General features: G+C 40.5%; 2 protein-coding genes, 9 long non-coding RNA genes, 1 other non-coding gene and 3 pseudogenes across 44 annotated transcripts, besides 35 other annotated features; 8 read left to right on the top strand and 7 right to left on the bottom strand.

Annotated features, from left to right (window-relative positions):
- Positions 1–7,168: 7,168 nt before the first annotated feature.
- HNRNPA1P65 (heterogeneous nuclear ribonucleoprotein A1 pseudogene 65) lies at positions 7,169–8,382 on the bottom strand (annotated as a pseudogene).
- On the top strand, positions 11,998–17,914 carry LOC124900683 (uncharacterized). Its single transcript, XR_007058079.1, has 3 exons — positions 11,998–12,108; positions 13,845–16,067; positions 16,787–17,914. It is a non-coding gene; the product is annotated as an uncharacterized LOC124900683 (long non-coding RNA).
- Positions 31,696–32,241: an enhancer, noted in NCBI's record as "NANOG hESC enhancer chr4:24749171-24749716 (GRCh37/hg19 assembly coordinates)". NCBI's record gives its function as "activates a minimal SCP1, AML or CMV promoter by ChIP-STARR-seq in naive H9 embryonic stem cells {active_cell/tissue: H9 hESC(naive)}" and the evidence as "EXISTENCE:reporter gene assay evidence [ECO:0000049][PMID:30033119]".
- Positions 35,433–35,965: an enhancer, noted in NCBI's record as "OCT4-NANOG hESC enhancer chr4:24745447-24745979 (GRCh37/hg19 assembly coordinates)". NCBI's record gives its function as "activates a minimal SCP1, AML or CMV promoter by ChIP-STARR-seq in naive H9 embryonic stem cells {active_cell/tissue: H9 hESC(naive)}" and the evidence as "EXISTENCE:reporter gene assay evidence [ECO:0000049][PMID:30033119]".
- Positions 48,992–49,492: an enhancer, noted in NCBI's record as "H3K4me1 hESC enhancer chr4:24731920-24732420 (GRCh37/hg19 assembly coordinates)". NCBI's record gives its function as "activates a minimal SCP1, AML or CMV promoter by ChIP-STARR-seq in naive and primed H9 embryonic stem cells {active_cell/tissue: H9 hESC(naive and primed)}" and the evidence as "EXISTENCE:reporter gene assay evidence [ECO:0000049][PMID:30033119]".
- Positions 51,725–52,463: an enhancer, noted in NCBI's record as "NANOG hESC enhancer chr4:24728949-24729687 (GRCh37/hg19 assembly coordinates)". NCBI's record gives its function as "activates a minimal SCP1, AML or CMV promoter by ChIP-STARR-seq in naive H9 embryonic stem cells {active_cell/tissue: H9 hESC(naive)}" and the evidence as "EXISTENCE:reporter gene assay evidence [ECO:0000049][PMID:30033119]".
- Positions 108,221–119,889, bottom strand: LINC02473 (long intergenic non-protein coding RNA 2473). 2 transcript variants are annotated; one of them, NR_183976.1, is made up of 2 exons: positions 119,746–119,889; positions 108,221–110,227 (listed from the first exon to the last, which is right to left on the bottom strand). It is a non-coding gene; the product is annotated as a long intergenic non-protein coding RNA 2473 (long non-coding RNA). The 2 variants fall into 2 exon arrangements; NR_183977.1 differs by lacking the exon at positions 119,746–119,889 and adding an exon at positions 114,369–114,449.
- Positions 121,234–121,875: an enhancer, noted in NCBI's record as "OCT4-NANOG-H3K27ac-H3K4me1 hESC enhancer chr4:24659537-24660178 (GRCh37/hg19 assembly coordinates)". NCBI's record gives its function as "activates a minimal SCP1, AML or CMV promoter by ChIP-STARR-seq in naive H9 embryonic stem cells {active_cell/tissue: H9 hESC(naive)}" and the evidence as "EXISTENCE:reporter gene assay evidence [ECO:0000049][PMID:30033119]".
- ATP5MGP3 (ATP synthase membrane subunit g pseudogene 3) lies at positions 121,368–122,127 on the top strand (annotated as a pseudogene).
- Positions 180,952–182,151: an enhancer, noted in NCBI's record as "CDK7 strongly-dependent group 2 enhancer chr4:24599261-24600460 (GRCh37/hg19 assembly coordinates)". NCBI's record gives its function as "activates an origin of replication core promoter dependent on BRD2, BRD4, P300/CBP, MED14 and CDK7 cofactors, with strong dependence on CDK7, by STARR-seq in HCT116 cells {active_cell/tissue: HCT116}" and the evidence as "EXISTENCE:reporter gene assay evidence [ECO:0000049][PMID:35650434]".
- LOC124900682 (uncharacterized) lies at positions 186,275–191,202 on the top strand. The gene is made up of 2 exons (XR_007058078.1): positions 186,275–186,795; positions 190,384–191,202. It is a non-coding gene; the product is annotated as an uncharacterized LOC124900682 (long non-coding RNA).
- Positions 194,797–195,336: an enhancer, noted in NCBI's record as "active region_21369". NCBI's record gives its function as "activates an Ori minimal core promoter by ATAC-STARR-seq in GM12878 lymphoblastoid cells {active_cell/tissue: GM12878}" and the evidence as "EXISTENCE:reporter gene assay evidence [ECO:0000049][PMID:35858748]".
- Positions 195,235–252,314, top strand: DHX15 (DEAH-box helicase 15). 3 transcript variants are annotated; one of them, NM_001358.3, is made up of 14 exons: positions 195,235–195,466; positions 203,111–203,546; positions 208,942–209,135; positions 223,379–223,538; positions 224,846–225,064; positions 230,767–230,934; positions 236,763–236,849; positions 237,767–237,916; positions 238,841–238,949; positions 239,490–239,681; positions 242,616–242,738; positions 246,735–246,925; positions 250,019–250,188; positions 251,748–252,314. In NM_001358.3, the coding sequence occupies exons 1-14, from the start codon at positions 195,396–195,398 to the stop codon at positions 251,863–251,865; spliced, it is 2,388 nt and encodes a 795-aa protein (NP_001349.2). In that variant the 5' UTR covers positions 195,235–195,395; the 3' UTR covers positions 251,866–252,314. The 3 variants fall into 3 exon arrangements, with proteins under 3 accessions (NP_001349.2, XP_047305654.1, XP_047305655.1); XM_047449698.1 differs by lacking the exons at positions 246,735–246,925; positions 250,019–250,188; positions 251,748–252,314 and having other exon boundaries at positions 242,624–242,738; XM_047449699.1 differs by lacking the exons at positions 246,735–246,925; positions 250,019–250,188; positions 251,748–252,314 and having other exon boundaries at positions 242,437–242,738.
- Positions 195,517–195,636: a silencer, noted in NCBI's record as "silent region_15318". NCBI's record gives its function as "represses an Ori minimal core promoter by ATAC-STARR-seq in GM12878 lymphoblastoid cells {active_cell/tissue: GM12878}" and the evidence as "EXISTENCE:reporter gene assay evidence [ECO:0000049][PMID:35858748]".
- Positions 195,647–195,726: a silencer, noted in NCBI's record as "silent region_15317". NCBI's record gives its function as "represses an Ori minimal core promoter by ATAC-STARR-seq in GM12878 lymphoblastoid cells {active_cell/tissue: GM12878}" and the evidence as "EXISTENCE:reporter gene assay evidence [ECO:0000049][PMID:35858748]".
- Positions 195,927–195,976: a silencer, noted in NCBI's record as "silent region_15316". NCBI's record gives its function as "represses an Ori minimal core promoter by ATAC-STARR-seq in GM12878 lymphoblastoid cells {active_cell/tissue: GM12878}" and the evidence as "EXISTENCE:reporter gene assay evidence [ECO:0000049][PMID:35858748]".
- RN7SL16P (RNA, 7SL, cytoplasmic 16, pseudogene) lies at positions 216,328–216,596 on the top strand (annotated as a pseudogene).
- Positions 226,031–226,599: an enhancer, noted in NCBI's record as "H3K4me1 hESC enhancer chr4:24554813-24555381 (GRCh37/hg19 assembly coordinates)". NCBI's record gives its function as "activates a minimal SCP1, AML or CMV promoter by ChIP-STARR-seq in naive H9 embryonic stem cells {active_cell/tissue: H9 hESC(naive)}" and the evidence as "EXISTENCE:reporter gene assay evidence [ECO:0000049][PMID:30033119]".
- Positions 252,315–259,498: 7,184 nt separating the features above from the next.
- Positions 259,499–259,597, top strand: MIR573 (microRNA 573). Its single transcript, NR_030299.1, has one exon. It is a non-coding gene; the product is annotated as a microRNA 573 (primary transcript).
- Positions 272,784–273,521: an enhancer, noted in NCBI's record as "OCT4-NANOG-H3K27ac-H3K4me1 hESC enhancer chr4:24507891-24508628 (GRCh37/hg19 assembly coordinates)". NCBI's record gives its function as "activates a minimal SCP1, AML or CMV promoter by ChIP-STARR-seq in naive H9 embryonic stem cells {active_cell/tissue: H9 hESC(naive)}" and the evidence as "EXISTENCE:reporter gene assay evidence [ECO:0000049][PMID:30033119]".
- Positions 278,320–278,919: an enhancer, noted in NCBI's record as "OCT4-NANOG-H3K27ac-H3K4me1 hESC enhancer chr4:24502493-24503092 (GRCh37/hg19 assembly coordinates)". NCBI's record gives its function as "activates a minimal SCP1, AML or CMV promoter by ChIP-STARR-seq in naive and primed H9 embryonic stem cells {active_cell/tissue: H9 hESC(naive and primed)}" and the evidence as "EXISTENCE:reporter gene assay evidence [ECO:0000049][PMID:30033119]".
- Positions 278,920–279,521: an enhancer, noted in NCBI's record as "NANOG-H3K27ac-H3K4me1 hESC enhancer chr4:24501891-24502492 (GRCh37/hg19 assembly coordinates)". NCBI's record gives its function as "activates a minimal SCP1, AML or CMV promoter by ChIP-STARR-seq in primed H9 embryonic stem cells {active_cell/tissue: H9 hESC(primed)}" and the evidence as "EXISTENCE:reporter gene assay evidence [ECO:0000049][PMID:30033119]".
- Positions 290,807–290,856: an enhancer, noted in NCBI's record as "active region_21368". NCBI's record gives its function as "activates an Ori minimal core promoter by ATAC-STARR-seq in GM12878 lymphoblastoid cells {active_cell/tissue: GM12878}" and the evidence as "EXISTENCE:reporter gene assay evidence [ECO:0000049][PMID:35858748]".
- LOC124900681 (uncharacterized) lies at positions 301,454–306,525 on the bottom strand. The gene is made up of 2 exons (XR_007058077.1): positions 304,491–306,525; positions 301,454–301,789 (listed from the first exon to the last, which is right to left on the bottom strand). It is a non-coding gene; the product is annotated as an uncharacterized LOC124900681 (long non-coding RNA).
- Positions 306,532–306,671: a silencer, noted in NCBI's record as "silent region_15315". NCBI's record gives its function as "represses an Ori minimal core promoter by ATAC-STARR-seq in GM12878 lymphoblastoid cells {active_cell/tissue: GM12878}" and the evidence as "EXISTENCE:reporter gene assay evidence [ECO:0000049][PMID:35858748]".
- On the top strand, positions 306,884–987,768 carry PPARGC1A (PPARG coactivator 1 alpha). Of its 29 annotated transcripts, NR_148983.2 has the most exons (16): positions 306,884–307,414; positions 521,522–521,586; positions 894,858–895,037; positions 895,375–895,478; positions 901,924–902,075; positions 948,038–948,232; positions 950,204–950,326; positions 951,185–951,389; positions 955,281–955,326; positions 955,405–955,509; positions 965,184–966,099; positions 966,664–966,768; positions 966,922–967,042; positions 977,444–977,565; positions 977,908–978,059; positions 983,864–987,768. NR_148983.2 is itself a non-coding variant. In NM_001354826.2 (15 exons), exons 5-15 carry the CDS (start codon positions 948,185–948,187, stop codon positions 983,965–983,967), a joined length of 2,016 nt encoding a protein of 671 aa, NP_001341755.1. In that variant the 5' UTR covers positions 306,884–307,414; positions 521,522–521,586; positions 894,858–895,037; positions 895,375–895,478; positions 948,038–948,184; the 3' UTR covers positions 983,968–987,768. The 29 variants fall into 29 exon arrangements, 22 of the variants coding, with proteins under 22 accessions (NP_001341755.1, NP_001317680.1, NP_001341756.1 ...); NR_148986.2 differs by lacking the exons at positions 895,375–895,478; positions 901,924–902,075 and adding an exon at positions 959,151–959,354 and having other exon boundaries at positions 955,436–955,509; NR_148987.2 differs by lacking the exons at positions 895,375–895,478; positions 901,924–902,075 and adding an exon at positions 959,151–959,354 and having other exon boundaries at positions 948,038–948,314; positions 955,436–955,509.
- Positions 308,053–308,554: an enhancer, noted in NCBI's record as "H3K27ac-H3K4me1 hESC enhancer chr4:24472858-24473359 (GRCh37/hg19 assembly coordinates)". NCBI's record gives its function as "activates a minimal SCP1, AML or CMV promoter by ChIP-STARR-seq in naive H9 embryonic stem cells {active_cell/tissue: H9 hESC(naive)}" and the evidence as "EXISTENCE:reporter gene assay evidence [ECO:0000049][PMID:30033119]".
- LOC124900678 (uncharacterized) lies at positions 310,463–340,566 on the bottom strand. The gene is made up of 4 exons (XR_007058074.1): positions 340,507–340,566; positions 319,337–319,479; positions 312,464–312,553; positions 310,463–310,538 (listed from the first exon to the last, which is right to left on the bottom strand). It is a non-coding gene; the product is annotated as an uncharacterized LOC124900678 (long non-coding RNA).
- Positions 365,932–366,633: an enhancer, noted in NCBI's record as "NANOG hESC enhancer chr4:24414779-24415480 (GRCh37/hg19 assembly coordinates)". NCBI's record gives its function as "activates a minimal SCP1, AML or CMV promoter by ChIP-STARR-seq in primed H9 embryonic stem cells {active_cell/tissue: H9 hESC(primed)}" and the evidence as "EXISTENCE:reporter gene assay evidence [ECO:0000049][PMID:30033119]".
- Positions 430,238–430,969: an enhancer, noted in NCBI's record as "H3K27ac-H3K4me1 hESC enhancer chr4:24350443-24351174 (GRCh37/hg19 assembly coordinates)". NCBI's record gives its function as "activates a minimal SCP1, AML or CMV promoter by ChIP-STARR-seq in primed H9 embryonic stem cells {active_cell/tissue: H9 hESC(primed)}" and the evidence as "EXISTENCE:reporter gene assay evidence [ECO:0000049][PMID:30033119]".
- Positions 448,652–449,220: an enhancer, noted in NCBI's record as "H3K27ac-H3K4me1 hESC enhancer chr4:24332192-24332760 (GRCh37/hg19 assembly coordinates)". NCBI's record gives its function as "activates a minimal SCP1, AML or CMV promoter by ChIP-STARR-seq in naive and primed H9 embryonic stem cells {active_cell/tissue: H9 hESC(naive and primed)}" and the evidence as "EXISTENCE:reporter gene assay evidence [ECO:0000049][PMID:30033119]".
- Positions 457,517–458,316: an enhancer, noted in NCBI's record as "OCT4-NANOG-H3K27ac hESC enhancer chr4:24323096-24323895 (GRCh37/hg19 assembly coordinates)". NCBI's record gives its function as "activates a minimal SCP1, AML or CMV promoter by ChIP-STARR-seq in primed H9 embryonic stem cells {active_cell/tissue: H9 hESC(primed)}" and the evidence as "EXISTENCE:reporter gene assay evidence [ECO:0000049][PMID:30033119]".
- Positions 512,419–512,920: an enhancer, noted in NCBI's record as "NANOG hESC enhancer chr4:24268492-24268993 (GRCh37/hg19 assembly coordinates)". NCBI's record gives its function as "activates a minimal SCP1, AML or CMV promoter by ChIP-STARR-seq in naive H9 embryonic stem cells {active_cell/tissue: H9 hESC(naive)}" and the evidence as "EXISTENCE:reporter gene assay evidence [ECO:0000049][PMID:30033119]".
- Positions 570,512–571,818, bottom strand: LOC124900679 (uncharacterized). The gene is made up of 2 exons (XR_007058075.1): positions 571,742–571,818; positions 570,512–570,726 (listed from the first exon to the last, which is right to left on the bottom strand). It is a non-coding gene; the product is annotated as an uncharacterized LOC124900679 (long non-coding RNA).
- Positions 641,589–641,883: an enhancer, noted in NCBI's record as "tiled region #10171; HepG2 Activating DNase matched - State 5:Enh". NCBI's record gives its function as "activates a minimal TATA promoter and a strong SV40 promoter by Sharpr-MPRA in HepG2 cells {active_cell/tissue: HepG2}" and the evidence as "EXISTENCE:reporter gene assay evidence [ECO:0000049][PMID:27701403]".
- Positions 641,889–642,183: a silencer, noted in NCBI's record as "tiled region #2780; K562 Repressive non-DNase unmatched - State 24:Quies". NCBI's record gives its function as "represses a minimal TATA promoter and a strong SV40 promoter by Sharpr-MPRA in K562 cells {active_cell/tissue: K562}" and the evidence as "EXISTENCE:reporter gene assay evidence [ECO:0000049][PMID:27701403]".
- Positions 749,309–749,810: an enhancer, noted in NCBI's record as "NANOG hESC enhancer chr4:24031602-24032103 (GRCh37/hg19 assembly coordinates)". NCBI's record gives its function as "activates a minimal SCP1, AML or CMV promoter by ChIP-STARR-seq in naive H9 embryonic stem cells {active_cell/tissue: H9 hESC(naive)}" and the evidence as "EXISTENCE:reporter gene assay evidence [ECO:0000049][PMID:30033119]".
- Positions 779,368–780,567: an enhancer, noted in NCBI's record as "CDK7 strongly-dependent group 2 enhancer chr4:24000845-24002044 (GRCh37/hg19 assembly coordinates)". NCBI's record gives its function as "activates an origin of replication core promoter dependent on BRD2, BRD4, P300/CBP, MED14 and CDK7 cofactors, with strong dependence on CDK7, by STARR-seq in HCT116 cells {active_cell/tissue: HCT116}" and the evidence as "EXISTENCE:reporter gene assay evidence [ECO:0000049][PMID:35650434]".
- Positions 799,705–800,407: an enhancer, noted in NCBI's record as "OCT4-NANOG hESC enhancer chr4:23981005-23981707 (GRCh37/hg19 assembly coordinates)". NCBI's record gives its function as "activates a minimal SCP1, AML or CMV promoter by ChIP-STARR-seq in naive H9 embryonic stem cells {active_cell/tissue: H9 hESC(naive)}" and the evidence as "EXISTENCE:reporter gene assay evidence [ECO:0000049][PMID:30033119]".
- Positions 799,949–800,243: a silencer, noted in NCBI's record as "tiled region #9076; K562 Repressive non-DNase unmatched - State 24:Quies". NCBI's record gives its function as "represses a minimal TATA promoter and a strong SV40 promoter by Sharpr-MPRA in K562 cells {active_cell/tissue: K562}" and the evidence as "EXISTENCE:reporter gene assay evidence [ECO:0000049][PMID:27701403]".
- Positions 806,520–807,062: an enhancer, noted in NCBI's record as "NANOG hESC enhancer chr4:23974350-23974892 (GRCh37/hg19 assembly coordinates)". NCBI's record gives its function as "activates a minimal SCP1, AML or CMV promoter by ChIP-STARR-seq in naive H9 embryonic stem cells {active_cell/tissue: H9 hESC(naive)}" and the evidence as "EXISTENCE:reporter gene assay evidence [ECO:0000049][PMID:30033119]".
- Positions 846,795–847,635: an enhancer, noted in NCBI's record as "OCT4-NANOG hESC enhancer chr4:23933777-23934617 (GRCh37/hg19 assembly coordinates)". NCBI's record gives its function as "activates a minimal SCP1, AML or CMV promoter by ChIP-STARR-seq in naive H9 embryonic stem cells {active_cell/tissue: H9 hESC(naive)}" and the evidence as "EXISTENCE:reporter gene assay evidence [ECO:0000049][PMID:30033119]".
- Positions 847,720–849,351: an enhancer, noted in NCBI's record as "VISTA enhancer hs2346". NCBI's record gives its function as "enhancer in: eye[8/11] | facial mesenchyme[5/11]" and the evidence as "EXISTENCE:transgenic organism evidence [ECO:0001131][PMID:17130149]".
- Positions 893,067–893,643: an enhancer, noted in NCBI's record as "OCT4-NANOG-H3K27ac-H3K4me1 hESC enhancer chr4:23887769-23888345 (GRCh37/hg19 assembly coordinates)". NCBI's record gives its function as "activates a minimal SCP1, AML or CMV promoter by ChIP-STARR-seq in naive H9 embryonic stem cells {active_cell/tissue: H9 hESC(naive)}" and the evidence as "EXISTENCE:reporter gene assay evidence [ECO:0000049][PMID:30033119]".
- Positions 927,153–927,322: an enhancer, noted in NCBI's record as "experimental_77881 CRE fragment used in MPRA reporter constructs". NCBI's record gives its function as "activates a minimal promoter by MPRAs in K562 erythroleukemia cells, with activity observed for the non-introgressed 4:23854175 variant allele {active_cell/tissue: K562}" and the evidence as "EXISTENCE:reporter gene assay evidence [ECO:0000049][PMID:34662402]".
- Positions 990,450–991,649: an enhancer, noted in NCBI's record as "MED14-independent group 3 enhancer chr4:23789763-23790962 (GRCh37/hg19 assembly coordinates)". NCBI's record gives its function as "activates an origin of replication core promoter dependent on BRD2, BRD4, P300/CBP and CDK7 cofactors, and independent of MED14, by STARR-seq in HCT116 cells {active_cell/tissue: HCT116}" and the evidence as "EXISTENCE:reporter gene assay evidence [ECO:0000049][PMID:35650434]".
- PPARGC1A-AS1 (PPARGC1A antisense RNA 1) lies at positions 996,752–1,010,695 on the bottom strand. The gene is made up of 3 exons (XR_925475.3): positions 1,010,653–1,010,695; positions 1,000,108–1,000,370; positions 996,752–997,686 (listed from the first exon to the last, which is right to left on the bottom strand). It is a non-coding gene; the product is annotated as a PPARGC1A antisense RNA 1 (long non-coding RNA).
- A 46-nt stretch (positions 1,010,696–1,010,741) lies between these two features.
- Positions 1,010,742–1,061,115, bottom strand: LOC105374528 (uncharacterized). 2 transcript variants are annotated; one of them, XR_925476.3, is made up of 4 exons: positions 1,060,947–1,061,115; positions 1,038,261–1,038,341; positions 1,021,329–1,021,427; positions 1,010,742–1,011,470 (listed from the first exon to the last, which is right to left on the bottom strand). It is a non-coding gene; the product is annotated as an uncharacterized LOC105374528 (long non-coding RNA). The 2 variants fall into 2 exon arrangements; XR_925477.3 differs by lacking the exon at positions 1,038,261–1,038,341.
- Positions 1,021,150–1,022,460, top strand: LOC124900680 (uncharacterized). Its single transcript, XR_007058076.1, has 2 exons — positions 1,021,150–1,021,287; positions 1,022,203–1,022,460. It is a non-coding gene; the product is annotated as an uncharacterized LOC124900680 (long non-coding RNA).
- Positions 1,056,204–1,056,828: an enhancer, noted in NCBI's record as "OCT4-NANOG-H3K27ac hESC enhancer chr4:23724584-23725208 (GRCh37/hg19 assembly coordinates)". NCBI's record gives its function as "activates a minimal SCP1, AML or CMV promoter by ChIP-STARR-seq in naive and primed H9 embryonic stem cells {active_cell/tissue: H9 hESC(naive and primed)}" and the evidence as "EXISTENCE:reporter gene assay evidence [ECO:0000049][PMID:30033119]".
- Positions 1,061,116–1,063,051: the final 1,936 nt, after the last annotated feature.

Below are 1,063,051 nucleotides of genomic sequence, written 5' to 3'. Positions count from 1 at the left end.
AAGAAACAGAGGGAGACTTTCTTCCATGAACACACGTGAACACACATGGATGATTTTTCCTAAAGGTGCAAGGAGATATCTTGGAAATGCACAGACAGATGGTTTCTTAGTCAGCTCGGGCTGCTGTAACAAAATGCCACAGGGTGATGTAGACCATAGACATTTGATTCTCGCAATTCTGGAGGCTAGGAAATCCAAGATCAAGGTGTCCACAGATTTGGTTCCTGGCAAGGTCTCTCTTCCTGGCTTGCAAACAGCCACCTTCTTGCTATGTTCACATATGGTGAAGAGAGCGAGCTCTGGTTTCTCTTCCTCTTCTTGCAAGGACATTTGTCCCATCATGGTGGCCCCCACCCTCATGACCTCATCTAAACCTAATTACCTTCCAAAGGCCCCACCCCAAAATACCATCCATTGGGGTTTGGAGCTTCAACATACGAATTTTGGGGAGACACAATCCTTCAGTCCATAACCAATGGTCAAGGGTGGGTGAAAAGGGCATCCTAACAGGGATAATGCAAAGAGGCATTTTGGTTATTTATTGTTTTGCAATATGCATCCCAAATTTAGTGGCTTAAAACAACAACCATTTTATCATATCTCATGATTCTGTGGGTTACCTAGGGATGGGCAGGCAGTTCCTCTACTGGCCTTGCTTAAGTTCTTTCTTGCAGTTGTAGCCAGTTGGCAGCTGAGGCTGCCACTGGGCTGAATGTCTAGGCCTCAGGTGCTTAGAGGCCATATGGCCTATCTCCAGGTGATGGCTCAACCTCCAAGGCCTCTCCCTGTGGTCTGGCTCTACAGCAGGGGAAATTGGACTTCCTCTGTAGTGGCTCAAGGCATGGCCAAAGATTTCAGGTCTTTGCAATGCCCGGGCTCAGAAATCCAGAAACATCACTTTCTCCAAATTCTATTGGTCAAAATAGTCATAGGTCAAACCCAGATTAGGTGGCAGTGAATGTATAAACATGTAAGAGGAGTTTTAATGCTTACAGTGTGAAAAAAGAGAAGAAAAGGCACCAGACCAAACTTGGCTATTTCGCAGCTTGATGTGTAGCCAGCACCAATGCCCCACAGCACATCATTTATGAGACAATCCTGATGTTGGGGATCTGGGTTGTGAAATGGAGTTGTGTAAGATTTTGGAGTCAGGCTCAGAGCCAGAGAGACTCTAACTAATACACTCATTTCCTCTCCGCAACTCCACATATGTTTTTAATAATCCTTTCCTTGGAATGAAGATAAGGCCTACTTTAAAGCATCTGAAAAAAATGTGGAAAAATGGCCTCATTCTGCTATGAAGTAAGCCTTTATTACCACCTGTAACAGCGCCTTATTTAAACAAAATGTGTTGATTATTTTTAGCATAATTTAAGCCCCGGGAGACTAATGAGGTGGTAACAGTGTGTGTTAATTATGTGGTTTTTGTTGTCTTCATTAAAGTTAAGATTCTCAATCCTATTTGCCACCTGAAGTCCCAGTGGAGCCACATTTTACTCTTCTGACCCTGGCATCTTTTAGTTTCCTGCAGTTCACACAATCACGTAAACATATTCTGCTTCCCCCGCAGAGAACCAGATGAGCGCAGCTCACACACTCAGAGGACCTTGGATTCCCCTTTTTAATTCTTATCCATTTTTAATCTCCATTATTAGTTGTTAGTTCTTACAGTAAGTTCATGGTGTGGGAAGCTAGTGACACGAGCTCATATTTCATCATTTAGACCTGACTGTCCTTCACTCAACAGAAAACTGCCGAAGAAGCTGAAAACCAGGAAGAAGGAGAAGCACAAAAATCAGCTTTCACTGCTTTTTGCAAGCATTTTAATTAACCAGGGAATTGTGTTGCATACACACGACTCTGATTATTTTAAACTTCTGCAGTATATGCTATACCTCTGTCCCGAGTGACAATACATCCCATCCAGCATAACCTTTCCTTAGAAATAGATAATCACCTATCCCAGACTCATTTGAAGTTGTAATCAACATCCCTCTCGTGACTTTGTCTGCAACGCTGATGTTCTGGAGTAACTTTATTTGGCAATGGTGTTAGGGGCCTTATTGCAAGTCCAGGAGGTAATGGAGTTCAGGATTTCAGCCAAGGATGTCTTAATAATGGCCTCATCAGGGTGTATGAAGTTGTAATGAAAATAGCAGGTGAATCTGTCTGGCAAATAGCACATTATGAGTCTTTCTAGTAATTAGAGTTGTCTAAAAATGGAATGGGCTGTCACATGAGGTGATGAGCTTTCCATCAAAGAGTCAGGATGTTGAAGTAGGGGTTTCTTATGAGGTGAGGGTTAGACTCAATAATTTTCTGGGCCCCTTCCACTTTTCATCTAGATTCTACAATTGTTTTAGGTCCACACAGTCCAGTAGTCTTGACTTTGGCAATTTGCAAGCCGGGTTCCATGATGGAATATGATCGAGTAGAAAGCCAGGCAGTCCTGGGTTCAAATCCCTGCTCTAGCACAATGTAATGGTGAGCAGGTTACTTAAGCTCTCTCTTCCCTATAAATGAGGATTGAAATATATTGCTTCTGGGGCTGTTGTAAGTGTTAGAAATAATGCATTTAAAATATGAGGCCCAAGGTAAGCACTCAATAAATCACAGCTCTAGTTACCCTTAAGAATCTAATTCTCTTACTTTTCTATTGACTCTCCACTTCAATGATACAGTCTTGGTTTATAAAACAGAAGAAAAGAAGGGCTCATAAAGACACAGGAACAAGGTTATGCTAGTGCTGGGCCAGTTGAACAAAGCAGGCTGAGGAAATCTTCAGGAGTCACCAGGGAGAGTCTCCTGAGCAGGCAGAATCCCTCAGCATCATCCCCTTCCCAGGAAACGATATCAGCGTTGCTCAGTGCCTACAGTGTGTTGGGCACACGCATGTGTTATCTTAATTCTCCATACCATTGTCATACCAGTTCCGAGAGGTGGACCTGATCATCTCCGTTTTACAGAAGAGAAAACTCATGTTTAGACAGGTTACGTGCCTAACCCAAGGCCATATGGCTGTTCCCAGATCCACCTCACCCACTCTACGACCAAGTATCCCCAGCATCACGCTGCATCCTCCATTCGCAGGGCAGAGTAAATACAGGTGTCCAAGTGCTGCCTGGTAGAGATACTCCTACCTGATGGGATATGGTGATGGAAGACCAACCAATGAGAGTCTCTGGAAAGAGAGTGCTTTCAGTTTGTAGATTCTAAATTAATTGTGATTTGCCATTAATTCGTTATTTATCCATTTACCTTGGGTTTTACAGAGGGGATGTATGTGTCTCTTAGACCTTCCTATCCCCTCTTGTCCATATGGTTCAAACAATAAGGCATACAATGAAGTTACTCCCACACCCAGTCTCCCAGACAACCAGTTCTCCTCTTTAGAGACAGCTTACCAGTTTCTCTGTGCAGCCTGCCAGAGATTTATGTTTTTGTTTTCTTTCTTTTTTCTTTCTTTTTCTTTCTTTTTTTTTTTTGAGATGGTGTCTCACTCTGTCACCCAGGCTAGAGTGTGGTGGTGCAATCTCAGCTCACTGCGACCTCCACCTTCCAGGCTTAAGTGATCCTCCCACCTTAGCATCCTGAGTAGCTGGGACCGCAGGTGCACGCCACCACGCCTGGCTAATTTTTTGTATTTTTGGTAGAGACGGGGTTTCACCATGTTGCCCAGGCTGGTCTCGAACTCCCATGCTCAAGCATCTGCCCTCCTGGCCTTCCAGAGTGTTAGGATTACAGGTGTGAGCCTGTACGATTCAGTGGCATTTAATGTGTGCATAATGTTGTGCAACCACTACCACTCTTTAGTTTCAAAACTTTTTCATCACTCCAGAAACACACACACAAAAATTACCCATTAAATAATCATTCCTCATTCCCTTTCCTCCATTCCCTGGTAACCACTAATCTGTTTTCTGTCTCTATAGATTTGACTATTCTGCCTGTATCATATAAAAGGAATCATATAATATGTGACCTTTTGTGTCTGGCTGCTTTCACTTAGCATAATGTTTTTGAGGTTCATCCAAGTTGTGGCATTCATCAATACTTCATTCCTTTTCATGGCTGAATATTATTCTAGTGTATGCCCACACCGCCATTAATTTATTCATTCATCCGCTGATGGACAGTTAGGTTGTTTTTACCTGTTGGTTCCTATAAATAATGCTGCTACAAACATTTGTTTTCATGTTTCTGTGTGGACATATGTTTCCACTTCTCTTGGGAATACATATGGTAATTCTATGTTTAAGTTTTAAAGAATCTAGAGGTTTTTTAATGCACAATAATTTCCCCTGTTTTTACACAGTTGCTTGCATACTGTGCAGATTGTGCAACACCTTGCTTTATTCACTTTAAAGTGGGTCTTAGAGATCTTTTCAGTGGCGTGCTAGTAAATATTCAGCAACTGCCTCTTATGGAGTGAGCTATGCTCTGATTCATACCATTTATAGATTTTCATAATGTAACTCCCACCATGGCAAATTTCAAGTTGTTGCTGACTGCAAAATTAAGAAGAGACGCTAACAATCTGCCCTCCTGAACTGGTCCAAACTGGCTGTAGCACTGTACTGGATCATTCTATATCAGAGCATGAAGGGCTGCCTCATTCTCCTTTATGTGTGCATACTGTGCCATCTTTAGAAGTGCTATAATTTTTTAACCTGTCCCTGATGGCAGACACTTAGGATGTTTCCAGTCTTTTACTTCCACAAACCAGGCTTTAATGGATAACCTTGTGTGCATGTCACTTTGCTCATGTGCAAATATAGAAGTAGGCATGGTTCCATGACTTCATAAGAATCACTATGGGAGGAAAATCTTAAAAGGCAATTTATTACTTCATTGGACAGTTGTGACTGATAGGAAGAATTCCATGCAAAGAAATAATCATTTTTGCCCCAGCTTCCTTGCAAATAAAATGGATGCAAATTAACTAGCCACTTGCCAACGTCAAAGTGTTGTCATAAGACTTTGAAATGAAATTGAAAAGCATGCTTTTCTTTTAAAGATAGGAATTTCTGTAAATACAAAGTAGCATGGTTCACATTTAGTAACCTGAAGAACTTTCATAAGTAGGTTGGTGAGGAAAACGTACCTGTTCCTAGGACCTTGTGATTCTACTCTAGAGTCTCATAAAGGTAAGATTCACAGCAAAGGAATTCAACAGCTGATTATGAAATAGTATACTTGAAGAGCTTTAGCCCAGTTCTTATTTAGATTTTTTTTTAACCAAGGAACTCTAAGACAATGTTTCTCAACTGTGCTTGTACAGATGCTCCTCAACTTATGAGGGGTTATGCCCCAGGAAACACAACATAAATTGAAAATATAGTAGGTCAAAATGCATCAGATTACATTCTTATAAACCCATGGTAAAGTCAAAATACTGTAAGTTGAACCATTGTAACTAAGATGGTCCGCAATGTACAATGGAATGATATCTCTATAAACCCATCGTAAAATCAAAAAACTATAAGTCAAAACAACATAAGTTTGAGATCGTCTGTACTTTAGAATCATCTGGGAAGCTTTTAAAATCTTAGTACCTAGGCCACAGCCCAGATTAATCAAACTGGACTGTCTGAAGATGGGGACCCAGGCATTTGTTTTTTGTTTGTTTGTTGGTTTGTTTGTTTTTCTGAGATGGAGTTTTGCTCTCGTTGCCCAGGCTGGAGGGCAATGGCACAATCTCAGCTCACTGCAAACTCCACCTCCCAGGTTCAAGCAATTCCCCTGCCTCAGCCTCGCGAATAGCTGGGATTACAGGCATGTGCCACTATGCCCAGATAATTTTGTATTTTTAGTAGAGATGGGGTTTCTCCATGTTGGTCAGCCTGGTCTTGAACTCCCGACCTCAGGTGATCTGCCCACCTCGGCCTCCCAAAGTGCTGGGATTACAGGTGTGAGCCACTGTGCCCAGCTGTATCTGTATTTTTTAAAGCTACCCTGGTGATTCCACTGTTCAGCCAAGGTTGGGAAGAGAATATAAGAAAGGAATCAAATTAGGGAAGCAGGGAAACACATTTGTCAGGATTCTCTGGAGAAATGGAACCAGTAGAATGTGTGTGTGTGTTTATGTGTGTGTATATATGTACACACGCAATACAATTTACATATATGTATATATACATACATATGTGCATGTATACATATATGCATGTATGCACATATGCATGTATACATGTATACATATATGTATATGTATGTACATATATACGTGTATACATATATGTATATGTATGTACATATATACATGTATACATATATGTATATGTATGTACATATATACATGTATACATATATGTATGTGTATGTACATATATGCATGTATACATATATGTATGTGTATGTACATGTATACATGTATGTAAATTGTATATGGCTTACATATAAATGTAATTGGCTTACATGATTATGGAGGCTGGAAAGTCCAAAATCTGTAGGGTGGGCCAGGAGGCAGGAGACCTGGAGGCAGGAAAAATTAATACTACAGTTCAAGTCCTGAGGCCATCAGGTGGGGACCCAGGGAGGAGCTGATGCTGCACTTCAATCTTAAAGAGTGTCTGCTGCTGAATTCTCTCTTGTTCAGGGAGGTCAGTTCTATTCGGGCCTTCAACTGATTAGATAAAGCCCACCCATTTTATGGAAGGAAAACTGCTTTACTCAGAGTCTCCTGATTTCAGTGTTAATCTCATAGAAAAACATTCTCACAGAAATATCCAGAATAATGTTTTGTTTCTTTGTGTGTTTGTTTTAAAAAGACATATTTGGCCGAGGCGGGTGGATCACGAGGTCAGGATATCGAGACCATCCTGGCTAACACGGTGAAACCCCGTCTCTACTAAAAATACAGAAAATTAGCCGGGCCTGGTGGCGGGCGCCTGTAGTCCCAGCTACTCGGGAGGCTGAGGCAGGAGAATGGTGTGAACCTGGGAGGCGGAGCTTGCAGTGAGCTGAGATTGCGCCACTGCACTCCAGCCTGGGCGACAGACAGACCGAGACTCAGTCTCAAAAAAAAAAAAAAAAAGACATATTTATTCAGCATCATGATCAGACTATTACATTTAGGAATTAACAGCATGGGTGCAACAAAAAAGTCTACATTTAATGCTTTTTGTTGGAATGCTTTATACTTACCACAGAACAGAAACAAAAATAACCTATTATGCAATTAATTACAAATACAGTCCTTGAGTTTTTTGCCCATACACATGAGTATTGTCTAACACATGTCTTCTTTGTGGCAGCTAGGCCCTGCCACCACAGTGCTTGGCTGAGTTCACACATCTGTTGTAACCTGTAGCTTCCCTGTCACTTCTCTGGCTCGCTCTCCTGCCGAGCTTTGTTTCCTGGCAGTAATTAAAATCTTCCCCCACTGCCATAGCTACTGCTGCTACTGAAACCTTGGTTTCATGGTTTGGCAAAGTATTGGCCTCCACCACCACAGGGGCCAGAGCTTTCTGCCTCCAAAGTTTCCTCCCTTCATGGATTCAAAATTTGAAGGCTAATCGTTTTAATTGCCAAAATCATTGTAGCTTCCACCACCTCCAAAATTGCTTTCATCATTACCAAATTCCTTATAGCCATCCCCGCTGCCACCACATCCACCACCATCATGGGTGCCACCAAAGCCAGCACAACCACTGAAGTTTCCTCTATGACTAAAGTTGTCATTCCCATCAAAACCACCTCTACGACCACCACCAAAGTTTCCAGAACCATTTTGACCTCTTTGGCTGGATGAAGCACTAGCCATCTCTTGTGTGACAAGGCTTTCCTAACTTCACAGTTGTAGCCATTCACGGGATGGCGTTTCCAAATGACAGTCTTATCCTTGGAGTCATGGTCTTCAAAGCTTACAAAAGCAAAGCCCCTTTTCTTGCTACTGCCTCATTCAGTTATGATTTCAATCACTTCGGTTTTCCCAAATTGTCTGAAATCATCTCTTTGGTGATGTTCTTCAGTGTCTTCTTTAATGCCACCAACAAATACCTTTTTCACAGTTAAGTGGACACCTGCTCTTTGAGAATCTTCTCTTGAGACAGCTCTCTTTGGTTTCACAACTCTTCCATTCACCTTGTGTGGCCTTGCATTCATGGCTGCCTCCACCTCCTCCACAGTGGCATTGGTGACAAACCCAAAGCCCCTGGAGCTGTTGGTGTTTGGATCTCTCAGACCACACAGTCTGTGAGAGTGAGCCTTCCCCATTGCTCAAAATGGCCCATCAGACTCTCATCAGTTGTTTCAAAGCTCAAGCCCCTGATGTAGAGCTTCCGCACCTGTTCAGGATCTTTAGGAGACTGGCTTAGACATGACGCCCATGGGAAGAGAGACTTTAATGATGCTTTCTTGGCAGCATCCCCAGGCAGAAAGCCAGAATAATGTTTGACCGCATATCTGAGCACCACGGCCCCACCAAGTTGACACATAAAATTAACTATCACAATTTAAGTTGTTTGGAAATACTCAAAAACCTCATGTTTAGGGAGTGAAGACAGAAGTTTGGTGGTTATTTGAAGTTGTGCTTCTCTGGTTTGGTTACAAACAGATTCTCTCTGAAATTCCCCTGTGGCTCCCCCAAGATGAAACTTCTACTTGTCATTTGTAAGCCCTGTTGCCAGAGCCCATAGATTTTATTAAAATTGAGGATTATGAGAAGATACAGTTTTTTTTTAGTTTTCATTATCTCTGAATTGGATGTTTTTATTAGAAGAATATCAACTTTTTTGTCAGTGGTAGCGAGTGTTGTAAAATGTGCAAAGAGATTCATTTTAAGTCATTAATATATCCTCTTAAGAAAATCTGATTCTTTCTGTCCTCTTGAAAGAACCCCAGTGTCCAAACCCAGAACTCACAAAGATTGGTGGCAAGAGTTCTGTTGATCTCAGTAGGAAGGAATCCATGATTTATTGGGAAAATCCTGGACAACCAAATTATCCCTTCTCTCCTTTATAAAAGAGCTTTGGAGACTTTCCATGTCACCAGCAATAGGATTTGCTTTCTTCTATAAATGATTGGAAAGTGTATTTAGAATCGCTTTTTATAAGCAGCTGGTCATCAGGTTGCCTGGATTTCCTGAGGTGTTTCATCTCGGGTAACGGGTGAGAACTTGGGGGCCTTTGGCTAAGCAGCAATCTCAGCTCTGCACGTCCAGCTGGCCTTGTATCCTCTACCCTTCTTCAGGCTCCAGGTTCAGAGTGCACACTTGAAACATTCAGTCCAGTGAGAAGGCCCAGGCCATGTGGAAACAGCAGGGGGTCTGAGGACTCATGCTAAGCCTCTTACAGTGGCCACATGCAACACTCTGGTTCCCAGGGATCTTGGGTTCTGCCTGGAGCCACTTTTAACCTGGGGAACCAGCTGACTGGTAAAGCTGGGACTGCTGTGAGTCAGCAGGAAATTGAGTCAGCCTCATTGATTTGGAATAGGAGGGTGTGGGCTGAGTTTGTGGGGACCCTGAATGGGTTTTTGTGGTCATGGAAATAGCTTCATTTTGCCAGTTATGAATTGACTAGCATTCATGCAGGCCCAGAAGCAGAAGAGTTCGTTAAAGATAAGTCAACCTTTTGGCAGATTGCAGCTCTAAAACAGGAACTATGACATATAGATCTGCCTTGTTTCAGAGACTCAAGGGGAAGGGACAATAGCATAGGGTCTCTCCCACATGGCTTCTCTGCTTACACAAGAGGGTACGTGGGAAGAGCTATCCAAGTATGAGAGACAGCCTGAAAGCGCAGTGTTGTGCTCCTATCCTATTCCCCGCTAAAGTTCAGCAGAGCCTCAGTTTTCTGTGTAAAACCTCTCAGGAATGACACGAGTGTGAGAAGACTTCTGCTGTGTGTGGTCCTGGTTGTGTAGGCAGGACTGGGGTGCACCAGTCCCAGATGCTCCGGTTGTTAAAACATTGGAATATTTTCATACAGCCTGGTAAATAGACATTGACTCAAGCTCTCTGTTTGCTTCCCCACTGTCAGCTACCCAGCCCCTCTTCTGGAACCTCAGGAACTTCCCCAGGATCCAGAAACTAAAGGGTTAATTCCTGGCACAGTGGGACATCCAGAAAATCTGATTCACTCTTTTGAAAGAAAAAAAAACCCAGTAACAAAACCCAGAATTCAGAAAGATTGGTGGCAAAAGTTCTACCAATCTCAATAGATAGAAATTACAGTTTGCTGGGGAAATGATGGAAAACCCAAATACCCCTTCTCTCCTTTATAAAGGGGCTTTGGAGATCTTCCATGTCACCAGCAATAGGATTTGCTTTCTTCCATAAATGATTGTAAGCTTCAGCACCAGGATCAGTTACATCCTTTTGGAATGGTCTTTGACAACACAGCAGTGGTTAAATACAGCGACCATCCCCACTGACTGTAGACACGTGTGTGTTCTGTTAAATGAAGGTGTTGGGCTAGTAACCCAAGGGACTACATCTATGGCCCTGCCCACATAGTTAGCAGGAAATATCCCATGATTCCATCCAGTGAATTCCAGCTATTTCAGTGTTTTGGGCATCTCTCTCATGTACTCGGGCACAGACTCGTGTGTTCTGCCACTTGAATCTCTTCACCATACCACCATATGGTGCCTCTGCCACCAATGATCCTCTTCTGGTGGCCTCAATGCTACCTCCAGCCTGACCTCAGGGAGGGATTGCTACCTCCTTGTGTCCACTTCATCTCACACATGGGCAGGCCCATCTGCTTGTTTACCACAGCAAATCAGAGGCCAGGGTGTCATTCTTATTAAAAACTAGCCTAGGTGTGGGAATAATGGCAGGAAAGTAAAAGCCAGATAAAAACTCACAGATTTGATGGACCCAGGTCTATCCCTGCATTTTTACAGGTCAGTTTCCTAGATTGCAAACTGATGGCCACTTTGGGGCTGGGCTGGGCTTCCCTGAGCAACTGTCAGAAGCACCCCAGATGTCCCCACACCTTACAGCCCAGACCAAGCTCCAAAAAGAGGAAGTGCTTTTCTCACCTACATCTAGGCCCAAGACCAAGAGCTTGGTCAAAATGAAATAACACCAAACTCACCAGTCTCTCTTCAGTGGTTCAAACATTTTGCAAAGGAGTCAGACCTGGAGTCAACCAGGTATAGAATAGTCTTCAATTCCCATTTACCATAAGGATGTTTTATTATTATTTCCATTTTGTGGAAGAGAAACTGAAGCCCAGAAATGTTTAATAACTCAACTAAACTCACACAGCTTGTAAAGCTTCTCAGGCCTTGTACCTGGATGATCACTCCAAAATCCACGCTTTTAACCACTACACAAAGCACTTTTCTCGTGGGGATGAGGAAAGTTCTTTAAAGTCTTTAATCATCAACAAGTTGCAAAAGTGTGAAAGGCATATGGAGCTTTTGAGTTAGGCATGAAGGCAAGCTTGAAGAGCTTTACTGGGTTTCATATGAAACAGAAGCCAATAACGAAAAGCTTAGAAGAGGATACATCAGTGGAACGATTTTGAAATTTCCCAGTTAACTTTTTCACCATCTTACCTGTGATGCCAGGACAGGTGGCTTCAATCACAGCACTAGCGTTCTCAAGTTCCTCAATTGCCCTGTTCCTGCTAACATTATCCACACGCAGCTGTTTAAGATCAGCAAACACAGGTGCAGTGACTTCAACCAGCTCAGTGTTTTCACAACACCTTGATCTGCCATGTTCTGTTGTTTCTTTTGTATCAGGCATCATTCCATTGTGATAAAGCTGCATTTGGGATGAGTATGATCGTCCCAGCTGATCTTTTCCAATCAAATTTGTCATTGCTATATTTCTTCCTTCTATCCTTAAAATCTACACATCAGTTGAATCAGTACATCAGTTGAATCAGTACATCAGCCTTCTGATTTACTTGCTAGCACCACAAAAATGCCCTTATTCTAGGTAATCTCTTTGGTTTCCCATGTAGGTGAGAAACTATCCCCAGATTGAATCCTTTGAGGACAGGGACCATGTCTTAAGCATCTTTGTCTTTTTCTTAGCCCCTGGCACTGCACCTGATGTAGACACATTGGAATTTCCTTACCACCCACTTCAAGTCCATCCCATGGCAACTCTAAACCATTTCTGTGTATCTCTGCTGTGCAGAGAAGGTAAGAAGCAAACCATTCTCATCCCCCAAACAGCCTTTTATTTTCTTAAATTTCAATTAACCTTCTTTTCAACATTTCTCTCATTAGGCAAAGTGACAAATGTGATTTTCCAAAAATTTTTTCTTGCTACTCATGGAAGCCGATTTTACATGGTGGCATATGCACTGGGCCAAACACCTTTAAGGCAACTTATTCACAGGTGTAGAGGATTCCTATGTGGACCTTTTTGGGAGGCCATTGTGCGGCCTACCACAGGCAGAAAAGGTACTAAATGACACAGAACATCCTATTGTGCTAGAAAGTAAAGAAATGCTCAATAAATGATCAGGGCATGCCAAAAGGATACCAGGAATCAGCTTGAAGGACTTTTTATTAGTTTTCTAGGGCTGCCATAACAAAGTACCACAGTCTCGGTGACTTAAACAACAGAAACTTGTTTGAGCACCGTTGAGAAAGCTGGAAGTCCAAGATCAAGGTGTCAGCAGGATTGACCACTCCTGCAGCCTCTCTCTGCAGCTTGCAGATGGCTGCCTTCTCTCTGTATCTTCACATGGCCTGCCTATGTGCGTGCATTTAGAGAAAGAGGAGAGCTATTTGGTGTCTGTCTTCTTATAAGGACACCAATCCTGTTAGATTAGGGCCTCACCCTTATGGCCGTATTTAACCATAATTACCTCTTTAAAGGCCCTATCTTCAAATGCAGTTACATTGGGACTTCAGGTTTCAAGATACACATTTTGGGGGAACACAATTCAGTCCATAACAGGACTCTGGATCTGTACTGGGATCCAGGTCCTGCTGTGTGAGCAAAACTAGGTTAAGAAAGTTCTCTGGACATCAGCAGGTAGAGGGAAGTCTGGGTGTGTAGTGTAGAGCATCTAATAATAACACATAGCTTTTAATTCCACATTGCTTGAGTGATTGAATGCAAGAACATTCTGTTTGGACAGATCTGTACCACTTTTCAGTTTCAACATTTGACCTATGTCTCCTTACTTGTTTCATGGGGCAAACAGAATTTAATGGCCATGAAATGTGTGAACCTACTTGGGTGTCTTGATCCTGCACATAAGAGATAACACTTTTGGGCTTCCTCCTGGCCCTAATTAGTCCTTGAAGTGTCACATAATAGCCCTGTGCATTACTGCTCAATCCGACTTCACCACAGCCAAGGCTACCTTCATATCCAACTGGTCATGTTGTCAATGCTCCCTCTCATCCTCAAACCCAACTTAAAGTGATTCTCATGGCTATCCCAAAGATAAACTGTAAGATAAAAGGAGCAGAGGTTATAAAGAAAAAGTATTGAATCTCTTAGAAATATGTTTTCTTTTCTTTCATTCATTCTTTCTTTCCTACTATAAAATAAATGGAAAAAAATCATCTACAATAATGAAAAAATACAATATTTTTTGCATTTCTTTCCAGTGTTTTTCATATGTCCATTCCTGGATACTGCTTTCAATCCCAGGTCATATGCAATTATATATTCTGCTTTTTTATCCCTAACCTTAGAGAATTTAATATGTTGTGTGGCAGTTTTAAAACATATCTGCAAATTGTTTGTCACTCATCTCATGGAGGGGTGGTACCTATGTCCCCTACCCATGAATCTGGGATGACTTAGTGAGCACCTTATAACCAATAGAATGCAGCAGATGTGATGTTGTTTTTAACTTTCAAAACTGGGTCAGAAAAGACCATACAACTTCTGCCTGGTTCTTTTGGGATGTTAGCTCCAGGGAAAACCAGCACCATGAAGAAGGCCAAGTATCCTGAGAGTGCTGTGCTAGAAAGCCCACATGTAGACACCGAAGACAGCCCAGCTGAGCTCAGAGCTGACAGCAGAGCCAGCTCTTAACCGCACACGTGAGCCATCTTGGACATCCAGGCTGGTCAAGTCATCAGATGTTTGCAGCCCCAGCTGACATCTTACTGCAACTGCGTGAGTAACCTCAAATGAGAACTGCTCAGCTGAGCCCTCTTCAAATTTCTGATGCACAAAATTATGAGCAAAATGAAATGGTTGTTGTAGGCCACTACATTTAAAGACAAATTTTCACACAGCAATAGTAAACAGAAAGAATTGTGGTATGTGGAAATGAGGGTCTGCAATAATAGAAATCTAAACCACATGCCATTGGTTTTGAGACTAGGCAGCAGGCAAGGGCTGGAATGTAAACTGAAACCTGATGGGCCTTGAGAAGTGCAATATGTCAGGGAGGGCTTAAAGGAAGGTGAGGGAGATTTACAAGAAGCTGAAGGAGAGGAGACCATGGTTATGTAGTGGTGGAAAGTTTTGCAAAACTATCACCTGCAGTAATGTGGAAAATAGAAAATGTACTAAAGGAATGCGATGATCTAGCTAAGAAAATTCCCAAGCAGAGTGTTTAAGATGCCATCTGGCTTCTTCTAATTGCCTATGATAAAATGAAAGTAAAGAGAATAAACAAATAAACTTTAAAAAACCAACTATTTTATTTTCAAGGGAAATTTGAAAGAAATACAAAGGGCTCAAGAGAATATTTTCAGTCAGCAAAGGATTCTTAAAGTAAGAAAGGACCTTAGGGAAAAGATCAAACTCAGGGCTCTTTCGGGAAAATGCCACCAAAGGGTAAAAATAAAGCCAGAGGGGCAACTTTACAACACTTTTTTTATGATTTCAGAAAGATTTAAAATGGTATCTCCTAGACATGGTCTGCTAGATAAAATGTATCTAAAGATCTTAAGATCATGCTTTGTAGTAGATCACCCCTCTTAAATCATAGAGCTTCTAGGCTCTGAAAGATGTTGCAGCCTTATAGAGAATCAAAGATAGAGAAGAGGCTATCCCAAAGACCCTTTGTGGTATTTGTCCAATGAAGGGACTCTAGTAAGATTCATAAAAGCTAACAAATATTTCAAGGGAATTATATTGGCAGAAGCAATATCATCTTGGTCTGAAAGAGACAGAAGCAGCACAAAATGAAAGTGGTTCTGATCCACAACCTTCTGTGGGAAGGAAGCCAAATGAGAGAGCCACCCCGCCGCACTCACAGGCTGCTTATTATTAAAAGGGAAGGACGACTCAGAGGGAAAAACCAGGAGCCCAGATGGAGGAGCTGAGAACCTAGAGGAGGAATTCCCTAGCACAATCAGTACAAATCAGTACTGATGAACAATCCCCTAGTACAATTAGTACAAATCAGTATTAGTACAATCCACAGTACTGGATGACATGAACAAAGAACTGGTGACAGGTACCCAGTTGAATTTCAAGTTTCTCTGGACTAGTGACTGCTCTGTGCTTGCCATCCCTTCCTTTTGGAATAGGAGTGTCTATTTTATTTATTCTAACCCTTGATCTCTTTAGTCCTGAGGTCTTCAGAAACTTGAGCAGATGAATTTACACCTGGACCTGACTGAGATGATGTGATCCTGAACGTCCAGCCTGAGTCTGATGCTGTAATAGTTGAGCCTTTGGGAGATCTTGATAAGGGAGAGAGTATGTTGCATGTGGGAGGTATGCAAATAAGACTGTAGCAATTTTAAAACATGTCTGTAATTCCTCTGACATTCCTCCCATTGATGGGTGGAGTGTGTATCCCCTCCCCTTGAGTTTGGGCCAGCATTAATGTCTCACTTTTAACCAGAAGAATACAGGAGACATGACACAGCATAACTTTCAAGATCAGATTAGAAAAAGCTACGAAGCTTACACCTGGTGTTCTTGGGATTTTACCTCTGGGAGAAACAAAAACCCTGTAAAGAAATCTGATTATCCTGAGGCTGCTATGCTGGAGAGGCTGCTATGCTGGAGAGGCTGCGTGTAGGTGCTCTGGCTGACAGCCCAGCTAAGCTTTCAGCTGAAACCAACTGCCTGTCATGTGAGTGATCCATCTCGGATGACAAGCCTAGTCATGCCATTGGAGGACTACAGCCCCAACAGAGATCTGAATGCAGTCCACGACAGACTCCAAGTAAGAACTTCCCAACCTTTTTGAATTTCTGACTCATAAAACTGTGAGCAAATGGACCATCCTGGCTAACACAGTGAAACCCCATCTCCACTAAAAATACTAAAAATTAGCCGGGCATGGTGGCGGGCACCTGTAGTCCCAGCTACTCGGGAGGCTGAGTCAGGAGAATGGCATGAACCCGGGAGGCAGAGCTTGAGCACTCCAGCCTGGGCGACAGAGTGAGACTCCGTCTCCAAAGAAAAAAAAATGTGAGCAAATGAACATGACTGGTTTAAACTGCTATTTTTTATTGTTTTTGTTTTGAGACAGCATCTCATTAGGGTCTCATTCTGTTAGCCAGGCTGGAGTGTAGGGGTGCAATCACGGCTCACTGCAGCCTCGTCCTCCCCAAGCTCAGGTGGTCCTCCCACCTCTACCTCCCAAGTAGCTGGGACTGCAGTCACATGCCACCATGCCTGGCTAATTGTTGTATTTTTTTTTGTAAAGAGGGGGTTTTGCCATGTTGCCTACAGTGGTCTCAAACTCCTAGGCCTGAGTGATCTTCCCATCTTGGCTGCCCAAAGTGCTGGGATTACAGGCATGACCCACATTGCCCGGCCTAAACCGCTACGTTTTCAAGTAATTTTGATATGCCCCAATTATAACTAGATTATATTGTTACATAAATATCCTTTGAATTACATAGCTGCTTTCTGTTTTTTTCTTCTTCTTCAATATAGGTAATGAAAACAATCATCTTCCTTGTTTTCCTTCGTTTGGATTATTTCCTTAGAATAACTTTCCAAAGAAGAACAATCAAGTGACAGAGGATGAATATTTTCATAATTTCTAATTCATACTGCCAAATTACTTTCCTAAAAGATAGTACCAATTTGCCACCAGCAACTTATGATATAGAAGTTTTATTGTAACTTCACCAGATTGGGTGTTGTCATCTTAAAGCATATTTAAAAGCATCATAAATTCAAAAGCTGTTCTGGTGGACCTGGTGTGAAATTTCAGTACTCTGATCTTAGGAGGGAATTTACACTCGTTGTAGCCATAGAATCCTCTCCTGCTCAGTCTAACTCAGCCCTTTACTATCTAGTTAGTGCTTTTTTTTTTTTTTTCTCAATAAAATTCTTCTACTGTGTTCTCAGCCTCCTTCTGGAAAGTTGGCCCAGGAGAACATTTGTAGCCTGAGCTAGATCTACTCCTCTGCATTGCTTACATGTATGTCAAAAATAGCCCTGAACTATGCTGACATTCTGGTCTATGTCCAGCTTGATACCAAGTTATCATTGATTGAGAGTTAAGCATGAGTCATGCATATATTCATTTCATTCATTCTCTCAACCAACTTGCAAGATAGACTTTATCCCCCCTTTTAAGATGAAGATACTAGACATCAAAGACATTCAATAACTTGCCAAGGTCACACAATTTGTAACCGATGGAGACAGGATTTGAACCCATGCTTTTGGCCACTACATTTCACTGCCTCACCTAGTCTGCTGATCTATTGGGTGTTTCCTTCCCACTTTCCCAGACTTCCTGGGAGGAACCTAGAAGGCAGTGGAAAATCACCCTTGGCTCCCTTAAAATACTGTCTATTCCCTCTAAACACTGTCTTGATCCATATTTTTGAACCACCCCAATTTAAAAGTCAATATTCATGTCATGCCTCTGTCTATATCCCCATATGGCAAGAACATTATAATGTGTCTTGATGTATATTTTGTTAGAAATTATTTGGAGGAAGTATAAATGAATATGCCTGTATAAATATATGAACATCTTTTCTGAAAAATTTATTTATGAGTCTAAGAAATGTTCAGACTTCTTAAATAAAATGGAAGAAAAAAGTATTTTGAGTTATTCTACTTTTCTCTAGTCCTTTATCTTTCTCCTTCTTCAGGATAAGCTGTGATATGAAAAATTGAAGCCAAAAAAAGAATCCTCTGAGAGATTGAAGAGTGCGCTATAAACATGATTTTGCTTCTCAGGAATGGGAATTCCATGAAAGCAAGGACTTTGTTTCATTCCCTGCAGTGTCCCAGCATTTTAACAGCACCTGGCACACAGTAGGTGCTCTGCTCATATCTGCGGAGTCAATGAGTGTGCTACCTGGGTCCCTGCCCAACAATGTCTAGTCTCTACAGTTGCAGTAATCTGTCATGCAACTTCAAGCCGTGCATCTGCCACTGAACCAACCCTAGGCCCTTGATGCTCAAAGCCTGGTCCCTGGGCCAGTATCTGGAAGCTTGCTCAGCAATGCAGAATCTCAGGCCCCACCCCAGACTCACTGAATCAGAATCTGCATTTTAACAAGATCTCCAGCTGATTTGTGCCTACATTAAAGTTTGCAAATTGACTGTCTAAGCCAATCTCAAGATGTGGTCTCTGGCCTAGCAGCATCAATATCACCTGGGAACCTGTTAGAACACCTATGAAATCAGAGACTCTGGGACCAGGGCCCAGCTCTATGTACTTGTAAGCTTTAGGAGATTCTGATGCATGCTGCTGTTTGCAAACCACATTCCCAAGCTCAGCTTCACCAACTTTGCTCCTAATTCCACCTGGACCTTAAATCTCAGTTGCAGTAACTGGGCTATTTTCTTACATCCTATAACCAAAACTTTGCTTAAACTCTTTTAATTATGGGGAATAACTTCCTCCTAATAAGCTTTGCATTTCAAATCTGGATAGTTTTGAAAGTTCTTCTTTGCCATTTGTATGGAGTTTGATATACTCCATTCCATTCCAAACAAAATGAATAATCTCATCCCTCTGACCCAACCCTTAGAGTCTAGATAGAAAATTCCAAAAATGAGTTTCAGAAAATATGAATAGATGATGTGGAGACTATTCATAGCCATGGGTACAGCTATTCCCTGCATGAAGGTGCTCAGCAGACGGCCATGTACGAAAGCTGAAATCCAGCCTATACTTTATTCCCTAAGCAATTCACCTACAGGGCTACATCCGCCCAGTGTGTGCCTTTTTCTAATTGACCCAAAGTTATTGGACAAGCTAGCTGTGGTCCTGAGTCTTATGCCTGTGGCTTGGGGACCATGATTTAAATGGCTGTATACAGTATAGTACCACTGTCCAAGAGTGATGTAGTGCACACCATTCTAACAGCATTTTCTATGCTATGCCCATCCACCTTGATTACAGTGATCGATTATTCTCCTCTACTCCTTCTAACAGTCATAGACTGTTTGCTCTTCTTCTAATTCCCACTCTTTCCTCCAGGTTCACTGTTAGTCTCTCACTTGTCAACTATTTGATCTCTCTTCTAAGGCTTTATTCGTGTATCTTGCTTCATTTGTCAGAGCTCCTACACATGGTTCTGCAAATTTTTACAAAACTCCTAAAATAAATAAATGCTAAAAATATACATAGCCGTTTTATAAATAGGGTTTGTATTATATCAATTTCAAAATAGAAAATGCATATTTATTACTACAGGTTACAACTTGTGAAAGAATCACTACATTTAATTTTTAAAAGAGTAGGTGAACAAAACCTTAACCAAACACAAAATTCTTACAGCTTTCACCTGCCTGTCACTCGTCAGTGTCAGTATTTATAAACGAACAGTGTTAGTCCTCACAATTATACATACTTTGACTAAAATTACAAAATGAAAGCCCACTTCTAGGTGACATTATAGAAAACGAATTTAAGTATTTTATATAGAGTCATATGGAATTAAAATATATCTGCTTGTAGCTTCTGCCTGTTGATCCTTGATCTGTCACTGGAGATAGAGAGAACAAATGCTATCCTTCTTCCACATCTCGTTTCTGTAGATTTTGAAAATAGCTATGTTACTTCCCATTCTCTATTATTTCTACCCCCTTATTTTGTCCTCTGCAAATTAAATGCTCCTTCCAGTGTTCATTACATGGCAGCTGAAGTCAATTCACCATCTTTATTGTTCTCCTCTAAATGTGTTCTTGATAGTCTCTAGCACAAAAAATGTGTGATGTCTAAAATGAAGATATAACTTTGAGTGCTCTAAGAAGGGTGAAACAGAGGAGAACTATCAACTTGCCTGTTTAATATAATATACCTCTATTACTGCTATTTAATAATACAGATTGCTTGTTTATCAGCCACATTCTGCTGCTGGCCCACATCAAACAAAACCCAAAATTGTTTTTACATCTGATGTTGATAAGCAAGCCATTGCTACCCAATACTCCCTTGAATAGTTCTTTCAACGATGGCCTTCTAGAGACATTCCCCCCAACTTCCTGTCCCTCCAGAAAAGACTATCAGTAGCCAGTTCTCACCATGCCATGTTCTCAGGACCAGTCCAAATCCCGTGTCATACAGGCCAGGTCAGCCTTCGTAACCACTGCTGACTATTTACCAGCAGACTTGAAAACTTGATGTTTAACAAGAGTGACAACAACAAAAAAAGTGTGCCGTCTATGTGGAAATCTGGTGACAATGATTTGTTATTATTACTGCTATTCCCAGCCCAGATGGTTCTCCAGATGAAATGGATAAAAATTGGATCCTCTTTGTGACTGGTGACAGGTGCAGACTTGGCCCCTCCAGTGGGATTTCATCAGGCACACAACATACCGCCGGCATAGGAGCGTCCCACAGGTGCACGTGTGTTGCAGCAATCCCAAAAACTGTCAAGTGAATAATTGGCCTCTTATCTGGAGTCTTTAGAAGATTCCCTTCTGCACATCCTTTGAAAAGCTGTATCAGTCAGATTCTTTGTTTGCCAGCAACAGAAACAGGCTCTGGCTAACTTGAGAAGGAAAGGTATTTATTGGACAGACATGGGGGTCCTTCTAGAATTGATGAAAGGCCACAGAACCAGGCTTTGTACATGATGAGAACCAGAGGAGCCCTAGAAGCAGAGGTAGCTGAGATAATTTAGAATCCAGTCAGGGTACTGCTAAAATGAATGAAGTATAACACTTTATTTTCAGTTTTTGTATCACTCCTATCAAGATTTAAAATTTGGGACAAGAGTGTTTGATGGCTCAGCTATGTCTTAGGTGTATTTCCTGGCAAAAAGAAAAAGGGTGGGGTCTCTGGTTGGCAGTCCTAGCAAAGCAGCACACAAAAGAGCAATAACAACAAAATTATATTGAAGAGATGAAACTTTGACAAAGGTAGAGAAAGGAACTCAGCAAATTCTTCACTGAAGAAACAACTGAACAAAATTGTCAAAAAACAACTTTGAGACACTGAAAATTGACCAAAGGCATGCAAAAAATTTAGAATAGTTTATTCAAATAAACCTACTGACACTGGGCCAATGACACTGGGACTCTGATGTTTTAACCTGGGGCTGCACCCCTCATCCCCTCAATTCCATCAGTGTAGTAGATCTACCAGGTCAGGGTATACTGTGAAAACCAATAGCTTTTCTGCCAGAGAAGACTGACTTGATTTGAAATGAATATGGAAAATATCCCATGCCCTCAGACATCATGGAAAAGAGTAGTTGATTCACAATAGTGATTTCATTAGCAAACAAATGGGGAAGGCCAATGTTGCAGTTAGTCTGTGGTTATAATATTGGTTAGGATAAGCAACAGATCAGAAGCATAGCCAGAAATTTGACAGGGAGCTCTAAGTAACTAGACAGCCACAGTGAGACTTGTTAAGCTCCAAAATATCCCTAAAGGTCTGAAAGGCTGTGGTTATGTGCAAGGCTGACTGCATGTGCAGAAAAGACTGAAGAGGACACTAGCTATGTACACATGGCTGGCTGAATGTGAGATCTTGTGTACATGCAAAGAAAGCACAAAGTCTCCATAGAAGGTAAGAGCAGGGACAGAACTGTAAACTGCCTGAAATTTAAATGTGTTCTGCAATCCATATAGTGATCCATCAGCAAAGAGTAGAAGCTTTACTGACTTGATGTGTTTGAGCACAACCTCTGATCAGTTAGTAAGCTATGCTGAATCAAGGGTTAACAATAGTAATTAAAATTTAGGAAAAAAGTAAGAACAAAAAAGAAACTTTAGCAGAGATATCACAGCCACATATTATAGTAGAGAGACTTTATAGAGTAAGTCCAGGAAAGTCAATACACAATCAAAATCAGCAGTAACAACTCCTAGAGAGAGGGTGAGAATTTACAGTTGCTAAAATATACTATTTAAAATTTCTGATTTCCAAAAAGAATGTTGTAAGACATCAAAAGAAACAGGAAAGTAGAAAAAGCTCAGGGGAAAAGTCAATAGAAATTGTCTCTTAGAAGTCTTCTAAGATGTCAGACTTCACAGAAAAAAATTTCAAAGCAGCTAGTAAAATTATGTTCAAAAGCTAAAGAAAATTATATTTTATAAGTTAAGGGAAATTATAATGACAATGACTCATCAAATAGAGAATATCAACACACAGGGTTTATATTTTAAGAAGAACCAAATGGAAAACTAGAGTTGAAAAATAAAGTAAGTAAAATGGAAAGTACACTAAAGGGGCTCAACACCAGATCTGAGATGCCATAATAAAAAATCAGTGAACTTGAAGATAAATCAATAAAAATTATCCAATCTGAAAAAAGAAAAAAATGAAGAAAATTGAACAGATTCTCAAACAGCTGTGGAACTCCATCAAGCATAACAACATTCATGTAATGGGAATCCTGGAACAAGAGAAGTGGGGAAAAGGGCATAAAAATATTTGAAAAAATAATTGCCAAAAACTTTCCAAATTTGATAAGAGACATTAATCTACACATTTAAGAAGCTCCATTAACTCCAAGTATGATAAGAACAAATAGATCTACATTTAGATACACAATATATAAACTGTTGAAAGCTAAAGACAAGCTTGAAAACAGCAAGAGAAAAATAACTCGTCATGTACAGCGGGACAATACAATTAACAGCTGACTCCTTATCAGAAACAGAGGAGGCCAGAAGACAGTGGGAGGACATACTGAAGGTGCTGGGGGAGAAACATCTGACCACAAGAAATTAAATTAGATGTCCTCAACAGAGAAAATTGGGAAATTCACAAATATTTGAAAATTAACAATCCACTTCAAAATAACCAATGAGTCAAAGAAAAAATCACAAAGGAAGTTGAAAAATGTGTTTAAGTAAATGAAAATGAAAACACAACATATCAAAAATTTATTAAGTACAGCTAAAGCAGTACCAACAGGAAAATTTATAGCTTTAAATGCCTATGTTAGTAGAAAAAGAAAGATCTCAGATCAATACTTAAGCTTTCATCTTAAGAAACAAGAATGAAGGATGAAAGTAAACCCAAAGCATGCAAAGAAAGGAAATAATAAAAATTACAGTAAAAATCAGTGAAATAGAAACAAAATAATCCTGAAAAATCAATGAAACGAAAAATTTGCTCCATGGAAAAAATCAGTAGAATTGGCAAATTGTTAACTAGACTGACTAGGGGAAAAAAGAGACAGACACAAATGACAAAAATCAGGACTGAAAGAGGGGAATATCACTACCTATCCTACAGAAATTAAAATAATTAGAAGGGATTAGTGTCAACAATGTTATGGAAACAAATTAGGTAACTTAAATGTAACTTAAATGAAACTAAAGGATGCACATTATCAAATGGACTCAAGAAGAAATAAAAACATATGAATAGACCTATAACAAGAAAAGAAATTGAATTTAAAATCTCTTCACAAAGAAAACCCCAGAGACAGATAGCTTTATTGGTGAATTCTATCAAATATTTAAATAATAAAAATACAAATCCTTCCAGAAAATGTAGAATGGAAACACTTTCCAAAGAATTCTATGAAGCAAGCATTACCCTGATGCTAGTCAAACATATTACAGGGAAATAAAACTACAGACTAATAGTCACATGAATATAGATAAAAAACTCCTCAACAAAATATTAGTAAAATGAATCCAGAAACATATAAAAAGAATTATATACCATGACTGAGTGGGGTTTATCTCAGTATTGCAAGACTGGTTTAATATCTGAACATTAATTAGTGTAATGCACTATATTAATAGAATAAAGGACAAAAGCTACACAATTATCTCAACACATACATAAAAAGCATTTAACAAAATCCGGCACTCATTCAAGTAAAACATTTTCAACAAACTAGGAATAGAAAGGAACTTTTCAACCTGATAAAGGGCATCTATAAAAATCTTACAGCTAATATCATATTTAATAGTGAAAGATCTAGTGCTCTCCCCTCAAGATCAGGAACAAAGCAAGATGTCTCTCACCACTTTCTACTTAACATTGTGGCTAGAGGTTCTAGCTAGTAAAGTAAGAAAAATATTTTTCATTGAAATGGTTCCGATTAGAAAGGAAGAATAAAATGGTCTTTATTTAAAAATTACATGATCGTATGGGGAGAAAATCCTAAGGAATCCACTCCAATTATTTTTAAACTACTAGAATGAATATATGAGTACAGCAAGTTGCAGGACAGAAGATCAATATATAAAAATCAATTGTATTTCTACATAATAATACACATAACAATCTACAAAATGAAAATAAAATTTCCTTCACAATAGCATCAAAAAGACTAGAGTATTTTGAAATAAGCTTACCAATAAAGTGCAAGACTTGCACACTGAAAATTACAAAGCATTGCTGAGAGAAAATAAGAAAGATTTTAATACATGAAGAGACATTCTATGTTCTTGGATCAGAAGACCCAATATTGTTAAGGAGTCACACATCTCCATGCAAATCTACAGATTCAACACAATCCCTATAAAAATGCCAGAGTACTTTTCAGAAATTGACACGCTTATCTTAAAATGTATATGAAAAAGCAAAGGTCCCAGAATGGCCAGAACAATTTCAAAAAAGAACAATGTGGGAGAACTTTCACTTCAAAACTTATTACAAGCCTCTCTCTGTTGCTGCTTCTCTTCAGGAATTCCCTTGCTCTACTTCCTTCCTAGATGATGACCTCAGAGCCATAAACTTCGGGTTTCATCCTGTAAGGGACTCCCTTCTTAGGCCACCCTGTCTAGACACCACCCAATAAAGCTTGTTATGTATTACTGCATCTCGTGGTCATATCTTTTTCCTTGATCAGCCTCCAAAACCTTTGAAACTCTTATGATAACACAAATGACCCTTTAAAACATCATCAGAAGCAGGAAGCCAGACACAAAAGATTATGTATCGCATGATTTCATTTGTATGAAATGTTCAGAAAAGATATATATGTACAGACAGAAAACAGATTAACACTTGCATGATGTTGGGTGTGTGAGTGGGGATTGACTTCAGATAAACATGAGGAACATTTCTGGGGTGCTGGAAATGCTGAATTTTGGTGACGGTCCCACAACTCTAACATTTACAAAAATCATTGAATCGTACCTTTAAAACAGGTGAAGTTTCTGGCATATAAATTTTATCTCATGAAGTGGTTTAAACATTATAGTTGAGTGATGATTCCAAAAGAAAGAGGCCAGGCATGGCGGCTCACACCTGTAATCCCAGCACTTTGGGAGGCCAAGGCAGGCAGATTATTTGAGGTCAGGAGTTCGAGACCAGCCTGGACAACATGATGAAACCCTGTCTCTACTAAAAAACACAAAAATTAGCCATGTGTGGTGGTGCATATCTATAATCCCAGCTACTAGGGAGGCTGAGGCAGGAGACTCGCTTGAACCCAGGAGGCAGATGTTGCAGTCATCCGAGATCGTGCCACTGCACTCCAGCCTGGGTGACAGAGCGAGACTCTGTCCCAAAAAAAAAAAAAAAGAAAGAAAGAAAGAAAGAAAAAGAAAGAGAAAAAGAAGAATTAATAATGGGTATCAAAACACAGTAAATGCCCAAAGCACTTTGTGCCTCAAGCTGTTGTTGATTCCTGCTGTCATTGTTGGAAGTTAAGTGTATATAGAGTCATGCATGACTTCTATAGAGCTACGGTGCTATCTTTCTCATTGCTCATCAATGTAAGTTTCAGTTCTCTGCCTTCTGGGCATAGTGTGATTGTACTTGCTGGGTCCCAGTGGTTGATGCAACCATGTGACTGCTTCTGACTAATCAGTTGTGGGTCACTTCTGGGATCAGACTTGCCAGTGGAAGGAGCTCCAGGGTATTCCTTTTGACTGTCATGGTGACTGGCAATGTTCCATATGACTGAGACTCTGACAACCCCTAGTCAACCTTGATGGACAAGTAATGCAGGTAAAATAAATATTTGCTGTGTTATGCCCCTGAGACTTGGAGGATATTTGTCATCAGAGAATAATTTAGTCTCCTGACTGATACAAGGCAGCCTTATTGGAACCCAGTATTTTTTGGTCTGAATCTTAGTCATATCAATTGTCACTAATGGTTGTAGCACCATTTACAGAGCAACTGCTATGTCTCATATGCTCTGCAAGGTACCTGACTTATCCCTAATTCTCATAGCACCACTTCTGAGTAGAAATTACTTTTTCATTTTACAGATGAAAAAACTGAGCCTCAGGAAGTCTCAGTAATCTGAGTAAGAAGATATAAGCCTGTCAGTTGCTAATATGAAATGCGCTTATTTATTCAACAAATATTTGCTGTTACTTATTACCTACTGATCGTATATGCTGGGCACCAGGACTATGATGGTGAGCAAGACAATCACAGTTCCTCCTTTGCAGGGTTCAGATGCCACAGCCCTCCCCTAGAGATTCATTCAGTTATTTGAGGAGTGGACTCTGGAATCAATGCTTTCCAAAAGCTCCCGGGTAATTACACTGAGCATCAAGGGTATAAGTCACTGGTTTGGAGTCCAGCAGGCCCAGTTCTTTTGACTCCAAACCCAAAATGTCCAGTCTCATCGCAAAACCTCTCACTTTTATAGATCCTGTGCCAGGTTTGACTGGGCCGAAGCCATCAGCTCATGTCCTCTCCTCATGTCCTCTCATAGACTTCGTCATAATCATCTTTGTACCCTCAGCTGTCTCCCTCTCTTTCTCTGCTGGAGGTGTCTGTGTTACAACAGAATGTTTGAGCTGGGCAAGATCCTAGTTATAAAGATCAGTGGTTTTCTAATGTTTTCAAGCTATTAATGCCTCTTTTTTCCAAAACAAATTCTTATAAAAGCACAATATATGATGCAGATATTGAAAAAGACCTGAATAGAATTAGGAGTGGGATCCAAAGGTTGTTTTTGCTCTTTTTCCTTCTCACCTGCGCAGCTTTCTCCAGAATTCCTAGAGCTCTGAAGGACATAGTTTGAAAACTACCAACATAGCCCTATGATCCCATGGAAGCCACTGGCATAGCCCTACTCCCCCATGAAAACCTCTAGTGTAGCCCTGCTATCCCATGAGAACCACTGGCGTAGCCCTACTCCCCCATGAAAACCACTGGTGTAGCCCTACTCCCCCATGAAAACCACTGACATAGCCCTACTCCCCCATGAGAACCACTGGCGTAGCCCTACTCCCTCATGAAAACCACTGACATAGCCCTACTTCCCCATGAGAACCACTGGCATAGCCCTACTCCCTCATGAAAACCACTGACATAGCCCTACTCCCCCATGAAAATCACTGGTGTAGCCCTACTCCCCCGTGAGAATGACTGGCATAGCTCTACTCCCTCATGAGAATGACTGGCATAGCCCTACTCCCCCATGGACACCATTGGCATAGCCCTACTACCCCATGAAAATCACTGGTGTAGCCCTACTGTCTCATGAGAATGACTAGCATAGCCCTACTCCCTCATGAGAATGACTGGCATAGCCCTACTCCCTCATCCTGTGGGCAGAGCAACTGAGCCCAAGAGAAAGAAGGACTTCCCCAGGACTCCACTACTTCATCAGTGTCAGACACTGGGGCATCTTCTCACTCCCTATCTAGTGCTTATGCCACTACAACACAGAGCCTCCCACACCATGTTCCTCGTAGCACCAATGTTCTTCTAGAATCTGAAAATATCCAACCAAGCAATAGCAGGACCAATCAGAAAAGGCCCTTTGGAGGAAGGAGTGGCTGAGCTGAGGCCTGGAGAATGAGTTGGTGTTAGGCAGGCCAAGGGAGGCAGCTTGTATTCTAGCTCAAGGAAGCTGTCTGTGCAAAGGCCCTGAGGTGAGACAGACAGTGGTAACTTTAGCAGCTGACAAGTCTAACCAAGTCTTAAGAGATGAAGCTGAAATTACTACCAGGGGCCAGATCATGAATGACATGCTACGGAGTTTGAACTTGGCCTTTGTCCTAAAAGCAATGAGAATAACCTGGAGAAATTATATATTACAGAGTCTCACTCTGGGTCTGGTGAGGAGGGTAGTTTAAGTTAACAAAGAGTTGACACAGACAGCACAGTTCAGCTGCTGTGATAACACATAAGGGGAAGCTTAGTACCAGGGCAGTGAAGGCATGGGCAGACTGAATAGGGAGGCAATATTGGCGGGGCCTGATGAATGATCAAGTCGGGAGGATGACAGAAAGGAAAACACCAAGGATGGAGGCTGGGTTTATCTCGTGGGCATTTGGGTTGATCATGATGCCTTTCACTGTGACAAGGAACAGAGGAGCAGGAGCCTGGAGTGAAGAAGGTATGAGAGCCATCCATCAATCAGACGCACTTGTCTCTAAAAATCAGGAAACTCAATCCCAAATGGCTGAGACGATAAGGGTTTGCACTATCTCATATTACAAGAAGTTTAGAGGAAGGGGAGTTTCCAAGCTGGTTAATTCAGGAGCTCAACAAATGTATCAAACACCCAGGTTCTCCTGACTCTGTGCTGTCACCCTCAGTGTATCTGTGGGCACACCTCATGGTAGCAGGATGGCACAGCAGCCCAAGGAGTGACACTGTCACACATTGAATCAATTTCCTAGGGCTGCCCTAACAAAGTGCCACAAACTGGGAGCTTAAGACAATAGAAATGCATAGTCTCACAGTTCTGGAAGCCAGAAATCCAAAATCAAGGTGTTGGCAGGGTTGGTTTCTTCTAAAGGTTCTGAGGGAGGATCTGTTCCATGCCTTTCCCTTAGCGTCCAGTGTAGTGTAACACTTGGTGTTCGTTCCTTGTCTTACAGCTGCAGAATTCCAATCTCTTCTTCCATCATCAAATGACACTCTCTCCATGTCCGTATCTTATAAGGGCACCAGTCATATTCGATTAAGGGCCCACTCTACGCCAGTACGACCTCATCTTAACTAATTACATCTACAATGAAGTCATTCCCAAACAAGGGCACATTCTGAGGCACCAGGGTTAGAATCACAGTATATCTTTTTGGGGGGACATGATTCAATCCACAAGCCACACCAAGTTAGAATGGGGATATGATGGTTCATTTTCTGTGTCAACTTGACTGGGCCACAGGGTGATATTTGGTCAAAGGTTATTCTGGGTGTTTCTGTGTGGGTATTTTTGGATGAGATTAACATGTGATTCAGTAGACTGAGTAAAGCATATTGCCCTTCTTAATGTGGGTGGGCCTCGGCCAATCAGTTGAAGGCCAGAATAGAGCAAAAAGGCTGCCCTTCCCATCGAGTAAGAGAGCATTCTTCCTGCCTGACTGCCTTCCAACTGGGACATTGGCTTTTGTCCTGCCTTCAGGAAACACGAGTTCTTCCTGGGTCTACAGCCTATCAACCTTTCAACTGGAATTTACACTGTCAGTTTTCCTCACTCTCAGATCTTTGTGTTTGGGCAGGAATTAAATCATTGGCTCTCCTGGGTCTCCAGCTTGTAGATCTTTCGACCTGCCAGCCTGCTTAATACATAATAGCATGAGCCAATTCCTTATGATAACTTTCTCTCTGGCTCTCTCTCTCTCTCTCTCTCTCTCCACACACAGACACACACACACACACAGAGTGATGGTTAATACTGAATGTGAACTTGATTGGATTGAAAGATGCAGAGTATTAATCCTCAGTGTGTCCATGAGGGTGTTGCCAAAGGAGATTAACATTTGAGTCAGTGGGCTGGGAAAGGCAGACCCACCCTTAATCTGGATGGGCACCACCTAATCAGCTGCCAGCAAATAATAAAGCAGCCAGAAAAGCATGAAAAAGTTAGACTGACCTAGCCTCCCAGACTACATCTTTCTCCTGTGCTGGATGCTTCCTGCCCTTGAACATCAGACTCCAGGTTCTTCAGTTTTGGAACTCTCTCTGACTCTTCTTGTTCCTCAGACTACAGATGGTGTATTTGTGGGACCTTGTGATCGTGTGAGTTATTATTTAATAAACTCTCCTTTATATATATCTATATATCTATTCCATTAATTCTGTTCCTCTAGAGAACCCTAATACACACACACACACACACACACACACACACACACACACACCCCTCTTATTGGTTTTATTTCTCTGGAGAACCCTGACTGATACAGGGGTACTAGCTCTTCTTATTATCACTTTTACCCTTTTTTTTTTAGAGCTAAGAAGCCTTACTCAGAAGCTCTATTCTCATTGGCCAAATTTGGTGAATGAGGCTAAAATGATTGCCTTAGACCAACCTGAATTAATCCAAGCGACTCAGGGGAGACGTGGCTACTGGAACAAAATTAAGAATCCAGCATGGAAGAATGAGGAAAGGCCTGCCAGTGTCAGCTGCAGCAGAGGGCAGAGGAGTTCACGGCCAAGCACGCCTAGGTCAGGACCCAAGCATACAGGCACAGCAGATAGGAGTTGGCCAGAGACCAACAAACTCAAGTCGAGGATCCAGTCCAGCGAAACATTTCCTGGTGTATCTTTCTCAAGGCCAGGACTCATCCCAGCAAATGAGTCTGCTGGAATCTCTAAGTGTGTGGAAATGGGAAGGTGCTGAAGGCAGACCCTGTCATCCAATCTTAACAGGAAGAAATATTTCCCCGGCTACGGAAATGTAGAGATGTTGGAGATTTTGCCCACTTGTGTCCCATGACTCATTCTTACCCTTCAGATGAATCTGAAGATGCTGCTGCCCTTCAGCGAGTCCTCAGTGGCAGACACATCATCCGTCCCTGAGAGGCAGGCTGTGAACATCCATTATCACAGAAAGTAAGTCCATCTCCACACACTGGGTGTGGCAAAGAACTGCAAACATGGGGTCCCTTCTCTTCCGGCACTTATACTCTACTCCAAATCCCAAAACATAAGCCTATAATTAACATCGCTCCTCTCTATAAGGAATACCTTCTAAATGCAGGATGACCTGACACGTCCGTTGCCATTTCTTTCTCACAACAACATAGCGGGTTATCTTTATAGTTATTCCCATTTTGCAGGTGAGGAAATGGAAGCTCAAAAATATTCCCTCCGTGTTCAATTTACATGAGTGGCAGAGTTGGGACTCACACTCAGCTGTGATACCAAAGCCTGTATTCTCACCCACAGTATCTGTGGGGACAAATAATGTCTATTGGAGTTTCAGAAAGAGAGAAATGTTTGCAGATGGGATAGGGGTAAAGAGCACAGATTTCCTGAAAGGACAGTAGTTTAATGAAGCTCACCTTGAACGATGAATTGAATTTATTCTACACTTGCTTTCCTTTCTCAGTGTGAGACAGTGAGACACAGTAGGAGCAATGAATCTCCCAAGGTCATGCCACAAGTCACTGGCCAAGCCTGGCCTGTCACTCAAAGCTCTGAATTCCCAGCTCACTGAACTCAGCGGTTGAAGCCACCATGGTGGGGCTGCGTCAAAATAAGTCTGGAATAAAACACCCACCTACAATGTTTCCCCTTCTTCGACTTTTCCCCACTGTGTCCCCTGTCTTCTCCACAAACAACCTTCTTATGACCCTTCCCACTGATCCATAAACTGTCCCAGGAAATGCCAGGATCTGAACATCATATTGGCCATGAGGGACTCGGTCAACTTCTTTGCCTTCTGGCTGTTTTAAATAAACAAAGGGCAGTTCACAAGTTATTAGTAAATACCAAGGCTTAGTTTATTGTATAAAACTTCAATCCAACAAATAAATGAGCCATCAAGTTTGAATTTATGTAGCATTCAAAACACATTAAAGCCATTTGACCATGACAAAGGCCTTTCCTGCTTTGAATGATGAAGCCAGTACTGCAAATACCCTTTGGATGAGACATTAAGTGAGGTCCTTTCAGTTGGTCTCTGGGGACTGTCAAGGTGGAAAGTAAAGATTCTGAAACTCTGCTAAAGAATTATTTGGGGAAAATCCCATCCTGGCTGATATCGCCTTTCTCAAAAAACAAACCTACAAACAAAAACAAATTTAAAAAAGGGTTTGTAAACCTATAACAGTCAGAAGAATTAGTCACTCATCTAGCTGACCACTCTTATGCCCTTATTTCCCTTAAGATATCCCGGAGAGACACCAGGGAACACATGGGTTCTCACGAAGGGATGCTGGTAGCTTATTCTATGAGGCTCCAGCTTCTATTGTGGCCTGTCTGTGAGCAGTTTCTCCATCTGCAAATTGGCTGTAATACCTCAAAGGGCATGATGAGCAATGAAGAGATAATACAGGAAAAAGCATTTTTTTAATTCCAAAGTGCTGTTCAAATAAAAACTGTCATTATTAATAATATGTAAAGATAAGGCTGGGCCTGGTGGCTCAAGTCTGTAATCCCAGCACTTTGGGAGGCTGAGGCAGGCAGATCACCAGGTCACAAGTTCGAGACCACCCTGGCCAACATGGCGAAATCCCATCTCTACTAAAAATTCAAACAGTAGCCGGGCGTGGTGGTGGGTGCCTGTAATCCCAGCTACTTGGGAGGCTGAGGCAGGAGAATCACTTGAACCTGGGAGGCAGAGGTTGCAGTGAACTGAGATTGTGCCATTGCACTCCAGCCTAGGCAACAAGAGCAAGATTCCGTCTCAAAAAAGAAAAAAAAAGTAAGGATAATAGTCAGTCTCACCTTCTCCATTTTAGTTTGCTTTCTTTTGCTATAGGCAATAGAAAGTTTCTCATTTCTGTGGCTGTTTCTACTTTTGCAAGGAGCCCTTGGGGCTTGCAGCTGCTATTAATGATTATGGGAGTCTTGGGATTTGACACATTGGAGTTAAGCTCCCTCTGCAAGGCCTGAGCCTCTGCATAAGCAGGCAAGTTTTAGGCAGGCATCCCCTGGAGATGTAGAGTGCCTAGAAGGAATTCTATTTGTGTGGCCTCCTTCCCAATGCACCCCCCAAGCCCAACCCAAATGAAGATCAAAGACAACATTGAAAGTATCCCCTCCACAAAACACCAAAAAAGTAGAAATCCAATTAGTCTTAGTAGGAGGGGTTGAGAAGGGAATATGTATTCAACAAACAGTAGCTGTAATCCCAGCTAGTAGGGAGGATGAGGCAGGAGAATTGCTTGAACCCAGGAGGTGGAGGTTGCAGTGAGACAAGATCCTGCCACTGCACTCCAGCCTGGGTGACAGAGTGAGACTTCATCTCAAAAAAAAAGGTTGCTTTGAAGGTTAAAGTTCAAGTGAGATGATGAGGGTAAAGCCTCCAGTATAACATCTGGAAACTACTAAGTATTTGCTACAGACTGAATATTTGTGTCCCATCCAAAATTCATATACCAAAACTTAACCCCCAATGTGATGGTATTAGGATGTAGGGCCTCTGGGAATGATAAGGTCATAAGGTGACTAAGCCCCTGAATGGGATTAGTACCTGTATTAGTCCATTTTCACACTGCTGATAAAGACATAACCAAGACTGGGCAATTTACAAAAGAAAGAGGTTTAATGGACTCACAGTTTCACATGACTAGGAGGCCTCACAATCATGGCAGAAGGTGAAAGACACATCTCACATAGCGGCAGACAAGAGAAGAGTACTTGTGCAGGGAAACTCCCCTTTACAAAGCTATCAGATCCCATGAGACTTATTCACTATCACAAGAATAGCATGGGAAAGACCCAGCCCCCCATGATTCAGTTATCTCCCACTCTGTCCCTCCCACAACATGTGGGAATTGTGGGAGCTACAATTCAAGATGAGATTTGGATGGGGACACAGCCGAACCATATTAGTACCCTTATAAAAGGGACCCCAGAGAGCTCCCTCACTTTTCTCACCATGGGAGGACACAGGGACAAGACAGCCACCTATGAACCTCCTTCAAAAGGAAGCCAGCCCTCATCAGACACTGAATCTGCTGGCATCTTGATCTTGGACTTTGCAGCCTCCAGAAATGTGAGAACAATTTCTGGTGTTTATAAGCCACCTAGTCAATGGTATTCTGTTGTAGCAACCCCAAGAGACTGAGACAGAATTGAATATATGATAGCTATTTCTCCTACTACTATTATTATACCATGGTGGGATCTCAGAGAACAGAATCCTGCTCTGGCAGAAGGCACTGAGGAAAGCCATGCAGATTATCAGTATATTCAGGGAAGGTCCCACGTCCTAATGGAAAGACACAGCTGAGCAAGTTCCTGAGGCTGCCTATGAAAAGACAGGCAGATCTTTCGGCTAAACCACAAGATTCCTGGGTGTGTGTGTCCATCCAACCAACAACATATTTTTAAACACATCACGTGTACCTGGCACTGAGTATAAAGTGGTGAACAGATGTAGCTCTGCTCCTGTGAAGCTATAGGTGAGGAGGATGGAAAAAGTTAACACAAACACATAAGCAAATAAATATGTAATCACAAATTGAGAAAAGCTGAATGAGCGTAATGTATAGAGTGCTGTGCTACAGAATAATCTAGGAGGTAACCTATTTAGAATAGATGATCAAGGAAGACCTGTCTGAGGAGGTGACATTTAAAACAGACTTGAAGGATAAGAAGCCAGTCAGCAGAAAAGATTGGGGCAAAGTGACTTGAGACTTGCCCAGGAGGCTTCTTAATAGCAAATCTTGTTGGCAAAATGGCTCACCTGCAATGTTTCAACCAATGTTGCAGCAAAAGCTGGTGAGTGACCCCTCTTCATCATTAGTGCAGAGATGAGATCATCTGGCTTTAAAGGTGACCCTAGAGAGATCCCACCACAGGGAGCTGGGATATACTAAACAAAGACACCCGTAGGGGCTGATGAGTTGTCGTTCAAATTCTCTCCCAATTCTTCATAAGATGCATTGAATGAAGGGGTTGGAAGTGAATTGGAGGAAGCAGTGGAGACTGGCCTCCCAGTGACCTCGGGTCAGTTTTCCCAAGCCCCGAAAGGAGCACTATTGCTATTTATATTTCAATGTAAATCAAGCCTACTTCAACTAGCAAGGCTGTGTAAACTTGTGTTTAATGTCAGGTTTATATTAATATTTGCATTAACAACATTGATCGTTTACATAACAATGCATACGTAAAGTCTGGGCTAGGTTTGGGTTTACACACATTTGCATAATGTTTACAGATTGATTGATTAGACAGACTGTGCATAAATCCAAGTAAACTGCTAGTTGTTTATTTTTTCTATTGGGGCTTGGTAGCTTATATCTTAATAAATGGCTAAACTGAACCTAAGTCCTCTATTATAACCTTCACAGAAGATTTAATAGTTCTGAAAAGTAATTTTCACTGAAAAAGAGTGAGATGAAATCACTGGGCCTATTTTTTCCCTTAATCTCCAGCACTGAGTGGTTAAAAAGGAGGACACTGGCTTAAACTGTGCTCTAATAGAGATAAAACCAGGCCGGAGGGGGAGTATCTGGACTCAAGACTCCTGCGTGAGCCATTGCTAAGAGTTTCTTAGAGAGGCTCAGGTTTGGCAGGGACCTTTGTGGGCCCTGGGAATCTTCACTACCAGCTGGTCAGAGAAGCGAGGTGGAGCGTGGCTTCCTTTCATTCCCTGAATGCCTCTGCCTGGGGAGTAATGATCTGGATACTTAATCCCCAAGCAGAGGGAAGCTTGAAAAAGGACAGGAAGAGTAGAAGAGATTTCGGAAGAGAAAAATACCATTCAAAAAGCAATAAAAACAGCAAATTTTTTTTTTTTTTTTTTGAGATGGAGTTTTGCTCTTGTTGCCCAGGCTGGAGTGCGGTGGTGCAATCTCAAGTGCAACCCCACCTCCCAGGTTCAAGCGATTCTCCTGCCTCAGCTTCCCAAGTAGCTGGGATTACAGACATGCACCACCACACCCGGCTAATTTTTTTTTGTATTTAGTAGAGACGGGGTTTCACCATATTGGTCAGGCTGGTCTCGAACTCCTAACTTTGGGTGAGCCACCCGCCTCGGCCTCCCAGAGTGCTGGGATTACAAGCATGAGCCATCATGCCCAGCCCAAAAACGAACTAATTTTAAAAATGCTTTTTTGTATTTTGTGTGGACCTCCAAGAGTTTGGTAAATCACTTCCTCAGCTCACGGCACATGGTCTGTAGGTCCATGCAAGGCCCTGAGCTCCATTCTCCAATCCAGTTCATTCCCACCCCTCAAAAGGCAGCACTCGTGTGCCCTGCAGGTCTCTTTGGAGACTGTAGGAATAAACAAAGACCTACCAAATGAGAACAGGCAAGGGCTCTTTATTCAGAGCTTGTTGTATAGCAACAGACAGCCATCGCCACTTGCATTTGGCAGAGACTCAAAGGCAGGCAGAGGAGTGAGGAAGATTTATGGGGGAAAGCGAAAGCTTTGGGTGTGCCCTGATGGGAGGCTGTTGGCCTGAAGAAGCTGGAGGAGACTAACTAAAAGTGGGGCATCTTATGCGATTGGTTAGGGGTGCATATTTGACTTTCTCTAATTGGCCTCGAGTTGGAAGTGGGAACAAAAATTATGGAAGTTGCGAGTTGTTAATCAAGTCCTGGCTATTTGAGATCAATTGTTACAAAAGTTACTGTTTAGCTTCTTGAATTGTTACTAGAGATAGCATCTGACTTTCTAGATGTCTGACTTGCAACAGGCTGGCTTCCCGGGCTGGCTATTGCAGATAAAGATTTGGTTTCCTGGGCAGGTTGCTGCAGGTCGTGAGTCCCAGTTCTATTTTCAAATATGGTCCTACCACTGTTCACGTGTACATTCAGTTTCTCAAGATACAGATATCTTACAAAATATGTAGTGTTGTTTTCTGTGGGTATGTTATTAAATGGCATTGTGCTAAAGATCTCTTGATGTTCTTAACCTTTTTTCTTACTCAATAGTATGAGTTAAAGATATATCTGGGTTGCTGTCAATACACACATAGCTCCTTGGACCTTATGGTTGCAGCTGCTACATACTGTGCACCCACCAGGACACACCTTCCACATTTTATAACAAGTTGCCTCCGGTATCCACCATCACTAACAACACTGAGATGAATATTTTCATATTTGTTCAATTAAAGGATGGTTTGCCAGAGTTCCCTGTTTATATACTCAGGATAGGAGGGTTGAGTCATAATATATGTGTTTCTTTAGTGTCAGTATATAGCACCAGATTGTTCTCAGAATGGTTATAAAAGTTGATATCCTATCAACAGTGCATGAGAGTTCTCATTTTCCCACATCGTTGCCAATGCTTTGTAGTAACAGGCTTTCTTTCTTTCTTTTTTGAGACAGGGTCTCCCTTTGTTATCCAGGCTGGAGTGCAATGGCACAATCTTAGCTCACTGCAGTCTCGACTTCCCAGGCTCAAGCGATACTTCCACCTCAGTTTTCTAAGTAGCTGGGACTACAGGCACACGCCACCATGCCCAGCTAATTTTTTGTATTTTTCTTAGAAACGGGGTTTTGCCATGTTATGCAGGCTAGTCTCAAACTTCCTGAGCTCAGACAATCTGCCTGCCTCGGCCTTCCAAAGTGCTGGAATTACAGCCACCACGCCCAACCACTGGTGACAGGCTTTCTATTTATGGAAAATAGGATGGTATTCAGTATCTACTTCATTGATGTTTTAATTTTCCACTCATTTATTACAAGTGAGTGAACATCTCATCACATAGTTATTACACATACAAGATTTTCACTTCTGTGAAGTGTCTATTCATACATTTTTACTTGGTTTTCTTGTTCTTCCCTTGTTGATTTGCAGAAACTCCTCATTTATTCTAGATGTGAATCCTTTGTTGGTTTTGAAGGTTGCAAATGTTTTCTCCTAGTCTGTCATCTTATTAAACAAAATTTCTGAATTTTAAAAGAAACAAATCCATCAATTCTTTGTGCATTTTGGGGCCACTATCTTAGAAGTTCTTCCCTAGCGTTAAGGAATCAAAAATAATCTCTTCTACTTCTATCAGCTTTATTGAAGGAGTTTTTAACTAGATTGGCGTTAACCTGGAATTCAAGATGTCAGTGAACTTGGATGGGAAAAAATACATTTTTATTTTCAGTAACCTCTAATAGACATTTAATATTTCTTCTGATTATGAATGTGGGCAACAAGCCACAGTGGTAGTAGTAGGCTTTCAATTTTGTCTCCAAAAAAAGTATATTTTTAGCTTACATTACCATTGTTGCATATATTTCAAAATTGTTTTTTAGTGCCACATTTCAAAATTGCTCTAGCTGTTAGATTTGCTGCCAGATCTGAGTAATGCTTGTATTAGTCCATTTTCTCAGATATTAGTCCGTTTTCATGCTTCCCAACACTGGGAAGAAAAAGAGGTTTAATTGGACTTACAGTTCCATGACTGAGCGTCCTCAGAATCATAGCGGGAGGCAAAAGGCACTTCCTACATGGCAGTGGCGAGAGAAAAATGAGAAGGATGCAAAGCAGAAACCCCTAATAAAACCACCAGATCTCGTGAGACTTATTCACTACCATGAGAACAATATGGGAGAAACCACCCCCATGATTCAAATTCTCTCCCATCGGGTCCCTCCCACAACATGTGGGAATTAAGGGAGTACAATTCAAGATGAGATTTGGGTGGGGACACAGAGCCAAACCATATCAATGCTTTAATACAGAAGCATGTATTTTACTTCACAAGTTTTAAAATTTCTACATAATTGTTTCTTTTGATAATCCTATTTTATTTTATGCATTTAAAAATATTATGCTGAGGAGTCTATAGGCTTCCTCAGATTACCAAAAAGATATATATTAACAACACTGTTTTATAGCTGTACCTTTCACAATTAGGAGTTAATCTGAAGTTCATCTTTGTATATGGTTTGAGTCAAATTCCTGATTCACACCATATGCCAATACCATATGCAGAGTAATCCTTTCCTTCCCCATGGACTGATTTCTGGTGCCATCTTTATTATGACAAACTTCCCATTCATACCCAAGTCTTCCCCTGAGTTGCTGTTCTATTCTATCAATCATTGCCTGGTCCAGGCTAAAATTTTAAGATGTAGAGCAGGAGGGATGGAGAGTGGAACTGGGCACACCCATGATGTCTGCATTTGGAGGTTTATTTTATTTTAGTTTTTTATTAAATGTTAATTTTTTCTGTATTTGTTTTTAATATAAAAATTAAAGACAGACTTTTAAAAATATTAGTAAAAATGTATGATTTAGGATTCTTGGATTTTGGATAAGATTACTGAGTTCTCTCACAGTCTGTATCAGGAAATCACAAACTGTTTTTTGTAAAGGGCCGGACCATAAGTATCTTAGGGTTTACAAACCCAGGCTGCTTAATTCTGCCCTTGCAGCATGAAAGCAGTCACAGACAATGTGGGAGCAAATGAACTTAGCTGTTTCAGTAAAACTTTATTTACAAAAACCTGCTGGCTGGATTTGGCTTACAGGCTATAGTTTTCCAACCCCTGTCCTGTATCACTTGAAGTATTTTCTTCCCCATATAAGGTATCAATGTTCTTTACTGTGAAAGTCATCAAAGAAATTATTATCTTTGATTAAAGACCCATGTCTGTGGAGCTGGGCGTTAGATGTCCACATATGCTATCCCAGCACTATTCATAATAGATAACATAATAGAAAATTGTATCATAAAAGATAACCCAAATAGCCAGAAGTAAGAAAACTATTAAGACAATTCTGATAAATCCAAATAATAGACTATTATGTAGCCATTTAAAATGTTTATGGAATTTTTAAATAAGATGCACATGTTTATAATATGTCAACTTTTACATGAGAATAAAAATAATACATATAAAATATAAACTATGTTTTAAAATTCATAGAGAAAAGCCTAAAAGGAAAAACATTAGTGACAGATCTGGGTGAAATTATGAATGATTTTTATTATCTTCTGAATATGTGTCTGTATTTTCTACAATTTCTACAGCAGACCTGTATTAATTTTAAAACAAATGCTGTATTGTTTTAGTGTAAAGAAAGTTTAAAAGATGGCATCCACAAAACAATCTGCATAAATCCACTTAACATCAAGGAACACTGAGCAGATGGACAATGGAAATGCTCGTTTAGTAACAGCACAATAATTCAGAATATCAAGTCAAACCAAAGCCATTTGTAACTTTAATTGGGGTATTGAAAAAACAAGTAATTAATAGTAAACAATATTTTAGAAAATATTTATTAACACTGGGGACTCTTATCAGAGTCACACGTAGTATGCTAGAGTTTTTCAGGGATTGTCTCAATTAATCTTTCCAAAAGCCCTCTAAGATAGGTACTGCTAATATAATCATCATCATCATCATCCCCATTTTATAGAGGAGAAAACTGAGGCTTATACTCTTAAGAACTTGGTTCAAGCTCTGTGTACCTAGAAAGTAATGGAGATTGGGTGCAAATCCAGGGAGATATGATGCCCAACTGAAGAAATTGAACTCTTATAGAACTTTAAAAATAACTATTAGAGGCATGGCATTTCAGGCCAGGCACAGTGGCTCACACCTGTAATCCCAGCACTTTGGGAGGCTGAGGCAGGTGGATCACCTGAGGTCAGGAATTCGAGACCAGCCCAACCAACATGGAGAAACCCTGTCTCTATTAAAAATACAAAATTAGCCAGGCATGGTGGCACATGCCTTTGATCCCATCTACTTGGGAGGCTGAAGCAGGAGAACCACTTGAACCCAGGAGGCGGAGGTTGCAGTGAGCTGAGATTGCGCCACTTCACTCCAGCCTGGGCAACAAGAGCAAAACTCCATCTCAAAAAAAAAAAAGAAGAAGAAGAAGCATGGTATTTCCATCAGGTGAGGTAGTAGTTTCAAGTGGGATTATTAATTAGTCACAGCAACAGTTCCCAACAGGATCTCTGTTTGCCAAAATTTGATCTAGCTGTCTTTATGTTCTAATCTCTGGAAAAGCAGCATTTCTTTAAAAATGCTCTCCAGTCAGACCTTTCACTGGTTTAGACACTGGTTCAGCCAAGAAATCATCATGCCTTCCTTCCAGCTCACCCCTTTGCATCCCTTCTGCTTCAGAATTACAGAGCTTGTATTTTCCAGCAATGCACTGCAGTAGTTGCAGTGGGAGGGCTTTGACTTTGGATGGCTTCCTCAGGAAGGCACACACTGGGCCCTATGAGCCATACTCCTTGTATTAGTCCATACTCACACTACTATAAATAATAACCCGAGACTAGATAATTTATGAAGAAAAGAGATTTAATTGACTCACAGTCCCACAGGCTGTACAGGAAGCATGGCTGGGAGGCCTCAGGAAACTTACAATCATGGCAGAAGGGTGAATGGGAAGCAAGGACATCCTCACATGGCAGCAGGAGAGAGAGAGCAAAGGGGGAAGCGCTACACACTTTTAAACAATGAGATCTCATGAGAACTCACTTACTATTGTGAGAATAGAAAGGGGGAAATCCACCCCCATGATCCAATCACCTTCCACTAGGTCCCTCCCTCAACACTGGGGATTACAATTCACCATGTGATTTGGGTAGGGGCACAGAGTCAAACCGTATCATTCCAGTCATTCCACCCCAGCCTCTCCCAAATCTCATGTCCTTCTGACATTTCAAAATGTGGCCGTCTTTTCACAGCATCACTAGGCAATACCCTAGTGAGGACTCTGGGCAGGGGCTCCAACCCCACATTTCCCCTATGCCTGCCTGAGTAGAGATTCTCCATGAGGGCTCTATCTCTACAGCAGACTTCTGCCTGGACATCCAGGCATTTCCATATATCCTCCGAAATCTAGGTGGAGGCTCTCAAATCTCAACTCTTGCCTTCTGTGCACCTGCAGGTCCAACACCACATGGAAGCCACCAAGCCTTGGGGCTTGTGCCCTCTGAAACAACAGCCCAAGCTGTACCTTGGCCCCTTCCAGCCATGACTGGAGCTGGAGCAGGTGGGATGCAGAGCACCATGTCCTGAGAGTATACAGAGCCATGAGTCCCTGGCCCTGGCCCACTAAACCACTTTTTACTCCTAGGTCTCCAGGCCTGTGAAAGGAGGGGCTGCCACAAAGGTCTCTGAAATGCCCTGGAGGCATTTTCCCCATTTTCTTGGCTATTAACATTCAGCTCTTTTTTACTTATGCAAATTTCTACAGCCTTAAATTCCTCCCTAGAAAGTGGGTTTTTCTTTTCTACCACATGGTTGGGCTGCGAATTTTCCAAACTTTTACGTTCTGCTTCCTTTTTAAATACAAGTTCTGGTTTCAGGTCATTTCTTTGTTTATGCAAATGAGCATAGGCTTTTAGAAGCAGCCAGACCACATCTTGAATGCTTTGCTGCTTAGTAATTTTTTCTGCGAGATACCCTAAATCATCTCCCTCAACTTCAAAGTTCCACAGACCTCTAGAGCAGGGTCACAATGCCGCCAGTCTCTTTGCTAATGCATAGCAAGAGTGAACTTTACTCCACTTCTCGATAAGTTTCTTGTCTCCACCTGAGACCACCTCAGCCTGGACTTCCCTGTCCTTATCACCATCAGCATTTTGGTCACAACCATTCAACAAGTCTAGGAAGTTCAAAACATTCCCTCATCTTCCTATCTTCTTTTGAGCCTTCCAAACTATTCCAACCTCTGCCCATTACCCAGTTCCAACATCACTTCCACATTTTCACATATCTTTATAGCAATACCCCACTTCTGTGGTACCAATTTTCTGTATTAGTCCATTCTTGCACTGCTATAAAGAAGTACCTGAAACTGGGTAACGTATAGATAAAAGAGGTTTAATTGACTCACAGTTCCACAGGCCATACAGAAGGCATGGCTACGGAGGCCTCAGGAAACTTACAATCATGGAAGATGGTGAAGGGGAAGCCAGCATGTCCTACATGGCTGGAGCAGGAGGAAGAGAAAGTGAAGAGGGAAGTGCCACACACTTTTTTTTTTTTTGAGATGCAGTCTCACTCTGTCACCCAGGTTGGAGTGCAGTGGTGCTATCTCTGCGCACTGCAACCTCTGCCTCCTAGGTTCACACCATTCTTCTGCCTCAGCAGCCTCCTGAGCAGCTGGGACTACAGGCGTCTGCCACCATGTCTGGCTAATTTTTTTGTATTTTTAGTGGAGACGGGGTTTCACCATGTTAGCCAGGGTGGTCTCGATCTCCTGACCTCGTGATCTGCCCATTTGGGCCTCCCAAAGTGCTGGGATTACAGGCGCCACACACTTTTAAACAACCAGATCTCATGAGAACTCACTATCTCAAGAACAGCAAGAGGGTAATCTGCCCCATGATCCAATCACCTCCCACAAGGTCCCTCCCCCAACACTGGGGATTACAATTCAACATTAGATTTGGGTTTGACACAGAGCCAAACCATATCACTCTTCACGTGTACTTGTCACGCTGACTTCTCTCGCCTTGCTCCAACAGGCCCTGCTGCCTCCTACTGGAGGCATTTGCATTTGCTGTTCCTTCAGCCTACAATAGCTGTTTCCAAAATCTTCTAATGGCTGACTCTTCATCATTCAGGTCTCAGCTCTAACGTTACCATCCAGAGAGCCCTCCATGCTATCCGTATCTAAAATTGCCCCCCATCCTCCACCCAGCATGAGCAATTCCATTCTTGTTATTTGATGCATTTTTTTCTTCATAGCACTGCACCTGTTTGTAACCCTCTCGTTAATTTTTAAATGTGTGTTGTTTATGCCCTCCATTAGAATATTAGTTCTTTGTGGACAAAAACCCAGCATGCAGTTTTTGCTACAGTCCCTGTTCCTGGCACCTAGGAAGGCCTCAGTAAAGATTTACTGAGTAAGGCCAGGCTTGGTGGCTCATGCCTGTAATCCTAGAACTTTGGGAGGCTGAGGTGGGCAGATCACTTGAGGTAAGGAGTTCGAAACCAGCCTAGCCAACATAGTGAAACCCCATCTCTACTAAAAATACAAAAATTAGCTGGGTATGGTGGTGTGTGCCTGTAATCCCAGCTACTCAGGAGGCTGAGGCAGGAGAATCTCTTGAACCCAGGAGGCGGAGGTTGCAATGAACTGAGATCACACCACTGTACTCCAGCCTGGGCAACAAGAGCAAAACTCCATCTCAAACAAACAAACAAAAAAAGATTAACTGAGTAAATGATCCCATTTAATTTTCCCAAAAAACTCATAAAGCAAATGCTGCTCTACAGTTGAGGGAACTCAAGCTGAGAGAAGTTAAACAATTTCCCAGGTCACACAGCTAAAACCTGGGAAGGACAGGGGTTTGAAGCCAGGGTTTGTCTACCTCCCATTATTTTAACCACCTTCTATTTAGCCCATTGATGACAAGGAGATTCTCTCCCTAGGGCTATAGGAATAGCTGAACATGAGACGCCTAACACTGGACAGCTGAGATCAGCAGCAGTTTACTAGTGACATATACTCACACCCAAAGAGAAGAATTGCTGCACCATGCAGGGCCACACGGGGGGGTGCAATTGAGAGCAGAGTGAACCATAAGAGGTTGTGGAAGGCAGGTTGTGTAGTATCAAGAGGGTGGGGTCCTCCTTGGTTCCCACGAGAGGATAGATTGGCTTGTTTAGATAATTCTGCAGACTAGCAGAGAACTGAAACTGGCTACTCAGGGATAAGCAAGAGCTACACCTGGCTCATTTAACAAGAAGGGTCCTTTGGCCACGGGACTCTGTGGGACTCTAGAGTGGGAATGGGAACTTGTGATTAGGCATTTGAGACCCTCCCAATATTACCGGATGTCAAGGTACAGATAATATTAGACCTTAATTTTAAGTTTTACACCACCCCATATTAGAAACCACATGAATACTAAAAGAGAAAACAGGAGGACTTGTAGTAAGGAGATGAAGTAGAAGTGGCCTTTCAATAAGGCAGCCTAAAAATAGACTCAGCCAGCATCCCTCAAGAAAATGCATGGTTCTTTCCAAATGCCTTGCAATCTTCCAGAAATTCTTTCTTATTTCAACAATACTGCAAAATTGGCAAGGCTGGTCTCTCTGGGAAGAACCTCAAGGGCAATATTTTAGGGCATTTGAGCTCACGAGGATGATAGAAGATGGCTGACTTGCATCCTGCAACTGGTTCAACACCTACCCATAATACCAATGGGTTTTGCTAGTATGGTTTTAAACACCCATAAAAATCAAGCTTTATTGATGGGGAAAACATAATATCTTCCTGGAAGTGGGCCCTGCTTTGTGCAAAGAGAGTACACACAATGTTCCAAATATAGATAACTGACCCAGGAGTCCTCTGGGGCTACTGTGGCCTCAGACATAAACACAATGGAAGAACTCGTTAAAAGCAGCGTGATTGGCATCTAAGTCATGTCACTCTTGCCTGCATTTTAGATACTTAGTTGTGTCAAATATCGAATTACTTTCATCTGTGTGGGATGAAGAGCTGTTTGAAGCTCTTGCTCATTTTGCTTTGGGCATGCGTGTGTTGTTGTTATTGTGATGTTCTCTTCATCTCTTTGAGATTGAATTCTTTCTGCACTTTTACACATCCATGCAAAAGAGAGGAAGTGAGCATTGAGGCCGACAGTCCTCTGACTGGCTGGGGAGATGTGCAACCTTTTTAAATGCATTGCTTGGAGATGTATCTCCTATGTGCCTTTCCTCCCCACCTAAGTGTGCACATGTGCACACACCACACATACACACACACGCACACAGCTGTGCACTAATGCCACAGACAGTCTGGGTCGAACCTACCTTTGCCACTTGCCACCTCCCTCTTTCACCCCTGCCGTAGAGAATATTTGCAGACATTTCAGTGTCTTCACCTCCTGACAGTCTTCTGTTTGGAATGCTTTTCCCCGCCACTCTCCTCTCTCCTTCACCTGCCATCTCACCCTCTTTCACTGGTTGACTCACACTCACCCTTCAGAGCTCACTTCCACACAGAGGTACACATTTTAGTTAGAACCCTGCATTTCCCCTTTGTCATCCTCTGTGTTTGGAGGCTGCCCTGGGCCTGCACACAGCAGCCCCTTCAGCTACAATATGGAACGTTGTCAGACGACAGGGGCAAGACCACTGCACCAGCCAGGAGGGTTGCACCTGTTCATTTCTTTCTTTTTTTTTTTTTTTTTTTGAAGCAGAGTCCAGCTCTGTTGCCCAGGCTGGAGTGCAGTGGCACAATCTCGGCTCACTGCAACCTCTACCTCCTGGCTTCAAGCAATTCTCTGCCTCAGCCTCCAGAGTAGCTGGGATTACAGGTGCCCACGACCACGCCCGGCTAATTTTTTGTATTTTTAGTAGAGACGGGATTTCACCATCTTGGCCAGGCTCGTCTTGAACTCCTGACCTCGTGATCCACCCACCTCGGCCTCCCAAAGTGCTGGGACCACAGGCATGAGTCACTGCGCCCGGCTGCACCTGTCCATTTCTTTCCCTGAATTGTTCTCAAATTGGTCTTCTTCCTTTCAACGCTGTTTCCTGCCCATTTCAGATCACCATTGATATCCCATAAAATACGTTAGCCGCCTTTTAACTGGCCCTGCCTCAAGGGATCTGATGAGGCAAGCGGCACAATCTTTTGCCTTGGGCTTCATTCCTGGATTCTGTACTATAGAGGGCCCAGCTCTGGCTCTCAGAGCTCTTGGGTCTCAGCTGCACCCCTCCCTATGGAACAAGGAGTCTGCAGGCTAAAGGAACGTTCCCAACAAAGCCCTATCTGGTCCTCCACCTGCAGACGGTTCCAGATTAGAATGCAGACACCCAGGACCCTGCATTACTGATATTCCAGCCCTGAGCCAATTCTGGGCCTGCACAGGACTCCTCCCCTGAAGGTGGAGCCACTGCTAGTGTCCACACTACCAGGCCTTGAAGTGTGGTCAAGGGGTAGCAGTTTCCCTGGGAGTGGGATGTGGAGGGAGACTGGACATAGGATGGTGGAAACACACACCTGCCCAAGTCGGGAGAATCTGGGGAGGGAAGAGACAAGAAGCAGGCAGCAGGCTGTAGGCCCTGCAGATGTGAGGACAGGCTGAGGTTGCTCCCTGTCTTGAATCCTCAAGGACTCCCTAGTCCTTTCAGGAAATAATGCAAACCCCTTAGCATTGATATAAGGCCCCGAGGGAGCTTTCCCCTTCTGTACTTCTCCAACTTCAACCATGTCTCACAGTTTTCTTTCAAATTCTCATTCCAGACCCACTGAACAATTTGCATGCCCTTAGCAAATAATTGATCCTATTTTATCGTGACTCCTTTACTTTCTGGGCCCACTTTTCCCCACTAGACTGTGTGCTTCTTATCATGTCTTGTCCTCCGCAGATGTCTCCCCAGCATCCAGGATTGGGCTTGGCACGCAGTAGACTTCTGGGAAATACGGTATATTGGGGGAGGGGAGAAAGCAGGAAAGGGCCAAAAGAGCTGTGTTTCTGCCTGTAGGATTTGTACCTCTGAACCTCTGAGAGCAACCCCAGGCCACTTGGCAACACTTTGGGATGCTTCTAAGAGCCCTTAGACTTAGTTGAGTTCAGGAAGAGGGGAAAATGTGAGCGAGAAGAACATAGAATAAGTAACAAGAAATATTTGTATGGAGATAATGATGAGAAACAAGCCTTCATGAGAAATTATTCCAGAATCAGAAGCTGCAGTTCCCACCCTGGCTCTGCCAGGAGCTTGATGTGTGGACTCTAGTTCAGGGCATTGCCTGGGGGCCCAAGTTCTGAACTACCTTAAGCTCTGGATGTGGGACACTGCTGTGCACACTATATTAAGAGATGCAGAAATATATTTTAGGTAGATTAAAAACATACAAAAACAATTTCAGAATTATTTTGCTGTCTGCTGCCACCATTGCTTTTTTCATTTAGAGAAGGCATGTTCCTGATATAACCCTAGATTGAGGCATCCATAGACAGGTGCATTATTTCACTCCTGGTTCCACCACTTATCATCTATGTCAGAGGTCAGCAAACATTTTCTGTAAAGAGTCAGATAGGAAATACGTTAAGTTTTGCAAGCCTATGCTTCTCAACTCTGCCTTTGCAGTGCAAAGGTGGCCACAGACAATGCAGAACTGAATGGACATGGTTGTGTTTCAATAAAACTTTATTTACACAAACAGACAGTGGGTCGGATTTGGTCCACTGGCCATAGTATGCAAACCCCTGATCTCTATGATCTCCAGCATCTCAAACCTTATCTGAAAAATAAAATGGGATATGATATCTGCCTCTGCAGAAGATAAAGAAATGTTATATGAAATTATTTTGAAAACTAGAATGAACTAAAGCACTAGCAAAGTATACATTATTAGTAATAGCAGTAATGTTACTATGCTATAGTTAGTCTCATTAATAAATCACATTTGTTAAGTACCCACTATATACTAGCTGCATTGTATTGATGATATTACTCAATCTTCACAAAGATCTTGCAAAAGAAAATGGTTACAAACATACAGATGAGGAAACTGAGGCTCAGAGGCTGTGACTCAAGGGTTACATAGGAAGTCAGAGGTAGGACTGAATTCTAATAACAGTTCCTGGATCCAAAATAGTGACCTCAAAAAAAATATATAATGTGTTAAGGATGTAAATAACAGATATATATAGATGAGTACATGGCTGCCAACAGATGGGCCGCTGTTGCATTTAGTCAGTGGGATAAGATCAGGTAACTTTCTTGTTGCTATCAAGTGACAGACACCCCATGCTTGCCATGGTATTTGGGTGCTGGACACTCTTCCCTGGTGGAAAAAGGCCTTTCCTGGCAGGGTCCCAGATTGAAATCCTAAACGAAGCAAGCTACCCGTGATGGGCTGTGTCAGTGTTGGAGGGCTGGCCATCTCTGCAAGGGATTGTCTGAGTCACAAGGCAGCCCTCCAGAACTTTCTGGGCCTGCCCAAAGCCAGGCCTGCCTCGGCCCCACAGGGAGGCGTGAGCAGCCGGCGCCACTTGAACGCCGAGTCTCCTGCTTCGAGGAGGCCAGATTTAGCAATCTGTCACACACAGCCCGCCTCATTGTGGCACTGGGCTCCAAGAGGCTGGCAGCGCGGGCAAGCAGAAAAGCATCTGTCGGCATGCCACACAGACAGGGATTAGAGAGGATGGGGGAGGATAATTATGGCATTTGCTTTCCTGTAAAGTGTATGTCAGGAGGAAAGGATTAAGCTAATTGAAGAAATCTCCAGCACTTACGTCAAAGGTGGTTGAAAAGCGATTGCTTTATCTTGCATCTCACCTGCTTCTGAGAGCCTGGCTCAAGGAGGCCTACCCACATCTCCACTTTGTCCCCAGCAACTCTTTGCAGAAATAGTTTGAGTTGGCGTTAGCCATTCTGCAAAGGAGAGAGGAGCTAAAAATAAGAGCATGTGAAGGATGCTCCCCACCTTTTTTTTTTTTAATTTCCAAAGCTCACACCAAGTTTCTCAGAGAAAGATGGAAAGCTGATTTTCCTGAGGTTTACATATTTGTGTACGTGTGACAGGTGAAATAAATGGCACCTGTATTGCACGTACTACACGGGGACAGGTGGCAGCCGCCCTCAAACTCTATCTCTTTTTCATCTCTCTGGAACATTAGCTTATGCTCCTGAGGGCCAGGCTGCATGCAAAGAGAAAGCTCGGGCTTCAGGATCATTTATCATCACTCTCCCCCGTGCAAAACCCAAACATCTCCAAACCCAAAACCAACGGAAAAAGGCAGGAATAGTCTTTTGTCTTCTGTCATCCAGATGGAACTTGGTTTTTGAGTTCCAGGTGACAGGTATTGGAGTTGCTGTGGTAATGAATTTGGAAAGGAAGTAAATAGATTTCCTCTTTCTTTTAATTCCAAATATTATACTACATTTACACAAATATGACTTGCCCAGTGGACTATCGTTTTTCAAAGAATAAGATACCACATCTGGAAAACATAGTTGGCTGCCTAATTTTTGCCATAATGCATCTTTAGACTGCTTAGAAAACGGATTGCCAGAGAAATCTTAGAAATATTTGTTCTAGTGATTAGGACCAGAAAGCTGGCTCCATTCTCTGTCGCTTTCTAGCTCTCTGACTTTGGGTGAGTTATTTCAACTCACTTTGATTTCTTCATTTGTGATAGCTCAAGAAAAGCATCTGGCATATAGTAGGGACTAAAAAATGGGCACCGTCATTGTCATTATCATCATCTTATTCATCTACCAGAAAGGCATAAGGTATTATATTAGTCAGAGGTCTCCAGAGAAACCGAACAAATAGAGTGTGTGCATATATCCTATTATACACGATAGAGATACAGACTTAAACATAGAAAGAGATTTATTTTTAAGGAATTGGCTCACACGATTATGAGGGCTGGCAAGTCTGAGATATGTAAGGCTGGCCAGCAGGCTGGAAATTCTGCCAGGAATTGATGTTGCAGTCTTCAGTGCAAAGGCAGTGTGGAGGCAGAATTCCTTCTTCTTTGGAGGATCTCAGTCTTTTTTCTTAAGGCCTTCAACTGATTGGATGAGGCCCACCCCCGCTATGAAGCATCATCTGCTTTACTCAGAGTCTACTGATTTAAATGTTAATCACAGCTAAAAAAAAATATCTTCCCAGCCACATCTAGACTGGTGTTTGATGAAGCAGCTGGGCACCATAGCCTAGCCAAGTTGACACATAAAATTCACCATCACAGGTATGTCATCTTATTTCAGGTTTTCATCTTATACAGGTTTTCAGGGAAAACCTAACCCAACTATGCAGTAAACATTGAATAAGCCAGGCGTGGTGGCTCATGCCTGTAATCCCAGCACTTTGGGAGGCCGAGGTGAGTGGATCACTTGAGGTCAGGAGTTCGAGACCAGCCTGACCAAAATGGTGAAACACCGACTCTATTAAAAATACAAAAATTAGCCAGGCATGGTGGCAGGCACCTGTAATCCCAGCTACTTGGGAGGGCGAGGCAGGACAATTGGTTGAACCTGGGAGGTGGAGGCTGCAGTGAGCCAAGATCACACCACTGCACTCCAGACTGGGCGACAGAGCAAGACTCTGTCTCAAAAAACAAAATGAAACAAAACGAATAAATCTTAGATTTACAACATGCTATCTTAAAAGGAACAGCAACAACAACACAAAAGGTACAACAATCACCTGCTTAGCCCCCTTGGAACCTACCAGAAATCACAGCTGGCGTCCCAGGTTCCAGACCCCTCTGCCTTTGGGTTAGTGTGTGGTTTTAGGTAGGTTCCTGAGAATCTCTAAACTTCCGCAGCTGCAACTCATACTGAACATATCCGCCCTGCCTTCACAGGGGAAAGGTAAGAATAAAATTAAGCAACTCTTGGGAAGGGCTTTGTAAATAAACTTTTAAATGTCTTAACATAAGACATTTTCCTACGCGAAATGTAGTGCTCTGGACAGACTGAGTCCGATTATTTGTACTAAAGCCAATAAAAGGCAACTCTAAAATGTCATAAGTTTGACCTAACTCTAATATGTTAGCTAACAAAATCATTAATGTTTTCAGTTAGAATTAATTTCCTCGCCTTCTCGTTAATCACATCTAATTCACATCCAAACGCCGTTCTTGGGATTTAGAATGGCTTTTGGATGTGAATTAGATGACCAAGTTGTCTGAACACTAGCCTTTTTCCTCTCCTCTCAATAAATTTTCACATAGAAAACATTTCATTGCCTTTGAGCAGGGCTCAAAGCAGCAGGTCCAGCAAATGTTTGTTGTAGGATAATTCATTCATTACAGAGATATTTATGGAGCCCTCGCCTTGCAACAGGCAGCTTGCCGGGGTCTGGATGAAGAGGGTGGCGACTTTAAGTGCTGAGAGCCCAGTCATGGGATAGCATAAGAATTTGATAGATGTCACTATTTATCATTGGTTCATATATTATTATGTGACCATTTTTATAAAAGTAAGACAGGATTAATGATTTTAAATAAAGGCATGGCTGAGCCCAACATTCTTTCCAACCTCGGCAGCTTTTTCAAAGTTCCCAGGCTTGCGCTCAGCATCAGTATAATATCACAGCAAAGCCAAGGCACCAACAGATCAGAAGAGTGAGGCAATTGTTCTTTGGAAAACTTCACCATCAAAGGAAATTGTCTTGTGTCGTCTCTCAGACCACTTCACACTTCTTTGGGAAGCAATAAAAACAATTACCAGGTCATTAGTAAAGGTTATTGTTTTTTTAAGATTCAAACACCCGCTCTCAGAATGACCTTAGCATGCATTTCAGTGGCAGGCAGTTGCTGTAGTGGAAAGAGTGAAAGCTTGGGAGCAGAAACCAAACGGCCCTGCAGCAGGTGTTTAACCTTTCCCGGGCCTCAGTTTCCTCAGCCCTACACTGAAGCTAGGAGTCCCTGCCTATCTCTTTGACTGTAAAGAGGTTGAAATAAAATGACTTGGAACTGGATGCAGAGGTACAAGTCAAGCCTGGGCAACATAGCGAGACCCTGTCTCTTAAAAAGAAAAAAATGGCCCGAGAATGACTGCCACCACTAGCCTGGCACTTGGAAAGTGTTCTGTAAATGCAATTCCTTCCATTCCCAGGCTCCAAGTTACCTGTGTTTGGGGCTAAAGATATGAATCAATAAAGCAGAAAAGATGGAAGTGAGCTCTGGATTCATCGGAATAGGCTAGGTTGTGCTACAATAACAATCTGAAAACCTCAGCAGCTGAAAACAACCAAGTTCATTTCTCACCACACCTCACGACCATCCATCATGGGTTGACAAGCGAGCTATACCCACCTTAGCCACTCAGAAACCCAGGCTGGCAAAAGCTCCATCTGGACTCATGACTCCAAGATCAGAGGAAGAGAAAAGGAGTATAGCAAACAATACACTAGCTCTCAAAGTTTCTGCCTGGACGTGATACACGTTACTTGCACTCACATTTCATAGACTGAAGCAAGTCATATTGCTGCACTGAGTAAATGGCATGGGGGTGTATTGTCTTACCACAGTCATAAAGACTGGAGGTGTAGGAAGGGACCATGGTACAGGAACTTGGCTCAAGCCAATTTCCATATATAATTAAAAAGTATGTGGAATTCTAGCAAAAGTTTAGGCTTTGAATCGTGTCACATCAATAAAAATTATTTTCTATAGGGGCTGGGTGTGGTGGCTCACGCTTGTAATCTCAGCACTTTGGGAGGCCGAGGCAGGAGGAACATTTGAGGCCAGGAGTTCAAGACCAGCTTGGGCAACATGGGAAGACCTGATCTCTACAAAAGATTTTAAAAATTAGCCAGGTGTGGTGGTGTGCACCTGTGGTCCCAGCTACTCAGGAGGCTGAGGTGGGAGGATCACTAGAGCCCAGGAGGTCGAGGCTGCAATGAGCCATGATCATGTTACTGCATTCCAGCCTGAGCAACAGAGCAAGACCTCATCTCAAAAAAAAAAAAAAAAAAAGAATTTCCTATAACCCATAGTTTGCTTTAAACATTTGGACCTGTATTTATTCAATAATCTGGTTACATATCTTCAATGCTCCAAGCACTGTTCTAGGCTCAGTGAACATGATCTAGTCCCTGCCATTATGAAACTTACCTTCTAGAAGGAAGGCAGACGACAAACAAGTAGAACATATATACTTACATTTCAAGGCTTACGTGCTAAAAAATAAATAAATAAAGTGGGTAAGGGTACAAAGGATGGCTAAACTGAAGTGAGGGACTCAAGAGGATGTTGAATGAGTTGAATGTTATTCCCTTCAAATTTTCGTTTATTGCCTCCCCCAGTTCTCTAAAGCTTTCTGGAAGGCAATGTGACTGCCTCAAAATAACAACAACAATAACAATTTTCACAAACACAAGCACTAACACCTTTCTCCCACCACCACCACCTTGATCCAACTCCTTCCTTCCAATGTGAACCTCAGATACTGGGCAGTGCCCCCAGGCTCCTGCTGCACCATCGCCCCATGGGACACAGAGTGGGGCAGGTCAGCCCAAGGCAGGACAAGAATGGCCTCCACCAGGGCCTGGGGTTACGCTATAACCACTGTCGAGGCCTCAACTTCCCTGTGCATCTGTACTGATGGGACTATTCCATGTATTCACCCACACCTGTGCATGGATATTCAGGTCACCTGTTAAGAGCAAAGACAGAACTGAGATGGGGGGAGGTGGACGGAAGGAGGGAGGGATAGCTCATTTCCTGAACACCCCACTGGGCCAGGTGCTGTCCACACACACCTTTTCTTATCTAACCTTCTCAATATCCTCATGAGGTGAACATTATTATCTCTAGTTTGAAGATAAGGACATTGAGGCTCAGAGAAAGGAGGTCATTTGTTCTAGGTCACAGGGGAGTAAGTGCCAAAGGTGTGCTCTGTTCATCTGTGCTAACTCGCACCTCTTGACCCTCACCTATGCTTTCTTCCTATCTTTTGCCTTAGGTGCCTCCATTGGCATCAATAGTTTAGCCCTGCAGGTGATTCTCAAGGTGATTGGTTATGACCTTGAGATGCTAATGACTATGCTAATGCACTATACACGATAAAATCATTTTCTATTCAGTGAATTACTATACATCACATTAAACCTATGAGATGAATCCCTATGCTCCCATCTTTTACATTAGAAAACAGAGGCTCTCAGAGGCGATGTCCAACTCTAGAAGCTACACTCGCACCTATGGTGCCATGTTGCCTCCATTAACCCAAATTTCTTTTCCAATAAAGCTACAAGCTACTGTAACTGTCTCACACAACAGCCCTTCAGGTAGACTTTCCAGAAGAGAACTTTTTCTTTCTGTCCCAAGCTTTTTTGAGGATCCGATGAAGGGTATAAAACCCTTCTCCAGAAAAATGCTCATTAAAAACATAAGAGGGAAAATTTACTACACTAGAAATGGACTTACTTTGTAAATATTCAACCTTATTCTTTAATATATCATGTCTCTCACTTTTATTCAATGATGTAACAATTAATGGTTCATTCCAGAAAGAAAAAAATGCACAATAAAAGTTTTTCCTAGGCCGGGTGCGGTGGCTCATTCCTGTAATCCCAGCACTTTGGGAGGCCAAGGCGGACAGATCACCTGAGGTCAGGAGTTCGAGACCAGCCTGGCCAACATGGTGAAACCCCCTCTCTACTAAAAGTACAAAAATTAGCCAGGCGTGATGGCTGATGCCTGTAATCCCAGCTACTCGGGAGGCTGAAGTAGGATAATCACTTGAACCCGGGAGGTGGAGGTTGCAGTGAGCCAAGTTCATGCCATTGTACTCTAGCCTGGCTGACAAGAGTGAAACTCCGTCTCAAAAAGAAAAAAAAAAAAAGAAAAAGAAAAGAAAAGAAAAAAAGTCCATCTTAAATCTGCTAAAAAAATCAATTTTAAAGACACGATGGTGCTTGCTTTGAAATAGAAGTTGAAATGGTAGTAGGCAGCTTGACATGGTCCATGCATATCATCTTTGATATCCTTTCAGTCTGCCTTTTCCTTTTGAAGATATTAAATGCTGACTCACAAAAGAATCAGTGTTCCCAAAGTCTCTGCTGAGAGACTTGTGCCAAGGAGCACCAGCATTCACCAAAAGAGGATGAAAAATCAAGGATCCTATCCACATTTGTTAAGCTGTGATGGAGAATAAGCAATAAAATATATGTAAATTGATTTAAATTTAAATTGATTTAAACCCTAAGAATGTGTTTTTCCCCAGGTAATAAGTCTGAAAATAAGTCTGAAAATTGCACTATTAACTCAGCAGCTCAACAACATCAAAGTTCTGAGCAAGCTTCTCTGTAATTCTCTTCATGTCCCCTTCACGGTCACAAGAAGCTGCAGCAACCCCAAGCAACACATCTTCATAGGCCATCACGTTAAAAGAAATAGTGATAATTCCAGACGGCCGGTTCCATCTGACAGAACTGTTGCTTCCATTTTCTTTATCTACCTCAATTCCCAAATAAGCTACGTCAGCTCCATAGAACAAGGATTTCCCCAAATCTCTTCAACTGTATATGGCTGATTTTATTTGAAGGGTAAAGAAATAACTGTGTAAGATGTTTCAATCAAAGGATTTTGTATTGAGACAAATACAAGTTTAAATACAGGTCCAGGCTTTTAAAATTAAGCTTTCTCATGAAAAAATGTCTGCATTGTTCAATGTCAGGATGGACAAACATTAACTTTGCCACACAAGAAGCACTGGGGTTTGGGAAGGTGGGGAATCCTTATCATGTTCAGTCATATAAATGGAAACAATGGATACAGGTAAATTTGGACCTCATCTCTTTTCACTGATATTTTTCCACTCAAGCTAGACCTGATATGAGCAAAGGCAGGTGTGCCCATTCACAATGATAGGGTGTGATGTCATGCATTCCTATCAATAGGAATCTCCTCTCATCAATGGGATGTCAGGGTAATTACTACTATATCTGTTACTAACCACGTACAGAAACATCTTTTCCATCCTACATTTATTTGCGGTGAAACTACACAGCAACAATATTTTTACATTTAAAAAGCTCATTTCACAAAGATAATTTAGTATACAAAAAAAATTAAAGAAAATACCTATCTTCCCACCAGGAGGCTATTTATGGACTGCAGGCTAAGAAACTGTTTGCAAACAATTCTCCTCTTCTCCTGGTGTGACAGAATGGTAGATGATACTTTTCGTGTGATCTCAGAGTTCTGTCTCTAAGAACATCACCCACTCAGGACATGCTAAAAGGACGGGATGCAACTGGCTGGCAACCTTTCACTCATCACTTGCTCAGGGGTTGATACAACAGGTGCGGGAGAAAGGTGAGAGAGTCAGGGTGTCTCTTTGGAGGCACCTGGTAGAGAGGGGGAAGTATGGCCTGCGAGTGAGACGGACATGGGTTTAAATGCTGGCTTTCCCACTTCTTGGACCTTTGTTAAGTCAATTACTGTCTCTCAATTTTCATTTTCTTACCTGAACAAATGAAGCTAATCATTACCTCCAATGAGAGTGAACTTTTTTTTTTGAGGTGGAGTCTCGCTCTGTTGCCCAGGCTGGAGTGCAGTGGCATGATCTCAGCTCCCTGCAACCTCCACCTCCCAAGTTCAAGCGATTCTCCTGCCTGCCGAGTAGCTGGGACTACAGGCACCTGCCACCTCGCCCGGCTAGCTTTTGTATTATTAGTAGAGTGGGATTTTGCTATGTTGGCCAGGGTGGCCTTGAACACCTGACCTCAGGTGATCTGCCTCAGCCTCTCAAAGTGCTGGGATTACAGACATGAGCCACTGCGGCCAGCCAGGAGTGAACATTTTTAAATTACCCAAGTTGATCTGTGTCTGTGATTAAAGGTGACCAAAGAAAGTTTCATTGTCCAAGAGTCACCAGTGAGCTAATGGGACCAGCCTGGGTTTCTACTAGGAAGGTGAGAGAAAGACAAGGTTGGTTGCGTAATTCTACGCCCATCACATAAATATAAATACACATGAGAGGTCACTTGAGGCCACCCTGCCATCCATCCTGCATGCTCTACCCCTCTTTGGAGGCAGCAGGGTAAGGGAGAGTAGTCTAGGCTTACATGTGTAGGCCATTCACACCAGGCCTCCAAACCCACCAGGATGAGACGTTCTGCCACCCTGTGGTCCAGGGACACTTCAACAGGTAGGATGGGCAAGACAATGTGGGAGGCACCAACTTTTGATTTCTTTACCTTGGTCTTGATCAGGCTAGAAGGAGAAACAGTAGCCATGTAAATCCAGGCTCATACCTATATGTCTTGGGTTAGTCACTCAACCACTTGTTCTCTCTCATCCTTTCCATTTACTTTATTTGGATGTGTTTTTGCTCACGATAAAGTCATTAGCATGACATACTATTAGGGGAGCTAAGAGGGCTGAGACCACTAGCCTACAAGATCACAGTCTTCATCTGTGTTCTTAACTCACTTCATTCTGTGGGCTGCCAGATTGTAAAGTCTTACATTTTTACTACATCATTCATATATCTTACTAACCAAACATATTCATCTAAATCCACATATTGTATATATTCATTTCCACATTCATAAGCACATGATTCTTTGCATGTAGAAATGAATGTTTTATGTGTGCCATCTTATGCATACAAAACACACTTTATAAATGCATTATTTAACCTAATAAATTGTCCTTCTTACTGAAAAAAAGATTAAATTCTTGACCACTCACCATCAATCTCTCTGTTGTACTAAGGGTCCTGACAAATGTGTATCTTCATATAAAAGAAATCCATTTCTGCCCTTTTCTATATTCTGAGCAAGACTGCACATCTCTCAAAATGTTAAAGAAATTGGATCACATTTCCTACATTTCCAAGAACTGATGGAAGTCAAAAGGTGCGGAGGATTCTGTGAATTCCTATGTGACTACAGGTTCTTGAGGTCACCTGCAGAGTCCATGTTTTCTCATGCTGCCTCAGATCTGCTGCTTGGTGTGAAACTCAGGTCCATCCTCCGATTCTCCCTCTACAGTAACTCACATCCAATATAACCAGAAAATGTTATCCAAAAATGCCAATTCACAGCTCTTCTACCGCCCCCTCATCCTGAGTTAAAGGGAAAATTTGGATGTGGTATACTCTGCATTTTTCTTTCTTATTCCTCTCTCACCCCACTGTGGGCTCTTATTATGCAAATGTGGGTACTATAGAGCTGGAGAATCAAAGTTTGGGGACTGCATTGGAAAATGCAGAGATTCCAAAGAGATAGTAAAAGAAAGGAGTAGAAAACTGATTAGAGAGAGAGAGAGGAAAACTAGAAATGGTCTTTTAGGTCAAGTGTTAGAGAAAATATATCTTAAGATGTATTATTTATTTAGCAACCATTTATGTAGCTCTTCCTATGTGCCTAGTACTATCTTGAGGGTACAACAATTATTAATGCAATTACCTCTCATCACTACCCTATGAAGTAGGTACTATTATTATCCTCATTTTACAGATGAGAAAACCAAAGCATTGAGAGGTTAAGCGACTTGTCCAAGATTCCACAGCTTGTAAGTGAGAGAGCCAAAACTCAAACTTAGGCTGCCTGGCCCAGATTCCATACTTGGGAATCCTTGCTCTATCCTCCTTCCCATGTGATTTGTGATCTGCATTTCCTTTTATGATATTACAGATATTCAAGTAAACTTTGGAATGAGCAATGCACTGGATGACATTATTTTGCCCATTACATCAACTTGAGACTAACCCATGGGGCCCCAAAATGTATTTGGCTTTTGTAAGAGCATCTGAGTTGATAGGTTTTGCTGAAAATGCAGGATGTAGCTCACAGAGAGGAATCATAACATAACATTACAGATTTCTGCCTCCCTGGCATCCTCCTCCTTCCTTTTCTCCTCCCTAGTCTTCTTATCTCTTTCCTCTGGGATTGCCTTGGGAACTCCAAATTCTTCTCCCTTTATTATATAGCTTTTATCTAGCTGCTTCTTTCAAATATGCATGCCCCAATCCATCACTGGACCACTCTCCTTTAGACAGTGTTAAAAGTTTGCCTTTGGTTGAATTCCTTTGTTTCTCTAGTTTCTGAGAAGATGAATTAAAACTCAATATTACTAGGGTGTTATCCGTAGGGTGCTGATAAAGTGCGAATACCCAGAATTATAAAGAAGAGGCATTTAGAGTCACCCTCAAGAGTCTCCATGGAAAAATACTGTCATCTGTAGCACACTTGGCTTTCCTACATTATCCGGTTTACCTTCACTTCACTCTTATGATGAGCAGAATCTAGAGGTTGGTGCTTCTTAGATATAATTGCTTATTGCCAAAAACTTGAAAAGCCAAGGAAGAGATACTTTTCAAAAATCTGGCCACTTTGATATCCACAGTGACTTGAGCCCAGTAGAGAATGTTACTTCCTATTGCCAAATTGCAAAAACGTCCTCTTGAGTTTTCAAAAATACCTCTTTGCTGAAGAGTTCTTTGCCACAAAGAAGGGTGACAGGTTGCAACAGTCACTGAGTAGAAGGCAGCAGGCATTAGTCACACAGGGGAAAAGTTGCAGATAAATTTTAAGAGCTGCCACAAACACGGGACCATATGGTGTCCAGGGGCATTTTTGTTTTAGCAGATATATCTTGGGATCTTTGAAGGAACGGTTGCACTGCCAGCTCATCAATTAATCAAGCCTCCCAAGGTCACCTGGGACGTTCTGGATTGGGTTCGGGCAACAGGGGCCTGGAGGAACTGGCTTTAATTAAAGGATTTGTGCAGTAATGGAATCCTCAAATCCTTTGAGCAATGTTGCATGACCTGGGCCTTTCAATCCCTGTGTGCATTTTCCATGGCTGCAAAAAAGTGACAAATATCCTGACCAAGCACTTCTTCGGGAGGGTGTTATTGTTAAACCATTTAGGAACCCCACTGAAGGACACATGGTTGGGAAACAAGCCCAAGCAAATGAAAAAGAAAAAAGAAAACTGCACTCTGCAGCATTGAGGATATTTATCCTCTAAACTCTTGTGACAAAGTCCTGACATGGTCATTACTACTTAAAGGAATAATTGCTTTGAGGGACCTTAAGTATTTTGACATTACATGAAGTCCAAATTCTCAGCAGCCATCTTCGTTTTAATTATTACTTAGGATTTGGATGGGATAATTAATATCTGAGAGTTAATAGTCTTGCAGTTTGTGTGACCCATTGACTGGGGATCCTCTTGCAGAATTCTGCCCTTAGATGGCTTTTGATATGCACAATATTCTTGGAGGACATCTTTTAGCTTCTGAAAGATCAGCTACTCCATTTTGACCAGGTGTACACTCTCTGGGCCACTCCATACATGGCCTCACTTGTCTGGCTCTAGAACATTTTTTGAGTTTGTGACTGATATGATTTGGATCTGTGTCCCCACCCAAATCTCATGTTTAATTGTAATCCCCATTGTTGGAGGTGGGGCCTGGTGGGAAGTGATTGGATCATGTAGGTGGATCCATTGATAGTTTAACACTATCTTTTTGGTGCTGTTCTCATGATAGAGTTCTCACGAGATCTGGTTGTTTAAAAGTGTGTAGCACCTGCACCCCTCTTGCTTCTGCTTCAACTGCGTAAGACGTGCCTGCTTCCCCTTCCCCTTCTACCATATTTGTAAGTTTCCTGAGGCCTCCCTAGAAGCTGAGCAGATGCCAGCATCATGCTTCCTGTACACCCTGTGGAATGATGAGCCAATTAAACCTCTTTTCTTTATATATCACCCATCTCAGGTATTTCTTTTTTCTTTTTTTTTTTTTTTTTTTTTTTGAGATGGAGTCTCACTCTATTCCCCAGGCTGTAGGGCAATGGCATGATCTTGGCTCACTGCAACCTCCGCCTCCCGGGTTCAAGTAATTCTCCTGCCTCAGCCTTCCAAGTAGCTGGTACTACAGGCACGCACCACCATGCCCAGCTAATTTTTGGATTTTTAGTAGAGTTTCACCATGTTGGCCAGGCTGGTCTCAAACTCCTGACCTCGTGATCCACCTGCCTCAGCCTCCCAAAGTGCTGGGATTACAGGCATGAGACACTGTGCCTGGCCCCTCAGGTATTTCTTTATAGCAATGTGAGAATGGACTAATACAGAGACCCTGATCAGACATTTCTCCAAAGCCACGTTTATCCCCTTTCTGTCATTTGGCACTTGTGAAATTCACACATATGCCATCCTCGTACTCTCATGCCTGTCCCATATTATGGGTTATAGGACAGAAAATATGGGCTAAGAATAATGCCAATTCCCAGTAACTAACAGGAAGTCTACCTCACTGCTGATTGCTACACATCTTTTATCAAGTCCCATCACCAAAAAGCTTGGAGCCTGTGTGACACTACTCAGTTCTCTAAATCTTTTCAAAGAACTATGACTTAACTTTTAGGCACCCGCTTTTTATCAGGAACTGTTATAAGGTCATCTTTATGTGTTTTGAGAAACTGCTATCAAATTCTAATATATTGTTCAATGTCTCTTATCAAAGCAACCTGCAGGTTGGGTTACTTGCAGAGCTCAGAACTGGATAACAGTTTGCTTTCTTGATAACTGGAGATATACAGTACACATGTCATCATCTACTCAGGCTGCCATAATGAAATACCATAGAGTGGTGGCTGAAAAATCACATTTATTTTTCATAGTTCTGAAGACTGGAAGTCTAAGATTAGGATGCCAGCGTGGTCAGTTACTAGCAAGGGCTAACTGCCTGGCTTGCCAATGGCCTCCTTCTCTCTGTGTCCTCACATGGTGGACAGGGAAGGAGAGTGCTTTCTGGTGTCTCTTCTTATAAGGATACTAATCCTGTAGGATCAAGGCCTTACCCTTGTGACTTGAATTAACCTTAATTACTTCTAAAAAGTCTCTATCTCTAAAGTCAGTCACATTAGGGACTAATGTTTCAACATGTAAATTTTGAGGGGACACAATTTAGTTTATAGCAATATAAGTTTCTGTCTGGTTTCTTTCTCCCTGGGAATATCATAGCAAATTTTGGGCTCAATTCCATTTGCTTTTTAAATATAGGTCTTCACTTATAATATTTCCATATCCCCTTACCAGGCCCATCCCAGCACCAGGCCCCTACTGCCCCAGCAATAGACCAGTGCCCATGGCCCCAGGGTCAGGACTGGCACCTACAGACCCAGGCTCCTTGTTGGACCCCCACAGCCCTAGGCTCCCAACTCATTCCTAAAGACCCATGCTCCAGGCCCACTCCAGTACTATCTTCCACCACCCTAGGCCAGCACTCATGGCCTCAGACTCCAGGCTGGCCCCTGTAGACTGGGTACCGAGCTTTCCCAAGTACCAGGCTGGACCCATGGCCATGGGCTCCAGGCTCAACCCATGGAGCCAAGCTCCAGGCCCACCCCAGTGCCAGGTCAACCCTTGAACCCCCAGTCCTTGCAGACCTGGGCCCTAGGCCCACCCTTGCAGGCTCAGTCTCAAGGCCCACCCCAGAATTATGTTAATCTCCATGGACCCAAACTCCAGGGCAGCCTCTGGATCCAGGCTCTAGGCCCAACCTGTGGACCCAGGTTCCATTCCTGGCTATGTGGATCCAAGCTCCAAGTTGACTCTTGTGAACCCAGACATCAGGCCCATCCACTCAAGTGGGTCCAGGCACCAGACCAACCAGCCCAAGCACTCTAACAGCAAATTGGCCCATCCAGAATCTCTGGATGGGCTGACTGGTAAAGGGCTTTCCCTGCTGAAGCCAATCTGTAAAAGCTAAAATAATTCCCTACTTCTTCAAATACACAGATACCTATGCAAAGCCACAAATATCATGAATAATAATAATAGTAATAAAATGACACCACAAAAGAAACAAAATAAAGCACCAGTAATCAACCCTAAAGAAATGGAAATTTACAAACTGCCTTGCAAAGAATTCAAAATAACTGTCTTCAAATACAGTGAAAAACAAAAGAAAATAAATAGACAACTAAACAAAATCAGGAAAACAATACATGAACAAAATGAGAAGTTTAACAAAAAGATAGAAAACATAAAAATGAACCAAGGATGCTGGGCGTGGTGGGTCAAGCCTGTAATTCCAGCACTTTGGGAGGCTGAGACAGGTGGATCACCTGAGGTCAGGAGTTTGAGACCAGCCTGGCCAACCTGGTGAAATCCTGTCTCTACTGAAAGCACAAAAAAATTAGCTGGACATGGTGGCAGGCACCTGTAATCCCAGCTGATTCCAGGAGGCGGAGGCAGAAGAATTGTTTGAACCCAGGAGGTGGAGGTTACAGTGAGCCGAGATTGTGCCATTGTACTCCAGCCTGGACAACAAGAGTGAAACTCCTTCTCAAACAAAAAATAAAATAATAAAATAAATAAATAAAAATTAAAATTAAAAAAATGAATCAAGGAAATTCTAGAGGTAAAGAACACAATTACTGAACTGAAAAATTCCATAGAGATCTTCAATAGCAGGCCTGATCAAGCAGGAGAAAAATCAGCAAGCTAAAAGATAGGCATTTGAAATTACCCAAAGAAGCACAAAGGAAAAAAAATTAAAAAGAGTAAAAAAAGGCATATAGAACTTACAGGACACTATCAAGTGAACCAATATATACATTATGGCAATTCCAGAGGAGCAGAAAAAGAGAAAGGGGAAGAAAACTTATTTAAAGAAATAATGACAGAAAACTTTCCAAATCTGTAGAGGAAAAAGAACATCTAGTTTCATAAATCCTAAAGAACCTCAAATAGATTAAACATGAAGAGATCTTCACCACAACACATTATAATTAAGTTCCCAAGAGTCAAAACAAGAGAATTTTGAAAATAGTAAGAGAAAACAATTGTCATTTAAAAGGAACCATCATAAGATATCAGCAGATTTCTCAACAGAAAACTTGCAGGCCAGGAGAAATTCGGGTGATATATTCAAAGCGCTAAAAGAAGAAGAAAAACAATCTTTCAACTGAGAATACTATAGCCAGAAAAGCTGTCCTTTGGAAATGAAAGAAATATAAAGATGTCCCCAAACAAATAAAAGCTGAAAGAGTTCATCACCACTAGGCCCACTTTATAAGAAATGGTAAAGGGAGTTCTCCAGGTTAAAGTAAAAGAATGCTAACAATATGGAAACATGTGAAATGATAAAACTCACTGAAAAGGTAAGAATACAGTCAAATGCAGAATACTATAATACTATATTGGCTGTGTGTAAATCTCATCTAATTCTAGTATAAAAGTTCAGAGACAAAATATTAAAAACAACTATAGCTATAATATTGTTAATAAATATACAACATAAAAATGTAAACTGTGACATTCATAATATAAAGTGTGGGGGGAGGGAAAGTTAAGAGTGTAGAGTTTTTGTATATGGTAAAAGTTAAGTTGTTATCAGCTTAGAATAAACAGTCATAACCTTAAGATGTTTTATATCAGCTTCATGGTAACCACAGAGCAAAAACCTGTAATAGATATACAAAGATAAAAAGAAAGGAATCAAAGAATGCCAATATTTTAAAAAATTATTCATATCAGAAAGACAGCAAGAGAGGAAGAAAGGAAGAATGGAACTACAGAACAGTCAGAAACAATGAACAAAATGGCAATGCTAAGTTCTTACCTATCAATAATTAGTTTAAATGTAAATGGATTAAATTCCTCATTCAAAATGCATAGATTATCTGAATGGAATATTTTTAACAAATAGGATCTAATTGTATACTGCCTACAAGAAACTCATTTCAGTTTTAAGGACACACATAGGCTAAAAGTGAAGAAATGGGGAAAATATTCTAAGCAAATGGTAATCAAAAAAGAGGAGGAGTAGCTATACTCACAATAAACAAAATGGACTTTAAGCCAAAAACTGTCACAAGAGACCAAGAAGGTCATTAGATAATGACAAGGAACCAATTCATCAAGAGGATATAACAATTGTAAACATATATGTAACCAACATTGGAGCATCTAAATACATAAGGCAAATATTAACAAAGCTGAAGGGAGAAATAGATAACAATGCAATGCTATGAGGGGACCTCAGTACCCCACTTTTAATGATGAATAGATTATTAAGACAGAAATTAATTAAGATTATAATTAAGATTATTAAGACAGAAAATTGATAAGTAAACGGAGGACTTGAACATTATTGACCAAATGGACCTAACAGACATCTATAGAACATTCTAACCAACAGCATCAGAACACACATCCTTCTCAATTGACCACAGAACATTCTCCAGGATATTAGGATATTCTCCAGGATATTAGGTCACAAAACAAATCTTAGTAAATTTAAGAAGATTGAGATTATATCAAGTATCCTAAACCCTAAAGACTCCACCAGAAAAAAAACTCTTAGAACTAATAAACTAATACAGGGACATTGCAATAATAATAGAACTTATACTATAAGTTCCATCACATAAATGCGGAATATCATTTAGCTTTTTTCAAAAAAGCAAATCCCATCATTTGCAACAATGTGGATAAACCAGGAGGACATTATACTAAGTGAAGTAAGCCAGACACAGAAAGACAAATATTGCACGATATCACTTGTGTATGAAGTCTAAGTCAAACTCATAGAAGCAGAGAGTAGAACAGTGGTTTCCAGGGTCTGGAGATTGGGGAAAATGAGAAAATATTGGTCAAAGGGTACAAAGTTTCAGTTATTTGGGATAAATAAGTTCTGGAGATCTAATGTACATCACAGTAACTATAGTTAATCATACTGTATTGTATATTTTAAATTTGCTAAGAAAGTATATCTTAAATGTTCTCAACACACACACAAAAACACACCCACACACACAAAGGTAACTATGTGAGGTAATAAATGTGTTAATTAGCTTGATTGTGGTAATCATTTCACAATGTATATCTGTATAAAAACACCACTTTGTACACCTTAAATATATACAATTTTTACTTGTCAATTTTGCCTCAGTAAAGCTGGAAAAAATATCAAGAAATTCTAGGGCTTGCCTGCTATCCTCTAATAAGTTGTGCTCTACTAAAACTACTGCGAGTGGTTTTCCGTTACTAAAAACTCTATGTCAGACAGGAGCTTAGTTGTAAACAACAGAAGCTGACTTTGATTGATTAAGCTGAAAATAGTTGAGTTAAAGGATGATGAATTGCCTCCACTTTCAGTAAGATAGACATACTTTCCCCTATTCCTCCCATCAAGTATGACTAAAAACCCTGAACATTATATGAATAAACATAAGAAGTCTCCAAAAGGTGAAAAAAAAGAAGGTAGACTGTCTAGGAAACCTGAGATCCAAGGAATGACATGGTGATAAGGGTTTTATTTTGACATGGGCTTTATTTTGCCTCATATACCCTAGATTGGATACTGGAGAAATTGGAAACACAGAAATGTCAATGAGTATAGACAAAACATCCCCAAGGAAACCTGCTATCTCTTGCCAAATGACCAGAACAGGGAAAGCCAAACATACCAGAAAATGTTAGACAATAACTGCCCTAGTTAAACACCACACACACACACACACACACACACACACACGAAAAGCCCTGCAGCCCCACTCATACCCTTCCAGCAAAAGCCTATAGCCTAGACTCGCACTCTTGCCAGACAGTAGTGAGGTACCCCAATTTCCCTCCTGGGGTAGTATCAGAGAAAGCCAAGTACAGAGCCAAGATGTGTATCTCCCTCAGCATCAGGCAGTAATGACTCCTCTCCTGCAGTATTAGTGGAGGCCATTCAGGAGGCTGAATATTCACTCCCACCAGCCATAATGAGGTACCCTTCCCCATCCTTTCACCATCACCCAGTAGAAACAAGGTCACTCTCCCACAGTGTCAGTGAAAGTCACAATGTGCCCCTCCCCCTCCCAGGTATCAAGGGCCTAGTGAGGAGCCCCAAAACCCCTTCCACCCAACAGTACCATGGAGCCCCTCAAAGAAAAACCCAGACTCCCACCCCCAGCTGGTAATAATGAGGTCTGCTCCCCCTTCACTCGGCAGAGTAGTGTCAGAGGAGGCCTGCCAAGTTCCAATATTTATTATAAATAGATCCAGAGTTGTATAATATAAAAATAAAAATATTGAGACTTCAATATTAAATCACTCTTCATACTGAAGACCAGGAAGACTGCAGAGTAAATTTAAAAAGGCAATCAATAGACATCAACACCAAGGTGGCATGTGTTAGAATTATTAGATAAGGAATTTAAAGCAAAAATGTTTCAATGAGCAATTGTGAGTCTTTAAAAAATAATTTTTTAAGACTTGGCAAAAAAAAAAGTCTCAGAAATAGAAGACATGCAGAACCGAATAAAAATTTTATAACTAAAAAATGCAATGACTAAAATTTTAAAACTCAGTTTGTGGGCTCAACAACAGAATGGAGAGGACTGAGAAAAGAATCAGTGAACTTGAAGAAAGAACAATAGAAATTACCCAATCTGATAAATAGAGAAGAAAATCACTAAATAACGAATGAGGAAAGCCTTGCTTTTCTGTGGGACTATAACAAAAGATCTAATATTTTGGTCATCAGAGTTTCAGGAGGAGAAGAAAAAGATTGTGGGGCTGAAAAAATATTCAAAAAAATAATGGCTTAAGATTTCCTAAATTTGGCAAAAGACATAAACCTACATTTAAAAGGGCAAGTGAACCACAACCAAAATTTAAAAACTCACTGTAAGATATGCTATAGTAAAGTTCTGAAAACTAAAGACAAAAAGCAATTTTGAAGGCAGCCAGAGAGAAATGACATTACCTACAGTAGAAAAACAATTCAAATGTCATTGGATTTCTCATCAGAAACCATGCAGGCCAGAAGGAAGTGGCAAATTTTCCTTTTTAAAAAATTTATCATTTTTTACTTTAAAGAGACAGGACCAGCTCAGGCTGATCTCAAACTCATGCGCTCAAGCAATCCCCTTCCTTGCCTTGACTTCCCAAATTGCTGGGATTACAGGCATGAGCCACTGCACCTGCCCCACATCTTTCAAGTGTTGTTGAAAGAAAATAACTGTCAACCCAGAATTCTACATCCAGTGAAAATATCTTTCAGGAATAATGGGGAACTTAATACACTCCCAGATGAAATAAAACTGAGAATTGGTCACTAGCCGATCTACCCTTAAAAAGATGGCTAAAGGAAGTTCTGTAAACAGAAAGGAAATGACAAAAGAAGGACTTTAGAACATAAGAAAGAAGAAAGAACATAGTAAGAGCACAAATATGTGTGAATACAATAGACTTTCCTTAAGTTGTCTAAATTATGTTTGAAGTTTAATGCAAAAATTGTAACAGACTAGTGTGGTTCTCAATGTATGTAGAGGAAATATTTAAGAATTATTAGTAATGGAGGAAAGTAAAGAGACATAAAGGTAAGTAAGGATTTTATACTTCATGCAACTGGTAAAACGTCAACACCAGTACATTTTGATAAGTTATGTTTATATAATGTAGTCCCTAGAGCAACTTTTATAAAGCTACTCAAAAGATATACTCAAAATATTATAGATAAATCAAAATAAAATTCTAAAATGTTTAAGTAATCCAAAAGAAGGCAAGAAAAATAAAATAGACAAACAAGAAAAAAAAACAGAGAAAACAAACAGAAAACAAAAATCAAATGGCAGACTTAAGCCTTAAAATGTCAATAATTACATTAAATGTAAGTGTTCTAAATATACCAGTTAAAAGACAGAGAATGAAAGAGTGGATAATAAAGTAACAGAACTGTCCAGGCACAGTGGCTCATGCCTGTAATCCCAGCACTGTGGGAGGCTGAGGCAGGCGGATCACGAGAGCAAGAGATCGAGACCACCCTGTCTAACATGGTGAAGCCTCATATCTATTAAAAATACAAAAATTAGCTGGGCGTGGTGTCACATGCCTGTAATCCCAGCTACTTGAGAGGCTGGGGCAGAAGAATTGCTTGAACCAGGGAGTCGGAGGTTGCAGTGAGCCAAGATCGCACCACTGCACTCCAGCCTGGTGACAGAGTGAGACTCCTCAAAAAAAAAAAAAAAAAAAAAAAGTAACAGAGATATATGGATACATTACATATACACACAAGAATCCCACTTCAACTATACTGATATAAATAAATTGGCAGTACAACATGGAAAAAGTGTTCCATGTGAGTATTAATCCAAAGAATGCAGGAGTGGCTATCAGATAAAGTATACTTTAGGGCAAATAAATTTTCCAAGGACAGAGAAGGGCATTACATAGTAATAAAAGTGTCAGTCTACCAGAAATACATAGCAATCCTAAATGTGTATGTACCAAACAATATAGCTGCAAAGTATGTGATACTGATATATTGAACTGGTAGCACTGAAAAGAGAAATGGACACATCCACAACTATAATTGAGAACTTCAACACATTTCTCTCAAAAATTAATAAGAATAAAACACAAAATCAGCAAGTTTGTAACAGAACTCAATAACACCATCGAGCCATCAAGTCTAATTAATATTTATAGAATATTCAACTCAAAATAGCAGAATATGTGTTATTTTCAAGTTTTCACAGAAAGTATCTCAAGGTAGACCATAACCTGAGCCATAAAAAAAAAAACCCTCAACACTTTTAAAATAATTGACACCATTATGTTCTCCGTCTGCAATGAAATAAAACTAGAAATCAATAACAGAAAGATATAAAGGAAATCTTTTTTTTTTTTTTTGATAGGTTCTTGCTCTGTCTCCCAGGCTGGAGTGCAATGGTGCAATCTCAGCTCACTGCAACCTCTGCCTCCCAGGTTCCAGCAATTCTCCTGCCTTAACCTCCATAGTAGCTGAGATTACAGGTGCATGCCACCATGCCCAGCTAATTTTTGTATTTTTAGTAGAGATGGGGTTTCACCGTGTTGGCCAGGCCGGGTGTGATGGCTCATGCCCGTAATCCCAGCACTTTGGGAGGCCGAGGCAGGCCGATCACGAGGAAAAAGGAAATCTTAAAGCATGGTTATATTAGTTTGCTAGGGCTGTCACAACAAAGTGCCAGAAACTGGATGGCTTAAATAACAGAAATTTATTTTCTAACCATTCTGGAAGCTAGAAGTCTGAAATCAAGGTGTTGGCATGGTTGATTTCTTTTGCAGCCGTCTCTTTGGCTTATAGATAGCCACCATCTCCCTGTGCTTCTCATGGTCCTCCCTCTGTATTTATGTGTCTTCTGATATTTTCTTCTTATAAGTGCCTCAGTATTGGTTTGGGGCCCACATTAATAAGTTCCTTGTAACTTTATTTTCTCTTTAAAGACCATATGTCCAAATATAGTCGTAGTCTGAGGTACTGAGAATTAGGACTTTAACGTATGAATTTTGTTCATATGTTGAACAAATAGTCTGTGGGACATAGCTGAAGCAGTGCTGAGAAGGAAATTTATAACACTGGATGCTTAGTGTTATACAAAGAAAAAGCCTCAAATCAATAACCCGAGCTCCCACTTCAAGAAACTAGAACAATGAAAGAACAAAATAAACCAAAAGCAAACAGAAAGAAAGAAATAGTGAACAGAAATCAATGAAATTGAAAACAGAAAAACAATACAGAAAATCAATGAAACAAAAAGCTGATTGTTTGGAAAGATCAATAACACTAACAAATCTCAAGCAAGACTGCCAAAGAAAAAGAGAAGACACAAGTTAATAAGTCAGAAATGAGGCCTGGTATATTACAACAGATCCTGCAGTCATCAAAACGACAATAATGGAATACTATGAACAATTCTACACATGTAAATATGATTTTTGACAAAGATGCAAAAGCAATTTAATTGAGGCAGCATATAGTCTTTTTAACAAATGGTAGTAGGGCAATCAGATATTCATAGGTTAAAAAAAAAATTGCACTTTGGGAGGCCAAGGTGGGAGGATCACGAGGTCAAGAGATCAAGACCATCCCAGCCAACATGGTGAAACCCCGTCTCTACTAAAAATACAAAAATTAGCTGGGCGTGGTGGTGCACACCTGTAGTCCCAGCTACTCAGGAGGCTGAGGCAGGAGAATCGCTTGAACCTGGGAGGCGAAGGTTTCAGTGAGCCAAGATCGTGCCACTGCACTTCAGCCTGGCAACAGAGCGAGACTCCATCTCAAGAAAAAAAAAAAAAAAAAAGAACTTTGACTTAAACCTCACACCTTATACAAAGTTAACTCAGTGAATCATACATTTACTTAAGTGTAAAATGTGAAACTATACAACTTTTAGAAAATATTATAGGAAAAAACGTTTGATATCTAGGACTTTGTGGAGAGTTCTTAGCTATTATACCAAAAGAACAACCCATAAAATAAAAAATCGATAAATTGAACTTCATCAAAATTTAGAGATTTTGCCCTACAAATGACCTTATTAAGAAGTAAAAGACAAGCTACTGACTGGGAGAAAATATTTGTACACCACATATCTGACAGAGATCTCATTTCTACAATATATAAAGAACTATCAATACTCATCATTAAAAGAAAGACAATTCAATTAGACAATGGGCAAAAGCCATGAAGAGAATATATGGATGGCAAATAAGCACATGAGAAGATGTTCAACCTCACTAGCTGTTAGAAAAATGCAAATGAAGACCACAATGAGCTATCACTCTGCACCTATTTAGAAGAGATAAAATAAAAGACACTGACAATACCAAATGCAGGGAAAGATGCAGAGAAACTGGATTTCTAATGCATTGCAGATGGGTATGTAAAATTCCACATCCACTCTAGAAAATAGTTCAGCAGTTTCTAAAAACAAAAAAATAGGAAAAATGAAACCTATACTTACCATATGACCAGTAATTGCACACTTGGACATTTACCCTAGAGTTATGAAAACCTATATCTATACAAAAGCCTGAACATGATTGTTCATAGCAGCACTATTTGCAATAGCCAAAAACTGGAGACAACAAAAGTGTCCCTCCAGAGCAGAGGGGAATGGTTAAAGAAACTGTGGTACATCTATACAATAGAATACTACTGAGTAATGAAAGGAATAAAGTATTGTTATAGACAACACTTAGGATGGATCTTAAGAGCATTACTCAAAGTAAAAAGTAAAGTCAGTCTCCAAAGAACACATACTGTATGATGGCAACTGAAAAAACATCCTCAAAATGATAAAATAGTAGAAATGGAAAACAGATTAGTGGTTGTCATGAGCTGGGAATGGAGGGTTGGGACCGGAAGAATGACTATTTAGGAGTAAGAAGAGCTCAGAAGAGTTAGGTGTCTTAATTGTGGTGGTGAATACATGGATGTACACATGTAATAATATGACATAAAACTATGCACGCATATTTACCAATGTCAATTTTCTAGTTTTTACTATAGTCATTTGAAATGTAGCCATTGGGGGAAACTGGGTGAGGGGTACATTGAACCTCCCTGTATTATCTTTATGACTTCCTATAAATGTATACAGAATTAAATTAAAAGTCTAAAACCAAGATTATTGAGGAGGCGCAGTAGCTCAGGCCTGTTGTCCTGGCACATAAGGAGGTGAGGCTAGGCGCTCGAGACCAGCCTGGGCAAAATAGCAAGCCCTCATCTTTAGAAATAAATAAATAAATAAGATTATTGACTATTTCACAGTTGACACTGGAGTGCTGGAGAATGAGCTTGAGGATAAGATTTGGTAAAGGATGACCAACTCCAAGGTGAAGGCCTGATCAGAAACAGAAGAAACAGCAGCCACCACCATGTGCATGGATACTACAGTCTGCACTGCTGCATTTTCAGGGTCTGCAGCCTCCACTGCATGAAAGAGAGAGAGAGAAAGGGAAACACAGGGAGGAAGAGGGAGCTGGAGTGCAAGGGAAGGAGGGAAAGAGAAAGAGGAAGAGGGAGAAAGAGAGAGAAGAAGAAGGAGAAGGGGGAGGAGGAGGAAGTGGAGGGGAAGAGGTAGGGTAAGAGAAAGAAGAAGGGCAAAAGGAGGAGAAGAAGAAGGAAGAGGAGGAGGAAGAGGAAAGAGAAGAAGAGGAGAAGAGAGAGAGGAATAAAAACATCACATGGGACCTTCTGATTGGCCAAGCTAAGATTACATGGCTGTGTCCCAGCTATGAGGGAGGCTGGGAAAGTGAATGTCTATCTTTTCAGCTTCTAGTAGGGGAGGCCGTCTTTGTCTCACATCATTACTCATAAAGTGAGAAATCTCCCCAAATAAACAAAAAGTGCATCCAGATGCCAGGTGGCCCAAACAAATAGCAGATGCTCATCTCAAACCCTGATGGAGAAGGGCCTCTTCCTGGGTCTCCCTGCGTCCAGCCGCCCTTCGTCCTCCACATGCAATCTTCACCAGATTATTTCATTTTCCTCCACAGACTCTTAACCTTCAGGGCCAATGGAAAACACCTCAGCTGAGCACACAGACATTTTATGATGTGGCCCCTGCTAACCTTCCTGCAGCTTCACTCCACTATCACCTGCTTCCTCTGCTTATTACACAGGCATCCTAGACTCCAGCTCAACAGCCACGCTAAGTTCTTAGAGTTGCCACACAGGGTCCTGTTGCCTTGACTCTTCCCGTAGGCTGCCACCCAGGCCTAGATGGCTCCCCATCAGCACCAGGTTACTCCTATTCCTACTCAAAATGCAGTTGGTCATATCACTTCCAGAGGGAGAAGGGGAGAAGCCACTCATTTCCCAGTCCACTCCCTGTGAGCTCTAGCCATGCTTTCTACCCACGGATTCTAGCAAATCTCCTCCCTCCCCTTTTTAACAAACCTCCTTTTCAGTTTAAGCCTGTTTGAATAGGTCTCTGATTCTCACATCCAACTGTACGCTGACTCAGACAAAATTCAAGACACCTGGTACATGCCCCAAGCACATACTTCAGGCACTCCCATGCCTCCAACTCCACTTTCCTTTCTCCAGGTAAATGCCACTTCCTCTGAGAGGGCTTCTCTATCCTGACGGTACAAATTGTGCCCCTCGTATCCCCGTCTGGCACCTCTTTGGAGTCCTAAGCCTGGTGTGTAATTGCACATTCACTTATGACTGTCTTCACATTAGCTGCAGTTCTCTGGGAAGAGACACCATGTTTTTGTTCAACTTCACGTACCCAGCAAGACAAAAAACACAAGAAGCCTAGCAGGCGCTCAATAAATAGCACTTGAAGGAATGAGCTCTGCAACATCAATCATTCCCCGCATGCCTAACAGGCTTCTCAGGTGATGAGCGTAATGATGTGCAATGCGGAGGGTCAGGCTATTATAATAATGTGTCTCCTACCTTTCTCTCTCTTGCTGCTGCCAACCCTGCTCTCCTCAGTGGGCAAACTCCCAAAAAGGAGAGAGCTGATTGAGACCTCCTGTCTCCACTTATTCCATCTTCCAGCTGTGAAGAGAGGAGACAGGAGAGGAAGAGAAAAGGCAAGGAGGAGGCAACACCTACAAACCGGTCCTCCCCAGAGGAGGCACGTGGTTCACATTTGTGCTCAGTGATGTTTTGGCAGCTCCTTCAATCATGCCCATGCCAGAATGCCAGACAATGAACTCTTGATGACCCGCAGTCATAAACTTCACGCCATTGTCAAAACAACCCTTTCTGTCCTCCAGAACTCAAAATATCTGAGGTTTTTGTTGTTGATTCCCATCATTTTAAATTGGTCACATAAGGAGTACGCTGTGGTGGCTGTTGCTTTTAAGTAGGTGGAAGGTGCTTTTGAGCTAAGACCTCTCCTTGGCCCGTTGCTGCCTGGAACAAATGTTACAATCAAATAATCATTCCCTGGAAATAGCAGCCTAAGTGGGAAATGCTGACAACTTCTAACCTGAGCGGTGCAAATGGCGTTGATGGACTATCTAAAATAAATGAATACAGCAAAAAGAAGAAAAAAAAACTCCTGAGGTATGGATTTCCTTAACACAGCAGAACCATGTGGCTCCGAGCCTTCTGTGAACAGGCAAGGGAAAGGAAAGGCAAGAAAATACCCAGCATGCGTTGGGAACGCCTCTGCTGACCTTTGCATAGTATTGTGTTCTGCCGGCATTGTTCTAAGGAGCACAGCTGGCTCTGTAATGAGGCCTGGTCATCAGAGAGGTGTCAGAAACCACCCCTACCCCGCCCCCTGGCTCTCCTGCATGATGGAGAATACCAGCCTCAAAGCACCGGACTGTGCCTCTCAGATCTGGAGGAGCAATTCTTATGTTCATGAGGTCTTGGATTTACACAGCTTTCTCTTTTTCACAGTTCTTTTTAAAAGAGACAAGACAGGTATTTAACACTCCACTTTATAGGTAAGGACACTAGCAACAAGTACGTGGCTCACCAGGTCTAGAGATCAACTGTTCATACACATATATATGGAAGAGAAGAGACAAGGTCTTGCTCTGTTGCCCAGGCTGGAGTACAGTGATGTGATCTCAGCTCACTGCAGCCTTGACCTCCCAGGCTAAAGCAATTCTCCCACCTCAGCCTCCCAAGTAGCTGGAACTACAGGCAGAAACCACCACACCTGGCTAATTTTTTCATATTATTTGTAGGGGTATGGTTCCACCGTGTTGCCCAGGGCTGGTCTCAAACTCCTGAGCTCAAGTGATCCACCGGCCTTGGCCTCCCAAAGTGCTGGGATTACAGGTGTGAGGCACCAAGCCTGGCCAAGCTCAACCTTTTGGATTTCTAATTCAGTGCTCATTCCACCAAAATCATGCTTGGAAGTACATGGAAGTTTAAACAATAATAATGATGATTATAATAGCAATGATGGCTGACTTTCATTAAGCGTTCATAATGTGACAGCTCTGCAGTATTCAGTGCACATTATCCCATTCCATTGAGTAAGCACCGCCATTATCCATATGGTGTAGGTGAAGAAACTAAAGCTCAGAGAGGTTAAGTAACTTGTCCAAAGTCACACAGCTAGCAAGTAGCAGAACTGAGATTTAAGTCAAGTCAGACTCCAGAGACAGAACTCTCAACTCCCAGATAGGAGGCCTTGCCAAGGGTTCAATGTTAGGGGAAAGAGTAACATTATTTAATTTACATATTTTACTTTATTTATTCATTTCCTTGTTCTAAAAGTGATTTAGTTACACAGTTTAGAAATTAAGGTATGTTCACTTAATGGACTCTCCCAGCAAAATGTGGAAGATATAGAAAGGTGTGACTGATAAACATTTACATATAAAAGCAGGATACAAAATTGTGAATACACTATAATTACAACTATGTAAGTAAGTATAGGGGTAAAAATCTATAAAGAAACACATCAAGATAATCAGTAGTTGTGTGGTGGAATTATGTGAGATTATCTGTGTGTTTCTTCAATGTTCTCTATTTCTAAATTTTCTGGGTTTTGTTTTTTAAAAATCTTAAGAAAACATGAAAAACTTTCCAAAAATATGGCTTGACTTGTTGCTTTGAATCTTTGGCATTTGGGATCTGTGGTGAAAAAAAAAAAATGTTACATAAAGCTAAAAAGGTAGAAACAGCTCATGTTTTAAATTTTCATTGTACCAAAACTTCAAGGAATTTGTCTCAATTACACCAGGAAAAAATTGGCCCCACTGCCCTCCCCCATCATTCCACCAAAAGAAAGAAAGAAGGAGGTAAGTTTTGTTGCACAGCAAAACCGTTAAATTTCATTGCTTTGTTTGGGAACTACTTAACAAGTCCACAAACACCAATCTTGCTGGGTAATTAAAACAGTGTAAATGTCACTATTCCAATCTTTGACATTTGGTTTGGGTCCTGACAGGGAGCAATGAATTATAGAGAAGGAATCGTGCTGTTGCAAGCACATGTGTTAGTAATCCTGGCACAAGGTTTTACTATTCCTCTGGATGTTTGAAATGATCTGTATAGCTAGATATATATGTTTCTTCTGCACTTCATCACACACTGCCTTGTGGCATCTCTTCTATGGCTTCTTTGTATTGCTGTGTGTTTGTCTTGAATCATTTGAACTTCCATGAGTGTGGGTCTGGACTTGCCAGAGACATGGCATTTTCCCTGAGAGAATTCATTGTGTTCTATTTCTTAGTAACACAATATCACATACACCAGAGAAGGTCAACCACATTTGGATAGTAACAATATTAATAATAACAGCTACCATTAATTAATCACCTACTATGCACTGGGCGCTGTTCTTCATTGACACCTGCTCGTTTCATAAGAAGCAGTGTGTACAGCGAGCATGGAGCCAGTCAGCCTGAATTCCAAGTCCCAATTTACTAGCTCTGTCACCTCTGATGATTTTTTTAGCCTCTCTGCTTCTTAGTTCCATCTTCAGTACAATGAGGAAATAACAGTACCTTACTTCTTAGGGCCATCACAAAATTAAATGAGTTGGTATATGCAGCATGCTTGGTCATGGTAGGCACAGAGTAAATATTAATAAACATCAGTGCATCCCTGTTATTGTTCATTCTTACATTCATTGTTCATTATGATGTGTTCATTCTTATAATTCTTGCCTCTCCCTGACCCTGTCTCTCCCGTAGACATCCCCATCTCAATAGATGGCACCACCTCCCTCCTAATCGTCCATGTCAGACTTCGAGGTATCGTTCTTTCTTCAAATTGACAAATGATGATTGCACATATTTATGGAATACATAGTGATGTTTCCATACATATAATGTGATCAGATCAGGATAATTAGCATGTCCATCATCTCAAACGTTTACCATTTCTTCCTGTTGGGAAGATTCAATATCAAGGTATCATTCTCGATGTCTTTCTTTGCCCTTCTCCAAATCCAATTACTTAGCAAGAACTGGCCTCTCCAGAATACCCTGAATTATCCCACTGGATTCCATCCAGTGAAGAAGCACACTGTGGGGGCCCTGCCTGGATTAGGAGTCTTTCTGTACCACTTACTAAATATGTGGTACTGGGCAAGGTACTTGAACTCTCATCTGGTACAATAATGGAACATACATCATAGGGTCATTGTGAGGATAAAATCATATAATCTATGTAATGCACTTTAAACAATGCCTGAACATAGAAACCACTTAGGCAATGGTAGTTACTGTTGTTTTTGTCATTATAGTACATCCACCGATTCCAATGCCAGTCCAAGCCGCCTTCCGTTCTCACTTGGACTCGGGCCATCATCTCTGAATTACCCTCTCTACTTCAGTTCTTACCCTTCAATCCCTTCACCACGCAATAGCCAAAGAGATCTTGTAAATGGAACCATATCTCTTCACTGCTAAGAATCTTTCAGTGGCTTCCCATCACACTTAAATAAAAATCCAAAGCCTTGATCTGGCCTACAACTCCCCATATGAGGCGAACCTGTCTGCTCTGACCTCAGCTTGGGATGTTATTCTTCCCTCTCTGTAATCCAGGGGCACCAGCTATTTTCTAATTCCTCTAATGGGCACAGCTGCAGGCTTCCCTGGGCCATTGCATTCACTGTTACCTCTGTCCCCAGAACATTCAATCTGGCCCTTCTTTTTATATTTTCAAGTCGATGCAGCTCAAATGTTTTCTCTTCTGCCAGGATTTCTATGGGGAAAATCTTCTAGCAGGAGTTGCCTCTCCTTCCCTCTCCTCAGTCGCATCACCCTATTTTTAGTTCTTTGTGGTCATGTTTGACAATATCTTGTTGTTTACTGGCTTAGCATCTTTCTGCCCAACTAGCATACAGCTTTTTTCAGTTATAAGGGTGCCATAACAAATTACCCCAAAACTTGTGGCATAAAACCACTGCTTATTATGCTCATACATTGTATAGCATGAAGTTCAGATGGGACACAGTAGGGATGCATTATCTCTCAGGGCCTTCACCAAAGATCAAAGGCTGGGGCCTGGAACAGCTGGGATGCTATGGGTATCTTTCTCTGTCTCTGTGTGGTCTCTCCTTATGACCTTTCCATCTTAGCAGCTACAGGGTAGCTAAATTTCTTATATAACAACGTAGGGATTTCAAGGCATGTGTACCAAGAGAGAAGGCCAGGAGAATTCTGCCTCACCTTTTATGATGAGCTTGAATAGTTATGCAGTATCACTTCCCTGATAGCCACAGGCCTGCTCTGATCCAAGGGGAGGGAACACAGACCACACCTCTCTGTGGAGGTGTGTCAATGTCACCCTGTAAGGAGAGAGTGTGGGATGGAATACACTGGTGCAGCCATCTTTGAAAATATGGTCTTGCAGAGAGCTCTGTGAGAGCAGCAACTTTGTTTAGTTGCCATTGCCCCTATATTCTAGAGCAATGTCTGGCACATAGTAGGTGCTCAATAAATACTTGTTGCATCAAGGAATGAAATGCTGTATGATTTAAGTATCTCATCTTCAATTTGCAGATGAAAAATAATTGGGCCGGGTGTAGTGGCTCACGTCTATAATCCCAACACTTTGGGAGACCAAGGCAGGCAGATCACTTGAGGTCAGGAGTTCGAGACCATCCTGACTAACATGGCGAAACCTTGTTCCTACTAAAAATACAAAAATTAGCCGGGCATGGTGGCACAGGCCTGTAATCCCAGCTACTCAGGAGGCTGAGGCAGGAGAATTGCTTGAACCCAGGATACAGAGGTTGTAGTGAGTCGAGATCACCCACTGTACTCCAGCCTGGGTGACAGTGCAAGACTCCCTCTCAAAAAGGAAGAAAGAAAGAGAGAAAGAGAGACAGAGAGAGAGAGAGAGGAAGGAAGGACGTAAGGAAGGAAGGAAAGAAGGAAGGAAGGAAGGAAAGAAGGAAGGAAGGAAGCAAGGAAGGAAAAAAAAAATTGGAGTTCAGTGAGTGGCTCAGGTAGAAATCCAGGTGTGACTCCAACACCCATTTCTGAATAAATTATATACTGCATTCATTTCCTCCTCCATGTTGAATACCAACTAAATGAATAAAATAAAGGACTGAATGATTCTATTTCCTACCCTAGTGAAATTACTCTGATATCAGTAATGAACGTTCAGATTCTATCAAATCTTCCAATTTCATTCTTATATTTTTCTTTCCCAAACTTTTTAGTACTGATTCTTAACACTCATATGTACCAAGCATCTTTTTGTTCAATCAGGTCATATAACATGTGGTGTTAGGATACCTAAAACTACTGTTTCCAGGTAAAAGGCCCTAGGAATGGCTACACATGGTTCTCAGTGGACTCCAGCCAAGGGCTGTCTAAGGAGCCTTCATAACTGAAAGCACCTGAAGGCTCCTTTCCTGTCCCTTTCAGAAGGCAGGCTCTTCCTGTAGACCAATTCCCAGTTTTAACCCCGGGTAGGGCAGGGTGACTGGATCGTGGTTCAGGGGCAGAGCGCCACCTTTGTATGACCGACTCCACCTCCATCACCCTACAGCTGGGCTTGGACCATCCTGCTCAGGACCCAAAGGATGTGCAGAGGTCTTCTGAGCAGAACAGTGGAATCTTAGTCTTGACCTGCAACCCAAGTATTTGAAGTAATGCTAAGACAAATGGAATTATAGTACATTCAATGTAGTGCAGGCCAGTGTGGTTCTGTGAGGCAGGGAGGTAACTCAAATAGGAAAAGACTCTTTCTAAAATACCACATGCATTTTTCTGGCAAGTCTCTGCGCTAAATTTTGCTTTATTAAGGAGAATAATCCCATAGCATATTTAATAGCATTCTAGCCAGACATTAACTGGGTTATTATTTCCAGAACGGTGCTTTCATTTCTATTTTCACATGTTTCTGAGAAATTCCAGTTTATAACATAAGGCGGGAAAGACCAATCTCAAATGGGTCTTGTTTTAACTAGAAGGCTCATTGCTACAAGTAACAGAAAGCCCATCACAACCTGAATTAGCCATAAGAAACCATAAGCTCCTGTTAGAGAAAGTTTGGAGTTGGGATGGGGTTTAGGGTTAGTTAATCTAATGTTCAAAGATGCCATCAAGTATCAAGGTTACTCTGCAGCAAGAAAAAGAAAAAGTACTGATAGATGCAATGGCATTGTGCTGAGCAAGAAGAGAGGTACATGAAGTATTTCATACCATATGAATCCATTTACATGAAGTTTTAGAACAGGCAAAACTAATATGTAGTCACAGAAATTAGCTCCATTATTGCCTGGGGCAAAGGATGGTAAGAAATGAATTGCAAAAGGGCACTAAGGAAGTTTCTGTGGTGATGAAGATGTTTTGTATTTTGATGGAATTTGAGTTACTCGGGTACCCAAATTAGTCAAAACCCATTGAGTGGTACAGTTGAGATGTATATTTTACTTATATAAATTGTATCAGAAAAAGAAAAAATGTAGTTAATGACATGTATGCTGAAGTGTTTAACAATGAAGTTTATTGATGTCTGCAACTTAGTTTGAAATGCATTTAAAAATAAGATGGATTGAGAGATGGATTGATAAAATATCAAGCAAATAGGGCAAAATGATAACCATTGTAGGATTATGACGTTATGCATTTGAGTGTACACAGTATGATTCTTTCAACTTTTCTGAATGTTTGAAAATATTCATAATAAGAAAAAAGGAAATTAAAAAAAAAAGAAGCCTAATGAAAATGATACATGTACCCACCATCAGGTTGAAATGACATAAGAAAATATCAAGTTTGGTCTGCTTTGGAATGGAATTATCTCAACTTACTAAATTATCTCATCTTAGTAAGAAGGGCAGATTAGGGAGTTACCGATGGCATCAATTAATTTAAATAGGAAATTTTAAAAATTTGAGGTGCCCCTGAGCTTCCTGGCACATCCCTGTGGTAAAGATGAGCCTTAAATTAAGTTAATTAAGCCAAGTTAAAGAGATTGCTTTCCCAACTCTGTGTACCTTTCTGCAACCTCTTGACTAGTAAGAATGTTTTAATGAATGCCTGGGAGCCTGCCCTTCCCCAAGTCCATCACCTTCCTAAATTTCTACTTTTTTTCAATGAGAATCCTCCCTCCTCAGCTTCCTGCCTCTGGAAAAAAAAGGCTGCACAAAAAATTCTCATTTAAAAGAGCCAACAACACTATTTGAGCCAACAAGTGAGTTAAGTGAAGATGAAGCAGAAGTATATGAATTAAATTTCCCCTCAAGTCCCATAGAAATCCAATAAATAAGTTAAGTGCATGTAGATTTAAAAATTAAAGGCCGAGAAGGCTTGAGGCAAAGTGCATTTGACATTTGAAATAATAGAAATGAGAGGAGGCATGTAGCAGGATGTGCACTTACCTGATGTAATAGGGGCCCGTGGTCACTGCGTCTGCCTGACTCTGTGTTTACGGAGCATAATAGCATTGCAAGGAAATTCAATAAAACTCTCTGCGAGCCAGGTGTGACTTGAGTGCCATCATTTAGAGGTCAATGTCAATGAGCCCCAGTTCAGTCCTCAGCCCAGGAGGGCCATGATTGCTGCAGTCCATAGTTCCTGCAGTTACCATTCCCATTTGGAAGAGTTTGCCTAAAGCTCCAAAGCAGGCCTGCAAAAGGGTCTGGTTCTCTCTGGCAATATGTTGCAAGAAGATAAAAGACGTTCTCTCATTTTGACCCAGTTCCACTTTTAAGAATTTAACGTAAGCAGGGAATTCTGGGATGTGGCCAAAACTGTGTGTGCAAGGATAATCATCACAGTGGTATTTAAGATGGCAAAAATTTTCAAGCAGTCTTATGTCCAGCAATAGTGGATTGGGTAAATAATTGTTTCAGGGGTGATTCTACTGTGTTTAACTTAAGAGTAGCTAAAACAATAGATGTGTGTTTGAGACCTGGCTTAGCCACGTGCTAACTTTGGGATCTTGGGCCACTTACAAACATAGCTCGCTGAGCCTCTCCTTCCTCATCTATAAAATGGGAATTACAACATTATCTCATGGGTGTGTTGGAAGGATGAAAGGAGACAATAGAAGTTAAACCCTTAGGCACAACTTGATACACTGTATCACAATTGTGACTATCTACTGTAAATGTATATATATATAGGCTATTATGTATCCATTGCAAATTACATTGTTTGAAGAATATTTAATGGCAAAGAAAATGCTTATAATATCTTATTAAGTAAAGGAAACAGTACAAAACTGAACACAAAATATCACTCGATTTTATTAAAGTACACATTTTATAGACAGAGAAAAAAAGAATGAAGGAAACTTCACTAAAATGTTGATAATGATTATTGTATCTGATAGGGAGAATACAGATGATTTCAGTTGTGTTTTTTATGCAAAACTTATACCAGCATCTATCCATGCAAACAGACCTATCTCATTCTTTTAATTTTTATCAAATTTGGTTTACATCCTCTTCTGGAAAGACTGTTGCATTGAAATCCCTTCAGTGAGCCAGGAGCGGTGGCTCACGCCTGTAATCCCAGCACTTTGGGAGGCCAAGGCAGGCGGGTCACCTGAGGTCAGGAGTTCTAGACTAGACTGACCAACATGGTGAAACCCCATCTCTACTAAAAATACAAAATTAGCTGGACATGGTGGTGCATGCCTGTAATCCTAGCTACTCGGGGGCCTGAGAGAGGAGAATGGCTTGAACCCGGGAGGCAGAGGTTGCAGTGAGCCAAGATTGCCCCATTGCACTCCAGCCTGGGCAACAAGAGGGAAACTCCATCAAGAAAGAAAAAGAAAGAAAAGAAAAGAAAAGAAAGAAGGAAGGAAGGAAGGAAAGAAGGAAGGAAGAAAGGAAGGAATAAATAAAGAAATCCCTTTAGCAATCACTCTAATCCATGTCACCACCCCCTCCTTCTTCTCCCAGCTCAGCCATAGTTATCAGTCCATAAACTTCTTTCTCTGCATTTATATATTATATGCATTATATAACTACATCCTCAGACTCAGCATATGGCATTGTTGTGGGGATTTTCTTTTTGAGTAAATGTTTTTACACTGTACACATGAGTTAAACTATGGCATACTTTTCTCTAGTATAAGAAACTCTAGTATATCACTAGTATATTTAGCATTTCTCTAGTATATCATTGTATATTTAGCATTTCCCTGATGAATAGTTTACCTTGTTTCATTTTAGATATTTTACCTTGTTTCATTTTTTATTATTTGTTTAGCAAGGATGAAATATTAATTATTTTTGTTTCCTCTTCACTGAACCTAAAATACATACACAAATTTTAAATGGGATGTTGGAAGCTGAGAAACCAAAGCTTATGTGGCTTACTCAAGTATTCAGATTCATGAACCGTCTCGGGGTTTTCATGGTGTTCATACCACTCTGGCCCTTTTGAACGAACTTGGTCTGTGCAATCTCACCCACACCAAACCCCAGAAATCAGCAGGCCATTCCAGGAGCTCCCCCAGGCTACCTCCAGTTTCACCTCCTCTGCCACTGTGAGCTTTTTCCCTCTCCAGACATCCATTCTTCTCTGACCTCCACATAGCTCCAAAACTCAGCTCCCGCTTCTCTTCCAAGCCAAGAGGTAGCTAATCCAGCACTGAACAAGCTATTGCAGCTACTCATTGAGAAACAAGAAGAAAAGGGGGCCAGGAAAAAAGACCTTTGGCCTAATTTTATACCTTACCAATAGGAAAATCTATACTCTGTAGCGGACCAGTTCTGTAACAGTCCTTTAACTAATGTAGAAGTTTATACTTAAAGTGGTATGCTGTTGTAACATAAATCTAAAATTTGTGGCCTTGTTTAGTGGTCTTCCTTTTAAGCCATCGCAGGTGTTTGGTCACTACGCGAGTCTTTCCAGTCTCCAGAATCAGCTTCCTTGTACCCACTGCTCAATTAGTGGTGAGTGACAAGTGATTTAAAAAAATGATTTTTGAAGCTATAAAGATGAAGATCATGTTATGTGGTAGCAAAACATTTGGAGGCAAAGAAATAAATTAGACGAGAACATTCTTGTTTAGAAAACAATTTTGACCATGGTTACTGGTCATGGAACTGACTGGAAGCATATAGATCAGAAGCCTAATAAGATTTTGAGGGAATGGTATTGCCAAAGAAACCATGAGCCAAGATTTGTTTAAGCTTTAACCCAGTAGTTCTCAACTGGAAGTGCTTTTGCCCTCCAAGGGACATTTGGCAATGGTTGGTGACATTTTTTGATGTCATAACTGCAACAGAAATGCCTCTACCCATGGCATCTTGTAAGTAGAGGCCCTTGGTGAGAGATGATGGGATCACAGAGTGGATTTTTCCCTTGCTATTCTCCTAATAGTGAGTGAGTTCTCACAAGGGCTGATGGTTTTAAAGTGTGGTACTTCCTCCCTTCATCTCTCTCTCTCTCCTGCTACCATGTAAGATGTGCCTTGCTTCCACTTCACCTTCTGCCATGATTGTAAGTTTCCTGAGGCCTCCTCAGCCATGTAGAACCATGAGTCAATTAAACTTCTTTTCTTTATAAATTTTTTAAAAATTAAGTAGAGGCCCTGAATGTTGCTAAACATCCTACAATACATAGGACAGACTCCCCACAACAAAAAATTATCTAGGTAAAAATGTCCATAGGAGTGAGGTTGGAAAATCCTACTTTAAACCAATCTCAAAACCCCCAAATTGCAAAAGCTTTACAACTCCCACAGTACAAGGGGCCAAGAAAAATAACAGACCACAGAGAGCAATAGACAAGGAAGTTCAATTTCTGTCTAATCAACAAAATTCCCTAACTGACCAGCCAACTTTAGCATTCCTGTTTGGCAGGAGTGTACAATTGCTATGAACCTGTGACAAACATGTGACTCCCATTCTGCCCTTTTCTGAATGGGAGTTCTTGTTGCCTTGTGCCATCTATATTCCACCATAGCTTATGGGAGACATGTAGGATGGTGGCAGATAACTTGTCTTTTTAGATCACAGGTCAATGAACATGAAATACTGCATCTGGACTTGGATATATTACATATCACCCAGAGATTCAAGGCACTGGGCTGGACACAGTGACTAAATTGGGATTTGAGTTACCTCTCTTAAGGATAAGGGTCAGTGTGTTCTATGAATGGGAAGAAGGGGACGAAGGGGATTTAATGATCAGAAGGGCATATTGCAGCAGAGATCCTCAAGCCCTGGCCTAGACTACATTTCCCAGTCTCCCTTGTGTTCTGGTTTGGCTGTGGCCTGACTTCTGACCTACAGAATGGAAGCACATGTCATGCTCACCACTGCCTGGCCTGGTCCATAAAAACCTTTTGCCAAGCCCTCTCCTCTACCCCTGCTACCACCAAGTTGATGCAGAGAAACACAGGGGACTTGGAAGTCAAGTGTGGAAGAGGACAGAGCCACGACAGGGAAGGAACCTGGGTCCCTGAAACACTGCCTGGAGGAGAATGGCTGGCTGATCAGAGGCAACTGTTTAGGCTTCATGTGAGCAGGAAATAAACTTCTCTTGTATTAATCACTGCTAGTTAAGGTGTATCTGTTACAGTGACTAGCATTACCTTAACTAATACACCAACGGAAGGGACTGTAGTCCAAATGAAGTCTGTGTAGTCCAACTAAAGTCTGGTACCCAGTTCAAATTTTTTAGTATAGTCAACCTCATTTTATTCCACTAACTATGTGAGGTCAGCACATTGATTAACACTCATTTGCTTATTCAACACCTGTCTCCTTCATTAGACTATAAACTCCATCAGCAAATGTGTTTCTTATTCCCTGCTGTCTCCCCTGAACCTAACAGAGCACCTGGTACACACCAGCCAATGAACAAATATGTTTTGACTGAACAAATAAAATATTCTTTATGCTCTCTCTTTTTTTTTTTTTTTTTTTTGTTTTTGTTTTTGATACAGAGTCTCCTCTGTCACCCAGGCTGGAGTACAGTGGTATAATCACGGCTGACTGCAGCCTCAACCTCCCAGGCTCAAGTGATCCTCCTGCCTCAGTGTCCCACCTCCACCAAGTAGTTGGCACTACAGGCATGCGCCACCACGCCTGGCTATTTTTTGTATTTTTTGTAGAGACAGGGTTTCATCATGCTGCCCAGGCTGGTCTTGAACTCCTGGGCTCAAGTGATCTGCCCACCTCAGCCTCCCAAAGTGCTGTGATTACAGGCATGGGCCACCCTGCCTGGCCTCTTTATGCTCTCTTAAACACTTTTTGAGGAAGCTTCTAAACCACTCATAATAGCATGAACTAGCATTAACTATGTTTATGCAGATATTGTACTAAGCACTTTGCATGGGTGATTGTATTTTAAACATTCAACAAATGTTTGCTGTGTGCCTAAAATATGCTATTGTCTACCCCAGGCTCTGGGGATTCATGAGATATATAAACAGATGAAAATCTCTGTCCTCAGGGAGCTTATATTCTGAAGGATTTAAACACTTGCAGTTCTTCCCTTGTGTACACGAAAAACTAGGTACCTTGTCTGACCACTTACAGTGGGGAATGGGGAACCATGTCATCCCAGAGCCCAAGTATTAACAGCAAGAATGCAGGCGGGCAGCCCTGGCACCTCTCCTGTGCTGCTCTTTATAATGCACCCGCTGCCCACACAGGAACTCCTTTGGAGGGACTATCAATCCACAGACCCCAATCTGGGGAAGATAATGCAGAAGAGGAGGGAAGCAGAGAGTGCTGGGCAGAGACTGTGAAAACTGCTTTGTGAGACTGTTGGGTCCGATGTGGGATTCAGGTCCGCAAGACCCACCCGCTGACCTGTTCCCCAGAATGAATAGTTAAGACTCACTATCCCACAAGCCTGGGTGTAAGGGAGGGGCAGCTCTGGACTGACACAGCTGCAGATGTTTTCAGGCAAGCCTAGGAGGCCTGGGCCATCAACACAGCTTCATTTATTGGGGGACAACTCTCTAACGTGGCCTCTTTAGAAAAAATATGGAGCTGCCTTGAAAAGGGGAGAGGTTTGCCATATAAAAGTAGCCATGGGCCTTAGCCCCTCTGATGGCCTTGGCCTGCTCCAGGGCACCCGACCCTCATTCCTCTAGCCCAGGCCCACATCTGGTCCCTTGGTCCATGTCAGAGCTCTTGGCTGCCAAGACTCTGTGCTCCTCCTGTCCACTCTTACATGAGGCCGGGTGTTTCATACTCCTTGCCCATCGCTGCCTGAATTCCCTGCCTAATCCCTCTGATCCAGCACTTGCAGCTCTAGATGACTTGCTCTCCCTGACACCCTACTTTCCCCATGCACACACTCACACTCACAGATGCACACACATCCCAACACTCATCACCACCCCCTGGCTCTTCTTAGAGCACTCACCTCTGAGAGTCTTCATCTCACATTTGCCCCGAAACTGACATTATAGAAAGCCCAACGCCAACCCAGGCCCTCAGTGAGGACTGTGTCTCATACACATAAACCCATTCTCTTTTTCCCACAGCCAAGTTCATTCACAAGACAGGTCTGTCAATCACATGAGACCAATTCCAATAGGGTTGAATTTTCACGTCTTTCAGAGGCGAATGTATCACCAGCCCACCTTGCAAAACAAATCTACTTCGGTCTCAGAATGTTAACTCACATTATCCCCAAACCAGTACATGATACAAGAGATCAGTTCCGCTGCAAGGATCTCTCCCTCTGCCGCAATAACGTGTTTTCTAAATAATACACATCTCTTTTTTTCAAAAGGGAGGAGATTGCTCTGAGAGGTTTAAGGACCCCTTTGAGAAATAACTAGAAATCCTTTTCCCATTAGGATGCCCCAGAGGGTCTGGAGAGTGAGGCTGACTCACTGAGATCTCTGGCCCACTTGTCTAGGAGACCTCCAGACCAGAGGCAACCCCGGCTGACCTCAGACCTGAGTGGAGCAGCACTCACTCACTCACTCACTCACTCACTCACTCACTCACTCACTCCAACTGAGAGTCCTGCTGGTCTGGGGCTCTCTGACTTAATCCTGGCCTAGGCTGGTAAAGATGAGGAGTAGCAGAGGCTAGCTCAGTCAGGAGGATTACGACATCTTCCAGGATGCCAGAGTTTGGCAGGGTTCAGAGAAGCCCTTTCTGGCAAAGCAGATTTCCTGTCCTCAAGAATATTCTCTTTGGAAGGAAACTTAGAGAACATCTAAGCCAGCCTCATTGCAGCAGCCTCCCCACAGATGCCAAATTAATTCACCCTTGGCAATGAAAGAAAAAGAGAACTAACTCGACTACATTGCATTTTGAAAAATATTTATCAGTAAAATTACTCTGCATTTTTTTCTCAATTGTAAGCTCTTTGAGAACAGAGTATTGTACCCAACTCTCTATCCTCTAGGGACCAACCACCCTGCCTTATACACAGTCCGTGCTCAATATACTTGTTGAATTGAGTCTAATTGTCCTGATTAGACATTTAGGAAGATGGAGACCACCCCATTTGGAAGTGGGGGGATCTCTAAAAAGCAGAGTTCTCATTGTAGGGATCCCTCTGTCTGCTACAATAAGAATGTGTTTTCTAAATACGATAATATGCATTTCTTTTTTTCAATATGCTTTTCTGTTTTTAACTACTCTTTCTGTGTGTTTCTGGAGCTCTGGACTTTGAAGACCTGCATCCGGATTTTACAACCTTGGGCTAGACACATATGGGATGTTGTAGTTTCAACACCCCTTAAAAAAATGATAAAGATGCCTCATTTGCCTGCCTTCCTGGTATGTTGTCAAATCGAAGAGGCGATGTTTGTGACAGCATCTTATAAACTGTAAAGCTCTGCATAAAGTCTTCTTCCTGTCCCACTTCTGTTTCTCTTCTTGCTAATATTCACTGAACATTATTTTGTGACAAACACTGTGCTTGGCTCCTTACATTCATCTTCTCATGTAACCTCACGAAAAGCCCATGTTCTCTCCATTTTGTAAGTGAGGAAACCCAAGCTTAGACAAGCTCAGGGATAAGCCAAGAACAGGCAGCTAGAAAACAACCAAGCTAGGATTGAAACCAAAGTCTGTTTGATTCCAAAGCTGCAATTCCACCTTCTCTTCCTCTCTGCTTTTCTCCTTCCCCCCTTTTTCCTCTACCCTTTCTCTCCTTCCTTCCTTCCTCACCAATCTTACAGTGGGAGTGGAGGGATGGTGGAGAGCCACAGTTAGTGGTCTTCCTGACAGCTGTGTTTCCTGCCTTTCTTCCTGGAACTCAGAATCCTAATTTTGCTCAGATACAAGGTTTCCTGCACCTCATGGGGGAGGCAGAGCCTTTCCCTTCTCTAGCATGAATCTGCATTGTTTGGCTCTAAACCAACCAAAGTAATTACATTCTTTTGCTAATGATTGTTTTAGGCATGAGCGTGTGACTCATTTCTGGCCATTAAGGAGGTCTTTTGAGGGGCTTACTGGAAAATTAGCACACTGGAAAAAAAGGTACACATGAAAGAAAAGTGTGCAAAGACATGATGCCTGGAACAGTGGCAGCAATTTCATTACAAGGAGGAGAATTGGCCTATAACGAAGTAGAGAAACAGAAGGGATACGGGTCTTTGAAGACATCAATAAGCTGTTGACCATTTCTAGAGCTGCTGGAATAACTCTGGGCTTCTCGTGACATTAAAGTATCCCCTTATTTAAGATTAAGCTGGTTTGAGTTGCTTTTCTGTTATTCGTGTCCAAATTCTGATTTCCATACAATTTTCCTCTTCTTTTTCTCCTTTGTGCTTTGTGGTTTCCTTACAGGTTGAGACGTGTTGATCAAGGAACCTGATTATGTGACCCCCTTGTGCACTGTTGAACTGTACCAGAAATGGCAGAGGGGAGAAAGGCAAGGGACCCTCTGTGCCAGGATTACATGGGATCTATAGATGCCTCAAGGTCCACCTTACGTTCACATGACAGGTTAGACCAGAATCTCTTCCAGCTGCTCAAGGTGGTGTCCATAGAAATCCATGGTCATCGACATGCCTAGACACTAGACCAGTGAGTTGCTATCCATGGTCTGTAGCAAAAACAATGTTAAGGGAGAGAACAAGAGTGGTTCCCCTTGCCTGCCTCGTGGGGAATGAAAGATCATGAAGATTGTCAGTGCTAGAGGGGACCTAAGACATCCAAGTTCATTCCCATTATTTCACAGATAAGAACCCAAGGCTTGAAGAGGGGAAATAATTGTCCAAGCTCCCACAATTAGTTAATACTATAGGAAGGTCTGTGTATCCAGCTTTCGGGTACCTCACTGAGGGCTTCTCCATGACCCAAAGTTGCTGCGATCAGGTGAGACACCTGGTCCCCGATTGCTAAGCATTCTCCACATTGTCCGTGGATATGTGTAAAGGAACCCTTTTTTATTTGGATATGGTTCAAATTTAAAAACAGTAAACTGAATCAGCCATCAGGGAAGAGGCAAGGGTGTGTGTGTGTGTGTGTGTGTGTGTGTGTGTGTGTAGTGCATGCAAAGAGGAGATGTGAGTGTTGGAGAAGGGAGCTGCTGCCACACTGGCTTTCCTGTTATGATACTACCACTGGGCTTGTTGGTCACACCAGCTGCGCTTCCCAAAGCTCATTCCTTCCCGGCCTGTACCGACAAATTGCATTGATTTGCAAAACAGACAACTCTGCAATTGCCTGAGTACATTTAATCTTTTCAAATTAAGCCAACTTCACATTCGGCATACCATATGGAATTCTTCAGGGTGTTTATAAACACAGTTACTCTTAAGCCCTGGTCCACCCTGCTTAAACTGTAGCAAAAATAGTCCAGAGAGCCAAAAACATCCAGATTGAAGGGATGATCTGCCACCAGGCCAAATCCTTTCAAAGGTGGAAAAGATGTTAGGCATCATCTGGTCTAAAGGCTGTATCCTGGAGGCCATGGGCTGAATTCGGCACACAGATGTGTTGAGTTTGGCTCACGCTGCGTTTCTGAAAAATTTTGTGTCAACATTTAAGAATTGAAAGATTTCACATAAAAATCCAGACTTCCCGCATCTTACCAAAAAAAAAAAAAACTGGAAATGTGACCACACTGAGCGCTCATTCCTACGTAATAACAGGTAAAGATGGGTAGTAGCTTCTCTCTCTGCCAGGGGGCGCCCTTTCCCGCCTGCTTTTCCGTTTTCCCCACTCCCTATCGTCTTAGGCGATCTGCATCGCTCATTTTCAATATTTGCCTGATCCTTGTAGGCATTTGGGTTTGCCATCCTTATCTAAGTCAAGGCACTTATTTTACAGAGGATGAAACTGAATCCCAGAATCCAAAATTGACTTACCTAAGGTCACATAACTGGCAAGTGACAGAGTCAGGATTTGATTCATGGGCGTAGTGGGAACAGCGGGACAGACACCAGGGTCAGGAGGCTAAGGGGGGTAATGAGAGCACAAGGCTGTTCCTAAACCCAGGAATTTCCAGAGGTTCCAGACAAGACCTTGGACTTACTTCCCGGGCCATAGAATTGGGTGTGTGGAGGATGGAGGAAGACAAACCAGTTCCCTAGATTTTGAGAGCCAGAGAGATGACAGATGACTTCAGGGTTAGAGAAGGCAAGATATTTGACCCTTGGCCTTGGGCTCGTTGCAGATGTTCATTTGCTTGTTCATGCATCAAACTTTTATTGTCTGTTGCCTTTCAAGAACTACTTTAGGCTCTGGGGAGACAAAGGATTAAATCTTGATTCTGATACTCAAGGAGATTACAACACAGCAGAGGAAAACAGACAAGTAAGCAGATGAATAAGCAGATGAATAATTTTTTTCTTTTTTTTTTTTGAGACAGGGCCTAGCTCTGTCGCCCAGGCTGGAGTACAGTGGTGAGATTTCAGCTCACTGCAGCCTCGACCTTCCTGGATCAAGCAGTCCTCCTGCCTCAGCCTCCCGAGTAGCTGGGACTGCAGGTGTGCCCCACCACCCCCAGCCAATTCTTGTATTTTTTGTAGAAACGGGGTCTCACCATGCTGCCCAGGCTGGTCTACCAAGCCTTCTCAAGCCATCTGCCCACCTCCCAAAGTGCTGGGATTACAGGCGTGAGCCACCACGCCTGGCCTGTAAGCAGATGCATTTTTAACACCCCTTCCTTCCCGCTCTCTTCTGGTCAGATCTATAGGCAGAAGGCAGTACCAGGCCGTGGTTAAGGCTGACTTAACAGACTTGGACTCAAATGCTGGTCCTGCCCCTTCCTAGCTTGGGAAAAGCCTCACCCCTCTAAGCCTCAGTTTTTACATCCATTTAAAGTCATCAAATGCCTACCTCGTGGAATTCTTATGAGGAAACATTTGAAAAGCTCCTTGCACAGAGCAAGCATTCAATAATTAGTAGTTACTCTTTTTCTAGAATGCTTTCCTCCCCTCCTGTTACTACTTTTTCTTTTCTTCTTTTCTCTCTTTCATTTTTTTCTCTCTCTGATCTTTTCCAGACATTTGTTTATATTTTGAGATTTCCAAATATTTTCTAGTATCACAGGTAACTGCACTGGGTGATGGCCACGCCTCATAAGGAAAAGTGCCGGTGCTTATTAAAATAAACCCACACGGCCTTGACTCACCAGGGGCGCATTGTTTGCATTACCTTTTTGAAGGACAGAAAATTACTAAAGAGCGAAGCATTAATTATCTGGTCCCTTATTTGCATACAGCATCTCGGTTGAGAGTCCTGCTTTGGGATTCTCACTTCTGGGCCTTGAGCATTCCAGATTCAAAGGTAAAACCAAGGACCAAGAGCCAGAAAATCTTAGATTTTAATCCCAGGACAAATGCTGTTTCCCTTGTTGGCCACAGGCAAATTACCTCCCCCTCCTCACTTTCCCCACCAGCAATGTGGAAATCAATTATTTCCTTGACTCACTCGAGGGCTGAGAGACTTAATTAAGCTTTTGGAAGCTGGTTGTTAGTTAACCTAATTCTCTTTGTAAACTAACCATTCTTTGCTCTCCTGATCACATCTCCCAAACTTTTCATAAATTGGTCCCCCTTTCCTAAAGCTAGAATCCAAGATGACTCTTATTTTTCACTCATCCACTCCTATATATTTTTAAATTATACTGTTATCCCTTTCTCATAAACAGATCCAGGGTAGAAAAATTCTCATAAAGACAGAGCACCTCAGGGATGACCAAGATCCCAGAGGTGCTGGAGAGAGGACTTCCCTTTCCAGGAAGAAAGTGTTATCTTTGACCTTGAAGATGGGGAACCGTCTTGGGCCCTCTGGTCCTTGTGGGAGCCTTAAGGAGAATTGTAGAGTAGGTTAAACTTGCTTATTTTGCAGTGTGATATCTTGGAAGGAGCAAGAGCTTATCAGACATGGGTTCAAATTCTGGCTCCACTACCTCTTACCTGAGCAACCTTGAACACTTAACCTTGAAATCTCTTCTTCTGTAAAATGATGATGATAATGTTTGCAAAGCTCTCCTTTATAGGCTTGTCATAAGGCTGAAGTGAAGTGAAGTGATATGAGATTCCCCCTTCACATTCCCTTGCAGAGAAGTGTGTACATCTGTCCAATTTCCACAACTAGATTATCATAAACCTTTTGAGAATGGAGATTGTGCGAGTATAGTCAGCTTTTCTAACGGGGGTTCCACAAGAGAATTAAACTCCATGGAAAACCACGTGAGTGACTCTTTTCTCAATTCTCTGAAAATACAAATAATATATAACTTATAGCATTTCAGATGCACAGAAGAGAAGTTAATTCATTACCTACATTGGATGCCTTAGGGCATTAGGTCTTTTTTTTTTTTTTTTTGAGACAAGTCTGCAGCTATCGCCCAGGCTGGAGTGTAATGGTGCAATCTCGGCTCACTGCAACCTCCACCTCTCAGGTTCAAGCAATTCTCCTGCCTCAGCCTCCCGAGTAGCTGGGATTACAGGCACGCACCACCATGCCTGCGCCTGTAATTTTTTGTGTTTTTATAGAGACGGGATTTCACCATGTTTGCCAGGCTGTTCTCGAACTCCTGACCCAGGTGATCTGCCCTCCTTGACTTCCCAAAGTGCTGGGGTTACAGGCATGAGCCACTGCGCCCAGACAGGGCATTAAGTCTTAGTTTCTTCCTACAATCTCGTTAAGAAGCCCAGGAAGGTAACACTAATCACCATAAAAGATAAACTCCAAACTTTCAATAGTTTCATATAATAGAAGTTTCTGTCTCACGGTGTGCCAAATTGACAAGAACAATCATTCAAAGATTCCAAGGTCTCCATGCTCATCTGCTTCAAGGGGAAACAGCTGGGAGGAGCAAGGTTTTCAGTTCACTTTCTGTTCTCTAAACTCAGGCCCAAGGAAAGTTGGGAAAGGTAGTCCATCTGTGGAACTAGGAAAAAGAAGAAAAATGCAAGCAGTTTTCTGCCGTAAATAAGCATGATCCATCCCCTTGGTGATATAGACTATCATGGAGTATCATACTGTGAGTGATGGTGTTTAATAAATGTGTATTAAGGCTGGACGCGGTGGCTCATGCCTATAATCCCAGCACTTTCGGAGGCCGAGGCGGGCGGATCACAAGGTCAGGAGATCGAAACCATCCTGGCTAACATGGTGAAACCTCATCTCTACTAAAAATACAAAAAATTAGCCGGGCGTGGTAGGAGGCGCCTGTAGTCCCAGCTACTCAGGAGGCTGAGGCAGAAGAATGGCGTGAACCCGGGAGGCGGAGTTTGCAGTGAGCCAAGATCGCACTACTGCACTCCAGCCTGGGTGACAGAGCGAGACTCTGTCTCAGAAATAAAAATAAAAATAAAAATAAATAAATAAATAAATGTTTATTAAATGGATGAATGAGTGAATTTTTCATTTATTCAATCAATCCTCATACCCTGACTTTCTCTGTTTATCTTTTGTTCCATTTCCCCAAACCCTTTCTCCCAGCCAACTGCCACAGTTAGTAAAGGCCTCATGTGTCGATCTTGAAACAGCCTTTGCAAAATTATGACTGTAAGAGAAATGTAACACCATTGACTCCATCTTGCTTCTAACCTCCATGCTGTCCTTGGTCATTGCTAGGCATAGGCTAAGCTAATGTGGGGAGGAATTTAGTTTATAGTTTAAACTTAAAGCAAGGATGGTAATATCCCTTCTCAAAACTAAACCACCTTTGTAAAACTAATGAAAGGCCACAAGGTTAGGATTATGAGAGGGGCCTAAATAATAACCAGCCCCTCTCAAGAGTTAAATGATAACCAGCCATTGTTCCAGAGTTCACAAGATTTGTAACTTCCCCAATTACTCGAGTAGATAACATCATTATCGTAGAACCTGAAATTGGCCTTTTGAGACGTTTTTCAGACTTCTGCATTTTTGATAGCCAATTGACTTCACCGGGACCTGCAATTTGTGGGACCGGCAGCTTGTGACTCAACCAGTCTTGTGGTCCCACCTAGAGGCTGACTTAGTACACGAGATTTTCCACACCCCTATGATTTCATCCCCAACCAATCAACATTTGTCATTCCCTCGCCCCCTGCCCACCAAACTATGCCTGAAAAATGCAAACCTCTGAGCCCTCCAGGGAGACTCATTTGACTGATAACTCCAATTTTCCCATATGGCCAGCCTCACATTAATTAAACTCTTGCTTTACTGCAATAAAACAGTCTCCATGAATTGGTTTTGTCTGTGCAGTGGGCAGGCAGAACCTGTTGGGCAATTACAATCCATAGAGTCAAACGGAATGTTTGGAAAGAGCCCTTGGCCTCAACTTCCAGAGCCTTGGGTTTGAGTCCCAGCTGGTTCAGTTACTAGCTGGGTACCCTGGAGCCAGTCGTTATAGGCATGTATTTCATGCTCCTTTGTCTATACTGAAAATAGTGGTCCATGGCCATCTCTTGGTTTTTAGGAAGACCACAAGACTTAATATGAATTAAAGTTCTTTGGGAAGTACCATACAAATATAACTGCTATTGATATTAATCCTTCTTAAATTATTGACAAAAAATACTCACGGCGTTTCTCCTCTATGGGCATCTGTATCATAAGAGAAAACCCTGAACGGATTACTGTTGTGAAATATCAGGCACTTTCTGGCTAAGCTGTGCTTTCTGCTCAATGCTCCTGTGTCCTAGTAGCTTTGTGTCAATAATGTCCATAAAGGCCATCACAGGGGACCAGAGTGTGGGGTTTTGTTTGAATCTGTAATGATGATAGGCTCCAGGATCAGAAGGAATTTGCAAACATGGACTGTTTATGTCAATGAGATTCAAGCCAATTCAGAGATATGGGCAGAATGAAAAGAGAGAGGGAGGAGCAGAGTCTGAGAGGGGTAGCAGGGAGGAGGCAAGGATAGGCTGCCACCCCACACCAGGTGTTGTGTGTCTCTGGCAACACAACTGCACATCAACTAATCCAACTGGATTATTTCCTCCAAAGGGAACGGTTATAGTGAATTAGGGGAAAATGAAATGAAGAAAGGAAGTAATTCAAGGTTTGCAGATTCCTGTAAAGGGGGTTGGGGGGCGTGCCTTTGTCATTTGCAGGGAACCTAGGTGAATTCTAAATTAAACTATTTACCCTTTGTGGAACAAGGGTTTGCAGGGTATCGTGTTATCACAGACAGAATTCTTACCTCTTAGAAAGAGAAGTGATGTGGGATAGAAAAGGCACTGGTTGTACAGTCAAGTAGACCCAGGTTCAAATTTTTGCTCTGCCATTTCTTTCTAATATGACTTTGGGAAAACCTCTCTGAGCTTTTTTGGAGATAATTCCTACATCAAAGGTTTGTTGTAAAGACTAGCTACAGCGACATGCCTATAGCCTGTACCTATAGACCCCTATAGACAAGGACGTGCCTATAGCCTGCCTAGCACATCATAGACATTCAGTAAGTGTAAGTTATTCTCATTACACAGACCAAAGCGTTTATCTCCTGTAATGATGTAGTGACTGACATGCCCATTTCCGGACAAGAAAGAAAGTTTGTAAATCTCAAAAACAATCTGATCAACTGCATCTGACTTTTCTAAAAACCTCACCCTGTACCATCAAGGTCATGTTCTTAAAAAGTGCGCTAACAGCTCAGATCTGCTGTTGTCCTGGCTTTTCACATGGCCAACTCATTTCTTTAAGGTTGTGGAATAAGTAGTATCACCAACTCTTGGAAAAGGGGTATTTTTTTCCTGACCATCCAATCCAGAGTAGATCCTCCTGATAACCTCATCATAAGGGGTGCATTTGCGTACTTGGTACTCGGTCTTTTCAACCGAAATGTATGCCCAAGAGGGCAAAGAGCTTGTCTGTCTTGTGCATGGTGGTTGTGGTGTGTGATACCACACACATGATGTGTTCAATAAATGGCTGTTGGAAGGAAGGACATGGAAGGAAGTGGGGCTCCCTTAATGATTAGTATACAGTTTAACACTGGCAACCCTCACACCCCACAGGCAGAGCTGCATCCTGAAATGCAGATGGCCCTCCAGTGGCAGCAGTTGACTGAAATGTGTTCTGGCATGTAAGGAACCCCTAGGAGATCCCAGCAAGGGAAAGCGTCTCCGGAGAAAGTGAACTGGGAAATGAGGGCCAGGAAAGAGCTTGTCTGGCTGTCCCCTGGGCACTCGGGTACAGGTATGAGTATGGATTGGGAAGACGCTCTCCCCAACCCAGCCGGCCCACACACAACCCAATCTGCAGGCATCATCTGCGTCCTTGGCGTAGTCTATCTTCTTTTCCATCAGTGGCTGTGGGGCAAGGGAGGAAATGCCTTTCAAGACCAGACGTGAGTGTTGCAGTAAACAAACTGTACTCTGCCCTGTTGGGTGGGGTTTAACCCTTCTTAATACCCAAAGGGCAGAGGGAAATGCTGAAGTATCCTGCTGTAGAGCTTCTCTTCTGTGCTGGGCTGGGGAAACTCTCGCCAAGAGATAAACAACTTAAAAAGCATGAAAAGCATTTAAGAGCCCTTTTCTCCTAAGCAGCAGCATGTTAAGCCCATGTTGTTTGTTTGCCAAACCTCCTTCTCCATTCCCTTAACACCTCCTTCCCTCCCTCACTCCTTTTGTCTCTCCCTGCTCCTTCTCTCCCTCCCATCTTCCTCCTTCCTTCTCCCTTTCTCTCTGTCTCTTTCTCCTCTCGGTCTCCTTCCCTCCTCCCTCCTTTCCTCCTTCCCTCTTCTTCTCTTCCTTCTTCTTCCTCCCTCTCTCTGCACCTGCCTCCCCTTCTCCCTCTTTTTCAGCAGAATCAGTGACAATCTAAAACGAGCCATTCTGACACAAGAGCGTGGTGGAGGAGAAATAGGTTTCATACTAGGTGGGGACTCAGGAAGAAAGGGACCTGAAATTGATGAAGCACCTATTGTGTGCCAGGCACTGTACCCAGGACACCTACATATGCACATACGTATTCATTTAACTGCCCCAACAAGCCACACAGCGGTCATTATTCTCTTGTCTACAGATTCAGTGTGGAACTCAACAGTTTACTTGCCTGGGATCACAGAGCTAACTAACCAGATATCTGTCAGATTCCACCACCCATACTGTCACTATTTTAAATTTTACTCAATGTAAGGAGTATTTTCTTTCCTTTTTTTGAGACAGAGTCTTGCTCTGTCACCCAGGCTGGAGTGCAGTAGCATGATCTCAGCTCACTGCAAGCTCCGCCTCCCGGGTTCACACCATTCTCCTGCCTCAGCCTCCCAAGTAGCTGGGACTACAGGTGCCCGCCACCACGCCTGGCTAATTTTTTGTATTTTTAGTAGAGATGGGGTTTCGCCATGTTGGTTAGGATGGTGTCAATCTCCTGACCTTGTGATCCACCCGCATCGGCCTCCCCAAGTGCTAGGATTACAGGCGTGAGCCACCGCGCCCCACCAATGTGAGGACTATGTTTTTACAAATGTACTTGCCATGTTCTTTCACCCATTAATGTCATTTCCTGTGGAAATCAAGATATAAACAAAGATTCAAAAATGAGACTGTTGGTTACTGCTTTGTTTCTGATAGAGGAAATAAAATAACTTAAATGTCCAATAACAGCAGTTGGTTAAATAAATTTTGGAATACCCACGCAGTAGAATACTCGTAGACATTAAAAATATTATGGTGTTTGTTTATTGCCATAAAAACATGTTGATGATTTATTATCAAGTGAGAAAAATAAACAGGTTTCAAGCAATATGTAAAATGTTATTTTGGCAAATAAAAACACAGGCAAATACAAGCATATAAAAATTCAAGAGAACATAAAAGTATATCTTGGAGGAGTAGGATTATAGGTAATTTTTTTATCTTCTTTTGCTTCTCTGTATTTTTTAATATTTTTCTATAATGAGCCTCCATCTCTTGAGCACTTTGTTTTAGTTTTTTCTTTATAAGAGTAAATTTCAGAATGATTAGAAAGGTGCTTTCTGGAACATTTTGCTTGAGGGCCCAGAATTTGGGAACGTCTCTATTCTTTTCTAGCCACAACTGAACAGAGAAATAAAAATCCTAGCCAAAAACTCACATTTGGCCGATATTGTTTCTTTTTATAATTACGTTGTCAATCGCTGATTAAAATGTAAGTGCCTGAAAATGGAAAATGTATCCTTTTTTTCCCTCTTTAATCTACGTCGATATGTGGTACTCAACAAATATTCATGATTGTTTGATTTCTTTCCTCTACCCCTTTGAGTGTTTTTTCTTTTCTTTTCCCCGCTATTTTATACCAGAAGCTTTTTATCTGAACTCTTTTTAGTTATAGTTTGTGAGAATTTGGAGAATTTAGACAATATTAAAACTTACTTTTTTTCTTTGAATAAAATTAGAGTTTGTGGAGTGAAATGTCCATGTAAGCAAGATGAGGTAGGAAGGGTATGTTTAACCTACTTGGGAAAATACTTTTGAACTCTGTACAACATCCTTTTGTGCCCAGTTAATTAATGGACTGGTTAGAAATAATTATAATTCATTGACTTGATTTGGCAGAATTTCTTCCTGGCAGCATTCTGTTTTCTATTAGTTTGTGTTACTCTCAGTATTGAAAGTCACATATCTTTTCCTTACAAATGGCACAAAAGCCAGGCATGGTGGCACATGCCTGCAGCTACTTGGGTGGCTCAGGTGGGAGGATCACTTGAGCCCACGAGTTCAAGGCTGCAGTAAGCCATGATTGTGCCACTGTACCACTCCAGCCTGGGCAACAGAGACCCAGTGTCTCAAAAAACAGCAACAATAAAACTTTTAAAATTACACTTAAAAAAAAGCCACAGATATCTATTAACTCAGAACTTCTTCAATAATTTGAGTAGATCTTTCATACTCTTACTTCTAATTTTCAGATTTTTACTGTTTTGTAACTCACAATATCCCTCTTTAAAATAAAAACATGCTTTTAAAAATGCAAAAGTTTTTCCTTCACTAAAATACACAGCTGTAAAATACAGGACATAAATTGAGAAATTAATTATTCTCTCTGAGTAAAAAAAAAAACAAACGTGACCAAAGTGTATGAAATTAAAAAGTGGAAGTCCACACTGCAGCCCGCCGTGCCTGTCTCCATGCACAGGTGGAATTGATTTCTGCTTGTGCATTCCAAGAGCCATGTCTACAGGGCTGGGGTGGGGCTTCCTTTCTCATTGAGTTGATGGCTGAATGCGTTCTGACCTCTAATAACCCAGCTTCAGAGTCTTCATGGCCACTTGGTACCAAAATGCTAATTTGATAGAGTTGGTGATTTTCCAGTTTTGCAAAGTGCTTTTGGTTTTCTGTTTTGTTTTGTTTGCCAAAAGCAAAGTCTTCAATTATTCTGTAACAGTATGCCTATCAGGTATTTTTTCCCCTTCACTTAATAAAACAGGTATAGCATGGAGGTAAGAATTGATATATGAGTACCTGAAATCTAAAATAGTCCTGCCAAAGCTGCGTTATCTAGTAAAGCAGCCAGTAACACATGAGGCTATTTAAATTTAAATAATATTTAAAGTCCAGCTCCTCCTTTGCACTAGCCACATTTCAAGGGCTCAATAACCACATGCAGCCAGTGGGTACCAGATGGAAAATGCAGATGGAGACCATTTCTGTTACTGCAGAAAGTTCTATGGGACAGCACTGCTCTAGAGCCTAATATGAGACAAAAAAATGCAAAACCATTATTATAACAACTCCTTCCCAATATAGATATAGATTTCATGTTTGGGCTACAGACATCTTACACTTCGTACATTAGCTATAGTGCAAAAAAATAGAGTATCGCTGGAAGAAGAACAAAAATATACCCCAGGCAATATGCAAATGAAAACCACAATGAGATATCATCTTACCCCAGTTACAATAGCTATTATCAAAAAGACAAAAATAACAAATGCTGGCAAGGATGCAGAGGAAAGGAAACTCTTATACAATGTTTGTGAGGATGTAAATTAGTACAGCCATTATGGAAAACAGTATGGAGGTCTCTCCAAAAACTGAAGTTAGGACTACCATCCCATCTAGAAATTTCACTACTGGGCATTTTTCCAAAGGAAAAGAAATCAGTGTATCCAGGGGATACCTGCACCCCAATACTTACTTCAGCACTAATCTCAATAGCCAACATGTGGACTCAACCTAAGTGTCCATCAATAGATGAATGGATTAAAAATGTGGTGTATATATACACAATGTAATACTATTCAGCCATACAAAAGAATAAAATTCTGTCATTTACAGCAACATGGATGGAGCTGGAGGTAATTATGTTAAGTGAAATCAGTCAGGCACAGAAAGACAAATGTCACATGTTTTCATTCATATGTGGGAGCTAAAAAAGTGAATCACTTGGAGGTAGAGAGTACAATATAGTTACTAGAGGCTGGAAAAGGTGTGGGTGGGAGATGGGGAGGAAGAGAGGTTGACTAGTAGGTGTAAACACACAGGTAGAATGAATAAGTTCTAGTGTTTGAGAGCACAGTAGGGTGACTACAATTAACAGTAATACATTATTTATTTCAAAATAGCTAGAAGAGAAAATTCGAAACAGTCCCAGTATGAAGAAATGATCAATGTTTAAGGTGATGGATATCCTAAATACTAAATACACTGGTTTGATTATTACGCATTGTATGTTTCAAAACATCACATGTACCCCATCAAAATGTACAAATATTATATATTAATAAAAATAATTAAATTAAAAATATATATTATTCTAGACCCCTTCTATTCTGGTTACTATTGTTATGAAACAAGTCACCCCAAAACTTAGCACCTTAAAGCAACAACAATTATTTTATTATCTCTCCTGGTTCTGGGGAGTGGACTTTGAGACAGTCTTATGATCTTATTATACTCCCCAGAGCCAGGAGTCTTATTATCTTTCCTGGTTCTGGGGAGTAGACATTGAGATAGTCTTAGGCTATGTCCCCACCTAAATTTCATCTTGAATTGCAGCTCTCATAATCCCCACATGTCATGGTAGGGATCCAGTGGGAGGTAACTGAATCAAGGGAGTAGGTCTTTCCCATCCTGTTCTTGTGATAGTGAATCAGTCTCACGAAATCTGATGGTTTTATAGAGGGAAGTTCCCCTGCACATGCTCTCTCTTGCCTGCTGCCATGTAAGACATGCCTTTGCTCCTCCTTTGCCATCTGCAATGATTGTGAAGCATCCCTAGCCATGTGAAACTGTGAGTCCATTAAACCTCTTTTTCTTTATAAATTGCCCAGTCTTGGGTATTTCTTCATAGCAGTATGAAAATGGACTAATACACAGTCATTGCCAAGGATTTCTGCAGTTGCAAGTTGCAGCTTGTGGCTGGGCTGAGGGTGGCAGGAAGGCTTCCCCTTTCTAGCGTCTGGCAGCTTATGTGGCTGTAACCTGGGACCTCAGCTGGGGCTTGTCCTGGAGGAAGTGGTGACATCTCTCATGACCTGGCTTGGGAAGTTACATTCTGCATCACACACAGAAGTCCTGGGCCTCCCATATTCAAGGGGAGCAACACAAGCTCTCCATAGTGGAGAGCTTGGGGACTACCACTGCATGTTCTCAGGAACAAACTGCCCTCCTGGTCACCGACCCTTAGTGCAGATGGAGCTCCAGCTAGGAATCGATCACATTAAAGAAAAACTCTAATTGCACAGATTCTGCAGTGCTTTTTCCAGCCAAAGCAAGAATTCTAAGTATTTCATACTGTGGATCCCCTTGGCATTATCATATAATAGAATCTATGGATTCTTCAGAATACTATTTTCAAGTGCATGAAATAAAAACATAGGATTACAAAGAAAACCAGTTGTACAGAAACACAGTCATCAAACTATTTAGTTACATTATAATTTAGTCAGCTCTAGCAGCAGGTATCACAAATTCTGTAATTTCTATTTTTTTTTTTTTTTAGATGGAGTCTCACTCTGTCACCCAGTCTGGAGTGCAGTGGTGCGATCTTGGCTCACTGCAACCTCCGCCTCCCAGGTTCAAGTGATTCTCCTGCCTCAGCCTCCTGAGTAGCTGGGACTACAGGTGCGTTACCACATCCAGCTAATTTTTGTATTTTTAGTAGAGATGGGTTTTCACCATGTTGGCCAGGCTGGTCTCAAACTCCTGACCTCAGGTGATCCACCCACCTCAGCCTCCCAAAGTGTTGGGATTACAGGTGTGAGCCACTGTGCCCAGACAAATTCTGTAATTTCAAAGTTGTGATGAACATAAATGATATTTCAAAATACCTGTAACAATGACAATGCAATATGAAATGATTGGTGATTTCTAATGATGACAAGTTCGCAAATACTGCCAATACCACTGTGGTTTGTTGCCTACATTCATATTTAAAGGAAATGTTGAGTTTCAGCTGAAGGCTAATGAAACTAAAGATGTGATTTTTTTCCTCTCACCTAGGTGTGCATTTCTCTGAATGGGCGCTGCTTAGGTGCCCCAGACCTAGAGGTGCAGGTGCTCTTTGGACAGCAGAGCAACCAGGAGAGCTTCGGGAAGAATAAGGTGAGGTCAGGCCTGGGTACAGGATGGGCAGAGGGCAGGAAGGCAGGAGCTCAACTGGGCAGCATGAGAAAGTAACAGGGATATGGATGGGGAGAAGGTTCTAGAAGGCAGAAATCTGGAGACCATGGTTAAAGGTGAGGCCTGAGGGGAAAATTCCCTAGTGAGAAAATTCCCTCTGGCTAGAATGGCCAAGGAAACTTTAGGCCCTATTGAGATTCCTTACACTTGATCTTGTCTCTCCACCCCCAGCCAATGGCCTGAAATTACTTATAGCTGCCGCACATGAACCACTTCCCTTTTTCTGCCAGTCTAGGGTCTTCCAGCAGATACAAACAGAATTTCTGCTGCAGCAACTTTCCTGAGCCAGTTGGTCCAGCCCCTTCTGTGGGGGCTTGAAGGAACTAATTAACTATAGCTGTCTCCTCTGTGCCAAAAAGGGAGTACCAGGAATGAATTGGAGATGAATGTCCAAACATCCGCTTTATTGTTACTGAAATCTGGATTGGAAGGTACGACTCAGAGGTGGGCTTCCAACTTCTCCCTGCCTCTCCCGCCACCTACACACCCCATTCTGAAGCCAGGAACCTGTAGGGGAAAGTTTGAGTCTGTGGAGCACACGACTTACTCAGGACTGCTCCCTGGCACTGGCCCAGGGAAGGAGGGTGGAGGGGAAGAGGGCAGAGAGAGACAACACACACACATTTACCTTTAGGATTCTTGACAGGTTTGTTCCTTCCAATCTAGAAGCATGGATCGATGGCCATCACTCACCAAGAAGGTGACTCCCTCCACCTCCAAGGGGAGGAGTAAGAAGTGTAGCAGGAGGCCAGGAGCGCTTTGGGAAAACTAATAGGGGGTCCCCCTTCAACACCCACATTCTGAACTCTCCTACGCAGGTATAAATAATCATCATTATGATTATTATTATTATGAAGAGGAGAATCAAAAGGGCTTTTTACCTTGTGATAGGGACTAGATTAAAATTTTAATACATAATCTCCTTTAATTTTCACAACAACCCTCTATCGTAGGAGGTTGAACCACATGAAACTGTAGATGCTGGACCATTTTGACTCACAAAAATGGTAATTTTGTATCCTTCAACCTAATGATTCCCCTGTTTCACAGGTGAGGTCACTGAGACTTACAGAAGGTAAGCAACTTGCCAAGGACCTCATAGCTGATAAGTGATCCATCTGGAGCTTGCACTGAGACCTGACTCCAAGGCCTGTGGTTGGAACCATGGCAGTAATTACGATGGAGGTGCGGTGGCACCGCCCAGAACACACCTGGAGGATTGTGGGGCTCATTTCACAGCACAACAAACACCCACCTTTTCTCTTTCGGTCCTGTGCCTGTGCCACGGATTAAGAATAATGAGATAAATAATATACAGGATCTGCCTCCAGAGCCACCTTGCACATAGTATAGTAGGTGTTCAATAAACATATTTTTGACAGGTTTGTCACTGAGGCTCACCTTCTAGGGCACAAAGCACAAGGAAGGCCTGCTTGCTTGGGAGATGACTGCAACCTTGCAGTGTCCAGCCCTTTACCATTAACAAAGTTAATGCACACGCATTCCCGGAGCTGGCCTCCTTCCTTGTTAAGCGCCTGATTAAGGACTGAAATGATTGCTTAGCCTGCTTCCTGAGGGCGATGACTCTCTGCTGCTCAGAATCCTGCCGCTTACAGTAGAAATCAGGGCCAGAGTGGAAGCAGCCTCGGGCCAAGTTGGAGAAATGCTAGAGATTCAGAGGCGGGGCAATTTCTGATTCCTTTTTGCATTTTCCCTGAATGTAAATCAACCATGGGGTTCTCACCCATATCCCAAATCACTCCTGGAAAACAGATCTTACTTCAGGTACAACCTGACCCATGGCGGCAGTAGTACCCTCAGGCGGTGAAATCTTGCACCCCAGGCTGGGAAGGCGATATGTTCAGCCTATCAGCGCTTCATTCCCCAATTCCCCAGTACTAGGGTCTGGCGAGGGGATCACCCCAGCCTGACAGTTCTGCCTCCTAAACACTTCTAATTGCTGCTGCCACCACCCAAGCTCAGAGAGAGCAATAATCTCTTCCCCAGATTATTGATCTTTTAAACTCTGTGCTGGGCGCAGTGGCTCACGCCTGTAATCCCAGCACTTCAGGAGGCTGAGGAGGGCTGATCACTTGAGGCCAGGAGTTCGAGGCCAGCCTGGCCAACATGGTGAAACCCCGCCTCTACTAAACATACAAAAATTCACCTGGCATGATGGCACGCGCCTGTATTCCCAGCCGCTTGGGAGGCTGAGGCACGAGAGTCACTTGAATCCGGGAGGCAGAGGTTGCAGTGAGCTGAGGTCACACCACAGCACTCTAGCCTGGGCAACAGTGAGACCCTGTCTCAAAAAGAAAAGAAAAGAAAAGAAAAGAAAAGAAAAGAAAAGAAAAGAAAAGAAATAAAAGAAAAACACAACTCTGATTACATGGCTTCAGACTCTTCAAAGTGGTGTCATGATGACCTTAGAACAAAGTCCAGCCTCCCTCACTGGGCCTGTGAAGCTGCCCCCCTCCTGGCCCCTACCTAACTCCCTTCCGCCTCTCCTTCCCACACACCCAAGGCTCCAGCCACACCGCACTTCTCTCGCTCCTCAAGCATGTCATTCTCAGAGAACTTCCATACACACTGTTCATCCACCCACAGCATCCTCCCCGTCTCCACTCATCTTCGCCCTTATTTCCTGGGAGACTTTCTCCGTTCCTCCTCGAGCTCCCATACAACCCTGCACTTCCTCTTTCCTAATACTTTTCCCACACCATTGTACTTCCTTTTTCAATTATCTGCCTCTCCCACTACATCTGGTTGAGTTGCAATCTAGTTTCAGTAAATACCTGTCAAATGCATAGATGAACAAATGAACAAATAAAAGAGGAAATTAAAGTTCCATGCTCCAGAATATGTAGCCAGTTTTGGATCTGAGAGATCTTTAGTTCTGGAAGACAGACATACAGACCCCAGGCTCCAATTGGCACACATGTATCTGGGCAGTTCCAAAACCCTGTGGAAGTCTCAGCACCCGAGGCCACAGTGTGTCAGGGGTGGACTCCATAAGTCCAGTATAGGGCAGTGGCTGTGAATCAGGATTCATTCTTCATCCCACAGATCTAATCCCATTCAACAACACCAGGTCTAAGTCCAATAAAAGATGCCATCCGACTTCTGGATTTGCTTTTATTATTCATCTCAAATATGATAAAAATAAGTTTTCCCCCAAACTTGAAATGGACCGAGGATTTCTCGATTTCTGGGCTGCCCAAATGAACACTGCATGGGAGCAGCCTTCCTTATGGACAGTTTTGCTTTACCAATGGCTTGCTGCTGTGTCCTCAAGGACAGGGGCCCGGGTTACCTGCAAACCCCTGGTGTTCTTGTATTGCCATAAAGAAATACCTGAGACTGGGTAATTTATAAAGAAAGGAGGTTGAATTGGCTCATGGTTCTGCAGGCTGTACCAGAAGCATGGCGCCAACATCGCTCAGCTTCTGAGGAGGCTCCAGGGAGCTTTTAGTCCTGGCAGAAGGCAAAGGGATCATGCGAGTCCCATGGCAAAAGCAGGAACAAGAAAGAGTGGGGGTGGGGAGAGGTGCCATACACGTTTAAACCACCAGATCTTGTGAACACTCAGAGTGAGTGTTCCCTCATCACCAAGAGGATGGCCCAAGCCATTCATGAGGGATCTGCTCCCACGACCCGAACACCTCCCACCAGGGCTTACCTCCAACATTGGGGACTACAATTCAGCATGAAATTGTGGTGGGGATACAGATCTAAACCATATCACCTGTCCACAATATGTGGTGGACGCTGTGCTGTGCTGCTTAAGATGGCTTTTAGCACAAAAGACTCTCCTTCAGCTGCTGACAGTACCTCTGGCATGCAGCCGTCAGCTGTCAGCTCGCTTCAGGAACCACCTGAGCGAGGGGAGCTGCCTCAACTAGGGTGGCCCACATCTAATGACTGATCAACGTGGGGGTATGATATATTTTGGATCTGTGTCCTCTACCCAAATCTCACGTGGAATTATAAATCCCCAGTGTTGGAGGTGAGGCCTGGTGGGAGGTGATTGGATCGTGGAGGTGGTTTCTCATGGTTTAACACCATCTCCCTTGGTGGTGTTGTGACGAGAGTGAGTTATCAGGAGATCTGGTTGTTTAAAGGCGTGTAGCATCTCCTGCCTCTCTCTCTCCTCCTGCACCGGCCCTGTGAACTGCCTGCTCCCGCGTCACCTTCTGCCATGATTGTACATTTCCTGAGGCCTCCCAAGAAGCTGAGCAGATGCCAGCATCATGCTTTTTGTATAGCATGAGGAACTGTGAGCCAATTAAACCTCTTCTTTATAAATTACCAGTCTCAGTTATTTCCTTCTTTCCTTTTTTTTTTTTTTTTTGACAGACTTTCGCTTTATTCCCTAGGCTGGAGTGCAGAGGCACAATCTCAGCTCACTGCAACCTCCACTTCCTGGGTTCAAGCAATTCTCCTGCCTCAGCCTCCCGAGTAGCTGAGATTACAGACATGTGCCACCACGCCTGGCTAATTTTCGTATTTTTAGTAGAATTGGGGTTTCACCATATTGGCCAGGCTGGTGTCAAACTCTGACCTCGTGATCTGCTCGCCTCGGCCTCCCAAAGTGCTAGGATTAAGGACGTGAGCCACGGCGCCAGGCCATAGTTATTTCTTTATAGCAGTGCAAGAATGGCCTAATACAGGGCTAAATGCCCAGCTCCCTCATCTCAGCTTGGGATAATTTAGAGGACATATTCTAGCTTCAGGACATGACTCAGAATTGGCTGAGGTCTCCATTGAGGCTTCAACACAGCTCAACTTCTCCTTCTGGCCAATCCTGATTCCTTCCCTTCCTTATTACAGGCATTGATCCCAAGAGCTCTTCCTAATGAACCACAGGCACAATCTCTCCATCTCAGAGCAAACTTATAGGAGAAGAGAAGTTCCACATGGCCAGCAGTTGTAACTCTGCTATGCCTCCAGGAAGTCGCAGCAGAAGAGAAGAAGGAGGAAGGATGCTCTGGTGTCCTGGTGTTGGAGAGCCTGGGTGGTCCAGCTCACACAGTGTTTCACCTGTTTCCCCTATTGTCCTCCCGGCCAGGGGTCCAGGATCGTTGGGCTCTCTCATTATCAAAATCTAATCTTCGGCTGTTTTCTTATGCTTAAAATGAGAGAAATAGACTCAATGGTTTGTAAGCGCTACAATTATGATGCTTTGAACATTTAAAAACATAGTCATGTGCTTTTAAATCTCAAACCCACATATTTCAGAGAGTCCCAATTTATGCAAACGCCAACTCAAGAACATTACAATATACTATTTACTTTTTCAATACACTCTATTTTAGTAAATAGATTTATGTCACATCATTGAAGAACATTCAATGAGTGCCCGCCAGATGCATCGTATAGCACTTGAAAAATCAGCAATTGTTGAGATGTTGACATGTTTAAATTTGGCTCATATTACATGAAGCAAATGGGAGTGCATAACTTAGATTAGGAATTACATTCATGCTACATGGCTGTTGTTTCTTCTCCCTCTTCATCTTTTTCTTCTTCTTTCAAGCTGCCAGATGGTGTGGATCAAATTATTCCAGAATGCAGAGAGCCTGGATTTCTGCAGATGAGCCTAACAGTCGGTGCCGACTTGTGCTTCTATCACTGCTGCTCACGGTGGTGTAATCGGCTCCCACCCCAGGAGCCCCCAGCCAGCCGTACAGCGGAGGCATAAGCGTGGTTCCAGCAACAATCCTCAGTACGCTTTGAGAATTCTGAAATAAAACTTGTATCTCTTTCATTTATTTTCTTAAACTCTTAAAATTTCAGTTTTTAAAAATGAACTGGCCAGGGCCGGGCATGGTGGCTCATGCCTGTAATCCCAGCACTTTGGGAGGCCGAGGCAGGTGGATCACCTGAGGTCAGGAGTTCAAGACCAGCCTGGCCAACATGGCGAAACCCCGTGTCTACTAAAAATACAAAAATTAGCCAGGTGTGGTGGTGCACATCTGTAATCCCAGCTACTCAGGAAGCTGAGGCACGAGAATCGCTTGAACCCGGGAGGCAGAGGTTACAGTGAGCCGAGATTGGGCCACTGTACTCCAGCATGGGTGACAGAGCGAGACACTCTCAAAATAAATAAATAAATAAATAATAAAATAAATTAAAAAAATGAACTGGACTGCTGGGATACTGTAAAATACAGTGAATAAATTCCAGTTTCAAGAGTCATATAGACAATGATTAGATAGCCCATTTTTTCTGAGCATTTTCTATCTATTAACTTATTTCACCTTCATAGCAATGTCTCCATTTTACAGAGGAGAAAATAGAAGCACCAAAGAGAAGAAGGGCATCTTGCCTAAGGTTACCCAACTCATAAGAGAAACAGCCAGGATTTTAACCCTGGCAGTTTGGGTTAGGCTTTCAATAGTTTCCATCTGCTAAGTGGTCAATTAATATATTTATCATCCAGTAACCTCATTAAAAGACAGGAATAAGAACATCATCTTCAATATAGGGTTGCTATGAGATGATAAGAAGATGCAAGGAATGCATTTGGCTCTCAGCCAGGCACACAGTGAGCACTCAGAATGTATTAATATTTGCCCCTACTCAATTGCAAGGGGCCTATCAAGGGAAGTGCATATATCCCTTCAATATCTCACTATTGAATCTGATTTGGAAACTTCATCTTTGAGGTGTTCACCACTTTGTTCCTCCATAACGTTTAACCAACAAGGATTCCAACTATCTGGAGAGCAAGTGGGTTTGCTGTGTGTATGTGTGTCCACACCTTCAGGAACACCACCGGGTGCCTCCTGGCTGCACTCATTCACCTGGTATTCCACAGCCTGGGAGTTCCATGCTCATGTCCACTTCCAAGGTACAGAAGAGAGGACATGCTTTGAGCAGAGACCAAAGCAGGGACAAAAGGCAACCTAAACATTTGGCTTCATCTTTTCAGCACCAAGTTTCAACTCATATGTTGCTGGTGAGAAGCTATAAATTGGTGTAGGCTTTATAAAGAATTGGCAATGTCTATCAAAATTTTAAACATGCATATCTCATGACTCTGGAAGAAATTATATCAAATGTATAAGAGCACTGATAAACTGTTTCAAGGGCACTGTTTCAAGGGCACTGATAAACACAGATGAAAATCTATCTAGATGCCCATAAGTTATGGGATATCTATATAATGAAATAGAATGTTGCAAGAAATAATAAGATATTAGTAGCTCACTATACTGATAAGGAACACCACCAAGATATATAATTAAGTGAAAAAGCAAGATGTAGAACGTTATCACTTGTGTAAAAACTGTATCTATATATACACATATATACTACACATACACATATACACATATGAATATATGTGTGTGTATATATACATGTATACCTATGTATGTATACATAGGTATGTATATATAGATAGATAGATATAGATCTAGATCTAGATATAGATAGATATAGATCTAGATCTAGATATAGATAGATATAGATAGCCCTCTCTTAGTTTGGGTTCCTCCAGAATCACACTCTGAGATGTTCGCTTGCAATCCCAGGAAATTCCGATAGGAGAGTGGAGAAGTAAGGCAAGGAAGAAAAGGTAGTCAATTAAGGGAAAATATCAAGAACGTTACCACTGAGAGCAACTGGACGGCAATCCTGCAGGGTGAAACAAGCCAACAGTGTAGAACTCCCTTCAGAGTTATCTCACCTAAGATAAGCTGAGGTATTTATCCACCAACTTTCCACCTGTCTTTGGTTGTGGGCTACTTCCAGGAGCATTAACTCTTGGGCAATTCCAGTTTGCCAAAGGTGCTCCCAGGGCCAGAACAAAAAGCCCCCAGGCAGAAAAATTTGGATAGTCACAAAAAGCAGCCTTTGGTGTGTTGAGGTGAGAGACGATAAGATATTAGGTGGGGCACTAACAGGCAGAGTATGTTTGGAAGGAGATGCACAAGGTAGTAGGGGTGGGGAAGAGGAAGGAGAGCTATTAATAAGACTGAAAGAGAGGCATTTTCACTATGACCTCTATTGTTCTTTTGGAATGTTGTGATGTGCATATATCACCCATTCTCAAAGTAAATAAAATAATATAGAGAAATTAAATTGAGCCCCTGCACAGATGCACGAGGGGTGGGTGGCTAACAAGCATGGCTCCAGGGCACCCGGGCACTACTGACATTGTGAGCCAGATAATTCTGCCTTGTGCATTGTGGCATGTTTGGCAGCATCCCTGGCCTCTGCCCACTAAATGCCAGTGTACTCCCTCCCGAGTTGTGATCATCAAAAATGTTTCCAGACATTGCCAAATGTCCCCTGATATGGGTATGGCAGGGCAAAATCACTTCTTACCCTGTTGAGAATCTCTGCTCTAGGGAACCTGATGAGGTTAGTTATATCCCTCCAGTAAACTGAGGCACAAGGTGGTCTAATGCAGCATATCCAGAGCTCTGCATGAAGCCTGTGTACATGGAGGGACCACCCAGTTTATCCCATAAAAGGAGTGGAGAAGCTGTTGGTGGCTCTCTCCCCTGCCCTTCGCTATGGGCTCCCCCTCCAAGTACATACCACCCCTCACCTCCCATGCACGTGATTAACACAACCGACAGGACACTTGGAGGCAGCAGGTCTTGCTCACATAGACACCATGCAGGTATTTCAAGACACTGTGGTATAATCTGCTGCCCAACAGCGTTTGGGGAAGCTTTGCGTCTGACCTTGGACACAGCTGAATCAAATATGGCTCCTGCCTGAAGTAGCTCCCAGCTTCAGGGAGAAGCCAAGCGTGAAAGGTGAGCCTTCACAGCAAAGGGCTAGTCAGGCACTAAGAGGCTGGGCCCTTTCTCCTCCACCCTCCTTCCCTTTCTTTGCTCCCCTCTCCATTCTGTCTGCCCTTGGGAGCACTTCTCACTCTCCCAAATTATGCTTTTCATTTTATTTACTTGTTTGTTATTTGCCAGCCTCTACTAGAAGTAGCTCAGATGGAAATTGGGATGGGTTCAGTCCTGTTCTTGCTGTTACCACAGCATCAAGAACAGCAATTGGCACAAAGGAGGTGGTCAATAAATGCCTATTCATTGAATGGATGAATGAATATTCTGGAATATTGGAGAAGGAGGAGTGAAAACATAAATGAGGATGAGGGAAAAGAGAAAGAACAAGGCAGGAACCAGGACAGGAGACACCTGGAAGTCTCCAGGCATAGCTTCTACTGCTGAGAACTGGAATAAGATGAAAGCTCCTCCCCAACAAGGAGAGGGGCTACCTTCCCACCATCTCTTCCTTACCTCTTGCCAGTTGCCTTCCAGAAGCTAGAGCTGGACTGCCATTTCCAGGGTGTAACACCATCAGAAGCTGGTGGTATCTCTGAAATGAACTGACTTCAGATGGATTTGCATGGCTTTGTGCCCCACTTACCAGGTCCTTGCAGCATCTGCCATTTTTGCAAACAGGCAGTGGGGAAAAAAGGAGTCTTTGTTTCATCGGAATGAAAGCCAGCTTTTCCTGAGGCTGTGTAGAATAGTTGTGATTGTTTGGATCACTGTTGAGCAATGCTCATGCTCCCTCCTTCTGTGGGCCAAGTATATCTCCCTGCTCCACAGATGTTGGGCTCAGCATCATAGCTTCTTTTGACCAATGGAATGCTAGCAGACACAATATGACTAGAGACCTTAAATGCACTCACCGATGAGGGCTTGGTTCTTACATTCTGGTATTCTCCCAAGGGAAGAGCATACCCTGCACAGCTACTGCCCTTTCAGAGTGAAAACACATGGAGTGGACTTGAACCCAACTCCCAGCCTAGACCCTATCCCACGGGAATCACAGCTTGAAGCAGAGGCATGCAACTGAGCCCAACTGGGATCACCCATACCACAGTCATCCTACAGAACCATAAGCATGAGAGTAAATTCTGGTTGTAAGCCACTGAGTTTCTACGTGGATTGTCAAGCAGCATTATGTGGCAATAGAGGATTGACTCCATATTATTCACATTATTAGCAATGCCTGGTCCAAAGTCAGGCATGAGCTGTAATAATGGCTCTTTCTCTATAGCTACACAGCTTTGGGCAAGTTAGCTAAACTTTTGAGCCTCAGTTTCTTAAACTATATATAAAAAAGTAATAATAGCATGACTTTCAGCACTGTTGTCAGGATTAAATGTGATCATCTATATAAAATGCTTAGCATAGCCTCTGGCCCAGAGTAAAGATTCTATAAATCAGAGATCACAAATTGGAAGTGTGTCTTCAAAAAATTCAATTAATTGTCTCTATTGGGATCAATTACCAACTGCCAACTGGGAAATTCTGTATTTTAAAAAATCCAGATTTATATCTTCTCTTGAAAAATCAGAAAATCTTGTGACACCGAGCCAGCATTCCTATACAGCAACAATGGATAGAGCCGGGGGTAGCATATCACTGTGTGTAGAGTAGAAAACCTGACCACAGGGGCTTAAATAAGTAAGGGGTTAATTTTCTTCTTGCAGCTAGATGTCCAGGGCTGGCAGTGAGGCTGAGCAATGCCAGCAGGGACCTAGGCTCCTCAGCCTTGCTGCTCTGCTGTCTTTAAGCATGAAGTGTTTGGTCCTCATGATCTCAAGATGGCTCCTGCACAGCAAGCTATGGCATCTGTGTTTCAGGCAGGAAAAGGAGGAGGGAATGGCAAAGGAGCAAAGGACAAAATCTCTCCTAGCAAGACTTTGCTTTTTTATACAAGAAAGGAAGACTTTCCAGGGACTTCCACTTATGTCTTACAGGTTAGAAGTGAGGCAGCCTGGGCAACATGGTGAAACCCCTTCTCTACAAAAAATTAAAAAATTAGCCAGGCCTGGTGACATGCACCTGTAATCTCACTCAGGAGGCTGAGGTGGAAGGATCGTTTGAGCTTGGGAGGCAGAGGTTGCAGTGAGCTGAGGTCGCACCACTGCACTCCAGCCTAGGAAACATAGCGAGACCTGGACACACACACACACACACACACACACACACACACACACAAAAGAAATAAGGGAGGGAGGAGGGAGAGCATCAGGAAAAATAGCTAATGCATACTGGGCTTAGTACTTAGGTGATGGGTGGATAGTTGCAGCAAACCACCATGGCACATGTTTACCTATGCAATAAACCTGCACATCCTTCACATGTGCCCCAGAACGCAATAAAATAATAAAATAAAATAAAATAAAATGAAACAAAATAAAATAAAATAAAATAAGGAAAGAAAAAACAGGAGAACAAAAAAGAAAGAAGGAGTTAGAAAGATGTTGAGTAACTCAAGCTAGAGTCTCTCAGTTTAGCAACTCTCCCAAGCCATTTACCTTCCCTCCATGGCCCCTGAGTTTGCCTGTGTTTGCAGCTCCTGCCATATGTGGTATCTGTTTTGATTACTCTCAGCTGAATCGGGCACAGTTTTGGAGTGCACTCTTCAGTCTCCCTTCTGGCTTAGCCCTTCTAAGCTCATGACAGAACTGAATGTCCAAGGTCCCCCACACCCCAGCTACTTTGCCACATTCTTTGCCTTTAGCCTCTCGTCTAGGGCAGGGGCAATAGACAGTGTGCTCAAAGAAGAAATGGGAAGTTTCTGGGCCACCTCTTAAAGATAGCTTTGAGCATACTAGCCATATTCTTGATGCAGCCTTGGCTAAAACTGAGAAAATACTTTTCCCTTCCACTCTCTTTGTCCTGTTTTTTTCCTTTAGATGGACATTGATAGTTTCATGCCATTTTTCAAGGCAGGCGACTGAAGTTCCAGGAGGTGACCTCTATTTACTACAATAAAATTAGTGATTTATAGAAAGTCAGAATTCTGCAATTCCCCAAACTCCCCTTTTATCCCTAACTACTGTGTCAACAAAGCACCCAGCATCCAGCCTGGTTCAAAGGTCTGAACTGTGTAGCAAAATAAATCATTTTAAAAATCCCAATAGTAGTGTATGGTGTGAGCATTCTTAACTTGAATTGAGTAAGGAGGAAGAGAGCAGATGCAGCCAACCTTGGCTGTGGTTTATTACTCAAGTTGATGTGGGGCAGAGAAGATTGGATATTTAATGTCAATGATACCGTGAGAGGGGGTGAAAAATTCCAAGTTCCACTAGAAAATAACAAGGTAAAATTTAGGTCCCATAAGCCCTAGCCTATTTTTTCTTTCCTCCCCCTCCCCGACTGTCACTCTCCCAGTTTTTTAACCTTCTTCCTTTCCTCTCTTCCTCCCTCCCTGCCTGCTGGTCTATTTCTGAGTCCACTGTTGAAGGCCTAGCAAATTTTTTAGTAGGGCCCTAATTTAAGTTCCTCATTGACATTCTAATATATGCAGAATGCCGATCCCAAACTCACTTATTCAAATGCACTGGATGTTGTGCTTTACATCACAATGTTCAAACCTAAATCTCTGGAGTGCACAGAGCTGCCCAGGGTCTGTGTGTGTGGGGGCGGGGGGGGGGGGGCGGGGAGGTGGGGTTTGCCTTGTTTTGACAAATTTGTGCATTAAAGGTGGTCACTGCTCCAGGCAGCTCAGGAATCCTGGAGAGGAAAGTCCTGTCCACGAGATAGGGGAGTAAGCTTGACGAGTCTGGCTGTTCAGTTACATCAGCTCACTGCAGTTTAGCAAATTAGTTTTGAGCTCCTATTACATTTAGGCGCAGTGCTTGGTGCTGGGGATACAAAGACTCACAAGGTATCATCCTCCCCTCAAGAACTCACCACCTAGAGGTGGGGATGGACCCCAAATAAATGATATGCCCTTCCAGAGGAGCTCTACATCTCCTAAGACCTGTGCTCCTTGAACTTTAATGTGCACACAAATTCCCTGTGGTTCCAGTGAAATGTCAGTTTAGATTCATTAGGTGAGGGTGGGCTCTGAGATTCTGCAGGTCTGATGAGCTCCTGGGTGATGCCCAGGCTGCTGGCCAGGGGCCACACTTTGCCCATTCTAAGGTTGGGTGTCCGCTGTGAAGAGGCAGCCTAGAGGGCTGCTGAGTAAGAAAAGCCCCAGGGGCCAGGCATGGTGGCTCACACCTGTAATCCCAGCACTTTGGAAGGCCAAGGCGGGCAGATCACTTGAGGTCAGGAGTTCAAGACCAGCCTGACCAACATGGTGGAACCCTGTCTCTACTAAAAATACAAAAATTAGCCGGGCATGGTGGCGCATGCCTGTAATCTCAGCTACTCAGGAGGCTGAGGCAGGATTCAACCACTCGAACCTGGGAGGCGGAGGCTGCAGTGAGCTGAGATTGCTGTACTCCAGCCTGGGCAGCAGAGCCAGACTCGGTCTCCAGAAAAAGAAAGAAAAAAAAAAGCCCCAAGGAGCAAGTAGAGGCTGTGTCTTCAGAAGCTTGTGCACTTAAGAAGCATGTGCCTCCACTCAGAGTAAGGAGTGCAAACTCCTTTTCCAGGCTTTACCCATCTTCGTAAGGCCACCTGTCTCAGTGTCTGTGGCGTGTGAACCAGAGCAACTCCATCTTGAATAGGAGCTGGGTAAAATGAGGCTAAGGCCTACTGGGCTGCATTCCCAGATGGTTAAGGGATTCTAAGTTACGGGATGAGACAGGAGATACAAGACACAGGTCATAAAGACCTTGGTAATAAAACAAGTTGCAGTAAGAAACCACTGAAAACCCATCAAAACCAAGATGGTCATGAGAGTGACCGCTGGTCATCCTCACTACTACACTTCCACCAGCGCCATGACAGTTTATGGATGCCATGGCAATGTCAGGAACTTACCCTATATAGTCTAGAAAGGGGAGGCATGAATAATCCACTCATTGTTTAGCATATGATGGAAAAATAACCATAAAAATAGACAACCAGCAGCCCTCTGGGTGTTCTGTCTATAAAGCAGCCATTATTTTATTCCTTTATTTTCTTAATAAACTTGCTTTCACTTTTTTGTATGGCTCACCCTGAATTCTTTCTTGCACAAGATCCAAGAACCCTCTTTTAGGGTCTGGATCGGAACCCCTTTCCTGTAACAATGGCGTTGCCATAAACCAAAGGAGCATTTTTCGGCTGTAGCCTGAGTGATTTGACTGTTTCCGGAGGCAAATATTTGAAAATGAAACAGCAAACCAGTGCCTAGGGTTAGGGGAGAGTCAGTGCATTCTAATTATTAGGTCACCCTTCATTTCTCTTTTCTGTCTTCATTGGAAAAAGAAGGCCAGGTGCAGTGGCTCACGCCTATAATCCTACCACTTTGGGAGACCAAGGTCGGAAGATCACTTGAGCCCAGGAATTTGAAACCAACCTGGGCAGTACAGTGAGACCTTGTTTTACTTAAAAGAGAGAGAGAAAGAGAAAGGAAAAAGGAGTTTTTTTAGTGCCCTGCATATTCTGGAAGTCTCCATGGAGGCTCTTTTCTCCCTTGCTCCTTGTCTCTTAAAGGTTACTGTAGATGCTAGAGCCTGTTTTGTCCTTCTGAATCTCTATTTAGAAAACTTTTCCTTCTCATTTCTTGTAAAGGATCGTGTCAGGGACCCACCATGTGGAAAATCTTTGGAAGATCAATGAGTTCCCAGTCCACAAAGCTCCAAATGTGTGCTATTGTATCAGCTATCTATTGCCATAGCTGAGGCTGTATAACAAACAAGACCTCATAAGCAGTATACTTATTGCTCATGCATCTGGTGGTGGTCAGCTTGCAAATTCTGCTGGTTTCACTCACATATCTGAAGGTCATCCAGTTGTCAGAAGATCTAGGCTGGTCCTGGCTAGTCAACTGGAGAGACTGGGGCGCTGCTCTGGGTACTGTCTTCCAGCAGGCTCTCCCAGGCATGTTTTCACAGCAATGGTGGAGGCTCAGGAGTGCAAGCAGACACGTAGTGCTTTTTTCCAAGCTTACACTTGCATTATGTCTGCTAAAATCCCATTTGTCAAAGAAAGTCACATGGCTTGGCAGAGTCAGAGTTGGGAGTGTACTGCAAAGTTACTTCAGTAAAGGGCATGGATATGGGGAGGAGAGAAAAACTAGAGCCATGAATGCAATCCATCTACCACATCTTTCACATGCAACAGTGTAACTTTACACTTGTAGTTAAGCTGATCCAAGCAATATCTTTGCATACAGCAAACAGCTACCCTTCTCTGCTCCCAGAAAGACAACAGCTGCAGAAAGTCAAGAGCAAACAAAGGCATCTGAGAGGAGGGAGAGCAACAGTATTTACTGACAATGCTCTATTCATAATCCACATTTAATTCAAACTCAAAAGGATGCATTTACAATCTGCCAGGTTTTAACAGCCCCACCCTTTAAGTGGCATCTATGCAGCAGTAGAAATAGTAAGCTTTCTGCCTCCTTCAAAAGCAAGGGCCTGAGCTCACAAGGTAAACAAAGGGTAATGAAACAGCAAATGGCAGAGTGTCAAGTTGTTGGAAGGTGTCTAGCGGAATGCCATGGGGACACGGTTTCATTCTGGTCTCATTTAACATCCTCATTAATGATCTGGAAGAGGGAGTAAACAGCACCTTAATTATAATCACAAGTGATGCTAAATTAGGATTTCTTGCCTGCATCAAAAGAAGGGACTCTGAAAGGACCAAGTGGGAGATGGAATTCCAGCTTAAGAAAGGGAACTAGCACCAAGGAAAAACTATCACAGCATGGCTGGGCGCAGGAGCTCACACCTGTAATCCCAGCACTTTGGGAGGCCAAAGCAGGTGGATCAATTGAGGTCAGGAGTTTGAGACCAGCCTGGCCAACACAGTGAAAACCTGTCTCTACCAAAAAATACAAAAATTAGCTGGACATAGTGGCGCATGCCTGCAGTCCCAGCTACTTGGGAGGTTGAGGTGGGAGGATCACTTTAGCCTGGGAGGTGGAGATTGCAGTGAACCGAGATTGTGTGCCACTGCACTCCAGCCTGGGCGACAGAATGAGACCCTGAAAAAAAATAAAGAGAGAGAGAGAAAGAAAGAAGGAAAGAAAGAAAGAAAGAAAAAAGGAAAGAAAGAAAGGAAGGAAGGAAGGAAAAAAGAAAGAAAGAAAGAGAAAGAAAGAAAGAAAGAAAGAAAGAAAGAAAGAAAGAAAGAGAAAGAAAGAAAGAAAGAAAAAGAGAAAAAGAAAAAGGGAGACAGAAAGAGAAAAATATCACAGCACATGCAGCAAAGGAAAAAGTCACTTGTAAGCAATGAGGCCAAAGGGCAAGGAAGCTGCCTGAAATTCTTTCTGGGAAAACCCAGGGTATTTGCAAATAAACCTTTTGGTTTCAACCTTGTTTTCCCTTGGAAAAACCTTGTTTTTAAGGGAAAAGTTTACAGCAAGCAGGTGGTATCAAGAAGTTACAGGTAGACATTCAGCCGGCTGTTCGGGGTGACGAACTTTCCATTCCAGAACCATAGCCCAATTTGTCTGTAACTTTGCAGAAAAGGCCCGGGCACTGGTGAACGCTGCTGTGACTTATGCAAAGCCTGGATTGGCCACATTTTGGTACTACGCCAAGGTTGAGCTGGTTCCTCCCACCCCTGTTGAGATTCCCTAGAGCTAGTCAGAGCCTGAAAACAATAGTCAATAGTGCTCAGACTGGTAGCTTCAAACAGCTCACAGTTAAGGAAGCTGTGCTGAATGGTTTCGTGGTCGCTGAGGTGTGGATGTGGTTTTGTGTTTAGCCAAGTGAGGCGTGAATGGTTATAATGTTTAAAGACCAATCTTTTTTTTTTTTTTTTTTTTTTGACGGAGTCACTCTGTTGCCCAGGCTGGAGTGCAGTGTTGCAATCTTGGCTCATTGCAACTTCTGCCTCCCAGGTTCAAGCGATTATCCTGCCTCAGCCTCCCGAGCAGCTGGGACTACAGGCATGCGTGACCACGCCCAGCCAAATTTTGTATTTTTAGTGGAGACAGGGTTTCACCATATTGGCCAGGCTGATCTTGAACTCCTGTCCTCGTGATCCACCCACCTCAGCCTCTCAAAGTGCTGGGATTACAGGTGTGAGCCACCACACCTGGCTGAAAACCAGTCTTTAACATCTGATTATATGTGATTTATTATTTGAGCGTTCTTTGACCATGTGTGATCAGACAGCTATCTGAATAAAATAAGATTTGTCCAAAAAAAAAATATATATATAAAGGGCCAGGCGCCGTGGCTCACGCCTGTAATCCCAGCACTTTGGGAGGCCTAGGCGGGCAGATCATGAGGTCAGGAGATCGAGACCATCCTGGCTAACACAGTGAAACCCTGTCTTTACTAAAAATATAAAAAAATTGGCCAGGCGTGGTGGCGGGTGCCTGTAGTCCCAGCTACTCGGGAGGCTGAGGCAGGAGGATGGCGTGAACCCAGGAGGCGGAGTTTGCATTGAGTGGAGATCGCACCACTGTGCTCCAATCTGGGTGACAGAGCGAGACTCCGTCTCAAAAAAAAAAAAAAAAAAAAAGTAATAAATAAGCGTAAGCTGCAGCAGGAGAAGGGGAGAAACACAATGTAATTTGAAGTATAAGCCGGGGAGCAGGAGACGCTTGACATTTTTTCCTTCATATTTCCCTTCTCCCATGGGGACATAAGACCACAAGGGCGGGGATTTGTGTCGATTTGTTTTCTGCTACATCTGAAGCACCTTGAATTATGCCTGGCCCATAGGAGTTACTTAATAAATATTTGTTGAATGAGTGATAATGGAGTGTGACTTCTGAAGAAGGAATCAAAAGCAGCTTTCTAGCCAGGTATAGAGGTGTGAGCCTGTGGTCCCAGCTACTCAGGAGGCTGAGATGGGAAGATTGCCTTGAGCCCAGGAGTTCGAGTCCAGCCTGGTCCACATAGTGATACCCTGTCTCAAAACAAAACAAACAAAAACAAGATATTTCTCTTCATAAGGTGCAAACCAGTCAGAAGGCTGACTAAAAACCAAAGAAACAAAACAAAAACTGGGGGTGAGGAGAAAACACAGAAAATGAAAACCAGGCTGGGCGTGGTGGCTCACCCCCATAATCCCAGCACTTTGGGAGGCCGAGGCGGGTGGATCACCTGAGGCCAGGAGTTCCAGACCAGTCTGGCCAACATTGTGAAACTCCATCCCTACTAAATATACAAAAATTAGCCGGGCGTGGTGGTGCATGTCTGTAGTCCCAGCTACTCGGGAGGCTGATGAAGGAGGATTGCTTGAACCTAGGAGACGGAGGTTGCAGTGAGATGAGATCTCTGCACTCCAGCCTGGACAACAGAGCTAGACTCCATCTCAAAAAAAAAAAAAAAGAAAGAAAAAAAGAAAACCAATAAAATAAAACTCCCCAGAGAGCAGAGGCCCTATTGGTTTTATTACAGTGCAAACAGTTGTAGCAGTCATGGTGCTTAAAGATGCCTGGTACTGTTCTAAATACATTGCTTGTATTATTCTACTTTATCATCACAATAAAACTATGAGGTATGTTCTATCATTCCCTCATTTTATATTTGAGGTACAGAAAGGTTAAGTCTGTTTTTCCAAGATTCTATAGTGAGAGTGATGGAATTTAGAGAATTGAGAGGAAATCAACAAACACAGTCAAAACAGCACAGGCAACTCTTCCCAGCCTTCCCTTCAGTGAGACACGCCCCAGTGAGAACATGACACTGAAGAATTAACACTGCCCTTCGCCCTGACTGTGGCTAGGAGAAACCATCTGCAGTCTTCCTTTTTATTCTTTCATCCACCCCCCTCCTTTTTTTTTTTTTTTTTTTTTTTTGGAGACAAGAGTCTTGCTCTGTCGCTCAAGCTGGAGTGCAGTGGTGTGATCTTGGCTCACTGCAACCTCTGCCTCACGGGTTCAAGAGATTCTCCTGCCTCAGCCCCCTGAATACTTGGGATTACAGGCACGTGCCACCACACCCAGCTAATTTCTATATTTTTTATTAGAGACAGGGTTTCACCATGTTGACCAGTCTGGTCTCAAACTCCTGGCCTCAGGTGACCCACCCGCCTTGGCCTCCCAAAGTGCTGGGATTACAGGCGAGAGCCATTGTGCCCAGCCTCATCTCTTTTTCATGTAAGTAAAGATCTGGAAATGTATGTTTTGCATGTGCATCCTTCATTATGTTCTGTATATTACCGCATACCTCTGTCATTTGAATGTATTCAGAGTTGAATACATCAAACCACATATATTGTACTTCACAAGTGATTTAAGGAACTTTCAAGGAAAACGTTTTATAAGAATCATTTTTTTGTCCCATAGTTTGACTTTAGAACAAAAATTTCATTGTCCTATTTCCTCCTCCCATGAAACCACTCTCTGTTGCTTGGTGGGAAGGACTGAAGCTAAAGCGGAGAAAAGCTGTGGTTGGAGAGAAAATCCTGGAAGCATCAGGGAACTGTGGTTCCTGAAGCTGGTCCCCTGATTCTAAGTTTCTTGCCCAAATTACTAGCTTTTTTTTTTTTTGGCCTGTTAAGGTTTAGCTTCTGTCTTTTAACAACCAAAAAAAAAAACAAACAAACAAAAAAAAACAACTTTAATAATGTAATCAGCTTAGGGTCTGTTTAATTTTAAACAATCTGTGCTTTGGTTTTGGGATTCTAATGCTGATATTAATGGGGGATCAATTTAGTAGTATTCCGGGGACAATAGGAAACCATTGTTTCACCAACATGGTGAAACCCCGTCTCTACTAAAAATACAAAAAATGAGCCAGGTGTGGTGGAATGTGCCTGTAATCCCAGCTACTCAGGAGGCTGGGGCAGGAGAATCACTTGAACCCGAGAGATGGACCAGGTTGCAGTGAGCCGAGATGGCGCCACTGCACTGCAGCCTGGGTGACAGAGCGAGACTCCATCTCAAAAAAAAAAAAAAAAAAAAAGTTGCTCTCCAGAAATCCAGGTAACAACAGAAAAGCATTTTCCAAAGTTTGCTCCTGTTACAATAAGGTGACCATAAAATTTATCCTCCAAACTGATATACTTTGGGGAACAAAGGAGAATGCCTTTAGCAATTATGCAAGGACAAAGGACAAAACAGGACTGGAAGTCCTATGTAAAATGCGCCTCAGCAAAGGGGCTCCTAGGCCCAATAAGTTGGGAAGTCTACACATTATTCTTCCTTCGTTGAGAGTCACGACACCCATTCTATTAAGAGCCCTGAGTCCTATAGTAAAAAACTGTACTAAATGTCATCTAAACCAGCATTTCCCTAATGGATTTTATTATGAAATCTTTATTTTCAGTAACAATTACTAGCATCCAGGGACTCCCTGTTTCGAAGAACATACTTCAGAAAATGCTGGCCTTGCAATAGACACTGGGGAATACTAGATGGGGGAGGAAGGGACGGAGGGAAAGGGATAAGAATTGAAAACCTAACTGTTGCCTTTAACTATGTAACAAACCTGCACATCCTGCACATGTACCCTGGAACTTAAAATAATTTTTTTAAAAAAAAGACAAAACAGCCGGGCGCGGTGGCTCACGCCTGTAATCCCAGCACTTTGGGAGGCTGAGGTGGGCAGATCACGAGGTCAGGAGATGGAGACCATCCTGGCTAACACAGTGAAACCCCGTCTCTACTAAAAATACAAAAAAAATTAGCCGGGCGTGGTGGCGGGCGCCTGTAGTCCCAGCTACTCGGGAGGCTGAGGCAGGAGAATGGCGTGAACCCAGGAGGCGGAGCTTGCAGTGAGCCGAGATCGCGCCACTGCACTCCAACTTGGGCGACAAAGCGAGACTCCGTCTCAAAAAAAAAAAAAAAAAAAAAAAAAAAAAAGGCAAAACAAACAAACAGAAAGAAAACCTAATTGTTTGGTATTATGCTCAGTACTTGGGTGATGAGATTATTTGTACCCTAAACCTTAGCAACACACAATATACCCAGTTAATAAACCTGCACATGTACCCCGTGAATCCAACATAAGAGTTGAAAAAAAAAAAAAAGCAAATGTTAACCTTGAACCTGTCTTATTCAGACACAGCGTAACTTGCTACCTGCATTAATGACTTGAATGGAAGGCCGCCACAACAAAAAAATTTTCCCAGCAAGCTCCTACTTGATTGGAAGTTCTACTACTATTTCCTCCTTTAGAGACCTTTGAAAGAATATGCACATTATAACGGGGTTAGGCATTATGTCATCTGGAAGGAATAACTCATTAGCTAGCTAACATTAGCAGTAATTAGTTTATCTAAATAGCCATTTACCACCCAAGGATTCTGAGTGGAGAACAGGTCCCCCAGGAATTGCCTTCATAAGAAGAGTGGGGGCTGGGCACGATGGCTCATGCCTGTAATCGCAGCACTTTGGGAGGTCAGGAGTTCGAGACCAGCCTGGTCCAACATGGTGACACCCCATCTCTACTAAAAATACAAAAATTAGCCGGGTGTAGTGGTGGGTGCCTGTAATCCCAGATACTTGGGAGGCTGAGGCAGGAGAATCGCTTGAACCTGGGAGACAGAGATTGCAGTGAGCCGAGATTGCGCCACTGCACTCCAGCCTGGGCAAGAGAGAGAGACTCTGTCTCAAAAAAACTAACTAAATAAATAAATAAAAATAAGAGTGGGGAATAAAGAGTATGGAGTATGGGACACTGGCCTGGCCTGTGCAGTATCTTAGTGGTGGGTTCTCGATTAATATGGTTCCCAGAATTTGCTCCTTTGAGGGTCACTTCTCTTTGCCTGCTGCCTCATATCTCTACTTCTAAAAGATGTTGCCTCCCAGACAAACTAAAATTACTCACTAGGAGCTTTCGTGGCCTGACTGTCATCTATTTTCTGGCCTGCCCTTTACCCTTCTCATTCTGAGAATATTTCTTCCCAACTCCAAACATGAGGCCCTGGAAAGGGGTTCCCTGACCTTCTAACATTCAACTTTTGGACGTAGTGATTAGTCTAGGGATGTGTCGCTGGATGAAGTTGGACCAATCGGAGACATTCCCTGATATTTTTGACATTTGGATCAGGGTGAGTGAATCTCAGTCCCCCTTAGGTCACCAAAGCCATTAGATATGGGTATGAGAGCTGCCAGCAGCTATGTTTCCAGGAGAAAGCTGGCTGCTAAAGTTTGTATGTATCCCCCAAAGTTCATCTGTTGGAACTTGGTCCCCAGTGTGGTGGTACTGAGAGATAGGACCTCTAACAGGTGATTAGGTAGAGCCCTCATGAATGATTAATACTGTTGTAGAAGGAATGGGTTCTGCATAATAGTACAAATTTGGCTCCCTTTTTTCTCCCTTTCTGGCCCTCTCTTGCCCTTCTACTGTGTGATGCCTTCTAGCATGAGAAAATGCAACAAGAAGGCCCACACCAGATGCAGCCCCTCGATCATGGACTTCCCAGCCTCCAGAACTATGAGCCAAATACATTTCTTTTTCTTTTCCTTTCTTTCTTTTCTGAGACTGAGTCTTGCTCTGTCACCCAGGCTGGAGTGCAGCGGCGCAATCTCAGCTCACTGCAACCTCCACCTCCTGGGTTCAAGTGATTCCTCTGCCTCAGCCTCCCGAGTACCTGGGACTATGGGCACCCGCCACCACTCCAGGCTAATTTTTGTATCTTTGGTAGAGAGGGGGTTTCACCATGTTGGTCAGGCTGGTCTCGAACTCCTGACCTCAGGTGATCTGCCTGCCTCAGCCTCCCAAAGTGCTGGGATTAGAGGCATGAGCCACTGCGCCCAGCCATATGAGCCAAATAAATTAATGTTCATTATAAATTACCCAGTTTGTGGTATTCTGTTGTAGCAGCAAAGAACAAACTAAAACACTAGTCTTAGAGCAGGCTTTCTCAACTACTATTGACATTTTTAGTGAGATAATTCTTTGTTTTGGGAGGCTGTTCTATACATTGTGGGATAATTAGCAGCAGTTTTGGCCTCTACCTACTGAATGTCAGTAAGCACCTTTCCCCAAGTTGTGACAATCAAAAATGTCCCCCAGATATTGCCAAATGTCCCACGGGAGGTAAAATAGCTCTCCCTCTCTGGTTGAGAACCACTGGCCTGCAGCATGGAGCCCACACTCGGAGAAGAGCACAGGTGAGAAATGGGGAATAAGAGAATGCCCCAGTGACATTTAGGGCCCGGCTTCAGCTGTCGCTGAGACTCAGCACACCCCACTTATTTCTGTGGATTGATTTCATGAGCCAATTAACTCCAATTTTTCCCCTAAGCTAGCTCAAGTTGAATTTCTCTAGTTGCACACAAGAGTGTTAATCTATATTTTCTATTAGGATTTTTGACAAACTGAAAATAGCTCACTTCCTTGTTCTCCTCCTGTGCCCACCCCCTCCAAGTCCATGATTATATTCAAAGACCTTATGAGTCAGAGCTCTCTACTCCTGTACTAGACAGAGAAGTTGGAGGCATGAATGAGGGCAGAGGGAGTAAAAATGAGCCCACCATCCCCACCTCCACCAATGCATACAATAAAAACAGTTCCTCTCCTCTCCCCAGGAAGTAGCAGAAATTTGTTCGCCAAAAGATAAGCTGTTTTGGGGTTGTTTTTTGTGTGTGTGGTTGCGGGGAGACATGGAGACAGTAGAAATGGGGGAAGGTATTTTTTTCTTCAATAGTGGTAATAGGCTAAGCAAAAAAAAAAAAAAAACAGATAGAATAGAAAGCTTGTGTCTCAATGTCAGAAGAAGGCTTTTCCCAGAGAAACACATCTATATTAGGGAATTTCCTGGGTGTCAAAGCCAGTGACTACACCTCTGTATCTGAGGAGAGGCTGTAACCTGTCCTGACAGCCCAGCTCAGAGCTACACAGACATTGCTTTCTTGGGCCACCAGGCCTTGGACCATTCTCTACAACCTCCATGCCTGCCCCAGGATTGAGCTCAGTGACCTTCCCCCATCAAAGTATCCAGGCCCCATGCAAAGAGAGCTTGCCTAGGCCCAGCTTCAGCACACAATTGGAGATTAGAACTAGGTGCCTGGAACTGGGTAGGCTGGCACTCAGGCAAGAAAGCACCAGGAATGTTGGAATACTTCTACACTGCTGGGTGAGCAGATGCTATCCTGAGCCCGCTGGGTGTGCCTTTGCAAACCCAGCAAATTCCGGGGGAATTAAAGGGTTAATGCTGCACAATGGGCAGCCCCAGAGCCCCATGGATTGATTTCATGGGCAAGCCCTGTTCTTTTCTGATTAATTAGTACTGATGCCTTCCTGGTTGTTAAATATTTTGAATTACACACCTGCAAAGGGAAAACAGACCTGGGCAAAAGGGGTGAGAGGGTGGCAAAGACTGCACTTATTTTTACAACACTGCTTTGGAATGATCCTGCATTGCCATTTCTTCTTTATGGATGCATTTTTTCTGAAAGCATTTTGGACTTGCCCCCAGTGACGGAGTAGCCTTGGCTCCCGTCAAAGACGAGGGCACTCACAGTCCAGCAGGGGAGAGAAGACATACGTGTGAGAGCTACGGGTGACGGAGAAGGTGCTCTGGCTGGAAGGCTGGGACTCAGCTGACGGATACCTTCATTTCCCGTGGAGGTCACGCTGCATCTCTGCAGTTTTCCAGGGAGTTCGGATATATTGGCAGTGTGCATCCATGCTCTGTTTTGGTCCCTCCTGAGGGGCACACAATTGCTAAGTCTGCTGGTATGTATTCCACTTTTTCCTACCACAGACAAAATGCACCCACCACCCTGGCCACATCCAGGCTTTGCTGTGACCCACTGAGCCACCAAAAGACACGTGTGTACCACGACACTGATGTGATTAAATGGGAGCTAAATTTAGAGCAGAGAAGGGTTCTGTAGCAATTTCCTTAGATTACTTTTAGTCTTTCTAATTTAGGCAAAGCAGAGATGCTCCAGCATTCCTCCTTAATTCAACTTATACTCAGGTCAAAGGTATTTAAAACCAACCCTTTAAAAATGACTGCTGTTGAGAAAGCAAAGGAAACAGCTGTGGATAATGGTGAGCAAAGTTCATTCTGGTCAAAATACAAGAAAGATCCCAAAATGACCCCTTTAATAAATACCCGCTCTCTTTCTTCCTGAATTTATTTGTCCTTCCACGGTACGGTCCCATCCCTCTGCCATTCTGTGCCCCATTACAGCAGGATCTTAATGCTCCTGCAACAGTCAGCTATTAGCTGATAAGGCTTAACAACTCCCAGTAGGGATTTGCATTTTAATAGAGAATTATTGAAGACCAAAAAGCTTTCAGGGTCCAAAAGAACAAAGCACAGAATTAGAGGCTGTGAGGTGGATATTCTAGGGGGCAGAAAATTGTCCAGATTATTCTCAAGTTGTACCACATTTATTTTGTCCCCTCTGCAAGGGCCACTAAGTCTCTGAACCCTCTTCTGATGTTCTCCCCTCCCTTCCCTTCCCACCCCATCTCCACAAACACATTAGCTGGCAGTGGCTTGTTTTGTGGGGGTCCCTGAGGGAGAGAACAGCCGTTTGTTCAGTGAAAATTCTAATGAGCCATTCTGGTCATGGAAAATGAGCCTACAGGTGTGGAAAGCCTGTCTGGATGGAAGGCAATAGAAAAGTGAATTGCTGGGCTTAGGAAAATATTATGAAGGGAGGGTGGTTGGATTGAGAACTGTCAGCTAAAATTGTGACAGTTCAGAAGAGATGAGAGGAAAAAAAGGACAAGAATATGGAGAATATGGGGATAGATTATGGTTTTATATGGAAGACTGGCCAGTAAGAAGTTCCTGGTACCGGAAAGGCCAACAGAGTTTTAGAATAGGGATGTTTAATGTTTAATTTTAAATTGGGACATATGTGCTATGCTTAGTTAATAGCAACGCCCCATACCCTCAAAATTTCAGTAATTAGGCCGGGCATGGTGGCTCATGCCTGTAATCCCAGCACTTTAGGAGGCTGAGGCAGGCGGATCACTTGAGGTCAGGAGTTCAAGACCAGCTGGGCCAATATGGTGAAACCCAGTCTCTACTAAAAATACAAAAATTAGGGTGTGTTGGCAGGCTCCTGTAATCCCAGCTACTTGGGAGGCTGAGGTGGGAGAATCACTTGAACTCAGGAGGTGGAGGTTGCAGTGAGCCAAGATGGTGCCACTGTACCCCAGCCTGGGTGACAGAGTGAGACTCTGTCTCAAAAAAAAAAAATTCAGTAATTAAAAACTTCTTCAGTTAATAAGAAGAGAGATATCTGCTGGGCAAATCCTTAATGTTAAAGGTTAGATTTCAGTGGCTAAAAGCCTGTGAAATGTTTAAAATCTATAACCACTAACTCTATTTCTGGGAGTCAATCTTAAAAGGAATTATCTGAAATTAAAATAAAATGTTATTATGCAAATATAGTATCATTTGCACAAAGAAAATTTAAAAACAATGTCCAAAAGTGTTCAAAAGAGCTTCTACCTAGAACACTCACCAGCCTCCCTCTATCTGTCAATATCTTAGCCATCCTTCAAGGTTTCTTAGTTTGATTTCCTATAAAAGCAGATCCTGAATCAAGGGCTGGGGTGTAGGTGGCTTATTTGAAGGAGAAAGACAATAAAGTGTGTGTTAATTAGCAGGTTACCGCCCAGAGTAATCTGGGGCTCAATCCCTACAGGGATCTTCCAAGGAACTTTGTAAAATGTGTCACAGAATTGCTCCACTGTGGAATGGGGAGGCTGGGGTACTGATTCACCAGCTCCTATTCCCCTTAAGTGGAGGGTTACCACTGGGCACTTTAAGTCTGACACAGGCAGGCTGCCCTGTGAGTAGACTCAGCAAACCTCGATGGTACTGGGGAGAAAGCCCCAGGCAGAAGAGCAGAGAGTCCCTTGAAATAAGCAGCGGTCAGGCCGGGCGCGGAGGCTCACTCCTGTAATCCCAGCACTTTGGGAGGCCCAGGTGCTTGGATCATCTGAGGTCAGGAGTTCGAGGCCAGCCTGGCCAACATGGTGAAATCCGGTCTCTACTAAAAATACAAAAATTACTCAGGCGTGTTTGCGGGCACCTGGATTCCCAGCTACTCAGGAGGCTGAGGCAGGAGAATCACTTGAACCCAGAAGGCGGGGGTTTGCAGTGAGCTGAGATCACGCCACTGCACTCTAGCCTGGGTGACAGAGTGAGACTCGGTCTCATAAATAAATAAATAAATAAATAAATGATAAAATGAAATGAGCAGCGTGCAGCATGCGGGAACCACCCACTACAGCTACCAGTGATCTCAGAGGTGGTCCTGGCATGATGCAGGACATCAACAGCATCTCTAGAGTGCTAAGGTTCAAATTCGTCCCCATTCTTCTTCCACACAAGGTAGTCTTTTATAAAAGCACCAGTGTCTCCCTTTGCCAACAATTCTATGGTCTTTTGTCTATTAATATACATTGCCATTACTTTCTACATGAGCTTAGATATCTCTTTATGCCTCAGTTTCCTTATCTGTGAAATGGGAGCGATAATAGTACCCATGGTGGATTGCAAAACATGGCTGCAATTCTTCATCCTTCCGGTATCCAGGCCCTTTACAGCATAATTTTGCAGCTCCTCTCATCAAAAAGCAAAGTATATTGCCCCATTTCCTGAATCTGGGTTACCCTTTTAAATGTGCTTAGGCCAAATACAAATGTTCAGCAGAAATGGCAGTGTGCCCATTTTGAGTCTCGGCCTCAAGAGGCTTGTGTACTTTGTGCCCTTAGGGATCCTGCCTCTGCCAAAAGAATAAGCCAGAGCTAGCCTGCTGGAGGAGAAGACATCTCCTAAAACAGAGGCAAACTGTTTCATCTGAGACCCTCCTAGCACCAGCCAGCCCCCAGCTGCCCAGATGCACAAGAGAACGCAGCTGAGGTGCCTCAGCCCACAGCCAGCTGCCCCAGAAGCAGAAGCTGCCAGCCAGCGCATAGACTTGTGAGCAAAAATAAATGTTGTGTGCCACTGAAGTTTTATGGTTGTTACACAGCATTATTATGATACTAGATAACTGATACAGCCTCAATTTCACTGGGGATTAAAGAAGCATAGAAACACATTCAGGACTTGGCACAGTACCAGGACTGTGATACATTTTCCTTAAATGGTAACTATTACTGTTATAGTCATTATGGCATTATCATAGTGTGCCATGTATTCAGATTATTTATATATATGTCGGTTTCTCCTACTAAACTAGGGGCTCCTGGATGATAGAAAACCAGATCCAATTCATCCTTAATGACACATTTCCCTATATTCAGGAGCCCATCATTTATGAAGGAGACAGACATGTACATAAAGTCTGTTGTGAGCACGGGAGATAGCAAACGTCCAAAAGTGCTGAACACAGAACTAGCACACAGAAGATGCCCAATAATGATAAAACAAATAAAACCAAAGCACCCTGCACGTCAGGGCATTTGCATGGGAGGTAAGATTGATAAGGGCAAGGCTGGCCTTCACGTTTGCCACACAGAGCACAGTCAAGGGAGTGAATGATGGGCTTATTTGGCATTTTTATAACCATAGCTGTTGCTCATGTTTCCAGGCTCCCTCTCACTCCAGAGACCAACAACCATTGCATGATGCAAAAACTAATTAGAGCAAGTGTGGAGCCCAGAATAAGCAGCCTATTAAGGAAATTTGAGTCAAATGAATGCAAAAGGACATCTATTGTAAATATACCCTTAACCAGTATTTATTTTTTGTTCTCTCCCAACTTCCCTAAAGGGAGTTTATTGTTTGAGAAAAGTCATAGTAAAAATCAGAAGGCTTTTACCATACACCTCCTGGTCCCCAGAGAGGTCCTATCTGGGGCCAGCAGGCTGCATGGAGCAAGCTCCCAGCAGAAACACTCAGGCAGCATGTGCTGAGCCTGGGCAGCAAGGTTAACAGAGACTCAGACAAATTCATCTTCATTTCATGTTTTCGACAGCCTCTTAACTTAGGTCAACTCCAAGGCAAACCAAGTGATTTTATTAGAGGCAGGGAGAGGTGATAGAGAGCACGTGGACTAACTTGGATTCCATTCCCAACTCCATGACCCACCAGCTGGAGGACCTTGACCTAGTTACTTAATTTCTCTGAGTCTCAATTCCCTCATCTGTAGAATAGGGATAATAAGAAGTCACCTTGTCAGGCTAGGATGAAGATAAAAAAGAGATGTCAAGTGTCTGGCTTATAATGGCCTGAGTTTTTTATTCCAACTTTGCCCCTTGCTGTCTATACGTAACCTCTCTGTGCCTCAAATTCTGTAAAATCTGTAAAGTAGGAAAAATCACTAGCCTTAAGGCTGTCGTGAGTATTAAATGAGTCAGCATATATAAAGTCCTTCGAACAGTATCTGGCACACAGCAGGCACTTCGTAAGTGTTGCTATTGCAGTTATTCAAACAGAATTAATAGAAATCTCTGATGACCAGAGACCTCCTAATCAACTCATTTGAGTCCAGATATCAGCTGCAATACATCAGCTCATATGCACAAATGGTAAGAGTGGATTTAAGCAAATCGTAATTCAGTGAGTCATGATTCCAGTTTATAAGCAGAGAAGCACAATTCAATTTTATAGGCAGCTGGGCTGCTAATTAAGAAGAAGCCCTTAATTACAGCACCTGATGTAGAAGCCCTGTCTCATGCTTACTGGCCTTGTTTTTCCTCACTTCTCCCTCAGTCTATCACCCATCTATTTACCTGCTTATTATTTATTTCTCTATCTCCACAGAGGGTATATATGTCTGCTGTCCAGAAACCTAAAAGTGAAACTGCTTCTTGGCACCAGAACTCACACCTCTCTGCTGGAAGTAAAAACAGTACTCAGTTCCCCAGGGTGGTGATTTCTGAGGACGATGGGGGAGCCACAGGAGTTTGGGTGGGGGCAAAGAAGATGGTCCATAGAATTTACTTCCAGTAAATGAAAGGCTATGTTCATACAGAAATCTGTATGCAGATATTTATTATAGTGGCTTTATTCATAATCACCAAAAACTTGAAACAACCCAAATGCCTTTCTACTGGTGAATGGATAAACAAAATGTGGTACATTCATACAATGAAACACTATTCAGCAATTTTAAAAAAACAACTACTAGTACCAGTATACCATCAATACGTCTATATTATTCCATTCTTGCATTGCTATAAAGAACTACCTGAAGGCCGGGTGAGGTGGCTCACGCCAGTAATCCCAGCATTTTGGGAGGCCGAGGCAGATGGATCACCTGAGGTCAGGAGTTCGAGACCAGCCTGACCAATATGGTGAAACCCCGTCTCTACTAAAAATACAAAAATTAGCTGGGAGTGGTGGTGGGCACCTGTAGTCCCAGCTACTCGGGAGGCTGAGACAGGAGGATTGCTTGAACCTGGGAGGCGGAGATTGCAGTGAGCTAAGATCATGCCACTGCACTCTAGCCTGGGCGACAGAACAAGACTCCGTCTCAAAAAAAAAAAAAAAAAAAAAGGGTTTCATTGGCTCACAGTTATACAGGAAGGCTATACAGGAAGCATGGCTGGGGAGGACTCAGGAAACTTACCATCATGATGGAAGGCGAAAGGGAACCAAGTACGTACATCTTCACGTGGTGGAGCAGGAGAGAGAGAGAGGGAAGGGGGAGGTGCTACACACTTCTAAACAACCAGATCTCGTGAGAACTCACTCACTATCATGAGAACAGAAAAGGGGAAATCCGCTCCCGTGATCCAATCACCTCCCTCCAGGCCCCTTCCCCAACACTGGGGATTACAATTCAACATGATATTTGTGCAGAGACACAAATCCAAACCATATCAACATCTCAAATGTATTAGTTAAGTAAAAAAAAAGCCAGACTCAAAATATTGTCTGACTACATATTGTATGATTCCTATTAGTATGACTTCCCAGAAAAAGGCAAAGCTATAGGTACAGAAAAACAGATCAGTGGTTGCCAGGGCCTGTTGTTGGCAGAAGGGGACTGGCTACAAAAAGCCTTAGGGAATTTGGGGAAGGAATGGAAATGTTTCATCTCCTCATTATGGTGGTGGTTACACAACACATGTGTTTGGAAAGACTCATAAACTCTACACTAAAATAAATTTTATAGTGTGTGAATTATACCTCGGTAAACCTAACTTTAAAATAAAATGATCCATAGGAACCATGGAGCAGCAATAAAAGAACTTTGGCACTTCCCAAAGTCAAACAAATAACCTCTATTTTTTTCTGACTTTTATTTTTACTTTATGTATTTCTTGAGATCTTTGTTAGCCATTAAAATATGCATATTTTAAAGTAGAGGGCAATTAATCTCATCAAATATAGTAGCACTAGTATAGGAAAATATTTCTTTTTCCAAGTAAAATCACTGTTGCAGAGAGAATCAGATATGAATTCCATTGGGCAAAACACATTAACAGCCTTTATCCATGTCAGATGATGCATAGGAGGGAATGCACTGTTTCAGACTCTGGAGAAGGGGAGATAAGGGCTGTTGCCCAGCCTATTCATGACTGACCTCAATGCACAATGACCTCAACACATAGGAAAGCTGGTCCTACATAACTAAGGCAAAGTTGAATAGAGATAAATGCCAGGTGGGTGCTCTCAGAAGAATAACTTTGGCCAAGTAAAATAAGTCCAGCATGGATAACAGTGTAAGAATTTAATTCAGAATACTCTCTGACTTCTCAGGGTATAGCTTTGCAGAAAGAGACCTGGTTTTCATAGTTCATCACAGATGTAGAAGAGTGTGCACTGATTGTTGTGAGCATTTTCCTACTGAAAACACACTTCACTGATGAGTCATTAGTGTCAGCTATTCAAAGAATGCGAGCTCCAAAACGTGTCGGTTGATAAATAAGTAACCCAAGGCTGGGTGCATGCAGAGAATGAGACCAGTGATATGGCCAGAGAGTATTGAGTATTTGCTGAGACCAGATGTATATGACATCACCTCATCCCACCACAACCTATGAGGAAGATGTTGCTATCACCACTTTACGGACAGGAGACGAAAACTTAGAAAGATGAGACCACTTGCTCTTGACCATTTTATATTTTCAAATGCAAATGTTCTATGTTTCTACCACAAGTGGAAATAGTGATTCTGAATTAAATTTAGACAGGTGGTGGGGGAGGCAAGAGGAGAGAAAATAAAATCATAAAGACATGAACAGTGGTGTGCTGGTAAGTGCCTAACATCCAGCTCTGGGACAGGGGTGCTAATTTATACCATAAATAGTCTGCTATGACCAAGTTCAAGCTATCCTCATGAAGTCAACCAGCTTGCAAACTTCCTGACAATTTAACAATTGGCTGTCCTGAGAGTTGTTTGTAGGGAAGTTTTTGGTAAAAAATACAATTCAGAGAAAGGCTTACGAGAACCCTGTGTAAAGTAGAAGGCAGGCCATCCACACTACAACAAAACTTTGGGACCTTGAAATTTGGGTTCATGATCTCACAACTGAGAAGAGTCCCTCCACACTCTTGGAGCTAGCTGTGCACCCATTGGAATCTTTTTTTTTTGAGGCAGAGTATCGCTCTGTCCCCCAGGCTGGAGTGCAGTGGTGCATCTCGGCTCACTGCAAGCTCCGCCTCTCGGGTTCACACCATTCTCCTGCCTCAGCCTCCCGAGTAGCTGGGACTACAGGCGCCTCCTACCACGCCCGGCTAATTTTTTGTATTTTTAGTAGAGATGGGGCTTCACTGTGTTAGCCAGGATGGTCTCGATCTCCTGACCTCATGATCCGCCTGCCTCGGTCTCCAGAAGAGCTGGGATTACAGGCGTGAGCCACTGCACCCGGCCGGAATCTTTAAGGTAAAACAAACCGGGGAAATTTCTCCCAAGAAGAGGATGGCATCCTTGATGTGAACTGCTTTTCCCAAGTTCACAAATTAAGACCTCTGCCATGATGAAACTCTTATCTTTGAATATTTTTCCTTGCTTATGCCTCTATGAACAATAGAAGTGGAAAAGGGGTCTGTTGTGTGCACTAATGGAGTAGACTTTTATTTGTGAAGGAGTTTGCAGCCAGCCTTATACATGGGTAAACTTCTACTTTGACAGATAAAAGATGAAGGCCCAATGTAGGTGAGAAATTTTAATGGTATATGTGTTGCCTCATAATCAGTCAAAAACAAAACATTGGTTCACTCCTCTTAACCCACATCATGGGTTAAAGAGAACATTGCCAGAAGGTCTTCATTCTTCTAAAAGGGATTCACTTGTTAGGTCCTTTTTCCATGGTTTAAGTAAAAGAAGCAATGATTAGAAATGTATCCCTCATGATAGGTTCTATAGCAAATTCTAGTTTAAAGGCTACAGTTACACAACAGACTTTAAATTCTCTTGTGAAAAATATGCTAAACAATAGAATTGGCTAAACAGAAATGTATCTGTGCAGCTGCTGGCACTTGTGGCCTATGGGGAAATACATCAAATGAAGATTATATAAATTCAGTGGTAGGGGATTGACGAAGAAATTGCTTAGTCAAGTGAGCAAACTCTTTATCTAGCTCATTCTTTGATCTGTTTGATTTTAGGAGGTTTGATTTATGGAGACCTTGTGTAAGGAACATACTCCAAACTCTTGGTATTATCCTCCCAATAGTCATAATAATAGTCTCCCTGGCATGCTGTATTCCCTCAAAGGTTTTAAATACTTGCATGCAGCCATCTCTAGAATGTCATATGGTCTCTCTTCAACTGGAATAACAGGAGCTGAATGAAATGTGCAACCATGAGGACATCATAACCTAAGAATGATATGCTGAGACCGGAAACCCAAAAAGGTGGTAACAGAGAGTGGCACTAAGGCCCTAAGTTTTGGTTACACTCTCATCTAAGTGAGAGCCTGACCAAAAACAGGGAATTTTTTTAAACACAATTATGGGAGGCCATTGTTTTGGACTGAGCTCATGCACTAGTCCCCCACAAACCAAACCAAACAAAACCAAAATGGAGTTGCTCATGCTAAGACTTTAAGGAAACACATAGATTCTAGAACAGACCAGGTTTTGTTTTTTCTCCTGCAAATCTCTATAACAAACATTTCTGACAGCATGGGTATCCACCCTCTGAAGTTCCCATTAAATCTTTTAACCAAATTCATTTCCTCTCACCTAGAGACTGTCAAGCTTTAGATGATCAGACAACAAAGGTTCCAGCCAGTTCCAGGTGAAGGCACCACCCCTGGACATCAAGAAGCTACCCTGCCTCCACTAGACAGAACAGGGTGAGAGTTCCGTGATCCCCAAGAGGTAGGGACTACGCCCCAAGGCAGCATGAAGCAGTTACAGAAAAAAAAAAAAAGACCATCTGTCTCTCTACCTTCCATAAAGATTTATGGGGATCACATCTCTGAGCGGGGAGATAAGGCAGGAAAATAGGGTCTGCCTTGGAGGCAGGGAACATAAGGCCGATTCACACTTCAGCTATAACAGGAAATATCCTCCCCACAGGGCGTATGCCATAAATGACTTTGTAACTTTACTTCATCCTCTCCGTTTACATAAGGAGAACCCGAAGTAAGCAGTGGAATCCTCTAGGGGGTATTTGAACTCCCAAAAATTCTGTAATGGGGCCTTTGAGCTCCTATGCCCGGGCCCGCTCCCACACTGTGGAGTGTACACTATCTTTTTCTATAAAACCATTCCCTCCTTGCTTTGTTTGTGCGTTTTGACCAATTCTTTTTTTAAGACGCCAAGAACCCGGACACCCTCCACTGGAAACAGGTACAGCAGAATGACTGAAAGAGGGAAGAGAGCTGAAGGGTGTGGAGGGATAATGGAGGAAGACAGAATGCAGGTGACGGATTTGAGACCTGCTGATGAAAATGGAGGCTCCATTGAGAGTTCAGAAAAACCAAAGAACCCCAGGTCACCCCCTGTGTCTCATGGCCCCTGAAGTTTAAGGCTATGGGTGGGTCTGGGGACGGAACAGAAGCCTCTGCTTAAGGAAAGGCCAATAACACAATAATCACTGGTTGGGGTTTAGAAAAGTGATCCATGGAACAGGAAACAGACTGAATCACTGAGAAGGGAAATGGTTATTTCTGGTGACCACATTGTCAAACTTACTCTGATGTCCAAGCATAAAGAAGCAACCATCTAGCCATCTGAGCCCCTCCGATAGTAAATAGCACCCCGTGTCCTCCATGCCAGCCTGGCCCCGCACCACTGGCAAAGGGAAGCCTCCAGCGTCACATGCTGTTCATAGATCTTACTTCTGAGTGCCTGATGCCAGCATTTTCTCCTGTCACATAGTTTTTGACACTTGCTGCTTAGCTTCTGACCTTATTTCTCATTCTCCTACTTGCAGCCTCATCATCAAGCCTGAAGGGCGCACAGTCCTTCCTCTATAAATTTGGCTTTCCTTTGAATTCTCCCCACTCCCACACTCATGGCAGTTTTTAAACAAAGCTGCGAATTCCTTGACACTCCTTCCTTCTAGAGGTGCCACTATGCAATTCTGAGATTGGGTCATAAATGGCCATTCAGCCCTGAGCTGCTCTGTTAGGAGACTAATTACCCTGAGGCCACCATGATGGAAAATCCACAAGTTGGCTCTGGGGGTGGTTGTGGGGGGGAAGTTCCAGCTGATCCCAGCTTTTCTTTCAACTTGCCAAGGTACCACATATGACTAAAGTGATCTTGGACCCTCCTAGACAGCTCAGCCTCCATCTGAACACAGCAAATGACTTCAGTAGATGCTATATGGAGCTCTTCTACTGACCTCTGCCTAAAATCCTTACACACAAAGTCCTGAGATAAAATAAAATGGTTGCTGATTAAAGTCAGTAAGTTTGGGGGGTAGTTTGTTATACAAAAATGGATAACACAGCACTCTTCTCACAGGCTGCTCTTTTGAAAAGCCTGTGGGCTGACAGTGTATCTAGTCCTAACCCCAGAACTGCTAAGGTCCTTTGATGAGCACAATGAAACATTGGTTTATTTAATCCCATCGTATAAACCAAGAACAATTTTACTAGCCTATATACTACAAGTGTGCAATAAAGAATCACAACCTTCAACACACATTTTCTTTAAATATCAGTCTCCGGACCTAAGGACCATCAGCCGTTTCTAAGATGACCTGTTAATATTTGTTTGCTACTTGTTCACTCACTTGTTTATGAACTACTCCCTATCACAGAGGTAGGAGCAGGTTCCCAAGATTCATAGACAATTTAAATGAGAAGATTTTATTCATTTATGTATAAGTGTTCCCCCTTGCATTTGAGGAAAACATTCTTCCAACTGAGCAGCAAAACACCTCCATCACAATTCACGGAACAAGGAAGAATAAATTGGGAACTATCCCTTCAAACCTGTCATTCCAACTGAATTACTTGAACATGTATTGTCAGTTACCTGTCTAACTTATAGCTTGCCTTTACTCATTCATGCCACTTTATTTACTGAGCATGTAAATATACCAAGTGCCTTACTGGATTCTAGAACCACAGAGATGAGGGAGAAACAATAGTGGAACTGAGGAGCTTATAGTCTTGCAAAGGAAACAAACACATAGCAAGTATGTTAATTTTGTGATTGTAAATGCAAACATTCATTAAATCTTGATATTTCTGGGATTGGAGTGTGTCTTCGCAATGTCAAATCTTACTTTCATACCAGCTGCATAAAAATACAGCTGCACAGAAATACATCATACAGCCCCTTTTTCTCACCTCAGCAAATTATTTGCATTGGTAACAGTATTTTAACTAAACTTTGGATCTCTAATTTGTTGCTTAAAATGTCTTCCAGAAGATTATGTTATGATGAAACATTAAAACAAAAACATATGTGCATACAGAAAAAAATACCTCTCTTCAATAGGCAATGCAATTAAAGGGGGTCTCTCATGAATAGCTAATAGAGCTTTCAAACCAGGGAGAGACAGGTGTAACCGATGCGCGCGCCACGAAGGGTTATCACTCAGGCTCTAGAAGTCTCTCTGTTCAAAGCTTCCTGTTTCTTAAAGAGCAGCCATTTAACTTCTAGCAATATGTCATTTGCTACTCATGATCTTATCATGGTGGATATATGTCATTATAGAGTTTTTCAAACCCATAAAATGTAGAACACCACGAGTGAACCCTAATGTAAATTATGGGTGGGCTGGGCACCGTGGCTCACGCCTGTAATCTCAGCACTTTGGGAGGCCGAGGCGGGCAGATCATGAGGTCAAGAGATTGAGACCATCCTGGCCAACACGGTGAAATCCCGTCTCTACTAAAAATACAAAAATTAGCTGGGCGTGGTGGCATGGGCCTGGAGTCCCAGCTACTCCGGAGGCTGAGGCAGGCGAATCGCTTGAACCCAGGAGGTGGAGGTTGCAGTGAGCCGAGACTGCGCCACTGCACTCCAGCCTGGCAACAGAGTGAGACTCCATCTCAAAACAACAACAAACAAATAAAAAACTATGCGTGATAATGATGTGTCAATGTAGGTTCATCAGGTGTAAGATGTACACCAGTGGTCCCCAACCTTAGTAGTTTCGGGATGAAACCATTCCACCTCAGATCCTCAGGCATAAATTAGAGTCTCATAAGCAGAGCGCAATCTAGATCCCTCGCATGCGCAGTTCACCATAGGGTTCGTGCTCCTACGAGAGTCTGCTGCTGCTGCCCGTCTGACAGAAGGCAGAGCTCCGGCAGTAATGTTCACTTGCGCTCACCTCCTGTTGTGCAGCCCAGCTCCTAACAGGCCACAGCCAGGTACGGGTCCACGGCCACGGGGTTGGGGACCCCTGATGTATACCACTGGTGAGGGATGCTGGTAATGGGGGAGGCTATGCATGTATGAGGGCAAAGAGCATATGGGGTATCTCTGCACCTTCCTCTCAATTTTGCTGTGAAAATAAAAGTGCTGTAACAAATTAAGGTCTTAAAAATATATATATTATTCATCTTTATTACTGATGCCTTTGATAACCCCTTAAATTTTGTAACCAAGGCCAATGCCTCAGCAACTGCAACCCAGTCCCAGCCCTGTGTCTCATCACATGCTGCCAAATCATCAAAGGGTTTTGCTTCCAGTGACTCTTACGTAAATACAAGCATTATTTTACAATGGTTTTAAATTTAATTACAAAAATACTGCATGCTCATAAAAAATAAAAAGTAGAAAACAGCAGATGGGATGCGATGGCTCACACCTGTAATCCCAGTACTTTGGGAGGCCGAGGTGGGCAGATCTCTTGAGGTCGGGAGTTCGACACCAGCCTGGCCAACATGGTGAAACCCTGTCTGTACTGAAAATACAAAAATTGGCCAGGTGTGGTGGCATGCACCTGTAATCCTAGCTACTCAGGAGGCTGAGGCAGGAGAATAATTTGAACCCGGGATGCGGAAGTCTTAGTGAGCCAAGATTGCACCACTGCACCCCAGCCTGGGTGACAGAGCGAGACTCCATCTCAAAAAAAATAAAAAATAAAAAAAAGGGAAAACAGCATAAAGTAAAAAGTAAGTTTCTTATATTGTGCTCCTCTCAATCCCATTTCCAGAATAAATTGTTTATTTATTCGGTTAATAAATTACATATCCATCCAGGTAGTTTTTTATATAAATATATGCAAAGTATGCATGTGATACATACCCTTTAAAAAATAAACACGATAATTTATACCACTGTTCTGAACCTGATGGGTTTTTTTTTTCCATTTAAGGACATAATAGATACTTTTCCATATCCTTCTCTTCTAGCTTGTTCTGTCTGAGCTGCTGCATAGAAATCCATTGCAATGTGTCTTAGTTCATTCAGGTTGCTATAATACCATAAACTGGCAAATAACAGAATTGCATTTCCTACTGTTCTGGAGGCTGGGAACGCCAAGATCAAGGTGCTGGCAGTTTTGGTGTCTGGTAAAGGGCCACTTCCTGGTTCATAGATGATGCTTTCTAGCTGTGTCCTCACATCATGAAAGGATCTAATTAGCTCCCTTTAGCCTCTTTTATTAGGACACTAATCCCACTTCTAAGAATTCTTTCCTCATGACTTACTAATTTCCCAAAAGGCCTCACCTCCTAATATCATTGCCTTGGGGGTTTCAGTTTCAATATACGAATTTTGAGGGGACATCAATATTCAGACCAGAGGATAAGCCATATCATAATTTAATCCATTCCCTGTTGATAGACATCCAGGTTGTTTCTAGCATTTGTTGTTTCAAACAATGTTACAACAACAAAAATCCCCAATCGTATTTTTGCTTGTTTGTTCTAATTTAAATTTTTGATTAATATTGCCAAATTGCTTTTCCAAATATTTTATGTATTTTTTTTCACCCTCCATCAACACTTTAGTGAGTATCTACTTCCCCTCTCCATGGTGAAGGCTGTATGTCATTAAATTTATATAAGTGCTAATCTGATAGGTAATTTTATTGTTTTATTTTGATTTTTTAATTATCTTTTTATAGATTTGTTAGCCACTCACTGCTCTGCCATGAATTTTGTGTTCATATCCTTTGTCCATATTTCTACTGGGTCACTGATCTTTTCCATGCAGATTGGTAAGAACTCCTTTCATATTAAAGAGATTAGTCCTTTTTGTGTCACATATTGCAAACAATTTTCTTCTGTTTCTTGTTTATCTTCTGATTTTGTCTACACAAGGTTTTTTTTGCTAGTTTTTTGGGAGCTTTTTCTTTTTTCTGTATGGAAGTTTCAGGTTTTTTTGTTTTCTGTTTTTTGTTTTTGAGATGAAGTTTCACTCTCGTTGCCCAGGCTTAAGTGCAGTGGTGCAGTCTCAGCTCACTGCAACCTCTGCCTCCCAGGTTCAAGCAATTCTCCAGCCTCAGCCTCCTAAGTAGCTGGGATTACAGGCATGCACCACCAAACCCGGCTAATTTTTCATATTTTTAGTAGAGACAGGGTTTCACCATGTTGGCCAGGCTGATTTCGAACTCCTGACCTCAGGTGATCCACCCGCCTCGGCCTCCCAACGTGCTAGGATTACAGGTGTGAGCCACCGTGCCCAGCCACAGTTTCAGAGTTTTTTAAAAAAATTTTTAAATAATCAGCATTATCATTAGTAGTGTCTCAATTTCATGTCATTATTTAGTGTGCCCTTCCCCATTCAAACTTTTAAAAAATCCAATTCTAGGATTGTTGTTGCTGTTATGGCATTTCTTTGAGAGGTCGAGCCATTGAATTTCCTTTGGTTGAAAGAAGCGATGTAGAGATCCAGGTGACCTTTGTCAAATGGCTTTCTATTTTCACAACGTACCTTATTGATGAAGTATGAAAAAGGGTGAAAAGGCCATCTTTTACCACCATTTGAGAAGCCAGCTTTATCTTAAAATAATGTTCATGTGTACTTTTGTTTCTTTCTGAATTTTCCATTCAGTTTATTTAATAGAATATTTCTGTCTCCATACTGGTCTACAGCATGTTAATTACTGTAATATAATGATACATTTAAACATTTGATAGAGATATTTCCCCTCATGGTTGCTTTTTATTTGAAGATTTTTTTTTCTGGCTCTTCATCCATGTTTGCTTTTCTATATGAACTTCAGAACAGCTTCATCAAGTTTTTAAAAGCCCTGTATTCTGACTGGCCTTATATAGAATTCATAAATTAATTTCAGGAGAATTTATATTGTTAATATCTTTAAAATGATACTTATAACTTTTTAATTCATAGAAAAAGGAATGCACGTCTGTCGATGGTATTAAAGTCTTCTTGAGCAAAATAATATTGCATCACGTGGCATGTCTTTGGAAGTTTAAGGAGGGAGATCTTTTCCATATTCTGTAATTACTGTTTACATTTGTTTTAACATAAACTCATTCATTCTATAAGCAGTGTTGGAGCATCTACTGCATGTAGTAGGCGTCATGTTAGACCATGAAAAAAAGAATGAAGCGACTACATGGTCCCTGATCTGCCACCTCCTGATAAAGATGATCATTTCTACTAGGGAAGACAGTCATAAAAAATTTCAGTGTAATGTAATGACTGCTATAACAGGGACAGTACAGTGTGAGATTGTAGAATCATACAGACTGGAATTCCTTGTAGAATTCTGGAATATAGAATAATGGGGTTTGAAGAGGAGCTTATTTTCCTAAGGATTTGTCCAGTGCTTTCAAGACATGACATGTCCACTAGATTTTGAGGAAAAGTGGACGTTGGCCAGTAAGAGTATTGTCCATTCATGTATGTGCTAGAATCATGATGTTACTAAAAAAAATTGTTTTATTTTATTTATTTATTTTTCCAAGACGGACTCTTTCTCTGTTACCCAGGCTGGAGTGCAGTGGCGTGATCTTGGCTCACTGCAACCTCCACCTCCTGGGTTCAAGCAATTCTTCTGCCTCCCGAGTAGCTGGGATTACAGGCATCCACCACCACACCCGGCTAATTTTTGTATTTTTAGTAGAGATGGGGTTTCACCATGTTGGTCAGGCTGATCTCAAACTCCTGACCTCGTGATTCGCCTGCCTCGGCCTCCCAAAGTGCTGGGATTACAGGCGTGAGCCACAACGCCCAGCCAAAAAATTGTTTTAATTGAAAATAACATCTTATGAGCTGGCACAGTGGCTCATGCCTGTAGTCCCAGCTACTTGGGTGGCTGAGGTGAAGGATCACTTGAGCCCAGAGGTTCTAGTCTCCAGTGAGCTATGATCATGCCACTAGCCTGGCCCACAGTGCAAGACCCCTCTAAAAAAATAAATAACATCTTATTGCAAAAGTATTCATTAATAATTGAATATTATATATAGGCAACTTTTCGTATACATATGAGTGAATTTTTTAGATAGTATAGATATGAATTTTTTTTTTTTTTTTTTTGAGACGGAGTCTTGCTTTGTCGCCCAGGCTGGAGTGCAATGGTGCAATCTCGGCTCACTGCAACCTCGGCTTCCCAGGTTCAAGTGACTCTACTGCCTCGGCCTCCCTAGTAGCTGGGATTACAGGTGTCCGCCACTATGCCTGGCTAATTTTTGTATTTTTAGTAGAGACTGGGTTTCACCATGCTAGTCAGGCCGGTCTCAAACTCGTGAGCTCAGGTGATCCACCCGCCTCAGCCTCCCAAAGTGCTGGGATTACAGGCGTGAGACACCGCACCCAGTCAGATATGAATTTTTAACTGTTATACTTTCCCAGCCAACTTTATTGATTTCCATGGTACAAAAGTTCAAAAATGTTAGTTAAATCCGTCACTTCCAGTTTAATTTCTCTTATTGTTTCAATCTTTCAAGTGCCACCATCTCTACAAAGATCAAGTAAATGGGATCCCATTTTGGCCACCACATTTCAGTTGTCATGTGGAACATCTCAATAGGATCCAAAAATAATGAGAAATGAAAAGTAAGTTTCCATTTTTTCACAAGTAAAACTTAAAATAGAACAGACCAAAGACAGAACTTATGTATTATCCCCAAGAATAATACAGAGGATAATGAGCAATGATTTTCCTTGTTCAATAATTTTGATTAAGAGAAAATGTGTTTACTGCAAAGTTGAAGAGTTTGGAGGAACATAAGGAAAAACTTATTTACTATCAGGGTGTTAGAACAATGAGATAAACTCCAAAATAAGAAAAGAATCTCCTGCCCCATAGGTTTTCCAAAGATAATGGAAACCATGTATCCTTAAAGGTTTATATCAATAATTTACAAATTAGAGTTCTTATTTGGAGTAACTTGTGGAAGGTGAGAGAAAGGGATAGGACTGTTAGCAGCAGACTAGGGCTAGGGTCTATTGGTGAAACCTTAGATTTGGAAAAACTGGTTTATCCTGTCCTGTGTTGACAGGTGGGTGCTGACTCTGATGATAACTCAAGGTTTCTTCTCAACATTGTTTGATAGCTGTCAAAGTGCAAGTCACATTCTTAGAAATAATAATATTAGTCACAGCTCTGTATCAATACATGTATGACTGTGGAAAATGGGCTCACAATGAACGCTTTTCCCTCCGATTCAACATAGGCACAAAATTACTTTATAGTAAAGAACCAAAAGCATTGATTCTTTAAGCATATAATTTTTTTTTTAAGCAAGGAATAAGAATGCGTGTTTTTCTGTGGCTTAGAAATGCTATGCTGGGACTGGGAGCAGTGGCTCCTGCCTATAATCTCAGCATTTTAGGAGGCCAAGGCAGGCAGATCACTTGAGGACAGGAGTTCAAGACCAGCCTGGCCAAGATGGCAAAACCCCGTCTCTACTAAAAATACAAAAATTAGCTGGGCACGATGGAGCACAGATGTAATCCCAGCTACTTGGGAGGCTGAGGTTGCAGTGAGCTGAGATCAAGCCATGGTACTCCAGCCTGGGCAACAGAGTGAGACTGTCTCAAGAAAAAAAGAAAAAGAAATGCTATGCTGGTAGGAAAGTTAGATAAAAATAGTTTAGCACACTCCTAAATTAACCAAATTTCTTTTTGTAGGGCAGGCATATTCAGCATATACATCGACGGTCAAAATCTGGTCTTTAGTGACTTTGAAAACAGACATAAAAATGCATATTTTACATTTTGAAAAGTCTTTAATTGACTACTAGAGCCATGGTAAAAAGATTAGAAATTTTTTCAGCTGCATAAGATTTTCAATGAGTTCCCTAAGGATGTGGGTGGATATCTTTGATTTTAAGATTGAGTCGATTAGTGGGAAGGAAATGTCGTGTCAGGCATTAGAACCTCATTTTTATTATCTAGCATTTATGCAATTCATTTCCTCTCTGAATTGAAAAATACTTTATAATATCATGGTTAATGTAGGCAGTGTTATTCTCAAGGGGCTGGAGCTGGAGATATTAGAGAATTGCAGCTAGTGGCCAAGCCAGGATTCGTAAGTTCATCATATTTACCCAGACTCGGAAAGACTGACTCACACCAACAAACTCAGTTCTCTGAGGTCAAGGCTGCATGATAATAGTCGAGTGAGACACGCATCTGCCTTTCCTTACTCTCCCAATCCTATGAAATAATGGAATTTTTTTTTTTTTTTGGTGGAGAGGTATAGTCATTTATTATTATTTATTTCATTCTATTCTATTAATTGACAAATAATAGTTGTATATATTCAAGGAGTACATAGTAATGTTTCAATATATATATAATGTATGGCGATCACATCAAGGTAGTTTACATGTCCATCACCTCAAACATTTGTCATTTCTTCGTGTGAGAACGTTCAATATCCTCTTTCTAGCTCTTTGAAACTATATACTATATTATTGTTAACTATAGTCATCGTGCAGTATTATAGAACACTAGAACTTGTTCCTCTTAGCTGTAATGTTGTACCTTTTAACAAATTAAAAAAAACAAATCTATAACAGTGTGAGGAAATAATAAAAAGCTTCATTAATGAACCAGAAACTTGGAATTATTCCTAAAGAGAGAAAGCAACAGGGGTCATATTTAAGAGAAAAAACAATTCTAAAGAACATCGTAGCTTAAAACAAATATTAAGAGAGGAATTGTAGGGGAGTGGGGGAACTGGTTTAGGGAAGCATCACACTCAGAGCCAATGCAATGCACAAATTCATTTTTTTATTCAACAAATATTTGTTAAGCGTCTTTTATGTGCCAGGCACCGTTCGAGGCATTCAGGTAACATGTGTGAACAAAACAGGATTCTTGTCCTCTTGGAGCTGATGTCCTAATGAGATAAGACAGAAAACAGAAGATAAACTTAATATAATAAACACCTTTGTATGCCAGAAAGGGATGTGAGTGCAATGGAAAATGATAAAGTGGGTCAGGGCAAGGAGATTTGTTGTACCAGGGAAGGACGGAGGATACTGAATAAGGTGGTCAGGGTAGGCCCTGTTGAGAAGGAGAGTTAGCCAAACAGATTATTAGGGAAAGGGTATTCTAAGCAGAAAGTAGCGAGTGTGAAAGCACCAGGGTGGGAGGGAGTATGCCCAGCATGTTCAAGGGACTTCAGGGAAGCCAGAATGGTTGTGGGAGAGTAAGTTAGAAGAGTGGAAGGAGATGAGATGGAGAAGTCACAGGACACTGTTTTTTTGTTTGTTTGTTTGTTTGTTTGTTTGTTTTTAACAGAGTTTTGCTCTTGTTGTCCAGGCTGGAGTGCAATGGTTCAATCTCGGCCCACTGCAACCTTGGCCTCCAGGGTTCAAGCGATTCTCCTGCCTCAGCCTCCCGAGTAGCTGGGATTACAGGTGCCCACCACCACGCCCAGCTAATTTTGTATTTTTATTAGAGACGAGGTTTCTCCATGTTGGTCAGGCTGGTCTCGAACTCCCAACCTCAGGTGATCCGCCCGCCTCGACCCCTCAAAGTGTTGGGATTACAGGCATGAGCCACGGCGCCTGGCCTAGGACGTTGGTTTTCACTCTAAATAAAATGGGGCAATGTCAGGAGAGGTGTGTAGGGAGAAGCGGGGAAGTGCAGGGCTTTGAGCAAAGGAGGGATATGATCTAAGGTATCTATGAAAAGGCTTGATTCTGGGTGCCTTATTGAGAATAACTTTAGGAGGAGTGAGAATAGAGCCAGGGAGATCAGTGATCTAGGCAAGAGAGGATAGATGGTGACCATGATGGAAGCAGTCGAGATGATTAAAGCTGTCCATTCTGAATGTATTTTGAAGGTAGAAGGAGCAGGATTTCCCTGATGCATTGAGTATAGAGTGTGAGAGAAGGAGGAAAGTCACAGATGATCCATGTTTTCTGGCCTGAGCAACTAGTTGGATGAAGTGCCCTCAACTAAGATAGTGCAGCTGCAGTTTCCTGCATGAGCTGCGCTCATGTCATGTAAGGTCATGTAAGGTTTGGTGGGATTTGGGACGGAGGAACGTGGTCAAGAGTTCCTTTTTGGACATGTTGAGTCCAAGATGTCAATTACACATTCAAGCAGAGATGGTAGTAGACAGTTACCCGGAGTCTGGAGTTGGGAAGAGAGGCCTGGGCTGGAGATACATGTTTGGGAATTGTTGGCATATGTATCTTGTTCAAAGCCATGAGACAAGGTGAGATTATCACATGGGAGAATATAGATAAGGAGAAAAATCACATTAATTGATTAAAAGAGAAAAATCAGAGTATCATCTCAACAGATGCCAAAAAAGATGTGATAAACCTCAAACACTGGTTATTGATTAATAAACAACAACAGTCCAGGCACAGTGGCTCACGCCTGTAATTCCAGCACTTTGTGAGGCTGAGGTGGGTGGAACACAAGGTCGGGAGATAGAGACCATCCTGGCCAACACAGTGAAACCGCGTCTCTACTAAAAATACAAAAGATTAGCCGGGCATGCCTGTAGTCCCAGCTACTGGGGAGGCTGAGGCAGGAGAATCACCTGAACCCAGGAAGCAGAGGTTGCAGTGAGCCGAGGTCAAACCATTGCACTCCAGCCTGGTGACAGAGTGAGACTCCATCTCAAAAAAAAAAAAAAAGAAAGAAACAACAACAAAAAGAAAGATAAAGAAACTTTTAAGGAAAAAAGGAAGACCTGAATAGACATTGAAAGATATCACATCCTAAGATGGAATACGCATATTTTTTTCCTTTTTTTTCTCAAATTACAAAGCAATACAGGCTTATTGAAGAAGTAAAATGGTACAATGATGTGCAAAGAAAAAGTTAATCATCATTTCATCCTCACCTCAATCCCCTTTGAGTTAACACACATTAACACCCTGGCATTTATTCCTTCACACCTTTTTTCATAGCTAATTCAATATTACAAGCATTTATGGAGACCACAACTATAGAAGTTTGTTTGTATGTGTTTGCTTTGACAAAATAGAATCATACTTACACATTACTACTTTTTTAAATTTAACACCTTATCATGTGCATCTCTACAAATATGCAGATATGGATTCAACTCTAGCTTTTTCTCCTCTCATGTATATTATATCATATATATACACACACATTATACGTGTGTATTATATTTTAGGTATATATGCATATAATGTATTATATACATATTAATATGTAAATATATTAACAGAATATCATTATGGTAGCTAAAAAAATTAGATCCAATTTTTCTTCTACCCTTCTCCTTTCAGATTTTACCCAAATCTCACACCCTCACACACAACTCGACAAAATTCCTGTTAACAATCCAATGTAGAGCATTCCAAACTTTTTTCCCAAACTCATGTAATTATAAGTAGAAGTTTGTACACAAATATACATGTTTACACATACATACACACACACACACACTCATCCATACACAGTCATGTGCTGCATAACCACATTTCGGTCAATGACAAACCACATATACAACACTGGCCCCAAAGAAACAAAGAATTATAATGCCATATTTTTGCTGTACGTTTTGTATGTTTAGGTACACAGTTGTGTTACAATTATCTATAGTTTTCAGTACAATAACATGTTATACAAGTTTGTAGCCTAGGAGCCACAGACCACACCATATAGCCTAAGTGTGCAGTAGTAGCCTCTACCACCTAGGTTGATGTAAGTACACTCTATGATATTCACGTAACAACAAAATTGCTTAACAATGCATTTTGAGAAAGCATCCCCATCCTTAAGTGATGCATGACTGAATACTGTTTATTACTGGAAACCATAATATACACCATTCTTGGCATCTTGCCTTTCTCACTCAACACCTTGTAGCAATCCTTCTAATTCATATGCAGTAGTTCTAATTCCTTCTTCTTAGTAACTGCATAGTATTTTTTTTTTTGAGACAGGGTCCCACTCAGTTACCCAGGCTGTAGTGCAATGATGTGTTCATGGCTCTCTGCAGCCCCAACCTCCTGGGCTCAAGTGATCCTCCCACCTCAGCCTCCCTAGTAGCTGGAACTATAGGCATGCACCACCATGCCTAGCTAATTTTTATATTTTTGGTAGAGACGAGGTCTTGCTATGTTGCCCAGGCTGGTTTTGAACTCCTGGGCTCAAATGATCCACCTACCTCAGCCTCCCAAAGAGCTGGGTTTCCAGGCATGAGCCACCACACCCGGCCAACTGCATAGTATTTTATGATGCAAATACACACACATTTATTCAGCCATTCCCTTATGGATGTATATTGACTTTGTTTTTAGGTTTTTGTTACTATAATTCTGCAATAAACAACTTTACATATAGCTCTCCATATTGATTATTTTATTTTTACTGACTACAATCCCAGGAGTGCAATCATTGGGTTAAAGGGTATGAGGATTCTTTATTATAATGGATGCTGCTTGGCATTTGTTTTTCTCAAAATGTGACAATTCACATTTTCACAAGTAATGCATGAGATTGGAATAGATAATATCATTCTTTTTAACTTCTGCCAATCTGTTGCATGTAGAGTAATATCTCATTATTATTTTAATTTGCAATTCCCTGGCTGCCACTGAGTTGGGTACCTTTTCATATGTTTACCAGCCATTTGGATTTGCTATTCGGTTTATTTCCTTTTTCATACTTATTGACCTTTTTAAAAATTGGAATGGTTTATCTTTTTCTTATCAATTTGCAAGAATTTGTTATATATAAGAAATATTAACCCAATATCTGTTATCTACATTGTACATATTTTTCTAAATGCATTTTGACTCTTGACTTTGTTTGGGTACCTTTCACCATATAAAGGTTTGAAATTTTTATGTAATCAAATATGTCTACCTTTTATACTTTCCAGGTTTCTGGTTTTAGTTTAAAAGATGTTCTCTGTCCCCTAGATTTGCATGTAGTCACCTAAATATTTTTTTTAAACTTATTGTTTACATTTATGTTTTTAATCCATTTGGAATTTATTTTTGGATTTGTTGTGAAATTGAGATACAAGTTCATTTTGCTCCAGAAGAATAGGCAGTTATGCCAGCAATACTTATTAAGTAAGCCATTCTTTCCCACAGAATTGAAATACTACCTTTGTCACATATTAAATTATGATATATACTGAGATCTATTTTTGGATCCACTCTTCTGTTCCACTGATTTGTCTACTCTTATGCCAATACCACGTTGATTGTATTCCAGTGATTTTTATTACAGTGGCTTTCAGTTGAAGGCAAGTCTCTCATTATTTATCTTCTGCATATTTTCTTTGTTATTCAGGCACTTACATTTCCATGTGGCTTTTAAAATAATTTTATCCAACGCATTCTACCCCCCAAAAAGAGAACTATTAGGATAATACATGGAATTTTGCTATATTTATTTAGGGGAATATTATTAGTTTTTCAATCTGTAAAAATTTTAGTCTTTCTTTCTTAACATTTATTATATCTTAAAAATTAGCAATAATTTCTTGATATGATTAAATATCTAGTCACTGCTTAAATTTCCCCAATTGTCTCAGGATAGTTTAATTTATTTTTTAGACTTAGGATCTAAATAGGCTATAAATTTCAGTTGGTAGTGATAGGTGTTTAAATCTTTTTTAATCTGTTGACACCTCCTTCGTTATGTGTTTTCTTGCAATTTACTGAAGAAAACAGGTTGTCCGGCAGCATTTTCCTAACCTGAATTTTGATAATTGTACCTCTGTGGTGTCATTTAATGTATTCTTTTGTCTCCTGTAGTTCCTGGATGTTGGTGGTTAGATCTAGAGCTTTGATCAGACTCAGGTTCAATTTTCAGGCAAATATTTGTCATAGAAGGTGACATGGAAAGTCTGATCATCTCTCTTTGTTGTTTAGCACACCTATATCCACTGATTTGTCAAGACTTGCACAGTGGTGATATTTTGACTCCATCATTCCTTCTCATTGTTAATGACGCAGCTTTAGAAGTTTCTTACACAATGGTGCAGTGTCCTCTTCAATCATCTCGTACCTAGAGGTGCAGGTTATGCAGGGAAATGAGATAAGGAACTGATTGCAGATGAGCTGGTTTCCCAGAATCCTGTAACACTGACTACTGTGTTTTATTGGTTTGTTTCATTATAAACTAGTGGATATCAACATACATATTTGCTTTTTGTCTATGATAGTTATTATTTTTTGTTTCACTGGTCTATGGGAGAAAATTTCTTCAGATTGGATCTTGGAATTTTTGGACACACCCCTGGGACTTCTGGGGTCAAAACAGAGAAAAGAAAGCTCAGGTACTTAGGGTAGGCTGTGTGTTTCCTGCCCTAGATCTGTCAAGGCTGTAATGCAAGGGACCCTGCTGTCTTCCAGGGAATATGGTATTTGGGAACACCATTTATGCATTTGGTATTATGGGCTTAGTTATTGTTTCTGAGCTTTTTCAGTAGACAGAATAGAAAATGGTATTTGTTTGTAAGATTACATATGTCATGACTTCATACTAATAGTTGCAGTTCAACTACAAGGTTTTTGTCTAACCCATTGATATCTTTTCTCCCACACTGAAAAATTACATAATGGCCTGTTAACTTTAAGCCTCTCTGTATACACTACAGTCTCAAAATAATGGTTTTCACACTACTTCTGAAACATGAGATTTCTGAGCAGCTTAAGATATTTTTTGCAATTCTTTTCGCCCTTAGGGAATATCCCACTAGGGATGGGCTATCAAATTACTGTGCTTTCAAGCTGCTCTAAATAGGTTCTCTCTGTGTGACTGTGCCACCAACCTAATTCCAGTTGTGTTGGGTTCATTTGCTTTATTTTACTTTCCATTTTAAGGGATTGCTTTTTTTTTTTTTTTTTTTGAGACGGCTTCTTACTCTGTCACCCAGGCTGGAGTGCAGTGGTGCCATCTCGGCTCACTGCAAGCTCCGCCTCCCGGGTTCATGCCATTCTCCTGCCTCAGCCTCCCGAGTAGCTGGGACTACAGGTGCCCGCCACCACGCCTGGCTAATCTTTTGTATTTTTAGTAGAAACGGGGTTTCACAGTGTTAGCCAGGATCGTCTTGATCTGACCTCGTGATCCGCCCGCCTCGGCCTCCCAAAGTGCTGGGATTACAGGGGTGAGCCACTGTGCCTGGCCTATTTTTTATACTAACTTTTCCCATCCAAGGACAAGGTATATGAAAATGTAAGCCTATCAGTCATGTTTCATGTTAGTATATAATTTAATTCAATTTCAATCCAAATCCTAACAGGACTTTTTAAGGAAATTTAGTAAGCTGGCTAGACAATGACGGGAAAGAGAAATGGACTCAGATGGCCAAGAAAATTTTGAAATAATAAGAAAAATGAGGGAAGACTTTCCCTACCAGATATTGAAGCATATCCTGAGAGTCCATAATGTAGGAAAACTTTACTAACATGTTATAAGACATCTGCTCCTGGCTATGAGGAAGCACTAGACCCCAGATTCAGCCTCCTCCCTAAACAACCATATTACTAGACAAAATATATGAAATAACAATTTTCAGGCATTGGACAACGGGCAACGTAGAGAAGGAAAAGAAATAAGGGGAACTCTAATGTTGCCAGCTTACTGCCAGGACAGAATTTCTCAGCTATAGCTTATGGAAGGAGCACCCAGAGTACAGAGTCTGAAGAGGTCAAAGGAGCTAGGATTTGTGGGGCAGGGCCAAAGAGTAATGAGCCACACTGGGAGGACCCTGAAGATCTGCAAAGGGCTCCCCTTGAGAGTTTAGCTTAGTATCAATCAGTTTATGTGTGCCTTAGTCAGCTTGGGCTGCTGTAATATACACTGGGAGGCTTAAACAACAAACATTTATTTCCCACAATTCTAGAGGCTGGAAGTTTGAGATCAGGGTGCTGGCATGGTCAGGATCTTGATGAGGGCCCTCTTCCTGTTTATGTCCTCACATGGCCTTCCTTGTTACTTGCATGTAGAGAGACAGAAGTAACAATTCCTCTCTTTTTATAAAGGCATTAATTTCATGATGAGGGCCCCACTCTCACAACCTAATCTGACCCTAATTACCTCCCAAAGGCCTAATCAATGAATACCATTACATTAAGGTTTAGGTTTTCACTATATGAATTTTGAGGGGGACACAAGCATTCAGTCCATAGCAATATGTATGAGAAAATTAGATGAAGTGTGGGGAAGATCACCAGAATGGATCGGGTAGAACAATAGCCAGAACTAGCTCTAGGCTAAAGATTGCTCTGGATCCAACTAACAAAGCCTAAAGGCAAGCTTTGAAAGGATTGAATTCATTCAACATGCCAGGATAGGTGTTTTCTGCCATCATCTTGACACAGAAGCATTGATTTTGACAACTACCTCCACATGACAGTACCTTTGTGGGAGTCTGAGAGTTCAGCAGAGAAGTTCTAGTACACTGTGGAGCAAAAAGTCTGAGAATAGATGCATTGAAGAGGGTAAGAAGAACAATTTCACTATAACTGTGTCACCTTTCCCCTAAGACAGCACAGTTCAGTGCCAAGACAGACTCCTTCAGCCTGCAATTTCTCCCATAGGGGAAAGTGAATGCATAGCAAGCAAGTACCTGGCTTATCCAGTCATGAAGAGTGCTACTTGAGAGGTCCACCTCTTTCTTAACTCACACAGAATACTGAGGTGACTGGCACAACGAAAAAGTTCAGAAAGTTGGGAGCAAGGAAGAGAGCTGGGGAGTCACATTAACCCAGGCTCAGAACTCAATAAAGGGCCATGGATCTTACTAACTGCTTTGTTTTGCAGATTCCATCAGGAAGCCCTCCTATGAGTTACTGGAAACTTTGTTCACAGAATCTCTCAGCTTGCTCACAGGCACCCTAAATGCTTTGCATGTCCCACCCTTCTCCACCCCATGGCCCCTATGCATGTCACCACAAATGCAAGTACAAGCCTCTGCAGATGGCTCATGAGCATGTGCAGAAAGCCATCCTAACTCTGTGCGATTGGGACAAGGCACATAAACTTGACCATTTCAGGGAACAGCCTTTAAAAAAAAAAAAAGATCAAGAGAAGGCATACAGTCTTAGGAATCTCCCCCTCCGCAAGTGGTAACAAGAGGTGTGAATCAGACACATTAATAGGAAAGGACTGAGAAAACCTCAGAATCCCTAGTCAGGCCGAATAGTGCAGGTATTTCTCTCCCAAAGTTAGTCAGCAGAGACTGGAGAGGGTGATTGCTTCTTCAAATGAAAAACAAAAACAAAACAAAACAAAACAACAATGCAAGCTCCCCATGTAATTGAAAAATCAAGGAAACATGATACTAAGGGAAGAGACAACCCCTCATATTGTCTTATGCCCAATTTCTGCCTCCAAAGAAAGAAGTCTTCCTGAAGACTCAGCTGCCTTGGGCAAAAACTGTATAATAGTACTACAAAAACAGTAACCTGGTAAACTTCAAACCACACTAAAAGAAATCCGTTTAGTAAATTTCCAAAGTTGCAAACTGTGTGGACCCACCGGGAGTCCCATCTGGACTGGACAGCCCCCACTGGATTATACCAGATATGTGGGCATAAAGCCTATGCCAAAGAAAGAAGAAGTAAAAACTAAAAGGCAGAAATGAAATCCACAGGCAGACAGCCTGGCACCATGCCCTGGGCCTAGTAGTTAAAGATCGACCCCTGATCTAACCAGTTATGTTATCTATAGATTCCAGACATTGTGTGGAAAAGCACTGTGAAAATCCCTGTCCTGTTCTGTTCCTTTCTGATTACCGGTGCATGTAGCCCCCAGTCACATACCCCCTGCTTGCTCAATCAATCACAACCCTCTCACACGGACTCCCTTAGAGTTGTAAGCCCTTAAAAGGGACAGGAATTGCTCACTTGGGGAGCTCGGCTTTTGAGACGCAAGTCTGCCCAAGTTCCTGGCCGAATGAAGCAGCTTCCTTCTTCAACCCGGTGTCTGAGGAGTTTTGTTTGCAGCTCATCCTGCTACAATACTACTAAAGGAATATAATAATTTTCCAATAGCTAACTCAAAGCAATAGAGATCTATGAATTACCTGATAAAGAATTCAAAGCAACTGTTTGAAGGAAATTCAGCTAGCTACAAAGAAAACATACACAACTCAACAAAATTGGAAAACAATACATGAACAAAACAGGAAGTTCAACAAAGAGATGGAAATCAAAAGAGTACCAAACAGAAATTCTGGAGCAGAAGAATGTAACGGATAAAGTGACAAATACAGTAAATTATGTCAATGGCAGTCCTAAGCAAAAGAAATAATCTGTGAACTCAAAGACAGATTATTTGAAATTTTCCAGTTAGAGGAAAAGAATTGAAAAAGAATGAAAAGGAATGAAGAAAGAATTTATAGGACACAATCAAGAAAACTAACATATGCATTATGAGAGTTTTAGAAGAAGAAAGAAAGGAAAAGAAAGATTATTTTAAGAAATAATAGCAGAACACTTCCCAAATCTAGAGAGAGATATGATCATCCAGGTAAAAGCTACACTCATTTTTAATATTGTGGTCTTTTAACTTTCATACTAGAATTACAAGTGATTTACACACTGCCATAATAATATTAGAATATTCCAATTTGACTATATACTTACCTTTACTGGTGAGTTTTATACTATAAGATGTTTTTGAGTTACTAATCAGCATCCTTTCAACTCAACTTGAAGAACTCCATTTAGCATTTCTTGTAAGACAGGTCTAGTGATGATAAACTCCCTCGGTTTTTATTGTCTAAGAAAGTTTTTATCTCCCTTTCATTCCTGAGGGATATCTTTGCTGGGCAAAGCATTCTTCTTTGCCAGTTTTACCTATTAAAAAGCTTTAATAACTTTTTAATAGGTAAACAATATAAAAACATGTAAGTTGTGACATTAAAAAAAAGTGGAGGGGGAATCCAAATTGTAGAGTTTTTATATGTTATTGCAGTTGTTTCTATCAGCTTAAAACATACTGTTATAACTATAAGATATGTTATGTCAATTTCGTGGTAACCACAAAGCAGAAATCTATAGCAGATACACAAAAAGATAAACAGAAAGGAATCAAAACACCACTACAGAAAATTATCAAATCACAAAGGAAGATAGCAAGAGAGGAAGAAAGATACAAAGAAATTACAAAACAGCCAGAAAATAATTAACGAAATGGTGATAGCAAGTCTTTACCTATCAATAAGTACTTGAAATGTAAATAAATTATATTTCTCAATCAAAAAACATAGAATGGCTGAATGGATAAAAATACAACACTCAACTATATGCTGCTTACAAGAGGCTCATCATAGCTTTAAGGACATACATACACTGAAACTGTGAAGGACGGTAAAAAAATATTCCATGCAAATGGGAACCAAAAGAGAACAGCGTTGATACTATACTTGTATCAGACAAAACAGACTTTTAGTCAAAAACTGATAAATAACTCAGTAAAGTTGCAGGATACAAAATCAACATACAAAAATCAGTAGCATATTCATATACTGACAATAAAGGATCAAAAAAGAGATAAAGTCCTTAAAATGTCCTATTAGAAAAAGAGATATTAAGAAAACAATCCCATTTATAATAGTAACAAAAAGGACAAAATAATTAAGTACAAATTTAACCAAGGAAGTGAACTGTTTATACTACTGAACCATTTATGAAAACATTAAAACACTAGTGAAAGAAATTGAAGACAAATAAATGAAAATATATCCCATATCAATGAATTGGAAGAATTAATATTATTAAAATACCCATAGTCCCCAAAGCAATTATATTAGTCATTTTCTCACTGCTATAAAGAACTACCTAAGATTGGATAATTTATAAAGAAAAGAGGTTTAATTGACTCACAGTTCTGCATGACTGCGGAGGCCTCAGGAAATTTAAAATCATGGTGGAAGGGAAAGGGGAAGCAAGGCATGTCTTACATGGTAGCAGGAGAGAGACTGAGCAAGGGGAGAAGTGCCACACTTTTAAACCATCAGATCTTGTGAGAACTCACTATCACAAGAACAGCGTGGGGGAAACTGCCCCCATGATCGAATCACCAACCACCAGGTCCCTCCCTAACACATGTGGAATACAATTTGAGATGAGATTTGGGTGGGGACACACAGTCAAATCATATCAGCAATCTACAGATTCAGTGCAATTCCTATCAAAATTCCAAAGGTACTTTTCACAGAAAAAGAAAAAATGATCCTAAAATTAATATGGAATGGGAAAAGATCCTGAGTAGCTCAAGCAATCTTGAGCAAGAACAGAGCTGGATGCATCACACTTCTTGATTTCAAAGCTATCTTAATCAAAACAATATGATTCTGGCATAAAATCATACATCAATAGAACAGAGAGCCCAAAAATAAACCCACACATATATAGTCAACTGTTTGACAAAGGTGCTGAGAATATGCAATGGACAAAGGATAGTCCCTTCAATAAACGGTGTTGAGAAACTGGATATCCACATGCAGAAGAATGAAATTGGCCCTTTATCTAACACAAAAATGAAGTAAAAATATATTAAAGACTTAAACCTAACACCTGAAGCCATAAAACTCCTGGAAGAAAACACAGGAAAAAGTTCCATGACATTTATCTTGGCAATTTTTGTTGAATATCAGGATACCAAAAGCAAAGGAAACAAAAGCAAAAACAGAAGTAAGTAAGTGAAACTACATCAAACTAAAAAGTTTCTGTATAAGTTTCTGCAAATGAAATAATCAAAAAATGAAAAGACAACCTCCAAAATGAGAGAAAATATTTGCAAACCATATATACCAGGGATCTCCAACCCCGCAGTACAGGTCTGTGGCCTGTTAAGAACCAGGCCACACAGCAGGAGGTGAGCGGCAGGTGGATTAGCTTTACTGCCTGAGCTCCACCTCCTGTCAGATCAGTAGTGGCATTAGATTCTCATAGGAGTGCAAACCCTATTGTGAACTGTGAACATGCAAGGGATCTAAGTTGCATGCTCCTTATGAAAATCTAATGCCTAATAATCTGAGGTGGAACAGTTTCATCCTGAAAAAATTTGAGAAAAAGTTTTCATGGCCCAGTCCATGAAAAAATGGTCTTCCACAAAACTGATCCCTGGTGCCAAAAAGGTTGGGGACTGCTGATGTATATGATGAGGGGTTACTACCCAAAAAATATAAGGAACTCATACAACTCATTAGCAAAAACCAAAAACAAACCCAAATAATTCAGTTTTAAAATGAATAAACGATCTTAAGAGATATTTTTCCAAAGAAGACATATCAATGGCCAACAGGTATATGAAAAGGTATTCAACATCACTAATAATCGGAAAACTCAAATGCAAAAACATAAGATATTACCTCACACCTGTTAGTATGGCTATTCCCAAAAAGACAAAAGATAACAAGTGTTGGTGAGGATACGGACAAAAGGGAACATTTGTCGGCTGATGGTGGAAAGGTAAGTTAGTAGAGCCATTATGGAAAAGAATGTGGTGTTTTCTCAAACAATTAAAAATAGAACTACCATATGATCTAGCAATCTCTTTTCTGGGTATACAGCCAAGGAAATAAAATACTCCAATGTTAGCTGCAGCACTATTTATAATAGCCAAGACACAGAATCAACCTAAGTGTCCATCAACAGTTGAATGGATTAAAAAAATGTGGTGCACATATATGCAATGGAACATTATTCAACCTTAAAAAAGAAAGAACTCCTGTCACTTGCAACAAAATGGATGATACTGAGGGACATTATGTTAACTGAGATAAGCCAGGCACAGAAAAACAAATACTGCATCATCTTACTTATATATGGAATCTAAAAAAGTCAAACTCATAGAAGCAGACTATAGAATGGTGGTTGCCAGGAGCTGTGGGTGGGGGAAATATGGGAGATGTTGGTCAAGGGGTACAACCATAAGTTATAAGATGAATAAATTCTGGAGACCTAATGTACAGTATGGTGACTGTAGTTAATAATAATATATCATATATTTGAAATTTGCTAAGAGAGTAGATCTCAAGTCTTCTACCACACACAGAACTATCTGAAGTGATTTATATATTAATTAGCTTGTGGTAATCCTTGTACCATATATACATATATCAAAACATTATGTTGTGCACTTTAAATACATACAATTTTTATTTATATATCATACCTCCACAAAACTGGAAAATAAAATTGCCAGGCATGAAAGATGCAGAATAATATAACTCATAATGAGGATTTAAATAATCAACCTGTAAATGGACCTGGAAATGACACAGATTATTAAATTAGTAGGCAATGATACTAAAGTATTACAGTAATCACAAATATGTCCAGGAAGGTAGGAAGAAAGCATGAACAGTTAAGGAGAGACATAGAAGTTGTAGAAAAGACTCAAATCAGACTTCTAAGGGCTTGGAGACTGGGCCATTCAGTGCATCAGACTTTGGTGTATTGGTTTTTTAGAAATTGGCTTTTAGAGAACTCATCAAGAACTATAGCTTGGGCTGGTTGCAGTGGCTCACACCTGTAATCCTAGCACTTTGGGAGGCAGAGACGGGCAGATCACTTGAGGTCAGGAATTCGAGACCACCCTGGCCAACATGGCAAAATGCCATCTTTGCTAAAAACACAAAAAATTAGCCAGGCATGGTGACACACGCCTGTAATCCCAGTTACTCAGGAGGCAGGCAGGAGAATTGCTTGAACTGGGGAAGCGGAGGTTGCAGTGAGCTGAAATCATGCCACTGCACTCCAGCCTGGGTGACAGAGTGAGACCCTGTCTTAAAAAAAAAAAAAAAAGAACTATAGCTTGGACCTGAGACTGATAGTGGGGCTAATATTTCTTCCCTCTTGTGGGAACAGGAGGTGGGAATAAGATAGATGCTCTACTTTGCCAAGCTTACCCTGAGAAGTAGGAAAAAGACAATGGACTCCATTTGTGGCTGTGCAGATCCAACAGAACAAGAGCCAGAAGACCAGGCCACAGAGAGACTCATTAATCCTATCCAACTGAGAAACATGGACCGATGAATGTCAGGCTCTCACTGAGTTTGCAGAAATAGTGATATCTTCCTTCCTGGTACTTCCCGCAAGAGGAAGGTGTGTCTGCAAAGTGCATAAAGCTGGGAATGGAAAGAGAAGCTGTCCCATACACTTAAGAAGGCATTTTGCTGAGAATTCAAATGTGGATATCATACAGTCCCTCTTCTGTCTCTCACAGTCTAATGGGCTTGCCTTCCTCATTTTCTGTTCCTTTCTGTTTTCTTTGTAGATTTCCATTCTTCTTACTTTTCTCCCAGTTAACGTAGCACCTGTATGGCACTGGTAACAAGATGCTTCCCTGAGTTTCCTACTGCACACTATACACAACTATCATCAGAGGGGAAGAAATGGACACAAATTACCAGAGCCTGGAGCAGGACCTCCCTTAGACCCAGGTGACCAGGGCTCCTGCCATGAGATCTGGGCTGTAGGGCTCCACTACAGCTCTCCTCAGGCGTGAAGCTCTACTCACTCACATGGCAAGGTGTCTTTAGGGCCAAGGAAATGTGGCCACTTGGAGTCTCTGCCTGTAGGATCCTGAACCACAACCATTACAATTGTGCTGGCGTGCCCATACAGGGAAGTATGCACAGGCCTTGAGCATTCATTTATATCCTTCCCCAGATCCCTCAAATATTAGCAGTAGACCTGTCTGGCAATCCACAGGTGGCCTAAGAATGTTCCATATTAATACACATCCCTTCTTACTAAGGGAGCCCAATCTTATTTTTCACCAATGTGAACACTGTCTTTAGGGCCTAGACTGTGTATCAGAACCCACGGTTTAAACTGATGCTCTGTGTCATGTCTCTGCCTCCCTTGAAATAATTGTCTATGTGTACAGTTGTGCACCTCATAACATTTTGCTAAACAATGGATGGCATATACAAGGGAGGTCTTGTAAGATTATGCTATCATAACTTGAGTGTACCTTTTCTATGTTTAGATTTGTTTATATACACAAATCCTTACCATTGTGTTACAGTTGCCTACGTTATTCAGTACAGCAACATGCTGTATAGGTTTGTAGCTTAGAAGCAATAAGCCCTACCCTATAGCCTAGGTGTGCACTAGGCTATATATCTAGGTTTGTGTAAATACATTCAATGATGGTCACACAAGGAAATCACCCAACAATATATTTCTTAGAAAGTATCCTCATTGTTAAGTGACTCAACTGTTTTCGTTTCTAATTTACTCAACCCACTTCATTTGAGTTTTCAGTGCCATCACTCCTCTGAAACAGCTCATATAAAGATCACCCGTGGCCTCCATTTTTCCAAATCCATTTCTGTATTAGTTTTGTATTGTTGCTGTAACATATTACTACACATTAGCAGCTTACAACAATAAGAATTTAATAACTTACAGTTCTGTGAGGCAGAAGACTGACAGGGGACTCACCAAGCTAAAACCAATGTGTTTGCAGAGCTATGTTGCTTTCTGGAAATTCCAGGGAAGAATCTTGTTTTTTTGCTCATTCAGATTGTGGACAAAATTTGATTTCTTGTGGTTCTAGAACTGTTTCTTTGTTTGCTATCAGCTAAAGGTCATTCCCAGTTTCTAAAGGCCGTACTCATTTCTTTGTTCATGGCTCCTTCCTTGATCTTCAAAGCCAGCAATGCCGGGTTGGGTCCATCTCTTGCTTTGAATCTTTCCCACCTCCTCATCCATCACATCTCTCTGACTGACTATTCTGCCGTCTTCCATTTTTCTAGGTCCATGTGATTACATTTGCCCACCAGCATAATCTGGGAAAACCTCTCTGTCTTAGAGTTTGTGACATGTGACATCAATTTCTTTTTTTTTTTTTTTTTTTTTTGAGATGAAGTCTCACTCTGTTGCCCAGGCTGGAGCATGGTGACACAATCTCAGCTCACTGCAACCTCTGTCTCCTAGGCTCAAGTGATCCTCCCACCACAGCCTCCTGAGTAGCTTGGACTATAGGCATGCACCACCATGCCCAATTTTTTTTTTTTTGGTAGAGACAGAGTTTCACCATGTTGCCCAGGCTGGTCTCTAGCTCCTGGACTCAAGTGATCCTCCCAGAGTGCTGAGATTACAGGTGTGAGCCACTGCGTCGGCCCTGCGACATCAATTTCATCAATTTCATCTGCAATTATAATATAGTATTACAGGTAAAACACTAGGGAATGAAGATCATGGGCCAAAATCTTGCCTAACACACCTGCCTTCTTAGAAACATTTAAGATTTTTTTCTTGAGATATTAATTTTTCTTGACTTAAAGGACGTGGTTTGGATAGTTGATTCTTCTGTCATTTTTGCTGGTTTTGGTGGTTAATACTTCCCAGCTATCTGTAACGGCAAATGAAAGAATACAAGAACACCAGGGTTGGTTCTCACTCTACTTCTCTATGTGGATAAAGTCATCTCAGCTACTTCCATTTCTTAAATATATCTTTATGCTGATGACTCCCAAATTTACATTTCCAGCCCTAAGATCAAACACAGCTGAGTCCTTGATATCTACTTCTGGATGTCTAATAAGCATCTCAAATTCAGTATGACTGAAGTAGAGTCATGATTCATTCACTTCAACTCCACTCACCACAATCCTCCCCATCTCAGTAAGTAGTTACATGATCCACCCCGTTGATCAGACATCCTATATTCTTCTCCTTTCCTTCTATTCTCGAACCTTCTGCTGTGACAATACATTGCCATGTCCTATTGTCTCTTCCTCTAAAGTATATCCCAAGTGCAACCACATCTTACCTGTTTAATTGCCACCATCTTAGGTTTAGTCACTGATTTAGTCTACTCAGGCTGCTATAACAAAATATCATAGACTGAATAGCTTGTAAACAACAGAAATTTATTTCTCACGGTTCTGGAGGCTGAAAAGATTAAGATTAAGGCATTGGCAGATTCAATATCTGGTGAGAGCTTGCTTTCCGGTTTATAGATGATGCCTTCTTCCCATGTTGTCACATGGTAGAAAAGGTGATGAATCTCTCTCAGGCTTTTCTATAAGGGCATTCATGTAGCCTCCATCTGCATGACCTAATCACCTCCCGAAGGCCCTACCTCCTAACACTGTCTCGTTGGGGATTAGGTTTCAACAAAGGAATTTTGGGGGCACAGAAACATTCAGACCATAGTTATCACCATCATTTCTCATCTGGATACTTCAATAGTTTCCACTTTTTCCTTCTTTCCCCGTAGTTGACTCTCCAGTGGCAGCTGAAGTGACTTATGGAAAAGTAAAACAGATAATATTGCTCCCTTATTTTAAATCCTCCAATGGATTCCAATTGAAATTAGAATAAATCTGAAATCTTTACAATGATCCATGAAACCCAACACTATCTGGCTCCTGTCTCCCTCACTGACCTCTCAGTTTACTTCGTCTTGTTCACTACCTCCATTCATTACAACCTCTTTCATATATTATTTCATAGGTAGAGATGGGGTTTTGCCATGTTGTCCAGGCTGGTCTTGAACTCCTGACCTTAAGTGATCCTCTCATCTTTGCCTCCTAAAGTGCTGGAATTACAGGAATAAGCCACTGTATCCCACCTATATTTTACACACTCACACTCCTTTCCCTCCTTTTACTTGCTTTTTTGTCTGCCTGGAGTTTCTTCCCCAGTTTTTTAAAACACCTGATTTCATTTTGTCTTAGCTCAATGCCATCTTCTAAGAGAATCCTTCCCCAACCCACTTTTGATGTAGTCCTTCATACCTCCAGCACCTCCAATCACTTTCTATCATACTGCCCTATATTATTTTTATAGCCCTCATCAATCTATTAAATTACCCTATTTGTTTATTTACTTGCTTATTGTTTGTTACCCTCCACTAGAATTTAAATGCCATGAGCCCAGGAATTTTCTTTATCTTTTTTATCACTATAGCCTTAGCACCTCGAACTGTGCTTAATATATAATAGGTGCAAAGTAAGTATTTCTTGAATGAATGACTGAAAACAAGCCTTTCTTTTTTTTTACTTTTTTATTTTTGAAACAGAGTCTCACTCTGTCACCCAGGTTGGAGTGCAGTGGTGCAATTTCGGCTCACTGCAACCTCTGCCTCCGAGGTTCAAGCGATTCTCCTGCCTCAGCCTGCCAAGTAGCTGGGATTACAGGCATGCTTCACCATGCCTGGCTAAATTTTGTATTTTCAGTAGAGACGGTTTTGCCATGTTGGCCAAGCTGGTCTCAAACTTCTGATCTCAAGTGATCCGCCCGCCCCTGCCTCCCAAATTGCTGGGATTACAGGCGTGAACCACCACGCCCAGCCAAAAACTTAAACCTTTCAAAGTCTCTGACAATTCATCTAGAATTTTTTAGGAGGTTATTCAAATTGAAAACGAAACCAACCCTAGTATTTTAAGTTGGGCTTCTTGGGAAGCAGTCTTGGAAACTGAGATTAGCATGCAGAAAGTTTATTGTGAAAGACTCCTGGGATTCACACCAGTGGAGAAAAAGGCAATAAAGCGGTATTGGGCAGAGGATAAAGTTTGGATGTGACGCAGAGTCTCACTCTGTCACGCCAGGAGTGCAATGGCGTGATCTTGGCTCACCGCAACCTCCACCTCCCAGGTTCAAGCGATTCTTCCGCCTTAGCCTCCTGAGTAGTTGGGATTACAGGCATGCGCCACCACGCCCAGCTAATTTTGTATTTTAAGTAGAGAGAGGGTCTCTTCCATGTTGGTCTGGCTGGTCTCAAACTCCCGACCTCAGGTGATCCGCCCGCCTCAGCCTCCCAAAATCCTGGGATTACAGGCGTGAGCCACCGCACCTGGCCAGTGAGGTTATTTTTAAAAAGCCTAAGCTGACTCCAAAGGGAACTCTGAAGCTGGGATACAGCCCTCTCAATTTGGCCCAGATTATGGTATACATTCCCATAATGATCAGTCATTAGACACAGGCTATCCTGGGGGAGGGAATGTGCCCTAGAGTGAGGTAGCTCTCCAGATGAGGAAATTCTTGGAGAGGCTGACAACTGAGGGCTATCTGCTGACAGCACTCCTTGCAAATGCTGAGGAAATCAGTCCTTCATTCTTGAAGGAGGTCTGGGTGGCACGTTCCAGGATCTATTACAGTCCAATCTTTGCATTGCCTAGAGCTGCTTCTGCTTCTGCTGCTTCTTCTTCTTCTTCTTCTTCTTCTTCTTCTTCTTCTTCTTCTTCTTCTTCTTCCTCTTCCTCTTCCTCTTCTTCTTCTTCTTCTTTTTTTGAGACAGAGTTTCACTCTTGATGCCCAGGCTGGGCTGGAGTGCAATGATGCCATCTCAGCTCACGGCAACCTCCGCCTCTCAGGTTCAAGTGATGTCTCAGCCTCCTGAGCAGCTGGGATTACAGGCACGTGCCACGACGGCCAACTAATTTTGTATTTTTAGTAGAGACGGGGTTTCACCATAGTCAGGCTGGTCTGGAACTCCTGACCTCAGGTGATCCACCCACCTTGGCCTCCCAAAGTGCTGGGATTACAGGTGTGAGCCACCATGCCTGGCCTAGAGCCACTTCTTTGTATAAGTTTTAGGAACAGCTTCTTCAGAATTCTGGAGCACCTTTTCCCTGGGGAAAGCTAAGAGGATGAAGGTGAGTGGGATCATCCACAGATAGCACCACTACAGTAGATTTCAGTGCTGCAGTTAATACTCATTGTCTCCCTGAACTACCAGCTGTCTATTTGACCCTTAAGCCTGGCTAGCACCTCTGCTGTCCTGGTGGCTTGTATGTAAGTATGACCCAGACCATCAACTCCTAAGGATCTGAGTCCCTGGTCACCTATGTCTTTGTCAGGGTGTCACTGCTACACTTGTCTACTTACTATCAACATTGCTCAACAGAATACCAAGGTACTGAAATGGATCACCTGGTGGAAAACATATTTTTCCTTCTTGCCCTTATTGTGTAACAGCAGCCTTACCTCCTCCTGGTGATGGGGGCCATTTACTTCTGCCAGAATGGTAATTCTTCTTCTTGTCCTGGCCTCTTGGTGTGAGAAACTTCAAGAACTCAGGTCACAACCTTTGTGGATGTATTCCTTCTTAGGAACTCGGACTCTTAAGTGTTAAAAACTCAGAGTTTTGACCAGGCACAGTGGCTCATGCCTATAATCCCAGCACATTGGGAGGCTGAGGCGGGTAGATCACAAGGTCAAGAGATAGAGACCATCCTGACCAACATGGTGAAATCCCATTTCTATGAAAAATACAAAAATTATCTGGGCATAGTGGCATGCACCTGCAGTCCCAGCTACTCAGGAGGCTGAGGCAAGAGAATCACTTGAACCCAGGAGGTGGAGGTTGCAGTGAGCCAAGATTGCATCATTGCACTCCAACCTGGCAACAGAGCAGGACTGAGTCTCAAACAAACAAACAAACAAAAACAAAACAAAACAAAAAAAACTCCAAAAAACAAGCAAACAAAAATACAAACTCAGAGTTTCAAGAATGGAAAGCACAAATTCCCGAAATGAATCACTGGGAGTGAAGGAAAATAAGGGTACTCTCACTTTTACTTCTTGATTCCTAGACGTATGTGTTCTACCTACGGGGGAAATAGCACCATGTAAAGGTCATTCCTTTAGAAAGTGCACTGCATTCTGAGTGATGGCAAGCCATCTTCATAAGGCACTATCTCTGATTTGGTGTTTCTGTCAGGACCAGCTTCTTGCTATGTGATACGAACATTGAATCTCGTGGTCATGTGCCTGTTTCTGTGCTTCCTTTAATATTCAATGAATCCCTTTGTCTGACACAATAGTATGTGGGATCTCATATCGATGATAGAGACTGGCTGCTACCAGTTGAATGACATGTAGTTTTTTTGGTTTGATTTTGTTTTTGTTTTTTTTTTTAGTGCCTCTTATGTCATGGATGCTCTGATGGGCATTAACATCTGAATAAAGATCTTTACACTTTGTGCTCACTTCCATAAGTTCATTTATTTCCATATGTTCATAGCCCTTGTTGCTCACCAATCTTCCAAGTGTTCACCTTCGAAGACCCTGGCCAAGATATATCACACTGCCCATGAGTCCCTGTGTGTCTATCTAACTGCAGGCCACTTCTCTTTCCACACAAAATGGCTGACCATGTGGACTTCCTGGAATACTACTTGCTGGGAGGATTTCCCCTTGCCACTACCTTTCAAGACTATCCTGAGTGGGGCTTCCCCCACTCAGTTGTACAGCCTGAGTTGTATCCTGAGTTGTACAGCCATCATCTATATCTAGCTTGCACCAACATACCAAGTTGAGCCATTTGTGAATCAAGCTCAGGCTTCTTCCTCTTACATCAACTAGTCATTATAGACCCCCATGCAGTCATGGATGTGAGCTGAGCAGTGATGTGGTGGTAAATATTTAGCAACTAGCTTTCTGAAAAGGAGAAGAAAAGACCCAATTTGTAGTATTAACTAATTTCCATGCTGTAAGTACTTACGGTGAATTTCAACCTACCGACGTGGCATCAATGGGCTTGCAAGATTCCTGAAAATTTAACAAGAAACTATTATGAGCTGGTACAAACTTGCTTCCGCATATCCCCAGAGCTGGGGAAGACGTGCTGTGTAACAGTGGTAGATGACATGAGCTACCCGCATGCTACCTGCTCACTCGGCTTGCATGTGCCCTCTGGTTTTATTGATGTTGAATCCTAGATGTTCCTCTTCCATCTAGATACATCCTAATTTATCGCTTGGTGAGTGTGATGGAGCCTAGCTCATGAGAGGTAGTTTTGGTGTCTCCACAGTGAGGCACTTGTCTTTATTAGGGCCCAGTCTTATTCCAACATTTATTTTTTGGAAGGCGTATAATTCTCTGTTGCCATGGTATGGCTTTTGTGCAGGATCTATGTTGTGATTCTTCCATTAGGGCTTGTCATAAAATCCACATGTCATCTTTTCACAACACTGATATTCGTCATACCATAGGGTCTGCTGGATTGTGTGGTCCAAGAGGCCAGCTGCTTGCCCTGAAGCATGGGACTTGATGCGGAATCCTTTCCTGCCATGGGCCCCATTGAAAAATAGCAACCATTGCTGGGCACGGTGGCTCACGCCTGTAATCCCAGAACTTTGGGAGGCCGAGGCGGGTGGATCACGAGGTCAGGAGATCGAGACCATCCTGGCTAACACCGTGAAACCGCATCTCTACTAAAAATACAAAAAATTAGCCAGGCATGGTGGTGGGCGCCTGTAGTCCCGGCTACTCAGGAGGCTGAGGCAGGAGAATGGCATGAACCCGGGAGGCGGAGCTTGCAGTGAGCTGAGATCGAGCCACTGCACTCCAGCCTGGGCGACAGAGCGAGACTCCATCTCAAAAAAAAAAAGAAAGAAAGAAAGAAAGAAAAAAAGAAAAATAGCAACCATTGTGTCAACCAGTATGTGAGCTGGAAGTGTACTTCTGGGAATACCTTGCCTACAGAACCTGAAAAGGGCTGCCTAGCATGCAATGTGCTTCCATTCTTGTGATGGGAACTACAAGATGCAGTCAATTCTCCTTTACTTAAGCGATGTCCTAGCATACCCCAGACCACCAGACTTTTCAAAATTTACCTATGCAGTGTGCTCCTGAATCTTTAAGGTTTATTTCCCTCAAGAGTGCATGTGAATTATCAAGGCCTTCAACCTCCCAGCTACTCTTGTTTATTTGGTCCAACTAACATTATGTCATCAGTTAGTGGACCAGTGTGCTATTCTGCAGCACCTCCAGCTGGTCCATGTCTCTTCAGATTATGTTATGACAGAGGACAGCAGAGTTAACATAGCTCTGGGACAAAGCTGTAAAGGAACATTGTTGTGCATTCCAAAGAAACATGGATCATTTCTGATTCTATTTTGTATAGGAACAGAGAAAGAATGGATTTGCCAAATCATTGGTCACATATCATGTACCTGAGTCCTTGCTTATCTGTTCTAACAAAGATATATCTGGAACAGAAACTGTAATTGGAGATACTGTTAAAATAATAGGTCAGGTCTGTGATAATCCACTGCCATTCTCCATGATCTGCCTGAATTTTGCAGAGGCCAGATGTTTATTCTAAATGGAGATATAATGGGAACCACAGCCTATTTGTCTTTTAGGTCTTTAAGGAGGCAAGCATTTTAATCTTTTTTCCCAAGATGCTTTATCATGGTAAAGTATACACAAATAATAAAATGACCATTTTAACCATTTTTAGGTGTACAGTTCAGTGGCATCGAGTACATTCACATTGTTGTGTAACCATCACCACCATCCATCTCCAAAACTTTTTCACTCTTCCCAAACTGAAAATCTGTGCCCATTAAATAGTAATGCCCCATTCCCCCTTTCTCCTCAGCCCCTGCCAACCACCATTCTACTTTCTGCCTATGAATTTGACTACTTTAAGTAGTTCAATGAAGTGAGCTCATACAATATTTGTTCTTTTGTGTGTAGTTTATTTCACTCACCATAATGTTTTCAGGATTCATGTATGTTGTAGCACAAGCTTAATCAACCTGCAGTCCCTGGCCCACATGAGGCCCAGGACAGCTTTGAATGCGGCCCAATACAAATTCGTAAACTTTCTTAAAACATTACGAGATTTGTGCATGAACCTTTTTTTTTTTTTTTCCAGCTCACCAGCTATCGTTAGTGTTAGTGCATTTTATGTGAGTCCCAAGGCAATTCTTCTTCTTCCAATGCAGCCCAGGAAAGCCAAAAGATTGGACACTCCTGTTGCAGCATGTGTCAGAATTTCATTCCTAAGGCTAAATAATATTCCATTTATTCATATATGACATTTGGTTTATTCATTCACCTGCTAATGGACATTTTGATTGTTTCCACCTTTTGGCTGCTGTAAATAATGCTGCTATAAACATTCTTGTACAAATATCTGTTTTTTGAGTCCTTGCTTTCAATTATCTTGCATATATACCCAAACATAGAATTTCTGGATCACATGGTGCTATGGTTTGAATGCCTCCTCCAAAATTCATGTTGAAATTTAATTGCCATTGTAACAGTATTTGGAGGTGGAGCATTTAAGAGGTGTTTAGGTCACGAGGGCATTACTCTCATGAATAAACTAATGCTGTTATTGCCAAAGTGAGTTATTGTGGGAGTTCAGCCTCTTTTTCTCTCTGTCTCATGCCCTTGCTTCTGCCTTTAGTCTTCCAACTGACCCTTGCCAGATGATGATGCCATGTTCTTCAACTTTCCAGCCTCCAAAACTGTAAGTCAAATAAACTTCTGTTCTTTGTAAATTACCCAATCTGTGATATTCTGTTCTAGCAGCAGAAAATGGACTAAGACATAAGGTAATTCTATTTTTAATATTTGAGGAATCTCTATACTTTATATATTTCCACAGTGGCCAGACCAATTTACATTGCCCCCAGCAATGCACAGGTTTCCAATTTCTCTACACCCCTCACAACAGTTGCTGATTTCTTTCTTAAAAGAATAATAGGCATCCTAATGGGTGTGAAGTGGTTTCTCATTGTGGTTTTGATTTGCATTTCCCTACTGATTAGTGATGTTGAGCATCTTTTTATGTATTTATGGGCCGTTTGGATATCTTCTCTGCAGAAATGTTTGTTCAAGTCCTTTGTTCATTTTTAAATCAGGTTTTTTGTTATTTTGTTGCTGAATTGTAGGGGTTCCCTATATATTCTGGATATTAATCCCCTATCAGAACTATGATTTGTGAATATTTACTCCCATTCTGTAGGCTGCCTTTTTACTCTGTTGAGAATGTCTTTTGATGAAGACATTCTCATGAAGTACAGTTTGGGAAGTTTACAGACATTATTCCTTGAAATATTCTCACTTCCCTTTTCTTGCTCTCTTCTCCTTCTAGAACTCCCATAATGTGTATATTGGTCCACTTGATGGTGTGGCAGGCAGACCAGGTTTCCATCAGCAGCAAGAAGAGTAAGTTTCCACTAACCCTTTACTAGAGTTTTGATGAATGCATAAATTAAACATTAAAGAACTAGAGAAACTGGTGCCTCAGTATGAGGCTGGAATGAGAAAACAAACCCATTAAGACCCTGCCTGGGTTTTCTCAGACCCTAAATAATAATAATAGCATTCTTACACATACATCTCACATCAGGACTCACTTAAAATTAAGAAACTTTCCAAGACTCTAGAGAAAGCTTTCCAGACCCGAGACCCTAAAGATTAGATATAGATTGAATGAAACACTCCTGTTTGTAGGCGCAATTCCACACATAGTATGGAGGAAGTTAATATTAAGATAAGTTAATGTTTAACTTGTGCACTCATCAAAATTATAGTAAAGGTTGCTAATGGAAACCTAGCTCACCACAATCCCCACTGTCAATTTTTACATGATTTCTATCATGTTAGTTAATTTTCCCAAGCACTGATTTGTTAAAAGATTAGTACAAGAGTACAAACTATGATGTGGCAAACTAAGAGGAAGTGAGCAATGTATTCTCTCTGGCTACTTCCTGCTGGAGAGGGTCATCGTCAGGGGGCACTGGAATGGAAGTTGTTTATTTGGCATTGGTAATGTTCTCAACTTTGGGGACTCAAAGGCAGTGCTTGTTGAAACATGATCTTATGAGCTCAAGGAATGTTTGGGAACAGCATACAACAATAATATAGTCCACAGCATAGTGTTATACTTACGCCCAGGAGGATAGCTAAGACAACAACAATTTTCTGCCACAGGAAGGTGGCCCATCAAAGCAAGGTGCTGTCAATTCATGGAGAGACAGTGCAGGACTAGAGATTGCCTTGATCTGTTGGTGCATATCCTTTAAAGCTAAACCAATGTTTCCTGAGTTATCAGGAACATACATACAACATTCAGTTTTAACTGCAGCTCAAGGAGGAATCGGTGATCATTTAAAGTTTTCTTTATAGGCCATTCTGAAATATTTTTTCTAGTTACCCCAGTCATCTGCAACCTTGTCCATTGTTTAAGATCTATAAAGAAACCTAATCTTTTCATTGTATAGGGGAGGCCCACCAAAGCAGTGCCTTGGTGATAGAGAGGGGTAATAGACCACAGACCCAGCACGAGTCTTGTTGTAATCTATCTGCATAATCTTGTGCCCATTTGATATGGTTTGGCTCAATGCCCTCACCCAAATCTCATCTCCAGTTGAAATCACCATGTGTCGAGAGAGGGACCTGATGGGAGGTGATTAGATGATGGGGGTGATTTTCTCCATGCTGTTCTCATGATGGTGAGTGAGTTCTCACAGGAGCTGATGGTTTTAAAGTGTGGGAATTGCTTGCTCTCTTTCTCCTGCCACCTTGTGAAGAACACGCTTGCTTGCCCTTCACCTTCTGCCATGATTGTAAGTTTCCCGAGGCCTCCCCAGCCATACAGAACTGTGAGTCAATTAAACATCTTTCCTTTTACCTAGTCTCAGGTAGTATCTTTAAAGCAGTGTGAATCTGAACTAATACACCATCATAGGAAAAGGTTAGGAGTATAGAAAGAAACAACAAAAGATGTAGTAAGAAAAAATATTATTTAAAAAATCCTATCTTTTTTGTACAGAAATCTTAGGACTTTGAGGGGTTCTGCCTCCTATTTGGCTATCTTGGGGACCTCTGTTATGAACATTTATTTTGGCAGGAACTTTTTTACAATGTGTAGTGGATCCATGGCTTGATGCCCGCCAGTTTCAGTGCTGAAATTGGCAGTTAGCAGCACCAGTAGGGCCCTTTCCATTTCTCCTGTAGCTGCTGAGTTGGGCCCGTTCCCATCTACTCTTTAGCAGTACTTGATCACGGGACTGGAAAGAGTGGCGTGGCTCTGCTGAGTTCACAATGCTGTTGTTGAAAGCAAGCTTATGCAAAACGTTACGAATTTGTCCCAAGTGAGTAACACAATGTTTAATAGTTGACTTCTTATTAAGGGGCACCCTAGTAACCCAAAAGGGTCTCTCATGTATCATTTCACAGGACTTAACCTAATCCCACATCTGGGGAGGTCATTCTTACCCAGAGCAATGCAATGCCAAGTACCTGAATTCATTTTGGTTGAGTTTCCTGGCACAGTTTGGCAATAACTGTTTTTAGTGCTGGATTTTCCTTTCAGTCTGTCCAGAAGACTGTGGTCTCCATGCTGAGTATAGTCTGCAATTTATTCCAAGTGCCTTGTTTACCTGGAACAACTGCAGGCTCTTGTAAGGGCAATCAGTTCTGCCTTCTGTGCAGAGGTTCCTAGTGGTAAAGTCCTGGCTTCTGTGACCTCTGAAAACGTTACCATTACATATATAGCATTTCTTTTTCTGTCGGTTACCAGGCTGCTCCCATCCATGAACAATGTCCAGTATGCATATGGCAGGGCTGTGTCCTTTAAATTAGGGTGACTGGAAAACACCTTAGTCAATAATTGGTAAACATTATGCATAAGTTCTTTTGGCTCTTCGGTAGAGGGAAGTAAAGTAGCTGGGTTCAAGGCTCTGGTAACCTGCACTTTTACTGTGGGTTCATCTAGGAGTGTGGCCTGGTATTTGCTCAATCTGCCCACTGTCAGCCAGTAGCCTCCCTTTTGTTCTAGTAACACTAGTACTTGGTGAGGCACGTAGACAGTAACAGGCTGTCCCAAAGTCAACTTTTCAGCCTCCTTTAATAGTAGGCAGGTGGCAGTGACCGCCCTTGAACAGGAGACAGCCTTTGGCCACATTATCCAGTTGTTTAGGAAAGTAAGCCTAGTGGCTGCAAGATTTCTCCTAATTTCTGTGTTAAGGATCCCCAGTGCTAGACCCAGTCTCTCATGCATGTACAATTGAAAAGGCTTATGAGGATTTGGGAGCCCCAGGAATAGGGTGGAGGTTAACTTACATTTCAGTTGTCCAAATGAGTGCTGGTGTTTTGCTCCCAATCGAAGGCATCATTGTTAGGTCCCTTAACAGACTGTATAGCGGCTTCATTGGTAGTTCATAGTTAGGAATCCAGATCTAACAAAACCCTGCCTTGCCTAGAAATCCTCTCAACTACCTTCTGGTAGTGGGTGCTGCAATGGAAGCGATTGCATTTTGTCTTTCCACTATTAGAGCTCTAGCTCCCTCCTGCAAGAGAAAATCTAAGTATGCCACAGTTTGTTGGCATATCTAAGCTTTTTTACTTGAAACCTTATACCCACGGGTGGCTAGGTGGTTAAGAGTTTTAATGGTGTTATTCTGACATTCCCATTCAGAGAGGCTAGGTATTAGTAAATCACCCACATATTGTAACAATACCCCATTTTCCAATTTTAAACTCTTTAAATTTCAAGCCAAGGCTTCCCCAAATATATGTGGAGAGTTTTTAAATCCTAGTGGGAGTGCAGTCCAATGATACTGAAACCACGTTGCGGCTTCAAGATCTATCCATTCAAAGGCAAACAACAGTTGACTTTCTGTGTCTATGGGTATGCAAAAGAAAGCATCTTTTAAATCCAATACTGTCAGCCATTTATAATCTCCAGGAAGAGAAATGAACTTAGTATATGGGTTAGCTACAGTGGGATGTATGTCCTCTACAATATCCCAATTAGGGTCCCTGTGGGGAATTGCCGCCCCCGGATCTGTGTTGTCTGAATTTTCATGATGAAGTCATTGCGCCTCTTCCTTCACTTTATTGAAAACCAGCTGCCGCTCATCTGCAGTGAGCATAATGCTTAGGAGAGCCTGCACATCTGCCCAGGTGGGCACTGTGTAGCAAATACAGTGGTATTATAGGCCCAATAATGTTGGCTGGAGCTCCTTGCTAATTGACTCCTACTGAATATTGTTACAGTGGGAACTTCCCTGCTCCAGACTCAGTGACTCCCTGGCCAAAATTAGTACCTTGCCTAGTCCTAGAGGGAGACAGTAGCCCTGCTGCCTTCCTGTACTCTATGGGTAGCATTCCCTCTCTTTCCTGAGCTGCGGCAGTAGCCACTATGGGGTTTAGGGTATTCATTAACTATTCATTAAATTGGGTTTCAAAGGCTTTCTCTTCCTCCCCTTGTGAGTCAGGACAGACTTGGCAGTGCATTGCCAAGTTAGCTTATTTCCTTTTTCCTTAGCAACATTAATGCCCAGATGTAAGGTATTTCACCTCATTTACCTGACCTCTGGTAGAACAATTCTAATTGATAAATGGTATGAAAATTTAAAGATCCAAAAACTGGCTACCATTTCTCAGACCCCAAAACATACATTGGCCAAGATGTGTTACAACAGAAGATTAACTCTTCTTGTCATTAGCAGATAACCAACGTGCTTCCAATCTGACAAAGCTTTTCCCAGAGGACTATTTGTAGGGATAGATGCCCTGTTGCCCATACTGACTACTCTAAACTTAATATCAGACCAACAGAACAAATGAATTTTCACAAACAAATGCAAATAGGTCCTCTAACTTTGTAAAGTGGGTGTATTAATCAGGGTTCTCTAGAGGGACAGAACTCATGGAATATATAAACGGGAGTTTATTAAGTATTAACTCACACGATCACAAGATCCCACAATAGGCCGTCTGCAGGCTGAGGAGCAAGGAGAGCCAGTCCGAGTTCCAAAACTGAAGAACTTAAAGTCCAATGTTCAAGGGCAGGAAGGATCCAGCACAGGACAAAGATGTAGGCTGGGAGGCTAGGCCAGTTTCTCTTTTCACTTTTTTCTGCCTGCTTGTATTCTAGCCACGCTGGCAGCTGTTTAGATTGTGCCCACCCAGATTAAGGGTGGGTCTGCCTTTCCCAGCCCACTGACTCAAATGCTAATCTCCTTTGGCAACATCCTCATAGACACACACAGAATCAATACTTTGTATCGTTCAATCCAATCAAGTTGATACTCAGTATTAACCGTGACCGGGTATACAAAGGAGTCCTATTGTTTCCTCAACAGTACTGAAAAAAATGGCTACATGAGCTCTAATAGAGAAAACAATAGACCCCCAGCTTTCCATCAGGTTTTACTTAACCCTTTGAGCAGCTCCATTCCCAGCCTCTGTTGTTCCCCAGTAATAGAGAGACAGGGGGTCTTTGCATCCGGGAAGGTCCTTGGGAGACTCCCCAGGACAAACCGTACCTGGCAGCTGTTGGGAGTCTCCCGATGACTGTCGACTTAGAAGCCACTGGCCACTGAGCACAGATCCATCCCTGAGGAGTCACCAGAATTGTTCCTGGACAGAACAAGGTCTGGCTGCTCATTTCTGTGATCCAATAACAAGATGCAGACAGACTGGGAAAGAAGGGAGTTTATTTCTGCAACCGGTTACAGAGAGAAGGTCGAAGTAACTCACCATACCAACTCAAAGTTACAAGTTTTTTGCTAGTGCTGACATACATTTTAAGCTCCATGCTACATGTAGAATTGCATCTACAAGCAGGAGTGTTTCATTCACTCTATATCTAATCTTTAACTAGGGTCTAGGGTCTGGAAAGCTTTCTCTGGAGTCTTGGAAAGTTTCTTAATCAGTTTTTTTAAATTTATTTTTTATTTTTATTTTCTTGAGATGGCGTTATGCTCTTGTCTCTCAGACTAGAGTGCAATGGTGCGATCTCAGCTCACCGCAACCTCTGCCTCCCGGGTTCAAGTGATTCTCCTGCCTCAGCCTCTCAAGTAGCTGGGATTACAGGTACGTGCCACTGAGAGGTGACAACGTGCTAGCAGCCCTCACTTGCTCTCGGTGCCTCCTTGGCCTCGGCGTCCCTCCTGGCCGTGCTTGAGGAGCCTTTCAGCCCGCCACTGCACTGTGGTAGCCCCATTCTGGGCTTCGCCAAGGCCGGAGCCGGCTCCCTCTGCTTGGAGTAGGTGTGGAGGTAGAGGTGCGGGCGGGAACAGGGGCTGCGCACAGGGCTCGGAGGCCAGCGCGAGTTCCTGGTAGGTGCGGACTCGGCATGCCCCATACTTGGAGCAGCCAGCTGGCGTCGCTGGCCCCGGGCAGTGAGGGGCTAAGCACCTGGGCCAGTACCTGCGGAGGGTGTGCCAGGTACCCCAGCACTGCCAGCCCTCCCAAGCCACGCTTGAATTTTCACCAGGGCTCAGGACCTAGGCGAAGCCAGCTGGGCTCCTGGGACTTGGAGAACTTTTATGTCTAGCTGGAGGATTGTATTTGCACCAATCAGCACTCTGAGTCTAGCTTGGGGTTTGTGGATGCACCAATCACTACTCTGTATCTAGCAGGGACTTGGAGAACTTTTATGTCTAGCTAGAGGATTGTAAATGCACCAATCAGCACTCAGTGTCTAGCTCAGGGATTGTAAATGCACCAATCAGAACTCTGTCAAAAATGGACCAATCAGCTCTCTGTAAAACAGACCAATCAGCTCTCTGTGAAATGGACCAATCAGCAGGATGTGAGTGGTGGTGGGGGATTGGGGGTGGTCAGATAAGGGAATAAAAGCAGACTGCCCAAGCTAGCAGTGGCAAACCGGTTGGGTCCTTTTGCACTCCGTGGAAGCTTTGTTCTTTAGCCCTTTGCGATAAATCTTGCTGCTCCTCACTTTTTGGGTCCGTGCTGCCTTTATGAGCTGTAACACTCACTGCGAGGGGACGCAGCTTCACACCTGAAGCCAGCGAGACCACGAACCCACCAGAAGGAATGAACAACTGCTGACGGTCCACCTTTAAGAGCTGTAACACTTACCGCAAAGGTCTGCAGCTTCATTCCTGAAGTCAGCAAGACCATGAACCCACCGGAAGGAAGAAACTCCAGACACATCTGAACATCTGAAAGAACAAACTCTGGACACACCATCTTTAAGAGCTGTAATACTCACCCTGAAGGTCTGCGGCTTTATTCTTGAAGGCAGCGAGACCAAGAACCCACTCATTCCGGACACACCACAACACTTGGCTAATTTTTGTATTTTTGGTAGAGATGGGGTTTCTCTACTACAGCGGGGCTGGTCTTGAATTCCTGACCTCAGGTGATCTGCCTGCCCGCCTTGGCCTTCCAACGTGCTAGGACTACGGGTGTGAGCCACCACGCCCAGCTGAAAGTTTCTTAATCTTAAGTGAGCCCTGGTATGAGGTGTAGGTGTAAGAATGCTTTTATTGTTCGATCAGACTTTAGGGTTTGAGAAAACCCAGGCGGGATCTTAATGGGTTTGTTTTCTCATTCCAGCCCTCATACTCAGGCACCGGTTTCTCCAGTTCTCTAATGTTTAACTTATGACTTCATAATTATAGTAAAGGGTTAGTGGAAACTGTTCTGGTTGCTAATGGAAACCTGGCCTGCTACAATGGTGTCCCATAAGTCTCTTAGGATCTGTTTACTTTTCTTAAATTGTTTTTCTATTTCTCAGATTCAAAAATTTCCATTATTTTGCCTTCAAATTTGTTAATTCATTCTTCTACTTGCTCAAATCTCCCTTTGAATACTTCCAGTGAAGTTTTCATTTTAGTTACTGCGTTTTTCAGCTCCAGACTTTGTTTTAGGTTTCTTTTTAGCTCTTCTACCTTTTTATTGGTATTTCCGTTTTGACTTTCTTCATCTTTTTTTAGTTCTTTTGGCATCTTTAAGACAGTTTAGTAGATCCGCCATCAAGTCTGTTTCAGGGACAGTTTCTGTTTACTGTTTTTCCTTTGACTAGGCCATATTTTCCTGTTTCCTTATATGCTTTATGATTTTTTTTTGTCATTGAAAAGCAAACATTTGAATACAATAATGTGATAACTCTGGAAATAAGATTCTCCTTCTTCCCAAGGTTTGCTGGTTTTGTTATTGTTTTTCTTTATTTATTTTTAATTGTTGTAGTTTGTCTCTGGGCCAAGAGCCAGACTGACGTGTAAACTTAAGGTCTTCTCAGGTTTTTTTCTGGGCCTTACTCTGGTCATGTTTAGTCACTTTATAAGTTTTCCTATATGTGTTGTTTTTAATGTCATTGTTTTTTATCTCTGGGTCCAGAAAAGAGAAAAAGAAAAAATGAAGCAGGGAGCGAAAGGTGCTGGCTTTTTAAATCCCGCAAAGTCACTTGAGCTGGAGGAGTTTGCAACAACTGAGGGTAGGTGCAACAATAATGGCCACTCACCCCTTTGTATCTCTCTGATCTTTTGTGTTCAGAAGTGACATTCAGGGCCAGGCGTGGTGGCTGACGCATGTAATCCTGGCACTTTCTAGACGTATCACTTGAGGCCAGCAGTTCAAGACCAGCCTGGGCCAACATGGTGAAACCCCATCTCTACTAAAAATACAAAAATCAGCCAGGTGTGGTGGCAGGTGCCTGTAATCCCAGGTACTCGGGAGGCTGAGGCAGGAGAATTGCTTGAACCCAGGAGGCAGAGGCTGCAGTGAGTTGAGATTGCACCAATGCACTCCAGCCTGGATGAGAGAGTGAGACTCTGTAAAAAAAAAAAAAAAATTCAGCGATCAAGCACAGAGTACTAATATTTGAAGGACAGAGTCCTTTTTGCTCAACCCCCCAAAATGTTTGTAAGCTGCTTCAGGAACCTATGCACTGCTGCCTGCCTTGTAGATGTGTGGTGAGGGATGGGTAGTTGCTACTATGCTAAGTGCTGAAATTGACAGAAATTAACCACAACTTATATTCCAAACCTTCCTCTAGAAGTTGCAAGCCTTCTATAGACTCCAGAAGGAGTTAAGTAAGACAGATTCTGCCAGTATTACCTGCATGGAGAGACAGATTATTCCTGCTTCCTGCTCCACCATTTTCCCCAACCTGACCTCCTAGAGTTTTCAATATCTATTTTAACCTAATCTATGTCCATCCTCAAATAACATTATACTGCTCCAGGTGTAGTGTAGGTAACTTACAACAGAATAACTCCACTTCCTCCCATCCCTCATTACATTGGTGCCATTCATTTCACTTGTCTCTATGCTCTAATCTCCCAAGACATTGTTACTCTTACTTTAAACAGTTATCTGTCAGATCAATTAAGAATGAAAAAAATAAAAGATTTTATTTTACCTTCATTTATTCCTTCAATGCTCTCCCTTTATGTAGGTCTAAGTTTCTGACTTAAATAATTTCTTTTTCCTTGAAGAACTTATTTTAATATTTTTTGCATGCAGTTCTGCTTGCCATGAATTCTCTCATTTTTTGTTGACTAAAAATTTACTTCTCTTTCACTTTTAAAGGATAATTTTTCTGTACCTAAAATTATAGCTTGATGCATTTTAAATAGTTTACTCCATTCTTTTCTTGCTTGGTTGGTTTCTTTTTTTTTTTTCTTTTCTTTTCTTTCTTTTTTTTTTTTTTTCCAGATAGAAACTGGGTCTTGCTATGTTGCCCAAGCTGCTCTTGAACTACCGTGGAGGGCCCAAGTGGTCCCCAACCCTCGGCCTCCAAAAGTGCTGGAATTATAGGCATGAGTCACTATGCCTGGCAGTTTTCTGATGAGAAGTCCACTGTGATTATTATCATTGTTTCTATGTAGGTAAAAAAAATTTTTCTTTCACTTCTTTAAATATTTTCTCTTTATCTTTGCTTTGTTGCAGTTTGAGTATGATATGCCTAGTTGTATGCATATCCTGTTTGCATATCCTGTTGCATAGTTGTATGCAAATATCCTTTTGGTATTTATCCTGTTTGATCCATCCTCAGCTTCCTGGATTGTGGTTGTATGTCTGTCATTAATTTTGAAAATTTTTTTACCATTATTATTTCAAATATTTCTTCTGATCTTTTTTGTCTGTCTTCTTCTTCTGGTACGAATTACACATAGTTACACTTTTGAAATGTCCCAAAGTTCTTGTATGTTCTGTTCTGGTCTCAATTATTTTTTCTGTTTGCATATCAGTTTGGGAAGTTTCTGTTGAACTATTTTCAAGCTCATGGTTTCTTTCCTTGGTCATGTCCAATCTATTAATGAGCCCATCACAGGCAATCTTCATTTATGTTATAATATTTTTTATTCCTAGGATTTCTTTTTTATTTTTTCATCTATCTTATATTACCTATTTGCTCTTGCATGCTGTCTACTTTTTTCATCAGAGTCCTTTACACATTAATCATAGTTATTTTAAATTTCCTGTCTGATAACTCCAAAATCTATGTCGTATCTCAGCCTGATTCGAATGCTTGCTTTGTCTCTTCAGACTATGTTTTCTCTTGTCTTTTAGTATGCCTTGCAATTTTCTGTTGAAATCTACTGTGATGCATTGGGTAATAGGAACCGAAGTAAATAGGCATTTAGTGTGAGGTTTTATGTTAATCTGGCTAGAAGTTGAACTGTGTTTAATGTTTGCTATAGCTAGAGGGGCTAGAGGTTTCAAATTCCATTAGTGTTCTCTAGTCTCCCCTGTTGACTTTGGGATTCTCTAAGAATGAAGCATTAGTTAGAGTCTGTGTCTTGGACCTTTTCCAGCTGTAATCCACTGCTGTTATACTAGAGTTATGTTGGTGTGGTAGAAAGGAGTGGGAAGGGAAAGTGTTTTGTAATTTTTTTTTTTTTTTTTGAGACAGGGTCTCACTGTCACCCAGGCTGGAGTGCCGCGGTGCAATCTCAGCTGACTGCATCCTCTGCATCCCAGGCTTAAGCAATTCTCCTGCCTCAGTGCTCACACCCACCCCTGCTTCTCTGCTGAGTAGCTGGAACTATAGGCGCCTGCCACCATGCTGGCTAATTTTTGTATTTTTCATAGAGATAGGGTTTCACCATGTTGCCCAGGCTGCTCTTGAACTCCTGGGCTCAAGTGATCTGCCCACCTTGGCTTTCCAAAGTGCTGGAATTACAGGTGTGAGGCACTGTGCCTGGCCTCTTTTGTAATCCTGTAATTAAATCTTAGTCTTTTAATAGGCCTATGTCCCTGAGCTGTGACCTTCATGAATGTTTGTTAGCTTTTTAAAATTTCCTTAGGTAGACAATAAGGCTAGTGGGCTGGGTGCAGGTGAAATGCCCATTTCCAAGTTGGGATAAGGCTCCCATAAAGTCTTTTCCCTGAAAAGTAGGACTTCTATATGGACAATGTTCTGGGCATGCTTTACAATGGTTACTCTTCTCTTTCTCTGCCTGAGCCACGGGGACATCTTTCTTAGCTTTTCATTGTGCAAACTGAGTGGGTTTCTGGAGGAAAACCCATTAAAGTCTGGGGGTCTCCCTAACATCAAAATACCCAGGAGTTTCTCATCATCGACAGTTCATACTCAGACTCTAGAAATTTGTCAAAGTAACCACTTAAGTGTTTCTACCAATTTATGGTTCTGGTTGCTTCTGCTCAAAGTAAGCAGACCTCTGCTGTGACTCTTTGAACTTGCACATCTCTTCAGATTTCAGCATGGCAATTTACCCTGCAACCTGGTTCTCTAATGGCTCTAAGAAAAGCCATTGGTTTTCAGTTTGTTCAGCTATTCTTCTTGTAAGAAAGGGAGCAGTAACTTCCAAGCTCTTTACACGCCAGAGCTGAAACTGATAATTCCACCCTGGGCTGTTTTTTGTTTAGTATCTTGGCTGAGTTTTCAGGGGATGGGAAGTGTGTGCAACTTCCTAAACTTCCACTTGGAATTCCCCAGTATGATAGCTCTTACCCCTTACAGATCCAGAATTTAATATGGGGGTCGCACAAACTACTAATGATGTTTATTCTATGTGTATGTTTGTATACTGGGGGCATAGCAAGTAGTTTGAGAACGCTGTAGACTTACCATGAGCTGGACCTGGGCCAGACATCCAGTCTCGATTTCCATATATCTCCATGCTAAGAAAGGGCCAATAATGAAACTCTGAGTCTCTTGGTATCAATGTCATTTTACACACTGTGTCCATGATGTCCTTGAAATCGTTAGATATTCCCTTTTCTCCAGTGTATGGCCACCTAAGTAAATGGCTATAGATCACTTGAGGGAAGGACTTGGGGAATTATTACTGTGTACACTTGTGCTGGTGCTGCAGAGTTCTTTCTTCTAGGGACATGCCCTCTCCCTCCAATTAAATATATTCTAGGTCCAAAAACTGGTTCAAGTCCAGAAACTGGGCAAGTGATCATGACTTTGTATCAGAGCATCAGCCTTTAACCTCTTGATCATCCATTGTTGGCTTAATTTGGTTGTTCAGATTGAAGACTTTCTTTGATGGTTGCCCATTTCTTTTGCTCCAGATGGCTTATTTGTCATCTCCAAAACATCTGTGGGTAAAGCCCCCTGGACTGCCGCTCTTGCCTTGCAGTGTCCATTTGGCTGTTGAAGTTTGAGTGCCATCATGTCACTTCAGTGTTACAAGGTTCCATCATCTCTACTGTTCTCAGTGAACCCAGTTCTGAAATGGTATCTTCTGTCTTCACCCTGGACTACAGGGAGAACCACTGCTGAGTCTTAGAGTGATGCTGATTCCTCTCTAACCAGATAATGCCTTATTGATTTGGTAAGTGGTGTATACTCTGAACTTTCCTTTGAAATATATTCATCTGTTGGGTTTTCCATTTTTATATAAGTATATTCACTCTAGCAAGCTCACTTCTTTGAGCCATTTAGTCCCTCCTTACAATGTAAACCAAAGCAGTTTTGGCATCTCTATGTAACCAGGTGTACTGTGAGCCATTGATTTCTCTGTGCTTCTAGATGACATCCTAAGTGTGTTCACACTATCACCCAGGATCCTTGCATGAGTGTTAAATCTTGTATGCTAGGAGAGTATTACCAACTTGATAAATTCTCCCTTATCTAACTGTATGCTCCACCTCCCCACCCTGACATTCATAACCTTCAGAATTCGGTCCTTGGCCAGACGTGGTGGCTCACGCCTGTAATCTCAGCACTTTGGGAGGCTGAGGCGGGCAGATCACCTGAGGTTGGGAGTTCAAGACCAGCCTGACCAACATGGAGAAACCCCATCTCTACTAAAAATACAAAATTAGCTGGGCGTGGTGGCACATGCCTGTAATCCCAGCTACTCAGGAGGCTGAGGCAGGAGAATCACTTGAATCCAGGAGGTGGAGGTTGCAGTGAGCCAAGATCACGCCATTGCACTCCAGTCTGGGCAACAAGAGCGAAACTCTGTCTCAAAAAAAAAAAAAAAAAAAAGAATTTGGTCCTGTGCCAACTCCTCTGGTTCCTGCTGGTACCTGTTGGCTGGGTCCTACAGCTTCTTTGAGTAGGATTGTATGCCAATATTATGTGTCCTCTGATGTATTAGTCTGTTCCCACGCTGCTAATAAAGACATACCCAAGACTTGGTAATTTATAAAGGAAAGAGGTTTAATGGACTCACAGTTCCACATGGCTGGGGAGGCCTCACAATCATGGCAGAAGGCAAAGGAGGAGCAAAGGCACATCTTACATGGTGGCAGGCAAGAGAGCATGTGCAGGGGACTCCCCTTTATAAAACCATCAGATCTCCTGAGACTTACTCACTATCAGTAGAACAGAATGGGAAAGACTCATCCCCATGATTCAATTACCCCCCGACCAGGTTTCTCCCAAGACACATGGAAATTATGGGAACACCAATTCAAGATGAGATTTGGGTTAGGACACAGCCACACCGTATCAGATGTTCTTGGAATATCATATGTAGTGATATGACCTTGTATCATGTGATACTTATATCATATACTTTTTTCTGCCTTCCCACTGTAAGAAATGGCAGTCAAAGGAACTTTACTTACAGAAGTTTTGGAGACAATAAATTAAATAAGGCATCTGGAGGAAAATAAATGGACAAACGTCAAAGGAAGTTCTCAATCTGAACAACCAAATTAAGCCAAAGATGGATGCTTATGATATACTTATATCATATGTAGTGATGTCCCTGGAATATCATATGCAGTGACTTCCTGGTTTATGTATCCTGAAAAGGGTGGTAGACGTTATTCTGCAGAGAGGAAACCTCTGCATCATTTTACAAGAGAGGAACACGAGCTTTTAATACAGAAAAGTAGAGTACTTTGGCAGACTCAGTGGGTTGAGGGGAATCTAGGGATTCAAAATTTTTCAAGTACATCAACCCAGATGTCCCCACCCATGTGTCAGAGTCCCACTATTTCCCATCCAGGGTCCTAACCTTGGTATATCACAATTGCCTAAGTGGAGAGTTTAATCTTCTTTGGAAGTTTCCACTTAATTTTCTGCTACTATTATGTTTAAGTCCTGGAACTGCCTTTCAGTTTTCTCTGCCTTTCCACTGCAAGAAATGAAAACCTTTTTATATGCTCCCTCATAGGATTTCTGGTTTTCATGCTTAGTTTTGAATTGCAGATAAATAACTTCCAGCCTTTCATTATCTCTCCCCAAAATATTAATTCTACTTAGCAATAGCCATCAAATTCTAGGGAGCTTATAGTTACCAGTTCCCCCATATGTGAGAACTGCATGCCTTTTGCAGTACACCACATGCTTTTTTCCCAGTAAGCTACAGGTGAAAGTTTTAACAATTGCCCTGCTTCCTTGTGTCCTACCTCCACCACAGATTCATTGCCAGCCAGCAATGGGTGACCAACTCCAAAATCCAATCATAATGTCTGCTTTCTTTCTGGCACCACTTCTGGCACCAAATCTTTTAGGTCGGCTTCCATGAAAACTAGACTCTGAGGCAAAGATTAGCATTTAGAATGTTTATTAAGAAGTACATTTAGGATCAATATCAGTGGAAAGAAAAGATAAAAGTAGAATCAGATAAGGAAAAGTTGACTGTGATGCTGTTGCATGACAATGAATTTGACTGGCCTTTATCCCTGGTTCACGGGATTGGTTCATTTTAAATCCTTGGGGTCTCCCAAGTCATAAGAGTATCTTTGTTGCTCTCTTTAGTGAATATGCAGTGACTTCCTGGTTTGTGTATCCTGGTTTATATATTCCCTTTATTCTCTTTATGTATTCCCTTTATTCTCTTTAGGTTTATGTATTCCCTTTATTCCCTAAAGAGTTACTCTCTTTATGTTGGGCCCTTGGACGACATCTGAATTAGTGCTAAGGAGATAACTCAGGATGGGAACTGGTCATCCCAGAAAGACCAACCATGTGATTAAAGGGTTGAAGCTTTGAGCCACATGTTATCAGCCCAATCTCTTGACCTTTAAGCAGGGAAAGGAGGCTGGAAATTGAGTTGAATCATGGAGCCAATGATTCAGTCAATCAATCATGGCTACATAATGAAACCCCAATAAAAACTGCAGACACTGAAGCTCAGTGGAACATCCTAGTTTGTAAGGACATGGATGTGAGGGAGGGTCACATGTTCTAATTCCATGGGGAGAGGACACAGACGCTCTGATTTGTTTCCTTTATAATAAAACAGCAACCATAAGTATAGTGCTTTCCTGAGTTTTATAAGTTATTCTAGTAAATTATCAAATATGATGGAATTGTGAGAAACTCTGAATTTGTAGCCAGTTGGGCCGGAGTGCTGGTGGCCTGCAGACCCCTGAACTTATGGATGGTGTCTGGAGTGGGGACATCTTCAGTCTTGCTTGGGACTGTGGCCTTAACTTGTGGGATTGGAGGTAACTCTGGATTGTTACTGGCCAAATTGCATTGGGGTACATCAGATGCCATTATAACAAAGACTTCAGCTGATCCCACAGAGGGTTCAGATGCTCTGAAGCTCACAGTTGTCCTAAGTTGGTAGACAGGCCAAGCCTTTATACCTGTAGAATGTATTCAGGCTGCCCCTGGGCATGGCAGCTTTCTTTAGCCATGGAAGTTTCTGAAGAGGGCTGACACGAGGATCGTGTGCAGGTGGCAAGCACTCCCAGAGCTGAGGGATGTCTCATTATGAAAGTGAGATTTTGATGGCAAGCCATAGCACCACTATAGTTTGTAACTATTTCTGTCTCTTACTAGAGAGAGGATAAGGTGATTAAAAATAGTACTGAAAATTCTTTCAAATTTGTAAGCATTTTGTTGCTAAAGAGGATTCAAAGAGGGAGACTGGTGGATTGATCCTGGCAAATCCTCATGAGTGATCATGTTGTTTTCCCACTTAAATCTCATTTCTGTTTTCCTCTTGTTTTAGGAAGGATAAAGGCTTACCTCCTCAGCAGGACTCCTCAGATGGGGCATGATATGCCCTGTTCTTGCATCTGCAGGATCACAGATGACAAATTCCTCATCTCAACACATCCATGTTGTTTTCTCTGTCTGTGGGTCGCACCTGACTTTTTAAAGCTTCAGGGCCTTTGCACAGGCTGTTTCCTCTGCTTGGAATGCTTTCTGCCCTCTCTGCCTGGACAATTTGCATTCTTTTTTTTTTTTTTTTTGAGATGGAGTTTTGCTCCTGTTGCCCAGGCTGGAGGGCAATGATGTGACCTTGGCTCACCGCAACCTCCGCCTCCTGGGTTCAAGCAATTCTCCCACCTTAGCCTCCCGAGTAGCTGGGATTACAGGTATGCACCACTATGCCCGGCTAATTTTGTATTTTTAGTAGAGATGGGGTTTCTCCATGTTGGTCAGGCTGGTCTTGAACTCCTGACCTCAGGTGATCTGCCTGCCTTGGCCTCCCAAAGTGCTGGGATTGCATTTATTTTTAAGGTTTTTGTCTAAATGTTTCTTTCTCAGAGAGGCATTCCCTAACCCTCAATGTAGATCAAGGCCACTTGTTATATGCTCTCACAATGCCTGTCGTCTGTAGCTGGCCTTTTCAGCACTTATCATCGTGATAACAACATAGTTATTTATGTGTTTAGCTGTTCAGTGCCTGTCTCTCTCCCTCTGCCACGTTTTATGAAGGCAAGAACTATGGCTATTTTCTTCTTTCCTCTTTCCCCAGCACTTAATGCCTGACATGGGAGCTTAATACATATTTGTTGATTGAATAAATAAATGGTAATAGTGATACTGTACAATGGTCAATAGTGCGGCTCTAGAGTTGGACTGGGTTCAAATAATCCAAATCCCCACTTGTCCACTGAGAGTTCTGTAAACTAGTTCTCTACATGGACAATGCAGAAGTTTTATCAGTTCATGTTCATCTTGTCAGACTGGGAGAACTTATCTTCAGTAACCACACCTTAGACGAATAAAGTGGAACGAGAATATCTATTTATCAGCCGCAGCAGAACATAGCAATTAAGCACACACACTGTCTGGGCTGAATCTCAGAACTGTCATCTTGGCCAAAATACTTGCCTCTTTGAGTAACAGTTTCCTCAGCTGTAAATAAGAGTAATTCATTGGACTAAACTTGAAGTTGCTGTAAGTCTCAAATAGGCTCAAATGTGTAAGGAACAGCATCTGGCTCATAGTGCTTTGTATGTGTTTGCTATTAGCAATTATTTTTTATTAATTTAGGTTGACTTGAGACCCTGCAGCTGGTTAGCTGCATAAGACATTTCCTCCAGGTGAGAAAGTCCATGTCATAGGCCAGAGGGTTGTCTAGTAGAGAAAGAGTAACAGTAAGGGAAAATAGGATATTATCTGGAAATATTTCCAGCCAAGTTTGTGGAGGGCCTGGTGGGTGCCTTTTCTCTACTCCAGGGATAATGATGTCTGAAAATCCAGGGTGGATCATTTAGACCTAGAATTCTACCCTTCTTCCCAAGGAGTGTGCACATCCTGGCAGCCTCTGGCCACTTGTTCCCCTTATTCTAGATTCCAGAGAGGTCACTATCCTTCAATAAGTAGGGCCTTTCTCTTTCCTCCTTTCCTTCTTTTCTTCCTTTCTTCTTTCCTTCCTTTCTTCCTTTCTTTCTTTCCTTCTTTCCTTCCTTTCTGTCTTTCTCTCTTTCTTTCTTTCTGATGGCGTCTTGCTCTGTTGCCCAGGCTGGAGTGCAGTGGCACAATCTTGGCTCACTGCGACCTCAACCTCCCGGGTTCAAGTGATTCTCCTGCCTCAGCCTCCTGAGTAGCTGGGATTACAGGCATGTGCCACTATGCCTGGCTCATTTTTGTATTTTTAGTAGAGACGGGGTTTCACCATGTTGGTCAGCCTGGTCTCGAACTCCTGACCTCATGATCCACCTGCCTCGGCCTCCCAAAGTGCTGGAATTACAGGTGTGAACCACCACGCCTGCCCAGGGCCTTTCTTTAATTGTTCAGGTCACAACACAACTGATGAGGTTATGGTTTTCTTTAGCTGTAACCTAGGCCCAAGGGAAAAGTCTCATCACCTTGATTTCAGTTCCTCTTTCATCATTTATGAGAGGCTGACATCTGAGTGGAGCACTTCTGCAGGTAGAATTCTAACTTTTTTCCCTGATTATTTCTCCAAAATTTTAGAGCACTTTATAGCAGTCATCAAACTGGAAACCTGAAGACTGAGATTTTAATACTTCAAGTGAAATCTGTATTTTATTCTGACTTTGATACCAACTGATTGTGTGAACTTCAATAAGACCTAGGGGTTCAGTTTCCCTCATTTGTAAAATTAAGCAAAAAGAGAAAAATCAGATGGAATCCAGTGATTATACATCATGATCTGAAAAAAGTCAACACAATTGTCCCTCAGTATCCACTAGGGATTGGTTCCAGGAGAAACTGCCGACACTAAAGTCCGTGGAGGTTCAAGTGTCTGATATAAAATAGTACAGTATTTGCATATAACCTATGCACATTCTTCTGTATACTTAATCATCACTAGATCACTTATAATACCTAATACAATGTAATTGCTATGGAAATAGCTGTTATACTGTATTGTTTAAGAAATAAGAGCAAGAAAAAGTCTGTACATGTTCAATACAGATGCAACCATCCATTTTTAAAGAAAAATATATTTTTGATTTGCAGTTGATTGAATCCAGGGATAAGGAACCCACAGATAATAGAAGGCCAACTCATCATTTTAATTTCAGTTTTTTCCTATACATATGTAATTATGATAAAGTGTAACTTATAAATTAGGCACAGTAAGATATTAACAACTAATAATAAAACATTTATAACAACATACAGACAGTCTTGACTTACAATTGTTTGACCAGATTTTTTGACTTCACGATGGGTTTATCGGTATATTAACTGCATGTTCAACTTACAACATTTTCAGTTTACGATGGCTTTGCGATGGCCATCACCCCATCATAAGTCAAGGAGAATCTATACTGTAATAGAAGCTATGTGAATGTGGTCTTTCTCTCAGAATATCTTACTGTACTGTGAAAGCAAAACCAGGGACAAAGTAGGGACTATGGTACATTTAGGATAGAAAGTTGTACTGAATATTTCACAAGTGAAAAATATACTCATTTTTCTTTGTGTTGACTTTCCAATGTGGATTTGGTACAAAAAAATAAAAACCCTCCTTACCAATTGCTGGCTGGGTGCAGTGGCTCACGCCTGTAATCCCAGCACTTTGGGAGGCCGAGGTGGGCAGATCACTTGAGGTCCGGAGTTCAAGACCAGCCTGGCCAGCATGGCGACACCTCGTCTCTACGTCTCTACTAAAAATACCAAAATTAGCCGGGCGCGTAGCCGGGCGTGGTGGCGGGCGCTTATAATCCCAGCTAGGAGGGAGGCTGAGGCAGGAGAATGGCTTAAACCCGGGAGGCGGAGGTTGCAGTGAGCTGAGATTGCACCACTGTCCTCCAGCCTGGGCGACAGAGCAAGACTGTCTCAAAACAAACACACAAACCCCTCATCAGTTGCAATATTTAAGTTGCATTTAATCCTAGCAATTGCAGTCCTGAGATTTGGATAAGAACCAGAGTATGGTCTTCCAGGGCAGCCAAACCAAGCCATTCCATGAACAACAGAGATCACCCTGCTGCAGATGGTCCACAGATCTTTTCTTGTGCATTTCTTCTGGGAACAAATGCAACTGAGGAAGCAGACATATTCTAGGGGGAGAGATCCACAAAAATCCTTAGAGTCATCTTGCCCCACCTCCTTGTTATGGCTTTAGGTACAGCCCTTATGGCTAGGAGATGTAACCTTCCTCAGCCTTTGCGTCTACGTCTACAAAATAACAACTACCTTGCAGGGTGTTATTTAACACTGCGAAAGTGCATTAATAGGCACAGAAAAACAAAAAACAAAAAAGCAAATTGTGCCCTCACTGCGAATTCTCTGTATTCTAGTTAAAAACATCTATAGCTTGGGTGCATGGTGTCCGTGCTGGGCAAGAAAAGGGCAAAATAGATCATGACAAGCCTTAACATTTTCTCACTTCAGTTTCCTCACTGCAATTGATTTTTTTTTTTCTTTCAAGTCGGAGTCTTGTTCTGTCGTCCAGGCTGGAGTGCACTGGTGTGATCTCGTCTCACCGCAACCTCCGCCTCCCAGGTTCAAGCGATTCTCCTGCCTCAGCCTACCGAGTAGCTGGGATTACAGGCGTACGCCACCACGCCCAGCTAATTTTTGTATTTTTAGTAGAGACGGGGTTTCACCGTGTTGGCCAGGCTGGTCTCGAACTCCTGACCTCGTGATCCACCCGCCTCGGTCTCCCAAAGCGTTGGGATTACAGGCGTGAACCATCGCGCGGCCCCTCACTGCAACTGAGGGTAGCGCAGTGGCCGCAAGTTCCAGATCTGGAGTTACTAAATAGCTGGGTTCCAATCCCGGCTCTGCCACTTATTAGCTGTACGATCTTCATTCGTTTCTCAACCTCTCTGGGTCTGAGATTCCCTTAAAGCCGGGGTAATAGAAATGAATAGGATTTCCTAACTAGGACTAGACTTTCTCAATTTCTTGACTCAGAGGGGCAAGGATAGCCTGAAATGGAAAGTGAAGGCCTTCAGGTTCTTCCTAACAGCCGCTCCGAGGAGGGGAAAGCTACAGGAAGAGGGAGGAGACCCAAGAAAGGTCGGACCAATGAGGCAGCGGGCGGGACAGGAGTTCCCGCCTTTGGGCGTCGTGCGCGCGCACCTCGCTCACACGCACACTCGCACGCACGCACGCTGCGGAAGCGCGCGCGCGCGCAGGCCCAGCCCTCGTCGCCGCCGCCATTTTAGCTGTTGGTTCCGGCCGCACCGTGTGGGCTGTAGTAGCGGGAGGGGTGGGGGTCCTCCAGAGTTAAGTGGCTGTCCTCGACTGTGCCCATACAGCAGCCAGCTTTCTTCCTTAATAACTGCCCGTTCGAAGAGTGCGAGGATGTCCAAGCGGCACCGGTTGGACCTAGGGGAGGATTACCCCTCTGGCAAGAAGCGTGCGGGGACCGATGGGTAAGCCAGGCCGGGGGCGCGAGGCGGCAGCTCGGGCTTTGTTGGGGTCCTGGCAGGGAGCGGGCCGGGGCTGGCCTGGCCGAGCGGGTCCTGGAGCCCGAGCCTTTGTTTCTCTCTGGGCTGGGTTCACTAGCGGCGGGTAGGAGAAGCGCGGCGCCCGTTCGGCCCGGCAAGGGCGCGGGGGGTTGCGTGCGACGGGGCCGCTGCCCAGCCCAGTCCGGAGGGTGGAGAGGCCTGCAGTAGCCATGAGGGCGCCTCCTCCCCCAGGCCGAACCGAGCGGGAGTCATTTGCGAGGGCGTCGGGCGGGAGTGAACCGCGGACCTCGTGGCCTCGGTTCCCGAGGAAGGCCTGGAGCCGGAGGAGAGGGTGGGGGAGGGCGCGGTGGGAGTATTCGCTTCCAAGGGCAGCAGGCACTTCCCAGCCAGAGGGGCCGTGGGGAGGGCCTGGGTGGGGGCGCGGCCAGGCACTCCAGACGGGAAAGGCGGAGGGCGGAAAGTGAGAGCAGCGCGTGGATCATAATGTAGGCTGGGATGGGGGTGGCGGGAGTTGAGAGAAGCCAGCAAATAGGGAGTTCTCGGGGGAGGTGGGAGTAGAGGACCTGCCGGGAGAAAGGAAAACGTGGAGTAATATACCTGATGGGCTGGAAGGCTGGTGTTTTGGGGCGACTGAGTTTATAGTTTGGCGGGAGAGAGCGTGCCTTGGTCCATTCAAACACTTCAAAGTAGATACTAGCAAACTTCCGCTCTCTGCCTACGCTCCCGCCATCTCCTGTATTTCCTGCTTTGGTTAAAACTGGTTACTGAACATCGTCCCATGGGGAGGGATTAGAAGGCATTGTTTTTTTTTTTCATCATTTATTTTCTATGCATGTCCCACTTTTCTTCATAAGTAGCTTTTGAAATACAGGGATCATGTTCAAAACGTGTTTTTAGTATTTATGGCGAAACACCGCCCATGTGGAGGTTGAGAGTTGAAATACTTACACAAACTCTTGGTGTTCCAGATTCCTTTCCTTAAAGGTACAGAGGAATTTAGCAGTTAATTTAAGCAATTTCGTGAAAATCATTTCTTGTCCCTTGTGTGTTTTCATTGATGAAGTACAAAGACCTGTTTGGATAATTCAGGCAAAACCCACAAAAGCCCGAGTAGCCAAATACTTTGCATAATTGTATCATTTTATTGTGTACTTGTGATACAGAATCACTGTGTCAAGTCACCTGTATAGCTGTTTTGAATTTTTCAGCTAAAGTTCTTCATTGAAATTGATTTCCAGGGATATGTTTAGTGTCATTGTAGAGTATAAGCCAGGATAGGGTGTACTTTTTGAGGCTTTGCCATATGTTGAATTATTCAATAGAAAGCAAAAGCATGTCACATTTTAATTTTGTGAGTTATTTAGTTTACGATATTAGGCATTGTAAAAAAGACAATGACATTGTAAGACAGACTCTCTTTAGGCTATCACCCTCCCCCACCATTACGCCCCACAAAACGTTAATACCTCTGAGCTGTATGTCACAGACTCAGAGCTGGAAGCAACTTAAAAAAGACTATACGCGGCTCCAATCAAGGAATGAGAAGTGGAGAACAGAGTTAAGGTGGCTTGTGCAAGTTTACAGCAGGATCTGGAACCCTGCCTTTGTCATTTTCACTCAGCAGCACACAGTTCAGTACTGTAGTTAAGAGTCATTACAGCCTATTTTAATGACATTTATAATGCGTTGGTAAAGTAGGGAACACTTAGTTCTTGATTTCTCTAAGGCAAAAATAAATTGCTGTCATCTGGAACTGATGTCTCTCACAGGAGGTCAGATTGGAACAAAATATTCTGGGAGGGAATGAATGAATTCATTTGTATTTGTGCATATGTGCACCATTTAAAATGTTCCCCTTGGGATTAGTGGTCCCACCATATGTATGTGCGATTGTTTACTTTCTCTTGCAAAAACAGATATCCTTAGTAAAAAGGTTGACTTTTGGAGTCTAATGGTAGCTTTATGATTCCCTTGTATATTATTTAGAATTTGCCTATGGATAAAGGAGAGTTCATCTTTGGAATAATGCCCAAGTTATAAGAAATAGTAGAGGGAAGTTTTTATACTCATTTCTATGTCATTTGAGTGCCATTTATCCTTGAACTGGTTTTATTTAACAGTGGACTTAAGGTGTTTATCGGCCTCAGAATTTTTTCATACTCGATAATTTTAAGTCACTTGTTGACTGCCATGCAATCCTGCAGATTTTTTTTTTCCCTGATAAGCAAGTGGTTTTATTGGAGAGCATAAGCTTGTCAGTCTTACAAACTCCACTGCCAGATAGGGTTTCTGCAGTACTGAGAAGGGAAGGTAATTCAGTGGGAGATTTCACTTATATTAATGCTCCCAAACTATATAAGGCTTTATTTACTCCTGGCATATTTTAACTTTGAAATCAGGTGAAGTTATTATAGGTTTCTGTTGCATATTCTGGCCTCATTTCTTCTTTTTGTCAACCCACAGAATCTTCACTATACAATTACCGAAAGTAATAATTTTCCATACTTACTGTTGAAGTATGGAAAAAAGTTTTCGATGTTAGGGGCGTTTTTCATTTTGATGTTGGTTTTTGATATTACCACCTGATAAGAGTTTTTTCTGTTAATTATGGGAAAGTAAAGCTAATGTATTAATACTGTGATAACATTTGTGGAGCATGCACATTTTCACTACAATCCTGTATGGTAGATGAGGTTAAATGAACTTGCCACAGGGAACATAAGAAATGTTTATACTCAAAGGTTTAAAGAAGGCATTCCCTAAAATCTTCATCTCCATCTTTGGATAACAGTTTTTGGTGAACATTTTCTAAGATCTCTGCATATTGACTCAAAAATATGAACTATAAAATTTAATATCAGTGGGATCAACGCGTGTTATTTTGTACTTTGATTTTTTTTTCCACTCAGAAATGTCATTAACTGTAGGTACACATTACGCTTTTAAATTGGCTGCCATAGGCCGGGCGCAATGGCTCACGCCTGTAATCCCAGCACTTTGGGAGGCCGAGGCGGGTGGATCACGAGGTCAGGAGATCAAGACCATCCTGGCTAACACGGTGAAACCCTGTCTCTACTAAAAATACAAAAAATTAGCCGGGTGTGGTGGCGGGCACCTGTAGTCCCAGCTACTCTGGGAGGCTGAGGAAGAATGGTATGAACCCGGGAGGCGGAGCTTGCAGTGAGCCGAGATTGTGCCACTGCACTCCAGCCTGGGCAACAGAGCGAGCCTCCATCTCAAAAAAAAAAAAATAATAAAAAATAAATAGATTGACTGCCATAGTACTCCAGTTGTAAAGGTATGACATCACTTATTTAACCAATATCCTGTTCATTGATATTTAGGTAGTTTTCCACTTGTTGCTATTTTATAAATGAGAAGTTTGATGAACATCCTTATACATACGTATTTGCACACATCCTTGAGAGGTTCCTGGAAATAAGATTGACGGATAAAAAGCAGTGCTTATTGCCGGGTGTGATGGCTCACACCTGTAATCACAGCACTTTGGGAGGCCTAGGCGAATGGATCACCTGAGGTCAGGAGTTCAAGACCAGCCTGGCCAAGGTAATAAAACCTATTTTTGTCTCTGTTAAAAATACAAAAATACACTGGGCATGGTGGCGCACTGCTGTAATCCCAGCTACTTACTCCGGAGGCTGAGGCAGGAGAATTGCTTGAACCTGGGAGGCAGAGGTTGCAGTGAGTCGAGATTGCACCACTACACTCCAGCCTGGGTAACAGAGGTAGACTGTCTTTAAAAAAAAAAAAAAAAAGCAATGCTTATTTAAAATATCATGATTTTGATGACCAGTTAATGTCTTCCTTAGCAGTACTTCAGTGCCTGTTATTATTCCATGTAGAATTTTTTTATTTTTTAGAGACAGGGTCTTCCTCTGTTTCCCAGGCTGGAGTGCACTGGTGTGATCATGGCTCACTGCAGTCTCAAATTCCAGGGCTCAAGTGATCTTCCCGTCTCAGCCTCCCAGGTAGCTGGGACTACAGGCGTGCCACCCCACCTAGCTAAGTTTAAAATTTTTTTGTAGAGATGGGGTCTCACTGTATTGCTCAGGCTGGTCTCAAACTTTTGGCCTCTGGTGATCCTCCCACTTGGGCCTCCCAAAGCACTGGGATTACATGCGTGAGTCACTAGGTCTTGCCCTCCATGTAGAATTTTAACATGGTATTAGAACTTAAAAAGATCTTTAATAATAACCAATATTGGTGGGGCGCGGTGGCTCATGCCAGTAATCCCAGCACTTTGGGAGGCCGAGGCAGTCAGATCATGAGGTCAAGAGATTGAAACCATCCTGGCCAACATGGTGAAACCTCGTCTCTACTAAAAATACAAAAATTAACTGGGTGTGGCAGCATGTGCCTGTAGTCCCAGCTACTCTGGAGGCTGAGGCAGGAGAATCGCTTGAAACAGGGAGGCAGAGGTTGCAGTGAGCTGAGATTGCACCACTGCACTCCAGCCTGGTGACAGAGCAAGACTCCGTCTCAAAATAATAGTAATAATAACAACAACAACCGATATTGGGCATTTGCAATGTGCCAGACAACACTTAAAGCACATCACATATATTAACTCATTTAATCCTATCTATACTCTACAAAACATATTGATAGCCACATCTTATAGGTGAGGGAAGAAATAACTGTGATCCTATAGTTGGCTTAAGTCTTGAGCCAAGATTGAACTGAGACACAGTACAGAGCAGTATGTTCAACAACTGTGTCATGTCATACCTCCCTCCCTGCTCGTGGTGTGGCTGTGTCTGAAGCACTGACTTGATACCAGTTTTTAAAAACCCTTATACTTCAACTAGTAAACTTTTAAGAACAAAACTCCTTTATAATAAAAAGTATCTTTTAAAAAAGAAAACACGCATGTGCACAATAGTTGACAAATATTTATGAAGTGGAGGGTTTGATTTTCCCCTTTTACTCACCTTTCATTTGTACTCCCTCTCTCATCGAAGGAAGGTAGTTTGAGCCATAAGCAACATTTCCAGGTGTCTGAATTTGCCTCCTGCATCCTCCCTGTTTTCTTACTTTAATCTGAGACTAAAAGTATCTGAAAATGCTCTTCATTTTGCAGATCAGTAAATTGAGGCAGTGTCTTGCAATGGTGATTCCAGCATTCCTTTTATCTTAATACCACAGCTGTCGCCATTGCTTGATCAGCAGCTAACCTTTTATCTTTAGAATGTATTTTATACATCCTTTGTTTGGTTTGGTAATGAAGCATCTGATGAAGTGGGCCCCTGAAAAAATCTTTGTTAGTATAGGTATTACTTTAACAAACTAAGGCAATATATAATACATGATTTACTTTGTCACCTCTCTTCCCCCAAATTTTGTAACTCTTGACCATGTCTTAATTGCCTGGTACTATGCTAGAAGTATAGAAATCATTAAACTAGGCTGGGCATGGTAGCTCATCGGTAATCCCAGCACGTTGGGAGGCTGAAGCAAGAGATTGCTTGATCCCAGGAGTTGAAAACCATCCTGGGCAACATGGTGAGACCCTTATCTCTACAAAAATAAGAAATTAGCGAGGCGTGGTGGTGCATGCCTGTAGTCCCAGTTACTCGGGAGGCTGAGGTGAGAGGACCACTTGAACCCAGAAGTTTGATATTGCAGTGAGCCATGATCCAGTGAGCCACTGCACTCCAACCCGGGTAATGGAGCAAGATCCTATCTCAAAAAAAAGGAAGTTGTTTCAATTATATTTTTTGTCATCTCCTCCTTCCCCCATGGTTGAGTGAATACTAGAAACATGAATCCTTTTTGTTCAGACCAGATGTTCTTTAAGAGTTCTTTTCTAGCTGTATGATCCATGATCTTTAAGGTGTCAAGTATTTGAACCATTTGTGAGTACAGTGCTTCTTACTTTGCTGGGCACATTTCTGTGTACTCTTATTATAAACTACACCTCGTTGGCATTTTGGAGCAATGTAAACACTTAATTAACAGTCACCTTAGGCCAGAAGCAGGAGAAGCAAAGATAGTTGATGGCATATTTCAGAAGATAGGTCCAGACTCTCAAGTATTGAATTGTGAGACTTCATTTTATGTTTATTAAGTTATCCTTTGACTTTTCTTTCCCATTGATTTTCTTTCTGTTTATGCCAGGTGAAATGAGAGGCTTCATACAGTTCTGGCTTGTATGCTCTGTGATTTTTGTAGAAGGTGAACATTGGGATGGAAGAGGGGAAAATCACTTTTCATGTTTATATATGCATATATATGGCTTTTCCCCTTTTTGAGTAAATTTGTACATGTCACACAACTGCACTTGGAGCACAGGGAATTTGTACTTTTGTGTATTGTGGGTAAGGAACAATGACATGTTTCGGGGCTTGTGTCATAGCTCCGTCATGTCTCATTATTTCAAGTCTGGGTTTAAAGATCTTGAGGCAAATTTCTCTGCTGATGGACTTGGTCTGAAGTAAACTGGATTAGTAAAATGAACAAGCATAGATTATTTTATTTTATTCCCACCACCAGTCTCCCAGAGGCTGCTTTCAGCCACAACGCATATGAACAACCTGCAGCCATTCTGCTTGTGAAGTTCTTAGCATAGATACTTTTAAAATGACTTATTAAGGTCAATCTCTAGTAACTGGAAGTAGATACCAGCATTGACTACTTAAAATTGACCCAGGTTTAATAGAGTGGCTACCTGCATAATTTTAACATGTTAAACAACTTAATAGTGTTTAGCAAAGCTTATTTTTAATTTGGCTATGTTTCATTTTATGGTAGACCAAGGTACATAGATTTATAGAGTGCTTTCAGTGTTTTGCTGTTGCTGTTTAGGTTAAAATGCAAGAGTAAACAAGCAAGAAGGAATAAAAGTTTTAATTTCAGTTTTTTTAATAAAGCAATATACATTTACTGAACAAAATTGGGAAAGTGCTGGAAAGTATAACTAAGAAAACAAATTCTGCAGTCCTGTAATTCGTATTTGTATTAGTTGAGATATTGACAGGTATAACATTGTACTATGCTCTTTTCACTTTGCATTACAACCGAACATCGTCCTATGGCAAAGAAAGGAATATTAAAGTAATTTATTAGAAGTGGATTATAAAAGTATTGAGCAAAACCCACCACTGTTGACTGTAATGATGTGAGGTGGAGTTGTCTTTATCTCCAGTAGCAGTGTTTGTGCTAACTTCTGAATATACTTTTAGTGCACAAAATACCTCTTCACAAATTGAAGGAGAATTTGAGAAAGATTGAGATGCCATCTTCTTTTACTCAATTTGGACCTATCCTTTCTTCATCCTACCCTCAGTATCTGATTTCTGTTGTCTAAGTAGGAGGGGTTTTACTTGCAGCAGACTGAGTTCTTGTGTTACCTCACCTAATGTTAAAAGTTAAGGAAGGTGGGGCATCAGCAAGGAAGGGAAAGATGTTTGTGGTGGAGAATGGGAAACCCTTGATTGTAGGGTATTTTTTATTATTTCTGATAGTTACATAATCCATTGGACTTTTTATTCATTTGAACGTTGGACATTTACTCTCTTTGTGATTATAACGCTACCGTGAACATTCTGCATAAAATTCAGAATCTGAATTCTAAATTTTTGTTTTTAGGAAGGATCGAGATCGAGACCGGGATCGTGAAGATCGGTCTAAAGATCGAGACCGAGAACGTGATAGAGGAGATAGAGAGCGAGAGAGGGAGAAAGAAAAGGAGAAGGAGTTGCGAGCTTCAACAAATGCTATGCTTATCAGTGCTGGATTACCACCTTTGAAAGCTTCCCATTCAGCTCACTCAACCCACTCAGCACATTCAACGCATTCAACACATTCTGCTCATTCAACGCATGCCGGACATGCAGGTCACACGTCACTTCCACAGTGCATTAATCCGTTCACCAACTTACCCCATACTCCTCGATACTATGATATTCTAAAGAAACGTCTTCAGCTCCCTGTTTGGGAATACAAGGATAGGTTTACAGATATTCTGGTTAGACATCAGTCCTTTGTACTGGTTGGTGAGACTGGGTCTGGTAAAACAACACAGGTGAGTTATTGTATACCATGGTACATATTTCATTTATGTTTAAGTTTACCAAATGTTGCATATTTGATTCTGGTGGTCATTTCCCTTGTCTGTCCTATAGAACATCTTGAAGAATAGCTGATTTGATGTTTAATTGGCACTCTGAATTTCAGAGTGGAAATCCTATAGAGAATACCTCTCCCCTGAATCTAGGGGAAAATAGTGGTGCTCGCTTTTCAAATTTTGTTACCTTATGTATGGCAGAGGTATTTTGACTCCCGGACAGTACAGATTTAGGGACCCACAGTTTGTTTTCTGGTACTTGGGTGGAGAAATCACTGGGGTAGATTTTTGTCGTTTGTATTTAATATGGTATTTTGAACCATGCAAAAAATGAAATGCCAAAGTAATATAAAGTCTATACCGGTGACTTTTGTCCATCTAGTCGTCCTCCCTCCCATAGAACTAAACACTGTTACTAGTGTGTTATTTGTAATATAGCTAGGATATTTTTTAAACATGGATGGGCTATTATTAACTAGACCCCTGTTGATAGACATTTAGACTGTTTCCCATGGTTGTTTTGCATGGGTCAAGTGTTTCTGTAGGAAGCAGAAATTGCTGGGTCAGAAGATCATTTGTAATTGTGATACAGAAAGCTGGATAGCCTTCCAGAGGGAGCGTATCAATTTACCTTTCCATGAGCATGTAGGAGAACACGTGGGAAACTATTAAAACGTGAATTTTTACAAATCCAATAGGTGAAAAATTGCATTCTAATGTACTTTTTAATTTGCATTTTCTTGCTGTGGGTGAGAAGTAACTGTCTTTATACACTTAAGCCTGAACCATCAATTAAAAATTTCTGGTTTCAAAAGTAGCAGTCCCTGATCATTGTAGAAACTTTGAAAAATTCAGGAAAGTATTGAAGTGAATTACCTGTCTTACCATGCAGAGATTGAACATACCGCATACACAATTTATCTTTTTCTAAAGTTACATGTGCATGGAGACATTTTGAAGGTACTGTAGCAACCAAAATAGGAAGCTTTTATTATAGACTGAGCCTTAGTACCATTCTTCTTTTCTTTTCTTTTTTTTTTTTTTAATTTTTGTGTTGTTGTTGAGACAGTCTTTCACCCATGCTGGAGTGCAGTGGTATGAACACAGCGTCAACCTCCTGAGCTGAAGCGATCCTCCTGCCTCAGCCTCCCAAGTAGCTGGGATCACAGGCATATGCCACCAGTGCCTGGCTAATTTTTAAATAAAATTTTTGTAGAGTTGAGGTTTTGAACTCCTGAGCTAAAGCAATCCTCCTGCCTTAGCCTTGCCAATTTTTCTTTTTTAATGAAGGAAAACTTAGAATTGATGTTAGGGTATTCAAAAATCACCTTACGGAAATTTTAAGAATTTTCAAACTACAAGAAAGACTGTAACTCTGAACTTACTATTTAATTGATATTTGGGTAAAGCCAGACACTGTATACTTTACATGTATTAGCTCATTTACGTTTTTCTATAACCCTGCAGGAAGATATTCATCACCACTTTACAGATGAGCAAAATGAGGTTTAAGTTTATGAGAAACTTAGGTTTAGTGGATTGTCCTGGGTTACATGGATTATGGATTTTGGTGGGCTCAATATTTAAAACTTTGTACCTTTTGTCTTTATATCTAAAGTTTTATATTTCATACTGCTATTCTGTGGTCTGATTATGGGTAGCCTCATTTCAGAGATGAGTTTATTAATGGTTAGTGTAGAAGGAGGTCAGGTCAACTCAAGATGAGGTTTGTGATTATTTGGATTAATATTTAACTTTTAGAGGGGTAATTAAGATACTTGGATACTGAGGATTGCAGCACATCTGGGGGATTTGAAGGGAAACCAAACAGTTTAAAAAGTGAATTTCATTCAAATGTTTCCTAGCATGCTCTTATTAAACTTTGACTCAAACCATTAAAGCCAGTCTTTTTTTGGTGATTTGTTCTTGTCAGAAAAATTCTCTAAACAAAATCTAAAGTAATGACTTTAACTTTTTTTTTTTTTTTTTTTTTTTGAGACAAAGTCTCGCTCTGTCACCCAAGCTGGAGTGCAGTGGTATGATCTTGGCTTTCTGCAACCTCCTCCTCCTGGGTTCAAGTGATTCTCCTGCCTCAGCCTCCTGAGTAGCTGGGACTACAAGCGCGCACCACCATGCCTGGCTATTTTTTTTTTTTTTTTGTATTTTTAATAGAGACAGGGTTTCACCCTGTTGGCCAGGCTGGTCTCTAAATCCTGACCTCAAGTTATTGGCCTGTCTGGGCCTCCCAAAGTGCTGGGATTACAGGCCCAAGCCACTGCACCGGGCCATGACTTTAGCTTTTGACAGACCTACAATAAAGACATTTCACATTGCTGCTTAGTAGACACATAACTGCACATGAGGAAGGAATTGAAGCTAGGTCAACCAAAGGGACAGTGTGAGCAAGGACGCATGTTGAGCTAAGGGAATGCAGGTATGCTCTGGCTAGAATACAGAGGGTTTGGGAAGGTGGAGGTGGGGCAGGTGAGACTGGAACTGTAAGTTGAGCCTTAATATATCTTGTATAGACTGGAAGCCATCAGAGCTCTTGAATTGAAGAGGAATGATGAGGATTTTTTTTTAAAAAAACTCCTGTCTAGTGAACATATTGATGATACACCATGTAAGAGCTCATAACAAAAGTTTCGATTCTGTGAAGGGCCTTGGGAATAGAAAATAAAGAATGGATTGGAGTCAGGATATTAGGAATTACAAGTATTTTGGAGGAAGGTGAGAAATGGCTTTGCTTTTGAATGTGTGAATTTGGGATACCAACTAGGTGGAAATGACCGTTAGCTCTAAGATGAAAGCTGGAGTTAGGATTGGCATTGATGTATTATAGGTAGTATTAGAAGTTAGAACATATAAGACTTCACAGGATATTATGTAAAACAAGAAGACTAGAACACCGAGGATCAGTTTTAAGATGCCCTCAAGTGGAGGAAGCAAAGAGCTGAAAAGGAGGAATGGCTTTAGAATAACTTAGACCTGGCTGGGTACAGTGGCCCATGCCTGTAATCCTGGCACTTTGGGATGCTGAGGCGGGCAGATTACCTGAGGTCAGGGGTTTGAGACCAGCCTGGCCAATATGGTGAAACCCCATCTCTACTAAAAATACAGAAATCAGCTGGGCGTGGTGGCGCACACCTGTAATCCCAGCTACTTGGGAGGCTGAGGCAGGAGAATCACTTGAACCCTGGAGGTGGAGGTTGCAGTAAGCCTAGATTGCGCCCCTGCACTCCAGCCTGGGCAACAGAGTGAAACTCCGTCTTAAAAGAAAAAAACAAAAAAGCCGGATCCCTGGCTTGAATACACCAGTAGCCTACATATTTCAGGACCTCTTTCTTTTCCTAATGCTGTTTTCCTTAGAAATGTGAACAGATGCATTAACTGACTGGTTCTCCAGCTATTGCCTGGGAGTTCTTGAAAGTCCTTGAAACCATTTCAGGGATCCTAGAATTTGTAAAAATACAAGGAAACGCACTCTTCTAGCTAAGTTTTTTTGTTTGAAAAGTAGTCATTTTTATAGAAAGCGTTATTTTGTGTTAAAACAGAATGAGTTTTATTGTTAGGAATTAATATTTTAGCAATTTTTCAGTTTTAATTTCTTAACAGTAAATTTATTAGTAGCTTGGCATCCTCGGTCATTTTCAGAGTGAGTGCACAGGGGTCCTGAGAGCTGCTAATTGACTTGTTGGTCTTGTTTTTAAAGTGGAGGTAAGCTGTTGATTTTAGCGGAGTGAATTAAAAAATCTGAACATTCTTGGCCAGGCATGGTGGCTCACGCCTATAATCCCAGCACTTTGGAAGGCTGAGGCGGGTGCATCACCTGAGGTCAGGAGTTCGACACCAGCTTGCCCAACGTGGTGAAACCCTGTCTCTACTAAAAATACAAAAAATTAGCCAGGCGTGGTGGCACGTGCCTGTAGTCCCAGCTACTTGGGAGGCTGAAGTAGGAGAATCGCTTGAACCTTGGTGGTTACAGTGAGCCAAGATTATGCCACTGCACTCCAGCCTGGTCAACAGAGTGAGATTCCATCTCAAAAAACAAACAAAAAAACAAAAGATCTGAACATTCTTGCCTTGAGAATTTTGAATTAATTTTAAATATCTTTGGTTCACCAGTGAGTGAATTTCACTTTCTAGATCTTTGAAAGTACATTTTGCCTTTGTAAAAGGGTTGCCGAATTGAGGATATATCAGTAAGTAAGGCTTTATAGCCTGACTAGAAAACCACTTAAACCTAGGTCTGTGGATTTACAGAACCCGATAGATACTACTTCTTTAGTTATTTTTGTTCATTTAAAGTGTTTTAAAGATATATATGATTTTAGAGAATCAGCATAATTACCCTCCCTTTCAGATATTTGTTAGTGACAAGTTACCCCCAATTGCAGAAGCAACCTAACTAAAATGTAATAATAGTGCAGCCACCAATATTCCTTATCAGTTTTACTGTACTGATACTGTGCAGAAAACTCCATGTTTCCTGTAGCATTAGAGTTTGATAGGCGTTTGGAAGCTTTGATGTAAACCAGTTATGCTCTTCTAGCAGTGGATTTCCATATAATATGGTGAGCACTTACATTTTTCCCATGGTTCTTTTCCAGTTAAGTGACTGGAAAACTGTAAAATTGGGGAATCCATTAGCTTATATTGATAATGGAACTGGGGGAAAATGTACTGCCGTCATGGCAACCAATTTAACTTGTGCTTGGGGGTCCCCCAACCCTTTGGCTGCCCTTAACGAAGTGGTGCTGCTCTAGGTCCTGTTAAATTTGAGACTGGCAGTTCTTAAAATTGATTTTAAGATGGTACCTAAGGTGCTACCATTGTGCATACTGCTCCTGAGGGGGAAAGGATAGGATTACAAAAGAGTTGGGTGCTAAGAGTTAGGTTCTGCTGGCTTATAAACCAAATTTGAATTGAATTAAATAAAAGTACAGCTTCAGAGTTACAAGGGGGTATGATTTCCACTTGATTTTGCAACTCAAATTATGTAAGAATTTAAAAGTTACACTTTCTTAGAAACGTTTGTTATAAAGTAGAATTTGTTGTAAGTTGGATTTTTTAAAATTGCATAGAGAAATACTTCATGATGGGATAGTCACACTGTCGAGTGTATTCCTGATTGTGTCTACCCAACTTGGGTGTGTGTCATATCAGTATTACACATAACTGTTCCTTGGTTTAGAGAGCTTGTGTTGTTACAAGTTTTGAATCACAAGTCTTATAGTCATTTGCCTAATTGGATTTGGTTTTAAATCATTAGAATGAGATAAAGTGCTTTATGTTACATATACTTGATATGCAGGCAGAATAGAATTAATTTAAATGTGAAATTATTTGATAGATTCCACAGTGGTGTGTGGAGTACATGCGATCATTACCAGGACCCAAGAGAGGAGTTGCCTGTACCCAACCCAGGAGAGTGGCTGCAATGAGTGTGGCTCAGAGAGTTGCTGATGAGATGGATGTGATGTTGGGCCAGGAAGTTGGTTACTCCATTCGATTTGAAGACTGCAGTAGTGCAAAAACCATTCTTAAGTAAGTACTATATCTTTAATGACGCTTTTAGTCCTCTGCTTGCCATTTTCTGCTATTAGATAGAAGACTTTGCTAGTGCAGGCTTATGTCATCCAAATTTAGAATTATCCAAAGTAGGCCTTCTTAGACTTACCACATGACCTTAGTTTAATTATATATTATTGGTAATCTATAGTTACTTGGTAGAAATTGAAGTTCAAAGGTCAGATTTTAGTTACTTGGTTCTGCATTTTAGGTGAAATGTTACTGATACTGTAAAATGTGTGGTTTTAGTAGACACAATGGTGTATGACTTAATTGTGAAAGAAAAGGAAAGTGATATGTCTTACTTAGTAAAAGATAACTACTTTTAGAAAGAAGAATGTATAGGATGGGATGTGATTTATTTAGGGGAGAGGGGACTTTTAATGTTAATTATGCAGCTATTACCGTGCATCTGTTATAAGCTAAAAAGAGGAATCTTTTGTTCTGTAATACACTGTTAGAGCTGCCTCTAGGTCCTTGTTCCTCTATAGCTATGGTGCAGATAATTGACTACTGTATTGAGCTTTCTAATGTTTTAACTCTACCAACTTTTTATTGTCTTATACTTGCATTCTGCATAAGTTATGATGTATGCTACCTGATGATGATTCTTTCTCAAGTCTTCCCTCTGGTTGCTTCTGCTTATTCTGTATTTATGTGATATTTAAGTCCTTTTAAATGTGACTTGTTTGAGTGGGGCTCAGTGGCATATGCCTGTTTATTCCCAGCCACTTCGTAGGCTGAAGCAGGATTATTGCTTGAGGCCAGGAGTTCAAGGCTACAGTGTGCTCTGATCATGCCTGTGATAGCTACTGCATTTGAACCTGAGCAACATAGCAAGACCACATTTCTTTTAAAAAAAAAGAAAAATCATATCTATGTGATCTTCTCCCTGAGGTTTTTAAAAACCATTTTGGAGCGTTGTGTAGGCAGTGATATGAGTCTTTGTTGTCAGAGTCTTTGTTGTCAGAGAGATATATAGTGTTAATGGGATAAATGAAACAAGAGTCTCTCTTTTTTTTTTTTTTTTTTTTTTTTGAGATGGAGTCTCACTCTGTTGCCCAGGCTGGAGTGCAGTGGCGCCATCTCGGCTCTCTGCAACCTCCGCCTCCCGGGTTCAAGCGATTCTCCTGCCTCAGCCTCTCAGGTAGCTGGGACTATAGGTGTGCGCCACCATGCCTGGCTAACTTTTTGTATCTTTAGTAGAGTTGTGGTTTCACTATGTTGGCCAGGCTGGTCTCTAACTCCTGACCTCATGATCCGCCCGCCTCAGCCTCCCACAGTGCTGGGATTACAGGCGTGAGCCACTACACCCAGCCGCAGAAATTGAATAGAATAATGAACTGCATGTGTTTATCATCGACTTTTAACTATTTCAGTCTTATTTATTTCATATCCAATCTTAATTTATTTCCCTGTCCCATGTTATTTCGAAGCAGTCTTAGATACCAAATAATTATATATATAAATATTTCAGTGTGTATCTCTGAGATAGTTTCTTAAAATAGAGCTATCATAACTTAAAACAATTTATTGGATCAAAATATCCAGTTTTCATTCAACATTTGTGTCAGTTTTTTCTAATTCTTTGATTTATCTCATTTTATTAGAACTTTTTATTCAGCGTGATATTTAATAGCAGTTGAACTTTAAAATATTTAAATAAGCTTATCCTTATGACTTTATGGGACATATTTTTGGCTTAAACCTTAATCTTCACTGAATAAATTCTTGTAGTTGTTCAGTGATACGTTATTGATCACTGGTAATTACAGTATAATTGACAATAATTGCATAAGCAAAATCATAGCTCATTATGTTGTATTACTTTAAAATGCAGGTAATGTCAAGGACTTGAGGATAATAAGGGGGAGATTTTACTCATCTTTAGGAGGAATATCATTATTCTGACTTGATTCACATTGCATTGAATTTTTTTGGTAAGCCACAGTTGAGAACAGAATTTGGAAATTGGGATACAAGAAAGTTATGCAATATTGGTGCTGTGTGTATGTGTAGTAGGAAGTGGGTGGAGGATAGGCTTTCAAAAGATGAGTACCTCTGAAAGATTTTGGTTCACTTCATAGGGAATGACAAGTAACAGATTTTATAGTTCAAATGAAGTATTTTTGGCATTGTGATTTTTTTAATGGAGCATTTTCTAGAGGTTATAACTACTTGTAAAAGCTTACTTAAGACAGGGTAAGCTTATTGGGGTTTCTTCTAGGAGCTAACCTGGTGTTGCCTTTAAGTAATATAAGTAAAGGAGTGTATTATTACAATAAGTTAGCTTAAAATTTAAAAATTTCAAATGTAACTTTGCTATTTGATAGGAAGAACTTAACTAATGGGAATGCTTCATTAAATGTAGCTCTTATCATATATAGATATAAAATGCTTATATATCCATTGTGTAGCCAGGGCGAACTTTAATTTTCACTCTAGGGTGGTAAAGAGGCTAACTTAGGCAGATTATGTTTGAGGAGCACAGAATTTAACCATAGTTTGAGAGCATTTTAGCTAAATAAAGTATCTTTAAATTGTCCGCATATAGATTAAGGGTCTATAAGATAGTTTCTTCAGTGTTTGGGATACCTATTCATAAATTTTAGGTTATAGATCTGACACTGTGCTCTTTTCGGAAGATTGGATCTGGTATAACTTAGTGCACACTCTGTTAGTCTAGCCTTAAATGGCTACCCCATCCCAGTGAACAAGTAAGTTTACAAAGCTGCCACTCCTAAATGGTTTTTATATTTCCTTTTTTATGTGTTTGCTTGTCCCCATCCTTTTCTTCTGAAGCATTCTTTTTGCAACATACTTACTTTCCTGTTTTCTTGGAGTGGAAATTATGAAGAAAAAACCCAAAGAGATACCTAAAGAGCTTACCAGTCAGGGAACAATATATTGCTGTATTTGTGACTAGTCAGTGTAAAATACCTTGATTCATTTTGATGTAAGGAAGGAGAGGTTGTTGGCTTCTGGTGTAGCCCTTTTGCAGTGGATTTTAAGAAGCATTTGTCTGTGGTTGTAACTTTTTTTTTTTTTTTTTGGAGACGGAGTCTTGCTCTGTCGCCCAGGCTGGAGTGCAGTGGCACGATCTCGGCTCACTGCAGCCTCCACCTCGCGGGTTCAAGCCATTCTCCTGCCTCAGCCTCCCAAGTAGCTGAGATTACAGGCCCCCGCCACCACGCCCAGCTAATTTTTGTATTTTTAGTAGAGACGGGGTTTCACCACATTGGCCAGGCTGGTCTCAAACTCCTGACCTTGTGATCCGCCCGCCTCTGCCTCCCAAAGTGCTGGGATTACAGGCAGCCGCCACCACGCCCAGCCTGGTTGTAACATATTTTAATTCAGGAAATCACCTTCAGTTTTTTGAAGGAGCTGATAATTTTTTAGGGAAGAAAACAATTTGATAATCTTGTAAGCGTAGAAAAACGTAATAATTGAAGTTGTTAATTTGGTAGGTAATTTTACTGTTATTTTAGGTGATATGCTTCCTTTTTATTTTTTCGTAAGCTGTAAAATTAGAGATTTTTGTGTTGAAGGAATCTAATAATTTGTACACATAATGATTAGTCATTCAGTCAGCTAATAGTTAAGTACCTTCTATGTGTTGGGCAGTACTAGGTATAATGAAAAGTGAATCTAGTCCCTGTTCTTGTTAAAGCAAATAAAAATGTAAATAAAAAGTTTGACATTGTGATTAACCTTCTGAAGTAGAATATGGGTGTTTATATGAAAGAATGATTTGAGAATAAGTTTAGGTGGGAAGATGTTGGATTTATTTATTTATTTTTGAGATAGAGTCTCATCTCATCTGTCACTCAGGCTGGAGTGCAGTGGTGCCATCTCGGCTCACTGCAACCTCCACCCGCCGGGTTCAAGCGATTCTCATGCCTCACCCTCCCGAGTAGCTGAGATTACAGGCGTGTGCCACCATGCCCAGCTACTTTTTGTATTTTTAGTAGAGACAGAGTTTCACCGTGTTGGCCAGGCTGGTCTCAAACTCCTGACGTCAAGTGATCCACCCACCTCAGCCTCCCAAAGTGCTGGGATTACAGGCGTGAGCCACTGCTCCCGGCCAGGAAGTTGGAATTTAAGTCAAGGGTTGAATTTAAAGTAGTGGTTAGCCAGAACAGGGGTTATGGGATAGGGAATTACAGGGCATTGCCATAGCGGATTCTTTGGTGCCTCTGGAAACAGCTGACTGAAGCACCAACTGTATAAAGACTACTTATGCAGATTCCAGAGTGGGTTTCCAACAAGACAACTTCGTTTAAAAATACCTTGAGGCCAGGAGCAGAGGCTCACACATGTAGTCCCAACACTTTGGGAGGCTGAGGCAGGAGGATCACTTGAGTCCAGGGTGGGTAACATAGTGAGACCCTGGCTCTCCAAAAAGATTTATATATTAAAAAAATGAGCCAGGTGTGGTGGTATGTACCTGTAGTCCCAGCTACTTGGATGAGGTGAGTGGATCACTTGGACCCAAGAGTTTGAGACTGAGGTGAGCTAGGATTGTGTCACTGCGCTCCAGCCTGGGTGACAGAGCAAGACTCCATCTCTCTTAAAAAAAAAAAAAAATGGTGGTTTGTGAAGAGAATCAAAAGGAAATAGATCCTAGAGCATAGCCTCTAGGGTCAGTGTCTGAGTTGTCCTAGCTCTGCCCACGTATTAGCTGTGACATTAACTATGTGTTAAGTAGCCCTCATGTGCTTGTTTCTTTTTCAAAAGATGGAGCTGGTACTAACTACCTGATAGGGTTGTTCTGAGATCAGGTATAGTTGTCTGTGTACAACTCTTCGTCATTTATGGCACTCTGTTTAGGGGTGCATCAGTCAGCATTGCTGATTCTTGCTGCTGTTGGTGATGATGGTAGATATCCAGTTGGAGAAATTATTGGATCTTTTTAACCAGTTAACCCAGTTAGAGAGGGACTCAATAAAACCAATTTAATAAAGTTCCTTTTGGCACAATAATTGAATTACAATTGGGGATGTAAACTTAAACCTTGACGTGACTTGTCACCGGAATGAATCAATTCAAGTATTCTTTTAGGGCTGGAGGTAAAGGTGAAACAGATGTGGCACTTTAAGGACCATTAATTATACAAACAATTATAAACTAATTTATTGAACATCTGTTATGTGGCAGTCTTGGTTCTAGTTCATGTGTAGCACATAAGTTAGGTAAGGGTAATTTTATTGGACTCTTAAAAAGAGGTGGGAATAAAGGATAAATGTGGTTATTTAACACTGAGGCAGTTTCTGCCAGAGGACTAAAAAGTTACTGTGGTCACCCTAGAAGTAGAATTCTATTGGCTTTTGCTAATTCCTAGAAAGCTAACTTGGTTTGCTGAGGCTCTACATGTTTTGTTAAATTTGACCTTTGTACTTAAGTATTTGTGAGGATTAGATAGAGAAGGCTCTCTTTGTTTATACAGTGCCAATATCTTAAAAAATATTAAGTAGAACCTACACCCTACACATTCATTCTAGCTTTCTGTGAGTTCTGTTGAGGATGAAAGAATATTCCCTTTAAAACTTGTGAAAATTTGAGGAATAGGCAATATATTTTTAGTTGTCTTTATTTTCTATTGTTAACTTAGGCATTTTTTCGTGATTAGGTATCTAACTCTGAAATACATACCAAATGTATTTTAGCTGTTTACACTAACAAAGCTGTATGGTTTGATTGTGGTCTTAAACATTTCAGCTCTCTTTAAGAGTCCAGGGTTTGATGTTTCCTTTTTGCCCTGTTTGATGTATTGAACATTGAAACACTGTAGATTCTAAATTATTCAAAATATGTTCCCTTTCCTTGTGAGCATTTACATCTAGTAGTTTGTTGTCATTGTAACCAGTATTTTGCTATATGTAGTGCTATTGTGATTACAGTAAGTTAGTGTTGCTCATGTTGTGTAATATGGTTGCTAAGAACATACCAGGTTGAACTAGAGCCTGTCTTTGTTTATTCCTTCACCAATAAAAGAAACATTATGTAAGGACTCGGCTAATATCACTGGCTCTTCACTGACTTGGTTGGGGAGGGGAAAACTGTCAAGCCAATAAAAGGTGATTTGAATGTATAGAGATTTCACAGAGGAGGAGGTATTTCATCTGAGTTGAGAAGGACGGAGAGACTTTGATAGGCAGATGGACTAGCCAGTAGCAAATAGTATCAATCCTTTCCTGATACTATAGGTAGATGAGCTGGTTTCTATTAAGGTTGAAGTTCTCACACTGTCTTAATTGACAGCACACGTAATATCTCAATAATTTCTTCGTAGTACCCCAGACCTAAAGAAATATTTCAGAATTCCATTTACTAAGTAGTTGGGTCCTAATAACCTAAGTATTTATGTTTCTTTTAAAAAATACTACACATACGTTGAAAGAAAAATTATTTCATTCATAAATAACCACCATTATTTATTAAGTGTGTTAATGCTATTTGATCACTCACAGTTTCTCAAACCTTGATAACAGATTGAACACTACCTCTTTTATTTCCTGTTCTATACTGATGTTTGCCTCATGCTTTTTTTTTTTTTTTTTTTTGAGACGGAGTCTTGCTCTGTTCCCTAGGCTGGAGTGCAGTGGTGCAGTCTTGGCTCACTGCAAGCTCCGCCTCCCAGGTTCACACCATTCTCCTGCCTCAGCCTCCCAAGTAGCTGGGACTACAGCTGCCCACCACCACGCCCGGCTAATTTTTTTTTGTATTTTTAGTAGAAACGGGTTTCACTGTGTTAGCCAGGATGGTCTTGATCTCCTGACCTCGTGATCCACCCACCTCGGCCTCCCAAAGTGCTGGGATTACAGGCGTGAGCCACCGTGCCCAGCCTTGCCTCATACTTTTTGAAACAGCAACTATCAAAAGTCTAGCTTCCACAAATACGACATCAAAAGGATTTACGGTCTACTTTTGAAACTCTCAGCTACCTTAAACTTGTAGTTCCTGGGATGTCCTACATGTTGAACATGGAAAATAGTAAAAAAATTATGTTTTAAATCATTAAAATGAGAACATACATATTCTAGGTGATCATTTAATGCATTTACAGATGGAATCAACAACTTACTCTACCATTTGAGTGATCTGTTTATACCCAAAAAAAGTAGTTTAATCTTCTTTTGGCTGCATGGACATTAAGGTTGTAAACAAGTCCAGGTGCAGTGGCTTATGCCTGTAATCCCAATACTTTGGGAGGCTGAGGAAGGAGGATTGCATGAGTCCAAGAGTTCCGGGATGTAGTGTGCTAGTTTGGCATCCATATGGTAACTCCTTGGAGAGCGGGGGACTATCAGGTTGCCCCAGGAGGTGTGAACCGGCCCAGGTTGGAAAATGAGCAGGTCAAAGCTGATCAGTGGTGGGATTGTATCTGTGAGTAGCCACTGCCTTCCAGCCTGGGCAACATAGCAAGGCCTTGTCTCTTTAAAATATATACATACATATATATGTATTTCTTATATATAGATTATATATATTTCTTTATATGTATATAAAGATAAACCTGAAAGATCAGTTGTAAATAGAAAAATTATACCTGGACATTTAAATATAAGACCTATAGGTTCATTTATTGTTAACATTAATCAACACCATTTTGTTGAGTATGGGTTCATTTGTTTGGAATTCCATTTAATTCTAAAGCTGGAATTTAAACTCAAACATTTAGAAAATACACAAGTTGTTTTTCTGGAATTTAAGACAGTTCAATCTTTTGGAATGCTTGGTTTCTAGGCTCTTTTAAATCTTTCAGAATTGTCTCACAGATTTGATAGTTCTGTGTGTGTGAAAGATTCATCTTGTTCTAAACTTCTGAAACATATGACTTGGTGTTCATATATATGACTCTTTTCTATGCTTGGGGTTTATCATTTCATGTCAACTGTAATTCTCTTGACCCAACTGATGGAGACAGGATTATGTGTATATTACACTATGTTTTATAAAGTGTATGGCTATCCCAAGGATTTATGAGTTACATGGAGGCTAGTTAAGAGTGTGGTATAGAACCGTTTATTGAATATTTCCCAAGTGCCAGGCAGTTAGTGTACTGAGGACTTTATATATGTACATTGTTTTATTTTAAACAATTTTTACCCTGTTCACATTTTTACAAGGGGACCATTACGGAAGAAATTGTCCAAGATCAGACAATAATAGGAAAACAGGGACTTAAACCCAGTTTTGTCTTGCAGCAAGTATGTATTCTTAACCTCTGTGTTTTATTTCCTTCATCATTGTTCCTCATCGCTCCATGTAATTCTCTGAGTGTATTGTAAAGCTTTCCTAGGTAATATGGAGAACAGTAAATCTAATTACTCAGATTAAACAGTGCCATTCATTTATAATAGATGCCTTTTTCAGGTTGCTTTATTTATGCTTTTTTAACTTTTAGGTTCAAGGGTATATGTGCAGGTTTGCTGTATAGGTAAATTGCATGTTGTAGGAGTTTGGTGTACAGATTTTTTTTTTTTTTTTTTTTTTTTGAGACAGTGTCTCACTCTTCCAGGCTGGAGTGCAGTGACCCAATCTCAGCTCGCTGCAGCCTGTGCCTCCTGGGTTCAAGCGATTCGATTCTCTTGCCTCAGCCTCCCAAGTAGCTGGGGCTACAGGTGCACGCCACCACGCCTGGTGAATTTTTGTATTTTTTGGTAGAGATGGGATTTCCACATGTTGGCCAGGCTGGTCTTGAACTTTGACCTCAAGTGATTGACCTGCTTCGGCCTCCCAAAGTGCTGGGATTACGGGCTGGTGTACAGATTACTTTGTTACTCGGGTAATAAGCATAGTTACCTGACAGGTAGTTTTTCTGATTCTCTTTCTCTTCCCACCCTCCATCCTCTGGTTTGTTGTTCCTTTCTTTGTGTGCATATTTACTCAAAGTTGAGCTCCCAACTGAGAACATGAGGTATTTGGTTTTCTGTTCTTGTGTTAGTTTGCTTAGGATGATGGCCTTTAGCTTCATATATGTTGTCACAAGAACATGATCTCTTTTTTATGGCTGCATAGTATTCCATTGTGTATATGTGCTACTTTTAAAAATGAATTCTACTTTTAATGGACATTTAAGTTGATTCTATGTCTTTGCTATTGTGGATAGTACTGCAGTGAATATACACAGGCCTGTGTCATTATGGTAGAAGGGTTTATATTCTGTATACCCAATAATGGGATTGCTGGGTCAACTGGTAATTCTATTATAAATCTTTGAGAAGTTGCCAAACTGCTTTCCACAATGGCTGAACTAATACAATCCCACCAGCAGTGGATAAGCATTCCCTTTTCTCTACAACCTTGTTATTTTTTGACTTTTTAGTAGCCATGCTGACTGGTATAAGATGGTATCTCATTGTGGTTTTAAGTTGCTTTATTTTTAATGGCTGCATAGCATTTGTGATTGTACCTTAGTTTACTTAACAAATTCTATTGATGGAACCTCATTTGCAGTTTTTGCTATTAGAAACATTTGCTGTCCTCCGTATCCTCTTACAAACTTGTACACACATTTTTTTCACGCATACACATCTGTGAAATAAATTCCCTACAAGTGAAATTGTTCGGGTCATAGAGTATACTTGAATTTTATCAGCTTTTGGCAGATTGCCCTCCATAGAGATTTTTATATACTCTCACCAGTAAGGAATCAGTAAATGAGCATCTGTTTCTTTACCCTTGCCAACTCAGCATTATAAAACTTTTTATCTTTGTCAATCTTGTTAAGTGAAAAATGGGATTACTTTATGGTTTTAATTTGCATTTATTTTCTGTGAAATTGAACATTTTTGTATATTAGCCATTTGTATTTCTTTTTGGAATCTGAGACTGGTGCTTTTTTCATCTTCTCAGGATTTCTACCTAGTTGATAGCTGTTTTTAAGGTGCTATTTTAAAATGCATCTTAGTTTCAGAGAATTTAAATTTGACCAAATATGCGGTATTATAAAATTGATAGAATTAGATGTTTCATCATATGCTTTGCCCATATTTCTATAGTGGATTGGCCTTTTTCTTATAGATTTGTAGGAGCTTATAACAGAATTAGCACCTTGGATATAAGTTGCAATTTTTGCTCAGTTTGTCATACATTTCTTTGCTTTATGACACTTCATGCTACATAGAGACTTGAATTTTGTACACGTATTGAATTAACCACTTTTATGATGTCCAGGTTTTGCATCATACCCTGCCCAGTGTTGGTTTAAATAATTTAATCCATGTATTTTACTATTTTGTTTTTGTTTTAAACATTTAACCAAGCTGGAATTTTACTGGGGAGGGATCATAAGCTTTGAGGTAGGGATTTCTGGTTTTCATTTTATAAAAATGATTTTTTGCCTTTCTTAGGCTTAGTTTGTAATTTTTTGGAATGTTTCATAAAATATATATACATATATATAAATACAAAAATATAAATAAGTAATATATTTGCAGGATGTAATGTTTTACCATGGTTTGTTCAAATCAGAATTAGTGATGTGTTAGGTGTCGTCATCTTGCTGAGATCATAGTTGGCAGTTGGCTTGTAGTTATACTACGCCATCTACATGTGCCTGTTGCAAAAAAATACTTAAGCTAGGTTGATACTGTTCAGTACATGGGGTTTTTGGTATATTTTATTAAGCAGTCACAGTTGAAAAGCTGAACTGTTACTTACTCCAAGGATGTTTTTGCTACTTTAGACATCTTTAGGTAATCTGCTTCTTGTTTAATTTGATTAATTTAGACTAGTGTTTCTTAAACTTTAGCAATCATCAGAATCACTTGAAAACTTGTTAGAGCAGATTGCTATGCCTCACCTTCAAAATTTCTGATTAAGTAGATCTGAGATGAGACTCAAGTTTTGTAGTTCTTACTAGTTCCAAGGTGATGCTAATAAATTTTTAAGAGCATCTCTGCCCTAAAACAGTTGGAAAACACTGTAGATAGTAAGGCACCCAGTAAAGTGTGGAGTTTGGCTATCCTGTGGCACTTTTATTAATTCATCATTGAAACTTCAAACTTAAAATTTTACTATTGTGACTCATTCCTTAGCCTGGATAAATATTTCATTACTACTAAGAAAGTTAGTAAAACTTGACTCTTACATAAAGGAAAATGGACTGTAGTTTTTATCTCCAGTGCCTGATTCTGCCTTTCCTGAGTTCTGTGTCAAGTTAGTTTTTTGTTGTTAAGCAAAGGGTTTCATACATTTAACAGTATAGCAAATCGTCAAGTACTGTTTCTTTTTTTTTTTTTTTTTTTTTAGTGGCTTAAAATTGACAAATTCATTCTCTCACAATTCTGAAGGTCAGAAGTTCAAAAACAGTATGTTGGCAGGTTAGTTCCAACTGGAGGCTCTAAGTGGCAATAGTCTTTCATGATTCTCTCCTAGCTTTTGGTGGTGGCTAACAGTCCTTAGCATTCCTTGGCTTGTAGCTTTGTAACCACAGTCTCTGCCTTCATCTTCACGTGGCTTTCCTTTTGTGTTCAAATCTCCCTCTCTTTACATTTTGTAAGGATACTGGTCATTGGATTTAGGGCCCACTCTTAAATTCAGGGCGATCTTGTCTGAAATTTATAACTTAATTACTTCTGCAAAGACCCTATTTCTGAGTAATGTCACGTTGATAGGTACCAGAGGTTAGGACCTGGGCATATCTTTCGAATAGCTTTTTGCTATGAAATTTGTACGTACAATGGGTTCCTTTATCTGGGACTTTGTGAAGAGTGTGTTAATGTAGGAGAGACTTAGGACTGGGAATCAGTACAGTGATACCTAGTCTTAGTAACTGGTTTTGAGAGTCTGGAAAAGTTGACTACGGTTTTTTTCGTTTTCTTCACTGGAAAAGAAGTAAATTTGACTATATCCTTGAGACCTTTGAAATTTTGAAATTTCATTTTTCTTGAAATTATTCATTGTACAAACAGCAGTATCCCATATTAACTGGTGATGCAAGAAGTAATTAAGTGCAGCACCTCATGGAATGGGATCACTGGGTGATGATCAGTATTGAGGAACCATTGGGAATTGTCTGGATGATAGAAGTTTTGGCCATTTAACTAAGTACTTGCAATATGCATAGTTAATAAAGCACAATAAAATATTTCCATTAATCTAATTTATAATATTTATAGTCTGCCATCTGTAACATTTCTTCCCTTAGAAAAATAAAAAGGAATGTCTGTTGGTTAGCTCTGCTCCATATTGTGATTGATTAAAGCTTGAGGAATGTGAGGAGAAAAAAGATCAAAATAAAGAAGGTGACTTTTAAAACTAGTTTTAAGAAGTTTTCAACTTAAAGTCATATTTTATCATTTCTGTGACTTTTTTCTCAAGTTTTTATTGTCTGAAGTTACAATGTGTCTCACAATCTACTGAGGTCTTGTAGTTGGTGGCAGTTTGGTTATTATTGCCTGTGAATGCTTGAACTCGATCTAGCTGTACATATTTTCACCTCAAATAATGTGAATTGTTGGGTCTGTATATACTGAGAGTATTTGCTAATTTAAATGCCTTCAGAAATATTAAATATTACACTATGATTCCATGTTGAAATGAGCACTGAGTATCAAGAGGCTGGGAAATGGAGCAATAGGGTGTAAATATGCTAGTATTTGAGCAAATGTTGGAAGAGTAACCAATCCTTTTTTTTTTTTTTTGCCTTGCAAATCAACAGACCGCTCTATTGAAGCTAAGAGAGGTAACTCACAAATAGAGGAAGCTGTATGTTATGTTCTGCTACTGAGATCATGTACAAGAGTATTGCCTCTCTCGTGTCTGTGATATATCGGAAGACAGGAAAAATTACCAAACGTCCTCAGATCAAAGAAATTTCAAAGCAGCTAAGGGCTATAGTGTTGCTGATTCTTGCACTATGCTTTACTGTCTTTAAGGCACTGAGTCATAATTTAATTGGCAGTGTTTTTTCTTTCCTGGTCTTACATAAAATAACCTTATAGCTAATGCTGTTTGTCCCTCCCAGGAATGTGGTAGTTTATTTTTAAAAATATGACCAAGGACAAGAAGCATAAAGCATATAAATGAGTTAAGATGGATTTGTTTGCCAATAGTTTATGAAATTTAGAATTAAGTTTAGGTGAAATAAAGAGAATTCACTTCTTTTTGTTGTACACTATCAATTTGCTGAACTTAATGCTCCAGCAGATGGCATGAGCTAAAAATATCCAGTTGGTCCATGAAAGATTAGGTTAGACTAATCATAAAAAGAGCCAAAATGGTGAATTCATAAATGATGGCTTCAGATTTTTTAATACCACTTTTAAATCCGTAAATAAAATAATGGGTTTTTATCTAACTGGATGAGCTGTGACTTAAGCATCTAAAGGCATCCTGTGTTTTGTCCAGGTGCCAAAAGGAAGATAGTTGTTTTTCATAGTGACATCAGTAACCAGTGTGGAATGGACAGGAGATAGCTGACCCCTGCAAAGTTATACAATCTTGACCCTTGATCTCATTGCCTTCATTCTTACGTGGCGCCTGTCTTGTGATAACTGGAGTCCATATTAGCAGCCTTCACTTGAGCCATCCCTAACTAAGCCTGGTTTCCCTTTTTGGTTCATTGATCAATCTGACGTCATTTGTTTTTATCTTCCATTTATGTATCAGCATTTGTTTAGTGTTGATGCTGCCCCTCAGTCCCACTTCTTTTATTATTGAATTCCTTTTGTGCTTTAAGATTATTTCTTTGGGGTGGGAGGACTCACGCTTTCAGCCCTTTTGAACCAAGAGCCTGTTGTTAGCTTATTAAGTAAGGAATTGTTAAGGCTTAACAAAAAATGTTTATTTGCATGTGGTAACATTTTAGTGGTGTGACATGAAGCAACTTAAAATGGTTTATTAGATTTTGCGTGTTGAATATTTGTATGTTTTTAAAAGGTTTAAGAAATTGAAAATGACGAATTTTGCCTTGGCATTCATGTGAAACCATGTGATCATTATGTTCCATAATTGGTCATATCATGTCTTCCCAGTACATTTCAGTATTACATTTTTCAAGAATTGATGAAGCATATCTTGTTTCATTGTATACTCTTAAAAGATTTTCTTGAAACTTAATTTTGCAATTGATCATGAAACAGTAGCACATTTGTTTGGGGCAGAAGTTTATTTTTAATTTACCTTATGTCTTTGCATTTCATTTTTGTCACGAAGTTTGGTTTTAAAATGACCTAACGGAACCTTTAACCAACATGTTCTTTGGAATATAGGTATATGACTGATGGGATGTTACTTCGTGAAGCTATGAATGATCCCCTCCTGGAGCGTTATGGTGTAATAATTCTTGATGAGGCTCATGAGAGGACACTGGCTACAGATATTCTAATGGGTGTTCTGAAGGAAGTTGTAAGACAGAGATCAGATTTAAAGGTGAAGTAATTTCTTCTCTCCATTTAACTATATATGTGTGTATGTGGGCATAAAAATGGGGAATACATACTGATCAATAACCAACTGTAAGAAATCACCTGTAAAAGAAGGAACTAGTAAGTACCTTCTTGTTTTGTTTCTGCTTTGCTGTGCTTTCATTTTAGACTTTATTTCTCCCCCTTTATAGTAATGCATTTTTAAGCCCAATCTTCTCAATTTGTAACCCACCTAGTTCTTTTATAATCTAATAACATATATGTGTAACTGTGCTACTCACTGTACCCTTCATTAAGTACAGAGGCTTATTTTACTTAAGGATCAAATCTTTCTCCCTCAGATCCATGTCCTTGTCTCATCACAAACACCCATTGTAACTTATAATGCTGGAGAGTGGAAATAACTATACACAGGACAGGCAGCTCCTTAGAAATGTAGTCACTTACCCTCGTGTATTACTTCTTTCCTCCATACCACATGTACCTTGGCCCCTGTTACTGTATTGATTAAGGGCCTAAAACTATTTTCTGACATTTTTGTCCCCCAAAGTCTATGATGTTCCCCTTTTTGCTGTGTTGTGTGTGTATACTATTCATTGGAATGTAGACTCATCCCTTGTTGATACAAGTGTTATAGAAGGGTTCATAGCCTGGTGACAGAGTGAGACTCTTAGCAGAAACAAACAAACAAACAAGGGTTCAACACTGGCAAGAAAGATTCTGGGTCTTTAGAAAAAAAACTGAGGCCTGAGCATGTTTTTGTTTATACAAATTAGATCAATGCTTTAAAAAATATATTTAAAGAATAATGTGAGTACTATCATTATTTATTAAATTTATTGTGCTACCAAGGTTTTAGTGAGAACCTGAAAGTAGAAATTAAGAACTCTTATGAAACTTTTTATGGAGGAACCTTTTTATATCTGGTCCACTTATTTTTTTTTTTTGCATTTTCTGTTTTTTCCTATTTGCAAAGTTTTGTTTTAATAATGGTAGCAATAATTATACTGCATATTAATGTTTTCTTTTAGCAATCTGAATTACATATAATTTTATAAAATCTGATTTTAAGGTATTTTATGAAGAAATGCTGTAGTTTGTGCATTTATTTTTTTTCTAAATTTTTAAAAATGTAAATAACTTTTACTATAGTTCAGCCATTATGTATTTGATTTTTCATTTACAGTTTATTTGAAGGTTTTCATGGGCATTTTTATAGCTGATATATGTAGAATAGTAAATATTGCTATACTGTAAGACCATGTAAGAATCCTTGAAGACAGCTTCAAATAATTTACTGTTTTCTTTCAGGTTATAGTTATGAGCGCTACTCTAGATGCAGGAAAATTCCAGATTTACTTTGATAACTGTCCTCTCCTAACTATTCCTGGGCGTACACATCCTGTTGAGATCTTCTATACTCCAGAACCAGAGAGAGATTATCTTGAAGCAGCAATTCGAACAGTTATCCAGATTCATATGTGTGAAGAGGAAGAGGGAGATCTTCTTCTTTTCTTAACTGGTCAAGAGGTATTGTTTTAATTTTCTTCATTATTTAGCTTTTGACATACTGTTTCTAATATGCAGCAACCTTAATCATAAGAACATGTTAATCATATTTTTTATTTCAATGTTCTTCAACCTGATTGTATTAATATGTAAAATATATAACCCCTTTTATCTGCATACTGTAGGAATACTTCTGTATACCACTAGAGTTTGTGTTATAATTATTTTAAGAGTGTTAAATGCTTTTGGAATTTCAAGATTTTGCAATTGTAGTTTAAGAGATCCCTGGGATATAAGTGCTATTATGCTGAAGCATGAATGTGCATCACAGCTGCTTTGAAATCAGGTTATCTTCATCAGTATTTAGCTTGTGAGTGAACTTGGGTGCCTATTCATCATCAAAACACTTCAGTTTGGTTTTGTCTTCCCATATGCTCATGAAATTTGGGAAGGATTACTAAAAGTTCTTAGTTAGAATTTACTTCATTTAAAATTTTATTCTCAGATGTAGCATTTCTTTTTTTTTTCGAGACGGAGTCTTGCGCTGTCGCCCAGGCTGTAGTGCAGTGGTGCAGTCTTGGCTCACCGCAAGCTCCGCCTTCTGGGTTCACGCCATTCTCCTGCCTCAGCCTCCCAAGTAGCTGGGACTACAGGTGCCCGCCACCACACCCGGCTAATTTTTTGTATTTTTAGTAGAGACAGGGTTTCACCGTTTTAGCCAGGATGGTCTCAATCTCCTGACCTCGTGATCCACTCTCCTCGGCCTCCCAAAGTGCTGGGATTACAGGCGTGAGCCATCGCACCCGGCCAGATGTAGCGTTTCTAAGCTTCTTTTCAATAGGGTGTTTATAGGTGTGCTGTGGAATACCTGAGTGGCTAAATAAATTCAGAAGCTATTTGGATAATACAAAGTTTTAAAAAGCCTTTTACGAAAGGGTTTTTCTTTTTCTTTTTGGGGGTGGGGAGGGAAGACAGAGTCGCGCTCTGTCAACCAGGCTGGAGCGCAGTGGCATGATTATCGGCTCACTGCAACCTCTGCCTCCCGGGTTCAAGCGATTCTCTTGCCTCAGCCTCCCAAGTAGCTGGGATCACAGGTGCCCACCATCACACCTGGCTAATTTTTTTTTAATTTTTAGTAGAGACGGGGTTTCACTATGTTGGCCAGGCTAGTCTCGAACTCCTGACCTCAGGTGATCTGCCCTTCTCGGGTTCCCAAAGTGCTGGGATTATAGGCGCGAGCCACCACACCTGGCCCCAAAATGCTTTTTTGATGGCATATAAACAGCATTTGTGCTGTAATGTAGTATTGAGGCTGTTGGGATAATCGTTTTGTCCTCTTGTGTCTGGTCTCTAGTTTCTCATTTCCTCCAAAGTGCATAGTATATTTTTATTTTTATTTATTTTGTTTTATTATTTATTTATTTGAGATGGAGTTTTGCTCTTGTTGCCCAGGCTGGAGTGCAGTGGCGCGATCTCGGCTCACCGCAACCTCTGCCTCCCAGGTTCAGGTGATTCTCCTGCCTCAGCCTTCCGAGTAGCTGGGATTACAGGCATGCGCCACCATGCCCAACTAATTGGTATTTTTGGTAGAGATGGGGTTTCTCCGTGTTGGTCAGGCTGGTCTTGAACTCCCAACTTCAGGTGATCCACCCGCCTCGGCCTCCCAAAGTGCTGGGATTACAGGCGTGAGCCACTGCACCTGGCCATATTTTTATTTTTTAAATCACTATTTAAAATTGTCATCATTCTCAGATAACATAAGCGTATTGAGATTCTATCAGAAATATCAAATGGCCTCATGGTTAAGGACCCGAAAGGTTTTTCTCTGAGACAACTTTGTGCGGTATTTTCTGTGAATCCCACAGCTGGGGAAAGGAAGGGAGTAAGCCGAAGGGTTTTCAGATGTATGCTAGAGTGTCTTTCATGAAATAAAATGCTGCTCTAGTTGTCAGCTGTTTTTTTGCATACCATTGCTTCTTTAAGTTATCTTTAGATTCCCAGTCTTGAATTTGAAGAGTTTTGGGGAGAAGGTAGCAGAAAACCTAACGTTTTGTTTACATTTCATTTGTTGTATTTAGTAGTAGAGCTGGTCTAAAGTAAATATTACCTTCTCATTTTTGTGAACCTTCATTATTTTTACTTGGTAAGTTAAATGCAACTGCGAAATCAGTACTCCTTTCTTCATAAATTTGAATAGCCTCCATGAAATTGAGTAATCTCATAAAAATTTAAAACTGGTTTTTAAGAACATATTCTGACCACTAAATAAAAGTGCTTCTGTAGTCACATGAGTTAATTTGGGAGGGAGAGAGAACAGTTTAAAGTGTTGCCTAGATAGTAATTAGATAAGAGTGATTGTAATTAAATAATTTTATTTTTAATTTTGCTTAGTAAATTTTTTTTTCAACATGCAGTGAGTTAATTGGTAAGGTCCAGATTAATTTACTAACATATTGCTGCTTTTGGAGTTAAAAATCTTTTCTCAAATCAAAAACTCCTGAACTGTCTGTCTTTATTCTCAGTATTGCTAATGACTAAGCAGATGGCTGCTGTTGAAACTTCTTTTCCTCCACTACCTGTTTCTGTTTATATTCTGATGAATGCAGATAAGTTTTGTGGCATTCTCAGCTGATAGTGTTGACTTCTTGGAAGTTTGGCAAACCTCAGGGAAAATTTTTATTGCAAGTTTTAAAGCTGTTTAGGACTTTATCTAAAAACTTAAGTGTTACGGGATTTCTTCCACATTTTAGAGATGCCTTTATATCCTACATAGTCATCATTTTGTTTTAGCTCCTTGCATACTTAGCAGATTGGGTAGTCTAATCTCCAGTAAAGTTGGAATTGTCATTTTAAAATACTGGAATCACAAAGCAAATGTCTAATTTAAGCACTTAATTTTTAATGTGTGAAATCTGGATATTTTGTGATTTCTGAGCATTTATTTTTCATTTATGTACAGTAAAATTAACAAAATTGCAGATACTCTTAAATGTTGGAATCCTAGTTTTATATTATGTTCAAATGTTTTTTAAGTTGGAGAGCTCTTAATTTTTTATTTGCATGCCAGCAGGGGGCATTCTAATCTAGATACAACATTTGAAAGCAGTATTTTCAAAAAATATTTGTTCGCTTTGTTATATTTTTTATTTAGATGAATAGCATCTACTTTCATTTTCTTTTAGAAACTTGAGATTTCAAAGGAGGATCTAGTAACATTGAATCTTTAATAGTTTTCTGTGTCACAATTTTTGAGACAGATAACCTTTAAAAAAAACTGATGTGTTTGAAATAAGTGAAAAGTAATTTATTTGTTCTTACTGTGTTTAAGAACGTTGTGTTTTTTGATATAGAGACACAGTTGGACATTAAAAAAATATAAAGTAAATGTCCTAAAATTCTTCCTCACCGTTTAGTATCATTGTCCTTTGAAAAAAACACGCACTTTGTTGACAAGGGTAGCTTCTGATTGGGTCATTTATTGGACAGGCTGCCTAGTGTATAATAAGCGTTTTACATACTTCTGGGTTTAATTGAATTAATACTTCAATAAAATTTAGAATACATTTGTCCGCAGTGCTGCCTTCCATTTTTAAGTTCCTTTGCCTCTCCCAGAGCTATCATACATAATCTGTCTCTCTCTTTTTTTCCGTCTTGATATTCATTATGTCTCCTCTTGAATGCACATGTGTTAGAATATAGTCATGTGCCACATAACAACGTTTTGGTCAAGACAAACTTCTCAGATAGCTGTGGTGCTGCTCCCGTAAGATTATAGTGGAGCTGAACGTAACCTTGCAGCATCACAGCACAACACATTACTCACTGCTTTGTGATGATGCTAGTTCAAACAAACCTACTTTGCTGCCAGTTGTTTTAAAAGTACTATATAGTATGTACAATTATGTCCAGTACATAATAATAATGATAATAGGACATTGTTAGTGGTTTTTGTATTTACTATACTACATGTTTTATCATTATTTTAGAGTGTTCTCCTTCGACTTAAAAATGTTAACTGTAAAACAGGCTTAGGCAGGTCCTTCAGGAGGTGTTCTAGGAGAAGGCATTGTTATCACAGGAGATGACAGCTCCATGTGTGTTACTGGCCTTTGGAGACCTTCCAGTGGGTTAATACGTTAAGGTGGAAGATAGTGATATTGATGATCCTGACCCTGTGGGGGCCTAGGTTAAGTGTGTGTTTGTGTCTTTTAACCAAAAAGTTTAATAAGTTGAAAAAGTAAAAAATTTTAAATTGGAATGAAGCTTATAGAATAAGGATATAAAGAGAAAATACTTTTGCACAGCCATACGGTGTGTTTGTGTTTTAAGCTAAGTGTTACTACACAAGAGTCAGAGTTAAAATTTAGAAGTTTATAAAGTTAAAAAGTTGTAGTAAGCTAAGGTTAATTTAATGAAGAAAGAAAAATATATCAAAAAAAAGAAAATACATTTTTTTATAAATTTTGTATCGCCAAAATGTACAGTGTTTATGAAGTCTACAGTTCTGTACAGAATGTCCTAGGCCATCACATTCACTAAGTACTCACTCACTCACAGCAACTTTCAGTCCTGCAGACTTCTTTCATGGCAGATGCCCTATATGAGTGTACTGATTTTTACCGTTTTTTTTTTTTTTTTTTTTTTTTTTTTTGAGACGGAGTTTCCCTCTTTTTGCCCAGGCTGGAGTGCAATGGTGCAATCTCGGCTTATTGCAACCTCCTGCGTCCCGGGTTCAAGCGATTCTCCCGCCTCAGCCTCCCGAGTAGCTGGGATTACAGGCATGTGCCACCACGCCCAGCTAATTTTGTATTTTTAGTAGAGACGGGGTTTCTCCATGTTGGTCAGGGTGGTCTCGAACTCCCAACCTCAGGTGATCCGCCCACCTCGGCCTCCCAAAGTGCTGGGATTACAGGTGTGAGCCACTGTGCCTGGCGGTTTTTATCTTTTATACCATATTTTTGCCATGCCTTTTGTTTAGATGAACAAACACTTCCCATTGTGTTACAGTTGCCTACTGTTATTCACTTCAATAACATGCTCCTCAGGTTTGTAGCCTAGGGAGCAATAGGCTATACAGTTTAGGTTCGTGAATACACTAGAATGTTTACACAACAACAGAATCGCCTAACAAATTTCTCAGAACATATTCCTGTCAGTAAGCAACGTGTGACTGTAGTTTTCTGAGAAAAAAATTTGTAGCTGCCTAAGACATTTGGGTTAGCCTAGTTCTTAAATATCTGTGTTGATACTGTAAAGGTGTTTGTTCTCATTAGGCACAATGAAGCAAATCTTCCATATAATTGCATTAGTGATACGTGACATTAAAGCCTAATTGGCTTATTTAAAATGTCTAGCACATCAATTTCTTTTAGATTGTGAAAATTGAAAAGGTCGTGAGTGCATTTAAATATTCCTGAGTGAGAAATTTCAATTTTAGTACAATTTGTTGAGAATTAATTAGGAAATCTGACTCTAAGAAAAGGGGTGTGGAATGCAAATAAGGCAGTTATATATTCATTTGAATACAAAAATGAAAGTTTCTTGGATTGTTTTGGAAATCCCATTGAAATTTGCTAAATTAGTTTTGGTTACTAAATTGAAAACAGGGTATCCATGAAGTGAAAGAAGATGGCATACATAAAACAGACTGCATAGAACTAGGATTATAATAAATACTTTAAAATGTTTCAGTATTCGTTTTTAGACTCACTTTTATTTTGTAGGAAATTGATGAAGCCTGTAAGAGAATAAAGCGTGAAGTTGATGATTTGGGCCCTGAAGTTGGTGACATTAAAATCATTCCATTGTATTCTACACTTCCACCTCAGCAGCAGCAACGCATTTTTGAGCCTCCACCTCCCAAAAAACAGAATGGAGCAATTGGAAGAAAGGTAACATTAGAAATGCTCTTTATAAATATTTCACTAATAATGATTTATGAGATATAAACTGTATTCAGTTATAAAGGACTAAGTTATGGGTGATTGTGATCTAGGTTTTATACAACAAAATAATATCCATTTGTAGGGTTCCGCATATCTCTTGACCCTAAAGTAAGAATGAGTACTGCTTCTTCTAGGTAGTGCCTCCTTAGCAAATGGAAGATTAGTTAGGATGGGTTAAGAAAGGATGTTGGCCAAGTACTGTCTTTTCTCCTATTAAATCACTTGTTATAAAGTAAGCACTTTTTCTTTGGTGCCTTGGCCTTCTGCCCATAATTTTGTTTAAGGCTTCCCAAATGTAATGTCTATAGGTGTGAAATGTTGACCCTGTGCAGACCTCTAATAACAGTAGCACTGATCTGGCCGGGCGTGGCGGCTCAGGCCTGTAATCCCAGCACTTTGGGAGGCCGAAGTGGGTGGATCACGAGGTCAGGAGTTTGAGACCAGCCTGACCAACATGGTGAAACCCTGTCTGTATTGAAAATACAAAAAAATTAGCCGGGCGTGGTAGCGCGTGCCTGTAATTCCAGCTACTCAGGAGGCAGAGGCAGGAGAATCGCTTGAACCCTAGAGGCGGAGGTTGCAGTGAGCTGAGACCGCAACACTGCACTCCAGCCTGGGCGACAGCGCGACTCCATCTCAAAAAAAAAAAAAAAAAAAAAAGTAGCACTGATCACACTGCATAAGTATGTGAGTTCCTGGAATGCAGAAGCTTCATCTAGATCCTGTCAAACGGACAGGAACAAGATTATTTCAGCCCTATTTCTGAGATACTTTGTTGAGGGGCTGGGAAGACATCTTTGATTCCCCATCAGCAGATATATAGTCCCCATCAGCAGATAGATATAGATATAGATATAGATATATATATATATATATATATATATATATATATATATACACATACATACATAGAGAGAGAGAGAGAGAGAGAGAGAGAGACATATATGTCTTAAATATTTATATAATAAGTTAATGCATCCTCCAGGCAAAGCTTTAATTTTTTTTTTTTTTTAAACAACATGGGGTCTCACTATGTTGCCAGGGCTGGTCTTAAACTCCTGGGTTCAATCAGTCCCCCCTCCTGGGCCTCCCAAAGTGCTAGGACTACAGGCATTAGCCACTACGCCCAGCCCTCAGCCTGCCTAGTTTTCATTTGTCTTGAAATCATGTGTACTTTGTATATCTGTATTTGTTTTATTTTTAAAACGTTGTGTTTGTTTACCATTGAGTGAAACTGGTGTACAACAAAGATGTCCTGTTTGTGCATCCTTTTGTGTACTTCTCGTTTCATTGAGTTCTTCTTTGAGATATATGGGCCCATATTTACTACAGTTACACATCTGAGCTCTTGCTGTCGTTGAAGTAAATTAAAGTTTTTGTTTCTGTTTTGCTTTTTGTGTTTTAAATCCTTAGGATGCTGAGGAGAATTTTGTCTTACTGAAAAGAGTGACTCAGCAGTGGCTGGATATGTGATGATGGCCACAGCTGGTGATGGGCTCACTCTGAGGACTGATCATGAGCTTATAATTCAAAACTAGGGGCTATATTGCCACTTTGCCATCCAGTGATGGTGTTTCAGCCGAAACTGTAGGACCTCTTGCTGGGAAATCATGTTATCCTTGCCTTGAGTCAATTTCATCTTAGAGGTTGAGAAAAGCACTGATGTAGCTTCCCTGGACAGTCCTAGGGAGAGTAAAGGAAGACTTCCTTGGCAGTTGCTGCATCATTTTCATTATGAGGAAGAACATTCTGAGGCGCAGCATGTTAAGCACAAATTTAAAGTTTTCATACAAGCCTGGCTTATAGAGGAGGGATCTATACAAGTTTTACTGTTCATATGTAATTTTAAACTTACTGTTTGTGTCTAATTGTGAAAAAATATTTGATTTTTTTGTTAAACTGTTCTAATATAAGGATAGTAGCTAGCATAAAGCAAATATATAAAAGTTGAAAGTTTTTGAACAAATATAATACTTAATACAAATTTTAATTTCCATCAAATTAATTGTGATTCTGTATAACTTTATATTTGAGTCCCTTTTATAAGGCAGTGCCATTTCTTATTTCTCTATTAGTTTATGAAAAATAGATTTTATAACTTGATTGTGGTACTAATAAAAAACAGCCTTTTAAACATGTTACAGCACTAATGGTGAACGATTTCAAGTTTTTAGCAATCAAGAAAGGTTGAGAATGCAACATATATTTATATGAGGGTAAATATTTTTACCTCTTGATAATTTTTGAAGTTTATTCAAGTATTTGACTAAGTTAAAAGTTACAGTAATTCTTTACATGCATTCAAGTTTACTCTTCAGTAGATAACTTCTGCATTTTTTGACTGAGACTTAAAATTGCTATTTTGTGGATTTGGTTGTTATTAAAATACAACTATAATTATTTTTTAAATATTTAGTGTTCATTAATTTTGTTCATACAAATAGCTGACTTTTCTATAGTTGATCCTACATTTCGCTGATTAATATGGTTCAGAGCATACATTGCTCAGTGAAAAAGAGAAATGGCCCTTGTGGAGATGGTCCTGTAGTTTTAAAGAAAGACTTAATGATCCAGGATCTGAAGATAGCTTACTGTGGTGCTGCTGGGATGTTTATAAGCAAATAAGTTGATGTCCTTGTGTTGGAGACCACCACAGAGTTCCCTGGGGACTAAAAGTCCAAATTAGTTTAAATGCATTATTGTGTCCAGACAGTATTCAGGTAGGGCAAATGAAGTACTGCGAGTTCTACTTTGAAGTGGAGTTATTGGGGGCGGAGTGGGGGGAAGTGGTTCTATTAGAAAAAAAGTGAGTTCTATTAGAAGGCAGGTTATTGAGGGAGGAAAATTTACTCTTAGCATGTCCTGACAGTGATGCCAAGCTTTTCACCATAGGGTCTGTTCCATATTAGTCAATGCGGTTTGAACACTTTTTAAGGCTCTTTGAACGCTTACTGCAGTGTTGCAGTCTAGAAAGCATGTAACAATTATATTGATTCTTACTGGTCATAATGTAAATCCCTTGACAAATTCAAGGTCATTTTGTCTCCTGATGGGTTCCTGGTTGTATGGTGTGCCATTTACAATTAGAACATGGTTAGGGCTTGCCTCACTCAACTGCTGAAGTACCAAAGAAGCTTTTATCTTGTCATTTATTAGTTCGCTTTTGCATTGTGTGTGTGTGTATTTAGCCTTAGCTATTTTTAGTCCTTGAGAAAGGCCTAAAACTTGTGCTTTTTTGTTAAGGACTCAATTTAACACTTGTATTTTAGGGTTTGACTTTTGGCTGGCAATAGGCTCTTACTAATATCAATAATGACGAGGGTTTGCCAAGTTGGCATAAATCATTTGATTCTTAAACACTTGCAGAATCATGTATCCGCGAATTGTTAAGTATTACAGAATTTAATACACTCACCCAGACAAAAAACATACACACAGGATGAAATTATTTTGTGGAGAAAAATTAACTTTTTATAATGGTAACTAAAGAGTTGGTCACATGAGAAATTTTTATCACATTGTATTATGTTATAGAAGAAATATGTGAAATGTATTTTTTCCCAGAACAACTTTTTTAAAAGTGATTTTCTTCATAAATATTTTCAGAACTATGGTTTTCACCCCAGAATTCCAGAAAGCCAGAAGACGTCTTCTGTATTTACAGGCATGTAGTTGGTTCTGTATAGATTTGAGATAGGGTCTCAGTCTGTTGCCTAGGGTGGAGTTCTGTGCCATGATCATAGCTCACTGCAACCTGAACCTCCTGGACTCAAGCAGTCCTCCCACCTTAGCCTCCTCGGTAGCTGGGACTACAAGCATGTGCCACCATGCCTGGCTAATTTCTTTTATTTTTTTGTAGAGGTGGGGTTTTACTATGTTGTCCAGGCTTGTCTCAAACTCCTGGACTCAAATAATCCTCCTTGGCCTTTTTAAGTGCTGGGATTACGGATGTGAGCCACCATGCCTGGCCTATTCTGTATAGTTTATAGAGCATTTCCACATCCTTACATAATTTATTCCCTACAACCCTGTGTTATGTAGACTAAGTAATATGCAAGTTATAAAAGGAATACAAGCTTGGGGGTGTTAAAACCTTTCCAGTTACTTTAGCCACTCAGGTTTGATTGCTAGGTCTGCCAGTTACCTCTAAATTCATCGCTTCTTTAACTACAAGAAACTGACTTTCTAGAATATTAAATGCCGGTTATGCTTATTCAAGTTTCACCTGTTAACCTTATGTATGTCGTTGTTTGCTTCAGTTCTAGTTGCTGATTATTTTTCTAAATGTCCTGAAGAATGTATTTCAGCAACATCATCAAACCACATGTGGTTTCTTATTCCTTTGCTAGTTGTCAGTCTTTTCAACTGACAAAAGGAAACATTTTGGTTTTTGACTTGTAAATTATTCTGAAATACCCTCTTGGTAGATTGCTATTATGTTTTTAAATCCCTGAGGTTTCCTGTTAGTATTTTGGGAAGTCTACTACTTAGTAAATATGAAATCAGAAAATGAAAGTGTTAATATTAAGTAAAATAGTTAATGCAGCAAAAGCCTATGATTTTTAAAGCTATTTGATTTATAAAATTAAGTGTTTTTAAAATAAAATAGGGATAAATATAAATCTTTTCATTTTTTGTATGTGCCCATAGGCATTTCTCCCACATGTGTTTTTTTAAGATGGAACTTTAGTGCTAGTGCTGTTTCCTTCTCTCATGAGTAGGTCTTAACCTTACCGTCAAGGACTGTCCTAAATGCTATTATTTTTCAGTAAAGCTTTTCTTGACTTTGCTATGGAAGTAAACCTTTTTAAATTTCACAGTGTGTCTTTGGTGCCACTCACACTTTCTATCCATGTCTAATCATCCCTTACAAATGGTAAAAGCAGACTCTGTTTGATTCATCTTCTGTATCAATTGCTTGCATATACAGACATCTTCAACTTAATATCAGTAACCTGTTCCTGAAAATCATGTCCTGAGTTAAAATACTAATGAGGAATCCCCATTTCCCATTGTTTAAAAAAAAATTATATGTAACATGTATTTCCCAAGTCCTTAACTAATTTTCTAAAACATATGTAATATATAGTAAAACATGCACGTATACCAAACAAGCTATCATATTAGTATGTAAATGCTTTAAACATTTTCCGTCAATAAAGAATTATAGTTCTTAACAGTTGCTTTGTATGTAGTAACGTATTACATGTCATCCCGTTGAGACCATGCACTTACCGAAATATTTACATTTGATTCTGCTGATCTGTCCATTCTTACTGGATTATAACTTGAGTTTTTTTCCATGTGGCATTTTGTTTAAAATGTTGAGTTGAATTTTGGTGATATAAATAACGAAGTTTTCATTTGTAAATATTGCCCAAAAACATTGAAATATACACTTGTGGAAATTTGAATACTAATTATAAGGGCTGTTTTATCAGACGTTTTGTAAGGCACGTTATATTGCTTCATCAGTATTTTTCTTTTTATGCTGTCCATTAATTTGATTAAGCAAAATGTAATGCGGTTGAGTGATAACCTGAAGTAATAGCTTTGTTGAGAAAGAAGTTGCTGTTGTGGTGTAAACAAAATTTTGGTTCCTTAAATATTAATTTACCTTTTTAAAGCATTGGCCATTGAAGATCAAATGATATTTCTAGTTTATTTGCTGGCTTGAAATTCCTTGTGTCAGTGAAAGTTAGTGGCTGATCTTTAACAGTCCTGTTAATTTTATTTGATATGTAATATAATTTATATACTCTATTTCTTAACAGGTAGTTGTGTCAACTAACATAGCAGAGACGTCTTTGACAATAGATGGTGTGGTGTTTGTGATTGATCCTGGATTTGCGAAACAGAAGGTACATATTTAGTGGATACTTTATAAATTAGAGTTGGTTTAACAGTACTTACAACCAATTCATTTAATGGCTAAAATTTACCTTTCAGAATTATTTTCCTATCTTTTTTTTTATTTGCAAATTTCTGCTGTATGAACCCTTTATGTTTTGGCTGGCTCTCAGAAATTAAGACAGTATTTAATATGTAATTCTAGGCTTTTTTTTCTTTTAGAGTTGCTTTGCTTTCTTTGTTTCAGTGTAGTGACGGTGGGTGTTTTGGCTTGTATATTCATTTAACAGTATGGGTTTAGTAATAAAGTACAGGATTTCTATCCCTGCAGTTCAGTCACTTCTCCCAACATTATTAGAGTTACTGCTGTCAACTAGGCACACTATTTGAAAACAGTACTATGTTACTCCTCTAGTTTAACAGTGCTGTATACTAAATGAAGTGAAATGCAGGTGAAGTGGCTATTCAATAAATACGTTTTATTTTTCAAATATCTTTTGGATAAATTGATTACATTTTGTTATTGATGGAAATTTTTTCATTAAACAGTAACAGAGTAATAGTACTCAGACCGTCGAGTTTTGAAAGTGAAGGTTTCTTTTCGGGCAGAATCCTTGACTGCCCAGCATATAAAAAGCAAGGAACAAGGTCAGCCTGATAGAACTGAAATTAGGAGGAGTAAGGATTATATAAGCTGTGTGTTTGACAAGAAGTTTTTCATGTTAGAGTCTTTCAGATGATCGAATTAGAATGTCTGAAAGAACTTTAAGGTTCAGGATGGTGGGTTGTCTATTGTAGCAGCATGATTTATGGCTATCGATATTTCTTTATTTATTTTGGAATTAACTGTGGGCTTTGGATACTTCTGTTGCATCACAATTTTGTGTTTGACTGAAGAAAGACTCTTGTGTTATTTCAATTCCAATAGGTCTACAATCCTCGAATCAGAGTTGAGTCCCTTTTGGTGACAGCTATTAGTAAAGCTTCAGCTCAGCAAAGGGCTGGTCGAGCTGGACGTACCAGACCTGGAAAATGCTTCAGACTTTACACAGAGAAAGCTTATAAAACAGAAATGCAGGTATGGGGTATTGTCGTTTCCTGCCGATATGTTTAAAATGTTAGGTTGAATTATCTTACCAGAAGAACATTGCCTTATTTACTTAATCTTGCCTTTTAGGATTAAAAGCTCCTTAGCTTTTCCAGGAGTGAAATGTATGGTGTAATTAACTTAGATAGTCGTACACCCCCTTATTCCAGGCTGATACATTCCAAGACCCTCCCCCTCCCACGCCTAAAAACTGGAATATGCTGAACCTTACTTACATATACTATGTATAAATATCTTTCTTTACAATTTCACTGATAGAAGATGCATTCTTTCTTTAGATGTGATTTTTTTGCTCTTTTGTTACTAGGTTTCAACTTTTTTTCTTTCCTTACTAACTTTCAGCGTTTCACTTAAAGGAAGCACTTCAGGGCCTCTCATTGGCATATCCAAATTGCCAGCATCAATATTCTTGGCGCTTTGGGGCCATTATTAAGTAAAAGGTTACTTGAGCACAAGCACTGTGATACTGCAAAAGTTGATCTAATAACAGATGGTTGCTAAGTGACAAATGGGTGTATAGTGTATATAGCATACTACTAAGAATGGTGCACAATTTAAACTTGATGAATTTTTTCTGGAATCTTTAAAATTTTTTCTGTTGACACTGCTTAACTGAAACCATGGAAATTGCGAGTTCAGATGAGTGAAGACTACTATACGAATTTCTTTCTGCAGTTGCGAGTTTTATGGACAGTAGCAAACACTGAATACTATAAAGATAGTTGGAGAAAAATGGTTTCTCTCTAGTCTAGCCTACAAGTATTTATCTCTACTGAGACAGTGTAGAAGTAATGCCAAAACAAATAGCTCAGGAGGCAGCAGATTTTTGTTTTCTGGAACGAGGAGACTGAGGCATTTTTAACATAACCAATAAATGTTTTTGTTCTTTGCTAGGATAACACCTATCCTGAGATTTTGCGTTCTAATTTAGGATCAGTTGTGTTACAATTGAAGAAACTTGGTATTGATGACTTGGTACATTTTGATTTTATGGATCCACCAGGTATGACTTATCAAAACACATTTTTATCAGATCTTTTAACCAAAATTGACTCTTAGTGTTTTTCTCCATCCTATTTAATATATGTATTAAATACATTTTGCTTTTTCCATCCAGTATGCATCAAGATTAAGTCTTACATGATAGCATTAAAACTAAAAAAGGTGACAGTTATATGAGCACATTTTTTTTTTTTCTTCAAAAGTTATTATGGGGGGGTTTGGGTAAATTGAATTATCCTCTGGGCATGAAAATGTGAGAATTCCTAAGTTTTCTTTGGGGAAAAACAGTTTGATAAACACATTGATGAATTAGCAATTATTTAATGTATTTCGGAAGAAGACAGTTTTGCCTACAGGAAAATTTTGCAATGTTTTTATGATTCATTGTTTGCTAGATCTGTATAATTGAATTGGATGACAGTTTGAGTTTGAGTTTGGTCCACTGCAAAATGAAAAATGAGATTGCTTATAATAGTTTGTACTTTGTCACATTTTTGCTTGCTTAAGGCACCGTGTCTAATAGATTGTCTTTTACCACTAGCTCCTGAAACTCTGATGAGAGCCCTGGAACTTTTGAATTACCTGGCTGCTTTAAATGATGATGGAGATCTGACTGAATTGGGATCCATGATGGCAGAGTTTCCTCTAGATCCACAGCTCGCAAAAATGGTTATTGCAAGTTGTGACTACAACTGTTCTAATGAGGTCCTATCTATTACTGCTATGTTGTCAGGTAATAGAGGGAAAGGAACAAAAAAAAGCCCAGCTCTTCAAAGTTTGGGTGGACTTCACTTTTGTTTTTGTTTTTTAATTTTTAGTATGATAGTGGATTTTATAGATGGTTTTAAGGAATTAATTTTGTTTTCTAAATACCTTGTAAATAGCTTCGTAATGACATAGTGCTTACAAAAGTAAAGTAAGTCATTGTGCACAAAAGATAAGTAAAGCATTGGCTCTCTTGAGTGCTAATAAAAATTGCAGTAAGTTTGAGCACAGTTGTAACTGAATTCTTTGGTTAAAGGTCCATCACTGCTATCTTTGTGGTTTTTTTGTTTTTTGTTTTTTACTGCAAGTACAGGAAGAACTTTGCTCTAGTACTTAGCTCTATTAAGTGTGCCTGTGACAAACTGAAAGCTATACATTAAGTTGAGCCTTTTCTATATATGTACTCCAATGGCACCCGAACAAACATGAATTTCAAACTTCATATCAAGTAAATAGAAATAGTAATGTATAATTTTAGGCTTAAAATCTAATCTGATAATGGTATTCTTTTACAATGGTAGAAAAACTTGGTAAAAGAAACATACCTAATATATAAAATCGCTAATTTTGTAAAATTGGACCATTAAGCTAAGGAAATAATGCTGTTTTTAGTAACAATAAAATGTAATCCACAAATGAATAGTAACTTGGAAATTAGATTTTCCCTAAAGGAGAAGAAATATTGTTAAGAAACAAATGAATAGCTATTCTTACAGCTAAAAATAGAAAATAAGTTCTTACTGACGATTAAAATATTCTCTGCTACTAGTTTTAGCACGGGAGAGAACTGACTCCCTATTGCTGAGTGGTTTATTGAACTTAATGCTGCAAATATTTCAAAATATTCTGTGGAATTAAAGGATAAATTGAAAAAAATTTAAATGTAAAATTATGGCTTAGTTTAGACGTATGGTATATTCTAATGGTGTGAATTTTTTATTTAAGAAGTAGCTAAAATGTTTTCTTGCAGAGTTATGACTGATCAGACTCAGAGCAGATGGGCAGGGCAGTATTGAGTCACTTTAATTAAATTGTAGCTTCATTTGCGGAGGTGGTGGTAGGTTGTTGTCTGCCTTTCTTATATGTTGTTTTATAGATTCTCCCAGTTGTACTTCTCCCAAGATTTTAGTTTTTAGAGAAAGTGTGGGGCAAGAACTAATGGATTGTGTACTTACTTGTCTATCTGCCTAGTTTTTATTTCTCTAGGTTCTCTTATCAGATATACTTACATGATTACTGTTGTTTGAGTTTAGAATATTAGCTCTTTAAGAAGTTTGTTGTTGTGATGTAGTTGTAATCTTCCAACTACATCTCAGTTTTATTTGTAATTAAAAAAAACTTATTTTTATTTATTACAAATAAAAACCTTTAGTTTGTCAGGAGAATGAGCATTTATGTGCAGCAATGTAAATGGACTGTTTTTAAATGGTCCATTTATAGGAAAAGTGTTGAAATAAGAGGCAAGTAAGAAGTCAGGGAATAAAAAATAGTTTGCTGAGCTTGTAATGCTTTGTTTGACATTAAAATAGTTTTTGAAGTTTTGAGGTCCTGATACTAACAGTGCAAATCTAGAGGCCTTTGAGAGCACTACTTATTTATTCCCACTTAACTCTAGTGGCTAGTTCACATTAAAATTCACAGCTGTGAGAAGTTTGTGTGCTTTTATGAATTACCTTGCTTCAATTAAATTAAGCAAGAGTTTTAATATTTATTATGATCATGTTTTGTTGTCACTATTTGGCTATTTTGGCATCTTTTTAAAGGGGAAACTGTATGGGAAAGAGTAATATGATACTGTATTTTATCTTGTTGTTGATTATTCCCATTATCTTCTATCCGAACCGATAATTTATGAATTTTTTCATTGACAAGGTTTTAAGAGCTTTTAAAATGTGTTGAAAAAGTCCCAAGCTGTTAAGTATTTTTATTTTCATACTGCTTTTATGACTATGGAATTGCTAAACTGAATTAAGGAAAGTTGTATTTCAAAAAATGTAGTACATGCTTTGTAACAATTTAAAGTTTTATGTGAATTAATATTGAGGCTCTAAACAAATAACTGTAGTTACATATCTTGATGACCCTTGATATGATTGTTTCAGACTAATTGTCAACTTTTGAAATATTGGACTTTGCTTTTATATTGAGGTTTTGATTCAAATAAGTTTGTTTTTTTTCTTTTTTAAATTTGGGACTTTATTTTCTAATCCTTTTGTTAAAATGCTGAAACACTAGGCTGAATATCCCAGCCTTTTTGAATTTTCTTAATTCAAAGGCGGTTTAACCTTCCACCACTACTGCTATCATCCAAACCCAAGAATTCTTGATATTTTTATGTTTACATATGCTTCTGCTCACCGGTGCTAATAGTGATACCCACCAGTTGGTAATAGCCACAGTATTAGGGAAAAAATTCTGATAGAAACATGGCAGTAGACTGGTTTCAAAGTTGTTGTTAGCTCTGCAGTGGGCAAGCATAGCTTCCTAACTTTCACAGCCATTCAGTAGATTTAGTGGATGCCCTTTTGAAAAATTACAGTTAGCTAAAAGGCAATTGACACCGTTATTCTGGTTATTGGTAGAGCTATCAGCACTGGTTTTTTTAAATAAGTTGAGCTTTTTAGTATCCTGATGGCCTTCAGAATAGCTGTTTTGATGCCTACTTTTAGATCTAGTTAAAATAATCAGGTACTCTGTAGCTTTGAAACCCTCTTGTCTTACAGATGTGGTTAGGTGTTGATGTACCAAATCAAGGTAGTAAACAATCCAAGATGCAGTTGGAGGCCATCCTGCCCTGCCCTATGCTCTGTGAACTGACCTAGCTAGGCCTTGTTCCTCTATCTGTGAATGCGTGACTCATCGATATGGGCGTTTGTGTTGGGCCCATACCAACCTTGTTTAGTCCCACAGTGTTTTGTTCGCCCCACGGAGGCCAAGAAAGCCGCAGATGAGGCCAAGATGAGATTTGCCCACATAGATGGAGATCATCTGACACTGCTGAACGTCTACCATGCTTTTAAACAAAGTAAGTGTAAATTTGATTGGAGACACTCTTGTCTAAATGTCACTTGCAGTGTATAAGATGTTTCTTTGTCCCACTTTGATTTATTATCCGTGACAACTTATATTAGAAACCCAGAGGTACTTTTGAAAAACTCCTGACGAGCATTTAAAATAGAAATTGCCAATCTTTTTCAAAGTTGTTTATGTTTATAATCAGGGGATAAAGCACCAATTGTAGAAAACCTGAAAAATAACAGTGATAAAAATGACAGACTTGTATAACATGTATCACTAACATACACGTTTTTATATACTTTTATTTCTGTGCATTTTACATTTTTAAGAATAGTTTTATATTGTTTATACAATCATTACTCTAACATTTTTACTAATAAAGAACTTTTTACACCAAAATAAAACTAATAGAAAAAAATGGACAAGTATGAATGATGGTTCTTAGGCTACCAGTGGTCTCTAAACATGATATGGAAAAGTTCAGCTCTACTGTTAGCCCAAGAAGTGCATTATTATTTTGGCATTATTATTGATAATGAAAGGCATTACCATTTTCTCACATAAAATTTGCAGATATTGAAAAATATTCCTTAGCTGTATGGGAGTGGGGTTAGTTGTGGTCTTTATGAAAAGTTGATTTTATGTTACCAGGAACTTTAGCAACTGTATACTCTTTGACCCAGAAATAATTTAGAAAGTTATTTTTTGGTATTCTGTGGACACTGATTTGATTAAATAATTTCACCAGAATTATTTATGGTGGTAAAAAAAAAATTGGCTACCTAAATGCCCACCAGTGGAAAAATTGTGAGTTATGCTGTAGACATATGAAGTAATTGTTCTAGCTTTAAATCATCTTATCATAGAATATTTAGTGACCTGAAAAACATTTGTCAGTGACTTGTAAATGAGGAAACATAATAACAATGAAGTTATTGCTAGCTGCTGCTGTTGGAATGTACCATTTGCAAAAATTGAGAGGAAACCTTAATAAATTTAAAGGAGAAAAAAAATACAGAAATTGCAACTGGATCTGACATTTTTTTTTTAACTGATAGCCCTACATCATCACCCTGTGCCAAAAATGTGGAATTCTGTCACTAAGTTTGTAGTTTCTTCTCATGAGAAATTGGTTTCTTAATTTATAAAGTTGACGTTCCAATTTTGTATGTCTGGTTTTATTTGTAACTCATTTTTATTATCTCATAAACATCTCAGTTATACTCTTAAAATGGGGAGCCTGTTGACTTTGGCACATCTCTGTAGGGGTGATGGTGAATTTATTTGTCTTGGGGTCCAGAAGTGCTAGAGGGCCAGTGTGTGCACCAGACGTAGTACCTAACTTGATTTACATCTGTTCCTTACTCCAGAACCCTGATATGAGTTGAAAAGAATTGATGACTAGCAGTGAGAAAGAATGGAGCCCTTCTCTGCCCAGGCCCAGAAAACTTGGGGGCAGATATGAGAGTTAAGGGAAATGTGGTTATGAAACCACAGGCTGAAGACCAGCACATGGTTTACCTTAGAACAGTTATTTAATCTTTCTTGTATCCAAATACTGGTATTACCTAGCGTTAAAGACTTACCCCTGATTAGACAGATCTACTCAAAAAACCTACTGTATTCCTCTTCTATGCGAAACATGCTGGGTGACCAAGAGATACATAACCTATTAAAGCCTTGAGAAGGAACAGATTCAGTCAGAGGGGATGTAGTAAGTTAAAATGGTGTTATCCACTCACTAGATGTATGACCTATTTCTGATAAATACATCAAAATACTACTTTCTACATCAAAATACAACTAATAAAATAGAAAAACGGACAAGTATGAATGATGGTTCTTAGGCTACAAGTGGCCTGTAAACAAGAGGTGGAAAAGTTCAAGTCTATTGTTTGCCCAAGAAATGCATTATTAGTGAGAGGTACTATGATCTCTCACTGCCAAAGGGATGATTAGCCATTGGTGGTTTTTAGGGGTTTGCAGTATGTGATGACTTGACATTTGGTAGAGCTGTCCTTATTAGTTAAAGGTGAGGATTTAGCCTTTAATCACTGATTGCCACCTTTTCAAATAAGAGAAGCTCTTAAAAAAAAAAAAAGCAAAAAACTTTGCCAGATCCCCACGTGTTATTATTTCGATATATCCATATATATATGGATATGAAAATATTTGGAATATTTTCACGAAAGCTTTTTAAATGGTTGTATGTTATTAATTGAAACATTGAGTATATTTGAAAAAAGCGTGTTTCAGATACTGGTCAAGATGTTTTGCATTAGAGACAATAGTTGATTACATAGTGAAGCTAAAATGTCATGTCAATTAAAATGTTGTCTTAATACTATTTATGTAAATAACCCTTTGAAATCGAAAACTAGATTCAAGTTATTTTGCAGTACCTTGATCTGTCTAGGGAGGGGAGATTTCTCTCTAAAAATCAGACAAATGGTTTGGCTTTAGATCTTAGGGGTGGTTTACTGTATTGGTGAGAGATAAACAGCTAGAATTATATTAATGTTTCCAGTTTTAGATTTAATTTTCCCATTTACCCAATTATTTCTCACAAGTTTAGAAATACAGTAGAACCATCAGATGTTAGTTACTAGTCATTTGTTCTTAACAAATAACTTAGATTTGCAATTTTTCCATCTGTAGTACATGAATTCTAAAAATTGAGAACCACACAAAAAAGCTACATTTCAAGCCATAGTCTGCAAATCAACAACCTTTTCAAAAATTTGCCTTTTTATTGTCCAGCTTGGGCATTTTTCTGCCTTTCAGCTTGTTACAGAGCATCAGCATAAGTAAAATTACCTCTAAGGTGTGCTGTTTCAGCTCCCAAAGATATTCAGTGCTTTGATTTAAATGTCAATGGCTTCAGATGGTTAACTTTTATTTCTCATTCCAGATGGATTAATTAATGGGTGTTCTAATATGTTATTGTATTCTTTAATTCAAAAATCTATTTCCTATCTCCACCTCACCCATCCTTAATTTCTGAAATGGGGATGCATTTTGTAATGGATAAAAATGTACTTATATATTTGTTATGTCTAAAAAACATTAAGGCAGAGTTATACACTATAACTGGTAGAATCCTAGAACCAAAGAGAAAAGAGTATGCTGAAGATAAGCATACATCACAGTAGCAAGAGAAGGATCAACAGTTTTAATTTTTGTTTTCTCTCTCCCATTTCACAATAACCCTGTTAGTTTTATTTATCAAAGGTCCTCTGAAATAAATAATGCAATTCTTTGCCATGACTGTCTTTGGCACATGAAAGATGTCACTGTAAAATTTCTTTCATGATGCTACAGGTTGAGCTCTTTAAGTGAGCAACACTAGGCTAGTTGGAAGCTTATCAAGGATTCATCAGTGGAGAAATATCCTTTTGATAATACATGTAATAAAATTACTTGAAGTGCTTAGACTTAGGTCTTGTTTATTAAACATGAGTGGAGGTTTCGGGCATCCTTGTAAACTTTCTTCTGTTTCAGGACTTGCTCATAAATTGCTGAGAGACACGTGTGTCGCAATAAAACTTTGCCGTCTTTAAGTCTGAGGTGCTCTGTGTCAGGCATAAAGAACAATACACAACAATTGTTTGCAGTTATCTTAATCTAAAGCTGTAGTTTCATTGAAAATGAACAGGCCATGACTTTTACCAAATACTTCCAGCCTTCCCTTATCTGATAGACCATCTTTTGGAAACAACCAGGTGGATGTTAATGGGAGAAGTAATTCACTAAAAACAGTTAATTCAAAAGCATTGTTTTGGCATCCAAATCCAAAAGCCTTGTTACTGTTTCTAATGTTGAATCACACTACAGATCTTTGAGAAAGTTGGTAACATTGCAGTTCATTTAAAGAAAATGTTGTGGGTAAATCTCCTTTCTGGTTTATTTAGCTTATTCTTTATAACAATTTTTTTAATTAGAGAACATTCCTGTGTGGGTGATTCATGGTGCCTTCTTTTCTCCCCGCCTTCTACCTTTTTAGATCATGAATCGGTTCAGTGGTGTTATGACAACTTCATTAACTACAGGTCCCTGATGTCCGCAGACAATGTACGCCAGCAGCTATCTCGAATTATGGACAGATTTAATTTGCCTCGTCGAAGTACTGACTTTACAAGCAGGGACTATTATATTAATATAAGAAAAGCTTTGGTTACTGGGTATTTTATGCAGGTATGTAGATAATATGGGAATGAATAACTAAGTATTCATATGACACTGATTTCTATTAACAGTCCTTTGAATCCACTCAAAAGCAAAAGTGAGTTTGTGCATGCTCATAAAAATTTATCTTAAATGTTGGTACATCCAGTTTCTTTGAGTGAATTAATATACTAAGAAATTTTAAGTATTTAATGAGTAACAAATTAATGTACTAAATGGCTAAGGTAGTCTAGTTATACAGGAATCGTTTTTAGAATTATTTTATTAATAGAGCCTTTGTTATACAAAATGGAAACTTTGGCTACTTTCAGATGTGATTAGGCACCTGTTTCTTCAGGAATGTGAATATTGATCAGTGCATTAAAGTTTCTCTGAATCTAGGGCTTAATTGGAAATACATTGTCATAACAGAGTACTAAAAGGAAGCAATTGAGCGGATCCAAAAGTACATACAGTTGGCTTTAGTCTTTATCTAAAAACTAAGCACCTCCAAATTCAAATATTCAAATACGTGGATTTCATTTACAGTCCTCTACAGAGTGATCATTGGTAATTATGACCAAGACCCTTGCGTACTGCAAAAGCCAAAAACGTCTGTTGAGTAGCAATAAAGATGAAACATAATTTAAAAGGTTTTATTTAGTTTAAGTATGCTGTGTTAACGGCTATAAGAACAGAAGTAAAACTTGTCAAGTAAATACTGTGAACAGTTATTTTAAGGTGTTTATAAAATAAGAGAAACTTTGAGAAAAATGCAAGAAAATTTTGTGGTGATAAAATTGAAAACAAATCACCTGATTTGGGATAAGTCTCTTCTATCTCTTTTCTGTTTGTTCATTCTCTCTTTGGCTGTGTCTTTTAAGCACGATGTGGCTTACCCTTAAGGCCAGATGGGCTCAGTAGCTAGAATATGAGCCTGAGGACACTCAGTTTCAGAATCAAAAATCAAAGGAGATTGGTGAGATGTCTGTATTTGAATCTAAGTAACACAGTGTTTATTGTGGCATCTTATTATATAATAGGCTTATTAGAGTTTGGTGAATGATAGGTATGAGCATTCTTTCTTGAAACTCTTAACTATATTCTTAATATTTGATATGTTGTACTGGCTTCTCTTTGACATGTTCTGTTCTTTTTTAGGGGGAGGGGATGGGGTGAGGGAGGCAATGTCTCACTCCCAGGCTGGAGTGCAGTGGTGCAATCACGGCTCACTGCAGCTTTTACCTCCCTGGGCTCTGGTGATCCTCCCACCTCAGACTCCTGAGTTCCTGGGACTACAGGCACGCACCACTATGCCTAGCTAATTTTTGCCTTTTTGTGTGTGTAGAGAGAGGGCCTCGCCACGTTGCCCAGGCTGATCTTGAACTTCTGGCTTCAAATGATCCTCCTACCTCGACCTCCCAAAGTGCTGAGATTACAGACGTGAGCCACCAGGCCTGGGTTGACATGTTCTTAAATTTGCTTTTTATATTTCAGAAAAAAACTGGCCGGGCGCTGTGGCTCACGCCTGTAATCCCAGCACTTTGGGAGGCCGAGGCGGGTGGATCACGAGGTCAAGAGATCGAGACCATCCTGGCTAACATGGTGAAACCCCGTCTCTACTAAAAATACAAAAAATTAGCCGGGCGCGGTGGCGGGTGCCTGTAGTCCCAGCTACTCGGGAGGCTGAGGCAGGAGAACGGCGTAAACCTGGGAGGCAGAGCTTGCAGTGAGCCGAGATAGCGCCACTGCACTCCAGCCTGGGCGACAGAGCGAGACTCCGTCTCAAAAAAAAAAAAAAAATTGATGAAACTATATTCAAGCATTATACTTCTTAATTATGTAGATTAAAATTTGTTACAAACAGCTAGGCACCACAGAGTGTGCTTGTAGTCCTAGCTACTAGAGAAGTTGAGTGGAGAGCAAGGAGCGTTGAAGCCAGCCCAGGCAACATAGGAAAACCCTATCTCTTTTTAAAAACAAACAAAAAATTTATTAGAAACAGCATGCATTATAGTACCTGACACCTAATAGGTGTTTAGTAAATATTTCGAATGAAATTGAGTTTCTTTTCTATTATTCATGCTCATTCTTTAAGCACAGAATATTAGAATTGGAAAGGGAGAACTGTCCATTTTGATGAGTATCACCAGTCAAGGTGTTACCAAAAAAAGAAATGAGAGGGAAGCACGTGCAAGCTCTTTTTTTTTTCCCATTTTTATTTTCCTGTCTTTGTAGGTTACCTTTTTCTTTTCCTCTTTGCCCTCTTTAGTTTTCTACCTTATTTTTTATTCTATTTCTTTATTTTCTTTTTTGAAATGGAGCCTCTCGGTCTGTCGCCCAGGCTGGAGTGCAGTGACTTGATCTCAGCTCACTGCAACCTCCGCCTCCTGGGTTCAGGCAATTCTCCTGCCTCAGCCTCCTGAGTAGCTGGGATACAGACACCCGCCACCACGCTTGTCTAATTTTTGTACTTTTAGTAGAGATGAGGTTTCACCGTGTTGGCCAGGCTGGTCTCGAACTCCTGACCTCAGGTGATCTGCCTGTCTCAGCCTCCCAAAGTGCTGGGATTACTGCACCTGGCTTTAGTTTTCTACCTTAGACATGAATGTTCTGGTAATTGTCTGCTCATAGTTGGCGCCCAGTGCTGAAGAGCCTGCTCTAGATGGTCTCAGGCAGGAAAGATCAGATAGTAAATGTTGGGCTCTGTGGACCCATGAAGTCCTTGTCAAAACTACCTAACACTGCCTGCTCTTGGAGCATAATAGGTATAGACAAATGGGCATGCCTGTGTTCTAATAAAACTTTCCTTATGGATACTGAAGTTTGAATTTTACATGCTACTCATGCTTCACGGAATGTTTTTTGTATGATATTTTTTCTTTCTAATTAAAGATAAATAAACCATTTTGGATTCACAGACCTTACAAATAGAGGCTATGAGTTGGATTTGGCCCACAGGCAGCAGTTTGCTTATCTCTGCTTTTATCAGACAGTGATAAATAAGTATAGCCATAGAATGAAAAGTAAAAGGGAGGCCTGCCTCTTCCTAATTATGTAGGTAGCTTTACAACTAGCAAGTCAGAAGCATTGTATTAATAATATACTGGGTTTTGGTTTCAGGTGGCACATTTAGAACGAACAGGGCATTACTTAACTGTGAAAGATAACCAGGTGGTTCAGTTGCATCCCTCTACTGTTCTTGACCACAAACCTGAATGGGTGCTTTATAATGAGTTTGTTCTAACAACAAAGAATTACATCCGGACATGTACAGATATCAAGCCAGAATGGTAAGTACACCTTTTGTTCTAACAGTTTTTTGTTAGTACTTTGCTCAAAATGGAACCTGACTGTTGCTAGAGTCATGGCCTTGCATTCACTCATTGAGAATTTATATTTCAGTGTGTAGGTATGAGGGAATTGACTGGATGGTGTGATTAATCTTTCACACCCTTCCTTTGTTAAGTGGACAGTGGGATTGTTGATATTTATGGGCAGGATTTGAAGCCAAATGTGAAGTTACATTTGAATAGCATGAAAAGTTTCTTCAGGGGCTGGGCATGGTGGCTCACACCTGTAATCCCAGGACTCTGGGAGGCCAGGATGGGAGGATCACTTGAAGCCAGGGGTTCAAGACCAGCCTGTGCAATATAGCCAGAATCCATCTCTACTAAAAGATATATAGGTGTGTACAAAAATTAGCTGGGCATGGTGGTGCTGCACGTCTATAGTCCCAGCTACTGGGGAAGCTGGGCAGGAGGATTGCTTGAGCCCAGGAGTTTGAGGTTGCAGTGAGCTATGATCATGCCACTGTACTCCAGCCTGGGTGACAGTGAGACCCTGTCTCTCAGACATACTTTTAAAAAAGGGTTTTTTTTTAATTTTTTTAATTTTTAGAGTTTCTTTGGAGCCATTCTCTTGCTGTTGTGATTCTCAAGTCAGTACTGTTTCTTGCTTGCAGAAATCTGTTTTTTTTTGTTTTGTTTTGTTTTTTAACATTTTTTTTGTCCCATTACAATTAGCCCTCAACTATTTATTATTTATATATTGGTTTTTAGGAACTGTGCAGGCATAAAAATGATAGCTCTTTGTGTTTTAACATACTAGCTTCTACAAAATGTAGAGTAAGAACGGATTGTTTTATTTTAAGCAAAATAACCCTCACCTTCATGGTTTTTTGTTTTATTTATGCCAGAATCTATTCTATAACCTATGACAGGAAATGTCAGCCAAGAGTAGTGGGACTGAAGGCACATATTCTAGGTGCTGTCACCGCTTTATATTGTGCAGCTGCTTTCTTATACGGATTTGGGACTTTTGACACTTAAATTGTGTAGGACATTACCATTTTATCTTAAACGCTTTGTTGAGAAAAAAATTATATAGCTAAACTTTATAAAAGATTTCAGTCAAGTGTATTTTGGGGGTATAGAGTTACAGTTATTAAAACATTGAAAATGAAAAGATCCAATCATTTGAATACCACGATGTTTCCTACACAGAACCTGTTATATATTACTATATCCTTGGAGTGGCAAATTAATAGTGTGCCAGAGTAAAGAAATCAGTGACTTTATCTGTTATCTTTACATTAATGTATCTTGAGGGGTTTGTTATTAAGTTTATGGTAAGTCCAACATCAGAAAATTCACATCTTACTAAATAAAATACTTAACACATTTCTAAAAGTGCTATTTGTAAGGATTAGTTATTTGTATTTTTCTGAGACTTGAATTCATAGATTTGCCTTGGTTCATCAGTATATTAATGAATAATGCCTATCCTATTAACAACTCCAGTACTTCAATTAAATGTTAATTTGGAAATTTTTCTGCCCACTTCTAAACAGGTTGGTGAAAATTGCCCCTCAATATTATGACATGAGCAATTTCCCACAGTGTGAAGCAAAGAGACAGTTGGACCGCATCATTGCCAAACTTCAATCCAAGGAATATTCACAGTACTGAATTCAGTGCTTAGAACTGAAGTTATTGAGAGGACAGCTTTAAAAGATGAATGAACTCAAAAGTTCGAGTTGTGCTCTTCACGTTGGTTCGATAATGGCCTTTATTTGAAAGCTTTTTAATTTTTCTTTACAGTAAATATTCCATTCTGATTTCATAAATTAAACATTTATGCCTCCCTTTTGTGTTGACACTGTAGCTCATACTGGAAAAGTCGATCAATGTTTTGCAGTTTATTGAAAGTAGTTCTATATATAACAATGTTATAAGCATTTCTTTAGAAATGGTTGAAAATGCTTCTAAAATGTGATTATCGACCATGGTATGCATGATCGTTGTAATTGTTGACATTCCTTTTAGAAGTTGTGAAATGTTACAACTTGTGCTTATGTAGACACAATCTTCTGTCTCAGTACAGAGGCACTGACTTCAATAAAGTCTATTTATACTAATTTTGGCCAAAGCCCTTTGGTATCTTTGTTCTAGTCTCTAAGTATAGTTGTTTTTCAAGTGTGGAGCTTTTTTATTATTATAATTATACTGTTACTACATATTTAGTATCTTTCTACCAGGAGTACTCCTTAGGAAAAGTAGCTGTTAAAGCAGTATTTTTAAGAGCATGGCTTAGCGCTTTGTTAGGTTAATCAGGATGTGATCGATCTAAAAGGGGTAAAATGTGTGTAGTGATCATTTGAAACTGGACCCCAAAAGAGAGAATAATGAAAGGAGAGCTCTCTACTTGTCTTTCTTAGAGTTCCTTTCATAAGGCTCATAATTTATTAACTACATTTTTGTCAGATGTTTTTATTATACTTCTAGCTTCTCAAACACGTTTATTAGTATTAGGTAAGAGGAAAGCATATTTTAGATCTCAGTTTAACAAAATTCTTAGTGATGGAAGTTTTATGCAGTATACAAAATAATTTGTATAGTGTGTTAAAATGTACATTTGACCTTCCATTTTCTATGACAGGCAGTAGACAAGTTGAAAACTTGTCTACATTCATTTTGGAATGAAAATTGAGGTGTTTTATGTGGCCCATAAAATGTTTTTTAATCAGTTATTTTCATATGAAGACTAAATACTGTACTCATTAGTCTGGACTTCCCTCTTCTTCCCCTCCTACCTTTATAAGTTTTTAAGTGTTAAAGGAAATATATAGGTGTGTGCCTGGCATTTAAATATACTTGGTAACTAGCATGTGACTTAGGGAGTTGGGCAAGTTAACTCTTTGAAGCTAACTAGTATGCTTTTTAGTGTAGGTAGGTGTTACTAAATGATGCCTAGTGGCTTGAAAAAGTTAATGTGCCTTCTATAAGTGCCTCATTTTGTTCCCATGGAATAATTTACATGGTGGAATAATACTTCAGGTTACATTTAAATATTGGTTAGATATTCATGCAACATTAAGCATTGGCAACATTGCCAGAATGTCTTAAAGTTATGTTGAAAAAGTCTAAGTACTTGGTCAGACTGTTCTCACTGAAATGGCAGCTCTCACCAGAGGAATATTTTGCTTGTTAATTTAAGCTGCAAGTGTAGTTTGTAAGTTGTTGTGTATCTTTATAATCTGACCATCCAATTTTAAGTAGGTCTCAGAGTGGTGTAACGTATTATTTAATCTTGGGCTGTGTAAAATGTGAAGTTAGACCATTAGGTTTTCTTACAGAGAAACTGTTACGTGTTAGAGTTTTCAGATATCTAGAATAAAGTTTGGTATTTGGCAGAGCTTCTAGGAATCATGGGTGTGCATTGAGAATGGCCACATAGAAAGAGCAAGTTGAGTTTTTATCATGATGTCTATCCCCCACCATCTCCAGTTGTTCTAGCCTGCCTACATCTGACCAAAGCTGAAAATTCTTTTTTTTTTTTTTTTCTTTTTTAAAGACGGAATCTCGCTCTGCTGCCCAGGCTGGAGTGCAGTGGTGCAAACTCGGCTCACTGCAAGCTCTGCCTCCTGGGCTCACGCCATTCTCCTGCCTCAGCCTCCCGAGTTAGCTGGGACTACAGGCACCCACCACCACGCCTGGCTAATTTTTTTGTATTTTTAGTAGAGACGGGGTTTCACCATGTTAGCAAAGATGGTCTCGATCTCCTGACCTCGTGATCCGCCCGTCTCGGCCTCCCAAAGTCCTGGGATTACAGGCGTGAGCCACCTTGCTCAGCCTAAAGCTGAAGATTCTTACCATTGATGTTATTGACAAAGTTGTGGCTTTTAAAAATGGTCTTCTCTCAACCTCCTTATCTTACAAATTTGGCAGCTGAACAGCAAAGTTGTTAGTTTCCTTTGTTCACATAGAGCTATGACTATCAAATAATTTATTTGTGCTATACAACAAGAAAATTAAAAAGTTTTTTGGAGATTACCTGAAGAGGTCACCTTCCTTATCTCTCAACTTGGAATAGGTGAACTGCTTGTTGCATTATGGTATAAGGAAAGAAAGCCATCAGTAAGTAGAACCATTGACCCTGCAAATGTCAGGAAATTAACACAACTTGTGAGAAATGGGACAAAAGATGCCCTACAATAAACCAATTTAGCTAGAATCCAAAAGCATTCTATACTCAAGTTTTTTATACGGCATATGACTTAATTCTAGAATTTTAGGTTTATAAGGTACTCGCATATACTTAGAAGTAATTTTAATGGCTATCCTCCCTAACCAGATACATCAAGCAAAACAGTTCATTACCCTTGAAGGCTGCCTAATAGCTCTTAGAAATGCTAAGCTAAAGCCCTTTCTGTGTAACACCTGATTCCAGTTTTTCCTTCTAGAACATAATTAAACAAGGCCATTCTGCTACTTGATGGCCATTTAGATATTTGGAGTTAACTGTCATCTTCCCTTATTTTTAATTTAGACTGAATACCCTGGTTTTGTTTGTTTGTTTGTTTTCTTTCCTGTCAACATTTGTCTTTAACATGGTTTCCAGCTATTCTGTACATTCCTGGTTAACATCTGCCAAATACTCTGTGGATTGCAGTCAGTACTATGGTCTAAGCTGGACAGACTGCAGTTGAACTTGCTATTTCCCAAAGGACCAGGCCTACCATCACTTCTGTTACTACAATTTCAGATTACATTAACCTTTCAAGCAACCACAGCATACTTTTGTTTCATATTAATCTTAGTATAAATTTAAGGCACGTAATTATTACTTGAGAATGTTAATCTCTGTGGCTCAGGGCTGAGAAGGGACCTTCACAGACCTTGGGTCGTGTTAATCTTCGGAGACTTCACCCCACATGTTCAAATATATCCATAGCTCACATGTTCAAATATGTCCATAGCTCATTAATGACATTTAAAAAAATTAAAGGCAGGATAGGAATATCTTAATTTTAAATGTTTTCTAACAGTCTCAGAATTCTTCTAGTATGAAACCACATTATTTCAAACGCAGTTTTTATCAATGTTACATTTAAAAATGAAGTTGACAGATTTTAGTAAATGATTGCATGTAAACATTAATTTGAATTTTGCAGTTTCTTTAATATTAGAGAACATGATGAGGTGGTTTTCTGGTCTTGTGCATTTTTAGTGGTCCCTAAAAAATGGGCTATAAGGATTTCTTAGATGATTAACAGCATTTCAGAGCACGAGTCATGGTTCAGAGACAGTTTTTAAAGTTCTGCTTTATTGAGGTATAATTAACATCAACTATATAGTTTGATAAAGTTTGACAAATGTATACAGTTGTGTAATTGTCACCACAATCAATACGCAACGTTTTCATCACCCTAAAAAGTTCCCCATGTCTCTCTGTAGCTAATACCCTTCCTCCTATTCCAAGTGTTTGGCTACTTGGAATCATACTGTGCGTAGTGTTTTGTGTCTAGATTCTCTCATTTGGCATAATCCTTTCAAGAGTCATCTATTTCACATATATCAGTGAGTTCTTTTTTTATTGCTGGGTGGTATTCCATTGTATATGTACCATATTTGTTTATGCGTTTTCCACTTGTTAGAAAATCAGCTTTTGACTGTTAAGAGTAAAGCTATTTGCATGTAGATTTTTATATAGGCATGGGTAAGTTTTTCTATTGGGTAAGTAACTAGGAATCAAGGTTGCTGGGTTGTGATAAATATATGTTAAATTTTGTGAGAAACTGCTAGTTTTTCAAAATACTGTATCATTTTGCTCCCCCACCATCAGCATATAGGTGTTTTGATTGCCCTGTATCCTTGCCAACATTTCATAGTATCTATTTTACTTTAAATTTTAGTCATTTTAGTAGGTGTTGTACCTCGTGGTTTGTTTGTATTTCTCTAATGACTAATCAGTAATGGTGTGGAATATTGGGATATCTTTTCATGTCCCTATTTGCCATTTATATCTCTTAGGTGAAGTGACTGCTCATAACTTTTGTCCTTTTTATAATTAGTTTTTTTAATTATTGAGTTTAAGAGTTCTTTGTGTATACTGGATCTAACTTCTTTATGAGATAATGTGTTTTGCAAATGTTTCTCTAACCCATTAGCTTGTACTGTTGTTTGCTTAAGAGTGTCTGTTGCAGAGTAGAACTTTTTTTTTTTGAGACGGAGTTTCGCTCTTGTTGCCCAGGCTGGAGTGCAATGGTGTGATCCCAGCTCACCGCAACCTCTACCTCCCATGTTCAACTGATTCTCCTGAGTCCTCAGCCTCCAGAGTAGCTGGGATTAGAGGCATGCGCCACCACGCCCAGCTAATTTTGTATTTTTAGTAGAGACAGGGTTTCTCCATGTTGGTCAGGCTGGTCTTGAACTCCTGACCTCAGGTGATCCATCCACCTCGGCCTCCCAAAGTGCTGGGATTACAGGAGGGAGCCACCGCGCCTGACCCCGAAGAGTAGAACTTTTTAAAATATTGATCAAGTCCAGTATTTGGTTTTGGGTTGGTTTTTGTTTGTTTTCTTAAATGGTTTAATGGTTTGTGCTTTTTGGTCAGGGTCAGTTTTGGTGGTATGCTAAGAGGACAGCAAAGAACAGTCTGGTTTGAGTGGAGCATGATCTCTTTATTTAGATAAAAACAGGAGACTATGAATTTAGGTTGGGGTTGAGTTGTGGAGGAACTTGAAGGTTAGGCTAGGTGTGCATCTGAGTTCAATATAGAGGATAGATTGTCGGAAGAGGGTTCACTGAAGTCATTTAGAAAAAATACCACACAATAACCCAGGTAATGAGATTGAACCAGAAAAGAAGAATCAGAATGAAAGGGTCAGAGATGAAGTGGTGGTGTAAAGCAGAAGAGTCATCAGAGATAGCTTGTGTAGGCTATATGAGATGCATGGCTTGGGGTGCCAATCGTGAATCTAGGCTGCAGATCAGTTTGAGATCCTAGTTGCTGCTGAGAGAGAAAAAAATGGTGAAGATTAAAAAGCACAGAACCTTTAATAAGAGAAGGGGAGGGGCGAAGGAGCAGCCAGAAAGTAAAATAATTTATTTAGATAGTGGAGTTTCATGCTTCAGAGAGGTGTGTAGTGGAAGGGAATTGTGAATCCTGAAAGCTATGGGAATTGGTAATTTAGTCTTTAGCCAGCTTATGTAAGTTTAAGGTAGAGGATACAAGCAGGTAGTCAAAAGGGCCCAGATGCAGCCTGCCCTGATGTGATCCTCATGAAGTGTTTCAAAGAAATAGAGCACCTTTCTGTAAAAATAGATCCACGTAAAGTTTTCAAAATATTCCTGAGTCTGGCAAGGGTGGGCCTACCTGAAGTTTCTCCTGACACACTGTTAATTAGCTGCTTTGTAGGTAGGCATGTATTCTTCAGTTTGCCAGAACCCCTTGCATGCCTTCATTTAGTCTACCTGTAGGCATTGTTGGGTGAGAAAGGGTTTTGAAGTGGGAAAGCTTGCAAAGACTGCTTTTAACGGAAAGTTTTCATGGGCAGGATTGAGACCAAGAGGAAAGAAACTTCAAGTTAATGGACTACCTTGAAATTTTAGGCAAAACCTGTACCTGTGTCATGGGAGAGACTGGGATTATGGCCACACTTGATCTGAAGTTGAGGTCAAACTTGGTGATGTTGCCTTGAAAATAGAGATTTTCATAGACCAGGACGAAGATAGAAGGGAAAGTTACAAGGGACTTCAGCTTAAATTTAGTCTCTCTTATCTTGGCACAGAGGGATGTATCTGTTAATCTGAGGTGGATCAAGTTCAGGCTTGAGAGAGGGAGTAATGCATGAGACTTTGAAAGTAGTTTGATTGTGAGTAAGCAAGAGATGGTGAAAGAGATGCCTTAGATCATGGGCATACTTAGATCTTACAATTTTGATGATGAATTCACGCTAGCCTGAGAACTGAAGTGGAAGGCTACCCCTGGTTGATGATGGGTAGCAGGGATGTAGAAAAGTGCTAAAGTCTTTAAGATCTTGCCCTTTAAAAGAATCATCAGGTGGGGCAGATGATTAAAGATCATTACTTAGGGTTTAATGCGTTCAGTGTGTTTAGATTTGCGTGGCAGTTATACCCATAAACTCATCAAGAACCAGTGGATTTTCTGTATGTCATGTTCTGTGGTTTTTGGTTAGTAGCATTGATGAACATACTCTACACTCAATAATAAACATGAAGACTTTGCTGAGAGGTTTCTTCATTTCAGCTCATAGATTTGCAACTTATGTAAAGAATTGTTAGGCAGTTTAAACTAGAAAATTTGGCTCAGCCAAATCTGAGGTAAGATTAAAATAAGGCATGCTATCAGTTTGAGGGACTGAGTTACTTAAAACCATGAATAGATAGAAATTCATTCTAATGATTACACAGGTGTGTGTTTTTTATTTTAGATTATATTAAAAAGTACAGTTGCTAAGATGCTGGGAAATATTTCAACTGTGGCACTAGCACTGTTAGCTTTAGCAGAGAAGCTAGTTTTTTTTTTTTTTTTTTTTTTTTAATAGGAGACAGGGTCTCACTCTGTCTCTCAGGCTAGAGTGCAGTGGTGCCATCTCGGCTCACTGCAGCCTCTGCCTCACAGGTTCAAGCGAGTCTCATGCCTCAGCCTACCGAGTAATTGGGATTACAGGCACCCGCCACCACGCCCAGCTAATTTTTGTATTTTTAGTAGAGATGGGGTTTCACCATGTTGGTCAGGTTGGTCTTGAACTCCTAACCTCAAGTGGTCTGCCCTCCTCAGCCACCTTAAGTGTTGGGATTACAGGCGTGAGCCACCATGCCCAGCTGGTATTGAGTTCTTAAGAAGGGAAATACATTGATTTTTAAGGAAGATAGATAAAACTTGTGCAGTAGATTATAAAAGAAATGATTAGAATTTCATCTCTGACTGATTTGTGATAACGAGTATGTTATTATTTTAGATTATTTGCTTTTTAGTGTACTGTCTCAGTTCTGCTTACACAAAAACATGCTGAAGACTTTTTTGTAAGATATTTACTTAAAAAATTTTAAAGTTTTATATTTGGGTGTTTTGTTGAATCACTGTTTCCCAAGATTATATTAATGAAATACAGCTTACAACTCATTTTCTTTTTTCTTATTATTTCCCTTTTTACACTTAAGGAGGGCTGAATGGATAACTTTTAAGGTATTGTCTTAAGTGTTAAATGTCTGAGTATGCTTTCCTTGCCTCTCCAGAAATATTTTAATAACCTTAGAGAAACATGTAGGATTTTCTACAAAAAGTGTCGGCTGCTTTAGCGGTTTCTCCCTGAAGTGATGTGTAACTGATCAGGATCTACTCATGTCGTCTTTGGTAAAGTTATGTCGCTTGTCAGGGTGAGGAGAGTTTTTGAGATGCAAATTTTCCCGTTTTTGTTTTATTACCATGGAGAAATGTAATAGTTGGTGTCTTTTGGTATAGCTAACTTTTAAACAGTACAGGTGGCTCTTGGACAGTCACTGTTTTAAACAAGCAGCAGTAAGGCAGACTGAAGACAGTAGGAAAAATGATCAACATGGTGGAAGGAAAGAAAGCAGTCAGTAACAACTTATATAATAATTTGCAGGAACTCTTAGAACTGAACCTTACAGTTAAGTTGTGATATCTGGGGTAGATTGTATTATTTCCTTATTTCAGAAGAACTGAGGCCCCAGGTCACATGGCTGTTTATCTGCAGAGCTGGCATTCCACTCTGCTTAGCTAAGTGCTCCCTCAACCTTGATGCTATTTTTCCTGAGCTGGGTGCCAGGGGAGCTTGGATATGTAAAGCTTGGTTGATGTCCTTGATAGGTGCATGGTTCTAAGATTGTGATTTTCATCCTAAGTTTAGGAAGTTACACACCTGCGTGGACAAGGTGGGTCTAATTATTTTTCATTCTGGTTTAATGTTGACAAGAAAACAGACATGGAAGAGGACTTTCCTGCACTCCTGGTCTTCCTTTTCCTTAAGTAGTGCTACAAGGGTCTGACCGGAAGATCTTTTTACTGGTGGCTTGCTGCTTAATATAATACAGGTTTTGAGTACAATCATTTCTTCGTATTGTTTTTAAAGTAGAGCAATGATATGACTAGTCTGAAGTGAACATAGTCTAGAAGTCACTTGCTTGGTTTGGGGATTAGAAGTATTTGCAAGGTGAACCACCCATTCTCTTCTGCTTATTTACACTACACTGCTTTTATCCATAACTTGGAGCCATCATTAAGATAGACTGTTTTTTCTATCTCTGTCCTTGGAACCTGTTCAGGTATTTAAAGCTGTTTTCCTCTGCTAGGCTTTGAGTTTCTTAAGGGTTGGAGCCATATCATTATGTCCCTTGCACCTGGTTGTGGTATACAATATCATTCTTTCAGCAAATACTTTTATTTATTTATTTATTTGAGGCAGAATCTCGCTCTGTTGCTCAGGCTGGAGTGCAGTGGCACGATCTGGCTCACTGCAACCTCTGCCTCCCAGGTACAAGTGTTTCTCCTGTCTCAGCCTCCCGAGTAGCTGGGATTACAGGCGCCCACCATCACATCCGGCTAATTTTTGTATTTTTAGTGGAGATGGGGTTTCGCCATGTTGGCCAGGCTTGTCTTGAACTCCTGACCTCAAGTGATCCACCCACCTCGGCCTCCCAAAGTGCTGGGATTACAGGCGTGAGCCACCGCGCCCGGCCAAGCTTCTTTCTTTATATGGACTTTGAAACATTTACTGTGACTCTTGGGATTTCTAGTTGAAGTCACCTGCAAAGGGATTCCCCCTGTAAATGTCCATATTGCATATTGCTGTGAATATGACTGGAGGTTGTAACTTACCTGAATGTTTCCCTTTCCTGATTACATGCCAGGTAATACTGAAAGGGAAATGTCCAGAAAGGTTGTATTGGATGCTTTCAGAAGAATCACAACCTTTTCATGAATAAACCTCCTTTATTTATGAATGGACATTGTGCGGTCTGTGACAATGTTTATAAGTGCTGTAATCTGCTAAAATCAGTATCTGATTACAAATAAATGACCAAAGTATTTGTCTACAAGGGAAACTCCAGGACATTATGTACTTTCTAAGGATCCTGTTTCAGTTTCCAGGGGAAGATTTTGAACTATTTGGCATGTAACAGTTATTTTTCTCCTCTAACATCTTTTTTCCCCAGTCTCATAAGGAAGAGAGAAAAGTCAGAAAATAATATTTAAATTGTGTAACTAGCTTATTATTTTCATACTAAAAAGTAATCACTGATAGTTTTTCTATAGGTATGAGATCAAGGGAATCATTTTTAGAAATCATTTTCATTGTAAAAAGTATATTAGATGTCTTTTGCCAAATTTTATCTAGTTAGTAATTATAAACAGTATCAGTCTTATTTTCCTATTGTTTATGAACAATATAAAGACCTCTTAATAGTGATCTAAAAGTTTTCTATTGTCACTGGGTTACCTTCAGAATTTCTAGGCCTGTTAGATTTATTTTTGTCGTTAGCATTTAAAGTTTTGCTCTGTATTAGAAAATAGAAAACTTAGAAAAACAGGTAGTGGCAGTTCATCACTTCCCCCACTTTTATTTCCAAGTCATTATCTAGTTTCTCAATGTGGCATTGCAACTCTGATTTTTTACTGTTCGTGCACTAAAGCATTTGAGATAAGCCCTTAGTGTTGAGGAAATCCTAAATCCTACTGCTGGGGGGTTAAAAGAAATATAGTGACAGGCTATGAAATAGTGTTGTCATAACTTATCAGTGGCTAGTAAATAGGGTAGTTGCCTTCTGACACCATTTTGAGTGAAGGCAGTTTAATTGCGTTGCCTCTGTTTAGATAAGCATTTGGAATCCACAGTCAAATGTGTGAATGCTGTGGTTAAAGTATTTCCATTATATGAGATTTGATTTCTTAAGTGATTTTTTTGTCTCAGGTTCCATTCTACATCAAAAGGTATTTGGAAAATGTCTTTCACTGTATGTGTACATGGAGAACCATAACCTATAATTGTATGTAAATCTAGTGATTGTGAAAAACAAGAAACTTGCAGACACATATTAACAGTTGGTGACTTATCGCCAGTTGGTGACTTACTTACCTACCCCTGCCTCTCAAATCTTGTTATAACAATTAAACAGTTCGTATTAAGACTTTGTAATTTTTTAGTTGTGTTATTTTTACTTGAAGAAGACTCTTTCCCTATTGAATTAAGATTCCAGTTTCTGGGCATAACACATCCATGCTTTCAACCTCATATGCTTCTTGCAGCATAAACAATACACACTTAAACTCCTAAGCATTTACCAGGATACTTATAGAAGAAGGTTGCAGCTACTTGAGCTAATTTTTGCATGCTTTGTCAATTCACATTTTCTACTAGGTTGAAAATCCACTTTGGTTTGCAGTGGTGATGGGTTTTATCCTCTGATGATTCAACCTTTTTGATTTTTGAAAGAAAGGAGTTTTAACCTTAGCAGTCATGTAGCACTTTAAATTCAAAACAAGAATCTGACTCTGACTCTTGAAATGATACTGTGTGTTTTGTTTTTGTGGAATGGGAGGGCCAAATGGGTAGTTAGTTTCTTTTGCAATTGGAATAACTGTCATAAAATCAGGAAGTGCTGGAAGAGACCCCAGAAGTAATTGATTTCAAATCCTCATACTCAAAGAAAACCAAGACCCAAAGATAACCAAGTTCTGTTCAAGGTCATTCAGTTTGTTATTTTGTCTCATCCTAAGCGAGAGCATTTCCTCTCTATGGAGTATATCCTGTACCTGTGTTTTGTTTTGTTTTGTTTGTTTGTTTGAGACAGAGTCTCGCTCTGTCCACCAGGCTAGAGTGCAGTGGCAAGATCTCGGCTCACTGCAACCTCCGCCTCCCAGGTTCGAGTAATTCTGCCTCAGCCTCCCCAGTAGCTGGCACTACGGGCATGCACATCCATGCCTGGCTGACTTTTGTATTTTTAGTAGAGACAGGGTTTCACCACGTTGGCCAGGCTGGTCTCGAACTCCTGACCTCAGGTGATCCACCTGCCTCAGCCTCCCACAGTGCTGGGATTACAGGCGTGAGCCACCGCGCCCGGCTGTACCTGTGGTATTTTATAATCCTATTTGGTTTCTTGCTTTCCCCAAATAAAAACCGTTTTTGAACTCTGCCAGTGGCATTAAGGAAAGGATATAAAACTTGATAGTTATCAAAAGAACATTTCCCCCCATTATTTTAGTGATATAACTATGGAGGAAATTTTAAGCGTTTTGCTAATTTTAAACTTTTTTTTCTCATTTCATTAGCATTTGATAAGGCTATGAAATCCTGGTCCTTTATAACTAAAGATGTTTATTTTTCATTAAATAGGCAGATAATGCATAACCATATCTTGACTTTCTTAAGGAAAAATCTTGATCTCTGGGAGAAAAACATATTTCCACTTTTGATTTGCCCCTTCCATGCTTTTGTACACTTAGCACTTAATATGCACGAGGTTTATCGGCTCTTCACAATACCACAACCAAGGCAAACGGGGTACCATAAGGTTATGTAACCTGCCCAAGGTTTAGGACTAGTGAGAACGGTGAACCCCAGGCAGAGGGATGGGAAAGGTCCACAGAGCCCATTAACTTAATCTGTAGAGCTGGTTATTTTCCTCGGTATACCTTACACCACCTGCAGCCAGTGCAGAGAACTTCATTGTCCTATGCCTGTGTCCCTTTAAAGGCCCAGACTTTATGTAGAAATCTCAGTTCTACAGCACTTGACTCATTCCTCCTCTTCCTGTCTCCAATGCATACCCAGTCACATCACTCTTACTGTTTGAATTTTTCCAGTCCCTTCTTCCCATCCCAGAATAAACTCAGCTGTGTATTTAAAAATACGTATTTATGCCAGGCGCGGTGGCTCACGCCTGTAATCCCAGCACTTTGGGAGGCCGAGGCAGGCGGATCACGAGGTCAGGAGATCGAGACCATCCTGGCAAACACGGTGAAACCCCGTCTCTACTAAAAATACAAAAAAAAAAAAAAATTAGCCGGGCGCGGTGGCCGGCGCCTGTAGTCTCAGCTACTCGCGAGGCTGAGGCAGGAGAATGGCGTGAACCCGGGAGGCGGAGCTTGCAGTGAGCCGAGATCGTGCCACTGCACTCCAGCCTGGGCGACAGAGCGAGACTCCGTCTCAAAAAAAAAAAAAAAAAAAAAAAAAAAGTATTTATTCCCTAAGCATATTCATTATATGCATTTCTAGGTATTTTGTTGCAGGGACGCTTTCAGATTATCTGTCTTCAGAATTGCTAGATACAGAAGTTGACCACTCCCTTTTAATCTTTAAATCAAGGACAGGATTGAGGTCAATATCGCTGTGTGCTGTCTAATGAATTATTTGTACAGATTTAGAAAAGATAAATATTTATTGGTGTAGTCAGATGAGTGAAAGTTTAGTAAGCTTCTTCAGACATATTGACAGACTTAAGCCAGCTGATTTTCTGTCCTTTAGCAAATCTCACCTGCATTCTCTGGCATAATTAAGTGGGGTTGATAAACCATCTCTATTTTCTTTCCCCCGAAGCCTGACACCCAGTGGTCAGACTTTGAAACCAAAACCTCCCTGAGGGGGTTAACAAAAGTGAGGACTATTTGCTACCCTCCTGCTTCACACTTTTCATCTTCATTGTGGAATAGGTAGGTGAAATACTGAGCTGGATGGGGAGAGCCACATCTAAGCTATTCCCTTACAGGAGACTTGCCTTAAAGAAATGGGAATTTTGAGCCACTTCCTTGCTCAGTGTCCTTGTTGACTGCTGAAACTTTGTTCATTTCTTCATCTTTTAGAGAATGATGAAGTGATGTCTCAGCTCTCATCCAGGGGCAGACTCTAAAGTCAGTCCTTAAGGCAGAAATCATGATATAGTCCAAATTGAGTCTCCCTAAGAAGGTGGTGTGACAGGGAAGCATGCTTGATTACTTTGCAGGGGGAAAATGGCCTTTTTTCCCCTCCAACATTGAAAGATTACAGCTTTTGAGCTGAGAATCTTGGTTGGCCTTCATTCAGAGGCCACATACAAAAAAAGAAATATCTTTATCAAAAGCAGAATCCCACTCATAGATGACACACACATGGAGAGGTTGGAGAGGTGGATAAGGCTTGAGCACGTAGCAGATTCATACCTCGTATCTCATGCACTCCAGACACTTTCACTCACTAGTGGGCAGAGTTGCCTGAACTGTTTATATTGGGTTTTCTGTTTTGGTTGGTGCTTGCTGATGCCTTATAATTAAATGATCACATTTAATGATTAATTACCATCTTGGAATTGTGAGGATTAAGTTGGGTAATCATTGTGACAGATGCTTTGTAAACTAAGATCGCTGTGGTAGTCATTAATGCTGTTCTCCAAATATTTCTAATTTCAGGCATGTGGTAGGTTTGCACTGCCCCCTTGAAGTTACATATAGCCAGGTGAGACTTGCTTAGGTCAACAGGATTGAGCAGAAGTGATGGGGTCACATCTGGGTGGCAGCTGTACAAGCACAATGTCATTTCACCGTGCTCCCTCTCCCCCTGCTGTGGCAACGTTCCAGCATGAGGCATCATAGAGCAAAGCTCCCAACAGACCCAAGATGGAGATGAGCAAGAAATCAATTGATGTTGTAGGAGCCACTCAGATTTGGAGCTGTTTGTTACTACTGTGTAACTTAGCCTATCCTGTCTGATGGGCAACATGCACAGGTCTCATGTGGTTTTGTGCCATTTGACCTAACCCCAGTGAATGGGCAAGGAAATAAGGATAAGACCTATTAGAAGGCTGGGAGAATACAATGAGGCTTATGGTGAAGGTACAGTTGTGAATTGTATTTAAAATGAAATCTTTTTAACTCTTAGCAGAAGAAGATGGCACCAAGATCCTTTAAGGGTATGTCTGAGTCAAGCCCCATTTCCATTAACCGAACGTAAGCATGACTAGAAAAAGGTGGAGATCTGATATTTAGTGAGCCTCTTCTCTGGCATTCTGCTAGACCTACTGGCACAATGAGCTCATTTAATTCTAATGGCAACCCTAGGAAGAACCCAGGGTGTTATTCCTATTGCATTAAATATATGAAGTAAGGCTAAGAGATATTAACTGTCCCGGGTCACTTAGGCAGTAAGAAGATGAGAAGATTATAAAGCACTAAGTGCCACAAAATGGTACTTCAATATACAGTGCCAGTTTCTGCTTAAACCTACACATTTTTAGGAATACCTACTGGCAGAAGCTTAGTTCCCCAATTTAAGGATTAATTCATCTTATTATGGGTATAAGAGAGAAGGTGCAGGTCACTCCGGTGTAACTTGACCTTTCAAAAAGTCACCCTGGTGTAAACCTCAGCCTAACAAAGCTCTAACTGCCGGTGGGCCATCCTTAGCAATTTGGAAGTTAACTTACTCCTGTTTTGGTGGGAGTGCTGGCTGGACTCTGTTTTACCAGAGCTCTTTATTGCTTGATTGATTTTTCCTGATTTATGTCTTCACTAAAAACAGAAAGAAAAAAACCCAGCATTCTAAAGTGATGTGCATTATCAGAATGCTACACCTTTCAAATTCAGATTTTTTTAAAATTGCAAAGCCAAATATATTCATTTGCATTTATTATAAATTAATATAATAGCTGAGAGTTAGCAACAGTTAATTGCTTAAGAATATAATTTGCCACATATTATGAAGCCGTCTTAGTTTATTATACAGCTGTATTCCCTTTTGTGCATTTCTGTGCGTGGACATGAGATGAGAGAGGAACTGCTAGTTTTAAGGGTGCTGCTTTGTAACGTGGTTAAAACAGTGGTTCCTAACTCAGCCCCCACCTCAGATTAGTTAAATCAAGTCTGGGGCCCAAGCATCAGCATTTTTTTCATGAGTCCTCATTTGCTTTTAATACAAATCCAGGGTTGAGAACCACTGGGCTAAAATGGGCTCTGGTATCGGAGTTGGATTCAAATCCTGGGTCCACTGAGGAAATTAACCCTTTTTCAGTTTTGTCATCTGTAAAATGGGGATAGCCATCTATTTCCTATATTTCTATTAAGTATAAAATTATGTCATGTATGCAAAACCAGCATAGTCCCCAGCTAAGTTCAAGTATTCAATAAATTATTAAGAGGTCTGGGCTGGGTGCGGTGGCTCAAGCCTGTAATCCCAGCACTTTGGGAGGCCAAGGTGGGCGTATCACCTGAGGTCAGGAGTTCAAGACCAGCCTGGCCAACACGGTGAAACCCCGTCTCTACAAAAATAGAAAAAGTAGCCAGACATGATGGCGGGTGCCTGTAATCCCAGCTATTGGAGAGGCTGAGACAGGAGAATCATTTGAACCTGGGAGGCGGAGGTTGCAATGAGCAGAGATCACGCCATTGCTCTCCAGCCTGGGCGACAGAGACCCTGTCTCAAAAAAAAAAAAAAAAAAAAAGAGGCCTGTTTTTAAATGAGTGGGAAGTATATATCATTGTGGGAGTGGAAAGGATGTCTCCATTTTCAGTGAAGCAAACCCAACCTTTACAAGGTTTGAGAAATGACTTGCCCAAGTTGTCACAGGCAGACCTACGATCCTGTTTTCCTCCTCCAAACCTAATCTCATCATCATTCCATGCCGCCTCCCCTTTTCAATTTCAGCTTCTTAGCTACAGCAGACAGCATTCCCTCAAATAAGCCAACAGAAATGAGCTGGATGTCTTTACCAAGGGAATGTAAACACAGAGCTGCCGAAGCACCCACACAGTGATGCCTCCAGCTGCACCCAATCTGCATTTCCTTTCTAGGAATACTGTGCTGGATGACAAGGCTCGGGGCTTGGAGAGGTGAAGGGGCTTTTCTAGGAAATGATCCTTTGGGCTCAGGGACGCATTATGATGCAGTAGTGAAAGGGTAGGACAATTGGAGTCAGCCAGTTTTTGATTCAGGCCCTGGCTCCACACTCCCAGCTGAGTAACTTCACATCTCTGAGACAGTTTCTCCCTCTGTTCACTGGTGATGGTAATACCTGTCATTTAGGGTTGTGAGTAGGGCTGACTCTACTGATTCTGCCACTTCCCACTCAGGTTACCTGGGGATAATTACTTAATCTTTGATGCTTCCTATTACAATATTTGATACCTCAATATGATTATCTGTAAGATGGGATAATAATAGTAATACCTACCTCATAGGGTACTTTGATGATTAAATAAGACAATTGTGAGAAGTTGGGCATATGCCTGGTACCTGCTCAACACCTAAGCCATGGCAGCTATGCTTGCTGTATCCTGTTAGAGGAAATCGCCCATTTTTCCATCCCTCTATCAGATGTGATGAGGTGACATTACCCTGATGAAGCCTGCTTCCTCTTCTGAGGGCTGACGGGCAGTGGGCACAAGGTCGGACCCATTCCACATTTACCTTCATGGAAAAACCCATTCCCATTTGCCCTTGGTGGCTCCTCTGTGGCATTTCCAAGCTTGCCCCGGTTTGCTTCCCATTTGTGGATCCTGTTGGTCTGCGGTTTCCCTTGTCTTTGTTTTGCCTTCTAATTACTTCCTTACCATTAGTTTCACCATAGAAAGTGGGCAAGGAACTAATGGATAAGACATTCTATTAGAAGGCTGGGAGAACACATTGTGAAACCATTGCTGTTTCCTTGTTACCCTGATAATAAGAAACCTTTGCATTTGAAAGTGTGATTCTAATTCACAAGGCACTTGCAGGTATATTATCTCTGAGATGGACGGTACCCTGTTTTTGTAATTGTGAAGACTGTAAAGACTGCAGCTCAAGCAGGAAAAGCGCCTTCCCAAGGCTCTCCTAGTTATTGAATCTCAGCCTAAATTTTACCTTCTTTTTTTAAAGCTCGGGTGCAGAGGTTTGAGTGAATACTATGTACCCTTTAGTATATGACACATTATCATCGCTTGTTCATGTAATGTGTCTCTGACAATACATAAACAAATGGGCATGGCGGTGTTCCAATAAAATGTTACAAAAACAGGCTAAGGGTGGATTTCACCTGAGAGTCACAGTTTGCTGATCTCTGCTTTCAGGTAACTCTGTGTTTCATGTGAATTTTCTTGTTTATGTATGTCCTTCCAAATGAATATGTTGTTTTGTGGGGCTGTATTTTGAATTTACATTTTTGATATCATTTTGTTGCTTATTTTTGTTTGTTTGTTTTTCTCTCAGCTTGATGGCTTAAGGCCCATTCTTGCTATGGGGACATTTAATTGGTCGCTTCTGGTTATTCCATACTGTTTGCAGGTACAACCCCGACATCTTCCCAGCCTACCCTCCCGGTGACTGACTCACAGCTTTGCACTGCAGTAAATGAAGCTGCAGTGAGCCATTCTTGCACATTTTCCCTATGAGACTCTCTGTGCTATATGCCAGATCATAGAATGGGCTTATTCAAGCAAGTAGGGCCATATTCTTCACTATGCCTGTCCCGTGGACACGTCCACCTACATCTCTGCCAGCAATTGGTATTATTCTACTTGCTCATTTTTGCCAAGTTAATATCTCTTTGTTTTAATTTGCATCTCTTTTGATTACTGGTGAGTTTGAACATGTCATCATGCGCATATACATTTTCTAATTCAAAAGCCAGATTTCTTCCCTTAACCCTCATTTGCTTCTTCCCAAAAGACTTCAGGTTTTTTAATGAGATTTTTCAAACATGCATAAATATATAGATGTTTTATAATGAACTCCCGTGTATCCACCCCCTGCATCAACTGTTAACATTTCGCCAACCTTGTTTCAGCTATTCCCCCGCATTTTTTTTTTTTTTAGTGGTTGTCAGTGGAATGTTTTAAAGCCAATTCCAGACCAAATGCTATCTCACTCTAAAGTTAGTTTGCAGCTCTGCCTAATCAGGATTTTTTTTTTTTAAAAAAACATCACTTATGCCATTATGCCAACTAATAAAATGGACAATTCTGCAATATCCATATTCAGGTTTTCTCAGTTGTCTGGATCCGGCCGATTATTTCCTCATGCTGTCACTTAGCTTGTTCCTCTGCCTTCATGCCTGGCTTCTCACCTGGAGAGACATCTGTGGCCATCCTGCCTTTGGGAGCCCCACCTATAGGCCCCCAATGGACCAAAGCTGCCTGAACCTCACTCTGATTATCTGTGCCCAGCCTCCCCAGAGCTTCACATGCCAGTCACCTGCTTCTGGGTCCTTTCCTGTTCACCCACCCCAGGCCAGCAGGCCCTGAAGACTGAAGGTCCCAGCATTCTGATTAGCCAAATGTTAGCCGAACACTGGTGTGGTAGGCTGAATAATGGCCCCCCAAAGTGGTACACATCCTAATCCCAGGAACCTTTGAATATATTACCTTCTGTTCCAAAAAGGACTTTGCAGATATGGTTAGATAAAGGATCTTAAAATGGGAAGGTTGTTCTAGATTTTACAGTAGGACAAATGTCATCATAGGATCTTTACAAGAGGGAGCAGGAGGGTCACCAAGTAGGAGGTATGATGACAGCAGAGGTTAGAGTGATGCCAGGAAGGGGCCATGAGCCAAGAAATGCCGGCGACTTCTGGAAGCTGGAAAAGGTGAGAGGACAGGTTCTCCCCAAGAACCTATGGAAGGAATGCAGATCTATTGACACCTTGATTTTGGCCTGGAAGACCCACTTTAGACCGTTGACCTCCAGAAATGTAAGCTTGTAAGTTTGTGGCATTTTAAGCCAATGAGTTTGTAGTAATTTGTTACAGCAGCCGTAGGTAACTAAAGCAACCAGTATCACATGTTTATGCAAAAGCTATACATCATTATGGTAATGCCTTCTGCTTCCCTCTTTCTAGAATACCCTTCTCCCCAGGTAGCCGCATGGCCTCCATTCACACCTCTTTCACCTTCTTGGGTGTCTCTAGTCAGATGCCATGTGCTCAGAGAGGCCTACTTCAAATAAAACACACCCTGTCACAGGGTTCCCCCTTGCCCTGCTTTGCTTTACTTTTCTTCATAGAAAAGTCTATATCTTTATTTATATATGAAAGCCAGGGCCTTGTTTTGCTCCCTTCACCTGTTGAAAGATTGAGGAAAGGAAAGTTCTTGCTTGTGGTAAGAACCCTCTAACTTAAGGGCTTCCTTAGTGAATAAATATTCCCACTTCACCAATATTCTTCATGTGGTTTGTCTATTTCTTCCTCGAATCCTTTTCCATAAAACGAGGACAGTGCTTAAATCACGGACTGCTTCAAGTGCACCGCAGGTTGTCAACAAGAAATCGGCATTTATTTTGCACTGCAAATGAGAAAAACAAAAGTGCCTGGTCCTAGGCCAACAGCTTTTTTAAAACCATAATTGTAGGGATTTGAGCTACTGTGCTGGGCCGAGGGCAAAGGTGAACCCGATGGCTCTGAGCGAATGGCTCACCTGGGCTTCCCAGGAGGAGCAGAGTCATTTGGGGGCAGCACTGAAACCTAATTCACCAACTGAGGTCAGCAGAGCTGGGAATGAGTTGGGCGATTCTCTGGATTCACTCCTTGCCTTTGGAGCATGACTGTTGAAACATTCCTGGGCTCCAGGGTTAAAAAAAAAAAAAGTCCCCACTCCTGGGTGTTCCCTCTCCATTCCCCTGCCTGGCCCCAAACTCCCCAGGCTGAGACTTGATGGGTTTTGGGGATACTGCTGTGGATGGAGAAATCCTTGCTCTCTTGGCTCCATGCAGAGGCCTTCCGGCAATTGGTGACAGTTGCACCCACTGTGTGGCTAACACTTCAGCCTGGCTGCCTGGGGCCCTTCCTGGTTTTCCAGCAGTGGGCAGGCTGGAAGGGTAAATGGCACCAGGAGTAGCCTTGAGTCAGTGAGGAGACAAGGTTGTGTAGCCTCCTCCCTTTCAGGTTGGGACGATTTTCAGGCACGATCCACACAGGGTCCTCCAGCAGGATAGAGCTCCAGTTGCCTTCCCAGGAATGGGCTTGATAAAGTCCCTTTTATTGGCTTTCTTCCCTTCCCTGTCCACACTTCCCTACCGGGACTTCCAGGGATCATCTCAAGTTAAATACCTGCACTGAATCCTTGACTGTGGGTCCGCTTCCGGGGGAACCCAGATTGAGAAGCAGCCCGCGGCTCCTTCACTAAATGGTTCACTCCATGGAAGCTACCCAGGCCTCTGAGCATCTGCCCATGCCACTCCCACCTCCAGCAAGCCACCTCTCTTTCCTCTGCCTGCCTCAGTCCTCCTCAGCCTTCAGTGGCATCTTACCCATCCTCCGAAACCCCTCCTTCCCTTCCTCAGCAGTGAAGTGAGCATCCCTCTTCAAACTGGCACCTATTCACTGCCTGTGGTAATTCTAAAATTGTTCAACTTTTGGTAGAATCAGAGTGGGTGGGGTGGACGTGTCACTCCCGAACACTATAAATTCATAGTGACCATGACTTAGACTTTTTAATCTCCCTTAGAACCTACGGTTTTGGACCCGATGCCTAATAGTGAGCTGTGATCACGCCATTGCACTCCAGCCTGGGTGACAGAATGAGACCCTGCCAAAAACAGAAAAAAAGAAAATCTTTAGTTCTGAACAACAGAAAACCCAGCACAAAATAGGGTTATGCAAAAATGGGAATGCATTGATTTATATAGCAGAAAAGTTCGGGGGTAAATTGGCTTCAGGCAAGACTCATCAGGCTGGGCGCGGTGGCTCACGCTTTTAATCCCAGCACTTTGGGAGGTCGAGGTGGGCGGATCAAGAGGTCAGGAGTTCGAGACAAGCCTGGCCAACATGGTGAAAACCCATCTCTACTAAAAATACAAAAATTAGCTGGGTGTGGTGGCCGGCACCTGTAATCCCAACTACTCGGGAGGCTGAGACAGGAGAAACACTTGAACCTGGCTTCATGCGCGTCCGTGTGAAGAGCCCACCAAACAGGCTTTGTGTGAGCAACATGGCTGTTTATTTCACCTGAGTGCAGGCCGGCTGAGCCTGAAAAGAGAGTCAGCGAAGGGAGATAAGGGTGGGGCCATTTTATAGGATTTGGGAAGGTAAAGGAAAATTACAGTCAAAGGGGGTTTGTTCTCTGGCGGGCAGGAGTGGGGGTGGCAAGGTGCTCAGTGGGGGTGCTTTTTGAGCCAGGATGAGCCAGGAAAAGGACTTTCACAAGGTAATGTCATCACTTGAGGCAAGGACCGGTCATTTACACTTCTTTTGTGGTGGAATGTCATCAGTTAAGGTGGGGCAGGGCATATTCACTTCTTTTGTGATTCTTCAGTTATTTCAGGCCATCTGGGCATATACGTGCAAGTCACAGGGGATGCGATGGCTTGGCTTGGGCTCAGAGGCCTGACATTCCTGCCTTCTTATATTAATAAGAAAAATAAAAATAGTGTTGAAGTGTTGGGGTGGCGAAAATTTTTGGGGGTGGTATGGAGAGAGAATGGGCGATGTTTCTCAGGGCTGCTTCAAGTGGGATTAGGGGCGGTGTGGGAACCTAGAGTGGGAGAGATTAAGCTGAAGGGAGATCTTGTGGTAAGGGGTGATATTGTGGGGATGTTAGAAGAAACATTTGTCGTATAGAATGATTGGAGATGGCCTGGATACGGTTTTGGATGAATTGAGAAACTAAATGGAATAACAGAAGGAGAAAAACAGGTATAAAAGGTCTAAGAATTGGGATGACTCAGGATATCTGATTAGAGAGTGCCTAAGGAGATTCAGCATAGTGCTGCCAGCAAAGATTATTTATTTACTTCAAGAGTTAAGAGTGGCAGTTTGGGGATAGCACCAGGAGATATCAGTTGTGATGGCTTGGAAAAACAGTGTAAACCAGCAGTGTAAACAAGAGCAGGGCATGTATGAGTAGTTGAGAACGGTGAATAGGAGTATGAGTAGACAGAAGATAGTAGGGACGACAAGTTTTTTGGGGCACAGTCTAAGTTGGTCTGGTGTCTGGAATGAGACTGGGGCCTAATAAAAAGGAGTGTCCATACAGGAGCTCAAATGGGCTGTAACCTGTAGCATTCTGAGGACAATCCTGAATTCTGAGAAGGGAAAGTGGTAAAAATATCGTCCAGTCCTTTTAAAGTTGGTGGCTGAGCTTGGTGAGGTGTGTTTTTAAAAGACCTTTAGTCCATTCTACTTTTCTTGAAGACAGAGGACCGTAAGGGATATAAAGGTTTCACTGAATACTAAGAGCCTGAAAAACTGCTTGGCTGATTTGACTAATAAAGGCTCATCTGTTATCAGACTGTATTGAGGTGGGAAGGCTAAACTGAGGAATTATGTCTGACAGAAGGGAAGAAATGACTGCGGTGGCCTTCTCAGACCCTGTAGGAAAGGCCAGTACCTATCCAGTAACTAAAATACCTCCAGACTAAGAGGTATTTTAGTTATCTGACTCAGGGCATGTTGAGTAAAGCTAATTTGCCAGTCCTGGGTGGGGCAAATCCTCCAGCTTGATGTGTAGGGAAGGGAGGGGGCCTGAATAATCCCTGAGGAGTAGTAGAATAGCAGATGGAACACTGAGAAGCTATTTCCTTTAAGATAGATTTCCACAATGGAAAGGAAATGAGAGGTTCTAAGAGGCGGGCTAGTGCCTTGTACTATAGCATAACCTGCCTTTGCTAGTGTGTGGCGATTAGGCCTGGTGGAACCGCCATCAATAAATCAAGCGTGATCAGGGTGAGGAACAGGAAAGAAGGAAATTTGGGGAAATGGGGTGAATGTCAGGTGGATCAGAGAGATACAGTCATGGGGGTCAGGTGTGGTATCAGGAATAATGTGGGAGGCCGGATTGAAGTCTGGGCCAGGAACAACGGTAATTGTGGGAGACTCAACAGAGTACAGCTGAAGGAGCCGGGAAGCAGAAAGTATATGCATCAGGTATGAGGAAGAAAATAGATTTTGGAAGTTATGAGAACTGTAGAGAGTGAGTTGAGCACAGTTTGTGATTTTGAGGGCCTCTAAAATCATCAAAGCAGCGGCAGCCACTGCACGCAGACATGAGGGCTAGGCTAAAACAGTAAGGTCAAGCTGTTTGGACAGAAAGGCTACATGGTGTGGTCCTGGCTCTTGTGTAAGAATTCTGACTGCGCTAACCATGCCTAGGAAGGAAAGGAGTTGTTTTCTAGAAGGTGCTTGGGTTTGAGAGATCAGTCGGACACGATTGGCAGGGAGAGCATGTGTGTTTTTATGAGAATTATGCCGAGATAGGTAACAGATGAGGAAGAAATTTGGGCTTGACTGAAGTAATGGGGGCTGTCTGTGAAGCTTTGCAGCAGTACAGCCTAGGTAATTTGCTGAGCTTGATGGGTGTCAGGGTCAGTCCAAGTGAAAGCGAAGAGAGGCTGGGATTAAGGGTGCAAAGGAATAGTAAAGAAAGCATGTTTGAGATCTAGAACAGAATAATGGGTTGTAGAGGCAGGTATTGAGGATAGGAGAGTATATGGGTTTGGCACCATGGGGTGGATAGGCAAAACAATTTGGTTGATAAGGCGCAGATCCTGAACTAAATTGTAAGGCTTGTCTGGTTTTAGGACAGGTAAAATGGGGGAATTGTAAGGAGAGTTTATAGGTTTTAAAAGGCCATGCTGTAGCAGGCGAGTGATAACAGGCTTTAATCTTTTTAAAGCGTGCTGCGGGATGGGATATTGGCGTTGAGTGGGGTAAGGGTGATTAGGTTTTAATGAGATGGTAAGGGGTGCATGATCGGTCACCAAGGAGGGAGTAGAGGTATCTTATACTTGTGGGTTAAGGTGGGGGGATACAAGAGGAGGACGCAAAGGAGGCTTTGGATTGGGAAGAAGGGCGGCAATGAGATATAGCTGTAGTCCAGGAGTAGTCAGGGAAGCAGATAATTTAGTTAAAGTGTCTCAGCCTAATAAGGGAACTGGGCAGGTGGGGATAACTAAAAAGGAGTGCTTAAAAGAGTATTGTCTAAGTTGGCACCAGAGTTGGGGAGTTTTAAGAGGTTTAGAAGCCTGGCCGTCAATACCCACAACAGTTATGGAGGCAAGGGAAACAGGCCCTTGAAAAGAAGGTAACATGGAGTGGGTAGCCTCCGTATTGATTAAGAAGGGGACGGACTTACCTTCCACTGTGAGAGTTACCCAAAGCTCGGCATCCGTGATGGTCTACGGGGCTTCCGACGCGATCGGGCAGCGTCAGTCTTCAGCCGCTAAGCCGAGAAGATCTGGGAAGGAGTCAGTCAGACAGCTTTGGGCCAGAGTTCCAGGGGCTCTGGGAGTGGCTGCCAGGTGAGTTGAACAGTCCAATTTCCAGTGGCGTCCCGCACAGATGGGACACGGCTTAGGAGGAATCCTGGGCTGCAGGCATTCCTTGGCTTGGTGGTCAGATTTCTGGCACTTGTAGCAAGCTCCTGTGGGAGGAGGTTCTAGAGGAACGCCTGGCCCCTGCGGTTCAGGTGTTTGGAATTTCTTGTGTGCTGGAGATGTGGCTGGCGTTTGTCTCACAGTGGAGGCAAGGAATTGCAACTTTTTCTATTATTGTACACCTTGAAGGCGAGGTTAATTAAATCCTGTTGTGGGGTTTGAGGGCCAGAATTTAATTTTTGGAGTTTTATTTAATGTCGGGAGCAGATTGGGAAATAAAATGTATATTGAGAATAAGATGGCCTTTTGACCTTTTAGGGTCTAGGGCTGTAAAACGTCTCAGGGTTGCTGGGGAACGAGCCATGAACTGGGCTGGGTTTTTATATTTGATGAAAAAGAACCTAAACGCTATCTGATTTGGGATAAAGGAAAAGGAGCATTAACCTTGACTATGCCTTTGGCTCCAGCCACCTTTTTAAGAGTAAATTGCTGGGCAGGAGGGGGAGGGCTAGTCACGGAACGAAACTGTAAGTCGGACCAGGTGTGAGGAGGGGAGGTGATAAAAAGATTACAGGGTGGAGGAGCAGAGGCTGAGGAGGAATTGGGACCTAGCTTGGGCTGGGGAGGAAGGGAGAGGTCAGATGGGTCTGTAGAAAAGGAAGATTAGAAAGACTCAGTGACGCTTGGGGTTGGGACTGAGGGGACAGGAGGGAGGGAAAGAAGGAAGATTTGGGACGAGTTGCACTGGGCACAGAGACTTTTAGACTGATGTGTAAAAGAATGCCTGGACGTCAGGCACCTCAGACCATTTGCCCATTTTACGACAAGAATTATTTAGATCTTGTAGGATGGAAAAATTGGAAGTGCCATTTTCTGGCTATTTGGAACTACTGTCAAGTTTGTATTGGGGTCAAGCAGCATTGCAGAAGAAAATAAGGCATTTAGGTTTTAGGTCAGGTGTGAGTTGAAGAGGTTTTAAGTTTTTGAGAACACAGGCTAAGGGAGAAGAAGGAGGAATGGAAGGTGGAAGCTTACCCATAGTGAAGGAGGCAAGCCCAGAGAAAAGAGAGCATAGAGACACGGAGGGAAGGGGTTTGGGGGTTCTTGCCCCCTAGAAAAGCGGGACTTGCCATTAAGGGTGAAGGAGAAGGGGTTGAGGGGTACTTGCCCCTGCCCCAGGAAAGGCAGAGAAGGGGTAGAGACAAGGAGAGAAGGGGTTGGGGTGCTTGCCCTTTCCCCAGAAAAGCAGAGAAGGGGTAGAGACAAGGAGAGAAGGGGTTGGGGTACTTGTCCTGTCCCCGGAAAGGCAGAGAAGGGGTAGAGACAAGGAGAGAAGGGGTTGGGGTACTTGTCCTGTCCCCGGAAAGGCAGAGAAGGGGTAGAGACAAGGAGAGAAGGGGTTGGGGTACTTGCACCTTCCCCAGAAAAGTGGGACTTGCCGCTAAGGGTGAAGGACCAAGGCAGGCGTCCCTGCATGGTCTGACACCCTTGAAACGTGGGTGTATAATCAGAGAGGCGTCCCTGAAATGATTAAACACCAAGGGAAGGCTGCCTTCCCAGTCCGTGACCGGCGCCGGAGTTTTGCGTCCACGGATAAAACGTGTCTCCTTTGTCTCTACCAGAAAATGAAAGGAATTGAAATTAAGAGAAGGGAGAGATTGAAGTATGGTGCCAAGATTGAAAGGAGAAAGAGGTTGAGGGATAGTGAGGGAGGTTGGAGAAGAGAGTAAAAAGAGGCCGCTCACCGGATTTGAAATTGGTGAGATGTTTCTTGGGTTGGTCGGTCTGAGGACCTGAGGTCGTAGGTGGATCTTTCTCACGGAGCAAAGAGCAGGAGGACGGGGGATTGATCTCCCAAGGGAGGTCCCCCGATCCGAGTCACGACACCAAACTTCATGCACGTCCGTGTGAAGAGACCACCAAACAGGCTTTGTGTGAGCAACATGGCTGTTTATTTCACCTGGGTGCAGGCGGGCTGAGTCCGAAAAGAGAGTCAGGGAAGGGAGATAGGGGTGGGGCCGTTTTATAGGATTTGGGTAGGTAAAGGAAAATTACAGTCAAAGGGGGTTTGTTCTCTGGCGGGCAGGAGTGGGGGTCGCAAAGTGCTCAGTGGGGGTAATTTTTGAGCCAGGATGAGCTAGGAAAAGGACTTTCACAAGGTAATGTCATCACTTAAGGCAAGGACCGGCCATTTACACTTCTTTTGTGGTGGAATGTCATCAGTCAAGGTGGGGCAGGGCATATTCACTTCTTTTGTGATTCTTCAGTCATTTCAGGCCATCTGGGCGTATACATGCAAGTCACAGGGGATGCGATGGCTTGGCTTGGGCTCAGAGGCCTGACACCTGGGAGGCAGAGGTTGCAGTGAGCCAAGATTGCACCACTGCACTCCAGCCTGGGCGACAGAGCTAGACTCCGTCTCAAAAAAAAAAAAAAAAAGAAAGACTCATCCAGGACTTCAACAAGGGCACTGAGACATAGTCCTTCTCCTCCTCTTGCCTCTGCTTTCCTCTGTGTTGGCTTTGTTTTCAGGCTCCTCTTAGGGACACCAGTAATCATCTACTTCATTGCCAGCTGTCTCAGCTGAAAAGACAGAGGCTCTTCCTGGGAGCCCCGGTCCTGGGATGCATCAGCTGAGGTCTGCACTTGCCCCTGAGCCAAGCACTTCAGCCAGGGAGCTGGAACTTTGCTGACTGCCAGGCTGGGTCCTGCACCTCACTCTGGACAGGGGTAGAGCCCCACATGACTCATATGACCTGAGAGGAAGGGAGAAGGGGTTCCTTAAAGGAATATGGAGTGCCGCTGTTTCTGGCTCTGGAGCCAGGCAGTGGGATTTTGGGCAATTCATCTCACAATGCCTGTTTCCTCATGCATAAAATAGGAAGAACAATAATAATAGTATTCAACACACAGCGATGTTCTGAGTGCTGGAAGTATCTTAGCCCATTCAGGCTGCTATAATAAGACACCATAAACAGGTGGCTGATAAACAACAGAAATGTGTCCTAGTTCTGGAGGCTGGGAAGTCCAAGATTGAGGCACTGGCAGATTCAGTGCCTGCTTTCTGGTTTTTGCATGGCACCTTCTCACTGTGTCCTCATGTGGTGGAAGTGGCAAGCTAGCCCTCTGAGGCCACTTTTATTAGGGCACTAATCCCATGAATGTGGGCTCCCCTGTCACGATCTAATTCACCTCCCAAAGGCCCCACCTACCTCCTAATATTTAATATTAACACCTTGGGGGTTAGACTTTCAACATGTAAATTTTGGCAGGGGACACAAACATTCAGACCATAGCATAGAGTTAACACAATGTACTTAGAACATTCACCAATCCATGTAAAGTACTCCATAAATGCTTGCTATTAGTACAGCAAGCTCAATTTTTTTTTTTTTTTTTGAGACAGAATCTCAGTCTCACTCTGTCTCACAGGGTGGAGTCCAGTGGCGTGATCTCAGCTCACTGCAACCTCCATCCCCCTGGTTCAAGCAATCCTCCCACCTTGGCCTCCCCGGTAGCTGGGATTACAGGCATGTGCCACCACACCTGGCTAATTTTTATATTTTTTGTGGAGACTGGGGTTTCCCCATGTTGGCCAGGCTGGTCTCGAACTCCTGACCTCAAGTGATCTCCCTGCCTTGGCCTCCCAAATTGTTGGGACTGCAGGCGTGAGCCACCGCGCCCAGCCTCGATATTTTTGATACTGTAGAAGCTTTCCCTCCAACAGATTGGAACTGGTTGGTTAGTTAATAAAATGATGAATCTTTAAAAGTGTTACGCTCCTTCCATATTTAAGTTTAAAAGCATAAATAGGCCTGAGGCCATCTGGCAGGGCTGGGAGGAGGGCGAGGCAGGTCAGAAATAAGAGCACAACATTTAATGAGGCGCTTGCTCTCAGGTGCTGACCCTGCACTTGCATGGTCCTGAGGGCAGTGCCTTCTTAACCTTTGCACTCTAGGTGCCTCTCTTCTTGCCTTTCTGCTTTGCCATCTAGGTCTGTTGAGTAGCATTCCTTGTCTATCTTGTCTAAACCACACCCTGAAATAATTCATCTATAACCTCCAGTTTCAGTTTTTTAAAATTCCAGGAAGAACTTACAGACATTTGCAAAGCAGAATCCCGTATTCGTACCATTTTCTCCAATAGTTGATGGTTGTCTGGCCCATGCCAAATTCAACAGCATTTGTTTGAAGCAACTTGCATCTATTCAGTCATGCCAAAACATTCAACTTGGTTTTCATAGGAGCAAGAACTTCTTTTCCCATTCTTTTTTTTTTTTTTTTTCCTTTTCTGAGATAGAGTTTTGTTCTTGTCGCCCAGGCAACACTCCATGCATGTCACTCCATGCAATGGTGCAGTCGAGGCTCACTGCAACCTCCGCCTACCCAGTTCAAGCAATTCTTCTGCCTCAGCCTCCTGAATAGCTGGGATTACAGGCAATCACCACCACACCTGGCTAATTTTATATTTTTAGTAGAGACGGGGTTTCACCATGTTGGCCAGGCTAGTTTTGAACTCCTGACCTCAGGTAATCCACCTGCCTCAGCCTCCCGAAGTGATGGGATTACAGGCATGAACCACCATGCCCAGCTTCCCATTCATTTTTAAATAGGTTTTACAACATGTAATTAAACCGTAGAAGCAAATAAGTATAACTAGCATAGAAGCTCCTTGAGGACAGGACTTCTCTGTTCTTTATCACTGCAGTGTCTCCAGAGCTTAAAACAGTGTGTACACATCATAGGCGCTCAGATGTCTGTGCATGAATGAATAAACTGGCTTTGACAGGTTTGGGGAGCAAAGGGTTAATTCAATATGTGGGAATCCATGGACAAAGTCAGGTGGAGCCTGCCAGCTTCAGGTGTTTCAGGGGTCATGGGAATCATCATCATTTACAGAAGTCTACATGGTTTACAGTGAATCCAGCAGGGTAGTTAAGAGACGGTCAGTTGTGAAAGCTACTACCACATCATAAGTAAATATTTAAGGGAAGGATCCAGAAACATCTGTTTGTCTCTTTTGGGGAACAGGTGTGTCTTGGAGGGAGGGTATGGTAAGGGGGATGGCATTTGCATTTCAGCAGGTGAACATGCATCATTTGAAAAAACCTATTTAACATAATTATCATATTTTAAAAATACGATAAATGAAAAATACCTACTGCTTTCATAACACATTATAGAAAGTGAAGCTCAAGAAAATATAGTAGTGGGAACAGGCAGAAGCAGCAGCAATTCTAGACAGTAAGTCCCATGAAGGCAGCATATTATTGATGCCTGGCAAATTGTCCTGACTTAATCAATATTGTGGGAGAAAACAGATTCTCAATAAGAAGTGTACCTCTTAAGGGCAATGTAACTATGAAGGTGTAGGCTTGGAAAATGTCATTTCCCAATCAATATTTTAAAAGGCATCTTTTTAAAATATTGAAAAACCGTGTTTTAAAAACATAGCAATGTTTTTGGCTAGGCGCAGTGTCTCATGCCTATAGTCTCAGCACTTTGGGAGGCTAAGGCAGGTGGATCTCCTGAGGTCAGGGGTTCAAGACCAGCCTGGCCAACATGGCAAAAACCCATCTTTACTAAAAACACAAAAATTAGCCAGGTGTGGTGGTAGGTGCCTGTAATCTTAGCTAATTGGGAGGCTGAGGCAGGAGAATCCCTTGAACCTGGGAGGCGGAGGTTGCAGTGAGCTGAGATCGCACCACTGTACTCCAGCCTGGGCGACAAGAGGAAGACTCTGTCTCAAAATAAATAAATAAATAAAAATAAAAATAAAAACATAGCAATGGTTGTTCCAAATAAATCACAACAGGATTCTTTTTGGGTGCTTTCCCAATGTTATTTCCTCAGTGGGATTTTGTGGTCAGTTGATTCACCGGGTGAGTAAAGCTGATTTTTAGACTAACCACGGGGAATAGTTCCACGGGATGGAATTGCATTAGCATTTTGGCTCATGGAAATAGATGCGTATGGTAAGGTTCATAGAGACTGCAGCCTTTCACTGACCAAACAATTGATTGTATTTGTAGCCAATTTAAACTGGAGTATTTTCTGGAAGAGTCGGAGACTATGATGCTACACCATCCATTGCACAAACATTAGCCACAAAATGGTGGAAGTCACTTGGTCTGGCCTCCGCAAGGAGTCAGTCCTGGTCATTTCCTCCCGGCTGCCTCCGGTGGAAGGATATTCCACACACAGCTCCGTGGTATTTGTAGCACAAGCCCAAGTTTGATTATCCTAGTGGTAATTTCAAGTTCTTTGTTTCCTACCCTCCTTTTTAAACCTATTTCTTCCTAATCAGTTTCCTGAGGATATGAAACCTATTCCTTACACAAACCAGTTGAGCTCAATTTTTCCTTATCTAGGCTAAACCCCATTTTTGTGACTTTTCCAGAGATATTAAAATAAGCAATAACCACAAAACCAACAGCACCAAAACTAGCTGCATCTTTAGGACGGCACTGTGTTCTTCCTTGTTTTTCTTCTTTGCACGTGCTGTTCCCTCTGCTGCTGGGTGTGCACCCTTTAAACCTGCATCTCCCTGGGCTAATCACCGTGCCAACTCAACTCCTGCTCGTGCCTAAAGACTTACCTCAGTTAAAGAGCGATGCTCCAGACAACCGCCCTTGCTCCCCACACCAACAGAGGAAATTATTTTTATTTATTTATTTATTTTTGAGACAGAGTCTCACTCTGTCACCCAGACTTAAGTGCAGTAGGGTGATCTCGGCTCACTACAACCCCTGCCTCCCAGGTTCGAGCGATTCTGGTGCCTTAGCCTCCTGAGTAGCTGGGATTTCAAGTGCATGCCACCGCGCCCATTTAATTTTTGTATTTTTAGTAGAGATGGGGTTTTGCCATGTTGGGCAGGCTGGTCTTGAACTCCTGAACTCAGGTGATTCACCCTCCTCGGCCTCCCAAAGTGCTGGGATTACAGGTGTGAGCCACCATGACTGGCCATGTACTTTCGAAATATATAAAAAATGTTGATAAGATGCAGAGAAGAAAAATAAAATGCTGTCAAAAAACTGGACAATAAGACCTACCACTTACCCAGCCATCCAAACACCCATCTCTGAAACACACGTCAAGTCTTTGTGCCAGGTGCTGTGTGAAGTTCAGAGACATACAGGGACAAAAACAGTGTTTTGTAAAATGAGAATCTCAACTTGTCAAATAATTACATCAATAATTATGTACATCAACCTCTATCAAATAATTACATTGCTTGGTACGGGTCCTGTGATGGTTAATTTTTATATGTAAGCTTGGCTAGGCCCCAGTGCTCAGATATATAGTCAAACATTATTCCAGATGTTTCTGTGAAGGTATATGTTAGTTGAGATTTAACATTTAAATCAGTAGACTGTGAATAAGGAGATTACCCTCCATAATGTAGGTGAGCCTCATCTAACCAGGTGAAGGCCTTAAGAGAAAAAGACTGACCTCTCTGAGGGAGAAGGAATCCTGCTGGCTGATGGTCTTTGGACTTGAACTGCAATTCTTCCCTGGATCTCCAGGCTGCTGGCCTACCCTGCAGATTTTGGATTTCGCACTTGTCAGCTTCCACAATCATGTGAGCCAGTTCCTTAAAATCAATGTTTCTCTCAATCTCTTTCTTTTCTCCTTCCTTCCTTCTATTCTCCTTCTCCTCCTCCTCCTCCTTCTTCTTCTCCCTTCCTCTCTTCCTTTTTCTTTCCTTTTTTCCTTCCCTCCCTCCCTTCTCTCTCTTTTCTTCTCTTCCCCTTTCTTTTTTCCTTCTTTCTTTCTCTTTCTCTTTCTGTCTGTCTGTCTGTCTGTCTGTCTCTCTCTCTCTCTCCTTCCTTCCTTCCTTCCTTCCCTGCTTCCTTCTTCCTTTCCTGTTTTTCTCCCTTGTTGGTTCTGTCTGCCTGAAGAACCCTGACTAATATGCCCCTAACAGGTCTTGCCTTCAAGTTTTCAGAGCCATTTCACCAGTGTGTTAAAGTCACTAGAAATTGCCTCTCCAGCTGATTGACAAAAATTCTCTAGACTCTGGAATCAGCCCTTGACAGGGATAAGAGGTGTTTGTGTCCAACTCTGCACAGTATAGAAATTCCCTCTGGGCGCTTGTCTTGGTCAGCGTTCTACATGGTGAGCAACAGAAGTGGCCCCCAGCCCATTAGGCTGGAGAGGAGTTTATTGAGAGCACACTGGGGGCTTGTCAATCTGCTAGGGTGCAGCAGAATAGGGCTCAAAATTCAGGAGCCAAACTTGAAAGCATCAATCTAGTCTGATGAGGAATCCACTACTGATGCTGCCACTAAGCAGCTAGTTTGCCTCTATCAGGAGCCTGATTTCACCAAAGTCACCACTGTCACCAGCTCCAATGCCAGCTCTGTGCCAGAAAGTAGGCTTTGTGGCCACCACCACCCTCAAAAAAACAGCCTCTTTAGCAAAATGGACTCCATGTCCCTCTTCTTGAATCACAGTCTGGACACTCCAGTTGCTGAAGCCTGGTCTCATGTCTGTGCGCTAGCTGCAAGAGAGGCTGGGAAAACATGCTTTCAGGCTGTGGCTTAGGGAAGAGAGTCACCTAATATGGAAATTGTGTTGCTTGGTATAGAAAGGGTGTTCTAAAGGGCTGGGCATTGAGGAAACATGACAAATGTCCATACCATGCTCTTACCAGATGCTTCTCCCCATCAGCTACCTCCACTTCCATTTCTTAAGTGCTGCAGGTTACTTTCTGGCTCAGCTCTAATTCTGAGAGAAATGTTTCTGCTGAGCCCTGTAATTGTGCCCCTGTAACTTCTACCCTCTGCTCATTTTGAACAGCACAGGAAATGGATTGGGTACTCTGTTCCATCCTACTGTTTCAGAGTTGGGAAAAACAGGATTCAAGTCCTAGCTCCATCACTTATGAGTCATGTGATCTTCAACAATGTACTTGGCGTCTCAATTCTGTTTTCTCATCTATAAAATGGGGATAATAGTACACACCAGGGGCCTGGTGTGTGGTGGCTCACACCTGTAATCCCAGCACTTTTGGAAGCCGAAGCAGGTGGATCATCTGAGGTCAGGAGTTCGAGACCAGCCTGGCCAACATGGTGAATCCCTGTCTCTACAAATATATAAAAATCAGCCCGGCATGATGATGGGTGCCTGTAATCCCAGCTACTCGGGAGGCTGAGGCAGAAGGATTCGGGAGGTGGAGGTTGCGGTGAGCTGAGATCGTGCCATTGCGCTCCAGCCTGGGCGACAGAGCAAGACTTCGTCTCAAAATAATAATAATAATAGTATGCACCAGAGAACGTTGGGGTGAGGACTGAATGAGCTCATGCATGTCATGATTTAGCAGACCACTTGGCACATTAATAGTAGCTATTGTCATGGGATGCTTCCTAATCCTTCTGCACACAACAGCCATTAAAAAACTGGGAGACCACTGCTGTGATGCTCTCCTACCACTCCAACCCCTGTGTTTTCTTTTTCAAATGTACATCTATGCCTGCCAGGAGAACTTCTGCTTCCTTAGTCTGCATGAGGTCTGCACAACTGGCCTGGCCTGTCTCTTCTTTCAACCTCCCATGTGCACTCCGCAGTGACACAACGCCTGATTCCCCAAACACACTGCCCCTGAAGGAACCTCTCACTTAGTGTCCTCACCTAGTTGTCTAATAATGGGCTCCTTCCTTTTCCACTGCAGTCCCCCAGCCTCCACCCTCCCCAGCAGGTCACATCCTGCCCGTCTTCCCTCCATTTTAAAACCTTCCCTTACTGCTCTGTCTGTTAGTGTCTGTGCCAACACTTGGCACTTGATTATTATTTTTTGAGACAGAGTCTCACTCTGTCACCCAGGCTGGAGTGCAGTGGCATGATCATGGTTCACTGCAGCCTTGACATCCTGGGCTCAAGCTAGCCTCCCACTTCAGCCTCCCCAGTAGCTGGGATTACAGGCATGTGCCACCACACTTAACTAATTTTGTGTGTGTGTGTGTGTGTGTGTGTGTACAGGCATGTGCCACCACACTCGACTAATTTTGTGTGTATGTGTGTGTGTGTGTGTGTGTGTGTGTGTGTGTGTGTATATATATATATTATTTTTTATTTTTTATTTTTTCTGTAGAGACAGAGTTTCACCATGTTGCCCAGGGTGGTCTTGAACTCCTGGGCTCAAGTGATCCACCCCCTTCGGCCGCCTTGAGGAATGGATAATACTTTAAATACATCTTTTCCCTTCCTTAGTACCTGTTTTGATGACTTTCCCTGAACTGTCTTCTTCATCCTCATTTTCTTCCATCTCTTCATTCCCTTCACTATTCTTTTCCTCCTCTTCGAAAAACTGGTAGCTTTTGTAATAAGAGCGAGGTGCAGTGGCTCACACCTATAATTTCAGAGCTTTGGGAGGCTGAGGTGGCGGGATACTCAAGCCCAGGACTTTGAGGTCAGCCTGGACAACATAGTGAAACCCCGTCTCCACAAAAAATTTAAAAATTAGCTGGGAATGGTGGTGCATGCCTGTACTACCAGCTATTTGGGAGGCTGAGGTGGGAGGATCCCTTGAGCCCAGGAGTTGGAGGGTGTAGTGGGCCATGATTAGGCTGCAGCACTCCAACCTGGGTGACAGAGAAAGACTCTGCCTCTTAAAAAAAAGAGTGCAATAAAGAGTGGGTGATTCCGTAAGTCTTAACCACTCTTAACTACTTAATTATTCATATAGTCCTTTCATTCACACCCACCCGTCCAGGTATCCATCTACCCACCCACCGACCTATCCACTCATCCATCAATCCAGTCCCCACCTATCCATCCATCCACCCATTCATCCATCCATCCAAAGAGTTACCTACCTACTCACACACCCATCCATCCATCCATCCAGTCCCCACTCATCCATCCACCCAACCAGTCCCCATCCATCCATCCATCCATCTGTCCATCCAGTCATCCATCCATCCATCCATCCATTCATCCATCTGTCCATCCATCTGTCCATCCAGTCATCCATCCATCCATCCAACCAGTTACCCACACACCTATATCTATCTATCCATTCATCCATCCATCATTCCATCCACCCATGCATCCATCCAGTCACCAACTCAGCTATCCATCCATTTGTCCATTTAGTCACCTACTCATTAACCCATCTACCCATTCATCCAGTCACCCACCCATCCATTCATCCACCCATCTATTCATTCAGTCACCCACCCACCCATCTACCCATCCATCCAGTCACTCACACACCCACCCACCTATGCATCCATCCAGTCACCTACCCATCCATCCATCCATCCATCCATCCATCCAACCATTCACCTACCCACTCACACACCCATCCATCCATCCAGTCCCCACTCATCCATCCATCCATCCGTTTGTCCATCCATCCATCCATCCATCCATCCATCCATCCATCCATCCAAGTCACCCACCCACTAACATCCACCCATCCATCCTGTCATCCATCCATGCATGCATCCGGTCACCAATCTACCTATCCATTCATTTGTCCATTTAGTCACCCACCCATTCATCCATCCACCCATTAATCTAGTCACCCACCCATCCACCCTTTCATCTATTCATCCAGTTACCCACCCACCCATCTACCCATCCATCTATTCACCCATCCATCCAGTCACCCACCCACCTATGCACCCATCCAGTCACCTACCCATCCATCCCTCCCTCCCTCCCTCCCTCCCTCCCTCCCTCCCTCCCTCCCTCCCTCCCTCCCTCCATTTCACTAGCAGACCTTCCCTATTTTGCCCCAGGCACTGTACATAGGTTTTTGCTATGCAAGAGAATCTTATAGAGTCATGAGGGAAACAGGTATAAACCATACAATACAAACCGTTAAGTAAGAAAGCAAAGGGGAATAAACCAGCCAGTGGGGAGAGGGAGGCAGGGAATGATCTTATGTGTCAGGCATATAGGTGGTGCCTGCTAAATGTTGATCATTTGTTGATTAATTTGGCTCCTTTTGCTCCCCAGGAAAAGCATCTGCTCCCATGATGAAATGAGACCATGTGGGTAAATATATTATGTCAACTCTAAAGCTCTTACAAATGTAAGGAAATGTGCCTGTGGTTATCTGACAGGTGAAACACCTGAGGCAATGCCTAACACATAGTAGGTGCTAAGTCCATAAGTGCTTTTAGTAAAGACAACTGTCAAGGACCCAGCTGGTGCGCTGGCCTTGCTAATTTAAAGGAAAAAATCTTTAACATTATGAAAACATTCCCTCTTTCCTATTCAGTCTCATAGCAGTGATATAACTGAAGCCAGAGGGAGGACATATTTTCATGAGAATTCTCCATTGTCTACAACTTTTGTTTTATTTTAGGCTAGAATCAGAGGTGCTTTCTTTTGCACCCATGCAAACTCACCATTCATTCTACTTTTCTACTACCTATTTTCTCTATAGCATATTTTGTGGATTTTTTTCCCTAATACATTTTCTAATAATTAAAGATACTGGAGACAGGAAAACAGGGTTGCTGTGTGACTTGGGATGAGTTTCTTAATGTGTCCAAGGTCAAAGTCTTAATTCTCACATTTGTACAATTAAAGAAAATTGTGACGATTATAGGAGATAACATATTCAAAGTACCTACTTTGGTGCCATCACTTATAGTGGCTCAATAAAATTGTGTTCCAGTTATCTATTGCTGTTTAACAAATAATCTCACATTTAGTGGCTTAAAGCAACCATTTTACTGTATTTCATGAATGTAGGATCAGATCATTTAGGGGTGAGAAGCGTAGGGCGTGGCTGGATGACTTGTTGGTTTTCCAACTACTTCTAAGATGGCTTATTTACATGGCTGGCAAGATGGTGCTGGCTGTTGGCTGGAGCTCAACCAGGGCTCCATGTGGCCTCTCCATGGGGCTGCTTGGTCTTCCTCACAGAAAGGTAGCTGGGTCCCAGGACTGAGTGTTCTAGGAGACTGACAGAAGCTGCAAGCTTCTTAAGATTTAGCCTCAAAAGTCCCAGAAGAGTACGGTTGCCGCATTTTCTTGGTCAAGTGAGCCATTATGACCAGCTCAGATTCAAGGGGAGGGAAATTAGACCCCACCTATTGAAAGGGGAAGTATCAAAGGATTTGTGGCCATCTTTAACCCATCAGGAACAGTAGATGTTCTTTTTCATTGTACTCCATTCTGAGGCATGAAGTCAGCATGAGCCACCAGGTTCGTGTGCTGACTGCAGGGTCTCTCAAGGTCAATCCCTGCAGCTGTTCCAGCTGTGGAAAGCAGCTGGTTCCTCACTTGTCTCTGCTGGCCTCTCACTGAACTGGAGAATGCAGCTTTGGGAGCCAGCCATGGGTCTAACCATCTGTCTCTGTGGACTGTACTCTCTAAGCCATTCAGTACAATCGTAGCAAAACTTTTTTCCATTGTGTGTGTGTGTGTGTTGATGAATACAGCAAGTTCATGATTAAACTCACATTCCATGCTAAGATCCAGCTCTGAGCATGCTTTGGAGATTAAGGACTCAAAATGTAAAATTTTTACCCCATGGTGTGAAACATCTTGGTTACCATGATAGTTTGTCTTCTGGATTACATTTTGGAGTCATCCTGAATGCTGAAATGGTTCTTCATATCCTAAAGACTTTAGGTTTCTGTATGGTTCTGGGTCTGTTTTTGTTTCATAACTCAGACTTTCCATAAATACCCTACTTGGACGCACTTTCCTCTGTCTTTGAGACATCTATGTCAATCCCTTATTTGAATGTGTGAATTCCCATTCCTTCACTTTCAGTATGTTCCTAATGTTCTGAAGCAAGCTTATTTTTAAAAAATGAATAGATGTCATATGTATGTAACAACCCTGATGTCCAATAGGCTGGCCAAGTGCTCAACTAGATTAAACAAAGTCAAGCAAACAGGTTTCTTTACTGCAGGACTTCCCACGACCTTTAACATATTCACCAGTATTTTGTATTTCAGAAAGAACAGTAAATGCCACATTTCAAATACTTCTATGACCTCAGAGACCTTTTTTACAGAGGACCTTTCAGGATTTATGTTCTGTGGGACACACTTTGGGAAACACAGGCTTAAACTTACGCCCCTTTTTGGGGGAAGGTGTATGTGACCCACCATTTTGTCAGTGTCCACATGTCTGGTGTCTGCACACCTTCCTTTCCAACAGTCAAAGCTGAGTATTGCCCTTTACAGGGACCCTTTAGGTGGCCTGCTAGAGTAGGAGAAGCCTCGTTTCCATCACAATTTCCACTTTCAGCTCTGGGATCCTGGGCCGATTAACTAACCCCCCTAAGCCTCAGAATACCTAGGTTTAATATGGAGAAATACAACCTCCTCAGCCGGGGCAATGTTAGATTACATGTGGTAGTGCATCCAGAGATGGGCCTGGGAGAGTGCCTGGAACGTGTTAGCCCCCTCTTCCCTTCCTAGTAGTTCCAGGACTGAACCACCACGGGGATCGATGAGTGAGCACGCTCGCCCCCTAGTGGGCATTTCTGCCTTGACCTCCTGAGCCAACCCATCCTTAAAGAGGACTGGATGGCCTCTATCGTCCTAGTTGGTTTATTTACCAGCTGTTTTGAACTGGTGTGAGGGCAATTCATGTTAGGGTAACAAGGCAATAGATCATTTAAATGAAGGCGACAGGTTTGAGAATAGGGATGGTGAATTCTTTCTCCAGTAAGGGGCAAAGTACCATCCCCTTTTTACAGATGCTGGCCTTGAGGTCTCAGAAGGGACAGCAGGAGACTGGGACTCATGGATGGGCCGTTTGCACACATCTAAATGCTTGTGTGGACAACCGAGAGCGAGATCTTCCTAGTGCCTTTATCACACGTGGTTCTTAATTTGGAAGTGCGGGGAGAGGTGTGAATTGCCTTGTTCTGTCTGTGATTCAAGGTAATCTCTATCATGTAAGTGTCTTGCAAAGAGGAGGCAGTAGGCAAGAAACCAAAGTTATTGTTTATCGACAGCTTGCTCTGTCAGGTATCTTCCTTAGTGTTTTATGTATTTAATCCTTGCAGTAAGCCTTGGAAGATGGTAGAAAAGACTCTCATTCCCATTTTACAGCTGAGGAAATGGAAGCCTAGAGCATTTGAGTGGCTTGCTTAAGGTCACAGAGCCACATGTGGAATAAAACCAGCACTGAAACCCACATGTCCCGATTTCACACCCATGTACTTAAGCAGGACTCCAATCTGCCTCTCTGAAAATCACTTGTTGGCCACCTGGTCAACCAACAAGTATTTATTGGGTCACTGCTGTGTGCCCACTCCTGTGCCAGAGCTGGGGAGGAGACAAAGGATTCAGGAGACTGTTTGGTATCCAGGATTGCTCCAAAATTGGTTCTGACTTCTTAATAAAGGGTAAAATCCCTGAGGAAATACTGAATGATGAAATTTAAAAGAGTGAGTTTTTCAAAGTAGGAAGAAACTGGTTAATAGCAGGCTGAAGGGCAAACATGTTTAAAAAAAGAACCAACCCAGGAAAAATCAACACTGTATTAGTGACACATATGATTTGTATGCCTGTGAGCAGGAAAATGTGAAAGAGGGAGAGAGAGATGTCTTCTTGAGTAAATGAAGCATAGAAGTTCATTAGGACTATAAAAAAGTGTTAAAAGAGGAAACCCTGCCTTTGGAGAATCAAGGGATTGTAATATAAACTATGTCAGGTAGGTGCAAATTGGAAACTAGAGATGCAAAGGCAAGATCTGAGGAATACATTTACAAAAACACTAGATAAATAATAAATTATTAAATATGTTAAAAGCTAAAAGGATCTTCGTGTCTGCAAGGCTCTTAAATTCAAGAGAAAAAAATGCCAGGCTGGTCTGGTCCGAGAGGGTAAAGGGAGGGGAATGGAGACGGTCTGGCTGGATTAGTCCTTCCTCTGAAGACACAGGAATACACCCCGGGTAGAATGTTCACAGGAAATCATTAGGCCCAGAGCACACACAAGTCCCCCAGGAAAATGCAGGAACAAGTTAAACACACCAGGGCATTTGAGAGATGGGAGGTCTCCTATCCCTGTCCTCGTTCTGTGCCCAGGAGACCAAGGCTGGTGTGAGAACCCACTGCCTGGTGCTGGGAGATCTGGGCCCACCAAGACCCCTCTCTCCCTACTCTGGAGTGACCTTCAGCCCTTCGGCTGTCATCTTTGTTTCTGGCGGCTCAGACAGAAAATCTGCAGGCAGTCGGGCTTGGGAGACTGTATGAAGGTGCGCCTACTTTGGCGTGCTTCCTCCCTAAGCTTCTGCAACCCCCTGTTCCCTGTCCTGCCTGGACTCTGGGTTTTATCCACAGTAGACCAGAAGACCCTATGGCCAGCAGAATAGCCAGGTGGGATGAGCAATAGGATTTAAGGTGAGTCTCAGCTCAGTGTCTTAACTAGTCATGTGACCTTGGGCAAGCGACTTGAACGCTCTCTTGTAAAATGAGAATGATAATGAGGATGATGATGATAGTACTTCATTGAATTCTACAGATATTTGTGGAATACCTGCTTTGCCAAGCGCAACACCATCCTGCCTGTATGGAGGTTGCAGTGTGGCTCGGTGTGGCCTAGGAGATGGCCTTCTGGCCCCTCTCTACGTGTATCGCAGGCTGTCTGTTGGGCATTTTCCCCAAGAACTTTAGCAACATGAGTTGATTTCACATCATTGCCATTCTATGAGGTAGTTATTATTATGATTCTCATTTTACACCCCAGGAAACTGAGATGGGCAGGGGCTAAATAACTAGCCCAAAGACACTCAGCTGGAAAGAGGTGGCACTCATTTCTAAACCCACGTCCCTGATGTCTGAGCTTGGGCTCTTTACTCCTACTTTATACATGGATCCAACAGTCACATGGACAATTGTGCAATTGTAGCTTTGATAGGCAGGACGCAGGAGGAAGATACAGAGCTTGGTGAGCCCATAATATGGGCTTTTCACTGAGGAAGTGACACAAGCTGAGATCTGAGGACGAGGTCAGAGCTGACCAGGGGAAAATGGAAGAAAGAGTGGTTCCTGAGGCAAAAAGGCTTGAAGACTGTTGTGGGGACTGAGTACATGAACGAGAAAAGGACCCAGCCCAGAGCGAGCTGCCTACCTGGCTGTGTGACCTCTCGGAACCTCGGTCCCCTCGTCTGTAAAATGGGGAGAACAGGAGGTAGGAAGATGAAGGTAGGCAATGGATATAAATGTAGTCAGAGCCATTGTTAACACAATTTACTTCCATGGACAAAGAAAGTTGAGAGAGAAAGAATTTTTCCCCAAGGGCCTCTACCACAACAGTGACATCAACTGAGAGTTGAGAAAGGTCAAAGATGGTCATGGGTGACCCAGTTAGCCTTCTCCCTCAGTCTATCAGAGTAAACAGACCAACTGAGAAGCCAAAGGTCATTCCTCTGAATTTTCCAAGTTGCTCTTGTGGAGAGACTTAGTAAATGATGTGCCAAGTATTATCTAGATCTTAATCATAATATGGTGACAATACCCAACAGGCTCACAAATATGTGTCGTTTGTGAAATCTCAGGAATCTCCTTATTCTCCTGTTGATTAATGCTGATGTCTTTTTTTTTTTTTTTTTTTGTGGGACGGAGTCTTGCTCCGTCGCCCAGGCTGGAGAGCAATGGCGCAATCTCGGCTCACTGCAGCCTCCGCCTCCCAGGTTCAAGTGTTTCTCCTGCCTCAGCCTCCTGAGTAGCTGGGATTACAGGGGCGTGCCTCCATGCCTGGCTGATTTTTGTATTTTTAGTAGAGGCAGCGTTTTGCCATGTTGGCTAGGCTTGAACTAACCTTGAACTCCTGACCTTAAGTGATCTGCCTGCCTTAGCCTCCCAAAATACTGGGATTACAGGCATAAGCCACCACACCCGGACACTGATGTCTTAATATTCCAGACTGGATGCTTCAAAGGGCAGGCCAATCAAACCCTGAGAGCTGATGTCAACAGTAGAGATTACAGTATCCTCCAGGTGCTTTCCATAGTTATTCCATTTCATGTTGACAGCAGCCCTGCTCTAAGCAATTGCAAGCCCATTTTACAGATGAGGTGACTGGGACTCTGTCAAAGGCCACACGCGGGACAGAGCCAGGCTCACCCCCGCCAGCCCTGGCTCACAAGCCTTGCTGTTTCCACTCTGCCTGCACTGTCTCATGCTCTTTATGAGACTTCTAAAAATAAAAAATGCTTCTGCTCACCATTCCCTCAGGTTAGCACTAAGCTTTTGTTTGATGTTAAGAGCTTTAGATAAATCTGACTCTAGATTACTGTGTGATGACTTCCTCTTGTCATCTGGGTATCACTTCAAATCTTACCTCCTCAAACAGTTTTCCAGAATAATCACTGCCACTCACACTCATCACACCACAGAGTGGAATTGTTTTTCTAGCACTTGCCAATATCTCAAATCATCTTGGTCATGTATTTGCTTACTTATTTCATTGCGAGTCTCAACCCACTGGACTGTAAGTTGCACAGCAGTGAGAATCGTATGGGTCTGCCATTCTTCACTGAGACCAGCAAATACCCTGATTGCAGTAGGTGCTCAGTGTGTGTACTTCTGAGAGCACTGTGGGGCGGACAGCGCCTAGGGCTTGAAGGCAGGTTGTGGTCATTCCAACTACCCTCCGCCAGCCTACTGAGCACCCAAGCCTCGATTTTCTCATCTGTAAAATGGAGATAATAATAGACAACAAATACTATGCAGCCACCAAAAGTGATGTTGTGCAAAACTATGGAATGGCGAGGACAGATATTCATGATGTGGTAAATGGAAAATAATCAGGCAGTGAAACAGCACGTCAGGATGAACCATGAAGAACACAGAACATGGGTTTTTTAGGCAGGGGCTGTGCTGTGGGCTGCCTGGTTTCCACCCTGAATTCCCCATTTACTAGTTGTGAGACCTTGGGTATATTACACTTTTTGTGCCTCAGTTTCCTCATTTATAAAATGCAGATGATAAGCGTCTATGTCAAAGGGTTGTGAAAATTCATGAGTTAAGAGTGTGTTAGAGGGGTGTTTAACACATAGTAAGAGGCTAAAAAAGACTAGCTATTGTTATTGTCATCACTACTATTGTTCTATTATTATTGGCGTGCATCGAGGGAAAATAAAAAGATTGCAAAATGGTATGTTCAATAGAATTCTATTATTTAAAGTATATGTGTTTATAACTAGAAGTACATAGACTAAAATGTCACATGATCTCTTTGGCAGTTTTTTTCTTATTTTATTTTATTTTTATTATTTATTTATTTATTTTGAGACAGAGTCTTGTTCTGTCGCCCGGGCTGGAGTGCAGTGGCGTGATCTCAGCTCACTGCAAGCTCTGCCTCCTGGGTTCACACCATTCTCCTGCCTCAGCCTCCCAAGTAGCTGGGACTACAGGCGCCCGCCACCACGCCTGGCTAATTTTTTGTCTTTTTAATAGAGATGGGTTTCACCGTGTTAGCCAGGATGGTCTCAATCTCCTGACCTCGTGATCCTCCCATCTTGGCCTCCCAAAGTGCTGGGATTACAGGTGTGAGCCACCGCGTCCGGCATTTATTTTTTGAGGATGAAGTCTTGCTCTGTCACCCAGGCTGGAGTGCAGTGGCATGATCTTGGCACACTGCAACCTCTGCTTCCTGGGTTCAAGTGATTCTCATGTCTCAGCCTCCCTAGTAGTTGGGATTACAAGTGCCCACCACCATGCCCAGCTAATTTTTTATTTATTTTTTATTTTTAGTGGAGACGCAGTTTTACCATATTGGCCAGGTTGATCTTGAATATCCTGACCTCAGGTGATCCACCTGCCTTGGCCTCCCAAAATTCTGGGATTACAGGCATGAGATACAGCATCTGGCCTTTTTCTAATTTAATTCTTTTCCTTCTTTTCTCTCTCCCTCTGTCTTAACCTCCCTATCTTCCTCCTTTTCTTTCTTTTCACAAATCTGTATTATTATGTGTAATGAGAAAATACAACCAAGAGAAATCTAAATATTAAAAATAATAAAATAATGAAATAGGCAAGGCGTACTTCCCAGGAAGTTGGGGAGTTAGGCTCTGGTCCTCATTCTGTCACCTTTAACATGCCTCACTCCAAGAAGTCTCTGAATCAGGTAACAATAAGCAACGCTAACCAGATGGCTTTCTGGCACGCCAGACATTACACTGAACCCCTCATGTGCAGACCTGCTCAGTGGGTACTATCATTGCTGTTACACTGATAAGGAATCCAGGGTCTAGAGAATTAAGAAATTTGCCCAAGAGTGCCCAGCTACCCAGGGGGTGATTCCCAGCCAGGCCTGTCTGACTCAGAGCCTGAGGTTTAAAGATCCTGAACACTCATATTGCAGGTCCCAGCCAGCAGCAGCAGCAGCCTCCAGGAGCTTGCTAGTAAATGCAGAATCTCAGGCCCCTGTCCAACCCTAACAAGCCAGAATCTTCACTGTGATGAATTCCCCCAGGTGATTTGTGCCCAAGGAGCCCTCGCGTGAACATGGCTTGTGGAGCCTCTCAGGTTGCTTCCGGCTGCACAAAGTCCCCAACTCATCCTCGCCTTTCCTCACTGTCTTCCTTCTCTCTGTCTGACCCCGATGCCATCTCACTGGGGTCTCACCCTCCAGATCTCAGCAGGAGAAGCGAGCAGAGGGGAATCCAAACCACTCCCTTTCGTGACTACTCAGCATCTCCGAGACAAAGGTTTGAAGAAAAACAGATGTTTGAATCTGTAGACGAGATGCAGGGATTATCTATGGAGTGTCTGTATCCATGTTATCCCTTTCCAAATAGTGGACTGTAAATAGGATATTTTTGTGATTTAAGGAAAAATAAATATTGCAGGCTTCGTAACCAGAGGCCTCTCTGATATGCTTAAATGCGGTCAGGATGCCCTGATATAAGGGTCTAGCGATAGAACAGCAAAGGTAAATTCCCCTGGCCCGTGGGTGTTGATATATGATGATGGAATGCAAACAAGCGTTGTTTGGCTCTGAAAGCAGAACCAGAGAAAACTTCATCTAGGTATTTAATTATACAGGGCAGAGTGGAAATGATCTTTTGTTTCCTCGCTGGCCCATGGTTGAAACCCATAGGTCACTCCAAATCAAAAGACATTAAAATGTGTAAGATGGAACTGGAACATAACATTTAGCAGAAGTTTTAAGCATTTCTGGTTGTGTTTTTGTCACTAAGGCTGTTTGCACTGTAGTTTGCAGCTGTAGCCACGTATGGAGTTAAATAACCTGGTTGGCACGCACACGCACACGCATGCGCGCGCGCGCGCACACACACACACACACACACACACACACACACACACACAGGTTCCTTAGGGTGTGTGTGAGAAAACAAAATGATCAAATATGGTAATCTGGCATTTAATTCCACCTAGGTAAAAGAAGCATTGGAAATGAATGTTTTTCTCCTGACACATGTATATATCGGTTGCACCACCAGATAAAGTCAAGGTACCAGGCCGTAGCTCTTGCTTTTGCCAGTTTCTTATGAAATATCAGGGCTTTTTCACTAGTGTTAGAACCAAGGCAGAGACCTAGAAAGATAAATGATTTAATTCGGCCTGTCAGATTCTATTTGCTTGGAAGCAAGGATTCACGAGGAGAAAAGCACATTAATTGAGGTCTTAAGGTGGTAGTAGAACACATTTTATTTATTACTGCTTTCTGTGTAGAGGGATTTTTTTTTCTTCTTCCTTTTAACGTTTATTTGGTCTTGTTCAGTCAACTTGTATTGAGTGGGTTCTGTGCTAGGTGAGGAAAACCACAGTGAATAAGACCAGCTGGTGGGAGATGGAACAGAGGTGTGGCAGAAACCAGGAGAAGAGATGAAAGGGCTTTCCTCTGGGACTGTGACAAGAGACTTTCCTCAAAATGATGACCTCTACTCTAGAGTTTGAGAAGGTCTTAGGCAGGCAGGAAGGGTAGGAAAGCTTCTCCAGGCAGAGGGAAGAGTAGGGGCAAAGCCACACTGAGGTGGAAGAATCTGACGTCTCTGAGAGCTTAAGTGAGCTGGCCACACTGAGGCCTTGTGTGAGTTGGGAGGCCTTTGAGAAGGAGCAAAGGAAAAAGTCACTTGAGATGAGCTGGAGAGGTCCGTGGAAGAATCTGGTCACAAGGGGCCTTGTAACTCCTTAGAAAGCCCTGTGGGATTATGGAAAATTGTGTCAGACTTGGGGTTGGGGTAGGTGTCTAGATTAGAGGAACTGAAAGGGGTCATTTTTAGGATTTGGGTTTTGATCCAAAGAGCAATGAAAGCCACTGAAGCGCGCTATGATTAGATTTGCGCTTTGAAGACATTATTCTTTTTGCAGGATGAAGAATGGCTGGGTCACAATGGATGCAAAAAGACCTGTTAGGAATCTACCATAGGGTCCTGACAGAAGAGAAAGGTAGCCCAGCATAGGTGACTGAGTGGAAGTAGACAGAAGGGGAAGCATTTAAGGAGAGACATTGGATATTGATATTGAAGGGGAGGGAGGTGTCAAGATGGTTCATACAACATAGCCCAGACTTCTTCTTGATCTTCTGCCCATGGACAAACACAACTTGCCATCATCTGTCTTCAAATGGCATCCAGAACTTGGAGGTATGGACCAGGTGTGGCTTCTGTGGACATTTTATCCCCGGCATCTATAGCCTCTGATTTTTAAGCAAATGTCAGACAACCAATGTGACAGACGATTGGATCTTGGCCTTTTTATTCTTCTCTCCCCTGAACTCCTGTCACCTGCTCTGTGGCAGATATCGTAAATTAACTCATTCGGTTTCCATTGCAACATTCTCCTACTAACTCTGTGGTTCATAGAGGCCAGAGAGCCAAAAGCAACATTTCCCAGAACCTTTTGCAGGTCACCCATGTGACCAAGGTGCCTCCAGGCAAACACACCTTCTCCAGTCTTACAGGCAGAAGTGCACAATGTATGGCAACTGCTAAGTACAGGGAGATCAGATGTTCTGGCAAATGAGGTTACCAAGCTTCCTGTTCTTCCAAGACTGTGGGTGGTAGAGTTTCTGGTGTCCAGTCTATTGTCATATAGCTTTTTTTCCTGGCAGCTTTGTTCCTATTTGTAGCATCCAAACCCAATTCTCTAACCCTCCTGGAAATTATATGAGTTACCTAAGACTTTCTGCCTAAAGTATCTGAAGTGAATTCTGTTGCCTGCAAATAACAACCTGTGATATGCTCATCAGTGAACTTCATTTATTATTATATATTTTATTTGTTGTTCTACAGGTAGTGACACCTTTTTTCTGAACATAGCGTCTGCTCCTTAAAGACAAAAAAGTGGTCACGTACCCTCTATCATGTTAGCCACAGTGCAGAGAACATAGTAGGTGCAATGTGGATGACTGCCATTTTTGCCTGCTTGACATCCAATCATCATTCTCCCAAAAGTACCAGATACACAGACTGTCCTCGAATTTTCCTCTGGGAAGCTACGTCTTCTTCAGTCTGTTTATTTGCTTTGGTGTTATGGACTTCTAGAGCCAAGGATGGGCATGAGACTCAAGCCTGGCCAATCACAGAGCATTGCATCCCACTGATTACCATAATTAATGTAAAGATGGGAACATGACCCAATCAGAGCCAATGTTTTAGGATCTAAGGATTTTTGACTGGACTGTTGAGAGAGAGAGAGGGAGGGAGGGAGGGAGGGAGGGAGAGAGAGAGAGAGAGATGCACATCTATCTCATCTGTCTACTCTCTTTCTGTTAGGACCACTGATACAAAGGAAGAGGTGAGCCAGTTATGTTGGAGGCTCCATGTGGAATGGAAAATGAAGTCAACCCAAAGGCAAGCAAAGCCAAGAAATTGGGTTGTTGACACTGTTTGAGATTTGCATAGACCAGCCTTGCCTGAAAACACCCCTACTCCTGGGCTGTTCAGTCAGGAAAACCATTAAAGTTCTTAAAAATTTTTTTGTTTTGTTTTAGCCAGTGAAGTTGGGTTTTTGTCACTTGCAACTGAGTCCTGACTAATACAGAGGTTGTCCAGAAATATCTCCTGATTGGGTCATCAGAAAAAGGGCAAGAGTTGAAGGTCTTAATTCCCTATTTTCTCCCTTCCTTTCCTTTCCTTTCCCTTCCCGTCCCTTCCCTTCCCTTCCCTTCCCTTCCCTTCCCTTCCCTTCCCTTCCCTTCCATTCCCTTCCCTTCCCCTTCTTCCTTCTTCCTTCTTCTTCCTTCTCCTTCTCCTTCTTCTCCTTCTTCTCCTTCTCCTCCTTCTCCTTCTTCTCCTTCTTCTCCTTCTTCTTCTTCTTCTTCTTCTTTTTCTTCCTCTTCTTCTCTTTTTTTTTTTTGATAGAATCTTGTTCTGTCACCCAGGTTGGAGTGCAGTGGCACAATCTGGGCTCACTGCAACCTCCACCTCCCAAGTTCAAGCGATTCTCTTGCCTCAACCTCCTGAGTAGCTGGGATTACAGGCACCCACCACCATGCCTGGCTAATTTTTTTTTTTTTTTTTGGTATTTTTAGTAGAGATGGGGTTTTACCACGTTGACCAGGCTGGTCTCGAACTCCTGACCTCAAGTGATCCACCTGCCTCAGCCTCCCAAAGGGCTGAGATTACAGGCGTGAGCCACCGTGCCTGGCCTTAATTCCCTATTTTCTTTTTACACTTTCTCTCACCTCCACTCCAGCCTTTCACCAAGTGATCGAGACATGTCCAGACATTTAATGATTTGATGCAACAAACAATTCAAATACAGCTGAGATGTTTGCCTCCATGAGAGTCAAAAACAAACAAACAAAGAAAATCAAGATGTACCCTGATCAATTACTCTGTTAAACAAATTGGCAGCTGCTTCTGGAAGGGAAGAGACTCCCAGTGAGGGCCAGGCAATGAAAGGATGTGGCTCTGAGCTCTGTCCAGCCATAGATGCTATTTGCCACTGTACAGCATGGTGGTTAAGAACCCTAGCACATATGGAATTAGGGTTGTATGGATCTGAATATTACTCCACACTTGTTAGATGTGCGATCTTGGCCAAAATGCTTAACTTCTATAAATCAGCCTCAGACTGGCTTATAATGAGGAGACGTTTATTGGCTTACACACTTAGAAAGTCCAGGGAGGTGTCTAGCTTCAGGTTGGGCTGGATCCAGTTACTCAAAGGATCTAAGTCAGGAATCTGCAGTGCTTCCTCTCAGGCTCTCTTTCCTTCTGAGCTGGCTTCATTCTTAAGCAGCTGGGTTCATTCCGGTGGGAGTCAAATGGCCTGGAAGAGCGCCAGGCTTACACATTCTCCCAGCCTTGCTCTCCCAGCAGAGAGAGCACGCCTCTCTATGGCTCTGGTGAAAATCTCTATGGCTCTGGAGAGGCAGAGCTCTCATCCGGTCACCTGGGGTCCCCTGCACATCCCTGGAGTGAGAAAGTGAGGTCAGATCACTGAGACGGGGAAGGGAATGTTTCTCAAAGGAAGAGCAGGGGGCTGTTCCCAGAAGAGGGAACCGACACTAGCTGGGTAAAAACAACAGATGCCACTCCTCACTCTCAGACTGTGTTCTCCTGGGAGAAACTGGAAATGTAATCGTTCCCACTTCATAAGGTTTTGGTAAAATTAAATGAGTTAATGTTTGTGTCGCAGATGCTGTTGGTCCCAACTCAGATCCGCACAACCCTGACCATTTCCACGCATGACCATTTCCATGAATTTCCCAGATTCCATCAGCAGCAGCACCCCGTTGCCCGAGGACTTACTCTGGCTGCTAGACCCCACTTTGCCTGTGCTGGCCACAGGTGGGATGTGCCCGGGAGTGACCAACACCTAGGAGTAGCCTTCCACTGAGGAGCTGGAAGATCAGCAAATACCCCAGCCCCTCACACTTCCAGGAGGGTCAGTCTAGACTGTGCATTCCACACTGCCTCCCAGAGGGTCCCAAGCAGAACTAAACTCTTCTTACCCAGAGTTGCACTCCTTACAGCCTCCTCCACTTCTTTCTCTCATTTCTCCTACTTCCTTACCTGTGTTTCCTAGGGTTACCTCCCAAATAAACAACTTGCACTCCAATCCTTTTCTCAAGGAAGCCCAAAGCAAAAGAGATTGTTATGTGCTGTATATCATGCCTGGCACGTTAGAAGCATTCACTAAGTTATTTGTTATTATTACTGCTGTAGCTGTTTTGAGGTTCATTTCTTCTTCAGTTTCTTTTCTTGATTTTTTTTTTTTTTTTGAGACAGTGTCTCACTCTGTCTCTCAGGCTGGAGTGCAGTGGCATCTCAGCTCACTGCAACCTCCACCTTCTGGATCTAAGCGATCCTCCCTCCTTAGCCTCCCAGGTAGCTGGGATTGCAAGTGTGCACCACCATGGCTAATTTTTGTATTTTTAGTAGAGACAGGGTTTTACCACGTTGGTCAGGCTGGTCTCAAACTCCTGACCTCAAGTGGTCCGCCTGCCTCGGCCTCCCAAAGTGCTGGGATTACAGGCGTGAGCCACTGCGCCCGGCCCTGCCTCAGTTTCTTTTTGCATTAACTGTTGCACCCTCCTCCCTGGCCTTGGCATCACGTGTTTTCCACAAAAGGTAACTTCCTCTTCTGTTATACATTCCTTTTGCCCTCCTGACATTTCCGTGTCTCACAATTTCTTAATTTTAATCTTTCCCCAGGGTAATTATGATTTCGATGAGATGTAAACTTTTAAACAGTTTCAAAGTAATAGTGGCAACCCCAAATCCTAATAGACCAAACACTTGTTGAGACTGTAAACTTCTTGAAGGCAGGAATGATATTGGTTTTCACTTTGCCTCAAGTTAACACGTGTTTGCATTCAGAATGCTTTTTTAAATAAGACAAATTAACAGACTTAATAAAGGAAAGAGATGGAATGAAATCGACTTCCTCTGTACATTACATCTGCTTCCCATCTGCAGTTTTAGCCAAAATGATCATTTTTTATTCACATCTACAAGAATTTGGCCTCTTGCATCTGCAGAGCTGAGCAGTCATTCACTAAATGACACCCTAGTGGTACGAGAGTGTTAATGCACCTCATTTATAAACAAGGAAAACACCCCACATCATCTGGACTATTAACTAATTTCCAATACAATATTAATACAAAACTTATTTCTTGGGCGGAAAGTATTTATGAATAAAGATGGATTTGTCACTAATAGGATGATATCAGTTCAACAAATTCCATATTTTCAAAGTGACAAATTGTGACTTGGCAATATGATAGGGGAATACATGCAGAAGAAAGTTTGGTTTGTCTTGAGAGAAACAACCACAGCGGATCTGGAAATCAAAAGCTTTCTGTTTTGGGTTTCCATCTTCAGACTTCTGAATACTGCACAGCAAGGAGTTGGCAAGGTGGCTGGAGTGATCTTTTCTCAATGAGCTTATGGCTCCCTCTGCTTCCCAAGGGGCTGTCTCCATCTGTTCTGGGCCCCGGTGAGGGTAGGGGGTGGGGTGGCAGCTTGTTTTATGTTGCTGAGAACTAGCAAACAAACCTCCAGGTTACTGTGGTGATGCCAGGTGAGCAAATCTATCAAGGAAGGCAGAATTCTTTTGGGGTGACAGAGCTGCCAGGGAGAGGGGTAAGCAGGGAAGGAGGCATTTTATCAGAAAACTATTCAGGTGGCCGTCTTTGGGGGCTTTCCTGTTGAAAAAAGAAAGAGCTGGAGACTTGAGGGGAAACAAACGTTTGAGGCTGGAGGTGAGACTTTTATACAGTGTTCCCCTGTTTGTGCCCAGAGGAGGTTCTTTTAAACCTGTTCCTGCCTCTTTATCCCTGGATGCCTCTGCAGGCCCTGGGCCTGCTAGGTGGATCCATGTATCTGTTTTCCTGTGTGTTTGTTCAGGGAAAGAGAGGCATGAGCCAGAAGTCTTTGGTTCAAGACCCAGCTCTTCCACTTACTAGCTGTAGGAAGGAGGGGGAGTTGGGGAGGGGGGTCTTTCCTTAAGCCTCAGTTTCCTGGTCTATTAAAAAAAAAACTAATAATTGCTGCCTAACAGGGCTCTTGTGGACAGTGATGAGCACATGCAATCAATTTTTAAATTAAGACATTTCACAAATGTACACTTGACATCAACTGGGGGGAAAGGGTTGGAATCACTTACTCCATCTGGTATGCAGGGGGGAAATGTTCATAGAAGAGCAGGCCTGTGATGGGCTCAGTTAGATCTGGAAGAAAGAGGTAGGTGGGGTCACAAAGTTTAGGTTCAATTTCTATCACTTTGTAGCTGCAGGACCTGGGTTAGGTTATTTAGCATCTCTGAGCCTCTTTCCACATCTGTAAAATGGAGATAAAGAGTCCTGATTCTCCCAAAATTGTTGTGAGAAATGAATCCATTTATCCAACAAATAGATGATGGGATAACACAGACAGAATGAACTTCCATTGGTGTGAATGTGGGACCTGAGCTAAAATCAGGGAATCAGTGAGTGGCTGCAGGAACAGAATGTTAACTTGGGCTAACGTATGTATGAAAAGCAGTTTACAAAGTGGACATTTCTATAATGCTCTGTATAAATGTTATTTAGATAGGAAGCCTAAGAAAACACAGGCATTGGGCCTAATTTAATATTTTCTGGTCTCTTTACATTTAATGTTTATAGGGGTGGGACTGCAAGGGGATTGAATTAGGGGCAGTATGAAGAATTCCTCCCTTCTTTTTCTCAGCCAGGAGACACAGGAAACAATAGAGGGAACAATGGAGAAGCCCCTTTATTCAATATTGGTGAGATCAGCACCAATTTCGATAACTGAATAGAACTTCTGTGTGCCTAATACTTTAAAAAAACTATTGTAAGTTTGAAGCCAGGTCAGTCAGCATTATTTGGGCCTGAAGTTAGTACGTAAAATTTCATCTTTCAATGTTCTCTCCAACATCAATTTTTAGAAAAAATATATCCCCCCCTTATAAAAATCTACAGTGGCCAGTGTGGTTAGGCACCACTGATTTGAAACAGCATTCTTCACCAATCCAGAAAAGAGGATGGTGACCTATTTTTTTTTTAAAGATCATTTGACATGCCTTTGAAAAATAAGTCAATCTCAGAAAAAGAAAACAGGTATTTAGCCAGAAATGTTTTCTGAATTTCTACCAGGAGGCATGCTATTCGCAAGGATGAAGGAACTGTCTTTCTAGAGCCATTCTTTGCTCCTGTTTTATTTCCCCTCTGAAATCACTAGCCGACGTTTCTGACATCACTGGGTTGCTGTGGAAATGTTTATTTCACAGAGGATTTCGACCTCCAGTGGGGAATTTACAAGTGGAAGTGTGAACTCTTGGAAAAACACAATTGGTTTGAATAAAAATAGGCAGCATTTGGAAACGGGATTCAGAAAGAAAACAATATAAACTGCCTTTAAGAGGTTGTTTCAAGTCTTCCTGCAAGGATTCAAATACTTTTAAGAGCATCTTACACAGATATGCTGGTTTTTATTTAAATTTTACTTTCTATAAATATCTGTATAAAGAGTAAGGGGAAGCAAGTAAAGAATGTCTTCTTGCAGAAAAAAAAAAAACACACCTTTCAGCCACCCAATTATTAAGACTGAAAGATTTGGTTCTAAAATACCATTTTGTGAGGAGAGAGAGAAAGACGACATTATATCCGTTTACATTTTTATATCATATAATGGACTTTAGAGAATAGCTCCCTTTAAATAATTGTGACTCAAGGGGCCTGAGTTTTAGTGCAGAAGCTACAAAATCCATTTTCGTTTTAAACTGTTAAATCAACAGAACGCCAAACTAGAGCCTTTCTTCCTGCTGGGGCAGTATTGTCCCCTAAATCCACTTTCCAGTCCTCTCAGCCTAGCCTAGTTTGATGTAGCATTGACTTAGCTTAACTACAGCAACCGGCAAAAGGAAGTGGGTTTGCATTTGGAATGGGAGGAGGCAGGCACCGGTGTGTCTGTGCCTGCGTGGACACGCGCGCGGGGGGGCTGGAGGGATCGCGAAAGCAAGAAAAGCGGGACATAGCAACTATGTGAAAATAATTTTCCAGTGGCTGGAAGAGGGGTCTCTGCATGGAAAAGCAATTTTAGGAATAAAAAAAAAAATCTTCAAACAGGGCGGAAGGAAGGCTTGCCAGGAGGTTGCCGGACGTAGCGGGGGGGTGGGCGCCTGTGTTTTTCCTCGAGCATTTTTCCTCTTCCCGGGCTCAGGGCGGCCCACTCCCCACCCATCCATCCACCTGCCCGCGGCCTCACCCGCGCCCCCTGCCGTCCCGGGACGCGCATGGCCCGGCGGCTATGGCGAGGAGGTCGGAGAAGGCGGCCGGCCGGCCGCGGGCTGCAAAAGGTCTGGCGGCGTGGTCTGATTTAGTGGCCGGGGCTGTAGTACAGGCTGTCCCCGGCAGCCGGCGGAGTCAGCGCGCCCACGTGACGGCCCCGGCTCTCCGGTGAGCTCCCCAAACAGACGCACACCCAGCCACACGCGCGCGCTCGCGCGCGCGCACACACAACACACACACACACACACACACGCACGCACCCCCGCGCGCACACGCCCGCCCGCTCGCGCTGCCTCTGCGCCTCCATCCCGGCTCGCTCATTATCTCGCCCTCTCGCTTCCCCTGCGGTCTCTCGCTCTGCGCGCACACACCACACACACGCACACGCACACACACGCGCGCACACACGCAGCCGGCACAGGCGGCGGCGGCGGCTGCCCAAGTCAGGACGAACCTATCTAGGTACCGTCTTGAGAAGGCGGCAGCGGCGGCGGCGGCGGCGGCGGCGGCAGCCCGAGCATCCCTCCTCTCCCGGAGAGGGAGCACCGCCGAGAGTTTCCGTTCCCTTTGCCATTCCCTTCCCCCTCCTTTTCTTTTATTTTCGAGAGAATTTCTTCTTGGCTTATTGGTTTAATTTGATTTTTAAAATTTTGGGTTGCTTTTGTGTATGTGTGCTTTTTTTTTCTTTCCTCATTTTATTTGCATCCAGAGCATGGCGGGCTGCGGGCTGTCGGAAGACACCCTCTTCTCTTCCTTCTTTTACAACTACGGCTCCTCCTGGGAAACCCCTTCCAACCAGGTAAGGGGTGGCTCGGTGCCGGGCGGCGTCGCGCCCCTTGCCCCCTGCCGCGCGCTCACTTGGTACTTGGTGGGGAGGCAGAGGCTCGGGAGGGGGTGGGGAGGATGGGGGGCCAAGTGGGTCGCACTGTCTGGGTCAGCGCCAACCGGCGAGAGGAGATACCCCCCCTTCCCCCATCGCTAGCTTTCCAGTCTCCAGGTTCTGTCGCGTTCCTCCCGTGCCCAATCTGCCATCGACACCTTCCCCCACCACCTCCCAGCCCAGCGGGAACCCGAGAAAGAGGCAGGAGCCGGCGCGTTACCCCGAACAACTCCAGGCAGAACCAGGGAACTCGAGCGCAACCTTCCCCAAGTCGCCGCGGGCGCCGCGCCCCTGTGCGCCCGGCGCCTACCCGCCTTCCAGTTGCGCCGAGGGGCTGCAGAGCCGCAAGCCCCCCGCGACGTGCTGTCCCCCCTCCACTCCCCTCGGGGCCCGAGCCGCCTCTTTCCCTAAAATGGCTGCAATCTCAAGTAGAGGCGTCCCCTGACCCGCGGAGGTGGGGGGGGTGGGGTGCAGAGTGGAGCCTCCGCTCCTCCTGACCCCGCGCCTCCCCTGGGGCACAGAAGCACCCCACAAACACACTTAACTTTGATGACTGTGCAATGCAGTCCGGCTGCATCGTGCCCTAGACGCTCCACGCCGCCGGCCTGTAGGTGTGCGTGTCGGTGTGACTCGGGGGGCCCAGGGACGCTGGGGGTAGACGCCGGAAGGGGGGCGTGGAAGGAGATGGATGTCAGCGGGCCACTGGTAACCTGGAGAGACAGGCATGTGCTCAGGGTCTAGGGGTGAAAAAGCTATTCTGGGAGCTGGAGCGAGAAATAGAGAGAGGAAAAATGCCTTTTAATTAAATAACTGTTGTAGTCTGCTGCCCCCACCGCTTGTTGGTGAAAGTCTACAGGCATCTGTCATCTCCAAACTACGCGGGGAAGTAGAGCTGGGGTCGAGGGAGGGGAGGCATGTGTGTACGTGTATGCGTGTGTGTGTGTGTGCACGCGGGTGTGTGTCTGTGTGTGGGTGTGCGCGCGCGCTCGCGTGTCTGGGCTGGGGAAAGTTGGGGCCAGAGGAGCGGTGGAGGAGCAATGGTGAAAGGCATTAGCTACTCGGTGGGCGGTCCAGGGCGCCGGGGATTCCCGGGCCCCGCGGAGCGCGCACCGCGGGGGGAGCTGGCCCGCTAGGGGTGGGGGGTGTCGAGGAAAAGAGCTCCGTTCAGCCCGGCTCGCCTGGCCTCCGCGGCGCCTCTCCTCCGGAGCCCGCCAGCCAGCCTCGGCCGCTTGCGGGGCTGCCCGCCGCGCTCGCCGGCGCTGGCGCGCTCCCTCCCGGGCCCGGGGCGCAGCGCGTTCCTGCGAGCTCCCGGCAGAGAAGACAAACCCCGAAAGCAACCGAAAAATGTTCGCCGCCGCCGCCTCCGCATCACCCCAAGTTTCCAAGAAACAAATCGCCAAACTACTAGCTGCCAGGTGAAGACCTCTCCGGCGTGGGCTCTCCAGAAAGCGCTGCGGCCATCCGAGTGAATAATACATAAGGGCCGCCCGGAGCCTTGGAGAGGCTCCCGCCGCCGCGGCAGCAGCAGCGGGAGGCGGCGGCGAGCTCTGGGCAGACCGTCGGGCCGCCGCCGCGGGTGGGGGCGTCTGGGCTGCCCCCGGGAAGTACGCCGGCCGTTCGGGCGGGGCGGGAGGGCAGCCCAGGCGCGCGGAGTGAGGATTCGCGGTGAGGCAGCCGGGAGACACGAGGCCTCGCTGCGAGTAGAAACTTGCAGGAGCTACTGAGGTGGTCGGGCCGGCGCTGGAGCTGGGGGCCTGGAGAAGCACGATCGGGGCCCGGAGGGTGCCCGGCTGCCCGTGGCCGGCGCCGGTGGCTTCCTTCAGGCTATCCTGCCCCGCCTGGCGGGCCTTGGGTGCTCTCCACGCTTCCTTGCATCCGCCCAGGATTGCCGAGAGCCAACGACCACTCCGGCTCCGCAAACTCCAGCTCTCCAGGAGCGGGCGTCCGCGTGCCTGCCTGTGTGAGAGAGTGTGTGTGTGTGTGTGTGTGTGTGTGTGTGTGTGTGTGTGTGTGTGTCTGTGTCTGTCGATGAGTCAGAAACCAAGCCCTGCTCGTCTTTGAGGACTGAGGCGGGTACGAAAGGCTTGAACCACGCACCCGGTACAAGCCCGGCCGGCATTCGGGCATCCTCGGCAGCGCCGCGCCCCCCAGTCCTGGAGTCAGAGGCGTTAGGACAAGTTTCCAGGCGCGTGCCTCCGACCTGCACCCCGGGGCCGTGAAACTCAGGCACTTTGTATTCCTCCAAAGGAAGAGAGGAAGGAGACTTGGGTCTAAGGAAGCAGTGATACAGCTTTGCAGAGATGGGAGGTTTCGCAGCATCTTTAACGAGATAGAAACAAGTCATTTGAGAGCGTTTAAAAGCGAAGGGCTGCGGCTGGATTTCACAAGACAGGCAATCACGTGCAAACTCCTAGGAAACCAGAGGAGGTGGGAGAGAGGGACTGGATGGGGGCAGGTTTGGAGTAAAGGAAAGAGAGAACCATTTGCGGAGGGGGGCGTTTTAAAAAGAGGAAAACTACCGGCTTCTTCAGGTAAAGTTAGTTTAACTTGAGGTGGAAAAGCGTTTCCCCAAGAGGCAACATCTTTCTTCTAGAAGGGGATACTCATGTTGCTAAGAAAATCGAAAGAATTTCTGATAAAGCAGCTGGCTCTGCTCTCTGGAGAATGATTGGCTCTCGGGCTGGTATTGGGTACTGTGCTACTCTTAGTGCAGTGAAATTGTATGGTGGGGAGAGGAGATTATTTGAAGTATTGATTTCTTCTTCCAGTGGTGTGGTATGAACTTTAAGATAAAGTACAGAAACAAATGAGAGATGTACATCATTAGGGGAAGGTGCGTCAGATGCTACCGAAGCTTTAATCTCTGGTGGTAAATGCAGCCGGGGCAGTGAATCTTACCAGGATTTGCGGTTTCCAACACTGCCACAATCTCCATTTTCAGAGATGAAGAATACATGTGCATAACGGGCCTTACTGATCTCCAGTTTGCATTTTCAGCATTTGAGCATGGGCACATGTTTGAGAAACCTGCTCCTAACTGTTCCTAAGAAGAAAAAGAATACAACAAAGGCGATACTTTAAATCTCATCTTGGACTCGGGCAGAGCTGCTATAGGAAGGCCTGGGCCAAATTTGCAAGAGTGAGACTTGTTCATGATTTTACCCTGATTGCTGCCAAAATGCTTACATATCCTGCGTTTCCTAAAAATGGCAATGTTCTTCAGATATAATTTGTTTACTCTACCTCAATTAAAAATCCTTTTCCTAGTGTTATATAGTGCTTATGAAGGTAAGCGTTGACTGTACTAAAAAAAAATCAAGCTTTTTATTTCTAGATCAATATGATGTGCTCTCAACATCTAATACCATGTAAAAGGAACCTTTCTGCAACATCAGTAGCAGGCAGGCATGTCTCCCTAAGAAGCTCTTTTCCTGGAATCACAAGGCATTTTGATTACTTTCATTTTCACAAGAAACATGATTATGACGCCTCTCGTTATAAACAAGCAAGTAAAAAAAAAATAATGAAGATGGAGCTTCTTGATATATAGACCTGGAAAATTGGAAACAATGAGGGTGTTTATTCATTACTGAAAAACAGAAACACAAACAAACAACAAAAACCCAGCCACAAATCATCACTGACCAGGTTTTTACTTGTTCTGTGACATTTTATTCTTGAAGCTGGGGAGGGAGGGGTGATTTTTTTGGAGAGAGCCCAATGTGTATTAGAGCCGAAACTACATCTGTTACCATTTAAAAACTGGGAAATTTCGTCCTATATCTGAGAGGACCATGTTGCAGATATTTTGCACCCACTTGCCAATGTGCAAAACATATCATAGCAAGTGTGTGTGTGCGGGGGGGAGCATCTGCTTAGGTGGAATTCATTTCTTCAATTAGAATGAAACCCCCAGTTAAAGTGTATATGTGAAATGTCTCTGATTTGGCTCAGTGCAGCAGACAGCAGACCATTCTTTAATTTACAGTTTCACGCCTAGGGATGGCAGTAGTGCAAGCTTCCAAAACCGAGCTTTATCTTTTGATGTTGTGCTTTTCAACCTGTGATTCTCTCCTGTAGTTGTTTCGGCTTCCTGTCTCCATCAGAAAGCTGACTGTGGAGTGGTTATTACTGCTTGCAGTTTGGACCCAGGTCACCTTATTAGCTGTCACTATGTAAGCCCAAATCGAAGCAGGCCAGGTCTGTATGATATTGAATCAATCAATTGAAAGTGAAAAATGGAGCCAATTAGCTGACTGCTCGAGTGTCCATGAGGCCAGACATCTGACTTTACTCACCTGATTGACCAGCTTTTTGGTTACTGGGTAGCTTAACCTGAGGCTACGTAAAAGACATTACCACGAGGCTTGACCCTGCTTTTTAAACTTTTCTTTATCTGCTCCCTGCCCCCACCACTTCCCAAATTTTCCAGACTAGAAATATAAAAATGGCATCTTCATAAGGGAACTATCTTCTCAGAGTAGGCAGTGACTGTTTTGAATTAGCCAGTACCCATAATTCTGTATACTCACTGTGTCTTCTCCAGCAAGGTAGAAGTTTCAGTGCAGAATCATTAATGGACGTGGGTAAGTTGTCGAAAGCTTGTGCTGACTGCCCATTTTTTTTTTTTTTGGCTTGGCATTACCTCCATGAATATGGATAGCCAAAGCAGAAAGCAGCCCACTGAGGAACACTTCTTTTCCATTCAGTCCAAATACCATAAAGAATTCAGTGTTTTTTTTTCTTTCTTTCTGGACATTTCATAATTCTTAAAGTGGTGACAATGTTGGCATCCCCGGAGATGAGCCAAGACTTGGGAATGTCCTCCATTTACAAAGTTGTTAGATAGCCAATACCTCAAAGTTCAAAAAATATCAACTGGGCTTCTATACCTTTTCAACATTTTTATTTCCCTGAAGATGTAGTATGAACTGCAAAAGAGTTTTAAGTGCATTTCTACGTTCTTACCTTAAATAAATTTTAGAAATCCTCCTGTAAATCCAGCTCACAGAACCCCACTTTTCACATAACTCCAATTTTTCTGACTTTGGGTTTCTCCTAGGGGTATAGGAGAGGAAAAGAGTTTGTTGCAGGTCTTCCAATAAGGCTGGCTTACTTAATGCATCAGCTGGAAAACATTGTTCGCTTTTCTTTCCTTCCTTCCTTCCTCCATCCCTCCCTCCCTCCCTCCTTCTCTCTCTCTCTCTCTCTCCCTTTCTTTCTTTCTTTCTCTTTCTTTCTTTTTCTCTCTCTCTCTCTTTCTCTTTCTTTCTTTCTTTCTTTCTCCCCTTCCTTCCTCCCTCCCTCCTTTCTTTCTTTCTCTTTCTTTCTTTCTTTCTTTTTTTCTTTTTCTTTCTCTCCCTCCCTTCCTTCCCTTCCTTCCTTCCTTCCTCTTTTTTTTTTTTTTGCTGGTGTGCAGTGGTGCAATCTTAGCTCACTGCAACCTCCACCTCCTGGGTACAAGCAATTCTCCTGTCTCAGCCTCCTGAGTAGCTGGGACAACAGGCGCACGCCACAACGCCTGGCTAATTTTTGTATTTTAGTAGAGATGAGGTTTCACCATGTTGGCCAGGCTGGTCTCGAACTCCTGACCTCGGCCTCCCAAAGTGCTGTTTTTCGCTTTTCTTTGTAATATATGTAAACCTTAAACTTGGTAATTAAAGAGCAGTGACAATGACTAACATTTATCAATTGTTGTTCCATATACTTTATAAATATTTGACTCATTTAATCTCCATAACAACATATGAGGTAGGTACTTTTACTGTTATTCCCATTTTATAGATGAGGCAAACAAAGCACAGAGAATTAAGTGACTTGCCTAAGGTCTCAGCGCTAGTCAGGGAAAGCTGGGCCCTCCACCAGACAGACTTGTGCCAGCTTCCTCTTCTTATCCCCACTGTACTCACTTTCTGCTACAACACAGAAGAAATTGTGTGGCCACATGTACATTTCTGGCAAGTTTGGCAATGGTGTCATTTATTTGCCAGCTTTGTGAAATAGTGAATATCTCCTTTGTTTGCCCAAGTTTACCCACTTTCTTTTATATAACCAGATAGAATTCTTTTTGATGAACGAGGTGAAGTTGTCTCTTTTGGTGGAATCAACCATAACTACCTGATGCTTTTTGGACTAGATGTTTGAGTTGACCATTCTTTTTGGTTTGAATGGTAGATCTAGCCTGAGAGATAGACAGGGCCTTCTAAAACAGAATAATTATGGTTTAGTGGGGCACTCATTCCAAATGTACATGAATATCAATAAAATATTCGACAGAAGAAATATAACTGTGAGATACATGAATAGAATAATTTTATAATCATTCAGATGTATCAAAACCCTATCATATATATAGTGAGGGATACACTGTCATGAGCTAATCCGTGTCACTTTCCGCTTGTGCTACATATAGTTACATTTGAGATTTAGGCTGAAATTTACCTTTCTCATCCCGGCCATGTTATAACAGGTATCTTCTGTACTGAATCATGCGCCTAACATTTATGTCCATCATGAACTAATGCCTTTTAGTGGTTCAGCCCTTATTTTGTGATCTTCCAAAATACAGTTGTGGGAAGCGGAGGGAAAACATTAAATGTCAGTAGTTACAGCAAGACAGTCTCTATGAAGAGGGCAAGGAGTTTCTCACTGCTTTCACGTTCCTGTAGCCCTAGCGGAAATGTAAAAGTGCAAGGCTTGCATTGGAATGAGAATGGGGTCACCTACCCCTTGTATTCATCATCAAGGAAGCAGAACTTCCTTCCAGAGAGACCATAGGAAATCAATGATCACACTTTGCCAGCGAAGAGGTAAATGTGTACAGCAGACGGCATTAAATAAAAGGGCAGCAGAAAAGTGATTTACTCTAGAAGGCAGTGTGACTTTTTGGTCCTTTTGAAAAATTCACCTTTTTGATATAATAATTATATTAAAATGTTTCTTTCTTTCGGATTCTATGTTTTAAAAAAAGAAGAAAGGAGAAAATGCCATTAGGTGGTATTACATTATTTTCACATGAAGATCGTTATTTCAACAAAGCAGTGTCTAGAATATGGTACCAGATCCACCCCCACCCTTTTTGTGTGTGTTAATAAGGGTTGACTATATTTATTGAAATTTACTGATTTTGCCAGAGCACGGTTTTTCGCACCTGTAATCCCAACTGCTCAGGAGGCTGCGGCAGGAGGATTCCTTGAGTCCAGGCGTTCAAGACCAGCCTGAGCAACACAGGGAGACCCCCATCTCTAAAGAACAATAAAAATAACCAGGTGTGATGGCGTGTGCCTGTAATCGTAGCTACTGACCCCATCTTTAAAAAAAGTTACTGGGTTTATGTGCATTTATGCATTTGTTCGGTGTAGTTGCTGAAGCAGAGGGGAAGCTTGCTACTGGGGGAGGCTCACCTTGACCAGAAGAGGTTACGCTGGGGTCTTCATACAGGAGAAACATGCGGTGGAGGGGAGGAGGGAAGCGGGCAGGGGAGGAGATGGTTGATGCAAAGGGAAATGTAGATGTGGAAACTTAATGGAATGTGGAAGAGCAGGTGTGTAGTTCTAATCTGCTTCCCCTCTGTAGTGTGCACGTCTGATTGCTTTGTGAGCACGTCTTCTATAGATTTCAAATAGAGAGCTGCAGGTAATAGCTAAAAGCCCAGTGAACGTCTGGCTTCTTTGTGGAAGAAGACAAGACATCCATGTAATCTCTTGCCTGAAAGAGTATTAGAAAGTGTGTTGGTTGTGTAATAACAAGCAAAAAAGATGCAAAGAAAAAGAAAAAGCTAACCAACAACCCCTACACATTCTGCTCCAATTTATTATTTCCAGTAGCAGTTTAGTCCCTAATGTTAACAATGAGTGATTATGATTCTGTAGTTTCATTTACAGCATAAATTAGCATTTTGTTTTCTGTTACAGCTTTTGAATGAGGAATTATAATGTATAATTTGCTGAAAATAGATGTTATCATCTCTTAGGATGAGAACAACCACATAAACTTGAACAAATGATAAAAATGGAATCAATTACATTTCAAATGGAAGTAGTTTACAAACCTCCAAATACAAAGTGGCAGTAGTAGCTGGTTATTGTAACAAATAATTAGTTTTTTTAAACAACATTTATTGAATTCCACTGACAATTTGGTAATTGTTCACAGTTGGCTGTAGGCCTCCCTCTCCTAAAATGAAATGTGGCATGGAACAACTGCATTTTATAAACTGTAGTTTGCCTCATTATTTAATGTTGCAACCAGAATGTATATTTATTTGCATATATAACCCTTTCTGAATAATAGGGAAATATCAAATTGAATAAAACAATGTCACCAAGCCTAGGTGACAGGTAAACACCCAAGGGCTGGTGATTGAGAGTATTGTCAGGTTCCAAAGAAAGAAAAGAAGCAAACAGTCAAAATGGATATGCGTGCATGTATGTTGAAGGGAAAACATTTTAAATGTTCTATCAAATAGGCAGATCATATTTTTATTTCAGCAGGAATTGACTTTTTTTTCCCACTCCCATTGCTCTCCTTTCCATAAAGCTTTCTGTCTCTTGCTGTCATATTTATTTGGAAGTCTTGCCTCCCATTCTACTGAGGAAGCTGATTTTGAGAAAGAACCACACCCTCTTCAATTCTAGATCCTCATCCTGCCCAGCCTGTAGTGGACAGACAGAGCATATGTGTTGGATAAATGGCTGAAATGTCAGAAAACAACTTTTATACCAACACATGTGTCACTTTATTTATCATTCTTTGTTCCATCTCTTAGGATGATGACGGCAGTTCCGCAATGTCATTTTTGAAAATGAGAATTTGACTTGGAGAATAAATGAATCCTGCTTCCATTTAAATGTCCCCAGGGAAAAACAAGATTGGGTTACCATAGGCTTGCTAAACCTCTTAATTTTTCAAATGAAAAAATTATGAAGGATATGCTTACATTAACAAATCCAGAAGCAGTAAAAAAGGAAAAGTGGGAATCTGAAGAGTTTTTGCTTTTTGTTATTTTTGGTAACTGCTCCATGCTGAGTGGATCATTTAATTTTGATTATTTCTAAAAGATTAATCCATTTCTTTAAAGTTAATATGCAAAGAAATATGTTCAACATCACTTTATTTTTAGATCCCACGATTTAGTCCTGAAACAAATCAGTGATGCATTATAAACACATAAGAATGTATCTAATGATGGGAGTCAGGCTGAACAGATGCTAAAAAAGATGCTTCGTGTGAAGTCGAGGGAGCTGCAGGAGGGAATGGAAAAAAATCTCTAGAAGTTGGCGGGCTTGTGAGGTGAACGCTATGGAGACTTTTCACCTGCTAAGTATGTGCTTGTGCAGTGCAGAAGGGACTCTGCTCCTGGGTGAAGGTGGAGGGGGTGACATCCATCCCCTGCAATTGTTGTGAGGATTAAATGAGACCTTGGACCTGAAAGACGTTTGTTACTGACTTAATAAAGGGCTGAGTCAATGTTGCTCTCACCAGTCATTCCTCAAATATTTATGGAGTTCCTACTGATGTGACAGCTGAGCAGACCGCCCGGTCCATACTAGATTCTCAGCAAATTATATTGAGTCCATCATAATAGAATCCACTTACAGACCACTTACTGTAACATTCCAGAGACATTTTAAAGTGCTTTACATGGATTCACTCATTTCATCATCAAATTACCCTATGAGGTGGGTACTATTATTAGTATTCCATGAGGAAACTGAGGCCCAGAGAGATGAAGTAACGTAGCCAAGGTCACACAGCTAGTAAGTGGTAGAGCCAGGATTTATATGAAGCATGTCTGGTGTCTGAGCCCATGTTTTAACTATCCTGTTAGGCTGCATTCAGATGGATGAACTGATGGAGGAGTGGAGAGAGGAGCATCAAGGACAAATAAAACATGCTGGCCAGGCGCGGTGGCTCACACCTGTAATCCCAGCACTTTGGGAGGCTGAGGTGGGTGGATCACCTGAGGTCAGGAGTTCGAGACCAGCCTGACTAACAAGGTGAAACCCTGCCTCTACTAAAAATACAAAAAAAAAAAAAAATTTAGCCGGGTGCGGTGGTGTGCACCTGTAATCCCAGCTACTTGGGAGGCTGAGACAGGAGAATTGCTTCAACTGGGGAGACAGAGGTTGCAGTGAGCCGAGATCCCGCCACTGCACTCCAGCCTGTGCGTTGGAGCGAGACTCCATCTCAAAAACAAACAAACAAACAAAAAACATGCTGCTCTGCATGTCTAAAAATGAAAGAAAAAGAAAAAAAATGCTGCCTTCAACATGAATGTGTGTTACAAGTGGAGCCCCACCCACCTGGATGCAAAGAAGATAGAAAACAGTTAGTGCTTTAGGGAGGAGATAGCGGTGCTGTGGTCATTTGGAGAAGAGGGAGTTTACTTTTGGCTGGAAAAATCACAGAAAGTTTCAAGAAGGCAGCGACATTTGTTCTGGGCTTTAAGAAATGGAGAGCATCTGGGAGATGAGAATGGGGGATGAGAGTGGGGACATTTGAGGCAGAAGGAAAGTGTAGAAGGAATTAGTCAAGGAATACCTGCCGAGAGTTTTTTTAAATTGTGTTAAATTTTTTTCATTCAATGAAATTTATTGAGCACCTACAATGAGCTTGCCCTACCCCCTAAGAGAGCTTTCATTTAGTAAGAGAGACACAAAAGTCACACACACACACACACACGATAGACACGATAGAGACATAGACGGATGATATGTGCGTGCATATGAATAGATATACACAAAATAGTACAGCTCTGTCCATCCATATCCATACACACGTCATCTTCACCCTCTCTTTCTCTGTCTCTCCCTCTTTCTTTCTCTCTCTTTTTCCCTTCCTATCATCTAGCTATCATTATCTCTTTTAAACTGTGTGAAGTACCAAGAAGGAAAAATAATGTGCCTAGAAAGAAGAACAGGTGAAAGGAGGCAGAGTCTTTCCTGCTCATTGTTTTGACTTTAGAAATTTAGAAGTAGGAACTCCTCTCCAGTTGTTCTGTCACAAGCAAGAAAGCTTTCAAACTTGGTTGATAATAATTAAGATCTTTGCATCATTTAAAATCCGCCCTAGGCAGGCCATTGTGGCTTACGCTGCAATCCTAGCGTTTGGGAGGCTGAAGCAGAGGGATTGCTTGAGGCCGGGAGTTTGAGACCAGCTTGGACAACATAGCAAGACCCACCTCTACAACAAATAAAAACATTTAGCCAGGTGTGATGGCATGCACCTGTAGTCTCAGCTACTAGGGAGGCTGAGGCGGGAGGATGGCTTGAGCCCAGCAGTTCTAGGCTGCAGTGAGCTAGGATTACATGACTGCATTCCAGCCTGGAGGATAGAGTGAGACCCAGTTTCTAAAAAAATTAAAATCTGTTCTGTTGACAATGTCAGAAGAACAGTTTAATTAGTAAATCAAAGATGAAGTTTTATTTGGATTTATTATACTTCAATAAATTACCAAACTTTTTGTGGATTAAAATTAGCCACTCGAGCTGGAGAGTGAAATAGCGTCAGAAATTGAGGACACACTGTGAGGCCCAGGAAGCAGTGCTAATGAAATCCTTTAGGTCTTTCTTTGTGTGATGTCAAACGAAGAGGGTTACATAGCTTTGATGAAAGAGCCAAACAAATGGTAAAAGAGAATGGAATCATCTTTACCATGTTTATCAAACCCTTGTTGTTTCAGAAAATAGGACTTATTGCTAATTGATTTTTTTGACCCTGATAGTAACAGTTTCATTAGAAAGAATTTAAAAATTATTTCTCCCAATTAAACTAGTCCTAGAGAACAGGCTGCTGAAAAACAATGGTTGCTTCATTGTTTATCTCTATTAACATACATACCGGTTTATTTTCCCAGAATTTTGGCCATATTCATTCTTTCACTGTGCTAGTATAATCAAGTATGATGATGTTTTGGGGAGTGTTTGTAAACCGTAAAGTGTCCTCTTAGTCATTATCATTATGGTGGAAGAACAGTTCGCCGGCTGAAAAGAGAAGCCATTAGCATTGAATACAGACCCAGAATAAAGTAGATGTTAAATAAATATACATTAGATTCACTTAGGGAGTTATGTTAAAATGCTTGTTTACAATGATATTAAACATTTGTACTGTGGCACCTTACTCCAGGAATAATGACTAAATCTGTATTAAATCTCTTTGCATCCACTGTAACCAATTCTGTCAAGTGACCTCTCTAAACATCCCAAAGCTTTGTCTGAGGTCATTTCAGGCTATTGAGTCTTCTTCAAGCATCACTTAGTTGTTTAAATAAAGTAACTAGAGAATGTCCTATGATATGTCAGTCTTTAAAAATACACAAATATCTCTTATTTCCAGAGAGTTTTGGGAAACTACCTCATCTTATATTTGGGCATATACAGTATTTAAGAAGGCTTCGGAAAAAGCACTGCTTGAATGCTAATTGTTGTTATTAGTTATTTTATGCCTATTGTATTTAAAGTAAATATCTACAGTTTTTTTTGTTGTTGTTTGTTTATTTTTAGACAGGGTCTCGCTCTGTCGCTCATGCTGGATTTCAGCGGCGCAATCTTGGCTAACTGCAGATTGAATCTCTTGGGGCTCAAGCAAGTCTCCCACTTCAGCCTCCTGAGTGGCTTGGACTACAGGTGTGCAACACCATGCCTGGCTAATTTTTGTATTTTTTGTAGAGGCAGGGTTTCACCATGCTTCCCAGGCTGGTCTCGAACTCCTGAGCTCAAGCTATTGCCTGCCTCAGCCTCCCAAAGTGCTGGGATTACAGGAGTGAACCACTGCACCTGGCCCAGTTTTTTTTTCCTTAATTGATTTCTGAATACCTTGAGTTTTTTTTTTTTTCATTATTTACACCATCCATAACATTAAATACAGTGTAGGGAATGAAATAGGCACTAACTAAACATCTTTATTAATCATGTGACCAGAGAAATAATCTTTAACTCATTCTTGGAATTTAAAGACATCAGCCCCTAATAGCCACGTGATTATTAGCAAAACAGAAAGGGTCAGAACTTAGATGGGCAGAGCCATTTCCTTTAAGACCCTCCCCAAAAGACCTTTTTGCTAAAAAGGGAGTTTCCCCTTGAAATTAGGATATTTTCACATATAGGGAATATTGTCTTCCTTTATATTTTACCTTTTAATTAAAAAAATTTAAACTTGGCTTCTTAGAGCATTATTTTTGCAAGTAATATACCCAGGAAACTGATAAAAGCATATTATTAATTTTTCTTATTGTAGATATATATTTTTGTTTTGGATTTTTTTTCTTAGAAAAGTTGAAAAAAGAAGAAAAATCGAATCAAAACCATACATCGTCTAAATACCTAGAGATAATCACAGATATTTTGATTTATATATTTCCCGTCTTCTTTCTAGGTGTATGCATTTCATATTTAAGTTGGTATCACATGTAAATATTTGTGTAACCTTATTTTAGTCCAATAAATCATAACTGACCTGCCATATAATATTTCATATGCCTCCATATAATTTTTAGTGGCCCTGTAGTATCCCATTGTATGTTAATAGAACCATTTATTTAACCATCCTGTATCATTGGGTATTTAGGTTGTCACCAATTATGACTAAATCACGTACATATCTATGAGTATTTCTTTAGGGTAATACCCAGTAGTAGAGCTACTGGGTTAAAGGCCGTACAAATGTAATTGCCTCTCTGAAAAGATGCACCAACTTACACTCCAGACAGGTACATGTAAGGGTACCAGATGGAGAATATCATAAAATAAATCCTCATATTACAGTATTTTCTTATCTTTTCCTTTTCTTTTGAGACAGGGTCTCGCTCTCTCACAAAGGATGGAGCGCAGTGGCACGATCTTGGCTCACTGCAACCTCTGCCTCCTGGGCTAAAGCCATCCTCCCACCTCAGCCTCCCAAGTAGCTGGGACTACAGGCGTGTGCCACTACACTCAGCTACTTTTTGTATTTTTTTGTGGAGATGGGGTTTCGCCATGTTCCCCAGGCTGCTCTTAAACTCCTGAGGTCAAGAAATCCACCTGCCTCAGCCTCCAAAAGTGCTGGGATTACAGATGTGAGCCACTATGCCCAGCCCAATATTTTCTTTGTGCATTTGAAAACCCCAAAATAACCCTTTTTAACAACCATACATATTAGTCAAGAGGTCATTCTTACAACTCTGATGACCTTCCTTCATCTTTAGTTTTTGCAAATTCTTTTGGCTGCTAGAACCAAATGTTGGTCAAGGGATCCAAGCAAATAGTTTACATCAAGAGTTTAACTCCAGTTATCAGAGCCTTTTTTTCTTTCCTTCCAGGGTATAATATCTCTGCAAATACCTACTGGCCTATGTTCTGTTGAGATCTACAGAGAAAAATCTTTCTTGTTCTATTTACTGAACTACCTAACTTCAAAACAAGGAATAAACCTGGACTCTAAACAGTATCTCGGTCAGGCACGGTGGCTCACGCCTGTAATCCCAGCACTTTGGGAGGCCAAGGCGGGTGGATCACGAGGTCAAGAGATCGAGACCATCCTGGCTAACATGGTTAAACCCCATCTCTACTAAAAAATAAATAAATAAATAAATAAATAATAAATTAGCCAGGCGTGGTGTCGGGTGCCTGTAGTCCCAGCTACTCGGGAGGCTGAGGCAGGAGAATGGCGTGAACCTGGGAGCGGAGGTTGCAGTGACCCGAGTTTGCGCCACTGCACTCTAGCCTGGGGGACAGAGCAAGACTCCATCTTAAAACAAACAAACAAACAAACAAACAAACAAACAAAAAACAGTATCTTTTGTTATTCCTGAGATAATTCCAAGAGAAGAGGAATGTTGACTATATCCTATGGCATCATTATTGTTTGTCTGATTGGACCCAGGCTAGAAATCTTAAAGATATTTGTGAAAAATAAAGCTCATATTCAAGATGAAACATTAAACCCCACAGTGAAGGTCATTCTCATTCTCTCTGGCTTGCCCCTCTTTCTTTCTCACTTGACTTTCTCATAATTTTTTTCAACAACGTCTTTGGACCCCGGTTCATTAAACTCTCCCTCCCCACATCTGATTTTTCCCCAAGAAAGTGCATTCTGGAGAGGGCAGGGGGAGTGACTATTCATTTGTCTACACTTCCCAGGCTCAAAGGAGCTGTGGTCACTATTGCTTCCAAAACATTCCTTTGCCATAATCCTGCAAAACTGTATGATCCCATACCTCCCAGTGAAATTCCCATAGACCATATTCTACCCTTTTTCCTGGCTGTCTTATTGTATCCCTGTTACTTCCTCTGGTCCCATGAAGGCTCAGTCCCTTGGCTCATGTCCTCTTTGCTATCTGAACTGCCACCATCAGGGTGGTCTTCAGCATCTGCGTGTGCAGGAAATATCCAGTGACTTAGCTTCAGAGTTGCAAGACTTCATCCCCACCATACTTTGCCAGCTCAGTCACATTGCCCACACTCTGGCCTTGTCTTCTGTAATGTCTCTGCTTCCAGAACATTAAACTCCAGTGTAACCATATCTGGTTATACCCTCATAGCCTCTCTGCTTGCTCCCCTACTCTCCCTTTTTCCAAGTTCATTAACCATGCTTTTCCCCTGACTCCTTTTAGCCAGCTGAGAGATCCCATGATATATTATGTTAACCACTGTCTTGCTAAAACCTCAAAGCTCTTAATCTCTCACCCTTCTATATCTGTCCACAAAAATCCTAGTCTTGGATTGGTGCAACCAACTGTTCTGTTTGCTTCTGCATGCAAGCTATTTCCTGCTGTTGGAAAAAACCAGCCATACCAAAGAATGCCAGTATAATTTTATTATCCTCAACTTCAGCGTCATCTAGCAAATATCGTATGGAATATCAAGCTCACTCACTGTTCATATCTGCAGCTCTGAACATTTCCCACTGTCCCCAACTCCCCTGCCCACCAATGGGCTTCCTTCCAGGTAAGGATTCATGGTCACCCAATGTGAATTCCCTCAACCTCTTGTCTCATATCTGGAAATCTCTTATCTTTCCACCCCTAGCTTTTCTTCCACCTGTGCTGTGGATATCATCCCTTGCCATCCTCTCCAGGACTTCAATGCATCAGTTACAGCTTTATGACTCAATAAAATTAGGAATAAATGTACCAAAATCTCTCCCATCTTGAAAAATTCTCCCATCAATCTTTCACTTCCCTTTAGGGGTTATTTGTCTCTTTTTTTCCCTTTGTTGCATGGCATGAAAGGCCCAGCTAATGCTGGGTACTATACCTTTTAATGGCATTAATCAGCATGAGTGTGACATTGGCTGCCACCAGTAGCTCACAGATTCTTTGAGCAAAGAGGCAGATAGTGTCTAAAGCAGCCTATCTGCCAAGCTCAGCTAGATAATTATCTTAGTTCATTTTGTGTTGCTATAACAGAATACCACAGACTGGGTAATTTATAAAAAACAGAGATTTATTTCTTACAGTTCTGGAGGTTGGTAAGTCCAAGAGCATGGTGCTGATGTTTGGTGAGGGCCTTCGTGTTGCATCATTTCATGGCAGAAGGTAGAAGGGCAGGAACGCATGAGAGCAAGAGGGCAAGAGGAGGTGAGCTCCCTCTTATAATAAGCTCACTCTTGGAACAACTAACCAACTCTGGAGATAATGACAGTAATCCATTCATGAGAGCAGGGCCTTCATCACATAATTAACTCTTAAACACTCAACACTGTTGCATTGGGGATTAAGTTTCCAACACTTGAACTTTGGGGGACACATTCAAACCATAGTAGTTATACTCATTGTTTCCAATTCATCCCCTTCCAGGCACTTTTGTAAACAAAATTTATTTTAATTTTTTTCAGAGACTTGCTTTTGCTATGTTGTCCAGGCTGGAGTGCAGTGGCACAATGATGGCTATTGCAGCCTTAAACTCCAAGACTCAAGTGATCCTTCCATCTCAGCCTCTCGAATATCTAGGACTGCAGGCGCAAGCCACAAAGCCCAGCTAATTTTTTATTTTTTTGTAGTGACAGAGTCTTGCTATGTTGCCCAGGCTGGTCTCAAACTTCTGGCCTCAAGTGATCCTCCCACTTCAGCCTCTCAAGGCACTGGGATTACAGGCTTGAGCCACTGCCCCGGCCCCATTCATTCTTTAATGATGGCTGGTAAGAGTCAGCCTTCAATGCTTTGCTAAAACTCTTCTGGCAATGACTTTATAATTCCCAAATGTTTGGGACTCTTATCAGCCCTATTTGTTTTTTTAGACATTACTATGACTTTGACTCTGTTGAGAATTTCCTTTGACTTCTCTCGTGTATTTCATCGGTTTCCTCTTCTCCCTAATTGACTTTCCTGCTTTGCCTGATGTTAGATGTTGATGTTCGTGGGGTCCTAACTTGGATCTCTTGTTCCTTTATTCTATTCTTGTTTTTTTTTTTGTGACAATCTACTCATGGATGGAAATCAGTCACATGACTATCTTTCAGATTTGTATTTCAAAATAAGACCTCTTGCCTGAGACTCGGAACTATTTAACTAACTGGCTTCTTGACAGTCTCAGATATTTCAAACACAATATGTCAAATACAGATTTTTTTTTTTTTGAGACAAGGTCTCTTTCTATCACCCAGCTAGGAGTGCAGTGGTGCAATCCTGGCTCACTGCAGCCTCAACCTCTCAGGTTCAAGTGATCCTCTCACCTCAGCCTCCTGAGTAGGTGGGGCTATAGGCATGCACCACCACACTCAGCTATTTAAAAAATTTTTTTTGTAGAAACAAGGTCTTGTCATGTTGTCCAGGCTGGAGTGCAACTCCTGGGCTCAAGTGATCCTCCCATCTCAGCTTCTCAAAGTGCTGGAATTACAGGTGTGAACCACTGCACTGGGCCCAAGGCAGAATTTCTTATCCGGATTGCTTTGCTCTTGAATTTCTTATCCAGGCAAAAGGAAACAATATTTATCCCACATACCAAGTAACTTTTTCAGTGTACCAAAAACTACCCCAAAACTTTGTGTCTTAAAACTGAAACCATATACTATGTTAAAAAAAAAAACCAGCAACCATGTATAAGTGCACAATTATATGGGTCAGGAATATGGGCTAAGGTCAGCTGGGTGGGTCTTCTGCTTGACTCAGCTGGGTTCACTTATGTCTTCAGTCAGCTGGCAGTTGATTGCTCATCAATCTGGCAGATGGCTGACTGCTGGCTGGGGAATTGGGGCTAACACAGCCATGTATCCACGTTTCCATCATCCAGTAAGCTAGCCCAGGCTTATTCAATAGTAGTGATCAAGAAGATTACCAAGAAGAGTAAGGGAGAAGAAGCTTGCAAGGCGTCTTGAGGCCTAGGCTTGTTACTAATAAAGCATCACTTCTATTTTGTTCTATTGGTCAGAGAAAGTTACAAGGCCAGCCCATATTTAGGAGTTGAGAAATAGACACTACCTTTTGATTGGAGTATCTTCAAGACCACATCATAAGGACAGGTATGTGGAGGTGGGGTGGAGGAGGGGTGAAGGGATGGGAGTGGGGAGGGAATTAGCGACCACTTTTTTTTTTTTGAGACAGAGTTTCACTCTTGTTGCCCAGGCTGGAGTGCAATGGCATGATCTCGGCTCACTGCAACCTTCACCTCCCAGGTAGAAGTGATTCTCCTGTCTCAGCCTCCCAGGTAGCTCAGATTACAGGCATGTGCCACCACGCCCAGCTAATTTTTTTGTATTTAGTAGAGATGGGGTTTTACCACGTTAGTCAGGCTGGTTGCCAACTCCTGACCTCAGGTGATCCACCCACTTGGCCTCCCAAAGTGCTGGAATTACAGGCGTGTGCCACTGCACCCAGCCTAGTGGCCACTTTTATAATTTACTACACCCATAACTCAAGTCGACCTGCATCTCTTGCTTTCCTTCTCCTTTTGCTTCTAGTCAGTCATTAGGTCAGGTTGATGAAGCCTTTATGAGAACTCCCTTACTTGTTCTTATCTTCAGCCATTGCTGTACATCATTATTAAGCTTAGCCTCTGTATTAGTTTGCAAGAGCTGCTGTAACAAGTACCACGGGCTCGGTGTCTTAAACAACAGAAATTATTTCCTCACAGTTCCGAAGGTTGAAAGTCTGAGATCAAGGTGTTGGCAGATTTGGTTCCTTCTCAGGCCCATGAGGGAAAGGCTCTGTTCTAGGCCCCCATCCTTGCCTTGTAGTTGGCCATCTTCTCCCTGTATCTTCACATGGTCTTCCTTCTGTGCCTGCCTGTGTTCAAATTTCCCCCTTTTATAATGACAGCTGTCATACTGGGTTAGGATTCACCCTAAAGACCAGAGTTTAAATGCAGTCACGTCTGTGAAGGTCCATGTCTCCAAATGCAGTCACATTCTAAGGCACTGGGTGTTAAGACTTCAACATGAATTTCCTTAGGGGGTAGGAGGAACACAGTTCAGCCAGTAACAACCTCCTTACACCCCCGTCATTTGCCTCATTCTAAAATATCATTATTATAGTAATAGAGTTGAAATCCCAGGCCCTTTGTTGGGGATGTTAATGCCAAGAGATATTATTTTTTGCCGCTATTTTTTATGTCTCCCCACTAGACTGTAAACTCCACAAAGGCAGCATATTTATTTATCCTTGTGTTTCCAGCACATGGAACAGTATTCCACGCCACACGTGATTGAATAGAGTATGAAAAAATTTCACTTATGAAAAAATAAGTAAAATGAACAACCCAGGGCAGGTGGTCATTCAGAAATACAGTGATCTCAAGATTTATAGTTTAGAAAAGAGTGGTGAATGTGTGGCCTAGTGTCTTTTAGCTGGCTGTCAACAAGGAAGCGAATGGATCCTAACCTTTGCCTATTCAAAGTCATATTATAACTAGTGCACAATGATGGAAGGAATGAGGTCGAGAGAGTAGAACTTCTTAGACCTCCCTATGCAATTAGAACACATTTTGTTAACTAAAGGAAGCAGCTGAAGCTTCACTGGAAATGACAACAATGTTAGATAGTCTGTATTAGAATTCTCCAGGAAAACAAAACCAACAAGAATAGGGTGCATGTGTGCGTGTGTGTGTGTGTGTGTTTGTGTGTGGGGGGGTGGGGCAGGCAGAGAGAGATGATTTATTTTAAGGAATTGGTTCATGCAATTATAGAGGCTTGGTAAGTCCAAAATCTGCATGGCAGGCTGGCAGGTTGGAGATCCAGGGGAGAGTTTCAGTTTGAGTTGTAATTCTTCTGCTAGAAGTATTCCTTCTTGCTCAGGGGAGGTCAGTCTTTGTTCTATTCATGCCTTCAACTAATTAGATGAGGCCCACCCACACTTGGGAGGGTAATCTGTTTTACTCAAAGTCCAATAGTTTAAATGTTAAATCTCGTACAAAAAACACCTTCACAGAAACATCTAGAATAATGTTTGACCAAATATCTGGGCACCATGGCCCAGTCAAATTGACACATAAAATTAACCATCACAGCCGGGCACAGTGGCTCATGCCTGTAATCCGAGCACTTTGGGAGGCTGAGGCGGGCAGATTGCGAGGTCAAGAGATCGAGATCATCCTGGCCAACGTGGTGAAACCCCATCTCTACTAAAAATACAAAAATTAGTTGGGTGTGGTGGCGTGTGCCTGTAATCCCAGCTACTCGGGAGGCTGAAGCAGGAGAATGGCTTGAACCTGGGAGGCAGAGGTTGCAGTAAGCCGAGATGGTGCCAGTGCACTCCAGCCTGGCGACAGAGCAAGACACCATCTCAAAAAACAAACAACAACAACAACAACAAAAGACAACCCAAAAAAACCCAAACCATCACACAGTCTAGCTCTCTTGGTCCCATGAGGCACTTCATGGCATAGAATGTAATGACTGTAATGTAGGTAGAAGAACTGGACTAAAATAAATCAGCAACTGACCTATGTACATATGTAGAAGAGACTCTCATTGAAAGTGCCATTAGGGTCGTGCTTGTTTTAGAAGTCAGCCAGCTTTTAAAAGAGATATTTAGTAGCCTAAAAAGGGATAGTCAGAGGATTTTCTGTAGCCAGGGTAGAAAATATGACAAGCCCTGAATGTTTAAGAAAATGTTAAAATTCTTATTTGATGGTGAACTTAATTCCAGTCAATAAGACACAGTACAAATATAGAAACAATATCCATTTTTATGCAGACATCAAAGCAAAGTTTATGGTATATGCTGGCAAGGGGTATTTCAGATTAAACAAAATAATGAAAATCAAAGATTTATTTGATTAGGAACCCAAGCTGAAGTGCTGATTATCTCAGCTTTGTTAACTTCCTTTACTATTACTCTTAGATCTATTTGTGATTCTAATCAAATTCCCTGTAGTTTCTTGTCTTTGAGCAGACTCAGAAGAGTTCTGAAAAGAAATGATAATTTTCTTAGACAGCTTTTGGTTTCTGAGACAGTCTTTCATAACAGAAGAGGCATCTGTGGGTGGTCATTTGAGGGACAACAAGAGGCAGAGAGGTACATTTCCACTGAGCCTTGAAAACATGTATAAAGGCAGGAATTTGGAACAGCTATTTTTTTTTCCTTCAAATGGTCAAATATTCAGATGATGAAATACTGTTTTCAAAGATGTCTGTAGGCATCTGGCCCAGACTGAATATGCAGTGTTTATGAAGTCAAAGGAAGAAAGAAAGATTACTTGTAATGATGAATTCAACAAGGTGGTTATTAATACTGCCATCATTTTTACTGGTGAGAAAAATATAGACTTTAGATCCCCCCACCTTTTTTTTAACTGGGAAGAGAAGGATCTTTGAAACAGTTATATTTTCCTAGGCAGCTTTGTGTAAGAATTCTATATTGCTTTAAAGTTTTGACCCTTCTAAATAAAAATCTTGCCATATGAAAGTTCTAGAAAGAAATGTAAGTATAATGTGATGGCGAAGGTCTTGTGTCTTGCAGTCAGCTCTGCACATTACTAATCCTCAGCTTTCTGATCTGTAAAATGGACATTTTAACATTCACCTTCTGAGGTTAAGAGTTAAAGGAGTTCGTACATGTGAATACAAGACAAAGCTTAGGACAATGTGTGGCATGTGGGAAGCAAACAGAGGCCATCATGATAATGTTGGTATAAAAGGAGGGAGAGAGAGAGACAGGTGTGGCACATATGAACAGAGGCTAACCATGTTTACGAGAGACCATTTTTGGGGAACGATAATGTCCACTTGACCCAGTCATTTGTTTCTTCATCCTCTTCTAGACTTGTTCCCACAGACCATGTTGGTGATGGGGTAAGTTTCAATAAAATATTTTCTAGGAACAACACATTTATTTCTTTGTTGAGAAGCCCTATGCTCTAATATATACCAGTTAGGTCATTTCTAGAAAGCTGTTGTCTGGTTTAAATATTTCTTTCCTGATTTGCACACAAAATGGAAAAAAACTGCCCATTTATTTGCAGGGAATAAAAACATATAATACAAAAGAAAATTAGAAGGTAAAACTCCAGAATAACATGATTCTTCAGAAAATACAATCCAATTATAGGAGAGAGGTAATATCCGGTTCTTTTTTGTTGACCTATAATAGATGCAGATTACTTAGGTATTTAATATAGAGTGGTATTTCAAAATCACATGATGACTATTATTTCTATTATCAGTGGAAAAAGTAATATTAAAGTAGAAATTAGTACTTCAGACTTATAAATGGAGGACAAAAGTCTTTTGTGCAAAACTACCTGAAAAATTATAACTCTTTCAATCACAAGTCAGAGGATTGTTCTTCCAATAAATATTTTTGGAGGCTCTATCATGTGCCAGGCATTGTTTTAGAACCTAGAGCCTTGGCTTTGATGGAATTTATAATCTTGCAGGTAGAGACAGAATAAAACAACAAAATTGAATGCAGTTACAAGATAATTTCTGAAAGTGAGAAGTGCTATAAAGATTCCAAAAAGATCATGTGATGGGATAGACAATGATCAGCAACAGGAAGTGTTATAGGACCAACAGTTTCCTATGCCCGTTGCACAGGAACAGACCAATTACACTGAGGCAGCAGGGTTTGCATCAGAGAAAGAGTTTAATGGCTGCAGGGGGCCGAGTGAGCAGATGGTAGAAGACCCTCAAATCCATCTCCCCAAGGAGTTCTGGGCTGGGTTTTTAAGCAGTTCATGGAGAGTGAGGGGCTAGAAAATTGGGGTCGTTGATTGGTTAGGATAAGGGGCAGGAAATCATTGAGACATGGAAACTGCCTTCGTTGGTGAGTCAGCTCTTGTGGGGTCCTGCAGACCAGCTGACGTCAGTAGTTTCACTGGTATGTGGGACCTGAAAGAACATCTCAAAGGGAAAACAACGTTTTATGATGTTCAAATTTTTATTTGTAGAGCAGTTAAGGGGAACTATAATCTTGTAACAGGGTCTATGTGTTCTATGTGATTCTGAGGCAATAGGCACCAACAACTATGAGGAAGCAGATCCAAGAGCAGGCAGATCTCATGATTCATGTTGCATGTGCTGCAAGCTTGATTTATCTTTGTTTCCCCGCCTCCCTTCTTCCCTAATTTTATAAAGTTGATAGGCATGGTTTCAATGGGGTGTGTGTGAGACATGCAGGGAGGGGTATTCAGACTAGGGGTGGTCACAGGAGGTCTCCCTGGAAAGGTCGTGATTAACCTTCGATCTTCTGGGTAGTGTTCCAGGCAGAGGCCAGGTGGGAAGCAACTCCCTATGTGGCCACAGCTGGGAGAGTTCGAGGCTGTGGTCTAAGATAAGGTCAGAGATGATAAGACCCCAGGTCCCTCCATACTGTGGGTGATGTGAGGAGTTTAGACTTTATTTTCAGTGATGTGGGAATCCAGTGGAGATTTTAAAGCATGGGAGGGACATGGCCTGATTTATGTTTTTCAAAGATCACTCTGACAGCTTCAAAGAAGATGGGCTGTAACAAGAACAAGAATGAATCAGGAGGAAAGTGAGGGGCTCTTGCATAAAGCAGCAGAGATGGATGGTAGGGCAGGGACTAAAGATGGAGAGGCATTCACCTAAACAAAGAAGAGTGTGGGCCGCTGCCTCTGCTTACCAGCATTCTAGGGACATCTGTGTATTTGGTAGGAAGTGCAACTGATCAATCTGACGTGGGCTCCTCAAACGTTAAACAGCCTCCTGGGCCAAGGCTGTTTCATCAAGTTAGATTACTGTAAAGTGTGGAGCAATGATACATTCAGTTATATAGGAAAATAATGTTTGCTTGGGTTAAAGGGGAGATTTAAAAAAATCTAGCGTGATAAAAGTTTAGTAGCTCGTTAAGGGCAGATGTCCACGGTTCTTTGTGAGGAGCTGGAATTCAGTGGTAGATGAGAAGGGTGCACTGCAGCAGACACGCTCTGTGTACTCTTGGGAACCCTCTGGTGTTTTTAAAAATGCGTGTTTTAATGTCTAAATAAGCAAACCTGTGTTTTGTTAGTTATGGAGCAGAACGATTGCCTGGCTTGAAGGGCTTGGTGATGAAGTCTCTAGATGCTGCAGGCCATTGCCTCCTGTTGTTCTGTGGGAAAGGATGTCTTCTGGGACTGTTTCATGCCGATGTTTTCTCCTAACGTTTAGGACCTAAATGGGGCAGAGGTGGGTTGAGTGTATATGTGGGGGAAGTGAGACAACTGGGGAAACTGAGGAGCCCAGGGACGTGGTCCCTGTCCTTTGCTTTTGTTCAGGTTCCTTTGTTTGCAAGGAGGAAACCCACTCAACTGGACAGCAGATGCATGACGAGGATTCAGACACATCATGGACTCCAAGGTGAGAAAGTGAGGTGAAGCCACATCTCCTGTGAAGTGGGACTGGGCTCTGCAGAGGCAAGGTCGAGACTGCTGACCTTCCTAGGAGCCCCTTTATGCACTGACTCACCTGGCCTGAGTTTCAGCCCAATGGCTGCCAGCCCTGTTTCCACATCATCACTTTTTCAGCTCCAGTGCCGCATCCCTGGGCTCCTCAGCTTCCCTGATTGTCTCACTTCTCCTGTGTCCCTTCTCTGGTTGACTTAGTTCCATTTTTCCAGAGGGCAGCTCTGTTTGGCTCAGCCCCTGGTTGGTGATGATGGTCCCTTGTGTACTCAGCAGAGCTGGGCAGGGCAATGATGGAAGTGTCAATTGTTGTTGTTTTGTGAAGAGCCATCTTCTGTTTCTCCAGAGCCTTGGGATCACTTGGCAGGGGAGGGAGGAGAGTGTTAACAGTTACTTCTTGGAGAAGGCTCTGTTGGGGCTCAGTAGCTGGCCTGGCCTGTGGAGAATTCTAGAGAATTCCAGGGTGTCTCTAAGGGAGGGCTGGAGCAAGGCCGTCTTGGAGTAGCAGCAGTCAGATAGACGATGCTGCCAGAGGCTGAGGACCTTCTCTAGAAAGGGGTGTCTTTGATTCAGTGGGTGGGTTTTAACTTGTAAAATAAGGCAAAGTTGTGAGATAGTTCTCTAGCATTAATAAATTCAATCTGGGAGTGGTGGCTCACGCCTGTAATCTCAGCACTTTTGGAGGCCGAGGCGGGTGGATCACCTGAGGTCAGGAGTTTGAGACCAGCCTGGCCAACATGGCAAAACATCCGTCTCTACTGAAAAATACAAAAAATTAGCCAGGCGTGGTAGCAGGCACCTGTAATCCCAGCTACTCAGGAAGCTGAGGCAGGAGAATTGCTTGAACCTAGGGGGCGGAGGTTGCAGTCAGCCAAGATCGCACCACTGCACTCCAGCCTGGATGACAGAGCAAGACTCCATCAAGAAAAAAAAAAAAAAAAAAAAAATTCAGTGTTTTCCACTTCACCTGCTCTGTGAGAGACCTTTTCTTTTCCTCTGGCCGTTAGCACACCTCTGTACTGTTACTTCGCTAAAATAGTCTTTGTCTCCTCTTTCCCCTTGAAGGAATTAAAATATATAGAAACTCCTACAACTCAATGGCAAAAGACCCAATAATCCTATTAAAAAACAGGCTAAAGACTTGAATAGACATTTCTCCGAAGAAGACACACAAATGGCCAACAGGTATATGAAAAGGTGCTCAAAGGCACTAATCATCAGGGAAATGCACATCAAAACAATGAGATACCACCTCACATCTGTTAGGAGGGCTATTATAAAAAAGTAAAAAACAAAATATAACAGACAGCTGTTGGTGAAGATGTGGGGAAATTCAACCGTCCTTCTTATCTTGGCTTTGGAGTATGCCAAGTTCCAGAATGAGGTCCTGTTGAGAGAAAGCTGCCTTACCACTCAGAATTTCAATTATATTGAATGGATGAATGTCTTTTTTATTTTTATTTTTATTTTTTTGAGACAGAGTCTTGCTCTGATGTGCAGGCTGGAGTGCAATGACGTGATCTCCGCTCACTGCAATCTCTGCCTCCCAGGTTCAAGTGATTCTCCTGCCTCACCCTCCCAAGTAGCTGGGACTACAGCACATGCCCCCACACCAGGCTAGTTTTGTATTTTTAGTAGAGACAGGGTTTCACCATGTTGGTCAGGCTGGTCCCGAACTCCTGGCCTCAAGCGATCCGCCCGCCTCAGCCTCCCAAAGTGCAGAGATTAGAGGCGTGAACCACTGCGCCTGGCCTGAATAAGTATCTTTTAACCAGCAATGTTCTCCAGATTCTCAGAACACATTTGGCAAATGAAGGCATCCCCTTCCTGCCCACTAGACCCAGAAATGTATAATGGTGGGATTTTCTGATGCTTTTCATGTCCTGTCTTGCCCCACCCAGATTAAAGGAGCTACAGATGTGATCTTGACTTACCCTCTGAAATACTTTCAGTGCGAAGCTTCACATATACCAACATGTTTCCTGAGAGGTTTGGAAGAATCTAATCCACTGCATGAAAATTGTTATTATTTTATAATAATCAGAAAACCCACTGTGTGTATTCCAAACAGGGCCTGTGTAAAATATACGAATCCAGTACTGACAATCTGGTTGTGTCATCAGAATAGACAAAAAGGAATTGTCAAGATATCGATTTTGTATCCACACAGCCTTACGGACACATGGTTTAGGAAACGTTTAAATGAAAGACCAGTCAGAGCAGAGGCATTAGATAAGTCTTCAGTATAGAAAAACAATCAGTCTTGAGATCTTATTCACACCTGTGAATGCCAGTGACCACAGACGGTTTGTTCCTTGTTGACTGGGGTGATGGTCTTAACATTTTGGGAGACTCTAAGAGGGATTAGCCATAGAGGATTTGCTGAGATGACTACTTCAATGTGAAGCACTGTTCAGGATTGTCAGGTCAGTGTAGGGATGCTCAAGTAGCTGTGGTTTTCTCTCTCTCTCTCTCTCTTTTTTTTTGAGACAGGGTCTTGCTCTGTTGCCCAGGCTGGAGTGCAAGTGGCGCAATCACAGCTCACTGCAACCTCCACCTCCTGGGCTTAGCAATCCTCCCACTTCAGCCTCCCGAGTAGCTGGGACTACAGGTGTGCGCCACCACGTCCAGCTAATTTTTACAACTTTTCTAGAGACAGGGTTCACCATGTTGCTCAGGCTGGTCTCAAACCCCTGTGCTCAAGCCATCTGCCTGTCTCCCAAATTGCTGAGATTACAGGCTGGAGCCACTGCACCTGGCTTTTGTCTCTTTGTTCTTTCAAGCAGATACAGACTCACTTGCTCGTCTAATATTCACTCAGGCTACTATCCCAGAATCAGTTCTTCCCAAGTTTAAGGTGGTCTTTGCTAGGAGGCCAATCCTGACTTTCTAAGTTACATCAATCTCTCACCTTCTGTGATGTTCATATAGCAATGGCTCATGCATGACCCTGTACTGTTCTCTGTTTCACTGTGTTGCTTCATTTTCCAGTCCAGACTGTAGGCTCTTTGGGTGTAGAAATGATTCTCAAAGCTGACTTGTTCTCTTTGTGACAACTTTACCCCTAGCTTTTATTTTTTTTTTAAATTTTTAAATTTTTTTTGCTTGGATAAGTGCAGTAGACTCCTAATTGAACCACTTAAAAACAAAGTTTTTAAAACACAGGTCTGACTGTGGCAATTCCTTGTTTAAAAAGCCTCTGATGGGGCAGGGTGCAGTGGCTCACACCTGTAATCCCAGCACTTTGGAAGGCCGATGGGGGCGGATCACCTGAGGTCAGGAGTTTGAGACCAGTCTGGCCAATGTGGCGAAACCCTGTCACTATTAAAAATACAAAAATTAACCGATGTGGTGGTGTGTGCCTGTGTAGTCCCACCTACTTGGGAGGCTGAGGCAGGAGAATCGCTTGAACCCTGGGAGGCGGAGGCTGCCTATATTGTGTCACTGCACTCCAGTCTGGGCAACATAATGAGACTCTTTCTCTACAACAACAACAATAACAACAACAACGACGAAATTACTCTCAAAGCTGACTTGTCCTTTTTGCAACAACTTTACTCCTTGCTTTCATTGTTTGTTTTTTGCTTGGGCAAGTGTAGTAGACTCTTAATTGAACCACCTGAAAACAAAGTTTCTAAAACAAATCTGGCTGTGGTAATTCCTTGTTTAAAAGCCCTCTGGTGGGGGCCAGGCGCGGTGGCTCAAGCCTGTAACCCCAGCACTTTGGGAGGCTGAGGCAGGCGGATCACGAGGTCAGGAGTTCGAGACCAGCCTGGCCAACATAGTAAAACCCCATATTTACAAAAAAAAAAAAAATTAGCCGGGCATGGTGGCAGGCGCCTGTAATCCCAGCTACTCAGGGAGCTGAGGCAGGAGAATCACTTGAACCCAGGAGGCAGAAGTTGCAGTGAGCCGAGATTTTGACACTGCACTTCAGCCTAGGTGACAGAGCAAGACTCTGTCTCAATAAATATATAAAAACAAAAACAAACAAAAACCAAAAGCCCTCTGGTGGGTACCATTGCCTTTGGTGTGGTTTCCGACACTCTGCACAGCCTCCATGACCTGGTCATTCTTGCCTGTGCTTTCAGTTCCCACCTTTATGTTTCCACATTCTCCCTTCCCCAGTGCCAGAGCCAGATGAGCTGTTTCCTGGTGTTCAGGTGTGACGTCATCTCTCATTCTGCTGATCCTGGGCTTTCACTGGTCACTGGACTGGACCTTCCTTCCCTACTCTTTACGGTTCTGAAGTTTGTGGTATATTATTTAAAAAAAAAAAAAAAACCCATACATTTTTCAAACTAAAATAGTGACGTTAAAACTGAAGGAAGAGAGGTAAGGAATGTGTGTAATGATGAACGTTATTTGACCAACCAGACAAATATATAATTTGTGCAGGTTAAAAAAGCATATTAATAACTTCATGAGGTTAACCAATTTAGGACTCAATTAGAAATGTGATCCCAGGAACTACATACAAATTATTATAATTATGGTGACAGGAAATGGCGCTCCTAGGAAATGGCAGAAGGCAGAAATTTAAAAGGGGAATATATTATTTAAAAGTCAGGCAGCTTGTCTTTGCGTCCCTAAGAGTTGAATTGGGAAAATTAAAGATCTCAGATCATAAAACTACCAGCAGAATGAAGTACTAAGCTAATCCACTCAGCAGAAAGCAGTTCACCACCATAATTGGAAATACAGGCTCGTGGTTACTTAATAGAAGTGAACATTTAATCATGTCAGGGCCACTGTGTGCCGTAGATTTAGCATACCATCTCTAACATATTTTGCAACTTGGACAATTAATTCCACACCTTTACTGTCCCATATTCAGCTTTATAAAACATGTCCTCCCCATAAAAATAAATGTATGTGGCAGATAGCCCCCTCTCTTGTTTGCCAAAAAACAGATTACTATCAGGAAGGCCGAATTATCACCTGCTGTCAACAAATGGATTACCCAAGTTAAGGTCATTATTGTTGCTGTCATTCTCTTACATATTAAAACTGTTATTTATGAACATAGGAATGAAATGGATGATCTTAAATTTATCTGGGGTTTCTATGAGACCTTTTTGAACTTCATTTTGCATGCTTGTAAGATTACGAATTAAAACTATCCATGCAGCCCCACATTTTTTAAAAAATAAATTGCCTCTTTAAATGAAGATTTTTTTTCCCCTTACTGCTAAAGGTTTTAGATTAGCTCAGCAACCCATGAACCTTTTCATGTTGTCATCTACTGACATTTTTCTTTTTGAGTTTTTAGAAATATAATACAAGATAAAAATACACTTGGAGGTGAAACAGCAAGAGGTAGAGATAACAAGAATATTTAGTTTACTCATCTGCTTTTATTTTTCCATTATTATTTATGTAATTTATATTTCTACTTTTTTTTGAACTCTAAAGTCTATTTCAGTTAACTTTGATTTCCACGATTCTGATTTATTTAATTAAACTTTTTGAAGACTTTTTGCCACTCTATTTAAATGAAACACGACCAAGGAGAAAATGAATATAAACATCTTTGCATAACTGATACGTTGAAAAATGCATGACCACTTAAATGTCACAACTCGGCCTAGCATTTCTTTTTCATTCTGATGCTACTGAATTTTAAGGACAAGCTGCATTTTGCATTTGTAGCTTTGCTTAAATCAGGGAGCAGCATGCTCTTGAGCTAAGAACCATCTCTCTGAGGAGCATGTTGTTGAGAGCTCAGAGTTTCTGCCTCCCTTCTCCTCCCCTCCTTTCTCTTCTTTCTCCTTCCTTTCTTCCACCCTTTTCCTCCCCTCCTCCTTTCCTCCTTTCTTCCTTCCCTCCTCTTCCTTCTTCCCTCCTTCCTTCTGTTTCTTCCTCCCTCCCTATTTCCTTCTTTCCTTTTTTTTGGACAATAGCCAGGGCTGTAGGGGTGACAGATGTGAGGCCAACCTTGGGCTGGGGCAGCAACAGGACATTCAGGGTGGCTGTCCCTCCTCCTATGTCCTGTAACATGCCTCAGGAATGAATTTTGTTCCGGGTGGTACCTCTTCCCTACTTCTGGCCCTGATGGTCCTGCTTATTTACTTGCTCTTCAGCAGTCAGACTGCAGTAGCTTAGACTCTGAGAATGAGGTAAGGTCTGATTCTGATGTCCTCCCAGCAGCACCCCACGGGCACAAGGGGGCAGGGGAATACAAATCAGAAGGGGAAATGAAAGGACAGAAACAATTAGGTTATTACAAGACAGAATAAATCAAAGCTAGAAGAAGAAGTGGTCAGGAAGCTATCATTTCGTAAGCACCTGCTAGGGTGGAATACTTCTGTGACTACAGGAGCCAGGCAGCATGACATTCTGGGTGGGTGATGACTGGAGCTTGTATTTGTCCCTTTGTCACAGTCCCCACCATTCCACAGTATCTCTCTAACAAACAACTGATGAACTGAAGACTGTTTTTAAGAAACAAGAGTTTTTATGTTATTGCAAATCTTAGCTTAATGTTGTGTTAGATTGCTTGGGAATGGTGGGGAACCTGTGAGCCAGAAAAACCTATGCTTTTCTGGGGGAAGCAGCTGCTTCTCCGTCAATCGTTGCTAGGTAGACATGCTGCATCAGTGATGAGTGCTGAGTTTTCAACAGAAGCAGATTCCAGGTTGGCTGATTTGATTTTGTGTGTGTATGAAATTTCCTGATTTTTAAATGTTGGCAATTAAATAAGAGTTGTTTTTTTTTGTTTGTTTGTTTGTGTTTTTTTGACAGAGTCTTACTCTGTCACCCAGGCTGGAATGCAGTGGTGCAATCTCTGCTCACTGCAGCTTTGACCTCCTCAGCTCAAACTATCCTCCTGCCTCAGCCTCCCGAGTAACTGGGACTACAGGCATGTGCCACCATGCCCAGCTAATTTTTTTATTTTTATTGGAGACAGGGTTTTACCATGTTGGCCAGGCTGGTCTCAAACTCCTGACCTCAAGTGATCCGCCCATCCCGGCCTCCCAAAGTGCTGGGATTACAAGCGTGAGCCACTGCGGCCGGCCAAGAAATCTGAAAAGTAATGAACACTCTGAAATAAATATGTCGGTGGGAGGCATGTGTCAGTTTCCAACTGTGGCCTGCCATGTGCCATGTTCTGTACTTTGCGTGAACTGGCTGAACCTCAGCCCAGCTCCATGGGGTCGGTATTGCTCTTCCCTTCCATGGGAATTAAAGGAAAAAACCGATGAGGAGCTTGAAAGAAAAATTCAACAAATGTCTCCTGAGGACCTACTATGTGCCAGAACCCATGTGGTCCCCTGTAGGAAGATGTAGAAGAGTTTCCTGCCCTGCAGATATTTCTGGTCCACCTCTGAACACTGGAGGGATGTATGAAAAGTTCACCATCACCACCACAATATTGAGATAACAGTTCAGAACAACAATACATAGACCTTCTAGGATTAATTGTGAAACAAATTGCACACATAATTATTGTTATAGGGACTCAGAGAAAAGAAGGAGACCTCTTTTTGTGCTTAATATAGGGCAAGGGATTTGAACAGGGATTAAAAGATTAGGAAGATTCTCCAAAACAGTTTGAATAATGAGGAGAGAAATTAGAGCAAAGCACTGAATTGGCTTCTCTTTTGGAAGAATTCCTTTTGGAGAAAAAGTCTCCTTCTTGGACCTTAAGGGATTTGGCTCTGAGGGTTGAGTCATGTTCCCATGAATGCACAGTAAAATCATGGTAAATCCAAGCCTAGAACCCCAGAGCCTATTTGTATAACCATCAACTGGTCATTTTATCAGGATTTATCTTGGATTTTTGATGTGCAAAGATCAGAGTGGTTATAACAGAAGTCTCTACAGAGCTACCGCAGAATCCCTATGCCTACTGTTGAGACGCTTTCTAATGCTGTCTTGGAATTCTTCCCGTTTCTTCTGGAAATCTTTTTTTCACGTGAAAGCAGTTGCTGGTAGTACCCAGATGGTGGCCATATAGTCCCTAGGTATGACAGTCTGCCCAATACCAGTTAAACATTATAAATAGTCAGTGGGTACTCCTTGAATGACTTTTAACCTTGAACCTGGAAGAAGTGAAGATTACAGGAAAAAAATTATAGCAAGTGCAGAGAATGGAAGGGAGCATACCAATGACTTCTAACTGGCAAGCATAAGTCCTAGCTGCTCAGTAGAGCAGTGGTTTTCAGACTTGGTCTTATTAACTACAAAGCTGTTTGTTCATTTGAACTCATTCAAAGCCCCCAAGTTTAAAACAGATGAAAATGGTTCTCTTACCTCCTCTCACCTGAGCCTTTCCTTAGGGTGCTGCGTTTAGCCTTAGGGGTTGGAAAGCCATTATTGCATCAGTTCTTCTCTTAAAGAAGGAGAAGGATGGAGAAGAATCAGAGATGGGTGTGGAAATGCAGGGAGGACAATATTCTAGGGCTGTGCTTTCCAAACTGCAGAACGTTTACCCAGGGGGTCGCAAAGCTGTGGGGGAGAGGGAAGGAGATACTGGAATTTTTATGTCAATTTATTTTGTATCTCATCCTTTTCCAGTTCCTTTTCGTTTGTGTTATAATGTGCATAATATATTAGTGCAGTCTAATTTATAATAAATTATATAATAGATTCCATTCCATTATATGATAAATTAAAAAATACATTCTGGGGGTATGTGCTCCACTTTATTTTTTTATTTGACTAATGAGACACAGGGTCAAAAATATTTGGAGGCCAGTATACTAGATGATGAATTTCAACCTTTTGTATTTCAAATCCCTTTCACTAACGGACTCAGATCCCACCATGATAGCAATGAGAAGCCCAGCTTTTCCAAGAAGAGAGTTTAACTGCTCAAAGGCATTCTGTAATTTGTCATTTATGGCAGGTTTTGAGAACATAAACATTGCAGTGGTATTTTTGAGAGGAAATGTTTATCATTATAGCGCCAAAACACATCGCAAACAGAAACAATAATTTCATTAGTAGCCGAAAATTGTAATAATGCTGTTGCATATAAATTTCACTGCTATGGTAATTCTAAAACACAAGGATGATGAATAAAATATTGCAATATTATTATTGGGAATAAACTTTATTGCCATGAGTGAGACACAAGTGGGAGGATTGATGGAGACTCAAATTTTGGATAATTGTTTTCAGCCAGTGGTATGGGTATTATCCACAGAAATGTATTCTCTTCTCTAGTATCATACCCTCGCCTCTGGTGGAAAATCCCTGCTCTGGAGAGAATGGGATAATGGTCCCTTCATTCCAGCCCCAACTCTCACATCTGTTTCTTACTCAGGCTTTTATTACCCCAGCAATTCCATCCTGTTGTGTGAGGTGAAACCCAAGGATCATCCTCCCTTTTCCTGTTCCTCCACATCAAATCTATCCCCAAGGGCTGTCATCAGTGCTACCTCTGGATTAGGTCTTGAGTCAGGTTATCTTTCTCCATCTCCCTGGCGACCCCTGGTCCAATCCTGGACTCTGCTGTGTCCTCTTGCTGGATCTGTCCCTCCTGTGCTGCTCCTTGCAGTTATTCATCACCAGAATGAGCATGGGCCTGCCACTCTCCAGCTGAAACCCTGCTGTAGGCCGGGCACAGTGGGTCAGGCCTGTAATCCCAGCACTTTGGGAGGCTGAGGAGGGTGGATCACCTGTGGTCAGGAGTTCGAGACCAGCCTGGCCAACATGGTGAAACCCCTTCTCTACTTAAAAACCAAAACCAAAACCAAAAGAAACAAAAAAACTAGAAACAAAGAATTAGCTGGATGTGGTGGTGGGTGCCTGTAATCCCACTTGAACCTGGGAGGTGGAGGTTGCAGTGAGCTGAGATCGCACCATTGCACTCAAGCCTTGGCAACGAGAACAAAACTCCATCTCGAAAAGAAAAAAAAAGAAAGAAAAAAACCCCCAAAAAACCAAAACTAAAACAACAACAACAACAACAACAACAACAACAACAACAACAACAAAAAACCTGTGCCTTTCCCTTACTTACAGAATTAACTCAAAGTCCTTCACAAAGTCTTCAGAGCCCCGAGGGGTTGCCAGCCTCATCTCCTGCACCTCTCTACCTGGGTCACTGTGTCCGGCTACTCATGTCTCCCTTCTAAATCTTGGATACCAAGCCTATGGCAGCCCTAGGACCCCCCGTTCCCTCAGCACTGAGCTGGCTCATGTCTGCCCTTCAGGTGTTCAGCTATCTGTCTTTTCCTTGGAGAGCACCTCCCTGACCACCCCAGCTAACGTGGCCACTGGGAACCTCCATTTCTGTCCATCTGTACCCTAGAGCTGTGGCCTCTTCACCTCCAGGGGCTGCTGTTCCCACAGAACACAGGGCTAGAGGTGGTCCCTGAGGCTGTGCCATGAAGCAGTCCTTCATCATCCCTTGTCTTTCCTTCAAAGATCGTATCCCAATCTGACATTGCCATGCGTATTTGCTTATTATTGAGTAAACAAAAGCCCAGTCTTGAAAGAAAGGGAGAACTTGTGACTTTCAGGTTTGGAGTTTCACATCTAATGGGGAGGAACAAACACGATCACATGTTGGCAAAGAAAATACCCATGTGTTCCCCCTGCTCAGCTGAGGTCTCCCTAGAGCCAGCCCGCCAGACACTCCTGGGTGCGACCTGGGCTCTGGGGTGGCCAATCGCTGTCAGCTCTACGACCTGGGCTCTGGGGTGGCCAATAGATATTAGCTCTGTGACCTGGGCTCTGGGGTGGCCAATCGATGTCAGCTCTGTGACCCGGGCTCTGGGGTGGCCAACCGATGTCAGCTCTGTGACCCGGGCTCTGGGGTGGCCAATCGATGTCAGCTCTGTGACCCGGGCTCTGGGGTGGCCAATCGATGTCAGCTCTGTGACCCGGGCTCTGGGGTGGCCAATCGATGTCAGCTCTGTGACCTGGGCTCTGGGGTGGCCAATCGATGTCAGCAATGTGACCCGGGCTCTGGGGTGGCCAATCGATGTCAGCTCTGTGACCCGGGCTCTGGGGTGGCCAATCGATGTCAGCTGTGTGACCCGGGCTCTGGGGTGGCCAATCGATGTCAGCTTTGTGACCTGGGCTCTGGGGTGGCCAATTGATGTCAGCTGTGTGACCAGGGCTATGGGATGGCCAATCGATGTCAGCTCTGTGACCAGGGCTATGGGATGGCTCATAGATGTCAACTCGTTGGCCACCTCTGCTCACCTGTGAGAGCTGCACAGAGCGGTGCTGTGTCGAGCCACATTGGAGCCTGAGGCAGTGGAAAAATCAGTCACACCCATCCTGTCTTTATTTCAAATTTTGACATTTTGCTCATCATCAATTTTTTGGTGTCAAATTTATACATTGCATTAAAATACTATCTTGCTTATTGAGATTTTGGTGACCCATTAAGTTTTGTATCCAAGGCCAGTATCTCACCGGCTTCACTTTTATCCTGGCTGGGAACATTATATTGATCGGGAATATCTAAGGAATATGCAATATAAGGAATTAGAGGCTTAATTTGGCTCAGTGGAATAGTGGTTGAGGAGTGACAGTGGCTCATGTGTATAGAGTTGGGTGGATGCAACCTAGCAGCCCATGCTACTAAACTGACAAACAAGAGTGGTACACATCAGGGGCTAGGACATTTCACAGTTATTTTTTTAACAGCTCAGTATTAGCGACTGAGGCCCGGTAGCAGGGTCATAACTAAATTGCAGAAAAAGCAGGGCTTGGGCATCTCTTGGTCTCAAGTTCAAATCTTGCTTTTGCCTACTTATATGCTGTGTGGTTTAGGGCAAGTGATTTGTCTTCCTTGAACCTCAGTATCTTTGTTAGTAAAATGGAAATTTTAAAAAATCACCTCTTAGTGGGGTGGTTGTAAACGTTAAATGAAATGATTGGTTCATTCCAATCCTATCTACAGGGTGCTGAAAATGTGCCAGCTGTGGGCTTAGCTCTGGGATTCAAAGGTGAGGCAGTGAAATGAGGAGAGGTTGTCTCACCTTTCTGGAGCTTGCAATCTAGTGGAGGAGGTAGACATTTGTCTGAGTCACAAACATGTTAAGTCCCCAATCTGTGAGAGCCTTGGGGAGAGCTTCCTCCAGGGAGCCATGATCTAGGTGAGATCTGATGAGAAAACAGGAGTTTACTAGGCACAGCAAGTAGGAAGGGCTTCCATGCAGGGGAAACAGCTTGTGCAAAGACCCAGTGTGGGCAAAGGCATGGCCTGTCTGCAGAAGTGAGCAAATGCCAGTGCAACTGGAGGGCAGAGCATTAATTTATGTAATTTATGATGTCATTGTGCCATTATCAGACTTCTTGCTGGGCCCTCGGTGATACAGGGAGGATGAGTTCCAGGTGCTTCACTGTCCTTCTAATACTACCTGAGGGAAGAACAGTTCTGCCTTCAAAGGCAGGAACTGAAGTCTAGGTATAGGGCTGTATTTCTAGAGAAGGTCCCAGAAAGGGGCAGGAGAAGCCCAACAGCGTGAAGAAAGAGGAAAAAGAGTTAAAGCAAAGACAGCCAACCTTACGACAGACAGTGAATAAACAAGAAGGGACGTTTCTGTGTCACCTGCCGTATTTCTTTGGAAATAAAAGTTATTTTTCCAGAAATAACTTAAGTATTCAGCAAGAAAAGGTCCTGAGCTGTAAAGTGCCAGGGCTGAGAAAATTCCCTGGTGTGTTAACATTTCTGAACAAAATGTACGGGCAGCTGTCATTGACAGCACCCATTCTCCCCACGAGGTGGATGAGTTTTGGAGGAATCTGAAAGGTTTCCATGGGCCTGTCATGAATGGACAAAAGAATTAGGTGAGAGCAAGAGTGAAGCTGTTGAACTTTTAAAGTAATCCCAACAATGCATCGAGGGGCAATCTGCGTTTATGAACAATCTGATGTTGGCAAAATCCATTCCCCATGGAGATCACAGAACAGGTGGAAAGGGGCCACTTATTCTGTCTGAGCCTTTTGCTTTCCCAAGCCGACCATGACCTTAGAGAGCATGAGTTTCCAGGGGCCCCACCCTGAGACCCTGTGCACCGAGCATTTGTCACGCGAGCGCCATTTGTGGCAGCTGATATCGCCTGGAAACTTTCACTGAGTCCGCCAGAAGATAACAGCTTTTTATGGCCTTTTGCATTTGAACTAGTGATCCAGAGGTGAGAAATTCTATATACCATTACTGACTCTCTCAGCTCTCCCGGGCACCCTGATATAGCTGTGACACTCAGAGTCACATGTGGCATGCTGCATCAGCTCATGATGAAAAGCTACCTCAGTCTGAAAGCAAATCCTCCGTGAAAAATCTCATGATTCTAGCTTAGCAATGAACAGATCCGACTTTCCTGAGGGGGCCTCATCACTGCCAAACTGTTAAAAATCCGTATGAGAGGTGGTGAGTTCATAGCAAAGCCCCCTCTGTCATCTGTTGTTTATATCTCTCATTAGTTTAAATGCTTCCTTCTTTCCTTTCTTTCTTTCCTCTTTTGGGTAGAGAGAGCAGTTCTAATCAGTACCCTGCAAAGGATCAGAAAAGAATTCAGGGCAACGTGGAGATGGCAAGATGTTTTGACAATGATGACAAGAATAGCAATCAACAGGTTGTCCTCCCCAGCTAGGGTCTTCCGTGGGTGGGAAAAGCAGTCATTATGGCGGCCAGCGAGGCTTGTGGTGTCCTTTTGTTAATAAAGGCTTTATAAGAACCAGGAGAACACCATCTGGTCCTGGGGCCCTGCCAGGTTGAGGAGACTTAATAGCTTCTTGAGTTTCAGCAATAAAAATCGGGCTGTCCAGGGAACAGAACATGTGCTCAGGAATGATGAGGAGTTAGAGCTTATTTAAAAAGTATAGGGGGCCTAAGATGACCCTCTGCATTGGCAGAGGAGAGAGATGATGAAAAAGGAGTAATTTATGGCTGCAACATAGCATCCCACATTACCCCGTCATGTGGGATCTGAGAATCAACAAGGAGAGGAAAGTCGTTATCTAAAAGGCTGTCAAATAATCCTTTAGGCAAGAGGCATCATTCATAAACTCAAAGCCTGTAGAAAGGAGCTTTCAAAATGAGAGTTTATATGCCCCTCCTGCAGATAATGATAATTAGCATGGGTTAAAAGAGATGGGGATTTTCCTAGTTTATGAAACTTGTAGGCCGGAATAAAACCCAGTAACCTATTTCATGAAGTAAACTGCTGAGGAGTTGACAGTCTCCCTCCCGAGAATTGCCTGTCCCCCCCAGAGCGAAGTAAGGTAATATTTATTCATGGTATTAAAAAATTTAAATGAAGTCATCCAATAGCAGCCTCCTGAGAAAGAAATAAAACATACAGGGACAGTGGTTGGAAATGTTGCTATAGACTAAGACTATGGAGGCAATTAATATTGAGAAAAAGTCAATCTGGCAGGGAAGGAAACTGAAATATTTATATAAAAAGTTTAAAAAACCCATTAGCTATTACCCAGGTGGACATATCTCCATCTAATTATGGAGTCCGCTAACAAAAGCAAATTTCTCTCTCCCTGGTTCCATCTCTAAGGCATTAGAGTCGGCAGAAGTTCTTTTCATGGGGAAGTAATTTAAATAGATACTGAACGAGTTTAGGGTCTCGTCTGAAAATTGTTCTTGTTTTATAGGTCAAAAATGTGACACCCATGGGGCAAAAAGAGAGATTGCCAGGTGCCTGGTAGAGGCTGGTGTGTCTTCCCAGAGCTGCATTATGAAAGATGGCAGAAGTTTGGTTCAGGGGAACCGCAAGGCGGCCACCTGAGCAGCATTTAGGAGTTGGTAACAGTTATTCAAATCAATTATCTGATTGGAGCCCCACCACAAGCCAGTGAGACTAGAAAGATATTACAGTCCCCAGTTGTAGACAAGACACTCACAGAGGTATGGTGACACACTCAGGATCACACAACCCCATCCAGTGGGGCTAAGACTGGAGCTAACTGTGCTTATGGGCAGAGAAGAAAGGGAGGCTTTCTTCCAGGGCACCTCTCATTAGACCACGCTCTGGATGCTGGGTGAGTCCAATTTGTTTTTCTCTGCATCTGCTCTGGCGCTCTATGCATCGCTAAATGGAGTTCCATGACCATGCTGATTGACACCATATGAAGTCAGTCTATCTGATTTGCGCTAAGTCTTTGGTGCTTCATGAAATCCCTCTGCTCTCCTCGGTTAGCTACCTTCCAATCCCTGATGGCAGCACATCCAAAATGAGCTCTCCCTCACCCTGTGCAGGTTGTGCAGAAAATCTTCCCTCATCTTTCACAGAGAGAGAAAAAAAGATCCTTATCACCCATGGCAGGCACATCTTCTCCTCCTCTTCTTTTCTGTCACAGACAAAGCTTATTAAGGTCAACGTCTTCACCTGTATACTGGACTTCCTAACCCCTTCCACCTTTACCGCTACCTTACAATTTTGCTTTCCCCCTCTTTTAACTTCACTTTCTTTCCTCTGTCTTATTCACCTGAGTCTATACATGATCTCTGATTGCTTTCATCTCTCTTCCTCCAAATTAACCTTCTCTTGACATTTCTTCCTACTCCCTTGCAACTTGTGACCTCACCCCCATTTTCCCTGAAGCCATAACCATTTAGCTTTTATCCTAACATGTTATTGAAATGGATCTTTCTAAGGTTCCCAACAACCTAATTTTCAAATCTAATGACCTATTTTCAGCCCTCTTTCTTGATTCTTTAAAGCAATTGCCTTGGTTGACAACTCCCATATTTTGAAATACTTTCCTTCCCTGGCTTGATTTTATGTACTTATCCATTCACTTACTCAATAAATATTTATTGATCCCTACCATGTGCTAGGGGCCCTATTCTAGCTTCTGGAGATTCAGCGGCATATTTTATTCTAGTGGAGGAAACAGGACACAAATATGTATGGAGATGAATGGAAAGTATTGTGTTGGAAAATGATGAGGCCACAAAGTACCTTCTGCCACTTGCCACTACACTTTCTTCCAGCACATTCGACGGTCTTTCTGGTTCTTCTCTCTGGTCCTTGAATGTTGGCGATCCCAGGGTGACTGGTCTATTCTCCCTGCTTTTTCTAACACCTGACCCTCTAAGAGATTTTATCCACTTGGAGGCTTTAATGATGATGTTTCAGCTAATTTCATCTGTATCCATGTTTCTATCTCAGTTATATTTTGCAGAGTTTGCATTCTTCTATCCAGTCATTTACTGGACATTTCTGTTGGGGTTTCCTGTATACATCTCATATTTACCAAGTACAAACAGGGAACCTCCTATCACCCAAACATGTTCTATTCTCTGTGTTCTCTATCCTAGTTAATGTTGACATCATCCCATCAATCTTTCCATCTAGAAATCTCTCCTGCATCCCCACTGTAGCAAGTCACCAATGGCAGTCAATTCTGTGACTTAATGGCCAGGACTTGGTCCTACTTTCTTGTCTTTTCTTTTTCTTTTTTTTTTCTCTTTTTTTTTTTTTTTTTTGAGATGGAGTCTTGCTCTGTCTCCCAGGCTGGAGTGCAGCGGTGTGATCTCAGCTTACCACAACCTCCACCTCCCGGGTTCAAGTGATTCTCCCACGTCAACCTCCCGAGTAGCTGGGATTACCAGGCACCCGCCACCACACCTGGCTACTTTTTTGGTATTTTTTTTTAGTAGAGAAAGGGTTTCACCATGTTGGTCAGGCTGGTCTTGAACTCCTGACCTCAGGCGATCCGCCTGCCTCAGCCTCCCAGAGTGCTGGGATGACAGGCTTGAGCCCCCGCGCCCGGCCCCTACTTTCTGTCTCAGGGTCTGTGCCTTACTTCAGACTCATACCATGTCTCTTCTGGACTCTTGCCTTGTAGCAGGCTTCCCTGGCTCCAGGGTTTCCTAGTTCAGTTCCCCTTTCACCTTGTTACTGAAATTATCACACTAAATATACCTGATTTTGTCACTTCCCAGTTAAAAAAACACCCTGCTTGCCTCCCTGTGGCCCATAGCAGGGTTTGAAGAACTGTGGGATACAACTGATTTGTTGCTCATGAGATCATTTTAGGGGGTTGCAACAAAAATAAAAAAATAGGAAATACTGTAATCCTAGCCCTTTGGGAGGCCGAGGCAGGGGGATCACGAGGTCAGGAGATCGAGACCATCCTGGCTAACACGGTGAAACCCCGTCTCTACTAAAAATACAAAAAAAAAATTAGCCGGGCGTGGTGGCGGGCGCCTGCAGTCCCAGCTACTCGGGAGGCTGAGGCAGGAGAATGGCGTGAACCCAGGAGCGGAGGTTGCAGTGAGCTGAGATCGCGCCACTGCACTCCAGCCTGGGAGACAGAGTGGGACTCAATCTCAAAAAAAAAAAAAAAAAAAAAGAAATACAAAATATCGGGGTGAATTTCACATAGAAAGGGCTAGTGTTGTTATGTGAACTTTTTATTTCTGTTATAGATACTTGCGTGTATGTGCTAGGTTGTGATGTAAAATGTGTGTCTTTGGGCAGCATCAGAAAAGTTTTAAAAAGTGCTGGGTCCTAGGGGATAATCTAAATTCTTTCACTTGGCATGTAAGGCTTTTTCCAGTTCCACCTCAATCTTCCTCATCAGGTTCTTACATAGGACCAGGACTGGATCTCAAGAAAACTCTTCTGAAGTCACATGCAGATAAATTCTCACTGTCAGACCAGGTGCGGTGTCTCACACCTGTAATCCCAGCACTTTGGGAGGCCGAGGTGGGTGGATCACCTGAGGTCAGGAGTTTGAGACCAGCCTGACCAACATGGTGAAACCCCATCTCTACAAAAATATAAAAAGTAGCCAGGCCTGGTGGCGGGTGCCTGTGATCTCAGCTACTTGGGAGGCTGAGGCAGGTGAATCACTTGAACCTGGGATGCAGAGATTACAGTGAGCCAAGATCATGCCACTGCACTCCAGCCTGGGTGACAGAGCGAGATTGTCTCAAAAAAAAAAAAAAAAAAAATTCTCACTGTCCCTGCACATGGCTCTGCCTGCTCCATGCCTTTCCCCTCCTGCCCTCAGGCTGCTTTGCTTTTCTGTTGGCAAACCCCTTCTTGTTTTTCATGTCCTAGCTTCAATGTCCCTTCTCTGGCCCTTTTTAGGCAGAGTTATTTGTTTCCCTTCCCCTGTGGGTGTCAAGCTTCCTGATCTCCCATTGAACACTGGCCTTTTTGTAATGTGATTCACCTGCTAATATGCCTTTGTCTCCCTCATTAGGCCTTGTAGGGGGTGACGCAGGAGACCAACTCATCTTTGTGTCTTTGGCATCTAGCAAAGGGCCTGATATACCAAAGAACTCAGGAAATATAAAAAACTGTGTGAGTGTGTGTGTGTTGCATGTGTGTGAAACAGAGGGAGAGAGAGAGAGAGTGTGAGCAAGTGTATACACAGCACAGAAAAATAGACACGAGTTCTTTGGACGTTATAAATATGTGTACACACGCACACAGCTCACGTCTGAGTTTTCTTTTTTTACCACTTTTGTGTATTTACTACCTCGCCCAGTGCCTGCTCAGGCCAGCTACTGACCACAAGGGTGTACTCTGCCACTGTTCCAGGCCAAATAGATGGGAATTTGCAGAGAAATTTCACATGTATTTTGTCATGTGCCGGCAGCAATCTGACACCAGTTTCTGACCTTTTGTTGGGTCTCTCATCACTTCCAGAGGTCAATGGCTTGTGGTACTGGGTCCAATGTCAACTGTACTCTGTCCTCATAATGCCTGAGATTATCCCATGGCCTGAGGCTTTTAAAATAAGACATTTGTATGCCTAATGATAAGAAAGATACAATTTCATTTTTTCAGTCTGGGAATGTTGGGCTTCCAATCACCACAGGAAAGAGAGGAGGGGTGTCAGCCTGAATATCTTCCTATTATGTTATTCTTGCTACCCAACTACTTATGAATAGTTTTGAATCATTTTAGAAGATGTACCAGCCACTCCTTGCAACAAGACCAAGTACTGTCAAAGGGTGTCCTTTACTTGGAGAGAACACTTGTTTCTGAAGGTAGACATGCATCCAGCTTCCCCTTTATAACTTAGTCACTTAGGTAATCTTTGAGAAATTCCTTATATTTTGTGAACTTTTGTTTTGCTCTGTGTAGAGTAAGGTATAATATTACCCCTACAGGATTGTTTTGAAGATCACATAAGCTGAGCTGCTTTGGAAACTGTGAACCATTCTCCAAATGTAGCATTTTGAGCAAAGAGAAAGAATAGAGAGTAAAATAAGAGAGAGGGAGTAGGCAGGGGGAAAAGAGAGAGAGAGGGAAAGAAGAAATCTTGGCTCTCTTGCCATTGACTGCCTTTGGCCATTCTCTCTGCCAGCACTGATGGAGGGTCTTCTATACACTAGACACCAGGAGAGGCGCTGGGATGCGTGCGAATATCAGGAAGACGCCTGTTCTAAACAGCAAGGAATCTAGACCAGAGCTTCTCAGTCTTGGCACTATGGTCATTTGGGCTGGATAATTCTTTTTTTTTTTTTGGAGACAGGGTCTCTCTCACTCTGTCACCCATGCTGGAGTGCAGTGGTGTGGTGCCATCATGGCTCACTGCAACCTTAAACTCCTGGGCTCCAGTGATCCTCACCCCTCAGCCTCCCGAGTAGCTGGGACTAAAGACATATGCCACCATGGCTGGCTAATTAAAAAAATTTTTTTTTATAGAAAAGAGGTCTTGCTATGTGACCCAGGCTGGTCTCCAACTCCTGGCCTCAAGTGATCCTCCCACCTCAGGCTCCCAAAGCACTGGGAATATAGGTGTGAGCCAGTGCACCTGGCCAGCGCTGGATAATTCTTTATTGTGGGAGACTTTCTTGTGGATCTCCTGACCTTTACATTCATTAGATGCCAGTAACCACCCCTCCTGCCACACCTCCAGTTATGACAACCCGAAATGTCTCCAGAATGACTCCAAGGGACAAAAATCACAGCCCCTTGAGAACCCCTGTTCTAGACAGATATTGGCCCACCCACCTATGGCACGCTGCAGCTGTGAGGCAGATCCAGCACCGTTGGGCAGGTCTCCACTGGCTCTGCAGACTCTTGAGTGTTTCACCTGAAAAAACAAACTGGATAGGTCACGGGTGGATCGCCTGAGTCCAGGAGTTCAAGATCAGCCTGGGGAACATGGTGGAACCCCTCTCTACCAAAAATACATTACCTAACTGGACATGGTAGCACTTGCCTGTAGTCCCACCTACTTGGGAGGCTGAGTTGGGAGGATGGCTTGAGCCCAGGAGGTGGAGGTTGCAGTGAGCTGAGATTACATCACTGCACTCTAGCCTGGGTAGCAGAGCCAGACCCTGTCTCAAAAAAAAAAAAAAAATAAATAAAGAATAGATGCAGCATTTTCTGTACATTTGAAAAAAATATTTTAAGTATGCAAAAATCTCTCAGTTTACAGGAGGCAGAAAAGAAATACAAGTGAATTTGTAATGAGGACATTAGAAAATTGTAAAAAAATTGACCTTACTATGGGAACCTAAGCCTGCCCTACAAAGCAGTTAATTCTCAGCATCATTGCCTTGCTTCCTCCCCAACAGGTTATCTGGTTTACCTGTGCCTCAGTGTTTTGATCTGCAGAATGGGAATATTGATATGTCATTTCACGGAGGTGAAGAACATATTAACTGAGATTCTTGCAGCTTTCCTGACAGCTGAAACTTAAAAAAGGTCAAAATGTACCCGAGTCTCTGTTGTAAAAACATTCACCTGCCTTACTGGAGCCCGCTCTCTGTGTATGTTTTAGATTGCCTTGGCCCGAGTATTTATCTTTTCAGTATAGAACTATTGCCCTAAGGTACATATTTTTCAGATCATTATAAGATTCCTGGTGTGATAACACTAGAGAGGGAAAAATCCATGCACGCAAGCCAGACTTGGAACAGTTTGAGCTTTTATGGCAAGATTGTATTGCTTATTTCTAAGCTACACATCTGCAATGAGCACTAGCCCATACTTAAGCCATAATGCATGGTTTTAAGGTCACTGCCGGTTATTATCTGACCAGTAATGACCACAAAACTATACATTATTGCTATTAGGAACCATTTTTGTACTATTTTCACTTTTCCTTTTTATTGAGTAGCTGCTGACACCCCCAGAGTTTCACATAGTTGGATTACAGTAGCTGAAATTCTCAGTAATTTCACTGGGTTTTGTTTTGGGAAGAAGCTGGTATATCGCTGCTGTTTTTGTTCGTATGCTGTCAAGGAGATTGAAGTTTATTTGAAATGTTCCTTTTATTTTTAAATGGCACTTGGGACTTTTCATCCTTAGAAGCCCTGTTTTTCTTCCCCTTTAAATTAGGGACTAAGGTTAGAGGAGGAGTTGGATTTATTTTCTGACACTTTCTGAATAATTAGTTATTATGTCTCAGAAAGAATCACAATATCAATAGTATATGTTCTGGAATTACGAAGTATTATATTAGAGGGCTTTACCTCTCTACCTTCTTCTGTAAGAAGAAATAAGGACAAGGTCTAAACTTAACTGATTGCAAGTGTTCCCTCCCCGTTGTAATTTTAAACCATATTTATGATTGCTTGTGTTACTTATCTTACTGAGAAAACAGTAGGGCTGGAATTTGAATTAGTCAGATCTTTATTTTTTCAAATGTGTAAGCATTCCTTTTTGAAATATTTATTGTTAAATAAAACACCATAGAGTAATTTCTTTGTGTGTAAAAGCTTGTTATTTCGTTGTTAGCTTTAGTCAACTTTCATTTCCTGTGGAGATTCAAATAATTATTCAGAAAGTAACACAAGGGGAAAAAATCAGGAATTCGGCACCATGACAATTTGATCCTAGATGTGAATTCTCTCCCTGAAAGTGCAGAAGTGATATGAATGATTTTATTCAGCCCAACGGTTGGATATCAAGGTCTTAATAATGAAACCTCATTCTGACAGCTTTTACTGTTGGACAGCAGGCTTCGTTATATTGGCCATGTTGATTTATTACTTTTAACTTCTTTTACATATGTATGCATGCTATGTAGCTATTTTCCTTGTATCTTCTGTTTTCATCACTATCTGGACTTATGAAGGAGCATATTAACATTTTTAATGGGAAATTTTATGTAGGAATAAGAAACGACTAACATTAATTATTATACTTGTCTAAAGTAGAGAAGAATCTCCACCATATATCTTTGTCTATTTATGTAACTGTCTAATGGTGGATAAATTATACCCTGGGTGCTGCAGTAAATTAAAAAATAATAATAATCCAAGCTAGAGAAGCAGTTTTATAAATATATGATTCTACAGAAATATTTCAGGAGATGACAAAGTTTCCCCAAGACTTGGCTATTATGTTATAATGTGTGTCCTTGTGGTCCAGTTATTGAGACAATAATTATGGCCCGTGATATTTTAAGGTATCCTCTGTAATCTGTTACCATCACAGATTTTTTTCTTCCATAAGAGAAATCAGATGGGTGGGAAGTTGCATTCCATGTGATTCTTTGCCAAACTGGAGAGGCATTGAGCGTTTGGATGATCTCTTTTATACTCTGAAATACATAATCCCAAGAAGGTTTAAATCAATGTGTTAATTGGTAAGTGATACTGTAATTATATGCATAATCAGGGAAAATTTGAATCCAGATTATTTGCTTGCTCTCAGAAAATTAATCTGCAGAGGTCATATATTAGATTGCTTGTTTATTAAGTGGAACCCCTGTAGTTTCAAAGTGCCGACTGGCTCTGCCCTCTACGAAGCATTCTTCTAGATGTTCCCAGCAGGTGTCAACGGCACAGAGCCTCGAGTGCTTATTGATCCAGATTCAAACAGTTCATTAATCTAAGCACACATTATATAGATTTTTCAATGTAATTTTGAAAGGGTTGAAAAACTATATTGAATGATGAGAGATGATGCTCAAATTATGCTTTTTATAGTGCATCTCGCTTGGGACTATGGCATTCTAACTGGGATGGATACTGGAACCTAAAGTACATAGTTCCTTCTGGATTTAGCATTTGCTTCACTCTCCGATTTCCAGATGTTTACTTAAAAAGTGTGTATAGCGGCTGGGCGCGGTGGCTCACGCCTGTAATCCCAGCACTTTGGGAGGCAGAGGTGGGAGGATAATGAGGTCAGGAGATCGAGGCCATCCTGGCTAACACGGTGAAACCCCGTCTCTACTAAAAATACAAAAAATTAGCCGGGCATGGTGGCGGGCGCCTGTAGTCCCAGCTACTCGGGAGGCTGAGGCAGGAGAATGGCGTGAACCCGGGAGGTGGAGCTTGCAGTGAGCCGAGATCGCTCCAGGGCACTCGAGCCTGGGCGACAGAGCGAGACTCTGTCTCAAAAAAAAAAAAAAAAAAAAAAAAAAAAAAAAAAAGTGTGTGTATAGCATTGCTCTTTCATACAATTTTTTTTTTCCTTTTCCTAATTGGCATAACCACAGAGGCTCCTCAAATAATGCCAAAATTAGAAAGTCAGCTCTAGAAGTGTAAAGGGTGAAAACAATCACGTACTCTACAAAACATTTTTTAGAATATTTTTGTCTTTCTTATGGATACAGTAAAAGTTTCCCCCAAGTTTTCCATTTCTTCTCAAGATCTTTACTTTTATACATGTACCAGTTAGTTTTAAATACTGTATTATCATGTTTTAAAATCAATGAAGTGAGACTCAGATCTAGAAAAGGTGCCAAAAAGAATTGTCACTGGTATTTCGATCTCCACCATCATGGCCGCCATTTTGTATGTGTCTAGTTGAGCCAAGGTCACAGTCCATCCAGATGGGCCTGACTTGTAGGCAGCGTTGGTAGTGTTTGACTTTTCCCTGGTCTGTTGCTTTTGTTGTCAGTTCCTTTAATTTGAAATAATGCTTTTACAGCCTCAGTTGGAATTGAGGCTGAGACAGGTAATGAATTGTCTTATTCATACTAATGTGCAAATAACTGACAATGACATATTTCCTAAGAGAAAAAGCAGTAGCATTAGGCAGATGATAAAAACTCAACCAATGACAAAAACTCAACTCAAACTTTTTATATGATAGCATACAAAAAGGGAAAGACTAGAGGTCATGGGACACCCCCCCAGCCCCCCAACACAGCTCATGTATCTTGCTTTGATAGTCATAACTTGTCAACCAAGCTGGATTACAAATAGAATACTTCTTTGATTAGTGAGAAATAGTTATTTAGTTTTGTTTTATTCTGCTAGTTTAACAGAACTGAATGGTCATATTCTCCTTGGATCTAATTTGGAATGACTTTAGAGGGTTTCATCTCATCTTTTAGCAAAAACATATCAAGCCCTATCACGTGTTAGGCACTGGAGAAAGCAAGTCAAACATGGGTCTTAATTTGGAGGCAACCGGGTCACTGATTTGTCACCACATACATGATTATGGCAAGTTGGTGAATACTGGACTTGTGAGAGCAACCAGTATCTACAGACCTCCAGAGGGAGGAGCAATGATTTTTGTCTATGCCAGTGTGGGAAGGCTCATTTAGGAGGTGACACTGAGCTGGAATTCAAATGTTTTTGTGTCTGTGTGTGTGTGTATTATATCTATAAACACCATGTATATATATGGTGTTTTCCAAGGTTGGGAAAATCTCTACAACTGTTCAATATCTGTAACAGCATAATAGGGGCTGTATTTTAATTTTATTTTAAATCCAAGGTGTCTATGTCTTCCCACCTTAGTGAATCGGCATGGGATGCTGCAATACTGCTGACCTGTGGATTAGAACGCTATCATGCTTAAGGATGCTTAACTAGTGGGGTGCAATTATGCTTACTCAGGCATTTGCAACTGATTAAAGCTTTATTTCCAGAGCCTACCCATTGTTTCAGAAGTAATTTGTGCATGATTATGGAAGTTACTGTGTTACCTATTTATGCTAACTTTAACAAATTCTGTACTAAATTATTGTGTTGTTGGGTTATTAAGAAGGGCTTGCCTTATATGGTCATAGTTCTCTATGTGAGCAAATAGCTTTTTTTTTTTTTTTTCATTTTTAAAGAGAACACAATAAAAGGCATATTCACTTACTACTATGTAGCTCAGGGTGTAGGTGGGTCTGAGTTAATAAGGGAAGGCTTACTGGAAAAAGCAGATTTTATTCCGAATCTTAAAACATGAGAATGAAAGATGGAAAGCTTAGGCAGATCTGGTCATGGGAAAGAGGTTAATAAAAAGAATCTGAAATGGAAATGGAGGCCCCTGTCAGCTTTAGACTGTATTGTGCCATATATCTGCTCTGTCCAAAAATATCTCCATCATGAGGACTTTCAACGTTCTAGCTTTTCCTTTGACAATCTAGGATGAGTGATGCTTTAGGTCAAAGATCAGCAAACTTTTCTTTTGTAAAGGGCCAGAAGGTTAATATTATAGGCTTCATGAGCCACATGGTCTCTATTGCAACTATGTGACTCTGCTGTATGCTCTGCTGTGGCATGAAAACAGCCATGGATGATACAATAAATGAATGGTGGGCTGTGTCCCAATAAAACTTTATTTACAAAAACAGACAGTGGGCCGGATTTGGCCTATGGGCCATAGTTTGCTGACCCCTGCTTTAGGTAATTGTTTCCTGAACTTCAATCCTTTTAGTACGACTCATTATATTGTTTAATCTGAGTAGCATCTGCAATATTGTTTACTTAATTTTTCCCCTTAAACTGACTTACGTTATTTTTTTTTTAACCAACAACTTAAGTTTAATTTATAAGGAGCTCTCTATCACTACCATGGAAAAGCAGTATTATATGTCCTTAATAAGGAATCACCAAAAAATAAACATAACAAGAACAAAATGATAAAGGCATGTACTACTAATTGTATGCACACCACAAGACAGCTTAAAATTTGACTCTCAGATTTCAGTACTGCTTACTTAGATGTCTTGAAAGAATGCTGACAGGTACGCATCATGGAGGCAGTGGCTGAGGAAGGACTCACAGCAGGGGCTGTTGCGTGGAAGACCAGGGCTCCTCTGGGCTAGAGTTGTTGGATCAAATGTAAACTGTTGGCCCGGCGCGGTGGCTCACGCCTGTAATCCCAGCACTTTGGGAGGCGGAGGCGGGTGGATCACGAGGTCAGGAGAGCGATATCATCCTGGCTAACACGGTGAAACCCCGTCTCTACTAAAAATGCAAAAAAATTAGCCGGACTTGATGGCGGGCGCCTGTAGTCCCAGCTACTCGGGAGGCTGAGGCAGGAGAAGGGCGTGAACCCGGGAGGCGGAGCTTGCAGTGAGCTGAAATCGCGCCACTGCACTCCAGCCTGGGCGACAGAGCGAGACTCCATTAAAAAAAAAAAAAAAAAGTGAACTGTTCATTAAACTTGAATTCTAGATAAACAATAAATAATGTTTTGATTTAAGTATATCCCATACAATATTTGGGACATACTCCTGCTAAAAAATTTTCTGTTTATCTGAAATTCAAATACAACTGGATGTCTCATCTTGATTTTTTGTTTGTTTGTTGTTTTTTCTAAATCTAGTGTTATGATCTGAGTGTGCATGTCGCTCCAAAATGTATATGTTGAAACCTAAATCCCCAATGCAATAGTGTGAGAGGATGGGGTCATTGGGAGGTGATTAGATCATGAGGGCTCTGCCCTCAAGAATGGAATTAGTGACCTTATGAAAGAGGCTTGAGGGAATGCTTTTAACATTTTCTGCCATATGAGGACATGTAGAAGGCACCATCTATGAGGAGCAGGCCCTCACCAGACACCATATCTGCTGGTGCTTTGATCATGGACTTCCCAGGCTCCAGAATTGTGAGCAGTAAATTTCTGTTGTTTATGAATTACCCAGTCTAAGGTTTTCTGTGATAGCAACCCAAGCAGACCAAGACATCTGGGAACGCTACCCCGGTTCAACAGCAAGAATCGGTTGGAGAATGTGCCAAGTGGTAGGGGAGGGCTGCTGGCTTGTGTGGAAAGTGTGGGCAGGAAAGAATCAACTTGGCCTGCTTAAAATTTAGTCTAGGGTGGATCTCAGCAGGGGACAGTGAGTAAGTCAACCAGGAGGTATGGATCAGAAATTAAGAAAGACTTTTGTGACTTGGAATCCCAGCCGGGAGTGTGGACATGATCCATTCTGCATTAAAAACCCACTAGAGAGTTATAAAAACGGGCATACGATCGGACAGACACTAATCTTCCAAAGAACCAGAGTGTTAGCCTATTTATGTAGCTATATCATGCCTTCAACGCGCCGGAAAAATAATCAAAGGAGAATTTAGAACTGTTCTCAGATTGTCAGTTTTTCATCTAAAAATGTTAATGTACATTAAACTTTAAATTAAAAAAAGCACATCCCATCACAAACTATTTTTAATATGGAATACTTAGCAGCGGTGCACACTTTCTGTTCTGAGATTTACCAGGCTATTAACCAGAATAATTTGGGTTTAAAATGAACTGAATTAGGTTGTGTATCCCCACGTTAAGTCTCAAACAAATTACATTATTTAAGCTGTCATCTGTAAAAGGTGCATACGCTTTTGGTTATTCTATGCAGATAAAGTTGCAGTCCAGTTATAAGTGTCTGATGGCATCAGAAATGTCAGCAACTGACAGAACTGTTTATGGAAAAGAGAAAAGAAGAATCTCATTACTGGTTCTTTAGAGCCTATTTTTCACTTTTCTTTTTGTTTGAAAATAATTTAATGTATATAATTGCATGCCTTGAAGACTTTAAAATACACAAGGTTGCCTGGATTTAGACTCAATATTTGTGCTAGTTTGTGAGTTTGTATGAGGATGCATTTGGACATGAAAACCTAAAGTTGGCAGGAATTTTTCTATCCTCTTTTGTCTCTTCTGGGTGATTTGGATGTGATTATAATCAGGAAATAGTTTGAATGTGATAGAACCCTGATGATTCCTAATTCTGGCCGTCATGTGCACCAGCCACTTCTGTTCCTCTCTGGAAAGAATTGAAGAGTCAGCAGATAAAAGTTGCTTTTTCAGACTGAGAATGAGTGCGCCCCTAGCTCACCTGGCCGCTAGGTGGCACTGCAGCCATAAGGAAGTGTGGTCACAATTACATAGTTCGGCTGTGGCATTAAGGAAGTTCTCCAAGGCTGAAATTGGGAGAGGGCAGCCTTTTCATCTCTGTGTTTTTCGGGATTGTAGGGTTCTTTGGATTCTATTGCATACTTTGTGTATCTAGGATGCTGCTAAGGGGAAGGGGATTATTTGTTTAGGGTGTGATGTTTCCTGGGTTTGTGTTGTTGCATAAGACACACACACACACACACACACACACACACTTGAAGATTTGTTAGGAATTGTGTTGGTCAGGGAGTGGGAAGTGAAGGGCAATATCACACTTCCGTGGTTTCTGAGCAGAATGGTCTGTTCCAACTGAGCAACAGATGGCGTCCTGACCTGTGTGCCTTTTTCTTTGGTGTTCATCTGCTGGAAATGTTCTCAGTAGAGACGACCAAAATTCTGGAAGATGCTAAGTGTCATAGCATCTCTCTTTGTGCCAGCCCCCTCTCCTGCTTCTTTTCCCTCTGTTTTTAACCACTAAGGAAACAATCATTATCCAAAAGTATTTTTTTTCCTTTTTGAATAGAAGCTAAGTATTTGAAACCTAGACACCTTACTATTGTCCCAGAGAAGAAAAGAAACCAACAAAGAATCTACTAAGAGTGTCAAAGAGTGAAAACTGAATAACAGCTACACAAGTTACTCTGAAAATAACAAGAATTCTGGCAGATGATTAGCAAAAATATTTCCTAAATAGTGAAAGATGAGGAATTGACTGACATTGAGGTGTGTCTGGTGAAATTAAATTTGCTGTTAAGTGACTTGAAAAGAAATGTGTGGAGGGTATGTTGGTAATTAAATCAGCAAACAATGGGATTCATAATGAAAATGGTAATAGCTATGTTTATAGAGGTCCTGCTATGTTCCAGGCATTTTTGTATAATTACTTAATCTTTAGAATAGATCTTTGAAATGGGTATGATCAAACTCTTTGGCACATAAGTAAATGATAGTGTAGCTAGGTTCATACCTGGCCTGGGTTCTAACACCTTTAAAAGCTCTAATTAGAATTAGGTCTGTTAGAGTCTAACACTTGTGTCTCGGTGTTTAGAAAATGACTTGATAATGGAACATAAAGGCAAAGAGAATGTCTGTGTTGCTTCTCATTGCATCTCCAGGACCTGCCATAGTGCTTGGCTGGCTCATGTAGGACTTCAGTATACATTTGTTCTACCCATAGATAAATGCCAGAGAGCTGGAAGATTCCATGGTGTTTAATTAGAACACTAGTTAACGCTTGATGTAGCGAATGTAATAACAGCTTTAGATGTGGATGGCCCTCTGTTGCTTAGAAGAACTGGAATACACTTTATTTCAGCTCACTCAACCTCAGACGCCAAGTTCTATGGGGTGGGGAATATCATTGAATTTTACGAAACAAAGAAGCTGGAACTCTGGAGTTAAGGAAGCTTCCCATGGTGGCTGCACTTGTTGAGTTCAGGTTTTCTCACTTTAGATTTAAGGGTTTTTAAGGCAGCTCCAAGTTCACAAAAGCCCACACAATTTTTTATTAATTAAAATGACATATAATGAATAATATTCTTATTATTTTTATGTATATATAATAAATATTCTTACAGAAAAAACAAAATAAATAGTCTGATGGTGGAGGGTTAGTCTTATAGCCATATAGAAGTCATTTCACTTTAAAAAGTATGTTTTTGAACTTTTACCTGCAGTTTTTATTTGAGAAAAATTAGAAGGTACAGATGAGCAAAATGAAATATGCAACCACTCATCTTTCCTTTTAGAAATTTATATCATCTATAAATTTTTTCTATACATATATGTTATAAAAAGATCATGTTTTATAATTTGCTTCTGAACTCAATATAATGTATACATCTTTATGTGTCGACAAATTATTTCTACATTGTAACCTTTAATGGCTGCAAAGTGACCTGCTAGATGAACATATCAATTTATGTAACCAATACCTTGTTGCTGGACATTTGGGTTGTTTCCAGACTTTTGCTATAATAAAGCAATATTACAACAAGCATCCTTCAATGTGTATCTTTGTGCAATTAATCTTGACCCATTGTTTTATAGGGGAATTTACATACACCCAGAGAGGTTGTGAAATTTACTTGCTAGGCAGAACTTGGACCAGATTTCAGGGCTCTCAAATCACTGACAACTGTTTTTCTGCTTCATCAGTGAGGTTTCAAAACCTATCTGGTGGCTGTGGCCATTTCTTCCCAGGGGAAGGAAGGGATTCTTGGCATGTGCTGGGAGTTGTTCCTCAACAGAACTGAGTTACCCCTACAAAAGAAAAGTCAAGTTTAAGAAAAACAAACTGGAGAAGGTGATTTGACTGCTTTAATACTGTTAATAGAACTCCCTCTTTAAACTCTTTTCTTCCTTTTCCTCTGTAACTTTACATTCTGTTTCCTCCCTGCTTCTCTGATCTTCCTTTCTTCTTTCACTTCCTCCCTAACTCCCTTCCAACTCTCCTTCCTTTCCTACCAGTTGTCACTGTTACTTGAGTTCCTATCCCCAAATTTCTCCTTTTCCACTCTTTCCCTTTTTTTTTTTTTTGAGATGGAATCTCGCTCTGTTGCCTAGGCTGGAGTGCAATGGTGTGATCTCGGCTCACTGCAACCTCCGCCTCCTGGTTTAAGCGATTCTCCTGCCTCAGCCTCCCGAGTAGCTGGGATTACAGGCAGACGCCACCATGCCTGGCTAATTTTTGTATTTTTAGTAGAGACGGGGTTTGGCCATGTTGGCCAGGCTGGTCTCAAACTCCTCACCTCAGGTGATCCAAATGCCTCAGCCTCCAAAAGTGCCGGGATTACAGGCGTGAGCCACTGTGCCAAGCCATGTTTCCCTGTTTTTAATGGCTTCATCTATCACTTCCAGACACATGACTCCCAAATCTAAAACTTCAATCCTGATGCCTCTCCCACGGGCCAGTTCCATGCTTCCTATCGACAGTTAGATATTTGCGTTCCTGGGCCCAGGACTTCTAATTAAAGCTTCTCATTTCCACAGCCAGAGTCTTGAGTCACCTGATCCCTTCGCCTAGTCTCACACATCTTGCCAAGTGCAGTCAGGTCTTTGTCTCTGGCCCTCAGCCCTTCTCTCCCATTCCCACTGCCTATGCCCTAATTCTGGCACTCCTGACCTCTTGCCTGGACTATTGCAGTAGCCTCTCACATGGTCCCGTGCCTCTCTTTTCTCCCTGGCAAATTCATTTTGCACAGGCTTGGCACATTTATCTTTTGAGGTCACTGCTTTGATTGATCCACACTGTATACTAAATAGATTACAAAGCTGTTAGCCTGGCCTTCAAGAGTCTTTGTAATTTGACCTTAAGCTACCTTCTTAGTCCCATCTACCCTGGTTCTCTAGCATAAGACATTGTGCTTCCGTGTGTCTGGACTTCTTGAAACTTCTTTAACACACTTGCCTCGTAACTGGCTCTGAGCCTTTCTTGGATCACTTCCTGGGCCTGAATTGCCTGTATCCATCTGCATTTTAAGGTCTTAAAACACGATTACCACCTCTTCCATGAAGCCTTTCCTGATTCCTTAAGCCCAAGGTAATTTTTAAAAAATTAATCACGACCCCTTGCTGGCAGTACAAAACATCCATTGTAGCTATTCATGTACATGTTTTATGTCCCACTGTACATTTTAATCTCCTCATGGGTAGGAGCTTGTATCTTTCTCAAATCCCTGCAATCTCACTCCTCAACCTTAGTATAAGTGTTATCCCCATACCAGATTCTCCAAAAACTATTTGTGAATAAATAATTTTAGATTTAAAACATTTTACATAAATTTATAACTAATACAGAATATTTGCAGTATACAGCAAAATTACGACGAACATCTCTGAATATGTAATTAAGAACTCTCTGTTCTTCAAGCAAAACAAACTTTATATGTATTCGTAATTGCCATTACTTATCAAACCCTCTTCTTTCTCAGTGTTCTGGCAACACATACAAATGGGATTCAGAAATAACTTCTCAGAAGGTCAGTAGAGTTGGCTGGAAAGGTCTGCTTTTGTAAGTGGGAACCCTTTTCTTGTCCTTAAAATATACTCTGCCCCATCCCCTCTAGAAGAAAGGTCACAAGACTAGAATCAAAACCTTTGGCCTCTGCTACTTATAAACTGGTATTACCCTGGGCCACTTCTCTCATTTGTAACATAAGGTTGCCTACTATGTTACTTAAGAATTGCTGTGTGGCTATTGGTAATAGACATTTGATATGGTGGCTTGAAAATGGAATGATTTATTTTTCTTTCTTATAAATAAAGTCTGGAGATAGTCCCTAGCTCCACAACTATCGATGACCCCAGCTCCTCTTCTCTGTTTTGCCCCTTAGTGTGTGGCTTTCTTTTCTTTTCTTTCTTTCTTTCCTTTTTTTTTTTGACAGAGTCTCACTCTGTCACCCAGGCTGGAGTGCAGTGGTGCGATCTTGGCTCACTGCAACCTCTACCTCTGGAGTTCAAGTGATTCTCATGCCTCAGCTTCCCAAGTAGCTGGGATTACAGGTGCATGCCACTGCACTCAGCTAATTTTTCTATTTTTAGTAGAGACGGGGTTTCACCATATTGGCCAGGCTGGTCTTGAGCTCCTGGCCTCAAGTGATCCACCTGCCTCGGCCTCCCAAAGTGTTGGGATTACAGGCATGAGCCACCATGTCCGGCCATGGTTTTCATCATCAAGGTCAGCCTCATAGACCAATATGGCTGCTTGTGCTCTAGCCATCATGTCAGCATTCCAGCAAGAAGGAAGAAGGGTGCAAGGCCACCCCCTCCTCCTGAATAATCTCTCTTCAAGCAGTTTTAAAACAAATTATCCAGAAGTTGTACCTAACAACTTTGGCTTAGAGCTGGTGCACAGTGCTTCTCAGCACCAGCTGCATACTTGAAACACAAGGGGGCTTTAAAAAAGTACCTATATTGGGCCTCACTGCAAACAAATTAAATCAGAATGTCTATGGTTGGGGTCAGGACTCAGTATTTTTAAATGACCCCAGGGGATCCAATTGGATTGTCGAGACTGGGGACCACTGAACTAGGGTGATCATATAATTTATCATCTAAATGGGGCTGTTCAGAGTGAAAGGAGCATAAACCAGGCTTATCCCAGGTGAACCTAGAGGTACGGTGACTCTAATTATAGTTCATCCTTTGCCCCTATCTATCAGGTGGCTGGACACATAATTTTCTACTGCTACTGCTCTGGAAGGAGAAAAAGAAGAGAATAAAAGATATTGGTTAGGCACCCACTATTCCTTTCCATTTCATTCTCATTTAATTCTGCCCAAAAGCAAATGTACCCAGGCTTTTGGGCAAAATTAAATGAGATAAATGTACATGAAATCGCTTTGTAATCTGCAATGTTTCAAAGCTATGTTTATAAATAATATCATCATAATTTAGCACAAATAAGTACATGTGATGGCTAGAAGGAACCCAGTTTGGATCCTGTAGCTTGTGTTTGATTAATTTAGTGCTTTATGGTAATTAACAAATGCTTACTGGGAGACAGTGTCTCATGGTGGTTTCAGAGCATGGGCTTTGGAGACCGACAACCGTGGGTTCGAGTCTCACTTTTGCTTTTTACCAGCCTTGTCATTTGACTTCTCAAAATCTCCTTTTCAAAATCCCGGTAGTATTTCTTGACTCAAGGGGTTGTTGTAAGGATTAAAGACATTTAACATATGGGAAGGATCTAATCTGGGGCCTGGCATATCGCAAGCATTCAGTGACTGGCCTCTCATTATCATTTATAAGATTACTTTGGGGGATGCTGAGAAAAGGTCATCTTTTCTGCTTTTCAAGAGCTTAAAATATCAGGGTCTTCTCAGGCTGATGTTGGGCAAGAGATCTTTCTCCTCTCCTCTCCAGCTGCGAAGCCAGCAGCGGAAAGAAGGAATTGCAGATTCAAACGGTCTTCTTGTTTCCCATGGCTCCTTTCCTAAATGATCCCTACCCCCCCACAAGGATCTGGGTTAAAATACCAGTGGGGATCCCAGCCGGCTAAAGAAGCTAATAGCCAGAATTAAATTAATTATTTCGGCGACTTGATCCACACTTTGGGAGATTTGTGCATTGAAATAACCTTTGCCTGTGGCGATTTTGTCTCTGGGATTCTTCCTTCTGGCCACTGTGTTCCTGGCATAATCTCCCTTTCCATCTACTCAGTTGGTAACCTGTAAACTTTCTTCCCTGGGGCTTGCTCCTCTAATCTTGCCTTCCCCGTGTTTGGCTGTAGTCTTGTCTTCCTTTATTCATTCTGCGTTGCTTTTATCTCCTTACCTTTCCTCCTGCTGAGTATAAACAAACCTTAAGGCAAAAAAAAAAAAAAAATGAAGCCAGGCAGGATGCTGCTTAGCTCCCTTGAAGGGGAAAACACAGTCTGAATCTTAGCGACAGTACTCTTTACTGTTGGCGGAGTCAAAATTCAATACTTCCTATGTGTAGCATCACTGCCTATACAATGCTAAAATGTCTGGGAAAGTAAGAAAGAGAATTCTATGGGGAGGAGGGCCATACAAGAAACTGCCTTTGAATATATTTTCTCATTTGTTGGTTGAAAACCATTACGAAGCCTAGGATTTTCTTCATTGAGAGGATGCTTCTAATCGGGTCTGATTCTTCTGTGCAGGGTTGGCAAACTATTTCTGAAAAGTGCCAGATAGTAAATATTTTATGCTTTGCAGGCTATACTGTTCTAGTGGCAACCACTCAACCCAACTGGCACAGCAAAAAAGCAGCCATAGATAATGGGTAAATGGTGGGTGTGGCTGTGTACCCATAAAACTTCACCAGCTGGGCGCGGTGGCTCAGGCCCTGTAATCCCAACGCTTTGGGAGGCCAAGGCTGGTGGATCATGAGGTCAGGGGTTCAAGATCAGCCTGGGCAACATAGTGAAACCCCGTCTCCACTAAAAATACAAAAAATTAGCTGGCCATGATGGTGGTCGCCTGTAATCCCAGCTACTCGGGAGGCTGAGGCAGGAGAATCGCTTGAACCCGGGAGGTGGAGGTTGCAGTGAGCGGAGATTGAGCCATTGCACTCCAGCATGGGCAACAAGAGTGAGACTCCATCTCAAAACAAAGCAAAACAACAAAAAAATTTTATTTACCAACAATGGAATTTGAATTCCATGTAATTTTCACATCATTAAATTTATTCTTCTTTTGTTTTTTTTCCCCCTAACCATTAAAAAATATGAACATTGTTTTTAGTTCATGGGTTGTGGAACAATAGGTGGTGGGTGAAATTTGACCTCTGGGTAGGAGTTTGCTGACCTCTGCCCTGGTGAAATGGAAGGAGCATACTGATTGCAGTTAGAAAACCTTGGTTCCAGTCATTTCACTCGGAGGCTGGACTGTTTCTTCATTTTGAATATCAGATTAAATGACAACACCAAATTCTGGCAAGGATGTAGAGCAACAGGAACTTTCATTCATTGCTGGTGGGAATGCAAAATGGTACAGCCACTTTGAAAGACTGTTTGGCAGTTTCCTACCAAACTAAACATACTCTTAACATATGATCCAGCAATCACGCTCCTTGATATTTACCCAAACGGAGATGAAAACTTATGTCCACACAAAAATGTGCATATGGATATTTATAGCAGCTTTATTCACTATTGTCAAAACTTGGAAGCAACCAAGATGTCCTTAGTAGGTAAATGGATAAACTGTGATATATCCAGGCAATGGAATATTATTCAGTGCTAAAAACAAATGAGCTATCAAGCATGAAAAGACATGGAGGAAACTTAAATGCATGTAACTAAGTGAAAGAAACCCATGTAAAAAGGCTGCATACTCTGTGATTCCAACTATATGACATTCTGGAAAAGGCAATGTGATGGAGACACTAAAAAGATCAGAGGTTGCTAGGAGTTACTGGGGAGGGAGAGATGAAGAGATGGAACACAGGATTTTTAAAGCAGAGAGACTATTCCGTATGATACTACAGTGGTGGTTGCATGTCCTAAAGCATTTGTCAAAACCCAGAGAATGTGTAATAGCAACCGTGAACCCTAATGTGAACTATGGATTTTGGGTGATGATGTGTCAATGTAGGTTCACAGATTGTAACAAATGCACCACTTTGGCCTGGGATGTTGATAGTAGGGCAGGCTGCACCTGTGTGAGGGCAGAGGGTATATGAGATCTCTCTGTACTTGCCACTCTATTTTGCTGTGACCCTAAAACATCTCTAAAATTATAAAACCTATTGAAAAATAATGTTAGTGATACCTGCTCAACTCACAGCAGTGCTGCAGAGCTTATGAGTTAATTGTAAAGCACTGAGTAAATGGGAAGCTGCTATCCAAATGTTAGTTACCCAGGACAGTCGGCTTCTCTTCTTCCTCCTGGGGTGTCCTGAGGAAGAAGAGTCTGGAGGAAGAGCTCTTGAGTAAATCATTTCTGGGTACCTCTTGGAGATTCACAATGTGCACATTAACATTTCTGAGAAGAGTTGTCATTAAAAACAGCCGCCACCAAATGCAAAAACCTCATTAAGCTTGTTTAACCTAACATTTCCCAAACATATATATGATTTCAGGATAGATGTATATATGAGAGGGAGTTTATTAAGGAGAAGTGACTCACACAATTACAAGATGAAGTCCCACAATAGGCAGTCTGCAAGGTGAGGAGCAAGGAAGCCAGTGGTGGATCAGAGTCCCAAAACCTCAAAAGTAGGGAAGCCGACAGTGCAGCCTTCAGTCTGTGGCCAAAGGCCTGGGAGCCCCTGGCGAACCACTGGTGTAAGTCCAAAAGTCCAAAAGCTGAAGAACTTGGAGTCTGATGTTCGAGGGCAGGAAGCATCTAGCACAGGAGAAAGATGGAGGCTGGAAGACTCAGCAGGTCTAGTCCTTCTGTGTTCTTCTGCCTGCTTTATTCTAGCTGTGCTGGCAGCTGATTAGATTGTGCCCACCCAGATTGAGGGTGGGTCAGCCTCACCCCGACCACTGATTCAAATGTTAATCTCCTTTGGCAACATCCTAACAGACACATCCAGGAACAATACTTTGCATCCTTCAATCCAATCAAGTTGACGCTCAGTATTGAACATCACAAGCATTAATAAATATAAATTTTTAAAATTAGTTGGTGGGGGCAGGAGTCTGCGGGCACTCTTTGGGAAATGCTAGCCTAAGGCATTTCAATTAATACCATAGAAAAGATGAACACACGCAAAACTTTTTGTATTCTATTTTTCCATTTGTTATATATATTTGTATATGTAGGAAAATACGTGTATGTGTATCCATACACATATGTGTATGTGTATATATAATATTCTATTGTTATTTAATGTTACCTTTTATGTTGTTATGTTTTATTACAAAACTATGAGCCATTGGCAAATGTGTGAATGTAAGCTGACTTCTTAGATTATTTTATTAATTATTTTCACAATTTTTTCAATAGTAACAGACCATTGAAATGTAAAGACAAGTTAATGGAGGAATCTGCTTCAGTTACGGATACTTGGCTTTTTCCAAACTCACTACATAGAGCTGTACGTAGAATTGTAGTTCTTGATACAGCAGTACACATTTGAGTGGATTAATTTATTAGTGAAGTTAATGGCTTGCTAACCTCTTTGGTTGTTGTTTGGGAGAATTATCAATTATCCCACAATAGATGCACATTTTGCTGTCCCCTCTGTGGAGTTGACCACAGCAAAGGGCAGGTTTGTTTACCTCCCATTGGAGCACACATGGTTTTCTGGTCCAAACATATACTCTCTGGATTAACAATCACATGCAGTCATGTAAAACCCCATTTTTGATGACCTGGGTGGTGAGCAAATATCTTCTCAAGATGCCCCACACCCCAAAAATGAGCCATGCACACCCTACATGTCTTATAGTTTAGTCAGGCCACCCCAGCACATCCTCCCTGGTGAAGAAACATCTGTCCAGCTCCTGAATGTAATTGAGAAAAGAACAGAAATTTAACATCATTTACATGGTAGGTAGATGATCTATAGTGATATAATATTGTCAGGGCCTTAAGAGTAAATAATTTCTTTTTCATTACAGCTTGCAACACTAGTATCTGTGATTTTGTAGCACTTTCCGGTGTACACTGTCCCTTTAAGTATTTAGGAATTGGGCAACTTCATCAGGAAAAAAAATTCTTTGCACATAAAGCAGTGAAACCCAGAGATGTTGAAGAATGTGCCAAAGGAATCTCAGCTAGGAGAAGGCAGAGCTGGGATTTGAATTTTACTCTTGACTGCAGGTTCTTTTAACTCCATTTACTGTCTTCTTAAAGATGGACATGCTGAGGTTGGACAGGTAATAATGAATTACCAATTCTGCACATTAAAATAACATCTGTGATGCCTACCACATACACTAACCTAACAGCTAGTATTCTTTTCTCTGTAGTCTTCAAACTTTGTCTTGACAAATCCAGAGATCTTAAAAAAACAACTTTTTATTATAAAACATTTAAAAAATATTCAAGATTATAGAGAAGAATATAATGACTTTCTATGATCCAGCTTCCCAGTGTTAGCCTTAGCAGCACGTGGGCAAGCTTGTTTTAACTCTACCCCCCTCCTCAACTGGATTAATTTGAATATCCCAACTATCATATCATTTCTTCTATAAATCTTTAAGAACACATCTTTAAGAGAAAGTTTTCTGATTACCTTTTCTGCATAACAAATTACCTCCAAACTTGATGGCTTAAAACAGTAGTTTGTTGTTATGTTTCGTGTTTCCGTGGGCTGGCTGGGCTCGGCAGGGCAGTTTTCGTCTGGGGTCTCTAATGTGACTATAATCAGATTTTAGCTGGGGCTAGAGTCATCTAAAGATACCAGTGGGCTGGATCTCCAGAGTGGCCTACTGATGTGACTGTCAGCTGGGGACTCAGGTGGAGGTGTCAGCTCTTTAGGTCCCACAGATGGTCTTTCCATGCTTTTGGGCTTCTCCCAGCATGGCTGCTGGGTCCCAAGAAGAAATATTCTAGGAGCAAGAGTTTCAAGACACTTGTGTAGAAGCTGCAAGGTTCTCATGACCTAGGCTTAGAGGTCGTAGAGAAGCAAGTCACTAAGGCCACCTCAGATCCAATGGAGGGGAATCAGATTGCCCCTCAATGGGAGAAGCAGCAAAAAAATTTAAGAACAATTATTTGCGATCACAATATTCAATTAGTGTTTGAACTGACCCAATTTGAACTGTTGCTATTTTATAGGTTTTTTTTTTTTCAAAGCAGTATCAAAATGAAAATCTACACATGGCATTTGGTAGATATGCCTTTTGTGTTTTCTTTTATTCTAAGATATTTCCTGTCTTTTTTTTTTCTTTGTTTGAAATCTACGTGTTGAAGCAGCAGAGTAGTTTGTCTTGTTGAAATTTCCATGGCCTGGATTTTGCTGTATGTATCCATGATGTTCCTCGGTCCCTTTTATCTTCCTCTTGTAAACTGTTGGGTCCAGAAGCTCACTCAAGTTCAGGTCCAAGATTTTGGTAGAAACACTTTGTGGGTGGTGGTGTGTATGTCTAATTGCATCACACCAGGAAGTACAAAATCAGTTTGTCTCTCTTTGGTGATATTAAAATTGATTTTTAGATTCAAGTGTTGAATCCAGAGCTCCTTACTCCAAACGAGGCCTTTTAAGAAGAAGATTTTAAGTAGCTGTCTCCCATTTTGCAGGATCAGGAAATGAGTTTGGAATGAGTCTATATTTATGTATCTATATCTGCATTTACTGTGTGCTAACTATGTGTCAGGCAGCATTTCAGATACTTTACATGAATTAATGGATTTATTTTTCATAACAACCCAATAAAAGAGGTACTACAATTATCCCTATTTTATAGAGGAAGAGACTGAGGCTCAGACCCCCTATGTCCAACATTCAAACAGCAGATGCCTTCTGTTTAATTCTCATTTCCAAAAGGGATTAGTTCTTGTTTCCAGGATTCCTGGGGGAAACCAACTTAGGTCTGAGCGAAAGAGAGCAAGGTCAATGGGAGGGTGAAATGAAGCAGTCACAAATTTAGTTGCCTCCTCTTAAAATCGATGTCACTGGACTGGATCTGGGAGAATGCAGATGCTTGTGCAGCAAATTCTGCCCCAGCTTCCCAATGTTGGAGAATGATTGATTTTACCAGAACATTCTCCCACTCATTGCATTATTCATTGTGTAGTGGGGTCAGCAGGGTGTGGCCTGCTACCTCTGTAAAGGAGGCAGGGATGACGCCCTCGTTTCATGTTAGTGCTACTTGTTTTACCCAGACACTGGGTGCCTGCAGGAGGCTCAGAAATGACAATTTTATTTTAAAGAAAATATTTTCAAATGCAATTTGCAGTTTATACATGAAGAGTAATGAGCAAAATGGATGCAGCTGTCTTTTAAATTAACCCTGCAGTGCCACCCTGTTTTGCTTTCCTACCAAAGTGATAATGTAGGCAGCTTTTGTGCCTTTCGTGAAGACTTTGGAGGCCTCCGGAGCTTCAGAGAGAGTGGAGGTGGTTCAAGAAATACATGCATGTCTGGTGGTGCCTGGTATGTATCTATGGCCACCATAGCTGAAAAAGAAAAGGCTCAAAAGAACAGAACCCAAGAAGAGCACAGAGAAAGGTTCCTGCCTGAGAATGAGCAGCAAGAGGATACTGATCCCTGAGGGGCCCTGGTAGCAGGAACAATTCCCTTTCTCCAGGGAACATGTTTGAAAGACAGCATTTCTGGCCTCTCTGAGAGCTATTTCAAGCCATCTTGGTGCTGGATGGCCAGGCTCAATGTGGTCTCAAACAGATTCACTGCTTGTCAATCTCATTAGGTTGTTCTCTGCCTTTTCATGCAGATATGCCCACACTGCTGGAGCTGCTAGCTCTAACCTCAGTAGAAGACTCAACATTTTGGAGACCTTGACCTTCCACTGTGGGCATGTGTATGCTCAGCTCTGTGGGTCTCTAGGACGTGGCATGTTGGACAAAGGCCATTTCTTAACAATGTTTGAAAGGGAGAGATGACTAGTTCCAATTCCGAAGTGCAATTTCTTGGCATTTCTAGCATTGACGTTTAGTTATTTTAAAAGACACTGAGTGACTTAAATCAGCATAATTCCAAATCCCTTTACACAGACAGAGATATGCAGACACACTCACACAGTTTAATTTGATATCCAGTACTCCAAACAGACACAATAATGGTGCACTCGACTTAAGGAAAGAAGACACCTCGCCAGAAGCACAGGGACACAGGTTCCCAGGAAAATTCCATGTCCAATGAAGGAGATAGGATTCACTTGGGGGTAGGTGATGGCTTTATTTACATGCAGCCTAACTTCTTGTGGGAAGATGGCTGTGGCTGCCACATGCAGTGTCCAAGTTAACTTCAACATACTAACCACCCAGGGCGAGAGTATTTTTACTGACCAAGCAATTGCCTCATTAAGAACATGATGACATTTTACGTGCAGCACTGCAGTCATTGCTGGCTTCTTAAAATACTTTTCTGTAGCGTGTGCCTTTCCCATGGACAAAGAGCCCTTGTGTAGCATTTCTTTGCCTGGCATCTTGTGATTTAGGAATCGAACCTTAGATTCTGTATCAGAATAGCAGGGAGGAAAACGAAGAAATGAAGGAAGGGAAAGAGAGAAGTGAGAGTGGGGAGGAAGAAAAGAAGGCAAGAAGGAGGGAAGGAAGGAGGGAAAGAAGAAAGGAAAGGAGGAAGACAGAAATGGAAGAAGGAAGAAAAAAGAAAGGGGAGAGTGAAGAAAACATGTAGAAGCCTTATAATAACCCTAAGACTGGGCAGTTCGAGTTGAGTTGAATAAATCATTGTTGGAAGATTTTTTTTTGTCCTCTAATGTGTTCTTTCCTAACTTAAGGGGATTGGCCATACTGGCTGGTTGGAGGCTACCATTGGATCCATTCTCACCTTGGGATAGCAGTTCAATGTCTCAGGCAGGACAGAATCCCCAGCCGTGATGTAATGGGAGTTTCTACCTCATGCTTGTATGTCATTCACAGGCGTGGAGCACCATGGGAGCTGCGCTAGATTGATGTCCTCTCCAAGAATAGCACTGATTATAGAACAGATTTTCCCATATACAGAGCCATTTTTAATTCACTGCCTACCACAGCTGCCAGCCTGCGGAGATAATTCCTTCTAGCAGAATAGCTCTAGATTATTATAGGGAAATCAAATTTGCATAAAAGCTCTCGCTCTTCTCTCTCTCAAGTTACTAAACAGATACTGTCAATTACTTTTGTTGGAAAAACTTTTTGGGGGGAGGGGAAAATACTTTTTCTTTTCTTGAAAAAAAAAACCACCTTTTCATACAACTTAGAAAGATTTTGAGGACTAGCAGTTTGTGTGACATTTTGCATTTAATACCTGCTTGACCGTTTTCAAAGTGCTTTTCAGTTCAACAAACTTTTAATTTCTATTTTATTTTGATTGACTATTTTATTTTTATTTTATTTTTCATCCCTGGGGACATAAAGCCCTTGTTTTTGAATAACTTATTTTATTTGATTCATGCAAAAATTGTATGAAATTAATTAGGCAGGCATCATTAAGTCCATTATGCAGATGAGGAAACTGAAGCCCAGGGAAGTGTAAGTGACCTTTTGAAAGTGTGCGTAAGTGATCATTGAAGGATTCAGAACTGGAACTTAGGTCTTCAGAGTCTTATTTGGGCTTGTTGTGTAGTACCGTGATATTACTCAGGAGGGAAAAAGCTGCAGTCACAAATTGGCAGTTTGAAGTTGCTTGAATTTGACAATATTTAGAAATAAGAAGGTCTTCTTTCCTCAATCCCAACTCTGCCAAAGAAAAGGACTTTTGGCTTCTCTTGAAAAATATAAAATCTGGCAACATCGAGCCTGTATTCTATCTAGGTAAGACTGAGTTGCCAGTGGCCACCATTTGCCACGTCCTAATGCCTGAGAAGTCACTCATTTAGTTTGCCAACTTTGGATCAAGAAGGCCTTGAGTTGCCCCCTCTGCTGAGAGAGAATAAGGATGTTAGTACCTTATACTGGGGACAGCATTCTTGCACTGTTTTTAATATATATCTTTCAGTTTCTCCATGCCTTCGCTTATCAGCTTTTAAAAAGAAGTTGGCAAGATCCTCCCTTGTGAGTTCCCAATCCTGATGAGTCAGGATTTGAAGACTCACTAAAGATTTTTACTTTATTAGCCACTGTACGCTGATATTCTGCTTGTGTTTTTAAGAAGGCTTTCATGGCTATTGTTCCCTTAAATTGCTTTCTGTTTTCTGATCTGTTCTCAGCCACCCTTTGTTTTATTTATTTATTTTTAATTTATTTATATATATATTTTTTGAGATGGAGTCTCACTCTGTCACCCAGGCTGGAGTGCGGTGGCGCGATCTCGGCTCACTGCAACCTCTGCCTCCCAGATTCAAACAATTCTCCTGCCTCAGCCTCCTGAGTAGCTGGGATTACAGGTGTGTGCCACCATGCCCGGCTAATTTTTTTTATTTTTAGTAGAGACAGGGTTTCACCATGTTAGCCAGGATGGTCTCAATCTCCTGACCTCATGATCCACCCACCTTAGCCTCCCAAAGTGCTGGGATTACAGGCGTGAGCCACCTCACCTGGCCTCAGTCACCTTTTAAAGGGATGAAGAGTTTGAAGGTAGAATTCTACCTAGCCTTCACTTTTGCATTTGAGCCTTAATTTCCTGATTTTGTGGGCAAATTTTTGTGCTGTGTCTAGATTCTTCTTATTCGGAAAATGAGGATAAGATTATTATAAGAAAGAGAGAGAGAGAGATGATCAAGGTTTTAAAAATTCCTTAGATATAAAGTGTTGCTAAATTCTAATTTACTGCAGAAGCTTAATTAAATCATTTGATTTAACCATGGAAGTTACAGGTTAGACAGATCACCCAGGAATGGAAAAACAACATGAGCCTAAGAGATCTTCTGGGGAAGTGATTGTATCCAGCGGGTATTTTGTTTTGAGACCTACATTTCTGGTATCTCTTTCTGGTCTTATGCTGTCACATTTCTGTTCAATCAGAGATGAGGTGACAATCTGTCCAGGGTGCCGCACTGGGTGGAATGCTGTGCTGGGTGGCCTTTGCATAATTCTGCAATTCTGCAATTCTAAATCTGGGGATTCTGTTCCTCACCCACATCCTGAGAAGGTGGCTGCGAGTACGCAGTGTGATTTGATTTCAAAGCTAGCAAAAACCTTCTTGGCCCCAAATACTCCTATTTCTTCTCAGAGCTTAACGTTCCACTGAAGTTGTGCTGTTTTGACTTTAGGCTTTGATTTTGTGTTAAAAATCACAGTTACCAACCTTTCCAAGTACAGTGATTACAAAACCCATTCAACCACCTTATCTCATTTCATCTTCATGATAGCCGTGGGAGGTGGGAGAGTGGCATTGTGTCCTTTTGGGGAAGAGAAATAGAGAGGAAAAAGTAGGATTTGGGAGCCAGATAGGCTAGGTTTGAATCCCGCTGTAGCACTCATTAACTATGTGACCTTGAACAGGGGATTTGGCTGCTCTGAACTTAATTTCTTCTCCTACATACAGAGGATTCAAATTTTACTTTACAGCAGTTGTAAGGATCAGAGCGAATATTTTCACTCGTTCATTCATTAATTCTCCAAGTATTCATTCAGCCCCTAATGAGAGCCAGGCATCATACTAGGCTGTGGGGATACATTAGCAAATGAGACAGATGCTGTTCCTGCCCAAGTAGGGCGTACAATCTAGCACCAAGCATAGAGCTGAGCACATAGTAGGTCCTCAATAAATGATGCTTGCTATTTGTGGGCAGCCTCAAGGTGCTTGGTGAGTAGGGAGCAGAGTGAGGAGCCAAGCTCAGATTTGGAACCTCTGTCTCCCAAGTGTTTGGCTGGTGGGCTCTGTCCACTAGGCCTCTGGGGAAAGGAAGCTCATTGTTGCTACATTTGCCGTTTTATTCCAGTCCTCATCTCTGGTGTGTACTGTCTTAGGACAAACTGTGACCCAGCTCTGGGCTGAGCCCTGGCTCTGGTGTTTAATTATCTGTCCTCGGGCAATGTACCTGACCTCACTAATTCTCAGGTTCCTCATCTGCAGAGAGGACATAGTGACAAACCCATGCCTCATCGGATTGTCATGGGGATCAGATTAAGACGTTCCTGTCACATGCCTAGCACCACCTGGCCAATGGAAGTGTTTGTTAAATGGCGGCTGTTGTTGCCGTTTGGGCTCTCAAACAGCTCGCATGTTGGTTGGGGAAGACACGGCAGCTCCCCCTTCTGTCTTGGCGATCCTTTCCTGTCGCTGGGGAGACAGCTGTAGCAGCCGCTGCAGAGTCCAAGAACCCTGAGGAGTATCTCTCTCCACCGCTCAACCATTGGTCCACGTCCGCCATTCTGCAACAGTGCTGTGCTGTGGCAGGTTACGGAGTGGGGTAGGATGGAGTCAAGCAGGCCAGAAGGCCAGGCCTTTCCTGTATTCTGCTGCCACCTCAACCAAATAGAGTTCTATTCAGCAGCGCTTCCCTTGACTGGGGTGGGGCGAGAGCACTTACGTGTGCAGATGAAGCTTCAGAGCAGCCGCGGAGTGGGTGCTGTATTTCCATTTCCCTCTTTATGTCAAGGGTCTGAAGCCAGACTGCCTGGATTTGAGTCCCAGCACTGCTTTTTACAAGCTAAGTAATTTGACTTCTTTAAACCCCAGTTTCTTCATCTGTAAAGTAAATAATAGCCAAGACTTACATGTTTACTGATATTTACTATGTTCCAGGCACTTCACATGTACCAACCCACTCACCTCTCATCAGCCTTGAGTTACCTTCTATTGTCATGCCTATTTGTAGATTAGGAAATTGAGGCATAGAGAGATTAAGTAGCTTGGTTCAAGGCAAATGACAGCTGCGATTCTATCTGTGCTTTTAACGACTCTGCCATGCTCTTTCCCCAATAGGATGGGATATTAAGAATTTATCTTAAAGGGTTTTTGTGAGGATTGGATGAGATAAGAGGGAAAAACTGAGCATCAAACTTGGCACATAGTACATGCTCAGTAAACATTAACCATCATCCTCAGCTCTGAAGGTGGGTGCGGTTCTTTCTCTCTGGAGCAGTAAGCAAGCTAGAACATGAAGTGTGGAGAATTCTTCGTGGACCTTGGACTCATGGGCAAACGTGTTCATTGGCCCGATAATGGAAGTTTGAAACCTAATGTTTGTGAGTGGCACCATCATAATAATTACTGTCATACCCTCATGACAATGCTAATATTTTTTGAAAATATCAGGTATGGCCGGGCGCAGTGGCTCACGCCTGTAATCCCAGCACTTTGGGAGGCTGAGGCAGGCAGATCATGAGGTCAGGAGATCGAGACCATCCTGGCTAACACGGTGAAACCCTGTCTCTACTAAAAATACAAAAAATTAGCCGGGCGTAGTGGTGGGCGCCTGTAGCCCCAGCTACTCGGGAGGCTGAAGCAGGAGAATGGCGTGAACCCGGGAGGCGGAGCTTGAAGTGAGCCAAGATCGCGCCACTGCACTCCAACCTGGGCGACAGAGCGAGACTCTGTCTCAAAAAAAAAAAAAAAAAAAAAGAAAATTCAGGTATATTTAAAGTACCTACTTAGACCTGATACAGGTTCATATGTTCCAGATACAAGTAAACAACTTTGAATCATGCCTCTTTGGAGTTTTAAGTTTAAAACAAAGAATGCTCCATTTGTCCTTCATTGATTTTAGTTTCAGTCACTTGGCATATCTGCCTCACATTTTACATAGGTGCTTTTAAAAATCATCACCATCTTCGTCACCATTTTCATCATCCTCCCCACCATCATCCTGACAGTCTTACGATGAGCTAGGTGCTAAGCGCTTTGACTGGGCCAGCTCATTAAATTCTCACATTAGAACATAAAATGAAGGTTTCTGCAAATTAGACACCTACAGATTAAAGCAAGTGTGTCAATGTCATTGCTGGCAATAGTTACAACACAGGGAAGGGGAGAGGAGTGTTGTATTAGTCAGGGTTCTCTTAGAAGGACAGAACTAATAAGATATATATAGATATATCTCCTATATATGGGAGTTTATTAAGTATTAACTTAGACAATTACAAGATCCCACAACTGGCTTTCTGCAAGCTGAGGAGCAAGGAGAGCCAGTCTGAGTCCCAAAACTGAAGAACCTGGAGTCCAATGTTTGAGAGTGGGAAGCATCTAGCACAGGAGAAAGATGTAGCCTGGCAGGCTAGGCCCATCTCTCTCCTTTTCACATTTTCCTGCTTGCTTTATATTCGATGGAAGCTGATTAGATTGTGCCCACCAGGTTAAGGGTGGGTCTGCCTTCCCCAGCCCTCTGACTCCAATGTTAATCTCTTTTGGCGACACCCATCCAGACACACCCAGGACTAATACTTTGTATCCCCCAATCCAATCAAGTTGACATTCAGTATTAACCATCACAAGTGTATTTCAGCTCTTTGAATACTTAAGAATTACTCCATAGAATATTTAAAGAGATTCCTCCCCCAGGTGTGGTGGCTCACACCTGTAATTCTAGCATTTTGGGAGGCTGAGGCGGGGTGGATCACTTGAGATCAGGAGTTCGGACCAGCCTGGCCAACATGGTGAAACCCTGTCTCCACTAAAATTACAAAAATTAGCCAGGTGTGGTGGTGTGTGCCTGTAATTCCAGCTGCTCAGGAGGCTGAGGCAGAATTGCTTGAATCCGGAAGGCAGAGGTTGCAGTGAGCCAAGATCGTGCCACTGCACTCCAGCCTGGGTGACAGAGTAAGACTCTGTCTCAAAAAAAAAAAAAAAGGAGATTCCTTTGGTGTAAATGTTCATATGCTTCAGATAATAAGATATGATGAACATCAAAATATTGGCACTCTACTGGTACCCATTTCCAAAATATTGTCTGGTGGAAATGAGTGTTCGTATTTTGTTAATATAAATATTTAATAAAAACCTACAATGTTCTGGCCCCTGGATGTTATCCCACATCCCACTTTCTCTGCTCACCTGTGGAAGTTCTTGACTTACACATAATGTCCTTTTGCTGTGGTGATAAATTAGTTAACTTCAGTCCCAGTGAAGTGTAAGGTTTTTCCTGGAGCTGCCTCTCCATGCTGAATAATTTTTAGTTATGGAAAAAGCAACCTGTCAGAGAAATTTTCAGAACAGTTAATAGGTGAAATTTCTCCCATTGTGTAGGGATAGGTTCATTTGTACTTAATATACTTTTTTCTCATTATAAAAGTAACATCAGCCTAAATTTCCAATTGTGGCTATATAGTGGGTTGCCCAGGTATTCTGGTAAATGACCTCACTCAAAGGACCTAAGAATGCTAGATAAAATATAACTAACATATTTTCATGACATCTGCAAAAAAAGTGAGTGAAATTTCCAGGGACTAAAAACAGATAGGAAGGTGGAAGCTTGGCGGGAAGCATAAGCTGAGTTTTCGCTGAGAGCATTTGCTGAGAACAGGGTTAGATTCTTGTGCTTTGACTGGGGACCGGAAACCAGGCTTTGGGCCCTTGCAGTGTGGGAAGTTGAAATCCTAAAATACAGCTGGGACCCTTGCAGGGCTACATTCTCTATAAAAAAGTATATTAGTAAAAATAAATCCTCCTGTTGGCCAAGAGAGTTATTTTAGCTTTACCTCTGGGTGGGGAAAATATCTTCTTCCTAATATTTTCACAACAGCCCTGCCCTCATTTGGCTTTGGAGGTTGAAATTCTCCTGCCTGAGAGATCTGGAAGAAATCTTGATTTTAGAGGTCCTGGATTGGGGTGCTCAGAGTGCCTAGAAGATGTGGAGAAATGCACATTAACCCCTGGAGAAATGCACTTTAACCCCAGGCCCTCTGGCATCCCACAGTTTCAGATCAGCCTCATGTGATCTTACAATCCAGGATTACAGACACATGAAGAATGTAGTCATCTTGTATTTAAGAATCAAGGGAAACACAAATAGCAGAATGAGAGCTGCAAGTACTTCATGTATTGGAGTTGTGATGCTACAGAAAAGAGGACATGGTAAATAAATTTAGAATGTTCAATGAAAGAAGAGAACTGAAAACATGAACAAAATTACAGACTAATCCCAAATAATGTATGTATCAAAAATATATCAGAAAAACTAGTAAGATTTAAAAGAAGACCAAGTATAACATCTAGAAATAAAAATAGAATTATTAAAATTGAAAGTAAAACATTCTGTTTGTAAGAAATTTGAAAAGAATAATGGAGCCACCATAAATTAACTATTATTCTCTCACTCAGAGGCCAGAAATGTTAATTTTTAAATATAATCTATTCTGTTACATATAAAGTATTTCTGTGTATTTTATAGATCTGCTTTACAGGTTAGACATAGTCTTCCATATGAGTATGATTTTATATGCTATCTTTTTTTCTATATAATAATCATTTCCCATCATTGTGCTATATATGTTAATAAAGAAATTCCACAGTGTAAATGTTCTTATAAAGTTGGATTTATTTATTTGCTATTATAAACAATTCTGCAAAGAGCATCTTGACAGAAGCGGCTAGGTCTTGTTAAGGCTTAGGCTAGGAATTGGCAGTGTCACTTTTTTCAGAGTTTACTGGTTTAGATGAGACACATGGCAAGCTCATATTCAGTGTAGGAAGGGACTATATAAGGATGTGAACACAGGGAGGCCTGAGTCAGTATAGACCTAGTTACCACATAGCCTTTTAGTTTTCCTCTTTTTATGTAAGTACTAGCATTTTATACACTGTTTTGCATCTCGCTGTTTTAAGCAAAATATTTTGCACTATATTTGCTATTAATACTTATGTTGTCTGCAGTTAGATTTGGCTGCAAGTAAAACTTCAAATTACTGTGACTCAAAAAGGTTGGAGGTTGTAGGTGCAGATCTTTCTACCTTGTTGCTCCACCACATCTGACTTTCATTTTAAAACCACCTCAACAACCAAGATGGCTGCTGGAGCGCTAGTCATCCGTTCCAGCCAGAAGGAAAGAGTGAGCAAGAGGGAGAAGAAAGTATGTCTCTTTTTAAGGATATCACTTGGAATTTGCACCCCTCATTCCCACTTACATTCCTTAGGATGGAACACATTTACAGAGCCACAGCTAGGTACAAGAGAGACTAGAAAATGTAATCTTTATTACAAATGGCCATGTACCCAGTTAAAAAATTGGGGATTTATTCCTAAAGAGGAAGGGGAGAGTGGATATTGGAGGATCATAGTACATTATAAATCCTCCTCCTCATGTTTGCATCTCAGTGCAAGCATAGGACTTTTAATGTATTCTTCTACATTGTTTTCAGGAAAATTGGCCGGTTCCAGTAGACTCAGAGGCCTCATTTATGTCACTCTTATCAACGCTGGGTATAATAAGTTTTGTAATATTGTCAGTCATTTAAGATTGCGTCATATTTTAATTTACTCTTCTTTGATTACTAGTGTGTGCTGAAATTTTATTCTATAATTTATTAGCCATTTATTTTTTATCTTTTGTGTAATTTTGGTTCACGTCTCATGTGCATGGAGTCATTTGGCTTAGTTGTTTTTCTTAACTGTTTGCTAATCACTTTATTCTAAAGTTATTGACACTTTATCATGTTAATTGTAAAGCAGAAAAATTGTGTTTCTGAGAGTCTTGGAATAGAGGATGCATGAGAGTACCATTTTGTAACTGGAGAGTGATGAAAAGCTCTCCTCATCACACCAAAAGGGACCAGGATTTGTGCAAGTTCTGTTTGAGTCTATAGACTTCTTTAGTGTTTTAGTTGCAGAAATTAGAGGACCTTTTTATGAAGGAATCAAAAAAGCCGAAAGGGAATAGAGAAGGGGTACCAGGGAGAGGGTTAGATGCTGTGTGTTTGAAGTGTGAGCTGTGGGGAGCAATGCGGTGCTCTTTGCCCCCTAAACTGATAGCTAGGGTTCTCTGAATCCTGCTTGCTCAGGTCTCAGAAGAAAAAAAAAATGGGAGACATCCTAAAATAGGAATTCTTCTTTAGCTGGAGAAGATTTTGATGATACCATCTATCTATTAGAGGATGCTTCACAGACAGCCATGTCGGCATTCTTTCAGTTGTGAGCATTTTGTGAACGTTGTGGCATTTGATCTGCCCAGGGAGGTCACCCACAGGAAGGATGCTATGGGAGTACTTTAGTGCTGGACTATAAAGGTCACGAGTCAACAACTCTTAGAGACCTTCTCTTAGAGACTGGGGGAAGCGATTTGCCTAGCACTCCCCAGCTCGTCAGCTGCAGAAGCAAATCTAGAATGAGCATGTGTAAGTCATATACTGAACTACCATATTCCTTGACGCGCTGCTGCCTCTGAGCCGCCCCCATCGTCCTGCACTTGCTCTAAGGGTTTGGACTGCACACCTGCTCTGGAGCAGGTTGGCTGCACACTGAGTCACCCTGCTCCCTGGTGGCTCTACCTGAGAACAGCACTGTCCCCGGCACCCTGATGACCAAGGACCCAGTGTCTGCCCGGCTCTGCCCCAGGAGATGTGGGATCAGTAACAGGTTGAGTCTCTCGGACACCTGTTGCATCTTCAGAGCACTAGAAGGAGGTGAGCAATGGATTGAAGGCCAGTGTGAAGGCTTGGAAGACTGATCAAGAGTGAGTTACCAACCAAAAATGAGAAGGTAGAATGCAGGTGGAGAGAAAAATAATGTAATTATTTTTTAAAGAATATTGTTTTTTAGTCATGTGGAAGCATGGAGGGGCAAGGTGAGCACCACATTTGGAGCCATACTTGAGCTTCCTTCCAGGCCCTGCCACTTACAATGGTGTGACATTGGACAAGCTCCACTGTGTCCTCCCTGAACCTCAACTTCCTCTTCCGTGAGTTGGAACAGCAATGCCTGTCTTAACTCCCTGGCTTGGTGTGAGGCTCAGATCGTGTCCCAGCTTGAAAACACCTGGTGTGGTAATCCACAAATTAAAGAGATGCTGCTCTGTCCGTTGGAAGAACAGCTTCCTATTTCCACAGTAGCATGGAGATAGATAATTCCACATTTTGTCTTCAGAATGATTCACATTTACAGACTTATTAATGTCCAGGAGGAGCCTTGGAACAGAAAATCTCATGGAGCTTGAATCTGGGGTTGTACATTGACCAACCCAAATGAATCCAACCATATGGACCCCAACTTATTTGTCAGTGATCAGTCCTCATATACTATATTATTTAAGTGAGCATCAATCCACTGATGTGATGATGATAACCTAAGACCTGTGGGCACTGTGGCTCTTTGGGTATAATAAGGAAAAGAGGACAAACTATTTTACTAACTGTATTACCACTGATAATATTAGTTACACATAATAATTAGCTTTCATTAAAAATCAGTTTGGATTAATCTAGGCGGGGAAATGCTCAGGGTCCTTACTTTGAGTTTTCCTTTGGGAGGGTTTTTACATATTGAAAAATACAAAGAAGATGCTACAGATAAACCAACAGAAGTTTTGGAAGTTTGTTATTCGTCTAAGGTGCCACAGCTGGTGAGTGGCAGAAGTAGGACTTGAACCCAGGTATTTCTAGCTCAGGTCTGAACCACTGTTTTATGTTGTCTTATCTCAAGAGGCTGACAATTTATAGCTCTAGTTATATCAGGAAGGACATTGTACAAGATATGCTTTTTCATTGTTTTTGAAAACCAATTAACTCCCAAGCTCTATATTATTTGCTTTTAAGCAATAGTGATTAATAATGTGTCTCACTGATTCCAAGCCAAGCATTTTTTCCCCCACATTTTAGCATCTCTGAAATTGGATGCTTCTTACAAGTGATGGTGTATCATCATTTAATTGGCAGCATTTTTCTTTCTTAGTGGCATATAAAATAATGGTGCATCTCACAATTGATAGCATCTTAGATTTGATAAAATGCAGTCATAATGACTTGGTTCATGTAAAGGACGGAGCAGTATGGAAAACATACAGCGTGCAAGCGTGGTACCATTGGGGAGGAACATTTACCTATTCTCCATCCCTTCTCCTATTACTTTAGTTAAGATGCTTGGCTTATCTCAAATGAGCTGATCTCTTAGCTTTTCTTCTCTTCTCTGTTCAATTATCTTTAGTACCACAACCAGCGTTTTCTTCTTAAAGATCTGTCTACCTGAAATGACTTCTTAGCACCTCAAGTGAAGGTCGTGAAGTGCTAAGCATGAACTTCAGGGTCCCTAGACGTGAACTTCAGGGTCCATACAAGTTACAAATCTGCTTTCTGCCTTCTCTCTCCTTGTATCCTTCTCTCAGCCAGCTCCTTGGATCTCATGGTTTCCCAGAGTGTGGGATAATGACTCAAAATGACCTTAGGTGGTACACTAACATGGCCGTGAGTAAACCCGAGTTACCACATGAGTAATTTATGCAGTTTAGAATTCTCTCTCACCCCTTTGGAATCCCTTGAGGAAGAATTCTTAGTTGCATATGGGGGAGTCATTAACATATTGACATTCTCACTTTCTTTTGTAGCAAAGAGAAAGCAGGCTCAGACAAAGTATTTAGCTGGAGGGCCATGGTTTTGTTCTCATTTATTATCTTTACAGTTACTTCTTACTTGGGGGAAGTGACACTGGGCTTTTATTTAAATTAGTGCCATAAAATTTCTCTTTAACATATATATTTTTTGTAGAAACAGGGTCTTGCTATGTTGCCCAGGCTGGTCTCAAACTCCTGGCCTCACGCCATCCTCCTGCCTTGGCCTCCCAAAACATTGAGATGACAGATGTGAGCCACTATGCCCGGCGAAAATTTTCTTTTTTATGCCATAAATTATTCTTTAAAAAAACTATTTCAGTAAAAATGGAGTCACTTAAAAAGAACGTTAAGCAAATACTAGTACAGATGACACAAGGACGTGGCAAGAATTGTGCATGTGGTACTGACGACAGAAATGGGGCAGCAGGAATCTGTTCCAAGTGTTTTCACTTCTCTGTGTGTTTGCCCATGCTGTTCCTTAATCCTAAGTGCCCTTTTCCCTACTCACTAATAATGGAACTCCTTTGCATCCTCCTTTATGAAGTCTTCCCTGATCCCTCTAGTGAGAGTTAATCACGCATGCCCATAGGACATTGCTTAACAATTGATTTAATACTATTACCATGCAGTGTGCAAGGGTGCGTATGTTATGTTATTCTTGTCTTAGTTATCACAGGGCTATATTCATATGCCTGTGTCTATTTTGATTGGAAGCCTTTTACAGGAAGGGGCCGTTTCTCAATCTATCTCCGTGGCTTCTTCAATGGCTTCTATGTGGCTATAGAAAAGAATGAATGGATGGAATTGAAATTCATGTTCACAATTATTTCATGCAATTTCCCCTCCTCCTGCAGATCTCTAGCTTGGTTTTCAACAGCTCATTTGCTTGACTCCCATTTCAGCTGCAGCATAAGTAGTAGTTACTGAGGCCTTTGTAGCACCTGCATTGTTCTTCAGCATAAATATTTTGCCAGGAAGTTTGTAGAATCATCAGAAACCATTCATGAGCAAGTTAACCCTAAGGTAAGGTAAAGCCAAAGAAAGGCCAGAAAAAGGGGTGTGTGTGTGTGTGTGTGTGTGTGTGTGTGTGTGCTGATGGAGCAGTAATCCATGGGGTTTAGAGCTGTACCATCTGGTTGACTTCGCTCTTCATTTGAAGCCTAAGAGACAAAATTCAGTGACCAAAGATAATGGTAATCTAAGCAGAAAGAAAGAGAGATAAATAAAATACTTGCAGTTTTTATACTCGAGCAGTCCTGTTATCCTTTTCAGAGTCTTAGATAAGGAGCTTTGCTCAGCCTGTGCGCGCTGAGGCAACGGGAAAGTGTGCAGAATTCCAAAGATAGATGCTGTTTCTGGAAAGAAGTCTGATTCTGCTACCCATGTTGTCTTCCAGAAAGAGAAAGGACAAAAAGATCTGGTACCACTACACCATCAATTAAATTGGATTAATGATGTTCTAAGTAGCTCCTAATAAAGCCCACTGTTTACTAATCTTATCTCTGTTAAGGAGGAATGATGTCAGAGTGCGCCTACAGAAGGGAAGGTGATAAAAATGGGAGGCAGCTTTATGGGAACATACCTTTTATCGCCTGATGAGACTTTCAAAGCATATCTGGCTGCTTTCTATAAAAAATAGCTCTGCTCATTTCACAGTATATTTTTCAAGAATATGAGGAGGGGCAACAGGCATGAGGCATCATGGTTAGCCATCTGGCTTTTCTTTTCCTCTTTTCAGGATTCTACTGCACTGAGGTGCAATCAACATGATAGTTTAATTGTACTCCAAGGAATGCTCCAGTACAATCAAGACTGACACATGGTGGTCTATGAAGTGAGAATCTTTATTTTTTTTAAAAAAAGCCTCCACCTAGTTGTCAGTCATTTACAAAAGACATTCAAGTTTTAATGACTGACGGCAATTGGACACATGTAACTGTCCTTCCCATGATAATTTTTTTCATTGGGTTTTAGCTGGCAGATCCAGGAAAAAAGCGAATGACAATAAAATTCTTACTATCAGGTTTTCTATAGGAAAACTATCAGGTTTCTCCTAAGGCTCCCCTGGTGCTCTGGCAAAGTGAATTGAAATAATTAATTATTTTGATCAATTTTACATTAAAAACTAATTTCTGCTTGTACCTTCTGTATCCTTTGTCAGGGCATAACCCTGTGGTTGGCTGATCTTTAAAAGAATATACAGCGTATCTGTTTCGGAGTTCATTGAAAGCAATTTACTACTCACATGTTAAATATGTGGGACAGTTGGTCTTGCTACAGCAATACAATTATTCTGGAAAAGAATTTTCAATGATGAAAATGAAAAAAGTTAAAATAGTTATAATTTACTGCTCTGGAGGGCTGGGCAGCTGTTTTCTGCCTCGATCTGTATTCTAATAAGTCTTTTAAATGAAGAGATTTATGAGATTATTTTAATTTTGATGTCTTTTTAATGCTTCATGCATTTTAAATACAACCTTTTAATAGTTTTTGAGATTGAAGAATTTAATTTTGTTTTATACTGCAGAAACAAATGTATTCTCAAGGGACCACACCACCATTATTGTAGTTCTTTCTTTCTTTTTTAAAATCAGCATATCCACTACATATAGCTCAATTTCCAACCAGAACCAATAAAGTTAGATTTCAACAAAGCCTTTTTCAGTTGGGGAGCTAGCAAATTAGAAGAAAGTGTACCTTGCTATGTTACAGAGTAACTGGTGCTAAGTAGACTTTTTGTAGGTTTAGATGTGTATTTACCCCAGTGGGGAAAAGATTTCTTGATGAAAAGGAGCCAACTTTATTTGGATGAATAGTCAGAGATATATGTGGATTGAATATGTATGTAACACGTGGCTTGAGAGCAAGAAATAGCCAAGTCAAACTCAAATTTTGCGGAGATCACTCTTGTGTGTATATAAAACTACAAAATGATTTCAAAATACAATATTATGGACAATATTCACCCAGGAACATATTTTTAAAAAGTAATAACTGATGCAATTAGATTTTTTGTAAGAATTTCATAATAATATTTTACTTTTACCTTTACTTTTTAGGCAGGGAAACCCATAAAGCTAAGGAAAGCTTTTATCGCCAAAGGATTTGAAGTACTCAAAACAGGCCTTTAAAAATGCAAACAGAAGGAATTACTCTTAACTAAAAGCTTTCCTCTGATATTTTAAGGCAATATTAATTACATTCCTAAGTTGCTTGAGACAATTTTACATGTGCTAATTGGTGTTATCAGGGGGTCATGAAACTTAGATCTCCATATTGTATCAGAGAGATTTGAAAGGCAGAACATTCTTGAATCCACTTACTATTTAAAAAAGGTGAGAGAGCAACATAGAAAGGCCACTAAAAATACCGCTTCAAACAATACTTCGTAACCTGGGAAATGCTCCCGATATAATATTGAATATAAAAATGAAAAGCAAGCAGGACAAAGCAGCGTACACAGTATCCCAGTGGTGAGAGAAAGCAGTTTATGATGACGTAAAAAATATTGTTAAAAAATAATTTGCAGAAAGTCAAATGACATTGTAAGTAGAGGTAATGTACATAAGTATACGTGCACATGTGCATAACATGCATATAAAAAACATTACAGTATTGACTTTATTTTGGGGTTGTGGAATTTAGGGTGGTTTTTCATTTTCTTTTTCATAATTTTCCACAATAAAAATGTTTTTATATAGTTCCAAAAAACTAATAAAAATATAACTATTTAATAATATTTCTGTATAGTAATGCATAAAAGGGGCCAGGATTTATTATATAAATTGCTACAAATTCTACCATTTTTGTTACAAGCATAGTATTTTCAAATAGTGATCTTCTCTTCATTTGTATTTGAGGGGCAAAAAAGTGCTAACTTCCTGTCTTGGGACTCTAATATGATTTTGAAGCTGGAAACCTAGACTTGTCTGGGGAATAATCATATTTCATGAACTCTTAGGATATGGCTGCTAAAACAGTTTTCACAGTGCTGCTTTTTGGAATTTTCTTTCAGTCATTTTCTCTGAAAAAAAAATAAGTTACTTACAATTCATGCCTTGATTAATGATTACTCAAGTTTTACTATACCATTAAAAACTCCAAACCCGTCCAAATTACTTTGTCAACTAAAAAGGAGGTCACAAACTCTCAACTAGTTTTTCCCCATTGGATCATATTGTGAGGACTGATGCTATTTAGACCTTTTTCTCTAATTTGTACCTTTAGAACAAAGCCTCCCTTAGCCCTTAGCTAAAATCTCTATAGTGGGGAATCCTGTCATTTGAATTGTTCTCCTGGACCTCAGTTTCTTGAGCTATCTAATGGGTCTGAGCTCTGTCTCACAGAGTTGTAGCACAATCAGAAAAGTTAATGCATGCAAATAATGCTATGCATGCAAAAGGCATAATACTATCCTTATTTATGTTATCATTATTAATAGTCATAAAGCCAGCCTCCCTCAGGGCCAGAACTCTGATTCTTCGTGTATCCTTGCAACATCTAATATTAATAATGGCTAACATTAGCTATGTGCTTATTATGATCCAGGTCTATTTCTAAGTACTCCACATACATTAATCTCACTTAATATTCGTAAGACCTCATGGGATAAATACTGTTATATCCATGTTGCAAATGAGGAACCAGAAGCACAGAGCTTTTCTGTAACTCATTGAGGGTCTCTAAGCTAATAATGTGGAGCTTGAATTTGAACCCCTCTGACTCTGGAGCCTCCTTCTAACCATTATAGGCCTTTATAGTATAAGCAAAATAAATTATTGTTATATGAGGGGACACATTATTATAGGTGCTAAGAAGTTCAGTTTCCATGGAAATGTTGGGGAAACAGTCTTTGTTAAACTTAAAATGAAACCAAGGCCTGTTAACAACAGACTGATCCAACTCTACCTCAGGGGTAGTGTTATTTGAGCATATTCAAAATTTTACTGAAAATGTTTTAAAAATAAAATTGTTTATTTTATTTTATTTACTACTGTAAATAGTATTCAACTAAAAATGCAGGGAAACTTGCTAATTTAGCACTTCAATAACACTTCATACTAGAACTGTCTGCCATCTTTATTTCTTTGTTTTCAGGAAAATTGGAGAGAAAAGTATTTCTTTTTTAAAAATGATTATTATACTTTAAGTTCTGGGATACATGTGCAGAACGTGCACGTTTGTTACATAAGTATACACGTGCCATGGTGGTTTGCTGCACCCATCAACCCGTCATCTACATTAGGTATTTCTCCTAATGCTATCCCTCCCCTAGCCCCCCACCCTCCAACAGGCTCCAGTGTGTGATGTTCCCCTCCCTGTGTCCATGTGTTCTCATTGTTCAACTCCCACTTATGAGTGAGGACATGCAGTGTTTGATTTTCTGTTCCTGTGTTACTTTGCCGAGAATGATGGCTTCCAGATTCATCCATGTCCTTGCAAAGGACATGAACTCATCCTTTTTATGGCTGCATAGTATTCCATGGTGTATATGTGTCACATTTTCTTTATCCAGTCTATCAATGATGGGCATTTGGGTTGGTTCCAAGTTTTTGCTATTGTGAAGTGTGCTGCAATAAACATACATGTGCATGTGTCTTTATAGTAGAATGGTTTATAATCCTTTGGGTATATACCCAGTAATGGGATGGCTGGGTCAAATGGTATTTCTGGTTCTAGATCCTTGAGGAACCGCCACATTGTCTTCCACAATGGTTCAACTAATTTACGCTCCCACCAACGATGTAAAAGTGTTCCTATTACTCCACATCCTCTCCAGCATCTGTTGTTTCCTGACTTTTTAATGATTGCCATTCTAACTGGTGTGAGATGGTATCTTATTATGGTTTTGATTTACATTTCTCTAATGAGCTTTTTTTCATATGTTTGTTGGCCACATAATTGTCTTCTTTTGAGAAGTGTCTGTTCATATCCTTTGCCCACTTTTTGATGTTTTTTTTTTCTTGTAGATTTGTTTAAGTTCCTTGTAGATTCTGGATATTATCCCTTTGTCAGATGGATAGATTGCAAAAATTTTCTTCCATTCTGTAATTTGCCTGTTCACTCTGATGATAGTTTCTTTCTTTCTTTCTTTCCTTCCTTCCTTCATCCCTCCCTCTCTCCCTCCCTCCCTTTCTCCCTCTCCCTTTCTTTCTTTCTTTCTTTCTTTCTCTTTCTTTCTTTCTTTCTTTCTTTCTTTCTCTTTCTTTTTCTTTCTTTCTTTCTTTCTCTTTCTTCCTTTCTCTCTTTCTCTCTTTCTCTCTCTCTTTCTCTCTTTCTCTCTTTCTTTCTTTCTTTCTTTCTTTCTTTCTTTCTTTCTTTCTTTCTTTCTTTCTTTCTCTCTCTCTCTCTCTCTCTCTTTCTTTCTTTCTTGATGGAATCTCACTCTTTTGCCAGGCTGGAGTGCAGTGGCATGATCTCAGCTCACTACAATCTCCACCTCCTGGGTTCAAGCAATTCTCCTGCCTCAGCCTCCTGTGTAGCTGGGCCTACCAGCATGCGCTACCAGCATGAGCTACCATGCTCAGCTAATTTTTGTATTTTTAGTAGAGATGGGGTTTCACCATGTTGGCCAGGATGGTCTCGATCACTTGACCTCATGATCCACCCGCCTCAGCCTAACAAAGTGCTGGGATTACAGGCATGAGCCACCACGCCCAACCTGATGATAGTTTCTTTTGCTGTGCAGAAGCTCTTTAGTTTAATTACATTCCATTGGTCAATTTTGGCTTTTGTTGCCATTGCTTTTGGTGTTTTAGTCATGAAGTCTTTGCCCATGTCTATGTCCTGAATGGTATTGTCTAGGTTTTCTTCTAGGGTTTTTTATGGTTTTAGGTCTTACATTTAAGTCTTTAATCCATCTTGAGTTAATTTTTGTATAAAGGTATAAGAAAAGGGTCCAGCTTCAGTTTTCTGCATATGGCTAGCCAGTTTTCCCAACACCATTTATTAAATAGGGAATCCTTTCCCCGTTGCTTGTTTTTGTCAGATTTGTCAAAGATCAAATTTTGTCAGATGTGTGGCGTTGTTTCTGAGGCCTCTGTTCTGTTCCATTGGTCTATGTATCTGTTTTGGAACCAGTACCATGCTGTTTTGGTTACTGTAGCCTTGTAGTATAGTTTGAAGTCGGGTAGCATGATGCCTCCAGCTTTGTTCTTTTTGCTTAGGATTGTCTTTGCTATACGGGCTCTGTTTGGTTCCATATGAAATTTAAAGTAGTTTTTTCTAATTTTGTGAAGAAAGTCAATGGTAGCTTGATGGGAATAGCATTAAATCTATAAATTACTTTAGGCAGTATGGCCATTTTCACAATATTGATTCATCCTATCCATGAGCATGGAATGTTTTTCCATTTGTTTGTGTCCTCTCTTATTTCCTTGAGCAGTGGTTTGTAGTACTCCTTGAAGAGGTCTTCACATCCCTTGTAAATTGGATTCCTAGGTATTTTATTCTCTTTGTAGCAATTGTGAATGGGAGTTCATTCATGATTTGGCTCTCTGTTTGTCTATTATTGGTGTATAGGAATGCTTGTGATTTGTGCACATTGACTTTGTAGCCTGAGAATTTGCTGAAGTTGCTTATTAGCTTAAGGAGATTTTGGGCTGAGACGATGGAGTTTTCTAAATATGCAATCATGTCATCTGCAAACAGAGACAATTTGACTTCCTTTCTTCCTATTTGAATACCCTTTATTTCTTTCTCTTGCCTTATTGCCCTGTCCAGAACTTCGAATACTATGTTGAATAAGAGTGGTGAGAGAGGGCATCCTTGTCTTGTGCCGGTTTTCAAAGAGAATGCTTCCAGCTTTTGCCCATTCAGTATGATATTGACTGTGGGTTTGTCATAAATAGTTCTTATTATTTTGAGATACATTCTGTCAATACCTAGTGTATTGAGAGTTTTTAGCATGAAGGGGTGTTGAATTTTATCGAAGGCCTTTTCTGCATCTATTGAGATAATCATGTGGTTTTTTCATTGGTTCTGTTTATGTGATGGATTATGTTTATTGATTTGCATATGTTGAACCAGCCTTGCATCCCAGGGATGAAGCTGACTTGATCATGGTTGATAAGCTTTTTGATGTGCTTCTGGATCCAATTTGCCAGCATTTTATTGAGAATTTTCGCACTGATGTTCATCAGGGGTATTGGCCTGAAATTTTCTTTTTTTGTTGTGTCTCTGCCAGGTTTTGGTGTCAGGATGATGCTTGCCTCATAAAATGTGTTAGGGAGGAGTCCTTCTTTTTCTGTTGTTTGGAATAGTTTCAGAAGTAATGGTACCAGCTCCTCTGTGTACCTCTGGTACAATTTGGCTGTAAATCCTTCTGGTCCTGGGCTTTTTTTGGTTGGTAGGCTATCAATTTCTGCCTCAATTTCAGAACATGTTATTGGTCTATTCAGGGATTCGGCTTCTTCCTGGTTTAGTCTTGCGAGGGTGTATGTGTCCCAGAATTTATCCATTTTTTCCAGATTTTCTAGTCTATTTGCGTAGAGGTGTTTATAGTATTCTCTGATGGTAGTTTGTATTTCTGTGGGATCAGTGGTGATATCCTCTTTATCATTTTTATTGTGTCTATTTGAGTCTTCTCTCTTTTCTTCTTTATTAGTCTGGCTAGTGGTCTATCTATTTTGTCAATCTTTTCAAAAAACCAGCTCCTGGATTCATTGAGTTTTTGAAGGGGTTTTTGTGTCTCTGTCTCCTTCAGTTTTGCTCTGATCTTAGTTATTTCTTGCCTTTTGCTAGCTTTTGAATTTGTTTGCTCTTGCTTCTCTAGTTCTTTCAATTGTGATATTAGGGTGTCGATTTTAGATCTTTCCTGCTTTCTCCTGTGGGCATTTAGTGCTATAAATTTCCCTCTAAACACTGCTTTAGCGGTGCCCCAGAGATTCTGGTACGTTGTGTCTCTGTTCTCATTGGTTTCAAATAACGTATTTATTTCTTCCTTAATTTTGTTATTTACCCCCCAGTAGTCATTTGGGAGCAGGTTGTTCAGTTTCCATGTAGTTGTGCAGTTTTCGGTGAGTTTCTTAATCCTGAGTTCTAATTTGATTGCACTGTGGTCTGAGAGACTGTTTGTTATGATTTCTGTTTGCATTTGCTGAGGCATGTTGTACTTCCAATTATGTGGTCAATTGTAGAATAAGTGCTATGTGGTGCTGAGAAGAATGTATATTCTGTTGATTTAGGGTGGAGAATTCTGTAAATGTCTATTAGGTCTGCTTGGTCCAGAGCTGAGTTCAAGTCCTGAATATCCTTGTTAATTTTCTGTCTCGTTGATCTGTCTAATATTGACAATGGGGTGTTAAAGTCTCCCACTATTATTGTGTGGGAGTCTAAGTCTCTTTATAGCTCTCTAAGAGCTTGCTTTGTGAATCTGGGTGCTCCTGTATTGGGTGCATATATATTTAGGATAGTTAGCTCTTCTTGTTGCATTGATCCCTTTACCATTATGTAATGCTCTTCTTTGTCTTTTTTGACCTTTTTTGGTTTAAAGTCTGTTTTATCAGAGACTAGGATTGCAACCCTTGCTTTTTTTTTTTTTTTTTTTGCTTTCCATTTGCTTGGTAAATATTCCTCCATCCGTTTATTTTGAGCCTATGTGTGTCTTTGCATGTGAGATGGGTCTCCTGAATACAGCACATTGATAGGTCTTGACTCCATCCAATTTGCCAGTCTGTGTCTTTTAATTGGGGCATTTAGCCCATTTACATTTAAGGTTAATATTGTTATGTGTGAATTTGATCCTGTCATTATGATGTTAGCTGGTTATTTTGCCTGTTAGTTGATGCAGTTTTTTCCTAGCATCAATGGTCTTTACAATTTGGTATGTTTTTGCAGTGGCTGGTATCGGTTTTTCCTCTCCATATTTAGTGCTTCCTTCATGAGCTCTTGTAAGGCAGACCTGGTGGTGACAAAATCTCTCAGCATTTGCTTGTCTGTAAAGGATTTTATTTCTCCTTCACTTATGAAGCTTAGTTTGGCTGGATATGAAATTCTGGGTTGAAAATTCTTTTCTTTAAGAATGTTGAATATTGGCCCCCACTCTCTTCTGGTTTGTAGGGTTTCTGCAACTAACAGAGGGATCCACTGTTAGTCTGATGGGCTTCTATTTGTGGGTAACCTGACCTTTTCCTCTGGCTGCCCTTAACATTTTTTCCTTCATTTCAACCTTGGTGAATCTGAAGATTATGTGGCTTGGGGTTGCTCTTCTCGAGAAGTATCTTTGTGGCGTTCTCTATATTTCCTGAATTTGAATGTTGGCTTGTCTTGCTAGTTTGGGAAGTTCCCCTGGATAATATCTGGAAGAGTGTTTTCCAACTTGGTTGCATTCTCCCCATCACTTTCAGGTACAACAATCAAATGTAGGTTTGGTCTTTTCACATAGTCCCATATTTCTTGGAGGCTTTGTACATTCTTTTTCATTGTTTTTTCTCTAGTCTTGTCTTCACACTTTATTTCATTAAGTTAATCTTCAATCTCTGATATCCTTTCTTCTGCCTGATTGATTCGGCTATTGATACTTGTGTATGCTTCACAAAGTTCTCGTGATGTGTTTTTCAGCTCCATCAGGTCATTTATGTTCTTCTCTAAACTGGTTATTCTAGTTAGTGATTCCTCTATCCTTTTTTCAAGGTTCTTAGCTTCCTTGCATTGGGTTAGAACATGCTCCTTTAGCTCGGAGGAGTTTGTTATTACCTACCTTCTGAAACCTACTTCTGTCAATTGGTCAAACTCATTCTCCGTCCAGCTTTTTTCCCTTGCTGGCGAGGAGTTTTGATCCTTCGAAGGAGAAGAGGCATTTTGGTTTCCGGAATTGTCAGCCTTTTTGTGCTGGTTTTTCCTCACCTTTGTGGATTTATCTACCTTTGGTCTTTGATATTGGTGATGTTCAGATGGGCTTTCTATGTGGATGTTCTTTCTGTTGATGTTGATGCTATTCCTTTCTGTTTGCTAGTTTTCCTTCTAATAGGCCCCTCTGCTGCAGGTCTGCTGAAGTTTGCTGGAGGTCCACTCCAGACCCTGTTTGCGTGGGTATCACCAGCTGAGGCTGCAGAATAGCAAAGATTGCTGCCCGTTCCTTCCTCTGGAAGCTTCTTCCCAGAGAGTCAGCCAGCTGGAGCTCTCCTGTATGAGGTGTCTATCAACCCCTGCTGGGAGGTATCTCCCTGTCAGGAGGCATGGGGGTCAGGGACCCACTTGAGGAGGCAGTCTGTCCCTTAGCAGAGCTCAAGCACTGTGCTGGGAGATCTGCTGCTCTCTTCAGAGCCAGCAGCAGGAACGTTTAAGTCTGCCGAAGCTGCGTCCACAACCACCCCTTCCCCCAGGTGCTCTGTCCCAGGGAGATGGGAGTTTTATCTATAAGCCCCTGACTGGTGCTGCTGCCTTTGGAAAAAAGTATTTCTTAAAAAATATTTACAGACACTGACTGTATAGAGAACAAGGTACCTGTCAGTATCATTTTAATGAGTCATACTTGCAAATGGATAACTACATTTAACCTTGTATCAGTTCTAAACAGGGCTTCCGAGCCTACAGATGAGTCACAGTCTACAAATAGTCTACAAACATGTCTAGATACATTTCAGAATTCTTTTTTTCTTACGTAGCAGTTTCCTTTCCATTGGTTTTGGTCCCCAGTTGTTCTCCCTCCTCCCTCCCTTACTTCCTGCCTTTTAAGTTCTGAAAGTTCTTATAAGAACATTAAGGGAAAATTTGAAATAAGAAACCCAAACAATTCTTATTCCTTCATTCTTGCAACACAGCTTTATTTTCCCCCAAGTTTGAGTTATCTTTAAGAGTTTTTTGGTTTGTACGTATAATTTATAATTAAATGATTGCAGTCAAAGTGAACAATTTTATTCAGCTTTGTTTCATGCAATTAGTGACTGTACATTATTTCATTAAGTTAATGTCTACAATTCATGTAGTTTTTTTCTCCATTGTTGAATTTTTAGGTTTTCTCTAAGTTTTTGTTCTTATAATGTCCGACTGAATATTTTTGTTCATATAGCATTTTCTCCTATTATGTAATAAATTCCTAAAAGCAGATTTATTGGGTTAGAAATAATAAATGTTTTTGTGGATTCCAATACATATAATGAATTTGATATTTCTAGGTGAGTGGAAGGAAAGAATGATATAGACTTTTATCTCAATATGGATTGAAGTTCCTAACATTAAGTTGGGTAGTCCAATGAGAACCACAACACAAATGAAGTTTCTTAAATTTCTTTCTAAACTTCTTCAACTACTTTGTACTATAAAAGTGGATTTTTATCTAATCAACCTCAGGTCTACCTAATGATGAAAGAGTTGTATAGCTAATTTAAAACATCTTGGCTATTCAGCAGATAATCTAGACAACAATTAATTCATTCCTGGTACCACGTTATTTGTAGCTATAAACTTTATTCTTTATATTGGTCAACTCTTTCAATTACTTGAGTAACACCACAGTTTAAGGTGAGACTTTGGAAATGAGATTGTAGGATTTTTTTGTGCTAGCAAAACACTTTGTGAACATGAGTTTTAGCTAGATAATGCTGATGTCTTAAGAGCAAGCATTTGGACATGTATTGTCATATCTTGGTTTTGTAGCTGGACGACTATATTTTTATTAGGTGAAAAACAATGACTTCATTTCTTGGGTAATCATTACTGCAGTTGCAGCTAGTTACCTTTTAATAAACAATCAGTGCCTTTCTTTTGTGGTCCTGTGTTTACTTCTAATTTTGGTGCTTTCTTTCCCAGTTCATGGTTAAGTTTGTGGAAAGAGTTGCCACACTCTCCTTAAATCTGAATTATCCATAAGCTCCTGTTCATGCTACCCACTGAAACTGCTCCAGCAATGGTCAATGAGGATTTGTACTGTGAAGCCTAAATGACACATTTTGGCCCGTATCTTACCTGATCTCTGTAGTATTTCACAACTGAGATCACTCCCTTCTTGAAAGCCTCTGCTCCTCAGCTCCCATGACCTCTCTGGCTGACCATTCTGTCTCTGTTTCCTCTTCAGGCTCTGTGTGTCTGCCTCCAAATGTTGATGTCTCCCAATTGTCAGAGCTCCTTCCTCATTTAGCCCAATCTTCTATGGTGATTCCATCCATTCCTTTTTTTTTTTTTTTTAAATCACACAGCTACATGCTGAGTGTTTTCAAATCTCTTCTTCTACCCTTCACTTATGACTTGCTTACTAATCCATGCAGCCTGCTGTTTATTTATAATCATCTTTAATTCTACACATCTCAAATCACTGGCTTTTTGCCCAGATCCACTTGATTTAGGTAACGACACCACTGTCCAGTCAATTACCCAGTCTAGAAACCTGGGAAGGGCTTTAGACGCTCTTCTCATTCACCTCTGTGTAACTGGCCATTAAGACATGTCGATTCTGTTTCTTAACTATCTCTGGAACTTTTTTTCTTTCTGTTTCCATGGATCCTCCCTGGGTTAAACCCGTCAGAATCTCCTAACTGGTATCACTGACTCTCGTCTTGTCTTCCCTCCAATCCTCTGCTTGTTGAAGTCAGAGCAAGCTAAATGACTCCGCTAATTTTACTACTTTCTTGATCTAACCTCTCCATGCCTCCTTTCCCAGTATCATCTACACATCATCCAAAAAGGATGAGGCTGGACTCTTTCCTACAGTAATCAAGGTCTTCCATAATCTGGCATGTGCCATCTCCATGATCATCTTCTTTGATTCCTGATCGTATTCTTTGCTCCAGTGAAGCTCTTCAAGCTCTCTGTTGTTTCTCGTGCCTCCTGCTTCTGTGCCTCTGCATATGTGATTCCCTCTGTCTAGACTGCTCTCTTTATTAGTGAATACTGCCTTTCTTTAAGACACACTTAAAGGTTTTCTTCCTTCTACCCTGAATTTCCACCTTGAGTTACTCCCATGTACTGTGCTCTCAGCTCTCAAAGAGATCTTAAAGGGCAAGATTTATGATTTTGTTTCCCTTTAAATAACATTAATGTCCCATGATTAAAAAAAAAACTATATATTTTATTGTTAAGGATTTAAATAATAGGCCAGGCACGGTGGCTCAGGCCTGTAATCCTAGCACTTCTGGAGGCCGAACAGGCGGATCACCTGAGGTCAGGAGTTCGAGACCAGCCTGGCCAACATGGTGAAACCCTGTCTTTACTAAAAATACAAAATTAGCCAGGTGTGGTGGGGCGCGTCTGTAATCCCAGCTACTTGGGAGGCTGAGGCAGAAGAGTCACTTGAACCCGGGAGGTGGAGATAGCAGTGAGCCGAATCGTGCCATTGCACTCCAGCCTGGGCAAAAAGAGCAAAACTCTTTCTCAAAAAAAAAAAAAAAGAATTTAAATAATAAAGTTCAAAGAAAGAAATAAAACCACACATATGCCCACCACTCACATTTATTTCATCCAGTTTGCTTAAATGTTTATAGATAATTATTTCTTTTTCATAATGGACATCACAGGGCATAGATAAATTTGTGACCTTTTCCAAAGTTAATATATTGTGAAAATTTTCCTGTATTTTCCAAAAACCTAATTATTATTTTATTTTTATATTGATATATAATATTTTACATATTTATGAGGTACATGTGATATTTTGTTACATGCATAGAATGTATAATGATCAGTATTTGACTTATTTGCCTGTTTATCTAATTTCTATGTGTTGGGAACATTTCATGTTCTCTCTTTTAGCTACTTTGAAATATACAATGCATTGTTGCTAACTATAGTCACCCTACTCTGCTATCCAACGTTAGAACTTATACCATCTGTCTAATTGTATGTTTCTACCTATTAACCAACCTCTCTTTATCACCTCCTCCAACCCATACACCCTTTCCAGCCTCTGGTATTTGTTATTCTACTCTCTACATCCATGGTATCAACTTCAAAAACATAATTATTAATGGCTGTATTATATTTGATATTATTATATCATATAGACATGCGATAATTTATTTAATCATGTCTTATTGATGCGTATGTAAGTTTTCTTTTCAATTTTAATATGATAAAGCTTTGTTGAATAACCTTTTTCTTGATATTTAACAGATTTCATGAAATAGAAGGGGACAAAGAAGATTTACCACAATACAAGTCTAATTTTTCTCAAACTTAACAAATTGCATCAAAAGCAGATTTTTATGAATAGTAAGGACTGCCTGGTATAATAAAACTCCATTAACCCTTTAGATGTTTTTGTAAAAGCAGTATTGATAATTAAACATGTTTTTAAGAAACCTAATCTTTGCTATAGATTAGTCATATAGAATGTGTGAGAGTGAGGGTTGCTAAGAGAACTTCAGCTTTCCCATTTTCTGATTTTGCAGTAATATAGCTTTTTATGTAACTAGTTCATATTTGTGAAGTGCTTTGAAGATGAAAGCTATTATGTAAGGGCAAAATCACTTCATAAAAATGTTACATATAAAATACAAAAATCCATAGACAGACTCTAAGATTTTCAAAGTAACATCAACTCTTTCATGAAATCATTTATAACCACCATCTTTTGACTAGTAATCCAGGATTCATTTATAGATTATTCTTGGAGTATTTTAGTGTTATCCGTTACGGTGAAATTGTTTTTACAGTCAAAGGCAGTGTGGTTAGGAATGATGTTTTTTTTTTAACCATGGTTATTGAAGTTGTAGCACAGTTTATAAATAGGTAAAGATAAGTAAAAATTGGCTATAAATATAAATCTTTCTTTCTGCTATCCTACATTACAACTACACAGATTGGTATTTTATTTATTTGTTTATTTATTTATTTTGAGATGAATTCTAACTCTGCTGCCCAGGCTGGAGTGCAGTGGCATGATCTCTGCTCACTGTAGCCTCTGCCTCCCAAGTTCAAGTGATTCTCCTGCCTCAGCCTCCTGAGTAGCTGGGACTACAGGCATGCGCAGCCATGCCCAGCTAATTTTTGTATTTTTAGTAGAAATGGGGTTTTACCATGTTGGCCAGGCTGGTCTCAAACTCCTGACCTCAGGTGATCTACCCACCTCAGCCTCCCAAAGTGCTGGTATTACAGGTGTGAGCCACTGCGCCCAGCCCAGATTAGTATTTTAAAGAACAAGATTTCATCATGTGTTGTTTAGGTTGTAAAGCTGAAGCAATCGTAAATTACAGATTATCTTATTTCTGTGGCATATTCAAAGAAAGATTGTACATTCTGTGTGAGTAATGGACCTGGAGAGTTAGCTAGGTATTAAAATAAAGGTTTTCCCTGCATGCAACTGTGAACAATATTCCACAGAAACAATATGTCATCCCCAAATTCAAGGTGTCCTGATGTCAGCATTTGACCCTTTTAGTCACACAATAATTTTCAGTTTAAAATATTGCTTTTAAAGTTTCTCTGGATCCCCCACTTATTACATACCTATTACTGACATGAAGTTTCACTGCTGTATCCTGAAATCGACGCTACATTTTTTCAGTGATTTCTTGTAATGACAGTAACACTTTTCACACAGACACATCTCAACTCACGGACTCCAAATGCCCACGAAACCATCCTATGATATGTGCTCTCTTTGGCCAGGATTGAAACTCAATTATAGTGAATTTAAAAACAGGAACCGAGAATCAGGCTGAACTTCAGTATAACTGACACACCGTAGTTGGAGTCCAGGAATTTTGCTTTTATGCCTTTCTGCTGGGGTTGATGCATATTTATGCAATACAACGTCAACTTTGGAAATTGAAAACAAGTGAAATATTTTCTATTTATTTATTTATGTATTACTTTTGGCTTCTACTTGTGCCTATTTCTGGGCACCTCCTTTCTAGCTTCCTCCCTGATCCCCTACCCCGCTGCCCCACTCTGGGCTGGGTTGGCTTTTAGGGGTATTTAAGCCTAGGCATACTCAAAGTGTGATAAAATTAATGTTGTTCTAGAAATCTTTCTTTTTTTCCCCTTGGCTTCTGACCTTTTTGTGCACTTGAAATTGCATTTAATATTTCATTACTACAGGTCTTTCCATTTAATTTCCTAGATTTTTTTTTCACGTGAAAAAAAATCTACAAATTTGGCTTTGCAGTACAGAATTATGGGGTCTAATAATTCTCCAGTCCATGACAGTTCAGTAACTGGTGCCCTCCAGCATTTTTATTGCACACGATTTTATTGCTAAAAGGTTAGGCCATTTGACCATTTTATTTTAGACTTATCCATCAAACATTACTTGCAGAGAATTAAAATCATGCACAATGTAAAATATAACCAACATTTAGTCATTTTCCTTGAAAGGGGTATCCTTAACCTCACCATGAGAAGGACCCCTAACCTACAAATACAACACATAACAAATGGATACGTGATCACGGAAAGGTAGGTAAGTTCATCGTGTAGGTATGTCTGGTACTTCGTGCAGCTAACCATATAGTAATGAAGGTAATGAATAAGTATTTCCCTAATAGTCTTCCTTTTTTAGGCACCCATAAATATTTCTAGAACATTGACCTTTAGTCAAATGGTGAATTCTTTTATCCTGACATGACAACGGAAAGATCAGTGAGCTAGTTAGGGAAACTCTCTTGCAATTCGTTTTATTTTCCAAATGGCTCAAAAACGGCTTAAAACTTTAGGACTGGAATTTCATAAAATTTACAACTTTTCGGGTGACTGGGAAATGGAAGGATGCTTTATTCAGTTGGGCATATTCTTTTGACTGCCTGAAGATTGACCTATCAATGGAACTGATTGGATTTGTCCTTGACGTGACAGGCTTTCATGAAGAGCTGACCGCTTTGGCAAGCCCTCCTCTTCACCCCCTACAGGGCTGAATTGCCGAAGTATCATTTGCTCCATAGGACTTGCGGTAAATACCTGATTGTTTTCGGAGTTCACTTGTTTGATGGAAGGCTCTTGTCCTGCCTGTGGTGGGAACCGTATATGCTTATGTGTGCTAAATGCATTAGAAACTATGCATCACACTTCAAAGTTCCTTAATGATGTTGATGATAATCTTTAATGATAATTTCCCAAAGGAAAGTAAAATGTATGGGCTGTTAGGTGTTCTTTAATGTGTGAATGGAAAGGCATGACAGGAAATAAAAGTGTGCAGTATTTTTTTTTTTCTTGGTGCAATGTCTGCCATCTTGCACAATCCACGCAAATGATTTCTGACAATGTTACCCACAATATCACTAGTAACCATTTGGTATGGCAAGTCACTGTGGGCCTGTTCTGCCTTTCCTCTTCACCCTTGGACCCCCTGTTTGTCCAAGACCATGACAGTTCCCACTTAGGAGTTTGGGTTTGCTCTCTTTATAGGGCTGCTTTTATCTCACTCTTCCACCTGAACCTAAATACCTCCGTTCAGAGAAAGCATCCCTGTGAGCCCTGTCTAAAGTGGGCTATCTCCATTTTTGTCTATCGCGACCCCCTTTTTATTCCCATGCTGGCTCTAGTCTCTGTTTTTGCTAGCTTTAATTATTCCCCTCACACCTCCTCCCACCATAATATAAGCTCTATCGTCTGCCTTGTGATTTACCGTATCCCCAGCTTGTACTGCGCTGCCTGGTATAGAGTAGTTGCTTAATAAATATTTGTTGAATGAATTGATGCACAAATGATGGATCTGAGCATGATTCTTGCTTCAACTAGTTAATGTGACATTTTCCTTTTAACTGCCTTTTTGGTCTATGCCCTGTTCGACTCTTAAAGAAGCTGACTGATTTTGATAAAATTTGGTACACTGCACCGTGTAAGTCCCACCTTGAATTGGATTTATAACTCAGTCTGTCATCTTGAATCCAAATGGTGGCCGATAAACTTGACAAATCGGACTTTGAGCAGATTTCAGTACAGTTTGGGACATGGATCAATGTATCATTTAACTGAAATGTGTGGTGTCTAAATTTCACAAACCTTAACCCTAACCTTCACCCAACTCAACCTGATTTTCCTTTTTAATAATACTGTTTTCTTCAAAACTTCACATTTGGGGCCTGATTAAAAATGGCTTAGGAAAAGAAAATCAACCTGGAGTTTTAATGGTGGATATTTGGTTATTTTCTCTGAAAGTCCCCACGTATCCCAACCTGACAGGGATGATAGTGGACACAGGTTTCTTTTTTTTTTTTTTTTAGGGTGGGGGGTTGGTGGATGTTTGGATCATTTCTACTTTTTGACTATTACTAATAATGCCGCTATAAACATGCAGGTGCAGGTTTTCATGTGGACACGTTTTCATTTCTCTTGAGCATATACTTAGGAGTGGAATTGTTGGGTCATATAGTAACACCATGTTTAATTTTTTCCAAATAGTCTGGCAATTCCTCAAATTAATAGTGCACATTTTTACAGTTGCATCATCATGGTATGAGGGTTTCAATTTATTCACATCCTTGCCAACACTTGTTAGTATCTGACTTGTTGATTCTAGCAATCCTAGTGGGTGTGAAGTGGCATCTCGTGTTTTTGATTTCCATTTCCCTGATGACTCAGTGATACTGAGCATCTTTTCTTGTGCTTACTGGCTGTTCGTATACCTCATTTAGAGAAATGTCTCTTCAGATCCTTGGCCCTTTTTTTTTTAACATTTATTTTAAGTTCAGGGGTACACGTGCAGGTTTGTTACATAGGTAAACTTGTGTCATGGGGGTTTGCTATACAGATTATTCCATCACTCAGGTATTAAGCCTAGAACTCCTTAGTTGCTTTCCCTGATCCTCTCCCTCCTTCCACCCCCACCCTCTGATAGACCCCAATGTGCGATGTTCCCCACTATGAGGACACAAGGTTTCTTCGTGATTCCTGGCAACCAGGCCACATGGAAAGGTTTCAAAATATAGAGTGACAGGGTAGGACTGTTCGTTAACTTTCCCTGAGTGAGTCTAGACCAGCAGCCAGGGATAGAGGCAGATAGAAGAAAAGAAATACCAACTTGGGTCAATGAAATGGAGGCTTTTCTAAATGGAAAAATCTGTCCCTCCCAGGGGTGTTAACCATCATCTTTTGGCCACAGGAAGCAGTTTGAATGTTGTAGGAAAATTTTAACTCTGATATCTGGGATCACCTCTTAGAAATCTATGACATCCTGTATGAGGTTTCATGTATTTTTGGATTGGAAAAATACTGACAAGTGGTGTTTTAAGAAACGTCAGTGCCTCCTTGGTTTTGTTTTGATTTCTGTGTGTCTGTGCTCAGTGCTAGGTCCTTTTGCTAGAGAATTTGCATCGTTGTTCCTCAGTGATTTATTTGTGTTTGCTATCACATAGCAATTGCCAGGTTCCAAAACACTGGAAAAGCCAGTGTCAACACAGAAAGTGAAAAAGGTGAAAATAAAGACAGCAGATTACTTGCTATTTGCAGTGGCAAATTCTGACCTCAGTACTGTAGATATATAGTCTCATGAATGGGCAACCTATCAATTTTTTATTTGATCTATTCTTAAAAACACAGCTGTCTTTTGATATCTTAATCCTGTGCTCTCCTTTTTCCCACCCACAACCTTGTTCCTTGTCTCTCGTTTATAAATTTGTATAACATGCCTCATTTCTTCCTTTCAATTTGTTTTCTGATAGTAAGAGACATTTTTATTCATTATAGATTTGCAGTCTGCAGAAATATACAGGGAAGAGCCTAGAAATGACCCAGAAATTCAATATTTAGAGACAAACGATATTAACATTTTAGCGTGTTCCCTTCCAGCTTTATTCCTATGCCTAAATATGCACTGATAGGGAAAAGCTAATTTTGAACAGCAGTCTTACTCACAGCTTTGTGCTGAACATTTTCCTTGCCGCTTAATCTCAGTGGTCTGAGAAATTCTTTCCATGGCCCTGCCAAAGCTGGAAAGGGCAAATATCTTCTATTTTGCTCATCTTTTTCCTCCTCCATCTGCTGCAGACACCTCTTTGCCCCAGTATCGCCAGACCCGACTGTTTCCTCATTAGGTCCCTTTGACCATTAGCCTCTCTTTTCCTGCTGCTCACGCCGCAGGAGTCCGGGACTGGCCTACTTATCTCATGGCCTGCAGTTTTGTGAGTTCACACTTGTAGCTTCTCCCTTCCAGAATGTAGAACTGGACTGTGTTTCTGCTTCTGTGCAGCCGATGGGAGGGAAGACGATGCTCATGGCAGGGAGTCAGAGCTCTGAAGCTCTAAGTGTCCCCCGGGCTGGTGTTGATCTGCTTAGCCAAAGACTGCTCTTAAGGATTCTAGAAATTCAGCCTGACTTTCCGCCAGCTCTCTCCTCTGTGAGCACAGAACCTCCTTCACTTCCAAGTTGTAGGAAGGAAGTAGTAACATTTATTCAGCATTTGTACTTTGTATACATTCACTCTTCACAAGGATCCATGAAATAGCTATTATTATCCCCATTTTGGAGATGAGAATGTTGAGGCTTAGAGAGATTAATAAAGTAGCTTGCTCAAGACTACACACAGTGAGATTCAAAACCAGGCCTGTGTAGCTACAAAGCCTATATTTTTCACCAAACTCAAAAGTTCTTTTCGGTAGAAAAATAAACTTCAGATCTTTGGTGTGGGCCGTTCTCTGGATAAGACTAAGAACTGCAAGTGTAGCCAAGGCAAAAGCGTTTACTGATAAGGGCTGTGTAGAACAAATAGAAACGAGAAAAGGCCACCAGCCCCTGAGTTAGCATTAAGGACTCAAAGACTGTCAGGGCTAGAAAGAAGCTTAGAGTTGATTTAAGCTGGAGATCCTCAACCCTAGCTGCATAGCAGAACCACAGGGGAAGCTTAAAAAACTACAAATGCCTAGCACACAGGAACCTAGCCAACAATTTCTAGGTGTGAGCCCTGGTGTGGGCGTTTTTATAAAGCTCTTCAGGTGATTCTTACGTGGAACCAACTTTGAGAACCACTGATTTAGGTAAACTCCCTTATTTGGCATTTAAGTTAACTCAAAGCCAATGAGTTAAATGACGTGCTCAAGGTCGCAAAGTTGGTTAGGGTAAGACTGGGAAGTAGAATGTAGCTCATGTGCCTTAGTTTAGTGGCTGTCTGGGGTGAATGGAATGAGCTGGAGCTTGAACAAATTGGAAACACATATGCTTCTCCCAAACTCTGGAGGCAAGAGAGAGAGATGAAACTTTATCAGTGTCCCTTCCATAAGTAGCACTAGGGAGTTTCAGAAGAGAGGCAACCTTATTTCATTCTACTGACTTTTTTTTTTCTTTTATTTTGAGACAGAGTCTTGGTCTGTTACCCAGGCTGGAGTGCAGTGGCATGATCTGGTCTCACTGCAACCTCTACCTCCCAGGTTCAAACGATTCTCTTGCCTCAGTCTCCTGAGTAGCTGAGACTACAGGCACGCACCACCATGCCTGCCCAATTTTTTTTTTTTTTTGTATTTTTTGTGGAGATGGGGTTTCATCATGTTGGCCAGGCTAGTCTTGAACTCCTGACCTCAGGTGATCCTCCCGCCTCGGCCTCTCAAAGTGCTGGGATTACAGGCATGAGCCACCGCGCCCTGCCCCTACTGACTTTCCATGTTGCATTTATGAAGGGAGAAGGTTCCTATCTTCATATCTGACTCAGGGACTCTCCCCTCACCCCCACCTTTTCCTTTTCCTCTTAGACTTCTTGGAGGTTTTTCAGGAGATATTCTGTCAGCTCTTTGGAGAAGACAGTGGCTGGGGGTTAGGGATGATACAGTTGAAGGATAGGTAGCTACCACCACTCAGACCTTTTGCAAAGCTCTAAGCAACTCGATTGTTTTGTAGGAAGTGTATTGGGGACAGAAAGTTGTGTAAAGCTTGAAGGTGGGATAAAATGGTTCCTGATAGATCAAAGAGGGTCTGTGTATTTCATGTATGGTTTAACATAAGTTATATAAGGTATGGGAACCCAAAGGATTATAAATCATTCTACTATAAAGACACATGCACATGTATGTTTATTGCAGCACTATTTACAATAGCAAAGACTTGGAACCAATCCAAATGCCCATCAATGATAGACTGGATAAAGAAAATGTGGCACATATACACCATGGAATACAATGCAGCCATAAAAAAGAAAGTGTTCATGTCCTTTGTGGGGGACATAGATGAAGCTGGAAACCATCATCCTCAGCAAACTAACACAGGAACGGAAAACCAAACACCATGTGTTCTCACTCGTAAGTGGGAGTTGAACAATGAGAACACATGGACACACAGAGGGGAACATCACACACCAGGGACTTTCGGGAGTGAGGGGCAAGGGGAGGGAGAGCATTAGGACAAATAACTAATGCATACGGGGCTTAAAACCTAGATGACGGGTTGATAGGTGCAGCAAACCACCATGGTGCATGTATACCTGTGTAACAAACCTGCATGTTCTGCACATGGATCCCAGAACTTAAAGTAAAAAAAAAAAAAAAAAAAAAAAAAAAAAAAAGAGAGAGACAGGAGAAACTGAGAGGAAGATGAGAAGAGAATGGAGTGGGATGTCTTGTGGTCTTGTTTCTGCTCTCTGGCTGATCTGTTTAGGAGTCTGGAGCATGTAATTCTCCCTTGTGGCTGGCCTTGGGCCAGAGTGAGATCCAATCTACAATGAAGCCAGATGCCTTTGCCTGGATTGAGTGGAGAGTCAAATTGTTATAGCTTAAGGGTATTGTTCTGAAGAATGGGACTCCAACTTAATACTATGATCATCCTAATAACAAGGCTTTTCAATTCGAAGTCATTCATCTACTCTTTTTTTGTGTTATTTGTATGTGTCTCCTTATGTGTCATATCTATCTATGTAAATATATTCTGTCTTGTCTATACACCGTCGCTATTATTTACTACCTATTATTCATCCATTAGGCCAAACCATATGAAAGTGCCCATTTTTGACCATTTCTGATTTAAAATAAATACTAGTAGTTTCATGTGGCTTAATCTATTTATTTCACTTTTTTTTAACCTCTGGAAATTTATTTGTAGAAAAAATTTTGTTACCATTTTAAATGGAAAACCAGTATCACTTGCTATAGATAGAAGAATATTGAAAAAAAATGTTAAAAGAACACCAAAAAGTTAACATCTTTAACTAGACGCTGTTGCCTGCTGAAGGCTGTGAGCCTGAAGCTTGTTTTTCCTTTGTTAAAAGAGTCTTAAGTCTTAGAAGTTTAATGTAGAGGCTTATTATCCCCAAGCCAAGCCTTTCTCTTTGATGGAATCACAGTGATTGAAAAGGAGATAGCACATTGCTTACTGCTGTGGGAGCCCACCTACTAGCCTCCACTTTCTGCTGGTGGAGTCATCTCACACTGCAGGTGACATAGAGCCATAGGATGTGATCGTGACTTGCCCAGCCCCTGCTAACTCGGAGGGTTGGCGGGCACGAAAGTCTTGGCTGCCTTTCTTCATTGTGACTTAGTCAAATGTGTTGATGGGGCAGTTGTGCCTTCTTGAATAATTATGCAACAGCAAATATGCCAAAATTCTTCTTGCTGCATTTATAGCTACAGCTTTGCAGGGTGTTAAAAAAGCATGGCACGCTCCCAGCTCTCATGTTTTTAAAAAGTGAATGAGTTTGATGTTTTATATTTCTTTCTCTGTGTGACCCTGAGCATTTTTTTTTTCTGTTCTCTCTGAGCTTCAATTTTCTCATGTAGAAATTGGGGATTGTACTGCTTCTCTTAACTACTTCATAGGGTTATAATAAGGACAAATGAGATAGTGATTGGAAAGTGCATTTAGGGTGTAAAGCATTGTTATTATTCTAATTCAAATTAATTTACTTGTAACTTCCATGTCTCGGATGCCATTCCTCCAACTCCTTGGCCTTATCGGTGAAAATGATCTGAGAAAATGTTTCCTTATCCCTCATCAAGCAACTATTCTCAGACTTGAACATGAGGTGGGAAGCTGTTAGACTAGTTTTAAAAAATAATTGTGATGGCTTCTTAGCTATGTAAGAGTGATGTACGTGTTCAATTAAAACACTGACCAAAGAGAAATACACAAAAAGAAGGAGGTGACCGTTATCCATGTTCTCACCCTGCTCTTCCAGTCTTTTTTCTCCAGTAATGCTGATCTCAAATTTGCTGATATCTTTAAATTCAGTGGCCTTGGGAAGAGATAATTAGTGGGCCAGGCTTCAGTCCCCTTCTGAAATGGTGGCTGTCAGAGCCAGATGGGGTGCTCGTGGGAGGTTGGAGATAGGGCAGAGTGAGCCTTGGGATCTCTGACTTGTCTCCATTCCATTGTCAGGAGACTCTGTGTGTCTGCTCATTTCAAAGGAGAGAATAAGATGGTTTGAAAGAAACTGAGTTAACAGGCCACAAGAAAATTGCCATCTCCCTCCCGTTCACTCTCCGTTTCTTCCGCGTCTCCTGATGGATGTGTCTCTTCGTTTTTGTTCCGAGGAAAGTCCTGTCTTTCATGCATGCTAGGTTTCAACTACCTCCCTTTAGTGTAGCACTTAAGAAATTAATTAAAATATTAATCAGTTTATTGCACAGCCCATTGGAAACAGGCCACTTAAAGGTCTTTTTCATATTTTGTGTGGTATAAATTATATGGTACAAATGTATAGAATAATGTATTGCCATTTTAAAAGCCCTTGTTCAGGGAATGTACCCTAAAATTTTGAAGTCCACCTTGAAGAGAGAACCCCCCAAATTTGATTCCATTATTGCTGGAATCTTAGGTACCCAGCTTCAGACAAGGATCTATAGAAAAGAGAAAACTATAAATGATATCAGGGGAAAGGGGAGATAATTTTTTTTAATGTTTTAAATTTGCATGCAGGTTACCATGACTACAAAATATCTTTATCACTTATTGAAAGTATCTGTTAACCTTCTGCGGCTGTCCCATCCACAGCTATATTTCACGATTGCTACCCTAAAATTGTATGGTACTTCAAAATTGCTCCTTTACCAGATTGCTGAGTCTGAGTTGAAGGAGTCCAGTTTTGATGCAAATAGAGTTCAGAATTCATTCCTTCTTACTGTAGTTTTCAGTTCACATTTGACCCAGTTGGTTAAGACGATTCACGTCTCACCTCTTAACATACAGCAAAGCACTGAGGTTTCTGTGACTTGAGAGTGAATTAGATCTCAGTCATTTTGGCAAGTTGTAGGAAGGTATTTTTAGAAAACCTTACTTACATAATGTTGATATCTTTTCCTTTCTCTCTTCATGTAGCAACCATAGGTTAGTGTATAGATAAAGGGTGTGTTGGAGAGTGATGATATTGTGTCTTTCGAATAAAAGGCTGGATTTCCTAGCTGCACCCTGGGAGGGCCTGGCATATGATTGCAGCGATTGTCCCTGTTTATTGGAGTGTTTTACAATTTCTGGTAACACTGTCTTGTTACAAAACACCACCTACCTCATCAAGCACCAAAGGAGCTTGAAAATGGGCAGGTTTGCCTTATTATTATTTTTTCTCTAGCGACAAAGAAACAACAACAATATGTTCATTAAGGCAGCAGTTTAGATAGTAATACATGCCCACTCCATAAGAATGTTTATAGAAATTAACTTCTATTTCTAAGCAAGCAAAAAAGAAAAAGACATTTTTAGGCATTTTAAGATGTCCCTGATATCTTCCCACTGTTCCTCCTAAATTACTTATTATTATTTGCATTAATTTGGAATGACTTTCATTTTTCATAATTGCAAACAGGTTGGCTTAGCTTAGTTAACCAGATTCTTCACATATCAGAGCTCATTGCAAAGCCCATTTCATTTGGAATTTTCTAGTATGTGAGCCCGTTATACTTAAGCTTTTAAATAAATGCCTTTTAAGTCAAGATGAGTGTTGAGGATCAGAAGTTTTCTTTCTGTGTCTGCTCTTTCAACCTTGATTCTAGACTAAACAATATAGTTCTTGGGAATAATTTGGCCTAGTTATGGCTATTTAGTGTACATTTCTCTGATGGTGGAAATGCAGGGTTAGCCTCTTCCTCTGTGATTTTCCTGAGGAGTCTCCTCCCCCATTTCTTCCTGGGATGCCCACTTTTCCTTCCACAGTAGTGGTTGCTCACCTTTAGGCTCTTACTAGTGATTACGAATCATTAACCCAAATGCTTCTCTTGACAGCAATTGCTTTTCAAAAGGAGGGAAGTCACATTTGAACAATTTTATCCATTATGATCTATTTTGAACGTACACACCAGAAAAGAGCAGGAGTTTAAAAACATACAGCTTTGTGTTTTTTCCACAAGTGTGTATATAAAATAACAATCCTGAAGTCACTTATTTCTCCCTTCATAAATGTCCCTGGAAGGAATCTCAGCATAATTGTCACCTTGCAAGCATCATCAGATTTGGAAGTTGCAGAAAAGGGTGGAAAATACTCGTTTCTATTTCAGAAAACAAAGTCATCTCTATGGCGTTTTATCAATGGGAACCTCTAAGAAGGGCTGCCCGTGTTAGGTTTTGTTGGTTTCTAATTCATTACAATGGGGGTGATGACGGAAAATAGCCTCAGAATTTAGGTCTTGGGGAGAGCAGGATAGAAAGCTTTGAACCAGGCTCAAGTTTTTTGAGTAGCATCTGTTTGGGTAGGCATGGACTTTGGAACGTCCCAAACATTTTATGCTACTAGTTTAATTGGTATAAGGTTTGTGTCACCCAATTCTCTTGAAACAGAGGAAAATATGCTTGTTGTTGGTTGTGTTGTGGGGAGGTTTAATATAGAAGATAAAGGAAGTGAAACAAACAGACAGCAAACTTCTTTTCTTTGCTCGATCACTGGTAGTTGAGTCAAATATAGCAGGAAAAAAGTCACCAATCAATTCTTTCCAGAATAGAAAGGCTTCAGGTAAATTTCAGCTCCCACATAAATTGAACAAAGTCAATAAAAATTGGCTTAATCATTTCAATAAACATGACATGACTTCTTTTCTCATTAAAGATTTAAGGAGCAAGCTACATAAACGATAACTCTCTTCAGTGAATGAAACGGAATAAAATTTGTGAAAAGCACATTTTGGCTGGCTCTGGGAAGGAGATGATGGTGTTTTGGTTTAAGTGCCAACGAATCATATTTTTGACTTAATATTTTGATGGCGTGCATTTCAACTCTTGGCTGGATAATTTCTGACTGATGACTCTTTCAGGCTGGTTCAAGCCTGGTGGTTTTCATCCAGTAGGCTAGAGAGTGAGGGAATGTTTAGCTCCTTGCTTTCCCTTACTTCCTCTCCACAAGTTGATGATTAGGAGAAAAGCCAAAACTGGAAGCCTAGCATACTAAGTGATCTGGCTGTTCTAAAATTTTCATTTTATATTCTCTAATTTTGAAGCTGTCAAGTATTATCTGTCAATCATCTGCCTATAGCTTGTTAAGATTACAGAGTCGTGAATGTGCATAGGAGGCTGACTAAATCCTGTGATTAGCAACAAAATGTATAAGAAGAAAAGTTGAAGCATATATTAAAAAAAAACTATTGCTAATAAAGACCTCAGTGTTTACTTATGAAAAAATAGAAAATATGTGATTGGGAAAAAAGGCATTTTGGAGAATGCAGCCCAACTGGAATTTATCTGATGTACATTTAATAATCTAATAACAATACAGCTGCACCTGTGATGCTTAAGAACAAGAAGGATTATTAGATTTGTGCATGGAAGGTAAAATTACTGCAAAGAATTGCTTTGGGGAATATACAAGATACAGGAAATGAAGTGAAATAAAATAAATACAGGGGCAGATGACTGGTTTCTGTATATTGCTGGGTAGATTTAATTAATTGCTAATATAGCACTGAGGAATGAATTACTCAATCATTGCCATTGTTTCAATTTTGGAATTTTCCTCTTAAATACAAATTCATTAGAAAAGAAGAAAATGTCACCGGGCAGAGAATAAATTTGTGATTTTGGATGTTAACTTTTTAGAGTCAGCTGTAAAATATTGAGCAATCTTGGGAACATATTTTTAAATAACTTGGAAGGTTTTTTCCCCTTTATTTTCATGATAGGCTTTATAGTCTTTCAAAGTCCCATTGCAACTTGAAATCAATCCATTAATTTTTCTTTTTTTTTTTTTTCAATGCCATCTCTGCATTAGCTTGTTATGGTAGGATCTGCAGAGAGTACTGAGAAGGGCCAGGGTTTCTGACTCAAACAGATCTGGTTGAAATCCTATATTTAGCATTTGGTAGAAGTGTCATGCTGGGTAAGTTACAAAAGGCGCCTTCTCTGTGCCTTAGTCTCCTTGCATATGTGGGTATATGGTGAGAGTTAGTAATAATTCATTCATCTGCTATTTATTGAGTATCGATACGTGTCAAGCACCATGCCAGATGCTGTGATATAATTCAACCATGATAGTAATAGTAGCTATCATTTATTGAGAGCTTACTAGCTGTTGGGTATTATTCTGTTCATTTCATGTGCAGTGTCTAATTCAACCTTTACAACTCTCTAATGCATACATATATATGGGTCTACATGTATATGGGTCCACACGTATACACAAATACATATGTATATTCACACAGAAATATATAAATGAATAATCACATAATAGAAGTGGAATTATTTGCTCTCAGGAAAGCTCAGTTTCCTCATCAGAGGTAAGTTTTAAAGTTTTCTTTGGTTTTTCTTTCTTTTTTTCTTATTATTCTTAGAAAAAAGGCTTGGCTATTACTAACCTGAGGAACTAGAGAAAAACTGCGTAAGAACATGATGTCATGAGAGGCGAGGAGAAGTGCAAGACCTTTGCCTCTTGCAAGATTGGAGGTGGGCCCAGGGCAACCTCCCTGGAAGCAGCTTGACAGGAAGATAAGGTTTCAGTGCTTGCACCTTTAAACGTAGCACTTTGTGTCTGCACCTCATTTCTGCTAAGGGTTTTCTCATCCGAAATGTCATACAAACCAATGTTTGCCATGTATTAATTCATAGAGAAAAGGGTCGGCATAATTGCCCACAGAAAATCCCTTTATATGGTTTGAACGTCTTTATTATGAATAAGCCTCAAGCATCTTAACTGAAAACACTTTAGAGTCATTGGAATGGCTGGCTTCTCTTTCCATTCCTGTGAGCTAGGAATGCTGGATCATCCACAGTGGATAGTTGCTAGCTGTTGATTTTGCAGTTGTGGCAGTTGTTAAAATGGGTGGACTTATTTGGGTGATTTTGGGCAAGCTTAATCTCATAGGAAAATCTTTAGCCTAGTCAGGTTTTTAATCGCTATGTTAGTCATCCTACTGATTACATAAGGAACACGGTAGGAGCATTTCAAATGCCATCAGCTCTTGGCAGCGGAATGACAATGAGGATGAAGTATTAAAAACTAGGTACTCATAAAGGCAGTCATGGAGAGGGGCCTACAACTCCCTGCTCCTGAATATGCCTCGACATTAATTCTGCTCCTTATAAGAGAACTCAGTGGAAGAAAGGCATAATTTGAATTAATTATTTGCACATATGGTGTGTTCCTGATGTCAACTAATGCTACATTAAGGACAGACATGCTGGGCACCCATTAAATAATCAAGTAAATATTTGTATTGTTTATGATAAACTGATTCCTTCTGTGGGCATTTTCTGTGCCTTTGTAAACATTCCTGTAGTAGGCAGATTTTGTTTGTTAGGGCTTTATACCAAGCTTAACTGTGACAAAGAGTGCTGTTTAAATTCCAAATCCGACAAAGAAACCTTACACCCACTGTGTTTTTTGGCACTAAGTGAATATTTAGTAACACTTTAATATAATAGCCGGATCATTATGGTATATTACCGAGCTGAATGTTACGTTAATAACATTAATCACATGGACTCATTCTTGTCCTAGTCTGAATGTTAAAAGTACTTCTATATGATTTCCACTATAATTCAATAGTAATTAGTGATACAATTACTTCAAGCTGGCACCAAATGTTTATATTGAGCCAACATGAGTGTTAGATCGACATATAAGTGAGCCTGATCTCTGAATAAAAGATTGAGGCTCAGGTAAGTTAGCCCAATTTTTCTCTGATGAAATGTGTTCTATAACCGGAACAAATACAATGTTTATAAATGCTCTGAATACATGAATGAGGTTGACTTTTCACACTATTCACTGAAGGTCACATTGTCATAGGGAAATATGAAAAGGAATAATCTCCAGACACATTTTCCTGTAAAGAATCCCATGTTTGAGAAAAGCCTGAAGTGAGTGCAAGAGAAAGACATCAAGTTGGGGAATTGCCTTAGGATCTGTTCTTGAAGTCGTCTAAATATAAATTCCTAATAATTGTTAAGTTCTTACGATGTTTCTGTTTCAACGAGTTTTAGGAAATCTTGATGCCTCTTGCACGCTTGATATTTGAAAGGAGCTTCCGAATGTGCTTGAATGCCTCTCCTGTCTCATGAAAGGAAGGTTTTCATATGCTCTTGGTCCTTCTGCCTAAATTCAAGTGTGGAAGTGAGTGGTGGTGCTTAACCGGGATTCTTGTGAAATGGGAAGAAACTGTGTCTGATGATGTCAGCTAATGGAGATTAATGGAACTCTTTGGATGACTAGACTTGCAAACAACCTCTAGACATTTCTTGAAAAGTTAGAGGTAAATATCTCATTCATTTTCTGAAAGCGGGGAGAGAAGGCCAATAAATACTTCTATCTACTGCAAGGCAATGTGGCCTGTCATTGGCTCCTTCTTGGCTGTGGAACTTAGTTTTTGGAGGAAAAAAAAACTAGTCCTTTGATGCCACCTGCACCTACTTTAGAAAAAACCAAACCAAGCCAAAACAAAAGTAAAAAACTGTAAAAGCATTTACTTCTTCTTTAATCCTAAGTGTAGATCTCTGATCTCTCAATAAATCCATCCATCCATCCATCCATCCATCCATCCATCCATCCATCCAGTCATGTGTTCAAGAAGCTCATATTTGATTGCCTGCTTTCAGAAATTGTGCTCAATACTGGAATTGATACAGGAATCTGGAACCTCTATTTTAGGGCAGCAAAATGATGTGGTGAGAGACATACATTCAGAAAAAGGAAGATGATCACAGCCTGTATCTGAAGTGGGTGAACTTCTGAAGGGCAGGCACTGGGAATGAACCCATGACTATAGTCTCTTCATAACAGGATACCAGGGACAACAATGTGAAGAATATTCGGATAAATGGCGACACTGAATGAATATAAGTTTTGCATAGGATTTTGTCTTGCTCTTCTTAAGGTTTTATTTTGATAGAAAAACCCTGAGAATGTCAGTATGGGGCTAAAGTCCAGTTTATCTTTTTGTCTTTATTTCCCATATGGGAAACTCTTTCAGACAATGGATTTGTATTTGAGGAGACTGTTTAGGTTAGGGAAGCAATCAGACTGTATGTTTCTCCTGCCTGGAGCCTCTGAGGCCGTCTTCACTTCCCAGATGTCAGAACAAGCTTTCTGTAGCTGATCATGCAGGCTTTACCCGCTCAACAACAGAAAGTGGACATTGTAACGTGGGATACGAATGCTGCTGCTTTCTTTGTGTTAAGGTCCTGAATATAAATTTCTCTGGTCTTCACCTGGATATCTTGCCTTTAAAAATAACACTAGATTTTTCCTGTTGAGTTTTAGATTTGGATTGTTTTAAGCTAAAAAGCTAAAATGGAGGCATTCCAACAGTGGATTATCAAATTCAGGGTGTTACGTACACATCCCATCTATAGACAAGGATATATAAAGCAATGTGGCTGGAGAGAGAGAGAGAAAGAGGCAGAGAGAGTCAAACAGAAGGATAGAGAGAGTGAATCAGCCTCCCTTAGGGGAATGTTCATGAAATTCTTGCTAATGCTGCATTTGAAAGAAAACAAAGTCTTCATTTCAGGTCTTGTTGACTATATTGTTATAGGAACTTTGCAGTTTGACTCTAAGAGGTAAATTGGGGAGTTGTAGGTTCTCACTGAATCTGTGATGTGCTTTATCATCTATGCTGCTTTCCTGCTTGTCATTTGAATCAGATGATGATGTCTTTCCCTTTTCCCTGTGAAGCTTTTGAGATCTGTCTCCTACTAAACCTCTCGCCCTGTCCTCCGCTGACTCCTTCCCTGTCCTCTGCTGGCTCCTTCTTCCTTCTTGTCCCTGCCCCTCTGCTGTTGCCGCAGTTCCTTCTTGTCCCAGCCACACTGGAGCAAGTGGTCACCTGAATGCCTTATGCAGGCCCTTGCCTCGTTATCTCCTCTCATCTGCCTGCAACCCCTGCCTTCTTGTAATCCACCAGGAGCTAGTTCAAGGGGCATCTCCTTTGTGAAGTCTGTTCTGTGCCTAAATGAGCACTAGCTAATATTTTATTGAATTCTTACCATGAACTAGACACTGTGTACTCGATGCTCCTTGTCTATATTTAAGCTATATATAAGGTACAAATCTATATATCCATATTTAAGCCACATCATATAGATGAGCAAAACTATGCTATAGCTTATGCTATATCCAAGCATTGCATTACCTATGGGTTAGATGCTATTCTTCCTATTCCCCTTTTAGAGATGAAAAGACAATACTGAGCTCTCAGGCAGAATCAGGCACTGCTCTGCAACACCTCAACTGCTGTGCATTTGCTTTCTCCCAGCACTGCATTGCTTCAACAGATGTACTGAACATCTTTGATGAGCCAGGTACTGTTCTAAGTGCCTAGCAAACAGTGGTGGTTCACACTATGGCCTGTCATGGGGCTCCTTTTTTAGGCAGGGAGGCAGACAACACACAAACACATATAATATGCCAAGCAGTGATGGTGATGAAGGTTGAAAAGATAAATAAGCAGAATGAAAGACAGGATGAGGGAGTGGTGCTATCTGGGCAGCCTCTGCTTAGATGGGAGGGGCTTGTGGCTGGTGCAGAGTGAAGGATGAGAGTTCCAAGGAAGGATGAGGTCAGGGAAAGTAGCCATAGTGTGGAGTTTGGATTTTATTCTGCAGTCATAAAATGGTTGAGTGAGAAGTGAAATAATTTGATATATGTTTTTAAAGCCACATTTCCCCAGTTTTGTGGAAAATGGACCGTGGTGGGCTACGGGTGGTGGTAGGGAGACCCATTAGGAGCCTTTTGCTCCAATTCAGGGGAGAGTTGATGTGGCTGAAATGAGTGGCAGCTATAGAAGTGGTGAGAAGTTGTGAGATTCTGGATGTATTTCAACATTGAGCCAGTGACATATCTTCATGGACTGAGTGTGAACTGTATGAGTAAAAGAAGCAAAAAAGTGGCCCAATCCACAGAGAGATTGGATTTACCTTCTACTCAGATGGGAGGTGCTGGTCTTGAGGGATGTATTAGTTTCCTCGGGCTGCTGTAACAAGTTGCCACAAACTTGAATGGCTTAAAACCACAGAAATGTATTGTCTCAGTTCTAGAGGCTGAGAACTGTTCCAAACTAAGGTATTGGCAGGGTCATTTTCTATGAAAATTCCAGGGAAGAATTCATTTTTGCTCTTCCAGTGGTTGCAATCTTTGGTGTTCCTTGGCTTGTAGAAGAATCCTTCCAATTTTTGTTTCCAAAGTCACTTGGTGTTCTCCCTGTGTCTGTATCCAAATTTCCCTCTTCTGATAAGGACACCAGTCATTGGATTAGGGCCCATCTTGAACCAGTATGACCACATCTTTACTTGATTCTATCTGCAAAGACACTATTTCCAAATAAGGTCCCATTCATAGGTATCAGGGAATAGGACTTGAATATATCTTTTTGAGGGGACACAGTTCAATCTACACCAGTGGGGATCAAGAATTTGGTGATTTAGGTTAAGTTTCAGATGCCATGAGATATCCAGGAAGAGATGGCATGTGGGCAATTGGACATGGGGTATGGAGTTCAGGGTAGAGACCGGGATAAAGGTATAAATGGTGGAGGCATCTTTACAGAGACAGCAGTCAAGCCACAGGAGCAAATGGGATCTCTAGAGAAGTGTGTATGTTCTGAAGAGAAGTTTAAGGACTGAGCCTGGGATGCTCTAGTGTTTGGAGGTCAGGAGAGGGAGAGGAAGAAGATCTGGATGGAAGTTATTTGATTTTGTATATCTCTTGCTTACTAGGCTCTAAACTCGCAGAGATCAGCAGCCATTGTTCTATTCCCAGCCCTCAACATTGACACTGGCATAGAGAGGCTCTCCACAAATGATTGCTAAATAAAGACGGTGAACTTTCTTTAAGTTTTAAACCATAAATAAAGGTACAGCAACAGTGGCAAGTCAATACCAACAGAAATGGGAGTGCTGGCCTGTATGTAGCCAGCCTGAAGTGTTTGTAATCGCCCCTGCTGGTCTGTGCTGTCCTCCTGGCATGGAAGAAACACATAGGTGGGAAAATGGGTGTGGAACATGAGGAAAATGTCTCTTCTTTGTTGAGCTTCTTCACACAACCTACCTGCTAGAAAAGGCCATGCCACGCTCAGGGTTCACTGGCCAAAGTCCTGCATCAGGGCAGGGGAGGTCATCTTCACATTATGCAGTGATCTGGCCACACCTGGTGGGCCTCAGTTCTGAGAAACTGGGAACTGGGGTGGAGGTTTTTCACAAGGCATGGGCGGTATAGCAAAGGATTTAGATGTCAAGGGATTGCTAGTGACCATGTAAGACCACGTGAAAAGACCATCTTTGAATATTTACAGTTTTATCAAGGGGAAAGAGATAAGGCTAGTTTTGGATTTTGGAAGGCAAACCTAAGAATATTGGGTAGAAGTGATACTGAGGACATTTCAATGTAGCATCAGAACTTGGGTCAATACAGAGCACTGTGGTTAAGAGAGTTAACAAAAAGTAGTGTTTAGGAGCATGGGCTGGGGCCAGAACACCTGGGTCTGAATCTGGCCCTCTGCCGTTTTCTGTGGGCCCTTCACAAGTTACTTATCTTCCTGTTGCCTCAGTTATCACATCTATAAAATGGAGATAGTGATAGTACCTAATTCAGAGGGTTATTTTAAAGATTAAATAAATTAGGATTTAAAAATCTTGGACCTGGCACATGCAAGCACTATTTGTTATACAAAAAGAGCTTAGACTTTGGGGTCAGAGGGGCCTGGCTTTCAATTCTGAATCTGCCACATACTAACTGCATGACCTTGAACAGGTTACCAGCCTCAGTTTCCTCATCTGTAAAATGGAGATAATAACACCTGCTTGAAAGGGCTGTTGTGAGGGTTAGTGGAGTAATATGTATGATATCCCTGGAACATTGCCTGATATATTGTGGATGCTCCTAAATGTTAGCTCTTTTCTAACAGGAAGGACTCAACCACCTTTAGAGATAGATTAAGCAACAGTATATTAGTCTGTTTTCACGCTGCTGACAAAGACATATCTGAGACTGGGTAATTTATAAAGAAAAAGAGGTTTAATGAACTCACAGTTCCATGTGGTTGGAGAGGCTTCACAGTCATGGTGGAAGACAAAAGACATGTCTTATGTGGCGGCAGACAAGAGAGAAAATGAGAACCAGGCAAAAGGGGTTTCCCCTTAAAAAACCATCAGATATCATGAGACTTATTCACTACTATGAGAATGGTATGGAGGAAACTGCCCCCATGATTCAATTATCTCCCACCGGGTCTCTCCCACAACCTGTGGGAATTATGGGAGCTACAATTCAAGATGAGATTTGGGTGGGGACACAGCAAAACCATATCGAACAGGCATGATGGCCATCTATCAAGAATGTAGTTGAAGTAAGATCAGCGTAAATGCCTTGTAGAGCCTTCAACCCAGACTATTTTAGCAAGTGAAGCTGCTAGAAGCAAAACAGGCAGGAAAAAGTATAGCAAAAATATGGAAAAGTCTAATTCCAATGTATTACTTGAATGCTTTGATTAAATATTATGCCAGATAACGGATGACAAAGAGATAGTATAATCTGGGGAGTAAGAGTATGGACTTTGGCATTAGCCAACCTGGGTTTGGCTCTAGCTGTGCCATTTGTTGGTCATCTGGCCTTGGACAAGTACTGTGTGTGACCTCCCCCAGAAGCTGACCTTAAGTTAGCTTAGACTTGAGTTGCAGTTATTTATTTGGGTGCAAATGTATTTGGATTTTCCCAGGTTAGCATCCTGGAGGAGAGAGTAAGGAAACCAGTGTAAGGTGTGTTGATGAGCAAGTCCCTGCTATGGCACCTGAACGCTCAGGCTGGGAACCTCTGGATGATGGTGCAGACCTGTCTCAGCATAGTCCCATACAAGAGAAGAAGCTCTAGTATTACCCGACTCCCATTAGTTGTTATCTGAGGGCTGTTCCCAGGATGGGGAACATTAATTCCTTTGCACTTCAATACTTCCCTTATCTCAAGCAGAGAGTGTCTTAGCTTTTAGAAGAAGCTAAGTATGCTAACCCCAGGGTATGGAGGGGAATTGGGTGAGCACTAGTAATATCTGCTAAGACAGTCATTTGAATCTAAATCTCAGTTTTCTCCTCCATCATATAGGAATAATATAATGTATATTTTATGACTCTTTGTAGAGATTAAGGGAGAGAATGAATATACAGTGTTTAGCTTAGACTGCTTGGCCTGTGGGAAGCCAGCCAGAGTAGCTATTACTGTGATAAAAGAGGATGGTATGAACAAGGAGACTGTGCCTTCCAAAGGACAGGGCCCAGAGACATTGCTCAGGAAATAAATTATTAGAGGGAGTTTGTGTCCATTTAATTTGCTTGGAGAAGTGCCCATAATAGAATCTTATACACTTGGTCACTTAAAAGTATTATGTGTGGCCGACACATTGAAGTCACATTTATTCACTTGGACAGAAGGTTCATCTTGAGTATACAGCCTGTAATTTACTTACAGGTGTATATAGTGGGATAACTCAGGTTAATGTCCGTGAACAGAGACCAACAATTAGCAAGTTAATTAGGGTCCTGATTTTAGTAGCGAGGGATAATCATTTATTAGCTTAGGTCAGACCCTGGGCCTTCCCGTGAAGTGACTGTCTATGAAAATATTGACTGAAAGGGAATCCCTGTAGCTTCCCCTGTGCAATTCACACATGCTTGGTAAACTCATTATCTCTCCCTCTCTCTCTTTTTTTTTTTTTTTTTGTTTGAGACGGAGTCTTGCTCTGTCGCCCAGGCTGGAGTACAGTGGTGTGATCTCAGCTCACTGCAACCTCTGCTTCCTGGGTTCAAGCGATTCTCCTGTCTCAGCCTCCTGAGTAGCTGGGATTACAGGCACGCGCCACCACGCCTGGCTAATGTTTATATTTTTAGTAGAGACAGGGTTTCTCTATGTTGGCCAGGCTGGTCTTGAACTTCTGACCTCAGGTGATCTGCCCTCCTCAGCCTCCCAAAGTACCGGGATTACAGGCATGAGCCATCGTGCCCCGCCGTAAACTCATTATCTCTTATAGAGATAGGCATGAGGACTACAATAAGTTTAGGAGGCTTGGCTTCAGCTAACCTGTTTTAAATTGATGGCAAAATATAAATGGATTCTAATATAACAATAATAATACCAGTTCTTCCTCCCCCTCGCACTTCCACGTTCTTTTGTGTGTCGCTTGTCTCTCGGCGGGTTTGTGACTGGTGTGTGCTGGCACTTTGCTCTTTTCCAGCCAATAATCTCAGCTACATTAACATGGTCATTTCAATCAAGGCATTTGTTGAAACAATAACAACAATGAAGTGTCTCATTGTGCCTTGGGGCTAAAAAGCGTTAGAAAGTGGTAAGCTTTTCTTCTTTCTCATTTTTTTCACAGTGACAGCCATTGACCCACACCTGGGATTTTGTAGAAGGGGCTGGAGATTATAAATCCAATTTACAGAAGGGGAGAGGGCATAAATTGAAGAGGCATCTTGCAATACAAGAAGATATGAGCAGCAGCTCCTCTTCTTGACAATAAAAGGCATGGAGTTTCTTGTGTCTGTTTTGTCTTCTCTCTCCAGCCATTCTTGCCTTTTTTGTTTGTTTGTTTTTGTTTTGTTTCCTGGCACTGCTGCCTGCTTAGCTCGGTTTGAAAGTTGCTTAGCATGTCCCTTGACTAATAAGGTGGATGCTGGGCCATGCCTCATAAGCTATAGAAAGGATGATGGACAAGGCTTTTAAAATCGGTTTGGTTCCTGTTTCCTACTCCATCAGTCGTGAATTCTGAGTTAGTTGTTTCTGTTTGTAAAATAGGAGAGAGATAATGTCGTGACAAACATAGCTGCGGTAAGTCCCTTCAACTTTCTGATGGAAGCTGACCCTAGGCTTTGAAAACATTCCCTGGTCTCTCTTGGCTAGCGGCAGATCACCTAAACAATTTTTTCCATTTTGGTTTAAGCTGAATTGGCAAAAAGAAAGGCAGAGTGGTAAAAGTCCAAGCCAACGACAAAAGGGTGTTTTTTTTCTGTTTTTTGTTTGTTTGTTTTTGTTTTTTTTGACAGTCTTGCTCTGTCGCCCATGCTGGAGTGCAGTCGCGTGATCTTGGCTCACTACAAGCTCCGCCTCCCGGGTTCATGCCATTCTCCTGCCTCAGCCTCCCGAGTAGCTGGGACTACAGGCGCCTGCCACCATGCCCGGCTAATTTTTTTGTATTTTTAGTAGAGACGGGGTTTTACCATGTTAGCCAGTATGGTCTTGATCTCCTGACCTCATGATCCACACGCCTTGGCCTCCCAAAGTGCTGGGATTACAGGTGTGAGCCACCGCACCCAGCCAAAAGGGTGGTTTTACATGATATGTGTCTCAGCTGTTTTGTCTTAACACTATCTTGGTAAACCCAATTTTAGTGAGTAAAAGAAAACTAAATGATAGAACTACTCCAAAAATCATTTTCCATGATTTCCAGGTTCCAGCATTCTGGGTGTAAATTGGTGAACATTTATGAATTGTTAATGTTCAGCAAGTGCTCTTGTGTGGTAGTCAGAATAATGCCCACACCCTACTTCCTAAATTTGTCTAGGTTCTGATCCCTAGAGCCTGGGAATGTTACCTTACATGGCAGAAGAGACTTTGCAGATATGATTAAGATTACAGACCTTATGAGATGGGGAGATTATCTTGGATTATCCCGGTGGGCCCAATGTAATCACATGAGTCCTTAAAATTGGAGCATATTTCCTAGCTGTGACTAGAGAGAGGGCAGCATGAGAAGCATCTGACGTCCCATTGCTGGTTCTGAGGTATAGCAGGCTGTGTGCAAGGAACTGAATTCTGCCAACAACTTGAGTGAGTGAAGGACTACTCTCCATTAGAGCCTCCAGGAAGGATCAGCCCTGCCTTGATAGGAGGCTGGTGAGACCGCGGCAGACTTCTGACCTACAGAGCTGTAAGAAAATAAATTTGTATTGGTGTAAGGCCACAAAATTTGTGATAATTTGTTCCAGGGGCAAGAGCAAACCAATGCATTGCAGTTTCCCTGGTCCAAAGTTTTCCTAATGCTAAAGGGATTTCTGAACCTAGTGTGTGTACCCTGCAATCAGGAAGGGCTCAGTCGTTTCCTATCAAAATCAAGAGCTCTGACTCTGATGTGTTTCAAAGAATTCCCACCTGTGGTACTGGGTTGCTAGAATGTCAGAAGACTTGGATGATGGAGAACCAAGAAGAAATTAATGAACATTAATGGTGCTTCCTTGTGTTCCTGAGTCTGTGCTGGATATTAATGATCTTACTTAACTCTCACAACAATCTGCAGGGGAGATATTATATTTTACAGGTGGGAAACAGAATAAGAATATGTTCTTTCTCTTATGACCCATTTTTGCATCCTTCTTAGCAAGGCTTAGGAATCGGGAAATCTGAAGTTTAGTGGCCGAGTCTTTCGCTACAGTAAACAAGAAAATAGAATCCCTTGCCAGTCTCGCCTTAATGTTTCTTCAGTTGATAAAACATTGATGAAGATGGAGAACATTGTCCCTGTCTTTTTTTTTTTTTTAAGCCCACAGAGGGAGGGCGGGGGACCCAGATGAAATGGCTCATCTCTCAATCTCCACTTCAGTTCCCTTCTATGCTCGGCTTCCCTGATTACTAATCAGCAATGCTTTGTGGCTTGCAGAATAAGCACCTAGTTTGTTAGTAAAGGAATCAGGTTGGTATTTAAGACGAAAGAGGATTTGAAAAAAAAAAAAAAGATTGATTATTTAAAAGGGTCACTTGGGACTGGCTTTGCAGATTCTACTGCATTAAGCCAGATTTTGGTTCGATTGCTGGCAATACCAGTCAGATCAGATGGATGCAACATGCCCCTGAAATCCCAGGATCCTCCACCCGCCATTCAATAGTCCCACATGTCACCCAGAGAGAACGTTGGCGGTGATCAGCTAACGAACTCCAGCCCCCTCCCATGCCACGGGAGAGAGATGGGCTTCTTTGAATTCAGCTGTAATACTTACTGGTAGGGAACTCCAGACAGGATTTATTTAATAGGTGGTTTTAAAGCACTCCCTCTACAGCATTAAGTTCCATGAGAGCAGGGAAGAAGCATATAAAATGCTACCTGCTTCTAAGGAGCCTCTAGTCTAGTGAGAGAGGAGGCTGATAACAAACACCAGCAGGTTTTGGTAAACAATAGTTCTGTGCTCCACAGGAGGGGAGGAAACTCAAAGATAGCCTGGGCACATGCCAAGGCTGGGGCAGGCAGTGGGACGTTTGGGGATATAAGTTTGCTCATGGGTTGGTTTGGAGAATGCCTACAGCAGCCCCAGCTTCCTTTCCAGCTTTTGAACCGAGTCCTCAGACCTTGGCCAGGCCTTTGTTGCTGGGCCTCATTGTTAAAGTCCCCGTGGCCAGTTGGACCCCATCCCTGAGATGTGGGGATGAACTGGGTGCCATTCTCTGGGCACCCTCACCTATGGGATGTTGAATGACAGCTAGCTCATTAGCTCCTCCTAATTACCTCTTTGGAGCTGGATTGTGCTTCTAGAACCTTCTTTTCTGGCAGCTAGAGTTCTGCTCACTTGTGTTGGCTGTTCCTATCCTAGCTGCACTCTCACCTGGCTTCTGACAGGGGAGGGCGCCTTACATCCCTGTGCTTTCTGTTGGAGTGATGCCTTTGAGCTGTGTGCCCCAGCTTGCACCTTGTTCTTCAGACTCAAAGCCCTCTTCCCCTCCCTATCTCTGTATTTGGGTCAGTTGCCATTCCCCTCCTGTCCCTCCGATCCCAGGCTTCTCCTGGCCTCTCGCCTCCCACTCCCGGGTGGCTCTGTATAGTTCAAGTCCCAGCATGCCTTGTTTTGGAGTGGGAATAGCAACAGAATGAACCCCAAATCAATCCCCCTGGCGCCTCCTTGATCTAGGCCCATCAGGTTTTAAACTCCCCTTTGAGGCTTTTGCAGTGACCCCAGAACCCAAAGAACATAGTATCCAGTTCTGCAACTTTTCACAGAAACTGCCACACGGGATAGCATTAAAATTCTTACTGAAATAAAAAAAGAACACCCTTTCTCTTCTTTGTTGACTGTAGGAGGCCTTTTTTGAAAAGACCATATTAAAAAAAAACAAAAAAACAAACCCTGTGATTTTTAGGTTAGAAAATAGTGTCAGAGTACACTATGCCCCAAATCAGGATGCTGTATGTTTCTGTACCATGACGGCTTTTTATTTTTTCCTTAGCTCAACTCTTAAAGTAATTTTAAATATTTAAGACTAAACACTTCTTACATTAGATAGTGTCTTTTTGGAGAGGGTCTTAGGTTATATTTGGCCTTATTTTTGTGAATTTTTTTGGTAAATGGAGTCCTTTAATGTGCATTGTGATTTTTTTTATAAGCACCCTGCTTTAAGCAGAACACGTGTAGTCAAAATATCTCTTTAAACCTGCTTTCAACAAATCACTCTTCTGCTCGGAAATTTTGAGTTGTTTTGTAATCGCATTTTTCCTCTAATCTAAATTTTACCTTCTTTCTTTTTCTTTTCTTTTTTTTTTTTTTTGAGACAGGATCTCACCTGTTGTCCAAGCTGGAACAGTGGTGTGATCACAGCTCACTGCAGCCTCAACCTCTCAGGCTCAAGTGATCCTCTCGCTTCAGTAAACCAAGTAGCTACGACTACAGGTGTGCACCACCATGCCTGGTTAACTTTTTTTTTTTTTTTAAATACAAGGGTTTGCTCTGTCACTCAGGCTGGAGTGCAGTGGCGTGATCTCAGCTCCCTGAAACCTTTGGCTCCTGGGCTCAAGCCATTCTCCCACCTCAGCCTCGCAAGTAGCTGGGACTATAGGCATGAGCCACCGCTCCCAGCTAATTCTTGTGTTTTTGGTAGAGACGGGGTTTCACCAAGTTGCCCAGGCTGATCTTGAAATCCTGTGCTCAAAGTGATCCACCCCCCAGGTAATTAAAAAAAAAAAATTGTTCTTTTTCTAGAGATTAGATCTCACTATGTTATCCAGGCTGGTCTCTAACTCTTGGCCTCAAGTGATCCTCCTGCCCCCACCTCCCAAAGTGCTGGGATTACAAGTGTGAGCCATGATGCCCAGCCATGGAGTCTGACTTCCTAGGTCTTCTTGCACTCAACTCCACCCCACCTGCCCTTTCCTTTTCCATTAGGCTTTTATAATTTTACCCTCTCCATGTTCTGCCGGTAGTGAATGAGAGACCATGTTATAGTTTGTGATAAAGACCTTGAAGCCACAGTTCCTTGGTTCAAGTCATCTATTAGCTGTGTGACTGGTAAATTGCACAGTTTGTTTTGTTTTCATCTTTTGGGGTTGATATGACTACTAAATACATTCTTTCATGTGAAATGCTTTCTGTCACACAGTTTTATGCGTTCAGTAGGTGTAAGCTATCATACCACTCCCTCATGAGAGGATTGGTGATTTGGATAAGGGAAGTATTTATGTCTTGCTCTTCCTTTTTCTCCTATATCCCAGGTGTATGTATCCTTGTACTAGGTTTAACCTGAAATCTGCATACCATTTGGAATATCAAAAAAAAAGTTTTTTTCAGATGCTATTTGTGTAAGTGTACCCAGCCACAGGGCAGCTTTACTGGTTCAAAATGTACCAACTAAAGCATTTCCCAGGGGGCGCCGTGGCTCATGCCTGTAATCCCAGCACTTTGGGAGGCCAAGACGGACAGATCACCTGAGCTCTAGATCGACTGCAAGAACAAACCAGCAATCCTGACAGGACCCACAGACCCTCTGAAGGAAGCAGACTGCTCCTGGGAGACACCCAAATATTGTGAGTGCCCCAACTGCAGAAGTGGGAAAGGGAGACCCTCCTCTCCCGAACACACCCCCCACTGGAGAAGCTGAAGGTCTGTTTGCTGGAGACGTTTCCAACTTCACCTGGAGCTGAGTCAAGTTTGAGAGCTGAGCAAAATACAGGGGTAGAGGAAGCAGCCAAAAGGCCCTGGGAGCTCGCTGGGTCCCCAAGCAGCCCATTCCTGCCTGGCACCACAGGGATCCATCGGGAGGGTGGCCAGAGGGGCAGGGGGTAAAACTCCACAGGGAGAAGGAATTCTCTAGCTGAACTTTGTAACAATTTGAACGGGGTGAGAAACCTCCTGGCCAGAACTTGAGGGATGGTGTGAATTGGGCGTGCAGACTTCACAGGACGGGGAAGAACTAAAGCCCTTTTCTCTCGCAGTTGGGAGGCAGATAGCTTCGGGTAAGTTTTCACGCCCCTCTTGCCCTCTACCTGGAAACAGACTTGGGGCTGTTGGTGGGGGCACGGTGGGAGTGAGACTGGCCCTTCAGTTTGCATGGGAGCTGGGTGAGGCCTGTGACTACCCGCTTTTCCCCACTTCCCTGACAACCTGCATGACTCAGCAGAGGCAGCCATAATCCTCCTAGGTACACAACTCCAGTGACCTGGTAATCTCATCCCCATTCCCCACAGCAGCTGCAGCAAAATCTGCCCAAGGAGAGTTTGAGCTCAGACACGCCTAGTCATGCCCCCACCTGATGGCCCTTCCCTATCCACCCTGGTAGCAGAAGACAAAGGGCACATAATCCTGGGAGTTCTAGGGCCCCGCCCACTGCTGGTCCCTCTCCACACTACTACTGCAGCTGATGCTTTCTGGAAAGCGCCACCTCCTGGCAGGAGGCCAACCAGCACAAAAATAGAGCATCAAACCACCAAAGCTAAGGACCCTCATGGAGTCCATTGCACCCTCTGCTACCTCCACCAGAACAGGCACCGGTATCCACGGCTGAGGGACCCATAGAGGGTTCACATCACAGGACTCTGCAGACAACCCCCAGTACCAGCCTGGAGCTGGATAGACTCGCTGGATGGCTAGACCCAGAAGAGAGAAAACAATCACTGCAGCTTGGCTCACAGGAAGCCACATCCATAGGAAAAGGGGGAGAGTACTACATCAAGGGAACACCTTGTGGGACAAAAGAATCTGAACAACAGCCTTCAGTCCTAGGCCTTCCCTCTGACAGAGCCTACCCAAATGACAAGGAACCAGAAAACCAACCTTGGTAATATGATAAAACAAGGCTCTTCAGCACCCCCCAAAAATCACACAAGCAATAGATCCAAACCAAGAAGAAATCCCTGATTTCCTGAAAAAGAATTTAGGAGGTTAGTTATTTAGCTAATAAGGGAAAGATCAGAGAAAGGTGAAGCACAATGCAAGAAAATCCAAAAAATGATATAAGAAGTGAAGGGAGAAATATTCATGGAAATAGACAGCTTAAAGAAAAAAACAATGAAAAATTCAGGAAACTTTGGACACACTTCTAGAAATGCAAAATGCTCTGGAAAGTCTCAGCAATAGAATTGAACAACCAGAAGAAAGAAATTCAGAGCTCCAAGACAAGGTATTTGAATTAACCTAATTCAACAAAGACAAAGAAAAAAGAACAAGAAAATATGAACAAAGCCTCCAAGAAGTCTGGGATTATGTTAAACGACCAAACCTAAGAATAATCAGTGTACCTGAGGAAGAAGAGAATTCTAAAAGCCTGGAAAATATGTCTGGGGGAATAATCAAGGAAAACTTCCCTGGGTTGTGAGAGACCTAGACATCCAAATATAAGAAGGACAAAGAACACCTGGGAAATTCATTGCAAAAAGATCTTTGCCTAGGCACATTGTGATCCGGTTATACAAAGTTACGAAGGAGGAAAGAATCTTAAGAGCTGTGAGACAGAAGCACCAGGTAACCTATGAGGAAAACCTGTCAGATTAATGGCAGATTTCTCAGCAGAAACCTTACAAGCTAGAAGGGATTGGGGACCTATCTTCAGCCTCCTCAAACAAAGCAATTATCAGCCAAGAATTTTGTATCCAGCGAAACTAAGCATCATATATGACAGAAAGATACAGTTGTTTTCAGACAAACACATGCTGAAAGAATTTGCCATTACCAATGGCAAACTACTAAAAGGAGCTGTAAGTCTTGTGGTGGCTCTAAATTTTGAAACAAATCCTGGAAACACATCAAAACACATCAAAACAGAACCTCTTTAAAGCATAAATCACATAGGACCTATAAAACAAAATACAAGTTAAAAAGCAAAAACAAACAAACAAAATAACAAAAAAACCGAAGCACAGAAGCAACAAAGAGCAGGATGAAAGCAACAGTACCTCACATTTCAATACTAACATTGAATATAAATAGCCTAAATGCTCCACTTAAAAGATACAGAACTGCAGGATGGGTAAGAACTCATCAACCAACTATCTGCTGTCTTCAGGAGAATCACCTAACACATAAGGACTCACATACACTTAAAGTAAAGGGGTGGAAAAAGGCATTTCATACAAATGGACAACAAAAGCGAGCAGGGGTAGCTATTCTTATATCAAACAAAATAAACTTTAAAGCAACAGCAGTTAAAAGAGACAAAGAGGGACAGTATATAATGGTAAAAGGCCTTGTCCAACAGGAAAATGTCACAATCCTAAAATATATGCACCTAACACTGGAGCTCCCAAATTTATAAAACAATTACTAATAGACTTAAGAAATGAGACACAATAATAGTGGTGGACTTCAATACTCCACTGACAGCACTAGACAGGTCATGAAGACAGAAAGTCAACAAAGAAACAATGGATTTAAACTATATCTTGGAACAAATGGCCTTCACAGATATATACAGACCATTTCATCCAGCAACCACAGAATACACATTCTATTCAACAGCACATGGAACTTTCTCCAAAATAGAACATAAGATAGGCCATAAAACAAGCCTCAGTAAATTTAAGAAAATTGAAATTATATCAAGCACTCTCTCAGACCACAGTGGAATAAAACTGGAAATCAACTCCAAAAGGAACCTTCAAAACCATGCAAATACATGGAAATTAAATAACCTACTCTGGACTGAGCATTGAAGAATATCAAGATGGAAATTAAAAAATTCTTTGAACTGAATGACAATAATGATAGAACCTGTCGAAACCTCTGGGATAGAGCAAAGTTGGTGCTAAGAGGAAAGTTCATAGCCCTAAATAGCTACATCAAAAAGTCTGAAAGAGCACAAGCAAACAATCTAAGGTCATACCTCAAGGAACTAGAGAAACAAGAACAAACCAAACCCAAACCCAGCAGAAGAAAGGAAATAACCAACATCAAAGAAGAACTAAATGAAATTGAAACAAACAAAAAATACAAAAGATAAATGAAACAAAAAGCTGGTTCTTTGAAAAGATAAAATTGATAGACCATTAGCAAGATTAACCAGGAAAAGAAGAGAGAAAATCCAAATAACCTCACTGAGAAATGAAACAGGAGATATTACAACTGACACCACTGAAATACAAAAGATGATTCAAGGCTACTATGAACACCTTTATGCACATAGAAAGTGTAGAAGAGATGGATAAATTCCTGGAAAAATACAACTTTCCTAGCTCAAAGCAGGAAGAATTAGATACCCTGAACAGACCAAAAACAAGCAGCGAGATTGAAACGGTAATTAAAAATTTACTAACAAAAAAAGTCCAGGACCAGAAGGATTCACAGTAGAATTCTACCAGATATTCAAGGAAGAATTGTTACCAATCCTTTTGACACTATTCCACAAGATAGAGAAAGAAAAAACCCTCCCTAACTCATTCTATGAAGCCAGCATTACCCTAATACCAAAACCAGGAAAGGACACAACCAAAAAAGAAAACTACAAACTGATATCCCTGATGAACATAGATGCTAAAATCCTTAACAAAATACTAGCTAACAGAATCTGACAACATATCAAAAAGATAATCCACCATGATCAAGTGGGTTTCATACCAGGGACGCAGGGATGGTTTAACATATGCAAGTCAATAGATGTGGTACACCACATAAACAGAATTAAAAACAAAAATCACATGATCATCTCAGTAGATGCAGAAAAAGCATTAGACAAAATCCAGCATCACTTTATGATTAAAACTCTCAGCAAAATCAGCATACAAGGCATATACCTTAATGTAATAAAAGCCATCTATGACAGATCCACAGCCACCGTAATACTGAATGGGGAAAAGTTGAAAGCATTCCCTCTAAGAACTGGAACAAGACAAGGATGCCCATTCTCACCACTCCTCTTCAACATAGTACTGGAAGTCCAACCAGAGCAATCAGGCAAGAGAAAGAAATAAAGGACATCCGAATCGGTAAAGAGGAAGTCAAACTGTCACTGTTTGCTGACGATATGATTGTTTACCTTGAAAACCCTAAGGACTCCTCTAGAAAGCTCCTAGAACTAATAAAAGAATTCAGCAAAGTTTCCGGATACAAGATTAATGTGCACAAATCAGTAGCTCTTCTATACACCAAAAGCGACCAAGCAGAGAATGAAATCAAGAACTCACTTCTTTTACAATAGCTGCAAAAAACAAAACAAAACTAAACTAAACTAAAAAACTTTTTAGGAATATACCTAACAAAAGAGTTGAAAGACATCTACAAGGAAAACTATGAAACACTGCTGAAAGAAATCGTGGATGACACAAACAAATAGGAACACATCCCATGGTCATGGACGGGTAGAATCAATATTGTGAAAATGACCATACTGCCAAAAGCAATCTACAAATTCAACACAATCCCCATCAGAATACTACCATCATTCTTCACAGAATTACAAAAAAAAAAAAATTCTAAAATTCGTATGGAACCAAAAGAGAACCCACATAGCCGAAGCAAGCCTAAGCAAAAAGAACAAATCTGGAGGTATCACACTACCTGATCTCAAACTATCCTATAAGGCTATAGTCACCGAAACAGTGTGGTACTGGTATAAAAATAGGCACATAGACAAACGGAACAGAATGGAGAACCCAGAAATAAATGGAAATACTTGCAGCCAACCAATCTTTGACAAAGCAAACAAAAACATAAAGTGAAGGAAAGGACCCCCTTTTCAACAAATGGTGCTGGGATAATTGGCTAGCCACATGTAGGAGAATGAAACTGGATCCTTACCTCTCATTTTATACAAAAATCAACTCAAGATGGATTAACAACTTAAACCTAAAACCTGAAATTATAAAAATTCTAGAAGACAACCTTGGAAAAACCCTTCTAGACATTGGCTTAGGCAAGGATTTAATGACCAAGAACCCAAAAGCAAATGCAACAAAAACAAAGATAAATAGCTAGGACCTAATTAAACTAAAGGGCTTTTGCATGGCAAAAGGAAGAGTCAGCAGAGTAAAGAGACAACTCACAGAGTAGGAGAAAATCTTCACAATCTATACATCTGACAAAGGACTAATATCCATAATCTACAACAAACTCAAACAAATCAGTAAGAAAAAAAAAACAAACAATCCCATCAAAAAGTGGTCTAAGGACATGAATAAATAATTTTCAAAAGAAGATATACAAATGGCCAACGAATATATGAAAAAATGCTCAACAACACTAATGATCAGGGAAATGCAAATCAAAACCACAGTGCAATACCACCTTACTCCTACAAGAAGGCCATAATCAAAAAATAAAAAAAAAAGTAGATGTTGGCATGGATGTAGTGAACAGGGAACACTTCTACACTTCCGGTGGGAATGTAAACTAGTACAGCCACTATGGAAAACACTGTGGAGATTCCTTAAAGAACTAAAAGTAGAACTACCATTTGATCCAGCAATCCCACTACTGGGTATCTACCCAGAGGAAAAGAAGTCATTATTCAAAAAAGATACTTGTGCACACATTTTTATAGCAGCACAATTCACAATTGCAAAATTGTAGAATGAACCCAAATGCCCACCAATCAATGAGTGGATTAAAAAAACTGTGATATATATATATATATATAATGGAATACTACACAGACATAAAAAGGAATGAATTAACAGCATTTGCAGCGACCTGGATGAGATTGGAGACTATTATTCTAAGTGAGGTAACTCAGAAATGGAAAACCAAACATTGTGTGTTCTCACTGATATGTGGGAGCTAAGCTATGAGGACGCAAAGGCATAAAAATGATACAATGGACTTTGTGGACTTGGGGGGAAGAGTGGGAGGGGGGTGAGGGATAAAAGACTACAAATAGGGTGCAATGTATACTGCTCGGGTGATGGGTGCACCACAATCTCACAAATCACCACTAAAGAACTTACTCATGTAACCAAATACCCCAATAACTTATGGAAATTAAAAAAAAAAAGCATTTCCCCAAAGTAAGACACACACCACATCTCCACTCTCAGCCCTAATCATTTGCATATGCCTACAAGATATTATCTTTAATCCAGAAAGTCAAATAAGTTTCAGGTTTGGATGACTGCCATAGTCCATTCCTGCTGCTATAACAAAATATCATAGACTGTACAATTTATAAACAATAGAAATTTCTTTCTGATAGTTCTGGAGCCTCAGAAATCTAGGATCAATGTGCTGGCAGGTTCGATGTTTAGTAAAGGATTGCTCTGTGCCTCAAAATGATGCCTTGTTGCTGCGTCCTGTGGATGGGACAAATGCTGTGTCTTCTTGTGGCCAAAGAGATGAAAGGGAAGAAGGAAACTCACTCCTACTCAAGCCGTTTATAAGGCACTAATCTCATCCATGGGTAGGTTCCTTATGGCCCAATCGCCTTCTAAAGGCACCACCTTTTAATACTGTTGCATTAGAGATGAAGTTTCCACATGAGTTTTAGAAGGGACACACACATTCCAACCATAAAATTACTTTTCCTGAATTGATTGCCATGTCATTGACACTAACGTGGGAAGTATGGGCACAGAACAATCCATTTATGATTAAGGGTTTGGTTTGAACCAGGGCACTTGAGAAGCAGAGTGTTTCAGTGGTGGTTTTTGCTATTTTGAAACGTTCTATTCTGGTTCCTTGGCCCCCTCCCTCCTGATGAATCCCACAAGCTGACTGACCTTCAGAGCTTAGTTTGAAACTCATTAAGAACATCATAACATGAGGATGGCACAGTGGGTCAGATTTCTAGTCTCTCTAGCCCAGTTTTCTGTCACCAATATTGGAGGAAGTGTTGTCTTGTGGGGAAACATGGCAGGGACTGACCATAAAATTATCTTCAGGAAGTCAGGAGCTTACCTGATCAGCTAGCAGAGCAAGGTATCCCAGGACTCAAACTGGCTTGGGTGCCCATGATAGAACCCAACAGGGAAGTCAATCCAGGCTCAAGGTCAGAGTCTGTCCAATTTTTCAGTTGTCCTGAAACTTAGTTTAATTAAAAGAAAGTAGTTTTGTTTTTAATCACTTTGCCCATTTGCTCTGAAGAACAAGTCCTTCAATTTTACCATAGCTTAATGAAGGAAATACATTTTGCATCATGAATTTTAGTCTTGGTACTGTAATAATATGAACGACTTCCTTATATGTCATGTGATATCCATGATACATATTTCTCTCTGAAAGAAAAATCAATGGGGTTCTTATTTTTATATTTTAGTTGTGGGAGGCTGGTTAGTGTAATAGATAAGGGAACACATTCTAAGGATAATAGATTTGGTAATTGTCAGCAACGTGATCTTGGGCAAATTCCCTAACCTCTATTAGCCTCAGTTTTCTCATTTGTAATTGGAGACAAAAATAATGAAGATTACACACCAACACACACACACTCACCCACACATATACGTATGCTTCTTGCAGATTTTTTTTTGAAACTTGAATTAGCCAATGTATGCAAAGTGCTTTGGACACTACCTGGCACATAGTAAGGTCTCAATAAGCAGAAGTTCAGTCAATAAGTATTTATCAAGTGCCTGTTTATTCACGGCACATAAAAGAAACAGGAGCCACAAAAATGAGTAAGAAATAGCCCCTGCCTTTGAAACATCTTACAATAAAGATAAACGTGTGGGAAGTCTTTGAGTTTCAGTACTAAAAGAGGAAACAAGTTGGGCATGGATGTTTTGGGTCCTGTGGTGAGATGATGGAGTTATCTTCAAAATGGTGGCAAGACCCTCCATGATCTGGCTCCTGGCTGCATGAGCAGACCCGTCGTAGGCTGCTCCCCTGCTTGTTCACTGAACTCCAGCTACATTGACCACAGTCATGTACTCAACAACCACTTAATAGATATTTAGTGAGCACCTTCTGTGAGCGAGACACTTTCTCTGTGCTGTGGTGAGCAAAACAGATTGGGACCCTGCTTTCATGGAATGTGTGTGTTGCATGTCTCAAACATGTTAAGCTCTTTCTCATCTCAAGGCCTTTAATCTGTGTCTCCTCTGCCTAGAGTGTTCTTTCTTGTATGTCTTCTTCACAGTAACTTCCATTTATCCTTCATTTCTTAAATTTTGCTTCCTCAGACAAGCCTTGCTGACCTCTTATCCCAAACCGAATCCAAATTGAATTCCGTCATTATCTTTTCTTAAAGTATCCTTAACTTTTACTCAAAACATTTGCACAGTTTGTTCATATTGTTGTTTGTTTACTGCCTCACCCGCTAGACTGCAGGCTCCATGAGTCACAGACTGTGTTGATTTTGTTTATTGTTGTACCCATCACATCTAGGACTTAGCTGACTCCCAATAGGTTCTTAAAATATATGTGCCAATTTAATAAAAGGATCAACTTAGTATTGAAATATATTTTCATTTTACAAGCACTGAAGGAAAATATGTGCAGATTTTTAGTGGTGATAATGCATTCAGATCAGTTGGTTTATTTTGGTTCTGCTAGCTCATTTTATATACGTGTGTGTATATATATATATATAATTATATATATAAGTTTTTAATTGCTAAAGTATGATCCTGGGGAGCTATTCTTTATATTTGAAAAGCTTCCAAATAGTTTTCTTTTCCTTCCCGTAGGATTAGCTTTTAGAGTTATATTTTCTTGAGATTTTTGTCATGTTCTTTAATCTTTGTAATAGCACGGATTGCACAGAATGAAAGTTCTTGGGTGTTTCAGAAGCTCATTCCTATGATGGAAAATGAAAATCTGCTTCCTTGATTGCCTGTGCCATCAATATAACCCAAAATCTCTGGAGATGACTTTCAGAAGAAAATGAAGAAATGGATAATTTACTAAACCACTGTTCCCCATTGGCTTGTCAGTGGGAGTGGCGGGTGGATGAGAAAGGGAGTTCGGTGGTCAGCGGGTTTAAATGTATACAGCAGATCATAGCTTGGAGCACGGTTCAAACAGAACTGTCTTCTTTTTGGCTAAGTTGACCAAGCCAGCCCACTGCGTTCCCATCTTTTTGAAAAGTGTTAGTTTCCAGTTTCAATACAGCTATGAAAAAAAATCTGCCATCATGGCAAATGATACTGTTAGATGTGGACGGAAACCCCATAAAATTGTATGGGTGATATTAATTTAGTCACCTACGGCTTAATAGTCATTTTATGGACATTAAAAAAAAAGTTTTGTAGCCATAATGTTTTATCTATCTTTATGGTCTCTTATGCTGTGTTTAATCAGTGTAATTATGGGAGAAGATAATTAAATAGAGTACTATACAGTTCTTAAGATTTTAATGCTGTTATTACTAATTTAACCACAAAAAGGATGTATAAAATCTAAGGCACTGCAAATCTTACAGAGAAATAGCCAGTCAGAATTTTCAATAAGCCGTTTAAGTAGCAAAGTTGTGCGTTCTTTTTTGTCAGTTTATTTATGCCATTTAATATATTTCTTGTTTATAACTGGGAAAGAAAATCGAGTGGAGATGAATATTTGTATTATTTTCTGAATAAAGTGCTATATCTCTATAGTTCAAAATGTTTACATTAGAAATAGTCCAGTGCCCCCAAAGGCTATTCATGACTACATTTTAAAACTGAGATTATACATGCAATATTTTTATTTTATGTGTGTTCTCAATACACATTAGTCACGTTATTTTTTTTCCTGGCTTTAAATAAAAAGAAATTTCTATTTTTTAAAAACCTAGGCCGGGCACGGTGGCTCACGCCTGTAATCTCAGCACTTTGGGAGACTGAGGCAGGCGGATCACGAGGTCAGGAGATGGAAACCATCCTGGCTAACACGGTGAAACCCTGCCTCTACTAAAAATACAAAAATTAGCCGGGGGTGGTGGTGGGCGCCTGTAGTCCCAGCTACTCGGGAGGCTGAGGCAGGAGAATGGAGTGAACCCGGCAGGTGGACGTTGCAGTGAGCCGAGATCGCACCACTGCACTCCAGCCTGGACGACAGAGCTAGACTCCGTCTGAAAAAAACAAAGCAAAATAAAACAAACCTAAAACAGGGCTTGCCAAATAATTGAAAACTGTATTTTAAACTGTCTTGTTTCAGAGAAGGTGACTTTGAGCGCCATTGGCTGTGATGAAAGCACACATTTTACAGCTGGTCCGACTGTAATTGGAGGGTGCTCCATAGTATGCATGGATCCACATGGTGGAACGGGCATTAATTGAGCGCAGGGAACAACTAGGATTTTGATTAGAGAAAGCACGATGGAGGATGTGCTGGGTTAAGGGACCAGTGTGAACAAAGGTAAAAAGGCTTAAAATCTCTGGGAAAAAGGTGATGAATTCCTGACTCATCTTCTCTGCCCTAGGCATGTAGGTCTCTGAAATGGGAAATAAGATAAAGAAAAAAAAAATCAGGCCAGAATGTGGAAGGCTTAAAACATCATGCAAAGAGTACTGAACTGAATACAATGGAATATTATTCAGCCTTAAACAGGAATGGAATTCTGATGTGTGTGTGTGTGTGTGTGTGTGTGTGTATATATATATATATATATATATATACACACACACACACACACACATGGATGAACCTTGAAGACAGTGTGCTAAGGGAAATAGGCCAGACACACAAGGAACAAATATGTGATTCCACTTACATGAGGGACCTAGTCAAATTCATGCGGACAGAAAATAGAATGGAGGTTACCAGGACATGACGGGAGGGAGGGATAGCAATTTATTTTTTAGTGGGTACAGGATAGCAGTGATGGTTGAAAGCAATATGAATGGACTTAATGCCACTGAACTATACATTTAAAAGTGGTTAAAATGGCTAATTTCATGTCATGGATATTTTACCACAATAATAAAGATTTTTAAAAGTGTACTGAACTGATTGTAAACAATGAGACATTGGAGGTTCTTATGGAAGGGAGGCTAACATCCCAGTGGGGCCTTTGGAATTAAGCCATTTTTTTTTCAAGCTTTGTGCTTTTGTTGGAAAGCTGTGTTTGAGACCATCTTTGTTGCTATTACATAGCAAGATGAGTCTTCAGTCCCTATAACTTCATGATGAAACCAACAGGATTGATGGGTGAACGTTTTTAATGGAGAATGCATAGTTGAGGTTGGAATTTGGGCAGTGAAAAGGACTTGAAACGGGGGTTGGTATCCCATATTTGAAAGACTTCTTGGCAACCCCAAATGAATTTTGATTTGTTTGTGTGCTTCTAGGAAACTTGAGTTGGATGAAGCACGGAGGCTTAATGTTGAAAGTTATCAGCCTGGATGGAATTAATGAAAAATGTGAGAATAGATCCTTAGGTTTTAGAGTAGTTTTGTGCACTGAATTGATGTTGTGTTCTTTTTCATTCCCCAGCAAATATATTCTCATTGTGTGCTCTGAGGAAATGATTAAAAAACATCATTAAAATACTTCTTTTCCTTTCTTCTTCATTGGAAGAGGCCACAAGTGTCTGCCTTTTCAGTTTGAACCAAACCTTTGCTTTTGTATTCTAATAGCAACTCTAAATGCGCTCGGTGTGGTTCAGTGGCTCGCAGGATTTTATACCGTGAGAATTACACAGGGGCTCACAAATCATCATTTCTGATCGCATTGCTTTAGAGACAAAGAAGGCAGGGCCCCGAGAATCATCATGGATCTTTTATAATTCCATCAGTTTCCTGGCAGTTAAAACAAATTTTATAGCCAAATGGCAAGGCTAGGCAGGGTGAAGTGCTGAGGGTCACCGTGCTCAAGAGAAGAGGGGAGTTCAGACCGGATGACAAGGAGCAGAAGGTAGGAAAGCCACCCCTGCAGGACAAAGCAAGGGAGGCTGCTGGGAAGATGCGGGCTTGAGAAGGGGTTGCACCTCTCTTTGTCATTAATGGATGGAATGGGGTCGTCGGAGCTCAAGTCTTGGGGGAACCTTATTTGGGCTGATGGAGCCTTTTTGGTAGACCCTTGATGAGTCCAATGTGAAGTTTTGAATTTATAGTTACATTTGGTTTCGCCCTTTCTTAGCTGTGTGATCTGGGACAAGTTATTTAATTTGCTCAACCTCATTTTTTTTTTTTTTTTCATTTGTAAAAGAGCAATAAGATCTCCTTAGTGGAGGTGTTCTGAGGGTAAATGAGGCAATGCTTGTAAGTACAGAGGAAAGAGTAACTGTTATGTTATGATGTCACCTAGGGACTGGTCAGACATCATCTCCCCACGCTCAGTAGGGGCTCCTCTCGGAGGACCTGGAGCGCTCCACGCCTGCCTCCATGAGCTCTGGTCGCCCCACCAGACTTATTTTCATGTCTTATTTTCATGTCTGTCTGTCCCACCACACCATTGTTCATGTAAGTTAGGGATAATGTTCTATTCATCTTTATATCCTCAGCACTGGCACAGGGCCTGGCAAATAACTACTCCGTAGCTGTTCACGAGTGGTTGAATGAATGAATAAGAGAATGGCTTTATTTGGCTTGTCTTGCAAAAAGGTGAGACAAAACCTAGAGGTCATAAGCTGGTGACCCTCCACAGGTGGAATTGGGTGGGGCGGTGAGAGTCAGAGGAAAGATGGGCTCCCAATTTTTTGCCTGTTTCACAAAGGACAAATCAGAGGGTGGTTATTTGCTTTATAACATTTCTTTACCCAATTTATAAGAACGATTCTTAGTGTGGTAAGGGATTTGGAGAGAGCACGAACTTTTTGGAATGCAATTTACAGAGCCTTAAAAGCATTCATAACCTTTGATTCCACAATTTTACTTTTGGAATTATTTCCCAAGGAAACCATTGAAAATTGCAGAAATAACTTTTTGCACAAAGTCATCCATGGTAACATTATTTATTTATTATTATTTTAAATTAAATTTTATTTTTTAGAGATGGGTGGATCTTGCTATGTTGCCCAGGATGGCCTCCAACTCTTGGCCTCAAGCAGTCCTCCTTCCTTAGCCTCCCAAGTAGCTGGGATTACAGGTGCAAGCCACTGTGTTTGCCTCATGGCAGCGTTATTTATAACGCAAAAAATGGAAAAAAAACAAAAAGCCAGCTATCTACCAAAAGAAGTATGACTCAGTGTATTTTGGTATGTTCACACATTGGAATAAGATGCAGCCATAATGATGTTGATGAGAATTAGAATAATGTGAACAGTGCATGCATGTATGTAAAATTAGTGATACATGAATGTGTGATATATCATTAGTGATATATATGAACAAACGTGATGTTTGTTAAAATACAGGGATAAAAGGCATACACATTTAATAGTGATTGCTTTCATATTACAGTAAGAATGGGTGATTACTCTCTTTATATTTTTCTGTATTTTCAGTAAGTATTTATTACTTTTATAGTAAGAAAAAGCCGTGAAAAAAATCCAGTTCTGTAATCCATTTAAAATTAGATGCTGGGTGCAATTTTTAGGGTACATTTTAGGAGAAAATATCCCAGCTCGAGATGTACCTTCACCATCCCTGTCTCTTCTCAGCAGCAGAAGAGACCTATAGATCAGTGTGTCCTAAGTGACAGTGTGACACAAAGCACTTGCCAACAGGGAGGTGAAAACTCTACTGCTCTGCTATTTCCTCTTGGAACCAGACACAAAATACTAGAGAGGAGGTGCTCAGGAGATGAAGGGGAACGGTTCTTGAAGAGAGGGACAGAAAGATAGAGAAAGGATGTGGAAAACAGAAAAAATTAAAAGAGGCATGAGGCATAAAAACGGGGGAAAAAAAGTGAAGAAATAGAAGAGAAAGACAACTGGTGTTTAGGGGAAAATGCAAAGAAAGCCCTCAATTAACCCTTTTTATTGCTCTAGGCCTTTATTTATGTATTTATTCTGAATAATAAATCAGTAGGTGCTTTACTTTTATTTATTTATTTTTATTTAGCTATTGTAGCACTAGGCAATAAATAAATGGGCATATCCGCCTGACTTCTGTCTCCAGGAAGCATTTGCAATTCAAATTGGAAGCAAGACCAGTTTTTCCTCCCATGTATCTCAGCCACCTTGGGCAGCTGGGAGCCTTGGCCCTGGGTGATGGACTGTCATGGGCCTGTTGTCTAGACCCAAACACTTTGTTTTCCTAAATAAAGGATCCTCTGTAACGTACCCTCGCGCTTATAGTTGAGGGCTGAGGAATAGGATTCAGAAAGAAGTTACGTATTTTATACTGAAACTTTTCGGGGGTGGCTTTGAGGTATCACTTTTTTCTACTATGAACCAATCCATAAAATGGGAATACCTTGCTGACAGTGGTTGTTGGCTGGCATTCACAAAGACTTCTGATATTTGTGGAAGGAACCCTATAGAGGAGGGAAGACAAAAAGGAAAGAGGCAAGGAAGGAAATAGCCTAGTGTAGTGGAAAGAAAATTGCTTTTGACATCAAGCACCTATGGGCTGGCATCATAAATTCAGCCCTCACCTACTTCCCTAAGGACCTGATAAACATCGCCTAACTTCCATGAATCTCAGTTTCCTCATCTATAAATGAACAGCCATACCTAAATCAGGGGACATTATAAAGACTCAATGACATGCTATGTGTAAAATCCTAACACATACTATGTGCTCATTTGGGTGAATCTCTGTTCCATGTATTGACTGCTTACCTTATGCCAAGAATTATGCTAAGTGATTTCCAGGGCCCCTGCCTAGCAATTTAGACAGACAACTCCCATTATTTCCTCCGAATGCGATAGTTGTTTTGAGTATACCCTGATAAGTAATTGCTTCCCTTAATGATACTCCAGTGGAATACAATATGGAAACCTCTGAAGGTTCTTATTCTTGAAACTAATATTTAAGTACAAGTGCTTACAATTAGTCTTGCCTCGATGTGTTCATAGCATACCAAAAAGCCTTGGGTTTCTAAATATAGAAATCAAAATACACTGAATCCTCTGAAAGCCAAATCAGAGAACCTTATACCAAAGGAGGCTATGCTCGCACTAATCTCCAACATAACTATGTATCACATCATAGGGAACACTGTCTATCCAGTCGAGCATTGTCTTAGAAATGGAAATGTTCAATGTGTTTGAAACAGCTCCCCACCTTCACATGCCCCCCAACATCCTCCACTTATAGCACATAAGGGAAGTTCTTGGAAAAACAAACTCAGTAATTAACAAACAAAACAAAACCTCGGAAAACAGAATCTGTGGATACTGATGTTTGGACAATGGGATGGAGTACTTTGCCAAGACTGTGGTTAAAAATTTCCCATGCAAATAAAAAAGTGACAAAAACACAACCATGTGCTAAGTGAGATTCCTAGAATTCTGCCTTGTCTTTGACTTTGCGGAGCACTTCTTAGACACCACTGTCCTTTTAATCCTCACGAAGTACCTGACAATATTTTTTCAGTAGATGAAGAAAATGAGCCACAGAAAAGTTAATTCACTTTCTGAAGATTATAGTGATTTGGTTAATCATCAAGCTGGAATGCGAGTAGAGCTTATTCTTTGGGCTTCAGTTTTCTCATCTATAAAATGGGAAAGGATTGTTGGGGAGAATCAAAGGAGTTAGTGTATGAAAAGGCGAGGTACTTGGTTCTCACGGTGTGACTGGCAGACCAGTAGCATTGGCATTACATGGGAATGTAGTGCCAATTTTCCTGTTAGAAATACAAAATTCCTGTTAGAAATACAGGATCCCAGACACTACCCCAGAACTCCTAAAACTTTGGGGTGGGGTGTGAGGATGCAACAGTCTGTGTTTTAACAAGGCTTCCAAGTGATTCTGATGCCACCCTGAATTTGAGAGCCAATGGACTAGTTTCTATGTTCTGACTTTTCTCTTAGTGCCTTTTTTTTTTTTTTTTTTTTTTTTTGTTGTTGTTGTTGGAGTCTTCCTCTGTTGCACAGGCTGGAGTGCAGTGGCACTAACTCAGCTCACTGCAACCAGCACCTCCCAGGTTTAAGAGATTCTCCTGCCTCAACCTCCTGAGTAGATGGGGTTACAGGCACCCGCCACTACACCTGGCTAATTTCTGTACTTTTAGTAGAATCAGGGTTTTACCATGTTGACCAGGCTGGTCTTGAACTCATGACCTCAGGTGATCCTCCCTCCTTGGCCTCCCAAAGTGCTGGGATTACAGGTGTGAGCCACCGCACACCGCCACTAGTGACAATTTTATAGGCCCAGTTGTTTGGGCTCTATACTATAAACCACAGACTAGAGGCTCAAGAGTTTGATTTTTTCTTTGCTGTTTCTAACTTGCTCTCTGCCTCTGGTAAGATGGAGAAGCTCTCTATACCATGAGATCCTTTGCTGAAAAGCAGAGAGAACAGAATAAAAACGAGTGAAGAATTATAAAATGATTAGGAAAAACTTTGCAGATTGAGTATTTGGAACAAACAGGTAATAGTCATTTGTGAATGAATCATGAAACTCAGAAATAGTAAAAAATATATTACATTGATTAAAAAATTTTTAAAAGTATTTTTAAGTATTTGAAATGTCAGAAAGAGAGGAAGATGGAAACTGTCGATTAGCTCATATTCCTATTACACTTTTTTTTTTCTTTTGAGATGGAGTCTTGCTCTGTTGCCCAGGCTGGAGTGCAGCAGCACAATCTCAGCTCAGTGTAACCACCACCTCCTGGGTTCAAGTGATTCTCATGCCTCTCAGCCTCCTGAGTAGCTGGGATTACAGGCGCGTGTCACCACGCCCAGCTAATTTTTGTAGTTTTTGTAGAGACAGGGTTTTGCCATGTTGGCCAGTCTGGTCTCGAACTCCTGACCTCAAATGATCTGCCCGCCTTGGCCTCCCGAAGTGCTGGGATTACAGGTGTGAGCCACAACGCCTGGCCTCTTATTACACTTTTAAAGTATTTACTCATCTGTTCTTCCATCTTAGACTCACTATGAATATTTCAGGTTGGTAAATAAAGAAATTGTCTTCAGTATACAGTTGAGGAAACTGAGACTCAGCGAGGCTGAGCAAATTTCTGAAATATACACTTCAGAAAATTAATGTTAATAGACTATCGCATCTGTTAACTCCCTCAGCCTGTGGCCTTTCCTTTCTAGATTTCTCTACTTGCCTATTATGTATTTCGGGGAGCACAGATGTTCATTTACATTTCAACTTTGTTGTTGAAAACTTGTAAGTTTTACAACTTTTTAGCTACTATTTTGTTGGTAAGTTTCACATACACAAAATGAAAAATGTACTCTGAGTTCTTGCACATATTGAAATGATAAGTGATAAGAAATGAGACACAAGGTAAAGATGTTTCATTAATTCATTGGTTTGTTCCTTTGTTCATTCAACAAGTGTTTATTGAGGATTTACTCTGTTCTAGATACCAGGATGAATTTCTGTGTTTACCATAGTGAGCAAAATGGACCTCCATTGGATTTAATATTCTCATTTCATCATCCCTGCAATGTGGCCTTTATTAATGCATGTCGTACTAAGCCTGCTTGGCCACCCTCTCTTCTTGGGGTCATCCTAGAGGCTCCTCGACCAGCTTTAAATGCACTCTTCTAGGCCAGGCATGGTGGTTCATGCCTGTAATCCCAGCACTTTGAGAGGCCGAGGTGAATGGATTGCTTGAGCCCAGGAGTTTGAGATCAGCCTGGGCAACACAATGAGCCCCTGTCTCTATAAAAGAAAAATGAAAACAAAACAAAACAATAACAAAAACAAAAAAAAACCCACTGTTCTTCTGAGAACTCAGTTGTGAAAAATGGTTTGGACAACCAAAGCAGCATGTAGACTACTGCCCGACGTCAACAACTGGCTAAATAAACACAGAATTTACCTCAGTGACAACACATGGACACAGGGAGGGGAACGTCACACACCGGGGCCTGTCAAGGGGTTGGGGGCAAGGGGAGGGAGAGCATTAGGACAAATACCTAATGCATGTGGGGCTTAAAACCTATATGATGGGTTGACAGGTGCAGCAAACCACCATGGCCCATGTATACTTATGTAACAAACCTGCACGTTCTGCACATGTATCCCAGAACTTAAAATATATATATATATATATAAAATAAACACAGAGTTCACCTTAGAGGCAAGTATAGTCTTTCTGCATGAGAAGTGGAAGGTTGCACATTATGCTGAAGATGCAACTGACATGATAGGGGAAAATGTTTTGTGTACATGAGCACAACTGCTCCATGGTGGCAGATCTTATGAAGTGAAGATTCAATCAACAAATATGCATTCATTTATTTAACAATATTTTTTGAGATGTTACTATAGGCCAGAAACTGTCCTGGGGATTGAGACTATAGCAATAAACAAGATGGGCATGTTCTGTCCTTCTGGAACTTGTTTGCTACCTAAGGGAATTAAGAAACTGACAACTAATTAATACAATGCAGGATAAGGAGATGGTGAGTGGCTGACTAGGGGTGGGGAGGCGTGGCTCCTTTAGACAGGGTGGTCAGGATAGGCCTGTTGGTGGAGGGGAGATATTTTCTGAGATCTGAGTGCTGTGAAGGAGCAGCTCAGGTTGAAAGCTAAGAAAGCGTATTCCAGGGAAAGGGAACTGCAAACATAAAGGCTCTGAAAAGGGAATGAGCTTGGCCAGTATGGCTGGAGGGTGCATTTATTGAGTGCACAGCATTGTGCTGGGCAAAGTGGGGATGGGCAAGGTTTTCTGGAGAGGTGGGCAAAATCAAAATAGGAGATTTAGTCTTGACCTTTAAGGAGATAACGTATAGTTGTGAAGCAAAAAACAGCATGAAGAATATTACTAGAACAATGAATGGTAAGGCTAGATGCCTATCTTTAAATGTACCCAGGAATTTGGAGGAAGGGCATATCAGTAGAGGATTCAGAGAGGGGATCATGATAGAGGTAGGGGATTAGGCACATGGGCAGAAGGAAAGAGAAGGGGACCCTTTTAGAGGCACAACAGCAGTAGAGACTATGTCTTGGAGGAGTCAAATGGAAAAAGTTGCCTGCCAAAGAGTGGTGTGGCTGCATGGATGATGAAAGCCTGGGTTCTGAAGCCAGCCTTCCTGGATTGGGCTCCCAGCTCCACCCCTTCCCAGCTGTGTGGTTTTGAGTGTGCTGGGTCTCAGTTTCTCATTTATAAAGCCAGGGTCATAATAGTGCCTATGTGTTTTGGCTATTTATTGCTGCCTAATAATCCTCCCCACAATCTAGTGGCTTAAAATACTAATTTGTTATTCTCTCTTACAATTTTGGGGGTTAACTGGGGTCAGCTGAGTGGTCTGTCATGGAGCTTCTCCTGTGGCTGGGGCTGGAGTCAGCTGAAGGCTCCACTGGGCTGGATGTGCAAGATAGTGCCTTCATGTACGTGCCTGGCACCCGGGCTGGCATGGTTGCAACAGCTGGGGGCTGGAAGGGCATTCTTTCCCCAGGACCTCTCCCTGCAACCAGCTCGAGTTTCCTCCCTGCAGTCTCAGGGGAGTCAGACTTCTTACATTCTTTGTGCCAATTAGGTGTTAGTCATTAGTTGTAAGCAGTCTTCCCCCAGAGTGACCATTCCGACACAGAAACTGGAAAAGGCATGACATGATTTCCTGTGCACTCTATTGGTCAAAGCAGTCACATGATAGCTCAGATTCAAGGGGAGGGGACAAAGACCCCACCTCTCAATGAGAGAAATGTCAAAGAATTTATGCATCTGTGCCCATCTTTAATACACTGCACTATTTTATGGATTGCAGTGAGGATCAAAATAGATCAGTAGAGAATACTGAGTAATGCACATGGAACATATTACATGTTCAATAATGTTCATGATGATGATAATGATAAGGGAGGGTCCTGAAAGCCAGGCAGTAGATTTGATGGTACAGCCCTGATGGGAAGGCAGGACCATCTGAAATCCTTGTGCCAGAATGATTGGAGAGGAGAGGTAGGAGAGAATACTCACTCCCTAGTTTGTGCACATTTAAGATGAAGATTTTGTTTTACTGGGTTTGCTTTGTTAGATTCTCTCATAGGCAGTCAATATCTTTTGTGCACCTACTTCATTCATTTGTGCATTTGACCTACGAAATATTCAGCATTGCACTAAGTGCTAGGTGTATATGATAGACAAAGTCCCTGCCAGTGGGGGAGCACAATTTTAAAGCAATAGTAATTATTCACGCTTGTGCTAAGACCTGTAATGAAGTTCTTAATGATCTTATGATCCCAGAAGATCATAATGGAGGAGCTTGCCTGATCTTTGCCGATGACATTCAACCTGGAACAAGGATAAGGAGGATTGCCAGGTAAAGAGAGAGGAAGAGCCCCAGGGGGAGGGCGCAGCACAAGCAAAGGCTGAAGGTGGAGAGGAAATTGGGGCAGTCAGAAACCAGAGTGGTGGCCATTGTGGTTGAGTGCAGGAGGTTTGGGGGCCAGTGGCAGGAGCCGGAGCTGGAGAGGCAGGTAGGACCCCATCACGCAGGGCCTCAAAGGCTTGTGAAGGATTGCAGATTTTATCCTAAGGGCAATGGGGTTCACTGGAATGGTGGTATTTGAAGAGTTCCCAAAATTGCTAAGTCTTTTTGCTTGAAGAGGAAAAAAAAAAAAGCTTAAAGAGATGGGAGATGGTGTTGAGGGATGAACTTGGCTGGTTTCACTTGAACAAATAAATCACCGGTTGCCATTTATCCCCAATCAGCAATAATCCCAGCATTCTCACCCTGGGTCAGTCTGGACAAAAGCTGCCCACTCTGCTCCGTTCCACATTTGTCAGCCCGTAATAGCATCCTTATCTCAGGAAATCTCTAGATTGCTCCCCAACATAAACTGTTTGCTGGGCAGCCAGGGTCAGCTGTGCCTGCTAAGCTCTCAGACTGACACAGGTGCCCTGTTTGAACTGTGGAAGGTTCAACGGAATTGAAGTGGCCAGTCCGAGGCAGTGTGTTTACTGATACAAGTTTGGTTCCGAGACTATAATTTTCCAGCACCCGTGAAAGCCACCTGCACTAACCAGTTCATGGACTGAATGGCCAAGCAGTGCATGCAGCCAAAAAGGACATTGCTTCCCCTCCACTGCCCTCAAAGAATCAGACCGTTTAAAGCAAACTCCATTCATGCAAGGAGTGGGATTTCTTAGAGATTGGGATGGGGTGGGGTGGAAAAAAAACCCCTCAAGTTGCAAAATAAAACAAAAATACACACGGCCTTCACTGTTTAGTGCCAGTGTTGAATCAAAAGTAGCCTATGCTGGGAAGGGAGATGATGTTAGTTAGGTAAACCCCTTTAACTATCTGCTGGATGGGCTGGTTGTGATTAAATACTTCAAATATTTCCTAGGAGCAGTTTGAGCTGGAAAAATCCTCCCTGCCTAAAGGGTTAAAAATGTGGAACATGTCTTTGAGTGCCTCTTTTCTTTTGTTAATGGGAACTGACATTCCCTACAATCAAATGGGACTGAACCTAATCATATTGTCCATGACAGAAGAAATTAAGGTCTGTGGTAGAAGACATTATAATGCTGACAGAATTTTCATGCTCTCCAAAAGCCCAAATTACTCTGTTTACTAAAATGACGGGTTGGTTGATCTTTGTTTTAATGCTGATTGGGGGGGGGGCTGCTAATTTCTGTTTTGTGGGGAGGGGGTGGCCTTCAGTTTCATGCGCGTCCGTGTGAAGAGACCACCAAATAGGCTTTGTATTAGCAACATGGCTGTTTATTTCACCTGGGTGCAGGCGGGCTGAGTCTGAAAAGAGAGTCAGCGAAGGGAGATAGGGGTGGGGCCGTTTTATAGGATTTGGGAAAGTAATGGAAAATTACAGTCAAAGGGGGTTGTTCTCTGGTGGGCAGGGGCAGGGGTCACAAGGTGCTCAGTGGGGGAGCTTCTGAGCCAGGAGAAGGAAATTCATGGGGTTAATCACTCAGTTAAGGTGGGGCAGGGCCTTTTCACTTCTTTTGTGATTCTTCAGTTACTTCAGGCCATCTGGGCATACACGTGCAAGTCACAGGGGATGCGATGGCTTGGCTTGGGCTCAGAGGCCTGACATTCCTGCCTTCTTATATTAATAAGAAAAATAAAACAAAATAGTGTTGAAGTGTTGGGGCGGCAAAAATTTTTGGGGGTGGTATGGAGAGAGACTGGGTGATGTTTCTCAGGGCTGCTTCAAGCGGGATTAGGGGCGGTATGGGAACGTAGAGTGGGACAGATTAAGCTGAAGGGAGATCTTGTGGTAAGAGGTGATATTGTGGGGTTGTTAGAAGAAACATTTGTCGCATAGGATGATTGGTGATGGCCTGGATACGGTTTTGTATGAATTGAAAAACTAAATGGAATAAGAGAAGGAGAAAAACAGGTATAAAAGGACCAAGAATTGGGAGGACCTAGGACATCTAATTAGAGAGTGCCTAAGGAGATTCAGCATAGTCCTGCCAGCAAAGATTATTTATTTACTTCAAGAGTTAAGAGTGGCAGTTTGGGGATAGCACGAGGAGATATCAGCTGTGAAGGCTTGGAGAAACAGTGTAAACAAGAGCAGGGCATATATGAGTAGTTGAGAACAGTGAATAGGAGTATGACTAGACAGAAGATAGTAGGGATGACAAATTATTTGGGGGCACAGTCTAAGTTGGTCTGGTGTCTGGAATGAGACTGGGGCCTAATAAAAAGGAGCGTCTATACAGGAGCTCAAATGGGCTGTCCCTTGTAGCATTCTGAGGACAGGTCTGACTTCTGAGAAGGGAAAGTGGTAAAAGTATTGTCCAGTCCTTTTTAAGTTGGTGGCTGAGCTTGGTGAGGTGTGTTTTTAATAGACCATTAGTCTGTCACTGAATACTAAGAGCCTGAAAAAATGCTTGGCTGATTTGACTAATAAAGGTTGGTCTGTTATCAGACTGTATAGAGGTGGGAAGCCTAAACTGAGGAATTATGTCTGACAGAAGGGAAGAAATGACTGCGGTGGCCTTCTCAGACCTTGTAGGAAAGGCCTCTAAAAGTATTAAAGCAGCGGCAGCCGCTGCACGCAGACATGAGGGCTAGGCTAAAACAGTAAGGTCAAGTTGTTTGGACAGAAAGGCTACAGGGTGCGGTCCTGGCTCTTGTGTAAGAATTCTGACCGCACTAAACATGCCTAGGAAGGAAAGGAGTTGTTTTGTAAGGGATTGAGGTTTGGGAGATCAGCTGGACACGATCAGTAGGGAGAGCACGTGTGTTTTTACGAGAATTATGCCGAGATAGGTAACAGATGGGGATGAAATTTGGGCTTGACTGAAGTAATGGGGGCTGTCTGTGAAGCCTTGCGGCAGTGCAGCCCAGGTAATTTGCTGAGCCTGATGGGTGTCAGGGTCAGTCCAAGTGAAAGCGAAGAGAGGCTGGGATGACGGGTGCAAAGGAATAGTAAAGAAAGCATGTTTGAGATCCAGAACAGAATAATGGATTGTGGAGGGAGGTATTGAGGATAGGAGAGTATATGGGTTTGGCACCATGGGGTGGATAGGCAAAACAATTTGGTTGATAAGGCGCAGATCCTGAACTAACTTGTAAGGCTTGTCTGGTTTTAAGACAGGTAAAATGGGGGAATTGTAAGGAGAGTTTATAGGCTTCAAAAGGCCATGCTGTAGCAGGCGAGTGATAACAGGCTTTAATCCTTTCAAAGCATGCTGTGGGATGGGATATTGGCATTCAGCGGGGTAAGGGTGATTAGGTTTTAATGAGATGGTAAGGGGTGCATGATCAGTCGCCAAGGAGGGAGTAGAGGTATCTTATACTTGTGGGTTAAGGTGGGAGAATACAAGAGGAGGATGCAAAGGAGGCTTTGGATTGGGAAGAAGGGCATCAATGAGATCAGCGGCTATAGTCCAGGAATAGTCAGGTAAGCAGATAATTTGGTTAAAATATCTCGGCCTAATAAGGGAACTGGGCAGGTGGAGATAACTGAAAAAGAGTGCATAAAAGAGTGTTGTCTAAGTTGGTGCCACCAGAGTTGGGGAGTTTTAAGAGGTTTAGAAGCCTGGCTGTCAATACCCACAATAGTTATGGAGGCAAGGGAAACAGGCCCTTGAAAAGAAGGTAATGTGGAGTGGGTAGCCTCTGTATTGATTAAGAAGGGGACGGACTTACCTTCCACTGTGAGAGTTACTCAAAGCTCGGCATCTGTGGTGGTCTACGGGGCTTCCGAGGCGATCGGGCAGCGTCAGTCTTCAGCCGCTAAGCCGAGAAGGAGTCGGTCAGACAGCTTTAGGCCAGAGTTCCAGGGGCTCTGGGAGTGGCTGCCAGGTGAGTTGAACAGTCCGATTTCCAGTGGGGTCCCGCACAGATGGGACAAGGCTTAGGAGGAATCCTGGGCTGCAGGCATTCCTTGGCCTGGTGGTCAGATTTCTGACACTTGTAGCAAGCTCCTGGGGGAGGAGGTTCTAGAGGAACACCTGGCCCCTGCGGTTCAGGCGTTTGGAAGTTCTTGTGTGCTGGAGATGTGGCTGGGGTTTGTCTCACAGTGGAGGCAAGGAATTGCAACTTTTTTCTATTATTGTACACCTTGAAGGCGAGGTTAATTAAATCCTGTTGTGGGGTTTGAGGGCCGGAATTTAATTTTTGGAGTTTTATTTAATGTCGGGAGCAGATTGGGTAATAAAATGTATATTGAGAATAAGATGGCCTTTTGACCTTTTAGGGTCTAGGGCTGTAAAGCGTCTCAGGGTTGCTGGGGAACGAGCCATGAACTGGGCTGGGTTTTTATATTTGATGAAAAAGAGCCTAAACGCTATCTGATTTGGGATAAAGGAAAAGGAGCATTAACCCTGACTATGCCTTTGGCTCCAGCCACCTTTTTAAGAGTAAATTGCTGGGCAGGTGGGGGAGGGCTAGTCAGAGAATGAAACTGTAAGTCGGACCAGGTGTGAGGAGGGGAGGTGATAAAAAGATTACAGGGTGGAGGAGCGGAGGCTGAGGAATTATTGGGACCTAGCTTGGGCTGGCGAGGAGGGGAGAGGTCAGATGGGTCTGTAGAAAAGGAAGATTATAAAGACTCAGCGACGCTTGGGGTTGGGACTGAGGGGACAGGCGGGAGGGAAAGAAGGATGATTTGGGACGAGTTTCACTGGGCACAGAGACTAGGAAGGGACTGATGTGTAAAAGAATGCCTGGACGTCAGGAACCTCAGACCATTTGCCCATTTTACGACAAGAATTATTTAAATCTTGTAGGATGGAAAAATTGAAAGTGCCATTTTCCGGCTATTTGGAACTACTGTCGAGTTTGTATTGGGGTCAAGCGGCATTGCAGAAGAAAATAAGGCATTTAGGTTTTAGGTCAGGTGTGAGTTGAAGAGGTTTTAAGTTTTTGAGAACACAGGCTAAGGGAGAAGGAGGAGGAATGGAAGGTGGAAGCTTATCCATAGTGAAGGGGCAAGCCCAGAGAAAAGAGTAGAGACACGGAGAAGGGGTGGGGGGTTCTTGCCCTCCAGAAAAGCAGAGAAGGGGTTGGGGCATGGAAATAAGGGATTGGGCACAGAGATAAGAGGTTGTGGTGCGGAAATAAGCGACTGGGGGGTTCTTGCCCCCTAGGGAAGCGGGACTTGCCGCTAAGGGTGAAGGAGAAGGGGTTGAGGGGTACTTGCCCCTGCCCCAGGAAAGGCAGAGAAGGGGTAGAGACAAGGAGAGAAGGGGTTGGGGTACTTGCCTCTTCCCCAGAAAAGCAGGACTTGCCGCTAAGGGTGAAGGACCAAGGCAGGCGTCCCTGCGTGGTTTGACACCCTTGAAACGTGGGTGTATAATCACAGAGGCGTCTCTGCAATGATTAAACACCAAGGGAAAGCTGCCTTCCCAGTCCGTGACCGGCGCCAGAGTTTTGGGTCCACGGACAAAACGTGTCTCTTTTGTCTCTACCAGAAAATGAAAGGAATTGAAATTAAGAGAAGAGAGAGATTGAAGTGTAGCGCCAAGATTGAAAGGAGAAAGAGGTTGAGGGATAGTGAGGGAAGCTGGAGAAGAGAGTAAAAAGAGGCCGCTTACCGGATTTGAAATTGGTGAGATGTTTCTTGGGCTGGTCGGTCTGAGGACCTGAGGTCGTAGGTGGATCTTTCTCACAGAGCAAAGAGCAGGAGGATGGGGGATTGATCTCCCAAGGGAGGTCCCCCGATCCGAGTCACGACACCAAACTTCATGCACGTCCGTGTGAAGAGACCACCAAACAGGCTTTGTGTGAGCAACATGGCTGTTTATTTCACCTGGGTGCAGGCGGGCTGAGTCCGAAAAGAGAGTCAGTGAAGGGAGATAGGGGTGGGGCCATTTTATAGGATTTGGGAAGGTAATGGAAAATTACAGTCAAAGGGGGTTGTTCTCTGGTGGGCAGGGGCAGGGGTCACAAGGTGCTCAGTGGGGGAGCTTCTGAGCCAGGAGAAGGAAACTCATGGGGTTAATCACTCAGTTAAGGTGGGGCAGGAACAAATCACAATGGTGGAATGTCATCAGTTAAGGCGGGGCAGGGCCTTTTCACTTCTTTTGTGATTCTTCAGTTACTTCAGGCCATCTGGGCGTATATGTGCAAGTCACAGGGGATGCGATGGCTTGGCTTGGGCTCAGAGGCCTGACATTCAGTGTTCCCAGAAGCTTCTCATCATTTATCTTCAGATGTGCTTGGACAGATAAATGACTTTTTTGACTAGAAAATCTCCCCCATGCTGTATGACTTCAGGGTTTGGTCTGGCCAAAGGCAGCAGAGAGAACTGACTCATTTTGTTTTTCTCTAAGGCCCGGCATGGTTTCTTCCTTCCCAAATGATCTATTTGGGATCCACCAGCAGTTGAGCCACCCAGAATTTATTCAGCAGAGTACCTGAGGTCCAAACCCATGCTCAAAAAAATTGTTTTTTGATGATGGATGATGTGATAGTATATGCTGCTTTTCCGTTATTATACCGAAGACAATGTAGATAATACAATGATATAATTTGACTACACGTGATGAAGTTGCTATTCAAAATATTGTACAGTGCTTACAACATGAGCATGACCAAAGTGGAGAGTGCAGCCAATCATTGTGGATGGCTGTGCAAACAGCTGGTGTCCCAGTAAGCAGTCGTGGGCTAGTATGTGCTAAAAACCTGACTCTCCCAAAAATCATGAAGCCCTGAGTCATAGTGCATGCTGATTTCTGAGGTAGAAACACTCCCACCACTGCCAGCTTCAAGCCACCAATGTGATATCAGTTGGCTTGCATATTTTCTGCAAATTTAACAATCAGCTCTTGCAAAGCCTATGTAAGCCTGTTCCAGCACAACACTGTCTGTAGCAGGAACATACCAGCTTAACATCATCCCTGCACACACACACTCACATACACATGGATACACAGATACATCCAAGAGGTACTTTTCTCTCTCTGAAAAATGTGAAGTTATAAATGACATATAGAAACAACTCAGCTAGGAATAAAGTGTCTGAGGTGTTACCAGATGAACCATCAGGGTTGTCAAGAGAAAAGCTGCAGTTTGACCATTTTCTGCTTCTCCATTGTAGCGAAGCTACAACTCAAGCTTCGTTTTCAAAATGCATTTCTCACCCAGTGCTTTTCTTTTCTTTTTAAAAAATACTCTTCAACTCGGGGGAAAATAATTTTGTACCCCAGCCACCAGTGAAGCTAGCTCAAAAGTCACTAATTTAAAAAACCATTTTCAGATTTGGTATGTGGGCAAAATAAGCGGAGGCTATAATCAGGAAATTCTGCATAAGAGCAAATGGATTTGAGGCGATTTTAACTCGGTGGGTAACGAATTCTACAGCATTATAGCTGGAATAATTCCTTGCAAGCCTTCTTGGGGAAGCTATGTTCTAAAAATGGTTGATGCTTCTATTAGGTCAGTGTTCTCCATTAATCCATGATCTATTTTAGAAGAAAAAACAATCCCATGTAGCCCGTGAGATTTTTGATTTGAGCACTTCGGTCAGAGGCCGATTATTTCTTTTTTACGAACAAGTCCAGAGTTGCTCCTTGCAAGTGAAGTCCTTACAAAGAATTCTAATAGGCATCCTGCTGAGTTGTTGTCTGTTCTTAAGTCTCTTTTCATTTGAATTGGAAAGAAATAGCAGTCAGCTGAAATACTGGTCTCTGGCAGTGCCCTTTGCAGAGCTAAAGAATAGCAACCAACGTCCATCATCACACATTATGACTAAATCATTTCAGTCAAGTTGCATGTAGCAGATAGATGGTGATTTTCACATTCTGCAGCTTCTGACAAATATTGCCTTATCCATCCGTAAACATCTCTATTGGTGCCTCTCTGGGTTCTGGAAAAGTAGTTCCGGCAGGGTAGCGCTGCGAAGAAATTAAAGTCAGACAAATACTTGTATCATCCTTTTTTGCTTTGATTTCTTTACATATCAAAATTAGTTTCTGATTCCCAGTTGGGAGACAATAATACAGTAGCTCCTAGTGGAAAACCTGTCTTCAGTTATATTTAGCAGGGAAATGAGTCAAACTATTGAGAGACTGCCAGCTTCATCATTATAGGATTATGCATTTTAATAGGACACAAGTTCGCAGGCCTTTGGGTGTGTTAGTTGCGTCATACGCATTTTATTTTTCCAAGCATCCTGAGGCTTGGAATCTACCTAGTTTTTAAAAGCCAGGTGTTGGGTGACCTTTGTTTCTTTTTGCTTCATTTTAATCACTTGATCCTTCTTACACGGTATCATTGAGGATGAGGGAATCGACACCGGCAAATTTAATTTGAAGGGCACCTCTATTTTGGAAGCTTTACAGGATGACTTAGCAGAGAAATTTCCTCTTCTTAGGCGCTGCTTAGATAATTCAGGCTTGCACGAAGAGGAGTCAGGCCCTACACTTGCAACTCTTCATTAGTGCAGCTGGGACTCGGTGAGAGAAAACGGGGACCTGGATATCTTCTTGGACTTGTAAGGCTAATTTTTGGAAACTGCCAAAATAGTTTAGTCATTTCAGAGGACCGTAAGGGCAGGCTTTCTGGGAGCCATTTTCCAGCTGTTGACCTTGTTTGCACAATTTCGATTATTTTCAAAATAATAAAAAGGTATTCAGAAGTTTATTACCCGGCTTCCTATGGTGTTCTGTATATGTTTCTCGTGAATCGAATCTGTAAGAGGGTCTCCTAGGAGTGGTGTTTTTATGTAAAGCTTTTGCACACACACCCAAGAAGAGCTTCACTGAACTTTTTGCAAGAGAGACACCTGTTTACTGGCTTCGGCATCAAAATTCATTTCTCTGTTTTTATATAAGGATGGTCTTTGTTTTCAAAGGACATTCGTTACCCGTTAAAATACTGTATTTTCAAGTTCCTGATGCTTAAACATATTTAGGAAATGTCAAAAAGAGCAAAAACCAAGTCTTCATTTTAAATGCATTGCTTTACGGAGAAAAGGGGGAGTAAGAGAAGGAGTGTGTGTATCATGATTAATATTGAATGCTAAGGTTGTTTACTTTCCTTTGGACTTGGCCAAGTAAATGTAAATCTGGTAGAATAGAATCCATGAGGCATATAATTAATGGTGTGGTGTTTATTTCCTGTGAAGAAACTATATCATTTATTCTAGAATAAAAAAGGAGATACAAACTTTTCTTCCTTCTTGTGATGTGAAACAGAAGATAGATGGTAATTTTAGAAAACATTGCTTAAACCTCCAGGAAACAAAATGTCTCAGGAAGGTTTAAGAGCATTGTGGCAGTGATTCACAGCAAGTACAGATTTTCAAAGGAAATCTACTAGTTAGAAATTTAAGTTTACAAAATAAATGAAGAAATCTCTCTAGTATTCTTTTAAATGGTCCCTTCTCCTCTTGCACCATTCAATTCAGTGTTAGCTATTCTGGTTGTCTGATGTCGGTATTTTCTGCAGTCCTTGTCTTCTATAATGTGAGGCACACCTGTGTCTAGTATGACTCTTAGAAGGCAATTGTCTTTCTTTTTAATGAGCCAGCTTTTTGAGCAACAAATATGAAGAAGAAGGAAAAAAATGACTATGAAATCAGAAACATTCCTGTGGACAGAAAGAGGTACTTTAGAGAAAGGTAACATATCCCTCTTATAGTGAATTCAACTCATTCTGCAACAGCGTAATAGGAGGAAAAAATTTCTTGGAGACCCCGCATGTTTGCCTTGAGTTATGAGTATCAATAACATTAGCCGTAACTGCAGAGAGAACCGTTAGTTGTATGAACATATAATTCTATCAAAAAGTAAAGCTCACTAAGCTACTTGGGGAAAACAGTGTCTACAGTAATGAGTCACCAAAACTCACTGTGTTATGTTAAAAGCCCGTGTTCAACCCATTTATTGTTTTTTTCCTTTTTAATTTCATGGAGTGTTTCCTGGGTCTTGCCTTATGGCCCAAGCTAACTAAGGAGATCCACGTGGCATTTCATGAACCCTCATTTATTCATACTTTGTTCATAGTCTATCTTTCTTGACACTTCTCTGTTTTCATAATGAAGCAACTCTCATCTCAGGACAAAGTTGGTCTTTTCTCAAATGAATGAGTTTCTTTATTTTTATTTTTTGAGGTAGGGTCTCACTCTGTCACCCAGGCTGGAGTACAGTTGAATTGTATAACCATGGCTCATTGTAGCCTCGAACACCTTGGCTCAAGGGATCCCCCCACCTCAGGCTCTGAGTAGCTGGGACGACAGGCATGCACCACACACAGCTAATTTTTTAACTGTTTGTAGAGACAAGGTCTTGCTATGGTGCCCAGGCTTGTCTGGAACTCCTGGCCTCAAGTGATCCTCCTGCCTCTGCCTCCCGAAGTGTGGGATTACAACCGTAAGCCACCGCACTCAGCCGAGTTTCTTTATTTTTTATCTCTTCTTGTTTCTTTTCTGCTCCCAATTCATTTTGTTTGTTTGTTTGTTTGTTTCTCTTTTTGGTCCTGGAGATCTCCCTGTTATCCTCCAACTACAGAAATAGTATTCATTCTTGAAGGTGAGGTTCACATCCTACCTTGTCTGGGAAATTCTTCAAACTTTACTGGCTGTGTCATTAATTTGGCACAGCCAGTTGTATTTTGTTATCTGTTTTTTGTTTGTAAAATCACCAACCAGATTGGAGGTTCTTGAGAGCAGGCATTCAGGGGCCCCCAAATTATACATCGTTGGCTTTATCAGTATTTGCCATTCAATTTATAAAAAGGCTATTCTGATAATATCAGAGACAAAGAAAGGACATAAGGCTGATTTAGGCGATAGCCTGGTAATACTTTTCTGTGCTTTTTTCAGTGCTTAAAAAAATGCTGCATATGGTTTATTGGCACTTTGATGATGCCCGACTAAGAATAGGCATTCTCATGAAACTGTCCGCAGGAATGCTTATAGCTTTCTTTGGAGAAGTTATCACTTATTCTGAACTAAGCAAGTCACCCCAAAATAGCAGAGTGAAAGTACTTACTTTGCCTTTTCTGATGTTCCTTTGGATCTTGGATTGCTCAATTTGGTTAATTCATTTTGTTCCTTCTAGTCTACCTGAATGAACTTCAAGCCAAAGAATTTTAAATGTTTTCACAGATGGTCTCAGAGACCTTAGAAACAGCTTGTGTCATTTCACATTCCATCATTTCACAGATAAAGAAATTGAGGCCCGGAGAAACAGTCATATGTGCAGGCTGGTCTTGGCTTCTTAGTACCCTGCCAGCTCAGTGCTTTCGTCACTATACCAAGTGGTCGCCTGTCATTAGCTACCTGCATTTTTCTATTTACTGTACTTCATTTGACAAATCATTAAAAATAGATAGCACAACACTGGCTTCAGGACTAATCTTTGAGCGGCCCCATTATTTTTAGCTTCCCATGTGGAGAACTGGCTATTTATTCCTGGGCTTTGGTTCCTCTCAGTTAAGAAGGCTTTAATCACGACAGAACTTCACCTTTTACCCCATAGTTACCGACTTGCCTGCCTGGCCTTAATAGCCTCCTATGAGAGAGACCTTCTCAACAGCCTTTAGAAAGTCTAAATAAATTATGCCCACAGATTCCTTTTTATCTGCTGTTTTTAGCACACAATTTTCCCAAACAAAAAACCAGGCCAGAGGGCACGTTCGTCTTGGTAGGTGCTTTGAAATGCCTTGCTGTGGAATTTATTCTTGTGCTTGCGTATAGGTGGATGCTTGTCTGGGTTCGGGGCTGGGGCTGTGGAGAACAGCAGCCACAGCTCTGAAGTGAAAAAAAATCCAGCCCTACAACTGATTTCTCTGTCTACAAGATGCCAGGTGACCAGTTCCACTGCAATTTTTTAGGGCCAGCCCTTTTGGTGGTGGTGTTTTTTTTTTTTTTTTTTTTTTTTTTTTTTTTTTTTTTTTTAGTCCTCTGAACACTGGGCTCCTCAAAGTCACCTCTGCTATGAGGGCTTTTGGACTTCCATTCTTTCATCCCAATCCCCGCTCAGTCCCTAAAGCAAGTAGGAGGATGTCTTTGTTTTTTGAGGCTTCCTGGTTATTGTACAAATGTCTATCATGGAACTGTAGCACCTTTGACATTTCTTTATTTACCTGTGGGTTTCACTGGACTGGTCACACTTTCCCTGCTATATGCCAGTGCCTAGGAGAGTGACTGCCATATAGTCAGGCTCAATCAATGTCTGCCTAGGGAGTGAACTGTGTATCTCCAGTGCTTAGTGTAGGGTTGCAGTATATAGTGTTTGAATGAACACATGAATAAATAGAGTTGAGTTGCAATGGTTAAGGGTAGTATGCCCACTCCTAGCTGAGTAACCATGAGTGAGCTGCTTACCCAACCTCTTTAAGCCTCATCTTCCTCATCTGTATAATGGGGATAATAATAATATTACTTACCTGATAGGGTGATGGTGAGGATTAAGCCATAAAATTCTTAGAACAGTTCTCAGTTACAGTTTGAAATTATTTTATTTTCTGAATCAAAATGATGTAAATTTCCTCTCCCCTCCACCTACACCCATGGCAGAAATGAACATGGATCCTGCTGGAGGGCTGTGGAAGGTAGGGAGATTTGTAGTCATAACTGTTCTGAATTATCCAAGACATAGTGGCTTCAAGAATACCCGAGCTTGTTAGATGACTTTTGAAAACTAGTTACCATTTTCATAGTTCTTACAATGTGCCAGGCAAGTTACATATGCGATGTCATTTATTCCTCAAAACAAATCTTTAAGGATAAGCATTATTCTTCCCATTCTGCAGCTGATGACGTGGAAGCTGAGAGAAGTCAAAGGCCAAGGTCTTGCATGAGTAAATGGCAGAGCCAAGAGTGGGTTTAGGGTCTTGCCATTCTTTCTGTGGGACTGTAAAATGGGCTTTGTCTGATTTTAAAAATATGATTATAAAGCTAATGTGGAGGGTTTTAAAAACCTTATTCTTATATTAATATCTAGGAAAAGTTCATTTGTAGCTAAGGCTCCTCAGCAGCCTAATCCTGCCTCTTCACTTTTGCTTCAAAAGACTGCAGGTTATCGAATAACAAACAGCTCATTAAATAACAATGCAAAGCCAAGCATTTGGACATTGTGCTAATGGAGTCAGAAAGTCTGGTTTAGAATCTTGATGTGGACCCTATACTGAGCCAGCAGCTTGTGAGCTGTGGCTAGTCATTTGGTCCATGCCTGTCTATCCTGGTCTAGCTGTCTCTGCCCATGTAAGATAGAACCCACTGTGGCAGACACATATGGTCTTGACAATTCAGCATCACTTTGGCTGGACGCTTGCATTGGGAGAAGTTGGTGATCTTTCAGATAGACCAACATAGATGAAAACATTCATGGTCCTGAAAATCATTCTGGAATCCAAGAGAAGAAACAAATTGAGCAGAACCGTCACCCCACAAAGGTCAGAATGAAAAGTCTTGGGTCCAGAAGCTGCCCTCTTGGCCTTGTTTATATGGGCATTGGGTGCATGTTGGACTGTGGCTCTTCAAGCAGGCCAAAACTCTTGGATAGGAACTATCCTTTATGAAGAACGGATCTAGAATAGAACCTTTAGATCTGTCCCATGCACTCCAGATTGGGTCTGGCTTTGAATGCCCGGAAAGGACCTGGCAGTCTAATCTACAAATGATGCGAGCCTTAGAAAAGAGTTTCTCAACTGTTGCAGTATTGACATTTGGGACCAGATGACTCCTTGTTGTGGGAGGGTGTCCTGTGCATTCCATTGTAGGATGTTTACCAGCATCCCTGGCTTCTACCCACTAGATGCCAGTAGCGTTTCCTCAGTTGTGACAATGGAAAGATCTCTAGATATTGCTAAATGTCCTCTGGGGTGGGACAAAATTGGCCCTGGTGGAAAACCACTGCTATAGGGTCACTGGCTTGTGAAACTTTGGCTTGGGCAGAGCTAGTCAGGGAAGACTTGGTTTGTGGACACATCTCACCTCTCAGGTGCACTTCTGAGTGCTGTGCAACTAATGCAGAGTCTATTCCTCATGGACTGAATTCTGGAAGATGTTTGGCACCTAACGCTATGCATAAAACACCATGAATTTCCAGCTTCTGCATATCAAGAAAGGCCATTTCCTTCATGTGGCTATACTTCTTAGATAGCAGATACATGGCTTATGACTTCCCCATGCCTCACCCCACACCTACTTTTGTGCTCATGGAGGACATCATGAATCCATCTTAACATTCTTTTCTACTGACACTAGTGGCTTCAGCATCCTTTCAACATAGGTTGCAGGAAGCTGTCATTGTTTAGAATTAGTAAGCAAGTTAGAAGCTGTTTATCATCTCTGGGCTTGACTCTATGAAATCAATTCAAAGAGAACTGTCAAATGTTAAGATGGGTGTGGAAAAGCCTTCTGACCAAAGGCTTTTGGTCTGATCCTTGATTTTTAGTCTCTTTAGATTTCTTTTTTTTTTTTTTTTAAGGTCTGTATGTCTCAGTTATTTGTTCTACAGAATGGAGCCAAACTTTACTGGAAGAAACAGGGATGCCATAAGAGTTATTAATTAACCTTTTTGGGTTTTTAGGTAGTGGAAAGCTGAGAGCCTAAGGAACTGAAGACATCTGTCTAAGTGAGCAGAAGAGACTATTTCTGGCACTACTCTGGGCTTCCAAGGCAAATCTTGAGTTAATTATAGCTCTTGGTACATTCAACAATAATCAACTTAATAAAGTTAAGCTTTGTCTCCAGGTGATGGACAGAACACATTTTTGTTTTTGCAAATTAAAAACAAATAATAAAATATAGTAAGTTCTATGATCAAAACTCTATTATCACCATCCAGAATTGATCATTGTTAACATTTTGTCATACTTACCGCAAATCTTTCTTTTAATTAAAGAAATAGATTGTCTTAGTCCATTTGTGCTGCTATGACAAAATATCTGAAACTGGGTGATTTGTAAACAATAGGAGTTGCTCCGGAGGCTAGGAAGTCCAAGAGCAAGGGGCTGGCTAATTTGGTCTGGTAAGAGCCCATTCCTTATAGATGGCATTGTATAAGTGTCCTCCCATGACAGAAAGGACAGAAGGACAAAGAGGGACTAAGTTAGTTCCCTCCAGCCCTTTTATAAAACACTAATTCACTCATGAGGGCAGAACCCTCATGACTTAATCACTTCCCAAAAGGTTCCACTTCTCAATACCACTGTGATGGGGGTTACATTTCAACATGAATTTTGGAGGGGACAAGAACATTCAAACCATAGCACAGACTTCAAAGATAAAGTGAAATGCTCAGTCCGTTCCTAGTTCCACATGACTGCTGAATCTCTCTAGAGCCATCCCATATTACACATTTATTGTATATCTCACTAGTGCATTTTTTACTCTTTTGTTGACATATGTATGAATCTTTGAACTATTGTTTTAGGTGTTCTTTAAACACTTTTCACATGCAGTTTTTCATGCTGTTTATTTTTTCTTCAATTGCATTTAATTCAAACTGTTATGATTTTGAAGCCTATCCAAGTTGATACATATACATCTAGCTAATTAGAAGTTTACAACTTCTTGTAATTCATTGCATGAACATATTTTATTATCCATTCCTCTATTTATGGACATTTATGTTATCCATTTTTCACTTCTACAAATAATCTTGCAGTGAGCAATCTTGTAATTTCTCCTATGGTTTCTTTAGCATATGTACCTAGCAGTGAAATTGGTGGTTCATTTGACATACACATTTTAAACTTTACTAGATAATATAAATGTTCCATAAAGCTGGTGGCTCCAGTTTAAATTCCTGCTAGCAGTATATGAGAATTTCCAATTGCATACATTCTCAGACGGGCTGGATGAAAGCTCCCTTCTCTTGTTTGACTTTTGATCAACCAGTCTGTTGGGTTGTAATATACTGGCTGGAGGTTTTGCAGTTTGGAGATCAGTCTACCATAGAAACTGAATAAACTTTCCAACCACAGTAGAAATGTAACTTGCCTTGCAGTATACCGCAATGTGAAGCCTTTTACATGGCAAGTGATGAGGCTATAAGGAATCAGAGATTACAGGCATTTTGTGCTTCTGGACTCTGACAGATGCCTCCTGCTTTGGCTGGAACATGGCAAATATCTTCTATCACCGTTTCATGCCTCATGGTTCCTTTTGATGTCTCAATCTGAGCTGGGCCTCTCTTTCACATAATAAGGTTTTTCCTCCCTTTCCCATTATTGCCTTATTCTCCAGTGTGAAAACTGATGCAAATACATTATTTAGTTTCCCTGCAATCTCCTTATCCCTTTGACTATCTCCTTTGTGCACTGCTTGTCTAACCGATTCACTGATCCCTTTGCAGCAGTCTTATTTCTGATGCACTTAAAGAATTTAATATTATTTGTTGTGTTATCATTCGCTGTTTGTTTTCAAACACCATTTTTAATCCCTTCTAATCTACACTTTACATCTCACCTGCTAAAGTTTATTCTTCTATAAGCCTCACACTGGAATGGATTTCAATTTTTTGAAATATCCTTTTTCTTTGGTCTCAATAAGCTTCTGAACTTTGCTGTTTTTTTTTCTTTATGGTAACTGTTTTAATTTTTGTTCTGATGTGACTTTTATTCCTATTAGAGACTTAAAATTTGAAATCTTTCTCTTTCAAGGGATTCTTCATGATAAAATTACTGGAAGAATAGTTTATACTGTTATGTTGTGGAACAAGGCAGTAAACAAATAAAAAACTTCTAAGAAAGTAAATTTGCTTTAGCTAACCACTGTACTTTGTACCACTTGTTAGGTCTTAGTTACAGAGTAGAGAGAGAGAACATGACAGTGAGTCAGTAAGTTGCAATCTTTTTTTTTTTTTTTTTGGTTGATGAAATCCTTTTCCCCCCCACCCCACATTTTTTAGGGTGACTATATTCATAGAATTAAGACAAAGAGAAAAGCAAAACACGAAAGCTGATTTTCTGATAAATAAGAAAATTAAAGAGTTTCTCTGTCTTCTTTGTTGATTCTTCTACAGAACACCCTGAATATTGCCTCAGAGCTCAGTCCTGGGATCCTTTCTCTTCTTCTTTCACCTAAGTGATTCAAACCTAAAAAAAAAAATAGGAAAAAATATCCCTAAATATGTTGAGTTAATTTGGGAATGAAAAATGAGGATTATAGTCCAGGATGAATGGAATGGCAAGCCACAAGTGCGTTTGGTGACGGAGGCTAAAGAGAAGCTTTTATAGGCAAGAAGGGAGAAGTTTAGGTAAACTGCACAGAAACAGAGTTTGGTGGTCCAGAGGCTCAAAGCCAGAGTTGTCATAAGTTCATTGGTGGGGATGTCATTACTGGGCAAGAGTTCTTTTGAGAGTGTCTTATCTGAATTAGTGAGGCTTAAAGAATGTCTAGTGATAAAACTTGTTATAGAGATACACGTATAGGTGCAAAACGTTCAAGCTGTGCAAAGCGGGAGACGAGTGAAGGATGCAAAGGGATTTCCTGTGGGTTCCCGTGGGGGATTGTGGAAGGTCCTTGGAAACAGTTTTTATCTCAGACATGTACAGACGAGCTTCCTCTTCTTCATGGCTTCCCAACCCTATTTTATCTGGGTCTGACAAAAATGATTTCATCCTGATATCTGCAACTTTCACAGTGATTTTATCTAACATTTCTAATCATATATATTAGAACTTCTGATATTGTTCCACATGGCACCGAGACTCTGTTAAATTTTTTCAGTCTTTTTCTCTGTTCAGTTTGCATAACATGTATTGATCTATATTCCAGCTTACCGAATCAGTCCCCTGTCATCTTTATTCTGCTGTTAAACCTATCCATTCTTTTAAGAAAAGAATTATTATTATTTTTTTTGAGATGGAGTCTTGCTCTGTCACCCAGACTGGAGTGCAGTGGTGTGATCTTGGCTCACTGCAAGCTCTGTCTCCCGGGTCCAAGCCATTCTCCTGCCTCAGCCTCCTGAGTAGCTGGGATTATAGGCATCTGCCACTGCGCCCGGCTAATTTTTTGTATTTTTTTTTTAGTAGAGATGGGGTTTCACCGTGTTAGCCAGGATGGTCTCGATCTCCTGACCTCGTGATCCACCCGGCCAAGACCGGGCATGGTGGCTCACGCCTGTAATCCCAGCACTTTGGGAGGCAGAGGCGGGCGGATCATGAGGTCAGGAGATCGAGACCATCCTGGCTAACACGGTGAAACACCGTCGCTACTAAGAATACAAAAAAAATTAGCCGGGCGTGGTGGCGGGCGCCTGTAGTCCCAGCTACTCTGGAGGCTGAGGCAGGAGAATGGCGTGAACCCAGGAGGCGGAGCTTGCAGTGAGCCGAGATCTCGCCACTGCACTCTAGCCTGGGTGACAGAGCAAGACTCTGTCTCAAAAAAAAAAAAAAAAAAAAAAAAAAAAAAAGAATTATTATATAACTTACTATTCTATGTCGTATATCTTAATATTCTCATTTTAGTTGTAGAAATTCTATTTGGTTCTTCTTTGTAGTATTTACTTTTCCTTGTGAGAGATCACATTTACTCATTCATTACAAGCATGCATTCTTTTACCTCATTGAGTCAAGCTGTAATAGTTGCTTTAAAATCAAAGTCTGTTCCAACATTTAAGCCAGCTGTGAGGTTGATTTCCATGGATCGTTTTTCTCTTAATACTAGGTCACACTTCTCTAGTTTTTTATGTGTTGACTAATTCACATCGTATCTCAGATATTGTGAATTTTATGTTGTAGAGATTCTGGATTCTGTTATATTTTTCAAAGAGTGTTTTTCGTTTGTTTGTTTTAGTAGGCAATTAACTCAGTTGAACTCAGTTTTAGTGGGCAATTAACTCAGTTGAACTCACATAGAAAAATTTTTTTTTGGATGCCAGCTGAAATTTCAGTTCTGTTATTTTATCCTTAGGTGATGGGCTTTCAGTTGGCCCCATGCAGTTGTAGTTCAGGGTACTAGAGATTTGCTGTCCTCTGATTCTTCAGACCAGAAAAACAGTTTTTTCTCTCTCTCTTCTTAAATCAGCTACGAACCATAAAATTGCTCCTCTTTACCATCCTGCAGGTAACAGCTATAATATATTCTGGACAAAATACCAAAAACAACTATATGAAGGACCTAGAAAGTAAATCAAACCAGGTAGATTCTAGAGAGGAATTGATACATGGAGAAAGATACTGTCGCTTTGTGACTTTCCCATTTTTGTGGTTTTTAGTTGATCCTAGGTGAGAAACTTAGAAGTGGATCTCTTTAACCCCATGTTTTAAAATACCATCTTTATGATGTTACATGCCACATTTTCAACTCCAACCTGGAACACTCTCTTGAGCTCCACGTGTATACAGCCAAGGCACCTACTCATGATTTCTAACAGGCATCTTGAACACAGGATGCCTAAAATGCATTTTAAAATTTCTCTTTGCGAAATATCTTTCTCCACCCTCATTCTCAATAAATGGAATACCATCCTTCTGGATGTTCAACTAGGAGTCACTCTTGACACATTTTTCCTTACTAATTTTCGCTATTTGACCCATCAGAAAATCCTATTCAATGCTTTACATACTTCATATACATTGAATACATTTACTTTTCTTTACCTCTGTTACCATCACCCTTACCACCATTATCTCTTTCGTTGACATACAATACTCTCTCAGGATTGGTCTTCCTTGCGTTTATCCCATCTCGCCTTCAAACTATTCATCACGCAGCAGCCAGGGTGTTTTTCAAATATAAATCAGATTATGTAGCTGGGCGTGGTGGCACATGCCTATAGTTCTAGCTGCTCAGGAGGCTGAGGCAGGAGGATCCCTTGAGCCCAGGAGTTCAATGCTGCAGTGGGCTATGATCATGCCACTGCACTCCAGCCTGGGTGACAGAGTGAAACCCTGTCTCTAAAAAACTAACTAAATAAAAAGATTATGGGACTTTCTGGGTAGAAACCTTTCAGTGATCTAGATAGATTCCTTGCTCTTAGAATAAAATCTAAGTTTCATGCCATGGTCCACATCGCCATTTGTGATCTAGTTCCTGCCTACCTCTGCAACCTCACCCTGGCCACTTTTCCCATGAGGCTCCAGTCACACTATCCCCCTTGATGTTGAACAGGTTCCAATCTTTCTCACTTCCAGGATTTTACACTTGGGATTTGGATGCATCTTTGCATTACCCCTTTTGCATTACTGACTCCTTCTCCTCCTCCTTTTTAAAATTAAATATCACCTTCTTAAAGCTACCTTGCCTAATCAATCAGGAGAGTTACTTTCTATCTCATCACCTTGTTTTTTTGCCTCAAGGTGTTTGTCATATTTGTAATTGTTTTGCTTATTTACTCCTTTGACATCTTTTTTTTTCTTTCCACACTAAAATATGAACCTTGTGAAAAGCAGTCCTTTTCTGTCTTGACTGCTGTTCTTCCATTGTCTTGATAATACCTACTGAATGAATGAATGAAATCCAGAGTACTGAATTATTTCCTTCTTTAATGTATGAACTCCTTAGCTTTCTAAATTCTTTCTCTTTTCTAACACCTTCTACTCAAATGTTGAAAAAAAAATCACTGATATGGCAGTGATTTTTCCCTATTTGTATCAATCTCCTTTGAGATTTTACCCCCATCCCATTACTAATTAGCTGGATGACTCTGGGTAAGTCATCTTTTTGGGACCCAGTTGTTTTTATCTGTGACACAAGGAAGTAAAATGAAAACTAGCAGTTTTCAATTTTTTAAGGAGTAGGAAACTTCCCTCTCTTTTATTTCAAATGAAGTCTTATGCACAACCTCAAATTGTTCCATTTAAAGCAAGGCAGGAGGCCTAGAGCCCTTCCTCTCACCCTCACACTTGACCCATGAGACACCTCTGGAAGACCCAAGACTCTCTGAATGCAGCCTGGAAGCTGTTGCCCTTTCAACTTGAGCAGCCTCTGGCTTCATAACATGATCAATATTTCTGAGATGAACTCTAGGTAAATAAATCCCATGCTATCCACTGTGGTAAAGGGTATGATTAATTCCTCTGTGCAACATACATTGAAAAATATCTGTGCTTGTTAAAAAAATTAAGGCAAGAAATATAGCCTCTAACTCAGCAAAACTAAATAAAAGTTAACCTGATTCAAATGTACCTCTAAGAAGACATGCTTTCCAAACTGATTTCTTTTCTTTCTTTTTTCTTTTCTCTTTTTTTTTTTTTTTTTTTTTCGGTGGCAGAGTCTCACTCTGTCACCCAGTCTGAAGTACAGTGGTGTGATCTCTGCTCACTGCAACCTCCACCTCCCAGGTTCAAGAGATTGTCCTGCCTCAGCCTTCCCAGTAGCTGAGATTACAGGCATGTGCCACCACACCTGGCTAATTTTTGTATTTTTAGTACAGATGGGGTTTAATCATGTTGGCCAGGCTGGTCTCAAACTCCTGACCTCAAGTGACCCACACGCCTTGGCCTCTCAAAGTTCTGGGGTTACAGGCATGAGCCACCGCACCCAGCCCGATCTGATTTCTTTTTAAAACTTAAATTTCCTGAGGTTATAGTTGTGCTCCTTGTTAGTTGGGAAAGGCAGGAGTTTAGGCATCATGGCTTTGGAGCAAGGGTCCATGTCTCTCCCCATTCCCCAAAGGGTGACGGAAAGAATATCACTGCTATGAGACTGTCTTGGGTATTCATTTAAAAAGCAGGGCAGGTTAGTGGAAAAAGCCGGGACTAGAAATGAGGGTGGGCTCGAGAGTCAGCTGGGACTCTGGTTCCTGTTAATTAACGTCTCAAACACACTTCATCTTCCGAACCAGATCCTCTGCTGGTACTGAATCAAGACTTCCTTTTCTTCTTATATACCTGTGGTCCTCAGAGAATCTGCCTTTATAGACTCATGGTAGCTTTTTAGTCTTTAAGTGCTTCACAAGGACTCTTAACTCTCCTAATTCTTCCTTGCCTCCTCTTATTTTGGGGATAGCTAAGCTTCTTGAGGCCAAGGAAGGGTAATAGAGTTGCCTCAAATTCCCAAGAGTGCTCAACACAATGCCAGGCATACACCATGTGCCTTTGATATTGTGCAGTTCACACAAATATGTACAAAAGTGTGTTTTTCTCTTTATAATAGTAATATACATTGCACAAAATTTAATTTTGCAATATATATTACAGTGTAGATTTTACATCCAAAGGATGTGAAAAATACCAGAATACAATTTTTGTATTCCAAGGGTCACTTGGGGGAGAGCTGCCCCAAATGTCTTGACAAGATGGGTGAAATCTGTGTTTCACAACCTGTGGAACCCTGATCCCCTTTCCATGGTACTGCTGTAGAGACTTGGGTATGTATTGCAGGACCACTGCTAGTGATTATAGTCATAGCCCATAAAAGGGGAGCCAGGCCAGTGGACTGGAAATTTATAGATGACTTGAATTTTTAAATAGAAGAATTAACTGGATTTTGGAAATTCTACAAACCAGTGAATATCCCATCAATCTTAAGACAAAAAAGTAGTAAAATTCTAGAGATTTAAGTAGCTAGTTATTGAATAGTAATAATGAAAGCGATTCAATTTTTCAGTACCCTGGATCCTCTTAAAAGTATGTTTAGTGACAATGGTAACATTTTGTTTGAAATGTTAGCAAGAAGTACACTTTATAAAAGCCCTTTGTGGTTTCCCAGTGTTTTGTGGCCAATATTTAGCTGTTCCACCTTCCTCCTTCCTATTACTACTTTGTAGAGGGTCTAGATCAGGGGTGAGCAAGCTATGACCTGCAGGTCAAATCTGGCCTGCCACCTGTTTCTGTAAATAACACTTTATTACCATGCTGCCATGGTCATTTGTGTATATATTGTCTTTGATTGCTTTTGTACTACAATGTAGATTTGAGTAGCTGCAACTGTGTAGCCTGCAAAACCTAAAATATTTTCAATCAAGCCGTATATCACCAAGTTTGCCATCCTCTGGTGTAGATAATTACTCAGAATTTGCAGATAAGGTACTACTATGCTGGATGTTCACTATGCTGTCCAAGGTCTTGGAGTAAACCTATGACCCAGTCATAATCCCAATGGGCCTACTGATTTTGTCCTTTTTAGTCATCTGCTTCTGTCTTGATTGCTGTTCTTCCATTGTCTTCATAATACCTATTGAATGAATGAATGAAACCCAGAGTACTGAACTGTTTCCTTCTTTAATGTATGAACTCCTCTAAATTCTTTCTCTTTTCTAACACCTTGTGCTCAAATGTTGAAAAAAAAATCACTGATGTGACCATGATTTTCCCTGTTTGTGTCAGTCTCTTTTGAGATTTTACCCCCATCCCATTTTTAATTAGCTGGATGACTCTGGGTAAGTCTCTCGTCTTCTTGGGACCCAGTTGTTTTTATCTGGGACTGTGGATTGTGCATCCGGAATCTGCTCCTGGAATTCTGTGGAATCTGCTTCTGTGGATTGTGTTCTCGTAACTCATAGATACTGACTGCTCCCCAGGTCTTCTGTTTTTGGTGTCATTCAGATTTCTTCCATAGGATGAGGGTACATCCCTGCTTTAATGTGGTCATCTCCTTCAGCCCATCTTCAGATGTTGTACAAACCCAGCCAGCTAGATATCCTTTCAATTGTATGTACCTGTGGGATTGTGAAACTACCCAGGGCACGAGGACCCAGGCATCCCAATAATGATAATGGCCACCCTCTTTTTAAATTTTTTTTGAGATGTAGTTTCGCTCTTGTTGCCCAGGCTGGAGTGCAGTGGCATGATCTTGGCTTACTGCAACCTCCGCCTCCTGGGTTCAAGTGATTCTCCTGCCTCAGCCTCCCGATTAGTTGGGATTACAGACATGTGCCACCACATCCGGCTAATTTTGTATTTTTAGTAGAGATAGGGTGTCTCCATGTTGGTCAGGCTGGTCTCGAACTCCCAACTTCAGGTGATCCACCTGCCTCGGCTTCCCAAAGTGCTGGGATTACAGGCATGAGCCACTGCACCTGGCAATGGCCACCATCTTTTAAGCGGTAGCAGATCTCATGCCAGTCATGTAATTTCCATTATTACAGTTCTGACTAACACTTTGCAACGTAGATGTTAGTATTCATATTTTATAGATCAGGAAATGGAGACTGAGTGTTTAATTAATGTGCCCAAAGTCACACAGATAGTGAATGGAAAAGCCAAATTAAAATACAGATCTGTTTCACTCTCAAAGTCATGTTTTTTGTTTGTTTGTTTGTTTTTCTGCCATACACCCTGCTTCTTAGATATCATATATATATTATATATATGATCATGCTATCACTAAGAAAATTATGGCAAAAAAACCACGACTTTGGGAGTATATAAATATACACACACACACACATATATATGTGTGTATGTATATATATATATATACATACACATATATGTATGTATTCTGTTTTACAGTGCCCCAAACAACCACCATTCTTATGTATATTATCTCATTTAATTGATTTTGATCCTTGCAACAACCTACTTGACTGTAAGTTTCAAGAGGGCAGGGACTTTGTCTGACTTATCCATCTTCAGCCATAATAACTTCATACCTGGCGCGGGGTTTGCCACATAGTAGATGCTTAGCAATATTTTATTGAATGAGCAAGTTGGCTTTCTGTCCTTCTTTATTCTTTCTTAAAAGCCGATAACCCATGACTTTGCCTTAGACCTTCCTTTATCATGTGAGCTCTTTATAAGATATATACCTTCCTTATAATGAAGGAGGCCATGTTTCTCCATTTGCCAGGGATAGTTTCAGTCTGCTCCTGTTGTTTTGGTATACTTTTTAATAACATCCCCCTCATTCCCAAAAGTGTCCTGATTCGGTCAGTGAAACAAGTGGTCATCCAAGTGAGACACTGAAACTGTTGCTGAGCACAGGAGGGTTGAATTTGGAGGTCTGATGGAGAGGTGGTTACAGGTATAGACTCTGGAGCCAGACCACCTGGGTTTGAATCCCAGCTCAGCCATGCATTTGCTGTGCGAGTTGGTCAAGTAATTTAACCTTTCTGTGTCTCCAACCCCTCTTGGTGATAAGACTAAGACCTGCTTCACAGGATTGCTGGTGGGGATGAAATTAAATTAAACAACCATGCAAAGTGCTTACAAAAATTCCGGGGTCATTGTAAGGACTTTAAGTGACAGCTGTTAGGAGTACCCCATTCTCACAAGTTATAATAAGTTATAATAAGTCTCTTAACAAGTTATAACAAGTCTGGGGGCCTTTTATTGGAAATGTCTATCCTTTAGCACTCACTAGAAGTCAAAATAAGTGCACAAAGCTTCCCTTGGAAATGCTGCCCCATTGCCACACAAGCAGGTCATCTATAAGCATTTATTAGATCAAAATATCCTTGTGCTGAGTGAACAATGTATTCTCAGTTCTCCCAGCCATCCTGGATTTGGCAGTCTGTCCTCGGGTTGACTGAGTCTTCCAGAACAGAAGCTTGTCTTTCGAGATTCTCCTTACATTTCAAGGGAGTTGTGGGGGTTTGCCTCTTAAGATTTGTCAATAAAACTGGTTAATGTTCTTTATGTACATTTCTTATTGGGACTAACCCCATGGCAGAAAGAATTTTCCTTGTACATTTTTCCCTCTTTCTGCCATTTACTTTTAAAATGATAGCATTTGAGCAATACAGAGTTTAGTTAAACCAGACATGGAGAGTCTCTGGTTTAAAAGGCACCAGAAACGAACAGCAACCAATTTTTGCTTTTTTTTCTTCTTCTTTTGTACAACACTGTTTATTAGACCAGATGATGTACTCTACTCCAAAACATTCATATGGAAAAAAATTGAGGAATTGTGATTAAAATTGATTTTTTCCCTTTGGAAAGTTGGAATCAAAAATGGTTACCTGCTCACTTATGAAACAGATTTATTCTGTTGACATGGAGGCTTGTTTGAAATGTAATTGAATTTCTGTTACCTAATGGAAAGTGACAGTTAACAGTATTTATTTTCCATTTGTGTCTCAGTAGATAACATAACACAATTTTGATTTGTAGTTAGCTTTGGAATCTGAGATTGTTCTATTTCTGTAATTGAAAAGATGGGAGTGTGATGGCCCCAATACAATCCTTTTTTGTTTTTATACAGCCAGTAAAGGTAGCTTTAATACAGTAAACAGCTTCTCTCCCATGCTGCTAATGGTTATATTCAGATGTACTGCGTGTGTTGTGTCTTCTTATTAGACTCTAACACATCTTTCTATGTTGATAATCTCTCCATTTAGACTCATATTTTTTTTACTTTGCAACTAATTTCTGTAAATAACTTCTTCTCTGTCTTCTGCCCCTCCCTTTTGCTCAAAAATAACTCCTATCTTGGAAATAAAGTGAATATTCTTTGTGAGGATTTAAGCTGTTCGTGTTTAGCTGACATTTCTTGGTGCTTTGTGTAAGGGAGATGGAAGATGTGGGAAAGGATGACTTTTGAAGGTGGCCGTGGTTCCACACAGGGGTCTGGGTTTTTATGTCAGGGGAAGGGATACTTCCTTTTACTTGATGTCACCCTTTTCCTTCTCTGGTCTTGACTGAGAGATCTCTCTTTGGTCTGTGCAAGAATAGAACGACTTCTGAAGTAGACTGACAATGGGAAAGAATGTTCATTAAGATGGTTTTCTTTTTCATTTAGAGAAGCTGGAATCAGATCTTGAGTCTATGTCCCCAGGCAGTAATTTATTTGTCTTCCCTTAACCTTATTCCTTGGACCCCTTGGTTTCCCAGAAACCCCTTTGGATGGATAATTCCTGACTGCCATTTGAGAAACACTGAATGTGCATGACAAATGGCACAAATGGACGTTTCATGGCTGCTGGACTTGATTACGGAATGCCCTGCCTGGCCCCTGACTCGCTAAGTGACCGTGGGAAGTTTGCTTCATCCACCTGCTGTAAACGAGGGCCTGAAAGGCCTTCAACAGTGGTTGGATGAAAGAAAGGTCTTCAGTGAAGCTACAGCATTTTGATTCAATAAACCAGCCTTCTGCCTCAGGGCCACCTTCATCAAACACCCTGTCAAAGTGCCCCGGTTTAAGACAAGTAGTCACAGTGGCCTGCGGGGCAGGGGCGAGGAAGAGAGTGGTCAGATGCTGACCATTCATAACCACAGCCTGCGAAGGGAGAACAGACATTTCAGTGCTCACTAATTTCAAAGTTGCCCATCAGTCTGTGGGCAGTGCAGCTCTCCTCTGCAAATACAGTATGCCAGCAAAGACATTACTCAGGAGCATTGTTTTTTTGGATACGTGATGTTTTGTAAACAGTTATGCAGCCATGAAATCAAACCTTTTATACAACATCAGATAACATAACCATCAATTATTATTCTATCATCAAACCATTTCCTTGTTCATGCTGAAAAATGAACCAAGAAGGAAGATGGATTTTTGGAGGCAGCTTGAATCTAGAGTGGCAAGGGAGTGATGAGAATGCAGTGTCTGCCTCAAGAAGAACAACTTGGGGGGAAACGAAGGGAATAGGAGGTGGCTGCCCCTCATGCAGAAACAAACAGCATTGCTTCAAAGTGAATGCTTAATTTCAAGAGCAGCATGCCCTCCACACCCTGACAGGGCGATTTTAGAAAATGGCCATTCCTTCAGCAGACATTTATGGGGCACCTATAACACAGTGCTCAGTACTGTGTTAGATTAAATGGGTAGGATGAAAAGACCCCAAACAGGATCTTTGCATTTGAGGGAGGCACTGGTTCTAAGAACCAAGAAACTGGTCATCCTACAATGTATACAAGTATGGAAACAGGACATTCTACCCCATAAATGTAGATAATGATTGTTAGTCAATTAAAAATAAAATAAAACTTAAAAAGTAACAGTACATTAAAAAGTTTCAAACATTAAAAAAATCCACATGCACGTACTCTTTTTTTTTTTTTTTTGGCAATAGGTGTGGGGGTGCATTTTAAACATTTATTTAAATGCTGACCCTCAAAGAATATTCTGATGGCCTTAACAGCTGACCGTAACCGCTCTCAACTGATGTGGGTATTCACTAAATAGACCGCAGGCTATTTAATGACTTGATGACTCAGTTTCTCTGTCAATAAAATTATGTCAGTAATTTTACCTACCCCATAGGGCTATTTGCAATTTGCCACAAATTTTAGGGATGAAAGGCTGTAAATCACTACTGGTGTTATTATTTACTTAACAGCTAGAGTTCAATTCTCATCAACATGAACCTCATTAACCCTGGACTTGGATGGTTTTGCCAGATAAAATCCTTCCAAATCATGGGGTCTAAAAAGAACCTGTGCTTCTTTTTACGATGAAGATTGAAAAAATATCTACTAGTGTTAAGGTAAAATCTGAATTGTATTTATTTATTCACTATTAATGGGCTCATACATGATTATTTTGACTTTTAATATGGTATCCTTTATACATGCTGAATTTGGTAGCAAATACATTTTGGCTTAAACAAATTAGGGATTTTTTTTTTCCTTCTCTTTATGAATAAAGACCAGAAATACTAGTGTGGTAGCTCCAAAAGTTTATTAAAGACTTAGGCCTTTTCCATCCTTCTGCTCTCTCATCTGTAGTATCTGAGCTTTTATCTTCAAGATAAAAGATATTTGCAGAATCTCCAGCCACTGTTCCTATGTTTCAGACAGGAAGAGGAAGAGCAAGGGGCAGAAAGGGGTGAGTTCTAGTCTTCGTCATCTTTTAAGGAGTTTCTTGGACATGTTAGTCAATGACCTCTGCTTGCATTTCATTGGCCAGAAGTTGACTCTGCATACCTAGCTGCAAGGGAAGCTACAAAATGTCAAATCAACTGGGTACGTTGGTGATCCAAATGAAATTGGGGCTTTACTATTAAGGATAAGGGGAGTGAATATGAGGGAGGCAATTTACCTAATAAATACTAGGTAGATGTTCTCTGTCACATATAAACTGATGGGCCAATTTAATTACAATTTAATTACAAGTCAGCTTACTGCCAAAGGTGAAAAAGTTTATCTAAGTGGAAATTGATATTATCCATTTATAGTTATCTACCTGAGTGTCTAACATACTTATTTTTACACAGCCGTGTATTTTGATATATGCTTATCCAATGCTTCATCTTCCGGGCACATATATATGCCAATATGCCTATATCATGTAAGTTTTTAACTTAAGCAAAAAAAAAAAAAAAAAAAAAAAAAAAAAAAAAAAAAAAAAAATGCTATTGTATAGAAAAATACCATTGCTTAAAGGAGGAAAAAAAACCCATAAAAGCAGTAGTAAATTCGTTTTGCCTGATTTTTAGTTAATGAGGTCTTATATATAAAAATGTGGCAAATTGAACAAAATGTGAGGAAGACACAAATAATGAATGTAAACGGTTTCTGTAAAGGACACTGGAGTAGATAACGAAGGCAGGAAAGCCAGAGTCCTCAATTTTGCTTCTTGCTGTTCCCACCTAATCAGACCTGACCTTTAAGAAAGCCCCAAGGCATGGGACCCTCAGCAGATTGGAAATGATGAATTAAGTAAAAGCTTAAATTGCAAATATGGAAATGTTTAATTTGCACATCACAAACAAAAACCCATGTGATTTCTGATGCAGACTATGATCTCAGCCACATAATTCTTATAGATGAAGTTGATTAATATACAATGAATATACATACGAACATTTTATATTTCTGAAAATGGTGCTTTCTAGCCTGGACCTTGGTTCTGGTAACATTATTCATATTTCGATTTGAGATGGGTCTTTTCTGAAGGCTCTAAATAGATGAGTGACATGCTTCCCTAGATGGTCCCCAAGACTGTAGTCGTTTATGTGTTAGGGGTGGTATGAATTAGTCCTTAGTTTGTTATGCTCGGTGCCACAGAGATTTGATTGGATACCAATCCATGCCCATATGATCATTTAAATATTTTGACTTATTTGGAGAAGAAAGACTGAGGTAGCTCACAATTTTTAGACTCCAAGGAGTGAGCTAGCTCTTTAATCCCAGCAGGGCTGCACGAGACGCTTAACCATTTTAGCCCCTGGAAGATACTTTATTTAGCAAATTACTGCTCCAGGGCATTCTGCAACCTTAAAAAAGCCCATATATTGACTTCTGTAAGTAGGTTCCTAAGTCACACTTGCTTAGGCAGTAAGGCTCATGCACAAGACATAGACTTTTAACATTGTGATGTTAATATATATATATATTTTATTAAACCGGAAACTATGGCTTTAGTGAATAATTTTTAATAGCAAAAGTCCTATTCATCAACTAGCTTCTGTGGTCAGCTGTGGCGATTCATGCTGACAAATGAGGAAATCAGTGACTGAATTTAAAATCAGGTCCTTAGAGAAGTCATGTAATAAAGAGCATAAAATTTTCACTGCAGCTGTTCTTTGTGTTCAATCTGTGTATCTGGCTGTGACTTTTGGCAGTATTTGTGCATTGGTTTTGCTATAAAATATTTTATCCCCTTCTTGGTAATGAGACCTATGGATTTAGTCGATGCGATTCTGTACTTCTTGTTACCACTCAGTCCACCAGTGGCCTATTAGCCATTATATTGCTGTAGGAAGAGGAGTTGTTTAGGTTCTTATCATTAAACATTTAGTAAGCACATTTATTAAACACATATGTAGTATAAATGCTGTTTCACAGAAGGGAGGCATAGGTGCCTCTAGTTGTTTACATTTTGAGGAGTAAATTTGTACGACAGATACCAGTAAAATCCAAGAACTTTATAGGAACTGTGCTTCTTAGACATCTGTTTCTAGGTTTTGTTTTTGATGTGGAATTGAGCAGACTAAAAGCCATGTTTTATTGAGACACTACACATTTTCAACTGCATTTTAAGCTCAGACAGTGTCTTTTTCTATGTGTTCAGTTCCTAACCTAGAATCTTGGTACTTGTAGTACATGTCTGTTGAAATGAACGAACCTGTTAGGGAGGTAAAATGCCATAGTTAGGATAGAGTAGGTTACGCTGCAGTAACAACTGCAAAATCATGTGGGCAATGGAGAATGCATATATCAATGACAAGAATGGTGCCCAATATTTATGGAGTGGTTGCTACATAATAGATGCTATTTTAAAGAGTTCACATTGATTAACACTTTTAATCTCCACAACAGCTTAATGAGATGTATACTACTATCATTCCCATTTTACAGAGGCACAGATTGGGTAAGCAACTTATCCGAGGTTACATAGTAATAAGTGTCAGATCCAGGATTAGAGCCCTGGAAGTCTGGTTTCAGAGTCTGAGCCTGAAGCCACTACACAATATTATTTTGTAAGCACATGATGTTTTTGTCTGTCTAAGCATCTACCTCCTTTTCTTTCTTATCTTTTTTTTTTTCATTTGGTAATAGCACCTGAGTTTTGGTTCTCCAACTGGCTGTGTGATAAAGATGAGGCCAATTGGAGTTTCTCTCACAGATAATGTGACTACTGACTCTAATTGGAGCTAAAATATGCCTCCATGGAGGTGGCTGGTAAGAGGATCTATCAGTTTCTGTTATCTCCATCTCTGTAGCTACTATGGTTCCTGTTCTTTCTGCAGCCTGACTCTCCAGTATTTTCTTTGGCTACCACATGTCCTCTTATTTTCTCTTTGTAAACAATTGTTTGGGCTTACGTTAGCTGAAGATCATCCTGTTGCTTGCAACAAAAAACCCGATTGACCCAGAGCATAGTTGACAGGAGAGTGGTTACGTATTAGCAACCTGTTTTGTCTTCATTTCTCTGGTCATGGACCAGTAGAAGCTTTGGACACAGGCAAACTAGGCTGTTGCTGCCATTTTTTCTGGTGTACAGTGGGATTCTCATTAAATAGTGGTTGAATTGAATAAAAATGTGAGGGATCTCACTGCTTCCACTTCCTTCAAAGCTCCTGATGAAGTGTTATTTTTTGGTTCCTGCAATGGAAATAAACAAGTGAGGTCACCTTTTCTTGAGTTTATGGTAATGAATCATTTTTGCATTGACCCTTTTCTTCCAGATATCAAGATTATGTGTAGATGAATATAATTTGTTCGTTGGCCTCTATGGAGTGTTATATGTCCCCATGATGGCTCATGAAGGTAAATTGTGTTTTGAGGTGTGCTAAAAGCTGTGCGAATTCGTGGGCATAAAGGAGATGCTTTGAAAGTACATTTCCGAGAAGAATACGTATTAAAGCCTCACAGCCTACTGGTTCAGAGTATGGACTTTATGGAAGAGGAATCCTGGGGATTTTTGTTTGAATCTTCTAGCGCTACTACGTAGTAACTCTAGGAAAGCTATTCAGCCTCTGCCTCACTTCCTCACTGGTACTATCAAGGTTGTGATGCCTACCTCATGCCTGTATATAGTAGGTGTTTATTAAATGATATTCATTATTAGAAGCCTTGATTTGATACCCAGAACACTTTCTTCTAATGCACTAGCTTCGAGTGTGAATCACTTTGACACTTCTTTACTGTCTTCTCTTTATGGTGCTTTAATGCATTTGTCTTGTCTTCTTGACAACACTCAAGTCCCTTGTCTTTTGTCTTCTTCCTCTCCATTACCTGAATCAAGCTGCAGTCTCTAACACAGTCCTCTGCACATCGTCCATTTGCAATTGAAAAAAAAAAGTGTTGTGCTGATTTGAAAGGTGAGATAGGAGGAGATATACTTGGCAGTAAGACAGAACTTCGTATGCATCCTGGCACCTCTATTTACCAGCTGTGTGACCTTGGGCAGTTTTCTGCAACTCACCAAGTGATAAATAATACAGGCATCTCAGAGATTTGCAGACTAAATCAGTTAGAGTAATAAAGGCCTAGCACAGAGGCTGGGCACAAAAATCAAAACATTCTTGATGACAATGTCATTTTCTGCTTGAAATGGGAATGGGATGCTAATTTAAAGGATGCATCATAGATACACACAGTGCAGGGATACCGAAGTTGTAAAATTCACAAACATCATGGCCACCAACCATGTTGAAATTAAGGTTATGTCCTGATGAATCTGTAAATCAGGCAAATCCTCAGCCAAACTAACTGACATAGATAAAGAGGCTGGCTCTTAGGTGAGTTTGCCAACAGGACTTAACTCTTTGTCTCCTCAGAGCAACCTAAGTTCTTTGGAGATAGGGTTGCAACATAAAATAGGAGACACCCATTTTATCTTTCAAAGTACATTTGTGAGAAGAATATATGTTAATTTGAATTTCAGATAAACACTGAATAATTTTTAAGGTAAGAATGTCCCATCCAATATTTGGAACATGCTTATACTAAACAATTATTTGTTGTTCATTTGGCATTAAAATTCAACTGGATACCCTATATATATATAAATATATATATATATACACACACACACATACACACATACACACACATATAAATATAGTTGGGAAGCTATCGTGTGTGTGTATCTATATACATGTGTATATATGTATATATGTACATATATATGTATGTGTGTATATATGTACATATATACATATACACATATATACACATACACACATACACATATATACACACATATACATATATATACACACATACATACACATATATAGTAGTTGGGCAGTTTTCTGCAACTCACCAAGTGATAAATAATACCGGCATCTCAGAGATGTGCAGATTAAATGAGCTAGAGTTATAAAGGCCTAGCACCGAGGCTGGGCACAAAAATTGAGACATTCTTGATGACAATGTCATTTTCTGTTTGAAATGGGAATGGGATGCCAATTTAAACAATTTAAAGGATGCATCATAGGTACACACAGTGCAGTGTGTAATACATATATAAATACATATATAATATATATAATGTAGCATATAATACGTATATGTGTATATAATGTAATGTATATACTCATATATACATATATACATATATATAACACAAAAAACTATGAATATATATATTCATAGTTTCTTCCCCCTTAAACCTGGCAATTTCATTTGGAGCCACATAGCAGCTACCCTGTTAATCTTGCTAATAAAGATTAGCCTTTCAAGATAAAGTTAGGTTTTTCTCCCCAGTGTCTGGTGCCCAGGATTCTAGTCCAATGCCCTCTCTGATGGTTTTCCCACAAACTCCAATAGCATCCTGTTTTACCTTAATTTTGTATTCATCTATTTTAATCCCTTTCATCAGATGAACAGCATTAACTCATCCTATTTATATATAATCTATTCATAAGCATTGAAAAAGAGAGGGTATATTTGGCAGGAAAAACAACTCCTATTTAGCAACTGGCAAACGTCAAGAGAGGTTTTGGCTTCAATAAACATCTCTCAAAGTTGTGATGGAGGGAAAGAGATTATTACCATCCTTTTCCTTTTTGGGTAAACTTAAAAAATGAAAACAAACACACAAAAACATCTCGTGATAAGGAATGAAGAGATTTTGGTTTGATGCTTATAGAATATTCTTTGAGGCTACATCTAGCCCCAACTCTCAAGGCACTAACTAAACAGCGTTGCATTAATTGGAGAGGTAGCTGGGTTGAAAGCGGGGATTGATGCCTGTGATTGACCACAGCACAATCAGTTGCCCATGAAACCGCCTCCCTACTAGTCCCCCCATGGGCTTGCTGATGCTGGTGAGGGCCACAGAGGGCCATGGAGAGTAAGGGGCCTAGCTGTGCTGGGTTATTGCACTGTCCTCTTAGTTGGAGCTGCTACTCTCAAAAAGCTGACTAGGTGACATCCCAGAGTTATGGATACGATTTGCCTGGAAGAACTGGGAGCTCCTTCTTGTCTTGTCATTGCATCTTTGGGATATCATGAAGAAAACATAAAAGGAAACGTTTGCCTGGCTTCTTATCTTTCAAAGGAAGAGATTAAAATTGGACTCTACAGTGATTTGGTATCTATGAATGAAGAGACTCATGTGGATGCTCAGTTTTGCTAGGAATCTCCAAAGGCTAATAATTCTTTACCCACAGCAAACTTGTTTTTTGGGAGTGGGGGTGGGGAAGTTGTTTAGACCTCAGTAGGCTTTCTTGGTAACTAATTCTCACTTATTCTTTAATTTGTGACCTAAAAGTCCTTCTGAATTGCTTCCTATTTATTTCAGAAAAAGGATAATTTGTAGTAATAGATAAGCAAGATTTAACCCCAGAGTGAATAAATTTTTATTCCTTTCCTTCAGAAAGGAAAGCTCATAAAAATTAAGCCTTCCACGGAGGAACTGTAATATACATTTTAAAGACATTACCTGTGTATTAATGGACATCGAAACATTATTCGAGATCATATTTTCTGATCATGATTTTCATATCAATTGTATACTAAGAAAGGCACTGTAGTGATGGCAGTATCACATTAAATTTTCACAAAAGCCCCAGGGATAGGTAGTTTTATCTCCATCCTGGGCAACGGGCCCCTGAGTTCAGCCTGAGTGTGTTCAGGCTGACCAAAAGCCTCGGCTTTGGTATGAGCTCGACTTGGGATGGAGCCAGTTCTACTACTTCAGTAGCTGTGTGTTTGGGGACAAGTTATTGAGCTCTCTGAGCCTCAGATAAATAATAAGGGCCAGTTATATAGATTTTCTGCCAAACTTGATCCAAAAGTTTTATATAAATTAACTCAATGCATTTATATATTTATCCATCTCTTCATACCATAAAAATAACCTCAGCTTTGGCCCATGTCTAGGAAAACACAGTAGGGAAGAGATGGAGAAAATATTTCTATATTCAAAGACCTGGTTTTAAGTTCAAAATAGAAGGTGTTTGTGCCTGTAACAATGAGAAAACAATTTAGGTTGACTTAATACGAGAATTTGAAGCAAGGGGATGGTGCCTGGGGAATAAGATTATTCTAAAAAGCCCCAAGGAAAGCTGTAATCCCTGAGTTAGACCTTGAAGAGAAGCTGGGCTTTGATGTGAAAATGAGGAGAGGAGGAACACAGGCAGGGGTAGGGGTGAGGGGATAGGGAGGAACACAGGAAGGGGTGGGGGTGAGGGGGTAGGAGGAGCACAGGAAGGGGTAGGGGTAAGGGGGTAGGAGGAGCACAGGCAGCAGTGGGGCTGAGGGGGTAGGGAGGAGTGCAGGCAGTGGTGAGAGGTGAGGGGGTAGGAGGAGTGCAGGCAGGGGTGAGAGGTGAGGGGGTAGGAGGAGCACAGGCAGTGGTGAGGCTGAGGGGGTAGGGAGAAGCACAGGAAGGGGTGGTGAGGGGGTAGGAGGAGTGCAGGAAGGGGTGGGGGTAAGGGGGGAGGAGTGCAGGCAGGTGTGGGGATGAGGGGGTAGGAGGACTGCAGGCAGGAGTGGGGGTGAGGGGTTAGGGAGGAGCGCAGGAAGGGGTGGGGGTGAGGGGGTAGGAGGAGTGCAGGAAAGGGTGGGGGTGAAGGGGTAGGAGGAGCACAGGCAGGAGTGGGGCTGAGGGGGTAGGAGGAGTGCAGGCAGGAGTGGGGGTGAGGGGGTAGGGAGAAGCACAGGCAAGGGTGGGGGTGAGGGGGTAGGAGGAGCACAGGCAGGGGTGGGGATGAGGGGGAGGGAGGAGCGCAGGCAGGAGTGGGGGTGAGGGGGTAGGAGGAGTGCAGGCAGGGGTGAGAGGTGAGGGGGTGGAGAGGAACGCAGGCAGGGGTGTGAGGTGAGGGGGTAGGGAGGAGCACAGGCAGGGGTGGGGGTGAGGGGGTAGGAGGAGCACAGGCAGGGGTGGGGGTGAGGGGGTAGGAGGAGCACAGGCAGGGGTGGGGGTGAGGGGGTAGGAGGAGCACAGGCAGGGGTGGGGGTGAGGGGGTGGGGAGGAGCACAGGCAGAGGTCGGGGTGAGGGGGTAGAGAGGAGCGCAGACGGGTGGGGGTGAGGGAGTAGGAAGGAGCACAGGAAGGGGTGGGGATGAAGGGGTTGGGGGCACGTAGGAAGGGGTGGGGGTGAGGGGGTAGGGAGGAGCACAGGAAGGGGTGGGGGTGAGGGGGTATGGAGAAGTACAGGCAGGGGTGAGGGTGAGGGGGTAGGGATGAGCACAGGAAGGGGTGGGGGTGAGGCAGTAGTGAGGAGGACAGGAAGGGGTGGGGTGGGGGGGTAGGGAGGAGCACAGGAAGGGGTGGGGGTGAGGGGTTAGGAAGGAGTGCACATAGGGGAGGCAGAAAGGCAGGCATGAGGGAAACCTTCCTGATGCTTCTCCAGGAAAGGGTGTGTTTAGGAGTTGGAGCATTGGGTCTTGGGTACCAGCTTATTCATAATTGACAATTTCTTTAGACCAGTGGACAGCAGTCCTGACTTATCTCTCATGGCCTTCTTTTCTCAAAAGTGACCAGGATCCACATAATCAATCCCTTTGAAGCAACCCGCGAGAGTTCTCGCTCGCAGTGCAGGGAGTGTTTGTTGAGTGGCTATTTTGTACCTGGAGATTCATTTGTGTTCTCCTGGGTTCATCCACATGCAGGGGTGAGAGCAGGACAACCTCCGTGGCGGAGGCGAGTCTTAGGGAAACTTCAGCGTGGCTGAATCTCCCACAGCATCTCAGCCTGTGTTCACCTTTAGGTCTGTCTCTCCACCTTCTTCTTCACTCACTTCTTTTTGTCTTTGGAGAAGCCACGTCACTCTCGCAGGTTTTCTGTGCTGCTCAACATCTAAAATGATAACCTTTGTTTTCTTTTGCATTTGTGGGTGTCCTGATTTTCTCCCAGCTACTATAGCTTTTTTCTCTTCGAATTCACTTATGTATTCATTTCTCACATTCTCCAATGAATTCTCTCTCTAACTCTTCCACTCTTCACTGGTTTTGTACCAGATGTTTATCTCTGACTTATGGTTTTCTTCTTGCTCTTTTTCTCTTTTACTCAATTAATTTAGTCTTCATTTTGCTGGTCTCCATTCTGGGCCCCAGAGCCGCTGAGTTCAGCTTCAGTGTTCAGGCTGGTCAAGAAGAGCACGGGCTTCGGGATCAGCAGGACTTCGGATGGAAGGCGGTTCTACTGCTTCAATAGCTGTGTGTTTGGAGACATGTTATTGAGCTCATTGAGCCTCAGTGTTCCCATACTTGAGGATAAAACCACCTACCCCTTGGGATTTTCGTGAAGATTAAATGGGGTACTGCAGACTGTGTGTGCTACTCAGTGCCTTGCCTGGCAGAGAACAGAGCCCAGTGAATGGCAGCCATGAGCTATGATTCATTGTTCAATGCCATCCTAGTTCAAGCTCAAGGAGTACTTTTTAACATTTACATCTTGCATGTATTTACGTAGAATGGCTGCATGTGACCTCTTGTCCACTACAAAACCAAAATGAGGGACATGGTGGGAAGAAGCTAATTTATTATATCATTAAGAGATACTGAGAGAGAGAGAGAGTGTTAAATGGGCAGTTTTGTCAGGCCCAGAGGTTTGGATTTGTTTTAAAAGGCAAAGGAGACTCACTTCTTAAAGGAGTGACACTGGGCACCTAATTCCTGGAGACTTATTTGGCAATTGGGTGGAATGCTTTAGCGAGATTGGAGATCAGGAAACCATTTAGGGGCCTCAGTGATGATCTGAGAGATAGAAAGTGCCAGATTAAGGGCTAACCAGAGAGGAGGGGTGAATGGGGTGCATAAGACAGTAGAAGAGCAATGGAGGGTGGAGAAAGTAGAATCGAACCAATATTTTTTCTGTTAGATATCAGGGAAGTGGCTGCTTCAAATTAATACAAATGAGGATTTTGCAAAAAGGAATCAGTAGGAAAAGAAACACTGAAGCAAATTTTAGGCAGATGATGACTCTAATGTCACCTAGGATGGATTTCAAAATCAAAACCAAATCGAGTCAGAAGTGAGGGGCTGTATACAGGAATCATCAGCACTGAGTCACTAACTGAATTTTTTTTTTACTTTATTAGTTTGTCACAAGGTTATCGAGTGCCTACTATGTGCCAAGCATCATTCTATGAGCTAGAGATACAGGAGTGAATGAACTGAAGTCCCTGCCCTCCTGGAGCTTACATTCAAGTGTAAGAGTGAGTGGGCATTCAAGGAAATCATGATGGTCAGTCACATTGACTTTGGGATGGCACCGTGTTCAGCACTTTATTTGGATTATTTATGTTATTTATTTCTTTTGACAACCCAGTGAGATAGATATTATAATCTCCATTTTATAGATGAGGAAATGGAGGCTCAGAGAGGCTAAGGCAGGAGGAAAAGCAGAAGGCTTAAGACTGAGCTTTGCAGGATATTCACTGATGAAGCTGGGAGGGAGAAATAAGTATAAAAAATATAAAAGACTATAAATTGGGTGCAGTGTATACTGCTCGGGTGATGGGTACACCAAAATCTCACAGATCACCACTACAGAACTTACTCATGTAACCAAACACCACCTATACCCCAACAACCTATGGAAAAAATAAAAATAAATTTAAAAAAAAAAGAAGGTGATATGGTTTGGCTGTGTCCCCACCCAAATCTCATCTTGAATTGTAGCTCCCGTAATTCCCACATGTCGTGGGAGGGATCCTATGGGAGGTAATTGAATCATGGGGGTGGGTTTTTCCCCGTGCTGTACTCATGATAGTGAATAAGTCTTATGAGATCTGATGGTTTCATAAATGGGAGTTCCCCTGCACAAGCTTTTTTGCCTGCTACCATGTAAGATGTGACTTTGCTCCTCATCAATATTCCTCCATGATTGGGAGGCCCCCCCAGCCATGTGGAACTGTGAGTCCATTAAACCTCTTTCCTTTATAAATTACCCAGTCTTGGGTATGCCTTTATTAGCAGTGTGAGAACAGACTAATACAGAAGGTAAAGGAGGAGTCAGAGACATGGGAGATAAATTTAAAAAAAGCTGGAAGTGGTGATCAATGTCAAGTGCCTCAGGAAGTTTAGCAGAATAAGAAATGAGATAAGGTCTCAGGAATTGGCTGGAGAGATCTCCTGATGATGTTCCGTGGTCAGTCTCCCCAAGTAGTACAAATAGATGCCAGATTTCAGATTCCTCCTCATATTGAGGAATCACTAGTGAGAAGATGGACAGAGACCTCTCATCCCAGGAGTTAGAGAAAGAAGTGAAATAAAATAACAGTTAACAAACATGAACACGTGAAGTTATTTTCTATGTGGAGAAAACTTCCCATGAGGGGAAGTGTCGAGGAGAGAATGAGATGTTGGTGAAGTAGAGAAGAAGAAATGTCCCAGAGGGTTGGAGGAGGCAGGATTGATGGCCATGTTAGAGGGGCCAACCTTGGGTGGGAAGGTTCAGCTCTCCCCTGAGAGTGCAGCGAAGGGTCAGAGAAGAGAGGTAAGGCATGGATTTGCTGAAATGGAGCAATATAATGGGCTAAGTGGGATTCCTGCTTTGAACAGCTAACTTTTTCTTCTCTCTCTCTCTCTTTTTTTTTTTTTTTTTTTTTTTTGAGACGGAGTCTCACTCTGTCACCCAGGCTGGAGTGCAGTGGTGTGATCTTGGCTCACCGCAACCTCCGCCTCCCGGGTTCAAGCGATTCTTCTGCCTCAGCCTCCCAAGTAGCTGGGATTACAGGCAGACACCACTACGCCCAGCTAATTTTTGTATTTTTAGTAGAGATGGGGTTTCACCATATTGGCCAGGCTGGCCTGGAACTCCTGACGTCGTGATCCACCCACCTTGGCCTCCCAAAGTGCTGGGATTACAGGCATGAGCCACCACACCTGGCCCTAACTTTTTCTTTGAGCAGTAAGATCCCATGTCATCAGGTACAAGTCTTGGTCAGCAAAAAGCATTGGTAACTAAAAAGAGGGAGGAATATTTGCAGTCGTCTCTCTAAGGCATCCATCAAATGGAACTTACTATTCACTTGGTTGTGTTGTTGATGTCTACTGCCGTTTATTTATTTATTTTGGATTTTTAAAATAGCCATTCCTCTTATCCTGTTGGTGCATGTCTTGTTCTTGTAGAAAAATGCTGGTGATATTAAAAGGAAATTTGTATTTGCACTTTTGTTAGTCTTTCGCATCCTCTTCCTGTCAACTTTATTAGTGTGAAATGCCATTAATCATTACAGTGTCATAAAACACATTTTACAAAAATGTCATTTTCCTCCAAGGTTTATTTCTACCATTCTAAGAGATATTTGTATTGGAAATAGCTTTCATTTTGAGCCTTTCATCTTGAACTCCATAGTTATTCCTGGGACTACTGCCCCTTAGTTGATAATTGGTTTCGGATGCCTGTTACAGACTTTGTAATCTCCTGAGGGAGCTCTGTAAAGGGATGGGTTAGGCTGATAAAAAGACCCTTAGTTTTTGAACAAAAATCACCATATGGCCTTTCCCTAGGACCATGTGTTCAAAGCCTGGAAGGTTGAGAAACCCAGCTAGGGTCATAATAAGGTAGAAAGAAGCTCTTTGCCCCTGGGAGACTGAGGAGTGGTCAGCTGCTGAAGGATCTGAAAAATGAAAACCAGGGTTGTTGGTAAATTGCACAGGCTCCTGTAATTCAGGTCTGGGATATAACAGTAAAGCTACTCAGAGAACAGGAATGGGTTGAAAGCTTGAAGAATGAATATAGATGTTGAGGGAAAATCCAAGAGTTGCTAGGTTTCTAAAGAGGGTTTACTTGGAGGGCACCCGCAAAGTTGCCAGGGTGGGTGAGGGGGAGGGAGAGAGGGTGTGAGCAGGCAGAAATATGAGAGAAGGAGCTGCTGGATCAGCTGGTTGGCATTCTCCTTTGCCTCACAGTCAACGTTTAAGGCTGCTAAATGGTATGTGACTCTTCTCCATTTCCACTCTAGAACCAGACAGGTCAGGAGCCGTCTTTTTCTGAGCATATAACCTTTATTAAAAGCCTGAAGAATTCCTAAAGCCTAAAGAAATGGTATAATATGACCATTTCTTTTTGGAAGTGGTAGCATTTTTTACTGCTGTCTTCCTTGGTATTCTGACTATTGTGTCTTCTCCATCCATGGAAAGTGCACCAGATGAGTGCAGTTGTGTGTGTGTGTGTGTGTGTGTGTGTGTGTGCATGTGGTGTTGAGCATTTTATTGGTCTGAAATGGGAGCTCTTGGTTCTGTATCAGGGCACTAGAGGGCCACTTTCTTGGTAAGAATGGTACTTTGCTTGATTTTTTTTTCTCAGCACTCCTGAAAGATGGACAAAATAACCTTATTCATAGATAAGTGGCTAGTCCCTTTATATCATTTAGGGTGCTCTTGGCTTCAAATAACCAAAGGGTCAATATTAAGTGGCTTAAACATTAAAGAAGTTGATTATCTTATAAAACAAGATGAAGTATGTAGCCTCTAAGAGGGCGCTCAACCATCGCTGCTTCCTGGTATTCATGCCTTTGAGTGTGAGATTTTGTGACTCATTATAAACCAGTGATTCTCGACTGGGAATGATTTGTCCCTGTAGGACATTTGGCAATGTCTGGATACATTTTTTTTTTTTGGTCACAACTGGGGCTGGTGGTGGTAATACTGGCATCTAGTAGGTAGAGCTCAGGGATGCTGCTAGCTATTCTATAATGCACAGGACAGCCCTGGCAACAAAGAATTATCCAACCTAAAATGAATGTCGGTGGTACCGTGGTTGAGAACCTCTCAGTTAAAAGAATAGAATGTAGCAGGAATAATAGGATTGGGTTATAAAGACTGATCTCCATCCTGGGGTTCTTTTTATCACTCTCTTTATTTCTTAAGATCTCTTTCTCTTGGGGAAGCCAGTTGCCATGCTGTAGAGTGGCCTGTGTGAGGAAGCTTGGGAGTAGATCCTGCCCCAGCTCAACCTTGAGATGACTGTAGCCCTCGCCAGCATCTTGCTTGTAGCCTTCTTGTGGGAGACCCTGAGCCCGAATTCCTCACCTACGCTGCTCTGATTCCTGGTTCACTGAAGCTGTGAGATAATGTTTGCTATTTTAAGCTGCCAAAGTTTGGGGTGATTTGTTACACAGCAATAGACAACTAATACATAAGGAGTGTGGAGGAAAGGTGGTTTCAGAATTGGATCAGAGATTCAACGATGGCATCTGAGCCCAGATTCTCTCTGTGCCTTCACTCAGCCATCTTCTGTGCGTTGGCTGGTCCTTGGGCTTGGATGGCTGCTCTGGCATCACACACTCAAATCCAAAGGCTTCCAGGAAAGAGAGTTTCTTCCTAGGCATCTGTTGATCAGGGAGGTAAACTTCTCTTGGGAGCCACCTACAGACTTTCCCCTCAGATCTTTGTGGTCATGATTAAGACACTTAATGATATCTTAGTTGTAAGGCAGGCTGGGAAAATAAATATTAGGTATTTTCAGTCCCTATCATGGGAAGTGGTTGCTATTAGCAGGAGAGAAGAACAAGACTAAGGAATAGATAATTCTATACCTTTCCCTCTGTGAGTAGAAGCCTGTAGCTTTGGACAACTTTCCCTCGGTAGCAATAGCCATATCATGACTTTAAGACTCTATTTTGTTCTCTGGGCACTGACTGCTTGGACAATTGAACGTATCATTCACCTGTTCTCTTTCGTAGTGGGTATTTTCCCACCGAGACATGCTTGCATGCAGAGATTGGTAAAAGAGGGAGAGAGGGAAAGCCTGTATGGGTTCAGGGATTTTGCTCTTGGCTGCTGGTTGAACCTCAGGGGATTGCTGCTGTAATAGGAGCATTGTTTCCTCTGAAAGTTTGGGCAGAGTAGTTGAAGAGGGATGAACTGTGGCTTAATAGTTTCGCTTTTTCTTAAGCTTCAGTGCAACCACTGCTGCTGCTGACTGTGGCCATAGCCTTCTAGAAGAGAAATTATGGGGAGAAACGAAATCACATATTTTTATCCTCATGACTGCATTGGAAGTGGTGGGGAAATGAAGAATATATATGAGGGAGAAAAGTTTGTACACCCAATGACCTGCAGAGAAATGGTTGAGCACAGATTCTGATTTAGAAATAGGGAGACCCAAGGTGATGCCTGAGTTGCAAGAATAGGTAGTTTAACAGAGAGAGGCAGAGGCTTTGGGGATAAGATTATGGGATTTGGAGAGAAACATGTTCAAATCTCATCTCTGTTCCTTATTAGCTGTGTTATCTTGAGCAAGTCATTTAACCTCTCTGAAGCTCAATTTTACAATCTGTAGTACATGACAACACTCGCCATAGTAAGCACCACTTTTTCTTCTCTACCATGAAACATCAAGTCGTGTCACTTCTGTTTGGCAGAATCTTGAAGGCTTTTCCCCCACCTGTTTTTTTACAGCCCCCTTTCACCCTCTCATTCCTCATTCCTTTCTGAGGACATCCATGTGCTTGTGTATCTCACCATGTGGAAAAAGGATCTGAGGAACACAGGCAGTACCAGGGACCAGGATTTAATTTCTTACTTATCTAGAACATATTTGTAGTTTGAAAGAGGAGGACTTGATGGATACAGGCTTAATGCAAAAGCATAAACCATGACTAGTAAGACATCAGCAGGGAAACATTCATTTGGGAAGCTATGTATAGGCAACAGCATCTCCTTCTTGTGTCCAAGATTAACTTTATCAATGCAAAGTTCTCATGAGAACAAAAGGGCTGCATACAACCCTAGCTCATGCCCTCTTTGCCTCACTGCATGATTTTTTTTAACTTCTTCTTTCTTTTTTACTTTTTTTTGAGACAGTCTCGCCCTGTTGCCCAGGCTGTAGTGCAGTGGCCCGATCGTGGCTCACTGCAACCTCCACCTCCTGGGTTCAAACGATTCCCCTGCCTCAGCCTCCCAAGTAGCTGGGATTACAGGCACCTGCCACCATGCCCACCTAATTTTTTGTATTTTTGGTAAAGACAGGGTTTCACCATGCTGGCCAGGCTGGTCTCCAACTCCTGACCTCATGATCCGTCTGCCTTGGCCTCCCAAAGTCCTGGGATTACAGGCGTGAGCCACCGTGCCCGGGCTTCTTCTTTCTTTTCTAAGGAATGAATACTCTTCTTTTACATCCTGCTTCAGGGCAGAGACATATTGGGAAAGTTCATTTCTTTGTAGAGGGTCTGGGGTGAGGGGCAGAGCTGTCCCCAAGTCTGTGAAGCTTTGGGTAACCCCTTCCCCACTGGTATTCTGGAAACAATGGGGCGCACACTTCCCTATATTCCTGACTTGACACTGTACTGCCCCTTTGAAGCCCTTTTCCCTTCAAAATGTCCATTTTAAATTGATTTCATAAGGCTAAGAAACTCAGAAGTAAACATTGACCCTAGGAAGAAGTGAATGGAGTGGTTAAGAACTTGGGTTCTGCAGTTAGACTGCCTAGTTCAAATCCCCATGTTGCTTTCCACTCAATAGTCATGACTTTGAGTACGCATTTTTTGTTTTTTGTTTGTTTGTTTGTTTGTTTTGAGATGGAGTCTCGCTCTGTCGCCCAGGCTGGAGTGCAGTGGCGTGATCTCGGTTCATTGCAACCTCTGCCTCCCGGGTTCAAGCAATTCTCCTGCCTCAGCCTCCTGAGTAAATAGCTGGGATTACAGGTGCCCCCCTGCCCCACCACGCCCAGCTAATTTTTTTTTTTTTTTTTTTTGGTATTTTTAGTAGAGGTGGGGTTTCACCATGTTGGCCAGGCTGGTTTTGAACTCCTGACCTCAAGTAATCCACCAGTCTCAGCCTCCCAGAGTGCTGCTGGGATTACAGGCATGAGCCACTGTGACCAGCCTGAGTATGCCTTTTAAGTAGCCTCCCCAATCCTCAGTTTCCCCATCTGTAAAGCTGGATTAATGACAGTAATACTGATATGCAATGCTTATTTGAGCCCTAGTCATGGGCCAAGACCCGTTCAAATACTTTATACATATTGACTTGTTTAATCCTTTCAGCAGTCTGAGAGCTGAGTGTCATTATCCCTTTTCTGTGTGTACAGAGCTGAAGCAAGGTGAATTAAATGACTTGCCCAAGGTCACACAGCCAGTCAGTGGGTGAACCAGCATTTCAGTCTAGGTGGTATGGGCCCAGGGCCTCTGCTTCTAACCACTCTCCACTGCCTTGATTTTATAGGATTCCTCTGGGGACTCACTGAGATGATGCAGGCAAAATGATGCAGTGGCCCCTTGATGGTTGTTATCATTCTTTCTATTTATTGGTCTACTTTCTAAAGAAAAGCTGAACTATCCTCTTAAATGTTCATCAGGTTAAAGAGTTGCCTACTACTAATGCTTAAAAGTTGCCGGAAAAAAATGTAAATGAAGCCGTTTCCTTCGTTTGTTCCCTCTTTCAAGTTCAAATGCTGCCAGTTAGAACTTTCATGTATTAAATACCTGAAGGTGGGTAGGGCAGGTGGTATGACCCCCACTTTAAATGTGAGAAAGGGGAAGCAGGGATGGATCCCATGGCATGGCTAGTTGGTGGTGCAGTGAGGACTACCATCCAAGTAACCTCTTGCCATAACCCAGTGGGAGGTCGACATGGATAGGGTGGAAAAGTAACTGACAGTGAACCTTGGTGGTCGAGAACAATCATGTCTGTTGTTAGATCATGATCTTTTTGGATCAAATACCACCACCATGTCTTTGTCACTACATAATGAGCCTCACAAGGGGGTGGCTTGTAGAGGAATCAGTCATATATCTTCACCTTAAAAATGTTGCAAAGGAGAAGTGAGGGCCAGCGACTGAGTTGGTTTGTAAGGAGCACGGGAAGTAACTGCCGTATTATTGAAGCTGACCTTCTGCTTAAACCTGTAGCCATTTCATCAATCACCTACGGTTAGGTCCCCTGAAGGTCAGTCAAATGATTCTGTTAATCGCCCGCTTATTCTCAGGTTCTCGCTTCAGGAATAATAAATTTTTAAAACTTTTTAAAAAATGAAAAGTTGGGTGACAGGTGTGTATGGAAGAAAAATAATCAGATGGAAGAACAGTCATTTAGGAGCAAGCAGCCGGAGCAAGTGCTGGAAAAAAAGGTAAAAGTTTTCCATGGCTGAGGGAGACCTCACTGACTCACAGGACTGTGCCTGGATGAAAGAGAGGGACAAGGTTTTGATTTAGCTGCAATATGTCATCAACGCCACTAGGCCCTGTGCTGCTTGGCACCAAGTGCTTCCAATACTGAGTAAGAAATGTTCAGAGCTGCCCATGGAGACGTTCCTTACAGAATTAACCATACAGATAAAGTCCTCATCAGTGACACGTTCTGATGGACAGGTTCCTATGAAATCAGAGAGCTGCCTGACCCATTTTTCACTCGTCACCTAAAATACCAGCCTTTCTTTTTGTTATGCAGCTGATTTGGGGGCAACAAAAACCACACACTCCAACCCCTAAAGAGTTATATCTGCTTTATTAAACAAGTTTCTTTGTGTGCAGAAATAGACGCTGTTATTGACAAGATGGAGAAGTGGAGCCACTGACTCAAAGTGTAGGTTAGGGAATTGCTTGGTTACATGGTTATGTAATACCACAGTTATTTCAAGATCATGGGCCTCCATGTCAGAAAAACCTGTGTGGGGTCCTCATTCTGTACAACTATGTGACCTAGGGCAAGTTGCTTAACCACTCTGAGTGTCAGTTTCCTAATTGGTAGATAGTAATCATCTTATTTGCTCCATTGGGTTGCTGTAATGTTCACATGAAATCTTTCATTCATTCAAAAAATGTTTATTGATGTAATAAACATCCTATAATAGCAAGAGGTTAAAAGCATAGATTCTGGAATCAGAAGATCTGTGTTAGAATTCTGGTTTCAATGCTTCCTTGGACAATTTGCTGAAGCCCTTTGAGCCTCAGTTGTTGCATCAGAGATAAGAGTATCTGCCTTATAGGCTTGCTGTGGGAATTTGATAAGTTTCTCTATGTAAAGTCCTTAGAATGTGTCTGGCACCTAGTTAGTGCTATGTCAATGTTAGCCATTATTATGTGGTATGGACAACAGCAAGCCAAAAGAAAAATAAAAGATTGGGGGTGGGGGGGAAGAAACAGAGGCATGATCTCTGCCCTTCATGGAACTTCTGGTTTATTAGGGGAAGACAAGAAAGGGCTATTGCACAGAGCCTGCTGTATAGTAAATATTCAATAAATTGTAGTGTTATGATTTCGGTTTTCGTCCCCTTCAAACCTCATGTTGAAATTCAATCCTCAGTGTTGGAGGTGGGACCTAATGGGAGGTGTTGTGGTCATGGGAGTGGATCCTTCATAAGTAGATTAATGCCCTCTCTCTGCGGTGAGTTCTTGCTGTATTGGTTCCCATGAGAACTGGTCGTCACAAAGAGCCTGGCACCTCACTCTTCTCTCTGTGAGATCCTCTTGCACTGTGTGATCTCTACACATGCTGTCTCCTCTTCATCTTCCACTGTGAGTGGAAACAGCCTGAGGCTCTCACCAGATGTAGATGCTGATGCCATGCTTCCTGTACAGTCTGCTGAACTGTGAGCCAAATAAACCTCTTTTCTTTATAATTTACCCAGCCTCAGGTATTCCTACATAGCAACACAAAACAGACTAAGACGGGTAGCTGTAAGTTTCATCACTGTTACTGAATTTGCTTGGCTGAAGTCACGAGAAGCCAGAATCTGAATGGCAGAGGTGAGCTGTAAGTCATGTATATGCCACATGTCAAGCCTATACCTCCTTCTAGTTCCTAATCTTGTATATGGGATAGATGTATCCTTTGAGATAGGCAGGGAAATAGAGGTGGCTGCCTGACAGCCCACTCATAAAGCATATTTCTACCCATGATGAAACATGCTGGGCTTCTCCAGCTTTGGTTGGTTGATTCAGTTGTATATTACTTGTACCCAAGAGAACATGGACTGCCACATGCCAGAATATCTTGAGTGATTAACTTTATAAGGCTTCAGCAAGAAGTTGCTGTTGAGAAATGTGTCCCAGAATGCCAAAGACGAGGAACAACAAAAGTGTCTTCACATATGCAATGGATACATGCCTGAAAACTTGGGGATCAAATGGAATGAAACCCATTTTCTCATTAACTTTCATTGCACCATTGGAGATTAAGTCCACTAAAAAAATTGACTGCAAAATCTCTACTTTTCATAGAAATGTGTGCTCTAAGAAATAATAAAGCTGTGTGTTATCTTCCCGACCACTATTTTCTACTCATTAGCAGGGAGACAGATAATAGAAGTTTTTTTCTTTCCTCTCTCCTTCCCTTCTCTTTCTCTGCCTTCCTTTCCCTTCTTTCCTCCCTCCCTTCCTTCCTTTCTTCTTCTCTCCCTCCCTCCAGAAGGAAAAGAGCTTCCAAGAGACAGGAGAGCAGAGACACACCTAAGCTTTCAGGATGCAGCTCTGAAGCAGGTCACAGCATATTTCTGAGAACAAAAACTGTGATCTCCTGCCCTTTCTGCTTCCTGGGAAGTTGGTTTCTTTATTTGGCATTTGTTTAGCATTTATTTACAAAGTTTAGATAGCAGCTGTGACTTCAGCAGGTACACAGAGAGAAGAGCTAGCAGGCTGCCAAATTCCACGAGTACAAATCAAATGTAATGCCATGTTCCGTGAGTTCTCCGTATTATGTGGAATTAAACTTTGGACTGTCGAGTTGCTCTATGAGAAGGGACGCTTCCACTGATCTCTGCAAGCCAGTGGTTAACATTAAAGATGAGACGTGTGTCTGGCTGGGATGCATCAGGGCAGTTCTATTTGAAAGGGGGCGGGATGTGTGGGGCATTGTTGGCGAGAAAGAGCGGATGGGCTAGATATTGGCTTTCTGGCTGAATTGGGCTGGGCCTCTCTAATAATAGCTCTCAGAGGGAAAGGCCAATTTGCTCTCCTGCTGTTTTCTAGAATGCTTAAATTCCCTTTTCTCAGTGGCCCAGTTATGTACCTTAAGCATATGGGAACTCCAGCAACTATCTGCCCCAAATTGCACATCCTGAGCACATTTCTATCAATGTGCCATTTTGATGGGAGCAGAGACAAGAAGGGGGGTGGCAGAGATTGCCCCATGCCAGCCGAGAGCGTGACAGTCAGTCACCCTTGCAGGGGGACTGCGGAGGAAGTTTCAGTGCCTGAGGGTGCCGCGTGTGTCAGTGGAGCTTTGTCACCATCTGTGGCAGGAGTGGGGAGTGAGAAGACCATGTGTGAATCAACGCGGGAGAGTCTGCCTGGTTCTGGCTGGTGAATTCTTTGTTTGTTTGATTTTACTTTTTTTGGTTTGAGAGCTAGACACAACGATAACAAATGCTTGCCTCTCTACAGAATTCAAGATAGAAGGATCTTGTTTTCTTCTCCCCCCGTTACTTCTTTCTCTATCATCCTGAACACTCCCATGTTCTATTTCTCCAGCTCCAACCTTCCCTACATGTGACCCAAGATTGGGATTGTACAAAGATCAGTTAATAGGTTCATATTCTTTCTTTCTCATGATGTCTGGGAAATCACTAAATCTTGCATTGCTCTTTTCCCAGCATTTAGTCAACTCAAGGCTTCTCATTTATCTGCACCACATATTTGTAGCGGGAAAAAGCAAAACGGAGAGGCATTGAATTCACTCAAGCCATATACCCTTTGATTGTTCAAGCAGGTTGGAACAGAGTGGAATGTGTTTTTGTACCATGTGGTTGGACCACGGAAGTATAGAATTGGAAGGCCAAAAAGGTTAGATGGAAAAAAGTGGTGGCAAATTTTGCTGGCCCACTGAAGTGACAATGCTAACACCAATGTTTTCCTCAGCCTTGTAAGCTTTCCTTCTTGGTCCAGGAACAAACAGTTTCTATTTAGTATTTTTGCTGTGGGAAAACGTATCTAGGACTCAGCTGCTTCGGCTCAGGGGCTGACTTTCTGGTGAGTAAGAGTGACCTAGGGGAGAGTGTTGATGTGGATGCTTTCTGTTCTGGGAGCAGAGGTTCAGCTGTGTGGTTTGACTACTGTGTGCAGACACACTTCTGGTGAGGGGGAAGTAAAAAAAAATCATACGACTTTGTTGTTTTCCTTACAAAGCTCACAATGTAGGGATTTGTCAGTTTGTTAAGTCAAAATAGCAACACGGTGTGGAAAATCAAAGCTGACCTTTGCTTGGAGCCACGAGAAGAAAGGGAAGGAGTTGGGGTGAAGGTCTCTGAGGCTTCAAGAGGATGGGCATGCTTTTTCAAAAATCATGAAAAACAGAAGGGACTGAGCCTGTGTGCAGTATATAACTTTTTGCAAAAAAAATTTGTCCACTGTCTGTTTTTTCTTGTGTGTAGCCTTAAGTGTTGTACATAACCTTTTATAATTAGAGGTGGACAAATTCCCAGTACCTAGGACAAAGTCTGACACATAGTTGGTGCTCAATAAATGTTAGTTGAATAAATAAATACATCTTATTAGCCATCACTTGGACTTGACACAAGAAGGTATGGATTGTTTTTCTAGATAATAAGTTCCTTTTAAAGGTATAGATGGGGTGCTTATAACACCCCTTGAACTCCTAAATTATGCTTGGTACATTGTAGTATATCTAATTTAATCTCACAGAAGCCACGCAAAGGAGTTTATTGTCTTTTTTAAATTTTTCGTCTTATTTTATTTCAATTTTTATTTTTATTTTTTTTTGGAGACAGGATCTTGCTCTGTCACCCAGGCTGGAGTGCAGTGGTGCAATCATAACTTATGGCAGCTTCGAACTCCTGGGCTCAAGTGAGCCCAGACTCTTGAGTAGCTGGGACTACAAGCATGAGCCACCACGCCGGTCTTATTTTCAAAATTTTTATAGAGCAAAGGTCTTGCTGTGTAGCCCAGGCTGGTCTCAAACTCCTGGCCTCAAGCATTCCTCCAGCCTCAGCCTCCCAAAGCCCTGGGGTTACGGGTATGAGCCACCACACCCACCCCTTATTATCCTTCTTTTAGAGATGACAAAACTGAAGCTCAGAGAGGGTAAATTACTTACTGATGACACATAGCCCATTAGTGACAGGAGCAGCATTTGCTCTCCTGTCCTGACCCCCATTTGGTACTCTGTCCTCGACCCCCCTGCTAGCTCATGTTAATGTTCGTAGCTGATTGCAAAGTTAGTCTTTTAAACAAGGAAATAAATGAAATGAGGGAATTTTATTTCCCATCAGATTTCATCTCGCCTAGAGAGATTTATGTCCCTGGATTGTATTTCATGGAGTCTTTTTATGAGCAGTTAGATTTATAGGTAATAATCAATAGAGTGCTGAGCTGGGTTTCTGTTGCATACATATACCTTCAGAGAGCAGCTAAAATGGTCAAGGAAGAGACAGGCTTCATAGTTCCCATGCAGCATCCTAATTGAGCTGACACTGTTGGAGGGGTGGGGGCAAGAAGAGGAGTGAGACAGAGCCTACACTTGGAGGGCTGCTTGGGAAACAGTTGGGGGCCCACTGTATATTTGGAGAAAGTAAGCCACCAGAAGGGGCTCATCTGTCAGGAGAGGGCATGACTCTTATATCAAAGTCTACATGTGCAGCCTGGGCAACATGGCGAAACCCCGTCTCTATAAAAAATACAAAAATTAGCTGTACATGGTAGTGTGTGCTTGCAGTAGGCTAAGGTGGGAGGATTGCTTGAGCCCAGGAGGTTGAGGCTGCAGTGAGCTGTGAGCACACCACTGCACTCCAGCCTGGGCAACAGAGCGAGACCCTGCCTCAAAACAAACAAAAAGCAAAACCCAAAAATCCCTAAGGTCTACATGTGTATGTTTCCACAAATGAATACCTTTGAAGGTATCCCTGTTTGGACCTGAGTACATCCTGGAACACCTTAGGAGCCTGAATTTGAGGGCGGTCTGTACTCAGAAGAGCTACATGGAGCTGAGGTGCCTGACGCTTGATATTCATCATTTTGCTTGGGGGTTATATGTGATCCTAGACTCCATGTATCTGTCTGTGCAGGACTGGGTCTACTCACGTGTGCTCCATACTTCCCTTTTATGAGTCTTTTTCTTGCCCTTTTGGGCTTGCCTTGTTTAATTTCTGCAGGGCTTCAGTATCTAACAAGACATCATCTGATAAGAGGACTTAAGCTATTTCTTCTCTTAGGTATATTTGAGTTTAATTTTCCTACCTTTGGAGACCAGAAAACCTTTAAGAGGCAAAGAATGAATTGCTAATTATGGGATTCCAGGGTATTGAGAGAGTAGTGTTGTAATAATTTCGGGGGCAAAGAGCTCTTCTCAGATGCCTCTCAAATATGATCACAGAGGCCATTGGTTCCTAAACTTTGAAGAATAACCTGGGGAAGGTATTAAAAATACAGGCAGTCAAGAGTAGGACTGGCAATCCAGTCACGCAGGTTTAGAATAGGACTCAAGGACCTCGATGTCTGAGACCTTGTGTAGAGACAGATACTTGTTCTGCATTTGTGTAGGAATGGAAGTCACCAGTGTGAGGGTAGGCACACATGCATTTGCGTGGTTGTGCACCTGGATGCATGTGGACTTACAGGACCTGGAGCTTTGAGTCATAGTTCCTTTTCTGACAATGTGACTTTGAGCTCCTCCCCAAGCTATAATCATGGCTTCTACCTCAAGAGAAAACAAGTGGTAGGCATTTTCCTTGTTTACTGGAGGGATTCAGGTGATTGAAGGTGGCTGCTGCCCTTTCTTTGAGTCTTCGGAACTCTAGTGTAAATGTACTGTTGAGCCCCACTAAACTTTCATTAAGTCCTCCCTCTGCTTCCTGGATGGCTAAAAGCGTTCAGCTATAGGGTGTAACGATCACTTTGTAGTGTTTTTATATTTATGCTTTCCGTAGCTTTGCAATGTCAAATGTCATGTTTTCCTTCCCTCATTTCCTTCAATTCTTTCTCGCTTCCCTCCTTTTATCTTAGGTGCAGAAATCAGTATGAAACTTCGTATTCACAGAAGCAGCTCTATAGTTCTTCCCATTAGCCTGTGTGTATTATATATATGCATATCACTTGTGCATTTGTATTGGCAGTGCATGCTTATAAATGCTGCCATAAAGCTCAGTTCTTCCATCCAGGATGGGAATGGAGTTGTTAAAGACTGTTGATGAGGTGGCATCTCTTGGCCAACAGTTTTATGCTGCACTAGCTCTGAGCAGATAACATTAATAGGAATCACATTTTAAAGTTGTAAATTTGATGTAAAATACTAAATTTGACAATAATTGCATTCTAAAGCAAAAATCCTATTTATTAAAGGGTTCCTGCCTCTTCCTCATGTGAGGGGATCTGAAATTCTTGCTCATACCTGTCCCTAGCAATTATCGTGCTTTCTCTAAAATTCTGCCTTATTTTTCCATTTTCATAACAACTACATTATGATGTGACATATTTTTCCAGATATTTTGCTTGAATAAATAAATAGGATATTAAATTCAACTGGGGTATTAGATTATAAATTAGTTCTGTAATAGGCGTCATAATGTTATTTAGGTTTTCAGTTTACACAGACCTTGTAGCAACTCCCCAGAGCTATGCTACAGAATTAGAAGTAGATGGAAGTTGATGTAAGAAAATTGGTTTTTGTAATATGCTGATGCCAGTAGAGTTGTGCTGTGTGTAAGTAAACGTATTTAAATAGCACGCTCCTACTTACTTGATTGTACAGACAAAAGATTGATAATAATTTCAAATGATTGATTTGTTGGTGCTGATATTGGCCATATGTGAAACTAAAATATTTCTTTCCAAAATTGAAGCAGTACTTCCCGTGTGAGGGCTAAGAATCCGGGTTGTAGAAAGCATAAGACTATCCTCTGAATAGATGTTTCTTTTTCATCTGATTGGTGTAACAGTGGTATCACAAATATTTCTTAGCGGCAAAGTTTCTTGGTCCTTTTAGTTATATTTCACATGGAGGAAGATACTCTACCCAGGAACCCTGTGTGGTTATTGAAGTCATTAGCAAGGAGGGTATAACCTTAGTGAATCATTACCCATGGGACACAAATGGAAAACATGCACATTTAATTTAAAAAAAAATGTAGATTTGCTAGGTGAGGGCCAATAGCAGCTTAAAAAGGGAGCAACTGGGTAGCAAAAGGAATTTGTCTTTTTGGTGGTCTCTTTCATCTCCCTAAACCAAGGGTTGGCAAGTTATGGCAGATAAGACAAATCTAGCTGCTGCCAATTTTTGTATAACTCATCAGTTAAGAATGGTTTTTGCATGTTTAAATGGTTGAATAAAAATCAGAGGAGGAGTAATGCTTCATGACACATGAAAATGATATGGAATTCAATTTCAGTGTAGATAAATAAAGTTTTATTGGAACGCAGCCATGCTCATTTGTTTACATACTGTCTATGGCTGCTTCTCTACTACAACAGCAGAACTGAGTAGCGACGAAGGAGACCAGCTGGCCCACAGAGCCTAGAATCATCATCACTGTCTGGCCCTTTACAGAAAATGTTTGCTGGCCTCTGCTTTACAGTAAAACCAGGGTAGACTTCTGTGTTCTGGCCATATCAGAAAGCCCTGTACTAGGAAGGGATAGAGTAGGAGGTGGATATCCTCTGCTTGGGACTTTGGTGACCAGTGAACAGTGACACTTTACCTAAAAGAGACAATATGAATTAACAAATGAGAAGGATTGTACTTCTTGGGTAAAAAAGTTGAGGACTGTAAAATCAGTCCAACTAACTTCTGTAGCATGAGTAGAAATATGATACTGGGATAAATTCATTTCCAAATGTATGGAACTTTTATCTGATTATCAAGAAGTTGCTGCCCCACAGGACTTTAAAAAAGTGCCCCGGCCAGGCACGGTGGCTCACTCCTGTAATCCCAGCACTTTGGGAGGTTGAGGCGGTGGATCACCTGAGGTCAGGAGTTTGAGACCAGCCTGGCCAACATGGTGAAACACCATCTCTACTAAAAATACATTAAAAAAAAAAATTAGCTGGGCGTGGTGGCGGGTGCCTGTAATCCCACCTACTCAGGAAGCTGAGGCAGGAGAATCGCTTCAACCTGGAAGGTGGAGGTTGCAGTGAGCCAAGATCATGCCATTGCACTCCAGCCTGGGCAACAAGAGTGAAACTCTGTCTCAAAAAAAAAAAAAAAAAAAAAAGTGCCCCAAGGGGACAAAAGCTATTTTAGAGTCTCGTCCATACAACACTATTGGAAGGTGCCTTGGGCTGGGCAGGTGAGACCTGGGCCTGGTTGTTTTTGTCTCTAACCAGCCCTGACACTTAGGAAAATTCTCATTCTCTTTCAGGTTTTGGTCTCTTCATCTGTAAACTGTAGTTTCTGGACTCAATGACCTCTAAAGTTCCACTTGGTTCTGAGATGATACAGTGTCTCTAATAATGGGAACCATCACTAGCATAAGAAGGTCCCAGTCCCAGGAAAGAGAGTCTCTTCTTTCTGGTGTCTTTGTGGCTTCCCTTGCCTCTAAAATGCTGCATTTCATTAAGGGTTCACAAGTCTTGACATGTTTGTAAAGAAAGACACGACAGGAATTCATATGCCTCGCCTTATAACAAACATGTTGTGAATAACCTATATTTGGAATACAATTTGTCATAGTGATGCGGGCAGAGTTTTAAATTTGAGCAGCTTCTGAAATGCAATGTTTTATTCTTCTCAAGCAGCTCCCCAAGCTCTCCCACTTTACACTTTGAAGGGAGTCTTTATTGGAGAAGCTGCTCTCGATTTCCAAAGAATGGGAACATTTGCTTTAAACGATGCAAGAGATGCCATTGTAATTTCATGAGAATTACCCTTTCCAATGAATGTTCGATTAAGAACCAAGTAAAATCCCTTGAAAGTGGCTGGAAGATAAATTAGAGCTGAGCTGCAGTTAGGTAGAACTAAATTTTATTCCTTCCCTTTAAAATGGTTTTTAATTGATTTGGCATACTTTTTAAATTAATAATGAATACTGTACCTGGGTCTGCATGATCACACCTGTGAATTAGATCTATTGCACTGGAAACAGCTTTCCCTTACAGAGGACAGTGATTTTAATGAAGAGTCTTTGCTTATTGCACCAGTGGAAATGTGGTTCATGGTGGTTTCAGACAGTTCCTTAATTAGCAGTCTGGTCTGTTCCCCTGAATATTTTACCTGAAACAGTATGGAAATGTAGAAAGGAAAGACGCTTTATGATGACGTTGGGGGTTCTTCCCCACTTTGTGTGAGGATCTTGGAACTGGAAGAGTTGTGCAAATATGTAGTAAGGCCCAGAGTATTTTAAAAAGGGGTGGAAATGGGTAATTCTGAATAAACAATTGGTTCTTATATTAGAATAATGAATTTCACACAAGATTTTTTCTTTTTGTTGTGGGGGAAGTGTATTAAATTTCTAAATTAGGGCCTAGTGATCAGGTAAGTCAGGGGGGTATGACATGGGTGGAGTTGGGAATTTCATGGCACTTGCATTCACCTGTTAGGGATTGAAGCCTCCTCAGTGGTTCTCTGGCATTATGGGTAGAGCACGGGGTGTATCCTGGATCCATACTTAAAGGCCATCGTTAGAGACAATAGGAAGGGCTCAAGAGAGGATGAGTGTTAGGAATAATGCTCAAAATCCTAAGGTACTATGAATTAAATAATAAAAGATTGATCAGATTATTTGAAGAGAAACCTCATCATATCCCACGTGAGCTAAAGACAGACAGAGGTGAAAATATGTAGGAAGAACATAGCATCATCCCATGGACTCAGCACTGAGTGAGAAAAAGGAGATGGAGAAAACATGGAAGGAGTAAACAGAGGAGAAAACCCAATGCGTTTTGAAGAATGCAGTCCCTGAGAGACAGAAGCTAACAGTCAGCACACCTCCACCTTAAATAGAACACTTGGTCACTTTTATGAAGACCAGGATCTTAAAAGCTTAGGAAAATGAATGATCTGAGTGTTAGTATAATATAATAACAAGTATGTATACCATACATGTATATACATACATGTCTATCTCAATACATAGATGTATTGAGGACTTACCATGTTCCAGGTGCTAGGCTAAGTACTACACACAGAATAATCTGCTTTTGTTGTTACAATACCCCTCCAAGGTAGGTACTACTATGTTTTCCATTTTAAAGAACAGGAATCTAAGGCACAGAGAACTTACCTTTAGCCCAGTTCATATGACTAGAAAGTAAAAGGACCCACTGAGATTTGAACTCGGCTCACGCCTGTAATCCCAGCACTTTGGGAGGCTGAGGTGGGTGGATCACGAGGTCAGGAGATTGAGACCATCCTGGCTAACATGGTGAAACCCCATTTCTACTAAAAATACAACAAAATTAGCTGGGGTGGTGGCCGGCGCCTGTAGTCCCAGCTACTTGGGAAGCTGAGGCAGGAGAATGGCGTGAACCTGGGTGGTGGAGCTTACAGTGAGCTGAGATTGTGCCACTGCACTCCAGCCAGGGCCACAGAGCGAGACTCCATCTCAAAAAAAAAAGTAAAAGGACAAGGATTTAATCCTGGAAGAATGACTCCAAATCTCATGATATGCTGATTCTGCAGAGGGAACTCAGTCCGCTATTTAAAGGTGGAGGAGGAATTGTGCATTTCTTGAACTTGAACAACAGGAGTCAGAGTGAGGGCTGCATGGAAGGGCTGCCAGTTCCCATGATGCACTAGAGCAGTAGACCCCTGCATGCTCTCTTGCTACCAAACTGTAATTAAAATTATCATACAGTATAATGATTTCTAATACATTTCAGAACAAATCACCATCTTATATCTGACATGTTGTTAATGTTTACTACCATAATTACCAATTTGAAATATAAGGCAGCGATTTTTATTAGTTTTTGGTTATGTATAATTATGTCAAATATGAGACTGCAATTTAGATTGAACCGTATTAGCCATGATCATACAAAATGATTATACTGTGTATTTGACACCCTGGGTATTTTATGTTTTTATGGATTTTTTTCCTCCAAACCAGAAAGAATTATTTAAAGATAATCCAAAGGTTATTTGTAATGGTTTTCATTTTAAGAGTTTTAAACTGTAAACTTTTAAACTGTAAAACTCTTCATTTTAAGAGTTTAGACATACCAAAAATTGAATTTACTAAACCATCGTTTGACCAAAAGGAATAGGAGCTACCAATCAGTGGATATCTTCGGCATGCTGAACCCTTTTCTGGACACTTTGCACATTAAATTTGTAATCCTCATAAGTTACACAACTTTCCTTTTTCCTGACCAGGTAATTGGAATGCAGAGAATTAAAGAGATTTTTTTCTATGTAGTGAATAGTAAAGCTGAAATTCATGTTCATAATCTTTCTGGGAATTTTTATCCTGGGTGGTCAAAATAAGAGATCATTTATGATAGACTATTGCCACAGTATGTATTTCTATAAAATTAGTAGTGCCCTATATTTAATGAAATAATGTATATGCTGGTTCTTTTTAAGTATATTATATTACTCAGGGTTCTCTAGAGAAACACCCAAGAGCCGATTTTACACACATACACACACACACACACACACACAGAGAGAGAGAGAGAGAGAGAGAGAGAGGTTGATTTATTATAAGGGATTGACTTATGTGATTGTCAAGGCTGAGAAGTCCCAAGAGCTGCAGTCTGAAGGCCTGAGAGCCAGGAGATGCAGTGGTGTAAGTTCCAGTGAAGGACAACGCAGAGGGATCAAGATAGCAGATGGTGTAAATTCCAGTCTGAATCTGAAGGCAGGAGAAGCTATTTGTTCTATTCAAGTCTTCAAGACATTGGATGGGAACACAGCCCACACTGAGGAGGGCAATACGCTGTACTCAGTCTACTGATTCAAATGTTAACTTTATCCAGAAACACTCTCATAAATACACCCAGAATAATATTTAACCATAGAGCTGGGTGTCTCATGGCCCAGTCAAGTTGACACTCAAAATTAATTATTACATGTATTATCTCATAGTTAAGTTCTATTATGTCCATTTTAGAGCTGGAAAAACTGAGACCCAGAAGTTTAAGAGCTTTATACAAGTTTGCACAAGTTAACACTGAAAGAGCTAGGCCTTGAACTGAGGACTTTTGAATTAAATTCCTGTTTGCTCAGGACAGACTGTTACCAGCTTCCTTTGTGATTGTCAGCAGGAGACCAAAGCTGCCCCTTATTACAACAAAGCCTTGAGTTTTTTTGTGTGATGATGATGATGATGATGATAATAAAGTGTGATGATGAAGGCAGCTAATGGTGATTAAAGACTACATGCTAAGTAATATACTTTTATTATACTCGCGTAGTCTATGTAAAATGTCCCTTTTATAAATAAAGTGACTGAGATGTGGAGAGGTTCTCTCTACACAGTAGTAGAGCTAAGATTTGAACGTAGAACTCAAATTATCATACAGTACAATGATTTCAGATACATTTCAGAACAAATCACCATCTTATATCTGACATGAATACTAGAGTTCATTCTCTTATGTGTTCATTCTATAGAGATAATAAGTCACTTCTTGAGATAAATGACTCTGATTCCTTATCCTTCCCCAAGAAGACCCATTTTTCCACTCTCAAATATTCTTGTCTTAACACTTCCCTGAAAATTCTCCATTTTATCAATACATTTCAAAAATTTGGTCGTCAAAATTCATTAAATTCATTATGTCAAATATTGATATTTCAATGACTAAAAACAAGCATAAAAACAAAAAATGCAAAACCCAAAATCCAGAAAGATTACTTCCTGGTGCTGGTACATTATCAAATTATTTAAAAGAAATACATAATTTAGATTTTAAAAGCAATAAAACTATATTAGAGAGAGTAGTTACATATCTTAATTCAATCACAAATGTAACTTCATAAATTTCCACCCACTTGTTCATTTACACATACTTTGTTTTAAAAAAAGGAAGCTCCATGAGGGAAGGAAGGGGCTGACTATGTGTATTCTGTTCTTCACTATACCTGGTTCTTACAACAGTACTCGATATAGTAGGAACTCCATAAATATGTACGGATTAAATAATGAATCAATGAAGTATAAATATTAGTTTGCATTTTGCTTTTTAATTTTGTTAATACATCCATATATTTTAATCAGAATTATTTTAAATATTGCTTAAAATTAAGTTTACAAAGTAATTATTAGTGAAGAAATTTGCATCTTGACAAATAGTGACATTTTTGTCTATGATTGATTCTCTTGACATGCATTTTACTTTTTTGGATTTATGCAAAACTGAAACTATATACCTTTGTAAAACCAAAGATTGTTCTCTCTGAGGTCCTCTTTGGTAGCCATAGAAACGCTTTAAACAAATTTGTTCCTGCATGCACCTTGTATTACTTATCTATGAAATCTGTGCCCAATATAAGAGCATCTATTAGGAGTTTCTGATTCCATCAGTGGTAGGGGGTTTGCTGGCTGATCTCCACTCACGTTATTAGCCATCATTGGACCAGCAACATGCATTTGCAAGGCCATCATTAAAAACTGGACAAGAGAGGGTTTAAGCATGTGTTATAACTGAGTTAGCTGACTGGATGCTGATTGAACTCATAGCAGTGACCTTGGTTAATACTGGATTCTGTCTGAGCCATAGGGCACCAAACCAGATCACACTGAAAATTAACCCACCCTTTCAGCTAAAATGGAAAAAAGAAAATATTTTACTTATTATTGTTTTACTGGACTTTATAGTAGAGGGTCATTATGCTTGATTACAAATGTAAGATCCATGACATGGATCCATGCCATGTACATGTCAAGATCCAGAACTTTATATTTTAATGAATCAAAATTACATTTTTTTGTTGTTTCAAGTGCTTCCAACATCACAGAGATGTATGAATAAGTCCTTTTAAGGTTCATCCTGACAAAGAGACTTATAAATCCTTTAACTTAATTCTACAGTTGATCCCCTAAGAAAAGTTAAATATCACTGTTGTTTGTAGATTGCTAGATCACCACAAAGATAATTCTTTTATAAATACAGATGGTGCCCTTATGGAAATTACAAGACAGTAAGTAGGTGCCCATAGGAAAAAAAAATGACACGTTGATTAGCTAATAAAATGGTGCATAGTAGAATTATGCTTCTTGGTCTACTTTGTGGCTTCCTTGAACTTATGATGCCCTGTTTTCATTTTGGTTTTTAATATGTGTTCCTTCTAAAACTTTAAAAGTAAAGTATGAGTTTGATTGTCATGAGTATAAAATGCTAATCATTGATGGACAGTGAACCATGCCTATGAAGCTTCCACCTCCTCACCCTCTTCTCACCCCAAGTCATTCTTCCTGGCATGAATTGAGGCTGAAACAATTGCCAGAAGATGAGAACACAACACCGGATTGATAGTCACAAAAGGAGGAGCCAATGAATATGTTATTCAAAGCTTGTTGATATAAAAATGAACCCTTAGCCTTTTGGCATTTAAGGGTGAAGGGGAAAGGGAAGGGGAAGGAACCTACATTTACTGAGTGCTTAGTGAGTGCCAGGTCATGGAAACAATCTCTGCTTTGGTTCCCTGCTGGGGCTTACGCCTTTTATTCTCTGTGGGCTACATTGTACCGAAATAACCATCCCTCTCTCTTTTTTAACATCAGTTAAAAAGAGTGAAGAGGAATTTTATCATGGTATCAGGACATGGAGGGCATTTGCATATTAGCATTCCACTGTCGCTACTCTGTTTGTTGGTGGGTGGAATGTTGAGAAATGTTGCCCAACCTCTTGCAAATGGCATGTGAATAATCCCATAATCAGTGTAATGTATTCTGTTATGGGAGTCATCAAGTCATTCAGCTTTGAAGTAAGATCCAATTTTTAGAAAGTGGCTGATGAATGCAGTTTCAGGTATTTAGAGGAAGCTGATGTACCTAAAGTATGTGGGTCTTCTGGTTGAACAAGGGAAAAAAGTACTTGAGGAAACTGAAGCAGACCATTCTAAAAATACCTAAGTTTCAGGATATATTTTCCTAGTGGCATAGTATTCAATTGAAGATCTTAAAATTAAACATGTCTGTGTGCTTTTCAATTTAGTGTTGTGGAAAGCTGAGTTAGCTGGTAGTGAGGAATGGGAAGATGGCCGCTTATTCTAAATCTGAGGATGGCGCTCCCTCCGCATCTGTTGTTCCTTCCCTGCAGGATCTTTGCAGCCTGGAGTCCTCATTATTCAAGGCTCAGCTTAAATGTTCTTGCAACAGGGATGCCTTCCCTGAACACATTTCCCCTGCCCTTAAGCCGCACTCTACCTCATCTCCTTTTCCTTTTTTTATTTTCTTCAAGGTCCTTATCACCAACAGAAATTCTTACTTATTTGCTAACTTACCCTCCTCTGGGATAATGTAAGTTCCTTGACAGCAGAGACTCATGGTATTCACAAGACCCCAAACAATTCCAGGCACCTTGGAGGCACTGATGGAGGCACCTACTGACTGACTGAATGAATGAATGCTAAACCCATGACCCCAAGATCCTGGGGTTCAGAGGGTTACTTTCCACCTGCATCATCTGCATCACTAAGCAATCTAACAGAGCAGCTGCATTTTTCCTCCTACAACACGAAGCAACTCCTCAGCGGCACACCTTAGGGTCAAGGCTCACCCAACTCCATCTGGTCCCAAGTGGGAGACTGCAACTTATTCACTGGGCAGTTCTGATTCCCAGCCAGGCCACAAGCCAGCAGCCACTGCAAAATGCTGCAGTGTCCCTGTTAGTTAAGCTTCACATTACTTAAGACATACATTTCAAAAATAACTCCGGCATCTCTCGTTACGTTCTGTTCTTGATTTGCAGTCTGTAGCAATCCAAATCCCATTAACGCCAGAGCCCTTGTACAAAGCCTTTTTACGGGCTTGGGTTAATTTAAATCTGTGCATTTGTAGCCTCCTCTCCCCCAAACTTAGGCTTTTCAATGACTCCCTTACTCCCCTCTTTTGCACATGTGCTCCCCCTCTTTTTAGTCCTTTCCTCTCTCCTTTCCCCTTTTCCTCCCTCCCTCCCTTTCTTCCTTCTCTCTCTTTCTCTCTATTCTTTTGCCTCCTAGAATGTGGGTGAGTCTTAAGGATTCTTTCTTTCTGCAATTGAATTCTAAGCACGTGAGGAACAATTTTCGCCCTAGTTTTCTCTTTGACCACCTCTTCCACTTCCAGTGTATCTAGTATTCTAACATTAAGTAAGGTCTTCATGGAAAGCAGCATATATAAAATCTTCATGTACAAGTAAGCAATTTTTGGACTAATCATAGGTGTATCAACACATCCCTATGGAATTTCTTTTCTTTTTTTCTGCCCCCCGGCATCGATTTTCTGTTTATGAAAGTAATGCATTGCTCACTGTGAAGCCATTCGAATAATAAAACCCAGGGTGACTTTAAGCAGAAGCCTTCCCCTGTGTAGTCAGAAGAGGATTTGGCTTTCAAGAGAAGAATTAACAAAACTCATTTTAAGGGCCCATTTATTGCAGAAAATAGTGGAATTACCTGTCCAAGGGAATGAGAAGTGTTCAGATGTTGCCGACATTTCCCCCAAATGCACTGTGGTCCCAGAATAATGACTTCTTTTTATAGGAAAAGAAGGAGAAGTTGCCTTGGTTCAGTGAATAGGAAACACTGGTACTAGGCTTTCTTGGTGTGCACAAAAATACGCCCAAGTCTGCCTTTTCAATGAAAGCCACTAGACCACATCAGAACCAAATAGGGTATATATTTCTTATCTTTTGATTTATTTGTTCTTTTAACAAACCCACATTTCCCAAAGTCTTTTCCATAGAATAACTGTCACATGGGAGTTTTCCATGCCAAAGGGTTCCGTGGTCACATACATTGGGGAAACATACATTGTATGACATATACAATGTCATACATTGTTGACAGTTCTTGGAGATATGTGATGTGCATTAGCATATTAAACTACGAGAAAGCCTGAAGCAAAGAGAACTGTGCTACCTCACTTCTTTGTTGTTTCTAAAACTTATTTCACTATGAAGTCTTTCTCTTTTTTTTAAGTAACACCTGCAAGTATTCCCCAGATCCATTTGGCCACAAAAACAACAGAGGAAACAAATAGGCAAAAGCAGTTCTTGTACACCTGCTCTGGGTGCATGGTCTTTGTCTGGGGCTTTTGCATTCCTGTTGCGCTTTTTATTCCTGGATAAGAAGATGCATGAGACAAGAACTCATCTCTCTAATTCTTAGTAGCAGGCACTGTGCTGGGTGCTTTCCTTGCATTACTGCATTTGAACTCCATGGCAGCCTGGGTTCCGCATGTTGCCAATGAAGGTTCTAAAACCCTAAGAGGTGATGTATGTAATTTGCCTTGGGGCACTTAGTGAGATAGGTGGTAGAGTCGAGTGTAGGATCATGGTGGCTGACCTTCTGCCAAGGCTCTTGATGCTTCCAAAGCTCATGCCCTTCAGCACAGCAAATGCAGTCCTCACGGCACCTTTTCTGCTCCTGTGGGCCCTTGGTGGCATTCACTGGTCACCTTTCTGAAAAGAAACTGTTCAGCAGTGTGGCATCACAGACCTCTCTTGGTGGAGACTCTGTGCACCCTTCACATGCAAGTAACTGGAAATTGAGTGTGTGATGTGTGTGTACACATACATGCAGTTGAGCCTTGAACAACATGGGTATGCCAACCCTCCACACCATTGAAAATCTGGGTATAACTTTTGATTCTCCCAAAACTTAACTACTGATAGTCTACTATTGACTGGAAGCTTTATTGATCACATAAACAGTCAATAAATATTTTATATAAGTATTCTATACTTTATTCTTACAATAAGGTAAGCTAGAGACAAGAAAATGTTAAGAAAATCATAAGAGCTGGGCAAGGTGGTTCACACCTGTAATCCCAGCACTTTGGGAGGCTGAGGCAAGCGGATCACTTGAGCCCGGGGGGTACAAGATCAGCCTGGGAAAAATGATGAGACCCCATCACTACAAAAACATAAAAAATTAGCTGGGCATGGTAGGGCACACATGTAATCCCAGCTACTCAGGAGGCTGAGGTGGGAGGATCCCTTGATTCCTGGAGGTCGAGGCTGCAGTGAGCTAAGATGGCACCACTGCACTCCAGCCTGGGTGACAGAGTGAGACCCTGTCTCAAAAAAATAAAAATCATAAGGAAGAGAAAATATCTTTACTATTCATTAAGTGGAAGTGGATCATCATAAAGGTGTTCATCCTCATCATCTTCACATTGGGTGGACTGAGGAGGAGGAAGAGGAGAGGTTGGTCTTGCTGTCTCAGGTACGGCAGAAGTGGAGATGGACAAGGTGGAAGGGGAGGCAGGAGAGACGGGCACACTTGGTATAACTTTTATTGAAAAAGACCTCTGTATAAGTGGATCCATGCAGTTCAAATCTGTGCTGTTAAAGGGTCAACTCTGTGTGTGTGTGTGTGTGTGTGTGTGTGTATACACCCACATGTGTGTATACATATGTCATTTTTCTTGAATCCACTACAGGGCCTAAAACACAGTAGGAACTTGATGAATATTTATTGATGTGAAATGGGAAATAAACTCTGCATGAAATATGACAACTGTCCATGCACTCTCGCATCTCTTCTGCTTTGTTTTATCACCATTGGACATATCGATAGTGTTTATTTGTTTTACATTTACTTGTTTATTTGCTTACAGGGTGTCTCCCCACATTTGGGCTTGAACTTTTTTGGGGGAAAGGTCTTACGTCACTTGTTTACTACTGTGAACCTACAGTAAGTGCTCAGTACATATTTAGAAAAAGAGTAAATGGTTAGATTCAAGTTTTCTACCATGACTTCTCTTTTCCAAAATTTCCTCACATTGTTTTCTGTACTTGTTGACTCTTCTCTTTCAGGAGTAGTTAAAATCTACGTAGGACTGTTAAGTAAAGGAAGCCCAAATCTCAGCTATTCCAGTGTAGCAGATATTGAAGCGCTCTGTGTTAATGTGCATGGAGCCGTCTGCAAGGCAGAGCCAGCTACCAAGTCTGATGTACAGGAAGTTGTACAGCCCTGAGGACAGTGTGGACAGTCACCACTTCATGCTTTTTACCACAGCCATCGCTTGCCCAGCACAAATCTCTTCTGTAGAAATCCCAAGTTAAAAAAAAAAACCAGGGAGCAGCTATCCTTTCATCCACTAAAACCACATCCTGCTGGGCTGCTTAACTTGAGAAGTAAAGGCATTTCAATATAATTAATCTCCTTTGCAATCTTTTATAAACCATTCTTGGAAGGGGTCCATAGATTTCATCAGATAGCCAAAGGGGTCTGGAAAGGTTACAGACCCCTGAAAAGCCCTGACTAATAAATGGACTGGGTGGAATATTTTCACTGGTGCATAGGTAAGAGCAAAGGATTGAAAAATGGTTTCCTTTACTCTTTGAAGTTAAAAAAATTGATGTGTTCGTTTCATGTTTTCCTTTGCCTTTTTCACTCCTTGTGTGTGGTGGGTACTGTCAGAGCCTCACCCCCCAGCCCCACACCTTCATGGTGGAAGTGCTTCTGATATTCTGCAGTTTGGGAAGGCAGGTGAAGTCCACTCCTTGGGCAGGGCCACTTTCACTTCTGCGGAACCTCCAGAATGAGCACAGGACCCGGTGTGGAATGCAAAGTGTAGTTGAAAGGCATTCTGCCAAAATGTTTTCTGAGGACAGGTAGAGATTGAAGCACACCCAGCCCTGATTGGATTACCACGGGCCCAGAAGCACTTTATCCTCCACTGCTGCTACTAGGGGTGGGAAGGGAGTTATGGGGCGGGGGGTGCGTGGTGACTTGGTGGGGGTTGGGAGGGCAGGTCTTAGGCATGCATCTCCTGGCTTTGAGACTGCCGCTGGGAATATTAAACTGCTTGCCCCAGAGATAACAGTGAGGGATTCCTAAGTATGGGTCTGTTGATAACTTACCTTTCATTTGGATTATGTTGTATAAAATCTTTGTCAAAACAGGCTTTTAGCACACACAGCTTGGTGGAGGCAGATTGTGCATCTGTATCTGATTGTATTCAGAGAATAAACTGAAGCTTTAAAAAGGGATACACTTTCATAATGGCTGTGTGTTGGAGGTGGGGAGGTGGAGGAAAAAAAATTGACATGCTGGATCTTTAAGTAAGAAGGGGCCCTTTAATAGTCAGAAATAGGCAAATAGGAGAAAGGAACGGAAGAAAGCATGAATGAAATAAAATAACCAGAAATATATTACAATTCACAAAAGTGGTGTTTACTCAATTACATTCTCGTGACTAATGTGAAAATAGCTGAAAAAATTAAAAGCTCTTCCTAGGAACACATTTATTTTGTTGGACCACACAGAATAAAGCAAATCATAATTGGCTGTGATGAATTACATCCAAAGTGAAAAATGGAAATAAAGCAGGTAGTCTGCCTGCAGGGGACCTAGAGTTCCTATAGAAAGAGAAAGTGTCCTGTAACCAGAGATGGGTATCTTGGTTCCAAGGGAAACCAGATGACGCAGGAGGAGGAGGAGAAGGGCAGGGAGCGGTCCTGAGGATTCAGAAGTGTGTGTGGGTCTGGAGAGGTCAGAGGCTCTGAAGATTGAGCCATTTGCTCTGTAGGCTGAGGGAGAAGGAGTGCCAGGGCAGGGATTCAAGAATGTGGTCCAAGGGGAGGGAGAGATAGATTTGCCTGGCATTGGCATTTTTGATGGATTGTAGTGATGAGACATGAAGGCTAGAAAATGGAAGGCAGAAAGAGGAACAATGGAAACATTCTCTATTACCCAGAGACTCTCCCAGTAGGGTGGAAAGGGGTGGGGTGATGTGGTGTGCTGATTTCTGTGATCTTCATGAAAACAGGCCAGCGAAACTGACAAGGAAGCAAGCATAGAGCTGGTTGGAATAGGAATACCCATGTCTTCCTATTTACGTGGGATGTATGAACCCATGTGCACACAAGTAACTGGCAAAACTTATTGGGGAAGCGTCAAGGTGGAAATTCACAGCTGTTATTTTTGTGGCCTCTAGCTACAAGGGCTAACAGGTGAAGATAGTCTGGAGACCCAAACTGGGAAAATAAATGACATTTTAACATTTTGTCAGGTAGGCAATTTAAAAATAAACTTGGATTCAATATAATACCATTAATGCTAGAGGTTCTGTTATATCAGTGCAAAAATGCCATCTTTTTCATAGCAGTTAAAAAAAAAAAGACATGTTGTAGGGGGTGAGGAACCATGTATAGGAGAGGCATATGTGATTGTGACAGCAGCCCCACAAAGCTATTGAAAACATACCACGACTCTGCCCTCCAGAATTAACACCATAACTTATGTCAGGGACTCACTATTATCCTCATATCAGCTCTTGGATCCTGTCCAGTCCCATTAGCGATTCCCATGTTGATTGCTCTGTTACTCGTGAATGTTAATTGCTTCTAAATCTCTTTGGATGTTCAGATGCTCGGGGAAAAAATTCTGACTGGCGAAGGTGTGAGTTTTATTAATGTGCAAGTAAACAAGAAATCTGTTTAGAGACCCAAGTGGAGTGTCTGTGACTCAAGATGCCATAAACAGCTGATGTGGCATCTTTCTTTGCATGTCTGTCATATGTTGGTGGTGTGAGAGTGAGGATGGGGGAACAGGGTTTCAGTGATCACTGTGTTGTGTGTCCAAAATCGGTGTGCTTGTAGACGTAGACAGACATGCACATTCTTGCCTCCGGCATTCCTACTTTGCTTAGTATGAAATGATGACCTTGCTACCTTTGAGAGAAGCTTATACTTAGTAAGTGCTATTAAATCAGAAAATGTAAAAACATGAATATAATTTGGCCTATCACCTAGTTTCTGAACTAGAAGGAACTTCGGAAATTAGCTTCTTAAGCTTTATTTTACTCTTGAGAAACAAAGGCCTAGGGAGAGGAGAAGGTAAGGGCTCACAGCAGAGCTGGCCAAGAAGCCAGGTCACCCAACTCGCACCCTGGTACTCAAGATAACAGAAAATGATAACAACAGGTGTTTATTATATTTTCTAGGAGCATTTCACTGAGTCTTTGTGGAGTTTTAATTTTTTCCTTTGGGTGGAAAAAATCTATGATGATTCAGTATTGAAATTCATTTATTAGTAATTATAACAGTATCTCAGCAAGAGTAAAAAGATAGAAAAAAGGAAGAGCACCTAGTTTAATGCTGTGATTCATGAATTCAATCGATATTCGTGGAGTGCCTTCACACTAGAATTTAGCAGCACATAAAAAAATTCCCTGTATATACTATTGCTCCCAGGTTACAAACCTGTAGGCTAGGATGTAACTGTACTAAATACTTTAGGCAATTGTAACACAATGGTAAGTATTTGTATCTAAACATAGAAAAGTTACAGTATAAATATGATATCGCTGTATTATATTGTTATGGGACCACCTCATATATGTGGTTGGTTGTTGGCTGAAATGTCGTTCTGTGGCATGTGAATGTATTTTAAATAGGATGGTCAGGGAGACATCACTGAGCAGGTATTTAAGCAGAGATCTGATGAAAGGGAAGGAGTAAGCCATAGAAATACTGCAACAATATTGGCCCAAGCAAAAAGTTCCTGAGGTGGGAATGTGCTTGCGTATTTGAGGATGAGTGAAGGGGTCAGTGCTGTTGCAGAGGTGCGTAAGGAGAAGACAGTGAGAGATTGTGACCCTCACATCATCGGCTTTGGGAAAACTCAGGGCCAGTCATTTTAAGGAGACCCATCTTTTAGTATTTCTGTAATCCCAAATAGTATGGCTCATACACAGAACCCAAACTCATCCTTTTTTTGGAATATTTTCTGAAGGTGCCATCTTTCTGGGATTGGTGTCTATGACTTGCCAGGAATGTCTAGAAACTATCAGATCTTTCTGTAGAGCTTTTGATTAGAGTGGTTGTCATAGTAATAAAATTATCGAACCATAGGATTGTAAGTTTCTTGATGGTAGGACCTATGTCATATACATTTTTGTGTCCTCCAAGAAGCCACACACAGTTCTAAACTTACACATAGTAAGAACTCAATAAATACTGATTATTTTTTCAATGCATGAATAAATGGTCTGAGAGTGGTAGAAAGGATGGGATGTCCTAGAAAGGACTGTTAAAAATACACCCTTCTAAAAATGTTGTTAACGAAATTACTTCTGAAGTATTCTGACTTCCTTGCAATCTTTTTAAAAGACAAGTCCATATGCTGAAATGTGAACATAAGTATATAACAAACTGAACAGTAGTAACATTATTTTCAGGCCAAATTTTAGTTGGATGGTTGCATTTTGTCAATCTAATTTTTTCTTCCATGTTTTAAAATGGATATGGGAATTTTTCCAATCTTATCTCTAGTATTAAAAGAATATTGGTGTCTGGGCTCATAAAAACAAGGAGTTGCAACTCATCACTGTCTTACTCTAAAATGTGTTTAATATGTTAAGATTGTGGTGAAAATGACATAGGAAATATCAGTCCCCTTGGGAAAGATGGGTAGTCAAGATGCATTGTGATGGGGAAGGCCAAAATGGTAATTCTTGTTCTCCCATTACTGAATTCTCACCATAATGGACGAATAATTTAAAACCTTATTGCCTTTCAGTATCCCCATCTGCAAAGTGGGGGTAACACAAACTTACCCTCTGCCTTTCAGGTTTTTTGCGAAAATCAGTGAACTAATATTGGTAAAATTGGAGCCCCATGGATGAAGGGTACTTTGTAAGTATAATACATTATTGTCATGTTATTTTCTGTTATTCTGAAGTGCAAATACCAAATGTCTGCTCTTGCCATATCAGGAAATCTGTAACACCAAGTTTCACACCCAGATATTGATAATCTGACTTCTTTGAGGCATTTAATGTTTCTGAACTCTAATGTTTTGACAATATGTCAGATGTTGAAAAGCCACCTCCGCCTGCCACCCTCCATAAATATAAATTCAAACAATGCTTACTAGATAATTTGGACTAAATATGTCTGTATATTATTATATGTAAAAATGTTTATATGAACCATGGATATAAATATAAGGTGTCTTTATTTCTCTTCTCTCAACTCTCTCTTCCTTTCTTTTAAAATTGTATTTAACTTGTGTTTTGAGCAGTCACTTTATGTCTCAAAGAAATGGTTGATTTCAGGGAGAGAATGAATGTTTCCATGAGGTGAATGATATTTTGTTAAGGATGAAAGTTGATTAGACAGTTTGCTAATTATTGTGTTTGCAGACATGGGGCAGGGGGAGGAGGCCAACCAGAATGGTGAGCTAAGTGTGGATCACCCCTTCTTAACCAGGTTACAGTCCAGGGGAACCTGGGAATTGCTTCCTACCCATGCAATGGCAAAGGCTGCAAAAGGGCAGGAGGAGACTGTGCAATCCCAAAGCAACTGCTTTGGTAGATTTTCTCCATTGAATTGGTGCATCTTTTTATTTTGCCAGGACAACCAATGCCCTGGAATAGTTTGTGCTACCATAGATTGGCCAGCTACATGCCCAGTGCTTAACCCATGGTTTGACATTTTTTCTCTTTTAAAAGGTGGCTGTCACCCTTTAAAATCGATCATAGAGAAATTTAAGATTAGGACTGCTTATTGAAGCTTATTTTAGTGAGTAATCCTTGGATTCATGCAGCTGTAGGATCTAAGTCTGCAAGGGTCTTATATGTCTCATCTAGCCCTATTTGTTGGCCAGTTCTAAGGGTTCCACCTGACTGGAGCCTGAGAACCTCTAGAGGCAGAAAGTCTACAACCTAAAAAGGCAACTCTGACAGTTAGAGAATTCCTTCTCAAGTTAAACATAAATCCAACCTCGATGTATCTCTGCCTTGGGTTCTACTTGTCCTATTCATCCCTACAATGAACAAGTGTTCCTCTTACAAAATGACACATTTCAAATATTTAGTAACACTTACTGCATCTCCCTACAGTGGTCTTTTTGTCACCTTCAGTTCTTTCAACAACTAGAGCTCATTTCCATGATTTCCAAAACTCTTTACCCCTCTGGAAAAGTTCTTATCTGTCTATATCTTTCTTAACAAGCAGCACTGAGAATCTATCTTCTCCAGGCCCCATTCTGCATCTCAGAGTCCAGAGATCTAATCAAAGTTTCGGAAGACAATGACCTCTGAAGAAATCGTCTGGAATCACGTGTGCCCATGGATTGGTTTGAGTAACAAGACAGCAAAGCCCACATCCCCCTGTGAGGTGCAGACGATTGACAGGAAGAAAGTTGTTTTGGTTAATAATACAATCTGCTTGCCTCCTGTAGACACAGCAGTAGCCTACTAATTCGTTAGAAGTGAATTAAGGTTGTTTACCCATGTTTTAAAGTAACTGTCAGAGTGAAAAAAATTTGTACTAAATGAGACCACTCACCTACTTCGGAGTTGCTGTTTATTTTAAGCTGAGTGCATAAATAATATATTGAGATACGAAGGGTGATTTCAAGCATTAGAACACGAAGTCTCCTGTTTACTAACTGTCATTGGGCTGAAGAGAATTTAAACAGCTCTGAACCTTTTTGTCTGCGAATGCGAGGCATGAAATTAACTTTCATTTCATAGTTAGCAGAAATCATGATGAAGGCAGACTTGTTGACATGTCTCCTGCCGATCTGGATCTTTTTTGGTATGCAAGACAAACCTTGGCAACAGAGTGCTTTCCATGTCTCCTTTGAAACAAGACTCCCTCCCTTCCCCACAAAATAAGTAGGGAAATGTCTGGGTCACTGAGTCAGTTTGTTCTGGATAAAAAGAGGAATAGTGGAAATATGTACTAGTCTAGTTCCAGTCTTGACTGCTGGCAACCTTCTCTGAATCTTACTTTCTTCATCTGTAAAATGGAAATAATAGCATCTACTTCCACTGCTTCACAGGAAGATGGTGAGATCCCAATGAGGTAATTGAGGGGAGATGACTTTGAAAGGCATCAGGTGTCATATGTGGGCAGGACAAGTCAAGATAACAACAGTTAATGCTATTAAGGCTGTCTTCTCAAGGATTTACATGTATTAACTCATTCACCCAACAACCCTATGGGATAGGTACTATTATTATCCCAATTTTATCACTACAAAAACAGAAGCACAGGGCAGTGGAGCGACTTGCTCCATCATCTGATAGCTTAAAGTTTGCAAAACTGATATCCAAATACCAGGCAATTGGGTCCAGGGTTTGTTTTCCTAACTCTTACTTATTTGGGAGAAGAAGCGAGGTTTCCACCTATATGATTATGCCTCTTGATCATGCACAAGTAAATGAAACATCATTCCTAAAAGCCTGGGCCAAATTTACGTTGAGAAAATACAGGTATAGCTTCTCATCAGCAAGGAGGGTTCCCACTGGGTAGGTATGTAGCAGACTGTATGGATTTATTATGTTTTATGTGTGAAGAGCCTGGTGATTCTTAGATGGAAAGCCGTAAGTAAAAAGACCTATTACTTGCAATGCTTTCAGAAACAAGAAATTTGATTCACTTTTTGTCCCCTTAAACTTGAAAATGTGATAGCCTATTTCAGAATATAGGGAGAGTGTTAGAGAATGAATAGAAAATGTATGGAATGTTTAATTTTGCATGATTACATTTCATATTTGCCAAAGTAACTGAGGCAAATAGAAATGCATAATAGTATCACAGCATTACCTATTTGAGGTGTTTTGATGGAATACTCAGGTTTTACAGTCTGATACATGAACTCTTTGGGATAAATCCTTATTAAGCAAATGAACAAGAATGTATTTGTGTTTGCATCATTGAAAATATGTAATTTGTACAACTGCTCTTTAAATGTATATTTACACTATATTTATTTGAATTTCAAAAGAGGAAAGAGTCTTAAGTGATTAATGGGAACAAGAATGATGTGAATTTGCAGACATTTTCCCCTGAAATATGCTCAGTCTTTACAAGGATCATACTTAAAAATTGGAGTGGCAAGAGTGGGGGTGCTGACTTGCTTTGGATTTCTGAATGAAGCATTCCAAAAATAGGATCATTTCCATAATCCCTGAAAAATGGACAGATTTATGAGAAGTAATCAGCTGAGGGAAAGAATAAATTCTGCTCTTCCAAATTGTAAAAATCTCAGCAATTGCTGCTGTGCTCTAGCACTTGTTAATACAATGAGATAATTGCATAATTAAATACACTATGGAATTTCAATAATTGGAAACTTTATGTTCTCATCACAATATGCAGCTTGCTGATGTTGAAAAGCATCAGCAGTGTTATCCCGAGGCCAGGATCCTTCTTTCACGTCACGCCCTCTGCAGCCTTCTGCAGCTCCTGTTGTGGTTCTGAAACACCTCCCTTTCAGGTTATTTTTAGTTGGTTGTATTTAGACAAGGTGAAATTAAGCAGGATGTCCCCCAAATTCTGACTTATCTGCCCAGGCCATGGAAGTTGAGGATCATTTTGCTAAAAGTGTCCCTGGTGCTATCTAGATCTTTCTATGTAGTAATGGTTGAACAGCAACCTGAAGAAAAGAGCTTTATGGAACTGGGGAGTGCCTCTCTGGGTTGGTAAATGTGAGATTGCTTTGTGGAGCCTCTGAAAAGACAGGCTCCAGAGCTGGGCTACTTGGGTTCAAACCTGGTGTGGCCTCTTTCTGTATTTCTGGAAAAGGTACCCAATATCTCACATATTTTCTTACCTGTCAAAGGAGAATCTTAGCACCTATGTCTTCATGTTGCTGCAAGGCATAACTGAGGTAACATATGGAAAGAACTTAGAAGATACCAGGCAGTTCGTAACCATCCAGTAAATGTTAGCTATGTTATCAGGCAATCCAGGGAAAAGTTTCACGTTCATCTGAATGTGACAAATCTTTGAGTAAGAACAAATAAGTAGACTTATGGTTTTGCTCATTCAAGAAATATTTATTGAATACATGATGACGATGATGATAAAAATAATATTATTAAATCAGTGTTTGGCAGATAGTAAGATATTTGAGCAGGAACTGGTCCATCATTGGTATCCCCAGCATCTAACACACCCATGAATACATACAGGATAGCTACTTAACATAGCGTGGATTCCATACATGCTTGGAGAATAAATGAGTGAATGAATGCATGGATAAAATTGGTTGTAACCTTCTTCTTTTTAGGAGTTAGAAGAATTTACTATGGTCTGTTTGAGAACATAGATGCAATTTGCTTTTGTTGAACACTAGGGCTGGCACTAGGCAAGTGAGGTGTGTATGGTGACAAACGTAAAGAGGCACTCGCTCTCAGCGTCCCACAAGTGCTTCCTTAAATTTTGTGTCCTAGATGTCTCACTTTTGTCTCCATGGCCCAGGCCCTGTTGAATGTGTTAATCTTACATGTATGACTATGCTTGATTTCTACCTGTGTTTGAAATTCCCCCTCAATTTTATTTTGAAAAATTTCAAAGCTACGGAAAAGTTGAAAGAATAGTACAAGAAACACTCTGCATACCTTTTACTTATGATCATCAATAGCTAATACTTTGCCACATTTACTATATCTCTTTCTGTATATATGAATTCAAACTTTGTCCTAATTCACTATAGAAATCATGTTGTAACCTCGATACAACATTCTCATTCCCTTGCCTCTAGTGCTCATAACGTTAAATAGGCTTCCTAAATTCTTAGTCTCAAAATTATGAATTTGGAAGAAAAAGAACAAAAAGAGCAGTAAAAGAACTTTGCTTAAATTTGTTTTTCAAGTTTTAAAACTGCTGCTTGAACCTTGTTTTTAGACTATTAACATACTAACCTATTTAGAATACCCTCAATATAAAATGACCAAAATCTTAAAGGTTAGAAAGTTTTCCTGCATGCTCTCACACCTTCTTTTGCAGAGGAGAGACTTTTTAAAAAAGATAAATTCCCTTGACCATTATTTTTCTGAGATCCTTTCAAAAGTAAATGGGAGTCCAATTACAAATACAATGAGATCATCGTTTTCCAAGTTAGGAATATTCACTGTAAGGGGTGATTTTGCAAATATAATATAGAGGCTATATTATAAATTTGGATATGTCCTCAAATAGAAAGAACTACACACTTGATTTTGGGCTACACTGACAAACTTACAAGGAAAAAAAAATTTCTGATAATCTGAAATGTTTCTAAAAAATAAGGTATCTGTCCTACAAAACGATGATAACATTTGACAGAAGGTTGTATTATTTCAGTGGTATTAGGAATGTTCTCTATGGAAGCCCAGGGAATCTGAGGAGGGGCCTCAGGGCCATCACAGGGGGTGGAGATGGGAGTTAGGGGAACGAGAAGAGCATTGGAAATCCAGGCCACTCACTCATATTCCATTGGAATAGCTCTGAAATGATGTGCTTTATATTGGGCATCTGTCTAAGAATCAGTTTTCATGAAAGTGTTCTAAAGCTAAAAAGAAATAGTTTGGAAACCATAGCATTAGTGAGTAGAAGAGAAATAGGAAACATTTATCCAGCAATCTTGGTTGGCAGTGAGAAGTGAAAGCTGTCAACTCAAAGGGTGGGAGAGGTCAGAAAAACCACGAAAGGCAGAAACACAACTGAAAAGCTATCTGGGAGTAGCAAGCAGGATCAAACACCCATACATACCCTAAGGCCGTGGTTCCTAAACTCCAGTGATTCCTGGTCCTTAACCCAGACATTCTGATTCAGTAGATCTGGGGAGGGGCTCAGGAGTCTGGTTTTTTAATTGTCACCCTAGGCTGCACAGAAAAAATTGCCCTCAAGTCATGTTTACATCATAGAACATTACCATATTTGGTGTTGATAAAGATGACCAGAGGTGTAAAGAAAATATTAAATTCAGTTTCATAGAATGTAACCCTTTTTCAAATTCAGGGAAATTTTAGAATGATTTCCTTCCAAAATGCTTAAAATAGAAAGTTATCTCGAATAACAGGGGGAAAAGACAGACAATAGTAATAAAGTATTATTAGTAATAATATTAGTAATGATATTAGTAATAAAGTACTATTAGTAATATAGTAATAAAAGACAGACAAATGTAATAGTCACATTACAGTGTGGGTTTACTAAGTCTGATAAGAGAGGTACACACCAAGGGAGCCGAGAGGGTGCTCCTGTCTGGTTGGACACTGTAATGAACTCTTGGAAGAGAGAGCTTCCTAGTGGTACTGCGTGGCTTAATGGGATATTCACAGGCTGTGGAGTCAGACAGGCCTGGGTTTGAATCATGACTCTCCTGTTGTAGAATCTCAGAAAAATGACCTAATCTTTTTAAGCTGGGTCTTCTTCATAAAGTCCAAATAAAGACTAAATTAGATGATGTGTGAAAAGTACTGAGCACAGGGCAGTAAGATGATAGATGCTCAAGTGGCTGTCATTAAAATAAATGTCTGTGATTATATTTATTTAAGAAGGACCTTCAGATAGGCAGGCTTTCAGGAAGAGTGGGATAACAGTGTGTTTATTAGTTTTGGTTTAGGCAGGAAAAGGGAGGCAAAAGAGTACCCCGAAAAAGCGGGACAGCATAACCAAACCTTGAGGTAAGGGATGATTTATGCTTTTGTGCATAGTTCAGTGTTTCCAAAGTGTTGTTCGTGTAGAAGATTCTAGATCATACAAGTATTTTACAAATATTAACTAATGTAATCTTCATAGTGACTCTATGAAGTAGGTATTGTTTATTTAACAGAAGGCTAAGGCACAGAGAAGTTAAGTAACTTGCGCAAGATCACACAGCTAGTAGTGGCACAGCCAGGATTTGAACACATTCAGCATCTGTATTGCTAATAACTATGCTAGGCTATTTTAATAATAATGACTTATGCTAATTAGTGTGTACTAGGAAGCTATAACTAGCACAGGAAAACAATGATTTTTACAGATATTGTTGCCCAGAATAACAGTAAAGTTTTAAAAAGTAACTTGATTTAAAATAAATCATATACAATGAATAATAGTGGTCATATCATGAAATGTGACAAAAATCCTGTAGGTGTTCCCCAGATGAGTTTGGCCTGGGAAGTTCTGGGACAGTGGAAGACAGTGGCAAGGATAGATTGGGGCTACCATGGGAGACTACTGCCTCCAAATAATTGTTGTGTGAAACAACAAGAAATCCTGTACATTCTGAGGGAGAAGCCAGTAGGTGTATTGTAGGGTAGGAGGCTTACAGAAGGAAAGACTGTAGCTTGATGAGTGAGTTCTCTCCCATTTCCTGCATTCTATTGCAAAGGGGCAAAAACCTCCCCTTGACCTGACCTGGACTTCTGAATGGCCAGCCTGAGACCTGTGCTATTTGGAAGTTATTTAGTTTTTTCCTCCTCCTCTTTCTCCATCCCTTCTCCTTCCTCTTCCTTCTTTTCTCTTCTTTTGCCTCTTCCCACCTCCTTCTTTTTATTGTGCATGAGGACAGATTTCAAAGAGTGCATGCCCCCAAAATGCAAATGCCTGTTGCAAATCAATGGGAAAAAGAGTTTAATACTGTAGATGGCATTTTAATTTACCTTCAGTTTTTCAGGATGACACCTGTGTATCTCTCCTGTATCTCTCCTTGGATATGGTCAGAAAAACCTAAAAGCTCAGATAATCCTAAGCCAATCCATGCTTAGGCTTTTAAATTTGCAGATTTACCTTCCTATCAACTTATTTGAAGCTAACATTAAGATGAGTTTGCCTTCCCTGAGCAAATGAGCACAGGTGTTAGTCCAGAAATTGCAGGAAACCAGAATGTAACCAGCCACACCGGGCAAGGAATGGTGTGATAATTACAGAGTTCCTCGAGCCTGGGTGTGGCGTGCCTGCCCTGCAGGCTCTACATCTGCAGTGTTCTGCCCATGTTACACCTGGTCCTCATATCTAGAGACAACCAGTCTCCTTATCTAGTCCTGCCCATTTCCACTGTCTCATCCTGAGGACGAGCATCATACTCTATTCTTTTTGCCTCTCTGTTCCCACCGTTTAGTGCTGTCCTTGACATAGGGTGTGCATTCAATAAATGAACTTCTGCCCGTTGGTTAATGAGTGATATCAATAATTGCATACTTCTCTATGTAGATTATGGTTTAAGGAATATGTATTGAGCACTTACTATGGGCTAGGTATTGTGCTAGGGGCTTTTGTACTATTTGAATCTTACAGCAACCCCCTTCACCTGTCATCAATGGGGAAATTGAGGCTTAGGGACGTAGTATAGTTTAACCAAAGTCACACACACTTGGCTCGGCATGATTCAAGCCCAGATATCCCCACGTTCAGACTCAGTTCTCTGATTTCTTTATGTCATGTTTCCCTGCCTTGCAAAAACATTGAGTGAGTTTCTCCTCCCACTGTTAACCTGGGGTTTCCTCCCAACCGATTCCCCGGGATCTCACTCTCAACCCTCAAGTTGAAGGAAAGTTCCTCCTTCTCTGACTGTAAACAGAGAATTCTGTCTTCATGGCGCGAGACCCTGAGTGTCATCAAATGCCACTGCCCACAGTGAGTCCAGGAACGGAAGCCGCTTTTGGAGTTTCCAGCAGGGGCTGGCTGTGAAACAACCACGGGCAAGGCCTGTGTATGTGTCCTGAACGCGGCCTCACAGATTAAAATAGTCGTCACGGTGACCAGAAAATTGGATTGGTTAAACCTTCTGGTTTTAGATTGTTTTTGGAGAGTGAATAACTCTATGATTTTTACTTGTCACAGGCTAAAATGAAAAAAAAAAGTAGGAGTGCAACTTCATAGCTATTTTTCTTTCCTGTATGTTCATAGTGGTTATTTATATCTGGGAAGTTTCCACTGGGATTTAGTTCAGGATATAGACTTGGCAGGGTGGCTTCTGCACTCTGTGGTGACATTTGACAGACTGCAGGCAAAGCAGGATGGATTTCTCATGTCTAGATGGAAGGATCTGAGGGCAAAGTGTTGGGATTGGACTGTATTATAAAATGGATTTATGGATCTGAATCCAAAAGTGGCTCATTGCCTGTCAATATGAGATCTGTATCAATAACGTTTGATAAATTAGGCCTCCCGACCCTTTGCTCTGTTTGCTTTATCAACTCTACTCGGCAATAACAATAAAAGACTCCAGGTGGTGTATTTGGAGTGGCTTACTGAGCTTGCCATGTGCATTCCTGACCTTAGGGCCCAGCTCTGTGATCCTGCACATGTTATAACCCCCAGAAGGGCACTGCTGTGCCTGACTTCCTCCCCAGAATTAGACGTTCCCCTGCTAAGCTGCATTTCAATATCAGCCTCATGCATTAACCTTGAAACGCTGTGCCCATGATGTAGGTAGCGTCTTCATTTTCCAGATGAAGAAATTAAGACACTGAGAGGTTAAATGAGCTGCCCAAGGCCACACAGTAAATCTCGAATACAGCTGGGTTCCAGATAAAGGTGTCATGGTCGCTGGGGGAGGGTATGACACTTTCGTTCTCTGTAGTTACAGACTAAAAGGAGCTGAATTTGCACAAAGCTTGCTGATAATACACTTTTTTTTTTCCAGAGGTGGTGTGTCTGCTGTCTTATCTCCAACTCTTGGGGGAAGCAGTCCATGTCCCTGTGTAAGAAATACAGGGTTCTCACGCCTGTAATCCCAGCATTTTGGGAGTCCGAGGTGGGCAGATCACGAGGTCAGGAGATCGAGACCATCCTGGCTAACACGGTGAAACTCCGTCTCTACTAAAAATGCAAAACAATTAGCCGGGCGTGGTGGCGGGCGCCTGTAGTCCCAGCTACTTCGGAGGCTGAGGCAGGAGAATGGCGTGAACCCGGGAGGCGGAGCTTGCAGTGAGCCGAGATAACGCCACTGCACTCCAGCCTGGGCGACAGAGCGAGACTCCATTTCAAAAAAAAGAAAAAAGAAAAAAGAGAAAGAAATACAGGGTTCTCTTGGGTTTTGGCAGATAATATGCTTTGTTTAGTCTTTGCAGCCGCAGACCAAGGGTGAAGACTTTCTTCATCCCATAAATGCTGGCCTTTATGGAATGGTTCTTATAATGCCACAGATATCTTTTGGAAAGGGAAGGGAAACTCTGTGCCCAGCCAGATCGATATTAGGTGGGGGAAAGCAGGGCAGTGGGGACGCTGTTGACAGAAACAGAAGACCAGTTCTTCCCCCAAAAGTGCTTACATTTTAGTTGGTGGGAATGAGTGAATGCCAATTTGTATCACCAAATCTCTTCATTTGTGGGCTGTAGAACTCTATGGTAGGTGAAATGGGCCCTGCAACTCCATTCACAGGCTCACAGCTGCAGCACAATAATAACGAATGATTGCAATGTGCCAAATCCACACACTGCATACACTTACCCAGCCAATCCTGGCAACTACCTCGAGTGTGTTTCACAAAAGTCTTTGGAATTGGCAATATGTGTGTGCGCCACTTGGGGTTGAGATATAATTCTTAGTGTATAGCTGATCTCTTTGGCGTAAATTATGCTGCTCTTTTCCTTTTGAGTGTCTTCTGAAATTTTGAATTAAAATTCTCTTTACTCTATCATCATAATGATGATAAGCTGGAATAGAAAACCAAAGGGATAATTATCTGGTGAAATATAGCAAAACATTTACGAACCGGAAGTAAACGGAGTTTTATCATATTATCTGGAGCAAACTTTTTTTGAAAAAAAATTTGTGGCTGAAAATTTAAAGTATATCATGGAAGCATACTGATATTTCTAGTTTCTTGCCTTAGCATAGATGATACAATGAGGATAACTCAATTTCCCCTTTTGTAGAGCCTCAGGGGGTTATCATTCCAAAGACCAGACTTTTTTCTTTTTGGGGGGTGGTGGGTCGAGAGGATGTAGGGCATTAGAGAACTGATGATTTTTAGCTTGAAATTTTTGATAATAGTTTATTTCAAATACAGTGAGTTGAGGAGCACAGTTTTCACAATCTCACTCTCTTTCTTCTGCACCCAATCCATATGCTCCAAGACTCAAGGAAGAAAGACAATTTTACCTGAAAATACTGTTGGAAGTGTAGATCTCCCCAGAGAGTCAGATCTAATTGGTTTGGCGTGGCTCTAGCAATCTTTGCTTTTGATAAGCACACTGTGCTTTCCTAGCAAGCACCCAACATGTGTATTGCAATCTTCATTTCTTACAGGCTGGATTCTGTGGCTCACACTTTGAGAAACCATGTCAGAGGCAGAAAAGCAGGCTCTAGAGCAGGTTCCCCATGGAGCAGGAGAAGGAGTTTGTGTTTAGAAGAACCCAGCTCCCGGAAGATGGTTCCGTGGGTGACGTGGTGGTGACTTTTAGTCAATGACCAACTAGTGTTACAATCTCACAGAAAATTTAAACCTTACATCTTACCCCAAATTTGTTTACAAATATTTATTTATTTAATTAAATTCATTAATTTATTTTTGACAGGGTCTGGCTGTGTCACGCAGGCTGGAGTGCAGTGGTTTCATGACAGCTCACTATAGCCTTGAACCTTCCAGGCTTAAGCGATCCTCCCATCTCAGCCTCCTGAGTAGCTGGGGCTACAGATAGGCACCACCACGCCCGGCTAATTTTTGTAGAGAGGGGGTTTCACCATGTTGCCCAAGCTGGTCTTGAACTCCTGGGCTCCAGTGCTCCGCCTGACTCAGCCTCCAAAAGTGCTGGGATTGTAGGTGTTTCCCCAGGCACAAACATTTATTGAAGACATTTCTTTGGGATCCCAGGATCTGAATGAGAAACAGCACAATATGAATTACAGGGAAATGCATTTATTGTGAGAGCTGTTTTTTTATAGTAGGAAGAATTTATTTCATGCCAATAATATATTATTTGATTGATATTATTGAATTATAGGAAATATATGAATATTATTTGATTGATCTTAACAGATTACAGGAAATCTATGAGACAAAAACACCAGAAAATGATTACATTAGAATTATCCATCTAGCCATTTGTGTACCAGAAAAACAAGCATTATTTAAAATCGTTGCTGATTCTGTCAAATGGAGAAATTATTCATAGAGAGCATTTTCATTACTTTCAAAACAACAACAGTACTAGGACCAAGCATAAGTGTGTGTGTGTGTGTGTGTGTGTGTGTGTGTGTGCACATGGCTTTCAGGTACATATCAGCAAACAAACCATGTACTAATAATAAAACAACAAATAGCAGCAATTTAATTAAGCACTATTTATGTCAAAGTATCTGAATAGGGATATGATTACAAAATTATATGTAAAAATTTGAGGCAAAGAGGAGATATTTTTCTTTTCTTGTATTCAACTCCACATTCTGCCATTGTCTAGCAGCTGTATTTTGAGCTGCCAAGCTGGGTCTTGACTTGGTCCAAACCTTTTCTGAGAGAATAGTCTATGCAAGCTGGCAGGTTGTCAAGCTGTGTGTGGTCCTCGTACCAGCAAATGAGTAAATCAGAGTTATAAGTTGCAAATGTGCCTCAAATTAACTTCTGCATAGTAGGGAATGAACTTGGCATCATTTAAAGTCCGGCTCAGTGACAGCCTTCTCTCACAGCAGCTTAATCAAAAAGATGATGGAAAATTGAGGCATGGTGGGCCTCGAAGCTTCCACAGGGTGTGAACTCAGTGTACTGTGCTTGAAATGTCACATTCTGAGAGGTCCTGGAATTGCCAGGCTCGGTGTCATATTGCGCTGTGGGCTCTGTTCACATGATGCAAGCACTTGCTTATCTGACCAGGCCTAAAATAAGACGCTCCAATGCTTTATTTATGAGCTTGGGGCCACACAGGCCCATGATGTAAGTAACCTTGGGGTACACAGTATTTGATCACTTCAATTCCCATTAACTACCTGTTTCTAAATGGGGAAAAGCATTTACCCAGCACATTGCGTTATTCATGAAGACACAAAAGCAGCCTGTTGTGCTGTCACTGGGACTGATTTCCATGTAATGCGATCCAGCTGTTGAACACTGCAGATTGTCAGTTTCTAATGTTAGTTTTCTCCTTCTCTCTTCCTCTTTTTTTTCTTTTTCTTCTTCCTCGCCTGTTCTTTCTCCATCCTTCTTTTTTTCTCCATTCTTAAAAAGAACATTGGCCAGTTCTAGACACTGTTAGCCTGAAACTGTATATCAAGGAGTTATGAGCTGTTCCCCTTTTCAATATAGAAGGTCACAAGTTGGCAGCAGAGAACCCGTTTTACATAATGCTGAGATAATTTAGTGCAGTGTTTCTTGACTACGGTTCTATTAATGTTTTGGACCTGATAGTTCTTTGTTGTGGGGGCTGTCTGTGAATTGTAGGATGTTTGGGGCATCCTCTATTCACTAGATGCTGGTAGCACCTATCCATTTATGATAACCAAAGATGCCTGTAGACATTCTCAAATGTGCTCTGGGAAGCCATGTTGTCCCTGGTTGATTTAGTGTGACAGCTTGCTGGGTCTTTGTTAATGAAAAATCTCTGTGACTCTCCTTGAGACTGTACACATGTGGTTATTAGATGTGGATTGGGAGGCAGAGAACATGGGTTTGAATCCTGGTTCCAACACTTATTGTCTGTGTGACTTTGGGCAAGGTAGTTAGCCTTTCTAAGCCTTAACCTCTTCACCTATTAAGAAGGCTTAATACATAACTTAAAAGGTAACTGAACACCAGTGAACTAATATGTCCAAAGGATATGTCACATGATACATGCTCAAAAATTGACAATCCGACCATAAGATCTAATATATGAAATATTATAATTGTCAACTTTAACATGTAGAGAAATAAAAGGCAGTTCTGTGCACCCCTGTAATCATGTGTTGCTCAATTCTGCTTTTGTCCTTCTTTTCTTTCCCTGTACTTCTACCCCTGGTCATTCTTATATTTGAGGAATAGATTAATTATGGCCAAGGACATGAGACTGGGAGATTGGAAAGAGAAATGGTGAGGGGCCTGGAAGAGAAAAGTTTCCTGGTGGGATTATTCTATTAGGAAGCCCCAAGGGAGGTGTGGACAATTCATTTAGTTTATTGAATGTGAAAATATAGAAAGATTGTAAAAACAAAGAAACCCTCAACACGCCATTAATCTGAACCCTACTCTTCACTCAACAGATGCCAAATCTATCCTGTGTCTTTTGCTTTAGGAGAAAGTAGAATCACTTTCCTTATTCAGGAATGAGGGTGACAAATGTTAAGTCTGTTTTCTTAGGAAACAGCTGAGAAAACAGTCAAAATGATTCCATGTGACTAGCACAATTTTCTGCCTGGCTCGTCAAAGTCTGAGTCTCTTTTGAGCTGTATCTAAATCTAGAAATAAGGGCCAGGCTAAGGAGGAAGGAGTAGCCATCAGACAGCTGGTTAAAGCTATTATCTTTGACATCTCTCTTTCAGCCTTCACACCTATATTGTACAGAGCCTCTCAAGTCTGCTACCTGCCAGCAATTAAGAAAACCTTGGCAAAAACCCTACTCTTTCTATTTGCCATGACACTCTCCTTTCTGAGGGTGTTGCAATTTCATTCATTTCTGCAGGTCTCTTTTCCTTACATCCATCCTCTTTCTAGTCTTTTCTAGTTGCACCACAGCACGCGAGGGTAGGAAAGGAAATGAATGATCATCAAGTTCATTGACTGAATTACTTCTGGACCATTCCTGATGCATTCCATATGTCTTCTCCTTAGATGATTTCAGAGATGGGGAGTTCACTGTTATGTGAGGTGGGATGCTCTGCTTCTGACCCACAGTCTCTAATATCTGCACCTAATATTCTTCCAATAAGTGCATGATGAGGATCCACTTTGTGCTGGGTTCCAAATATTAATAATAATAATAAAATATAGCTTCTGCACTCAAGGAGTGAATTATGGTCATGATGATATGTTGAGTGGATGTAAATTATTCATTTACTCCTTCATGAGCAGTTCTGGTGAACCAGGTACTTTGCTGGGGGCTAGGGATACAATGGAGCAAGGATGCCATCCCTACCCTTGTGGAAATTGCAGTATAATGGAAGAGAAAGACATGAGTCAGAAATTCACCTTAATTAAATATAATTGCAATGAGGAAAAGGGGCATGGTTCTGAGTACATATAACCATAAAATTTGACTCCAGCTGAGTGGAAAAAGGGGATGGAGAAAGGTTTCCCCAATAAACAGACTGTTTTCTCTGAGTTGTGAAGGGTGATTGGGAACTGATGGGGTTCTGAGGCTGGGAGGGATGGTGAGGGGCTGGCATCCCCGTCAGGAAGATGGAATTGCTGTGACAGGAGTGAGCTTGGGGACTCTGGGAGTGATGGGAGCCAGCAGGACTGGAGTCCTGAGAGCAGAGGTTGAAGAACTCAGCAGGGTTTCAGGGGCTGTAGATTTTGGTCTTTATCTTAACATCAAGGCTATCGAGACTTTAAGAATTGTTTAGGGGGTGAAGATGACATACGTGGTCATGGTTGGCTATGGGACAGATAGATCAGTAGAGGGAGAAGACAACCTAGGATAAATGTCATGTGAGCACTGAGGATAGAGCCACAAACTCTGCCGCTGAGGTCACAGCAGACTTTATGGAGATCGTGACATCTGAGTCCTTATGAAGTAAGGGAGGGCATCTTCCAAGCCAGCAAGTGAGGGAAGGTGTTCCAGGTAGGAAAACTGCAGCTACAGAGATAAGCAGGCCTGAAGACTCATAGGAATATTCCAGAACACATCAAGTTATCTGTCATGGACTAGAGCACAGGGCCAGTGCTGGGGGTGGGCGTCAGGACGAGGCTGTAGCCAGCTGGCCTAGAGCCCTATAGACCACACCAGGCGTGTTGGGCTCTGTCCTGAAGATGAGGCTCTGAAGGGAGCCTTGAGTGGGAAAAGTGAGAGCCTCAGGTGGAGGTTTAGAACTGTCACTCGGCTGTGGTGTGGAGGTGGAAACTGGAGGCTGGAACATCCAGTGTAAGGTCATGTTGCAGTCAGTGTGAGGGGTAAAGAGATCTCTCATCAGGGCAGCAGTAGTGGGCTGGAGTTATTAAGCAGGAGAGAATCAATAGAATCTAGTGTTGGGTTCTAGCAGGGCACAGCACTCTGATTATTGCCTCCCTAATAGCTGGAGAAATGCTGGCTAATGTTAACATGAATCTGTACAAAATGTGGCTTGGAAGAAAACTTGACAGCGGAGCAAAACGACAGGGATAAAATATTCAACCACATACAGAAGCCACAATGAGTTTCTCCCATGTTATCTGCTGTTTTGGATTGTTCATGCACCTGTTCATTTTCTTTGTCAAAAGCAGAGTACTATTTATAAAACACTGTTTCCCCCCTCCCGAAACATCTGGATGTTTGGAGTTGCACAGATAAAACATCTGGATTTAGGCCTGAAATTTTTGCTTATTCTCGCAGATGTTTGGCGTCCCATTGACAAAACTGGTGGGTCTTCCTGAAGAGCCATCTCATAAAAGTAGGTGCTAAACAAGGCGTGAGCCTGCAGATGCATTTTAATGGGTATAAGAATGGAAAACCCCCACATTAAGAGCCTATAAGATAAAACACATTGTGAGTCCAAAGGGATTGAAACATTTTTCTGGTTGACCAATAAGGATGCAAAATAATATGTCTGTGCTTGCAAGAAGCATTTTATTTTTCAGATGAATATTTGCTTGGAACAACTGGGGGAAGGGGAGGCCAGGGAAGATTAAAATGTTACCCCTGTCTTCCAGCTGAGTTCAAGTCTATTGTTTAACTTGGCTGCCAGAAAAGAGCTAGACACCCTGAAAGTTCAAGTTCATTCTTTCCTAAATAGCCTTTTTTTCTTTTACAAAAGTATTTTCTAAGCTTTTTGTTTGTTTGTTTTGCTTTTTACTAAACTTTTGTGATATTTTGTAAAAGAGTGATCCACAAGGAATTTGGGCAATTATTTAACTATAGAAAGTATACACAAACTTTAGAAAAGTAAAGCTACATTATAAAATCCAGGGCAGGAGAGACATGCTTAAAAGAATGGGTGAATTGTGTTAGCAAATTGAGAGTGAACTGTCTTGACCATTCCTACAGCTGGAGGTGGGTTAGTTTGCTTTCTCTGTCTTCCTGCCACCCCTCAGCAGCAGAGTTTCTCTTGTATCCTCAAATATTTTGTATCTTTGGATGAGAGGGGGATGTGACTGTCTCAGGTCATGCCACCAATGATCTCAGAGTTCAGTGAGGCTGCTTGGATGGACTGGGGAGAGGCTCTTCTCCCTCCCTGCCTCTAGGGTGTACCCAACTTAGACCCTGGCTCTGCTGAAAAGCTACTTACCCCTGCCAGATAGAGAACAGCCTTAGGGCCAAGGGTATATCTGACTAGCTACATTCCTCTGCTAGAACTACCTCTGTTTGAACTACTGTCAAGGCAAAATTGCTTTATATCCCAATTTTGATGATATTAGCAAATACATGTAATGGGAAATAAAATTAATCAGTTTGTGCTTGTGAAATTGCCTCCTGTTTACCTCAGCCTTGTAGCGATTTTTCCCCCTCCTACAGGGGTTATTTTAATTAACAGCGTGAATTTTTGGTAGTTTAATTTATTTTATGATTGTGTAAAAATACTCCTTTGTAAGGGTTTATATATAACTAGCCAGCTAATTAGCAGTAATATTTTAACAACAGCTGTAGAAGCAGGGAGTCCCATGAAACATGGCTTCTCCCTTCAGACTGCCAAGATATTTATTGGTGCCTTTTCTTATCAGCTCTGGCTGAAGGCAACAAAGGAGGGTAGTGTGAGCATCAGATAATTAAAAGAGAAGTAAGCATTCAAGTCCTCCTCTCACCTGACACCCAGAACTTCCTAAGGACTTCTGTGTCTCTATGCCTCTGATTTAAGACTCCATCTCTTTGGCTTCTAGTTCTTCCAAAGTCTATTATATATTCCTTGTGAGCCTTAATATAAGACATACCTTTCCAGAAAATTATGGGTAGTCTTTTAAGGGCATTAATTTAAACTAATAGCAGTCACCAGCATTTGTACTACACTTTCCATTTATACAAAGCATTTTTGACATAGAGCAAAGTACACCTTGCATTCTTTTAATTTACTTGAATTCAAGTGGAAAAACTGAGGAGAGAGCTGAGGTGCCTGGGGTGGGAGAGCGGGTGGGAGAGATCAGAGACACAGAGACATGGAGAGTCAGAGAGAGAATAAGCGAGACAGGTAGAAGAAACTCCTCTTTCTATAGCCAACACAAACCCACCCGTTCCCTTCCAATCCCCCATCTTCTTCCTGACCTGGCATTTATTTTGCTGCATTGGCATTGGGTTTGAGAGAGTGCACACTCATTAACCACCCTGAGTGAGATTCTAGTGTGCAAAGAAAAGTGGTTTATTTTTCATACCATATATATACACTTTTTTTTTCTACCCAAAACAAGCCAACTACTTACTCTGGAGCTCAGCATGAATTCTGCCTATGCACTATTTTCCCCTGACATGTGTAGATTTTAGATTCTACCTCCTGCATAAGTTTGTGATCCTCATTACCCTGTGAGAGTGGATATTCCTAGCCCTGTCTTATATCCCTAATCTCATTTTATAGATAGAGACACAAAGGGTTAGAAAAGTCAAATGACTTGTACAAGATCACGCAGGAAGCTAGTGGTAGAGAGACAACTGGAACTACACCAGCCCTCAGATGCCTGTGATTTTGGTTTGTTTCCTTAAAGCATGCTTGGGAAGCTTCTCTTTATTTTCCAAGAGAGGGGAGACCATTCTTTCCTGTGAACCCACTGAGTTTTGCCTTGTTTATAGCACACTTGCAGTTTTCTTGTCATGGTTTATTTGCATGCTTATTTCCTTCATGGACCATCAGCTCCTCAAGAGAGCAGACTTTCCTTGTGCCTGCCTAGCTTGGTACCTGATCCATAGTAGATGCTCAATAAATAACTATTGAGTGGATGAAAAAAATTAGACTAAGTTGAACCTGACTTTCCAGTGCAAGCTTCTGTGTAGTAAGAAACCTAAATTTCTGATTCATTGCTTGATATCCAACTTATTATACTAATAGTTGTGTCTAAAAATGCTATATGTGCTGTGGTAGCAAAGTGCCTGAAAGATAGCAATGGCTTATATATTAACCATTATTATTTCCCCATCTTTAGTAAATATCTATAGGAAACAGAATGTAAAAATTCCCAAAGAATGTCTCAAGCAGGAAAATATAGGGAATCGGTAATCAGATACACTTAGCATGTTCATGTGGGTACACACCTACATGTAATCTCATACACTTAGCACTTAGCATGTGGATATGGGTACATGCCTACACACACACACACACACACACACACACACACACACACACACACACACACATATACAACCTTGGATTGATAGGATTCACTTAACAGATCTTCTGGAGAGGTAAAATGCCCAAGGAGAGGTGGATAGGTAAAATGTTCTTGAGAAGCCTTTTTGTACATTTGATCACTCCAGTGACCAATATAATAACTTACGTTTGTAGAGCATCATACATTTCACATACAGGAGTGCTGCAATGCTGTTGAGATCAGTGGCTTAATTTAATAGATGCTGTGTGTCCAGGACTTTAACATGGGGTGTCAATATCTGACACAGAGGAGGCTGAGTGATCTCATTTGGCTTTCAGCATAACTCCGTGAGTGGCTACTCTTATTGTCTGTATTTGGCAAATAAGATACTCTAAGAAGTTAATGACCTTGTTGCAAGTTCTCTAGCTAATCAGTGATAGAGCCAGGAGTCAACCCACCAAAGCCTATGCTTTATTTTATTTATTGTAAAATAACATCACTAACAATGCATTTACATGTGTGGATAGGTAATAACTAAGTATAAAGGCAGTTCATGGTAGTACTGAGAGGGTGATACTGTGTGTAGTGGTTAGAGATGAGGCTCTGGAATTAGGTAAATTACAAAACTTGGCAGAGTCAAGCTCTGAGCCCAGGTTACAGAACCTTACCTCTAACCACTACACACAGTAGGCTCTATAACTTGGGCTCAAAACATGACTGCCGCTTATTATCTGTGTGACTTTTATCAAGTTACCTAACCTCTCTGTGTGTCGATTTCCTCATCCACGTGGAAGCTATATTAGCACTTATCTATCTCATGACATCTTGAGGATTATGGGAGATGATGCCATTGGCTGAGTGCCGGGCACATCACCAAGGCTCAGTGATAGCTTCCTAAGTGGGTGGCAAGTCCTGAGTTCTGTCGCTATGGCAGTGTCATCTTCCTGGGTCACCCTATCTTCATTCGAAAAATGACAGGCTAGAAGATGTGATCTATAAGGCCCCTTCCGCCTATAAAGTTGTTGCCTCTAGCATAGTTTTGCAGTGTCTTATGGATAATGTGAGCCCCCTCAGTATTTCTGAAACGTTTTCATTCTCTGTTGAAGAGAGAAAATAGTAACATGAAGTGGGTAGAGAGAGAGGAGAAAAGAGGAATTATAAGAGCATCAGTAGGGGATGGATGAAGGACTGGGTGTCATATGACAAGTAGCTAAATTGGCCATTACGGGTATCGAACTCCATTTGGTGTGTAATAGTAGGTGAGCACTTGGCCATATGAAACTCATATCTATATATCAACTTTCCCTAAACACCATCTCAACTAATGAGCACTGAATGAGGAATGGAGATTTGGTTGGGCAGAGATAACAGCAGAAAATATGAGAAATATAAGTACAATACTGTAATTAAAGGAAAACCACTGTGACTTATGACCTCCATCTCAATTCCTTTATTCTTTCTTTTCCTGTCAAGCAGCATAAAGCAAGAACTCTTATGGAAAGTAGACAGAGGAAGCAACATTTCTTTAAAAAATCTAAAAAAAAAAAAATCCAATCTCGGAATTACTATTGATGGGGAAACAATGAAGTGTTAGATAATTCTGAGATTCCCACTGCAAGAAAACAATAATTATATTTTGTATTTTATTATAATAATAGGTTCTGGGCTAAATGTACAAATCTAATAAAACCATAGTACCAAGCTACAAAAGGCTTCATGAATTGGAAATGGAGTGAATTTACATGTTTTTGGCACCTGCCACCCAATTCCCCAATAATAAGATCTATAATTTCCTGCTAAGCACATGCACAACTCTTGTGAATGTAGCTCTATAAAAGGGCCAAAGACTGTTTTCAGTGCGCATGTTAATTTCTTATTGGCCTTCCAGTCCCGCTTCTTCATGTCTAACCTTTTAGCCATTTAAATGCATTGAAAGTATTGAGACAGACTTTTGTAACTTTTAAGGGGATTTTCGAACATATAAGTAGCTGTACAAGACCAGAAAAATGGTGAGTCATCCTGGGCTTATTTAAGAGTGTTTCAAAAACACTAGGTGTCATTTGTACACATTTAAAGAACACTGTGTGTTTGCAGATGGGGCAGGATATGTGAGTATGTGTTTGAAAGGCTCAGGGCACAGCAGAAAAATGCTGCTGCTTTGATAGGACCGTCTGACATGACAGTTTAGTGCAATTTTCTTTAGTGCAGGGTACAGGTGTAACTAGAAGTTGATGTTGGCATGGCAAGTGCAGTGGGATAGATGAGGTTTCATTTTTCTGCTCCACCTCTTGGTACTGGCGAAGACCTCTAGACTAAAAGCAGATGCCTCACAGAGCCTCGCACATGGCATTTCCATGCACATCTTAAGGTACTGCACCAGGTCCCTGGAAGTCCTCTGTCTTCAAGATAAAGGGAGGTATCATTGCTGATGACAGATTTCAGGGTGAGTCCCATTTTATGACTACCTTAGTGCCAAGCCCACAAGAGAATACATGAAGAGGTCATCAGGAGTGTTTTTTGTCCTTAGATAAAGCTTGCTCACTCCTCCCAAAGACCCACCCAGCATCAGATGGGTGTCTGCTCATGATACGACCCGAAAGTCTGGAAATTCTCATTATAAAGCTTCCGGATACATGCCAAAAGTTTCAAAACTGTTGGCTGACAAGTAAGAAAGCAATAGTATGTATACCAATTTCGTTTTCTTCTTTGATTTGGTTGATATGCCGTCCCACAGCAAGGATTTTATTCCTTTAGGCTCACACACAACCCTGGGATATTGATGGTAACTTAATTGCTAGTGGTGGGAGTCTGAGATTGTTAATCCATATAGTCACAGGATGAAGGAAAACACACCTCTGAAAAACTTGCAGTTTCTCCACTGTGGGTCCCCCACCCTCTAACACTTTCTGCTCTCCTTTTCTGCTTGGAAAAGGCAGTTCAGTTGAGCTGAGTCACCTCCTCTGATCACTTCCTTATCAGCTGTGGATGAGTCTACCTTACCTTTGCCCCCAGTCTCATTTAATTAGATATAAGCCTACCTCAAAGTCAATTCATTCTGTTTCTTAACATTGACTGCAGTTTCTCTTTTGGCTAACTCCTTGCCTTTCCCTGTGATTGAAGCAGTGGAGGTTGATAATTCATTTTGTTCTGCCATTATTGATTTGGTGGCTCTGGTCCAAAATTTGAAAATTTCTCTCCAGGTTGTTCTTGCCCTTGGTTTTTACAAAGACATTGCATAAAATGCAAGGTGTAGGTCAGAAATAGAAACATCAGTGCTACTTTAGGGTATGAGGGTCCACTTTCAATTGTGAAAGAGGCTTATTGTTAATTACAGAGATTTCCAAGGGCATCAGACAATTCTCATGTGGTGGCTGGGAAAAATCCTCCTTACAAATGCTTTCTAAACTGAGAATGGATTTGAAAGACCATGTCTGCCCCAGCTCAGAAATTATTCCCTCATAAAGGACTTGTGTAAAGGTTTTCAAGATACCTTTATGTGAAAGATAAACTATATTAAGGGCCCAAGAGCTTCTGCTCACCACGTTTTTTACTGAGGTCTTCCTTTCTTGATTCTTATAAATGTCAGTTTCTTAAAGTCACCACCCCCCTAGGATTTAAGATTCTGAATCCGTAAGTGGATGCTTCTCTGACATTTTTTCTTTAGATTCTAGGTACCTTGGTGGTTGTTAAGTGGCCAGTGGAGTTTTTTCTTGATGCATCATTACTAAAATAAGATTACTGGTGTCCTCTTACCTTGCCTTAAACAATATTCCCAAAATGAGTATTTCAGAAGTGCCAAGAGCCAAAAATTTGTGGTGTGGAGTTCTTGCAGAGGCTAACGTGTCTCCATTATTCCTCTAGAGTGTGATGTTTTGTTTTCATGTTGCAAATACTTGTAATAGAGGACTATCCTAAAAAGAAAGAACAGAACAGAAAAGAAAAGCATATCTTACTTTGTTTCATTTTGCCCAATTAGTATGACGAGCTGAGCCAGTGATCACTGGGGTCTGTTTATTGGATTACGTGAAAGAGCAGTGGAAATGAACAGGATACATTACTTTCCCAGGCTACTTTACTTCTATGTAAAGGTGGATCCTTTGAATTAGCACATAACCACAGTAGTGTGTAAGCGTCTTACTTTTCTCCTCTGATTTTTTAAAAGACAAAGATAGAATCCATGACATTGTCTTATATTTTTAGAAAACTGGTAGTAGATGCCTTCCAGAGACACTTATTCTAATTGGAGCTAAATTCTTCCCTGTCTTCCTTCCCATCTAATTTGATATCATGGTTCTCTATAAATAAAACAAGCCTGTAATGCCAGTGTATCATTGGCTTAGAGATCAACACAGCATTGACCTCATGCCTGTAATGAACTCAGTTTTCTGTGATCAGATAGTGAAACTATAACTGGAAAAAGTATTTTTTCCTGAAGCTAAATAGAAAACCCAAAGATGCAGCCACCCTCTAAGGACTTTTAAAATATTTCCCTTCTGTCAGTCACGTCTGTTATAAACAGGTAGTGTGAAGATCTTTATAAGCCTCGCTGGCTGTCAGTTACCAAAGTGTCCAGCTAAAATCAGGGAAAACTCTTACTGTGTTAAGTATGCTGGTTCCATGCAGCAGAATCCAAATCTGCCCATTGTGCTTTCATTTCAGTAGGCCCTCTAGATTCTTAATTACAACACGGGCTAATTATGCAGTCAAAGTTCTAAACCGCACTGGATTTGCACAGCACATCTCTCCTCCCTGGCGTTATTGTATTGGTTTTCCCGACCCTGTCAGACTGAGATTTAAATCCTGAACCTGACATTCATTGTGTTCTGTGTATCAGCTTTTCCTGCCTTTCTGAATTACGTGCCCAATAAAGTTCTCATCTCTGTCACAGGTCAGGACTTAGTCTTTTATAAATTCTTAGGCTGGGACCATTTAAATTCTGTTTTTGATTTTATCCTGCCTCTTCAAATTATTTGCCTTGTAAGCGCTTTAACTTTTTGGTCTTTAGCCCTAGCTTCTTAGACTATTAATTTTTTTTTTTAACCTGTGTGACCATTGAAGCACATTTATAGAAAATCTCACTGACAGTGAGTTAGCTCCATTCTAGAGAAGGAAGAGAAATGTTTGGAAGGTTTTCAAATGGGAGTATTTACTAAACCTTGGGTGTGTATATGTGTGTGTGTGTGTGTGTGTGTGTGTGTGTGTGTGTATGTGTTTGTGTGTGTCCTCTTAGTGCAGGTAAATGAGGAAATCATCAGCTATTAGAGCCCATTGAGTCTGGTATGTGTAGAATGTTCTCTATTCAAGCTTTTTCTCTGCCACTTATTTGGTGTTTGGCTGCCATTTCAATGGGACGGTGTCTTAGTTTCCTCTAAATCCATTTGATAGAGAGAGAAGGAGAAGAAGGAAGATGAGAAAAGAGAGAGAGAGAGAGAAAGACAGAGAGAGAACTCTTTAGTACAATGTGCATTTTGAATGGCTTATGTATGATACATGAACAGACCAACATATCACATCATATCACATCATATTTGCTTGGCTATTGGGTGATTTGTTAAAATATTTTTATTTCTTTGTTTTAAATTGTGGAGGAAATTCTCAAATCTCATTTTATTTGCATCTGCTTCTAAGTGAGACTTCTGACGGTTGTTCTTACAAATTCCAAAACACTTTGGAGACACATTTTTTCTGGCCTTTCCTTAAGAAGAAAGGGGGCCCAAGGCAGGCAGTGCTGGGCCTCTGTGGTCCCAGGGCCCCTCTGCAGCCTTGGGATCCTTGTGTGGACACTCTCAGTCAACTCCTGCTTGCCCTAGATTTCCCTCCATCCATCTCCTCATCACACTTACCTGTCTTTGACCCCTTTCCTTCACGATTTGCTTTCTGCCAGCTAAATCAATAAATATATGCATGCAGATATGTTAGAAGCTGCTAATTAGCCAAAATGTTACTACTTCTAAATAGAATTATTTGCATTTTAGCATAATCCTTCTAGGACAATGCCCTGAGTCAAAAAGATGGTGCTTGTGGTGAGGCTTTTGTTTGATCCTGTGGGTATCTTCTAATCAGGCCAGGCTGAAAGCTAGGTTCCCTGCACTAGCATAAGAATGAAACTGACTCTACTATGACAGTAGCAGCATGTCTTTATAAATTTTTTAAAAAGTATATTTATGTATTGTGCATCCCTGTATTACTATGTGGGCAGCTTATTGATCCCAGCAGCTGCTGAATTTTTAGATGCCATTTATGATTGTTCCCGTGATATAGTGAAATATACAAGTCAAATTTGATCAGTGTTTCTTAAAAAGGTCAAGTACTTCTATATAACATTAGTCTGCAGGCATTCGGAGATGTCCTCTGCCAGTCCAAAGGAAGTTGGACAGGTATATGGAGCTAATAGAGTCACAAATTGGAGGCTGGCAAAGCGGTGACAGTGGAGTTTAAGCAAACCTTGCTCTGCATCACTAGTTAAACGGATGTGAGATCTCTTGGAGAAGGGAACGATGTGATTTCGCGGGGTTACTTCCCTTGTACAAAGAATCAGCTGTGATTCTGCTCCAGGATTTTTTTTTTCAATCCAGAATTTTTTTTTTTTCAATCCTTCCTGTCCCTCTCTCAAGAAGTAAAGAACGGAGTCGGATCATGATAGCTGCCTAATCCAGTCACGTCACATGCCGAACTGCCTGGTAATTTCATTGTCACACCAAAAGACAGATTGAGACATATTTCAAAAACGTGTTTCATGGTGACCTGAAAGGTTATGTATTTGAAGACAGCCACAGAAAAGTAGACAGTGTATACCATTTTGTGTGAATTTGAAAAGTTTTTCTCTTAAATTGAAGGGAAAATGGGAAAAAACAATGACCAAATACTAGTCTATTTTCTTTGCTAGAATAGTTGTTACTTTTTTCCCCTGGAAAATAAATAGGTTACTATCTAGGTCTTTGTGTTTCTCTACCTCAACTTTATTGTATGTCTTGTCAGTTTCACTCTGGCACTATTATATTTGACAAGAAAAGGGCTGGATTTTGAGTTGGCAAAAAAAGGAAGAAAAAAAAAAGCACATATCCCAAATATCCAACTAATGGTTAACGGCACCCCCATTCTTTGTGTTTCCTTATGGAAATACAGTTTCTTCCCGAGTGAATGTTTCTGATAGATACTAGACCTCCTGTACAAACTGCAGCTGGGCAGCTAATTCGGGGAGGATTAGAGTTGCCCTTCCGGAAACCTTTGTTGCCTGGGTAAAGTCCCAAAACATGAACTCCATCTCCTAAGATTTCTGGGCTTGGGTCCTTTGGGATGAGTCACTCTGGGCCTTGAGGCAAATCTTCTGTACTGGAGACCCTTAGGAAAGAGACTGGACCGGACTGGAGAGTACCTTACATCCATTGGAAACGCTGAATACCTGAGGGCTCTGAATGGTCTGGGGTTTTAAAGTAGCTACCCTTGCGTCACAAAATGAGTGAATGACTGAGCCCAGAGCTGAGGTTTTAAACCCAGAGGTTCCTGGTCCCAACTACCGCGTCTCTTCTGCCTCATTTTAGCAGCATAGTCCATAGCTGTAGAGAGGACTTGGGTTGTGGAGTTTCAGAACAAGAGACCGGGGAGGTAGGCAGGGACTGAATCATAAAGAGCTGGGGTTTTGGGCAATGGACTTTGATTTTTCTCTTGGAAGCACTGCTGAGCCCTTTTTCCCTGTCATTTGGTTTGGATCATTCTCGATTTTTCTCTGTTTCTCTTTTACCATACCCAATGAGAGCTCTCAGATTATAAAGTTGTAGTGATGCCATTCCTGATCAAACAATACCTTTGCTTCTTCTTCTTCGTCTTTTTTTATTTTTTTTAATAAATTCTGTGATCTGTCTGTTTCCTTACTTCTCACCAGAGAGGTACAGCCCCCTTAGTCAACAACTCCCAGGTACAGCCCCTTGGTCAACAACTTCCAGTCGCCATTTTCTACATCATCCTTTGAAATCACTATTTAACATGTATAGTTGGCAGTTATCTTTGTCAAGCCTGACCACTTCTGTCTCAAGATAACAAGGTGCAAGGAGCCCTGTTTGCTGTCTTCCACTTCTAGATCTTTCCTAACTTCTGCCTCAGTTCCTTTTCTCTTCGCACTGCTCAGAGATGTTCCAGTCCTGGAACTCAGACTCCTGTTCTCAGATGCCTTCCTTTTGCTGTCCTCAGGGTTTAAATTAGAGACCATATCCCAGGACAAATGAAGGTGCTATATGGGGTGGTTCCCAGGGTACCAGATGTGGATTTGGGAAGAGTAGGCTGTGTTCACTGCCCCATCAGGAACCAGCGAAAAGTTTAGGTGAGTCAACCACATCTCTTGTGCTCTCTTCCCTTACCTTTAAAATGAAGCATCCATATAAGATGGGAACTGACTCCTGTACAACCCGGCCTCAGATCTTTGTCCTACTCACACCTTCCTCAGAAGGAAAATCTAAAGGATTAAGAATCGCTGAAGTGGGGGGCTTTGACTGTTTTGTGTTCATTTCACAGGCAGGTTAGTGATTTAAAGATGATCCTTCTCATCCCAAAACATGTGCTAGCCAAATACCAGGGCTTGTTTATACACATGTAGTTATGCAAGAATGACTAAGGATGATCAAATTGGAGCGAGTTGCTAAGAGCAGCGCTGCAATCAATAGGATTGCAATGGTAATAACCCCAGTCTAGTTAAAGAGATGTAAATTGCACTTCATTTGAAAACGGGGTTAGAACCACAATGGAGCAGGGTGGAATGAGGAGCTGGGCAGCCATAGAGTGGTAATGAGTTTTGATGCTGGCAGTGAGATTTTGGGATTTTGGTCTGCATTTCCAAAAATGCCTTCAGCGACCATGTTGTCCCTTATAGAGAAATAGGAATCCCAGAGACCAAGAGGCATCCAATGAACAGAAAGCTTTCCCTGCCATCAACAAATCTTTTTTTTTTTTTTTTTGAGACAGTTTTTCTCTTGTTGCCCAGGCTGGAATGCAATGACGCCATCTTGGCTCACTGCAATCTCTGCCTCCCGGGTTCAAGTGATTCTCCTGTCTCAGCCTCCCAGGTAGTTCGGATTACAGGCATGTGCCACTATACCCAGCTAATTTTGTATTATTATTCTTTATTTTATGTAGAGACAGGGTTTCACCATATTGGTCAGGCTGGTCTTGAACTCCTGACCTCAAGTGATCCACTCACCTCGGCCTCCCAAAGTGTTGGGATTACAGGCATGAGCCACTGTGCCTGGCCAACAACTCTTTTAAAGAAAGATTTCTTTTGAGGGGTATACCAGTGGGTCTCACCCAGGCTGAACGATAGAATTACTTGGAGAACTTTTAAAAGGTCCATATAGGCTGGGCATCGTGGCTCATGCCTATAATCCCAGCACTTTGGGAGGCCGAGGTGGGCAGATCACCTGAGGTCAGAAGTTCGAGACCAGCCTGGCCAACATGGTGAAACCCCGTCTCTATTAAAAATACAAAAATTAGCGTGGTGGCGCGTGTCTGTAATCCCGGCTACTCAGGAGGCTAAGGCAGAAGAATCACTTGAACCCGGGAGGTGGAGGTTTCAGTGAGCTGAGATTGCGCCACTGTACTCCAGCCTGGGTGACAGAACAAGACTCCATCTCAAAAAAAAAAAAAAAAAAAGGTCCAGATACCCAAGCTTCATCCATAATCAATTAAATCTGAATTTCTGGAAGTGGGGCCCAGTCCTCAGTATGTTTTAAAGCTTTTCAGGTTATTCCAATGTGCAGCCAAGGTTGAGAATCGTTAGTTACAAACCTTGCGTCCCAAAGCATGGCAGTCACTTGGGGTGTTTGTAAAAGATATAATGACTGACTCAGAACCCCGGGGGTTGGAGCCTGCATATCTGCATTTTCAACAAATTCCCCCAGTAACCCTGACAATAACTGGAGGAGGAAGATAAATCCACTGGCAAACAAAAAGATGGACTTTGGCTGATAAATATCGACTTTTGATAACAAGAACAAGTTACAGCCTTAATTGGTTCATGAAAATTCTTACTAATTGTAATGGGTATGTTTAGGCAGTATTAGCTCAAAGACCATGTCAAATCCTCATTGTTGGGAGCTTCTGAGGGGTCCTACCTTTATTCCCTACCTGGGTTTTTTTTCTTTTTTTCCTTGGCTTTTATTTTAGATTCAGAGGGTACATGAGCCTGTTTGTTCCCTGGGAATATTGCTTGATGCTGAGGTTTGGGATATGCATGATCCTGTCACCCACGTACCGAGCATAGTACCCAGTAGTTAGTTTTTCAACCCTTGCCTCCCTTCTACCCTGCCCACCCTGATAGTCCTCAGTGTCCATTGTTGCCAACTTTATGTCCATGAGGACTCAATGTTTAGCTCTCACTTATAAGAGAGAAGATCTGGTATTTGAGTTTCTGTTCCTGTGTTAATTTGCTTAGGTCAGTGGCCTCCAGCTGCATCCATGTTGTTGCAAAGGATATAATTTCTTCCTTTTTTATGGCTGTGTAGTATTTTATGCCTACCTGGGCTTTGAACAAATTGAGAAATAAAAGAGTCAAAATGGCAGCTAAAATGGCATCATCTTTATTTCTATGGGAGCTGATATGAGGTTTGCCCATGAGAAGCAAATGGCCCATCACTGTAACCAAGGATTAGATCACTTTATCCATCCAATCATTGCAGGATGTTCCCCCATCCCACTGGTGCTTGCTGAAGGGAATGCCAGCTTCCTGAGAGTAGCTGGTGCCCGAGATGAGGATGGAGCTGAGCTGAGCTGCGCAGGCTCAGTTCTTCCCAAATTCAAACAAATGAATCACTCCATTCCTCCACTATAATCGGATGGGGAAAGACAGCTGTTTCCCAGGGAAATCTTTCCCCCATGGAAACCAAGACTAGGAAAAAGGTGTTCCTTGCAAGCACTAGGCAATCCTGTAAGTTATTTTTTGCCTCTCATCACCATTTTGTGCCCCAACAATTCGGGTGCTCAGTGCTCTCCTCTCATCAGTCTGCTCTCAGATTTTTCATTAATGTCTGATTTTCTCTCCCAGGTAATGAGGATGCTGGAATCTTAGGCTCAGGCTGGGGTTTGGAGGTCCAGAGCCTGAGCTGAGGTTGGAGGTGAGGGGATGCTGGGTGCTTGTCCATCACCTGGATAAACAATCCTCTGTATTAAGTACCTCCTGTCTAAAATACCTACAATGATTTCTGTTTTTATGTCTGTACCATGACTGATAAACTTGGCATTTTAAAGTTATCATCTTTATTTACTTATTTATTTGTTTATTTAATTTCTGACCACCTGCTCTCTGTTGATATCATCTTATTTAATATTCTCAACAACCTGGATTTCTTGGTGTTATTCTATATTCGTTTTACAAATGAGTCCCCTAAGACATAGAGAATGGAAGTCATTTGCCCAAGGCTATGTTGTGAGAAGTGATGGAACCTGTAATCCTAGCACTTTGGGAGGCTGATGCAGGCAAATTGCCTGAGCTCAAGAGTTCGAAACCAGCCTGGGCAACACAGTGAAACCCTGTTTCTACTAAAAGTACAAAAACATTAGCTGGGCATGGCGGCGTGTGCCTGTAGTCCCAGCTACTCAGGAAGCTGAGGCAGGAGAATCGCTTGAACCTGGGAGGCAGAGGTTGCAGTGAGCCGAGATCGCACCACTGCACTCCAGCCTGGGCAACAGAGTGAGACTCCGTATCCAAAAAAGAAAAAAAAAAAAGAAGTGTTAGAACCAAGAATTCAAACCCAGCTTTGGCTGAATGCAAAGTATGTGGTTTTCCTCATTGTTTCATGTTCCACTACTGTGCACATAACAGAGAGCCAAGATAGGGGTTTTCTCTTTTGACTAAAGATCCTATAAGAAGTTCCACTTGGAGGGGGTGTGGGAGAGTGACCGAGCTCATCTGTTTCCTGCTCACATCTCTCAACTCCTGCCCTTGTGCATTTCACTATCTATAAACATCACACGATCATAGACCTCAGAGCTGGAAGGGGTTGAGCCAGATCATCTGGCTGGGCATCCTGCCTTCTGGAAGGCAACGACTAATTATCTTCATTTTTCCAAATGAGACAGCCCAGCGCTGGCAGGTTGTGTGACTTGCCCAAGATGACACAGCCAGTAAGTGGTAAGGCAAGCCCCAGGACTTCTGTGTTACCTTAGCTCCTCCAGCTTTGCTGTAGAAATGTGGAACCAAGGAAATAAACCCAAAACGAAAGGCTGCGAGATAGCTTTCCTGGGATTATTCCAGAGGAGCTAATTCTTTGCTTTAAATCAGCCTTGGTACCTAACTGCAGGCAAGAGCAGACAGAGAAAGCTGCTGACTGGGGAATTCCCCACCTCGTTTTCCACCTTCCCTCTCTTCATGTCTCCCTAATCCTCCTTATTAATGGTGAACAGCCTTTCCCCAGCCTACCTAAGTCAGGAGTGCAGAAGAAGGACCTGAAAACAATTCTTATTCCACGGCGAACATCTATTAAAGAGGATGCAGGCTGGGTCGGCAGTGTATGATGCAGAAGGCTGGGTGCCTCTGAGCTGTGAACAGATTTCCAATTTCCTGTGATCCCACAGCCCGGCCGGAATGAACACATTTCAGACAAACGTGAGCACATTTAAGACAAACTTACAGGAAATCATCATGTCACTGGTATTTAGTGTCAGGCGGCGGCAGAGTCAGACACATGTTCTTAGTTTAGCAGAATGGCAAAAGGGGAAATGGTAGATGGGAGGGTTACCTGACAATGTGAGCGCGTGGAAACAGCTCTCACCTTGCCTCCCTCTCATCCTTTCCCGTTTTGTGGGTGGTTTCTTTCTTTGTCCCTCTGTCTTTTGTTTCCTTATTAGTATTATTGTTTTATCTTTCTGACTCTCTCCTTTCATTTGGTCCCATTCTCAGTTTTAATTTCTCATTTTTCTGTCCTTTGATCATTTGTACAGATATTCATTCCACCTAAGCTCCAGTCAACAGGACAACTCTGCTTGAATATCTAATCATTTCACAAACTTATGATGTTCCCAAGGGTGACTCTTGATTTTCTCCATCCAAACCTATTCCTCCCATAGCCTTTCCCATCTCAGCACCTAGAAGCTCCATTTTCCATTTGTTCAGACCCCCAAAGCTTGGAGTCATCCTGGACCCCACTCTTTCTAGCACATACCATAGGCAATCCATTTGTAAATCTCATGGGATTCAGCTTCAAAACATCCCTGGGATCTAGTCACTCTTTTTTTTTTTTATTTTGTTTTGTTTTTGTGTGTGTGTGTGTTTTTTTTTTGAGACGGAGTCTCGCTCTGTCACCCAGGCTGGAGTGCAGTGGCCACCATTCTCCTGCCTCAGCCTCCCGAGTAGCTGGGACTACAGGCGCCTGCCACCACGCCCGGCTAATTTTTTGTATTTTTAGTAGAGACGGGGTTTCACCGTGTTAGCCAGGATGGTCTCAATTTCCTGACCTCGTGATCTGCCCCCCTTGGCTTCTCAAAGTGCAGGGATTAGAGGCGTGAGCCACCGTGCCCAGCCCTAGTCACTCTTTAGTGTATTTCAATTATCGCTGTGGTCCAAGCCTGTTAGCTAGGTTATTAAAACAGGCTTCAAACTGACCTCACTGATTCTTTCCTTTCTCCTGTGGACTGTTCTCAATCCAGCAGCAGGCTCTGTTAAAAACTAGTTCCATCATTCCCCTCTTCAGCTCAAGACCCTTCAGGGGCTCCCCATATCACTCAGGGTAAAAGTCGTGATCTTCAAATTGTCTCTGAAGCCCCAGCCCCTCCCTCTCTGTGCTCATCTCTGCTGCATTGACACTGGGCTCCTTGCTGATCTTTGAACATGCGTGACATGCTTCTACCTCAGGGCCTTTGCACTTGCTGTTTTCTCCCCCTTCCTTAGATATAGATATCCATATGACTTGCTCTTGTAGTTTCCTCAAGTCTTTTCACAAACATCACCTTTTCAGTGAGGTCTCTCCTGAGCACGCAATTTAAAACTGCAGGCTTCTCTCTTACCCCCAAATACTCTCATCTCCCTGAACTCTTGCACTTCTCCATGGCTTGCATCATGATCTCATGTTTTGTTTGTTTTCTTTATTTGCTTATTATGATCAGTCATCTCCACCTCCCCTTTCCACTTTGCCCCCATTTGCACCATAATGTAAGCTCCTCAAGGGCATGGAGTTTTGTCTGTTTTGTTCAATGCTTTCTTTACCTTGTCTAGACAATTGCCTGCCGTATAAGACATGCTCAGTAAATATTTTCAGAATGAGTGAACGAATAAGTGTTTGAAAAAATGACTGAGCATATGCCAGACCAGGTATTGTGTTAGCATTTAGGCATCGCTAGGTCATTCTTTCACTTATTTATTCCTTTAACAAGAACCTGTATGATGTGTCCTTGAGGATGTTCTATGCACTCTGTCTTTTGTTTCTCATTAACTTTTTCTCCTTCCAGAGCTCTCTTTATTTCCCATCTCCTCAGCAACCTACTGACCCCTTTCCCATTTTTGAGTACCTGTCTTATTCTTAACGTCTTATCTCCATTCTCCCTCTTTCTATGGATCCCAATTCTCTTTTGGTCCAATGTGACAGTAGGCGTGCAGTCTGCATGGGTTCCATAATCTATCTGAGGGATTTGGTTAGGTTTTGGGCTTCCTCCCAACCCACTGCAGCCCCCAGGGTGTGAAGACAGGGCTGCTGCACTCAGTAACGACACTGTCGTGCCCCTTCCCATCAATGCCCCTACTCAACTCTTACTGGAATGTAGGTTGGTGATAGGAATTAAACTCTTGAGTTTTTGGCTTATCATCAATAAGAACATTTAGCTGACTTTTGACTTCCATCTTATTTATAGGAATTGCGTCTCAGAGAAGGGATATTTCTTTCTTTCTTAAAAAAGGGAAAACTGTTAACACATGTGTAATATCATAGTAACATTAGTGGAATGCTAAGTGAAGGAAGGAAAACATTTTATTTGTAAATCAAACTGAATTTGTCTATATTGTCCTTTCTACTTTAGCCCTAAATTATATAAAATTTAATGTGGTTGTAATCCATATTTTCATGTTTCTGTACAACTTCCATAGTTACTATTTTTAATGATGGCATACTATTGCATTTTCTTGATCATAAGATGCCACTGATTTTAAGATGCATCATTGCTTTCATAACAGCTTTTCAAAGAAGAAAAGAAATATCACCACTTTACATGTATACATTGAAAACAAGATGTAGTCTAACTTCAGAAATGTTAAAAATTATCCAAAGAAGGGCCAGGCGCAGTGGCTTATGCCTGTAATCTCAGCACCTTGGGAGGCTGAGGAAAGCAGATCATTTGAGGTCAGGAGTTCAAGACCAGCCTGGCCAACATGGTGAAATCCCATTTCTACTAAAAATACAAAAATTAGCCAGGTATGGTTGCGGATGCCTGTAATCCCAGCTACTCGGGAGACTGAGGCAGGAGAATCGCTTGAACGTGGGAGGCAGAGGTTGCAGTTGGCTGAGATCGTGCCACTGCACTCCAGCCTGGGCCACAGAGCAAGACTCTGTCTCAAAAAAAAAAAAAAAAATCCACAAAAGTACCATAAAATTGAGAAAATAAAGCAATTTATAATATGTATATTTCATAATTTCCTTTTACCATAAAAACCCTTCTGTCTTTGTGCCTATAGCTTTCATCTTTTGAATAGTTTTTAAATACAAATTTATAGGGGTAAATTTTATAATTTTTTAAAGCATACTGTCATGATGTTTTCCAAAAGGGTCAAAACATTTTACACTGTTACGCAAAAGGTATGCTTGAGTATATGTGCCTAGTTGCAACTCTGCCAGCATTAGGTATTATAATTTTTTGCTTAGTTTTGTTTCTTTTGCTAATTTTTATGTATGAAGATGGTTTATATTTGCATTATTTTGATTATTTGGGAGGTGGCATAAGATAGATTAGTAGCCAGTTTAGTATTGTGTCTAACTGCCAGTAAAAGGTGTTATTATTGACAAAGTAGTATAATACTAACTTATTTAAATGACAAAGACAAGAGTTTGTTCTTCAAAGTTCTAGTCTTTGGCTGAGGTGAAGGAGGAGATTCAATTAATAGAATTATTGAAAAAGAAAATCAATTTTTGTTTCTGAGAACAAATTTAATTAGACTTTTGCCATTTCCCTAGGACCTTTAAAAGAAGATGCTACAGTATAACCTTGGACTTTTCAAGAATTTCTCTTAGGGAGTTTGATGCTGCTTATAGAATATGAAAGGAGGGATTCAGTGTAATCACTTTAAATTTTTATAACAATGGCAACAGACATTTGTATGTGGCATTGGCCATTTGCTGGACAAAATCGCAATCACTTTGTATACGTTAGCTCATCAAATTCTCACACTAACTCTATGAGATAAGTATTATTATTATTCCCATTGATGGATGAGGAAATTGAGGCACAGAGAAGTTGATGTATTTAATGGGTTAAAAAGTTGGGATATCAAGAGATGCATCCTGGCTTTGAGACTGTTTTCTTAACTACCTCAAGGTACTGTCTCTCACAAGCGTAATGCACAGCAGTGTGGACAGAAGGTTGATGAAGAGTCCTGGAGGACTTTCTACTCTATGCTAATGAGCTTCACTCTGCCTCTAGGATGGGAGGATGAGATTTATTCTCTTGACAACTGAAAGCACATTTTTTAGCCTCCTCTGCTTTTTGACTCAAGCCCAGAGTCAAACATCATGATGATATCTTTTGCCCTTGGAGATGGTCCCTGAATTACATGCTTCTCTTGTACCCTTTACCTTCCCCCCAGTGTGTTATCAATGGGTATCTCTCAGTGAGGCAGATGTTCCAAACACTGGGACTTGCTAAAATTAACATTCCAAATGCTGCAGTATCTGGGATGTTTCTAGAACATTTTTATTCTCCTACCAGAAGGAATGGTGAACTTTGAGTGAAGAACGGTCTTACTGTTATTGGAACAAACCAAATCATTTTAGCTAGTTAATTTAAGTATAACAATTCCATTCATTGTCAAGCTTTTGAAAATTTTACTTTATTTTTTGAGTGAGGGTCTGCTCTGTCACCCAGGCTGAAGTACAGTGGTGTGATCATAGCTCACGGCAATCTTTAACTCCTGGCCTCAAGTGATCCTCCTGCCTCGGCCTCCCAAAGTGCTAAGATTACAGGCCTGAGTCACTGCAGTCAGCCAAAACTTACCATTTTATACATTTCCTCTGTACTATGATGCATATGCAAATATTTCCTCTATGTTTGGTGGTAAAGATTAGTAATACATTTTATTTATATGAAATTTTAGTTTTGTTTGGGAGTTAATTCAGTTGAATGACTAAGAGCACAGATTTTGGAGTCAGAAAGACATTGATAAAAACCAGGTTCTGCCATCTCTCATTCTGTGACCTTTGACAAGTTGTCTAATTTCCTCAGGTATAAAATGAAGATAATACCATTGTACGTCTTAGGTTTGCCATAAAGATTAAATAAAATGAACAAGTTAATGCTTATAGAATGCATACACAGCACATGACACCTGGTAAGTGTTCAATAAATTGGCTAATACTAATATATATGTAATAAAATATAGTAAAAATTTAAGGAATGTCCAAACTCAGAACTCTTCGGAGGGAAACATTTTATCTTTTTCTTGTTTCTCTTTCCCCAAATCTGTGACTCCCCGTCTCATTCTCTGTTCAATTTTGTTATTCCCTGTCTTCTAAAAGTTTCCTCTAAAAAGTAGAATGAATTACGATTTATTTTGTGTAAAAATTTAAAAAAATAATGTTACAGTTTCTTTTGTGGGTATTGGAGATGTCCTCATTTTTTTTTCCCCACCATCTTGTTACGGGATGAGTGGGTGAGTAGGATTTGCTATTTCTTTTAGTAGTTCCTAGAGTTGTGCAAAGGAATTGTAAAACAAATGGACATATTACTTTTCCTTTTCTTTTTTTAGATTCAAGAGGTACATGTGAAGGTTTGTTAAATGGGTATATTGTGTAATGCTGAGCTTTGGGTTTCTAATGATCCAGTAGCTGAAATAGTAAACATAATATCCAATAGGTAGTTTTTCAACCTTTGTCTCCCTCCCTTTCCCCTTTGGAATCTTTAGTGTTTATTGTTCTCATCTTTCTGTCCTTATGCACCCAGTGTTTAGCTCCCACTTATAAGTGAGAACGTGCATTATTTCATTTTTTTGTTCCTGCATTAATTTGCTTAGGATAATGGCCCCCAGCTATATCCATGTTGCTGCAAAGGACATGATTTCATTCATTTTTATGGCTGTGTGGTATTCCATAGTGTATATGTACCACATTTTCTTTATCCAATCCACCGTTGATGGGTACCTGGGTTGATTTCATGTCTTTGCTATTGTGAATAGTGCTGCAATAAACATGTGAGTGTAGGTGTCTTTTTGGTAGAAGGATTTATTTTCCTTTGACCATGTCCCAGTAATGGGATTGCTGGGCCGAATGGCAATTCTATTTTTATTTCTTTGAGAAATCTACAAACTGCTTTCTACAGTGTCTGAACTAATTTGTGTTCCCACCAACAGTGTATAAGCATTCCCTTTTCTCTGCAACCTCGCCAACATCTGTTATTTTCTGACTTTTTGATAATAGCCATTCTGACTGGTGTGAGATGGTATCTCATTGAGGTTTTGATTTGCATCTCCCTGATGGTTAGTAATATTGAGCATTTTTTTCATGTTTGTTGGCTGCTCGTATGTCTTCTTTTGAGAAGTGCCTGCTCATCTCCTTTGTTCCACTTTTTAATGGGGCTCTTTTTTTCTTGCTGATTTGTTTAAGTTCCTTATAGATTATGGATATTAGTCCTCAAAATGAATTGACTTATTCCTAAGGAGAGAAATCCTCAAACTTTATGTCTAAAATTTGTCTAAAGAGAGAAATCACTTCTCTTTACTGATGGGACTCTGTGACTAGGCATTATCAGCAGGAAGAACTCTCTCCATGGGGCTTCTCAACAGGACGGATGGGCAGGTGGAGGTGTGAGTTCAGAATGTGGAAGTGGCCTTTGTGTTGGCTTATGTCTGTATGGCCTCCGGTACCAGGTCTGAGGTACCCCACACTGATCATCAAATATCCAAACATCATCCCTATCTTCACATTTATGACTAGTACCAGAAGCGTCCATGTTTGGAGGAGGGGAGGAGGGGCCTCTGGAGTCCAGCCAGTGGCTGTAGGTGTTTAGTGAAGATAGGTAAGAGTTAAGAGAATAATGGAGACAACTCTTTGATTGATCAATTGTTAACTGAGCAGGACGCCTCCCCTGAGGCTTTATCTTGATGGTGGCTCTCATGGGGTGAGGCAGTGACGCAGGCAGTGACAGAAAAATGACTCCTTCACTGAAGAATTCAGGGCAAGCTAGAGCCCAGTATGACGGAGGAGATAACCTGGTTGCTGTTTGTAAGATTCGGCCCGGGAATGTAGCAATCCCAGCCTGCAGGCATTGATCTGACAGCTGCTCTCAGCCTTGGAGAGAGATTCAGGGACAGTTGGTGCCAGATAACAAGAGTTCAAAGCACGCTGCTGGCCCAGGTGTGACCACCCCGTTGGTGTGCTGGCATTTGCAGAAAGGCAGAGCGGACTTCCTGGCACTTTTGCCAAGGGTTGTGGGACCATAAAACATCTCCAAGAGGTTTGGCTGGATACCAGTTATCCTGTGTACTCACCTTTCTGCCACCACTACTTCAGAAGCAGCTGAAAATTTGGAATCCTAAGGGAGAAAATAAGCCCCTCTTTCTTGTCCCACACAAATAGCACTACAATTGTTTTAATCTGAAGAAGTTTATGTGGTCCCCACCTTGTACTTGGTGATTGTACTGGGAGAGGATTGACCTTATGAATGTGCATCTCAGGCAAAGCAGAATCAAGGACATTGGGGCATGAATCTCAAAGGGACATGGAAATGTCACTGGAGATGAAAAAAAGCAATATAAAATTACTCTATTCAGGAAAAAGACTAAATGTGGTTATCTTCTCCATGATTGCTGCTTGAGCACTGATCATCTCAAGAGGCACATTGAGCAACAATGGGTGTTTCCTAAACCACCTCCTGAAGAGGAGGGATGCTGGTAACTGCTTTGCTGAGTAGGCTATGGAAGTCTGGGCCAGAGCTGAATTGCTGGGAACATTCTAGAAAAGATTGAAAAATGTTCCTTTCTGCATCCTTCCTATCTGAAACTCTCAGCCACTCTTCTAAATAAATGTTTAAGCAACATTTGAATGCCTTTTTGAAAAGGTGAGAAATCATTAGTCTGCACAGGGTATCCACATCATGGGCCAGCCCTGTATTCCTGCTAGCATTTGCTGATGACAGCTACCTCCGTCTTTCCTCGCTGACTGCCTCATCCACCTGCTAGTTTCTCTGTATCCTTCAAGATGTGAAGAAACTTGTGTGGATGGTTTTGTCCAGGGCTTTTCAAACTCATTGTGGAATCTCTTTTTTCCTGCAGCTATCATTACCATTTCATCTTTTGTGTACCAGGCTTGGTAAGAGTCTTGCCTAGCTCTTTTATCTGGTGCTCCTTAATTCTCAGAGCAGATAGTGTATGTCATTTATTTATTCCATTGACAAGCATTTATTGAACACTTGTTATATGCCATTGTTTCTTTGCACCCTAGCAATATTTTAGATTAAACAGGTCTCTGGGTAAATTCATCACCATTTTCCTATCCACACACAGGAAAACATGTTTGTCTTAATTTTCTAACTTTGTATGAATTGCGCCAGCATTCTCTCCCAGGCACTCAAGATTAAAGCCTTAGAATATTACAAGTACCTTCCTTTTTTGGAATATGTCATTTATTTTAACAATTTTAAAAAAGTTTTGTGATTTTTGTATAAATATTACATGTTTCTTATAGAAACATTAGAAGACTACACCTTAGCTAAAAATCGGGGGGAATCACTGGCTATTTCAAATAAATTGCCATATTCTGATATTTCTGCCTTTCCATGTTTTCTTTTTATTTTATTTTATTATTATTATTTTTTCATGATGGAGTCTCACTCTGTTGCCCAGGCTGGAGTGCAGGGGCACACTCTTGGCTCACTGCAACCTCTGCCGCCTGGGCTCAAGTGATTCTCCTGCCTCAGCCTCCTGGGTAGCTGGGACTACAGGTGTGCACCACCACACAGGGCTAATTTTTGTATTTTTAGGAGAGATGAGGTTTCACCATGTTGACCAGGCTGGCCTTGAACTCCTGACCTCAGGTGATCTGCCTGCCTCGGCCTCCCAAGGTGCTGGGATTACAGACATAAGCCCCCATGCCTAGCCTCCATGTTCTCTTATACCAGGCCCCTTCTCTTGTCCCCATGGTCACCATCCAACACCCTCCAAACCTTCATGCTCTTCCATCCGAACAACGGCAGTAGCCTCTAACTAGACACCTCCAATTCACCACATTCTAGTGTCTTTGGGGCCCACTTCTATGACGGTATGGAATGGTCTAAGAAGACCATAGGACAGGAAGGAATATTAGGTTCCTACAATTGCTCAACCCATTGTTAATTCTGCCTTCACATCTCAGGTAGTTGAAGCAGGGCTACAATTCTTTAATCAGCTTCATGATCTGTTGTTTCTTCAGAAGATGAATGTGGTACAAGCTAGCTGAAGTTCTGCTTGAGATTGCTGGGAGAAAATACCTAAGGGACAAATAAACTCTTCATGTCCTTAGCTCACATTTTATGCTTCTCCTTGCCTCAACTCAACACATGCATGTATTCACACATTGCCGTCATTCCGGAGTCTGCTGAAGGCTGCCCCAGACTTTGTAAGTGAGATGCAGACATAGCATAGTGATGACCTACTATGTGTCAGGTGCTTTGAATGTGTTATCTCTTATGTGGTCTTTATAACAGTGGTAGGTATATTACTTAGTTCCATTTTAGGATGAAGACACAGAGAGCTTAAACAATGCACCTAAGGTCACAGTTCCAAAACCAGGTCTTGAGGCTTGTTGAATACTCTCTTCTCAGGGAGAATCTTGGTTGATCAGGAAATCTAACGGGTGCTTACTAACTTCATTCCCTCTTGTGTAAGATTTTCTTTCTACCTGTTTTTTGGTATTAAGGTTTGTTTGTATATTCTGGAAACTGTTCCTTTAAATCCACCTCAAATATTTAAATAAGGAAGAGACTAGGGCCCTAGAGGAAGCTATGTTTCATGGAAGAAATAATTTAGAACAGAAAATCAAAAGCAAGAACAAAAACAAAAACTGAAGGGCAAAAAAAGTCTCAGCGGATTTTCTCAACTATGAAAGAACCTCATTATCTCCTCCTGAAGAAGAGCCGATTTTGAGTACGTCAGCTCCGGAATACACCAGGTTTTAAGAAGTTAGCTGCAAAATGGGCTGAGTGTGATGGCTCATGCCTGTAATCCCAGCACTTTGGGAGGCTGAGGTGGGCAGATCACTTGAGCCCAGGTGTTTGAGACCAGCCTGGCCAACATGGTGAAACCCTGTCTCTATTAAAAATACAAAAAGTAGCTGAGCATGGTGGTGCATGCCTGTAGTCCCAGCTACTCGGGAGGCTGAGGCACTAGGATCGCTTGAATCCAGGAGGTGAAGGTTGCAGTGAGGTGAGATGACACTATTGCACTCCGGTCTGGGCGACAGGGAGAGACTCTGTCTCAAAAAAAAAAAAAAAAAAAAAAAGAGTTAGCTGCAAAATGGATGGGCCTTTGTTGTGAGGTTGTTCCAGACAGTGGGGAGGTCTGATCAGGCTGGATAAATAATACTTGTGTCAAATACACTTGGTGAAAATACCTACCTGGGAGGTTTACACACACATTTAAACAGCAGATGAAAAAAAGTCAAATGAGTCATTCTATCCACCTAGCTCCATGCCTAGAACATTTATTTATCTCACTTTTTCTAGTCTGGAGTAGGGGTGAACTATAAGAACTAATAAGAAATAGGGTTTGCCCTCTCTATAGGAGAGCACATTCTCACAGCCGTATCCCAAGGTATGACAAGCCAATCTGCTTAGTATAGTAAATGCTCAATAAATGTTTCTTGCTTTAATTCAATGTGGATATCTCCCCACTACAGCTTTCTTGGCCATTCCTTCTCTACCTACAGGAGGGAGGAAAACCATGGATGTTCATATGGTATTATTTCATTTTCTCTTTCAGCTTCTCTCTGTCAAACCTTTCTAAGTTTGGTTTAAAATGTCTTCATTTATGTCTTTATTTTCTTCCGTAATAAGTATTTCAAAGTTGCATGTAAACCCCTTTAAAAAAAGATCAAAACCTCATTGATTAAAAAAGTAAACTCAAGCACAGTGTGATTAAGCAAGTCATTAGCAAAGGCAGGATTCACCACCAGGATTGTCTGATTCCAAATAATTTTTTTTTCTCTCTCCGAAAAAGTCTTAGTAATTCTTTTAACAGTAATTTAATGAGGCCAATAAGCCATCATTTCAATCAGTGAAGGTCAGCTCGGGTCTTCCTAAGCTGATCACATAAAGCATACTACATATCCCACGCAAGTGTGCACAATCCCATTCTCTCTGTGTGTGCTTCTCTGATTCTCTTTTGCTGTGTGAAGTATGGGCTGACAAGATGCTGGTGAAATCACAGAAGGGCCATTTGTTATAGCCTGGTATAGCCTGGGGAGACTGAGTCCTTCTCTTTCCAGGTGACAGCCAGGCTGGGAGGCAGGGCCTTTTCAGAGGAGAGCAAGAGCGGTATTTCCTTGTCTTTTGGCTCTTGGATTAGCTGCTAAAGGAAGGTGCACTTAGGGCTCTGTTCAATGGTGATTAAGATTCTTTTTTTCTGCTGGACCTCTGGATTGAAGCCACAGACTTAAGGACCCGTGACTTAGAGCCATTTTGTTGGTTACAATGAGCAGCACAAGGCAACATACTTGGTGTTTGCATAAATACAAAGTACCCTGACTCTCCTGTGCCATTTCTGCCAAGTAGATCTTTTGCCTTTTTCTCCTTTTGGTCTCGGGCATTACTTTGCTTTTCTACTTACATATCTGTACCTTCTTGGGAGTGAGCATTTCAGTGATGGTGGGGGAATTAAGGATTAGCGTTCCAGTGCTCCCTTTCTCTCCCCTTAACACTCCTGCTTCTTGCCCTATAGCAGAGAGAAATGGCCTTCGACACACCACAGACAGCATGGAAGATTTGGAGGGCAAGACTGAAGGCGGCACACTCTAGTCAAGAGAGCAAGTGCAGAGGACTCTGGGAATCTTTGTCTCCACCACTGTGGAGCTGTCAGTTGGAGTCCACTGTCTGCCTCTTGTCTCTCACGTGGCAGTCCTACCCATCTCTTAGGTTTTTATGTCTTCCTCCTCTTCCCTGTTGCCAATATCTTCCCAAGACCTTTTTAGAAAACACTATGCTGTCATTCTTTCTGCTCAACTTTTATACACAGGGCACAGTTTTCGAGGCATGTGTAAAACCCCTTCACTCACTCCAGCTTCCCTTAATCCTTAGGAAAAGAATGTGCAATACTGCTGTTGTTTCCAGGGAAGCATGTCATTTGTTTTACCAGTCTGTAGTTGATTAATTTGCAAATGATATTCCCAATAAAGTGCTTAGAAGTAGATAATTACAACTATATTAACAGTTCTCAGGGAAGCAGATGGTATTCTGAGGAGCTGCCATGTAGCATTAGTGCTGATGCTCCACTGTAATGTACCATCCACCCCAGAAAACCACAAACAACAAGCGCAAATCCTGCTGATATTCCAGATTGGGAGGAAATTGTGCTTTTGCCTCACATTCCATTCTGATCGGAATTTTTATGTGTGTTTTCTTGATCGCTACAGCGCTCAGTGAACTGCTTCGCTTTATGTTGAGTCTCATAACTCTCCAACTCTGTATTTCTGAATTAGCCCCATATTAAGCCTGCATGAAGCAAGTTTTTAAACTGTTCATCAGTGTTCCTCCTACCACACCAGATATTTTTAAGCATAGATTATCTCTGTACAAACATATAATTTCAATTTCCTAAATTACCTGAGCTAACATCCCATGTTAGATAATCAATTAAGAATATTTGGAGGCAGAGAAATCTTTTCCTTTTTCTCTCTCCTTCTGTGTTACACACACACACACAAACACATGCACACACACATGCCTGGACATATGCATGTACGTGTGTATGCACACATATGTACTCTTTTCTAGGTAGCATCAATTTTATAAGTTGCTTGATAAGAAGGGACTTTTTTCCAGCTTCCAGCTCCAGGAAAAAGGCCGCAATGTCATAGCGTTTCTGTCTGGACAGCTATACATCAGGAGTTGTCCTTCCAAAGTAGGCTGGAGTTACATAAGTGTTAACACACAATGGGGTGTGAGAGTTAAAGGAAAAGAATCGGCCGGGCGCGGTGGCTCACTGCTGTAATCCCCGCACTTTGGGAGGCCGAGGCGGGCGGATCACGAGGTCAGGAGATCGAGACTATTCTGGCTAACACAGTGAAACCCCGTCTCTACTAAAAATACAAAAAATTAGCCGGGCCGGGTGGTGGGCGCCTGTAGTCCCAGCTACCAGGGAGGCTGAGGCAGGAGAATGGCGTGAACCCGGGAGGCGGAACTTGCAGTGAGCCGAGATCGCGCCACTGCACTCCAGCCTGGGCGACAGAGCAAGGCTCTGTCTCAAAAAAAAAAAAAAAAAAAGGAAAATAATCAGTTGTGCCCTGACCAGCTGAGACTCGGGGGCGATGGAGTAGGGCCTGTGGGTTTCCAAGACTAGATTAGAAGCATGACATGAAGACTCTTTGGCAACTGCCATTGGGTCTTTGCTCTAGGTCAGGCTGGCAGGTGTCCACCAACAAGGCTGATTTTGTCCTGTCAAAGGCCTACCTTCAGGTGCTGTCGTCTCTAATCACTGCTGTCCTGGAGGGGATATGTGTAGACCCTTGCAGTAGGCCTGGAAATGACCACGCTCTTAGGTATGTCCCTAATTATTTATGCTAAGAGAGTAGGAAGGGACACAACCATTGTTGTCTCAGCTTTCCTTGGGTAAGAATGGGCTAGGAGGATACGTGTGGGCTGCCAAGTGCTTAGTGCTTATTTAAAGCTGTCTTAAAGCAGATGCTTGCTGGCTTTTCTAGAAGCAGGCCTTGTGGTTCTCGCTGAGGGCTTACACATTAGGGGGCTTAGTTTGTTATGCAAGTTGGCTCCAGGATCCCCAACAAGTTGCCCAATTATCACCATAAGCCTTTTTACTGTTGATGTACACTAGAGGATTTTAGTTTTAGCTGCCATTTTTGAGAGTATACCAGGCACCAGGCATTGTTATAAATACTTAGAATACATTATTCCATTTAATTCTCATGACACTTTGGAAAATAGAAAATTATCTGCATTTTACAAGTGAAGAAATGCAGCTAGAGACTCAGAGAGGTTAAGTAACTTGTCCCAGATCACACAGCTAATACATGTCAGAGTTGATACTGAAACTTTAATCTGCCTATTACCAAAGCTCAGGCCCTTAATTATGACATTATTCAATAGTCAGTTATGGTATGAAGTTAATTCATGAACATTTCTTTCAGCACCTAGAATGTTTTTATAGGATGTGCAGATATCAAAGCTGCATGATCGGTAAACAATGCTGCTTTGATTTTATATGGATTGTGCTCGAAGATCAAAGTAGAGCCTAGGAAAGACATGAGAGATGTGGTTTGAGTGAGAAGTTGGACTTACATCAAGAAACGTCTTGAAGATTATATGAAAGAGTTTGGACGGCATCCTCCAGGATGTGGGGAAGCCATGAGTATGCAGGCAAGTGAGTCACATGATCAGATGAAGTTGTAGAAAGGGCGTAGAAAGACGTGTTGGGGAACGGTGAGCCAATAGACGAGGAATCTAGTTAGGAAGCCTTTGGAATAACCCAGAGAGTGATGATAAGACATTGGCTGGCTTAGGCGATGAAACAGTAGGAAATAGCATCGTGGAGGTAGAATATACCTGTGCAAGAAAAATTATAGCTAATATTTGTTAGTACACTACAGCCATATACTTATTATTGTTTTGCTCATTTAAAAATGTATGGACTCATTTAATTGTTACAACATCTCTATGAAGTAAGCTGTGTTAATTTCCCTATTTTACAGATGAGATGGAGGGACAAAATGGTTAAGCAACTTGCCCAAGGGACCTACGTTTATAAGTGGCTGAGCTTGGATTCCATCCCAGTCCATCTCACTCCAGATCTCGAGATCTGGCCAATATGGTATCAGATTCTGAATCAAGGTGAAGTTCAGGGTCCAACTTACCTTTTCTTAGATATACTAGCCATGCACGCACATAGGGCAGATACACCTGTCTATGTAGGACGAAGCTGGGGACACAAGAAAAGGGAATTGGCCTTAGTAAATTTGCTGGTTCTGTTGGTGTCCCCTTCTGTATCCTGGCAGCTCCTTCATTGCTGCACTCAGGGGAGTGACATTCAGCTTCCTTTCTAGTTACCTCACTTAGGTAAGAATTACCTTCTATATTGAAGTCTCTGGTGAAATTGAGATCGGAAAACGAGTTCAGAACTGTCTTTGTAACTTATAAATGCATATTTTGGGCACACGGCTTAATATCTTTGAATTTCAGGTTTCTCATTGTTTAGAAGAGGATGATAATATTTTTTCATCTAGTCACGAGTTTAAGGAATGAATATTAAGCACCTACTATGAGCCATGCACGTGCTAGGCAGGCTCTGGGAATAACAAGACATGAAAAAGTTCTTGCCTGTGCCCTTAAGAAGTTCAGCGTCTAGAGTGGTTGATACAAGTAAGTAAGTAAGCAACTGCAATTCAAAGAATCAAGGAGATAATATTCATTACAGTTTTAAAAAATCTGAAGTGCTTTAAAATGGTGAGCTATTATTGTTATTAACTCTATTAGGGAGAGTGAGGAGAGAGAGTCAGAAAATGCCAGAGAAATCTAGGTTGGGGTTGAGCTCCCTGCATCTCCTAGGCTCCCACTGGGAGAGGTTCCAGGAGTACAGTGCCCTCCGTTGAAGGCGCCGCAGCTCCCGCCTGCTTTTGACCTTTCTGGAGAGTGCTTGCATGAACACACTTCATTTTCAAAAGTTTAAAAATACGCACTTGGAATTGTAGATGATCAAGCATGAATCCCAGACCATAAGTGGGTGGGAGAATTGTGCTGATCTGGGAGTGCACGGGGCCACATGCCCTTGCAATTTGACGTCAGCACAGTCCAGGAGGTGCCCAGCGTCTGTGCCCCTCTGCGTGGTCAGTGTGTGATGCAATGTGTTTTCACAGACTGTGAATCAATTCCCTCCAGGGAAAAAAATAACAAAACACTATGCTGATTAATTGGATAGATCACTGTTGAAATTCCTGATTTTGCAATATTTAAGTACTTTCTCAGCTAAGATGGTGAAATAGGGTAAGCAGAAAATAAAAGCCACATGCGTTTATTTTACTCAAGCTCCTTCCTTTTAGAATGTTAGCCTTTGAGTTTCCAAATTGGGCAAAGAAGTGATTATCAGGAATACCTTAATAAAAGGTGGTATGATCTCTATTTAAGAAAACAACTTTATATTTATAAATCCTTTGTATTTTTGGTAGCACTTTAATACCAGTGATCTTATTTAATCCTTCATGCCAACTTTGTAAAGTAGGTGGAACATTCATAATTAGATTGCAGATGATGACACTCAGGACAGAGAATTTTTGACCTTGTTCAGAGTCCTCAAACCTAGGACAAGGAGGGGAGGAGAGGGTGAAGGAGGTGAGCATTTATTGAGCAATTACTATGTGCTAGGTGTTTAGTACATAATTGAATTTGATTTGTCATACAATCTTGAGAGATGACTGTTCTTCTTCCCGTTTTACAGATGGTTAAACCAAGGTTAATTAGAAGCTAAGTTGGGGATTTGATCTTAGATCTCCTTGAGTTTAAATCAATAGTCCTTTCTCTAGTCTAATGATTTCCAGCATTCTCTGATTATGTGCTCCTATCAGTAAACTTTTCTGAGCATATACCTCCAATAAATGTGTATTTGTTTATATACAAATTGTATGCATGTACTATTGTACTATTACTTTATGAGCATAATAAAGCATACACATGAAATAAGAACATTAAGATGCAGAGATATGAATGGAAGACACACTGTTTTCTTTCTGTACCCCATTTTGTAGACTACAATCTAGGCAATGCTCCTTTCTTGGCAAGTTAGGGGCACAGGTTCATGCCTACAGCTCATAGAAAAATCTACTAGCTAGCACAGGATACTTTAGGGCAGGACTTCTCAGCAGTAGCACTATTCACATTTTGGACCAGATAATTCTTTATTATGAGGGGCTGTGCTGTGCCCTGTAGGATGTTTAGTGGGATCTCTGACCTCAACCTACTAAATGTCAGTAGCAGCCTATGCACAGCTGTGGCAACTGAAAATGTCTCCACATATTGCCAAATGTCCTCTGCTGAGGAACAGGGAGAAAAATTTCCCTGTGTTGGGAGCAACTGCTTTAGGGTAATCAGTAGGAATGTTCTCCTCCTCCTTGCTGATGCCCAAAGAAGAAGTCATCAGGCAGCACCTGTTTGGAAGACATTTTATTTTGCCTGTTTTAGATTCTTCCGGAGGACCCCTGGGCTTGGTTCCAACCTGTATCCATCAGCTCCTGAGGTTGGCCAACCAGAACGGAGGTCTAGCTGTTCAGTGATGAAACCGGCCTTTGAATGGCTCCTGTCCCCATGCATATCACATCTGATTTTAACATCTCATTCTTCACTGCCGATGACTTCGACAAGGCCTAGTGTGGAAGACCATAATGGTGCATTGTGGGGTATAGTGGGCTTGGTAGCTAAGAGCATGGGTTCTAGAATTAGGTATATCTGTATTCAAATCTGCATTCTGCCATTATTATCTGTGACCTTTGAACAATTCCCTCTACCTCTCTAAGCAACTCTTCCCATCACAAAGTGCTGATAAAGCATAAAGAAGAAAACACTCTCATTATAGAGTTGCAATATTTAACACAATGACTGTTCCTAGCTCTTAGTAGTAGCTATTATTTTGATTATGAGGATAATAACATAAAACACTTTTGCCTGGCACATAGTAAGCACTGGATGAATTATACGTATTACTGTAATATATAATATAAATATGAATATATATATATATATATATTTTTTTTCTGAGTTTGGTGAGTTTGATTGCAGATTCCATGAAGCAGGGACCAGACTTGCCTGATTTGTCTTTTGGTCCTTATTGCCTAGTTCAGTCTGACATATAATGGGTACTCAGTAATTATTTGTTATGAGTCAGTAAACGTGTGTATTTTTCCATGTAACCATCAAAACTGTGAGATCACTGTCTGTTTTGGTCTGTTTTACTATCACACATAGTGGCCCTGGCTAGGTAATGCCCCTAGAAGTTCTCCTGTCCACTTTATCCCATGCAGCCAGGGCAATGAATGAGTATATTCACTTCTACCATGGAGGGAAGGCAGTTCGAACTTCTCCCTTCCTCTCTCCTTCCCTCCCTCCCTGCCTCCTTCCATCCTTCTCCCTTCCCTTCCATTCCCTTTTTTTGAGACAGGGTCTCTGTCACCCAGGCTGGAGTTTGGTGGGATGTTCATAGCTCACTGCAGCCTCACACTCCAAGGCTCATATGCTCCTCCCATCTCAACCTCCCTAGTAGCTGGGACTACAGGTGCACACCAATGCGCCCAGATAATTTTTAACATTTTTTTTTCTAGAGAGAGGGTCTCTTTATATTGTTCAGGCTGGTCTCAAACTCCTGGTCTCAAGTGACCCTCCCACCTTAGCTTCTCAAAGTGTTGGGATTACAGGTGTGAGTCACTGCACCCAGCCCCAAACTTCTTTCTTATGACTTGAAGCTCATGGGAATTCTTCAAAATTTTATCTAGCCAATGGAAGGGCAGAAACTTAATAATCAGAATTGTCTAATTGTTCCATTAGATTTGACTGTGATGACTGTTGTCATGGTATTTTCCTGAATTCTATTTCTTAATGCAACTTTGTTTATATGGTTTCAGGTTTTTTATTTATTCCTTATTTCCTCTGGCTAGTTTTAGAAAAATTAGAACACTTTTGTGGCTTTACAGAAAAAAACAATAAGTTTTGAGGCTGAGGAAATTTTTTTAAATTGGGAAGACATCAAAAACGTCAGTAAATCAGGCATCACAATGCTTGATAAATTTAGGAGAAAATTGATTGCAGCAGCAATAGCTGATTTAAACTAATGCCTGGTTGTGTCATTACTCAAACACACACAGGAGCAACATCAGTTTTAATTTCTGTCTTGTTTAAAAATGAGCAAGTTTCTTTTCAGCAAATGACTGTTGATGATCTGCCTCTTTACATTAAAAAGGGGGAAAATTTCCACCATTTTCTGACTTGCTGAAGTATGTTCTTCAAATTTTTAGCACTTCAAACCTATAATTTTCAGAATATGTTTTATAAAAGTGAAATTGGCAGTTAGGGCCTGTTTTGTGTTTGTATGGGTATTGGGACTATGTTAGAGAGGTGTGTACATAAGTATGCATGCGGTTTCTGTCATTTAAATGAGATATGCAACTGGAATGTCCCTTTTGTTCAAAAAGTGTGAATTCAAAAATCATATTGCCTTTCAACTCCATTGAGTAACCTCTCTTTAGGTATTAATGGAATGAGTGAACAGGATCTCCCATTTTGCCTTGTCTGGTATCACTCAAAGACTGATTTTATGTTAAATTATGTATAATTACCTAGCTACATCAAAACATTTAAAAAAATTTGAGAGCAAGACTAGTCCCATTATTCCTATTGCATCTAGGGAAGGACATTGTGATTCAAAGGAAGTAAACAACTGAGAGACGGAGGGTTTAAAGCTTCTTTTCTCCCTACCAATTGTAAAAAAATGTGAAAAATATAGAAAAATATAAAAATCAAAGGAAAATTTAAAACATGTAACATTGCAACCCAATGTTAGCTTTTTTTTTTTTTTTTTTTTTTTTTTTTTTTTTTTAAGGTGAAGTCTTTCTCCGTCACCCAGACTGGAATGCAGTGGTTGCAATCTTGGCTCACTGCAGCCTCCACCTCCCAGGTTCAAGAGATTCTTCTGCCTCAGCCTCCTGAGTAGCTGGGATTACAGGCACGTGCCACTACCCCCAGCTATTATTTTTTTGTGTGTGTATTTAGTAGAGGTGGAGTTTCACCATGTTGGCCAGGCTGGTCTCGAACTCCTGGCCTCAAGTGATCAACCTGCCTCAGCCTCCCAAAGTGCTGGGATTATGGGCATGAGCCACCATGCCCCCTGGCCTCCAATGTTAGTATTTTTTATATGGTCTTTGGCTTTTTTTATAGTTAAGTTCAAGTAGGACAGTTGAGACAATACTGCGCAAATATTATTGTATCCTGATTTTTCTTTCATGTAACTTATAGTCATGTTTCTGTGTTATTGCAAATTTATAGCAGCTTCATATTTTCATTGGTGAGATAATTGAGACATTTTTCTATTATTAGAAATTTAGCTTGTTTTCATTATTTTTGTTACACATAACTGAAGACTTCTTAATTTAGGTGAGAAGGCTCTGGTCCGGGTACTTGTTTTAGGTCTCATACTTTCATCATTTGCCTACACTTCCTTCTGTGGTATCTTAACGTAGCTTCTTCACTAAGCAAAATGGCTTGGGTTATTTGGCCCTTTATTTTTTTATTAAAATGCCTACATCTTTAGCAAAGGCTTGTTTCAGGCATAAAAGACCCAGGTGATTTATTGAAATTCACCTTCAACTCTTGACCTTGGCAGGGAGACATTTTTGCCCTCAGCCCACAGAATGGAGATATAGTTGCCTTCAGCCATGAAAAGGATCTTGGCTGGACTTTGCCTTGCCTTTTAGAGCTGAGTTTTAATAATTCAAAGTTTGCTTCCTCCAAACCTACTTTAAATCTTGATTGTCAGAGGTTTCTTATGTTTAGCCATATATTGTGCTTACTGAATATGGATTATTTGATACAGAAAATGTATAGTTTATTAACTGTAGTCACAGACATTCCAATATGAACCTGCAGCAGAATGAATCTCAAAGATTCTGACTCTGACTTTAGTTTTTTGTATATGGGTGTTGTGTTTGGAGCAAAAACTGCACCATATAGTGATCATATTCCAGCCTAAAGATGGATCCCTCCTGTTCAGGTTGGAAGGATAAGATCGGAGCGTGTGGGTGTGTGCAGGGTTCCTGTGAGGGCAGGTCAAAGGTGCACATTTTGAACATTTGCTTATTTAAGTTTCACCTTCTTCTAATTTCACATCATAATTTTTATAACAAATTCTCTGCTAAATATATGTATATTATAGTAAACATGTACCTTTATACCTGAAGCCTCTCATTTTGGTTGGGGACTCTAGTTTTTCAGCCAGTGGTTCTGGCTAATTTTGTCTTCCTTCTGGTCTTGACTCTCTTGATCATACTGGCGGTGACCACTCTCAGTCTGGTCTAAAAGGAAGTTTCTACTCATCGAAAAAGTATATATTGAGCTCTTATTATGTTCTAAGGGACTACAGAGATGAGTGAAATGATTCAGTATGGGATACAAGGGACTGGGTGATGCTTTTAAGATGCTCCGGGATCAATATCACTAGATATACAGGGTGCCCACCTTATCAAAATGTAAGAAGAACACATGGTTTCTGTTGCATGCAGTTTTCCTGCTGCTGACACTCAGTTATAAACTTGCATGAGGCTGGGTGCGGAGGCTCATGCCTGTAATCCCAGAACTTTGGAAGGCTGAGGTGGGTGGATCACTTGAGGTCAGAAGTTGGAGACCAGCCTGGCCAACATGATGAAACCCCATCTCTACTAAAAATACAAGAACAATTAGCTGGGCGTGGTGGCGGGTGCTTGTATCCTAGCTACTTGGGAGACTGAAACTGAGAATTGCTTGGACCCGTGAGGTAGAGGTTGCGGTGAGCCGGGATTGCGCCACTGCATTCCAGCCTGGGTGACAGAGTGAGACCCCGTCTCAAACAAAAAACCAAACAACCAAACAAAAAAACGTGAATGGTCTCTAGGTATGTGTCTGTCAGGCCCCCTATCTCAACAGGAATGCCCAGGTAAACCACCCCATAAACAACTAATATGGTACACAGAGGTAAGTGCAAGGGAGTTGTGGACAAAATGTTACTGAGTCGCAAAGGAAGGGTGATGCCTTTGGCACTCACTCTGATATTTACACCTCCCCCGCCAGTTCTTACTCTCTGCTTCCATCTTTCTCAGGGTTATGTGGATGTGGCCAGGCGTAGTTTCCAGGAGAATTACTATAGAAAGAATTTCCCTTCCCTTCCCCTGCCCTCCCCTCTCTTCCCCTCCCTTTTCCTTCCTTTCCTCCTCCCTTCCTTCCCTGTCCCTCCCTTTCAGTCTTACATTTATTTTTTAATTTATTCAACAAATACTTATTATGCAGGTACTATTTACCAGGCTGGAGATACAATGGTGACGAATACAAAGGTTTTTTGCCCTCAAAGAACCTATATTCCAGTGGTGCAGCCAACTAGCACTGATTAAAGGACCAGATTCTAATACTCCATGTGGAATATTTCAACTACAATCAAATACTGCTGCTGCTGTCTTAGCAGAAAAGCCCCTTTTGGCTCCTTGTAGGCCCCTTAACTCTTTACTGGCCCAATGTGAGTTTTATTGACATCATGCTGTGTTCCTAGGAGGCCCTCATTAAGTACTTGTTGGTCAGCTGGCTGATTGTGCAAGTTTTCTAACTGATACTATACTTACCCTTTAAAATTTCGTTTTCAACATCTTGACTTTTATCTCATTTTCAGGCAGAGGCTCCACAGGAATTGACTCAATGGTGGTTTCAGTTCAATATCTATAATAAGCAAATCCCTTAAACATGTATTTCTGGAGGTTATGCTCTACGCTAGCAACTTAATTTCAGAGTAACAATGAACCATACATTTTTAAATGAACACTTCAAAGCACCTATAGGCATAGAGTCAAGTCCACTGCATCTGAGTAATCCAAAATTTAAACCACGCTAAGTAAGTTCTTTTGCACGTTCCTTTTCTTTCAAAGAGCTCAGAGCAACTTGCAAGTTTTATCTCCTTGATCCTCACATTATGCATCAGATGTTCACAATGGGGTTCATCATTGCCTCGCCCTCTGCGAGTCTGCAGGCAAAAGGATGGATTTTTATATTCAAAGACGTTTTATGCCTTTGCATTTGAAAGATGAACTCATAAATACTTCTTTATTCTTTCTCTATTTTCTCTTTCTTTTTCTATCTCTCATCTGTCTTTTTCTTTTGTTTTCTATCTTTTGCTTCACTTTCTTCAAATAGTTTGTTATTTCTGAATTGAAAGAATAGATCCCAAGCATTGCTCATTCTGGGCTCAAGCAATTCTCCTGCCTCAGCCTCCAAAGTAGCTGGGATTACAGATGCCTGCCACCACACCTGGTTAATTTTTATATTTTTAGTAGAGACAGGGTTTTACCATGTTGGCCAGACTGGTCTCGAACTCCTGACCTCAAGTGATCCACCTGCCTTGGCCTCCCAAAGTGCTGGGATTACAGGTGTGAGCCACCACGTCCGGCCTGGTCATTCTTAATGAAACAACTGCAGAAGGTTTTCTGTGCTCTTACTTGCCTGGCGATCCACTACCTCTCATCTGGAAGTTTCCTTGCTTCCTCACACTCCTCACCTTTCCCTGTGTGGACCACAGGTTGGATTTTAAAAGCTGTGACCTGTTAAATTGATAATGATTCCTTTTCAGAGCTGCCTGTCTGGTTATGGATCCCTAACTGCTCCTGTAAGTCCCTTTTGGGGCCACAAACCTTTCTGGAGAAAGAGCCTCTTTCTGGCGAGTGGCAGACACCCCCTAGATCTCTTCCCCATGGATTTGGTGACCTGCCCTCTCTAAAGGTCACTGGCACTGTGGACTCTTTAAAGCTTGTTTGTCCTGGGGATGGCTTCAGGGGGCACTGGATCCCTGCTGTCAATGACTCTTTTCTGAAATAGGGGCAGGGAGATAAGGAGAGTTCATGTTGCCAGGTAATGACCTCGCTTGGACTCACTTGAGAGAGACAGTGGCAAGAGGAGCCTGGCAGGTAGCTTGCTTGGAGGGGCCTGGCAGAATGATGAATGGGCTGGCTCTCTGCCCCAGGGAGAGTGGGCAGTGTCCCCTGTGTCCCCAGAGGGCAAAGGAAGAAGAGAGTTGACTCATATGGACAGTTTTCCAACCTTTTGCCACAATGCTTTGATATATTCAAGTTTTGGGGGTCATTTAGTATTTATTAATGTGTCCACTATGTAGAAGATGTCACTTTGTCAGCTTTCACCCCAAAACACTCTACTCTTCAGAAGACTAGGGACAGTGGGAGTACCAAGGCCAGAAATGCACTGAATTCATGAACATCTCTTGAGAACTTTGCATGTGCCTGGCTCTCTGTTACGTTCAGTGGGACCACAACAACAACAAAAAGTACAACATAGTCATTATCTCTTGTGTTTTTGGGCCCCGAGGCAGGCTATATGAAGCAGCTAGGAAACAGTGTCTGACTGTGTAGAAATGAGCTTCACGGGAAAATGAATTTGCAATATTATTTAAAAATTGCAGTGAAACTAGAAACATCCTGATGTCCATCAGAATGGGAGTGCTTAAAAGTGATGATATCGGCCAGCCTTGGTGGCTCATGCCTGCAATCCCAGCGGTTTGGAAGGCTGAGGCGGGTGGATCACTTGGGCCAACATGGTGAAACCCTGTCACTACAAAAAATACAAAAATTAGCTGGGTGTGGTGGTGCACACCTGTAGTCCCAACTGTTTGGGAAGCTGAGGCAGGAGAATGGCTTGAACCTGGGAGGCGGAGGTTGCAGTGAGCTGAGATCGCGCCACTGCACTCTAGCCTGGGTGACAGGGTGAGACTCCATCTCAAAAAAAAAAAAAATGATATAACCAAACTGAAGAATATTTTGCACCTGCTAAAAAGATGCCATAAATAGAACTATAGGCAATGACATTGAAAGATTGCCAAGAATATTTGTTAAGTGGAAAAAAAGGATCTTATTTTCATTATGAGTCACTTATATTAAAAATAATTATATATGTTTATGAAGGTAGGTAAATGCATTGAAGAGAGACTTTCATAATTTTTATGTGTACTTTTGTTTTTCTATTTCATAAGGATAATGTATTTATATGTTCCTTATATAATCTAAAAGATGAACAAGGAAAGCAGTGAAGATTATATGCAATTAGAAGAGAGAAGGGACAGAGTGAGTGTTCTCCTTCTCTATTCTACGAATATTGAGCCACAATCTTATTTGAACATAAGACAAACTTGGCTGAAGTGCTTCTTCTCAGGCCTGGGCCTGGGGAGTAGCCGCAATAATCAATATGACTTTAAAAATGGCTGACTCTGCTCGTGAACAACACCCAGGTGGAGGGATTCACCATTTGTCTTCATTTTCTCCTTCTATCCAAAGTGTTTGTGTTAGTGGGGGTGAGGGTTGGCAATGTAACTTTTGGCCCCTTGTCCTCAGGAAAGTCATAACATGACTGTTTAAGGTTCTTTTCTGCAGTTACTTTTTTAGACCTTGACAACTGCTGAGATATGAAAGAGCTGATATTGTATTTATGGCTCCAATTTTATTTTACAGTGATACTGGCCACATACTAATAAAAATAGGTGCATTATGGTGATGTAGTTTTATGGCATATAATTTCTAAATACTTAAGTGCTCAGGAGCTATTTGAATGTATATGTTCTTTTTTATAACAGATAATATACTCATTGAAGTAGGGAGTCTTGTCTTTTTAGCTGGTAGGTATCCCCTATCATGTAGAATGGTACCTTTTTTTATAATGGACACTAAATAAATGTTTGCTGAGTGAATAAATCATTGGATTAATGAATAGAGTGAATAGTGTCTGATGTATTGTTTTAATAAGAAACATAGAAAACAGAGTCACTTCAATACAAATGAGGTCATAGATTGAAAAACCATATAAAATATATCTGTCTTTCCAGGGAAATTCCTTGGGCCATTTTTTAAACTCTGAAATCTTTCTAAACAGAAAAACACAGAGGATAATATAGCAAATGCAAATGCCTAAGAAACACCCATGTGTCCCGTATCCATATTTAACAAATGCTAACAATTGTCATGTTTCTACTGGAGTTTTTTTTTTTTTTTTGCTTAATAAATAAAACATTTTGGTTACATTAAAGCTCCATTTGTCTGCTTTCCAATCCCATTTCCCTGTTTCATATCTCAGAGGTAACTGCTACTCTATAGAAAGCTACATGTGTTTTTATAATTTTACTTTTTTTTTTCTTTTGAGTCAGAGTTTCGCTCTTGTTGCCCAGGCTGGAGTACAGTGGTGCGATCTCAGCTCACTGCAACCTCTGCCTCCTGGGCTCAGGTGATTCTCTTGCCTCAACCTCCCAAATAGCTGGGATTACCGGTGTCCACCACCATTCCTGGCTAATTTTTGTATTTCTAGTAGAGACAGGGTTTCACCATGTTGGCGAGGATGGTCTCAGACTCCTGACCTCAAGTGATCCACCTGCCTTGGCCTCCCAAAATGAGTCACTGTATCTGACCTATACTCTTACTTTTTATGTAATAGTATTACACAGTCTAGAGTCTGGTGAGTTTTCAAATTGACATAGTGGTATCATGCTGTATATACATCCCTTCTATGACTTGCTCTCTTCTCTCATTATTTATTATTTATCTATATTTTTAATATTATTTATCATCTCAATCTATTTCTCTGTGTTGATAATGCAAATCTAGTTTATCCATTTTAACTACTCTGTAGTATTCCATGATTTATTTATTGTCTGTTAATAGATTCCTATTCTCGTGTTGGTGCATATGTAGGTTTTCCCCTCAGTTTTTCTGAATTACTAATGGTGCTGTCAGCAACGTCCTCATAGATGCTACCTTTTGCTGATAACAGTGTTCCTCTTGGGTATGTAACCTAGAAGTGAAATGGCTTGACTGTGGGAGAATTATATTTTCAACTTTACTAGATATTGATCAATTGTCTTCCAAAAAGGCTATACTAATTGACAATCTCAACCAGCAGTGCAGGGGAATGACCGCTTCTGTATATTCTCACTAACACTTGGTATCATCAGAGCCTTACACTTTTGTTTTTTGAGTAGGAATTTATTTCTCGTGGGTGATGGCTGTTACAAAGTTCAACTCCTGCCAATGTGCCTTATGCCCCAGATTTGTGTATTGTCATGTAGCCATCTTACCATTGCTAAAGCCATTCCTTTTACTAGGAATGCCTTTCTTGCCTTTGATCGGCAAACTCCTACTCATTCTCCAAGTCTCAATTAAAATGTCCTCTGTGGCACTCTCTCTGATTCCCCAGGGTCATTTGTGGTTCCCTCCCCTTGCTCCCATAGTTCTCTGTACAGATCTCATTTGTTGCACTTATCACGTATTATTATTATTATTTTCTGTGGCTGTTTCTATCACTGGACTGTGATAGTCTCCAGGACAGGTATGACATGTACCAAGTTCAGGTTTGACCCCCTTGCATTTAGCCCAGGTACAGCTCAGAAAATGTTTGTTATGGAAATGTATGAGTAAACAAATGAATAAGCTAATCCAACAAAACCTGCCAAGTACTCTTCTAAGTGTTGGGGATGTAGCAGAGAACCAGTCTGTTAACTTTCTGTTCTTGAGCTTACGTGTATGGGGTGGGAATGGGGAGAGAAAAGAGACAGACAGTATACATCCTTCTTCCAATCAACAGAGACCCTGCCAGGGGATAAAAACAGCAGGGAAAGAAGGAAGAGTAGGGTGGCAGAGAGGGCAACAGATGCTGATCTGTCCTGCCTTATGTCCCTTCAGCCCACCTTGACTTCAGCTGCAGCTGAGGAAGATGTCTTTTGCTTAGGACAACTTCTCATCTCTGGCACTTTCTGCTCAGAGTGTTCTCCATAGTAAGGAGCTGCTTATACTGCTGCTGCTCTTCAGGACCAGCCTGTAGGTGCCCCAGCCCTTCTCGCAGACAGGCTGGGTTCTGATTGCCCACAGTGATCACCAGCTCAGCTTCTGCCCTTTATTGGCTTTCTCTCATACCACCTTCCCTTCCCCATTCCCTTATTCCAGCTTCCCTGAACCACAACTCAAATAAACATCCTGCTTCCATGTCCTGGCCTTAGGCTCGAGGAACCCAACCCAAGACAGAGAATGCTGGAGGGGCTGCTAATTGCTAAAGGGTTTGTTAGGAAAGCACTTTTTAAACGGGGGACCTGACTGAAAAGAGAGTAAGCTTGTTGACACTTGGAGGAAAGGTGTCTCAGAGAGAAGGAACGGCAAGTCTAACCCTAGCCCTGACCCTGAGGGGGCATGTGCTTGAGAAACAGCTAGGAGAAACAGCTGGAGCAGAGGTGAACAAGGGAGAAAACTGGAGATGAGATCCAAGTAGGAGCAGCGACCCTGTAAGCCAAGGTAGGGAGTTTACAATTCATTCTGAATGAATGAATTGGATGGATCTGAACAGAGGAGAGGCAGGATGCAAAACTGTAGTTTGAGATGAATGCATACATGCATGCATATTATGCTTGAAACAGATATAAGCAAATACTTTGGTTATTTAGAGGTTCCAATTTATGCAGATCTGATGGGCATTTGTATTTCATGAGACAGTGTTGAATTACAACCATTTTGGTCAGAACTGATTTGCTTACATGCTTAGATAGCCCTGAAGCTAGTTGCTTTCAAAAGTTGCTTTGCTTTGGTATGTCTGTGTAAGACTGAGAAGTATGAAGTGAAGGAGGGCAGTAAGAATTTGAGGACAGTTGGAATTTCACCAGGTACCAAGAATTTTAAGAATGATGTTTCAGGCTGCAAAGAGATCCCAGAGTACTTTATGCTTTGTGATGGGTGAATTTAAGTCCGAGTGTCTCCTACCTAGCAATGTTTTCTAGCAAGTGAACTAAAAGTAAAGGTAAGCTTTCCTCACAAAACCAAACCCTACAGCTAAAAGGGATGTTAGCTAATTCATCAGGTCTGTGAAGAAGGAACTGTTAACTGGCAGCTCGATGACTTCTGCATTCCTTGTGGTGAAGCCATGCAGGATTGTTGGGTTCTGTGGCACTTTCTCCTTTGCAAGGTGGCACCACCTTTCTTTATTGCTGGATTTTTTTGAAAGAGACATTTATGGTGTGTATTTATTGCTTTGTTGGACCCTGATCAGATCACAGAATAGGATGATTCAGATAAATGATTTCCCTTCCTCTTTAAGTCTTAGGAGCAACAGGGCCTAGCCATACAGGGAATGCTGGGAGTTTGCATGTTAAATTATTCAAGACAGATTGTCAAGGTGTGAGCACCAAGGTGGGACCTGGAGGAAGGAAGATGAGGCAAGTTCAAAAGAGAGAGAGGCCCTTTTCCTCTGTGGAAATTCAGGAATGAATAATCCCACTCTAATCTGACTTTCTGTGGGCCTTCCAATCATTTGCTCTGTGTGTATTAAATTTATCATCACTGGCATAGCTGGAAAATGGAGGTCAAATTTCATTTTGGCCCACAATGTGATAAAAATGACCTGCAAAAGGTAGATGGCAGGTTGTTATTTCATGCCCTGGAAAATAGCAAAGATCAGATAGATAGTGGTTCCTCACTGTCCTCCTTGATCCCCCCTTCTTGGGTGGCTAATACTAACTTTCCTTAGTAATGCATCATAAATGCACATCCTGATTTGTTAGAAGGGTGGTCAAGGTTTAAAACAAGAACAATCTATTTCTAACTGGCAATTTCCATCAGTACAGGTTGACTAGGCACCTTTCACCGTGTAAGTTTTTTATGGAACCACTGACAAGTCATAAAAATATCCAGTGCTCAAGCATGACATTCAAACACACTGTCTCTTCTGCTTATAGTTCATTGACTCCCAGAAGTCATCTATTTATAGCAATTAATGATTTCTAAGCAATTAGATCCCCCTGTTTCAACAACTATCATGTTGTAGGATAAATCCTTCCTCACAGAAATAAATTCAAGGGGCAGGCAGTTTCAGATATAGGAATAGAGGCCAAAGTTGGTATTTACAAGGCAAAGGAAGAAACCTTTTTGTTTAGCATTTGAGATGGACTAGGATTCCCATCAAATGAAGACTGTCAGGAATTGTGCCTACATCAAGAATTATTTAAACTTAGGAAATGCTTAACCTCCACCTGGCCTTGTCTCTGAGGATGAGAGGGATAGCACCTGCCTGTCACTGTTCCAGGGACAGCCTGGCTACTGCATTGCAGCCTTCTCCACTGGAGGTCCGTCATGAGTCAGTGCTACTTTTGCTTTGCTTTGCTTTGTAAAGATCATTGCAAGGGCTTATCTTGGGTAATTGTTATTACTACCATCTGCATTACGGTATAATTACCTTTCCAAAATGCTAGATCTCTTTAGCTGATGTTTAAAGATAAGTAATAGCCAAATAATTGCCAAGCCTTTGGATACAGAGCAAGGCTCTCCAATAAAAGGTGGGCTGTGTGTAAAGCATGCATTTCTTTCTCCTGTTTTCATTTTTCTCTCCTTCTCTGGGAGTGGTAAGGGGAAGACTGATTTTCCTCCCTAGCTCTCCCTTTATTTTTACACAGATTTATGACTCAGTTAGCATTGTAGAATTTATCCACATTCCAATCTGATATCCATCCTACACTAGTACACCATCCGTCAGGATGAGGGTGGTGGCATTCAACAAAGCTAACTTGTGTTAATCACAACTCATGGCAAGTAAATCCTCTCTCTATTCCTGAGCACTGAAAGTGAGAAATCAGATGAGATGAAATAGAGAGAAACCCCATGGCCTCTTTTGGATGAAGCAGAGAGATTTAGTGTGGTCTCTTTCCTCCTGACTTCCCAACTTGTAAATCAGTTGTTGATTGGGACTTCTTCTCTTGTGGCCCTTGATGCTCTGAGGTACAAGCTACAGTTTGGTGATTAAAGCTTGAGTGTATTTCTTTATTAGCATAATCCATTAGCAGAACCTTAACTACATGTGAACCTGGTGCTTTTGCTATAAATCCTAGAGTATCTAGAACACAAAAATAAGGATAGCGAGGCATAAAAATGAAAAGAATGGGAAAAATGGAAGAATATGAGGAGGGAAATATGGATTAATTGAAAATACAGAGAAAAAAGCTTGACAATATCATGATGGTTTGCATAAGGAATAAGTATTGAATTTATGGTCTTAAAATCGCTATTTAAAACCCTGCTTGCTGTTTGATGTTCTCATTTTTCTGGAAATTCATTTAATTACGCAAATCTGGTCCGAGTATTTACCTTCCCAAATTCTTAAACAAGTAAAACAGATGAATTACTTTGAGCTATGTGGACTCAAGGAGTATGTACAATATGCTCACAAAAAATTGAGGTAAGTACTAGCTTATGAAATACCATCATCTCACCTTTGCAGTGAGAACTTCTGGCAGACATAATAATTACTATTGTGGAGATACTTCATAATTGCAACCATTTGAGGGTTACTTTTTGCCACCAAACCTACTAGGCGTTTTATTAGAATTATGTCATTTAATCTTCACCACAGCTATATGGGTGAAATAATTATTCTTTCAATTTTACAGGTAAGAAAGCTAAGCCTTAGAGAGTCCAAAATCATATTAGTTAACAGAGCTGGGATTTGATTTACCTAAAGCAGGTGTAAGAGTCTGTACTCTCCACTGTTTCCATATAACATAGGTACTCTATTCATTTAACAGAGTAGATGAGATATCTGTATCTATATCCATAATCATACCTGTATCTATACAGATATATATTCATACATACACAAGTTTTATCTGTGATTGTACAGTATGACCATGGGATACCTTAGCTATTTGTCTACTATTATAAGCCAGGATTTATACTGGGCAAACCAGGAAGAATGCTAGTTTTGATCTCAACAGCTAACCATATTCTCTACTCCAGAGGAGAAAGTATGCTGGAAAAGATTTTGGTTGGTTGATATTTAGTTGTAAAGCTGCACATTAGTCTCTTCTCAGTGGAAATAGCATCCCTTGTCTTGCTCTGTTCCTACCAGGAATGAAACAATCATTTTAAAGGCATTTCATATAGCCTCATTTTAAGACATATCTGCACCCATCAGAGCCAACATTTGAAGAGGCAAATTGAGTAACTTCTTGATGGGGGTGTGTGTGTGTGTGTGTGTGTGTGTGTGTGTGTGTGTGCGCGCGCGTGCGCGCGCGTGTGTGCCAGCCCACTGGTGTCTGATCTTGGTTCTTTTGACATACATTTTATTCCATGTTCAATGACAAAACTGCAAGGGGTGCTATGGTAAACTCTGATACTTAGTGCGAGTGATTTAATCAGATGTTTCCTAGAGAAGCAGACTTGGATGACAGCAGGTAGAGAAAGCACAAGGACAGTGAAGATCTCATGGAAATTGAGAGGAGCAGTGGAGTTGGTGTATAGAAAAAGGATGCTAAAGTATCAAGGTAAACACCTTCTTCCCCATTTTATATTAAATCAGCTCTCTGTCTGGTTATTTAATTGGATTAACCAAAAAAATGAGTTGAGTCAGTACAGGCTGCTTTAATGGAAGTTCCTATACCTAGCACTAAGAAAATACATTAAATATATTCTTCCTACTGGAGAGTTGCTTCCTCCCGTAGTCTGTCGTACTGCTTCTTTTTCCTGTTGTTCATTGGTGTACTTTTTTTTTTTTTTTTGAGATGGAGTTTTGCTCCTGTCGCCCAGGCTGGAGTGCAATGGCACGATCTTGGCTCACTGCAACCTCCACCTCCCAGGTTCAAGCGATTCTCCTGCCTCAGCCTCCTGAGTAGCTGGGATTATAGGTGCATGCCACCAAGCCTGGCTAATTTTTGTATTTTTAGTAGAGACAGGGTTTCACCATGTTGGCCAGGCTGGTCTTGAACTCCTGGTCTCAGGTGATCCACCCACCTCGGCCTCCCAAAGTGCTGGGATTACAGGCATGAGCTACCATGCCTGGCCCCATTGGTGTACTCTTGAGCACGTTTCTGCTCTGTAGGAGGCACTGTGCTTGACTCTGGAGCACAAACAGAGAAAAGGCACATTGCCTGCCCTCACAGAGCTCCCAGCTGAAGGGGAAAACAGTAAGCAATCAAAATGCCCAGGGCTTCCTAAAACCCAGGAAGAAATTGACTTGGCCAGGAGTTGGGATACAGCTTGTAAAAGATGACATTGAACTCTGGGCCCTGAAACATATATGGCGTCCCTATGTGTGGAAAGTGGGGAGAGTTGGAAACTTTTCAGGAAAGTGTCTTTCAGTCAGATTTTCAGATCCTGATGAGACCTTGGGTAGCTTGCAATTAGGAAGGGTAAAACAGATCATTGCCCAGGGGTCTCACTGCGGGACACTCCCTGCCACGATGCCCTTCTAGGGAAGGCTGGGGAGAGGTGAGATGTTGATTTGAGTCATGTGTTCCTTTTTCTTGCATTCTTCTGGCATCTCTAGAATTGATGCAAATTGAATTTCAAAGCAAAGGTACCACTCCATGTTACTGTGGTAGAGATCCAAGTCATTGAAAACTGACTTCACCTTATACATTCCCGGCCTTGCGTCCTGCTATGTGTTGTTGAGTTGCAGCTAGAAGACAGCTCAGGTAAAGGCAACTCCATCAAAAGCAGATAAATGCATGTTAAACAAAGAAAATCAGAAGGCATCCAAAAAATTAAAATACCAAATAGTTTGATATTTGTGAGAAAAGTTACTAAACATCCTTAAATTTGCATTACGACTTAAATATGCTAAACTATTTGCATTTATAGACTCAGTAATTGATCTAGATATCTCCTCTTGCTTTCTCTTTTCTAATGTTCTGGTGCTGAAAAAAACAGCATTTCTAATTTACATGTCCAAATTAGTTTCAACTTACTTATATTGAATGATAATAGATTTCTTTTTCTTATAATTAATGTTGTCTGAAAACATAATACAGATTTAACTTATCATTGTAAAGATCTTAAGATTTTAATATTTTTGCAGAGGCATAAATACAGTGTAGCTATAATTATTTCATTATGTATGTATAAAAATAGGATACAGCAAAAAGTACATGCTTTCCCTCACTGATTACTCTTAATGTCTCCCAAATTTCCTGATTTACAATATTCTCTAAGGATGTAGATTTTTCTAATTGAAGTACAGTAATTTGCATATTTTTAGACCTTGTTGACACAGTTAATTGATATGTCATTACTTATATCATGCTGAATATAATTTACACTCTTTATTCACGGCAGACTTACAATGCTGTCCTTTTGGGGAAGATTTCACAAAGTACTGTTCTTTGTCTTGCTTTTCCTTTTTTGCTTAGCCATCCTTTGCCCAAAGAAAACCAAAAGGAATAATGTTCAGTTGGCAGGGTCTTCCGTTCAGCTAAACATTAACTACTGACGTAATCTAATAAGTCTTAGCACTGGGGGTAAGGCGTACATTTTTTCCAGCTGTTTACTATTTTCAGAGGACTTTCTCGTATTATTATCATCTCAATTAATTGTCATATAACCCTTGAGAAAGGGATTGTTACAATCCTGTTACCAGTGAGCAAATGGACGTTCAGGGAGGCCCAAAGACTGGTCCAAGGTCACATGTCTGGAGGACTGCAGAGCTGGGATGGGGAATAGTTCTTTTGTCTCCAGGACAACATTTTTCCCACTCCATTGCATATTTCACCAGACAGTAGGGAAATAGAACTAGAGGAGTATAAAAGAAAGAACAGGAAAATAAGGAAGAAATGCTAGTGGAGCCATGGATCAAACATATAAACTTAGAGGTGGGATACAAGTTCAGATCAGTGGTGTCCATCGAGGCGTGGCTGAAAGTTTTCATGTTTCTTGGTATGGTTGTACACATCCCCGTCTCCAAGAACTCTGAATGGGAGTGTTGTGTACTCTCTAAGGGTTGAGCCCAAGCTTTTTGCTTCTTTCTCACTCCCACGGTGCTTTGCTATGTTCAAATGAGGCACTCAAAAATAATTGTTGAATAAATGAATGGCATTCTTCAGAAGTTGGAGTTATGGCCTTATTGTTCTCATGATGGGCTGTGATTTTTATCTGTGCCAGCTGTGGCCACCCACACCCATCCTAATCACACAGGCCTCCTCTGCGAGATGAAATTACTTTTTGCCTTTCTCCTTTTCCTTCTTTTTTTTCTTTTTTTAAAGCTCCATAACTCAGGCTGGAGAGTTCTCTTGTTAAAAAGGTGGTTGGAATTTGGCCTAGCATTTACGTGGATGGCTAAAGATGTAGGATCGGCTTTTGGTGGATGTCCAAGTGTGCAATCCATCCAAGCAGCTGAAAATCACAACAAATGGAGTCCAGAAAGCATGCAAAGGCGAGACATTATCGTATAATGGAAAAAGCATTGGCTTAGGAACTAGACAGACCTGGGCATGGCTCCAAACTCTGCCATTTACTAGTCATGTAACCTTTTGCGAATCGCCTCCATGAGCCTCAGTTTACTTTTCTGCACAGCAGGACTCTAGTTAATGCATCCCTCTGAAGGAAGCTCAGAGACCAAGTATGTGAAATACATAGCCTGGTACCTGTCTCCTACTGGATGCTATTTCTCTTTCCTCATTCACGTCCAAGCTGCTGTTGACCCTATTTAGATGAGTTGTAATTTCTGCTCCGAGAATACATACAGCTCGATTCTTCATTCACAGATGTGGGATCATATAACTTTTTCATGCCTTGTTAATGTCACTGGTTTGTGTTGAGAACTGTTGAGCACTGCCTTTTGTCCACGGTCTGCACAAATAGAGGGGCTGCTGCTTTCTTCATCCAGCAGCTGTGTAGTCCTTTTATCTCGTGGAATCTGAAGAACAACTGAGCTGCCCTATTTTATGGAAGAGGGCAGTATTCAGGCACCCTGCAGGAGCCTTCTTTCTCTTCATTTGAAACCCTCTTTCCAATGAAGGACAAACTGATGTTCCTCTTGAGGGGCTGCAGCTGTTTATCGTAGTCCACCAGCGGTGGGAAATGGGCTGAGCTTGAGAAGGGAATGAGGGCTGAACACTGGCTGGAGTTTGCCTCTATTTCTAGAGGAATGAGCTGGTAGAATTGAAAATGCCCAGGCTGTGAAGACCTGCAGCTGAATCCTGCCTTTGGCACAAACTAACTACATGGCATGGAGGAAGTCACTTCATCTCTTCGAGGCTAAGTTTCCCTTTTTGTAAAGTGGGAATAATAAAACCTAGTTAATGGGGCATTGAGAAGATTAGAACCTGGGAGTTTGTGGGGATTCAGGAAATAATAGAGATAATTATTATATATTATTTTATTTTAATTTTTATTTTTTTGAGATGGAGTCTCACTTTGTAGCCCAGGCTGGAGTGCAGTGGTGCGATCTCGGCTCACTGCAAGCTACGCCTCCTGGGTTCATACCATTCTCCTGCCTCAGCTTCCCGAGTAGCTGGGACTACAGGCACCCGCCACCATGCCTGGCTAATTTTTTGTATTTTTAGTAGAGACGGGGTTTCACCGTGTTAGCCAGGATGGCCTCGATCTCCTGACCTCATGATCCACCCACCTCGGCCTCCCAAAGTGCTGGGATTACAGGCGTGAGCCTCCGTACCCGCCCATATTTTATTTTATTTTTTTAGATTACTTACAGGCCTGTTGTATCCATGGGTGGAGTTGGGAGCCACTCATGTATTGTGATTTTACCAAAGCCTGGATTGCAGCAAAGAAGCCGATTACTGACCAAAGGGTCACAACTTGTACAGATCTTCTGAAACCCTAGACATTTCAAGCATGTCACAGCATCATGCTACCTGGGAGATAACCTCCTTAGTAGGCACTACGTTAGCAAGAATTTATTTATTGCATCGGCCACTTCCCATCCTTGTAAGCTAGCAGGAAGTGGCAAGGGCTTGCACACATGAAATACAGAGCAGGTGTGCTTGGGAGGAGGATGCCAGGACATGGTGGAAGGCACTGCTGCTGGGTGGAATTCTTTGGTGGGGAGCTCAGGGCAGTCTGGTGGGGACACTGTGGAGCATAGTAGGCAGTGACAGAGAGATAGGGCTATCCACGACTTAATCCATTAAACTAAATACATGAAAAGTGAGGGTGCCGGGTGCTTAGACTTTGGACTAAATAAAGGTGGCCTCTCTTCTCAAGGTGCTTCCCACCACATGAACAAATTGTGAATACAAGCCAGAAAGATAATAGCCTATGCTAGAAGTGATACAAGGAATGTAAGTGAAAAAATGGGGAGTTCTCATTTGTAGTAGAGGTGATTAGGGAAGGCTTCCTGGAAGAGGTGACATTAGAAAAGCCTGGAAGTGTGAAGAGGACAATTGCCAAGTGCTTCTTATTTCATAGTCTTGTCAGAAGGCGAGCTACAGCACTTACAGCTTTCTCAGGGGTGTGGTGGAACTTCCTGATGGGTTTATGTTTACATGCGCAGAGTGAATGGAGAATTCAGGTATCTATTTCAGGACCATTCTGAATCATTTAGATCAAGTCTCCCTCCCTCAATTTTTTTATTATGATAAAATACACATAGCATAGAAATTACCATTCTAACGATTTCTCAGCATATAGTTCAGCGATATTAAATATATTTGTAATTTTTGCAGCCACCATCCATCTCCGGAACTGTTTTCATCTTAGAGCTTCAAACTGAAGCTCTAACAGATGATTTTTCATTTCCCACTCCCTGCAACCCCTAACCCCTGGCAACCAGCGTTCTACTTTCTGTCTCTATGATTTTGACTACTCCAAGTAGCTTGCGTAAGTGGAATCACACAGTGTTTGTCTTTTGGTGACTGGCTTATTTCACTTTAGCAAGATGTCCTCAAGGTTCATCCATGTTGTAGCGTGTGTCAGCATTTCCTTCCTTTTTAAGGCTGGATAATGTTCGATTGTGTGGATACACTACATTTTGATTATTCATTCGTCTGTTGATGGACACTTGGTTTGTGTTCACCTTTTAGCTATTGTGAATAATGCTGACATGAATAGGGGTGTATAAATATATTTTTGAGACCCTGCTGAAGTCTTTTGGATATATACCCAGAAGTGGAATTGCTAGATCATATGGCAGTTCTATTTTTAATATTTTGAGCAACCACTATATTGTTTTCCACCACCACTCTACCCTTTTATATTACCACCAACTGTGCACGAGGGTTTCAGTTTCTCTACATCCTCTCCAACACTTGTTATTTTCAGTTTCTTTGATAGTAACCATCCTTATGGGTGCAAGGTGGTTAGGTCAGATTTTAAGATCACATTGGGACCTTTACTTGAATTATCCAGGTAGTTCATTTCTTCCTTCTTTACTCTGCATTTCCCCCAGGACCATCCCTGTTGGTGAGGAGAATGATAAAGGGGAATGTCAAAGCACTAATAGTTCAGCGGTATTACATACATTCATAATGTGCCTAGGGGTTCCTTAAGAGTTAGTGCCTTTGCCTGATCTCCAGACTCACCTTTCGTTTCTTTGGGGAAAGCCTGATGTGAAGATGGAGTCCTTGGGGATGGGAACAGGGAAGGCTTCCCTACTGCACCGGTTATTAGGATTCTAAGGTAGCCTTAGAATATAGGACATGAATGGACAAGCACACAAACTATATGGCACTTGCCTGCCTCTCAGCTCTATCTGGTACCATTTTTCTCCCCCTGCTCACAGTGTCTTAGCTGTGTTGCTCTTCCTCAGTTCCTGGAATTTTAATGACTTTGGAATTATATTATGCCATTGCCTTACACATTGGAATTATATTAGAGCTGCACACAGTCCATATAGAGGATAATTGGCATGTTCTTTGCCATCTCAGGCTTTTGGATATATGCTGTTCCCTCAACCTGGAATACCTTTTCCTACAAGCTTTAATTAATCAACTTATACTCATCCTGCAAACCTTATTTTAAATATTCCATCTTCAAAAGATTCCTATATCTAAATCAGATCCCTCATGTTATTCTCGTTCAAGGGACTCCAGTACTTATTCTTCAGGGCATTTATCAAACATTTGTGATTATATATTTGCTGGTATGCTTACTTAACATTATCTCCTCTGCTAGACTATGAGAACCATGAAGGGAACATAGTTCTGTATATTTTTTACCCATGTTGCATAAAGACCAACAAAGTGCCTATATTTTAATAGACGTCTAATCCTCCATTATTATTTGCTGGGTGGATAAATGAATGAATGATCATATAATTGTTGATCTTGAAGGGATCACAGCAGACATTTACTGTAAAAGCTTCTCTTTCTTAGAGGGAGATACTGAAACCAAAGATTTTAAGTAAACTTACCTAAGCCAGGTTAAGTTAAACAGTTAAAAAGGTAGTTGATGGCAGAACCAGGACCAGAACCCGGGGCTCCTGAACTCCAAACCCATGATTTTCCTTTTAGGTAATTTTATAGGTAGCTTAACATGGTGGTTAAGAGTGAAGATCCTAGACTCAGCACTTACTAGCTGTGTGACTGTGAGCAAATTACCAAATTCCTCAGCACCTCAGTGTTTTTATCTGTATAATGGGCATAAAAAGACTGCTCCCCTCATCTGATGGCTATGATAAATAAATGAGATGATCTAGGTGAAGCACTTAGAGAAATGCCAGCTCACAGAGCGTGCTCAATAAACATTAGCCATCATCATTGCATCACCAGCACTACCACTGCCGCCATCATCATCATCACCTTGAGCCAATAAGGGCATTTGCAGATGCCAAGTGACACCAACTTAAAGTGCATAGGCAAAGGGGACTAGTACTCATGGCATCTGGTTACCTGAAAAGCTAGAAGTCCCTAAAGAAGCAACAGAAATTGCAGTTGCATGATACTCATTGTAGGAAGAGTAATGTTTGGCAATTTTTAAAAAACTGTATTTAAGGAAAAGGTACATTAAGCTTTTCCGCAAATAGATGCTCATCTGGAAACTGCTGCTGACTGCACGTGCAGAAGCAGCCTCAGTGGTTCCAGGAGGTATACAGTTTTTTTAAATTTTATTTTTAATTTTTTAATTTTTTTATTTTCATTTTTTTTTTGCAGGCAAGTAGCTGTTCTCTCCTGGCAGCCCTGCCCATGGTTCTGGCAACCAGAGGCACTGAATGGGTTGAAAGAGCCATCGTGCCCCAGAAAAGGAGCGTGTGCTCCAAGTGGCTCCAATGGGTACTCAAAAACCGATCTTTGGAGACTATTGCGCCATAATAGAGTGTGAGGAATAGCAGCAAATGTTTATGGAGCCCTTCCTCACCACCTGACAGGCACTGTTTTAAGTCCTTTACTGGCATTCATACTCAGTTAATTATCCCAACAACCCTGGTAGGTAGGCTCTAGGCAGTGAAGGACACCAAGATCCAGAGAGTGGGAATACACTGCCCAAGGTCACGCAGTCAGGATGTGGCACATTATGGATTTGAACCCAGGTGGTCCGATCCAGAAGAGCCCATGTTATTAATAACTAGAAGATCCTGACTCATGGGAGGCACAGCTGTAGTAGGCGAGAGGTGAAGTTATTTGAAACCCAAATACCTATTCTGACGTTGCTTGACTCTAACTTACTGGATTCGCAGAAGGGTCCTCTTTGCATCCTGAGACATTTGGCACTAGGTCTCTCTGTCTCTATTTGTGTGTTTCTTATCTCTCTCTTGCTCTTTGTCACTGTCTCTCCTGCCCTCTTCTTTTGCCCACCCTCTCTGTGCCCCACACAAGGCTAAAGTCTCCCATCTGCACACAGTTTGTAGGGCTGATCATTGGCATGTTCAGCAGAGATATTAACATGCCACAAATTCATGAACATTCAAATTGAACTTGCTGTACATGGGTAGCCAAATATTACTTTAATAATTTTTTTTTCTTTTTTCCCCTCCTCTCCCCTTTCCAAATATGTGTAAGTAGAATCTGACCTAGGGATGATTCTTCATACATATAATGCTTTTACCACTTTATTATACTCTAAGTTTTAGGGTACATGTGCACATTGTGCAGGTTAGTTACATATGTATACATGTGCTATGCTGGTGCGCTGGGGAATATCACACTCTGGGGACTGTGGTGGGGTCGGGGGAGGGGGGAGGGATAGCATTGGGAGATATACCTAATGCTAGATGACACATTAGTGCTTTTACCACTTTAAAAGAGAGGAAAAAGTTAAAAATTCTAGAGCCCTGAAAGAAAGTAATATTATCAACTTAAAAAGAAAAAGAATTTGTTCTTTCTAGCTATAAACATTCAATAAATCACCCATACAAAGAGCTTAATCTTTAAACTGAAAGTTGGCAGCTGCTCTAACTTGCTTCTCGTACTGGTGAGGGGAGAAATACAACACCACCATCTCTACCCTTGAGAAGGAACCGTGGCTACATATTGATTGTGTATGTTCAGAATACTGCAATTTTATAGATGAGCATTTCTAGGGTACTGGAGGCTGCTCATCTTATCTTTTTCTTTTCTTTTAGGAAAATTCCAAGGTTTGCTTTGTAAATATGAGCCTGACTTAGTCTTCAGTTTTAAGAGGAAAAATCATCCACCTCTCTGTTTCACAGGTATATGACTTGAGAATTGTAATGATTTTGGAATTACATTGTGACAGGTTGAGGTTTATTTATTTATTTATTTATTTTTGGAGGGTGGTGAAGGACATAATTACTCAAGTTTCAGGAACTGTCTGGTATTTCATGAGGGAAAAATGTCAACATTTGGTACATCTGATGATTTCATTTTAGATGTGTGAAAACAGGCAAATGCCTGTGTTTGAGGAGAATAATTGCATAGATCAGTCTCTGTACTTTTCTCGAACACATTGTTAAAATAATAATTAAGCCTCTCCACCTGTTATACCGTGAACAAAATATTCTCAGAAAACAGTGCCTTTCAAGCACCTCAAAGTACAACCCAGATGAGGATAGGAGTAGGACACACCTCTCCTCTTTCTGAGGCTTCTTTTTCCTGACTTCTTTTGTCTATTTTATTTTCCTTCCTTTTCTGCCGCTTCTTATCCCTCTCTCTTTCTTCCTCATCATTTCTCTTCTGAAGAAAGCTGTTTCTTGACCCTAGAAAATGATTTTAGCTGGGCTGTCTTTGAGCCATATTGGGATTCAGTGCCTCATTCTATGTGTTTTGAGCCAAGTGGAATTTCAGGTCAGCTCTGAAGGATGAAATAGAGGGTGCACGTGAGGAGGAGAGACTGCCACCAGCACCAAGAGCAGCATCATTACTTTCACCTGCCCAAGCCAAGGCTGGGCCCAGAGGATGGACACCAATCCACCAGCTAATATTTATTGAATACCTGCTGCATGTGCAGCCTTCAACTAGGTCCTGCCTGGGGAGGCACCATTTCTGCCCTTGGGAACCTGATGAGATTAGTTGTAAAACTAAGGCACCTCCCACAATACCAGGTATGGATTAAGCACCTGGTAAAGATCAGTGGATTAATTTCTTAAACATCTCTTCAATATTAGTTTCAGAGTTCTTAAAAGACCCATGGGAGGCGGGAAAGAAAATTAGTTTAATGCTCACCACTGGATCTTCTGTTATCTCACTGGAAAACAGAATATTTTTTCCCAGTAAATTTACATATTTTCCTTAAGAAGTCAGTTTCCTAATTTCCAAATTGGGGATAATAAAAGTACCAAACTCTGGGTGAAATACTTAAAACAGTGCCAAACATGTTATTATGTTCTGTTACTATCATAATTGCTGTTATTGGTTTCAAATCCATTGGCATCCTAGAATTTTCATCCCCAATTCCAGGTAGCTTAGCAGTTCTTTTACAACATCACACTTCACCTAATGATATCAGAGGACAGAAGTGCAACTGAGAGAGTTGGACAGAAGATATCCAGGAAATATATCCTTCAGGAATGTAGCAAAAGAAGATTCAGCAGCTTTGTTTTACTTTTTTGAAAGCAAGCGTTTTCACACCAGGCCCGTTTTGTAAATGAAGTTTTCTACGTACTGCAAGTGAAGTTTTATATCTTTTCTTTAACTTGCAAACTGATCATTTCCCAGAAGCTGGACTACTGTAACATTTTATTAAAAAAAATTTCCGTGAGGAAAGCACTAAGTTGAATCTTGCGTTTTTCCTTTATCACATGTAGATCCTTTTCAAGATCAGATGTTCCAGATATAGGTAACAAGGTCATTGAAGGGGAAGGAAAGAGCAGAGTGAGGAAGGGAAACCAGTGCACATGATAACATAATTTTATATCATGGGAATGTTGTCCCACTTGCTGCAAGTCTGTTCTGAATATCAGCCTGGATTTCTCTACAGTCTAATGTCTCCCAGGGTGCTGGAAACACACCGGGTGTCTAATGACCATCACAAAGCTCTTTTCTAGACCTTAAAGAAACTTCCTAACTTTGATTTTCTTCCTTCTGGCCCATCTTTGAACGCAGATACTTCCTTTCAATGAGATAACTCTTCAGTGGTTGGAAGGCGACATAACATGGCCAAGAGCCTAGGCTTTGGAGACAGACTTCCTACTGCAGAGCCTCACAAGCTTGTAACTAGAGTGATTGTGGGTAACTTAGTGAGTACCCTGTGCCTCAGTGGTCTCATCTATGAAATGGGGTAATAAGAGTTCCTCTCTGACAGGGATGAAGATATATATAGGGTGCTTAGAGCAGTGTCTGGCACTTAGAAGTCCTGGAGAAGCATTTGCTTGTGTTATTGCACCAGCTATAGAGACTTACCATGTGCCAGGCACTCTGATAACTGCTTTACCTCAAATATGTCATTTTTTCCTTATTTCCATCTGGTCCTCATTACATCATTTCTACTTGGAGTATTGCAGAAGCTATTTTGTCTTCCTCTCAGCACTTCTCCGAGCCCGAGGTCGTCTATGTTATTCCTTTGCGTGTTTATTATATCTTCCCCCGACACTGGGATGGAAGCTTATTGTGGGCAAAGGTACTGTCTGTCTTGTTCATCATGTTATTCCTGGCACGCAGGACAGCCTGGTGTGTTGTAGGCATTCATAAATATTGTTCGACTTGGTTCTCTTGTTTTGCAGAATTATCCTAAATATCTTGAACTTTTTATCAGGTGACTTGGTTTCTAGATTTTTCTCCAGTCTTATTAACCTTATTCCTCTTAAAGTGGGGTACCAAGCATTAGAGAAATGCAAATTGAAACCACAATGAGATATCATCTCACACCAGTTAGAATGGCGATTATCAAAAAGTCAGGAGACAACAGATGCTGGCGAGGCTGTGGAGAAATAGGGACGCTTTTACACTGTTGGTGGGAGTGTAAATTAGTTCAACCATTGTGGAAGACAGTGTGGCAGTTCCTCAAGGATCTAGAACCAGAAATACCATTTGACCCAGCAATCCCATTACTGGGTATATACCCAAAGGATTATAAATCATTCTACTAGAAAGACACATGCACACGTATGTTTATTGCAGAACTATTTACAATAGCAAAGACTTGTAGCCAACCTGAATGCCCATTAATGATAGACAGGATAAAGAAAATGTGGCACACATACACCATGAAATACTATGCAGCCATAAAAAAAGAATGAGTTCACATCCTTTGCAGGGACATGGTTGAAGCTGGAAGCCATCATTCTCAGCAAACTAACACAGGAACAGAAAACCAAACACTGCATGTTCTCACTCATAAGTGGGAGTTGAACAATGAGAACACATGGACACAGGGAGGGGAACATCACACACCGAAGCCTGTCGGGGTGGGAGCAAGAAGAGGGATAGCATTAGGACAAATACCTAATGCATGCGGGACTTAAAACCTATATGACGGGATGATAGGTGCAGCAAACCACCATGGCACATATATACCTATGCAAAAACCTGCACGTTCTGCACATGTATCCTAGAACTTAAAGTAAAATTAAAAAAAAGTGAGGTGCCAAGAACTGAGTGCAATATGATAGATGTGATCTTGTTTCCTCAGAAGGATACGTTCCTTCACAGGATAAGGGAACTTTATCTTGTTTTCTCGGGGTAAGGTCTCGATGGCTTTTGCGCTGCTGTTTCAGCCAGGTACCGCTTATTAGCTACTGGCCAACTTAGACTTCAGGAAGTTAGATTTTCTTGCTTGATTACAGTTGACCATGTAGGACTTTACTTTTATTCTTGTTAAATTAAGTTTTCTTGGCTCTGTGCCTAAGTTTCTCTTTGTCAAGGTGTCTTGGAATTTTCATTCTGACATCTACTGTATGAGGTCTTTCTCTTAACTTCACTCGTCCATACCTAGTTAAGGCTGTGTGATTTTTGTACCTTGAAGGAAGGAACTGGCAAACATGTGGATCTGGATAGAGTCTGTGGCACCCAGTACAGACCTCTCATATTGACATTCATCAAAAAATTATCATAATTACCTACAATAGTAATAGCTAGTGTTAATTAAGTACTTAGCATGTGTGAGTTTTTGTTCTAAGAATTTCAAATGAATTAGCTCATTTAATTCCTACAACAACTCTACAAGGTAGCTACCAATATTATCCTATCTATTCGTGGGAAAACTAAATGACTAATAATATGAGGGAAATAAAACAATTTACCCAAGATACTTAGGCAGAGTTGGAATTAAATCAGGGGAAAATTTGAACCTGTGTTTTTCGCTGTAACACAACTGGGCTATGATCACTCTTGTAGATACTGACTCATTAGTCAATACTTCCTGGTTACAGTGATTTTTAACTATTAGTAATTCACCTCTAAGTAACAGCTTATTCTCAAAGAAGCCAGGGAGTATTTTATCCAATGTTGTGACAAAGTTAAGATTTACTTGTTTGTGGCATTTCCTTGAATTTGGGCAGTAATTGAAGGGACAAAAATATGTTCCCAAAACTGGAAGCTGGTTTATTGTGGACTTGCAACTACTTGCTAGATGAGGCAGAGGTAAACTTCTTTGTCCCAGAGGGATCATGTTTTGAGTCTTGATTTTGTGAATGACACAGGAAGAATGGCTTTAAATGTTCCTACTTAAAAGCTTATGTTGAGGATCAAAAGTATCCCAAAATGCTGTGGGGCATTGGGACTAGTCCAACAGCCTTTGCACATTTATATTCTAGTCCACATGGATGAGAATGACTAGTTCACATGGATGAGAATGACCAGAAACTTTGAGGAGTTTCACAGCCTCAAAGTCATGTAAGGGCCTGTGATATTTACCATGCCCAACCTCAAGTTGCTTATTCAGATCATGAGTGCTGGAAAGAGTAAAAAAGTCAGTGGGGACCAATAAAATAGTAGCTGCCTATGGGCCCAGGGTTAGAACCCTTGCACATTTAGATGTCAGGGTGTTGCTAAAGTAAGTGACCGATAAAATTGTCCTTTCCATCAGAGATCCCTTTGCCTTTTCTATATAGCTGAGAACCAAAGGTAAAGAGTTGAAGTTAATCAGAGATGGCTAAAACAATGGTTCCCAGAGCGTAGCCGGAATGATGATTTTTAAGTGGCACACAGATGAATATATACATTTTAATTTTAAGTTATGTAGAAAAAATGTAACCAGTTTATGAAACAAATTATCTCATGGTTATTATCACTTAGGATTAGGCAAAGTAAAAAATGTGAGTCAACTTGAATTTCATTTAAAGAAAGATGCTCAGTAGATAACAATATAGGTAGTTTGCAGATTAGCAAAGATTGTGAAAGGGAGATGTAAATGAATACGATTTGGAGAATATTGGGCTAATTCAATGTTAATTAAAAATGTAATGTTATACATGTTATATATGTAAATGATACTAAAAGTTTTTCATGCTGATTATATTTTCGGAGCTCAAATTCAACATGTAGTCAGAGTCGACACAGTCATTCATTGCAGGAAGAAGTTTTAATGAATAGAAGAAAAGCAGTGACAATGGTACATCCTAGAGAGACAACACTCCTTGGTAGCATGGTGGGTAGGATCTATGAATAAAACACAAACACAGGAATAATTAATCTCTACTGATCAAATAATCCCATGTTTTTGTGTTTTAATGTGACATTAGCCCTCTCACTCCCAACTTCTATTTATTAATTATAAAATAATTCTTGTTTTTCTGTAACAAATAAAAAACATATCAGTTGAGACAGCCTTGACTATCTGAAGTACATTTTTAGCAGTGGCACTGTATCGGCACTGTAAAAAATCACCTCAAAATTTAGTGGTTAAAATAGCAACCACTTATGTAGCTCATGATTCTGTGGTTTTGCAATTTGGGCTTGTCTCATCTGGGTTCATGCATGCTTTTGCAGTGAGCCTGTGGTTAGCTAGGCAGTTTTGTATTGGGGGCTCGTCAGGCTGTCACCTGGGCTAAAGAGGGTAGCTGAACTACATGTCTCTCATTATCTAGCAGGCTAGCATGGGCTTGTTCTACCAGCAAGGGTAGGATCCTAAGAGAGAGAGAGAGAACATGGAAGAGTGCAAGACCTTTTGAGCCGCAGAACTGGCAACAATACTGCTCTGACACACTGGATGGGTCAAAGCAAGTCCCAAGGCCAGGTCAGATGCAAGGGGAAAGAGACTCTGCCCTGGGATGAGAGGAGCTGCACAGTTACGTGATAAAGGGGACTTGCTGCAAGGGAGGGAAGCATTATGGCCTTTTTTATTTTTTACTTTTGCAATTTGTTACAACCAGTTGGCAAATATGTCACCTTGGACAAGTCTCTTCACTTTTGCAGGTCTTGGTGTTCTTGTATCTAAAAAGGAGATAATGTACTAGTCCCTCAGCTCTCACAGTTGCAACTATGCCATGTAAATCAGACCAGTCACAGATTACTCTACAGAACAGAACTTAACTCATAAAGAGATGTGAAGAGTCAATAAGACAACGAATGCACACTGCTTAGTCCTAGCACAAAGAAAGAGCCCATAAACAGCAGTGGCTCTTTTGTTATTAACAAAAAAATGAAGATAAGCTGTAGGTGAAGAATACGGAATAGGTTATGATTAAAAAAGAAACAAAAACAAAGGACAAAACCAACCTATTGTAGTGATATATGAGTTTACCCAAAAATCTACAACTGCTTTGCTATAAAATGCATTTGTTCATCACCAGTTGATGACTTTTGAAATCAATTATTTTTATTGTCTAACAAAGGGCCCTTTGTTGAGTGCTTCATTATCGGCAGAAATGCTTTAGCATTCGCAACAAAGCTCAGCACTCAAATGCTGGCACTGGCAGTACCTCTTAGTGATAATTTTCAAGTTAAGTATTATGCATCAGGTAAATGATTGTGCATATAAATGGTCATTTTAGATTGTGCATTAGCAGGTAGAAACGGACAGTCTCTTTCAATAAGTATTCAACTTATTTTTTCTCTACAGTTAACTGCTTCAAGTAAGAGGGCAGATCATGCTGTGATGTTGTACAAGAAATCAGATTAAAAAAATAAATACAGGTCTTCAGACTGTTAGCTCTTCCAAGAAAAGATTTGGTACTGTTTCCTTTTTTTCTGCTGTGTAGCCCCATGTATGTTTATGATGTCATTTGAGTAACGCTAATAAAAAATACCAATCGCCATATGCCATTTAGAACTTGTGGCTTTTCCTCATGACAGACATTGTTTTAAAGTCCAGACACCTAGATATAATGATAGCCTCTATCTCCCTCTAACAAAAGTACTATGCTGTTTCCTTCATTAGGTTCTGGAAGGCATCGATTCAATTTTACTTAAATCTCAGTGAGTTGCAAACAGTAGGTGCTTAATCAGTGCATGTTAAAATGAAGAATGAATGAATGAATAGGATTTATGGGGGAATAGTTGCATCTCATTTATACAATAGGCTCAAAGGCCATCTTTTATCTCAAATATTTTCACCAAGGATGTTTACAGCCATGCTGTTTTCCTGTGGAGGCGATTTAAGCATGCTGTTGGCGGGAGTATAGTACTGTAAGATAACGAATTTATGACATACGGAGAATCCAGTTCCCTTACAAGGTAACCTTCAAAATTGAAGATGATTTCCCAGAAACAGAATCTGCATAATTCCACATAAGTAGTGGCTCACTCATTCCATAGTTCTATCCTAAGACTTCTCATATGCAATTAAAATGACCACTTTTCCTGTTGGTCTCTTTCTTCAGAAGGTAGATTCCTTGAAGACAGAGCAGTTGTATCTTATCACTTGTATGCCTGCCAGCTCTTATTGAATGACTGGTACCTAGCTATCTACTGGGCACTAAGAAGTCCGAGATTCTTTTTTTTTTCCTTTTTTAAAAATTTTATTTATTTATTTATTTATTTATTTATTTATTTATTTATTTATTTAATTATACTTGAAGTTCTAGGGTACATGTGCACAACATGCAGGTTAGTTACTACATATGTATACATGTGCCATGTTGGTGTGCTGCACCCAGTCACTCGTCATTTAACACTAGGTATATCTCCTAATGCTATCCCTCCCCCTTCCCCCCACCCCACAACAGGCCCCAGTGTGTGATGTTCCCCTTCCTGTGTCCGTGTGTTCTCATTGCTCAATTCCCACCTATGAGTGAGAACATGCGGTGTTTGGTTTTTTGTCCTTGTGATAGTTTGCTGAGAATGATGGTTTCCAGCTTCATCCATGTCCCTACAAAGGACATGAACTCATCATTTTTATGGCTGCATAGTATTCCATGGTGTGTATGTGCCACATTTTCTTAATCCAGTCTATCATTGTTGGACATTTGGGTTGGTTCCAAGTCTTTACTATTGTGAATAGTGCCACAATAAACATATGTGTGCATGTGTCTTTATAGCAGCATGATTTATAATCCTTTGGGTATATACCCAGTAATGGGATTGCTGGGTCAAATGGTATTTCTAGTTTTAGATCCCTGAGGAATCACCACACTGACTTCCACAATGGTTGAACTAGTTTACAGTCCCACCAACAGTGTAAAAAAGTCCAAGATTCTTTGATGGACTAAAGATGCTGCCCAACCCCTGCCCTCAAGGAACTTACCATCTGGTGTTGAGACAGCAGAGAATTGAAAAGGTTAAGTTTCAAAAAAGATGAGAACCTTTAACTGGTTTCTGTGCAGAATGTGTAAAACAGGGCCAACTGGTGTCATGCTGGTGGTTTGAGGTTTTTGCCTGCACCCCCACTTTTCGACCTTTCTCTTTAGGCTCTGCCTCCTTGTCCCCAGTCCCACCTCCCATGTGACTGTCTGAGCTGGTATTATTATTATTATTCTGGGGTTATGCTTCTCTGTGAGAGTTTTCAAGAGTGTTACGAGACCCTGGCTAAGAAGTGATAGCTCTTCCCCATGTCCCATGTCTGGCACAGGGCTCTTCACACTCCAGGGCTCCAGGAAACATGTTTTTCAATGAATAGATTCTATCTTCTGTTTCTGGCTGTTTTCTAGTTCCTTAATATCCCTTCCTATTGTCATTTTCATGACCCTCTTCTGCCTTTGAAGATCTCCTGGCTCTCCTTTACCCCATTTCACATTCCAGGATGATTCTTGTGTCACGCCCCTCCATTTCTCCTCCCATTACACTTTTTTGTTGTGTGGCAGGACTATGGGTCAGCAAGGAGGATCAAGAAGTAAAAGCCATGTAATAAATCAGTTGAGATATGTTGCAAAAAGAAAAATAAAACACCCCACAAGCTAAAAAGGGAATTCTGTTTGGGGGCAGCACTGTTCTAAATGCTGGAGACAAAGCAGTGAATGATAGCAACTGAGTTACAGAATGTTAGGGCCGGAAGAAGAGATCTTTATGCAACACAAGTTTATTGCATATCCTCAGAATGCCAGGAGCTGTAGTAGGTCCTGGAGATTTAACCATACGCTGGTCTAAAAGCTCTGAGAAGTGGCTCTTTTTGGGAGAGAGGCAACCCAGCCCAGTGATCCTTGAGACTTGAGACAGCTAGAATGAAGATTAAGTCCTTGTTATTCGTTGTCTTTCTAGTTGGAATCCCCAGAGAGTTTGCATTTGAGGATGGGTCAGTTGACTCTGTGCTCAGGGCTGCTAAGCTTCGAAAGGGCCTGTGAGGTGAGAGGATGCCATGTGCTGCCCGTGGGAATGGTCATGACAGCGCTAGTGAAATAAACGAGATTCTGGAGGATTTCATGTTTTTTTCTGTTGAGTAAAGATAAGAGCGGGATTAAAATATTTTTTAAAAATATTTTATTATTTATGGTTACGTTGGAGCTATTAGCTATGTATAAAAATAAAAAAAGAAGCAACAAAAGGATAAACAACAAAAAAAATCGACTGGGCGCAGTGGCTCACGCCTGTAATCCCAGCACTTTGGGACGCCGAGGCGGGCAGATCACCTGAGGTCAGGAGTTTGAGACCAGTCTGGCCAGTGTGGCAAAACCCCATCTCTACTAAAAATACAAAAAAAAAAAAAAAAAAAAAGCTTGGTGTGGTGGTGGGCACCTGTAATCCCAGCTACTTGGGAGGCTGAGGCAGGAGAATCACTCTGACCTGGAAGTCAGAGGTTGCAGTGAGCTGAGATTGCGCCACTACGCTCCAGCCTGGGTGACAAAAGTGAAACTCTGTCTCAAAAAAAAAAAAAAAACGAAACAAAGAGAAAAAAAAAAACAAAAACCCGCCAGAAATCAGAGTAAGCTCAATGGTTGTTATCACAAAATGGGATCATCTCTTTATCATTGATAACAGGGATGGGCCATCATGCCTCCCAGGGTGGTATTCCATTTTCTCCAGTAAATAATACAAGGTTTCCCCCATAATTACCTGATAGACTAGAATAGCTCCTTGGGGTCCATTTTAGTCTATTGGGTAAATGATATGTTTTCTAATGGCATTCTTACCCAACAATGAAGCTCATGAACTAATGATATATATCGCGAGGCCTCTGTAGGGGACTGTGTGGAGGCAGTAGTTACTTTTAGAAAGTTATACACTAGGCCCCGAGCAACAAGATTCCTGGGAGACATTTGTATTTAGTATTACCAGAGAAGATAAACACTTTGCAACAGCATTCTTAGGGCATTTTCACAGGATATATAAAGAGGCCCTGCGTTGGGCAGGGCACCATTTCCAGCCAGTGACATTCCACTGGAAATGCAGCTGCTCTTTGTTGCTGTGAAAGACATGTTCAAATTAGTCTGGGACATTCCCATGACTAGTCCCACATGGCTGCCTGGATCATCGGCTGTGGAGTTGTTGATAGAGGAGTGAGTTAGATGACAAAGGCAACCATGAGATCATGGAAAAATGCCCCGAGCAGCAGTCATAAGACTTGGGTTGGAACCCAGCTCTGACACTTAAGGATAAATCACTTACCTCGCTGAGCTTTGGGTCTGTCTTTCAAATGGGGACAACCATGACCACATAGCATGGGGATTGGAAGGATTAAGAGGGATGGATGCCTTGTGTGAATTACAGTGGGAAGTTTCCTAGCATATATGTCCGCAGTGAGTGCTTATTAAGAAACCAAATCTATAGTAAATCCTTTGGCCACTAAGACAAGTGTTCTCCAAACTTTCCTGCTCCTATAAATCACCTGGGATGCTTGTAAAAATACAGATTATCAGGCCTCTTAACTGACTTATTAACTGAGATGTTTCGGAAGATGCCTGAGACTCACTCTTAAATCTCTGGGCGTTTAATAAGCGTCTCAGGTGATTCTTATGGTCAGGTTAAGGTGGAACACAGTAGTGATGACACAGAACCTGCAAAGGGTTTACTTGATGGCTTTCCGTCACCTAGAATGCTGAATCAGGATTGATTCTGTTATTTGTCCCATTTACAGGGCCCTTGATTTCTGCAATTAGCAATACCACTGAGCCATCATGGAGAGTTACATGTTGATTCAGGTGTGAGGTGCAGATGTGTCCTCTGCCTTTACCAAGACCATCACAGCGTGGCTCAGCTGCCTTTCTTTGACAGACTGAATTTTTTGTTGTTGTTGCTGCAAATCTAAATTCCAAGGTCCTCAAATGTATTCTAAGCTTAAAACAAATGTCAAAGAATTATGGTTCCCCAAAAAGATAGAAATTAAAGTGACAAAGTCCACTTCAGTATCAATGCTGGTCATCAGATGGTGTGGAGTTATCATTAAAATGCTCTCCCTGTAGTGGCAATGATGGGTGATAACTCTTCAAATGTTATCCCATTTAATATTCATAACAACTCTGAGTTATTATTCCCATTTTGCAGATGAGGAAGCTGATGCTTGGAGATTGGTTATGTAACTTGCTCAAGATTACTGAGCTGCTGTAGTGAATAGCAGAAATGTTACTAGAACTCAGTTCCAACCATTGTGCTGTAATATGCTCCTCACGACATATCCTGATGTTTCAGACTTTTCCAGCTGCTGGGTTCAGATGTAGTCTCATTGATAACTAATGCTCCCAGGCACTATCTCCTTGACTTCAATTTGTCTGATTTTGTTGTTGTTGCAACAGAGTCTGCTTAGGTTGCCCAGGCTGGGCTCCAACTTTTGGGCTCCAGTGATTCTTCCACCTCAGCCTCCCGAGTAGCTGGAACTACAGTTGTGCACCTCCATGCCTGGCTGTAGTTCATCGGAGTTTTGACAGCTTGCCTTCTCTAAATGTTTCTGAATTTTTTTTCTTTTTTTTTTTTTTTTTTTGGTGGGGAAAGGACTTATTTGTCCAGTCCAAAACTAGCCACTGCTATTTTGCTTTTTTAATATGGATATTTCACCTCCATGTTGAATAACGTAATCTCAGAATCAGAAGGGGTTTTAATGATCATTTAGGCCAATCCTTCAACAATGTCAGAATTTCAGCTCCACTCTGACACATCGTTAGCCCTCTGTCTGGGTACCTCAAAAGACAGAGAGCATGCCCTGTCACCAGTAACATGCCTGTAACAACTTTGGAAAGCATCACAACCTGTTCACATTTACTTCCATATATGATCTTCTGTGGTCTAATGGCAAAGATTAGAGGTACTAAAATACAATGTTCGAAAAGTAATGGTTGGTTGAATCCAGGACATAGAATCCCTGGGTTTTGGAAAAATTGTCTTCCTTGGATAAATGCCAAAGCAACTTCACATTACAGCCAAGGAGAATGGTAAGATGGCAAAAACTGAAGAGGCTTTTAGGTCGCCAAGAGGGCTGATGTAAAGGAAACACGGCGGTGTATTCAGGATTGAAGGGAGAGAGACTAAACCAGCAAGGGTAAAGTGCCGTGTTTGCATTTTATTGATTTCCTACCTATTGATTTCAACGGATGAACTGTCTGCCTGAGAGAAAAGAGACTGACAGTGAAGGCGAAACCCAGGCCCTTCCAGGGAGGGAGGGAATTACATCTAAAACACCCCAGGCATTCACTTTCACATTCAGCCCATGAGCACATTCTAGGACTTTAATCCTCCTCTTGGAATCCTGAAGGGAGACAGATTTGTGGGCAAGCCCTCTACTCTCCTCCCTGGGAATCTCCACTCTAGAGAGAGAGGAGTGGCAGCTCTCATTTTGATCTTCCTGAGACACAGGGTGACACTACCAAGACTATTCCCAGCTTCGTTGTGTCTGATGCATCTGTGTGTTCCCCACCTAGCAAGTACTCACACAAAGTAGATGCTCAGTAAATGTTCTTTAAAAAATGAATGAATGAATGCCTTGATGAATTGTCCTCTTTCTTTGGCCAGGGGATGGAGTGGGGTGGAGGTTCAGGCATTAAAACATTACTGAGTTGGAAGTTTATCTGAACATATTATTTTCTTCCAGGTGGCAAATACCCAGAGTGATAGGGATCAGTCTTCAGCTTCTCTTTCAGTGACCTGCTGTGATACTGTGCTATATCTTGGGAGCCTTGAGGCTTGGCCCCAGCCTTTTTCTCTTTGGTAATACTAGATGGTAGTTTTTGCCATAGTAGAGGACTGCTGTTGGAGGCTGTTCTCCTGCCTCTGTCTTCTGTATTGACTCAGAACACAATGGTAAGATAGTGCCTGGCTAGATCCTGAACACTTACATTATGGAAAGTCATGTGCTAGGCTTGGTGCAGAAAAGAGGGGGACAGAGATAAATAAGAAGTGACCTTTACATGTATTTGTGAATTTCCCATGCAGTATCTAAGTAAGAAATAAAAGAAACCCATGACATGATTGTCACTTTCAATATGTAAGGTGACTGTGTTTTCCACAACAATAGTCAATCTTACAAAGATATATGGATAAAAATCTTTCTAATACCATAAAATGGAATGCCATAAGTACATCTATCATGAATTAATATTTTTATAGGGATGGGACATGTGCTTCCTGTAAATATGACTGCTTATCACATAGAAAGTTTGCTTGAGAGTTAGGAATTCATTCATCTGTGAATTTATATTTAGTGACAAGTGCCAGGCATATTTCTGAGTGATGGGGAACAGCAGTGAACCAAGAGTCCTAATCTCATGGAGTCCGTTCTCTAGAGGGGAGAGTAAGACAATTAAAAAAATCAGGACCATATATAGTACGTTTGGTGGTGATAAATGCTGTAGAAAAAAATTAAGCAGTGAAAGAAGATAGAGTGTTGTAGATGAAGATGGGCACGGGACACTTTTTTTTTTTGAGATGGAGTCTCGCTCTGTTACCAGGCTGGAGTGCAGTGGTGCGATCTCTGCTCACTGCAACCTCTGCCTCCTGGGTTCAAGGGATTCTCCTGCCTCAACCTCCCAAGTAGCTGGGAGTACAGGTACGCACCACCATGCCCAGCTACTTTTTGTATTTTTAGTAGAGACAGGGTTTCACCATGTTGGCCAGGATGGTCTCGATCCCTTGACCGATCCGCCGGTCTCAGTGTCCCAAAGTGCTGGGATTACAGGCGTGAGCCACCGCGCCTGGCCGGGACACTTAAATAAGGTGGTCAGGGAAAGCTTAACCGAGAAGGTAACATTTGGACATAGGCATGAAGATTGTGAGGGAGAAAGCTATGTGAGTATATGGGGGAAGAGCATTCCAGGCAGAAGAAAAAGCAAGTGCAGAGGCCCTGAGGCAGGAGCATGCGTGACACACACAAGAATCAGCCAGGGGGTCAGATGGTTGGAGCAGAAGCAGAAAGAATAAGAGATGATGTCAGAGAAAGGGGATGCAGCAGAGGCAATGACGCCTTTGGAATATGCCTTGCAAGATATTGAGGTTCTTGTCTCAAGGAGAGGCTGAAGGAACTCTTGGCAGGGATCTTATAATGATGGATCAGGTGTTAAATGCTCAGCTGGATAGGACAGCTTTTCAGGTCCCTTGCAAAACTGTGATGGCACCATGATTCTATGAGATAGAACATGGTTGTTCCGTACCAAATGGATGGAATGTCTGAGTGAAGGAGATTTGAGCCAGAGGGCCTCCACTCTATCAACGAGCTGATGGACTATCACCCTGGCATTTGCTGTAGGTGGGTGATGGGAAGTGAGCAGGGCTCTGAGAAGCTCAGCACAACCTTTCATTTCACCAACTAGAGTCTTAGTTAGGCCCCCTCCCTGCCATGGCATTGCAATTTAGCTCAGTTTAAAAATCAAGAATTCTTTTTTCCCATCAGTAGATTATACCCTCTTGGTATATAGGTAGGAGGGAAAATAATTTAGTTTGTGAGGCTCCAACAGATACTTTATAGTACATTAATGTCCACTTAGCTGCCACATGGATTGCTCTGTCAATACCCAAGGCATTTAAGGTTGCAATTTTAGGATCTCTTTCACACTGGATATAGACACACTTGAGCTGAAGTTGTTGCCTCTTACACCCCCAACTGTGAGGGACTAACTGATTTTTTACCCTTCACCACCACTCAGTAGCAGATTGTTGGGTAGAATCAGATAGCACAGGTGGCACCACCTGCTATGCTTTCTCTTATTTTTAAAGCCTTCCTTTTATCTCTAGAAGCTGTTGCCTCTGCTCTTTTGCCAGTTTGCTCAATGATGAGGAAGGATGAGCCACCTATTGTGGAAAGTGTTATGAATTTTTAATTATTCATTGTCAAATATTTACATGACTAAGCACTGAGATTGTCATGATGACCAGTGTATAGAAATCATAGTTAAATTGCCTTGTTTACCTTGGATTAAGGCTCATTTGTATGATCATGTAAAATAGTTTATGTGTCATGTGGATGGCTTTGGAGAGAGATTATCTTTTTGTTTTTTGAGACAGAGTGTCACTCTGTCACCCAGGCTAGATTGTAGTAGCGCCATCTCTGCTCACTGCAACCTCCTCCTCCCAGGTAACTGGGATTACAGGCGCCTGCCACAATGTTCCCTAATTTTTATATTTTTAGTAGAGACAGGGTTTCACCATGTTGGACAGGCTGGTCTCGAACTCCTAATCTCAGGTGATCCACCCACCTCGGCATCCCAAAGTGCTGGGATTATAGATGTGAGCCAACATGCTTGGCTGAGATTATCCTTTTTTTTTTTAAATAAACTTTTAATTTTAAATCCCTTATAGATTTACAGAAAAACTGCAAAGATAGCATAGAGTTCCCACCTGCCCTGCCCCAGTCTCCCCTGTTATAACATCTTACATGAGTAGGGTGCATTTGTTACAATTAGTGAACTGATAGTTATATGTTACTATTAGCTAAAGTTCATGCTTGATTCGAATTTCTGGTTTTTATACCTCACATCCTTTTTCTGTTCTGGGATCCCATCCAGGACCCCGTATTACATTTATTGCCCAGGACTCCTTGAGACTCCTCTTGTCTGTGACAGCTTCTCAGCCTTTCTTTGTTTTTCACGGACTTGAGAGTTTTGAGGAGGACTGGTCCGGAATTTTGTAGAATGTCCTTCACCTGGGATTAGTCTTGTTTTTTTCATGATTAGATGGGCTCATGGGTGTTTAGGAGGAAGCCCACAAAAGTAAAGTGCCATTTTTGTCACATCCTATCAAGGTCACAAACATACTATCAACCCAACTTATCACTGTTGATGTTGAACTGGATCATATGGCTGAGGCAGTGTTTGTCAGATTTCTTCACTGCACAGTTATTCTCTTATCTTCCCTTTTTAAACACAGGACTTTTTGTAAGAAAGTCACTATGCACAGGTCTCATGTAAAAACTTGCAGTTAAACTCTACTGCCTCAAAGACAGCATATTTAGATAAATTCTTTGGAATTTTGCTGAATGGGCAATTTGTTCCTTTTTCCTAATTCACTTATTTATTCAATCGTGTGTTTATATCAGTATGGACTCATGGATATTTATTTTATACTTTGAGTTATAATCCAACACCGTAGTATTTTTCTTGTTCTGGCTTTGGCCATTGGGAAAATTCTTTCAGTTGGTGGCTAGGTCCCTTTGATATACTCTTATCATTGTGTGTGTGTGTGTGTGTGTGTGTCTATGTCTGTGTGTTTGTGTGTGTGTGTGTGAGCTCTTCCTCACCTTCTTGTAGTACAAGGTGCTCCAGGGTCATTTTTGTATATTTCCTGCCCCGGTCCAAGAATCAGCCATTTCTGTACAGAGTCCTGATTCCTTTTATTGGAGAATGATGTAAGAAACCAAGAACTGAATGCTACGAGTGCTCATTGTTACTGGGTATTACTTTTAGGCCTCAAGGAGTTATCTTATCTTTAACACAAACATTTATTGAGGAGACAAAGTTGTGATGTGGTGGAAGGGGCTCTGAACTAGTTGATATTTGGGGTGCTAGCCCACCCTTGTTCATCTAAATGTGCCTGTGAACATGGGCAAGACACTTCACCTGTGAGCCTCAATTTCCTCTGCAGTATGTAAGCATTCCATGGAGATGTTGCAGATTCGGTCTCAGACCACCACAGTAAAGCAAATATGGCGATAAAGCACATTAACTGAATTTTTGATTTTTTAGTGCATATAAAAGTTATTTTTATACTATACTGTAGTTTTTGAAGTGTGTGATAGCATTATGTATAAACCTTTACATACCGTAATTCAAAAATACTTTCTTGGCTGAGTGTGGTGGCTCATGCCTGTAATCTCAGCACTTTGGGAGGCCAAGGCAGGCAGACTGCTTGAGCAGGAGTTCAAGACCAGCTTGGGCAACATGGTGAGACCCCTATCTCTACCAAAAATATAAAAAAAGTAGCCAGGCATGGTTGTGCATGCCTGTGGTCACAGCTACTCAGGAGGCTGAGGTGAGAGTATCACTTGAGCCCAGGGGGTGGAGGTTGCAGTGAGCTGAGGTTGTACCACTGCACTCCAGCCTGGGTGACAGAGTGAGACTCTGTCTCAACAAAAACCCTAAAAACAACAAACAGAAAAAAATCTTTCTTGCTAAAAATGCTAATCATCATCTGAGCCTTCAGCAAGTTGTACTCTTTTTGGTGGTGGAAGGTTTTGCCCGGATGTTGATATTTGCTGACTGATCAGGGTGGTTGCTGAGGGTTGGGTGGCTGTGGCAATTTCTTAAAATAAGACAGCAGAGAAGTTTGCCTCATCAATTGATTCTTCCTTTCACCAAGGAGTTCTCTGTAGCATGTAATGCCTTCTGATAACATTTTACACACAATAGAACATCTTTCAAAATCTCAGTCAGTCCTTTGAAACTCTGCTGCTGCTGCTTTATCAACTAAGTTTATGTAATATTCTAAATCCTTTGTAGTCATTTCAACAATGTCCACAACATCTTCACCAGGAGTAGATTCCATCTCAAGAAACCACTTTCTTTGTTCATTCAGAAGAAGCAACTCTTCATCCATGAAAGTTTGATCATGAGATTGTAGCAATTCAGTCATATCTTCAGGTTCCACTTCCAAATCTAGTTTCTTGCTATTTCTACCACATCTATGGTTTCTTCCTCCACGGAAGTCTTGGACCCCTCAAAGTCATCTAGAAGGACTGGAATCAACTTCTCCCAACCTCCTGTTAATGCAGATATTTTGATCTCCTCCCATGAATTGTAAATGTTATTAATGTCATCTAGAATGGTGAATCCTTTGCAGAAGGTTTTCAATTTACTTTGCCAAGATCCATCAAGGGAATTGCTATGTATGGCCACTATAGCTTTATGAAATGTATTTCTTAAATAATAAGACTTGAAAATTGAAATTACTCCTTGATCCATGAGCTGCAGAATGGATGCTGTGTTAGCAGACATGAAAAGTACATTCTATGAGAAGCATTGTATATTTATATCAGGGCTCTTGGGTGACCAGGTGTATTGTCAATGAGAAGTAGTAATATTTTTGAAAGGAACCTTTGTTTTCTAAGCAGTAAGTCTCAAGACTGGGCTTAAAATATCCAGTAAACCATGCTATAAACAGATATGATGTCATCCAGGCTTTGTTGTTCCATTTATAGAGCAGAGACACAATATATTTAGCATGATTCTTAAGGGCCCTCATTATCTGAGTTGCTTACCTCATTATTGCTTACTCCCTTATCTTGGTTTCAGCAAAGATCCAGGATTTCTGAAATGGTAAATGAGCATTGGCTTCAACTTAAAGTCACCAACTCCACTAACCTCTAACGAGAGAATCAGGCTGTTCTTTTCAGCTTTGAAGCCAAGCATTGACTCCTCCTTTCTAACTATGAAAGTCCTAGATGGCATCTTCTTCCAGTGCAAGGCTATTTTGTCTATATTGAAGATCTGTTGCTTAGTGTAGCCCCTGTCACCAATGATCTTGGCTAGATCCTCTGGGTGACTTGCTGCAGCTTTGACATCAGCATTTGCTGCTTCACTTTGCACTTACATTATGGAGATGACTTCTTTCTTTAAACCTCATGAACTAACCCCTGCCAGCTTCGGACTTTTCTTCTGCAGCGTCCTCTCCTTTCTCAGCCTTTAGAATTGAAGAGAGTTAGGGCTCTACTCTGCATTAGCCTTTGGCTTAAGGGAATGTTGTGGCTGGTTTAATCTTTTATCTAGGCCACTCAAACTTTCTCCATATTGGCAATAAGGCTGTTTTGCTTTCTTGTCATTGGTGTGTTCACTGGAGTAGCACTTTTAATTTCCTCCAACAACTTTTCCTCTGCATTCACAACTTGCCTAGTTGTTTGGCACAAGAGGCCTACTTTTCAGCCCGTTTCAGCTTTCGACATGCCTTTCTCATTAAGCTTCATCATTTCTGGTTTTTTATTTAAAGTGAGAGACGTGCATCTCTTTCTTTCACTTGAATACTTAGTAGGGGTTACTAATTAGCTTAATATTGTGTGTCTCAGGGAATAGGGAGGCCTGAGGAGAAACAGGGAGAGGGAGAGGAGAACCACTGGTCAGTGGAGCAGTCAGAACACACACGTTTATTGATCAAGTTCAACCTCTTATATGGTAATGGATCATGGCACCCTAATACAAATACAATAGTAACATTAAAGTTCACTGATCACAGATCACCTTAACAGATATAATAATAATGAAAAAGCTTGAAATACCATGAGACTTACCAAAATGTGATACAGAGACATGAAATAAGCACGTGCTATTGGAAAAGTGGTGCTGACAGACTTGCTCATTGCAGTGTTGCCACAAACTTTCAATTTGTAAAAAAAATTGCATTATCTGGGAAGTGTGATAAAGCAAAGCACAATAAAACAATGTATTCCTGTATAAAATGAGGTCATTGGTATCTTGCTTATGTCATTATCAATCAGGGTTGCCACAAAAATCCAGAGAGTTTCATCATTTGAAAAACGTTTGTAAATTGAAAAAGTTCTATACAAAGATTAGTTTTATTTTCATTATCCTAATATTTTTGCATATAGTGTGCCTTGTCACAATTTTAATTTCAGTTTGATCAAATTTCATGCACTTTCAAGCACAGGATCCCAAATACCAGCATTCAGTTATTTTTTTAAATAAAAAAATTAAAATTTTTTAATTTTTGGAATTTAATTGTTAATATGTCCATTAGAAATTTCCATTATGGAAAAAGGGTCCTAATATTTTTATTTAAATTATTTCGCTTTCCTCAAATGCTTCCATATTTTGAGAGAGTTATAAAGGAGTCAGATAGGTCATACATTGACCAAAAGATTATTGTAGCTACTCCTTTTAGTTGTGTCAGCAAATCTTGGAGGGACTTTGAATCGTCCCCCTCAGCAGGCTCCTCTCCCACACCAAATAAATGTGCAAAGTCAAAATAGTGCACTTGCTCTGCAAAATGTCACATTGAGACAACCTCCTTACCCCCATCTCAATCTGCTTGCCCGCCTTCCTTCCCCCTATAGAAATTCTAGGTCTGCCAATGTGTGTAGCCAGAAGGTTTATATACCCTTCAATCTGTGCACCAGGAACAAAGCAAAGACTCAGTCATACTTTTCCCATGTGCTGCAAGCTATGATAGCTGTGCATTCTATGTAATGTGGCAGTGCTTTCAGTAATTTTAAAACAGATTCTCTAAGGCTACTAATTTGAAAGGATAAAACAAAATCAAATCAACCCCTTTCTGTTTGATGTCCCTGTGTAAACCAACAAGATGGCATATGTATGTGTGTGTGTGTATATATACATGTATATGTGGCACCATGGAGATACAGTCAGAGATTATGGACAGGAGGCTCAGCTCAAAGCTGTCAGTCTCTGGGCATTGCTCCCCTCTCCTGGGCAACCCGGTGGAATAACTTCCAGCTGTGGACTATAAATGATATAGGAGAGGCAGTGAACCTTCTCAGCATGAGGGGAGACACATTTTGCCAGTGCTGCTGTGTTTGTGCTGCTTATTGGAATTTTAAAATGTGGTCTCATCCAGGAAAAGGCTCCCCTGCTCTGTCCCAGCAACTGATGACTCTGAGGGTTTGCTTCTGCATCGGGTACCAGCCCCACTCTGCTACTGACTCATTCAACTTCCTTTCTTTCTGCATGGAGCTCAGCTCACTCATAACACCTGTTTAAGTCAGTTTATTTGCCTTTCCTTTCAATTAAGAGCTAATATCAGAGAAGAAAAATAAGCATGCAAGGAAGATAGTTGCCTATTTTTATTATGGGACACAATACAGAGATGCTTATTTTGAAAATGAGAATTATTCTATCAAACAGGATTTTCTTTTGCTATAAATAAACCAACCTGTGGTCAAATGAACAAGGAAAGAGAAAGCAGGGCAGTGGAAGTCCAGACTGCTTCAAAATGTGTTTATTTAAATTAACAGTAATGGAATTTCAAGTTTGAGATGGTCAGGAGGCCTTCTCATTGGTTTGGAAAAAGCTCCCTATGGGCTGTTCGTCTTAAACACAGCCTAACAGAGTGGTACTTAATGAGAGCGATGCAGATCTCAAATTCAATTTTGTTTCTAACTGGCTAAAGCATGTATTTAGCTTTGATCTGTAAGTAGGAAGCAGAAGCATGATTGGCTAATGTTTGACTTCTAGTTGGCCTAATGAGATTTTATGAATATCAGTATTGCTATAGCGTCATAATGTATTTGCTAGCTTTTTGCGGCAGTGAAAAAATATCGCTATTAGTCAAATAACTGGGTTTCATAATGCCACAGTAATTATTCCGATTTCCCTTTGGTGAGTATGGGGCAACTGCTTCTTAATTTTCGGAAAGGTCAGCATATTTTTTTAAATTGATGCTTAGTTTGACTACCTCTAATGTCAGCCAACTGTTGTTAATAGGCTCTATTATACCACAAAAGTGCTGATATTTTAAAAGTAGTTGGTGAACCCCGACAGGGCTGTGTATTCAGGACTGCTCTATGAGGTTGCATTAGACATTCAGCAGTGGTACGAAATTTATGTTGTTAAATTCATTTCAGCCATTGAAACTTGACAACTAATTTTGGATAAGAATGATTAGAATTGATAAACTCTCTTACTTTTGGAAGTGGCTGTTTTTCACAACAAATCTTTTATCTAGTATGGCACATAATTTAGTGGAAACACACACAAATGGCATTGCTGTTGATCACAGGGCTTGGGGAGCATTCAAATCATCAGATCCTGTATTTTTGAGAAATAAATAAAGACTATTGTATGAGAGACATGATGTGTATTCAGAACATATGCATATGACAATATTTTGTAAAATATTATTTTTTTAGAAAAGGAGATGGACAAAAAATACTTGGTGTTTGTTTTCCTTAAATTTTATCTTATTGTCATTAGAAGAAAATGTAACAAAACACTTGCACATTTCTGGCATGGCAGAAAATGCCAATAAGAAGGAAGTAAGGGCCAGGTGTGGTGACTCACACCTGTAATCCCAGCACTTTGGGAGGCCGAGTTGGGTGGATCACCTGAGGTCAGGGGTGCGAGACCAGACTGGCCAACATGGTGAAACCCCGTCTCTACTAAAAAAATACAAAAATTAGATGGGCATGGTTGTGGGTGCCTGTAATACCAGCTACTTGGGAGGCAGAAGAAGGAGAATTGCTTGAACCTGGGAGGCAGAGGTTGCAGAGAGCTGAGATTGCACCACTGCAGTCCAGCCTGGGTGACAAGAATGAAATTCCATCTCAAAAAAAAAAAAAAAAAGGAAGTAAGGAACATCTATTTCAGGAAAGGCCCTTAACATATGTATCCCACTTCATCTTAGTAAGATTCTTCAATATAGCCAATATTAACTCTACAGCTAAGGAGACAACTTTGGTAAGCTTGGCTCACTTGTCCAAGGCCCACTGTGGGAATATGGCTGAGGGGAGTACATACTCAGATCAGCCTGGCTCAAAAGCCCTTTTATTTTATTTTATTTTATTTTTATTTCCATAGGTTATTGGGGAACAGGTTGTGTTTGGTTACATGAATAATTTCTTCAGTAGTGATTTGTGAGATTTTTGTGCACCCATCAGCTGAGCAGTATATACTGAATCCAATTTGTAGTCTTTTATTCCTCACTCCCTTCCCACCCTTTCCTCCCAAGTCCCCAAAGTCCATTGTATCATTCTTAGGCCTTTGCATCCTCATAGCTTAACTCCCATTTATGAGTGAGAATATACGATGTTTGGTTTTCCATTCCTGAGTTACTTCACTTAGAATAATGGTCTCCAATTCCATGCAGGTTGCTGCGAATGCCATTATTTCATTCCTTTTTTATGGCTGAATAGTATTCCATGGTGTGTGTGTGTGTGTGTGTGTGTGTGTGTGTGTGTGTGTGTGTGTGTGTGTATATCACAATTTCTTTATTCACTCATTGAGATGGGCATTTGGGCTGGTTCCGTATTTTTGCAGTTGTGAATTGTGCTGCTATAAACATGTGTGTGCCATTACTTTTTATTAAAATGGAAGCTTCACAAGTGAAAGAGTTATATCACCTTTGGTTACCTCTGTGTCTCCTACTGCCTGATGCAGTGGCTAGCACTCAGTGAAGCCATAGCTCCCTGCCAACCCCCTTCCTGCTGACCTTCTCTGAATTTACCATCGGAACCTCTCTGAACTACGTAGGAAGCTTAGCTATCTCTTTACGTTTTATCTTCAATGAAATGAAAACCCTCTTATACTACTCATTTCTAGTTTGCTGCCGGCCCAGGCTCCATTCCCCTTTCTAGTAATTCCCTCATAGTATCTCATGACAACCCCAAGAATGAGGTAGATCCCGACAGACCCATTTTCCAGGTGAGGAAACTGGGGTTTGGGGGCTGCAAGGAGTTAAGTGGCCTCTTATCGGCACACAGCCCCACATCCCATAGGTGACAGACTTGGTATCTGAATCCAAATCTGCCTTCCTTCAAAGCCCAGGCTCCTTCCATGGGAAACCTGAGCTGACTCTTGCAGGCAGGGATGAATTGTGATGAGTTGAACTTTCTAGGTAGGGTCAGACTAGAATTCCTAATTATGAGCAAAAGCTGAGAGGTGGGAGAGTACATAGCTAGATTTGAGAAGAGAGACCCTTGAATAAAGTCATTGAGATTCGAGTGTTTTAGATTTACTTGCTCAAGGGGGACCTGCATCATTTAACAATGCTATATTCTTCCTTCTTGACCACTGCAATCCCAAGTCATGCTCTTCCTTATTTAGGACCAGTCAGTAGGACTTGAGAACCATTTCATTGAGGGTAGCTCTGGCCTTTTGCCAGACTCCTTTTCTGATCACTTATCCTATAGCCAGCAGCTATGAAAGATCTGAAAACTTTCATTCTAAGAGTTTGCAGGTCTCAGAATAAAACAGAGTGATTTTATCTTTCCAGGATCTGGGACCCTGCCTCTGAAGCCTTCAGCCAACCCTGTATCACATTGGCTACCGGTAGCCATAGTTTGAGTGTTTTGTTCAGTAGGTCCCAACTTTACCCTTGAGTTCAAAGCATATTTCTAAATTGCAGCTTGTTTCTAGAAATGGAAAGTATATCACTGATGCTTATTCTGCAAATATTAAGTGTCAGGGCCTGTTCTAGGTATGAAGAACAAGGGTCCCTGAACTCAGGTGCTTATTTTCTACAAGGGGAAGGGACAATATATAAGGAAACACATTTAAAAATGAGAGTTCAGATTGTGGTAAGGTGTGTGAAACAGCTGAGTTGAGATGATGGAGGCATGGGGCCAGGCAGGAAGAATGACCTAATTTAGAAAGCATTCCTCTTTGAAGAGATTGGCATGATGAAGAGCCAGGCATGCAGCAGTCTTGATGTCCTTCTTGGTAGAGGAGACATAGGCATGATGGAACAGCTTGATGCTCTATTCAGAATACCTGGGCAAATTTAAACTGCACACCAGTTCCAATTACAATATACGATGCTAATACTTTTACTTACTTAATAGTTTTAATGGTCTTAATAATCACCAAGTAACATGCTAGATACTCCACATATATTTGCACTAGTTGCTAAAATGTAAGATGAATAAGGACAAGGCTTTTTATCTGTTTTGTTCAATGATGTATCCCACATGCACATAGAAAGTTCTCGATGAATATTTGTGAAATGAACAATTCCTTACTGCAACCCTGCAGAGAAAGAAGTACCTCTTCTGACTGAGAGATTAGAGGTCTAAAATCCAGAGAGGTTAAGTGGGTCAGGTGGTTGAGAAGGAGAGCTGGGATTTGAGTTTGAGACTGTCAGACTTGAAAACCACTGAATTTCCCACAGTGCTCTACCTCACTTGGTATAGTAGATTTGTCCTGCCTACTTCCAAAGTCTAATCTTGTTAGTGTTCCACTAGTCAGGACTTAGGCAGAGAGTTAATTTGGCTGCTTTGCTCTCTCTTGCTCATCAGGGAGTGGCCTTTCAGCAGTGTGATCACTATATGGTCCCACTGACTTCCCAGCTAATTTGCTGCCTTTGATAGGGGCTCAGATATTTTCAAAAGCCAGACCTCAAATTCTGACTGCCAAAGCTTGCCCTCTAAGAAGTTTTATATAAAACATGGAATCAGAGCACAGCTGATGCTTGTACATTCAGGCACATGTAAACTCACAGAGAGGAAGGGAACTGACATGAGTTGAAAACCTACTATGTGACTTGTTTGTGATGGGCATTTGCATTTTATGTACAAAACCTAATTTAATTTAACAATAACTATTATAGGAAAGTGGTGATGAGAATTGGTTTGGAGGTCAGATAGATCTGGATTAAATCATGGGCTTTAGCATTTATAAGCTATGTGACTTTAGAAAATTTACTTAATCTCGGCCGGGCGCAGTGGCTCACGCCTGTAATCCCAGCACTTTGGGAGGCTGTGGAAGGCAGATCACGAGGTCAGGAGTTCGAGACCAGCCTGACCAACATGGTGAAACCCTGTCTGTAATAAAAATACAAACATTAGTCAGGGGTGGTGGTGCATGCCTATAATCCCAGCTACTCAGGAGGCCGAGGGAGGAGAACTGCTTGAACCCAGGAGGCGGAAGTTGCAGTGAGCCAAGATTGCACCATTGCACTCCAGCCTGGCAACAGAGCGAGGCTCCATCTCAAAAAAAAAAAAAAAAAAAAAAAGGTTAATTTCCTTGATCCTTAGTTTCTTATGTATAAAATAGGTCTGATATTATTTATCATATAGGCTGATTGTAAGGATTAACAAATAAGACAACATTTATAAATGCTTGTCCAAAGCCAGCATTCAGCAAATGTGATATCATAAATTATTATACTTTATCGAGTCTAAGATGCAATATATTAAGTACCGTTATTGTACATACCACTAAGAAACTGCTGTCAGTTCAACTATCATGCGCTGTTATCAGTTGTAAGATACTTTCTGATATCAGAGGTGATAAGATGTAGGAAAAGGTATATTTTAGAGTGATTGAAATATTATATATATTCTAGGTTATATAACACGTTAATAAATGGCAATAAATTAACAAATTACTGAAGCATCTAAGGCAAATAACTGGCTATTGGTTGCTAAGTGCTTTAGGAATCAAGTACTGACACCTTTCTTTATAGCCTTTCTCAATTATTCATGACCCTCAAAATCAAAAAGATTTTCCTTACAGCAATTCAAGCTGTTCCACAACAATTTAAGCCAGCTTCTGCCTGTTTATTTTACTCCAGAGATAATGAGGAATTGGTCAGTGTCCTCAGAACAGTCATTCATCTGCTTGTTAACTTATAACTTAAATGCCTTTCTTTCAGACTAATTACAATATAATTATCTAGGCCTGTAAAAGCTCACCAGTGCAATGTGGATGAATTCAGGGAAGTGAGCGATTTTAAAAGTTGGCCATTTAGAGATTCAACAAATACTAACGGAGAGCATGACATATGCCTGATCTTGTTTTAATGTTGAGCTTGGGACAGTGAGCTAGACAAGGTCCCTGCTCTTGTGGAGTTTGGCGGAAGACAGATAATAAATGAGTGACAAAGAAAATAATATTTTGGTTGGCAATGAAGTCTGACAAAAGCAAAGCAGGATAATGAGAGAGAAAGTGACTGATGATGAGGTTCTCATGGTAGAACAGCAGGGAATTTGCCCTGGGGAGATGTCTATTGGGCAACCTGAATGATGGGAGGGGAGGGAGAATATTCTGGTCAGAGGCAATAACTATTGCAAAGATCTCTCACAAAGTAGAGATGGGCTTAGAGCATTTGAAAAACAAAAAGGGTTGGAGAGTGTAGTGAACATAGGAGGGAGGGGGGAAGGAAAAGTGGGGAGGTGGGCAGGGGCTAGATCATGGCGGCATTCCTAAGCCTTGGTAAAGAAGAGTTTATTCTACATGTAAAAGGAAGACAGTGTGTGTTGGAAGGGTAAGGGGTTGGGGGAGTGGTTTTTTAAATTGAAAAGTGATATCTAATTTGCTTTTTTATTTTTTCTGACTTTTCTGGCTGCAGAGTAGAGAGGGAGAATTGTGGGGTGGGGGATGAGGGCAATAATCAAAGCAGGGAGACCAGTTAGAAGGATGCCGCCAAGATTCAGACCAAATCAACAATGGTGGGAATAGAAATGGAAAGATGGGGTTGGATCAGGACAGGTTTTGGAAGCAGAGCTCTTGGAATATGGATTTGGGAGGGTGAAGGAAAGAGAAAAAACAGGACTGACTCCTCGGCTTTGGGCATGAACAACAGGATGGATGGGCATGCTGTTTATTGAGTTAGGAAGAAGCTGGGGAGGTGCATATTCAGGGAGACACTTGTGGTCAAGTTCAACTACTCATCCAGGAAGAGGCAGATAGGATATGCAGGAGTTCAGAGAAAAAAATCACTGTTAGAGATATACATGTAGGATATTATTTAATGCTCAGGTGAGATTTTCTAGGAAGAGAATAAAGACGGAGTTGAGAAGATGTTTGGAGGAAGAGAAAATGGAGCACACCAAGGAGATTCTGAAGGAGTCCCCCAGAGGCTGACACTATTAGAAGATGAAGAGCTTTGCAGATCGATTCAGAGAAGAAAAATAAACAAAGGATTAAAGATGCTGAGAGCTGAATCTTAACTGCAGAGCAGTTGACCCATGATGGCCTGGGAATGTGGTTCAGGGCGACTTTTCTTGGGAACAAAATGGATGATGATCAGAGGATCTGCCATCTTTTATTTTTCAGAAACAGAAAAGTGAAATGACTTGGCCAAGTTTATGCAGCTAAGAAGTAATATTGCTGGGATTTGAACCCAGAGATTTTTGCTCCAGCATGTGGGTCCTTAACCACAACCCTATACAGCCTCTATGTGGTATCCTTGAATAAATTAAATTTGAAGGAGAAAAATGAGTGTCTTGTATCAAAGTAGCGAAGGGATGGGAACTGTGGATTAGCTTAGTAAAAAGGTATTTTGGTCAGCAACACCATTTGGGTAACAATGCCATTTTGAAACAGGCCAGGAAGAGTTATAATGAAAATAAACATTGTTTGGAATGGAGGCAGCAGGCAGAGTTCATTTTCTCTCTTTCCCTTTCAGGTAGTTCTGAACAATAAAAGCCACCAACCAGTATTCATATCTGATTAAACAAAAGTTAAAAAAAAAAAAAAAAGAGAGAGAGAAAAGACCGCAACAGCCAAGAGGCAAGCTTAATCTTTGGTATTTAGAATGATAAAGAGGAGCAATTGTGAAATCCACTTAAAATATGATTTCATGTTCTCATATACATTTTGAATTTATGGAGAACTGACTTCTGCCATTTATTCAGAGAGCAAAAAAATGCATATACTCTGCAGCTGAACTTATCATACCATAATGGGACACCTAGCATTTTCCACGAGTGATTGATCTTCTCCACCCCTTGACAGTCCTTTCCTAACTGTTACCAAAAAATGGAATACATTTCAAGCTTCTGTTGAGTTGAATTGAGCAGGCACCAAAGAAGACACTAACACTTGCCAGCTTTAGTAAGAAAAAAAAAAATAGCAAGTGGGGAGGGTGGGGGAGTGTCTGCTTCAGTTTACTAAAAAGGAAGAAAATTTCAACTGGGAGAAACACCCGGGGGTGGATATGTTAATTGGAATATTCCCCACTAAGGTTAAATAGAACTTAAACACTGTTTGAAGCCTGTGTTATATATCCCAAAATACATACTGAACCAGGAGGTAAAGAAACTGGGTTTTATTTCCAGCTGTGTCGTTGATTTGAACAAGTTGTTTAACCTGTCTTTGGGGCTCAGTTTATCCATCTCCAAAATGAGAAAAACAGAAAGCCAGGGTTCATATTCAAAGCTAAGGGTCCTGTTCAAATTTGAGTTTTATGATGAGTGGATCTTATTTCAAAAAATATTAATAATCATAGCAACAGGAAGAAAGAAAACAGCTGGGTATAGGGGTCTATACATTCTCATTTTGCATGGACCCACCCCCAATTATAGAGATCCTAGTGCTTGCTAGTTCCTTTCTTGGATCTCTTGTGGATCTTGTAACTTGCATCTGCCCACTTGGGTGACCAACTCATTATGGTTCGCTCAGGACTTCCCTGGTTTTAGCACAGAAAATTCCATATCCAGGGAACCTGCTCAGTCCATGTCAAACCTAGAGTAATGTTCACTCTAGTTTCCACTGGACCTTAGGTCATACTTGCCTCAGTGTTTGTGTGTTTTTTGTTTGCAGCTAAACCACAAGCTTCATGAGGGCACAGGAAGTTAAACATAATGATCATATTCCTCTTGTATTTTTTTTTTTTTTGACAGGGTTTTGTTGTATTGCCTAGGCTGGAGTGCAGTGGTGAGATCTTGGCTCACTGCAGCCTTGATTACCAGGGCTTAAGCAATCCTCATGCCTCAGCCTCCTGAGTAGCTGGGACTACAGGTGCACGCTACGTTTTGTAGAGAAAGGGCTTTGCCATGTTGCCCAGGCTGGTCTCCAACTCTTGGGCTCAAGCTGTTCACCCACCTCGGCCTCCCAAAGTGCTAGGATTACAGTCACAAGTCACTGTGCCCAGCCCTCTGCTTGTCTTTTTGACAGGGAGTGTTAGATCCATAGTATGTCCCTCTTATAAATACTTCACAGATTGATTTGTTTCTCAAATGCACCTTAAGATCTTAAGCATCTGCCTTCTTCAATATATTTTGCTAGACATTTAAAATACATTATCATATTTTAATTCAAGAGCCTGTTGAGGTTAGCAGTGACACTCCTACCTATAGATAAAAAAAAAAAAACAAAACCGAGGTTCGAAGAGAAAGTCACATAAGGCCAACCATTTTCTTAGTGGCTGACCTGAGATTGGAACCTAGCTCTTCCCTGAGCAAAGCCCAGACTCTCACCACTACATCATGCTGGTTTTTACTTCCTGGGACTGGAAGACCCTTTCCCATCACTTGACCAGAGGATATCTGATACATTTCTCAAGGTGTAACTCAAGGCTTAGCAACTATTCCAAAGGGCTTTCCACAATGCCCTTACCTGTTAGAATCTCTTCAGAGTCAATGACATTTGTTTTTAGACAATTAATTTTTCCTGCCTTTATAATGCTGGTTTTTACATCTGCGTCTCGCTTTGTGTTTCGGAGTGATTGTATACATCTTGAGGACAGACAGAAGAGCTTTCTCATCTTTGAATTCCCAGCTCCCACATGGCTACTTATTCATTCATTTACTAATTCATTCAAGATTTGATAACTCAGCTTAGAAGCATCTTGCCTGAGAAGGGAACGGGACATGCGCTTCACCTGACTCGAAGTCAGTGGGAAAATGTGATATGAGAAAGCAGAGAGGAAGTCTTAAATTGGGTTGGCTAGCCATGTATTTTGAGTTGTAGTCAAGTGCCAGACTACCATGGCTTACACAAGGCTCTTTCCATAGCATTTTTTCCTATGTTTTCTCAACAATTTTAAAGCTCTGCCATACAATACAAATGTTCAGAATCTCTGAATGTTAGAAGACGCCATTTGCTTGATTAATTTATTTGACAGACATGTTTTGAGCATGTGCTTGTGCAGGATGTCATGTCCAGATCCTGTGGGGAATTTGAAGAGAGCAAAGCTCAGCTGCTGTCCAACAGGGGCTTGGGATCTGGGTGGAGAAGCAAAATAGACACATAAGTCACTGTGGTAGAACACAGCTTATGAGCGTAAGATGCAGTTGTGTGAGTTTGCAGGGCCAGGGGAGGGCATCACTCAGGTAGGTTTGGACAACTACTTGGAGATGGGATTCAAACTGGGCCTGACCTTGGAAGAAAATTAAAAATAACAGTGGTTGTCAATTTCAAGTGTCTGCATGGGAAAAGTGGGTTTGGGTTTGTGAGTTCCTTTTCTTTGCCCATGGTCCTTTATCTTTTCTTGTGGGAAAACCTGCTTTTCTGAGACAATTTGTCCTGTACTCTCTTCTCCTTTCCCTCCCTTTCTCATATTTTCTCTACCTTTTTGTTTTTTCCCCTTATTTTTCATGTGGAGGGATCCACTTTTGTTTGGCAAGTCGAGTATTCCTTTCTGGGGCTGGTGGCCCAGTTCGGTAACAATTTGGTGTTGTTTCCAACTTGCAGTGATAGAAATTCTACAGTCCAGCCAACAAAAATCAGATCACACCACTTCTACTCATCAGCAGAGTCACCATTAACCTCTATTAATTATAGCACAGAAAATAATATCATCAGATTTTCATGTGAATGAAGAACATGGGGAAATGTTTACAGCATTTTATGAAATTTTTATGGACTACGGACTGATTGGCATGTTAATAAACGGCAGAAAAATATTTCAGTTTGCTTTCTAGTTATCCTCATATTTCCTATTGGAAATTTGTTGTCAACTGGCATATGTCTCCTATGCCCAGTGTACACATGTCTGCTGATAATTGCTATTTATACTTCATTTATAAAGAAATCCTAGAGGAACACTGGAACACCAATCTACACTATTTAATTTCATTTTTGTTCAGATCAAATCTTTCTGATGCTGAAAGGAAGGGAGGTGGTTGATTTTTTTTTTCAAAGTATGCCATTTTTTTGAGATGTTTTCTAAATTATTTTATTTCTGAGTGCTGGGAGCCTGGCAAAAATAATTGAATTGTCAGTGTTTGGTGCAAATTCAAATGTTCATCGACGAGGCTATTTTTGGTTTGCCAGTATTCCTCGTCCTCTTTCATGTAACTGTATAAACAGAGCAATTGTACAATTGGTATTTTCAGAAAACACTCTATGCTCCTCTATAGTTACCTTCTCTGAATCTGAGTTCTGCATTTCGCCTCCTGTATTCAAAGTGCCTGTCTGAAATCAAATCAGTGCTATTATTACTGTTGCTAACAATAGCTCCTGTCCACAGCAGGGAAGAACAATTAACGAATTCATCAATTGTGTTTGTTTACATGTCTGAGCTCAAGGCTAATTATTTAATTAATGTCTTCTGTCTTGAACAGAAGTGTTAGCACATGAAAGTGTTGCTGAGTGGCAAACAAGGTGAGAGTTGAGAAATTCCAACTTATTTGTGACATATACATAGACATTTATTTATTTAAGACCTAGAGTTGGGGTAGAAGTATTTTAGTTTCAACAGTTAACTTTGGGAGTGCTTGATACAGAGTTAATTAATTAAATTAGCAAATGCTTTTTGCAGTGATTGGAATCTCAACAGTTAACTCTGGGAATTCTTGATATAGTTAATTAATTAAATTAGCAAATGCTGTTCGTAGTGATTGGAAGTTACTTCATAGCTATGACTAAATAATACTAATAATAAGCGGCAAACTATTCAAATATTTTACAAAGGCTCTGTCACATTTCATGTTGTAGTATTGGCCAAATGTAGCTCCTGATTGTGTTCAACCTCAAAAGCTCAACTCAATCTCTGCCTCCTCTGTGTTCTCCCATTAACTGCTTATTTATACTTTTTATATGGGGGTATACTTTGAATTGTGTAAAAAGGAACACTTTCTCTCCATGGATGTTGGCTTACATCTTGGTGTCCCAGGATCATTCACCATGTGTCACACATCAGGTGTTCCATAAATGTTTGCATGAATAGAAGGCTGATTTTCAGAGTTTTGTTGATTTTAATGCCATGCAAGAAAATAGCTTGCCCTGAAAGCTCCTCCTTTTTAAATTTGTAAGTACAGATAGAAAAGTGAGACAGTTACGGGAACTTTGTGGTTAATGAAAAGCTTCTTTCTTTAGCTAACTTCATGTTTTGTGAGGAAGTGGCTTAAATCGAAGAAAGAAAAATCTTGGGCATGTGCTTGTGCAGAATGTCATGTCCAGATCCCATGGGGGAATTTGTATCCAGCAATTCCCTCAGTTGAGAAACAACTCTTTCCTTCTTTAGTTTGCTCCACAAAGCATCTCTCTGCCACCAGGCAATGCATTTCCCCTTCCTGTGCATTATTGTTAAACCAAGTGAACCAGATGCTTCCTAAGACCACAAGCTCTGAGTTTTATTGAGTTTGATTATTTCAACTACTATTCAATTATTTATTTGTTTCTGCCTAAGTATGAGGTACTTAGCTGGGTGCTGTTTTAGAGGCATAGACCTATTTGGGATGCCATAGTGTTAAGTTGAGATTGTGACCTCTGGAACCATAAGGTCTGTGTTCACTCACTCCTTCCGTCATGGATGGGCTGTGTTACTAACTCTCTGTGCCTTTTTGTCCCCATCTGTAGGATAGGGTTAGTAATAGTACCTACTCATCTTTGTGAACAGATTGTTGTGGTGAAAAAAATGAATTAATATGTTTAATCAATATAAAGAACTTAGAACAGTGCTTGGCACAAAAGTATGTTTTCTCAATTGGTAATAGCTAGGTACTATAGACTGAATGTGTTCCCTTCAAAATTCATATGCTGAAGCCCTAACCCCCGGTGTGATGGTAAATGGAGGTGGACCTTTGGGAGGTGATTAGGTTTAGATGAACTTGTGAGAGAAGGGCCTTCATGACGAGATGCCCTTATAAGAAGAGGAAGAGAACAGAGCCCTTTCTCTCTTCACTGTTCAATGACACATCAAGAAGGCAGCTACCTGCAAGCCAGGAAGAGAGCCCTCACCAGGAACCAAATCTGCCAGCACCCTTTTCTTGGACTTCATAGCCTCCAGAACTGTGATAAATAAATTTCTGTTGTTTAGGCCACCCAGCCTGCTAAGACTGTGTACACTAAGACACTAGGTACCCAGTTTTTGTCCTTAGTTGACATATAATTTGTGAAAGGGGAGCAATGTCAACAAATGCAAAAGGTGCTGGCTGGCAGCACCAAGAGGCAATAAGAATTTAGAGGCAACGATGTTTTCACAACAGGTGGGATTATAGCAGAAACTTCAGGGAATGGTAGACTTTTAAAACATGGAGAAGATCCCAGAACTGGGGAATCACACGTGGGAAACTGCAATTGGAACAGCATAGGCATATTTGGGACATGAAAGAGATGCGTGGAAATAGAGAGGAGAGGGTATCTAGGGAGGCAGCAGAATATTAGGATGGGCAAATTATGGAGGTCCTTGGGGGCAGTACTCAGCCATGGTATAATGCACAAGAGAATGGATTTTGGAACCAGACTGACTTAGATGTGGTCCCAGCTTTGCTTTTTTTGTTGTACAACCTTGGGTATGTCAGTGCACCTTTCCTGGCACCAGAGTCCTCATCTGCCAAAGGAACATTATTTTACATGTGTCCTAATGCCCACGGCACTGAAAAGATCGCTATTACTATTGTGTGTCTCCTGTGTGCAGTAGGCGGGGTTTTTGGAATTCAGGAGTTATGCTCTAGCAACATTATTTTAGAGTTTACTGGCACAAGAAAAGAAAGGACCTCTTGGTTGTAATATTTCAAAGGAGTTGGGCTAATTGGGATGGGTCAAGCCCTCTAGTTTTAATGTGAAGGTTTAATCTATGTTGATGAGTTTTTTTCTGAACGTTGTTTAATCAAAAGCTAAAGCAAGAGGTCTCATTCTTGCTCCCACAAGAAGAACAGAGGCTTCAAAGCCACCAAAATACTTGTTAAAGAAGTTTGTTGAAGAATAATACATTAATTGACATTTACATAGAGTGCCCTTTTATGTTACACCTACTTGTCCTTTCTGCATTGCAAATCCCACAGTGAGTTGGTCTCTACTGACCTTCTTACTCAATAGTTCGCTAGTACACCAGCCTAGGAGCAATTTTTAACCACAAAACACTGCCCGGTGTGTCTCTTCAGTTCGTGACTGAGGATGAAATAAGATTCTCTCACCTTGTTTGCACTACTGATTTGTTAGCTTTTTATTGATTAAAGATCTCAATGTACAATTTGTTTTTCATCTTAAGTAAGGATATTCTGTATCTGTCATACTGTCTACGAGTTATTGATTTACTATGATCTGTAAAAACTCTTTTGTCCTAAAAATTGGGGGCACTCCACCTTCCTGAAGGGTTTTGGAAAGATAGTTGTTTATCCTATTCCAGATCAATGAATTTCAACTTCTCCCGTAAGGTTTGCTGTAAATCAATGAAAAATTAGATTTAGATTTAGATGAAAACAGTTAAGGCCAGGAAGAACCCTCTTAATTTCTATTATTTCATAACTAGCTTAATGCAGGAGGAACTAAAAACATAAAACTGCTGAACAAAGCTTCCACGCTGCTCGGGATTTGTTCCCAGTTATTTAGAATGGCAGGCATAGTGGCATTTCCATTCTATTTGCAAGTCCATTTTAGGAACATCTGCATCTATTGGACCATTAGAAGAGAGTTTGTCTGAGCTCTTACAAACTGCACAGCTCATTCACATCAGGAAATGTGTGTAAATTATAAAATATATGAAACCCAAGCCTTTAATGGCAGCAAATTGATTCCCTAAATGAACAAAGTAAATTAGTAATAAAAACGGCAATCCAACAGGCCTTTCTGCTTTAACCTCAGCCTAATTTTGTGGGTACAGGTTGTGTCTTTTCACTGCCAACTTATTTTTTTTTTTAATTAGAAGATTGTCATAGAAGATGCTAGTTATTAAAATCTTTTTAAAATTTCCCAATCCAACAACTCATTAATACTGCTTACTTTGGTTTTGTCTTTGAGAAATATTGGCTTTAGGAGCAAATAATGAATTATGGCAATATATACAGGTGGCATATCTCCATTATTCTTGATTCACCATGCAAGATAGATAATGCTAATAGAAACTGTACTCATATAGAAAATTCTTTATCAGACTGATTTTATTCTTTATTGCCATACAGTTTTCAGGATTCTCTTTGTATTTTGACAATGTTATTTTTGTCATTCATTTAAGCATGTCCCTTCCCCCCAACTTACAAATAAGTATAGTAATAATTTTAAAGGGCATAGTGAAAGAGAAGACCACCCAGAGATGAACATTTGGATGCAGTATGATTTGAATGCAGCCTTTGATGCTAGTGAGCATGTTGGAGTTTTGACAGATAAATCAAACACATGTGTTTACATTGCATTTAGAGAGGCATTTAGTCTTATGTCAGTAATGAGTTGTCTCAGCTACTGTTTGTGAATGTCCTTACTTATGGAGAAGACGTATTTTTCATCTGCCTTGACAAACATGTATCATGTCCATGTCTACATGATAGAAACCTTTCTAAGTACATTTCTTATGTGTGAGCAAGTAATCAGTTCACCTGACTTAGCATGTTTGAACTGAGGATTCATCACAGACACGTAGGCACCAGTTCTGACCCTGAACCTACCCAGGAGATCTCAGGATTCTCAGCCCATTAGTTGTTCTGTTTAGTTCATAACATTTTGTTCTATGGCTCATGTTGATGTGCTAGTTTCTTTTCATCTTGCTAGGAGCTCCTTGAGGTCAGAGGCTATGTTGCTTACATCTTATAATATCCAGAATCTGACAGATCACATAGTAGTTGCTCCACAAATAGGGAAAGGTGGGAAGGTGGGAGGGAATTTCAGTAGGTGTTACATGGAGGTAGAGATCATGACTGAGTTCATAAGAGGGAGTGATCATTCTACTGGGACTCAAAGAAGATGTTGAAGAACAGGCAGGATTAGAGCAGGACCATGAAGGAAGGGTGGAAAACAGAATTTGTGTGGATAGCCCTTAGGAGCCAAAGATACAGGGACAAGATTTCATGGATCTGAATGCTAGTGCATCTTAGATCCAAAGCAGGTGTTCTAGCAAGGAATATATTTGGTTGTGAGATCAGGAAAGCCACATGGTCTAGTTAAAGTAATGTGTTTTTGTGGGGGGAGAAATGTTATAGAATATGGGAAATGCAAGCTGATCAGATGTTAGGTGATCTGGATTTAAGCATCCTATTGCAGTGGAAAGCATCTCTCTCTATCTCTAAGAAACTGGGGACTGGATTTTCAAATTTTTCCAGTTGCAAAAGCCATACTCTACCTCATTTCTGCTTTATCCAGCTTCTCTGTATTTTTTTTGTTTGTTTGTTTGTTTTTAGATGGAGTCTCACTCTGTAGCCCAAGCTGGAATGCAGTGGCTTGATCTCAGCTCACTGCAACCTCTGCCTCCCGGGCTCAAGTGATTCTTGTGCCTCAGCCTCCCATGTAGCTGGGACTACAGGTGCACACCATGTCCGGCTACTTTTTTGTATTTTAGTAGAGATGGGTTTCACCATTTCCTTCTGCTCATTCATTGACCAATGTGACTGCATACCCTAAATTAATAAGACCTCACTCTTCTATTGCTTAGGACTCACAGAGATGATGGTTTCTGTGGCTCCTAGATGCCCTCTCAGAAGAATTTGAGCTAATTGGCCATTGGTCAGTCTATGGGTTGTCTGGCTCTGACCTTGTGGCCATTTTCAGTTCAGTTGGCCAAGACCGGGTATAGGGATGGGCAGACCTGTCCAGGGTGATAGAGTAATTCAGGTTCTTCAGAAGGGGCTGTGGGCAGGACAGACAATAAGCTATGCCCGGTACAGCCGAGTGGGAAAGGATATAGAGAGGAGTCCTCTCAAGCGCTTAAAGGCTTTGAAATGTAGCCTGTAACCAGAGGGCTGATGCTAAGCTTGGCATTGTCTCCTCTGATTCAGGAAGCTGGGAAACAACCCCTAGCTCATGGATCCCCGGTCTCACTGAGCCCTTGTTGATCAACCCGACCTTCCGGTTCGAGCATGAGTCCAAGGGCCTATGTGACAATTTGCCTCTGCACCAGACCTCTGCCCAGTTTACTCTGGCCTTCCTGATTTCTTTACCTCTCTTGCCCTGGGTTAGAATAAGGCCAGTGTAAATGTGAGGAGGAGCGACAGTTGGTGTCAATGAAAACCCAAGACTGTCACTCCTAAAACTAGATACCTGTTCACCTGAATCAGAGTTCCCTAAAAGCAGAACATCCCTTAAAGACTGAGCAAGTCTTTATGGGGTTGTTACTTGGTGGCAAGCACTGTTCCAGGCATGGGGGCTATAGTGATGAATGTGACAGTTATATTCCTGACCTCATGAAACTTACATTCTACAGAGGGGAGACAGGCAATACAAATAATAATACCATATTAGATAATAAGTGATGTGGAAAAGAATAACAAGGAAGTGGGCTGGAGAGCCACCAGGGGTGCTTCCTCAAATAAGGTGGTCAGGGAAGACTTCTCCAATGAGAGGACACTGTCAGAAGGTGCTAATGTTTGTTGCATGAGAATCCTCCTAGTGCCCCATTCCAACCAACTCTCTTCTGACCTGCTGTTAAGGTCTGGTGTTGGCCATCATATTGATTTTATCTTTCAGGCCTCATATAGGCAGCATGCAGCTTGTCTGCTAATAACAGCTCATCTTTGGGAAAAAACGCTGATGCAGATTGGATCTTTAATATATGCCTCCTATTAGGATCTAATGACGTTGTGCCTCCCTAGTCAGCAGACCGAGGTGCCCCTGGTCCCAAGTGTAGGGATACTTGAGGTTACATGAGATTTCTGGTTCACATTGATAGAGCAGGGACACTCATCCAGAGTTTTGAGGTTCTTTGTTGAAGCTTTGATTCTCACTTTACCGAGTCCTTCAAAATGAAGACTTCACATTTGCACAAATGTGCATGCCAGTGCTGCTAGCTAGGCATGCACATGATTAATGCTAAGTAATGAACTCATATGTGTTCTGTCTGTACTTTGGTTTTGCATTAAACACTGGTTTTTCTACAGCTCTCCAATTCAACAGCCATTAAACTCTTGTTTTAATGGACTAATAGAAGAGTGACTCTTTGTCACCTTCTCAAAAGTTTCTTTGGTCCATACTTTTGGAAAACCTGACACAATGTGTCTCATCTTGGAGGTTCAGAAGACACATTCATGTTTTCTACTTTGTTACAGATTTTGAAGTAAAACAAACCTGCTTAACTCTTTTTAACATGCATTCTCAAACTCATTTGGCCTTGAAGCTGCTCTCTGGGTTATAATACCCAATAGTTGTTCTAGGCCTATGTATGAAAATACTCCTGGGACCTGCCTCTCCCAACATTGAAATGTAAGACTCAGAGAAAGCCACACGTCCTTGTGGAAGTTTCAAGCACATTATCACCCACTTACAGGCACTAATGACTTCGATAATATAGTGAAGTTTAGTATAAATAGGCTCATCATTAAAGTTGATGGCAGAAGTATAAACAAGGCCCACACTATTAAATTTGCTATTCGTTTGTTATGCGTCTGGAATTATCCTGCTGTCTCTAGCTGTCTCATACTGAGTGTTTATAAACCTAAGTCGAACGTGGTATTATTTTGTTTTTCTGTCCAACCTAGAAGAATGAGGTGATTTTTAAACATTGCCTCTCCTACAAATGGGATTACCCAAGCTGGGAAGGACAATCCTTGTATTTCCCAAGGCAGCATCTGCCATTCTGGTCACAAAGCCTTTCAGGGCATCAGAGTTTTACAGAAAACAAAAAGAAACAACTCAGCAATAGAGTCAAGGAAGCAGGTTAAGGGTTTGATGAGGTGACGTTGGCAAGACACTGAGATTTGAACTATTGTGCTGTAAGCAGAGATGGTCAAATGGCGTTATCAACTATTATCTGTTGGCAGCAATGGTCATATGGCACTATCTACCACAAAGGGGTAGCTCAAGGCACCATGCTATGAGGGTTACAAGTGCAGGGTGGGTTTGAAGCCAGCCTGGCTGGGCATGGCTGCTGGTATTAGCTGAGTGTTTTGGGCAAAGTGGTTCATCTCTTCATTCCTCTATAAAGTGGAGCTTATAGGACGGTTATGAGGATGAAATATGTAAATACATGTAAAGTGCTTACCCTGTGCCTGGCATGCATATATATGCATATGTATGTACACACACACACACACACACACACACACACACACTCATTCAACACTAGTTTTTATATAAAACAGATGTGCTTGAAACTGCAGAAGGGTATGGAGTCATGCAAGATATAAATTATTGCTGGCCCCCAAGATCCAGACTAAAAAAGTTAGTACTTTTACTAAAAGTTAAAAAAAAAAAAAACCTGAAATGTTTATTGCCTGCACAGAGCTTGCAAAGTGAAAACACACATGTCCCTGGCTGAGATACAAAATACCAAAATACCACCTCGGTGATTTTGCCAAATGTTAGCCTCTGAGGAGGGCTAACATTTATTTGAACAGACTATCTATTTTCTAGGGATGCTCACTGAGTTCTAACCTCCAGATGAGGTGACAATGAAGGTGCAAAGGAGGACAGATAGAAAAGGGGAAAGTGGAGGGAGAAGGGCAAGGCTAGTGGGGCGAGAAGGAGAGAAGTGAGTCCTTTCTCGGTGGCTCCCTCTCTGCGCTGGTCTCAAGCTCAGGTTTCCTTTCCATGCAGCTTTCTGGAGCAAGAAGCAGGGATCAGTGTCATCCCTGGACACGGTACAGCAAAGGGTCCTGGCTGTAAATCTCAGGTTGCACATCTGAATGTGAATATCCAAGCCACTGGATAACTCCCACTTGGTTTCAAAACTCAGCTCCAGCATCGCTTCTCCTGGGAAGCTGTCCTTAAAGCCATCAAGCAGGCATTTCCCTAATTTTTAATCTCAGACCTATGTATATCTCCATCAGAGTTTTCCTTAGGTCACTGAATGTCCTAATAAGAATATATACCTTTCTGAAGTTTACATTGTAAATCCTACACATTGGCACTAGTGGCAGGCATCTTGGACATTTATAATTTTAAGGTAATCAAAACAGTTACCATCTGTCCATTCTATTTGCTAAAATACATGTTAATCATCACAGGACTAAACCGTGAAGACACTTTTTTGGGATGCTCTCTATATTGCAATTGTTTACCTGCATATCCTGGCAAATAGGCCATAAGCCCCTACAGGGAAATCATTCTTCCTTCGTCATCCCTTTACCTCTTAGCACTGTGGCAATGCAGAGCATGTGGCCAGTAGGGGCTGGTTGAATGAATGAGTGAATAAGTGAAAAGCACATGTACTTGTTGTTCAGTCAAAAGCATGCTAAAGAAAACCAGTTTTGCTGCTATTTTTGCTTCAAGCTTGAAGCAAACTTGGAGTAAGACTGCCAGGTTCCTGAAATTCGTCACTGGCTTGTCCCCAATTTGCTGTAATGCCAAGTGGCGGTTCTGAGATCCTGGTTTTGCCTCTGATTTGACTTAAGCCTTCCTGACAACAGGGGCCATGTCTGTGTTATTTATAACTTTATTCCTAGCTCAGTTTTTTGCATATATGTCCGATAAATGCTTATTTAATAAAAAAGTGATCAAAATAGTTAGCACAGTCATGTAATTAAGACTACACATTTGTCTATCTATCATCTATCATCTATCTATCTATCTATCATCTTTCTATCCATCCATCTATCTGTCTAATATGTGGGCTATTTTTTGTTACAAAAGCTATTTATATTCATATCGTCGTATACTTTTCCAATTCAGAAGCTCTTCTTGCTATTCTTGCTTGATCAGCTCTTCTCTTTTTGATCCTTTTGGGTTCACCCCAAGTCATCTCCTCAGGGAGACCTTCCCTTACCATTGTCTCCTAAACTGGCTCTTCTCGATTTCAGCTATTGCTTGATTCCTCACAGCACATGTTACAGCGTGCAGTGGTGTTCACCTATTTCTTGAAGTTTATATTGCCCCCTCCCCTATTGGAAGGTCAGGTTAGGAGAGAGAGGCTGTCTGTCCCTACACCATGACATCCCCAGTGCCTGGGGCACAGCAGACTCTCCATAAATGTTTACTGAATGAACAATTAAAGAAATGAAAAACAAGAGAGTAAACATCACTCCTAATCTTCATAATTCTCCTTTACCCCAAATAACTGCTGTTAACATTTTTGGTATGTATTCTATTTTTGAAAGATACATGTATGCATGTTTTTCAATTGGTATAGTTTCACTGCATGCTGATAATGTCCTTACTTGCTTTGTTCCCCACGTAATAATAACATATTTTGCTCCTCTGTTTCTGTTACTAAGCACACTATTATTTTATAATAATCACAGTGGCTTCCTTACTGGTTTTTGAGCATCCAGCCTCAGCTATGCGCCAGGCTCAGGGCCTAAAATAGAGGTTTTAATCTCTTTTGCTTTCCCTACACCTATAATTCTAAAACTTAGAACTCTGGCCTCAGTGCTTTGGCTCATCCTACTCCATCTCTCTGGAAAGCTCTTCTTCTAGTGACCCACATGAACCTAATCTCCTTGAGGTCTTGTTAAACTATCATCTCTGTGAGATCTTCCCTGACCACCCCCTCCCCATTTTTATTTATTTTTTATTTTTTGAGATGGAGCCTCACTCTGTCACCCAGGCTGCAGTGCAGTGGTGTGATCTCTGCTCACTACAACCTCCACCTCCTGGGTTCAAGCTATCCTCCTGCCTCAGCCACCCAAGTAGCTGGGATAACAGGCACCCGCCATGACACCTGACTCATTTTTGTATTTTTAGTGGAGACAGGGTTTCACCATGTTGCCCATGCTAGTCTCAAACTCCTGAGCTCAAAGCGATCCGCCTGCCTCAGCCTTCCAAAGTGCTGGGATTATAGGCATGAGCCACCGCACCCAGCCCCCTCCCCATTTTTAAAGTCCAATCCCAGCACTCTTATTTCTCCTTTCACCACCTTGTTTTTCTCCACAGTTCTTATCACCCTCTGATGTAATATACATTTTGCTTATTTATTAGCGTTTCATCTCTACTTCCTAAAATGTAAGTACCTCAAGAGCAGGGAATTTTGCCTTCTTTTCTTCTTCCCTGCAACTCCAGTGCTTCAAACACTCTATGGAGGCTGGTGTCAATAAATGTTTGTGGAAGGAATTATGCCTCAACACTATGATGTGAGGTGCTTGGACTGTGTGGGCCATGGTGATTTAATTTGTTCCATGTATGTGGCACTACATGCTGACTCTCTTAGAATAATATTATGAAAGCTAAATAGTTCTTTGAGTGCCTCACGAAAGGTTCATAAATTAGTTTTATGGGTGATCATTTTTAGCTGGATGCCACGGTTTTTGAGTCACTATTTGGTAGCTGACTTTGTGCCCTGATTAGAAACGTGGCTCCTTTTCCTGGTAGTTGTTCTTAGAACCTATCAACCTGCAGAGATTTTTATTTTCATGGAAGGGAACTGAGTGTTTCTTTCTTTGCTTCAGACGGTCACATCTTTAGATCCTGAAGGGAGAGATGCAGCTTGCTCTCTCCAGAGTCCAAATGCAGCAACAGATTTTGCCTCCAAGCAAGCAAGATATGCTATAAAAACAAGCAACATTCCTTCACCAGCTCCTCTCTTTGAATTTTCGATGCCTCGATGGTCATTTCGAGATGACAGCTTGTAGTGAGATAGCTGTGGCATTGGAAGGGGGGAAGCATGCACCATTTTCCCTAGGGCCTTCCTGCTTTTGCTTGATAAGCAATTCCTTGAATGGCATGTTCTCCACCTCTAGCCACTTTGTTTGTAGTCCCTACTCATTAGTCTGAGATGTGCATACCTTGGCAGAGCTGGTTAATAAACCCCAGATCTGGTATTATACTCTATAAGCCCAGCAAATTTTAAGCATAGAGTCAACGCTGATGATGGTGAAGACACTTCACAACCTCCACCTGTGTCCACTGTGTAGCTGCTACTAGCAGTGAGTTCCCTAAGGGGTGGGCAAACTCTGCGTAGGCAGGGGACTGGTCATGTGAAACCTGAGGCCGCTTGGCCAAGGCCTTGTTCTCTGTGACTCTTCAATGCACCTGCCATCTCATGAGCCATAGAAGGCATCATTTTGTCTTAGTTATATTGAAGTTCCTCTGGAGCAAGGGATTTTTTTCTGCTTTTGTTTCCTCCCTACTTCTCTCCCTAACTCACAGCTCTAGGGATCCTGACTCAGCATCTTCCAGTGCACTTATGGCTGTTCGAAGCCTGTGTTTGGTGATTAGCACTCCCTAGAGTTTCCTAACTTCTGTTAGTCCCTTTGTTATCTGGAGAACTATTTGAGACGGTTTAGAGAATGGAAAACAGATATGTCTGCATTGCCAAGAGCACTCTTGGCATCCTCATTTTTGGATGGGACTGTCTCCATCTTTGTTCTCTTTTGGGGAGGAGCTGATTGGGATGGGGGAAATGTCTCCTTCTAGTCTGAAAGGGCAAGTGTCTCTCGATTGTTTCTGAGGATAAGCACATTCATCAGGAGCTGGGGGTTTGAATGAATCTTCTGAGGATAAGCATGTTCATGAGGAACTAGGGGTTTGAACAAATCCTCCTGAGTCATGTTTCTCTCAGTTATGTGAGCACAAAGAAAGAGATTCACCTTTCTTTGTCTCCCTTTTGTCAGCAGAATTCTATTTTTAGGCCACTGTCATATAATTCAGCTTTCCTTGCACACAAGTCCTGGCATTCCTTTTAGGAATTTCTAGAGCCAAGAATGGTGTCTAAGTTGAGGGCAGAGTGTATTATCATCATCCTCTTCTGGCGACAGGTACCTTTGAAGAGAGTGCTATTTTCAGAAAGTTTTCAATGTAGCATTGTCCAATGACCCGGTCACAAAATCACAGATCCTTGGCATTGTTGTGAACAAAAGAAATTCCTTGTTCCTGTCTTAAAGCAATGTGATTACAGAGCCTGTGATCAGATAGGTGACCCAAGACGAATGCTTTCCTGAATATAACTCAAGTTTATCTTTATCTGTCCCCACCTTTATCTCTGCCTGTGTTTTTTGCATTCGAAGATGGATTTATTTCCAGTCCTGGCCCTCCACCCCACCTTGTGTTTACCCTTGGCTGTGGTGCTGAGGCCAAATGCATTCTCTTACCCACCCATGCCCTTGTGGCCTAGCGTTTCACACAGATAGATGGCAAGCAGACATCAAAGGCGGGTTTTGGCTCTCGACCGAGCAACCCTCTCTCCCCATGACCTCTGGAATGGTAGGGCTGATGGTGGGCATGGTACCTGGAGAGACCCCAGCACTTTTCCATTTGTCACAGGGAAGGAGCAAACCTGTTTTCATTTGTTTGTTTGTTTTTTGGAAAGGCTTTCAGTTGGGTTTTCAGACGAACTTCTTTCAGAGATGTTGCCTTTTAGGTTTAATCCCGTGGATAATTGAGCCGTAATGGACTAGAGCTTTACAGACCTCCTTTTTGGTGCACTCAGTTCCAGCATTTAAGCTCACAAATGAGCACTTCCCTTGTGAGTCACTGAGCGTGCAGTCTGCCTGATGCTTGTGCTCAAATGCTTATTAATATGTGCGAAGGAAGTAAGTGTACCCTCATACAAGGGCACGCACAGGATGCTAACATGCACAGTCAAGAATCCTTGGGTGTCCTCAGAGCCAGGAGGATGGGAAATAAGTCCGGGGATAATGATCTTCATGTTGAGATTCTGCGGATTTCTCACTACATGGGATCATTTGGATGATATGGCATCAATTAATAGCAAAACTCTGTTTTTCTCTTCACGTATTGTCTGTAAAAAATGTTTTTTACTCAAACATTCTGAGTATTTTACATTTACAGTGATTTTAAGTCAGTTGATTTTTAAAGAAACAGCTATTCAGCAAAAATTGTCTGGAAATGTGTCATTAAGAAGTTTCTAGGCCAAGGCGGGCGGATCACAAGGTCAGGAGATTGAGACCATCCTGGCTAACATGGTGAAACCCCGTCTCTACTAAAAACACTAAAAAATTAGCCGGGCGTGTGGCAGGTGCCTGTAGTCCCAGCTACTTGGGAGGCTGAGGCAGAAGAATGGCGTGAACCCAGGAGGCGGAGCTTGCAGTGAGATGAGATCGCACCACTGCACTCCAGCCTGGGTGACAGAGTGAGACTCTGTCTCAAAAAAAAAAAAAAGTTTCTGATAGTGGAGAAAAGCAACTTAGTAACTTGCTTCTGGTTGAAATAGTTTAACACACTTTGCATCCACCATTGATTCAAAGGAAGAAAAACTGCACTGAAGAACTCCACAGAGTTTTCAAGGAGATACTGCTAATGGAAACAAGCTTCCCTTGGTGGATCACACTATCTCGCCCAAAACATAAGAAGTTAAAGGACATGCTGGGAGAGGCCGCAGAGTGTCTTGTAGGTTAAAGGAGCAAGTCTCAAAATCAATACTCTAGTTTAATAGACAGTCTCTGTGTGTTTTCAGACAGGGTGAAATGTATTCATATGCACACACTAGGATCTTTACATTCCCATGGATTTCTGCTGATGTTTTTAGTTGAACTGAGTCTGTAGGCTACAGGGAGAGCTGACCATTTTAATCACCAAAGGCCTTTGCCATTGTGAGAAGAGAAGGAGAGACAGACAGTTCTCCTCTCTTGCTTAACAAGAACAAGCAGGGACTAAATCCTGTTAGGCTTGCTAAGACTTCAGTGATTTGCAAAAGAAAGTGCATTTCATGTGATCAGGCTGGTTGCTCCCAGGCACTTAATTCTGGGGTTTCACCAGGAACAGCCAGAGGCCCCAAAACAAACAGCCCTCAAGGATTTGTGAACAGGAAGCATACCTTCCCTTGTTGACCTTAACTTATATGTTGAGTAAACAAGTGCTTGTTCTGTATACCCTGGTGTATCTAAGGCAGCTTCTAATTTCACTGCAATTGGACTGTGTCCAATTGTCCCTTTGGTTCTGGCTCTTAAAACTGCCAAGAATTGGAGGTTGAGAGAGACCTGACTTAACTAGAGAAACTGACTTGGAACAGGCTGTGGGTGGATATGCTCTCAGGTTGTGGGTGAGTTCTCTGACCTTCAGGGGGAATTAAAAGGGGGGATGCATGACCAGGTGGCCCTGTCGGACTACAGGTTAACTGCAAACCTGGCAGTGTGTTTGTTGTTCTAACTTTTAGACATCTTGTAGCTGGTTTAATCTGGTGAGCACACAGACCAGGGGTGTGGGCAGTTATATGCTCTGAACTTTGGGCTCTATGCTCACGTGACCTGGCCTTCTGGTGTCCTGGTTTTCCCTCTGGCAAGGAGCTCTTCAGGGGCTCGCATGACAATCCATAAATCTGACTGAGAAAGGTTTTTATGATCATGTTAGATGAGGGTGGTGCTTGATAACTGGGCTTGTTGTCATCATAGAATTATCAAGTCGTTTTACCTGTGTTTGAGGGGGGAAACGGGTTAGCTCTTGTTTGATTGTTTGGATAGCATTTCAGGGAAAGGATTTTGAAAAAGCTGTTTGCTTGTACGCAATGATCTGCCACTGACCCCTTGTCGGTGGCTTAGGAACATTGAAGTTACATTGAGATATGAATCTTCCCATGGCCAGAAGCCAGGAATGTCATCTAGCCTTTTGTTTGAAGCGATTCTCTATGCCCACTGTGCTGCCATTTCTTGTGGGGGGCAGTATGGACCAGTAGACTGGGCAAGGGCCTCTGAATTTTGGAAGGTGACTTTCTCTTTTTCTCACTTACTGTATCCTGTTTAGGCAATTCATCTTGTGGATCTGTTTCTCTTTATGCATCTGTAAAATGGGGTTGGGGAGAGTGGAATGGGAACTAGCATTCCTTGAGGGACTGTGCTGTGCTGAGTATCTATCGTATCTGATTGCACTGGAGATTCCTAATGCCCTGTCTTAGTTTGCTCGGGCTACCATAACAAAGTACCAGGGACTGGGTGGCTTAAGCAACAGAAATTTATGTAACCCCAGTTCTGGGGACTGGAGGTCCAAGATCAAGGTGTTGGCAGGGTTGTTTTCCTCTGAGGTCCTTCTCCTTGGTTCGTAGATGGCCGTCTTCTCCCTGTGTCTTCCCATGGCCATCCTTCTGTGTGTCTGTGTCCTAATCTCTCCTTATAAGGACACCAGGCATATGACATTAGAGCCTACCCATATGTCTTCATTTTATCTTAATTACTTTTTTTTTTTTTTTTTTTGAGACAGAGTCTCGCTGTGTCACCCGGGCTGGAGTGCAGTGGTGCCATCTCGGCTCACTGCAACCTCCACCTCCCAGGTTTAAGCGATTCTCCTGCCTTAGCCTCCTGAGTAGCTGGGATTTTAGGCACATGCCACCACACCTGGCTAATTTTTGTATTTTTAGTAGAGACGGGGTTTCACCATGTTGATCAGGCTGGTTTCAAACTCCTGACCTCGTGATCCACCTACCTCAGCCTCCCAAAGTGCTGGGATTACAGGCGTGAGCCACTGACCCCAGGTCCATTTTACCTTAATTACTTTTTAAAGGCCCTATCTCCAAATACAGTCACATGCTGAGTAGTGGGAGTCAGGACTTCAACATATGGATTTCAGGGGACACAGTTCAGTTCATGACAGCCCTCCTGAGACAGGTCTAATATTACAATTTTCAGGTGAGGAAACAGGCTGGGAAAGGCTGTTTAACATTCCACAGAGCGAGGGAGAGCCAAGATGTGAGCTCTTCTCTGACTCCACATTTCGTGCTCTGTTTTGTTGCTGTGCTTCTGCTGAAGGCGACCCCTCTCCTGAGGATGTTTGGTAGATGACTTCCCAATTGCGGCATTTCCAAGCGCTATTCTTGTGGCTCTTCACCTCTGATCGTGACTTTCGGAGAGGGTTGAGTAACTTAGAGCTTGCCTATCTTAACACTCCAGCCTCAAGATCTTACTTTGCGTGTTTACAAGTTTAGTGATACACTGTAACTCTACGTCTTTCCATGCTCCTCAGAAATCCAACTGTGGGACATGGATTGTAGAATTTAACAGATTATTCTTTGTGTAAATGGCAAATGGACTTATTACCTTTGAATGATCTCTTTATAGCCCAAGTTCACAGAATAAACCCTCATTGACCCAGTTGACTATACCCTTCATAATCTTAAAACAGTTCAATTAAGTGCCTGTACAGCTTCTCCATATGTTGGCTGGATGCGAGGTGCCAATATTTCAACACTGCTCTCTCATTAAAATGATCAGGGCATAAGCCTGGAAGATTCCAGTGTGTGCCTCACCTGGGACCTCCCCAAGGGAACCGTGCCTGCCAAGCAAAGCAGAAATAGCGTCAGGGAGGAAGCGTACCCCCTCTGCTCTCTCCCCTCCTGGATCGAGTCATTAATGAGCACTTTTTACCCTTGGCAGGGCCAGGTAAGTTTGAGAAGTGTACCTCCTGTGGTGTTTAAACGCATTCCGGTTACTCCCATGATAGCGATGCATGAAGAAGCAACATATTGACCCCCCCAGAGTATATATTAAATTCTGAAGGATTAATCAAAACTGCACCATGTTGTGTGCAATTAAACCCTTGAAAGGCAAAATAAATTTGCTGGAGCAGTAGCAGCTCTTGTACCACTTCTAGCCGGAATGAGACATTTTTCAGTTCTATTACTAACAGATGAGTTTTTGCTCAGGAGCGTCTTTCAGGAGGTGGGCTGGGCTAGAAGGAGGCATCTGCAAACATTTTGCAGATGGGAGGAGAACAGGGAGTCAAACTCTACTAGTGTTACCCTTTAGAACTGGGTAAATACCAAGCAAAATCCTTCCATCACAAGGAGCACTGAGTTGTGTCATTTTCTTACGAGAGGAGAAAATGCCAAAGAGTTGTCACAGGAGTAATGGAGGGAAGGGAACCTCAGGGGCCTGCCAGGGCTCTCCGTGGTGATGGGTGTGGCCTGCAAGGAGGGCCACTGGGAAGGATTACTGTTTACTCAGCCATGTTCCTAACTTAATGGAGATGAGGATTTGGTGTGCATTTCCAATTCAGGTAAACAAAATCTTGGAGAGCATTTTATTTTCTCCCCTCCTACAACTATGCCTGAAGCCACTCAGGATGGCTCCTCACAGAGACACCTCTGCATTCCCATTTAAATATTGGTGGTGCCAAATTGCACATAGGATAGCCATTTTGGTTTATTGTAGTTTTAATAGAGTCAATTAGAGTCTATTGCAAAGACCTAGGAAGCTGTATATTTAGTTCACCAAGGAGGTAAAAGAGGAAAAGGTTGGCACTGGATTGCTCTGGAGTGACACATGGTAGCGAAGGGGCCACAGGAGCAGTACTTCCGAGCTAGCCCTGTGAGCAGGTGGAGAATCAAAGCAGTGCAAGGTGTGCAGGAAGGGAATTAAGTAGCTCCAAAAGTCTTAATGAAGGCACAGATGAGACCAGAATTACATTTTTCTTTGTCCACTTTTGACAACAAATTTCCTGTGCCAGCCAGGTGCCAAGGCTCAAGAGAGACTTGTAAGGATGGCAAGTGTAGCATGCTCTTAAGAGCAAAAATTCAACTTCATGTTTCCTGTTCCACTGGAAAAAAAGTGAACCAAAATGCATAAGTCATTCCTATAAATAACTCAAAATTATATTCATTGCAAGAAAAATATTATGTAGAATGATGTGAAAATTTTGAATTAATAAATTCAGAAGCCCTCCCTGTGTTAAATTTAGCAATTAGAAAAATAAGGATAATGTGTTTAATTTATACAAAGTACATTTGTGATTTTCCTTCCCAAAGTTCAGAAATAAATTTTATTGGGAGATGCATTGAAAACTCTCATGACATCTGGAATATGGAGATCTAATTGCTGATTCAATGGCATTGCGAACACGCAAACATATTTCCTTGGTGAAATGTCAAAAAGGCAGCAATCAAAATGAAGCGTTTAAGCATTAAAATGAAGAAATGATGACTGGGTTGATTTGTAAACATTTATCTCTAAGCTTACTTTATGAAAAAGAAGGAATAAGTTTAGGAACATGATGGTAAATTTGCATATTCTAAGTCCTCAGTAACGTGAGGGCAGGGAAGTCTCAAGATGCATAGTGGGATCAATCAAAATTTGTATTTCCCTTAATTCTGATAACTCCACTTGGCTTTTGATATGGGGTTTATTGCAATTTAATGAAAAGCAAAATGGTGCAAAGGTATCGGAAGGAATGGTCTAAGATGGGACATTTCTCTGTCTTTGAAAGAATCACCTTTTATGTGTTTGGGAGTCATTTGCTCATTGTGATGTTAGCCGGTAACAATATTTGCTTTCACCTGTGTTGTTGAATGAGCTAGGTTAGGAGCCTCTGGTCTGGTTACCCTTGTCTTTGGCCTGACTGTGTAACCTCAACCACTTCTTAGAGCTAATTGTTATGAGGGCCAGTGTTCTTTTGCTATGATTGTATTCTGAAGGGACAGTTTAGGATTTAAGGGTAAACCTCAAGTTTGCTCCTTATTCTAGTAGAAGGAGCACCTAGCAAATATTAACTGGGACATTAACTACAGAACCAAAATGGGTTAAGCCACCCTACAGAGAAGGCAAATAAACCTGTTGCTGAATAATGTCCCCTTGTGCTTGCCTATACCAATCTCTACCTTCTAGAAAAGCGGTCCTGAAAGAAGTTTCCAATGAAAGGAGGAAAATTGTTAAATCAACAAAAATCCCCATCTAGGGAGGGACGTACAATTATCTTGGCCACTAAATGAATAATCTCCCCAAATGGTTGTATTTTCTGGGCCCCGAATTATGCCAATCATATGCAATGAAACTTCTCTTCAACGAAGACGTGATAACGAAACAAAATCTGCTTGAGGAGCCAAGTTGCTTTTCCCAGAGGCAGTGCATTTGTAAGGACTCTACTGTATTGTGCTTGCAAATAACGTTTATTTCTGTAGTGTAAATATGCAAGAGTTCATTTTAATAAAAAGTAAGTCCTAAAATAAGATAAAACCCATGACTAGACTTGCATTTGAAGATTTAGAGTGTATTCATCTGCTGGTTTTTGGCATAAATATTCATTGGTTTTGAGCTCTCAGGTGTTGGAACTTTAAATCTGCATTCAGATGGAGGCACTTTAATCAGACAGTTCATAAAAGTCTGCAACTTCCCCCCCACCACCACCCCCCAGGGGGGAAACCACCAGAATAACAGATAGAATAAAGGGTGCTAGGGCCTCAAAACCCACCAAGCTGAACTGCCTTGCTAGAAGGGGAAAAGAAATAAACACCAAATACCATTTTGTACCATAATATCAATATTCTATTAAAAATAAATCTCTTGCTTTTAGACCAAAAAGTCTCAAAAACCTGTCACTTGACTGCAGTCTTCAGAGATGACTGATAATGGGTAAAAATCCCATAGCATCTGTTTACCATGTACCCACACAAACTGTTAGGAATGTTTTTAAATGTCAGCAGTAATGTATGCATGTGTATTAGCTATCACAGAGCAATGCCACCACCAAGACAGCACTAGGGACTGTTCTAAATTGGGTAGGTCAAGTGAAGAAGGTGCCAGAGGAACCCTTTGAAAGGATGTTGTTTGTCTGAAAAAAAAAATCTGAGCAGCAAATGTTAATACATGAATACCTGGGAAACCCCCTACACCAGGTTTTGAATCAATCTTTAAATCGCAGGAAGGTTTATCTTCAAGACCCCAATGCAAAGGTCAGTTTTGGGAGAGCAGAGGGTAGAGGAAAAACATTTTGCATTAGATATATTTTGCATTAGTGGGCTCTCAGATTTCTCTTGGTAACCTAAGCACATATCAAGAGAAGAAAGTCATTGAGGTACAATCGCTGACTAAACAATGTGATGGTGACAGTGTTGTTAGCAGCTGCTGTATTACTCGAGAGTTCTGCACTGTTTAACTACTTAGAGGGAGACACTATTCATTGTCCCAGCAAAGTCACCGGGACTCTAGGCAGCCTTCAAAATGAACTTTACAGCAGTTATCGCTTTCTTCACAAAACAGAAAGAGGGTTGATAATTGATTTTGATAATGGACTTTTTTTTTTTCTGATATAGAAAGCCTCATAAAGGTACTCTGGCAGATTGAGGACTGGAAGATGTGGCCTTATAAAGAATAGGGAATAAATTTGGCTCCATGACTTGCAACAGTGTAACATCTAAGGTTTCATGTCTCTGCCTCAATCTCCTCTATTTCAAAACAGGGATAATAACAGCACCACCACCCTCACGGGGTTGTTGAAAGGATTCAGTAAGAGAATGTGTGCAAAATGTCTTCCTCGCACTCAGGAAATGCCCGCGGCCAATTCAGAGGATGGCCAGTGTGAATTGGCACAAAGCCTGCACTAGGCCATGTTTTAACATAAATATGGGTTCATTATTTTCAAGTGTGCATAAGCATTGTGCCATGCCATCTAGAGAGTTTTGCCTTAACAATCTGGTGGAATGATTTGTAATTCACATATCAGAGCTGCTGACCTCTGCTTACGTCATGAGAGGTATGTTTGGACGAAAAATGGTTCCTTCTAAAGTGCTTAAAAGAGTCAGCTTCCTTTCTGATCTCATTTTCAACATTAATTGGCTTACTAAGCTCCTTTTTAAAAGAAGAGAACCAAGGTTACCTTTAGAATACCTCACATTTTTGTTTATATTTTAAACTGTCATGTTTTAGATAATGTGGTTTGATTTTGTTTGGCTAATTACATAAATTGCAGAAGGGAAAACATACAGAATCAAAGTAAGTGGTTTCTTTCCATTTGTCCAATCTGATTAGTTGGAGAAATATTTAGAAGAATGCTTAATCTTCCTTTTTTGTGGTCCTGTATAAAGTTTCTTACAGTATGTGCCATCTTGCCGTGTAGTTACTGATGGGCACTGGCAAACATATGAGTTCTACCAGGACAAGGATCATATCTTACTTACTGGTGCAACAGACATTCTCAAAATGATGCTGGCCCTTTCTAGACACTCATTTATCTTTTGTTGATTGATTAAAGTTGTAACGGTAGAGTGGTGATAGAATTAGTGAAGTCAGTTTCTAATGCTTTTGGACGAACCAGCAGATTGTGTTTTGAGTGTTAGATATAACTTTGCTGCTCAGATTAATACTGTTTTAAACACTTCTTCAGACTACATTTTTTTTTTTTACTCATTCAACAAACATTTATCAAAGAAGCACTGTGTGCCTGGCACTGTGCTAGGTACTAAAGATAGACATGGCACCTAGAGCCAAGCCAACAGTTCAGTAGAAAGAGAAAGACATATCAGTAAAGAAGTGCTGTAAAGTTGCAGTGTGATGAAGGAGCCATTGATGAGGAAGAGGTCAGTTCTATCTGGAAGGAACAAGAAACATTTCCTGCAGGAAGCGGGTGGGAGAATCTCAGCAGGTTTTGCTGGGCACAGAGTGGTGAGAGCACTCTAGGATGAGGGGACAGTGCAGACCATATGGCTCAGCATGGCTGGAACAGAGTGAGATCAGCCTGGAGTGGAGGGTGGGGCTGGTACTCTGTACTAAGGAGCCTGGGTATCTTGTGGGTGGTGAGTGGCTGCTGACGGGTCTTCAGCAGCTTGTGGCATGGGTTAATTTCTTTTTATAGAAGCACCAAATGTTAGAACTTTCTACTTCCTCATTTGGCAGATGAGGACGTTCAGGTCTGGAGATGTGAAGTGATGTGGAGATGATGGTGCATAATGGGAAGCTTGGTGGGGCGGTTTCTAGGAGGACAGTTTATGGTCAAAAATGAGTTGGGCCTTCTTGTAAGTAGCATTTCATCAAACAAGTTATGTAATCTCTCTGAACCCCAGTTTCTTCATCTTTAAAACAGAGATAGGAATTCAATGTGTTGTGCACAGGTGGATAGACAGATATCATTGTAAGGCTCAGATGAGGCAATGCATGGGAAGGTCTTTGAAAGTGTGATGGGCTGGAGAAATGGGAACATTGTTTGTTAAAAGCCATGTTTTTGGTCTCAGATTGCCCAGGTTTGAACTTGACTTCTCCACTTTCTAACCGAATATTCTGGGCAGGCAGCTTAACCTCTTTGCCCTTCATTTCCTGGGGTATAAATGGAGATATAAAAACAGTACCTACCTCAGTGGCTGTTGTGAGCATTAGATCACAAGGCAGGTAAAATCCAGTCCCCTGAGCATTGCAAGCTCTTAATAAATGCATCCACCATTATTATTATTATTTTTTTTATTATACTTTAAGTTTTAGGGTACATGTGCACAACGTGCAGGTTAGTTACATATGTATACATTTGCCATGTTGGTGTGTTACACCCAGTAACTCCTCATTTAACATTAGGTATATCTCCAAATGCTGTCCCTCCCCGGTCCCCCCACCCCTCAACAGGCCCCGGTGTGTGATGTTCCCCTTCTTGTGTCCATGTGTTCTCATTGTTCAATTCCCACCTATGAGTGAGAACATGAGGTGTTTGGTTTTTTTGTCCTTGGCGATAGTTTGCTGAGAATGATGGTTTCCAGCTTCATCCATGTCCCCACAAAGGACATGAACTCATCATTTTTTATGGCTGCATAGTATTCCATGGTGTATATGTGCCACATTTTCTTAATCCAGTCTGTCATTGATGGACATTTGGGTTGGTTGCAAGTCTTTGCTATTGTGAATAGTGCCACAATAAACATTATGTGTGCATGTGTCTTTATAGCAGCATGATTTATAATCCTTTGGGTATATACCCAGTAATGAGATTGCTGGGTCAAATGGTATTTCTAGTTCTAGATCCCTGAGGAATTGCCACACTGACTTCCACAATGGTTGAACTAGATTACACCATTATTATTTTTATTGTTATTAAACTAGTATTCTTTCCAATGTACTATGTTGCTTTTCTTTGACCCTCTCCAAAACAGCTGTAAAGCCATCAAAGCTTATAATTGACCAGATGTACTTTCTAGACATTAGAATAATGAGCCATTTGCTAGGTGACAACATGTAGACTTTGGCATTTAATCCTAGCCCTATGGAACATTTGGTACCATCTGTAGATCTCTACCAAGTACTTCATGGAGGTCTTTGGCTCTAACTGTAGGGATAGCTAAGGCAAGTCTCATAACCTATGTGTTCTTTGGTCTCAGTGGATGGATGAAGAATTGAAATCCGAAAGATGAAATATTCCGGCTCCCAGCACTCTTTCCCCCCATTACCATTACTGTTTATTATGTGCAGTCTTGTCATTTATATGCATGCTTCAGATGACAAGAACACCCAGAAAGTTCATTTTAATCTTAGTACAAATACGATTCCTTAAAATATGGAGTCATCTTTAATTTTTTGCTCTGCTTACATGATACATTTCTGCCATTTGATGTGCTATGACTCCTCGTTGAAGTATTCTGCTCTTCCCGGTGAAGTTTGTGGGTTCCCCACCTACTCAGAGAGTGAAGGGTGTTTTGTTACTTTCTATGTCATTCTTTTGGTGAGGCTTCGTTGATTGTTAGAGGGGGTCCTACTTCATTTTACCCCAAACTTCAGATCCTTTCCTCCAATTATGGATGAGAAGTCGAATCCTATTTAGGGGATTAGGGAAGTTATCAAGGCTCTCACCTCACCAGACTGAAGCTGCTTTTAAGAGAAGATGGGGAGAGAATTGATTTTGTATTTCTAATTGTTATGAATCTAATCTGATAATACCATGGAAAATTTTAAGAAATAAAGGTAGAAATCACCCATAATGCCACACCCACACATATACTGAATTTGGCTTAATATGCGTCCATACCATTGTACACAGATGCGCGTGCACACACACACACACACACACACACACACACACACACACACACACACACTGTGACAGGCTGGAATGTTGATTTCAGCCCTGGGAGCTGACATCAGCTTTAGTTCTTTCTGTTACTGACATGCAACTTCTCAGGATTGGAAGCATGAGTCACTCTTTCAACCAAATCATAATAATCTAAAATGTCACGTATTTAGTACTTAGAATTTATGAGGCACTGTTCCAAGGGTTTTATAGATATACATCAATTCATTTGATTTTACACAACACTCCGTATAAGATATATGCTAGTATTAATGTCTCCATTTTAAAGAAGGAAAAACTGAGTCACAGGGAAGCTAAGTAATTGGCCCAGAGCTGGTGAGTGGTAAACCAGGACGAGTGTATAATGCACAAGCTCTTTGGTACCACGCTACAAAGTGGGGGATGCTGATCAAAGCATGCTCCACAGAAGCAGCAGCCCTGGACCTTCGTCCTCTGTCCCTCCTTTCCGCAGATATATATGGAGGATGCTAAGGGGAATGGGAGGTCATTCCCATATGGTGTGCAGATGCATTGACTTGGGTGAGAGGGAGTTCGACAGAAGTATTTGGGATTTGTATTTGGCATAAACACTAGCTATTACAGGCATAGAAAAAATGGAAACTAGTCTTTGTCTGATTCTATTCTCTGGGACTCAGGCTTTGAGCTTCTTATTGGTCCTTTAAGGCTGGATTTTGATGCATTTTCCTTACTATTTTTTTTCTATAATGGTACCTTTATTGAACTGCTGATGTACTAATGTACTAGCCGTGTTTATGTAACTCTTCCACACATATCTGTGAGCTCCTATTTATTGATGCTTATGAAACACGATATGATGAAGAAGGAGGTAACTGTCCTCCGGGCCCAAGTTAGTATCCTTGATTGTGGAAATTTACTCTTGGGAGAAAGGGAAAGCTGTGATGGAACTTAGGGGGTTAAATTTTTATGAAGTTCTATCTCTATCTCTATATATAATACAGTGTCTATATATATATCCACACGCGCGCACGTGTGTGTGTGTATATATATATATAAAGTTAATCATATGATTCTTGGTAATTGTACTGAAATTCTAATAACAAAAAATGATCCACCCTCATCTCATCCTCACCCCCACCAGATAAACATATTTCTAAACAATACTTCGAAGTGATAAAAAAATCTTCAGATTTGGAAGAAAACTTGATACTATGGCTTATGGCGTGAAAAGGCTATGGTTCCCCCACCCCCGCCATACCAGTTTTTATTAGTTCAACTTTCTAAGTGCGGGCAGTTGGAAACTTTTTAAATACTCTGGCCTTGGCAGCTAATGGTGGATGGTGCCATGGTTAAGAAGTTTCTCAAGGCTAATCATTTTTCAAAGGGGGAAAAATAAAAACAAAAAACCAAGTAGGTTGATAAAAAGGGCATGGTGTTCTTGATGAGGCAGACAAAACCTCACGGCATGGCTCATCCCCTCTTTTAATTATCCAGTTCATTTAGTCAGCTGTGACCCAGGACTTTGGGAGGTCACCTGCAGTATGAAAGGAAGGCATAGTGGCTGCTGACCCACGGCTTGGCTCGGGGATAGGAAATGGCCACCCAGGCCAACGTGTCCTTTTACAAATGGAAGCTGGATAAAAGGGCTGAGTGTGATGTGTGGGTCTGGGAAGTCCTCGTGATGCCCTGAGCTTCCTTGAACCTCATCATAAAAAAGTAATTGTATCTGAGAAATTGGCCAGCTAGCCAGCTTCTCTGATGGCTCATTCACTGGAACAGAGAGAGCTGAGGCTCTGCAACTGAAAGTTACAGGTAATGGCTACTAGCATGCCGCCCTTGGGAACTCATAATTAACATCAGTGATGGTGTCAGACCCCTGGGTGCACCCCACCTTTTTCCACACTTGCTGACCATTTAATACACATGGGGTAACCTTTGGGGCATCCTGCCATTATGTCTGCACAGCCTCTGGGACATCATCTTTAGGCAGGGGGAAAAGGTCAGGAAAACTCACCTAGTTCCTGCCTCCCTCTCTCTGAGACTCATATATCCTAGAGGGACTAAGAAAAGCACCTATCTCATCCTGCTACGGGCTTCTACTCAGTCCTCCTGGGGTCACACATCCCAAATAAACTACTCAGTGTCACATAGCTCATTCAAAGCCAAGGATCTAGAGAAATGATTTTGTCCCCTTGTGTAACTTTAGACTGCAAAGGGCATTACTGATTAGTTAACTTAGAAGACATTTTGAGTCCATTTACCCATGTAAAAAATGACTGTGTGTGTGTGTGTGTGTGTGTGTGTGTGTGTGTGGTGAGAAGCCAGGGCCAGTCAGTGATTTAAATTACGATTTCAGCACTCACCAAGGTGGGGAGAAATTAGTTATTGTGAAATAATGCGCGTTTGGCATCTACATGGGATTGTAGACCCAGCAAGATCTGGATCTGAATCTGATTCTGCTACTTACAATGGACAGTCACTACCCTGGGCAAGTCACTTTACTCTCTGATCCTCAATTTTCTTTTCCTTGTCTGTAAAGTGGAAATAATGATGACTACATCAATAGGTCATTGTGAAGATTAAAGAGCAACCTCATTTCAAAGCCCGCCAGGAGTTTAAGAAAATTACACTTTGAGCCCATCCTCTTCTTAGTTTGGTTTTAAGTCATAGAAGCAAGGAAAGGTGTTTACTTATTTATTCGAGGAGCCCTGCGAGACTCCTCTTGGGAGGTGGGCAGGGCAGATATGTGAGCCACATTCCTTGCAGCCTCACCTCAAGAAGCTTAGGAGCTAGTTGTCCTACTGTAGAGATAAGTCAATTTAATATATTGGGGGTATGAGGTCTCTCTCTTTCTCTCTCTCTCAACTCTTACATGAACCTCTAATCTTCTATACAACTTTTCAGCAACTTTACAGATTTAATGCCATTTTTTTGTAAATTGATGATCTCTCTTGTAAAGATAATTACAAATACAGGGCATAAGAAGTAGGGAAGGAGAAAGAAACAATGCAGGAGTGGAGTTTTCCATTGAGCCCTACTAGCATCAATGGGAGTAGACTGGTGGTTTACTTGCAGAACTGCTTCTGTGAGAAGAGAGGATCCCTGGCTAGTTATCTTTGAGACTAACAGCAGCAGCTTTGGGGTGTGGAGCTAGGGGTCTACAGCTCCAGGTTACGTAATCAGAAAGAGAGTGAATAGTTGCATGGAGACCACCTTGAAGAAGCAGATGGGGAGAGAGCCTCTCTGTGTACTCACTGTGACAAAAATGAATTTATAGGCATTTTGTTGGAGCTCTCATTGGGGGAGGACCTGGCAAGTTTCTGAAGAGTCCAGAATGAAATGATAAGTGGGAGTTAATTATGTGATTCCCATCACTATTAATTTAAGATGTATAAAATACCATTGTTGGACTCTATATAACTTGGGCTCATTATTCTGCCTAAAGTTTGAATTGATCATAAAATACATTTTGAGATCTTTTCACTACTCTCAACTGCAGGCTCTCTAACCCAATATTTTCTATGAAGCGTTAAGTTTCTAACCCTGAGTTTTAGGAGTTTCCTGGATTAATTCTTATCCCATGTTTTCTTACATTCAAGGAGGGAGTGTGAAGTATTTACTCTGAGAAATTGCAAGATCCAGGGAGGTTTTCTGAAATTCTTGTGCTCTCTTGTGTTTTCCATAAATCTGAGACAGTGATATGATCAGCAAGCTTATTTATGTCTGAATACAAAACAAGAATAAAATTTAAGCAGAGCAGTCTCCTTTTCTAGCATCTCCCATCATAGATTGAATATGACTCTCACAGCCACAGTGGACAGTCTGCCTACTACTAGATATTGATTAGTAATTTAGTTTGCAGTAAATTGTTCTCTGTACTAACATTTGCATCTCCTTCCTAAAAAAAAAAATGCTTCTACCTTCAGCTTCCTCTCCAATGTCATTTGAAGACTGTACCTGTCCAGCAACTAGGAGCTCCCTCTCCCCTGCTTTCCAGAGAACAAGTCACTTCGGCAAAGACGCATAGCTTAGGGTTTCCACGCTGCTCTGAAATGACACCCAGATTGCAGGTCATGCCATAGACTGTCAACATAAAGTGTGTGTTGGCACCAATAGGATGACTCTTCAGGAAGTGATAACTTTAAAAATGTATGATGAGTACCATTGAATTAAGACAGATGGGCTGATTTGTGTTATTCCTAAAATAACTGGCAAGTAGGTATTTATCTCATTTTACAACAGGACAAAATTGCTTTTGGAGTGATTCATTTGTGATCCCAGCTAAGCTGTACTATTAATTTACTTTACTTCTGACTAGTGTATTTGCCTCAGTATTTATTGTGTTTCCCATCAGTATTGTCAAACTGTGGTGCTGCTGTGAAACCTCGACATTTGCATTTAGATTATGGGGTTATGGGTTAGCATTGCAAGATAGTGTATCCGGCTATCGTTTGGTTTTTGAAGGTGGTATTCACAGCCATTTCTGACATCTTTCCTTGGGTTCTGCATGTAGAAAGAGCCCTAATGGTTATTATAACCCTCCAATAGGTTCTCCTGCCTCTCATCTCTCCCCGTCCTGTCACCCAATCTCAATACTTTTGCTCCAGTAAACTTTTTAACATGCAAATTTGATTCTGTCACAGCTGTTTTTTTTGTTTTTTTTTTTTTTTGCCAACTTAGATTCCTATAGGAATCAAGCTTAGCAAAGGCATGAAACTGAAACTGCTTGGGTATGGTGGGGCTTATAGAGACTAGGAGAGCACACTCCATCTGAAAAGAGCAATGCTACTCCAGCAAATGGAAAAGTCAGCCCAGCTTCTTACGGGAAGTCAGAGATCCAGGTTTAAGCAGAATGACTTGATTTTGAAAATCTTTCACAGGCTAAAAAAATTGCATCTGTGCCTAACCTTGACTTTGAACCACTGACTTACATTTACCCACTGGTTCCCCCATTGGACCTCAGAATAATGTCCAAACTCTTTAGCATGGAATATGCAGCTCCTTTTTTTTAACCTCAGTCCCGACAAGAACGATAGTGGAATATGCAACTCTTGATAATCGGGGCTTTGTCTCTATGCTTATTTTCTGCCTTACACTCTATCCATGCTACTATCCATACTATTCACAATGAATAAGGCTATAGTGAAACCTTCCAAGATGCAATGTGTGGGTTCCAAAAAAGTCAACTGTGTAAAACAAGGGAGAGGGAGCATTAGCTGTGAGGTGCAGGAAATTACTGGGGAGACCCTCTACAGCTAAGCTCTTGGGTTTCAGGGATCTTGCTGCAAGATCCAAATCCATCCAGTCCCATCTGTAGTTTGGTACTACCTGGTGGCAGAGGTCTGTTCTGGCTTGGTTGTTGAATGGAACAATTTTGGTTGGCCAGGACTTTCAGGGATAGCTGCAGTGATTCCAGGAATCTAGCTAGTTGTCATCTGTTTCATTGGCTCACTCTGGAGCAATTGGGTTGGGAGAATACTTGACAAGTGGGGACCTACCGTCAGCCTCTCTTCCATGGGCATGACCACCAGTGCGTGTGTTTGCACACACATGCACACACACACACACTCAACAGAACTTTAGCCTTCCCCATTTGAGAACTGGGGCTGAAGGGAGGATGAGCCAATTCTAAATTATGCCCATATTCACATTATTGCATGACATGTTATCCCGGGGTCTTCTTGTGTCTGTAGTTCCTCAAATTGCCAGCACCTTATTGCATTTAGCCTCTGGGCCTTTCTAAGGGCTGTTCTCGCTAGTGGCATCACTCTGGTTAATTCCTCTTAATCATTTAGGATTCAACTCCTATTCAGTCACCTCCTTGAAGACATCTCTAAGCCCTTAGTTGGAGTCAGATACTTCCTTTTCAGAATTCTTACTTCATCTGAACAACTTATTACATCTCTCTAATTGGTATGTCCCATTTCCATGTCCTAGGCTAGTTCTGAGTTGCTCAGAGAGCAGGGACACTGTTCTCCATACCCATTTCTTTTCTCAGTACCTTATGGTACTTAGCAAGTGCTCATTAAATGTGTGCTGAATGATGGGATGAGTTAAAATAAAGTGTAGCCAAATGGCTGCAGAAAAGTTTACTAAGAGTGAAGCAAAATTTATATAGATCTCTCTCTCTCTCTCTCTCTCTCTATATATATATATATATATATGCACACACACACACACACACACACACACACATACGCATACACACACATACGCATACACTCACAGAGAGGCTAAGAAGTTAGAGCACCTTCCTCTCTACCCTATCCACCAGTGACATTATTCTGTATTTTAGTTTTTCTCTAAACTTCCTGGCCCAGAACAAAGGGCTCCATGAGTGAGTTCTTTCTTGCTGCTTCCTGGCTTGGCCTGAAGTCAGACACAGCAGAAAAGAGCCTCACAAATAGGTCTGCTCTCACCAGCTCGCCAGCCAAGTTGTGAAGACCTGATCTGCTCGTTGAAGTTCTAAGCACACTGTCACACCGAACCCAAACCCTTTGCTGTCCACTTCCCCTATTCCCCTGTCTCATGTATTTCTGTTTATCCAGCTCATCCCTTTTCTCTCTCAACTTTTCCACTCCCTTTGAGTCAGCATCAGTGACGCGCTCTTCCCAGTCACTTCGAGTCTTGAATCTTGCTAAAATGAGGTTCTCAGGAACAAAGGGAACTCGAGTTCAGGGTTAAGATGCTAAAATCAGATTGTTCTCCTCTGGCAGTAAATTGGTATGCCACTCTCACCACTGCCGCAGATAAAATTAACCATGCGTTGAAATCATTGCAATAGGCAGTGTCATCAAAGCTTATTTGTAATGAAAATATGATGTTTCAAACCTAAACTCAGGAGTATAATGAATGTAGGACCATATGTTCCCCTCCCACGTAAGGCTGCAGAGAGGAGATGCTATTTAAAATATATAGCTGTGTATGGGCCTCGTGGTTTCCTCTGCATTCCTCTCCCCTGGTCACCTGTGGTTGTTCAGAAAGTGTGGAGGCTGGATCTGAGGTGCCTAGAACCGGCAGGAGTGGCTCCTGTGTCCAAGAGGGTATGGCGGAGGTCTCTGGCTTGATCAGCTTCTCTCATTCAGTGGTACTTGTTCAGTCCTTAGTGATATTCACGTGGTCGCTACTCTCCCCCTAGCAGTTGTGTCTGGAAACTCCTGCAATGAGGAGGAGGAGCAAAGAAAGACCAGATGGAGACCCTAGTGAGCGTGACCCCTGAGACCTGTGATCATGTTCAGAGGTTCCTGAGGGCAGGGTTGGCGGTGTTCTAACTTGTTTGAAAAACAGGCGTGGGAGAAGTCTTCATTCCAATAGCTGGGAGCCTGTGTTCTCCATAGCGTTTTCCTGGCCAAAGCTGGCTCTCTGAAGGGGCTGGCCACTGTCACTGGACTGTAAGCTCTGGCCACCCTAGTGGCTTGGGCTTCTGATCCAGCCCCACTGGAAGTCCCAGTGGTGTGACAGAGAATCCTCACAATAACCTTGCCAGGCTGTTATTACTACCCCTGTTTTTCAGATGAGGAAACTGAGGGTTAAGTAGCTTACAGGAATGGCAACTAGCAAGCTGAATCATTTTGTGCTTGTTGCTATTGGAGAGAGAAAAGCCACTGAGCAGAGAAGTCCAATTACCTTGCTTTGCCATTGTCTTAGTCCACAGGCTGTTATGATAAAATAGCACAAACTGGGCAGCTTATAAACGACAGAAATTTATTTCTCACAGTTCTGGAGGCTGGGAAGTCCAAGATTAAGGCAGACTCATTTTCTGGTGAGGGACCACTTTCTAGCTCATAGACACTCATGGCCTTCCTGCTGGGTTCTCACGTGGTGGAAAGGGGAAGGGGTCTCCATGGCCTCTTTTATGAGGGTAATAATCTCTTTCCTGAGGTCTCTACCCCCATGACCTTATCACCTTCCAAAGACCCCACCTCCCAATACCATCACCTTGGTGGTTAGGGTTTCAACATATGAATTTTGGGGGACACAAACATTCAGACCATAGCTGCCATTCAATAGCTGTAAGATCTATTGCAAGTTACTTACTCTCCCTAGATCTTCATTTTCTCATCTATAAAATGGGAAAATGGGAACAATGTTTATCTACAAAGTCTTTATGGGGGTTAAACGAGATATTGCATGTAAAGGACAGGAATCAGTACCTAATAAGTACACAATAAATCTTGGTTATGAATATCATGCCATTGTCTCTGCCAGAGTTTGCAGAGTTATTGTCTTTCTGTTGTCTCTGAACCATCTCTAGCCACATCCCTGTCAGCCAGCCTGACTGGGAAGGAACCAGATGGTGGTGTCTGGGGGCTTAGCTCCTCACCCATCCTTCCATGACATCCCTGGGACTCGGAGTTTGGGAAGCAGACAGACCCAGGTTCAGATCCCACTTATCAACTGGTTGAACCCTGGAGCCTCAGTTTCCTCACTAAAAATTAGTAACACTAGTGTCTACTTTAAAAGAGATTTATGCAAATATTACATAAGACCAAATATGCAATGTTGCTTGTACATCACAGGCATTTTATTTATGCCTGTAAGATTCTTTTTGTTTCCTCCTCTACCCTTAGCTGCCTTCCTCTACTATTTACATTGTTCTCAGGCCTTGTAGAGCATCATCTCTCCCAGGGATATTTGTAACTTAAGAAAATAATTTATGATGGCTAATAAAGCTTTTAAGATTCTAGGACTAAGTTTCAGGCAGAAGACTTTCAGGCACCTTTTATAAGTATAAGACAATGATTTTGGAGGTAAGAGTCTGCAAATAGGGAGTGGGTTTTGGAGGAGGGTGTGGGTAGAGAGTGGCTTACACAGTCACTCACATTTCAATTCATTCTAGAGTGACTGCATTCATTTATTTTCATTTATTTTTTGCTGCCGTTTTCCTATTAAAGCATGCAGCACATTTTTCAATTAAAATCCTCCAATCGTTAATTTATAAAAATAAGAAATCTTTATAAATTTTTGTGCTAAGTGTGTTTAGTATATTATTGTAACACTGGGCAGGCCTTCAGCTTTTCTTTAGGCTTGTTAAGATAATGAGGTGCAAATGAGGAAGCGACCATCTCTGGTCCCACTTTGGATGCTAATTTGATATCCTGACAGTTTGACTGCTCAGTTGCCACAGAGAAGCCCCCTTATCTTTCTCCCACTTCAGTTTTTACAACTGAGAAATTGGAAGAACAATTCCTGCCTTCTAACACCAGGTCTTTCAGGTCTGGTGAAACAGTTAATTTTTGAGAGACATTCCGAATGTGCTTCTGGTGACAGGATAGCATTGAGAGCCAAAGGGATCCTGCTCTGGGCTTGATTCTTAGTGCTTAGATCGAGAGGTTTTATGATCCAAAGGTGGGGGCAGCATTTCGGGGAAAGAGAAAAGTCTCCCTGTCTCATCTTCATTTTGATCAAAGATCTTTTAGAAAGGTTTCCTGACAAAAGAGGCTCCCTCACTGCGTAAGGAAAGCAGGCTCACCATCCCACTTTATGTTGAGGCAATGCAAAACAAAATCCCTCTCCAATGACTGCCTGATAAAGGAATAAATTGACTGTACAAGGTGATGCGTTTGATAGGTCATTCTGGCTGATGCACTAGAAACACCTTCTATTAAGAACAAAATGAGGACAAATTTGTTATGCACCTTTTGTTATTTTTAGATTGCATTGACATTTTTTTTTCAGGTTGGAGCCTATTATTCTGAACTTCCTAATAAACAGCAGTGACTTAGAAAATGTTTCATTGTGTTGACCTCCACTTAATTTTCTATGCAAGTGGAAAAAAACCATTTCAGAGGACCAATCAACACTTTAAATATCCCATGTGTATATGTTAAGCTTATAAATAGATGTGGATATGGCTTTTGAGTATATTTTTATCAGCTTGTGTAAGGGTAAAGAGCTTATTTTAAAAATATATATGGTGTCTATATTTATCTGTTTCTAGAATGGAGGAAAATGGTTCATTTAAGAACCATTGTGGTTCTAGAGATCACGTGGTTACTAAAATGTTAAAACCGAGTAGTGTTCTAAAAATAATAATATTCTACTGTGGCTTGCCTTTGGTGAGCGCTCTGTGTAGGGCAATTAGACAAAAATGACATTCTATTGCTGTTTTCCTGTTTAGCAGAGGGCAGTGACCAGGAGTTGAGTTAAAAGTGTTTTCAGGGCCAGGAAAACTCCACAAGGAGATGCACAGGTTCGAGTGGCACCTTCTAACGTTTGGGTTTTTTTCTTTTAATTTTCTTCAAACGTTCAAACTGTAGAAGGGTGGGTAACGCAGCTGTTCTTTGTAGCTCCTCCTCTGGCAGGCTGACAAGAAAATCAGAGCTGCTGGAGTCCCTGCCTTGGCCCATAAATAGTGGCAAAGTGCTTGGTTTTGAAATGCCTGTGTAGCTCATTGACCGCACGTTATGGCTGGGATGCTAATGGTTTATGTGGCCTGCAGGTGACAGGAAGATTTCTGCAGGCAGGGCTTTGTTGTAAATTCAGTCTGCCATCACCTCCTACGGATCAGAGGTGGTTTCCAAGTGATCACTGACTTTTTGAGTTACAGCGAGAGAAGCCAAAATGAATGATGGGTTGGCCTAACACAGCTGTTGCTCTTGTCGTGTGGAATTCCAAAGGATTCATAAAAAGAAATTGTGCTGTGGAGATCTGGGAATTAGAAATGAGGCCCAGCTTGTGTGACAAAGTAGGGACTTTTGTGAGGAACTGTATAAGAAATGCTTAGAACTTTCAGGTTACTCTTCCGAAACTGCTGTGGACATGAGTATCATCCAACCAACGCATATTGATCTTCCTAGTTACTAATTATTATTAATAGCAATTATGTCTTTTTTCTGTAAAGGACTTTTCCATTCCACAGGGTCCCTCTGTCATCTGGTCTTATCCTCATATCAAGCGGCAGATATTAATGGAAGGGGCAGCGATCTTTCCAGGGGAGTCACTGAGCTCTTTTTGTAAGTGTCATTGTGTGCCTGGTGCTGTTGAAAGTTAATTGCAAAGACACGTTTTTTGCCTACTAGATGTATGTGGGCAAGAGAGACAAAACTGCAAATGCTGAACTTTCAGTAGCTTCCACTAGAAGGCCCTTTGAAAATAAAGAAAAAAAGGGCAGAAGTTTTTTTGTTGTTGTCTGTTGCTCTCCTTTGCTCTATAAGAGGCCATGTTAATACAAAAACAACAGCATCATCCAGCAACCTTAGTTTGTTCTCGGCCTTGTCCTAACTGGAACTTCACCTGAATTCCTTCACTTAATGGTCACAGCCACCAGACAGTGTTGGTACTAATGTTAGCTCTGTTTTATCAAAGAAAAAGCCAAGGCACAGAATGATCTCAAGGTCATGAAGCTGATAAAGTCACCGACAAGATATGAACCCAGCCATTTGGGCTTCTTGGAAAAGTATAAACCTCTCTATTGATGGGATATTATTACTTTGGGATTTCAAAAGACTTCTGGGAATTCCCTTGCTCAGTACAAATGTAATCCTGTCAGAGGAACCTAAAATATATGTATTTTCTGTGATTTTTTTTTTTTTACCAACTTCACTGTGCATGCTTTTGTTCATTGTTTTTTGTTGTTGTTGTGGTTGTTGTTTTTTGTTTTTAAACTTTGTGATGGTCAAGAGAGAACCCAGTTGGGGAATGCAGCACAGTTATGAGAGTGGACTCCCCCAGGGTTATTAGGAACTCTGTACCAAAGGACATAACTGAATCTTTTAATGTACGACGAGCAATGCTGTGGTGTAGGGGATAGACAGGGTTAGGAGTTTGAAGGTCTGGATTTGAGACAAAGTTTTCACAGAATCCAGTCTGAGCTTTAGTTTCAGCCCTTGTTAAATAGAAGCCATGATTCTGTCTTGTCTGTTTCTTCGTGTTCCTTGGTTCCTTGCTGAACTTGTTCTTGCTTCTGAGCCTTTGCATGTGCTGTTCCTTCTGCCAGGAATGCTTTTTCCAGATCGTTGCATTGGGTGGTTGTCTCTCATTGTGCTCACAATCAGCTTCTAGAGATGTGTTCTGAAACCGGTTTATTAAAGGAACTGTCTTCCACTCTTAAGCCTCGAGTGAATTATATGTTTTTTCCATATTCTTCATAGCAACTATTGCTTTTAGAAATCTTGTTATTTGCTAAGTTGTTGATTATCTGTGATCCCAAACACATAGAGTGTGAGCTCCTGAAAGTGAAACCATGACCTGAAGTTCACGTGTATATGTTAAGCTTATAAATAGATGTTGATATGGCTTTTGAGTATAGTTTTATCAGCCTGTGTAAGGGTAAAGGGTTAACTATGTAATTCCAAGTGCCTAGAGCCAGCGCCCAGACAGGGCACTCAATAAATATTTGTTGACAGAATGAAAGAGAAAATAAATTAATGAGTTATCTAGTTGGATGGTTATCCAAGATAAAATAAACAAAAATCGTATATACAAATTATTGTCAAAATCAAGCACAAACACAATGAAAGCAAGGGGGTGGACTTGCTTAGGATATTTAAATGCACAAGTGTGCTCTACCAGAAAATTTGCTTAGGTGGCTGCATAAGGTCTTTTCTCTCATCTGCTTGTGTCAGTTCCAATAACTGGAATGTAAGGTAATAGCTAACTTAAAATTAAAAAGTCTCTTCCCCCATTATCCTCACCATAACGCTGGAATCTAGTAAGTAAATTTCTTGGATGTGTTCTTGATTGGAATTGAATAAAAATCAATGTAAAGTGAAGCCCAAAGCCTACCTTTAGATCTTCCTTTAGACAACGTTTCATGTCTCTGATCTTATCAGAGAGGAAGACCAAAGGGAGGCTGAGCTGGGTCAATCTTTGGAGAAGAGGGAAATGAAGAAGAGCCATTAATGATTTTCTAATACTTTGTCAGCATTAAAATGCTATGTCGTTGATATATGAAAACGATTGCATTTCTGGTAGCCATATGGAGTTCTCATTTTACTGGGAGCTGGTTAGAGAGCTTCCTAGGTACGCTGCCATCTTGCATTCGATTTTAATGGGAATAATATAAAGCCTGGTTGATAATGACCAGAATCAGAAAACCCTCCAAACATGGGATAAACTTTCAAGATTAGATTGAAATTGAGATGTCTGTTTTTGCATATCACGTGCACAGAGTGATGTATGCCAGGGTACTCGGTTTTTTTTCCAAGCCATGGGATTTTCCTAAGCATGTAGGATTGCCTTTGCTACCTGCCCTTTGCCAGAAAAATGTTTATTTAAATATTGTACCATCCCCACAAGCACTTTTATTATTTACCGATTTAAAAAAATGACATCATTACATTTCTTCTGAATTTTTTAAAGCGACAATTGTGCAATTAAATTACTGAATTCATTTATATTTAATTGTGCTTTTCGTTTTAATGTGTTATTGGATGACATTTCTTTCTGAGGCTGTTAGTTTTCCATGCAACACGGAGAATCTAAGGCTATATCAAGGAAATATATTACATGGGCAAGACAAAGTCTCATTAGTGTTATTTATAGCATGCTGAAACCTCATTAGGGGAAGGTATGCTGGATTCAAAAATGCATTACCGGGAATGCTTTATTTTTTTGTACTGGAGAAATTGCTTTTATTGTGTTTCTTTGTCGCAAGCATAGTGGCTACTGGACATTTTGGTTTCTTAAAGTATGAAATAAATTAAGTTAGAAGAAAAGGTAATTAATCCACAGCAAATGTAGCCTCATCATGTTAGTAGAATGGCCTACACAAGATTCTAAGGAATTTCTATTTACCCACGCACCTTACCCTCCACTAACCATTAATTTATAACTTGTTTCACCTCAGGTAAAGAGCAATATTTTTCAGGGCAGTAGTTTGCATCCTAAACAGTAATAATGTGCTTTTAGTGCATTCTGAATCAGGGATGAGTGAAACTTGAGGTGCAAAGTCACAAATTGCCCAATTTAGGAAGTTCTGTTTGTTCTAATGTGAGCCATATATTCAACCCTGCGTAAATGTTGTCCAGAAGGCATGCCGGGAGGCTGTGATTTGAGGCAAATGGGAATGAAAGAATGAGTCCCTGAGTTGTCAGACTCAGGAAGGAACCTCGTTTGGAGTGTGGAGCTGCCACCACTCACTTACCACACTGTCTGGTGAGGTGGAGCAAGGAGACTTTGGGCTATAGCAGTTAAAACCCTGTTTTTTCCAGACCTTTGCCTAGCTGCAGGGTGGGATAGTGAAAGTAATTCAGACCCACTCACTGATTTCTCTGCTCCATTACCATCCTTTCTGTAGCTGATCATTGTCATCTGTCTTTGGGTGAAAGACCATAGCGGTTAGAAATATAGTTTCCGCTGTAAGATCCAGAATGCCCAGCTAACAGTGGTTCACTGTATCAGTTCATTTTTTACTTAACAGGAGCTAGGTGGTCCCAGGGTTTGTTCATTAGTTCAGCAACATCATCTGGAACCCAGGGTTCTTTCCATCCCTCTTTTTTTTTTTTTTTTTTTTTTGTGATGGAGTCTCTCTCTGTCTCCCAGGCTGGAGTGCAGTGGCACGATCTCGGCTCACTGCGGTCTCCACCTCCTGGGTTCAAGAGATTCTCCTGCCTCAGCCTCCAGAGTAGCTGGGACTACAGGCATGCAACACCACGCCCAACTATTTTTTGTGTTTTTAGTAGAGACGGCGTTTTGCCATATTGGCCAGGGTGGTTTTGAACTCCTGACCTCAAGTGATCTGCCCTCCTAGGTCTCCCAAAGTGCTGGGATTACAGGTGTGAGCCACTGTACCCAGCCCCTCTTCTCTATTATTCTCAGCTCTTTCTCTTCATGTTTATTGCCACATGGTCTCAAGATAGCTGCCACAGCTCCAAGTATCACATCTTCACACTAAGTGTTACAAGCAGACAGGGAAAAGCAGGGGCAAAAGTCTTGTAAGGCTTTATTTATTTATTTTTCCCATAGAAGAGAAGCTCCTCTCCCAAACTCTGCAGGCTTCCTAAATTTCATTGGCCAGAACTGGGTCACTGGAACCCTTCTTTCCCTAAACACATTTCTAACAAAGAGCAATCAAATGATCAGGATTGGACTAGGGCATGAAGAGGGATCCCTACTCACTAAGATCAAGGGTTCTCTATGCACAGAGAAAGTGGGGTTATGGCTCTCAGGCAATGAATACCCAATATTGGTTGTCTCCCTTGTTAGCCACAAAGCAATTTATAAGACAGTTTGTTCACAGTAAATATTTCTACTAGTTGCACTTGTGATCACTGTCTCTGGGCTAAAATAAAGGAGGTTGTTCCCATCTATCCTTTCCATTTCCATCCATCCATCCATCCATGCATCCATCCATCCATCTCTTCATTTCTCTTCATTTACCTACTCACCTACTGAACGTGTGAAGCATGGCTGCCACTTGCTGGGTACATATCAATTGTTTTGTGAGATAGAGAGATAAATAAATCAGACATGGATTGTGCTCTAAAAGGAACCCTAATATATTTTGGAAATTATATATATGCCCAAGTCATTGTAAGTAAAGAAAGAAAGTGTGTACCTGGAAGTTCAGAGGTGGGAGAAGCAAGGAAGTTTTCTGGAATAAAATGGGATTTGAGCATTTTATATCTATCTAACATCTATATTAAACACAGTAGCCCTTTCTGCAGCTTTCTCATTGAAAGAAATTTCCGTTATTCTCTTAGGAGTTGTTTTTGACAGCTTCTCTTGGCCCGGCTTCCCATAGCTGCCAGTGACACATCTAGCCATAGCGTGGTCTCTGATTGAGAAAGAAGTGGTGATAGGGCAAGAGATGGGTCTCGACGTTCTTTTGCCACACTTGATAATGAGCACATTTAAATTTGTGGATGAATTGGGTGGCTGGTTTTGATGAGATTGCTATTGGAATTATGTCACCAATGACTTCAAGTGATGCATCCAGGGTGAGATCACTACAGCAAAAAGCAGGAGAAGCCAAAGAAATCATCAACCACATTAACAGTGATGAATGATCATGGCATTGATGTTGTCTATTTCTTTTTTCCTCTTGGAAGCAGATAGCCCTGTATTTGGCTACATTTCCAAGACAAAATGACATAAATAACTCCTAGGTGTACATCTACAAATGGCCTACTTGCCAACTTAGTCTTGATGTCAGAAACCATTTAGGGCAGAGGAGCAAACTTGAGGCTTGTGGTAAAATTCAGCCTGCTTCACATTTTTTAGGGTGTACATGGTGTTTTAAAAATAAAGAGATATAAAAAAAATTTCAGATTTCTGGCTTTTCTGTAAAAAATAGAAAAATGTAGAAAGTCTGGGTCCACATTCCCACACTGCAATAACTATCTGAAGCTAAGAAACCCTAACTTCTTTAGATAAGGCATGCCCTCTTCAGTTTGCCACAATCACTACCATTCCCTACTGTCTTACATTGGCACTACTTGAGTCATTTATATTCCTTGGCTGACAATGAAAACTTTGGAGCTTGTCATTCCTGACTTAGAGGTTTTAATTCAGATTTAGGCAAAGCAGAATGGACAGACTCTACCCATTTAGAAATCATTCTACTTCTCTAATCTTTCCTCAGAGCAAAGCCTACTACTGTCTTCCAAAGGCTTTATTCTATTGTTTGTTTATTTTGTCTAAAGTCAAGAATAACTTCATATCTGAGTTGTTAATAGTTCTCTTAATAATGTGTTGACATTTCAGTTAGTTGTAAATGAAGTAAAACTATTTGGGCAGAGTTAATGTAGCTAAGTGTAAATATGTTTCTTCAGAGCTATATATGTGTGGCTATATGTGTGCACGTGCGCATGTGTGTTGACTGTCTCCACTGGGAGCCGTTTTAGAAGGCAATTAACTCTTTCAAGAACTATCATTAAACATTCCTAAGTGGCTTGAAAGAGTTAACCCACCTCCTAAGCATGCAATTAGCTTCTTTAGGGCAGTGCAATTTACAATCTTGGAAAATTTGGTTGAGTTATTGCGGCTGTTACTACTGCTGTTAAATAGTAGTAATAATGGATTTATGTAGTACCTTGACACCACGGAGCTAAAAACAATTACATTTAAATATCAATTTAATTTAATGTGAAACCATGTTTTGTCTAATCATTGTAGCTAATTGCCATCCTTTAGAAACAGTTTCCACAACATTTTTATTAACAATCTGGTAGCAAGTTAGTTGTTTGGAAGTTTCTTGCAGGAAGTATCATGCAGTATGAATTAATGTGTGTCAAAAAATATCTTTTTAAATGTATTTACTAGCTATGTGTATATAATGTATGACCTACCGAAGATTAGAAACCCCAATAGAGAGAACATGTCTTTGAATCAAGTATGTCTGGAGAATGTTCATGAGTCTGAGATGAAGGCTTCAAATAATGAAGTCAATATACACAACACTGAAGAAAGAAAGCTGGCTCTCCCACTCATTTCATCAACTAGGAATCTCAATTAACAATCAATAGGTGTTTAATAAATACACAGAGTTCAAACAGTATTGTAATAAGTAACGTTTGCAATAATCTCCCTAGGGCAATGCAAGATGTGTGACCTCAGAGAAACAACAAAGAGAGATTAAATATCTTAAAATGCCTTCTCTGTGTAGCTGCTAAAATAAGAAATGATCAAAAAATCAAAGTCAGTGTGAAATAAAACAGTATTTAAGTTATTTATGTAGAATGACCTACCAGAATATCTAGTACTGGGCTTAAAAGTCAGAAGGCCTGGTTTTCAGACATGTTTCTTTCATGTTTTAACTGTAGGACCTTAAGCAAGGTAGTATACATTTCTGAGCCTTTTTCAGCTTCCCTTTTGAAAATGAAGATAGATACAACGTATATCTCATTGGGTTCTTGAGAAGTTTAAGATGATGAATGTGCCGAGCTTGCATAGTGCTGGGCACATTGGAGATGTTTAATGTGCCTGTCAAGTGTTAGTTCTCTTTCCTTTTACATCAAGAAAAACTTTTTTTGCACCTTGTATGTTTGAAATTTTCCAAAAATGGCCATTATTGTACCAAGTTCATGAAAAGGACCTCATTGTTTTTACTTGTGTTTCTTGCTGTGTCCCCAGATGCCTATTTGGCTACCAACACCTGGGCCTTCTTTCCTGTTGATTATTTTCCTGTTGATCATTTGGTGATCTTTCTTGCAGAGCTGGGACAGGAGTTGGTAGAGTAGGAGCTGAGACTTTTAAGTCCCACAGCACTAAATTAAGTGATTTAGACAGGTGTTTGTTTAGTATTGCAATTCAGGTATCTATCTGATTTCATCTGAGTTGCTCAGGGCAACCTCATCCTAAAAACCACGGGTTGAGATATTTATAAGTGAAGCATAGCTTATTGAGCTCTTAAGTTAAAATCTGGTGGTGTTTTAAACTACATTTGGGTTATCTCCATACACAATGTGTCCATTGATCTTCTTACCTAAGGCTAAGTTGGGCTCGAAATGGGTAGGGTAGACCAGATGGCTAGGTGAGGGCACTGGAATTCAGGCCAAGGAGTTCAGGCTTGCTGTGGTAGACAGCTGAGCACTGGAGCAGGGCAAATAAGTCACGTGGAAGGAAGCACAGTCTGGTCTTCACCTGTAAAAAGATGGAGAGCTCATAGGGCAGAGTCAGAGACCCCTGCTGGAGGATGGCTGCTGGGGGTTCCTCCTCCCCTCATGCCTCACTTCCTCTCTAGGCTCCTGGGGTTTCTTTCTTCTCCACCTCCTCTGTGGGGATGCTGAGCCCATCTGCAGTAGCTGGAGGACAGGATCTTGGCTCTGCTCCACCACTTCTAAGGAAGCAAAGGTAGACCACGGAACGCATTTTCAAGAACACATGCCTTGCCTCCCTGCCCCTCATCCTTGAACTTGTTCCTCCTTCCTAGCCCTTTGCTTACAACCATGGGGAAGCCTAGGAAGGGAAAGTGGTGTGGGACACTCTACTACTCAGGATCTATTTTCAAGGTCGATTGTAGGGATCAATAATTGAACAGTGAGTTTTAAATATGAAGTGCCATATAAATGCTAAATAGACTTGTAATTGATGGAGACTCTAACATTTCAGATGCCGTAAGTTGGGATGGGAATGAATAGATATGAAAGCTTATTCCATAAATACCATGATGAAGTAACACATTCATTTGTTCAACAAATATTTATCCAGTGCCTCCTAGGAGCCAGATATTATGGTAGATGCTAGAGATACCAAGTGAATAACCACAAAAATAATGCTAAGCCTCCTTCCCACCCACAACCCCCAATCCACAGAAGTTGCATTCTTATGGAGAGAGGTGATAAGCAAACGAATAAAAGTGTGTGTGTGTGTGTGTGTGTGTGTGTGTGTGTGTGTGTGTATAATGAAATGGTGTTAAGTGCTATGGAGAGAAATAAAGTAGAGGGGGTATAAGGAGTTGGGGAAATGTGAAATTTTAAATAAAGCAGACTAGACAAGGCCTGCTGGGGGCCATATTTTAATAATTAATTATTACCAATAAGTTTCAATTTTCCAAATGAAAATCAATTTCAGCCTAGGGTAAAAAAATGCCTTTTCTGTTACCTACATATCCTTTCTAGCAATGGCATTTATGGTCTCAGGTGTGTGTGTGTGTGTGTGTGGTGTGTGTGTGTGTGTGGTGTGTGTGTGTGTGTGTGTGTGATTTTTATAGCTCCCACATTAGGATTTGTTTTTACCAATATTTCCAAGGTCCAAAAGTTCACTAGTACTTTTTTCTAATTCTTTCCAGTATTTTAAATCTTCCTCTTCCCATCTTTTTCTCTCAACACATCCTTTTTTTTCCCCTAAGTTTAGCAGCATCTTCTGGCCAAAGTTACTGCTGTATGTGCTCCCAGAAATTCAAATTCAGTGAACCTTGGGAACTCATGGATGAACCCCAGGCTCCACTGGGTGTTCATGAAAATGTGCACAGCTGTGACTTACTGGTCAAGAGTCCAGGCTCTGGATTCAGCGCTGAGATCTTGTACAAGTTATTTGATCTTTCTGGGCCTCAATTTCCTCATCTGCAGAATGAGGATAATGATTCCTCCTGCAGAGAGCTGTGTTGTGAATTCAATGCGTGGTCCATGGATGGACAGGATACAGCACATTGGCTAACCTATATATAATAGGCTCAAGAGATGTTAGGTGCCCACCTCCTGATTTTCTTCTCATTCTAAGTATTGAAAGATAATTAGTATAGTATAATAATACTTATTATTAGAACTTAATCTTAGAACTAGAGTGGATTGTGGAAATTATTTGGCCTAATGGTTTTAAAATTAATAAAATTATTTTTTAATCAATAGAAGAAACCCTAGTTTTTCCCAGTGAAATTCAGCTAGGAACACTTGTACATAAGGAAGATAATTGGGATTAAGCTTGTTGAAATGGGAGGAAGATGTCTGGATACTCTCAGCATATGTCCCTTGAGACCTCAACCCTCTCTTCTCTCACAGGAGCACCCTCTAAGGCACTTGGAGAAATACTAGAACTTCTTAGCTTTTTTAAGCTAACCAAGGCAATTTAGGCATATGGGAAAGAGACTGACTCTAATCTTCCATCAGAGGCTGTGCATCCTCAAATTCTCCTTGTAAACAGTCAATCACAACTGCCTTCTCCATAGAAAAATTTGAAGTAGAGGACAGTCTTATCCCACCTGCTCTATTTCCTTCCCTTTTTGTCTTCTATTGAATTTTTTCCTTCCAGTGTCACCAGTGGCTATCTACTTGGCAAACCTAATAAATTTTTCATCCTCTTTAATCTCTATGCAGCATCTACAATTGACAGTCTCATCCATTCTGAAACTCTATCACCCTGGGTTTCCATGATCCTATAGCAAAGGCTTGAAGCCAATCATCCTTCTAAATGATAGCTTTGATTACTTCACTCCCTCTCTCAGAAGTCCTCCATGGCTCCCTATTGCCTGCAGAACCAACTGTACACACTACAACTGATATTCAAGGCCCTTCATAATCTATCCAGTATTAAGCTTTCCTTCTAACCTTAAATTTTGTGACTGACCTAGATTATTGTCTGAACATGCTCTACACTTCCAAATTGTGTTTTTGAAGCTGAGAAGGTCTACTTATAGCTGGGGAAAAAATAAGGCTGGTAGTAAAGAAGATGTGAAAGAGAAAAGACTATTTCATCTGGACCTGGTAAGGTGAGTCAGATCGAAAATAATAGGGATGACAGAAAGAAACTGACATACCCACTGCCATTCATTAAGAGTCTTGGAGTATGTGTCTTTGTCAACCCTACTAGACGGAAGTCATTTGAGATCAGGGATCAATGTGTTATTCATCTTCAGAGCTACTATTGTACCCAACTCACAACTCGGTTCATTATAATCTTCAACAAATGAATGCACAAAAGAAGAAATGATTGACTCAATTTGAAGTCTAGAAAACTTTAAAAAGTTACACAAGTGAATACAGTATATTAATTAACAGATTCAACCATTTGCAAAATGAAAAGTAATATAGCAATGTGCTTTTATTATCCAATTTCCTAATGTGTTTTTGTGTTTATAAATGATGCAATTATGCTATTACAATGTATTTGTGTTCATTAATAATTTTGAACAGAGGAAAACCAATGCCCTGTTGGAAGTATTTGTATACCTGGCCTTTTTATCATGGCTTTTCCAGAGGAAGCTATATCAGTTATTTTTTGCCAAATAATGCTATATCACAAAGCACTCTAAAACTTAATGGCTTGAAGCAACCACCATTTATTATTGCTCATGATCTAAGGGTTTTCTGTGCAGTTCTGCTGCTAGGCCAGGCTCTGCTGATCTCAGCTGGGCTCACTCTTGCATCTGAGCCAGCTGGTGGGTCAGCTGGGGGCTGGCAGGTCATGTGAGCAAGGATGCCCTTGGCTTTGCTTTAAGACTATTGACCGAAGCAAGGGACAAGGCACTTTTGCCACAGTCTATTGGCTAAAGCAAGGGACAAGGCAGCTGAGATTCAAAGGGTGGGGAAACCAACTAAACTACCTCATATGGTGGGAGTCATTGCAGAGTCACATGGCAAAGGAAATAGATACAGGGAGGGACAGAGAATCGGGGACTTCTTTGTAATCAGTCTGCCATAGAAGATCTACATGCCTCTTTAGTTTCTCTTGAGATTAAGAAGGAAACTAGGGACGATTCTTGAAAGACCCTGGGCTTCCTTTTTCTGTTGAGGCTCAAGTTGCTACTTGAAGGTGCTCAAAGTGTTGCCATTCGACCTGCCCCTGAATCAGGTTCAATTCTTTAAAACCTAATTTCATATTCTGTCCTTTTCATGCCCTCTTCATTTCTTATCTTCTAGCCCAGGAAATGATAGATCAGTTGATTGTTGCCTTTGTGTCTATAATGAGTATAGAAGAAAAAAAGACTGGGAAATTCATAAGAAACAGATACATGGAGAAACTTAAAGGAGGCATCTTTCGGTTTGCCTCTTTCTGGGCTTGCTTTATTAAAGGCAAAATCTGGAAGAAAATAAAGTCTGCGGGCATCTTTTTTTGGCTTGGGCAGGATCTAACTAGGTGTGTGAGGGCATCCGGGGGCGGGGAAACGAATGGAAGTGCTGATCTGGGATATTGGAAGGCACCAGAAAGAAGGGACTGATCAATAGCTATTTTTCAACTGCGTAGCATAATTTGTGTCAGGCTGCTGAAATGAGTTAGTGCTTCATAGTTAATGGCTGTGAGCACATTCCTTTATTGCAGCACTCTCCAAAATGTTTGCCGTCAACAATTCTAAAAGGCTGTGAGTGACTCACAGCCAAAGTGAGTAATGCACTGGAACTTCGTGAGCTGGGGCCTCTTCTCCGAAAACCTTCCCCTTGGACACCATGTCTCTGTATTTACATCTCCGGCTTGGCTGCTCCTCAAATCATCTAGTCTTCTTGCCATCTTGTTTGGATATCACTCTTCTTTCAAGCCTCTCTTCCTTTATTTGGGGATTTCCTGGTTCCACCACTCAACCCTTTCTTAGGCTCTACACAAACACCATTCGCTTATTATATAAGGGTGGTCCATGGACGAGTAACATAGGCATCATGGAGGAGCTTATGAGAATGCAGAGTTCTGGGCACGACTCCAGACATACTGAATCAGAGTCTGCATTGAAACAAGATACCCAGAAGATCTGTGTGAACAGGAAGATTTGAGAAACACTGGACTATTTCATAAACATTGATTTTCGCCCCTGCTATTTCCATTCCCTCACTTTTAACGTCCTCAGGCCCTTTTATCTCTTACCTTAGGTTGGAAAATACCTCCCCCTAGCTTTTCACCAGTGATCCTAAAGTGTGATGAGCTGCCAAGTCAAGGATTGAAATAAAGTCCCATTAGAAGGTTTGCTTTTTCAAGGTTGTGTATTTGCTTGGGTCATTGGAAACTGGTGGTGGCTGTTTTCTTCCTCTGTAACGTGGGATAAACCATGAAGAAGTCTGAAAATTACACAATTCTATAAGCAAAGTCCACACTATCTTACCTTCACTGTGCTCTAGTGTTAATCAAGCCTTTCTGCCAGAAGAATGGGTGTTGTGTGTGACTCGAGGCATATTAGAAACATGTTCCAATGTAAATAGCTCCCACATGAGTGAGTTACACCCATTCATTGAGTGCTCACCTTGAACCACGTGCCATACATGGGCGTTGCATGTTCACACTGTGATTTAATATGCACATCAGCCCAGTGAAGTATGATCCCCATTTTCCAGATGATGAAATTGAGGCTCAGGGAAGGGAAGTAAATTGCCCAAAGTTACACAGCTGGTGAACTGCAGTATTTGAAAGAGGCTACATTTTTAAGTACCGTGTGATTTCTCCATCTGCAGATTCCTTTCTTTAGCTGTAAAAGGCTTTTTCCTCAGGGTTTACTGGGCATATATTTTTGGGGAGAGGCGTTGCACCAAGCTAATTGTTGACCTTCTTCCACATCTCGTCACAGGTATACAAACAGCCCCATTCCTGCTTTTGTCTTTATTGTCTGATTCACATGCTTCCTCCAGTTTGATGTTCCTTCTGATTGCTTCCAATGAGATGTCAGCTCTCTCTCTGAATTGTGTTGCCCACAGTCCTCTGGAAGCTCTACTTCCTTGTGGAATTACCACTCTAACAAGGACGGTCCATCCTTTGCTTCCCTCTTCTCCCTTTGCTTTGCCTGGCACTGTGCCTGGCAGATCACAAATAACACGTATTTGTTCAGTGAATTGAATCTGAGCTGATTTCTCTCTGACAGGGACCTTGGGAGTGTCAGAGCCCAAGTGGGGGAAAGGTTGTTGACAGAGGAGAATTTTCCACACAGCCTATTTCACACTTTTTACCAAGGACCTGCACAGATCTCTCTTAAAATACAGTCCACAAAGCACTGAAGCTGCAAGAAGGATGAGTAGGAGATAAAGTATGTGATAAACCCCTATAGCCACCCGGGCCTGGCCTCCACGAAGAGGGCGCCCACTCTACTGTTAAGGAGCTTTTGCTGCTTAAACATCTCACTAGCGGAACTCAACTAGGAAGAAAGCAGAAAACATGTAAAACTTCCTCTTGGAAAGCTATTCTGTCTTTGATTTTTCAGAATGTCTTCAAGTGATTTGAGTCTATTTTTAATACCTGTGAGACATGATGTTGTGAGGAGAGCTAAATATAGGGGCCACATCCCCCTTTCTTTTATTCATCGGCCTTAATCTTCCTAGGAGGAAAAGAAAATGCACACGATGTTTCACCACGGAGTGGTGACGTTTGGCCTGACGGGCCCGGCTGAAAGGAAATTCATAAATACTGTGTTGGAAATAAAGATAATGAATGGATGCTTTTTGGAGAAAACGTTAAGTGGGAGTTTATTTATGTTAAACCTCCCCTGTCTGCTGAAGACTGCGAGATAGTTCCTCTTGTTTTCCTCGGGGTCCTTTGGGGACAGCAGTCAGCCTGTGTTACTAGAGTAGGCTTCAGCACCCTACCAACAGCCTCCAGAAGAGCAGGACACTCAGCCAAAAATAACACACAGCATCAAAGCGGCAGCTATAATTCCGGTTCATTTTATACTGACGAGGCTTTTTTTTTTTTTTTTGGAAGAAGGCATTAAGCGCATCTTAAAAGCAAAACAACTTTGTGAGTACTCATTGGACCAGAAGGAGAGACTAGTGCTTCTTGCAGCAGCTGTGAGCCCGAGGGCTCTGTGTTGGAGGGCTCTGCTCTCTGTCCTGGGTGCTCTTTCGTGCTTTTCTGTATCCTACACACCTTCAGGCTCCACATTTCCATTCGTTTTGGGTGGATCTCTATATTATCAGCATCTGGGATATGGGTTGCAGAAGTCCCTGAAGTGAGTCTTTAATCTGGTGCCAGGTGCGGATACCACCTTGAGTCTTTTGTTGAGGAGCTGATTGAGAAGGGAAGGCAGTTGAGAGTGTGGCTAATGGAGAGGGCTCTGGAACTACCCACTCGGCCAAGGCTTCCCCCTTTCAAAGCCATGAAAAGTTTTGGAACTTAATTCTACTTTTCCATGCTTCGGTGTCCTCATCTGCAAAATGGGAATGATGGTGATATCATGCAGAATTGTTTTAAACATTGAAGCGCATGGGGTGTTGCAGCTGGTCAACATTTTTGAGCCTCTGAGCTTATCATTGCAACAAACAGTGAGGCCAGGGCAATTTCTGGCAAGGTGGCATGATTTCAAGCCCCTGGTTTGATATGTTTACTATGGTTTAACAACCATCTCCAGGGCAGACTTGGCTTAATTTGGTTTCTAAATCTGTTCACACTCCTGATTCGCAGTGTTGTTTTCAGTGGGATGGCAGCCTCGGCTTTAGCTGGGAAGTTGTATCTACAAGTGTTGTATCTGTGCTCCATGTGGGCTGCCTTCTGGAGAAGAGGCCTCCCACTCTTTGCCTCCCTGCCGTTCCTCTATAAATAAAAGCAGCCCACAATCCCTGCCAGGAAGATGGAACCTCAACTGGAAGTATTTGAGGATGTCTTCCAATGAGGTGGAAATCAAAAGTTCCCGGATAGCACTCTTTCTGCCCAAGTCCAAGAAATACAATCCCCACCCACTCCGTAAGCCTTCTAAAAGAAGATGTAGTTTTGCATCTCTTTGCTGTTAAATGCAATTCGGAAAGACTTAACATGTCAGCTGCTCTGGGATTGTCCTACCTCCAAAGGGGACCCTGGAAGAAACAGGGCCTCAGGAGCTATTAGATCAGAAGGACCCTTGTCCCCAAATTTCTCTGTTCATACAAATCAGTGACTGAAGTCTAGATGAGGAGAGTTTATTAGCCTGTGTGGACATCAGTGTTGTGTATTAGTCTGTGTGGACATCACTGTTGTGTAGGTATCCATGGATATTTGGATTTGGAAATGAGCCTGAAAAAAAAGAAAGGAATCTATAGTTTAGGGTACCATGAATTGTTCCCTGTCCTGTGGTCTGTACTGAAGTGAAACATTTTAGAAACTATTGTATTTTAAATACCACCATGATACTCTTGTTTTAGTGGCACCCACTGAAGGTGGGACAGGGTCTCCATGCTGCTCTTCTCCAACGACACTGTGACAAGAATGGTGATTATTGGAGCTGAAGCTATGTTGGGGCAGGGGGTTGGGATTGGATGGATCCCTGGGGTCGTGCAGCCATATTCTCCTGCCCAGAGAGCTGATCTTACTTGCAGCTGTAATGGTTGCTTATCTGTCTTTCCCTCTCACAAGACCATGAGGGCGTGGATGTGTTTTTCTCATCTCTCAATCGTTAGTTCTCACAAGACCATGAGGGCGTGGATGTGTTTTTCTCATCTCTCAATCGTTAGTACCTAGCACCATTCTTAGCACACAGTAGGTATTTAATTTGTGCTTTTCGAATCCATGAACGTATTCTGGGACAAAAACAAAATGATGTAAAAACATGACTTTGCATCTGTTTACTCATGAAGAAAGACATTTATATTGATTTCTATTACAGCACTGGGTGTATCTATGATGTCAGTTTCAGACTTGGAAACACATTTGAATTTGAATTCTGAAATCCAGTTTGGTCTGTTTATAAATTTACATTTTTCTTAAAAAATGGATACCTTATAATTTTACATATGTATGGGGTACGTGTGATATTTTGTTACATGCGTACAATGTGTAAAGATAAAAGCAGGGTAATTAGGGTAACTGTTACTTCAAATATTTATCATTTCTTCATGTGGAGAACATTTCTGATAGGCACACTTAAAATCTGAAATAAAGTTATATTAGTCCATTCTTGCATTGCTATAAAGAAATACCTGAGACTTGGTTATTTATACAGAAAAGAGGTTTAATTGGCTCACAGTTCTGCAGACTGTACAGGAAGCATGGCTGGTGAGACCTCAGGAAACGTACAATCATGGCAGAAGGCGCAGGAGAAGCAGGCACCTTTTTCATGTGGCTGGAGCAGGAAGAAAGGGGTTGAAGGTGATACATACTTTTAAACAACCAGATCTCGTGAGAACTCTATTACAAGACAGCACTAGGGGGATGGTGCTAATCCATTAGAAACCACTTCCGTGTTCCAATCACCTCCCACCAGGCCCCACCTCCAACAGTGGAGATTACAATTCGATATGAGATTTGGGTGCAGATGCAGATCCAAACCCTATCAAAAGTAAATTAAATAAATCATAGAATTTGTCTTTCTACTCTTACCACCTCCTCCCTGAAAGTGTTAAGCAAATGCATGCTCAGTTTTATGGATGTTAGGTTAATACATGGTCTGCACCTGTAAATTGTAGTTTATTTGTTGTAGAACCTTAAAAAATTATGGCTGTTTAGACAGAAGCTAGAAAGTATGAATTCAGCTCTTATTTTGCAGTTCCCGTCATAATGCTTTCCTGGGAAGAAAAAAATGAACAGCCATGTTACTCGCAAGCGGCCTTACCTGTAAATTATATATTTTTTTGTGGTTTTATGCCAGACCCTTGATATTGCTTTAACCTGGTTTTCATAGTTTAATTTATTTTAGTTGGTAAAGATTATTCATCACTCATTTAATTCCAAGGTTATCTATTGATTCTTTTCTCCTCATTTGGTATTTTCTGACATTTTGTGGCACTCAATATTGATTTATACAAAATCAGTCATCTGAACGTCCAGAGGCGGCGTCATGCACTTGTCATCAGCTGTTTTTCTGAACTATTAAGTGGAATAGCCACGTATGTCGAAGGTGTTGGGTGATTTAAGGGCTGGAGTCCTGCCATTTGCACCTACTGGATCATGCCTCTAAAAATCCTTGCAGAATTTTGAAAAATGAGATCCCTGAGAAAGTTCTCCAGAGGTAGTGACAAGCAGTTTCTTGGTAGGGTGCTAAATTCTTCCCCATAATGTGGATCAGTCATTCTGTTCCAAATCCAACCTAAGCCTGTGCTCTAGGTTAAAAATAAAGAAATAAAGCTTCATATGCCAATAGACCTTCAAGGTAAGTGTCCGTAGCCCATTGCTTCTTAAACTTAATGAATCAGCCTTGTTAAAATGAAAATAAAATACTGTAGGTCTGGAGTGGGGCCTGAGATTCTGCTTTATATATATATTAATTATACTTTAAGTTCTAGGATACATGTGCACAACATGCAGGTTTGTTACATATGTACACATGTGCCATGTTGGTGTGCTGCACCCATTAACTCATCATTTACATTAGGTATATCTCCTAGTGCTATCCCTCCCCCCTCCCCCCACCCCACAACAGGCCCCCGGTGTGTGATGTTCCCCTTCCTGTGCCCAAGTGTTCTCATTGTTCATTTCTAACAAGCTCCTAAGTGATGCTGGTCTGTACCTCTTTGAGTAACGCAGCCTTAGCTCACCTTCCAAATTGCCTTCTTAATTCTCTCCCATTTTGAAATTCTTGCACCCTGTCTGAGGTTCCCCTTACATTAGGATGTTGGTATTACGAGTAAATGGAGAGGGAAGAAACATCCCACATCCCCTCCCCAACTTACATTTTACAACAGCCACAAGAACCTAGTTATGTTACAAGTACGTAAACCAATTGGATAGTTTCTAATAATCTGCAATCAAAAGAATTTGGTCATTTCTAAAGTCCCAACTTTCCAGAACCTTTAAATTCATATTTTGTAAATCAATTTGTGCCTAGGGGAGTTTAGCAATCCCCCGGCTCCTCTCATCTAGCCATGTGTAAGGCTCCTTTCATCCCATCCGTGCTCCTTGCCTGGCTGCAGAGAGTCCTGCTCTCCAAGCTGAACTGGAAAATAACTTGTAACACAATGTCAGAAGATAAAGCTTCAGGCTACCCCTCCTAGGAGTGTTTGAATTTCATAGACAATGACAGAAAAGGTTTTAAAATCAAAAGATATGGCAGGTGGGATTTTTAGACTGCTGGGGGTCTTTTTTTTTTTTTTTTTTTTTTGCAGGAGGGAGAGAATGAGGGGAAGAAGTTTCCAGCTTCCCTCAAATATATCGTATAGCCCTTTTGTTTTTCATTCAATCTAGTCATTAGATCTGCATTCCCACTCTACTCATTAGTTTTTGATTATTTCTGGGGGCTTATGACTTCAGATAGTCTTTAAAGGAAACTTTAAAGACAGTATTCTGTAATTTATCTCTGCTGGGATTAACATTTGCTAAGGCAATACCCTGTGTCTCTGGGCTCTCTTGATGCCCAGCATATCACAAAGTCAGGAACAGGATATAAACATACTGGAAAGGCCAGTATTAGTTTTATACTGAATTGGGAAGGATGATGTATTGAATGTCTTCACCTGGTTGGACTTATATTTGATTCTTTGCAAATCAGTGACAGATTCATATGTACAGAAAAATTGAGGTTCTCATCTATATGTTGTTTTTTATTACATTATTTTGCTTCGGGCACAAACATGTCAAAGTAATTTAGACACTGTGGATGAAGTCATCTGATTTCCATTAATAAATGTCTACTAAATCCTTCTGATCACAGTCAGTTGGTATTATTACACAGTTATAGAAAGACATAGTAATGCCATGCAGTAATTAATTGGCATCTACATGGCTCAGATTCATACAAAATATAATGTTTGTAGTGACAGCCAGGTTATTTCTCACTTAAGCGATATAAGTACACTTAAGTATTGAAATGGATTCTGTTTCTTGGTTTGAATATTTGGGTCTTTTGCTTTCTATCTCTGTTCATTTTGAGTAGGTTAAGAAAAAGTCCTTCCTGGTTTATTATGTTCTTTTTTGTAATAGAAGCTTTCTTATTCCATACAACTGAAAATGGTAGTTCACTGGTTAATCACATAAATTGATTAAATTGGGAAATCATAAATGATATGCAGACACAAAACATTTGACTTTTGCTTAAAACATATAAATGCACATGTATTTGCCACTATTTTGCTGTGGAGCCAAGGCCTTTTCTCTAAATATGGATCCACAAAGAGAAATTCTGAAGTTTTTCCCATGTAAGCCATAGCCTTAAAGTAACTCTACAAATTTCAGTTTTAGTTTCTCTAAAGTGAATCAAGAATTTAAAGACAATGTCCAACAACCTGAGTACAGAATCTGTATAGGTTTTTAGGATTCCTGGCCCTCCAATAACAACTTTTTGAAGAGTAACTTTTCTTTCCAAATCATTTGACTTGTTTCATGAAAACAGCAACTTTTTTCTATCCAAACTCATATTTTATAGATATAGTTATTTAATTGAATTATGTAATTATATTAACAGGCATAATTGTCAATAACAGGACCGGGACAAATGCAAATGAATCTTGGTAAGCCTACAAGTCAGTACGTGGGAGCCAAGAGACACAAGTAGACCAGAAAGTCTTCACTCCACCAGCCACAGGTGTTCAATTGGCCATAAAACCATGGGTGTCACTGCAGTTCAGGTTAGGTATTTTACAGAGAGAATGGTGAGCATCACTGTTCCAGGGCAGCAGTGAACTGGAAGCCAGTACTCTATTTCCCTACCTTCTGAAATACAATGACTACAGTGCTGGAATTCATAGTCTTCTGATTTATCACTCTTAGGACAGAAATGTTTTTGGATCTATTTGTTTTATTATAGAGTTAATATATAGCCACCTCCAGTAGTGTGGGTTTGATACATGATTAGAATTTGTTGGTGAAGCAAATTTCTGAAGGTAAATACCTTGCTATTAGCATCTAATGAAAAAAAACCACCTAAAAACCAAAAACAGAAGTAAAATCTATGGGAAAACATACCCTATTCATGTCTAGGAAAATTTCATTGAGGTGAAGTTAAAGTGGAAATGTATAACGTGGGCAGTAGGGACTCATAAAAATTCTATCATAGCTGTTAAGTGCAAGTGTGTACAAAATCCCATGGGTAGGTGAAAGATCATCCATTTCTTCCATGCCTGGGGACTCCTTGGCTCGGAACTTAATTTTCTCAATATCCTCCTGCTCCCTTCACCCCAGACTTTTTTGTTTTCTCCTCTAGATTGAATATTTGCATCTAACAGAGCAGGGTAAAGTACCATCTTTTACCAGCATTTAGCATTGTGGCATGCATGTTTTAATTTACCTGGAAAACTATTTTTTAGTTGCTCGATTCTTACAATGCGGTCTTAACCACCTTCCCTCCCTTCCCCATTGTTGAGACAGGGTCTCACTCTGTCGCCCAGGCTGGAGCGCCGTGGCACCATCATAGCTTACTGTGACCTCAAATTCTTAGGCTCAAGCAATCCTCCCACATCAGCCTCCCAAAGCACTGGGATTATAGGAGTGAGTCACTGTGCCTGGCTTAACCCATTTTTATTCTATAAGCTAAAGGAATTTATCCTAAATCAGGGAGGACTGACTGATGCACTTTGTATAGGTTTTTCGTATATATATAACTTTTTCATAAAGAAAATGTTACAAATTCTAAAACTCTATTTCTTATTAGTCAGCATATTCTTAATATGCTGCTTATCTGGAGGGAAAAACAGTGGGTAAGGAAAAGGTTTTCCATTACTTTTTGGCATCAATTTGACATTAAATTTCATATGGTACCAGCAGCTAAACTGCATGACTGCAGGCCCACACTCCTGACGTACTGAAAGTGTGTTGTTTATTCTGAGGCAAGAAATGGTAGAGTAAAAGTTTTTGTAAGGTACCTAGTTTACTCTACTTAAATATTACATTCTTGCCATGACTTTTACTTTATTTCAAAATTTATTTTATTTTTTAATTCAGCTAGAGCTGTGGTAACAAAGTACTACAAAGTGGATGGTGTTGACAACAGAAATGTATTGTCTCACAGTTCTAGAGGCTGGAAGTCCAAGATCATGGTTTGTTGACCGAGTTGATTCCTTCCAAGGGATCTGAGAGAGAATCTATTTCATGCCTTGTATTAGTCCATTCTTACACTGCTATAAAGAACTAACTGAGACTGGGTAATTTATGAAGAAAAGAGGTTTAATTGACTCTCAGTTATGCAGGCTTAACAGAAAGCATTGCTAGGAGGCCCCAGGAAATTTATAATCATGGTGGAAGGCCAAGGGGAAGCAAGCGCCTTCTTCGCATGGTGGCGGAAGAGAGAGAGAGAAAGCGAAGAGGGAAGTGCCACACACTTTTAAACCATCAGATCTCATGAGAACCCACTAACCTGAGAACAGCAAGGGGAAAATCCACCTCCATGATCCAATCACCTCCTACCAGGCCCCTCCTCCAATTCAAGTGAGATTTGGGTGGGGACACAAATCCAAACCATATCATGCCTGCTATGGTTTGAATAGATCCTTTCCAAAATTCAGTCGTGGTTAACATGATAGTACTAAGAGGTGAGGCCTTTAAGAGGTGATGAGGCTGCCGTGAGGGCTTCTCCCTTGTGAATGTGATTAAGTCCCTCATAGAAGTGGCTTCACACAGTTCAGTCACTTGCCCTTTTGCCAAATGACCACACAGCATTCCTACCCTCCAGAGAAGCAGCCCTCACCAGACAATTGGACCTGCCAGTGCCTTGGTTTTGGATATCCCAGCCTCCAGAATGGCGAGAAATAAGTTTCTGTTCTTCATAAATTACTGAGACTGAGGTATTCTGTTACAGCAGCACAAGTGGACTAGGACACTGCCTCTCTCCTAGGTTCTGGTGGTTGCTGGAAATCCATGGCTTGTAGATGCATCACCCTGAATCTGTCCTTACCCTCATATGGCCTTCTCCCTGTCTACATCTGTCTCTGTGACCCAATTTTCCCCTTTTTATAAGGACATCAATCATATTGGATTAAAGCCCACCCTAATGACCTCATTTCAGTTTTATTCCCTTTGTAAAGACTCTATCTCTGGCCGGGTGTGGTGGCTTATGCCTGCAATCTGCAATCTCAGCACTTTGGGAGGCTGAGGCGGGCAGATCACTTGAGGTCAGGAGTTCGAGACCTGCCTGAGCAACATGGTGAAACCCTGCCTTTGCTAAAAATACAAAAATTAGCCGGCATGGTAGTGTGTGCCTGTAGTCCCAGCTACTCGGGAGGCTGAGGCAGGAGAATTGCTTGAACCCGGGAGGCACAGGTTGCAGTGAGCCAGGATCGTGCCACTGCACTCCAGCCTGGGTGACAGAGTGAGACTCTGTCTCAGAAAAAAAAAAAAAAAAAAGACCCTATTTCTAAATAAGGGTCACATTCTAAAGTAATGGGGGTTAGGACTCCCACATACATTTAGTTATTAGCACTTGCATTTGAAAATACTTTAAAAAAAGAATCTCCCAGCAGTGTCCTCGAGCAAGCTCAAGTTTGTGTGGTGTTAAGAAGCACAAGAGCTTGAAATAAAAGACTTAGAGTTCTTGAAATGTCAGTGTCGTGGTTTGGCCAGAGTCATTATACATACTTTCCTTGATGTTTATTTTTATAGTTTCTCCTTCATTTAATTAAAACATCCAACAAAGAAGAAAAAAACCTATTCTTTTTTTTTTAGTGCTTGATTTAAGAACAGTGAATAAAAGCTATGCTGTTTAATAAGCTCCTGTATTAATGTATGTTCTCATTATGTTTACAATTTGGAGACACGTACTTTGTTTTATCAGCATTGAATTCATATAGAGCTACATTTATTATTTGATGCTTCACTTTGCTTTCATTAATTTCCTTGCTAAGTGATCGGTAGCATGGAAGTCATGCTATTCTGAGTTTGGATTCTGAGATGAAGGCACACTGCATTGTTGAATGCTTTGCTCTTTCTTTTTAAAATTCATATTTCTGCATCATCTTTAGAAACTGAGACACTTAATGCAGTATCTTATGAACAGGAAAAATCAAGACTGGAAAAGGAAGAGAAAATAGTGAAGTGTGAGAGTCTGGGTAGAACAGACTGGGCCTGTAATGGAAGCTATTTAAAATAATATTGCAGGACTACCCAATGCCTGGGATCTATGTTCTAGCTAGATTTTTTAAATTTAATTTTCAGAACAACTCTGAATTGGAAAGTGTATTGCTCTGGATAGGCTAGCTTATGTTTTAACAAATAACACTGGAAGCTTATTTCTTGTTCACATAATGCCTGTTGTTGGTCCAGGTGACTGTCCAAGGCACCTGTTCTCCTTGAGAACAGGCTCGGCATTCCTGTCTGCCTCTGTGTTAAGGCATGACTTAGCAACACACGCATCTGCAGTCACCGCAATAGAGAAAGAGCGGGCTGAGAATCAAGTGCCTGTTATTGAAGCCTCCCCCACCCTGGGAATTAATACCCACCCTCTTACATTTCCTTGGACAAAAAAGGGCATGTGGTTATGCTGGATTTTAAGGGAGTTAGGGAAATGCTATCTTGCTGTGGGCTTGGAAGCAGAGGGGAACTAGATACTGGTGGACAATAATGTGCCTGAGACTATAACGCATACTTCCCCTTTACACACATGGAAACCAGGTCTCAGAGAAGATGAGTAACCTGCCCAGGGACACAGAGTTAGAAAATAATGGAGCTGATAATCAAATCTAAGTCTGACTTCAAAGACTATGCTTCGAACCACTCGTGTGCTGCCTTCCATAAGAACAGATATAACTACATTGCAGATGATGCAATTCAAATGATAAAACTAATTGCTCCCAGTTGTCCTTATGGGATGCTGTTGATAAGGATTTAGGGAAATGGGGTAAGAACCATATGACTGGTGAGGCTTCCATTGAGACTAGTCTCTGGGGAAATTTTCTGGAAACTTGGTCTTCTGGCCTTTCTCTCTTACACCTCAGAAGAACCTCTGAGAAGCATCTGTATATTCTCAGTAAAAGGGAGGAACTGGGCAAGTAAAGGGTTTTGCATGTGTCTGTTTTACTAGAGATGAGGTGGAAGGTATAGTCTTGTGATTACTAAAAGGATAATAATGGCAAGTTAGGTTTGTATGACAGTTTACAGCCTACAAAGCATGTTCCTATATAATCTTCAGATAAGAACAAACTTAAGTGTCACAATTGACCGAGGTGCTGTATTAATGAGGTATGATTGTCAAAACAGCCAGTGGGATCTGAGACTGCATCAGTGAAAGAGTATCGAGTAGCATTGAGTAGACCTTGGAGTTATAGCTGAACTAACTCTTGGCCTCATCACCAAGGCAAATGTCTTCATCTCTTTTGGATTCTTTATCTGTAAATCAGGAGCATAATAATAACCTCATAGAATGTTTGTAAAGGGTAAGCTAGACAAGGTTAGTAAAGCACTCAGCACAGCATCGGACACCTAGGTCCATGCTCAGTAACTGTTAGTTGCTCTTATTATGATGATTATGGTTGATATTGTGGCAATTTTTCAAACAAGGCATGTGATTGTTTGGCTGTGTGTGCAATAATAGATCATAGCAAGAATATTATGATCGCTTCTGCGAGCACGGGAATTTGTAGAATACATTTCGAGGCTGGCAACCAGAATGGAGAAGTGACCTGAAACCATCTTACATTTTCTGAAGAACCTAACAATATTTAATCTGGAAATTAGACACTTTAGTAGAAGTTTGGGAGCATGGGGCACCACTATATTTGCATCTCTGAAGGGTTGTTCTGTAGAATGGGCTTTAGTCTCATTCCTTCTGGAATTAAGAAGCAGTACATCCATGGGTAGAAGTTGCAGGGAGAAGGATATCAATTCATTTTGGGACAAAAATTACCAGCCATGGAACAGGACTGTCTTGGGAGGTAGTGAATTTACCGTATTAAGTGATATAGGCAGGGCCATGTGGATTCAGGTATCAGATGAGTGATTACATCAGAGAAATTTGAAATGATACTCTGCACCGAGTTTTGTGATTCTAATCCTGGGTGCATCTGGAGAGCATTAAAAAAATTCCCAATGTCTTGGGTCCTAGTTTAGACCAATTAGATAAGAATCTCTAGGGGTGAAGGGCAATTCTTAGTATCAGGAGACAGCATCATTCTGCATGTGAAGTGCTAGTGAAGCATTGACTGGGTTTGAGTTCTAAAGTTTGAGGAGTTCATTCAAACCGAAGCCTCTGATCATTTCGTATACTGATTTAGAAAAGGGGTTGAGGCCTACGGTGGGATTGAAATGCCTGCCTGCAGAACATCTTATGGGGGAAGGGGAGGGACTCTAGATGCTCAGAATTCAACTATGGGAATGAGTCTATTTTCACCCAAAGGAGCTTGCTATTATTCATGTTCACTGGCTGCTGAGTGATTCATACGCTGCTTTTTGGGGGAGATGTATTCAAATGAAATGTGTTGCTACTATGTAAAATAGTTTATTTCTTCTAGGATACACCAGCCCACTGATGCAACCTGGCAGAACAATGCAAATTCTGGTGTGTGTGTGAGCATATGTGTGTGTGTGTGTGTGTGTGTGTATTGGGGCAAGGAGAAGACGGGAGCACACATAGAAATGCATATTTCTCAAGCATAGAGCAAGCCTGCACACTTCCCTCTTCTGACCTTTACACCACAAGCATAAGAATGACCCATTGTCCACCGGCCCTGGAGCTTGGTTGTTCCTAATCTCTGGACGCTTGATGGCTGAGCTGGCCTTCAGCTTGGCCAGTTGGCATCTGTCTGGGTAGCCCCATGTGTCCCAAATTTGTTCCCCGGTGGGTTCTTCCTGCCCGATCCCTCATCCTCTGGCATGGCATTTTCTCCATGACAGTCTGCCCCTGGACTGCCCTGGCTGCTGCTTTGGTAAAAGCTTGCAAGGAGAGAGAGTAACAGCCGCTGGCGAATCCAGTTTGTGCAAGCAGCATCAGCAATGGATGAGACCTCCCCAAGGCTGGAAGAAGACTGGAAAAAAGTACTTCAGCGAGAAGCAGGCTGGCAGGTAAGTGATGTCCTCAGCTCCACACAGGACCCAAATCTCTCTCAACTCTTTTGGCTCCAAGTCTAGGTAATATGCGTACATCAATTTGTGGAACTGTGCTATCTGCAAGCACGTCCTTTTGAAAAAAGTCATGGGTAGTGTCCACGTCTTTGCAAACCATGCAAGTAAGACCCCAAATACATTTACTCTAGATTGTCAAGCAAGCTAATAGGGCTTTACAAATCTATAGGTGTTGCTAAATTTATGCTTTCTTAATAAAGTTTCTTGAATTAACAAGTTGCAGGTGTATATCAAGGGAAACATGCAGATTTGGTTTGTGTGAGTATAAGTTCATTGCGATATAAAAATTTAATACAACACCTGTCATCAGACTTACTTTATGGTGTTATGGTAGCTTAGAATAGGGGCTTGGTTTTAACCTATTTTTAATGAGGTGACCATTCTTTTAATGCAGCTTGCGTGCCTTCCTTATTTATGCTGAACTCATAATAGGTAGAAGCTCTGTGGTATGCAGAGAGTTCAAGCTAAAGGATTCATTTTGGTGTAGAAGCAGTTTTCATTAAAATGTGCAAAGCAGTAATGTTTATACGTTACAATACCTATTTCAAATTAGCAAAATTATATGCTCCTGTCTCGTAAGCTGCCAGCTGAAATCCCTTCCTAAATCCTGTTGAATGGCTTGGATTACTCTTCTTCACATTACACATTACACACCTCTAATGCATATTTTTACGCATCCACTGCGTTGCCATTTAATTAGACAACAATATTGAAGACTGATGCCAGAGCTTTTTTTCTGTTTCTTTTTTAATAATGCTGCTGGCGTATGGAAAAAAGAACACTTCTGTGTATGAAGCATTTCTTAGGGATGATGTTGGATAAAGTGAAACTCTGATTTTCCATTTTGTCTATAGCAGAAACTTTCATATAAAAATGGTAATTCAGAATGAGTTGATTTTTAATGTCAATTAAAAAAATTCTTTTATAAAAAGAAGGAGCCTTTTCTGAAGATTTCTTCTTCAACAGAAATTTTAGTGAAATATAATACTGGTATTGACTGGTATGTTTTGTTGTATGCAATGTGATGTTAAGTAAGGAGCTTCAGAAAAAAACACCCTCTAGCCTGCCATGAAATTGGAATCCTTTCACTTTGAGTGGGAGCATTATTCAGGAAGTAGAAAAGGATACAAAATAAATCTCTGCATGCTACTTTCAGGATGACATGTGGTGGGTCTCCAGGGGTCCAAACAGATATTCAAATATTTTATGGTATGTTAATGTGACTTTTGGATTTTTGTCTTTCGTTTGCATGTTTTCCTTTAGAAAGTTGTCATTTTATATAGTCTTTATTTCAAAGGAGAGTGAAGGGAGGAAGACTGTGAGGAGATGACTCAGACATCTCTGTGGATAAAATGTTTAAACTAGAAACATGAAGTCCAAATGTTTATGTAAAAATGCATGTGTCATATCACTGTCAGCATCCCGTGACCCTTTAGCTTATTAATTTACCAAAAGGCTTCTAATGAAAATATTGCCTGTGCTGTTTGCTTCCAAAGATGTGATCCTGTACAGCTGATCGACCCCTGTCATTTCCATTGTGATAGCTGGAGCTCCCCCTTCTAGCTAGTGGAGGTAGTGGTTAGAAAAAAGGCGTCCTAGGCCGCGCACGGTGGCTCACGCCTGTAATCCCAGCACTTTGGGAGGCCGAGGCAGGCAGATTGAGGTCAGGAGATCGAGACCATCCTGGCTAACACGGTGAAACCCCGTCTCTACCAAAAATACAAAAAAAATTAGCCGGGCGTGGCGGCGGGCGCCTGTAGTCCCAGCTACTCGGGAGGCTGAGACACGAGAATGGCGTGAACCCGGGAGGCGGAGCTTGCAGTGAGCCGAGATCGCGCCACTGCACTCCAGCCTGGGTGATAGAGCAAGACTCCGTCTCAAAAAAAAAAAAAAGAAAGAAAAGAAAAGAAAAGAAAAGAAAAGAAAAAGGCATCCTAGTCTAGTCTCTGATTTGGTTTCACTGACTCTTGGCATTGGGTGGAAAGTATGTCATAGGGTGTCAGCTACAGCATCATCTGCTTCTGTACCTCTTGAACATCCCCAAGAGGTCTGCCTGCTGCCCCCATTCATTTGTATCGCTAGGCTGGGTCCCCATAAGCCTGGAGTCACCTACTTCAGTTGACACCAAGGCTGTCCCTAAGGGAGGAAACTAAATCTGATGGCCTCAGATGCAAGGCCTTTGTGGCGAGGGTGACTTCTTTTGGCCATCCATGGTAGTAATGCAGCTGAGGAAGTAAAGATTGTTTAAGAATGAATTGTGATGGATGCTGAAGCTTTAGTTTAGCTGAGTACTATATTTCTTACTGGAACTGATTCAGTACTTTTCTACTTACCTACTATTTTCCCACCATAGTGCTAGGAGTTGTATGTGTGTGAGAGAGTGAACAAACACACATACACACATATTTCAATCCTTGTCAGAAGTCTAGAAGGTAGATATGATTATCCCCATTTTACAGATGTAAATAGCAAGGCTCAGAGAGGTTACATAACCTGCCCAAAGCCATTCAGGGTCTCAGTTCATGCCTGTTTGACTCCAATGCCTATCCTATTCCCACTTTTGTTGCTATGCCATCTGAATTAAATTTTATCTCATTATTTATCCCATGGAATAATAACTTACAAGCAGCTGTGATGTGGGCAGGCAGTAAGAAAGGGAAAAAGCATGATGATCTTCTAATGAAATAATCAATCTCTGAATCATTAAGACTTTAATAAAATGTTTTTTAATAGTTTATTTTTTTAACCCTTACTCTATGCCAGACACTAAACTAAACTTATAATTCTTACAAGTACTCTGGCAGACAGATATTATTTATTTATTTTGTACCAATAGGGAAACAGAGGCAAAGTGGTGTTAAGGAACATGCCCACAGTCACATAGTCACAATGGGGATATGGACCCATTTGGCTTGACCTTGAAACCTGTACCCGCCTTATGACAAGGCTGCTTCTCAGAGTATATTTTCTTTGTTTCCTCCTCTTCTTCTTCTGCTTCCTTTTTTCCTTCTTCTTTCTTCCTTCTTCCTTCTTCTTTCTTTTTTTTTAGATAGCATCTCCCTCTGTCCTCTGTCTCCCAGGCTGGAGTGCAGTGACACAATCATGGCTCACTGCAGCCTCTACCTCCTGGGCTCAAGTGATCCTCCCACTTCAGCCTCCTGAGTAGTTGGGACTACAGGTGTACACCTCACATCTGGCTAATTTTTAAAGTCTTTTATTTGTTGTATATTGGGATCTCTCTATGTTGCCTCGACTAATCTTGAACTCCTGGGCTCAAGTGATCCTCTTGCCTCGGCCTCCCAAAATGCTGGGATTACAGGTGTGAACCACCACACCTGGCCTCAGAGTATATTTTCACATTATATTTTATCATTCATACTTTAACTCTTTCATCTCACAATAATGTGATGGGATTGCTCTTTGAAAACTTCCCCGAAAGGATTTTCTTTTTTTAATAAGTCAAGAGTTGGGCAAAATGCCTTGCTCACTCACTTCTACAGAATGTATTTTAATTGGATGCTGTTTGCCTTAAGTGAACCAGCTTTTACTTATGGAGTTGGAAATGAACTAGATGCAATTTCTAGAATCAACTGTAAATCTGAAAATCCATTTAAGCATATAACCATCCTGGAAAACCAACAGCAGCTGTAGCACAGTTAATGCCCCTGTCCCCCATAGCCCACTTCAGCTCTGGGAGAGCACTCAGGGACAGAGATGGCAGTGGCTTATGCCACCAGGGAGCTGTATGACCATGGGCAAACTTAGCCTGATCACTGGCTTCTTCACTTGTAAACCGAGGTGATTACGCTTGCATGAGGACTTGGAGGGAAGATGGGATGTATCCTTCGTGACACGTCATTGTTTTGGCCAGTTGTTAGATTGAAGATATTATGGAGGGGCCAAGGACTCATGTCTGGATAATGATTTATAATAGGATGGTTTCCTTTAAAACAACCCATGTCACCACACTGTGGCCATTTTGAACTGGTCTAGAAATACTGTCTATCTGTGCCTGTCTCCCCACAAGAAGATGAACTCCTCAAGGATCAAGGTGTATCACGGAGCCTGGTGCGCAATAAGCCCTGGATGAATGTTTGTCAAAACTAAGTGAAATTGGATATTTGATCTGGAAGGAAGCAGAGACAGGTTCCTAAGCCTTCGATTTTACATCAAGAGGGAGAATAAGAGATTGGCCCAAGTTCCAGCGCTGGCTAGTGAGGAGCAATGGTTATCATCTTCCAGTTCAGCTTTCTACCTTTTTTCCCCTGGACTGCTTCTCCATAAACTTTCTTCTGCTACTTTCTCATCTGTAAAATTGGAACTGGAACATATTGTCTGTGTCTGTTGAGGTATCTTTACTATTATGATACCCCTTTTTGAGCAGGTATTATAGCATATGGGTCAAGAACGTGTTGATCTTGAGACAGACTTCTGAGTTCTAACCTTGGTGTCCTTAATTCCTAACTGTGTAACATTGGTAAAGTTTTTAAATCTCACTTTGCTTCAGTTTTCTCAGCTATAAAATGGGGATAATTATAGTAGCGTCTTTATGAGATTGTCATGGAGATTAAATGAATCACATTCTTGAAAGTGTTTAGAAGAACACATCAGTAAGCACTGCTTGGTGACCCATCAAATGCACAATATGTGTCATTATCTATCTATTACCTACTTAATGAGACCAGCTATTCAGTGTTTTTTTGAATACCCCCCATGTGCAAAGCACATCCATACTTAAGAAGATGAGAAAGTGACTGAAGATGTTGCCCTGCAACGCAAGGTCATGGTGGGAGAGCACGGCAGGTCATTATAATGATAGGACAACCACAAAATGCTCCATGTATCATGGGAGCACTGTAGGTAGGCCTCTAATCTATCTTGGGAGTTGCATGGAGGAGGCAATACTGGAGCTAATTCTTAAACGAAGAAAAGGAGTTAAGCCAAAGAACTGGGAAGACAATTCAAGGCAAAAGAGAGCCTATGTCAGACATAGGAAAGAGAGCAGTGTTGAAGTGTGTGTTGAGGAACATGCAGTTGGATGTGACACCAGCCATTCAGGGTGAGGCAGGAATGGTGGTACATAAGTCTAAAGAGGCAGGAGGAGAAAAACCTTGCAGAGCCAAGCCAGCTTCAGCTGGCAGTAGATATAAGTGGGTATCAGTGCCTCCATCTGAAAAGAGATCTGAAAAGAGATTGTTGGAAGAGAAACTGAGGTCTCTGGGCTGATGATGGGGTGGATAATAACTAACCAAATCATGGAGAATAGTTATAAAAAATATGAGTCATACATCAGGAGGATAAACAAAGCCCTGTGAAGACTCAGAGAAGGTAATAATTTCAGGAATAGTTACCAATGACAGTAATTTCAGGAACAGTTAACAATGATAGTTAACAAACACAGAGCTTACTCTGTGCCAAGAGCTGTTGGAAGCATTTTTCTGATACAGAATCATTGACTCCTTACCACCTCTGAATGAGGGGGATATTAGTTGTATTCCTATTTGGTAGATGAGGCTGGCTAACAGAGGGTAAGGTCACTTAATTATTACATGAGACTGAGACCCAAGCAGCCTGGATCCAGAGCTTATAGGATTATGTCCCTCTACCTGGAGCGAGGGGAATAGGGACAATTTCACAGAGTAGATGGCATCTGAGCCAGGTTTTTCATGAGGAGATAATTTTGCAAGCAGGGAAAGCCTGAGTTAGAATGCAGGCTCTCACTGATAGTGGGTATTCTGTACTCAGAACAGATAGAGCAGTTTCTCTTATGCCAGGTCTCCCAAGATTATTAGACCAGCTGAATTTCTCAAGGTTTTATAGGGCCACTCCACAGCTCTCAATAGAGGCAGTACATGGTAAGGTGTACTGGGTGCTCACCAGGCACCCAACACAGGTGTACCTGAAATGGTCAATCTAGAAGTGAGAAGGCCTGGCTGAAGGCCTATCAGTGTGACCTCAATCAAGTCCCTTATTTCTCTGAGCTGTTTCTGCCTCTATAAGATGAAAAGGAAGATACTTACCTTTCAGATACAAGTTCAGTGAAATAATGTTTGTTTTAAATAACTTTTATTACTGTAAAGCATTCTACAAGTGCAAGGTTTTATTGTCATTAACAGAAAATAAAGCCGAATCATGGTTTTGAAATGTACCAAATATGGATATAGATTTGTGTACTCTCTACCTTCTCTTTCAATTCCATTACTATTTCACATTTCAGTTTTCATGTAGGAAAAAAAAAATAAGTAGGTTTGATGTTGTTTCCTGTTCTCAGGGAAGGATTTGTTTCTTTATGTTTAAAGTGCTTTAGATTGGACATTGATGAAATAGTGGTTCATATTTTGAGTTTACTTCATGTTTAAAGAAATATGTATCAAGATACTGTCATCCATCAAGTGAGTAAATGGTGATGATGGGTCAAAACCAGCACCTGAGGATGTAGACTGACCTTTTCTAATTTTATGTCAAGAGGATGATGGACCTAGCAAGAGAGAGTTGGATCACAGACGCCATAGAAGAACTGAAATAAGTTCTGTTTTTCTTCTATTGTTACATCTCTAGCACAAAAGTATCTCCTAAGAAGACCCTTTTTCTTATAGCTGGTTGTAATTTTTTGTTATTGCCTTTTAAATGTGGGACACGTTCATTCATCAATTCATTTTTTTCATTTGTTGAATCAAGGAGGACGAAATGTTTGATGTATTTCTTAGATTCAAATATCAGATTCATAAGGCTGGGAGAGACCTTGTATTGTTTGTTTTCATTCTACATGTTCCTCACTCTGAGCAGAAGCAAGTCCAAAAGGCTGAAGACAGATAACCTAATGTAGCCTCTCTCTATAACTCATTCCTAGGTCTAACAAATGACACTTAGGCCAAGGAAATTCTTCCTTGTAGTGGATTTAAACTCTGCCCATTGCAGCTTAGGCACAGTTCTGCTCCTTTCTCCTCCCCGGAGGTGGAGAAAAACAGCTCAGTCACTGTCTTCACGAATCAGCCTTCCTTTCTTGATGATCATTATGAAACCAGCCTGCGGCTGTTGCTCTCAAGGCTAAGCAACCTAAATCCATAGGTATAATTCTTCATTTCTGTCTTCTTGAGTTTTTCTGAACCTTCTCCAAATCTGCTTATTATCCCTAACTTCTATAGCCTAGAACTTTGCAGGAGGGTCTAGCCAGGACTAACCAGTACTGATTGATCACCTGCTCGGTCATTTAATCAGCTAATATGCATTTAGTGAGCTCCACATACTGGACCTCTGAGCCAAGCCTTGAGGGTACAAAGATAGGTAAAAGGCAGCATAAAGGAACAGATAAGAGCGTGGTTAACAACCAGGCTGGTTACCCACTGATCAGCTGTGTGACCGTGAGCATGTTACTTAAACTTGCTGTGTCTCAGCTCCCTCATGGGCAAACTTGGATAATGATAGTAATCTATCTCATAGGGCTGTAGTGAGGACTAAATGAAGAAACACACACAATGCACTTGGACGAGTGATTGACACTTAGCTATGGCCACATGACTGTTTGTTAGACAGGACAAAAACGAAATAAGATGCAGACGCTGCCCTTGAGTTGTACTCATTCTACTTGGAAGGATCAACTAGTAAATGGCTAACAAACAACTATTTACAATTCCAGTGCATTTAGTGCTATAGTAGCAGAAGAAGCATGTGGGATGGAAGTTCAGAGGCCCAATTATGCCTCAGGGCATCAGGAATGGCTTCATGGTTCAACAGAGGTGAACTGTTCTGTATATTTCTTAGGTTCACATATCATTGGCTTAGAGGCTGGGAGAGACCTTGGAATGACGTCTCACTGACCATTTTCACCCTAAGGATCACTGAGTTTGGCCACAGGGGAAATAATCAGAGGTTTCTAGGTTGGCAAAGATGGTATAAAAGTGTTCTAAGTAGAAGGAGGCTTGTGAACAGGACCTGGAAGAGTAAATGTGTGGTTATGTTTGAAGAATGCTGAGTGGTTAGTTGTGTTGTGTGGTGTGACAGGCACTGGGGAGAGGTCCTTCCATCTGGGTGGCATCAGATTGTCTGGGGACTTGGGAGACTTGCGGAGGTGTTTGCCTTATCCTTCGCCTAATCTATGCTCATGGGGCTTTATGTCTACTGTAAAAAGCTATAGCTCAGTTAGGGAGACAGCCAAAGCATTTGATGGTTCTCTTCTAGTAGTTTTCTCACTGTCTGGAATCAGAGCTATGTATCAATCCCTGGAAGCCAGAATCTAAATCTTGCTCATTTGCCTATTTCTCTCAGGGCCTAGGACAGTTCCAGGCATAGAGCAGGCTCAAGTCATGTGTGCTCAAATCAAGTGGCCATATATAACCAGTGCCCTCATCTGCCTGTTCTAGAACAACTAGTTGTGCTCATGCATGAATGAACAAATGCAAATAAACCAATCCAGTGTTTTACGGTTTTCAAATTTGACTCAATTTTATGTACCTCTTGGTACAAATTTGCGTAAAACCCAAATAGCCAATATAAGAAATCAATTCTCTCTGTGGTATCTTTGCCTTTTATGTTCAGCCTCCTGTACTCCTGTATCCCACATTCATGGCTGATTGTTCTGATGGGGGCCCAGTGAACCTTGAGTGGGTTTTTCCCTCCTCCAACTCTTTCTTGAACATTGATTTTCATAGGTCACAACTTATGCTGATGATGGCTAAGGAATATTTGAGATGTGGAGGGAAGATTTTAAAAGGTCGAGGGCAACAGGCAGCTCTTGCGTGTCTAAAGAAACAAATATATTTTGCATCAAGTTTTCCTTTTGAAAAAAAATGTCAAAAGAAGTGTGAAATCCTCAAGTCATAGCAGCTGGTTGAATGCAGCGATTCTCTCACTTATGGTGCAAAAGCCGCAATTTTCTATCTAATTCACTACTCAATCATTCCATGGCCCTTGTCTCAAGCTCAATTTAAGCTAGTCCCCAGTACACAGAGCCACTGTACAGTGTATAAAAGAAATGACTGGCCAAAGGGACTGAGGGAAAAAGCCATGTGGTGACCCAGAGCTGACGTTATCAAGCCGTCCTAGGATCACGTGGCACCTCTCTCTAAAGCCTCTCATAAAGTCCATGTAAAATAGGTCATCCTTCCTTTAGCCTTTAAATTTTGATGGTCACTGCCTGATAAAAGAATATGATCTGTTTAAATGCTCACCATTTATATTGGGGAAACAGACAATTTACTTGGGACTCAGGGGCAGTGCCTGGATTGAAAGTTTGCTGCCGCAAGGGCTTTGAACTGAAATGGAAACAGGCTGGCTCTCTGCAGAACTCCATTACTGCCGATGACTGTCTTTTTCAGAGGAGTTCGGGTGAACAATAAATATGACTACACTTTAGGGAGAGTGTCCTGGAAACCGTTGGATCTTTCCTTACACATATCAAGTGTATTTCAGTTTTCAAAAGCACTTTTCCATGTATACCCCTTTTTCAATCTCATAGAAGCCTTATCGAGGAAGTGGCAGCAATGTTATTATTACCAATGGACAAATGAATAGACCCAGAGCTGACAGGTTAAGAGCCCTGCACAAAAAGACCGGGATTAAAACCTAGGTCAGAAACACAATCCTGTATGTGTTTGCTCAGATCAAACCACCTCTCTGTTCACTGGTCAAGGATAAGTATTCTTAACGCTTGTAAAAAAAAAAAAAATTGTGTTCTTAAATGAACACCTCATTAGTGCGAATCAATTGTCCCCTTCCTATAAAAGAGTGTGGCACTTTAAATGCTGAAACCTCTTTTAGCACTTCAAGCTGAAAACTTTTATGTAATGATTTTTAAGGAAGAACTTCTCCTACCAACCCCAACAATTGAAATTGTGTGGTGGAAAAGTAAGATCTTCATGTTTCCTATGCTAATCATAATGCTTTGGGCACGAGCTTCTTGCAGTGGTGGGAGTCCAGCAGGTCTATTACATAGCCAGTAAGCCTGGGATATGCTGCAGAAATACATAATTTTGTGTACCACTTTAAAAGACTTTATTTTTTGCATTGCTGGATTCCTTTTTTTACACAGGAAAAGGAAGCACACCGTCTCCCTCAAGTCAGCTTCTTGCCAAGATGAGCCTTAAATAGCACAAATCACCTTAACCCCACCTTTTGCCTTACTATTCAGTGAATCAAAGATCTGAGTTAATGAGACCAAAATGCTTTTTGAGAAATTTTGGAAACTGAAATGGTCAAGTGGTTACATGATATAGCTTTATTTGTGTTGTAATAATACCAAAACTCTTAGATGCATTTTTTTGGCCTTTGAAATGTATTCTTTTCATTAGTAATTGATTTTGGTGTCCACACATAACTTGAAGAACTATGAGGAAGCATTTTCTGTTGCACTTTTCTTGCATCATTAATGTACTCAATGTTCTCTTCATGTCTATGTTCTGCCTGCCTAGAAGCAACCTACTCTTCTCTCTCCCATCTTCTCAGCGCAAACATTCAATCAAACAAACAAACACCAAAAGAGATAAGAAAAAAATCTCAAAGCCCTCCTTCAAAACTCCTATCAACAAATCGTGCTTACTTGAAATACTAATATGTGGCAAGCATGAGCTCTGGAGTCAAATCAATGTGGCGTTGAAATCCTGCATTGTCATTGACTAGCTGGATAACCTTGAATATATTTCTACTCTAAACCCTCAGTTTCATTGTCTTTAAAATGGGATTACAATAGTAACTTTCTCCTAAAGTGATTGAAGATGGAAGGAAATAATATAGTTAAATCCCTTGGCAAAGTGACTGGCATACAGAAAGCACTGAGTAAAAATTAGCAATGATTATTCTTGTTGTGAAAGTATTTTCTTTAAAACCAGGATCATGACAAGGGTGTCTACAGTTTCACTCATGACAGCCTACTAATACCTGGTTCACAGTAAGATGTGGAAAAGAGGAGATAAAAATGATATTACCAGGTAAAATTACTGTTTACATTGTAAAGCAAAGATTCTTAGAAACACTGAAAAATTATTAGAAATTATGAGTTGAGTTAGTTGATTCAATATAAAATAAATATATAAAAATTAATAACTAACTTTTTGATATAATGGTTATAATCATTTAGAAACTATGAAGATAAAAATTATTCAAAATAGTACCAACACATAAAATATCCAGAAATAAACTGATTGAGTAATTATATAGACTCTGTACTGGAAAAACAGTACAACTCCCAGAATAGATATAAGGTAGATTTGGATACATGGAGATAGGTGTCATCTTCCTAAAAAGGAAAAATGAATCCCCTCAGCACTTCGATTTTTCTCAAATGAATTTACATATTTAATGCAATTCTAATCGAAATCATGTTGCTTCTGTAGTTTTCTGGAAACTTGACCAAATATTCTAGAGTTCATCTTGAATAATAAATATAATGAGAGAGTTAAAAAAATTAGAAAAAGAAGAGCAGTAAAGCAGGCTTTTCTCTAGTAGACATTGCAATGTGCTATAAAGTTAATGGTAATTAAAACAGGATATTCTGGAGTAAGAATCAACAGACAAATGGGGTTGAAAGAGCCAAGAGACAGACTATTGAATATAAGAGCTTAAAATGTGTTCAAAATTACATTACATATTAGTTGAGAAACTGACAAGTATGCAGTCAGTGGTGTTGAGTTACCTGATTGACTGGGAGAAAATGCTACAAATTAAATTTCAGGCGGAAAAGTGTAAAATGCAAAAAATTCAAAACATATTTTAAAGAGGAGAAAGTGTAGGGTAACATTTATCTGATCATGGGATGAGAAGGCCTCTAAGCATAAATGAAAAAAGAGTGACAATTTTGACTATGTAAAAATGTAAAAATTCTCTGTGTTTCAGAGATAAATTCTAAGAATTGTATTAGATTAAAAAAATTGGAAAAAATGTTTTTGAGAAATCTAGCCAAAAGGCTTGATGCTTTTAACAAATGAAGATCTCATACAAATAAGAAATAACCTCACATTTCACTAGGAAAACAATGAGCTGGGTCCATGAGCAATTAACAGAAGATATATGTTACCAATAAATATATGAAAAAAATGTAGTCACATTTGTCAACAGGTAAATGCAAATTAAAACAATAATGGGGACATGACTGATAAAGATTTTGAGAAATGATACTGTTGGTGATGATGGGATAAATTCCATTTAACTACTGACTCTTCTTTGAGGAAGAGTGCTGATTTATTACTGCCTTTCTGGAAATCAATTAGGTAACATGTATCAATAGTTTAAAAATTTAAAATACTTGACTTAATATTATTCTAGAAATAGTTCTTAAGGAAATTATTAGAGACAAGACTAAACTTAATGTGAAAGGATGGCTATTTTGATGCTATTTATAATAATGAAATTTTGATTCATTCTAAATTTCCAATGATAGGTTAATGGTTAGATATACTATGAGAAAGCCGTTCAAATGGTGTTTTCAGTATTTTACTGAAATAAAGTGTTTTATTTACTCTATGTTTTCAGTATGGAGGAGAATGCTTTTGATATCCTATTAAATACAAGTAGTGGAAACTGTATTTTGAGTTAAATATGGTACCTGAAATCCTACAAAAAGACATTATAAAAAGTTTAAAGCTCAAAGGACAAAGAGAATGAAAGAGGAGATGGCATCGGGGAAGAAATGCCAACTACATTTTGAAAGCTCAAAGAAGAATAAACAAATGGTAACTGACTTGGCACAGCATTAAAATAATACTGAAATTTAAGCTTGTAGGTGAAGGAATCAACAAAAAGCAGGCTGTTTTGCTCTGCCAAATTCTGGAAATGCTCATAAATTGAAGGTAGAAGGTGAGATACGGGTCAGAGTGAAAACAGGTGAATAGATACACAGAATGACCAAACAGACCTGATCCCTTCCCCCACTGGACCAAGACATACAACAGTTTGCTTTCTAATGAAGTTCAGCCAGATATCTGGACTAGGGGACAGTTAGGCACAGTAGAAGAACAGTTAATATGGAATAAGGAAAATAAGGAGGTTTTAAGTGAAAGTCTGTTTACTAAAGAGTGAGACCCCAGTTTCTCTCTTCTCTTTCAAAGTGCCAACAACTTGCCTTATGCCCTGCCAGAGGGAGAGCAAATGATTGTCTTCTGGGGAAACTGACCAATCCAAAAAAGGCCTCTCATGAAAGTGCCAACTCTCCTCCATGTCACATTGCAGTAAAGTTCACCATTTGTAACCCCTGCCCATGCTCCTGGAACTTCTAGTCAGCCTTGGATGTGTTACTCTTGAATGGAACAGATGACCATTCTTGGAAGGCCTCTAATGTGAAAGTGAGAGAATAGAAGAGAAACAAAAAAAAAAATTTGAGGAAACTGAGGCAGTGCAGGGCAGAGGAAAACATTTTTTAAAATATTTATTTCTAGAGGTAAGAGAGTATATTGCACTTATCATAAAGAACAGGAACTATGGAAAGGAATATTCCGAAAACCAGAATAAAATCTTGGAAATTAAAAATACCAAAGTGGAAATTAAAATTAATTAATGAACTAGAAAACAGAGAAAAAAACTCTCTGAGAAGAATGGGAATGAAAAAATAAAAGCAAACATGAAAATTTGAAGATCAGCCCAGGAAGTCCAACATCTAAATCCACAGGAGTTTCAGAAAGATATAACAGATAAAATGGAGGGAAGAGAACTGTTAAAGAATTAATGAAAGAATTTCCTTGAACCAAGAGACAAGATTATAAGAGCCACAGATTGTAAGAGTCAACTCAATGTTAGCATAATGAATGAAACACACACACACACACACACACACACACACACACACACACACACACACCCCTAGACACATCATTGAAACATTTCAGAACATTTGGGCTAAAGAAAATCTACTAAAATATTCAGGAAGAAAAAAAAAACAGTTCCTATGCAAAGAATTGAGAATCACATTGAAAAAACACTACTTGGAGCTAGGAGAGGATAGATAATTATATTGACAAATTTAACTCTTACCTCGAAATCAATATTCTGCCACTGCCTCCCATTGCCATGGGAATAAAATAATGGACATTCATTGAATTAAATAAGAAAATGAATGTAAACTTGATCAAATTTTGGAATGGAATAAAGTATTTTCAGATATACAAGGTCTTTATGAATTTCTCAGAAAGCCACTAAACGAGATGTGCCTTGAAAACGAAAGAGTAAACTAAGCAAGAGGAAGATCTGGGGTCTAGGGAATAAGAGGTCCAGACCCAAAGAGAGGCCAAAGATATTCCTTGAGTGAAGGCAAAGGGGAGCACTAGAATGTCAGCTGTGCAGAATGCCTGGAGAGAAGCCACTCTGGATCAGAGCAGGAGGAAAAAAGTGGAACTGATCTGTTGTCTGATTTGCTGGTATATATTGAGAAAAACTTTCTGGTTTTGGCAAAGAACTTTTTTTTGGCATTGAGCCAAAAAAAGGAGGGAAATAAGAAATAAGACAATTATTAACTTCAGGGGAAACAAAAAAGTATGTAAGAAAGAAAATTTAATGACACACTCCATAGTTCAGCGGTGAACAAAAGTTAAATAGTTATAATAACATAAATGTTGAATATTTACTTAACAAGAACATAAAGTAACTATATTGGGATGATGAAGAGAAAGGAAATATATTAATGTATGTGAATGGGGGTATGTAAGACTTAGTTCTCATTTTCCATATTCAAACGTCACTAGGTAATACCTGATGCAACAACCTGGTGGGATGGGCTACTATAATTTGCAAACAAGGAAATGAGCCTGGGGATGGAGGATTTGTTTGGGATTTCACAGCAAGCCTACATGGTAGAAACAGATAGAGCACCTAGCTGTCCAGCCCCCCAGGCTTGGCACTAAACTATGGCAGAAATCTTGGCCCAAATATATCCTCTGCCTTTCTCTAGTTCTTCCCACATCTCCATGTTGAATGACTCAATAGAAATTCCCCACTCAATAAACTTGTATTTGAGTTAAAAATAGGTAATCAGTGATTTTTATTGTATTCTATGTGACTTTCATTCTAAGAGGCAGAAAAATATGCTAAGAATAGGCAGAATGTATATATGAATTGTGATTCGAGTGGGCTGGCTTTGTTGTTGATGTGGATCTGGGTTAGAGGGCTGACTCCTCCACAGATTAGATGTCTGACCTTGGGCAAGCTGCTTCATCTATTTCAAGCTTTGGTTTTCTCATCTGTAAAATGGGATTAAAATAGCAGGCATCTCACAGGGTTAAATAAGATAATGAATGTGAGAGATGAACACAGTGCCTGCTAATAGAAGAGCATAAGCCATGTAAAGGATTGCGGCAGCACTGGAAGCATAGTTGAGGGTGGGAGTGGAAAGAAGCAGAGAGGGCAGTTGATCCTAGTAAATGCATTTGAACATATTTGTAATGTTAAAATTACATTACCTGGCTAATGGGAACTATGATGTAAGACTATCAGAGAACACGGAGATATGCAGAGAAACTAGTCAAGGTGGTGTAAAACTGTTTTCAGGTCTTATGGTGTCTCCAAGCTCTGGCATGGGTCAGAACCTGGTCCTAGCTCTGGTGGTGGTATGTGTTAGTCTGTTCTCACGCTGGTAATAAAGACATACCCAAGACTGGGTAATTTATAAAGGAAAGAGGCTTAATGGACTCACAGTTCCATGTGGCTGGGAAGGCCTCACAATCATGGCAGAAGGCAAGGAGGAGAAAAGCCACGTCTTACATGGTGGCAGTCAAGGAAAGAGCATGCACAGGGGAATTCCCTTTTATAAAACCATCAGATCTCATGAGACTTACTATCATGAGAAGAGCATGGCAAAAACCTCCCCCCATGATTCAACTACCTCCCATGGGGTCACTCCCATGACACGTGGGAATTATGGGAGCTGCAATTCAAGATGATATTTGGGTGGGGACACAGCCAAACCATATCATCGTATTTCACAGTTGGAGCAGGATTAGCAGTAGCAGCATATTATAAGGTTTGTTATTTCTTCCAAATATCCATAGAATAATTCTCCATGGAACATTTCTGGATATGAAAGTTTTGAGAATTACCTGAAACTTTCATGGGTGATGGTTCTGAGAAGTTGCTAACCCAACATGAGAAGCATGGCCTTGATCTCTTACCTTTATTGAGATGACTCTGGTGGACACCACCACCATCTCTGTGTTTTCACAGGGAGGAAGGATGGCAGATTGCTTGATCTACCATTTGAAACCCATGTGGCAACTTCGTTGTTTTTAGAAAACACTCCACTTGTGATACAGAATATTTTAAACACATGATGACAAGCCCTGTTCTCTGTTCTATGAAGTGGAGACGGGCTCATAGACACCTGAAGCTTTCTGCAAAGGGTGTAGAATTTTTCTTCTCCCCTAGGGACATCATGCACTTCTGTCTATCACTCAGTATTGCTATTTGGCTTCTGAGACTTGAAGGGAGGGCTGGAGATGCTTAGGGCTCACCTAGGTGTTTACAGAGTGAAAAGCTGGAAACTATGGGGGGCACAAAGAGGATCTGCCTTTGTTCTGCTTTTCGGCAAAGCACCCTCTGCCACTTAGAGCAGGTGTGAGTGTCCCATTTATTGCACTCTCTTTGTACTATAGTTCCAAAAACCTAAACATCTCTCTCTGTGCAGAGTTAGGGTGTAGGGAACACTTGCTCAGGTAGATACTTAAGGGCCAAAGCACCCAAATATTGCATCCCACCACATGGGGCAAATGTTTTCAGGCACTGGGAGTTAGCACCGACAGAACATATTATTTAACATTTCAGAGAATTCTAGGAAGGAATGAAAGGGCAAGGCTGATTTTGCTGTAGAAAGACTGGGGAAAGGAAGAGAAGGAAAAGGACCATGTGAGGGAAATGACTTCCATGGGGAAAAGTGAGATAAACAAGGAAATAAAATATTTGTATGTCAAATCATTATGTTGGACAACTTACATTATATAATTTTATTTGACCATTATATACTTCAATAAAGCTGGAGAAAAAGGGAGTTAAGCCAAAAAAAAAATTATTCTGAATCAGGAGAAAGGCAACCTAGGTGATGAAATGCTGACGTGTGTGTGGTAGTTTACATTTAATTCTCATGGCAAATTGTAAGTATAATTATTCCCATTCACAGATGAGGAAACGGAAATTGGTAGGAATTTACAATTATTCCCATTCATAGATGAGGAAATGGAGAAATTGGTTCTCCGTAGGGTGTCCAAGCTCACACAGGTAGTAGGAGGCAGTATCTTCTCTCGTCTTTCTGGCTGCAAAAGCTCTCATTTTCATTCCCTCATGTGAGAGCAAAGTCCATTTCTTTCTTTTCCAGGTATTTTCCAATGAGTGGAAATCCCTTTTGCGGGATCCTCCCTTTCCTGCATTTGCTGGGCCAATACACTTTCCTCCTGGTAGTGATTTGCCTTTACTGAACCCTCTACGCAGGTGAGGAAGGGGAGGAACACTGGGCGCTGTTTCTGGGTCCTGCATTGGGAGTGGTACCGGATACTCACCAGGAGCCATCAGGAGTCCAGAGACATCACAGTTCTGCCCTCTTTCCTGCACCACCACATGCTCACATTTCACACACTGAGACACACAGCTGGTTAACTCTTCCTCCAGAGTGCCTGTAAAAGGGAGAGGCCAGTGCAGTGCTAGTCTGTGCACTAAAGGTCCAAATCCTGGTTCTACCACATAGTAGCTGTGACAACATGATAATTTCCTCAGCCTCTTTGTGTTAACCTCCATGTTTTCCCCATCTGTAAAATGGTGATAGTAGTAGTAGCTGCCTGATAGGGCTGACCACAGGGTTAAGTAGAAAAATCACATCATCATAATCATTGTCATCATTGTCACCATCATCTCGCTATCACTCCCAAAGAACTTGCATACAGTCATTTCTCATGTTGTTGGCTTGTTTCACTTGAGGTTGGTTTCAGCTATTGAAAGTTTTAGGGGCAAGTTAAGGGGTCAGGGTTCAAGAGACGGAAAAGCAGAAATAAGAACAGTGCTTGTGCACATGAAGTTGCCTGACAAAGTTTGTATGTGTATTTCAAGAAGGTAGTTTAAAAATCTTTGATCATTGAGTGCAGAGGGGCTGTAGATTAACAATGAAGGGGCTGGGCATGATGGCTCATGTCTGTGATCCCAGTACTTTGGGAGGCTGAGGCGGGCAGATCACAAGGTTAGGAGATGGAGACCATCCTGGTCAACATGGGAAAAGCCCATCTCTACCAAAAATACAAAAAAATTAGTTGGGTGTGGTGGCAAGTGCCTGTAGTCCCAGCTACTTGGGAGGCTGAGGCAGGATAATAGATTGAACCTGGGAGGCAGAGGTTGCAGTGAACTGAGATCGTGCCACTAGACTCCAGCCTGGTGACAGAGCAAGACTCCATCTCAAAACAAACAAAGCAAAAATAAAACAAAACAAAGAACAATGAAGGGATGACAGTGTACTGGGGAAAAAAGATAAGTCATTAAGAATCAAGTTTCTCTTTTCTGTGTATGAATCCCTCATATTCAGATTTATAACAGCAAGTAATTGTATTACCAACTAAATGAGAGAAAAAATCTATAAAACTAAAGGAACACTATTCTTGCTGAATAATATATGTACATAAAATTAGAGCAATTCACAAATGCAGAATTCTAATGTTATATTAGCTGGTTGCAACTGCAAAGCCTGCATTTGTATTTCCATTAAAGCTCTGTTTTCTTTCAGTTTGAGGAAATGTTTGCCTTAACAAAAGCTCTAATGCTTTATTTTAGCCTAAAGGGATAAATCTCATGCAAGATCTGTTTTAAATGATTTTTTGAGGTTTTGAAGAAATAAAATATTTTTATTATAATATCATTAATTTTGGGGGGTTGTTGATCTTGGAGGACTCAAATATAAATGAGCTTTAAAAGTTAAAACTTTCCAACTGCCTGGTTCCTAGAGAGGAGAGCTTGCTCATGAACTGAGAAGTTTTCAGTGAGAAAATGAAAAAATCGAGAGGAGGCAGAAATAGAAAATATGGCATCAGAAGGGAAATTAGGGTCAGGTAACCCCACCTGTTTCTCTCATAATTCCCCTTGGGAAATATGTGTAAAATCAATATGGATGACTAAAACTCAATAGTATATCTAGCCTCATCAATCCAGATATGAATTGGAAGTATTCTAAATTTTCTTCTAGCTTTAATTAAATAACATTTAAATGGGAGTAATGTGTGCTTATATATGTATATAAAACCATTTGATTTAAATAAAATGGTTATTTAATTTAATATATAAATTATTTAATTTAATAATATAAAAATAAAATATATATAAAATAAAAAATTATAAATATATATATATATTTAAATGAAATTATTGAAGAGGACTAATACTAGGAAACAATGGTCCTATGGCCCACCTCTTTCCATTTTGAGCCCTATTTCTTAGAGGTGTATATCATTACTTCTTCCTATTTTTCAGGCCATAATAAAAGTAAACTTTAAATCTACTTCAAACTGCCATTCAACATTTAACTTCTTATAAGATACTAAATGACTAATTTGAATTGATGGCAAGTAATTTTCCTAGAATCAGGGAATGTGAGAATGGGAACACTTCTCATGATCCAGGTGAATTCACGTTACATCAAAAAGAAACCAAAGTTCAGACAGGGTCTGGGACCTGTCCAAGGCTGAACAGTTAGTTTTTGACACTCTGTGGGGTAAAACTTGGGTCTGATGCCCTTTCCTTTCTACCGTACTGCTTCTCAGGATTTTTTTTCTGGCACAATTCAGGCACATCCTGAATAGTGCTTTGATAAGGTAGTTCTCTTCTCTAGAAAGTTAGACCATTTAAAAATGCTAGTTAACGTGAATACAATTCACCAATGTATTTGTCATTTAAAGACCAGTGCAAAGTATAATGGACCAATAAAAATTATAATGTACTTATAAAATTGACCCAGATTGGCAGAAAAAAAAAGCATGCAATTTGGAACAGGAAAAATACAGCATTATTGATAAAAGGAATGGCATAATATTTAATATTAGAAAACACCATTGGTAGCAGCTTTCCAATGTTAATATTAAGTTATAGTAAATATCTTTCCATACTTGACAGTTTCTTTAGTTTGTCATTAGATGAGGAAACAGAGTATTGGTGGTTTAGGGGTTATGGAAGACCATATAATAGTGATACAGAGGAAATCTGAAAGTATAAAGATTGGGGAAATGGAAATCAGAATTTAGGGTGTGTTTGTGCATGCATGTGGGTGTGTGTCTGTATATCATACTGAGGTGGGGATGGTAAGTTAGAGGCAAGAGTCGATAGGATGTCCTGGCCTTCTAGGCACCAGCTTTAACAGAGGCTGATAAATTTGACATCTAGTCTTAAGGTCAGAAAGCGTTTGATCAGGTAGCAGCTAAGTCATGTTAGGTTAGTTTCACATGCTGAAAGAAAACATAATTGGCCTAGACAAGGGATTGGCAAAATTGCTCTGCAAAGGGCTAGGTAGCAAATATTTTCACCTTTGCTGGCCATAAGGCCTCTGTTGCAACTACTCAGCTCTGTCACTGTAGCACAAAAGCAGCTACTGATAACATGTAAACCAGTGAACATGACTGTGGGCCAATAAAACTTTATTCACGGCTGCAGAAATGTGAATTTCATGTAATTTTGTTGTCACAGAATATTATCTTTTTAAATATTGTTTTTAACCATTAAAAATTTAAAAATCATTCTTTGCTCACAGACTATGCAAAAATAGGTAGGCTGCTGGATTTGGTCCATGGACCGTAGTTTGCTGACAGTTGGCCTAGCTAACAAAGGGTTAGGGTCTATTATTTAACAAATGATTCTTCTAGAATTCATCTAGAGATGAATTGCCACTTTTCAGTCTCCCTAATTTTGTGTTTCTGGAACCTAAGTACTTTCTGTTTTTGCTTTGTTTTTCGTAGGCCAGCAGTCTTGACCGAACACAGAGCAAGTTCTGTGTGTGATCTTTTCACTCTAATACCCCATTTCCTGATCTACCAAGCATTCTAGTGGATGAGACAAAGATGGTTCTTTACTGCATCGTATAAACCAGCAGCCAGATATGTTTGCCATCATGACTAAGGTGTAGGCACTTTTAAAGACTGTTATTCTGAAGTGCATTCTGCATTCTGATATAGTGTGTCATGCAGGATGTATACTGGTGGGAACTTCCTCTCATATGTCAGAAGGACTCCACTTGGCTAATAAACCTCAGAAGTAGGCCCAGTGAAGAGAAGAATGCCCAGCTACATCCCTCACTGGTCACTGATGCCCCTCATTTGCATTTAGTATAATTCCTGTATGGAATCCCTGCACTTTTGATTGGCTTCTGGCCCCTAGTATCACAGTAATCCCTTATATGAATGGCATGCTTTTGAGGTAGAAAGTATCTGTTATATAAAATCCCTGATGCAGATGGCAAAGTGACACTCAGGGAAGTCACTATGGTAGAAAGTGGTAGAACTATAGCTCAAAGCCAAATTGGACTCCAGCTGCATTGCTCTTTCTGCTCAGCCAGGCATCCTGTCTCTAGTTTAGAGTTTATAGGGCCTGGGACTAAAGCCACTTGTAAACTTTGATGTGATGAGGTCAATTATTTTTAAAGTTTATTGTCAGTACAGAGTGTTTGAAAATCAAATTCCTCGGAATCTACTGGATGGATGAAGATACATACAAATTCCTCCTCCCTCAGCTAGTTTACAAATTACTTTATTTCCTTTGCAACATGTATTTATTCTACATGTGGACTCCTATAGTATTTACTTATTCTTTATTCTTTCAACCTGTTTTGAAAACCCTATGCTTTTAGCAGTGGCTTCTGGAGAAGATATTTCTGGAGGGGAAGACAAGACCTGATTACTGGCCTAAGTAACATGCAGTGTTGTTGGAAAAATCACCAAAGCTTGAGTAATTCAAGAACAATACAAGGCAGTATGACCAGTGTCACTATTCATCTTATGCTAAGCTAAAGGTGACTTCAAAGAAGGAATGTCATGTCAATGTAGACTCAATGTCTAGAAAAGTCTTCATGAAATAACACATATTTAACCTAGCTTTGGTGATGGGTAGGGCTGGGAGAGACATAGGAAATTATTATTTCTTGAGTGCAAACTGTGCTGGTCACTGAAGTTACTCACTTAATTCTTGCAAAAAATCAGTATTACCATATCCACTTTGAATTTGAAGAAAACAAGGCAACCAAGGGAGACAGGATCAAATTTACTGAGATTGGCTCTAGGCACTGCCATTCTATTAACCATGTGACTATATGCAAGACCCTGAAGCTTTCTTTGCCTTGGTTTCCCTCTTTATAAAGTAGAGATCATAACAGTGCCTACCTTGTGGCTTTGTTAAAACTTTCATTGAGTTAATGCACATAACGTGGCACATATTAAATGCTTAATAAATGCTGTAGATGGTTATGACTATCATTACCAAACACCTTGCCAGGAGTAGGGCTGAGATTGAATGCAAATCTGACCCTAATTCCATGCTCATTTCACTACAGCTCAGTCATAGAAGGTGGTATTAGTGGATCCATCACCAGCACAATGCTGGAGTGCAGAAGGAGGTGCCATGATGGTACCATGAGGGTCCATGATGAGAGTGAACTCTCTCATGATGAAGTAGAAGATGTGGGATGGTGAGTGGTATGAGAGAAAATTCAAGGCATAAGGGGAAGTACCAGTGTCACCTTCAAGACTTATTTCATCAGTCTGTCTGGGCTATGACTAGGTAAACATTACTGCATACCTTTTCCTTCTATTTCAATTTAGGCCAGGTCTGTGTGAGTCCTGTTCTGACACCAACACCTTCCACAATATAAACACATGTGCACACATATACACACACAAACCCTGAATGTGGTGTGGGCTGAGCCATACATATTTTCCCAGCCTTGGCTCTTATCCCTCATCCCCTACTATGCTCCAGTCATACAGAATGAGTTTGCAATTCCCTGAAGCCCATTGTAATGTGCATCCTGCCCTCACTGTATTTCTACCACCTAGCATAGCACCTAGGGTATAGTAGGTGCTCAGTGAATGATTGGCAAAAAGTGAGCCCATGAGTAAATGAGGGTTCTCTCACTCCTCTGGGCTTCTGCAGATACTGTTCTCTCTGACAGGAAAATCATTCCTACCTTCTAGTTCTCTCCTCCAGAGGTGTGCTCTGCCGCTTTCCTCTCCTCTCTTAAAAGCTGAGTTAAGTGTAACTAGGAGCCATCATCATTCCTTCCGTGGCATTGATTACATTGCATTGCAATTTCCTCTTTATTCCTCTGTCCACCTCATTAAAGAGTGGCTTCCTGGAGGGTGAGACAAAAGAGTTCTTATTCAGGACCACATGGTCTGTGCCTAGCAGTGCCAGCCTCTCAGGAAGACCGAGGACCTATCTGTGACAAGTGAATGTGCAGACCACACACATGCACACACACACACACAAGCACACACATATGTGCTCACACACCATTTCAGGAGCTGTTTTGCCCTGGCCCCTCTGGGGGAATGAGTCACCAAGTAAGTAACAGGTGATTCAGGACACTGGCAGATGTCTCTCTCCTTTTCTGGCAGTGGGGAAAGCATGGCTCGGCCTCCACAGTTACTTTGGCAGTTGGAATTCAGAGAAATCAGCAGCTGACAGCAGAAGTGAAGTGCTCGAGATGGGAACTCCGTAATCAGCTTCGAGACTTTTAATGAGTGTTCTCCAGAGCAGAGTTGCTAACAAACCATCCTGGACCCCTTGATCAGTTTAATTGGAGGACAGACGGTCTTAAACATTTAAAAAAGCTGACAGAAGGATCTAATTCCCTAGGCTTTCCCTCTAGCTAAACCTGTGCCTCCGAAGCTCACTTCCTTGGCCACGTGCGATGCTTGCATTTTGACCTTTAGTGATTCCAGATCTGCGTGTTCTGTGCTCTGTTTCTGAGCCAGATCTTCATGTTGTCCTTTTGAGCATACGCGGAATGATACCAAACTTGCTATTAATGCTGATGGCTTCCTACTGGAAGTATATTTGAGAGAGGCGTCCCTTTGGGGGCATTTTGATGTCTGTGTATCCCATGGATTTTATCTGTTTTTATAAAGCATATTTAAAGCTAACTCTGTCTATTACCTATTTCAGAATGACTATAGCATTTCCTACTAATTGAGATGCTTGTTTGCATTGTGTTCTGTTTCTCTTAGCAAATTTAAATGCTTTGAAAATTGAATTTTTATATTAATAATATGTATTATAGAAGCTGATAAATGTGAGATTAATGGCCAAGAAGACACATTTCAGATTTAGATTTTTATCATTTATTAATCATGGAAAGTAAATCTGATGTATAAGTAATTTTAGTTTTATCAAGAAGATAAATTGTTCTGCCTAATGAACGTATAGATATTCTATGCCAAAGACATTTGGAGTAATCTGTTAATCATTTAACTGTGTCAGGGCATATGCTATGTCTTCATAAGGCAATTAAAACACATAGCTTTCTCCACTGAAATGTGTGTTGGCCTTCACCGCCTAAAGCAAATTAAAATGGCATTTGTCTTAAACTAGGTTTCAGTGGCACAATATCTAAAGGCAAAAAAAAAAAAAAAAAAAAAACCCAAAACAAACAAAAAACAAAAACAAAAAAACCATGGAAGTCTATAGATGTCATGGCAAAGATAGACTAGTTCAATCTCTCATATTTGGGGTGAGGTTGCAAATCACTCCCCGAGTGGGACTGTACTAATGAGTAAAGACTTTCTGGCTCCCAAGTGTCTATCACAGTGTATGGGTTCTTGGTGGAAAACCCCAGGGGACCTTTTCCCCTATCGGAGCCTGGGGATTTACTTCTGTAGCTCCCATTAGCTCTAATGGGTCCTCCCCACATACAAACTGTCCTCTCACTGACGGAGAAACAGACTCCTAACTAATATTCTTGTGACATTTATATCTAGAGTTCAGAGATGGACAGAGGGCTGCATTAACAGGCTTTGGATAGTGTTATGATACCATTATGCTAATAGAGATTTGTGTCAGCTCCTTTTTAGAGGGCCATAATTCTACCTTTAAAACTCTCTTTCAGGTGAAGCAAATTTTTCAATATTAGTATTAACTTTTTGTCATTGTTGTTTTTCTCAAAGGAACAATAACCACCATCACAGAAAACAAATGACTATTTTACTTGCCTGGCAATAGTTTGTGGAAGGCGATTTTCAGTCCACTTGCTTTTTAGAGAGGCTTCTACCTGATTTGCCCTGAGCTCAGGGCACAGCGACAGTCGTCCTCCCTCGTTCGGCTCTGCCAGTCATGAGTGTTAGAGGACACCTGTGAGGGAGGTGTTCGGTGGAAAGCTTCCACCGAGGAGACTGAAGGCACCCAAGGAGACGGAAGGCAAAGAGAAGTGCACTAGAAGCATGAGATTTTGTGGAAATTGGAGGCTGCAGCCCGCCTGAATTAGAAATCAGGTAGCTGATTCCCAAGGTTGGTGGGAACTTAGTATCTCCCAGGCAAGTTGCCTGCCGGAGCTTCTGAGAAGGAAGTGGAGAATCATACAGGGCCTGGGCCTAATTTCCTTCCATTGCCTTTAAAGGGCACAGCACAGGGGGTTCCTCTGTAACTGTGTGATGAATGAACAGGTAGGGCTGCCACTGGCTTTTGTCCGTTCCTCTTACCAGCTTCATAACCTCCCCAAGCCTCATTTTCCTGCCCACTAACCTAGGGAGAGAAATCTTCTCAGACTTCACAGAGCCTTCATGAGGAGTCCAGGAGTTAAAGCATACAGAGGCTCTAGCTCAATGCCTAACCTGGGGTAGGCTCTCAATTGGTGTTTGTTGCTGGGGGTGGTTTTCCTTCTCATACAACTTCTGCAGACAGAGGGCCATTCTCAATAGAGACACCTTTTAGCACCAAATTGGCCTACTAGCAGTCCAGCAGAAGCAAGGTATGAATTCTATGAAAAGCACCTGTTTTTCTTAGCCACACTGAAGGCATTGCCGAACGGAGAACAAGCTGGGCTGCTTTAGGGTTTTTGGAGATCACTTCTCCACCTGAGTGAGTTGGGCAGGCATGGAAGGCAATCCCCTAACGATCATTATGTCAGGGCTCCCGTTGATGAAAGCTTGAGTGAAGGACAGGATGTAGTTCTGTGGGGGAAGGGACCCGCTAATGCCTGCACAGCAGAATTAAATGGACTCACCTAGATGCTGGCCAAGCAGGTCTCCTGCTTGGAGGAGCAGATGCAGGTAGGCAGGCTCCAATGCAGGGACCTAGAAGGGACTGATCTACGCGATTGGGTCTCTTCTTCCAAACTTGTGAATCAGGTAGGTCCCTTCTCCAGCCATGAGATGAGGGAGGTATCAGGTGGAGGAATAGTATTACCCTATGGTGTCTTCTCCATGGAAACGAAGAAGTGAGGGATAAGTGGTCCTCCTAAACTCGTTGCAAGGTGTCCCTGAACCCATTCTTTAGAGAGCTCAATGCACAACTATCTTAACGTTGTCCTGGCACAAAGTCCCTGATACTTCTTTGTTCTAGAGTGATAATCTTTATATTTCCTTATTTTTTGAACTCCAACATCCACTAACCTGGATTGTAAGTGAGGCCTTGAGGGGAGTGATTAGAAAGGAAAGGGGCAGAATGTGTTGTTGTATGATGGGCGATCAGCTAGTAAGATGCACATATTGGCATTAAAAACAAACAAACCAACCAAAAAACCCCAGAAAGGATAATGTCTTCAGGTAGATGAAAAATCTGAATAAAAGGATGGTGCAGAGGGTGTTTTGAAGGCAATGACTTTTTATGAAAGGACAAGGGGCTGCTGGGGGTTTCTGGGGGAGGAGAATGCCCTGTGTGTCTTTATATGAGCTGTGTGTCTTTATATGAGCAGCTTGGGGAGGCTTTGTGTCTCGTTTTCTGGCAGGGACTAACTCTACAGCATCTTCTCCCAACCCAGGCTCCTGCCCTCTTCTCCCTGTCACCACCACTTTCTCTTCCCCGTGACCCTTTCCCCCTCAGCCTGTGGTGTGCATCCAGGGCAATGGAAATATTGCAATTAACATGATGGATTAATTGCCTCCTGAGCCCTACACTGTATCCAGTGGGCCCCACTGGTCCCCTTACCTCAACCAAGTCTCCAGAGACCTTCTGGACATGTCAGGGGTGTACAGGCACCCACTTGCTATAGAGCCAGGGTATCGCATTGTCACCAGCCCCCTCCCCTCTTCGTTATTACCATTGATTGTTCTTCCCAGTTGTTTTTTTTCTTATTGAATTCCTCTTCTAAGTTTTTATCCTAAAACAAAACCAGCTTCATTTCTGGTCAGAGGCCTGTGCACAGCAGTCTGTGCTCCTCTTCAGAGCCTGGGGCCCTGGAAAGCCTCTTCTGGGAAGGAGATGGGGAAAGGGAAGGTGCTGCTCGGGCAGTTCAGATGTGGGCGTCTGGCCAACTCAGGAAGGCTGGCCCACTCCAGAGTCTCGAACACAGATTCCCTGCTGAGTAGCATGTTGAAGCCAGCAGACTGCCAGGCGGGCCCCCTGATGTTTGTAATACACAGATCCATATCAGCGTTATGAAGTTCCATATTAATAGGATGCTAAATAGGGATTCTGAGTCTGGGAAGAGGGGGATGGGGAGGCATTGAACGAGGTCACCAGTAAAAATGAAAGCCCCAGGACTGGAATAGCAGCAGACTTGCAGGTGACTGTCGAGATGCATTAGCAGTAGGGGGAAGCTCGAACAGCATCTGCCTGCATTATTCTTGGTTCCAGCCCAGTGCCCCTTCTCTCCTCTTTCTCATTGAATTTGATGCTTTATGGAAGCTGCAACGTCATAAAAATAACACTCTGCTGCATCCTTCACCCCGGGATCTCAAAGCCCTCTACGGACATTAATATTTATCGCTAGGAACCTGGGATGTCGGCTGAGAAATATTATCCCAATTTTACAGATGAGGAACTTGAGATTGGGTGGTTAAGTGACTTGGCAGAAGTCACTCCCTACCTACTGAGTGGTGGGGCCATGCCCTGGGACAGATCCCAGAAAAGTATGTGGAGCCCTTGGAAGAATGGGAGAATGCCCTTTGTTTAAACGGAAGAAAACAGAGTGTGCCCTGAACACACCGGAGAAAGGCAAGAAAAGCGGTCTCATCTTCTCCCTCTGACTTTTATTCCCCTCTTGTCAGGCTTGAGGGAGTTGACTCTCTTGGCCTGTTTAGATTTTCACTTCTCTGCCAACTTCACCAATTAAATCTGCCAGCTCAGAACTGTGGCTGGGGCATAGTGGACAGTTTCCATTACAGAACTTTCAGGGAGTATGAAAGGGCCCACTTGGGAGAAGGATGTCTATAATGGCCAAGAAGAAGAGGGACTTGCCACAGAAAGACAACAAAAAGACTCTCAGTCTGGAAAAGTGGAAGCCAAGATGAGAAGATCTTCCAAATCAAAGGTGTCTTGAGGATTTTAGAGAAGATGAACCATCGTTTACAGGTTAGGAATTCTAGAAGTGTTGGCGTATTTTCTTTAACTTGAAATTATTCAGGAGGAATAAAGCATAGTTCTACATTTTCCGTGTAAACAGAAGATCATCTATGCCTAGGAAAAAATACAAGGACTAAAAAATAAGAATTTAAATGTATTTATAGATGAGGCCTTCATTTTGAAGGTATGTATCTGACTATTTGAATTGGTAGTATAGTCAATGATAAAGTTTCAGTTTCTAGCACTTGGTGTTCTGGCTAAGGAAGAAAACTGGACCAGGGATGGGATGGTGCTTCACCCACCTATTCCTCATTTCTAGCCACTTGTAAAGCTCTGACGAAGAACCATGGGCTGTGTGGCACCAGGGATACAGAGTCACATAGAATGATGCTTCTGCCCTACCACTGGGGGCCCCCAGGCTAGTTGGAGGAGGCAGATGTGCAAATGAATAATTATGGAATTGTGAGATGAGCTGCTGCAGAGAGCAGTACACTGTGCTATGGGAGCACAGTGGAAGAGATGATTCATGTTAGGGAAATTCTACTTGCAGATTATACTCTTCCTGGACTGGCCTTGATGAGGTTGGCACATTTCACCTATTAAGAATTAGATGGTGACCACCTGGTTCATTTACGGGTAAACAAAATCTGTTCTAAAACATTTGACCTAGTTGAACACAGTCATATCCTATGAAACGTTAGGAGGCATCAAAAGCTGAGATTCTCATGCCGAATCCTGCAGGTATTACAATAGTGTCATTGTCACATGCAGGGCATCCTGAGTACTACTAGGGAAGGACGTCAAAGTTGCTTTCTGAGGGCCAAGTCATGCCACTTCTTTGTTTCTTAGGTTTTTAATCAGTAATGTCAAAATAATGTCTTAGGATTGAGTTTGCAAAAGACTTGGTTTATTGTTAGGAGCACAGATAGATAGTAGAGTAAGTTTTGTGGCATGGTATGTTTGCTTGGGTTCTGGGTCCTGTGTGTCAAAGCCTTGGCCAGACCTGATGTAGCCTTCACCACTTCTTCCTGAAGTTTATATAGATGGCAAGGTAAAGTAAACAACATTAAATTAACAATCGAGATTGTGGCCCTCCCAAACTCGATGGAACTCAAGATCTGGGCAGCTGGCTGAACCAAGAGAAGGTGGTTGAGGACTCCTTTACCCATACTGGGTAGAAGAAAATGGCCTCCTTTCTCCTGGCTTCTGTTTCAGTTCCAGACCTTACCTACAGTGTCAACTGTGTGTGAGCATCAAATTAGAGCCACAGTTCAAAGAGAAAGGCCACAGAGGCTAGGATACCTAAGAGCCTGGAGACACCTCAGCAAGCTGAGTCAACAGCTTCAAGTCTTCCTTCTTTATATCCAAAGCACACTTCCCCATAGTTCTATTGCTTAGTGTATGGTCTGTCTCCTAATCCTGACTCCTCTTTGAGGGAGAAGTGAGTTGAGTCTGTCCACAGATATTGCATTGAGAACAGTTCTTGGCACTTGGGTGGATAAAGGATCTCCGTCATCCTCTGGTGGTTGGTAGGAGCCCAAAGGAAGTAGAAGCAGGATGGTTGTCGCCAGGCATTTTATGTGGTTTTTAAGATGCTTTCTTAGCGTTCTCCTTCGCTAGACTTGCCTCATTCAGGGTGCACAGGATGCTTTTCCTGAGTTGCCTGAATGAATGGAATCAAGTCATCAGGCCAAAACTGACTCCTAGCCAAGGTGGCTGTTCTTCGGCACCGTGAATCCAACCCACATTCACCCACTTAAGGCTGAAACAGTGAAAACTGGATCCGTTTGCAGAGGAAGTTTATGAGCTCTACCCTAGCATGGTGGTTAAGAGTGTGGATTCTAGGAGGTGGCTCTAGATTGACCCCTGTGGGACATTTGATACATCCTGTAACTCTTTGGTCCTCTTTTTCTTTCTTTTCTTTTCTTTTTTTTTCCAGAACAAATAAAGATGTTTATGCCATGAGGATAATAATGAGTTGCAAGGATTAAAGTAATTATATATGCAAATATTTAACACAGTGCTTGATATGTGGTGGGTGCCTTTATGTTCTCATCTGTAAAATGGAGTTAGGTATTATATAGAACTCCCAGGGTTTTGTTAAGATTAAATGGTTAATTCATGTGAAACACTGGCTTATAAGGGCTGGCATGTTGTAAGCCCTCATTAAAGGCTATTTTTACTAATACGTGCCCAGTGCTCTTATTTTTGTAAATAAAGGATTTCCAAGAAAGGCCTCATGAAGCACTTCCCTTTCACCTAGCACAAAGAAAGATTTCATTTGAAATGTCCAAGTGGCCAGGGCACTGTGATCAACTGACAATCTGAATGTGTAAGAAAGCACTCCCTTCAAATTGCTCCCTTTAAAAAAATTACATCTTTCCCCAACCTTAGAAAGGCTTAAATATTAAAATGCAAGGCTTGGGTGCTTTTGTTTTTATAGCGATTTTTTTTTTGTTGTTGTTCTACAAAAGTACTTTTAAAAATAGTGCAACCCAGTATTAGACAAATGTTTATCTGATTATATAGGCACATCAACCAAAAGAACATAATAAGGTAGAGTTACTAGAAATTCTAAACATGAAAAACAGGCATATTAAAATGAATGAAAAATTATGGGTATTATTGCAGTAAGCTGCTTGTAATATTGTTTAACGGGGTATATTTCCTGAAATTGTTCTCCATAGTGGCTTGCTTGCAAAATGAAAGCTGATTTCCAGAGTCTGCTTGTGTGGCAGTAAACACAACCAGCAAATACTTTCAACTTCTGTGTTTGTTTATTGTCTCTTTGGTTTGGTTTGTTTCTGCTTTTTAACTTTCTGGGCTTCAGTCAGATGAAGTTCAATCTTTATTCACATCTTCAGAGCTTAAAGCTGTGTGCTGCAGGTAAGCTCAAGAGTCTGTGAAAAATAGCTCTGTGATGATCCTTTCTAGAGGAAAGAAGCATTCTTCATGCTCAGTGCTCTCTGGTGCCTGGTGCCTGCTGTGACGTCCCAGGTGTGCTTGTGCATGGTGGCAGTGGGACGCAGAAAGGCGACTCCAAAACTTATTCCTTCCAGAGCAGAGACGGCGCAATCAGAGAGCCAGGTGGACTGGGATTGCTGTGGCTTTGAAGGAAATGATAATTTTAGGCCACATTGCCCTAGATTTTGTGGCTCTGGGAATAACATGGAGAGAAGAGATCCTTGTTATAGAGGTGGAAAAAAGCTGGGACTCCATAGGGGAGGTTAGGAGGAAAATTCTCCCATAGGGTACTGGATCCAGAATTGCGAATGTGGTTGGAAAACTGATGACATTTATTTGCTCTTCTGCATTGGGGGTTGTCTTTTTGGGGAAGTGACCCTTGTCAAGAATGTGTGATAGACACAGCTGTGCTCAGATGCGGGCTGTGGGAGCGATGGGCACGGGTGGAGAGTCAAGCACAGCTGAAGACAGTGGCTGTTCCTCCTTGGCTATCTCACGCACATAAGAGACTCAGGGTGCTTTTCATTAGGATGAATTGCCAAGTATGAAGTTTGAAAAGCGCTCACTTCTTTAGAGGAATGTTTGAAAACAGCTTGCTTGGGCTTGTTATGGGGACAATGCATTCTGCGGTACACTTGGGTGAGCATTAATCCTCTAACACTGCAATTCCCACCTAAACAAATGATACTTTGGGTGGATTTGCATTGATACGTTGGACAAATTCTGAGAAAAGTCCTGTAATCCATGAGTCTGGTGAGGCCAGATGCTGTTCTCCTTGAAAAGGTCAGCATAGCATCACATTAAAAAGCACACTTTTACATTTTGCTTTTGGTAAATCATTATGAATGATATTCAGAGTTTTTGCCCTTTTGATAGCCACAGTATTGGCATCTTCTCTTAAAGTGGTGGGGCTTGGTCGAAATAAACACGGAAATGCGCTTGAGGGATCTTTTGATGGGTTTCATTGGTAAAACACCACAAAATACTACCTACCCTCAGTTCTACTCCTGCCACCCACATACAAAACACAGTCATTTTTTCTTCTTTTCTCTGGTTAGCTATATTATAGGAATTCAGTTCATAGCATGTGCTCTAATTTCTGTCACCCAGGCTGGGGTGCAATGGCATGATCTCGGCTCACTGCAACCTCTGCCTTCTGGGTTCAAGCGATTCTCCTGCCTCAGCCTCCCTAGTAGCTGGGATTACAGGTGTGCACCACCACGCCCGGCTAATTTTGTATTTTTAGTAGAGACGAGGTTTCTCCATGTTGGCCAGGGTGGTCTCAAACTCCTGACCTCAGGTGATCCACCCACTCTGCCTCCCAAAGTGCTGGGATTACAGGTGTGAGCCACACTGCCTAGCCATGTGCTCTAATCTTTAGTTTTACCTTTGTCTCTCAGCCACGTTTTTCACTCGTTGACCTGAACTTGTCCCTTTTGTTTCCCTTTTCAAATTTACTGTTTATCTCATAAACAAGAGGAGGGGGCCACAAATCAATGGCTGCCTGGGTATGTGGTGGGAAGAGGGTCTCTAATTCGGGCTTGTTTGTGAGTGTGTAGGCGGCAGAAGTAAATTAGCTTGCAGATTTCAGGAGAGACTGTTACCAGCGTCCTCTGCCAGGGATCATGCAGAGTGCCAAATTACAATTGATTTCTCAATAAAATTGAGTTCAACCTTCCCCAACATAATCCAAGACAGAAATGACAGAGAACTGTCTCACTTTAAAAATTTTATTCTTTTCAGTCAATTTTGTTCTTGGAGGTTTATTATTGTGATTAGCCTTGGACCATGAGATACTCACCTCCCCTGCCTTCCTAGACTTCATAAAGCAGTCAAGAGTCAGCTGAGGAAGAGCAGGAGCGATGGGCCGGCCCCCAGGCCACCCCTCTGGGGCGGGGCTTCTCACTGGGTACCACGTGAAGATGCTATTGGCTTTTAAGGTCCAAAAGTACAAGAGTTCGCTGTCTGTTTCAAATGAATCCTGTGCTCAGAGCACCAGGGGCTGTTTCCAGCAGGTTGCTTCCCTTCTCTCCAATCAATCACTCGCTTCCCTCTCTCTCTCCCATGCATGAGCATGCTCAAATGCATACATGCGTTCCCCCTGCCTTCTGCTCAGAGCCCATTGCTTTGGGAACCACCAACCAACCAAACTAATTAAAACAGTTTTCCAATTGCTGGAGCAATTCCCTGAGTGCTGTGTCTCGCCACCACCACACTGGGCCTACTCAGCTCGCTACCTGTATTGAGCTTCCAAAGAGGCTCATCTCACTGCAAAAGAAGTGAATCCATTTCATATTGCTTTGCATTCTGGGATTGAAGTCCTGCATCTTCCTCTCAGGAAGCCAGCCTCTTCTGAGGAAGAGGGATGTACACACGTGGTGTTAATAGCACATCACTACCTCCTCCACCACTACCAAGGCTTTCCCTGCCGTCTATGCCAATGGTTCAACATTCAGTAAATGATTACAGTGGGCCAGCACTATGCTAAATACTTTTTGTTTCATTTTGATTTATGTCATTGCTTCCCTTTTCTTCAGCTGGCTGTCCCCATGGCTTTTTTTTTTTTTTTTTAAACCATCTTAGCCTTTTTGAAGTGTACAGTTCAGTGGTATTTAGTACATCCACATTGCTGTATAACCATCACCACAATCCATCTCCGGAACTCTTTTCACCTTGAAAAACAGAAACTCTATACCCATTAAATAAAAATGTTCCATCATTTCTCCCTACCACCTGGCCCTTGGCAACTACTGTTCTACTTTCTGTCTCTATGAATTGACTACTCTAGGTATTTTGTATAAGAGGAATCATACGATATTTATCGTTTTGAGATTCACTTATTTCACTTAGCATAATGTCTTTAAGTTTCATCCAAGCTGTAGTACGTGTCAAAATGTTCTCCCTTTTTAAGGCTAAATAATATTTCATTGTATTTGTGACATTTTGCTTTTCCATTCATCAATTGATGGATACTTGAGTTACTTCCACCTTTGGGCTCTTGTGAATAATATTGCTGTAAACACAGGTGTAAAGATATCTCTTTTTAAGACCCTGATTTCAGTTCTTTGTGGATGTATACCTGGAATTGGAATTGCTGGATCATATGGAAATTCAATTTTTAATTTTTCGAGGAACCACCATGCTGTTTTTCTCAGTAGTTGCATCATTTTACACTCCACCAATAGTGCACAAGGGGCCCAATTTCACCACATCCTCATCAACATTTATCATTTTCAGGTTTTTTGTTCATAGTTGCCGTCCTAATGGTGTGAGGTGGTATGATAAGTACGCTATATGCCTCACAACAACTATGCAGTAGACAGTATTATATTCCTCATTTTACAGATCAGGACATTAAGGCTTGGAGATGTCAAATAAATCATTCAAGCCTGCACAGCTGGTTTTATTCAAGTCTATCTGACTCTAGAGCCATTCTAGGAAAAATAAGGGCCCTATTCTATGTGCTGGCCATATCGACACAGATCAACAAAAAAATGAGTGCTTTTCTTTTTCCTTTTAATGGCTAAAATTGCCACATGCCTTCTTAGGGAAACAGAACTCTGCTCATTGAATATGAGCACAAAGAAGACATTCTTCCTTTATTATTCTAAGCAAAGCAAAGGAGAAATAAGCTAAGCAACAATGGGATAATTTATTCTCCATGCCATACTAACTTTCCTAATTGGGCAAGCAAGAACTGACCCAGTGACTCCTCCTAGGGTTGGGGGCAGAATGGCTATTTTCTATCAGCCTAAGCAGAACATGCCTTTAAAAAGAAGAATTGATAGCCCAGAGAGTATTGTCTTAGATCCAAGGTCAAAGGCATAAACATAAACTTACGCATTTCATTCCCACCTGTGAAACTTCTGCTTAGCAATTCTAGATTGGAGTCCCAAATCTGCCACTTCTTAGCTTGGCAAACTTTAGGAAAATTTGTTCGCCTATTTGAAACTCAGTTTTCTCATCTAAAAATGGGAATAAAAATACCTTTTTTATAACATCTGTCCTCTTCTTCCCAAAGAAAGAGTAAGAACAAACCAAACAAACTTCTTATGTGTGTTAGAGAATCAAGCTTGGTCCCACCACTGCTCTCTCTGGTTCAACCTGACGAAAGTGTTCCCTAATGCAGACTGATTTAATCATTAAAAGACCTTGGGAACAGAATGTCCCAGCTGAGATGCGACTTGGTGCCAGGCTACTGTAGGGAAGTAGGAGGGTACAGCAATGCTTTCCTACCTGGAGGAGGATACAAATGTGCAGACTGGAACAGGGGAAATCCAGGGGCCTGGCCCAGTCTTGGATTTAATCAACTTCAACTACGATGTGGGGCAGCCCACTGAAGCTCTCCCAACTGAAGTTCCTATTCACTTCTGTAAAATGAACAGCTTACTTTTCCCAATAACTCAATGTAGCTTTCTTAATCTTTCTGCCAAGTTAACATAATTCTGTCTTTTCACTACTTTTGTGGCTCTATTTCTTATATCTGTGCTCCCATGAAATGGGTTCTTATACATAAATGCTTAGCACTTTTCTTGTCATGTATAGTTGTTCGATAAACATCTTTTCTTTGTTTCTCCCTCCTTCCTTCCACCCCTCCTACTTGCACCCTGGAAATGAGAAAGGTTCGTAACTAAGGCTCACGGAACTGTTTCTGGCTGCATGTTCATTTCATGTTTCATCAGGATCCAGACCTAATTCACCACTACTTCTTGAATGAAGATGGCTGGTCATTATACAGTACCCTGAACAGGTGAAATAAGTCCCCAAGGATGTGGGAGCCCATGAAACAGAACTGTGGTTTCACAATCAGAGAGTACATTCTGGAATCACACAGATACGGGCTGGAACCCAAGTTCCCCAAGTCATGTAAATGAGGCACATTCTAGAGTGGTGTTAAAGATCTCAGGTTCTCAAGTCTTAACCAGTTTAAATTCCAGCTCTGTCCTGTAGCAGCTGCAATATCCGGGGTGATGTTTAGCCTCCTTCTTGTGTTTCAACTTCCTCATCGGTAAAAGGGGATAGTGACAGAACTTAATTCACAGGGTTGTTGGGAGGATTAAATGTAATAACACATATGAAGCATTTAGGGCAATGCCTAATGCAATTTAGTAATATTGTGCTTATTACTGCTGCTACTATGATTATTATTTCTACAGTTACTACTGCTGCTATGATGGAGTCCACTGCCTGCTTAAAAGCATTACTCATTTTATGACTGTTTCTTGTATTCAGATATATCCTGTGAAAGACACCTTAAAGCACAGTTCCTAGAAATTATGTACTGACATGAAGTTCTGGAGGGATTATACTTCTTGTTTTTAAGTAGAATTTCTCAGATTATTAAAAAAGTATGTTAATATAAACTCATTTGCCAGTTGAATGAGATAATGTTTTTACCATGGGAATTAAATATATGTGTAAAATGAAAATTATGTAAAATTTTTACTCACTCGAAAAGATATCTTTAAACACCTACCACACTACAATGTAACTTATTCCAGGCTACAAATAAGATTAGTGACAAAGAGAAGAAAATAGTATTTAAAACCCTAAATGGACATGCATAAGCATAAATGTTGAAAATTTCAAGTGGAATAAACATTTCCAAAATACTTTCCTTTTTTAGCAAGACATTGATAATGGGCTATCTCAGATGGGTTACTTCCTCTGACAAACATGCATTATAAGTGCAAATATAGTGTTTTTTTTTTTTTTTTTTACAAGAAGGATATTAAGAAAGATGTGTTTCACTTCCTCCCAGACACCACCTCTCCTCAGTAGCAAATAATAATGCACATATAAAAATGAGCACTTCTTTTCCCCTTAGGATACCTCTTCTTAAAATCACATTCAGATTCTTAAAATTCCAGTGCCCCAAACAGCTGGTTCTATCCTCTAATCCTTTTTCCATTAGAGATTTCAACACTACTTTGAGTAACACTGGTTAGCTCATGACCCAAATCTCCTTAATCCAGGGAAGCCATAATGTTATATCAGTAACTAGTGTATATTTTTCTAATTTCCTCCACACATTTTCTTGCTCCTTTCATATCTTCATGGTGTTCTGATGATTAAAGCAGCATTCCATCCAGAGGTTTGGTTGGCTATGGCTGGTGGAGAGTTAGGAGTTGAAGGAGCAAGCCTTAGATTTATTTTTGACTCAGTACCTAGCACAGGATAATATGTTTTAAATAACAATCGTGGTTTAATGAGAAATTTATGGATACCCAGTCACATGCTAACAGCTTTAAGCAGATTATCTCATTTAATCTCCACAACTAACCTGAGGCTTGATCCCCATACTACAAATGAGGAAACTGAGGCACAGAGAGGTGAAGTATCTTGCATCGTGTCACAAAGTAAATGGCTGAGATTCAAACCCACCTATGTCTGACTGTGAAGCCTTTATTCTTATTCACCATAAATATAGTTTTTGGATAGATGGGGAGAGATTCCTCTAAAATTCCATTTTAGTTGTCACAAACATTTAGGGTAGATGGACTCTGTCTGACTTATTTTTTCTTATTGCCCTCATTTTTTCCTTAGGATTCTCCTAAGGCCTAAAGAAAGGTCTGGTGGTCATCAAAGCTGGTGCTTAGCCTTTTATGCATGCAACTTTCACCCATAGTATCCTACTCTCTCTTGTATTTTGCTCTTTTCCCATGTCTATGGTCATTGCACAACTTAAAACTAATTCCTTAGGCTATTTGAGTAAGCCTTTGGATCTCTATTTGATTTGAATTCTGAATGAGAGTTTAAAACCTTTAAGTTAACTGGATAGAGGTATTGGTTGGACCTTCTTATTATCAGAGAACTTGCAGAGTAAGAAAAATTGCTGGACTTAAAAAAAAAATCTGGGCCAGGCGCAGTGGCTCACGCCTGTAATCCTGGCACTTTGGGAGGCCGAGGCGGGCGGATCATGAGGTCAGGAGATCAAGACCATCCTGGCTAACACGGTAAAACCCTGTCTCTACTAAAAAATACAAAAAAAAAAAAATTAGCCGGGTGTGGTGGCGGGTGCCTGTAGTCCCAGCTACTCCGGAGGCTGAGGCAGGAGAATGGCATGAACCCGGGAGGTGGAGCTTGCAGTGAGCCAAGATAGCACCACTGCACTTCAGCCTGGGTGAGAGAGTGAGACTCCATCTCAAAAAAAAAAAAAAAAAAAAAAAAAAATCTGCGTACGCCACAGGAGAGTTTCCTTGGAATGACTTCTATAAATCAAAATGTTTATTTACCACATTAGCTAAAATAACTCAGAGGAAGAGATTTAAAGAAGACAGGGAGAAAAGAAGGACAATCAGTGTGCTTGGCCACATAGGAGCAAATGAAAATAAAATGAGAGCACTGGAAATGTAGACTTTTTCCAGGGAATATTTTTTTTTTTTTTTTCTGAGATGTAATCTCACTCTGTCGCCCAGGCTGGAGTGCAGTGACGCCATCTCAGCTCACTGCAACCTCTGCCTCCCGGGTTCAAGTGATTCTCCTGTCTCAGCCTGTCAAGTAGCTGGGATTACAGGTGTGCACCACCATGCCCAGCTAATTTTTGTGTTTTTAGTAAAGACGGGCATTCACCATGTTGGCCAGGCTGGTCTCAAAGTCCTGACCTCAGGTGATCCACCTGCCTCAGCCTCCCAAAGTGCTGGGATTACAGGTGTGAACCACCATGACCGGTCTTTCCAGGGAAAATTATATGGAGCCTGATTCTACTTAAGAGGCCATGTCATCCCCATCAAGTTCAGCTTTTCTAAACACTTCCTTCACTCATTCATTTATTCATTCTTACGTGTATTCATTGTGAGAACATCTGAATGCCTACTACATAGCAACTGCTTTGTCAAGCTCAAACTGACACATTTTCCTCCCTTATATGATTTTCAATAATAGCAGTAGTGGTCACCAGCCTCAGAACCTCAGAATCATTGTTTATACTCTCCAAATACGTCCAATATTCAAATGTTTCCCATTGCCTTTTTTCTTTTTGATGCCCCTTACCCTTTATCTTCATTCAATTCATTATTATCCCAACCCTGGAGTAGTTATTCTCTTTTAATTGATTTTGAGGCCCTTACTTTTTAGTTTTTTTTTTTTTTTTGTGCAAATCACTGCTGAGAATAACTGTCCCAAGTTGACACATTTACCAAGTTTCTTCCATGCTCAATGCCTCGGTGCCTATTCTCTCTGCTCACTCCATAATCTCACCTCCCAGAATGACCTTGGCTTGTCTATTCATTTTTAGCTTTCATTGCTCCTTGACTCAAACTTGTTATTTAAGCCACACTAATTTCTTCCCAGCCCCTCTTCCTACCAGCAGTTATCCAGGCACTGAACATGCATGCCGGACACTTACTTACATGCCTGCCAGACACTCTCATGCCAGTTCTTCTACATTTTCAGTGACAAATTTAAGAAAGCAGATAATGTGGATGCGAATCCCAGCACTTCCACTTGTGGGCTATGTGATTTGAGGCTAGTGCCTTAATCTTTTTAAGCTTCTACCCTCTTATCTGTAAAATGGGTATAAATAGCACTTAACTCATAGGGCTACTGTGAGTGTTAAGATAGAGAATGAAGATAAAGCCTTTAGTGTAAAGAGAGACTACATAGAGTAACTGAACAATAAATAACTATCATTATTGATATCACTTATGATAGAATATAGCTTTTTTAAAATGTGTTTCATTTCTCTCAAATATAAAGATATTTCCTCTGAAATCCCTTTTTCCAGGGGGCAAGAGCCATGCCTTTCATCATGTTCCCATTTGTCAGTATGGTTCCCATGCAATAAAATATTTGCATGAATAGAGTTTAGGTTTGGTTTTTTTTTTTTTTTTTTTTTTTTTGAGACAGAGTCATGCTCTGTCACCCAGGCTGGAGTGCAGTGGCAAAATCTTTGCTCACTGCAAGCTCTGCCTCCTGGGTTCATGCCATTCTCCTGACTCAGCCTCCCAAGTAGCTGGGACTATAGGCACCCGCCACCATGCCTGGCTATTTTTTTTGTACTTTTAGTAGAGACGGGGTTTCACCATGTTAGCCAGGATGGTCTCCATCTCCTGACCTCATGATCTGCCCACCTTGGCCTCCCAAAGTGCTGGGATTACAGGCGTGAGCCACTGCGCCCGGCCCAGACCTTTCTTTAGGCCTTGGGAAGGTTAGGTTCTAAATAAAATGTTGATTGGATTTCGTAGCAAGGCTGATAAAATTGCTTTTGAAATAAACTAGTTGTCAATTCAATGAGTAATTAAGGATCAGATTTGCCTTGGCCAGTCTGCATTTTGTAGAAATAGATTCCACAGTACTGAAGAACAACCACAACAAAAATATTTCCTTGAAGCAACAGAATTGGAAAGTAAGTGAGAATGAGGGGTCAGATTGGCCACTTCATGTGAAGAAGGAAGCCAGACTAGGGAACTCTGATGTGAGAGAATTAACTAGCAATCACTTGATCTGTCTCTTTAAGTAAATTACAGACAGGAGGAGCTTAGAGGAGCCAAGGCAGGAAGTTTTTAGTGGGAGAGTTAGAAAGTCACATAAAAGCCAGGCGCAGTAGCTCACGCCTGTAATCCCAGCACTTTGGGAGGCTGAGGTGGGCGGATCACAAGGTCAGGAGCTAGAGACCACCCTGACCAACATGATGAAACCCCGTCTCTACTAAAAATACAAAAAAATTAGCTGGGCGTGGTGATGGGCGCCTGTAATTCCAGCTACTTGGGAGGCTGAGGCAGGAGAATCACTTGAACCTGGGAGGCAGAGGTTGCAGTGAGCCAAGATCATGCCACAGTACTCCAGCCTGGGCGACAGAGCAAGACTCCATCTCAAAAAAAAAAAAAACAAAAGGTCACCTAAGGGACTAAATAAAGGAATACTCTAGCCACTAAACTCTAGCCGTATAAGTCAGCAAAATCATATTATCAATTTCAAGTGTTCTTAAAAAGCCAACAGGAAATGATTCATAAAATAATTCACAAAAAAATCTTCAGAAAATCACAGAATGAACATTAGAAACCATGGAAATATGTAATTCTTTACACTGTCACTCCTTGATTAAGCACACTGATGAAGAATACAGATACATCAAATTTGTGGATAATCTTGAAACTATTGCTTTGTTTCTCAAGTGCTTCTGTGCTTTTCCCCTTCTCAGCAAGAGAATACACCTGACTATATTTGGTAATGTCATGCTGGAATTCCTAGGTGGCACTGACTAGAGTTGGAAGGCAGTGTCTCAAAAGGGCACGCAGAGCTTAAAGTGGGCTGTTCTGAATTTGGGGAGGTGAAATCAGCCATGGTCTTAGATAATGAAAAAGGGAATAATCTACATATGACTTTTACAGAGCTCAAACCCCTCATGGCTCCATGAGGCAAGGAGCAAAGTTAAAGGAAAATAGTCATTGATATTAATTTGTTTTCATTATTATCTCTCCCACAAAGGCCCAGGAAGTAAAGCATGTGTAATACAACTTCTTTCCTCTATTCTCACCTTGTCTTTCAGATGGACAATTTCCATGCCCTTTAAGATTCACTCTCTTCCCGTTTTCCCCGACAAATTTCACCCAATTCACCCCAGGAGTGTATTGACTTATCCCTCCATTCTATTCCTGAACTTACTATTTTTTTAACTTTTTCAGAATAAATCATCTGTCCTTGGTCCTTCTCAGGTTCTCTACTTCCCTGATTATTCATATATATATATATACACACACACACATATATATATATATACACACATATATATATACACACATATATATGTGTATATATATGTATTTATATACATATATGTGTATATATATTTATATATATGTATATATATATTTATATATATGTGTGTATATATAGAGAGAGACAGTCTCTCTCTTTCTCCCTCTTACACACACTCACACACACACATACGCACACACATGTATGTGTGTATAATGGCCCAGGAGCTCAGAGGAGGAGAACATATAAATACCAGAGTTTTTCTTGGGGTGGAGGAGTTAAGGGAAGAGGCTGTAAAAATGAATGTGTTGTTCTCATAATAAGCATATGGATAATTGAGAGTTCCCTATGTAAAGACATGTGCAAAGTAGAATATAATCTTCATTTTACATGTAAAGAAACTGAGGTGCAGAAATGCCATATGTTGACTAAGGATAGGAAAATATTTCTTTAATTTCCATTAGTTGGAATTAGTGTATCAAATTAGTTGACTAATAGTTGGAAAGAGGTTTGTGTCTAAGCTTGGATGTGGGCAAGTGAGGGTTCAGGAAAATCAGGTCTGTGGAAAGCTTGACAGAAATTATAAAAAGGCATAAGAATAGCTAAGCAAAATTTTACCTTCTTCGTAAAGTCCATAGGCTCAGGTTGGGTAGAGACAGTTGAGACATGATTCTCACAGGAACTATTTGGGATAAGATGCATTTCATCAATATTGGCAAGACTGGCTTGAATCCTGTCTGAAGCCTGATTTCATAGGGTCTTGCCAGGGATGATTTATAGTTTCTTACATTCATCATTCTTGAGAATTCCTGAGTTTTAAGAAAATGGGCCATAAACTGTGTTTACTAAAGAAATGCTCTCATATATATCATAGAAGATCAAAAATTCATTGTGACCATTGAAGAAAATTGAGCAAAAATGAGAAAGAGAAGTAAAGTATTGACAAAAGAGTGGAGCTGCGGAGGATAGAGGCCAAAAAATGTCAACTGTTGTCAGGAGAGGATCCTGATAGAAGAGTCATCCTGTAATGCCTGAAATTGTGGAGTGTGTGCCTGTGTATATGTGTGTTTATTAGAGCACCATCTTGCTTTTAAGAAAAAGATAAAAAAGGAAAGACTGCACAGCAAGGGTGACGAAAAAGATAAATGGATTAGAGGGCATGACTTACTGTACAAAGAGAGATTGAAGTAATATAGCATAGATAGCCTAGAGAAGAAAATAGCAAAGGAAAAGGGAAATTGCTAATACTTCTAAGCACCTGAGAGGTTGTAACATGAGTGACATTCATTTTGGAACTTGGGCACATCAAAAGACATGCTTAGTATAGTCTGGAGATATATATTTGCCCATTTACCCACTAAGTTCAATGGTGCTGAACCAGAAAAGGCAGGAAGTGAAGTGTAAAGAGTTAGAAAGAAAACATTTTAAGTGTTTATGTTACCTTCAAGGAATGATATTATTAACTTCCTGCTCTGTAAGATTAAGAGTGGCATTAAGCATGGACGATTGTATAGCTTCCCTGTGTAGGTTCATGAATAGGATTTCTGGATGGTGTCTTAGGCTTCACTATGGCCTGAGATAGGCCTGGTTTACTTGCTTGGTGGTTCTCAGATCCTGGATACTTTTCTGCTGTTGGCTGAGAAGGACTCGTTACTAAGCATTTGTTGCTTCGTGAACAACTGGGTAAATGCAAGGGGTTTGTATGTGTCTGTCTGCCCGGGTTCCAATCCTGCCTCACTTTACACACTAGCTGTGTGACCTGGCAAGGAACTTAACCTCTCTAAGCCTTAGTTTCCTTTATGTAAAATGAGGGTCAAGAATGGTGCTACCTTATAGGGTTCTTGTGAAGATTCAAATAGATATATGTAAAGCACTTAGCACAGTGCCAGGCACATTATCTCTGAAATTATGAATTGTCATTTATTCCAGAAATATTTAAGGGCTACTTCAGACCAGGTTAATCAAAATGCCAGGGATATAGTAGTAAAGAGATTGAAGGTCCTAATCAAGGAGTTTAATTTCTAGTGGCAATGAGAATAAACAAATAAATACATAATATGTCAAGCAGTGATAAGTCTGATAAAGAAAAATAAATCAGGCAAATAGGGACAGTAAACTATTTCGAGTAGAGAGAGCATCACTCTGACGGGACCAAAGTCCAGGAGGAACGATTGAGTTTGGGAAACTAGTCACTCATTGAGTCAAAAAATGGTACAAGATGGAAAGGGATAATGAATGAATAATGGAATAGGAGAGGTAAGTAGCAGCCAGAAAACAGAGTCTTCAATGGTTTGTCAGTCAGAGTGGGCTTGCAGCTGTGATCAACAACCACCACCGGCCAGCATCTTAACACAACAGGAGTGAATTTCTCATTCATGTAGCAGGTAGTCTTCAATATCAATCCAGGAACTCAGGTTCTTCCATCTCATGGGCCCGCCATTTGCTAGGGCCCCAGAACTCTATGGTGGACCTTTGCATCAAGTGGCAGATATGGGGACAGACACGGCTTGAGAGGCAGCATGAGAGATTTTTGTGAAACATGTTGGAAATAGTGCGTGTCATTATCGTTCAGATTCCATTGACTAGAAGAAACCCACTCACATGGTCATACTTAACTGCAATGAAGGCTAGTCAGTGAACTCCAGCTGTGTGCCCAGGAGAAGAAGAAATGAGTTTTGATGAACACATAGCCAACAGCACATGCCACACAGGACATACTAAAGATCTTAGATTTTATCCTGAGCACAAAGGACAGTCACTGAAGCAATTTAAGCTAGTCAGTGGTCGAGTTTGCATTGCAAAAAATCAGTCTGGTAGAAGAAGGATGGAAGGGTCCCCAAATTCAAGTTAACAAAGTGACTCATTTATGATACAAAGAGGGCCTGAACCAAAGAAGTGGTAGTGGGAGTGGGGAAGAAGGGGCTCCTTTGAGAGAGATGGAAGAGTTTGGAGAGGGTTGCAAATGACTGGATGGGAGTGGAGAGGACAGGAATCAACAGAGAAGGTTCAACAACTACTGACTATTATTTCCTAAGAGAGGAAACCTAGGAAGAGAAGAAACTTGTGAGGGGGAAATAATGTGCTTGATGAACAAAACAACCTTATTGCTTTTTTGTTTTCCTGACTCCTTTTAGTGAGCCTGCTTTCCAAACCATTATAGGGACATATGTTCTGACATGCTCAAATAAAGTTGTAGGGCTGGCATATTTATAATCAGGATTATTTTAGGATGTTCAGGGTACATTGTTACTCTATATCTTCTGTACTACATAGTCCATGTTCATGTACTCACAATATTTGTTCATTTGACATTTATTGAAGTCTTAGTATGTGGTAGGAATTGTGTTTGGCACCTGAACTAAACTGTGGCCATCATCACCAGAAACAAATAATATCATGGCTTGGTGACTGTTGCTAAGTATTTGGGGTCTTTTGGTTGATTGGGCTATGTGATGTAGCCCGTTTTTGGTAGTTATATTGATTTTAGACTGTGAGGTCAGGAAAGGCCTAATGTATTTATTATGGGTTGAATTATGTGATGAAGCTTTAACTCTCAGTACCTGTGAATGTGACTTTATTTGGAAATAGTCTTTTAGTCTTTTCATAGTTAATCAAATTAGAGTAAGGTCATACTGGATTAGTGCAGGTCCTAATCCAATTACTGGTGTCTGTATAAGAAGAGAGAAATTTGAAGACAGACACACGGAGGAGAAGTCCATGTGAAGACAGAGGCAGAGATTGAAGTGATGTATCTACAAGCCAAGTAGCGCACCAAGGATTCCTGGCAACCACCAGAAGCTAGAAGAGGCCATAGAGGATTTCTCCCCTGGAGTCTTAAGAGAGAGCATGGCCCTGACACCTTGATTTTGGACTTTTAGCCTCTATAACTGTGAAAGAATAAATGTTGCTTTAAGCCACTCAGTTTACGGTACTTTGTAATAGCGCCCCTAGGGACCTAATTCTGTGTTTTATGTGACAGTACCAAACACAAGAAGTGTTCTGGCAGAGATAGGGTGGTGTATCTTTGCTCAGCATCTAAACTAATCACTGATTTTAAAAATATATTTATATTACAATATTATAAAACTATTTTATACTTATTCTCATATCACATTTCCACAGTAGAGAAGAAACAAAGGCTTGATGAATTAAGAAACTTGCACCAGTTGACATAGCAGTGAGTGATATTGAGGGCCTCTGGCACCTGCACACATTCCTGGAGCTAGAATGATCTCTTCTGTGTAAGAATTAGGATGTAGGCTCTTGCTGAGTCATCATGTACCACCCAGGGAAATTAGGAAGCAGTGACCCTGCTGGCTGTGGGTAGTTCCCCCAAGAGCTTCTGTGCTCAGTAGGGCTTAAAATACTTGCCTGGGTGGAAAGGCTCACCTTTCTTTCTCTCTGAGCACCGCCCAGAAGTGCAAGACAAGTGCAAATAAGGAGTTTTTCTGAGTTGTCATGTGAGCTGTGTGCAAGGAGGTTTAAGGACTGTTGCCCACTTAAAATGTTTCTTTGGGTGTTGCCTAAGTGGCCTGCCAGCTGCTGGAGGGTGCAGTGTGCTTCCCAGTGACCAGCCTTGCCAATTAACTGGGTGCCCTGTGCTCTGGTGGAACTCTCTGTCACCACATGCCATTTTGAGATGCACCCAGTGCTCTTATGGCTCAGAAGTTCTGCAAGCTGAATGTATATGATGTCTGAAATATCGCAGAGCAGTTCAATATGCCTAAGCCCACATTTTTCATGCCAAACCTGGGATTAAAGACGCCATCTTTTGGCAGAATGAAACCCGTTAATGCTGGTGGGTAGTTAGGAAGCATGCATTCTTTCCTCAAACACTTCCAAAATGGCTGCTCTGACCCTACAGAGGCTTCTGTGAATCCGTGAATCCGCCATGATTTTGACTAATGATGCTGTATTTCCTAATACTTTTGCTGTGCTTGCAGGCATCAGAACGGTTCTTTTAAGAGACTCATTATGGTACAACTCAGATTAGAATCGGACCCTCAAGGTCTTTTAAAAGACGAAGGATTTGTGAGAAACTGTGACCAGGATGACAAAGTGGCGTCTCATTTGCTTTTTATGTAAGTGAATGCTCAGGAAAGCTGAAAAGGAGGCTGTGGAAAAGCCAGACTCAGTTCCTTTGGTAAAGGCAGCAGGGGTTCTTGTTTAGACTCAACTGCCATCTTCTTGAAGGAGCTTCAGCCTAGGCGTTACGGTTGACATCTCTTAGAATGCAATTAGTGGTAGTGTAGTGACCCAATTTGACGCTCTTTGTTAAGTGAAAGCCAGCGTACACTTATGGCATTTCCAGGCCACATTGATCTACATGGATGATATACTCAGAAGCCAAAACCACTGGCTCTTTCTTAACCTCAGAATTGAGGACAGGTGGTTTCTTTCAAATGTCCTTCCTCCATGTCTTTCCAAGTTATTTATATTGTGGCAGGTAGGGGCAGTGGAGGACAAAAAAAATAAACAAAATTCTATTCAATTTTCAAGTTTCTTGCTATATAGTAACCCGTTTAAGATAAAAGCAACAACTACCACAAATACCATAGCTATGTTTTAAGTATGTTGTATATACAATCCTCTTAGTTACCTAACATTATTTACCCCATTTTACAACTAGGTAAAATGAATCTAATAGTTTACAAATAGATAAACTATTACCAGATAAATTACTGGGGTTGGACTGGAGAGCAGTGGGTAGAAAGGTATAGAAAAGATATCATAACATGCGATCGATGAGGTAACATTTAAACTGCCCAAGGAAAGGCATTCTGTATTGGTAGAGGGAAAAGATGAGAAAAGGGGTGTTTATAATGAATATGATCCTCCAGGGAATGAGGATGTAATTCACCTGGAACCCACAGTAACACGGAGTAGAAAAAATGAAGTTACAGTAAAGCCGGTGCCAGACTAATAAGGGTTTTGAGTCTCAGGCTGTAGAGTTCAAACAATTTCTTCTTTCAGTAGGGCATGAAGAGCACTCGAAGAGTTTGAACAAGTTGAGTTGGAAGGGGGATGATCAGGACTGTGCTTTTAGTAAGATTAATTTGGCAGCAGTGTATTGGATGGCGTCGGGATAGGGGACATAGGTGAGCTGGAGACAGCAAGGAGGGAACCCTTCTTTGGGCTTCTGAATTTAGCTGCCCACTTATTCTTTCAAGATTAAACAAAAGTCATCTCCTGATTCCATAGGAGAGGACCTGTGTGGGGAAAGGAAGAAGGAAAGGCACCCCAGTTTTCTGATCCCAAATAGCTGCCTACAAAATTGGTAGCTTCCTGACAGATTAGGTCATCATGAGAAAGAAAAACCAAATTTTGAGGCACTCTCTTGGTATTGCTGATTACTGCTGTTAATGAGAGTCACCAAAACAATCAAGGAGATCTTTGTTAACAAAGAAAATAATGTCAGATAATAAAGAGAGATGCTTCACTACTAATACTCTATGTGAATGATGCAGTTTATGTATCTATGCATTCTTCAAAATTAAGAATCTTTTATACCAATCTTATTTTTTGGCCTAAAAAAGAGAATAATTTATATACCCATAGGGCACATATGCATTTATATACACTATATCATGATATTTAAACAAGTGTATATATTTTAAAAAGTGACTTTTAACTACTGGGTCATTAAGATGACTGACATGAGAAAGCAGACATCACCTAAGGTTTTTATTCACATGGTCTTCAGTTGACATTTATGTGGTCCGGTATCTATTGCATTGGCTCCTTTGTTCCCCTCTGTGTTCCCACACAGAATAGCTTAAGCTGTCAGTGGCTTAAGGAATATAAGTAGCATGTGTTTTCAGGAATCAAGGATTATGCAGTACACTTTAAATTTTAATAGCCACTGATAGAGACCTCAAGAGATTCAAGCTCACTGGAGTGTTGGACTTCAGCTTGCTTGCTTTCTTTCATCTATAGAAAGATGCTCATTCTGGACTACAGAGAAGGCATTTAGGCAGAGAGGATGACTATTTGAAGTGGAATTTGTGTTGCATCACAATCCATGCCTGTTTTCTATTGGGGTGACTTGGTGTATACATTTTTTAATATTATGAAGCCACCAGTGTTAATAAAAAACAGCTGAATACATATTGGCATCCTTGGAGATCAGGCATGGGAATGCTGAGCGGGGCTGGTAGACAGTAGAACTTTAAGAAATCTCTTTCAGAGATTTTTGAAGACATTTACTTATCAGTTGTCCAGATGGCACTTGAAATGATTAATAATAAACTTTACAAGGAGGTAAAACCATGACTGGTGGAAAACACATTCTGAGTGTATATGTGATAAATACATAATATGAGAAATACGGAAAGAAGTAAAATTAAAGATTCCATATACAGTCATATTTTTAGGTTGATTATTCAGAGATTTCTTTCTTTTCTTTCTTTTTTTTTTTGGTGGGATGCCTTCTGATAACCTCATATCTCACAATCTGACACCTGAAAGTAGGACTCTTTAAAGAACAACTTGTTACCCATATAATTCACTCCTGAAAATAAAAACTGTTTTCTTAAAAATCACTTTTCCATAGTAGGATTCATACTTTGGGATCCATGTATGTGCTTCATGGGTGTGTGTCGAATCTTTGACATTGTATCAAAAAGTTCATGTTTGTGACTATGTGCATTTTCTGCAGAGAATGATCTCTATATACTCTTTTCATTTAGGCTTTCAAAGGGGTGTGTAACCCTCAACAGGCAAAGAACCACTGGGTTAATAGAAGGTAGACATATCTGTAGGATTCTGGCAGGTAGCAGATGGCACATACAAATGGGGTTAGAGTTTAATAAAGAGACTATTTTCGAGATATGGGAAGGGTTAAAGAAATCAGCAGGTGATGACTCCCCTAGGGCTAGCAACAGTGGGAGGCCAGGACCACCTGGACCTGAAGATGCCACGGAGGGAGCTAGTTCCAGAACTCAAGAGAGGGAAAGCTATCACTGTTAGAGAGGGAATACTTCAGGAGTGTAGCCTTTGGTGGAGAAATGCAGCCCTTTCTAAACTGTGCCCAGCAGGGAGGAGTTGGAGGGAAAACGTCCCACTTCATTTTCCTCTTGACCTTGGCTCTATTGTTAGTGCCTTCCAATATCTCAACCTAATCAGATGTGGAAGGCAAGAAAGCCCATTGACACAATCTTTAAAGGTCAGTCTCCCAGGCACAGGCAATAGAGAAGGGTGAAGCATAGATCTGGAAGAGCAAATAGAGAATTCCCTGCACAGGGAAACCTAGCTAGCATGTTTCATTATAATCCCAATGTCGGTTCTCCCACTGCCAAGATGAACTGTAGCCAAGTTCTCCTATAATAACTTGAGCAGTTTAGAAATAGTCACATCCTAGACTAATGCAGCTTTTTCTATTTGCATGTTTTCAGTCTTCTACTTCTAAAGGATGGTTTCTAATTGAGCCCGGTGAACATGAGAGAATCAGCAGCTTAAAATGAATTTCATGTTAAGATAATTAATATGGATGTTGGGAAAACGTTTAAGGAAAGGAGATAGCATATGAGCACATTTTGCTAAAATGTTAGAAAAGCAAGGAGGAAAAATAGTAATTTATTCCCTGCTATTGAAACAAAACTATGGTTGCACTATATTCAACAGAACTTGTAGTTTGTTTTTATTTCAGCGAAAGACTCAGATCTGTAAGCTCCGGTGTTGCATTAACTCATTGTACAGAGTTCATTATTGTAATTAGACTGCTTTTTAAGTTTATTAGTGGACTCACTAATGTACTCTTAAAAAGCTTTATTTGGAAGGAAGTCAATATCCGAAGCCAATAGAACCAAAGAGCTTGTGCCACACGCTCTCTTGCTGAAAATCATGTTATCAATTTTCATGTGACTGTTAATCAATTAGAGTGACAGAGAGATGTTTTGAAGTCAATTTTCTGTTTATTGCTAAATTAGCATTTGATTACATCTGCTTATTTTGGGTTTCAAAGAGGCTATGGTTTCCTTTGTCAAGAGACAGAATGGAGGTCAGTGATGAGAAAAATCATTTGTGCTTTTTAAAATATTTGCACATTAAAATGCAGAGTCTACAAATAGTCACAGGGCTAAGATGGAAGATGTGTGTATGTGGCTGGATTGGAACAGGTAGCATAGGAAAACTGATCTGATGATGTCGTACCTAATGCAAAGATACCTAGTCAGTGTGTAGCCCAGGAAATGAATCAAGTATTGGATGTCTATTGGTTGGTTATCATGTTGTCCTCAAAATAGACAGAAATTCAGTTGTTCAAACTGGAGAAGCATACTGTATATGTATACTGTCTTCAGGATGGGATGTGGAGATATCCTGGCTATTGTGGAACAGTGACAGTGCTATGTTGTGGCCAAATGGTTGGTTAGATATTGAGAGTGTCAATAGCATTTAAATGAAAGCTATGAAATGATACAGTGAAATGACACTGGACATGATGATGATGGTGATGATGATCATGTTGATGGTGGTGGTGGTGGTGGCAGCAGTGGCTGTGGCTACGTTTCTATCGAGTGCTTACGTATGCTTAACACTAAGCATTTTGGAGAACATACTTCTATAAGCAACTCTAGGAGTTGTTCTCCATTTGTGGCAAGTTGCTTTAGGAATTACCATCTTTCTTTAATAGAGGAAGAAATGAGGTTATAGAAAGATTAAGTAGCTTGTGCATCACTGAGGTTGAGTTTTGTCCAATTCCAGAGATTATGAATTTGACCATCATCCTAGATGTTCTCACTTGGCATCAGAGGCCTCTTTTTGAGACCTCCCTTTGCATTTTATAAGCTGACTGATCTTTGGGCTCCATTTCCTCATACATAAAGCAAGGGATTAAGCAATATGAGCTCTAAGATTCTTTGTAGCCTTAAATATTCACATTCTAGAACTATCCAGAAGGGAGCAGTTCCTCCCAAATGTAGAATATTATGCCAATATTCCAATTATAAATCAAATACTAGGGAATCTGGAATGCAGACATTATATTTCTCGTAAGAACCTCAACTCCTTGCAATTGTGTGTTTTCAATTACTCGGTGGTGTAATTGAATCACTAAAGTATAGCTTCTTAATTTATGTTGTATAGCAGGTGGACAAGTTTACTATCAGGAGTGTTGCACATTCTGACTTTTATCCCGTTAAGATATGCTTCCAATTGGAAAGCGAATAAATTACTTGGGATTTGTCGATGATTCACAGTTATAGAGGGAACATTAAAGCTTTGGGATGGCAGAATGTATTTTGTCCATATATTTGGACAAGTGAAGTTGAGTTTAAATTACTTACGATGATATTTAATGGTGGGCCAGTAAATGCACTGTTGTCTGTTTCGTGAATGTAATTAAATTGTGTAAGACAAGACCTCACTGTGGCTCTTAGCTTGTAAACCTCTGTGGTGACGTGAGGTGAAGCTGCCAGTGTTCTGTGGGGAAATACCAACCCCAGAGTTAAAAGGGAGGATTTGCTAGCTTCTGCCATATATCACTTGCTCTATTTGGATTCTGAATGCCCATCTCAGTGTAGTGTCTGGTATGCACTTACAAAGTTTAAATAGAAATTAAACTGGAGCTGGGTCCATTGCTGAATATAGCCATTTGCTTCATAAACACGACTGAAGAGGGAGTGAAAAAAAGAACTGAAAGGAAAAATCCAAGCCAGCAACCCAGATAGAATGACTCTTCCCCTACCTTGAGGATCCCGGAGAAAATATCACCCTGAGGAATAACACTAGGAGTGGTTTCAGGGTCTGGATATAGAATGTTATTGCTCTACATTGGAAGAGAGAATTCGAATTTGCAGGCTGGATTCAAATAACCTTGGAGGGTTAGACTCAGGAGAGGTAATTACTCTAGAACATGGTCCCTGAAATATAAATATCAGTTACAGACTTTGAGTTAATTGCATTGGCTCAAGGGGTACCCAAGTTATGGAGGATAGGTGCTACTGATTCTATCCATTAAAGGAAGGCTTAGGTAAACTCTAATGCACCCAGGTCAATCTCTCTGTTAGTTGAGTCCCTTCTGAGTTATAGTAATCTCACGTGGAAGTGACAGAGACATCCAGGTCTGGTTTTGTAGAGGGGCTACAGGCAATCCTGAGTCGCAGAGTTATGCGAAGCAAAGCCCTAGGCACTTTATGTTATTTTGCTCTACAAGGTCATGCATGACATTCTCCTGGTCATCCACTTATATTTGGGCAGGTTGTTTACTGCACAAGGGAAGTTGGTTTGAGAGGGCAAGTTGGGGGCTGAAATCCATTCTATTCTGTGCTTGCTGAACTGTGTGCCATGGTGTGGGGCTAATTGTGCTGGAAGAAAGTGGGTATCTTCATTGATTTTGAAAGAGTTGCCATTTAGACTACTAGCAGCCTGGATTATTCTAGACATTTAGGTCAACACAAAATTTTTGAGTGCCTACTTTTTATCAGGCACCAAGCTAAGCTCTGGTGGGTATGGGATGAGCAAGCTGTGGTTTCTGCTTTTTAGTATTTAGAACCTAGTGGGGATGACAGCCAGGTAAATGGATAAAGGAGCTATACTGTGATATACCCAGTGATAAAAGTATATTTACACAGCATGTCATGGATACAAAGAGGTTTGGCAAGACGCATACACAAGTGCGGGTGCAATACACATTCACATGTACAGATGCTTCCACTGATTTTTCTCTTATGTTATTGGAAATCTGTCGGTAATCAGGAGATGAATGCAAACATTCAACAAGGGATGCCCTGCTTTCTCTGCTATTAATAGAGATAGTACTTAAAAATAAAATTATAATAGACGGCTCTATTTACAGGTTTTACAAGCATGGCTGTAAATAATTTGGAGTTGATGCTTCTATGTGATCTGAAAAGATCTTGTGGCCTTTCTTAGGTAATTTCTACTTAAATATTCTGAAATGAGTCAAATGAAGGTGAGCTCGGGAAGAAGGTAGCTAACTCAAATGTAATTAATGACTGTAAAATTCCCAGCTTTAGCCTTCATCATTTTTCTCTGAAAGTTAAAGATCAAATGAATCTAATAATAGTAATAGTAGCTAACTTTTTCTAATATCTCAGAAAGACCATATGAAGTAGCTTCTATTATCAGCTATATATTAAAAATAAAGAAACAGAAACTCTGGATGTTAGGTAATATTGCCAAGGTTAGTAAATGACAGAACAAAATTTAAGGAAGGTTTTTCTGACTTCAGAGCCTGTTTACTTGCTAGCCATGATGCTTCCAGAGAGGTGGCTGGAACTGCTTAGCAGGACTCCCAAATAACTTGTCCATTCTTCAGGATGGGAACTTTATTTGACAATGTTTGTATCATCATAACACATTTAAGCTCTTGAGACATGCTTGTAAACTCTTTTAAATGTGTAGATAACTAGCAAATATGAGCCAATATTAATAGCAAATACTTCCATAGTGCTCAGTAAGTACCTGACGTTGTTCTAAGTACTGGACATTGACATTTATTTTTGATTTGTGTACAAAAAGTAAAGTGTATAAAGTACATTAATCTTAGTTATACAGCTGAAAGGATATTTGCATGTGTACATAATATCTCCAACATGCCAGAAGTTTCCCTTGTTCCCCTTTCAATTCAATACCCTACCCAAGTGGCAATCACCCCCTGAGGTTAATTCTATCATTATCAATTTGTCTGTCTGTTCTTATACTTCACAGAAATGGAATCATTACTCTTTTGTTTCTCATCTTTTTTTTTTTACTACAAAAAGTCTGTAAGATTTTTCTATGTTCTTACATATATTTGTGATTCACTATTTTTATTGCCATGTAGTGTTTCATTGTGTTAATTTATCACATTTCACTTCGTCCCTCTCCTGTTGATGGACATTTTGTTTCCAGTTTGGAGTTCATGTAATTAAAGCTGCTATAAATATGTTCATACATGAGCTTCGGTGGATGTACATATTCAGTTCTCTTGGATATAAACCCAGGAGTGCAATTTCAGGATTATAGGGTAGGCATGTGTTTAGCTTAGTAAACACTGCCAAGTGGTTTTGCACAGTGGTTGAAATTATTTACATTCTCACTAGCAGTGTGTAAGAGTTCTAGTCTCTCTACCTTTATGTCAACTCTTATTATTGTCAGTCTTTTAAATGTCAGCCCTGCAGATGAATATATGGTAGTATTTCTTTTCTATTCTCTATCTAAATGCTTTCTATTTAATTCTCACAATAACTCTATGAGATAGGCAATATTACTATCCCTATTTCACAGACGAGGAAATTGAGGCACAGTAACTTGCCCAAGGTTATGCAGCTAGTCAGCGTCAAAGAGAGGATTGGAACCTAGGTAGTCTGGTTCCAAAGTCCACATTCTAAAACACTTTGCTATCCAAGAGGGGCAGTTATGGGAAGTAAACACGTAGCTATTCTCTGGGATAACATCATTTAACATCGTTTACTCATATTTAAGTCCACAATTTTTCAAGCTTATGAATAGTAACTTCTAGCACTTTTGTTATAGTTCTTTCCCAACCATGCTAATGTTTACTTAATCATGTAAAACATAAAGGATTGCAGACTTTTCCTAAACTATTGCATCTATATAAACGCCAGTTACCTTTGTCTTAATAAATATTAAAAATAAATCTATAACTCCCAAAGAAAAGTTGTTTGTGAACCACACAAAACTGCCTGTGTACCATCATGCTACTCATAATTTGGGAAACATTGGTTTAAGCTATATGAAGCTCTACCTACAAAAATTACTCATATTTCCAAAGTTTTTTATTTTTATTTTATTTTTTATTTTATTTATTATTATTATTTTTTGAGACAGAATCTTGCTCCATCGCCCAGGCTGGAATGTGATGGCGCGATCTCGGCTCGCTGCAACCCAACCTCCTTCTCCCAGGTTCAAACAATTCTTGTGCCTCAGCCTCCTGAGTAGCTGGGACTACAGGGGCACACCACCACACCCGGCTAATTTTTTGTATTTTTAGTAGAGACGGGGTTTAACCATGTTGGCCCATCTGGTCTCGAACTCCTGACCTCAAGGGATCTGCCCGCCCCAGCCTCCCAAAGTGCTGGGATTACAGACGTGTGCCACCACACCTGGTCCAAAGTTTTTTTTAAAACAATTGTTTCTATTATGTAATGATGAAAAATTAATATTTAATTTAATTTATGGGCTATAAACACATACTATTACATGCCTATGGACTGCCCTGTTAGTTTCAACAAGTGTTTGCCACACATATACTATCTCCCGGATATCATGTATTGCTCTCCTGAAGCAGAGCAATGAGCAAAATCCAGTCCTAGTAGTGGTCTATCTTGTGGAGATTACAATCTGAAAAAAGAGGAGGAAGAATTAGCTGTGGCTGCAAGTTTCTTTATAGGAGGGCAGAATTGGCCACATGCTGCAGAGCTGTTCTCAGTGCTCCATGTCATTGTCTTCAAAGCAGCTTTTCCATATTGTCCAGATGCTTCCCAACAGACTTGAGACCAGCTGTCGATGACTGTATGTGCCACTTTGGTTTCTGTATGCATCACTCTTGGATCAAAGGGAGCAAAAGCCATTTTGTCTTTATTCTCAATCACTTACTTTAAAATGTCTTTTCTTCTTGCTTCTTTAAAAATTAATCTATCTATTCCACTGTCATCATCTAGCATGTAAAAATGGAGACACACTAGTATGTTATTATAATTAATCATGATATACCTGTTACTCAGCTTCAAGAATTAACAATTCATGGTCAGTCTTGCTTCTTCAATACCACAATCTACTTCCCTCTCCCATATTACATTGAAGCTAATTCAAAGTATTATTTCTCCTGTGAATATTTTATTGTGTATGCTTAATGAATAACATACACAATACCAATTAATGAATAACAATCACAATACCATTATCACATCGAAAAGTTTAACAGTAAGTCTTATTATCATCAGTTGGTGTTAAAATTTCCAATTATTTTATAAATGTCATATGTTTTAATAGTTTGTTTGAATGAGGGTCTAAATAAGGCCCACATGTTGGTATTGGGTGATATGTCTTTTGAGTTTCATTTAATGTATGTGTCCTTTTTTTGTTTTACTTTGTGATTCATTTATTGAAGGCCAATCACCTCTAACTTACTTTACATTACAAAATAGAATATGGATATTGAACAGCTTCTTTTCTCTCTATCTTAAGTATCTTGAAAGAAAAAGGCATTAGGACTGACTTCTGAGCTACTCCTGGGGAGAAATAATGAGGCTTCTTTGTTTAGGGATATACTTTTTGCAAGTCCAGCAGATACCTACGTAATTATTTATTTATGGTGCTACCACATTGCTGACCTATCCAAGACTCTGCTCACCCACTTGTTTAGGAAGAAGAAGGCCAAACGGACCACTCAGATTCCTGAGGCTTCTGAGCCAGAACTTTGCCATTTTAATATGAATGCTATTTTTGAGGGGAAATTGTCTTGAAAGCAGCTTAAATGTAGCAGTAAATGAATATGAGTTGGAGTTAAACATTCCATCAACCGGCTCCACGCAGCCCGCCTCTCTTCCAGCCATTTGAAACCATTTCTGCAGAACTTTGCCTAGTCAGTTTCACACAGGCTAGCAGCATGAGACAGGAATAACTGCTTTTGTATGCCTGTACATGTCCCTTTTTCCCTCTATCATCCACTCGAAGGCATTTTGGAATTGTGTTTTTTTTCTTTTTTAACAGCATATAAAGCTAAATTGAATTCAATGCTAGTAAAAAAGGTGGCTTATGTCAGAGACAAGGATGTGTTCTTTCAATTCTAAATGGAATAGCAAAACCCTGAATGCAAAGTGTTATTTCCTGTGGGGCAGGAGAAGATTATTTTCCCCTGTGACACTTCACCTGTGTGCCACTCTTGATTCTCTCTTACACTGCTCTTCTGTTCTTTAATTTGTACGTGGATGCGTGTGTGTGTGTGTGTGTGTGTCTGTCTGTCTACATCTATGTATCTGTTTATCCCTTCTATCTCCTTTATTATAAAAACAGTAAGTGCTAAATAAATATAAGCTATTATACATCAGACAATGTTTAAAGCACTTTGTATATATCGACCCATTTAGTTGTTACCTCAACTCTTTGAGGGAGGGACTATTCTAATTACCTCCATTATACAGAAGAGGAAACTGAAGCAGGGAGGTGACTGGTTGTAGATCACACAGATAATCAGTGGTGGACTTGGGACACAGACCTAGGAAGTCTGACCGCTGAGCCTATGTTTTAACCAGTAGTCTGTTCAGCCTCTTTGGAATCATGTGTATATTCACTTTGGACCACATCCTCTTCTGAACCATTGCTAGGACAATTCTACATACAAGTTTTGTGACTTTGAACAAATCCCTTAAAAGCCAGTGCTCCTAGGATTTTCTCCTTAAAATAAAGATATATCTTGTGTAAGGTTTTTGAGATATCAAATGAGATAATATTAAGTATCTAAGGGTGTGTGCGACTTAGAGCAGCTGTTCCACAAATTCAGTTTGATTTAACAGCATTTATTGAGCATGTGGTCTGTGCTGGGCTCAGAGGATACAAGAATGGTCAGGACAGACATGGTTCATGCCCTTTGAGCTTCCTGTGTAGTGTCTGGTGGGAAAGTGGACAAAATCAACCAACAATGACAAATTTTGACATGTGCTAAAAAATAAACCAACTCCTCTTAGCATTCCTAGACATGCTGAGCATAGAGCTTGGCCCCAAAGGAGAAGCTCAGCAAATACTTGTTGGATTAGATGAACCTCGTCAACTCCATCAGCTGCTGAAGGCTGTCACCAAACATGGCTCAAAAATGCAAATGTCAGATGGAAGTGTGTCTGAAAGGCCAGAAGGTGGAGCAGTCCTGGCTCAGCTGGTATTGTAGCTAGTACAAGTCAGGAGGAATGGTAGCTCAGTGGTCAGCTGGGAGCTGGCCCTTGGGGAGCTGGGTGAGCTCTATGAACACCATGACAGAGTGGAAAGGCAAGAGGCTCCATAAGCCACCAGGAGCCCCTGTGTGAGCTCTGTCTCTGCAGTTGGTCTGCTCTGGGACTGTGGGCAAGGTTCTCAGCCTTGGCACACTTGTGCCCCTCATTTATAAAAATAGAAGTGGTAATATGTACCTAGCAGGATTTCTGTGATTTTTCCATGTCAAAAGGTTATGAGAAAATGCAAAAAGGTCCTTAGAAAAGTGCTTGGTGCTTTGCAATTATTTAGTGAGTGTTAGTTTTTATTATTATTGTTATTCATCATTATTATTATAAGAAAGCATCTATATCGCTGCTAAATCAATGCTAGTTTTCTTTATATTTAGAAGCCTCAAAAAAGAATGTCATACAGGATTTTGGTGTGGTGGAATACTTCTGTTACAGGAGGCAAGAGGCCTGGGGCTTCTGCTACCATGGGCATTGTGGTCTGAGGACAGCCAGTTCCCCCTCTCTGGGCTTCAGCTTCCTCATAGGCAAAATCTAAGTTAGACTGGATGATGTCCAAGGTCATTTCTAATACTGGGATACTGGGATAGTCTTCTGAGATTGTGCATCCTACCACTGGAGACTCTCAGAGGGAAAGATTACCAGGGGAACTATCATCTACTGCTAATCACAGTTTAATGAAGTGGTTCTCAGTTGGGGGTGACTTTGACTGTTTCCCACCCAGGGACATTTAGGGGTGGGGTGCTACTGTTATCTAGTGGATGGAGTCCAGGGATGATGTTAAACATCGAACAATGTGTAGGACAGACAACGAAGAATGATCGGAGCCAGAGTGTGAGTAGTGCCTGGGCTGAACAATGCTTGCTTAATGCTTACCTTGTGTTTTCGGGTCAACTAGAGCTGAGCTGCAATTGCCCATGTATTGATGCTCAGGTCCACAGTTAATTTATCAGGTTTATTAGACAGTTTGATCATTTGAAGGGACCACATATAAATTTTGTTATTCAAAAGCCTTCGCTTCCTATTCTCTCTATCGCTTGGTGACAGGGAGTTGGGAACAAAGGTGAGGTGTCATGTGACAGAAGAAATGAAATCAGGGATACCTCAGAGCAGAGAGCATAAAGCAACTCATCTATTAAGGGGCCAGAAATGGAATGCAAATGGTTCTGTTTGTCTTTCTAAGGGACTGATAGGCAGCAAGTGATTCGATTCTTGTGGGAATCCTTTTGTATCATTAATTCATTAATTCAGTCTCTCACCACTTATGGAGCATCTGTGGTGTGCCCAGCTCTGTGCTGTTGCCAGGGACATAGTAAAGAGCCAAATGGAGCAAGTCTCTGCTTGTCAATGTGAGGTTTCCTGTGCCCATCCCTTTTTCGTCTCCCAGGCAAGTCCTACTAATCGTTCCAGACCCAGCTCAGAGACTCCTCATTTTCTGCCTCCTTTTCTCCAGTCATCTGCATATCTGTCTGCTTCCCTGCAGAGACTAGGTTTTAATTGCTTCCTGCATCCTGAATATCTTACTTAGTGCCTGGCACAAACAACTGTTTGTTGGAAGAATGAGTGAGTGAGCAAATGAATGAGGCTGTGCTTCAAGGCCAGTCTTTGTGCAGTTTTTAAGACGTCTTTTCTCTTCCACCTTCCATTCCAGTCTACTCTGTGTCTCCCATTAGAAAGAGAGATATGAGAGAGATGAGGCAGGCAGTTTTTCAGCTGAGGTCTCACGAGGGTGTGTGGAGACAATGGTCACTTGGAGAAAGGAAGGCTGATGAGAGTTGAGGGCATTTTTAACACAAGTGAGAATTGTGGATGAGGTGGTGCTGTGGTCAGGAGCATGAAGGTGATCAAGGGAAATAATGGGAACAGTAACTGCTGTATTACGGGGAAATATTAATGATCTCCATAAAGATGGTATACAGCTCAAAAGGTATTATTTTTAGTGGGTGTCTTTGAGTTGTATGAATTAATAAGGAGCAGCTTGGGTAGTGGAACTCATTAACTTCTCAAATCTAACTTATTTACACTGAATGTAAACCTTTCTCAGACTATTGACATCAGCCATTATAAATGACGCCCCCAATGTGAACTGTATTTTCTGGTGGCAACTGCATTTTTGTGTTAGAGCATAGGAGTGGGGATGGAGTTTTCAGATGCATTCAGATATCTGTTTGTGGGTGACTTCATCTTCTGTCACCTGCAACCCTCGTTGAAATCAAAAGTTCTGACTCATTGCAAAGACACTTGCAACCAATCACATACTGGCTGTGTTTGTTAAACACCATTGTGTAGCAGTTAATTCAGTTCTTTTAGAATCACTCAAGTTGGTCAATGGTCTGTTGTCCTCATCAATAGGTTATTAGTGTTAGTTTACAGTAGAGTCTCTCTATTTCACTTCACTTGTAAAGGCACTCTGTCTGCATGGGGGCTGATTGTTGCACGGGAAGTCTCTCCCAAATATGAGTTCCCTCTTGCAGACCCCTCTACAGGCTTACATATCCTTTTTCTACAGAGAGGACTTGGCAGCATATGCCATCCCCCCAAATTATTTAATATAGGGCATTTTCCTCAGGTTTTCAGTCAAATGGTGTTGTCCACTGAGATGTTTTCTCTGGTAATTACATAAAAGTGATGTATCGTATTATATTTTTTTTTCCTGTGGTTTTACCGATGTTTTGGAGTTCTGACTTTAAATAAACAATAAGAGTGAAGGGACCCTGTCCTCAGATTTTATCAGTTCCCTTTCCTCACCCACTTCTACCAACTACTGTACTACCTGTTTTGCAAAGGAGGATGGAGAAGGGGAATCAAGTCTGTTGGATGTTTGCACATGGTATCCCATTTAACCCTTCCTCTAAGATAGGCATTATGATTCCAATTATTCAGATTGGGAAATCAAGGCTCCGAGATGATTTTTACCACACCCCAAATCACAGAGCCAGTTACATAGCAATCTGAGATTTCCAATCCGGATTTTCCTTTGCTTTAACCTTCTGATAAATCCCATCAGGTACCATCCAGGAGAAGGAACGGACCTGGGAAAGGTTAAGGCAAGCAAGTGAGAAGATTTATAGGGAAAATAGGATAATGTTGGACATAGAATGGAGAAAAAAAGTTGAGGCATTGAATTGTTTTCCACCATTTCCACTTATGGGCTTCATGGGAGCCCACTGATCTGGCTCAGCAAAACCTTCAGAATTCCCTAGTCGTTTCTCCCAATAGATCATGAACCAGAGCTCTGAGAGAGTCAAAGTCTGATCAGTAATCTACCAGCATCCTATGTCCTTGAATTTATCATCTTGATGCTGCTTGAATTTTTGGTTCTCTTTGTAGGACACGGAGGGACAGCATAGCAAATAATTATATAAATAACTAACATTGGTTGAGGTTATGTATAACATGTAAGCATCTAATCTGCTTCTCTAACTATTTGTGGGAAAGGATTCCCTCTCTTCCTCTTTTTTCCTAAAAATTCTAATCGGTCATAGACTGTTGCCTTATTAACATATAATAAAATTAATAGAAAAATAAAAGTAAAAATGGCACAGAAAATCCAAGTCTTATTGTTTTATTATTATTAGAGTCATTGGACATAAAAATAACTTTCTCAGATGTCAATTTCATACTTATCTGGTCATGAACTAGGGACATACAGGATACAGACCAGCTTGCATTTTGAGGAGTGCTTTTCTAAGAAACTTACATGCAGTCATTCTGAGGAGGCTTATTTCCCCCATGTTGCAGGAGAGGGAACAGAAGCACCATAAATAACTTTCTATGGCTACAGGTAGTGAGATGAGGAGCCAGTATTGCAAGGCAGGCAGCTGGTTCCAGAACCTTCCCTGTTAACCTCTTTGTATTCTTCCTTGACTCACAGTGCACAGAGCTTGGGCATAAAGTGGGCTGGACCCTGAGCAAGTCTTTTCTCTGTCATTTAGTACCTGTATGACATTAGGATTAAATGACATCTCCTCAAAGGCTCATAGATGGTCCCTGGCATGGCATAGGTGCTCAACAAATGGAAGCCATTCATTTTGACAAGGACAAAATTCCAAGTGGCACTTTGATAATGATTTGGGGTAGATTATTTGATTCGATGCAGTTAATATTCCACATGTCAATGTGTCTCAACTGTCATGTTTTTCAGAAAATGTTGTCAGTTTTCTTATTCTATGAAAGAAATTGTTTTATTTTGTCATTTTAAATCTCTGCCCATTTATTTCCAAACCCTGTGGCAGAAATGGCCAAAAATAAGGCTTACTATGAGAATAAATTTTGTTTCCTTGGGGATCCAGTAGCACTACAGATTTTTTTTTCCTTGAGGAGCCTTGGGGTCCAATGCCTGGTGTTAAATTCCAGCTGTTTCCATTTTCGTTGAAGGCCTTTGACTAAGTTACTTTAATTTTCCAAGCCTCAGTCTCCTCACCTATTAAATGGGGATGATAATAATATGACCTATTTCAGAGCGTAGCTGTGAGGATTCAATGCATTAATATATAAAATGCACTTAGTATAGTATCTGGAGGATAAATAAACCCTTAGTGATTATTATGGGCACTGATCGGTATGTTGCAAGGTGGAAAAAGGGTGGAGTTCCAAGACATCGTCTACTCCCTGTAGGAGAAAATCCACAGCCTTCAACCAAAAACAATGCACCTTAATGATAATATTAATGTTAATTATTACGACTATTTTTCCTTCGCACCTGTGACATGTTGGACATGGTACTGATCATTTCCATACACATTGTTCATTGAATTCTCTCAGCATTTCACTGATCAGTAATTAAATTTCAAGGTAGTTAAGATACTTGTTCAATGACCCATAGTGAGTACATAGAAACCCCACAGGTTGAGCCCAGGGTAAACCTGGTTGCATCCCACACTGTTTTCAGTCTGACCAGAAAAAAAGACTGATAATAAATAATGAATTAACATTTACTTAGTTTTTACTATGCGTTGGGCCTTGTTCCAAGTAGTTTATATGATTTATCTCATTTTATCTTCATGCAATAGTATGAGATAAACACTCCATTATTTCCACTTTTATAGAGGAAGAAACAGAGTCAAGGGAAATATTGGGACTTGGGTAGTAAGAACTGAACCAAAGTTTGAATGCAGGCAGTCTGGTTCTATAGCCCATGTTATGCTATAAATGGTGGAGTTGGCATTACAGGCAAAAATATGCACGCACACACACAGACACACACAGACACACAGACACACACACACACACACACACTAGCCTGAGGTCAGGTGTGCATGATCCTCCTGCATCTTGGGCAAAATGTTTCCCCTGCTCTGGTTCTTGGCATCCTTGGTAAAATAAGGGGATATTAGAGCCTCTTGAAAGTCCTTTCTGTTACTAAAAGCCTATGAGTCTGTAAGTAGCAGGACAAAATACAGCTTTCCTTGTATGTCTCCACCACATTACTGACCCGTTAGAAAATAGCCATTATGTGAATGGCTTAATTTATATTTAGGTGTTATTTATAAAATTTGAGGGAAAGAGGGCAGGATAGGAGGCCCAACAGAGCAATTTAAGGCACGTTATCAGCTTCTTACTTGAGATTTAGTCCTGCAGCGCGAGTTCTCTTCTTGAACATATACAACTGCACTGTTGCTGGAAAAATTTCTCAGGCTGTGTTTCTTATCCCACAGCTTTCCTATACACCCTGCTCCTTAGACAAACTGCAGATGATTGCCTGTTGTGCAAAGTGGACACTCCAAGGTTCAGAGTGGTGGATGGATGATTATTTGGTGGAGGCGTGTGTCTAAAAACTTGCCAATTTTCTCCTACAGAGTCTTTGACTGTCTGTGCTGTTGGTGGTGACTCCTTTATTGGTCTACAGAATTTAGTTTTTTTTTTGAAACTGAGCTTTTCATACTTATCTTGAGTACTGATTTAGAAAGAGGTTTTGTCTTTTCACTTAAATACAAAAGGAGAAAGGGACCTGAAATGATTATGCATACTCTTTATTCTATAGAAAAGGAAGCTGAAGATGAGACAGGTGACTCAGCCAAGCTCTTGGAGCTCTGGATAACAGATAATCTCTACCAGGAGTTCCATGTACTTCTGAATCTTTACTGTGAATTTTGTGTATGCAAACATTTCTCTGGAGAGAGGGTCTATGGCAGGAATCAGAAATGCATGGGCCCACAGATCATGCAAATGAATGACATAGTCAGGTGGAGGGCAACTGGGACTGGTGGGAAGTGGGGCCAACTGGACACCATATATTCCACTGTAAGGAAAAGTTGGTTTTCAGCATCAACTAATTGTTACCAGAAGTAGTGCCGATCCAGGACTGTCAGATCTTTGAAATTTTCTAAAGAAGCCAGTTTTCTTCATTTTAGGTAAAATATTTTAATTTTAAATGTTGGCAACTCTTTCAAAGGTTTTAAAGATGTAGGGCAGACAAAGCACAGCATTACTTTGGATTGAGTGCAAATCATGGACCACACATTTACAAACACAGATTTATAACTCATAAGATTCTCAGAAAGAATCTTTGGAAAACAGGGAAATAGCAACTTAGGGAATGACAGTTACAGCTCCAGGACACATTTTTTTTTCCTCCTCCTCCTTTCCCCATTGAATTAGATGATGATTTTTATACATCACCTACACCTGGAGTTATATTTAGGTCAGTCGAGAGCAACTCCTCCTTCACTGAACATTACGTGTATTTATGACAATGTCTCTTATTCCATCTCCCTCTATCTATTGCACTTGAGGCTTTGCTGTCTTCTGTGCCACTTGTTTTAATATCCATACCTTATTTCCTGGTGACATTGTGTAGCAGCAAATACCCATCTGTGAGGGGGTGAGGCAGTGGACAGAGGTGACAGGCAGCTCTAAATAAGTATTAGAGATATGTCAAAGTCAGTTAAATAAGAGAGAGTCAAAGGGGGTGGGGCTGGGAGGAGGGAACAGATCTGTGATTCTTGGGGAGGGAGGAGAGAGTACCCTTTCAAGAAAGATGGGAGAAATGAATGTGAATTGTGAGAAACTGGAGATTTTATCTCTGAAGATAAATCTCTCCTGTACTCTCAAAATCCAGGGCCTTAGCTGTGAAATAAAGATGATGGTGTGTATTCAAGTGTATTGAGACTCCCACCAATGTTTATTTGAAGTTCTGTGTTAATAAAGTACACAGAGGCATCTCTCTATTTCTCTTTCCTCATGCTCCCAGTCTCCTTTTGTTAATTCGTCCCAATGAGCACCTGAAGAAAAGACACTGCATATCTCATTGCTCTAGGTGTACCATATTTTAGAAAGTACAGAACTATCCATTTTAAAGGACTAGGGATCATTTTCACCATTAGGAAAGGAAATTCCCAGTTTAGAAACAGCAACATTTTATATTGCAACTTTGTAACAGGGTGCGTTTCTAGCTCACTTGTCAGAAGGAGTTTATTTATCAGTATTGAAAGCACTAAGTAACATGTCGTTACTTCTATAACAGTGGGAGATAATTAAATCCTACATGCTTTAAGGAATCAAGCCAGGGTCAGAGCTGTTTTGCATACAGCATGCACAGATTAGGTGAAAGTAGCCTGTTTCAACTGTCACTTGATATTATATTAGCTGTTAGATAAATATTACACAACTGCAGAGCACAGCAGCTATTTGGCAATGCTTCCCCATCCTTGCATTGTGCTGTTGTGTGAACTAATACGCACTTATATGGGGATGACTTGATACACTTAGCCAATGGGACAGCTTGACCACTGGCTGGCCTGTTTAAATTGCCATTAGATACTATGACGCTTGCTGCTTTTCATTTCCAGAGAACCGTTAAAGTCTGTCTTTGAGAAAGACCTGGACAGGATGATGTGGATCTAAATTGCTGCCCATCAGAATTTAGGGACTCTCACACCAGGTATGGGCAGCAATATGACAAGGCTGTTGAGAAAAGGCAAAACCCAAGGCTGTTGAGAAAAGGCAAAACCCAACTAGGACAATACAGGCAGACAGTGAAGGTGGAAGGAGATGGGAACTGCTTCATGTGAAGTAAGCCAGGGAAGAACTGACTGCTGATGTAGTGGAAGGAATGTGGTCCGTGGAATCAGACGCACATTGCATTCCAAAGCTGGTTTCATCATTCACCCACTGTGTGACTTGACTTAATCACTCAGCCTCAGTTTCTACGTCTGTGAAGTGTGCTCATGGGGAGGATTACGTGAGATAAGTCATGTAAAATGTCTGGGCAAGGAAGTGGCACATAGAGTGTGCTTTGTAAATGCTAATCCTGGCAGGATCAGAAGCCTAACCCTGAACTTAGTAAGGTGTCCATCAATGAGTTACACCAGAACACAGGCTGTTTGCCATCTCTTATTCTAGTCTTCCTGGTACATGTGGGTTGTCCCATTACTTTTAGCTGTTGACTACACCCAGAAGGCAAAAACTAGCGAATCATGCCCATGTTTGCAGTATGGACAGCCCAGGACAAAATCTGCAGCTTTAGTTGGCTACACTTTGGAATGAGTTCCTCAAAGAAGCTTTCCATCTGCTTTGAAGGTTTGTAACAGAACAATCTCAGCTATCAATTATCAGGGATACCACCTTCTCTGATCAGCCCTCATGTTTTTCTTCACTTTTCTTTTGCCACTTAGTATTTCTACCTTGTATTCCAGTGTTTGGGGGTTATTAATGCCTCTGGACAGAATCCCTGTGTGATCCAGCTTTGATGCAGCCAGAGGATACAGGACAATCTCTGGCTAGAATAGGAGCTCAACAGATGTTTGCTTAAAGGTAAGGGGATGCTTTTATTGACCTGTCTTAGTTTCTCTTGGCTAGTGACGATATTATCTCTATTTTAAGTGTCAAAGGGAAATGAAACTTAAGCCTATGGCCCCAGGAGTATATGTTTTCTGTGATATCAACTACTATATCCTTGCGGTATCACAGCTGGAAAACTCTGCAGTGCACAGACAGGAGTGTCCTGAACACTACAGCAGGGAGCCTGTGTGTGGCACCAAGGGGCCACTGGTCTCTGTCTTTCTCTACTTTTTGGGGAGGATCTCAGTTGGCCCTTATCTGTTTTTTTTCCAAACCTGTCTATTTTCTGTTAACTTAGGCTTCAACTTTCATATATGTGAGATATTAAACTTTTTTATAACTTAAGCCAGTTTGAGTTTTTCCTGTAACTTCCTGACAAAGGAATCAAACAGAATCAAAATGAATTTGATCTTAAATATTCATCATAACAGTGATGACTAATGCAAACCTATGGCAAGTATTTGTCAGTACTCTTAAATACGAAAGGAGTAAAATCCTCCAAAGTATATCTAATATAACAACCATACAAAAATCATGAATAATGATACATATGTATCATAAAATAGTATTAACTAAAAATACTTATAGTAGAATTGAGAAATTAACAGTACATTATAAAAGATTTTAATTAGCATTTTAAGTGTTGCCTTCAAATTTTTCTTCCTATCATGTCTCAAAATATTAAGCTCCTAGAGGTTAAGGCACATGTCTTATTCATCCCAATTTCAAGTACAGTTGCTGGATTATTTTTAGTTTTATATGTCAGGAGGGATTAGGTTCTGATACGGTTAACAAACAACCCTGAAATTTCAATCTTTAAAAGAGGAAAGGTTTATTTCTTGCTTCGGGTTCATATCCATTTGGCATTGAAAGGGACACGTGGCCTGAGCCACAGCAGAACTGAGTGGTCATGTGGGCTGGGACCCGATCCCTATCCTTATTGCCCGGGACTCTGGCTCCTTTCTAATCTGAGGCAACTGGTGACACCAACTCCAAATTAGGGGTTCTGATTCCTGTTAAGGGAGGGAGGCCCTGCTCCTGTCTCACCTTCACCTCCCTGGCTCATTGCTCACCATTACCACCATCACAACGAATGCTGGATTACCTCTCATGTGCCACATGCTTTGCTAGGTGCTTGGAATCTGTCAGGAAGCAGACAAGGAGAAAACCCCAGCCCCGTGGCACTTACATCACAGTTGGCAAGGGAGAGGGTCCAACACGAAGTGACAGGCACAGTAAGTAACCGATATGTATGTGGGGAGGCAGTGAGCGCTATGGGAAAAGAGAGCAGGGTGAGAGGGAGGCACTCGGGGAGGGAAAGACATAGTTGGAGAGAGAAGGGAGAGAACAGACACATCGGTCCAGTGATAGAGACTGACAAAAAAAGCAACAAAGGAGGAAGGAAAGAAACTTTGAGGGGCAGCGAGAAGATGCTCAGGGAGTGAGATACAGAGAGCCAGGCAGAAAGAGCAAAAGAGAGCTTGCTGTGCCAAGGAGCAAGGATTCCTTCACCTGCATGCTCATCCATCCACCTGTAGCTCAGCCCTCTCATTCTCCTTTGCAGCCTGACCTGGCCCCTCAGCCAGGTACCTTCTCACACCACTGTCTTCCCTAGCACTGGCCACTCCTCGCCTCTCCTGTCTCAGTTCTTACCATCACTCCCATGCTGGCCACATTGTACTAAGTGGCCTTTCTTAAAGACAGAGCTCTTGCATCATCTATTTAGCAAGGGCTTCTCTGACCTCTCTGCTCCATTCTGCATTGGGGGCCCATTTTAATGGGCTCCCCACTACTCATCCCAGCTATAGGTGAACTGAGACAGGGATGCTAATGCTAGTGACATTGAACACATCTGATGCTTACTGTCAGGCACTGTGCTGAACACTTCTCCTGTATTGCCTTGTTTAATCTTCCTAAGAATGCTTTAAGGTAGGACAGTTGTTATTAGCTTCCTTTTAGAGGTGATGAATGTGGCACAGAGAGGTTTAGGAACTTGCCCAAGATAACCTAGCTTGTAAATAGAGCAGCCCTTTCTTCTAATATGAATAAACAGGTACATGTTATACTTACTCCTAACACTAACTGTATCACATTTTTTTGTGATATATCTATGCCCCCCACTTCTCACCCTCCCTACCCCACTAGATAATATGTACTGTGAGCTTCTTGAGAACTGGACAAATATCTTTGGTTGTTACTTGGTACCTGGCTGAGAATCAGCTCTAAGTACATCACTGAGGAAGGAATGAATAAACATATCACTGTTAGGACATCTGCTCAGTGAGAGGGCCAGCAAGTGACCTGTGTGCTTCTTAGCCGTGGGCTTTGGAAGACCTGAGTGGCCACTACCCAGCGTAAGCCTGTCTGAGATAGGATAGAATGCTGGAGGAGGGATGTTCCTGGGTGAGGAGACTCTTGGTGATGGGTGGTCCGTAGTCCCCTGGAGGCAGCTGCACAGTCCGCAGAGCCTCTGCATTTCTCCTGTGCCTGCAAGGGCCAGAGGGCCAGAGGAGGGGAACACTGCTTGCCTGCTATGGGCCAGGAACCCTGCTTCAAGGCCAACACATTTTGGTGGCACTTCAGAGGTCACGAAGGGCTTTCATGCCCAGAGATACACAGGTCGTTGCCAAGAAGACTGGGCAGTTGACTGGAAGCCCTCATGTTTTTGCAGCCTCACCAATGCTAAGCCAACTGCCACACTGGCCTGAGCAGAACCACAGAGGCAGGGTTTTAACTCGTAACAGCACCCTCGGTGTTCTTGTAGGGATTCTTGACAGAATGAAGAGAAACAGGTATTTCACGAAGAAAAGTACAAAGTACTGATGCTCACCGTGGGGAGAAAAATGCATGTCCAGATGCCCCTGTGCTCATGGAGGCTTCGGAGACAAGGGGTGTGAGAAATTGAGCTCCGGAATGAGGATGAGGAAGGCGCCTCCTCTGTCCCCCCTTCCCTTTCTCATCTCTGCCTTCAACACCCACTCCCCACTCCCCAGGACAGAGGAGCTGTGAAATCACTGCCTTTTACTCACATCCCGATCTCTTTGGAAAGATAAGGGGAGCCCATCTCCTTGCAAGCATTGAATTCTCTAGTAGCAGATTGCTTAAACCTGTGAAGCATTGTCTTGTGGGGATAGAGAACATTGAATACAGGAGAAAAACATGGAATAAATAAGAGTTTCTAAGACAGTCTGTATTGATGTTATACTTATAAAACCTAAAAGCCCTGGCTGACTGTGGAAAATTAATGATAGGTACAGTCAATATTAATTGTCCCTCAAAAAAAGCAAGGGGAAAAATCCTCCAAAATGAGGATCAATATAATCCCCTTGCCAGTGCCGTATTGAGCCTTTCTTCCAAAAATAAATATATTTTTAAGCCATTGACAGGATTATTTAGGAAAGCGATTTCTTAGTCCTGCTAATGGAAAACCATGATAATGATCTTTGAACAATAGGTTTTAGAAACATCAGCTTTTGGGTGGTAGACTGGCTTGTCGGTCAATATTGCAGTTCCTCTTTGAAAGGGAAGAAGCCAAGATGAAGGAGTGGATGGAGTTTGGATACCTGATCTCCCCTGCAGAGATTTTATTTTTCATTCTCCCATGAATTATTAAATATGAATCCAGCCATGCAAGGTAGGAAAAATGAGATAATTTCTCTATGAGTGTGCTGATTAGCCAGTTGCTCAGGTCAGTAAGGACTCCACGTGTTTCCAGTTTCTATATATGTCTGTAGAAATGGAGCATGATCCTTACAGCATCTCAAGTGAATGATTTTTCAATTAGCCTGTAGTTCTTTTGTGGTATTCCCTTTGCAGTCCTATGTGGGTGATGTAGAGCAAAGGTTTAAGAGGTTTTGGACAATTTATGTGGTTTGGAGAGGCTGTTTGTCAAGAAACAATATCTGCAACAACTTTTATGTTCAATTTGAGTCCCAGGTCTTTTGCTTATTTTTATAGCCCCATTTTCTGAGGTGTTAAAGCTAACTTAAAGGCAGTGTTTAAATTGTGTTGGTGGTGTTGGTAAGATGTTTCTGGACAGTGCTGGGAAAACTCAACCCTTAGATACACGGAGTTAGTGGACTTTGTTGTAACTGGAGGGCTGTTTAGTGTCTCATCAGAATACTTTGAAATGTGGATATTGTTTGAGCTGAAATTTTACCCTCAGGGTAGTAGAAGAGTGTGAATGAATTTGGAATTCAGCCAGGTCTTGGAGATCTAGAAATAGTACTTCCTAAGACAAATTACTTGTCAATCATTATATCTCAGTTTTCTAACCTGTAAAACTGGAGTTAGTTTAAAGATTAAATGAGACAATGTATGAAAGTGTTTAGCCAGAACCTGACATAAAGTAACACCTCAATAAATATAATTATTTCTATTATTATTGCTGGTGCTGTTTTTAGGAATCTAGCCTAGGATTATATGTAGGAATATGTCCAAAGATTTGGTTGGAAAGATGTTCTTCACAGCATTGTTTATAATAGGGAAAAATTGGATTGCCTAAATATATTATAGCATATAGGTACAAGGGCTATTGTGTTATTTGGCTATTAAGAACCATGTGGATGATATTTAGTGGAAGAAGAGTATTCACAATAATTTAAGTGAAACATGAGGTTGCAAAATAGTATCATTCTATTGTTTGTTCAAATATGCTGAGCATAAATATATACTCACACATAGAAAAATAATACCTAGGTGTATCCCTGGTATATGGAAATACAATTTTCAATGTTTTAATTACTTTTTTTGCTTATCTACTTTTTTCTTACAATGCTATACTTGATTAAAATCTATTTTTGATTGCAAAAAAGAAAACTTTAAAATGAGGTGAGGTCCCCCAGGTGGGGGAAATGGGGGAGATCTTTAGTGGTGAAAAAAAAAAGAGTGAAAGTGTCAGTAAGGCTTTATCAGAGATTTGGGATGTGAACTTGAATGTGCTGGAGGTTTTGTCATTCCATCAGAAAACATAAGCAAGAGATGAAAGATCAGGAACATTTGAAAATGAGATCGTGAGGAATGAGAACTATATAGTCGCTTGGCCCCATATATTTTTTTTATTAGAAGACATACTGACATTTGAAAAATGGAGACTTGTGCCTCTGCCTTGAGGTTGATTGGCATTTATGGGCAGGGTGAGGCATGGTTTGCCCCCCCTCATCACCCTCACCCCACATCCAAACCCTCACCCATCTACCCTCTGAATTAAATTGGATAAGCTGTAAAACTTCTAAAATGGCTATGTGCAGAAAGACTAGTTGTCATTTTCAAAATATGACTTATCTGGATAGAAATTTGAAAAAGTAACTGGTGACATTTTAAACACTTTTACTGACTGTTGTTAAAAAAGAAAAAAGAAAACTGTACCTGTTCAGGGAGAAAAAGCAAGAAGAACTGAGAATAGTTCTATATCAAGTCTTTATTGAAATAGTTGGGTCTAAATCCCAACGGATTTTGTAAAAATTGAAATAATGTTTGGAAGGGACACATGATTGCTATAAATATCTATTTATATTCATACCTCAGGAGTGGGCCAAGTCCCTTAATTTTCTTCATAAATGGAAAATTATTTTCACAAATGGAGATTTATCATTTTTATGATGCTATAACTTGACCCTTAGAGTTCTGGAACTTTTAGGGCTTCCAGCTGAATATATCTCTTTCTGAGACAGGAAGCATATGTGTTCATGTATAAGACTGAGTATAAGTGAATGTGTCTATTTTCCTCCAAAGGGCTAAAGCACATTTATGAATATTTTATCCTTTTAACTTCAAGTTTTTTTGCAAGGGAAAAATATATTTGTCCCAAAGCTATCATACTTTCACAACTGTCCTTAGACACTTTTGCCATTTGTTAAGTATTTAATCCTAGGAATAATAAGTTTTTTTTCTAGGGTCCCATTCATCTTTAACACACCCAAAAGTTGAACATCATAAAGTATGCTGAATGCTGTAAATAATGATGTCCTTGTTGTCAGTAAAGATTGCTAAAAACTGTTTTATTAGGAAAAATATTCTAAGTACAAATTTAGAAGAAGTATATTTACTTTTCTGAGACACCCATTTCTGCCTTAATTTCTCTCTTTCCTTGCTGCTTTGTAGTCTCTCTTTCCCTCTCTCTGTATGTGCGCTATCTCTCTGTTTGCTTAACCATCTTTTTTTGATCTGTCTGGTGTACACTATTATGTACAAAACATTCTCCATTACCCTCAAATCCCCTCCCCTGCCATGGAGTCTTAGCTTTCCCAACAAAACTCACCCTCATCATTCATTTCTTCAGAGCCCTTTTAGTTCTCAGGAATTACTATCTTAGGCTAATTTCACATACAGTGTTAGGATTTGAGTGTCTTCATATTTTCTGTTCTACTGTTGAAGTCACAACTGGTTACCTGGTTTTTTTCTTTGATCCAAATACTGCCTAAATTTTTTAATTGGTTGCCAGAGTTTCAAAAATTTTACATAATGCATTGGACTGTCTTTTAAAAGATCAGAAGATTTAACCTCTTTGCGTACCTTTCACATGGCGATAAAGGGCTGATGTGGAAAGGGCAACTGCCCACGCTCTCCAATACATCGCAGCTCTGCCCTCACGCCTTGGGATCTTCATTCACTTATGTTACTACCCTAATCTCTGTAGACACTTTGCTATCTCTGTTCTCTTCCTTCCTGTTCCTACAATTTCCTCTCTTGGAAACCCCCTTTCTTCTCCACTAAAAGGAGTGAGAACAATGGAAATCCCAGTTCCTATGACTCGACCCAAGATGGAGAATGTTAATACGAGAATTGCTATGAAACAGCTCCTAATGTCATTTGAGATCATTGATATCTGAGTCAACCATTTAGATCTATTGGTGTAATTTGTCCTCTGATATTTCTCAGGTGTGTTATTCATTGTCTTAACCTTAGGAGTCATAAAATAAACAAATTTTATCTCAATTTGAACAGTAACAAAAGTTGAAATAACTTAAAAATTCTATTGGGGCCTGTCTAGTTTCCAATGATACAGTATATTCATAACTCTTGTGGGCTTCAGGAAGGATCTTTCATGGTATCATGTCTCAATTTTCCTTTTCCCCACAATTTTGTGATAACTTTTCCCTGTTATTGCCCCTCTGGCTGTGGCACTCCTTCTGAATAGGCCAAGAGCACACCAATGCCTGGACTGCCTATGTTTAGCATTTAATGGATGTTTGTTAAATGAATGAACATTTTCATGTATGTTTATAAAACTGAAGCAGAGAGAGGAGAAAATAATTGTCTTTGGTTATACATGAAGTCACTGAAAAATGGGTTAGATTTGGCCGATTGGTTCAAATATTTAAGTGAAAAAGTGCTGCTTTCCTCTCATTCCATCCCAATCCCCATCACACCCCATTGTGACCCAATTTCTCAGTAAATGTTCAATTTTCCTTTTCCATGAGCCCTTGAAATGGTCATATGTATTGGTGATTCAAATTCTAATTCTTATTTCCAACAGAATTGCATGAAAATAATGGTTTCCAATTTTCAGAGCATTTACAAACTGTTTCCTTGCTTAAACAATTGGAATTCTGACATTTTGGCTTCATATTGTTCTAGTCATATTGCAATTATTGCAGCCTAAGCACCACTCTATTGGCAGTGATTTTATCAAACAAAAGTGCACACGGTCACATATTTGTGCATGCTTTATCAGCTTCCAGTGAACTCATGCCTTTCTGCTGTTGGGATTCTCCATGGACTTCAATCTCATCTCTTTAGCAACTGTTGGCAATAAAGCAGGTATGTTCTCTTCAAGCTAATATATGGTGTCTTCTTGAAGTTCTCCCATCTTATGAAATGAACATTAGTTTTCTTTAATCTTGCAGTGTGTTTCTGCTTTGGGCAAGGCTTTCTCTGAGCGGCTTTGTACAAGTCATATGTACTGTCTGTAAGATGCAACTTAACACATCTACCAGAAATGACAAGTACTTTGAAGACCTTCTAGAGTCTCCCAAGTGCCTGAACACAAGAGTGCATTACACTCACACACACGCACACACGCCACTGTGAACTGAGAATAGCATTGTCAGCTCTGAGCTGTTGAAGATCTAGGCAGTCATGATGATAGTTTGACTCAGAAATAAAAGCCAGATCTAGGATGAGCTTTCCCTTTTTTCTTGCTTCCTTGGGACTTCATTGTTGCTGCAAAAATGAAAGTGAAGGTGAAAAAGAGGACTTGTGAAAATGGAGAGTAAATAGCAACTGTTTTACCCATAAAACCACTGAAATATCAGCTTATATACAAATACTATGAACCAAACTGAAAGCGTATTCATTGGTACCCCAGCAACAGGGTGATTTAGAAAGACTTAGAGACCTCGTTTATGAAAGGAACCTGTACCTCTATCTCTATCTCTATCTCTATCTCATCTATACCTATTCCTATCCCTAAACTATGTTTACGTATGTATATGTATACATACAAATATATGTGTATGTGTCTCTGTGTATATTTATTTATGACTGTATATCATCTATTTCTGTTGACCTAAATATGATGAAATATTGGCAATTTCATATGGCTCAGCCCACTAACTCTATCCACAGAATGGATTCCTGCCTGCCTTCTCCACCCATTTTTCCTTGTTTCCTTCTGTGCTAGAGAAGGAGCTGGGAATGTCAAGTGAGAATTGCAACATTGCTCTCGACAGAATATCACGATGGCCCCTGAGATTCCCACCTGTCTAGTCCCCTCCTCTTCAGTGTGGTCAAAATATGTCAATATGATGGGATGTCACTTTTGTGATTAGGTTACATGATAAAGCAAAAGTGAATGGATTTTGCAGCTGAAATTAAGGTCCTAATCAGTTGATTTTGAGTTAATCAAAAGAGAGGTAATCCTGGGTGGGTCTGAGTTAATCAGGTGAAAGCTTTTAAAAAGAGGGGGTGGGTCTTTCCTGAGGTGACAGATACTCTCCTCATGGCCATGACAAAGCAAGCAGCTATATTGTGAGCTGCCTATGAAGAAGGATGACCCTCTGGAGCTGAGGGCCTCAGTTTTACAACTGCAAGGAACTGAATATTGCTAACACTTTGATTGAGTTTGGAAGAGGACCCTGAGCTCCAGATGAGAACACAGGCTGGCTGACATCTTGATTGTAGACTTGCAAGGCCGTGAGAAGAGGATTCAGCTATGATATGCTCATCTGATCCGCAGAAACCATGAGATAATAAAAGTGCATTGTTTTAAATCACTTAAGTTTTGATGATTAGTGATGCAATGAGAGAAAATGAATACAAACATCAAAAGATCTGTGTGTTCAGACAGTGGTTCTGATGGCACCTGTGCCTGCTGCCGCCTGCCTCCTTAGCATCATGCTCCATCCACCTCCACCAATAAGTGAATCCAAAGGAAAGATGCAAGTGAGGGTCAAGGTTCAGAGGGAGTCTCTTGTTCATTCTGGCTTCAGCTGGGGCTTTTGCAACTGTACGTGAACTCAGCTTTATTTGTATTGCTTTATTTCATGACTGCAACAGGGAGAAGTTCTCTTTTCATGACAAAAGTATTTAGGTTGCTCTCGGTTTGAAAATACCAGGCATTTGATGCTAGGAATGAGGTCTTGAATGTAAACTGAAGTTCCCTTTACATACATCATCCTACAGCATTGCACGAGGAAGAAGGCGTGTGGCTGCTCTAATACACTTCTTTTATTTCCCTGCTTTCTTTTTTAATGCTCTTTCCTGTTCAGACTTCTGGGCTTTTTATTCCCCTTTCCCTTTGTGTGATGGCATTTGCCTTGAATGTTGATGAGGGAAACTTGGTCCTTCCCCAAGAACTTATTTGGGGGTAATTAATTCTTGGCACCCTAGCAGTGCTTCACAACTGTGACTTCCTTAGGTACGAATTGACTGACTAAACGTCCAGGCATGGGACATGTGCAATTATTGCATTTCCTTTTGCCAAAAATTTAATTGTTTAATGAACTTACCGAAGCAGGATTGGGAATGGTCATTGTGTGTGTAGGAGAGTAAGGACAGAATTCATATGACAGCAAGGGAATATTTGAGAACATGAATTCTATTTCCTAAGTCCCTTCTTTTGCAATGTTGTACTCTGGAGCTCTGGAAGAAGACAGTTCTAGGAAGATAAACCATGCCTCAGGGAGGTTACAGTCTATTAGGAAAGCAAGTAGGCAAAAATGACCACTTGTGAACTTTTGATAGACTGTTTAACGATGAATACAAAGAGAAGAAGGAGAGAGGACGAGGAGACAAAACTGTGCCTAGGGAAATAGGGAGGGCACTTGGGAAGTGATATTTGGACTAGAGTGGGAAGGAAAAGGGGAATTGGGTAGAAGAAGAGTATATGGTGGTGATTAACATTAATTTTTTAGCAAACGTTGAACTTGGATTTGAAATTGGGTAGAATTTTAGTTAAAATTTTGTGCTTCTCCATGCATGGTAAAATAAAAAATTAATTAATTAATGCTCTGCTAATTTAGAATTTGTGATACGTTAGTGCTGCCAAGGTAGGAGCCACGTCCGTCTTATTCTCTGCCACATCCACAGCATCTAACCATTTTGCCCGTAGTAGGTGCTAAACACAACTAGGGAGGGGCTAAATGAATGAAACTCACCCTGGAGCAACCTGTTACAGGGGTTTTCTAATAAGATTAATTGTGTGATTGCATGTGTAAAAACAAAAATGTGGGAGAATAAATTGTGTACTTGTGGTGACCTGCAGTTTTACAGGTAGCAGACAGGATGATGGGTGGCTGCTTCCACTTGTTCTGGAAATACTTGCTCAATCACAAAACCTTGTTTCTCCTTCATTAGCCACAGAGCTACAAAGGAATGCTGCAAATAAATCCATTGATAGTCCAGTTGGATTTACTGTATATTTTGAAAAATATACAAAAATATATCTTTTATTCCCAAAAATAGTATCTCTTTTATTAGTAATTAGTCTTTCTTCCCACCTGATCTGAATGAGTAAAGATTTCCTAAGGTTTTGGCAGGTTCTCCACTTTGATATTCTACCAGGTGTGGGGACAAGGAAGGGCTTAGGAGGCTGATGAGTAAGCCACGACTGAGTTCAAGATAAGTGATCTAGATCTGGAAAGTGTTATGAAGCAGGGCCTCAGAGCAGAAAAGCAGGTTGGCACGAGATAGACCATCAAAGATCTGAGGCAGAGGGGAGTGTACAATTCAGATGGGCTGGCAGTTGTCATAGGATAGGCCAGGTAGAAGTTCAGGCTAGATGCTGTCTGTGGAGGGGAGGCTAAGAGTGAATAGTAGAAATCAAATGTCCAGAGCATAATATGTTCAGGTCCACCATTAGGAGAAGACTTGTACTTCTTGACAATTGGCTTCCCTAATATCACCATCCTCACCTAGAAATGACCAACTCTGTGGTCACCCTAGGAGGTCTGGTGACCCACAACATATTTTTTCTCCCAAACAGCTTACCTCTTTGTATATAAGCAGTTTATCATTAATTACTCTAGACACTTCACGAAAAATATTTCTTGGTGTCTAAGATTCATTGGGCTCATGATGGCAGCTACATTTTTTCAAGTCGCCCCATCACTAGTTTCTAAGTGAATATTATAGGCGCTCCTATGAGGAGGCCGGGAGTATACAAGTTATAATATAAAACCAGATTTCTATTTTAGGTAGCAAGAGATTATGTGCACAAAAGGCCTTTTGCTGGGTTGCATTTTAGGTACCTCATTAATGTAAAAACAGAATTTAAATGTAAATTATAACGCTTGTTATTACTCATAACTGCTGTTCATATGATAAGTTGGCAGTTTTCCCATACCTTCATAAACCAGTAACCTCCAGAATAAATTATGTATTGTACCAATAAATACCTAATTGTCCTTAAAGAGGCAATGCTTATTCAAAAAAGGTATAGGTTGCCACAGATTTCATGTGAAGCTGCTGCCACAAACTTGTGATGAAGTTTATTCTCTTTCCACCATTTTCCTGCGGGTTCTGGACTGACTAAATTCAGGTCTTGGGCATTAAAGAGCTGGAGCATTTAGTTGTAGTGAGTAAGGGTCAGGAAAGTTCGGTGAGAAGGAAAATCTAGGACATTGTGAACACAGGACAGCAGTCTGTGGGCAGCCTTTAGATGGTCCCCAGTGACTCTCACCAGAGGTCACAGACTGGAAAACTAAGCAACGTTAGCATGTTTCCTCTTGGGTTCAAATGGTCTTGTTTATTCTCTGAGTATAGGAGTGAAAGTTCTATAAACTCCTTGAATGAGAGTCTCTAATATGTGTCTGCATGCATGGGTGTGAGTGTGTATGTGTGAGTGCTTGTGCAGTGAGTCTGTAAATGCATAATTGGGGCTGTCTTGTTTCCTCCAAGCCCTTATGATGGGATGCAAAAGGACAGATGGCTGATGGTGAAGTCCATACGCAGGTGCCTTTGCCCAAGAGCTCCAGAGAGAAGGGACAGAAAGTTTTGACCTCTCTAAAAAACATGACCTTACTCTAAAGTCTATTATTTTGCAGATGACTTATTTTGCATTTAAAAGAAGAAAGAAGTGTTGGCAATCTGCAGTTTTACAGGTAGCAGACAGGATGACAGTGGTCCCTTCCATTTGTTCTGGAATCTGCAAAGGTCCTATTTCTGCTACTAATTCTTCATACATCTCAGCACATTCCCCAGAGAAACCCACTACCCCTCATTATCGTAGTTGAACAGATGGTCCCAAGCATTTCCCTGAATTTCTGTATGATGCCAAGTGAAAATTATCACTCACGGGGACTCTCTGCCATTCTAAAACCAAGATCTCAGTTTTGGTTTTTGGAGACCCTTCCCCAACCTGGAGTGTGTCAGTAATCACAATTTACAGCATTTCTGTTCCTCTTAAGCAAATATTACAGGAATGTAGTCTGCTCAGAGGAGGCTGTGTAAACGGTTTCAAGTTCTTATTGTTCTCCATGATTTATAGTTTAGGTACATATTTATCAAAACTACTGCCCTGTGATCAGAAAATGTGTTAATGTATATTTTTATAGAAAGCAGTCAAAAGTAAATATACGTTAAATGAATGAATTAATGTTTGATGTGCATGACTACTTTCTGACATGTCACACATTCTTGATTTTTTTTTTGGTCTGTCCTTCCCACTAGAACATAAGTTCTATGAGGGCAAAAATTTATTTTTATTCAGTGCTTTTTCTCAGAAGAGGAATATGGTCGGCATTTAATAAATATTTGTTAAATGAATGGATGACTCCGGGGAGCGAGTGAGGGAACAAATGGTGGCAGCAATGGGAAACACTTTCTGTGTATTTCTGGGTATTTCTGAATTACTCCCTCCTTTAAATACTTCATCCTGCACAAAGCCACCTTGAAAACTAAGGTTGTCTATTGAGCGGTCTATTGTGTTCTAGGTACTGGAATAAGTAGTTTATTGAACATATGAACAAGTCATTCCATTTATAATTCTATGAGGTAGAGATTATGATTATATTAATTTTGTAAATGAGGAAACTAAAGATTAGAGAGGTTAAGGACTTGCCTAAGAACACAGTATTAATAATAGGAGAGGCCAATATTTGACTGCAGGTCTAATGAAATCCAGAGGCACTTTCCGAACCAATGTAGCCTCCCAATGTCTTTCTTTGATTCCCTTATTCAACCAACCAATCAACTAATCTAGTCTAATCTGTTGAGAGGTTTCTATGTGTGAGGTATCATGCTAGGCGTCTGGTGACAGGGTCCATGGCTTTTCTACATGCTAAGGTTGGGTAGGGGAGTATCAGGGAAGGAATTAGAAGAGGAGGTGTGGGTGGGTCTGTGTAAAATAGCAGGTTAAACTGACAAGCTTCAGCCAATTTACTTCACAGCTACTCCCAATAAAGGTGGGAATGAATAGGGAAATATCCCATTGCTGGGACCAGAGCTACAGCCTGTTTGTGGGAAGTTGCCACTGATTCCGAAGCAGACTCCAATGTTGTTGTGTTCTGAAACTGAGATCTCATCAGTTTCCCTCCAGTCAAGCTGCACCCAAAACTGTCCCTTAAGACCTTCACCATAACTTGTGTTTTACCCACTTCACTTCTCAGAATGGAAGTTTACAGATAATTGTTTGTAGTTACTAAAAGGAGAATGAGAAAGAAACTAGCAATACATTGTCAGCCCTGAAATGCGCAGCTTCTCACTGCCTGTCATCCTAATGGGCTGATTGACTCTTTAGAGCTGCTTATTAGTTTTCATTTAGGGCTATATTATTTTAATGTCACTCACATTGCCTCATAACCCTCATGCCATCATCAGAAGGCACCTCTAACAAGAATAAAATCAGACCCTATTTTCAGAATGAAGCCTGCAGAAGAAACTTGGCCATCTTTCTTTCTTGCCTCCTTTACTTGCAGACGCAGTTTCAAAATCTTTATATTAGCTTATTAACGTAAGATCGCACAGAAGGGGCCCTGTGCTTTATAATAAAATTCTCAATTAATTATGTAAAATTGATATAAAATAATGAATAATCATCAGGAATGTTTTGCCTTCTCTCTCTTTTTTTTTTTTTTTTTTATAGACTGCGGGACACATTGCAGCAAATATTTCACACGGGAGTTTGTGCCACCATAATAATTAATGCCAGAAAGTTATGTGAAGGTCTTCCTGTATTAAGTAAACTAGCCCTTGCTGAGAATGGAAAGATAAATGGTGGGAGAGTTGAGGAGAGAGCTGCTGTAAAAATGACCTAAGATTTAAGATATATAAACCGCGGGAAAAGAACCCACATATTTTTATCTTTGCTGAGAAAGGTTACTATTTTTCTAAGACAGTAACAGAATAATAACATCTTCAGTTAGCAAATAATTGCACAACTGTGTGATCAGATGCCTATAGATGTTGCAAGGAAAAACAAAATTAACAGGGAACTGTGCTTTTCCCAGCTTTTGTTTGCTGCCCTTCTAGTGATTAGATTCTGTCAATCAAAGACTGTTTTTTTTTTTTATATCAAAAGCCATTAGGAGTTAGATTTTCAGTACTTCTGAAGGGCAACCAAACTTGAATGCAGTTAGAGATAGCAGTTACTCTATGGCTAACGTTATCATGGGGTGAATTATAGGTATTGGCGTTTAGCTTTGTAAACTGTGCTTACCTAGGGATTTTAATAAACCATGGATTGAAGTTTTATGTTTTCCCTTCCTAAGAACATATAGCATTTTTACACTGAGACTTTATTAGTTGTTCGTATGGCTTCATCAAATCGCAATTCACAGGGTAGATGTACAAGGACTGAAAATAGATATATCCCAACCAGTGGAATAAGATCAGTTTGTAAGTCAATATCTGCCAAGGGGGAAAAAAAGCTCCTAAGGATCTTTTCTGTTTCCTTTAAATAAAGAGCTCTTTTTCTTCAGGCTTCAAATAAACTTTTATCTTCCCCAAGTTGGTTGCGAGATCTTCAGTGCATCTAATGAGGATCAAGCCAGGGGTACAATAGGTTGACTCAGTGCTGGAGAGTTCAGAGGACAGAGTCCAGGCTGGTCAAATAGCTTCCCAGCTGGGCGAGATCTGGCAGACCGTGTGGGCTGTGTTCTCTTCCTCTCCTTGTGCATTCCCAGTCTCCCTTCTCTGTCGTGCTTTGTTCACGGTTCTCTCTCATCTGCAGCAGGAACCTTTATTGAATATTCTGACCTCATTCTCTGGGTATTGCTCCCAAGATGTCACTGCAAAGTCTGTGTAAGGAGCGGGAGACGACGGAATGGCTGCACTGCAGAGCTGAGAGCTGCACACTGAGCCGGTGGAGAGAGAGAGGGCAGCTCTGAGTTTCTATGTCCCTATCAGTTCTCGACTGGACCACTGCACTAGCCTCCTAACCTGCACCCTCCAAGGAACCCGCCTAGCATCCAGAATGCTGGTTTTAATCTGAGCATTTACCTTTCCCAACCTCCCCTTTGCCTCCAGATTGTTCTTAAGATAAAGACAGAGCCCTGCCATGGTTGGACTCCCTCCCTCCCTATCTCATCTCACATCTGTGCCTCCCATGTTCTTTGGGCTCCAGGGATGTGGCCTTCTCAAAGCTATACTTAAATCTGCCAAAAAACCTTTGGATCCTAAATTCCTTCTGCACAAAATGCCCTGCCTTCAACCTCTGTCACTTCCTCTCATCTCTACTCATTCTTCACTTTCTCAGGGAAATCTTCCTAACTAGGTCATTACCCTGTGCTCCTTCATAGCACCGTGCACCTCTCCATGGAGTCCTTTACTATATTTGTAGTTTGATTTTGTGCTGTTCAATCAATATATTTCTATCTCTAGTAGGTGATAAGCTTAATGAGGACAAGGGCCACATCTGTTTCTGCTCATTATGTCATCTTCAGTGCTTAGAGTAGCACTTGTCACTGAGTGGGCATTTGATAAATCCTAGTTTAATTAAGGAAAGAATAAAAGAATGAAAAAGTGTGAGAGAGGGCAAGAAAAGGAAAGAGAGAGAGCGAGATGGGCAGTTCATTTTCTTGAACCTACAGAAGATCGTGATGGAATGGCTCTCAATTTCTACTTTAAATACTGTATTTCATTAACTCTAAGACTCCATAATTTTATGATACACAATTACTTTATATATCACTAAGGAAGAAAAAACACTGACAATTAAACTATGACATACTATTGATTATAAGATGCCTCCCAATTTTAGACATCAAAATAATAGATGACACAATGTGGAAAGATGTCCATTTTACAATTGATACACATTAGAATTAAATTACATTAAATCTAGGAAAAATAAGCTAACTTGACAGTCAAATGGATATAGGGTGGGTTGAAGAATGCAGTCTATGTGGGTTGGTGCTGTTGCATACCAGATTTTACATTTAGACCTCAGAAGTGTTGCTGTTTGTTGGTTTTTGGTTTCATCTGATAATGTAAAGTGAATTGAGGCACATCTAGCTACACACGAGATCCTTGACTGGTGAACAGTAACACTCAATTTTCAAGCAATTGGGCATATGAGGGGCAGGCTACAATATGGCAGGAGAAAGACATTGTGGCTATCAATGGTGTGTACTAACCAGAGGACCAGCAAGTTACAAACTGTATAGAATGTTTTCCAAAAAGCTGTCCAAGCCTTTCTTTCCCTTCAGCATATTTGTGCATCTTTCTGAGGTTATTTCAGCAGCATGCTACTCTGAAAAAGAATGGATTAACAATGGTTTGAGCCAATGTTAAGGGGCAGACTCATAAATTGCAAAGTCATTGCTCTTGCTCTCACCAGTGACACTCTCAGCTTCCCTTCCCCACATGGGTGCTGCAGCCTTTGCTCTAGGATCCAATCAGTAGAACTCCCCATGGAAAGAAAACTGGCCGGGCACAGTGCCTCATGCCAGTAATTCTAGCACTTCAGGAGGCTGAGGTGGGCAGATCACTTGAGGTCAGGAGTTCAAGACCAGCCTGGCCAACATGATGAAACCCCGTCTCTACTAAAAATACAAAAATTAGCCAGGCATGGTGGTGCACACCTATGATCCCAGCTACTTAGGAGGCTGAGGCATGATAATTGCTTCAACCCGGGAGGTAGAGGTTGCAGTGAGCAGATTGGGCCACTGCACTCTAGCCTGGGTGACAGAGTGAGACTCCATCTCAAAAAAGCAAAACAAAACCAACAACAACAACACAAAAACAAAACCAAAAACAAAACCCTAAGTGGTCAAAAATCAGGAATCTTGCATCTAGTTCTGGATCTGTAACCAGCTGAATGACCTTGTCAAGCTGTGTCACCCCATGAGGCTCAGTGCATTACATGTCGCCAAGAATCTTCCAACTCCCACACTTAATCTGAGCCCCCGACCCTGTATAATAATGGAATCATAAGATTTCTGGGTTTGTTCTTCCCCATGTTCCTCCCTTGATTCTGCTCCATCTTTTTTTTTTGCCAATCAACACATGTTCAGAGCCGGTCACTATGCCCAAGTGATGTCCTCTGCCTCTTCTCCCCTTCGGTTTTATTGTTTCATCATTCTTGGCATTTGTTCTTTTCACCTCAATCCTTTCCGTTGGCCTTGGTGTAGCTCCTCAAATATGGAAACCTCCAGTTGTGTCTAGAAATGAAAATCTGAATAATGTGACAGTGAACGCTGCTGTCTTACATTCCGTGATCTTGGAGCCAGAGAAGTATAAAAATGCTGGATCTGACAGGATCTGTAGGGATTGTCTCAGCTAATTAGCTCATTTAACAGATTAGCAGACTTTCAAGGGGACGGGGTTGGGATAATTTACTAAAGGTTATCCAGCTGGTAGGGGTTGGTAGGCTACCATTTCCAACTCTCCAGACTACCATGCTGACTTTCATTCTTAACCATGCCCGGGACAATAGATTCCTAAGCCCTATTTTAAGTTTCTATTTACTCTGACTTGTGAGTTGTACAAAACTTTTTGACTCATATCTTTTTTTTTCTTTCAAAAGCTCTGCATTTATTTCACATATATAAAAATATAAATATGCATTCTCTTACAAGTTTAGTGCTTGTAATTTTCTTTAAGCCACTAGCTTCGAGACCCTTTATTGCTGCTTTTAAAATTTAAATCCTTTCTTAGGAATAACCTAGGGACCTAGGATATTTCTTCAAGGACCTGTCTTAAGGATTCCCACCCCCTTGAAGACCTCATCTCTGTTTTTATAAGCAGGTGGAGTCTTTCCAAGTCATAAATCCTTTTGGAAAGCCCTTGGGAAAAAAGGGATGAGGTAAGTTAGTATGGAATGAACATTTCTTGCGTACCTACAATGGGCCTTATACACATGACCCTGTTTTAACCCTCTCATCAAACAGCTGTGATGATCAATAAGACTTTCATTTATAAAGATCCACAAGTCACTCAAATAGCAAGGAGGAGAGCCAGGATTCAAACTCAAATCTGTCTCTTTATGAAGCCTGGCATTCTTCTAGTAATTTGCCTTTTTGAACCCAAGAACTCCAATTTTTCATAACGTGTGGCTCGTGTTGTTCTTCAACTGTTGAATTATTTAGCTTTTACCGAAGACCAGTAACAAAATCAGTGATTTCCTAAAAGACACTTATAAACTGTCCCCTTCATTTTCTGTCTTATCTGAACATCCTTGGAAATTTATCATCAGCAGCCACCTTAGAGGTGAAATTTGCTTTAGGTTAATGGTGTATGGTCACTACTGAAACTGAGTGGAGATTGGCAGAATAATATTAATCAGTTTGGATTTATCTGTGGTACAAGACTTTACTACTTTTTCATTGCAGAAAGTCAGTAATTGGGTTTTAATCATCCCAACTGATGTGGACTTTGATCTCTAAAGTCACGGAGTGTTGTGCCTTCTCAATGCAGAAGCTGTGTTTTTTCTGTTTCTCAGTTCATTCATGCCACTTCTTTTTGAAACAGGAGGATGTTTGGACTTTTCTTTTTAAAAGTATTGTTTCCTCTCTATTCAACTGGGAAAGCTTAGGTGGCAGAATTCTGAAATGGTCGCAGCTTTGAGCACCAGAGACTTGCCTGTGTTCGAGTTTGGGCTTTCTTAATCTGCTATAGCAACACAGATGGCGTGAATTCCAATGATGACTCAAGCCAACGATGCCCAACATCAGTTTCATCTTGCCTCTGTTTCAGAGATCTATTGCTCAGTGTTTCAGAACATGGACAAACCATATGACTGACTAGTGCCAAATTTTAACATTCTTTGAAAAACTTCAATGCATGATTATTTTTGAAGATTGCATTGCTGTTTATATAATGACAGTTACAGTTTCCATTTAGATTTTGCCTTACCATTTTTTCTTCAAAAGGACTTTCGTATGTGTTATCTCAATCGTACAAACCATTCTTCACACTGCAGCCAGAGTGATCTTTTTTGAAAAAAAAAAAAAATCAATCTGATCCTATCACCTCTTTTCATTAAACCCTTCATTCACTTCCTGTTGCTATCAAAACAAATTCCAAATTCCTTTTCATGGTGTAAGATATCCTACAGCAGCTGATCCCTGCCTTCCTCTCTACCCTACCCCCTGCCGGCTCTTTGCAGCCACTCTGGTCTTTTCCTTATTCCTGGAATTCACTTCTACTTCAGGGTCTTTGTACTTACTGGTCTTATGCTTAAAATGCTTTCTGGGAAGATGTCTGTGTGGTTGGCTCCTTGACACCTGAAATCGGTGTCAGCTGAGTTAATCCCCACAGCCTGGGCAATACTCCAGATGTGTTTACTAATTTCTGAGCCCAACATCTAGCCCTCTTCCTCAAGCCAATCTTCTTTGACTGCACATTTTTTTCGTCCTAATTCTATTATTTCATCTATTCTACATCTGTTTTTAGGCCTTAGGTATTGTTAAAAATATATTCAACTAAGTTCCCAGAGGCTGAAGGAGTATATCTTTGATTTCCTTGGTATTTTCCCTTTCAGTTCTGTTCACTTGGAGGGTAAGAAAACTTGAAGTTTCACCGTGTAGTGGAAAGAATATTGCACTCTGGATTAGAGGATGTGTGTTCTAGATTGGCCCTCTTGCTAATCAGCTGTGTGGGTGTAGGTAACACATCCACCTCCCTGGTTCTTAGAGTTTTCACTTCTGGAAAATGAGAGGCTTTTTACTTCATTTTTCTTTTAATTCATGGCCTGAATTTTCAAACAAGACTATGATTCCTTTCGTGATCATAAAAGTGGATTTCTCTGGGGCGACTGAGAAGAGGAATCAGACTAAATAAATCCACAAGAATGTAATGAGCACAGTTTTACATTTCAAATTATTCAAATTGTCTTTGGAAAAAATTCAAGATCCTGTGAGGTGGACCCAGTCTCATCTAATGTGGGTCCCTTACAGAACTGTGTTTAGCATGTATGACTGGCACAAGTCACAGCAAACAAAAGTGGGACACTAGTGGGCATACGTGGCATGCCAAGTAGCTGAATCCAAACAGTGAAACAGTGGCATTTAATGAAGGACACTACAAGGTGCATTTTCTGGTCCTTTATCTTGAGGTTCCCATGGAGAACTTGCCAAGTCAATATTGTGTCTAGTTCTTTTTGTTTGTGTTTTTGTGGAAAGCAAAGCTAGGAAAATATTGTCATCGTTGCTTAAAAAAAAAAAAAAAAGCAGCATGCACTTTTGAGAACCATAATTAACGCTGGGATTATGCCAGGATCTCTTGCTTGATTCTTCTTTTTAAACCTTTGCGGCTGTTTCAATAGCACATTGCAAGGAGATTAGTAATTCCTGTTCCCTAGAAGTAATGAGTCAGGTCAAACTGAATTTTTAAAGCATAGAGAGGTGTGGCTGGGTGCAGTGGCTCACACCTGTAATCCCAGCACTTTGAGAGGCCAAGGCGGGCAGATCTCGAGGTCAGGAGATCGAGACCATCCTGGCCAACATAGTGAAACTCTGTCTCTACTAAAAATACAAAAGTCAGCTGGGTGTGGTGGCGCATGCTTGTCATCCCAGCTACTCTGGAGGCTGAGGCAGGAGAATGGCTTGAACCCCAGGAGGCAGAAATTGCAGTGAGCTGAGATCGTGCCACTGCACTCCAGCCTGGTTTCCAGGCACTTCCACTTCCAGAAATGTTTGTCTTCAAGTTCTCTCTCTCTCTCTCTCTCTCTCTCTCTGTGTGTGTGTGTGTGTGTGTGTGTGTGTGAATTTATCATCCAATTTGTGTGAAACAGAATTACAAGCCACATTCAATGACTTCCTGACGGCCAGGATGTTTGGCTGATTCTCTGTGCCCTTCCCCCATTTCTTGGTATGTTTTTGATAGATGTATGATTTGGCCGATTATATCTCTTACTTCTTGGACTAATAGACTCATTATATCTCTCTGGGTACTTGAAGAACGTCTGTTTCGGTGCCACAGTCTAATTAAAGGCTGGTACCCAGCTGCAGGAGTTTACAGTTCTTTAACAGCTTTCCTTGTGTTGTCACATGGAGTTAGCTCTCTCTGAAGACAGGATGAGTTTGTAGCAGTTAAAGCTCCTGAAGGAGATTACCGTAATTACCAGTGATCAATGTTTAATACCTCTCTTTCCAACCCCACCTTCGCCCCTTCACAAGACAAGATGTAGGAAAAAAAAATCAGTGATAGGAGCTTTATAGTGAGCTTGATTTAGTTTACAAGAAAAGGGATTCTGGTTTGGCTTTTGAAATATACCTTGGCACAAAAATACACTATTTCTGCTGGGATGTCAGTTGCTAAATTGTTGCTATGTTTTTACACAATGGATCAGGTTTTTGAAGACGTTCTCACTTAAAAAAATTACCAGGAGAAAAAAAAATCATTTGAGTTTGCTCTCTCTGTTTCTTACAAGGGCAATCTATATAGTTCGGTAGGAGAGCTTGTGATAGGTGCCAGTGTCAGCAAAGCACTCAAGGTGCTACACAGATTCAACGTGGAAAAATAAAGGTGCATCTTGAAGATGTGAATTATTTCCTCCCCACTTCCACCAATTAATAGCATATTATAACAAAGAAAATCATTAAAACATGAAGGTGTGTTTTTGCAAGTCACATTTATCAAACATGGTAAGGTAATCTTGAGCTCTATTAGTTCCTGTGTATTTTTAACATGATATATGGATTTTCCTTTTCTATTGTTCAAACATGAAAATGTTTTAAAAAGAAAAACATGCCTTTATTGCCATTTTTTAAAGTATTGAAGGGGATAAAAAGGAAAGTGTAATAAGAGCAGTATATTTTTATGTCAAAAGTAACCTTTCTATAGTACTCTTTAGATAAAACTGAATATTGGAAAAGAAAAGGAAAGATAAGTAGCTCCCTTATTCATCTTAGTCCAAAATCTATTTTGCTCACTGCTGGTTGTTGGCATTGTGTGATGATGTGACATAGTACCAGAGGATCAGATTATCAGAAAAGAAAAGGAGATTCCCAATTTAATAGTTACTCACTGAAATTTTCCCCTTATCTCTATATCACAGAAAAATAAGTAGTTGTTAAATTTCAAATCCTGCAGTCTTTCTGATTTATCATCAAATCGTGGATGCACTTAGCTGCCTAGCGTCAGGGAATCCAATAAGTCCTGTCACGTAAGAAAAAAAGAAAAAATCCTATTGGATAATGGGTTACATTCTCCCCCACAGTGATTTATTTCTGTCACAAGACTTAATTTTATCATGAGGCAGATGCTCTGTCTGTATCAGTGCATTCTTTTCTGCATTTATCTGCTTCATTAAAAAAAAGCACCTGCTGCATTTTTAAGATGTATTTGGATTTTTTTATTATATGCCCTGATGACCCCATTATGTGCTATTTAAGCACGTGTTTAATTTGTACTTTTTTCTGAGTTGAAAATTCCTTAGCTGTTTTATAAAGTGAGACCAGTGTGAAGGAGTGCCGAGGCAAATGAAATTGCAAGGGGTAACTGTTATAGCAACAGAAGGTGTTAACATCTGAGCTTTCTGGTACCAAGTCTCTGAGATTCATGTCAGAGGGAATAAGCAGAGCTTAGTGGAGTTATCAAGTGATACCTAGGATGAAACGGTGACAGCCTCTGTTATGAAGTAATTTCGTTGGCCTGAATGTGGAAGACATTGTTGTCATTCACAAAATCTGCAGGTAGACTTAAACATATATATGAAAGAAAAAAGAAAGGAAAATGAAAAGAATAAAGGAAGGAGGGAAGTAAGGAAGGTAGGAAAGAAGGAAGGAAAGATTTGAAACCTATCATTTTTATTCGCTCTGAGTCACTGTGCCTCACCCGAGAGCATTTTAATGACGTGCTTGCGTCTCATCAACTCGACCCTCCCTCCAATCTGCCACTTAATATAGATTCCACTCCTCTGAATAATCATCCTTGTTCTTGGGGCAGCTGAGGTCTACACGTTGGAGTCCTTCACCAACTGTCCTCATTCCAGAGGGGCGGCTGCGTCTACCTCTCCATGCTGCTCCTTTCTGTCGTCTCTCCCCATCACAGAGTGCCTTTTTCTTTCCCGTGCAAGGAGGTCCCAGGAAAAGATCGTCAGATAGCCGACCGTTCAATAAGCTTAGGATATCTGCAATTCCCATTTTGACATTCAGCCCAAAGGGCTGTCCTCTCGTTACCTGCCAATGACAAGTGACAAGGCAGACTGTGACTTCTAAGAAGTTTCCAAAATCCCTTTTCCAACTTCTTTTGGCTTCGCTTCTCTCCATTCTTGTTTCTTCGTCTTATTTCCCTTAAAACAACAACAACAACAACAAAAAATCAACCCAGACCATTCACATCTTTTTGGCATCAAACAGGGCACAGAGGTTAAGGTAGAGTCTAATGCTGAGTTTCCAAGATTTGCATTTTAGTGGGCTCACTGCAAGAAAGCTAATAGACAGGAAAGGAGACCAAGTTAATGACAATTCTCTAAACAGCTGTTGTACGATTCAGCTTCACTACTTCAGTTAATTAATCAGCACCTTGCTGGCAACTCTGGGGGAGAGACTCCTTAGATACTGGTAGCAAACAGACAATGCTTTCATATCAAATATGTTCAACAACATCTAATACAGCGATAACTTCCACAGAAGAGTGTAGGGAATACCGTGGCTTATAAAGGCACTCAGGAAGAGGCCCTTGGTATTCTCGTAGATATGCACTTGCTAGGAGTACTACATATGCTGTTTTCTTTGTTGTCTGTAACCAGCCCAAACGAAACATAGGCAAAAGAATCTCCAGAGTTCCTTGTTATCACAGATTCCTCTTTTTATTGTAATAAATAAATATGTATTCATAAGATTGATCTCAATGTGCATGACACGTAATAAATCAAGCGTCTACATTTCTGATTTTAGTCACAGTATCCCATTTGGAATTTTAATCATTGAAACAGTCCTCAAACTTGACAACAACTAAGGGAGATCAAAACGTTCAAATATAGGCCACTCACCAAGCTACCATGGCATTTAGTATGAGAGCTATTGACTCTTCAAGTTTTCCCTGGCTTTTTATATTCTGAAGGGAAGCAACCTCTTGTTCTCCCTAGGAAGTCAATAAAGCCATACATATTTTATGAATGATAATGCACAGAAATTTTAAAGAGACAAAATTATATCTATATCTGGCCCATGTACTCTAACTTTTCTGACTCTTCCAAAATTGTTGTCAGTAAATTAGATGCTGAGTTTAGTGTAAAGGTTGTGTTATTCTAGGTTTCCTGTTATCATGTGACCTACCATTGCTTAATTAAGAAGATATCATTTTGCATAGCTCTTACTTTACTCTCTCTTTGATACTTTATCCTGACATTGTACAGACAAGAAATTGTAGAAACATGATGGCTAAAAAAAAAAATTGCCGTAGGTTTGCCGTTATATGATACATACTTTTCTAGTGAAATTAAATTTTCCCTTATTGATATAAAGAGAAAGGTAATATTGACTGCAATAAGCAATATACATAATTATTACATAAATCTTAAAAAGACACATATGTGTATTTTATATGTGTGTGATTTCATGTATTTAATCATTTTCCACTCTGAAGGGATAAAATTGTGAGGTAGAAATTGTCTTATGTGTATACAAATTATCATGCTTTGCAAATTCCCTTTGAATTCCCTTCTCTGATATTCTTACAGTTAAAATTCAGTCCTCAGTTTTCTGTCCACCTGCCAGGGGTCATGTGGAGAACTTCATAACAAGAACTGAGGTCGTATTAGCCAATTCATTTGGACGATTTATCCAGTTGATTCATATGTACTGATGTAGACAATTATGGCTTCAGTTCCTTAATGAATCCTACATTATGGCCGAAGAATATCATAGATCTAGTCTGTAATACTCCAGGGAACGATAAAGAGAAATGTCCCTTTTAAATTAGCTTTATGGCACTGAAGCTTTATGTATTTACTTGCAAGTTCAATATTAACTCAAAATACTCTTCTTGAACCATCTCTATTGCCAACTACAACACTGCTTATAGAAAGGGATTTTGGCCAGGCACGGTGGCTCACGCCTGTAATCCCAGCACTTTGGGAGGCTGAGGCAGGTGGATTGCCTGAGCTTCGGAGTTCAAGACCACCCTGGGCAAACCTGTCTCTACTAAAATACGAAAACTTAGCCTGGTGTGGTGGTGTGCACCTGTAGTACCAGCTACTCGGGAGGCTGAGCACGAGAAATGCTTGAACCCAGGAGGTGGAGGTTGCAGTGAGCTGAGATCATGCCACTGCCCTCTAGCGTGGGTGACAGAGTGAGACTCCATCGCCAAAAAAAAAAAAAAAAAAAAAAGGGCTTTCTTGGCATATATATTTATTAAGGGTGAATTTGTTTAAAGAAAATTCTTGCCTGCTACAGTTGCTTTTGCTACAGAGAGAACAGGATGCCTCTTAATCCTGTAATCCTAGGTAATCTGACATACAAACCTTAGATAAAAAAAAGGATTTTTACCTAATCCAACTTCTCAATGCATGATTTACTTTTAGATTCTGTCCATAGATAGACGTTTTGCCTTCCTTCTTTTTTTCCAAATCATGTGTTCCTGATTTCTGAACTATTTAGAATAAAAAAAGACATGAAGCTTACAAGGGAAAGAGACAGTGGCAGAATGGCACATTGGTGATTGTTCAGCTTTGGTGGGTCTCAGGCTACTTGGAAACTATTGTTTCATGGCGTCTTTATATGCACACTCAAATCTTAACCAGAAGATGGCAAATATGGCACATATACTACCATGATTCTTCTGACACCCAGAGCAGACATCACTAATTGATCATAGCATCTTTCCTACAGAGCTTGCAGCCTTCTGAGTCTTAATGAACACCAAACTCCAGGAAACCAAATACTCATTGATCAAAGCTGGCACAAGAGATGAAGTTTAATTACTGTCCTTCACCTAGACTGGGTGTTGGCAAACTAGCACTCATTGTCAAATCCGCTTGGCCACCGGTTTTTGTTAATAAAGTTTTATTGGAATAAAGTCATGCATATTCATTTATGTATTGCCAATGGGGGCATTAATGCTGCAATGGCAGAGTTGAGTAGTTGTGATTGTATACCTAAAATATTGGCTCTTTGGCCCTTTACAGAAAGGGTTTGCTGACGTTTGGCCTAAATCTTTATAGGTTTCCTGTATCTAGGCTTTTCTTTTTTTGTAGAAACAGACACATTAGGAAGTGTTTTCAAGAGAAACAGAGTGGGGTTGGGAGAGGAGAGAGTAGGGGAAGTACGTAGCAGAGGAAGAACTCAAAGCCTACTCCCCAGCCAGGCCCTGTGAGATGATCTTTTAGGCTTTGATCAGATCTGACTGGCCCTGGCAACAAGAAGCAGCAAACTTGCTTCATGGGGTATTCTGTTCTGCAGTTCTGACTGGGAAGTCATTTTTGATTGAAAGAAGGTAAGACGAATGGATAGGGGGACTTTTCTCACCTGCAGAAGCCGCTATATTGTGTAAAGATCTTCATTTTCCCCAGCATCATACCTGAATTGGGATCATGACCACTCCTCAATTTCCATGTGACTTGGGACTTTGCATTATAATGGGGGAGCTGCTTACTGCATGAGGTTGTTAGGTGACAAAACATAGGAAAAGTACCAGTCAAAATTCAGTTGTAGTTAGTCTCCATCACCTCCCGTTAATCAAAGGTAGGAGATGCCATCATAGCTGTGAAAGTGCTTACAAGCTACAATGTCTGGGCAACTAAGAATTGCCCTTTCACTACTATCCCCTGAAGATGAAAAGAGCCTGTTTTCCCCTTAGCATCGCTAAGAATTTCTAGGATGACATTCTTTGCACTGTTGAGAATCTTCTGGATTTGGCTTACTGTCAGGTGTCCTTTGGAAGGCTGGTGAGAATTTACTTTTTCTTCTGAAGCATTCTGTGTTGCTAAAAGGGATTCTTTATGGATTTATTCAGCTAATCAATGAACATATAAAACTAAATATGGCTCATTTCCTTCCTATAGTCTACTAGAGGAACAAGCAGGTAAATGACAATCAGGATGAGGAAGGAAGGAAAGGGTGGGCTCATGGGGAGGCTCCTAGAGAGCCTGGCCCCTTCCCTGGGAGGTCATCGAAGACTTCCCCCACAGAAGGAACTCTTTAGCTAAATCTTGAGAACTTTGTGCAATGGAGGAGGGTGAAATGAGGGTTCCAGGCCTGTGTACTGTAAGGAGGTGACAGAAATGTAAGTATCAGAGTGAGAGGAGGTACACGCAGTTGGATGTCTCTGGAGAGTGATGTGAGGTGCTCACAAAGAAAATCACAAAGACCTGTATGTGCAAAGCTGAGGGAATTTGAATTCTATCTCCCATGCTACTGAGGACCACTGAGGGATATTAAGCAGGACTGTGACATGATCAAATGGTGAACAAGTCTTTAGAAGAAGACAATATTTTGGAGGTCAGAGAGGAAACTGTAAACTGAAATATTATACTTGCAAGGAGAATAAGCACATGGCAAGCTGGGAAAGTCTGAACAAGTGACTCCCACGTGAGGGATATGTATGTGTGCATGTACATGTGTGTTTCTCTTTTTCAGGGAGTCAACCTGCGTGACTTTCCCACGTGATTTTCTACTGTGTAGCCCAAGATATTAACAGGACCCACCAAAACCCACCAGTCCCTGTTTGGGCACTCTATTAGTCTGCAGCCTTCACCTTGACATGAGTTTTGATACAGTCAGTACCACTGGGGGTTTTTAACTAGAACTTGCCACCACAAGAGATTGATTGTAGAAAACAGTTTAGACTCACAATAAGTTATATTAAACTGCCAACTTAGGTAGGACACCATCAATTTCAAACATACCCTCGTAAATGTGTTCCTTTTGCTCAGCAATCCTTCTTCATGCAGTGAGTTGGTAAACATTTGAAGTCTGAGATGGTCTCTTTGTTACTCTGTTGATTGACTGGAATTCGTCTTTGCTTCTATTGTCATCTTCTATATATGTTGCAATGATCAACATCATTTGGTGATGTCTAGTCACTGTCATTTCTGATAGGACTTTGGGGTCCTTCCTGCAAAGCCTGACCAATTTCCTCCCTTGCCCTACAGCCTTCTTTCTTTCTTATGATGTTTTATGCATTTGTTTTCCCTGCATGCTCTTGCCTCTTGTATCCTTCCTTCTGGTCTGTTGCTGCATCCCTGCTCTTGAGGCAATGGGGCATATTGCAAGGAATGTGGGCTTTGAAATCTGACAGACTCTAGATGGAAACCTGAAAGTGTCACGTATTATCTATGTGACCTTTATTAGTGCTATATTAGTTGTGTGCTCTTCTCACCGCCCCCCCTTCTCTGCCCAATATGCAGAAATGTTTATTTCCACCAGGAGAGCCTATTTTATTAGTGGGAAGATTGACTTCCCCACAGACCACTTTTCTCCTCAAACCCCTCGAAGGCTTTCACCCCAGGAAACAAAACAGCCCCTTTCTGTAGTTCCTTCTTACTGATACACTTTAAAGTCTCTCTGCTGAATCTTCCAGGAGGGATCAAAAGAACTCTGGGCTCCTAGAGCTTCAGAACATTTCAAGTCTGCTCAGGAGCCTTTAACGGGTTACTTCCTACAACACAGGAATTACATAGACAGGGCAGGATGGGCTTGTTAAGCAGGACAGAGGGAAATGTCCAGAATATTAGTACAAAGAGCCTTTGCTTGGACATGAGGTGACCGGGATTCAAATCCTCAGCTTATTGCTACCTCATAGCCTGCATATCTGAGCAGGCTGGGACATTTTATTTCCAATTCACATTACCTAGAAACTTCTATTCTTTCTTTGTTTAACCTCAGAAGAAATTGTCAAACACAAATGACAACCTTTTTAATATTGAAGTCCCTTTAGGATGGAAAAAGTGTCTGATGGATTGTTTTAAGCCCCTAGGATACCACTGAGAAAATTACTCTTAAGAGTACTGAATGGCATCCTAGTCACTCAAGAAACTATTGTGCCTTTACTGTGCTGTTTAGGAAAAAAGAAAGCTTTCTTCCTTCTATCCTCTAAATTCCTGCTGACTTTCCAATAGCCTGGTGATTTCATTGGTAAGTAATGAGCAATCCCAAGAGCCTTTAAGTGTAGTTGTCAATAGCTTGGACTTGGAGCTTGGTTCAAACCCTGCCTGTAGCCCTGATGAGCTGAGCTGTGTGTCTTTGGGCAAGTTGTTTACCTTTTCCACGCCTCAGTTTCAACATCTGCAAAATGGGGCTGATGATAATGGGCCCTGGCTCATGAAGTGAAACTATGAACAGAATATTTTGAGGACCTACAACAAGCAGAGCATGACTAATTTCAAACACACTATTGAAAATATGAATTTGTTTTTAACCATTAATCTCACTTCATGGAGGAAGTTGGTAAACACTTTCTGATGTGGGATCATTAGATGTCAGCAATTTATCTTCCTCTGTTGCTCTAGTACACTTACTTTCTACTCTGTCTTCATTTGTCATCTTCTCTATACATTACAGGGGTTAAATCTACTTTTCTGTTCCGTCATTGTCTGACATTATGATTCAGTGTCAAAGGAAGAGATAATCTATGTAAGACACTTATTGCATTACCTGGCACAGAGAGATACTCAATAATTGTTACATAACATCATTGTTCCATTTAGTTTCTATAATGAGGTGACATAGAATATAGCTTTAAAAATTTTTTCTTATTACTATGTGCACAGAGTTTGCCCTTTTTTTTGTTTGCTTTACTTTGTTTGTTTTAGTGGCCTTTGATTTTTAAGGAAGGACATAGTAGGGCCAAGTTCCTTTAGATTCTAGTATTAGGATATCATATAAGGGAATCACAATTAAACATAAGCGGTATTTTAGTTACCAAGAACATCTGATTAAAAGTACCTAAGGCTCTTTGAATTTTTCAGAAAGTGCTTTGTGAATTAAATGTGTTTAATTGAACATAGAGACTGTGCTTTCATTGGCTCTTCAAATGTTGAAAGATTTGGCTAGAAGGAGCCTCTAGACTTCATTTCCATGTGTATACATAGAGGACAAGAGCAGCAGAGGGAAGAAGAGTTTAAAATGAAAGCAGAAAAGCTGCAAAGGGAATTGAAGGATTTTGATACAAGTGGGTATAAAATTAATGGGCTATATCGAGCCTTTCAATCAGTCTTTTAAAATGGGAACATGCAGCTTGTCAAAAGGTACGATTAACAATCACAAAGCCAGGCATCCTTCATTTAGCTGTGTCTGAAAAGATGGGCCCTGGTGTCAAACTGATTTGAGTTCAAATCCCAACTTGGCTGTTTTTTTTGGGTGCAAACTTGGTAGGCAAGTTATATAACTACTCGAGGTGCCAGTTTTCTGATTATTTTTACCTGAGAAACATAATACCCATTTTACAGGGTGTTATGTAGGCTAAATGAGATCATGTGTACAGTGCTCAGAAAAATGCTTGGCATGCAATAAAAACAGAATAGTAATAATAGTATAGAATAGTAATAATATTATCTGATAATAATAGTATAGACTAGTAATAATATTATCTGATAATAATAGTATAGACTAGTAATAATATTATCTGATAATAATCATAATATCAACTGCAATACAACCTGGTGTGTTCCTGCCTTCTGTACTAGTGCAGAGCTATAAATGGAATGACTGAGAGTTCTGTTTTCCATGGGACAGATGTAAGGAAATATGATTGAAACTACCTAAGGACTGACCACTTGAAAAAAGGGAAAATGCAGTAATTGATGCAATAATTATTTATTATGTTGTTCAGTGAATGTCATAAAAAAAAAGAACCCCAAAGTAAATTTCTTCCCAAATGCAGTACCTGTAAAATGTTTTGTTCTTGCCTAAAATGAGATAGCAGGAACTTGTTAGATACTAGAAACTTAATGCAAACTGTTTCGTGCTTTGAGGTTGCAGCCTTCCTCAGCTAAGATTTCTTGCTATTTTTTTCTTTTCGTTCCTCTTTCTTTATGTCTTGACTTCTTACCTTTATCACACGTTAAATTTTCATTCTAGTTGTTGAAACACTTGGAGTGTAAAGGAGAGATCATGGCAATGGGTTTCAGAAGCCTGTGCTCACATTTCTGCCATGCCTCTTGTTAGTGTGATGTTTTGAGCAACTTATTTAAGCTGTCCCAGTCTCAGTGTTCTCAGTGGTCAAATGAAACTCTTAAAATTAGTTTGCAGGGTTGTTGGGGAGATAAGCTGAGATGATGCAGGTCAAGTTCAAGAGCAGGATTTGCCTCTTTGTAGGCTCTTGTATGTCACTGCCTCAGCCACCCAGCTTTTCCTTTTATGATCTCTTTGAAGCTCTTTCAAGAGGGAAAGCTCCCCTGATGCAATCAGAGTGGAGGAGCCCCCAGGTTTGAAGGGCTTTCCCTTCAAGCAGAGATTGTGTTTGTCTGAGTAATTTTCTCAGTGTCAGGTGCTTCTCTTACCTGGTTGATTTTTGTTAATTCTAGATTAATCAATTGTTTGATCTACTTGACAAATATTTATTGAGCAGTATTGTGCTTGACACTGTAGTATAAGGGTGAGAAACATTATTCCTCATTTCATAGAACTTTCATTGGACTTTTACATCCCTTCTCAAAACCACAAAGCTATCTGCCTTTCCCTCTCTCTTAATTGGCTTATCTATGGAGGAATTGCTATCATTTCCAGAAAGTGGAGTGGCTGTGTCATTTATGACTGACCTTTGAGGACTGGACTTGGGAAGGGCCTTCCCACCTGGTTAATATTAGTAATATGATTCTAGAGAGCTCTTTTCTTTCTCATTTTAAGTGGATATGTGAAAACTACATTTAAACATGTCTTCTACTTATGAGGATAGTTTGATTGCAGCTTCCAAACTCTTGTAGGGTGAGCTGTTTAGATACTTTTATTTTATTTCAGTGCTTTGGAGAACAGTTTTAGCCACAGATGTGAATTTCTGTATCAGAGGGAGAGGAATCTTTCTCTCTCCTACTCGACGTGGTTTTTGCTTTGTCAGTGGTCATGCTTTACTCTCCTCCAGTTAAAAGAACTGATTACAAATGGATGTAGGTCAAATTGATGAAAAATTGTGCCTAGGTCTTGGATGCTCCTCCATTTCTGTTCATCGCCTCCGAGTTAGTGATGCTTCCAGAAACCCCACGTCAGGATGGCTGCATACACCCCTGAGTGATGAGCTAGACCTGAGTGCACTAACTCAGTTCTCCAGGGATCAGGAAATGTTGAATGCTTCTCAGCTGGAACTCAGTCTCCAGAGTGGCTGGCAGAGTTCTTACGGTGATAAAATGGGAGACGGATGTCGTTCCTTATGTTTCATGGAAGCATGTGGCAATTTTCTTATGGATAATGTAGTATTCCAGTAATTACTGTAAGAACACAATCTATCCTAATGTGCCTTAGTTCTGCTTACTACAATCTAGGGTGCACTTCTACTGTGATAAGGTGGTGCTGTGTAATTGCTGCACTAATACATAAGTATCACATAATATACTGTATACAATATTTGCATGACAAAATTTACTATTATTGATATTGTTATTCTGTGCCTTCAGAGTACCTTGTAAATTATCAACAAAAAGGCTCAATTTATTATTGTTATTATTATCCATTATCATATATATAATATATGATGTGACCTCTTTTTAACCAAGGATTGGAATATGCGTTATATGTATTCCATGGATTATATATACATAATTAATAATATATAATGTATATTATATATACATAATTAATATGTAATATATATTATATATAATATATAATTAATAATTATAATGCTTATTTCTAGGGATATATAGATATACATATCTATATATAAGATACATATCTATATATAAATACATATATATGTATATATATCCCTAGAAATAAGCATTCATGGTAGGTACAAATTATTTAAAGAAGCTAATTAAAAAAAATTTCAACAGTTTTGCCTTTTGGGGTGGGGATAAAATTATCAGTTATTTGTTTTGCATATATGTAATTATTTTCTTTTAAATCATTTTAAATCTTGTCAAAGAATAGCCTGAGAACAAAATATTTCATACATTAATAAGTTCATGATATGGGGAGTCAGAAAATTAGTTGAGCAATTCTTTCTACAGAAAACTTTAGTATTCATTTGCTCATTCATTTATTCACTCATTCATTATTTAATACAGTAAATATGTATTGAGCAACAACCATGCCAGTGGTAAAGTGATGAAAAGTAAAAGCAATGTTCCTGTTCTAATGGAGCTTGTGTTCTTAGCAAAGCTATGCCATTCTTCTACACTTTGGTTTCTCTAATTTTATAAAATATATATAATAGTGTTTTCCACTTTTGTTACCTGCCCCTCTTCCTCTCTCCCCAATTTTCCTGCAGGATTGCTGTGCCTGTCAAAGGGGATAAGATATGATAATACTTAGAGCACAGGTTAAAAATGTAAAGCTCAAATGCATCATGCCACACTTCCCTATTCCCTTACCCACTTGCACTTAGTTATGAAGACAAAGCATACATTTAAAAAAAATCTGTCAAGAAAATGATGCAGTGTTCAACTGCTACAGAAACCATTAATTATTGACGTGACCTCTTGTTAACCGAGGATTGAAATGTGCATTATTAAAAGAAAACTTCACCCCAAATTCTAAAGCCAGTCATCTGAAAGTTTAGAAGGTATTAGATCTTGTAATGATGGGACATTAGAAACACTTTGATAAATATATACTTGCAGGCAACCTTTCCAGCCTTGCTTTTGTGCATAGCCATGTCTGCATCTGGAAATGTCCAAATGTAAGATTTGTTCCCTAGAGGTCAAGGATGTAGTATACTATTATATGTATATATATAATAGTGTATGTATACTATATGTATAGTATATATTACATATAGTATATATTTTATATATTATATATAATATAGTATATATTATATAATAATATCTATTTATATAAATCTGTATTATACTATTATATGTATAAATATTATATAAAAAATACATAGTAATATATAATGCTATTTAAAATATATGTATAATAGTATACTATTTCCTTGACCTCTAAGTGTGCATAGATTTATGTGTGTGTGTATATATATATATGCACACAAATATAAACACATAAACTTACGATGCAAATTATTTTTATGGTTAAAACTTTTTATGTGTTGTATTTAATGCCTGTTCTACATAAATATACATATCTATCTCTGTATATAAATTTCACATGAACATACCCTATATAATTTAATTAATCTTCAGTACACTGAAATTTTAACAAGTGTATTTTTCAAAGGTTTGTTTGAGGATGGTATTTGCATCTGGGTCTTTCCAACAATGTTGCACACCAGAGTTCTTCAGTCTCATTCAATTAAAAAGCATCTGTATTAAAAAGTCAGGAAAGAACATGCTGGGGGAATGTGGAGAAATAGGAACACTTTTACACTGTTGATGGGAGTGTAATTAGTTCAACCACTGTGGAAGACAGTGTGGTGATTCCTCAAGGATCTAGAACTAGAAATACCATTTGACTCAGCAATCCTATTACTGGGCATATACCCAAAGGATTATAAATCATTCTACTACAAAGACAGATGCACACATATGTTCATTGCAGCACTATTCACAATAGCAAAGGCCTGGAACCAACCCAAATGTCCATCAGTGATAGACTGGATAAAGAAAATGTAGCACATATACACCATGGAACACTATGCAGCCATAAAAAAGGATGAGTTCATGTCCTTTGCAGGGACAAGGATGAAGCTGGAAACCATCATTCTCAGCAAACTAACACAAGAACAGAAAAACACCACATGTTCTCACTCATAAGTGGGAGTTGAACAATGAGAACACATGGACACAGGGAAGGGAACATCATACACTGGGGCCTGTTGGGGGGTGGGTGGGCTAGGTGAGAGATAGCATTAGGAGAAATACCTAATGTAGGTGACGGGTTGATGGGTGCAGCAAACCACCGTGGCAGGTGCATACCTATGTAACAAACCTGCACATTCTACATATGTACCCCAGAACTTAAAGTATAATAATAATAATAAAGGCATCTGTAGATAACCTATCAGGTGCTAACCTTGAGTTGGGAGCTATGGATACCATGGTGAATAAACGTCGGCTTCTAATTGAGTGGAGAAATGAGACAGGTCGGAGGTAACATAACTTAGAAGTGTATGTGCTAGAATACAGGGATGATGAGATGCTCTGGAAACATACAGGAGAGACACTGCTTATGGACATGGTGGGTAGGGTGGGAGTTAGGAAAGGCTTCCAGGAAGCAGTGACACAGACCCCTAAGGCAATAGAGACAGAAATTAGGTGGATGCTGGGAGAGAATAGGGCTGTCTGAGCTGAGTGAACAGCATCTGTTAAAACTCAGAGGCAAGGAAAGCATGATGGGCTTAGAGAATCAAAAGTAATTCTTGAGGGCTGGAATATATTTTAGAGGGCACAATGGTGGGGAATGAGTGTTAATGTGATTTACAATATGCATGCAAAGGTTTGGATCTGTAGTAAAAGAAATCCTGCTACAAAGAAATCACCTTTTGCTGTTCTTCAGGTGCAGAGGGATTCCTCTGTGTCATCTGTGTCTGAAATGCAGGGCTTCCAGAAAGCAAGTGAGGTGGACAAACTCAATATTCTTAATATTGTTTTCATCAAGCGATTTTGCAATTCTGTGCCTTTGACTTGATATTTCTGCCACATGGACTACTATAAGGAAATTTCCATTTTGCATCCATCAAATATCTACAACGTATTCCCTAAGAGGTGTTATGGGACTTTATAATGGAAAGTAAGCCTAGATACCTGGGGATTTACTTTTACAACAAGTTCTGTGTTCATTCTCTTGGCAGTAGTATTAATAATGAAATAAACGAAGTGTAATTGCCAGGTTATATAGGAGAATTTGAAGATACAAAAGAGAAATGATATTCCTGCTGATGTCTGATATGCATTTTGTGGATTTGTTTGTAATTCTCTCTTTGAACAAGTCATTTATTTAACGTGGAGGCTCAATAATGCCTCATTGTTGAATAATATACTCCAGAGAGGCAAGACAGTATATTAGAGAGAATCCACATGCCTGAGTTAGAATTTTGTTTTTGCTGGATAGTGAACTGTGTGACCTAGGGCAAATTTGACTTTTCTCAGCCTCAATTTCATTATCTACTACTAAAATTTAGAGGCTGCTACCAACTGTTATCGTAAGACTGAAAGAATGAAATGAGATCATGTATATAAAATGCCTAATGTAGTCTAGGTTTCTGTAAGCCTTTTCTGTAAGAGTTTGCTTCTACCTCTTGCAGGAAAAAGTCTAGTGCTCTGAGCTTGTTGAGAAGTCTCAGAGTGCTGACTGCGTAAGCTGGCTAAATACTACACCGTTATCCTTGCAAGTAGAGACTTATTAACTCTTACTTTTAACTGAATGTTACCTGGAGTCATATACAAATCATTTTAATTTGAGAACCTGAGTCAAAATGTTAAACATTTAAGTTTAATTGATGAAGAATGCCACGAACCAAAGTACGGTGAAATCTTTCTATTTTCCCCTAGCTAATCTTTATTAAGTATATGTAAATATTTCAGAGACTTTTTTTTTAATCTGCCTTAAGGCATTTCAATTAATACTGTGATGTATCCCAGTGAACACTTTACCTTCCAAGTGTTTACTAGAAATTTTCTAATTTTCACGTTGGCACTGAGGGAGTCTTTAATACATAACTTACCTTTCCTAACTCTTCAGGAGTGCACAATCAGAGAGTTGGGTTGTTTTAGAACTGACAAAGGGCTCGGGGAGTTTCAAATCAAGTCTTCTTATCTTACAGATAAGAAACTGAGGTCTAAAGAGATGAAGGGTCATTGTCCAAGGTCAGACTTGGGGTTATGTCTCAGAACTAAGGCTAGAGGGACAGGTTTTCTGATTTTTTAACCAGCATATTTCAAGTTAATTTACCATTGTGTACCATAATTTTCTCATTAAAAAACTGGGTAGGGTATGATGTATGATGTGCTTTTGGCATAATTGACTCTCATGAGAAATAGCCCCAATTAGAACCATTATAAAGATATGTAAATTACTTGTTTGTTAGTTTGATGATCAAATAGAAACATCTCAATGTTCTCTTTTCTCATTGTGATTTGTGTGTGATTTTATAGTTTGTTTTTGTTTTGTTTTGCTCCATTGTCAAATTTGAAAACAGCTCCCTCCCGTTTAGATAAGTAATTGGTCAAAATCACAATGCTTATGGATGTGCCTTTATCTCTGCTTACTACATGTCTGTTTAGCTAAAATATTTTCTTCTAAAAAGAAGCTGAGAATCAATGCCCACAGTTCAAGTGTGGTCAGCAAAAAAAAAAAAAAAAAAATTGCAGAGATATATCTAATTATCCTGGCCTGGAAACTTCCTTATGCATCAAAGCCACCTCTGTACATTGGACAGTGCTGGTCCGCAGGAGCCAGCCTCTTCCACAGACTTTCCATCAGAATACACGCCCTGTTAGATGAGCCCTTCTCACTCTTTCTCATCAGGGACTGAGATACCAGAAGTGAATTCTGCAGTCTGACAACTGCTTTGCTCACCCAGTCGTCTGTGTCATGAATGGAGTGTGTGTCCTTGTAGAATTTACAATTTCCCATTTGTTTGGTAGTCTTCAGAACTGAAGAACAGCTGGCTACCCAACCGCCATGTAATAAACATTGATGGACTTGAAGACTGTTAGTAACTCATCTCTCAGCTTTTGTCCTCCAAACTTTCACGAACGTTCTGTAATCTTTCTTGCTTTTAATTCCCAGAGCTTTAATTATTTCCATTTCTGTCTTCTGGCCACTCTGAAATGTTTGTCAGCCTTAGATGGCATTGCGTATAGTGGGTTCGTCCGACAACTCTAATTCACATCTTCCCCAAGGCATCAAGAACTTCCCAATGCCTGGGGAAATTGCTCTCTACATCCTGTCTGACCACTGGCCAGTGTAGGCTGGGAGTTGGGAGATGTGGATTTCGGTTCTTGTTCTGCTACCAACTTACTGTATGGCTTTAGGAAAATCATTCCTACTCTCTGCACTTCAGTTCCCTCATCTGTAAAATGGGGATAAAAATCCCTAATCTCATCTACTTGAAGATGTTGAGAGAATCTGATGCAATTACATATAGAAAAGCCTTTTTTGAAAAATGAAGATGCCTGTGGAAAGTGATACATGATTATACACCTGGCTTTACCTTATCAGCTACCTTCTTAATATGACAATTTTTAAAAATTTATTCCCTAAGACTTTTTTTAAAGCATCCTTTTCTTTTATAGACTAGTTTTTTATTAGTTTAATTACTCTTTTAGTGAGATCTACAATATGCCAAAGCACACATGATACGGAAACCTTGGTAGGTAAATCGGACACAATCTTTATCCCCACTGGAAGTTGGAATAGACATTTGAGTAGATGTTAGAATTACTGATGAGATGGGGTTGGGAGAAAGAGAGAGGGAGTGACATTAATTGAATAATTTCAAACAAGCATAGAGTTTAGACTGTGAGAAGCACCATGAAGGAGAAGTAAAAAGATCTATGAGAGCATAGAAGAACAGGAATCCCCTGGTATAGGAAGGATTCCCTGAGGAAGTGACCTTCCAGATGAAACCTGGAGGAAAATGAGTTGGTCATAGAGCCTGGGGAGAAAAATTCAGGTGTGGATGTCCAGAAGATATGAGAAACTATTAATAACGGAGCTCATAATAACTTTGTAATCTAACTTTAAAATGTTTATTTTTGGCATTTTTGAAGAAAAATACACATACATAAATTGTATATATAATTTATAAATGACTAAATACATAAAAGAATGGGTGATAAGATGTTATTACTAAAGAAAATGTACAATTGAAAATGGTAGGAGAATACTGTGTTAGCCATGTAGAACAGGGTGCATGGAGGACAATAAAGGAAAGAGAGATGGGGCAATTTTAAGAAACTTCAAGAAGCATGGTATGGTTGGCAAGAAGAAAATGAGAGGTGCTGGTGGTGTGGGGTTAGCTAAAGAGGGAGACAGGATGGGCCAGGAAGAATTTTCTTCCTTCTTGTAAAAACACTGGAAAGCCATTGAAGGATCCCTTCCTCCCTCCCTTCCTCTGTCTCCTACCTACCTCTCTTCCTCCCTCCATTTCTTCTCTTCATTTAATTAATATTTCTATGCATAAGGCATTGTTCCATTTTCTCTATATCCTGTATTTCTAGAAATTCTTGGCTTAGATTTTGCATCTTCACATTTCAAACTTTACATATTTTGGCCATATGTATATAAAGAACTTATTCCTTGTATGAAAGTGGATGCTGTTTTTCTTACTTGGACTTCAGGTAATCACTGAAGGTGCACACAGCAATTCCTAGCATATCCAGCATGAGTTGTTGCTGCCCTGTGTGGTCGTTACCTGTTTTAAAGGCACTGCATCTGATTTTAATATGTAAGCACGTTATAATAAGATACTTGCTTTTGTCTCACGATGTCCTTCATGCATTCAGTAGTGTTCTCATAGAAGCAATGCTGACCATACACTAAGGGAAATAAAACAGGATAAAAAGTTATAGAGTATTTATTTCTGTGATGCCAGATGCTTTATATAATTTATTTCCTTTATTTTTACAATAATAATCTGAAGTAGGTACAATGACTACATTTTGCCACTGAGAAAAAAGAACATATGTGACCTACAGAAAGGTTTGTTTGATTTTATAGGTCAAAGGTCAGTTAAACTTTTTTTCTGTAAAGAAGCAGACAGTATATATTTTAAATTTTGCAGGCCACATTGCTTCTGTTGCAATGATCCAGCGCTGCCATTGTAGTGTGAAAGGAGCCATAGACAGTGTGTAAAAAAGGGGGATTGGCTGTGTCCCAATAAAACTTTATTTATAAAACCAGGTGGTGAGCCAAATTCGGCCCATGGGCTGTAGTTTGCCAAACTTCGTTAAAGATAATAATAATAATAAAATATTAAGTACTGTTACATATCAACTGCCTTTCTGTGGGTCAACTGCTTTACAGACGTTATCTTACTGAATCTTTACAACTCTCTCCATGTGAGTGTTTTAATCCCAACTTTATAGATGAGAAAACAAAAACTTAACCAGAATAAATAGCTTATTTCAGGTGAAGCAGCTGATCAGTGACAGAGCCAGGATTTAAACTCAGGTCTTTTTTATTTGTAGGCTGTTGAGAAACACTGCTGGTTGTCCTTCAATATTTATCATTTCTTCTTTTTTTAGTATAGCATCTCTGAATTTTAGCTGAGCTCACACTGCCCACTATAGACCACATTTCCTTGCCTTTCTTGTAGTGGAGTGTGGCCATGTGATGGTTCTAGTCAATGGGATGTGGGTGTGCATGACATTTTCAACTTCCAGGCACAGCTCATTGGAGAAAGGAGCATGGCCATGACGTTGTCTTATTTTTCGCTCCACTGGCTGGAATGCCACCATGATGGCAGGCTCTGGAGCAGCTCTCTAGACCATGAGTTAGAACCAGTGGATTAAGGATGGCTGAGTACCTGGAATGGACAGCATTTCAGCCTAGGACTGATTGTTATTTGAACTGTTATGTGAAACAAACTTTTCTTTTGTTTAAACTACTATTATTTTGAAGATCTTTGCTATAGTATCTAAACCTGTCTCTTGACTAATATAAAAGCCCATTTTGGAAGAAGAAGACATATTCTGAGGAGATTCTCTCTCAGAAGTATCTTTTGCTTATGGGTAGGAGTGGATATATTTTTCAGCACTCAGGGAGAAACGAGATGAAAAGGTGTCATTTTCTTGATGTGTGTGAGTCAAAACTTCTTGCTCTTTTTCTGCTTAATTCTGGCTCTTTATGTTGGCCTTACATTTTCCTTCTGGCCTCAGGACCCAACCTTTTCTGCTTTTCTTTTCTTCGATTCAGTTACTCTTATGTAATTCCTGAGCTTTCTCTTTTCACTAAGCCCAGCATCTCCTTAGCTTCCCTATTCCTTGTGACCTCAAAAAAAAGCGTGAGGGAATCTACTAAAGATCGCTTTGTGATCAAACTGATCAAAGCAAAGCAAAACAAAACAGCAAAATGAACACAGAGAATAATAGTAATTTAAAAAATAGTACACACATGGGGAAATTACAAAGTTTAAAAGTATTACAGCATTTCTGCTGTATTAGGGGGTTCTGGTCTCTGGTTGTGGACTCCTCGTTGAAGGGTTTGGACCTGGGCTCTCCCTTTCTGTACTGTGAAACTCCTTTCCTCCTCCTGGCCCCTTCTCTTTGGTCAGTGATGCTGATCTCATTTTCCAGGAATGCTCCTTTTCCAGCCCACACCTAATTTCCCTCAAGCTGCCCAATTGGCTTGAGTGACTATACAAGGAGACTTATAGGGAGGATCTCTATGGCAATTGTATCCTTGGAACATTTCCTTGGAAAGGTGATGTCCTATGGTTGTCTATGCTGTTTAACTTTGTTATCTAAGTTGAAAAGTAAAGAACTTTTTCTTTTGCATGTGTTATGTTCTTCTGGTTATGAGGTCAGCAATTTGAGATTTCTGCTCTCATGGTGTATTGACTGAAGATAATGTATATAGTATATATTCAGTAGGAAGCTGGGTAAGTCACTCACTTTTACTAAAAGTCCATTGCCTTCTCTATAAATGGGGACTAGGAGAAATACTCAACTGCAAGGATATTGGGAAGATCAAAAGAGATATGTGTAGAAGTGCTTTGCAAATTATAATGTGGTTTAAATGTGTTAAATCAAGCAGAACATTTGAGATGTAGATAATGAGTTACAAGGAGTTCAGAGACAAGGGAGAAATTACATATTAGAAAACTTGAAGAAGGTCTTATGGAGGAGGTGGGGCCATAAGGCTAGCATAGTGGACGTTTGTCAAGTTCACGGTCACCCAGGACCTTATGCATTCATACCTCCCTGAAGGCAGGAGACAGAAACTTGTTTCCCAGACTCCTTTGATTCTAAGGTGAAGACATGTGATCTAAGTTCTGCACCCATGTGGGACTTCAGTTTGGAGGCCAGCTACCTGAAAATATAGGCTCCACTTCAGAACCTGCTATCAGAGGTGGTAGGGGTAGAATATCTAGTGGAAGCCTCCATCCTATGTGGTGGAGAGTCTGTGGCCGGCTCCAAATGCCTTGGGTCCCCGCTGAGCTGCCCTGAAATGACATTTGGGCATTGCTCCTGGTTGCTTAGCTTCCAGCTTGATGCTCTACTCTTCCTGGAGTTTCTGGGAAGTTCTTTATATCCCTTCGATTGTATTTTTTTCTGTCTAAACTTGCACAAATGGGTACTTTTGTTTCCAACTAAGAATCATGGCTTGCAAAGATTAGGAGATTTGTTAAGTAGAGTGACCAAAAGAACATGTATATCCTCAGAATAGTGTTAAGCAAGAAAAGTGAATTTACTTAGTGAGCTCCTTCTAGGGGAAAGCAGGAATTAAGTTTGGGTAGACAGGGTGGGACCAGATGACAGGACCCTTGAGTGCCTCACAGAGGAATAATGATTTTTAAAATGATAAAGAAAGGGAGCTACTGAAGATGTTTGAGCAGATAGATGACATCACTAAATACAAGTTTGGAAGAAAATAAAGACCAAGCCATGTATCCTCCATTTTTTTTTTTTTTTTTTTTTTTTGCTGGCTGGGAGTTTGGATTCTAGCCACAGGAGTTGATGCTGTCTAAATTAATCAAAACAGAAAAGAAAGGCTACGGGATAGCTACTGAATCAGAGGAAAACATGAAGAACCAAGCTTCAGCAAAGTCTGAAGGGCCAGGGTCTTCTGAGGAGCCAACCGGAAGGAAATATTAAACAGTCTTTTCAGTGGGCTAATTCCCCTAATTACCCCCTGGCTAGGAGAGAGCCATCTACCCTGATTAGCAGCCCCAATAAGGCTGTTCATAGAGAGAGGGATGGTTCTCCAGAGAGATCAGGTGCGTTGAGCAGAGGAGAGAGGAGATATCCACTACACCTGTCCTCAGCAATAGCACTAAAGACATTGCACACTGGGAGGGAAGAGGCACAAAGGTGCATGCTGAGGCTATCTGAATAGAGGCGAAGCAAAACCATCCAAATGGTTATTTTCCCTCCCTGCACAGCCAGGATCCATGGCACCATCCCTCAATAGGTTTACAGCAGCTTCTTGTCCCCCCCGCAGGGTTGTGAATTGGGATCATTAAGTTTTAAGTTGCTCTGCTGTCTCCGTGTAAGTGATCGTGTAAATATCAGGATGCTGGATAGGAGAAGCAAGTAATGGCATGACTCTCAGGATCTTGGATTGTTGCTTATTAACTTACATCCAGAAAAACCTTCAGAATAGAACCTCCATCCCCCAAATTGTAAGCCGAGCAGACTTTATGTGCACTGTGTTAGAAAGGCAAAACTAATAATTGTAACCATGTAGATGCAGAAGCCATTAATGTTGCTCATGCCCTGTGGTAGGAAGAAATATATTAAAAATTGATTTTTGGTTACTGCCTTTGTCTGCATAACATTTATAATAAAAGATACAGGAGAAAGTATCCCTTAAAATTGATATTTCAAAGTATTTTGGGCTTGCTGATGTTAAAAATAAATTTTTATTAATGGTTTTTTATTGCATGGTAAAAGGTCCCGATCTGAATATGACAGTGTTATCTTCTTAGAAAAAAATGGTGCTAGTGTTCTTCAATAATTACATACAAGCCAGAAATTTTGCTACATTATTGAGTTAAACGATTTTTATACATGAAATTATCCTTTGAATGCAATGTGAGCTAAGTGTAGTAAAACGTGCAGCTCATATTTCCTTCTTCTATTTTCTGTCTTCTTTACTTTCTTCCCCTGTCTCTTTCTATATGCAATAGGGTGCAACTTGTTTCTATGTTGCATATATGGTAAGCAGTGAGCCATGTGTTTGGATTACTTCTTTGTCTCTGTGATTCTATTATCAGTTTACTCTTTTATAATTGAAGAAGCTTTTGTTCATCTGCAAAAAACACATTTCATTTTATTTTGTTCCTGCTGCAGCTTCTTGGACATGATGTGATGAACACACAGTCCTGCAGGTGTTTCACTCTCCCCCTCCCCAGTCGCTTTAAATAAAATATTCTTCTAAAAAGCCTGCCCCATTTGATGTGAATGTTTTTAGAATGTATCTTAGCTGTAATTCCCCAGAAATGAAGTGGCAGGGTGCACTTTTGGAGAGGTTTTCATTAATCTGGTATAGTTTTGCTGCTGATTTGAGTTTATCAAATAGGGTTATAACCTGATAGAAATAGTGCTGTCAGATGCTTGGATATATCATCTGTTTTGTCATTCCATAGATGATGTGGGCAAGATGGATCCATATCAGAAAACAGCCTTTGATTCAGAAGAGCCACAGAGGCTCGACGCCTTAATTGCCAAACCACCTAAAGTGTATAAAGAATGACATTTTATGCTGCCTCGTTCATCACATTTTTAGAAAGACTATGTGATGGATTAATAAAACATAACAAATCTTCTATGCAAACCAAATGTTTATAATAAATGGAGCATAGTCTAACTGTTCTGCTATAAAACGAATTAAAATAGTCTCCAGCCAGTAAACTCAAACAAAATAGGGAAGGATGATGAGGTGACCTCAACAGGCAAGAATTTTACTGTTGAATACATTATTTCCTTTTAAATGGTCCTCCTCTGTCACATTGGAGTTGGTTCAGTGTAATGCTAGAGCTTTTTCTTTAGCTAGTAAGGATGCAAATTGGACATTTGGAGGCTGGGGGTGGTGAGGTACTAACTATGGCCCTCATATCCGAATGCAGTCTTTCTATAAATGCCAACTGAAAATAGTGTCATTTTGATATAATTCTCTTCCCTATTGTACAATGTTCTAGTAGTTTTTAATATAACACCCATAGTTTCTGAAAACAGAAGACAAACTAATCAATTCTAATGCAAATTTATCAGGTGGCTTATAATACAGAAATGTCTTGAAAAACATTTAGTTTTTACCTTTAAATTTTTGACAAACAGGTACCATCTTAGTCGTCGAAGTAGGGGACAGAAGGACTGATGATCACAAAGCTGACTGAGAGTAAAAACATGTTTTAATTTGTCATATTTGTATTTCTCTTCGAGCTATCCATTGCTTTCTCTTTTTATTTAATTTAATTTTGTTTTAAGTTCCAGGATACACGTGCAGGACAAGCAGGTTTTTTCCATAGGTAAACGTGTGCCGTGGTGGTTTGCTGCACCTATCAATCCATCTCCTAGTTATTAAGCCCCACATACATTAGTTATTTATCATGATAGAGCTATCCATTTATTAGACACAAATTTTTCTCTCATTGTAGCCCTATATAAGATAGACAACTTTCCTAAGAATTTGATAAGTATTTTGTTGTCTGTTTATCACAGTGAGATGTTTTACAGATAGCTAAGCTTCCTTTTTATTCTTCTTCTCTTTAGAGTAGAGGTAATTTTACTTAAAATATCATTTTGCTTTGGATTTAATTTCAGTGAATGCGATGGCTGGGAAAGCTACTGGGTGGCAAATATGAATGGTTTTAGTGCACATGCAGAGGAAGGTGGGAACTAGGTGGCACTAATCCTGAGCGTGTGCGCCGGAGAGAGGTGAACTCTTCATCCTCACTGGAGGGTCATGGGAAGGTTTTTCAGCAGTAATAACTATTTACAATATTGTGGTCCAAAGTAGATACCAAGGAGCATTCCTCTCCTCTTCCTCTGCCTCTCCATCTCTTTTTCCCTTCTGCAAGTCTTCTTCTTCTTCTTTCTTCTTCTTCTTCCTCTTCCTCTTCTCCTTCTTGTTCTCCTTTTCCTCCTCCTCTCTCTTTTCCTTCTCCTCTCCCTCTTCCTCCTCCTTCTTCCTTTTCCTTTTCCTCTTCTTCCTTCTTCTTCCTTTCTGTTAATCAGAGAAACCGCAAGTTCTTGGAGTTACTGTATTAGTCTTCCAGGGCTGCTAATATAAGATACCACAGGCCTAGTGGCTTAAACAGCAGAAATTTATTTTCTCACAGTTCTGGAGGCCAGAAATCCAAGCTCAAGGTGCCAGCAGGGTGGGCTTCTCATGAGGCCTGTCCCCTTTGCTTCCAGGCTGCCACCTTCTCGTTGTCCTTACATGGCCTTTTCTCTGTGTGCATACACATTTCTGGTGTCTGTCTTTTTCTCATCTTATGGATACTGTTGGATTAGGACTTTACCCTTATGCCCTCATTTAACCTTACTTACTTCCTTAAAGGCTCTATCTCCAGATATAGTCACATTAGGGATTAGGACTTCAACACATAAGTATTGGTGGTAGGGTGAGACATAATTCAGTCCAAAACAGCTGCTGGAAAGGTTGTCTAGATAAATAGTCAATTCAGGCCATCGTATGAAAAGATATCATCAAACTTTTTTGGAAAGCAAAAGTTATACACTTCACTTCCAAGAGGGATCTCTTTGTGAAGGTGTTAACACCCCCATCCCCACCCTCACCCTCCTTTTAATATCCCACTTATCTTTCTCAGTGCATGTCTTTCCCCAGAGATCAGCTCTACTCCTCTTCAGGGTCCCAAGCCTACAGAACTGTTGGAATGTTTTTAGCAAAATCACTAGGTTTTAGGATCCTTCTTTATTTAATGATCAAATAAATGTCCCATGATTCCTCTTTCCTGCCCCACATTATAGTTTATTCACCCTTGTGCTCATTCCTTGCACATTCTGCCCTTCATTTTTCTGAATGTCTCATATTTGCTAAACCACACCTGACTTACTTGTATGGCGAGAATTTCAAACTCCAATAGCTGGCTGATAAAGGACTATCATTATTGTTCTCATTGCTATCTTCATCATTATTGCTAACATTTATTGGGCAGCCATTGCTTTAAGTAGGTTAATTTATTTGATTCTTGCAACAACCATATCCAGTAGTTACTATGGTTATTTGTGTACTGCAGATGCTGAAACTGAGATCATTATGCTATTTGAATATTGTAAATTAGAAATAAAGATTCTTAAGGGTTTACATAATTTGCTCAAGATTGCACCACTGGTAACTGGCTGAAGAATTTGAACTCAGAAAACCTGGTTCTAGCACCTGCACTATTTATTGTTATGCTCTTAAGAATGAATAGCCTAGTTTGGCTGAGCATGGTGGCTCATGCCTGTAATTCCAGCACTATGGGAGGCTGAGGTGGGTGGATCACTTGAGGCCAGGAGTTCAAGACCAGCCTGGCCAACATCGTGAAACCCTGTCTCTACTAAAAATACAAAAATTAGCTGGGCTTGGTGGCATGCGCCTGTAATCCCAGCTACTTGGGAGGTTGAGGAACGAGAATTGCTTGAACCCAGAAGTCGGAGGTTGCAGTGAATGGAGATTGCACCACTGTACTCCAGCCTGGGCAACAGAGCAAGACTCTGTCTCAGGAAAAAAAAAAAAGAATGAATAGCATAGTTTAGATCAGGAAGAGACTCTAGAAACCTTCCATAGTTCAACTCATTCTTTAATCAAAAAGAAGGTCCCAAGTCATTCTTATTTTCACATGGTTGTTTAAGAAATGCCACCCAACAAACTGTAGGCAACTGGGATTATTATTGTTACAACAGATAATAAAAATATTTACCAGTTTTGAATACATAAATACCACTTTACAATCGCAAATCTTCACAGTTGAATAAGATAGATTTCAATTCCCCCATTTTACAGATAAAGAAACCAAGGGCAGAAAATAGTTTAAAATAATTAAATAGTTAGCTAATAATAAACTCAAAACCCTATCTTTGTGGCTGTTTGCATTATAACCTCTCTCCTGCCTTTGTGCTGCGCCCGTAGCCATGGCTCTGAATCCCAAGTCCCCACAGCTGTCCTACTTTGAACAATATTATCTAAATAAAACAGACACTGGAGCCGGGTGTGGTTGCTCATGCCTGTAATCCCAGCACTTTGGGAGGCCGAGGTGGGCGGATCACGAGGTCAGGAGATCAAGACCATCCTGGCAAACACTGTGAAACCCCCTCTCTACTAAAAATACCAAAAAAAAAAAAAAAAAAAAAAAAAAAATTAGCCGGGCCTGGTGGCTGGTTCCTGTAGTCCCAGCTACTCGGGAGGCCGAGGCGGGAGAATGGCGTGAACCCGGGGGGCGGAACTTGCAGTGACCGGAGATCACGCCACTGCACTCCAGCCTGGGCGACAGAGCAAGACTCCGTCTCAAAAAAAAAACCAACGACAACAAAAAACAGACACTGACAGTCCTGGGTGCAAGCCAGCCTTTGCAGCTACTAATTATGTAATTTCCTAACCTTTTCAAAGCTCTTGGAGACCATTTTCTCCTATGTAAGTGAGAGGAAATAATGGCAACCACGTTAAAGCAATTTTTTTAATTCAATAAATATTTATTTAGCACCTTTTATATGATGTGAACACGAGAGACAGGATTTTGACCTCAAAGGTCACTGTGAGAATTAAGCAAAATAACACGTGCAAAGAATTAGTACAATTTCCTGGTATATAGCAAGCACTCAGCAATTGTTATGGTCGGTATTATTGTTACTCTTATTGGTATTATTTTGGATCCATAGCAGATATCTGCTCTGCGTGTATATAACATTGTCACAGATGGTTTGCGGAAACAGCATCCCCACCCAATGCCACACACACACATTCTTAAGCAGGGAACAGTTTTTTGCCATGTTATTATTATTGGATTCTCAATAAATATTGGACATGGTGCAACTAATTCTTAGCTCTCGATCTACTAATACTTGGGCCCGTTCTCTACTGCTACTCCTCTCCTTTTCCATCTTGGTATGCCATCAGAAGTCCCTCTCTTTGATCTCCAATAATCTTCAAAGCAGCTGGAAAAATCTTTTATTCATTTATTTATTTTTAATTATTTTTTATTTTTTATTATTTTTTATTTTTTGCCTCAAGAGCTAGTTTTCCTCCTCCGTAGCCCACCATATGCTGACCCTTTGTATGACTTGGTGATGCAATACCTTAAAGGTTACCAACCCATCCTGGCACCAACACATTTGTTTTGTTTTATGGTTATTAGTGTCCTTTACCAATGATGTTCTGTGTTTTCCCCTGAGCTTTTGATTTCATTTCAGAAGTAGATTCCATATATTCAATTAGGAACACTTTAAAAAAAACTCCATTCTACTGGTTTATAGTCCCATCTGGAGGGAGGGAGTTACTCTGCAGAATAAATTGAGTGTGAAATTTGGCTATGCAATAAGAATTCACTTCCGTTAAGGCAAAGAGAAGAGATGCATAAAATTCAAATCATGCATAGAATAAATGCTTTATCTTTAAGAAACATATAAATAGACATCAAACACCATAGAAACATAGAGGGTTTCCTCTCTCTCTCTCTTTAAGAAACAAATTTGTGTGCAATTTCATAGCAAAAACTTTGCAAGGCAAGATTATGCATGTCCAATGCTGATAAGACTGCCCAATATAAATTTTATGATGCATTTCCTTTAGATTCCATCTTTTTAACCAGCACAATCAAAGAAAGGAAAATAAAGTCTGAAAGCCTTTGGAGAGCCAAGACCAGGCACCTGAGGAAATCAGGAAAGAATTGAGAACCTGATATTGTAGCTAATTTGTGACATTTTTGGCTAAGGCTGCTCTCCTTAAAACAAGGCACTTGCTCTAAATTTTTTCTTCCTTCTTCTTCCTGCCCTTCCTGCAAACATTGGCCAGTGATAAAAATGCTGGGTAAGAAGTGAGAGAGTGAAGCAATAGGAAAGTTTGCAAGCAGCATCCATCCCAAGCCCAGGAAGACCACAGAGGAAGGACTTATCTGATCCTGCAGGGATTTGTCAGTTGGTAGAATCCCTGCAATTGAATAATAATGCAGTTAATCTTTGCTTAACGAGCAGCTGAGGGATTCTCAAACTAACATCACTGGCACACATAGGAAGTCACAGGTCGAAGTCTGAGATGGTCCCTCTGAGAAGCCTTAGGGTAGGACACCTGAAGATATGCATGGAAAATGTGTCTTTCAAGCATCTTCCAATAGAATAATGTTAATATCTTACCGTTTTCTAATGTAACATTCACCAGATTCTGACAGATGAAAATGCTTTCTGTGCTCAGATAAATTTGGGAAATATTGATTAAAGAAAGAAAAATAATTCCATTGTAGGACTTTTCAGAGTCTTTCATATATTCATGAGTGTGGTGAATAAATAAGAGAAACATAGTATGAGACAGCACAAAAGTAGTTTGATTTTTCAGTAAGTATCTCATAGGTCCTTGATTTTTTGAAACACACTTGAAGAGATACTAGTTTAGTGCTTCACAAAGCACTTTCATACGTATTATGTCTGAAAAGTAAGCACATGTATATTCCATCAAGGACGTGTTAAACTATGGTCTGTCAGTTTAATAAAAATTTCAGTTACCTGAGGGGTTGTAAGCCCTCATCTGCAATCCCAATGAGTAACAGAAAGTCATACTTTGGCCATCTCTATCTATAGTTCTCTGAAACTTTCTGTCTTGCACATCTGTTCTTTCTATTTTTAGAAACTGCTGTTTATTTGCAGGAAATATTGAATTCATCTTCCTAGCCTAGGTTTGTTCTACTGGCAAGAGATTTCAGATTTTCATTTTTATCATTATCTCTTTAAACCTGATTGTGTTTAACTTCTGACAGTTTCATTACTCCTAAGCACCACCTCTGATGTTTTACATTTCAAATTTTATTTTATTTCTTTAAATGTCAGTGCCTTTATTCCTGTGTCATTTGGGGAAGATGAATTTCTTCTTTTCCATCCTACTTAACCAACATCATTAGAGATAAGCAACTTGGCAGCCATAACATGCTGTTTCTAAGTACAGAGGATGGTCCTGACGGTAGATTATGTATTATGTATTTGATTAAAAATGGCTGTTTGCTGGAAAAAAAAATATATGTATATATATAATTTAGAGAAAGCTCAACCAATAAAGTTAGATGCCTGAAACACATGGTCTGGGGGTCCATTTCTATCTTTTAGGGAGAGGATCTTTATTTTGGGTGGTGTGATGGTTAATACCGAGTGTCAACTTGATTGGATTGAAGGATACAAAGTATTGATCCTGGGCATATCTATGAAGGTGTTGCCAAAGGAGATTAGCATTTGAGTCAGTGCGCTGGGAAAGGCAGACCCACCCTTAATCTGGGAGGGCTCCACCTAATCAGCTGCCAGCACAGCCAGAATATACAGCAGGCAGAAAAATGTGAACAGGTTAGACTGGCTTAGCCGCCCAGCCTACATCTTTCTCCCATGTTGGATGCTTCCTGCCCTCAAACATCGGACTCTAAGTTCTTGAGTTCTGGGACTCAAACTGGCTTCCTTGCTCCTCAGCCTGCAGACGGCCTATTGTGGGACTCTGTGATCATGTGAGTTAATACTACTTAATAAACTCCCCGTTATATATTTTTCTGTCCTATTAGTTGTGTCCCTCTAGAGAACTCTGACTAATACAGGTGGTTTTCCTGCAAAAGTGGATCAACCTTCAGTAAATGGCAAATTAGGAAATTCTCAACACACTATGCCTCAACTATACTGATGGTTACATCAGTAACCATGTAATACATGAATTACTACATTACTATTACCTTAAATGTATATGGAAACTCACTCCCAAAAATCTCTAAGTACTCTTGCATTTAGTGTCCCATCTATCTAGAGATAATATTCTTAATATATGTATATACATATGAAACCATGGGTACAGCCACTTGGGCAATAATTAATCAGAATTAACCTGGGTCTAGCTTGGAAATTGGAGCGTGGAGCCCTCTGCTGTGCCATGTTAGATGTTGAAAGGTCTGGCAGATCATGCGGTGGGCATGGGAGTACTGAGGTAGCCAGCATGAAAGTGTTTTCATATTTTAACAACAATGCAGCTACACGGTGCTGAATATCAGGCCTGTGTGCATCATCAGAAGGATACTAGGAAATAGACAAAAGTGAGTACTATTTTACTTATTTTAGAAAAATCAAAAAGGAAAGCAAAAATCTGGGACATAATGGCCTTTTGACCTTTAATGAAAATCGTTGTCACTGACTCCTCAGAATAGATACCGACCTGGTATTGTTTCCATTGAGGTAGGAAGAAAGGGTGTGAGTTAGTGACCTGAAGTCCCTTAGCTGCAGTTAAAGTATTTTGTAACACAAACACTCACCAGAATAAATTGATCAAGGCAAAGAACATAGCGCATGACTCCATGAATGGAATCCACTGTTCTCCAAGGGTCAAATTCAAGCTTGTTAATTGTGCTAAACCTTTATGTAGCACTTCCCAACCCCGTTACCTACCCCCTCAGTAACCACGCATTACAGTGCCTGTATCATATGTAAGCAGCCAAGCATATAAATCATGATTTGAAAAACTGGAGGGGCCAGGCTGGGACATGTGGCTAACAGCTTGTTTTTTGCTAAGTTGCAAAATAGCAGGGCTGCACTCAGAGTTGCAAGGTTCATCTGACTTCAGAGCCTGCCATTAACTCATTCAGCCTCAGCTCTAGTGGTAAAGCCCAAGAAGGTTGCACCTGAATGCCTCAGCCCTTTGCAGCAGCAGGCCAAGTTTTGCTTGCGTCATTTGGTTTCCTATCTTACCAAAGGGTTGCTACTATGGTGAGTTGAAATTTATGGTGATCATATGTTTCCTCAGTCCTCTGCAGACTTACACAGGAATCCTTAGACAGAGGTAAAGCATAGCTAGTAAAGTAAGAATCTGTCTAAATGTTAGTAAGTCCACATTGCTTTCAGTCAATCAGGGATGGGGTAGTCATACTCTAAACCATCACACAGAATGCTTATGGGAATCAGTATGTATTTATATCTTATATCACCATCTTGCTGTCTCTTTTGCTTTTGGCATGTTGGATAGAATGGTTTCTTCATCTCTGTGGGAAATGGAAAACAAAACAAAGGGAAGTCCTCCCCCATCCCGGGAGAAAAGATTAAGGGACATACTGGGATATTTTGAGCAAGTAGTAGGAAAAGTTGCTTCCTGTGGAGAGTGTGTAATCCATGTTTCGATGCTGCCCTTGAGGCAGGCATATGTCTGGAACTCCCAACGTGTGTGGGTTCAATGAGTGACCCAGTGGCAGAAAGAAATAAATCATCAGAATGTCCAGAGGTCTAGGACTGGGGCTGAATTTAAAAAGACATTAGAGAAAGTTGATTCCTGGACAGCTGAGATCATCGTGGGAACTTTGAAAGAAAATAAACAATCCACGCCTTCCAGTTTTCCAAAATACTTAATACTTCTTAGGATAGAGTAAACTGTTAAAAATATTAGTAAATACTCACTGAGAACGTTCATGTTTGGTGTGTTCTTCCTGGCACTGGAAGTATCCCAAAAAGCGTAAAAGAAATTGCTACATGTTTATTACGAGAGTATGCATATAGAATTGGCCTAGGTAGGTCACAGCTGCATCACTTACCAGTTTAGTGATGCTGGGAAGGCCAATTAACATGTTTGGGACTCAGTTCCCTTGTTTGCAATAAAACACATAGATAATCCCGGCCTCATGGGATAATTGTGACGTTAGTGTACCTCATATAGATGACATTTTTAGAACAGCGTACACAGTAAGCCCTCAATAAATTTTAGCCATTCCCTAAAGACTCTAAACAGACATTTATCGAGACTCTATCTTTAGTGTCATGGCCATAAGACTTGAATCTTAGACTCACATTGACCATGAAGTAGCTGTGTGGCTTCAGACAAGTCACCTAGCTACTGTGCTTTTCTGAGGCACAGAGCTCTCGTCAGGAAAATTAGAATCTTAATACTCTCCCAGTGGGGCGAGAAGGGTTACTCTGCAGGCCTCCATAACACTCTCTCTGGTGAAAGCCCTTTGCAAGCTATGAAGTTCTGGACAAGTGTGAAGCCTCAGTAGTTCTTTGTTTTTTTGTTTTGTTTTGTTTTGTTTTGTTTTGGGATGGAGTTTTGCTCTTGTCGCCCAGGCTGGAGTGCAATGGTGTGATCTCGGCTCACTGCAACCTCCACTTCCCGGGTTCAAGCAATTCTGCCTCAGCCTCCTTAGTAGCTGAGACTACGGGCACCCACCACCACACCCAGCTAATTTTTGTACTTTTAGTAGAGATGTGATTTCACCATGTTGGCCAGACTGTTCTCGAACTCCTGACCTCAGGTGATCCTCCTGCCGTGGCCTCCCAAATTGCTGGGATTACAAGCATGAGCCACAGCACCTGGCCAATAGTTCTTATTTAATAAGGTATGTATTATTAAGAATAAGTTACTGTCATCCAGTTGCAGAAATAAGGTATTTAGAAGAAAAAGATGACTGTCTTCATAAAAGTATGAGTAGAGAATGAATGGGAAACTAAAGAGTGCTAAAGTTACGTTAGGTGTGGAAGGGACTCCAGCATGATCTGAGGGCTGGGCTGGACTGGACTGGTTGGTTGCAGTGGGATTAACATTGTGCTCTGAAGGAAGGAAGGACATTAGATCAGCAGAAAGGATACCAGAGACCAGTTTCATGAGCATGAAGAATATGATGATAGTGACAAGACTGCAAGCCCTTTGCATTTATGAAGCCCTTCACAGATACAGTGCTGTATGCCCTACTGAATATGTTCTCCTCTAATTCTCATAAAAATACTATCAGATTCCCATTTTACAGATGTGGAGACTGAGGCTTAGAAAGTTTAAGTCACTTGCTTGAGGACAGTGGGGCTTATGGGATCTGGAGGCTGTTCTGCCTGATGTCTAGGATTTCAACCATGAGGCCTCCACAGCCTTTCCATGAGCAAAGGTGGCAGAGAGAGGACCTGGCCATGGGGATGCTAGTGCCAAGTACTTCCTTACTTCCAGTTCTTCTCTTCTGTTGTTTCTAGGGCTTGAAACATTCTCTCCCTTCACCTCTTGGACTCTCTCCTCCTCCTCCTTTAATTTGCTTTTTCTGGGAAGGCTTCTTTTGATACACTATTCCCCACCTCTAAGCTATATGTTCCTATGTACTTTCTTCAACACAGCCCTTGCACACCGCTTCACACACTGCTTCTGTGTCGATAACCTTCAGCAGGATTCTGAGCTCCAGGAGAGCAGAGACAGAGTCTGCCTTACTCATTACAATATTCAAAAGAAAGGAGGATGGAGGAAAAGGCAGAGAGAAGAAAGAAAGGAAAAGAAAAAGGAGGGTTTATATCATCAAAGATAAACCTGATAATGACTTTGGAGGTTCAGATTGTGTAATAATTTTTAGAAGCTTCTTTAGGAAAGAATTCCTGTATCTCTTCCCTTCCCTATACACACTAATGGGAAATTTTTAAATTCCTTCCCTTGAACCTGACACTCCGAGGAGCCAATCAGAAGCCCGGTTCCCGAGTCGGCAGACTAATCCCATCAGCACTGGAGCTGCTGTTGTCTGCATGCGTCTGCTTTACCTACCCAGCTGACATGTGGGCCCCATTGCTCAGAGCCATTGCAGCCAATTTGGTCGATAATCTGCAAATTAAAAATTCAATAAGTAGTTCCCAGAATCATTTTCAAAAGCGGGGACATAGAAATTAACATGTTAATAATCGGCGCATGGTGGCGTGGGTTTTCTGTGGTGGATTGTCATTGCTTTAATTTGGTATTCCAAAAAGGCCACGGGATGCATTCCTTTAATTTTGCTGCACAGAGTGTAGGCTTTTAGGGGTGTTCTGTAAGTATCGATGTGGGTAATGATATTGCATATGGCTTTTGTGGCAACTTAGGCAGGAAATAAATAGGGTGCTATAGGATTCATTAGAATTTCCTTTAATAATAAGGCATTACATCTCAGTACTTTTACTGTGTGGCACATCCTCAAATGAGTTTTGCATATGCTGTCAACAAGGCTGAGAGGTAGGCAGGGACAGAGATTTCTTCCTGTACTCACACATGAAGAAATGCTTTGGGAGATGCATGGCCTCACACCAACAGCTAGTGGGCAGTATGGCGTGATGAGAAGCTGGCTCTCTCCATTCCCAGACAGAAGCCCTCTCCTCTGAATGTTGAACCTGCAGTGCTAACAAATTCATACACAGGTTGCTGTAATGGTTGAGGCATAATAACTTCAAGCCACAATGCCTGGTCTAAAAAGTACTCTGGCAGCAACAAAGCTTTGATAGACAGACCTGGGTTCAAATCTCTGCTCCAGCACAGATTAGTTGAGAGAGTCCATATTCATTCCTTAAGCTCTCTGAGCTGCTGATACCCATTTTAAATGTTGGAGAGGATAAGAACTACTCCAGTGGGTCACTGTTAGGATAAACTACGGGAGATGGGTGAGAAAGTAATCAGTGGATACTTAATGTGATTCCTGGTATTTGAAATTGAAGATGTGTGGGACAAGATATTTGAAAGCGAACACATATTGCATAATCTCTACTGCCCTGTCCATGTGGTAGCTGCTAGCTCTATGTGGTTATTTACATTTAAATTGATTCAACTTATAATAAAATTAAAAATCTAGTTTCTCGGTCTCACTACCCACATGCCAAATGTTCAACAGCCACACAGGGGTGGCTAGTGGCTACCATACTGGGCAGCATTGATACAGAACATTTCCATGATTGCAGAAAGCTCTATTGGATGTTGCTGCCTTAGGAGAAATGACCTCTCCGAGGAAACAGGCAGGGGAGATATCATGCAAAGTCTAGACTCTATGTTGCTGCAAGAGGAGGCCAGAATGAAGATGTGGACCAGTGTGTGCCCACTTTCCTTTGTTTAACAATATTGTTTACATTGGGGCTATGCAAATTGTGTGCGAGCAATACAGTGCGGTGCGTTTAACAGGCCCACTCCAGAACATCCTGCTGATAATTGTGTAGAGCTCTGCAAATGGTGGGTAATTTCCTCTCAGGTGCCTGTTCTACATGCTTGTTTGGCATGCTTTATTGTCGGGTGGATTTACACTCTGCATTTGCCATAAAAACTGTTTCCAAAAGAAACAAGAAGCATGACAAGATAAAAAGCGATATAAAAAGGGTATTTTGTGATTTATTTATGTCAAATTTATGGAAGATGACAGGAGGCATTACAGTTCCAAAATTAGTTGTCGCAGTCAGGCTATAAATCCTGTAGGACAGGAGTTAAAGGAGTGGGTTGGGAATCAGGACCCCTGGGTTCGGAAGGGCCCATAGCAAGGCCAAAAGAAGGCAGAGGATTTCTAGAACCCTCCACACAGGAGCTTCGCCAGCCCTCAAGCTGAGGAGCTGCTGCTTAGTAGCTAACAAATATTGAGTGTTTGCTATGTTTTAAGCACTTTGTCTGTATAATATCATTTGCTTTTCACTAGCTCTTGCTATTTCAATCATTTTACAGATGTTGAAAGTCTGTATTGTACCTCTGTACGGAGAGGCACAATGAATAAGGGTGAAGCTGGAGTAACTTGTAGAGGCTGACTTAAATGTACTCATTATGCTTTCACTAAAGACTTAAATTCATTCGTGCTCTGCAAGCTTTTATTAAGCACCCCCACTGTGGGCCAGACATAGTGTCAAGCATTAGTGGTATAGAAATGATAAGAGGTGAACTCTGCCATCAATAAATTTTTGGTCTAGCAATAAATTGAACTGATACACAAGCAACTGTGATTTTAATCAGTCCAAGAAAAGTGATGTATAGCTATGGATGGGTGATCTCTAGGACCATAAGGAATCTCCTCTCTAATCCCAACTGGAGTATACAGAAGAACTTCATGGAGGAGAGAGTCTTTGAGATGAAGAAGGAAATGGGTCCTTAGTGGTCAGATACGGGGGATGGTCCATCTCTGGTCCCACTGATGGGAGAATAGGGGAAGGATGGTCCCAATGACTTCTCCTTAGCTAATGAAGTGAGCCTTTATTTTCCTGAGAAATGAGTTGATGGCCCCAGTCTATCTATGCTGTCTTTGAAATTCTTTGTATTTGGTTTGTAAGTGGTATCCTAAAGAGGCAAGTGGAGGGAGACAAGGTTTTTTCCTCAATTAGAAAAACACAGTTTAAATCAGATCAAGACTATTGAAACTCTCCTCTCTGTTGGCTTCCACTAAGCACTCTCTCTTTCTCCAGCCACTCTTCATTGAACTTCTTTAAGAATTCTTCTTTGTTCAACCCTCCAGTGTTGGTTCCCCTCCACTCCATTCTGCCCTCAAAAGGATTCTCTTCAGTCTTCTCTTTTCTCATTGCACACACATTCCTGTGTGATCTCATCCCTTCATATGACTCCCATGTGTTTTCTGATCACCCCCAAATCTATAACACCGGGCTTAACTTCTCTTTTGAGACCCAGATCCATATACCACCTGCATATTAGCCATTTTTACCTGAATATTCTGCAGACACATCAGACTTGGTCAACAGGTCTTAAGCATGCTTCTCTTTCTATATTCTGCACAGCAGTGAGAAATACCATGGATTATCAGGAAAAACCCTAGAAGCCAGCCTAGGTCATCCCTTTTCTTATCATCCTTACATCATACTGGTCACCATGCTCTTAACATATTTTAAATCAATCTCCATTTCTAATCTATGACCTTCATAATTAATACTAGTTGCTATGATGAAAGGAGCACAGATTCTGAAGACAAAGTGTTGGGTTTGAATTCTGGTTCTAAAACTTATGTTACTAATTCTCTCTGTGCCTTAATTTTCTCATCTGTAAAAATGGAGGCAAAATATAGTTATCTACCTCTTGGAGTTGTTGCAAAGATTTAATGAATAAAAGAACAGTTCCCAGCTTAGGCAGGCACCATTGAAGCATTTGCAATCATAATTGAACTTGTATTGTAAGGAATCTTGTTCTGTTTGCTTTACATTAATCTCATAGAATCTCCACAATACTGTGTAAGGTTTTCCCTTAGCCAAAATGGTGGTGTGGCTTCACCCTGTAAAGATCTTCTAACTGGCCTCTGGGTATTACCTCCATCTGCTGTGTTCTCCACACTGCTGCCTGACCACATTATCAGGAAGACTCATTTGAAGATTACCAGAACCGTCAAAATTTCCTCCCTGGCCGATCCTTCCTTACTCTTCACCCGACTATGACACCTTCATTTCCCATTCCTTTGGCCAGCTTTCCAGGAGCACCCAGGATCTACTGCAGGACAACCAGGAAAGGGGGTTCATGAAAGCAATTATGCGGTTAGCAGGAACCTAATTTATGGCCACACATTTATGGAGAGGTAAGCTGACCAGAGGGTGAAGGGAAACATACTGACTTCTCTCTAGGGTTTGAGGTAAAACTGTGCCTCCATGTAGATCTTCAGTCCTTCCAGAGTTTCTCCATCTCTACAAAGACAAGATACCTCTTGTTTCAAACAGACTGTGAGTCTTAACTAATAATTACAAAGGGCTTACAGGTTCTAGAAGACAAAGGCATTAAATACCCATGTAACAGAAATTATACATAGATGAAAAAAGAGACATGTAAATTAGATCAACCAAAAGTCACTCATTCACTCTGCTGAGCACTCTGAAAGTTCATCCGGGATTGTCTCTTGCCAGGAGTGAATGGTTTTGAAAGTAAAGATTGTCAATGGTATTTTGCTTGCTAAATGTTCTTGCAGTGGGTAAAGAATGATATTGTTCATGGTAATAGCAATAAGAGAGGCCAGTGAGGGAGAATAATTTGAAAAATGAATATCCCTAGCTATTTTCCTTTGACGAACAATCATAAAAGATCTTCTAGGTTTAATGCTAGGTCCTCATTTCTTTAGCCTGTGTTTTAGAAGCTGATTGATTGTGGTTTTTTCACGGGGTCTCCACCATGTCAGGATCACAAAATGTCACTTTGCAGATAGATGGCCCCCATTGGAAAGGCACTGAGAAATGGCAATTGCCATTCAAAAATCTCAATTTTCAAATATACCTTACAGCTTATTCCTGGCGAGAAACACTTTCCCCCGCTCATGAGCATGCTAAGTGTTGTGCTGAGAAAAAAGGTGGCGAGTGTTCTTCTGAATGAAAGGAAATTTGCAGCTAGGAGCTCAAGTCCCTGGAGCTTAAGAGGCCTCCCTTCTTTTAGTGGTGCTTCTTGCTGTGCAGCTTTCCTGTGGGGTCAGGTAAGAGTAGGAGACAATTGAAATGGAAGAGGTAAAAGGCACAGACTAATGGCAATTGCATTTATCACCTTCCCTACTTGGGTTTCAGTCAAGGTTATAATCTGTACGTGCAGGCTCCCACCTGGCCCTGTGCTCTCAACAGACCAAATTCATGCAGTAAGCCATTGGCAAACAGGAGTCTTGTATTGACTTTGGGGATTGCTCAGTCATAGACAAATATCTTCCTGGCTGGGAAAAGTCAGCCTGAGTTTCCAACACCCAGTTTGGATTTGGAATTAGGAAGCATTGACTGCTTTTGACTGTCTCATTGTCTTGGGCAGCCTTGGACTCAGAGATGGTAGACTCGAGTGGTATCTTCTTAGTGGAGCAGAGGAAAGGCAAGTGGTGAGGTGCTCTTGCTAGAGAATTGTTTGGCTATGAACTCTCTGCGGCTCTCTGAACCTTAGCTTTCTCATTTGTAGAAGGAGGATATTGGGCCAGATGACCCTGTGGTCCAAATGTGATCCACTTAGGTAACTATCCTAAGTTTGGTCCCTTTCCGGGTTGCTTTACTTTCTTTCCCCCATAATATACAACAGAATTTGACAATTGTTGTGGAGTTGATATTGAGACTTTTCTATTCCACAGCAGTATATCTAGAAAAAAATTGTCCCCTTGCTATTTCTACTTTCCCTTGTTGTTATTAAAAAAAAATAAAAAGATGAGAAGAGGGGTTATGGAAGATGGGCTCATTTGGCTTTCTCAGCAGATTTGCTGTTTGATTTCTTCCCCCTAACCCTTTTCGTACTGGCCAGAGGGTTTGATTTAGTTGGAAATGGCACCTAACAGTGCAAATGCTCATTATCTTTATTGGTCGTGATCTGCAAACCCATTTCTTTGTCCAGGGCCTTCAAAACAGCTTATTAGTTAAAGTGTTCACTTTGACACCTTTAGGGCTGGTGTCACCTTGTGGGCTGCCATCACCTTATGGGTAAAAGGATGATTTCAGAATTATCTGTGATGAGCATCTCATCACGGCCTAACATGTACAGGGGGCTTGTGGGAGGCGAAGAACATGGCCATTTAATACCTGTCCCAATTACCACAGGGAAGAGGGCCAGTTCTGGCACAGGGGGCTTGTGGGAGGCGAAGAACATGGCCATTTAATACCTGTCCCAATTACCACAGGGAAGAGGGCCAGTTCTGGCACCATGTGGTTACAATGCAGTAACAGGTGACAGGGCAGTGTGGGAGATAGCGAGTCCTTCTCAGTCAGCCTGGTTGTTATGGGTTGCTCTGGGAAATGGATTCATGCTGAAATTACCCACACATGTTGTCACTGTTTATAGAAAGGATAAGATGTGCAGGGAAGCAGGGGCGATGTCTAGTCTCCCCAATAGGTTATGAAGATACATTTTAAACATGCTGAGAACTTCCCACTGTCCTATGGTTTCTGTAGAAGTGTAAGGATAAATCATATCATTTGTTTTAGCTGCATCCCTGAAATCCTCAAGAAGTAACATTACTCTTCCCTGATCCTCCAGTTAGGAGATTTTGACCTTCTTCTTTCGAGTGCAGTGAAATTTTGGTCAGAGGGAGATTAAACCTAAATCACTGCTCTGTCATCGGAAGTTCTGTTATGGTGGCAGAACTTTCATGGAAAGATAGTACTGTTAGGAGGTGAAAATAGTAAGACGGTGTTACTTCCCTCTTTCCTGACATTATTATTGCTACCTAGAATTGTGCTGCTTTTTTAAAAGCGCTTTCTAGAAAAATTACACACGCACACATACACATTCTCTTAGCCATCTTCTTTTCTTTTACCAACATGTAGACTTAGCTAAGTTAAAACATAGAAACATAATTAATGCAATTATTTATAGATCATTTCCTTGATAATGCTGAGAACACTCACTGTTCAGAGGGATTACTCTAGCTACCATGGTTTTACCATGTACATAGAAGCCCAATTATTCCATCAGTTTCCCAGAGAAACTGGAAAGACTTATGTTAGTAATGCTTAATTATTTTATGAATTTGGGCAGATTAAGGGGAGCCCGAGGCCTCAGGCAATTTAACAATGTGATGGCTTTGCCTTAGGTAGAAATAAGAGAGCTAATTGAACTTGCTTGTTAAACTAACCCATCTGCAGGACACATCACACAGTTCCAGATGATGGTGCTCTCTGCCGGAAATAATGATAATTTCGCCATTTTCCTTGTAGTCATTTTCACAGGATAAGTGTGTTATGCACAGCGAAACTCTATGAAGGATTTACCTGCCCAAGTCTTGCCCAAGTAGGCTCATGGGTTTTGGCCATTCCTACCTTTCAAAATAGGAGCCAAAGATGAGCAGCTCATTGTTTTGGCCAAACTAGTTGTCATTTACCTACTTTTGTATGTTCTAGAGAAGGGTTTCTTGATCATACCTCAGCATTATTGACATTTTAGGCCAGGTAATTTTTTTGTTGTGTGAGGCTGTTCTGTGTGATGTAGAATGTTCAGCAACATCCCTGGCCTCCACCTACTCAATGCCAGTCATCTCTCCCCTCTTGCATCCCAGCAGTTGTCACAACAAAAAAATGTCCCCTGATATTGCCAGGTGTCCCTTGAGCAACAAAACTGTTACTGATCTAGAGACATTCCCGACACAAAAGAATAAATATTTAGACCTTCCTATCTAAAGTAGAGGCTGAATCTATCTGGCCACCTTATCAGGGGATTTCAAATCAGTTTTTAAAGGTTAGCCTAGATTGTTGCCTGATTCAACTCAGCAGGAAAAATCATACCGTGTTGTGTGTGAACTAACTATAATTTATTAGCTCATTAGTCTGGCCTTGAAATTGCCATTTTGAGCACTTGCCCAGGCTGACCAAGTTTATAGGCTGAGTTGCTTTTTTACAGACTCAAGGTTTCCCCTCTGCTTTTGGGCACTCATTGCATGAGCCTGCTGAGCTTATCATGGCCTGGTGCGCTTACTGATAAGCAGCCTTGACTTGTGCATCCAAATATTTGAAATCTTCTGCCACCATTACCTTCCCGGCTAATATGAAAGTTCTGCTCTATAAATGAGAAGGACAAAGAAGCACTGATCAGGACAGCTAAGAAGGAAGAAGACTGACCTGTCATAAATACCTTTCTCCTTCCATCTTCATAGGAGACCCCAAGAGCTCATAGCTTCTTGAGGGTTTAGAAGGGCAGCAAGACTCATTATATTCCTGTTGGCATCTTTCCAAGTTGCCAAGAGGAAGGCAGGCAAGTGATTTTCCCCAAAGCCACGTCATGCTGGTATGCCCCTACTGAAGAAACAGAGTGGATTTTTTACTTCTAATTACTCTTACTCTGTTTTCTACATCTTATTATCACCTTCTGTAGAGTTAGCAATCATACTGGTCAATTGAGAAGGTTTCTGCACTCAGGAGTATGTCATACACATTCTAACGCCATAATAAGTACTGAAATATGCAAGAGGGGCACATTTCATTTTACCTTGGATTTGATGCCTGCACGTAATTTGGAGACTGGGCAGCCAGTTCATGTATCCTGATGGATTTTTATCTGACCAGGTGTTCACTTTGTTCCCTGCTTAGCTCTCTGTCAGCAAAGAGCTCCTCCTCATGTTGACTCCATTGAGGAGCACCATATGGTGGGCAATGCCGCCCCTTCGATCAATATAGTCACATTTGCATTCATTCTCTGATGAGATGGTAAAGGGGAGACTCCTCTCCTATTGAGAGAACCTGTTTGGAACAGAACTGAGCATAGAATTCAGTTTTTCCATGTGATGAAGATTTCTTTCTCGCTCTTTTTTTTTTTTTTTTGGTTTGGTAAATACATCAAGAGTACTAGCTAAAGTCATTTATTTGCATACTCAAGTTCTAGGATATGTTCCAAATTCTGCTCTGTCAATATGAATAAGCCCTTTAAGGATAAATAATACAAATAAACATATTTTTAAAGAACTAAGGCAAATAGTATTCTATTCGAATATATTGCTGCTAACATTTTCTAGCCTTTCTTAGTAGGAAGGGCATGTCAATCTATTTTTATTCCATGTCTGAGTCTTGATTAAAGACAATTCTGTTACTTGAATAAGCTTAACACTTTCTAGAGATAATTTTACTATAAATATTATGGTATAAATATTTTACATTAGATATTTGAGTGTTTTAAAAAGAAAGCACAATGAGTTATGCTCACAAACATAGGTATGTATTGATGTCCATGTAAGATTACCTTTTGAAAAACTCCCTTGTATTTGAGAAAAATTGATACCATTAAGGCAAAATGAATTGCTGGAGTAGATTACACTTAATACAGATGTATTTACATAAAATAAAGCAGAGTTTTAGAAAACATAAAGAAATTTTTGAGTTATAAACTTGGAAATTGTTTAGGACCCCAGGCTCAAATCTATTTTTGTTATGAATTTGTGGTACATCTGAAATCTATTTATTGGCTATTTATAACCTCAGTACACTGACTTACATGTTTGTCTTCCTGGAGTTTTCTGAACATCTAATAAGGATTTCAAATTGTTTCATCTAGAGGTATGCTTACATTTATATTACACCTTTAATTCTATATACAGTAAACATGACCAGTAATTAAAATGAAAAGTAAGTAAAATGATGATTATTGTAAAAATCGCCCAGTGCTTCGAATTGACTCAAACTTGAACTGAACAGAGTTATTTGCACTTATTACATACAGCCAAGCAAGTAAAAGTTTCATTCCTCCAAAAAATACTGTTTCTTAAACTATGGGAAGCTTTTGTTTCATCTCTCTCCAGTTTTCCTATTTGTAGTATCTGAATTTAAATGCACACACAGGGATGGACTCCTAGCAACTGAGTAGATCGACTGCAAAACTACAATTTTCAGGCCCCAAATGGACTCTATAATCAACCTAAACTCAGGTTCCCCCTATCTTTTTGTCAACATTCCAGGTTTTCCTCATGTTTTTTAAAGACCAGAGGGAGCTGTTTCTTAATTGCACACAAAAGAGTTGATTAATAAAATTATAAATATCACCTATAAATAACTATGCTTGTTATGTGTATGTGGATATCTACATTAAAAAGTACTCCTTTAGTGGGCTTTTTTCCCTCTGTGGCATTTATCACTACCACCTTGTTCTCTCTCTCCCATCAGACAGTAGGTGGCATTAGAAGAGGGACTTTGCTTTCTTTGCAGTTGCATGCTTAGGACCTAGAATGGTGCCTGGCATGCTGTAGGCACTCAATAAACATTGGAGTCAGTAAATGAATAGATACATGATGGCTATTGATGAAAACTATTTAAAACCTATGTTTCAATCCCTTCTTTATACAGATGTAGAAACTAGGCTAAGGATGGTCTGCTAAATCGATTGCCTATCCATTCATTTATTATTCATTCCTCTTGTTCATCTATCATATTTCTTGAATACCCTACCTACCAAGGGTAGTTTTAGCTAATGTCAATACCAGAAAAAAATAAAACAGAGACCCTGCCTTAAGGGAGGTCAACATTCCTAGGGGAAACAGACACAGAAAACAAAATGACTCTGTTGGCATTTTCATATGTTGGGGAGAGAGGGAGACAAGGGACACTCTCAGAGGAAGTGACATGTGAGCTGACTGCTGAGAGGGGAGAAGGAGGCATCTGATGACTAATGAGGGTTGTAGGCAGAGGATGAGCACTGCATAGGCTGGGTGGCAGGAAATGACATGGCCTGTCTCTGAAGCACTTCGCTGTGATTAGCATGTGAACTTGGGAAAGGAGTATCTTGTAGTGGTTAGAATGTGGGCTTTGCTGTCAGAGTGCCTGAGTTAAAATCCTGGTCCCACCAGTTACGAGCACTGTAACTTGGTGCAATTGAAGCTATTAGTTTCGTTATCTGTAAAATGGAACTAAGGGCACCTACCTCATGCGCTAGTCTGAAGCAAAGATGAAATGAAATACAATTGTGCCTTCTACCTAGGAAGTTAACAAGACTTTGTGGCTATGGTTACAATGATTATAAGGAAATGGTGCAAGACAAAATTGGCAAGCTTGGTTTGGTGAGACTTTGAAGAGCTTAGCATTTGAATTTTATTATGTGTGCATTGGACCACTACTGAGATGGGTATAAATCATGGAGGGAAATATTTGCATTGTATTTTAGAGAGAAGGAACTCTTAGGTCATTAAATAGAGGAAAGATTTCAAAGTGGGAGGGACTGAAGAAAAAAGAGGACTAGTGAGTGACCTGTTTGGAGAATATGGTTTGTCAATGATCTTGGGGGTAGAGAGGGACAGAGCTTCTGGAGAGATATTTTAGTGGCAGAAAAACAAGAATGGGAGGAGGGGGCTCTAAGGCTCCAAGCTCAGACAACTCTGTGGTTTGACTCTGTGAGTCATTAACTCAAACCCTGGATATAGGAAAATCTGCATCTTCAGAGATTGCTTAAGATATCATTAGAGTGCAGAGCTTTGCTACTGAGATCGTGGTCCCAAGACCAGCAGCATCAATGTCACCTGGGAGCTTGTTAGAAATCTAGAACTTCCAAACCCCACCTCAGACCTATTGAATCAAAATCTGCATTTTAATAAGATCCACAGGTGATGGGCATGTACATTAAAGTGAGAGGAGCAGGAGTCTGGAGCAGGTATTGACAAACTCCAGCCCTCACACCAAATCCAGCCCACTAGCTGTTTTTGTGTAGTCTGTAAGCTAATAATGGTTTTTATATTTTTAAGTAGTTGAAGAAAACTCAAAGGAAGAATAATGTTTTGTGTTATATAACAATTATATGAAATTCAGATTTCGGTGTCCATAAATAGTTTTATTGGATAGCCATGCCTGTTCACTGACACACTGCCTATCGCTGCTTTTGATTTACATGGCAGAGTTGAGAACATATGAACCTCAAAGCTGAAAAATTTGCAATCTGGCTCTTTACGGAAAGTTTCCTGACTTCAGGTCTAGAGAGAGCATTTGGGAGTCAGGAAGACTTCAGTTCTTGTTCTAACATGGCTATTTATCAATATGTAATTAGTTACTTAAATTTTCTGTGCCTTGACTTTTCTTACTTGTAAAATGAAGATACAAATTCAACCTCATGAGATCAGAACAAAATAGGAATAATGCAACTGTTGTGCTTATCCCAAAGCCTAGCACATAATAAGTGCTCAATATGAATCATCTGTTATTCTTGTTACTCAATAGTTAATAAATGATCGTGTTATAGCCCAAGTTTTTTTGCTTTAATCCTGTGTGTTTTTCACCCAATGCTGTTGCTTTCCTGAACGTTCACTGTAAGCTACCTTGATTCCTGCCCTTGCCAACTAACTGATTTTAGAGGAATCGTAGTAATAAAGAAAATTGCTCCTTTACATCAGTAGTTAGGCCTGTCATGAATAATGATATTAATAACTAATAACCTACAATGTGGTGTAGATACTAGGGAGTAATTTATTTTGATATTTTTATGCCATCATAATGAATTTGTTATTCATTATAACTCTACTTTCAAGGCATAAATCAATGTTGTTTTATATTCTGGGCAGATGCTGTGTGTATTTCTAGAGGTTTTCTAGGGTAAAGAATTAACATTTATTTATAGAAACACAAGCATTAGATGTTTTGAACACATTTTAAAAGCAGCAATAAAGAAATCACTGCTATGGATATTCTTCTGTTTTGAGAGAATGCTGCAAATAACCATGTTGGTATTTAATACCTGGACCTTGATTTGAACTTAAATTGAATGTAGATAAACATTTTGGTTATCTCTTCAATTGAAGTATAACTTTCCTTTAAAAGAAAGAGTTTGAAGAAAAATTGAATGTTATTGGCTTTTTACCTCTGCCTTTTCTTATTAGCTACACTCTGACATCTCTTCTACAAATACTGATACCCAGCGATGCTTAGTGAAAAGAGCAAGACAGCAGTAAAACAGGAGATTTACGTGTTGCTATTTCCTGGTTGTGAATATAATATTTGGGCTGTGGTGTTAAGTACCAGGTAATTTCCTTATATCTTCAATTACTGTAAATATCTTCTTGGTACAGCCTTAAGAGTTAGAAAATAGAGAAATTGACTCAGATATCCAGCAAGTTATAATTATTAAAAATAAAAAGAACAGAATATTGCCCCGAATATGAAACAATCCATTTCTTCACAACTTTGCAGAAACAAATACCTATGTTTTATATTTATATTCTTATTCTCCATCTTAGTTTGCCTTCTTAATCAAATATCAATCAAACATCTATATTTCAGATTGGCATCTATAAGAATTATGCTAAAATTATGTTATATGATTACCAAGAATATTTCAAACTTTTACTTAAACTTCTTCACATTAAACTTTTAAATGTGAGCTTTTTCTGGAAGACCTTGAGTTGTAACAGTGTGAAATAATTCTGTAGTTATTTTTTAATATAAGAGAGTATATATTGCATTTAAATTATAAATAACAAAATTGTCCAGAGAGCCTCTAAAATGACCGTTGCTTAAAATAAATATATATTTGGTTACTAACATATGCCTTGGATTAACTTCTTAGTAAATGTGCAATGTATGAAAACTGTATCAACACAGTTAGCATTACTAAACTGCTAGAGTGGAAAAACTTAGCATGCTTATTTTCTGTACCACATTTAGTTTGGTGAATTTGCTATGAAGATCTCATTCGCCCATACTTTTTCTTTCATCCTAGAAACACTATTAAAAATGTGAGAATGTAAATTTCAGCTTGGTTGATAAAGCTAGCCAGTGTCCACAAGCAATGTAAACTCTTAGTTGTGAAATTGCTATGCAGAGTTAAAAAAAAAATACTTAGTATAAGGGGTTAGGTGAGTAAGTTATAAGGTGGAGGGAAGAAGCCTTATTTTAAAAGAAATTTAACTGAATATTTTCTAGTAGACAGTACGGTCTTATGAAAAATCTTCATAACAATGTATGTGCTGTTCTAACTTGAAGCATTTTTATCATACGAGGTGCCTGGAATACTATTGTTTTCCACATGTGACAATGTAGCCTTGTATTTTCTTCTTGGCACATATCTCTTGGAGTTTCTAACTTTGGAAGGTGAAGTTGTTTGACGACTTGAATCGATTATAAAATGGTTACTATTTCTTTTGTTCCCAAGTATTCTGTCAGTGGGCATTAGTAATGACATGGTTCTGAAAATTGAAAAGAATCAACAGATCATGCAATGCACTGTTGCAGGATTAATTTAAGTGAGTTTTGAATGTTCAGCGCAATGAGACCCTGGCTACTTCCCTGGGGATATTACTCTATAAGGATTTCCTAATCTCTAATGCATACTCCAAATATTACAGTAAAGACAAAAAGCTGATCATTCAAATATCTGACTCAAATACCTGCAGACTGCATCCTGTATGGTTAAACCAATCCAATCCAACATTGTTCCATAATAAAGTTTTTCTCTCTGTTTCTGTAACATAGTAATACCTTCTACTAGACATTTATTCAAAAGGAATAGTACGGAGTAATACTTTCTACTAAGAGATTTATTCAAGAGGAAGAGTAAGGAGTGATTCAGAAATGCTAGATAGCTACATTGCAATTACACCGACTAAAAATCTTAGTTGACCAAACATGTCTTTGAAAGGGTATTATTATATTTCTTTTACACATTTAATGAGTACATATCCAACACATTTAGCTTGTGATCAGCTTGGAAAAAGCTCATGATAGAATATGGTGTTTCCTTCTAGTCATGCTTAGTTTTATTTATTTATTTATTTACTATTTTCAGAAAGAAAGGTGAGACTCAAAAGTTAGACCTAAGTAAGTTATAGCAAACTTTAATGTCTTTTCAGGTAGGTAGGCAATAGGGGAAGAAAGGAAGGTTGTAATGCATTATAGTAGTAATATAATGCATTCATGTAATGCATTATAGTAGGTTTATGGACCAGGAGTTCTTCAGGACATAGAATCTATGCAGATTGTTTAAATGAGTAGACTTTAATGAAAGAACTATTGAGAGAGGTGTGTCCATGTAAAGAGAACAAATAGCCACGTAGAGGCACTAAAAGATTAGCAAAAACTGAAAGTCTTTAGCTGAGTGGAGACTTGGCGTGAAACTAATAAAGTTTTTAAGTTTCAGGGTTCCTTACATTGTATAAGCCCTTCCAAGGCCCTGAGAGGAACCAGCAATATCTTCTCATAGTCATATTCTTTTTACAAAATTTACAAATTTAATCATACAAGTTTCGGGCCCCCTAAAACCTGGATATATCTCTGGACTTAACTCTCCTAGGGCCAAAGGTAAAAAAGAGGACACAGCATTCATTACCTTAGCCTATGAGAACTGGAGTTATGGTGGGGTAACTGTCCAGTAGGGGGTAAAGTTGTAGAACAACAGAGATGCCTCTAGAAAGGCAGCCCAGGAGCAGGGAGGAAGTGAAAAAGAGAGGCCTTGAGCCCTCTCCCACCCCACTTCCTGGTTTTCTGGCGGTGCTTCACATTGGCTGAAGCCATCAGGAAGCCAGCAGGTAAAAGCACCTAGGGGAGGCTTTATATGGGCCTCCAAGATGCAGAGCAGAGAAGGAGAATGGAATGGGGAGGGAGTGGGGAGAAAAGAATAAAGGGTAAACTATCATTGTGACCTGTTTTCTCTTTCAGATGATTTAAATGTGTAGTTTTGTGTTTTGGATTCTTTTTTAGAGACTCCTATGAGGCTACGAACCCAAGAGTTTCTTCTAGTGGTAGATTCTGAGAAGAATAAAATGCAATATGGCATTTAAAGTTGTACTCCAGACTTTGGTTTGTACAATAGCCTCAATCGGAACAAGGAAGAGAACACACAGAGTGACCGTGGGCCAGGGTGTCCCACGCAGTAAATATGATGGGGAAGTGGGAGGAAATGAACGCAAGTTATAAACAGAATCATTCAATCTACAGACACTTTCCAGATGAACAACTACCTTTCATCATGAGCTTTCATTAATAACTGTTCAAATATTTACACATATCACTGATGAATGAATATGATCATTAGACTCCTGAAACGTCTTGGAAGTGAAAGTAAACGCTTTTCTGGTAGGGCAGAGGGAAGAGAACTTATTTTTCATGAATGGGTTCTAGATTGAGAGACCTCAAATTACTGAAGTCAATAAATTGAAGAGTTTAGGAGAGGGATGGTTAAGCTCTGAATGTTTCATCTAACTCAGATGTAGGTTTTTGTGAGTTTTAGCCAAAGGCTCTCCTGAGACTCTCATCCCTGACATTCATGTATCCTGCTGTTCCTCATTTGGGTAATGGACATTTTCTTTGAAATCTGTTATACATTTGGGTTTTACAAACTGGAACACATTTTTCTTGTGTGTTTTGATCTTTAATAAAAACCATGGGATGAATTGCTGGGAAAGGAAAGAATCCTTTGGTAATGCATGGCATTATATCTCCTATTCATGGGTGAGTTGTTTCTCATACTCCCTAGCCTCATGTTCCAGACTCTGCTCTTTTATGTTTATTTTCTAGTAAAAATGACCAACATGTAGCTCCCTGTATAAACACTTATAGGGTTTGTTTGTGCTGTTCCCTCTGCCTGGCATACCCTTCCCACTTCTCATCATGCATGTAACTCTTACTTACTTGGCTTGGTCCCAGCATTCTTCATAGGAAACCATCCCCCAATTCCCTGTGTACCTCTGTGTTATCATTTATACATCAAAATCCGTGTGTTTGACTCAACCTACTGGACTGGGGGGTCTTTCAAAGTCAGAGAGAGGGTCTAATTCTTATTAGTATCCAGAGTGTGCAGGCTCTGGCATGTAGCAAATCGTCAATAAGTATTTGTTGAACTGAACAATTGTGTAATTGCAAAAATTGCATTTCCCCCAAAGCAGAGAGGACTACGTAATCCTCAAGGTAGCCTTAGTGTCCTAGTTAAAACTTAGTCCAATGTGTAAAATTTAATTATCTCTCTCTGATTAATTGGCTCCTGAGATGACTTTTGGGTTTTCCCTGTGCTTGGGGTAAAATTAGACCAGTAAGTGTCTGCTTCATCACACTAAACTACCTGAAAGTGTAAGTTGTACTTTTTGTTAAGACTAAAGGGCAGATTAAGTAATATGTTTTACATGAAGTGTAAGGAAGAGAACTAACCACGATTATCACTCACACCAAGTCCACAGCAAGAAAGATGGTAATAACAATGTCCATTGTCACACAGGATCCTTACATCCACTCTTGAGGTGGGATCTTAATTGTTAACTTATGGCAAGCAAAGATCAAATAATTTTCTAAAGGTAACCATTTTGGAGGAAGCTGGATTTGAACCCTGGTATTCCTGAGTCAGTTCCAGTGTTTTCTATAAATCATTACAAGATACCTTTCAGCACTGAGAGAGGCTTCATCATGATCAGGTTTATTACTTTTACTTGCATCGACCGATGCTTGTTACCTCCTGCAGCTTTGATGAGGTTTTGGTCTTCCTTTAAAGGCCATCTTGTGTATTGGGCAAATGATGTACCTTTTTGTCAATTTACCAGGAGTTGGTTTGGGAGATAGGGTTGGAGAGGAAGGAAGTTTATAGAGGAGGTGGGTACAGAAATGCTAGAGATTGATGAGATAATGAATATAACTTCTCTTAGGGCAAGAGAACACTCTATCAACGATAATAAGATTCTCAGGGAAGATTTATATCAGTATTCTTGAAGATGTATGGGGTATATACCTTTCTAGAGAGTGGATTTGAAATCTACTTTGGGTCTATACCTAATGATGAGTCAATTTGCCGATGAAGTGTTTTGAGATTAGGCTATTTCCTATCTGCCTTTCTAAGTGCCCAAGTGCTTTATACCTTGCCAGGCATCATCCATTTCAGAGGAGAGCACTTTTAAAATGGGTTTCCATCTAAACTCAGCCACATTTTTAGTGCACGATGAAATTAATTTGAATAATAGGCTTTATTTTCTATGTGCTTTCAGCAGAATTCTGAGCAAGGAAAGAAAACAAGGCAGATTTGTAGGGTAGCTGCAAAGTGAAAAATATGCATTTGAATGAGTGATGGCATGTGCTTGTTTTTATTCCCCCACCACTTGTGGATACTGCCTCAGAGTTTCATAGATTGTGGGGGAAGGGGTGGCTCTTGTCCTTGAATTCACATCAGGCTGTGTCATTGAACCTTGTGGCACCTCACAATGTAGGTTCTAGAGGAAGAAGACATCTTGAGATTTGCAAAGTCTACAGAGGCCTGGCAAAATGGAATCCATTTGCTTAAAATGGTTGGGAGTTTATTTACTGGATTAACTGTGAAGTATGTTGATAACAGATGGAACGAGTGATCACATGACGTATTTAAATAGTCTAAGGATAACCTCGATGTCCTGGTCAATGTTCCTTCTCTCGATTAATGCCAGTGCTAATTAACTGGCACAAGTGTTCCTAGCCATATGGGGGATGTTGCTGAAAGCTGGCTGGCAGCTATAGCCAGCCGCTACCTGTACGTAATTTAGTGCTGTGCTTGGTGCTGTGGGACTTCCATAATGGAACAGCCCAGCACAGAGAGAATCGATGGTTGCAAGTGTCGTTATGTTTTCTTTGTTTCTTTTGTGCATGTTACTCCAAATGTGCCTTAAAAATTAGAAATTACGTTGACATGTTTTGCAGGAAGGTAATATTGTACTTCATCTATGTATGTAGTACATACATACTCAAACTCCTTGAGTTTCTGAGTGGTCTGTTAATTGATCTGTATTTTGATTTCCTAATAATGGGCAGCTAACTCATTAATGATCTTCATTGAATCAGTGCTGTGCTATGAAGCTATCCATTTGCCTTGTGACTTGAAAAATGAAGAAGAAAACTAGTTTAGGCAAATAGAGAGTAACATGGTTTAAGAGTTAAATTCTAAGTCTACATCCAGTTATGATTCTCATAGGTGCTAAGGGAAAGAGCACTGGATTCAGAGTCTGATAATTTGAGGAAGAAGCCCATTCAGTTTGGTCACTAGCCTTTTAGATCTGAGCACTCCTAAGGGCTGGCTTGGGAAACAAATACTTTAGTTCCAACAAAGTCCATCAGGCCTCTCCATGCCACCTCAAATGAAAGTAAAATTGAAATGAAAACAGAGTGATCATATAATTTATCATAAAAATGGGACATTTGAGAATGAAAAGAGGCGTTTGTAATAATTACTTAGGGTCCACAGGCATGAAGTGGAATTATTCGGAGCACACTGGGATGTGTGGTGTCCCTAGGCAAGGACAATGAGCTCGCTCTGCAAATTCAAGTTCAAGACCAAGTCTCTAAGTACTTCCTTTTCCAGTGAGATTTCAGCCCAAAGGGCCTCCTAGAGAGAAACCAAAGGTTTCATTGCCTTGAGAAACATGTTGCTGAGCCTCTCTCTACCTCAGTAGGCTATAAAAATGGGAGTTACAGTACCTGCCTCTCAGAACTGTAGAAAGGATGAAATATATGTCAAGCATCTATGACAGGAAGCATGACACAGGAGTCTTAGTAAATGCCTTGTTGTCTTCCTGCCTCCCTCCTGCTCCCTCCTTTCTTCCCATGTAGACAAATAGTATTACATAGAAGAAAATTAATATATATTTTTAGAGGAAGGAACAATGGTTTTGTATTTTCTGCTAAATGCTGAGCCCCTTGAGGGAAGCAACGGTGTTTTATTCATCATGTATCCCAACCACATGGTTCCTGGGACCTACTCAGTAAACATTTGTTGAATAGATGAATGAATTTAAAAGTAAAAGAAGAGCAGTCATTCCAGAACAGAGGTTTGCAGTCGGAGAAGAGTGTGGCTGCATTCTTGGCTGATAAGAATTCAGAAGGCATGCGAACACAGAGCTGTCTTTCCCAAATGGAAACTTAAGCTGAGTGGCACAATAAGAAAGCTCTTCCTGAGGGACTGTCATAACCAGGAAGGACTGGGCTTTCATGTCCCCACTTGGTTCCACGGTTCCTGCTGAGCTTCTGAGATGGAGAAAAAGCAATATGGAGCCTAGGACAGCAGGGAGGAAGAAAAACCATATAATTTCCCTGTGCCCACTCTCTGCCTCCCACATTGGCAATTATGGAGCTCCTCTCTGCAAGCCTGCTCTAACAGGTGGCCACATGCCTAGGGTGCAATGGACAAAGCCAGGAACCTGAGGATGTCAGCTCTTGTGTTGGGCATGGAGAAGCATGATCTCCATGGAGTGCAGTCTCCACATCTAACGGCTGTGAAACAGAGGGGCCACGTCTTGATTTAGTGGCTATTGGTTTTCTGTCTGCAGTAAAGCGTTGTCAACAAGCTTCAGAGAGTAGGGCAAGAGCAGATATCCTTGAGGAGGATATGAGTATGAGCTTGAGGGGTGGATGAAGATGCAGGTTCTGGGGTTACACTGCCCAGTTCAAATCCTAGCTTCACTTCTTACCAGCAGCGTGACATTGAGCAGACTGATAAAATTCTTTAAGTCTCCATTTTCTCCATCACCGTTTTTTTTATATATATATATATATATATATATATATATATATATATATATATCACTATATAACAATGATTATAATTATATCTGCCTTACAGGATTATTTTGAGGGTAAAATGAGCTAATCTATGTAAAGCACTTACTATAGTGCTTGGCACACAGTAGGCACACAATATATATTCATTGCTAGGTTTTGTATCAGTACTCGTGGAATCATCATTGTCATCTTCATTATTATTGGGCTTTGAACCTGACCCTTCTTTATATCAAATTCTCTCAGTGAGGTGATTGCTCCCAGTTAGCTAGCACCAGGGAACCTCCAGTGGGGGGACAGTAGATATTGTAAGACAGAGAATTGTCACATTAAGTATACTACATGCTTCAATAGCCAGGGGCTGATTAGTACAAATCAAATTTCGTACCAACCTGCCAGAGGCAGATAGTGCATGATTGGGCTCTGTGGGTTCAGTTTGATTGTTCTAAGGAGATATTTACACCAGAGGTACCATGAGAATATTAAAAAATACCATCTTTGTAGCAGTTAATGACAATGGTTACATACATGTATGTGTGTGTGTGTGTATGTGTGTGTGTGTGTGTACATATATTTTCATCTCCCCACCAAGAAAGAAATATTTGCCCCTGAAAACTACTTTCAGACTTGAAGCTTGAAGGATAAATTCCATCCTAGGATGTGAGGGAGAACCAAATAGATAAAAAATAACAAACAATCTGCTACACTTTGGTAGCAGGATTTATTCCTGTCCTCCTTTCTTTCTTGCATGTCTGGGTTGCACTGTACCTTTGCTGTTCTTCCTACTAATATTATTCTACTGTCAAGTTTAAGTTCCTGGCACACCAGAGTAGGAAAGAATTTTTCTGTCCTTTGAGCTGGGCACTGGGAAATCCTCTTGTCCTGGATTTGTAGCAGCGCGAGGCCATTCTTCAAGCGGAAGCCACTCTGAATCTGCGTACGGCTCTTTGGCAATTGTTAGATCCAGCCCAGCCTTGGCTAGTGAGGGGCACTGCTTGATGTCGACAAGAAGTGAATTTCTTTCTTGTGCTTTCATTTGAGGCTCTCTCTCTATGAAAATAGAACCTGCTTTAATCTTGCTGGGCCTGACGAAGAGATATCTCCCAGACTGCAAGTCAGCATTTGCCCACATGGTTGTTTGGCAAAATCTATTTTTAAAAGTCTATAATTTCTGTTGGTAGACAAAATGGGTGCTCTGTTTTGGGGGAAAGGGAGAGAATATATACCCTGTGATGTGTTGTGAGGCTAATGAAGTGAGATTCATTCCCTGTGCTTTGCCCCTACTCTGTCTGGGACCATGGTATCTTAAAGATATTCATGCAAAATTATGATATAGAGACAGCGGATTCTGCCCTGGGGAGGAGGGAGGGTCCGGCCTGTCGCTTTGTGTCCACCTCCAGCTGTTCTGGGTTGCACCAGTTCTGAATCTCTAGCCTTTTGTGACTCACATCTGCAGGTCACATGCGGCTGGCCATGATGACATGTGAGTCACTGGCATTGGAAATACAAACTCAGAAATCAGGTTAGGCTTCTTTTGTTCTTTTGTTCCTCTTTCCTTGCAACGGTAGCAAGTTACCAAGGTTTGGTGAGGGCTTTATTAATCAGGAGGTTTCAAAAAACAAACTTGGGGATAATGAAAAGACCCAGGTTGATGGACAGATCTATAAGGCAGGCTTTGTGCCTATCACACTATCTGCCCCTGGCTTCCTCAGTGCTGTGGTTTTGCTCATGCCGTCCCTCCTGCTAAGATCACCCTCCCCGCTTACTCAACTTCCTATTGTCTAGGCCCAGCTGTCATCTCAGAGCCTTATTCTTTCCTTTCTCTCAAATTCTGTCCTCATGATTGCTTCTTCTGGTCACTTGTCTGCTCATCAGAGGCATTTTTAAGGCATCTCTTCTATTGCTTTACTAAGTGGTTCTTCAGCTTCTCAGCACTGGTTTTTTTCCCTTGTCTCTCAGCTGCATGGTAAATTCTATTCCTTGGGGAACAGAACAGTATACTACGTATCTGGGTTATGTGGCTTGGGTGTATATGCATGCATGTTTATTTATTTTCTTTTTCATTAATGTTTTTAATAAGTATAATATATTTTTGGTACCTAAAATGTATGCATAAAGATAAGCAAAAATAAATTTAAAATAATTGAAAAGATAAATCTTAAAATGGCAAATATTGTTCATGTTAGGTGTATAAGTTCTAATATAGACTTTTTATTGCTCCATCTGAGTGATAGAGAGAGAGAGAGAGACAGAGACAGAGATAGAGGGATTATAATGTACCTGGCACTATTCTATGGGCTTTATACATACTAGCCCCTATGAGATATGTGCAATGACTATTTTTATTTTAAAGATCAGGAAGCTGAGGCTCAGCGCTGTGAAGTTACTTGCCCAAGGTCATATAGCTAATAGGTGATAGAGCAAGGTACACAGTTTTATTAGTCCATTCTCACACTGCTAATAAAGACATACCTGAGACTGGGTAATTTATAAAGGAAAGAGGTTTAATTGACTCACAGTTCGGCATGACTGGGGAAACCTCAGGAAACTTACAGTCATGGCAGAAGGAGAAGCAAACACATCCCTCTTTACACGGCAGCAGCAAGGAGAAGAATGAGTGCCTAGCAAAGGGGGAAGCTCCTTCTAAAACCATCAGATCTCATAAGAACTAACTCACTATCATGAGAACAGGATGGGGGAAGCTGCCCTTCTGATTCAGTTACCTCCCACCAGGTGCCTCACACGACATGTGGGGACTCTGGGAACTGTTGTACAACTCAAGATGAAATTTGGGTAGGGAAACAGCCAAACCATATCAACAGTGTTTTGGAATCTGATTTTGTTTTCACTTGGGAACATAACGATACACTCATTTATTTAACAGATGTTAAGTACCTGGTCGGTGTTATGTAGTGTTAGGAGATTTTACACAGAACAGTGTTAGCCTCTGCCCTAATGAAGCTGGAGGGAGACAAGAAGGTAAATACGTGGGATCTGTGCTCTATGATGGGAGAAGTTCAGGGTGCTTTGGAGGACAGAGTAGCACCTACCCTAATCAGGAGGGGGTCCACATATTTATTTATCATTATTGTGCATGACTGCATTCTTTCAAATAAACTTTTTATTTTAGAATCTTTTTAGATTTATGGAAAAGTTGTTAAGAAAGTACAGAGAATTCCCATATGCCTTGTATTCAGTGTCACCTAATTTAATATCTTTTATTACTGTGGCGTGCTTGTCACAACTAATGAACCAATATTGATATATGACTATTAACTAAACTCTACTTTTAATCAGATTTCCTTAGTTTTTCTATAATGTCCTTTTTCTATTCCAGGATCCCATCTAGGACACCACATTTCATTTAATCATTATGTCTCCATAGGCTTCTCTGGGTGGTGACAGTTTATCAGACTTTCCTTGTTTTTTGATGATCTTGACAGTTTTGAGGAGCACTAGTCAGGTATTTGGTAGAATATGCCTCTATTGGGATTTGTCTGATGTTTTTCTCATGGTTAGCCTGGATTTATAGGTTTTGGGGAGCAAGGCCACAGAGGTGAAATGCTATTCTCAACATATCATGTCAAGAAGACATGCTATCAACAAGATTTATGATGATGTTAACTTTGATCACCGGAGGTCATGGGTGCCAGGGTTCTCCACTGCACAGTCACTCCTTATCCCCCATTTCATAAGGTACTTTTAGAAATAGGTCACTAAATACAGCTCACACTTAAGGGTTGAGGAGTTACATTTCACTTTCTAGAGGGGGAAGCATGATTGCATGTCCACATTGCATGGATGTTCCACAACCGATTCACCCAATTACCTATTGATAGATCTTGCAGTTTTACCATTTTATTAACTATTACAGGCAATGTCACATGAATATCCTTTACAAATATCCTTAAATCCCTCAAATTGTTTCCTTTAAAATAAACCCTTCTGTATAAATTTGAGCCAAGGGGTATGTATTTAGAAAAAAAAAAAAAAAAAACCTTTTAATTTATCTGGATAAGTTACTTTCTACAAAGGCAAAACCTATTTGCACTCATGTTTGCTAGCTTTATTAAACCAAAGGACTGTTGTGCATTATTCTTTTGAATAAGTAAAGATTCAATAAGCAGAGAATTTAAGCATGTAGTGGGCATACCCTTAAAAGAAGAACACAGAGTCAAAGTCCCATTTTGACTGATAAATCAAAATTGTACTTACTTATTTTACAATGAAACAAACTCAGGTTGACTAAAGTTAATTCAGTGGGTATTTGCTGGGCTATGAACTGAGTACGTAAATAGTCCCAACTCCCAAAGACATTTAAGCCTCAGGATGAAGGCAACATAAAAAAAGCTTCAATTATTCCTGCAACTCAAATTATACCTACAATTCAAATTGTACTTATATTTATTCCACTAAAAATGCACAAAACACCTTCTTAGACTGTGTCTACATGACTTTTTGTGCTGAGAAAATGGTGAACATTGCTTGAAGTATTTCTGTAGTGCTAAAATTTATGTAACATGAAATTTAGAGACCAACATAGATGGAGAGTTTATTGGTGCATGAAGAAACCTACACTCCAAACAGAAATTGTTTATGTAAATATTGGACTCAGAACAGATCTTTACTGAGGAAATTTGCCTTTGTGAGTTCACAGATGCCAAATGGGAGGTGATTATGAAAGAATTATGAATTCCAAGATGTAGTGTTTATGTGTGCCTAAGTTTAGATTCCCAGAGGGACCAATTTACTAATACTAAGTGTATGAGTGCTTAATGGGATATGGTGAACACAGAGCTGTACAGATTCAGTAAGTGTGGAAGTGAATTTTAAGTAAATAACAGTAATGTGGGTGTTTCAAAGATCGGGACTTGTTCTAAACTCTATACTTATTTGGGATGATAGTAATGTAGTATGTCTAGGTAGGTTAGACAAGAGCAAAACAGACAAAAATTCTTAGAGTATTGACAGCCAAATCCACTAGTTCTGTTTAACCTGACCATGCAGAATTGACAAGAATATTGGGAATCATTTAGATATAAAATCTAAATATTGATACTAAGTCCTTTCTCAGAGGGACATTTTCAGATGTTTTTCAGTGAATTCAATGACTCACTCACCTTATTTCTTATGGGTTCCTGTGTATTACTCCCTGCTTAGAGGCCTGTGTGTTGATGTTGATGGTACAGTTTTAGAACATGCATGGATTGCTGCCAAGAGGTGAAATGTGAAAATCATTCCATTAAGGTAAAAATACAAAAATCCATGAGAGTGTGATTCTTCTCTTTCTTCTTTTTTTTTTCCCACTATCTTTCACAGTGAAAAGACTGTATCTGCCCATAGTGTGTGGTGTTGGGTTGTTGATTTTTAAGAGCTAAAGCCTATCCAGTTTAAAGTAGGGAGTCCAAAGAGCTCTGGCTATTCTCTGAAATGATGGCAGATATTTTAGTCTCCAAATCTAGATAAAGTCATTCTTAGTAGTAGAGGTAAGCAGGAAAAGGAATGATATTATAGTCATTCTTTAGGATGTGGTTGTAGTGGTGGTTAGTGTTGTGGCTTGGGTGCATGCAGTGAGTTCCTTTAGTGACAATTCCCAACATGTATCCAGGGAAATCATACCTGAAAGGATCAATGGATCTGAAGCCCACCTGGTGGTGACATTGTGCCCTAGGACTGTTCATGACCCCTGTAGAGCTAGAACGATCTCACATCAGAATTCCTGCTCTAAAAAGCAACACTAGGTGCCCTCTGACATGGAAATCCATCACCAGTGCCATTCTCTTTTCCCAAATGAGTGTATGTGAAATGAAATAAACTGTAAGTCCCTTCAGGGATGAGGTTAAAAGTGGGCCATTATTTCGATTTTAGAAGGTGATTCCTAAATTCTTTGTTTATATCAGTGGCCCATCTGATCGAGTCTGACAGATATCACACCCCGTTCTGTAAATTGAAGTTTTACTTTCCCTCCCACAAAATAGTTTGGTTAATCCATTTAGACATATGACATTAAAAAAAATTAAAACTGGGTACAGTGGCTCACATCTGTAATCTCAGTGCTTTGGGAGGCCAAAGCAGGAGATTAGTTTGAGGCCAGGAGTTCAAAACCAGCCTTGACAACATAGTAAACACCTCATCTCTGAAAAACAAAAATTAAAAAAATTTGTTGGGTGTTGTGCTGCACGCCTATAGGCCTAGCTACGTGGGAGGCTAAGGTGGGAGGATGGCTTGAGAGAGGGGAGTTGGGGGATACAGTGAGCTATGACTGCACCATTGTATTCCTGCTTGGGTGACAGAGTGAGACCCTGTCTCTAAAATTATAATAATAATAAAATTAAGAAAAACTATTTTCAGTGATTCAAGTTTCTGTTTTTGACAAGGTATCTGTTTAACAAACATTAATTTTATGAGACATTCTAGGAAGCCACATTTTAGCTTATGGTTTTGGATACTTCTTACATTTGGGGTTTTAAAGTGCATTGATTTCATTTTGAGCTAAATTTTTTTTGTAGAGTCTGGAAGGGGATAATCTTAGGCTAGGATTTTTAAGTAGCAAGCAACCAAGAAAGACTCAGGCAAATTGGAATTGCATCCTACACACTGACTCTTTGTGAGGCCTGGATCTAGTTTGTCAGAAAGCCCAGAGAACAAGACAGTTCCATGAGCTAACTAACTACAAACATTTCATGGAGTAATTGAATTTTTCGTTTTCTTCTTTGTTGATGTCATTTGGTTTCATGATGCTGCTATTAGTGACCATACAATTACTGTTCATTTGATATTTTCATTAGCATGTAGAGTTAGTGAGTCAGTAAAAATGAGATTTTTCTTTTTTGTTTGGTGATTTGTTTTTAACATGATAGCAGAATCTATAAAATGTTTTCAAATGGAAATCTCAAATGTGCTTCAATCTGTCCTTCTTCCTTGGACAATTGCCTGTTGAGGTCACCTGAGAAATTCCAACTCATCTTTTAAGACTTAAATGAAATGTCACCTCCTTCTGGAGCTTCCCTGAAGCTAATGGTGGAGTTGGCACTGTTTTCTCTTCTGCGTTCCATGTAGCGTCTTCCACAGTTCTCTGTTATAAGATGGTTTGTTACATTGCTGCAGATATTTCTGCATGTCTCTTGAGTTTCTCAAGACCAGGGTTGTATTTTTTCATGTCTGTCGATGAAACAGTACATGACAAAAGAAGGTACTTAATACATGTTTGATAAATTAATTACTGTTTGGTAAATTAATTATTGAAGGAAGACCCAGACTGGTTCTGATAAATCATTGATTACATTTTACAAATTTGTATAAATTAGGGGAGCCTTGAGAAGTTAGAGCTCTAGGGAAGGTTCCAGGAACGTTGAAGGATGTGAAATATGTTTTCAAATTCATAGTTATTGCAGATTCTGAATACTTCCAAGTGAGGGAAGATGAGAAGAGATGGCTTAAAATAATGAGAGTGACCTTTTTTCCTTGTGGTTGAGGGATAATATGCTACTTTTGAAAAACAGACCAGATGCTGAGGTTCTTATTATGTTCTTTTCTTACTGGTTATGTCCTTGGGCCTCATTGTTCTTGTAGATAAACCTAGGGTAATATCACTTTCTTCTTGAGTTGTGAGAGTTAAATTATGATATTGTATTCTGAAGTTCTCAGCATTAGTGTCTGCATAGTTAGTTAGATGGTAGCCATTATTAGTGTTGAATTGGGGATCTCTATAACTTCTAAGTTTGTGGCATTTCTTGGTTAGCTGTTCCTCAATCCTTTCTCTATCTCTAGAGAGGGAAATTTATTTTCCAGAAAATGTTCAAACATAGGCAAAGGCAGCAAAACCTCTGAGATTCCTACCACTATAGAATCCTGTGATCATGATAATCTTTGAAATGTGCTTTGGTTCTTTGGAAGGAAAATATATTGAAATAAAAGATAGTTGTTATTTTCTAAACATCCTTTGACCTAGAGGGTAATAAGGTGAAACACACATTTTTGAGTATGCTTATTGTATTTATGCATTATTTTGGCCCATCTGTCAATGAATTAGTCTTTAATTTGGGCTGAGCCATTTTGGTATTTCAAAACAAACAAACATATTTTAAAACAGCACAGAAAAATGTCATTATGGATTTTAATATGTTTACTATGCTTTATTTGGGGGGGGGTTTGATATGCAAAGTTCTTATTGAAATGCACAGGAGGTTGCTACCATTGATTTGAGTACTAAAAATAAGATGTAGTCATGTTCTTCTTCCCTTTTTCCTTCTTCTTTTCCTTATTTGAGTAATTGTATGGTAGAGAGCTAAGTGACAAGAAAAACAGAATGCTAAAAAGCAACACTGGGTAAGCTGCCCAGGCTGGGCAGTCATCACCATGGACCCCATCCAGCCCAAAATAGCCTTGTTGAGCATCTGAGCAAGAGCAGCTGTGGAGGCTTCTCCCTGACACCAAGGGAGCATCCACTGGGGCAGCCACATGATGCCATATGGCCACCAGTGACCAACCTTTGTTGGGCAGCAGACATGCTCTCTCCTTAGCTCTTACTTCTCCTAAGCGAAAGTCATGTCCTAGGGGGATGGGAGGAAGGTTTGCTTCTCTGTCACTGTCCTACACTATTTCTCTGACCTCCTAACCTTCTTGTTTATCTGTTTCTAATTTTCATGCTCAAACCTCCATGTTTTCTCTATGTGATCCCTGCCTAATGAAAGGGACTATGGTGCTACCACTCCATTTGGTGTCCTTCTTTTCTTCAGGTCTTTCACACTCCCATTCATGTTCATGGTGCTTTACACTGTGAATCTTCAAGAAGAGCTCTCCGTGTCATCTTTAGCATTCATCATTCTCTGCTCTCCATCATTGTACATCTTAAACAGTCTTGCAGAGTCAGTTTTTCTCTCTCTACTGCATGCTCCTGGAAGGCATGTCTTGTTTGTTACTGTATCCTATGGTGACTATCTAGAATAACATATGACATGTATTATAAGTGCAATCATTTAATGAAAGAATAAATAAATGAATGACCTAGAAAATTGTTGGACCAGAAGAAGATGTGCATTTTTTACTTCTAAATGAGGAAGTGTACCTTGGTGCCTCTACCTTCCAGGGAGGGACTTTTCATGGTTCTTAAGACTTTACCTGTAACAATTCTTACTCAAGATACCCAAAGATGCTAAAATTAAATACAAGGTAAGAACCAGAAGCAATACTTAGCAGAAACTGAATTTTTTTTACTGGTTTTCCTGTCTCTATGCAACTCTTCTACTTCCTTGGTGCACTTTTTTTTTTAGTCTCCCTGAAATCTTTACTCTGGATCTCATAGGACCCATTTTGGCCTCTCCAAGGCTCTCATCTGCCACAACAGCATTAGATAGTTTCTTTTGGACCCACCTCCAAGCCCAACTGTGTTTACGCATATTATTCTGACTTTGCAAAGTCCTATTGAGATGAATAGGATGCTTGTCAAGGCACTTTCCTTTGGGACATTGTGAAAGGGGATTGATCCTAAATAATGAGAAGTCGTATAATTGAATGGACTGTGATGATGAGGCAGAAAAATATCACAGGAAAAGTACCTGTGAGCCACAGAATATCTCAGCTCCTCCTCCAGGGCAGAGGGGCAGAGAGATCATTTCTGTCCCTGGTGGAGATCTATTAACCCATTCAGACTTATAGTATGTATAGTGGGAGAGTAATATCCAACAAGTGAATTTATGTTCAATGATTGAAAATTGAACAATACATTTCTACCTTTCTGGACCTGTTGAGGATAGGCAGAAATTTTGCTTATTTTAATAGGAAAAAAAATGTTGAAAGGAGTCAACAAAATTTAATGACCTGGGTTATTTTTATTTTATTTTATTTTATTTTTTATTTTATTTTACTTTATTTTATTTTATTTTCTAGTGAAAAGAAAAAGGAAGTTGTGGGCTGGGAATAGGCACTTTTGGGGTTGATCCACAGTTCTACCTCTGGCTTAGTGCCAAGTTTTACTTTGGGCAGAAGTGGCAGAACTTTCTGCCCCAATTTCCTGGTACAGACGGGATCAGCAGCATTTTGGAATGCATCTGCACATTGCATGGGGATATTTTGAAGATTAATCAGCTCCCTATGTTGGTGGGAGAAAGCCAATAAATAAACGAAAGGCAGATTTCACTTGTAAAACTACCATGAAAGCAGTAGAAGTAAGACAAATCAGGAGAAGCTACCTAGGGACTTTGGAAATATTATAATCATATAGTATCTCGTATCCTTTCTCCCTCTCTGTTCTGGTAAAAGAGGTGTATCATTCTGTGGACCATGAAATTAGTGGTTTGTTGCCTTAGCAATTGACCTTCATGGCACCCCTCCTGGTCTCTGGTCTTCTTCGTGACTTCGCACAGAAGTGCCTTCTTATTTCTGAGCATTTTCTAGAAGCCTATGCCTGTCATGTTCAGTACATGCAGGAGCTGGTGCTTTGCTCCATTCTGGGAGTCTGTGTTTAGTTTATTTACTTGTTTTCACATGATTAGGCTTTTGTTTTGTTTTTGAGATGGAGTCACTCTGTCACCAAGGCTGGAGTGCAGTCGTGCGATCTCGACTCACTGCAACCTCCATCTCCCAGTTCAAGCGATTCTCCTGCCTCAGCCTCCCGAGTAGCTGGGATTACAGGCACGCACCAAGACGCCTAGTTAATTTTTGTATTTGTAGTAGAGACGGGTTTTCCCATGTCGCCCAAGCTGGTCTTGAACTCCTGACCTCAAGTGATCCACCCGCCTCGGCCTACCAAAGTGTTGGGATTACAGGCGCCTGCCACCATGCCTGGCTGAATTTTATATTTTTAGTAGAGATGGGGTTTGTCCATGTTCCCCAGGCTGGTCTCAAACTCCAGACCTCAGGTGATCTGCCCACCTTGGCATCCCAAAGTTCTGGGATTACATGCGTGAGCCACTGCGCTTGTTCTGATTAGGCTTCTTGACTCCCTCTGCTGCTTTTCATGTCCTGTGGATTGCCATACTTCAGATCTTGGAGGCTATAGAGTAGAACCTAAAACCAGATTGCCTGGTTCATATTCTGGGTCTTTCACTTAGTAGCTATGTGATCTTGGGCAAGTTTCTCAATCCATCTGTGCAAAGTAGAGCTGAAAACAGTGCCTATGTTATATGCATTTTCGGGGTATTAGACATGCTAATATATGAAAATGACTTAGAATAGTACATAGTAGGCATTCAATACATCTTACTTATTGTATTGATTCGCCAATCATTTTGGTGAATCAGTTGTATCTGAAAGCTTTGTGGTAATATTAGCTTATTTAAAATGAAATAAAATTGATTAAACTTTTTTCCTCGATGTACATAGGAATTCATATGCAGTAATATCAATACTTAATATTCACTAAATTAAACGTGCTGAAAAGTCTTACATGCTAAGAAGACAGAACACATAAACTATTTTCTTCTTGAAAAAAATACATGTATAGGCTGTTTATATATAGGCTCAACATTTAGATGTTAACCAACTTAGCAATTTTTTTTTTTAAGGTTCATGTCTTACTGTTATACAAGGGCTTCAGTTAGGATAATGAAACAGTTAAGAACATGAGGTTTGGATTCAGATAGCACTGAGTTTGAATCCTGACTTCCTGATTTTGCAACTTACTACTTATATGACCATAGGCAAATCACTTAAACTTTCAATGCCTGTTGTTTTTCTCACATGTAAAACAGAGATACAAATGTCTACCACGTGGTTTGTTATTTGTAATAAAATAAGATACTGGTAAATAATTTTTATGCCTGGATTAAGGAAATAATTCTATGGAAAAAGCCATATTGCATACCTCTGGGGAGCACTATTTACATGGTATTCTATGTAAGTAGTATCCCTTGGAGTTGCACAGTAGGGGGCCTGATACAAAAATTGATATCTACTAACATTATCATTATGATGATACAGCTAGGAAAAAAAGTACCTGTGAACCAGAAATCCGTGGACATTTGCTCTTTCTCTGCTAAGTGTGTAAGCAGCAAGAAAATAGCCAAAATTAGTATATAATTTACTTCCAGATGTTGTCTCACTTTAATTTCACCAATTTGTATCTGAGAGGTTTCCTGAAATTGTGTGGATTTATTAATGACCAAGTCTATGGCTCTTAGGAAACTTACTGGGAGAAAGAGCAGGCATAATCTTTTCTTGCTGGATGTCCTGCTTGCCAGTGCTTGATCCTGCTCACCCTACCTCCCAGGCATGCGAGCATTGTGGGCAGCTCTTTCGGGAGGTGGCACCAGGACACCAGTAGTATTTTGCAAGAAGGATCCTTGGCTTTGCCTGTGGAGCAGAGAATGTGATCCCCAGCTGGGAGCCAAACCACAAGCATGTGAGCAGAACCTCGAGCTTGGTTTCTGCCCAAGTACATGTAGGGGAGTGGAAAAGACAGGGAAGCTTTGTGAAAGGGTGCAGCTCACATGCAGAGACAATTCCACAAGATCTGGTGGGATATTCCACCTTGGTTCCAAAGGAGAGAAAGGCAGTGGCAATTGTTTTTTGTTTAACTAAAATCCTCTCCATTGGAAAGGGAACCTGCTTATTCACTTCCTGGATCCGGGGTCTTGGGCAAGCCACTTAAAACCTAGATGAGCCTCAGTTTCCTTATCAATAAATTGAGACTAATAGTAACTTCTCTGCCTATATCATAGTGCCTAACTCAGAGGTTTTGCTGGGTTTTTTGCAAATGTAACCAATATGATTAGCTTCACCAGCATGGGCCACACACATGTAGTTATGTCTCTTGTTATTCTGATTAGTCAATAGAGAGTCTCAGACACCATTATCAGCAGGAGATCAAAATCTCCTTCATGAAGTCTCTCCATCATTCCACAGATTACAATCCCAATTGTTCCAAGTAACTAGGGGTTGACTTAGGCTAGTTAGCTCAGCCTTGAAAACAAAACAAAAACCCCACCAGTCTGCAGGGGGTGGTTGCGGGAAAAGGTTGGATGCCATGCTGTCTACTAGCACGGCTACTTCAGTTGCTGCCACACAGTGTCGCTGCTGAACATTGATCCTGCATAGCACAGTGGAGGCTGGGCCTCTGCTCTGTAGGGGCTGTTGTTACCACAGCTCTCTACATGGATCCAGTGACGTCCCCTTGTTTTGACTTTAAGTTGCCACTTTTCTTTCATCACACTCACATGCTAGGTTAGTGCTCCTCATAGCATTACACCAAGACAGGGCAGCAGGTCCTAGGCAGTTTGCAGTCTCAGCCAGATTCACCCTTCCCCATGTCACCACCCACTTAACCTTCCCACCTTTCTTGTGGGTGCTCCTTTAAAACTTTGAGACTGCCCCATTCTAACAGAGGGATTCTAATAACTTTGGGCATCAAGTGAGACCTTTCCATTTTTCTTTCCAGGGATCTCCTTAGCCCCTATGCCAGTGTATTCACCTTTCCCCAGTGGACAGTTCGGCCTAGCAAAGGATATTGGGAGACACACAGGACACATTACACCTTTTCCTGAAGTCATGGTGCCTGTGGGCCTCATATTTACATAACCAAAGACCGAGTTGCTTTGCCCACTTGGGCGGATGAGTGGCTGGCAGCTGCTGATACCCTGTGGCATATGAATGATTAGGTGATGTATGTGAAAGTGCCTTCCAAAGAACTCTATATAAAAGAAGGCATTATGATTATTAATAAGTGGGCAGGGATGATTTATACACATGGCACAGGCAAGGCTAGCTCTCATAAACTTCAGGTGATAGCCAGAAAGCTGTCTAAAATAAAATGCTTTCTAGCCTCTCAGAGTTTGCTGGGCCAGTAGGCTATTTTCCTTAATATTAAATCATGTTTCCTTTCTTCTTTCCATTCTCCAGTTCCTCTGTCACCCATTTCCACATGAGTTTCTCTTGCTTCAGGCTCACAATCCTCCTACTGGTATGAGGTGAGGTTGAGAGTTGGTCCAACAAATCAACTATTTGTGTGGTGGGGAAGAGAAAGTTGCAAACACTTACTCCTGGAAGCAAAGTGAAAATAATAGTATAACTTACCAGGCATCAGATATATTTGCTTACTTTATCTCATTTATTCTCCAAAACAAACTGAGGACTTTTCTTTCTACATAGGAGAAAAATTCAATGAAGGTGGTGAGCTTTAGGGAGAGGCCCATTCCACACAGCTCTTGAATAACAAAGGAAAGAGGTAGACTTCATTCTTTGTGGTTGTTTTCTGTTCCAGCACTCCGCCTGGCTTCTGGAAAGGGAATGGCCCCTACTTAAAAAAAAATTCACAGAGCTTTCAGACGTTTTGGCACCAGAAGAATTGGGAAGAAGCTCCAGGCATTGGCTGGCCCGAATTCCTTCCTATTTCACTTCACTTTCCCTTTAGGGTTTTCTGATTTTTATACCACTAGAGTCACCACTTGTCGGGAAAACTCTGCCCAACTGGACAACACAAGTGTTCTTTCTTCTCCTTGAAGCACCTGTCTAATGTTAACAGCTTAGAACGGCGAGACTGATTCCTGGACCCCATGTGTTGGTGGCCTTCTCCTCTTCTGAGCAAATTGCTATGGAATTTTGTCAGAGAAATCTTAGAATATGCAGTACCCTGAGGAATCAGACTTGAGTACATGAACAGGAAAATCTTGCTTTCCTCCTTCCAACTGGAATTCTTCCCTCTTAAGTTCTCCATGAAATTCTGCCTCCTAAGATTTATCTCCAATAAGATGTCTTTCTACTAAATACAGTTTTTTATTTCTCATTTTTCAAAAAAAAAATTCGTTAAGCTACCATTTCTTGTATTTTATTTTTTTAAAAAAACACTACTTCGTTTTTTCCATTTTCCCTAAAGTAAACAATAATTTTTCTCTGCTGACATTTGTTGCTTTTAGTTTAGTTGCTAATGTTTCTCTATTTATATTTAATTTTGGTAATGCCTTTCCTAAAAGAGCACAGTAGGGGCACTCCTGAGCTTTGACCCCTTTTATGCTACTTATTAGCTGTGTGATCTGGGAAAAGCCACTGGAGACGTCTGCACTTCGATCTATAGAATGGAAGGATAGCATTAGCTCCCTGGAGGCAGGAGGAGGATGGACTAGATAGTTCCCAGCCAAGCGAGGAACTAAGCGAGGAACTAATTAGTCCCACTAAGAGCATTCTCTTGTTCTCTGTCTTCTCATGTATTTGGGTCCTTTTAGACTCTTCCAATCTTTATTGATCAGTACCTTTGGTTTTTAGTTATCTCTTCTCTATACATTTGTCTGATTATTACTTTTACTTGTACATCTTGCTATTTCCGTTTGTTGAATTAATGAATGGATTTGCCTTCTTTCTATTTTTAGCTACTATGACCACCACCACTATGGCAACTCCTGTTACAAATTACTGTATAACTACCATGTGCCTGATTATTTGCCAAGTGTAAAGCATTAACAGTAACTCCTTTTAACAACCCTGACAATGGGGTATCATTATCCCCATTTTGTACATGAGAAACTGAGGCTCCGCAAGGTGAGATAATTTGCCTGAGGTCACACCATGGTAAGTGCTGGAGTCAGACTTTGGATCTGGGTATCTCTGACTCCAAAGATCGTCATAACTTCCATGGCTTCCCATGAGCTACTGATTATTGAGCACCTACCACTTGTTAGCCACTTAGCATATATCACCTCTTTTTATCCCCATGGCAGTCTTGTAACTTAGGTATTATTTTTCCATTTTACTGCCGAGGATAATAAAGCTTAGAGAGAGGTGTTAGGTAAGTATGCCAGAGGCACACTGCCAATAAATGTTCTCAAATCCAATGTCAGATGACATTGGATTCTTGCTTCCTTTCTGGTCTCTGCTTTGTGAATGAATCAGTGAGTGAATGGGTCACCTTCCTTTCTTCCTCTTTTTCACTATTCTTTCTTTATTCTCCTTTAAAAAATATGTGCCTTAACTTTTTAAATTAAAAATCTAAAGTATGCTGGAAGTAAAAAAAAAAGTCAGGGCGGGGATACAGAAAAGCACAAATAAAATAGAGCTAGTCTACAGTAACCTTCTACCCAGAGGTAATAACTTTCCTTCCTTTTTTTTTCCTCCTTCCTTCCTGCCCTTGCCTTTGTGTCCTCTTAGCCAAGAGTCACATTCCTTCTCTACCTCTTCCAGCACAAACTCCCTTTGGGGGTCCGAGTTTCCCTGCTGTGGTTCTTGGCATAACGCGTGACACACACATTTGCAAAACTAATCAACTGTGGAGGGGACAGGGAGTCCCAGCACAAGCTCAGAAAGGCAGCGGCCACCACAGCAGCCAATTCCTTTCCCTGTCCCCAGAGGTGGGGTGAGCAGGTGACTCCCTGTCACTGATCCCCAGCTGCCCCTCACTAGACTGTGAAGCAACAGAGGCCCTAGCAACGGAAAATGCCACCGGACACTCCACGCGGCGGCATGTGCCAGGCTGCCTCTGGGAGCCTTGTGTTCTAAGCCAAAGTTCAGCTGAAGGGCAGTAGCCAAGCCAGAAAGTCATGTGGCTCCCATGTTGGTTAGTGTGTCACTTTGAACAGCTCTTATCTGATATTATTATGACTAACTCAGTGCTGACAGCATGGGACAGATTATAGGGGACATGTGACAATTATTTAAGGCATCACTGAGTGCACTGTGCAGCTTATATTAACCCCTTCTTTCCAGGATCACTTTCCTGCATGTGTTTGTCCCTTTGAGAGTCTGGGTAGGAAAAAAGAAACAAAAAAGTACATTGAACCCTGAAGGGTGCTACTGGTTTCCATTTGAACAGCCTCTGGCAACAATTTATTTTTGTCCCCATAGCTTGAATGATATATGCTCTTTTGGCCTAAAAAGAAAGAAATCAATGATAAGGTTGTTCATATTTCAAAACCTTTTTTTATACCTTGTAACTGATAAAATTCATACCTTTGTCATCATTGTTGTTGTTAAGGTTGATCTTTAAGATATTAGAGAACCGTGTTGAAGTGCTAGCTGGAGAAATAGTCCTTCAGCGTTGTACCTAAATGTCAGTGGTCAGAAGGCGTTACTCCCCACAATATGATTGACATCTTGGATGGTGCAAAGCAAACATAAGAAATGCTATAATTTATTATTTATTTTCTGCCCTTGAGTATATATGTAATGGTACAATGTGAGGGCTGTTACACCAAAAATCAAGTTCAGAGTCACTCATGGTGGAGAGGGATTTTGTCCTGCTTGAAGCCATGGGTAGTAATATAAATATTCTTTCTGTGTGAATGAAAAGGAATTTCAAACCTGATTTGGGGACTTAAAGGTAAATGAAACAGAATATCTAGGTAAAAATTCAGATGATATCATTTAAAGATGTCAAGGATGCTAAAATATACATATATTTAACGTGGCACCCTGGAGTGGGGTGACAAAAAACAGAGTCTGCAAATCTATAGGAGAGGTTGAATATCAGCCATGTTTTGAGGATTTCCTTGGTGAGTTTATGGTCTGTTAACACTCAGCTGTAAAATGGAATGATAATACCCTCCTCATAGGGTTGTTAAAAAGATGTAATGAGAAGAGCCTCATAAAGGCTTAGCCTAGGGCGCAATGAATGCTAAATAAAAGGTGGCAGGTATTATTCTAGTTATTATTCTTGTTATTGTTATTTGTAGGCAAATCCTCTGCAGCAGAAGGCAGCAAAGTTTGAACACAGACTTGAAGTGTTAACACCTCCAGGATGATTTCAATCTTGGGGCCACTTCAACCTTCTCCCACTGAGGGTAAAGCCATTGCCAATCTTTCTTCCCCACTCTCCATAATGGGTGCCGCACTTTTTCCTCTCAGTAAAGTGCCTGCCATGGTTTCTGTCATTAACATTCAACAGTGTTCACACTTTGCTACTGCAGAGGGACTTGAACCACTTCCAGCAAAGTGTGAGTGGGAGAGCCTCGGGAGGCAGCACTAGCCTTACTCCTTTTATTTTTCCAAGCAATTCACCTCTGGCTCCAAACTTGCATGTGCTGTTCAACCACATAAAAGGTCTGTGGCTAACTGGCATCCTAAGATGGTGGTTGATGGAACATCTATTATGATGTGAGCACATCCTCAGGGGTTTTATTTTTCCACCTCTAGTAACTCACACAAGTTTTCCTTCTACCACATATAGCATGCTCTGTCTCATTTTGTCTATAGCAATACTTTAGCGTCCTTTATAGACTGGTGTTCTATGTACCTCCCTGGGTTGACCTAACATTTAATCCAGTTTGGGTGAGTTACTTTTATTTATTTATTTATTCATTATTATTTTATTTTGATTTTGATTTTTAAATTCCAGGGTACATGTGCAGGATGTGTAGGTTTGTTACATAGGTAAACGTGTGCCATGGTGGTTTGCTGCACCTATCAACCCATCACCTAGGTAATAAGCCCAGCATGCATTAGCAATTTTTCCTAATGCTCTCCCTCCCCCAACCGCATCCCCTGACAGGCCCCAGTGTGTGTTGTTCCCCTCCCTGTGTCCATGTGTTCTCATTGTTCAGCTCCCTTATAAACAAGAACAAGCAGTGTTTGGTTTTCTGTTCCTGCATTAGTTTGCTGAGGATAATGGCTTCCAAATCCTTCCAGCTCCATCCATGTCCCCTACAAAAGATATGATCTTGGGTTTTTTTTTTTGTTGTTTTTTTTTGTTTTTTTTGTTTTTTTGTGGCTGGATAAGTACCACATTTCCTTTATCCAGTCTATCATTGATGGGCATTTGGGTTCATGCCACGTGTTTGCTATTGTTAATAGTGCTGCAATGAACATATGTGTTCATGCATCTTTGTAATAGAATGATTTATATTCCTTTAGGCATATACTCAGTAATGGGATTGCTGGGTCAAATGGTAGTTCTGGTTCTAGATCTTTGAGGAATCCCCACCCTGTCTTCCACAATGGTGGAACTAATTTACATTCCCACCAACAGTATAAAAGCATTCCTATTTCTCCACAACTTCACCAGCATCTGTTATTCCCTGACTTTTTAATAACAATCACTACTCTGACTGGCGTGAGATGGTATCTCATTGTGGCTTTGATTTGCATTTTATTCATAGCAATTCTTGTTGAGTATTTATTTTGTGCCAGGTACCCTTTTTGGGCCTGGAGATACAAGAGAAATAGAGCCTAGAAGCCTAGGATATAATTTCGCTGCCTCCATTTTCCCACCAGAAATTGTGGATTTTCCCTCTAAGGAAATTCTACTTAGTGGCAGCTGCATCCAAGAACAATAACCTTGAACGAACGAAGCACCAGACTCTGAAAATAGTCCAGACACTTTTTCCTGACATCTTTATTTTGATGCATCAGACCGGGGTTGATATTCGGCTGGGATGCACCATCATGGCAGTACCAGTTGTAAAAATATTAAAATACTAGCTGCTGCCCAGGCCCTCCAAGTGCCCAGACTCTGTCAGTGTGGCTCCTGCTTTTGGAACTCCTCAACTGCTTCACGATCTAGTAACCAAAAGATTAATGCTTGACACAGCAGGGTCCTAGGATGCATTCTGATTGGTTAAAGTCCATTTCCATACTGGCTCTTAAGCCTGCAAGGATTTTTGAGTCATAATACAATTCTGTTCCATGATGTAGGAATCAATAACAGAAACTGAATTTTGATTGTGGACAGTGTAGTACAATTGAGGAGCCTTGGCTGGATCAAGATTCCATCCCTTCTGATGTGGGTAAACTTGGCTGAGTTATTCTCAATGCCTTAGTTTGTGTAGATGGTAAGAATAGGAATGCCTAGACAGCAGGCTGCCTGGGGCTACTGCAAGGAAAAATTAAGTCAGACATACAAAGCACCTAGAACAGTGTTTCAAGATAACAGGTGCTCAGGAGGGATTACTTATTATTATTCTTATTAGAAAATTTTGTAAAACTCAAGCTTAAATTTGACTGATTTCAAGAAAGGTGAAACAGATCCAATTACCCTCTCTCCTAACTGCAAAATTAAACAAAACAAAAACAAGAAAAAACCATAAACCTTTTCTTGATGGATGTGAAGAAATAAATATATAGGAGGCTTTTATTTTACTGGCATAATAACATATATCTTTAAAATATCTACATGTAGGATATGCAGACAGTCCTGGACATATAATAATTTAACTTTTGATTTTTTGACTTTATGATGGTGTAAAAGTGGTATACATTCAGTAGAAACCATACTTCAAGTACAGAGTACTCATAGAACCAATCTGTTTTTCACTTTCAGTACAGTATTCAATAAATTACATTTTATTATAAAATAGGCTTTGCATTAGATAATTTTGCCCAACTGTAGGCTAATGTAAGTGTTCTGAACACATTTACGGTAGGCTAGACTAAGCTAGGTTGTAGGTTAGATGTATTAAATGCATTTTTGACTTAGATATTTATGACTTACAATGGATTTATTGGACATAACCCCATTGTCAGTCAAGGCACATCTGTATGTGTAAATGTGTTTTTGTTAGATAGATCATGTATTCAGTAATTATTGTTATGTGCATGGAAGATATATATGAATAACAGAGAGCCACTGCTGTCAATGAGCTCATTGTCTGTGGGGGAAACAGATGCATAAACTAGCGATTATAATGTGCTGGGTGCAGTAGTAGATGAGTACACCAGGCTCTGGAGGAGCCATGAGCAGAAGGACTTAACATGGCCTCAAGCAGGCAGTGAGACTCCCTGGAAGAACTGACAACTGAGCTGATTCTTAAAGAATGAAGAGAGTTAGATAAGGAAAAAGGATTTGGGAAATGATTTCAGGTAGAGCTGGAGCAAAAGCATGATAAAAGGGCATTCTCTTGGAAGTAGGAAGCAGGGAGGGATAAGAGGTCAGACTGGAGGCAGGGCAGGGGCCAGCTCAGAGAAGACCTTCCTGCCATGTTCAAGCGCTTTCTCTAGGTCAATGTTGAGGGGCTGAAATGATAGACACTAAGGTAGGATGTAGCCAGAGTCAAGTTTTAGAAAGATCGCTGGCTTGAACTAGGACATTCATCATGGAATGGAAAGGAAGGAAGAGACTTAAGAATGATTAAGATTGAAGGGGATGAGTGTATTTTTGGTTTGGGTGGATTGGGTTACTTCTTTTCAACAGATGCAAAGAACACAGGCAGGCAAGCAGCTGAGGTTGGGAGGATGTTAAGGCCCATTTTGTATATTTTGAGTGTTCTGGTCCTGCAAGATGTTGGTGGTGAGTACCCAGCTGTCTCTGAGACTCTGGGGACAATCTGGGCTGGAGACATAGATTCTGTCATGGTGGCAGTTAAAGCCATGAGAGGCAATGAGATGAGCCAAGGAAGACTGAGAAGAATAAGCAAAGTGGGCTGAAAACAGAATTATAGGCAACACCAGCAGTCAAAGGATGAAACACTGAGAAGCAGCATTCAGAGAGTCAGGCAAACCAGGAAAATGCATCACGACTAAAACCACATTTAAGAGGGTCGGGTAGAAATACGGTCTTAGGAGCCCAACTAACACCAATCTCTTACCACACTTCTTTGGTAACATTATAAGTTTGAAATTTTATGGGAACTGCCTTGACTAGAAGTTTCTTCCTTATTTAAAAAAATTTTTTTCTCTCTCTCTCTCTTTCTAGTATTAAGTTTCACTGCAAGTAACTATCTAGTGCTAAACTGATTTTTTCCCCTTTTGTCTGTAGACTAAAACGAAAGTATACAGTTGGACATGAAAAATGATTCTGCTATACCTCCTCACATCTTACCCCTTCCAATGAAAACTAGACTCATAAAACCTTTCCTGTGAGTCCTGGCCTGAGCTTAGGTCAATTCTTCTTTTTAACTGAATCCATTCCATTTTCTCTCATCATCCTCAAAATACGTCTCCTTCACTGCTTTTCACATCCTTTTATGAAATGTTTGTCCTCAATCTCTTTTATTTTGAGCGGCACTTATAAACTAGAGTCTAGCACAGAGCAGATGTATTCATTTAATAGTTTGCTTTGATGGCTCCTTTAAGAGGCTTTATAATCTTTATATTTTACCATTGGGTTTGGAATTTTATGCTCCTTTAACAGGTGTATTACCTTCATCAGATGTTTTCATTTTAAGCTGTTGACTTATAAACACATGGCCTGCGGGGATTGGTGTGCAGACAATTTATCCACTTACAGATTTATTCACCTATTCATTTTTGTATTTAGAGCAGGGAACCCTAGATTGATTGATAATGACAGCTCATTGGTAAAAATGACTCTTTCAATGACCAAAGTAATTGTTTCCTCCAGTCGACAATGGGTCAGTAAAAGATCACTCAAATTGAGAAGATTTTTAGAAAAGTTAATTAAAAACAAAATGCTTTCAGACCCATATTTTGTTCTCTAAGTTTGCATTTTAGAAGAAAATTGTGCTTACACGTTTCTTCTGAGGACACTTGAAGGTTTGTCTCCTAAACGCTTTAATTGTTACAGTAGTTCATACTTTTCAAAAGATAATGTGTGTTGCTTGAAGCTGACATATTCTGATCTTATGCACCATGAATCCATCACTCTTCTATAAAAGAAAGGAAAGTGGGGGTAGGAATCCACCTTTCTCCTGTTTGGTGTATGAAGGGGGACAGAGCAGGAGAGAAATAAAAACTGTGCAGGACCAGTGAGCTATGCCAGGAAATCACATCCTGGCACACTTTGGTGATGCAGGTGAGGGGAGGAATTCAATAAGCAACTGTGAGGAAGTTGGTCATGTCTAGGCATGGTGCTGTATGGAGGTTTGTGTATGCAGAAAGTAAACTCTGAGATCCTTCTGCCTGGACACCTGTCTAAGAAAAGAAATGGAATGAAAGTTTTTTCGAGATGGAGTCTCGCTCTGTCACCCAGGCTGGAGTGCGGTGGTGTGATCTCGGCTTACTGCAACCTCTGCCTCCTGGGTTCAAGTGATTCTCCTGCCTCAGCCTCCTAAGTAGCTGGGACTACAGGCACCACCATGCCCAGCTAATTTTTGTATTTTTAGTAGAGATGGGGTTTCACCCTGTTAGCCAGGATGGTCTCGATCTCTTGACCTCATGATCCACCCGCCTCGGCCTCCCGAAGTGCTAGGATTACAGACACGAGGCACCACGCCTGGCCTAGACACTTGAACATCTACTGTGAACACTAATTGTTCCGTTCCTTCAAGGAGTGCTGACAGTCCCCCCAAAAAAGGGAGTGAGGAATCTCATAGGAAGGATAAGGCAAAGCATTTGTTTTCATAGAGAGGGTTGCCAAGAAGTTGAAGACTGGCCCATTTGGAGTCCTAGTTGATTTTCAGCAACATGCAATGAATTTGATGGCCAAGCCAATCTCCTGTGACTAGTTATTTTCATCACAGTACCACTGTAAGTGATTCAGCATGGCCTGGTATCATTTCTACCTGTGCCCAGGAGAGGCCAGGGCTGAGCCAGCATGGAAATGGAATTGCCCCTGCCTCCTGGGCTCTGAAAAGGCATCTCTCCATAGGAAAGAGTGAGCATGCAGCCCAGCCCAGAAGAAATGTCATGATTTCTCCTTGTACTCTGGAGTGTAGTCCTCTCAAGGAAAATGACATAGCTTCCACTAGAGCAAAAAGAATGAGAATATAAAGAAGGTATTGAGGGTGGAGGGAGAACTAAGGGAAAGGAAGTTGGAAAATGATTTCAAAAGTTAACTTTTGGGGAAATATTTTATCTCAAGAAAAAGAATGAGTTTGCCCTCTTCCTTTTCCATCTGAGGAGGTCAAGTTAAAATTTTGTTTCAGTACAATTGCAGCATTTTTGGAATCTATTTCTAAATATATGCATATCAGGGTACATTCCCTTCCTTTGTATTCTGACAGCTCTTTGATGTTACTTCTTTTTTAGCAATCATTTCATTCTTTCTTTCTTTTTTCTTTTTTTGCATTTTTTGTTGACTGAGTAGTTTCTCCACAGACTTGTGAATTCCTTGTAAGGACCACCCATATCTTATTCATTGTTTTTTTGGTCTACTAGCATGCTGTCACTGGACAGTAATATTTCTCATATTAGGCACTCAATTGTTGAATGAATGAATAGGTGAATAAATAAATCAGTGATTGAGCACGTGAACAGGTTGTGAAAGGAACAAATAATGGAATTGGATTGTTTTCAAGTGGGTGAGTCAAGCATACAACCACGTTTCTGTTACCTCTGCTGACCTGCATATAATGTAAGGCCCTCAACACAGTTCCATACCTGTCTGTCCACCTATTAAATGCCTTCAGTAATACTTTCCTCACACTCAAAACCATGGCAAGACTCAGTTGTTAGAGGTAAGGAGCCCTAATATCGTTTCACCAAAAATAAAAAAAAAAAAAAAAAAAACAAGCAACAAAACCCAGTGTACTAAAGGCTCTATTGTTTTTAGAAAAAAACAACCTGGGGTTGTACAGCATCAGAGGAGTTAAAGGCAGCCAACAAAATGAAAACAAAAGCTCCTGGGGAAAAGTCAAGAACTAGAAAATGCAATAGTTAGCTGATAAAATGTCTGCTTCAGTTTCGGCCAACTTCCTTGAACCTTGCCCCATTGCAGTGGCCCCCAGTTGAAATGGCAAAGAGGTGTCAGTGATAAATCACCTTGCCATGAAACAGCACAAACTTTAGTAAATTGCGTGTGGAAGCCAGAGTGGGTACAATAGTGGTGTAGCCCGGGTGAGCCAGCAGGCCTCCAGTGGCGCGGAATATTTATCCCTCCTTAGCCACGGGATGCCTTCTGTTCATTCATAGATGGAAAATGAGTTGGGCGTTTTCATTGAAGCATTCCATTGTCTCTGTCAGGAGTAAACCAAACAAACACACAGAAAGCTAAGATGCCAGCAGAAACCTCCGCCTCAGACCCAGAAAGTTAAAGCCTTACCCCATACTACTGAAATAAAGCACTGCTCTTACTCTTTTTGTTTCTTACATTATGAAACCAAAGGAAAGTGAACTAACTGAACTAATAAAACCAACTCTCTTAAAACATGATGGAGTTCATCTTAGCTATTGTGTGAATGCATCTATTCCACTGCCATTTCTGGGGGAAAGAAAGGAGGAGAAACGCTTCGATGGTTATAGAAATTCAGACCACACATAGATGTGTACCTGCATATTTTGGCAAGAAAGTGAAGTTGTCTTGGAGATGTTCCTTCCTTGATGTGATGGGATGTTGAGGACTCCTGGTCTTCTGTTGGATACCAAAGCTAAGCAATAGACTTTGCCCCAGCTGGAATCAATTTCTCTTTGAGTGCCAAGCACCCAGTCCATTAGAGGTCTGTGTCTAACATGCCTAACATTTCTGCCTAGCACTCTCTGGAAGGATCTTAGGTGTTTGTGTAGCATTTCCCCTTTAAGACTGCAAATTCCATAAGGTCAAAATCCATCTCTGATTATCTGGGCATTTTTTCTCTGCTCTGCTAACCTTCAAGCATGCATAATATTTTATGAACATTGTGCATATTCAGTAAATGTTTGTGGAATGAATGAACGAATGAATGAATGAATGGTATTATTCTCTGTCCCTGGGTAATAAGCAAGGCTTGACCATGTAGAACGTGCTCTCCGACACTTGTAGTACCACACCATAATTTTGGGGCCAAGAAGAGGTATTCCGTTTAGGTGAATGCCATGTTTCCTTTTAAACCACAGAATCATTATTATTTTAACTTTTAGGATTGAGCCTTCATTTGAAAACTGAGTCCAAATAATTTCCAACTCCCAACTAATCCACGAAGTATGCACCAGTAAAACCACACTTGCTTTCAGTAGGCTCCATGTACCTTTTCCAATACATTCCAGGAGAGCCACACACAAAGTGCGCTTGTCTCGTTAACCCCTCCCCTCCCACCTGCCTGTGGGGTGTGAGCATTTTCAGACAGTTCTATTGTCGCCAGTGAAATGTCAAACAAAATGGTGTTCAGTGTGCCTGGGGGCTTTACATGATGAGCTGCCTGGCACCCTGATGTCTGCTGTGTAGTGCATTTTTAACGTAAGGGCAGCCAAACCGAATCCCATGCCTGGCTCAGGCCGAGAACTGGAGACGCTGGAAGAAACATAGTTTTAAATTACAAGGTGTTTCACCCACATGCATTTCTCTTTGTGGTAGACTTTCTCCGGAGTTGAAGAATCCCTTCACATTCAATTCAATTCTTTTATACTCCCTGTCCCCTGACGCACACACACACACACGCATGCACTTGGTTATCCGAGGACAAGAGTTGAGTTGTTTACTGTTTTCCCAGGGTACAAAGTCTTAAAGAGTTTAATTGTGAATGTAATCTGAAGAATCAAAGTCAGCCCCATTCCTCAGAAGAACGGGGTGAGTGTGGGAGAAAGGAATTGTTCGCTTTGCACTGTGCTCAAAGTGGTGTAGCCCACTCCTTTCCCTTTGAGAAAGGTGGTAGGAGTGGGTGGGGGGTGGCACGGGAGACTCAATTGTCCCTTTTATGGAAGAACCCCCAGTCCTCTGGGTTGTGTCCTCTAGCCTCCTTGCTGTTTACTGGACGGGCAAGCCCAGGCTGGGTCCTGCGGCTGGTATATCCTCAGCAGAGATGGGAGTTCTGGCTGGAACAGGCTCCCCGTGGCTGAACTGGTTTGAAGAATGGGAGGAACCTCCCTGCTACTTCCAAATAGGAACCTGAGTCTGTCCTGGCTTCAGTCATTTCAGTAGCAGGGCAAGCGCTGACACTGTAGGAGATGGAAGATAATGTAAAATAATTCTAGCAAAACACTGTATAATTTCCCCTTTTCTGAGTTTAGGGGAGGGTGAGGATTATAGAGCTGGGAGGAAGAAAGTTGAAGTGGAGAGAAGAAAAGACAGGGTTTCTCATAGTCAACTTTAGAATTTCAGGGAAAATGAAGCTTTGAACTGTACAACTATTATGCCTGAATTAAATCACCCAGGGGTAAAAGGCATTTGCTGGCCCTGTCATGGCTACTGCTTCCTTCAATCCATCACCAAGCTGCTGGCCACATAGAGTTTTCTGCAGTCTAGTAGTTAGTTCAGTGGTAATGGATGACAAATTGAAATTTTGACCACAGTATAAACAAACTACCATTATAAGGACTAATATAGATATTAACCTTGGATTCATTTTTTTAAAAATTAGATAGATCAAGTTGTAGCAGCCAGAGGCTCTTTTCAGGGAAAAGACCTGGTAGTTTATGGAGCTAGTTCATCACCTGCCATGGCAGAATACAGTCCCACCGGTAGAAGCTTCCCTGTACTTGATCTTAACCCATACTGTTATATTTATGATGTTCCTTTGAACATTTTATGTTTTATCTTTTTAAAATCAATAGATAGTTTCTGACAGCTTGTGATGGGATTTCTTTATGCATACCTCTCTTCTTGCTGAGTTAAAAATCACTGTCTCTAAGATTATTTCATTTACATTTGCTCCTACGTGGACCTCAAGGGTCAAACAGAACAAGTCAGATCTTTTGGATCTTTGCTTTTTTCATAGCCTCTCACTCGACACTGGTGATTCTTGCTTCCCTTGTCCCATTATCTTGTTGAATATGCTGGCTTCTGTTATATCCTCTTAGCGGATCTTTTATTAGCAAGAACCTTACTGCACTGGCTTGATTCTTCCGATTTGATCCAAGTTTCAGGCACTCTTTCTTTGTCCTCTACCTGCTCTCTATCTGTATGTTCTGCTAAGCTACTTTATCTGTGCATGAAAAAGGGAGAACATTCTGTCAATAACAATATTTTATCTAGGGCTCCTGACCAATTAGTGTAAGGGCCATCACTCAAATCCTATTTTCTATTAGTAAGAGGATGGACTTTTTTTAAGGGCTGAAGCAAGAGGAGAGAATCACCATTCATTTATTGGGAACTTAGAAGAGAGAGTAAGCAAAATCTGAGCTGCCTCTTAAAGGGATTCACAATTCACTTCTTTTTTTTTTTTTTTAAGAACTACTCATTTTATTAGATGAAAAGAGATATTTCAAACTCCAAAGTCCTCCTTGAGGCATAATACCTTCTAAGATGTGTAAAATCATAGGATGGTAGGTTAATCTGGGACTTGGAGACTTTGTGTTGCCATCTCTATATTTTAGAGATGGGGAAACTGAGGCCCAATGTATTTTAATACATTGATCCAAAGTTGTGCATGTGGTAAGTATGTGAAGCCGAATTTTTAGGGGTTTGAGACTAATTTTTTTTCTAATGCAATTGACCACAGTAGAAACAAACTACCATTTATAAGGACTAGTATAAACATTATCCTAAATGTATCTGTTGAGCACTTTTGATATAGCTAGGAGTATGCTTGGTGCTATACAAGTTAAAACAATGTGTATGTAAAGTTGCTGCCCTCAGGAGTTTTACATTATTTTTTTCAAAAATAGGACCTATCCAATTGATGAAATTAGAGAAGGGTGAGGCTTGATTTATAATCAAGTGCTAGAAGGTGCAGTATGGATAGGAGAAGCACTCAATGTTAACCATGTTGGGTCATGGTTTATAAAATAGATGGGTCCTAAAATAAGTCACAGAGAACCAGCAGAATAAACAGAGAGACTAGTAGAGGACAGAGAAGCAGGGTTTGCATGAAATGTATAGGATAGGAATTGCAAATCCTTGACACAGAGGCCGCTTGCTCCTATCTTTATTCATGTTAGACATTTCTGCTTAATTGCAGTACTTTTCCAGAGCCCTGGAATGATCAAATCATTATTACTTTTTATTATTTTTTAAACAATTTCTGATAGTCAGCATGAAATAGTTAGAATAGACAGGGGACCATGAAATCTACTGACTAGCCTCCATGTTGGGTAAAAAGATCTTCCTGACCAGAGCAATGGGTTTATATTTTAATGTTAGAAGATAAAAATATGCAAGCCCTAACTTTGGTAGCCATAAGTAATATTTGTCATGATGTCTCATTAAGAGACCCAAAATGTTTATGTATAATCGATTTTGAATTTAAATTATTTTTGACTGGGTGCTGTGGCTCACACCTGTATTCCCAGCAATTTGAGAGGCCGAGGTGACCTCACTTGAGGTCAGGCATTCAAGACCAGCTTGGCAAACATGGTGAAACCCCGTCTCTACTAAAAATGCAAAAATTAGCTGGGCATGACGGCTGGCACCTATAATTCCAGCTACTCAGGGGGCTAAGGCAGGAGAATTGCTTGAACCTGGGGGCTGAGGTTGTAGTGAACAGAGATCATGCCACTGCACTCCAGACTGAGCAATAGAAGGAGACTCCATCCCCCCAAAAAAAAGAAAAAAAAAAGAATTTAAATTATTTTTGTTGTGTCGGACCTCCCCAAATCTAGCACTTATTGCAGTGCCTGGTAGTTATTGGGCATGCAGTAAATATTTTTTAAGTGAATGAAACTCACAGAGGGGCTAATTGTAGCCTTGAACAGGTGAAAGGCCAGAGTTTTATAAGCTAAATCCATCCAGCTCATGCCGGCACTGGAGCCATAGCATAGATATCCACAATGTATCTCAATGGACCTACTACATCCTTCTGTAAAATTGGTATCAGCAGGGCCTTCTGTTTCCTGCCATGCACATTTGCTCTAAGTCACAACATTAATTAATAGATAAAATTTATTGTTACAAAAAGAGTGGCGATATTGATTTGCTTGTTTTCATGCATTTGGATATCTTACCAAACCCCATCCTACCAGAAATAATATGGCAGGTTTAATTTTCAAAGAATACATTGGCACTACTAATTTTAGTTATCAATCAATGAGATTGTAAAATACATAAGATCGGGGCTTCACTCATTATTTCAACTGCTCACCCACAAATAAACAACATTGATTAAGTACCTACCCTTATGTGGTCTTTTATCAGGAAAAGATGAAAACACAGAAAAGCCGGGCGTGGTGGCTCACGCCTGTAATCCCAGCACTTTGGGAAGCCGAGGCAGGCAGATCACGAGGTCAGGAGATCAAGACCATCCTGGCTAACACGGTGAAACCCCGTCTCTACTAAAAATACAAAAAATTAGCCGGGCGTGGTGGCGGGCGCCTGTAGTCCCAGCTACTCGGGAAGCTGAGGCAGGAGAATGGCACAGCCTGGGCCACAGAGCAGGACTCTGTCTCAAAAAAAAAAAAAAAAGAAAGAAAGAAAACACAGAAAAGAGTATGATGTGGTTCCTAATAGCAAGGAGCTGAGAATCTAGGAGGGCAGTGGTGTAATATAACTGTGAAATCTGCCACTTACAGCATGTACACATTTCATGGTAGCAACTCAGTAAGTACCCATTTTATTCTTTGTATCTTCAACATGGGTTTAGCTAATACATTTCGTCTCTACTGCCTGTTCCAATTGCTTCATAATGACTACTTGGAGTTCATTGTCAAAAATTCTGAGGCCATGGGTAGGTTCTGGGGAAAAGGGCAGCAGTCAGTGAGTGATGTCAATCTACAGGCAGAGGAGGGTGAGGTAGCATGTGCGGGGAACAAGAACACAGTCGTTGTACTGAGAAACAGGCTCTTGGGAATAGTCCACAACACCTTCCCCTAGTTCTGACTCAGTAGTTCATTTGTGTTTTTGCGTGTGTTCAGTTGTGGAATCCATAAATGTCATGTTTTAAAAATGTTCATGTTAATACAATTAGATCGAAGCACCACTTCCAGCCGGTTAAAGAAATAGTGAGAGAAGACCTTCACAAGTTTAATGATAATGTCTGGATATTTATTTTTTAAATGGTGGTGATGATAACTAACATTTGTATATTACTTTGTAGTTTACAAAGCACTTTCACAAATTGGAAACAACTTAACTGTCTGTGAATGGAGTATTGCCTAAATAAATCAAGGCACTTTCATACAATGGAATAGTAGGCAGCTATTATGTAGAATGATATAGATCTTTATTTACTCACGTGAGATATGAGATGAAACACCCATGATATGTTTTTTTTAAAAAAGCAGGTTTCAGAGCAGTATATCGTGTGCATCTAGCTCTTTAAAAATTATGTTTTCATAAACACACACATGCACATATAAATCTGCATGTGATTATGGCAGAGAAAGAAATCTGGAAATTTATACAGGAAAATGCTAATGGTGGTTCTCATTGTTTGCTAGGATGTAGGGGATTTTACTTTCTCCTTTCTATCTTTCTGCATTTTCTGAAAGCCTTATGATGAATATATTCTTCCATGAAAATAAAAAGCAATAGTCATTTATTTAAAACACCTAAGCACATTATCACATATTAAGATTAATTGATCCTTACATCTATGCCAAAGGTAGTTATTATCCATGTTTTACGAATGAAGGGTAAGTTCAAATTAACTGCCAGTACGTTGTTTTACTTGTGCCAGGCAATGTAATTTACTTATTGCCTTATATAGTTGATTTACTTACATAAACTCATTTAATTCCCACAGTAATTCTTTGAAGTATTATCCACATTTTATAGATGAAATAACTGAGGCACAGAGAGGCTAAATAAATTGTTGGAGGTCACACAGCTTATAAACCTATAAATGGCAGAGCCAGGATTTAAAGCCAAGCCACTTGGCTCCAGAGCCCAGATGCTTCACAGTTATGCCATGCTGCCTGATAGAAGGCACAGGGAGGGGGTGGTGGCCTTAGGAGCTGAACTTAGATCTTCTGCTCCAAATACTTTTCCCTTGTCACTACACATTTGCATGTGCCTTTTATTTTATGCTGGTCATGAATTGTCAGGCTATTGTCTCTCCCCCTCAACATAGCCTCATAGCCTGGTGTAATTTATTTATGGGACTTCATGATAAATTTCTCCTGGAATTCAGTATTTGGAATAAAATCTCTCTGTGTGACTATCTATATCTATCACGTGTCTATGTCACATTTGCCACGTGCCAGGCATTATTCTAGAGCTGAGCTAAAACAGTGAACAACAAAAAAAGACTCTTGTCCTCATGAGTGTTACATTTTAGCAGAATAGATGGAAAATATACCAAAGATAGAATTTAGAAAACTGATAAATGCTATGAAGAAAAATAGAAAAGAATCAGAAATAGAAAAGAAATGGCTGGGGACTAGGATGGTGTTACTATTGAATAAGGGAGGTCAGGGAAGTCTGTTTTCTTTTGTTGGATAGTGAAATTTATTTAATACAACACACTTTAATTTTTGTCTAAACTGCCAAGAAACTCAAAGCTCAATTCACAACTCAGCTACAAAAAATGGTGAATTCCAGGTATGTTCTAGCATTTACTTCCCTGTTCATTTTAAGTGGATTTGATATGGTGTTTCTATTGATATGATATTCCTATTGCCTTGTTTTATGTGCCTAGCTTTTAATGTAACCAAAAATCCCATTTAAAAAAAAAGAAAATAAATTTTAAACATTAAAAAACCAAATGGAGTCAGTCCAAAGTACAAAAGAAATGAAGACAGGCTATTTTCCTCCAGCTCGAAGGAGTCTCTCCTCCTTTTTAAGTTTTATGGAACTTCCTTGGACCTCCATACTTACTGGGAGCCATGAATGTTGATGGATGTGGTAGGTTTCTCCAGTAATTAAAATTATTGTTATTTATAAGGACTCCTTCAGAAATTATTGCAATATATAATTGCTGTTAATTGATGACAAATACTTGCTATTTATCAATAATGCAAAATATTAATATCAGCATCTTCTGTTGCTGTGTGCCCACTCTTAGCAATTAGATCTTGAGAAACAATGCTTTTTGTTTGTGTCAGTGGCTGGAAGGTAATAGAAAACATCTTGATATTGACTGACATCTAAGGTAGCTATGTTAGGTTCAGGCCGCACTGACTGCCGTTGGCATGGTTAGTCATGGAAAGAAAGAGTTGTTTTTAAATACAATTTTGAAGATATCTGTCATGTATGTTAAAAATATTTCTCTTTGGTTATTTTCCTTATATAGGGATGGGACAAAACATTCTCAACACATTTGTGTTGGCTGTGTTCAAAATCATATTCTCAAGTTTTGGGGAAGTTTTAGAGGTGGTGTGTTTGTGATTATGCTCATAACAAGGCCTTTGCAGGACTGTGGGAGTCAGACAGCCTGAGATTGTAGTGATTGTGGATCTGTCTGTTTCCTCCACTAATTTTAAGGACAGACACTATATGCTGATTAAATTGCTGCCCAACAGTGTATTTTAGAGGGCAAGTAATCAATAAGTATTTGAAAAGGCAGTATGTGAATGTATGTCTCTATGATTGTCTTATAGAAAAGGATATTAAAAAATATTAACACATACCAGATTCCCTAGTATGAAGAGAATCAGTAAATAAATGCAAAGGTCTTACAACAATGCCTGAAACACAGTAATAAGCACTCAATAAAATTTAACCATGATTAATATTTAATATTATATTAGGGGAATACTCTCATGGCATAGCATAGTGCTTGGCACAGAGCTGACTTCAATAAAGATTCATTTAAAGGATGAATCCCTCCCAGAAGAGGTTAGGTGTCCATTCTCTGGACTTTTCTAGCAGCTCCTGCTTAGCTTTACTCCAGTACATAACATTAATATAAATATAACTTGCTTATTCAACTTACTACTCTGCGAGTGCTTCAAAGGCAAGCCTTTTGTCTTTTTCATCTTCACCGTCCTGAGGTGCAGCCTGTAGAATGTGGAAGGCACGCAGTGTATGTGAGGTGAATGGATGGATGCAGATGGATGAATGAGCACATGCCTCCTCTGTGAGGCTCTAGTAGCAGCTCAGATGTCAAATAGTTTGGGTTAATACCAAGTAATAAGAAAAAAAAAATTCCCACCTGCCTCTACTTAACTATAGAACTCTATGATCCATTTGTTCAACGCATGTTTACTGAGTTGTTCAGTTAGCATTTTAAGACCTAAGAACATAATTGTGAACAAGACATTGTTCTTGTCTTCGTGGAGCTTATGTTGTAAATATCTCCAAGTCTCATTTTATTCACATTTCCTCTTCTCAGAGAGTGCTAGATTTGGTTTTGAAATCACATTGAAAGTTACTATCCTGGGCTTTTACACATTTCACCAGTTGTTCTACTACTATGGAAGGGCCTCCATTCCATAAGCTCATTTACTATGTGGGAGTGTGGTTGGAAACAGAGAGAAAAGGATTTAAGAGTTAAAGTTTTTAAAGTGCTTGATCACTCCTGCCATATAGAGAGAATTCAGTAAGTTGGAAGATATATCAGTTAGGGTTCTCCAGAGAAACAGATTTTCTCTTTCTCTCTCTCTCTCTCTCTCTCTCTCTCTCTCTCTCTCTCTATATATATATATATATATATATATAAAATATATAATATATATAATATCTACCAATTGAGAGATTCTATATATATCATATATAATATGATATATATCATATATCAGTTGAGAGAGAGAGAGTGTATGTGTGTGTGCACATGCATGCTAAGAAATTAGTTCATGTGGCCAGGTGCGGTGGCTCACGCCTGTAATCCCAGCACTTTGGGCGGCTGAGGCGGGCGGATCACGAGGTCAGGAGATTGAGACCATCCTGGCTAACATGGTGAAACCCCATCTCTACTAAAAATAAAAAAATTAAAAAAAAAAACGAAATTAGCCGGGCGTGGTGGTGGGCGCCTGTAGTCCCAGCTACTCGGGAGGCTGAGGCAGGAGAATGGCATGAACCCAGGAAGCGGAGTTTGTAGTGAGCAGAGATCCCGCCACTGCACTCCAGCCTGGGCGACAGAGTGAGACTCCGTCTAAAAAAAAAAAAAAAGAAATTAGTTCATGTGATTGTGGAGGCTGGCAAGGCTACAATTGGTAGGGCAGGCTGGAAACTCATTTAAGAGTTGACACTGCAGTCTTGAGTTCAGAATTCACAGTGTGGGCCAGCAAACAGGGAATTCAGGCAGGTTTCATAGCTCATAGGGAATTCTTTCTCAAGGAAACGTCAGCTTTCACTCTTAAGGCCTTCAACTGACTGGATGAGGCTCACCCATATTATGGAGGGTCATCTGCTTTACCTAAATCAATTGATTATAAATATTAATCACATCTACACAAAACCCACACAGCAACATCTAAACTAGTGCTTTATTAGACAATTGAGCACCATAGCCGAGCCAAATTGACACACATGATTAAGAATCAGTTGTATTGTCTCACATGATCCTGATGGGATCATCATAAGACCCTAAGATATAGGCATGGTGATTCCTACTTTATACGTGAAGAAACTGAGACACAGAAAGCCTTGGTACCTTTCCTTAGGCCATAGAGCTGTGAGCTGAGGTCACTGTCAGAAGCCAGGGGTGTTAAGTCCTACTCTGCAACAAGCTGTCTCTTGGTCTGACCTAGAAAGCCCAATCTAGAACCTGCTCTTGAAAATGCCATCTCTTCATTGGGAATTTTCTAGAACCTACTCTTGAAAATGCCACCTCTTCACTGGGAATTCTCTGTCTCTCCTTTTCTAAAAAATTTCCCCACTTAAAAAATTCATTTCTCATATTGGATATCTTTACAGACTTATCCTAATGGTCTCTTTGTGGTTCAAGCTTTCCATTTTGCAATTATTCAGTTTGAAGTTGGTTATGTTTGGGGACATGCAGTTTCAGAGAAGCTTCCAGGATCACACCTTTATAAAAACAGGTGCTTTTTAGTTTCAGTTACACAAGGTGACTAAATTCTAGAGATCTGCTGCACAACAGTGTGCCCAGAGTTAAAAATACTGTATTGTACATATAAGAATAGGTTAAGAAGTAGCTCTCATGTTAAGGGTTCTTTCCACAATAAAAATGAGTGATTTTTTTAAAGCTACCAATATGCATGTTAGTATATATATATATTTCTTGGTGAAATTCATATTGACTTATCACAATTTCTCTAGTCCTTGATGGACACTGTCAATTTCTTGTCCAATTGGAAAGTTATTGACTAATTATAATTTAACATGTGTTTCCTGGATAAATGTATGCTTGTTTATCTCAGTTTATCAACATTTAAGAGCAAATACTTCAAACTCATGATCCATTAGGAAAATCATCAGTTAATTCTCAGAAGTCGATGGTGTGATTATGTCAGGACTCTAGCTCTATATTGTATCTGTCATCTCAAGATCTCAGGTCATAGCCATAAACCATGGGGATGCATATTAGAAGTATTTGTGTTCGCATCGCTGCCCCCTGAAGATTGGTGACACCTTATGGGGATAGATTCTATTTTGTTTATATTTGTAAATAAGATTAGTGGAAATGCTATTTTGATTATCCAAAGATGACAAAGGTGATCATTTTTCCTGAATGTGCCCAGTGCTATGCTAGGGACAGGTAGGTTGATATCAAAGTAGGGGAGGGGGGAGGAATACTGTTCTGCTAACACCTGCTTCTCCTTCTCCACTTTATTCTAGGCAGCCTGGGTTTCTCTGTTGCATTTCACTATGTCCTGTAGATTTCTCTGTTACTCCAGACTCATTGATTCCATTTTCTCTGTTAGGCTGTGGGCTGCAGGGAAACCAGGATCCAGGTCTTACTCAACTATGCTGCTTTAGTGCTTCACTCAGTTTTAAACAGTAAAGATTTAAAAGTTTGGCAGACGTTAGAGCGAGGCAGTTTGGGTGGGGGTTGAGGGGAGGGGAGGGCATGAATTCTGGAACCAGGCTGCCCAGGTTCAAGTGTCACCCTTCCTGCATGTTACATGTGTAACCCTGAGCAAGTTACTTAATTCTCTGCCTCAGTTTCTCCATCTGAAAAAAAGAGATAACAATAGTTGACATTTCATAAGATAATAAGTGTAAAGCACTTTAAATAGTAATGGGTATAAAATATAAAATATATGGCCGGCACGGTGGCTCACACCTGTAATCCCAGCACTTTGGGAGGCTGAGGCAGGTGGATCATGAGGTCAGCAGTTCAAGACCAGCATGGCCAATATGGTGAAACCCCATGTCTCCTAAAAATACAAAAATTAGCTGGCATGGTGGCACCTACCTCTTATCCCAGCTACTTGGGAGGCTGAGGCAGGAGAATTGCTTGAACTCGGGAGGCGGAGGTGGCAGTGAACCGAGATTGTGCCATTGTGCTCCAGCCTGGGTGACAGAGCGAGACTCTGTGTCAAAAATATATATATATTAATATATATATTATATTAATAATATATATAGGGTTAATATATATATAATATATATAATATATATAATATAATATAATATATATAATATATATAATATATAATATATATAATATATAATATATATAATATTATATATAGGGTTAATATATATAATAATATATAGGGTTAATATATATTAATATATATAATATATATTTATATATATTATATATAATATATTATATATTATATATGTATAAATTTTTATATATTTTATATATATTTATTATATATTATATATTTATATTATATATAATATAGATATATATTTTTTATATATATACACACACATATACATATATATGTGTAAAATATACATGCCTATTTTCATTGTAAACTACTCTTGATTTTATGTCTCTGGTCTTCTAGTGACTTGCTGCTATTTTATGGATTAAAGAACAATTTTCACAATAAAATCACGTTAGCAGCTGCATTCTGCCACCTGGTTGAGAGCCAAATCTTGGCTCCCACTACCTTTCATATTTCTTTGTATTTCCCTTAGCAGCTAACATTGGACCTGGTATGATTCATCATTTGTCACTAGGACTTTTTATTTTCTAGCCTCCTTAGTATTGAGAAGAACTAACATTTACCAAATGTCTACTAGATGCCAAGCTAGGTATCTGATCCTTATACACTGATAAGGATAGTGGTTTCATCTCTATTTTATAGAGGCCCAGGGACATTCAGGGTCTTGGCCCATTTCAAAGAGTTAGGAAGTGTCACAGCCTGGTTCTGCCTCCAGATTGGCCTCATGTCAAAGGGAATGCTGTCTCTCCCTCATCATCCCTCCTCCTTCTGCCTGTCACTTTCCTGGGGTCCCAGCAGGCACCCCTCAAAAGCCAGAGGAATCCATGTGTTCTTCTCCAGCCAAGTATGACTCTTGTAACCATTTGTTCTGGATCCCAGAACTTTTATTAGAGGGGCTATGAATGAATAAGCAAGGTCTTGCCAAACCATTCCTATTTTCCTATATCTGTACATTGGCATCCACGCAGGTTTCGCCAGTACTATGCTAACCTCATGATTAGGGCATCCAGCAATGCACAAGCCCAACGTAGGGCACCAGTCATTTTTCCTTAAAAGACTATTATATTTGATCTTTTAAAGTAATAATTGTAGCTGCTATTATGACAAATATTAGGACTTTACTGAGCTTCTCTATACATACATAATTTAGTAATGAGTCTAGTTTTTATTTCAAATTACGTACGGGTCAGGGACCTATAAAAGTCTTCATAGGGCCTGACTGGCATACTCATTCTAGGATGTTTCGGAGATTAATTAGATCTGTTTTCAAGACCCTGGCTGATCCCCACCACTTCTCCTTCAATGCACTCAACTACTGTACTAATCACATGTGGATATTTTGATTGATTACATGTTGGATCTTCTATTTACTCAGACTGTAAGCAGCTTCAGAGAAGACAGCAATAAAATCTCACACAAGTTAAGCACCTGGGATGTTGCGGAACTATCATTTGGAGTGTAGTGAATTCTGATTGAGGTTTCCACTTTTATCTTGTGTTCTACACATTTGCAGATACACACATTCCCACACATGCACCCATGTGTAGAGAGCTTTGTGATGTGTGTCTGTTTATCCTGGCATCATGGAGCTAAGGTAGTTATTGGACCCCAGTGGAGCATTTTATCAAGGATTTTTAGTTTTAATTTTAATTTTTTAGGATCAACTTTATAAGGTAGAAAGACTGCGAACATTTAGAATTTCATAGGCAGAGTTCATGTAGGGAAGAATAAAGTCTGTTCTGCACCCTTTGACGTGTCTAAAGTTACTGACTGAGACATAAATAACTACTGTACACATGAATTGAAGAGATATATTTCTCTGGATAATTTTCCAAGTAGGGTGTTTTTTTTTTTTCCTGTTCCCTATTCTCCTTATGAGTGGTGGTGGCTACTTATAATATTTAGAGATATAATCTATGAATTTTATGCTTACATTTCTTCTCTCCTATGTCACCAATTTATTTTACTTATTTTCAACTTTGGGTAGTTATAGTGTAGTTTTATGATACAGATATTCAAAGAAAGCTTCAGTACATATAAGTGCTCTAGCTTACAAGTTTTCCTTTTATTCTGAGTGAGAAATTACTGCATTTCGCCTATTTTTGGAATTTTTAAAATTTTAATTTTTCACATTTAATTCTTGATGATTTTGCTTATAAATACCTAAAGAGGCACTTGAAATTGGAAAATGCAGACACTGTCGCTCGTTCTCTTAAAGAGTTACACTTGGTGGCAATGTGCACTGTACCTTTCCACAAACATGTGCCCCAACATCCCATGACGAAGCATCGGTAGTGAATTCAAATATCACTTTGTCCATTTCAAAGTTTTCAGTTTTTTTCATACAAATCTTTAATCTTCAAAAATGCCTCTCTTACACATTGATTTTAGAGGCTCACTCTGTGCCCCAAACAGTTTTCTTCTTTCTTCCTTCTCCATGTGCGCAAGGCACCCACAGAGAGGGAAACATGAGCCGCTGCTTCCCATACATGTTTGTGCATTCCTGAGTCCCAACGCCCACTTCATGGGATAAAACATGCAGAAATCTTAATGTGTGCATTTATTTTAAAATGCCCCAAGTAAGGAAGAAGAGGAAAGGTTAGGAGAACAGAAAGCTAACTGAAGCTGAGCCACTCGAACTACGTAGAAAAGGGCATTTATATAGTGCGAACTGCAGAGTAGGCGCTCTAAAAGGCTCCTCATCTACAACCATTTACTTAGTCCTCTTGAATTCCCATGTTTAGTCTGTGAGGTAGGTATTATCCCCATTTTCGAGATGGAAAAATAAAGAATCAGACAAGTTAAGCAGCTTAACTAGTGGTATTGAGGTAGGGTGTACTGAAGTGGACTTCACACTCAGGTTTGTGTCTCTGGGACTCCTTACTGAATGCACAGCCTTCACAACCAACGTATTCTGCATGTGACTGAGTTCTAATTCTGCTTTGAGGTCTGTGTCTTTAAATGCATAATTTGCAAATCGAGAAAGGGTGATGAATGTAAACTTAATGCTTTCTTACAAAGTTAGTTGTTAAAAAATAAATCACTACCTTTGCGTCAGACATCAAACTATTACAGAATCAATGCATGCAACTTTCATTGCTACTCGGTTATAATCAGTGGTTTATGTTTCGTTCTTCCTTGTTTGTTTTTTTAGGTGCGATGGTGATGGTGGCAGTAGGGGTTTCAGAATTAGTATTCACGGGTCTACTCTAAATAGCCATAGGTCATCCCTAATGGCCTTTGTTCTTCTAGCTCCAGAAAGTGTAAAGATATCAGGAGAGGCAGTCTCTTCTGGTTTTGTGTTCTGGGCCATTTACTTTGGATACTGCCCTATTGAGTGATAGCTCGCCAGACTGCCAGGTGACCCAGGCACTCTGGAGCTTAGCTATGATTACTCCTGAATCAGAGCCACAAAGTTCCCAAAGCCTACAGTTTTGGAAATAAATTTAGTGGAGTTTGTTTTATTCTTATTTCCTAAATGAGAGGAGATCAGAAAGCCACATATTTTAGCCCCACTTTCTGAAGGCTGGCACCACAGTGAGTTTTGAGTGACCTTAATCCATGTGACCCTTTTCATATTTGACTACATTTCCAAGCAGGGGCTGCAAAATATCTGTTGGACGTTGATTCTACTATTGATGCTAAGAGGCAAAGTTAAAGTCTATTTGTTAAGGTCTGTTCTAGATTAGATAAACATACTGTATGTACTTCATGGAAACACAGTTGTAGCATGGAAAATATCTTCTTTTTTTTTTTTTTTTTTTTGTGAGACAGAGTCTCACTTCAATACCCAGGCTGGAGTGCGTAGCACCGTCAAGGCCCACTGCAACCTCCACCTCCTGGGTTCTTCTCCTGCCTCAGTCTCCTGAGTAGCTGGGATTACAGGCATGCACCACCATGCCCAGCTAATTTTTGTATTTTTAGTAGATACAGGGTTTCACCCTGTTGGCCCGGCTGGTCTTGAACTCCTGATCTCAAGTGATCCTCCCACCAAGACCTCACAAAGTGCTGGGATTACAGGCATGAGCCACCGCGCCCGGCTGGAAAACATCTTTATAATAAGATTTTTCATGTGGTCATAATATGTGTTTTACTCCGGCCTTTGTTTGGAATTGCTATCTTCAAAAGGAGCCTTCATTTCATTTAAGGAGAAGGGTGGCATTATAATAAGTGTTTCTTCTCCTTGGGGGTGTGCTTCAGTGACCTGAATCAGACACCCCAAGTTAACTGTAGGGGTTGATCTGCAAAGAACAGTGCACTCTTTTAAATGGTATGTCAGATCAAATTTAGAGACACTTGTTGTAAGGCTTCTTTTGATCAGAGCAGGGTGCCATGTGTTGGCTGTGCTCATCTTTGAGTCCTGCCTTTTCTTAATTTCCCTGGTGGTTTTAGCTGGATGTGTGTGGTGTTTTTATCTTCCTGCTGAACATGAAGCTGTGGTTCCCTTCTGATTTGTGAAGAGACTCCTAGATGTCTAAGTTATGCGACTGTTGGGCACAAACAAAAAATGCTATTTTTCTGCATAGCCTGATCATTAAGAACAAAATGTTTGATGCCAAATAAGACTGTCTTGAAGTTTCTGGTCTCCCACTTACAAGCTTTTGTCTTTAGAAAAGTTACTTAACCTCTCTCAACTTCAGTGATTTTATCCCTAGAATCAGATTAGTAATAATACTTACTTCTACTGTTAGTGTAAGGATTAAATGAGATAATCTACAGAACTACTCAGCACAGCATTTGATATACAGTAAACATTCACCGAATGCTGGATGCTATTTCTGTATTACTATTTTTATTTTTATTCTAGCCACCAAATCTATGAACTGTGAACTTAGAGAAGCAGAGAAGGCTGCATTTGTAAAGGTGAAGAAGAATAGGGTGAAAAAAGAGGACCTGACTTCATTTTCCATTCCTTAGACTTGTTTATTACAGTTGTAGGTCACCATGGAAACTTTCAGGATTAAGATGGCATTATTGAGTTAAGCATTCAATGAACACCTCAGGGAAGAAAAGCCATAACATGTATGCATGCCATAAGTAGTTTTCAAATGAAAAGGGTTATCTGGGGGCGAAGAGTGGATGGCAGTTGTTGACTTCCTTGTCTGACATCGTTTCCAGAATCCACAGAGAATTAGGATCAAGAGTTGAAAGTGTGATCATATCCCTATGTTTGCCCTTTTGTGGACCATTCCATAAAGTTGTCAATAGTTATGGCCAGAATTTCAAAATGGGAAGCTGCTCTTTACATACTAGGGAGTGGGGCTTTCCAAAATAGATTCTGAAGTCGAAAAGAACTCCGAGTGTTTTTTGAGAAGGGTTGACCTCCTTTCATGCCACTTACTGTGAATTAAAGCTGCGAGGGAGAACTAGTTTGGGCATGTGGTACAGCACTTAGCGCCACCGCTGCCAGGGAACAAGATTTGTGTTTCTAAGGAGATACAACAAAAAGGAGAATGCTTTAAGAGCCAGCGGCTGTCAGAGTGTAAAAGTATCTATGTTCAGAAAGGGAAATAGAAGCTGAATTAAGTAATTTTATACACACGTTATGGGGTGCCCTTCTGTGAGTAATTCTTAAATTCAAAAGCAAATAGTTGTGACCACAAAGGGCTTAGTACATCTCAGCTGATTTTAGCTCTCAGACTCAAACTGGATATGATTGGTATTGACCTGCTCTGTGCATGTGATTTTAAGATGGTCTGACTCTTGTCTGTCATTCTGTTGGGTTATATTAATAACAGGGGACAAAGGGTGAAATAATCCAGTAAAGTTTTGAGCAGCCACTTGACAACGTATTCCAAATAAATGAGAGGAGGAAAACCCTAGCTCTACCAACTGGGGCCATAAAACAGAGTCTTCTACACTCTCTTTAATGTCAATATTAACCAGTTTGCAAATGTTCAGTCAGTTATGGGCATGGATGGATGTCCTGAATGGGTTCCCGGGATAAAGTGTCATCATAGGACAGAAATCACAGGGAGAGTGCACCAAGGAAAAATTACAGTACTGCTATATTTACTTAGTGCCTCTGAACTAGGGTTTTATTTTCCACGGGTTGGAAAGGGAACCACCTGTCTCAATTGCTGATGTCAGAGAGCTCCCTCGAGACACAGGGCTGCTGGAAAGCACATGATACTGTACATATTTGCTCTTACGTTCGTATCTGGCTAAGATTGGGTTTCAGATTTGTGCCCTATTGTGGAGTTCATTTAGTAGTGACTCTGAGATGCCCTCCCACGTCACCATGCCCTTGTGAATTAAAAAGTGGCCTGCCGAAGCCCTTGTTGTGAGTGTTCCCTCATCTCATGATACCAGTATTTGCACTGCAGTAAAATGAATGACACACATGTTGGGGTTATCATCTATGGATTCAATTTTGAAAGTGAGTATCAGGAGGCATTATGTCTGCACCTAGGAGGCTTTATGCTATTGGTAGGTGGGTTTTGTTTTATTTCTGGTGATGAGGGCTTTTAAAGATACATATATGTGTGTATACCAGATTTGGAGGTTTTGTGTGTAGATTGCTAAAAAGAAAGAGAGAAGTGTGTAGTATACTTCATTTTTTTTTAAAGCTGTTCGTTTGTCAGTGTGGAGGATTTGTTGTAGAGTGAATAAAATGCCTAATTTGGGAAGACTGGATATTATGACCATGCATTTCAAGTGATCTAGTGCATTCTTTTTAATTTTTATTTTTAAAGATTTTTAGAGTTGTGTAATCCACTGCTCCAGTTTTCTGGGGGAGAATTCAGCTTTTTAAATGTAGCTCCTTAAGGAAATGCGAGGACCACTGTATTGCATGGCTCCAGGAACTCATAGTCAAGAACTCACACTTAAACTATCCTGCTGGCTATGTGTACAATCTCCAGAAATATGATGCTCTCAACATTACTCAAACATTATGTAAAAGTAGAATTGTTACCAACAATTGCAGAAGGCTTGCTATTAGTGAAGTTGTTCATTATTTTAATAATGCCATGCATCTCCATTTAAATATCTTCACCGACTGCAAATTATATGGTTATTACACAAAATAGGTGGAAAACAGTCTGAGGGTGTAAATTACATTCTTGGGCCACATCAAATCAATTTCCTTTTAGGGATAAGAACCCGGGTTCTTAATTCCCAGCCATCCTATGATGCACACCTTCAATTAAATTTATATTTGAAATGATGCTTGATATTCTTTTTTCTCAAGTCCTAAAAATAGAGTAAATAGGATGGGCTAAGACCCCTTGGTTCATCTAATCTTTCCCCCAGTGTAGGATTTTCCTATGAACCATTAAAAGTGTTATAATATATGATTGATATTAATTAGTTTTCTGTAAAGTACTGCACTCCTTAACATGAACTGAACTAGAAATAAATATATTACCATGAATTAAGATTTTATTAGTTGCAAAGAAGAACTGGATGAAGGCACCTATGTGAAATCCTAAGTACAGGCGTCAAATTGAATTAATGCCAGCACTGCCTTGAGATTAATTTGAGTACTGAATAAGAAATAGTATATCATAACATAACTGTGTTTACTGAATCGTTTTTGGCATCAAAAACTAAAGCTACATTATAAATGCAACAACAGGCTTTTCTCCCTTGGAAGAGAGAGGCGGGTGCATTTTGTAATTAAAGTGAATATTACCCTCTGAAAAATGCTTCTAGTCTCTAGGAAGGAAACAGCCTTCTTGAGAACACTGCATCCTTGTATATATCTCAGACTTTGCATACTTGGTGTTGCTCTGGCCATCTTCTTCATCCTAGAGTACGGTCAGCTCTATTCTCCACTCACTTTATATATTTTTGTCTTATTACTCTCTATATGTTTTGCAACAGATGTGGAGGGTGCTGAAAAGTTTTATGGGATTGCCCCAGGGATGTTCTAGAAGGGATTGCTGATTTTATAGGGAGAATGATTGCACAGCATTCAATACAGGGCCATGCAGGCTGAGCCCTGTGAAGTCCTGAGGATCACTTTTGACAGATTGTGATGCGAGTAGCGCCCCCTGGAGTTGTGCATTGCTGGGGCTCTGCTCTACTTTCCCTTAATAATTCTGAAATTTCCTGATTTTATAAATTTTATATGCATCTATGATATAGGTTACTTGAAGACCAAATGCAAAACTTTAAAGTTTTGTACTGTTAAATAGGAATACTAGGCACATCACTCATCTAATTTTAAATTGTAAAGTAACTACATTTTTAAAAATTTTAAATTTAATTTTAATGTCTTTGACTTAATATATTCAAAATATTATATTAACATATAGCTCTAAGTTATTAATGAAATATTTTACATTCTATTTTTTGTATTCAGATTGAAATTCCAGGTATATTTTATATCTGTAGAACATCTCAATTTTTGTTTGGACACATTTTAAGTTCTCAGTAGCCATATATGTGGCTAGTGGCGACTGCGTTGGCTGGCATAGTTTTGGACTTAGATAGCAACTTGCCAGCATTTCACTACACAGAAAATTGCTTTAAAGAAAAAAAAACCCTTAAATATCTAAGACAAAATATAATGTATCCTTTATGTCATTTATCAATTTAAGAAGCGATTATATGATTGATCACAAATTTGCGAGAAGTGTGAATGCTAAGACAATTTAGTTGATAGCCCACTGGTGGTACAATGGACTTTATATTGAATTGTTTTGTCCTGTGGCTTTGTTTTCCCTTCTTCCCTCTGTGTGTATTTCAGATATCATCATTTAAAACACAATTTGATACTTTGTGGTTCCTCTCATTGTCCCAAGCTCATGCTGTCTTGTCAGTTTTCATGCACCATATGGATGTCTTATTTCTTTTCTTTTTTCTTTTCTTTTTTTTTTTTTTGAGACGGAGTCTTACTCTGTTGCCCAGGCTGGAGTGCAGTGGCACAATCTCGGCTCACTGCAACCTCCACCTCCTGCATTCAAGCGGTTCTTCTGCCTCAGCCTCCCGAGTAGCTGGGACTATAGGCGCATGCCACCATGCCCAGCTACTTACTTTTTTTTTTTTTTTTTTTTTGAGACGGAGTCTTGCTGTGTCGCCTAGGCTGGAGTGCAGTGGCACGATCTCGGCTCACTGCAAGCTCCGCCTCCCGGGTTCACGCCATTCTCCTGCCTTAGCCTCCCTAGTAGCTGGGACTACAGGTGCCTGCCACCACGCCTGGCTAATTTTTTATATTTCTTTTAGTAGAGATGGGGTTTCACCGTGTTAGCCAGGATGGTCTCGATCTCCTGACCTTGTGATCCACCCACCTTGGCCTCCCAAAGTGCTGGGATTACAGGCATGAGCCACCGTGCCCGGCCTCCTGGCTAATTTTTATATTTTTAATAGAGACCAGGTTTCACCATATTGGTCAGGCTGGTCTCGAACTCCTGACCACACCAGATCTACCCACGTCAGCCTCCCAAAGTGTTGGGATTACAGGCGTGAGCCACCGCACCCAGCTGGATTTTTTATTTCTTAACAGAGAAATTCTTGAAAGACTTTTGGCTCAAATAACTTTGTGGCCAGCCTAATGGAAACAAAAACTGTTTTCTTCACTTGCTGCTTCTGGTCTCTTCAGATGTAGTGCCAGCTCGGGACTGGTATGAGGCTGGATTTTATTTTTCTTTAGGTAAGTAGAGAAACAAACAGGCACCTGGCATTCCTACAACTTGTGATAACACTGTCCCTCATAGAAAGTCGACTTACTATAGGACTTAAAGAGAACATCTGATGTGCTTGGTTTCCAAATCTTTATTTTTCTTAGGTGAGGAAGGCAGGTGAAGAGCAAAGACTTGCATCTACTGTAATGTTGCTTGATTTTACATTGAGTTTTAAGCAGTCAAACATGAATGGCAGGCATCATTATGGAGTAGCTATTATATGCCAAGCACTTGGCTTATACACATTTTCTTTAACCTTAACATGAGCCATGTAAAATAGGCATTTATATTTCCATTTTTGTAGATGAAGTGCTTGAGGTTCAGATAGTTTAGGTAACTGTCTTGAGTTCCTACAGATAGATAATAAGTAACAGATCTACATTGTCTGACCCCAAAGTCCATGCTCTCAGAGAAGAGGGACACATTTTCCAACCAAGTCAATGACACCGTTCAATAATGAGTTTTGAACCAAGAAGAAAGACTAAAATTTTAGAGTTGTAATATTCCTTCACTTCACTTATTCAAGAAATAAATGCAGAGAATATGTAATCCTATTCTATTTTTTGATAGATGAGGAAATAGATCGAGAAACTTAAAGTGGCTTTGTGCAAGGTCAGACAAACAAGCCTAGACATCAAGTCCTTTGATTTCTGCTCCAAGGCTGTTTGTCTAAGTGGTTTAAGGGCCCCTTTAAGGAGGTAAGTTGGACATTTGGAATTTTTTTTTTTTTTGGACAGGCAGCAAACTTCAAAAATTTATGGTATAGAAACATTTATTTCTCTTTCTTTTCTATGCATTTTAAACTTGTTATCGAAGTATATGATACTGAAAAGTACATGTATCATAAGAGTTTAGCTCAGTGAATTGTCAGTAACAATGTACCCATGTAACCAGCACAGACAGCAAGAAAGAAACCCTAACTAGCTTGCTGGAGCCTTCCTCCCGGTTGACTGTGGTTCTCCCTGCCCTGCCCCAAACCACCACCCATGGCAACCTCTCACCTGATTTGCAGCCGCCTAGGTTAAATATCTGTTTCTGTGCTTTATAGAAGTGGAATTATAACGTATGCACCTTTTATGTGTGTCTGGCTTCCTTTGCTTCACATTACATTTCTGGGATTTATCTACATTTTGGTGTGTAGCAGAAGTTCATTAATTCTCATTGATATATTTGGCCATACTTTCAAGTATAAAATCCCTAACAACCATAATACTCTAAGTGGAATGAATAGGTTTATTTCACATTAATTAATATTTAAATTGCTTTTTTCCTAGAAAATTATTAGCTGTAGTTTTGTGTGATTCGGGCTAAAACAAAATAACAAAGCTGAAATATGGTGCGTCAGCAGTTACAAAGCATAACACAATGCAGGAGATCACTCCTGTCCTGTGGTTTTACATAATAAATAACATTGAATGATGTCATAGAGAAGACAAAGAGAGCACACAAGCTGAACATACCCACAGGAGAGCCCCAGGTGGGAGTTCCCACTTAGTGGCTTTGTATGGCTGTACAAAATGTTAGGTGTGGCCTGTTTTTAGGTGGCCTGCATGCAAATGGATCTACTAACATGGATGGTAGAAAGGTCCACCTCAGGGGCTAGGCGCGGTGGCTCACACCTGTAATCCCAGCACTTTGGAAGGCCAAGGCCGGGGGGGGGTGGATCATCAGGTCTGGAGTTCGAGACCAGCCTGACCAACATGGTGAAACCCCGTCTCTACTAAAAATACAAAAAAAAAAATTAGCCGGGCGTCGTGGTGCTCGCCTGTAATCCCAGCTACTCAGGAGGCTGAGGCAGGAGAATAGCTTGAATCTGGGAGACAGAGGTTGCAGTGAGCTGAGATTGCACCACTGTATTCCAGCCTGGGCAAAAAAGCAAGACTCTGTCTCAAAAAAAAAAAAAAAAAAATACCCACCTCAGGAATTGTTAAAGTTGTTTTTTTGTTTTGAAAAGAGGTAGAGAAAGAATTTACTCTGATCACCTGCTTGGTGCAAAGTACAATCTGGACCCTTCAAAGAATAATAGAGGTTTTGGCTTGTTTAAAATGGATCTCTCATCAACCTCTTTTTGCAGATTGTCTCACAAGCACAGAATCAAGATTTGCTATGTTAGTTTTCTTATTGCTTCTTCTTCCTGGTTGCAGGAAAATGTGAATGTAATGCCAGTGAATACTGCTAGTGAGAACCCAGCATTGTGTGAGAATAGCTGAGGGTTTATCAAGGCATTGTCCTGACTGAGGTTTATCATTTACCTGGTCATACTTTCCTTACTCCTATGTTGTCAGTGCTCCCTCTCCTAATTTCTGGTAGAGAAGTTAATTTTCCTGTGACTAATTCACTCAACCTTAAAGGAAAACCTCCAAGCTGGTTGGTCTTAGGTGGCATCAAAGCATACATCTTCTACCTCTTGCTCAATAGAGTCGTATGTACAAAGGAAAAAGTTGAAAAGGTAACGCTATCCTGTGATATGGTCTTGGTTTAATACATTTGCTAATACTGTTATGGTAAAATATTAGGCATATGACCTTTTTTCCTCCCTCCACACCCTACATGAATATCTCAGCTGATTCCTTCTAAATTAAAAATATGTACAGTCTTTTACCAAATATAATGAGCTTTTTATTTAAGGAGGGTCTTCTCATATTAGGAAGAAAGGATGTTATTTTAAGCTCTCATTTCCTTAGCTGCTGTAGACCTTATTCTTATTTACAAAACCCTGAATATAATATCCACCCTTCTTTCTAAATCTTCTCTCTCTGGGTGACACCATTTCTAAATCACTTGTAATGACTACCACATCAGTTGTGTGGTTTTCACACTTGCTGTGCATGCAGGGACTCGGTCTTACATATGACTCGTGCTACTTTCCAGAATTAATGATAAACAAGATGAAAGCCCACTGTTTCTCTGGACAGCTACCTGAGCTTTGTAAGAAATGCTGGTCTCTAAGAAGCTGATCTTCTCAGAGCCAATACCTGTGGTTGAAAGTATTATATTTCACAAGTTCTCTAGTATTCTTTTTCTAGAATCGTTGAGTGGTTAAATATCTGTATTGCAAGGAAAATGATGAAGCTGTGCTCTTTCAGCAACACTGAGCGCCAGTTGCCTTTCTTGTACAATATCTCTGATTTCCAGTATCTTTGTGAAATGAGACATTTGGATTCACCCTGTGCAAAGAAGGCTTCCTGAGTTGTCTGTCTCTGTCAAGACAGGCACATCACTGCATTTTAGATCTGGCAGAGATCTTTGATTTAATTGAATCCGGCCATCTTTGTTGACAGATAAGGAAACCGAGGCTCAGTATCATTACATGAATCACCCAAAGTCAAATTGCTGGCAAGTGACATAGCTGAATGAGGGCCATGTTCTTCTTACCATGCACTTTCCTTTCATTTTGGGCTGAATCAAGATCCTCAAAGTGACTCCACCTGTCAGATAGACTTGAGTCTCCAGTACTCACCTTAAATCTCATAAGGCTGGCTGACTTTGGTTTAAACCTCATTACTCCTCTTCTTACAAATATTCTTAATGGTCAAAATAACAAACACCCATGTGTAGGAAGAATGATCTGCAGAAAAGGCCCAGGAAATTTGAGAACATGAAATCAAATTGGCTGATATAAAGCTTTCATTCCTATGAATATAGTTGACCTTCCAGGGGAAAGAAAGTGAGTTATCCCCTCTTGTGATATTTGAGAAGCCAAACATGAGCTTTCTGCCCAAGCACGGGGCTGCAACATGGCAGCATTTACACAGGTTGTTTCACATTTAGGGATGGGCTGTGTTCCAGAAATTTACTTGTATGTCACCGGGTTGAAACTGGGACTGCATTTTCCTGGTCAAATCAATTTCAGTCATCTCCAGTGGAAGCCATGTCTCCAAACACTCTTTCTCTAAGCCTTTGCTGGTGGCCCCTCCTTTTTTCCCCAGTTAGTTGGTAGACCCTCTTCTCAAGAATTATTCTTACCTATTTATTTATACCATTCTTGAAAATATTTACTATTGTATAAATGAATGAAGTTTCTTTAACCCCACCCGGGCTAATTAAGATTTTTAAAGAGAAAATTGACTTTACAATTGATTAAATTTCAGATTGAGAAACAAAGGGAAGATGGTAGTCATGTCTGGGGGTTAGTGGTTTTGGGTCTACCTCTGAGGCAAGCTGATAGTAGCTGATAGCTTCCTTCTCTCCATAATTCTGGGATTTCTAAGTATACCAGGTACTAACTTCCCTCAGTGTTGCTCATGAGCTTTGCATCCTAAGTGGAGCAGCTGTTGGACTTGGTATGACAGGCAGAAATGGCTTCATTTTAAATATATGATGCATATTTGAGATATAATATTGGGCGTCAGGGGCTATTTCTATCTGCTACATTCCCAGTATGTTAAGCAGGCATGGCTTTAATACTGAATCTCTCTGTTCCTCTCAAAACTGAATAATTCTTCTTCTTCTGAATATAAAAGTCATGCATGTTTATAAGAGAAAATTTGAAAATTACAGAAAGGCACATTCACATAAAGGAACGTAAAAAGTACTTATAACGTCGTCAGCCACTACGAACAGCTTGTTACATTTCCTCCTCATCCTCTTCTTCTTTCTGAGGATATATTTTTACAGGTAAACTTTTCATGATTATAGTTTTTTCAAGCTTCATTTTAAACCCTAATGTATTTTGAACACTCTCCCATTATGCTATTAAATATATTTTACAACTGATTTTAATGATAATATTAAATATAAATATGTGTGTGTATATATATATACACACACACACACACACACACACACACACACACACACACACACATCTCTATAATTTATTGAACCAGGTCACTTAATGTTGGATATTCACATTGCATTCAAGTTTTCAATAATGCAAATAATGTCGCATTGGGCATCCTAATATGAAAAATCTTTGTACACATTCCCTTATTATTGCCTTAGGATGAATTTCTAGAAGTAGATGTTCTAGGTCTATGAGGTTTTTAGAAGTTTTGAATATATATTGCCTGCTTGCTCTGTATAAAAATTATACCCAGTATAATCCTACCAGTAGTATCTGACATCTATTTTTCGATTGAGCTGCTAAATGTAGAGGTCAATCCTAGAAGCGGTCGTCTTGGTTAAGGATGTTTTCTCAAAAGTCTTGTGTCTAATTGGGCTAGCAAATATAAAGTAAGAGTTTATCTGTCACCACAAAACTGAGCTTAGACCTCAAAGCTAATTGCTTCTTAAGATGAGAATTTATTTCCCTTCTACCTCTCCGACATGTTTGGGATATATGTATATACATATCAGTTTAGCTAGAGCAAAATTCAAATATCAAAGCACTGGAAAAACCCATAACAGAAACACAAGTCAAATAACCAAAAATCTTTCCAAGACTCTGCCTGGTGGTATTAAAAAAAAAAGAAAAAGAAAAAGAAAAAAATATATATATTTATTGTTACCTTTTTGAGACTATTTGCAAAATACAGTTTTGTTTTGTTTCTCTAAGATCGAGAAAAGCTAAGCTAATTAGTACTCAAGCACTAAAAAATAAGTATCACGGGAATGGTTTGATTGCTTTTTTTTTTTTTTTTTTCAGTTAAACAATTTGTGTACCTTAATTTTCCCTGGCACTTACTAAGTTCAGCTAGTGTGAAAAAAAAAAAATCCTTCTTAGTAAATGAAATGTTATGTTATGTATTGAAGTTCTGTAGCACTTTAAAATTTTAAATAGTGCCAAATTTGACAATATGTAATATGCCTTGTTCAGTTCCACTTAAAAAAATTGCTAGATAATCCTATTGAACATTTATTGTCTAAATAATCAATAACTGTCTGCATTATAGATAAATTAACCTGGAATAATTAAGGTAAATGAAAATGTGGATTCACAAATACAACCGAGTTGAACATCAGACAAAATCAGATTTTAACCACCCTTTTATTATCTCTTATCTCTGTGCTTAATAAGTACAATTGTTGCTTTAAGTTTAGATTAGTCCAATTGACTGCAACTCAGATTAACTTTCATGTTATTTTTTGTTTTAATATGAAAAACACCAAAAGCACATTTTGAGGTCCAAATTAAAATAGAGGCTGACTCAGTTCCATAGAGCCGGTCTGCAGAAGGTTTTACTGGAGATGAGAGATGTTTTTGCTAAGGTTGTCTATCATAACTTGTTTATTAAAAAAATAAAAATAAATGCTAGGAGACATTCAAGCTGTCTTGATTTTCCTCTAGTTATTTCCTCAAAGGTTCTTTGTTCACATGGACATCACTGTGGCATTTTTTTCAAGCAAAATGAGGTTTAATTTTATAGTATTTATAGAATAGAAGTCTTTGTTATATCCTATCCTGCTACCAACTTTTGTGTTCTATGCAGTCTCTGCTTCTAACCAGAGGCCCAAAGCATGTGTTTAGAAACTGATGTGGGGTATCAGGATCAATTAGTCCCTCTAGGAATTAAAAGCAAGCAATTGAATGCCTGTTAACAATGACTAACTTGAAAAATATTAGCAATTCTAGGCAGGCCCCTTTGCTTTCTGGACGAATGCTCTAGGCAGGCAGCATTCCCAGGAATATTGGTTTCCAGCTATGTAGACTGTCCCTCAGTTATAAAGTTGCCTCCAGGGTCTTTGCTATGGCTTTGATTTGAGGATGATTATTATTCTTATGGATGAAACTTTAGTTCTTCCTAGAAAGGCTTTCAGCGATTTGCATGCTCTTTCCAGCTGCCCTCCAAACCTTGCCCAGCCTTATTTTTCTCCATCATAAAATGGGTACACAGGTCATTTTTATTGGATAGTTTGGAGGACTAAATTGACTGAGATGTGGTATATGAAGTGCTGATCTTAATGTCTAGCCCATACGTGGTCTGCTGTATATGTCTTGCTTTCCACCTTTCTTTCTTGAGAAGTTTCTGCATACATATATTCTTATGTAGTTATTGTATAAATAGTGTATATGGAAACATTCCCGAGGTTGTATTTTCCTGTTCTTTCTTGATTTAGAAAACTAAAACTACAGTAATTTTCTGCTGTGTGTAAGAGAGAAAATGTGCTTATGAACTGTATTCAGCAAACTTAAAATGTTGAAGCTCTTGGTCACCTTTTTATGCCCAGTAATGATAAACTGTCAATTTGCTTACGTTATTTGGGAATTTACTAGCAACTTGCTGCAGATATCACAGTAGACACATCTCTTATAATATGTATGATCTGAAAGAAGCAGCAGTCTGGTAGTTTTTTGTTTGTTTTATTAAAATAAAAACTTATAAACTTATAAAAACAAATGAACAAATATATTTATCCTAATAGCTCTTCTGAGTTTGCTTCTGAAATCACCTATATTCAATATAGACAACAAAACCAATTGTTTTTGCTATTCTCTGAGGTTTTTGAGTTTGAGGGTTTGAATTTGATTCTAATTTTTAGAAATGGGCAGTTGTCTGAAATATGGAGGGATGGGAAAAGCCTTTAATTTGGAGTAGGAGTGAGGAAGGAAACCCAAATGTTATACACTTCAGTCAACGTATTTGTTAGAGAATTGAATTATTCTCTTGAGGTTTTTTTTTTTCTCTTTGTTAGCAACTCGAGATAGATTCTCCTGCCTCTACTAATATTGAAACCCTGGAAAATGTTAACAGAACTACAGAGGGGAGAAATTATCAGGATGGAATGTAGGCTTTGTGTAGATATGCAACATTGGGGGCACTCAGCAGATGTTAATAAATACCTCTTTCTATTGTTGAGAAAAAATGGGTTTGATTTGGGTGTGAACTGCAGTGGTCAATGAAAGGAACTTGTATCTCACCAGGGTGTGTTTTAAGCAGTAGAAGAGGAATCTGGGTGTTGATCCAAGTGACGTTGGTTTTTCATACCAAATTATTCCCCATTTTTAAGGGTTGTCATCCCCCTAAAATTGTAAGCTCTCTTGTGTCCATGTCATATGCTTTCTTGGCAGTCCTTGTGATACATGGCTGTGCACACAGTAAGGTTTCAATAGATCCTTGTTGTCTGAAACCAGATATTTGGGAATTTTGGAGACAGAGTTGACGAAGGGGTGAAAGGAGGGCTGTGGGTAGAGAGTAAGAGAAATAGTCAAAGCAGAGAGAGAATTAAATAGAGAAATGGCCCGGGGAACCAGAAAAAAACCAAGGTTGGTGAGCAATGAACCATTTAAGTTCTCCTGAGAAAAGAAAAAAAAAAAAACTGGACTGAAGAAAAAATTTAATCTGAAGAGTTAATTAACAAAATTATAAAACCTCTAAAACATCCCTCTCATTACAGTTGTAGTTTTAAGACAAAAAAAAAATATCGTGGAAAGCACTCTAATTTGTCCTAGGAATCTATTTAATTTTGATTTGTCCAGTAATAGAAATTTGAGGGGGAAATGCAATATACTGTAGTTTATGAGTCTTTTAAATGTTGTTACTTCTGAATTCCATCCTCTTTGTGATAGTGAGAGTGAAGAAAACACAAGTGTATTTGAAATCACTTCTGGTTTCAGTGCATGTGCTGATTTGATTTTTTAGAAGTAGAATTAGATGGCAAAAAATAAGAAAACCCTAACAATACAATCTGGGCAGGTTAGAATATCAAAAATTATAACGAGCCTGTTCTAATGTAAAGAACATCTCTAAAAGATGTGAATAGGTTTTAAAAATATGATGAATATCTAGCATTGGATAAACACAAATAAAGGTATCAGTGAATATCACAATGGAAGAATCACATGATAATAATTAATAAACATTGACTCTTCTTGGCCAGGTGACCAATATTATTTCACAGTTGATCCTTGAGGGCAGAGCCAATGACCTTTGTCCTGAATTTTAATAATTTACTGAAGTTTTACATTAAATCAGAATATAATTGGGAAGAAAATTAGTGTTTCTTTGTGGGGAGTGCAGAGTAATGCCACTAATTGCTTGTATAAAAGCATTCCCGAGGTTGTATTTTCCTGTTCTTTCATTAGAAAATTAAAACTACAGTAATTTTCTGCTGTTTATAAAAGGGAAAATGTGCTGGTGAACTGTATTCAGCAAACTTAAAATGTCAAAGCTCTTGGCCACCTTTTTATGCCCAGTAATGATAAACTGTCAACTTCCTTACATTATTTGGGAATTTACTAGCAACTTGTTGCAGCTCTCACAGCACACAAATCTCTTATAATATGTATGGTCTGAAAGAAGCAGCAGTCTGCTGGTATTTTGTTTCTTTTGTTCTTTCTTTCACTTTAATATTTGAGCAATTTAATATTTAAAATATGTGTTAGGGCAAATAACCATGTTTTTCTGTTTAAGGAGATGGACAATGAAGAACAGTGTAAATTAACCTCAGTAGAATAATGCTTTACAAATTATATTTAGGTAACTGGGGGATTGTTTTCAGGTAAATTATTATCAAGTAAAAGAATTGAGCTGATTCTAAAAGTATATTGGGTTTAACATTTTATGAAAACATGTTTATTCACACAGATACATACACGTGTACATCTCCTGGGAACTTGGAAGGGTTAAGTCAGACCACTGTCATGTTACAGGAAGTGTTTTTCCACTGTGTCCAGTACCTTGAGTTTGTTATGTATTCAATATGTAGTGTCATCATAAAACAGTTGCACCTACCTGCATTAGCCCTCATTGTCTCAAGGTACAAGCTGAAAAATAATAGAAAGTAAAGCTCAGGAATTGAATATTTCTGCTAATAGTGTGTTGGTATTTTTCCCTCAGTTCACAGACATTCTTGATTTCAAAACGCAAACTACACAACCCAGGGCACTAGGGTTGGAATTCAATGTTTATTCAAAAAGGCACCCTAAGGCAGTTAGGGAGGAAACGCTACATGTATGAAAAATAGGAGCCGGGAATCAAAGCTGATCTGAGCAGAGCAGCAGCGACTGTATTTACTAACACTTGTTTTCTGGGAGCCTATGAGAGAAATGGAAATAATTAGAAGGAAGCTGAAAGGATGGGGTTTTGTGGCTTGTTCTCCTTATATGGAGCAAAGAAAACTGCAGCAACTCTTCGGGAGCTGGTATTCCCTACTGCCATGGGGGCAGCCGAATTCTGGGTGGAGGAGTTTGTTTATACCTTAACACATACAGGCTATTTTGTTGATTAAACAAGCAAAAAAAAAAAAAAAAAAAAAAAAAGCCCCGTTTGCGCTTTCAAACACTCCCTCAATGAGAAAATGTCTCATAAAAATGCATCATGTGATAAGCTCTTGCTTTAGTCCCAAACTGAGCTTGAGTCCACTTGGAGATCTTAGAATTAAAGAGTTCTTAGGGAATACACGTTTTAGCTAAGAATATAGTTACTCTGTCATGAAACAGGGAGCTTTGCCACTTGCTTGTTTTGGAAGGAAAATAAATTAAAAAAAGATTGCAGGGGATTTTGGTTATTATATGGCCAGGGCTCCGTTTAGAGTCTGTGGCATTCAAAGCTGGCTTTAATCACAGCATGATGCTTGAAGCCTCCAAAAGTCTAAGTGTTTCCTTTCTTTCTTTCTTTTCTTTTTCTTTCTTTTTTTTTTTTTTTAAAGCGTTACTTCACTGAAGCAGAGGGCTGCCTTTGAGTGACGTCACGAGTTAGAGCAGCAAGCTGCACAGGGGAAGGGAGGCTGGGTGAGTGACAGCCCAGCCTACTTTTTAATAGCTTTGTCATGTGACTGGGGACTGTAGTAAGACAGGTGCCTTCAGTTCACTCTCAGTAAGGGGCTGGTTGCCTGCATGAGTGTGTGCTCTGTGTCACTGTGGATTGGAGTTGAAAAAGCTTGACTGGCGTCATTCAGGAGCTGGATGGCGTGGGACATGTGCAACCAGGACTCTGAGTCTGTATGGAGTGACATCGAGGTGAGCTGGGGCAGGGCTCGGCGCTGCAGCCACAACTGACGCTTCCCTCAGATGCTATTATTCCTGTAAGGGGGGATGGGCTTGGGCAAAGAGAGGAGCCAGGAAAGTAGTCCAGGCAGGAGCTTTTAGAAGAATCTCAATCTTATCTTAACTCCAATAAGTTTGCTATTTTAAGGTGGCTCTGAGATGGCTTGAGCAAATCAAAGCTTAGCTGCTGTCATCAGTATCTGTTGCAGTTAGAAACTCTTTCCATGTGACTTTGGCACTGTTTCTACTCATATGCAATATTTATGCTCTAAGATATTGATATGAATCAGAAGCTGAAGTCTTTCCAGTGGTGTTTAGTGGCCTGGTTGGAAAAATGCCATTTCTATTTATAATAAGACGAAGATAAAAATATTAAAATGGATGTGTTCAAATATAGTCCGTTTTGACTCTAGTCCGGATTTTTCCCCCCTCTCTCTCTGTTCATCAGACAGAGAACTTACAAAATCCTAAATAATCCTGCTGGGCTATTTTAGATTGCTTTTCCCACAGAACACAAAACAACGATGCTGCTTCCTTTAAAACTCCTATACGTGGTTGAAAGATTTGGCCAGCGAATAAAAAGAAACGCCTGGCAGTGCAAGGTTTTCCGTTCGCGTCGGTGGCAGGGAAGCCAATGGTTAAATCTTCCTGTACCACGGAGAGCTGCCTGAAGCTGAGAGAGAATAGAGTTTATGCAGGACTGTGTGTGGAGCTGCTCGCTGCTAGTGTAAAAATAGACAGCAATACATCAATTCCACAGTCTCTGCTGGCTACAATTCATACAGGGGGGAAAATAACGCAAGCAGTTTCCTCGTAATCTCTGGAGTCTAGTGGGGGGACGGAGGACCTCGGCGTGTTTGCATTCAGCACAATGGAATGCTCTCGGAAGGAAAGTTTGGGCAACTTGGGAAACAAGCAAAACTTTCTGTGGACTCTGGTGAGATGGACTCGAATTGAATTGCATGGAGGATCCCAGCTGCTAACAATGAATCTGGCAAAAGACTGCGAGTGTTTCCTCTGGGTAGCTGGGGGCACGTAGGGTAAGGGGGAGGATCAAGCCCACACGTGATTTGATTAAATAAGATGTCCATGTGGTGCAGCGATACACATCTAAAGTGAAAATAATTTGGCCAAGGCCGTCTGTGAATGCATTTTTCCTATCTAGCGAGGCATGCCCGGGATTCTTAACTCTTTGCTGGGTTTGCAAATGTTGGCTCCATTTGCCCTCCCTTGCCTTGGTAGATCGTATTTGTGGATTGTAATTGTTATCTTGTTCTGATTTCTTGGTAAGGCGGAATAGATATGGATAATTCATATGCCCTGTAGCCATTATGAGTCAGGGTTATAAGTGGCTTCAAAGTCCTAATTGCCTTTGAGTAGCCGGAGTGTCCTGTGGGTGGTTGTCTGGCTGGCACTGTGGGTCTCAGCTGCTGTAGTTTCATTTTTCCATCATGTATTATTCCTGATGCTGTTAGGAGTTGATTGAGGAACTAGATCATATGGAAATAAGGAAGATTTATTTTAATCATTGGAATTCCTGCAGTCATTTTCAAATAAACATCAGAAGCATTTAGAATAGTGGCCTTTAAATTTTTTTCTTAAGGAGGAAAGGTCTTGGCTACTTGTCCAGCCATGGATAGAGTCGCCAGTCGGCTGAGATTGGCCAGTCACTTCTCTGTTGCACTATAGGCAGCTAGCTGCTAGAAGCTTTGCCTACATGGCAGCGGCTCTGGGAATCACCTCCGCCTGTATAAAATATTACGAGCAGCAGGTAGCGTTGGCAGTTTTCATTTTTTGAATCATTAATGTTTGCTGTCATCCTAAAACGTATTATGCCCTTTTGCACATAATGACAGGGTAGTACATTGGTTAATATAGGCCTATATCACTATAGCTACTTGGAGTGCCCCGTGTTTCACAGTTTAATGAAGGTGATATACAGTAAGGTTACTAAGATTGATAGAGACAATTCACATGACATACACCCCACTAAGACTGTCATTCTTTACTGCCCCTCTCTCCACCCCCTTTCCCCTGTCTTAACTAATTTTTTTAAGAACCCAGTTTCTTTTTTCATTAATATAATTAATGTGGCCAAGTCCACTCCTTCTTCTCTCTCTCTCTTTAAAATTTACCATCAATGGCACAAAAACCTCCAAAAGGTTAATGGAGAATTATACTTAATTATAATGATTCATTATCATCAGTGCAGTTAAGCTAATTTATTGTCTGCTCCTTAACTAAGAGAAAAGTCTGTTGGGGTGAAATAACATACAATAATTAGCCTTTTGTGTTTAGTGACTGCTTTATCCTCTTAAATCTTATTATAAAATTGAGGCTACAGTTGTGAAATAGCTGTCATAGTTGCAAAGAGGCAGTAGAATGTGTCTGTGTAATTGCAATAAAGCACACCTGTTACAGAGGTATAGGGAAACAGTAAATATCAGCATGTCAGATGAGGACAGTTACAGGGCTTGGACTGTTAAGTCTGGCATTGTCCAAAGGCCAAATATAAATTAATAACAGGAACACTTGCTACCACTAATGTGTTTTAGATTAGCAGGATAATGCCACATTCAGAAGCACAGATTTTATTAGCATGTCAACATTGGCAAGAACACATGCACTTTTCTCAACCATAACATAAAAGCAAAATGAGAGAGAGAGAGAGAGCGCACGAGCGAACAAGTGAGAGGAAGGAAAGGAATATGTAAATGACAAGATAGCACCAATACAACAAATTGACCTGGTCTTTTCAATGGTTTTCAAAAGTTATTTAAAAATACATATTTATGGAAGGTTAAAGGGTTATGAGCAAGTCATGCCAAAGAGGGCAGTTAAAGAGAGGGACAGGAAGAAGTTGTCCACAAATCAGTATGCTACTTTAGCATTCCAAAACATGGTTGGTTCCTAAGTTTCACAACAGGAACTTAAGCCATATGTAGACAGCCTACATTTTCTTGATTATTTTTACTTTTGTGTTGCTATTTTTGTTGTTCATGTTTTTTTTTTTTTTTTTTAAAGACTATGCCCCTATAAAATCCTAGTGTATCTTGCACCGTTGAAAAAGTTCTCCCCCATCTCTGAATTGGTGACATTGAGGAAAAGTTAAGATAGTGTGTTTGGGCTTGGAGGATCAGCTGTGTGGGCAAGAATGGAGTCTGGGCAGTGTTACATCCACAACCAAATATGAGCATTGTACCAGAACGAGATCTCTTCAGCCCAGCCTCCAGTTACTTATATGCCTTGTCAAGTATACTGATCTGTAATTTTGGGCTAACTCAGATAATAAAAGGAAAGACCAATAAAATGATAAGGAAAGAGTTTTGATGGTGAGGAGGGCCCTTTCTTTGCATTCCCTTGTCCCTGCTGCCAGGGATCTCACTGGGGTCCAATGGTCTTAGAGAAGGATGGCAATGATTTTCAGTCTCCCCCCATCCTCCCCTTACCAACTGCTGACTCCATTACCCAGTACTTACTTCTCAGCGTGTTGCTTTTGATCACGCTGCTGCATATGACCTGTGTAATGTGGCCTGCTAGGAATCCCTGCCAGGGATAACAGGGGTGCTTGAGAAAGAAAATCTGCATAAAACTTATTTCATTCAAAATGTAAATGTCAAGGAGCATCTTTCATTTTATGCCTAACTGCAGCCTGGATGTGAACAATTCCACAGCATCTCTCCTGACCTTGGAAGGCAGGGCCATGAGGGTGCTGCGTCAGTGTGTGCCTCCTGATTTAGACACCCCCACTTACAGGTGGATGAAGTCCTTACTGTTCTGGCAATGCCAGACCCCTGCAATAGGAGTTCCTGCAGTGTTCTTTACTGTCTGCGGACTGACATTAGCGGTTAGGTAGCCAATTCAAGTTTAGGAGACCACCTCATTGGTAAGGGGAGTCCACTTGCCTCCAAAAGCCGCATGGTAAAACAGTTAAAAAGACTGTCTATTTCATGTAAGGGGATGAAATGCTTTGACAATCTAAAATAATCTTGGTGATAAGCAGCCCAGCCATGGTAGAGATATTTTAAACCTCTCAATATGTAGAAATTATTTTAAAACTCTAAACAAAAATAGTTATTTTGAATTCACGTAGAGCACAGTTTAGATATACATAAATAATGAACAAAATATAGTGATGGTATGCTATTGTGAGTTTTCTTTTCCAGGTACTAGGTGATTCCAACCGTACACACACATACGTGTGCAAACACATACACACACACACACACATCTTGCAAGTTACATACAAAAGCCGTATAGAAAAAAAATTATGATTTTTGTCCTTCATCTTAAGGAACTTGCTTTTGCCTTTAAGGATGAAGTCCAGAAAGTCATGAAGAGTCAAATAAGAGTAAATGATTTAAATAACAATTCAGGAGAACCACAGATGAGTCAAAGGGCTTTGCATCATTAGTTGCTAAATGAATTATTTGGATTATAATGCTTAAAAGGAGTGTAAATGGAGAAAATTTTTCCTAGTGTAGTTCCTCTGTTCTTTTTCCATTTAGCAATAGTTTATTGAGTGTCTATTATGTGTGATAAAATTTCCAAGGTAAAATCAAGTTTGTATTATGGTTAACTATAAGACAGTTTAAAACTTTGGAAGCAGTAACTATCAAACAGGTATCAAGGATTTTGTACAAAGAGGTCCAAAAATATCTAGTTGATTTCTAACTGGAAGAATCAGAGAAAGCTTCGTGGAGCTTGGTATTTACCATGTGTTTGGAGGTAGCTTTTGGATGGAATAAAGCAGGGAAATTATCCTTCAGGAGCCAAGTGAGTAAAGATTTTAGGATGTTTTTCCTGGTGATTAAAGTGCCAGAAACTAGCTTTGGTAGTGTAGTTGAATTAACTAGGCTTAATTCCTATCACATGCTATTGCAGTTTAATAAATTCCTGTGGTTAATGGAAGCTTTTTTAAATTTTTTTTTTCTGCCTCCTGCAGTGTGCTGCTCTGGTTGGTGAAGACCAGCCTCTTTGCCCAGATCTTCCTGAACTTGATCTTTCTGAACTAGATGTGAACGACTTGGATACAGACAGCTTTCTGGGTGGACTCAAGTGGTGCAGTGACCAATCAGAAATAATATCCAATCAGTACAACAATGAGCCTTCAAACATATTTGAGGTAAGGACATCCTTTGGAAACATTAATTTTTCATTGAGTTTGGCTTGGGCCCGACTAACATGGTAATAGACCTGAATGCATAATGAGTTCTTACTTTGCTATCATCAAAAGACTTTTCATCACAGTTACATACTTTCTAATTTATGGAAAAACAGCATTTGGAAAACAAATGTTTTGTTTTTATTTTTTTAAAGATTTAAAAAATAAATCAACTAGGGACTAGGAATCAACAACTGTGAGTGAGTTAAACTGTGTTGAAATACTAAAGGGTTGTGAAAGATTAGTGACAAAGAAGAACAAAAGTCTAAACCTGTTTATTCCTGTCTATTTCCCACAGAAAGAATGAGCAATAAATGGTACCTCATATAAATTAATAAATAAGAAGGCCTTTCTTTTTAACCAAGGGGGTAGATGTCTACCTTTGTTTGCTTTACTAATTAGGTGAGCTCTTTTGATTATTATTATTAATTATATTTTTGGTTCATATCTCTAATTTCTTTATATAATGGGAATTGCTAAACTTGACTAATCTACTGTATACTTATAAATCAGTCAAAATTCATTTACTTTTCAGTAGCAAGAATTACCTCCGTGACTCCGGACTCTTATTATAAGCCTACCCTATAATAAAGAATGTTAATCTATTCCTATTAAAGTGTTACTTTGAGAAAAGGAATTCTTTCCCACAAGATCAGTACTCATTTACTTGAAATACATTATTTTTTATAGGAACAAACATTTAGTGAGTACTCTGGCAAGTGAATTAAACGAAGGATGACATATCGGCTAGTTTTCTTTATCACAACCGCCAGTGCCATCATCATCATCATCTAATGTTTTCTGAGCACCTACTATGTGCTGGACTTTTCTTATTCATCAGCAAAGACATTTCTTATACTTCCATGTTATTTGGTTGAAATCTGAGTCTTAAGAAAGCCAAGTTTAAAATATTAACTGAGTTTTGCTGGAACCCAGCATATAATACATGCTGAATAAATGTTTGTTAAATCATGAGAGAATGATGAATATATTAATGTTGATAACAATAATAGTAATGACAATAATGGCCAACATTTTGGTATACTCATGCTTAATATATGTCATCTCACTTATCCTTGAAAACAACCTATTGTTAGGTCCTATTGTTATCATTCCTGTTTTACATATGCAGACACTGAAACTCAGAGAGGTTATTTGTTTTCCCCAAATCACACAGTTGACAATAAAGACCTGGGATTTGAACCCCAAATTTATCGGACTTCAAAGTTTATATCCTTGATAAAAATAGAGAACCCATGAATTTGGGTGACAGCCATCCTTTACAAAGACATATCAAGCTGCTTCTTTGCTCAATATATTTAAAAATAGAACAGAATCTTTCCTTTCAGTGTTGGTTGGCACGGAGGTAGAGTTAGCTGGTGAGCCGAGACGGCTGTAGGTTCTGCCTATGGCTGAGATTTTGTAATACCTCTGGAGATTAAGTGGGTTTTAGAAGAATGCTTAAGGTAGTAGAGTTTGGACTGGGGAGACAGAACAAGGTGGAGGGAACACTGAAGGTTGTGGTTAGTTCTACTTTCCCAGGCTTCTCAGCCGGGTCTTAGAAAGTTCATGTGAGGACTTGGCCAGTTAGAACTGGTAAATTGAACATTCCTCACTCAGTACACTTGTCAAGTTACAGGCCCATTCTAAGTCATGCTGCATTAAATAAACAATGCTTTAAAAAATGTCCATCTCCATAGACCTCTTATCTAAAAATCACCTATTTCATATCAGGTGAATGCCATGCATTTTGTAGAGGCTAGAGAATAACTTAGCGGTAGGGGAGATGGCATAGGAGTCAATGCCTCTCTGGTGGGCTACTTTAAAAAAAATACAACTTTCTCCATAACTTTTATGTCCCTATATTTTGTGTTGTGGTATTTGTGAGAGGTACTTTGCATTTATACCTTCAGGAGACTTGGTTCAGCATCTAGTTAATTATCTACATGTAGGTGCTTAATATATGCCATGCCACCCTTTTTGTCTCCCTGTATCATATTCTATGCTAATAAAATTATTTTCAGCACTCTAAAACAGAAGTTCATTTAATTTAGTCTCTCATTAGGTCATTTTAAACCAATGATTCTCAACCAAAGGCGATTTTGGTCCCCGCCCCACACCCCAATTCACGGGACATTTGACAATATCTGGAGGCATGTTTGGTTGTTATCCCTGGGGACAAGGGGATGCTACGAGCATTTATTGAGTAGAGACTAGAGACAAGGAATGCTGCTAAACATCCAACAGCCTACAGGACAGCTCCCACCACAAAAAATGATTCAGCCTCCAATGAAAAAAGCACTGAGGTTGAAAAACCCTGCTTTTAAATAAAGTCACAGGCTTCCCCTTTATAAATTACTAATGATTAATTGGTCAGATTTCTGAGAGAAGACATAGTAAGCTACTGGATATAAAGAATGAGAAGTCGTATAACGATATCGGGATGCCTGGGGCTCCAGGACTAATATGTCAGGTATCCTCTTAGTGTCAGAGGGCAAAAGTGACTGTTTAGGTAAGTTCCCATAACAGTTTTCTCTGATGTCACAAAGCCCATTCTTTATCGAGGCAAAGGGTAAAGTCATATGTGGCAATGCCCTTACCAACAGCAGCAGCTTCAGGAGTATTTGCATGGCATGAGGACACCTCCACTCTTTGCCCTCTAGTGTTAAACTCAGGCATCTTTTCTGTAATGTGAAAGGAAAGCGTGTTTTCAGCACAGGTGACATTCTAAAATTGGGTCTTCCCTGTGAAGAAGGTTCGTATGAAACCAGATAACTCTTTCATGGCCACAGGTTTGTGTTGCTTCTACCAAAGCAGCATTTCAGGGAAGTGCCTTCCCAGGGCCGGCCACTCACAGTGGACTTTTCACCTGCACTCACCTTCTTCCAATTTGCAAAGCCCTGCCTCATCACATTTGAGAAGGCCTTGTACTTGAGTAAGTTAAACAGTCACGGGCTCTGCTGTCTCTGATCTGACAATAACAAGCATTATCTACTTTGGATTCCCAGAATAAAATCAGGCACTGAGTAGTTAAATGCTTTTCCCTGACTCAAGTAGCACGTCAATGACACCACTGGAAACTGGCCATCGACTGAATTCTCATCAAAGCAGAAAGTGGGATTTAGGGATATATAATAGAGTGGCAGAGTCTTAAAATGTTGAGAGTAAATTATGTATCTCTTCTTTTTGTTTCTTCCATATGTTTGAATCTAAGTTTAATTTTTATTTAACATCACAAACTTAATAATGATAAAAAATGAAGCTGAATGTCACAATTTGAGAAAGGGAATTCTGGGTGGTGGCAGAGGGGTAGCAACATGCAATAGCACATGTTGGTTGAGTAACTGGACACGCAAACAATGTTCTCTGCTTACGCAACCTGTGTTTGGATGTGTAAATGCAGGTGACCAGGTACGATTCAGAAGCCACTTTAAAAAACAAAGCAAAAGGCTCAGAGGTAACAGCCTCCAGTGAATCTGATCCATGTGTAAGGAAAACAGGATGCGTCCCTGGACCGGCTGGTAGCAAGATTTATGTTTCAGAATATTGCAACATAACTTCCTTCCCTCTGTTGCCTTTGTGCATTGTTTGAAGGAGGAGAATAAAGGACTACTTTTGCAGCACAGCAGTCTGTAAAGATGGATGGCATGGGGTTAGTTTAAATAGCATATTGGCCTTTCTGGGTCACTGTGGGCAACCTTGTCCCTGGTTTATTTTAACACCTGCTTTAATGCCTCCATGATACAACTGAATGGGCATCTTTCATTCATTCGTCTGTTACTTCTGAATGAAGCTACTTGGGGTTCGTTAGAATGATGGCAAGTGAGAATGCAGTCGTCTCTAGGTCATTACTTGTAATACGTTCTGAGGACTGCCTTTGCTGATGGGGGGAGAAGGACTCTCACAGCTGTAGCCAGCGTTCATGTTTGGTCATTGCTGGAACTCTCAGGAAGCCTGAAACTGTGAACTTTGTAGCAGAAAAGGGTGAGTGGTGGTTTTGTATTTGTGTGTAAATTATCCTGCTATATGCAATCAAGGAAATGAATGTGGACGCTTTCAAGGCTACTTGGTTATTCTAGTGGGAATATAGATACTTTACTTTTCTTCATTTGGCTTTCAGTTATATTCTAAATTTTGCAAAAATGGACATATATTATGTACCTATCAAAAAGTTAAAAATAACAAATATTGGCAGTTCAACAGACCATGAGCATTTGAGGAGTAGGGAATCTGCCTGTCTTGTTCACTGACATTTTTCTAGATATTTTCTCAGAAAATAGCAGAAAGTAAGAACTCAACAAATACTTGTTGCATAATGAGTGAGTTGATCTTCATGTGTTTATTGATAGAATGAACTGCGTTAGGTAATGTGAAGATTATATACAAAGCACAAAAGAAGGCCTGTGTCCTAAAGGACTTTAAATCTAGTTTGGGAGGCAAAATGAACAAATGTAAAACAATTAGGAAACCATGCAAGGCTGTGTATACAAATATACAAGTATATGCATATGTTTTTAGTTCTTAGCAATTCGAAAACAATACAAGACTGTATATTCATGTATATGTATATATGTGTATGTACCTACATAGGATTATATATATATTTGCAATTTGCAAACATTGCGAGCTCGTGTATGCATATATGCATGCATATATATGTGTGTGTATGTATGTGTATTTCTAGCTGAGGAGATAAACAGCAAGAATAAATTCACAAAGCCTTGTAAGAGAAGAGCAGAGCGTTTTCATAGACGGGATGTGGAGGTGAGCTTGGTTTACTCAAAGTAAAATACATATTAATGGGAACGTGGCAGTAGTGGGAGTAAGTTTGGATGTAAGGTAGGTACAAAATTACGGTGGGTCATGAGAACCCAGTTGGAAATGTTTAGAGTCTGTTTAGAAAGTAGGATGTCATTGAAGATTTTTTAGCAGATCAACATAATGGAGGTGGTATTTAAGAGTGATAATGCTGACAGTCGTAAGAGGTGTAGGCAAGTAGGAAATACGGAAAATCAGACAGCAGGCAGTGCTGCATTCCAAACCCAATGTGATACAGGTACAGGGAAGGGACAAGGTGATAGCAGAGGGGGTGGCATTCAGGGAACAGATTCAAAGTACCTTGAAGGAAAATTCCATCAGCCCTGATAACTCTGAGTTCGGATAGAGAGAGAGGTGGTAAGGAATGCTAACTCAAAGATATTCCAAAGAGAAGCAGAACCTCGTGGATATCGTTCCTGGTTAAGTTTCTGCTCACCTTTAGGAGCTGAAGTACTTTCCTAGACTCGTGAGTCATTTTACAAAGGGGCCCTCTATCTTTCCACTGCCTCAGGGACAGAACATATTTAACCCAATCCACAAATTTACGTGGTGTCTGCTTTTTTTCACTTGTCTCCTTGGAGGAAATCCTGCAGCCTTCCATGGTAATGAATTCCTGCTTCTGACTGTGCCTGTGGTCAGACAGACTTTTCTATGAATGGCAAACCTCCTGGAATTTTAACAAAACAAATAGACAAGAAAAAAAGAATGCATGTATATACAACCTCACCTTAATTTAATCATTGGAAGAATAAATTCTTTTTTGTTATGTGGGAGGACTGAATTAATTTACAATAATCACTTTTATAAGATTTCTGGGATTTCCAATTTGCAATCAATAAATGTTTGTCATTTAAATTAAATTTACGGCCCACAGCCAGATTTTTGCCACACTTGGTAATGACACTTACAGAGAACATAGACTTCAAGTAAGAAAATAATAGCCATTTAAGTGGAGAGATAATTGGCTGTAACATAAGAACATTGAAGAATGTTGAAACTCATGGAGACTTATGGAGTATTTTAAAAATTTATGTTGTACTTATCTTTGCATTTGTAGTCTACCACAAAATTCCAAATTCTGGGTATAAATCAGTTAGATGTTCATCTTGGAGAGTCATAAATCAGGAAGCAACAATCTGACCCAGCCTGTGTGCTGCTTTATTTTCAGCCTCTCCTGTCGGCTTATCTTGCAGGGAGACTAAATAGTGTTGTTCGTTTGTGTGTGTGTGTGTTCATCTACACACCTCATTTAAGCACTGTGGTTTTAGACTTCTCGGCTTGATAACATCTGGCTTATCTTGGGAACATCTGGTTTATCACCCTATTTCTTCCCTGCCATTATGCTGACCACTGGAAAAATATGGCTCAGGAGTTCTGACCCACAGGGCTCTGTCTCTTGGTATCAACCCCTGCTAATAAATAGCAACTCACAGGATGCAGGTTACGTGACCATCTTTCACTGGCACTAACTTTCCTGCTGGTGGCTTTTGTTAATGGAAGGTGTGGCTAGGAGAGATGAAATTGGCTGCTTTTTTTTTTTTTTTTTATGGACGTTGATTCGGTTCTTAGCCATTTGCAGTTTGCAAAGTGAGAATGTGTATGTTTCATTAGGCACAAGGATTTCAGAAAGTGCTATTTTGTATTTTGGGATAGGAGAAACCAATGATTTCATGTCAGATACTCTAGGCACTCCAGAAAGTAAACTGGGACATTTTATGGGCTTATTGTAGGTTTTTCCAACCTCCCGGAGTCTCAACTGGCTCATCAAAGTTACTCTGCCTGGATATCTTTGGGGCCAAAATAGTGGAGACCCAAATTCACAAGGAGGAAATCTTGGAGCAGAATCAGGAAAAAGTGGCTCATTGCTTCTTAGATTTACTTCAAAGATAATAGTGTAGGTGAAAGTAATCACAAGGTTCAGGGTGCTGCATTGGACAAACTGTCTATTTGTATAGCAACCATGTGTCTGTGTGGAGACCTTATACACTTGCTGTGTTTATTTGTCCATGCCCCACTATCTCTACGCCAGGTCCTGGAAGCACAGCCCAGCAGATGACTCACCTCTGGATGGAATCAACACACAAAGCAGATAAAAAGCTGAACATTAAAGACCACATTGTTAAAGCAGAGAGCCAAATTGTTCCTCCACCATTCCCTATCCCAGACTTCACATCTAACAAGGTTAATTTGTCCCTATAATTATGTGCCTATTCTTTGAGTAATGAAAAATTTTATTGTGGGTTTTATAAAATGAATTGCCTGTGATGTAAAACAATTTCAGTAAGGGCCATTTTTTTTTCTTCTTCTTAACCTCTCAGGTTCCTTTTAACTTTTTTTTTTTTTTTTTTTTTTTTTTTGAGATGGAGTCTCGCTCTGTCGCCCAGGCTGGAGTGCAATGGCAAGATCTCAGCTCACTGCAACCTCCCCCTCCTGGGTTCACGCCATTCTCCTGCCTCAGCCTCCCTAGTAGCTGGGACTACAGGCGACTGCTACAACGCCCAACTAATTTTTTTTTTTTTTTTTTTTTTTTTTTTGTATTTTTAGTAGAGACGGGGTTTCCCCGTGTTAGCCAGGATGGTCTCAATCTCCTGACCTCGTGATTCGCCTGCCTCGGCCTCCCAAAATGCTGGGATTACAGGCGTGAGCCACTGCACCCGGCCTCCTTTTAACTTTTAAGACTGTGCGCTCAGAGGTACGTTTGAAAGCAAGGCAGCATCCTATGCTTTACTGTAGCTAGAATGAGAGCAGGGAAAAGGGGAGAGAGATCCACAATGAAATACACACTCTTATTCTTGGCAATGGCAGAGTTGTTTGAAGCTAAATGACTTCTTATCCATTAAGCCATTTGTCCCAAAGTGATGATAGAAGATACTTTTGTGCCTTTTCTTTTCCAAAATGATGGAGTGATTTGCACAGTTTCAGATTCTAAACACTAATATTTTGTAGACCTGCCCATCTCCATTACTACTGCAAGTTATTCATTCAAGGTTTGCAGCCAGATGGATTAATGAATTACCAGATCTTGCATAAAATGACTTGGCCTGACTTAAACAACTACTTTTTTTTTTCTTTCTCCTTTTCTTTTTTTGGGGGTTAGGGTGGGGAGCAGTCTTACAATGGGTGTTAATGGGCTGTAGAGGGAGTGAGCCCCCATTGAGTTTTTTTAAACTAGCTTTTTTAAAGCTTCACTGCACTTTTTCATTCTTTTCTGAACTTCTGCTCAGAAACCGTCAGTTCAAGGAGGAGCAATCAGGCTGGTAGGGCAGAGAGGAGGAAGGAGACTCAGTAGTCAAATCCCTGGTGGCCGATGCCCTTCCCTGCGCCAAATCAGCATGATTTATCAGAGCCCTCTCTTCAGCACAGAGTTGAGAGTGAGTTCCAGGGTCCTCCTCACACAATATGCATAGCTGGAGCTCTGAACTTTGAAGGAAAGCCTCAGAGCTATTTGCAAAATGCTGGTGCTTAGTGAATACTAAATTACATTTAGGAAATAGTCTACTGCTACCAGTTATACTTCATTTTTATTCTTGACACAGACACCTAAATCAGAGAACAGTAACATTTCAGAGATTATGGAAGCAGTTTGGGTATGCTCCAGCACTATAATAGGATCAGAATTTTAAGGCCTTTTGTATTATTACCAATAGTCACTTAGTTTCTACTGCAGTGTACTTTGTAGGGAATTACAGCTTTTACTAAAAAGATTAAAATGCTATTATGCAAATGATTGCAGTATGTTATTATGTTTACAAATTAACATCCATGGCTCAACACACAAATTAACTAACTATGCTATCTGTGTTATTAAGGATTTAATAAAGTAACTGTTAATAAAAATGGGTAGCTTGGAACTTTAGTAGAAAGCAATTGTGATTTAACACGTGGAACTTGAGCATTGTGTTTAATGTTCTAGGTGATATAATGGTAAAATAAAGTTGAAAAAAGCACATAGAAAAACCAAAACTGTGTGAACAGCAGAGCTGCTTGCCTGAGAGGCTGATGAACGTGAACTAAATAGCTTCAAGCTACAATGTACAGTGGGCAGCATAGCAATAAATCTAAGCAAAGCACACAAAACATCTTCTATTAATAAATAGTTCATTGAAATGATAATTACCCTCCATTACGTGTTTGATATGTTCCATACACACAGAGAATACTTATATTATTCTAAAATGGATCTCAGAGCAAATTTTGCTGTGGCGAATGGGATTTAGCTGAAGAATATCGCTGGGTGATAAAAGAGAAGAAGGCTGGGTTCAGACTAAGATGGCTTTACAAACAGGCTGCAAATTGCTATTCCGGGCTGTTCATAAGAGATCATAAAAGCAAGGAGATAAGAGCCGCCAAGGTCCCTGAGAAATGAATGTATGTGATTATGTTATCTCGTAGGTTGGATTTACTAGACAGACCGACAACACCTTCACTTTAGCCCAACAGGAAAAGTAGAAAGAGATACAGGTTTGGATAACAAACTTTGTTAGAATAGGAAATTCCAAAACACTGTAATTCAAATGTTTCAGAAGAGAGCCAGGATTCCAGTCACTGACTTCTGTGCTGGATCTCAAAAAAAGAGCTAGGGATATGACCTAATATTAAGCAAATAAACAAAAAAGAAACAAAAGAATTACAAGAACATCCTGGAGAACTAATTCTATATTTCAAATATTTTGGACTGATGTTTCTTAATTCTCAAATAAAGATGTTGAGGACTTCTAAGTCCACAAACAATTATCTTTTTAGGTCTCCCTATTGAGGGATACTAACTTGAACTTCTTAGTAGGAATATCTGGATGTGCTTAAGAAATGTACAAGCAGGGAAGACACCGCAAAGTTGGTCAAGGTTTGTACCCTTGCATACAATACAAGCAATTTATTTTGTTCCAAATAGCACCTCTGTGGTTGCAAAACTACTTATGCAAATTTTTGATATCTAGCTTTAGCAAGGTGCCTGGTTCCTTCATTTCATCCCACATTTGGATAAATTGTGTTGTTCTTCACTCTTCCAAATTTGTCCTTGTGGAAGCGAACACTTGTAAATTGGTTGAAGCTTGCTAAGAGAAAGAAAGGGAGGAGGTAGGGAAGAGGAGGAAAAAACTTGACCAAAAGCAGTTGCTGTGACAGCTTATGATTTGATGGTTTGTGGTCTTGTCCTGTTCTCAGGCACCTGATCAAGAAAGTGGTACAATCCTGCTATGCAGACATTCTGGAAATCTTGCCAACATTCACCTGACATGACCAAGGTTTAAAGTCCTTGCTGTAATTTTACAAAGCGTAGTGAGAGTGTGTGCCTGTGTATGTGCATATACACTCTCTCATATCCTTTTTTTTTTTTTAGGGGGAAAAAAGTGATCTTTGCCATAGAAGGGTGGTAAAATAATTAGTCCAATAGACAAATGTCTTGGCCCATGTTTAAACAGAGCTTTAAGGACACAGTGTTCCCAAGAGTCACATATCTAAATACAAACCAGTGTCAGCTGCCATGCAGACCAAAATGTAATAGCCTGCTTTCACATAGGTCATCGTCAATCCATTTTGGTCGCAGTCACACTGCACATCTGTTTCTGCGAGCTGCAGCTTCTTAAGGTGGCATTTGGACTTCATCAGAACACAAACAACCAAGCTATAAATTGCCACTTCTGGAGTTACTTTGAATAAGTGTATACTGTTTCATATTTATAATGGTGAAGCTTCATAATATTCACAGTGAATATGTAACACCGATCAGTTCAACAAGCATGAAATTGTATGTTGTCAACCTGTCACATAAATAGAGTCATATTCTGGCTTGCGATAATGTTGAACTAACATTTTTTCCCCCAGAATTGTTGAGAGGTTCACAGAAAAGTGAGGAGGTAGCATTTCCTTTGGGTAGATAACCAGTCAAGGCTATTGTAAAGTTGATATTACTGTTGATGGGTTCCTTTTCTCCCCTCCCTCCAAAGCACTAGCTTTTCTCGGGTGAATGCTAATTGGCTAATCTGGTGTGTTTCTGCTGTCATCTAACGGTATCATTTTCAGCTAGTACTTGGAGGCTCTTTTTGGGTTGTGTATGTGTGAGTAGCTTTTTTTCCCCTTTAAAACTTCTTTTTTTTTCTTTCTATTCTTGTAGTGCAAATCAGTGCTAATTGTCATGAAATTCTCTAACTATACTCTGGCAAGCTTTCTTGTTGCCTTTTCACCCCAGTTAACTCTTAATGTATTACTAGAGCATTAGGAAATAATGAAAGCTGGACATTTTATTCAAACTTAGTTGAGATAGAGAATCATCTAAAGAGATGCAGAAAAAAATTATTGAACCAAATTTGCACCTTACTAAAAAGATAAAGGATGAATGAAATGTGCTTGCCGGTAGCTACGGAGAAACTCAGAGACCAGTTTCCACAGTGGCTGATATTTCTGCACCAGAGGCATGGTAGAAACTGATGCAAGTCTGTTTTCACTTTTGAGAAATTCTTAGATGTGTTCAACCTTCCTCATCTTTCTTCCAATGGCCTGAAGACAAAAAGGCATTGCAATCTGTATTACCCGCTTAAGCTGCTAACTTCAACACCTTGAGATAGTACTTCAGTTTCTCTAAAGCACTATGCAATATTACAGGGGATTATTACCAACACTTTTCTTTTCATCCCATATCACTTGGGATATGGCTGGTCACATTTTTTTCTTTATTTTTTATTTTTTATTTTTTATTTTTGAGACGGAGTCTCGCTCTGTCGCCCCGGCTGGAGTGCAGAGGCACAATCTTGGCTCACTGCAAGCTCTGCCTCCTGGGTTCATGCCATTCTTCTGCCTCAGCCTCCTGAGTGAGTAGCTGGGACTACAGGTGCCTGCCACCATGACTGGCTAATTTTTTTTTTGTATTTTTAGTAGAGACGGGGTTTCACCGTGTTAGCCAGGATGGTCTCTATCTCCTGACCTCGTGATCCGCCCACCTCGGCCTCCCGAAGTGCGGGATTACAGGTGTGAGCCACTGCACCCGGCCCACATTTTCTTAGACAAGAACCAATTCACTGGCTAAAGCTCTCAGTTTCCAACTTTTGCAACATCGTCACATTTCTTCTTGCCTGTGGATTTTAAAAGTTCATCTCTCACTTATTTACTTACCCATTCATCAAAATATAATTGTCATCCATTAGCATGCTTAGTGTCTGGCCATTTTAGGGGGATACAGTGGTTAAAAGTAAACCTAGTCTCTGGCTCCATGAAAATTTTGGTTAGTGATGAAGACAGGCCTTTTACAAATAAGATAAGCTGTCTGTTTGAGGAAGTAGAGCAGGGAATTTCTCCATCTGTCTGTTACCCAGTTATCACTAGCAGATAAATTCTGCCCTTCTCCTACTTATTGTCTTTAGAAATGCCTTCACCTTGAAATGGAATTCTGCTGGAGAGCATTTCTCCTAGCTAGAGGAATATTCTATTCCAAACCAAGATCTGTCCCACTGCCCCAACAAATGCAGGGCAGTGGGACAGAATATTTGAGGTTGGAAGACCTGAAATTTATGATGTCCTACACACAGTATATTAAAATAACAGTTTGCTCATTGGAAGTGCTGGGTGGCCAGGGAGTGTGGAGGGAAAACAAGAGGAAGCCAACCAAGGGAAGAGAGCAAGACCGTCAGTGGAGAGTTCTTTAACCAGTGTGCAAGTCTGACCTGACCAGAGTGCTGTGCCCTTGGTGGGGCTTCTATGGATGAGAACTGTTTGGTACCATTTTAGGTCTGTTGACCTTTCTATTTGAGAATGGTATTTCAGTCCAGCTGGAAGGACTGACACGCTTTTTGCCTGTTTGAGACACTTGGTGTATGTGGCTTTTCTCTCTCTCTCTTGGATCCATCATCTCTAAGTGATAGCTCCTTGCTTCATGGGGTAATGCTATTCAGGGGCTATCCTGCACCCTTGGGAGAGGCATGTGCAGGAAGAATGCTACCGATCCCTTTCCTCTTCCCTCTGGAGGTACCAGGCATTACATCCCTACCAAGCCTTACTCAATTAGGTCTCTTTCAGATTCCTATAATACTCGAGCTTAAATCCTCTTCTCCACAGTTCTTTCTGAGAAATTTATTTCTGCTTTGAAACGGCTCTTGTATAGGGGAAAAGTGCCTCTATTATAGCACTGCCCTTGGTTTTTCCATGGGCTCTTGGCTTAAGGACATTAGCTTCCCTGGGTGCCATCTCATTTGCTCAGATGTGAAGTTAGAGCTTCTGTATTCCAGACATAGTTCTCCTGGGTGTCCAGGGATCCTTGCCAACCCAGATTCTCTCCAGATATGTTCCCATGTCAGAATCCTCTTGTGTCTTGCCAGCCCATACTTAGCGGGGACACCCTGCTCTCTCCTCTGAGCTGCATATCTCAGCATGCATTTTTCATTTAGGCAATGCTGTCTGATAGGCAGGTTCACCTCCTATTCCCACTGGAGAAGAGTCTGGGCAAATGCCTGAAAGTTTGAACACAGCAATGCCATATAGGATAAGTGACTTCTTTTCCTTGCTGGTCCCCAATTCCAGGGCTCTGCGTGCAACAGATTTGAGAGTTACATTAGGTCACAATGCCACTGTCTAGCTCCTTTAATCCTATCACCGGCAATCCCAGCAATGTAGCTGAGGTGGCTGCCCCTGTCCTGAAGGACTTTGTGTCAGTTTCTCCTGGGACAAATCTAGTCTGGACCACTTTGCAACATTTGTTCAAACTGAAAATTTTGACAAAGACATTCTGTTCACAAAGAGCCAACAAATGTTCTGTGTTTCGATACATTTGGAGGTTACAAAATGTTGCCTGGTCTTGGCAGATAACTAAGTCTGGGGACCCACATAGTGCAAGCCATGCCCTGTTTAATTTGTCTTTCAATGGCAAATGTGTTTCTTCTGTGATTCAGCATAAGGGATGATACCCTCCAATAGGACTGTGTGACCTCCCTGCTGCTTTTGTGGTATAGAAAAGAAAAAAAAAAAAAAACACGGATACCACTTTTTTCCTTTAGTTGCTGGTTTATTTTTATTTCCAGCTACATCTTTTATAGTTGAAAGAGAAGATGTATGTTCCATAGATAGTACGCATTTTTATGGTTATTTTTATAATTCATACTGGAAAACCTAATTTCTGTAGCCATTAAAAATTTAGGATTATTAATTGTCTGAAACATAGGTGAGAAGTACACTGTTTTTAAAATGTCTCTGAGAAGCCAAACTAGATTCAGAAAAATTCCCTCAGATGGAGCACATTTTATTCCCAGATACACTTCTTCACCCCTCACTTAACGCTTGCTTCCTTTTGCTTTACTTATGATTTAAATGAATCCGGTTGTCTAATGTTCTATTCAATATGTGATGTTCTATGAGCACATATGACATTTGAAGAAATGGTTTAGAAAATTCATGAAATGGTGACAGTAAAAAGATAATGGTGAGCAGTGACAACTGACCAAAAGAGACAAGACTACAAACTACAGAAAGTTGACAAACCCTGAAAATATGACAGTCTGGGGCCTTTTAGTTTGAGGGAAAATAATCCTATATTTCTCAATAGGTCCATACAGTCATTTTGCAATACCAGACAGTGCTACCAAAATCAATCCTCATAATTTTTAAAGTGGGGAAAATATGTAAATACGTGATTCGGAAATCTTTCCATAAAAAAGTTTTAATAAAAAGTTTGGTGCTTAAGCAAGTTAAGTTCTTTGATTTATCTGCACCAGTGCCTATGTGGATTAAAGCCTGATCATGTGAGGAAATAGGTGAGGCATATATACAAACACAAACACGTAGTTTTAGATCTAACAGATTTTAATGGAGTTTATATATTATCCTGTAAGTGTTTCCTGTGTAGACTTTGATAATAAAGAAGAAAATGCTCCATGAAATACCGAACTTCATTTTATAATCTGTTAGATTACATCTTCCCTTAAAAATACAGCTATTGAAATTTTCTTGAATAAAGAGACCACTGGATTCTTTTTCCTTATCAATAGTAAAGCTTTTTGGCTACAGGGACGTTGGTCAAGACAAATATAGCTCAGTAGAGTTATCGTTAAGTAAGCAATTTCCCACATTACTTTAGAATGAAATCGCCTATACTTTTCTCCTTCATGGCTTTCCGTATTTATCCTACCCAGTCCTCAAATAAGCCACCACCCCAGCAATGCACAACTCACTTGTAAATATTCATCTGGAGCATACGAAATCGTAATATCACTACAGAGACTAACTGCCCCCCCGCCCACCCCGCCGTGCCATTTTCCTTTGGAGACTCTTATAAATAAATGAACAACCTTAGAGCTTTCAAAACAGTCATTAAGATCTGCTACTTGCCTTTGGATAAAGAATTTCAGATAATGTACAGGACTGGGCTTCCTAAATCTAATTTCTGTCTAAAAACCTAGGGAATGCTGTAGCTGTATCTTCTCTATCCAAACTCTCTTGACTGATTCTGGCACCTTTCACCTGAGAATGCACAGCTCAAGATTCTCTATACGGACCCAGAGCCTTGGTCGGGCCACAACCCTTCATTAATATTCAAACTTTGGCAGTTTCAAAGAATGCTGCCCTCCTCGACCACTGTGAGCAGTCCAGCTCCCCTGCTACTTTCTCTCATGCTTATCCTTTGTACGAAGACATCTGTGTCTTTCCTCATGTCTCTTTCAGGAGTAATTCTTCCCCTTGTTCAATTTTTTCCTTTCTCTTTATGGCTGTCGTAATAGCCCCTGATACAGCCAGGCAGCCATGACCCTGTCCATCACTCACCTGCAAGCTATTCTTGAACCACTGGATGGTCCCTGAGTGACTAGATTAATGGTGCCAGTGGTGAGCCTTTTCACCTGACCTTTCATCCAGTGACATACAAGCTGATTCCAGGCTGTGTGCAAGGCTGGCTGCCCTGCCATCTCTGCACCCTCCATGAAACCAAGCAGTGGAAAGGAGAGTATCCATGCAAATTAAGTGCAGAAGCAGGGATAAAATAAGGTGTGCAGTTGGGAGTTATCAGAAATTAAATCTGTCTTCCTTTGAGTGCCATTGGAAATGAGTCTTAAGGAATGAGAACTGAAAGGAAACTTTCCATAGACACCATTTCCATAAACGGTATTGTCACAATATGCTATTTTAAAGACTGGTTGTTTTGGTCTGTGTTTACATTAAGCCTTTACCAGGCATGGGATAAACTATTAAGTCCCGAAATTTAGGAAAGTATTTGTGGCCGTCTTTGGCACAAAGTGAATTTTTGTTGTCACATGTGCAAAAGAGCATCTTTTTCTTTCGTTAAGGCCTTCGAATTGTGGTTCAGCTTTCTAAGTAATAGCTTTTTGGCTAAATCTCTCAAGGTGCATTATAAACTGCATGAGGGAAAGAGGGACCTCATCACCTCCTCAGTCCCTAGCACAAAGCTGTGCACATTAAAACTCTCTCTAGTTTTTGTTAATGGACAGATTTACAGGGGCTCTACCAAATTCAGAAAGAGAGAGAGAATATAACATGACCTTCCCAGCCATTCAGACCAATCATGCTAAAAATAAGACATATCCAAGATCTGAGAACATGTTCTCCAAGAGATGGTTTATAAACAGAGCCAATAGTGACAGCAGTATGCTGTGTGTCTGCCAGAGTGTCTGTGAACTTACCCCCTAACTCAGCTACAAGACTTGCTGTTCAGATGAAGATATATGGAGTTGGGAGACATGTGGTTGTGTTAAGCGAATGTGCATTGGCGGGTAAAGGCGCTGCTATATGTCTACTGAAGACATAGAGCATTTACTCTTCTCTCCCCGAGAAGAGGAAAGGGCTCTGCCACTCAATGAAGAGCTCAGGAACAGGTACCTTACCGGGGTTCCAGAGCATGAAAGTAAGTGTGTCTCTGTTCAAGGAACCCGCTGTTCCCAGGAAGCTCATGCAAATGCATGGCCACAGCTTCCCAACACGCTGTTCCCAGCACTGTGCCCGTATTTCCTGGCTGGTTTTGACCCTCTCAATGGATTCAGACTTAAAATTTTTGCAACTGTTTTTGTCGTTGTTGTTGTTGTAGTTTCCTCGTTTACGATTGTAATGAAAACAGTTTACCTCTTGTGGAAAAGTGTGCATGATTGTACAAGTTTACTGTGCCATACTTGTATCGCAGTTGCCTTATTTTTGGAAGAATCAAGCTTAGGGGCTAGAAAGAAATCCTGGGCTGGGGAATGATGGGTAATTTCTCAAGGCATTCAGATCTTTCAGAAGTTGTGAATGATTCTGACCTTACTTTCATTTATAGTCTGTGATCATTGGAACCAGGATGCAAAAATAGCAGAGAGAGGATCTCCTTCACCTTAATTCCCTGCCCTTTTCTGGTATCTGTAGTACAATTGACTATATGGACATCACTGCTATTTTAGCAAAAGCTGGTGAGTTATCTTTTTTAGACGGGACAGTCTACCCAGTCCAGGATTTTAGTCTGACTGTCATGTTATAATTCAGTATGTTCCTATGCAGGATGCTCTAATGCAGAGACTGATTTCATTCATTCTTAAACTGACCCATTTATCAACTATTTTAAAAAGCAACAACTACATGCTAGGCACTAATTTAAGTGCGCATAATACAAAGATGTATTAAGTACATAATGCCTACGACACAGAATTTTCCCTTCAGGAGTTGGTTGGCTAGTGAGAAAGACAGACTTCGGCAACTAATTATAAAATAAGGGGATGCATTCTGTATTAAAGTCAGAAATGAAGTACCATGAAGACACACATAGAGGAGTAAAAATGTCCGTGAAAAGGGTGAGAAGAGAGGAAATTTGATAATTGTTGCTAGATTTTTTTACTCGTGAGTCTTCAATAAGTCAGAAGTTAAATACCCTCTTATTTATTTATAAAATTTAGCAAACTGCACTTCCCACCTCTTAGGAGGAAGACAAGAAAAAGGATACACATAGTAGGTTCTTAATAACATTTGAAAATAAATTTGCCTTCTAACAAGTCCCGTCTACATTGCACTCCGCAGTTCAATGGCTCATTAGGTTTTAACAAAAGCAGCGCAGCAAAATAAGAAGGATTCTTGAGTCAAGCACCCCCGGGCGGTATCTCTGAGAGCAAATGTGACAAATAGAATCAGAAATGAATTAAATAGTCAGCTACAGCAAGCCAAGCTAAAAAAAAAAGCTCTGAAATGACCCAAAATGGAAACGTATTACAGTTATCTGCATTCACAGTACCGAACAAGTTTGGTCGTATTTAAGATAATTCTCTAGTGCCTGCTATTTTTAGCTCAAGGGTAAGCTCCTGTAAGAGTCTTTCGGCATTGCATCCCTTTAACCTGGCCTAACAAACTAAGCCAATAAGCTGTCTGATTTTCCTGGTCCATCAGGGAGGAAGAGAGATAGCTAAAACAAACCATTTGCGGGGAAAATGTTCGGCCTATCTTGTGTTAAGAGCTTTTTTCATATAGATTTTTAAAACATCCCAATATTAAGTGTTGCCTGTCAGAGACCAAAATGTCAAGCTTTGCTGTTTTGAAATTGGAGGCTCATGGTTATAAAAAGAGGATTTTATAGGCCTAGTCTAATGGAAATAAACATTACTCCATTACCTTCAGTAAAACCAAATCTTTACAGTTCAAGCTATCATTATTAATGTCTATGAGAAGAAAGAAATGTTTCTAGGGCTTTATTTATTTTTTTTAGGTAAAGAAAGGCGAGCTGTACCATAGCAAATGAAAGTTTTCTTAAAGCTTTCTCCTCAGTGACTTTGCAGTGTGTAATTTAAAAGCAGAAAGCAAAGAAAATGCAGTTTTAAAACACTAGGCTGGCTATTCCTGGTATCTTTCTTTCTTACATATTCACAACTCTTTGTGAGCCTATTGCTCTGTCAATTCTTGTCTGTCTGTCTCTATATAGTGTATACAAACAACTTCATCAACTATTATTCACCACCTTCTAAGTGCACATGTACATGTGTGCGTGTGTGTGTGTGTGTGTAGGAATAAATGTGGGCTGTCTCAGTTTAAGCCATATAACTGCATGTGTAGATTACAACACTTAACAATATACTAGTTTCCACTCATTTCATCAGAAACCATGCTGCTGATCATCAAAGTTTAAGACTGTTCTCAGGTTGACCAGTTTACCTACATTCTGAAGCCTGCATTTGCCAATTTAGTGTGAAATAGATTTCAGCCGCAGATGCTACCTGTGAGGCAATTAATCGCCAGATATTTCTTGAGTTCATATTATTATGTGCAAGGTGTTATGCCAGGTGCGGTAAGAGGTGGAAAGGTGTCTAACACAAGGCCTCAGTCCTCAAGGAGACTTGTCACTGAACTGCAGAAATGAGATACCCATGTTGATAGAATGCCACCCAAGGAAATTTTAAGACATTTATAGAGTCCCTACTGTGTCCCAGACACCATGCATGGGTCTTCTCTCTTAATAGATCTGATTCTACCTGAATTACCAGCCTTCTCATAAACATTTTATTGGGGCCGTGCTAAGTGTCAATCACTACCCTTGGTTATGTGTGATTTCTGTCTTCCCACAGATGAGGAACTTAGGACTTAGTATTTAACCAGAACTCAGATTTCCTGGTTCTTACTGCTTCTCCTCAGTGTCAGAGAAGAAATGGGTATTTTCTATCAGGAATCCTCAGAAACGCTGGCCAGTCACATTGCCATGTTCAAGGATATATTTGCTTGACTGAGGTGGTCCATTGATGGTTGAAGGATCAAGCTGTGACTCTTTCTTTTCTTTTGGAGGCAGTCTCACTCTGTTGCCCACACTGGAGTGCAGTGGTATGATCTTGGTTCACTACAACCTCCACCTCCCAGGTTCAAGTGATTCTCCTGCCTCAGCCTCCCGAGTAGCTGGGATTACAGGCGAGCACTACCATGCCCAGCAAATTTTTTGTGTTTTTAGTGGAGATGGGGTCTCACCATGTTGCCCAGGCTGGTCTCAAACTCCTGAGCTCAGGCAATTCACCCACCTTGGCCTCCCAAAGTGCTAGGGTTACAGGCGTGAGCAACCGTGCCTGGCCAGTGGTGCCTCTTTTTTGCAGAGAACTGCTGGTTGCAATTGCAACTGCCGTCTGCTGTCAATGAGGTCTTTGGTGCTTTGCAAGCTTGCTGCTGATCTTTAGTCCCCTTTAAGACGGGCTGTTAATCTTTAGCACAAGGCTGACTCTGCAATACAGCACACACCAGGTTGCCTAACTTCTTGTTTATGTGCTCCCAGGGATCAGAAACCAGTTTGCTGTTTCCCCCTAAAACCACAAGCCTTGGGGTCATTGTCTCTATCTGTCCTTTGTTCTCCATGTACAGTCTGCTGCGAAAGACTTTCCTCTTGTTCTTGAGTGCATGTTCACCATCTTCCTCCATCATTTCCTTTGAACCCTCAGTAACTCATACTTAGGTGATTTAGCCTTCCTCTCCCCTGCCAGGGCTGGTTGCTGCTACTCCTGAAGGTATACTACCCCACACATACCATACTTGATTGTTAAACCAAACATTATTTTTCAGCATCTGCTGTGTACCTAGAATTTTGCCGGAAACCATGATAATTACAGACCAAGTATATGGGCTTGGGATTCCCTTCCTTTGGGGATGCCCAGCTGTATAAGGAGGCAAGACTTACCCGGGTGACACAATCAGACAATGGGTAAAATGTAGATAGTAAAATGTGGACAAAGCCCTGTTCTAGGCACCATATAAATAAAAGAGACAATGAATTAGCCCCTGCCTTCAGTGTCCTTAAAAACTAAGGAAACATGTGAGCATTGGCCTGATATTAACAAACTACTCTAAGAATTTTAGAGGTGGGAAGAGATCTGTGAAACCTATGAGTGAAGAGGGAAGCTAATGTGGTGGAGGTTGCCTTTGAAATAGATCTTCAAGGCTGGGTCCAGTGACTCACACCTGTAATCCCAGCACTTTGGGAGGCTGAGGCAGGTGGATCACCTGAGGTCAAGAGTTCGAGACCAGTCTGGCCAACCTAGAGAAACCCTGTCTGCACTAAAAATACAAAAATTAGCCAGGCGTGATGGCACGCGCCCATAATCCCAGCTACTGGGAAAGCTGAGGCAGGAGAATCACTTGAACCTGGGAGGCAGAGGTTGCAGTGAGCTGAGATTGCGCCACTGCACTCCAGCCTGGGTGACAGAGCTAAACTCTGTCTCAAAAAACAACAACAAAAAAGATACAGATCTTCAAGGTGTAGAGAGATTTCCATGGACGGAGAGGAAACGTGGGCATTTTAGACGTCGGCTTTCATCTCATTATTATTTTAACACATATTTATCACCTACTATGTGCACGGATTTATGCTAGATGTTGGAATAAAAAACTGAACAGGATAGAGACAATGCTATGAGCAACACAGTAGTGGTGAGGAAAGACCAAGTGATGACTGGGGACTCATCTAATAGAGCAGCAGAGAAAGTAGATACAAGTGAATGGGATCTTGGAATTGTACTAAATTAACATGAGGGGAGATTTCATCTAGCATGCTCATTTCACAATGGAGAAACTGAGGCCCAGGCATGTGAAGTGACTTGCATAAAGAATATCAAGGTTAAGTCAGGAGGAGCAGAAAAAAAGACAATATGGGGTTTGTTAGACACCAGGGACTCTTAAAAGTTATCTGGTGGCATCAGCGAAGAAAGGTTATCTTAGAGCTTGCAACCAGGGGCCTGGTGAGGAAGCTGTTGAGGTTTTCAGGCTTGAGGTCATAGAGCTTGAATTAGGGGGTGATGGTGACAATGAAAGGAAGGAATGCATATGGCAGACTTCCCGAAGGAAGGATCAATAAAGATTGTTGTCATATTAAGTGATAGGTTGGATGTTGTGGTGAAAAAAGGGAGGAAAAATGGCTGTGGTTTCAACCTTGGGTGATTTGGAGAATTTGGGCTTGGTTAACAAAAATGAGAGAATGAGAAGAGGACATGTTTCAGGGAAGGCGCAGAGAGGAATGTGATGCGCAGATTGTAAAGCAGGTGGGGCGGCTGCTATTGGAAGGAAGTCCATGAACAATATGCGACGATGGAGCTCTGGAGAAGTCATGGAGTGCTTGATAAGGAGGGGTGTCTTCAAGAACATTGTTTATTTGGCAAATAAACTGGAGGAAAGATTTAAGGGATCCCCTTTTGCCCCACATAGTAAAGATTTTTCTCTTGCTTTGAGTTTGATAATTCGCCAGGCTTCTTCTTGCCAATAATAATAATACTACAGTAGCTTTGGGCTTGCCCAGCACTGGACTCAACATCTTAAGACAATGTTAAAAACATAGTTTTACAGAGTTTAATTAAAAAAATAAAAACTAGTCTTATCTAATTCTCATAATCACCATGATGGGTTGAAAGTGTTACCTCATTTTACAGTTTGGAAAGTGAGGCTTAAATAAGTAACTTGCCCAGGGCCAAGTTACAGAAAGTAACCAGAAGAACTAATATTACCTAACTCCAACAGTCAAATTCGTAATCATTCCCTTACACTGCTTCCCAATTAATACCTCTATTGCCAGGCACTACGCTTCTCATCCCCTCCTACTCCCAGCTTCTTTCAAATTTTCCAAATGCCTGGAATTATTTCTGTCTTCTTGTTTGCAATTTTCTCAAATTTTAAAATCACAGGAACCTCTCAAATTCAGGAAGTGTTCCCTGATTAATTCCACCTCTACCTAAACATCTAGCAGAGACTTGACCTGACTTTGTCCAAGTAGATTTTGTATTATTTAGTGGAGAGATCAGCATGAATCTGTTCAGCCACAGACTGGTCAACAGATCAGTTCATGCCCTACTGACCACAGAGCTGTAGACACTTCCATTTGCAGAGGCTTGTACTTAAAAGCATATATTAGAATTGTGAAACTGGGCACTGTTTGTGACATTCTTCATCCTCACTGTGTATGTGGTTGATACTCGTTGACTGATTGACTAAGATTTTTGCTGGCATTTGGTTGAGAAGGAAGGCAATTACCAAGTATTGATAATGCATCTTAAACCTAGCTTTAAAGTCTTTTATTGAACTCTTGGGCATGTCTTCATACTAAATTCAGTAGAATATGCCTGTTAGATAAGTCTCCTGAGAGACAACTTTAGTGAGGAATATAACTCTTTTTAAAATGCAATGGAATATATGTATATTTCCCCAAATAAACAATTTCTTACAAATTGCACGTAGCTGTGATCATTCCCCTTCCTTTAGTGGGCAGCAAATCATGTTGCATTTGTGTTATGCATTTTTTCAGAAATATTTTGCCTTTTTTTTGTTTCTGGACCAAGGAGTCAAACCATGCCCCATTCATCTTTTTCTTATATACAATTCCTTGCACATAATAGGAGCTCAGTAAATATGTAACACTGCATGGTATTCTCTCACCTACATTATAAGCAGGGATAATGGCTTTTATTTCTTTTGGTTCCTGTGTTCTCCTAGCAACTCCCTGGTTTCTAGTTCAACATTATGTCCATAAAAGGTACTCAGTAGCTGGTGAATGAAGGAATGAATGAATGACATTTAACTTGTGATCATCTAAACCATTACTAAACCAAATTGGAAATATTTTTAGGGGACTGGGAAAATTACCTGGGTAACATGAGCTGTTGAGCAGCTTCTGGGCTGGGTCTGGTGACTGTATCAAAATCTTCAGATACGTCAGTAATTCCACTTCAGCATGTTCATTCTTTGTTTCGAATAATACAGGTTTTTGTGCATTGATGTTTAAGATAAAGTGGTGCCTATTTTGCATTTCTAGTTATGTTTACAAAACAGTGTTTTATTGCTGTCTAAACATGAGAGTGCTCTCAACCACTCCCACTGCAGCACATTGAGAAAGGGCTGTTAGGAGTCTTTGCCCTTAGTTTGAAATATGTTGTACTTAGAGGTCGTAGTGTTCTGGTTTGGGTAGCAAATTATTGATCAGGGTATTATGGTAACAGCTGTACTGCTGATTGGATGAAGATAAATATCCAAGCATGCAACTGGTATTACCTGACATTATTGTTTTTCCTGGGAGCCTAGTCATCCCAAGGGGGTTTTATAAGAATGGTCAGAAGGTAAATATTACCAAGAGTCTAGTAGGCAGAGTGCAAGCCAGTGGTACCCAATTCTCTCCATTCACCACTATTTGAATTCTGGCCCTTGTGTTTTCCTGCATTCATCTTTTGACTCTTTATTTAGATTTCCTTGACTTTTTAGAATTTTTCTTTTGTTCCTTGCTTCTTTGGCTTCTTGCTGAGGTATTTATTTTTTGAAGGATTATCAGGAAACAATAGCATTGCTTGTAATCTCTCTGCCATTGAGTTTAGTGGTGCTTCCTCTGCTGTTATCAGAGACTTATTTTAAATAGCATTATTTGTTACTGTATATATTTAAGATATAGAACATTATGTTTTGATTTACAAACACATAGTGATGATTACCGTAGCCAAGCAAATGAACACATCCATCACCTCACATAGTTACTTTTTTTTGTAGTAAGAGCACCTAAAATCTACTCTCAGAATCCAGTACAATATTACTAACCATAGTCCTCATGTGGTACATTAGATCTCTAGACATATCCATCCCACATAATTGCAATTTGTACACTTTGACCTTTATCTTTCCATACCTTCCCCTCCCCCCACCCCTGGTAACCATCATTCTACTCGTTTATTTTTTGTTTTTAAGGTAGGGTGTCTCTTGCTCTGTTGCCTGGGCTGGGTGCAGTGATGTGATCATTGCTTACTGCAGCCTCAAACTCCTGGGCTCAAGCAGTCCTCCCATCTCAGCCTTCCATATAGCTAGGACTACAGGTGCGTGCCACCACACTTGGCTAATTTTTAAATTTTTTGTAAAGACAAGGTCTTACTATGTTGGCCAGGCTGCTGTTGAACTCCTGGCCTCAATCAATCCTCCCATGTAGAGTTCCCAAAGCACTGAGATTGTAGGGTTGAGCTACTATGCCCCACCTTCTACTCAAAGATTTCTTAATTGTCTAACTCAAAAGCCCTTTTTCAGGTCCCCATTCTTCTTGAATTTTCTGTGCTACTTGAATATTCCTTATTGACCAGGCTACATGAAAATTCTTTCTCTTTTTTGGTGTTATTTTATTTTATTTTATTTTATTTTATTTTATTTTATTTTATTTTATTTTATTTTATTTTATTTTATTTTATTTTGAGACGGTGTCTTGCACTCTCTCCCAGGCTGGAGTGCAGTGGTGCCATCTCGGCTCACTGCAAGCTCCACCTCCCAGGTTCCTGCCATTGTCTTGCCTCAGCCTCCCGAGTAGCTGGGATTACAGGCGCCCGCCACCACGCTGGGCTAATTTTTTGTATTTTTACTAGAAACGAGGTTTCACTGTGTTAGCCAGGATGGTCTCGATCTCCTGACCTTGTGATCCACCCACCTCGACCTCCCAAAGTACTGGGATTACAGGCGTGAGCCACCGTGGTGTTACATTTTAAATATTTTGAATTTTTGTTAATGTTCTTCTTTGCAGTCTCCCAATTTCCTTCCCTCTTCTTTGAATACATCTTCTCTCCTTCCTTTGCTGGAAGACCCTAAATGTACCTGTACCTTCCCCTTACACTTTCAGCATTCAGGCCAACTAGAGATAATTGGACAAGCCAAAGATCATGTCTGACATGGCTCGCTAGTGGCTCTGTGTCTGAATGGGTTGGCATCATCTTTAAGAATCTTGTCTTGGCCTAACTTGGGACTGACATTTTAAGCATTAAAACTCTTCACTAATTAACAGAGGCAACCTAAAGAATAGTTTTTGAAATGATGCTTGAGTGTTCTCTTACTACATTCCCTGGGAATATTCCCTGGAAAGCCCACAGAGTTGATAATGTATTTGAATCATGTACTGGAATGGGCTAGTATTAAAAGTTATTACAATACTATTTTAATTTATATTTATAAACTTATTTATTTGTATTATATAAATTTATATTTACATACTTTAATTTATGTTTATATTTAATTTATTCTACAAAATATAAATATAAATTTACACTTTAAATCTATATAATTTATATTTATATAAGTATATATTTATATACCTTAATTTGTATTTATATTTCAACTCAGCCAGTCCATAAAACTTGTAGTTATTTTTCCTGTCTTTCTAAAAAGGCTAAAAGGCAAATGTTCTGCAGTATGGAACTGAGTCTCCGAGTTAAGAGGTTTGCCAGGTAATTGCTAGCAATGACAAAGGTGAGATTTGACTGTCAATTTTCTACCTTTCTGAACATTAGACAGACTTCCAATATTCACATATCATCTCTATGTGGCATTTTCCAGGACTTTCTTAGGTCTTCAAAAACCAAATGAGGGACATATCTCTACTTCACAATGAGGAAACCAGGACTTAAAGGGGCTTGCCCAAATTCCCTGAGGTCAGCAACCTTCTCTTCTCTTTGTATCCCAAGAACCTAAAGGCAATGGTAGCAAGATGGTTAGGAGACTGGGCCCTGTAGTCAGACATGCCTGCCTTTCAAATCTTAGCTCTACCACTGACTTGCAGTAGGACCATGATTATCTTTTTTCTCCTTTTGTAAAATAGTGCCTGCCTCAGGGTTATTTATTCATTCAGCAAACATTTACTGATCACCTATCATGTGTGAAAATGTTCTAGGAATATAGTAGTGAACCAGGGAGTAAAAAAAATCCTGCCCTCCTGGAGCTTATGTTCTAGTTGGTTGTTGTTAAAATTAAATGAGACAATGCATTGAAAATGTCCTGTATAGTGCCTGGAATAGAGGGGGTATGCATTTTGACAGAATTAAGACAAAGTCTACAAACTCCTGGAAGTAATAGCTTTTGCCTTTCCTTGAATCTATAAAGATAGCAAATGTAATATTAATAAGTCCTTTACTTTTCCAAGAACCATTTCATTCCACGGAAAGCCATAGTAGTATTTAGCCATAGTAGTTGTTTTTATAATTTAGCCATAGTAGTTGTTTTTATAATTTAGAGTTCTTTGGTTGCAAACAATGGAATAGAAAACAAAGAATCAACTCTAGCTTCCTCAAGCAGAAAGGCAGAAGGATATGTATGGCTGATGGAATTGATGAGAGGGTGTTGAACTAGGCTTAGTACCTAAAAGACCTGGAGCCTGGGAACTAAACTGCAAGAGGAGTCTCATCACGATTCAAATGTCAATAGGTTTTCCCTATTCTGTGCTAGCCCTGGAGTGGTGAGAATAGTGTGAGGCTTTTGCTTACTGGCTCTCGGTGTGTATCCAGTCAAGGAGGGATAATTCTGTGAAAGGAAAGTGTGGTGCATTTACAAATCTACTGGGCAGTCAAGAAACAACCAGTGACAGTTCTGAGGTCTTAAAGCTGGATGAGTTATACTGTCAGCACAAAGTGTTTGACATTAAGTAAAAGAATGGGGTTCTTGTTCCCAACTAAACAGTGGGAATTCTACCACCCAGTGGCTATCCTCTGAAATTCCATGAATTGAAACTAGTGCTTATGATTTAGTTAATATACATTTATCTGTATGCATATGCAGATAAATGTATATTTATCTATTTAGTACATAAAATCTATTTAGTACGTGCGTGTGTGTGTGTGTCACACACACACACGCACATACTAAATAGATTTTATGAAACTTCATCCCTGGCTTTATTTGCCAAAGGCGAGTCCTCCATCTTGTGGTTTCTGCATCTCTTTGGCATTTGTCACTATGCACTTGTTGCCTTTTATATTGTCACAGGAATCCCAGAAACACCTATAGAACATCAGTGATGAGCATCTTCTGTGAGTCCAGTGGTGCACTGGCTCTGGGAATATGGAGAGACCTGTTACATTACCTTCTATAATTACATGTATTTGCTATTCCTGAGAAATCATTTGTGTGTCTCTGCCAGGAAACATTAGCCTTTCCATTTTTTAAGTTTTCAAATAATATATGTAGAAATAATATAAGGAAAGTACATAGTTCAATGCTTGCACTTAATTGATAGTCAATAAATGGCAATTTGTTGACATTCCAATACCTTGAACTTCCTGGATAGCTCTGTAAAACGGAAAGTGTCCTTGGGAACAAAACTGCACAAGCATGCTGGTCAAGATTCAAATTCCAGGGAGAAGGTGTTCAACAGCCTGCCCCTGGGCTCTGTGCCAGCCTCTCGGTGATGAAGGGAGAGTCCGGCTTCTGTTATTGGCTCCCCAGTATGTATTCAATGTGTACCTTTAATCAAAGGTAAATTCCATGAGGGAGGGGCCATGCCTGTTTTATAGGCCACTGTATCTTGCATGTAGCAGTTTCTAGCACATGATATGCACCCAAGAAACATTTGTTGGAGAAATGACCAAATTGGGATTCTCTCTACAGAGGCTAAAGGGAAATGACTAAGCTACTTGCTGAGTGGCTATCATTAGTGCATAATTTTCAAAAGCAATCATAGAATGGGCAAGACGTTTAATCTCTGTCATGAAATGTAACCTTTAGAGGGAAGACAAGCAATCACAATGTGACTTCTCCGAGTGTCCTGCAGCTTTGAGCATGGCCCGGGCCTCTCTCTGATGGGGCTGATGAAAGCCAACGAACAAAGGCATTTTGTATGTTAAAACAAACCACATTTAGTCAACAGTGTTTGCAATGACTAATCCCTGGTAAGAAAACACCAAGAAGTGGCCTACACCTCAAAAAATATAAGCACAGAGAATTCTTTCTTGGAATACTGGCTGCAAAAGTTCAGCGTTTGGCATTTGCAATGATTGCTGTTTGATTTTCTTTATGGTTGTGTTGGCACATTCTGGAAAGTCAGGAAGCTCAAGTATATACTGTGGGAGCTCTATGGGGTGGGAATAGGAGATATACAAGCTTTGTTTTGTATTATAACTATTGCAACACATTTCCAAATGTCACTTTTTGTCCATGGTGGGAGAACCTGGGGATAGTTCAATGTCAGATGGTTTCAAGTGACATAACACTAGTGCAGTAATTTATTTATTCAATTATTGTTTATTAAGTGTCTACTATATGTTGAGTCTGGTGACACTTTGGTTTTTCTGTGTTTAAATTTTATTGTTTCATTCTGATGTAGCACATCCCTTCCTGCATCTCTTTGCCAGCCTAATTCCTTATAACAATCCAGACTTCCCCTCCTACATCACTTCTCCCAAACCACCAACACCTGGCACCCTACCACAGCTTAGGTGCCTCTGATGTGGGCCCTGTAGAAGCTTTACATTCTCCCAGGATTTCTCAATCTGCCTGTTTCTTATTTGTCCTGTCTCTCCCATGGGATGAGAAGCTATTTAAGGGTCTGGGCTGTGGTTGTCACTAACCCAGTATCATTACTTAACTCAGTGTCTGAAATATAGTCGGTGCTTATTAAGCATATATTAAATGCATGCAGAATATGGAATTAAATAAACCTGAAATTATTTTTTGGAGTACATTATACAATGCACAAGAGTAGGCATTTTTAGAAGCATCGAGCATAGTAGGTCCTTGCTTGTCCCAAGAGAGCGTTCAGTTAGCTAAGTAATCCTCATATATTTGACAAATGCTTTCTGAATGCCAATTATGTTCCAGTTTACCATCTATTTGGAAGTAAAGATAAGTATTTTAAAATATAACTAACATTAAAAGTCTTGAGTGGTAAAAGCCAGATTCAAATAAGACAGTGAAGGGTCAGGGGTTGCATGGGTATATTAGTCCAGTCTCACTCTGCTGCTAAAGACATACCTGAGACTGGGTGATTTACAAAGAAAAAGAGGTTTAATGGACTCACAGCTCCATATGGCTGGGGAGGCCTCACAATTGTGGCAGGAGGTGAAAGGCACATCCTACATGGCAGCAGACAAGATAGAAAATGAGAGCCAAGTGAAAGGGGTTTCCCCTTATAAAACCATCGATCTCATGAGACTTACTCACTACCATGAGAACAGTATCGGGGAGTGCGCCCCCACGATTCAGTTATGTCCCACTGGGTTCCTCCTACACACGTGGGAATTATAGGAGCTACAATTCAAGATGAGATTTGGATGGAGACACAGCCAAATCATATCAGTGGGTGAGGATATCACTTAGGCTGGTAAAGTATTTCAACCTAGTTTATATTGGAAACAGGCCTTTCTTTCCCTTCCTTCCCCTTTTTTTCTTTATAGCTTCTCATTCATCCATCTGGGATTTACCCGGTGTCTACCATATTCCAAGCATCGTATTAGATACTTGGAATATAAAAATGAATGACACACTCCAACCTCAGGAAATACACAGCAGTAAAAAAAAATTTTAAAGGTGAATCTTGCCTTTGAACCAAACAGTTTAGTACAGTGTTTATTTTCAGTATAAAAACTCATATTTGTGGGACAAGGCCATCTTCATTTATATAGTTCTTATTCCTTCTCTCAAATTATGTTTCTTGGCCAAGTCTGTGGAACTGTTGGACTGTATGGCCTCTCAGTCAAGCCAGACACAGCTGAGAGGCCATCGGAAACTTGTAGGAATTTCCGGTAATTGGATAGGACCATAATCAAATTTTATATGAAGTCTGGATGTGCTGATGATGTGCCTTCATTTCCCAGGTCAGAGGGAAAATCTGGATGCCTTAATACACCCAAAGGTTAGGAGAGGCCTTTTCTGAAATTGTTTTCAAAGGGATTTCCATGACCAAAATAACATAACTATGCTAAAAATTCTGTGACCTGATAAGAAATCCCTTGCCTGGATTCCTGGCAACATTACTTAAAACTAAAAATGATTCTCTCTTCTCAGAACTAACACTCAGTATCGGACTGACTTATCTGACACTTGTCATGTACACATGGCCTTGTGTCATTAGTTGTATTTTCACTGCTCCTGTCTCACTCCCTTGACTAGATTATAAACTCTTTGAGGCTAATAAAAATAATACAGACAATAGCTAATATTTATTGAGGGTTTCTATGTGCCAGGCAGTATTCTAAGCACTTTATACGTTTCATTTAATTTTTACAACAACCTGTGAGGCAGGTATTTTATCATTATCTTCCCTGTGTATGGGGAACTGGTCCCAGACAAGTTCAGTAGCTTGCCCTAGGTCCCCAATCCTAGTAATTGACAGAGCTAGGATTCATGCCCAGGCAGTCTGACTGTAGAACCTGTACCCTTGTTTACTTTATTGTTTGTCTTCTCTAGATGTCTTGTGCTTTACTACATGCTGACTTGCATGTGGAAGATACTCCAGAAATTAAATCGTTGTTTTATCAGATAGTTTTCTAAATGTCTCATAATCCTATCAAGTTTCTGTCTATCCTTCTGGGTAGGAGATATAAGGCAGTTGTTATTGTCTTAATATTCTTGGTGAGAGTATAAAGGATAAGGGTTTATTTCAGGTACAGCAAAGAATTTTCTACAGAAATCCCTCCTCATTATCACCACTGAAAATTCACAGTGCCTAAGTGCTTATCAGGTTCAAATATGATGGAAACCTGTCCCATCTCCAAATTTGAGATTCCTCTTGTACACATCTAGGACATTTGAGTACCTCCTCAAAATGTGTCTCATTGATCTGAGGTAACATAGCAGATGTAACTTAGGAAGTCTTTATTTTCATTTCTTTAACAAGTAATAGTCCTTTGGACCATTGTAATAGAACACATAAAGTATAATGACCCTAAGTTAATGTTGTTTTATGCTTTATTTTCTGTACCATGTTTCTATCTTACATGTCTCTCACTTTTCCCCCTTTAAAAGATGTTCTAGGGAGTGCCTGCCACTAAAAACTAACCCCTTTCTGTACTTTCCTTTAATCGAACTATGAAATTTTGTGTATTTAAAAATTTTGATTGTATTTTGCTTTCTATAATGAAAACCTTCTTCTAATATAGAAAACCAGTATCCTAAATGCTAAATGCTTAATTAAAAAAATTCTTTTACAAATTTCTTATATAAAAAGGAAAACCTGTGAAAGGAAATCTCTCAGCTCCAGAATCAAATTAACAAATAATTTTGATTGGAATTATTTCATGCAGACCATCCTGTTAACCTGCAAAAGACAAAGTGCATTATAGTTTTTTTTTAGGGCAGTGATGATGTAGCTGGAAGTTGAAATAATTGGTGTACAAATACATGTGCAAACACGCACACATGCATATGCCTGTCTGGGTCATGTGTCTTGTACATATCTATTTCCCTAAAGGCTGATAAAAATGTGCTCACGAAAAGATAAAAACTAGGCTTTATATGGTAAGTATAAAACATGGCATGATGCTGTATAATACTTTAAAAGAGTTATGTTGGTGTGCTTAACCAATATTTCATGGGAGAAGAGAACTCGAATAGGATCTTAAGCTTTAGGATTTCTATGAAGAAAAAAAAACGGAGAAAACTATTTTATAGTGAAGATACCAAAATGTGGAGGTAGAAAAATGGGGGAGGGTGGATTTTTAAAACGACAATCAGAGGAGAGTGACTCCAGTGCTCATGGGAGGTAGGCAGGAAAGAGAATGAGTGATGTGGCCTTGATGGGGAGCAAGTACAATGAAGACTGCCATGAAAATTCTATGTCAGGGCTGTAGGGGTGGAGACAGTGGAAATCTGAGGAGAGCAGCCTCTCTGTAAAGTGATCAGCTCCTCCTCAAATCCCAGCTTCTCTAGATCTTCAGATTTATTTTTTAAAAGCAGAAATTTCAGATACAATTTGCGGTTCAATAACTGTTGTTAAGTAATCTAATAATGTTTAAAAACCTTTTGTAGGCAAAACCATGCTCACCAAATGAAACGTATGTCTGGACTGGTTCCTCCTGAAGACCTCTAGTTTGAAACTTGAGCTAGAAAGAATGAAATAATTCTACATTTTAATTCAAAATGTTGTGGTCTGCCTCCTTAGTGGGGATTAATTGTAATGGAACAGAATATTTATGCCCTGCATGATGGGGACAAGTAGAAAAATGTGCTGAATTGATGGAGAAAACTAGAACCTGGCTTCTGAAACTCTTGGTTGTGGACCAGCTTGAGCATTACCTGGACGCTTGTTAGAGATTCAGAATTTTAAGCTATACCCTAAACTTCCTGAATTAGCATCTGCATCTTAACAACATCTTCAGGTGATTCATATGCACATTAATGTTAAAGAAGCACTGGATGTAGTATACTTAATGTTCTTGTTTTAAAATAGCTTCTGTAAGACACAGCATACAGCAAAAGTTTGAAGAGAGAGCAAAATCTCAGAGAATCTTTGGTGTAACTAGTGAAACATGAGACAATAAAAAGGTTCACTCTTACTGAAGCTTGAACAGAGCAGTTAATATGGTAATGTTGATATATTTAGTAATGCGTTCACAGTGTTAAGTTTTTTGCAAGAACTGGTGTGCCAAGCACAAGACTCAACACAGGTTATGCACATATTTGGTAATCAGTAAATTACCTTAGATAGTAAGTCAGTTGTTGAATCCTGGACAACTGATAACATCATTTGCTTTCACGTGTTTTTTCAATATTGTGCTCAGCCTCAAATATAAATTGAATAGAGTGACCCTTTGATACTCTATGAAATCGACTGCATTTCCTAAGATTCTGTGGTTTCAATTACCATAAATTTTTGATATTGGGTCCATAGCCATTGCATTGTCCCAGCATAACAATATCTTATCATCTTATCATTGGTTCTGATAATACAGTCTGCATCAGCACAACATATTGTTACTAATATTGTATGTGTGTGAGCATGTGTGTGTGTATGTTCCCAGTCAGAACATCATGTCAAGTGCAGGAGCAATCTGCAGTTTACCTAGATTAAATCGAATCACTATGTGTATTGCAAAATGAGAATTATTTTTGTTCCAGTGATGAAATTGTGTTCTAGGTTGCTAGCTGGATCTTGAGTTTGTGAGATGGATAAGTCCATTAGTGGTTCCTCACTTTATTAGCAACTTAATTGTCAGAATGTAATGAAACTTCTGAACTGCAGCAACTCATTAGAAGCAATGAAACACATGACATTTTTTCTAGAATATTCAGTGAGCTACTTTTTCCCCCAAAGAGATCTTGAAAATAAAATTAACAATTAAGTTTAAATGTATACCTATAAAGGTAAAACAGTTTTGAATTCTGCCCTGAAAAATGTTCTGGATAAGTTAGGGTCACTGAAAAGAGGGGAACCAGCATTTGAATTCCTACTCAGACACATGTTTAAGTAACCTTTAATGAGTTACTTAGCTTCTTTAAACCTCAGTTTTCTCATACGTAAAAAGGTGATTTAATAGTTATTTCAAACTATCACTATGAAGATAAAAGGAAGCGGCGTGTGGAAAGGGCTTGACAGTATCCCTAGTGCACAGCAAGAGCGTATCAATGACCGCTATTGTCACTCTTTAATTTTCAACCTAGATATTTTAATTCTCCTGCCTTTGCCTTGAAATAAGTTTGATTTTATTTCTTCAAGGCCAAAGATGTAATCATTAAAGATCATGTATCCCACTGTATTTTCTACTAGAAACAAGGCTAGAAAGAAGGCTGTACTTTACTGCCATGCTTGTACTTTATAGAAATTGTTGGTGTCTACCAAAGCAGGAGTTTACTTTTAGTTCCCTGGTAGATCGTGGTTGTTTTCACTTGGCCTTTATGACAATATTACTCTGAGCACTGTCACAGAAGCTCAAAGAAAATTCTTGCTTCTCTTCTTATGCTTTATTTTAGCGACAGCTCCCAAAGATGATCTTGGCAATGTATAAGAAGCAGTACAAGCATTGCAAGTGGTGATTAAACCTTTAACTTATATTTCAAAGATAGCATTAGGTTGGTGCAAATCTAATTGCAGTTTTTGCCATTGAAAGTGATGACCAAAACCACAATTACTTTTGCACCAACCTAATTATTTCCTGAAGCCCGTAGCTCAAACAAACAGTGTGATATGAAAAGAGTATTTCATTTCCATCAAAAAGCGAAAATAAAATTATGGATAATTCCATTCTCCTTCTAACTCCCTGTTCTGATTTTTTCTTTTCTTTCTCTTCTTATTTTCATTTTTGTCTATTTTTTTCCTTCATTCAACATTTAAATAATTATACGACATTACAGACTAATGACTGTACCGTGCAGCGAGGATTCTGTAAACATCATGAGGACAGGAGCAGTGTCTGTTAGGGCCACTGCTGTGTCCTCACATGCATGAAACACCTGCCCTCCAAAAAAAAAAAAAAATTCTAAATCTACAAATAAATACAAGAAGGAATAAATGAGTAAAGCCAAATGAAACAAGACTATGACCTTCAAAGAGCTTAAATATGTATTATGGCCCCTTTTCTTTTTAAAAATATTATCCAGAATTAAAGTAAAATGCTTGCTATATTTACTAAAGGTTCTATTCTCTCTAGTCTTATTTTTATGTAAGATAAATCCATTTTTTCTTCCCTTATCATCTTCAAACACAATAAACTTTTCTTTTTCATCTGTATCCCCTGTTTATATTTGCTATGATTCAGTGGTTTTTGATTTTTTAAATGACAGTTTTGTCCTAGTTCAGCTATTCCAAATTGAAGGCAATATCTGTGAGCCTTTTTATCAGCTATGCGATAGTCAATTTATTATGTAAGTAGAAAGGCCATGTATTCAGGGCTAAAGATTGTGATATGGCTCATCTTAGGTAACAGATTAAGTTCACATGGCATACGGTTTCCTAGCGTTCCTTCTTAAGTTATGTTCTTTTATTGCCAGCATAACATTTTGAAAACAATTTTAAATAACGAACATCATTAGAGGAATAGTAGGAAATTTTTATCTGATGTATTACGGTGCTCTTTATGCTCAGTGTCTCATTTAATCCTCACCACAATTCTATGAAGCAGATGTCTCCATTTTTTTCTTTGAGACGGAGTCTCACTCTGTCGCCCAGGCTGGAGTGCAGTGGGGCAATCTCGGCTCACTGCAAGCTCTGCCTCCCGGGTTCATGCCATTCTCCTGCCTCAGCCTCCCGAGTAGCTGGGAGTACAGGCGCCCGCTACCACGCCCGGCTAAATTTTTTGTATTTTCAGTAGAGATGGGGTTTCACCGTGTTAGCCAGGATGGTCTTGATCTCCTGACCTCGTGATCTGCCCGCCTCGGCCTCCCAAAGTGCTGGGATTACAGATGTCTCCATTTTTACGTTGATAGTACTGGGATTCCAGGGCCCAGATGCCTTCCTCAAGGACACAGGCCTGTATATGACAGAATTGTAACTTGAAACCCTTTTTTTCTAAGGCTAAATCCCATAAGACTTTGAGTCTACTACTTTGGAAATATTCACAATGGGCATAATATTGATAGGAACAGCAGCAAAAAATGAGAGGTCCTGAGTTAATGTTTCAAGAATATTGAATGCTCTTCCGGGGACAAATTGAGCAGCAATTGACGCTGAAATGGCACTGAATTATTTTGCTATCAATTGCTAAAGCCTTATGTTTTCATATCGTGTGCAGATCTATTCCAGGGCCACCTCTAGCTGATAGCATCAGATCTTTCACCCCTGAAGAGATTACAGCTGGCTAACATTATCCTCACAAACAGACCTGGAAAGTTTGTCTACAACCACTGATGGGAGCTCAGGCAAAGAGGACTCTGGGAGAGGGTTAGCTCGAGGGCATCATGATTTCTCTTCTGCTTCTGTGGCTTTGCTCTAGAGTCTCAGACCAATGCTGTCATTGTTTTTATGCCGGTTGTTATAGTCTACTTGCTACTGTGAGGTGCTGTGAGGAAGAAATAAATTTAAGTCAAGTTTGTAACTATATAAGCATGGTACGAATTCAGTAAATATTGCTTGAATGATTTTATCTGAGAGGCATGAATATTTAGCACTACATTTTTATATAATGCTGCTTAACTCTTCCTTAAAGCACATAATGATCATGCTATTTTTTATGTCCTGTAACCTTATGGGACAACTATGGCAGATTTCACTTCTGCCTTTTTACAGATCAAAAAATTAAGGCCCAGGGAAGACAATTTGAAAGCAGGGCCACAAAGTTGTGTAGACCTGGGCTGACTTTGATTAATTATTTAATCACACTTTAGCTATTTCTCTTCCCATTTTCTCATGTATGGCATACACAAACACACTCTGGGGTTCTTTATTTTTATATATTTTTAAGAATAAAATGCTCATTACAGAAAACTGGAAAAAGACAAATTGACTTAAAGTCATCTGAAATCTCACCTTCTTGTAATATTTTGGGATTCATTCTTTTAGGCTTTTTCCAGTATCCATGCATAGATCATGGACTGAACAAGTGCTATTTGACAACTGTCTTGATTCGTTTCATAATATTTAATGGCTATGTTTCATTTTAACAAAGGTATACCTATATAATTGTTTTAATGGGTATCAAGCATTTCACAGTATGAGTTCCCTGGTTTTCTTTTTATCTTTAAACCCAGGTACTCATTGCTTACACAGCCTATGGTCAGAGGTAACTCTAATGTGATCTGTGATTCTTTGTTTTTAAAGGTGTTCAATCTGATGGCAGTAGTCATTGTAATAAGACTTTTGGCTGGCGGGTGTTGCCATCATACACTAAAGAGATTTCATGACTTAAGACATTTCATGGACTCACAAGTACTGAAACAGGGTATGAGTGGTAATGGAGGAGAGAACTGTGACTCAGGAAAGAAGACTCCTTCGGTCAAGGGGCCAGACTTGGTATGCACTGGACAAAGATAAAACATCATGTTCTGTGGCACATGTGAGGGATTCTGGGCATCTCAGTATGCCACAGCTGGTTCTCACTGATGGGCAAGCCTTCTCCTTCAGCCTACACATTAGATCATAACAAATATTCTCACCTTTCCTCAAAGTTTTTATTATTTAATCTTTTACAGGTGTGATTCTTAGTCCTGGCTTCTATTAGAATCTCACCTGGGAAGATGTTAAAACTACTAACTCCCACCTCCAAAGATACTGACTTAATTGCTCAAGGGTGTAGGGAAGGGGCAAGCATATTTTTTTAAATGCATATGTGATTAAATTTAAAGCCAACATTGAGAGTCACTACTTTACAAGCATCTATTACTCTGTAAGAGTCAGAAGAAAACCTTTATCCCAGTATGAAACCTTTTCTAAGAAAAAATATTTGTGCCCTGTTTTTGTAAATAAGCCTGATTTTTAAATCTATTTTGGCTTTACATAAATACAAATAGAGTTCTTATTGCTTTTTCCTTTCATTTATTTCTCACAGTTGTTTATTTTGTTTATAGTAATTTATTTTGTCTATCATCTCTCTTCCCCCAACAGAATAAGCTCCTTGAAGGCAGGAATTTTTAATTATTTTGTTCATCGCTATATCCCCAGTGTCAAGAGTGTCCGACACATGCTAGGTGCTCAAAAAATTCTTGTCAAAATTTTTGACACTAATTTTGATGCACAGATCATGATTCCTAGTCCCAGGAAGCTTGTGATCTATTAAAAACACACAGACATGAAAATACAATCCAGTATTTCTATGGAGGTTAATGAATTGTAATATATTTACAGTAGGTTAAACAATGTTGAGTTTTAAAGAAAGCATATGGCAAATGTAAGAGACAGAGTCTTTGCCACTTATTTCCTTTTATTCTCCTGATAAGCAACATGGTATAATAGAAAAACTAAGGAGCCAATAGTTCCAAAACAGATGTAGAATTAGATCAGTTACCAGAGGACATTGAGAAAGTTTGTTTAACCCTTTGGATGTCAGGCTTCTCATCTCCAACATCATACTGTTGGAAGAGTTGACCACGCAGCTTTTACTATTCAGTGTTTCCATGTTACTACATCCTATCGTTATAGGAGCCACAATGTGGCAAGGCATTAAATGGCATGTTTTTCCTTTTCATCGTTCTGTAAATCTTACATTTTTATCCAGATCCATTTACACCTGTCTTGTCATTTTCCATGCTGTTACAGGGACACGTGCTTTTTTATCCTGTTATCAAACTCACTTTTAAAATCCCCCTTTGAGGTTATTAGCTGCTTTGTCTAACCCAATGTCATATGCTTCTCCACTGTGCATGCTCTCCAGATATGCATATAAGTCACTGATAATCATGAATGAGTCTGCATTTGGAATTGATTCAGTGTGAAGTATTTAAAGATTCTTCACAAGGGGTTCACTCAGTCTGGCATTAAAAGAAGCTCAGTATCTAAATCCTAGGAGATTGCAAACTTGCTCAGATGCTTTGGAAACCTAAACCCATGTAAAATACTTAGATATAAAGTCATTGAGAAGATGAACTTCTCATATTGTATTTGTTCGGCAAGCATTTATTGACAACCCGTTGCTCTGTGCAGAGCACTTTAGTGGAATACGAAAGTTAGTCAAGGAGTCAAAGACCCAATCCCAAGCTCTAAGTGGCTCCTAGTTTCTTGGAGAAAGGAGCTGGAAAGGCTCAGAGGATTAACATGGAGCACACTTGGATCTCTTTCACCCTAGATGGCCTCACAGAAAGGACACCCTGCCTCTGAATAGCTTCCAACCACCTTGAGACAATTTTCTCTCATTCTAATGCCATTGCCAGGATATTACAGTAATCAGATCATTTGACGTTACCTGCATCTTAGTGTCCGCAATCTTAATATACCATATAGATCCAAGTGTCAGGAATCTGCAGCTGCACAGTTTCACATATTATCTTGTGGTGCTAAGTCTTTATGAACAAATAGCATTGACCTCTGTGATGGTGCCGTCTAAGCACTTCTTTTTGTCAGCAAATATACTATCTTATAGAGAACTCACAGGTTGTAATAGGAAATTATTCTTCCTTACATAATGTAAAAAACACTGGTTATGCCTAGGGTTAATGTAGTCTGCTAATTTGTAACAGCAGAGCTTTGTGAGGTATTCACAGCAGGCCTCCGTGCTAAAGTCCTGGTGCTGCTGTTCTGATTGATCAATGTTCTTGTGCGATGTTTGTTAAATATTTTGCCTATCACCCCCCTCCTGCTTATACCTATACGTAAACCATGAAAAAGTAATTTCTTACTCATTGCAAGTTCCCCCTCAGGGCCTTTGGCCCTTACTCTTACTCTTTTCCCTGTCTAGAACATTTCTTTCTTAGCTATTATGCTTTGCTGCTCCAAATGCTACCTCTTTTTTTCTCTTTCTGTATGTATGTGTGTGTGTGTGTATATAATATATATCATATATTATAATAATATATATCATATATTATAATAATATATATCATATATTATAATAATATATATCATATATTATTATAATATATATCATATATTATTATAATATATATCATATATTATGATATATCATATATTATAATAATATATATCATATATTATGATAGATCATATATTATATGATATATATTATTATAATATATGATATATATCATATAATATGATATATATTATTATATATTAATATAATATATTACTATATAATATAATTATAATTATTATATATTAACAATATACAATATAATTATGTGATAATATATAATATATTATATGATTATATTATGTGATTATTATATTATTATATTATATATTATGATTATTATAATATATTAATATAGAATATATAATAAATATATTCTATATTATATATAATATATATAATATATTATATATTATTATATGATAAATAATATAGATTGTCATATTATAATCTATAATATATTATAGATTATTATATTATAATATATAATATAGTTTATGATTATTCTAATATAATATGTTGTCATGTACACATGGCCTTGTGTCATTAGTTGTATTTTCACTGCTCCTGTCTCACTCCCTTGACTAGATTATAAACTCTCTGAGGCTAATAAAAATAATTTTTTTGTATGTGTGTTTATGTTTTATATATACACACATATGTATACTGTATTCTCCCGATGTATAAATATAAAATCTATTATTATCTGCCATCCTTTCACCACCAAACTAAAATGCAAGTTCCTAGAAAACAAATTATAGTACATAGTAGGCACTCAATAAATATGTGTAAATAAAGATATATATATAATATTTGTAAATACGCACATAAATATGCATGTTTATATGTATCTGTAATATGTATGTGTAAAAATGTATATATGTATACTTATGTATATGTATCTGTAAATATGATATTGGTCTGCATGTATGTTCACAAATGAAGGGTGTGTCAGGTATAGATATTTTAATTCAGCTGAGTATGGATTAAAGGTGATCATTCTGTGTAATAACTGGCAAGCAGTCAGTGATCATGTCAAACCATGCCTGTTAACTCTAGCATCTCAACCTTAACTAGTAACTGGGAGATAATGAATTTTATACAAATTGTAGGAATTTTTGAGTAATATGTATTTAGTAATTTTGGTACCATCCTTACAATTTCTACATTGTGTAGGCTTATTGTACAGTGTTCTTCCTTTTTCACTCCATTTGTTCATGTCTTATCTCTTCCTCAGATTTGTTTTCAACAAATCCATATTTTGTCTCACTTATTTTGAATTCAATTTAGTGCATGAAAATGATAATGTTATTGTTATTAGCAGTAAAGATAAATCCTCACTATATACCAGGCACTGTTCTATATGATTTGCATGGATTAGCTCAGTCAGTTCTGAAAACAGCCCTGTACTGTAGGTCTTATTAAGGTTAAGTAACTTGCAGAAGGTCACACACCTTGTAAGTGATGTACTCAGGACCCCAAATCAGGAAATCTAACTTTGGAGTCTGTATTTTGCCTCACTGCCTATTTCAAATAATATAGCAATATTATACGGCCTTTAAAAAATCTTAAGTTGAGAAATGCTTAAGACCTCTGTGAAAATATATAGAAGAAAATCCTTAAGAATCATTTAGCAGGTAGACTATGTAATAAAATAGACTCCAGAACTGAAATGAACTTTATGATAATGGTGATAGTCAGAAGTTGTTGAAGAAAGAGAATGATTGGCAATATAAAGACTGAGCTGCCTTAGGACTGCCAAAAACAAATTCGGGAAGTGAATAACCAATATGCTGTAATCAACAGGGAAGGGCAGACCATAAAACAACTAGGCACATTAATGTAAGATATTGGGAAAAATAGTTCACATTGAATAAATAAAAATGTGTTAATAATAACTATTAAGATCTAGAATCACATGTGTTAGAGAGAATAAATCTAGCATAGATGGAATCATACATTTCAACTTGATTTACACACTACTCAACAGCCACAAAACAGCAAATTACCCAAACTTGCCTGATTATCAGAATCGCCTGGGTTGCTTATCAAAATTACAGAATCCTAGGCTCTACCTCCCAGGGCAGTTGTTCTCAACTGAGGGCAATTTTGCCTCCCAGAAACATTTGGCATATCTGGAGACATTTTGGTAGTCATAACTGGAGGTGTGCTACTGGCATCTAGTGAGTAGAGGCCAGGGATGCTGTTAAGCATTCTAAAACACACAGGACAGCCCCCAAAACAAAGGATTATCTGGCTTAATATGTCAACAGTGCTGCAGCCCAGAAACTCATATCTAGAGATTTTGATTCAGTGGTCTGTGATGAGGCTTTGAAATCTGCATTTCTGTCTATGGATCCAAGTTTTTCTGATAAAAGATTGGAAACTTGGTGCTATCAATAGAGTTGGACTTGTTGAAAAACATCCCATGGAAGGGAATGCTTAAGGTAGGCTTTGAGTAGGGATAGAATAGAAACAAAAGATGTAAAGAGGGAAGAACATTCAAATAGAAGAGCAAATCACACCCAGTAGGATAAAAAAAGGCTGTGAACCAACACTGGGCCAGCCAGCAATAAATAGTGAGAATCATTTGCAAAGCAACCTCCTCTTTCTGCATGGAAGGCCAACTGTGCCTCATGGCATGTAACTTGCATCTCCCACCTTAGATTTTAGCTGACAATAAATGCATGCTATGTCATTCTAACTCACTTCTTAGTCCCCAATATGAAGATAAAATAGCCCACGCCCACTCATTTTTCTAATAATATCTTCCATAAAATCCCAAAATATAAAGAAAGGGAGTGAGAATGATATTTCATCAGATATATCTGGTTTAATATCCAACTCTGTCTTTCATTAGCCATGTGAGTTTGGACATAATAATAGGGTTAAATGGGTGGTTTCCATTAAATAATGCATGTAGAGAAATTAACTCAACATCAGGAATATAGAAAATAGTAAAGATCAGCTGCTATTTACTATTATTATTATTTATTAAAGTAATATTTATCTAAGAGAACTATGGCATTATTTAAATGAACAGAAAAAGTACAAGTTGGGATTTAAGATGATGGCAGGTTCTTATCATCAATCACAGCAACTGATTATTTTGTGCTTTGTTTTGTTTGAAGGGGATTGAGAAAATCCTGCTTCATAGAAATGAGTATTTTAAAATGGCTCCAGGTTTGAAACTATTCACCCTCAGTTCTCAAGGTTTTTAAAAATCTGAATACAATACAAAACGATTCAATTTGGCTGCTTAATTTGGTCATGGTTTCCACTGTGTTTCTGTATTTATGATAAGAAAGTTAACACACGTGAGTGTGTTTTCTAAAAAAAAAAATGACTTCTTTTGGCTATGAATTAAGGTATATAAATACATAAAATATACACTATAATATTTATAATAAATCCTTATACCAGCTATTCTAGTGTCCAGAGTTCTATGAAACATAGTTTAAAAACTTCTGGATAAGATTAATATATATTCCCAGCTTGAAGATGAGTGTGTTATATGGTATGGAATGAAGAAGGTCACCACTCTAGTTCAGATAGATTACATCAATGGTTTTCTCTTGACTAGAGAGTCAATACTCCTGCATGGTCAGAGAGTAGGTTTGTCTGGCATGATTATCTCTTCACGAAAGCATCTTGACTCTTTCAAGATGTTTGCAAATTGATTGCTTGATGATGTGTCCCAGTATCCTTCCAGACAACAGATTTGGGTAAATTTCTGCGTTTTCAAGACCCATTTAAACTTCCTCTTTTACAAAAGATGATCATTACATTTACTTCTATAGATTCACTGCCTAGGAGTTCATTTCAGAATTAGGCCCTCTATAGCTGTAGCTGTTCATATTCTTTCTTCCCCACTAAGAATATATCACTTGCTTGCCTGGCCTGTCAGCTGGTATATGTGAAATGAATGTGAGATAATTTTGAATCATAGCCTAAGCTAAACATTATTAAGAAGACAAATTGTCCGAGGATAGGAGGAGGTGAGGATTACAAAGAAAATAACAACAACAACAACAAAAGAAGAATGAAAATCCATATATTCTTATATTATCAGGATGGATTAGACTCTTTAGTTACCATTCTAACTCATTTTAGTTAAGCCTCTCCTATATACTAAGTATCTCAATAATAATCAAATAGGTCTCACAGACCTCCCCTTTTAGATAGTTCATGAAGAAGATAAATCACTAAAACATATGTTGAGTCAGGGAGATGAATGCCAAAGGGAAAAATAAGATAGGGAAAATGTGTAGAATGTGTCCAGAGTAGTTGGGAAATGTTGCACTGAGAAGGTGACACTTGAGTAAATGAGGGGACAAAGGGGCAATCCATGTGGCCCTCTGGCAGAAGAACCTTCTAGGAAGAGAAAACAGCAAGTGCAAAGGCCTGAGGACAGGAGAATGCTTGGCATTTTTGTGGAGTAGTGAGGAGATCAGACTGATTGGGAAGGATTCAGATAGGTGAATGAGGGGTTGCCAGAGTCAGATGAAGTTGGCCAAGTGTAGGGCCACCATACATTCCAGTTAGCCTGGTGTAGTCTGGGTTCATCCCTGAGTAGCTGATTATGTGCACTATCCGCTCTCCCTCTCAAAAAAGGTTCTGCTTGGATGATAAATTATATGGCGATCCTTGGTTAGTAAGGCACTCTTAAGATTTAGCTTTTAGTCTTAGAGACATGAGAAGCCACGGAGGGTTTGGTCAGAAGAGGGGTTTCACATGACTTAGGTTGCATCAGGATCACTTCGTCTTCTGTGTTGAGAATAAAATATTGAGATGGGTTGGCAAATGGGAAGCCAGTTAGGAACCGATATGGTTTGGCTCTGTGTCCCCACCCAAATCTCATCTTGTAGCTTCCATAATTCCCATGTGTTGTGGGAGGGACCTCGGGGGAGATGACTGAATTATGAGAGCGGGTCTTTCCTGTGCTGTTGTCGTGATAGTGAATGGGTCGCACGAGATCTAATGGTTTTAAAAACGGGACTTTCCCTGCACAAACTTCTTTTTTTTTCTGCCTGACACCATCCACGTAAGATGTGACTTGTTCCCCTTTCCTTCCACGGTGATTGTAAGGCCTCCCACCCACGTGGAACTGTGAGTCTAACTAAACATCTTTCTCTTGTAAATTGCCCAGTCTCAGGTATGTCTTTATCAGCAGCGTGAAAACAGACTGATAGCAGAAACCTATGGGATTTTCATTCGAGACTATGCAATGCAGCCAGAGAGTTGAGTTGTTTCACTTGAGGACATGTAGCTAGCTGGTGGTGGAAATGGATCTAGGATTAATTCTCCTGACTTCCAGTCTGGACTTCTTCCCACAGTGCCCAGTTTCTCTTTCAGTTTAAACTTGAGAACAAATAGAATGCCTTGCTCGCTCTTTTCAGGCCTATTAAGTCTCCAGTTTGATGGCACAACTCAGTTCCTTCCTCTTCCCATTGTGAGAAATAGGCATGACCCCCACAACCTCCCCGAACCTTTTTCCCCTTTCTCCTGAAATAGCTCATTTTGCATATATTAACCAGGAATTTTTAGGACTTTCTGTTGAACTTCTGTATTTATACTTCTGGCTCTTATAACCTCTACAGAATACTGAATTTCACGTGTACAGTACATATTTATTAACTCATGAATGTGTGATAGAAGCAAATCAATAAGGATGGAGTCTAAGTACAGATGTGAATATATGTTTTATGCCTGTTTAAATAGGAATATGTGTATTAATTGGAATTAAATGGATTCCCATGGGTCTAATTATGTCTGTGAATTCTTCAATTTTGTTTATATTTTATTTCCACTTGATTCTTATTTTATTTTTACAGGAATTAGCCCTGGTTTTTGATCGTTGCTTTCCTCAGTTAGAGTGGCTGAGAGGAGCAATGTATGTACAGATTATACATTTTTTTATAGTCAACTACAATTGAATATCAGAGAATGCACTCAAGGCATTGAGATATATATGTGCATTAGATTCTGTTTTAAATATGTGTGCTTGAGATATAAACTTGTGGGTGTGATATGGACAGACATATTTACACACGTGGTATTTCAAGTAGCCTGTATGCCCATGGGGAGTTACTCAGACAGTGAAATTAAAATTTATGTTATTTCTACCGGCCCACAAATTCCAGCAAATTTGGCATCCAACAGGGCAAAATAGATTGTCATATAATGTGCTTATCTCTCATGGGAATAAAATAAGAATAAGCTAACTCTCAGGGCATATGTAAGAAATGAGTGGACAAAAAGCATTTTATAATGTGTTACGAAATGTAAGGTGGTATTTATTGTCTTGATTTTTTTATTGCACACATATGCTTGAGATTTCTTTTCTTTTTCCCCACCGTCCAGTGCCCATACCTTATTCTCAGCCCTGTATTTCATATGACAAACAAAAAGTAATTGGGTTATTTTAAGGACTCCTCCTTTGAGTGAGGTAGGAGCTAGGAACCTCTCAGTCATTACATGTGGGAGTCCGCCCACTTTTGGTTGGGTGTGTGAGAAAGGGGCACAGATATACTGTCAGTGCCCACACTTGGGTATAAAAGAAGCAAAAACAAAACCCACAGTGGATTGCAGAGATTTTAGAGGAGAAAGATAACGAAGAGGGAAAAAAAATCAATTGTTTGAATGTGGGTATTCAAAATACTTAACAACCTATAAGCAAAGGCTCAGAGCACTTTAAGTAGACACATGCAGTGAAGTGGTGTCTGTTCTGATTAGAATGGGTTAAAGAAAAAAGCTAAAAACCTCAAATCCTATTCCAGTAGTCAACTCTGGATTGTTATTTTTAAATTTTATTGCAGGAAAAAAACTTAGTTTTCTTTAAATTTTGACTTTACTTTCTTATAAATATTGAATCAAACTTTATGCATCAGAACCAAAATCTGTACATTTCTGCAAATATTTTTTGCTGATCCATGCATGAAACAGGTACAAGGTTTTATCTATGGAGATTCAAGAAAGAGACACACCTCTGACCCACTGTATTTCTTATTTGAACTCCTGAATCTATTATAAAAGTTGCTTTCCCATGTAGTTATTTGAAGTCCTGGTGGGGCCTAGCGGAACCAATAATCCAAAGTAGTGGATAATCCAAGAATGTCATTTATATTTGGCTTTGGAATACATTACCAGATGTTACTCTAGCAGATTTCCTTTCCTAATTAGGCCTCACTTAAAGTAGGAGTTAATTTTGTCTTCATTAGCTGTTTCCAAGTCAGCAGGATGGGGCAAGGAGGAAGCCTGGGGCATGCTGGGTATTTGGGGGGAGTTGGCCCAGTGCTAAACGTCTGTGGTAGATCCTGTTCAAAGAACAAAATTCAAACACAGATAATCAAGTTGATGGGAATATACACTGGAAATGTTTATGAACACCTTCTTGAAGAATTCTCAGGCCTTTGTCAACTCTTTTTTTTTTTTTTCTATTAATCATGAGTGCAAAAAAATTCCGTAATAGGAATTAGGCAAATAATCACATTAAATTTTGTACAGAAAAAAAATTAGAGGCTCAGAGAGGTTAAGTCACCTCTCACACAGATTGATCTCTAAGTACACAGTACCTAAGATACTGAAACTGATTAATGAATGATAAGAAGACCCCACTGTTTCCTTCTTATTGATGATTTGAATAATGAGGAAGCGAGAATTCTTCTGGCCTAATTCACATTAAGAGAGCCAAGATAATGAAGCTGTGATTAAATGGCTATTAAACTATTTTTATCAAACAGAGATCAAGCGAGTGTGAGAATCTGGGGACACAGAGTGTAATTGCAATCCTACAGGATCCAGAAAAAATTACTAACATAAGCAGGGCATGGTCCTTTCATAATAGCTCGCATTTAGAAGTCTTTGGGATACCGCATGCAGTATTCACTCTGCATTTCTCCCTTCAGGTGGCAGTTAGCATCTCAGAGTCCCTCCTCTCCTCCTTAATTTAGTGGATTTATTGACCCTCTGTGTGCAGTTGGGTGAGTTGAATGCACTGTCTGCCACACCATGTATAACCAGTTGGAAGATCCTTTTGCCAACTGTGCACAAAGGAAGAAGACCCAAATATTACAAACTGGGTTCAGAATTTTAATGTAGAGGTGCCCCTGGCTACCTGAAGGGCCAGAACCTATCTTCTTTCAACTATGCCTTTTAAATGATGTCAGACTAGTACAGGTCATAGAGGGACTCAGCTGTCCCAAAGAGCAGAGATAAACCTTCTCATTTTGTTGACTGTTCTAAACTATCATTTATTAACGACACGGTAACACTTAGGAATTGTTGCAGATTCTAAATTTTGGGTTGTTAGTATAAATGCATGTGTATCATCTGTCACTGGAAATTCTTTACACCATGAGTGAGTTTTTGTTGATGTGCCTTCTTTCTTCCTAGAGCGCCCTTAGAGAATAAGGTGTTACAGTCACACAGACCTTTATTTAGGTCGGAAGAATTGCATTGTGTAAGGAGAACCCAAGGTTGACACCCACCATGGGAAATGCTGTTTGATAGCCACAGAGCTCAACTGTGGAAATGCCCGTTGGCCTGTTTTCTACCTTTCCTTCCGCCTCTGCTGCCAGCTCCAAGGCTGAGCTTAGTTTGTGCAGCTGTAGATCACTGTCTAATTGGTGACCTGCTCTTTCTTCCTCCCTACTCTGCATTTTCTTTTCTTTTTTCCCCAACTCGGATGGAGCTAAGACATATATTTTTTGTAAAATAGTATTTTCAAACAATTAGAAAGCAGTATCAGAGCCGAGTCTTTGAAAGGTTATCTTGCAATGTCAGTGCAGTGACTAATGTGTTTCTATACCCTGTCACCTGTGAACAGACATGTGTGAGTAGGCCAGTGTGCTTCATCTGCGGTGACTTTGATTTATTTGCTCTGTAAATTGGGACCAAAGCAATAATGGGAAGTGACATTAATTGTTTAACAGAGTCCTCTTTGTCACATCCATTGCCTTCTCCGGGGTGTTTGATTGTTGAAACTCATGCTAAACTAATTGAAATTGCCACAGTGAGGGGCAATATCCACTCAACATTATATAAACACAAAGTGTCATCAGCAAATAGCAAGTTTTCTTCCCAGTTTTCTATGATTAAAGAAAACACAGACAATTTGAAACAATAACTTTTTCCTTCCTTAATTCACTAAAAAATTTACTAAAATAAATGGTCTTGGAGCACCTCTGTGAGTCACCCACATACAGAGATAACAATAATATCGAATAATCATTTGTAATGGATACAGACCGTAAATAATCATTACAGCCCTATGGTAGATACTGGTTGAATAGTAGCCCTTACTACCCACATACTCCAACACACACACACACACACACACACACACACACACACACACAAGCCGCCATGCTAATCTCCCATCTTACAAATCCTCCCTCTCATTGTGTTTCCAGTAGAGAGGGGAATTAAAATAGTTGGTGGTTTAATCAGATCTTATAAATTAATTATGACATTATCAAGCTCCAATATTTTTGCCATTGTATTTGTTATACATTCTCCCAGACTTATTAAAGAAATTGGAGAAAACTGGTTGATTTAAGTGTTCTTTGTCGTTTTAACTTGATTGGAATTATCATAGTTTGTTTACACTAGGGATAGAGCTAAGGCGCCATTGTATTATGTGATTGAAAGCAAATAACGGCTTGTAGTATTGCTGGAAAGCCAAACACAAAATTTACATCATAGTAAACAAAATTATCCATTTATTGGTAAATATTCTTAACTCTTTTTCTTGAACTGTTTTTGAACATCAATGAAATAAGCCTTTTTGAAAAACGGAATACTTGGAAAAATGCCCAATTTACTGAAAGTGTGTATATGTGTCTGTGTGTGCATGTGTATTTGATGTATTTTCTAAAATTATTAGATAATATGGAGATAGTTATAATGGTGTAAATCTCATGACTTTGAGATGATTTTTTAAATACATGTATTTCATTTAAATATAATTGTATTCAGAACAGTTAAATAACCTCAATTTAATTTTTGTATGTGGGGGAATCAAAGAAGGGAGTTATTGAAATCTTTGGATACCAGATTATGATCCTGGGCAGAAAATAAGGAATATCATTTCAGCCTATTTAATATTAGAATTACATATACAGGGTCCTTTCAAAGGCATATTGAAAGAAGGTAGATTGAAGAATCTACCTGAGGGCCTGAGGGTATTCAATAAGCTTCAGTTATTGACTTGTGCAATTTGGATTTTTACAATTGGTCAGTTTATGGAAGTAGGTGGCACCATTTTGAAGTTAACAGTTACCCCTTCTGATTAGGATTTGCCTCCTAAACTAGAGGTTTGGTTGTTTTTTTTTTTTGAGACAGAGTCTCCCTCTGTCACCCATACTGGAGTGCAGTGGCGTGATCTTGGCTCACTGCAACCTCAGCCTCCTGGGTTCAAGCAATTTTCTTGCCTCAGCCTCCTGAGTAGCTGAGATTACAGGTATGTGCTACCACACCCAGCTAATTTATATATATGTGTGTGTGTATATATATATGTTTTTTTTGAGACAGAGTCTCGCTGTGTCGCCCAGGCTGGAGTGCAGTGGCAAGATCTTGACTCACTGCAAGCTCCACCCCCCGGGTTCACACCATTCTCCTGCCTCAGCCTCCCGTGTAGCTGGGACTACAGGCGTCCGCCACCACGCCTGGCTAATTTTTTTGTATTTTTAGTAGAGACAGGGTTTCACCATGTTAGCCAGGATGGTCTTGATCTCCTGACCAAGTGATCCGCCTGCCTCAACCTACCAAAGTGCTGGGATTATAGGCGTGAACCACCGTGCCCAGCCAATTTTTATATTTTTAATAGAGACGAGGTTTCACCACATTGGCCAGGCTGGCCTTGAACTCTTGGCCTCAAGTGATCTTCCTGCCTTGGCCTCCCAAAGTGCTAGGATTACAGGCATGAGCCACCGTGCCCTGCAAGTGCATTAAAGTTTTAAACTTCAGACACACCATGTTGCACCCAAACTCAAATCCAGGGACGTGAGAGGGATGCATTATGCAAATTAAAAAACGTCAATTAAAGTCCCTGGGGAGTACAAATGGCTCTTTTTGGCCTCTTGAATCCAAAAGAAGTCCTTAGTTTTACTGCTGGATGGAGGGTGATCAGGAATTAAGGAAAACAATTTTTATGTGAAAATAGAATGTATACGTGATAAAGGCCTGCCTAATTTCTCTAGTAATACAATTTGATTTTCTGATTAGCTATCTTATTCTGTGATTCTTGTAATTTTGTCAGGTCAATTAACTGGAGTTCAGTGCTAGAGAGAAAGGAAGTGTGGGTACTGCTAGCTTCATTAGATGTCAGCAGCTAGGTGCATTTTATAATAAAATCTGTGTGGGATAATTTAGCCCATATTGTTAATGTCATAGCATACAGAACTTTCAAAAGAAGATTTTGGAAGCAGGTCAGATTGAACAAACAATGTGAAGTGCTAAAAGAAGGAAAAGAAAATGGTCCAGAAGATATTGTTGGCAATAAATGCAGATCAATGAATTATTTAGCAAGTAATCATTGATTAGCTATGCCATGTGCCCAGTGTTGGTACTGGTTGTCCACGTGCATAGAATATCACACACTGCCTTGTTAACAAGGTACATGTTTGGAAGTCCTTGAACATTTTTTACAGAGTACTGAAATAAATATTATATTTTATAATGAATTGTTTACAGGTTCTTCCCTTCCACAGTAGTGTTATTAGAGGGACAGATTTTGTCTTGTTTCTTTTTGTATCTCCCACACTTCAGATGTCCCTGGCACAGAGTAGATGTTCAAAAATGTTTGTTAAGTGAATGATTGAAGATTAGCTTTCTATGAGTGTGTTGGTGGGAATGAATCAAAAACAAGGTAGAATATATTTGCAGGAGCCACTATTAGAAATAATAGTGCACTGGGGCCGGGCGCAGTAGCTCACGCCGGTAATCCCAGCACTTTGGGAGGCCGAGGTGGGTGGATCACGAGGTCAGGAGATCGAGACCATCCTGGCTAACATGGTGAAACCCCATCTTCACTAAAAATACAAAAAAATTAGCCGGGCGTGGTGGCGGACACCTGTAGTCCCAGCTACTCGGGAGGCTGAGGCAGGAGAATGGCTTGAACCCAGGAGGCGGAGCTTGCAGTGAGCCGAGATCGCGCCACTGCACTCCAGTCTGGGCGATAGAGCAAGACCCTGTCTCAAAAAAAAAAAAAAAGAAAAAGAAAAAGAAAAAGAAATAATAGTGCACTGGAATAGTACCCCAGCCACAAGAAATAAGTGCATTTAACAAACATTACAAAGTAAGACTTTATTCAGTGACTGATCACAGAAAGAAGAGTAAAAATACGTCCAGAGTTTGGGTATGAAGAATTGTTACCCAAACTAAAGAAGTCAAAAGAAATAGCAGTTTTGTTGTGAAAGGTATAGAGTTTGGGTTTTGGGGATGAGGGAGCTATTATGAAGTAGAAGTGTCCAGTAGGCAGTTCGAGATTTATGACTAAAGTTGGGAGAGATGTCAGGGAGCAAAATAAATAAATGATTTTGGAGTGTTCAGTGATGAGATTATAATTGAAACCATGAAAGTGTATAGTTGCTTTCAGTATAGTTCCACTTTCTGGTGTTGTTCAAATAAAGAGCTGTCTAGACAGTTTGGGGGGTATGCTGTATAGGAGATTCAAACACTATATCTGAAAATGAAATTGATGGTTAAAATTCTCTCAAGGTCCAAGATTCTCTAAATCTTTTCTTTTACTCAGGGAAAGAAAGAAAACATGAGCAAGTGGAAAACACTTCTGTAACCAAGAAGAATTGCATACAGCAGTTTTAGCACTGACATAACAAATCGATAAATTAGGCAGCTCAACCATCAGAGATTAGTAGAGTAGAGGTATTCATTAATTGTGTCATTTGGACCAAAACATGAATTTGGAGTTTGAGAAAGACATGATCTTTGTGTTCTGGAATGGGCATTCTAGATTTCACGTATGGTTCACTCATTTGGTCAAACATGTTGATGCATAGTGTTACCTGCCTCCCAGGGTCAACTCACATCTTCTGTTTTTTTCTCTTTCTGCAGAAGATAGATGAAGAGAATGAGGCAAACTTGCTAGCAGTCCTCACAGAGACACTAGACAGTCTCCCTGTGGATGAAGACGGATTGCCCTCATTTGATGCGCTGACAGATGGAGACGTGACCACTGACAATGAGGCTAGTCCTTCCTCCATGCCTGACGGCACCCCTCCACCCCAGGAGGCAGAAGAGCCGTCTCTAGTAAGAACCCTTCCTACTGTTTAGCAGGAATTGGAGTTGCCTCTGGCTACCCGCTGCATGGGTATGATGTAGTCACAATAAGGTTTGGATTTTTTCATTTAGAATGATGCCAAAGCAATCCCCAAGCACACTCAGAGTTGCAAATTGTGTGATTCTCTGTTTAAAAGTGTTGATAATACACGTCTTCGTGTAGTCTTATTGCAGTTTTTTTTACTATCTTTTGCTGTTATGTGTGTGTATTTTTCTATCTTAGTGTTATTTATGTTCATGATGAAAACTTAGAAAATGTTGGCAACTAAAAGGAAAAGACTAAAAATTTCACCTGTGATTTCAAATAACCTCTCATATAAAAATGATTGCAATATCCTTTCAAGATATATCATGAGCATATGGGTTCAAATTTAAATACATGCATAATTTTTAATGGTTGCATAGTATTTTATTGTATGGAAATATTCTAATTTATTTTGCAATCTTTTATGGGTGGATATTTAGTTTTTTCTTCTATTTTTCACTATTTCAAATTGTATAATAATTAACATATTAGCATTTTTATTCTTATACATACAATCCTAGAAAGAATTGGTAGATCAACGAATGTGCAATGTTTTAAGACTTTGGATCCATATTTCTTATGAAGATTGAAAAACTATAGCACGTTTGCCACCCAAGTTACTTAAATTTATGGTAGACAATGAAGACTGAATTTGTTGGAAATGAAGAGAGAATTTTCTGTTCAATGCAGTGCTTGACCAGAGTTTTATTAGTTCTAAGACACAGTTTACCTTCTCATCTATGATAGCCATTTGTCATTTGCTAAAAATCAGACATAAGGACATGCTGTGTAAATTATGGGATGCCATGATCCTCCAGACTCTAATATCGTGTTTGGCATGCCATTTAGAGGTTGTTACTCTCCTATCACTAAGTTTTTGAATGTTAAAAATACTCTATGCAAATATATGGAGGCCCTACTTTGAGTCCATTGGATTTTGAGGTTTCTCATATGGAGAATATCTCATAAGTAATTGTTATTTATTCTCCAATTTCTCCATTTGTTAGTGTCATTGGCTTTGCTCCCTAGTACCCTGATTTCTTTCCATTGATATCAGATTGTTTTCATCTATTCAATTTGTTCATTTGGGAAGAGCAGTTGACTCAGAGACATACTGTATGTCAGAACAGGGAAGTCCTTGAGGGTCATCCAGTGAAATGAAGAAACAGAGGTCAGGAGACAGCAAATACTTTGCCTGTGTCAGAACCCACATCTCCTGATCCACAGGCCAGGACTCTACTTACAAATCCTTTTTTTCTTTTCTAAAATCAGTGATAGTCATTCTTTTATCCAAACATTCTTTGAATCAGTAATTTCATACACCAGGTTATGAAACACGGTTCAAAGCATCACAAAATCTTTCATTTGTTGCCACTTGACTTATTTGGATTTTTAGAAAGAAAATGTGTATCTATTCTCCCCCACCCCCCACACTCCACTCCCATGTCTTCATTTAGCAAGGCAGCTTTTCTCACCTAGTAGTGATTTGGAAATTATTTTAGAAAGATGTTTTTTGCTTTATTTGTTCAAAAAAAATATGTAGACAACACCAAGTCCAATTTATGCAGTAATCCCTTATGGCTGGAAATTTTGAGATTTTCCTTCTACTTTTCACTATTATTTCTTGTATAATAATTGGCACATTTGCATTTTTGTTCTTATGCATACGATTCTAGAAATTGAATTGGAAGGAAAGGAAATATTTTCATAGTTGGTAGTGTAATGCCAAACTTTTTTCTACTCTTTAAATATCATATTTCCTGTAGCACTATTGCGCTAAGGTGTGACATAAATAAAATGATAGAATTAACTTTTATAATTATAATAAATTACATTTAAAATTTCAATAACTTATTCCAATGCTTAAAAGATGCATAACTTTACTTGCTTTTCCCTTTCCCTGATAATGTTTCTAGCTTAAGAAGCTCTTACTGGCACCAGCCAACACTCAGCTAAGTTATAATGAATGCAGTGGTCTCAGTACCCAGAACCATGCAAATCACAATCACAGGATCAGAACAAACCCTGCAATTGTTAAGGTACAAATGTAAATTTTTTAATACAGGGGGGATGTACCAAAGGATTTTGGCTTGAAGCAGTAAAACAAATAAGTTTGTAGGTATTAATTCAGCTGGGACCCCGAAGCTGCCTCATAATGATGAAATAGATTATGAATGGGATTCCGTAAACAGCGCTTGAGCTACTTTAAACTAGGCAGAGTTCATTTACGCATCGTCTTTGGGTGTTTGGAATGGAAGTGCCACTGTCTGTTAGTTCTTGCCCACTTTATTGTTACCTGCAGCATTGTGGGCCACGGTAAAATTTGCTGATAAGCTGGTATTATCTATGAGTGGCTTTAAGATGCAGAATTGCTGTTTTGCTAGCTGTCTAACCTGAGAAAGATTGCTTTTGGAATCACCACAAAACATCTATCTCTGCCATTAATTGGATGGAATGCTGGCAATGCCATAATTCAGCTAGTGGGCTGTATTAAACAATGTTTGTCTTGCTATTCACTGTGAGTGAAAACGGAGCATTAAGGGGTACTTAAGAGAGTTGTGAGTACTGGGCGTCAGCAATCAGTGGCAAATTAAGGTTTAAGCCAGCCGATTTTTTTTATTCACAATAAAGGCGCTGTAGGGTCTTGTTAGTTACATGTTGCTGAGTAGGAACATTGAAATGTAGGAGAAATAAAATAAAAAGCTGCATAAATGTCATTTAGGAATTTTAAATGTAATTTTCTTTCCTTGTTCTGCAAACAGTTATTCACAGCTCATAGATCTAGTACACTTAGACTGAACACTTCATTGAAAAATCCCATCTCTCCAGAAAACCTATATCCATTCTGATAAGGTTCAGTTCACTAATTTTAGCTTTCTTTATGCCTTGTTTTTAAGACTGAGAATTCATGGAGCAATAAAGCGAAGAGTATTTGTCAACAGCAAAAGCCACAAAGACGTCCCTGCTCGGAGCTTCTCAAATATCTGACCACAAACGATGACCCTCCTCACACCAAACCCACAGAGAACAGAAACAGCAGCAGAGACAAATGCACCTCCAAAAAGAAGTCCCACACACAGTCGCAGTCACAACACTTACAAGGTAGGCTGGGGACCAAAACGAGCTGTTGGTGAGGGCACTGGAAGCAAAGAAAGCACATGCAAAGTCTGAGAACACACCAACTTCTTGCTTCCGTCCCATCAGCGTCACTCTGTGGAAAGAGAATTCAGCACTTATTACAGAGCGGGGGAAGAAACCTTTCCTTGGACACAGGTTAAACATATTCTATTCAGCTGATAGGCAGTCTAATTCACAAGCACCAAAAGACTCCTGAAATGTTAGCCAGGTGGTGAGGAATTGCAACATCACATGATGTTTATATGAATCTCAGAATAGCTGAGATAATTGAGGTTATGAACAAGCTGGGCTAACCAATTCATTATAGAGCTTTTATTTTTTCCCTTCCAGTAATGGAAAAAATGAGGCACCAGTGATTTGTTATATACACCTTAAGAAGTAGTAAATAGTGTTTATGCAGCCTCTCTTGATTACTAAGTACATTCCTTTTCTAATTCTTCTTGTTCTTTCTTCTTCTTTCTCCCTCTCCTTCTTTCTCCTTCTCCTCCTTCACCTCCTGCTTTCTCCCCTTCCTCTTCTTCTTCCTCTTCCACTCCTTCTTCCCCTTCTCCTCCTTTTCTACAACCACATGCTATGCTCACAGATTTTATTCTGTAAATAAAGATTTGAAAAATCCTGATTGTTTTCTTTCTATTTAAGAAAGTGCCTAGATTAAACTAAACATCTGGGTTGATTTTTATTATCACCATATATTGCTGGAGAAGGCTGATGGTTCTGAGGCAGATCCTGGTGATTTGGGGAAAACCTCTCTTGGCAGAGATACAATTTTCTATCTTTTAGGCTCCTCCTTCTCAAAATGTCGTGGTCTTAGAAGCCCAAAGACCCCTTGAAATGGGCAGTTGATTTAAAACATGCCAGCTTCTACTTTAACCTTGTGGTGGAAGTAGGCATATTATAACACACCAATTATAAACATATACCTCTTTTTTTTTTTCACTTTCATTTTCCCAACTTTTCCTTTTAACTGCAGAGTGGGAGCCAGTGATTTCTGCTTTGAACCATGATTAATTCGTGTAGGTATGCTGTTATTGCTGCTGATTCAATACGCTTTTTTTCCCCAGTGTTCTGAATTTTCTTCCCTCTTCACTACCTCAGTATTAGCCCAGGATTTTCAGAAGCCTTCCTGTAATATTTTAAAATGGCTTTCCATTAGGTTTTCCCTGGTAGATATCTCAAATCCACTGCCCATCACTTTCTGTCAGTTTGGGAAAATATAATTAGTGAAATGGACCGCATTCTCATTGCTCCAGCTGGATCTTCCTCATAAGCACTAGAACAGTTTTTCCTGGAGTAGAACCACTCTGCCATAGGCCTTGTTGGTCATGAAGGCCTCAGGTGAGGGGAAGCAGATGAGCTCGCTCTAGTGAGTGAACAAATGAATTCACCGGGCTACTCCTCACCCTGTGCTGGTCATGCATGCATTTTCTGGGGCCAAATTTAAAGTCCTTGTAATATGTGACCCAGCCCGGCAGCACAGGTTTTAAAGTTGTTTTTTTTTTCTTTTAGTAAACTTTTACAAATCATGACAATGAAGAATTAAATAGGCCTTTGGAGGAAATTTTCTTTAGATGAGACTGGCTGTATTTGGTATATATCTGTGGCAAGGTACAAAACGCTCACCCCAGAACAAAACCTGTTGACAAACAGACAAAATTCTTTAGTTATGAAAGGCTTAAAAGAAATGAAACATGGCTGACAAGTAAGAACTAATAAATGCTCAACTTCAGTGATTATTTGAATTATTATTCAAAATCAAAATGCGGAAAATACATGAACAATTAGAGATAACTAGGAGGATCGATTGAAATTACCTTTCTTAAGGTGTTGTAATTTTTTTCTCACTGAACATCACGTATGATCTCCATAAAACGTTTTGGAGTCAGGTTCTTTTCCTTAGGATGATTGTCTAGCCATGGTTGTGTGTTGATGTCTCATTTATTTGTTCATTTATTCATGCATTCACCCAAATACCACAATCTACATGAAAAAGACACATTCCTGACTTTAAGGATCCTACTAGTCTCTGGTCTACCAGTCACTGGAACAGGGTGGATTAAACTCTCAATAAACCAAATCAATACTCCTCTAATGGTGGAATTAGAGAGTCTGGGTTTATTCAGGGATCGGATTCTGTATGTGGTTTGGGGACTGTCCCCTTCTTATGGCTCTCATTTCCTGTTTGCCTTTGGTCTCATTAACTATGACTGTTGCCATCTCCTCTCCTTTCATTGACTTTGACCTTACCTGTACCCAACAATCAGAATTCGAGAGTCTTCCTTTGAGCATTTCAAATAGCCTACCCTACCTCTTGAAAACCAGAATTTCAGTGACTGATTTTCAATGTACATTTATTGTGTCACATAGCATATAGCTAATATCTGGTTATATTTTCTATGGAAGTTGTATGAATTATCCTAATTATTAGTTGAGTATCATAAAACTTGGTAAAGTTTCTTCATAAATGGATTCTTTTTGAAAAACTTGTTATATTAGACATACTCAAAAATTAATGTAAAATCAGCTCATTTATCTGTGTAAATGAAAAACTGAATCAATGTATCTAATTTGTTGAAGATATGAGCTTCATATTTCTGGATGTATGATATACCATTCAACTGTGTAGATCTAAATCTATAAATATGCAAATACTATTTATCCAAGTAAAGTGTCTAATTTCAGGTTAATTTGGACATGAATAATATTTTCACATTTCAAAAAAATTGATTGCTGGGGTTGATTAATTTACTTTAAAGTCGTTGAATGCAATTTCTTTTGACAATAGGATAAAGGAAACAGAATCTTGGCCAACTCTGTGAGTAACTATTTTATGGCCCTGAAAATATCACTTAGTATCATTGGGTCTCAGTTTCTTCAACCATAAGATAAGAAACTTTATTCTAAAGACCTTTTTGGTTTTGACACTATGATTTTCATTACATAAATAACTACCACTTGACCTTTTGAAAGTAATTATTTTAATGAGAAAAAATTGACATAAACCTACATACACATAAACATATGCTTATAGATAAGCATAGATATACATAATACATGAATGTATAGCCCAAGTATGCCTCTCATCATATTTTCCCCTCCTTCTGTTCAAAATACAAGATTGCCACAGAGAAGCAATTGAAATTTTGGGTGAGAAGATTCTTAATCCACCCTTCATTATTGGGAAATGCCTCCTGTAGGAGGTAAGATTCAGAAAAGCACAAAAGGCAGTAGTTAGCCTCTTTGCAAGTCTACACACCTTTCAACTGATTAACATGGTGTTTTACTTTAGTTGTCTATCAGATTTGGGGATCTGAACCCCTTCTAAACCATCTGGATCAATGCCCACAATTTGCCATCATCTCTCAATTAATTTTCAGTGAGTGGAATAGTTACTGCATGAGCTTTGGCCTCATAGAAATAACTATTATCAGGGCTAGATATAAAATTATACGTTTTAGGAGTAAAATCAACTGAATATTCATAATGTTCTGTCGCCTTATAGTTGCTCTGCTGTTTTCTTGTCTAAACAAACCGTGTACTGTATTCCAAATTAAAATAGAAAACATTATTTCTCTCTGATGGTATGATGCAAATTTTGTATCTGTAACAGGGAGGGTTCATTTTTGGAAAAATTCTATTTTCATATGTGTTTTCGAATGGTAGTTTACTGATGCAAACGCTGTTTGGAATTTGTTTTAGCATAATGGACTTTTGTCTGACTTTGATTCAATATTCAGAGAATTCCTTAGTTTAGTCTTTGAGTTTTCTGGTTGTTTTTCCAACTTGACTGTTGTGGAGAGAAAAGAAATCTAAAAGACACTCAATATTACATAATTAGTTTCTTTTTTTTTTCTTTAGCCAAACCAACAACTTTATCTCTTCCTCTGACCCCAGAGTCACCAAAGTAAGTATTAAGAAATGTAACCATTTTCTGAAAGGGAAGGGGGTTCTAATACATTTGGCTACAGCAACTCCATTTCAGTTTGTTTTTATAAATGTGCCATATCTTCCAGTGACCCCAAGGGTTCCCCATTTGAGAACAAGACTATTGAACGCACCTTAAGTGTGGAACTCTCTGGAACTGCAGGTAAGCCTTATATTTCACTTAGAACTTGTGTGTGTCTGTCTGTATATGTGTGTGTGTGTAATAAGATAACAGAGTGTACTGTCTATGTGGTTAATGAAATTAACAAAGAATACAAAATTGGATAAGAAGTTATCTGCAAATATTTCCAGTTGTTTATTTAAAAAAAAAAAACTAATAAAAAATATTGAAGCGCTTAAAAAACTTAGACTAACTGAAGAGCTCTTAGGCAAACTTCTGAGTTGGTTGCAAATGGTGCCCTTGCACTAAGTGCTTTAAGTTTAGGTACTTGAACCCCACCAAAAAGTGAGTCGTGGGATGTCTAAACAAGAAATTCCTTGGCTCTGGCCATTGCTGATAAGGTTAAAGGAACAGTACATTAAACAAGATGCTTTGAACCAGAACTATGGTGCCTACCTGCACCGTGGTCATTGTTGCTAGTTTAATTTCACACTTTGTGTTTGCTAAATTACCTTCTTATGAAAGGTCTAATGCATGATTGCATGACTTGGTCAAGCAGTAGAGTAGTTAATTTCATGGTGTAGATATATAGTGTATGTGTGTGCAGACTCACACATATGTACATATATACATATTTTTATAGGCATGCACACATAGACACAAATCTTTACTTATAAGCATATACTTAACATCATTTCTTAAATACATAACACTATTTCTTAAATACATTATAACTTACATATATGTTTAGGAGTAGCTTTTGTGTGTATATATGATATGCAGTAGAGGCCTTCTTATCTGACCAGTGAGGACCAGCAATTGGTGGGTTTATTAAAAAAGTTGATTCAAGCTTATACTGTTTTATTTTACCTTTGCTTAAAACACAAAAATATACATTCAAATATTACAGTTTTGGTAGAAGATGGAGATCTTTACCTTAAGCTTATTTTTTACTATTTGGGGGTCTATTGATTCATCTTTCTTGTATAAACCACACTAATATATTATTATATAATACATATTATAGATGGTAGCCACTTTTTATTGCTTGCTCCTTGAAGGAAAAGATTAGAGACATTGGTATGGTAGTCTGAATTCTTCTAGATTTTTATAATTTTTCAAATATTTTCCAATTCCACCCATCCACAACTAATTTGATAACACTTCTTTTAGCAATGACCTTTTTTGAGTTTTTTTTTACAGGAATATTTTTCCACACTCACATTTCATTCATTTACAGGAGATTTTACCATCTTACATAATTTCAATCACCAGTACAATGCACATGAACTGTTTAGTCTATTGGGGTACTGAGACACATTGATAAGTAGCATGAAAGCAAATATTATTTACTGGATATGTTCCACCACCTTCTAACAAAGGTAGGCCCAGAAAGCAGTTTTTAGTTTGTTGAGTGTGATTGTAATAGCTGTACAGATATAAATTGGGGAAGCTGAAGTAAAGCCCAATTGCATTTATGTAACAGAAGTGATTTAGAGCTTTGGAAAGCAAGGAGATGAGGACTTGAAAGATGCTGAATGAGGCTAGAAGGTAAAGTTTGGAACCTTCCTGGAGAATAACATAAAGAGGAGATTGAGGGAGATTTGTTTTTTCTCTAGAGATATTCTGGGCTTGAAATGCAGTGCAACATATAATGTCTACAATTGTCATCTCCTCTTAAAATCTTCAGCAAAATTGGTCGCTTAGTAGTGTTTGAAGATTGTGACAAACACTAATTGTACCTAGAAAGAATCACAAAGGGAGAAAAAGAGTTATCAAAGGGAAAACACTGCAGCATAGTTCAAGTTTAAAGACATTGATTGGCCAAAAGAGTTTTTTAAAATGATAAAGGCAGTTAAAGGACTGACAGAAATATTTAGGCAATACTATCATCCTAGTGAATGACAGAGGTGATTCATGGAAAGGAATGTGGAGGAAATTAAGCTCTCCATAGGCTAACCTGACTTGGAGAGCCTTCAGGGAAAACAAACAAACAAAAAAAATGCACAGATTTTGAAGCGTAGGGGTGGAATGGAGAGAAGATGTTGATGGAGCAGAAGCAAGAAAGCAGGAAACCAAAGGGATGCTCAGATGACAATGAATTTGGCAAGGACTGTGAAATCAATAAGGAGCAACAAGATGGCACACACACTTTCCCTCCTGGATCTTTTGATTGCTAAGACTCTTTTCTACATCCTTGATCTCTTGTACACCTCAGTTTCCTCCATTTCAAAGTCATATTCATAACTACTGATAAAATTGTCTACTCAAAAGACTAAAATATAGGTTGAAAAATAAAATTGCCAGTATGCAATCATTTTTGACACACAAAAATGGAATTTTATGTGGTTCGATCTGAAGTAAAACAGTTTATAAGCAGCAAAGCTTCAATTAAAAGTAGTATATCGTGATTTTAAAGAGCAGATGGCATAGCTTGGTGAAGTTTACAAAACCTTGGCTTGGATGTTGGGCAAACCCAAGTTTAAATTCTGAATGACCTCCCATCTAGTGTGTGGCCTTGGTCCATTTACTTAACCTCTGAAAGACTAGGATTCTTATGCATGATATGAAGATGGTTACAATACCTACATCTCACTGGGTCAGTGTGAGGATTAAATGAGATAAAATATGAGTGCCCCCTTATTATATAAGTACTCAATAAATATTAGATATTTAATTACTAATTCTGAGTTAACTTCATTTGCAGTGGTCGTTGTACCTTACTTCTTATCTTTCCAACTTTTGACTGGTTTCACCTCTTCCCTTTTATTGCCCTTGCTGTGTATCCTCTTTGGCAATCTCATATATGAAGTTATTTATTCTTTTTCTGTGCCTCCCCCACCCCCTACTATTTTCACATCAAATTGAACAAATACTGCTTTTGGTGTAGGTATGGAATTTACCAAATCAAGGCAGAACACTCACTGATTTGAGATTCTCTCAGCAACAGCTACTTCTATGACTACAATTTCTGGCAATCAGGCACTCCCTAAATAGGTACTTCACATACAGTATCTTCCTTACTTTCTGCCCATTTCATTGTTGAGGAAAGATTTATACGTTGACACAAGCTATCTAATGGACCCTGGGTTCAAAGCAGGTCTGCCTGAAGAGAACTTATATCTCTTTCCTGAAGTCTGAATTTTAAAGATAGTAATTGACATATGTTATGTTAAATAGGCTTCATTGCACTTGCCAAGTGTCATTGATTGGTACTGTCTGCCAGGAGCATCGTGTTGAGAAAGATTCTAAGGCCAAGTCTGTGCTCATGGGGAATGTCATGATCAATTAGTGATGTCTACCATAGGTGCAGCAGGTGGGTGGCAAGGGTAGAAATAGCATTTATATTGGTGGTTTGTTGATCCTTGGTCTACAGGCTTAATCAGTTTGACTGCAGCAGCAGAAGTGACCCAAGCTTTGGCTCAGGCCTTCTGGTGTCTTCTTTTTCTTTACTCTCACAAATTTTGGTGAAATTTTCCAAATGTTTAAGTGGAAATGTAAGGAGTCAACAAAATTCTAAGACCTCCAGAATAATGCCTCTGCCCCATCTGCAGTGTCTTTGAGAAACAGGAGGGATGAGATAGGAAGTTTGCTTTATTAGGTATTGCCAGCTGGTCTGACTTCTTTGTGATTGTCCTAAACTAGCTCATTTTGGCTGATAAAAAAACTCTTCTCTTTTACAGGTGTAAAAACTAATTTGATTTCAAAATAGCTGTTAGTAAAGCAAGATGAGAGAAAAGAGAATGCTCTTTTGGCAGAAGGCATTTAAATCTATTGCATATGGAGATTTTCAGAGTGCTACACTTTTTTGTTTCTGAAATGGGAATGGCAAAGCAATGTCAGCTCAACAAGGTGACGGTTTAAACCACAGACACGAAGGAATTTGGGTAGGGACCAAAGTGACCCCAAAATTTTATGTATATGTATATATAGTTTTTATTTGTTATTACTGTAAACATTGTAACAGCAGTAGAACTATTTTATAACTGATAAAATGAGAAGAGCAAAAAATATAATCAGATGTCATCACCCTAAAACAAGTAGGCCTTCATAATTTTTTTCTCCATTGATATATGTTTTTCCACATTATTTTCATCAGAGGGGACATGTGATTTGATGTTATTTATTTTTTACTTAATTTTTTCTCTACGCTTTAATCAGCAGTCATTCAAAGTGTACTTTAGTAGACTCACAAATAAACAACAACAAAATACTCATTAACCAATTTGTAACTACCACTTTTATGTTGAATTTTACATTGCCTTTGTGGACTCTCAATTTAAAAGTTCACTTTGCTGGAAAAATGTACTGACAAACAGCATAAATATTGACAAACGGCTGTAGCCTTTTGGCATACATACTCCTTGTGTATGTGACATATCTTTGGGAAAGTGGACCAAAGTAAAATATGGGTAGTTGTCGGTAGTTTTAAAAGGAAAAGCATAGCATCAGAGAACTGGAAGGTGATTTTGACAGGCCACATAATCTATTCCTGTGCTTCAAGAATCTAAGAAAGGAAGACCCAACAAATTCTTTTTACAGCCCATTCCAATGCTTGGCGACTCTTACTGTCAGAGATTTCTTCCATATTTCAACCATATTCTTCATTTTCTATTTTCAATTTCATTCATTTTGACCCAGTGTCTATAATGACAATTCCTTTATTCCTAATTTTTCTTCTCTGGAAATGGTACCATCCTATTTCTTGTAAGCCAAGGATAGCAAAGGAATTTTCTCTCCCACATCAGCTTTGGGGTTTGGCAATAGCCACCTGAAATGCCAGGTTCCCCTTACCCATCCTCTATCCCAGCTCTGTGGGGAATTTACACAAGGGTCAATTAATGATATCTTCATCTTCCATGAGCAAGAGTTGGGGAATTAGGCTTATGTCATAGGAATGTTCTGAAGCTTTTCTCCAAGGCCAGTTTGTTACCCAGTAACCAGGGGTGATAGGAGAAATACTTAAAATGTACTGGAGGCAGGCCACTCCCAAATGGACTGTGGCCAGCCAGAGGACCAGCAGGGTCTGTTGGATAGTCTTCTGTGCCAAGTGTGAACACTTCAGTTGCTGGGTCTTGTGGAGCTCCAGTGAGTCCTGGGGAAGTAGGTGCAGAAGGAGAGAACACTAGGGCAGCTTTTATCTACTGAATATTTTAACAACTGCTGTAGAGGTAACGGTTGGTACTCAGTGAATATCAGCTTTCCCTCTGCACTCTTGACACCCACTCCAAATTCATGAGGCCTGAAATATGTGAGTAGGACAAGTCACACACCTCTCTTTGCTCAGTCTTCCTATTTTGGTGTGTTTTTAAGCAACTTAGAAACTCATCTCCTAATTTTTTTTTTCTTAAATACCTGAATTGGCATGCAACATATGCAAAATCCCACTGTTAAACAAACTTGAAAGTAAGTTGCAGATTTTGCAGTACATTCTGCAAAATGTTATAAACTCCAAAAAAAAAAAAAAAAAAAAAAAAAAAAAGATGCCATTGGTGAATAGCACATCACAAGAAACAGAGCCAGGGACTCACCATTTATCAGAGTCATTCAATTAAACAAACAAACCCAAAAGAAAACTCCTCCAAGAAAATCGTTTCATAGCGATAATGAAAAACAAAACAAAACTTGTCTTTGCCTTTTTTTTTTAAATAAAAGGGCTGTTTAAAAAGATGACTGTAGAGTATGTACCACTTCTCCCAGATTTGCTGTGCAGAAGTGCGTAAGTGTGAGTGATGTAGAGGTGCTTGTTTATTATGGAGCACATTTCAATGCAGTAATCATAAATATTGCTAAGGTTGTGCTCTGTTGAAATATGACCTACATACTCTTGATTGTTTGTGTTATGTGATTTGTCTGACACCCATTACATTCTGGGTAATAGCAGCCATTTGTTGCTCTGCACAGCAGGCTCTTTTGACAAAAGAAAATAGGCGGCAATAAAAAAGCTATAGTCTGAATTACATTCTGCACCGAGCTGCACTGCTGAGAGTTTGTGCAAGTGTGTTAACAATGCTCGGAACTGCCTCTTGTCAGCCTTCAGCCTGTAATGGCCATCTGTCCTCACATAAATCTGTCAAAACCTGCTAAGTTCAAGAGAGAGCATGGAATATACCTTGTACTGTCAACACCAAAATGTACACATTCCCCAGAAAATCAACACGCAGGAAATAATCCAGAGGTTATGGGAGGCATTAGCACTGTTGATTTGGGCTTGTGGCATGAAATCGAGAGTCCAGAGATTAGTGGGAAGATGAGCAAAGGTAGTGGCATCAAGGGATTGAGCACTGACCTCCCTCTTACTTCAGGGGGGAAAGTTGTGGGTAGCGGAGGTGAGGCTAGAGAAATAACAACTAGTTCAGAGGCAGCAAGGGGTTGCCTGTCTCATCAGCAGCTCTGAAAAGTTTAACACTATGTTCAAAGAAAGAAACATACTTCTTGCACCTTTGTTTTGTTTTGTTTGGCTTTGGGTCTCAACTGTATCTGGAGATAGGCTTTCCATTAGGGAGGCACTTGGTGATAGGAAATCTTGTCATCCGTGAGATTTCTCAATCTTGCTTTGAGATATTCTCCGGTTAGAGATGTTTCAGTAAACAATGAAGGGTTTAGGGAATTAGCCAAATTATTTTTCTCTCTCCATCTACTCACTAATCTTGAAATATCTTCCATTCAATAAGCAAATATTACCTATTTGTTTCAACAAATGGTGCCCGCAGAAATTTCCAGCCCTTATATTTTTACTCACAGGGCATATTTGATGGTCTCTGGGTGTTTCCATCAATTTTAAGTGTATATGCAGAAAAATATACTTATGTCAAATTTTAAAGAAGCGCTTTTCTATTAAAATCGATTGTGAAGTCCCTGGAGGCTGAGTCCCTGAAATAGCAGTATCTGGTGTCATATCCAGCACATAGTAGGTGTTCAACGAATGTCTGTTCAATGGCCACAGGCTGTCTAATGTGTGACAGAGGTAAAAGGCTTTGTTTTTAACCCAAAGAAAGTACAATCAAGGTGTCGCCACTCCCCAGAGCAACTTGAGAACCAGTTATTTAAGCGATAATGAGCTTGGGTACTAGGACAAGGGTTTCAAATTTTCAAGACTCAGAAGGATTTCTATATTTGAAATCCCTAGATACCTGAGCTATTTTTAGAACCAGTCGCTCTTTAATAGTGGCCTAATTTGGCGTTCCTGAAGTTTAAGGTTTCTTTTTATAAATCTAAAATATCTGTCAAGATATGTATACCTGAGAGTACAAAGTGGCGTGCGGCAGACACTCTAGGGCTGGGGTTCTCAGATGTGGCCTGTGAAGCATCTCATTAAAAATGTTTACCCGGTTTCCCAAGTGATTCTTGGGCTGCTGAAATGTGAGACCCACGACTAAAGGAGAATCTAGAAAAAATAAAATTAGTACAAAATAATAATGCAACAAATGTGCCCAAGCAACATCCTGCAAAGCGCTTATAACTGATTTGGAAAGACAAGACATAATTCACATTCGAAAAGAGATAAGCAAAAATGTATAGTAATATGTGATTGGTATCAATAGAGGGATCCTGACAGTAAATTACTAAAGAAGTAAAAATTACCCTAGCTTGGGGTGATCATGCAAAGATTTACGGAGTTGGATATGAGGATGTTGAATGCCATTTCCTCCAATTCAAGGGCTATGTCATTGGACATATTTGATTGGTATTTACTCAGCAAAGAGAGATTATTCCTCATTATTTCTTTAAGTATCTTAGGCTCCTAGGAGGAATATTTGAGAATGTGCTTTTTTTTTTATCTCGCTGGGAATTGCAAGTGGTAATTGAAGGTAGCATGTAGAAGAAATCAGTATGCATGAATAAGGCAGTGCAATTCGTAAATAAAGCAAGTGAAAATGGAGAGAAAAGATAAGATTGACCAAATAGGAATTTATTAGGTTGAGTAAAAGACATACTTATCTATGAGAGAGGAAACAAGAGTTGAGTGTGCCTCAGTGGCACAGATGTTTCATTCAGTCATGTAAGTCACTTCCTTTGCTACAGCAAAGAGAAGGGCAAAGAGCCATCCAAGAGCAGCTGTTAACAAAGGGAAGCCTTTTTGAGACTCAGGTGTGACCATGAGTGGAGTACAGTGTCCCATTCACTTTGTGTTTGCATTTCTCTGTCTTTCTGAGATTTTCTGAGTTGGAACTCCGAAGTCAAACCACCTTGCATTTGTATACCTTTTCTTCTCTCAGGGAGAATTAGCTTTGAATAATAAAAATTGCCAAATATTGGTGTAAAATATTTCACTTTAGAGAAAACATTCATTCTTTCCATTTCTTAATTATAAAGTAGGAGAGTGAGGCAGCATCTTCCTGTTCATATCAAAATCTCATGTGGCTTTCTGTGACCTACTTGGCTCTCGATATATGTGTGTTGTGTATGTCTGTGTTTATTTTTTTTCCAGCAAGGTAGCATTTTTTTCCTTGCAACTTGCCTTAAGTCTAACCCCAGGCTTGTTAGCAGACTTGAAGTTCTTTTTGCTGAATGGTATTCACCCCGCCTCCTAAACAGAAAATGTATTGTAAACTAAAATGCTCCATTGTAAGCGTAAACTCATTTGAACTCCAGCCTGCCCTTCTTCAAAGTTCCTTGGACTCTGGAGCCACTTGACAATGGTTCTTCCTCGGCACAAACGGATGAGTAGGGCTTACTTGGGGGAAAACTCAACAGAGGAAACTACTACGCTTCACGGACTCTCCCACAGTGGTTTCTGATGAAATGTTCTGCCCTCCTATAGAAAAGCAGAAAGAGCAACAGCTGATGGCTGTTCCTCTTTCTTCCTTTTTATTTATTTAATTAGTTAGCTGCTGAAGCTTGGCTGAGTTTCAATCCCTCAGTCTCATAACCCTCCCTTATGTTGTGCTCTATATAAAATGGTCGGCTGGCACTGTGATATTTAGTGTTACTGTTCACTTAGGTTTCTGTTGCAGAACCATATTTTAGACAGAATGTATTAGTTATGCTTACAAGAATGTATTATACCTACATTAGCCATGGTTTACTAGGTTAATGAACTGTGGCGACAAAGAATCACTGCCGTTAAGTTGTAGAGTTGCTCTAGGTCCCTGCATTCGGCTGTCGTATTTCACTGAACTTACTTTGAAGTTGCTTATGTCACTCTCACCATTGCCCCATATTTCCTGTCATCCCATCTTTTTTTTTTTTTTTTCTTCTAAGTTGCTTAATTCCTTGGCTCCAAGGGTAGATTCTCTTGATTGGACAAAGACCCCTGAGCTGCTTGCATCCTCTGCAATGTTCTTTGCAGACAAATGCTACCAAGGCTATTCCGTGATTCCTCAGTCTCACTTTGTTAATTTTCCATAAAGCAGCCCATACAATCCCCTTGAAAATGCAAGCTTTGGTAATAATGCCTAGTTCCGTGCAGGCCAGGGGTGATGCATTCATGTTTTCTGGGAAGCAGGATTTGTTAGCATTGGTGTTTGAAATACAAAAGATCACAGCCTCCTGCTCAGCACTGTAGATCCATCTTTTCTTGGTGACAGAGGCTTAGGGGATGAGTCAGTTTTTCAGGCCTTGTCATGAAATTAGTTTCCTTCTTCTTCACTCAGTTTGAACCCTTGTCTGAAATCTTGGAAAAATTAGAAACATGTGTCTTCGCATTTAAGAACATTATCTCTGTCTCTTTTCTTTCTCTCTCTTTTTTTTTTTTTTTTTAATTTTTGCCTTAGGCCTAACTCCACCCACCACTCCTCCTCATAAAGCCAACCAAGATAACCCTTTTAGGGCTTCTCCAAAGCTGAAGTCCTCTTGCAAGACTGTGGTGCCACCACCATCAAAGAAGCCCAGGTACAGTGAGTCTTCTGGTACACAAGGCAATAACTCCACCAAGAAAGGGCCGGAGCAATCCGAGTTGTATGCACAACTCAGCAAGTCCTCAGTCCTCACTGGTGGACACGAGGAAAGGAAGACCAAGCGGCCCAGTCTGCGGCTGTTTGGTGACCATGACTATTGCCAGTCAATTAATTCCAAAACAGAAATACTCATTAATATATCACAGGAGCTCCAAGACTCTAGACAACTAGAAAATAAAGATGTCTCCTCTGATTGGCAGGGGCAGATTTGTTCTTCCACAGATTCAGACCAGTGCTACCTGAGAGAGACTTTGGAGGCAAGCAAGCAGGTCTCTCCTTGCAGCACAAGAAAACAGCTCCAAGACCAGGAAATCCGAGCCGAGCTGAACAAGCACTTCGGTCATCCCAGTCAAGCTGTTTTTGACGACGAAGCAGACAAGACCGGTGAACTGAGGGACAGTGATTTCAGTAATGAACAATTCTCCAAACTACCTATGTTTATAAATTCAGGACTAGCCATGGATGGCCTGTTTGATGACAGCGAAGATGAAAGTGATAAACTGAGCTACCCTTGGGATGGCACGCAATCCTATTCATTGTTCAATGTGTCTCCTTCTTGTTCTTCTTTTAACTCTCCATGTAGAGATTCTGTGTCACCACCCAAATCCTTATTTTCTCAAAGACCCCAAAGGATGCGCTCTCGTTCAAGGTCCTTTTCTCGACACAGGTCGTGTTCCCGATCACCATATTCCAGGTCAAGATCAAGGTCTCCAGGCAGTAGATCCTCTTCAAGGTAAACCTTGGCAAAACCCTAATAACACAAAAGGTGTTCCTAAGAAGTAAAAAATAAAATAAAATACAAATAAAAATTTGAAATCTGCAGCCATTCTGGCCCCTGACCACTGCAATTCTGGCACTGCTGGAACTAACGAGAACATTGTTACACTCACATCTCTCTCCATGTTCTCTTAAATCTGTCACCTCTGAGCACAGTGCCTTGAGCCAGTCCTATCAGAGAGAGCAATTTGTTAAGAAACTTGCTCATCCAACTTTTTCCATTACCTGGAGAGCTGCCCTGTGCCAGGATAGTGGAGATCCATGCAAGATAAAGCTGACAGTGTACCAGACCTGGTGCTCAGTGTTAACATCAATAAGAGACGCTGAGAGAGAGCACATCACTCCCAGCCCTCTAAGTTGACTAGATGATCACAAACTGTCACTGGGAAATCTCCCTAGTAGCTGGGAAGAAAAAGCCAGTCTCTGTAATACAGTGTCCCAGAGGATGCTCCACAGTGCCGATAAACTTGGGTTAAGTGGCAGTTGCAAATGCCCTTTTTGCTTTTCTCCTCTGGCGCAGATCCTGCTATTACTATGAGTCAAGCCACTACAGACACCGCACGCACCGAAATTCTCCCTTGTATGTGAGATCACGTTCAAGATCGCCCTACAGCCGTCGGCCCAGGTAATGAGGCATGTCATTTTCCTTTAGCTCCCTTTATCCCCTCCTTGAGATGACAAGATGTTCTCCAAAACCCTATACCCCTCCCCATATTATTATTCATTTTGCTCATGAAAATTGAGGTGGTTGACTTAGTGATAAAGTTATGTTTCCCAGGTATGACAGCTACGAGGAATATCAGCACGAGAGGCTGAAGAGGGAAGAATATCGCAGAGAGTATGAGAAGCGAGAGTCTGAGAGGGCCAAGCAAAGGGAGAGGCAGAGGCAGAAGGCAATTGTAAGTGGCCTGGAGCTCACTTTTATTTTAAAGTAGGGTTTCTTCTTTTTCTGTGTGCTTTTTTTGGTGATAGATTAGAAAATAAACAAAAGCTAAGTCTTTGTTAGAACAGGCCATTTTCAGCCTTTTGGCTTTAAAATATCCATAAGTCTTCGGTCCCCATTGACCTAACTTATTGGAAAACAAAATGTTTAAGTCAGTATATTTCTCACTCACAGTTTCATTTTGAAGTTCATTACTGTTTTCACCTTCTGTTTTGAAAAATGGAGGGAGTAGAGATTTTTTTTTCAGTCAGATATTTGTTCTTTCTGATCACAGGATAAGTTTTTCTTTCTGTTTCCTGTTACTTCTCTCTTTGAGCGGAAAATGAGGAGGGATTGCTATCTCGTTTCAGTTTTTGTCTTTTTGGCCGGCAGGAGACTTAAATTGTCCATGAAGAGACTGAGTTCAAGTTGGATTTAAAGGAGCAGTGGAGGAAGAGTTGCTAAGAAAGTCATCATTTCTGGCCAGGCACGATGGCTCATGCCTGTAATCCCAGCACTTTGGGAGGCCAAGGCATGTGGATCACTTAAGGCCAGAAGTTTGAGACCAGCCTGGCCAACATAGGAAACAGGAAACGACATAGGAGACAGGAAACCCTGTCTCTACTAAAAATACAAAAATTAGCCAGGCGTGGTGGTGCATGCCTGTAATACCAGCTACTAGGGAGGCTGAGGCAGGAGAATTGCTTGAACCAGGGAGGTGGAGGTTGCAATGAGCTGAGATCGCACCACGGAACTCCAGCCTGGGTGACAGAGTGAGACTCTGTCTCAAAAAAAAAAAAAAAAAAAAAAAAAAAAAAAAAAAAAAAAAAAAAAGTCATTTCTTCTGCGTGATGGTCGTCATCTAACTGGGTAATTGACACACCCACATTTCTTATGAACTACTTTTCAATGACATTTTATGGATTTCAGCACCACTTACCAGGGGGTATTATATTAACTTGACATATAGACAGTGCTGACCCTTCTGTGTAAAGATCCACGTTATGTTATATTTGTTTGCTGTCTGAAGATCAGTCCTCATTTTCAGCAGCTGCTGACTAGTGGGTAGGCTTTACCCCAACTCCCTACCGCTGTTTATCAACCTAGACTTTGGATGGCAAAAATAAGTCAGTCCAGTTGTCAAAATCCAGCCCATGCCCATGGCAGACATTCCTAATCGATAATGGAACTCTTTCCCATTGAGCCCCCTCAGAGCCTTACGGTCTTTTCTGACATGATGCTCTAGGGAGCCATGACTAATCAATGAGATATAGCACTGCTTTTATTCAGTGCAGCTGCTCCCTGTGTGCTAGCCACTCAGAGTTAGCTCAGTGAAGATCAGCTTTTGACATATCTTGCATCTAAGCTAGCCAAGGCTTAGGGAAATGATTTTTGACTGTAAAGGTTAGATTTATGTGTTATCTTTAAAAAAACTCACTAACATCAACACAATTTTGCAAAAGCTATATAAAAGAGCTGACTAATGGAATCAAAATCAAGCATTGGCCAACAGTTACCAGCTGGAGGAAAAAGGTTAAATGAGAGATTTGTTCAACACAGGCACTTAAGGAGAAATAAGTGAGAAGTAACTGAACACTTAGGTCAAAGTTTTGGAGGGTTTGCTGCCATTTAACTTTGAATCTACCTAAGACTGACTCAAAGGCATTTTGCAAATTACAACAATTTGCCTCATTTTTCTCAACTTCCAAATGAGCAGTGATATTAAGATTTGCCAAAGTGTCATTAGTTAACACTTACGAAGACTAATGAAAATTAAAATTCAATTTTTCTAATATCACTGTATTTAATTAATGGCCTATTCAATAATTATAATAACTCACATTTATATAGTGCCATATAATTTACAAAGCCTTTTAATATGGCACATTATAATCATTACAAAAGAAAATCATGCTGAGCGAACATGTAGGAAAATGATTATTTTGGTGTTTGCAAATTTATATTTTATAAAATCCTTCATTTTTCCCCCAAAAATAGGACATTAAAGAGAAAGATTAATAGTTTCATCATAAATTTGCTTATATGGCCATGACACAACACAGTTGTAACTAAAGCCAGATTAATATTTTAATCAAAAGCATGTAAATAAATGATGTGTTTATTTTATGCCTTCTAAAGATGATTAAGTGCCAGATATTAATAAAGAAAGGAAGGGAGGTGTCTTTTTTGTTGCTAGTTCGGCCCTTTACAGATAGAGCAAGTAGTGTCATTGGTCTAGATGACACAAAATCACCCTGAGGGTCACCAGCCTCAGCTTGGAAGCAGATGCTACCCTGTTGTCCCTTTGTGTTACAAATGTTGACTAGTTCCTCTGTTAATTCTTAGATGAAAGTAATCTGTATCAGTTCTCTTCCAAAGAGCACTTGTAATACAAGTGTCAACTTGATTTTTATTAAATCATTTTACATTAACTAGACATTTGTGAGAATTTTGGCTTTAAAATTCGCTTTTGTTTTTGAAAAGTAGATTGAAGGAAACCTAGAACATAGAGATTGTTTACCAACAGAGTGGACTATAAGTGATAAGTGCTTAATAAAGATTTGGGACTTACTGTTTAACCAATTTCCACTTGGACAATTACATGCTGTTTCTATTGAACATGAGTGAAAGCTCATAGCTCTTTCTGTAATAAATATTTGCCATTTGGTTGGGATATAAAATTAGGAAAGACATCGTCCCTGTATCCAAGGAGCTTCAACCATACTGGCAGATAAAAATACACAAACAGGCAATACAGTGTGATAAGTGCTATTATAAGGGGTGCATCTGTGGCACTGTTGGGGTGGTATATTGGGGGCATCCAGATCTATATATGAAGGAGAACATCCTCAGAGAGGGTATAAGACTGATCCAAATCCTAAAGGGAGAAAGGACAAAGATTTTCTCCACCTGCAGCATCCAATATGGTAGCCTTTAGCCACACGGTTAATTTGATTGGGCCATATTAAGATGCACTGTGTGATTGGATTTAGAAGACTTAGTATAAAAAAATAGTGTAAAATACTTCATTTATCTTTTTATATCAATCACAAATTGATATAATAGTTTGGACATGTTGAGACCAATACAATATATTATTAACATTGAATTTTTCATATTTTTACTTTTTAAAATGTGGCTCTTAGAAAATTTTACATGACATACTGCATTGTATGATTACTGGACATTGCTTTTTTAGACAGCGGCTATAGCTTATACTAAGTCTCTAAAAAAGAATAAGGTATATTGAGAAACTACTAGTCGTTTAATTGGAACACTGAGACACAAGAGGGGCAAGAAATAAGTCTAGAGGGAATGGTGGAAGATAGCCTAAAGGGTCCTATAATTCATGCTAAAGATTTTGAAAGCTATCTTGAAGGCATCATGGAACTATTTAATGAGTTTACCTACATGAATTTTTTTTATTGATTCCCTTCCTCCAAATAGTTAGCTTTCTAGTACCATAATGCATCCCCAAAGTATATTTTTATGGACTTGAGTGCAGGGATACATGCAATGATTTTTAACTGATTTGAAAAAATTAGCTTGAAAATTCATACATAGAAGAGCTAAGGGAACAAGGACAGTCCAGACTTAAGTTGGTCAGGTACATGATGTTCTTTCAATGTTTGAAACAACCTTAAAGTAATGAGTAAGAAGCAAATTACATTTAAGATATCTTGGGGTCAGTGTTGGGTTGTTCATTAATCAAAGCAATCATATATTTAGGGAACCAGAAAAACAGAGACTCCAAAAGGCAATGAAAAAAAAAACCTTCAGAAATTTAATAATTGTTATTTTACAAAATTAAAGTCATCTTTTTAACCTTTGTCTGCATTACTTCTATTTTGAGTTCCATAAGTAGGAGGTGTTTTAGGAGATCTATAAACTTTTCATTGCTTATGTTTCTAAAATCCTAATTCAGCCCAAGTTGAGTGAGCCAAATCCAAAAACAAAGAGAACACTAATAATTAGTAATTACCAATGCAAAATCTTATATTGTGGTTGAATGTTACCATTGTTTCAGTTGGCACTTTCCTGTAATTTCCATCCTGACTCTTTCTCAAAAAGCAATTCACTTTCTGCCTTTCTCAGACTCGTAAGCTTGAAATAATTCAGGTTATATTGGGACTCTGCAAACCAGAGTTTAGTACTTAGTGTCTAAACTGTCACTGCTCTAATTTCTTGTGGAGTTCTAAGTCCAACTCCATTTGCAATCTGTACAGTTTTCTGCCAGAAAACATGATAATGGGATGTTAATTTAAAGGGCAAATCTAGACATTGTGATATGGCTCAGCACTCAAAACCAAAACTAGATGTGCTCAGGCGGCAATGACTGCTGCTTCACTTCTCTGTTGGTCAGTGTCCAGCTCAGAAGCCAGGGACAGTGTAGTACTGCTGATAATTATAAACTTCTTCCAAATGAAATGAAAAAAATTGTGCAATTACTCAGGGTTTTTTTTTTTTTTTTTTGAGATGGAGTCTTGCTCTGTCTCCCAGGCTGGAATGCAGTGGCGCAATCTTGGCTCACTGCAAGCTCCGCCTCCTGGGTTCACGCCATTCTTCTGCCTCAGCCTCCCGAGTAGCTGGGACTACAGGTATCCACCACCACGCCCGGCTAATTTTTTGTATTTTTAGTAGAGACGGGGTTTCACCGTGTTGGCCAGGCTGGTCTCAATCTCCTGACCTCGTGATCTGCCCACCTCGGCCTCCCAAAGTGCTCAGAGTTATTCTTTTTTGGAGAAAATGAAATAGCTTTCTATGCAAGCCTCTTTAAAGAGATATTTTGTGTGGGTGAGTATATGTTATATTGTGACTCTAAGTTCAATATTTAGAAATATTCAGTTTTATGGAAAGATGAATAATTATAGAGATCTGCTATACAACATAGTACCTATAGTTAATTATGCTATTGTACACTTTAAAATGTTGAGAGGATAGATTTCATGTTATTCACACACACACACATACACACACACACACACACAAAAGAAAAAAACACAACACAAGGAAATTTTGGAGGTGATGGATACATATAGTACCATGATTGTGATGATGGTATCAAGGATATAGGCATATGTCCAAACCCATCAAAATGTATATGTTTAATATGTACAGTTTTTTGATATATCAATTATGCTTCAGTGAAGCTTTTTTAAAAAGTAGTTATGCATACTCTTATTCTATAATTTTCATGTTTTCTGACTTACCAGTATGTTTACTTGCATGTTAGCTTTTATTTGCATCTTACCTTTTAAATAGACTAACCTGGACTTATTCACATTAACCAGACTTAGACACTAAGCAGGGATAGTAGCACACGGTACGTGAATGGGGGACACTTTGGACAAATTTAATGCTACAATTTTGTTTTTTCTCTAAGAACACCCCCTAGTAGTAGGCATTTATTGACTACCTAATGAATTAGGTTAGATAATCAATATTAACGGCAAGAAAGAAAAACACTTCTCAGCATTTTTTAGAATCTTGGTATATCTTTCTATCTGTACCTTTCCATGACCCTCCACTCCACTCACCTCTTCTTTTAGTTGGAATACACCATACACTCAATTTATAATATCTTTGCAATTTTTGAGGCAGTCAGGTTACAGCTAATCTAGGAATGAACACTAGTATTTCACTGCCAAAGTTGATATGTAGTTTCCTTAGCATAGAAAAAAAGATTTTTACATTATTCTGACTTGCAAACGTAGAGAGCTGAAATCTACATTATATCAAGCTCTTCCTTGTTACCTACCTTAAAGGACATTTTAGAGAGATCACCCATTAAAAGCATTAAATGCAGTACTTGGCATAGCTAAGAGTTCAACAAATGTTCATCTCTCTACTACCTTCTGTCTTTTCTTTGTCAAACCCCTTTTATCAGGAGTAGTTTATTTGATGAGAAACAACCACTGTATGTTTTCCTCCAGTAACTGGGAAGCTCTAGACTCTTTTTGATAAAGATTTTAGTAATGTGAAGTCAGTTAATTCAGTCAGTTTCTTGTTTCTTTATTTATCCCCCACGTTTTGGTGTAGTGAGGATTTACTATAGATGTTAATGCAATGTAAGTCTTCAATTTTATTATCCACCCCATCAGCGTACTAGCTTTTATGAAAACTGAAGCTAAAAGTTATTTGATAAATGTACCATCCTCCTCAATAGTGAAAACTGGTCCGAAAATCATTTTTCGAGGAGCTGTTTCCAAAGGTTTAGAGTTCCTCCAAGCCTTTAAGAAGTTGAAAATGTCATTAAGCATTTTGATTTCTTTTCCTTTCATCTCCTGTTTAGAAATTAATGTCTTGAAAAATTGGCTGCAAATGTTAAGCTTTTTTAAAGATATGAAATCTATTCATCTGTCTAATACAACTGCAACATGTTTAAAAGAATCAGTTCTTTGCTAGACATTTTGGCCAATCTTAGAAAGATTTTTGTCTTTGCTTTCTAGGCATTTGGATGCCTTTTATTTTCATTTTTAGCAGTAGGAAAATCAAGCACTTCAATAATTTTCTCAAATAAGCCTTTCAACATGTATTCAATCTCTGATCTTTGTAAGGTAGTGAGGCATGGCCCCATTCCTGTGTTTCATAAAAAGAGATGGTAGAAAAATAGGTAATTCAAGTAATTGTGGAACACCCCTTCGGTTTCCTGTTTCTCCCCTCTAGGTTATATCTTCTTTTTACTGTAGAATGTATCAGTATCCATTATAAAAGGTCCTCTGGTTTATATTTTGTATGGGATCGTTGTTGCATACAACTTCGTATAAAGCTGCAATTCAGAGACTGTCCCAGTATGTCTGCATATGGGCATACATATGGTCGATTTTCGCTTTAACTTCAAATTTCCTTGAATACATAGGCTGTGTTTATTCCCATAATGGTAGTTGAGCAATTTCTTTGCAATGTCTCAATTTCTTTCTCTCACTTCTGCACTTCCCCCTCCTCTCTATACAGTAGTAACTTTTCTAAAAGGCTCATTAAAAAAAAATTCCTTAACACCCGTGAAAGCAGGCGCCAGGAAATTTAAGTTTAGATAGCAGTCCCATCACATTTGGCTGTTTGACTAGAGCTGGCTGCATAAACAGAATGGAATGTGGTGTTATGATTCCCTTGCTCAAGTGTGTATCGATGGTCTGGGATGTGCCTCTTCATCCATTTCTACTTTCTGACTGCCAGGATGTGCTCGGTGCTCTGAAGTGGCACAATCACAGCCTTCAATTGAGACATACAATCTACATGGAAGGGCGTCAGGCAGCCTGCACTGGTTACTCTGCTTCATCTGGTCATTTATTTAGTCTCAATGCTATTGTTCGTAGAGTTCTGTTTTACCAACTGTTTGTTATCTCCTACCTTTGATTTTCAGAGGTGATTTTTATGAGTGAGATTCCTGCAAACATGTAGCTACTTCTTACACTTAAATCTGTAAAAACAAATTATGGAAATCTTTGTTTCTTCACTCAGCTGAGCTACTTGAGCAAGGTTTTTTTTTTTTTCTGTGATAAAACACCAAATCTAACTTCCCTTCTCCTTTGTATTGGAGAGTCTCAGAGAAGAAGGACCACTCTTAGGCATCTTTGATGTAATGAAGGGAATGGGATAAGTGTTCAAGATGATTAATTGATTAGTAACTGATTGATTTTATAGCAGATATTCATTGATAGTCTGTTATGTTTTGATGCTTTGTTTAAAATACAGTAGTGAATAGAACAGATATGGTCTCTACTGTCATGAAGCTTTTATTATCCTGGGGAAGTGGACATTAAACAGTAGATAAACTATTAATTACAATTGGAAAGGAGAGTTTTCCATAAGAGCAACTAATAGGAATTCTGACCTCACTGCAAGTCTCAGAAAAAATGTGATTGTTGAGCTTAAGGTTGTTGTAGACAGTGTGTGTATGTGAGAGGCTTGGGAGTGGTGCAGTGTGAATAGGGTGTCCCAGTAGCAGGGAAAGAGCATGTGCAAAGGCTTTGGGAAGGAAGGTGCACAGTATATACTAGACTAATAGAAGCTCAGTGTGGCTGGAAAAGAGAGTCACAGAAAGAATGCGATATAAGAGATAAAGCCCATGATGACAACAGGCCCAGACCATACAGGGCCTTGTAGGTCTTGTTAATGATTTAGGTCTTTCATTAAAAGTTATGAGAAGCCATTGGAATATTTTAGAAGTTAATGGACGTCATTGGATTCCTGTTTCCTTAGCAAAGACTATCCTAACAACAATGGAAGAATAGATTGGAGAAGAATAAACATGGACACAGATCCAAGTTAGGAGATTGTTTGTTATACTAGTCCAGAAAGAGAAGCTGGAGGCTTGGCTTAGGACAATGGAATAAAGAAAATAGATTACAGAGAGATTTAGGGGATAAAAATTAATAGGACTTGAGTGGTTAGACATGTGGAGAGGAACAAGAGAAAGGAGTAAAGGGAGGTAGTTAAATTTCTGTCCTAAATAACTGGCTAGATGGTGTTCATTTCACTAATACAAGAACATTGGGAAAGAACCAAATGGGGAGAGGGCAAGGCTGGAGGGTCGGGCTTCGGTAATGTTGGTGTAGTGTGAGGTTCCTCAGGCACAACCAACCTGAGATGTCAAGTAGACAGTTGATTATTTGCACCTGAGGCTCAGATGAACTTACTTTCCTAATAAAAAATAGAGGCGAGCATGTTACATGTGGTAGAATAAGACCAGACATTGGTAAGCTTATCATCCAGGAAGATAAAGGGTCTGCAAATTGTTCAGTTACATTTCACAAATGCTTGTCGGGTGCCTACTCCTTACCAGATTCTTGGCCAAATACTGGGCATAAGAAAAGGAAAACCATTCAGTAAATAAGAAAGGGCATCTTTTTGCTTTCAGTCCAAATTACTCTTTTCATCACCCAAGACCAGGGACTCTCAGTACATCCAAAGAAAACTCTTGGGCAAGCTAAGTCTGTACCTCAGTTCTCTGCTTCTAGTCTTTGCTTCAACCTAGCTTAAATCTCTGCAACCTTAAATTCATTTTATCATTGTTTGTCCTTAGTATACATACAAACTAGTTGGTGAGCACATTCTTTATATTAACTCCTTATGTTCTTAAAACTTTGAGAGACATCATAACTTTTGGCCTTATCTTCTTGGAACAAGAGGTATAGGATTGCTTCTTACACTAAGAATGCATTTCTGTGCTGTAAAAAAAGAATTTATCCTCAGGCTATAAATATTATTCCTGTATTTTGTAGGTTATAAATTACTGATGACTTTCAGACTATGATGATATTGACTCCACTTGTGAAAATTAGGCCACACCCCTCTAGTCTGTTCCTAAAATAAGACTAGATTTATTGGCAAAGTGAAATTTATAGCCTCTTTTATTTAGCTCTTATTCTTCGGAGACTCATGGCTTAAAATGGCCTACATTTTAAGACTGTATTTCTTAAATTATTGTCTTTGGACCACCTGCATCAAAATAGCTGAGGTGTGCTTGTTAAAAATGAAGGTTGTAGAACCTTATCTTACATTTTTTTTTAGTACAACTAGATAAAGCCCAATCATTTGCATTTTTAATCAGCACCCCAAGTAATTTTTATGTATAGTAGAGTTTAAGAACCACTCTTTTGAGGACGTCAGAGTTTGTTCATCTCAGTATTAGAATTCTGAGTTAATGAGAAATGTAATAGTTTTGTAAGCCAGGTCAGTTTCATAACAATTTTGATTCATAATCAAGTCACAAATGTTCAAATATTTAATAGGTATTGTTCCATGATTTGAAAAAAGAATGCACTATACAGATTTCTTTTCTAACACATCAAGTTCATCTGAGAGTAGAACAGAGACAGATAGGAAAGGTAGAAAAGAGTAGAGGTGAAGAGAAGAATCTATGTGAGCAAGAAGAGATTGATACTGAAGAAATGGGAATTAATACTTGGTTCAAATGTAGTCTTTCCTTCCATTGTAGTGTATGTTTTGCTCTAATTGCCATGCTCAGTGGGGTTTCTTATGCATGATTGTACATTTATGAATGTTTCTAGAGGGTTAGCTTTTTTTTTTTTTTTTTTTTTTTTTGAGATGGAGTCTCGCTCTCTCGCCCATGCTGAAGTGCAGTGGCACAATCTCAGCTCACTGCAACCTCTGCCTCCCGGGTTCAAGCAATTCTCTGCGTCAGCCTCCTGAGTAGCTGGGATTGCAGGTGCCCACCACCACACCTGGCCAATTTTTGTATTTTTAGTAGAGATGGGGTTTCACCATCTTGCCCAGGCTGGTATTGAACTCCTGACCTCATGATCCACCTGCCTCGGCCTCCCAAAGTGCTGGGATTACAGGTGTGAGCCACTGTGCCCGGCCGAGGGCTAGCTTTTTTCCCACTCCAGAACTCTCTCCTTCCTTCCCCCCATAGGAAGAGCGCCGTGTGATTTATGTCGGTAAAATCAGACCTGACACAACACGGACAGAACTGAGGGACCGTTTTGAAGTTTTTGGTGAAATTGAGGAGTGCACAGTAAATCTGCGGGATGATGGGTGAGAATCTTCAAGATTATTTCTTGTTTAGAAGCTGACGTATGTAAAAAATTATGGCCATAAGATTACTGGGATGGGAGTTGCCAATGTAAGTGCTTTGACAGATGACATGTTGAGTTCAGAACCTTATTTATTTTCTTTCATCCCTGTTTATTAATCTTTCTAGTTGAGATTTCCTGTCCCAGAAATAAGTATTTAGCTGCTTGACAGGACAATCACACTGATAAATGGATTCAGTGGCTCAGACGTTGGCACTGGAGAAGTCTCACAAAGTAGAAAGGGTTACAGTCCCATATACTAATACTTCTTAACCAGCTTTGAACTTTTCTTTGTCCGTTGCAGAGACAGCTATGGTTTCATTACCTACCGTTATACCTGTGATGCTTTTGCTGCTCTTGAAAATGGATACACTTTGCGCAGGTCAAACGAAACTGACTTTGAGCTGTACTTTTGTGGACGCAAGCAATTTTTCAAGTCTAACTATGCAGACCTAGGTATGGATTTTATTGTACGTGGAATGAGGAATCCATAATGTAGAGCTCAAGATGGGAACAAACATAATCCGTAGGCACCTTGGGTTGAACCATCACTTTATTTTACTAAAGGGAATGTTTGAATACAGATTTTTAAGAAAAACGTATAAGACAGTTTCAGAAGAAAGGGGCCTAGGTTTTGGCAAGAAAGGACAGAAGTAAATTCTTTGTACTATCTACTCAGGTGCTGAAAATTGTGGTAGGTATGTATGTGGATATTGTGTGTTTCCACATGTGTTCATGATTTCTGTATGTGTGTTGTGTGTGCATGCAGCTTTATATTTTGTGAGTGCATGTATTGTGTGTATCTCTGTGGATATTGTGTGTGTCTGTGTGTGTTGTGTGAATATTAAACATGTATGTGTGTAGTATTGTGCTTTGTGTGTGCGTGTGTTATGCAGATGTGTGTGGCTATCATGTGTCTTTGTGTGTGTATGTATGCAGGTATTGTATGTGTCTACATGTGTTTATGATTCATGTGTGTGTGTGTGTGTGTGTGTTTGTAACCTGATTTTGCCTTCCAGGCCTACCCTGAATCCTTTCACGAACCATAGCATTGCCATCATTGTTTTATGGAACAGAATATGCAAGTCTCATTTTCTCTTATTATTTCACAGACACTTAGAAATATCATCATTTTCTATGAACTACAACTAAGAGAGAAGAAAATTAAATTTCATATACTAAATCACACTCTGCTTTCTTTAAAAAAAAAAAAAAAAAGAAAGAAACACCTGTTATTTGTTGAGTGCTTCCATATGCCAGACACTGTGCCAGGAGCTTTGAAAGCATTTTCCATTTAATTACTAGAACTATCCTAGGAGGTGTATATTATTACTATCATCCCCATTTTACAGATAAGGAAACTGAAGCATACATAATATTAATTTTTCCTGTTATAAAAGCTGTACAGACTCAAGGGGTAAAATATGGTAAATATAAAAAGGTATTAAGAAAAAAATTAAAATCATGTATCAGCCTGTCATCCAGGAATAACCACTATTACCAACGAAGTGATTTGCCTTCCAGTATTTTGTCTCAGCATGTCTAATTTCTTACAGTTGAATTTATATATATATTTATTTATATATATATAAACTTCCAAATTCTACTTTTCTCAATTAATATATAAATTCGTGTTCTGCTGTGACTCACAAGATTAAAAATAATTTATTAACATACTTTAATGGTTGTACAGTATTTTGCTGAGTGAATAGTACCATTATATTTAGTCATTACATTATAGCCAAACATTTAATTTTTAATTTTTCAATATTATAAATAATGCTAAAATGGACATCTTAATTTCCTTTCCAATTTTAATTTTGTTCCTTTGCATGTCATTCCCCATCTAATGTGTGCATAGTAAGCCTTTAAATTCTTTGAGGAAGGAAAGTGATAAGTGTCTTGTGCATATGACATAATTATATTAAATTTATTTGTAATATTTATCATGAAATTAACATATAAATCTAGTCCTCATCATTATTAGATATCTATATGCACTTTCTCTGGGTTGGTAAAAAGAAGGAAACAAATACAAATACAGGGATTTTTTTTCTTCTGTCCAACGAAGGGATGTCTTCCTAGAGTAATTGATACAGGTGATGTGCATTGTTCACAGGGAATATGCTATAATTCACTCCACAAGCTAAATAGATAGTAGGAAGCAGTGGAGAGGCAGCTGACTGTTAGAGAGATAGCAGGCTAGGGATGAAAATATAGAATGTGGCAAGTCATTTGTTCAAATGTTGGCTGATAAAAACAGTCAAGACGGATTGAAGTCTTGAGTTGATTTGACTTATTTTCTTCAGTGATGAAGGCCAGGGTGTTTCTAGTCTCTCAAAACATCTAGAGTTTAAAATAAGCTACCTAGAGGGGCCTTTAGATCACGATTCATCACTGGTAGAGAGGGAGGATTGGATGGTATTTCCAAATTGAACTGGAGCCTCCTTGAAATATTTCTAAGAAGGATGCTTCCTCTCTCGTTATCTCCCTGCCTAGCCGGCAGCAATAGAAACTTTGCCATTGCTAAGCTCGCTCTGTATTTTCTGAAAAGTATGTTTGATGTGCATTGTAGTAGGATGGATTTTTCCAATTCCCTCAAGCTGTACGATGGCACAAAGGTAGTTTTTTTCTGAGCTCCATCATTGTATAGTCTGAAGAGGCCAGGCTTTGGAATCCCGCAGACCTGGGATTGAAATCTGACTTACCACTGCCGTTGGGCAAAGAATTCAACCCCTTCAGTTCTGCTTCTTCATTTGTAAAATACCATATAGTGTTATTGTGAAGATTAAATAAATGTTTGTGATGCTATTAGCACGTGTCTGGCATAACATAGGTGCTCAATAAATAGTGGCTATGGTTATAATTTAAAATGATGGGAATGAGAAGTTAGAAGTGTAAAGTCGTTTTAAAATGGAAGAATCGACTCTAGGAATCAGCTTTGGAACTCAAAACATTTTTCCTGTGTCTTGTCTTTGTTCCCTGAAGAATTCAAATATTCTTGTGCTCACCATATTCAGTGTTCATGCACATTTCAGGGCATAAGAATATACTGGACTCAGGGGTTAGGAGCATACACATATGTCACAATAGTAAAGCAAAAATGATGTGACACAGATTAGTTTTACCAAGACAGGAAAGTTACTTATCATTCTAGATAGATTTAACCAATTTTCTTTCTGTTTACTTGCTCCCCCAAATTAAGTTAGCTTATACATCCTATTTCTCTACTACTGAAACTAGATAATGGTGACTACAATATTGTTAGAGCAAAACATAACGATTTCAGCTACTATTTATGACCCAGTATTATAAATGAGAGTGAGAGATTAAAATGACTTGATCAAGGTTAAAACAGTGAAGCCCAGATTTAAGTTCTAGTTGCCATGAATCAGTAGTCTGTGTGTCTTTCTATTTACTGTCTTATAAGCAAATGGATCTTTCTAAAGACCTCAACGAAAAAAAATCAGAGGGGAAAGACCAAGAGAAATTAAAGTAGGACTACAGGATCCAAACAGAAAGATGGGTCAGTATTATGAATGTAATAGTTTTGATTAGGAATTAGTTATGTTACATAACTTAAACATTTAAAAAAATAAATGACACATACATTATAAATTATTCATTAACTGAAATGAATGTATTGTATTATCAGTATTCTTGATTATACACGTAACTTTATGTATTTCTTTGCCATTCATTGATAAATCGTTCCCACATCCCAATATAAATATTTTCAACCATGGTTTTAATAATATTTTGGTGTTTGAGATTAGTATATTCCTTCAACAAATATTAATTTGAGTGCCTCCTTTGTGCCAACAGTTTTCCAGGTGCTGGGAATATAAGTGTGATGTGATTTGTTTCAAATAATACAGTATCATTATTTCTAACAATTTATTTTGAAAAATTAGAGTGGCTTGAGTTATTACTATTTTCATGCGTGTCCATGTGAAGAGACCACCAAACAGGCTTTGTGTGAGCAGTAAAGCTGTTTATTTCACCTGGGTGCAGGCGGGCTGAGTCTGAAAAGAGAGTCAGAGAAGGGAGATGGGGTGGGGCCGTTGTATAAGATTTGGGTAGGTAAAGGAAAAAGGGGGGTTGTTCTCTGGTGGGCAGGAGTGGGGGTCACAAGGTACCCAGTTGGGGAGCTTTTGAGCCAGGATGAGCCAGGAGAAGGAATTTCACAAGACAATGTCATCAGTTAAGGCAGGAACAGGCCATTTTCACTTCTTTCGTTGTGGAATGTCATCAGTTAAGGCAGGAACCGGCCATCTGGATGTGTACGTGCAGGTCACAGAGGATATGATGGCTTAGCTTGGGCTCAGAGGCCTGACACCTATAACATTTTTATTATATCTTACTGTGCTCCAATATCCTTTCATTAGCGGGAGAGAAATTGGTGGAGTAGATGTTATTGCCTCAGAAATTAAATGTAACCACATTCTATCTCATGCAACAAAAAATATTTTTGGTTGTTTTCTGAGTAACAGTGTGCCTGTATAAGTGGGTATATATGTGAACACTATATTTCACAGTGAAGAAACTCTTGAGAACTACTATTTCACAATTTTTTTAAATATTTGCTAATAAAATACAGAAACACTGAAATTCTAGAGTTTGCTTAGAATATTGCAAAGTAAGGAAATTTAAAATATTCTCAAAGAGTTCCTCAAGGAAAGGTATGTGTGTATGTCCCTGATGGTTCCAGGCTGACTTTTATCACACAGACTCCATCACTGGGGGAATCTTCCCTCTTGATCTACAATGCAAGTGGAATTCTGATTTCAGACTAATCTCTAGCAATGAGCTAGACATTTTTTTTTTTGTCTCTACAAAAAAGATTTTGATTTGAACAGCAGTTGTTTGTGAGGCCTTAGCAATACAAGAAAACCATTCATTAGCCTATGAAGAGAAGCGTTGAAGCCAGTGTAATTTAAGAATTGACTATTTAAGATGCTATTGAGGAAAGATTGGCCAGTTTTGTCTCCGTTTTTTATGATTGAGACTGTAATTGTTCTCGTTGCTCTTACCTTAAAAAACTTGCTGAAAAAAACTCAGTAAAGACCAAAGGTGATCAGAATGAAAGGAAAACATAAATAAAGACATTTCTTTGTCTTTAAATCTAGGTATGTAAAGGTAGATTGAAACTTTGGAAATGGGATGGTCAGGCCGGAGCTAGAGAGCTTGGTTTGCAATCTTGTCAGCAAAACAACATTTTAGGTCAACGATTATGCCTCTGTAGTATCTAGTATTATATCCTTCTATTACTTTGACCATTTCGATTTTGTAATTTACTCTGGGAAAAAGCATGGGAATTCTTGTATTTTGGTAGAATTGTTAGTTTTCCAGAATGGTTTTGTTTTCCTTCAAATAAATGTTTTCAAAAGAATTAACGTATTTATAAGAGGCTTTTTATTATATTTCCAAGCCCCCCTTTGTTACTTGCAAGACCAGCAGAAATATCTAGCTTTTTCATAGAAGTCAATGGAGAAAAACCAGGAATATTTAACAGAATTTTACTTTGCTTTCTATATTGCTAAAACATATCTATTTTGTTAAGGTCTATTTGAAGTAGCAGTGAAACTGCTCAAAAGCTTACTTGGACTAGTTTAAGAGTCCAAGAAGGGCATGGCTTTATTTATACCTGCACTTTATTTCTTCTTTCCGAATTTACTCTCCTGGGATGTGAAGCATTTCTCTCAACCTTCCAATTTGGGGAGAATTTGCACCAAAAATTCTGGGAGGCCAAGAGGTACGGAAGTAGAGGACCACATCATATGTCCCCTCCTGCCTCAAAGAGAAGCATCAGGTTGAAGTTTAGGGGAAATTCTCATGATTCTTTCTCTCATACTCTACTGGATTTTATGCTCAATTAAATTAATCCCATTGAATAGGAAAATTAGTTCCAGCTTGTACTCTCACGTCTACATCTAAGTTATTGAGGAACCATGGGCAAGTCATTTGACGTGTCGGGGGAAGGGGAGGGTGGTTATCTGCCAGAGATATATTAACGTGTGCTCTGCCTAACTCCCAGGGTGTTTAAGCCTAAACGAGTCAACAGGTGCGTGTTTTTGAAAGCTCACTACTCCCCATCCTCTTCCTATATATCCATATATATCCAATAAAATCTGACTATTGTTTTCTAAAGTATATTGATTGGAAGAGTTGTTATCGAATCCAGTAATCTTGAATTGGAATGATTGAGTTAATGGCCATCAGCAAAGTGTGTATCTAAACTGGCTTGTGTTTTTTTTCAGATTCAAACTCAGATGACTTTGACCCTGCTTCCACCAAGAGCAAGTATGACTCTCTGGATTTTGATAGTTTACTGAAAGAAGCTCAGAGAAGCTTGCGCAGGTAACATGTTCCCTAGCTGAGGATGACAGAGGGATGGCGAATACCTCATGGGACAGCGCGTCCTTCCCTAAAGACTATTGCAAGTCATACTTAGGAATTTCTCCTACTTTACACTCTCTGTACAAAAACAAAACAAAACAACAACAATACAACAAGAACAACAACAACAATAACAACAATGGTTTACATGAACACAGCTGCTGAAGAGGCAAGAGACAGAATGATATCCAGTAAGCACATGTTTATTCATGGGTGTCAGCTTTGCTTTTCCTGGAGTCTCTTGGTGATGGAGTGTGCGTGTGTGCATGTATGTGTGTGTGTATGTATGTGTGTGGTGTGTGTGCTTGGTTTAGGGGAAGTATGTGTGGGTACATGTGAGGACTGGGGGCACCTGACCAGAATGCGCAAGGGCAAACCATTTCAAATGGCAGCAGTTCCATGAAGACACGCTTAAAACCTAGAACTTCAAAATGTTCGTATTCTATTCAAAAGGAAATATATATATATATATATATATATATATATATATATATAAATTAAAAAGGAAAGAAAACTAACAACCAACCAACCAACCAACCAACCACAAACCACCCTAAAATGACAGCCGCTGATGTCTGGGCATCAGCCTTTGTACTCTGTTTTTTTAAGAAAGTGCAGAATCAACTTGAAGCAAGCTTTCTCTCATAACGTAATGATTATATGACAATCCTGAAGAAACCACAGGTTCCATAGAACTAATATCCTGTCTCTCTCTCTCTCTCTCTCTCTCTCTTTTTTTTTTCTTTTTCCTTTTGCCATGGAATCTGGGTGGGAGAGGATACTGCGGGCACCAGAATGCTAAAGTTTCCTAACATTTTGAAGTTTCTGTAGTTCATCCTTAATCCTGACACCCATGTAAATGTCCAAAATGTTGATCTTCCACTGCAAATTTCAAAAGCCTTGTCAATGGTCAAGCGTGCAGCTTGTTCAGCGGTTCTTTCTGAGGAGCGGACACCGGGTTACATTACTAATGAGAGTTGGGTAGAACTCTCTGAGATGTGTTCAGATAGTGTAATTGCTACATTCTCTGATGTAGTTAAGTATTTACAGATGTTAAATGGAGTATTTTTATTTTATGTATATACTATACAACAATGTTCTTTTTTGTTACAGCTATGCACTGTAAATGCAGCCTTCTTTTCAAAACTGCTAAATTTTTCTTAATCAAGAATATTCAAATGTAATTATGAGGTGAAACAATTATTGTACACTAACATATTTAGAAGCTGAACTTACTGCTTATATATATTTGATTGTAAAAACAAAAAGACAGTGTGTGTGTCTGTTGAGTGCAACAAGAGCAAAATGATGCTTTCCGCACATCCATCCCTTAGGTGAGCTTCAATCTAAGCATCTTGTCAAGAAATATCCTAGTCCCCTAAAGGTATTAACCACTTCTGCGATATTTTTCCACATTTTCTTGTCGCTTGTTTTTCTTTGAAGTTTTATACACTGGATTTGTTAGGGGAATGAAATTTTCTCATCTAAAATTTTTCTAGAAGATATCATGATTTTATGTAAAGTCTCTCAATGGGTAACCATTAAGAAATGTTTTTATTTTCTCTATCAACAGTAGTTTTGAAACTAGAAGTCAAAAATCTTTTTAAAATGCTGTTTTGTTTTAATTTTTGTGATTTTAATTTGATACAAAATGCTGAGGTAATAATTATAGTATGATTTTTACAATAATTAATGTGTGTCTGAAGACTATCTTTGAAGCCAGTATTTCTTTCCCTTGGCAGAGTATGACGATGGTATTTATCTGTATTTTTTACAGTTATGCATCCTGTATAAATACTGATATTTCATTCCTTTGTTTACTAAAGAGACATATTTATCAGTTGCAGATAGCCTATTTATTATAAATTATGAGATGATGAAAATAATAAAGCCAGTGGAAATTTTCTACCTAGGATGCATGACAATTGTCAGGTTGGAGTGTAAGTGCTTCATTTGGGAAATTCAGCTTTTGCAGAAGCAGTGTTTCTACTTGCACTAGCATGGCCTCTGACGTGACCATGGTGTTGTTCTTGATGACATTGCTTCTGCTAAATTTAATAAAAACTTCAGAAAAACCTCCATTTTGATCATCAGGATTTCATCTGAGTGTGGAGTCCCTGGAATGGAATTCAGTAACATTTGGAGTGTGTATTCAAGTTTCTAAATTGAGATTCGATTACTGTTTGGCTGACATGACTTTTCTGGAAGACATGATACACCTACTACTCAATTGTTCTTTTCCTTTCTCTCGCCCAACACGATCTTGTAAGATGGATTTCACCCCCAGGCCAATGCAGCTAATTTTGATAGCTGCATTCATTTATCACCAGCATATTGTGTTCTGAGTGAATCCACTGTTTGTCCTGTCGGATGCTTGCTTGATTTTTTGGCTTCTTATTTCTAAGTAGATAGAAAGCAATAAAAATACTATGAAATGAAAGAACTTGTTCACAGGTTCTGCGTTACAACAGTAACACATCTTTAATCCGCCTAATTCTTGTTGTTCTGTAGGTTAAATGCAGGTATTTTAACTGTGTGAACGCCAAACTAAAGTTTACAGTCTTTCTTTCTGAATTTTGAGTATCTTCTGTTGTAGAATAATAATAAAAAGACTATTAAGAGCAATAAATTATTTTTAAGAAATCGAGATTTAGTAAATCCTATTATGTGTTCAAGGACCACATGTGTTCTCTATTTTGCCTTTAAATTTTTGTGAACCAATTTTAAATACATTCTCCTTTTTGCCCTGGATTGTTGACATGAGTGGAATACTTGGTTTCTTTTCTTACTTATCAAAAGACAGCACTACAGATATCATATTGAGGATTAATTTATCCCCCCTACCCCCAGCCTGACAAATATTGTTACCATGAAGATAGTTTTCCTCAATGGACTTCAAATTGCATCTAGAATTAGTGGAGCTTTTGTATCTTCTGCAGACACTGTGGGTAGCCCATCAAAATGTAAGCTGTGCTCCTCTCATTTTTATTTTTATTTTTTTGGGAGAGAATATTTCAAATGAACACGTGCACCCCATCATCACTGGAGGCAAATTTCAGCATAGATCTGTAGGATTTTTAGAAGACCGTGGGCCATTGCCTTCATGCCGTGGTAAGTACCACATCTACAATTTTGGTAACCGAACTGGTGCTTTAGTAATGTGGATTTTTTTCTTTTTTAAAAGAGATGTAGCAGAATAATTCTTCCAGTGCAACAAAATCAATTTTTTGCTAAACGACTCCGAGAACAACAGTTGGGCTGTCAACATTCAAAGCAGCAGAGAGGGAACTTTGCACTATTGGGGTATGATGTTTGGGTCAGTTGATAAAAGGAAACCTTTTCATGCCTTTAGATGTGAGCTTCCAGTAGGTAATGATTATGTGTCCTTTCTTGATGGCTGTAATGAGAACTTCAATCACTGTAGTCTAAGACCTGATCTATAGATGACCTAGAATAGCCATGTACTATAATGTGATGATTCTAAATTTGTACCTATGTGACAGACATTTTCAATAATGTGAACTGCTGATTTGATGGAGCTACTTTAAGATTTGTAGGTGAAAGTGTAATACTGTTGGTTGAACTATGCTGAAGAGGGAAAGTGAGCGATTAGTTGAGCCCTTGCCGGGCCTTTTTTCCACCTGCCAATTCTACATGTATTGTTGTGGTTTTATTCATTGTATGAAAATTCCTGTGATTTTTTTTAAATGTGCAGTACACATCAGCCTCACTGAGCTAATAAAGGGAAACGAATGTTTCAAATCTACTTCTGCTTTTCTTATTTATCGTAACCAAACTCCTGGCATGTTTCTCAGATCAGTACCCATTACTCGCTTATTATTATTCTATTTCCTCTCTGGCTCTCTTTCCCTTTCTCCTTGCTTTTCCATATTCATGGATGCATTTCAGCTCTAAGGTAACGTGCATCTTCTGTATCTTGTCTTTTTCTAAACGGCAAAGGCAGACGTGGTGGTTTCTATAACGAACGTTCAGAGGTGAAAAATGACAGGGGATTGTATCAAATGGATTAGCTCTATTTTTGTACTTAACCCTGGGAAGTGTGTATTTTTAAGTAGAAGCTCTTTCCCCTAGGGAAAAAACTCACTGAATATTCAGTATAGAAAGCGATTTTGTTGTAGATGGACTGAATATTTCTCCAAGACTTGTAACAGGATGCAGTTCCCCATCATATGGAAGTCATCGGGTTGGTTAAATATGGGATGAGCTGATAGCTGAAGACACATCGTGCTGTCAGGATGTCCACTGTGGCTGGTAGATGATGACGGTCCTAATGACAGAGAATGCCCTTGCCCAATTTCAAATGGTTGCTCCCATTGCCAATCATTTGCATTGCAAGACTCAACATATGCAACATTGGGGAAAGATGGCTAAATTATATTCCATCATTTCCATCTCCTAGAGAGAAAAAGAGTGTTTGTAAATATTGGAAATGTGATAAGAGCTATCAGAAGTGCATTGAAATCTGCTAAATAACATAAGATACACTCCCCATGGATTGTTTTATACCAATATAAAATTCATCAATTATTTATTTTATGGAAATGGAAAATAAAAATCTACCATTATCTTATCTTACCCAAATACTGAATTTATCTGCCACTGTGGATACCAAGCACTCCTGAGTTTCAATAGATAAGTCTCAGTTCCTGACTTGTCTTCTATTGTTGCTTAAATTGCATAAGGCATTTTTAATCTTCCGGTTGGAACCAGCAAGGACATTAGAACTCTTCCCTAAATGCTTAACTTTTTAACCTAACAAGTCTTTTGAGGGCGGAGAGAAAATGAGGGATTTTCAGAAGCAGCATTAGTAGCTGCTAGTTTGGTACTGGAATATCCTGATTGAGATAAAGGATTTATTTCATATTGTCCTCAAAACATTGACTCACTTTCATTCTTGTTGATACTAATGGCAAAATAATTATTAAAACCAAAATTGGGCTGACAAAAATAACATTTGATATAGCTTTTTTTAAAAAAAGATTGTCTCAATTCAAAAGTCCTCCAAACCAAATCTGTCTAAACTGTATACAATATGATATTGAATTGAAATTCTTTTTTAGCATTGTCGGTTTTCTCTTCTTTGTAGGTTTATTTAGCTAATCATTGGATATAATTTACAGCCCTAATAACGTTACTATACTGACTCGACTGTAGTGTTACTAGCTACACATTTATAACTCAGTATTAGTTATAGAATATTTTAACTAAAACATTCCATTTGCAATATTTATATTAATCTTATATTTTGCAATTTTCGTTGCTACTCCGTTTTCAAACACACTACAATCCATTATAAATCAATCTTTGTACTTTATCAAACGGCAGAGAGTAATAAAGAAGGTCACAACTCATAGAGGAGTTCCTTGGAGGTTTGTAACATCATGATTTAAATCTCAGAAAGATTTAATCAAAAGCTGAATTAATCCCTGGGGGAAAAGATAGTATATAGATTCTATTGATGGACACAAAGCAGCCTATTTCTGTTCACCGGTCTCTGTTAGCATGTTGGGGAAAAGAAATACAGATTTTCTGTGAGAGGGAAAATAAGATTTTCTTGTAGGGGAAGGATGGTAAGACATAACCTTCACGTTATGCTTCCTCCCTTCCACTCAAAATGGCCCATTTTTATTTTCCACTTACTGGGGCGTTATCTGTTCTCCTAGTGCATGGAGAATGTTAAATGTCCTCCACCCCCATGTTTCCCTTGTTATATTCCATGTGATTCCAGTAACTATGCAGAGTCCCAAAAGCTCCACTCTAGTCAAGCATGTGGAATGCGGGGTCACATGGGCTGGTTTCCAGGTCTCTTCTGTCGTAATCAGGTGACTGCCCTTGGGCGAATTCTCAGCACTGGGGACACTGGAAACTTGTAGAAGAAATGATTATGAAATGTGAATATTTTGAGGACCAGGTTCGACTGAAAAGCCATAACATTGTTTCATGACTAGGATGTAGGCTAAAGGCAAGAGGCCACCACTTTCCCACATGTCTCTTTTCTGTCCATAATTAATTCCAGAGGAATGTGACCATATTCTGTTCAGCTCAAAACCCATTACTTACCATTAGGTGACTTATAAAGGGGCAGAGTGAAATTAATTAATTGAAAAGAGTAAGAGAACTTTTAGAGGAGAAAACCAAATGATCCTATAATATTTTCATGATTAAATTAAATGAATGTAATTATACATGCACATATGCACACCAAGGCATTATTATAATCAAGGACCTTAAAATATTGTATCATTTCAAATTTATGCATATAGCACTTACTGAAGGCAAGTAGCTAGTGTGATACTTGAATTTGCATATTGACCATTTTCATATATTTTCATATATTAATTTATAGTAGGAAGAAGCTGAATTATTAGGAAAAATCCTGGGATGATTTAAAAAAAATATTGTGCTTCTACTTGTTTTTGAACATCAGGGGCACTTAGCAACATTATCTTTTTTTTTCCACATAGTTTTCTGTGATGGATTTTCAACAAGATGACATCCAAGTGAAAGCCAAAATTAAATGGGAAGGAAAGAATGTTAAGTGGTAAAATCCTAAATAGCTTATTAGACTACTTAATTGGAGGGAATTTATTTTTTGCTGCTGTTAGGAACTCTATAGTCAAGCTTCTCTTTAACAATACTAATTGATGAAAAAAAGTGGCTATAGTATTATAGTTACCACAAAATGCCCTCCAGCAAGTCATTTAAGGAAATTCACAGGTACTTTCCTTTGATGGACGTTGGTGTTGCTGAAAATCAAGTCCTGTCTTCATTCGTATCATCATTGCTTTCTCACTTCATTTCCAAGCAGGTCCCCTGCTTATTCCTCTCATAGCTTCACAGTGCGCTTGAAAGACTGACTTAATTCTTAAAAGAAAATTAGGACGTGCTTGTTCTTAGTTTAACCATCTACTAGGTTTTCGGCTTGATCACTATACCCTTTAATCAGATGTATGACTAATGTTTCATAGTGCTTAGAAGTATTGCCCTCTGTAAGCACTTCCCTATTTGTTGGCAGGAATGTGTATACACTATCACAGAATGATGATTAATTACTCTGCTTCCTAGAGAAGGGTAAGTTAGTAAACTGGTCACACGGCATGTGATGGAGCCGTGTTACTTTCATGTCAGGCAATTTAATGATCAAGTGCAATGCATGGCGTCATTCTCCTCCACTTATCTGTTTACATGGGAAAAGCATCCTGGTACTGATTCAATGAGCTGCCTTTTCCAGGGTCAACAGTCTGAATTGCAGTTCCGACTATCCAACAGGAAAACAATTGAACAGAAAGCAAAGATTGGAGTTCACCATCCACTGTTTGGCTTCAGTATTTGGAGGGTGGGAAGTACCTATCTGTTGGGCTGACTTTTTGCCATTTCCAGTGGCAGGGGTGGCGGCATTAAAGGGAGTGCCAATGTGTGCACCTGATGAATGAAATAATTCATAGACAACTCATAAGAGTTTCTTTGTCACTTGGTGCCAGAGTCTCATTGAGCCACTGTGTGCCATGGCATGCCATGGCAAAAACTAAGACCAAAAAGGTCACCTGAAGGAAAGAGAAGGAATCAATAGAAGGTTAACCAAACACATTTGAACTTCAGGCACGAAGCAAGGTTTGGACAGAGGTTTCCCGTGGTTTCTTATTTGCCTTGTATGCCAACTCATTCCATGAGATTATATAGACAAAATAGGCAATTGTGCAGCTAGGCTGTAGAATTGTGAAGAAAGGAATGAACCTCACATATTGGTTCTATATGTGAGGGTAGTTCTGTGTCACATAGACAGCCGCTGGCCTTTGATTAAAATCCTGTGTACTTCCTGGCTACCACGTTAATGGGAGACCCTTGAGGATTTCTCCACAGCTAGGTTTTTGGATAGAACTTTTAAGCTTTAATTTTGTGGAATGATAAAAAGATAATCCCTACATTCATAGAATACAAAGAGCTCTTTAGATTTCAATAATGCATTGAGGAGGCCCCCCTATTTTCTTCTCATTGTTTGTTTCAGTTCTACCATCTCAAAGTAGCCATTTCCAGCAAGGAACCTTCACCAACTTTCAGCATTCTGAAGGTTAAACTCAAGCCCCCTCAAAAGTCGTATCTGCTATATTTCATGGAGACATAACTTCATGGCATTGCAATAATTTAAAGACGTTATTTGCTTGTTTTTGCTGTCTTAAAAACTTAGCTTTATCAGCTCCTTTTAGAAACTTGATCAACTTGGAGACTCCCTTTCCTAGAATCAGCGCTTAGTGACACACCTGGTCATCCTGTATCCCAGCCATTGGACCTCAGGTAATGATGTTGCTCAATAAGACCTCTTAACATCCTCATTTTAAAATTAGAGAAATCTTCCTGTACTGGTAAGAAAGCAAATATGAAAAGCTGCCCTCCATTTGAAAGTCCAGTGAATTCAGGATGTGATTAAAACAGTGAAGATAATGACAAAGATGATGATGGTATTAGCTAACATTTATTGTGGATTTATCTTTTAGTCATTTTACTTAGCTGTTTACATGAATTTTCTTCATTAATCCTCCTAAACAAACTGTAAGGTAGGTATACAACTCTTCCCATTTTATTGAGGAGGAAATGGAGGGTTAAGGTAGCTGGAAAACTGCCCAGATTTGGGCAAAGTCCAGTTGGTCCTAAAACTTATTTTTGAAAGTCTCGTCCTATATATAATGCCTCCAGGAATAAAATATTAATCTTCAAAAGAAATCTGTTAGAGGTATTTAATTGTTAAAATTTGTGTACTTTTGTTGCTACCGTCTGACTGAAACCAAAATCTGCTTGTATTGCATTCATCATTCTATATTGATGGAACTTCTCCAACGTACTAGAAACTCCACATCTAGTTGGCAGTATAGTAAGAAAAAATTAAAAAATATATTTTGTAATAGCTTCGGTAGGACACTCTCACCAGAATCCTTATTGTGAGTATCTATATATCTATGTATCTGTGTATCTATCTATCTTCTATCATCTATCTATCTATCATCTATTTATCCATCTGTTTATCTGTCTATCCACCTACCTACATATATTGCATTTTGTGGAAAGTATATTGCTGTAAGACCAATGTCTATGAGGGTTGAGGCCAGAGATCCTCATACTTAATGGGCAGGAATGACCTAGTGCTGTGATTCCAAGGTGTACGATCTTACTTACAAGGGCTGATAACCAACTTTACAAAGAGGTAGAAACCTCTTCCATAAGTTAAAGTGGATTTGGAGGTATAAAATGGTATATTCTTACCACTGAGAAGTTAAATCACAAAAATAATCAAATTGAAGAGCTTTTTATGGTTTTTCAAGCACTATTAAAAAGTTTCTGGGCTGGGCGCAGCAGCTCACACTTGTAATCCCAGCACTTTGGGCTGAGGCGGGCAGATCACTTGAGGTCAGGAGTTCGAGACCGGCCTGGCCAACATGGTGAAACCCCAACTCTACTAAAAACATATGAAAATTAGCTAGGCGTGGTGGTGTGCACCTGTAATCCCAGCTACTTGGGAGGTTGAGGCAGGAGAATCACTTGAACCTGGGAGGTGGAGGTTGCCGTGAGCGGAGATTGTGCCACTGCACTCCAGCCTGGGTGACAGCGCGAGACTCCATCTCAAATAAATAAGTAAATAAATAAGTTTTCAATTTAGGGCTAATATAAGAAAAAAACTTAAAAAATAATCAGTCCCGATTTTGCAGCCATTGGTAAACCAGTCATTTTCTCAGAAAATTCGTCTGTCTTGGAGAACACAAACCCTAGGTTATTTTGACTAAAGTTCATAGAATTCTGAAAATGAAAGTTCATGACCAACTTTTCTTCTTTCCCACTTCATAATCTTAACTGACCTCATGCTCACTGAGCATGGCCACTGGATTGGAGACGGGCCTCTGGTATTGCAGTGTGAGAAACTGAGCCCCTCTTTCCAGAGATTCTTACAGTATCCTCAGACAAGCGATAGGCACGTGGAGAATCCACCTTTGGACGAAATGCTTCCTTGTTTCTGTGATTACATTCATTGTCATGACACAATGCTAGCTCGGATATCAGCTGTTCATGATAGAAGACCTTCTTAAGATTTCTTAAATATGTTTATTTGGATTTCTCTCTGCAATGCTAACCTGTCTACAATCAAATCTTAGGATTACTGTAGATACTGATCGGTAGACACTCAGTGTTCTAATTTATGGATCGCCCTTTGAGGGTAGTGTCTTTGCTGCACCTGGCATCAGTTGTAGGGAAAAGCGGGCTCAGTTTCTAACATTGCAATACAAGAGGCCCATCTCCAATCCAGTGGTCATCCTCAGTCAGCATGAGGTCAGTTAAGATTATGAAGTGGGAAAGAAGGAAAGGTGGTCATAAACTTTCATTTTCAGAATTCCATGAACCTTAATCAAAATAGCCTAGAGTTCGTGATCTTTTTTTTAATTATACTTTAAGTTTTAGGGTACATGTGCACAATGTGCAGGTTAGTTACATATGTATACATGTGACATGCTGGTGCGCTGCACCCACTAACTCGTCATCTAGCATTAGGTATATCTCCCAATGCTACCCCTCCCCCCTCCCCCCACCCCACAACAGTCCCCAGAGTGTGATGTTCCCCTTCCTGTGTCCATGTGTTCCCATTGTTCAATTCCCACCTATGAGTGAGAATATGCGGTGTTTGGTTTTTTGTTCTTGCGATAGTTTACTGAGAATGATGATTTCCAATTTCATCCATGTCCCTACAAAGGACATGAACTCATCATTTTTTATGGCTGCATAGTATTCCATGGTGTATATGTGCCACATTTTCTTAATCCAGTCTATCATTGTTGGACATTTGGGTTGGTTCCAAGTCTTTGCTATTGTGAATAGTGCTGCAATAAACGTATGTGTGCATGTGTCTTTACAGCAGCATGATTTATAGTCCTTTGGGTATATACCCAGTAATGGGATGGCTGGGTCAAATGGTATTTCCAGTTCTAGATCCCTGAGGAATCGCCACACTGACTTCCACAATGGTTGAACTAGTTTACAGTCCCACCAACAGTGTAAAAGTGTTCCTATTTCTCCACATCCCCTCCAGCACCTGTTGTTTCCTGACTTTTTAATGATCTCCATTCTAACTGGTGTGAGATGATATCTCATTGTGGTTTTGATTTGCATTTCTCTGATGGCCAGTGATGGTGAGCATTTTTTCATGTGTTTTTTGGCTGCATAAATGTCTTCTTTTGAGAAATGTCTGTTCATGTCCTTCGCCCACTTTTTGATGGGGTTGTTTGTTTTTTTCTTGTAAATTTGTTTGAGTTCATTGTAGATTCTGGATATTAGCCCTTTGTCAGATGAGTAGGTTGCGAAAATTTTCTCCAATTTTGTGGGTTGCCTGTTCACTCTGATGGTAGTTTCTTTTGCTGTGCAGAAGCTCTTTAGTTTACTTAGATCCCATTTGTCAATTTTGTCTTTTGTTGCCATTGCTTTTGGTGTTTTAGACATGAAGTCCTTGCCCATGCCTATGTCCTGAATGGTAATGCCTAGGTTTTCTTCTAGGGTTTTTATGGTTTTAGGTCTAATGTTTAAGTCTTTAATCCATCTTGAATTGATTTTTGTATAAGGTGTAAGGAAGGGATCCAGTTTCAGCTTTCTACATATGGCTAGCCAGTTTTCCCAGCACCATTTATTAAATAGGGAATCCTTTCCCCATTGCTTGTTTTTCTCAGGTTTGTCAAAGATCAGATGATAGTTGTAGATATGCATATGCAGCATTATTTCTGAGGGCTCTGTTCTGTTCCATTGATCTATATCTCTGTTTTGGTACCAGTACCATGCTGTTTTGGTTACTGTAGCCTTGTAGTATAGTTTGAAGTCAGGTAGCGTGATGCCTCCAGAGTTTGTGATCTTAAGACAGAAGAATTTTTTGAGAAATGACTGGTTTGCCAATGGCTGCGAAACAGGGACTGATTCTTTTTTTAAGTGTTTCTAACTTTTAATTAGAAATCATTTCAAATAAACATGAAAGTGCATAAAATAATAGAATTGAGCCCCATGTATCTCATACCCAGCTTTATGAGATGTTAATATTTTATTCAATATGCTTAAGATTGCACTTAAATCACATACCTATCCCTTTATTCTCCTTTCTTCCTCAGTAGCATTCTCTCCCCAATAGTTAGTATGTGTTATGCCTACTCACTTTTTCTCTTTAACTACATTTCCGTATATCCACAAATGAGATGCAGTATTATTTTGTATCTTTTGACAATTTACATGTTTTTCTACTATAAGTGTTCTTGTACAATTTGGCAGTAGTGCCTTTCAATGCAAATGCAACTAGAGCAATTGAGCCTTGGTGTAAGCCAGAAGGAAATCCTTCTTTCCAGGGGTTTGGAGTTGCCTTAACAGCTGCTCAAAGTGTCCCAGCTACTCATTCTTTGCTGCATTCCTGACATGCGTCTTGGTTTCCTATTTATCACTTTGGCTCATGCTTAAGTGCATTTATGCAATAGCTTTAAAAGTCTTCGACCCTTGATCCACACCCTTCTCTTGCTTATTGAGTGGTTGTAAAGTTGATCCAAGGGAACTGGAGGTCATAAAATCACAGCAGAAAATGGAAACTCATACCTAGTTATTAAGAGAATGGGTTCTTGGATTTTTCTTTTTTAAGTAAGAAATTTTGCTACACTCCTCACCTTCCCACTCCCACATACCTCTGCATGGCCGGGCCCTGTCTAGAAAGGACACTGGGAGGCCCCAGGACTATAGAATTTATTTCTTGTAATAGTAACCAATTAAACTAGTTACCAGTTGGAGAGCATGTTCCAGCACTTAAGTTAATTGAACTGTTGCAAACGAAATATGATTCTAAATTGTTTCAGTATTCCAAATCACTTCATGCGTGTAGATAAAAATGAAAAAAATTACCAAATTGGTTTGGAATGTGCAAATCAAGCATACAGTGCGAACATTTAGATCTATGAACTGATAACTGCAGTAGGTACCTTGAAAAACTTTGTGGGCTTTTTTTTCTTCTTCTTTTGCTGAGCTCTCCTTTGAATTCCCAGAACCACTACTTGATGTGATAGTCAATGAATGGAAGTCAGGTGCAATCAGAAGGGGAACTGTCTGCATCAGGATTTTTCTACCAATTTGCCCAGAAAATAATCTCTTCATTATTCATTTCATGGGCCAGGTAAGAAGGGAATTGTTGAAAGGAGATTTAGCTTAATGGATGAACTGTAGTATTTTATTCCGGGAGAATCTGGCTAGAATTTGGTTTATGAGTCCGGAGGGTATAGTTCTCCTTGGGGTGGTGACCCTTCTGTACCTAGGGCCACTGCACATAAACAATGAGTGTCTAAATTCAAGAAGGAGATGGTTTCGAGGAAAATCTCATGGCAAATGTTGCTACTTTCCTGTCTCCACAGTCTCTCACTCTTCATGTCTCCCCCATCACCCAACATATATGTGGATGACAGTCTGTTTCCATAGCTTTGTATTGCTGTGAATTTTCCAACCCTCTACATAGATCAGGTCAAGGGCTGGAATTGAAGGGGTTGTTTGAGAAGTTTGGATGGGCTGTGAGGCTCTTGGCAGCTTAATGAGTCATCTTGAGTAACAAGTCACACAAAATCCATGACAATTCTCACCTCTCTTCAAGGTTATTCCTTCCCCTCCCAAAGGAAACCTAAGAAAAAGCAGTGAAATACATCAGTTGATTTCATGAGCTCTTTTTGAGCGGATAAAATAATTTGAGTTAGAATACAGGCTGCCATTGTTGTTGCAGTTACAGTTCAAGTTGCCTGGCACCATACAACATTGGAACATAAACCACTGACAAAAACAAACTCATGCAGAATAAACCGACTCGACACAAAGAGCAGAGATATTAATGGACCAGTCAGGTGCGTGACCAAAAGGAAGGCTTGGTCCTATTACAGTTTAGGCAGCTGTATCCATAGTATGAGTTGAAAGATTCAGAGTTGATATTTTTCTCCAAAATATATTCTCCATGGCTTACAAATAATACCGGAAACCCAACATTTTTTAATTCATGTATTTTTAAATTAAGAAAGACAATAAACTGTAGCCATCATCAGTTCTAGCAAATCCTCACCTAGATCATTTTAAGAGGAGAGCTAAGGCTGGGCTTGGTGGCCCACGCCTGTAATCCCAACACTTTGGGAGGCTGAGGCGGATGGATCACGAGGTCAGGAGATCGAGACCACCCTGGCTAACATGGTGAAACCCTGTCTTTACTAAAAGTACAAAAAATAAATAAAAAATTAGCCGAGCGTGGTGACACGTGCCTGTAGTCCCAGCTACTCGGGAGGCTGAGGCAGGAGAATCGCTTGAACCTCCTAGGGAGGCGGAGGTTGCAGTGAGCTGAGATCGCACCACTGCACTCCTGCCTGGACAGAGACAGACTCCGTCTCAAAAAAAAAAAAAAAAAAAAAAAAAAAAGCTAGTTGCATTAGGACAGAAGTGAGAGAAATAAGGTTATCCAAGACCTCACTGCCTGGAGAAAGGCAGGAAGAAGTGACACTAGGTGCTCAGAGAAAGGACAAATAGTGAGTGTGCCATCAATTTCACTATCATGTGGAAATTTCAGTGGGCTCCTTGTTCATTAAACGTTTATTGAACATTCACTTTGAGCCCTGTGCCAGGCATAGAAAGGATAAATAATGTTCTTCCTGCCTTCAAGAAACTTCTAATCAATTGTGGAGACATAGATAGTATTCAACAAACTTTAAAAAGCTCACCTACTGTATCCCAGACATTGTTTTAGTCACCAATGTGGTAGAAATGAATTAATAAGAGACCCTGTCCTCAAGCAATTTGCAGTCTGGTGGATGTACATAAGGTAATTAGTGTATAACTAATAAATGTCTCAAGATCTGTGGGAAAAAAAAATTTACTAAGGAGGGAGGAAGTTCAGTGAAGGCTCTAAGGGATCTATATGGCCTGAGCTGGCCCCTGACATGTAGAATTAGGCAATGGGACGAGCAGAAATAGTACAACTCTCTCTTTTCCTGGATCTCTCCTGGAGTTGAGAGTATCCAAGTTTTTGCTAATCTACCCGCTTATAAACACTTACATTGTTCAATTACTTAGTCCAAGTGTTTGCTCAATAAAAACTTTCCTGACCCATCTCTCCTCACTCCCTGTCCCCAGACTTGTAGAACTCACTCCTTTATTGTCTCTCCTGCACATTAACCTATCACAGCACTGATAATAGTATATTCTAAATTATTTCTTTACCTTTACTTTGCCCTTTGAGTTTGTAAGGATGCTGGCTGACTGCTGGGATGGATGAATAAAGATGGATAGAATTTTCATGTTTACCTAAACAAATCCCCAAATGTCCTGGCTCTGAATCACTTCTAGAATATTCTTCTCAAGCTCCTATAAAATGGCAATTTATGCTTTTTGAGATGGGAAAATGATCCCTGAAGCCTTCTCTGAAGAACTGAATGTAAGGAATACTTGTGTGGTGGCGTTTCCCCTCTCATGTCTCATTCACAGAACACTCCAAAACATAACCATTTTGCTATGACAGAAACATGATTTCTTCATTTGCAGGCAGCCATGATGAGCTTGCTCCTCCTGGACCATACAAAACATACGCTGTCTTTCCCTAGCTTTTGGAGGTTTCCCCACACAGGATAGCTCTGGGGAGGTTGTTTTCTGCTTGTCTTGTTTCTAAGCATCTTTTGCTCATCTTTCCTAGCCGCACGGTTCTAATTTCTGATTGCCTGGATTATATATCAACTAGGCCAAGTTTTTGATTCCTTAGTCACATGGGAAGTTGGGTCAGGAAGGCGGGGGCTGCAAAGGACTCGGGCATAGAGCCAGCTTTCCCAGGAGTTGGCCATGATCGTACTGATTCTGCGTATTGTTTTAAGGGTACACCCCTGGGGGGTCTAGAGATTTCTGCTGATCCTAGGGACTTAGAGAAGCTCAAAACCTAGCGCAAAAGACTCATCTGAGCTCAAATGGATGAAGCCTGGGGATATTTGCTCATGCCTTCCAAATATCTGTCTAAAAACGTCTCATTTCTGCTATTTCTATGGCCAAATGAATTGTCACATCCATGTGCATACCTTACCCAACAATCTGTTTATCAAGAAAGAGGAGCCTGTTGTCTCCCAATTTCTGCTTTCCAGGCGACTGATATTAATTACTTTGCAGCAGGAACAGTTTATCTCTGGCTGAAACCAAAGCAGATGAAAATGCTGCCGTGCTGTAAGATTTATTTATTTATTTTTCTTGAAACGATGAATGGGATGAAGATACTTATCTGAGAGAACAGGTTTCAGGTGGAGCCTCCGTCAGCAGTACTTTGAAATGTATTGTTAGAATATGGCTGATCTGGGTAAGGAATAAAAATAGCGTGTCATAGTGTGACTACATTAACTCATTTCCAACACAGGAAGCTGAGGCCCCTGCACAATGATAGACTTGTCCTGAAAGTAGAAAGCACGACCCCCATTAATGACGATGGACCTAGTTCTCAATTACTGGCATTACTTAAAAGATACCGCTAATCTCAGCATTTTGGGAGGCTGAGGTGGGTGGATCACCTGAGGTCAGGAGTTCGAGACCAGCCTGGCCACTATAGTGAAACCCCATTTCTACTAAAAATACAAAAATTAGCCAGGTGTGGTGACTTGCGCCTGTAGTCCCAGCTACTCGGGAGGCTGAGGCAGGAGAATCTTTTTTTTTTTTTTTTTTTTTTTTTTTTTTTTTTTTTTTTGAGATGGAGTCTCGCTCTGTTGCCCAGGCTGGAAAGTAGTGGCACAATCTCGGCTCACTGCAAGCTCTGCCTCCCAGGTTCACGCCATTCTCCTGCCTCAGCCTCCCGAGTAGCTGGGACTACAGGCACCCACCACCAAGCCTGGCTAATTTTTTTGTATTTTTGTTTTTTTTTTTTTTAGTAGAGACGGGGTTTCACTGTGTTAGCCAGGATGGTCTCGATCTCCTGACTTCGTGATCCACCCGCCTCGGCCTCCCAAAGGAGAATCTCTTGAACCTGGGAGGCGGAAGTTGCAGTGAGCTGAGATCAGGCCTCTGCACTCCAGCCTGGGTGACAGAGCAAGACTCCGTCTCAAAACAAACAAACAAACAAAAAGATATTGCTAATTGCCCCAAAGCTATGGCCCTGCTTTAGACCTAATCTAAGTACCCTAGTACAGAGAACAAAGTTTTAAAATCAACCTATCCCCCTTCAAATTATTAAGATTCTACCCCCAAATGATTTCTTCTGGGTAGTTTGCATGTAGATTCAGCACTGAATCCCCAAGAGGTTGACTGAGAAATAATTAGGACAACCTGACAATGAAATAATGGTCTACCCTAGTTATGGGACTCTAGGGCATTTATTTCTTTACATGTCTTAGCCTCGGTTTCCTCAATAGAAAATAGGAAAAGAAAGCCAACTTGGTGGGGTTCATCTGACCCATTTTTTTAGGTTAATCTATCTAAAAGGACCTGGCAAACAATGGTCATGCTCCGTTTTCATAATTAGTGGCCAAGAAGATAAATGTCTTTGAAAAAATGGAAACTAGTGATAAAATTTGGGGTCAAAGGATACATTTGGTTGGGTGTGGGGCTCATGCCTGTAATACCAGCACTGTGGGAGGCTGAGGTGGGAATGATGACTTGAAGCCAGGAGTTTAAGACTAGCCTGGGCAACATAGCAAGACTCTAACCCTACAAAAAATACAAACATTTGCTGAGTATGATGGTACATGCCTGCATTCCTGGCTAGTTGGGATGCTGAAGCAGGAGGATCCCTTGAGCTGTGGAGATCGAGTTCACAGTGAACCATGATTATGAGACTTCACTCCAGCCTTGGCAACATAGCAAGACTCTGTCTCTAAAATAATAAAACAATTAAAAATAATGCATTTTTAAAAAATCAATTTTATTTTACTTCCCATACACTGTTCTAGACAGTGAGGCTAAGGGAAATAAAAACAACACAAAGACTCTGGCCAAGGTTGGAACCAGAAGCTCTGGGTTCTAGTTCTGGCTTTAATGTTAACCAGCTGCAATTACTTTGCCAATGTGCTTTATCTCTCCAGGATCCATCGGCTACATCTGTAAAGTAAAGAGCCAGACAATTTCCAATTCTGACATTCTATGCAAATGAAAAAATGTACTTTGTGCATCAACCTCTCGTCTTTTCCTGGCCACTCTAGCCACTCCTTTATGTTCTCCTTCATTAACTACTATTCTTCTACTTGAATCTTTCATGCAAATATTCCCTTAGTTGTTTTCTTTAATCATATTTCTTTTCTTTGTCCATGTTTTCCTTGAGATGTATCATTGACTGCAGTAACATTGACTTCCCTAAGACCATGGGAAATGACTCTAAATCTATTTCCCCAACTGAAATCACTCTCCCAAGCTTTTGACTCACTAACTACTGGACACCTCCTTTTGAGTTTTCTCCCAAAGTTTAAACATAGTATGTCTCAAACTGAACCCATTATCTTATTCACAACCAAAATCTACTTATATTCTTCCATTTTCAGAGATTGTCATCAACTCAAATTTCCCTGGCCCAAAGCTTAGGAGTCACACAAGCCCTCCCTGCCATTCACAATCACATCTAATTGATTACCAAGTCTTGTTTATTTTACTTCTTTCAAAGCCCTCAAATCAATCATCTTTCATCTGCATTTTTCCATTTACAACCAATTTCACTATATCTTCCACTTTGCAGTCAAAACATTGCTTCTAAAATGCTAACATTCTATCCTATCTATCTTATCTAGAGCCTACCAACAGTTTCACCTGGTTTCCTGGAATCAAACATAAAGTCTCTAGCATCAAGTATAAGTTTATCCCTGAATGATCCCCACCCTCTCATTCAAAAGTTATTTTCACCACGCTCTCAGCCCCACAGCTCCACTCCTACTGCAATTTTTGCGTTTTGTGGAATAGACTCTATTATATTTCTAAAATTTTGTAAAAGCTGTTCTCTCTGCTTGGAATGCCCTACCTTTCTTTCTCTATCTGAGAGGCTATGGGAGTTTTTTCCAGGGTGGCTAAGAGCCTATGCTTTGGGGTAAGACATACCCGTGATCAAAGTCCAGATCTAGTATTTATAAGCTATGTGATAGTAGGCAGGTTGTTTATCATCTAAATTTTAGTAGTATTACTTTTAAAATGCAAATAACAATACCTGCTACATAATGTCATTGTAAAGATTAAATATGAGGTGTTTAATGTGATGCCAGGGACATAGGAACATCAATAATTGGCAACTCATGTTTGTCCTCTACAGCTAGACTCTATGATCCTCCTCTCTTCTCCTAACCACACCTCTCATGTTCTGCTCTGGAATTTACATTACAGGATGCCAGAGACAGAGTCTATTTTGTTCACATTTATTTAGCACTTGTCATTGTCTGACCCAAGCAGGCCTACCATAGAATTTCTGTTTCCATCAAGATTCAACTAAGTCACTATTTCTTCTAGGAAGTTTTTATTGAACCCCTAATCTTGCTTCAGCATTGGTTAATTACTTAAGTAATAGGCTCTGTTTATACACAGTTGGAATTCTTTCTCTTTCTTCAGTAGAGTCTTGAGTTTCTGGAGGGCAAAGACCGCACCATTTACACCTTTGAATCCCCAACACTTTTCTCAGCTCCATAGAGTAACACTAAAAAAAGCCTGTATGAATGCATGAGTGAAGGAAGGAATGGCTGGATGAGTGATGAATGAGTGGATTCTCTCTTTACCTCTGTTTCTTTCTTTTCCTCTTTTCCCCCTCTTACTATGCTCCATTTAAATTCTGTTTCTAAGAATCAGGTAGAGAATGTGGAAACTAATGGATATCAGGCAGGTGAGGACACACCTTCACCCAGAGGAGACATGTAGACTGCCCCCTGGTGCTCTGCTGAAATTGTATTGATAGTGGCACCTGGGAAGGAAAGGTCCTTTGATCACAGGAGCTTTAGACAAGCTTTCCCCTGAGCAAGGGCATGAGAACAGCACAGACAAGCTGCTGGAGAATTTTGCAGGCCTTCCTGAAAGGAGTCTGAAAAGCTGGTATGTAGGTCAGTGTCCACCCTGGGACTCAGCCCACGGAGGTAAAAATAAGAGCCTGGAAGGACTGAGTTTCCAGATGCCCAGGTGAGAGTGGCTGGGGGGAGATGTTCTGAAAAGGAGGAGGAAAATCTCTTTAATTTGTTCTCTGGGACATGGCCTCCAAACCACCTTGTAGGCAAGGCACAAAGCCGAGATGACCCTGATATGCATCGAAATGAAAAGGTTTGTGTGCAAATCAGGGAAGAATCCTTTCTGCACCTACAGGATGGATGCCAGGGAGTTAACATTTGGAAATCTCAGCTCAGTGCCAGGACGTTGTTTGAAAAGGAGATCTTGGAGCAAATGCCAGTGAGGTACAGAGGAGAAGAAGTGAGGACAAGGACTCCAGGAATTAGCTATTCAAGAATGTTCCAGAAACCTGATAGCTGTTTTCCCTGTCAAAAAGAGAGAGAGAGAGACAGGAAAAAAAAAAAAAAAAGGACATTCAAACGAGCATTCATCGAAGCAGGCTGCTCAGGGTTTTCAAGGGAATTGGGAGGGCAGATGCTACAAGGTTATTGGAGTCAGTGTCAAATGCGAGAACAAAGTGGCAGTGACATGAGCTAAGAAATGACTAAGCACCCGAGCCCTGGAGTAGTAATAGATGGATCCAAATGCCAAGTGAAGCAGTTGTCTTAACTCATTTGAATACTTCTGAAGAGGTGATGAAAAAATAGCAGGAGGGATGGAACCTCTTCTGTTCCGGAATATCCCAAGATGATAAGAGAATGTTGCATAATGTTACTCTGTGATTTGCTTGATCCACCCTTCCCTATGGCTGCTTTCTCTTTAGTTTTAAAATGAAAGTTTTAGGTCCAGCGCACATAGGGTTTCCATTTGATATAGGGGCTGCTGTTCCTAGGATTTGATTCCTACTTGCAGTGTGGGACTCTCCCTCTCCCCATGAAGGGGTGCTCAGAGTTTTAAGAAAAGAGCATGGTTTGGCATTCAAGCAGGTAAGTTTTTGGCTTACATAGAACTTCCTCTTTCTTCCTCTCTTGTTTTTCCTTTTCTCATCGCTATTTATTTCCATATATTGAAAAACCTGAATAATTTGGACCTAAGGGATATAGTGAAGTGAGCAGAGAAAAGTTAAGGAGGCAAAATTCATATATACAAATTGTATTGTCTCACATGGAGTGTTTGTATATGAAGAGTAATTGAGTAGATATTTAGCATATATTAGATGCTTTATAAATACTCCTATCCCTGCTGCTCCCGCTCCTTTTCAGTTCCCTCTTTCATTTCTGCTTTAGTAAGATAAAGATTACTTTGAAAAGAATTATTGTCAATGATAGCCACCATTTACTGAATGCCTCTTCTGCAGCAGACTCTACATTAGAATATTTGTGACATCAGTTATGCCTTATCACAATTCAGAATGGGAGCAGCAACTGTCCCCACTTTACAGATGAGGAAATGGAGCTAACACACAGTAAGTCACTTGCTACTGCTGCTAAAAAGTGAGAGAGCTGGAATGCAAATTTAGGTGTTCTGCACTCTAAACCCACGTTTTGCTTTGTTTTTGTTTTTTTAATGCTGCTGCATTTCTCTCATGGATCATGCAAATGTAGCTTCTTGGAGCAAATACATAGCATTCCTTCAGAACTGGGGCCAGGGCTGTTTAAGTTGGTGAATTACATCTTGGGGTGGCCATCCCTTACCTTTGGCATTCTCCTTCCCACTCCCTCTGTTCAAACAGCAACAAATCATGCTGCCCTTTTAGTCAAGCACCCTTTTATTCTTTCCTGAAACTGTGTCTCACCAGCCCTATCCCTGTCCTTTAGGGGTCCAGGGTCTTAATTAGCTAATTAAATAAACTTATCTTGCCTAATAGCTCTTAATTCCAAAGTCAGTGCCTTTCCTTAGGTACTAAATACAGAGTCAAATAGAGAAATTTCAGTTGGTAAAGGTTGCTGAGAAAGATAAATTTTTGAAGTAGACAAAACTTTATTGCCTCCCAAACCTCAGAGAAGCAGTCACTTATTCTATCCACATGTTTTTGGCATTTCCTTGCTTACAAAACCCCACAGAAAAACTGGGTATTGAGATCTAAGCCTCTAATTGTCTTAATAAGTTTCAGTTAGAAATGACTTTCCATAATTTGTTAAATATTTCCTGAGCACCTCCTATGTGCTAAGCTCTGTTCTAGGTAAGACATTCAGAGGGAAGCAACTCAAGCACCTGGAGATGGCCTATGCTACAGGTTGAGTATCCCTTCTCCAAAATGCTTGGGACCAGAAGTGCTTTGAATTGTCCATTTGGGGGGCTTTAGGATATTTGTATTACACTTGCTGCTTAAGTGTCCCTAATCTGAAAACCTGAAATCCAAAATGCTCCAATGAGCATTTCCTTTGGGCATCATGTCAGCCCTCAAAAAGTTTTGGATTTTAGAGCATTTGGGATTTCAGATATTCAAATTCGGGATGCTAAACCTGTACCAAAAATTTTCCCTCTATCTATCGTCCTCTGTCATTAGAGAATTTTATAGCTTGTTGACCACTTAGGAAGATACCCTTGAAAAGACCAAGTATGTGACTAGGGAGAAAAAAATATTAAGGAAAAAAAAAAGAGAAATATTAGTTTGAAACTGCTCATTTAAAATTACTAGTTTCAATCAATGACAATTTTAAGATATTAAATACATTCTGGAGTAACTTGTCAAAAAATAAAAAGGTGCCATTACTGATATTCTCCAAGGTTTTTCTAATAAGATCAGGGTCAGTGATGGGAAATAAGCTGGAAGATGAATAGAGTGTCAGAATGCAATTGAGTTCTAAGCAGTTACAGCAAGTTCCCCAGTAAACACAGCTTGAGCAAGTTTGTTCCTGATGATGGTTAGGGAGGCCTTTGGTGAAAATGACCCAGAGAACAGCTGCTTTCTCACCGCACAAAATACTGCTGGACCTTCCTTACTTAACCTATTGGAAAGCTTCCATTGGCATTCTCTTGTGAGTTAAGGCAGAGGAGGAGGTAGCCTCATGAACCTCTCTGCTCCTCTGATTCTGCGCTCATTTTGATTTTGTTAAGAGACTTCATTATATTCTTTCCATGGCCCAAGTGGAACCAAATCCAAGCTCCATCTACTAGCTGTGTTTCTTTGGGCAAATTTGTAACTCCTCTAAGCCTCAGTTTCTTCATCTGTAAAATGGAGATAATAGTAATATGGCTAACAATAACAGCAAGCATTGATAAAATGATTATTTCTCTGTTGAGGCACTCTATGTTGGAGATACCTCATCTCATTGGATGCTCACAGTCCCCACAAGGTAAGTGTGATTACACCTACAAATAGCTATTTTTATCAAGAATCATGGTTGCAGTTCAGAAATTACTAGAGGTGACGTTTAAAAAACATCATGGTTATCTTTTTTAAAGTACAAATGACTGTGTGACTTCTATGATAATAATCATTGCCAGAGAGGAGTTTTCATTATTTAATAAGTGGAATGCTTTGGAAGGGCTTCTTCATGTAAATAGATATTGCTACCTTCAACTCCTACTGAGTCCTCTCATGGTAGTAGGTTATAAGACATTTAGTGGGCTGAAAATATATATTACCTGGTAAACAAGTGTGTAGAGCACTTATGTGTGATACTGATTCCTTGTCAAACTCAGAGAGACAGAGAAAGAAAGAAAGAGAGAACAGAGGGAAAGAGACAAAGATGGAAACAAAGAGAAAGAGACAGAGATAGAAACAAAGAGAGAGAGAATAATTTCATATGCCTCATTTGGCACTTGAAAATGAAGCAGGAAACCATGGTGTCCCCACCTGGGACCCCGATTCTGTGACCTGCTTTCTGATATGGTCTGGAAATTCTTAACCCAGTGGAACCCAGGGACACAGGTGTTTCATCTTCAGCAGGGTCCTGTCGGGGCCTCTCTACCCGAGGCCTCAGTCCTACACAGAGTACATTCTCCTTGAAGGAGGAAAGGAAGACTCCCTCCAGCTGGGCTGTCACAGAACTGCTATCTCTTCTCTCCATCCCTGCTGGCCTCCAGTCTTTTCTCTGTTTCACTCTTGTTATGGGAGCTGTGAGAAAAGAAAAATCAATTCTCTAGCTAAGGTCAGCCAGTAAAATTTGCTCCTAGGTCCCCTAACCACGGCCTGATGAATCCAGCCACATTTCTCCCAGGTTACAATTCAATAAAGCCTCCTAATGGCCTTTATCATGATTTCCCTCCACACAGGCTCACAGCAGCGCCTTTCATGCTCCCTTATAAACCTCCTTGTAGGGCAATAATTTTGTCTTTTAGTTTTTCTGGATCATTTTGGAGGTGAATTGGGCCAGGGTGCCGGGGTGAGGGTGAGGGCTGAAAAAACAAAACTTTTAGCCGCATCTGGTTATTCCATTTAGTTTTCGCGGCAAATTATTATAGCATAAAAGTAGCTTCAGATGGTGCTGACTGAGGATGGCTTGGCAGGGTTACTCCCTGGGCTTTACCTGGTCCCTGAGTAGTTATGCAGCATCTTTTAAATCATTCGTTCATTTATGCTAGGCCAAGTGTGAGAAATATTTTATGAGCACCTACCATGTGCTAGAGAATGAAGCTGTGGAGAAGAAAGAGTCCCGGATTGTTGCTCCCAATCCAAGTTGGAGAGACAGACCAGTAAGTAAGTCAGTGAGGACATTAGAATAAAAGCATCACAGAGCCCTTAACTGCTTTTCAAGTGGCAAGAGAAGCCCCCGTTTTCCTCCATAGGGGCAGAGAGCATCAGAGAAAATCTTTCTCGGCATAGCTGCCATGAACTGAATCTTGAATGTCAAGGAAGAAGCAGAAGTAGTGGGCTTGCACATATGCTAAAATTCCATATCTGCCATGTGTTAGCCATGTTACCCTGGACCTATTACTGATCCTCTTAAAATGCAGGTTCCTGAGCCCCAAAATAGGTCAGCCTTGCTTGCAGAGTTTTTGTGAAAGTTAACAAAATATAGGTAAGTGCTAGACTTATATCCTTATATCCAACACAAAGTAGATACTCAAGAGATGAAATTCTATTTTTGTTATTATTATGTATAATAATTTTTATTTATTAAGAGTTTATCAAGTATAAACTCAATAATAATTAGAACTTGAGCACGATCCATTGAAGAAATGAAAAGCTTTCAGTTTCACGGATATTTGCAATGGGTGTAGAGGGGAAGGGTAGGAAATCTGGAGCGGAGACATGTGGATGGTTATGCAGGAGCCAGTTCATTGAGAGCCTTCAGTACAAGGCTTAATGCAGTACAAGGCTGTCATAAACTGGCTCCTGCATTAAGAAGTAGGGATTCATTGAAGGTTAACCACTTTTTAGGAAGGGGGGTGTGTAAGTAATTAGATATCCAGATGATGATGTGGCCCTTATTGCCAGCTATCTGATCCCAGCTCATAAAGCCTTGGTTCACTGACCACCTAGACATGGAAAATAAAAACCCAGGCACCACTTTGCCTCTGAAGAATTCTCAGCAATTTTTCAGAAAGTAAAACATCCTCTGTGAAATTCTTGAAGATTTCTCCCCCTCACTCTGAAATGCCCTGAATTTCAAGCAGCTATAATGTTGCTGACTCATTTCTAGTTTCATAAGGATCTGGGTTGACTTGTCATGTTATAAATCTCCAGTTTATGGAATCGCTCCTACTGCTGTAAGGTAGACTTGGAAGTGTGTCAAAGGGATTCAAGGTGGGCAAAACAGAAGTTGAGCTTCAGTCTCATTATTTTGCTTATTTTTTCAGTGAAGGGAGACCTTTGATGATTTTTTACAGGGGCCATTATTTAATTTTCATCTTAAGGAAAAAATGTCAAGCAGTCGACTTTAAAGATATATGTCTATGTAAGACTGATTGTATTTAAAACAAATTTCCCAGAGCTTCCTTTAATCTATTATAGAATCTTTCTATATCATTCATGGCAAAAGTATGTCAGGCCTTTGATGGGAAGCAAATTTTCTCTTTTTAGGATTTTGGTGTGACTTTGTCTATTGTGGACAGGGACATCTAGCCACTTTAAGAAACTGAACACTCAAGCCTATGGGTTACAAAGAAAATGCAAAGGTATGGAAATGTGCAGTAACAGAAAAAAAGGCTGGACTGAAGACAAATATGGCTTATGTTACAATTTTGTTTTGGTTTGTCTTTTCCTAAGATTCAGCTATATTGGCAAAGCCTACAGAATAAACACCACAGGACTTGAATATAAGTTTGCAAGCAATCATGTATCAGGGCAACTCTTTGCTATGGAGAGTAAACTTGTTTATGTCTTTGCATGAGTTCCTCACTCCTTCCAGAATACACAGATGGATGGATGGATGGATGGATGATGGATTGTCAAGAACAGTAGCCCTTACCTGAAAACATAACTCCTTCACTCAGTGTTATATATATATATATTTAGCTTTCAAAAAGATGTAATCTCAGCTGGGCACGGTGGCTAACGTCTGTAATCCCAGCACTTTGGGAGGCTGAGGCGGGCGGATCAACTGAGGTCAGGAGTTTGAGCCTAGCCTAACCAACATGGAGAAACCCTGTCTCTACTAAAAATACAAAATTAGCCTGGCGTGGTGGCACACACCTGTAATCCCAGCTACTCGGGAGGCTGAGGCAGGAGAGTCACTTGAACCGGGGAGGCGGAGGTTGCCGTGAGCTGAGATCGCGCCGTTGCACTCCAGCCTGGGCAACAAGAGCAAAACTCCGTCTCGAAAGAAAAAAAAAAAGGAAAAAAAGAAAGAAAGATATAATCTCTGAATGCACTAATTATTGTTACTAATTTCTTTGAGGTTATTTTGTATTGTTTTGTTTTGCTTTTCTGCTACACCTTGCTTTACTCCCTTCTCTTTCTGGGTTTAATCCTCCTTGGACTAAAGCCAAGGTCAGAGAGAGTAATATGCAGTGCAACAGCCTGCCTAGTAAAACATATCTCTTTATTAGGAAATTGAGCTTCTACCTTTTACCAAGCTGTGGTTTCTTATAAGAAGAAACGCTGACTCATAATACAGGCAAGGTGATGTGTACATGCAAATACACAATTTTATCTTTTAGGCTGATTTCATTAAACAACAGATCTGTGGTATCTGAGAAGCTGTCAAATACTCAGGCTTGATTTTACATAATTATACAATATAGAATGACATTAGCTCTGTATTTTCTTATTGTTGTATCATCTCTCTCCCTCCCTGGAAATGTAAGCTCCATGGGGGGCGAGAGTTTTGAGGTTTTTGTTAACTAATTATACCATCATCTAGAACGGTGCCTAACACTAATAGAAACTCATTAATTATGTGAATAAATGAGTAACTTAGTGCAAAGTCACCATACTCTCCTTTATTTGTTTCCAGTTTTTGCTTCATGCAGGCTTTTGGTACCTCCCTTGGGGAGGGTTCACAGCATCACCTACAATGAGAGAATTTAGGGTTATTTTTCAAGTTCATGTCATTATAACATGGGGAGCTGGGATTTCTGTGCTCATTCTTTCTCCGTGACATCAGCTGATTTTAAGTCAACCTTTCTATATTTTTTACACTCTCTCTTTTTACTTCTGGCTTGGCTTTAATTAGAAGCCCATTTTTTCTTAGTTTTTTTTTTATGTACATACGTTTATTTCCAAAATGTTATTAAACTTAATTTTATGCTTTATTTTGTTCCCCACAAACTATATTACATTTTCTTTGTACCTTCTCATTTGCTCTTCTCCTATGTAATTCTTTCCTTTCAAGTCACCAAACAGCAATTTGTCTGAGTTTCCTGATAACATCTCTCTTTATTTTGGTATCTTCTGAGGTATATTTTAGCCCTTTTTAAATATAGCCTAGATAAAATAAGTACATTTAATGTACTTGGCAAGAAAGTGTTAAGCATTAACTCCTAATAATTCACTCCTTATTAGTCTCCTTTCAGGTAAGTTGCCAGACAGATTTCAAGTGATAAGTGGAAGGTCACTCAAACAAAGATCCATTTTCCTGGATAGGGGAGGGGCAGAGTTTCAAAAGTCACATGTAGAAGCAAATTCCTTCTAATGACAGCTGTAGTTTCTCCAAAATGATAGATAAATAACCTTTTGTGTAGGGTGAGTAGAGTCATCTTTTTATACATAACAGTAAGAATAGTTTTGACCAAGTTTCAGTGTTCAGCTATAAAGACAAAGGGACAGAGATAAAAGCAATTAATTATCAATATAAAGGACATTGATGGTTTGCTGGCTATGGTAATGAGTACAAGTATCATAACTATGAGGCTTTGAATAAATTCAATGAGATTCTGTGTGTCTTCTTGAGTAGGTAGTCTTGAAATGGCAAAGTCAATTAGGACTGAAGGGAAATAAGAGGGTAGAAAACAAGACTAAAACACTCAGTACCTTGTACCCTAACACCCGCTGCAACAACAAAAAGAAAGATATTATCAATTCCCGGATCAGCATGGATTTGTGTTTGAATCATGAACCATACCTGTACAATGTGTGTAAGTAATTGTTAAAAAATACAGTTATGTGGCCAGAGGCGGTAGCTCACGCCTGTAATCCCAGCACTTTGGGAAGCCGAGGGGGTTGGATCACGAGGTCAGGAGATCAAGACCATCCTGGCTAAAATGGTGAAACCCCCCTCTCCACTAAAAAAACAAAAAAAAAACCCAAAAAATTAGCCGAGCGTGGTGGCAGGCACCTGTAGTCCCAGCTACTCAGGAGGCTGAGGCAGGAGAATGGCGTGAACCCGGGAGGTGGAAGTTGCAGTGAGCTGAGATCGCACCACTGCACTCCAGCCTGGGCGACAGAGCAAGACTCTGTCTCAAAAAAAAAAAAAAAAAAAATACAGTTATGTTTTACATCATATACCAACTCCAACTGATTGGTAGTGGCTGCCTAGAACTTTTTGCATTAGGAAGGATTCTCGAGTATTCAGTGGTATCTGTGAGAAATAATGCTATAATTATCAGCAATGTCTTGTGGGCATCGTACTTGCAAGTGCTAGCATTAAGTGCTATGATTTTTTTGTTTATTCATGTCTAATTATTACTTCATAGTTAATTTCATTTTATTCTGTTTTTTGCTGTTGTTGTTGTTTCTAAATCTGGTATTATAAAATTTACTTCTGGGAAGATTGATGTATCATGATAGCCATCTGGCCCTTGTATTGTTGTTTGCCCAGTTGGGACTATTGCAAAACTGCACCCTGACAGATTTCACGGCAGATAGCGTATATCCCACATGGACTGTGAAGAAACAAGAGACTTTGACCTAAGAAAAGAATAAGATATTCAGTGCAAAATTCACTGTTGATTTTACCAGAGCAGTGATACTAAAGACTTCAACTACATTACAAAGACTCTGTTAAGGATGCTTTCAACAGCAAACAACAGCAAACCCAGTTCACAGTGGTTTAAAGCAATATGAATAACTGTTTATCATATCACAGAAATCAGGAGATAGATTGATTATTGCTGATGTGTTCAGTAGTGTAATAGTGTCAGGATTTGCAACTCTTCAACTCTCTTGGGGTTTTTCTCATGGTTATCAGAGGGATGCCACATCACCAAGTTTCATGTCCACTTTTATGTAATGAAAAATGGGGTAAGGTAAAGAACCAGTGGCATCCCCTTTTGTCAGTAAAGTAAAGTAAAACTTTCACATATGACCTCTGACCTTTATATGTTCTTATTTAGAAGCATGTCATATGGCTAACACCGGTTGCAGAAGCAGCTGGGAAAATATATATTTACCTTTACTGCCCTCTGTGGTGGATGAGACAAGGAGGAAGGGTATTACCAATAGTCTCTGTTACGGTGTACCTCTTAGCCTAGTGGCTATCCATACATATCCTTCTTCCTATAGATATGTTTTAACAGAGGCTATTCATCTTTATTCCATGGAAAATAACCACACATAATAGTATTTATTTTAGGATCTAGCTTTAAGTGCAGTATTGCTCACTATCAGATCCAGATGTGGATGTTCTGGTCTAGTGACTAATAGCTAAAAAACAAGTTATCTGTTCCCTTTATCCTGCATAAAGTGTTGGTGAGCCGGCCAGGTGCAGTGGCTCACGCCTGTAATCCCAGCACTTTGGGAGGCTGAGACAGGTGGATCACCTGAGGTGAGGAGTTTGAGACCAGCCTGGCCAACATGAAGAAAACCCGTCTCTACTAAAAATACAAAAATTAGCTGGGCATGGTGGCACACACCTATAATCCCAGCTACTGTGGAGGCTGAAGCAGCAGAATCGCTTGAACCTGGGAGGCAGAAGTTGCAGTGAGCTGAGATCGCACCACTGCACTCCAGCCTGGGCGACAGAATGAGACGAGATCCCATCTCAAAAAAAAAAAAAAAAAAAAAAATTTGTGAGGGAACAGGATACCTACAATGAAATCTCCATCTTGGGAAAAGGAACAACGGGAATTACTTACAAATTACTGGCCTATAACACACACATTAAACAGCAAAGACTTAGCCCTGGCAGTGGAGTAAATTCCTTTATTAGACAATCTGCCCATCCCTGTCTTTTCTAGGAGGATCCCTAGAATCTGGGAGGATTAGGGAGATAAATATGCTAATTATGCAGATGGCCACACCTGAAGTAAGCTTGGAGAAGATGCTCTTCTGAGGAACGTACAACTTTCCTAGTTTATTTCTTATTCACATAGGTTCAAGGGCTTAGGGGGTTAACAGTCAAAGTCTGGGTTTCTTGAGCAACATCATCCCCTCAAAAATATAGTAATTCTGGGAGTCATTTTGCTTCTGATAATTTCCACATGGGATAATTAAGAGCCAGTACATGTGTAGGCATAGTCTCTAATTGTGAGACGTGCTGTATCCTAGTGCCTAAGTTTAGGGATTAGTCTAATGGACAACACCTTGTGGAGATATGAAAAATATAGGCTTGTATTGGAAGACATTATTGGAGAAATTCTTTGTTAAGGAGCAGATGTTAAATATTGGAATGTTTTTACACTTCATGGTAGGTAGCTGCTTACCCAAACTAGCAATCTGTACCCTAAGATCTCACTACTAAAGGTTTAATGCTTGTCAAAGTTTAGGGGCCTTCAAGGATCCATCTCCAGCCTTGTTGCCAACATTCATTTGATTCTTCATTGCCTCCACCTTACCAGGTATTAATAAATATGAAATATTTCATATATCAACTCTGGCTTATACTCAGGGCAGCAGAGAAGTATGTTCCTTAGTATGGGGGATCCTGGGACAAAGGCAAACATTTTCCGAGAAAATGTCACATTAGGAAAATGCTAATCAAAGCCTTAAAAAGGACAACATCAAGTTGTAAATGCCACTTACTTATAAGAAAGTTATAAAAAATAAAGAGAAGGTTAAAAAATAGATTGGTTAGGCCGGGCGCGGTGGCTCACTCCTGTAATCTTAGCACTTTAGGAGGCCGAGGCAGGTGGATCATGAGGTCAGGAGATCGAGACCACCCTGGCTAACACGGCGAAACCCTGTCTCTACTAAAAAATACAAAAAAAGTAGCTGGGCGTGGTGGCGGGTGCCTGTAATCCCAGCTACTGAGGAGGCTGAGGCAGGAGAATGGCATGAACCAGGGAGGCGGAGCTTGCAGTGAGCCGACATAGCGCCACCGCACTCCAGCCTGGGCGATAGAGCAAGACTCCATCTCAAAAAAAAAAAAAAAAAAAAAAAAAAAATAGATTGGTTAGAGACAAAGTATGAATTGGTAGAAAGTGGATTCAGGAGATAATTATGCTAATGTGGACTAATCACTGTGGCATTCCTCTCCTGTGTGTCTTGGCACAGTGCTCTGACCAGGGGCAGGCCCTTAAGCCATTGACCCATCTTCTATACAAGCCAGACAAGGAAAGGTGAGAAGCAGAAGCCCATTTAATCAAGTACCACCAGTGTAGGCGGGCAAGGGACCAACGACTAGAAGGTCAGCAAAAGCAAGGGGGGAGCAAAAAGGTGCCACGGGCCTCAGAACACAGGCAGGGTCCAGAGTTGAAGAGGTTAGAAAGTTGGCAGAAACAACTCTAGTAATAAGGCTTGAACTTTGATCCTAGGGCAGAAAGTGCTCCATTGTACTCTATTACTACCTGCTGAATGCCAATGAGTTAGTTAGGACCACAGATGCTGGGCACTGTCAGAAAGTCTCAAAGCCTTTTTATCATTAAGGCCAAGACAGAGATATCAGCAAGAACTTTTCCGGATTTTACTAGCACACTGTTTTTTAATTTTTAATTTTTATCCATTTATTGTCATATTTTTGAGAATATGACATTATGATTATTAACAATAGCTGAGATTGTTGGAGGGAGTGCTTACAATATGCCAGACACAGTTTTTAGTGCACTACATATAATAAGTATCTCATTTAACTTTCATAATAATATGAGGGTTTTTTTTTTGTTTTAATCATCCTCACTTCATAGAGAGGATACAAGTTTCCATCCTCTTCCTTTACATTCTTTGTACAAACTGTACAGTTTATTAACCCCATATTAGTCAGGGTTCTCTAGAGGGACAGAACTAACAGGATAGATGCATATAGAAAGGGGAGTGTATTAAGGAGTACTGACTCACATGATCACAAGGTGAAGTCCCACAATAGGCTGTCTGCAAGCGGAGGAGCAAGGAACCAGTCTGAGTCCCAAAACCTCAAAAGTAGACAAGCTGACAGTGCAGCCTTCAATCTGTGGCTGAAGGCCTGATAACCCCTTGTTAACCACCAGTAAGTCCAAGACTCCAAAAGCTGAAGAACTTGGAGTCTGATGTTCGAGGGCAGGAAGCATCCAGCAAAGGAGAAAAGATGAAGCCTGGAAAACTCCGCAAGTCAAGTCCTTCCACTTTCTTCTGCCTGCTTTATTCTAGCCACACTGGCAGCTGATTAGATGGTGCCCACCCAGATTAAGGGTGGGTCTGCCTCTCCAAGTCCACTGAATCAAATGTTAATCTCCTTTGGCAACACCATCTCAGACACACCCAAGTACAATACTTTGTGTCCTTCAGTCTAATCAAGTTGACGCTCAATATTAGCCATCACAAATCCACCCCTTGTCAACTTCAACCCATACACACTTCCTGAAATAATACATAATCTTCAAATAAAAACAATAATAAGGTCATAATTATGCCTAACATTATACAGCTTTCCTTTGTACAACTGGAAGTGCACTAATCCTTAACCTAAGTGCTATTACATAAAGTTAACAACACTTAAACGTTGATATGAAGTCAATAAATCTTATGTCACATGATAAAGGCAAAAGAAAGGAAATAAAATGAAGACTTTTCTTAATATAATTGTATACGTGCACGAATAAGTTCTTAACAAAATAAAGAGGAAATACTCATGACAATTACATTCCTCGTTTCTGCAACTGGTCATGTGGTCATAGCTGGTATTGATGACTACCTTCTACTACCCATTCTGTAGTCATAGCTGGTATTGATGATTACCTTCTTCTACTACCCTTCTTCTACCCATTTCCTTTGCCTTCAGCAAACACCTCAGCAGGTCGTGGTTTTTTACCTGGTGGAGTGACCCAAACCTTTATTCCCAAAGAGTCTGGGCCATTTGTAATCCTGCCTGGATTGGGTTGTTGTAGGTTTTCATTGATCTTAATTACAGGGCATGGTAATACTAAGAGACACCCTAGGGGATCTCCTGTATTCTACACATACTCTTCCTTACCTCCATTGTGGAGTAGTAGACTGCTTTTATCTTGATAATCTGGGTCAATCACCCCAACCAGCACTGTAACTCCCTTCTTGGCCATTGACTTAGAGGTAGGAGGAGCCCAAAGTGGCCAGTGGCAATCTTAACTTCCAGTTTAATGGAATCATTGTTGTGTCTCCTGGTGGCAGCATTCCTCTTTCTAGAACTAAGACCTCTAGGCCTGCAGAACCTAATGTCGCAGGAAGAGGAAGCAAAATTTTTGCTAATGGGTCATAGGGGTGATGGTGAGTGGTGCCACTTCCACTTCCACCCCATGATTCTGGACCCATGAATCCAGGTTATGGGACAAACGGTACCATATATTGGATGCTGATTCAGAGAATACACAGCCTTCTGGAGAACTTTGCCCCAGCCCTGCAAAGTATTGTCACCTAGTTGATGTTGTAATTGTGACTTCAATGGGCCATTCCACAGTTCCATCAATCCAGCTGCTTCAGGATGATGGGGAACATGGTAAAACTAGTGAATTTCATGAGAATGAGCCTACTGCCACACTACTTTAGCTATAACCTGAGTGCCTTGGTCAGAGGCAATGCTGTGTGGAATTCCATGATGGTAGATAAGGCATTCTTTGAGTCCATGGATGGTAGTCTTGGCAGAAGCATTGCATGTAGGATAGGCAAACCCATATTCACAGTAAGTGTCTATTCCAGTGAGGATAAACCACTGTCCTTTCCATGATGGAAGAGGTCCAATATAATCAACCTGCCCCCAAGTAGCTGTCTGATCACCGCAAGGAATGGTGCCATATCGAGGGCTCAGTGTTGGTCTCTGCTGCTGGCAAATTGGGCACTCAGCAGTGGCTGTAGCCAGGTCAGCCTTGGTGAGTAAAAGTCCATGTTGCTGACCACATGCATAACCTCCATTCCTGCTACCATGGTCACTTTGTTCATGGGCCTATTTGGAATGATAGGGGTGGCTGGGGAAAGAGGCTGAGTGGTGTCCACAGAACAAGTCATCCTATCCACTTGATTATTAAAATCCTCCTCTACTAAGGTCACCCATTGGTGAATATTCACATGGGATACAAATGTCTTCCCAGTTTTTGACCACTCAGAGAGGTCAATTCACATACCTCTTCCCCAAATTTCTTTGTCACCAGTTATCCAACTATGCTTCTTCCAAGTCCCTGACCACCCAGCCAAACCATTGGCTACAGCTCATGAATTAGTATATAATTGCACATCTGGCCATTTCTCCTTCCATGAAAAGTGCACAACCAGTTACACTGCTCAAAGTTCTGCCCAGTGGGAAGATTTCCCTTTGACACAGTCCTCCAGACCCCAGAATGGTAGATCCACTGATAGCTTGCACCGTGTACCTGGAAAAGTCACAGACACTCAACATCAGCCCTTGAAGGCAACCAGGATGGGGGCTGTGCCACAGGGGAGGAGCTGCCCAAGGCTGTGGGAACCCACCTCTTGCATCAGCATGACCTGGATGTGAGACATGGAGTCAAAGGAGATAATTTTGGTGCTTTAAGATTTGATTGCCCTGCTGGATTTGGGACTTTCATGGAGTGTGTAGCCCCTTCATTTTGGTCAAATTCTCCTGTTTGGAAGAGTTGTATTTACCAAATGACTGTACCCCCATTGTATCTAAGAAGTAACTAACTTACTTTTGATTTTATAGGCTCATAGGCAGAAGTGACTTGCCTTATCTCAGATGAGACTTTGAACTGTGGACTTTTGAGTTAATGCTGAAATGAGTTAAGACTTTGGGGGACCATTGGAAAGGCATGATTATGTTTTGAAATGTGAGGACATGAGATTTGGGAGGGGCCAGGGGCAGAATAATATGGTATGGCTGTGTCCTCATCCAAATCTCATCTCAAATTTTAGCTCCCATAATCCCCAAGTGTCATGGGAGGGACCCTGTGGGAGGTCATTGAATCATGGGAATGCGTTTCCCCGTGCTGTTCTCATGGTAGTGAATAAGTCTCATGACATCTGATGGTTTTTAAAGGGCAGTTCCCCTGAACATGCTCTCTTGCCTGCTGCCATGTAAAACGTGCGTTTGCTCCTCCTTCATCCTCCACCATGATTGTAAAACATCCTCAGCAATGTGGAACTGTGAGTCCATTAAACCTCTTTTCTATATAAATTACCCAGTCTCAGCCATTTCTTTATAGCAGTATGAAAATAGACTAATACACTCTTTTTCTGACTCACTGTCATCCATCCATCCATGCATCCATCCATCCATTCACTGATTTAATTAACTAATTTAACACATTGATATGCACATTTTTATGCTAGGTGCTGGGAATACAATGGTGAACAACACTGACAAACTTTCTTCTTTGGAAGTTCACAGTTCAGCAGAAAAAAATCAGTTAATAAATCATCATTTGTGATCAAGTGTGAGGTACAACAATAATATGCAAGATACAATGTGACTTCATTGAAAGGGCACTTAATGTTGTTTATCAAGAGGCAGAACAGACTTTAAGAAAAATATCTAAAGTGAAAAACAAATGGTCACTAAGAGCTCGCTGAGCAGGGGTAAAACTATGTTCAAGAACTAGAAAGGTACACATTTCCTAACTGGAACATCAAGTGGGAAAGACAAAAGGATGAGAGATTAAGGGAAAAAAAAAGGCAGAATGCCCAGCTGCAAAGGGCATTCTGAAGGGCTTGGGCTTTAACTTAATGGCACCAAGAAGCCTTTGATAAGTGTTAAATAGATGAGTGACATGATTTATTCATTTTGCATTCCAGAAGTATCACTCTGGCCACAGTGTGGAGGACAGACCGGATGGGGCAAAACTGTAGGCAAAGTCATCTGGGATCAGTCAGTTACAGTCACCAGGGAAGAAATAGTAATGACTTGAACTTTGGCACTGGCCATTAGGATAGATAACGGTGGATGGGATGGAGAGATGTCTAGGAAGTCAAGTCAAGCAGAACTTGTCATGGGCCTTCCTTATGGATTGTGTACTATAATGCCTATATTGCTATTCATCTGGAGTAAATATCACTGAATTAAGATTTCATGCCATGTTTGTAACATCTAAATGAGTGACTGGGGGCTTACGGGAAGCCTGTGCCTGCAAATATACATTTTCATATTTCATAATACAGGACAAGAGAACCTCTCATTTTAATGAAATAAGCACAATATTTACAGCAAAGGATGGGTTGTATTAGAGCACCAGGGGGCTTGGTTTACACTTGAATTATTTTCCTCCAGTTATGGAACCAAACGGAAGCTCCACTGGGAGGCACTGAAATAAGGAACGCAGCGGGGAGCTTTAGGGGAGCTCTTCCCTACAGTAGTTGTTTATTTTGAAAGAAATGTATGGTAGAAAATATTTCCAGCCACTCAAATTCTACTTTCTGGTTCACGTGACTTTTTTTTTTTTTTTTTTTTTAAAGGGAAGGAAGCCTTGGAGCCAGATTCTAAGAAAGCAAAATGACAGCAACAACTGGGGACAATCTGGACTCAGCCTGGGTGCCCATGCTAGGCAGTGATGTAGAACCAGAGAAGCCTCATTTTAAAATCTGTTTCACAGCCAGAAAGTACATGAATAGAAGCTCCTTTTTCAAATTATATTTCCTACCTATTGAATTTAACTTTCATCCACTTGAAAAGTCTCCTATTTTACTGCCAGTCATCTCAGTCACTATTCAGCAGACTATCAAGAGCAGGTTTTTCTTGCCTGTGGAAGATACTTTTATTGTTGTTGTTTCATGATCTATTCTGTAACATACTCTTATTTCTATCTGGCTCAGGCCTAATTCCCAATCTCTCATCATTTCTGAGCCTAAGCACCTCATGCCTTGTCTTATAAAGAGTTACATCACATTTAAACTGGCATACAGATAAAGCCAGATATAGAAGCTCTTTCTTGCCATTAAGTTATGGCTCTCATGCCATTGCTTTCTCATCATTTCCCAGGGAAGAATGCAGGGTGTTAGAGGCCCTTCAGTACATAATGGCTTTTTTTCTCGCTCCATCATCACAAAGCACTTTCTTAAAGGATGGTGGAGAAGATAGAGTTCCTGTGATACCACCATTAGCTTCTGCCCGGATGATTGGAATAAACTTCCACTATCACTTCTGCCATCCTGCAACACACTCTCTAACCTGCAGCTAGTGGAATTTTAAAAATATAATCTCCCCTTTTCTGTCCCCTGTTTTTAAGCCTTGGGAACTATTTGAGCCCTTCATAATCTTACCTCTGATTAACTCTCCATAGATTACTGTGGTTTATCCAGACTGATTTTCTATAAGTTCCCTGGATAGGCTGTGCCATTCCTTTCATCCAGGACTTTCACATATAATTCTGGCTCTCTAGAATAGTCATCCCTTTCTATTCTTCAGGTCTCAGCTTAACCCTCATTTACTCTGGTTTTTTTTTTTCCCTAATTATTCAGAAGCCCATAGTTCTCTTTATTTTCCTTATCACATCTCTTAACAATTCTGTTTTGTAGTTGCCTGTTCAGTCTGTCTTCCCTGATAGAACATAAGCCTCTTGAAAGCAAGGACTGCATTTCTCACTTTTAAATCATCGGCATCTAGCACCATGACTGCAGTATAGTAAGAGCTTGGTAAATAATTGTTAACTCTTTAGGGTAATAGAAAAGAAAAGTTCTCAGCTTCACAGCAAAAATCCCTCTCATTAATCAATGGAACTACCTAATATTAATTCATTAATTCATGTTCACTCAATAAATATTTTGAACAGCTTATAAATATATCATGGACTATGTTGAGTATTGAGGATATGGAGATGAATAAAGATATATTTATTTTCCTCAAGAAACTCTGGGGAAATAGAGACATAAATGGTTATAATATGATGTAATATATGGCATAATAAATGTATGCATAAATTGCTATGGAACATAAAGGAAGTAATGTTTGTTTACCTGAGCATCTAAAGGGATAGACTAATATATTTTGTTAGACTGATAACCACTTACACTTCATCAAGACTCATAACTGAGAAGAACTCAGTTTATGAGTTTTTATAAGAAGGGGGACTTATAAGAAGAGCTCATAACTGAGCCTGATGAAGTGTTAAGTGGCTATCAGTCTAACAAAAGGAAAAAATCAATTCCTAAAAGGAAGAACCAACACATGCAAAGGATCAAAAGCTGATGAGAACATTAGCATATCCAGTAAGCTGAATGATCAATAATGTGCCGGATGATGGTCATTCATTGAACCTGCCAGGCTAGCAAGGGGCTAAATCATTATGTCTTTTGATGCAAATAAAAAAAAAATTGGGGGCTACTGATTCATTTTAGGTAGGAGAGAGATATGCTCAGGCTGGTACTCCAGAAAGATCACTCTAGCACCAGTGTAGAAGATGGATTGGAGGATGGTAATATTAGAGGCCAACGAGACCTGTTAGGAAGACTTTTTAATTGCATTAAAAGTATGAGAAATATGGTAGACCTGCTGTATGTAAGTTTCTGACCATATATCTGGAGAGAAAGTGAAATGATTATGAGTGGTTTAGGAGGTAGAACTGCATTGCAAAGGTTTGAAATATGCTCTTCCTTCTTGGATTATTATTTCCTCCTTTCTTTAGCCAAGCCATTCATCCTTTATCATGCAATTCAAGGGTTGCCCCTGGTAAGTTCTCTCTGACTCTTCCACCGCAGTCTGACTAAGATACCACCTCCTTAAGCTCTTATCGAATATAGCATGTTGCCTCTGCAACATTAAATTTTAAGCAGTTTGAAAGCTAAGAGAAGATTCCACTTAGCAAAATGTTATCAGAGTGACTGGCATAGGGTATCCATTCAATAACTATTTTTTGCATTGATGAATGTATGAATGATTAAATGACTCCTCAGAAATGGGAAGTGAGATTCTCAGGCTTCTTACTGGACGATAAGGAAAATGATAGGAATAATCACAGAGATAGAAATAACGGGGAGAAACAAGTTTGGAGAATAGTTTGGGAAAGGTGACAATGATGACATCTATTTGGAACAGGATGGACTTGAGGGGCTTATGAGAAGAACTCCTAAAAGTGAACTGGTATGAAGTCCAGAGTTGTGACTTATAATTTATAGAGAGATGGTAGTTTAGTTATCTATCTATAGATGATTAAATCATAGTTCAGTCACCCAGGAGCATTAGGTAAACTGATAATAAAATGGTCTCAACAAAGAGGCCTGAGTATCACCAACATAGTGGTTGGTGAAGAGGTCAAGGAGAACCACAACAAATGTGTGGACACTAATAGAGTAGTTTGGAGAGAGTGTTGCTATAGGAGACAAGAACAGAATACATTTCAGGAAATAGTCAACAATATCAAATATTTCCAAGAGGTCAGGTATTATAAGGGTAAAAAATAATCAGTTCATTTGTTTTGTAATTAGACTATTTGTTAAGTTATTTATTACTTATAATGATTTTAATGGAGCCTTGGGGTTACCACGGAGTTGGTACTGGATTGAAAATTAGAGTCATTAGAGCCAGTAAGAGTAACATGTTCTAAAAACCTTGGTTGTAATAGACGAGAAATAGGTGGGGTAAAGAAGGAGGAGAAATGAGAAGTGAGCTACACAGTGGAGGGAGTTTTTTTTTAATATGGTAAAAGATAAACATGATCACATCTTGAGAATAAACAGTGATTTAAGAGGGAAACATTAATAATACAGGGGGAGGAGATGTTTCCTGAAACAAGGCTTAGGATAAAATGGTATCGAGAGCCCAGATGAAAGAATTAGCATTGCCTGAAAGAGAGTCACATCTCTGTCTGAGATTAGAAGGAAGAAAGGATCGGTACAGGCCTAAGTTTGAATTAAATGGGGAATTCATTCACACTTGATTTATTCTATTTCTCCAGCAAGAAGGTATCAAGATTATCTTCTGAAAGTGAAGGGGACAGAGGTGATAAAGAGAACTTGTAAATGGTGACTGTTGACTGGCTTCTCTGGGAATTAAACATGGAAGTAAGCGGAGTGATAAACAAAATTATTGTGTAGCTGTGCAGACCTTACTAAAATGAATGAAAATGTATCTACTGTGTATTAGTTTGCACAGTTGTGTGATTTTTTTCAGCATCAGGAAATAGTGTGTGTCAAACTAAGATAAAGAAGGCAGATAATTATAGTGATGCAAGATGGCATTTATGGGGTCACACTTGAGTTTCTAACCTGAGGTTCATGATTCATAGTTTATATAACACCTGAGGAGTAGTTATCTTGTGGACTCCTAGAAAGGAATGCGACAATTTGTCTCTCTCTGGTGCACTCTTACTCTCACTCTGTGTGTGTATGTATACACATATATAAATATATATGTGTATATATGTGTGTCTATATATATACACACACATAAATATATATGTTTATATATTTATGTGTATATATACATATATGCATATATTTATGTGTGTATATGTATACCCATATATATATGCATTTATACAGAGTCCTTAGTTTTCACACAACTTTCAAAGCAGTTGTTTTTTAATCTAAAATTTTAAGATTACAACGATCGAAGGAGGAGTATAATAGCTGCTGTTGAATAATACTCAAAATCTGGTAAGACAATTATGATATGATTCTTTCTTTTGGTTTGCATATTTGTAAGGGAGCTACTTGAATTCACATACACATACACACACATGAAAAAGGGTTAATAGCCAGAATATATAGATAACTCTTGAAACTCAATAATAATGAAACAAACAACTCCAAATAGTTTCCATATTTGAACTGACAGTTCACTACAGAAGATATATGGATGACAAACGGTCACATGAAAAGATATACAACAGTGTTAACCATTAAAGAAATGCAGATTACAACCACAAAGAAATACCACTACCCAATTATTAGAATGGCTTAAATTGAAAAAAAAAAAAGTGACAGTACCAAATGTTAGAGATGATGTTGGGGAACTGGAATGCTAATATATTGCTGGTACAAATTCAAAATGACACAGCTCTTTATAAAACAGTTTGGTAGTTTCTTATGAAGTTAAACATAATTTACCACACATCTCATCAATGCATTCCTTGGTGTTTACCAAAGAGAAGTGAAGATACATGTCTACACAGAAAACTGTATGTGGATTTTAATAGTGACTTTATTTATAATTGTCACAAACTTGAAACAATGCCAATAATTGCCAGCTTGTGAATGATTAAACAAAGTGTAAAACACCACTCAGCAATAAAAAGAGAAATGAAGTTCTAAAGCATGAAACAGAATAGCATATTACGCTAAGTGAAAAAAGTAAGACTCAAAAGGCTACAAGACTGTATGATTCCTCTTACATAGCATTCAAAGAAGGCAAACTAAAGGGAAAGACTTCAGATCAGAGGTTGCTAGGGTCTGGGAGTGAGGAAAGTGTATCGCCTACAAAGGAACACAGAGAAATTTGGCAGTGTGTGGGGCGAAGGGTAGTGATAGAAATATCGTACATCTTGACTTTTGGTGGTTACTTGACTACAAAAGTTTATCAAAATGCATAGAAATGTTCATCTAAAAGAGTATATTTTATTATATGCAAATTATATGCCTCAATACATGCAGGAGAAAATAGAGCCCAAAGCACTACAAAAAAGTGCTCCAGAAGGAGAATGATAGGACAGTTGCATAAATGGTTTTGGATTCTTTTTTTTCTCAGCATCACCTTTCACATCGAGTTTATTCTCTTTGATATAGCCAATCCCACAATTACAGATGCAAAGCACAGAACCATCTAAGGTTTTCACTGAGAAGAACTCTGGAAAGAGAATCTCCATGTGGTAACAGTGGGAGAAAGAACCCTACTGGCAAGATGAAAATCAATGGAAAACATCTGGGCCCTTCCTATCTAGGGTCTTTTTCCCAACTTATTTTCCATTGAAACTTTGAGTTTTATTAGTAACAGACTCCATTGCCCCATAGAATTATACTGAAACACAAACTTGGCTCCAGGGAGAGATAATCAAGTTAGTTCTTACCAGTTCCTATTTTGCCTTAGAGAAAAATAGTGGAAATGAGTTTATTAGATCTTGTACACTGATTAAGGCATGTCTTCCTTGGAATGCATGGAGAGTAGGACTATTTTCTTAAAAATAATGAAAAAAGAGCTTTAGCTTCGTGAGGTCCAACCAAGGATAGGACACAGAACTATCAGGCTTTGGCCAACCAGGGAACAACTTGAAGGACCTGAGCACATGGGGGAGAAACAAACATGAATGATAAACAAGAAGTGAAATTGAGACTGGAGCAAGAATAAGTGAAATTGAGACTGGAAATGTACTAAGAATAACATGATAGCAACTTAGTCATTATTTAATCTCTTACAGTACCAAGCACCATAGTGTTTCAGATATATTTTGGGGTTGTAATTAAGGGAAATCACAATGAATTTCATAGAGTTGAGTTGAATGGCCTCCACTCAAGAAAAGAAAGAAGGCTCTGAGTCATAGTCTCTAAAAGAGTATTTTTTGTTTGTTTGTTTGTTTTGAGACAGAGTCCCACTCTGTCGCCCAGGCTGGAGTGAAGTAGCACAATCACAGCTCACTGCAAACTCTGCCTTGTAGGCTCAAGCAATCCTCCTGACTCAGCTTCCCTAGTAGCTGAGATTACAGGTGTGAGCCAAAATGCCCGGCTAATTTTTGTATTTTCACCAGAGATGGGGTTTTGCCATGTTGGCCAGGCTGGTCTCGAACTCCTGACCTCAAGTGATCTGCCTGTGTCAGCCTCCCAAAGTGCTGGGATTACAGGTGTGAGCCACCATGCCTGGCCAAAAGTAGGTTTTGCTTATCATAAAAATGGAAAAATCCACCCCAAGAGTGCCTGTGGTACCAAGACGTGATTCAAAACCTTGTCTCCCCAAAATAAGGTGTCTTCAAAATGTTGTTGATTATGGTGATGATAGGGTGCCTCATGGACCATACTGTTTCTTCTTAGCCTCAGATATCTATTATGTTAAAATGCTTCAAGGGCAGTATGTTGTTAACAGCTGACATACTCTGTAAAGAATTCCTACATAAAATCAGTAGCAGGAAGATTGTAGTGAAACCATCTGAAATCACGCATATGACAGTTTAATAATAACACCTCTAAGAAGCTACAGCCACTGTTAAACAGGGGGCATGATTCCTTTGACCTTAGTTCCCAATAAGAAAGTTACCCCTTCCACGAGAGAGGCAGAATGAAATGCTCTCCCATCACTCCTCTGTGCAATTACAGAGTAATGAGAGGAAAGGGGAGGAAGGAAAGGGAGAGGAAGAATATAGGGAGAGAGGTGGGGATAAAGGCATTGCCAGGGTAAAATAACACCCGGGTAGAACTTTGCAAAAATATATTGAAGGGATAACAAATTTTAGAAATAGCATAGCTAAATAAGCAGATAGCCCAACATTTGAGAAAAATGAACTTGGATATAAAAATGTCCTGGATATAAGAACAGAACAACATAATGCAGACTGCTATGGGACAAGAGCAGCTCAATTCTCATGAATTGAGGGTTAGCCAAATACAGCCACTGCCAATAGAACGAAATCTATACTAGATTGAACCCACTCACTGTCAGCTAGGGGTTTTCATCAATTTCTTAGGGAGGAATAATTGGAAATTAAAATGGGAATTTCATTTACATACAATTTGAATTTGCTAAATATAATTTTGTTTACATTATACATATGGTTAAACAAGAGTTTCTTTCTGTCAGAGTCCTAGCAAATAAATGATGACATACACAAATCAAGTAATTTTAAGAGTGTTTAATAGAGAAAGTGCCTTCAAAGATATAGGAAACCACAAAGAATAGAGAGAAATAACCAGGGACTATGAATGTGGGGGTGGGCAGCACACATTAACATTTCTAGGAATAAAGGAGCAGAGAGAGAGAACAGTTACTGGAAGCAAAGGGAAAAATATAAGGTGAAGATAGGCCCTTTCATCTTCTAATGAGAATATAGCCAGTCAAGCACAATGACTTAATGAGGAGAGTGAGGAAAACTACACGATTTCTTCTTTTTCCCTTTCCTTGGTTTCTAGCCAGTGCTCCCCATTGGTTGACTCTAACAGGAAGCCAAAGATTCTGGGAGTCCATTGATGAGACTTTTATAGATTAGCCTCCCAAAACAAAGAACAAGATGTGGGAGAGAGAAGTGAGCAGATCTAGAGAGAAAAAGAGATAACCTACAACACAATCAAGCCCTCTCGTCCCTGGGCAACCATTCTTGTTCTGTAATATGTACAGCCCAAACAAAGAGACACACAAAAACATTACTATTAAATATATCATAGTGAGGGTGATGTCAATTTCTTCATTCTTCTACATGAAACTTAAAACGTTAGCCAACAGTCATGATATAAATTAGTGGAAGATGAGAAAGCATAAAGAATCATAATGTTTAGTTGCTTTTGTTCGGCTTTAGTGGCTGATCATAAGGCCTAAGTTGTCCATCATAATTCCCATCTTCTACCATCTATTTCAGGTTCCTCACACCTTGGCTGGATGAGTGGTGACCCAAACCTTTATTTCAATAGGTCTGTGTCCTTAGTGATCTTGTCTTTGGTGGGAGTTGAGGAGGACACTGGGTAGATTCGGTTTTCTATTCATTATTACTATTAGATAAGAAGTATTAAGAGATGTCCCTAGGGACATTTGATGTTTGAAATCTGGCCCTCCTTGTATTCATTGATGCCAGCAATCCAATGACCCAGGATTAGCCACCTGTGCAAGCATAGACACTCTTGTCTTACCACTGATGTGCAGCTGCATAAGGAACATGAAATAGCTGAGGGGAAGAATCAGCTTCTATTTCAAGAAAATCAGGCTCAGTATCTTGTTGCAGGTGTCTCTCACTGGCATTAGGATCTCCAAATCCATTAAGCTTTTGTATGATTAAATCAGTGAGTGTCACGGGTATTAGCCCATTGTTGCATTGCCCTTGCCTTAAAATGTATTACCTGGTTGGAGGTCATGTTCTGAAGGGTACTCTGTTAGTTTCCTAGGTAGATGTAACAAAGTACCACAAACTGAGTGGCTTAGAAACCAGAAATATATTTTCTCACTGATCTGGAGGCCAAAAGTCCTAGACCAAAGGGTTGGAAGGTCATGTTTCTCTGAAGGCTCTAGGAAACAACCTGTCCTGGGCCTCTCTCATAGCTCTTGGTAGTTCAGGCCTTATGGAAGTAGAACTCCAGTCTTGACATGGCATTCTTCCTGTGTGTGTGTCTGCTTTTGGGTCCAAATTTCCCCTTTTACTAAGGACACCAATCATTGCATTAAAGGCTCACCCTGCACTAGCATGGCCTCATTTTACTAAACTAATTATATCTACAATGACCTTATTTCTGGATAAGGTCATATTTGAGGACCAGAGAATCAGGACTTAAATATATGAATTTGGGGACAAAGGGGAAGCACAATTCAACCCATAGCAGGTACCATGAAGGTCAGTAAGGCTATTTATCCTTCTACACAAAGTGTTCAACAGGGTGTGCTACCTAAAGCTCTACCAACGGGAAGAATTATAGTCTTCCTGAAAATTGGAAGGACTTCATTATAGTTCCTACTCCATGAGTTAGGGCATTTTAAATGACCACTTTTGTTATCTTTATAAAGTTTTGAATCAAAAAAAAATTCTACCAGGTACTTATTATATATAAACACCAAGGCCGAGTTGACCACCAGACCGTGTAAGTATCTCCCTAGTAAATATCGATTTAAGGATCCTTCTTTCTGTCTGTGTGTTCTTTGTTCCACATATTTTCAATGAAAGTTGAATATCTTGCTGAAGCAGTTCTGCACAGATGAAGACAGACTCAAATAAAGGAAAAACTTTGCTTTTGATTAGATCCAGTCTTTCTGCATTAGCACTGGTATTTTTTTTTTTTCCTCATCGGAAACAAGTCTAGAAAAAACTCTACAGATGGTTTATTCTTGTATTATTGGTTCTATAATCATATTTAACTTTAATTATTTTTAAGACCAACATGTGGCTGTGTATGCACACACACATGCACACACCCAAATAGGAAGTAAACAGCCATTTGCAAGATATATGATTTGAGTTTCAATAAAATGCCATTTCTTGCCTCAATCTCTCTTAAGTACACTTTGAGTTCTAGAATTATCACTATGTACCAGCCAAAAATCTTTCCTGCTACAGTGTTCTAATCAGAAGTTAAAGTTCTAATACAATTTTTCCTTAGAAAAAATAGCTCTAATGCAGTGAAAAGATGACAGGCTTGGGGATAGAAAAATGTAGACATTACCTTAAGTCCTGCCCCTAATAGTTCATGTAAATGAGACAAATTATATATATTTGCTCTTGTATTACTTCATTTTAAAGATTAAAAAATTTGATAAAATCAGGTTTTCTGAAATTTGACTCATCCAAAGAATCTCATGGAATCCTTATTAAATGACGGCTTTCTAGACCCCATGCAGTACTAATCACATTGAAATCTCTGCGGAGAAGTCAGCAGACTTTTAAATATTCAACCTAGCTCCTGCACCCCAACCTAAGTTCTTATGAACCCACAACTTGGGGAAATGCCGCGTCAGGTTATTTCTAAAGCCATCCCTATTCCAGTTATCTGTGGAAACTAAATAAAGACCACTGTACCAATTAACCCATTAGCTCACTTTATTCCTAACAGCTTTCCAGTTATCACCAAGCAGATACTGTCTTAAGGAGTAGGGCCTGGGATGGGTAACTTGTGATGATCAGACAGTTCGGGGCAGCAGAAGGCACAGATGTCAGGTGCGACTGAGGAAATATGGAAAACTTGAGGACAGAATGAGGGCCTCATGGATAAATTTGGAGATACGAAAAAAACTGCAAATGTGTACATTATCTACGAGTGTGTGTGTGTGTGTGTGTATATATATATATATATATATATTTATAGAAGAAACAGACTGTCCAAATTATGGATACATTTATGGATTGCTAAAAATGGTAGAGTAGATCTATATTTATTGAAATGGAAAGATGCGCATGATGGATTTCGAAGTGAAAACTATATATGTCTCTTAGCTTTCATTTTGGAAAAAGAAATAGTCCCTTTGAATATGAAGACTATGCATTTGAAGTATGAGTGAATTTCTTTGCATGGTGAGAGTACAGTTAATATTTATGCCTTTTTTTCTTCTCTTTCTTTGTAAACTGATCTTTCTTCTTTTACAATGAGAATTCAATACTTTACAATCATAAACAGCAATAAAGTGATTTCCATTCTGACAATAAAAGAGAGTGCAGGCTGCATAGGGAAGGTGAGGATGGGGGTTGTTGTTGGACACATAAAGAAACCAAGTAGAGCAGGTGTCAGATAAAGAAAAGGGAAAGCAGAGAAGAGAGGGAAGAACAGCTAAGCCTGGTAAACTCTGCCTTCTCCTAAGTTCTTATCACCTTGGCACATTGGCCCCCAGGTTGCAGTCCTGCCCTTCTGAGGCTAGTAAGAAACTTGTGAGTCAGCCCAGCAGGGATAATTGCCGTGCTCAAGCTATATTGGATTGTTTAAGATTGAACACCTTTCCTTCTGCTTAGCAGCCTGCAAACTGGCCTGGGGCCACCTGCTCCAAGGCCCAATGTATTCATTTCAGATGTGCAACCCACGATGGCAGGGTTGACTAGCAGCTTGGTGGGAAAGCAAGGGAATGGAGGCTATTTATAGCAGATGGCAACAAAGGTTTCCTTTCTTTCCTTTACCACTGGTTGTATTTCTCTGAAACTCTGCCCATACTGTGCAGAAATCAAAAGGGCAAGAGACCAAGTTCTTCAGAGCTGGTTGGAAAGTTCCAGGGCTCTGTTTTTAGAGCAAATCTGCCAGCTTCAGAGGAGGTTGCAACCACCCCTGGATTCTAAATCAGCTTGATGGTGGTGCAAATAGATGCAAATAAGGGTCAAATCAATTTCCATAATGAACAGCACGAGAAAAGCAGACTCCCCTCCACCTGACTCAAAATTATTAGAAAATCCAATGAGGGGGAAAAGAAAGAAAGAAAAAATAAAACACAAACACGTGAGTAACTTGATTTTTGGATCTTGGGAATAGAAACTCTAAGGTCCAAGAATTATTCTGGACTTTACGTTGCAGGCTTGTGTAGGAAGGGATAATTCCAGTGCAGCCCTTCTGAGGATTTTGATTGTGACCGGGCCTTAGCTTTCTTTATCATGCTTCATCCTTCCCTGTTCCTGAGCTCCACTTGTTACCACACCCTGGTTGGTTGAGATGTAATTCATCTACCATAAAATTTACACTTTTATAGTGTACAATTCAGTGGTTCTTAGAAGAGTCACAGAGTTATACAACCATCATTACTATCTAAATTTGGAACTTTCATCACCCCTAAAAGAAATATTGTAGTTATCAGCAGTCACTTCCCATTCTTCCCTCCCTTAGACTCTGGCAACCACAATTGACTTCCTTTCTCTATGGATGTACCTATCCTGGAGATTTTGTATGAATGTAACCATACACCATGTGGCCTTTTGTGACTGGCTTCTCTTGCTATGCCTAGTATTTTCAAGGTCTGTCCATGTTGCAGCATGCATCAGTGCTTCATTGTTTTTTATGGTAGGTTGTTCTTTTTAAGCAAAACCATTGCAGAGGCCATGTACCGCTGTGTCTCAGAGGATTGCAGTGAGTTCCACATGTTTCCTGGAAAACCACGTGGATTAGGAGATGATAGTAACATGGCTTAATCTTATTACTTTTTTACTAAGTCTTTGGTGACTCCCTTTAGCTGCTGATTTCCCTGCATTTTAAAAATTACGTTTAAGTCATTCAACTAATACTGGGCTGAGTCAACTTACGTTTATAATTAACAGGTGATTTTATGAGCCACAGTGCAGAAGCATTCATTTTCAAAAACTATTTTGGTACTTCTGGCACAGCCTATGTCACTACATATGGTTGACTTGCATCTATGAAAGAGATGAGAGTTACTAGAGCTATAATACATATGGGCCACTGACTGAACCATCTGAGAAAATTTTAATTGGTGTGAGTAGGGAATGCAATAATTTATATGGATCCATTACTTTTAAATGCTTAAGTCTATGAAGGGAACTAATTGCATAGGTTTTATTTTCTGTAAGGTCTTGAATGCCTTTGGATGACCCGATATATCTTCGTATAAAGTGATACTTCCATGCAAGGCATTATCTTTAAGAGACATTTATCAAATGCTTCCCTCGTGCATGCCCATACTTTGAAGAAATGCGATTCACATCAGGAATTATGCACAGCAAACCTTCTGCTCCTGACTATTCAGCCAATAGAATCTCACATTTAACAGGCAAATACACAGGCAGGTGGTATAATAAAAACTGAGGTTCTTGATAATGGCTCTGAAGTAGTGTTTAAATCTGTTAGAGGACAGGAGAATCAAGCTTAGCCTTAAATTGTGTTCATTGCTGGGATTCAGCTATGTCAGGGCATACTTGACAAATGGGTGGAAAGTATATGCCAAAAATCTATTTTTCCACCAAGTACTAACAAAGGAGGGATCTGCTGGGAGAGAACTCATTTATTCCAAGGCTTGTCTGGGATCCCAGCCTTGGGATATGAGTTCTCTTAAAGTTGATGTGACATTGCAGAGGGTATCCAAGCCATGAAACGGACTCAAAGATCCGGAAGAAGAATACTAGTATTTCATATTCACATAATATCATGAAGACGATGCTAAATTCTTGTGACTATTTTTTCTAAGGTAACAGACAAGATATCAAAGAGATTTTGATCTTGTGTTAGCCCATTTCAGGCTCTGTTCCCAGGCACACAAGGGTTCAGATTCACTGTGCATAGAACTGGGATGGGAGACTTTGAAGAGTGCTAACAAGAGTGACTTTCTCTTCTAATGGAAATACAAGACAAATAAATTTACTGTATCTAGTAATCTGACTCTATTATTGGAACATAAATAATGGTGATTGTAATAAAATTCTTTAGATCATTCCTATTGTACCCTAACCTACAGGCTCTCTCAATCTCTCCCACACTAAAAACTCTATAGAATATTGAGTCACAAGACAAAATAATTTTTGTACCTATGTCACAAGTGTAATACAACAGATGCAGCAAAGTGTTTTCTCCACTTTTGACACAGAACCCAGAGTTACTCTGGCACATCAGGAGAATACCTAGGGCTCGGGTGGCAGAAGAATAGGAGGAGGCAGTGCCTAGACGTGGCTGTGTGAGGGCAGAAGGATGATAGAGGGTTGAAGGGTAGATTACTACATTGATGGCATGAATGAGATTGATTAAGAAGAGGTACACAGCTTCTTGGGTGGAGCTGCTGTGGTCATACACTTTCTTTGCCAATAGCCACCATTCCTTCTTCCTACACTCTCCGTTTGGGGAAGGCTGAGATGCCATGTACACAGGCACAGTGAGGACACCATGCAGGAATGCTCAGAATAGGTGAGTAAGATTATCAGAGGTCTCAAAGTCTGCAAGAGCAGGTTTGGGTGAAAGCCAGAGAAATAATAATAATGATTAGAACCATACAAATAACATCTATTGAGTTTAACGTGTGCTAGGTTCTGTGCCAACTGCTTTACATTTAGTGTTTCTTTCAGACTTCATGATAACTCTTTGAGTTATATATGTTTATCACATCCATGATACAGTCAAGGAAACTGATGCATCACAAGTTAGTCTTTTAAGAGACACTGTCAGAATTCAGAATGTTTCTTACTCCTAGGCTAACCTCTTAACTTCCATATTATATCTCTCAGGTTATTACAATAATATAACCATATTTTTAGCCATTTATATATTGTGTCTATATGGGTATTTATTTAGCAACAATAATATATTTTGTGGGAATACTATTTCAAAATTTTGGTTTATATACATAAAGGTATATCTATTCATATGTACTTAAAAGTGCTATGTTCACATAGATAAATAATTACCAAAGTATATGTGAAGCCAGGATGGTGGCTCACACCTGTAATCCCAGCATTCGGGGAGGTTGAGGTGGGAAGATCACTTGAGCCCAGGAGTTCAAAACTAGCTTGGACAACATAGCAAGACACCATTTCTATAAAAAATTAAAAATTAGCCAGGTATGGTGGTATGGGCCTGTGGTCCCAGCCACTTGGGAGGTTAAGATGGGAAGATCAGTTAATCTTAGGAGTTCAAGACTGCAGTGAGCTCTGATCACACCACTGCACTCAGCCTGGGTGGCAGAGTCAAATTCTGTCTCTGAAAAATAAAACTAAAGAAGTAAATGTCTGCACTTTACAAAAGAGAAGATGTAAATGCAAATGAAGATGAGCATTGCAGAAGAAATATTTTCATTATTGCTCAGAGTGGCTTTAATGAAGAAAAGCAGGAATGAAGAAGAGTTCACTGAGCATCCTGGAATGTACCAAGTCTTAGGGTCACAATGAATCTTCACAGCAACCTTGTAAAGTGTGAATTAATACATTCATTCTACAAGTGAGAAAAAGATGGCCCCAAGATATTAAGTAACTCACTTAAAATCTTAAGTCATAAAAGAGATTATGTATTACTTTAAGCCAGTTCACCACACCATTGAGGCCAACTTCTAGTAGGATGTTGGAGGAAGGTGAGGTCATTATTTTCTTAGTCTTTAAATATGATCAAGCATAGAGAATATATTTATTTAATTCCACCAATAAATGCCTGTGGAATATCTATTATATACCACTACTATATGATGCTAGATGCTGAGTTTCTCAGCATTCACCTTGGTGGGAAATTTCATTGTCTGATGGAAGAGACAGACATAAGCAGATCATTAATTAGTACGTGGGAAGTACAAGGTTCTATGTGAGGAAAAGGGAGGGAGAAACTATACATGCTTGATAGATTTGGGAAAAATCTTAAATTGGAGGTGACATTTGAGTTGGTCCTTGAGTAGGAGTTTGCCAGGCAAAGAACAAGGTAAAGTCAACAGCAAAGACCATCCTGAAGGCATAAAAGAACTCAGTTTTAGAAAGGGAATGATCATCCTTCTGTGTGACTTGAAGGCCAGTTTTGAGATAGGTAGTACAGAGAGAGAAATCTCATGGCTTATTTCTAGGCACTGGCTTCGGAGAATTTTATATGCCTGGGAAATGAGTCTGGAACTTTTCCTATGCCTGATGAAAAAACATTAAAGCTTTCACAGAAAGTGTGATTAATTTTTTGTGTTAGAAAGATAACTATATCAGATTTGAGATTGTATGTTGAAGTATTGAGAAGGGGGCATTAGGGAGAAGTTTAAAATCTAAACATCTTGAAGACATCCTTGACTTTTGCTACAGCACTCCACACAGATGGTCACCATCTCTTAAGACATTTATTTTAAATCAGGTGCCTGCTCTCTGTCTCATTGCCATGTTCATGGTCCTGTAACTCATCCTTACCTGAGTTATGACATAGTTCCTAGCTACCTCTTCCAAAACGTGGTCTCCTATAGCTCCAGTCAGGAGCCGCTATAAACCCCAGGCCTTGAAGTTCCCCCAGTATACATACAATCTCAATTATGAGTGTACTATCATACTTTTATATCTTTCCTCAAGCAGAGGGAGATAGCTCTTTGCATAAAGTTGAACTTTATAAGAAAGTGGAATGTTTCCTTATTGGTTTGCCCCCAATGGATTACAGTTGGTAAAGATTCTGAAGCCTTCATCCTTCAGGGGAGTCTGGCAGGCTATGGAATGGCTGGGGCTCAAGGCTGGTCACTTAGACAGCAAGACATCATCATCTATTGATTCTCATGCTTTATATGAGAAGTGCCATTTTCTGTGTGTCATCATGTGGTAACATAACTAAGAAGAATTTGAAAAGCAAGTTTGTTCCTGGGGGATGAGATTGTAGAAAAGAACAGTGCAGTTGGAGAAATACACTTCATTTCACATTTCCCACACTAGACTGGAAACTTTTCTAGAGATCTGAATCCTGTTGTTGGCTTTCTTTGTAGCTTGTTTTATGACCTTGGTCAAGTCAATTAACCTTTCCATTCCTCAAGTTGACCTCAATAAACTTAGAATAATATCACCCTGCCTGCTTGGCTTCCAGGCATGTAAGGTTGAAAGGGTTAATAGGAGAAAGTTTAGAAAGTGTCAAGCACTATTTATCAGAAAGTCTACAGTCTGTTGTGATAGGCAATCTATGGGTGAGTGTGCAAGATAGTGGAGGGTTATGAAGGCTTGGTAGGAAAGATTACTGGGCACAGTTATCTCTTTTCCTTGAAAGCTCTCAACTTACAGGTCAATGAGCACCTATGCACTGGGTTATATTCAAGGTTAGAGGAAGCACATGCCTTACTACTGTATTGTAGCAAATCAGTTAATTACAGAGCAACCTGTTCTTAACAGCCCCTGAAGGCACTGCCTGACCTTGTACCAGGCCTGTGAAAAGACACTTCCTGACAAGGAAATAACCAGACTTGTGAGGGCTCTCCTTGTATTCAGGTATTTAACAAGGGTAGCTAAATGCAGCAGTTACAATTTCCTTTGAAACTCACCACGCCTCCTCTCTCTGTGATTTCTCAACTTTGCCCAGAAAAGACAGGATTAAGGGGGAATTTGCTTGGGCATTGCACTTACTAGATAAGGGAAGGCTAGTGATGTAGCAAGGACCATCTTATGGTTCACCCGTATACAGGTGAGGTTGAGTTCCAGCATAACCTGCAGAGAGACAGGGAAACAGAGAGAGGGCCTATTTTCAACGTCAAATTGAAATCACATTGGCAATACATTGGAAAGAGTGGACTATAGAAATAACAATTGGCACAGGGTGATTGATATACATGATTTAGAGACTTATTTGGCTGTAGGTATTAATATTAAACTTTTGTGTACTCTACGACCCAGAAATTTCACTTCATAACCCTATAGAAACAATCACTGATGCATAAAAAAATCACGGATATGGACAAACAACCTAGTATGATTTGTAATTTGAAAAAAATGGTGGTGGTTAGTGTGAAGTATGTCTTAAATAGAAGGAATGACTGTGTAAACAATAGGATATTCATATTGTAGAATGTGACAGGATGATTTAAAAGCATATGGAAGACGTATGTTCAATCCATCAGTAAACGCTGTTAGTTCTTCCTCTAAAATATACCCTGGCTCTGACCAGTTTTTACCAATTCCTTCACAGACACCATCCATACCCCATCCAACATTGTTCCTGTGGACTAGGACCTAGCAACAGCCTCTTCCCTGACCTCCCAGCTTCCTCTATTGCCCCCTGCAATCTACTTTTCATTCAGCAACCAGAGTGTTGCAAATGTGATCATATCAATCCAATGACTTCTCATCACACTTAGAAAAACACCTAAGGTTCTCACCAGTGTCTGGAGAACTGTGTATGATCTGAGCCCTGGCTACCTCTCCAAATTAAGTTCTTACCAATATTTTTTCCCCAGAACTAAAGCATAACACATAGCGGGTGCCTACAAAACATTGCTAAATAGGAGAAAGATGGACTCTAAGTACACTAAAATGAAAATATCAGCATGAAACACAGGCCGTAGTGTAAATAAACACATTGACTATCAATTTAAAATGCCTAGGTTCAAATCCTAGGTTTATCAGTTTTCAGCTGTGTGGCCTTATGCAGGTTAGTAAGTTCTATGTACATTAACTTTCTTATCTAAAAAACTGAATTGCTAATGTTAACTGTATCATAGAACTGTTATGAGGATTAAATAATCAATTCATGTAAAGTGCTAAATCCACATCTTACTCATAGTTAGTATCAATTAATAATGTTTCACAGCCATTTGGAGCTCCTATGTTTTTTTTTTGTTGTGCTTCTTTATATTTTCACCACCATTTTGTGTCATAGGTGCTATTTTATGCGGTGTAATCAGAGAGGGATGTATCAATAAGATGATTTTAGCAGAGATTTGAAGACAGCGAAGCTGCAGACCATGTGGTTTCCAGGGAAAGACTATTTAGGCAGAGGGAATACTTAGAGAAGGTGCCCTGAGGTGGCAGCATTCCTCAATGCTGTTTATAAAATAGTAAGATGGTACATGATGTGGTAAAAATATACAGAGAAGAAAAAAAAAGACATAGTAGTCTTAAAATATTAAGACATACTATGAATAAGATGCAGCCCTAAGCTCTCTATTTGTATTAATCATTTAATCCTCACTCTGAGGCGGGCACATTCTTGAATGTTCTAGAGGGAGCAAAAAGGCCAGAGACAAGAGAAAAATGTGTGAGAGGAGACTTAGAGATGTGACAAGGTGGGGTGGGAGGATAGAGAATGCAGATCCTCAGGGACCCCAGGAAGAACTTAAATAACTCTGTGAATGAGCCAGGAAGCTGCTGGGAGGCTTGCATTAGAGGACTAACATGTTAGAAGAATCACTGGGTAGAAACAGAGATATATCTTCTAGGAGGAGAGGGTAGTCATCCGTGGAAGAGATACTGGTGGCTTGCACAGCAGTCAAGGGCATATATTAGTGATGGAACTGATAGGCTTTGTGCAGAACTGGAAGTAGTGTGTAAGAGAGGGCAAAGTCAAAGATAACCCCGAGTCTTCTGGGTGAGCAATAAGATTGAGGTGCTGTTTACTGCATTTACTGAATGACTGTGGAACAAGGAATTTGGTAGCCAAGGGGCTCAATCAAGAATTTAGTTTTGATATCCAATTGGAGATGCCAAATAGGAAGGTGAATTTAAGAATGTCAAATTCTAAGGAGAAGCCCAGGGCTATTGAAAACTCAACATCGACTCTCTAGAACTCAAACTTGTGCAAGACCTATAATGACTTTGGTGTCACTGAGATGTGTATGTTGTGGGAAGGAGGATCCTTCCTTTTTATTCTTCTCTGTTTCAATTTTAAGATTTTTAGTTTTATCTGATTCTTCATTCCTGTTGAAAATCCAAATGAAAGAAAATAGGTAAGTTATGTTGTTTGTGTGGGGGGTGGAAGAGGGGGTTGTATTGTTTTGTTTTTCAGTTTTCACTCCAAATGATGCTGCTTTTGGAAGGAAACAAGATAGAAGTTGGGTGACCACATAGATGAGATCTGAGATTGACAGTGATCAGAAATTGACAGATATTGACAAAGATGGACAGTGATTGACAATTTGTTGTGAAGAGGAAACAAGAAATGATTAATACTATGTTTTATAACATGAGACCTCAGAGAGAGGATCTAAAGATAAATATTCTTGGAGAGAGGATACAGATGAAAAAATGCATTAGTTAAAATAATCCAATGAGTATTAGTTCTAATATTTCAAAGACATGCTAGTTCTAATGGGAATATTATTCTTCTTAGCTACTATTACTCTCAATAACTCTTCTTGTTAACTTTCATTGTTTCTAAATAGCACTTAACATGTCAGGTGCTTTTCTTGGTGCTTCCTATACATTACCTGATTTGATCCTTACACTTTGTCATGGTGTTTGCTGGTATCTCTGTTATTAAAGTGAGGAGACTGAAGATCAAACACATGTCGTTACTATAATATGGGTGGTTTAGGGCTAGCATTTTCCAAAGTTACTTCAGAGAATATTAAGTATTATCAAAAGCAAAGAGTGGCCCTAGAATATTGAGAAGTGTTAGATTAAATAAATATACACATGCTTTTTAACAAGACTTTTCGGGTCATTAATATGCTAATATAATGTACCTCCCTAAAAGGGCTTTAGCATGTGGCTTTTCTTAGTTACTTGAGCACAGAAACAATTTCTTTACTGGAGCCACTTACACATTTAATACAAGGAAGAACACATCCTAGAACATGCCTATTTAAGTCAGCTTAGCCCTGGAGCATGATATATGTCCATACCTTTGTTTTTCTGTGGCATTTTCTTTCAAATTTTCCCTCTTGAGTCTTTCTGCTGTATCATACTGCTATAGGCATTTGGTGCTATCATGTATTTCTGATTTCTCACTACATCCTGGACTTGGATGTACATTTTGATTGACACATTGTTGCTGGTCATGCAAACATGATTTTACTTTGAATATGATTTTAGTTTGATAGATGCCTAGTGTGTTTGTCATATACATAGAGCCTGACCATACAGGATTTTCTTTTGGCCAACTTTAGCTCTAGACCATTACCCCAATGCCATGGTCATTCCTTAGGCACTGCAGGCTTTGTGCCAGGCCTGGTTTCTATTGACCTACCTCTGCTCTCTTTTGCTCCTTCCATATTAGTCCAATACTCGAAACACTTTCTATATCTAATGAGACTTAGTATGAATCCGTTGCCTTGGATATGAAGGCTTGGTGTCCCTTCCTGAGCATGAGTTCTCCCTGCAGGACCATGAGTCACTGCTCTTTGTCCCTACTGGTCCTAGACTTTATGTGGTCAGATAACATTTCTGTTCTGGTCTCATTGCTGAGTTCATGCATCACTGTCCATTTAAAACCCCTAGTTCCACTTAAGAGTCTTCATTTGGCGCCTGTCAATGTCTCTAGAGATTACATATTTAACTGTGAACTTAAATCCATGGTCTGGAACTCAGCTATCTAAACAAATGCCTCAGGTAATGATTTGCTTAGACTTCTAGGCATCTCTTAATCAAGAGCCTCTTCAGCAGTGTCATTTGTTCTATTGTTACAATGATACACTGGTAACAACAGAAGCTTCCATTTTATAAATGCTTACTGTGCCAGGCTTGTGCTAAGGCCTTTACAAATATTATTTTATTAACAGCTTTATGAGATTAGTATAATTATCCCAATTTTTCACACAAGGAAACTGCCAAGTTAATAAACTTGCCAAAAATGATGTCCCTAATTAGTGGTAGGAGCAAGATTCAAATCCAGGTTTTCATCCTCAAGTTTGAATTCCTAAGATAATAACACCTTCCACATACATTTAGGACACTCAATCACAATCCTTTACCTGAATTTATGTTTTTCATAATTTAAGTTGGAATAATATTTTGAATAGAAAGCAAAAATTACTTTGTATCAGACCTAATTTGCATGTTCGTTTGTTAATCAAACATTTACTGAGGGCTAACTAAGTGTCAGACTGTGCTTAATGAGGGAGAATAAAACATTTAAAAGAAGACATAATCTCTGACTTCAAGATGCTCCTGGTTTTTAGGGAGACAGAAACATAAACAAGTATGTAGAGAGTATAATGATTACTATTATAGGCAGTCATATATTTAATACTTATAGTCCTTTAACTCAGTAGAATGATCAGTAGAACATTGTAAGTACCATTACTTAAGTGTCTATAAACCCAATATATCTCAAAAAAGTAGTGCTTGTGCTTATTGTTAAGTATGTTCTAGTAACTGTACAGTTAGATGGTTAAGTGAGACATTACTTCTCTAGGTATACAGGTGATGGTGCTCCCTTTAGTGAGTCATTTAAAATTCTGTAGATATGTAAAGAATTAATGATTATCCAGAGTGGAAGGATCAGGTTACTCAAGGAGATCACAAGCAGGGTCAGGAAATACCCCCTTGAAAATTATTTATGCACCAGGCTAGACTCACCACCAGGAAACAGGAGCTGAGAGGAAAGGCCCTAGGTTTCTGCAAGTTCTGAACCAGCAAATGTTGTCATTAGATGTGTTGGCATCTATCCTTGGAAGGATATAATAAATAAGTAGTTCTACATGTGGGTGCTGGAGAGGCAAGATGGTGCCTCAGGTAAAACGGCTGACAGCCAGGCTTGGAAGGAAGGACCGTGGTAAGGGCTGTGCCAAACACTTTCAAGAATGCAATTATATTAGGAACAGGGAATTTGGGATGTGAAGGCTCTTCACTGCATTTCCTAGGATGTATCAAATCAAAACTATACTTGCTAAGATGAACTATGTAGCCTGTATTTGATCTGGTTATTTTTCTATAATTTAAGTGTCTGTTCAAAATGTCAACTTGTTTTAGGTATTCTAAGGAGAACTAAAGAGAGAGATTTGTATTCAGGTTTGGAACAGAGAGAAAGAAAAGAGCTTCCTTGCTGGGATAGAGCAGAAATAGGTAAAGGACAGGAAAAGTTCAAAGGGAGAGAAACAAATTCATGGTGTGACAGCAGGAGTAGCTAGGTAGTGAAAGAAGAGGAAATATAGAACATAGTTATGTCCCAGAACATTAATCTACCTCCAAATCAAGGAATTCAGTAAGAGATACTAGGTCTCTAGAATTCTCCAGCAGAGAAAAACCATGGTTTATTTTATTTTTATTATTATTATTTTTTGGCTCTTTTGCCAGGCTAGAGTGCAGCAATGCAATCTCGGCTCACTGTAACCTCTGCCTCCCAGGTTCGAGCAATTCTCCTGCCTCAGCCTCCCAAGTAGTTGGGACTACAGGCACGTGCCACCACGCCCAGCTAATTTTTGAATTTTTAGTAGAGACTGGGTTTCACCATTTTGACCAGGATGATCTCAATCTCTTGACCTCGTGATCCACCCACTTTGGCCTCCCAAAGTGCTGGGATTACAGGCGTGAGCCACCGCACCTGGCCAACCAACCATGCTTTGATTGTCTGTCCCATTGTGAGTCTAAGATCCAAAGGACTCCGGAAGAGATGTTGCCAGCCATGAACAAGAGTTAATGGAGATAATTTGTTTGCTATCTGCCTCATCAAGCAAGATTGTACTAACCTTTCAGAAATTTTACAATTCTCTCCCCCTCACTCCTACCCCACTATGCTCTAAAAGTTCTAAGGGAATATGTTTAACTTTCTAAATTGTAATGTGATAGGACTACTGAAACTTGTCAGGAAAATAATTCTGTTTTAGACGGAAGACAAATTGACAGCCACACCCAGTTTAATCAAGGATGTTTCTATCATTCTTACTGTTTGCTAAAAGAGAAAGGTAATTGTGGTTGATCATTCAAAACTTTTTATTAAGAATAAACTGTAGACTCACATGTTGCTGGAGTTTAGGGATACAATAATACCCACACAATTCTTACTCTTCATGAATAGCAGTGGGACAAAGAAAATAATTCTAATACATGAATATGAGTCCTATGTTTTTCTAACTTCAAAAAGCTCTAGAATGTCAGAGTAGAGACAACTTACCAATACTGGTCATCAAGGGTGGCCTCTTAGGAAAGCTCACATGATTCTACACATGTATTAGGGCATCACGGACTAACACTGAATTAGCAAGATTGAAGGAAACATAGATGGGTCCCCACTCTAAATTTTCTTCTGTCTTTAAAGATCTAAGGAACTCTAGAAATTAGCATAACCATGAGGCAGTAAATGATTATTAGCTGTGATGTGTGATAGGGATAAGTTTATAGGCGGTCAGAGGAAAGAAAAGATCTCCAGGGTTATCAGCATGACCAATTTATAAATGACTTAATTTGGACACTCACTCTGCTACTTTGCCATCTGCTTTAAAAGAATTTCCCTTCATTATGTACAACACCTGATCATGGGGTTGTGCCTATATTAATGGATGCCTTTTCTTTTAGGAAAGCCTCATGTGCTCCATCTTAAGTCGAGCTCCAGAGTCATTCGATGTTCATTCTCTTTGCCACTTGGCAATTCTAATCTATCAACAGATGTCTGGATAGAGCACTTTTGTGCATAGAGCCTTTGAAAGAAGTCGGAGCTAAGGAAACTCACCAGCTTCTTTAGAGACAGAAACTCACAAGACACACACCTTGTGGTCCGATCTTTATGGCTGTGTGGGAGAACTACAGTGTGATTTCAGACTTTTTCTTGACATGTGGAGTCTGTTAATCCTGAAACTTCAAAATGTACATATTTCCCCCAAATGAGATGTAAGTCTGTTGAGTTAATTATCATACAATTATAGCAATGGAAAAGAAAACCCTAATCAAACGTGAACAGCTTGTCTAACTATTAACCAGACCATGGTGAACCATTACTTAGCTCTGACTTGCATGATCCATCATAGACTTTTGGCCCTCTGTGAACAAATGCTTAAATGAGTTCATAGTCATTTAAAACTGAAAGGCCTGGCTGCCTGGGTTCTTGTGATTTTCTTGAAATTGTTTAGTCATTATATTTTACTGGCATGAAGTTATGGCTATCTTCCTCTCTTTTCCACATGATAGGAAAGAGCACCCAGGTCATGGACATGAAAGACATAGCTTCCCAGGACTTTGATCTACTAAAGTGGTGATTTGTTTTATAACATTTCTACTTATAGTCCCTTAAGCTGCTAAAAAACATTAGAAGTCAAATCCCTTTGAATAAGTTTTCTTTCTAGGAAGAGCCAGAGTCCAAAGCATTGTATTCAGGGTGTCTTTTAGTGTTAGTCCAATTTGCACTATATTCAGGATAATTCAGCTATTGCCAGTATTCTAGCAGTCAAATACAAAATGACCCAGGTGAAGCATGGTGAACTTTTGGTTTACAGTTTTAAATTCAAGAGGTCAGTTTCGATTGATACAAGGATATGAAATTAGGGTTTGTTCTGGTTGAATAGGTTGAGGTTTAGGACAGGGAAGGAAAAAGAGAAAGGATAAAGCCAATCAGATGGTATGACATCACATTCAAGACTAAATAATGAGACTGTGAGCTCATTTTATCCTCAGGCACACTGGAAAGTAGGCATACTATACAGTAACAGCCAACTTTTTGTTCATTCTAACTCTTACCACACCGAGCTTTCCTTGGTGTCAGCCACAGGGGTCACTAAGCCATCAGCTGATCAAGAAAGGTAGGAACTAGATTTTTTTAATATATATAATTTGTAAAGTTTATTTACTCTTTTTTTTTTTTAAGTTCCAGGATACATGTGCAGAATGTGCAGGTTTGTTACATAGGTATACGTGTGCAGTGGTGGTTTGCTGCACCTATTGACCCATCCTTTAAGTTCCCTCACCTCGCTCCCACCTCCCAACAGGCCCTGGTCTGTGTTGTTACCCTCACAGTGTCCATGTGAAACTGGAATTTTCTATGGTACTATGTGGTGTCACGGACTCAGTCAAAGGTAAGACTGATTGAATGTGGAACAGATTCATTTACCCTGGGCTTTGACAGAGTGAGACGTTTAGAAATGGAGGCAAGTAGCTGACTTTAATTTTGCAAACACAGGCTCAACTACTGCAAACGAGCTTTTCTATTGACAAAAAGGGTCTAGATAACATTTTGTTTTTTGTTGTTGTTGTTGTTGTTGCTTCCCCATAGCTAGGGTCTGGGCAATCGGAGGAGGAGAAAGAAATGTGGTGAAAAGAGAGAGTAGAGGTGAATCTCTGCTGATGGTGTTGTTGAAGCTGCCACAGCAATCACCAATGGTAACCACCCTGAAGGCACTATTTGTAAACAAACAGGCTGTTCCCATGAAAATATCAGTCTTATAAGACCAATAGTAGCAAGCATATTTTGTGTTCCTATTTTCCAATCCAGCCTTCTGCTAACAAGAAGAGGAAGACAAACATCTTGGGAATAAGAACCCAGTAGGGGTGAATATTCGAAGATGCTTTGAATGTCAAGACTTGCTTTCCAAGCTTACCTTGCTTCCTGTAAGCATTTTGAAAAACTGAAAATAGGCTGTGGAAGAGATCCCAAGTAGAGGTTTGCTTGGGGAGAAGATTCCAGTAAGAATAAAGCTTATGACAAAGAGCCCAGGCCATGGCTGGGAAAAAGTCAAGCTTAGAAGAACAGGAAGCATACTAACAATTGGTGTAGGCTTGTGATGACTGCAACAAATAAGAAGGTAGAGGGAAAGAAAAAAGAAAGGCAAAGGACTTTAGAAGATAATGAGAAAATACTAGTTAAAAGGAATAGTCTTAGGCCGGGAAGAAGTAAGCGTGCCCAAGGATTCCAGGAATGGATGTCAAGGGCAACTAGAGAAATACCATGGCATTAGAATGCAGTCTGATTTCTCTTTTCTTTGTCTCAGGTGGAATTTATCAAAGTATAATAGATCAATTTTCTACAAGTACCTCATAAAAACATTTCCCCAAGTAAGATGGAGGATAGTGACTTTTTGGAGAAACAGAATGGCTTGATAGATGTCCACCTAGAGAACTACTGCTTCCAAAATGAAATGATACGGCTGTATGGGAAGCTAATAACCAAAAGATCATGTGAACGTTTCATCTACAACATGAGATGGGGCTAGATGGGAGTAAGATTGTCAGGGGCTAACTCTCCACGTTCTAGGAACTCATCACTGTCTTGTTTCTACCACTGTGATCCCAAGGTTTCTTGCATCTGAATAAAATTGGGTCAAGTTCAGCTCATCTGGATTATATGCCAAGAAAAGGTTGGCCATCATGGAATACAGGAGCTTCGGGTGACTTTTTGCATTTTTATGGCCACTATTTGCATTTCTTTTCCCCTGACAAACCCATTGGTCAGAATTGAGAAAACTATCCTTGACGAACTGCTTTTTTAAAAGGATGCATTGCCCTTAATCTAGCAGCTAAGCAGGGGTTTTGAATAGGTGAATCAGATTCGGAGAGAAGACAATTACATTTCTGGAATGATACACACCCTCAAAGTATTATAGCATTGGATGTCTGCTGCCCATTAAATTTCCCCAGCCAATGCTAATTGCCACAAACTCTAGCAAAAGTTTTTCTCTCTGATATTTTGATTACATAATAACAGAAAAATATGTTTAACATAGGCAGGTAATAGCCCTTCTCCTACCCTATTGTTTGTTGTATGGCTTCTGGCAGTGCCATAGGAGTAGTCCCCTTAATATTCCTGTTTTCCAGAATGCTCCTCATATTTCTGGATGAGGTATGATGATTGAATTCAACCTTTTTCTTTGTCCTGAATAATTAGTGTTTTGTCTATCTTATTCTGTTTTCCTTTAATAAATAATATTGATACCAAATACTTCAACTTCATTTATATGCTGTTATCTTATAAGATAGCTTTGTAATAACAGGGTGGTAGCCATAGCTACCACATATTGAATACATTTTGCCAGGCAGTGTACTTTGGTTTTATATGCCATCTTGTTTTATCTTTATAGAAACTATAAACAAGGTAATTATTTTTATGTCCATTTTACAGATGAGGAAACCTGGGCTTAGAGAAGGAGTTAAGTACATTTACCTGAGTTTACACAGCTGGGAAATGGCAGAGCAGAAATTTGAATGACAGGAGAATCAGAGTCTAGAATGTACAGGCATAACCATTAGAGCATGTAGCCTTTTTTGGGCAGCTATGATAAAAGTTACCAAATAAGTATTCACAGAATTGAATGGAATTAAAAATTGAATTTAAAACCAACCATCTCTGGACCTTGTCTTCAAGATAATATTCTTCCAGCCCTTTATGTATCTGCTTTTTAGTCTAGTAGCCAACATGCAGTGTGGATTCTGAAGTTGGACAGACCTCTGCTCCTATCCTGATTCCTTCACCTCTAGCTGTGTGCTCTTGTACAGTTTATTCAACCTTTCTGAATCTCAATTCATTCATTTTAAAAATTGAGATATTTTATTTATAGTGCTGTGGAAAGGATTACATGATATAAACAATGAATGCTCAGCAACTTGGCATAGAGTAGGTATATGAAATACTTTCCCCTCTCTAACACCCACATGGCACTATCCACTTCTTAACTACTCAGTCTGAAAACCTGCTGGAGAGAGAGATCAAAAGTTCTGTTCTTTGGACCTTATGTCCAATTATTTCCTTTTAAGAATATGGGATCCATTATACTTATCTAATACTTCTACCTTCTCACAGGATACCTCATAAATGGTGGTGCAGTCCACTGATTTTCTCTTTTTTATGTCTTGATTCATGACTAGGTTCAGTCAACATCCTAATAAGTTATTATTACCATCTGCAAGTGACAGAAGCTTTTTAAAAAGTTAACACTGTCTATTGATTGCTGATGCGTCTTTTCCATCAATAGACTTTCTTGGGACTGATCAAGTGCAGTAGTGCCAATTGTGAAGCCATTACAGATGAGTTTGGATTTCACTGAAATCTGTAGAGCAGAGCTAATGGGATATATTGTTATCCAGTAGATAGTGCAAGAGTTGCTGCGGTTTACTTAATTTGAAGGGACATTTCATAATTCCAGCCAAATTGGAATCACAATCAGATAAAATTTAAAAGAAAATTACAGTGATCTTGCCCTCTAGAGGCTTTGAAGGAATAAATTTTGCTGCAGTTGGTAATGGCTGTTGATGAAGGTTTTTTAGCTCAAGAAGGAAAGCTACTATTTCAGGAGTTAAGAGTTTCTGGGGTCCAGTGACAGAAATGATCAATTCTTCACAAACTAAAAAGACTTATGATTAAAAAGGGTAAGAAATATTAGTGTTCAATGTAGCAGTGTGAAATTAAAGGACTTTTTAAACTATTTTAGGAGAGTCTAATGGGTATGCAAAAAAATGGCTTTGCCCAGTGTTAGGGTTCTAATATCAGGTTAAGAGGATAAAAAATATGAAGTTCAGGTACTGGGTAATTATTCTGTGTCAGGAACTATGTTAAACGTGTGAAACATTATGCCATGTAATTCTGGCAATAACCTTGAAGATAACATCAAAATTTAGAATGTATAATTATGAAAGATTAAATAATTTGCCCTAGGGCATATAGCTTAGTATATTTCACAACTTGAACTTGAACTCAGGATTTTTCAGAAAAGTGTGTTCTCTTTTTATCATGTAAATCTTGTTTCTGCTTTATGTCTTTCCACCCTCTAGTGTCACCCTACTTCCTGGTAGCATCATTCTAGTGAGATTGGGCCTCTGTTGATTTGTCGGGATATAAATTAGGCTACCTTTATATGATACCAGGTATCAGTATTATCTCAGAATGGCTAAGAGTAGAGCTTAAGATTAGCAGAATGTGAGTGAGGGAGAAATTTGAGGAACATATTTAAATTGGGGACATCTCCAGGGCTACTTCTAGGTACATGTTGGGATTGTGTTCTGCTCTCTGCTTTGTCTAGGGATCCTCATGTATAGAAGAAGGAGGCATCCATGCTGAATATGAGCTAACATGTGATCTCAACAACAATCACAAGGCAATAACCACTTCCTGAGCATTACTCTTTGTCAGGCATTGTCCTGGATGTTTTAGTTCTGATCCACTTAATCTTTCATGTTTCTATTTTTAAGATAAGATGAAGGAAGTTGTGAAAGTCAACACTTGGATCAAAAAAATTGTATAGAATCAGCATATCTGGAAAATGACAAATCTGAGATCTGCATCTGTTCAACTCCAAGGGTTAAGCTTGCTCCACTTTAAATTGTTCATTGGTCAACTCCTAACATTTACCTACTGTGTGCTAAGTAGAGAGGATCAGAGATTAACAAGGAACAAGTCATACCCTCTGGGTTTTATATCTTTTATATTTTAGTCAATTGTCTCCTACTGCAAAGAAAGCATGCCAGCTTCTTGAACAGGATGGAGTTTTCTGTTTTCTTCTCCTCTGTTTTGCCTGCACAATACTAGGTAAGCAATAGTCATTCAGCAATGCTACATAATTGGCTTATCCATCTCAGAATTGCTCCTTCTACCATCTCCCACTTAGAGAGGTGAATCATGACCATTCTACTTGGAAACATGATTCATCCCTCAATGCTTTGGAGAATTCCAACTTTGCAATTCCCTTGCACTTCTATTAACAGAAATGGAAATGAGTGTGGTTAAGGGTAAAATGCCAATTGGGCATGAAAAGAAGCTGGAAAGCTCAGCAGGAAACAATGTGTCATAATCTCACAGGTCTTTTCCCTCTTGGATGTCAGTACTTTTCTCCTACCACCAGTTCCCTCTGTGCTGTTGCCCAGATCAATATAGAAAGGCAAAAAACAAAACAGCAGCAACAAAAAAACCTGCAAAAGGAAGTTTTAGGTGATATAATCTCATTCAGCTCCTCTCCCCTCTATGGGTTAGGAGATGGCTTAAGGATTCATGGGCTACCAGTTTCCTAACTTGGGGAACTGGGAAGCCCAAACTCATCTTGGAGCCCTTACATCGTGCTCTTGAGAGGCGTCACATGCCTAGAAAGATGTGTTTCACAGAGAAATGTCAAATCTCTCCAAATCTAGCTTTTTGTGGGAGTGAGGCTTGGGAAAGCACATTGTAAATACTCAATAACTATATATTATGAGGGTCCCAACATGATTTCAAAAAGCAAATAAAGTTGTATGGATACAAACAAACTAACAATGCTGCTCCATTCATTTGTGTTTCCATTTAGTAAGTAGTAATTTTTTTTTTTTTTTTTTTTTAATGGAGTCTCGCTCTGTCGCCCAGGCTGGAGTGCAGTGGTGCGATCTCGGCTCATCGCAAGCTCCGCCTCCTGGGTTCACACCATTCTCCTCTCTCAGTCTCCCGAGTAGCTGGACTACAGGTGCCCGCTCTCAGGCCTCTGAGCCCAAGCCAAGCCATCGCATCCCCTGTGACTTGCACGTATATGCCCAGATGGCCTGAAGTAACTGAAGAATCACAAAAGAAGTGAATATGCCCTGCCCCACCTTAACTGATGACATTCCACCATAAAAGAAGTGTAAGTGGCCGGTCCTTGCCTTAAGTGATGACATTACCTTGTGAAAGTCCTTTACCTGGCTCATCCTGGCTCAAAAAGCACCCCCACTGAGCACCTTGCGACCCCCACTCCTGCCCGCCAGAGAACAAACCCTCTTTGACTGTAATTTTCCTTTACCTTCCCAAATCCTATAAAATGGCCCCAACCTTATCTCCCTTCGCTGACTCTCTTTTCGGACTCAGCCCACCTGCACCCAGGTGATTAAAAGCTTTATTGCTCACACAAAGCCTGTTTGGTGGTCTCTTCACAGGGACGCGCATGAAATTTGGTGCCGCGACTCAGATCGGGGGACCTCCCTTAGGAGATCAATCCCCTGTCCTCCTGTTCTTTGCTCCGTGAGAAAGATCCACCTATGACCTCAGGTCCTCAGACCGGACCAGCCCAAGGAACATCTCACCAATTTTAAATCAGGTAAGCGGCCTCTTCTTACTCTCTTCTCCAACCTCTCTCACTGTCCCTCAACCACTTTCTTCTTTCCACTCTTCAATCTCTCCCTTCTCTTAATTTCAATTCCTTTCATTTTCTGGGAGAGACAAAGGAGACACGTTTTATCCGTGGACCCAAAACTCCGGCGCCGGTCACAGACTGGGAAGGCAGCCTTCCCTTGGTGTTTAATCATTGCAGGGACACCTCTCTGATTATACACCCACATTTCAAGGGTGTCAGACCACGCAGGGACACCTGCCTTGGTCCTTTACCCTTAGCGGCAAGTCCCACTTTTCTGGGGAAGAGGCAAGTACCTCAACCCCTTCTCTCCTTGTCTCTACCCCTTCTCTGCTTTCCTGAGGCAGGGGCAAGAACCCCTCAACCCCTTCTCCTTCACCCTTAGCGGCAAGTCCCACTTTTCTGGGGAAGGGGCAAGTACCTCAACCCCTTCTCTCCTTGTCTCTACCCCTTCTCTGCTTTCCTGGGGCAGGGGCAAGTACCCCTCAACCCCTTCTCCTTCACCCTTAGCGGCAAGTCCCGCTTCCCTAGGGGGCAAGAACCCCCCAATCGCTTATTTCCGCACCCCAACCTCTTATCTCTGTGCTCCAATCCCTTATTTCCGCACCCTGACCTCTTACCTCTGTGCCCCAATCCCTTATTTCCGTGCCCCAACCGCTTCTCTGCTTTTCTGGAGGGCAAGAACCCCCCACCCCTTCTCCGTGTCTCTACTCTTTTCTCTGGGCTTGCCCCTTCACTATGGATAAGCTTCCACCTTCCATTCCTCCTTCTTCTCCCTTAGCCTGTGTTCTCAAAAACTTAAAACCTCTTCAACTCACACGTGACCTAAAACCTAAATGCCTTATTTTCTTCTGCAATGCCACTTGACCCCAATACAAACTCGACAGTAGTTCCAAATAGCCAGAAAATGGCACTTTGAATTTTTCCATCCTGCAAGATCTAAATAATTCTTGTCATAAAATAGGCAAACGGTCTGAGGTGCCTGACGTCCAGGCATTCTTTTACACATCAGTCCCGTCCTGGTCTCTGTGCCCAGTGCAACTCGTCCCAAATCTTCCTTCTTTCCCTCCCGCCTGTCCCCTCAGTCCCAACCCCAAGCGTCGCTGAGTCTTTCTAATCTTCCTTTTCTACAGACCCATCTGACCTCTCCCTTCCTCCCCAGCCTGCTCCTCGCCAGGCAGAGCTAGGTCCCAATTCTTCCTCAGCCTCCGCTCCTCCACCCTATAATCTTTTTATCACCTCCCCTCCTCACACCTGGTCCGACTTACAGTTTCGTTCTGTGACTAGTCCTCCCCCACCTGCCCAGCAATTTACTCTTAAAAGGTGGCTGGAGCCAAAGGCATAGCCAAGGTTAATGCTCCTTTTTCTTTATCCCAAATCAGATAGCGTTTAGGCTCTTTTTCATCAAATATAAAAACCCAGCCCAGTTCATGGCTCGTTCCCCAGCAACCCTGAGACGCTTTACAGCCCTAGACCCTAAAAAGTCAAAAGGCCGTCTTATTCTCAAAATACATTTTATTACCCAATCTGCTCCTGACATTAAAACTCCAAATATTAAATTCCAGCCCTCAAACCCCACAACAGGATTTAATTAACCTCGCCTTCAAGGTGTACAATAATAGAAAAAAGTTGCAATTCCTTGCCTCCACTGTGAGACAAACCCCAGCCACATCTCCAGCACACAAGAACTTCTAAACGCCTGAACTGCAGTGGCCAGGCGTTCCTCTAGAACCTCCTCCCACAGGAGCTTGCTACAAGTGCCAGAAATCTGACCACCAAGCCAAGGAATGCCCACAGCCCAGGGTTCCTCCTAAGCTGCGTCCCATCTGTGTGGGACCCCACTGAAAATCGGACTGTTCAACTCACCTGGCAGCCACTCCCAGAGGCCCTGGAACTCTGGCCCAAGGCTCTCTGACTGACTCCTTCCCAGATCTTCTCGGCTTAGCGGCTGAAGACTGACACTGCCCAATCGCCTCGGAAGCCCCCAGACCATCACGGACGCCGAGCTTCGGGTAACTCTCACAGTGGAAGGTAAGCCCGTCCCCTTCTCAATCAATATGGAGGCTACCCACTCCACATTACCTTCTTTTCAAGGGCCTGTTTCCCTTGCCTCCGTAACTGTTGTGGGTATTGACGGCCAGGCTTCTAAACCTCTTAAAACTCCCCAACTCTGGTGCCAACTTAGACAACACTCTTTTAAGCACTCCTTTTTAGTTATCCCCACCTGCGCAGTTCCCTTATTAGGCTGAGACACTTTAACTAAATTATCTGCTTCCCTGACTATCCTGGACTACAGCTATATCTCATTGCCGCCCTTCTTCCCAATCCAAAGCCTCCTTTGCGTCCTCCTCTTATATCCCCCCACCTTAACCCACAAGTATAAGATACCTCTACTCCCTCCTTGGTGACCGATCATGCACCCCTTACCATCTCATTAAAACCTAATCACCCTTACCCCACTCAATGCCAATATCCCATCCCGCAGCATGCTTTAAAAAGATTAAAGCCTGTTATCACTTGCCTGCTACAGTATGGCCTTTTAAAGCCTATAAACTCTCCTTACAATTCCCCCACTTTACCTGTCCTAAAACCAGACAAGCCTTACAAGTTAGTTCAGGATCTGCGCCTTATCAACCAAATTGTTTTGCCTATCCACCCCGTGGTGCCAAACCCATATACTCTCCTATCCTCAATACCAGCCTCTACAACCCATTATTCTGTTCTAGATCTCAAACATGCTTTCTTTACTATTCCTTTGCACCCTTAATCCCAGCCTCTCTTCACTTTCACTTGGACTGACCCTGACACCCATCAAGCTCAGCAAATTACCTAGGCTGTACTGCTGCAAAGCTTCACAGACAGCCCCCATTACTTCAATCAAGCCCAAATTTCTTCCTCATCTGTTACCTATCTCGGCATAATTCTCATAAAAACACACGTGCTCTCCCTGCCAATCGTGTCCGACTGATCTCTCAAACCCCAGCACCTTCTACAAAACAACAACTCCTTTCCTTCCTAGGCATGGTTAGCGCGGTCAGAATTCTTACACAAGAGCCAGGACCATACCCTGTAGCCTTTCTGTCCAAACAGCTTGACCTTACTGTTTTAGCCTAGCCCTCATGTCTGCGTGCAGCGGCTGCCGCTGCTTTAATACTTTTAGAGGCCCTCAAAATCACAAACTATGCTCAACTCACTCTCTACAGTTCTCATAACTTCCAAAATCTATTTTCTTCCTCATACCTGACGCATATACTTTCTGCTTCCCGGCTCCTTCAGCTGTACTCACTCTTTGTTGAGTCTCCCACAATTACCGTTGTTCCTGGCCCAGACTTCAATCTGGCCTCCTACATTATTCCTGATACCACACCTGACCCCCATGACTGTATCTCTCTGATCCACCTGACATTCACCCCATTTCCCCATATTTCCTTCTTTCCTGTTCCTCACCCTGATCACGCTTGATTTATTGATGGCAGTTCCACCAGGCCTAATCGCCACACACCAGCAAAGGCAGGCTATGCTATAGTACAAGCCACTAGCCCGCCTCTCAGAACCTCTCATTTCCTTTCCATCGTGGAAATCTATCCTCAAGGAAATAATTTCTCAGTGTTCCATCTGCTATTCTACTATTCCTCAGGGATTATTCAGGCCCCCTCCCTTCCCTACACATCAAGCTCGAGGATTTGCCCCCACCCAGGACTGGCAAATTAGCTTTACTCAACATGTCCGGAGTCAGGAAACTAAAATCTTAATCTCTCCCACTCTAGGTTCCCACGCCGACCCTAATGCCGCTTGAAGCAGCCCTGAGAAACATCGCCCATTCTCTCTCTCCATATCACCCCCCAAAAATTTTTGCCACCCCAACACTTCAACACTATTTTGTTTTATTTTTCTTATTAATATAAGAAGGCAGGAATGTCAGGCCTCTGAGCCCAAGCCAAGCCATCGCATCCCCTGTGACTTGCACGTATACGCCCAGATGGCCTGAAGTAACTGAAGAATCACAAAAGAAGTGAATATGCCCTGCCTCACCTTAGCTGATGACATTCTACCACAAAAGAAGTGTAAATGGCCAGTCCTTGCCTTAAGTGATGACATTACCTTGTGAAAGTCCTTTCCCTGGCTCATCCTGGCTCAAAAAGCACCCCCACTGAGCACCTTGCCACCCCCACTCCTGCCCGCCAGAGAACAAACCCTCTTTGACTGTAATTTTCCTTTACCTTCCCAAATCCTATAAAACGGCCCCACCCTTATCTCCCTTCGCTGACTCTCTTTTCAGACTCAGCCCGCCTGCACCCAGGTGATTAAAAGCTTTATTGCTCACACAAAGCCTGTTTGGTGGTCTCTTCACAGGGACGCGCATGAAACCCGCCACCACGCCCGGCTAATTTTTTGTATTTTTAGTAGAGAAGGGGTTTCACCATGTTAGCCAAGATGGTCTCAATCTCCTGACCTTGTGATCCACCCTCCTCAGCCTCCCAAAGTGCTGGGATCACAGGCGTGAGCCACCGTGCCCGGCCGTAAGTAGTAATTTGAATGATTTCTACGTCAAAGATATGGCTACAGGCCAAGAAAATACAGTGGTGGGTTAACAGACACAGTCTTGGCCCTAAAAAGGTTTACAGTCTAGTGGGAGAAGTAGCCTCAAATAAGGGACTAGACAAATACATATACCATATTTATTTTTATATTAAATTATAAAAGGAAATGACTAAGAATCTGATCTCAGATTTAAAAAAAAAAAATCTGTCTCCACAAAATTGTTTATGTTGTGTGATGTCCCATTCCTTTTGCTCATCTATGTAAATATTATCCAATTTCTTTTGTTTATACATCCTATCACATTGCCCTACACTTAGTAGACATAATAAGTACACAGCATCACAAACAGCAAACCTTTTTGTGGTGCTTTTATGTGTCAGTCATTGTAAAGCTGCTCCATCTAGGCCCTGTGCTGAGGTCCTAACAGAGTAAGAGCCAACATTTGTTGGGTACTTTTTATGTCAGTGATTTTCACATAATATTTATTTAATCTTCATGACAACCTTTTGAGGTATAATTGTTTTTATAGGTTAAGTTGCTTTTCCAAGTTCCTACAACGATTGTCAAGTATCTGCATGCACATATGATCCCAGCTGGTTTTGCTCCATAATGAGTACTCAAAACCACTGTTCTAGTATTATACATAGTCTGAAAATACACTAGAACATATCAGAATGCTTTTCACATATAAAAGAAGGTATTGTTTTGTGAGTGGTTTTCAGTTACAAATGTACTTTTATAGACATAGAATAGGTATGTGTGTACAGGGTCCTAATATAAAATTCATTCCTTATTTGCACCATGAACAAAAAAGCTTAAAAAGCACTGCTACTAATCCACAGAATCTTCTAACATATTGGCGTATAGGAATACACTCTTCATACCATAAAAGTTCACTGTTCAAATGGGCTTTCAGAAGGAGGTAACGCAGCTTTAAAAGTTGACGCACTTGGCCGGGCGCGGTGGCTCACACCTGTAATTCCAGCATTTAGGGAGGCTGAGGCAGGCAGATCACCTGAGGTCAGGAGTTTGAGACCAGCCTGGTCAACATGGTGAAACCCCATCATCTCTACTAATAATACAAAATTTAGCTGGGCATTGTCACAGGCGCCTGTAATCTCAGCTACTCGGGAGGCTGAGGCAGGAAAATTGTTTGAATCTGGGAGGCAGAGGTTGTAGTGAGCCGAGATCGCGCCACTACACTTCAGCCTGGGTGACAGAGATAGACTCCGCTTTGAAAAAAAAAAAAAAAAAAAAAAAGGTTGATGCACTTTCTGTGGTTCGTGAGTTTTTGGAGTCAAAGACAACTGAGTTCTGCCCCCTCGAGCCTAGCCAAGAACGTTGGAGATTCTTGAGAAGTCTTATGTTTCCTCAATGAAAAAGGGGAATAACCAGGTTTTCTTTGCAGGGTTATTATGAAAATATACTGAAATTAAATTTCTTGACATACTACTGATTTTTTTTTCACATAATGATTTATTTTCCTTTCTTTTTTTTAAATTATACTTTAAGTTCTGGGATACATGTGCAGAACGTGCAGGTTTGTTACATAGATATACATGTGCCATTGTGGTTTGCTGCACCCATGAACCCATCATCTACCTTAGGTATTTCTCCTAATGCTATCCCTCCCCTAGCCCCCCACCCCCGACAGACCCCAGTGTATGATGTTCCCCTCCCTGTGTACATGTGTTCTTATTGTGCGGCTCCCACTTATGCGTGAGAAAATGTGGTGTTTGGTTTTCTGTTCCTGTGTTAGTTTGCTGAGAATGATGGTTTCCAGCTTCATCCATGTCCCTGCAAAGGACATGAACTCATCTTTTTTCATGGCTGCATAGGACATACCACTGATTCTTAACAAATGTTATCCTAAGTGACTTCTCTTTTTCCAACACCCCCACAAGTCATACTAATCAAAGCTCCTAAAGATTCTACAAGTCAGCTGTGTGACCACAAGCTGTTTGGCAGGTTTATCATTTCAAACCATTTGCTTAGGCTGTGATGACTGAGAAGAGGTAGTTCTATTCATTTAGGAAATAAGTAATGGAGCAACTCCTCACGGTAGCCTAGAAGACAGGATCTGCAAACATAGCCACCCAGGCGTTAGTCAAATAATAAGGCAATGAATAGGAAATACCTTGGGTAAAAGTGAAGCTGTGCTCCAGGTCTTTTCACCCCAGTAATATTTTGGAAGATAAAGTTGCTATGGCAAGTCACGTGTTGGAAGGACTCATGGGGATTCATTGAGCTCAGTGCACTTTAAAGATTGGAAGGTTGTGAAAACTCCCTCCTAGACTACAACCTCCTAAGAACTCTGGAATCTGTATTTTTCTTTTTTTTTTTTTTTTGAGACGGAGTCTCGCTCTGTCGCCCGGGCCGGACTGCGGACTGCAGTGGCGCAATCTCGGCTCACTGCAAGCTCCGCTTCCTGGGTTCACGCCATTCTCCTGCCTCAGCCTCCGGAGTAGCTGGGACTACAGGCGTCCGCCACCGCGCCCGGCTAATTTTTTGTATTTTTAGTAGAGACGGGGTTTCACCTTGTTAGCCAGGATGGTCTCGATCTCTTGACCTCATGATCCACCCGCCTCGGCCTCCCAAAGTGCTGGGATTACAGGCGTGAGCCACCGCGCCCGGCCTGGAATCTGTATTTTTCTAGTTCTGCAAGGACTCCTGCTCTGAAATAAAAAAAAAATAAAAACAAAAACAAAAACAAAACAGATGCTCTCTGCAGCTGGTTTCACCTATCAGCTCTTTAATCTATCCTAGAATAGAGCTCTGCTTCCGTAATAGCGATGTGTTCAATGTGGGAAGATGTGCAAGATGCTGGCCTGACAGCCTTAAATTGCAGAGGAAATTCCAGATACCAATTATCTTTCTCTACTTCAATAAATTTTCTCTCTTTCTTGCCCCTGCTCCAAGTTCCTATCCCTCTTTCCTTTACCCCGCCTCCCACCACCTTTGTGGTTCAAGTCATGGATAGAGATGCATTTTCAACTACTTAGTTTCGATCAATCCCCAGCTTTCTTTAGATATCGAAAGACTCTTTCCATGTTGTTTTCTTTAACAACATTTGCTTTTATTTGACTCAATGTTCCAATAATTGGGAAATGGAATCTTCTCTGAGAAGGTGTAAGTGAACGGGACCTAATAGTTCCAATTCAGCTAGAGCTGTAGGAAATGCATGAGGGTTACAACCCTTGTCAGAGTGAGACACTTGCTTTTATGAAGAGCATAAATTTAAACAATTGCACCTAAATACAGTCATCCTCACCCCTGCACCCATGAACAGTAATTGTGAATGGTGACCTTTAAAGGAAAAAAAAAGGAAGATTCTTAGCTATGGAGTTGACTAGGTTGTAATTTAATTTTTGGACTAATTTTTCAGCTTTTGTGTGTGTGCATATATATATGTAAATATATAAATTATATATAAATACATAATATTATATAAATTATACACATGCTCTATTTTTCTTCCTAGTTTACTGTTAAAATTTACCATTATTAACTTTCAATCTAAACTCATTTTTATGTCATCTCTGCTTGTTGATGCCCAGGTTAAGAAAACAAACATTTACCTTCAGCCATAGGCACCCACAGAAGCAAATACCAACTAAAACATGACCAAAAGTCAATTGAAGGAGAAACAGAACAGACTGGAATTCCTTGTGGTCCCTTCCTGGTTTCTTTCAGGGCTCCAGGCAAGCGAGCATGTGCTAATTTGCAGGGTTGACTAAATGGCACGCCTAGACCCCAAATTTGCATCTCTGCTTGGGTTCAAAAGTTGGTCTCTGAACAAGTTTCTCTGTTATTTCCCACTCCTAAGTTAAACCCCTTTGGGAATGCTACTCACCAGGGTACAGCTTAGTTCAGAGAAGCAATCATTGGCTGGGCCCCATCTTCCTCTAATATGGGGTACAGCCAGCTGGTGCTGATGTGATGCAATAAGTTAGGAGAGACAAAGGGATGGAGAAGAAAAGGAGATGATTTCCGATGCAAGAGTACAGAAGCCTTCGAGAGCAGTGGCATGCCCCACCCTGTTCTTTTTCCAAGGAAAGAAACTACTAAAGAACAGCCACAGTCTTTCATCCTCCTTCCACCTCCCCAGGTACACATGAAGAGGGGAAAGAGGGTTAAAAAGAAGCTGAACAGGTTTATCTAAACTACAAGTTTCTCTGTGACTCAATTTCCTTACTCATGTAATGGGAATCAGTTACTTGCCTGGTCTAATTCACTACATTGTTAGCAAGGTTATAATGGCATTTCGAGATCATTTAAGGTTCAGGAACGAAAAGTAAATTCCACCCCGCATACTGCGGAGAGAAGTCTTCTGAAGCAGAACTGAAAGTCCTTGGGAAAGAATGTCAGAATGAGCGCACACTCACTGCGGTGCGGCTAGGTGGTCCATGGGGCTCCCTTAGTTCTTCTGATCTAGCTCAACCCTACCATTTCATTGATGAGGAAATTAAAACCCAGAGAACAAAAATAAACTGTTAAGTCGTGTTGGACTATCCAAGTGAAGTGTTTTTGCAAAGGTAAGGCCACTATACATTTATGCCAGTAATAAAGTTTTTATCAGTTTGCTATTTCTGTCTTTGCTGGGGAGAACATTGATCTAAGTAAACACTTTGGTGACTATATCAATGTAGTTGCAAGTGGCAGAAAGTTAACCCTAGCAAGCTATTGGCTAGAGGGATCATTTACCAACTTTCACAATTAGTACAGAGTTGAACAGTCAGACAAGGGCGGGATCCTGCAGAATCTCACGAACAAACGGAATCAGGGGTTTGAAAGCTATAGACCCTCCCTCCAGGTCTCAAAGCTCCATCTGTCTGCCTTTCAACTGTATTCTTACTATTAATTTTTTCACTGTATGTTCTATTTCTGTGGAGGCATATGGAAAACAGGATTCACATTTTTTGGCTTTGACCACAAGAGGGAGACTGTATCACCCTCTCTGTGCTCTGAAATTTAAAATATCTCAGGAAAGTGCAGGGATTGGTCCAGACTGTGGGAGGGGTGAGGCTCTGTAAAAACATGGCCGTCCCAGTTACTGGTATATGGATAGAGTAGAGAAGGAGCTGGTCCCAGTAAAAGAATTTTCCTGTGCAGAAAACAAATGTGATGAAATTATTTAAAATACACATTTAATCACATAAATACAACTGCAGATCTACCGTATGCCACTGAGTTTTCTCCTATATCATGAATTAAGAGAGATCAATTTGATATTACCACCATCAATCTCAGCTTCCAAGTTGTGTTGAGACTGTTTTTTTTATATATGATAGATCTTCTCAATCCAAGCAAACTACCTCCGCTGGTGTTCAAATGAAGAACAGAGAATATACTGGAGCGAAAGGGGCCTACTATGATGAAAATATTGTGTGGGTTCTGCCTATGATGGCTTTTACTTTTTTCAAGGGTCATTTGACTTGACATGACCATTACCAAAGGCTCCAACTCGAATCCCCAAGCACGATGAGACTACTTTGACCATGCCCACCACAGTGAACTTTACAAAGCTGTTCCAGGGTAGGCACCTTTATCTTCTTTATTATCGTTGGGGTATCACAGACAGCATTGTATTTTTCTCCTTGGCTTGACAAACTGGTAAGTCAACTTGTATGTTTCAGTACTCTTAGTTATTAAACAAACCAACTAACCAAATGCTAAATGGAAAGATTAAAACCCACCCAAGTTTCCCGGGTGCATACAAGAGCAACATTGAGGTGACAAAAACTAAAAAGGCCCAAAGGTTCTCTGAAGACCGTTTTTATCTTCTAGCCAGGTGTTACTGCGATTAGAAACACAAGCCATCATGATTGTTAGAAAAGTATTTTGACCACCTCTAAAGTATAAGACTTTTAAATCAGTAAGTCGTTGTTATGTTCCTGGAGAGAGGAGGCCTTCCAAATAAAATAAAACATCTCAGAAATTAATTATATTTTTCTTCTA

This window comes from Homo sapiens, chromosome 4 (assembly GCF_000001405.40).
Source record: "Homo sapiens chromosome 4, GRCh38.p14 Primary Assembly".
Classification (NCBI taxonomy): domain Eukaryota; kingdom Metazoa; phylum Chordata; class Mammalia; order Primates; family Hominidae; genus Homo; species Homo sapiens.
Note: the sequence above shows the minus strand (reverse complement) of the source record. Positions and strands in the feature narration are given on the sequence as shown.

Coding starts and splice junctions, on each gene's coding strand:
- PPARGC1A (NM_001354825.2), top strand. CDS start 688,253: ATGGATGAGACCTCCCCAAGGCTGGAAGAAGACTGGAAAAAAGTACTT. Junction 955,510..965,183: donor GGAACTCTCTGGAACTGCAG/GTAAGCCTTATA, acceptor TTTTTGCCTTAG/GCCTAACTCCACCCACCACT. Junction 977,566..977,907: donor GTAAATCTGCGGGATGATGG/GTGAGAATCTTC, acceptor TGTCCGTTGCAG/AGACAGCTATGGTTTCATTA.
- DHX15 (NM_001358.3), top strand. CDS start 195,396: ATGTCCAAGCGGCACCGGTTGGACCTAGGGGAGGATTACCCCTCTGGC. Junction 237,917..238,840: donor CTTATAAAACAGAAATGCAG/GTATGGGGTATT, acceptor GTTCTTTGCTAG/GATAACACCTATCCTGAGAT. Junction 239,682..242,615: donor TATTACTGCTATGTTGTCAG/GTAATAGAGGGA, acceptor AACCTTGTTTAG/TCCCACAGTGTTTTGTTCGC.